General features: G+C 51.4%; 3 protein-coding genes, 1 long non-coding RNA gene and 1 other non-coding gene across 24 annotated transcripts; 1 reads left to right on the top strand and 4 right to left on the bottom strand.

The window, feature by feature from the left end:
• Positions 1 to 36,982: 36,982 nt before the first annotated feature.
• LOC123835134 (uncharacterized) lies at positions 36,983 to 44,134 on the bottom strand. Its single transcript, XR_006788654.3, has 3 exons — positions 43,866 to 44,134; positions 41,201 to 41,240; positions 36,983 to 38,905 (listed from the first exon to the last, which is right to left on the bottom strand). It is a non-coding gene; the product is annotated as an uncharacterized LOC123835134 (long non-coding RNA).
• Positions 44,135 to 44,233: 99 nt separating this feature from the next.
• DNAJB6 (DnaJ heat shock protein family (Hsp40) member B6) lies at positions 44,234 to 112,632 on the top strand. 14 transcript variants are annotated; one of them, XM_064575653.1, is made up of 12 exons: positions 44,234 to 44,394; positions 69,074 to 69,164; positions 69,943 to 70,052; positions 72,381 to 72,440; positions 73,238 to 73,348; positions 75,339 to 75,443; positions 83,940 to 84,071; positions 86,024 to 86,165; positions 86,676 to 86,746; positions 94,040 to 94,212; positions 102,186 to 102,401; positions 112,490 to 112,632. In XM_064575653.1, exons 2-12 carry the CDS (start codon positions 69,100 to 69,102, stop codon positions 112,550 to 112,552), a joined length of 1,248 nt encoding a protein of 415 aa, XP_064431723.1. In that variant the 5' UTR covers positions 44,234 to 44,394; positions 69,074 to 69,099; the 3' UTR covers positions 112,553 to 112,632. The 14 variants fall into 14 exon arrangements, with proteins under 14 accessions (XP_064431723.1, XP_064431719.1, XP_064431730.1 ...); XM_064575649.1 differs by lacking the exon at positions 112,490 to 112,632 and adding an exon at positions 112,191 to 112,483; XM_064575652.1 differs by lacking the exon at positions 112,490 to 112,632 and adding an exon at positions 108,849 to 110,232 and having other exon boundaries at positions 44,235 to 44,394.
• A 65,832-nt stretch (positions 112,633 to 178,464) lies between these two features.
• Positions 178,465 to 755,483, bottom strand: PTPRN2 (protein tyrosine phosphatase receptor type N2). Its single transcript, XM_064575623.1, has 25 exons — positions 755,418 to 755,483; positions 752,285 to 752,324; positions 748,721 to 748,834; positions 683,973 to 684,075; positions 674,517 to 674,676; positions 662,778 to 662,865; positions 662,181 to 662,290; positions 658,456 to 658,825; positions 638,810 to 639,004; positions 637,565 to 637,605; positions 634,055 to 634,434; positions 615,670 to 615,756; positions 596,769 to 596,848; positions 448,428 to 448,492; positions 288,146 to 288,358; positions 267,066 to 267,248; positions 242,876 to 243,023; positions 227,919 to 227,992; positions 220,726 to 220,803; positions 209,640 to 209,759; positions 208,500 to 208,666; positions 202,877 to 202,930; positions 200,516 to 200,580; positions 185,309 to 185,382; positions 178,465 to 178,536 (listed from the first exon to the last, which is right to left on the bottom strand). The coding sequence occupies exons 1-25, from the start codon at positions 755,481 to 755,483 to the stop codon at positions 178,465 to 178,467; spliced, it is 3,147 nt and encodes a 1,048-aa protein (XP_064431693.1).
• On the bottom strand, positions 708,807 to 708,953 carry LOC123836229 (U4 spliceosomal RNA). The gene has a single exon (XR_006788913.2). It is a non-coding gene; the product is annotated as a U4 spliceosomal RNA (small nuclear RNA).
• Positions 755,484 to 996,610: 241,127 nt separating the features above from the next.
• NCAPG2 (non-SMC condensin II complex subunit G2) lies at positions 996,611 to 1,062,584 on the bottom strand. Of its 7 annotated transcripts, none has more exons than XM_064575643.1 (28): positions 1,062,455 to 1,062,584; positions 1,060,607 to 1,060,723; positions 1,055,298 to 1,055,486; positions 1,054,837 to 1,054,951; positions 1,053,201 to 1,053,355; positions 1,050,396 to 1,050,530; positions 1,047,719 to 1,047,813; positions 1,046,129 to 1,046,198; positions 1,043,498 to 1,043,584; positions 1,040,326 to 1,040,421; positions 1,039,196 to 1,039,321; positions 1,032,399 to 1,032,578; positions 1,030,766 to 1,030,918; positions 1,025,624 to 1,025,846; positions 1,025,310 to 1,025,407; positions 1,021,230 to 1,021,403; positions 1,019,146 to 1,019,216; positions 1,017,185 to 1,017,338; positions 1,016,700 to 1,016,873; positions 1,015,255 to 1,015,371; positions 1,015,027 to 1,015,167; positions 1,014,443 to 1,014,542; positions 1,009,848 to 1,010,035; positions 1,009,077 to 1,009,217; positions 1,005,740 to 1,005,843; positions 1,004,798 to 1,004,898; positions 1,002,948 to 1,003,047; positions 996,611 to 997,012 (listed from the first exon to the last, which is right to left on the bottom strand). In XM_064575643.1, exons 2-28 carry the CDS (start codon positions 1,060,709 to 1,060,711, stop codon positions 996,961 to 996,963), a joined length of 3,444 nt encoding a protein of 1,147 aa, XP_064431713.1. In that variant the 5' UTR covers positions 1,060,712 to 1,060,723; positions 1,062,455 to 1,062,584; the 3' UTR covers positions 996,611 to 996,960. The 7 variants fall into 7 exon arrangements, with proteins under 7 accessions (XP_064431713.1, XP_064431712.1, XP_064431715.1 ...); XM_064575642.1 differs by lacking the exon at positions 1,062,455 to 1,062,584 and adding an exon at positions 1,061,899 to 1,062,051; XM_064575645.1 differs by lacking the exon at positions 1,062,455 to 1,062,584 and adding an exon at positions 1,061,490 to 1,061,691.
• Positions 1,062,585 to 1,067,740: the final 5,156 nt, after the last annotated feature.

Genomic DNA, 1,067,740 nt, shown 5'->3' with positions numbered 1-1,067,740 from the left:
GGCCACAGGGCCCCCGCGGCCCAGCGAGCGGGGGTGGGGGTGGGGCACGCACTCCGGGGTGGGTGGCCTGGAGGCACAGACCCGGCCGCCGGCCGCCGGCCGCCAGGCCGAGCGGGAGGTCAGCTGGGCGGGGATACGCCGAACAGGAAGTGGGGCTTCTGTGTAACTTGTGAGCCGATTGTGAATGTCAGGGCCAGGAGCTTGCTCGCGACGCGAGAGGGAGCTGTGAGCCCTGCCGGTGTCTGAGGGCGGACAGCAAGCTGGGCCGCGCTCCAAACGGGGGCGCGTCCGCATCTACGAGGGGCCCGCCGTCGATAAGTAACTCCGCAGCGGAGGGGGGACTTCGGCTCACACCCGGCAAGCCGTTGGGGTTCGTGTGAGGCGATGGGAATTACTACGACTTCGATGGAAATGAACAGAAAACGGTTCCTGACAGTTGGACAGAAGGGGGCTCCCGTGGGGGTGCGGGCGTTGTCTGAAGGCCCTTGTCGGGAGCCAGCAGAGAATGACGCGCTCTCTGGCCTTGGTCTGGCGCTCCTCAGGGAGGACCCGGGCCGCGGTCAGGCGAGACTGTGGCCGCAGGGTCCGGAGCCCACAGCCCTGGGTCATGCCCGTGGCCAACGAGGCCGACCCCCACAGCCGCCCGCGACACACGGCCCGGGAAGGGGGCTGGGACCTGCCGGGGGACACACGGTGGCCCGGCAGAGCGGGGCCAGGTGAACGGCGCACCCCAGGTGCCGACGGTGCCGTGTGGCCTCCCCACAGCCACTGAGGACCAGAGGGGAGACAGCAGGTGACTTCATGCTGAGAAGGGGGTGGGAGGGGTCCCGGCCCCCGAGCCTGAGGAGGCACCTCTGTGTGAAGTCCATGCTCCTGGGCCCGGCACCAGGACGCTGCGTCTCAGCCCCACAGGGACATCTGGCCGCTCCCCGGAGGGTGGCGGTTCCGTGCCGGAGCTGGACCGGGAGGGCCCCATGCCTCCGCTCAGGTCCAGAGGGATGCGGAGGGCGTGGGGGAAGGAGAGCGCGAAGGTGCCCCCGTGGCCCTGCAGGTCTAGCTTGCCCCGGACACGCAGCAGCGGCGTTCACGGGGGAGCTGGTGGGGAAGGGGTCTCAGGCCGCGGTCCTGTTGGCGCCTCGCGACCGTCCTCACCAGAGACCCGGGCCTGGGCCCGTCGCGCCTCCATTCCGGATGTGGCCGGCAGGGGGCGCTGGGGCTACACGCAAACACGCACACGCACATTCACATACACGTGTGGTGTGCACAGGGCGCACGCACACGCACCCATCACTCCACCTGGTCCTGGCCAGAAGCAGCACGGGCTCAAAGGGAGGAGGGGGATCCCCGCCCAGGAGGTAGCACATCCTGCCGGCCCTGGTCCTGGCCCCCTGGCTCCAGGCGGCCGGCTCGAGGGTCCCCCCAGGAAAGGCCTGGCTGGGAAGTTCTGACCCGCCCGTGGAACAGCCTTCTTCTACTTCCTTTTAAACCTATTTTCAGAGAGAAGGGGCTGGGTGCCCTCCCTCTTCCCCCCGACTGTGGCCTCACAGCCCTCCGCCCTCCTTCCTGCCCCCGGGCCCAGGTGCGCCCAGGGGCCCTGCTGAGCGAGGCTGGGGGGCCACTGCCCGTCCTCCACATGTGAGTGCGGGGCACATGGGAGGGGAGGTCCTCCGCCCTCCCTCCTGCGCCCCGGCCCCCGGCCTGGGCGGTTCTCCTTGTTCTGGTCCAGCCGGAAACGCAGACGCGTGGAACAGCGTAGAAGGAAGGCTGTTCCCCTCGTGGGCCTGGGAGGAAATCACCCCCATGCACTCAGAGTTGCTTCCCTGCAGGGACCCCCTGGCCTTCCGCCGGGGGGAGCGCGTCACGTGACGGGGGCTCCTCCCGCTGGGGACCCCAGAGCCAGGAGGGGTCACAGACCGTCCCCCTCTGTCAGCCCCGAGCGGGGCCATCTGCTCCCGACTCTGCACGAGACGGAAAGTGAGCGTCCATCATGTGCGGCGTCTTGACGGAGGCTCGCGTGTCTTCAGTTTTCTCTCCTTTTTCTGGTCATTCACGTTGACTGTAGTCGCGGTGGCCGGAACCGCTGCCCGGCAGGCTGGCTGGTGGCGGGACGCTTGGAACGGGCCTCTCCCGAAGGAGGTTTTGCGGGGCTGGACTGGCTCCTTGCAGAGGGACGAGGGAGAGGCTGAGGAGCAGCGACACTCCTGCGCCCCTTGCCAGTGGGGGCTGCGGGCCTGCGTGGCCTTGGGGGACAGAGAAGAGACAAAACCCATTGCAGTGATACTGGAAAACGTGCCCGTCTGTCTGCACCCCTGGGCCCCGGCCCAGAGCTCCTGAGTCCCTTGGGACGTCGTTCCGGTTACAGGAGCATCTTCTGTTCCGAGCGAGTCGGGGTGGCCTCCAGGGCGTGCTGGTCGCCACAAAGACTGGGCCATGACCAGAAGCTGGGACCCTCAGTCCCCGTCCTGCAGGGAGGAGTAATGGATGGATGGATCGCACCTGCGAAACCATTGGGAACAGAGAGCTTCTGGCCCCGAGCACCCCAACTCCATAGGCACGGAAGCTCCTGCGCTCGAGACCCTCCCAGACACCACCCTGTCCACCTGTCCAGCTGGATGTCCATCTGTGTCCCTTCATGTCCTTTATCACCTCGAAACCGGCACACGTTTCTCCCTGAGTTCTGTGAGCCATTCTAGCAAATGACCGAACCCCAGGGCCAGTCCTGGGGACCTTGGACCCCAGGGAGTGTCAGAGCTGGCCCTGGCGGGGGTCTCTGAGAATTGCTGAATGTGGGGGTGTCAGAAGTGTGGTGTGAGGCAGGGGTGTGGGTTGGGGAGGCACTGTGCACTCGTCCTGCGCAGAACCTCACTCCTGGGAAACTGACACCCCCCCTGGAAGATGTTTGGGGCTCTGGCCTGGGGAGGGGCTTTCACCATTTGGCCTCGAGGCGCCAAGATGGGGGTGTGACTGCAGACAGGGCTTCACGGAGAGACTCCTGTCGGGAAGAGCCCACGCCAGGGTCAGAGTGGGGACGCAGGCCAGCGTGCACCCCGGGCGCCCCACGGTGGGGTGCGGGCAGAGCACTCCCGGGACCGGGTGGCGTGGTGACCGGGTGACACACTGGAGGCTGACCTCTTGCGCGGCGGCCGCAGCAGGGTCACTGTCCACACGGAGGGATGGGGCAGGAGGGGCCACCAGGCTGCCGGAGGCCCCCGCTGGAGGAGACAGGGCCTCACGAGGCGCCCCTGCTCAGTGCTGCCCGGCCTCATGGAGCTTTACTGTCCCTCGTGGGAGAACCGTGTCGGGAGCCATGGTCACTGTGACAAAACCACAAACTGAGTGCCCCGAAACCATACAAATGTGTCCTCTCAATTCTGGAGACCAGAAGCGCACCATCAAGATTGAGGCCAGCTGTGGCGCTGGTAGGGCATCGCCCCCCCCGGAGGTGCGGGGCGGGTGGGGGCCTGCTGGGGGGGCTGGCCGCAGGAGCCCTGGGCTTGCCGCCGCGCCCCGTCTCTGCCTCCCTCGCCGTGGGGCCTCCTGCATCTGCTTTCTCTGATAAGGACACTGGATGATCCAGGATAAGCCCCATCCCAAGATCCTAAACCTCTTCATCTCTGCAAACCTTCACCGTAGGAAGTCACGTTCACAGCTTCCAGGGACTGGGGACTGATGCTTTCGGGGGCTCCCGTTCAGCTCACCACACCCCAAAATAATTCCTACACTGTCTTGATGGTGGGTTTAATTTTTTACTATTTTTTCAGCCTCTCACGTGCTCTGGGCCTCAGTTTCCCTAGTTGTAAAATGAACATTTGAACCAACACGTGGGCCAGAGGCCCTTCCCAAGCCAACAGGATGAGGGGCTAGTGCTCTGGGCTTGGGTGCCACCCCAGCAGGAGACCCCAGCCTCCCAGCCACCCCGGATCCCCCCAGTGTGTTTAGTTTAGCCGCTGTTTTTGGTAAATCAGAGTTGTAATGCATACGGTATATAGGGACGAAGGCCCCTGCCCCATCTCAGCCCCATGGGAGCACGGCTGCCGCGAGAACAGCAGAGGTGTGCAGACTCCTCGCTGGGAGCACCTTCAGGACCAGCGCGCCTCGAGCCGCGTGGGCGAGGCACTCACGTTAGAACGCGGTCGGCGGCTTCTCCGGGCTCCCACCCGACTGGCGTCCTGGTGCGACTTGGAAGCCTTACTTGCACACTGTTTCTTTTCGCGGTGAGGCGTCTGGGGACCATGACAGCGAACACCTTAGCGCGTGACGGCGGCTGTCGGTGAGGAACACAGCAGAAGCTGGGTCCTGTGCCCAGGATAGCGGGGTGGGCGCGGGAACCCAGGGCCAAAGACCGTAGCCCTGAGGACACATAGCAGCATGCCTGGGTGTCCCCCTGTGATCCGACCCGGGGGGCGGCTTTCATTTCTCTGCGGTGCCTTCACTCAGCCCACACTTACTGAGCGTACGCCCTGTCCCGGCCGGTCCGCGCTGAGCTTCCTCCAGGAGCTGACACACCCGTGCTTGCAGGTTTGGGCAGAGGGGAGAGAAAGGGCAGCGCTGGTCCCTCTCCAGGGTCAGGAAGCTTTCCCAAGCAAAGGGCGAGCTGACATCCGAAACCGAGTAGAGCCAGCTCTGCCCAGGGGGCTGGCACGGCCGAGCCGCGAAGGGCAAGGAAGTGGCTGCAGGAACACTGGACCCAGGACCTCGCCCTGAGAGAACTGGGGAGCCACCCAAGGATTCAGAGGGCGGGTGGGGGTTGGCGATCAGAGGCCGCGGGAGGGCAGGCTTGGCAGCGGGGAGCACAGTGGCCAGGACGGAAAAGCCCGGGGCAGGGTCCAGAAGAGCGTCTGTGCCTGGGCTGCCCTCAGAGGCACCTGTCCAGGGTGCGGCCCTCGTTGGGGAGGTGAGTTGCGCTCGCGGGAAGGGACCGGCCCTCCGGGGGCTGGGCTGAAGCCGGAAGGATCGGAGTTCAGGGAGGCCTGGTAGGAAAGCCAGCTCGGGGCCGGGAGACTCAAGCTTGGCAGCTCCGACCCGGGGCAGTGGACGCAGGCCCCCCGCGCCTCAGTTTGCGCTCCGTAAAATGGCGATGAGAGGATCCACCTGCGGGCTTGCTGTGAGGGCTCATTTAGACGACCCTGAGCATGGCACAGGGCGCTGCTCCCAAGCAGTGGCTGTGTTGTTGGGAAGGACCCGGGGGCTCCTGGCTCCCTGACCTCGCGGGGCTGGGGCCAGGCCGCAGGCGGGCAGCCACTCAGGCTTCAGGCCCCCCGGGCAGCACGCCCCAAGGGAATCAGGGCTGCAGCCGGCCAGGGGGTGCCTCGGACTCCCTGACCTAATGGCGTTCCCTTTAACTGGTCCGGCCCGTGCTGTGCCGGCTGGACGGGGGCACCTGGAGCACGGTCCTGAGGCCGTGTCCCCCCCGGGCCCTGGTGGGCAGCACCTCGCGCGGTTGACCCCCGCCGGCCGCCTGCCCACCCGTTGTAACTGCCACCCCCACCGCCGCGTGCCCTCCTGCAGGGCGGGGCCGCGTCCATGTCCACGCCGCGTGCCAGCGCCTCGCCCGCCCCGGACACTGCCAGAGCTCCAGGGCCCGCACAGCCGGCGGACGGGCAGGAGCGATGTGTGGGGAGGACCGGACGGGGCTCATCTTCAGGATCCCGGAAGGAGAAGTCAGAATTCCTGCCCACAGGTCGGGTTCCTGAATCCCACAGTCACACTGTATTTTCGTGTGTTTAAGTAATATTGATTGCCCATAATAATAACAGCGAGTCATTTTTCTGTGATAGGGTCACACTCAAACATTTGAGGCTGTTCTGGTTTTTTTTAGATTTTTTTTTTTAATTCATTTGAGACACAGAGATACAGAGAGAGAGAGAGAGGGAGAGAGCATGAGCAGGGAGAGAGGCAGAGGGAGAAGCAGGCTCCCCGCTGAGCAGGGAGCGCGATGTGGGACTCGATCCCCGGACTCCAGGATCATGACCTGAGCCGAAGGCAGACGCTTAACCATCTGAGCCACCCAGACTCCCCGAGGCTGTTCTGTTTTAAAAAGACATTACACGAAATGCATGGTTCACTCTGGCTCAGAACAGCTCCGGGCAGGACGCGGGTGATTTCCTTTATCTTTCTTTAGATCCGGCCACCATTCCTCAGACTCTTGGTTCTTCGTTATGGAACCCTAAAAAGTTCAGTGTGATGAGGAGGGCTGCGTTTAGTGGGACGTCCGAGGAGCTGCGGCCTGCGGCAGGCGCACCAACCCGCGGGGCCGCGTTCAAACAGTGCGGTGCTCTGTCCACCAGCGGGGCGGCCGCCCAGCGCAGACCCACCCGCGGGGCTCGGGGGCGCGTCGTTCCGGGGGGGCCCCCCCAGGCCTGAGCGGTGCTGCCGTGCGGGCAGGCCAGGTTGGCGTTCCGCGCAGGCATGACTCACGGTGGCGGCGGACGGCCCATCACATACTTCCATCACGACCGTCGCTCCCAGGGCAGCTGCCCAGTCTCGCTGTCTCTCCCATTCCACCTGCCGCAGTTCCTGAAAACGTCCGCACCACCTCTTACAGCCCCGCTCTCGCTTGCCACCTGACACCAGGGGGGTTTCCCCAGCCAGCGATGTCCTATGGGGATGGTTACGTTCTAATTCTTGCAAGACAACTGTAGTCCTTTTTCCTGTTCTACCAGTTTCTCCAATGACTTTTCTTGGGATTCAGAGAGACATCTGTATTTCCCGGGAACCGCTGGGAGGGACCTGCAGGCTTCGCCCCTGGCCGGCCAGGCCCAGACGGCCGGCACCACATGCCACACCGCACGCACGCCTGAGAATGGCCGCGGACGTGCAGGTACGACAAAGGCAGATATGAGACAGCGGTCACCCGGGTCCCCCGTCCCAGGATCTTAGATGTCCTGACCTTGGGATCGATGGAACAAGCGGACACTAAGACCAACTCCACAGGCAGAAACGAGAGGTTCCATTCAGATTTATTTTTTATTTAAAAATAAGGGAAAACTTAGGCCTGATGCATAATTAGTATACACAATGACCTTTCTTGGCTTTTTATTAGCACATTAGTTCTTAGTTTGGGGACAGTGCTTCAGCTTCGGTTTTAAAATCGTTTGCAAGAAACTCTGCTCCGTCCCCGAGCTGCTGAGAGCCTTGGGGTGGTGTAGATTCTACACACACATCGCTTTAACCCACTGGGGCATCCAATCCAGCAGGTTGGGGGGGGCCCTGGCCATACCAGGAGCGGCAGAGGTGCCCCCCCGGGTCCAGGAGGGGTGGGCTGGTCACCTGCGGGAACAGCCAGCTGGGGGGGCAGTGCCACTCTGGGCGGGGGAGACTCGGGCCTGAAGAAGCCACCAGGGGACCCCAGGCCCCACCCGCCCGCCCTGGGGGCCTCAGCTGTCTGGGGGCTAGTTCTGGTCAGGACAGGGAGGGTGTCCCTGGGTGGGGGCCATCCTGGGTCTGGCCAAGGCAGTGGGCGTAGGCAGGGCTGACGGGGACGGGGAAGCTGGTCTGCAGAGACCCAGCTTCCCAGAGGGACTGGGTGTTCCCTTCACCAAGACGTGCGCAGACCCTCTGCTCCACAAACTGCCGCAGGGACCGCAGGCCTCCGCACAGACCAGGCCCACCGCCCACAGCGTGTCCTCTGCCCTCCCCGCCACGGGGCCCGCAACTCGTCCCTCTGGAGCCCTCGGCGCCCACACGGCCTTTCTTGGTTCCGTTGAGGGCCAGCTGTGTGGGGTCTGCCGACCATGGCAAATTGTGAAGCAGAGGTTTGCCTGCTCCGAGCCCAAGCCCTGGAGTCTATATCCTCTTCTAGAACTTTCTGCAGGCCAACCCCACCCATGCTCCGGCTTGCCCAGCCCTCTCAGGAGAAAGATGCCATGCTCCCTCCTGCACACATCTGCACAATGCTTCACCCACAGTGACGAGCCTGGGTGGGCTCACAAGGTAGCAGCCTGGGTTCCGGACGCTGGCGGAAGACGGGCTCAGGGGTCAGAGACTGGGTCCTCCTTCCTCCTGGCAATGGCAGGGGGCACGGCCCCTGGAGGGTTTCGCAGCTTGCCTCAGCCCCACCTCCCCCAGGGACAACACCTGCTCGGCCAGGCCCTGCAGGAGGGCTCAGTGGCCGAGAGCACGGAGCGAGCTTGATGGCAGGAGCGAGCATGGCTGGCCGCCCCTGCACAGTGAGTGCCCCCGGGTCTCTGAGAAAAGACAGAAATGAAGGCGGTGACTCTGCTCTCCTAGCCGGGCAGGATCAGCTCCCGGCAGGAGCACCCGCGGGGACTGTGGATTCCTCCTGTTAGGCAGGCGGCAGAAGGGGACATCTCGGAGCAAGGCCTGTGGGTGGTCCGTGCTGGTCTGAGGTGGGACAGACCCCCTCCCTGGCTGGCGCGGACCCCGAGAGGAGCAGAGGATTCTGTCCCCGGTCGCAGGACAGAAAGGGATGGATGTAGGTTGTGAGGCTGGCTTGTGTGGACAGGCCGCTGGGAAGCGCGGTCCCCAGGCAGGAGGAGCATCGGACAGAGCAGAGGCCTGCCCCCCCCCCTCATCCCCACCCCACCCAAGGCCTCATCACCTCCAGGTGTTTCTTGGAGAAATCTGGGGCCTCCGTGCCAGGCCCCACCCAGACCTGCTTCCCGGGCAAGCCTCCTCCCTGAATGGATCCCTCTGTCCCCGCCAGACGGCAAAGCCGGCTTATTCATGCCAACCTGTGAATGACTAACAGCCTCGCAGGGTGGAGGAATGCCCACCGGGAGGAGGGTTTTCTTCAGGGGCACTTGGGAGAGATTTCTCAGGGGACGATCCTGGGTGGGGGTGGCTTCCCCTCCTGTCCCGGCCGCCGGGAGGAGCGGAGGGGCAGGGTGCAGCGAGGAGGGGGCTGGGAGCGCTTCCCGTGTGGGGGTGGGAAGGCAGGAGAGCAGTGAGTCAGGGCAGGACGACAAACAGGTTTGCCTGGCGGTGCCAGACGTAGGCATGGGCGGGTGTGGTGCTCAGCAGAACAGCCCTTTGAAGCCAAGGGCCCCCTGAAAGGGCTTCTGTCCCCACCTATCGCCCCATCTGCGGGCTCTGTGCCTGAACCTGGCACCGTTCACGGCTCCAGACCCCAGGTGAACGTGCAAATGTGCTCTCGGGAAGAAGGGCGCCAGCCGTGCTGGGCTCACCTGAAGGCCTGCAGCGGGACGTTGTCTATGGGGGCAGCGGGTCAGGCGTGGTGGGGGTGACCCTCTGCCTCGGGGGGGCGCCTCGGGCGAAAGTGCAGGTGGCAGGTTATAGCCTCTCCTTTGGCTCATGCGGGGGAGGGGCCACGTGCCCTGAGGGTGCAGGGGGAGCAGTGTCTATACCTGCGAGGCCCCCCCCAGAAGCCGAGAGATGGACAGACGTCACCAGTTGTCTTATGATTACTCTGAGCAGTGTACCTATGAGCCCAAGATGGGGCATCTGGGAGGGAGGCCTCTGACCTTGCAGAGGGTGGGGGGAGGGTGGGCTGAAGGAGCAGAGCCACGGGCCGTCCTGGCAACGCGGGTCTTCCAGGCCGGGCAAGAAGGACAAGGAGGAGTGAGAGCAGGTGCACGAGTTATCAGCCAGACGAGGACGGGGACTCTGATGCCCAAGCCGGGACGCAGGAACCTTGAGGGCTTGACGCTGAGTGAGACCAGCCAGTCACAAGAGGACAATCGCTGTGTGATCCGCTCCCACGGGCCCCCGGAGGAGTCAGACGCACAGAGAGTAGAGGACACGGGGCTAGTGTTTATGGGGACAGAGTTTCCGTTTGGGAAAATGAAAATTTCCGTGGACGGTGGCGGCTGCATGAGCGTCATTACCGCCCCTGAAACGAGCACTTGAAATGTCACAGAGGTAAATTTTATGTGTGTTTTGTGACAATCAAAACGAACAGAAAAAGAAAAAATCCCAAAGTAAAGCTACAGGCGTTAGCGGGAGGAGGGCCCGTGTCCCGAATCGGGGTTTTCGGAGAGGTCCCTCAAGTTAGCGCCTAGCTCCTCTGTCCGCACATGTCCCCGGCCGTCTGCTCCAGGAGGACGGGCAGGCCTGGCCCTGGAGCAGGAGGAGCTCCCACGAGGGCAGGAGAACAGGGCCCCACCGCCTGGAGGACTTCCTGGAGGCGGTCTGGTCCTCCCCGGCGGCCGCAAGGACGCACACACTGGGCACGCACCCCGCGTGGCAGGAAAAATCTCAGGGCCCGTTTCCACTCCCGTGTCGTGTGTGAGACATTTCTGAACAGACAGCGACTGCTTTTGGGGTGCAGGACTCGTCATGTTTGGGTATTTACATTGGGCTTATGTGACTGTCACAGCTCAAAGCATTATTTTTACAAGGATGTTAAATGGAGAGATGCCTGGGTGGCTCAGTTGTTAAGCGTCTGCCTTCGGCTCAGGTCATGATCCCAGGGTCCTGGGATTGAGCCCCGCATCGGTCTCCCTGCTCCGTGGGAAGCCTGCTTTTCCCTCTCCCACTCCCCCTGCTTGTGTTCCCTCTCTCGCTGTGTCTCTCTCTGTCAAATAAATAAATACAATCTTTAAAAAAAAAAAAAATGGGGCGCCTGGGTGGCTCAGTTGGTTAGGCGACTGCCTTCGGCTCAGGTCATGATCCTGGAGTCCCGGGATCGAGTCCCGCATCGGGCTCCCTGCTCCGCGGGGAGCCTGCTTCTCCCTCTGACCCCCTCCCCTCTCATGCTGTCTCTCTCTCTCTCTCAAATAAATAAAATCTTTTTTAAAAAACTAAAATTAAAATTAAAAAAAGAAAAAGGATGTTAAACAGAGTCGTAGCTAAGGTCCCAGTTAACGGGTCTGCGCTGTCGTGAGCAGACCCTGCTGTGACGAGCGGTACCAGAGTTCACTCTGCGTGTTGGGTGCGAGTGTTGCTTGTGTGTGTGTCTGTACATGTAGGCATGTGTGCACGTGTGTGAGTGTTGTGATGATGTGTGTACGCGAGTGTGTGTGCATGTGCGCGGCTGCTGCTCGTGTGCCCATTATGTGCGTCCATGTACTTGTGTGTGTGCGTGCGTGTGCATGTGTGTCGCTGCGTGCACTCGTGAGAGCACGCGTGTGTGCCACTGTGTGCGTGCATGCATGTACACACATGTAAGCAGGCCAGTATTTGTACGTGCGCACGTGCAGGTGTGCGCACGGAGGAGCAGTCCCACCGCCCCGCCGGCCAGCCGTGCGCTGGAGGACGGCGGCCGGCGGGAGTCGCGGTGGGGGTCGGACAGGGGCTCAGGGGCCCGGAGCTCTGACTTCCCGCTGTCCCTGCCGAGGGGACCGGCCACAGCCCGGAGGCGCCGTCAGAACTGAGCCGCGCCCACCCGCCCCGCGGCCCGCGGCAGGGCTGGGCGGGCTCCGTGGGCCCAGGGGCCGGCGCACTGACGGCGGGACCTGGCAGAGGTCGCTGCCGCGTAAGCGCTGGCCCCGTCACGCTCGCTCAGCCCTCGTGCGGGAAGGCAGGGTGCGGTGGCCCAGCGGGTAATTCCGGATCAAGTCCCAGAAGCCCCGGCCCTGCGTGGGAGTCTGGCCGGGGTCCCGGTGCTGGGAAGCTCAGCCCGCCCCCGGGGAGCCCAGTGCTTTCCATCAGCGGGGCCGAACGGAGGGAGAGCTGGCCTCCCGGGGGACGTTCCGACCCCCGGCTCCAACTGCGGCCCGCCTCCCTCCGCGCCGGCCTCAGGGGCTGCGGGGTCACCGCGGGCCGCAGCCCGCGCGCTGGAACCTGTGTGCTTCTGAGTCAGCGGCTGGGTTGGAGCCCGGGGGGCGCGCCCTTCCCTGGGCTCTGAGCGAGGGCGGGCCTCGGCTGCAGAGTGGGTGCTGGAGGAGTCCCTGCCCCTAGCAGGGCCCTCGGGTCCTGTGGGTGTTTAGTCCAGCGCCCTCCTCTTAGGGCTCACTCCTGCCCACCTCCAGGTGCAGACACTGAGAGTCTTAGGGGCAGCAGGAGTGTCCCGCCAGCCGGGGACAAGACTGTCCGTCCGGTTGTAGCCGGGCCGCCCTCACTCCCCGTTGTTCACGCACCGCACCCCTTCAGCAGCGGTTGGCGGGGCGTCCGCGGTGTGCAGTGCGCCAGGACAGACAGACGCTGAGCACACGGGTCCCCAGATAACTGCTTAGCCACAGCGTGGACCAGCTGCAGAAGGGATAGGAATTGGGACTGAACTGTGGGCAAGGGGAAGAGCTTGGAAGGCCCTAGGGCCCAGGCCCCCCGAATGCCCACCTCGTGCACCCTCTAGTGTGACGTCTTTACCTTTGAGCTTGTGAGACAGTGAGCATGGCTCTCCCGTACTTGGAGTATGAAGACCACGTTTAACATCAAAAATTATCATGGCCTCCCAAGAAGTAGCAATTATAATTTGACTATTTATTGAAGGAGAGCATTCCAAGGGACCCAAAACCACCATAGACTCAGTAACATTTAAAAATGACTTTGCAGGGGCACCTGGGGGGCTCAGTCAGTTGAGCGTCCGATTCCTGGTTTGGGCTCAGGTCATGATCTCAGGGTCATGGGAGTCAGCCCTGCGCTCAGCAGGGAATCTGCTTCTCTCCCTCTCTCTGCCCGTCCTCCCTCCCCCTCTCTAAAAACAAAATGAGTTTGTATTTTGTCAATTAGAATAGCACACACATTCTGTGTCTTACAGGAACAGGACACGTACTGTTCATCCACGGTCCACCTTCGCCGTGTGCACACATTTGCACATCTTAGGAGGACTTTGGGCTCCAGGGACTGTGGTCCACCAGGAGCAGCCACCGACCTGCAAGGGTGCAGCCTGGGCGAAGGGCAAAGGAACCTGACATTCGTTGTAGGAGGCTGAATGGTGCCCCCCCAGGAAGACATGTCCCACACCCGTGAATGGGACTTCATTTGGAAATGCAGTCTGCACAGATGTGATCAAGTTAGGATAACGTCACACTGGATGAGCATGGGCCCTACATCCAATGACCGGTGGCTGATAAGGAGAGGGAAATTTAGACCAGGAGACACACAGGGAGACCAAGTGACAGCAGAGGCAGAAATTGGGGTCAGGGGTCGATGAGCCAGGGACCACCGGCCACCAGCAGAAACCAGGGGACAAGCTGGGCCACAGTCCCCTTCTGACCCCACCAGCCCATCGGTTTCAAACATCTGGCCCCTGGAACCCAAGAAAAGACCTTTCTGTTGTTCTAAACCACCAATTGTGGTACTTTGTTCTGGCAGCCCTGGGCACCTCACGCAAGGGTTTTGTGGGTTTTGCTTTTTTATTGAAATAATTGTAGATGCACATGAACTTGTGAAAATAACAGAGAGGGGCGCCCAGCAGGCTCAGTCAGAGGAGCGTGCAACTCTTGGTCTCAAGTTGTGAGTTTGAGCCCCACGGTGGGGGTAGAGTTTACTTAAAAGAAAGTTTTATTGGGGCGCCTGGGTGGCTCAGTCAGTTAAGCATCTGACTCCTGATTTCATCTCAGGTGGTGATCTCAGGGTCATGAATTCGAACCCCATGTTAGGTGTAGAAATTATTTAAGTAAACTTAAAAAAATAATAATACAAAGACCCCTGTGCCCTTTGCCCAGTCTCCCGCGATGGTAACATGTTGCGACGTCCTAGTGCAGGATACTGACCTCCATAAGCAGGTACGGACGCGGACACCCCCCACCAGGGGCGTTCAGGCCCCCGCTCTCCGGGTGTGGCACCCGCGGCGGCATCCCGCGCCCCCGTTACTTCTGCTATTAATTCTCGAATGGGACTGCACTCACTCTCATCCCTTCGGGTCCTTCATAAACTGAAATTCTGCGGGCTGGCCTCCTGTCAGGGGACTGCAAGCGATCCCTGGCCAGACGCGATCAGACGGCTAGGCCTCCTGAGGGCCAGGAAGCATCCTCGTATTTTTCATAAAGGGTTGCAAAACACAAACAAACAAGGACGAATGTACAGCAGAAACCACGTGTGAGCCCAAAAGGCCTCAAATCCTGTCTGGCCCCTGCCTGAGGGTCCGAGCTAGCCCACGGGCAGGCGGGGGAGGCAGGAACAATAAAGTGACTGTCCGTGAAGTTCCGCTAAACTTGTAAGACTGACAAGGGATGAAGACAGCTGTGAGGGATGGTCTGTAACTACCTGGGGAGAAGACCCGGCAAGACCCACATCCCACCAGGTCAGAGCGCAACAGCTGTGCGGCCGAAGAAAGAGCTAACAGGTTTGGGTGGCGCTTGGGGAGCTAACAAAGCCACAGGATAAACATGAAGAACTACGACCAGTAAGGAGTTCAGATCCCTGTTCCTTTAAAAACAGCTGAACTGTGTACGCACCAGTCAGAATGGCTAAAATGAACAAGTCAGGAAACGACAGATGTAGGCGAGGATGCGGAGAAAGGGGAACCTCCTACACTGTTGGTGGGAATGCAAGCTGGTGCAGCCACTCTGGAAAACTGTATGGAGGTTCCTCAAAAAGTTGAAAATAGAGCTACCATATGATCCAGCAATTGCACTACTGGGTATTTACCCCAAAGACACAAAAGTAGGGATCCGAAGGGGTACGTGCACCCCGATGTTTATAGCAGCAATGTCCACAATAGCCAAACTGTGGAAAGAGCCAAGATGTCCATCGACAGATGAATGGATAAAGAAGATGTGGTATATACATATACAATGGAATATTATGCAGCCATCAAAAGGAATGGGATCTTGCCATTCGCAACGACGTGGATGGAACTGGAGGGTATTATGCTGAGCGAAATAAGTCAAACAGAGAAAGACATGTATCATATGATCTCACTGATATGAGGAATTCTTAATCTCAGGAAACAAACAGGGTTGCTAGAGTGGGGGGTGGGGTGGGAGGGACGGGGTGGCTGGGAGACAGACACTGGGGAGGGTATGTGCTATGGTGAGCGCTGTGAATTGTGCAAGACTGTTGAATCACAGATCTGTACCTCTGAAACAAATAATGCAATATATGTTAAGAAAAAAAAAAGAAGAAGGTAGCAGGAGGGGAAGAATGAAGGGGGGGAAATCGGAGGGGGAGACGAACCATGAGAGATGGTGGACTCTGAAAAACAAACTGAGGGTTCTAGAGGGGAGGGGGGTGGGGGAATGGGTTAGCCTGGTGATGGGTATTAAAGAGGGCACGTTCTGCATGGAGCACTGGGTGTTATGCACAAACAATGAATCATGGAACACTTCATCTAAAACTAATGATGTAATGTATGGTGATTAACATAATAATAAAAAGTGAAAAAACAAAAACAAAAAAACAGCTGAGCTGTGTATATGATGGAGTAGAATCTGAAAGTCATGTGAGTTCAGTAGGGAACCTGAGATGCTGGAGCTTTTACTTGTGTTTGCCGATAGGGCCTGTCTCAGCTTGCCGGGACTAACCTGACAAAGCACCCGCCCCGGGCAGTTCCAACAGACGGACACCCTCACGGTCCGGAGGCCCAAAGCCCCAGACCAAGGTGTTCCCACAGAGGCTGGAAGGGAGAACCGGTCCAGGCCTGTTACTGGGCTGTGGACAGCCTGGGTCCTCACAGTGCCCTCCCTCAGCCTGTCTCCCTGTCCAAATGCCCCCTCTTTATAAGGAAACCAGCCTTGTGGGATTAGACCCAGCCTGATGACCTGATGGCCCTGCTGACTCCCCTTCACCTGACCCCTCTGTGGAGACCTGCCTCCACCTATGGTTCCTGCCCCGGCCTCCAAGGCCAAGACCTCAACATGGGACACAGTTCAGTCCCCAACACAGGGTCTCAGTGGAAAAGTTTGAGCTTTTGTCCTAGAGGAAAAGTGGGGTGATCTTCAAGTCCAGGAAAGGGGAAGTAGAAGGAATCAAGCTTTTCAGCATTGACCCGGCCTTGTCCGAGGAAGAGGTGGGCTCCGTCTGGGGCAGGAGTCCATCAACGGTCCCTCCATGCCCGGAGAGAAAACTGCTTGGTTCTGGGGACCAAACAGACTCAAGAGTAATAGTCAACAAAGCCTTGCACTTCTGTTTGCTTGGGGTTGTGTTCACCCAGCAACAGTGTTCCTGCAGATGCGTGCTGGGCCGCTCTGACCGCAGAGACGGGGTCTGGACTAGACCGCAGCCGCGTGGCTCGTAGAGGAGCATCCTGAGCGGGCTTCCTTATCCATCTGCTTGCGGGTCTCTGTTCCCTGGTGTTGGCTTTGGTTTTTATTTCTAGTTTTTAAAATATGCTCCCATTCCTATAATATAAAAACACATGTTCATTATGACACTCAGTGTTCCAAGTCAGAGCGTAATGATCTGCCCTCTTTTTGAGTAACTTCCGTTAGTGGGCTCTGCCAGTTTATCCCACCGAGTCTCCGGTGACGAGTTCTGAGGCTGATTCCAGTTTTTGCTACGGTGATGTCCCAGCGCATATGTAATGCCTGCAAGAACTCAACCCTTAGGATCCTGCGCCTCTGAGCCGAGACTGAATGGGCGTGCAAACTCCAGCAAGACAAATCCCATTCCAGAGAACTCTGCATCCACATCTCCGGGCTTTGGCAGAAACCAGAAATACCTGGACCTCCAAGTATGTCCACCAATTCAGGGTTCTAAAGGGGGTGCGAATATGGACACTGTGCGGGAACCCCCTACAGCCATGCTGGTCTAGGCCTCATTACTGGTTCACTGTGACCCACTCTCCAACAGGAACTTCATTTCTTGTTAACTAAGTTGCTGGATGTAAGTTCCCTTGAGGAAGGGATTGTGATTTTATGTGTTAGCATCCTCTTCAGTCTTTTCAGGATATGGTTTCAGACTGGTATTCATGACTCTAAAATCTGACCCTGGGGGCACCTGGGTGGCTCAGTCGTTAAGTGTCTGCCTTCGGCTCAGGTCATGATCCCGGCGTCCTGGGATCGAGCCCCACATCGGGCTCCCTGCTCAGTGGGGAGCCTGCTTCTCCCTCTCCCTCTGCTGCTCCCCCTGCTTGTGCTCTCTCTCTGTCAAATAAATAAATAAATAAATAAATAGGGCGCCTGGGTGGCTCAGTTGGTTAAGCGACTGCCTTCGGCTCAGGTCATGATCCTGGAGTCCCGGGATCGAGTCCCGCATCGGGCTCCCTGCTCGGCAGGGAGCCTGCTTCTCCCTCTGATCCTCCCCCCTCTCATGTGCTCTCTCTCTCTGTCTCATTCTCTCTCTCAAATAAATAAATAAAATCTTAAAATAAATAAATAAATAAATAAATAAATAAATAAATAAATAAAATCTTTATTTATTTGACAGAGAGAGAGACACAGAGAGAGGGAACACAAGCAGGGGGCGTGGGAGGGGAGAAACAGGCTTCCCGCGGAGCAGGGAGCCCGATGCGGGGCTCAATCCCAGGACCCTGGGATCATGACCCGAGCTGAAGGCAGATGCTTAACAACTGAGCCACCCAGGCGCCCAAATAAATAGAATCTTTTTTTTTTTTTTAAAGATTTTATTTATTTATTTGAGAGAGAGAGAATGAGAGACAGAGAGCATGAGAGGGAGGAGGGTCAGAGGGAGAAGCAGACTCCCTGCCGAGCAGGGAGCCCGATGCGGGACTCGATCCCGGGACTCCAGGATCATGACCTGAGCCGAAGGCAGTCGCTTAACCAACTGAGCCACCCAGGTGCCCCCAAATAAATAGAATCTTAAAAAATAAAATAAAATCTGACCCTGGCCCATGACTTCAAGTTGATCCTGCTGGGGAGGAAGAAAACTTTTCCCTCTATCCTCTTAGGTTCAGTCCTTGGGGCACTGCAAATTAAACTGACAAAAGAGATTAACAGGAAGAAAAAAACCTATTTTATTTCCATGTGCAACAAACACACATACCCACGGGAGAACTCAGTGATGAGTAACTCAGAGGAGTGGTTAGAATTTAGGACTTATATACCATGTTAATAAGGGAAGGGGAGAGGGAGAAGGGTGCTTATGGGAAAACAGATGGCTCTTTGGAGAGGGAAATGGTTTTCAGGAGAATCAACAGGAGACAGAGTTTGAGATAATGGCTGTCTATGTGGGTAGGAGTAGACTTTTTCATCTCCCTTCAGGGCCATAAAGCTCTCCTGGGAAAGGATTTGGGATAGGTTTTATTCTCTATTCAGGGAGTAGATCTGCCCTGAGAAGGAATTTCTCGTAAGTAACCTTATTTCTGAGAGGTCTCCGCTTATAGTCACATAAGGAAAGCTCCAAGATGGCCTTTTTCTCTACATCTATTGAATCTCAAATGTCTTCAGCTTCATATATCTTTCTACCAAAGTGTCCTATTTTGGTGTGGCATATCTGATCCCTTCAACCTCCATCTAGTACCAAACAAACTCTGGGCCTGCCCAGCCGACTGACTCACTTCCTGAAAGGCTGTCTTGGACCCAGTTAGTCATCCTCCAGAACACTTAGAGCTGTGGTTCTCAAAGTGAGGTTCCCTGGACCAGCCACCTCTGGGAAACTGGCCAGAAATGTACATTCTCAGGCTCCACCCCAGACCCACTCTGTCAGAAACTCTGGGGGTTGGGGGGCCAGAAATTCATGTTTTTACAACTCTCCATGTGGTTCTAACCCACATTACAGTCTGAGAACCACTGATAAAGTGGGAGGAATGCCTGGTATTTGGAGCAAAGAAAATACTCTCCATTTTCAAAAAGAGTAACATAATCATAACAAGATAAACCAGTGGCATTCTTCACCTGTCAGATTGCAGAGAGCAAGGGAAGGAGTGGGAGGGAACAGGCTTGCTCACCCCTTGTTTGGTGGGAGTGCCGAGTAGAGCTATTTGCAGGGACGGCAATATGACAACATGTATTCAGATGCAAAATGTGTCTGTTTTTCCTCCAACAATTCTATTTTAGAAGCGTACCCTTAGGAGATAGTAAAAGATAATTTTTAAGAGAATATAATTATATATAGATATAAAGTGAATATGTGTCAAGATTTTATTTCACTCCCTAATTAAGCTGCTACAGCGGGTTCAGAAGAGTTCCAAGAACGGCGCACATACAGGAAAGAAGGAATTCTGGAATAAATTTGCTAGTGGAGGTTTATCTAAATTTAACAAGCAGCGGAGTCCCGCTGGGCACAATTAATCTACATTTCTATGGACCGTCCCCTGCATTACCAGCTCTCCACAATTCCAGAATCACCAAGTAGCTCAAAGACAACGAAAGGCCTCCAGCAACCCTCAGTTTGTTACCTGTTGCGAGAGCTACTCGTCAGAACCAGCAATCGCTTTCCACCCATTTCAAGACTTTTCACGATTTTGTCTGGTAGCTATGATCTCAGACCTAAAAAGATGGGTGTATGGCGCCTGGGTGGCTCAGTCGTTAAGCGTCTGCCTTCGGCTCAGGTCGTTATCTCAGGGTCCTGGGATCGAGCCCCTCATGGGGCTCCCTGCTCCACGGGAAGCCTGCTTCTCCCTCTCCCTCTGCCACTCCCCATGCTCCTACTCTCTCGATTTGCTCTGTCAAATAAATAAAAAGGGGCAGAGGGAGAGGGAGAAGCAGACTCCCCTGCTGAGCAGGGAGCCCGGACCCTGGGATCATGACCTGAGCGAAGGCAGACGCTTCACCGACTGAGCCACCCAGGCGCCCATTAAATAAAATCTTAAAAAAAAAAAAAAAAAAGATGGGTGGAGAACATATTACAGTGGAAGAGAGGTTAGAAACAACTGAAATGTCCGAAAACAAGAAGCAGGTTCGGCCAGTGCTGGGAGCGGGCCGTGGCACCAGGGGTGATGTTGCTGTAGGAAAGAACACAGGAAGAACTCCTGAGACTCTTGGGTGTGAAAAGGTGGTTTTATTAAATCCCAGGGACAGGACCCGGGGGCAGAAAGATCTGCTTTATGGGGGCTGTGAGAGGTGGCTGATTATATACTGGGGAATTGGGGAGGTGAGGCCACAGGGGGGTTTTCAAGAGATCTTTTGTATGCTAAAGACAACCTCGGAGATGCTGGAGGCCTGGCCATGGTCAAGCTAAGGAGGTTTCTCCCTCTAGCAAGGCATCAGCATTGAGAGTTGGGAGTGTCCTTCTGGAAGTTAGGTTATTGATAAGAATGCTATTGTTCTTGTAAATCACTAAGACATTTGTAAACAGAGGGCGACTCTAGTCCTGCAGGACTGTGATCTCTATTACTTGTTTTTCCTTCCCTTAGTTTTCGGGCCACCAGGAGGGTCTGAGGAATGTCAGACAGATCCCACCTGGGGCGGGGGGAGGGGTGCGGGGCCTCAGCTCCGGCTTTGTCCTCAGCGTGCCTTCTGCGCCCCCATCAGCGTCACAATAACAGTGTCCCGCTGGGGCTGGGTCAGCCTCAGAGCCGAGGCCGTGTCCGCTCCAGCCATTGCGCTTCTGACTGTAAGACACCCTCAAGCAAGAAGTGTCAGGAACCTGAGAAAACCGGGGCTTCTTGCTTACAGGGCCTGCAAATTACACAGCCCACCTGGGCCCGTGCAGCAGTCTCGCGGGTACAAGGAGAGAGAGACAGCACGCGGGCTTGGGGTTCTGCTTGGGGGCCAAGGAGGAGCCCTGGGGTTTTGCGAGCTCACTCTGATTGGTTGATGAGAATATTGGGGTTCATGAGCAAACGGTCAAGAATTCTTGGACCATCTTCCGTGCAAACAGGGTGGTTTTATTGAAGCAGGGGGACAGGACCCGTGGGCATTAAGAGCTGCACCAGGGTCATGAGGAGTGGCCCATTATATACTGTCAACTTGGGAGGAGATTAGGGGTAGAGTAAGCCTCCCCGGTAATTTGGAAGCAAGGTTTCCAGGACCTTGAGGAGGCTGGCTGTCATTAGGAAAGGGCATTTACTACTGTCTAGTCAAACCGTAGTTGTGAGACCCTTCAGGTGTGTACGGGTGGGCCACGTGCTTGGAGGATGATTGCCAACACGTATCTTGGGGGGGTAGAGATAAAGGAAGTTTCCAAAGAGATTTTTATATGTTAAAGTAGGCTCACAGGGTCCTGGGGGTCGGGCTAAGATTGCCTCCTGCCCTTAGGAAAGTGTCAACATCGAGGCAGTTGAGTTTCTAGAGGAAGGTCACTCCACCTGTCTCAAGGACTTGTTAATGGGCTGTAAGCAATAAGGAAATCCAAGGTTTCTCTTTTGCCTTTGATGTACTTCTGGAATGTTGGTGAGGTCCGCAGCCGAAGGTCAAGAAAGAATTCTTGAGATGTCTTTGGTGCAAAAAGGTAATTTTATAAAAGCATGGGGACAGGACCCGTGAGCAGAAAAAGTTGCGCTGGGGTCGTGAGGAATGGCTGATCCTGTACTTGGGGTTTGGGGGAGGTAAGGACACAGGGAGGTGTCCAAAAGGACTTTCATCTGCTAAAGAAGACTCTCAGGATCCTGGGGGCCTGGCCATTGTCAAGCTAAGGTTGTTTTTCCCTCTAGCAGAGCATTAGCATTCAGACAGGTGGGAGCTTCCTGGAGGAACATTATACTCAGCCAATGGGCTGCAGGTGATAAGGACATTTAATTTGATCTGCATTTCCTTCTGCCTTAGTTTTCGGGCAGCCCGGAGGGCCTGAGGAATGTCTCACGGTTCCCACCTGCGGGGGGCGGGGAAGGGGGGGTTGTGGGGCCTCTGCTCGTGCTTTGTGCTCAGCTTGCCTTCTGCTCCCTCATCATGGGTGAGTTTAAAACATAACAGCGGGAATTTAAAGAGACGGAAAAGAAAAAGACCCCCAGGGCCCAAGGGGTCAGTTATCAAAATCATCCAACATCTCTAGAACAACAGAGCTGGGACGGGGGGCAACCTGGCTCTTACTCTAGTTGTGGGGCTAGACAAAATCCAGACGCCTCAGGAACCAGAGCTTAACTCAGGCACTTGCTTCACAAAAAGAAAAGACAGCGGCACCAGGCCTGGCTCAGTCAGTGGAGCGCACGACCCTTGAACCCAGGGTCGTGAGGTCAAGCCCCACGTAGGGCGCGGAGCCTACTTAAAAAGAAAGGAAGAGCAGAAAAGCCAGCAGTCGGGGCTCCCCCTGCGCGCGGCTGCTGTGGGTGAGGCGGCTCCTTCGCGGTCTCCTCTGGTCCTCAACATGCTCACGAGCTTGCTGTGTGGGTGCGTGTCTCGGTGAGCGCGCTTTCACGATGTTGCGAAGCTGCCTAGGCTGACCTGAGGCTGTTGATGGTCAGTGTAGACATTCAGACTGTCGGGCAGGTGATGGGTTATGTGGCCCGCGTGCTGAGTCACCTTCCCCCAAGTGTGGGGAAATTCTGAATTCCCAAATCATATTTGGTCCCACGAGGTTCACCAAAGAGTGTGTGGACCCACAGTTTGCATCCTGTTTAACGGATATGGGGTCCTGGCCCCAAGCACTTCCCACTTCGGGGCTGAGTTGGGTGTTGACTTCGTCAGACGTAGCACCGGGTTCAATCGTGTCCCCCAATATTCATGTCCACCCAGAGCCTCAGAATGGGACCTTGTGTGGAAATAGGGTTTCTGCAGATGTGGTTAGTTAAGAGGAGGTCACACTGCATTGGGATGGGCCCTAAATCCAATGATTGTGTTGTGAAGAGAAAGAATCCTTCCCATTCGTTTCACACACAATACTCTCTGAAGACTACGGGCCCTTCTGTCCACAACACAACATGACACTGGGCAGGAATCCCACACATCAGGCAATTCCGTGTCACCTACCTACCGTGACACGTAGGTAGCACGTCCTACGATTTAACCCAATTGTGACATTATCTACCTGGAAGCAGTTTCAGGGCACAAAAGGTTAAAGGCTCAGTCTGAACTCAATGCCAGGCCCCTTCCGGGGACGCGGAGGCCCAGCTGAAGTCCCAAACCCCCAGCCCCCATCCTTAGGAGCTTTCCACATCCACCTCCTCACAGGAGCTCAGGTGTGGCTGACTCGGCTTTGCTCTGCAGAGGTCAAGTCCCCTTTCTCCTCTGATTGGTTAGGAAATCCCAGGGTTTCTGGAGCTCTGTGAGCCAGAAAAGGAGGAAGACCAGATATACATTTATTATAAATCAACCCAGGAAGATTGACTCCTATCAGCCGCGAGAACAAGTTGGATGACAAAGCAGCAGGATAAGAAACCACCTACACTGACATTGTCATTTTATCTGCCATCTAGTCTCCTAAGGGCCCACTTATCTTTCCCAGAACGCTTTGTGTTCCTGGAGGTGGGCCTCCCTTCCCCCTATTAAGATAGCAGATTAGACCCAAATTCTAACCATCTCCTGGGGTCACAGTTTTCTGTAAACTATCCTGTAGGTACTTACAAAGATAAAAGTCTACTCTTTCTCTTGCTAATCTTTTATTCAGTTTAATTCACAGGCCCCCCTACCAGGAACTAAGAGCGTAGAGGAAAAGTTTTTCTTCCCCAGCGTATCTGTTTGTTTTATAAGATAGAGAAAAAGCAGGAGGAATGCGCATCACAATGTTCACGGTACTTTCGTTTGGTATAACTAGTGATAATATGACTGGTTTCCTCTTTCTCCTCTTTGTATTTTAGTGTATTATTTGAATTCTAACGATTAACTGTCATAAGTGAAGGGACACTTGAGATCCTGGAGATGAGACTGTTGCAGGAGGTTTCTGGAGGCCTCTGAGTGGTGATGGGGCCCACTCATGGCACGGGGAGGACAGATGTCTGCGTTAGGATAGTTCAGGATGAACCACGGTCCTATCATTTGTCTCATGACTTGCTATAGAACATGTACTATTTAAAGTTTGTCTTAAAAATTCTTACTTAAATTTTAGTCACTGTATGAGGTTGAACCCAATGAAATGACCAATAATTGATGGTTCTTGATGTATAAATGGCAATTTTATTTGACGGATTCTTACCAGCATTTGACAGTTTTCATCTAGTAAGATAGCAATTTCGTACAGTTTAAACATCCCTCCTGCATGAGCATCTCGAGTCTCCCTGTATCAGACCGTGGGACTGTGCTCCGCGGCCGGCTTGTGTCCTGGAGGAGGCGTGGTGACGGACCCCCGCTCTGCAGGCCCTCAGGGCGGGAAGGCACACTTAGTGAGTCCCCGTGGAGGAACAAACAGATTTAAGAGCAAAAACCAAGTTAGAAATCAATGCCTTTGGATGAATTGCTTCTGCCTCCACCACCGATACACAAAGGAAACTCTCTAAACTCTCCAGAGCGCTGCCTTTGGGGAGCGTGTAGGACGCTTCGGGCAGATGTTGAGACCGTCATGGGTAGGTTCAGTCCCACCTGGGAAGGCTCTGTAAGCATCTGGACTAGTTCCCAGGGCTGTCGCAGCAGAACCCACAACCTAGCAGCCGGAGCATCAGGCACGCGACCTCTCCTGGTGCTGGGGCCCGAAGTGCGGGATGCAGGCGTCCGCAGGCCTGCCCTCCCTCTAAGACTCCGAGTGGAATCCTCCCTGCCCGCTCCCGACTCTGGGTGTTGGCCGTCACCCCTCCTGCCTCCGCCCCAATCACCTGGCCAGCCCTCTTCCCGAGTCTGCCTCTCTTCTTGGAAGGACTCCAGCCATTGGCCTGAGCTCACCTACTCCGGTAGGACGTCATCTTAACCAGTTACACCCCCAGCGAGCTTGTTCTCAAATAAGGTCCTGAGCAGCTGAGGTTTCGGCCGTCCCTGCAGCACCCTCCCAGAGAGTTCTCGGCTACAGTGTCCCTACTGCCCTCGCCTTTCCCATATCTGTACCAAGGAAGCTGCTTTCCTGCACCACGCGGCTTGGGTCACCAGGCCACACGGTCATCTCAGCCAGGCACACCTGACCTCCCTGTGTTCATGACCCTCAGTCATCACTGGGAACCACAGAGAGCCCTGTTCTCCCTTTCTTGGACCGCCCCCTTCCTGTCCCACTGTCTCCCTGCCCCCCCGCCCCCCATCTCCCATCCTGTCCTGTCCCCCTGTCTCCCCTGCCCCCATCCCCCATCCCCTTCCTGTCCCCGTCTCCCCTGCCCCCACCCCGCCCCATCCCCCATCCCCTTCTGTCCCTCTGTCTCCCCTGCCCCCCATCCCCCATCCCCTTCCTGTCCCCCTGTCTCTCTGCCCCCACCCCGCCCCCCATCCCCATCCCATCCTGTCCCCCTGTCTCCCCTGCCCCATCCCCCCATTCCCTTCCTGTCCCCTGTCTCCTCTGCCCCCACCCCGTCCCCCATCCTGTCCTGTCCCCATCTCCCCTGCCCCCATCCCCCATCCCCCTCCTCTCCCCCTGTCTCCCCTGCCCCATCCCCCCATTCCCTTCCTGTCCCTCTGTCTCCTCTGCCCCCACCCCGTCCCCCATCCCGTCCTGTCCCCATCTCCCCTGCCCCCATCCCCCTCCTGTCCCCTGTCTCCCCTGCCCCCCATCCCCCATCCCCTTCCTGTCCCCCTGTCTCTCTGCCCCCACCCCGCCCCCCACCCCCCATCCCATCCTGTCCCCGGCTCCCCTGCCCCATCCCCCCATTCTCTTCCTGTCCCTGTCTCCCCTGCCCCACCCCATCCCCCATCCCCTCCTGTCCTCTGTCCCCAGGGCTCCTCCACTCCACTTAACCACAAGACAATCTCCGTACCATCTACAGACATTGGCTGACTTGAACTGAACAATTCTGAGTTGGACTTAATGTATTTCTGCGGGCTTCCTGCTGATGTATAGCCCTTTTGGACACTGACCTTCCATAAAGTGCTCCCTATATTTTAATAATGTTTTATTTTTCTATTTTTAAGTGATCTCTACGCCCAACGTGGAGCTTGAACTCACAACCCCGAGATCGAGGGTCGCACGCTCCAGGGACTGAGCCGGCCAGGTGCCCCCACCTCCCCGTATTTTCACTTGCCATCTCCCACAGGGATTCACTTCCACAGATGGTGGGAAGGACGAAGCAGTGGTACGCACGAGCACAGTTGCATTCGTCAAAGAGAACTGATATTTTAGGACGACGCACAGTCAGAGAAAGTTTGGCTTCAACGGTGTGACCCGCAGGATCTCCAGTCACTGGGCCACACGAAGAACCTGATGGAAGGCGGCTTTGTGACCTTGGGGCCCTTCCGGGGTTGGGGGTGAGAACAGACTGTGGTGCTGTGGTCCTGCGCCCTCAGGGCCATGGCCCTGTCCTGGGCACCACCAGTGATTGGTCCTTTTCGGTCGTCTTGGCACACCCCACTCTGGGCTCCCTCCAGCCTGGGAGCTGCTACTCCCGCGGGGTCTTGTCAGGGCCTTGCCGCCTTCCTGCCCTTGTTTCCCTGGATGCTACCTTTTAAAGGCAATGCTGAACCTCGTCCCATTGGCCTGAGCCTAGCGCCAGGGATGCAGGCTGCAGGCTTCCTTCTCCCTGCAACCTAGAACTCCAGGGTTTCATTCTGTGACCGCAGGGGACAATGGTCATTGGGGGACACGGGCAGTCCCAAACAGATCCACTCTGGAAATAATTATCTCCCAAACCCACGGGGCTGAGGTCTCCATCCCAATGCCCTGGGCTCCCTAGTGCCTCAAGAGACCCCTGTCAGGACATAGGAGCGGCCCACCCGCGGACGGAGTGCACGGAGGGCCGACTCGGTTCTGCCAACTGTCTGGGGAGGCCAGCCCCGCCATCCCACAAAGGCCGTGGTCGACTTCCTTCACGGCCTCAACTGCAGCTCTTCGGCTCGTAAATTAAATGTCATGCAACTGGATTTTGCTCCTCTGCCTTTATTGTCCTGACCCTTGAGGCCTGCTAATACCACAAATATTTGCCAAGTGCATTGCCTGGGAAGATGAGGATGATGCGGCTGTTGCCAGAGCCGGCTGAGAGCCTCGTGCAAATGTGGCTGGAGATAAGAAAGGAAAGGGACACGGCGCGCATCCAGCAGTCGCCGTGCGTAACTGGGCCCAGTGAGAGCACCCACGTGGCACTGTGTCCCCCCTGGCCGGTCGGGCTACTTGGCCGCGGTCACCCCCTGACCCAGGCGGAGTGGCAGCCGCCTGGTCCCTGTGGCAAAGCACCAGTGAGAATATTAGGATTTCATGTCTTACGAATGAGCAGCCTCATTGCCATGACTTCCCAGTTTTGAAACCATTTCTACCCTGAAGAAAAAGTACCAGATCAAGAAAAACAGGAGTTTTCCTTAAAGTATGGCTGCCCTGAATTGCGATTCTTGTTTGTTCAACGACGTCAGTTTTTCCGATATCACCACGTCTGACGTTCACAGATTAAGCCTGTTTGGAATGGCCCCGTAAGTCCGACGGGACTGGAAGTGAGGAGGGCAGATGGATGTGCGCATTCCCTAGCCCCTTGCCATTTCCAGAAACAACAAGGTCTGCGTCGATGGCTCACGCTGGTGACCTTCAGCAGGTGACAGCAAGATGTTAGAAGCTTACAGGACAGGGCAAGCCAGCATCGTGTGGCGCACTCGCCCACGTTGGGGTTCTCTTTGGCAGGTTTTGGGGCCGAGTTGTCAAAGCCCAGCCAGAGAAGCTCGATCTCTACACATCTTTAAACAACCGCAAGCTGCCTGTCTCCCTGCTTCTTCCCTGTCCCCACTGGGTCTGCGAATCCCGGGCGCAGACGGAGGTGAGCAGGCAGGTGCACTTGCTGGGACACACTTCCCTGCATCCAAGAGCACGAAAGCAGAGAACAAAGACACCAACCGGCCCTGGAGGCCTGCGCTGTGTCTGTGGTGCCCGCACCGGGGGTCCAGGCGGGGCAGGGATGCCGAAGCTGGGTCCTGCACGCCCCATGGGGGCTCCCCTGAGGGCCAGTGTGGCTGTGGACCTTGCCGGGCCCCGGCCCTGCCCATCACCGTGTTGCACAGCCCCATCCTCTTGGCTGCCCTCTTGGGCCCACGCTGGCTGTCAGTATTTCTCAGACTGTAGGGAGCTCTCGTACGAAACACTCCAGCCTCTCCAGGCTGCCCAAGACTGTCTTCATCCACTTCTTCACCATCTTCTTCTTCTTCAAAAAAGAGTCCGAGTCCGTCAGCGTCCCATGAGGAAAGGCTGGCTCCGACAAGGAGAAGCCCAGGAAGACTTACCTACCAGGGGACCGATGAGCAAGGCAGCTCTGGGTGCAGGGACCGGGCACACTGCCACACCTCTAGCCCAAGGGGACGGGATTTGTGTCACCTGAGCCACCGCGGTGCGGAGGACGCCCATAGTTGATGACCTTTACCCCTCCGCCATGCCCTCCACACCCCACGCCGGGTATCCCGTGGACGACCCAGGGGCGTCCTTTCTTCTCTCCTTGAAACTTTGGGAAACGTCTTCCTCAGAATTATAAAAGCAACACCTGTCAATTGCAGAAGATCTAGAAAACACCAAACATGGCAAACAAGAAAGTAAAAGTCAGGGGCACTCTTCCCACAAAGGCAGGGGTGGTTGCGAATCCTTTTTTTTTTTTTTTTTTAAAGATTTTATTTATTGACAGAGAGAGACACAGCGAGAGAGGAAACACAAGCAGGGGGAGTGGGAGAGGGAGAAGCAGGCTTCCCGCCGAGCAGGGAGCCCGATGCGGGGCTCGATCCCAGGACCCCGGGATCGTGACCTGAGCCGAAGGCAGACGCTCAATGACTGAGCCACCCAGGCGCCCCTGGTTGCGAATCCTTGACCCCTTCTCTATGCACCCCTATGAGCATATTTAGTTTTCAGATTGTAGATACAAAACTCGGTGGGCTGCCTTTTTTCATCAACAGTCCTGCTAATGTGGGCTTAAAATGCCATGCTGTAATTTTTTCTTTTCTCTTCTTTTCTTCCTTTTTTTTAAAGTAATCTCCATGCCCAACATGGGGCTTGAACTCATGACCCTGAGATCAAGAGTTGTGCGCATATGGGCTGAGCCAGCCAGGCGCCCCAAATGCTGTGCTGTCGTTTCAACGTGCTACCTCGCAGATGATGTGTTAATTGCAAAGACAAGCTTGCACCTTCACAGTCGAGAGTGCGGCTGGCCGCCACCCTCCCACCAAGGGCTCAAACTGGGCCCTCAGCAGCGGAGGAACCAGATGGGGCCCAGTAAGCCCGCCTCGCATCTACAAGCTGTTCTTGCCAAACAATACCACCTAGATCTCATGGCGAGGAAATAATCAGACAGATCCTGGAGTGTGGGACATCCTACAAGCTAACCTGTCTGGACTCTTTGCAAAACTCAGTGTCACGGGAAACAAGGGAAGGGGGAGGAGACTTGGGGGACTCTTCTAGTATAAAAAGACAAGAGACAAAACCAAGTGCAATGGATCTTGCCCAGATGCTGCATATAAAACCAAACTGAAAGACATTTTGAGACAATGGGGAACATTTATAGGGAAAATTTCCCTTCTTCCCTTCTAGGTTCTTTGGCTGGTCTAATAATTAATTTGATGTAAGACAGATTAACAGAGAAAAAACAGTTTTGTACAGACGGGAGCCCCCATCAGCACAGGAGACTCCAAGGTAATCAGGCGTCCATCCGAGGGAAAGAGGCGGGGTAGGGGTCTGGGGCTTCATAGGGGAGCAAGACAACTCAGAGGAAGGGGAGAAAAGCAAATGTTTGGTAGGCAGATCTCTGCCCAAATCTGATGTAAAACATTCTCTCTGGTGATGCTCTCTTCCTGACACAGGCCCCGATCTGAATTCTTTCAGGCAGTTGAAGGAGAGGTAAAAAGTTTTCCAGAGTGTGCTGGGCCCCGGTTGTCTTCAGCTCAAAATAATACACATGCCAAGGCTGCACATTTGGGGGTGGCCCTGCTACCCGCCTCGATTACTTGTCAGGTGGTGATACGGAATGAATGTCTGTTTTCTCATGAGTGAAGGAGGTGAGGAAGACCTTCCTTCCTCTTAGGTGACGTACGCTGGAGTATTCGGGGGCCAAGTGTCACACTCTGTACAACCTACTATCAAATGGTCCCACAACAATAAACAGGGAAAGAGAGAGAGAGCAGTGGGAAAAATGGTAGCAACTGATGCATGGGGGTGAAGGATTCCAGTGTGCTCATTTGACTCGTTTTTCAATTTTCCTGCGGGTTTGAACAGTTAAACAAGGACTCGGGGTGGGGCTGCTCTGTGTTGAAGGTTTGGTCTGTGAGAGCGGGGCCGCTGCCTGCGTTTGCTTGTTTGGACCTGGGTTGAACCGGGAGCCCGATGCTGGTTGGGCTGTGTCACCCTGGTTGGCACCTGCCCAGGGCTGCACGTGTCGGAACCCCGTCCTGGGGCTCCAGACTCCAACCCTGGACGGCCACGTACCAGGTTCATCCGGACTTCACAAGAGTAGGGGAAGTGAGGGGAACCGGAATGGTTCACCGAAAACGAGAGGACAGTCATTCCGGAGGGGGTCCTGCTGGAGAGGTCACGTGCTGAGAAGCTTCGGAGAGAGGAACAAAGGATCCGTGTCACCTGGATCTGGATCTGCTGGGGTCGACAGCCCCATCCGGTTGGAAATCCGGTGGACTCTGCCCAGGTGGGCGGCCTAATCGCAGAGCTGGCTCTTTATGGTCCGTGGAAGGGAGAGAAAGGAGCTGACAAGGGGCTTTGCAGGCCTTTAGCTCTTTTATCAGAATCCCAGCTCCCAAAGTTTGCGTGTGTTTGTTGGTTACAATTTCCTTCAGGAGCTACTTCCAAAGCGGGAAAACAAGAGACCACTGCTGGGAGCAGAATCGGGACTGTGTCCTCCTTGGTGGTGGTGCTGAGCTAGGTGCTTCATGTCACTAATCCAAAAAATGAGCTTTTCCACAAACACCAGAGATGGCTTTCTGAAAGTACAAACCTGAGCGATTTTCTCTCGTGCTCACAGAGCCGTGAGTACATCCTCTGCAGGAGAAAATGCACTCTTTGCACGGATTCCGCCATTCACTGGTTCTGCTTGGCTTGGCGCGCGTGGGAAAGAGGAAATGTTGGCTGTTTAGAGAGCTGCAGAGCGGAGAAGGAATCCAGCTGGCTGCATCTGGGCCACGGGAACCCACAGGTGGAGGTATCACCCCGCGGACTCCTACCTTGTCATGATGTTTGGCTCTCTCCAGTGCATGCCTCATTGCTTGACTCTCCTCAAATATCCTACAAATGTCAGTTTGCTCTGGATGCTTCCAGCCACGGGGGTCTCATTACTCCATAGGCAGCTCTTCCTCATTTTGGAAATGCCATGTCTCCTCTACAAGTCCTGCTGGCCAGTGCCCACCCCCCCGCCCCCCCGCCGACCTTCTGGGGCCAGGGTGGGCTCTGGCCGGCCGTTCACGGTGCCCGCTCCAGAGCAGAGACTGAAATCTGTGAGAGAGACAAAGCCTTGCGATGGCCCGTGGGCAAGCCTGAACGATCACACATCAGATTTTTTTTTCTCCATTTTTTTTTTATGGAAAAATACACATAACATAAAATTTACCACTCGAACCACTTCTAAGTCCGCAGCTCAGCAGCATTAGACTCATTCCCTTGTTGTGTGACCATCACAGCCCCATCTCCTGGACTCCTTCCATCTGGTAAAGCTGAGACTCTGTCCCCACGAAACACTGACTCCATCCCCTCCCCCAGTGCCCTGGCGCCCACCCTCTACCCTCAGCGTCTGGATCTGACGGCTCCAGGGACCTCGTAGAAGTGAAACCGTAGAGTCTTTGTCCTTCCGTGAGCGGCTGGTTTCCCTGAGCACGGGGTCCGCAAGGTTCACCCACGCTGTAGCGTGCTGCAGGGTTTCCTTCTTTTTAAGGCTGAGTCCTATTCCGTCGTATGCGGGGGCCACATTTGCTTGCCTGTTTATCTGTTAGTGGACGCTTGGGTTGCCTCCCCGTCTTGGCTACTGTGAACACGGGCGTCCATGTAGCTCCTCGAGCGCCTGCTTTCCGTTCTCTGTGTCTACACCCAGAAGAGGAATTGCTGGGTCATATGGTAATTCTAGTTTTAATTTTGGGGGGAAAGAGAATACTGTTTTCCACAGCAGCCCCTCTCGTTCCCATGCCCACCCACAGTGCACACGGGTCCAGTCTCCCCACAGCTTCTCCAACACTCCCTTTCTGTTTTTCTTTTTTAAAGTTTTTATTTATTTGACAGAGAGAGAGCATGAGCATGGGGAGGGGAGGGACAGAGGGAGAGGGAGAAGCAGGCCCCCCGGCTGAGCAGGGAGCCCGATGTGGGGCTCGATCCCAGGACCCTGGGATCATGACCTGAGCTGAGCGCAGACGCTTAACCCACTGAGCCCCCCAGGCGCCCCCACTTTCTGTTTTTTTGATAGTAGCTGTCGCAATGGACGTGAGGTAGTAAACAATGTGGAATTTTGTCCTGGAGGAGGACTTCTCAGCCTCTGGTTTGTCTTCTCGATTTTCTATAACTGAGATTTTTGAACAGAAGTTTTTAATTCTAATGAAGTCCAAAATACCAATTGTTTTCTTTTTGACAGATGCTTTTAGTGTCCTGCACAATCTCTGCCGATGAAAGTCTGAAAGATTTTTCACTTGTATCTTCTTCTAGAAGGTTTACAGTTTTAAATTGACATTTGGGTCTCCAAGGCACTCCGGCACTCCGGAACTCTGGGATGCATCATCCAGGGAATATTTGTGGTCATGCACAGTGTGCAGGTCAACTGCTTGGCAAGATGAACCAGATACTGAGGCATTTTATGGATATTTTTGCCACTTAAATTACTCGAATGCATGGTTTGGTGATGTGACTGCCGTGGAATTAGTCAGCCACATAGGGATCAAAGAAAAGCAACTGGAATTAATAAGAACCTACGGAGAGATTTTAGCAGTGCGCTCTTCTTTTGTTTCTAGATGTTGGGGTGTGTAGTTTCTTTCTATATCCATTTTCTAGAAATTCTGAATATATAGAAATGATTTGTGAAGTAATCACTATTATCCGTATTTCGTATCACTCTGTGTCTAGTGATGAGCAGGGCTCCTGAACCAGGAGCAGAACCTCAGGGGGGCCTTGTATGGCCCAGCGCCTCCTGGTCTTCAGGAGCTCGAACCTCTCCAGGCGCAGGGGTGATGTGATTTGCTGCAGAGTCTGAACATGGAGTAGCGTGCTGGGTTTGCGGGGAGCTCGGCCTTTGCATGTTTCATATTCAACTTTTGTGCTCATTTAGTGGGAAGAGTGTGACATCCTCAGTAAAGTGTCAGGACTGAGTCAGAAGCTTCACAGTACCAGTCAATCAAAGCCTGGCCTGACCCCCTTCCAAGGGCAAACAGACACCACACACTTTCTTCCCTGAATCAGGAAATGCGTAACCGCCCACAGCTAATGCTTAGCAAGCATGACCTTGTGCAGGACGCATCACAGGGGTTTACACACGGCTCCCCTTTTCCTGGGCCTGTTGATTCTACACGTGGATACATCCTCACGGTATAGGATTCAAGCAGTAAACATCTGGGTCCCCCTTCACAGCTTTACCCACATCTACGCTGCTTCCCAGGCCCGAGCCTCCAATCATTTTCTACTCCTGTGTACCCTCCCACGCCCTGCAACTTTTTTTGAAAAATCTTAAAGCTGTAGAATGAAAATTTCATATTTTTCACTTAGATCCATCAATTATTAATGTTTTGCCACATTTTCTCTCTTTATATATTCGTACATATGCATTCTGTCCGAGGCTTACTTTAAATGACTGAGCACGTGTGTGTGTTTGCTGGATGCTGGGTGTGTGTGGTATGTGTCATTTAAAATAAGCACTTTACAAATGTCACAACGTTTCACCTCCAACATGTAGCACCTGAAAACAAGGCAGTACTCTTCATTTCTCTAGAAATGTAACCGGCACGTAACCAGGAATGTCCTAAGGAATAAGGGAGAAATTCATACTAAAGACACTGGGTTCTTCTTTTTGATCCTTTAAAAAAAGACACATAGGGCGCCTGGGTGGCTCAGTTGGTTAAGCGACTGCCTTCGGCTCAGGTCATGATCCTGGAGTCCCGGGATCGAGTCCCGCATCGGGCTCCCTGCTCAGCAGGGGGTCTGCTTCTGCCTCTGACCCTCCCCCCTCTCATGTGCTCTCTCTCTCAGTCTCTCTCAAATAAATAAATAAAATCTTTAAAAAAAATAAAAAAATAAATTAAAAAATAAATTAAAAAAGACACATAAAAAACTCCAACAGAATCTAAATATAAACTACAACCCTCTGTTGTCCCAACCCCAGCCGTCCCCATATACTTTCTGTGCACACTAGGGTCATGGTGTACATTCTGTTCTGAGCTCAACAGTGTGTGTTGGAGCTCTTGTGGTCACATACAGATCTGTCCCATTAATGTTTTATTTTTAAAATGGTTTTGGAAAAGTTTCAATAGGTGATACATTTACTAGTTTAACAGTCTAACTAGAGAAACGTTCAGGGACAAGTCTCGTTTTCATCCTTGGTCCTGCCTTCCCTGTGCACCTCCCCCCCCACCCAGTGTTTGGGGTTTGATCTCAGAGCTCCCTAAGCCAACTGGAGCTTTGCTTCTTCTTTCCCTTTTCACACAAAAGGTAGGGCACACACACTGGCCACACTTAGGCTTTTTCCACTTAGCAATAAATATGTCTTGGTGTTAAGATAACATGATTTCTAAGAATATATGTGTAGGTGGGTCTGAATAACCCTGCAGTATGTGGACAGACTGTTTCAGGTGTTTGACCAAGAATTAAGCTGTTATTTCTTTTTTTCTTTTTTAAGATTTTATTTATTTAGGAGAGAGAGAGAGAGAGAGAGAATGAATGGGGGAGGGGCAGAGGGAGAAGCAGGCTTCCAACCAAACAGGGGCTCGATCCCAGGACCCCGGGATCATGACCTGAGCCGAAGGCAGGTGCTCAACTGACTGAGCCACCCAGGCGCCCTTAAGCAGCTATTTCTGATACAAACTGTGGGCAGTGTGTTTTGAGGGCAGGAAATCTAAACTGTAAACTGCTTATATATGTCAGCTTCTTTGCGGGTGATGAAGTCTTGGGTGGCCTTTGAGATTTTTGATTGACATGTGTTTCCTAGAGGCTTTGGAGGTGGTGTTTTTGTTAAAGGAAAATACATTAAATATGTATGTGAAATAGCGCATTCTCATAGAATACCTTGTGTTTTCGTGATTCCTTTTATCTGGGGATCTCAAAGAACTATTCCAACATCCATGGAGGTATGGTAGCTGTCACTCTTTGTATTTTACAGGCAGGGAAACTGAGGCTCACGGCATGGTAAAAGTCACGGCATCATCAACATTGACGTTTTATAGGGCGTTCAGGGGACGCCGGGCACAAGGGTAAATTCAGGTATCATGCCAGGTGGCCACTACTCAAAAGCAGTTGGTTTGGGTGCCTGGGTGGCTCAGTTGGTTAAGCGACTGCCTTCGGCTCAGGTCATGATCCTGGAGTCCCTGGATCGAGTCCCGCATCGGGCTGTCCCGCATCGGGCTCCCTGCTCGGCAGGGAGTCTGCTTCTCCCTCTGACCCTCCTCCCTCTCATGCCCTCTGTCTCTCATTCTCTCTCTCTCAAATAAATAAATAAAATCTTTAAAAAAAAAAAAAAGCAGCTGGTTTTCCTTCTCAGGCCGCTGGGTTAGTCCTCTGTTCTTTCCCCATTTCCTGAAAGAACCCAACTGCCCCAGAGACGGCAGTGTGAGAGCTTCAAGATTTAATGAGTTCCTCACTATTCCTGTTTCCTTTCAGAAGATTAGGGAACTTCTCTACTGCTCAACTCTCACGCATGTGCACCGTGTCTCGCAACCCCCCGTGTTCCCTAAGATCGTCCATCTCCGATCGCCACGCTGACTCCTTCCCAGTGGTCCCACCTGTCTCGACCTTTTCTTCTTCCTGTGTTTTGAAGGAACAGCTGTAAATCCCTCTTTTTCAAAGTGAGTTCCCTGCGTTCAAGCTTTGTCCTGAAGCTCTGGACCTCCTCCGAGAAGGAACTCCTTTACCGATTGCTTTTCTCTCCTGTTCTGTTGTGCCCACTGGCTTTGGCTGGAAATGTGCTGGAGGGCCTTTGGGGGCAACAGCAGAAACAACAAAACACAACTGGAGAAACCCCAAGCCTTTCCTTGACCTTCCTTCTCCAGCCACTGACTTTCTTCCTTGGTCTATTCCAGGACAAATGCCCCCAACCCTGCCTGGGTCCCCATGAAGCACCCCTCTGCCATTCGGACTGTTGTATAAGTACCGCGCGCTAACCGATTGCGCCACTGGAGCTCCCCCCCTCTGCCATTCGGGGCAAGGACCAGACTCCTGCAGGTACCCATCAAAGGCCACCCGCACTTTCATCCTGAATGTTCTGATCTCTCCTTTGTTTTGAACTTGGTATTAACCCAGCCTTTTTTTCCGCACCATTTCCTGGGCTCCCCTGCTGCCTGCTACCCCTCCTTTAGCTTCTCCTTCTCCTCCCAGGTGAGGAGCCTCTCAGACCTCGATTTTGTTGCTGGAATTGTCTGCCTTCCCGTAGTTCTTGGTCACGCCGCTTCCAAGAATGAAGGGGTAGACCAGGCAAGAGTGGTGGGCAGCAAAGCAATGTTTACTGAGCGATAGTACAAAGCTCCCAGAGAGGGAGGGGGCCCGAGTGGTTGCCCTCGGAGTTTCTTTTTTTTTTTTTTTTTTAACGATTTATTCATTTATTTGAGAGAGCGAGAATGAGAGGGAGTACATGAGAGGGGGGAGGGTCAAAGGGAGAAGCAGGCTCCTCGCTGAGCAGGGAGCCCGATGCAGGACCCGATCCTGGGACTCCAGGATCATGACCTAAGCTGAAGGCAGTTGCTTAACCAACTGAGCCACCCAGGCGCCCGCCCTCGGAGTTTCTAAGTTTAGGGGTTTTCATGCACTCTTCTGCGGCACATTCTTTTTTTTTTTTTTTTTAAGATTTTATTTATTTATTTGACAGAGAGACACAGCGAAAGAGGGACCACAAGCAGGGGGAGTGGGAGAGGGAGAAGCAGGCTTCCCGCCTAGCGGGGAGCCTGATGCGGGGCTTGATCCCAGGACCCTGGCTGGGATCATGACCTGAGCCGAAGGCAGACGCCCAACGACTGAGCCAGGCGCCCCTCTGCGGAACATTCTTAAGCAACCAGGGTGTACTCAGTTGTGCCAATCATGGCTTTGATCACACATCTGTCTACCTATCAGATTCATGTCTACATGCTGATGGTCTTTTTTTGCTGACATCTGGGGACTTGTGTCTTAACTGCCCCTTGCCTGTGCTAGGCGATGTAGTTTTTGAATATTTTTTGGTGAGGTCTGATGTGGTCCAGAGTGATGACCTAGAAAGAATTCTTGCGACGCCTTTGGTGCAAAATGGTTTTATTAAAGCACAGTGACAGGACCTGTGGGCAGAAGGAGCTGCTGCCCTGGGAATTTTTTTTTTTTAGGCTTTTTTTTTCTATGTTATGATAGTCACCATACAATACATCATTCGTTTTTGATGTAGTGATCCACAATTCATTGTTTTCATATAACACCCAGTACATGCTCTCCTTAATACCCATCACCGGGCTAACCCATCCCCCTACCCCCCTCCCCTCTAAAACCCTCAGTTTGTTTCTCAGAGTCCATAGTCTCTCATGGTTCGTCTCCCCCTCCGATTCCCCCCGTTCATTTTTCCCTTCCTTCTCCTAATGTCCTCCATGCTATTCCTTATGTTCCACGTATAAGTGAAACCGTATGATAATGAGTAGCAATTGATTCTATTCTTTGGGGTTGGGGGAAGTAAAGATAAGGAAAGTTCCAAAAGGATTTTCATATGCTAGAGAAGATTCACAGGATACTGGAGACCTGGCTATTATCAAACTAAGGTTGCTTTTCCCTCTGGCAGAGCATTAACATGAAGACTGGAGCTTCCTGCAGGAACACGATACTCTGCCTGCCTCAAGTATTTGTCAATGGGCTGCAGGTGATAAGGACATTTAATTTTATCTGTGTTTCCTTCTGCCTTCGTTTCCCACATCAGTGGGGACACAAGCCTTGTGGTTGTCTTATTTAAGGATGTTTTGCAGAAATCTTTTCTGCCAAGGCTGCAGAACAGAGTGCTGGTGGGGTCCTGTCTAAGTGCAGAACAGGACGTCAGTGCAGTTTTATTTTAGCTGTCCTCACTCCTTATTTTCTTGTTGGGGACCCCGGCTCTGACGACCTACCTGTCCCACCAAGTCCTCTAACAATTTCAGCTTTGATGGGTCTTTGAAGCCCCAGGTAATAACTGGTGACCTTGTCTTCCCTGTAGTTTTAGTTACACCCCCTTCACCATGCTCCCTCCTCAGGGCCCACACCTTAGCTCTCTCTTCACTCCCCCAAGCCGGCCCCTCCCTTGATTACCCAGTGTCTATGCCCATCTCCCGGTTAAATACCTTAGCTGTGCGGAATTGAGTTTATTTTCCCTTTCCTTGGCCCTAGCACGTCTGGTCGAGCAGATCCTCATGACTGCTCCTGTGGAGTCCGGAACACTTCCAAAGTTGTCAGCGTCGTGGTTTCTTTCAGTTGTCCCAACATGATTTGCCGCCGCCCGCTCTCTTGGGACAAATGCTGCCCCTCGCTCATTCCTCAAGGCCCCTTTCACTTGCGAAGGGAACCCTCAGCTGCAGAGGTTACAATGTTCCGCCACAGAAGGAAGGAAGAAGTCTGGTAGCAACACATTCTAGCTGCATGCTCTTTCCGCAGGGCGTCCGCTGTCAGCCCCGGTCCTTGGCTGCCCACAGTCACTGGGGAATCTCGTGAACTTCTGCACCAATGCTCTTCTCCTCAGAGAAGCCTCTTACCCATAACGTAGCTGGGTCACAGGGAGTGCATGAGCACCTGGTTCCAGGGGTCCCAAACACAACAGGTTCAGCCACTGGCCGCTGACAAAATCCAAAGGTAGAGAGATGAGTGGCGGCGAAAGAAGAATTTACTTCAGTGAGGCCAACGCTGGGAAGACAGCGGGCTAGTGTCTCAAAGACACTAGCTGGAATACTTCTGGGTTTATAGAAGGAAAATGTGGGGCAAAGGAGGGTGGGTCCCTGCAGGCCCTAAAAGTCAAATGGATCACTGTTTTGGAGTCAATCACGCAGGGGTCTCGCTGGCCCAGGCAGTCCTTATGCTCCAGGGGGGAGTTTCGGTTCCCACCAGAGAATGCTTTGTCCTCAGGGTCTTCCGCCTAAGCCAAGGGACCAGCTGGAAAGAAGAACCCACTGGAAAGTTTGAAGTCAGAATGGAGGCAGCCGAAGTCCACTTTCACCTACACACACACACACAGGAATATAATTTTATAAAGATGGTTTCACATTATACCCACTATCTTAATGTATCTTGGATGTGTTTGTTGTCAAGAAATAGAACAGCACTGGGGCGCCTGGGTGGCTCAGTCTTTTTTTTTTTTTTAAAGATTTTATTTATTTGAGAGAGAGAGAGAGAGAAAGAGCACAAGAGGGGGGAGCAGGAGAGGGAGAAGCAGACTCCCTGCTGAGCAGGGAGCCCGATGCGGGACTCGATTCCGGGACTCCAGGATCATGACCTGAGCCGAAGGCAGACGCTTAAAGACTGAGCCACCCAGGGGTGCCTGGGTGGCTCAGTTGGTTAAGCGACTGCCTTCGGCTCAGGGTCCTGGGATCGAGCCCTGCTTCGGGCTCCCTGCTTGGCGGGAAGCCTACTTCTCCCTCTGCCTCTGCCCCTGTTCCTGTACTCTCTCGCTCACTCTCTCTCTCAAATACATAAATAAAAAAATCTTAAAAAAAAAGAAAGAAATAGAGCAGCATTATTATCTTTATGGCTGGCCTGGTTATTTCCTGGGAAGGAGCAGCTGGTTGTCTGGCAAAGCTGTGATCAATAACCTTGTAGGTACCCTTTGTTCTCTTTCTTTCCTGCATTTATCGTCTTTGGGAAATTTCTACAAATGTTGTTCTTGAATCAAACATAAATTTCACAGTTTGATAAAAATTGCCAAGCTGTCATTCAGGACCTTCAGCTGGGGTTCTCCGACTCTGGGATGGGCTTGGCCGGGTGAGTGTGCGCAGGGTGTGTGTGAGGTCTGCCGATTCCTTCCTGTCAGGTGCACGTTTTTCTGGGGAGAAGTTTGTACCTTTTATCAGCTTCTCAAAGAGGCCGTGACACAGAAGAACTATCATTTACTGAGCATTACTCTGGGCCAGGCTGAGATGACCTCACCGCAAGCTTATTATCCCCATTTTACAGATGAGGCAACCAAGTCACAGAGTCTCCCTAGTCTTCTGCCCACCCTGCAAACCACAGGTGTGTCTATGCTTGGCTTCCCTTTCCCACCAGATAGGGAGTAAAGTCCTTGCCGTCCACACAGGCAATTATTTTCCATCCTCAGGGTTTGAAGCCTTTGTACCCAGCAGGCTGACCTGCGCACTCCCTGCAGGCCGCCTTCCTGCTCGGCACTCTGTCTCCTCATCCCTCTCTAAAAATGTGCTTCAGCCCAGTTTAAATCCTTGCTGTTCCATTTTGAGGTGATCCTACTCTGGAGTTTCCAGTAGCATCACCATCTGGGCTAACATTAATCTTGGAATAAATCCTCAATCTTATTTTGAAAGATTCTTCCTGTTTTTTACTTAAAAGAGTTTTTTTTTCTTTTAAGAGTCACTTAAATGTTGCCATGTCATTTAATGTTCAAATAATGCCATGTCATATAATGTTTATTTCTGTACACCCAGAGCACCACGTGGATCCCATCAGGGCGGGAGCCTTGTTTTGTCCTAGTTGGTTTTTCTTTTTGTTCCTACTTGGTTTTTTGATAATACAGTTCACTGCACTGACAGATGTTTTAATAATTTTTTTTTTTTGGAGGGAGGATGAACAAGTTATTTGTAGCTAGCCTGCCACTTACTATTTAAAATTCATGTTTCAAAAAATAAAATAAAATTCATGTTTCTGTCCTGTCTGCATTTCAAGATGAGCTCACACTTGCTGTAGGGACTTATTTAAACATGAATTGTCACATGATAGGACTGCCAGCCCTGGAAGGGACCTGAAACTCCATCAGCCGGCTGGTATATACTGTTACACGTGACAGAGCCAAACTGTGCATAGACCTGAATTAAATTCCAGTCTCTGCTTGGGTTTTATCGTGAGGTGTCCATACCAATAGCAAATATTGTGTTATTCCTTCCTTTTGACCATTCTTATAACCTACTAAAAGAAAGAATAGGAAACTGACTCAGATAAAGACATTTTTTTTGCTTTCTTTTGCTAACTGGTCACTTACTAAAAACTATGGTGTAAGTGATACAATGAATATTTAAGAAACACAAGAAAAGATGGGCGCCTGGGTGGCTCAGTTGGTTGAGCGACTGCCTTTGGCTCAGGTCATGATCCTGGAGTCCCTGGATCGAGTCCCGCATCAGGCTCCCTGCTCAGCGAGGAGCCTGCTTCTCCCTCTGACCCTCCCCCCTCTCATGTACTCTCTCTCATTCTCGTTCTCTCAAATAAATAAATAAATCTTAAAAAAAAAAAAAAAGAAACACAAGAAAAGAATATACACAATATAAAACAATCTTTTGTTTTTAAGTAGTACCAGGGAGCAAGAATTCCTCTTCTCTTCAAGGTCCTTCTACCTGGATCAGGATCAAATTAACATGAGATATAGATTAGCAGGAAAAAAATCAAATTTAACAGCTTACACATGGGGCATCCACAGAGGGAAATTCCAGAGACAGTCAGACAAAATGAGGTATATATGTCATCCCGAATTAAGAAAAAGGTAAGGGTCTGGGACTTTGAAGGAAGGAATGTAATTCACAGGGCAATAAGAAAAAGCAAATGTTTGCTAATTAGCTGTTTGTCCTGCCATTGGATGGGTCCCTCAGATAAAATTTATCTCTGGTAATGACCAGTGTTCTTGGAAAGACTCCCAATTTAGATTCTCCTATGTAATTAAGGAAGGGGCAAAAAAATTCTGTTGAGCCCACAGGGTCCCCGTTGCCTTCAGCTCAAAATAACCTTCATGCCAGAGTGGCCCATCTTGGGGCAGCCTGCCCTTAGGCCCCAGAGTAGGAAAACCTAGAGCCAGGGCTACCTAAGCCTTCCAGATGCCTATAGTGAAGGTTATTAGTCAGATGCTATCAATAAAAAACGTTGAAAGTATCTTTTACTAAAGGATCTCAAGGCCTTAGATCAGTTGGGGAGGTTGGGAGAAGAGTTGTCCCTTCTTTGCTCCTAGGTTCTTTGCTCTTCTACTAAGTAAATTGACCTAAGACCGAGTAACAGGAAGAAAGCAAACAGAAGTTTAACAAAGTCTCCTGCATACATAGGAGACACCCAGGAAAACCGACGGGCTCCCTGAAACGGTCCAAGGCCCCACCTTCAAAACGGCCCGAGCGGAAGCCAGAGGATGGCATGCAGGGGTGGGCGTGGGGGGTCGGCTCCAGGAGGGGAGCGGGAGAGGCGCGCAGGCAGGGGTGGGCGCGGGGGGTCGGCTGCAGGAGGGGAGCGGGAGAGGCGCGCAGGCAGGGGTGGGCGCGGGGGGTCGGCTCCAGGAGGGGAGCGGGCGAGGCGCGCAGGCAGGGGTGGGCGCGGGGGGTCGGCTGCAGGAGGGGAGCAGCAGAAGAGCGCATGCAGGGGTGGGCGTGGGGGGTCGGCTCCAGGAGGGGAGTGGGAGAGGGGCGCATGCAGGGGTGGGAGTGGGGGTCGGCTCCAGGAGGGGAGCGGGCGAGGCGCGCAGGCAGGGGTGGGCGCGGGGGGGGGGTGTCACCGCCAGGAGGGGTGCAGCAGAGGAGCGCAGGCAGGGGTGGGCGCGGGGGGTCCGCTCCAGGAGGGGAGCGGGAGAGGCGCGCAGGCAGGGGTGGGCGCGGGGGGGGGTGTCACCGCCAGGAGGGGTGCAGCAGAGGAGCGCAGGCAGGGGTGGGCGCGGGGGGTCCGCTCCAGGAGGGGAGCGGGAGAGGCGCGCAGGCAGGGGTGGGCGCGGGGGGTCCGCTCCAGGAGGGGAGCGGGAGAGGCGCGCAGGCAGGGGTGGGCGCGGGGGGGGGGTGTCACCACCAGGAGGGGTGCAGCAGAGGAGCGCAGGCAGGGGTGGGCGCGGGGGGTCCGCTCCAGGAGGGGAGCGGGAGAGGCGCGCAGGCAGGGGTGGGCGCGGGGGGGGGGGTGTGTCACCGCCAGGAGGGGTGCAGCAGAGGAGCGCAGGCAGGGGTGGGCGCGAGGGGTCCGCTCCAGGAGGGGAGCGGGAGAGGCGCGCAGGCAGGGGTGGGCGCGGGGGGTCCGCTCCAGGAGGGGAGCGGGAGAGGCGCGCAGGCAGGGGTGGGCGCGGGGGGGGGGTGTCACCGCCAGGAGGGGTGCAGCAGAGGAGCGCAGGCAGGGGTGGGCGCGGGGGGTCCGCTCCAGGAGGGGAGCGGGAGAGGCGCGCAGGCAGGGGTGGGCGCGGGGGGGGGTGTGTCACCGCCAGGAGGGGTGCAGCAGAGGAGCGCAGGCAGGGGTGGGCGCGGGGGGTCGGCTCCAGGAGGGGAGCGGGCGAGGCGCGCAGGCAGGGGTGGGCGCGGGGGGGGGGGTGTCACCGCCAGGAGGGGTGCAGCAGAGGAGCGCAGGCAGGGGTGGGCGCGGGGGGTCCGCTCCAGGAGGGGAGCGGGAGAGGCGCGCAGGCAGGGGTGGGCGCGGGGGGGGGTGTCACCGCCAGGAGGGGTGCAGCAGAGGAGCGCAGGCAGGGGTGGGCGCGGGGGGTCCGCTCCAGGAGGGGAGCGGGAGAGGCGCGCAGGCAGGGGTGGGCGCGGGGGGGGGTGTCACCGCCAGGAGGGGTGCAGCAGAGGAGCGCAGGCAGGGGTGGGCGCGGGGGGTCCGCTCCAGGAGGGGAGCGGGAGAGGCGCGCAGGCAGGGGTGGGCGCGGGGGGTCCGCTCCAGGAGGGGAGCGGGAGAGGCGCGCAGGCAGGGGTGGGCGCGGGGGGTCGGCTCCAGGAGGGGAGCGGGCGAGGCGCGCAGGCAGGGGTGGGCGCGGGGGGGGGGTGTCACCGCCAGGAGGGGTGCAGCAGAGGAGCGCAGGCAGGGGTGGGCGCGGGGGGGGGTGTCACCGCCAGGAGGGGTGCAGCAGAGGAGCGCAGGCAGGGGTGGGCGCGGGGGGTCCGCTCCAGGAGCGGAGCGGGAGAGGCGCGCAGGCAGGGGTGGGCGCGGGGGGTCGGCGCCAGGAGCGGAGCGGGAGAGGCGCGCAGGCAGGGGCTCGCACGCCACGTCCCCCCTGCACAGAAACGCCCGCTTACAAACGGATCGCTTCGGCTCAGACCGACACCTGGGCCCGCAGTTTCTAAACATGACCGCCTGGGCTAATCAACGTCAAAGAGGCCTGTCCCGGGCGGCGGGTTTCCCCGCCAGCCAGCGTTGCAGGCGGCCGCGGCGGGCGGACACTGGGGGAGGCCGACGGCCGCGGGCCAGGCCAGGCCACCTCGACCGGCCGCCGCCGCCCGGGTCGGGGACGCCGGGGAGCGCTCGCGGGGGCTGCTCCCCTCCGCCCCCGCCCAAGTCCGGCCTCAAGGAACCTTCGGGAAGGCGGGCGGGGCGGGCGCATGCGCGGCGACAGGGCCGGGCGGAAGTGCACGTCGCCGCGCCGCCGCCGCATGACGCACTTCCTGTTTGTTGTCGGAGAAAGGAGAGAAAGGAAAGCGCGAGGAGCCGCCGCCGCCGCCGCCGCCGCCACCGCCGCCAGCGCCGCCAGCGCCGCCGTGCCGGAGTCGAAGGGACCCGGCCGCCGCCCCGCCGCGCCTCCCGCTCGCCGCCGGCTCTCTGTCCTCGGTGAGGGCCGCCCGCGGGCGGGGTCGGGCTCGGGCGCTGTGGGGCCGGGGAGTCGGCTCGGGCCGGGGTCGCGGCCCTGGGGCCTGCTGCGGGGCCGGGTTTCGGGGGTGGGCGTCTGCCGGTGGCCAGGGGCCCGGGGTGGGCCAGGGTGGGCGTCAGGCGGGGGGCGCCGGGGCTCGCGGGTCGGGGGTGGACTTCGGGTTCCCGGGGCCGGCGGCTGGGCCTGCGGGTCAGGGGTGGGCGTCGGGCTGGGGCGCGCGGGTCCCGGCGCGGGGCCGGGGGCTCCGCGAGTCGGGGCGGCGTTCGCCCTTGGCCCGCCCCGCGCCGGCGGTTGGGCCGGGGCCCGTGCGGGCCCGGGCTCGGCAGCGGCAGGGGCCCTGCGGCGGGAGGGGCTGTTCTTCCCCTTGTTTTGAAGCCCCGCGGGGATGGCCGTGGAGCCAGAAACGGGGTAGGTTTTCAGGAGGAGCAGCAGCCTCGCGGGAGGCCGCGCCCCGAAGCACGGAGACCAGGAAGCGGCTCCGGGAGCCGCGGAGCCGCGTTCCCGGAACGTCCAGGGAGGTTTCAGAAGTTGGTTGCTGAGCAAAACGTCTGACTTCAGCTGAAAAGGCCGGTTTGCTTGGTTTGACCTCCAAGTGTACCGTAGTTTATAGCAACTTTTGCCCAAGTAAGGAGAGAGTTGACGCAGGAAGAGTCCACTGCAAACCTTGTGTTGTCTCGAAAAGGCCGTCGGCAAGAGATGTGAAGCTCGTCCCTTTCTCGCATCAACTCGGAGGGGACGTGGCCGTGGGGGACGGTCACAGCAGCGCGAGGGCTCGGGGCCGCCGCGTTTCTCACCCTTTCTGTCTCAGGTCTGGCCGGCGTCTTAGAAGGCTGGCAAGTGTTAGTAAAGATTGGGGTTAAACGCCCCACAGCGACGACAAAAAGTGACAACAGAAGGAGGGAGAACAAAACCTTACCACTTGAACTTGTTGCTGATTGCTTTTCAGGTCTAATCATTGTTTCTAGTGATCATGCGCATCATGTTTGAGTCCCGTCTCTCCCAGGCTCTAGCCCACCCTCAGGTTTCCCCTGGGACATTTAATCCGGACTTCATGCTGCTTTGGGTGTTTGTATGGTGTGAAACAAAAAGATGAATGCTTTTTATGCGTATTATCTAGTGAGCTGTGGAATAATCTAGGTTATGCACATGTGAATTCGGGAAGTAAAGGAGCTTGGTGGAGTGGTTTTATAGGTGTGCGGGCTGAGAAGTTGGATTTTGAGATGGGCCTAAGCAGCCTCGACTTTTTGCTGTAGAAGATGGCAAGATTGGGAGTTCAGGAGCCTTTAAAGAATTTAAGATGAGGTCAGCACCCTTTAAAAAAAAAAATCTGTGTTTTAAATTTGTGACACTGATATATTTGAGAGGTATTTCTGGCGGCAGGACAGACTTAGCTGGAGGGCTGGGTGGGGAGTATTGTTTGAGTAATATTCTGAAGACTAAATTATGGACAGGGAATGGCAATGTACCTGCAGTTAAGTGACATACAATAGCTTTTCTCTTTCAGCATACCCATTATTTTTTGTAGGTGTAAGAATTAGAAGTAGAACCATTTTCGTCTGTATTAACTCTGTTTTGGACAGTTTTAAACAAATACAATTGTTACAAATACAGTTCCCCACCATCAGTAGTTTTTGATCCAACAGACTCAAAAACCAGTTTTGGGGTGGGATGGCATGTGCATATTTTTTAGTTTTAAAGAGGGCTTTTTTTTTTTTTTTTTAAAGATTTTATTTATTTGAGACAGAATGAGAGAGAGCGAGCACATGAGAGGGGGGAGGGTCAGAGGGAGAAGCAGGCTCCCTGCCGAGCAGGGAGCCCGATGTGGGACTCGATCCAGGGACTCCAGGATCATGACCTGAGCCGAAGGCAGTTGCTTAACCAACTGAGCCACCCAGGCGCCCTAAAGAGGGCTCTTTAAAACTCAGTGAGTTATTTATTTAAGGATTTTATTTGAGAGAGAGTGAATGAAAGAGAAAGAGCACACGGGCAGAGGCAGAGGGAGAAGCAGCAGCAGACTCCCCTGCTGAGCACGGAACCGGACCTGGAATTCAATCCCAGGATCCTGGGATCATGACCTGAGCAAAAGGCAGTTAACCGACTGAGCCACCCAGGCACTCGCAGTGAGTTATTTTAAATTCAGTTTTTCAGGGTTGCAGTGTAATGCTGACTGTTACCTTGGTGATGTTCCCTGTTACCTTCCACTGGTGGGCCTGCCTATGAAAGGTCAGCTGCTGTGTTGGTTAATGGTTAAGATGACATGCCTTTTCTGATGTCTGTTGGTAAGGATCAGGTGAATGGAATCAGCTTCTTTTTGTAAGTTGATATTTTGACAGGATATATGAAAATCTTTTTTTTTGTTTTTTTTTTCTTATCTCGGAAATGAATCTAATTTAGGGTGGGGGTGGTCCATTAGAAATCTGGTTTGCTTTTAATTTGTCCAGGACACCACCTAGTGGTGAAATGGGCATAATTGCAGGTTGATTAGGGAATTAGGATGGGAACATTGGCAAGAATTAACAAATGCTGTCTTACCTTTGATAAATAGGATTTGTGAGACCTTCAAATTCAGGAGGTAAATGAGAAGAACAGCAAGGTTGGTGATGATAAGAACAGTGGTAGAAATAATGTAGGAATGGAAGGACAATTGATTGTAATCTCTGCCCCCAACTTGGGGCTTGAACTCCAACCCCAAGATGATGAGTCACACGTTCTTACCAACTGAGTCAGCCAGGTGCCCTGGAAAGACCATTTAAAGCCTAATTGGAGGGGCGCCTGGGTGGCTCAGTCGTTAAGCGTCTGCCTTCGGCTCAGGTCATGATCCCAGAGTCCTGGGATCGAGCCCCGCATCGGGCTTCCTGCTCTGCGGGAAGCCTGCTTCTCCCTTTCCCGCTCCTCCTGCTTGTGTTCCCTCTCTCGCTATGTCTCTCTCTGTCAAATAAATAAATAAAATCTTAAAAAAAAAAAAAAAAGCCTAATTGGAGGAAATGACTTAATGGGTAACTCAGCTTGGAGAACTGTGATGCTTTTATTATATATTGATTATAGGTATTTTTCAAACTTTGTGTTTTTGGAGGGGGCATACAAAATCACAGTTGACCCTTTTTGTCTTATTTTTATTTTATTTTTATTTTATTTTTAAGATTTTATTTATTTGACAGAGACAGACACAGCGAGAGAGGGAACACAAGCAGGGGGAGTGGGAGAGGGAGAAGCAGGCTTCCCATGGAGCAGGGAGCCCGATGTGGGCCTCGATCCCAGGACCCTGGGATCATGACCTGAGCCGAAGGCAGATGCTTAACGACTGAGCCACCCAGGCGCCCCAGACCCTTTTTGTTTTAATATCCTACCTAAGAAAGAAGTAAGTTAAAAAAATACCTATTATTTTTCTTACTATTTCTTTAAATACCTCATTTTTAGGGACGCCTGGGTGGCTCAGATGGTTGAGCACCTGCCTTCGGCTCAGGTCATGATCACAGGGTCCTGGGATTGAGCCCCACATCGGGCTCTGTGCTCAGCGGGGAGCCTGCTTCTCCCTCTGCCTGCCTGTCTGCCTACTTGTGATCTCTCTCTCTCTCTCTGTCGAATAAATAAATCTTAAAAAAATACCTCATTTTTACGTGGGGAAAATTAATTTCTGGAAAAAAAGAATTATAAAGGTAGGGGGCTCCTAGCTGGCTCCGTCAGTGGTCAGTGGTGCGTGTGACTCTTGGTCTCAGGGTTGTAAGTTGGCGCTCCATGTTGGGTCTAGAGATTACTTAAAAATCTTGAAAAAAATTTTAAAGGTAGTTAAAAGGTAAGTAAAAAGGTGGCTAAAAAAAAGTGGAGAGGAGTCTATTTTATTTATACCTCTAATATCTTACTTGAAAAGCTATTCCTTATTTGGGCGTAGCTTGGTTTTTCTCTGAAAACTTTTACTCTCCGAACACTTGTAAAGAGTTTTGGCCATCCTAAGTAAAAAACAGTAGCCACTTTGAAAGGCTGTGAGGCAGTAGAACTGCATGGGTTTGTGGGTGTTTGTTTTTTTTGTGTGTGTGTGTGTATTTGTTTATCAAAATATTCCAGTTTTTTAGGATTCTTAAGTTCAGTTGCAAGGATCAGTTGTATTTGGAAGGGTGATTTTTTTTCAGGTAGCGTGTGATTTTTACCCTTTAAAATTCTCATTCTCCCTTTCACCAACAGAGGATTACAGGACCTTCCTGTGTGTTCCTCTAGGTTAGGCCTGGAATCATCACTTCTGTGCTCCGTTTGTGCCTAAGGTATCGTCCCAGACCCACAGTGCTGAGAAAACCTTGTTTGGATTGGATCCTTCCTGGTTTGTCTTTGTCCTCATTACCCTTCTGTGATTAATAATGGAATCCAGACTTTAGGAAAGTTAGGGGCAAAAATACCCAATTTGAGTTCACAAGTACCAGGACTGGGTACTTGCCACATGTTCTATTTTAATGAAAGGAGGTTAGTCGTGACCGTAAGTGCCTAATAGTTGATAATTACCCGTTTTGGCAATCAGTTGGTCTCAGATCTTGAGTTCAGGGGAAGTAGCTTCCTTGTTTGTTTCAGGAATACTTGAGGGCATATTGGGTAACAAGATAGATATATAAGTAGATGGTTTGTGATAAGGAATGATAGTTCACTTCGGTGTGGGTGCGGCCCCCCCCCCCAGTATTATGGGAATTCTTAGGTAATGAAATGACACATAGGGAACTTCTCTAGATTTTTTTCTTTTTTCTTTTCTTTTTCCTTTTCTTTTTTCTTTTCTTTCTCTCTCTCTCTCCAGCTCCCCCTCTCCCTCCCTCTCTCTCTCTCTCCTTTTCTTTCCCTCCCTCTTTAAAATTTTATTTATTTGACGAAGCAGGCACAAGCAGGGGGAGCGGCAGAGGGAGAGGGAGAAGCAGACTCCCGCCTGAGCAGAGAGCCTGATGCCTGAGCAGAGAGCCTGATGCGGGGCTCCATCCCAGGACCCTGAAGGCAGATGCTTATCCGACTGAGCCACCCATGTGCCCCTGGATTGATTTATTTATTGTTAAACGTCTTGTGGGCTTTCATTTCCATTAAGCAAACAGTATTCCACTAAATTAGCTTCATGCCACACAAGAATTAAACATTTAAAAAAATGGTTTCTGGGGGCACCTGGGTGGCTCAGTCGGTAGAACGTGTGACTTTTGATCTCGGGTTGGTTATAAGTTCGAACCCCATGTTGGGTGTAGAGATTACTTAGAAATAAAACCTTAAAAATGGTTTCTTTACAGTTATCCTTTTTCTGAGTTAATAGAAGTAATGAGTATTTTGATTTGTTGGGTTTTTAGGCTAAAGATAGGGAATGTGTTCAGTGGATAATATGACCTTTTGCTCGAGTTGTTAAAAATAATGTATAATGAGTGGCAGTCTGTGGGTGGATAAGAAAAGGCATTGTGCAAGAAGGAGGTTTTCTCCCATTTTCAGCATTGAGTCTCAGATTGGAAAGGAACAAAGGAGGTTTTTGTTTTTTTGCAAGCAGAGCAAGGTTTGTTAGATGTTAGGTGGAGAGGTATTTAAGAAAAGTCTTGTGGAAAGAGGGCCACTTCTGTCAGTAACATCTTATTTGGTGGGTGGCCAACACCTTGGAATGTGGAGGTGTCTGAGTCGTATACCACGCTTGAGTACCTTGACTCGGGGATAGTCTTCAGAGGTCTAAGAGGATGATGTATTTATGGCAGTCACATTGGGCACATGTATTCTTGAGGTTTCCCTCTCCTTTACAAAGTAGTAAAAGCAAGGTTTCGTTACTGAAGGGGGCCAAATAAGCTGTGCAGAAAACGGCTTTTTAGAGCTAACTCATCCTGGAGTACCTTACATAGCTCATCAAATAACACTGATGTATTTATAGTCAAAGCTGATAGTAGAGAAGTTTCACGGACGAGAGTACACAGAAGCCAAGCAGTGCCGCCTCAGTCACATGAGGTCCCCTAGGTAAAGGGAATATTAAGAGAGGGTTCTGGTCCCATGTTTTCTCTGAGACCAGCCTTCATGCTTCATCTTTGCCTTATCCCGCAGAGATCATTTCTGTCTACAGCTTGTTTGTGGGGTGGGGGTGGGCTGGGGAGGGAGGTGGTATTTGGGAGGGGATAGTAAATTTGTACTGGTTTAGTGGTTTCCTTGGATATTTTGTTACATTTAACTTATATCTTTGTTTTGGAGCAGGAGTATTCTCTTTGTAGCTAGAGCTTTTCTTTTTCTGCGGATTGTTGCCTGCAGTTGATAAGGAGTATTTGATTCAAGGGGCTGTATTCTTAGAAGTTGTCCATGCAGGGCGCCTGGGTGGCTCAGTTGGTTAAGCGACTGCCTTCGGCTCAGGTCATGATCCTGGAGTCCCGGGATCGAGTCCCGCACCGGGCTCCCTGCTCAGCAGGGAGTCTGCTTCTCCCTCTGACCCTCCCCCCTCTCATGTGTTCTCTCTCTCTCTCTCTCTCAAATAAATAAATAAAATCTTTAAAAAAGAAGAAATTGTCCATGTACTTAGAGAAAAATGAGGTGGTTAAATTGGTCAGAGGAAGTCTTAAAGAGTGAATAAAGTGAGTTTTTGAAGGTAACCAAGAGGTTTGGGAGCCCAGAGAGTACCTTTCTGGTACTTTTTCAATGATACACAGGAATAGAAGTTAGTAAAGGCAGTTTGGGTGGGAAATCTATGCACTTTTTTCTCTTGATAGTAAAGGGGAAATCTCAGATACTTAGAGAAAAGGACCAGACCTTATTTTACCCAGAATTCTACCATCAAGAATTCTCTAGTAATAAAACGTGTAATGCAAATAATAATAGCTTAATTCACCTGTGGAGTAGCTGTAGGAGATGGTAGCTTACTTTGCTTTGAGAATCAGAACTTGGTGTTTTGGTATCCAGGTCATCATATATGGGTTAAAGTAGCAAGCAACAGTAGAGGAATGGTATTATGAATCACCAGCCTTCACTCTGAGGGAGCATCTTGGGCACTGTGCGTGTTTATACCCCAGCTCATTTTTCATAATTGTAACATCTACTCGGAGAAAGTGAGAATTTTCTTTCTTTTTTTTTTTTTTTAAGAATTTATTTGGCAGCGAGAGAGGGAACACAAGCAGGGTGAGTGGGAGAGGGAGAGGCAGGCTCTCCGGCTGAGCAGGGAGCCCGATGCGGGCCTCGATCCCAGGACCCTGGGATCATGACCTGAGCTGGAGATGCTTAATGACTGAGCCACCCAGGCGCCCCGGAGAAAAGAATCTTAATGGGCAGGGTTGAACCCTTAGGAGTCAGACGGAAGAGACCCTTAATCCAAAGACTGGGAAGAAGGCATTCACGCTTAGTGGGCAGGTGTGTTGTGAGGACTAATCTCTTTATTCCAGCAGCTATCTCCTCAGATGAGCCAAAGCTTTAGACCACAGGATTCGTCTCTGTGTTGACAGGACTGTCGAAATGGAACCGAAATGACGTGGGAATCCATCTTTCTAGAGAGAAACTAGTCCATGATCATTTGGGTACAGTATAATGGATACAGGCTTCTCCTTGAGAAGATGAGATAAGGATATATAATATGTGGCATATATTGGGCATACAGTAACATTTCACTATTTTGCTAATTTGGTTTAGTCAGAGTTCATTCTGATAAGTAGACTGGCAGCCTTGGGTTTGTATTCTAGATGAGTACTTGTATCGATCATCTGGGGTACTTGTTTAAAATGCAGACTCACAGGCTAACATAGTATTAGGTGAGTTGGCTTCTTTTGGATCGGACCTAAGAATTTTCTTTTTTTAAAGATTTTATTTATTTATTTGACAGAGAGAGACACAGCGAGAGAGGGAACACAAGAAGGGGGAGTGGGAGAGGGAGAAGCAGGCTTCCCGCGGAGCAGGGAGCCCGATGGCGGGGCTCGATCCCAGGACCCTGGGATCATGACCTGAGCCGAAGGCAGATGCCCAACGACTGAGCCACCCAGGCACCCCAAGAATTTTCAATTAGACAATTTTTATTCCTTCCCCACACATGCTAGGTGACTCTCTGGAGACTGCCATCTTTGTAGGTTTCTCTTTGTACGTGTTCCTTTTTCTGGAGCCCCCGTGGTGCCTGCCCTGTACTTTCTGGACTTAATGCAGAGTCTGAGTTGCACTCAGTTTTATGTGGGTAGGAGCACTCTATATTGACTGACCCCTGTTTTCAGCCCTAGCAATGTGTGGTACCCAACTGACAAATAGTTAAAGCTTGGCTTCTAGTGGCCTTTGTATGAGTTGGTTTAAAAAAAAAAAAAATTCACGAAGGCCAACATTTAGGTGGAAAAATGGGCAAAGGATGTAGACCCAGTAGTTCAGTGGAAGCATGTCAGATAGCTCTTGAACATGAAAAGATGCTTCGCTTCATGGGTGCAGAATAGAGCAGGCTTCACTCAGCGGGTTGGAAAGTTCAGACGGGTTAGTGCTGTTTCTGAGGGCTGGGGAACCTCAGGCTGCGGACCCCGGTTAGGATGTAAGTGGTGTAGCCTTCGTGGAAGGCAGATAGGCAGCATCTTACACGTTTTTCTGTCGCAGAAAGTCCTGCAGCGTACCTCGGGAGATGCTTGTGCGACACCGTGGTGGTGAGGAGGGCGGCCTCTGTGTGCAGGACCAGGGTCTGCTCTGGACTCCTGGTGCGCACCCCCACTGTGGTGTGCAGCTCTGGCCCCGGGGTGCACAGCGACTCGGGGCCCTGGGTTTCCTGACGCAGACACATGGGACAGCAGTCCTGCCCTTCTGGTGTCGGAGCTAATGCTTGACACAGGACAGGCTCCTTTGTTAGCTGTGTCCCAGTGCCTGCCACCCCCTGGGACCGTTTTCACTGTTACGGGGGAAACTGCCCTGCCGGCGTCTGAGCCGCTGAAGGGCCTCGGCCATGTCGGCTGGGTGCTTCCCGGCTGGCTGCTAACTCTGCTCTTGTTGCCTCCACTTCCACAGGGGTTTGCACTTGTAGACGTGTGTTTTCTCGTTTTGGTGATTTAATCCTGAACTCTTTATTTTTTTTGAGATAAAATTGGCATGTGACAGTGTATGTTTGAGGTGTATTGTTTTATATATTTGTATATTGCAGTGTGATGACCGCTGTGTAGCTAACCCCTTCATCAGGTCACATTGTCACCTTTGTATATTTTTATACTTCACATGTATTTTTTTTTTTTATTTGAGAGAGAGGGAGAAGCAGACTCCTTGCTGAGCAGAGAGCTCAATGTGGGACTTGATCCCAGGACTGTGGGATCATGACCCGAGCCGAAGGCAGATGCTTAACTCACTGAGCCACCCAGGCGCCCTCACATGTATTTTTCATTTGTTAAATTCAACTTTGGGTGCTCTATGAAAAGTTGAATTGGATGCTAATTATTTTTTAAAATTTAATTTTAATTTTTAAAGATTTTATTTATTTGACAGCGAGAGAGCACAAGCAGGTAGAACAGTAGAGGGAGAAGCAGGCTCCCCACCAAGCAGGGAGCCCGATCCCGGGCTCGATCCTAGGACCCTGGGATCATGACCTGAGCTACCCAGGTGCCCCGAATTGGATGCTAATTTATTTATTTATTTTTAAAGATTTTATTTATTTGACAGAGAAAGCACGAATAGGGGGAGTGGGAGAAGGAGAAGAAGTCTCCCCACTGAGGAGGGAGGCCGATGCGGGATTTGATCCCGGGACCCTGGGATCATGACCTGAGCCGAAGGCAGACGCTTAACCATCTGAGCCACCCAGGCGCCCTGGATGCTAATTTAAATGGCTTTCACTGCCTGGGTTTAGCCTTATAGGCAGCAGGTGCATTCAAGTCACATACATTGTTGTTTGGGTGAACACAGATTGGGAAAAAATGGTTTTAGTGTGTTTCCGATGTTGGTACAAGAATTGACCTTCAGGCAAGTAGGTAGTGATGGCCTCCAGAGAGTACTGAGTGTTACTGACCGACCAAACCTGAAAAAGATCCTGGTCTGGACCAAGTGGCAGCCAGTCAGAATGTTTGCTGATTTGCTGAAGTCTCCGTAAAAGTGAAACCTTTGGAAGATTTAATTAGGGAGTGCAAACCCTTTATACACCAACATTTACATTACCGAGTACAGCATACATATTGAGGAATAGATGGGTCTTCAGCTTATTCACCTATTGGAACACGAAGGAACTTTACTATTTACTAGTTCCCTGAAGTTCTGTAGTGCAGAGTAACTCTACCCATTAATTCAGTAAGCCTCATTATTTGTCGGGGACTGGATTACTGAGATCCTAAAGGTAATGTGCTGTGGGTCCTGCCCTCAAGGAGCCTGTGGGTATGATGAGTTGATGAATGTTACAATGGAGGCATGTATAAGATGCAACCCCGTGTCGAGAAAGCTACTCAGAAGTGTGTCCTCGGGTGAGGAGGTAACCTTGACTTTGGATGTGGATGAAGAATGCACCTGGTAGGGGCACAGGGCAAGCATTCCAGACAGAGGATACACTCAGGCCAGAGTGCAGATGGAAGGTGAGGTCTGGTTTGCACATAGGATGAAATCAGGGTGCCAGCCTTGGATGCTGTGTCCCCTGTAAGATGATGTGCACGATAGTTTTTGGTAGTAAATTAATGAAACAACTTTTCTCCATATTGTTGCAGAAAAAATAACTAGCATTTCTAACTTGTGGTTTTTGTGGATATTACAGCATACCCATTAATTTTTTTTAAAGATTTTATTTATTTGACAGAGACGAAAGAGGGAACACAAGCAGGGGGAGGGGAGAGGGAGAAGCAAACTCCCCACCGAGCAGGGAGCCCGATGCGGGACTCGATCCCAGGACCCTGGGACCATGACCTGAGCCAAAGGGGGATGCTCAACTACTGAGCCACCCAGGCGCTTCCCCCATTAATCAATTTTTAAAAATGTTAAAGGTGATAGGCTTGAAAAGTACAAATCAGACCAGGAATAGGTAAAGTCTGTTAAGTGGGAGCCCTTGTAGGGTTTGCATGGGGCACAGACCCGCCCACTGTGGTTCTGTGGTGGGGGTGCTGACAGGTGGGGAGAAGGGAAAGTTGGGGAGATGGGGTAACTGGTGGTTAGTGTAGGTGATTGGTTAATGGAGGTTGGGGGAGGGGGTAACTCTCAGGAGTGCCTGGGTCTCCCGTGTGCTTAGTGGGGTGAGTGGGCAAAGCCATGGCCTGAAGGGGGGCCAGGCTGTCAGCGGCGCGGGAGACGTTGTCAGCCGGGGTCAGAGTGCTCCGTTCAGGCCGGTGATGTCCACAGTGACTGTTGGCTTAATTGCCTTAACATCGGACAAATTCTTGATGTTCACGGGTTTTGCCTGTGCTGGTTGTTGCTGCTTTTGTCTTCCACAAGTTTTCTGCTTTTTGTGGTTTTAATTGAACATTTTATGTGATTCTATTTTCTTTCCTTTTTTTTAGATTTCTTAAGTATTTATTTGTTTGTTTGCATTTTCTTTCCGTTTTAGCATGTTACCCTTTTTACCTTTTTTTTTCTTGCTGGCTGCCCTCGCATCCGCAGTGTACATTCACAACTAACCTAAGTGCGCAGTCACGTGACACTCCAGTGCCTGGTGGGGAGGGCAGGTGCCTTATGACAGCTCCTCATTCTTCCCTCCTGTCCATGCGGTTCTGTTCATTTCACCTACACCTGAACACATGTCCACACAGAAGTACACTGTTGCTGTTTGAAGTGTTCTCTGTGGGATCAATTAAGAATAGGGGAACGTTTATTTTATATCCACTTATCCTTTCTCTGATGCTCCTTACATTGATCTGGGTTGATCTAAGTTTTTGTCCTATCCATTTCCTTCTCTTTGAAGGACTTTTAGTATTTCTCGCACGGCAGATCTGGCAACAAATTCCCTCAATTTTTGTTGGCCAGAGAAAGTCTTTATACACTTTTGAAGGATAATATTGCAGGCTGCAGAATTGGGGGTTGGTTGGTCACCCCCCCGTAGAAATTCATCCCTTTCTTTCTTGTATGGATGCAATTATTTATTTATTTAAAATATTTAATATATTTATTTGACAGAGACAGAGAGGGAACACAAGCAGGGGGAGTGGGAGAGGGAGAAGCAGGCTCCCCGCAGAGTGGGGAGCCCGATGTGGGATTCGATCCCAGGACCCTGGGATCACGACCTGAGCTGAAGGCAGTCGCTTAACCGACTGAGCCACCCAGGCGCCCTATTTATTTATTTTTTAAAAGATTTTATTTATTGAGAGGGAGAGAGAAGGATAGCATGAGAGGGAGGAGTGTCAGAGGGAGAAGCAGACTCCCTGCTGAGCAGGGAGCCCGATGCGGGACTCAATCCTGAGACTCCAGGATCTTAAACCTGAGCCAAAGGCAGTCACTTAACCAACTGAGCCCCCCAGGTGCCCGCAGTTCTTATTTTTGTTTCCTTATAGGTAAGGTGTTTTTTGCCTCTGGCTTTTTTTGTTTTTTTGGTTTTTAAAGATTTTAAAGAGAGGGAACACAAAGCAGGGGGAGTGGGAGAGGGGAGAAGCAGGCTCCTGGCTGAGCAGGGATCCCGATGCGGGGCTCGATCCCAGCACCCTAGGATCATGACCTGAGCCGAAGGCGGACGCCCAACGATTGAGCCACCCAGGCGCCCCTTCCCTCTGGCTTCTGAAGATTTTGTCGTCTTTGATTTTCTGAAGTTGGAGCGTGATAATGCTGAGGTGTACTTTTTTGGCATTTATCCCACATGATGATCTCTGATCTTCTGGATGTGTGGTTTGGTGAATTTGGGGGAAATTCTCATTTATTGCTTCACATTGCTTCAGAGCTGATTGATGCTTCAGAGCACTGTTTACACTCCTTCCTTCCTCCCGCCCTGGTCCCCGCTCTGGTCCCTGCCTGTTGTCCCACAGCTTGTTGGCACACCAATGTCAGTCTGCTTTTCCCCTTGTCCAGTTTTCTGAGTTTCCATCGTTCTGTCGGATTCCTCAGCCATGCCCAGTTTATGAATAAGCTCATCAAAGGCATTCTTCATTTCTGCTGGGGCTTTTGATCCCTGGCATTTCTCTTTGACTCCTAGAATTTTCACCTCTGCTGACATTACCCATCTGTTTTAGCGTGGTGTCTGCATTCTGCATTTAAGCTCTTGGCGTATTAATCCTAGGTTTACCCAGTTCTTGGTGTGATGATTGCGGTATCTGTGCTGTCTGCCCTGTCCGGAGGCTTGCCTGGGCTTGCCTTCTAGTGTGCCTCGTAACGTTTTGTTTAAAGGTGGGCATGAGGGACGTGCCAGAGCAGCTGCGCCCACAGGCCTTCGGTGATGTGGAGGCCAGGTGGGGGGAGCGGAAGGTTTCCACCGTCCCAGGAGTGGGTCTCCACCTTCTAGTCCACTTCACCAGGGTTTTCCAGTTCCCCTCCCTCAGGCGGGACAGGGAGGGTTGGAGGGAACTGGAGTTGGGTATTTCCGGCCGCACCCAGGTACAATGGGCTGTGGTAGAACAGTTTCCCCGAGGGCAGACCTCGAGAAGAACAGAATGTTTTTGGTATTTTTATTTATTTATTTATTTAAAAATTTTATTTGAGAGTGAGCACAGGGGGTGCCTGGGTGGCTCAGTGGGTTAAGTGTCTGCCTTCAGATCACGTCGTGATCTCAGGGTCCTGGGATGGAGTCGTGCATCGGGCTCCGTACTCAGCAGGGAGTCTGCTTCTCCCTCTGCCTCTGCTGCTCCCCCTGCTTGTGCTCTCTTTGTCAAATAAATAAATAAATAAATTTTTAAAAAATATTTTATTGATTTATTTGACAGAGAGCAAGAGAGGGGACACAGGCAGGGGGAGTGGGAGAGGGAGAAGCAGGCCTCCCACGGAGCAGGGAGCCGGATGTGGGGCTCGATCCCAGGACCCTGGGATCATGACCTGAGCCGAAGGCAGACGCTCAACGACTGAGCCACCTAGGTGCCCCTAAATAAATAAAATCTTAAAAAAACATGGAGAGATATGGTACTTACGTTTAGGTACCAATGACCTGTGTGACATGCTTTCTGAAATTCCTGACATTGTGGGTTAAGTTTATTGGAATGAGGTGTAGTTCTTTTGGTTAATGGGGATTAGGTTAGTGGGTTTATCAAAGAGCTGGAGTTAATTTTTTTACCTTGGTCAAGCATATTTTGTTGGAAATTTCATGGATTAATAAACTGGTTGTCCTAAGAAGCATTTCTTTTTTTTTTTTTAATTCATTATAATGTGGGGCTTGAACTCAGAAGCCCGAGGTCAAGAGTTGCACGCTCTTTTGACTGAGCCAGGCAGACGCCCCAGAAGCATTTGTTCTTAACTGAAAGAATAGAAAGTGTTGCTTTTTATAGCTTCCTTTAAATACAGTAGTAGGTCCAGTTAGTGGGAAATGAGAGAAGTTTCAGAGTATCCACTAGAAAAGATTAGTGAGAGAATTTTCTTCCCACTCCTCTAAATTTCCTTTAACCTTGAATTGATTTCTGTGAGGCTGTTTTAGACTCCCCATGAGTTGTGAGCTCTGTTCTCTGCCTGTGCTTTCCAGAGTGAGGTCAGTAGCCTCATGTGGCTGTGGGGCCCTTGAAGTGTGGCTGGTGTGACCAGGGGACTGAGGTCTCAAAGTCTCTTCCATTGTGACGACTTCAGGATTAATGGCTGCCTTTTGGGAGCAGTTCGCCCAGTGAGGCAGTGAGGTTTCACATGTGTGCTGGCTGCAGTTTCCACCCGCCTGAGGCCTTTGTGGGCATCTGTGCTTTAGTTTACGTGGTCGGCTCTTTCACAGAGTGTTTGCTTCCTTCTCGGCACCTGGATGCAGGAGAGGAGCCCCTTTCTCCCGGCAGAGTAGCAGAGAGCGGGAGGAATCCTCCTGGTCTTGGGCACACCTGGAAAGAGAAGGCACGGGGTGGGAGTCTCAGCCCCTCCGAGGCTCTTACTTTTCTGGTGTTGCCTGTCCTCTGTAACGGCAGTTGCCCCTGGAAGACCCAACGGGGTGTAGGACTCTGGCGTGTGTGTTGGTCGCGGGGAGTCCTAGGTGAGAGCGGGATTGCACGTGCTCACGGCCCCCGTGGGACTTGCTTGCGGTTGTAGCTGGGGAGAAGGGACGGTAAAGCCCTCGTTTTATTTTTATTTATTTATTTTTTTAAAAGATTTTATTTATTTGAGAGAGAGAATGAGAGAGAGCACATGAGAGTGGGGAGGGTCAGAGGGAGAAGCAGACTCCCTGCCGAGCAGGGAGCCCGATGCGGGACTCGATCCCGGGACTCCAGGATCATGACCTGAGCTGAAGGCAGTCGCTTAATCAACTGAGCCACCCAGGCGCCCAAAGCCCCCGTTTTAAATGTTTTGTCGCCACACATGGTGTTGTTTTGAGAATAAATGGATGTATTTGATGCTTTAGGAAAATTGGATTAAAGATTGGGATTAGTTTATCTGTGGGTAAGGAAATAGTCTATATAAAATCTGATTTTATCTGCATATCTCGTGGCTGAGCAGCAGTTTAGTTAAAGTTATTTTGGAATTGGGTAGTATTTCTAAGTTTCCAGGCTCTTTTATCCTGTACTCTACAATGGGACATACAATTTAGTGTATGGGTTTATATTGTTTTAGAAAAGGCTGTTAGTATTTTGAAATACTGCGTTCTGTAGGGAAATTACGGATACAAATGTATACGTGGAATTTTATTTTGTATAAAGTTCTGAGGTTAGTCATAGATAATTGGTGGATTTTGTTAAGTTTAACTTACTCCTCTTACCCTTCCTTGCTCTGAAGCTGTGAGCAGAGGGCAGGGTCCTTAGCCTGTGGCTGACACTGCGTGGGGGACGCGGTGGTGTCCCTACTTGAGCCCGCTCTGCAGCTTCCGTGGCGACGTCCAGGGTCTTCCGTGCCTTATTAGATCTTTATTTGTGGATCTTAGGGTATTTTCATTTTATTGTCTTTATAGAGCATATTTTTGAGTTTATGTTAAAACTTGTTTATCTTCTTGGCATTTGTTAAAAATGAGAAAAGGTAGGGGCGCCTGGGTGGCTCAGTCGTTAGGCGTCTGCCTTCGGCTCAGGTCACGATCCCGGGGTCCTGGGATCGAGCCCTGCATCGGGCTCCCTGCTCAGCAGGAAGCCTGCTTCTCCCTCTCCCGCTCCCCCTGCTTGTGTTCCCTCTCTCACTGTATCTCTCACTGTCAAATAAATAAAATCTTTAAAAACAAACAAACAAACATACTTCCTTTAGAAGTTGACGTATCTTGTGCTTACAAGTGATTTTTCAAATACACCCCTGATAGATCATTGCTTAAAAAGCCTTTTGCTTATAATCGAGAAGTCCTATTTCTTTGGCATGTTCTAAAATTACTCTTGAATTGTATCTTCCTTCTCGACCCTCCCAGGTAAGCCGAGTACTAGTCTTGCCTTACTAGTTGCTTCTCACACGGGCCATGTGCTTTTATAGTTCTGTCTGCGTATGCTGTCACTTCAGTTGGAGATAATTTCGCCTCTCTCCACAGGCAACTTTTCTGTTTTCCAGCTCTTCAGGAAGTGGCAGTGTTTTTTTACGCTTTCTTTGCCCCACTGTCTCCATACCCTCTCCCCCACACTCTGGGCATATTTGTGTTAACTGTCCATGACTAAGTTGTTCACTTGTCTGCTAAACTTGGTGCTTATTCCCAAAGCTAGCGTACGATTGTTATAAATAGTAAATTTGTATGACTAAATTGACTCAGAATTATGTCATTGTTTTCTTTGAGAGTAACTATGTTGATGGTGGACTTGTTACCAGAAAGGTTTTAGCTGATGAGAACAGTGGGCCAGCATCACCAAGGGGAATGGATGAGGCAAGCTGTGCAGCCCCTTTGTCGGAAGAGCCACGGTTGCATAGAGGCAGGACAGGGACCAGAGACTTAAAAAGACAGGCGCAGTTGACGTTGATGATTGAATTCAGGAATGTTTCTTAGGAGGGTTGACTTAGCACTGATGGTCCAGGTTCAGAGAAGTATGGTAGTCTTGTTACCTTTTGTTGGTGACGCTCGGACCGTCCCTGGATTCTGGGTACTAAGGAATTGCAGCCTTGGAGCTTGCTCAAAGCAGGGATCAGGGCAGAGTTCTTAGGAAGAACTGCCACGAGATGTAAGGCCCTGTTAGTCGAGAGAGTGAAAAATTCATGAAGATAAAGCCCTTGAATGTTGGAAGCCTGAATTATTACTAAACTGAATGTAATGTCACTAGTACAAACATGTCATGTGGATTAAAAAGTTTTTTTTTTTTTTTAAGATTTTATTTATTTGACAGAGAGACACAGCGAGAGAGGGAACACAAGCAGGGGGAGTGGGAGAGGGAGTAGCAGGCTCCCCGCGGAGCAGGGAGCCCGATACAGTTACTGTGGAAGAGAAATTCAGCCTGCGTTGTGTAACCTGAACCAGGGACCAAAGGGTGACAGCTCCCTGGAGGCCCCACTGTTCAGCGGAAAGAATCCAAAACTGTCCGCTCTTGATGGCTGCTCCCTGGGGTTGGTTCAGGCAGAGAAAGTTGGACTAATTAGTGGTTATTGTAGTGGGGATGCTTTATGAGGCAAAGTTGAAACTTGGTTACTTTAGAGGTCCTTTTATTTAACAGGGACATGCTGGTGTTGCTGGCTCAAGTCTGTGCTTTGAGAGGCACTAGGTTATTTTCACAATCATCATTTTCTCATTCTGGCATTTTTCCTGCATTTGTTCGCTGGCATTCTTTAAAAAGAAAGATGGCTCTGCATTTATTTGGTTGCGAATGTAGTTTGTACAGGACAGGGAGCATAGTAAGTTTTTGATTCTTGTTCTGGTGTGTATTTTGAGTGCATGGCGGTCATTCTGATGGTCTGATTCCCTTCTGGTCGCCACTGCTCCATCAGTTTTGTTCCGATGGCCTTTGGACCTGGCTGTACTTGTTCTTTTTGACTTTTTGCACACCCCCCCCCCCAGCGTGATTTCAGATTTATAGTAGAGTCATCAAGACAGTAGGACCATTTCCTGTCTACCTTTGATCCGACTTTCCTTAATACTCTGTGGAACCACAGTCCGTTTACTGAAGCGAAGAGGTCCGCGTTCCTGCAGTACTGTGAACCGTGAACTTGATTTGCACCTGCCAGCATTCCACTCTTGGCCTTGTGCTCCACACACCAGTCCTGAGCCCAGGTGGCATTTAGTTGCTGTTGATTCTTAGCCACTTCCAAGATGTTAGAGTTCTAGTTTTGGTGTTTGTTTTTTTGACCAGGCCTATACTTTTTGCTAACATCTTTACTTACTTGCTCAATAGCATGTCCTAGGCTCATCCTGTACTTTCCTGCCCCAGAGCCTGCATTACCAGTGAAGTCAAGTCTCACTCCATGTCATCCCCAGCAGAGCTGACCGTGTCCTTTATAGCCGGTTCTGTCCAGTGCGGGCACCATATTGTATCTGCTGTGATAGCCCCAGCATATTTATAGCTTACCTTGGCTGTGAGAGAAGAGGGTATGATTAAGAGGCTCCAGCAGTAGGAGGGGCTGGTGCCATTAAAGATAGAGAAAAGTTGAAGGGGTTTGGGATAGTTGGCAGACATATCAGACAGAACTGTGGATTACTTTGTGTGTGTGTATGTGGGGTGGGTGGGTGGGTGGGTAGCAGTGTTGATGAGGACAAAAGTTTCCAGTCAAAAGCCTGGAAGCGGAAGGCAGAATTTACTAGAGAAAGACGAGGAGTGGGGTAGGGAGCATCCAGTGAAATTTGGTCCTGGTCTGTTTGGGAGGTCTGTCACACGGCCAAGTAGCTATGTCAGGTAGTCATCTGTCTATTCATGTCTGAAGTGCCAGAGAGAGACCTAGGATTGGAGCTTAAATTTGGGAATCATTGCGAAATAGATGGTATTTGCATGATGGGAGTGGATGAAAACACATGAGTGTAGCATGAGAAGAGGGATCTGAACCCTAGCTTCCCTACCCTGTGTTCACAACGGCTCTTTGGGAGAACAAACCAGGGGACGGAGACGGGACTGGAAAGCCCCCGTGTGCTGAGGGCTTTGGGGAGTCAAACTGCGCAAGATTTTCCTCTTGACCTTAGTAAGAGTAAGCTTCAAGTGGTGGTCCTGGTGTTGAGGGGAGCTAGACAGGACTGGGTGCAGGAGCAGAGAAAGGTGGAGGTGCCAGCAGCCTTGTGCTGGAGAGGTGGCTGGAGGGTGAGGTTTTGGACTCTCCAGATGATCGGTCTCATTCAGTTCATTTGCGTTTTCTTCTGGGCACAGCCTTTGAGAAAGAAACGAGAATAGCCGTTATTCAAGTGTTGGTTGTTTCCCAGGTTATATTAAATTGGTGGTGCTTGTGCACCCCCCCCGGGGGGGCGCCTGTCCTGGGGGATATTTTTAGGTGGTTCGGTAGCCAGGGCGTCTACCACCTGGCGTGTTGAGGCCACATTTCCACCCACTTCTGCACCGACTGCCTTGAGGATCTTGCTGCCACGCTGCCACCCTCATTTGCACAAAGACGGCACATCCTTGCAGATAAAGAGAAGCCTTTGGACTTGAATCCAGCTTTGAAGTGGTACCAAGGACACCTTAGCAGTGGCATCCGACACACCAGATGACCTCTGACCACGTGTGGCTCTGGTGATGGTTCAGCTGTTAGAAAGCGAGAGCCTGGTCCTGAGATTTCTCCCTTTGTTGCGCGTTGGTAACCGTGGGTTGACCTGTCCTGTCGCTGCTGGGCGCTCCAAGGTTCCCGCAGATGCACGCAGCAACAGCTGGGGCCCACAAGGGACAGTAATCTGGCGTAGTTAATTATTAGCCCTTTGAAGTGGAGATGCTAGGATGCTGATTTTTCTGCTCTTTCTGGCTGCCCTTGCCTTGTTGTGGGTGGTTAGGTTTTTACTTCCTGAAGATAAAGCTTGCTGTGCTTCTAGGTCATGAGAATTGGGACCTCTTCTGTGGCAAGTAATTTGGAGACTGAACTTGGCCGACCAGTCACTGGCCGACCAGTGTGTTTTGAATGTTGTAACTACCTGCGAGGAAACCTTTTCAAATTAGGTGCTCACTTCCATGTTGTGTAACTGATTGCATTTCAGACAAATACTTCAATAGTTTATGTTGAACATACTCAAACAGAATTGCAAAAACCATATTGTGCACAATCATGTTCTCATGGGTATGTCGTCCTGTTACTGTAGAGGCTCATGGCAGGCTGCCCCAGGATGGGCCACTTTTGCCTAGAGATTATATCGGAGTTAAAAGTAATCAAAACCCAGCAGATGCGGGAAAAGGCCCTCTGCCTCCCCCTCAACTGCTTTAATTTACATAGGAAAGGAGAGCCTGCACCAGGAAGAGCTCTATTAACAGAGACTCCTCTTTACCTAAGGAAACGCAGCGCAACCTTGTGTTCCCAAACCTCTCTCCTTGCTGAGGGTCTTCCTCCCATTTCTGTCCTCAGACCCCCCTCTCCTGAGCGCCTAAAAGCTTCCTGTTGCCTGCCTGCCTGTGAATTTCCTGTCCGTGCCTGTTACCTTCAGTTTTCTCCCGTCCACGTGTCTGTGGCTGAGGCCCCCTGGAAGGGCCACAGGACAGAGGAGGAGGTCTTCCTCCCAAGCAGCGTTCTCTTTCTTCTGTGTCTGTCACAGCTAATTACCAGAAAATAGTCACCATAGAGTTTTCTCTCCTTAATTTGTAATTTAAAAAAATTCTGGGACTCTATTTGAGAAAAGTACGTATTTTGATGTTCTTAAATGGTAAGTCTTGTTCAAGTCTGTTCTGAGTTCTTAACCTTCCTATCTGTAGAACTGTTATTGCTGTATTTGAGGTTCTACATCCTTTTCTAAATTTCTCCTTCACCAGGTGATCAAATTGATATACGATATTTCACCAAAATATATCCTGATTTCCTTCATGAGATCTTTGACCGAAGGGCTTTCTGAAAATGAGTTTGGTGTCCAGTTGTTCGTTTCTGGTTTTGTGATACTGTTTTCCTTTTTTTTTTTTTTTTTAAAGATTTTATTTATTCATTTGACAGAGAGGGAGAAGCAGGCTTCCCGCTGAGCAGGGAGCCAGATGTGGCGCTGGATCCCAAGATGCTGGGATCATGACTGAGCCGAAGGCAGATGCTTAAGGACTGAGCCACTCAGGCACCCCAGAACATGGATTTTTTAATTGTGCGCTGCAGGGCCCTATTTTATGTCAGCTACAAGAGTTTTGTTAAATGACATGACTGGATATGTCTTTTTTTTTTTTTTTTTTTTTAATATTTATTTGACAGAGACAGCAAGAGAGGGAGGGAACACAAGCAGAGGGAGTAGGGGAGGGAGAAGCAGGCTTCCCACTGAGCAGGGAGCCCAGGACTCTGGGATCATGACCTGAACCAAAGGCAGACACTGAACGACTGAGCCACGCAGGCGCCCCTGGATGTGCCTTTTTGTTTGTTTGTTTGTTTGTTTGTTTGTACTTGGGGCACCTGACTGGCTCCGTCAGCTGAGCATACAGCTCTTGATCTCTCGGGGTCGTGAGTTTGAGTCTCACGTTGAGGGTAGAGTTTACCTAAAAGAGACTTTTATTGGGGTTCCTGGGTGGCTCAGTGGGTTAAGCATCTGACCCTTGACTTTGGCTCAGGTTGTGATCCTCAGGGTCATGGTGTGGAGCCTGCTTGGGATTCTGCCTCTGCCCTTGCCCCCTACCCCCCAATAAAAAAAATGAAGTTTTATTTATAAAAACAACATGTAAATAACTTATAATATCTATAAAAACTTTTAAAAGTTTTTATTTAGGGGCACCTGGGTGGCTCAGTTGTTAAGTGTCTGCCTTTGGCTCAGGTCATGATTCTAGGGTTCTGGGATCGAGTCCCGCATCAGGCTCCCTGCTCAGCAGGGAGTCTGCTTCTCCCTTTCCCCCTGCTCGTATTCTCTCTTTCTCAGTCTCTCTCAAATAAATAAATAAAATGTTTAAAAAAAAGTATTTATAAAACTTCTTTTATAAAAGACTGAGTTGAGAGAGACAGCATGGGCAGGGGGAGGGGCAGAGGGAGAAGCAGGCTCCCTGCTGAACAGGGAGCCCCAGGGAACCCGAATCTAGGCTTGATGCCAGGACTCCTGGATCATGACCTCAGCCGAAGGCAGACTCTTCACCAACTGAGCCACCAAAGCTCAGTCCCGAATGCTTTTTTAGTATGTTCCCTTTCAAGTTCTTTGTTTCAGATTCTTGGAGGTGTTCTCACTCCTCCTCATGCTTTCCTCGTCTCTAGTTTGTCAGCTCCTGTTGAGCAGGGGTTGTGTTTTTTTGCTGGAATCTGTGTGACTTAGCTTGTGGAGATACTTAGTGCTCAGGTGTACCTGTATTTGCCTCACCATCCCGGGGTCGTATTTGTTAGTTCTGCAGAGTGTGGAGCATCGCAGGATAATGGAGGTAATAAGATTTCATTCTGTACCTCTGACCGAGCCCTCAGGCTTCAGGTGCCCAGGGGGCTTCTTTCTCTGCAGCGGGTTGGAGAGAAACCTCTCTCCTCCCCCTTGTAATTACAGCCCTTGGGGAGCCACAGTACGAGGGGGGCGTGTGTGTGTGTGTGTGTCTGTCTGTCTGCAGTGCGGCCACTCTTTCCTGTGCCTTCAAAAGCAAGTCCTGTCCTGAGAACGTAGGACCGACCCCCACCCCCCGCCCCCTCCCGGCCCCAATCTCAGGATTACCACTTCTGGTGTAGACTCCTGGTTGTGTCTGGCACTTGAGCCTCTTTCTGGCAGCTCAGCTTCTTCAAATGTATTTGTTGGACTTTAACATTTCTAGGTATTTCAAGGTGGGGGGGGGATCTATTTTACATCATCCTTTGGTTTTTTTTTTTTTTTTTAAGGATTTTATTTGACAGAGACACAGCAAGAGAGGGAACACAAGCAGGGGAGTGGGAGAGGGAGAAGCAGGGGGAGCGGGAGAGGGAGAAGCAGGCTCCCCGCGGAGCAGGGAGCCCGATGCGGGGCTCGATCCCAGGACCCTGGGATCATGACCTGAGCCGAAGGCAGTCGCTTAACCGACTGAGCCACCCAGGCGCCCTATTTATTTTATTTTTTTTAAGATTTTATTTATTTGACAGAGAGAGACACAGAGAGGGACCACAAGCAGGGGGAGTGGGAGAGGGAGAAGCAGGCTCCCTGCAGAGCAGGGAGCCCGATGCGGGGCTCGATCCCAGGACCCCGGTATCATGACCTGAGCCGAAGGCAGACGCTTAACGACTGAGCCACCCAGGCGCCCCAATCTTGTGATATTTTTGAATTATTCCTTGTGTCTAGCTCCTGTACTAGTAACGAGTAGATTTCATCTGCTTCCTCTGACCCTTTATTTATTATTATTACTTTTTAGATTATTTGAGAGAGCGAGCATGAGCATGAGCAGGAAGCGGATGCAGGGCTCAATCCTATGACTGTGAAATCATGACCTGAGCCCCCTGAGATGACCTGAGCTGAAACTGAAAGTTTGCTGCCCAACTGACTGAGTCACCCAGGCACCCCCTTTTGACCCTTTAAATACAGAGTTTCTCTGTAAATGCTTGGCTGGTACATTTCAGTTTGGAGTCATGACGTAATACTAGATTTTTTTTTTTTTAAACCGTGGGTTGGTCCCCCAACGTTGGCAACGACTGTGTGTGCATCTTGTTTTGAGCAGTGGAAAAATTGCTAGTTGTGACATTATTTAACCTAGACCGCGTTCAGCCTCGGCACGGTGGCCTTAGGAAGACTATGATTGCATGTCCTGACTCAGAGTCAGAGTGTCTCTGAGGTCTGATAGTTGAGTTTCTGGGGACGCCGTGGGAAGCCCAGCTTCAGGTGTGGGCAGAGCAGTCTGACCGAAGGCTCTGTTCTCCTGGTGAAATTCATGCGTCCTGTCAGAGGCTAGGCCTGTTCTTCGTAAGTTTTTGATCACGCGTTGAATGAGGTGTTTTACTCAAAGAAGTGAATTCATTAGATTTCACTTGAAGAGGCAGCATACATGTACCTGGTTTGTGGGACCCAAGGCCCTTCCTGTTAGAGGTGGCAGAAGCAGAACGGATTCTCCTTGTCCTGCCCTAGGCAGTGACATGGGTAAGTGTGAGGCAAATCTCTGCTGCTAGTTTTCCACTGAAGGTGAGATCTGTGGGGACATTCTCTCGTCAGTATCGACTGCAGGGCAGTAATGTGTTTGTTTTGTGGATGGATGGGAGTTTGAAGCCAGAGGGTAAAGGTACTCTGATAGCTGTGTTGTCAAAGACATTTCCTTTTTCTTTCTCAGGACTTTGAGGGAGGGTGCGGGGGGGGGGGGAGGTGCGCATCAGCTCGTCCCCAGTCTTTGTGTGGTTCCCATGTTACAGGGACAGTGTGTTCATCCTGGTGGCTGTGCAGTCTTGCCCAATGCCTGGCACAGGAATGCACTGAATGAAGGAGGTAACCAAAGCTCCCTGAGCACGGCCCGTGTCAGGAAAACAAGATACTCACAAAGGGCCTGTCAGCTGGTGGTCAAGTGGGCCCTGAGTGTCTGCCTCAGAGTCACCTGTTAGTTTTATTTAGTTAAGGCAGCTATTATTAGGCTATTTCAGAGCTTTTTATTCTATATCAAGAAGGGTCTTAGGGCACAAGTCTTGGAATCTGTTCCCAGACAAGGGTCCAGCCTGACAGGCTAGTGGTTAGTGTGCAGGTGAGGTGACATTCCCCTCCCTCTCTGCTGTGTTCCTTCCCCACGATGAACCTAACCTTGGCAGTCCTGTCATTGACTGTGGATTTTCTAATCGCAGGACTCACTCCAACAGCCTGTTAAAACATGGTGGATTACTATGAAGTTCTAGGCGTGCAGAGACATGCCTCAGCCGAGGATATTAAAAAGGCGTAAGTAATTGTATTTATGAAATAATCTGTGCAGTCCTGCACTGGTCCTTGGGTATTGTTACTTTTTATCTATTGAAATGGGCCATGTAATTTAACACTCTTTGAATATTGCTGTTTAATTTTATCTTCGGACAGAATAGTTAGCAAATTAACTCTTGCCTTCTCAGACCTAGGCCCAGCCTGTCCCTTGTCACTGAGGAATAAGAAGGTCACTTGGTTTCCTCTGTTACTTTGCCTTGGGACAGTGGATTCTGCTGGCTGCTTAAAGTAGATCAAACACTGAGGATGTGAAATAATCGCAGAGAACTGACGTTGGACTTTGGAATGGAATTGACTTGGCACTCGGCACTCAGAGTGTGGTGCTGTAACGTCCTTGGTGTTAGCTGCTTTAAAAAACCCTTGTCATGTGACCCCAGCTTGTCCTCCTAGAACCCATCTGGTCCCTGGTTCGGTTTGTCGGCCTTACCCATGCCTTTGTGACCAGGCCTGGCCCCTGCCTCTGTGTGCTGTGCTCTCTCAGCCGCTGACCAGTTCGGCCTGCACGCATTGGTCCTCACACATTTTCACATTCCTGTATCTCTAGAGGTTGGTTTGTATTCCGCTGGGTGGATTTGAGAACTTGTTTCTTTCGTGGTGGGGGAGAGGGAGCTTTTACTGTTGAAATCGATGTTCGTGTCACGAGCTTAAAGCTCCGCATCCATCTCGCAGCCGCATGATGTCCCACAGCCAGTGGAGTTCTGCACGTGGACGTGACCTCTGCTCTTTGACTCTTTTCAAGGTACCGGAAATTGGCACTCAAGTGGCATCCCGATAAGAACCCTGAGAATAAAGAAGAAGCAGAGAGAAAATTCAAGCAAGTAGCTGAGGCGTATGAGGTGTTATCAGATGGTGAGTTGACCTGTCCAGAGCTGGGGCTCTCCCCAGGGCCAGTGGGGTATGGATGTGGCTGGCTGAGGTATTGGGCACCGAGAAAGGAAGTTTCTTATTTTTCTTGTGAAACTTTGAGTCTTATTCCTGGCAGATACTTGAGAGTTAACTTGTGCTGTAGCGCACCCTGACTTCTAGCAGTTCTTTCAGGATGGCTATTTTATTTTTATTTATTTATTTATTTTTAAAGATTTTTATTTATTTGACAGACAGAGACACAGTGAGAGAGGGAACACAAGCAGGGGGAGTGGGAGAGGGAGAAGCAGGCCTCCGCCAAGCAGGGCGCCCGATGCGGGGCCCTATCCCAGGACCCTGGGATCATGACCTGAGCCGAAGGCAGATGCTCAACAACTGAGCCACCCAGGCGCCCCGGAAAGCATAGGCTTTTGAAAGTCCCACCCATTAGCCTGGTTTCATGAATCAAGCAGAAGGTGGGCTGTTAGCCAGATTCAGTCAGCAGATTCTTGGTGAAGAAAAGAGTGTGGGTCCTGGGCTTGGGAGAGCAGTGTGGAGCTTTTTTAGAAGACTGGAAATCTGCTGACACCGCCTCGCCAGGATGCAGCATCGAATGACCTGGTGTGAGTCAAGGCAGAGGTACCCAGGATAGAGTAGGACTCACTGGCTGCAGGGCGTGGGTGCTCGCCTCAAGTGTGTCCACATGTGGTCAGGGTCACTAGTGAAAGGCTTTTTTTTTTTTTTTAAGAGAGACATAGTGACAGAGGGAGAATTCATGCGGGGGAGCAGAGGGAGAAACAGGCTCCCACTGATCAGGGAGCCGGATGTGGGGCTCCGTCCCGGCGCCCTGGGATCATGACTGAGTCGAACGCGGACGCTTAACCGACTGAGCCACTCAGGCGCCCTGTGAAGGGCATTTTTTATTTTAGAGAGAACTCCATGTAACCATCACTCCCCTTCCACTGCTTAACAATACGTTGAGCATTCTTGTTTTATCTGTTAACACATCTCTTTTACTTTAAAGGAAATCCCAGATCTTTTATTTCACTAGTAACTTGTTACTAGAAAACACATAAACACTGATAATTGCAATCTTTTTCAGATGTGGCATTTAAGGTCTTAACCTGATAGTGGGTTCTGTCTTTTTTTTTTTTTTTTTTAAAGATTTTAGTCATCTGAGAGAGCCCGAGAGCAGGGGTGGGGGAGAGGGAGAAGCAGTCTCCCTGCTGAGAGGGAGCGGGACTCCATCCCTGGACCCTGAAACTACCACCTGAGCTGAAGGCAGGCGCTTCACCAGCTGAGCCACCTAGGCGCCCCTTATACTGGTTTTCTGAACTGGACTGACAGCACCGTGGGACCTCCGTGTCATTATTTGTTTGGTCCTTGTTTGTGTTGATCCAGCACTTCCGGATTTGTGGATTCACAGACCAGGAACATTAGAAAAATGGAGGACTAAACCCAAACTGGTTTTTTTATTTTAGTCAAGTGATTAAAAAAAAAAAAAAATTCAACTCAAAGTTGATTTTTGTCAGGAAGAGAACCTTTAAATTCTCATAGAGACGCTGTTGTTTCTCATCTCTCCCCTTTTCTTAGGGAGAGTGTCTTTCATGTTCTCTTACGCAGCCTCTAGCCCAGAAGTTCCCTTCGCAGGTGTGGTTACCATTCTTACTAGAGCTCTGGTAGTAGAAATGAACTGGCTTTCAGTGGTTTGCTTGTGCATGTTTCCCCATAACCTCTGTTATTTTACCTCACAATTTGGTAAAACCTGATATTTTGGGGGAAAACACGTGTCAAAGGCTGCAGGGTAGTTGTTTGTTCTAGAAGGTAAATAGAAGACAGAGGACAGCAGAGCATCGTCAAGGCTTGGTTGGGCTGTTGCTCTTCCAAGGGAATTAAGCCTGTGGGGTTAGAGTTGGCGCGTCATCTGGCTTTCCATACGTTGGTTTCCTGCCCCACCGAGTCCCCATCCTGTTTCTCCATGCCACAGATCTTATCCCCCGTAGTTGGACTTGGTAGTAAGAAGGTACACATCTAGAATTCGAGTAGTTTTAGAACTTGCAGTGTGATTTTAATGTTTGCATGAGCCACATGCTCTGTGTACAGTAGGCTGAAAGAAATACTTCATTTAAACTGCCTACTACTTAAAAATTTTTCCGAGTTTTTAAGGAGATCCCTCTTCCCTGTTTTTATTTAAGGGAGGCCAAACTCCTTTAAAGCTAACTGTGAAACCTTGAAAACTGCATTGGTTCCTTGGTTTACAATTTGGAAATACTTAGGTGAATTTTAAGGGGAAAAGAACTTGTTCTTTACTGACTCTCCTTTTTAAATTTATAGCCAAAAAACGGGACATCTATGACAGATACGGCAAAGAAGGGTTAAATGGTGGAGGTGGAGGTACGTAAATGTGGATTTTTTTCTTGGCTTGATAGTGAGCAAGGGAGGCCATCTGGCTACGGGAGGTCTTGACAAGGGGTTGGATTTGTCAGTTTTCTTGGACCGGGGCGTGTTTCAGAAACACACATGCAGCCTGGAAAGGGGCTGGATTGCGGAGGAGGAGGTGAGGTGGACCACATTGAACAGCCCAGCCTCGTGTTAGACGACGATGGTGTGCGCGGATGTGCTGTTGGTAGATACGGAGTCCATTACGACCCTGCTCTGACACACTGTGGGCTTGTGCTCCCAGATCAGTACCTCATCCTGGGTCAGAATATCCATAGGGCTTAGAGGACAGACGGTACCCACAAACCTGAGGGCCTGTGGCTGGCGGCAGCCCCACATGGGTGCGTGTGTTTGATGAGAAGTGCCCGTGACAGCCCGCGCCTGCTCAGCCCCTTGGTGGGCGTTGGGATATTAGTGCTGCAGACTGAGCACAGACCCGGCCCGGGTGACGAGCGCGAGTGAATGTTTCCTTGCTTCATGTACATGACGCTTCACGACAGAAAATGCTTTCCTGTGTGTGGATGGTCGTTGTAGAGATGGTGAGAAAGTGCTAGTGACTACGCCGCTGTGACCTTCAGGAGTGCGAAGCCCGCGCTCGAGTCTCCCCACCAGTCACAGGCTGCGAAAAAAGCCATGGGTGTATGACCCATTTTTTTTTAATTTAGGTTCCAATTTATAGGATGTTTTGTAGATAAGTAACTGCCTCCTAAACGCAAGAATTCAAAAACTAAAAGCTCTATTGTATTACGTAGGTGGAATTCATTTTGACACTCCGTTTGATTTTGGCTTCACATTCCGTAACCCAGATGAAGTCTTCAGGGAATTTTTTGGTGGAAGGGACCCGTTTTCATTCGACTTTTTCGGTAAGTTCATTGTTCTCTTGGCATGACCATGACTCCGCTGAGATGGGCATCCTTTTCTGTTCCATCACCATGGCACCCTGTTGTTTGGCTTTGTTTAAGCAGTGTAGGGGTTCTAAAATCCATTTTTCTTCTTCTCTGGCAGAGGTTTCTGAGTGGACGCTGTGCACGTGAAAATAATAAAGGTTTAAACGTATTCATTGTCTTCATTATGTATGGCCCTAATTAACATCTTCTTTTGTCCTCAGTTAGACAGTGGTAAGGATGCAGGTGCTGGGAGCTTGAGGGTGCTGCTGGCTTTTGAGCATGGAGTTCTACGTGAATTTTCCCCGAATTGTTCTGGGTACACACTGGGCATTGCAGCAGATGTTGTTCAGAGGACATTGGCTCTGTAAACCTGTGTCTGTTTCTCTAACTGGGGGCATTGTGACTGTTGAGTTCCCAGTGGGTGAAAAGAAAGGACCTCTCTAGAGCAAGGCAGCGCGGGTACTCCTGGCCGAGAGTAGTTTTTGCCAAAGGAGACCGTTCCAGCTGCTGGGTCCTGCAGAATGGATTTTCCCATCAGCTGCACCTCTTAGCCGTGACGCCTGGGGCCAGCTTTTCGTGTGTGTCTCCAACGCAGGTGGGGTGGGGAGTGGGTGTGGCCGCCTGCTGCGAGGGCTCCTTCGCCACGGCTGCGGAGCTGCCCCGGGTGCCGGGAAACTCGGGCACCGCAGCCGTTTCTGTGTTGGCTCACTGTGGGTTCCCCAGCCTGTGCTTCCATCCTTTGTGGCCTGGAGCCTCGTCGGAGAGCCCGACCACCACCTGCTCCCCTCCAGGGGGACCAGAAGAGATGTTCTGTCTGCACATGACGGGGGAGAAACCAGTGGACCCTTGCGCATCCTAGGCATGAAGAAAAGTAACTTGCTGCCATGTCTGGTAGGTATCGGGGCCTTTTAAATGGTGTGGCCCCGGAGTTTATTTCAGATGGGGATTCAGAGAGATTTTCCTTCTTTCTTACTGTGGTTTGGCTTGACTTGAAGAGAATAGCTGATGGAGGGTGCTGGGTGGTAGTATAATATGTATCAGCATGAGTTAGTTTTTCATCCACAGGTGTTACAGTGAGGCTAAGTTAGGGGTGGAGAGGAGATTGGTCTTTCGAAGACTTCAGCTTTAATGCTGCTACCATAGGCAGCGTATGGATCGGGAAGGCTTCCCTTCCCGTTAATATATGAGATACGTATATTCATTCTTTATTGATTGGCTTTTGTGTATGTAACAGATCTCACCATAAGAAAATACAAAGAATTTCGTGGTCTTCCCTGTGTTAAAATTTACTTTTGTGTCTCGTTACAACCTTTAGCGAACCGCACATGGGTTGTTTTGGGGGAGCAGGGCAGTGTTGGGTGAATCTCCTGGTGGCCAAGTGAGGATCTTCTGCCACCGAGGGTTTCGGTTCTAGCGCACATCACGGGGTGTGGGGCGGGGGGTGGCAAAGCAGGCTGACCTCTAAGCCTGAGGCCCAGCATGCTTTATATCTTCATGATTTGTCTTGGGGAAGAGTCCATTAGTGATTGAATTGAGCCAGATTTTGTTTTCCTTGGGAAAATAGTTTGACAGGCCAAGCTTCCTCAATAGGAATGATTTTCACTGAGCAGTTGTTTCTAGAGTGAAGAAGGTATAGAGATTATAATTGGGTGTAAATGAGAAAGTGATTACAGTTTTTTGCCCACTATAAGGTATTTAAACCTCTTGACTTTCCTATCTTGTAAATTGTGAGATATGTGTATATACAGAAATCTTTATGTACACGTGTAGTTCACGGACGTTGTGGACATGAGGCACATTTGGTGGCAATTTCTTTGGACTGTTTAAGAGATAACTAGTCTGCTGTAATTCAGACTCTGGGCCCTCAGTTTTAGATGCTGAGGTGCTCAGATTTTAAGAATAGGCATTTCCTTTATGTTTCCCATGATCAGTGTAGCAGTGATACTTCTTCAATCCATTCTTATAGGTGTTGTAGGTGACTTCCATTTTCAGGCTCTCCGGATTTACACACAGGAAGAGAAGCTTCTCCACGGCTACTACATGTATGAAGTGACGGTACAGCCTGCTGGGGGTATGTGTAGTCTGGATCTTCATGCAGGGCTGGGGCTTTCTCATCTGGCAGTTGTTTCGTTGATGGTCACCAGCATCTGCATCTTCTTACTCAGCCCTGTTGTGATGTCCATTTGTAGTAGCACAAAATTATTAGTCTAAATTTTTCACACTTTTTTTTGCCCCCTCTCCTGTTACGCCTTCTAAGAAAAGTAGGTCAAAAATCGAAGACAGTCTGAACTGCACTTTGCAAGTATCAGAATATAAAATTCCATGTCTGACTCCCAAAACGGAAGGGGACAAAACTTCAAAGAGCTAGTGAGCGAGCCAGTGGGAAGGATCGAGGTGTGAAGAGTGTTGGACAGATTGTATGCAGATCTGTGCCCCAGGACACATCAGTGAGGACTGTCAGGTGGTGGTAGAGCGCTTGGGCCTGGGGCCTTGCTGATGCTGAAGCCCTGTGACCACAACCCCCCCCCCCGGCAGTCACGTGGATTCCAGAACCTGCTCAGAGCCCTTGGCCCTGAAGTCGAGGGTGCAGGTCATACCTTTGCAGGCACCTGATTTTGTTTAAATCTTTTCCCAAATATTGAGCATGCCAAAATGAGCTCTTGTCCAAATGCGAATTGGAAGGGATTGCATTAACTTGAGTTAGGGTGATCTGTTCATTGTTGATTTTTACAGGACACCATTACTCAACATTCTAAGATGGACAAGTAACTAATATTAGTATCTTGCAGTCATTAGAGGCCCAGCAGGGATAGCGTTTGGAAGAATTGTTTGGGTATAACTTAACGTTTTTATTTACTTCTATTTGCATGTTAGAAAGTAAGAGCCAGGGGTGCCTGGGTGGCTCAGGTGGTTAAGCGTCTGTCTTCGGCTCAGGTCATGATCCCAGGGTCCTGGGATCGAGTCCCGCATCGGGCTCCCTGCTAGGCGGGGAGCCTGCTTCTCTCCCTCTGCCTCTGCCCCTCTCTCTCTCTCTCTCTCTGACTTTCATGAATAAATAAATAAAAAAAAATTAAAAAAAAGTAAGAGCCAAACTTGAAAACCCATTCAGTTCAGCCCGTTTTCCCTTCATGATGGCATCAGTCCTGTAAGGCTTGTCTGTGAAAGACCTGCCGTGGCGGCGGACACGGATACGGCCTGTCAGCTCAGGGAAAGCGGGCTTTTTTTTTTTTAAGATATTTATTTATTTATTTGACACAGAGAAAGACAGTGAGAGAGGGAACACAAGCAGGGGGAGTGGCAGAGGGAGAAGCAGGCTTCCCGACGAGGAGGGAGCCCGATGTGGGGCTCGATCCCAGGACCCTGAGATCATGACCTGAGCCGAAGGCAGACGCTTAACGACTGAGCCACCCAGGCGCCCCAGGGAAAGCGGGCTTTTGGAGGGAGGTGGAGTGTTGTTGAGGAGGGTAATAGCTAACTGTCGAACGAGATCTAAGTTTAATGTAGTGAGCCCATCATTTTGCTCTCCCAGGGTTCGAGGAGGTGGCGAGTGAGGAGTTGGAGCCCGGGTTTGAGGACTCGGCAGAAGACGGCCAGAGTGAAGAGAACAGCGAGGTTTTGGATGTGATATCTAGCGAGGAGCTTGATGTCTATAGTGAAGATGAGCCAAGCGAAGGCTGTAGCCGGGGCCAGGGCGAGCTCCTGAGTGAGGAGCTGGAGTTTGTGTCCAGTGAGGATGAGGCGGGTCCAGGGGACGTGGAGGAGCTCAGCGAGGAGTGCGAGGAGCTGCTGAGTGAGGACAGCGGCCCGGAGCTGGAGGGGCTGCCCGTGGGGCAGTGAGCCTGGGCTGGCTGGTGGAATAAAATGTTTGTGCCTTACTGACTAGTGCCTGAGACAGTCCTTGCTCAGACAGCCTAGCCAACCTGGGGGCACCGGAGGGGACAAGGGGTGGAACCCTAGGAGGAGAGGCGGGGCAGCTCCTGCAGGCTGGTGGTCCCGCAGGGCTTCGCCGCCGCTTTCAGGCCCGCTGGGTGTCGGGGTGGGGGGGCAAAACGGTTCCACAGGCAAGGGGGCTGACAGCAGGAACTGATGCCTCTTGGTCCTGGAAGCCGGGAGTCGGAAATAGGTCCTGGGAGGGAGCAGCTCTTCCAGGCCTCTGTCGAGCTTCCGGCGGTCTCAGATGGTCCTTGCGTGTAGCCTTCTCTTCCCCGTGTGTGCACATCATGCTGCCTCTGCGTGTCCCTGTCCAAACTTCCCCCTCCTAGAGACACTACCGCTCCTGGATTCAGACCCACCTTACCGAGCTCATCTCAACTCCATCCTCAGCAAAGACTGTTTCCTTCCGAATTAGGTCACACTCACGGGGCTTCGGGATTCCACATCATTTTGGAGGGCCACAGTCCATCCTGTAACGTCGTTTTCCCTAAAGAGTTGTTTGTTAGAAGCAGCCAATTTTGGACGGAGAAAGAAGGGGAAGCCTTGAAGTGAGATGTGCCAAAAGAAACCAGAAGTCAGGTCAGAGGCACGGCTGCCCTCCCGAATTCCTTAGGGCATCCTTGCACACGCGTAAGCTGAAAGAAGGCAGGGAATAAGACTTAAAAATCCACATAGGTAACGGAGCGTGTTAGACTGGTTTCCAGCTGTAGTAGCTAAAGACGGTCTCCATGCACCAGAGCCCGTGGTCCTGAATGGGGGTGGGGGGGCACTATTGCTGCCCCTCTGGCTTCTTGTTCCTCTTGGAGGAGGCTTAGCGCTCTGGTCAGATTCCCTTGGAGAACATACCGGAGTGTGTCGTTCTGGCTCATTTGAGAACTCTTGCTCTTGGACTGTGGAAATAGTCCATTTTCAGTTGAAGGTAGCTGGCGACGCCGGCTTTTCGGTGCGTGAGTTTGTGCCTGCGAGTGATTCAGACTTGGTTCCTGTCACTCTGCTCCCTCAGCTGCACCCCCAGCAGGGAGAGGAGAAGGCTGGTTCCTGCAGAAGGTGGTTCGAGAACTGTTCCTGGGCTGGGAGAACAGCAGTGCTGGCCACCCCACCGGGGGTGGGGCACCCCGTAGTGAGGGTCTGCATGCCGGCTCTGGATCACGCAGACGGCCAGGCCCTCTGTGTGCGGTTTCCGTTTTCTGGAGGAAGCCAGTGCCTTGACTTGTGTTGGTTCTTAGACTTCTAGTGTAGTTGTGGGCCTCGCTTGGGTCAGTTTGCAGAGTCTCTTGTAGGTTTGGCTCCTCATGTCTTCCACGTGGAACTTTGGACTCTGTAGTTGAGGGGACCACTTCCTTCCTGGGAACCTGGGGAAGATGTTCTGAACGGCCGCAGCTGTGGGAGAGCGTAGGGAAGTCGAACAGGCAGCACTCTTTATTTGAAATGCCTGTGCTGCGTTCAGATTTTGTTTTGTTCTGTTCCCCGCAGTTTTTCTCTGTGGCTGGGGAGTCCACAGTGTGAGGCCCTGGGGGAAAGAGCAGCTGGTGCCTCCTGCCATTAAAGCCTCTTCTTCTTGGTTGGGTTTGTTCTTCCTGGAGTGTGTACTTCGGGTTGGTGGGCTAGGAGCAGTACTGATCATGATGGATTTAGTTTTGTTCCTGTGCTTGCGTTTGCTGTGGGGTTAAAGGAGTTATTTGATCTGTTCCTCCGAATTTGTTTTGTGGTTATCAGATACTGAATTTTGGTATAAAACTTAAGAAAATGTATGGCTTAAAACATCTTTCACAATACTTCTTTTTTCCTTAAGGCTGTTTGTATGTATGCATGCACGTAAGCATTTGTTACGGTGGGTTTTGTGCAAAATTATTCCACAGCATTCAGTTAAATGTACTTTTTGTCCTAAGTTTGACCTTGTTACTTTGGTCTTGATGAGTATTTTGCTGATATCACTGATCCCTTCAAGGATTCGGTTTCCTGTTTTGAGAGACTAGCAGGATCATCTCTGAGGTGGAGAAGGTGTGCTATATATCCAGGGCTCGGTGCCTCAAGCCCTCAGGTGACCGTGTTGGCTTACACTCCAGACCTCTGTCTGTTTCAGGTCGCCTTGGTATCTCCCCTGCCTAAAGATCCTTGTAAAATAAATGATCAGGAATACCGGTTTCATTTTTTGAAATCTGTATTCCATTTCTCCAGAGAGAAGCAACGTGGTCTATATTTACATATTTCTGTTTCTGACTACATATCCATATCTGAGGAAGTTCACTATAAGGAGTTGGCTCAGTCGATTATGGAGACTTACAAGGTCAAAATTTGCAGAGCTGCTGTCTCGATTGGAGTCCAAAGGCCATCAGGCTGGAAGAGCCAGTGTTCGAGTTGAAAACCCATCAGGCTGGAGGATTCTCTTACTTGGGGGAGGGTGGTCTTTTGTTCTCTTCAGCCCTTCCACGGATTGGATGAGGCCAGCCACTCAGGCTACTGATCTAAATGTTAATCTCATCCAAAACACCCTCAGAGACACACCTGGAACAGTAATTGACCAAATATCTGAGCACCCTGGGGCCCCTTGAAGTTGCCATGTGAAATTCACCACCACAGGCCCACCCTCTGTCAACTTGATACCCATACTCCTCTCCTGAAGTTACTACACTTAATCTCCAAATAAAGATAATAGCGCAGTTATTATTTTCCCTAACATGAGAATAGCTATCCTGTATATGCCTGAAAATGCACTAACATTTCTCCCTGATGGGGAGGTGAGGTCCTGAAATACTGTGATAAAAAGTGTATGTCTTAGGTTACATGGTAAGGGGATAGGAGAGGCGGAGAACAAGATGTTTAACGTATTAAAACGTGTTCACAAACCTCTATAACAAAATAAGAAGGGGGTACTCATGGAGTACCTTCTTTAAGGAGTCAGGTGTGGTCGCAGCTGATGTTTGTAAGTACGGTGGGCCCTTGAATAAACAGGTCTGAACTACGCGGCTCCACTTTTGTAGGGTTTTTTTTTTTTTTTTTTTTGGATTACAGTATTGTAAATGTATTTTATGATTTTCTTAATATTTGGTATTCTCTAGCTTACATTATTGAAAGAATACAGAATATAATACCTACAACATATTAAGTATGTGAATCACGTGTGTTCTAGGTGAGGCTTCCTGTCAACCGTAGGTTATGAGCAGTTAAGCATTTGGAGAGTCAAAAGTTAAACTCAGATTTGTGACTGTGTGAGGGGTCAGGGCCTCTAAGCCCGCATTGTTCAGGGGTCTATTCCTCCTGCGCATGCTCCCCATTTCCTCAGCCTTGAGCAGACACCTCAGCTGGCTGTGGTTTGTATGCCCACTGGGCTGAAAGTAAAACCGTACTTGGTAGCATGTTTGGCTATGTTACATTGTCTTACTACAATTTTATTTCTAAAATACAAATAAAATATTTATCATTTTTGTATCTCAAAAATCATGCATACCTAAGAATTTTGGAAATATAAATGAGGTAAAGGGGTAATCAACATTTGTCTTGCTACCAATTAAAAATCCACTGTTAATATTTTTCACCTATAGTAGTTGTAATGTGTTACCTAAATGTTCTCTTCTGCCTTTTTCTAAAGCCTAAACTTAATGCTCGTTTAAAATGTGCATTTAAAATGCTATTTACCTCCTCCTCTTTTGGAAAGTTTGGTTATTTTCAATTTTCAGTATATAATTCTTTGAATTCTTTTAGTGCAGTGTAGTATTTCCATGTTTGAGATGAGTGATTTCCCTGAAGTAGAAATGCTGGGTTGAAGAGTTTTTAAAAATTGATTGTATTTAGTTTGGGGCTTGAAGATTTTGAAAGGTCACAGTACACAGTCTTTAACTGCTTTTTGAAAGGGTACAAACCAAATAGCCAGTGATAAGCTCTTAATAAAGATTTGTCTAATTTTACAGTGGCTGCTTTTAACAGCATAAGCATATTAAAAAAAGAAAGTTTGTGTCACCGTGACTGATGTAACTGAGACTTTTCATTTTCAGGGTTAAACTTTTATAAACTTTAATTTTGAAATTACATAACGTAAAGTTCAGTGAGTAAAATGACTACCCGAGTTGTAGAAAAGCATTTAGGCTGTGCAATATCAACAACAACAAAAATAAGATAAAGGAGTTTTTAGAAAAATACCAGAAAATATAAACTGAAAATCCACTGGCTTTACTCCTACTTCTAAACCAGCTTTCGAAGTAGCTTCTGAAGAACGGAATTGTATAATTATGCAAGTCTTCATTTAGCCTAGAGTGTGAGCATTTGAGCCCGTGTGTCTGATGGTGGTACCATAAGGCCCCTGGATCTCGCTCTGAAGAGAACAGCGCTAAGGATTTGATTGCCGTGTGAACCTCAAGAAGTTAATAAGTACGTTAGGAGAACAAACACGGTAGGATTCAGTGTAAATGAAGTCTCAGGTGCAGAACAACATGGTTTTAGGGATTCCTGAAAGTGTAAAGCAGGCCATGTAAATTCTTTTTGATGTTAACTTCTTAGGGGAGAGTCAGAAGTTGCACAGTAAATTTAAATTGCATTTGTAATGTTTGTTTCTTCACGTGAGTGGTGGACATCAGGGTGGCTCTGACAAAAGTTGGTGTCACCGGTGTGTAGGCTGTGGTTTTATTTGAATAGGGTGAGTTCTGGAGAAATTCAAGTGTTAACTAGCTTTAGATAAGATGAACTTCCATTTATACTTCTGTTACAATGGACTGTAAGCCCAGCCCCATTTACAAAGTAGTAGGTCATAAATGATTTTCCTAGGAATTATTTTGTGAAGGGCAGCATTTGCTGTGGAATGTTGGCATGAAGTTGCAACACCAGCAGGCTGGGGGTTGACTTGCCAGCAGTTAGCAGTTCTAACCCAGTACCCTCTGTGACCCTTGGATTGGCTCCTCTGGGTCCAGTGGGGCCATGTCTGCGCACTGGGATTGCACGTAGGCCTTCCTCCTTCCTCTGGCACCTTGTCCTTTCTAAAGCGCTTTCAGGAGGGCACCAGTAACCAGTGACTCTGAATGTGTCCTTCAGGCCCATCTTCCTGCACGTAGCATTAGATGAAGCAGACCAGCCGATTTTCGCTGAGAACAGCTCAAAGAGGCCAAGACTGCCCGCGCTCTTTACTTGCCCTATTTTGAGCTTCTTAGCCTTGCCTAGCCGTCTGCTCTCAACTTGCGGGTCCTCCGTGTGTGTCTGCGGATCATGGCAGAGTTCACCACGAAGGTCACGTGTGTCTGTGCCCTTGAGTTGTGTCGTGAACTCCCCTGCTTTGGTCACTCTTGCCCGGTCGTACCGAATACACCATCCTGGTTCTGTAGTTTGTTTCTCTGGCATGCGTTTTTTTCTTACCATTCATCAGGATTCCTTGAGCTTCTCTATTTCCCTGGGGGAAAAAAATAACACTGATTAATTCACAGAACCGTAGTGTATTTTTAAAAAGTTTGTATGATTCCTATGTTTTTAGTAAGTGCCCCATTGACTGATAACAAAATATCAGGGCTAATCTTATTTTTATTTTCAGGAGCATTTGGTATGTCTAATAGGAATACTATGGCTATCTGTGTCAGTAATTTTCTGTTAAAATAGAGCATGTTGTTAATGTCTGCCAATTAACATTTATTCAGATTTGACTTTGACTAATCCTTTCTAATTTTTTTTTGCTTATAGAAAAGTAAAGGGAATTCTTAAATCCTATGGCCCAGGATCAACAGCTATTAAATTTTGCCTCACTCGTTACACCATTCTCTATGTGTTATGCAAATAAATGTTAGAATAATCCATTTTTGTTTTTATTTCGTAATTACATTGGGGAAGGTAGCCCAGGTTCCCTGGAGTACAGTTACCTGAGTGTGAAGCCCCCTTAATCTTTCCAGTGGTGGCAGCAGGGACAGTGCCTGCTACTTGGACTCAGAGGCCATATTAAAACAGCTCTCTAAGACCTCCTGGGTGGCTTAGTCAGTTAAGTGACTGCCATCAGCTCCGGTCCTGATGCTGGACTCCCTGCTCAGCGAGGAGTGTCCCGCTCCCTTTGCCCCTCCTGCCACTCAATGCACGCGGGCACACTCACTCTCAAATAAAAGAACTCCCTATGAGACTCTTCAGGGAACAAACTAAGGGTTGCTGGGGGGGAGGGGGTGGGGGATGAGGTAACAGGGTGATGGGCATTAAGGAGGGCACGGGATGTGATGAGCACTGGGTGTTATACGAAAGTGATGAGTTGGTAAATTCTGCCTCTGAAACTAATAGTACACTGTATATGTGCTAACTTGAATTTAAATAAGATCTTGACAGGAAAAAGAAAGAAAAAAAAAAACAACCCCGGCTCCCTGTCTGAGTTTGAAGTGCACATGAGTGATCTTGAATTTTATATTTGTTACATAGAATGATTGTGTCAGCAGTCTGGTTATTTATTCCTTAGTGTATTCTAGCTGTAGTTGAATTAGACGAGTAAGTTAAGTTGCTGGTCATTAGATGAACTTTGGTTGCTCTGTAGATAAGCTTTGTTAAAACTTCTTGATAAGTTTTTTCTTCTGATGGAATAGTGTGTTATAAGGTGTTAACGCGTTTTCCCTTTATCGCAGCTCTCCCATGAAAAAAATAAGCTCGAATAAAGACTTTACAAACTGCATCTGTTTGTTTTTAGAAGACCCATTTGAGGACTTTTTTGGGAGTCGAAGAGGCACCCGTGGAAGCAGGAACCGAGGCACAGGGTCGTTTTTCTCTGCCTTCAGTGGATTTCCGTCTTTTGGAGGAGGGTTTTCTTCTTTTGATACAGGTATTAAATCCTTAGATTTAATGTCCAATCTGTGAACAGACATCAGTGCTGATCAGCAGTTTCAGTTAGCAGTTTGAAGAGAGTATATTCCTTTGGGTTAGAATAGCTTTGTAGATTTGCCAGTAGTTTCATGTGTGGAAAATCTGTACTTAGTAACCTATATTTTCCCCCCCTAATCTTCCCAAGACTGTTTTACTTGAAAATCCATTTCTAATCTTACTATTAAAGGTCAGCATTTAATGAAGTTATTGGTTAAAAGGAGTTACTTGATTTGGGGTAAATAATTGTGAAAAAACCCACTTGTAGACGATCTCCCTGAATCCTTTTTTGTCACACCTCCTTGGCAGCTTTAAAAAAAAAACAACAGTAGATAGTATTCTAGGAGGGTCCAGGTTGATGGGATCGGAAGGTGGGGTGGAACACTGTGCGAGTGCCCGTGGCCACGCGGAGTGCACGAGGGGGTGCGATCGTGTGTGACTGCCCTGCCCCACAGCAGCTCATCTGGGTCCTGATCCTGCGGGTGTGAGTTTGAGCCCCATGTTGGGTGTAGAGATCTCGTTAAAAAAAAATGTGCAAAAGGGGCGCCTGGGTGGCTCAGTCGTTGAGCGTCTGCCTTCAGCTCAGGTCAGGATCCCAGGGTCCTGGGATCGAGCCCCACATCGGGCTCCTGCTTAGCGGGAAGCCTGCTTCTCCCTCTCCCAGTCCCCCTGCTTGTGTTCCCTCTCTCGCTGTGTCTCTCTCTGTCAAATAAATAAATAAAATCTTTTATTAAAAAAAAATGTGCAAAAGGGGGGGGGCAGTTGATTAACCAGAGTATTATGCACGTGGCATGATATAATTACGTCTTTTACCTGGAGAGTTAGGGTCTTTTCTTGGAAGTTCATATAGTTCCTCTTAACAGAGGAGCTCTTGTTTTTTTCTGATTCTCTGATTATTTCAAATGCTACGTGGTAGGAATTGGCGGTTCTTGTCACGAAGGCTGCCTGCAGCATACAGCTCCGCGTTCTTCCCTCGGAGTATGCGCTGGCGCCTTGGAGGGAGACGGTGGGTTTGCTGACCCTTGGCTGCAGGGGCGACTGTAGATGGCCTGTCTACAGCAGCCCGTCGTTAGGGACCGCACAGTATGCTGCAGGAGAATTGCTCAGGCTTAAGGGAGAGTCCAGGAAAGCGGATTTAATACATCAACAGAATAGTACTTCATTTAAGAAATGGTGGCTAATGTGTTGGGGGGGGTGTGGATGCAGACCTTACTTCTAGGAGCCTTGTAAAGCGTCATGTTGAGGGCGTATGGGGATTTGTTCTAATGTGAATATTTTCCAAGTGGGACGAGTAGTGATAAGCTCTTGAAACAAGCAAACCAGTCCCAGTATCAAAGGTTGCTTTGCTTTCGTGTAACTTGTGGAAATCAGGGATTTTAGTGTCTGGAGTGTGATTGCCGTAATTGAGAATGTTGTCCGCAAGTGAATTAGGCAGATTCATACTTTTTCAGTAAGTGTTTGCAGTATTCTTTCTAAAATTCTTGAGCTTTTTAATAATTCAGAGTGTCACCCCTTCGTGGTCACATTGCAAGGAGAAGGTAAGCAGGTTGGGTTCGGCGTTCTGTGCCGGTGAGCGTTCTGCTCCTGCCGCACGGCGATGCCCGTTGCCGTCCCGCTCCTCTGTGGTGCACGGGCCCGGCTGGCCGCCTGTTGCCAGGGTGAGCTGCCAGTGGGCTCAGCCGAGGGCCCGGCCGGGAGGGGGGCAGGAAATAGGATGCAACAAGGGGGGGCTCTCCTGCTCCCCAGCCTCCAGGGGAGCACGCGCCCTCCTCCCTCCTCCTCGTGGTTCCGGGGCCGCTCTGCTCAGGCACCACTCTCCTGGTTTGATCTGTTCCTTCGTGGTTTTCCTGTTACTCATACTTGGGTTACATTAGTACTGACACATTGCTCCCTGATCTTCCTGTTTTCCCACAGGATTTACTTCCTTCCCGTCACCAGGTCACGGGGGCCTCACTTCGTTCTCTTCCACGGCATTTGCTGGTAGTGGGATGGGCAACTTCAAATCTATATCAACTTCTACTAAAATGGTTAATGGCAGAAAAATCACTACAAAGAGGTACGGTGGCTATTTATACCTTTTAAATAAGTAGGTGTACTGTTTGGTGGGTGCCTCGTGTCCTTTGCGGTGCGAGCGTGCACACGCACCCTCCGAGTGTCATGTGTAGGGTGTATGTTAAACCTGGCAGCGGTGGGATCTTGACGTCTGAATTAGAGCTTTCCCATTTGAACTGCTGCTTAATACTTCTGCAGCAGAAGTGATCTTTATGTAGAGCGACACTTAAAATGTGTAATAACATAGAAACGCCTGGAAGCTTCGGTTAGCGCTGCTAGAACAGTAACACCGTGAACAGTGCGTGTTCACCTGCGCAGTGTTTGAGACGCTGCTCTTACCTGTCAGAAGAAATGTATTCTAAGAAGGAATTGTTGTCAGGTTGCTTTCACCTGTGTTTTTAGCCCTCAAGATCAGTGATTTCATATATGCGAGTGGGAATTAGCTTTTTAAAAATAGGTACATTCACATGTATTGACTTTAAAAAAAAAGGTTTGAAATGCATTTTATTTTCAGAATTGTGGAGAACGGTGAAGAAAGAGTGGAAGTGGAAGAGAACGGCCAGTTAAAGTCCTTAACGATAAATGGTAAGGAGCAGCTGCTGCGCTTGGATAACAAGTAACAACGCACGTGTGTGGCAGGCGCGTTAGCTGTAACGGGCACCGTTGAGGACTGACAGGAACGCTTTTTTTTGAAGATTTCAAACGAACTCAACTTTCAGTATAACTGTACCTAATCTAAAGTATTTATACACAGCTCATCGGAGCCCTCTTTGTCATAGACTTTTGAGTTTATTGTTGGGACCACATAATAGGACCATTGTTTGGGGGTTTTTTGTTTTTGTTCTTTTTGTTTTGTTTCGTTTTTGTTTTTGTTTTTTGTCTTTAAAATTGTTGTAAATCTCTGTATGCACTTTGCTTTTTTATTAAACGTAATCCACGGTGGCCGTGACTCTTTCATAAACTAACACCAGCACGGACCTGCTTTTCCATCGTGCTTGAAACGTGAGCCAAGTAGAGTCAGCCTGCTGTGAAGTTAACATTGCCAGGATGAATCTTCCACAAAAATAATTTCAAGTTTTTTTCAGTATTTAGTAGTGAGAGATATTAATGCATTAATGGTAATACATTTCTCGTTTAATAATAAATTGAGGATGTTTTTCTAGTTGTGCATGAATGCTGGCAACTTAGTAAGATTTGACAATTGTTTAAATATGTAATGTTAAGCTTAGGTTTAAAAAAGTAAAGCTGGTAAACTGGGTCTTTGTCATTTGCTTAAAAAAATAATAATAAATGCGAATGTGTTTGGTGCATTCTTTCCTGAGTGGGGCCTGTAGCCTTCTTGTGTCTGTGTATGATTTTGTACCTGGGCTTCCAGTGTCCCTTCATTCTTGTTGAGTTCTGTTCCTCAAGGTGGACGTCGGTATTGAGTGACCTGTATTCCTTTTTCTCAGTATATTTGCAGGGTTGGTGTCTATTTTCCTGTTTGTGTTACATAATGATGAGCAATTTATTGAAGCTTCTCCTATGGTAACATTTTTACGGGGAAGGAAGAAATAGCTATACGACTTTCTCATTCTTTACAAGTAGGTTCTAGTTTTCTAGGGTACGTTTGATGCCAGCTCATTTAAAGATGTGATATGCATGTCAAAGTCATGGGGTGACATAGGTGTGAACAAAAATAAAGCTCTTTTTTGTTTTTCGATGTGTAAAATCACGTTGAAGATCCAGTCACCAGTGACTAGAATTCCAGCCAGAGGGATGTTAAACTGGACGTGGCTTGCATTTGAACAGCCCCACTCAGCTTTGTTTTGGGTAAGCATAGGGTCCTGCCAGAAAGACAGGAGGACCTAAGGATGGTTCCTTCATGACAGACAAATTCCTGTCCCAACTAGAAGGCATGTGAAAATTGCCCAGGTACCATAGAGTCTTTACAGAATCAAATGTTTTTGTTGGAAACAAAGAGTATTGTAGAAAATTTCATAGAAACTAAAAACAGTGCAGAATGCAGTGTAAGTTCTTGAAGACAGTTGAACTAAGGGAAGCTGTGAAATGTGCTGTCCTAGCCCTCCAGGCCTGTGGAGAAGAGAAGCCTGTTGTAGGTTCACAAACCAAAATTCTGATACTAGAAAGCCCACTTGGTTTAGGCCGTTAGGATAGATGATTTCTGTCATTGAGAAACTGCAGTTGATAACCTGGAACTGAACAGACGTAGAATTTACAGTTGTCATGAAAGGTGGGTGGGATGAACCCTCCCGATAGAGCAGGTTGATGCCCCCGTAGGGGAGCAAGAAGTCCTGTCTACTCCCTTAGTTAGAGCTTCCCGGGAGGCATTGCACTAGACCTGTGGTCTCCTGTTTGGGATCCTTCTTGGGCGGGGGGCGTGTTTTGAGACTGTCGGGTGCACGTCCCGCTGTGAACTCTGCTTTACAATGCAGGATAGAGGCAGAGGTTTCTGACTTCAGAGAGTCCTTCTGCTGAAATTTCTTGGTGGGGAGCATCCCCGTCAAATGTTCTTCATTGGCATTGGGGGAACGTGGCCTTCGTTCTGCACTTGTGTTGTTGATAGCAATGTTCATTTTACAAATTTGTCTGGGGCGGGGGGGTGCGTGTTAAGGAGTCCCTTTTACCCGGAGCCGTGAGGCGTCTTCCCAGCTCTGGCAGCATCGCTCCCATGAGGAATGACGTGCGAGAAGAGCTCATAGTGGACATTGCAGGCTCTGGTCATTTGTTGGTCCCTATGCTTTTCTGTGATTCTGTAGGCTTGGATGCCTTGTGGAAACAGCGGGGCGCCTGCCCCGACAGGCTCACATCCCGTGTGCACTGTCTGTCACGCACTGCGTGTCCTGTCTGCCATGTGCTGCATGTCTCTGTTAAGGGGCAGAAATCCTTACAGTCCTTGAAGAAGATGGGCCAGCACACGCTTGGGATGTCAGGCTGCTCTTTTCCCTGCATCCCTGTGGTCCCTCAGTTGGTCTGATTGAGTTCGATGGATTTTGCTTCCTTTACAGCTCCAGAGGCTCCAGATGCGAGTTTGGGAACTCAGTAACTTTATGATGAAGACGATGATGATGTTCGTGGCTGCACGAATGGCGATTTGTCCTTCCTCTCTTTTCTTTGAAGTTCTTTCAAGGGCAAATTGTAGAGATTTGTAGAGTTAGCTTTAGATTTCCTGAAGTTACTCTTAGAATCTGTGTACCTAGTCTGCTGAAGTCTGTTCCTTACAGAATGGCCAAGCTTGGGGGGGGAGGGGGGAGATAGCATCTTTCTAGTCAGTGGTCATTTCTGTTTATTATCTTCTAAAGGTTTAAAATTTCTCCTTGATGACCTACCTCCTACCTATCACTACCCTCTTCAGGGACTGCTCTTCTCATTTTTCTTTGAAGCGCTACCTAATTAGTTTGGAATTTTATTTTCAGAGAATCGAATAGTAGTTTATAATCGGTCTTACTGTCTTTGCTGTTGGATTTCCGTAGTGGCGAAAGTTAACCATCAGCATGTTCAGTAACAGGATGGAGGTAGTAGTAACCATTTCTGGAGGTTTTCAAGCCCAAAATTGCCTAGTAAATTGGAACAGTTGATACTGTGTGGTCAAGAGGGGTTGACTTTTATGACCCAATGGCTTATATTTAAAAAAAAAAAAAATTCTGATACCACCTCAGGTGTTTTTGTGGTCAGTACTTGTGCATTGGGTGGTTAAATGATGCAAGTCCTTCAAGAAACGTTGACTTCCATTTTTCTTCTCCATCCGCATTTCCTGTGTCCTTCCAGCATGTAATGCACCCGCTTTGATTTTTAGGTATTTCTCCCAATCTGGTCATGTGGGTGACTTTCTGTTCTTGCTTCATCCGCTGTGAGAATGCTATTCTGTACTCCTTGAGCTGTAGTGATTGCATTAATTAGATGTAGACCTTGGTTCTTAGTATGATTAACAGTTGGGACTGCGATAGGCCAGATGACTTTTGGCTATATTAGTTTCTACATCTTGACATTTGAGAGGGTCAAGGGAGGGGAAGTTATAACAGCTCTTAACCATATCAGTCAGAAATGTAGAAGTCACGGAGATCCAGAGACCAGGACTTGTTGGGACTTTGGAGTCTCACTTGTTAGGGAGAACTGGTCGTGGGCATCAAGAGGCCCATCAGCTCGCTGTTTGCCCTCGGGTGGCAAATACTTTCCTCTTGCCTTTGTTGTCAGGCACCCTCACACTACCTGGGTGGGTGAGTCATTTACTGGGGACCGTCGGTCCTTTTCCTCGTATCTGAGCATTCAGAAAACAGAGGACCTGTTCTGGAATGCAAGTGTGACGAGTAGAAGTCCTTTGGGGGGCACCACTCACTGAGCTGGTGCTCGAGGAGTAAGCCCAGCATGGCGGTGACTGTCCCTTTCCATTCCTCCTCGTTCACCTGGGAAAGCATCGTGCCCTGCTCCTTCATGCCACGTAATGACCAGGTGTGGCTTGGGAGGGCTTGAGGGTGCATCTTGGTTTACAACACTTCTTTGCTCTTTGGGCCCTGACTAGTAAATGTTCAGTTTCATAGTCTTGTAAACTGCAGTTTATTACATACAGGATTGATGTGTGTCAGGAAAGCGTGTCTCGCCATCATGCCCTTCTCCCACCCCACCCTCCTCTTACGCTCACCGCTGGGGACTGCATCCTGATACTGCAAGCATTCCACACATGGGTAGTAGATAGAGAACACAGGCCTTTTTTTAGCAAGTGGCAGGGAGCCTCGCCGAAGAACCGTGGAACTGGAGATGATGTTGCAGAAGTCGGATTGGCTCCTTTCTGCTGATGCTTTGGGAAAACCACCTTACTCTGGTGTGACCTTCTGCCCTGTGCGTGGACTGAGTGCACAAGCTGGTACAGTGGGGGTGGGTGGATCGTAGCATGTTGGTTAAACTTCAGTCTTTTTGAGTTGCAGCCCGACACACTGGTGGGGACGGTTGCCTGAGCAGAAGCCTGGTTGCTGGCGCTGTCCCTCCATCCCCGCACACGCACGCGGTGAAATTGCAGTTGTGTGGAGTCTGAAGCCTGTGGGAGGCTTGTTTCTCAGGCGTTTCCTGCATTTTGTTTCTTTCATAATAGAGTTAGATTGTTTTGAGTATTAGTACACCAACATTCTTGTTTGTATATAATTCTTAATGTATGTGCCAAGTCATGTGGTTATGTTTCTTTCCTAAACAGTTTTATTTATTTATTTTTATTTGACAGAGACACAGCGAGAGAGGGAACACAAGCAGGGGGAGTGGGAGAGGGAGAAGCAGGCTTCCCGCGGAGCAGGAGCCCGATGCAGGGCTCCATCCCAGGACCCTGGGACCATGACCTGAGCCAAAGGCAGATGCTTAACGACTGAGCCACCCAGGCGCCCCACAGGTTCAGGGGTAGAATTTAGTGATTCATCAGTCTTCTATAATACCCAGTGCTTCATGCCCATCACCCAGCCACCTCATCCCCCTACCCCCTTCCCCGTCAGCAACCCTCAGTTTGTTCCTGAGAGTTAAGACTCTCTTACGGTTTGTCTCCTCTGTTTTTGTCTGTCTTTTCCTTCCCTTCCCGTGTTCATCGAACTCTGGAACATTTCACGAATTTGCGTGTCCTCCCTTGAGTGGGGGCCATGCTAATCATCCAATGTTCGTGTGCTGCTGAAGCGAGCACCCCGAACAGTTCTTTTAGTGACTTCCCAGCCTATCGTTAGGAGGTAAATTTCCCCTAAGAGGATATTAAGTACCAGTATTTCCTAGTATTGATGGTGTGTTCGATCATGTCATGAATACACAGTATCATAGGACTATATACTTACACACATGCATTAACAAAGATACTAGGAGAAAACTGGACCACCAGAACAAAGATGTTCACTTGTCTTCTCAGCTGCTCCCTTGGTCAGCTGACCCTCTCTGGCATCAATGTGGTAGGGTGGCAGGGAGGATGTGCCAAGGGCCTCATGAAGCCAGGCTGCCTGGCCAGTCTGCCTGCCCCGAATGTTAGGAACATTGCTGCTAATCAACCCTGAGCCTGAGCAGATAACCTCTTATCTGAGACTTTGGGGTTGCTTGATAGGATGCCAGGGCACTAACATGAAATCCAGAGCTGGAAGGAAGAGAAAGAGTGGTGGGCTCCATGTGTCCTGTCCACCATCTCTGCTTGTCTTTCCTTTATTCATGAGCCATTTGATGAAGGGTCCATGCAGAGTTTGTTGAGCTGTGAAAATGTGTTCAAGGGCGTTGGGAAGGCATGAAGGACTGTCCAGAAGGCATGAGGAAGAGTTCCCGCAGAGTCCTGTGAGTTGTTGCCCGTCATCTGCCAAGCAGGGGTTGGATTCCCAGGCGGTTCCCGAGTGCCCGGCAGGGCCGGCTGGCCGGCCCGGTGCGTGGCATGTGCTCGCTCGCCCTTTGTGCTCTTGTGGCCTTGGCCTGATGCCCTTGTGCACCCCGGCAGAGTGGCTAGCAGCTTTTACCCCCAGTCTGCTCTTGTGGGAGCAGTTACATCAAATGAGGTTCCTAGAAGTTCAGTTGGGTTGAAACGTGTGCATGAAAATTGACATCACTTTCCACAAAGAATACTTCCCCGTCAACAATGGATTCCTCACATAACTTGTGAAGACTCAGTGATTTCTAAACTGGACATTTCTTTGGTTAATTAATTGGGTGGAGCATCTTGTTTGCTGGGGTTAGCTGGAGCATAACGTGTTTCTCCCAGTTCCGGGGTCCCGTAGGTGCATGTCACGGCGGGGTCTTTGTCCATTGCCTGCTCTGTGGAGGGGATGGCCCTTTGCAGTGGTCATTTGTTCATTGGACTTACTGTGTGGTCGTCTTAGGATCTTCTCCAGAAAAGTGGCTTTGTTTGACCTTTGGTTTAATATCCTACATCTGCCACAGCCAAGTTTTGTCTCATTTTCTTGTATGTTGACACATATTTGTCTCTTTGTTTCTTTAATTTACGTGGACTATTTGTGCTGAAAACATCTGACTTTCTCCCAAATGTCTTTCCGTGTTCCTCTTGTACATTTGCGTCAGACATACAGCTGTTTCAGGACTCCTCTCTCCTTTTGTTCTTTGGTCTTATTTTATGCCAGGATCACCCTGTGTTGGTTGTAGTGGTTGCCGGAAAGGGCAGCTTGTTCTCAAACCCATCTTGGGTGCTCCTAATGCTTCGAAATGAAAGGCACAGTCGGCTCCAGGTACCCACGCTTACCTGATTTCCTTTACTAACTGGCTATTGGGTATACCTGAGTGAGAAAGTAAGTTTTTATATTCCTTTTTATCCAGTTGCTTCACTGTACTTTTGGCTTACTCTGTTTTTATTTTTTTTAGAGGCGGGGAAGGGCAGAGGAAGAGGGAGAGAATTTTTTTAAAAAGATTTTGAGAGAGAGAGAGTGCAGAGAGAGGAGCGAGCACGAGCAGGAGGGAGGTGCAGAGGGAGAGGGAGAAGCAGACTCCCCACTGAGCAGGGAGCCTGACGTGGGGCTCCATCCCAGGACCTTGAGATCATGACCTGAGCCGAAACCAAGAGTCAGATGCTCAACTGACTGAGCCACCCAGGCACCCCTTGGCTTACTCTTTTTTTTTTCAAAGTATCAATTTTTTATAGCTAGATAGCCCTACTAGTTTTCGCCTATCTCTCCCTCCCCCATTTTTTCTTACCCAATCATTAATACTGATAGTAGGGGTTTTTCCTCTTGTTCTCAGTAGTCTGGTTTTAGTAGTTGACTTCTGGGATTATGTGCTTGGCTGCAGCTTTCTCTTCCTGTTGAAGGAGAAAGCTGGGTGGCGATGCTGGGTTCTCTGACTTGAAGTCCCTGGGGCTCCCGAGTGTGCGGGAGGGTCTGGCCCGGATCTTTGTTTCACTGGGGTGCCTTCTGTGCTCTCTGTCCCCAGGAGGAGAGGCGCCTTGCCGGCGAAGTCCTCTAGTCTTGGCATGTTTTCCAGTTACTGATACCTTCACAGTTTTCTGCTGTTCCTGGTTTGGTTTTTCTCCTTGTCGGTTGAGCACTTTGTGTTTCCAGGGAGCATGGCCGTCCGTCGAGGCTCAGGAGGCGTCAGTCACTCTGGTGAGAGTTCCTTCTCTCCTTGCATCTGTTCTTTCTGGAAACACTAGCTTTTAGTACTTTCCTATTGACAGGTTATCCAATTTTCATCGTTTTTCTTCCTATTCTCTTTGTTAGTTGCACTTTGAATATTTACAGCCTTTTTGTTCACAAATGGGAGTTTTTAAAATTCTGAGTTCAACGTATAAAACGTTCTTCATTTCTGTTGGTTTTTAAGGCTGTTGTGTTTTTATTTCCATTCAAAACATGGCCTAGAAGATACGAAACACCTGTTGTTTGGGATGAAGGGCTCAAAAACTGCAAGTTTTTACCTAGTCGATTCTGTGAACTTTATTCTGCTGGGTTTTTTTCCTCTCTTGGTTTGGTTATTTCTGTCCCTATTTATTTACCTTCTAAAAACGTTTAAAATGTTAATCCATCTAAATTTTCCAAGTGAAGTATGGAGTCTAATTTTTATTTTCCTATATGAATGGCAGTTCTGTCCTTTCCCCACTGTGAAATATGACTTAATTCTTAGTAATTTGCCTTTGGATTTTTTTTTGAGATCGCTCATTAGGATACTGCTACGGTGAATAACTTTGTTAGGGACGGATTTTTAAAGAGAGGATACCTTGGCCCCTAACTCACGAGAGCGCGCTCCATTGCCCAGCCGCGGGCCTTCCCACTGGCCACAGCGGGGTCGGAAGTGGAATCGAAGCAGCCCGCTGTCTGCGCAGCGTGGTCTGGGGCCGACCGGCTGGCGAGAGGCGCCTTCAGAGTGCTGGGACAGACAGAGGCTCCAACACGCACGATTCTCTGTGTCCTCACGGAGTTTTAATGTGTCCCCTAGTTTTCTGTTAAATTCTCTTTTGAAGAAAATTTCATGGGAATGGTGCTAGTGAGTGGTGCTCACTGCTGGTGTTGAGCGGACACGGGGGCTGAGCTCTGGGTTCCCTGGCGTCGCGATGGTGCACCCGGAGGAACCTGCCGGCGCTGTGTGCCTTTTCCGTGGGCGGGGGCGGGGGGAGCGCAGGCTCCGGGTTACTGCCGGTGTGTGGTTCTGATTCAGACAGCTGCAGCAGGTCCTTGGCACATGCTTTGCTTCATCTGAAAGAGGTTTTTGAAAGATTTAACAGATGTCAGTGTTTCATAGAAGACGCAGTCATTGAGAAGAAACTAGAAAAAATCAGATTTTATGAATATGCAAACCTGTGGAACTAGAATGTTTCTTCTGCTTTACGATGGGTCTTCTCAAGATTCATTTCCGTTGCTGTTAATTACCTCAGCTGTTCTCTGTCTCCACGAAGTCCTGCTTTGGAGCTGGGGTTACCGAGGACCGTGGGCCAAGCAAGCAGGCCCGGCAGCCCAGCCCGCTCGGGGCACAAGGGCTCCATTCACAGTTCAGGTGGCATTTTCCTCCCCTCTCCCCACGCCCACGCGGGTCCTGTCCTCTCGAGGCCCTGCTGCAGCTGGGGTAGGGCTGTGTGGCCCTGAGACCTCCGCCAGGTTCGCTGCAGGGACCTCGGGGGGCCGGGGGGCTGTGTGCTGGTGTCCTTCCACTTTCCGCTCCGTCCTTGGCGGCCTTTGGGTTGTACGTGGGGGGTCAGCAGCCTCCTGCTACCAGTGAGGCATCAAACGTGAGCCCTCGTCACAGGATGGTGCCAGTCCCGGGAGGGAGGCCCAGTGACTTGAGATAAAGCCGATGCAAGCCACAGACGAGAAGATGAAGCTCTGGCTAGTGTGCCTCTGCTCTCTTCCTTTTCCGGTTAGGATTGTGCTCAAGCCAACCGGACGCCCCAGGACACGTGATGGCCCCGTGTTCCAGGCGTCCTTGGCCTCACTGCCGCCGTAACACTTTCTGCAGGTGCCGCGGGGTAAGCGGGATCCAGCCCGGTCCCCCCAGCCAGTCCGCACGGTCCGTCCCAGGTGCTGTGCCGGGTGGGGTTTCCCCGGGAGGCCCTCCTGCTTCAGGAAGTGTCCTGGGCCGTGGCTGTGGCCCTGTGTCTGTCGGGAGGTTGCCAGGCTGCACGGTCTCTAACACCATTAGGCCTACGCCACACAGAGGCCTTTGAGGTCTTAACAGAGGCCCATTGAGGACCCACCCCTGCCTGCCAGCCCCGGGAGATGTGCAGTCGGCCAGGCCCGGCTGGGGGAGAGGTGGTCGTGTATGGTGGCCATGTCGTGGAGGCGCGGTGCAGCGCCCCGGGACCAGGTGAAGGAGCTCCGTCCTCGGTTTCAGCTGAAGTACTGGTGGGGAAGCCAGCAGCTCTGGGGCTCAGGGCCCAGCTTCCTTGTAGGCTGCTTTGTCGTGGCCCCTCCCTGGCCTTCACCCCAGATCGGGGTTCCACGCACCTGCTCCCAGCACTGCAGCCCCTCTCTGCCTGGGCTTGGGCCCCACTGTGACTTGGTTTCCTTTCATGTAACCAGCCATGGTGTGCTTTCCCTGTGTCCGGTTACTTGGAGAACTAGTCCTTGTCTCCCTTAATGAGCCGGTCTGCCTTCCCAGTCCAGCTTGCGTGGTGTCCCTGTGTCACGTGTCCACCAACTGCTGGCTGGAATCGAGTCGTTGCCTTGTTGAAAACCGCTCAGGGACCCTGTCGGCTTAAGAGACATTTCAGGATCTGTGTGGTGCCTGTGTTTTCCTGTTCCTGTCCCAGGCCTCTCCATGGCCGCTCTGTCCTACGTCCCAGGCACATCCTGGTCCGTGCCGCTCCCTGTGCTGTTCCCATGTCCCGTTTTGTCCCCTTTGGGGGAGCTGCCCACTCGCCGTTGGTCCTGCATGCTGTGGATGTGCTGAGCACGAGGTGGGTGGCGCGGACCTCACCGTGGCACCGTGTTCTGTGCGTGGGTGTCCCGTCTACTGCATCTGTGAGAACAGGAGCCCTGCCCCACGCCGGTCTGCAGTGCCTGGCACAGACCGGGCCCTGAGGTTTGAGTGAACCTTCTGATGGGCCAGTGGTGCATTTTTGGGTGTTTGTGTCATCTCGCATTGTGTTGGTGGTGGTCATGACTTGAGTAAGTAGGGATTTGCACCCCCCGCCTTGCCGGCGCCCCTGCCCGGGAACAGCAGCCACAACCAAGGCCTCTTGGATTGTACTTATTTGGGAAAAGGGATTCTGTTTTTATCTACGGAAGTTTGTTTTCATTTGCATATTATCAGGCCAGAGTGCACTCACTGTATCTGGACTCCATTTGGGGAAAGAACGGAGGCAATCTGACGGTCGGCAGTGCGCGCGGGGCAGCTGCTGAGCATTCCTTTCATAGCTTCTCGATGATCTCAGCGTACTTTGGCTCGGACACTGCAGACCCTGTTTTTGTTTTTAAATTTTATAACTTGGTGCTGCAGGGCAGGACCGTTGCTGGTATATTTGGTTTTCCGAATGAAAAAGGTGCTCGGATTCTTGTAAGCAACATGAAGTTCAGTTAATTCACACGCAGGAGAAAACGCTTGCTGAAATCACACCGAGGTAGTAAGTTCTGGGTGGGTTGTAGAACTAGAGGGGACTACTTTTTTCCAGGTATTTGTGTTCTGTATTGCCTTCATACAGTACAAAGCGGTCAACAAATCGTCGGAACAGCAGGAAGTGCCATAGAAGAGCAAGGGTCTAGTAATTCGCGAAGTCGGACAGGACCTGGGAAAAGGCTGTGGAAAGCAGCAAACTGCGACTTCTCAGGTGTGACCGTGGGTGTAGGGGATGAGGTAGGGGCGGCCGTGGTCAGTCTGGTTTTAATTCAGAAAGCTGTAAGTCACACCGGGCACCCGGGCACCCCGTGGCTTCGTGAGGTGCTGGTGGGCGTTGCTCGGGCGAGTTCCCCGCAGACACTCTCGCCCAGCGGTGCGGCCCTGAGACGGCAGCGGGAGTGTTTCCGACCCGGCGCTGCCGCGTCCCGGGGCTTTGGCGGGAACCGAAGGCAGAACAGAGGCTCTGAAGATGGGCTGGGTTGGGGGGTGGGGGGGCGGGGCGCGCGGAGTCTGGTGCTCCGGAAGGTCGGCAAGACTGCTCTGAGGTTGAGGTGAGGCAAAGCCAGTTCCAGTCCCGCGGTACTCACCCCCCTCAGAAGCTCCCTCTTCCGCAAAAATGCACCATGAGGCCGGAGCAGTGGGTCCTGACGACCGGTTGACCTGACCCTTTGTGCCGCAGTCCATTCTGACTCGGGGTGCGGGACGTCCTCGGTCCAGAGGCTTCTCCCTCTCCTTTCCATGTCGAGTCCCCTCCCCTTCCCCCTCCCCCTCCCCGAGGCTCTGCTGCGGTGGGGGGCGCGGTGGGGGGCGGCTCAGGCCCTGGCACGTGGAGTCTGCAGCCCGGTGCTCAGCCTGGGGGGCGCAGGCAGGCTTCCCGCCTCATGGTGAGGACCAGAGGCTCCGACTCGGAAGCGATGGCGTTGCCCTGGGGTTCCAAACGGTCCAGTCCATCGTAACCCTCATTCTTCCTGAAACCAGCACCCTTTCCTCAAACTCAGGCGTACGTGCAGCCATCAGGGTGAGGGTGGTGGCCCCCCGTTTCATAACCTTGTCAACGCCTGCGAGCATACCACACATTTAGTGGCTCAGTGAGTGCTTTGAATGTGCACGTGTGGACTGAGCCCTTGCAGAAAGTATCCAGCGAAGATTTGGGGTAAGACCGCGATTTAATCTTCGCTTCTCATTTCCGTCCTTTATCTCCTTTCCCTGAATCATTTTTCCTTGTTCTTGAGATACTGCTAGGTTTTGTGGGAACTCTGTGGGGTCAGTGACCTGATTGTTCCTGCTCCAGACCTGAGGAGCTCTCGGTGGCATGGCGGGCCTGGGGGAGCATAGAGGTCACTGTGTCCCCCGTAAGGGTCGACCGTGTAAATCAGGAAGAAAGCGACGTGTGGGACAGTAGGTGCTCAGCTGTGTGTCCTTCCACTATTTCTGAAAGGGGCACTGTGGACCTGACAGCCTAGCGCTCAGCCCCGGCCACCCACCCTGATCACGCGGTAATTCCTGCTGCAAGGCCTCTGCAGCGGGGCTCGAGGGAAGGAGCCTCGTGGGCGAGAGGCCTGAGCTGCAGGGGCACTAGGATTTGCCCAGGAGGTTGGGTGTGGGGAGACGGAGGACAGGCACTGAGCCTCTGGCCAGAGCCAGTGGGCAGGCTTGGGCGCTTGGGGCCTGGGACCCCCTGCAGGACTCCGGCTTCCTGTGCAGTCCTGGAGTCAGGGACATGCTTGCCTCCTGCGCCCTGAGTGTGTCCGGATCCGAGAGGTGTGGGAGACGTGGCACCTTCGCCCAGAGTCTGGAGTGGATGGAAACCTTCAGCGTGCAACTGTTTTCTGTCTTTGCATATTCAAGGCATTCTCAGACTATCGTCGAGCTTAATATCTTAGAGACTTCTGGTTTCTAACCACACAGCAAACCCAGGACATGACGCGGCCTTGAAAGCCGGTGTTTGTGCCCGTCCTGGGCCTGGGGCGAGCAGGTGGTTTAGTGCAGCGAGAACCGGGGGTAGGTAGGACGGCCCAGTCCTGGTGCTTCTTCCCCACATGGTGGCTCGTGTGGCCCCGTGGTGGCCTTCTAGCTCGTGGGGGCCTGTGTCCAGCAGCAGACGCCCACCTTCTCTGCACCGTAAGTGACGGAAGTGAGGCCAGTGGTCTGTGCCCAGACCAGTTCACTGCTCTTCCATGGGGGGTGGTCCTTGGCCATGGTGGCTGCAGGTGCTTGTGGAGGTGGCAGGGAAAAGGCCACCTCCTCTTCGGCGTGTGCCGGAACGGCTGGCAGGGAGAGACTCGGATCCGAGTGTTCCTGAACTGGGGTAAGTAAGCTGGGAAGGGCGCGACTCCCCCCACGTGCCCCCGTCCTCCTCCGCCACGTCCAGGCCAGCCACTCAAAAAGCCAAGCCCACACGGAGAGGTACTGACCATGTTCTGAACTCGTGCTGATATTTTCTTCTGTGTTCCACTGTTGATTACGAGGTGTGGTGGTGTGGGGCCCGGAGGGGTGGCCCGTTTGCCCTCGGAAGTTTCCTGCCTCCTTCCAAGGTGGAGAGAAGCTGAGCACGTGCCTTGACGCTCAGGGCACAGAGCTGATCGTGGTGTCCCCTTGGGTGCCGCGGCCACAGGCCCCTCCCTGAGGGTGGCTCGCAGCCGGGACGCCTACAGACACCGAGGTCCTGGCTCCCCGCCCTTCTCCACTCCCCTCTGCAGATGCAGGCTTTGAAGTCAGGTCACCACATAGCAGTTACTACTTGTTGCCAGCTCCTTGGGGCTTACACCGTGTATTTGGGAGTGATACTTCTGTTTTATTTGCCAAAAACAACACAAGGCCACATAATCAGACCACAGACCCCCCGAGAGGTGGGCTCCCCTCGAGTTCTCCCCCAACCGCGACCTCGGCCCCGCTCATGGGCGCATTCCTGCTGCAGACACGGGGTGGTCCTTGGTTGAGGCACCTGCACCAGACGGATGTGCCTGCCAGGCCTGGGGTATCCGTGTCCTCTCGTCATTGGATCTGATTCTGAGAAACCCTCAGTGGGTCAGAGGTCCTCACTGAAAATGTCTGTCCGGGCCACGTGCACGGGACCGCCGAGCGTTCCCTCGCCCTGTGATGGTCTGCCTGGTTAATCGGCTCCAAAACGAACATTTCCGTTTCGGCCAGCATGTGGGACATGAGCATGGTAGCCGGGAGAGAACGGGACGCTGGCCCTTAGCCCGGCCTCGCTGCGGGGCTGGGGGGTCCGAGTGCCGGAAAGCACGGAGCACGTGTGTTGCGCCCAGGGTGTCCGGAGCTGTGGGGGATTTTCAGGCTCTTTGAGGAACCAGAGACTCACTTTGGAAAACCTCTAAAATGCCAGTCGCACGATGCAGGCTGTGCAGGACTTCTATTTCTCCAGCAGTTTCTGTGCTTGGCGTGGGTGCTGGGACCATGGAGTCCGCCGCCTCTCACCAGTGTGGCCATGACTCTGGTGCGAGGGCAGAGGTCACGCCTGGGTTGGGGTCGGTGCTTGTGGCTCGGAGGTTGACCCGTGAGAAGGGCTTTCGCGCCCTCCGAGTGATCTAGGTGGGCACTCTGTCTTGCCCGCGCTGAGCCTGCACCTGGTGTGAATGAGCCGAGTGCTGACACCTGAGGCTCCGACGGGGAAGGCGGGGACGGGACAGTCCACGCTCTGTGCACGCTGGAGGTCACACTTGGAGGGAGGTGGTCCCTCATGCACTTCTTGGGGCTCGGGTTCTGTGCGCTGGCTGGCTGGGCATCTGATGACTGTTGGGCCCTGGATAGCGGACGCCCCCACCTCCCTCCAGGGGAGGGGAACGCCCCCGGGCCCGTTGTTCCCTGAGATGGGGGTGTGACAGCATCGCTTCTGGCTTCATACGGCACCTTTCTCTCCACCTGCGCGCCTGGTCATCAAGAGCCTTCAGAGAATGAAATTTGAGATCATTCAGTGACGATTAGAAGTTGTTTTCTGATTTAATTCCTAGTGTTTATCTAATGTGCAAAACTGCTTTCTATTGTTTGAAGACCAGTAGACACACAACGTTGAGAGGACTGTCCCATCTTGGGTGTGTCTCTGGGGTGACAGATGACCCGCGCGGGCGGGGACACGGGCGTCAGGCCCCCACCTCCTGGCCAGCCAACCCCTCCTCCCCTTAGATGGACAGGTTCTAGAATTCAGGCTGCCCGGGAACGCGATGGGAGGCTGCATCTGGAGCCCTTTCCTTGCAGGGTGATAACCGCTGGGTCAGTTTTGACAAATTTTCGTGGGCGGCCTCGCCCCTGACGGATTTCAGTAGGACTCGCGCTCTGACAACGCGTGAAGTCGCCCGCGTGTGTGTGTGTGTGTGTGTGTGTGCAGGGGCGGGCACGAGCAGCTGTGTCCTGGGCCTGTCCCAAGCCCCTGTCTCTGAAGGTTAGGGTCAGGCCCAGATAGCACAGGTGGTGGACTCAGCGTCTTCCTTCTCCTCCTGCAGGGGCGCGGGGGCCCCCAGGACAGGTGGAGAGAGGAGCAGTGCGAGCTCACGCCCACCCCGTCCTGTGCTTGCAGGTGTGGCCGATGAGGACGCTCTCCTGGAGGAGTGCCGGCGCAGAGGTCAGAGTGCGCTGCCTGCCCAGCCCACCAGCACCAGTGGCCACTCAACGAGGCCACACAGGCCGGCCTCCCTGCCCAAACCCGAGTCTCTCCACACGCGTGAAGAGGAGGACGAGCCAGGCAACCAGCGGGCCACCAGCAGCCCCTGGGACCCCTCCGTGCTCTCTGCAGGTGTGCAAAGGGAAACCGATGTGGAGCTTCCCGGAGGGGACGGCTCCCTTCCCTCCCGAGACCAGAGAGGACCGAAATCACTCCTGTGCTGTGTCCTGACCTGAGCGGGGCGGGGCGGGGCGGGGGCCCGCGAGAGGCTGCTCAGAGCATGGTGGCGGCGGGAGGAGGCCCCTTGCTCTCGGCTCCCCTCCCGGGAGATCCCCCAATTAAAACGGGGTGCCAGTCTTCCACGATGGTATGCGGTGTGTTGTCTTGGGCAGAGGATGACAGGTGCTGCTTCTACTTTGAATGTTCCTTTTTGTCACTTTGCACTTAGTGCTTGAGTTCTTGCAACTTGGACGGGCCACATGCTCCGAGCCGCTCACTAAACTGTGGGCCCCTTGCAGTCTCGGTGATGGAATGTTCTGCATTTGCTTCCTAGCCTCGTGCCTTCACTTGCGCTTGGTTAAAAATAGAACGGAGCACCCCTCCTGGACACCTTGTTGCCGCCTTCCTCCCAGGTGGAGCTGTAGTGTTTCCTCTGTGGCCTCTGGACGCGCTGGGTGATCACGACCCCGTTGCTCCAGGGCCCTGGCTCTGCCTTCCTCCAGCTTCTTGGCTTGTAATTTCTTATGGAGCCCAGATGGGTCTTTGAAGGGAATTCCCCATAGAAAGTTCTGGGTCATTTCTGAGAGATGGCTGTGCCATAGCTTTGACCTGCGTTCTGCAGCCTGGCATCAGATGAGTTTGAATTATTCATTCGCGTGACACATTTGTGCCCATCCTGGTTGTCGCCACTGGGAGCCGCCACAGTGACCGTAGCGTGCTATGTGGTAGATGAAGACATCCGTCCTCGGTCCCCTGTGTCAGGGTGACGTCAGGGTACGCGCGAAGCTCATTCTGTGGGCCTCCGCAGAACACAGCATTGCAGCTGGGCATTAGGAGGATGAGGTTGGGGCCCTTCCTGCCCCAGAACTTGCTATCGGGCAGTTGGTCCCTCGCAGCTCCTCCTGGTCGTCCTCAGTCAAGCGGAGGTGCTTGGTAGGGTTTTGCAGAGGACAGAAGGAATGTGGCGCCCACTTGACCATGGGTGTCTGGGGCTTCGAACCACGGCACAGAGTGCACTCGGGGCTGTGGACACGTGGCCCCCAGCTCTGGCCCGGAGTGGTGCTAACGCAAACGGGTGGACTGTTGGGAGACGTTAGCCTTTTCCTGTGTAATTGAATGGAACGTGGAGGTTGTTGGAAGAGCTGTATGAATTCGGAAAGAACTCACTCTGCCTTGAATGGGCATGTGGACATTTTCCCAGCATTGGTTGTCAGCTCTTGGTACCGAGTGGTCTTTGGGCAGGGGGCAGTGTGGCAGTCAGGGGCCGTGGCAGGGGGCAGGGTCGTAGACTCCGTTTGCTTGAACAGATCACCGTTTGAACAGTGATTTTTAAGGAGCTTTGTCTGTCTGGTTGGAAGGATCCCATAAACCTACGTACTGGGTTGGAATATCCCAGTTCCCAAGAATCAGGTGTGCAGAGATGGGCCTCCCTGGTGGAGTCTTATTCGCCAGACAGCCAGGCTTCTGGGGCAGGACGTGGGACCATCACCAGCAGAGCGGGTCCGAAGGGCAGATCCCAAGTTCAGAGCGAGACCCGTGCTTCCCGGGCGAAGCTGCTTGTTTGCTCTAGATCCTCGGAGACTACACCTGCCAAGTGCAGCATAAATTAGCCCTGCTGGAGAATCCTGGGATACTAGGGTTTTTCATTCTTCTCCCTGAAATCTCATGGTTTTGTCAGTTTCTACCATCAGGTCCCCTCCAGGCATGTTTTTGACCCTGGCACAAGTCTTAGACAAAAGAGGAGGGGGATGGACATCCAGCCCCTTTTCCTTGGCTGTTGGGAGGCTTAAAGGCTTGCCTTGTATTCCCGGAGTGTAGCCCCTCCCTGATGGGGTCGGGACGGCCAGAACACCTTTGGGGGGTGGGGGGGCAGGTTCTGATGCTGTTGACTCACCATGAGTAATGCGGGCTTGAAAAGAGCGTCAGGGTTAAGTCAAGAAATTCAAGACCTGAGTCTCATACAGATGCATAGTGAGCTCGTGCCGGACACTTCGGCTGACTTTCTAAGCTGCCGCAAAGGAAGAGTTAACAGACTGAGAAAAGAATGTGGCACAAAATCGCAAATTGGGACGCAAAGCTGGTGAACGTCCTCCAGGCTAGTCAGACTGTCACCCTCAGGGTCTCCCTCCCGCCAGCAGAAGGCTTCGCTTCCCTGCATAAACCATTTCCAGCTCTCTTGGTCCAGTGTTGCAGGTCCTGGTGCCAGCCAGTAATAAAGGGGGGCTGGGGCTCCTCCCAGCAGACTCCCCAGAGCTCCGCATGAGCCCTCGTCTGGGGACACCTGGACGCTGCCCCTGGCCGGACAGCCTGTGTTCTCCCGCGTAGTCTGGAGGCGCCGCGCTTCCAAGTGATTCTTCTTAAGAACGAGCGAACAGGAAGGAACTTGGTCCCCGGGCGCCTCCACGCCGGAACAGCCACTAGACGGAGTGGCCCCTGGGAGCGCGCCGTGGCCGTGCGGCATGGAGGCGGCCTGGCAGCTCTGGGAAGTGATGATTCTGGGCTGAGGGCGCGCTCTCACCTCAGCTGTGCTTCCGGACTCTGAGTTGAGTGCTCCTGGGAGGGTTTCCCACGTGGCCGGCACAGCCGAAAGACTCGGGATCCAGGTCAGGGTCCCGTGCAGCGTGGGGAGTGGCGGTGTCTGTGCTCGGCGGGTGGGGGGGTTGGCGACCGCGGAGCAGGGGGTGGTGGCAGGCGGCGCGGTCTTGACCGGCTGGGGTGGCCGTTCACGGGCCACTGCGCTGCGTTCCCGGCTCCCGTCCCGCCCCCTGCCGTGCTCTTGGCACCGTGCGTCACCTGGACACAGTCCGAGTGCAGTGTTGAGAGAGGGTTCGTGCTTTTCATGTGTGGACCCCGCACAGACTGGGTGCGTCAGGAACATGGAACTGTTGAGAAGGAAAATTAAAGGTACTCGACGTGAAGAAGAATTCACGACTGAAAGAATAGAATTGGTCCTTTAACTTTGTTTTTTTCTGCGCGTGGGGTTTGAAGGAAGCGCGTGAGCCAGGGCCGCTGCGGGCGCTTGGCCTTGCGGAGTGCAGAGGGGGGCCGCGGCTTGGCTGCCTGGCGTCCACGCTGCTGGCCGCTTGGGGCAGCTTTTGAAGTCGGTCTTTTTAATGATACTAATTTACATACCTAACATGCTTCTCTGCTAAGAACGCACGGGGCTTTAAAACGTTTCCTTCTGTGAGGGATCCTTAGTGCGAGCCGTCCGGCCTGGCTGCAGCCCGCCTGGTGGTCCTGGTGAGGGGCGTCCGACCAGCGAGGAGGCGCGGACACGGCCGGGCGGCCGTTCTGTGAATGCACCAGCCGTGCAGGAACTCCGGGTGGCGGGCAGGCCCCTTTCTCTCGTATGCTTTGTCCCAGAACGCAGATACTTTCAGAGACTATCCCAGTGATTCTGCTTTACTACGGACCCCATGTGCCTGCCGCCCCGCAGAGCCCAGCAGCGCCCGCCTCACCTGGATGCCCCGGGCGTCGACCTCTGAGTCCCAGGGCTCTTCGGAGTCCCGGCCCTGCGCTGCCATCCTGTTGTCCTGCAGCTTTAGATCCTTACCATCCGAATCACGCTACCGCTTTGTCTTTGGCGGGGGAGGCCTTGGTGAAAACTTGCTTTGGTGCTGCCCTGCTGGGTGGCAGAGCAGGTGGATTTGGGTTGGTTCGGACACCCCTCGAGGTTTGTGCCACAGGTGTGGCTTGGGTGGGGCCGGGGGGGACCTGGGAATGGGGTCGCGTGCTTTTAGGGGCACCCACGGCCGGTCCCTGTGGAGCCTCTGCCCTGGGCCCTGTCCGAGCACCAGGCCCTTGGCTCCCTCCACTGTTGGAGTTCCTGCAGACAGACTTGGCTGTCGGGGTAAATTAAACTTGTTTTTCTCGGTCAGCTCTGGGAACTTGCCTCCGTAGTGACTGGAGAGCCCCGGGCAGCTCGGCTCTGCTGGCCGTTGGCCCCTGTCTTTGAAGGAACCGGCAGGAGGGGTGGTTGCGGCCAGTGCCTGAGCAGGGTCCTGGGGCCACGAGGCCTCGGGCCCGGTCTGTAGCCTCGGGCTGGTCAGTGTCCCTCACGTGCCCCAGATGCACGGGTGGGACACGTCAGCTGGGTCACAAGGGCAGCGGCTCCGCACCCCCAGAATCTTGTCATTTGTGCTGAAATTCCTTTAGTTTGTCCCAAGTTATTTTTCTGTTGTCATCTTAACAGAGCCTCGTGGTAGAAGTGACATGTTACTGGGGACTTTGAGTGCGGTGCGCTGTGACAGCAGGTGCTCTCTGGGGGAGGGGCTGGGGCCAGGCAGCACCGAGTCCAGCTCTGCCCCGTGTGTGCCCAGGGTCCCTTCTGGGTCAGGTGTTAGGATTTCATGACTGCAGTGGTGGCCATGGAGGTCGGGTCTCGGAGGCAGGACAGGGTCAGGGGCCTCAGCAGCTGGCCCCACGGCCGCCCCGTCTTCCTCTGGGGCCTTCTGCTCCCTCAGGCTCGGTTGTCATCATCGAGCCTGGAAGTCAACAGCTCAGCAAAGCCTGCTCGGACGGCACAGGGAGCGTAGAGGGGGGACAGGACTTCTGTCACCTTGCTCTGACCGGCGTCCCGAGCCTCAGGGACGGGAAAGATCTGTCCCTCCGTAGTAGGTTAGCAGGTTTTTCTTTTTTTTCTCAGGTTATTTTACATGTAATTGAGTCTGGTGTGGGGAGGGGAGGCCGTCCTCCCCTCTAAGAAGTGACGCCCACAGTCGGCTGAGCCTCCAGACAATCGCACGTGAGGCCTCTGAACCCCACTCCCTGTGTGTTCCTTCAAAGCCACTGGCCGTTGCTGGCCACTCACGGCCGGCCTGGGACCCACCTGGGACCGAATGGGGCCATTTGGTGTCACCTCGTTGTGCCTCCTACGTGTAATCACGTCCAGTAATGGACCCACCGACACGTCCCCAGACTAGCTCTGGTTCCCTGTTTGATGCCTCAGAGGCTGTTCTTCTACCGCGCCCCTCGATCATGGCCATTGGGGCCCGTTCCCTGGATTTGCCACCGGCTGCAGCTGTGGTGAGCCCTCTGCCTGCCCTCAGCCTTGCCCTGCCGAGTGGGTTAGCCCTTTGTCTTCTCCCTCCCGTTGAAAACTCCGATGCAGCTTCCTACACACACGGCCCTGGGTGTCTGGCAGGTATAACAGCCCCAGGTGGGACACGCAGGTTGCGTGGAACCTCAGGTGCACGGGCTGCAGGGAAGGCGGAGAAGGACTGGGGAGCACAGGGCCTCCCGCGTCACTCGAGGGAGGACTAAGTGGCTCTGAGGCCTGGTGTTCCTGAGGCGCGTGTGGTCTCCTTCAGTGCTGTCACGGGGTGAGTAGACTGCCCTCGGAGGCGGCCCCCTGGCAGCAGGTGGTTGAGCCAAGCCTGGGGCACGTGTCGGGGGCTCCTTGTGTGTTGGCTGTCGGCCCCCATCTAAATGACAGAGGACCCTCGTGCCTGGGATTGTGGTTCTGCAAAGGACGAGCGTCGTGCCCCCGTGGCGTCTGCCGACAGACTGTGTCAACCCCATCTGGACGGGAGAGGGTGCTCCAGGATGTGGCCGTGTCCTTTAAAATCCCGAGAGTGCTTTCACATGGTCTTCGGGCAGGTTCAGGGGCCTGACGGTGTTAAGGCCCAGTCCCACAGTGATCGGGCTGGTTCTGTCCCTCGTCCTGTCCAGTCAGGCCGTTTAAATACAGCCTTGTTACCTGAAATCTGCATCCAGCCCGTGTGCCGGCTTGCTCTTCTTCCACCACATCGTTTGGACCGATTGCGCACAAGGTCCTGAGTTATTTCTGCAGAACTGAAGGGCTCTCCAGAGGGTGAGGTGGTGTGCATTCACCTGCAGCCAAGCACACGTTAAGCCCACGGCACAGGGCAAATGGAAGGTTCTCATCCTCAGATGAGGAATGGGAATGAACAGCCCAGAACCCGTGGAAATGAGCCCACAGCCGGGCTCGCCCCTGCGGACGGGACTCCCGTCTGGCCAGGGCTGCAGGGAGCCCATCCCTGGGGCGGAGTCCGCCCTGCCCGGTGGGTTGCGGGGGCCGCGCAGGGGTGCAGGGTCTCGTGGGGGCCCCGGGTGGGGCTGTCGAAGGTGAGCAGAGGGGAGCGTGGGCTGAACGCCCGCCCCCTGCATGGCTGTGGCGCTCTTTGAATCGGTCAGAGGCCGCACTGTGCGGTGGAACGAGGCAGCCGGTGGTTTTGTTGAGCTTCAGGTGTGGCCTGGAGAGAAGTGAAGAGACCTGACTCTATTGTGTCTTTTTTTTTTCTTTTTTTAAACACGGGGGAGTATTTGGAAACATGTTTGCCTCTTAGTGGGGAAGCAGCCGCTGTTCTGCACAGTGTTTCACGAGCCGTGTTTCCTTAGGATTCAAAGAAGGTGGCAAGAGGAAGAAGCAGAAGCAGAGAGAGGAATCCAAGAAGAAGAAGTCGACCAAAGGCAACCACTAGACGGACTGCAGCCTCGCTCGCGCTGCCCGAGGCGGCGCCCAGGCCGGCTCCGTGCGGTAGTGCGTGTTAGCTAGCGGCGCCTGCTTTGCCCCTGTCCCGAGACCACACCTTCTCAGCACGGGCATGCGGAGGACGCCTCAGTTGGCGCAGGGGCGGCGGGAGACGGGAGCGACGGTCGCGGGTGGCGGAGGCATGGGTGGTGTGGAGCCTGCCCGACTGCCCTCGCTCCTCCCGGCACTAAATCCGATTGCGTCTCCTCGAGTGGTTAAGGACCCAGCGCCTTCTTTGCAGCTGCTCAGCCGCGACACCAACTTGTGAGATACTTCTAGCGTTAGGGGTGTGAGGGGTGCCGGCAGATAACGGAGTGTGTTCTCGGAATGACTTTCTTTCTTCGTGGCGGTAGATTTCTGGGAGCCAGGACGTAGTTAAGGGCAGGGTGACCGAGCGGCATCGTGCATCGGGTCACGGCCTCCAGGGTGCTCGTCCTTCAGACCGGGGGGCGGGCTAGACCTCCAAGCAGCGCTGCAGGGTGGCCTGGCCACATCCTGGGGGGGCCCCAGGGGTGAATCACTTTAGATGTAAAGTCATTCCTTACATTTATCGTAGTTTTAATCTCTAGCCTGAACTTGACTTCAAATATTGTTTAATTTTTGCTAAATCCCATCTTTTTTTTTCTTGGACCCTTAATTCTTCTTAGCACATTCACAGGATCCTACAGAATTTTGTTGGGTAAATGCCATCTCTGGGTCATAGTTTGGGTCACGCGGGGAAGAACAGATGAGGTGTTTACACACACACTCTCGCGAGAAGATATGAACAAGGAGGCGGAACGAAATGTTTCCGTCTGTAAACATTGTCTCCTTTGCAAACATTTTTTTTTTCCTGGCAAGATTCTGTGCGGTTTCCGTGCTTCTGCCTTTGCATGATCAGCTGCTTCTTAACCCTCTGCTACTGACTGGATCCTGCGCTGCCTTAACCTTCCCTGCGCGCGCCCTGCCCGGGCCGTTCTCCGCCTCAACACGAGCGCGTGCTCACGGGGCGCAGCGGTGAGGGCCCCGGGCAGGGCCTGGGTGGGATCGGGGGTGCCAGGGACTTGCATCTGCGGCCGCGTCATGGGCGTGAGAGCCAGAAATGAGTGCAGCCGTTGTGATTTTAAGATGACTGTTAGGGAGAAGTTGGCTTTGTTTGGCTTTGCTGGGGAGGTGGTGTGGACTGGGGTTGACTGCTTGTTGTGGAAAATGTGCCCGTGAAGGCCTCATGTATTTTCAGTGCTGCCTTACACAAATAAAGCGTAAACGCAACTGTTGCTGCTCATGAGACGTCATTATTGGTATAGCTGCGCATCGCCCTGTTCTCCGTAATTAGAAGTGAAACCGTCCTTGTCTATCATTTCAGTTAGGAGCCATCCAGTGCCATTGGGGGCAGGAGGCTGGACGGGAGATTCGGGGATTCGGGAGACGGTGGGACGAGGTGTTGAGTGAGGGACAGCACCCCACTGAGCTGACCTCGTGTGAGACTGGCGGCCTGGCTGGCAGGGAGGGGGACAGCGGAGGACGTGGGGGACAAGCGCTGTTCCGCCCGTCCCAGCTGTGGGTGCAGCGTGACCAGGGCCGTGCTGGAAACCAGCGATTCTGGGATAAAGAGGCCGACTCGCAGGACCCAGAGCCTCTCGCAAGGGGTCGTTTGGTCTGTGGATGTGTCTCCGATGCTCGCACACGGGGATCTGCTGTTGGCACCCGGGAAGGGCGTGAGGCCAGGTTTCGTCGCCTTGGCCCCTTGCTGTGCTTTGAGGCCAGTCACGTCGGGACGCAGCATCTGTGGGATGGTGTCTTCCAGCCACGCCTGGAGCCAGCTTCCATCCGGCTCGGGGCCCCTGGTCCTCACATGGCCCTGCGGGCGGGCAGCCCACGTCCACGTCCACGTCCACAGGCTGCTCGCCCTAACGCTTCCCTCAGTGAACGGACGCCCCACAGGCCCGGGGAGCAGGGTAGGTGCCTGCTTCCCAGGTCGTGGGGCACGGCGCACCGAGGTCCCTTGGCCTGTGTGGAAGAGTGTGAGCTCACACCCCTGCTCCTGGGGAGTCTGCTCCCCCACCTCAGAAGGCGGGGTGCCGTGCAGAGGCCGGGGTGCGAGTGCCGGTGCTGAGGCTGGTTCTCAGCGGGCAGCCGTCGGAGGGCGCTGGGGCCTCCTGGCCTCCTGGAGGGGCTTCGTGGGTGCTGAGCGGACGTCGAGGGTGGTGGAGGCAGAAGGCACCCACCCGCAGCACCCTCCCGGAAGGGGCCCATTTGGGGACAGAGCTTTTGGGACCGGGTTGGGAGGCGGTCCTGCTGTGAGGAACCGCGCCCCACACACCCAGGGCCGTCTGCCAACCTTTTGCCCCGGTGTTAGGAGGAGTAAGGGCCGCAGAGCTCACTTTGAACAGATGCATACACACTTTTATTTTGAAATCCCTGCACATTCATGGGAAATTATACATACGGTGCCCAGGGTCCTGCGTGGCCGCACCCGGTCCCCGGAGTGGGAGGGCAGCGGTAGAGCCAGGAACGTGACGCGGCACCATCTGGAAAGGGGGGCCATGACGTTGCTGACCGCGCTCCCGGGCTCCTGACCTGGCCTCTTGCCGCCGAGCACGACGGAGGCTCAGGCGCGCAGAACCTTCCGTCTGCTCGCTGTCTCGAGGCCACCGGCCCCCCACACCCGCTGGGCACCTGCTGCCCGTGCCTGGTTCCCGCGTTGCCGGGGTGAGAATGAGGCTGGGCTCCGGTGGTCCTCCAAGGAGCCCCTGCTGCCAGGGCCCCGTCCCAGGCCCTGCGGCAGCGGCGGGCTCGCAGCCCCTCCCGGGCCGCCAAGGTTTGGATCAGCTTCCTCCGTGTCCCTGCGGCTCCTATGGACCCTGCCCCATGAGCAGCACGTGTCCTCACTCTTGCCTGCACCTGGGGTGCTAGCTGGGGCCCCCCACGTTCCCATCCTCGTCCCCTCCACGTGTGTCGTCGATGTGGTTCTCCACCAGATGTCGGGGGGTGGGTGGCCGGGAACCTCCTCCCAGCGCCGTGCCCACTGAAGCCGGCCGGGGGAGGCGCTCGGACAGGGCCTCGGCGTGCCTGGGCGCCAAGGCAGAGGCGTTCGTCTCCTTGTCGCAGGTCCCGGCTTCACCGCGGCCCAATTGGGACGCGCCCTTAGCTGAGGGCCGTCTGGCTCGTACAGCCTCCGACGTGTGGCTTCTCAGAGCCTCACACCGCTGACGTTCACCCTCCAACAGCTCCAGCATTGTGTCATCCCACGACTACGTTCTGTCCCAGACCCGCCCGGACGGGACCGTCCTCCCAGGAGCACCGAGGCCGCAGCGGGCCCCCTCCCAGACGCCCGACAGCGGCCGTGTGAGGAGCGACGAGCTGTGCTCCCGGAGACGCCCAGGCTGCCTTCCTCTGCTGAGGCTCTAGCCCCGGCCCCCCTCGCCTGCTGCGCCCTCGCCCTGGCCGCGGACGTGCTAATCATGACCTGTCAGCAGCCTGCGCATCAGCCTTAATTCTTTGCCTTTTGTCTCGGGGGTTTTTATAGGTTTCGCTTGATCAACAGCATTCGTTCTTAGTGAACAAACGGAATTCAGTTTTTATGGCATGAAAATTATTGTTTCTCTGACCGACTGGCCATTACACGGTGACACGGGGTGGCCCCGGATGACACAGGACAATGAATCTTCCCCGTTCCTGAGAGTGAGTTTGATGGATGGGGTAGCAGTCAGCCATCTGGGTCCGGAAGGGTGGGGCTGCGCTTACAGAGATCCTGGGCTTTTTCCTAGCCAACGGCCTGGTTTGGGGACGTCTCTTCTCAACCTGATGGAACCCAGACGGGAGGGGGGCACCCTCCAGCCCTCTGGCTGCCCCTGGGGGTGCCGCCTCCCCATGTCCCTGTTCTTGCCCCTGATCCCAGGGCAACAGGCCCGGGCCAGCGTCTGTCTGGAGAGGACAGAGCTTCCCTCCCCGGGGTGGGGGGTTGTGTACAGTGGGCACTGATATCACGTTTCTGAGGGAGGCTTATGTTTTGGGAGCACCGAGGGTGCCTGGCTTTATCCTGTCCTTCTGCAAAGGAGAGCCCAGACCCCAGGACGTCACATACGTTTCTCGGAGTCCGCAGAGCTGGGCGAGGTGGGATCCGGCTGTCCTGCTCCTACGGAGCAGACCCCAGACGCTGCATCCTACATATCCAACATGGTCTCCCTCTGCTTTCTGGGTTGGGATGCTCTAAAGACGAATTTTCCCAGGTCCACTGTGGGTCTGTGAAGTGCACTTTGTACAGAAAAGCTTGATAAATGCTCCTTTCTTTCCCAGGGCTCCGAATAACCACTTGGTGCTCTGGCTCCCTCCGAGGACAGCACGGCGGCCAAATACTTTCTCTTTCCAGTCCCCTAATGAGCTTACAGATTTTAAGATCTTTCTTGTGTTCCATTCTTTGGAGTCACACCCCAGGACACTAAATCTCACACCTTATCTGTCCAGAGGGATGATGATACTGGTGATCGTGAGGAATATGTGTATTTAACAAGGGTTATTCCAGGACTCAGAGTAATTCTGGGTCCTGGTGTGCTGTATCACAGAAGCTCAGCAGAGAGCTCTGGCCTGCACGTGCCCTATCCCACAGGAGGGCACGGTGGGCCCAACAGTGACAGCAGAGGGTGCCAGGAGAAGGAGGTCAGTCTCAGGGACCAGAGACATTAAAATCCTTTGGGAAAAACTCAGGGGCTATATGGAATGAAAAGGCAACACAACTCCCACATTCTCATTTCCCAGGGTAACTGCAGGCCCAAGGAATTGCAGGCCTAATTTTCGGATGACCAACAAAGGCTGGAAACCAGGTCACCCTTCTCTCTTCCTGGGCCAGCTTCTGCCACCAGCTCTTTCCAGAACCCCACTGCCATTGGTCTAGTGGAGGAGGGCCCACCAACAATGCATCAGTCCACCCATCCATCCATCTATCCATCCATCCATCCACCCACCCATCCACCCACCCACCTATCCACCCATCCATCCATCCATCCACCCACTCATCCATCTACCCAACCATCCATCCACTTATCCATCCCTCCATCCCTCCATCCATTCACCAGTCCATCTAACCATCCATCTGTCCATCCATCCATCCATCCATCCACCCACCACCTATCCACCCATCCATCTATCTACCATCCATCCATCCATCCACCCACCCATCCATCCATCCATCCACCCCATCCACCCACCCACCTATCCACCCATCCACCCACTCATCCATCTACCCAACCATCCATCTACTTATCCATCCCTCCATCCCTCCATCCATCCAAGTCCATCTAACCATCCATCTGTCCATCCATCCATCCACCCACCACCTATCCACCCATCCATCTATCTACCATCCATCCATCCATCCACCCACCCATCCATACATCCATCCACCCACCAGTCCATCTACCCATCCATCTATGGACCCATCCATCCATCCATCCACCCATCCACCCATCCATCCATCCATCCATCCATCCATCCATCCATCCATCCATTCATTCATCTACCCACCCATCCATCAATTCATCTACCCATCCATCCATCCATACACACTCATCCATCATCCATCCACTGATCCATCTACCCATTCATACACCCGCCTGTTGTCCATCCATCCACCCACCCATCTGTCCATTTATCCATTCACCTGTCCATCCATCCATCCATTGTCTAGTCTGTCCATCTAATCCATCCATCCATCCATCCATCCATCCACCCATCTGTCCATCTGTCCATCCATCCATCCATCCACCCACCTGTCCATCCATCCATCCATTGTCTAGTCTGTCCATCCAATCCATCCATCCATCCATCCATCCATCCATCCATCCACCCGTCTGTCCATCTGTCCATCCATCCATCCATCCATCCATCCATCCATCCATCCATTGTCTAGTCTGTCCCATACATCTATCCATCCATCCACCCATTTATCTACCCACCTATCCACTCATCCATCCATCCATCCACCCACCCGTCCACCCGTCTTTCCATCTATCTGTCCATCCATCCACCTATCCATCTACCCATCTGTCCATCCATCCATCCACCTATCCACCCATCCATCTATCCACCCATCCATCCATCCATCCATCCATCCATCCATCCATCCATCCATCCATCAATTCATCTACCCATCCTTCTTCCATGCACTCATCCTTCATCCACCCACCAATCCATCTACCCATTCATACACCCACCTACTGTCCATCCATCTAATGCACATTGTATGCCCGACATGTGTCAAGCACGTTGGAGACATAGCTGTATGAGTTGCAGCCCCACCCTGCAGAGAGGACGAGAGGTAATGTCCACAGGCAGGATAAGTCACCCCCAGCCCTACCCTTGTAATGCCCCGGCAGTGGGCTCGGACAGTTAGTACAGGAGGAATTCCGAGAGGCACATGCTGGTGGGGGGATCGAGGAGCTTCACAGGTGGGTTTTGGAGGCCAGAGGCAGCCAGGCAGGTGTCCAGTCAAGGAGGATGGGCTAAGCCAAGGCATGGGATGCAGGCTGGAGGTAGCGAGGTAAACCCACAGAAGGGGAGGATTTGGGGTGGAGCAGGAGGAGGTGAGACTGGCAGGGCATGGGCCAGGTCGAGGCAGCCTCCAGCAATAGCTAGAGTTTGGACTTGGTGCTGAGCACAAGGCATCGCTGGAGCCCAGCAGAGCCAGCCTGGCCGGGACGCGGATGGTTCCAAGGAGAATACGGTGGGCTGCCACTTTCCTGCCAGGCCCATGGGCTGAGCTGAATGAGCAGTGGGGGCCTGGGCCAGTGATGGGCCTGGCCTGAGGACCGCATCCATGGTGAGCAGTGGTCACATGTCACTCGGCAGATCTCTTACCTGACGGTTGGCTGTCACTTGATAGGATCACCTGTCACCCTTGGCTCTGGGAGTCCCAAGTTCTTTCTTCCTGTCCCTCATCCCCCTGGACCTGCCTTAGGGAGCAGCCAATGAGGAGCCAGTCCAGAGCCGTCAGCCTGTGAGAGTGAGGACAGCCCCCTGCTGACCACCTGGCAGGAACAGACCGAGACCTGTGCAAGGCCGTGCATTCTCCCTGCTTTGGGCGAGTCCCACATTGTCCACCTGAGGTCCCCACTGAGCAGGGGCTGGAGTCTTGGTGGAGGCAGCAGTAAGGAGGGTCTGCTCTGCAGAGAAGGGCCCCGAGAGCAGAGCCGTCTGAGGGATGAATTAATGGCTCCCTGGCAGAGGACCTCGCAGAGTCCAGTACTGTCTCCTCCTGCCCCCAGTCTGCCACAGCTGACTGCTCACCTGGCCCCCCCCAGGACCCCATGTCATCTGCAAGGGTTGATGGTGGCCCAGAAATGTACATCCACATCCTAACCCGGGACCTGTGAACGTCACCTTGTGTGGAAACCGGGTCTTTGCAGGCAGGATCCAGCCCAGGATCTCGAGATCCTCAGGATTAAGGTGGCCCTGAATCCAGTGACAGGTGTCCTAAGAGGAAGGAGAGGGAGACTTGAGACACAGACACGGATGGGAGGAGGCCGTGTGGAGACTGAGGCCGAGAGTGGGTGACGCAGCCACAAGCCCTGAGGTGCCTGGGGCCACCAGGAGCCGGAAGAGGCAGGAAGGGGGAGCCTCTGCGGGGAGCATGGGTCTCAGACCTCTGGGCTCCGGACCGGCTTCAGGGAGAGCAGGGGGACAAGCTTCAGCGTTGTGAGTGCTCAGTACGTGGCGACCTGTGAGGACCGCCCCACACGCTCACGCCATCTGACCAAACCGGCATGCGGGCCCTGCTCTCAGAGATTCGTCTTAGAATGTGGAGTCGTGGCTTAATACTTGAGCATCCTAACTTGTAAAACTCCAGATTGGATATTTCCTGAGAAATTTCCATATAGTGACGTAGCTTAGTGGAATCTTTCTGTACCAAACGTCCTCCAGTAGAAAAATGGCAGCATAAACAGCGAGTCAGTGTGCGAGTATTTTGAGACGCTATTTTTATGGTGCAATGTCTTCAATGGCCACAGGAGGGCGCGTCTATTAAGGAAACCAGGACTGGGCAGAAGAGCCGCCTCCTCCCCAAGGCGCCCATGTGTGCACATGCACGCACACACCTGCACGCATGCATGCGTGCTCACACGCTCACACACACGCGCACACAGGGCGCACATGCATGCACACGCTCACACCTGTGCACACACACCTGCACACGTGCACACACACACCTGCACGCATGCATGCACACACGCTCACACACACGGGCATACATGCATGCACACACGCTCACACCTGTGCACACACCTGCACACACACCTGCACAGTTCACACGCACGCACACACCTGCACGCATACATGCACACATGTTCACACACACGGGCACACATGCATGCAACACGCTCACACCCGTGCACACGCATGCACACCCGTGCACACATGTTCACACGCATACACATGTTCACATGCATGCACACACCTGCACACATACACACATGTTCACACACGCAGACACGGGCATATGTGAATGCACACACGCTCACACCTGTGCACACACCTGCACACGTTCACACGCACGCATACATGCACACATGTTCACACACACGCATACATGCACGCAACACGCTCACACCTGTGCACACATGCGCACACACACATGTTCACACATGTTCACACGCGCGCGCACAGGGCATACATGAATGCACAACGCTCACACACATGCACGCACACACCAGCACACATGCACATACATGGGCACACGTGGCAGAGTAAATTAGTCTTAAACTTTAGTGTTCAAGTTAACACTAAAGTGGGTTGGAGGGGGAGGGCACTCCTTGGTAGAGTAAAATAATTAGTTGGAGAGTGGGGAGTTTTTCTTGGTGGACATTTACCATCTAGTCTAATAACCATATCAATAACACACGAAAGGACTCACAAGAACACGATTTGAGAAGATAAAATTAGGCTGTACCAAAAGTTTGGGATTTTTTTCCTACACCCACATGCCAAGAATATTTCCACATTTTTCACTCCAGTGACATCTGACAAATGGTAATTTGTGGTTTCCTGGGCTAATAGGGAAAAATAAAATCTACCGTTAATCTTTCTAGCGCCCACGGAACTCTGTCCCCACCCCTCACTCGGTGGTGAAAGGGAGGAAATGTCAAATCTAGCAGATGTGAACGGGAGCCCTTCGCGCTCCAGGCCACCCTGGCGCTTGAGAGTAGACAGACGAGTCCTTTCATCTTTGCTCTTGACGAGACCTGTCCTGGAATTGTTTGGCAGCCCTTGGTGTGAAATGTAGCTGATTCGTTAATCCAGACTTTCACGATTAGTAATATCCTGATAGGAGTGCGAGCCTGGTTTGTGTCTCCTCACCTGGGCACGTGGTGGCTTCCGCTCCTGGCACTTTGTCACATCAGAGAGGTGACTTCTCCCCCACTGCCTGTCACTTCCTGCCAAGTCGTGATGGAAGCCAAGGCAAAACCTCAAGCTGACGGAAGGAAGACAGAAAGGGAAAGAAACAGAGGTCAAGACCCAGGCCGCCCCGGTCCCAGTAACGCTCAAGGGAAAGCCTCCCTCACCCCCATTTCCTGCTTGAAACGCTCACGGAGGACGTGGCGATCACGCGCCCTGATGTGCTTGCTGCGCCTCTTGTGCTCAGAACGAACTCTCCCATCTAAGCTAAGACGGCGACTGACACCCGGGAAAACCCCATGTTGTCACTGACCCGTCCAGGGGAACACGTTCTTCCCGTGTACGATTGGTTTCAGCTTCGTTAACTTAGGAGTCTTGCCTAAACCGGTTGGACGTGGAGGTAGGAATATGTGAGGAGCGGCGGGGCTCCAGCGTCGCGGTGAAAGGCGAGCTTGGTTGGGGCGCGGGCTGGCCGGCCTGACGCTCCGGATGCAGCCACCCGAGCGGTCGCCATGCGCCCCGTCATCCAGGAAATCAAAGCCTGGTCTAGGAAGAAATTAATCTTTCCACCCCTTTTATGGGCTCTTAAGTCTGCCTTCTTTTCATGTCTGGCTGCACTGATGAGAGCTGGAGGGACCAAGTGTCCTGGGAGAATGTCAGCACGAGGCAGATTTGCCAGCTAAATACACTCTGTTAGAGCCGGGCAGCCGGCTCTGGTTCCGATCCGGAGGCTGCCTGCGCACTTACGGACTTTTAATTTTTACCTGCAATCTCCACAGTTGACACGGTTTTGGGGGGGACTGACTCTGGTCGGGTGAGGGGAACAGGACCCCCGCCCCCCGTGCCGATCACGGGGCCGATGGGAATCTCCTTCTACAGACTTGTCAGAAGTGACTCTGCCGTCTCGATTCGGGATATTTATCACAGCTCAGAAAGAGTTGGAATTAATTAGGGAATGCCTCAAATGTCAGACCTGAGATGACATCGCAGAAGGTAAATTGTAGTCTTTAGCAGGCAAGCATTTCCTAGAATAAGATCCCTTGAACGAGGTGGTAATTGCTCTGAAATACATACTTTTATTACCACTTTTGGGGACCCAGAGGAACACTCTAAAATTTAGTTTTAAATCTGATGTGAAGAGCGACGTATTCTAGCCGCCACAAGAAATCATAGGCCTGGAGGCTGGGTTAGTACCACGGACTGCAGAGCAGTCCACTAAAACGGTCCTGCGAAAGGTGTGTGCGTGGATTGAACGCCTGGCGGCTGCTCTTTAAATCTTAAAAGCCGCTTACTAAGAGTTCGGTATGATCACGTGGAAGATACTGAAACCTGATTTAAAAAAAGGCAGTAAGCAGCCACGTGGCGTGACGTGGCCTGGGCAGTGGTGGGACGGCCTCCGTGGCGGCCGGCTCCTCGTCTGCCACACGCTGTCCGCAGAGACTTGCAGGAAAACAGTTACCAGTGATTTCAGAAACCTCCCCAAACAGAATCAATCTCGTCGCCTCTCTCTGCACTGGGTTCGATGACAGATGCAGTTTCCGTCTCGATGTGCTGATGTTGTTGGTGAGCGACGAGCTGTGACGGGCGTGCCAGGGACGGCGCGTGGGGGGGCACGTCCGTCGCCCCCCCCCCCCTTTCCCAGTCGTCTTCGTTGAAAACACTTCTTGGTCAGTGTGGAAGGAATTTGTGCGGGACGTGCAAGGAACGCGTGTCCACGGGAGGATCTGCTGATTTGGGTGCTTCGGCCACCAGCACTACCGTGTCCCTTGCAGGGCACCTGCCATCCCCGTGGTTGGACGTGGTCCTGTGCGTCGTCCGCGGGAGCCCGGCGATGGTGCTGGGCACCTCCTGTCCGTCTGCAGGTGACCAGAGCCTCTTCGTGGGTGGCAGACGGTGCCGATATTCAGAAAGCATCCTCACGAGGGAGGAGTTTGTGCTCCCGCTGGATGGCAAAGCCCAGGCTGCCGGCACGGCGGAACCATCGAATCCGTCTCCCTGGTCACTGACTCTGCACGATCTTCTCGCGCTCAGGTGTCAGCCGGAGCCCGGCCGTTTATCAGCACAAAAGCGAGAGGTGTTAGCAAACGCCGGGCAAACCACAGGTCATCGCGGCGTTCAGCCACCTCCACAGCCCGCACCGCCGTCCGAGGACGTCACACGCACATCGAGGCTGAGCTCTCCGCCCACTCGTGCTGCCTTCACACGCCTCCAAGGGGATGTGCTGACCAGCGATGAGCCGAGCGCGCGTCAGCAGGGGCCGCTCTGTGTTCCTTGTGAGAGGGCCTTTGATCTCGGCGGCCACCAGAAGCTATTTGGAGACGGGGTGGCGAGCAGAGCGACGGGGACGCCGTGTGCGTGCGTGCAGGGCTTGGCCACTGTTAGGCCCACGACCAGGTCTGTGAGATTAGCGAGCGGACTGTGGCTGGACAGACCACCCTGCCCTGAGGGAAGCACAGCGGGAGAGAAGAAAATAGTTAAGTGGCTTTAACCTGATCAACAACGCGATTGGGTTTTCGTTTTCTTTTCTTTTTTTAAGATTTTATTTATTTATTTGACAGAGAGAGACACAGTGAGAGAGGGAGCACAAGCAGGGGGAGTGGGAGAGGGAGAGCAGGCTTCCCGCCAAGGAGGGAGCCCGATGTGGGACTCGATCCCAGGACCCCGGGATCACGACCTGAGCTGAAGGCAGATGCTTAACGACTGAGCCTCCCAGGCGCCCCTAAACTCAAACTCCTCTTAAAAACAAATACTCAGTGAACAACCTCCGAGGGGAAGAAAAGTATAAAACCCCAACATCTAATGAGAAAAAGTGTTAATTTTGTAAGAAATAAATTCTCACTGATTTGTTTTGTTTTGTTTTTTAAAGATTTTATTTATTTGACAGAGAGAGACACAGCGAGAGAGGGAACACAAGCAGGGGGAATGGGAGAGGGAGAAGCAGGCTTCCTGCTGAGCAGGGAGCCCGATGCGGGGCTCGATCCCAGGACCCCGGGATCACGACCTGAGCTGAAGGCAGATGCTTAACGACTGAGCCACCCAGGCGCCCCAACAATTGGGTTTTCTAAGGACAGTGCCTAGAAAGAGAGTTCCAGAAATGTCTGGGCTGTGAAAGGACCCCGTTCCACCTTTGCGAGGGGGAGTGCGTCCTGGTGAGTGCGTCTCGCGTCGTAGCCGGCAGCGCCCCCCAGCTCTGACTCGTCCTGGGGATAGGGTCTGGATGCTCTGCCGCCAGGAAGCCCTGCTACCGTTTCCCACAGGTGTGCTCGCCCCCGCCTTCCCGAGCCCCGGGTACCGTCACCGACTTCTGATTGAAGGCATACCGTCATCTGTGAGGGTGGCCGGGTCCGTGGCCTTGAATCATCCGTGGCCGACGGCTTCTGGCTTCTTGAGGTAGAAATGTCTTCACGGCCCACTCTGCCCCCCTGAGAGGTCATGCCTCGTCCCCTCGCAGTCAGGGCTTGTGGCCGGCCCCCCAGGGAATGTGAGGATGAAAGAATCAGGGTCTTCAGAGCTGGAAGTGGTCTGAGGGAGGGTCTTCAGACCCTCTCCTGATGCCCAGGTCAGAGCAGGCTTTTGACCCCCTGGGGCCTCTGCTGTCTTTCCTGGGAGTGGGATTGTTGGGGGCTGTGTCATGTCCTCCAAAAAGATTGGGTGAAGTCTGTGAATATGACCTGTGACAGAACAGGGGTGATGAAGCCAGAGGGGTCACACTGGAGCAGGGTGGCCCCGAATCCTGCTGCTGGTGTTCTTATAAAAAGGCCACATGACCATGGAGGCTGGAAAGACATGCCCACAAACTGAGGATTGCTGGCACCACCAGAAACTGGGAGGCAGGAAGGGCCCTCCCCTGGAGCCTCTGAGGGTCTCAAACTTCTGGCCTCCCGATGAGTGGGACATTTCTGTTGCTGTTTCCATGGCTCGGTCTGTGGTGCTATGCTATGGCAGCCCACATGGGATCAGCGTGGGGCTGCAACATGGACACGTGGACACTCTCCCTAGTGTCCTGTTGTGACAGGTCATGTGGGGTGAGTCCATGACAGGCATGGGGGCTGGGCTCGGGGCTAGCTGAGGGTTCAAGGCTCAGGATGCAGGGTTTACGGTGCAGGGCTCAGGATGCAGGGCTCAGAGATCAGGGCAGAGGGAGATCAGGTTCAAGGAGCAGGGCTCAGGGTGCAGGGCTCAGGGCTCAGGATGCAGAGTTCAGGGTGCAGGGCTCAGAGGTCAGGGCAGAGGGAGCAGGGTTCAAGGAGCAGGGTTCAGGGAGCAGGGCTCAGGGTGCAGGGCTTAGGGTACAGGGCTCAGGGATCAGGATGCAGAGTTCAGGGTGCAGGGCTCAGAATGCAGGGCTCAGGATGCAGGGCTCAGAGATCAGGGCACAGGGAGCGGGGCTCAGGGTGCAGGGCTCAGGGAGCAGGGCTCAGGATGCAGGGCTCAGGGTATAGGGCTCAGGGCTCAGGATGCAGAGTTCAGGATGCAGGCCTCAGAGATCAGGGCACAGGGAGCAGGGTTCAGGGAGCAGGGCTCAGGGTGCAGGGCTTAGGGTACAGGGCTCAGGGCTCAGGATGCAGAGTTCAGGATGCAGGGCTCAGAGATCAGAGCACAGGGAGTGGGGCTCAGGATGCAGGGCTCAGGGAGCAGGGCTCAGGGTGCAGGGCTCAGGGATTAGGGAGCAGGGCTTAGGGTGCAGGGAGCAGGGCTCAGGGTGCAGGGCTCAAGGAGCAGGGATCAGAGAGCAGGGCTCAGGGTGCAGGACTCAGGGAGCAGGAATCAGGAAGCAGGGCTCAGGGTGCAGGGAGCAGGAAGCAGGGCTCAGAATCCAGGGCTCAGGGAGCAGGGCTTAGGGTGCAGGGCTGGTCTCTAGAGGCTCTGTCTCAGCTGGTGCATATTTCCGTGGGCAGCAGTGTCCTTCCTTTTCCTGGCTCTGCTCATTTTGCTGCATGGGTGGTTTTATCACAGCTTCTCCTTGGTTGCTCACACTCTTATGAGAGTTGTTTTCTTTTTTCCTGCTCAGCCCACACCCAGGAGAAAGTGCTAGATGGAGGGCAGAGGTGAACGGGAGTGGGCTTGTGCATTCAGACTTGAGGACACACCCCGCAGGACCAGGGCTGATTTGGGGCTTGGCCGGGCAGGTGGCATGTCCGCCCATGGGGCCTGCACACTCCTCACTGTGCATGGCCTTCATCAGTGTCGGGACACAAAGGGCATCTCCTTGGGGCCCTGGTGTCCCCTCGGGGGTGTGTCGATGGGCGTGGGAGAGAACACCAGCCTTTAGAGCTACTTAGATTGCCCAAACTTAATTTTTGGCCTCAGAATGATTGTCAGAATGATGCAGGTACAAGTTGTTAAGAAAGGCGAGAACATGCGTTTTTCAGAGGTCATTGAAGCAGGCTGTTGTACATCTTTTAAGAAAAGTTGAGGGGCGCCTGGGTGGCTCAGTCGGTTAAGCGGCTGCCTTCGGCTCAGGTCATGATCCCACGGTCCTGGGATCGAGCCCCATGTCGGGCTCCCTGCTCAGCGGGGAGCCCGCTTCTCCCTCTGCCTCTGTCTGCCGCTCTGCCTACTTGTGCTCTCTGTCAAATAAATAAATTAAAAAAAAAAAAGAAAAAAAAAAGAAAAGTTGAACTGGATGATTTTCTTCTTTGGCTTTAACTTACGTTCTTTTTTTTTTTTTTTTTTAAGATTATTTATTTATTTATTTATTGCGAGAGAAAAAGAGAGAGTGCACCTGGGGGGAGGGGTAGAGGGGGAGGGAGAGAAGCAGAGTCCCCGCTGAGCACAGAGCCCGACAAGGGGCTCAATCCTGGGACCCTGAGATCAGGACCTGAGCCGAAATCGAGAGTCGGCTGCCCCACCGACTGAGCCACCCAGGCGCCCCTTACGTTCTTACATGAAAAATCACCAAATAATATATCTTTCACAGGTCACTAGGCAGCTACACAGTGGGAGTGAGGAAGGGGAGAAGTGAGGGGCCTTGCGGGGCTGGAGCCCTTGGTCCAGGAGGGGAGACGGCAGGAGCCAGGTAAACGGGCGGAGGAGCTGGGGCAGGTCCTGCGCGGCCCCCCACCCCAGCGCCTGGGGGCCTGTCCTTCCTTCCTGCTGAGACCCCACCGACCTCAGTGCCAGCATCCCTGGGGAGGGCTCGGGGCAGGGCCCGCGGCCGGCCTTTCGTAAGGGCACCGTCTTCCCATTTGGGAATGATTTGAACTCCAGAGACCCCATTCAGTAGGGAGATTCACCACCACCTCCGGGCCCTGCTCACCATCTCCAGCCTCCTCCTGGGGCTGGCCGAGCCACAGGGTGTGGGTGGTGCCACACATCCTGCAAAGCAGTTGCCACAGCCCGTCCTCCGGCCCTGGCCTTGAATCGCAGCCCCATCATTCGATGCTGTGGTCATGCCTCAGTGGAAGGTACAACGCGGAGCTTGCAGAGCTTTCTGAGGTCCCGCGGGCGCATAGGGTGTGTCCGTCCCTGTCCCCCGCCCCCAGGAGCCGGGGGTCTCAGAGCAAGCCCCCCCCCTGGCTGGGCAAAGCGGGCAAGCCACAGTCAGAAGCTTCTGGAAGTGCGGGAGGTGAGGGGTGGGCGGGCGGGGTTTGGGTAAGGAGAGCTGGTGTGAGTGTCGGGTTCCCAGGGGGAGGCTGAGCCAACAGCAGGAAGCCTTCGGGGGAGGAGGTGCCGGAGGGGACAGGTGCTGAAAGTGTGAGAGGGGCCCAGGCCTAGAGGGACTGCAACAGGCTGAAAAGTTGGAGCTTTGTTCTAGAGACGATGGAAGGCCGTGGATGGATCCCCGTGTAGCTCACCGCCACCCCCTCGGACGTCCTGGAAGCTTTCACGTCTTTCTTTGCTTCTGCCTTGGGTGCTCCAGGGAGGCCGCCGGCAGGAGGGCATCGCCTGCGCTCGAAAGGAAGCCAGCGTCAGAGTCCAGCTGTAGCTGAGTTGTGGGCACGTTGCATCTCCTGTGCAGAGAAATCCAGAAGTGTCCTGTTCCTTGTGCGGACGGGTGTGAACAGCAGGGAGTGAGCCAGCGTCCCCCCTTCCCGTGGGGCATCCTGGGGGCCATTCAGGATTTCAGAGGAAGGCGAGTGAGGCTGGCAGAGCCGTGGGGGAGGTCTGCGGGGAGAACTGGGGCCCTGGAGATCCACTTGCGAAACGCGCAGGTGAGGCTGACCTCATGCCCAGGAGGGGGGCTTGGCCTCTGGGCTGAGCTGTGTCCCCCAATTCCTGTGTTGGGGTCCTGACCCCCATGCCGATGGTATGGGAGATAGGCCTCTAGGGAGGTGGCTAAGGTTACTGGGGTCACAGCATGGGCCCGACCCCACAGGATCAGCATCCTCCTGAGAAGAGACACCAGCGTGTGCACAGAGGGGAGGCCACTGTCTGGGAGCCAGGAGCGTGGCCTCAGGGGCCCCCGGCCCCGCTGACACCAGCTTCCAGCCCCCAGCGCCAGGCGATGGGCCTCCGTGGGTCGGCGGGTCACGTGAGCCCCAGGCTGTGCTGTTTGTTGCTGCGGCCACGAGGACAGACAGGCGTGTCTGAGCCAGTGGGACCGAGGCCCGGGCGCCCGGGTGGGTGCCGGCGGGAAGGAGCTCCTTCAAGCCTTGTCTCCACCTGAGCCTCCCCTGCTGGGTAGGCCCTGAACCCCCAGGGGTGGATGCAAGGAGATTGGAGTATCTTCAATTATTTAAATTTTCTTTTTAAAAGCTGATGCTGTTCAATAATTAACATTCTCTGGGTCCTGCTGGTCCTTAAATGGAGCATTAGAAGGAATGCCAGGATGGAAGAGAAGGCAGAACCCCTCCCACCACAGCCCTGCACAGAGCCCGCTGGTGCGGGGGGGCCTGTCACTGTGAGTCTCACTCCCCCGGCCGGCACTGGGTGCACCTCGCTCGCAGGGCTGGGGCTTCTGCCTTCACGCGAACATCCTGGCTCTTGGGAGCTCCAGCCAGGGTGGGGGGACCTCGTGGAGAAGCAGGGCACAACCATCTGGGGAGAGGGTGCCTGCAGACACCCCGGCTGCCTATCCAGCTGCCAGTTGCTCTGGAGAGATCCAGCGGGCACCCCCGGCGCCTGAGGCCCCGGGGGCCGCAGAGCAGCCACCCCACTGAGTGCTTGGTGGCCCCGATGGGCCCAGCTGCTGCCCCAGAGGCAAGGGCCGACTGTGGGTGTGCTCATCTGCCCAGCACCCCTGTCCCCTTGCCTGGTGGACGGACCACAGGTCCATAGGCGAGCAGGAGGCTGCGTTTACCCTCCGATCAGGGTGACTGGGCTATCAGCGTCGGCTGTGGGATGCGTCTGGGTGGTGGCCAAGCTCTGTCACCATGTCCAGGGGGCTCAGCTGTGTCCCATTCAACAGATGACGAAGCCCAGATCGTTCCTCTGGAAGGGCCTCTCCATGGAAGTCAAACTACCCCTCCCTCGCCCTACGGTATCAAGGCATTTGGGGTAATGGATATATATTTCTTGTTTTTTTCTGGAAAGGTTTGAACCTTCCAGTCTAATCTGACCTCCTGCTATGGAGTCAGTCCAGGCTTTACGTCCCATTGAAGTCACCAAGGCTGGAGGATTTGGCTGGAACTCTGCCACGTGACCTTCTGTATCTCCAGCCCAGCACAGGGCTTGGTGGGGGCGGGGCGCTGGGTAAGCGCCAGTGAACAGAAGACCCAGTGAATGCAGGGCTGAGTGGGGAGCGAGCGGGGCTCCCAGGGAACCCTGTGAGTCTCTTCCCATGTTATGTGTCTGGGCCAGGTGGGTGAATCTCCTCACCTGTGTGACTCTGCTCCCAGCATGCCCCAGCTTGGGCACCAGCCATCTCTCTATTGCCCGGCCTCCTGATCTTGGTCCATACGGTCAAATGGATCCTCTCATCCCCCAGCTGCTACTTCTTCAGTGGCTCTCTCATCGGCTACGGTATAACAGCTAAAACCATGGCTCCCAGCGGGTCCTGGCCCTCCGCCATATGGAAGTGCTCCCTGCACGGACATTCTCCCCTATAGATGTGCTTTTCTTATAAAGTGCTCCTCCATGGATGTGCTCCCCCTGCAGAGTGCTCCTCCGTGGTCGTGCTCCCCCTGCAGAGTGCTCCTCCGTGGTCGTGCTCCCCCTACAGAGTGCTCCTCCATGAACATTCTCCCTCTGCAGAGTGCTCCTCCATGGACGTGCTCCCCCTGCAGAGTGCTCCTCCATGGACGTGCTCCCCCTGCAGAGTGCTCCTCCATGGACGTGCTCCCCCTGCAGAGTGCTCCTCCATGGACGTGCTCCCCCTGCAGAGTGCTCCTCCATGGACGTGCTCTCCCTACAGAGTGCTCCTCCATGGACGTGCTCCCCCTACAGAGTGCTCCTCCATGGACGTGTTTCCCCTACAGAGTGCTCCTCCTATGGACGTGCTCCCCCTGCAGAGTGCTCCTCCGTGGTCGTGCTCCCCCTGCAGAGTGCTCCTCCGTGGTCGTGCTCCCCCTACAGAGTGCTCCTCCATGAACATCCTCCCCCTGCAGAGTGCTCCTCCATGGACGTGCTCCCCCTACAGAGTGCTCCTCCATGAACATGCTCCCTCTGCAGAGTGCTCCTCCATGGACGTGCTCCCCCTGCAGAGTGCTCCTCCATAGAGGTGCTCCCCCTGCAGACCCGCTCCCCCCGAGGACGTGCTCCCCACACATCGCATGCTCTCACGTCCACGCGCCGTGTGCTGTGAGTGTTGTCCGCACCTCGTGTGCTTGAGCAGCCTGCTCCCTTCCTCCGACGGCCGGTGCTGCCCTTGCTCGGGAGGCGCAGCCGCAGGTGGATTTTGCTCTTTGGGGGCAGGCGCCTTCTCTGCACCACGTGTCAGCGTCTGGCACAGGGCAGGAGTCCCAGCGGCCTGCAGGCACACGGGCTTCTGCTGGGTTTTGTCGCTAAATGTGGAAGCAGTCTTTTTTTTTTTTTTTTTTTTTTTAAAGATTTTATTTATTTATTTCAGAGAGAATGAGAGAGAGCACATGAGAGGGAGGAGGGTCAGAGGGAGAAGCAGACTCCCTGCCGAGCAGGGAGCCCGATGTGGGACTCGATCCTGGGACTCCAGGATCATGACCTGAGCCGAAGGCAGTCGCTCAACCAACTGAGCCACCCAGGCGCCCATGTGGAAGCAGTCTTGCAGGTTGCTTGGTCCAGCTTCTGTGTGTCCCCCCCACGGCCTTCTCCTCGGGGCCTCAGCCTCCCGCGGGCCCACCTCTCTCCCGACGCTGCCGGCCCAGGTGAGGCCTTCTCTCTCCTCTCTCGCCCTGTTTGTCCAAGTCTGTGCGGGAGATGTCCTGTTCGTCTCTGACTGATGACCAGGACGTTGACCGCGTGGCACATTGTCCCTGTCCGTGATTATGCTCACGGCACAACCTGCCAGAAAGGGGCGGCTCGCGAGGCTCTGACCCTCCACGCGGGCAGCTGTCCCTCTGGAGCCCGAGCCCACCAGGCCCGGGGGTCCGGGCAGCTCTGTTTGCTTCCAGGGAGGGGGGCGGCGGCGGCAGCTGCCCCCTGGTTTAGCTCATCACCTGTCACCCTTGTTTGCTCGGCGCCGGGAGCTGCCGGGGGGAATCGCGGCACTTGAGAAAGGAGGGTGCACAGAAGCTGCTTAAACTTAACTTTGGCAATTTGTTCTTTAATCAAAACCTTCCCGGTCTGTGGCTCAGAGTCTTGATTACGCCTCTCTGGCGGGCGCCCCTGATTCCATGCCTCGTCCTGATTTGTTTAATTTCTCCACTTTCCTTTCTGATTTCTGGGTCAGAGAGTTGAGACTCGTCTTGCTACATGTGGGCTGGGCCCTGTTGTCTGCTGCGAGCTTTCCCCGGGGGGGGCGGGCAAGTGATGGGACTGAAATCCCACTTGATGGCACTCCCAAGGCCCACGGTGAAGGTGACGGCACAGGGCCATTCTTCTTGACCTCTCCTGACCCTCAGCCCCCTGCCGAGCCAAGGGTTGAGGGTCATTTTCTTAGCGTCCCTCCGCTGGGGAGAACTAAACTTCATGCGCTCCTCCTGCGACAGAGAGCCGGCATGCGGGAGGCAGGCCCCGCCGTCTGAAGCCATTTCCAGAGTCCTCACGTCTGTCTGTCTTCGGGGGAAAGGCTTGCCGGGAGAGACGGGAAGGAAGGGCACAGGGGAGAATGAGAGCAGGAGGAAGGAGATGAAGGGTCACTCTGGGACGGCACCACCTGCCCTGGGCCTTGGGAGGAAGCGAAATCAGTGTCCAGGTCAGTGGCCACGTGGTCGCCTGCAGGAACGGACTCCGCAAGGCCACTTCCTTTAGTGCAGACTGTGTGTGAGGGCCCCACGGTGGGCGGCCCTCCCACTAGGGGAAGGTGCTGTAGTCAGAGACCCCTCCTCCTGGTTCTGGGAGGAGGTGCAGACAGGCGGCCATGCCCAGCCTTCCTCCCACTAGCTTCTCCATAGAACATACGACCTGAGACAGCAGAGCCAGGCTTGTGGGGTCTGCATGACTCGCGAGGCACCTGCCGCTGAGGACTGGAGACTCTTCTGCCTCCAGGCCTTTCAGACCATGTTCGGGGTTCCCAGTTCCTCTGGAAACTTCTGTCAGCCTCCCTTAGGTGCTCATCTCTAGAACTTTCTGAAGGAAGGTGCATGTCCTACACTCCAGCTCTTGTTAATGGCACTTTCCCCTATAATGCAGATGGTTTAAGAATAGTTGGGAAACACAGGGAAGTTGAAAAAAGTAAGTGCCGTTGGCAACCTCGGCAGCCAGGGAGCACCATGGTGAATGCACCAGAACATTCAGTTCCCGCCCTCTGACTAGCTAGCATATTTCGCGTGTGTACAAGTTCATTACACATGAAGGTGGAGCCCTGCACACAGATTGGAGGCCGGCCTCCCATTTGGAAATGCACACAGTGGATGTTTTCCATCTTCAGTCGCCGTGGAGGTCCTGCTCTTTGGAGGTGTCCCAGTGGGCTGTGAGCTGGGGGATACATGCCTTGCTTGTCCCCCCACAAGCCTGGGGAAATGATACTCTCTGTGCGTGACAAAGCCAGCCGACAGAGAAATAAACCCTTGTATGCACGTGTGCACGTGTGTGCGTGTGCATAACGTGTGTATGTGTGCATGCATGTGTGTGTGTTAAAGCCAGCCAACAGAGAAATGAACCCTCGTGTGCACGTGCGCATACGTGTGCCCTTGAGTGTGTGCATGACACAGGCGTGGGGTGGAGACGTGGAAGTCCTTGATGGACCTCTCTGGAAGGCTGGAGCTTGGACCTGCCCTGGCTGGGAGGATTCCAGGCTTGGCCGGGGTTCCAGAAGTGCGGACCTAAGTCACAGTCACGAGAAGCCCACGGAAGTGGCCCAGTGGGGACAGAGTTCCCTTCGGGATGCAGGCCCCATGTGGGCCTCCAGCTGTGGCCGGGCAGCAGATGTGTCTTTACAGCATCTCCTGCGGTTTTCCACTTGCTCTCTCTCCCGAGTGGAAAGGGGCCGTGGGGACTTTTGCCGAGAGCATTCCTGGTCATGTGGTTCACCTTTCCTGGGGGGCCACGGCCTTGATCTGCCAATGTGCCTATCCACACATTTCATCGTAGAATAAGCGTGTCCAAGCCCTCTTCCCGTGGTGATGTGCACAATCGCTGGGTAGGAATTATGTTCCTGCCTGTGTTTCAGGGGTTTTTGGTCTTTTTTAAGGGAACACATATCGTGATAACAAGAAATGTATAGCTACTTAAAAAGCAGATATCTTAGGGGCGCCTGGGTGGCTCAGTCGTTGAGCATCTGCCTTCGACTCAGGTCATGGTCCCAGGGTCCTGGGATCGAGTCCCGCATCGGGCTCCCTGCTAAGCGGGAAGCCTGCTTCTCCCTCTCCCACTCCCCCTGCTTGTGTTCCCTCTCGCTGTGTCTCTCTCTGTCAAATAAATAAAAAAAAAATGTTAAAAAAAAAAAAGCAGTTGTCTTTGGATTCCTGCTATAATTTTTTATCAACACGAGTGGAAGAGAAACGTATTAACTGTTGTGATCCTGGAGGCCACCAGCGCTTTCTCAGCATCTGCGTGAAGACATCCCTGTGAAGGAAGCAGACGTGGCCCTGACCCACTTCCCAGGCCACGTCCTGCTTCGGCCCCACAGACAGGCGGGATTATTTTAGTGCAAAGTCAGATCTGCCATGCAAAATCTTCTTCCCTTTGCGACGAACTGTGGGGCAGAACAGGACCGTCCCACCCTTGCTTTACTGACCCCCCGCAGCTTCTTGTGGGCCCATCGTCCGCAGCGCCTGTGGGCTGTGTGGATGTTTGTGCGTCTCTTCTCGAAGGTGCGGTGAGCTTTGTGGGGCCCATTTGAACTCTGCAGAAATCTAAGAGTGGTTTTAGATCTAAATCATCATTGCAGGTGACATTTTCATGTGACTTGAAGGGAAAGCACCCATTTCAAACAAAGGAAAAAGCACCGGTTTTTCAGAGATGAGATGATTTTTTCCAGTAGGATTAGAAGACCCATCGGTATGAGTTTGAGTAAGGGAATAATCTCTCATGAAATCTACTTTCAGGAAGGTTCTGAAGGCAAGTTCCACCGCCTCCGGGAGGGTGTTCGGGGCGGGAGGCAGACCCGTAAGGATATTGCATTTTCCTTCCCATTCTTGGCAGCTTGCCCAGGCTCTTGCTAATTTAAATTCAGTACAGTTCAAAATAGGGCAATGGGTCCCAAAATATAGTTTGAAGTGTCCATAAAGCATGTTGTTATCTTGGCTCTCGCTGCCAGTGCGCGTGAAGGGGACGCGGGGGGCTTCAGGTGGAGGCTGCTGCCACCGCTCATGGGCCTGGCCGCCCCGAGCCCAGGGCAGATCACTGAGCGGCTTGTTCACCCAGAAGATGAACGCAGACTTCGCACGAGCCTGTCCTGGCAGCCGCGGCACGTCTGGGAGCGCAAATGCAGGCTCCCCCTTGTGTGGCATGGAGGTGGCCGGGCTGGCATTCTTGGAAATCTTCACCGGATGGACACGTTGAGTGCTCTGGCCACAGTAGACAAGAGATCCTCTCAGTACTCTGGGGGGAAAACAAGAAAGGGTGTTCCCCGTGTGTTCCCGTGGGTGATGTGGCAGAAATTCGGAGCTGCGAGGCTGGGCAGCCAGACTTAACCGTGGGCAGAACTGCACCGGGGAGCCCGGCGGCTTGAATTGTCGGTGGGCGTGGGCTCCGTTGGTGGCCGCGTGGTGGCCCGAAGTCCTTCTGCTTCCTACAGGACCGTGTGGCCTCCAGGGTTAAGTTTAGCTATTATGACACAGAGAGGAAGCTGGAGATTGGACACTTGCTGTGAACGAACCCACGATTTCAAAGCAAGACTCCCACCCTTCCTATTTATGAACCACCAGCGGTTTCCAGGGGTGCATGGGGCTCCTGCCTGCGCGTTTTCTGCCGTGGCAGAGCTGGGGGAAAATAGGGCGTGCTCTTCTCGTGTGGCTTCTCGCCCCCTCTCGATAAAACGTCAGAAGGGAGGGGCTCCCAGTGTGGTGGTGGGGCAGGCACGCGGTTAAGGCACACCCAGAAGGCTTCCGGGCAGAGCCCTACAATCGCCCCGCGATGTGCAGGGTGGAGACGCGGCCCTCACCTGGCCCCCGTCGAGGCCCGCAGCACGGCCTCTGCGAGCAGTGGTCAGGAGCCTTGGCTGCGGGGGCCTCATGGCTGTAAAAACCGACAGGCAGGTGAGAGGTGGCCCGGTGCTTTGGCCCCCGGACCAGAGTCACGGCTCCGCGGCTCCTTAGAAAACTGGGGCCCGGCCAGATTGTGTCTCCTGTTGCACAGACCCGAATCCCCTCGCCGGGCCTGAGCCCGTGGCTTCTGCCTCCCGTCCCCATGCCCACCTGTGGACTCGTTCGTAACAAGGCCCTGTGCAGATGTGTGGGGGCCGGGCGGCCCCCTCCCCGCCGGCTGAGCAGGAGGCGGCCGGCGCGGATTGGCTGCGCCTGCGTTGCCAGGACTCTGTTGCTAGGATCACGGCTCTCTGCAGCCCCTGCAGGAACACGTAATGAATTATGGATGGTTGGTTTTCTCCGAGAGGCCTGATCTGTAATGCAGATGAGCTCCAAGTTCCCCCTTTTCTTCTGGCTTCTTAAGGAAAAAAAAAAAAAATCAGAGTTTTACATCAGAAGCCGGCATTTAGGAGCCCGGCTGCTGCTAGCACGGCTGGGCCTGCTGATGTTAATTCTCATGCAAAGAAGGGCCAGAGGTCAGTGTCTGTTATTTGTTCTGGAAAAGCTTGTAGGATTTTCACTGAACTCTGTGACCCTTTGGGGGCATTCTTGTTTGTGTGTGATCAGAGACAAAACGGGATAGAAACACTAGAAGTGGCATTTTCTGGATATTGGGCACTTTTCCTCTGGGCCTGTGGTGCCAGGGGCTGGGGGGCCCCCCGTAGGACCCTCTCTCTGCCTCCCTGGCCCCCTCTCCACCCCACCTGCACCCCCAGAGGCAAAGAACTGCTTGCCTGAACACCACCCGGGCCTCTGGTCTGCAGAATGCTCCCGGCGGTGCCCTCCAGGGGCTCCAGCTGGAGAGGGGCTTTGTGTTCCTCGTCTTGGGGCCGCCCCGTTCCCAAGGGCCAGACGCATGGATGCCCCGCCACCCGGACCTCAGGGGCTGAGTCCCCGGCCTGCCCCGTCCCGCAGGTGGGGCCTTCCCTCCCCGGGGGGGAGCTGGGAGGGGGGCCGTGCTGCCTCCCCCTTGGCACAGACGGTGGCGGATGCTCTCCCTCTCTGGCCCTCTGCAAGCGGGAGGACGCAGGCGCGTCAGAGGGGCCAACGACAGCCTCAAGGGAGGAACCCACCCGGGGAGCAGGAGGATGCCCCGCCGGCTTTACAGATACCTGCCGACGTCCCACCGTCCCCGCTCCTGCTCAGAGCCAGAAGTGACAAGAACAGGGGCTCTGCCTTCGCGAAGGGACGAGGCAGAATGGGCCAGCCTTGGCACTTACGCCACGGGGAGCAGTGAGCCAGGTTTCTGGGGAAGCACCGAGCTGGGCATCAGCAGGGGGTTGAAAATACCTGTTATTACCTGCCTCGGCCAGCAGGCAGCCCCGCACCCCGGGCAGAGGCCCGCAGTTATCAAAAGAAAGGAAGGGGAGAGAAAGAACTTTCTTTCAGAGAGGCAAGTGTTTATTCCAGAATGATGAAAAAGCAGTTTAGGTGAAAATTACATTTGTCGCCCCAATATTAATGTTTACTGAGCAGTGGCTGGGTCAGCCCAAGAACCTCAAAGACACAGAGAGAACGGATTAATGGAATAATCTACTCAAACTCCTTCCCGGCCTCCCTGTGTGTGTCTGACGCGCCATCCGTCCCTTCTTTCTCTTGCGGGAACGTATGGATGTGGTGTTTCCAGAATCTCGGGCATTATTTTATTTTATTTATTTTAAAATGTCATTCATTCATTCATTCGAGAGAGAGAGCTCGCTCGCACACAAGCAGGGGGAGGGGCAGAGGCGGAGGGAGAAGCCGGCTCCCCGCTGAGCAGGGAGCTCTATTTTAGTGAAAATAAAAGTGTCCACCTGTTGTGTTCAGCATCCTGCCCAGAGGCAATAATTGGTAACAGCGACTGTGTTGGAATTTAAAAGGCAGCAAGAGAGCAAAGCCCGGAGGACTCGGCCTCCCCGTGTCTGTCCTTTGACGGTGGCCTGAGATGCGGACAGTTCGCTGGGAAGCAGCAAACCCCAGGGAACTGAGGGGGCGGGGGCGGGGCGCCCGCGTCGGTCTGTCTGTCAGGCAGACACATGCACGGTCGGCGCCACTCTGACCGTGGGCAGTTCTGAGGTTCCCGGGCGCCATGTGTTAGGGGTGTGGCGGCGTGTGCGTTCAGAGCCTCTAAGACAGACATGGCCCGTGGGAAAATGATGTTTTAAGAAATAAGCTTTGAGCCCTGTAGTTTCCTTTTGTGAAAACAGTGGCACAAACGAAAGTCAAGGACAGTTCACCCAGGCCTCTAGTGCGATGGTTCTGCACCTACAGAGGTGACCCTCCAGCCCAGCCGGGAACCCTGGGGCACGCGCCTGCACTCCCGTCCTTGCAAAACAAGCCGGCGGCACTTCAAGGAGCCGTGATTCTGTTACTGAAACACAGCCTGTTGGTTTTCCAGGTCCTCGCGGTTATCAACGCGTTGTTAATTCTGCATAAGCTTCTGGCTTGTCAGACCCATTAGGCAGTGGAGTAATTGCTGGAAGGAAGAGGGCCAGAAAGTGCCGCCGAGCCACCATGGCCGTCCGGGTGGAGGGGAGCGCGGAGGAAGCCGCACGGGTCGCCTGGAGCCTATTTTTAGCAGAGCTGCGGAGGCCAAGACTGGACAAGGAGGGTTTCTGGCGGAGACTGCTAGGCGGGCTGTAGGGTGGCTGCACTGGAGGCCATTTTTGGTTGAATTTATGAAACTAAGCATCCAAACAAAGACAAATATTTTTCCAACTGTCCAGATGCTGTTGCCAGGGTGGTTTGAGCAGGTCTGGAGAGGGTCGCGGGGCTCCTTCAGGCTCCCGCTGTGGTGCAGGGCTGCAGGGGGCCGGGCGGGAGCCAGAGCCCTGGCCCTGCCCCCGAGGCTCCGCCTGGCGGTCCCATCGCGAGGGTGTCCAGCGTGCTCCCAGGAGGGACAGGATCATTTACTGGGTCTGATTTGCTAGAGCTGCTTGGGTTTCTCGCCGTCTTTGGTAGATTCCACTTGCTACGCTTTGACAAGGGAACCCGACCAGGGAGACCCAGCCCTGCTCTCACGCAGGCGGCCCGCAGAGGCGGCGCCGAGGGGACAAGCATGTCCAGCAACGAGACGGTGCGTCTCCGGCCTCGGCGCAGCGGTCCCGCGGTGGCCCTGTGAGCAGTGTCTGGCCCCGCTGCTGAGACGGGGCTGTGGGGTGGGGGCCGGAGCTGCTCTGGGTTTTCCATAACGGGACCCCATTTTCCAGCGGGCACAACGACGGGAAAGCCCGAGGACTGGCTGTCCTGGGGAAATGCACTGGAGGTCAGGCAGAGGGGAATTTTGCCCAGGAAGCGTCCTACGGCTTCCTCCTGCAGAGTCTCCGGTGTGTTCCTGCTGCGGCAGCCGGCTTTGGACGCTCTCTCGCTCCGGCACAAACAAGCTCACGGTCTTCTGAGTTCACCCGAACCTCCAGGAACCACCTGCACTGAAGAATGGCGCCCCATGCCCCAGAGAGGCCGTCCGCGGCTGGGGTGCGGTGGGAGGAGGACACGCAGACCCACACCCCTGACACTTTCGACTTCTCCCCCTGAGTCAAACCGAATGTTAACTGAAATCAGATTAACATAATCTTGCACATGGAAACGATCACTAGATTTGCAAAAATTCACAAGACTCAAATCAAAGTCTCAATCAGAACCTAGTCAACTACGGAAACCTCATGTCCACGGACTGTATTAACGGGCCAGGGGCTGAAGGTCATCCAGAGATATGTGTGCCCCGTGCATCCCGACTGTCTGTACCCAGGACAGGACAGAGACCACGTGGGCGCTTGGAAGCTGCTCTGCGGTCTGGCACAGCTGGGACGGTGAAGTGCACCATCATTCAGAAATAATTCCCTCTTACTGTATTTTACAGAAGTATTGGTCCATGACTGGCAACACAATAATGAAGAGTTAGAGATGCTTGAGTCTGACCTGCTCTTCTGTTTCAGAGGGACTGTGTCAGGCAGGGGAGGACGACACGGTTTCACCTCCGGGAGCCCGTTCGCATCGCCAATCGCAGCGGTTTCTGCGGGGTCTTGAGCAGACGACCAGACCACCTGGACCCCTGTCTGCAGACCACCTCGTACCTGTCTTCTGCTAGGCGGCTTCCTTACGTCGGAAGCCAGCGCCCTCGCTCCCCTGAGCTTGTTCCATGTGGGGGCAGAATTCCACTTGGGAACCGGGCCAGGGATGCGATGGGCGAGGGTGCATTGTCGGGAGGGCCCAGCTCCCATGGGGTGGTCTGTGAGCAGGACAGCTTTCTCCTCAATCATCGTCCAGGGCCGACCCAACCCGGCAGTCCTGTCAGCATTTCCTAAGGAGGAGGCAGGCGTCACCTGAAACTAATGTGACACTGTCTGTTAACTAAACTGGAACTAAAATAAACAGCATTGGAAGACAAGAAGGCATGTGCGTGCACAGAGATTCATGGGCCTCCTGCAGGAGACCCGGCCAGGGTGGGAGTCAGGACCCAAGACCCTGTGCGCACTGGCCCTCTGCCGCCCTGGCCAAGCTCCGGGGAGGCCTGCAGGGTTCAGGGGCCCGAAGAAAAGGGCGCTTTTTGCACTTCTCAGAAAGGAGCCATCTGGACTGGCCAGTCTATGTGGTGCTTGTCAGCAGGCGGGGGGCCTCCTTCGGGGTCGTGGTCAGCGGGCTGGCAGGGGGCCTCCCTTGGGGTTGTGGTCAGTGGGCGGGGCGGCTTCCCTTGGGGTCATGGTCAGTGGGCGGGGCAGCCTCCCTCGGGGTCGTCGTCAGCGGGCGGGGCGGCCTCCCTCGGGGTTGTGGTCAGCAGGCTGGCAGGGGGCCTCCCTCGGGGTCGTGGTCAGTGGGCTGGCAGGGGGCCTCCCTCAGGGTTGTGGTCAGTGGGCAGGGCGGCTTCCCTCGGGGTTGTGGTCAGCGGGTGCGGCGGCTTCCCTCGGGGTCATGGTCAGCGGGCTGGCAGGGGGCCTCCCTTGGGGTCGTGGTCAGCGGGCGGGGCGGCTTCCCTCGGGGTCATGGTCAGTGGGCAGGGCGGCCTCCCTCGGGGTCGTGGTCAGCGGGCAGGGTGGCCTCCTTTGGGGTGTGGTCAGTGGGCGGGGCGGCTTCCCTCGGGGTTGTGGTCAGTGGGCAGGGCGGCCTCCCTCGGGGTCGTGGTCAGCAGGCTGGCAGGGGGCCTCCCTCGGGGTCGTGGTCAGCAGGCTGGGCGAGTGGCTGTTTGTGCCCAGCTGTCCCCTCAGGTGAGGATGGGGATGAAAGCCGAGTCTGCGGTGACAGAAGGGACGAGTTGGGCCTGTGGAGAGGGTGCCGGGAGCTGATGGTGCGGTGTTGTCAGCAGGAGCAGGGACTCTGGGCAGCAGGTGCACCGCGCCCGCCGTCCTCACCCCGCCCCCCGGCTCTGGGCACCCGTCCTTCCCGCGGCTCCGCCACGTGGTTTCCTCTGGGCGTTTCTGTCTGCCCTTGGGCTGCACGCGTCCCGTCCGTCCCCCGGAACATTCACTTCCGTCTGAGTGTGCGGCAGGGGTGTGAACACGAGCCGTGTCGGTGGCATCCTCAGAAAGCAGAAGTCTGGGTGGCAGCTTCTCCGTCCTCCCCTCGCACGCGGCCCGGGATTCTCTCTGGGCTCACCGCGGCCAATGACGCCCCAACGCGGCTCTGGTCCTCCTGTGCACTCCGGCTCTCTGGGGGCGCGCTGTCTCGCTGCACACACGACCTGGTTCTTTGCTTTCAGAGCCTCTGCGGCACGTTCAGGAAACGTGCTTGTTTCGTGAAAATCCCACCGGCCCCGGCCGGCTCTCCAGGCCGTTCTTGTCTGTGGCTCGTCCTCACTTGGGGCCTCAGGCGTAGGACAGGCCTGTGTGGGGGCTGGTTGTGCAGCTGGTGTTCAAGGGGCCTGGGGTCAGAGCTGCCGGGCACGCGGAGCGGGCGTCTGGAGCCCGGTCACAGGGCGGGGCGCGGACAAAGTAGAGTTCGTACCAGTGGTTATGCTTCTGCTACCTGGGGAATCAGCCCTTCACCTTGCTGCTCCTGGCCCCGCAGAGCACAGACTCCACTCTGGAAGTGAGGTCCCAGCACCTGCCGACAGAAGGAACGGGCTGTCGGACCCCAGGCCTGGGCCCGGGAAGGAGGCCCGGCCCCATAAGGGTTAAAACATCTTTGCACGTGGGGTTTCAGAGAGTTGAGGGAAAGTAGGTGCTGGGAGTGTGGTGCCTTCTCTCTGGGATTCCACGAGAGGCATGCTAGACGTGGCCGTCAGGGGCAGGTCCAGGGCCCAGCACAGACGGAAACCGCACCAGGCATTTTACGGGGAAAGACTAATTAAAAGAATGGCCAACTAAATATAAAGAAAAAAAAGAATGCAAATGGAGACACTGAGTGTCCCATGGTGGCGAGTGCCAGCTGCAGACAGAGGAACCCCAAGGCCTGGAGAAGGCCCACAGACGGACGGATGGATGGACAGAAGCTCAGACGGCTCTGCTGGAGCCGTGGCCGTGGGAACTCGGGCTCCGGCTGCCACTGTCTGGGGGTCACCCCGGAGCCGGTCTGGTGAGTGCGGGAAGGGCAGGGTGAAGTCAGGGAGAGCAGTGGGCCAGGAGGAGCGCGCGCTCCTGCCACCGGTCTGTGGTCCCCTGCACGGCGTGGACGGTGCACGGCATGGACGGGCTCCAGAGTGCAGTTGCAAGCCCCGGCCGCCATGCAAAGCCGGGGTGTATGTGCAGACGCCATCCTTTCTGGTGTTCCTCTGCCTCAGTTTCCCGGCACTCGTGTGCTGGTTGTTCTGAAAAGGGCTGTCCTGCTGTGTGGCCCACGCCGCCCGCCGTGCCGGCCCCGACTCTGCCTGCCCCCCGCCCCGCACAGCTCGCTCCCTGACGCCTGTGGGCGAGGGGGCTCCCCCAGTCCCCCGGCTTTCGCTTTCCGGGGCTGCTGGGCAGCCCACCTTCTCCAGTGCGTTCTTGTCCCCCCTGGTTGGCACATACTCAGTATTTTCCTGATTTATCTTCCGAGCCTCCTTACTTTCAGTTTTTCAAATTATTTTATTTTAGACTTGTTCTTATAAATTGTGGTTTTTTAAAAATTTCTGATTTGAGATTGTTTTACGTGATGATTAAATCCATTGTGTGCGTGTGTGTGTGCACGCGTGCTCATATATGTGTGTTTTTTACTGGCTAAGCTGTTTGAGAGGAGGTTATTATGATGTTCGTACATAGCGTGTGTCCTGAGAATGAAGATGAACGTCTACATGACGTGAAGATACCACGTGCAGGAAATGTACAATTGTACTTTTATTTGCTATACAGTGATTTCCAAAGTTTGGCCATTACCTCAATAATCTCCTTTGTAGGAATTATTTTAAATTACTTAAGATATTTTATTTTTTTAGGATATTTTAAATATTTTAAACTATTTAAATGTTTAAAATCAAAGGTCCAATGAACCACATTTCTGCTCATGTCTCTTTGGGTTCCTTCCTCCCAGAACAGTCCCTCAGACTTTGTTTTCTGCCTTTAGTGGTCGTGACATCTGGGCGGGGCCCAGGTGGTGATTTGGCTTCACAGCCGGCTTTGGCGTTTTCCATGGGCTACGGCCGTGTGCTGCGCCGATGGCCAGTGACGCCAGGCTGGGCCGGGACAGCGGCGGTGCGGAGGGCAGCCCCAGCTCCTGCCTGCCCCGTTCTCAGCATCTCTCCCTCCACTGCGGGGAGCCGCCCTTTCCCCATTCATACCTCAGCAGAACATTTAAAAATAGGTTATTTTAGGGGCGCCTGGGTGGCTCAGTCGTTGAGCGTCTGCCTTCGGCTCAGGTCGTGATCCCAGGGTCCTGGGATCGAGCCCCGCATCGGGCTCCCTGCTCGGCGGGAAGCCTGCTTCTCCCTCTCCCACTCCCCCTGCTTGTGTTCCCTCTCTCGCTGTGTCTCTCTCTGTCAAATAAATAAACAAAATCTTAAAAAAAAAAAAAGGTTTATTTTAAACACACTTCTCGGCGTTTGTGGGCAGAAGGGCTTTCGCGAGACGGGAGTTGCACTAGGTGGTCTGCGGGGCTCCCCCTGTGAGTGGGGGGCAGCGCGGCTGGGTCCCAGGCTGAGCCCCAGGCTGAGCGCTCTCTTGCCGGGACCAGCCAGCTCACTCCCGGGCCGGGCAGCTCTGCAGCACTGGAAGGCCGACGGTAGGACTGTGGTAATGCTCCTGTCAGCCCAGCTTACAGGTGACTCCAGAATCCAAGCAGCCAGGCTCACCGCAGCAGACGTCTCTGCATCCAGCCCCCAGCACCCGGAGGGGCTGGTGAGTGCCTGGCCCCACATCAGGGGCTCCCCGCTGCCTGCACGTCCTGCTCCCAGGAGGCGGCAAGGACCCAGGCCGCTGTCAGCCTGTGCTCATTGGGGGACATCCCTGGCGCTTCCCAACGGCGCTTCCCACCGGCGCCCCCCAGTGCCCGTGGCCTGCCCGCACCCGCTCTCGGCTTCGGAGCCAAGAAAGTCCAGCTCTGGGCTGTGACACGGAGCCCAAGCGAATGCAAGCCTCTCCCTACACCCAGTCCCCCGTGGACCGCCGTTGCCTGCCTTCCTGGGACCCTCGCCTCCTTCCCCGGCGCCACAAGGGCAGTGGGGCAGATGTGTGGGCTGGGGGCGTGACCTCTCTCCGGGGACTCTCTCTGGGTCTTCAGGATTTCTCCCCCACTCACTCATTCGTTCATTCATTCAACAGTTGTTCCGAGCGCCTGCCCCTCTGGCAAATTCAGACAAAGCCCTGCTTCCCAGGTCAGGGCTGGGAGCACGTGGGACTGGGGACTTGCCCTCAGGCCGACGGGGAGGAGCCTGTGGCTTCTCAGGGGTTGGGGCCCACGGAGGACGACCTCCTGGCGGCCTTGAGCCCTGGTGCCGGGGCTGGTGTCTCCCGAGGCCTGTCTCCCTGGCGTGTTCCCTCTGTGTGTGTTCATCGGCTCCTCAAGCATCTACTGAGCACCTGCTGGATCCCGGCTGCTCTGCTGGGTCTTGGGCTGAAGCGATCTCTAACTTGTGACAAGGACGGGATTCGGAAGCCACCGCGGGCAAAGGGGAGGTAGGAGAGCCGCTCTCCGTGTAGACAGCTGTGTGGACCCGGGGGGCTGTCTCTCACCGCCTCTGAGCTCAGAGCTGTGCTTTGTGAGGAGTCGAGACAGCTTCTCTCCGTTTGCCGACCCCCTCGGTCCTCGTGAATACTTGCTTTCTCCCTGCTCCTGCGTTAACGCTCCCGGTTTCCATCTGTGCTCTTCACTGAGTCGCTTCACCACTCTGCAGGTGACGGAACGCTAGATAAACGTGCTATGAGGACCCGTTCTGGGGCTCTGAGGCTGTCCTGTTCATTACTTCAATTTCTTAAGGCTTTTACATTTTTTTAATTAAATAAGGCAAAGTTAGCCTCTGCAGATGTTACCTATTACTGATTTGGTGAGCAGACGTTTCTCAGAGATAAAGCAAAGGCCATCTGGCCCAGTCCAGGCACATCATTGTAATCCCCTGGGGCTGGCATGTGAGTCAGCCGCGAGCCGAGGGGACCGGGGACACGGTGCCAAGGGCGGCCGCCGCCGAGGTCTCAGGCTCTGGCTGAAGGTCAGCCTGTGTCATCCTGGCCGCCAGTCAGAGGCATCTCTGTGAGGAGCGTGCGGGCAGCCGTGGAGCCCTGGTCACGCCCTGACCGTGCGCCCTGCGGCCCGGCTGGAGCCGCTGGGTGATACCGCCCGACGGCTCGCGTCCCTGTCTTTCTTTTTTTTTAAAGATTTTATTTATTTATTTGAGAGAGAGAATGAGAGAGAGAGAGCACATGAGAGGGGGGAGGGTCAGAGGGAGAAGCAGACCCCCTGCCGAGCAGGGAGCCCGATGCGGGACTCGATCCCGGGACTCCAGGATCATGACCTGAGCCGAAGGCAGTCGCTCAACCGACTGAGCCACCCAGGCGCCCCGTCCCTGTCTTTCTAAGCCCCTATGGCCACGTATCTGTATGTATCTAGACACACGGTGTTTAATTTTAATAAAGCTTAGTTAGCACACGGTTTTCAGCGTGTATCCGCAAAGTGCCCCAAACGACCTTTGCTCCAAGAGCTCACAGTTCGTGAGAGAAACCTGAAGATCCGTCTGTCGGTTGCTGTCAGAGGGCGCTGCCGCTCAGGTGACGGTGGCCGAGGATGGGTGGACTGCGGAGGACACGACCCGGGGCCTCGGCCTCAGAACAAAGCTGCCCCCGGTTCCGGGGCGCCCAACACCCTGTCCGTTGACAGACACCCGCCCCGTGGCCGGTTCCTCCTCTACTCTTAGCTAAATGGGTTTAACTGCGTGACTGATTCACTTGACTTCTCCACCGACTCCCGGGGAGGGAGGAATTCCCACAGGGCCCCCCGCTTCGTCGAGCGCGTTTCGGGGTGCCGGCAGCCCCGTGGCTCCTGCTGTGCAGCCCTGGCCGGTGTCCATGGGCCCCCAGCGTGGTGAAGGGCAGCCTGGATGCGCGCAGAGGTTGTGCTCTGGCTGAACTTCAAAGGATCCACCGAAAATTCCCTCTCATGGCTGCGCATTCATCCACGTGTGTCTGTCTCCCCGGCGTTCGCAGACGTTGGGACACTGCGCCGTGTCTGGTGGGACAGCCCTCCCGTGCTGCCTTATCTAGCCTGCGGCCTGCCGCCTCCTCTTCCTCCGCCCCTCCTCCTCCTCCTCCTCCTCCCCCCGGAGGCAGGGCTCTGTGTGCTTTGGGGCTGTTTTCACAGGACCTCAGGCTGCAGGGGGCTCCTGACGCATGGAGGGCAGGGTTGGCGGCCTCACCAGGAGTGTCCCCGAGGCTCCCCAAGGACTGACGCTCCCGAGAGCCCGGGTGCTATCGGCCTCAGGGAGCCATTTCTGCAGCATGCGTGAGGACCTGGCGTCGGCTCTTCTTGGTTGTTGTCACTCCGAGCTGGGTTGGGGTTCATGGGGGGGCGGGGGTGGCCCGGCCGCGGTGCGGACCCCGGCCTTCGGGGTGGGGAGCTCGGCCGGGCGTCCGGGGAGACATGTAGCCCACGGCCCAGCCGTGCCTCAGGCTCGTCCAGAGCGTGAGACGGCCCTTGAGCGTGAGCGCAGCGAGGCGCCCACGCACCCAGCACGCCCTCCACCCTGCGCCCGGCCGAGCACGCCCTCAGCATGTGGGATTCGGAGGAATGCATGAACAGCTGAGCTTTCCTGTAACTGGAAGTTTGCAAATCATCCGAGATGAATCAGGTTATTATTCTGCACGTCTGGACGCTCTGTTGATGGGCTGGTGCTCCCCATTCTGGGGAGATTTAAAGGCAAATATAATTTATAACTTCTTATGTATTTATTCCACAGAGTTCTCTTTTCTTCCCTTATTTCAGCAAACTAATTATCATATTATAATAAAAATTTTTCACCTACCTTACTCTATTGACAGTAATGACCGAAAGGATTAAAATATAAGATGTAATTATAGTTCAGTGTACCAAATTTGAATTAAAAATGTAAATTAAAGTACATGTAAAAATTAAAATATGAAGATACTTACGTCTTCAAGAAGTTTTTTCTTCTAGATTATTAAAATTCTCTGTTACAATTAAAAGGATCAATGCAAACTAGAGTTAATAAATATAAAAATTCAAATAAAAATCATTGAAGTAAATTTAGTGTTTAATTTTACACACTGCATAATTAGCTGTTCTTAGGTAATGTCGTGAAGACACAGCTCCGACGGCCATCTGGTTACCAGCGTGAGGGCCGCCGTCTCCCCCGTGGGGCTGCACCTGCCCACGGACACGTTTGAGGGGAAGACGAGCTGATACGGCCGTGGGCTTGGGCTGCTGTGCCTCTCTCTTGCTGATTCCGCGCTAGGTTGTCCGTATCTCCGCATTCCAGCAATTGCAGAGAATCTGTGCTCCGACCTGAGCGCTCCTCCCATGCTCACGCCCTGCCTTGCCCGCGAGGCCATGGGGCAGGCCGTGTGGGACTTCCTCTGGGGCCCGGGGGTGCCAGTCTTGGGAGCGTGGGTTTTAGGGTCGCCCGCTGTGCTGGGCCAGAGGTGAGCAACGGGTCCCACGTATTTGTTGGCAGAATGCGTGTTTGGAAAACGTCAGACCGTCGGTGTGGGGCTCAGGGGCGGGTCTGGGACGGGCACGCAGAGCATCTGAGGGTGGCATTCCCCTTCACCAGGACGCAGCCGGGGGACGGGTTTGCCTGGAGTGTGTAGCTGCCCCCCGCAGAGCCAGCACCCCGCCCCCAGAGCCAGCGCCCTGACGGCGTGGGGACACCAGGGCTGAGAGGAGCCATGGTGCCCGCACTCGCGGACCTGGCTGACCATCACGTCGTGGGTGTATTTTCCCTGACTTAAGTCAGGTATTTCTGTTTGGGCTTAGAACATTCTTTTTTTTTTTAAGATTTTATTTATTTATTTGCGAGAGAGAGCATGAGAGGGAGGAGGGTCAGAGGGAGAAGCAGACTCCCCGCTGAGCAGGGAGCCCGACGCGGGACTCGATCCCGGGACTCCAGGATCGTGACCTGAGCCGAAGGCAGTCGCCCAACCAACTGAGCCACCCAGGCGCCCTAGAACATTCTGTTTCAGGTCCCTGTGGGAACATGCAACTTTTGTATGGCCTTGATGCAGCCCAGAGAGATCAAAAGTCATCTGCAGCCTTGTGCTCGCCCAACGGCTGTAACTGGACAAACGGACAGCCGGCGTCGGCCGGGCGCGGAGCCGCCGGAACTCCCTTGTGGCTGGTGGGAGCGTGAAATGGGCCAGCCGCCGTGGAGAATGCCCTGGCGGCTTCTCAGCAAGTTGGATGATAAGCCAACCCTACGCTTCCAGCCCTCCTCCTTCACCGAGAGAAATAAAATCATACAGTCACAAAAACATGCACAAGAGTGTCCGAAACAGCTTTACTGATAACAGCCCCAAACTGGCCACAACCTGGTGCCCGAGAGAGGACGAATGGAGTAGAACAAGTGGTTTATTCATACACGGGAGCCCCGGGCCAGCGCAGCACCAGGAGCACGGATGGACTCAAATACCTCGGCCCGGGCGGAGAATACAGGACACACACGGGGAAGTTCACGCAGGGCTCCGTCCACATGAAGTCTCGAGTTCACGAGTCCAGGGGGTGGTGGTCGTCAGAACAGGGGCTTACCTTCGGGCCACGGGCGGGGGCGGGAGTCCCGGGGAGGGCTGGGAAAGCGCCACGTGTTTATCGACATCGCGATTTCGTGGGCTGTGCCTTTGTGAAGAGCCGTGCACTTAAATCATGTGCATTTTATTACATATCAGTTATACCTCGATGGAGTACGTCCTAGGAAAGGTAAGTCATTTCGAATCCTATTGCAAAAGTCAGGTGAGTGTTAACAAACAGCAGAATAGAGAAATAAATAAGAATCCGATAACTGTGATGCCAACTCGTGGTGTGTCGTGAGTCCATCAACTCAACTCTCGTTTGGAGATGTCCTTGGACCATTTTGACCGTCTTGACGCCCTGAGTCTGGGGGTTTGTGGGCTGCAGCCTGCAGGCCAAGTCGAGCCCCCCACCTCCCAGAGCACAGCCATGCCCATCCCTCCCCCATGCTGCTGAGCATGCAGACGGGAGACCCTGCATCCCGCGAACCCTGGGACGGTGGCGGGCTGCTCCCGTGTGCGTAGCAAGCATGCTGGCCCGATCCAGTCCTCAGCAGCTAGCCAAGCCAGCAAAGAAAATCAGATCAGTGAAAAGCTTCCCATTTGTGTCTCCTTGAAGTCACTAAGCCTGGGTCATACAAGTCTGGGGGCAGAGACACAGAAAGGACATCAACTCCCACTTTCCACGCCTCCCTTTGGGACTCGATGATGGGGTGACCCCCATTCAAGTGCCCATTGGGTCACCGGCTCCTTGACGGGAGACTGCTCCCCAGAAGGCACCCCTCCCTGGCCCCCAACACCTGCAGCCCGAAAATCTCTCCAGGTTGTTCTTGATCTATACCGCTTACTTTTTAATCAAAGTAATGCAGAGACATGGTTTTACAAAATAAACTCAGTTTAGGAGGAAGCAGGCAACTTTCCTTTCTCCTGCTATTTATGTCTGTGTTTGTAAATAACAAGCTTATGTTGCTGTTCTTGGTTTTCCTGTTGGAGACCTTCTCTCCTGATCGGCTTTTATCATGAAGCGTTCGCTCTCACCTCTCTCTTGTACCCCCGAGGAGCTTATGATGTAATTTTTAATGCTTACAGTATTACATTGTAAATATCATTCGGAACTGAGGTCACTTAATATACTGTGTTTCATTTCTTGCATTAAATTTTGTTTTTTCACGGAATGAATGAGTGCTCTCTCTTTTAAAAGAAAACTTGGTTTTTTATGTGTCTGGCACTGTTCGGACCCCAGCTCCCCAGCAGCAACTGCTCCTGATATGTCCTGACACCTCAGTTTCACGGCTGATGAGTCCTGGACGTTTTATATCCTCCTCCGACCTTGAGAGGCCCTCTGGGGCTTCCTTTCCAAGCCTCACCCTGCTCCCCGCATTCACACCTTCCACTTCTGTTTGGTCCCTCGTTCTGATGTAGCACATTCGATGTTTCCTGAGAGAGGCTGTGTGGGAGATGAATATTTTGAGAACTTGCTTGTCTAAAAATATCTGTATTCTATCGTCATCCTTGACTGTTATTTGCCCGAGGATCTAGTTTTAGGTTGGACGAGATTTTCCCTTGGCGTCCCAAAGGCCATTCCCTGCATGCTCTGAGCTTCCTGGATTACATGGAGGTGTCCAAGTCCGTCCTGCTTCCCTGCCTTCCTCCCTGACAGTTTCTGGAGTGTTTACTTGTCGGTGGTTCAAGATTTTGTGGTGACACGCACTCACGGGCACCGATGGACCTGCTCATGCTCTCCCCTGGGGCATCGTGTGCGGGACAGCCTCCTGCCCGCCCCTCTGTTCTCTGTTCTGGAGCTCTGACTTCACGTTGTAAGACCCCCTAGGCTGAATCCACTTTTCTTACTGTTTTGTCCTGTTTGAATTCTTAGTTTTACATCTGGGGCGATTTGCTCAGCTTTTTCTTCCATTCTATTAACATTTTTGCTTCTATTGTCACAGGAATTCCTTCTTGTTCTTTGAATATTCTTTTTTTAATTTTAAATAGCATCTTGCTTCTGTTCCATGGCTGCAATATTTTTCTGGTCGCTCTGAACATCATAATTATATTTTCTATGTTTTCCTTAAATAAATAGACGACTCCCCCCAAAGCTTGGGCATCTATAGATGCGCATGAATTTTAAGGGTCAGGCTCTCCAAAGCTAGCTGGCCCGGGGTGGGGGTGGTGGGGGGACACCCGCCATCCCCGTGTAGGATCTCCATGTCTGTAGCTCTTTTCCCTGCGTTTTGTAGAGGAGCCCACCCATCTTTTCTGGTGTGTAAGCTGAAGGGCAAGGGGTTCATGATTCAGTGTGCAAGCTTTTGTGGATGGCACCCTTTTAGCAAAGCCATCCCCTGCCCTCGGCTGTTCCTGGTGTCTCTAAGCCTGGAGACCCCCAGAGCCCTCCCAAGGGTGAGCCTGTCTCCGGCTGGGCAGGAGGGTGGTGTCTTGGCCGTGCAGGGGGTCTGTGGTGGACGCTGCTACATGCCCCGCCTCAGCCTCGTCTGGACGGTCTCAGCTGGGAGAGCCGCCCTCGGGGCCACAGCCCTCGGTCCTGGGGCCGCCTGTCCTCTTGTCCCAACTGGGTCAGCTCTCCAGGCTCTTCTGGGCCTCTCACCTCTCTGCTCGGCTGGCAGGGGCTCTGGGGACTGCACCTCAGCCAGCCCCTCCTTCGCCTTTCTGGAGTTACTGATCCCACGGGCACCCCGTAAATGTCCTGCCAACTCATCTCCACCTCAGAGTTGGCTCCATGGGGAATCCAACCAGGTTTCCACCCTCTTACCACATCCCAGCCTTCAATCCCGAGACTGCCAGTGACTGCACCCCACACTGTACCCACTATACCTCTTTACACCCCTCTGCACCCCATTATACCCCACTGTACCCTGTAACACCCCACTACACACCAGCATACCCCACTACACCTCACTGTACCCCGTTATACCCCAGTGCACCCTATTATACCCCCACTGCACTCTACTAACCCATTAAACCCCACTACACACCAGCACACCCCCTTACACCCCACTGCACCCCATTAAACCCCACTACACGCCAGCACAGTCCCTTATACCCCACTGCACCCCATTAAACCCCACTGCACCCCATTAAACCCCACTACACACCAGCACAGCCCCTTATACCCCACTGCATCCCATTAAACCCCACTGCACCCCATTAAACCCCACTACACACCAGCACAGCCCATTATACCCCACTGCACCCCATTAAACCCCACTGCACCCCATTAAACCCCACTACACACCAGCACACCCCCTTATACCCCACTGTACACCATTAAACCCCACTGCACCCCATTATACCCCACTACACCCCCTTATACCCCACTGCACCCCATTAAACCCCACTGCACCCCATTAAACCCCACTACACACCAGCACAGCCCATTATACCCCACTGTACACCATTACACCTCAATGCACCCTGTTTTACCCCCGTACTCCATTATACCCCACCAAATACCAGTATACCCCGTTATGCCCCACTGCACCCCATTGTGCCCCGCTGTACCCTATTATTCCCACTATACTCATTATACCCAACTACACACCAGCACACCCAGTTACACCCACAACTCCCCACTGCACCCAGCATATGCTGCATTATAACCACCTTGTGTGTCCGTTCTGCTCTCCTCTCCGTGATCGAACCCTTACAGGAGGCTCGTGGTGCTTTAGTGGTGTTTTGGAGTGGAATTGAACACCTGTGCCCGATTCACCCCGTTTCCCCAGGATTCGCTCCGGGCGATCCTGAGTGTCTCGGGTTCGGAGGCTGTGGGGTCCTCGGTGGCCTGCAGACCAACACTTAGGGGAGCTAGATGGTGGCTTTATTGTCATCAGAGACACTGCTTTAGACCAGACGTGTGTGTGGGGTCCTTCTGGGGGAGGCCATCACAGTGAGGGTGTCACTGGGGCAGGAGTTCACAGGGGGGCATTACAGGGGAGGGTGTCACAGGGAGGACGTCACCGGTAAGGAGTCACAGGGAGGGCGTCACCGAGAGGGTGTCATGGGGAAGACGTCACAGGGAGGACGTCACAGGGAGGGCGTCACGGGGAGGGCACAGGGAGGGCGTCACTGGGGCAGGAGTTCACAGGGGGGCATTACAGGGGAGGGCGTCACAGGGAGGACGTCACGGGGAGGGCGTCACGGGGAGGACGTCACGGGGAGGGTGTCACGGGGAGGGCACGGGGAGGGCGTCACTGGGGCAGGACTTCACAGGTGGGCATTACAGGGGAGGGCGTCACAGGGAGGACGTCACAGGGAGGGCGTCACGGGGAGGGTGTCACAGGGAGGGCGTCACCGAGAGGGTGTCACGGGGAAGACGTCACAGGGAGGGCGTCACGGGGAGGGCGTCACAGGGAGCTTGTCACCGGGAAGGAGTCACAGGGAAGGTGTCACAGTGGGAGCGTCCCAGGGAGTGTGTCCCAGGGAAGGCGTCCTTGTGGAGTCTGGCATTTCCGGATGTGACATGTCCCCATAAGCAAGAAGTGACATGTTCCTGGGACTCAGCGGCGGGTGCGTCCGCCCTGGTGAGTGGGACGGAGTAGGAGAGCTGCTGCGGGTGAGCCCCTCGGTGATCCATCCCTGGGCACGTGACCGTGGCAGACTGAGTCAGACCGCAGTGCGTGAGATACTTGGTGTGTAGGTGCACCCCCTCTTTCTGCCACACGCATTCCTGGAGCCAACAACCCAGTTCCACCGAATTCCATCTCGTTCCGTGGGGTTCAATGCAACATTTCGTTTTTATCCAGCTAGGGCCAGATTCTGAAGGCAGGAGCCTCCTCCCCATTCTCCTGGCAGATTTTTGGATCAGGCGAATCTGGTGACATTTATTTCTGCACACGCTGTGGAAATGCAGGGGATGAGCCAGATTTCCCGCCTTTAGCCCAAGGCCGCCGAAGGCCGTCGCGGGCAGGCCGTTGGCAGGACTCTGTTGAGTGCCCGGCGGAGGGGGCAGAGGAGGGCGGCCTAGTGACCCGGGCAGACTCGCGCATCGCCACCCATCGGGGGCCGGGCGCGCTGGGGGCTCCTCTCTCGGGATCCTCGTCCCCTCGCCTCCATCCGCGGGCAGGGACAGTGGCCGGCACTGGACACAGGCTTGTGGGCGGACAGTGAGATGGGGCCTCCAGCTCGGATGCCCGGCAGGCAGACCTGAGCCCAACACGGAGGAGCGTCGGGCGGGTGGAGGGCCCCGCGCCCACACGGCAGCCCAGGGAGTCTGACGGAGGCTCACATCCCCGGGGGCTGTGACACGCAGACACATCTCTGGAAAAAATATGGGAACTTTTTAAAGTGAGAACGTACCTGTCAACTTTGCAGACATTCCACGGGAAAGGGTGTTTGGGATTACGTAAAAGTATATGGATTCGTGTTTTAACCCTGAGTGGAGATCGTTTTCCTGAAGCCCTTGGATCACTGAGCTTTGCAGCAACAGCGGGGACGCCCCGGCGGGGGGAGCGGCTGTAATGCAGGCACCCCAGTGGGCCGCAGGGCTGGGGGGCCGGGGGGCCGGGGGGCTGCGGGGCCGGGGGGCAGCGGGGCTGGGGGGCTGGGGGGCTGGGGGCCTGAGGGGCTGGTGGCAGTAGGGCCGCGGGGCTGGGGGGTTGCAGGGCCGGGGGCCTGGGGGGCTGGGGGCAGCGGGGCCGGGGGGCTGGGGGTCTGGGGGCTGCGGGGCCGGGGGGCTGGGGGCAGTGGGGCCGCGGGGCTGGGGGGCTGCAGGGCCAGGGGTCTGGGGGCTGGGGGCTGCGGGGCCGGGGGTCTGCAGGGCCGGGGGGCTGGGGGCTGTGGGGCTGGGAGGCAGCGGGGCTGTGGGGCCAGGGGGCTGGGGGGCAGCGGGGCCGTGGGGCCGGAGGGCTGCGGGGCCGGTGGGCCGGGGCCTGGGGGGCTGCGGGGCTGGGAGGCAGCAGGGCTGGGGGGCAGCAGGGCCGGGGGGCTGGGGGGCTGCGGGGCTGCGGGGCCGGGGGGCAGGGGGGCAGCGGGGCTGGGGGCTGGGGGGCTGGGGACCAGGGGGCTGGGGGCCTGGGGGGCTGGGGGCAGTGGGGCCGCGGGGCTGGGGGGCTGCAGGGCCGGGGGCCTGGGGGGCTTTGGGCTGTGGGGCCAGGGGACCGGGGGGCTGTGGGGCTGCAGGGCCGGGGGGCAGTGGGGCCGGGGGGCTGGGGGGCTGGGGGCTGCAGGGCTGGGGGACTGGGGGGCTGGGGGGCTGGGGGGCTGGTGGCAGTGGGGCCACGGGGCTGGGGGACTGCGGGGCCGGGGGGCCGGGGGGCTCCAGGGCTGCAGGGCTGCGGTGACCCTCAGAGCCGCTGGTGGCTGCTGCCACTGACCCTCGTGTGGTGTGCATGTCGCCACGATGTCGGGGAGGAGGTGCATGGCTGCATGGGGACAGTGTGATTTTCGTGGTCCTCCCTCGGATGCAGTATCTAGGTTAGAACAGGAGGGATGCATCTCATTAATGAGCCAAATTACAGTGCTGTCCTAAACTGTTGTAATCAGACATAAAATCACATTTCCGTCTGAAGCCTCTTCGTGTGTTGTGGAGACTGGCTGTCCTTGGAAAAGCCCGGAAGACACTCTGCTCTCATTTCTTCTTTGATGCGATGAGTCCACACCCTGAGTCCCCCCGAGCGTCCTGGGGCGGTCTTCCTTGCGGGGCAAGGCTTGGTCGTGACATTTGTTTGTGGGGGGTGGGTCCCTGTAAGACTTTTTCGAGACAAGCCGCTCTTCTTCTGCAATGATAGCCTAATTAATTTTCATATCCGCCTGACCGTGCACCTAAGCCAGGCGGAAGACGTGTCACGGGGGAGGCGCACACGGGAGACGTGCAGTTTGCAACGTGAGGGAGGCAGCCTCCGGGGGGCTGGGAGCCCTGCGGTAACCCCCAGTGCCAGGGGAGCAGACTCGCGGCTGATCGCTTCAGCAACCTCCAGATCCACTCCCAGCCCATTGAAATTCCAGGCATCTCCTCACACAATTCCCACCTATGTAATTGTCAACTGGACCTTATCATCATTTATTATGCAAAATTGAATTTTTCTGAAGCGTGAAGAATGAAGTAATTTCGTATGCAAACAGTTAAAACCCTCATGTGTATTCTGATTACGTACATGTTGATAAATTCACTTATGATGAGTGACAGTGTGAGATTTTGGGGTCGGGCGGTCAATCCATGGAAGACACTGATGAAAATGATAAACCGAATGCCAGAAGTGTCCCCGGCGCATCGTGGAGAAAACCTGCAAAATGTCAGTGTCTAGCGGGTGTCTATTAATAACTAAAAATGATTGTGCGTAATGAGCAGAGGTTTTCCCGGTGATTGAAGTGTGATCTCTTTTGCTCTTCCAGATGCCGCTGCTTAGAAATTCCTATTGCTTTTTACTGACAAATGCTAACGACCTCTCAACCTTCTAGCTGGTATTCCTTCGCCCGAGGCGAGCGGGGGCTGACGCTGGAACCCAGAAGTCCCCTTTCCCTCCTGCCCACCGCGTCCCTGCATGAGAGGGGAGACACAGGCTCAGGGGGCGAGGTTTGGGTTTGGCCTTTTGGGAGCACATGGTTCCAGGTGGCTCGCAGGCCCTGACCCAGTGGCCAGGTCGCAGTGTCCCGTGACACAGCGTGTGTGGGTGAGCATTCTGGATCCCCTCAGGGAGCCCTTGGGCCCAAGAGCAAGCATGGAGTTCACTGGGTCCAGCATGGCTTGTTTTGAATCTGAGGGCAGCCCAAGGCCCTGAATGGGCCACACGGACACAGGGAGGGGTGGGGGCTGAACCCGGGTTCTGGACGAGCGCGGGATGGGGGGGTCTGCATGTCTGCGGTGGAGGAGAGCCCCTTGTGAGCTGTTCGTCAGGGTGTCTAGGCGGTTATTCTGGGCAGTAAATGTGAGAATGAATCAGGCAGCATCCCATCCTCAAGGGGAGCAGATGTGCAAGCGAATAAAGGCAACGAAACGGGGGGGCCCGGGGTGGGGAGGGGCCCGCTCTGCACGAAGACCCTCCTAGAGTGGAGGAGCTCAGAGGCTGTGCAGCGTTTGGGGTTGGTTGGCCTCGGGGCGGTGCCCCTGTTCATTCTGATCGTGCAAGGGCAGGGTGGGCCTGGGAGGCGATGTCCACGCTCTGGCCACGGGCCTGGGGACCACAGTCTTCCCAACTCCACGTTGGGCCTAGGGCAAATTCCTAGGTTGAAGCCATGAGGACAAAGGAAGGAAATGTCCCCTTTAGTAGTTCATAAACACAGTGCTTGTCTAATGCTCCATGTTTATAGAATAAAAACCTAAAGCAAAAAACCCCCAAACCCTGAAAAATTAAACACAAAGTAAATCAATGCAAACAAAGCCAGTAATACGGGAAAGACTCAGGAACATAAGCCAGTAGGTCGGCAGGACCCTTCGAGGTGACACAAGCCGCCAGTTCCCACCCCTGCTTCCCCAGCCAAAGAAGGTGAATTCAGTGAAATGCGTTGTAGGGGCAAAATCTTGCAGCTTGCCGGGGGTTGAATTTAACCCCCATGCCTGTGTATTGACCTTATTTGGAAACAGGACACTTGCAGGTGTCATCAGGCTCCTACTAGACGAGGTCCTATGTCCAGTGACTGACATCCGTGGAGGAGGAGGGACGTGGGCACACAGGTGACACCAGGTCACAATGGAGGCAGAGGTTGGGGTGACATGTTTACGAGTCGAGGGACACCAAAGTTGGAAGCAACCACCAGAGGCTGGGGGGGCAAGGGAGGACTTCTGCAGAGCCTCGAGGGGCCCAGCCCTGCTGACGCCCGATCTCAGACTCTCGACTCTGGACTGGGGTGGTGTTTCGGGCCCCCCGCTGTTGTACCTGTCACGGCAGCCCTGGGAAACAGGTGCGTCACCCCGGGGGCTGGTTTGGGTGCATTCTAACATGTGAAAATTTGCGTCTCACATTAAGAAATAGCTCTATTGGGATCTAACTCACATCCACACGGCTCACCCACTTGACTGACATGCACAGCTCCATGGTTGTTGGTGTGTTTGCAGATCTGTGTGGCTGCCGCGAGCTTGGAGCGTCTTCGTCTCCTCAACGAGAAACCGAATCCTGCAGCCGTCACCCCCTCACCTGCACCCCCTCTGCCCCGGGCAACCTGCCACGTTCTTCCAGTGTCTGTAGCGTTCCCCTGCTGAGCGTCCGCATGCATGGAGTCAGCGCGTGGCCTTGGTGGCCTTGGTGGCCTTGGTGTCTGGCTCCTTTCATTCAGGGTAATGTTCTTGCAGGCATGGGGCAGCAGGGCTCAGGATTCCTCCCTTTCTACGGCTGCATACTATTCCGTTCCATCTTATCCGTTTGTCTGTCAGTGGGCTTTAGGGCTGTTTGCACCTTGGGCTGTTACAGGCTATAAAGCTCTGGGTACCAGGCTTGGTAGGAGCATGTTTCCATTCCTCCTGGTGTGTGTGCGCCTCTGAGTGCGATGGGGTGGGGCGGGGCGGGGCGGGTCATACGATCAGTCATTGGGGAGCGGCTGACGGTCGTCCGTCATGTGCCCCCGGCCACACATGCACCTCTCCCGTCAAGCATGACGGCTCTGGGTTTTCCGCAGAGGCCCATAGCGCGGGTTGAGGTGCCTCCGGTTCCGCGTTCGTTAGGGTTTCTATCAGAAGATTTGGGATTTTCTCAGATGCTTTTTCTGTATGTATTGAGATGATCGTGTGATATTTGTCTTTATTCTATTGATATGAAATATTACTTTATTTGATTTTTGGATGTTAAACCCGTGTTGCCCCCTTGGGATAAATCCGGCTTGGCCGTGGTGTAGGATTCTTGTGGTACGCTGCCGGAGTCAGGTGGGGGCGCTTGCTGAGACCTGCTGCCTCCATATTCCCGAGAGCCGTTGCTCTGTCGTCTTTTGTTGCGCTGTCTCTACCCCGTGCTGCTACCCGGCAACACCAGCCTCATAAAAGCTGCATGTTCTTTAAGAAAAAACTCCCGATCCCTCGTTTAATGAAGCGCTCTAGCATCCTGCTGAGGATCACCATGCAGATGCTGAATCCTCGGTCCAGGGGACCAGGGGCAGCAGGTAAGCCGGGAGCCGCCCTTGAAGTGTGTCGAGGCCACGGTCAGCCACGCTCAGCAGGGGTGTCAGCCATCAGGGACGGCTCGTGGGCAGACGGTGGTCTCCACCGGAGCGTGGGCTGTTCTGGAGCTGCGGCCATGCTTGTCCGTGCTCTCAGGGCGCCTCACCTCTCCTGTTTCCGTCCACCAGGGCCGGTCCACGTGCACACTTCCAGACACTGCCACACTGCTTCTAGGTAAATGCCGAACAGCCCAAGACGGGCTGGAAGCGGAGGCCTCAGTCACTAAGACGGGGAGAGAGGTGGGTTCAGGAGGCAGGACAAGCAGGGCTGAGCAGGATTAGCAGGCCGATCCAAGCTGTCCTTGGCTTCGTGCCCCTCATTCCCTGTGCCGCCAGAACCCCGGGAAGAAAAGTAGCCGATTGTAGGGGGGGTAGGCACCAAAGACCAACTTTGCCTAATTTTCTTCTCAAAGGTGGATCCTGCAGAAAGCAGGAAAAACTGGGAGGAGGGCTGCTAAGCATGGACAGAGCAAAAGGCAGCCTTTTTAATGGGAAAAGGAGCTGGACACATGGAGTCTTAGACTGTTCTAGAACAGGGCATCTAGCCCAGCATTCCATCTGGACCCCATTCCCTGAGCTGCTCAAGACAAAGTACTGGGAACCCGCCCCCCTCCTCCCTCTCCCACGTGCAGGCCTGCGCCGGCTGTCCGGGCTGCTGCCCCAGCCTCCTTACCGCCCCCCGGGACCTCCCCCTTCTGCATTCCTGCCCCCAGCTGTGAAGCTCTCCCCATTCTCCACTCACGTCTGCCTGGACCCTTTCCCAGGGAGGTGGTCTTGTCCCCCACAGTCCCCAGCCTCCTCACCCTGCTTCGTTTCTCCCTACAGCCCCGTCACAGCCTGGCCTTGTGAGGGACTGGGGTCTCCTGGGGCTCGAATGGGATATGGCAGGCATTCTCTCCCTGTTCGTGGCTGCTGGCCCCTCTGTCCGGACCCCGTCTCGCATGTAAGCGTCCAGGACATGTTTGCCAGCAATGCGAGAGCAAAGCTGCTAATGAGCTTCCAGGGGCCTTTCTGTGCTCGGCCTCCAGCAGAAGTCTCGTGTGCTCTGGTGGGGGACTCACTGAGCTGGCTCCCATCGCCTTTGGCAGTTTTCTTTAAGATGAGAAGCTCGGAAATGTCCTTGCTTTCCCCAAATGGTTTTCCTCCGTCCTCTTGTGCGAACCAGAGCACCAGGATTCTAGAATTCCAGAATTCCAGAGCTGGGAAGCTCTTTGGGGGCTTCTTTATGGTGACAGGTGTGAGTCCTGGAGAAGCAGATTGCCCTTTCCGGGGTCCCAGGACGGGGTGGTGGTCAGGGCCTCTGCATCGCTCCTGTGTACCCCAGCTCCTATGGTCCAAGCACAAGTTTGCGACCCCCACAGAACGGCTCCTTTGAACAGAGCCCTTAGGGTTAGCACCGGGGAGGAACATGCATTCTCAGGGGAGGATAGTGGCCACCCCCGCCTTCCTCCTGGGACCACGTGCAAGCACTTTAGCTCACACCCAGCCCTAGGGTGGCGGGCAGAGCCGGGGCCCTGAGGAGTCTCAGGTGAAGCTGGACATGGAAACTCGTGGCCCACGTGGACTGAACCTGTTCCCAGAACTCAGAGCTGAATAAATATTTGCTGATTGATTGAACGAGTGAATGTATAATTTTAAGCCTCTGGCTCTCAGCTAATCCAGGACTCCCGGGCAATCAGTCTTTGTGAAGTTTCGATTGAAGTTGCCTCAGATCCTTCTGGAACAGGCAGGATAGAAATATCAGTTTTAAAGACGGTGGATGCCGGTGTCGGGGAAGGGCAGGAGGGCCGCGGCTCCCACCCTCAGACATTTGCTGGCCGCCTACTACGTGCAAAGCTGAGGTACGGCCCCCAAGAATGTAGCCCCACCACAGACAGTCACAGTCCAGTGGGGGTAGGGGGGATGCGGCTCTGGGTTGGGGCGTTTGGGGGTGATGGTGCCCTGGGCCGTGCTGGCTGGGGTCTTGAAGGATTAGCACAGGGTTTCCGCAGGGTGCAGGGAGGACGCTGCTGTGTGGGCAGGACCACAGAGAATGCGGGATCTGCGGGCTGCAGTCCAGCCTGGCTGGAGCCCGCTGAGTGTGGGGAGGGCTCCTCCATGCTGTACAGGCCTTGGCTGCATTTTATCAGACAAGCGGGAGCTGCTCAGGTTGCCTTTGGGGCAACGGAGCTATGGGTGGTACAAGAGTTGTGAATTAGGGGCAAGGGTACAGTGGGGCCAGGAGGGGCTCCTGTAAAGGTGGGAAGAGCCACGGGAGCTGCCCTGGGGTTTTGGTGGTACAGAGGCGGGAGGGGAGGTCCGGAAGAGTTCAGAGGAGAGGCCACGAGGTGTGGGGATGGGTGGAGGGGCAGATGGGGAGCCGTCCTGTGGGCTCAGGATGTCCTTTATTCCAAGCACAGGGCTTTGGGAGGAGGAGCTCATTTTGCCACAGTGAGCCGGCGGCGCAGTGGATTTTGGGTGGGGACACTGTGTAGCTTAAGTCTGAGGCACATTTGGGGGAAGGACGGCATGAGGCATCCGAAGGATCTGCAGATGTAGGTAACACCTCTCCATTTGCACAGGGTTGCCTGTTATTTTCTTCCTGGTCGTGGCTGCGCTGCTGTGCAGATTTGTTTACCTCGTTCCCACGAGCTGTTGGTTCACCTGACAGCCCCTCCCTATTCCGGGCCACATGGGAGCTCCACAGGCTTGGGGCCCAGCGGGGAAGAGGAGTCCCACCCAGAGCCTGGGGTCTTCCCACACCCACCGCTGTTGCAGGCTTTCTGTCTCCCCCTCCAAAGGCTAAGCTTCTGTGGGTGCAGGGAGGACGCTGCTGTGGGGGCACGGCCACGGAGAATGAGGGATCTGCCGGCTGCGGTCCAGCCTGGCTGGGGCTGGCTGAGCGTGGGGAGGGCTCCTCTACCAAAAGACCATGATTACCCAGAACTTTAACTTCCGGGGCAACAGAAGGCTAACCTTCCCCACAGCCCTAGCGTCTGAAACAGGGGTCGACTCCCAGCTTCCCATTTGGAGGCCGTGCTTGTCAGGAAAGTTAAGTCACTCAATCCCCGCCGTGTGTAACCACGTTAAAGCCTAGGAAGATAGGATCTGTGCCGTCACGGGGTCAGGGCAGGTGTAGGGCCCGGGGGGCACAGAGGCCTGTAAGCAGGGCCCAAGGCAGGGGGAGCCCGCGCGTGGGCTGGGCCAGCGGCCCCCACGAGGGCTCCCAGGAGGAACGCACCAGCACCCCTTGCCCCCCCAGTCAAGACCGCTTTATTGTGGCGGTGGTCTCTGGGTGACCCCTTCAAGGACCCCCGGGGGCCCCCAGGAAAAATCCCCAAGGTCTGGCCTGACTCCAAAGCCTTCTTTCCAAGTGCAAGGTTCAAGCCGCCTTCTCCCCGCCTGCACTGTTGGAGCTGGCGGGGCCCCCACGGCGGGATGGCTTTCCAGGCGGGAGCGCACGGGAGGGCGCACGACGGGAAGGAGCAGGGACCCGGCCACGGCCGCCACGTCCACGCTGCCCTCATGGACACGTGCTGTCTGCAGCTTCGGGGCTGGTCGGAGAAGAAATGGAAAGAACCCGACAGACAGAGGTCGGGCGCGCTCGTGCTGGACAGCTCAGCCTTGCTTGGGGCGGGGCGCCCTCGACACCCTTCCTTCTGCCATGCGGGCTGTGTGGGAGAACCTGGGGGCCCGTGGTGGGCGGGAAAGGGGAAGCCCCACCCTCGGCCGCGCGCGCTCTTTCCCGCGGGACACAGTGCGGCCACCAAGGCGCAGGCGCAGGGCCGGCCCGGGGGCGCGGTGCGCCCCGCGAGCGCTGCTCCGTGAGTGGGGGCGCTGGTTGCGCGCCCCGCGTTCACCCGCCCGCCACACCGTGGGGAGCCAGCAGGCGACCCCTCCCACCCAGCGGCCACCTCTGCGCCTGTCCGCGGGGCCACGTGCCGCCCTGCGCCCTTCCTGCGGCCCCGCCACCCCCGCGCAGACCCCGCGCACCCCTCCCTGCGCCCCGCGCTGCAGCCCCCGGCGGCGGGGCGGGGGCGGACTCCTGGTCGGCGACTTTTGCGGTGTGGGCTCACATCCCTGACCGTGTGCATCTGAAGCAGCGTATGGAATTAGGTAAGGTAGGCGGCCACCGCGAGGCCACCGGCCCTGATGCCGCTCCCCGCGCCGCCCCCGCCCCGGCCATCCTGGCCCGCCTTCCGCAGCGGCAGGACAAGCGGTGAGTTGGTAATGGCTCAGCTCGGGGCCTCGGATGGAGAGGACCCCCAGAAGCCGCGGTGGCGGAGACACGGCGGGACGCATCCCCTGCGGGCGTCTGACCCGGGCGCCCAGAGACTCGGCGGTCTGCACGGACCTTATCCCGGCGGATGGGCGCCGGGGGTCCTCCACGCAGTGCGCAGGTGTCTGTGGTCTGCGGTCCCTCTGGGCCCGTGTGCCTTTCGTAGAAGAGAGGGGTTCAACCACGCGTTAGAATTCCATTGCCTGGGACAGCAGAAGCGTGAGGCCCTCTAAATATTGGAGTTTCGATCACGCACAAGAATAAGATCGCGCTCCATGAGGATGTGAGCGAGTGAAGCACATTCCTGCTTCCTTCCAAAAGAAAACACCACGGACCTGGATAAAAGTGCTTCCCCAGGCAGAGCGCACAGTGGGGACCGGTTCTGAAGGGCAGGACGTGCCCCAGTTGCGCGGCGGGAGGGAGTGCAGTGAGCCATCCCATCTCTGCTTCTGTCGGGTAAGAGACACGCCTGGGGAACCCCTCGGCAGCCACCGGCCGTGGCCGGGCCAGGCTTCGTCAGGACGCAGCGGAGTCCAGTGGTGGCGCAGTGCATTACTGCCCATGTGACCGGGGCAGAGCTTCAGTGTTTTCGTCTGTGAAGTGGGAACGGACTGGCAATGCCACCAGATGCTGACCACGCCATCCGGGATGGACCTCCTTGTGTGTTTGGTGGATGGCATGGTGCCCTCTGAGCCCAGGGGCTGTCTCTGGGGCCGCGAGCCAGGCGGGCTGGTATGGGGAGCAAGTGGCGGTAAGGGCAGCTTGCATGGGCTGATTGATGCGGCCAGTTTGCCTCGGAGATGTGGGGCTGAGCTCCCTTCTGTAGGAGCAAGTCCTTGGCTGAGCAGCTCTCTCCCCTGTGAGCTGCTGTTTCGGAAATGGGGTCCCAGGCCAAGCGACAAGCCATTACACAATCCATACAGCGTGTACGTAGCTCGGGTACACGGGATTCTAGTGATTTCTAGGTGAGATTTTCTCCCCCTTCGCAGATACCACTAAGGGAGTCATGTAGCCCCTCTGGGCCCTGACGTTGCCATCCATGCACGTGTGTGTGTACTACGTGTATATATGTATTCAGTCATGTGTATGTCTGCACACACATGGTGCCAAGGGCGGGGTGGGCATAGATCGCCTCGGAAAGATCGCCCAGACCTAAAATTCTCTGATTTTTAAAAAAGATTTTATTTATTTATTTGACAGACAGAGACACAGCGAGAGAGGGAACACAAGCAGGGGGAGTGGGAGAGGGAGAAGCAGGCTTCCCGCGGAGCAGGGAGTCCGATGAGGGGCTCGATCCCAGGACCCTGGGATCATGACCCGAGCCGAAGGCAGACACTTAACCAACTGAGCCACCCAGGCGCCCCTAAAATTCTCTGATTTCATTAGTCTTTCAAGCATCAAATACTGATGCCTGCCTCTTCTGTACCAGACAATGTTCTAAGAGGGTCTCTACCCTTTGAGCTCTGCTCTGCCCACCCCAGACTTCTGCCTTATCTCACCTCCATTTGCTGCCTTCCCTCCCACTGGCCCACCCCCGTTTCCTCCCCCTCCCTGCCTCACTTCTGCACGGGCGCCCTACCCTCCGTGCCTCCATCCAGTGCTCTGCCACGGCTGCCCCAGGTGTGTCCCTCCAGCAGACTGTCACGTGATGGTGACGAGAAGCCAACTGCAACAGAGCCCACCCCCAGCTCCAGCGCATTCACTCCGCGCACTGAGCTGCAGGGTCTGGGAAACAGGTGTAGATAGTGATGGACAAACGTTCCCACTCAGGGAAGCTACCAATTCTGCAGTGGGAAGGAGTGGGGTGAGCCATTTCTACTCTTGGATTCTCTCTTCCATACTGAAATGTTTAAAGATCCATCTTTTGTGAACCAAGTGGAAACTAACTGTCAGAATAAAGGCAGCCACATTTGCTGAGGTGGTTGGAGGACACCCGGCGATCCTACACCTCGTGCTTTATGTCGGGAAGCTGCCACAGCCTTCGTCCAGCTCTGGAGAATTACCATGTGGATTGCTATTCATCGAGGGCCAACCTACAGTAATAATGGCACATTTGTTTTTATTATGAATAGCCCTTACGTTGGTACAGTGCTTTACAGTTTATCCCAGACTCCATGGGTTTCAGTCTTTTGTTAATTGGTGTGCTTCGAACCCTCAGCCGTGACTTGAGAAGGTGCTGACCCTCTTAGGATTGTTCTGTTCTCCCTGGAGCAATTAGGCAAGAAAAAGAAGGCATCCAAATAGGAAAGGCAGAGGTAAAGCTGTTACTATCTGCAGATGGCATGATATTATATAGAGAGAACTCTAAAGACCCTACCAAAAAACTGTGGGAACTGATAAATGAATTCAGCAAAGCTGCAGCATACAAAATCAATACAGAATGATCTCTTGCATTTGTTTTTTTTTTTTTTTTAAGATTTATTTATTTACTTTAGAGAGAAGAAAGAAAGAGAGAGTGGGGAGATGGGCAGAGGGAGAAGGAGATGGGGGAGGGAAGCAGACTCCCCACTGAGCGTGGAGCCCGATGTGGGGCTCGATCTCATGACCCTGAGCTCATGACCCCCAGATCACAACTTGAGCCAAAACCAAGAGTTGGACCTTTAACCAACTGTGCCACCCAGGTGCCCCTTGATGATTTTTTTTGACTCTGACACTAAAAGCAAAAGTAACAAAAGCAAAAATAAACTATTGGGATGACATCAAAGTAAAAAGCTTCTGCACAGTAAAGGGTCCCATTAACAGAATGAAAAGGCAGCCTACTGACTGACAGAAAGTATTTGCAAATCATATATCTGACAAGGGGTTAGTATCCAAAATACACAAAGAACTCATACAACTCAATAGCAAACAAAACAAAACAAAACAATTTGATTAAAAATGGGCAGAAGACATGAACAGACATTTCCGTAAAAAAGACATCTAGACGGCCAACAGACACATGGAAAGGTGCTCAACATCACTCATCGTCAGTGAAATGCAAATCAAAACCATGGTGAGATACCACCTCACACCAGTCAGAATGGCTAAAATCAACAACACAGGAAACGAGATGTTGGTGAGGATGCGGAGAAAGGGGAACCCTCCTACACTGTTGGTGGGAATGCAAGCTGGTGCAGCCACTCTGGAAAATAGGATGGAGGTTGCTCAGAAAGTTAAAAACAGAGCTACGCTATGACTCGGCAGTTGCACTACTGAGTATTTAGCTGAAGGAGATGAAAACCCTATCTAGAAAATAAATCTGCACCCCATGTTCACGGCAGCATTACTCACAATAGCCAAGACATGGAAACGACCTCAGTGCCCGTCAATGGATGAAGATGTATATAAGATGGAATATTACTGAGCCATATAAAGAAGGAAATCTTGCCATTTTCAACAACATGGATGGACCTTGAGGGCATTATGTTCAGTGAAATAAATCAGACAGAGAAAGACAAATACTGTGTGATCTCTCTTGTATGTGGAATCCAAAACCTCCCACAAAAACTGAGCTCATGGATATGGAGAACAGACTGGTGTTCACAAAAGGCAGGGGGTGGAGGGTTGGAGAAATGGATGAACTGTGTGTTTTGTGGTTTTGTTTTCATTTAAATAATTTGAATTTGAATTTACTTCATTTAAATACATTTGAATAACATTTTAAAAAATGCAGACGGTGCCTTGTTTCCAAGTAAGAAGTAGTACTGTTTGGCATTTAGAGCGTATTTTCCGCAAAGACGATGTCGTGGATGGTGTCGAGGTTCCCACCGGCTTGCAGAGAGCTCCAGAGGCAGCAAGTGATACTGAACTATCAGTGACTACACACAGCAGAATGCAGTGGCGTAGAATAAGATTGTTGGAGTGATTTTGAGTCCCACTGGTCAGAACGAAGGATGCGCCACTGCAGGGTTTGCGGGGGGGGGGGGGGGGGGGGAAGGTTGGGGTGGTTCTGAAGGGAAGTCTGAACCCTCCAGGCGCTCCCGAGGTCAAAGGCGCTGATTCATTAACATGTCGGTTGCACTTTCAGATACTCATTTTGTTTTGTATGAATGTATCATTAACTTCATTTGTAGGCTTCTCAGCAACAATTCAAGTTTTTAATTTTCAAAGAGGGAAAGAAGAAGTGACTGGGAGGAAAGTGTTTAGATGGGGATTTCCTGAAGTGCCAGGGTCAGATCAGAAGAGGCCGGGAGAAAGGAGGCACCTTGCCTCAGCGGAGCTCACCACCAGGACGAGCACACCCTCCTGCCTCCCCTGGGGTTTGGCGGGACCCAGAATGGCCTCTGGCTTCTAGAAAGGGACAGGGCCCTGTAAGCTGTTCCAGGCCTGGCCCTGTCAGAGTTCCGCTGAGCTCCCCAGCTCTCGCCACCCCGTGGCAGCGTCGGACATGGCTGCGCTGGGGTGCTTGCGTTCCTGTATAAAATGGGTCATTTTCACTAGATGTGGTCAAGATTTTCTGGCATTTTGACTGGAATACGCCTGGGCATGTTTTCCCTTGTATTTTTCCTGCTGGGGGTGTGTTGAGTTTCTTCAAACTATAAAATTCTGTCTTTCACTAAATGTGGGATTTTTGGATTATTACACCTTCAAATAATTTTTCCTTGTTCTCTCTCTCCTCTTTTTTCTGGGACTCCAGGCCCATGAATATTTGTGCTGTGGTCCTGCAGGGTCCTGAGGTTCTCTGTTAGTTTTCTATTGCCACAGAATGAATCACCCGGATGTGCCAGATTAAAACAGTAGTAACGCTAACACCATCTCTGCAGGGGGTGTGTGGGTGGGCAGTTTGCCCAGGGTGCCGGGGAGGGGGCGAGGAGAGAGCTTGTGCCTGTCCATGACGTCCGGGCTTCAGCTGGAAGACTGGAGGCCGGGGTCAGGGTCCTCTGGAGGGGCCTGCTGGTTGGGGATGGCGTGGGCCCCCACGCACGCACGCAGAGGCTGGGTTTGCAGGGCGAGCGCGGGAGGGAGAGGGGTAGGCAGAGGTCCCCTGCCCAGACGACTCCTCTCAGGGTGACCCTCCAGGGTCATCTGCTGTTTTCTGTTGGTTGAGATGGTTACGAGTCTGGACTCGGCTGTCGTCCTGTGTGTTTTAGCAGGCAGTGACCGGGGTGGCCTCACACGGAGCGGCAAATGGAGTCTCGGCTCTGGATTTCGGATTCTGTCCTGAGCGGGGCTGCTTGGCGTCGAAATTTCCCTTGCTCACGCTTGTGAGGGATTTGTGCCGAATTGGTGGGTCCTGTCTGTCTTTGGGGCCCCTCCCTCACTTTTCAGAGGCTTGGGTAGCCCTGAACCCTGGGCGCAGGTGCCCGGGAATGAACTCCAGGAGGGGAGGGCTCACCCTGCGCTGTCCCCTTGCTCCCGGTGTGGACGCCCGGCCAGCTCTGCCTGTGGCCCCTCACCGTCCCGTCTTCAGGGAGGCCTCAGTTCGTCCCCAGAGTTTACAGTTACCGTCCGCAGAGCGGTCGAGGGAGGAGCTGGGCCACATGGCCCGGACAGTACTGACCCCATGCTGCAGACGAGGCACCCCTCCCCGGACTGGAGGCAGGGCGCACATCCACGTGGCAGGTGCGTGTTTAGGGCTGGCCGTGAATGGGAGGCACTTTCCCAGGGCCCAGGGCAGGGGGCTGAAGTAGACCCCAGACCCCTCGCTGTCTGCTCCCTGCAGGCGCCTCCCCCAGCCACCGGCTCCTGCTGGGCTCTGAGGGCGGAGGCGGGTCCTCGCGTCCACCCGCCTGCCCCCGGCTGGCCCCGTGCCCCAGGGACTTGGTGCTGTGTCCACACACAGGCCGCGCTTGTCGCCTCCCCCAGGAGAGCCAACGACACACCGCAGGAAGTCTAATTTAATCCACGCACAAATACGACGAGGATTTTATTTTATTTTTTGCTAATAAAACAGATTACTTATCATGTGGCATGAGTTGAAAATTACTCAGTCTAAAAATGTCTGGTGAACAAAGGCTTAATTTTAGCAAACAATTCTAAATCAAGTGCTTATGAAAGGCCACTTTTGTTCCCAAACCAAAAGGACACCCTCCCTCCTTTGGATAAAAAGAGAACTTGCTTCAGGAGTGATGATGCCCGAGTGTCACCGCTCCTCCCGGCCTCTCCTTGTCCCAGCCAGCCCCTTGGCAGAGGTCAGGGCAGCCCGCACCCCTGGGCTATAAGGTCTGAGGACAGAACTAGGGATGTGTGTGTGTGAGGGAGACAGGCAGGGAGACAGAGAGGGGGAAGCATCCAGTGCTGCACAGAGGGCCGTCCAGGACAGGGCTGCTGGTCTGGGCATGTGAGCTTTGACACGGCCCCGGGAGCCCCGTGCTGTGTCCCTGGATCCCTCCCGGTGTCAGGGGTGCGCCTGAGTGGTTGTTCCAGCAGCAGTTCTGAGGAGATCACCACGTTCCAGGGTCCAGGTCCCGGGACTCCCAAAAGACCCAGTGAACGGAGGCGGCCATGCCTCTAATCCCAGCAGGCGGGCTGGGAGCAGCCTAGGGCAGCCCCCGCGGCAGGGCCAGGGGACAAAGGCACCCCAGCCCGGGGAGTCAGGTGTGGGCAAAGCTGCACGCAGATGCGGGCTGGGCTGGGTGTCACTGAGACAAGGCCTCCCGGGGGGACTTGGGGTTGGGGCTGGAGGAGGCTTGAGGCTGAGTGGGGATATCGGGGAGGAGGGGTGGGCACCAGGGGGCAGCCTGGGAAGGCAGAGCCAGGCTAGCACGGGCAGGTGAGAGACAGCCCCCCGCCCCGCTCCTGCGTGCATGATTTGCCACAGTTGGGGCCGGTCTGGGTGAAGCAAACGTCCCGGGGGTGGCCCTGGGCTTCAGTGGGTTGGGCTGGTGTCGACAGTGAGTCCCACCAGCCCGGGGGGTTCTGGGGCGAGTTCCCGAGGATCCGGCTCCAGTTGGCACCCCCGCACTGGGCCCCAGGGGTCTCAGTGTGGCCGCACACCAGCTTCTCTGCTTCCCCTCCCTGTTAGCTGCCTTTGGGCTGCAGACGAGCCCCGAGCTCTTCCCCCCGGGGAAGGCAGGGAACCCAAAGCACACAAGACTCCTGTGAGCCGGCCTTACCTGTCAAGACGAGGTGAGTCCAGTATGCAGAGAGCCCCTGTGGGCCAGTCGTGCCCGCGAGCTTCTCTGGTGAAGCTGGTGTTGGCTGGTCTGTGGAGGTGAGCCTGTGGTCCCCGGAGGCACAGGCCTGGGAGACGGGGCAGACGGGGGCCTGTGTCCCCGCCCCTGGAATACAGGAGCGCCCTCTGCTTTGGCCAGTAGGATGTGGTAGGAGGGACACTCAGGCCACCGAGCCCACAGCTTTTCTTTCCTTCAGGAACGCTCTCTGCTGGGGCCAGATGTGCAGGGCACAGACACTCGAGCTGGGGGTGGGGGCAGTCCCAGAGACAGAGCCGGGTGGTGCAGCCGTCCCTGACCAGCACTGGACGGGTGTGCGAGCCCGTCTCGGATGTTCCAGCCCCGCCGGCATCTGACCCCAAGGGATCCCCAGAGTTGAGTCCGGTCAGCACAGAATCAGGAGAAGCGCTAACCGGCGCTTGCTGGGGGCAGGGGGAGGGGAGGGGAGGTTCCAGGCCAGTCCTCGAGCTTTACCACTTTGTAAGGCCGAGCTGCCTTGTCCTAAGAAAGGTGTTTCTGAGCACAGTGTACCTGAGATCAGCCACTGAAATGAGCACAGCCTTCTGTATGTCTAATGAACTTGTGTGTTGATATGAGGAAACAAAAATCACGTTCTGATGCAATTTATTACGAACAAAATTAAGATGTAAACATTTATATCATCTTACTAGTTTTATTTACGAGCAGAATTTTTTTTTTCCTGTCTCTAATGGTAACTAGTGCTAGTTTAAAAGAACCTACCCAAGGGACGCCTGGCTGGCTCAGTCGGTGGAGTGTGCGACTCTGGATCTCAGGATTGTGAGTTCAAGCCCCACAGTGGGTGTGGAGGTGACTTAAAAATAAAATCTTAAAAAAAAAGAATCTATGTGAAATCTTAAAAGTGACAGATGTCCATTTGCTCAGAGGGAGACAGACCACCCTTGCATCTCAGTCACATTGCTGCCCCACATCAGAGCACAGGGCTCCCTGGGGACAGGTGTGGCAGGGGCTGAGGCCTTATTCTTCAGTACTTCCAGGTCCGAGGCAGAGGGGAGGGCGTGAGGAATGTGTGCAACTCACTTACAAGTTCCCTCAGGCCCGACACCCTTTGCTGGGCTCTCCCCTGCCCCCGCAGGCACCATCCCCACCTCCCTGGGCTCCCGCCTCCACAGACACCATCCCCACCTCCTTAGTCCCCCCCCCAGACATCATCCCCACCTCCCTGGTCCCCCCCACCCCCGCAGACACCATCCCCACCTCCCTGGTCCCCGCCCCCTGCAGATGCCATCACCATCTCCCTGGCCTCCCCCCACTCCCCCAGACACCATCCCCACCTCCCTGGTCCCCACCCCCCTGCAGACACCATCCCCACCTCCCTGGTCCCCCCCTCCCTGTCTTCCCCCTCTGGGGCACTGTGCCTCTGCCTCCCTCACCTCCACTGCAGGGGTGAGGCTATTTAGGAAGGAAAGGGCAGGAGAAGAGGTGACAGGGTTTTATGGGACCACCCTGGCTGCTGCGTCCGGGGGGGGGGGGCAGACGCCCAGGGGCCAAGGCAGAGAAAGAAGACCTCACAGTAGCCCCAGAAGTGGTGGCAGCTTGAACTTGTGCAGGAGCTCTGGGGGGCAGGGGAGCTGGGCTTCGGGTGGGTGTCCACACTAGAGCCAGCAGAATTTTAGTCTGGGACGGAAAGCAAGACCCCACTAGGCTGTGGGAGCGTCTGCAGGAGGATGGAGGGAGGGCCCGCCAGGAGGCTGGTGGTGGCCTCTGGAAGTCTGAGGCCCTGGAGAGGCAGCTGGCTTCAGGGGGGCAGTTTGCAGGGCCTGAGGCCTTACGGAGCAGGGGGAGCAGGGGGAGCAGGGGGAGGGGGCGGGCTGGCTCCAGACCACACCTGTTGGACACCTGCCAGCAGTCCCTCAGGTTTGGAGACCGAGGTGCAGAGCCCAGGCCAGGAAGTCACGTTGGGACCGTTGAGGGGACATTGGGGGTCAGATGGCCTCTGGAGCCCACGTTCTTCGTGGCCGGGGCTGGTGCCTCACAGCGTTATTTCTGTCTTTAATCTTGTTGCGAGACAGGATTTGAAACAGTTTACAAAAATGAACAAAATGCAGAGAATCAGGGAAGAAGAATAAAAGGACAGAAGGAAGAACATGCGCGAGGATAGGCCCCTCCTGGTTGCGCTCTAAGAACCTGTTCTTGCCCCAAACTGCTGACCCTTGTTAAAAACCCAGATTCCCTGCTCCCCCATGGAAACCCTGACTTAGGAGGCCTTGAGTCCAAACTTCGCCATGGCCTTACAGCTGGACAGGGCCCTAGGGGTCCCAAGCTTGGGCAGGTGCTGAGTGTTGGTGCCAGCATGTCTCAGGCACATTCTTGTGCCCATCCAGGGCTGCTTAGCCTCATATTCAAGCCAGGCACCCTCAGTTCCTCCCACCTGAGTCCAGTTGTACATGTTGTGCACTGCACAAGGGCCCCTGGCTGAGGGGACAAATTGGGGCTGAAATGCAGCCCTGGTCTTGTGGGCCACATGCAGGAGGCTGCAGGGTTAGCAGCTGCCCTGAGCAGAGAGATCCTGGGGTTCTTACCTGCAGGCCCCAGATGACTCCTCCTCCCGGAACTGCTGAGGAGTTTGAACACCAAGGGCGAGTCAGCCCCAAGCACAGTGAGCACCAGCCCAAGGCTGGCTCCCTCGATGCACTGTCTGGAGGCAGGGAGGCCTGGGGCCAATCCTACTTCCTCTGTCACTGTCACTGCACTCAGCTCTGTGAGGCTTCCTTCTGACTTTCCCAGACCAGTCAGAGGGAGGTGGCGCCTCCTCCACCCTCCCTGCCCACTGCCCCAGGGCCTTGTTTCTGGGACCTCTCTGCCCTGCCTCTTCTACTGCCCCCTCCTTATCTGCTGCCCTGCTGTGCCCACCTCCTTCCCGCCTTCTGGCACCGTCCTCCCCATGTCCCCCCATCCTGGGCAGGGAGGTGTCCTGTGAAGTCAGCCTCTGCACTGAGGTCTCTCGGCCCCCCCACCCCCTGCAGCCCCGCGGGACTGGCACACAGCATTCCAGGCACTGGACAGCCCTCGGCTCCGGGCGTCCCAGGCCAGGTTGTTGAACCCCAGGAGCCATAGCGGGGGCAGGGCTCCCATGCTTTCGACTGTGTCCTATTTGATATGAGAATCTGGGAATCATCCATAAATCTTCATTTTGGAATCTGGGAGTTTATCAAAACAGCCTTGTTTCTCACTCAGTAATCCCAAAATTTTGTTTCTTAGTGATACTGTTTTCTGATAATAATGCACATTTGAATCCAGGAGACACGCTATCAAGCAAGGTGTCTGCCGTGGTGCTGAGGCTGTGTGAGGGCGAGCGGGGCAGCCGGGCCTCAGATGCCCAGGCCCTCCGAGACAAGAATGGGACGGCGCCAGAGCTGCCCGGCCGCCCGAGCTGCGGTGACCAGCCTGGTGCGGATAATGGTGAGGGCACTGCATGCAGGCGCCCCCCCAGCCAGAGCCAGAGGCCTTTGGGCCGTCACAGCGGGTGCCCAAGCAGGTGCCCCACCTGCCTGGAGAGTCTGGCCCCAGAGGCAGTCACAGCAGGTGCCCAAGCAGGCCCCCCTCCAGCCTGGGGAGACTGCCCTGGGGGTGGTCACACCAGGTGCCCAAACAGGGCCCCCCCAGCCTGGGGAGACTGCCCCGGGGGTGGTCACACCAGGTGCCCAAACAGGCCCCCCTCCAGCCTGGGGAGACTGCCCCGGGGGTGGTCACAGCAGGTGCCCAAGCAGGCCCCCCTCCAGCCTGGGGAGACTGCCCCGGGGGTGGTCACAGCAGGTGCCCAAGCAGGCCCCCCTCCAGCCTGGGGAGACTGCCCCGGGGGTGGTCACAGCAGGTGCCCAAGCAGGCCCCCCTCCAGCCTGGGGAGACTGCCCCTGGGGTGGTCACAGCAGGTGCCCAAGCAGGCCCCCAAGCAGGCCCCCCTCCAGCCTGGGGAGACTGCCCCGGCGGCTGCCGCGGGAGCGCAGGGTCTGTTGCAGAGGTGGCATGGGGTTGTAACTGCAGGGCCTGGCGGGCCAATTGTTCAAGGACTGACTTTGCTGGTTGAAAAGGGCAAAGGACAGAAAATGAGAACGTGTAAGGCGTATCAGAGGCCGGAGGAGCGAACACTCTGTGTAGTGATGAACAAAATGGGGCAGCTTCCTCGGGGTGGGCAGGGGGTTGAGGGGTACCAGGTGCCCAGGAGGAAACAGAAGGCTAGGTGGGCGGGGCGGCGTGGGCGGAGCCCGCTGGTGCGGCGGGCGGGGCCTGCGGGAGCGCGATGGGCGGGGTGCTGTGGGCGGGGCCTGCGGGAGCGCGATGGGCGGGGTGCTGTGGGCGGGGCCGGCGGGCGCGAGGGGCGGGGCCTGCGGTGCGGAGCCGCAGGACCAGCAGACCCCGAGGGCTCGAGGCGGTATTTTGGTTCCCGCCTTTGCCTCGCGCCGGGAGGGGGGTGGGGGCGCGAGAGCGATGGCTGCGGGAGCAGGAGGCGGCCGCGGCACGGGTGCAGCGAGGGCCGTTGGTCCCGCTGTAATGCGGAGTGGGAAGAAAGCAAGCCGCGGTGTGGTGGCCGCATAGACCGAGAAGCCGGTGTGGGGGCGAGAGCTGAGGACACCGCCTGTGGGAGGGGGAAGCGGGTCTGCTGCGGGCCGGCGGCTCGCGCCTCGTGCAGCCTCAGGCCCCGCCTGTGCGGCCGTGGCGCCCGCGGGAGCAGGGGGCTCGCAGGCCTCCACCTGCAGTGGGGGAGTAGGCCAGCAGGGGCAGGGTCTCAGGAAGACCCCAGGGTCGGCGGGCAGGACGGGCAGGACAGAGGCCTTGGGGGCCTGGAACCCCTGGAGGGGACGGCCCGGGGCCCTGGGCACTGTGACCCACCTCAGATGGACTTTAAAGCAAAGGGGTTGACCGGTGTCTAGACGCTGGATATTTGACATCCCAGTGAGTCCTGACCCGCCTGCACCTGTGAGCGTGTGGGTGTGCACACGCGTGACCGCGTGTATTGACGCCGACGTGTTAGACTGTTGGGGTGCCCAGTTCAGGTGCGCGGCGGGTTAGGGGAGCGCGAGAGGGAGGGCAGCACGGCAGGGCCCTGAAAGTCACTTTCAGGCAGAGTAGCAGAGCGGGGGGCTGCTTCCTGTGCTCCCGCCTGTCTCCTTTACCCCGAGAGCCCGCCCTCCTGCCTGAGACCCCGGCTGCTTTCTGAGCCCTCGGCATCTCCGGAGAAGGTGCAGGATGGACTCTGGAAGCTTCCATGGGGCCGTGGTGTCCACAGATCCGCTGAGCCCTGCAGCGTGTGCAGCCGTGTGCCACGTCGTTCTCCAAACCTACAGCTGCTGGATGGAGCAGGTGCCCCCAGAAAGGGACTGGTCCCTGTGAGTGACTGCACTTCTCCAGTGTGTCCGGCCTGGGACAGTGGGTCCCGTGTCCCTCAGTCACTCCTGGCCCCCAGGATGAGCACTCTGGAGCAGGGAGACGCCACCTCTGGCCCAGAAAGACAGCTGCACCCACCCGAAAACGCAACCCACTTAGGCCATATGGTGCCTAATAAACAGCTAAGGCCAGTTCCTAAACAAATATCCTAATAAAAGGAAAACCAGCCACTGTGTAGGAACAAAGGTGTCATCAAAGTATAATTTTCTATCCCAATAAACATCTCTGAATTAATGCCTATCCCACTAATTATGAAGGTTTTATTAGTGTTCTCCTTGATTAATAAAGCACACAACACAGATCACATGAAATATTACTGCCGTTTCCCCACGGAGAGCAACAGTGAGAAAGACAGCTGACAGAGCAGAGGGCACGCACACTGGCTCTTTGCAAGTGTGAAGGTGATTTTCGAAGAAACATACAGCCTCCCATACCCAAACCTGGGGCCCAGCTGGGGGAGACCCTGAGCCCGCCCCCCTGGTGCAGGCTGGGCCCAGCGTGGGGAGGAGCACGGTGGCCTGCGGCTTTCCCCTGAGACGCTTGAGAAGCAGATGCTCCCGCCAGCCGTGGGGACAGCCGCGAGGGACACGGTGCGGATGCTGCGCGCAAGGGCGCCCCGAGCCCTGGCTGCAGGACGTGGCCACCGGCGGGCGCGGTGGCAAGTGGACTCGGTGTCAGCGGACAGAGCTGTGCCAAGCCCCATGACCGCGGGCCTTCGGAGGGCGAGGGAAAACTGCCTGGCCCTGCCCAGCCCGGCCGCCGGGGGGATGGCACCGAGCGGGTCTGGCCAGTAAGGGCAGGATGCTGCCGAGTGGGGGAGGTGCGGGTGAGGGTGGAATAGAGCTGACTGTGGCACACGGGGGCCAGGCTGTGACCCAGCGCCCTCACGCTCCCAGGACTTCAGCGACCAGCAGGTGTGCATATGAGCACACGCGTGCGTGTTTCCAAGGATTTGCGCTGACCCCGGTTCCAATACCCTGAACGCAGATTGGGGTCTCGCTGTGAAGAGAGGCATTGTGCGATCTTGAATCACTCAGGTTATAGAATTGCCGTGCACAGCGCTTCCGCTTTCTTCCTGTAAGATTACATCTAACAGTTTTTATTGAAAAAAAAAAACAGAGTCTCAAGCAATAATTTCATAAAAATGCATCCCTGAATCCCTTGCCGGCGAAGCCCACGGTGTTGGAAGGGGATTAGAACCACCGAGACTCGGTCTCTGGAGGCGATGGGGGAGGGTGGGCGGGGTGAGTTCAGAGCTCCCATAAGGTGGGTGACTGACCCCTCACCGTGCCCTGCTTGCTTCCCCGCTGAGCTCGCTGCCACCTGGGGAGGGTCCGGGGGGTGCGCACGTATTTTTCTCTTTGGTCCCCCAACTGCCCCGGTCTTCCAAGTGATCTTGAAGCCCCTCAGGACCAGGGGCTACAGCCCCTCTGTCACAGTACACACTTGGTGCCCCACTGTGTGCTGGGCGTTGTCAGGGGGACAAAGCCCTCCCGGTGACTGGGAGATGCACATCCCAAGCCAGTCCAGGAGGGAGGGCCATGGTGGTAACAAGGACCTCCAGCAGGTGTCCGCGGCCACGGGGGCTGGGACCCGGGGTCCCAGCAAGTCCTGCAGGGTCGCACTGGCGGGGGGAACGCTGGCACCACACGAGCGCCCCTGTGTTGTGGGGCAAAGACTCTGCAGGGGGTCTTGCACCGATTCTGTTTCCTTCCAGAATGCTGGCTCCACCCCGTCTCAGAACGTCTCCAGGGGTCTTCAGCCCGGTTGTCAGGTTACGGCTGGTGCCTCAGCGGTTCCCAGCCTGCTGCTGAACCCAGGTTCTTACCTCAGCTGGTCCCACGTGCACATGTCTTCCCCAGTTTCTAAATAATCGTTCCCTTTGGATTTCACTTCCAGAAGCTGTGTTGGGGGCCCCTGGGGGGGCTCAGTCAGTTCAGCGTTCCACTCTTGGTTTCTGCTCAGGTCCTGATGTCAGGGTCATGAGATCGAGTCCCGCAAGGAGCTCTGCACTCTGCGGGGAGTCTGTTTGAAATCCTCTCCCTCTCCCTCTGCCCCTCCCCCCACTCAAATAAATAAATAAATAAGTAAATAAATCTTTAAAAAATAAGTTGCTTTGGGTTCTTTTTCAAATCTGCTTCCTTTCACCCACACTGTTCTTTTTATATGCCGTTTGGAATGTTCAAACTCATTTTATTGCCTTTTTGTATTGTTGTGTTGTCTGCATTTCTCCCCGTTTCAGACGTCTCTGCCCTGCTGTGATCCTCTTCCCCCTGTGCTTTGTGGTTGTTTATGGGGAGCTAATCCAGTCCTCTGGGGCGCATCCTTCTGGGGACTTTGGTGCTCCACCCGAGTGGTTTTGCCTCCGCTGATGCTCGGCACCGGAGGCCTCCGCTGGGCTCATATTTTAACCTTACTTGTTTGGTTTGGGTTTCCTGTGCCGTGCGGGATGGGCGGACTGGCCCCCGCCCCCCGCCTCCAGGCACCTTTCTTTCCCAGCAGGACCCCTGGGCTGGCCGGTCTCCAGACCCCTCCCGTCGTTGCTGGGCTCCGGGCAGGGATGCGCTGCAGGCGCTGCAACCAACAGGCAGGGATTTTATGGACTGGTTGCTAAAATCAGCCGCTATTAGGAACCACCCTGTATGAAACGAGAACTTCTGTTAACGCACAGGTGGCCACTTCCTAGTTCCTTCACTCCCTTTGCGCCCCCATCCCCAGCAGCTGCGTTCGTCCGGGTCCCTTCCCGGGCACTCACCACCCTTCCCTCGTTGAAGTCACTCTTCGTGGGGTATATGCATCCCAGGAATCAGCAGGTGAGTGACGGAGAAGACGTGACCGAAAGTGGGCGGTGTGGAAGGCTGCGGCGAGCATTCTGCGGGAAGCTGTTGGCTCCGTGGCCCTGACGATGAGGAGGACTGGCTTTGTCACCACCGTGTGCTGGCTGAGGGCACATCTCAGCGCATTTCTGCATGTCCACGGTTGCAGAGAGAGCTGGTTCTGGACATTTCCAGCACACCACCTCCCGGGGCCACCTGTGCTGGGTCAGAGCAGCCTGCTCAGAACCGGCCCCCAGCCCTTGTGCGGCTCGGTGTCCACACTTGCCTACACCGGCCATGGGCTCCCTCTTTGCCCTCTCCTTAGAGCTGGCATGCACCGTATGTTTCCAGTACATGTTGTCCAGCATTCCTAAATACTCACGGTGGGAGGGGAACCTTTTCATGGCTTTGGGGTCTGCCATGTGCACGTTCTGACATGTGCTTTTCATGAGAAGCCGCCCCGTGTGATGCCTCGGGGACCCCCAATGGCAGTAACTCACAGCAGTGGGACGCGCAATCCGCGGATGCCCAGGCAGGGTTTGAACGTGAGGCCGACTCCGGAAAGGGGAGTCAGAGACGGATGTAACTGGGTGTCCACCCAACGGGGCCTGGGGCTGATCTCTCGAGAAACGCACACCAGCGCTTGGGTGGACACTGAGCCCCTCAAGCTGACGGGCCCTGTGTGTGGTTCCCTACTCCCATGACAAACTGATTCCACACGCAGCCCCACGTCACTGGGGTCGCTGAGGCAGTATAGGACACGCCTGTCCCTGTGCCGCCGCCTTGATGTGCCAGGATGGGCGTTGGGCCGTGGGGGGTGGAGCCCGAGGCCCGGGAAGGAAGGCTCATCCGCCGCTAGCCCTGTGCTCACACTGCACAGATGGGCATGAGAGGCTGGGGGGACACTCTGCACAGAACATGGCCCTGGCTGCTTCCGGAGATCCTGCAATCAGTCTTTGAGGAAGGAAAGCTCGGGGACGCTCTGGCCTTTCGTGCACAGCTATCCCTGCAAAGGGGGAATTCTCGGAAAGGTTCCCACCTGCTCCCCCACCTCCGGGAGCCAAGGACGGGCAGGGAACGTTGCTCTATCCTCCCCAAATAAAGACCATTCGAATGTGAAATCAAAAGTTTAATCTGACACAATTAAATATATTTATATATCTCACACTGGAGGATTTCTTTTGAAACATAAGAAGTTAGAAATTACAAGTAGGTATACGCTTCCTATATTCAGATAAATTAGTTCCTATTCATTATTTAGATTCCAGATAGGGAGAAACAACTCTGGCAAAAAATTATAGATCTATTAGAGCAGATGACATGACAGGACCACTTAGAGACACAAACAGTATTTGGCATCTTCCTCCCCAGTCACAGGCCGTTCTCCCGAGGCTACTGGTTTCTGGGTTGCAGTGTCTACTTAGGCGGGAAGAATGTGTGCAGTAAGCGGGACGTGGAAAGGTACCGGGGATGTATTCACATCTAATCCTAAGATGAAGCTGTAGCGCACAGAGCGGTCTGCATGCCTTCTTAGAACCCACCGTTCTGAGTCCAGCAAAATGAGCTCCTCTGTCGGGGGCTGGGGAGGGTGGCAAACCCGAATCGCCTCTAGGCGCTTGTGTCTGAGCGAGTCACAGTGTCTGACCGAGGTGACCCTGGGAGGGGGCGGGGCCCAGGAAACGCTGCCATTTCCGCCTTTCTCCCTGGTGCCAGGATCTCACCCAGTAAAGCCAACAATGTACGGCACCCTGCATCCCCTTCTGGGAATGGGGTACCCAGGGTCTGCCCTGGATGCCGGCAGGGCCCAGGACATCCCCCAAGAGGGGAGCACAGGAGCCCGCCGGGGGCTCGTGTGCTCCTTGGGGACCCCGGAGCTTGTTACCTGCGGGTTGGTTCCCTGGCTCTGGTTACCCCTAAGGGAAGAGTTTATTAACAGCATCTGCTTTTGCAATGTGTAAATCTGTATTTAAAGTTAAAAATGCGTCTCCAGACGGGTTGCGGATGGGAGGCCTTGCCTGGGGCGGCTGGCCTGGGACACGTGTGCCCCGAGGCCCCTGCCCTTCTGTGGGGGGTGGGCGGTGGAGATGGGCTGTCCACAGTGCCGGGGGCAGGTGTCGGCCAGCCCGCACGGGAACGGAGGGAAGATGCAGGGTCGATGCTGTTATTTCCCCCAAAGCTGCAGAATGGTAAGTTTGTTGCTCTAACTCCTGAACAAGCCGGGGGGGTGGTTCCTGCCGGTGATAAGCCGTCGTAAAGACAAATGCCAAATGCTGGTGGTGCCCTTCCCGCTTCCCCGGGTCCCCTCCCTGCAGAGCTGGCCCATCCTTCAGAGTTACGGCCCACAGGTCGGCTCTCTTCGTGGAGATGGTGCGGAGCGCACCACCTACAGCGTCGTTGTATGGCACTGTTTGCAATTAAGGATGTGAATGTGTGCTTTAAGGAAAAGTGTTTTCCTTTCAAAGAAGTGAAAACAGATAAAGTGATTGTCCTTGTGACTGGACGATCCCCCAAATCTCCCCTTACTATGACTTGGTTGAACACAAATGCACATTGTAACCGCTGGACCGCACTGACGAGGCAGGGACGCCGAAGACACACAACTAAGTGGCATCGCAATTCCCAGCGACCGTCGACAGTCGTGACGCCGGCCCCTCCCAGCCTTGGGCTGCGCGCTCGCGCTCACTGCGGGAGGGCCCTGAGGATGGCGTTCACCTCCTCCGCCACGGCCGTCAGCGCAAACTCGAACTGCTCCTGGAGGGACGAGAAAACGAATCAGAGGTGAGCGGGACCACGTTCCTCTCGACTCCGGCCTTTAGCTCTGCTGTGTCATTTTGCAGAAGGAATTGGTTCAGGAAAAGGAAGAAAGGTCGCACATCTCCGTAGAGAGGATGGTGGTGTGCAAGATGAGACCCCATGTTGATGGTGATTAGAATTTCTCACGTGGGAAAGTCCCATCTTTTGTCACTGGGAGGAGCTGCTAAGCCCGCGACTGCACGAGGATGGCGGAGTGTACGGCCCCCCGGGTGGGCCAGAGCTGACACAGACACCGGCTGCCCTGAGCTCCAGCCCCCACACCAGCTGCGTGCTGACCTGCCATGGAGCCAGCCACATGGCCTCCCCTCAGAAAGGCCGAGGGGTAGTGTCCTCGCTGTCGTGGGCATCGCCCCAGCGTCCAGCCCGGCCCTTCCCCGTCGCACCTGCCGGGAAACCCCGCCTCATCCGCAGTGCGTCCAGCCTTAGACAAGTGTGCCCATATGTGCTCCTGGTCGTAGGCACACGCTGGACGGGGCACATGCAAAACCTGCCAAGACCGGGAGGTAGAAACGAGGGCGGTGTCAGGACCGTTCCCCTCTCTGGGAGGGGAGGGCTCAGCAGACGGGAACAAAGCCCACCCCTCCACGCGGGTCAAGGCCAGTCCCCTGCACACGTCCTTGCCACATGATGCCCCCGACGCTGCAGAGAAACTCTGAAGTGGGCGTTGGGCCCCTCCTGGTCATCCAGAGAAGTCACCGGAATAATAAGTGATGCACACTGTCACCTACTGAGGAGCCCTGTGGATGGCTTCAGTGCTTGATAATCCGCGTGGCAGAGCAGCTTCAAACCCAAACATCATGGTTAAAACCCACCTTGAATGCCCAGGAAGGAGCAGAAACAACAGAAGGGCAGGATGATTTAACCCTCACTTTGGGGCCAAAGACCGTCCCTTGGTGTTCTCTGTACGGGCGTCGAAGGAACGACCTGCGTGAACCAACCCGGTGTTTTGCTAGTGGACACAGCCTCCTGATGCCCCTTCTGGAAACTGCCGTCAAAGGCACGCCCAGTCGATTTTACCCGCGCCCAGCAGCGTCCCTCCTCACGCTCGAAGGCCCCGGAAGAGGGGCCTCTGGCCGTCACCAGTGGCGGGAAGCTGTCTCCTGTCGCTGGCGCTCCGGCTAACGGCTTGTTCAAGGGGACGTGTCGTGGGGAGGATCCAGGTTTATGGCGCATGAACAGCCACCCCAGACCATTTCTTCCCCAAACGCTGGCTTGCCAATGGGGAGACCAAGGTTTCATGATGACTTGAAACGTGAAAAAATGAAAGGAGACTCTTTGGAACTCTCATGTCACGTGTCACGTGGCTGCTTACAGCTTTTGACACGCTGACAGTCCATCCCAAGACAGCGCCGACAGGGAAGTGGGCAAGTTCACACACTTGGGGTCCTCCGTAGCCATCACGAGTATCTGGAAGGGGGGCAAACAGGGTCCAGGGAGGACAGCAGACTGCAGACGTGCACCTGTGCCTCGATTAGCCTCATCCAGACACCCTGTGTTCGTTGCACACGTGACGCGTCGACAGAGGCGTGGCTTAGATGGTCGCAGTGTGCTCGGTGGCCCCGGGAGCCGAGGGCCTGCAGGACGCCGGCGGGCTTCACGGCGCCGGGCCCTGCCACGGGAGGCTCTGGGAGCACCGGCTGGCAGGAGACGGGGGCCTCCTGGGACGAGGGACCCTTGGCAGAGGCGTGCCGTGCCCCTCGGGGCTGGTCGGCAATGAGACGGGGCTTGTCAGCCGCCCTGCTCCTTCCCCGAGAAGTAGCCCCGAGTGGCAACGCCGCCACGCGCTCCGGTCTCCCGCCGTGGGTGGAGGCCAGGCGCACACCCAGTTTCAGGCACCACCTCCACTGACAGGCCCGAGTCGGCCCCTCAGAAGTCTGGGGAGCCCAGCAGACAAGCTGGGCAGACACAGCACCTGACTCGCTTTTGCTGTGGCGTCTGTGAGGGTCAGTGCAGGTGTTCGGGCTGCGTGTGTGTGTGTGTGTGTTTGCATTTATAGTCACACTCAGATTCGTGTTTGCAATCCTTGTGGCTCCCACAAAGGACTGGGTGGGCCCACACAACATTGCCATGATACTTGCATTCCCGAATTCAAAGGGAGTCCTAGCGAATGGCTGTCCCAGGAGCTGTTACCCTCCGTGGAGTGCCAGCGACCCCTCCAGGGCAGCACTTCCCCGCATCTCCCTCACGGTGGGGGCAGGACGGAGTGCTCTCCGTGCCCTTGGCTCAGCTGTTCTTCACAGAGATCAGCCCTGGCTCCATCCTTGACATATGATACCAGAGCAGGTGAGGGACAGGGTGCATGCATGTGCATATGTGTGCACACACATGTATGTGCGCCACGTGTATGCACGAGTGCATATGCACACATGTATGTATGAGTGTGTGCACATGTGCGTATGCGTGCACAGTGCATGCATGAGTGCACACATGTGTACACGTGAGCGAGCATGTGTGCACACATGTGTGCACACGAATGAGCACTGTGTGCACAGGGGCATGTGTACACACGAGTGCGTATTGCGCACATGTGTATGCATGAGTGCGCATGGTGTGCATACATGTATGTGTGCACACGTGTACATTTATACTCATGCACACACGTGGGTATGCACACATGCATGTGTGTACACGTGTATGTTCATAGGTGCATGCACACATAGGTATGCATGCATGCATGCGTGTGCACGTGTACGTTCATAGGTGCGTGCACACATGTAACTATGCACACATGCATGTATGTGCACGTGTACGTTTATAGGTGCACACATGCATGCGTGTGCACGTGTACGTTCATAGGTGCACGCACACATGTAACTATGCACACATGCATGTGTGTACATGCATGCATGCGTGTGAATGGGGGAGATAGAGACACAGAGACTGAGGGGAACAATCTCAAGGTGCTGAGAGGGTTCTGATGGAGCAGGACATGGGTCGGGAGGCCCGGGGCTGTGAACTGGATTACACTTAATTCAATCAGTCCTTGTCTCTCCAGACCCCGAGCAAGAGAGGGAGCCGGGCTTGCGGAGCAGAACAAGGATAGGGTGAAACCCAAATGCAGAGACGAGCCGGGGAGGGGCAGGAGGCGCGGTACCACATGTGGACCCCATGCGCACCCGCCGGGCCAACTGACATCACTCCTTCCTGGGGACACACGGGTCAGTCGGCTTTCGAAGTGAGCGTCGAAGAGAAAGTGTCGTTACGGAGAGCGTTCAGGCTTTTGGTTAAGGAGGCACCTTCACGAGATGAAGGGGACGGAGGGGGAGAGTCTGTTCCACGACACGCGTGGAGGAGGAGACGTCGCTCACCTTGTGAAGTGTGCTGTTTCACCCACATGCTGCGATTTCATCTCCCTTCCTAGAACGAGTGTTCTGTTGCGCTGACACACATGCGGTGGTGGGGGTTGGGTGACATCTCCTTCTGCTCGGGTCTCCCGGGCCGTAACCCCATGCTGCCACTCGCTTCTCAGCGCGTCCCCGCGGCCGGTGCCAGCTCCCCGGCCACGGGCCGTGGCTTCCCTTCCTCTCCTCAGGCAGACGCACGGCAGGTGTCTGTGCTTCGTTTGACCGAGGGTTTGTTTCCAGGTGGAAAACCAGCCATCGGGGGCTTTTTTGAACATAAAGATGGAGTTGTGCGGTCAGGCTGTGCACTGGGGGTCGGGGGGCTCCGTCCCCGGTCTGTTTTGTGTCTTCGGCTCACGTGGCGCAACCTGACTATATGGGTTTGAACAGCCCACGGGTGACCTTCCCTTGGAAGAGTATTCAGATCGTATGGCACTATTTTTTCCCACAGAAATCTTCCTTTTGTTAAACTGAACTTCAGGGGAAGTTCCATTTCATGGAGTAATGTTGGGCAAAGCCGTCAAATTAAGACAGAATGGTGGCTTTGATGTGCTTATTTCTTTATACCTTGAAATTCTAGGAATTGCATTTACATGCACACTTCCAGACAACTTTTGAACCCTACCCGAAGGAAGAGGGTCGATTCCTGCCGGGAAGCTACGTGAGGCAAATTCTCTGCTCTCTGGATGCTTCATCTCCCTTTCCGGCGGGGCCTGGGGGCTGCTCCCTGGGCCTCAGGACCTCGAGCCATGAGGGCCGAATGGTTTTTGCACTGTGTTATGCACCGTCCCCACGGTTTCGCCCAGATCCACCGTGGAGTCTGTGTTTTGGGTGTCCTTGTACCGTCTGGGGTGTCCGGGGTGGGGGAGGCCTGCCTGGGAGGTACCCAGGTTCAGGGAGCGAAGAAGTGAGTCTTGAATTGACGATTTCCTGCAGGTTATCTGTGCAGTAGGAGAGGGAGCAACGAGCATCAAGATTCAGGCAGGGACAGAATCCGCTTTCCGTTCCTGGTTATAAACTGACGCTGCTCACCAGGCCCGGTTCTCAGGCCTCCGAGCCTCCTCCACGGCTTCTGGTGGCCCCGTGGGGCCAGACCATCCAGGGACAGCGCACTGACCTGCAGCGCTGTGGCCCCCACGAGGCTACCACCAAGTGGCATGGTCAGGCTAGTGGGATGGACCTTCCGCAGGCACAAAACCTGCGGGTTATTTGTCACCTGCTGACATCATGATAAAGCACAACCACAAAGAGACGTGAACAGTACCAAATCTCTCCCCCAAGACACTGCTCGTTACCAAGAAGAATCACCTGGCGGACACCCCCTGAGCCGAGTGACCGAAGCTCACCTCCCTAGAAAGGAGATCAACCGGGGTCACGTGCCTCCTTCTGGGACGTTCCTGCCCAAGATGCACAACCAGAACCCATCACAGGAACGTCAGACAAACCCAAGCAAGGGACAGTCTATGAAAACCAAGCCACACCTGTCAATTCTCTTTTGAAGACCTCTCAAGGCCACCGAGCTGTCCCATTAGTCGAGATGTGGGAGATACGGCGACTGAGTGCTCAGGGGTGGTCTTGCTCCAGGGAAAGGTCACTGGGGACATGGATGAGCTAGGACAAGGTCTGCACCCGAGTAAATGGCTCATACTGATGCTGGTTCTGGCCGCGGTCACCTGTGGTTACATAAGGTGCTAGCAGTGGGAACCTAGTGAGGGCACATGGGAAGGATCTGTATTATTTCTGCACGTGTTTTGCAGGTCTGAAATAATTTCAAAACTTCAGATAAAAAAAAAAACCCTAGGAAAACAAAGTGTGCCATGATTGATAAGCTTCCTTCACGCTAATCAAATGCGATTCTCGTGACCCACATGCGTGCTACAGGGGGACGGGGTGATCGCCCGGTGCCGGTGACAGCCCTTTGGGGCCGAGCGAGCACAGGGCGGGCTGCTTGTCCCACCGGCTCTGCTCGCACCCCCAGGTGCCGGAGCCTGGGTGGAGGTCACGGGCTGGGGCAGGCGCGGCTGCCGGGGGGAAGGGCTCGGCCGGAGCAGTTCTTGAGTCTTTTCGAGGCTTCTTGTGACTCTGCTTAGGATGGATTGTGGTTCTGTAAGAGACTGAAATTAAATTTGCCTCGGTGCTTGGGGTTGACTTTGGCCATCAAGAACCAGCCGGTGACTGTTAAGGTATTTTAGGAAATGATCTTCCGGTTCAAAGGGTGCTCAGCTTAGCTTCCCGAGGTGCGTGGCTTCATTCTCGACAGAGAGCTTGGGGTGTAGTTGTCTTCTCTCATCCAGCTCAGACCCTGCGTGACGTGTGTCTTCTCATGGTAACATTCAGACAGAAAGGGGGCTGGGGGCTACTGGCACTTTCCAGGGGGAGCAGTGAGACCCCGGGAGGCGGGGTAAGCTCCCTGGGGCTCCAGAACCGTCACCACCAGGCACAAAGCACGGTCCTCGGGCCCTTGGGTCAGCCCCACTTCATAGGAGTGCTTTTTACAACCTACAGTCCTCTTAGGCATAAGGAAGTAATTCTGCAAGTGCGTCTTTTAGTGATTTTGGCCTTTTGTCTAGGTGCTAATAGCGCTGGGGTGTCAGGACTACCTTGAGAAAGGGAAGATTCTGTATTTTATGACTTCAGTACCTTTATGGAACAGACGTGCGGGAGCTTTCGTGGTCATTGGACACAGATACTTCGGAGTGCTAAAGGAACATCATGTTAAGCCCATTTCCAGCTCTGGTTAACCCAAAGCCAACCAGCAATCTTGGGTTTACTCTTGTTGCAAACGTGGCCTTCTCAGTAAGTACGCCAATAAGCTATCTTGAGGTGTTTGAGGACCTGAGTACACCCGGGGACATCTGATGACCACACAACAGAGCTGTGGTTCTGTGGGCCAGAAATAGGGGGGTCTGGCAGAATGTTAGTGGATCTAGACCATTCCCCAGCAAGGGTGCTGGGGTTTGTCACTGACCTCTTTTTTAAGATTCCCAAGTGAGTGTGGAGACCAATGCGGCTCAATACCATGACCCTGAGATCATGACCTGAGCCGAAACCAGGAGTCAGACGCTTAACCGACTGAGCCACCCAGGCACCCCATCATGGCGCTCTTTTTGTAAAAATGTCATGCTCTCCCCCTTCCCCAAATCTGGTGGGGAGAGGACTCCAAAGACTGGAGATGCAACTGCATCTGTTTTTGCTGAAATGCGGGTGGTTGCTGGAACCATGGGCGCCCTCCTGGGAGGGGCCTTTCACTCCCGCCCGGGACCTGTGTGGGAGACGCTCGGTCCCCTTCTCCTCTCTCCTTGCTGGGAAACACCTGCAGAAAGACACCCCTGTCGCCCCCACCATCCCCGAGGACTGGCCGACAGTACCTTTGTCTGGACCATGCCCGGTCTCTGGTCCCTCAAGTGCTCCAGGGTCGCGGCGATGTCGATCTCCTTAGCGCCTGCAACAAACAACACACACAGATTGGGCCGGGCTCGGACACAAGATGACCCGCGCTCGGCTGTCCCTCGCCTGCGTCAGGCTCCCTTCAGGCTGAGAGGCCAATTCAAAATGATTATGCTCATCCCTCAGCAGGCCTGGTGGGCACATGCCATGTCCGTGTTCGTCTAGAAAAACAAGGCACGCGGTTTTCGTGAGTATTCATTCAGGAACGCGGGGCTGAGACATGCTGTCAGATGCCCATCCAGGTACTTAAAACAGTCATTGCTATTAGAGACGACAACTTGATGATTTGTGTGTGTGTGTGTGGGGGGGGGGGCGCATTTAAAAGAATGTTTTAGAAATGGGAAGCATATAAGCTTTAATTTCGATCGTGTAGAATTTTTTTATTTCGAGTAATGAGAAATGAGACTAATAAATCTTTTCCATCTTATATTGGCTTTTAAAGGTGGAGCTCCCAGTGAGGGTTCCAAATGTTAAGAAAAGGTAGAGATGCCCTTGTGTGTGTTCACTGCAGAGTTTCACCGAGAGACCCCTCCCCACAGACAGCATCTCACTGCAGGTGATCCGGGCTTCACAGAAATAATACTATTTGGGTTTGAAACTTTTACCTTATCATTAATTCAACATGTGTTCTTGTTTTTCTATTTCTAGTAGACAGAACGGTGCTGGGTCCCAAGCCCACAAGTTTCTTACAGTTTAGGGAGCCAAGATGCGTCCGCCAACATGAAAATGCAAAATGTAGGAACTGGGAGCAGGTGGTCGCCCCCGAGGTGGACTGGGACCCACGTGCCAAACTAGGTGCCATGTTCCGAGCATTATCTCAGCTCGTTACCAGAACACAGTGGAATGGGAGCTGTAGAGGAGACCGAGGCTTATCCCCGTGGAACGGCCTGTCTCTGGTCACACAGAGCAGGTGGCCGCGACCGTCGGCAACCAGCCCACACCAGGCAGAGGGGCGAGAGGCCCTGACTGGCCCTTCTCTGTCTGCACAACCTAAGTGAGCACATTGTTCCCCTCGGGCACAGAACCGGGACAGTGAACTTGGAAATTTCTAAGGTGGTTGTAATTTTTCAAGTCCTAGGGTTCTGGGGCTTATCCGGTGGGCTCCTGAGCACCCAGTGATGTTTTCCGAGCACAGCAGGTTGAGACGGGCAGAGAGGGAGAGAGGTGGGCAGGGGAGGTCCTGGGAGGAAACACATCCCAACCAAACGTATCTGCACAAATAAAGGGGAATCAGCAGGAAGGACAGAAGATCTGGCACCATGGCCCCAGGGTGGAGGGGCACCCCCGTGCCCTCACTCTCCACCCTCATCCTTGAGCAGACAGGATGGGAGTGCTCGCATCTCTTGAGGCTGGGGGGACAGCGCTCAGCACGTCGCGGGCTCACAGTGAATGAGGGGGCCTTATAGGCACTAAGCCGGCAGTCCTTCCAGATACGGAATACCATCCTACTGGGTATGGGAACACCACGAGTTTCCCCAAGTGTTAAATCAGGGCCTTCATAGGAAGGAGAAGAAATCCCCCTCTTGACGGCTAGACGGTCCCCCAGGGAGCTCGACAGCTGGGGTCCGCTGTGAAAGTCATTCAAGGAAAAGACAGGGGTCAATTTCGGGACATGCTCCTCTTCGGGTGTGGATGAGGCCACAATAAATACAATTTGTTTTAAAGGGAGCCCATGCGCCTGGGTGGCTCAGTCGGTTGAGTGACTGCCTTCGGCTCAGGTCATGATCCTGGAGTCCCGGGATCGAGTCCCGCATCGGGCTCCCTGCTCTGCGGGGAGCCTGCTTCTCCCTCTGACCCTCCTCCCTCTCGTGCTCTCTGTCTCTCATTCTCTCTCTCACAAATAAATAAATAAAATCTTAAAAAAAAAATAAATAAAGGGAGCCCATGATTCTCTGTTCTGTCCCGTGGATCTGTGTGTCTGTTTTTGTGCCGTTACCAGACTGGCTTGATGATCACAGCTTTGTAATAGAGCTTGAAGTCCGGAATCATCTTTTTCTTTTCTTTTCTTTTTTAAAACATTTTGTTTATTTATTTGTCAGAGAGAGAGAGGGTGTGCACAAGCAGGGGGAGAGGCAGGCAGAGGGAGAAGAAGGCTCCCTGCTGGGCAGGGAGCCCGATGCGGGACTCGATCCCAGGACCTGAGCCAAAGGCAGAGCTTAACTGACTGGGCCACCCAGGCACCCCTGGTTTTCTTTTTCAAGGTTGCTTTGGGTCTTTGGAGACTGTTGTGGTTCCGTACACATTTTAGGATTTTTCTAGTTCTGTGGAAAATGGTGGTGGTATTTTGATAGGGGTTACATTAAATGTGTAGATTGCTTTAGGTAGCATAGACATTTTAACAATGTTTGTCAAAAACAAATGAACATAGGAGAAGGGGGGAAAAGAGGAGAGAGGGAACTGAACTGTAAGAGACACAGACAGAGAACACACTGAGGGTTGATAGGGGAGGGGTGAGAATGGGCTACATGGGTGATGGGCTTTAAGGAAGGCTCTTGTTGTGATGAGCACTGGGTGTTGTGTGTAAGTGATGAGTCACTGAATTCTACTCCAGAAACCGACATTGCACTGTATGTTCACTAAAATTTAAATAAGAGAAGAAATTTCAACAACAGATCAAAAACAATAAACAGAAATAAAGGGAACCCACGAATCTGAGACAGTCTGAAACAAAGAGGTTTGCCCTGCTACCAAATGGGAAGATGGAGAAGAGAGGGAGCTGAGCGGTCAGGTCTGGAGGCCACGGCCTGAGGATCCGCTGCCTCGCCTTCCCAGGTAGGCTGGGCCCTAGGGGCCCACATGCGAGTCATGGGGCTAACCGTGCACAGAAATTGGCTTCTTCAGGACACAAGCTTGCCTTAGGAAGATTAAACACTATGCGGAGAGGGAGTGAGGGGGAAACAGACTTCTTCCACACCACGCGTGGCACTGCCATTCTCCAGCCGGCGTGGTCAGAAGCACCAGGCGTGGGCAGCCGCAGCCGGGCCTGCGGGAATGTTCCCCGCGCCTGCGGTCCGGGGCCAGGTGCTTGCGGCGCTTCCCTGCCCCAGGCTGAGGCTCCGCGCTGGTGTGGGGTCTCGAGCTGACACGGAGGGCCAAGCGTCCTTGCAGGGTCCGACGCGGAGCGACAAGGCGCGGTCATGATTCATGGCACCGACAGCAGGCTAGCTGCTCGCAGATTCCGGAGAATCAATCTGCTCCGTTACAGCCCACACTAGCTTCCAGCCGGACTCGCAGCTACTTCCTCCTAGGACCTCGAGGCCCGCATTCGGATGCGTCAGGTGTGGGGCGGACCGTGGTGCAACAGACAGAGATGCATCCCAGTCCTTGCGAAATGAAATCCGAGGGCTTCATGTGGGGTCCGGACTTAGAACCCCTCTCTTTTTAAGGCAGCTCAGGTCACTTTCCTTTAGTCCTTGAAGCTGGCTTTAAAACCCCTTCCAGCTGCTCTTTTATTCCGAGGGGCTGCTCTGTATGCTGGGGCTGTATGGAGGCTGTCCCTGCAGGAGGCCACGGCCGGGCTGGGGACATGTGCAGCCCTCCCTCCTGGGTGGCTGTCCGTGTGGACGATGGTTGCCGGCCGTTGTCCCGAGCCGGCAGGATCCTTGGATAAAATGCTACGAGGAACCTCTCTTGTTTTATTACATGATGACGCCCTCTGGACCACTGTCTGTGAGGGAAGAGGAGGGACAGGAGGGAAGCCTGATCGGGTCTTCCCTACACAAGGAGTTTAAACCACGCCGGGGGAGCTAGCTCAGAATCCCACTTCACCTGGAGCCAGTCCGACACTTGAGGAGGTCAAACCGACGCTTAAAAACGTCCAGAACTAAATTCGGGGAGTGATGGATTTATGAAGTCAGGTCAGTTGTGTGACGTGGATGGCTAATGTCCCCCTTGCTTGTCAGGATTATGATAATAAGGTATTTGCGGTGTGTGCAGAGAGGGAAGTTTCCAGAACTCAGTCCGTGGTCTGTAGTGAGCCCTGGGGACACACGGGGAGGGTGGTGTGAGAAGGCGCTGCACCCCGCTCAGTGGCCTCTGAGCGTGTGGGGCCTCACGGAGCACCAAACAGAACCTGCATTGATAAAGCAGATCCGTGTGGGCCGGGAGGGCCGGGTGGGTGTGTGAGTCCTTCCTTACTTTATAAAGGGATTTATTTAAATCCCCCCATATCTAGGAAGCTTCCTCTAGTGCATTTAAAATGGAACCCTCTCTTTTAAAAATTCCATCTTGCTGACAACATGTGAAATTCGAGGCGGACAGACCTACTGCGTGTGGTGCTCAAGTGGAAAAGCATGTAAACGGTCACAAAAAAAGAACACAGGAAAAGATTCCCATACAGAAGACGGAGCAGGAGCAAGGTACAGGGGCGGTTTCTGGTGTTTCCCGCCCGAGAAGCGTCACAGGCTCCGCGCTCTGTGGACCAGCGCAAGGTGTGCTCCCCGGACGCGGCTGCACAGCCCGGGACCCAGCACCACGGCCCCTGCAGGCCGCCCGCCCCTCCCCCCGATGTCTGCCCCGCGGCCCTGCACCGTCGGCTGGTGCGCACACCCGGGCCCCATCCAGCGCGGCGCTCGATGGCTATTCATCGCCGTTCGTCTCTACTTCACTCAGGGTCCATTGGTTCCCAAGTTTACGCACCGGCTAAATACGTTTTTTAAGACCAGGGAGGTTTTTAAGCCCTAGATAAAAAGTATTAATCGTTAAACAACGAACATCTAGAGAACACTAGTATGATTAAAGTATTAAAATTTGTTGTTTTGGGGGCGCCTGGGTGGCTCAGTCGGTTAAGCGACTGCCTTCGGCTCAGGTCGTGATCCTAGAGTCCCGGGATCGAGTCCCGCATCGGGCTCCCTGCTCGGCGGGGAGTCTGCTTCTCCCTCTGACCCTCCCCCCCTCTCATGCTCTCTGTCTCTCATTCTCTCTCGCAAATAAATAAATAAAATCTTTAAAAAAAAAAATTTGTTGTTTTGTTGTTGTTTTTTTTACAGCGAAAGGATGGATTTGAAGTTTAAGGAAACCAAGCTCTTGATGGGCTTAGCTTCGAGCTCTCTTGCAGTTTGCTCCCCGGCTGCGGGCTCATGCGGACTGTCCACCCACTTCGGCCAGCCCAGCCCCCTCGCAGGTGCACACGAGTTGGGGGGGGGCGCGGCAGGGGCCTGTGCGTGTGCACTCCTCCGCACGACTTCAGCAGCCCGTTCCATGGTGAGGCTGAATACACGTAAATGAGTTTCGTTACAGACTTATTTTTTTTTTTTTAAAGATTTTATCTACTTGACAGAGAGATACAGCGAGAGAGGGAACACAAGCAGGGGGAGTAGGAGAGGGAGAAGCAGGCTTCCCGCCGAACAGGGAGCCCGATGCGGGGCTCGATCCCAGGACCCTGGGATCATGACCTGAGCCGAAGGCAGACGCTTAACGACTGAGCCACCCAGGCACCCCATCCATATTGCAGTCTTTTTTTTTTTTTTTAAGATTTTATTTATTTATTTGACAGAGAGAGGGATAGCGAGAGCAGGAACACAAGCAGGGGGAGTGGGAGAGCGAGAAGCAGGCTCCCCGCCGAGCAGGGAGCCCGATGCGGGGCTCGATCCCAGGACCCCGGGATCATGACCCGAGCCAAAGGCAGACGCTTAACGGCTGAGCCACCCAGGCGCCCCCATTACAGACTTTTTACCCACAGGTTTGCAAACGGCAGGGATCCCGTGTGCTCCTTTCCTCAAGGTAAAAAGACAAGGTGTGTCAAGCGTGCAAGAGGGAAAAGCCTTCACTTTGCACGAGCAGGTGGTCTCCGTTCTGCCGTCAGGAGGCATCGAGCAACGGCTCTCTCTAGCTGAAGGCCTTCGAAGGTGCCAAGTGGCCCGACACCGCCCGGGGAGAGCGGAGCCCACCGCGCAGGGCCAGAGCTCCGCCTCGGTCCACAGGACAAGCTCGGGCGGCTGTGGGCACCACCCCCAGGGGTGCGCGCACGCACACGCCCGACCCGCGTGACCCGGGCTCGCACACGCCCACGCGGGCTCAAACACGCCTGACTCAGGCTCTCACGCACGCACGGCTGTCCCGTGCCTTCTGTGCCAAGAAGTTTCCGATGCCCGTAACCACCTGGAGGCCTGAAAAATCACAGCCGGGAGGATTCCTGCTGACCTCGGAGATGAACTATAATCTTTTGTCACTGGATCAAAGGAGACAAGTTTACATCCTGTTCCCTTGAAAATCAAGTATACCAGGACCCAAATCCAAAATCATCATTTTTCAGGAGAAACTGAGAAGCTTCCCAGTTTTCATAAAAGATGTAAGTCAGACAAAGTAGGGCTCTGGAGGTGTGCACACCCGCTTCAAACCCACCACCTCCAGTACTGCAGGGGAACGCGGGGCTGCTTAGGGTCCTGACCGCCCGTCCCCCAGCCAGGCGCCTGCACACCGCGGGGGGCAGCCACGGAGCACGGGCGCCAGGCGCCCAGGTGTAAGCGAGCGCGCTGGCCATTCGGGGGGAGGGGAGGGATGAGGGGAGACGGCCCAGCGCTCGGAGAGCACGCCGCCATGCATGCACAGGCGTGACTGCCTCTCACACCCGCCAGAGCAGCAGGTGCCGTGGGCACAGGGCGTCAGGGAGATGCAGAGGCCGCTGGGGTCGTGGAAGCACACAGGTGTGGTCGAGCCTCCTCTCCGTGAGGTTCCACGCAGCTCAGGGAAAGGCCCATGTCATGAATGTACGTGCACGAGTGTGTCCTGGGAGCGCATTGGTGGTGGCCGGAAAGGGGCCTGCAGGACCCCTGCCAAGCCACCAGGAACGGCAGACGGCTCACGTTAGGGAGTCTGCGGCTCAGAGCAGGTTCTCCGGAGCGCCCGTGTGGCGGGGACACAGAAGTCAGCCAGGCCGGGCCGCACGGGTTGCTCTTGAACGGAGAAACAAGACCTTCAGGGTGACTGACCCTCCACTGCTCACCAAAGTGGCACCACGGGCTCTGTTTGCCCCCCTCCTCCCTCAGTCCTCCCCTCTGCTGGGGACAGTGCTGAGCACCGTGAGTCCAGTCTCGGTGCTGACCGGGCAGCACTGGGCCCCTCCCGGCCTCGTGGAAAAGAGGAAGCAGATACCCAAGGAGGAGTCAGGAGGGACCGCAGAGGTCGGAAGGACAGCATGGGACTGTTAATACTTGCACGGTGTGTTCTGTCCTGTGGAAGTCCAGGTGACTGTGGGGGGCGCTTATGAAAGAGTCACTAATTCAAAGGGGCAGAGGCACCGTCCCCAGCACCGCTGCCCCAGCCAGACTGCACCCTTTCTTGCTAAGGCCTCAGAATCGTACTTAACACCGCCTGTGAGCTGCCACTGCCAAGTGACCAGGATGGCTGTGCGTGGGGACTTCCTGCCACCAGAATGGACGGGGGTCTTGGCAGGAGCAGGGACATGCCCTCACCATGTGGGGAGGAACTGAGCACGGGAATTGCTGCCAAGAAGGGCCTGGGCACAGGCAGCCTCCCTGGAGGCCTCTGGGGTCTGCAGGGAGAGGGTCACGGCCACGAGTGGAGTGGTCTGGCTGGCAGTGGGTGGAGCTCTGCTGGAGAGCTAGGAGCAAAGCCACTGGGCGTGTGTGGCAGGGCCCAGTGAGGGTGGCCTGCCTGGGGACAGCAGGACAGACGGGTGACGCTGCTCACGGGGAAGGGGGACAAGTGGATGGACAAGCTGGTGGCCCATGGTCCAGCAGAAGGAAGCGAGCTCACAGGAGGGCCGGCCCCGAACACCAACCAAGTCAAGTGGGTTGACCTAGGTTTTGTGGTCTCTCATGTGGGCTGCATGTCTGCCCACAGACTAGTCAGACCGGGGAGAAGCACCGTGGGTGACCCCAGGAGGCTGCGTGAGCAGATCTGACCCAGGAGGTGGGGGGGGGCCTCACGGGGACCCACGTCTACCCCCCAGCACGTCTGAGCGCCCACAGCTGTCAGCCCCACCCGGCTCGCTCCACAGGGCGGAGACTGTTTAGGAGATGAACTGTGGGATCGTGGTTCACAAAATTACCTAAATACGTCGTGCTTGTGGCGCTTCCTTGGAGTAAGCGGTCCCACTGTGTCTTGTTCTCCCCCTTAACCAGCTTGCCTACGGTGTGCCCAGTGTGCCCTGGCCGGGGTCACAGCGCAGGGATGCGGCTGCCGGGACGCTCACCTGACTCTGGGCTGCAGCGGGCCGAGAGCACCCGGCTCCCGGCTCTGCAGACCGCCCCTGCCCGGTCTGACCCCGCGTGCCTGTCGCTGCCGCGAGCTACCAGGCTGCTCGGGGTGGGAAGTGTGGATCACATCAGGTGAGGGAAGAAATACGCGCACCCCCGCCTGATGGAGGCCCCGTCTTCTACGACAGTGGCGCTCCCGAGGCGCGCCCCCCGCCCCTCCACCGTGTTCTGGACACTCTGTCAGCCTGAGACTTGCATGAAGCTGGAGATGAGGCGTTTCTGCTTTGAAGTCATGCTGAAGCCAGACTATCTGTGAAATTCATTTTCTGCTGGTTCTTCAGGTTTTTATGCTTCAACCACACATAAAAAAAGAGATGTTGCCCCCTTGACACACACTCTTCTTTGCGGCCTGTTCTCCCAACCAGTCTTGTCTGTGGCAGAGCCAGCCGCGTGCGTGGCCACGGGCGAGCCCACGTAGAGATCTGCTGCCTCAGTTTACAACAAAGTGTCCGAACGAATAAGCCTCAGGCCCCCTTCTGTTCCGAGGGCAAGAGTCCGTAGCCCTGGTCAACGTTCTGCCCTAGGTGGGGAGTGAGGCACCCCCAGGACCCTGCATCCCAAGTGAGGTCCTCACGGCACGTACCACCCCTACAAACTGCAGGTTGCAGACTCTGTCTGTTTCTCCCCACGGAGGATAAACTCAGCGAGGGTGACCTCGTCTTCTGGCCTGTTCACCGTGCCTCCCCCAACACCGAGCCTGGCAAGCGTTCTGTAAACACCAGGCTGAAAAGACACTTCTACAGCTTCGCCACGAGAAGGACAGCATGGTACGGTGACAGTGGCCACGAGGCCCGGCAGGGATCCAGGAGAGAAGGGAGCTGGGGAGCCGTGGAGCAGTACGAGAAAGGCCCTGAGCCCCAAGGTCAGAGAGGCTGTGGGCCCCGAGGGGCGCAGTGGTGCTCAGATGCCATGCGGACGCCGCGTGGAGAACAGATGCAGTCAGGACTGAGCAGGGAGATGGTTCCAGAGGCCGCCGCAGCAGGGCTGGGAGAAACGGGGTGCCCACCCTCAGTGCTGTTCCCTAGAGCTGCGTGGCCCCGTGGGACTCCCTGTGATGACAGGTGCTCTGTGTCCCCCACCATGGCGGTCACGAGTCACGTGTGGCATTGGGCACATGCTGTGTGGCCAGCATGACGGAGGCACTGATTTTCACATTTTAATACACTTAAGTCGGCACGTGTGGCTAATGGCCACGTATGGAACAGGGCATCTCTGGAGGTGTGACAGGTTTAAGAAAGTTCAAGGAGCCGTGGAATATTATTTAAGGAAGATATTTTGATAGTTAACAACACTATTATATATTTGAAAGTTACTGAAAGAGTAGATCTTAAATGTTCTCACCACAGAAAAGAATCATAATAACCATGTGAGGTGATGGAGGTGCTAACTAACCCTGTTTTTGCAATCATTTTATAATACACACATTTACCGATTTACCACGTTGTATACCTTAAACTTACACAATGTTTTATTGCAATTATGTCTTAGTAAAGCTGGGAAACATTTTTAAAAATATATTTTGATATCATTACTTATAATAGATAATGAGTCACGGTGTGAAGACACACAGCGGGCCGGATTCTCAACTAGTCCAGTTAATCTTTCTGCTTGGTCATCTCTCTTGGTTCCCGAAGCTAGTATCCCATCTTCTTCTTTGACCTGCTCTTTTTTTTTTTAAGATTTTAAAATTTATTTTAGAGAGTGAGAGAGAGTAGGGGGAGCGGTATAGGGAGAGAGAGAATCTGAAGCAGATTCCTCTGACCGAGACCATGACCTGAGCCAAAATCAAGAGACACTTAACCGACTGAGCCACCCAGGTGCTCTGAATTTGACCTGCTATTAAAAGTTAATATCTCTTACAAGAAAACGTAGAGGGAAATCTTTTTTTTTTTTTTTAAGATTTATTTATTTGAGAGAGCGAGAATGAGAGAGAGAGCGTGAGAGGGGGGAGGGTTAGAGGGAGAAGCAGGCTCCCCGCTGAGCAGGGAGCCCGATCCAGGGACTCCAGGATCATGACCTGAGCCAAAGGCAGTCGCTTAACCAACTGAGCCACCCAGGCGCCCCCCTTTTTTTGTGTGTGTGAATAATAGGCATCCTAATGGGTGTAAACTGATAGTTCATGGTGGGTTTGATGTGCATTTCTTATACCAGACAATTTGCTGCGAACTTTAAAAATGGGGTGGTCTGTTCATTGGCATGGAAGAGGCAATGGTATCGAGGACCCGGGCTGTGAAGTCACATCCCAGTGAGGCCACCTGATGGCTGTGCGACCCTGGTGAGGTAAGCCCAAATGTCTTTACCTGCGAAACAGTAATAAAAGTGTCACCTCCACAGAGCCATTGTCTGACACCACTTTAAATGTAGACACATAAAGTTGGGGATAGGTTTAAAAAAATTCTTCTGTGTATTTCCCATATTGATTATGTTTTACTCTAGGGAAAAATCAGCTAAATAGATAAAAATTGTATGTGTTCATATACAAAGGCCTAAAATGATGCATGCTAAAGAGGTTAAGGGTCATCACAACTGCAGATGAAGGCGAGGAGGTAAGAAAATTTGCCCTTTCTGCTTTATATGTTTTGGTAACCTTTTGACAGGCATGTATATGTTATTGCTTTTATTTATTTTTGTTTTTTAGTTTTATTGAGTTTTAGATTTTAATTCCAGTGTAGTTAACATATAGTGTTATATTAGTTTCAGGAGTGCAATATAGTGATTCATGTGGGGAGAATCTTCATGACATTGGCTTTGGCAAAAGATTTCCTGGACAGGACACTAAACGCATAGGCAACAACAGGAAAAATAGACAAATGGGACTTCATAAAAACTAAATGCTTCCGTGCACCAAGGACACCATTGGGAGAATGAACATACATTTTTCTCCCATAGAATTTCCCCACTCTATGGGAGGAAATATTTGCAAATCACATATCTGATAAGGGATTAATATTCAGAATATATAAAGAACCTCTATAACTCAATAACAACTAAAACCAAATAGCCCAATTAAAAAATGGGCAAAAATGCTCCAAAGGGAATATCCAAATAGCCAACAAACATGAAAAGATGCTCAATATCATACTCATTAGGAAAATGCAAATCAAAACCACCACGAGACACCCCTTCACACACATTAGGATGGCTACTTCCAAAAACACAGAATAACGAAGGCTGGAAAAGACGTGGCGTGATCAGACCCCTCGTGAGCTGCTGGTGGGAGAGTGAAATGGAGCAGCCGCTGAGGAAAACAGTGTGGCACGTCCTCAGAGAGTTAACCATCCAACGAGCATGTGGTTCCGCAACTGCACTCTGGGTCTGTACCCCGAAGAGGAGGAAGCAGAAACTCAGAGAGGTGTTTGTACGCCCACGTTCATGGCAGCATGATGCACAGGGGCTGCAGGCTGGACGCACCCCCAGTGTCCATCCGTCGGGGGTGATCGGTCAACAAAGTGTGGTCTGTCCACATGACGGACTATGTTCCAGTCACCTGCGCCATGGGTGAGCCTGGAGGACACTAAGCGAGCTAATCCCGTCACGGAAGGACACAGGCCGGGGTTCCCAGGAACGAGGCCCGCGGCACCGTGAGTTTTAGGGACAGTGACCAGAATGGAGCTGTTACATGCCCTCCTGCAGGCAGCTGTTGGCTGAGGGGCACCGTGCGACAGAAAACAGGAAGCAGGTCAGGCTGCTGAGACGGAAGGAGGTGCTGGACCCACGGCCTCGTGGACGCGCAGGCCCGCCCACATTCCCACCGCTTGGCCACTTCAGTGGCACGTCCGCAACCTGTGCGCCTGAGGGGCAGGGAGTCCCATGTACAGTGAGGTCCCTGGTCCTGAGGCCCTCAGCAGACAAAGGAATGGGCCTCCCCAAGCTCCAGGGGGCTTTCCGAACACGAGCCGCAGCGGGGAGGCCGTGGTGCGCACTCAGAGCAGCCCAGTGGGGCTCAGTGGGTGGGTATCTGTGATGGCCCCCTGGCGAGTGACAGGGCCAGCTAGCAGCCGCTGCCTCAGGGTGACCCTCCGCCTGGCACCCACTTCCTTTAAGAAATTGCAACTAAAAACAAAAACAAAAACAAAAACACCTGGCCGAAGAGATGTCACGGACACAAATTTAAAAGGCACAACTTTGGAAAACATCTTGGCTGCAGACACATTCCGGCTACACTTGAGCCTCGTTCTCCGGTGAGAGAGGAGCACGCTCCTGAAAACGGGTTCTGATGAAAATATTAACTGTGAGTGAGAAATGCACTCGTGGCAGCAGGGGATGTGCAGGAGGATTTTGCAGACGGGGCAGAGAGCAGGAGCCTATTTGCTTTGATATCAAACTGCATTGTCGTCTGCTTGCTAATAAACTAGACCGTGGAGAAAGCTTGAATTGCGCCTCGCGCGTTCTCGCCCCTAACTAGGACGCGGGCCTTAATCCCCGGGAGCCCGAGTGATGCGCGTGGGGCCGCAGCTGGGCCTGCGAGGGCTCGAGGGTGTGGGTGCCCCGCGCAGGCCGGCCGTGCAGGGGAGCTTTGGAAGTGCATTCTTTGGTCCGCATGCAATTCATTCCTTCTAAGAAAAGGAAATGGGAAGAAAGGTTTCGTGTCCAGGCTTTGGGCCTTTGATCATTTGATGAACGCTGGGTCTGCAGCGCGGCCTCCAGCTTCTCAGGCCAGACAAAGGCAGCCCAGGCCCCACCGGGCTGGCAGCTCGAGCCAGAACAAAACCCCAGGCAGCTGCGCAGTGTGGCGGCCTGGGAAAGACCCACCTCGGCCAGCGAGGGGCCGCCCTGCCCTTTGATCTCTCCGGAGACCCAGCCCAGGCCCCAGGTCAGAGGATTTCACACTGCACGCCCCCTGGGCAGAGGGGAGCAGGTCAAGAACAGAATGGGGGTGACCATCTCAGACGTGGCCTGGAGACTGCCCTCCTTGGCCAGTTCCACTCGGCTGGGCTCCATTGTTGAAGGCTGACCACACTTGAAGGGGGTCTGACGGTCCATCCTACAGCGGAGCCACTCAATGGCAGGCCGGCCTCGGACAATGCAGCCAGCCCCGCCCCTGCCGGCCCCTCGGGCTGCCACATTCTTCGGCTGCGCTGCTTCTGGTGAAGCAGGTCTGCACCTCTGAAAATCCAGGACACCAACGTGACCCCCACAGTACTGAGAAAGCGGTGGCGTCCGTCCGCTGCCTGTGGGGGAGCCGGTTCCATTCTGAGGCAGATGTGCACCGTGGGTTACCGTGTCACGTTGCTTTTCCACCACGGGGGTCACTCAAATACCAACGAGGGTCCACAGGCTTCCGAAGGAATTCTGGTCTAATGGGAGGGAAATACCACGTGTGCAACAGGCAGAAAGGGAGGGGCGGGTGTAAGGGAGGAAAGGTAAATTCTCTTAAGAGCTCCGAGCTCTCAATAATTGCACATTTGCAAATGGAAAGATGTATTTGATAAGGCACAGTGGCATCAATAGCTAGGAAAGTTTAACTAAAATGTTAGGGTTGTGTTAGGCTCAAAAACCAAAATAGGTCATTAAAAACAGTATCGGATCATTTGCCTTTTTGCTTCGGTTTCTTTGCGCATCGCCGGCGCTCAGCTAATTTAGGGCACTTAAGATAGGATTTGATGGTGCAAAGCCAGTTTCTTGCTCTCTGCCGTGGCCCCCCCCGGGGGGGTTGCAGACATGGAGCAGGGTACGGGGCGCACGGCCCGGGGTCTGGTTTGGGCCCTCCAGTCGCCGGTCGTACGGCATCCATCACTCGGGCGTGCGGGTCCTTGTGTGTAAGACAGCGGGCTGCACACCCACATCCTTGGTCTCGGGACGCATTCCCTTTTTCTCCTTTTTAACCAGAAGAAAGTGGGGGATGGAAAATGCTTAGTTTGGAGTTGCCAGCATCTGTGTGAAAAGGTACTGAAACTCATTTCTATCGTCAGCGCCTGCTCTTTCTGGGCAAGGGATGAAGGATGGGCGTCCTGGAAGGCAGGGGCCCGTCCGTGAGAACACGCAGGCCTGGGCACGCGTGCGCATAGACGGAGAGAACGCTTTGTTCACGGGTGAGAAAGACGGAAGGTGTCCCCACTCAGCTCGAGTCCTTCCGAGTCCGTGGGATGTGGACAGGCACTGTGGGAAGAGCGGTGTTTTCTCAGAGAGGCTTAGAAAATGCCGCAGGATTCCTCAGTCGCCATGGTAATTCGCGTGTCCATGACGCAGGTCCATTGTGAGTCCTTCCCGAAAGTGGCTGTGGAGCATGCTCCCTGGTCTCTAAGGAGACACCTCAGGGCTTTGGCGCGGGGAGCACGTTTGAGCGACCAGACCAGCTCAGCGTCCACACCTCCACAGGGGCAAAGGGGGCCGGAGGGCTAGGCTTAGGCTCGGCCCCAGGGGAGCAGCTCGCTGCTGGCTGAGGGGGGGCCCCTCGCAGGCCGGGCCTGCAGCCCCAGCTGCCGGACCGGTGCCTCCTCCTCTCGGGTTAGGATGCTTCAGGGCAAAGCCCTGTGCGCCGTGTGTGTGTGCGGGGGCTGCAGGGGCTGCAGGGCTGAAAGTGTGCTGGACGGGGGTGTTGAGGGGTTGCTGGGGGAGAAGGCCACGGCAGGCCCACGATACTGCACCCCGCACACACAGCTTTAGCAACAGGGAGGGTTGCACGGAATGCGTGAAGGACACCGATCTGCTGCAGCAGTCAAGGAGCCGAAGGCGGTCTTTGCCTCGGCGCTGACCTTAATCGTGACCTCTGCAGCAGCTGCTTACCCACACCTACTGTGCGCTTGCCCCGGAAATACCCTGCTTGCTGCAAACAGCCTTCACGTGACTCAGGAAAGGGACAAGCATCGGCTAATCTCCTCCAAAGCCGAGGAGAGTACTACCCCCAGGTTGCCACGGCAACGCGGTCCCAGCTCGGCCGCCACAAAGCAGCCACGCTCCCCGCCTCACCTTTGGCCATCTTGTTGAGAACCATGTCGATCAGGACGTAGGTGCCGCTCCTGCCCGCGCCGTCGCTGCCAACGGAAGGGGAGAGGTGAGAACACCGCCGGCCACGGGAACCCCACGCCCACCAAAGCCAGCGACAGCGTATTTCCCTCCGTGTTAAGTGGGGCTCGTGGGGGGAGAGGAAGGCTTGAATTTGAAAGAGGAAGAAAGTGGGGTGAGAAGAATCACAGGATGGGAGAGGGGAGGGGGAGGAGGGGGAGGGGAAAGGAGGGGGAAGGGAGACAGGGGAGGGGAGAAGGGGGAGGAGGAAGGGGAGGAGGGGGAGGAGGAAGGGGAGGAGGAAGGGGAGGAGGGGAGGAGGAAGGGGAGCAGGAAGGGGAGGAGGAAGGGGAGCAGGAAGGGGAGGAGGGGGAGAGGAGCCTTAGCATCACCGGCAGTGTGGATGAGCTATGGTGACTGCGTAGATTTGCTCCTGTCTCCCTTTTCCTCCCTCTCTGGCCAAAGACGTGGTCAGTTTTGTCAGAATAAACAAAGGATGCGTCTGGCCGTGTCCGCGCTGAGGGTGTTTGCACTGGGGTGAGCGAGAAGTCACCCCAGCTGTGACTGGGGTCCCCGGGAGAGGACATCAGCCCGCGGAGGGCAGGGAGGCTCCTTCCTGGGGAAGGCGGCCGCTTTGTGAGGCATGAGGGCGCGTCTCCCCTCGTCTCAGAGGCTGCGAGTCCCCCGGGAGCAGTTGCTCGACAGACTGTCCCATGCCCACTCCTCGCAAAGGCAGCTGTGTCCACTGCCGGACCAGGGATGACGGGACCAAGCGCCCTGTTTGCGGCTGAACGCCGGCCGCGGTCCTGGGAGACCTGGTGGGGTCTCGGCGGCCTTTGTGGGAAAGGCTCAGGGGCTCTGGCTTTACCAGACCCTCAAACCGGGAGCTGGAAGAGCCGCGGGGACCCACAGGGTGCGCACGTGTGCAGAGCTCGCTCACCACCCCGTCCCCACTGCACAGGTAGGTGGCCCTACCTGTCCCGCTGCAGACGGGCCTCCCTCCCTCCCACAGCTGCTCGGACCCCTGCACACACCGGTGACCGCTGTGGCCGGCTCGGGTCCTCATCACACACCCACGTGGAAGCACGCGGACACACGCAGGGACACACCACACGCGCTGACACACATGCACCCGACAGACATGCACACACGCGGTCACACACACACGGATATACACGCACCCGACAAACACACACATGGGGTTACACAAACACACGGATACACACACACCCGACAGACATGCACACACGCGGTTACACACACACACGGATACACACGCACCCGACACACACACACATGGGGTTACACAAACACACGGATACACACACACCCGACAGACATGCACACACGCGGTTACACAAACACATGGATACACACGCACCCGACAGACACATGCGCATGCAGTCACACAAACACAAACGGATACACACGCACCTGACACACACACATATGCAGTTACATAAACACACACGGATACACACACACCCGACAGACACACACACATGCATTTACACAAACACAAACGGATACACACGCACCTGACAGACACACATATGCAGTCACACAAACACACACGGATACACACGCACCCGACAGACACACATGCGGTTACACAAACACACACGGATACACACGCACCCGACACACACACACACACTGACAGACTAGGGGTCTGATCCTGGGACAGAGCTCCTTTCCATCCAGCAGAAAGGAACCTTCTGTAGGACAGTTCTACCAATCGGAGCAGGTTCTTTACCCAGATGAGGAGGGTGTGAAGCCCGGGGAGACGGCACCCCGACAGTGAGTTTCGGGCGGCCCTCTGCTTATCTGCGTGGCTGTAACGTGCTTGAGGAGCCGCTGGATTTTACCAAAGGCCAGACTCCCATCCTACACGGGGCAAGGCCATCCCTGTGCTAATTCCCGATGCTGTCCCTGCTCCTAACGGGCCCCGAGCATTCCCCAGCATCCAAACCTCAGCTGAGTTGGCGGCTGAGACATTGCCACGGATGGACAATCCCGTCCCAAGGTGTTTGTGTGGGGGCAGCACGCGGGCTTGAGAAAACACAGGGTGTGAGGCCGCGCGTGCGGCCGTGGCCTGCGGGGCCCAGCACCGGGGCGGCCCAGGCAGGTCGTGCGGCGCAGCGGGGCACGCACGCCACGCCCGTCATGAGCGGCCTAGAAACCTCCGTCTGCAGCTTTGGTTCCCTTCAGAAGTGCCAGTTAGGTGCATTACGAAGCAAGGACAGAGTTCGGCGGGTATATTTAACTGTAGCTTTCTTGTCAGGTAGGGAGCACCGGTTAATCCGTGTGAAAAGTTGTACTTGCCTGCAGTGAACAATTATTGGACAAGAACGGCCCCTGTAGCACTTGTTTACTTTTCTGAAATAAAAAGAGACAGAAATCATGGTTATGCACTACGACTCTTATGTCTTGCAAACTAACTCTTAAGCCGAAACAAATAGACCGTATCTTTGACATCGTTTTGCAAGAATAGCCTGTTTTGACAAAGAAAATCAAAATTACACACACATTTTCGAAGATTTATTTTTCTTTTCAATATTAAATGATTAGACAGAGCTTTAAAAACAATTCTTACATTTTTGCCATTTCCCTTTCCCTTTCCAAGTGAGAACCCGGGGCTTCCATCACCAGCCTGTCCTACCCCTCCGTCTGCAGCTCCGATCAGCTGACTGGTTGGTTGTTACATGAGGATCTACGTTCTTTGCTAAAATGTTTGAGTTTTGCAATTTGTGCTCAAAATTTCTTACATTCTAGACATCATACTGGAATATACTATTCCTCTATTGTCTCAAAACAGCATCTTACAGGTCCTTCTGGATCCGTCCATTTGGTCGGTTTTCTAAATTGCGGAGAAACCGCAGTTGAGACAAGTCCTTCCTTTGTACAAATCTGCGTATGTTTACAAACAACTCTGCTGTGCAGATTTTAGACCAGAATTTATGAGAATTAACAATAAGCATAGATTATTTTGTAACCAAGCCTTAAATCAAAACAAAGCCCTGATTTCAAATCCACTGTATCAGCTCCAAATTTGTTGAAAGTGAAACAACTAAGCGTGTTTACAAAGGACATCAGATTTCTCAATAAAATATTTCTGAATAGAGAAAAGTCAATGAAAAAATGTGTGAAGGGCCGTGTTCTAAAATGCTCCCTAGGAATTTCCGCAACGTATATGACATGAAGCTAAATTTAAAACGAATGACAGTGCAGAAATAAAAATCTTTTTCCTTGCACTGGACATGGGAAAACATCACACATCTTTGTGAAGGCTTGCCTGCCCAGCAGAGTCAGCTGGAAGCTCATATTCTGTCAACTGGTGGCCTTGCCTCGAAACCTCAGAGCCGAGGGGTCAGGAGGTTGGGGGGGGGGCGAGGGAGGAGGCGGCTGGTGCAGGTGCCCAGCGGGTATTTCCATGTCTGCCCCCAGAGCAGAGCCCAGACAACACGGTGGGGAGCCCACCAGGGCAGCAGTGATTGGTGGCATGTGGAGCTTGCAGACCACCCAAGATGTCTTAAAAATGAGAAGACCCAGAAACATGGGTAGAACAAGCTGCTCAGGGTCCCTATGGCCACGTGGCTATTTCTGCTGGACTTTTTCTTACTTTCGAGGTCCACTGCAGTGTGAGGGTTTCTTGGGAAGGTGAAGGAAGTACAAGTGAACTCATTGAAATCAACAGTGGGCCAGAATGCCCGGAAGGTTCTTGGGCCTTTGAGAATAAAACAGACTGGAAAATGAATCGACTAATATCTCCATCTAAAACCTCCCATTCTTTGGGGCGCCTGGCTGGCCCAGCTGGTGGATGTTCAACTCTTGATCTTGGGGTTGTGAGTTCGAGCCCCAGGCTGGGTGTAGAGATTACTTTAAAATTAAGAAAAAAAAATCTTAAAACTCCCATTCTTGACTCAGGTTGTAAAGGCAACATGAGCTTTAGGTCTGACAAAATGATGCCAGATCCTCAGGATGTACCTCAGTGTGAGCGACGTGAGGCCCACCAGCTCCAACAAGGTTGTGCGTGGGCATGCTCGCCCCCCTTGTGCACGTGTGTGCACGCCCGGTGTGTGCATGCGTGTGTGTGCAGAATCAAGCAAGCTCAGGGTCAGACTAGATTTAGGGAGGCTTTATTCCTATGGGCCTTTTACTTTCAAACAGAAGATTTTATTAGAAATCTCTTGGTCGCTGAATCTTTTAGATGTGAACCTCCAACAGTCTGTGATAGTTCATACTTGGTAGTCCAGGCTCAACGTTTGCCTCTCACACACTGCTCAATCTCCAGGTTCTGGGCATTTTTTCTGATGGGGCCAAGCGCAAAAGTAGTACATTAAAAAAAAAAAAAGAAACAAACAACCACCAAATTCCCTTGTTTGGACTGTATCAGTTTCAGAAAACCGTAACTGTAAGGGGCCAGGAGAACAGGAGTGTCCCATTCATAGCTGGTCAGCCCCGTTTTTGGCAAAATGCATTAAGAATAACTGCTCTTAGGGGCGCCTGGGTGGCTCAGTCGTTGAGCATCTGCCTTCGGCTCAGGTCATGATCCTGGAGTCCCGGGATCGAGTCCCGCATCGGGCTCCCTGCTCGGCGGGGAGTCTGCTTCTCCCTCTCCCGCTCCCCCCTCTTGTGCTCTCTCTCTCTCTCACTCTCTCTCTCAAATAAATAAAATCTTTTTTTAAAAAAAAAGAATAACTGCTCTTACAGAAGACTAAATGCTCTAATAACTGCTTCCGCGGTCCCTGCTCTCCTGTTACAGAATATTTGAAGTATTACTTTCTCCAGCACATTGCAACTGGCTGCCTCCGCAGGACCCAGGGAGGTTTCAATGCGGCTTTAATAATCCATGCTGGCCCCGCCCCGGGCTAAACCTATTTACAAACAGCCACGAACAATCAAGGAGACGCGCAGTGTGAATACAATGTGCAGCTGCCATGGTTTAGAATTTTATTTACAAAGAGTCACGTGCTTGTATTATTACAACATAAAACATCACAAATAGAAAAGTAAAAAGCGAAACGTAGTCCACAAAAGCGTTCACCTGGTTGACCCAAGACAGAGATGCAGCGTATTCATGAAGATGAGAAATACACAGCTGTCTTGTTTGACTCGATTAGAACAAACCATCAGTCAGCAAGAGATTGCAAACATTCAGGAAAATGGATATTATATATATTTCAACAGGAGGAATTCACGAGAAAGAACGATTAGTAATACAAACCAACCCCCGGGTCACTGAGTGAGAAGGAACCGCCATGCGACCAACAGCAAGCAAAGGTCAGAGGTCGTGAGAGGCTCGGAAAAGGGGCTTTTTCCCCCACTGCCCTGCAGCAGAATCACAGCCTCCAATGATCACTTTTGTGACTATGCAACTGGGCTCATATTACTAGCTGCAACATCACAAAAATGACACTGGCCACCGCTCGTAGCTGGCAAAGTAAGGGTCTGTCCGTTTCTACAGGGATCAGCGTTGTGAGTGCCGTTGCCCACAGCAAGAAGGGAGAGACTCAGAGACAGAGAGAGAGTTTTTAAAAGCAAAGCCCTCACATGTGATGCTAATTATCTCTTGGTTTTTGCAGCTTCTCTTTAGAGTGGAAATGTGCTCCCTCTGGGCTCCAGAAGTCTGTAATTACACGTCTCCGTGCCCGACGCACCCTGGCCAGAGTGGGGGAAGGCTGGGCAAGTGTTCGGGGTCGGGGTCGGGGTGGGGGTGGGGGGAGGGGGAGACCTGCGCGTAAGGCGACCAGTGTCTTCGGAAGCCGAAGCCTCTTCCCGATTGCTGAACTTTGGGTGGCTCTTTTACCCAGAAAACCCCAAAGCGGCAGTCCGTGCCCGAGAGTGATGCTCCCGAGAACGCGATCGCTCGTGCCCACTGTCCAGTGAGCGAGCGCACGACAGGCAGCCAGGTCTGGAAGACTGGGCGGTGCCGAGGCAGGCAAGCCAGCAAAGCTTTTGATTCTGATGGACTTGCAAATTTCAACTGGACAAAAACCTCTGGAGCCTTATCTCCTAAGCCTCTGGGGAAAGGGAACTTTGGGAGTCCGTGTTTCTTCAGGACAGGTTGTAAGCACAGACGGCTGGTTGTGTACTGTTCAGTTCCATATATGGATATGGATTTCGACGTACGCCCATATGCATATATGTACAAACCCACTGGATGAGCGTAAAGACGGGGGTTAGGATGATCTGTGTAGCCACATCCATTTTGCCAGTAACGGCTGTTTCTCGAAGACTCTATCTCAGGAAATGCGCCCTAGGTCAGATTTTTAGATAGCCTGTCTTTAGGCATAAATTTGTATTAAGGAAAGGTATCTGACAGCCAGGACGTGGGGGTGGATTGGGAGGGAACTGTGTGTAGTCAGTGCTTTGCGGTGCGTTCAGGACTCGATGCATCGTGCGCGCTCGGCCTCTCTGGGCGAGGTCAGCAAACGTGCGCCATGGCTGAGATGCCATGTGCGCGTCTCTCCGGGAGCTCTTTCACACGCTATTTGATCCAAAGAACTATTCAAACAAAAATTCTGTTTTGCTTTTCAAAGTAGACTAAAAGGCAAAAGAAATAGTATCACAATAACCTTGAGAATGTCTAACACACAAATTAAAGAAATGCAGAGATCAGCCTGAAACCCCACTGTCTCGAGTTACATAGCTGGAGACTCAAGGATGGTAACTGTTCAGATACAAATCACTCTGTGATTGGGTACAATGCTGGATTAAGGTGCATTTTATTTCTTAGTTCGTTGTTTTGGATCTCTGTCTGCTTTTGTGATCAGGCAGGTTTCCAATCCGTTAAACGTTAAGAGGGGCTCTACGGAACGGAGAGCTCAGTTATCATGCTGCTCAACGCCTGCCTCGCTTGGTGGCTGCTCATTCTTCACCACCATGCAACAGCCAGTGCTGACCACCGTTATCACCGAATCCAATGGACAATCCAAGCTTCCATCTTAACTTTCCCCCTTTTTTGCCTTGTCAACATCTTCCTGAAAGATGGAGTCCAGCATTCATCTCAACAGTTCAATAAACACACTTTAAAACAAGACAGCCCCCTGGGCGACTGGCTGACCGGAGCGTGAACAAAGACTGGACGTTTCCAGACTGTCACTAGACTACACAGTCACGTGCTGCTTCCATGCAGGCTCTCCCCCAAGGTCTAAGGTCACCCGGGCTGGAATCTGGCCCCACACTTGTTACATCTCATTATCCTGTCCAACCAGATAGTATCCAAACTAAAAATCTGCCTTTTCCTCATCCATATTCCGTGAAGCATGAACTTCAGGACTCTACCACTTGGAGAATCTTATCAGAAATAATGACCGCATTTCCACAATTCTAAGGCATCTATGTCCCCCCCCTTTTTAAGTCCTCTAAAACCAGAAAACATCTTTCAGTTAATATGTGCCTTTAACATAATCTCCTTCCCCTCCCCTCTCCTATATATAATCATCAATACAGTTGACCCTGGAACAACATGGCTCTGAGCTGCGCTGGTCCACTTACACCTGAGTTTTTTTTTTTTGATAAATACAGGATGACGCTGAAAATGTATTTTCTCTTCCTTGTGATTTTCTTCATAACATTTTCTTTTCTCCAGCGTACTGTTATTGTAAGACTACAGCGTATAATACACACACCATACAAGCTATGTGTTAATTGACTTCTTATGTTACCGGTAAGGCTTCCAGTCAACAGGAGGTTATTAGAAGTTACGTTTCGGGGGAGTCAAAAGTTAAACGTGTATTTTCAACTGTGTGGGGGTTGTTGGTGCCTCAACCCCGTGTTGTTCAAGGATCAACTGTATATTTATAATCTATAAATATAAAACGGATGGCGTGTCTTACAGCAAACGGCCTCTTAGACACAGGAAATCTGGTATCAGACCGCGTTCCCCCCTCTCTTATGCCCACACTCTAACACGTTACCCTGCTTAGAGCGCTGTTTGTCATACCTGCGGAAATCCAGGAGGGACCTCGCGGAGGAAGGCACTCCCTGGTCATACCAGCTCAGGAAGTGGAACTGAGTCACCGTGCGCGTCTCGTTGGTTTGAAGGTTCTTCAGATAGAAGCTCCTCACGAGGAAATCCTCACACCAGATGTGCTCGGAGACTAGGTTTACCTAGACAGGAGGACAGGGTGCATTGGGACGTAAAGCATTGTCTGAGCAGGGAGCCACTCTGAGCAGCGAAGGGCGGATACTACGAGGACCGCATGTGGGTCGACAGCGGGCTTAATGGCTCTTCCCACCTTCTCAGTTTTAACGGGGTTTATGCAAAAGATAACTGTGGGTTTTTAATGTCACCTAGGTGCATTAGTCAGATTATGAGAAAATTGTGTTACAACCCAAAACGATTCCAGCTTTCATCTTTTGTATTTCTAAGCTATCTAAACCTTCAAGAAAAACTATACCTTGGAACAAGAACACCTGTGGGTTCCACTATAACTTAGGTTTCACTGCAGGTGGTTATCAGCTAGAGGTGGAGAGGAGACCAAAGGAGTCACGCAGATAGCGTGACTCGGCACTTCTCGGGGCCAAGCCCCTTCTCAGCAGCCCAAAAGCCACGACTCTGTGATCTAGGATTCATCTTCACGCTTCCACCATGGGACTTTGGCCTTCTGACTAATTTTTAATGCAAAACAACAGATGCATGCTGGTACGTGTTGAACTGCCCAAGTTGGTGCAGTTCGTTGTCGATGTGGGTGGAGTCCAGCTAGAGAAAGAAGCTTGCCAGCAGGCGGCCCTCGAGGAAGGTCGAATCTACAGACCCACAGCCCTGAGCGCTGCGCAGGCAGGGCTCTTCCGACAACAGACCCGGGAAGGGTCTTTACTCGGGGCCTGGCTCGTGGGCCTCCCTGCGAGGTAGATGTGTTTTGGTTCCTCCTGTCTGAATTTGGAATCCTAAGACTTTAAAAATGAAGACCACACTCTTTATGCCAGAGCCCGAGGTGCCACAGCATATGGTCTTTTGGAGGGTGTGGGCACCTACGGACTGCGGGGCCCTGGGGATGCCTGGGGAAGGGGCCGCCCGGGGAGGTGGGGGCGCTGCTGTTCTCCGCGGCCGCGGGTGGGTGGGCGGGCGCCTGGGGAGTACCTCGTAGACGTGGTAGAGGTTGGAGCCTTCGTCGGGCCAGTAGTGGTAACACTGTCGGATGCCGTTCTCCGAGAGGGGTGTCAGCATGACGATGACCACGCAGCCACGCTCCCACACCATCTGCAGACAGGGGAAGGCCCGCGGCCACCGCGTGACTGGCAGGTCCACGCGACACGCGCAGTGGTCGCGCTCAGCGACGCGGGCCCAAGGTGCTCGCGCAGGGACCAGCATCCCCCTTCCATCGGACCCTCCTCCTCCATAGCTGGCTTCCCATCTCAGAACACGCCCCGTCGCCTCCATGGTCCATGCAATACTAAAAACAACCACCGAGAACCTCTTAAGACCCGCGTTTAGCGGTCTGGCTTCCCAACTTCGGATCTGTGAAGGGAGCTTTCTACCACGCGGCACAAACCCACAACATGGGCCCGCGGGCGGGCGGGCGCCGCTCTGCGTATGTCCGCCCCTCCGCATGGTGCAGACTGAAACTGGTCGACACCATCATTTTTTGGTCGTTGTCATTATTCTGCATGACTAGAAAACCATTTTGCTTTGTGAAGCTGCCGTCCTATCAGAAGCAGGCTCTCCTTACGGAGAGCAGCGGCTGGGGTTTCATGTACCTACACGGAATATGACCATGCTCCTCAATGAAAACAGAACCGAGTTAATAATTCATAGCAGCCACATCATGAAGCGTCTCCCAGACACAGCGAACCGATGGCCGCACATCCAAATGCGGAGAGGGGCAGACACCAAGGCCCTCCACGGGACTCCCTCTCAAACGCAACTCCCAACTTCGTGGCTGTGGGCCTGTGTATTAACACTGGAGCATAATCACGAAAACCATGAATTCTATGGGGCACGCTGAGGTGGCACTTGCAGACGTGTATTAGCATATTAAATTATAGAGTGAAGAGGAGTCTGCTTTCCCCGCAGTGGGTTACGGTGACTTGACAGAAATATTTATGAGCAACTGCATTTAGATGTAAATTTCGTATCTAAGAGATCTTCTATTTCTTTTAAATACAGATATAACAATCCAATTAGAATCTTGTCATTTAAAAAAAAATCCACATAGCTCAAATATAAAATGCGTTTCCTTCATAGTTCATGTTATTAAGTAACCCCCTTTAAGTGGTATTTTAAAAAGAGCCGTGTCCACGGTATTTTCCTCTTTGAATATTGATTTATATTCCCGCGTGATGGGAATAGTCAATGCTTTTACGGCACTGTGCTGTGTCTCATTAACATTGGAATCTCATGGAAACTGCTGGTGTTTATGAAAAAGCCCACAGATAAATATGAATTATGCCCGAACCTATATGCCTTCATTTTCCTTAGCGCAAAGCCAACCACAAGATGAGAATTCAAAGCATGTGTCCCACTTGCAGCTTTCAGGCTTTGCAGCCTGCCCCACTAAATTGGTCCTTCCAGCACATAACAATTTAATGTGTCTTTAGAAGGTGGAGAAGCTCATTGAAGCCATTACGAAAATGAGAAGAAACAGAGATTTTATGAGTGTAATAAAAATACAATGATCTAGACCATAAACTAATCATCTTACGCTCTTCTTGTGCCACCCAAGTGTGACATTAGGAAGCCCCTCATTTAAAGAGGAGTCCGCCCGGCCGGGCAGTCCCGTTCATTGGTCCGCGCACGCCGTGCTTCCATTCAGGAGCCCGCCCGGCTCTCTGAAGACTTGGTTAAGATTAAATCCAAATGAAACTTAATTTAAACAAACAATCCCGAAGGCACTCTTGGGGATCATATTTCTCTTTAGGTCACCGTGTCTAAGAGCAGAGAGGGGAATTTAGTAAATCACACAAACAGGCGGCCCCCTCGGGGCCTGTGTGTCCGCTTGCTGGGCGGTGGGAGTCGGTGCGCAGGGCAACGGAGCTGTTCCCGCGTCGCTTCCCACCTGCAGCCGCTGCGTCACCCGCTGACCTTCACGACACGCTGAGAAGAGTTAATGCGGGTTCTGGTGGGATCCAGGACGCCAGCCAAAGTTCAGGTTAGAAACAGGGACAAGTTTCTCTGTTTCCCCTTCCGTGGCTCCCCCGGCCCTCGGGCAGTACCCAGCTGCAGGAGGGGCTGTTTGTGCGGCTAGTCTTCGGGAAATCCTGATCTTTCTCTTCTGGGAAGCAGCTATCCACCCAGAGGCCCCACTGAATCTCAGAAGCGGGGCAGTTTGCTGAGTGAGTGAGCTAAATGTGTGAATGCCAGAAATGGTGATTTCTAGCACTTTTCTGTTCAGCGTCAGGGACCACGACACTCCTGGTCACCTCCTGGTTTACCGGGCACCTTTACGGAGCACCCAGCACGTCAGGAGATTCAGAGGTAACTAGAAGTGCCCGCTGAAAGTGGGGTGGGGACCGCGCCCCGCAGTGCGCCACAGGGGTCTGCAGTCCTGCCCACAGCTCCTTTCGTGCCCAATGGATGACTTTTCCCAAACAGGAAGCAGCTGCTTCCATCCCTGGATCCAGACGAGGCCACCAACATGGATGAAACATGAGCCTTCAGGGCTGGATCCTGAGTATAAACCAGGGCTGCGCTTGGAGGAGCTTTCTGGGGAGCTTCTCAGATGCTCCGGCGGCCCCCCTCGGGAGTCCCCCCGAAGGCCCGGGACACCTCAACAGTACGGCTTCACGGCTAGGGACGGGAGCGATGGCGGCCTCTGGGGCTTATGGTCCCCGCCAACCTCTTCTTTGGCGACTGTGTGCTGAGGGAGTGGGAGGGATCTGCTCGGTGTCGCATGTCACCACCTGCCGCCAAGGAGGGATCTGCTCGGTGTCACATGTCACCACCTGCCGCCAGCCCTTGGGAGCCCGCCCCAGGCTGCGTCTCCCGGGGACGCAGCGGAGACGCGGCTGAGACGCTCACGACGCCGTCACTGCCGATGGGGACCCGCGCGTGGCCTTGGGCAGCAAGCAGGCAGGTAAGGGGACATCCCGTGGCTCAGAAGGTCGCTCTGGTGACAGGAAGCACACACCTGGGCTGCTGCGTGATCCACCCTGAGGCAGCTTACTGACGGTTGATAAGAAAAGCCAGATTGCTCTTTGTTACCGGTTGAGTTTTGTCCCCCGAAGAAGATATGCTGAAGTCCCAACTGCTGGGACCTGCGAATGTGACCTTATTTGGAAATAAGGTCTCTGCTGATGTCGTTGAGTTATAGAGGGGGTCATACTGAATTAGAGTGGGCCTCATAAGAAGAGGGAAACCCTGGGCGAAGACAGACCCTGGCGGGAAGCCTCGGGACTGCGTGGGCCCCCCAGATGCTGAAAGGAGGAAGCCCCTCCGGCACCTTGATTCCAGATGTCCGGCCTCCAGAACTCTCAGAGAAGCCCCCCAGCAGTAGAAAATCCAAGCTTAGCCTGTGACTCCCCAAAAGCTTGACTACGAGCCTACAGTCGACTAGAAGCCTTACCAGTAACGCAAGCAGCCGATTAACACATGGTTTATAGGTTATATGTACATTATTTGCTATATTCTTATAATAAGGTAAGCTGGAGGAAAGAAAACGTTATCAATAAAATCATAAGGAAGAGAAACTACGTTTACAGCACTGTCCTGGAAAACATCTGCATCCAGAGGCCCCGGGCAGCTCAGACCCGCGTTCGAGGCTCAGTGGCATGCTCACTGCCAATGGCCTCCTTGGGGCTGAGCGTGCCCCTCCAAGGGGCCTATACAAACCCAATTAAAGCAGATGGAAGGAAACCACAGTCGTCTCCTCATCCAAAGTCTTTTTCGAAAACTAGCTCTTCAGCAAGCCAAACGCTTTCAAAGCCCAGCTAAGACGTGATTAAAGGAAAGCTGACCCATCCAAAATCGCAAAGGCCCAGGTCATGTTCTCCGCCAGGCACCCGGTTCCTCCAGGCATAAAACTTCTTCCTGTACTTAGATCTCTTGTGATGTGTCCCTTTCTACCTTGCATCATCCTTATGTGCTCACATCTTTCTCCCACTAGCCTGGCATCTCCGAGAAGACCGGATGCTGGTCTGGGCACCGTTTCTAGCCTCCACGGCAGCCAGGACCGTGACTTACTAGAGAGGATGCTCGGCTGAAAACAGTACATGTGTTTAAAAGAGACCCTTTGACTATTTCTGTAAAAAGAGATAAAATGCTGTCAAAGGCATGCCTGGAAGAAGTTCTCCCAGGACCTGCTTAACGTTGAGAAAAGCTTTTTTTATTTTTCATTCTTTTAGCACATGAACTGTTTGCCTGGGTGATGGAGCTGCGGGTGCGTGAGGCAGACAGCTCTTCTCCACGGGCTCCACATCCCCCCGCAATCCTGACTGTACAGTGCCTTTCTGTGGTGGACTTATTTTTACAGGTTGAACAGAGATCATCTGAAGTCTGGGCGTGAGGAGGCTGACTCACATTTCAAAGTAATAAGGAGTCAATTAATGAGGTTTAGTAATGCTTGCGTTTTCCTCCTTACAAGCTCGCTGACGTCAGTCGGGCCTAATGTGGTCTGAAATAGACCCAAAAGGGAAAAACAGGTGTCTGCAGTCGAGGCCCCGCCCTAGGCCTCCCCGAACACCGCATCCGCGCACGGTAGCAAGCCCCCTGCGGTCATGCGCTCCGCGTCAAGCCACCACGGACGGTGGTGGGGGGGAGACTTCTGCTACGTCTTCCGTGCACAACTCATAACGCGCCCACCTGACCTGCTGCTCAGCACACAAACGGGTCAGTGCGCCTCCCTCGGCCACGAAGCGCCCTCCTCGCTGTGTGATGTTGGGGGCCGGACACCCTGCGCCCAAACCAGTCCCACGGCTGCCATCCCACAGCCCGTAAATGGCAGCCTCAACTCTGAAATCCCTTCCCACCGGGAGTAAAGGAGAAAGCATCTAAATAAGAAGTCCTTGCCGTGTCCGTGGAACCGGGTTCCTTTTCTTGGAAAGATGGCGCGGCTGGCCAAGCTGTCCAGCAGACTGGAGGTGGCTGGGTGCAAACACTGGTCCCTTAGGGTTCCCAAAGCCAGGCCACCGCTTCCAGACCCGACTTTTTCATCCAGCCCCTGTGCAGTCGCTACGGGCTATTCATCACAGGTGTTCGGACGTCTGGGAAGTTACCTGGACCCGAGGGAGCGTCGCCACTTAGAACCATTGGCAGTCCCTCAGCCTTGCTCACCGTTCAGGTTAAATATGTGTGTCGTCTGCTTAGATGAAAGTGCCATGCTCAGGCTGCCACTTTCTTTTCAAGATGAGAACCAGGTATCAACGCATCAGTCCAGCTGTGGGTCCCAGAGAAGGAGGAGGGGGTGTGAGGGTGGATGGGGAGGAGAAGGTGGAGAGGAAGGAGGGGAGGAAGGAGGAGGGGAGGAGGGAGGGAGGAGGGGAGGGAGGAAGGGAGGAGGAAGTAGGGAGGGAGGAGGAAGCAGGGAGGGAGGAGGAAGCAGGGAGGGAGGAGGAAGCAGGGAGGGAGGAGGGAGGGAGGAGGGAGGAGGAAGGAGAGAGGGAGGAGGGAGGGAGAAGGGGAGAAGGGAGTGAGGAAGGAGGGAGGAGGGGATGAGGGGAGGGAAGGAGGAGGAAGGAGGGAGGAGGGGAGGGAGGGAGGGAAGGAGTAAGGGATGAGGGGAGGGAGGAAGGGGGAAAGGAGGAAGGGAGGAGGAAAGGAGGGAGGGAGGAGGGGAGGAGGGAGGGAGGAGGGGAGGAGAGGGGAAGGGAGGCAGGGAGGAGGAAGGAGGGAGGAAGAAAGGGAGGGAAGGAGAAGGGGAGGAGGGAGGGAAGAGGGAGGAGCAGAGGAAGGGAGGAGGTTGGGAGGAAGGGAGGAGGAAGGAGGGAGGGAGAAGAGAGGAGGGAGAGAGGAGGGGAGAAGGGAGGGAGGAGGAGGGAGGGAGGGAGGAAGGGGAAAGGAGGGAGGGAGAAAGGGGGAAAGGAGGGAGGGAGGAGCAGAGGGAGGGAGGAGGGAGGACGGATGGAGGAGGGAGGGAGAAGGGGAGGAAGGGAGGGAGGAGGGGAGGAAGGGAGGAGGGGAGGGAGGAGAAGGGGAGGAAGGGGGAAAGGAGGGAGGGAGGAGGGAGGAGGAAAGGAGGGAGGGAGGAGGAAGGAGCGGAGGAAGGGAGGGAGGGAGGAGGGAGGGAGGAGCAGAGGAGGGAGGGAGGAGGGAGGAGCAGAGGAAGGGAGGGAGGAGGGAGAGAGGACGGAGAGGAGGGAGGGAGGACGGAGGGAGGAGGGGAGGAAGGAAGGAGGGGAGGGAGGAGGGGAGGGAGGAGAAGGGGAAGAAGGGAGGGAGGAGGGGAGGGAGGGAGGAGGGAGGAGCGGAGGGAGGGGACAAGGGAACCAGAAACACACTTAAAAGCAGAATAGCCAGGACGTTTTTGGCTACGATCCATGACGTCAGTTGAAAAGAAACTCAGGGGCGCCTGGGTGGCTCAGTCGTTAAGCGTCTGCCTTCGGCTCAGGTCATGATCCCAGGGTCCTGGGATGGAGCCCTGCATCGGGCTCCCTGCTCGGCGGGGAGACTGCTTCTCCCTCTGCCCCTGCCCCTGCTCTCTCTTGAGCGCGCTCTCTCTCAAATAAATAAATAAATCTTCAAAAAAAAGAAGAGAAAAAGACACTCAGGATGTATGTCTCTCACCCAGGCCGGAGTCTGAAGGTTGCCAAGAGGGCGTGTGTGCTCTCTGCTGCGCACTCCCCGGGCAGAATCACGGGCACCCCTGCAGATCAGGGCTTTCAAGCGCGCGTTTAGGGGAGGTGGCATGATAGGTTTTCTTCTCTTTAAAGGTTTATGAGCTCGTGTATAGGGAGTCCAGTGAGACTAAATATCTGAAGTAAAATGTCCTGGAAAATCTAGGGCAAGTGGCTGAAGTACTTATGAACAGAAATAACAAATGAAGTTTTTCCTAAGAAATGAACTCTCCTCAATTCTTGTATTTCCTTTAATTTGGCCCAACAACGTGCTTTAAAACCAACCAATCCGTAAGCTAACAGGGCTCTGGAGTAAATGTCCCCCTTCCACAATTCCTTGATGCTCCAGAAACAGAAGACCCCTTCATGCACGAACCAGAGGGTGTCCCGGGGTGAAGACCAAGCACAATTTGTCACCAGCATTACAGGGTAACGGGGGTTCGGGGACAGGCTCAGGCTCTTGGAGTCAGGCCTCTCAGGATGGCCAGAAGTCAGATTTCTGACCTGAGCCCTGGTGTGATGTGGTCTCCTGAGGAAGGGGGACGATGTGGCCCCGGGGGGCCCTGGAGCTTGGGGAGGCTCAGGCTGGCCCTGGGCTGCCTGCACGTGAGCAGGCCAGGCCGGGGCCTCTCTGGATGCTGGCTGGGCATCTAATGCTAATGCTGGGCATCTAATCAATGGCTCTAAGGTGTCCATCTGTGGGTGGAGCAGACTGTGGAGGTGGGGGCCGCCACCTTCCCTCTCCTCTCCGCCAGATGCGGGCTTGGGCCCTGAGAGCAGGGCAGATGCGCAGCGGACTCGGTCCTCGGCCACGTCCGGGCCTCGGGGACCTGCTGTGTGCACGCTGCTCACTCAGCCTTTGTCAGACTCTTCCTCCTGGGCCCCCGTCTTGCCCCCTCACCCGACCCCAGGCGGAAAGTGCCAGGGAGGGAGAACGCTGGCCTTCTTTGGCTCTCCCACAGGAGCCGGCTCCGAGTTTTTTCGTGACCACAGTAAGGACTGGGATCGATAAAAACACAGTATTTAAACCCAGCCCATCACTTTTGGAAAAGAGAGTGGAAAAGAGAAGCCTTCAGAACAGAATACCTTCCGAAGGTGGAAGACGGAACTCGACGGGAGGGCTTTTTCTTGGTAAAACATTGGTAACAGCATTGTGTTGGTGCTGGCTGGGCGCCAGCGGGACCCCCGCTGCCTGGGGCGGGCCCTCTGCCCTGCACTGTGGACTCCGCGCCCCGTTCCTGCTCGCTGGCCTCTGGCTCCGTCTGAAAGAGCTCATCTGTCAAGCAAGACGGGCCAGCGTGCTCTTGGCTGAGCCACCCCATGGCGAACGGGGACGGTGACCAGCCCGCGTCCCATGGAGAACGTCCCAGTTCCTGGGGTGGAGGGGCTGCTGTGACCCGCTTCTAGAGGCTTCACGTGCTTGGCTCTGCAGCTCACGTCTGTAAATAGTCCTCACGCACCCGAGCTCGGTCAGCCGGGTCGCCTGAATTTCTGGTGGTGACATATCAAAGTGGCCACTGTGGAAAGCGCACAGTTCTGCCAGCTTCCTCTAAAAATACGAGAGGAGGGACCCCTTGGGATCCTTGGGGCCGGGTGGGGGGTGGGTCAGCGGGAGGAGCTCCACCACCGCTGTGGGAAGAGCAGGGACCCGTGGCAAGAATGGCAATGACTGGCCAGGTCCCCAGGACGGCCCCTTCCTCCTGCTGCCCCAGGCCGCCCGCCATCCCATCCCACAGAGAAGTCTCTTTCCGCGAAAGCTGTCCTGATGCTCCTTCGAGACGGCTGGTGCAACACGGTTACGTCGTCAGGAGCAATGGGTCTACTCTGGGAATGCCCACAGTCTCCACAGAAGACTGCTCGCCTTGCGTTTCTGAGAACGGACGCTCCCAGGAGCCTCCCCACCACGATGCCTTCTTCCTTCTCACGGAGCAGGGGTAGTAAAAGCATCTGAGTTCTGGAGATCTGGGTTTAAAACGTGCCCTGCCTCCAGCTGGCTGTGTGGATTCCGGAAGTCATTCAGGGTACCCCGGGCATCAGCCTTCTGGTAGAACGGGGACCACGATCTTCTCTCATCGTAGTAAAATATACATAAGATGCACCTTCTTGGCCATTTTTAAGTGCAGAGTTAAGTAGCATTAAGTAGACTCACGGTCCTGCGTAACCAACGCCACCATCCATCTCCAGAACGTTCCATCTTCCCAAACTGAAACTGTCCCTGTTAAACACCAAGTCCGCCCTCCAGGCGCCTACCCTCTACCTACTGTCTCCCTGGATCTGACTCCCCTCAGACCACGTATGAGGGGACCCCAGGGGCTCAGGCTCGTCCTCGGTCATTAGGGGCGTTGACTGAAGTTGCCACCTGAAGCGCCTGCCCAGGCTCTAGCATACAGTAAGTGCTCAACGGGATTTCCCTCCCCTCCTGCTCCTTTCCTTGTGTTCCCTTGGACTTCAACGCCCCCTTCGCACACGTGCGTGTGCATCTTTCTCTCAAAGTAGCCACGCAGGCCCCGTTACACAGATGCGGACGTCCTCCCAGATTAGAATATGTATTCCAGGCTCAGGGGTCAAACCAGTGGACAGCTGACCTTCATCACCTTCTCCTTTTCCTCCACCCTCCAGTCCCGACATTCCCCTCCCCACACGGCTCATCATCGACGACCAGAGCTTTTTGGTGCCTGTGGGCTGTCACAGGCTGTAGGACCAGGCGTTAGCTCCCTCCTGCAAGGTAATTGAGAAGTACTGGGGACCTCCGCATTCTGGACACGCTAGGCCTGGCTTGCGTCCCCCTCGCTGACCTGCCCTGACCTTCATAGCCCCTCCCGTCCCCCACCTCCCTGCCCCCACCGCCCAGCGGCCTCTCTCTGGATTCCCGAAGTGGCCACGTCTCAGCAGCAAAGTATTCAGTCTCAGTCCATGCTCGTTTCTCAGCCACTGCAATGGGCGGAGTAGTGTCTCCCAAAGGTCACACACACCTGGGACCTGTGGACGTGACCTTCTTTGGAAATAGGGCCTCTGCAGGTGAGCTCAAGAGGAGGCCGCACTGGCCAGAATGGACCCCAAGTCTAATGACCGGCAACCTTCTAAGAGGAGTGAAATTTGACCCCTATGGAGGGGTCACCACGTGGATGGAGCAGAAGCGGGAGTGAGGCGTCCACGAGCCAGGGGACCCCCAGCAGTGCTGGCCACGACCAGAAGCCGGAGACACAGGCACGAGCAGGTTCTCTTGCGGAGCCCCCGAGTAGAACCAGTCCTGCCCACTCCTGGGCCTCAGGCCGCCAGCCTCCAGCATGTCTGTCCTGCTTTGGTATGTTATGGCAGCCATGGAAAGTTGTGCCCCCAGCCTTCCTCGAGACCACAGCGTCTCGCTCAAGGGCGTTTGGAGGAGACAGAGTTGAAGCACTTTCTTTACGACAGGCTTCTCGGCGGCTTCGACGTGTTTTTGTGTACGGTAATCCCAGGAGGGCTAGCCCGTTGCCCGCAAAGCCTTCTTGTCCCGGGACACCTGCCACCATTTGGAGGGACACTAGTGGGTCCTGAGCAGTGTGACCAGGGCTGTGATCTTGCACTTGGTCATTTTTCTCACGTTGCTTCCTTTAAAGATGGCTTCTTCCGTTCCATGAACGTCAGACCTCCAGACACTCTGGAGAGCAGCCTAGGGGACCCATGTGGCCCCATCTGCACGCATGGCCACGCTGCTGGGGGTGGGTGGCTTGCCGTCCTAACAGGCGCTCCGTCCACCCGCGAGCCCCTGCGCTGGTTGCTCTCTCACCTCTGTCCTCCGTGGGCTCTGCCTGTCGGAAGTCCCCCTGCCAGGGCCGGGGCGGTGGCGTGCCTGACGCACGGGGGAGTTCGTGCGACCGTGCCACCTTCCGAAGCCCCTTCCCACTTAGCTCTGTGGCACAGCTGAGGACTGAGGAGGACGCGGGGGAAGGAGGGGGGCCCCTCTCTCTCCCGTTCTGCCCTTTGTGGCTTGTGCTCACACTGGCTCTCAGCGGCTGAGCCTCTGTCTGGGCGTCCAGGGCTATGCTGGACAAAGCAGACTTGCCTGGCCCTTAAAACGCATTACAGAGGATCTACAAGGAAGAGAAACTATAATTTGAGCACCATTTTTTACTTTCATAGGGAGAGAACAATAGATAAGGACACATTTGAACAGAATGTAATAAAGACTTATTAATTTCATTTCTTTGTACTTCATGAAATAAAGTTGTAAGGTGGTTAAAAAAGTAAGGGTCTTTAAAGCATTTAATCTCTCGAAAGGAATTTTCATACTCAAGTTTTGAAAAACAAAAGATAATAAAAAACATCAAAGGACCCGTATAAATTCTGAAATCAAGTAACATTTGACGAGCAACACCTAAAAACAAGTTCACATTTACTGAGTCGAATCCAAGGCATCACCCACTATCAATTTATCAAGATCCCATTTTCAGAAAAAGTTTTAACTCAAGCAGACTCACCTGCCAGAAGTCGGCCACGGTGGCAGGCAGCGGTCCCTGGGTGGCAATGTAAGCAGGGTTCCTGGGGTCGTGATCCATCTGCAGAGACAAGATTATAGTAACAAAGATTATTAGCTAAAGAGCAAGGAAACAACCAGGAAAGAGAACCCTGGCTAAGGAGGAGGTGAAGGCAGCATATCCCGCACTGAACGCCAGCCACAGGAACACACGGGGTCGCACAAGTGGGAGGAGCAGGCTGGTCTTCCTTGCTGTCCCTCCTGATTCCAACAGTGCTTGGCTTTCAGCAGAGCCCCTGTGGCCCTGTGCCTGGAGCCTGGCTGATGCTGCAATGCTTCACACCTGATACCACGGGAACGGGGACGGCACGAGCCACAGTGGAGACCCGTACCCCAGAGACCAGATGCCAAGAAATAAACAGGCTGGGTGAAGACAGGGTGGTGGGGGCACAAGGTGGGGTGCCAACATGGCGGTGTCCCCGTGGATGCCAGCAGTTCTGCCACGGGCCAGCTTGCATGGCCTCCACCCTGGCCACGGGCCTCCCCCAGGCCACCAGCCAGCATGCGTGGCCTCCACCCCAGGCCATGAGCCTCCCCCCAGGCCATGGGCCTCCCCAGGCCACCAGCCAGCATGCGTGGCCTCCACCCTGGCCACAGGCCTCCCCCAGGCCACCAGCCAGCATGCGTGGCCTCCACCCCAGGCCATGAGCCTCCCCCCAGGCCACGGGCCTCCCCAAGCCACCAGCCAGCATGCATGGCCTCCACCCTGGCCATGGGCCTCCCCCCAGGCCACCTGCCAGCATGCGTGGCCTCCACCCTGGCCACGGGCCTTCCCCAGGCCACCAGCCAGCATGCGTGGCCTCCACCTCAGGCCATGAGCCTCCCCCCTGGCCACAGGCCTCCCCCAGGCCACCAGCCAGCATACGTGGCCTCCACCCCAGGCCATGAGCCTCCCCCCAGGCCACGGGCCTCCCCCAGGCCACCTGCCAGCATGTGTGGCCTCCACCCCAGCCATGAGCCTCCCCCCAGGCCACGGGCCTCCCCCAGGCCACCAGCCAGCATGCGTGGCCTCCACCCCAGGCCATGAGCCTCCCCCCAGGCCACGGGCCTCCCCAGGCCACCAGCCAGCATGCATGGCCTCCACCCCAGCCATGAGCCTCGACCCTGGCCACCTGCCAGTGTGAGCTGCCTGCACACCCACCATAGGCCACGTGCAGGGTTCCAATCAACAAGCACTTTGTGAGAACTGCAGATGTGGGGCTGGGAGAGGTGAAACCAGGGGGCCAGGCCCATGAGCCACCCTTCAGGCTCCTGGAAGAATGAATGAACAAGTGCATCCTGCCTCCCCTAAGAGTTAACTCCTCTCACATGGGGGCTTGTTCCTGTTACCCAGGAAGTGGCGCTGGCACCCCGGATCATGCCAGGGGTCTGCGAGCATGGTGTGCAGGCCCTCCCTGGGAGACAGGCCCAGGCTTCCAGCAGCTTGTTTCCAATTCTAGTCCTATGGCGCCAGGCAAGGGGCTGAAGACGGACAAACAGCAGAATGCAGTTAGGGGTTTTCTGCCTGGTTGGTTTGTCCAAGCCTGCTGGCCTCAACAGAGGGGTCTGGCTTAAAATACCTTCATTATGACATTTAATTTAAAGACATCTAAGCAGGAAACAGAAGGGAGAAAGGGACCCAGGGAACAAAGCCTAGAGAAGGAAATTGGATGGAAATGCTATGGACAGCCCTTTCCCCTCACGGGACTTCCCTGCCCGCCGCGCACCCTGGGCGGGACCACGGAGACCACCCCAGGGGGACGGACAGGGCCTCGCGCTGGAGCCTCACCTCGGTGCTCACCTGTCACACACGCTCAGTCCCTGAATCTTTCCCATCTGGCACTAGACTCTATTACTCTTCTGATACCAGGGTTTGAGAAAACATTTAAAATGCTCTGTTTAAAGATATTTGTTAAGAACACATTTCCCAATACAGTGAGAAAGGAGGAGGTTTCAGCCACACATGGTTCTATGGCAGCACACGAGGATGTCGGCTGTCCACCCTAGAGCCACCCTAACACACGGCCCCACGCTGGGTTTGAAGGACAGCCTGCGGGAGGCACGGTCTCCAGAGCACGGATTTAGTGATCCTCGCAGAGATGACGGTCGTCAGCATAAAAGGGTGCGTGACGCACCTTATAATTACGTGCACCGCGGAAGAGCCGATGTAAGTCATTCCCACAGAACAACAATGGAATGCCGGCTGGGGTGGGGGGCGGCAGGAAAATGCTTTTTCTGCCTCCAATTTAGTGATTCCCAATTAAAACTGGACCTCGTTTTCAAATTCACCACAGCACACACAATACAGGTAAAATTACGTTACTCTCGCTAAAAGCCCCAATTAAAATGTTTCAGTAGAAAAGCTTAGCAGAAATAAGGAGTTTTGATTTTTCAAAATATGCATTTGTTGGAGGTGACAGCTATTTACAAAAACCCCGTCTCTTTCTAGCAAACAATTCTGCATAAAAAGTAAAACCCCGCCTCCTTTTCAAATGTGGTTTTTTGACCAAAGCAATTTAGAGAGCACCAAATTTAAAAATCGTTAGTGTGTTCAAACTAGCACACTTAGTGGCTTTTAAACTGAGAAATCTGTGATTAAAAGTAAAAACCTGAACAGGGCTTCAGGAGGGTAAACAAGGCAACCCACTGCGGTTGGTCTTGGTGGTCCGCCGTGGCCCCCTCCAGCCCAGGCCGGGGAGGGTGTGGACAAGGCCCACCGCTCGCCCAGCCCCCTCGATGGCGGCCACGCGGCGGCCACCTGGGAGGCAGTAGATAGCATAATGACCACAGAGTGGCAAAATGTGTCATCCGTTTAACAATAATTCAAAGACAATTAGAATTATTTCATTCCGTGCACATTTTGTTGGACAGAAAATAATTCTGGGCAGAAGCGCTTTGCATGTGTCTCACGGTTTTGTGCAATCTTTAGCCGAAAAAGAGTAAAGCAAATATTTAACTAAATGAACAGAAGCTTTATATTTAAGATTTCCAGTGCAGGAGAAGTGTAATCAGAGGCAATCAAGTTTCTACTAACAGCACTTTTCCACCAGGAACTCTGGCCCACAGCCCCTGGTGGACGTGGGCGTGTGTCGTCCTCTACCGCCCAGGGCGTGAGCACGGCGTGAGCATGGCGCCTGCAGCCCCCTGTGATCTGAGCCGCCGCTGCCCCGCCGCTCGCCACTCTCCTGTTCTTTGTGGAGGCCTCTTTACTTGTTCACAAACGCAGGCTCCGGGGCGGTGGAGGAAGTCAGCTCCCAGGTCTGGGCCTCGGTCAGTGTCTGAGATTGGGGTGGCTGCCCACATGACCTCCACGTGCCCTTCAGCTCTGGGATTCCACGTGCGCATACGTGCGGACTCCTCTGTGCGTGCCGTGGGAGTGTGTTGGCCGTAACCTTGAGGCTATCCATCAAAGCCCGTGGGGGTTCGCTCCATGCTCTCAGGAGGCCTTCTCCCTTGTGCGCTGCGTAAGGCAGACGGGCCCCCACCATCAAATAGGACTTACTCCCAGAGACTGCGTAGCAAGCGAGGGTCACGGGGCGCCGGGTCCCAGGTACAACTACCACTACCATTTTGCTTTCACTAGGTCATTTTCCCCCCAGAAAACTGTGTTGAATCCACTCTGCCTGTGGCTGGCAGGGTACGGGAAAGGTGTGTCCATCGAGTTTCTAAATGCACAGGCTCCGAAAGCAAGCCTAGCCATCTGCTGTAAGCCAGGCAATGCCCATCATTAAATGGGTGGGAGAAACTCTAACGTGCATTAAAAACTCAGCAATAATTTCCCCAGTACTACGAACAAACAGATTTTTAAACTCAAGCATTCAGCGTGCCAAGACCAGGGACCCACGTCCCGAAGCCTTGACGAGCTCGAGGGTGGGGCCGGCAGGCTGCCCGCTGCGGTCCCGCAGGGAGAGCCAGCTCCGTCCAGCCCGACGGCCTGGTCTTGACCGTGACCCGGGGAGCGGTGCGGGGCCAGGCCTCTCACTCTGAAATCTCAGAGAGTAAACATGCACGTTTTCTTTCTCTATTCCTATCTGCCTGCCCCTGCATCTGTTTTTTTTTCTAACATTTAGAGCAAATATCACAGAACGTTTTCTTAAAAACAAGCGAATATCGAGTCAGACTTTTTAAGTCAATTTTCTAGAAGTCTTCATACGGGAATTTACTGAGAACGGTAGCTTCCGTAACTGATGTGAGACAGGCTGACTTAGGAGCTGAAGCTATTTTCATATTTTCTTCTTCTGAATTAAGGTTTAAGTAAATTATGGAATATAACATACACACATAGATGCTTGCTTGTAAATATTTTCTGAGAACCCCAGAGTTGGCTCCCATATTTGCCCAATTTCTTATGATGTTCAGGACACCTGACCGGTCACCCGATTTCCTGAGGAGTCCAGGCGCACCACTCACGTTAGTTAAATGCGTTCTGAATTAAAACGTTCAACAGTTTCTTCCCCCTCAGGAAACAGTGGAATGAAGAATAAGTTTAGTTTCAAGCGCTGGGAATTTTGGACCCGTCCCTGGTAAAGACATGCGTGTGCTGTTTTGAGCACACCATGTGTTAGGCGTGCCAACGACATGCCTCAGCCTGCGTCCCCGGGAAGAGCTGGGCTGCACTCCTGGGTGGAGCCCACGGGCTGCCCCTCACACGTGCTGGGCGGGAGCACGGAATTCCCATTTACTTTCATGACCTCTGCTCTCAAAGCAAAGATTGCACATTATTTACTACCGGATGACTTCCCTGGAATTTAATGAGGACTAAGTACAAATATGACAGATGTAATTATCATAGTTTTATTCTGCACAGCCAGGGTCTTCTTGGGCTGTAATTGTTAGTTTTTCGTTCAAGTGCTGCTAGGAAGCTCATTATCACTGTACCTTCAGTCATTTCAGAAAGAAGAGGTGAAGAGGTACCACGGTTCATTCTGACAACCCAAATGAGAAAAGGAGAATTGTGGCGTGAAATGAAGGGGAAACATAAAAGATGCCTTAAGTCCCTCTCTCTCCTGGCATCGCCTCCTGACCCGAGCCCCAGCCCAGTGGGGTTGGGGCAGGGGGCGCCGTCCCGCGTTTCCCGTCACGGAGGCAAGGCCAGACGGTGGGAGGTGCGGGAGCAGCTCAGGTGCCCCACCTCCGGGCCCCGTGGGAGCGCCAGCATCGCTGGATGGACTTCTGCACTGACATTTCACTCACCCGGAGACTACCAACAGTGGGAAGTTGGAACCCATGAAATGAGGGGGAGTTGGGCACGCCCCAACTGTGGACGCTCACTTTTAGGCTTGAAAATAACTGCTCTGCTTCTCTTCCCGGCCCTGTCCCATGGTTCATGCCCGGGACAAGGAGCCCAGCAGGAGGACACGGCTCTCCAGGCAGATCTGAGCTGCCAGCAACGGGGCCCACCGCGGGGGGCACGTCCAGGCCCCTACCGCGCCCCCCCACCAGAACCCATGCTCTACCCACAGAAGGGGACGCTGTACACCCATGAGGCTTTGGCTTGATTCTGAACCAGAATTGACAGAAAACACTAAGCCCAGCAGGGCACTTACTGAGAAAGACAGAATGGCCCAGAGGAGAACCTGGAGAACACAGGTGGGGCCAGTCCTTGAGGTCTGCCTGTGCTGGAGGGAAGGGGGCCACCCCTTAACAGTAGCTGCGGGAGCCCAGGTCTGGGCTTGGGGTGTAGACGGAGCAGCCGACCAGCTCTTAACCCGCTTTCTCGCAGTGAGGCGGCCACTGTGCACCGTGGGGGCCGGGACACGGGCTCGGGCCCATGGCACGCTGCACTCCCAAGAATAAGCTTGATATGCCAGGTGCCCCGGAAACACACAGAACCAGCAGCCACGAGAATGTTCTAGCAGCAGCTCCTGCCGCTTGAAATCTGACAGTGAACCTTCTCAAGGGAGCCTGCTGCAGCCGGAATGCAAGGGTCGTCAGGACGCTGCTGGGTGCGTCCCGAATCCAGAGATGACCCACGGCCTCAGCGGCCACCACAGATCACCGGCAAGCTCCCTGAGCTGGAATCCTACACGCACTGTTCCGCTGCATGCAAATCTGAGATTTTAGTCAGATATCCTGACGCTTCCCTGATGACCAACGTTGAGGCACGAGGGGAGGGGGATGGGGAGGGGTGGGGCCACACCCAACCTCCCGCAGGAATCCCCACTGGCTCCCACACTCTCCGCCACCAACCTCGCTGCTTAAAACTCTCATTCCTGGACACTCGTTTCACTTGCTTCCCACTTACGCTCATTCTAACTTCATTCTGGAAAAGCCAGGCTGAGCATGGCTTAGTCTGACCTCTGACTCGTCACCCTCCGGCGCTCCGACTCCCCCTCCTGCCCGCTCTCCCATGGGGCTCATGCCAGCCGTGGGCTGCGGGTCACGGGGGTCCCCCCAGGGGTTCTGTTCTCAGGAAGCCCGGCCCCAGGAGGCACAGCCCTGCTCACGGCTCACTGCTTGTCTTGAGGGGAAGGTCCGCCCTGGAAACACCCCCGGGGACCAGCCTGCACGCATGTCTGCCTCGGTGCCCTCCAACTTTTTAACAAGGGGAGGGTTGGGGTCCAATTGTTTCCATATCCCCTGAACAAACAGGGAACAAGTGGGTCTAGAAAGGAGGAATGCCACCAACCATAGATTTTCCTAAAAGTTACGGGTTCCAGTCAGTAAACCAGCGGCCGCTCTTGCTGGGCCCCTCAAGCCAGTGGAACCAGGACTGCTCCTGCCTGGTGAGGACCCAGCCCAGGCCAGCTGGTTGAGATGAGTCACCTGGGTAAGACTAATGACCTGGCTGAGACTAGTTGCCTGGCTAATACTAATTACCTGGTTCACTAGTCATTTGGTTGAGACTAGTCGCCTGATTGAAACTACCTACCTACTTGGCTAGTTACCCAGTGGAGACCAGTCACCTGGTTGAGACGAACTATCTAGTTGGCTAGTCACCCGGTTGAGACAAAATACCTAGTTGGCTAGTCACCCAGTTGAGGCTAACCACCCGGTTGAGACCGGTCACCTGGTTGAGATTCACTACCTAGTTGGCTAGCCGCCCGTTTGGGACAAACTACCTCGTTGGCTAGCCAGCCGGTCGAGACCAATCGCCCGGCTGAGACCACGCGGGCTCGTGGACGAGGACGGGTGGGGGCCCCGGCAGGAGGTACTCACGATGGGGCTGGCGTTGATGTAGTCCGAGTTGCTGTGACTGTTCTCGGATTTCAGCAGGATCCTGGAGTGATCGTCTGCAAGCAGAGGCATAGAGTTAGATCAGCACACAGGCCTGTGTCCCCAGGGGCTACAGAGGGGAACAGCAGGTGTCGAATGCCTATGCTGCTGTCCCTCCTTGGGGCTCTGCTGAGGTCAGTTCATGTCACTTCCCCCTCCGTCCTCCATTCACGGTCCTTCGGCGTCAGGGCAGAGAAGCAGGGAGTGTGGGCAAATGACACTAGGTTTCCCCTGGCAGAACTGAGCTATTCTAAGGTCTTTCTTAGAGTCCAAATACCAGGGTCAGGTGTCCCTCTGCAGGATCTTTTTTGGGGTTTCCCTTCAGCTAGTGGACATATATGGCCGCACATAGCAGATACGTATCTACGTGAATATTCAGACATCAGGCAACTCTTCTCTATACACAATTTTGTGGTCTGGAAACGGCTTAGTTCTGGAGATTACAGGACTTTTCTTTTAGAGGGACAGTAGGAGAAAAAGAAAACGTGGCCGAAGAAGGAAGAGGGATCGTGCAGGGGGAGGCCTCAAACATGCACCAGGACTTGACAGATGTGGCAAACCAGACACATCCGTGGGGATTAGCGCCATGGGATTGTCAACACTTAGTGTGCTTGATCCATGAGTTATTCTTAATTCTGGTTCTAGAATAACCACCCTCTTATGTACAGTGACATCCCTCTGCCTGTTTTCGGGAACTTTCCAAGCTTCGCCCTTGGAGGGACGTGGAGGAGGGAGTGCGGGGAGCAGGGCGGTACCAGTTCCGACGGGTTACAGGCTCAGGTGAGGGACGCCCACGACAGTCCCTCCTTCCTCCTGCCTTCCCTGGGTGGGCAGCCACCTTCTCTGTCCTCTGCGAGGCGCAGCAGAGAACTGAAAGCCACCAAACATGGCAGCGTGCTCAACCCTGTTATCTTTGCTCTGGTCGATGCCTCAGGGTGCCCCACACAACACCTATATCTTTTCTTCTGAAAATCTAAAGACAAACTGGCTGGAGCCTTGGAAGCCAGGGACGTGGGGGGCTGTGAGTGTTTCACCCCGGCCCCTCATCCCAACAGAGCATCCAATTCCAGGCTCCCAAACTTGAAAACAGCTCAGGCACTGGGGGCAGGAAAGCCTGGGGACTGTGCTATGGTTTGTGTTTCTTTCATTTCTCTAGGAGATTTTACTTAATTTTTAAAAAAGATTTTATTTATTTATTTGACAGAGAGATACACAGCAAGAGCGGGAACACAAACAGGGGCAGTGGGAGAGGGAGAAGCAGGCTTCCCACCAAGCAGGGAGCCCGATGCGGGGCTCAATCCCAGGACCCTGGGATCACGACCTGAGCCGAAGGCAGATGCTTAACCGACTGAGCCACCCAGGCACCCCTACTTAATTTTTTTTTTTTTGACAACACCTCTGGGGCTTGGGAAACTTGGTGAGTCTACCATACTGGACATCATCCCATCAGTCTTATTGAGGTATTGACGTTAGCTTTTTTCCAGTGGAGATAAGATAGATGAGAAACATCGAGAGATGAGGAAGAGCCCATACGTTGCATGATGTGCTTACATACGCATATGTTATCTGCACCCAAAAGTAGTGGAAATGCTCAGAAAGCATTTACGATGGTAGCCGCCGAGGCATCCTCCTACGGCGTGAATAATGATACAAAAATCCCATGTGCTCGATGGTGTTGGGTTCCTGCACAGATTTATTCTTGAGACAGTGAAAATCGGCAGTGGCAGGAAATTGAAATAAAATTTACCAGAAAAATTGGTCAACTCTGACATCCTAACACGCTGCAAACATTACTGTACAGGAGAAACTCAGGGCGCCTGACTCCATGTTGCTCTCACCTCCCTCGAAGCTGTGACCTGTAGCTTGGAAACTTCTGCTCAGCCCTGCACGTAGGCACGCTAGTCACTGAAGGAATTTTGCTGACAGCTGAGACTCAGGCAAACCGCCCCTACCCGAGACCCAAGTTCCCCCAAGGAGATACGAAGTATGTACAGAAGTTGCTATGTCCAAGATTTATAGGACCATTGTGGGATTCCTATCCACACAGATCAGGCAACCAAGGACAAAGAAGTTTCACCGTCCTTCCCAGAGCCTTTCTGGCTCCTGGATGTCTACGGTCATCAGTCACCTTTGGACTCCAGCTCCCTCCCCTTCCCCTTCTTTCTCTCTCTTTTTTTAAATTTAAATTCAATTAGCCAACATATAGTACGTCATTAGTTTCAGATCTGGTGTTCAATGATTTCATCAGTTGCATATAACACCCAGTGCTCATCACATCACGTGCCCTCCTTAAAGCCCATCACCCGGTTACCCCATCCCCCCCACCTCCCCTCCAGCAACGCTCAGTTTGTTTCCTATGATTAAGAGTCTCTCATGCTTTGTTTCCCTCTCTGATTTCTTCCCATTCAGTTTTCCCTCCCTTCTCCTGTGGTCTTCCATGCTATTCCTTATATTCCACATATAAGTGAAGCCATATGATAATTGTCTTTCTCTGATTGACTTATTTCGCTCAGCATTATCCCCTCCAGTTCCATCCATGTCAGTGTAAATGGTAGGTATTCATCCTTTCTGGTGGCTGAGTGATATTCCATTGAATATATGAACCACATCTTCTTTATCCATTCATCTGTTGAAGGGCATCTCGGCTCCTTCCCACCGTTTGGCTATTGTGGACATTGCTGCTATGAACATTGGGGGGCAGGTGCCCCTTCTTTTCACTACATCTGTGTCTTTGGGGCAAATACCCAGTGGTACCATTGCTGGGTGGTAGGGTAGCTCTATTTTTAACGTCTTGAGGAAACTCCATACTGTTTTCCAGAGTGGCTGCACCAGCTTGCATTCCCTTCTCTCAACATAAAAGAAGCCTGCATTTGTGCGAGGCCAGTTGGTTCTTTAGGATGACAGGCTGCCATCTTGGTCTGTTGGCTTTCTGAATGAAGTTGCTTTCCTTACTCCAACACCGTGCCTCTTGACTTACTGGCCTTTGTGCAGCGAGCAGAAAGAGCTTGGACCTGGTTACACTACCTCCCAATGAAGTTTGAGAAGCCCAGTTCCACAGCAGGGTGCCTCATGAACACATCAAGCTGGAGGCTGTGATGTGTTGCTCAGAAGCAGGCACCTTTTCTGAAGGACACACCGGGCCTACTGTTGCAGCCTACACAGAATTCTGGAATAAAAAAGCAGAGCTTCTGGCTGCTTCTAGAGGGCTCCAGAGGGCCTCCCAGGGGCCCTGCCCCATTAGAAATATGTTCACCACAGTCAACTTCAGGCACTGTTGATATCGGCAACGGGGACCCCCCCGACTGTCAAGAGAAATTTGTCAAAGAGCAGGGTCACTGGTGAAGGGACGGGAGGGGTACAGGGAGCAAGAGCCGCAGCTGCCAATCTCTGGCCTCAGAGGGCTGTGAAGGCACCACATGTCACCCAGCTAGACAGGCGCAGGCTTGGGGGCTGCTGGGCGCCCTTCACCTCCAAGGGGAAGGCCCTGCCCTGCCCTGCGAGCGACCAGCCCAGTGAACAAGCACCAGCTGGATTTTTGAGCCGGAAAATTAAGAAAACAGTTCACAAACGTGGGAGTCTTGGTGAAATAAAAATGCAATCTGGCATTTTCGTTCGGCACTCAGAGCTCGGCACTCTGACGACTGAGGGGACAAGCTGTTTGGAGCCTGCGCCCGGTGGTGAGGACAGCCTGCGCTCTGTCAGGCTCCCCGTGAGGCGCTGTTTCCGCCGTGCTCACTTCCCGCAGGCCGCCCTTTTCAAGCCACCATCGAGTCTGGGATAAGGTCTTCAAAAGCTTCAGAGTTCTGCTGCCTTCCCATCACATAGCTGATTTTGCGGCAACACGCTGCTTTCAGAATTAACAGTGAGCTTGTTTTGTTTTTAATATTGGGCCATCTGAAGCTCCATCTGAAACACCTAGAACCGCCCTGGACGGGTTGGGGCACAGAGGAGGGACACGCGGCAGGGATGGCTCAGAGGGTATTTCGATGGGTTGGGCAAATCTCAACTATCTTGTGGTTCACTCTTCCTGTTCATCTTCTTAAAAGAGCTGATATGGGAGCCAGTGAGCTGCCATGAAGTTGAGTCTGGCTGCCTTTATTCTTTGTGTGGCCTGGCGGCATGACAGAGTCACTGGAGGTCACGTGAGCAAGCTGGAGGTGAGCCCAGGGCGGGCTCATGAGCAAACCCTCCTCTCCCTCGCCCCTGCTGCACTGACTGAGCATGGCCAGTGTGAACACATACACCTGCCTGGAGCAGACACAATGGCCCCAACCACGGAGCAAGGATTTGTAGCCAACTGGGTGCTTGCCCTTCAGTTGAGAAGGGTGTGTGTCCTTTAGGGTCTTCGAGACCTCACTCGGGAGCCAGGAGATGGAAACTCAGTGTCTTCTGTCTGTATTTGACCCTAAGATGGAGTTGTTTTCTCTCGTGAGATCTACAACAGTGAGCTTTATCAGGGAGTGGAGGAGAAAGACACCTGCCAAGAAGAAACTTGTTGAACTACGCTGCTGTGTGGGGCACGTTCCTTTTCTCAACTCCTTGTTCAAGAGCGATGTTCCAAGCTTCTCCAGCGTTCTCTCTGCTCCAAGAGTAGTTTCACACATAGTACCTTTCTTCTTCTGGGAACACGGTGCCATAGATAGAACGGGGTCTGGGTCCCCATTTTAGATTGAAATGATTTTCATAAATGCCAAAAGTTCTAGAATTTCTTCTTATTAGTGGGACAAAGAGCGCGTGAAGACAGCCCAGGGTATATCTGGAGGGCTGTGGCCGACCCATGAGTGGGCATGTCCCACTCTTGCCGTCGTCTAGAACACGTCCACATGAACTATTTAAGGATGGTGCGTGGAGGCTTCCTTTGCCTCTAACCCGTCTTGACACCAAGGGTAGTGTTTCTTTAGGCATCCTGATTATGTCATTCGTGCCAAGTGAATTGATAAATGTGGGTCAGTGATCTTCACAGCACCAGCAGATGAATTCCTGGATGTTGGATGCCTTCGGATCAGGTGCGTGGGGGCATTGCTGGCTGACCACACGAAGGGATTCTTCACCCGAGCGCTCTGCCAATGTCCTCATGGGGCCTCCCAGCGGTCACTGCTTTCTCTCGTGCTGGCTGGATGCCGTTTCCTTTACTTTGAAGGTGTGGCTGGTGGAAATGCAGATTGGGTCTGGTGACCCACCGGCATTCTGCGCCGCGGAGTTGGGGCTCTGAGTCTTTAATGGAGACCCGTCACCCGGAGAAGCTCGCGGCATCAGTGGCCACCAGTTCCTTCTCCAATTTCACGGGTCCATGGATGGTTTAGTGCACTGGGAGCACACAGCCTGCAGCTCGCTGCCATCGGTCTCCCAGCTGTTAAAGCTGGCCCAAGGATCCCAGCCAGTTACATGCGAGACTATCTTTACTGATTTGGACTCGGCATCGTTGAGCAAAGCTATACATTTCTATATATTTGTTTGAAGACTGAGTTGCTACACAGACAGTGTGCTTCTTTGCAGATCCGGGAAGCTGAAGACCACAGTGAGGTTAGGAAACATTCTTGCTCTGAATGGTAAGTCCTCTCTAGAAAGGTCGGCTCAAGCTTCTTCCCGTGGCCTTCCCTTCCTCAGTCAGTAAGTGGGTGTTCTGCTCTTAGGTAAGTGTGCTGGAAACTCTTAGCTCAAATTCTAAAGGTCATCAAACCTCCCAGAAGAAAAAGCATTAGGGTTGCACTCAGCGCCTCCTTGGATCAGCACACAGGGCTGCGTTTGGGTGGTCTGGGTGGTGAGGTCCCAGATTCACAGCACCCTCCTGCATCCAGAGCTGGTGAGAGAATGTGACCCATTCTGTCACCCGCCCGTCACCCAGCACAGAGGCTCACGTCGGCCTCTGGCCCCAGACGCAGCAGGAGGAGGTCTTGGAGTCCCACGACAGCCTGGTCTCCTATCTCGTGGCTTCGATAGTTCACTCACATCTCAGCAGATCTCTCAAAAAGAAATCCCCAAATAGGACTGGCAGCTTGCTCTGCAGGTGAACGACAGTGTGGAGGAGGACGAGGGCCGGACTCAGCGGGACACCCACGCCGGGGGCAGTTCCGACCATGTGCGGGCCTCGCCCACCGCAGCGCAGCTCTGGGGAAAAGGGACACCTGGGCACACGTAGGAACCGACTCTGGTGGTTTCTGGTCTGTGGCCTGGCACTGCCCCCCGAGCCCCCCTGGGGTCAAGCATTGACCCGTGTAACCCTTGTCTGCAGGACAAAGATGTGCTGGCATCCCTACCCCCAGGACCTCAGACGTGACCCCTGTGGAGGTCTCTGGTGTCCCTGTGGGGAGAGGCAGATGCGGAAGACGATGTGTGTGCATGCCGAGCAGAGAGCCTGGAGCAGGTGCTCCCTCAGAGCCTCTGACATCCCGCCTCCGGGACTGAGAATTAACTCCTGTTGTTTCCGCTGTGGCCTGTGGTCTCGTGGCGCCCCGGGCCCACACACCTGGAGTCGGGTCTCCGTCCCCTCCGGCTTCCTCATGACTGGCTGGCCTTCCCCTCGCCAGGCTCGTCCTGCTTCCTCTGACCCAGTTTCCCCGTCTCTTCCACAGGAGACGAGCCCGGACAAGCAAGAAGGGTGCCACCAGCAGAGTAAAGGATCAGGATCCTCTGAGAGCGCTCAGCAAACAGATGTGGGGCCACGTCCTTGACTTCGGGCCGGAGGGGAGGAGTGGGCCCAGGCACTGCGGGAACCGTGGGCAGCCCGCGGTGGTGGGTGGAGGGAGCGCCCCTCCCATGCCGGTGTTGGGGCCATGCATGGGCGCTGCGTCCGACCGGGAGGGCAAAGCCGAGGGAGGCAGCGTGGTGGGCGTCTTGCGGGATCGGTGCCGCACGCACAGCGATGACGAGAGCAGAGACAGCACGCGAGCACAGCCACGCCACCTGCGTAATTCTGCTGAGACCTGCAGCCAACGCACACAGATTTCACCTCTACTCGTGCGAGGAACCACGGCCCACCCGTGGCTGAGACGAGGAAATGCACGAGACGCAGGTGGCCGAGTGTGTGGCTCCCGCATCCTCCGGGGGGTGGGCAGTCACACACGTTCAAACAAAGAAGACAGAGCTGTGTTTCGTTGAGAACACAGGCTGCCCCCAGAAAACAATCCCACCTGCATCTGTGCCGACTGGGGGGACTAGAGCCCGTGTGGGGGGGTGGACGGTGGGCACAAGCCGCCGTCTTCGAGGGATAGTCCTGACATCTGAAGGGGACCCAGGAGGACACAGTGACCCCTGACCCTTCGTAATGCTGTCTGAGACAACATTATTCCCCCCGAGGCCTTGCCAACTAGGATGCTTCTGGAAAAGTGAAAGAAGAAAGCTCGGCAGGAAACTTGCTGATTAACGTAACAGCGGTGGGGAGGGATGCCCAAATACCCCACAGAACAAGCCCTTCCCACAGGAGAAGGGGTGTGGCCCTGGGGACGGAGGGACATGGAACAGATGCGGGAGCAGCTTCTGGCTTCCTCCGTCCCTGCGAGTGGGCCGGGGCGGCCAGCACCCCCCTCCCACGGGAGCACAGTGGCTGTGGAAGGCCCAGCCCTGCCAGGGAGGGTGAGCTGCTGGGAAGCAGGCGGACGTCGGGGCAGGACCACGAGACCCACCCGTGGACCCGGGTGTCTGGGTGGATGAAGGGGATGTGGAAGCGCCCACTGGGGAGATGGGGTGCCTTCCACATCCCAAGGGACTGGCCCAGGAGCTCCCTGCGGGCTCGCGCTCGGCCAATACTGCGGCAGATGGCCTCTCCCACAGGCGCATAGGTATCCCCCAAATCGGTGGTGCCCGAGACCCTGGAGAAGCCAGGCCGTCGTCTGGGCCAACAGATGCTGCAAGGATGGTGTGGCCGCTTCTTCATCTCCATTGCGAGACCCTCACAGAAATACGGTTCCACGGTCCCCTCGTGACAGCTGTGGCCACCGGGGCCGTGTGAGAAGGGCATGGTAGGCGGAGGCGTGGACGGGGCAGGTCCCCCGTGGCTGCGGTAAGGAGAGCCACGCCCCATGGCCACAGACACCCCACGCTCGCGTATTACACGTCTACAGCCGGGAAGTCCGACATGAGTCTTCATCAAGCTTCGGGCGGGCTGGTTCTGAGGGTCCAGGGAGAATGCGCCTCCCTGCCTCCTCCCACTGAGATGTGCCCACGTTCTCGGCTCGCAGCCCCTCCCCTCGGCCTCCCGCCTCCATGCACCCCTGCTCCTACAGTTCCTCAGAATCGCCTTGAGTCAGTGTCCGCTGATCTGCAAACCCTCCTTCCACCTGCCACGTAAATCTCCCTCCCGCGAGGTGACTGCTCACAGATGCCAGAGTTGGGATGTGGGCATCTTGGGGCCACGGATCTGCTGCCACACTGGGCAAAGTGACAGAGTAGAATCCGTCGGAGACTCAAGGCCTCTCTGGAGAGCAATGGGCTCTGCGCTCCCAGGTTCCCACTGCCTGTTACGGACCACGTGGCCAGGTGGGTGACGCTCGCCTTGCCCGGTTCAGAAGACACCACGCAGGCGAGGTCAGCATCCCTGCAGAAGGAAGGCTGCCACCCACTGGACGTCTTCCGGGAGGCCTCACTGCTAGGAGGGCACGCTCTCCAGGCAAATGGGAATGAAGTGGACAGGAGACGAGCTGGGAAGATGTGGAGGAGAGGGGCAGGAAGGAGGGAAGTGTGGGGCTAGGAGTGGAAGTACAGTTTCAAGTCCCGGTTTCCTGAGATCCTGGAAGTCCACAGGCGAGGGTTGCTACTCACCTGCACTGACTTCTAACAAGGAAGAGTTTGCTGAATTCATGGTAACCTTGAGAGGAACATGGCCAACTCTCTTAAAGTGTTAGGTTGCCAAGAAAGAAAACCCTGGCTGGACAGTTAATATGGAAGCAGATGAGAGAACTTTGTTCCGGAAGCTCTAGAAGGGAGCCCAGCCTCAGAGAGACGGGAAACCTTCAGCATCAGGGCCCCGGGGGCACAGCTGCAAGTCCCCAAGTAAGGGAAGGAGAGACAGGCGTCCGGAGAAGCAGGGCAGGCAGGCCCTCGAAGGCCACGTGCGGTCGTACGTCCAAGGACGGGGTCGAGCAAGGGTGCAGACCTCACAGGGAAAGCTGTCAGGAGGGCTGACGCCCTCAGTGGGTTCATGATGGAAAACACAGCGGGGGTGATGACTGAGAGTCTTTTTAGCTGCGTTTGTTTAAACCTAAAGATCTCATCAGGTACGAAACCTCGATCTGGTGCAGAGGAAGCCATTTTAACAGGTGATTTAGAGAAAATGTATTTGATTGTGGCTCTGCCTGGACCATCTCTTTCCAAACCAGGAGGCGCAGAGAAGAGACAGGGGGTTGACGGATGGTGGGCGGATGCCACTCCCCACTGGTCCGGTGAGTGACGTCAGGCATTTATGAGTCCTCCACAGAAGCACGCTCGCGGCTCACATTCACGGCAGCCACGTGGAGACACGGAGACTGGCATGGCCACTCTCAATCCCATGGTGCCCCTGGGCCCCTGACCAGAATGGGGGCGGGGGGGGCCGGGGGACAGCAGGCCTGCAAGCCAGCAGGTGAGCTTCCCGCAGACCTGTCGGGACTGTTCACGAAACCGGAACGGGAATGTGGTCAGTAGGAGCGCAGCTTCATTAGGAACGAGTCATGTCAGAAAACAAAAGGGGGTTGTTTTCAAAAGACCACAGAGACGGAACCTCCAACCTGCTGTGATGATCCTTGATTACATCACGGTAAACACACTGCCGTCCGGATGTCCCTGGAATGCCTGGAAACGCTGAAGATGGACCGGAATGAGATGCTCGTTTTCTAGTTGTAACAACAGGGCTGTAGTAACGTAGGAGAACGTGACGTCCTTATTTTTAGGAGGCACAAGCTAAAGTATTTATGTAGATGTCATGATGCCTAAAACTCACTTTGGAAGAGTTCAGCCAGAAAGTGAGTAAAGCACACACACGTGTCAAGCAAAATCAGCCCCGTACTGACCGGCAGCTGTGGGGTCTGGGTGGTGGGTGTGGGTCACCACCCACTTATCATTTCTACCTGAGCGCTTTAAAACTTTTGCAATAAAATGTGTGGAGGAAGACCCTGCCACGCTGGTGACATTCCTTCTTTGTGAGGGCTCCTGGGCTGGCCCACGCGGGAGTCCCTCCTGGCTGGATTGCGCTGCCGGGCAGTCCTCTGTGGGGCCAGGAGGGAAGCCTGGGGCCCCCTGCTTCCCCTCCTTTGGCTCTGGCTCTTCTACCAGGAACGGGGAACACAGGACCCGCGCCTCTCGGGGTTCATGTCTGCGGCATCTGCCCCCGTGTCTGATCCAAGCGCTCCGTGAGCATCTCGACGATCCCGGGGCCGCACAGCAGGGCTGGATGCGAAGCCTTGGCTCACCACTGGCCACCGAATGCCCCTTCACAGACCTGTGTCCGCGTGAGGGGCTCTGGGTAGGGCAGTGCCCCGTGCTGACCCTGTCGGATGTGTTTTTATAGGTGAAGACACGTAAATCACGTTCGTCCAAGTGCAGATCCAGAAAGCTGACAGAGGGGAGGCGGTGTGTGGAACCAGGAATCAAACTCTTGCTGATGGTGAGCAAGGATCCGCTGACAGAGATGAGGGCAAAGCGCCTCTAACCTCAGGAAGGACAGGCGGGGATGCGGGCATCCCGGGCCACGGAACACGCGAGCCAACCTCGTGGCGTGTGACATGCGGACAGCGCGGTGGGTGTGGACAGGCCGGGGACGAGCGCCCCCCGCCGGCGAGGTCAGTCTGTTCACCGCACCGGGCGGGGGTGCTGCCGCAGAGTGGAGGCCGCCGCCTCGTGGGGGCTTGCGCGCCTGCGGGCTCCGAGGGAAGCAGTGCAGGGAATACAAAATCTGAGCTGTGATGGGTTAAGTTGTGCGACGGTCACGGCAGCTCCCGGCCCGGGTCCTGGAGGCGCGGACAAGCTGCTGCCTGGGGCACGTCGTCTCCGCCACGGCAACAAACCAAAGCCTGCCCCACTCCTGCCCCACTCCGAGGGGAGATTCCGCTGGGTCTGAGACAGGAACTTGTGTGGCCTGTAACTTCCTCGTCGAGGGGACACACGTGTGCAGAGCCTCGCACACAAGAGGGAAGGAATCCTGCTTGCTTATCAGATTTGGGAGGCGTACCCATGACCGATCGCGACAGGCAAACCAGGGCAGGTCTGGGTCACTCAGGCTAACCCAGGATAGCCCTCTGTGGGGATTCTGCTTAGAGTTTAGAAAAACAAATGTAAACCAAAGGTTTGTTTGGAAAGAAATTATTTCCTGAGTGTTTTAAGGAAAGCGATGCTCATCCCAAGGACTGCTATCTTGTGTGAATTTGGGATATTCCTTCCTGTGGAAGTTTGAAATTTTTGTGCATTTTTCCAACATGGAAAATCCCAGGCGAGAGCACAAGCACGTAGGGCCGGCGTGCCCCCAGCAGAGGGTAAGGGTTTGTGCCCCAGCGCCCTCGTCTGTCAAGTGCAGGAGTGATTCCTGCAGGGACTCGAGGTGACAGGCCCTGTGCGGGCACCCGGGGCTGGGGTTCACACACGGCCGAGCCCGGTGCCGCCCCAGCGCCCTGACCTCTGCGGACGGCCAGACGGGGTCAGCCGTCCTCCCCCAGGGCTGCCAGGCTGGCTGGGGTCTCTTTAGCAACAAAGCCAAGCTGTGAGCATGCTGCTAAGTGCTTTCTCTCTCTCTCCATGCCTGCATCCTGAGCTGTTCACTCTCTGGTTTCACCTCTAAGTAGTTTTTTGTCTCCGTCTAATTCTCGGTCTTGTTTTTGTAACAGAATAAAAAACATTTTTTGTTGTTGTTTAAAACGGTGCACTAAAATAGCATCATTCTCCTGTTCTTAATTTAAAGAGCAGATGAGCAGAATATTGCATAATTCTTTTTAAAAGTACAAATACACTTAGAAAGCATATTAGATTCTTTAAACTTCTGAAATAACATAGCTCCACCCGGCCCGCGTCAGTTAATCACCTCATAAATTCTCCTTTGACGGATACTTTGGAAGGAGCTGGGACCGCCAGGCTGTCGGGGAGAGAGGCTGATGTCCCGGCCACTTCTCAGTCTCCCACATGACCTGCCAGCCTAAGCTCCAGGAGGCGGGAGAGGTGTCTCAGACGGGCCCCGGACACGGGAAGACGCGAAGGAGGGTGGAAGGCTCAGGGGGTGTGCGGGCCGTTCCCTGGGCCCGGGAAGCTGCAGGAGTCCAGCTGGTGGACCCCGAAGACGCTGACTGGCCCGCGATGGGGAAGTCAGGCAGTCACTTCCGCCCCTGGGGTGGAGGAACTGCTGAAGAAGGGCTTCCTCAAAGGGACAGGTGTGGAGGCAGGAGGACGGGAGGCCCAACCCTGGGGGTCCCCCCCCGGGGCATCCAAGAACCCGTCAAATCGGCAACCTGGGAGCTTGGTGGAAGGGACGGGGAGGGTGCTGGGGCAAGCCGGCTCTGCTCCCACCTGCCAGTGTGGACGCCGGGAGGAGTGCGTCCTGCGCTGACGGCCCCGGCCACCTGCTCACGGGGCCCACACTGGCCTGCAGAGGCCAGAGGCGCGGGAAGTCCACCCTCAACACCTTGCGGTCCCACCATGGGGCCGGTTCTGTGCCACGAAGAGCGTGAGCGCCCAGCCACAGGAAGCAGAGTTTCCGAAAGAGGAGGTAGTTCTCTTCCGTGCAGTCTGGCAAGACCGACCGAGACCTCAGCTTCTCTCCACGCCACCCCCCGCATCCTGCTCGGGAAGGGGTGCAGGCTGAGATGGTAAGACTCCCCCGACAAGCGAGGCGGCCAGTAGCGGGGAGGACAGGGTGGTCGCTACGGGTCATCCACGAAAATGCTTCTGTGCCAGCCCTGGCCTCCGTGGCCCGCACAGCTGCCCCTTCATGACCCGGGACAGCGAGGAGCTGGGGCATGCTGCTGGAGCATCGGCCACCTATCCCCAGCGCCACGGGAAGAAGGAAGAGGCTCTGGTCAAAGGGCAGGTGTTGGGGCTCCCATGGCCTTGGGACGGGGTGCCCCACCGTCACGAAGGTCCTGTGGGCACAGGGACTCCGTGGGCCACCTGCTGCAGTCTGGTCTTTCACTGTGGGAGGGGTGCTGGAGGAAGAGGACGTGAGTTTTAGTATTTACCATACGGGACCCAACAGTGCAAGTAAGCGACCAGACCCAGGGAGACGTTCCATCTAAGCTTGTGGACTATTTGCCCCAAACAGCTACGTATCCAAGACTCAGGCCGAAGCCTCCCCACCTCCCCACAGCGGCCCTGGTAGGTCATCACACCTCCCAGCCTGTCAGTGGCTCCCCCCCCCAACAGTAGGTGCTTAATAAATATGTTAGTCAATTGTGGGTTCTTTGTTACTTTCCTTCTAAATATAGAAGCTCTTATTTTTATTTTTCAAAAAAATTTTAAAGATTTTATTTATTTATTTGAGAGAGAGAACAAGAGGTGGAGAGGGGCAGAGGCAGAGAGGGAGAGAGAGAGGCAGACTCCCGGCTGAGCAGGAGCCCAACTTGGGATTCGATCCCAGGACCTGAGCTGAAGGCAGACACTTAACCGACTGAGCCACCCGGGCGCCCCTAAAAGCTCCTATTTTTAAAGCTCTTCAGGGAAAAACCCCTCACACCTCATGGAAATGGATGGCCTCATCTGAACCCCCACTGAACTGTTAGAAAAAGTCATGCCCAGAAGTGCCTTCAGATTTCAAGGGTCTGCGATGCCCAGGTCAGTGTTGATGGCAACATAAGGGGCCAGCTTTTAATCTTCTGACCTGCAAACTCGATCAGATTGCTGCCATTTACCATCAGAACATCTCCGGCAGCCTGTGCCGGGCCGGGTGAGGCGGGACCATCGGGAGAGGGTCTGCACCGTGCTCTGGGGGCACCAGGCTGACTGCAGCGCTGGCTCCCAAGGGCTGGGGCACAGCGTGTGGGACACGGCGTGGGGGGGGATCGTCCCCACCGTGGACGCAGATTTTGCAGAGAGTGTGGCTTTGGCGTGTCCTTGAAAATGTCAGCCGACAAAGAACATTGCATTACGTCTGAAGTGTGCCCGACTACGTCTCGCCTGTAGGCACTAGGACGGGGACGGGGCAACTGCGCACGTGTTGGCCGCCCACGCGGTCAGCACCAGGAGAGCGTCTGTTCACGTCGGGCACTTGGGTCACAAACGCCCCTCACATCCCTGTCCTCTCTGCAGGGTGGGTTCATGCATTCATCAGGGTGCAAGCCTGGACCGGAACCAGCGAGAACACAGGAGGTTCCTGCGTTTATTGGCCAAGTGACTGAGAAAGGGGCCCGGCGGCCAGGAAGGGGCACACTAAGCCAGTCTGTCTGTTTACGGCCTCTGCGCGGGCCTGTCCGTCCGTAAGTCACATCACATACAACGCATAAAATAAGACTGTCTCCTACTCGAAGCAAGCTGCTTTGAAGAACTGGTATCTTTTTGTATCTCTGTTTTCTGGTGGTGATTCCTGTGCCGAGAGCAGGTCCTCGACAATGCTTGTTGCAGTAAGCGTGAGGCCGGAAGATGTCTGTGGACCCACCACCACCCACCTGGGGCCCACAGTGCGGAAGGCAATGTGCTAACTATCCTCAGGGCCCGAAGATTTCAAGGACGACAGGTGGATCCCAATTACAGACAAAGAGGCTCAACGAGGCTAAGGAATGAGTCTCAAACTGCACAGTAATAGCAAACAAAGCAAGTGCTCGTTGGTGTGTGGATGTCCTCAACCCAGGACTGTGCCCCTGGACCACAAAGGAAGACACTGACTCTGTTTCTAGGCCAGGATGGCTTCCCAGCCATGAGCAGAAACACAGGCGCGAATGGGAAGGTGCTGCCGGCCCCACCCGGCCCCCACCTCCCCCTCCCCTGGCCCGGGAGCGCCAGGGCTGGGTACATACAGGTCAGCACCGCCGGAGACCGGTTCTTCAGCACGTTCTCCTCCCTCTGGGCCACAAGCGAGCTGTTGGGCTCGGCCTGGTAGACACACAGTGCCTCCCACTCCTTCTCCAGCCGGTTCTTGTTCTTCAAGTGGTCCTCCATGTAGGCCTGAAATGGAAAACACGGAATCAGGGACTGCCGCCTACAGCGGCGTCAGGCCCTCGGCGGGAGCCAGGACACAGAGGACACAGCCCACGCTTCACCTGCGTGTTTGAGTGAAGAAGCTGGTTCCTACCAGACCCAGTAAACACAGACCAGCCAGACGCACAAAATGCAGGAAAGGCTTTTTACATGTTTTGCTGGTTGGTTCCCGGGGGTTCATGGTGTGTACATTCCGGGTACAGAGCCCGGGCATCAAGAACACTCAGATGATGATGTGGCCTTGTCAGCTATTACCAACCAACTGGGGAAAAGAAGGACACACGGTAGACCAGATCCGATCAACTGACCAAAAGCTGGTGTAGATAACGTGTCCACGCAGATGCCGTTCTTCTTATAATTGGCCTACTTTTCTGAATCCAGTGGGTGTGATGTGCTTAAGGCATGGGGCTGCTCGGATTTGTGCAAAATGTTAAGCAACTTGTGGTGGTAAAAAAAACCAAAAAAAACAAAACAAAACCCCAAAACAGTGGAACCAGATATCCTGACCCTCGGTTGCTCGGATCTTAATTTTTCTGGGCACTTGTCTGTCAGCAGCGATCGCCAGAAGTGGATGAGGAAAGGCCTCCGGAACATCCCCTCCCACAAGGACAGCCACGCCGGCCAGCCCTGTCTGTGCATTCTCATGGATCTATGGAGTTGAGAAACGACCGTGGCTTTAAGGAAAAGCATTTCAAATGGCAAAACCCCAGTGGCTTTGTTGCACCCAATGGAAACAGTGGTCCCACCCTGGGATGCCGTGTTTGGGGGTCTTCAATGTGTTGTGTGTGGACACAGGTCTTCAGCCACATCCACGAACAAAATAAAACACACACGCACATGGGTCCAGGCCCCTAGTGGTTAGGCCCCCCCAGGTCTAGTCAGGGTTGGCCCCTGGCCCCCTGCCAGCCCCCACTGTCCTCTCACTCCAAGGGAGCACGACAGGCCTGCTCTGCGTCTCCTCCCTAGCCAACTGCTCTGGGCTCAGCAGCACCAGGAAAAGTAACTCACATCAGTCTTGTTGGCTTCCCACTCGTCTCACAGTTTGGACTACAGTTGGCTTGAACTGGTTTGTGTTATTCACTCAACAAATACCGGCTCTATCCATGTCGGTCTGCAAACCAGGGAAAGCCAGTGCTCTGTGGGAATTGTGGGACAGAAGGCATCGCCCTCAGGGTCTGCCTGGTCCAGCGGGTGAGGGGCGGTGGGGGCACCCAGCCGACGTCACCGGGAGGGCCAGTGATGGGCTGTGACCAGAAGCCAGGACCTGGGTTGTCACAGTCATTTAGGTACCCGGCAGATGGCCTTTTGTGCAGATGACAGAGAACCACACGAGCCATGCAGTGACATACCCTCGACCCTCTGAGGCACACCCTCCTGAGGAACAGAGCCTCCAGCCACTGAAGGTGAGGGAGTCGTACCAGCCCACCCCTCCTCATCAGCGCCCTACACTGTGACCTCCGCCCAGACAGCCCCTCCGGGTTCTTCTCAAGGGGAGGAAGTGAATTTAAGTGGCCCAATCCAGAAAATATCAACTACAAACTGCTTTTTCTTTTTGAGACAATCATTGTGGAATATTGAATACAAAGTTATCCTAATAAGGACATTTTTGCATGATTAACATTTAAGTTTTGTGAAATATTTCTCCAGCTAAAATATGGGGGGAGGTATAGTTCTGGCTGAAGTGTGTGGTTTCAGTGTTTCTGTGGTTACTTTCCTCAATATCGGATATTGTCTGCAAGAGGGGCACCGGATGTCACCTTAATCCCTGTAAACTGCAGGTGTTTACATTTTCACGTTTACCTCAACGATGGGAAGTGAAATCACGCTGCGAGCTCACTTGAGTTTCTAAATTTATAGCAAGAAATACAAACTGGGACTGTAGTAAGCAAGCTTGGGTGGTAGGAGGGAGGAGGGAGAAAGAGCAGATATAGACTATTTTTTCATTGAGAACGAAGTCATGTAAAGATACACTTGATTATATTAAAATTGAGATAACTTTTTCATTCTCTCCGCATGTGCTACTCCGGTAGCCTGTGTCTGTCCTGCCCTGGTCATCTCAATTTGATCTGTTCTGTTAATATTTTTATGAAACATCATTTATGATATTAAAGTGATGTAATTTCCCCATTCATGGTTTTGGAGACTTTCCTCTTTTATGTTTGTGGATAAGATTCTTGCTTTTCATCTGTGACATGAGAGTATATTTTCACGTTGTCTGTGGGGAAGCTAAGCCTTAGTCGTAAAATAATGTGTTTTAAACAACACCCAAACCAAACTGCCACAGTAACTTAATCCTGGGAGGTCCTGTCTCTCACGGGTGTGAGAAGTGTGAATTAGAACAGGTATAGTAACCTTCCTCAGACATAGTCATCTTCCGGAATAATTGGTAAGTTAACATGTAATGAAACACTACTCATATTCTTTCCCCCAGAGTGAGCATGTAGCTGGAGCTGTTTTAAAAACTGAATTCCAATAGTTTTATTTTATATATGTGTGTGTATGTGAGAGTGAGCATGGTGGTAATGGTGGGAGGGCATAGTTTTTAAACAAACTGTACATTTTTATTACACATGTAGCATGCATAGAAAAGAACAAAAAACGAAAGGAAGCAGAATGAAAACAAATGCTACTAATAACTCCACCACCCAGAGCTAACCATAAGGCTTTGATAAACCCTACTCTCCTTAGCACGTGCATGGGCTGCTTTTTCTCTTTTTTTTCAGGGCTGATCACCATCACTTCAGCTTTGGACAACATCCATATTATAGGACTTTCTTGTCTGAGTTGACAAGAAGCTGAGATGAAACTTTCATCTTATATTCGGAGAAGCCAAGGCTTAGATTCGTTAAACCCTTAGCCCAAAGCCCCCAGCAGCCAGATGCAGCACCAAAGCTTGGGTCTGCTGCCTGGGACACTGCTGTTTTGTCTTGGTCCCTGCTGCAACCTCCTCCCCACACCCCTACCTTCACATCCACTTCCTAGTTCATTCACAGAGCGACCGGATCACCACTTCTGGTCCCAGATACCACTGGTTTAAAAAACCACCAGTGGAGCCTAGACTAGCACTATCCTTTGTCCAAACTTCATTTTACTAACCTGCTCCTTTCTGTCCCAATAAGACTATTTCCCAATGTTTTGAACACCCCCCACCCCATATCACCATCACTCTTTACACTTTGTTCATGCTGATTCTTCTGTAATGAATCTATCCCGACTTTAAGGTCAGCGCAACACCAGCACCTCCTTTGTGAACCTAGTATGTGCCTACTGCCAGCCTCTTGGATCCTCATTTCCTACAACCCCACCCTCTTCATCGGACACTTACTATTTTAAAAACTATGTCTTTGCACATTCTTCTTTGTGCTGTAGCTTGGGGGTGTCAGGATATTCTTCCGCTCATGAGATTAAGATTTTTGAAAATGGGGCCAGTGTCTCATTCACTTGTCCCGTGCTTTGGGCACACAGTCAATATTTGTTGGATGACTGCTCATAACCTGGATATTTCTAGAAGTAATTTTGTACTACTGATAAACATTTTATGTCAATGATGGCATCCAAAAAAATTGTCTTAGGATCTTCTGAAGTTGGAAGAATTGCCCCAAAATGTAATGTAGGGATTTTGTTTCATTGTATATTTCCTCACCTCCTTCTTGCTTTCTGGGTTATCCAGTCAGCATCTTTACAATTCACGCCAACCAGGTGCTGCCACATTCTAATGCTCCCATGGCAACCCTGACGTAATGGCAGGTTTAGAAACTTGGAGGCACCACAACAGTTCAGAAAGCTCTACCTCCAACCCTTTTAACTCTTCCCTCTGAGTCCAGGCCCCGTGCTGTCTCCCCCCGTTCTTCTCTGTCACTGTGTGAACTCTGTGCGCTTGGCAGGTGTCTCTCATTCGGGACGTAATACATGCCGTCACTGGTGTGATGAGGGCTATTTCTAGAACCTGTCGTCCTAGGAGCTGTGAGCACCTGCTGGTTAGGTACCCACCTCACCCACATCACTTTACACAGTCCTGTTCCAGGTTCTTGTGAGTACCTCTGAATTGAAACTTTATGAGAGAAGCCCTGGGATATGCAAAGTACTAGTTAATAGTACTAGTTAATAGTACTAGAAGGGAACCAGCCACATGCAGGTGGGATCCCACTGTGATGTGCACTCTGAAAATGTAAAAGAAGTGAAGAGCTGGTGCTCAGTATCAGTTGTTTCAACTTGAAGAGCGTAGGTAAATTAACTTTTTTTAAAGATTTTATTTATTTATTTGACAGAGAGAGACACAGCGAGAGAGGGAACACAAGCAGGGGGAGTGGGAGAAGGAGAAGCAGGCTTCCCGCCAAGCAGGGAGCCCGATGCAGGAGGGCTCTAGCCCAGGACCCTGGGATCATGACCTGAGCCGAAGGCAGACGCTTAACCGACTGAACCACCCAGGCGCCCCAGGTAAATTAATTTTGATAGCTACTGCTGGTTCTTAAGGAATGTTTGGAAGCATGACTTTACTCTTTTAGGGTTGTTCACTATACCTTAATATTGGGGGTGGCAGAGGTAGAGGCTGTGGAAGTGTTCTTGGCGGGAAGAACTCCCTCGGAGGAATTTTACTCAAGCTGGTTTTAGATCAGTCCTGAGTGGGGAGCTGTCTAAACCTTCTTGAATTCTGATACTTTCCTGGGACCTAGACTTAATGGGTTTGCAGAAAAGATAATCCCCAGATAAACTGTTTGTGGGAAAAAGCCGGCAGGTTCCAGAATGTGGGTTTTCCGAGTTAGTAACCAGGACACACTGGCTGACCCCGGCCTCAGGCTCCACGGCATTAGCAAGTAGAGCAGGTTGAAGATGAGCCAGCATTTCTTTTGAGTTTTTTGCCCAGTGAGAACACCACCAGCTTTCGTAAGCCCTATTTTATGAGATATTAACCCAATCAGAGGTTCTCCTGTTTAATCTTCTTTGTACGAGTCTTAATTCCTCATCTCTTATCTTTTTCTAGCTCATGCTGTTAGATCACTGGTGGGAAGCCTACAAACATTTTCTGGGTCACAAGGACTATGTGCCACCAGATGACACAGCATCCGTGTTTCAGACAAACCGACTGGCCTCCACATTTAATGGGATAATTTTACACAGAATCCCAAATCTTTGGGACAAAAATGTTATTGCTTGGAGACATGTCCACAATTTGTCAAGATAGCTTAAATATTTTCTGCAGTAAGTTTTCTGATCACATTGTCAACACCGTGAGGTCAAGAAAGTGATTTCTAAAAATATGGAGCATTTGGGATGCTCTGGAACATGATGGGGTTTTATTAATAATCACAAGAGCACTTTCTATCTTCAGGAGCTGATTGTAGCTTCCGTCCCCAAAGCCTTTATGAAAGCCTCAAGGAGCTTTTGCTGAATTGGAAAGCAGTAAAATGGAGTAGGCACTGAACTGGATTTTGAAAGACTTCTTAATGTAATTCACAAAAAGAGTTGGTCCCCACATAGCTACTTTTTGGTTATACTTTTGGGCAAACCACCTCATCTCACTGACCCTTAATATACTGCTACATAAAAATGGGAATCATAGTTCCTATTCCTGAAGGCGGATCCGAAGATTGACTGGGTCGCTCTGTGAAGTCGCTTTGTGAACTATAACATGTATATACGCGGAGAGGTGGTGATCATGGCGGGCCTCAGCTTTTCATTAGAAAAAGAGGGAATCTCTTAAATTGTCGTCCATATCCTGTGACTTTACTGTGTGTCCTGGGGACATTCCCATGAGCTAATGAAATGACACAGTGAGTCTGCAGAAAGAGCAAACACCGAGTACAGCCTGAATGCAGAATTCAGGGGCATCGTGGCGGACACACCACCAGCGTAAATACCACCAGAGAGGGAGATAACAAGCAGCACCAGTAAGCATGTAGTTACCAGCCTCAGAGTCCTATCCTATTCACCAGGGACAGCCATCTTCCTCAAAAACTCAGTTTCCACCTTGTGTGGATGGAGCCAACATGTGCTCGGATTGCCATGCTGAGCTCACAGCCACCTGACTGTGAGATCAGGGATGGTTCCAGAACTATCCCCCTCCTCTTGCCTTGCTCCCTTTTGTTGATCACTGCCTAGTGAGGGAGGTATTTCATGGCCAGTCTTGAGGAGTCATTGGAAAATGCCAGTATAAGAGAAGGTGTGAAATCAAGCTGCTAATCGAAAGATGTTTTCCAGTGTGGAAAGCGGGTGCTAATACCCTGTGGCACTTCTGACTCAGCACCCTCAGACTGCGTCCTGCTCGGAGACTGTTTCATGGGCACTGTTTTATGTTTGGTGTCAACACTGGGACCCATTTCCAGGATCACTAAGGAAATAACCCCACTTACAAAAACTATTGTTTCACCACATGCAACAAGCCCACGTCCACACTTTGACGCCAGTCGGCAGAGTTGCTGTCCGCCTCTGAACGCCAGGATAATGGAGTGTGCAGACTTGTCAGGGGTCGTCCAGACCCAGGCCACGGGGCAGCACGGGCTCGTCCAGGGCCTCCCAGATCGCAGCCGCCAAAGGTGCTCTGCCAAATCTGCGTGCAGTGGCTGGCCAGGGCCTGAGGGACAGCAAAGTTTAGCTCCACTAAACGTCAGAGATGATATGTTATTTTAGCATCTCTTATACCAGCACTGGAAGGGGTGAGATTCTGGGCAGTGCGAGTGGATTCATTATTACTAAAGAGAACAGCAGAAACATAGCCCTTTCCTGGAACACCAAAGCTCATGAGGATGGAGGATCACGGGTGGACAGATAAGCGGAACGGCATCCAGTCAGCACCATGTCCCCTCAGTCAATATATACAGAAACCGTCAACGGCAGCATGAAACAGTGTCCTTGCAGGTGTCCGGACACCTGCTGTGTGGGTCCTCAGATACGAAACAAGTAGAGAGCATCTCGGTGGAACTTCATTTTACAACAATGCTGCCAGAAACAAGCATATGCCCGCTGTGGCAAAGGCGTATTAAAGATGGGTGGGCTTTTGGAAGACCCGATTTTTATGAGGGAAGCTTTGTTTCCACTCCTTTCTTTACCTTGGTGCCTGTTATTACATGACTTTACTGATGTGACAAACATTTTGTTAAAGTGAAGAATACAACCCATTTACATTTCCCTTCCTTGTGAGGAGACCAGAAGGCTTTGTGCTTTAAAATCAGGTAGAGGTAGATTAATGCCTTTAAAAGCAAGGAGTAAGCTTCTTCTGCTGCCATTTGGGCAAAGGGAGGACCTTTTTCTCTTTAAAAATAAACATTGCTGGGGCACCTGGCTGGCTCAGTCGTTGAGCGTCTGCCTTGGGCTCAGGTCATGATCCCAGGGTCCTGGGATCGAGCCCCGCATCGGGCTCCCTGCTTCTCCCTCTCCCACTCCCCCTGCTTGTGTTCCTGCTCTCACTCTCTCTCTCTCTGTCAAATAAATAAAATCTTTAGAAAAAAAAAATAAACATTGCCACTTGTCTTCATTAATACATGAAAGGGAAATGTTTATGTTAAATGTTTGAATTCCCACAGTAAGAGGTTTGAATTCCAAGCAAAGAATATGTAAAGATGAGAGGAGCACTTTGATGGGGTCCATCGTGCTGACTCGGCTTACGCAGCCAGAGCCGCGGTGTCAGCCGGTGGTGCGGCGAGGCTGGAGCTCTGTCCGTCTGCACAGCGTTGCCTCTGACGCACTCTCAATGTTATTCATTAATGTTATGAGCGGGCCCGTGAAGATACTTGAAATTCAAAATTAGAAATTCTAAGCAGTACATTCAAACTCAGAGAAGGACAGATCTAGTTAAATGATCAGAGGGTAGCTTGTGATTTCTCAGCTTAGAAAAGATTTGCTAGAAACAGGAATTGTGACCCATACGATTGTATTCAAATGCCACCTGACTCTGATAAATCGGAGCTACAGTGTGAGGCCCTGCACAAAGAGCATGGCCTGGCTGCCCAGCGTGTCCCGTACCATGCCCCACATCTTGGCACCTCCTCTCACTTGCCGTGGGACTGCTGGTCTCACGGGGTGCTTAAAACGCGCATGGCTCTGGTAGATTTACACGTTATTCTTAAAAATGGCCAAAAAAAAAAAAAAACCCAAAAAAACCCCACAGACCCAGGAAAGGCCAACTCAAAGCATGTTCCTGTGTTATCAAAACAGAGTTTTGATAACACAGGAAAAGCAAACACAGTTTGGCCTTCAGCCTCTGGGTCATGCGTACAAAAAGCCTAAAGACGTAGGCGTGAGGAATAGATGAAAGACTCGTGGTTCTCCTCCTTTTGATTACATTTTAAAAATCACTTCTGTGGAAATTCATTTTGAGGAGGGAACGTTTCCACACATCTTTGCAGTGAGCCTGGTTTTTCCTGGTGAGGTTGACCAGCAGGAGCATCACATGGGCAAGAGACCGGCTTCACGGGCAACTGTGAACTCACGTCATTTTCCCCAAATTCTCCCTCTGAAAGCTCTGGAGGCCAAGCAGAATCTCTGCAGCCTGGAAACCCCTGAAAATGGGTCTCAGGGCTGTCTGCACATGACTTAGAAACGCACTCCCACTCTTTATATCGTAACCAAGCAGACTGGGGTGATAGAAGTGTAAAATTGTTAAGACAGTGGAGAAAAGTTCAAAGGCTGCCAAGTGGAAAGCCTTTAAGAGAAAGTCCCCAGCTCACACGCAGTTTAGGTGCACAGCGACACAACGAAGTACAGAAGGAACAGAGGAGAAAACATGCTGGGTTTGAGGCTGTGAACACCGAGTTCTCTGTTTTATTTAAAATCCCTTTTGTAATTGAAAAATAAAACACATGCAAGAACTAGGAAAATAAACAAAAGCTCTAAAGAAAACATCATGTTTTTCAAAGAACTTCTGGGAAGCCCCCCAGGCAGGAGTCTCCAAGGCAGGAGTTGAGACGTGGTCCACGTCCCTGTGCTTTTGGAGGGTCAGAGAGAACGCAAGGTGCCTTTCTGCAAAGCAACCAGTGAAGGGGACATGAAAACTAATTAAATCTTGATTATGTAGAACTAACTAATTGGGAGCTTTATTATAATTTTGGGTCTTGGTATTCTGCATCTAGAACAAGGTCCAGAATTGCAAGAAGTCATATCGACGAAAGAGAGGTCTTGAACAGTGGTGGAAGAGCCTGTGGGGCACTTCCTGGAATCCATAAATAATTAACCTGGTCACAGGGTGGTCTTCAGGGGGTGCTGGACATAGATCGGCGACGTGCTGAAGGACACCCTGCCTGTGCTAAAGACATGCACTCATCGAATAAGTGTGTGACTTCCACTAGCCTTGCTTGACAGATTTGTAGAAGAAGAAAACCACAACTTGATGAACACTTAAAATTAAAACCTCTATGGAAATTGTTAATAATGAACACCTGTCCCGGGAAGGTTCTGATTAATAAACTTCGAGAAAGAAGCAGTCCTGTCCTTACCACCTACTCTTACTAAACCGGAGGAAGGAAGAAGGTTCTCCAGCATGACGTGGCGCTCTGTGTGTGTGTGGGGGCAGTGGGGGGGATGCGGGCTCCACAGGGAGACAGAGAAGGGAGCCCACGTGGTGGCAGCCGTCATGCTGCCCTGTGCAGGCTGTCATTCTTCAAGGAGCTCGACGAGCTTAAATAAACAATTTTATGAATCTTATTATCTTATTTAGCATCTTAAAAATTAAGGTTATATGAACAGAGGTTAAAATACAAAGATGAATACTCATGAGTGATGGAAAATAAGAGAATTATACTGTATTTTCCATACATGAAAAAGGTATTAATGTTTAAATTTAGGGCAAAGAGTTTCCTTGGCATTATGAGTGAACGCTGAATGTCTCCTCTAATTGTGGGAGAGAGACCAGAGCTTCACTCCTATTTCATACTCCTGCCCTGGTGTTGGTGGTTTAGGGATTTATTCATGCATTATTCACGTTGTCATGAGCGCATCAGCTGAGCCGGGGCATGTGTGTGTTCCGAGGACCCAGGAAAGACTCTGTCCTCGTGCAGCTGGTTTCTTGAGGCAGAGAACAGACCACATACAAATAAACAAACATGATTAGAAAGATAACTTCAGGTAACTGTAGAGCGGTAAGAACACACGACAGAGATTAAGTGAGGGGTGTGGGAGGCAGTGGCTCGGACCCCAGGAGGGGAGGCCCCTCTGATGAGCGGATTCCTGAGGGCATCCTGCAGGATGGGAAGGGCTCATCATCGAGAAAGAGGGGTATCACAGGGAGACCGGGCAGCCAGGGTGAGAGCCTGGGGTGGGAAGGGTCCGGCAGGGTCCAGAAACAGAGAGAAGGCCAGGGTGGTGGGAGCCAAAGGGGCGAGGCAGGGCAGCGGCCAGCGCCCTGACCACAAGGGAGCCCGCCGCCCGTGGGGGGAGTCTGCGGTTTGCAGTAAGAGCCGTGGGAAGCCACTGGAGTGTTTTAAGCAAAGGAGGCACATAACGGAAAAGATGCTTTTAAAAGGTCACTCTCGCTACAGGCGGGGACCAACCGCACAAGATGGGCCATCCGCACACGAGAGCACAGGGGCTGACATTTGGGAACAGCAGCAGGGGCGGAGAGCGCAGAGAAGGGGCCGGATGCATCATATATTCTGCAGGCGGAGCTGCCAGGATTCACTAACGGAGTAAATTAGAGGATTTTAGTCTATTTGCTAGAGACTGCTCATTTGATTATCCAAGCTGTTCTGCCTTATACTCCTAAATTTCTGTAACCACTCAGTTTGTAAAATATTCTGTAATTGGCTCAACCCTCCATCTGTCACACAACCACAGCGGGGCAAGGTTCTACCCAGCTGGTCTGAGAAACAAGGTCACAGCCCTCATCTACCCGAAGTCAAAAGTTCAGGTAAAACCCGAAAAACCCCACCAGCATTCCTGGTATTTCCAACAACCTCCTTGCTTTTGTTGCATGGACAAAACGCTCGGACAGTTGCTGGCACCACTTGGCTGTCAGTGTGCCCAAAGAGCCACAGAAAGTCAATAGCCAATAGCTTAAGCCACAATTTAAAACGTAAAATCAGTCAGACAACTAAATTAACCTGGAATACTCTGATATACGTGGACACGGAAGGCTGTTCTACGATGCAGACAAACGTGTGCGAGCACGGCTGGGCTGGAAGCTGCGGAGAGCCAGTCGCCGTGCCCTGGGTGGTGGGAAACATCGCACTAGCCCCTGCTGACCCGTGGGCCCCCGCCGGGACGGTACCGTTGCGGCCGCGAGCTGCTTCCCACATGACACACAACAATTCCATGAAAGAGCCACAAATTGGAGCAGAACGGTAGGATCAGCGCATTAAAATATATTTTTTATCTTTTAAAGACAAACCAAGAAGACGTTAGGTTTGAGAAAACAAGGCTTTTGAGGGAACGGAAAGAGAACACATCTGTGCCCCGTAACACCACCTGCCTGTGCTCCTCGGGCACCACGTGGGGTGGGGGGGCAGCTCAGAGTTTCTGAAGAACCAGCACAGAGCCCCACGTCCCACCTGTCTGCCATCAGTGCGTGGGTCTAGCGTGACCTGAAGCCCAGAACACACGTGGGGTTTGCCGCAGGCCCTAAAAGGGGCCGTCCCTCCCACAGCAAGCTTCCCGGGCTTCTAGAAACCCGAACACGGCCTTTCCCCTGTTCATAGCGACACTGGGCTCCAACCAGATGGTGCTATAGACTTAGTATTTTAGTCTGTGCCATCAGCTCAGTGGGAAAAATCAGGGCAAAGAAATCAATGTAAGATACATTTTAGGTGCTCCCAATAGGCCAATTATTTTACTCCTTATAGCCTCTCCACCACTGGCATGGAGCCTGGCGCAGCCTCGGTGGTCAACAAATGCTTGTGTTATGAATCTCTCTTGAGAATGCGCGACAGTTCCGCGTCTCCATCTCAGGGCCCTGGTTGCCTAAGGCTGGGCCTGCACGGGGGACGCCTGAGCTGAAGGTAACGGAGCCACGCAGTGCCGCCTACGGACTCTTCCTGGACGAATGGATACCGGAGCTCCATTTAATAGTTTTCTTTTAACAATATTTACTATTTACAATCTTTTTTTTTTTTTTAAAGATTTTATTTATTTATTTGAGAGAGAGAATGAGAGAGAGAGAACACATGAGAGGGGATAGGGTCAGAGGACGAAGCAGACTCCCTGCCGAGCAGGGAGCCCGATGCGGGACTCGATCCAGGGACTCCAGGATCATGACCTGAGCCGAAGGCACACGCTTAACCGACTGAGCCACCCAGGCGCCCTACTATTTACAATCTTAACTCACATGAGCATTAGAAGTGGGGAAAGGCAGATTTCTATACTATTAAGCAAATTCCTGTTTCTTTTAGAATATTCTCATATATTTTAATTTTTTCGGCTTTGGCTCCTTTCTCTGGCTAGCTTACAGACTCTCTCACCTTTGCTGGGATATTTGGGAATATTGCATAATCCATTCCTGGAATGCATGAGCAGCTCTGGATCCTATAAAATATTCATTCACCTTCAAAAATATTTGCACCCTGCTGTCAACGGGGACAAATGCATACGGAGTCACAGAAAGTAGCTGTTTTAATGGCACATGGTTTCCTCAACCTCTCTTTCCGCTAAAACATTTTCTTCAAAATTATTTTTATAAGGAAGATTAACAATTTCAACATTAGCTGCTAATCCCCTTTCGTTTAAAACTCTTCTGATAAAATTCTTTGCTTGTCATTCACATAGTAAGTAATAATTACAGATTTGAGACTTCCATCTCTGGCTTCATTAATGGTAAATTGCATGCAAGTCTGAAGCATAAGTCCGCCTTGATACATCCCAAAATGCAATTTCCACAGCTTCCCTGGGCTATGTACAATTAATTATACAGTTAATAAGGGAAATATGTTAATGAAAGGAACATTATTCATCCAGACCACCTGCCTTTACCAAATATCTTTTGTGTGTTTCTCTTCTTTTTGTAATTTTGGTCTACAGGCAGTAACAACAACCAGCAATCCCTCCCCCCACAACTGACAACGCGGCGATTTTAAATATCTGTCTGCTCGTCGGCAGCTCCTTTAATTAACACAAGTCTAAAGAAAAGATAATTCAGCTTTATGATATTTCTACTAACTTCTGCTTTTTAAGAGTTTAAAATGTCTACCCATGGCATTTTGAGCTCTCAAAACAACTGTTTTCTAAGCAAGAACCTATTCCTAAGGAGTCTTAACTTCCACCAACGACATGCTGGGAGTCAGAAGGAACTTCGTGAAGACGACAGGACCGCGGTGGTCCCCCGTTCTCTCCTCCCCCATTTTAAGTCTCTGTGTTCGGCAATAAGTAAATCATTCCATCTGTAAAACCCAAGTTTGACTACAGTTTAGCGCAGACGCTGATGTTAACTTTTACAAAGAAAATTCACATTTCTGAGACTTTAATGTGGAATAGAAGTCAGAACAGTTTAACTGGAAAAGGAAGCGTCTGACAAAGCTACGTTTCTACTTATTTTTTTAGATACTTCAACAATATGAAAGAATGTGTTTGCAAATAGTTTTACAAGCAATTTCCATGGATATAAATTAATACACAGTCTTTATTAATGAGAAAATCAAATTTGATTTTAGCTGCAACCATGTCCCTTTGCCATATGAAAAATACTTAAAGCCGCAAGTTACTGAGAAATTCCATTCACGTACAAAATTCAGCAGGAAACCAAGGCTGGATTCCAAAGAGCGGACAGGAAAGGTGCGGATACAAGAGGAAACAAGTCACGAAAGGCAGTTCTAGGATAACCAAACCCTGAGAAGGCCTTCTGTTAACAAATTCGAGTAGAAAAACAGGGTCTCCCAAATAAGCAGCATCACTGACAGCTGTGGACCTATGGGTGCCCGAGGCCCGCCACCACATCTATGTCAGCATCCGTAACGCAGGCAGTGCTGGGTTCTTGGAGCTCTGCAGAAGCAGGTTTTGCAGAGCTGTGTCCCCGCGCTGCGTGGCAGCAGATTTGCACGTTGCATGGCCGTCCACCCACCCTCCCGAACGGACGGTCAACTACGCAATTCCCGCAGCCAGTTCCACGTCAGGATTACAGGGGCTGATTCTCTCAAGGGCCCACCGGCACTGCCTTCAGCGGCCGGACAGGAGCAGGCCAGGAGGAGACCGTTGTCACAGACGGCCGCAGGGGTCTGAGGGGAGACCCCCGGCCAGGAGGCGGCAGGGCCGGGTGCCTCCAGCGCCGACAGCCCCCCGTGGCAAAGCAGCGTTGGGCGCCCCGCACCCACAATGAGGACCCGCCGTGACCTCCTGAAGAAGTGCTCGGGAGGAACAGAGCGTCCCAGCGGGCGCCGCGAGGGAATCTTCTCTCCCAGGGCCCGGATGGGAAATGCTGGATCCTGTAGCAGCACGTTATTAGGACACGCTTGCAGAAATTCTCAGAGCGCTCCTTGGATCCAGAACGTCCTTGAGTTTTAATTTCCTAGAACCAACAGGCTACATGCTGTGAGCAATAAACAGGAATGGGGAATAGCCCACGGCGAAAATGCCAGAAAACGTCTTCCCCTCTTGCTCCGGGGTGGGCGGGGGGAGACCCGAGTGTCCAGCTGCAATGTGGCGGGGACCGCGCGAGAGCGGGGCTCAGCCGTCAGCCTCCACAGCCGGGAGCCGGCGGGCCAGATTCTTCATTCAGTGCCTTCGAAATGAGGAGTTCGAAGGAGAAAAGGGAACTGAGTTGACCTATCGAAAATTATCTTCACTTTTCAGGGTGAAAAGTTAGAGATAAGACTATCAAATGTATTTTTAATCTTGTCCCCGCTCAACCGCCAATCCGACTGTGGACTGCCCGTGACACACGCCCACGAGTTCTCAAGGTTTGATGGGTGAAGTGAGAGTGCGCTGCCAGGTGTCACACCACCCGCTCTCCTGGCCCCTCGGGCCAGCCACGGAGCCCGGAGCCACGCCTGCCGACAGCTGCCTTTATCGTCACCGTGACGGGGTGCCGTCCGGGACTCCTCCGCGGCCGCTCGCCCTTGGCCCTGGGGGTCCAAGGCTCCGGGCAGTGCACACCCACCAACGGCTTACTTTGGACGCACAGTGTGCGAGCACTTCCTGAAGCAGGCGACCCCTTCGCCTGCAGACGGAAGGGGGAGTGTGGGAACCAGTCTGGATGACATCACCGCCTGGCGCTCTTTGACAAGAGCCTGCCACCGTTAAACGTCTTCCTCGTGGTGCAGAACATGAAGCTGGCTCTCAGACGCGACTGTCAACGCGGTGTGAGAGCAAACGTCAAAGCACCGTTTCCCTGCGTTCCCTTTGTTTAACTTGCTTTAAGTCTTATGTTCTCAGAGACACGAGACCTGAAGAGCCTCCCCTATGAGACACGTAAAATGCTGGATAAATGGCACAGTCAGCTTTTCATAAGATGAAGGGAAATCCTCAGAAATCCAGAATGAAGAGGAGGGTGAAGTGGTTACCTCATGACCTGAAGGCACGCCAGCCCTTGAGAGAGGGCAAGGCGTACAATTTCCTGCACCTCAGACCCAGGGTCGTGGCTTTTGCTGCCCACGTGGGGTCTTGGGGGCAACCCTGCCAGGCAGAAGGTAAGGAGGTGGATGTGGGAGCCCCCCCAAACCAGGACCCTGGGAAGACCCCATTCCCAGAGAAAGGGCTTGCTCATGCAACAAGAAAGCATGTCTGTTTCCACATGGATTTAGAATGGGAAGGCGTTTGGACCACAGGCCTCATCTAGACTGAGGCTCAAATTTACAATATGTGGGTGGTCTGAAAATATCCAGGTGAAGAACTGGTCCCAGTTTAATGGGAGCCTAGATTGTCTGGCAAAGTGACCCCAGAACCTCTCTCAAGTTAAACACCCTCAATATGGTCTCACAAAATTCTGAAAGATGGAACTTACAGAACCCACCAGACAACAAACTCCCCTAAGCAACTCAGCAAACACATCAAAAGCAGGATCAGATTCAGAAGAACCTAGATGACAGAAGCATGAGGCAGAAACAATCAAATAATGCATTTACAATGACTGAAGATATTGCAGTGGGACCAAAGACAGAAATACAATATGGCAGGCAGATTCAAAAAAGAATAAAGAGATGAACTGCAAATGAAAAAGAGGCTCCTTGTAATTATCAATGCGATAGGTGATCACATATTGATTAGACGCTGCTGAAGAGAAACTGTGCAAAGTGGGCAACAGACCCGAGGGAGTTCCCTGGAATGCAGGGAGAAGGGGCGACAAGAGGACATGTGGAAGACACGTGGAAGAAATGTGGAAGAGACGTGAGGGCCACGGGAGCACACATGCCCCGGATGCTGCCACGAGAGCAGAGAGCACAGATGGTCACATGTCAGTTGTTAATGGTTTGTCCTTTCTGAGGACCCATGCACAAATGGGATTCTCCAACGGAGAAATACACTAAAGCTGGAGCGAAAGTAAGAATAAAAGAGGTCTGCACCCAGACTGGGCCCAGGAAGATCCTAGAACAAAGGGGTAGGACTCAGGAAGAAAGTGGGAAGATCCGCAAAGGCAGCCCCTGGGCCAGTCACAAACTGCCTTCTCAACAGCTACGGCATCAAAGACAACAGGATTTTTAAAGGAATGAGAAAACGTTAACTAGACTTGGACCGTTGGCTAGTCTGTTATGCAAGCGTGAGGATTAATTAAGAACATTCCCCAGCTTGTTTGCCACAGATACTCTCACCTTCTAGCGAACAAACACAAGCAAGTGAACAAGTGAATGTTGCTCTTCCTGTTTTCAAGAAACCACAGCAGTCGTGTAAGGATCAAGCACAAGCCTGCACGCGGGTGCTCAGCCTGGCTGGTATGTGGTCCGGGTTTACGTACTGACTTCCTACTTTGTCCTCCACAGATTCCAGCCCTGGGGACTGACTCAGGGCTCCCAGGAGCTGCGCTGCTGCCCGCTCTGTCTCCCGCCCACCCCAAACAGCCACTCCTCCTTGACCATGACTGTGCCCAGTAACCCGCAGGGCCCGCTCCCCTCCTCAGTCTCCCCCTGCCACCCCACGCCTTCACAAAGGATGAAGAAGTCTCCCAGCAAAAGAGCACAATTTGGCATTTGGCCGTGTCCAGTGTTTTCTAGATGTTCACCCCTCTTCACTTCAGATAGATTGTACATTTCTCGGGGGCAAAACACTAATCATCTGCTTCACTTGGGCACTTCAGACAGTTTTTATCCAACACCTGCTATGTCCAAGAGCTGTGCTCAATGCTAAGGACACAAAGATGAGCAAACTCAACGGATGCTTGTTCGTGTATGGATTACTTGTGGAACCACAGGCTTGATGCAACTCCAAAAACTACTTTTTAGATGGTGTTAATTTTTCACAGTAACTTGTACATACACAATCACATTGCTCCATCCTGGGCATGGAATAATCCTGCTGCCATGCATTCCCCCAAGCACTGTCTGCAAATCTGGGAGGTGTAGGGGTAACTGAATAGGCCAGACGGACGTGCATCTCTTCTTGGCTCGTCCTGTCAGGTTGATTTGAGGGAAGCCCCAGGAGGTTGCTGGGCACTCAGAAAGTGTTTCCTGTTCACATATATGTGAATGAACATGCTCCATGCCCTCTTTTGGGCATTGATTTCAATTTCTTCCCCTCATAAACGTTAACTCATAGACCTACTAACTACCCAATGTAGTGTTCGATATTTAATTTAATTCAACAAATATAACTGGACACCTGACTTTACTTACTCAGCTTTACCCAATTTACTTACTACAGGAAGGTCTAACAAGCAGGGAGAACATTCTAGCATCATCCTAGCATTTTAAACAGTAAAGCAGATTTTTAACAATAACACGGCAAATCACACCACCCCATCAAAAAAATAATAAATCCATGCCTCCCAATAAATACTGAACAACAGAAACGACACTCTTTACCTTGTGTCAAAACCACGCTAACGAGAGTCGCCCATGTCCCAGCTGCCTAAGGCACCTCCAGGTGCCTGCAGAGCTGCCTTCTCCCAGAGTAACAGCGATGGGCCAGAGACTTGGCTCGGAAAAGGAAACGTGAGCCATGCCTGGAAGGAGGAGGCTCCGTGAATGGTTTAGCAGCTGCTCCTGGTCCTGGCACAGCTCTAGGGGTGCAGAGCCTGGCATGGGCAATAGTCCTGATTGCTCAGCCCCTGCAGTGCATGGGGGACATGATAGAAACGGGAAAGACTGAGGCCTGTCATCTGCTTCAAGCTACAGAAGACACGGGGTAGTTCAAACACGAGCACTTGTCACGGGCTCATTGCGTTGCCTGCCTTCCTGCATAGAAGCCCCAACCCCCAGGACTCAGGGCATCACTGTATTTGCAGAGGGGGTCTCAGGGAGGTAGTGAAGGTAAAATGGGGTCACGAGGATGGGCCCTGACCTGGTATGACGGGTGTCCTGATGAGAGAAGTTCAGGAACACGCAGAAGGACAGCCGTGTGAGAACACAGGGGGAAGACAGCTGTCCCCAAGTGGGCGAGAGCGGCCCTGCCCACACCTGGATCTAAGACCTCCAGCCTCCAGGATGTGAGGAAGAACAGCTCTGCTGTTTCAGCCCCCAGGACAGGTCCCCCGAGGTCCAAAGACCCTGCAGCAGCCAGGCACTCATGCTTCCAGGCCACTCTTCTCACTGATGTCACTGGGCAGGTTATTTTTAGAAACTGAAACGATGCGCCTTGCTTGGCTCACAACACTGGTGTGTCATTCCCACGCACAGGAGACACACGTCCTGAGGCACGGAGCCTGCTGCCTTCCAACTTGCGGGCGCCAATCTCGGTCACGGGTGACTTTTCAGAGGGTTCTCCTTTGTTGTTCTTACGCAAACTTTATCCAGATCAGTCAATAGCAGGGCCTCTCTCACGGCAAGGTGGGGGGGGGGGGGCCGGGGGGGGAGGCGCTCCTTGGCCACACAGAGAAGAGACGAGAGTCACTTGGTTTCCTTACGGTGTCGAGGGCGGTACGCTCTTGTTGCTGCCCGTGGTTCGCGCTGTGTAAATGTGCAGAACTTGCCCTTGGCGGGCTTCAGAAACTGGTGGCCCTGCAGCCCTTGAGGGATACTTCTGAGGCCATTCTTGGAAGGAAGGATAAATAGCTCCCAAATGTAGGAAAAGTTGCTCAATCTTATGCACAAGAGAAATGTAAACAAAAATTGCCTTAAAATAGCATTTTCCACATACCAGTGGCAAAGATGAAGGGTGGCCAGTACCCAGGGCTGAGGAGGGTCTGGGGACACAGGCACCATTTTCCACATAGTTGGTGGGAGTGTCAGTTAGTCCAACATTTTGGCAGGAAGTTTGCTTATACCTCTCAAAATAAATGAAAGGCATCCTCCTCTAGGGTCTTCTAGAAATTTAGCCTACAATTATTTTCACATATGCTGTTTGAAGTGGCAAAATTTGAAAATTGCATAAATCACCCTGAGCAGTATAAAATAAATATGTTATAGTACATGGAATAACAGAAAAACATGGGTCTGTGAAGATGAGCAGAATTGAGTCACGGATGCTCCCATGGAGCCATGTCTCAGACACCGTGTCAGGTGAAGGACGGTGTTCGGTTCTGAGTAGCTACTACTTATCTGTCACAGAAAAACCTACAAATAGTGTTGGCTCTGGGGGAGGGGCTGGTCCCCTCACCATGAGGATGGCCGCCACGGTGCCATGGGTGCTCGCCCGGCCTCAGAGAGCAGGGCCAGGGATGGAATGCCATGGAACCGTGTCCTTTCAGAAAGACTAGGATGTACTGGTTTTCAGGATGAAGGTGCCCAAGGCCATGCCAGCAGCCCCATGGGCTCCCGCTCCGCCACGCCAGCCCAGCGTCCGAGCCTCTCCAGCCAGCCTTCCTAGGTGAGCAATGACTCGTGCCATCCAAATATGAAGGAGCGTTAAGCCGAGGAGACTGGTGGGACAGGAATGGTCAGAGGAGCTGCCACTCAAAGTGCAGACGTTGGAAGTCAAGGCTCCAGAATGAATGCGGGGCACGCAGGAGGAGGGTGCTGGTGGTGAGGTGGGCGCGGCGGGGCTCTGCCAGCACGTGGGCCACCCCCATGGCGGACACGACGTTCTCTGCCCCGTGCAAGCCTTCTGCAGCCCTCGGTCCCCAAACCTCCTGCTGCAGCTCGTTCCCTCTGTTTTCGATGACATGCGGCCTTTCTGCCTTATTCCTGGTGCTGGGACATTCACTCTCACAGCGCTCGTCCTGTGGTCTTTGTCTGTGAAGTGGGCACACATCAGTTCCCACTGCATGGCTTCTGGACAGTGGCTGTTACACAAACGGTCAGTGATGCTCATTCCTGCCTCATTGTCTCCAAGGATAAAGGGGATGCAAGGGTCACAGTCCTTACCTTCGACATGGATGCAGATGTATTTTTAAGAGGCTATTCAGCACTGTTTTCCTGAATTACGTTCTCAATTCCTTATATCATAATGGAGACAGCATTAGGCCAGCTTTTTCCCAATGTCCACACTCCCTGAACTCAGGAGAGAAGTGAAGGAGAGTGCTGTAGATGGGGCAGACGTGCCCTCACGGCTGCTCGCGGCTCCTCCCCCTGCATGTGCTCTCATACCTGCTTCACGGCAGGCTCGTGGCTATCAGTGACTCTCAGGACAGTGACCTGCTCTCGGCATCTACAAAGCAGCCATGCTCAACTTCTGAGGCAAATGTGATATGGAAACAGACCTCTTTAAAAACTAAATTCAAAGGTGATTCTTGACCTTACCCACAGCATTCTCCCCTCACATACTCAAGATGTGACGATGTTTCTAACAGTTTCATAAGGTCAGCTTCACGGGGTCCCGTGTTTCTTGGAGTTCTGCACTTAGCCCTCATTCAACACTGCCAAGCTCCCATGCAAACATTTCTTCAGAAACCTGCCAGGTTCCTGATGCAGGTGCCTCCTCATGGTCCTGCTCCCAGCTGTCCCATGCCTCTTGCAAATGCACAGCGTCCCCACTCCCTACCTGGCCCTGCACTCCCCACGGCTCCAGGACCATGTCCGACCCAGATCCACTGCCCTCTCCCTCTGCTCACTGAAGGGTGGGGTCCATGAACTTGGCCTCCCAGGACTCCGTTCTCGAGCGGACCCCTCGGGGTCCCAGCAGGGTAGCTCTGATGCCCCGGGTCTGCGCAGGAAGACCAGCTCCTGGGAGGAGCCAGAGAATTCCTTCGTGGTTCCCTGCCCTGGCCTCTCCTCTCACATCCTGACCCCGTGGTGTCTCCAGGCCTCGGTCAACACATGCTCCCCTGAGTCACTTCTTGGGGGGTTGTTGACCAACCCTGGGCCCCTTGACCAGGGGTATTAGTCAGGCCCTCCCCTTGGGCATGTGGGGCTCAGCCTCTTCCCCATGAAGGCTGCCCGGGAATGAGTGCCTAGTTTCATCAGTGGTGTCACCATGGAGTAATAGCCTGTGACCCCCACTCCTGACCCCCCATCAGCAAAGTCCTTCTTTCATGCAAAGCCCTGGGCCACTTGTTTCCTCTCTGAGGGTCCTGTTGCTTGCTAGGTGGAGCACTTATTTCTAGAATTCTATTCCTATAGCTTCCAGGCAGGAGATCACAGTGCCTTGCACAGGTAGCCCAGAACTCTACTGTGGAGAGTGACCAGATCCAAGGAGGCTGGGGTCTGAGGGCTCTGCCCCCAGGTGAGCTTCACCCTAGGTCAACCTGCTTTCCAGGTCAGCCCCGCCCCCAGGTTCTAGATCAGCCCCCCCCCCCCAGGTCAGCTCCACTGTAGGTCAGCCCCGCCCCCAGGTTCTAGATCAGCCCCACCCCCAGGTCAGCTCCACTGTAGGTCAGCCCCGCCCCCAGGTTCTAGATCAGCCCCGCCCCCAGGTCAGCTCCACTGTAGGTCAGCCCCGCCCCCAGGTTCTAGATCAGCCCCGCCCCCAGGTCAGCTTCCACTGTAGGTGAGCCCTGCCCCCAGGTTCTAGATCAGCCCCGCTCCCAGGTCAGCCGCTCCTGCCAGTACTGTGGAGTGAGGGGTCAACATCTGGCTATTTAACTTCCCATGCCACTGATTGCTTCAAACACTCTCTCCATCCTCTGCTGAAGACAGCGCTCCCATCTTGCACCCTGGCCGCGGTAACTTGGCCAACTCCCTCCTGACTTTGTGGGGTGCTCCTTGCTTCCGCCCTGTTGTCCAGAGGTAAACAGCCTTGCCGTGGATTCCATCACACCCGTAAGTTCAGACGTCGCATCTGCATGGCACACTCGTGGAGCAGCTGGTTCCTGGGATGTGCCTGGACCTCGCATAATTTATCTGATGGTCTTTGAATCCTTAGCATGTAGTTCAGGAAGATCATCATGTAGCTGTCTGATAAACATGAAAGTTTCCTCACGGAGGGTCGGGCTGATGATCACCCGAGAATTATCTTCCTTGTCGCCTTAATGAATTAGAAGGTCAGGCATTCCGGCACGTTCTGAGGTTGTGACATGCGCAGGTTTCTACCGGCTGTGCTACGGAGGGAGGGGGCCCTTCGTGAACCAGTAAGGAGAGTACCACTTCCTGCTGCCCGGGACTCCGTTCTAACCACGGCATGCTCTGAGGCCTGCCCCGTGAGAATGGACTAGTGTCAGGGCCTAAAAGGTGAGTCCCTTAGTGGGTGAGAGCTTTTGTAAAAATGCTGAGTTGTTCGCTTATGCTGTTGGCTCCAGGCCTCTGGGCTCTGCACCAGCGGAAGTGCTTGGGATGAAGATGAGCATGGGGTGGACAGAGCTCCTGAGCCCGTCTGTCATGTGGGGTCAGAGGACAGAGAGTCAGGCCTCCTGCACGAGCAGAAAGTGCTCAGAGCTGCCCCCCGCACACACACGCAGGTCGACTGTGCACAGGCCGTGAGAGCAGAGGCCGGGCAGGGAACCGTGAAGGAATTCTCTGGCGGCTGTGGTGTGGGAACGTGGGAAGGGGCAGGTGGACGTGGCGAGACGGTGCGAGCTCAGAACAGGGAAGGGGCCTCACCAGATTCCCACGCTGCTGTGGCTCCTGGATCTTGGGCTCCAGCCTCCAGGACGATAGGAAGCCTGTTTCTGCTGTTAAAGCCGCCAGTTTGCGGTGGTTCCTTATGGCGGCCTAAGTGGACTAAGCCGCTGGGGGCTGTGGTCCAATTTCACCAGCTTATATTGTCGGTAAATAAACATATAAGGAAACTTTCCACAAAAAAATAAATGTTTAAAGACCACAAACATGACCCTTGGAGCCTGTCCCACATTGACACTTGGGACACAGACTGGAGGGGAATGTTGCCTCCGCGTCACGGAGCCGCGAGATGGGCTCTGCCTGCCATCTCCGAACACTCTGTCTCCAGGAGAGTCACGGCCAACAGCCTGCTGCTTTAGCTCTGCAAGCACGAAGCAGCGGACGCGTGCGGCCTGAGGGTCCAGGAGCACGGTGTTCTTCTGCCTTCAGGAGACAGCGGTAAACAGGGTGAATTATGAACGTCTCTCTTAGTAAAGTCAGACATCAGGCACGCATCGCAGGGCAGCACATCGCCCCTGCACGTGCGGCCCTCCAAGGACGACACTGGGTCTGGGGAAGACAGGACAGGGAGCCGGACAGGCAGGAGCAAGTGTCTACAGCAGGGCCCCCCCAGAAGCGCTCTGAGCCCCCACCTCTGCCCCCGTCACCGTCAAGTACAAGCAGCAAGTGAGGGACGTCTGACTCCCCAGACCGCGCCGTGTGATCCGCAACGGAGGGAAGACGCCACGACGGTCTCCTGGTCGGGGGCTGAACGATACAGCAGGTGCTCGCCGATGCGCATTCCACCAGTGAAAACAGAGTGCCCGGGGCAGAATCCCTCGCGTGGTTAGGCATGTGTGTGGGTGCACTTGCTCACCTCACTTAACTGGGAGGATGGAGTCGGCGGCGCCCTGACGCTGGGCTTTCACCCTGCCGGTCAGCTGCCCGACCAGGTCGGCCTTGGGTGTGTGGCGGGAATCCCGGGCCGTGTGCGTGGGTGGGAGGGGCGCTGTGAGTGCCCCCTCCCCACCCGGCTCTCGCTCCCCTCCCACAGACGGTCTGAGCCGTGATTCCCGACGGAGAGGACCTCGGGCCTTACCAGGACCATGTGGCCGGTGGAGATGTCCATATTGGACTGCACGGGCTCCTCGGACCAGGACGACGTGCTGCTCCGTGCGGATGGGCTGGGCATCGGCCCGTCGCTGAACTGGGACGAGACGCTGTTGATGCGGGACGCGTGCGGGGCCTCCGGGCGCACGGCCATGCGTTGCCGGCACAGGTCCTGGCAGACAGCGAGGGCAGGTTAGAGTCGCCCCACGGCCTCGGCCTCCCCCCAGCCCTGCCCGACCCGAGAGCCAAGGGGCAGACGGGGCCCGCCCCGAGGCCCTGCGTGCACGCGCACACGCACACGGATATCCCACATGCACACACAGAGACCACACACATACACGGGTGTACACGCAGCCACACAGATGCACACGTGTACGCACGTGTAGTGTGGACACAGACACACAAACGCGCAGATTTGGGGCAAAGGGCACTGGACCCGCCGTGTGGTGACGCCGGACTGTCCTGGAACAATGCGACGTGCAGGCTGAGCTAGCCGACTTTCCTTCCTTTCTAGAACACCGGTCACGGTGGGAGGGACAGGGTTTTACACCGTGCTCTGAAACTGGCCCCAGGCTCAGGTGTTCAGGAAAAAAAACCACCTCTTTTTGTTTCTTCCCTTTTTTCCCCAAACAACACCCAAACCAATGAGAGCTCACACGAGAGAGGACACATAAAATCACATGGAAAAAGGAAGTATGTGGTTTAATGGAAAAGGATTTGCTTCTCTGCCCAGACCCCCAAAGACAAAGTCTCTAGACGTAAAGGAAAACCTCAGTATGACAGCCGAACGGAGCTGCTGTTGGGTCCCTACAGGGTCCTGGCCAGCCCCGCGCAGGGCAGCGGTATTTGAACACGCGGGTGGGAGCGGCGCTCAGAAGCAAGGGACCCCGGTGTCGCCATGTACTAGCTCCCGGCTGTCACCGGAGAGTCAGCCGGGGCCCCCCAACTTCTCACTGGCGAAATACCTGCATCCTGAGCTGATGAAATCCAGCCTTTTGGCCCTGAAACGATCACTGTAACCTGAGCCACCAAAATAAAATGATAGCAAGAAAAACTCCGTAAGAGACTCTGAGCCAAGAGAGGAAGTAAAAATGCATTCACGGGGAAAGATGCTGGCGAGCTGCACGGCTGCCGGGTGCTCCTCCCTTCCCCGGGGGGTGGCACTCAGGGAGGGCCGCCCCCCGCTGTCCCCACCAGCTCAACGCGCCCCAGGGTGCTGGGTAAAGCCCTGCGGAACCCTAACACACGTTCCTTATCCTTCACGCAGCTGCCCTTCTCCTTGGTGTTAAAGACCTTCCTCAGGCATCTGCCACCATAGAGAAAAGACCCCTCTCTCAGCGCAGCTCCCCTGGGAGGCACGGCTCGGGCGCCTGGAGCCAGACAGTGCATACCGTCTGGGACAGGTCCACGGAGGGGCCCCTCCGCCCGCCAGAGCAGCGGGTCTCATGGAGCAGGGCTGAGGGCATCCTGAAGAGACAGGTGAACTTTACACAAAGGGCCGCCGTGCGGGCCATGGAAGGGAAGAGGGAGAAAGCCAGGCTGCACTTCTGCTGGGCCCCCCACCGTCCTCAGGGTTTGCCGGCTCACACATGGTGTTCAGACAACGGGTTTGTTTAAAAAACCCAGCCAGATTTGCTCAAAACCTTAAAAGCAAACCAACCAACCAACCCCAGACACGGTGGGTAATTCTAACCAGGTACTAGTAACCACTTCTTTCCCCTGGATGCACGTGGGATGTTACTTGATTTTGGAGAAAGCATACCAAATGACATTTCTGCACCAACTGCTACGGTTTCACACAGTTCATCTGCAAGAATAAATAGTAACTCCAACCGAAGCATAGAGATAACTCCGGCATCGGCCAGGAGAGCGCAGAATGTGTCCTCTGGGAAGGAGCGCCTTTGGGGAGGAAGGTTTGGGATGGTTGAGATTTATTCACTAAGAAGCAAACGTCACACCAGCTAGGGTCACACCAGCTAGGTGACCGCCCTGCGACTGTGTGGGGGGGATGGGAGGATGGCCACAAGCCCTGGATTCCCGTTCTTCCCTCTGCTGGTGGAGGGGAGTGCGTACGGCGGGCCCCCACGCAAGGTCCCGGAGCCCGAGTGTGTCCACTTGAAAAATGGAAGCACCAGTCTCGTTACCGAAAGACAACCATGTGGTGCCCGCTACAGAGAAAGTCATCAGCAGATATTAGCGCAATAAAATTAAAATTCTCTAAACCAGAACAAACTCTCAGGGGCTCGGCGAGTTCAAAGGTATTTCCAAAGAAAGCTCAGAATTTTGGAGTTGAAGAGGCAGCGATCGTCCACGCAGACCTCCTTGTCTGACAGGTGACTTCGTGGCTGACTGGACGCGCCGCAGGGCCCCACGGGGCTGCGACCTGGGGCCCAGCGCTCCGCGGCGTTACTCAGTGCTGGCGCTCCTTGTAGGTCTTTCTTTAGAAAAATGAAATTCTTAAAAACAGAAGGAAGGTTCCAAGAAGAAACAGTCCCCAGCCTGTATCCAACGGCAGTGCACAACCCCCCCTCCCCAGGCACCTTGGTTCGAGAGTGGCCCCCCGAGAGTGTGGCCGTCACCCGAGTGTGGCCTAGAGTGAGGGCACCGCTTGGGGAGGGCCCCTCACCTGCAGAGCTGGAGCGTCTCCGAGTCGAGGAGGCCCACGGCCTCCACAGAGAGGCCAGGCCTCTTCCGTCACGCCCTTACATACCGGTAAAGGTAGGCGCCCCTGCTCGGGTGGACCTTGGCGTCGGACTGACAGCTATCCCGTTTCTGCATGATGAGCACACGAGCCGCTGAGACAAGGACTGTCTGGAGGCAGAAGTGATGACGGGTTTACTGACAGGAGGGTTAGGTTGGAAGTGGGTTCTTGGGTTTGAAGTCACTGTGCATTTGAGGTCTGTGAGGCCCCTGCCTCTGTGGGCGGCTGCCCGCAGCTCTCTTTCCCGCCTTTCCCAGCCAGGGTGCTGTTCTGGGCTTTCCGAGGGCCGGGAGGCGGCCGGATGCCGGGCAGACGTGCACAGCGGGGTCTTCAGGGCTGTCCTAGCAGAGACTCCGCCTAGAAACCGGGGCTCAGGAGACCCGCGCTGTGACACATTTGCCCTCTCCTTCTCCTTGGATTCCAGGAAATAACTCCCCTGTTCCAGCACCTGAGGGACAGTGCCTCACTCCGGTCCTGGCTTCGGCACCTACGGGCTGTGTGACCGCGGACAAAGCACCTAGCCTCTCTGAGTCCCGGTTTCCTCATCTGTGAAACCAAGCCCGTGGTCCTGGGAGGACTGAGGAAGATCACGGGCTCAGAACTCGCCCTCAGCACCGCCTGGCCCATGACTAGCGAGTGCCAAGCCGCTCAGCTCTGGCTACGCGCACGAATCAGTCCCAGGCGCCAGGAAGGACTGCGGAGTAGGACCAGCAGGGCCCTGAGCCCCCCGCACTCGTGGCCCAGCCCAGAGCTCCCACGACGTCTGTGGGGTGTTTCGGGGGGATGGGAGCTGGTGGGCGGGGGCCTCTGGGTGAGGCGCCGCAGATATGCCGGGGTCGTCTGGAGGGGACGGAGTCAGCGGCAGGACTGAGGGAGAAGAGGGGCCCCGCGGTCGTGCTCCGCCGGGGTCAGCTTCCTGGGAGCGCGAGGTGGAGCGCCGGCCGTCTGTCTGTCTGGTCAGCAGTGCAGTTGTTGGTGTGGTTTCCTGCGCAGTCGAGGCTCCGAGGGAAGCTGCCATTCACAGCCCACCCGTGCCCCCCGGCTTCCCACGCGTCCAAAGAGAATTTCACCTGCCATTTGCGCCTCCCTGTGGCCGGGCCGCTGCTGAGGCGCGAGCTCGCGTGACTGAGGTTCCTATGGGACCAGCCCCCCATCTCAGGGTCTGCTCTGGTAGCTTCTGTTGGGCTGGGGTCTGAAGGAGCAGCCGTCCTGTGACCCTGGGCAAGCTGCGTGCCTTCTCCCGCCTCATCTTCCTAATCTGAGACACGGGAAGGAACGGCGGGCAGGCCCCACGTCGCAGGGTTGGGGCAGGTCATCTCACTAACACAAGCCGCGGGCTCACGATGAGATGAGGGTGCCGGGAGCGCACGGCCCCTGCTCTGCGGACTGTGGGGGGCAAGCCCCGGCCCCTGGGGTCTCCCTCCAGGCCGGACACAACGAGGCCATGCCCGTCCATCTGGGACAAAACCAGAGGCTCCTCCCGGAAATGCCCGCCGGGAGGGGACACACACCAGCTCGCCGCCTCTTGGGGGACCCCGACTGTGAGCCCCCACCGGTGGAAACTGCATCCTCCTCTCTGCCCTGCTGCCCTCTCTGAGGAACCACCAGAGGTCCCTTTAATTAGTGCTTTCTGTTAATTATGGTTTGTAAAGAAATAATAGAAATCCTGTATTCTGACCTGTCTCTGTGTTACTACTTTAAAATTGAAATTTCCTGAGGACAATCAAACTTCTTTTTAAAAGACAAGATGCAGACTGCAACCTGACCCAGTTGTGGTCTGGTCAGAGTCAGGCGCAGGGTCAGGGTCAGGGTCAGGCGCAGGGTCAGGGTCGGGCGCAGGGTTGGGTTTGGGCACAGCATCAGGTTCGGGCGCAGGGTCGGGTGCAGGGTCAGGGTCCTGTGCTGTGCCCACCCTCTCAGCAGAGCTGTCTGGGGAGAGGGAGAGCCTCTGCCCTCCCCCCAGACCAGAAAGTTCCACTGGTCTGTAGGCAACACTACACCCTTCATGTAAAAGTCTCATCTACACCTAAAAAGGCAGTCGCAGTCCACAAAGAGACATGTGGAGGTGCGACCCCTCTGCCCCCTTAGGGGATGGGGTGGGCATAAACACTTACTTAGAATGTAATTTGAAGTTTGTAGCATTAGTTCCCGTTACCTGGAAATGCGATCAGACCCCAGTGCTCCCTGCCTTTCCTGCCCTGCGTTTACCGTCTGGCTTGTGGGGGGGCCCATGCAGGACAGAGCAGACTCGGTCCGCCATGACAAACACCGTGTCACCGAGCAACAGTCTGTGACATACAGGGCCGTGGCCACCCACGGGGAGTGTTTCACTTGAGCGAAAGCTCGACAGACAACACAGGCATGCTCCGGAAGGACTTGGAGGCCAGCCCAGGGCCGCCTGAAATTTCTCTGATTTATGATCCTGGCAGCAAGCAAAACGGGGATCCCCAACACCTGCAACGCAGGTCCCCGTGGCCGGGTTATGGATGCCGTGAAAGCAGATGCAGGCCCATCGGGGGTGGGGGCGCATTTGCCACGAGGGTGTGAACCCAGTCAAATCATGACACCCCTCACCCTGGAGGCCAGGACCTCCTCGGGGACCCCGGCACATCCTGTGCAGGGCAGGCCTTGTCCTGAACACCACAGAGATCTTTCCCAAATGCATCTTCATTTGGCTGGAGAAGGATGTGCCGTGCCTTCCAGCCCCTCATTAAAAACTAAAAATCTTACCAGGTTGAAGACCCAGACCAACCCCACTTTAATTTTTTAAAATTACGATCAGGGTAGCACCACATTAATGAAAATGGCATTCAGCTTGACCACCTCGAGTTTATAAGACAATTACCATCTTCGTGTCGTGATTCATGGGATTCAACCACCAAGAGGCAGTTAATTACGAAGGAAGAAGAAAGGCGGGTCTCATCAAATGGATCTTTTAGTCACAGACCCACACGTGGGGTCAAGCAGCCAGTCACATTAGCCCCTTCAAATGGCTCCCTAGTGGGCCGCACTCGCTCAGAAGGTGCCGAGCACTCGAGAGCCACACCTACTCGGGGCCTCTCCCGCCCCTGAGAGAGCTCACTGCGGGTTCACGACTCACTCCCCTGGGGAGCTTCACCTAGTCGCTTTCCTTTTCTCGCCCAAGGGGAAGAAAACGCCAATACAGGTGTGAATTAGAGATTTGTTCTCCAGAGAGCAAAAGGGAAGTCGCTTACTCTGAGACTCTCCTGCTCTGGGGACGGGTTTCCCATCTTTCTGGAGAGACCGGCCGTCTCTGCATCTCTGCTCTGCCCCTTAGTCGGCCCCCCACCCCGCCACCAGGTGTGAAGAACGTCCTCGAGGAAAACAGATGCAGACCATTTCATGCTCCCGAGGAGAAGGTGCACGCACAATAACGAGACGACAACAGGGTGTCGCAGGTGACCTCCCCACGGCAGCTGTCCACGGCCAACGAGCACACGTCCTAGACCACCAGTGTCTCAGGGAAAATCCCATGGTGGGAAGAGAAATCCATTGGTGGTGGAGAACACAGGCCCAAGACAGACCCCAGTCCGCGTGAAGACCCGTCGCAGACGTGACCGGGGGGCCGAAGGCAACGGCTGCAGGCCCAGACCAGGTAGTCTGAATCCCGCTCCGCCCCTGCTGGCTGCATGGCTTGGGATGAGGTGCCCGACTCTCCCTGTGTCCCAGTTTGGGGACTGCGCAGCGTTGGCAGGGCAGATTCCAGGCGTGGATGTGGATGAGGCCCTGAGCATGGCGCTGGCCCGTCCCAGCCGCCAGGCTGCAGGGCTTCCTCGTAACTGGGTGCCGAGGGGGTTGCACAGCCGGCAGGGCAAGTCAGGACAGAAGGCCAGGCCCCACTGCCTGGACGCTGCCCCTGCCGGACCACGGCACCACGGGCCACGTGGAACCTAGTTGACGACGGGCCGCTGTCTTCAGCGAGGGGACTCTCCCCACCCTTCCCATAGCAACCAGAGTAACAGGATTTCTAAAAAAGAAAACAACAGTGTTTTCAGGCCCCTAAACTTTAAGGGTTCGATCACAAAGTAGACACGTGAAGCTTGTGCCAGGCTATTTAAAATACCCTTCATTTGTCAAGAAAGGCAAAAACATGAGTGGCTGCACCCAGGTGTCCACAAACTCTCCAAGGAAATTCAAAGCGTCAGTCTCTGGGCGGCGTGGGACAGCCTCCAGGGTGTCCAGAGCCCACCGCCCACGGCCCCCGCCAGCCCCCACCCCCAGGCCCCGGGGCAGGACCCCTCTGAGCAGAGCCAGCCCAGAGAGCTCCACGTTCTCAGGGTACAGGACTGCTTGCCACGTCTCGACCCCACAGCCACCACCTCCCGTAAAGCCGAGGGCCTGGGGTATCTCTGCAGAGCCTCAGAGTATTTCGTACTTCTTTGTAACACAATTTGCAAAAAAATAAGTTGAATAGGATTCTGGGGGCAGAAATCCATCCACACGCATAATAATGCAAATGTCTCACTTCTCAAATCTTTATCTGATGGGGGAAAATTGCAGAGAGTGGGAATCGCTCTGAGAGAAAAGACCTGTCATTCCCAAATTCTGCCAAAAGAAAGACCAAGACGACAAAGGCTTAAGAAAAACCGCTTTGTACCTTTCAAGGAACAATCGGGACAAAGCAGCGCACTGCCTAAGTGTGTCCACAAAGGGCGGCTGGAGTTCTAGGGTTCTTTGGAGAGCATAATTTGTGGTAACAGGGCAGAACTGAGGGGTACCGCACAAAGCCGCTGGAGCAGGAGGGGCGGCTCATTAGGGTGGGCTGGGGAGGGAGAAAGGCCAATTACTTTCCAGGCTGCATAAAACACTGAGCGAGCACACTGAAAAGGAGCCGGCCCTCTCTGGGGAGGGACCCCGTCTCCAGCTCAGAGGGCACCACAGAATCCCACCAATAGAGCACAAACAATGGCGCACAAAGCACCCACAGGGCGGCCTGGCCGGGGACGGCTGGCGGACGGGGCGGCGGCGAGCTGCCCGTGTAACGCGGAGGCCGGGGAGCTCACCGTGCGGGCAGGTCTTTCTCACAGATGCCCCCGACGCAGAAGCGAACACAGGGGAACCCAGAAGGGCACCCGAGATCCTAACGGAGACTCTCTGCCCGCGGTGGGGACAACAGGCGGGCTTATTTCCTTTTTCCTTTTGCTTTTTTTTTTCCTAAATTACGCACGTGTGACTTTTGTGATGAGGACACCAAAACAAGGGTGTTTAAAATACGTAAAATTTTTCACCCAATAGGACTGAGACTGAGTGAAATGTTGAGAACGTATGTGTGGGGAAAAGTACAGGAGAAAATATCCCAGATGTCAAACTGGCTCCAATGTCGCATTAAACAAAAAAGGCGCAAAAAAAGAGATGCCGCGTCTGATCGCCTCTTCCGTCCACAGCGGACTTGTTAAGGCGGGTTGTTACTTCGCCGCAGAAGTGAGCGGGGCCCAGGAGGGCCTGCCGCACAAGGCAGGCGGCGGGGCTGGGCTGCGGAGACAGGAACTCTCCATGTGGTTCACGGAGCTGTTTTGCAAGGAGTCTCACCATAAATAGCTCATCTGAGTAGGACGAGCTCGGGGCGTGCTGGAAGGGCTCTCCCCAACATCACAGGATACCGGGGGGATGCTGGAGGGCACCAGGGGATCCCGGGGGGACACGGGGGGACACTGGAGGGACACGGGGGGAACACTGGGGGGACACAGGGAGGGACACTGGGGGGACACCGGGGGCACTGGGGAGGCACTGGGGGGCATGGGGGAGCACGGGGGGAAGCCGGGGGGACACCAGGGGGGCACCAGGGGGGATGCTGGGGGGTGCTGGGGGATACCAGGGGGGACATGGGGGGGCACCAGGGGGCACTGGGGGACTGGGGAGACACATGGGGGGACACCGGGGGGCATGGGGAAGACACTGGGGGGACACTAGGGGGGCACGAGGGGAGATGCTGGGGGGGTACCAGGGGTCACCAGGGGGGACACACGGGGGACACCGGGGGGACACTGGGGGACACAGAGGGGGACACTGGGGGGGACATGGGGAGGATGCCAGAGGGACATGAGGGGGGCTCCATGGGGGACTCTGTGGGGGGCACAAGGGGGGGACACAGGGGGACACTAGGGGAAAGTAGGGGACACCAGGGGGACCATGGAGGACACTGGGGGAAACATGAAGGACACTGGGGGGACACGTGGGGGACACACGGGGGACACCAGGGGGACACTGGGGCCACATGGGAGACACTGTGGGAACACAGGGCCATGGCCAGTTCTGAGAGACAAACAGAATCCTCCCTCTCCTCCCGCGGAGGTCAGAACCATAGCAGGTACCCTGGGCGGCCCATCCCCCATCTGGGCCAGAGCCACACCTGCTCCCTGGGTGGAGGCCCAGTTCACAGCTCATTCCATGTGACCAGCCTACCGACACGTGGCCACCGCTGCCTGTCTTGCGACACCGCCTTGCCACCTCCACGGGACTTCTCGGTGATTTGGACTGGGGGACAACACGCCACACGGGAGGGACGTTTCTCCAGGGTGAATCCCAACCTGGGCCCCAGAACTTGGGCAGGACGGTTGCTCACTCTGCCCGTTCCCTGGAGCTCCGGCAGCGTCCCCCGCCCCCACCACTGCCACCCTCAAGCCACGTGGGCTGCAAACCACGCTACCCTGGTCCAACGCGCAGCAGAGTTAAGGGCTAGGTTCCACAACATTCGTAAACTAACCAAAACAGCTCCACGATAAACACTGTTTGCCAAGGAATATTGAGTAATTTTATCCCATTTTGCAAGATGTTTTCTCAAAATAAAACTCAAAGACACACTTTAACTTGTAGAAGCGAAAATACTTCTCTGCAGTCTTCTGAATCCAGAAGGGTCTTCGAACAGTCCCGTGTCAGAAGGAAAAGAGCTGCTTCCCTCGGCTCTCGTGGAGCCACGGCAATCGTCCGCCCTTCCGCTCCCTGCTGCGCCGGCCCCACGGCTGGCCCTCAGGAACGGCCGTCCTGTGTTGTCCTCGAGTTATCAGGGCGAGAACCACATCTCGCCTCCTGAACCTGAAGACAGAAGTCATTTCCATCTGTCATCCTCCCACCCAGGGACTGTCTAGCACCAGGAGACAGCTGAAGAGCATGGTCAAGTCGGAGGCTTCTTGCAGTCTCACGACGGCCATGAGTGAGTACATCCAACTTTGTCCACAAGCGTGTGATGTGCCTGAAACCCAGCGGGCTGCGCCCACTCATCTTCTCCCTTCGCTCTGCTCCTGATAAATATCAGACTCAAGTCAGAGGAAGGACGTGCATCATTTCAATAAGCGTCTTTCTCCGACAGTCCACACGTGGGCTTCTGTAACCACGGCTCCCTCGGGAACCCGGAGCTGGCTGGGCCATGGATGAGGCCCATCTGATGGGCATGCGGCCGTGGCAGCCCCGAGCAGCCCAGCCAGGCCGCATCTGTGCGGCAGGTCAGACCACAGACACCAGCCCCAGGCGTGCGGGGCTCCCGTGGCCCGCGACCCTCCCACCAGGAAGTTACAAGTGTTCTCGAGAAGTCCGCGGTGCCTTCCGAGTTCACAGCTCCAGCCCCGGGGGCTCGACCTCCGTGAGCAGAGCCAGTCTCGAGCGGCCCCACACGTGTGGCTCAAATTCAGACGAGTCAAAGTTGCCAAGTCCGTCAAAAATAAATCCTGCACCTCTTCAGAGCAACCTGGGCCTGACATGGGCTGGGGGTGGGGGTGGGGGACGCTGTTTTCTGCAAAGAAAGTCTGTCACGTTCCTAACTTTCTTCTTGCTCAAAAGGTAATGAATTCTCCTCGTTTGTCATCATCACCGCCATCACGTCGGGGCGCCAGCCCGGAGGCCAGCCGGCCGGCACCAGTGATGGTTTGGAGAGCATTCCACGCGCCTCCCCCCACCGGCTCCGCTCACATCCGTGTCTTAGTGCAGTGCTTCGGCTAGCTTTTCCCGAGCAGCAGAGATCCCCTGCCGGGTGCTGCGTGTTCATCACACAGATCTGGCATTTCGGGGGACCAAGGTGCGCCTCCCATGCACAGGAGGACACGGCAGGGAAGGAACAGGACTAGGCCTGTCTCAGTGCGCTGCGGTGGCGAAGGAAGCCCAGATAGACGGCTAGTGACAGAGACCACAGACGCTAAGGGCAGTGTCAGGGGAAAACAAAGGGTCCGGATGAAAGGGGGCTGGTCATCCTGGGCTGGGCGGGAAGGCTCGGTGAGGGTGTGGGGTCTGCACAGGCTGACAGATGGGAATGATCTGGAAGGATAAAGCCAAGTGGGAGGGCTTTCAGTGTGAGGGGAGCGGTCTGCACAAAGGTTCAGAGACAGAAAAGCACAGGGGATATTCGAGGGGCTGTGAGGAGCCGGCCAGGGACACAAAAGGTATTCACGTCCTTCCATTCTGCAGTGGCGGCGCCTAATTAAGCCAAAGGGCAGGGCCTGGGGGCGGGGGCAGGGGCAGTCCCCCACGCAGCTGCCTCTCCCTGCGCAGGCAGAGGCTGCACATCGTTCTGGGGCCCAATTGTTCCATCTGAAGCTGCTCTGAATGGCGACCTGGCGGCCTGAGGCCAGAAGAGTGCTCTGAGGAGCCCTGGGCAGGTGGCTTTGCTGCTGCAGGCCGGAGACGACAGCGAGTCCCTCTCCACCTCCGCTTCATCTCCATTTCCTCCGCTGTGAAACGGATGAAGGGCTCTGGCCTCGGAGGCCCCGTCAGGGTTTCTGAGGGTCTGTTGTGCCCAGGAAGGGCCCAGGTGCTGACCTTCAGAGGAAGTCAGCCAGGGTGCTGTCCCGTGGGTCCAGCAAGCACCATGGGAGGTGAGCTCTGGGGTTGGCAGGAGGAGAGGCGCTGGGAGGGTCCGGGGCACCAGCCAAGCCCTGCTTGGAGTCCATCGGAGATCTGCAGACTCACAACGTCCCCAGGAAATGCCCCGCACACAGGAGCAGGGAGGCCACTGTCCACAGTCAGAAAAGCAACAGCTCAAAGCAGCAGATAGGACAATCTGAGCTTTTGTCCTGGTTTCCCCTCATGTTTCAGTTTCAAAGTTTGGGGGCACCAAACTCAGGATTTTCATTCTCCTTGAATGTGGCAGAGGATAGGAAGGCCAGGGAGGGGGAGAGAGTCCCGAAACACGGAGACCGGGTGGAATGTCCCTTCTGAAAAACCATCTGGTTTTACAAACAAATCTGTATTTTATTTCCCCTACTCGGTGCAATTCTACGAATACTCCTTTTTGGTCCTTCTTCTGCTTTGTTGTCTTCACAAAAAATGGAAGTGATAAAATGCTTCCTTATAGAACAAATCCAGGCCTTCAACTTTAACTAGAGAACTGAAGTCTAGCTGCGTATGGGTGCTGACTTCCTGTACAGTTAGCAATCCCAGAATTTATCACCCAAACTCCTTCAGCTGATTTCGGCCGAACGCCATAGAGTCAGTCCAAGTTTAAAGCTGTATGTCATGTTCATGTTCTCCAAACACCGTATGGAATTACGCATTTTAAACATTTGGCCTTACTTGCTAATAGAAGCATCTCTGAATCTTCCTTTTCCCATTTTCCAAATAATCATACACACAGACACACACAGACATATACCCAGGCATGTAATTTTGCTGGTTCCTTTATTTTTAAATTCTGAATTTAAAAATTGTTAAATTTTCTTTAAGAAAGGCAGACTGCACAGCAGCGCCTCGTTTGGACGTGTCTGGAGTCTTGGGCCTGGACTGCCCAGTGTCCTCGTACACGTGCTGCGTGGAGCTTGTCTGGAGGCCCTCGAGCGCAGCCACGTGTGTGTCTGGGACCGAGGTCCTCCTCTGCGGGAAAGGGGTCTTCTTTGACCAGCGCAGCTTTGGGGGGATGCACGCGTTGCGGAGAGGGAGGAAGCAGACGCCTGCTTCGGCAGCCAGATCCGCCGGATCGACCCTGGCGATCGCCGGGGCGGCCGATGACGTCGTGACCTGAGCGTCCTCACATCCTGGCTGTTTATTCGAAAATCTGGAGTGAGTACTTTTGTTCACAAGTCACCTTCCTCACTGGAGACCATTGGCGTGAATGTCTTGTACTTGCTAATAGAGAAACGACCTACCAAGATTCCATCCTTAATTATCGGCAATCCTCCCAAAGCAGAGAACCCCAATGGAGACGGAAATATTTTGAGGAATGAAGTTTAGGGATGACTAAGTAGATGGAGAAGAGAAACCCAATCATGTAGCTTCTCTAACGTAAGAGGAAAAGTCCTTACTGTTCAAATGACTGTGACACTGCACAGACCACACCCCGTCCTGAGCACGTCTCTTGCTCACCTCCTCCAGGAAGCCCTCCTGGGCCACCCTGGGGTCCCTGTGGACCATCACAGCACTGTCTTCTCAAGCACATGCTCCACACCAGTGTAAACTCCAAGGTGAAATAAAGGTCTTCGCCATCCTTACTGTTACAGAAAACGTTATTCTTTCATTAGAAGAAATTAGCTTTCTGGAAAGAAACCCACTGGGCCACTTCTAAGTTTGGCCATCCAGCCCTTCCCAGGCCCCGTGTGGCTCCGCTCCTCAAGGGTGACCCACATGCTGACACGGAATCCGCTCGTGGGCACCTGCCCCCCGAGGTGGGAGGAGGAGAGTGGGGGCGCCTCGGAGGACAGTGATGCTGACATGCAGTCCTCCCCTGGACAGGACAGACGGCCGAACCAGTGGGACTCGTGCCTCTGGGGCAGGGGGTCTGCTGGCTGAGTGGGTCTTCCTCTTATGACCTTGAATGGTCTCCTTTGACATTTGGAGACTGTCATCCACCTGAGTCTCCTGGACCTGAGTGTGCATTTGCTCTTGGCAAAGCTGTCCCTGCTCGTGAACACACACCCTGTGCACCTCTGAAGGTTCAAGCTATCGTTCCCCACCCCACCACCTCCTGTCCTGCCTTTCCTTCTTCCATGCCATTCAGCATGGGGTATGCTCCCTAAGGCCCCCCAAGGGCTTGAGTCGGAGTGGAGGGCACCCCGGGCGTGTTTGCCGGATTCCGCTCAGTGCTGCCGTGCACGAGGCCGACCCTGAGACAGACTCCGGGCAGTGGTAGGTGTGTCATTCCCACAGGTGGAGAGCCTGACTTCGCAGGGCCACTTCGCAGGGCCACCCCTGGCCTCCCCCCCACCCCGCGCCCCCCACCCCCACCCCGTCGGGGAGCCGGGGAAGCCGGCGCAGAAGCCTCTCAGAGCTGGAAGCATGCAGTCTAGGCCTGCTGTACTTCATGGTGGGATGATCCTACACCCGCTCTCCAGCCCCCACACCTGCCCTCTGAATGCCTTCCTTCCCTCCTCCTGCCATTTTGGTCTCAAGCCCTGTGAAGTCCATTCTGCATGTTTCCCTTTACGCTGTAAGCTTCTCCTGCCAGCACCCCTTATTCAGAGTAGCTCGGCATCCCCTCAGAATCGGAGGGCAGCCCGTCTCTGGGCACGCAGCCACAGGGTGGCTCCTGACGCCGAGGCCCCCGGCTGGTGCGCGGGGCGGGAGGTGGGCCTGGTGTGCAGCCACGTCCCCCTCACCCTGGGGTTATGTGAGGGATGGCTTTGCTGCTGTCTGGTGCTGGAAACATGGGGGAGAAGCCAGCAGGACTCTCCACACCTGCGCCCACTCTAACCGTGTGCCTCAGAATGCGCCGAACTTCACAGAAGTCCGGATTTCCCCGCAGGTACATGCTTTCTTTACCGACGGTCTTAAGCTTTGGTTCAGAAGGTGTGCCCACCTCTGAGTCGGGGCCCAGAGGAGAGAGAGCAGCTGTTCGCATACGACCATTAATAAACACGCTGAGCAGGGAGGCGATCGATGGTTCCCTACCCCCAGCACCCCGATCGCCACAAATGACTGTCCTTCCACAGAATTTAGAACTGAGATGCACTTACACTTCCGTGACCTTCCCTGACCTTCAGCAGCCCAGTGAAGAGCACACAGCTCCTTCCATCCCATTTTGTGGCTGGGGCGCAGAGAGGCACGAGGCCCGGAAGGAATGGAGTGATCACAGTCTCTTTTTCCCATGAGTGCAAATATCGGGAAAGAAATGTTTAAGCTGAGACGTGAACCCCGAGTGAAAGGAGCCGGAGGACCGGCGTGCCCGCGGCTCCCCCACGGCGCTGCCCTCCACACAGGGGAGCTGGCCCGGGGAGGAGGACAGACCTGGTCCCCGGCAGGAGCTCCTGGCTTGGGGCCGTGCCTGGGCCCGGGAGCCGGCCCCTTCCGCACGGTCCCCGCCTCCAGGGTGAGCACGAAGGATGTCCTCTCCCGTCCTCTCCTGCTCTACAGGCCTGTCCTTGCGGGGTGTGCCGCCCCCGTGAGGGGACACCCTGGGCCCGTCGTCATGAGCCTGTGGTGGAGCCATTCCTGCCCAGTGTCATCACATGTGCTTGCTAATGCTTCCTGTGGCTTCATGGCAAACTCCTCGTCTTTAAGGAGTCAGAAACTGCGCAGAGAAGTGAATTTGACCACTCCTGACACCCCCACGGAGACTCGCACCACGAAGGGGAAGGTGCAGGGGCACCGTCGGGTCTGGGTCTCCAAGGAGGTCCTGCCCTGTCCCGTGTGCGAGTGCTCCCGGGCCCCCCGACTTACTCCGTGCAGTGGGAAGCGCGCTCGCCTGGGGCCTAAACGTGGTAAATGGCCCTAGTTAAGCTCTGCCACCCGCCCGCCGTGGGACCCGGGACAAGTCACAGCTGATCCGATGCTTACTTTCCCCACGTGGCCGCACGGGGTGCGCTGGGGGTCTGGTGTGGCTTGCAGAGCCCCTCCCTGGGCCCTGGTGGGGGACTGAGGGATAGGCCCCGGGAGCCTCCTGAGTGCGCGGGCTGCCCTTGGAGGAGCTCCCCTGGCCTCTGCAATATGGAAGCACACTCTGACTTCGACAGAAAACTGCATTAAAGCAGATTAAAAGCGTGAACCTTCATGAGCCACCCCCGGCTCCCTCAGCCTCCAAGGTGCGTTCTCCCACGCTGGCCCTCACGGACAACGTGACCCACACAGGGCGGGCGGCCTGACACGGCAGAGGTGAAGCTGGAACTCCCTCCCCTCCCCTCGCCTGTCCTTCCTTAAGAGACAGCTATTCCGGTAAAATCCAGATCCGCTAACAGGCCACAAACATACAACAGAACGCAGCAACCCAGGAATGAAAAGAAGACACAGCATCCAGGCCCTGGGATTCCTCGCACCAGCCATCCCGAGCTTTTGTCTTCCAGATATCTCACTGAGTGGTCTGTTATTTTCAATTAAGTCTGATCTAATTATTATCGTTTGATCAAGGGAGATGGCTTGCTATATTAGGACAGCGACATGTCTCAGTTTTGTGTTTAGATATGTTTTTGGCAATCTTTCCAGCCTTCCGCCTCCTCTAGACTTATTTCCAAATCTCAGGAGCTATTTTTGAGGAGACACGTTGCACAGAAACTGGAGAATGGGCATGCAGCCGCGGCTTTTGGAAACTGCAGACTTGAAAATTTAAGGTTTATGAGAAAATGCACTACCAATTCACGCCTTACAGGACAATGTTCAGACCCAGGGTGGCAAGGAATCTAGAAGATTCGACAGAGCTTGTTGGCCCTAATTGATCACTTGAAACTGAATGCACACGCAAACACACACGTTTTCGAAATGCTCGGGACAGGTGCGTTCCTCGCGGCAAGGCAAAAGTCTGCAAGTTTTCCTTCGTTATCACGTGACTGTGTGGCGAGGCGTGTACTTTACAGTGAAGCCGGGGCCTCTTTCTGGGATCGAGGCGCTCGGGACCCCAGGACAAGGCCTCTCCCTCAGCAGCCTGGCTTCCCCTTGACCAGATGAAACATCAACTCAGTGACTGCAAAGCTTCAAGAGAGCTCTCCCGACACACAGAGGGGCTAATCACAGCTTCTTGCAAAGGCAAAACTAGTAAAATCCCAATTCTCAGGCTTGACTGGGTTCGGATAAAAACCTAAGTTCTTTAATAATATTTGAGAGCACTTTTCCTCTTATGAATCAGGATAGATTTTCTTGCTGAGAAGTTGCACAAAAGTTATTTTGACCTGAAAATTTACGTGTCAAGCAAAGAAAGGCCGTTCTTTCTGACTGATACATAGCTGACTGAAATGGGCTATTTTAGGAGCTTGTGGTGGGGTCAGGCAAACCTCAGGAGATTCCCTGTTTTCTACCTAAATCGGAAAACGCTTCTCTAACGAGTGATTGTACCAATTACAAAAGATTAAGCTACCTTAGAAAAAGAAGGATCCCTTAATTCAAGGCCCCGGAGAATAAGCCAGCTTGTGACAGGCACCCTCCTCTGGGAGGGGCTGGCTCTCCCTTGCCCAGGGGGGATGAGGAGTTGGGCTGCATTCGGGCCACCGGCCCCTCAGCCGGAGTGGACAGAGCACCCCAATCACAGCCACCTCGCACCTAGCGGGAGGTCACTCGCTGATCGTCACCCATGAGTGGGATGCCCGCCGCGCCCAGAAGCGTGCTCTCCTCTGGGTCTGGTTCCAGAGGCCTCCAAGAGATACGGAAGTGTGCTGGGTATTGTGAAATAACCCACCAAAAGAGGCTTGCTGGAAATTCCACAGGAGTCTGTGCGCTCGTGTGGGGACGGGGGTGTGGGCCGGCCGAGCGCTGAACTCCTGCTGCAAGGTGATCAAACCCTCCGGGAAACGGATGCAACATTCAAACAAACTCAGAGAGAGAGAGAGAGAGGAGGGAATGTGTTCTAATCATCTCATCGCCTCCTTCGGCACTTTCACCTGACGGCCTTCCGCAGAAACGGGACTCCCGTGCGAGGAGTCGTGTGCTGGGCATCACACCTCCTTCCACACCAACCTGCACACACCAGCAGCAAGCAGACACGTGCACACGGCATATATATCATGTACCGACATGCCAATTTGGGGGGAGAAAAAAGAGTACAAGTAAAGAAATGATCTTTTTAGGTAATGAAGTACAGATTTAATCCAAATACGCTATGTTTCATGTATTTAGAAGAAAAAATAACGTTCAGTAAAACACTGGGGCAAAGTTTGGTGCCCATTAAAAAAAATGGCCTTTCCAAAATGGATTTCCGTTATTCTGAAAGTTAATATACCTAGTTCTTTCAAGTTTGAGGAAATTAAACTCTGATAGATTATCTGGTAAGACTGATCCCTTGGAAAGTGCTAACGTATAAGTCTATCAAGAAATATTTGATTTTCCAATAGGTAAAGCAAACAAAAATATCACACACACATACACGCATGTAAGCTAAGCTTCAAGATGCTGGCTCTATGAAATAGCTCTATTCTGAGGAGGAAGAGAAAAAAGGTTTAAACGTGTTTGCACTGGGACCTAATACTGCAAACTACTCACTGTTTTGAAGCAATTTTGAGACAAGCCCGCCCACTGATTATTCTGGAACACTCCATGAGTGCACTGTAACTAACCCAAAGCCACAGACCATGAATTATGAGCTCACGGGGGCTCTGCATCATCGGCCGCCAGGAGCCTGGGAGGGCAAATACTAGAAGGTGTGCGTTGCCGGGGCTGATGTGGGCCAGGGCTTTACAAAGGGTGGGCCGCGGGGTGGGGCGTCCCCACCTGAGCTCTCTTGCAATGAGGCCACTGCCATGCTGTTTACCCGCACACTGAAGGATCCTCCTTTTTGGCTCTCTGGGAGGAAGAATTCCTCGGGACCACCAGCCCTGAGCTCCCCCTCCTCCCTGCGGACCCAAAGGCTCCTTGTGTTCTGATAAGAACACTTAGTTCCTCCATTTAAAGGGTAAGTTCACATTCTGACATAAATAAAACTTATTACCTCGCCGCCTGCCGTTCCTCATTCCCAGGCAGCTACTTCTAACCTCCGTACACAATAACCTTCGTCTCTTTCAGAGAGTTTATAAAAATGATTGAGTATGAAATAAGGCATGATATTGAATCGCTCCATTTTCCTCGTCACCCGGTGTTGGGAATTAAGAGGAGGTTTATCCAAACTTCACTTGTATTATAGGATTAGCGGAGTGCAGAAGTTCAACGGTTTAAAAAGAAATACAGTGTGAAGGCAACTTTTCCTGAAATTGTTTTTACGTTTGCAATACTTTAAACAACTTCTCAGACAGACTTGAAGCTTGAAAGGGGGTTTCAGTGGTAGCTCTGGAAAAGCCAAGTTTAGTGTGGATGCATTCCCGAGTTAATACCTGCTTCATTTACAAAGGCAAACATCCTCTATTTGCGGCTACTCGGTTAAGAGCCCTTCATACATGACTCAGCGAAATCTAGAGGCAACAGCCCTGAGATCCCATCCCTGTTGGCGGAGTCCTGCTCTGCTAACCACAAACCAAAACAACTCAACAGCTCCAGCACTAGCATCTTCTCCCCAGTGGACCGTCCACTTTGGGCCAAACGTCTGCATTTAACCAGAGTGGTTCCCTGAGAGGTATTTCATAGTGATTTCAAAACTAAGCCCATCACAAAATCTTTATAATAATTTCATTTCCAAATTTTCCTAGATCATATTTTCAAAGGGAAAGTTTTTTCTGTGCTTTTCCCCCCTTTTTTATTAATCTGGATTGAAGAAAAGCACACATTTCATTTATTGTCTGGATTACAGATTCTTATTAAACAAACCAGAGCTCATTATAAAATCAATATCAACTTAACCACCATGCCCCCAGGAGGAATAGCAAAAAGGTCACTCCAAGAAATTCAAACAATTTTCCTGCTGGAAGGGCATGATTTTAATTACAGATACTATTAATTAGAGCTGTCACCGGGAAGATTTTTTTCTGTTAATTATCACAAACTCAGTTCTAAGTGTGCAATTTCAACCCATATTTTTGCCAAACTGAGTCACTTCTGCATGCAAGCCCAACCTTTCCATTCTATCAATATTTTATATTTGAATTTCAAAGTGTATCAAAGGACGCCATGCTTTCTAAAAATCCACCCCTGTGTGATCTCCCGTCTCCTGCACACAGAACAGAACTGGTGTGATAATTTATTTATGTCCTGGCACAGACATGGCCCAGAAGCCCTGGCATCCTACACTGATGGTCTTGCTCAATAGAATTTCTGGATAAGTTCTTACTAGTTTAAGTGACATTTTTTTTCTGGGCTTCTTCTTCAAACGTGATTTTTCTTTTGCTTTGAAGCAGAGCGGTGCACTGGGGCTGAAATGCCACCTCCCACACATTTGAAGGTGCCATTTCTTTATGAGAGAAGATCATACTGACCAGCCTTGTGACCTCCAGAAAGCCAGCGCTTTTCTCTCTTCAGTGACAATACCAAGAATTTTTGAATGGGGGGAGAAAGCTATCTCTTGGTCTCTTTTAAGCATAGTGATTTTATAAATTTATCCCAGGTCCTTCTGTGGGCCAGTGTCAGGGTGGCCCATGGAGGAAAAGCAGCTAGCTCAGACAAGTTCCTGGAGGGCACCTCGCAGGACAGTTTGGAGGGGCGGTGGTTCTAGAAAGAGCTTGAGACTCCCTCACCCCCCATATAATTGTGATGACTGAACAGTCAACTTATATATTATTGTAAAATATGATGCCTTATTTACAAGACAGACCTATTACACATTGTAATCATGTGAGTAGAGGAAACAAAGAATCTAGTCCAATGGGAGAAAATATTTCACAAATATATACTGACTGAATTTCTAAAACGATGATTAAGTATTTTACCTTCCCAAATGGGAACGATACCGAGTTGTGCCCTGACTTGACTACGCTATGGGCTGGCGTTGCTCATTCTCACTGCAGGACGTCACTAAATATAAAGTGCGTGCTACACAACATCCAAAAATCTTTTACTGTCCGGTTTGGTCTGCATCTGCATCTTCACATTCTCATTGGCTTTCTGACTCATCTCCAGGTGTGTCTGGAATGGTTAGGAGTCCCAGCACCCAGCCACCACCCTCACTCGCATGGAGACGCCCTCGGCTTACTTCCCACTGATCAGCATTAGATTTCACTTTATCCAAATACTAGCAGGGGGTGGCGATGGGTCAGGTCAAAGGATCTTTTCATAGAAGACCCGGAGGAAGTCGATGATTTAAGAGACATCTTCAAACATCTACACAACCAATTTATCTTGCAACTTTGGCATTTTTCATTAACAGCAGCCAAACTAAGAAAGATAACAGATAATACATAATTCATGTTTTGTACTTTTTCCACATTTCTAATGAGCAACCTGCTTTCACAGCTAACTGAGACGAGCCAAGAACAGAGTAAGATTAACACAAAGCAGTAAAACTGTGGTTACAAGGTATTTACGTGAATGCTGATGAGCAGTTTCAAACCGTCTTCCTGAAAGAACCCAAACTATGACTACATGAAGCACTGGGAACGGGGAGGGGCCACAGACCGCGCGCACTGATGAACAGAACCCAGCAGAACCCCTACCTGGTAGGCGTTGGTGGCATCTGGGCCGGGGTGCTCCCCCAGGTCCGAGAGCTTCTCCTGCAGCCGGGAGTGGGAGGTGTGGCGCAAACAGTAGATGACACCAGAGGCCAGGAGGACCCCAACCATGGCCACGACAGAGACCAGGGTCAGCACGATGAACGGGGTCGAGTCCTCTTGCTCTGCTCCGTGTGGCAGAAGCTTGAGTTTGCTTTTCTGCAGAACAGGAGAGAAGGCGCGCACGTTAGTACCTAACAAATTATGACCTCCTGGAAACCACCCTTTTCCAACGCAAGGTAAAGGTAAAGCTCGGCACAGCACCGTGCTGGCATTAAAACAGCCACCGGGGGGCCATCCGGAACAGCACCTCTCAAACAAGGAGGGAAGTTATTTCTAACTAGCACACTACAGATTGCAACGTTTTCAAAAGAAAACTTAGAAGCATTACTTGTTCTCCTGAAGGCCAGCGTTTTTCTAACCCTAACAAGGCAAAGTCTTTGGCAGCTGATTTGCAGCTTTAAGGAAAAGCGCACATCCCTTCTTCAAACAGGTGTGAGGAAAATAGAGCAGTTTATCCTGAGCATGCACCACAATGTTTTTTTTTGGGGGGGGCGCGGTGCCGGGAGCACAGAGAGATCAAACAACTCTACAGCACACAGCACAATCAGGGCAGGTAAGCGTCACATCCACGTTCTTGGAGACACTGCAGGAGGGCCGCCTCTGGAGGAACTTTCCTTGACATCCCCACCGACCTGAGCCCCTCTGCGCGCGCGCCCGCGGGACACACACTCCAACGCGCGCACCTCAGCGCTCTTCCTTGAAAGGAGCTGCAGGGCATTTGGAACACGACGGTCCGCGAGTTCACTTCTCCGCGGCGTGGAGAGTAAGGGGGACAAACCATCAGATTCTCATTGTTTTTTTTGGGGGGGGATCCTTTGGGTGCATTTCACTGGTCTTCACGTGCAAAAGGTGCCTGTTGCTCGCCCGATAGCTTCGTTAGCAGGTGTATTAGCCACAATTAAAGCGCCCCGGGAAGACGGAGAGGACGCGGGCGCGCGCGCTCCGGCCAGCTCGCCCTCCACCATTACTCGGTAAATGAATGGAGACGCACGCCCGCGCCTCGGTCCCGGTTGCTACAAGATGAGAACAATTAGCAGACTCCTTTCCACCACCTAATTTCGCGTGGTAACAAAATGGATTTTTTCCCCATGAATGCCTGGCCGGCCTATTCATTATGTGTCTTGTATTAGTAATTTTCTGCTCTGTCTCCAGCCTTCCCCCTCCTCATTCCCTCCTGTCTCCGAGTGTACACAGGGCCTCTTATGTCAGGCCGGGCCATTTTTAGCTTGTAATCATAAAGGCCACCAAAGCAATTATCGCCGGTCTTGACTGGAAAAGCTGGTCATTAATTAGCCTCCTTTTGCCTTCGGTGCCGCGGATTAGCTGGTGCCGGGACTGAGTTAATGGAAACGCGGGTTAAATGAGAAAAGACGCTGGATTTTCCTGCCTGGATGCGCGGCTCCGAGGAGGACCGCGAGGCTGGCAAAGGGCGGGAGGCTCACGGAGGGCGGGGAGGGGAGGGGGCTGGGGAGAGGGGAGGGCGGAGGGGGTGGGACGACGGGGGGAGAGGGGAGGGGCGGGGGGGGAGGACCCCCGCGTGGGGGCGGGGGACACGAGGGGCGGGGCGCGGGAGGGTCGCGCAGGGCTGCGCGAGGCCGGTGTGGCCGTTCCCGCCGCCGCCCCCGGCGTGGACCCCTCCCCTCCCCCCTCCCCCCGCGCCGGCACGGCCGCCTCCGGAAGGTCAAAGCTGCGGAGCCGCGGACCACCCCTCCCCGCCGCCCAGTTCCCTCCGCACCCCGTCTCCGCCCCTGGCGGGTGAGAGCCAGAGCCCGGTAAATAAACCGCAGGGACCCCACCCCGCGCAGCGAGGCCCAGCAGGGCGGGACGGAGCGCGACCGGCCCGGCCCAGCTCCCCGGCCCCGCGCGGCGCGCTGCCTCGCGCCCCTCCGGCGGCGGTGAGCGCCGAGGGCCGGCGAGGCTGCGGGCCGGGGTCTCCGCCGCCGCCCCTCCCCTCCCCGAAAGGGGCCGAATCGGCACCTCCGTGGGGCCCTTCCAGGAGGCCGTTCGCTCTCCCCGCGCCCCCCGCGGGACAGCCTCGCCTCGGCAGACCGAGCGGGGACAACAAAGGAGGCGGCGCGGCCGAAGGAGGGGCGTCCGCTGTCCCCCGCCTGGGCCGGGTCCGCCTGGCCGTCACTACGCGTCCCTCAATCCCGCCCCAGTGCGGGCCACTGGAGGTGCCCGCGTCCTCACTTAGGCCAGGCGCCAGCTCTGGGGATGCCGCCCGGGCGTCGGGAGGACCCCTCGCGCCCACGTGGTTGACGGCGCCCGGGAACAGGGACTTCCAGGCTCTTCCTGCCTGGCGACGTGAAGCGCACACGCGTGTGGTGGCCAGCCCGGCTCCGAGAGGACGCGCAGTGCGCACCCGACAGACGGCCGCACGCGCGCCAGGGACCAAGGCCTGGGCCGTGGGCGCCGGGCAGTCGGGGACGCGGGGTCCCGCTGCGCAGGGTGCCCGCGGGCTCACCGTGTAAGGGGCACGGGGTGGCCCGGTTGTCACGCGATTCCAGGTGGGAGGCCACGGAGGCAGGTGGCAGTGCCCACACGTCAACCTGGCCCAGGTCTGGGGCGAAGGAGAAACTCCGGGTTGGACACTCAGCCGGGGGGCCAAACCGAAGCTCTTCCCAGGGCGGCAGGGTGGCCCAAACGCGGCCGCCACCGCTGGCTGGGGCACCGACGCTCACCGTGACCCACGATGCGCCCGGCAAGCGGGGGTAGAGAAGCAAGCAGGGCCTAACCGCTGCCCCTTTCGCGGCGTGCGTGGAACTAACTCAAAGGTCAAAGAAAAATGTCAAGGAGAGTGACTGCCCCCAGAGCTTGGGTCCCTCCTCTCTGGATCCCGCTCTCCCTCTTCCCAGTTGCTCAGCACCACCATGCCCCTCCGGGTCCCAGGTGCTGCTGGAGGAGAAGGGAAGCGGGGAAGGAAAAAGGACGGGGCCCCGTGCCCACCGAGTCCCATTTTCTATGATGTCCTCTAGTTCCAAGCTGCGTGGGCTGGAGCTGTCCCAAAGAGAAGGGCCACAGTGGTCTCAGGCCGGAGGGAGGCACCCAGCCCCCCCCCCTCCCCCCCAGGCAGCCCATCCGCCAGGAGGCCCTTCTGGCAGCCAGGGGAGGGGTCGATGGCTGTGGACAGCCGGCCGGTCCAGCCCGCACAGCAGGGGCAGTCAGTGACAGGAGCGTGGGCGGGGAATCAGGGGGTCTGAGCCAGAGAGGGAAGGTGGTGGTAGGGCTGACGGACCCACCGGGCTCGTGACAACGAGGTCACAGGATCCTGGGGCTGGGCTCGGAACTCTCTCTCCAGCCCGCCCGGGGCTACTCAGCTGGAACCGGAAAAGTCACTCTTCCTTGCCCAGCCCCCCTGCACCCCCAGTGGTTCCGACCTACCCAGCGAGGAGAGGAAGGGTCCAGCGGGAGGAAAAACTGTTGCTGGTTGCTAGTCAGGTCTTAAGAATCCCGGAAGAAACGAAAATTTATAGAAATTAAAAAAAAAAAAAAAAGTGACCTCCCCTCTTTGGCATAGTGATTGAGTTAAAATAACTTTATGATTATTTTATTTCCTTTCTTTTTGTGGAATTAAGAAAACAAACAAAACTTCTAATCCCTGCTAACCACCAGCTTTAAGAAAAAAGAATGAGCCTGATATCCGCTGGAGAGTGAGTTTGATCCGAGGTTCTGCTCCAGGTGTGACCTGGGTGGGGCGGGCCTCAGCCTCCTCCCCTTCTGGGTCCCTGCTCCCCAAGGCTGAGCAACTTGAACTACATGTGCTTTCCCCAAATTTTGTCCTGGGGCTGGGCCCTGCAGAGAGCCCTCGACTAATTAGAAGCATCCTGTCAGTCTTGACTTGGAATTGAAAAAAAATAATGCTGAAATATTTATGACTTTGACATTTACAGTCAGGCATCTTTTAAAAGCGGAACTGTACGGTGGCTGAGGTCACACAGGAGTGCTGGTAACTGTGCACCCCAGGATGTAGGAGACACACACACACAAGCACTTAATGCTAAGTTCCAGATGCAGGAAAAGTATGGTTTTAAAAAATAATCAGGAATAATTAAGTCAATTTTATATCAGGTTAGATGTATCTTGACAGTAAACTGTGGTATAATATTGCATATTTCTTCCACTCAACCATTTCCACCTGCAACTCCTTGAATTTAGAATGTAAAATATTGCAGAAGCTATGATTTAAGATAAATGTGACCACAGAGACAATTTGTGGAATTGCTCTTAGGAATTAGAATCTACAGACGTTGTCCTGACCTATTTAAACTATTTTGATCTGTGCTTGTAAGTGAAGGTGCATGGGGCTTCCTTTACATTGTCTTCTGAGCCATTTATGGCAAAATATCTTCAAAACTTTTTTCTTTAGCTGTCCATGTGGTAAGCTTAAAAGGAAAGAGAAAAAAAGAGAACATTTTATGCCCAAACTTGGTTGTGAGAACTAAGGCAGCACACAAACACAAAACTTCACGGTAACAAATATTTGTGGACCAGTAGCAACAGTGAGCGTTTTTCCAAGCCTGTGAACAGTTAACAATAGCAGCCCCGTGCCTAAGCCACTGACTTCAATTTTAAAATACACTTGTACCCAAAACTTATGGGCACAGGCATTTGATTTCATTACTATGGAACTTCTAACCTGTGCATGTTTTCATTTGTATCATTCCTAAGGACTTGGTTTTGCAAACCCAGCCTCATCCTATGTTCCTCTGCACCTTGACGTGACTATGATTGCAACGATCCCTTTGCCTGTAAAATCTAGAATTTGATTTTAGAGACTACTAATTAGTTGCTATCACAAATCGGTCTTTGCTTTCCCAGATGAAAAATTTTAGAATTATTTGGAAATTTCATGCTAGATTTACCAAAATGTACTTACTAAAATACAGTAACTATGACTCTAAAGCTGATCAAAAATTTTCATAGTTTTCAGGCCATGGGAATGACCAAACTTAAAAATACAGGGGGAGGGTAGTGTCTTAAAATATTTCAAGTGTATTTTTTAAAGCTGTTAACTGAACTATTTTTAATTTGGAATTTGCCACAGAATTCTCATAAATGAGAGAAGTCAGGCGGAAATAATCATGTATTAATTCTCTGCATTACAAAATCTTTTCAGAAGCTATTATCAGAGCAAGAGGCATTTCGGTCTGAATCCAGGGTGGGAGAAATCCTTTGTGCAAGTGAAAGCCATTGTTCCTATCACAGATGAAATTGTACTTGCAAATCTGCCATTCAAGTAGCCAAAAAAAAAAAAAAAAAAAGCCTATATAGGCAAGAGAAAAGAATGTCCAAGAAATAATTATTCTTAAATGAAAATAAGTGGGGATACCCTGTTTTAAAATAAGCCATTTTTTTATTTTTTTAGGCATAGACACAAATATAAATATGCAAAAGATAATAAATTGTCTATTTACCAGCTTTAAGCACTCCTAGAACATCAGTTTTGGGAAACTACTCTGTTGTAAGACATCAGAGAAGATTTACGATATTTATGTTTAAAGGGGGAAAACTACCGTTGTGTGAGCTAATTTTTAGTAGAGCTTGATACATAGCAAATTGTCTCGGGGAGAACAGAGAGCGACCAGCTGAGAACAGACCCGGAAAGATCAGCCCCCCAAGAGAAATCCTGCCCCTAGCCATCTTTCAGATTCTCCGCCCGCGTTCTTACTACCAACAGACTCACACTCGGCCAATACACTTGATGCGTCCGCTCCCGACCCGTGTTTTCGGCGTGCAAATCGGTCCCCGAGGCCTGCTCTGACTCGCGCAGTAGCGCGCCTCCTCGGTCAGGTGTTTTCCCAGGCGCCGTGGTCTCAAGAAGTTTTCCCGCAAGAACCAAACCCTCTTCAGGACTGGGGTTTTTGCCCATCCTCCTCCTCCGAGGCTAAGAAGCTCCATCCGAGACTCGACCAGCCTCACGGGTCAGGACCCCGCCGCCGCCGCGGTGCTACTTGGGGCACAGATCTGTTTTGGGGCCCTGCCGGGCTGGACGGACTGCGGGCTTTCTCACCTCCCCTGCCCGGTTCCCCCCCCCCCCCCCCACTTATTTACCGGAGGCCACAGAGGTCCGAAAGATCAGGCCGCAGCGCGGGACAGGCCACAGCGCCCGGGCGAGGGCTCCTGGGGGCCGCAAGTACTCACAGCACTGAGGGGTTCCAAGAGGGCCCGGCCCCCTTCCCCAAGGGGACAGTGCCGTGGCCCAGCCTCCCCGCCACAAAGCGCGCGGGCAGTGGGGCACCGGCTGAGGTCCCCAACAACGCCCGCATCCATCCACCCGGGAGCCGCACAGGCTCACCGCGCACGTCTCTGCGGCGCTCCCCCCACCACGGCCACCCCCTTCTTGGCAGCCAAGTGGGTGTGCTTGGTTGGGTGGGGGGCGTTTCCTCTTGGGTTGGTAAAAAGAAATGAGCTTCCCACCCCCTCCTGCACACAAACCTTTACCTCCTCGCACTTTCGCGTGCATCTAAATTCGGGGGAGGCTGGCTGGGCAGAGACCACGTGGACACGCTGCGCCCTGGACCCCAGGCGGTGAGGCTCCGGGTGCCGAAGAGGGACCGCTGTCTGCGGACTTAGCTCGGGAACTGGAACCCAGAGCGGGAGGACGCGCAGGGGCAGGGGGCCGGAGGCAAGGCCAGAGCAGCAGGCCAGCCCCGCGGGGACCTGCGCAGAGAGGGTCCTTGCTGCCGTCGGGGTGTGCGTTCCGGGGCCCTGGCGACTGTGACAGAGACCCCCCCCCCCCCAACCGTCCAGCGTGGAGCGCGGCGAGTTCAGCGCACTGTGACACAAAAGGGCGGGAGACTCTTTCCGGCCGTAAAGCCAATTCTGCTGTGGTTTCAACCCCTAATTTTGGGGTCCGTCTGATTGCCTCGAGTGGAACTACTCTAGAACCTCGAAGGAGGCTACAGTTCAGAACCACACAGGTAGTTAAGGAAGGCAGGAAATGAAGTCCCTCCTTCAGAAGTTTCTCTCCGCGAGCACGCGGCCGCCTCACCTCGGGGGGCCGAGAAAGCGCAGGTCCATTTGGGGGAGGGGAGGTGGCCACTCCGAGACGCTTCTCCAACTGGTGCGCGCGCGCGCGCGCGGGGGGGGGGGTGCTCAAAAGATCCTGCAATCTCACCCACGACCCCACCTGCTCCTCGATCGCTCTTCCCTGCGTACCCATCCCGTGCCCCTTAACTGAAACACCCCATGGCACACAGGCGCGAGCCCCGACCAAAAGAGGACAGTGAAGAGCGCCCCAAAAGGGGCGGGAGGAAAATATCCCCGCGTTGGCTCCCCTCCATCCTGGCTCCCTCTTCTTTTCCCACACCCCTGCCCATCAGCGTGTGCTCCGTTCCCCCCCCCCCCACGCCCCTCTCTCTTGATGGTCTGAACTACCCGGGTGGCCAGGGGAAGTCCAAGAACGAGGGCCCCAGCCCAGTCCTGCCAGTCTCCAAGGGGCGGGGGGGCGGGTAGGACAGCTGCCACCCCCTCTCAATCTCTGCACCACCAACCGGGTCACCCTGGGATATTTAACCAAAACCCACTGGGGGATGACCTCAGACCTCCCTCCGCCAGCCAGAGCCTTTGACAGGTGTCCTGCTTCGAGTCTGAGTTAGCCCCTGCCCTGGGCTCTCCGACGTCCAGGTTGCCCATCCAAGCCCCCAAGCGCACGCTCCACCCTCCCCAAGCTCTGGTTCCGCGCCCTGCTACCTACCCGCCTGGCGGTGCCCTCGGTGGGTCCCTCCTGCTTCCTCCCTCCCCCACCCCAGCCTCTCTCCTTTCTCCTGCAACCCTACCGGTGCCCGCGCCCCGGCCCCGAGCTCCTGGTTACCTGCAGAGGGGCCGGTGCCCAGCGCCCAAGCCGGAGGGGGGCGGGGGCGTGCGCCGGGCCGAACAGCCTCGGGGCGCGGCGGCCGCGGGCAGCGGCGGCGCCATCACCACGGCTAGCCGTTTCCCTGAGCCCGAGCCACAGACGAGCGGGTCCATCCTGCTTCTGACCACAAACTTCTCGGGAGGCCGGCGTAGACAAAGGTGCCGTGCGTCGTGGCTCCAGCGGCGGCTGCAGCACCCGCTCTGAGCCCGCGGGCGCCGGCAGCTCTGCGCGGCCGCTCCGCCGGGCTCTGAGCGCGCCGCTCCGGCCCGGCCCCGGGGCGAGGCGCTCGGGGCCGGGGCGCAGTGAGGACGGGCGCGGGGCCGACGCGGGACAGTCCCCGCAGGGCCACCGGCCGCGCGCGCAGCTCCATCCTGCGCGGCCGCCGCGCCCCGCCTTATATCCGGCCCGGCGCGCACCCGGCCCGCGGCGGCGCGGCTCGCGGCCCAGCCACCGGTTGCTATAGCGATGTCCCCCCCCCCCCCACATGTTGCTGACAGCAATTGGCTAAGGGGCCGCGGCTCTCCGAACACCCTCTCCCGCCCGAGACTATGAATGGACATCGGCTTTGTCAGTCATTCGTACAACGCCCGGGCCTTTGCCCGTTCTTTCTTTTCAGCCGTCCTCCCTTCCACCGCTCCAGGGCACTTCAAACCCGGCAAGTTCAGGGTAGCGCTCAGGGAAGAGGGGACTCGGCAAGAACCGTCAACCCGCATGGCCTTACCATGACCTCTGCTATGGGAAGGGTGGGGGTGTCGAAACTCCGCAAGAGGAAAATTTATGGCAAATTGTTCTTTCGAGTTAGTTTTTCCACTTTTGCCATGGGGTGCCTTTGCTTTCTTTCCAAATCGAGGCAGGTCAATGACGCTGGTAAAACAAGAGAGTAAATGCCCTTCCTGAGCCTCCCCCCTTTACTCTCAAGTGTTTAGGTCTCCAATTCGCGTACAAAGCGCATTGCCCGACGCGGGAAGGAGTGAGAACTTTGCCACCTTTTCGCCCAGGCGCGGTGCAGGTCTCTAGCCCCAAAGCTGGCCTGAGGCGGCAGTGAAACTGTGGAATCCATCTGCCTTCTTGCCTCCACAGGTCAAAGGCCTGGCCTGGACCACTGCCTAGCAGGCAAATGGAGCGCGGGGGTGGCGTGGGGGGGAGTCGCAGGGCTTTACTCCACTCGCTGGCTCCTCCCCAAGCTCCCTGACCCTGCTGGAGTCTGGGGGGCGACTAGGCCTGCTGGGCCCTGTGATTGGCCTCCCGCAGACGCTCAGCCACCCCATCACGCTCCCCTGGCCCTTCTCCCCCCCCACACATTCTTTCTCTCCCAGCCCTGGACCCCCAGTCTCAGCTACAGGTGGGGGCACCCCGGTGCGCTACGCCCTGGGCGAGCAGCAGAGACCGGAGAGCTGAGACCCAACATCTGTGTGTACAATGCGTTCTCCGAGGCCCACAGCTGCAGGAACAAGAGGAAGAAAGAAAGGAGCGGGGAGAGACCTTGTCACATGCAGATGACAGTCTGCGCGGGGCTCTTTAGTTTCTCCTTTTCTGGAAACCCTGGCGCCCTCCTCCCAGTCCCCCTCTCCCACTGCCTCCCCATTGTTCCTGCGCTCGGGACAGCTGGAGACGGCGGCCCGCGCCGAGCAGGGCGGCCCCTCCTAACCCGACGCCCCTCCCGCCCCACAGCCGGCGGCCCCCCGGCGCCCGCTCCGGGCCCCTCCAGGGCCAACTGCACTCGCCACTCCCAGTCCCAGCCGGCCCGCCCGGGCGGAGCTAGCACCGCGTCCGGTCTCCTCCCCACCCTTCCCCTCAGGCGTTGCCGCCAAGACCTGCCCCGCCGCCGCTCTTCTCTCGGGGAAACGCCGGGGCCAGGGCTCAGGGGAAGGGGTCGTTAACTGACATGAGTCGAGTGCCTGCTTGCCTGTCTAAAAGTGTCATAAGGACCAGCTTCCTATGACCCAAGGCCTCCGCTGAGTTCTGCTTTGATTTGGTATTTATAGCGGTCGGGAGCTCAGCGCTTCATAGAGCCCCAGGGCAAAGAGGTGGCACCTCCATCAACAGCTCCCGCAGGCCCAGGTGGCCCGAGCTCATCGCGGGCCAGGGCGTCCCGGGCTTCGGGAAGCGCAAGGGGAAAATGAGGTCCAGTGGAGGCCAAGGGGGAGCCTTGGGCTTCTCTCCGGTTATCCACCCCGCGGTGCACCCCGACCCCCGCATACATCCAGTAGGCCGGGAGGTGGTAAATCACCCGGGCTCCTGCAGCCCCGAGCCAGGAGGGCCTGCAGACCCTCAGGAAACTCGCTGGGGGCTCGGGGCTCAGCGCTCGGCCGCCAGCTGGGCCTCCCGGTCGTCCAGGCCCAGAGGCCTGTGCCCCGCCTTGCGTCACTCTCTGAGGGTCCTCCTCAGGCAAAGACCCGAATGGTGGTGATGCCTGTCCCTCCTCGTTGTCCGCCTCGGGGCGTGGGCCCACCCGGGAACCCCGGGCCCCTGCGTACTGCTCCAGCCTCTGGGGCGACCCCTGGCCCGGCCCTGGGAGGGGAGAGAGAGGAGGGGTTGCAGGCAGGGGCCGCGGAGGAGGCGGGAGGGGCCCCGGAAGCTCCAGCGGGGCGAGGGGGGAGGTCGGCGGAGAGGGGGCGCAGGCAGGGAAGGGAGGCCTGGAGGAGGGGACCTGTCGCCCTCAGCCTCTCTGGTAACCCGCCTCTCCATAGCAACGGCCTGCGCGCGCGCGCCTGTGTGTGTGTGTGTGTGTGCGCGCGCGCGCGTGTGCAGAGAGTTGCTGCGCCTCCCCAGTCCTGGGTGGGGGTCTCAGAACGGGGGGCGGATGACAGGGAAGGCCCCTCCAGGACCGGAGGGCCGGCCTCCAAGGTGCTGGGGACGCCGCGCGGGGCACCGGGCGGCGCGCGGGGTGGAGGGGAACGCTTCCAGGCCCCGGGCTTGGCCAGGGGCACCAGGGCGCTCGGCCCTCATCGCCGGGGCCGCCCGCGGCGGTCTCAGGGCCCGAGGACCTCGGCGGAGCGGCGCTGACGAAGCGTCCTCCCTGCGGCTCCGCGCGGGACGACTTGGGCCGGGCGGCCGTGGCGGTTGCGCCTCCGTCCTAGGCCGGCTGGGGCCGGGGCAGCCGCCGGGACCCGCGCGCAGGCTCGGGGGGCGCCCGGCCGGGCTCGCTGGGGCGCGAGGGGAACCCGCGCCGGCTCCCAACTCACCGCGACGCGCAGAGAGGCTCCGGGAGCCCGCCAGTGGCCGGCCACGCGCGCTGCAGGCCGGGCGGGTCCCCAAGACGCGGCCTCGGCGGCCGCCCTCCCCGCCGGCGCCCGGGGCGGGCCCGCCCCTCTCGCCGCGCTCGCGGCGAGGGAACCACGACCAGGTGTGAGGACGGCGGGGCGGCCAGCCCCTCGGTCGCCGAGGTGGCCGGGACCCCACTCGCCACCCCGCTCCACCACGGCGAGAGGAGGTGCCTGGCTGCGTCTCGCAAGGGGTCCTAGGGTGGTGGCCAGAGGGTCGGCGACCCCAGGGAAAGCTGGAGCCGGGACAGGGCGTGCTGCTCAAAGCCAGATAGGCTGTTCCTTACAAACATGACATGACATAATAAAGAAGTAAGTACACAGATACATTTATTTTATCTAGCTGGTTTCACTTGTCCCAAAGGTTTCACTTCCAGCATCAAAGCACCACAGTCCTGATTTAATCTGAATTGAATGACCCACCTGTCTCTAGAGCTTTCCGGAAGAATGTGTGGGGAGGTGGTACCACTGAAGTCCCTTTTGGTCACTTTGTAAATGGCTAGATGGGCCTTACACTCTGAATGCAGGTATTCCTAGGTGGAGAACTGTATCTTCTCACGGACACCTCGGTGCGCACACAGTGTGTTCTTTTGGGGTCGGTCACCTTCCTCCCCTCCCTCCCCCCCGCCTCCCCTCCCCCCACGGTTTGGCCGACGTCAATGCCTGGCTGTTTAACCCGCCGGCTCGGGGCTTAAAGATAAACGGATTGCCCAGGGAATTCATTAAAAGAACGTATTTGTGTTTTAGGTGCTGATCCTTTTAGTCTACTGTTTCAGAAACTGATAAATTAATCCACCAGATTTTCATTCTATTTTCCTTTATTTTAAAATCCTTTCTTATTTCCCGGACAGGAAAAATGTATCCTTTAATTCCTGAAAATACTTTAGAAAAGTGTCTTTTCAGTAATGTGAGACTAGAGTCAGCTAATATCTTGAAGAATGAATGATGGTAGGTGGTTTTTTTTTTTTTTTTTTGTCATGAGAGCTTAGACCTCATTTAATAATAGATTTCAATTTTCAATTTCAGTGACATTTACAGAGAAAACTTTTAGACATGATGCAAAATGTTTTTGAGAGGCATGTTGATGGCAGTCATTTTACATGATAAATGAGTACATTATTCATATAGAAGTTAGGATTGTTTGGCTGATGAATAAAAAATATAGGATATGTAAAATTCCCCAAGATCTACAAAATATCTAAACAATATAAATAGTTTGAAATGATTTGTTGATCCTAATACTTTTTTAAAAGATCAGTTCACATTTGTTATGTGTAAAACCTAATGTTCTGTGAGAAGAATCTCATTTTCAATTTAGGAAACACCAAACTATTATATCTTCCATATTTAAATGATTAGGATAAATTTCCAATGTACTAAATTATCAAAGAAAATGTATTTTTAAACAAAATAGAGAAAGACTGTCATGGGAAACATGATTATTATAAAGTAAAACAACACCTATTTCAGGAATTTTAAATAATATGGTTAAGTAGAAAATGATAAAAAAAAAAAAACACCTTCTGGGATACCTGCTTGATTTCAGAAAATCTAATTTTGTTTTAAAAATAAAACAATAATTTGTAATAATGGTATACAAATTATATTTAAAATACTTCTGATTTGTAAATCCATTTATAAAAATGACTTTAAATTATAAAAATGAAATTAGGTCCCTTTGAATATTGTAGTTATGTGTATATGGTACTTTCATACATAGTAAAATGTTAAAATAACATTTCAAAAGTATCAATGAGTGAATTTTGAAAAGCAAGATGTTTTAATTGGTCAACTTCCTAGTGAAACATAGTAATTGGCATTGTGATAATTTTAAAAAGAAGATACTTGCGTAGGTGAGTATAGATGACTCTAAATTGAAACTAATTGTCAATAAATAGCTGTTTTCAAGGACAATATTTATAAAGGCTTTAGACACTAATGATGAGTCCTTATTCATCATGAAAGAAGACACATCCACTGTGGGGAGAGGGGCCTGTGTGTCAGCAGACTGCCACGCACCCTTGCAAACTGGAAGCAAGGATAATCAAATTCACTAACTGGCGTGATTCTTTAGGAGAGGGTTTTGCTGCATTTCTTACGTTACCAGCTTGAAGATATTCGTATAAAATTGTTACACTCACTTTAAAATGGAGAGGAATTAAGAAATAATAAAATGATTGGTTCAAACATTTTACTTTATTTCAAGAAAAAAATGTGAATTCTGTACTCTAAACAGAAAAATACAGTCATTTTTTTGGTTTTGAAAAATAATTACCAAATTACTCAGCTTTTATTATTAGTTCTCATGTTGGCTCATATTCACATTGACCTAGAAATTTTAAAATCCAAAAATAGGATATCTTACACAAAATAGAGTTGATACCCTCTCCAATGGCCTAACATGAAACCATTTTACTAAAAACAAAAAATGTATTTTAGCAAAAGAAATTTATTCCTGAAAGACTGGTTAACAAATACGTAGGGATTTTTAGACTTCCTCTTTCAAACTTTGAAATTACAATTCCTGTAAGAACAAGAAAAGCCTCAGAGACTTAGTGTTGCTCTCCTTAGCTCCTCCTTAGAGGTAGCATGGAACACTGCTGCCCGCAGGGACAGATATTTGCAGACAGAGGATAATCTGGTGTTTATTCTCCAGGTTCTAGAACCTAGAAAGTGTATCACTTTCAGTCTACCTCATCGTAAAAATCTAACCTTAGTTATTTTGAAAATAATGCTATAAATACATATTTAATAGTTGGTGCTCCGTGTAGCCTGTGTGTCTATATATATATATATTTTTATAAATGGATTTACAAATATTATATATATATATATATAAAAAACACCTTCTGGGATACCTGCTTGATTTCAGAAAATCTAAACTAATTTTGTTTTAAAAATAAAATGATAATTTGTAATAATGGTATACAAATTATATTTAAAATACTTGATTTGTAAATCCATTTATAAAAATATATATAGACACACACTACGTAGCAGGACATATACCATGTATGTCTATAATATATATAGTATGTTCATGATTAGATTTTATTCTTCTTTACAAAATTGAGCTAAAATTCCCTAGAGTGAATGTTTGTACGAAAGACTCATTTCGTGAACAAGATTCTAACTTTTTTGCCATTATCTCCAGATGACAGGAAACAAAATACTGCTGTGGAGAATACCCAGGTTTGCTCTATTTTTCAGCCAAAAGCTGTTCCATAAATTCTGTCAGTTGCATGCTACTGGTCCATATAATTGGAAACAGTTTTTTCCTTAAATTAGTTTGGAATTAAAAGTAGAAACACAGTTCAAGTAATGTTTATTTCACAATTATGTAATTCAGCTTCGTGCTCTTTGCGTATACTTTGAAGGAAAACTCTCATGTGTGCTTTTCTGTGTGGAAAGAGGCTCCGGTTAAATGACAGAGCAGCCCAGCCTGACAACACTTGCCTGGGTATCTGGAGTCTGCGGAAGAGGGATTACTGTAGACGGGTGTTTCCTGATTTTGTGTCGCAAATATGTGGGCATGCATTTAGACCTGACGGGACGCGAGTGCTGGAAGCAGCTAGTTGCTTTTCCTTCTGACACAACATGAGCCAATCCCAGAAGGTTCGGGCTTGGCCATCACTCTCTGAAAAATTCAGGAATGGTACTTCAGAATTCCATATGAATTCACCCATAGCTACCAAATAGCCAGATGAATAAAAAATAGTCAAATCTTTTCTATAGATGCTGCATGAAGTGCATTGTCATTTTAGCAAGTATGGTACAAAATTAGCATATAATCTTCAATAGGATGCTATGGTGTACTGAGACTGCTTTTAAATTTCTTTTAAACCTACCTGATATATATATCCTGCTATCTTTCAATTCAAACACTTTAGGAAGTTATTATATGTTCACTTTAGCCTTTTTCCATTGTATCTAAATTCCTATTTAGAATTATCTGGAATATGCCCAAACAAAACTGGAAATCTAGTCTTATATTTTCTAATAATGTTTTACTTCTGGTTCCCACAAACTCTGTTACTTAACCTGATCACCCCATTTCATCATCCTTATCTCTGATGGCTCTTGAGTATTTTTTTATTTTCTTCAGAGACAGAGAGAGCACACACGCTAGCAGGGGGAGGGGGAGAGGAAGAGCGAGGGAGAGAGAATCTCAAGCAAACTCCCTGCTGAGCACAGAGCCCAACACGGGGCTCAATCTCACGACCCTGAGATCATGACCTGAGCAGAAATCAAGAGTCAGCCACTCAACTGACTGAGCCACCCAGGTGCCCCTCTTGAGAATTTTAAAAAATTAAATAAGCCTTTAAAGAACGATCGCTTCCTACCACTAAGAATCTTTCTTGAGAGGCCACTTCACGAGAGTGATGCCCAACATACGGTAAAGCCACGACCGACTGCTGGGAAGAAGGGGCTCGCTTCTGTGGGGGCAGGGCGGGGGACGAGCCTTCCCGTGGCCTCAGCATGCTCAGACAGCATCCGGTACTCTGCGTCTTGGAGATGCTCTGGCCCGAATGTCCACCTCCTCTGGGGTGAGGCTTGAGGCTTCCCTGCCCTTTGCGCTGCATCGGTCAGTTCCTGTTGCTCTGGGGCCATGACTGGTTCCCGCCCACCTGTGCTGGTTTGCGGGGGCCATCCCGGTGTCCTCAGAATCCCCACCCCGATCCATCAGACCCACTTCCTTGCTCTCACTACCAATATTCCACCAAGCCTTCCTCAGACCCCCTGAAGGCTGGCTCCCCTTTCTCCCGCCAACCTGCATACGATCATGCTTCCAGAGCGCCCTTGCTTCTCGGCTCCCCACACTGGGAGCCCCGGGCAGCCGGCCGCTGGGGGGGGCTGCCCTCCCTGGGCTTCTCGGCTCAGAGTCTGTCCCTCACCTGAAACCCAACACCAAACCCCTTGCCTTCAGAGTATTTGCATGTTCCAGATTTGTCATCTTACATACATGCACAGACACCATCGTGTCATTCTCCCCACACACGGGCACACACGCCATCTGCATACATGTAAACATGACCTTGCACATGAAGCACACGTCACACACACCATCACACAGATACACACACTATCAACATAGATGTCCACACACGGCACACACAGCACATACCTCCGCACACGTCATCTCACACACACATCCTCTCACACACATCGAACACACATGTGCAAACTTGCACATGTGGAGAAGAGAATGCATTTCCTGAACGTGGCTGCTGCGCCGTGGACCCTGTTTGTCACTTTTCTGTGCACGGTCTAGTGGACTCTCGCAGACACCCCGTGGCTCGTGCACGCTCGCTGTCAGCTTTACAGATGACAGAAGCAGTGCTGAGAGGCAGGCTGAGTCCCCCAAGCTGGTCGGTGCTAGGACCTCGACACACACATACACAGTCCAGGGAGAATCGGATTCTGGCCTCAGACTTGCGTGAGCGCCAGGGAAGCAATGCGGAGCTCCTGGGCAGGCTGTGCCCCCTTCATCCCATGAGACCCTCCAAGCATCCCCCCCAAAGTCGTAGCAGCTGTTCTTACTTGGGTAACAATTTAGTAATAATAGTTGGGTTTGGAAAAAGACAGTTGGCTTTTATTCTTTTTATCCGTTCTACACACATGTGGCTTTAAGAACTGATCTCTGTTGAATGACTGCAACCATATATATAACCAGAAAAACACACTTTTGCTGTCACCGACACCCTGTCCCCTGCTGAGCCAGCCTGCGGGGTGACCACTGCTGGGTCCCCATCTCTTGGAGGGGGTGCTTGTCCATGAGATGAGGACGGGGTGCCCAGAGGAAATCTGGAGGGGCTCTTACACCTCAAGCTGCTATTTTGTTTTTATTTTTTTATTTTTAAAGATTTTATTTATTTATTTGACAGACACAGCGAGAGAGGGAACACAAGCAGGGGGAGTGGGAGAGGGAGAAGCAGGCTTCCCATGGAGCAGGGAGCCCGATGTGGGGCTTGATCCCAGGACCCTGGGATCATGACCTGAGCCGAAGGCAGATGCTTAACCGACTGAACCACCCAGGCACCCCCCCCTTTTTTTTTAAAGATTTTATTTATTTATTTGACAGAGAGAGACAGCGAGAGAGGGAACACAAGCAGGGGGAAGGGGGAGAGGGCGAAGCAGGCTTCCCGCTGAGCAGGGAGCCCGATGTGGGGCTTGATTCCAGGACCCTGGGATCATGACCTGAGCCGAAGGCAGATGCTTAACCGACTGAACCACCCAGGCGCTCCTTGAGCTGCTATTTTGGAACAGGACTGGTCCTGGGAGAGGGCTGCTGATGGAACTCTTTGTAGAAAGTCTTAAACTAAAATTAAGGAAAAGAATATAACTGCTTTTCCTTTCTGAATATATCACAGAAAGTCTGGAAAATGGGGGAACACAAAATAGTCCTAAGTCCGGCCTGTGGCAAAGCAGTTGGGCTAATTTGGGGGTGCAGAGTCAGAGTGGCTGGGTGGCAGGTCAGCTTGAGGACAGGGTGATGAACCCAGTGGACGGAAGACGGCAGGTGACGAGAGGTCCTCCCAGGATTCGGTCACAAACCTTTCCTCCGAGGGAAGCCAGCATCATGCTATTTATCATCTCTGCCTTGTGTGCTTCACCTTCATTTCATGGAAGCACATGGAAATTCTGTTTCTAGACAAATGTTGAGTCCTTTAACATATACAGTTCCGTAATAAAAATACAAGGAAAAAAAATTATCCCTGATAAAGGGAGCATGCATGGACACATTTGTGCTGAGGCTCGGAGTCTGCAGGCCCCACGGGAAGGTCCGACCCCTGGGGGGGTGCTCTGCTGGTGCTCTCCCCGCTCCCTTCACCTGCTGGTCCCAGCACCTCTTCAGGGAACGCCCACGGAGCCAGAAGGAGAAGCAATACTCAGATTGTTCCGTTTCTCTGCTTATTAGCACCTCTGGGGACAGCGCAGGACCCCGCAGGATCTGGCGTCTGGCGCAGGGCCATTTCGAGTTTTCTGCGGCTCCTGTACCCTCTCTGTCACTCTTGTCCTCCTCGGAGCAGAGTCGTGTTAGTTTGGAATTGAGATACAGGCCTCCTGGAGTGCACTTCTCACACCCCGGAGCGCATCTGCAGGTGGAGGGGCGGTGTGCCCGCCTGGGAAGCCCCCGCAGGGGCCTCGCTGTGAGTCTCCAGCTCCCACCCTGGCCTCCCTGAGGGGTGGGGGTACCAGCACCTCCATCCGGGACGAGGAGGCCCAGAGACAGGACGCCGAGAGGGCACCCACACCACCGGCCTCCCTCAGTGGCACGTGTCTGACGAGGAACAGAGACATCCAGACGGCTCGAGTGCCTCTCCCGGCCAGCCGCGTGGCCTCCCGCGGCTTCAGCCTGGCACCGCGAGCTGTCCTGCGCTCCCAGGCTCGCGCCTCACCTCCGCGGATTCATGTTGCGGACTCACTGGAGTATGTGCTCACCGGACGCCGTTGGGCTGGGGCGATGAGAAACAGCCGCGTGTAACAGGCGCGAAGGAAGGCGTGCTCGGACCCGCGCGCATTAGCCACAGCCATGGACGACGCTTCCCTGAACAGGATTAGCAGCAGAGCAAGTGTCGAGAGATCTAATGCCTTTAATTTTTATTCTCAAAAAGGAAACCCTGCGGTTACCCAGTTTCAGCAAACGTCACCCAAAAGGTGGTAGAACTACACACAGTCCCTGAGAAGCCCACAGTTGCTCTGGTGGCCAAAGGCAAGTGGCAGGTCGCTCCTGGGAAGGAGGCCATGGGTGGCGCTCTCCCACTGAGAACTGGTCCTTCCGGCACAGTTCCTTGTGGAGAAATGCATGTTTCCCCATCGATGATGCTCCTTTTCCTTTCCCTTCAGAGCGCGTCTGCCTTCCTGTGGACTCCGAGCGGCTAGGCGGGGCCCGACCCTCCTCCACACGCCCATGGAGACCACTACCGAGGCCCCCATTGTTCAGGGAGCAGCTACGAACCACCCAGGACTGGGCCGCGTTCCCGGGAGATGGCGTGTAGATGATAGAGCACCCCCCGGGCTGTCTGCCAAGCCTGGGAATGCTCCTCACCGTCAGTCCCCATCCGAAGTGACCGCAGCTGGGGCATGCCCCACGTGTGCTCAGAGTTGCGTGAAACAACAACCAGGGCGAGCTCTCTGCCTTTACGCGTCTTAAAGCAATTTAGTATTCTACATTTAAAGAGAGCCAGGAAGGCGGCTTGTGATTGGTATTTCTCTCTGTGGTACTTGCAGACTCATAAACCAAGGAATGCAATATAATCACCCATAGCCACATAATTTCTTTATCCTTTGTATCAGACATAATACGGGTCGTAGTCAAAATTTAATAACAAACCAAGTAGGGCTGGATAAAAGTTATCATTAGGAGCTGGAAACATGCTTGCATTTATTTTGCTCTGCCCGAGTCTGGCTATCACACCTTGTCCGAGCAGACTGTCGCCTTCCAACGACACCCTTCCAGGGCAATGAGAGTCCTCCTGGGGCCGGACGCTGCGACCCGGTCCCTCCACAGCAAACGTGAGCCTGTCGGAGCAACTGTGGCCTCCACTCCGCCCGGTGGGTGGGTGCCACGTGCCACGGGGACGCGCCGTCCAGCGCTGCTCTTGTGGTCTCCGCTTGTGGGAGGCGGTGAGCTCAGACCTCACAGGAAAGCAGGACACCGATACGTGCACATTCTGTTCAGAAGCTCCTGATGGGTGTACTGCCTGCAAGAAGCTGCTTACTTTTATTTCCAAGAAAACTGCAAACAAGACTTTGACCTCTGACAGTCCTTTCAGCCCGTCCCCCGAAAGCAACGAAAGCCTGGGCCACACGAGGAAGCGTGCAGACTGGGAAAGTACCCACAGAAGACGCTGTGGCTGGATTTGTGAGCCATCCAGGAGATGCAATGACACGGAGGCTTTAAGGGTGTCCCCACGGCGCTGCAACCACATGTGCTGGGAGCCTAGGGTTCAACACCCCTGCTCCAAGAGCCCCGGGGTACCCACATGCTGCTCGGAGTCACCCGATGTGCGGGGGCTTCAGGAGTCCCACAGGGCAGGACACTGCTGTCTCCAACTGGCCTGGGACATTCTGAAAAGCTAGACTTAGGGATGGACCTGGAAGCCCAGCAGGGCAAGTCCCCACAAACGAACCACACGGCGTCCGGCCGGGCGTGCTGGCTTCAGTGTTGCGACCCCCAGCGTTCCTTACACCATGAGCCTGCACCTGCATTCTCTCCTGCTTGGCCCTGAGCTGGGAGCAAAGTGTGGGTGCTGCAGAGGAGGCTGTGGCCTGCCTGAAACACGGGACAGAGATGCAGGTGCGGCCACGGGGCCGGGGCTCGGCCCGCACTGCTGCCGGGTCACAGCACGTTGGCACAGACTTACGGCCCCCTCCTGAGGCCACGGGGTGGGTGCCTGAGTCCTGCCTGAGACCCCAGGGAGGAGTCCAAGCCAGGCTGCTGGGGGACTCCGGAAGCCACCCTTCAGCAGAGGTCCAAGCCCACCGGAAGCCAAGACCCCAGAGAAAAGGAGATGCGCAGGGACCTTTCTCCAGTGGGGACAAGGCCAATGCTCTATTGCTGAACTTCCCAACAGGGGTGAGAAACGAGACTCCCACTGTTAGCAACATTCCTGCATTGACGGATTAAGCTCCCTTTACCAGCACGTTGGTTAAAGACTTCTTTGGGAATAGTAAATGCTGGTAATCCACATCCCCTGAAACATCAAACTAAGAGTACTTTTATTCCACTTGACTCTATCATCAGTGCTGTTTGTTGACATTTTGTCCATCATTTATTTTGGGTAAGAAAACACTGTGTTGGGCGACGGCAACAGAGCTTTGCACTTCCCACCTCTCATCCTATTTCCACTTTGCACATGAATTACAGGTGCACAGGTGCCGAGAGCTAGCAGGGGTTGGGATCCAAACACCGCCTTCTGACTCTGCATTCCCTAAGGCCACCAGTCCAGAGCCCGGTGCTGGACACATGGGGGAGGGTCGGGTCCTCCCGTGGGCAGGGCGGGGAGCGGGCAGCGCAGGGGTTCCCTGGTTCCCTCTGGTTCCCCCAGGGGCATTTGCGGTGTGTAGGAACTGCTTGGGCTGCTCAGCTGGAGGGGAGGTGCTGCTGGCCTCCACCGGGTGGAGGGTGTGGCTAGCACCCCTCAGTGTCCAGGGCGCCCCCACGGAGACTCAGCCCCCGATACCCGAGGGCCAAGGCTGAGCGCCGGGGGTCAGGAAACCGGGACCTGGGGGCTGTGTCCAGCGGGGTGCGTCAGTGCCGTCCTGCCCACAAAATTTCGGGTCTCCCAGGCTTCTGCTCCCTCCCGCGACCTCACGGGTCCACTGGATCTTACCTTTTCTGAAACACATCATCTGCCTAACGCCCCCGTCTGTGCAAACACTCTCCATGGTGCCCTGGCCTCTCCGCTGACCACGTCCAGGGAGGTAGTTGTGTTATTACTGGAAAGCTCCAAACACCAGAGAGCCTGTATTCATGGCCCTGAAACAGGCTTTTTTATTTGGGCTCATTGCGATTCCTCCGTCCTCTGGAGCCACCAGGAGGCTATTCCCTTTGCCAGGATTGGCCACACGCTCATCCCATCCCTCTTCGTTCTCCTTTCCTTGCTCGGGCCGCACTGCCCTGGCAGGCCCTCCCGGTCTGTTCTCCTCCGTTCCGATTCTCCTCGGGCTTCGGGCTGCCCTTTGTGGGCAGAGCCTGGAGCTGCGGGCAGTCACACAGGTGGCCAGGTCGCCCCCGTCCCCCAGTCGGGATCTCCCTCGGCAGGGCCCTGCGGGTCTGCCGGACGGCTCGGGTGCCTCCGCACGCTCGTGACTCCCCAGGGCACGGTTTTCTACCCTTCTACTATTTCATCCTTACTTTGGTGCACATAATCCTTTCAAGAGAGGCCTTAACTCGTCCCTGGGGCAGAGCCGGGTGGAAATCAGGGTCTGTGACCGCCCAGCTGGCCCCACAGGTGTAACAGCAGAACAAAGCTGGGCGACCTGGGTGCCCGCCCACCCGAGTGCCCCCAGCCCTGCTCGGCACATACACCAGTGGGGAAGGTGGCCTGCCAGAGCTTTTGATTTTGTTTAAAGTAGAAGTCGGACCTCTGGGTTATTTATGTAAAATTTCTCAAAACTGCGCGAAGCAGCTCCAGAGCAGGGATCGGAGCCCACATGCTGGCGTGGGTTCCCAGAACCACCTGACCCTTTGCGAATGCAGGCCTGGCCCTGCTCTCCTGGTGACCCCGGCTCTCACCGGGCTGCAGGCTTCACAGGCCACTCCTGCCGTTCGAGGGTGACTGCCCTTCACGAAGGACGCAGAAATGGCCCCCTATGTCTCAGAGGAAAGAACTAAGAAGATCAAACTCCACATTTTGGGGTGTGTAAGTCCAAGAAGGCACCAAAGCTTTTCTTCTGATCTTGCTCCTGACGCCTGGACGGCAGCCGTCCTCATCTGAGCCAGCAACCTCCTGTCTTTATTTCTGAGTCATTTCACGAGGGACATTACAATGCTATGAAACATAAAGGTGGAGAGTGATACTTTTAAAACCTATGTTCATGACCGAGTTTGAGACGCCATGGACTCCAGGGTAGTTATTTTCACGACAGGATAGTCCCATTGGTTACACATGCTCGACTCTCATTCATTCCTGGCTCCGGGCCGGCCCCGGGACTCAGGCCACGGCAGCCACGCGGCCCCTCCTCAGTCCCACGGGGCTGGGCTGTGACCACAGGAGGCTCCGGGAGCCGAGCCGGCAGTCCTGAGAGATGCGTGTCCCCTTGCCTGGGGACTAGGAGGACAGCCGGCAAGGCTTAAAAATAGAAAAACTCATGAATTTAGAAATTGTGGTACATAATTGCTATTGAGTACAACTTCAAACTATTTTCTTCCTCGGAAAATCAATATCCTACAACCTTGAGAAAGCCAGCGTCAGCTCGAACAGGAGTGCCCAGAGACAGAAACGGGGTGGGAGCACTGTGAGCCGGTTTCCCACGGAAACACATCCCCAAGCCTGGCGCATTTCTCCTAAAAATATTCTGTGTCCAGCTTTCCAATAATACGTATCTGCTGTCTTTTGTGTCACTTTATCCGGAATGAATGAAGTTTCATTTTGCTTAAGATGATCTTTCTCAAGAAAAGCCTCACATGTAGGTGGGGAGAGAAACAGGTCAAGTGGGAAAAGCCGGGGGCGGCCAGTGACATGGGCTATGCGGGGACACATGACTGGTGCAGGGTCACACAGAACGGCCCTGCTGGCGGGGGGGGGGGGCCTCCCTTAGAAACCCCAGGTAGCCCAGCCAGAGGAGACAGGAGGCCCTGGGGAGAGGGAGGGAAGTGGGGCGGGCGGGGGCCGGGTGGGGAGGAAGGGGTGAGACCCCCCCCGCAGGGCTGCGGTCTCCCAGCTCTGCTCGCCCATGGCCTTCCTTTAGATAGTTGCTTCTCAGCTCTGCGGGCTGTGGGGTTGACCGTAAGCCGTGACCCCTCTGCTGGCATCACAGGGCATGAGTCTGGGAGGGATCAGCTCGCCTGACCATCCTGAATCTCAGCCACTCCAGAACCAGGCCGGCCCCCGCTCAACAGACGGCTGACGGGAGACTCCCGCAGATCCGCCAGGAGCCAGGATTGCCAGGGGAGAAGGTGGGCTCTGCGGACATGGTGCCAGAGCCCTTGGGAGACCTCTTCTCCTTGACTCCTGCCAAGGTGGCAAGAAACAGGCCTCCCGTCCCAGGTGTGGAGTGATCACGTCCTGAAGGGAAATGAGGGGGTGCATTCCAGGAAGGCCAAGGACCCCAGGGCGGGGTGAAGCCAGGAGTGGAAACTCAGCAACGCCCGAAGAGTGGTTTTCATGCGCTTGGGGTGAAATGCTCAGATTTTCTCTTTTTTTTTCAACCTAACCAATCTGAGATACCTACCAACTTCCCCAAAAACTTCCCCGAAAAGTTGGGATGGAAAACAAAACCCCAGGAGCCTGCATGGACCAAACAGACAGCCCTGTGGCCTCCAGCCTGGGCAAAGGCTGCTCCAGGCTGGGGGTTGACAGCTGTGACCCTGGGAGGGAGTTGGGGGGAGAGAGGCACCCACAGGTCTCCCGCTGGGGACATAGGGACCCACTACACCTGCACATAAACACCCGGAAATCAGCCATGGTTCACGGCGCCATCAACATGGATTCCTGAGATGTTTAGAAAGGGCATACGCATCCATGTCTGTAAAAGTACTCGGTTTGTTTGCTGCCTGTCACTTGCTGGCAATCCCGGGCCACAATTCACAGGGCAGGAAGGTGGCTAGTGACCGGTGACCGGACAGCCTGCACCCAGCTCTGAGCTGGTCTGTTGGGCAGCCTCCACGGACTTGGGGGTTCGCCGCCCCGGGCTTGGCTTGAGAACGTGGGCACGGAGGCCACCGGCAGCCCTGGCCTGTCGCCTGTCACAGGCTCAGAGCGGGCGCTTGGGCTCCGAGGGCCCGCTGACTCGCTCCAGGCCTGTGTGCAGGAGACGCGTGAGCGTGGGGCCTGAGCTCAGACCCGCGTGCGGAGCCAGCACTCTTCCTGAACCGGGGGAAAGCCCTCCGCCGGCCGCCCTTGGGGCCTGTGGTCTCTTCCCTTAGAAGGGCCGCGTGAGCATCCCTGTGCTCCGACACGTATGCGTGCTCCCCACCAGGCCCGCTTCCCGCCGCTGCGGCCGCGGCCCCGGGCCCGCCTGTCCCTCGCCTCGGCGGCTCCCGCGAAGCCTCCCAGAGTGCAGAGCAGGCATTCATCACCGCCGCGGCAGCCAGACTCTTCACGACTGAAGACAGTCAATCGCTCCTGCCACTGCGTGACTTCAGGATGTTAATGTGAAGCCATTTGTCACTGTTCCTCCGAGTGACTGTGGAACACACGCAGCCACTTCATTTCTACGTCCACGCCGGCGGCCACGGCCCACTCCCACCTCCCCACAAACCCGCGCCTCACCGCTGGGCACCGGCCGCTCGGCCCTGACTTTTCTGTGGGCGACTTCTCCTTTGTAATCTCCCTAAGCCATTATACAGAGGGAGGGAGGGAGGGGGCGGCAAGGGATAAACCTGCAATAAATGTGGGATTTGGGAAGGGTAATAAAATCGGAGCAATTTGAACGAACTTGGCAAATAAATTTAGAGTTTCTGAACTAAGAGCTAATTCTACAGATAATCACTTGTGGAAAGACAGGCTATTTTAAAAACAACTCATTCTCTCTGCTTTCACAACACTACATAAAACAAGAGATTAATGAAAGCATTCTTCACACGCTCACTTTCCCAGAACGCACAGACCGGCTAGAAGCTGGGTGGTTGTTTACGGCGTCTCCATAGGTCCGTGCGGGAAACACGGGAGCTTTTTCTCCCACAGCCCCCGCGTCTGCCCTGTGGATTCTTCTCGGCTACCCCCTGGTGACTGCGGCGAGCAGTCTGGCCATTTGAGTCTGGCCGGCGGTCTCCGACGGGTCAGTCCAATGTGGGTTCCCTCCTCCTCCAGTGGGGAGGCTGTGCCCACTCCCCTGCCTTCTTGTCCTGGTGTCTGACCTGCGGGGCCTCGTGCTCCTGCAGACCCTCCCGACCCCTGTGGCTCCACGAGCTGTCCTCCCGCAAGCACGCCTACCCAGGTGCCTTGCTTCTGCTTGGCTGCTCACATCCCTCTGGTGGCCCGTGACCCCACCCGTGGTGACCCTGGTCCAGGCGCCGTGTACTGTAAGCTCCGCAGCCGCTCAGGCTCAGTTTTCCGCAGACGTGTGTCTCTGCTGGGTCCACTCCAGGTTAGGGGGTTAGAGGCCGGGCTTTCCGGGGGGCCCCCTTCAGGCCCCTCTCTTCCAGGCTTGGGGAAGGGAGCCTCCCCCAGTGGGAGTGGAGGGAGCATGTGGGAACGTGGATTCTGAGCTCTGAGGAGATGCGGTCCTCAGCAACTCAGGGCTGCCGTGTCCCCTGCAGGCCGTGTCCCACCGGGCAGCCCAGTCCGGCCACCCCCACGGCACGTCCTGTCTCGGGGACCAGCCTCTTGCCCTGGCGTGCAGGAGGACTTCCCACGTACTGCCCGGCTCCCAGCATGTAGGAGTTCTGCCGGAATGGTGGCCCGTGGCCCAGAGAAGACCACGCTGGCAGGAAGGGCAGCCCTCGCAGTCGGAGGGGGTACAGCAGGGAGGTGTGGAGGGGCTGGTGGAAATGTTTTCCAGGACGAGAATTCAGGGCTCTCATGAGCTCTTCAGGCTTTAGTGGCTGTTTTCGTCTCTCTTCTATCACGCGGACGGCGGTGGGGTCTCTGGAATGAACTTGAGCCTCTACTTGGAGAAGCAAACTCACCAAGGTGTTAGCGTATGGTGGCCGGCGAGCTGGCCACCTCCAGTTCTTCCCTTGATGGGGCCTCGTAGGTTGGCCGAGCTGGTGGAGACAGCAAGGCGAAGTTGGAAGAGGGTCAAAACCTCCTTTCCCAAGGAAACCTTCTTTAGTATCTTGCCTTCTGGAATTCTCCACCTATTTCCCTCATTCCTCAGTCTGACTGGACCGAGAGCACGTTGCCAATATCACCCAGAAGGGAGCCCACCAGCTGATCAGTTCATTGGGGCCTGTTGATCAAACCTTTACCGATTCCTTATTTATTAAGTGTGAGGCACTGTGATAGCCCTGTGGGGGCCATAAAGATAAGCAAGACATGGGCGCCTTTTCTGAGGATCTGTCCATCCATCCAGGGAGGCAGGCCTAGAGCCGTCAGTGTCAATGACCCTGATGAATGGGAAGATGTGGGAGATGCTATAAGAAACAAACTTCCTTTGGAACTTAGAGGAAAGAATAAAACCTTTGTCTGGGGCTCAGAAAATCACTCATATAATGATCTCTTTCCAGCCTTACAGTACTGCTAGGGGCCACTCCCAGACACCTTCGGGGTCAAGCAGGCCAGGCACCCCGTGTGCACCCTTGAGCCGTCTTAGGTCCAGCGTGGGATTCGGGTGGGGGGTGGGCGCGGTGCTGGTGAGTGCCACAAGCCACCCTCGCCATCTGTTCGGAAACAATACTAAAATACCAGAATATATTCATGAATTTCTCTCCCCCCTACAAAAGCAGACGACACTCTTAGTCATTGTTATGGGTTGAGATGTGTTGCCTCCAAGCAAAGATGTACATGGAAGTCCCAACTCCTATGTTATGGACTGAGTTTGTGTCCCCCCAAGTTCATGGATTGAAATCCCCCACGCCCCCAGGGTGGTGGCACTGGGAGGTGGGTCCTTTGGGAGGTGATTAGGTCATGAGGTAGAGCCTCATGAGTGGGATTAGCATCCTTCTAAAAGAGACCCCTTCCACCGGGTGGGGATGCAGTCAGAAGACACCATCTATGAACCAGAAAGTGGGTTCTCATCAGACACCGAATTTCCTGGTGCCTTGGTCTTGGAATTCCAGAATTGTGAGAAGTCAGTGTTTGTTGTTAAAGCCCCAAGCCTGTGGTATTTTTGTTACAGTCGCCCAAACAGACTAAGACCCCCCAGCACCTTACAATGTGACCTTATTTGGAATAAGGTTGTTGCAGATGTATCTACTTAGGATCAAGTCATAGGATGGGCCCCAATCCAACATGACTAATGTCCTTATAAGAAGACAGCCCTGTGAAGACCGAGAGGTGCAGGGAGAGCCCCACGTGAGGATGGAGGCAGGGAGTGCAGGGCTGCAGCTATGAGCCAAGGAATGCCAGGGACTGCCAGCCCCCAGAAGCTGGGACACACAAGGAGGGTCCTTCCCAACAGACACGTTTCCAAAGGAGACACAGGGATGGCCAACAGACACATGAAAAGGTGCTTGACATCGCCCATCGTCAGGGAAATGCAAATCAGAACCACACTGAGATACCACCTCACACTTGTTAGAATGGCTGTCATCAAAAAGACAAGAAATAACAGGTGTTGGTGAGGATGTGGAGAAAGGGGGACTCCCGCAGAAAACAGTGTGGAGGGTCCTCAAAAAATTAGAAATACCGTGTTCTCAGGCAATCCCGCTTCTGGGTATTTATCTGAAGGAACTGAAATCAGTACCTGGAAGAGATGCCTGCACCCCATGTTCATTGCTGCGTTATTCTCAACAGCCAAGACATGGAAACAACCTAAGCGTCCACTGATGGATGAACGGACAAAGAAGATCGGTGTGTATCTGTACAGTGGAGTATCACTGAGCTATAAAAAGAAGGAAATCTTGCCATTTTCAACGACATGGATGGACCTTGAGGGCATTATGTTCAGTGAAATAAATCAGACAGAAAGACAAATGCTGTGGGATCTCTCTTGTATGTGGAATCTTAAAAAAGAAGTCAACGTCATAGAAACAGTAGAATGGTGGTTGCCAGGGGCTGGCGGAGGGGCTGGGAATGGGGAGATGTCGGTCAAAGCGCATAAAATCTCAGTTATAAGATGAGCGAGTCCTGGGGTGTCATGTACAGTATGACGTAGTTAACAATCTCATATTAAATACTCCAAAGTTGCTAAGAGGGCAAATCTTAAATGATTGTGCCACAAAAACCAAACACAACCCCCAAAAGCATCATCTAGAACGTCAAGGAGAGCGCGGGCTCGCTGACACCTTGATTTCAGACTTCCAGCGTCCGGACTGTGAGAAGCCGCGTGTGTGTTGTCTTCAGCCTCCAGGCAGGCAGTCGGGGGCCGCGGCAGCCCTGGTGCAGGCAGAGGGAAGCTCTCTAAGACACGCCTATTTGCGAGGTAATTTCGCGATGCATGCGTGTATCTACAGCCCGCTGAAAATCCGAAGGAATAGTCAACAGGAAATCTTTCACTGGATGGTGCTGGAATTCCTAACTGAAAATGAGATATTGAGTGAAGCGTGCCCCCTGCCAAGAAATTTCTCTGGTTTGAAAAGCTCACAGGAGAAAACTGAAGAAAGAATCATCAAAAAAAAAAAAAAAAAAAGGCAGGAAATATTCTGTTGGACATTGTTTAGAACACTCAGTCTGTTTTGGCCAATAAAAGTGAATTATACTCTCATTTTTGCTGGCAGAACTCAGTCTGTGTCTCAGTGGGCTTTGAGCATGGTGAGCATGTTGGGTCAGGGGACGCCTGCGCCCCCAGCCTCCTGCGGGTCTGCCCCGGCTCCTGGGCTTCCCTCTGCAGGCAGCCCCTCCCGGCCCTCCCGCGGCCCTGGCGGGAGACACGCATCTTCACGGAAGCAGAGGGCCTTCCCGGGGCCCAGGGCCTGGGCGGCTCCGGCGTGACCCTTCCCCACAGGGTTGGGCATGCCCCTCACGGCTGTGCGGTTTATGCTTCTCATCTGTCAGCGGTTGTGTGGCCCACGGATGATGCCCGTGGATATGGGGGTTCCGCTCAGGGCTCCCACCCGGATGTGAACCCCGACTTCCTGTCGCCCTTTGCCGCGGTGGCCTGCAGAGCTGCGGGGGCGCTGGCCCGGCCCCACCCCCCCACCTAACTTGGGGGGGCTTCTTACTGCAGCTGCCACTGCCCTCGAGGTACACGGGTCTGTAGATGTTCTCATGCCCCAAACGACTTGTAAGTGTTCTGGCTGCCCAAATCACAGAGGTCAAAGGCCACGGCACTGAGACACTGCGCGTCTCTGAGAGCGGCGGTGAGGGGAGCCCCACGGCCGGCGTTGCAGGCTGGCCCCGCGCTGGGGTCCGCAGGCCAGGAGCCGGGAGCGGCCGCGGGCGCCGGATGCGAGCTCCGTCGTACCAGGCTGCTGCACGCAATCCTGACCACGTCCCGCCACGTCCCAGGCCCTCGTGGGGTTACAGTTGTACCAGGTGCTTCCTGAAGACCCCTTTCGGCAAGGTAGCCCCCGTTTCCCCTGCATCAGGGTTTTCACGATTTTCTCTTGGTTTTCCCCCAAGCCTCATTGCCTGACATCGTGGAGACGGAGGTTTCTTGTGAGATCCTGTTGGCAACTGCTGTCCCACCCCTGGAATAAACGCAGATTCTGGGAGGCCAGAGAGCCGAGGTGGGGACAGCCCTGTGCTCTGGGTTCCAAAGCCCACGTGGCCCACCAGCATCAGCATCCTGTTGCAGACAAGGCCACGCCTGGGCCCACCGGCCTCCACGCACACGGCACCACGTGCCCTGCAGTCCTCACCGCTCCGAACCCCACGTGTGCACGCACACAGACCGCAACCTAACGAGGTCTATCTGAGCTCACGGCTTCTAAGAAGTCCCTCCACCTGCACCCGGGGCAGGTCCCGTCTCCGTCAGGTCACTTTTGTGGGGACAAAACTAAGGGTAACAGAAGATGGTGGGTATTATTTCCTTTTTGTAGTAGAAATTACAGACAATGGAGAAGCGGAAGAAATCCCACCCTGTCACCCACTGTCATTCCAGAGCCAAGAAGACGCAGACTTCCCGGTCTCGTGGGGACGTGCCCCATGCCTGGAAAGACGGGCGGGCTAGCGTGCGGCCCGTGACTGGGAGGCATTTCTGAATCAAGCGTCACAGGTAGGTGCCCACCCCCGAGCTGCGGAGAGACCTCTCACCTCCGGGAAGAGCCCCAGCTGGGTGGTGTGGGGAGCGGGGTGCAGACGTGACCCTGAAGCTGCTGCTCTCCCTTCGGGGTCACGCTCGGGGGTGGGGGAGGTGGACGGCTAGGAAACCATCTGCCACCGCAGTCCCCTCACCCCGTCCCGCGGAGGGGAGTGCCACCTGCCCCGGCCCCACTCCCTCCTGGTTCCCAGAGCACACAAACCCACCTTCTTCCAGAAGCAAAGAGGGGGCTGAGGTGGCTGAGGGGGCAGAGCACAGTCATCCGCGGAGGCCTGAGGGGCGCGAGGCGCTTAGGGGAAGCAGGTGATCCAGCCCCCGCCCTTCCTCACCTGACCTTCCTGACCTCCCTCTGGACACCTCCCTTCCCAAACAGGGTCCTCTCCCAGCCATGGGCCAGGAACACGGCCCTCTGAGGGGCAAGGGGAGTGCCCTCCTGGGGTACTTTGGGGCTTGGAGAATGGTAGTGGCACCGTGACACCACGAAGGGGACGAGCCCACGGGGGGTGGGTAAGGGGACGCTGCTGGGGCAGAGGTCTCTGAACTTCGCGATGTGTGGCCAGTGTGAGCAAGAAGAGAACCGCCTCTCTGCACGTGGAACAAGAAAGGGGCTGGTGGGACCGATGTGGTGCCGGGCAGGAACAGGGGAGGGGGTGCTGGCCGCTCTGCCCCAGGGCCTGTCCTCATGGGGCCGGACAGGACAGGAGCCAGAGAAGGCAGTGGGGAGGCAGGGGCCTCTGCGGGCACCGCATGGGTGGTGGGCCAGACACACTTTTCCAGCTTGGAAGGCGCCTGCCGGGTGCTCGGTAAACAGCCACCGAGTCACGTCTCCGCTCACACACACACACACGCCACTTCTGTGTCTATTACACCACTTCCCAGACACACTTCGTGCCCCAGCTGCACGGCACAGGGCGCCTCTAAGATCTCCGTAAACCCGGATTTTCTCTAATTCAGACAGGCCACCTAGTTCTGCTTAATGAGGGGAGATTTGCTGGAAGTTCAAAATTGAATTAAGGGATGTTCAGAAATCCTCTTTAGAGAGGAGCTCCCTCAGTCAAGTTGGAAACCAGGCTTCTGGGAATCGCGGGGCTGTGCCAGGACGCAGGGGTCCCAGCCAGCAGACAGCTGTTCCCGCTCCCTGTCCCCGCCCTCGGGCTGCCGGCCGCCATGCATCTGAGTGCTCCCTACGCTCATGCTCCCTAAGGCCCGCGGGCTGCTCTCCTCCCCTGGTGTCCCCGCCACAGCTCAGGATGCGCGTCCCCACAGAGCTCATGGAGGTGTCGCCCTGGCCCAGCCACCCACAGGGGGAGGCACCCCTCCCAAACCAGCCCTCGGAGGCCCTTGACCTTTGTCCTCCTTCCTGCATCCAGCGGTCCCCACACCCGGCAGCTTTTATTTCCCAGACAGCTTCTCCCGCTTCCTTTCCCACTACCAGGGGCTCAGGCCTCACGTCTCCTGCCTTGAACACTGGGGCAGCCTGCTCCCTGGTCCCCCCGACCTGGGTGGCTTGTGTTGGCGCTGAATGATGCTCACGGTGAGGAAAGTTAATGCACAGCGGGCTCTACGCTTTCAGTTCGTACGCTCAGGGTCACGCTCTCGTAAGGAGCACTGACCAAACGCAGGGCACGGAAAAATGGCAGCACTAGGGGAGCTGGGAGACGGCAAGCAGCCGGCAAGCACGTCTCCGTCCCCTCCCTGTTTCACACGGCGCGTCCAGATGACGCTGATGCTTCAAAACCAGGGCTCACAACCCAAGAGTCAAGGGCAAATAAACCCAAATGGGCTTCTAATTTATTAAGGATTTAGATTACCCGGGACTGAAGTGTGTTTATTTGCAGGGGCTTGCTTACTAGTAGCTAAAACTTCCCATTGTATCTTATAATTCATACTTAAAACACAGCAATTATAAAAATAAACAATTTTCTATTTGAAAAAGTAAGTATTTTCAAGCATCAGGTCACTAAAGTATCTTTTGTCTATTATCGGGGCCGTAACACCTAAATTTCAATTTACATTGTATTATGTATCCAGTTCCCAAACGTGACATATTATTGAGTTTACTTTTCGTGAATTATGCTTTTCCCCACATTATTCATTTAAAACAAATTAGAAAGTACTCATCACGTGTTAAATGGGGCAAAGTCAATATGTGGCTTTATAGAGTATCAATATTTTAAAGATCATATAAAATGAACTTTGTAACATAATTTAAAAAAATACAGTTTGAGATAAAACTCTTTTACTTTAAAATTACTTGTTTTTTCCATATACTATACAAAAATAAACTGACTTTGAAAAAACCTTTGAGGGGGAGAACAGTCTTCTCTATAGATGGTGCTGGGAAAACTGGATGTCCATGTGAAACAGAGTGAAGCTGGACCCCCACCTCACACCAGAGACAAAAATTAACTCAAAAAAGATCAAATACCTAAAGGCAGAGGAAAAACTATAAAAATCTTAGAAGAAAACATAGGCAGGGAAAATCTTCATAATATTGGATCTGGTCATGATTTCTCAAATATGATACTGAAAGTACAAGCAATAAAAGAAAAAAAAATAGACAAATTGGATGTCATCAAACTTAAAATCTTTTCTGCATCAAAGGACGCCATCAAGAGCGTGAGAAGGCATGCCACAGAACCGGTAAAAATGGTTATAAATCATATCTCTGCTTTGGGATTAGTATCCAGAATATATAAGGAACTCCTACAACAAACAACCCAGTTCGAAAACGGGCAGAGGACTCAACAGACATTTCTCAAAGAAGATGGACAGAAAGCACAGGAAAAGACGCTCAAGTGTGGATGGTCGTTAGGGAAATGCAAATCAACATGGGATGCTGCTTACACCATGAGGACGGCTTCTCTGAATCAAAACAGAAAATAACACGCTGGGGGGGGGTGCAGAGAAACCAGACCCCCCAGCTCCGCTGGTGTGAATGCAAGTGGGTGCAGCCACTGTGGTGACCCTCCCGAAAATTAAACAGGGAATTACCGTACCCAGCAATTCTGCTTCTCAGTCTACACTTAAAATATGTGAGAACAGGTACTCGGACAGGTACGGGCATGCCCATACTCACAGCAGCGTCATTCACATCAGCCAGGAAGTAACGCGCGTGTCCGTCAGCAGGTGGATGGCTACACAAAATGTGGTAAAGATGTACAACAGGGTATCACTCATCCTTAAAAAGGAGGGCGGTCCTGACACCTGCCACGACACGGATGAACCTGAGGACACCGTGCTCCGTGAAGTGAGCCAGTCACAAAAGGACAAATAATGCGTGATTCCAGGATCGGAGGTCCCCAGAGTCATCAGATCCGTAGAGACAGAGAGGAGAGGGTGGGCGCGGGGGTTGGGGTCGGCGCCTAATGGGGACAGGGTCTCAGTCGGGGGAGATGAGAGAGCTCTGGAGGTGAGGGTGGTGACGGTCGCACCACAATGCGAATGTGCTTGATGCCCTGAACAATGTGCTTAAAAATGGCTGAGGTGGTAAAATTTAGGTTATGTATAATTTTACCACAGTAAAGATAAAAAAAAGAAAGAAAGGATAGAATAGTGGGGAAAACACCAAGTATGGGGCTTCTCTGGATTAGGCATTCCTGAGAGAGGGTTTGAGATGGAAAAGCAGACCGTGAAGCTGGGCAGTGCACGCTGGGAGGTGCCAAGGGGCCTCAGGGCAGCCCTGCTGACCCAGCCTGCGCCCCACCCCCCAGCCAGCACCCCGGGTTAGACCCCCGAGGCCCGCGGGCCAGCAGCCTGTGTCTCAGGCTGTGTCCGGCACCCGGCACGTCATCCCTCCTCCTCCCGTGGCGGGCATCACCCCGGGGATCCTGTGGGCCCTCGCTCCACCTGCCTGGCCCCGTGGACGGGGCGGAGACTCCGGCAGGCACCCAGTGTGCGTCCTGCACCGAGGTCCTCAGTGAGGGGGCTGTGTCAGGGGAGGGGGCTCTCTGCCCCGCACCCCTGCACCGAGGCCTGGGTGGGAACAGCCAGGTTCCCCAAGAGTCTCCCCGACAAGGCCAAGGTCGTCCAGGTGTGCTTGACCTCGCGGCCGGCTGTTAAGCTATGAGACTCCTCAAGTCTGTGGGGAGGGAAGCTTAGAAAATCTTTGTTGAAGAGAGACAAGCACTGCAGCTTTCTGAAGTTGTGACATTTGCCTCTGGACGATTTTCCTGGCCTGTGCCGGTCGGGGGTCGGGACGGGAGGGGGGAAGGAGACCGTGCAACGCTATTATGGTGTCACATGGTATCTTTTGGTTCAGTAGACAAAACAGCTTTAAAGTTCAAGGCTAATTCAAATTGGATTTTAGAAACACAAAGTCTTAAAACATTTGTACCAAACTAAGGGATTACACTCTTATCTTATCCTCAGAAAAGCTTTTGAAGAAGTGGGGGAAAAAAGGGAGCTCACATTTTAAATTGGGCCCTCAAACTTGCTGTTTACAGTCCTCCCTCTGGCTGGCTGCCTATTATCAAAAGGTAAAAGTCTCAGACGACTGAAAAAAGGATTTGCATAAATTGCTTTCACCTGCTTCTTTAGGAGGTTAATGAAATCGGGACAAACAGGAATGAATCCCCAGCCCAGTGCAGACCTCCAGGCCCCAGAACAAACTTTCGGGAGCCCCTGGACCCCGCTTGGAGAAGTCCTTCAGAGAGGGTCCAGGGAGCGGGGACGCCTGCTGGGGACTCCACGCACAGCAGCTGCGACCATTCAGTCCCCAGAGAGGCGGCCCCAGAGCACAGATGATTCGGGGTATCTCCCCGGCCCTTTGAACCCAGGTAATAACCTAGGACATGGAAACAGACGGGAGGAGCACAGGAAAGATGGGAAGGTTGGTCATCACCTCGCTGCAAGCCTCTTCTTGGGCCAGAAGCTTCATTAAATATACCTGCCCCACCTGTGAATTTTCATATGCTTAAAGGAGGAAGAAATCTGGGGCAATGATCTAGGTCCGGTGACTTCAGGAGGGAGACGGGAACCCCATGCGCTGCTTTCCGGAGCGGCGGCTGGAGTGAGCTCACCAGCCCAGGGTGCAGGGGCGGGACCGGCCCCCCACCTTTAACTCGCGTGCACTGAAGCCCTGGAAGGCTTCTCTTCGAGGAAAGGTTTCTGCCGCTCAAACCGTGCTGGAAGGGTCAATTCGGGAAATCTGAGCGTGGAAGAGACTCGACCCCAGTGACCTCTGTCGGTGCCCGGAGGGGTGTGGGCCGGTGGGGGGGGCACTCTGCAGCAGCAGAACCCCCTGGGCCGGGGAGACATCATCTCTCCCTCCCTCTCTGTCTCTGTTTTGGGAGAAAACAAACTACATGTGTTAAATGTAGGACATACTTCTGTCCTGCAAAGGCATGTGAGGCCACCAGGGAAACGTGTCTGCCTTCCTCGAGGGTCAAGTTTATTGGGAGATTTGGGGAAATTACTTTTATGTCACATGCATATACGACGTCACCCAGCAGGGAACGGTCTGGCAGTTGTGGGTTCTAGGTCTACAACGTCTGGGGCCCTGCCCCAGGGCACGGGGTGGGTGGACCCCAAGGGTGTGCGGACCCCATGGTGTGTGGACCCCAAGGGTGTGCAGACCCCAGGGTGTGTGGACCCCAGGGTGTGTGGACCCCAAGGGTGTGCGGACCCCAAGGGTGTGTGGACCCTAGGGTGTGCAAACCCCAAGGGTGTGCGGACCCCAGGGTGTGTGGACCCCAAGGGTGTGCGGACCCCATGGTGTGTGGACCCCAGGGTGTGCGGACCCCAAGGGTGTGTGGACCCCAGGGTGTGTGGACCCCAAGGGTGTGCAAACGCCAGGGTGTGTGGACCCCCGGGTGTGCGAACCCCAAGGGTGTGCGGACCCCACGGCACAGGGGTGTGTGGACCCCAGGGTGTGCGGACCCCAAGGGTGTGCGGACCCCAAGGGTGTGTGGACCCCAAGGGTGTGCGGACCCCATGGTGTGTGGACCCCAAGGGTGTGCAGACCCCAGGGTGTGCGGATCCCAAGGGTGTGCGGACCCCATGGTGTGTGGACCCCAAGGGTGTGCGGACCCCAGGGTGTGTGGACCCCAAGGGTGTGCGGACCCCAAGGGTGTGTGGACCCCAGGGTGTGCGGACACCAAGGGTGTGCGGACCCCATGGTGTGTGGACCCCAAGGGTGTGCAGACCCCAGGGTGTGTGGACGCCCGGGTGTGCGAACCCCAAGGGTGTGCGGACCCCACAGCACAGGGGTGTGTGGACCCCAGGGTGTGCGGACCCCAAGGGTGTGTGGACCCCAGGGTGTGCGGACCCAAGGGTGTGCGGACCCCAGGGTGTGTGGACCCCCGGGTGTGCGAACCCCAAGGGTGTGCGGACCCCACGGCACAGGGGTGTGTGGACCCCAGGGTGTGCGGACCCCAAGGGTGTGTGGACCCCAAGGGTGTGCGGACCCCAGGGTGTGTGGACCCCAAGGGTGTGCGGACCCCATGGTGTGTGGACCCCAAGGGTGTGCAGACCCCAGGGTGTGTGGACCCCAAGGGTGTGCGGACCCCAAGGGTGTGTGGATCCCAAGGGTGTGCGGACCCCAGGGTGTGTGGACCCCCGGGTGTGCGAACCCCAAGGGTGTGCGGACCCCACGGCACAGGGGTGTGTGGACCCCAGGGTGTGCGGACCCCAGGGTGTGTGGACCCCAAGGGTGTGCAGACCCCAGGGTGTGTGGACCCCCGGGTGTGCGAACCCCAAGGGTGTGCGGACCCCAGGGTGTGTGGACCCCCGGGTGTGCGAACCCCAAGGGTGTGTGGACCCCAGGGTGTGTGGACCCCAAGGGTGTGCAGACCCCAGGGTGTGTGGACCCCAGGGTGTGCGGATTCCAAGGGTGTGCGGACCACATGGCGTAGGGGTGTGTGGACCCCAGGGTATGAGGACCCCGCAGAGCTCCGTGCTCTGCAGGGGAGTCCCTGTGGCCTGTGCTGTGTGTGGGAATTTTCCCCGTTTGGGAGAATGGGGAGGAGCCGGAAGTGGCCCAGCTCGTGAATGTGGAGTCTGGCAGGGAGCGCTCCTGAGCCCCCTTCCTGGGGTCTGAAGGCCCAGAGCACTGCTAGAACCAGGTCAGGTGGCTCTCCTGCCTTCTGCAGTGACTCTCTTACTGAGGATGAGAAATCCCTCAACTTCTCTGAAATGCTGCAGGTCGCCTCTGATAACGGGTCTGACTGTGGGATTGCACAAACTGTAATTAGTTCCGGGGGGATCCACAGGGGAGCTTTGAAACCGTGCACTCAGCCTGCCTGGGAGCCGGGGTTGGCCGTCTGAATCCTGCTCTGCGGCCGAGCCCCGGCCTCCCCTGGCACGCCGGCCCCCTGGGCATGGCTGCACCGCTGGGGAGGGGGCTGGTCTCAGCAGGTCCCCATTTGCTGCCAGTTGGTACTCCTCCTGGAGCATCTCTCCCCCAGGGCTTCTCCCACACTCCCCACCTACCTCGAGTCCCTCCTTCCTCACAGTGACCTCACCCCCTGCTCCCCATTGTCACTCTGCTTCTGGCCAAAGCGGTGGGCTCCCTTCTGCCCCCCGGGTTTCCTCTGAGCTCTGCACTCCAGTGTGCAGCCCCTCTCCCCACACATCTGTATTTCCAGGCTCACAACACACAAACACACTGGCTTAAAACAGAGCAAGCACATACAAGTCCCGGGACCAGTCGGTCTCGCCCCCAGCATGCCCCTGGAAGGGGGCAGAAGACCCGAGGTTGGAAACCCAGACCCTCCTTTTGGGAGTACCCTGCCTGGTGCCGCCATGCCCGGAATTGTTCCTGAGACGATTTCACTTTGGGAAGGATCTGGATCCTGTTTGCTGGGCTCCCAGTTGGACACGATGACTAGTAGGTCTGGCTGGTTAGTTGTGTCATTCAATGCACATTGTCCTTACTTATGTTTTGTCTGCTCCGGTATCAGTTTGAGAGTGATGTCCGAGTCTCGCACTGTCACTGGGCATGAGGTGCCTCTCACACACCCACACCTCCCCTTGGCGCTGTGAGAAGCTCTCCCCCATAGTGCCGATGCGTCGCCGTCGGGAGGTGAGGCGGGCTCGCGGCTAGCGCTCTGCTCTCTGCGTCCCCTCTCCCCAGCAGCCACGGTGCTCCAGGCCAGTTTCCTTCTCTCCCTGGTTAGTACCGCACCCCTCACTGGCCTCCCTGTGTCAGCCTCCCTCGGCTTGAGCTAGTTTCCAAGTCTGTTCGGGTACTTTTGAGCAAAACCTTGGTGGACACATCTGAACTCCCCGATGTGGCCGGGACGTCTGTGAGCCCACCTGAGTGTTGCCTGGCCCAGCCTCTGGCCATCTGGTCTCAACCGGGCATGCCTCAAAATTCACGTACCCCTCAAAGCAGGCTCCTGCCGCGACCAGTCCCCCGAACGTGCCGGTAGTGGGTGACTCTGCGTGGGTTCGCCCCTGCGTCCCCTCGTACCTACAGAGCTCTTGCCAGCAACGCCCAGTTGTCCATCACTTTGAACACAGGAGCCCGCCCACAGATCGGCTCCTCCTCGACGTCTGCCCCGAGTGCTCCCGGTCAACCGCGGCCGCCTCCTGCCGTTTTGGTACCGCATAGAGAGCTCTACTGGAGCGGGACCACATCGCGCGGCTGTGGCTCGTTTGCGTGTGGACTGGGCAGCTGCCTGTGCAGCATCTGCAAGTAACAGGTGCTCAGTGAAACTTCGCTGAAGGAACGAGTAAGTTAATTAATGGGATCTCCTCGGGACAGAGACTCCATGTCACTCTTCTTGGGTCTCTGGCATTTAGCACTGCAGTGGACAGAGAATGCTCCATACGTTTTTTTTAGGAAGACACAACTTAATCTTTAAAAACGATTTCTAACCCACTTCAGCGACATGCATACTTTGGTAAGACTGGCTTGGGTCTGCAGTGCAGAGAGAGAGGAAGACAAAGACACCATCCCAACATCTTCCAGTCCCAGAGATGTACAAATATTTTAACAACATCCCGGTGACTAAACGGTGACTCAGCCAAGACTCCCTGAATACATAAGTTTCTATTCTTAACTCTGCTCCCACCTTACTAAAATGTTACAAGGCTGTACTTACATTCGGAACAGCCATTTTCACTTGGCTTTGGAACAATACCATGATGCTCTTATGATGACCTAGAACCGCGTGGGCCGATAGCGATCACCTGGCCACCCCACCCACATGGTGGCTGTAGAACGTGGGGCCAGGAGGTCAGCCGGCCACAGGCAAACCCCAGGGAGGACGCAGCTTGACTCTAAGCCAGGGCCCCTCCCCATACCAGCGGTTCCTGCCCTGATGTTGGCATGGGAACCAGCCACGTGGCTGTCTAGGAGACACACGCATCTCGGGTTACCAAACGGAAGCCATGCACGGGCCCACAAAAGAGTCACCTCCCCAAGGAAGCTTGAGTCCTGATGCTGACGGCGTCCTGGACAGGTGCGCTGATTTAGTGCCTCGGGGGCGTCTACCTCGGTGGACTCTGGACTGAGCCGTGCCTGGGGCCACCGCCCTGGCTGACCTCCCCTCCAACACTGCACGTGTGCATTGCTTTAAGACAGCTTTGGTGGACACAGGCCTGCCTATTACCTACAACAAACCACCTCCTATTGGCCACTGCTCCCCGCGGCCCCGCCCCTGCAAGCTGTGTGAACACTCACAACCAGATTGGCCGTGGGGGCCAGACAGACAAGTCGAGCCACACTTGGCTGAATTTGGCTGGAAATCCATCAAAGTTGCTACTGGACTGACAAGTCAGCTGGGTCAACACAAGTCCCCTGGCCGTGGCCGCGTGGCCCAGAGTGAGTGTGACTTCCTGGCGCTCTGCATCTTGTCGGGGGCGGGGTGGCGCTCTCGGTCGCGTCAGCTGCCCAAGGCATGAACAGTGCGAACGAGCTGGTATTGGAAAGGTTTTGAATCCGCCCCTCGGAAATGATTAGGGTTCAAGACAAAGTGAGCTCTTTAACGGGAGCAGAGGGATCTGAAATAAATGGAAATCTATTTTAAAACTATTTTTGAAAAGCATGAAGAGATGAAATGGCATCAAAACACTTGGAATGACAGAACATGACTCGACTCCTGGGCCGGTTCTAACGTCTCCGGGTGAGTGGTGTGTGCTGTGTGCGGGGGTCTGCACGTCCTCCACACGGAGTGAAGGAGTCCTCTGCTCACTTGTCTGTCCAGAAGCATCTGCTGGTGAACCCCCAACGGACACACGGGCCACACGGACCTTGGGGAGACATCTGCGCCCGGGACAGTATCGATAATGATGCTGATGATGATCGGCAAGTCTCGAGACAAGGCTTCAGAGCAGGAGGGGGCGGTGATGGCTTGAAAGAGAGTTGGAGATGCTCGTCCCCTCATTCCCTCTCTGGAATCCTGCTGCCGGCGTGGAGTCCTGTGGTCCCAGCACGACCGTCGAGAGCCTCCCTGCACTGTCACCAGGGTCTCTGGCTGGGGGTAAGTGCCACGAGCCTGCCAGGCATGGCCCGCCCTTCCCCGCCACACCCCCGGCCTCCCCTCAGCTGCCGCTCACCTGGGGGGGGTTCCCCACTGGAGGGCCAGCGTGTGCCCCTGGCCTTGCTGTTTTAGAGGGTGCTATGGTCTGAACTGTGTCCCCCAGATCCTTATGCTGAAGCTCTCACCCCTAAGGTGACAGTATTTGCAAATGGGCCTTTAAGGAGAGAATTAAGGTTCAGTGAGGTCACCGGGCGGGTCCTCGATGTGACAGGAGCTGCCAGGGACGTTCACACAGACGGGGTGACCATGAGAGGCCACGGGAGAGGGTGGCCGTCTGCATGTCAGTCAAGGAGAGAGGCCGCACCCTGCTCTGGACTCAGGAAATCGGGGTCCATATGTTTGATCCGTGGCAGCCTCAGCTGACCGAGACCGAGGGTGTCAGGCATGTGCGTCCGGGGGACACAGTGTCCACTTCAGGTGGGAGCAAAGCTAGCTTCTTCCGCGGGGCTGTCAGAACCGCAGCTTACCACGCCGCGCGTGTCCCGCTCTTTGGGTAGGCGCGCCGCTCATCTACCTCGGTGACGTTCTCTGCACTTTCGGAGAAAAGAATAAGAAAGGGTACGATCTCGCCAGCGGCAGGCTGGACACACGTGGGCTCCGGAGCCAAGGGGTAGCGGTTTCCCTGCACAAACCAGAGCTCCTCTCTGCCCCGGGGAGGCCGGAGGGGGCGTTTCTCAAGGGCGGAGCGCATCTGCTCCGGCTGCAGCTACCCTCTGAGGAGGACGCGGGCTTGTTGCTGGCGGCCCAGCTCCTCAGTGGCCGGCACGCCACGCGTCCGTGACAACCACGGGCAGTTCCTGCTTCCAGCAGCAGGAATTCTACACATCCGCTTAAAACGTGAACTTGACGAGTATTTCATGCGGCCTGAGCACCCACGTGAAGTCTGCCACCGATGTCTATCTCCGTGCAGTTTCCCCTTCGCTAGTTAGCCTGACACGTGGACGTGCTGGGAAACCCGAGTCCCCCCGACCCCGGGGTCCAGTCGGGTGTGGGTGGAGCCCTGCAGCACGTCGCCGTGACCTGCACTCAGCACGCCTGCATGACGAGGGCGCGGGGCCCGTGGTGGTCAGTGGGCTGTGTCTGAGCTTCCGGCCTGGCGGGGCGCCAAGGGACGGCCGACCCTCGGTGCTTAGCTCCTAGGAAGCAAAGACACCACGGGCAAGTGATCGCCGTACCGATTCTGTGGTCCCCGATGAAAGCAGGTCAGAGAGGAGCCTGTTTTTTCCTGTAACGGGGGTTTGGTGTGGCAGAAATGGGGCATTTGCGTTCATCTCTTGGTACACTTAGAGTTTCCTCGTGTCCTGGCTGAAGGACCAGCCATAATGTCCAGGGCAAAAGTGCATTCCGAGTCCCTCACAGGCTCCTCGGACTATGTGGGACAGCACCTGTTTGTGCACCAAGGACACCGTGTATTGATGGACAAATACCACCACCGACTCCGGGCGCATGCCGGGTCTGAGGCCGGTGACAGGGGCTCTGGGAGGCTGTTAGGAGCATGGGGCACCTGTGGCTCAGGGGGGCCAGGCGAGGCCAGCTGCCTCAGGGGACATGGCTCACGTGGACACACAGGTGATAAGGGAGAAGGCCCTGCTTCTCACCCCAGGGCCCGGCCCTCAGTGGGACGCTGCTCACACGTGCCGTCTGGGGGAGCAGGCTGCCGGAGGCCGTGACTCCGCCTCGTGCGTCTCCAACGCCCCAAAGGGCCTCAGTGTTCTTCTGGGTTTCACCGTAAAAGCTTTCACTTTTAAACGATATTAAGCCCTCTTAGTACTGCACTGCATTTTAAACATCTATTTATTAATTGTTCATTGCATCGATTAGCACGAGGCTGTCATAGCCAGCTAACCACGAACCCATGGGAATACCACGCATTCGGCACAGGCGGCTCGTGCAAGGGAGCTGGGAAAGCCGACCCTTCCTCCTCCTTACGTCTGGTTCTAGAGTTTCTAGCATCAGAAAGGCAATGAGGGGGCCGGTGAGCAGGCGTGAACAGGTGTGGCCTAAACTTTGCCACAGAGCCACAGAGGAGGGAGGACACACGCAGGTGTGCGGTTTGGGATGCCGTGTGGGCTTTTGTGGAAGGTCACTGGGGTGTCCCCCTGGTGCAACCGACCCTGCACCCACAGGAGACCCAGCTCATGCTCGCGCACCCACGCTTTGCTGCTTTAAATGAAATAATTTGGTGTTTGCTGTTTAGGCATCAAAGTCAGCACTGCGAGTCCTCTTCTAGACTTGTGTTTTACGGTTTTGTGCATGTCATTTTTAGTTACATGAAGGGGTAGGGGGACCAGCCCCGTAAGATGTTCACAAGGCAGAATACGACTGTTTGGCCAGCCGTCCACCACCCCCGGGAGACCTCGGTGTGGAGGCCTTAGGAGTAGAAGGGGGAAGGGACCATTCCTCACCTGTTGGAAGGCAAGGTTTAACTTCGTACTACTTATTTTTTGTAGGCCTGTCCTATTTAGATAGTATCTCTATTCCAAGGAGCTTGAGCCCTTTACACCAAGTCCCTGTGAGCCAGGGACATGTTTTACTGTCAGGCATTTCAGAGGCGACGATGAGAGCCTTGCCCAGGGCCACACAGCTGACCACAACGAGCCGAAGATTAACGCACGCGCTCAGGGCTCTCCGCAGGCCTGCAGTTCCGTTTCTCCACACTGCCCAAGTGACAGCAGCTCAAGACCAACGTAAAACGCAGCAGGTGTAATGCTGGGCTGGCCCCAGGACGTCTATGAACTGTGTACCGTTGGTGCCCGCGGCGCGGCCTCCTGCGCTTGGCCCCCTTACTTTCTGACCCCTGCTCCCAGAGCCCCCGGACAGGCTGTGCTGTGAGCCCTTCGTCCCTGGGCCTGCAGGCTGCCATGCCACCTCCTGCGTTCCAGCCCGCTCGTTCCTGAGGGCAGGAGACAGGCCTCCTGTGACAGAGCTGAAGGTACCGGCGGGAGACCAAGGGTGGCATCTGGGGGTGTGGGGACGATAGCCTTCCCCGGTTCTGCAAATGCAGTGGACACAGTAAGCCCTCCGCCCCAGGCTAGCCTGGGGCTGACTCAACGCCCTGAGCTCGGGGGCGCTGGCCCTTTTCTTCCCAAGCGCTGACCCCCAAGGTTATCGGATCAAATACCGGGTACTGAAGATGCTCACTTCGGTCACCGTGCAAACACATCACCCCTGGTGCCGCCATATTGGTTTCTGTGGGAAAACCGAAGATGGATGCGCTGTGGGTGTTGACGACAGAGAAGAGCTGGACACCTCACGACGTGATAGCTCCGAGGTCTGGGCTCTCATTTACATGCACACCCGATCTCTACATGCTCGTCTGGGTGGGACCCCCCGCAGTGAGGGGGTGCCCCCTGATGGAGCCCCCCCAGAGAAAACAGTTCTCCCCACCGACATCTGCCCCGTTCAGGAAGCAGGGGCCGGCAAGCTTCCAGGCTGAGCTGCGGTGGCCCAGGGTCGCCCCTGGTGCCACGGAAGCTGCACCGCACAGGAGACCCAGCTCAAGCTCGGGCACCCACGCTTTGCTGCTTTAAATGAAATAATCTGATACTTGGTGTCTCAAGCATCAGGGTCACCATCATGAGTCACGCAGGAAAGATCAGAGCTCTGTGCTTTAATTTCGGTGGCTATGCCGGCTCCCACACCTTGCACGGTTGAGCGTTTTTGTAATTGATTTTTGGTATTTACATTTGTTTAAATACATATTTTAAGTCTGCCTTTCTTGCTGATTAGGCCAACAGGCCTCCCTCATGCCACATGCCTTCGAAGACTTCAGCGTAACCACATTGTATGCATGCCCACTTTTAAAAAATTGTGACCGACTTTAATTCCTTTTCTTGGAAGTAGATATAATTTATGATTTTTTAATTTAAGGTTTTCTCTGAGACAAGAGGTTTTTACGGTGAGCGAGACACAAACCTATCGGTCACTGTCTGGGACGCAGCTATAGACACGCCGTTAGACGATCCTTCGAGCAAATCCTTCCGCTGGGGCTCTGGAAGGTCCCCAACTTGCCCGCTGCCCGGGGAGCTTCACAGCCCAGCAGAGCCGTATAGCGTGGCCCGCGGCTGCCCGCCAGCGCTGGGGCTGGCAAGTCCCAGGGCAAATGGAAATGCAAGCCGCCCAGCGGAGCACCGGTGTCCTGTTTGCTGGGCAGGGGAACGGAAGATGCTGGAACTCCCACGTAAACGTAGGGGGACTGAGACCCTCTCCACAGACCCCGAGCCCTTCATTCCTGCCATTCACTCCATTGTGGGGGAGCCATGACCTCCATCCTAGAAATAGGGACTGGCTCTTCTGTAAACATGCCCAGAATCCCATTTTAATATTAAAAAATGGAAGCTAATTCCTTAAGACCTAAACAGAGTTTTAATATTGTAGCCCTCTACAGCCTCCATTTAAGATATGAGATTGGGTTTGTTTCTGAGTCCTGAGAAGTAATACAGGTCTGCTCCTTTCACATTTACATGCATGAGGTGTCTAGAGCACACAGGTGGGCACAGACCTGAGGCACGAAGCACGTCTGCCAGGTTTATGCCGAATCAGGCCGAGGGCAGGACAAGCTCTTCCCATGTCCTCGTCACTCAGCTCAGTTCAGGCAAAACACCCAGAACAGCAGAACGGAACAGATTAAAGGCTGATGAATGGCTTGGGACTCTGCCCGGAGTGTGTCACCCACCCGTCTCCGGCTCCCCCAGCTTTCTGGGGTGTCATTTTGGTGTGTGCACGGTGCAAGCCCCATTGGGGCCATGCCTCCCTCGTGGGGCCTCCAGGTGCATCCCAGAGACATGACCCCCCAACCCGGGGGGCACTGAGAGCCGCACAGGAAAGCGCCCTAGCGACGCAGCCCTGGCACCTCACAGGGGAGAAGTGGGGCCCCGGGGGCGTGCGGGCTCCCAGGGCAGGACGGCAGCCCCCGTGCAGAGCCAGAGAGCCTGGCTCCCAGCCCGCGGCCCTTCTGCTTATGCCCCCTCACTCCACAGGTTGCCTCAGTCCACGCACCTGCTTCGTGGGGAGTCTCCCCCAGTGACTCTGGCCACCCTGGGCCCCGGATGCCTGCTCTGCACGTGTGTGCAGGGTGGACGGCACACGTGGGCTGACGGTCGGCGGGAAGGGGGGCTGGCAGCCAGGCAGAGGCTCCCAGCTCTGCCCGTACCCCCCTCACCCCTTCTCGTCTGACCTGATCTCGCCCAGCACAGTGGCCCCGGGACAGGGAGGGTGAGCACGCCAGCGCCCGAGGGGGTCCGATGGCACCACAGGCTTCCTAGGGCGCCCTTTGCCCTGAGTTCCAGGTATCAGCATCGCGCTCGGTGGGGGCCCCTGAGGGAGGGACACGCACCCTCTGCTCCCTTCCGCCGTCACCCCCAGCTGTGCGCACGGGCTGCACATGTCTGTTTTCCTCACCCAGGAGAGGCCGTGGGATCCCTCAGGGACCCACAGCCACCTGACCACACGTGCAACAGGCCGGCCCCGACCTCCTCAGCATCAGGCCGGCAGGCTAGGGCCCTGCGCTGGCGCAGCCCGGGCAGACCCTCCCTCCCGCCTGCCCTCCGTGGAGCCTTCCCAGACGGTGTGGGAGACGGCGGCGTGCCCCTCCCAAACTGCCTCTGTTGCAGCTCCTGTGTCACCCTGGCCAAAGCACCCACTCTTGGGTCTTGGCCTCTCCGTGCTGCCTGCGACCTTTGCGTCCTGCTGTTGGTGGCCCCAGCGGTTTTCACTCAGATGCTAAGTGGGCCCCGGGGCCTGCCAGGTGCTGAGCTCCAGGACAAGGAGAAGGGCTCCTGCCTTCAAGGACACGGTTTCCTCCCTACCTGCGGATGGTGCCTCTAGGGTCAAAAAGGGGGAAGGGGCTCAGCCGCGCGTGGGTGACCCTGCTTCGGGAGGCCAGCTCCCAAGTCTGAGTGAGTGACACCTGCAAATGAAGGAGGTCCCTTGGCTCCCTCGCCGCTGGTCCCCACTGGGCACAACAGGGGGAGGGGGCGGAGGGGAGGCTGCTGGGGGTCCTGAACCCTCACCTGCCCCATCTGCTGGAGCATACTCCATTTAATCTAGCATTTATTGGGGTACGTCTTCATTTTTTTTAAAAGATTTTATTTGTCAGAGAGAGAGCGAGCAAGCACAAGCGGGGGGAGTGGCAGAGGGAGAAGCAGGCTTCCCGCCGAGCAGGGAGCCCGACGTGGGGCTCGATCCCAGGACCCTGGGACCATGACCTGAGCCGAAGCAGACGTTTATGGGCTGAGCCCCCCAGGCGGCCCGGTCTTCATTTCTTTTGAAAGCAGATTTTGGCCGCGAAAGCTGTTGCAAGTGTCCAGCTCCTTCTGGTCTGTCCCCTCCCTCAGCGCCACGGCCGGGTATCTAGCCTGCTGCCGGAGGCAGTCTGACGCATACCAGGGTGTGGACGTCCTCGGTCAGTTTAGAAGCAGCTAGACCCCGGGTTCTAGAGCGTCTCTAAGACCACGGGACCAGACGGAATCCAACTCGCAGAGATGCCATGAGCCTGTAACACAGAACGCAGCTGCTCTCTGGGCCTGGGGAGCCTGGGGGGCCTGGGGGTCTCGGGGCTCGGGGCACAAGGGCAGCTCTTGTCCTCCTGCACAGGACGGGCCCACCCTCAGCAGTGGAGTGTGGCGGCCACGTTGTACGTCTGCATGGAAAGGGTTACTCGGCCAGAGGCTCCCTGAAGCAACGGCTCCCAGCAAGCACCCTACCCCCAGGGGCAGCACGCCCTCGCCTGTGGCTGGGGCCGCCGCGCTTCACTGATTATGAAGGTGTGAAGAGGAGCGGGCATTCCAAATGCCCATTAATGGGCTTGGGGGCTTCGTGCAGCCGCAATACTGGGGAATTGATTTCTTTCTTGGTTACAAATTGCAGATGGAGACATCCTGACATGCAGAGGGAAGCCCTGAGATTGGGGTGCACGGGGGTGACATCCAGCATAGAGAGACGGCCAAATCCCCGTCTGTGTGTGCTGGGCGAGGTGAGGGTGGGGTCACGCCAGGAGAGCAGGCAAAAAGGAAAAATCCATATGGTGAGTACCCCGAGCGCACAGCAGGGGTGGTTTTGAATGAAGGCGCCGTGCATTTAAATTAAACGTCAGATACAATTTGGCACGGAGGCATCCTGCGCTGAGGGTGTGTGCACCGCAGACAGCCCTCTGGAGGGGTTAACTCCCGCACGCCCGCGTGCCCGCCTCCCGGCCCGGCGCGGGAGGCGAGCTCTGCATCCACTGCGGGAGGGTGTCCGGAGGTGAGCACCAGGCGCTGTGCAGAGGGACGCCTCCTCCTCTCTCCTCCAAGCCCAGTAACTGCAGCCGGCCCAGCGGCCAGGAAGCCCGCCCTCGCTCGGAGCGGATGGAACACAGCAGCCGCACACCCTTTGTTTTCAACATCGCCCCGACAGAGAGGACGTTTGTGGGACGAGGGACGAGACACTCTCCCGAGAGGAGAGGGGCTGAGCACGCGGAAGGGGAGGGCGCACGCACACGCGTCGGGGCGGCGAGTGCACGGACAAGTGGGGCTCGACGTCCGGCTGGAAAGCCTGGCCTCGCGAGATTTCCAATCCGGTTTTGATGTGTTCCGATAACCCCAGGTCCCAGGCTACCAGCCACGGGATGCTCACCCACAGGTCCGACTCACTCTCGCGCCCCCCACCCCTGCCCAGCACGCACTCAGGGACTCCCCGGGCCAGACAGGCCAGAGCGCAGGTGCTGGTAACACAGCGTGGGGGGACGGTGGCAGAGGGCGCTTGGGGTAGTAACGTATGCAGTAGTTGACTGCATATCAATTTATTTTTCCGTCAGGATGGTTCCCCTTGTGCCACCGGGATATGGCTCCGGAAAAAAGCCCACTACCAACACGACTGCTACAGAGACTACTCCTTTTCCATCAGAATCCGGGTTTGAATCCTCGTTCCAGGCCCTGACCGCCCCGAGCCTGCTCCACCCTCAGCCGACAGCACAGCACACAGGCCTCCTCTGCCTCCTGGCTTGCTGCTCCCAGATTCCCACATTCCCTGTCCACCCAGGTCATCTCCCAGCCTCGTGTGTCCCCTGGCTCGCTGCTTGCCAACTGCTGAAGTCCGTGCTCATGCTGACACCTCATCACCGAGGCACATTCCCGCCAGGAAGCAAGCATGTCTCCGTTCAGCATCCACTGTGCCAAGCTCTCGGCCCCGCTGCCCGGCCTCCCTCTGGCCAACGCCTTGACCCGCATCCTTGGAAAGCCCGGCCGCTCCAGCCCCACATCCCCACCCCCCACGTGGCCGGGTCACGTGAGGGGTCAGGAGAATCGGGCCACGCAGTAAGGACTCATCCAAGCACATGAAGACAGAGTCGGCGACGGTCCTGCTCCCCAGATGCTGTTCAAGAAGCATGGGTCCCAGGAGGTCAGGCAGCTCTGGGACACGAGGTGCGCTCTGCCTGAGGCTTCCTGTTCTCCTTCAGGACCCGAAACCACTTCACGAGGCGCACACGGCGTGAGGTTGACAGTCGAAGATAAAAATTGGAGTCATCATTTAAGTTCCATGGAAATTAAGGTCTGTGATGAAGTCTGTAGTACGGCTGGCTTCCGTGGAAGTCTAATATTATAAAGTTTTACCTTAAAATAATGTTTTATGGACAAAGCAAACATTGAAATTTCAGATGACACAAGCTGGAAAGACAATTACCTGGGAGCCTGGTATCTTCCAGTTGTGGAGGAAACCGGAAAAGGTGTAATTGTAAGCATTGACCTCTGACAATTTTGTTATTTTTTAAACTATTTAGTACCAGGGTACCGATAAGAGTATTCTAGAGAACGTCTCTTCGGGAAGCTTATCAAACTTCAGAGCATATTCACAGCAGTCGCTTCCTGGGTGGGTTTTGTAAATACTGAGTCATTTCCACTTGACTGGCAGAAAAATGGGAGCATTTTCAACTCCTGGGCAGCCCTCCCCACGGCCCATGGCAGAGTCCGGGCCGAAGCTCCCGGCCGCACGAGGGCGGGGCGGGCATGGCGGACGCGACCAGCCGGTGCTTACGGGTCTGACATCTTGTGGGCAGGATTTGTGCAACAACACGAGAATAGTTTGAAGCAAAAACCCACATAAAAAAATGATACACAACACAGCGGGAAGGTAAGACTTATTTGCAGACAAAATAGTTACGTGTAGAATTCTCTGCAAGAGTGGTATTGCCAAAAGGAGCTTGCATAGTGAATAAGACTTTGGAAGTGGTTGATGATTCGGGCTCTGGGCCGGATCTCGGCGTTGTCCTGTTCTGAGCGGCAGGCGGTCATGGTGATCTCCTCGTACGGTCGCCACTGCAAGGCGGGTACAAAGCAGCAGGGGATCCGCGGACAAACGGACAAATGTCAGGCGGTGTCTGCACACCGATCCACAGGCCGCGGCTCCAGCCTTAGATTTGCAGGAGGTAGAGGGAGGCTTGACCGGGGGGAGGGAAGCAAAACAAGCCAAAACATCATTCTGTTGCTGATGGATGAGACGTCGCTTGTGAGGAGGGTCTCGCTGCCCGCCCTGCTGTTCCTGAGCCAACGCCGGAGGGACCGGGGCGTTGGTCAGTAACCCAGCTGGAGGAGGAGGTCTCCCCATGGACACAGCGGGGCTTCGTGGGTGGGTCAAAGGAAGAAATCCATCACGGTTCAGAGGTCGGGGACGTGGGGCAAGGGCCCACCAGACAGGAGGGCCAAGGCTCCTGGCAGGAAACGGGGACGTGCAGCAGAGGAGCTGGAGAGACACAGAAGGCGACGTGGGTGCGGACAGAGACTGACACTAAACTCTCCAGACCGGACACTCGTGCACCCACGGCTAAAGCAGCCTCCCGATGGGACAGCACCTCACCCATGGGTGGGCCTCGTGACACTGCAAGGCCAGGCCCAGGAGGGAGGACACTCAGGGGGACGTAGAATCCCCCCCAGAGCTGAGGCAAGGGCACTCGGCACCAATAAGGGCCAGGCAGGTGCGGGCGGGGCTGAGCTCTGGACCAGTCCCGGTGACCTTGGAAACGGGAGACGGACAGACAGGAGGTGTCACGATGCACAGCATGTAGGGTAGCTGCCTGGTTATGAGACATCATCTACTTCGGGACTGTGCGTCCTCCGCGTCACTAAGCTGCTGTGTATGAATAAGCCTTAGACACGGACCATCTCACTCCCATTGGTCAGATTGTTTTCTAAATAAAAGTTTTTCTAAGAACCCCCTCCCTCCATCACTATATCATGGTATAAAAAAACCTAGGCTTGCAAAACAGGGTTCCCCGAATGAACCAGGCGCTGCCTAATGCCCACGACCCGGGAACAGCAGGGCCCCAGAGGACTCCTCGGGGCCGTTAGACTCAGTTCCTCTCAGGTGAGCACCTGCTAGGCTGGGCCCTGGAATCCAGCAGGGGCACCTGAGGGATGGGACCCCCGAGAGAGAAGAGCAGCTATTCTGAGATGTGATGGCAACATAGTCACATAGTGGGTCTGCTGACGGGAGGAAAGGCTCTACGCTGATCATCTGTTGAACGTGCATTGATGAGAGCCGTGCTGGAACGTGGAGAGGGACAGACAGCGGCTGGCGTCTGTCTGCTGCTTTCTGTTTCTCCGAGAGCCTTCATCTGCGCCGGCACGGAGTTCATGCAGACCGAGAGGGAGAAGAGTCCCCAGAGCACACGCGGGGAGGGCGAGCGGGTTTGCCTAGAGCCGCACACGGGCCCACCTGGCTGAGTGGCCACTGATGTCTGAATGGAAACTCGGAAATCTGGACAATATCTGAACTTGGTTCTCTGCACGGAGCCCAAGTCTGGATCTTTGAATGGTTGGTTTTCACCTGCATATTTGGTGGCAAATGGCCAGCAGCAAGGTTTGTTTCCTCTTTACTTCCCCTGCACTTATTTCAGTTTAAACTGCATTTAAAGATGCTCGACTACACCCTTCAGATGTCCTTCAGACCCCAGGGAGCATCCATCCTGACCCGGCCTCACACGCCTCGGGGCCTGGGCGCAGTGGTCAGCAGTAAGTGACGTACCAGCGTGAACCTTCACCCCCTAGGAGACCAGGTGGGCAGTCCCCGCCCGGACGGTCTCCACCGCCCTCTGTCTGACAAGCATTAGGGGCTGTGTGCGTGCGGCCTGGGGATGCACGAGTCTGCCCCCCAGAAACCACAGCGGCCGGGGGGACAGCTACCACTTTCTGTTCCAGGAGCCCCCACACTGTCCACCGAACTCCTGAGACCGCCCTGCAAACAGTGGTCAGCCCCACTTGCCCAGCATCTTCTACTGACAGGGGGCGGAGGGGTCCTTCTAGGCCTGTCCCCCATGTGGAGCAGGCCGTGAGGAAGAACGCTACTCACGCTTTTAGAGAGAGACAACACTGGTGCAGCTTCCGTGTTTCCTGGGCCATACATTCTGCTCGACACGCATGACCCCGAACTTCTGACTGCTCATAATGCAAATGACACCACAGGTCTGCTCTTGAACGGACCGTTATCTGGGCAGGGGCGGACTCCCGATGAAATTGTGAAGGAGAAAGATAATTAAGGCTCCTCCTGCCATGTCCTCTCCTCCGTGCCCCTCAGCCCTCTCCTGGCCTCACCCTGCTGCCCTTTTATTCAGCGGTCAGTCCCCACTGGGGTCGCTCAGGGGGTATGTGCTATTTAAGAAGGCATCTGGAATTTGAAAAACTGTTCAGAGCCGGAGGAGTGACCTGGGAAGGTGGGCCCACCACAGAGCGGGGGTGTGGCAGAGCCCCTCTGTAGAAGCAAGCCCTCAGCCGGTCCTGCCACGACAGAGTCCTGGGCGGCCTGAGTCCTGTGCCCCCGGAGCCCGCCCCTCTCCCGATCCCACAGCCACCGCTCCCTCGACAGTGGACGGGCCGTGCACGTGGTGGCCCGAGCGGGGTGCACTTGGCCATTCCCGCCTCCCTCCCATTTTCCAACGAGAGAGCATCCGCGGCGTGTAGAGCACCTGCATGGAGATCCGGGCAGCTGAATGCCGAGCTCTGGAGAAGCCCCAGGACTGGAGGGGAGACGGCAGCAGGTGGTCACCAGGACCGTGGCTGCGGCCTGGTCATAGCACCAGCCGTGGGACTGCCCCAGAGCACAGGTCCTCCGGCAGGCCGGGCTGGGGGCGGGGTCTGGCGCCCCCGGATGCCGGCTCCATCCTGCAGCAGCCCAGCCGAGGCTCCTCCCGAAACTTCAGCTCAGCCCCGGAGCTGGGACAGCAGCCCCCCATTACCCACCCAGGAGGTCGGTGCCCCGACCGGCCCCATGACGGCTATTTGCCTGTAGATTAAAATCTGCTTAAAGTCTTACTGGGCTTCATTGGTTGGTTTCTCCTTCATTAGGAAACAATTCTTCACTTGGATGGTGGGGGCTGGCAGCAAGTTCTCCTTCCTCCCACCCGGAGTCAGATACAAGAGTCGGCCGAGGGCAGGAGAGGCAGGGGCCTTTCCTGAGTGGGCTGCCATGGGGCCGAGCAGCGCCGAGCAGCCCCGACCCTGCCCCGACCCTGCCCATCTCCCGGGGGAGGAAGGAGGCCTTGGGCAAGGCTGCAGGAGTGGGGGGCGCCTGCTGCATGGGACCTCGCCGGTCCATGGTGGGCACGGTCCCTGAAGTTCTCGCACCCCTGGTCTGCTTAAGGAGAACGGGTCCCGTGGCTCAAACCTCAGAAAAACCACGACCTTCTGCTGCGTTCCTTCGTGCTCAGCTGACCTTCACGGTGTCCCCAAGCATAGTGTGGCTTTAGCTATAGCCACGCAACATGAAGAAGCAGACACCCCCCAGGAAGACTGTAATTAAGAAACCAAAACGGGAAACAGGCGTGGGCGAGGATGTGGGGACCTCAGAGCCCTCGTGCACTGGTGGTGGGAATGCAAACCGGTGCAGCCCCTCTGGAAAAGAGCACGGAAGTTCCTCAAATGTTCAAAAGAGAATTACCCCACGATCCAGGGATTTCACTTCTGAGTAGTTACCCCAAAGAATGGAAAACAGGGACTCAGGTAGGTATCTGCACACCTTTGTTCATCGCACATCGTGCACAACAGCCAGGTCAAGCAATGCGAACGCCCATTGACCGATGCGTGGATAAACGAAATACAGCCCATCACACAACCAAGTATCACTGAGTCTCACAAGCAAGGAATCCTGACACCTGCTGTGACATGAATGAACCGGGAAGACATTCTGTGAATGAGATAAGCCTGTGACCAAGGGGCGGATGCCCTGCGATTCCACGTCTACGAGGTCCCTGGGGCCGTCAGAACCATAGAGACAGAGAGGGTTGGGGGAGGGGGAGTCAGTGTCTTCAGCTGGGAAGATGGAAAGTTCTGGAGATGATGATGGTGACAGCACGACCATGTGGACGTGCCTAATGCTGCTGAGCTGTAGACTCAGAAATGGTTAAAATCACAAATTCTGTGTTACGTATTTTACTACAATAAAGAAATAGGAAGGAACAGGAGACGCTGATGGCTGATGAGGCCGAGTGGGCTGGGAGCTCAGGTGTCCATGCTCCAGTTTGCAGCTCTCCCCAAGTTTGGAACCCCAGGCCCCCTGATGCAGCCCCCAGGGCTTCAGGTCAGGCCCTCTGGGAGGGGGCTCACGTCAGCAGCCCACCGGCTCGGCATGGGGCCCATGGGCTCACCGTGGGTGTGCGTGCAGATGCTTTAATAGGAAAGCAAGGTGGCTGGCAACCTGTGTGAGCTTCGTGCCTTCCCCGACCTGCCCCCTTGCCCCCACCCCAGCCAGACACCAGCCAAGGGAATGGGGACCCACTGCCCCTCTGGGAAATATGGCTCTCGAGACCGGGGCCTCATGCATCCTGTGCCCTGGAGGCCATCGGCCGGGGGGGTCTGGCCTCGATACTCCTAGAATGTGGGCACCCAGGAGGTTCTGTTCCCTGCACCGGGAAGCGGTACCTGAGGTCCCATGACAGAGCTACACGGGGTGCAGGTGAGGCTGGTCTTGCACCCTGGACCCTCCTGCTGCCTCATTTCTGGAGAAGGCAGTCTGCTCTGATCCCCAAGGGGCCACAGGGCTGGAGCTAATCTCAGGAAGGGCTCTGACAGCCCCGATCTCACTGAGGGGTGTGCGTAAGTCCTTAGGGGCTCCCTCGGCTGCTGGTGAGTTGCCGGGTGAAGGTGAATTGTTCGGGACCTGGGATGGGCAGTGGGGGGACGGAGGGCATCCAAGAGCTCCCAGCACCCTCAGAAAGCCCCCACTTGGGCCAAGGAGAGAGGCAGGCTCATCATGGGTCATGGGTCTCTAGAGAGGCAGCGGCCACCTGTCACATGTAAGTCAGCCACACGTGTGATACAGTGGTGGGACAAAACCCCAGCTCTTCAGGGAGCTTCCTCTCCAGGGAGACGTGCCATCATTACAGAGTGTCTGTCCCCCAAATGCCTCGTGCACAGCGGGGAGGGAGGACGGGCACAGCAGGCCAGCCACTCGGAGATCCCTCAGCACTTGGCTGAGACATGGGTTCTGGGAGGTCAGGAAGCTGAGCCCACAAAACCTCAGCGATTCATGACATTCTGCCTCTGACCCTCCAGACTCCCGCCACAGCCTCCTTCCCAGCTTTCGTGGGTGCGCCATTGAGGAGCCCCTGGGGCCAACGCGACACACAAACCAGGCCCTTGCTCATGGGCTCACGGGGGCCCCTGCACCAGAAACACCGTTTCTGGGTTTACGCCTGCTGGAAGGAGCCCCACCTCATGCGTGGCGGGGTCCTGTCTGCTCCCTGGCGGGCAGCATCTGTCTGTCCCCAAAACCCAACGACATTGGATGGTGACACCAGGTGCTGGCTCTCCTGCTTTCCTCTTTACTTGGTAACCAGCCAGGGCTTGGCCACCGTGCTTGAATCCTTGTCCCTTCCCCTGGTAGACGAGGGGCTCTGCGTAAGTGACGGAGCTCCCTATGTGCGGAGCAGGGGTGACAGGGGCACCGCTCTGCTCGACGCATGAGGCTCAGATGACGTCAGGGTAACTCCGTGAGCCCTGGCAGTTTAAAAATCACCTTCACATTCGCTTACCACTGGCCCTCCCAAACATAATGGGAGCGCTGAAGTTTGAACAGGAGTGGGCTTCCGTTTTCTTCACTGTGTCTCCTCTGTGAGCCTGAGGCTGGCGGTCCAGTGTCTGCTTCCTCAGATGAGCACCTTCCTCGAGGTGGCGCCGACACTTTACGCCTTCGCTAGAGTGCTTCTGCCCGTAAACGACCGAGAAGTGCTTACAGCAAGCACCTCATGGGATGTGCGTGACGAATCGTGAATGCTCCTGTTTACCTGCCAAGAAGACCAAGAGCCCCAAATTGGTGACTGAGCCAGGCGCAGCCAGCTCCTCAAATTCAGGACAAGCGTTCCTTCCATGATCACACGTTAGTGCTCTGCTCGGTTCTGGGTCATGCAAACCAGGTCTGGGCCTGCGAGGCGTGCTGAGGAGTTCATCATTCTTGCATAGTCCTGCTCCTTTTAGGAATATGGCAGGGCGGGGGGCAGTGACACGGCACTGCTGGGAGCAGGGGTGACCCCCACGCTGAAGCAGCAGCTTCCAGCCATGTGTCCTTTGCTGTTGGACATTCTGCAGGTGGGAAGGAGGGAGGACTTCACGAGGGAGCTCGGCAGAGGGGCATTCAGGACTCGAAGACCCGGGGTGTAAACCGCCCGCGATCCCTGCTAGGAACCGTGCCTGTCAACGTGGCGACCGTCCTGCCCTCGAAAAACACCGGAACACGATTCCAAAGGCCAACAACTCCTCGAAGGGCAACGATGCACGTGCCTTCATTTAACAAAACTGACAACTAAAAGACCTCACCCTTTGGGCTGCCGCCTGCATTTTAAAAAGTTTTTATTTAAATTCCCGTTAGTTCACATACAGGGTAATGTTAGTTTCAGGTGTGCAATGTCGTGATGCAGCCCGTCCGTGCACCAGCCGGTGCTCAGCAGGACAGGTGCGCTCCTTCGTCCCCATCCCCTGTTTCCCCCGTCCCCCACCCCTCCCCTCCGGTGACCAGCAGTGTGTTCTCTGTAGGTAAGAGTCTGTTTCTGGGTTTGTCTCTGTTTCTCTTTTTTTTCCCCTTTGCTCGTTTGTTCTGTGTCTTAGATTCCACCTGTGAGTGAGATCATGTGGTATTTGTCTTTCTCTGATGTCTCTCACTTAGCACAATACCCTCCGGCTCCATCCACGTCGTCGTAAATGGCAATCTCATCTTTTTGACGGCTGAGTACTATTCCTTCGTGTCTGTACACCACCTCTCCTTTATCCGTTCGTCCGTTGGTGGACACCTGGCCTGCTGCACACGATGCCGAGGTAAGCGTGGCAGCACCTGCGTGTTCACAGGCTGCACCTACATCTGTCATTCTGCACTTCTCCGAATCGCTGGGGCTTCCCTCCAGCCCCTGGAGATGTGAAGAGAACAGCCCAGCAAGTTCATTTTGCAGTAAATAAATTGTCATCTGCGCCTCTGAGCAGCTCATCTGCATTTATTTGTAACTCTCAGCGCATCTACTCAAGCATGGCGTGCACGTGCAGAGCGCACACGCGTTGTCTTAATCATGAGCCACCGAGTGACCCGGCACAGTGACAGGAGGCTCTGGCTGGACACCCACTGCGCCCAGCCACGTGGCGTGAGCGCCCGTTGGTGTCGCCGTGCTTGTCTTCCCGGGTGTTGTGACACGCACAAGCGGAGCGCTCTCGGGCTCACGGGTGGTGAGGTGGCCAGCGTGCCATGGGCGGCGACCACCCCATCCCAGCCCCAGCCTCCCTCTAACGTTTCAGTCGAGAGAAAAGCCGCTAAAAAAACAAAACCAGGGCCCCACGAGAAAAATCATTTGGCAACGATAAGTACCGATTTCCTTAACAATTTAAAAATAGCTTAATTTGTTTTGTTCTCGCCCATTCCTCTGAGGGGGGCAGTTTTCGCCTCAATAGCGGTCTTTCTCTGGGAAACAATGGGACCCGGCTGGAGATGCTTCCTGGCACCCACAGTCTGATGCCACCTACCGGGGTTCACAGAACACGGCCAGGGCTCACGGGAGGGGCTCACTCAGCCAAGTCAACGCGCACGTCCCTGAGTCAGGCATCTCCGGCATCTCGGCCCCATCTGTCAACACACAATTACTGTCATCACCGCGTGGTGCCACCGGGCGTGAGGTTATGTGTGCCAGTCAGCATGCAAGGAGTGGCCGTGACGTTGGCATAATTTTTCACGACCGTCTTCATTACCGCAGCTCGTGGAAGTTTGCTTGTGCCCCATCATCGTCATGACAACGCTCCGAAAGCTCGCCTGCCCAGTGTCCACCCGAGAGGAGAGGCTGAATGTCCTCATTATTCTGCCTCCCGCCTGCCCTGCCCGTGCCGAGAGGGAGACGCAGCGCACGGGCCGGTGATTTATCCCCTGCGATTCCTCTTGACAGCCTGGTATGGTGTCTGGGCTTAAGGCGCTGGTCTGATTTCACAGTTTAATTACTGCTAATCTGAAGGGGGGCGTGCTAATGAGCCGCCAGCAATCCGAGCAACGACGGCGCCACTCGCCCCGTCTGGTCCCCAGACGCCCTTTCCTCGAATGACCCCACCCCAGACAGCTCCGTCATGGTTCCAGGAAGTTGTTTGTGCTGATTTTTAGGTGTGACGGATGACTAAGCAACTGTGGAAACACGAAGGTTGTAAAACTAAACGCAAACATGCATCATAACAATGTCAAGAGCGAACGTGGAAGTGCAGGTGTCTGGGACGTTTGCTCCCGTGAGCCCCACGAGGGGCCACTCAGGACATCTTCAGCAGATGTTGGGCAGCATGGCTTAGCCACACGCTTGGCCCCCTGGGGTCTGCGTAGACACCCCCCCAGTCAGCATCTCCCCAGGTGGGACCTCGTCCAGGGGTCTGTGTCTCGGGCACTGAGGGTCACCCCTGGCTTCCCTGCCTCCCACCCCCACCACATGGCTTCTCTCTCCGGCTCCGTGGAGACCCCCAATGGGCCTCCCTCCCTCCACCCTGCCACACTTCTCACCCACGCCAATTTGATCTTCCCGAGACCAGCCGATGGTTCATCAGCATGTATTGGATTGTGCTGTTCCTACTGTTATTTGTAGGACAAAGACCCCCAACCCCCAACACGGCTCACAAAGACCACACTCTGACCTACAAAGACTCATGGGTCCCAGTGCTCGGTGTGCCCCACGATTTCTGGGCCTCGCACTCTGGGAAGAGCTGCATGTCCCTCTGCCGTGGCCTCTGTAACGTGGTTTTCTCTTCTGGAACACTGTTCTCCACCCGCCCCCACCAGCTCCCTGGCATCATGTGGGTCTCAGCCACCTCTAGTCCAGTCCCAGTGAAGAGCGCTCAGTCACATACTGAAGACTGTCCCACCAGAGGCTCCACCGGGGCCAGGCCGATCGTCCCCGGGGCCTGCATGGAGCACACAGCAGTCGTTTGCTGAGCGAGTAAACACCAAGCATGCTCTTCACACTGCCTTCGTGAAATGCAGTCAAAAAATATTGAGGGTACAATGTACACCTGGCGTCCCAAACTCCTCATACAGTGGATGCCAACATTTGGCTTATTTACTTATTTATCCATTTATCTGTGCACTAAAATTTGTTTATATCTTTTCTCATTCTAAAAACACCACTTTCAAGAATACATACAATAAAAGGGAAAAGCAGAGAAATAAAAAAATCAGATCCAGGGAAAATATTGGTAAAAATAAGGAAGAAGAAGTCCAGGGGGTCGCTTGGGCTGCAAGCCCGACCCATCGAGCTGCCGAAACTGAGCTGAGACTTTGATCCTGAGCTTCCAGCGAAAACGAGAGACAATCTGCGCGCGAGTCACAGGATCTGTAAGACTAACGCTCATCAGTCAGCTACGATTCGGTGGTACCTGCCTCAGCGAGTGCCCAGCGACAAATGTAGAGGCAGGCTCCGCAAGGCTGTGTTTTCAAAGGTCCCTCAAACAAGAGTCAGGGAACACGGCAGTTGCGTGTGGGAGCGGCGGTCTGACGGGGGTGGGGCCGGGGGCGCGGCGAGACCGGATCCACCGCAGACACTCCCCGCACCAGGTGACCCGCCTGGGACGGCTCCAGCAAACTGTGGCTACCGCGTGGTTACTTGGGGGAAAGTGTCCTTCAGTCCTGCGATATGTGATTTAGATACGAAACTCTGCACCCTTAATTCTGTTTAATCCAGTGAATTTAATTTCAGAAACGCACTGCACCGTGCTGGGCTTTCGAGCAGAGTTTATAGAGACAAGACTGGAGGCGTCTGCTGGTTTAAATGTATCCGTCACAGAATGCATAATGTCATTATGACGAACTATTACTGCTTCGCGATAATGCTAATTAAGTATTCGTAACAGCCACACATAGAGAAACCAAATTTTCAATTAAGCGTTTTCTGTGCTGAAGGTCTTAGCAGCTTTCCTCTCGCTCTTTCTGTGAGCGGTGAGGTTCTCCGCTATCGTTAGGCTCTGTGCTTCCAAAGAACGTGGGAATTATGAACGCGTGAAGCCAATTTCTTTTCATTTTCTTTCTATGGTACCCTGAGCCTTCCGAAGGCGAGACTCTCTCCTCCAGGGAGATACTTTTGTTACAAAGTTGCAAAGCCCTGGGTTGGGGGGCGCTTTCGGATGGCAGGACAGAGGGAAAGAAGGTTCCCTGGAGCCCCTCCTCCTGTCCTCCAGCACGTCACCCCAGAGCAGCCCCGCCAAACGGACGCACGTGGGCAGAGCCGCTCGGCCACCCCGGCCCGCGGCCCAGCTGGGCCGGCGTCGCTGGGGGAAGGCAGATGCGGCTCGTCCCGACACTCCTGCCCCGAGCTGGACCTCCGTCCTCCCTGAGCGGCCACCGGGTCACCCCAGCGCTGCGCCACCAGGTTCTGGGCCTCGAGAGACTGGGGTGGACCTTGGACACCTGCCCCTGGACACTTCCCCCACCCTGGCGGGGAGCCCAGCCCAGACGCGGCCCCACCGGCCAGCCGTGTAGACGGGCCATCCTGCCGGTGAGCCCTCCAGCCCCTGCTGCACTGTCCCTGCGAAAATGTCCCATCCGTGAGCAACGCGGTCATTACGTCAGCCTCTGAGCTTTGGGACAGCCAGCAGACGGGTTGGTCGAGCACCGGCCTCTGCCTTCCCCGGCTCATTCCTCCACACTGACACCACCCACGGTCCCGCGGCGGGGCCAGCCCTTCCGTCCGAGGGCTGCATGGGGCTTGCAGACGAGCAAGACGTGGCCTCGAAGAGCTCACGACTGAGCAGAAGAAACACAGCCTAAGGCCCAGTGTCCAATATAGCACAGGGTAGAGAGAGAGACAGAGACCGAGAGACAGAGAGACAGAGACAGAGAGAGACAGAGACTGAGAGACAGAGAAACAGAGACAGAGAGACAGAGACAGAGAGAGACAGGGAGACAGAGACAGAGACCGAGAGACAGAGAGAGACAGAGACAGAGACCGAGAGACAGACCGAGAGACAGAGACAGAGACTGAGAGACAGAGAGACAGAGAGAGACAGAGACAGAGACTGAGAGATAGACAGAGAGACAGAGACAGAGAGAGAGACAGAGAGACAGAGACAGAGGGAGACAGAGACAGAGAAAGAGACAGAGGGACAGAGATACAGCAACAGAGAGATACAGAGAGACAGAGACAGAGAGACAGAGACAGAGAGAGACAGAGAGAGACAGAAACAAAAAGAGAGACAGAGAGAGACAGAGAAAGACAGAGAGACAGACACAGAGAGACAGAAAGACAGAGACAGAGAAAGAGACTAAAAAACAGAGACAGAGAGAGACAGAGACAGAGAGAGACAAAGACAGAAAGAGACAGAGACAGAGATAGAGAAACAGAGACCAAGAGACAGAGAGAGACAGAGAACAGAATTCTGTCTGGGGAGACTCGAGAGGGCTTCACGCCTTGGAGAGAAGTCGGGTCTGGGTCGAGAGAACAGTGACCATGGTGCTGCATGCCCCTCGCCTGGCCACACTCACAGGTGGTCACAATACTCTCGTGATGTGGTTCCTTTTCATATCCCCAGCCTCGGGGGTGGGTCTGCTGACCCCCTCAGCGCCACGCTCCCACCCGCCAGCCTTGGGTGGGGGATGCTGCGCACGGGAGGGTGCTCGGGAGGAGGGAGGAGCCAGCGAGGGTGTGCGAGGGTGTGCACGCGGAGGGCCTCGTGGGCCTGTGTCCGGTCGGGCTCTGCCCGTGGGGCCAGCCGTGGGGCTGGCTGGGGGGCCGACAGCAGGGATGGCACCCCTTATGCTCCCGCGAGCTTGCAGGGCTCCGTGCGGACAGCAATGGCTCAGCTCTCCCGCGTCCACAGCCTCCCGAGGGTGTCTGTGATTTAAAAGAGGACGATTTTGCTAGAAACAGAGACACAGAGGCCCCCAGCAGTGGCGTCTGTGGTGCATGGCCGCCGAGGGTCCTGGATTGAGGGCTGGAAGGAGGCTGGAGGCTTGGGAGCCGTGGGATGCTGCCCCCACGGCCAGGGTCCCTCCAGGAGGAGCAGGTGGAAATCAGGAGCAAGGGCAACCAGAAGCACAGGCATTTAGAGACTGATCTCTCCACCAGGTTCCTGGTCCCAGGAAAGGCTGTCTGTCTCTTCAAATCTGCGAGTCTCTGGCTACTTTCTTGTGTTGGCTGCTGGAACTCCCTTCTCTGGCCCCCACCCTCTGGCGAGCTGCTTTTGAGGCCCTGTGCATTTCAGGGGCAGCATGGCCGCCACCAAAGCAGCCCCCAACCCGGGGACCCCATCACAGGCTGCAGGTCAGAGGTCATGGAGCTGACGCTGGCTCAGGCTCGGCCGAAGGCTCCGTGTCGGACATGGGGTCTTTCTGGAGATTCCCTGCGAGGCCTCAGTCTGGGTGATTCTAGCAGAACAAGAAAGGGTCCTCGATTCTCTCTTCTCTCGCATTTCCTCAACAACGGTTCTTGGTCTCGCTCCAAGATGATCTTCCAGGACGTTCTGGCTGCATGTTAGCAACAGAGCACCATCTGCAGAATCTCTGGTAAGTAACAAGCAAGGGGACCGACGGCTCCTACTTCCAGGAGGGGACACACTGGTCTCAAAGAGCCTGGGGCCTGGAGCAGTTGGCCCTGCCCCTCGCCTGACAGTCTGCTCAGGCCCTGCCCCCTGCTTCCCGGCATCACCCACATCTTCACTCAGAGGACAAGGTGTCCATTTGCCCCAGGAGGGGCCACGGCAGTCGGACATTCCTCACGTAGGGCTGCTGGCCTGGCGTCATCCCGGCGAGCAGCTCCTGGTGGGCAGAGGCCTTGTCTGTCCTGTCCCCATGATGATAACAGCAAAGACTGGATTGGTTTGGGCCAAAGTCAGTGAAAGAATTGGTGAACCCCAACCTCGAGCTCCATGTGACTCTTCCTAAGTGCCACGCGGGGTGCTAAATGACTAGTTTCTCATTTATGCCTCTCATTACTCCAGAAAGGTAACGGAAAGAGATGCATATAACACAGGAAAGTAGAGCCAATAGAAGTGGGTGAAATGAAAATCAAACATAACAAAAATAAGCATGGGAAATAAGCAGCTACAGATCACAACCATTCCTGTATTTTAAGAAGTATTCCGGGGGTCCCCAAGAGACGGATGAGATGAAGCAGACAGGGCACTCAACACCCCAGCTGCGGAAGCCGGCCTTGAGTCAGGAGGAATCACCGAGGCCAAGACGTCAGGGAAGGAAGTGGGCTGGCCGGACCCTCGGCGCGGGCGGGTGTACTCAGGAGGGAGGCCGTCACCCAGTCCAAAGGGCGGGGGTACAGGTCCACCCCGAGGCGAGCAGCCCGGATGACGGGGGCTTCGTGGGGCGTGGAGAGCACATGGCCCTGCATGTAACTGGCCAACCCTGAGCAGTTCTTCCGTGGGTACCGGAGAGTCGCATGACACCCAGTGAAAGCCGAGGCGGGCACACTGAGGACCCCTGGCAGAGAGCGATGGCATCAAAGCCCTGTCCTGGAGAGACGCCCCGTGAAAGTGCAAATGGCCGCCGACTGCTTCGTGTTGTGAGGACAGTGACATCCTAGCTCATCCAGCTTGGTGGTAACGCCGCTCCGCAGAGCTGGCAGTGTCCGTGCTGGAGGTCATCCGCGTCGTCTGTGTGGCGGCTGGCGGGAGCGGGACGGTCTCAAGATGTAAAATCAGAGAATTTCACTCCAACAGAATCTATGAACTACTCGCCTCGGCCAGCCTGGACACCGCCTTATCCGCCACGGTGACATAACAGACAGAGAAGGATACCATCGCCAAGACTCGGGGCCCCGGGAGCGGACCATGTTCTGATGGCTCATTGTGGTCTCATCTCCAGGACAGCCCAAGGCCCACGCCGGTAAGCCCAGCAGTCCAGGGATGGGGCGTGCACTGGTTTCTGCAGGACCATCAGTGGTGCTGTTTGGCCCAAATGAACTTTCAACGAAGACCACAAAGACGTTCTTGTTGTTTGGTCCCCTTCTTTGCACAGTTGTGACCAAGACACCTCTAGTTCTGGGTCTCTCCCGAGGACGCCCGCCCCTCTCCTGCCCCACACCAGCCCTTTGGGTCCCAAGGCCCGGCCATGTTGGTCTGCACGCGGTCTGGCCTCCTACCTCCTATGGTCGGTGGCGTCTGCTTCTAAGGCTGTGTGAGCAGCCCACCTCTGGGCTCAGGTGGGAGGGTGATGTCTGGTCGGGCAGGTCAGGGCCAGCAGCTGGCTGCTCTCTGTCTCCTCCCCAGAGGAAAAGGCTTGCAGTGACCTCTGACATCTCAGGAGGCCAGGGGATGAGCCCCGGGGACGGTGGAGGCTCCCGGGACTGATTCTGCCCCATGGTGCCACGGAGGGCGGCGGTACTTGGAGCTGGGGGCGGGTGGAGTGGAGAGGGAGGGGGTCCCCTCAAGGGGCTTCCTCAAACTCTGCATACCCACTTCCTTGGTCCCACGCCCCCAGCCCTCTTTTCCTGACTACCTGCTTCCTCTCCCTCTTGGTTAAGAGTCACCACGTTTCAAGCTGCACACGTGCCAGGAATTCTGGATTGAAAAAGAAATCCAAAGGAAAAGGAATTTCTTCTAGGCTTGAAGTCGGTTTCTTTCTGTCTCTACCTTGAGCCCGCGTGTACTCCGCTGGCTAGAAAATAGATCTTTTCTCTGCAGTTCCACCATTAAAGACGCATTCCTTTCTGTGTGCCCCTCTTAGAACATCTTCCCTTAGACAGGTACTCCTGCCCTCCGGTCACCGTGTAGGAGGGAGAGACGGAATACAAGACATAGCGAGTGACAAGGTGAGCTCAGGGGGCTGTGGCTGTGGCTAAGGGGTTTGGTGTGGTGGGGGCTGGGGCGCAGGCTCACACGCTACGTGTCGTGTGAGCACGGTGGTGCAGGAGCGGGGGTGGGGGTCCAGGGCCTGTGTGTGGGAGCTCCGTGGAAGGAGGCGAGTGAGGAGGCCGGGCAGGTGGATGGGGTGGGACGTGATGGATCTCGCAGGCCATGGGGAAGAGCCGAGGCGGACACAGGAGGGCCTGTACATCCTGCTTGGAGACATGGCAAGGAAGGAAAGCCCTGAAGTCGAAGGGACACAGTCATTCTCTAGACTCGGCAACGGGGGCTCCTGCGTTCTCTGGATGAGGGGTGGGCTGATCCCGAGCAGCCAGGAACAGGACCCTGGGTCTGTTCTCAGGAGCGTGATGAGAAACCACCCATGGTGCGGCACCTGGAGGTCATTCAGTGCGGACCTTCATGCCCGCGGGGACGGGATGCGCAGCGTGTCGGCAGAAGGAACGGGCACGCGTGCCCCTGTGCCCCTGAGACGCGGTCCCGACCCGCAGTCGGAGGCGCCCCTGCTGTCTGGCTCTCAGCGCTCCTCTCGCGCGTTCCCTTAAGGGCTTCCAGTGGGGAGCGAGCGCACATGGGCGCGGAAGCGAGACCCTCTGCTGGCTATGATGCGTCCTTGTTTGCGAGCGCGTCGTGTTCTCGAACAGACGGAGCAATTCCTGTGCCATCTGCAATCCATACCACGGAAACCAAAGTTGGGGGCAGTTTTCATCCTCAGCTCGCGGGGGCCGGAGCTGAGCCGCGGCCACCGGGGCACAGAACACACCGGGACAGGCCAGGCCCTCCCATCCCCTCCGCCTTCCCCCTCTGGTGCCGAGGATCTGAGCCGGCACCTCCAGTGGCCCGGCCCCTGGCTTCTCCCCCTGCCCCACCACGCCCCTGTGCCCCCACAGAACTCCGTCCCGCACGCCACCCCACTCCTGAGCAGCATCTGGCCCTCCTGGGGCTCTCCTTCAGGCCGCTGGGGAATTCTGACCTAGGGGTACAGCCCCAGCTCATCCAGATGAGAGCAGAGCTTATACTTTTATTTCCCCATTGAGTTCTTCTCTCTACAATTCTGTTATATCCTAAAAGGACTTGAGACATAGGAGAAGCTTGGACACCTACGCCCAATTCTATCTATTTGTAACTCAGCGGTGGACCTCCTTCCCGCGCAGAATTAAATAACTATGACTTGCAACGCGATCAGTAAACAGCTTTAGGATTTATGTTTCCGGTTTTATTTTTTTTTTTATTTTTTAAAGATTTTATTTATTTATTTGAGAGAGAGAGAATGAGAGAGAGCACATGAAAGGGGGGAGGGCCAGAGGGAGAAGCAGACTCCCCACCGAGCAGGGAGCCCGACACGGGACTCGATCCCGGGACTCCAGGATCATGACCTGAGCCGAAGGCAGTCGCTTAACCGACTGAGCCACCCAGGCGCCCTGTTTCTGGTTTTAGAAAGACCCAGATGCTTGAGTAGCTGCAGCAGCCTGGACAGTCCCGGTCACTTTGGGATGTGCAGACTCTGCCTCGTGACCTGGAGTCTGTGCGAGGAGCAGGAACGTTGGGAGGGCCTGGGTGCGATGTGACGTGACCCCCGGCGCAGGGAAGGTGCAAGGAGGCTGGAGCCTCATGTGGCCGCACATTCACCCAGCAAACAGTCACCAAGCACCTGCTGTGTGCAAGCTCCATTCCGGAGGGCATGCTCTCTCCCTGTGACCCCCGTGTGCTCCGTCCGTGTGCACATGGTGTCGGGGTGTGCCGAGGGGGCGTCCCTTCTCCCATCATCCCGGCCCCTGACCCTGCTGGCACTGTTTCAATGCTCTTGTCTCACAGAGGGAATGAAGGAGGTGAACGAACAGTGTCTCATACGCAAAATGCCGTCATGGGGCTGGATGAGACAGGCGGTTTTCTCACAAGTTCTTCCCCGCCCCCCTCTAATGCGTAAGAGGCAAAAGCACGTAGCCCACCCTGTCGAGCCCGGGAACGCTGACAAGTCCCAATTTCTGCCTCTGCCGGAAGCCCGACTAGGACTCGGGGAGGTGAGAAAGCCCACACCTCCCGTCTTGGGAGGGAGGGACAGTGGGCGGGGAGAGGGTTCTCCGTGTGGCCCAGTTCCTGCCCTCTGTGGCCACTCCTGGTGGGATGCGTCCGCCAGGGGCGCGTCGCTGAGGGCCGTGGGCAGCTCTGGGTCCCCCCGCCTCCCATCGGGGGCTCTGGTGGGGTGCATGTGTGGGAAGGAGTGCCAGGCCTGCAGTGGCCCTGGGCTGGTGTCTGGGAACTTGGCTCAGGACAGTCCCTGCATTGTTAAGGGCCATTTCATCCCTGAGGCACCAGCCGGCTGCTTTCTCTGGAAATCTGGAATTTCTTTCTTTCTTTCTCCTTTCTTTCTCCTTCCTTCCTTCCTCTTTCTTCTTTTTTTTTAGAGAGAGAGAAGGGGGAGGAGCAGAGGGAGAGGGAGAATCTCAAGCAGACTCCACACCCAGCGTGGAGCCTGATACAGAGCTCGATCTTACGACCCTGAGATCATGACCGGAGCCGAAACCAAGAGTTGGATGTTTAACCAATTGTGTCACCCAGGCGCCCTGGGGAATCTGGAATGTCTATGGTTGCGGCTGGTCATGGTGCCCGTGGGACCAGCCGCCCTCAAGACCCTGGGCTCGGGGCATTTCAATATGGCGCACAATTTGCTGTGTCTTGTGTGGGGAGGTACGTGGGGGTCAGGGAGAGCCTGCGTGGGGGGGTGGGCACGCGGGGGTCAGGGAGAGCCTGGGTGGGGGGGTGGGTGGGTGTCAGGAGAGCCTGGGTGCGGTGGGGGGGTGGGCGGGGGTCAGGGAGAGCCTGGGTGTGGGGAGGTGGGCCAGGGTCAGGGAGAGCCTGCATGTGTGGGGGGGTGGGTGGGGGTCAGGGAGAGCCTGGGTGTGGGGAGGTGGGCCGGGGTCAGGGAGAGCCTGCGTGTGGTGGGGGGGTGGGCGGGGGGTACGCGGGGGTCAGGGAGAGCCTGGGTGTCTGCACACAGACTCCTCCAGACTCACCTGACGGGCCTTTCTCTGTGCAAGTGTGTTGAGTCCTGCTCACAAATCCCCCAATGCCCCACACAACCCCTCCTGGGCAGACGGTGCCCCAGGGTTTGGCCTTCTCAGGTGTTTGGGTCGTGTTTAGAGATGGGGGCCAGCTGCAGGGTCACTATGCAGGGCGAGGTGCCCACACAGTGGGGCCTGGGGAAGAGCAGGGGGTTTGCAGCCATAGGGACCAAGTGAGCCAGAGAGCTCCCCAGATCCTGTCCGCATCAGAATTACGGGCCACGAGTGCATGGACACAAGGGTCAGCAGCCGAGCGATGGCCCGGCAGGAAGACACCCCAAGCCCTATGCCCTCCCCGGCCACAGGGCCACCTAGGGAGCCACACAGGCTGGGGCCACCACAGGCAGCACGTTCCTTAAGGAAGCACAGACATGCACATGGCTGGGACCCGAATGGATTCTTCGTTTAGTTTTGGCATTTGTCCTGCTGTCCGGTGTGGGGGAGGCCCCTTCGTCTGCACACACGTGTGTGCGGGGGCATCCGGGCCCTGATGCACACGGCAGTTGTGATTTACAAAACACCGGCTGAAGGACCCCTCCAAACCCTGAGAAGCAGACGCAAGTCTGGACCATCGCCAATCGCAGCCTGACTTTCTTGGAGGCGAACAGGGCGGTGAGCCTTTCCCTGTCTGACGCACGTGGGCTTCCATTTCAACTTGGTTCTTACGGCTATTTCTCTCAGCCCGGAGCTCCTGGTGGTCCGGACGAGCCTGTGTGCGTGGGCTCTAGGCTGCTGCAGGAGTGGCTCCTGGCTGTGCAGCCTGGGCTACGCTCTGTGCACACAGATCCACCTGTCCCTCTGGGCGTTTCCATATCTGGAAGCTGCGCTCCCAGCTGGACCGTGGGCTGGAGCGTGGGCAGACCCGCGTGCAGCAGGTGTGTGCGGGACATGACCAGGGGCCAAATGAACGCTGTCGGTGCTCCAGGAGGGAACGACGGGGCGGGGGGGACACCAGCTACCGGGGGTTGAAGGCCACACTTTAAATGGCCCATGCTTTCCTTCAGCAAAATACCCCATTTCCTTCACTTTGCCAGCATAAAGCATCTTCCTTCCCCTCCAGGTTAGCGTGAATACGGTTTGAAGGGCCTCTACCACTGCTCATGTTAGGATCCCTGCCTCCTCCCAGGGTTTCCTGACTCGATTCGTGCTGAAGGCAGATCAGGAGGCTCTTGGCTTGGCTTAGGGTCTGATATGTATTTAGATGCAGGTGCTTCTCAGCGGGTTGTGTGCTGAGATTACTTGTTGGCGCTGGAGAGGGATGAAGGGTCTGAGGGCAGGTTTTGGGGGGGAAGAGCCTGTTTCTGGGACACACGGGAGGGCTTTCAGAAGATGCGGCAGCTCTGGAAGGCGGGACGGGAGGGGCTTTCTGCAGCTGACCTTGTCTGGCTGTGATGCAGGCTGGGGCACACCCTGCCCCTTCCCCCACCCCCAGGGGGAACCATGGGACCGATTGACCCCAGGCCCGAGGTCAGAGAGGCCACAGTCCCGCTGCCCCTGCCCCCTGGGGGGCTCTCATCTTGCCCCAGGCTGTTGGGATCTGCATGCAGTCAGATGTGCTGAACAAAAATGCCTTTAAAAAGCAAGTTACTGTTTTCTCATTCAGAAAGAAAGATACACTCAGTGAAGAAAACCTGACAAATATCAACAAGCGTAATAAACACGAATTACTTATAAACAGCGTGGGTGTTTCTGTGTGTTCCCTCCCAGGTCTCTCCGGCTTACACGCACACCCACACCACGTGCACCTGCTCCCAGCCACCTCCCCATGCGTGAGCGAGCACAGCGGCCGTGGTCCGCCGGGCTTGTGAAGCTTCCAAGTAACGTCCGGGTGCAGGCCGGCCACACGGTGAGCTTTGTATGAGTGTTCGTCAGCGTGCATTTCCCGCTCAGGCCGGGGAGCCTCCTGCCGGGGGGAAGGAAGCCCACGAAGACCGAGAGGGGCCACACAGCCCCCCGGACGCGCCCAGGGAACGCCTCCCACCGTGTGAGGACAGTCGTGCGGGGCTGTGTGCACTTCTCATTACTGGGTTTAGGGTAACTGTTGTAGCGAGAATGTCATGCAGGGTCACCTCTGCCACCTCCACGGAGCTCCTGGCGCACGGCTCCTCCCCCCTCGTTAGCAGGGGCGCCCGCCGCCCGCCTGCCGTGGTTAGGGTACTGCTGGAGGACTCCATCCTCATTTGAAGGGAGGCTCTGCAACGACGCAGGGAAGAGCCCAGAGAGAGAGAAACATCAAGGATGAAGCAAAGAGAGGGCTTGCGACTCGCCTCATCTCAGCAGGAATCCGGGGCCGGGACAGGCCGGCAGCGAGCCGAGCCGTGAGGGGCTTCCCAAATGACTGGTGGAGGCGGGGCTGGCCCCCGTGCCTGCCCTCCCGCGGCTGCTCCCTCTGCTTTCCCCTTCCCTCCTTTCTCTTTCTAGCATTTCTCCTCAACATTTTCCTCTCTTGCCAGACGCAGCCCAAGCCACGGTGGGGCGGGCTCCTGGCACCCCAGGACAAGTCATGCCCCCAAAGGGGTGAGTCCGGTGACGCAGCAGGATGGGGGCAAAACCCGGCCAGGCCAGCGTCACGAGGCAGCGCCATCCTAGCGGTGACGCAGGCGGGGTCCCCACACATGCCGTGTCCTGTCCCGGGCTACCGCCCTCGTCCCGTGTGGACACAGCTTCGCTCATTAACGGACGATAATCTGTGATAACGCAAATGCAACACCTACCACTAGATCTTGAAATATAAATGAACACTCCTTTACTGCTCTTTACTCTTCCTCTTTAATTCTGCTGCATAACGTAGAAGCACGGCCAGACGTGCGGAATAAAACGTCTACCCGAAAGTCCGTTCTTTCCGACCGTTGCCAAGGAAAATGTTCTAATCGATAATATTGATACATAGTGGCTTTTACGGCGTTCAAGTACCTTCAGACGAATCTTCACAGCACAGTACAAAATGCCCCAATTCAAACCAAACTAGAATAAAAATAAACTCAGACAAGAACCACCGGGGGAATGAAAAGCCACAGAACAGAAGCTCAAAGGGAGCAGACCAGCGAGTCCCAGGTGAGGCGCGTATTCTGAGCATCCTCTGAGGAGCAGGTGAGGAGGACAATCAGACGTGGGGAACCCAAGGCTCCATCTGTCCGTCTGCCCAGATGACACACTAACACATTGCCCACAGCTGTCACATTCCCTGCCAGAAGCCACAACTCAGCGTTTCCACCTGCACCGACCACCCTGCTCCTCTGTGAACCAACAATCACAAACACAGCACTGAGGGCCCGTGACCCAGACTCCCCGGAGGTGCCCCAACTCCTGCTTCCTGCCCGGAATGGCCCTGCGGGGCCGCGTGCTCGCGGGGAGCGCACCGTCTGCCTGGTCACGGGTCCCCAGACTGTCCCTCCCTGGGGTCTTGGCCCCTCAAGCAGATAACACTTAGAAGCAACACTTTCTTTTCTTGGTGGCCAGGATGCAGGATGTAAAACCGTGGACCCGACCTGATCAGGACACCTGTCGGGCATAGGTGCCAATGCTACATGGAGAGTGTCAGAATGTGGCTGACATTTGTAAGGGACTGGCGATCCTTCATGCCTGGCTTCCGTCGGGGGCAGCCCGAGACAAAGCGCACGTGCCCGTCATGTGCTCGTGAAGGCGTGTTTCTCATCTGCCCAGAAGGGGAAGGGCCGGTTTTGCTGGGGCCCTGCTCCTTGCCCTACTCACGGGGCCCACGTTCCCATCCTGCTGGGGCGGAGAGACCCACCCCAAAGCACCCCTCTGACCCGGGTCTGCTTTGTTCCCACCAGGCCTGGGAGGAGGCGGGCAGCAAACTGTCGTGTGAGCTTGCTTTCTCCAACAGCCCACCTTTGCCTCTTAGCTCTACTCCAGGAGTCCCAGAAGCTCAGAGACAAACCCCAGACTCGAACGGGAAGCTGTGGGGTGGAGGGAACCTGGCCGGGGGTGTTCTGACCTGTAGGCCATTGTGAGCAGGCCCGACTCAGCATTTCCTGGGTCTCCGCAGAGGAAGGTGTCAGCCAGGCTGACTACAGACGGGGAGGCCGACTTAGTTCATGGTTAAAAATGAGGGATGGGCATCCCCCTAAGCGGGAGTCTCCAGTTATGAGGAAATAGCTTGAAGTTGTTACTTGGATCTACCCCCAAAGAAACGGGTCATGTGGGCAGATGCAGTGGGTTGCATGTGCCTGCAGGACTCTGCATCCCTCCTGATCAGTCTCAGCCATGAGCGAGCGGGGCTCCATGCTTTTCGGGAGCCTGCGGAGGGGAGCACAGTGGGGAGGGGGCAGGGTGGGGAGGGGGCAGTGTGGGGCAGGGTCAGGGTGGGGCTGGGGCAGGGTGGGGAGGGGGCACAGTGGGTAGTGGGCACGGTGGGGCCGGGGCACGGTGGGGAGGGGGCATGGCGGGGAGGGGGCAGTGTGGGGTGGGGTCAGGGTGGGGCTGGGGCACAGCGGAGAGGGGGCATGGTGGGGAGGGGGCAGGGTGGGGCGGGGGCACGGTGGAGTGGGGGAACAGCGGGGAGGGGGCAGTGTGGGGCGGGGTCAGGGTGGGGCTGGGGCAGGGTGGGGAGGGGGCACAGTGGGTAGTGGGCACGGTGGGGCCGGGGCACGGTGGGGAGGGGGCATGGCGGGGAGGGGGCAGTGTGGGGTGGGGTCAGGGTGGGGCTGGGGCACAGCGGAGAGGGGGCATGGTGGGGAGGGGGCAGGGTGGGGCGGGGGCACGGTGGAGTGGGGGAACAGCGGGGAGGGGGCAGTGTGGGGCGGGGTCAGGGTGGGGCTGGGGCAGGGTGGGGAGGGGGCACAGTGGGTAGTGGGCACGGTGGGGCCGGGGCACGGTGGGGAGGGGGCATGGCGGGGAGGGGGCAGTGTGGGGTGGGGTCAGGGTGGGGCTGGGGCACAGCGGAGAGGGGGCATGGTGGGGAGGGGGCAGGGTGGGGCGGGGGCACGGTGGAGTGGGGGAACAGCGGGGAGGGGGCAGTGTGGGGCGGGGTCAGGGTGGGGCTGGGGCAGGGTGGGGAGGGGGCACAGTGGGTAGTGGGCACGGTGGGGCCGGGGCACGGTGGGGAGGGGGCATGGCGGGGAGGGGGCAGTGTGGGGTGGGGTCAGGGTGGGGCTGGGGCACAGCGGAGAGGGGGCATGGTGGGGAGGGGGCAGGGTGGGGCGGGGGCACGGTGGGGAGGGGGCACAGTGGGGCTGGGGCACGGTGAGGAGGGGGCAGGGTGGGGAGGAGTCAGGGTGGGGCTGGGGCACGGTGGGGAGGCGGCACAGTGGGGAGTGGGCACGGTGGGGCTGGGGCATGGTGGGGAGGGGGCACGGTGGGGTGGGGTCAGGGTGGGGAGTGGGCACAGTGGGGCAGGGCACCGTGGGGAGGGGGCATGGTGCTGCAGGGCTGAATCAGATCCGCTATTTCTAGAAACTCTCCTCAGACAGATGCCCACGGAGAACAGAGGTAATGCTGGGTTTTAAGTGAGGAACAGCTCTGTTGAAATTAATATTAATTAAAATGGTCAATATTATGTCTAAAAATAGCTTTCAAGGAATGGTCCATGCGCGGTCAATAGGTTCACCATCCCCCGGGGAGCAGGCTTGTCGATGGACGGCTAACTGCCTTGGCTGGTGCCCTCGGCTGCGTGACTTCTCACCAAATACCTGAGGATCAGATGCATCTCTGACCGCTCACCAGGGTGCATGGAGAGCGGATGGAATAATCTTCATTTTCAGTCCGATTGCCTTATTTCTTGTGTGTGTGGGGCTCCTGGTCCCCTGGGGACATTCCTCGGGGCAGATCTTGTCTTCCTCACAGCTGCCCGTCCCTCCCGCCGGCACTTAGAGCAGGATGAGGAGAGACAGTGTCCACCCCCAAAATGAAGTTCTCAGGTAGGCTCGTCGCCCCCAGGCCCCACCAGCTAGGTGCCAACGAGGGGCAACTGGCGGAAAGACGGCTCCAGCCTGACCCCCAAGGGGCCCAGTCAGATGGACAAATGGGGGTGGACATCCCAGCGGGGGCACCTGGGCCTGGCGGCCAAGAGCTCGGACACCGTGCCCATACGCCAGGGTCCAAGCCTGCTGGGCCAGGGCCGAGCCCCCCGTGCCTGTCTCCTCACGGTGCCGTGGGCTCTTCCCCGTCTTGCAGGCCTTGATGACAGCATCTTGGGTCAGGACAGGGCCTAGCACAGAACAAGCACGTGACCGTGTTGCATTTTACCCAAGGCTGAAACCCAGAAACCCCAGCCTGTATTCCGAGAAGCCGTCCCCCTGTGACTGGGCCCTGGGACGCCTGGGACACGGCCAAGCTGCGGCCCTCCAAGCTCCCACCCGTGGCCTCGCCCACCATTACACCTGATGAGTGTGCGTCCCACCAACCAGTTGGAACAAAACATCTGTTTACCCAACCAGCTAAGACGCTCCCTTCCTCCAGGCCCTGAGCATAGTGCAGCCTGGCCTCGGGGTAAAACCCTGGGCCTGCGGGTCACATGGGCCCGCCACCCATGTCCCCACGGGACTTCTCTGACTGCGTTCATCCCTCCCATGAAACAACACCCTTGCCCACCCCGCCCTCGCCCACTGCTGGAGGCCGGCGGGCCTCGCGGCCGGAGCAAAGCGTCCCACGGCACCACCCTGCCCATCGAACCCAACCCCGCGAGCCCAACCTCCCCCAGTTCAAGTCCCTCCTTCCAAGTCCACATCGTGGTTTATGTGGCACCCCGTGCAAGCGCTCGTCTTCTTCAAAGCAGAGCGACAGCCCACACATCCTGACCAGGTGGGCAGCCCTTTCTGCGTCCGTTCCCGAAGTGCTTATAAACACGAGGCCTGCAGGGCAGTTCACAGACACGGTCCAATCAGGCCTGGCCTCCGCCTGGAGTCAAGTGTGTGTTATTTCACACGGTCTGAGGCTTCGTGGTGAGATGAATTTGCACTAACCTGAGCAGTGATCCCACTTCTTCAGTAAAATCCCGGATGCCCTCTTGTTTATTGCCTGGCTTCCCGTCACAGAACGTGGTGCCAATGTGCCAGTAGGAGCTGCCTGGGCCATGCGTGTGTGTGTGGGGGGCTCGTTACTGAGTCGCTCTCTCCCAGGCTGGTTTCTCACCTGCAGTTAAATCGTCACTTCTTCCATTTCTGTGAAGTTGGTCATCCGTGTTATTTCCGCCCCGATAGCCAGCCTCCTGGCCAGCTCCGATCACCCTTCTGTTCACGTGGCTCCCAAGGACCCGCACACCAGCCTCCAAGGAGATGCCACAAACCTTGTCTGCAGCCCCTGGTCTCCCCCAGGCACAGATGGGCCTGGACTCCTGGGTGGGGAGAGCAGATACTGCCCCGAGCACATCGTGTGACGTGTGGGTCCGTTCGCCCTGAGCACCTGGTCTGCACACCTGTCCCGCCCTGAGTGGGGCCAAAGGCACCCGCTGGTGAGCCGCTCTGGAGGGAGGCTGGTGGTGTGAACTCAGGACCGGAATATAACTCATTGGTTCATGCAAGAATTAAACTCACGACCCGGAGCTCCAACCAGCTGAGCTGAGTAGGTGAGCTCGGCACCAGGAGCCAGGGAGGGCGGGAGCCAGGGCCCAGAAGAGAGACGGCAGTCATGGGACTTGGCTCCAGGCCTGCACGCGGGCCCCCCCTGGCACGGACTGCTCAGGGTCGGACCCCCAGGGTCCTGTGTGATTGTCACAGGGACAGTGGAAGCAATCTGGGAGAGAGGCACGCACGGGAGGAACTCATCCGCATGCCTGTCCCTCCAAGAGAGAGACACCAGTTTCTGTACCAAACAAATTATTTGGAGGACGACCACCCCAGAAACGACCTCACACCATCCCGTCTACATTCAGCTCTTCTTTCTAGCACAGCTGTGTCCAGCTGAGACAGAGGAATCAGAGGAAAGCACAGATGCAGATAAAGGCTTTGTTTTCTTTCCTTCGAGGGCAGAGGTGCCGGGGTGGGGGCGGCGGGGGCGGGGGGGAGGTGCTGGTTCTTCACGGACAGAATGCTCCGCACACAGCGGCGTCTGCCCGTGTGGAGTCGGCGTTATTTATGTGATTGTGTTACTATGAAGTGTCATGATGGGAACTTCCAGTCAGACCCACGAAACCCTTGTGGCGCTCTGGACACACAGCCCGGGGGCTGCCTCCCATGCGGGTCGGAGCCTGCTGTCCTTGGACTGGCTGGCCTGAGACCGGTGGACAGGCCACGGCTCTGAACACCCCTGTGTTTACCTACTCGAGTCTAAAACAATGTCGGTGATGGGAACGCCACTAATTCAGGATGCCCTGTATCCACCCGATCCACACCAAAGCCAACTGCTCCTATCCGTAACCAATCATGCTCATAGGTAAGATTCCAGCACCAGCTCAGCTGCACACCACACGCCTGGAAGGACCACAGCGCACCCACGTGTGCCCACATCTGATTTAGGGAGGCATTCACAGGTGCACCTCTCGAGACACACTGCAGTGTCCGCTGGAGTCTGTTCACGCCTGCAGCCCCCGACCTGGGCACGGCCCGTTTCCATCCAGGTCAAGAGGCCCCGTGTCTTCTAGAGGCCCCGGGGCTGGGCTGCAGGCCGAGTCTGCTCTCTCCTCCCTTCGCGGAGCGAACGTGCGGCCAACATGGGTTTATTTCCTACATGGTGGGAGTTCAAGCCTCCCAAGTAGAAGACACATAAATGTAGAGAAGTTGGGGTATTTTTAGTCTCTCTTGAAAGGAATATTCCTAAATTCTGCTTTCTGGGCAGGACACAGGGCTGCTAATTTTGGAAGGCACCACACACGTTAGTGGCCTCTGGCCCTGAGTGGCGCACAGTCTCACAAGCTCTCAACAGATGCGGGAAAGGCGGCCTGTAGCGGAAAGCGTACGGGACCAGGTGTCCGCAGGCAGGCGCCGGCCCCAGGGAGTCTCCATGACCTGCCTAGAAGAGGGCAGGTCGGGCCTCAGAAGGGCTCTGCGTCCTCCACTGTCCACCCCTTGCCTCTCTGAACAGCAGGAGAAGCCCTGCTCCGTGCTGAGGGCAGCACTTACAGAGCTGAGGCCCCCTCCTGGAACAAAGACCCCTGACCGCGCGGGAGCAGCCTCCGCTTGCTGACCCAGACCCCAGAGTCAGTGGGACCCCAGTGTCCGGGGCCACACACCGGTCCCAGCACAGGGAGGGAGCACGCGGAGAACACGGCTGATGGAGGTCGACGAACCTGCTGCGTGTGGGCCCTGGGTGCAAAGTGGCCAGACCAGCATTAGGGTCGGGATATTTTCGAGAGCCCGTCACATTGATAGGTGACTGTTTTCTCAGAGGAAACGCTCTCCTCCCCAGACCCTGACCCTAAGTCAGCCAGCTGGGCTTATGCGGAGGCGTTGGCGGACGGGCCAACAGCAGGGTTGGCGGGGGCCTGGAATAAATGCAGTCTGACATGGGGGTGGGGCCGGGGATGGGAGTCGGCCTTTGACCTTGGCTGATCAGGACGAGGACTGCGTTGAAGGGCCGACCCGCGTGTGTGTGCATGTGCGTGCATGGGCGGAGGGTAGGGTCACCACATGCGTGCATGCCAACGGTGCCCGGCTCCGGAGCCCGCCCACCCCTGCGGTGTCCTGCACACCTTCCAGGGTGGATGGTTCTAGTTGGGTGCAGACGTTTCTGCGGGGGGCTTGGTGAGCTCTGTCCCCGCAGTCTGGCTTGCAGGCACGAGGTACAGAGCGGGGGGCGACAGGCTTGCTGGGGTGGCGGGGGGTCGTGGGGCAGCCGGGGGGTCACACTCTGGAGCCGACAGCCGAGCCTGCCGCCGTGGCACCTCTTTCTGTCCCTGACGGCACAGCCCGCGCCCGCGCTGCAAACGCGCGTCTGCAAGCCTGTCCTCAAAAGCACCAGGGCCCTGGTGTCGACGGAGGAGTCCACACCGCATCTCTGCCAGGATGGACGGCACGATCTTGGCCAGCTCCCTGATCCCTTCACGTTTCCGCTTCCCTGTTTATAACCGGGCCCCTGAAAAGCTCTCTTACGATGTTCTTGTGTGCGCTAAATAAAGTCGTAGCTTGGTGCGGCACCAGCAAGTGTTGAATAAACATCTGAAAAGTGGTGGGAATAGTGGCAGGAACAAGAGGTCTGTTGTGCTGAGTTGAACGGATGTTGAGAGATGATGCCCCACGCGCTGCCCCGTTCACAGCTCTGCATTCACAGAGGCACCAAGTGACCCTCCCGACCAGCCGGGGCGCCCGCTCGGGGTGTCCGCGAGCTGCCCCCGCCGTCACCCGTGGCTCACTCACGGTCCCTGGGCTCCCCGGCCCACCCCGGCCCCTTGCACACGCCTGGCAGCTGGTGGAGGACGGTGCAGGGGCGCTGCCCCGCCGCAGGCTTCCCCGGGACCAGAGCAACGCTTGCGCACCTGGGTGTTGGGCAACGGCCAACGAGCGCCCTCTTCATGCTGTAGCCACAGCACACGCGTGGGGCGGGGGTGCCAGGCGCGGGGCGGGGGGCAGACCGCAGGGGCACATGGAGATGGCCCTGGGCTGAGGGACGGCCTGGACACAGCCGCCCGAGGGGCCCGTTCTGGAACACAGGGGCGCAGGGGCGAGGGCCAGCCTGGCAAGGGGAAGCTTCAGAGACCCCAGGCCCCCGCGGGAGCCTAAGATGCCCGCCGCGGGGTGGCCACCTCGTTTGTCCCGGGGCAGGGGGTGGGTGGGGAGAGACCTCTAGTACCACTGACCTGTGTCAGGCCCGGCTCCTGTCCCTGGGCTGTGAGGCCAGGACCCGGGGCTGGTGAGGTGACAAGACGCAGGCCCCCGGCCCGGCAGGCGGGAGTGGGCACCATGCGGGGAGCGCTGCCGGTCCCGCGCTTGTTCAACGTGCCCTTCTCGGCACTGCTTTCCTCCTCGGCCAGGGGTGGGCTGTTCCTCGGCACTGGAGCCGAGCGGGACCCCCGGGCACGCACTCAGACTGGGCAGCTGCAGGGGGGACCCCAAGAGGGGAAGCCAGCAGACAACAGCCAGGGTCTGGAGGGAGAGACGATCGGAAACAGGGCTCCTCTCCTGGCAGTCTTCCCTGGACATGGATCCCCTGCCCCCCCAGCTCCTGGGGTGATGGCACCCCACCAGCTTCCTCTCGGGAAAACCTCTTTACTCACGCTCCCGAGGCTGGACTTGTCACAAAGGGACAGGGGAGGAGGGTCAGGGTTCACACCCAGGCCTGGGGTAGGAGCTCTGCCTCCTCCCGGCCCTGGGGCTACCCCCACTGCCAACCCTCCAGGGGCTCAGCCAGTGCAGATGGCAGCTCCCCATGAGCTGGAGGGTCCCTGATTTAGGGGAGGCTGGGGGGCCAGTCACGGAGTTCCCCAGGCACCCAGCAGCCTGGATCTGGAGCCCAGTACCAGGAGACTGGCACCTGGACCCACTCCTCTCTCTCATGCCTCAGTCTCAAAATCAAAGGCTCCCTCAGAAGACAGCTCCTATGACCTTTCCAGCACTTGGACTAGACCCCACGCCTCCAGCTCCTGGGGGCATCGCACAGTGAGACCAACTCGCCAGTATCCGGTCTGCTTGGGGGCGCTCGCCGCAGGCCCCCACGTAACTGCTCACAGAGAAGATGCCTGTTGCAGAGTCTCCACCTCGGAGGGCCCCTCAGTGGATGGCGGCCGGCCGTGCACGGCTTGGTGTCCTCCCACACATGCACGCACACACAGGTACACACCCATATGCACACGCAAACACACAGGTATACAGCCAGGGAGGCTGGACCAGGGCCATTTCTGTATTTCAGGCCCCTCCTGTCCTCCAGACCGCAAGGGCATTGGCGGCAGGACGCAGTCTGAGACGAAAGACTGAACCCAAAACACAGACGCTAACAGGATAAATTGGGAACCAAGGCTCAAGGAGGTCAGCTGCCCCCACTGACCACAGGTGCGGCCTGGTTTAATGGACTGAAGCTCAGTAACCCTGGCTGTCCCGGCAGACGGCGAGTAGACGAGATGGCGCCATCCTGCCTCACAGTGGACGGCAAGGGCCATGCACAACGCTCCACCGTCAGGCCCCATATGCAACACTTGATGTGGTGGGCCCTCCTCTGCCCGCCCCGCGCCCTCGCTCGATGCTGGTCACAATGACCTAACCGCCACCACCTTCCGTCATCCCACGGCCACTGGGAGGATCTTTCCAGAGCACACATCTGACCATATCACTTCTACCTTCCACCTTCTAATATTTTTAGGAGCTTAAGCAAAAGGTCCAAATTCCTGGGCAGACTCGGATGGCCCCTCCTGGATGGGTCTGTCCTCCTGTTCCCTGGCTCTACCTCTAGCCCAAGGAGGCTCTTGACCCTCTGCCTCTGCTGTCCCGTGTCCACCTGCAAGCTCAGGTCCCCCTCCCTCAAAGGCCTGCCCTGACCACCCCTCCTCCAGGCCCCCAAAGGCCGCCTGGAGACAAGAATTCCCTCTTCTTCGGGGCAGGTCAGTCTCTTTTCCCTTCAGGCCTTCACTTGGTTAGATGAGGCCCACCACAGCGTAGGAGGCAATTTACTTCATCCTAGGTTCACTGATTTCAGTGTTAATCTCATCTAAAAAATACCTTCGTGGCAACATCTCAACTGGCGCTTACCAAGTGTCTGGGTATTAGCCACATCTGTACATAGACTTCACCATCATGCTGGCCTTTCAGCCTCGCCCACCGTCCTTGCTGAGGGACACAAGCATTGCTCTCAGGACAATGCTTCAGCATTGGTGAGCTTTGGAGTCAGGCTGCAGCATCAGCTCTTTTGGGGGGTGTCCAGTCTGCTGGCCTGCTCTACAGTCTTCAGACTTGCTTCCCTCATAATTGCAGGAGCCAATGCCTTACGGTGAATCCCCCCCCCCTCTCTCTGTTGGTCCTGTTTCTCTGGAGAACCTGGGCTCCTATGGCTGGTTTTCCCAGGACAGGTGACTGTGCCCACGGAAAGTGGCATCAGGCTTTACCGAAACACAGAACAAGTTGTTTGTAAATGGGAAAATTAATCACACTTTTGGATTAAAAGACTTTCAGGTGTGAAAAGCCAGTTCATTATACAGTAACTTTTTTTAAAAAAGATTTTATTTATTTATTTGACCCAGAGAGAGAGAGCGAGAGAGCAAATACAAGCAGGGGGAGGGGCAGAGGGAGAAGTAGGCTACCCACTGAGCAGGGAGCCTGATGCGGGACTCGATCCCAGGACCCCAAGATCATGACCAGAGCCGAAGGCAGACGCTTAACCGACTGAACCACCCAGGTGCCCCTAAAATACATTTCTAGTGAGAATCCTAGAAAATGAGTGTGTGTGAGTGTGTGACTTGAAAATTTGGTTCTGAAGATCATCTAGATTCAGGTCCTGGAAGAATAAACATTTAGGATTGGCCAAAAAATTGGGGGAAAGCAGAATGAGCAATCTGCTCTGTGGATACTAAAATATGTGACGAAGCACGGAGGTGCCATCACAGGGATGTGAGAATTCGCACATGGATCCGTGGGATAGAATAGAGTCCGGATCAGATCTGAGCACACAAAGGGGCTTAGTGACAAAGGTGGCATTTCACACCAATGAGTAAAGAGGGAACTACCTGGTAAATACAGCCGGGAAAATGAAAATAAAGTGAGCCCCAGCACAGTCCACATAAGACAAACAGGTCAAAATCTAAATGTAAAAAATAGTGAGTTATGAAATGATTAGAAGAAAATATAAAATACTTGCTTATTTTGGGACTAGATTATCACAACACCTGAGCTGTTTTTAAAAATCCAGGAGTCTTAAAATGTTAATATATCTTACATACGAGTGACTCCCACACATCAGTGGGGAAAAAATAAGAGAAAAATGAGCGCAGACTCTGATCAGGTAAATCACAAGAGAAGACACGTGAACAGAAGCGAGTACATAAAAAGATGTGTAACTTTGTAATAATTAAAAAATAAAAAATGAAACAGTATTTTGCCTGTCACATTGGCAAAAGTAAAGAAGCTTGATAATCTCTTTTTTCATACACTGCTATTACGTGTATAGATCGGTACTTTGAGAGGGTGACTTGGCAATAAAAATGCACATTCTGAGCAAAATCATATCTCAAAACCTTCATGATCTAATTTGCAAAGATTATGGTGTAAATGCACATACCTGTACAGGGAAAGGGCAGCAAGCCTGCAACTGGGAACAGAAATCAGCCAACGAGCCAAGGGAGGCTAAAGTTTTCGTGCCAGGACAGGGAGAGCTGTCCAAGGTCCTGATCGGAGGGGACACCCGTATGCTCTTGCTTCTTGTCAACTGTTTTAAGCTGATCATAGGATAGCTGACCGCTAATTTCCTTTCGAAACCCAAACAAAATCCAACAAGAAATAACATTGCAATCCCACAGATGTGTGTGACTTTTACGCTTGGAATTGGTGTGGGGAGCCCAGACTCCTGGGGTTGGGGTGAGCTGGGGCGAGGTCAGTGGGGGGGACCCTCAGCACTGGGGCTTCTCCGAGTGTGGCTGGGCTGGGCGCTATGCCATCTTCTCTTTCTGTTGGTGCTTTTCTAGAGTCTTTGAGGGAAAAGTGCACTTGCTTGCTTGACCCGGGGCAGGGAGATACTGACCCTGAGTGAGCGGTGTGGACGTGGGTCCTGAGGGACGGGGAGGAAGTGTGTTGGGGGGACAGGGCCCAGCCACAGCACCAAGTGCATGAGGTCAGGGTTTGCATAGCCAGAGGTGAGCTTGCCATGTGCTGTTCTACAAGGCACGTTTGGCCTTGCCCGCCGAAGCTGGCCTCCATGGGGACCCAGGGTCCCCGCTGCTCAGGGCCCTACTCTCCGAACACCGACCCCAGCTCACATGGACAAAATGAAGGCAGCCCCTTGGGCTTTGTTTATTTTCCTAGAATCGTCCGTTTATCCAAGAGCTTCCCTTGGCCTTTATGTTAACTTGGTAACAAAGAGTTTTAGCTATAACCTTGCTATGAACTTCAACAATTCTTGCTTTTGCCATGCAGAAAACAGAATTATTATTCCAGGTGTTTTCTATTGCCAGACCATCTTTCTCAGGGACCTGCTCTTTTAAAAGAGGCCTGGCATCTGAGGGTCCCTCCACCTGTCACCTTCAAAGCTGGGCATCTCTGGCCTTGAGGGTCCTACCTCCCTGTCCCTGCCCCCATAATGGAGTGGCTCTTGGAGATGGCTCGCTCCTCACCTGTCTTCTGGAGGGCCTCAGCATGGCACCGAGACCCCCCATGCCCCCCAGCTGAGGAAGGGGCTCAGAGGTACCCTACATGGGACCAGATCCAGGGTGTGGCCCCCCATGAGCCCTTGGCTATCCCCTTGGCCTTCACCCACACAGTGATCAGTGATGTCCCCCTCCCTCTGGGCTGTATGTAGTGGAGATGGATGAGGGGCTAGGGGCCAGGATACTGCTGCCTCTGGACCAGGAGCACCCACCTTCCCCAAGGACCCAGCCCCACCCTCGCCACCAACTCAGGCAAGACCTTGGGGATCGCAGGTGCCCACTGACTGGTGTTTCAATGGGTAGATAAATATGCTCTCCTGGTAGCCACGCTGCACTGAGACCTCTCTGCCCCACATTGGGGGTGTTGTGGTCCCCATGGCCCCTGTGGCAGGGTGCTCCCCACCAGGACAGATGGTGTGACTTCCCACCAAGGAGAGCCACAGGGTCCCAGGGACCAGAGGAACGAGTGCTTTTCAGAGACGGCACGTGCTTGACACTTCCTAGGCATGGGCTTTCCGTTTTAAAGCAGGGCTGGTGATTAACATGAGAAATCAATGAACACTTCTCAGTTCTAAGCTCAGAGCTCCACTGGGGCGGATCAATTTCTCCGTCGTGCTCACACGGCCATGGATGCACTTTTAAAACCCATCTCTTTCCGAAAGCTGAGGCTAGGGACCTCGGTTTAGGATTAATCAACAGTGATGAGATAAATAAGGTTTATATAGATCTCTTAGGGTTTTCCCCCCAAGTCAGTGGACCCCCTCTGTGGCGTGCTGGTTGGGGTGCAGTGCTGTGACCGGCTCTCTGGGCGGACCTGGGGACAGTGCCCAGCTGCGAGTCTTTGGGATTCAGAAATAGCAAACACACTGTTTTCACTGAAAGTGAATGTCACAGGTGAGTAACACTGCCAGGTTTTCTAGAAAGTTCAGCTGGTGCTTTATGTGAGATTATAGATGCTGATGTCATGTCAAAGATGGTAGTGGTGCGTGTTATTTGGGGGGCTCAGCGGGCAGACGCCTGTTTCTGGAGGTGGGATTTCACTCTTGAGATCATTCAGATGTATGAGAATCACAGAGTCACAGACATTTGGGGCAGGATGGGATCCGAGGGGCTGCCCAGCCACGGCTGGACTGCACACCACATTCTCGATGGATCGGGCGACGGATCCCAGTCACCTTCAGAGACAGAAGGACGGCTTCTGTGGGGTCTTCAGGCATCCTTAGCGCAGCCCCGAGCCCCGCAGAGACACCATCACTGGGGGGTCTGGGTCCTGGCGTCTGAGCCCTCGCGGGGACCAGCGCTCCTCTCCTTCCCCCACCTCCGGTGACGTGGAGCCTGAACCTTCCAGTGGCCCTGCTTCTGAGAAAGCAGTGGCCCCGTGGGCACCTGTTGTTTGTTCCAGAGCATTAGGAGCACCTGCCGCGTGCCGGGGCCAGAGAGACGAATGAGGTGCCATGCCTTCCCGTTTATGCCCAGCACCGAGCTGTGGAGGCCAGTGTTCTGGGGACAGCTCGGTCGTCCAGGCCCCCCGAGGACCGCAGGCCTAGTGGGGGCCGGATGTTGGAGGTGGACACATTGTGTCGTCACTCCGGGCTGCTCCAGCTTTAGCGATTTACTTAATCTCTCTTGGCCTCGGTTTCCCTCTGTAAAATGGGGTCGACAACACCCATTTTACAGAATTGCTTGGAAGATAACCGCACTGTTGGTGGAGGCTCTGGCCTCTTCCCTTTGGTGGGGGTGGGAGCAGAGCCCCCCATTGGAGCCTCAGGGCCCTCCTGACGTGTGGGACGCAGGCAGGGCAACAGGGCCCACAAGCCTGTGGCTCCATCGGGGCAGGGGACAGTCTGGTGGTGTCTAGGCCATTCGTAACCACATGAGCTCCCCTCCTCCTCTGTCCATCCCCCAGCTGCTCCTGCACGCGGTCCAGGCCGCCCTGCCTAGCACCGGCCTCCTGGGCGGTGCCGTGGACAAATTACAGCCATGGGGGAAGTGGGGTCTCTCGTCCCGAGAAGCCCGCTGGGCCTCATCCTGTTCTGAGGCATCACTGCTTTCGTGACGGATGAAGCCAGGCTCCCCTTCTCTCTGCGTGAAAGGCAGCAATCTCACGCCAGGGTCTCCGCTCTGTGCACGTCGGGTCTCATGTCTTCCTGGCTTATAGGAACACACGGTAAAAGCATAGAAGGGAAAAACCGATGCCCAATGCATTTTATCTTCTTTATCGTGTTATTAACTCTGAAGGAGCCCGAGGAGCCTGAAGACACTCAGCCTGAAAATGAAGGGACTCTGTGGCGGCATCTGGATCCACCTCACCAGCAGAGGGTCATATTACCTTTCTTTCTCTGTGACCTTTCCCCGCAGAAACCTCTCCGAGATACCGTCACGAACACTCACCCCCTGCACCTTCCTACAGAGATGTGCGGGCCCGCATGTCCATCTGGACGGAGCCGTGGGGCCCGAGGCCTGTGTCCGGGCTCACACGGCTGGCTCAGCGCCCAGGCCAGAGTGGCGAGGCCGCACCTCCAGGGCCAGGCTGGCCTGTCTACCCTCCCCGGGCGGACAGCGACTGCTCCGGACTCTGCCTCTGCCAGAGCTCCGGTCGCTGCCCCTGGGCCCCACCCCAGGCACCCGTGGACGAGCTCCTCCCGCCAGTCACGGAGGGTGACCTCACGTATATGCAGGGAATCTGGCACCACGTGATTTTCAAGATACTGGGAACAACAAAGCAACGTCTCCCTTATAGGATCTGGATTTCCACTGCGGAGCTTTCAGAGGGAAAGCTGCTGGGGTCCCTCCACGGGAGCTCCTGGGCCGGGGGAGGGTGTGAGATGGGAGGAGGCCGTGGTCTCCCCGGCCCTGGCCCGTGGACGTCAGCACCCAGCTCGTCCATCCATGGGAACCCCGTGCCCCTCACACCGAGGAGGGAGGAGCCGATGCACACAGGCCTCCTCCAGGTCAGTTCCCCGGGGCCGTGGGGCCGACCTTCCTGTCCCTCGACCTTCCCGGTCTCCCAAGACAGATGAGCCAGAGCGGGACTTTACACGTGCCCCCAGCGCCCGACGCAGAGCTTTCAGGGGCTGTATGCAGGCACGTGAGGGCCCCCTGGGCCACAGAAAAAGAGGAAAAGAGAAAACGAGAAAAAAATTCCCTGGATCCCAGGAAGAGCGCTGTTGATGGAGTGCCAGGGGCCCGGTAGTGGTGACCGGCGTTTCTCCCATCTTACTGCCGGCCTCCGTGTGCTTGGAAGAGGCCCCAGCTCGCCTGCCCTGGGCCTGTGGCCTCTCCTTCCCCGCAGGCTCCCCACCCAGGCCTCCTGGCCAGTCCGCCTCTGCTCAGGTCCACCCCAGCCACTGCCCGGAGGCAGGCTGTCCATGCTGCACAGCGTGCTGGGCTCTGCTCAGGGGCCCCCGGGCCTGCGTCTGTGTCTCCACCACTTGGAAACCAGTGGGTAAACCAGTGTGGCCATCTCATGGTGGAGTAGTGATCGGACAAAACCGAATCCACATCACACTCTGGAACAGAGGGTCCTCGTCCGGGGGTGAGAGGGAGTCGCGGACCCCAGACGACGCAGAGGTGAGGTCTGAAATTGCATACAGAATTTTGTTTGTGCATTTTCCTACAAGAGACCGTGGCTTTTGTCTACGAAAGGGGTCTATGGCCTCTCTTCTCCCAAATTAAGACTCAGAACCACTCAATTAGTAACTCAGTGTCTGATGCCCAAAGCCCTGGGGCTTTAGTGCTGGTGGTGACACTATTCTTAGGAGGCACAAGTTACTGGAGACTGACCACAGTTTTTCCATAGGTGGGAGCAGCTGCCCCTGTCCTGCTGGTCCCGGCTCTCCTCCAGGGCCTCCCGCCAAGGCCAAGTGCTGGCCCCCCAGTCTTGACCTGCCCCCTCCTTCTGATCAGCACGCACACTGCCAGACGGCCGGGGGCCAGGCTCCCTGCCCTTGCAGCTGCCTGATCCCTTAGGAATTGGCGAGGCTCCCAGAGGGGAGGATCTGGGGATCCGCTGGGGAGAGAGGCTCAGGCTCAGACAGGCCCGTCCTGCCCCAGGGTGGTGACCAGCTCGAGGGGCTAGAACTATCAGCCACCTCCCGGTCACAAGGGTGAGAGGCCCGGAGGCCCCTGGAGCTGTTGCCGAGGTATCAGTGAGACCTGACACCGGGGCGAGGCTTCTGGGCGCCTCACCTGCCCGGCGCAAAGGGCCAAGGGCCTACGGCTCTCAGTGGGGTCACTGATGATGCTCATAAAGCCAAGAGGCAGGGCTGGAGGTGGAGACTGGCCTCTCTGTGACGGTCTCCTGCCCCTTTGCCCTCTGGAAAACTCCAGCTTTGCGTGGAGAAGGGTCCCCGGAAGCACCGTGGCTTGGAAGGGAGCACAGAGCTGCACACTGGAGGGGCTACCGTGTGTCGTCGGCTCGGGACGGGGCTGAGGGCAGACCGTGGGAGGGGCGGACCTGGATGAGGCCACAGCACCATGAGCCCCACTTGGCCTGGCTGCAGGAACATGCCCAACACAGTGACGGGGCAGATAAACGCATACCTTCCAGGCCCGGGAATAAGGCTTTCACGCAAACCCGAGGGGCTGGCGTGAATTTTTCATCAGTTTTCCATCTAAGTGACGTAAATATCCCCGTCAGATTTAGGACGGAGCGCTGGTCACTAGATCATCCTCCCCCTGCAAGTGCTACGGCTCTCTCTTCCCCACGGACTTTGCTCTCAGCGTGCACTCCGGGCAAGCTACTCCCTCTTCACTAACAGCTCACGCACTTTACCAGCATAGCAGCATCGCTCGTGGAACTTCAGCCGGGCACGTGTGTGCCCATTACACATGGCGCTACCCCTCCACCAGGGAACTGGGCTCCTCCCCGGCGGCTCTGAGTCAGGAGCTTTCTCCGCCTGCCCACCTGCCGCGGACTTCTGTGCCTGCTCGCCATGCTCCAACCTCTGTGATCCTCAGGTTCCCGGGGGAGGAAATGGAGCCGAGCGTGCCGTTTCCCTGGCGTGTGCTGCGTCCATGTCTGGGGTGGCAGGCATCTCTGCTCCTCTTCTTGCTCTGACCCCTCTCAGACTGCCCTGCTTTCCATTCTAGTCTGGGCTTCGACCCGTAGTCAGGTGCGGCAGGTTGGGTTTCTGACTTCCCAACTCACTTTTGGGAGTGGGATACCTAGCCATCCCCTCCAGAGATGCTCCCCCAGCCCTGGTTAGCGTCACAGATGAGGGTCCTTGTAAGTCGGAGCAGAGACTTTTCAGGAGACTAATGCACGGAGCTGCTTCACGAGAGGCATCGAGGGCCTGTTTCCCTTTCTCACCTCCTCCAGTGCGATGTCTCACCCCGCACGTGTCACCTCTAGCTGGAGAACGCCGGCCTCCTCTCTGCCCCTCCTCATAAAACCCATTCCTCATCTTAATGATGCAGAGGAGAGAGGTATTTACACCCTATAATTAGAACTTCATGTTCACTTTATTAATTACCTCCTTCCGCCTCGCCGATATGAAAGGAATCTGGGCTATAAAGTATGACAGACTCTTCTTGACCTGATGTTCCTGCACGTGAGAAGTCGGACCAGCGGGCTGCTGGGGGGCTGAGAGGTGGGAGGGGTCGCCCGCTCCCCACGCTCCAGCTGACGCCTCTGGGCACGTCAGCTCATCTGCAGGGACGTGTCTTCCCACCGTGCGTGTCCTTGTCTCCAGTCTGTCTCCTGAGAACGCAACCATGGAGTAGACAACCAGCCACGCCATCCACGCGGCCGCCACACAGCCTGCGACCTCCAGTCCTTCGGGTTCTTGCAGTCAGCCCAGGGTCCCAGCCGACTGTCCTGCCCCACGTCTCACAGGGTGGCTTCCGTGGCCCGCATGCCGGCTCTCCCTCTGGAATGCCACACTGGAGGAACCGGGCCAGGTCTGCCGAGCTGGGGCCTCCACGGCGGACAGTGCGGGGCTCCTCCGACCGGGGCTCCTGTCCTGCACATCCAGCCCCGCCGCACCCCTGCAGGTCCTGCGCCTGTCTCTGAGCACAAGCTCCCTCCCTGCCCACCACCACGTGCTGGGGAGGGTGCAGTTCTCGCCCCAGAGGCTTCCCGCCAGGGCTCCCCAGACCGCGCTTGGCCCGCCGTCCTTCTCCACCACATAACCAGCCCTCGGCTCTGTCTCTTCCTCCCTTCAGGCCTGTGATGGCTTGGCGCATGGCGTGGACAACCTCACATGCAGTGCCGTGTGGTTGGGGCAGAAGGTCCTGTGACCGCATGGGACGCACACCGTGGGAGAGGGGCGGTCAGGGTCTTGTTCAGAGACTCCGCAGACTCAGCAGGGTGGGCTCCTGGGGGCCGGGGAGCTCGCAGACACACGCACACCCGGCAGCACACTCGTGTCTTCTTCTCCCTGGGCGGGAGCGCAGCTGCATCGGCCTTGTGCAGGGCTGGAGGGAGAGGGGAGGCCAGCCGCAGGGAGGGGGCCTGGGGGCCTGGATGCCAACCGTGCCTGTGGCCTCAGGGGTCTTCGGGTTGTTCCGTGACTGCCTGCCCCTTACTGCCGCCCCTGCAGGTCCTGCTCTGGGAAATTATGGGAGAGTGCAGGTCTATGGGGGCGGCAGGGGAAGTGACCTTGAGATCCCAGGGGCAGGGCCCAGGGGCTGCAGACGTGCCAGAGCAAAGACCGGGTGAGCCTGCTGTGTGCTCACGGTGCAGGGCGAGGCTGGAGTTGAGACCACACTCCGACACGGGGACGCGGCCATGTCAGGAACCACTTGCAGGTCAGAGGGCTCCACCAAGGCCACTCTCCGGGCCGGGACCTGGGCTGCCTGCTGGCTTGGGGTCTAGTCTCTCCCTCAGGCTCTCGAGATCACCTGGATGCCCATCTCTGGCCTTGATTCCCTCTCCTGAGCACAGAGTCTGTGAGAATATCCTGAATGTGACTCCGTGGTCCTTCCAGAGCCGACCCCAGCCCAGTGGCCCTTCTCAGCACGTGGGATGGCCATCGTTCACCCAGGTGGTCGAGCCAAACACCGAGGGCTTCTGGTTGCCCTGTCCCCACCGCACAACGGCAAGTCCTGTCCCCTGGCCAACCTCCAAACTCACATGCGCATGTCCCTCATCCCCCGTCTGTGGCTGGCTCGGGTCCGGCAGAACACAGCCTCAGGGCCCCGGCAATGGTCTCCCGTCCCCGGCTGGCTCATGCTTCCCGCGTCCCCCCTGCAGTGACCGTGTGACTGTTGGTAATCAGCATCCCGACCTTGACTCCAACATCTCTGTCAGCTTCCCGTCCTGGGCTGCGCAGCATCCAACGTCCTTCGGTGCCCAGCAAGCCTGGTGCCTGCCTTCCCCTGGTCGTCAGCTTGGCCATGTCCGGCCCCAGCTCTGTCTCTTTTCCAGGTGCGCTCCCTCCCAGCTCGCTCGGTCAGCTCAGAGCCTCCTGAGGGGCATCTGTGGCAGCTTCATCACGCGCCACCCAAACCTTTCCCTTGGCTTACTTGCGGCCTGAGCTCCGGGGCGAGCCAGGTCCCACGAGGAGCGGCCCCCGGCCCCGGCCCAGGTGTGCACACTCAGAGAGCAGGCCGGTCATGCAGGAACCCCCTGCACACTTCTGTGGAAACAGAGTTTGGCTTTTCAGCTCTTCCATCTCATTCATGTAAACTTCAATCAACACTTTGTTAAAGAGAGAGGGTTTAAAAAGCAAACTTCAACTCTGGAGTGTCCAGCTCACAGCCTGCCCCTCTCGGGGGCGTCTCTGGGCATCTGATCTGATCATGGGATCTGGGTATAATGCTCACTGCAAACCAGAGCTGAACCAAGGGCAGGGCGATGGGGCTCCGCCCCGCTCCTGGGCAGGCTCCCCGAGTCTCCTGTTTGGGACAACAGCGCAAACCAGGATGAACGCCCTGCTTCCTCGTCTCCAGGAAGAACTGTTGTGATTTGTGCCCCAGGGCTCTTTACGTCGCGAGGATGTGTCGTGAGAGCCATTCGTTATTCCGTCCGAGGGAGAGGTTATGCTCCGCACAGACTGTCTTTAAAGTCAGGCCACACGTGAAAACAGCGAGATCCCTATTTCTGCCCCACTGGGCTGAGATGTCTGTGGGTGGCAGAGCGGAGGAAAAAACAAATGTTTTTTAGGCTGCTTGAAAACAAACATTATCTCGGAAGAAGGAAAGAACAACCGTCTTCAAGCTATCAAGCTATGCCAACCATGATTTAGTCTCAGGGAGCATTTGACGGGCTGATACAAATCATGTCTGAGGAAATCCCTGGGAGGCAGCTCGAGGACAAGTGGGGTCCGGCGTCATCTGGAATAGAAAGGAGACCACCGGCCTAGAGGGGGAGAAAAGCACGCGGGGAGCACTCGGTCCTCGGGCTTCATGTGGTCCCTCCAGAACTGTGTGGCCTTATCAGAACTTGCATGGTTTTCTTGTAGCTAAAAATCATACCAATTTACTCTCTTACGGCTTTGGAGGCAAGAAGTGCGACACAGCTTCACTGGGCCGCAGTCCCGGTGCTGGCAGGGGCAGGCGTGCTCCCTCGCAGCCCCCGGGGCTCGCGCCCCCACCTCGGAGCCGCAGTGTGGTTTCCCCAGACGCTTCCGGCCCCGGGGCTCTTCTGTGTGGCGAAGGGCGCTAACCCCGAGGTCTGTCCTCTCAGTGAATGCAAGTGCTGTTTACTCTAGCTCGGTGCTGTACGGCAGGTGTCTAGAACTCACTGCGCCCACTGATCAGAACTCCCCACGTCATCCCCCGCGGCCCCTGCCGCCCCATCCCCTCCTGGCATCTATGAGCTGGATGACTTTAGATACCTCTCATGTCAGTGTAGGACGCAGCATCCGTCCTGGTGAGTGGCTCACTTCACTCGGCGCCGAGTCCCCGAATTTCGCCCACTGTCCACGGTGCGGGATCTCATCCCTTCTTAGGGCTGAACGGGATTCCTCTTCAGCCATTCGTCCACTGGTGGACATCGAGGTCGTCTCCACGTGCGGGCTCCCGTGAGTCATGCTGCAGTGGACGTGGGGGAGCAGAGAGCCCTTCGCGATCCTGATTTCAGTTCTTCTGGACTGGGATTCTGGATCACATGGTAGTTCTAGTTCTTGTCTGAGAAACCGCCATGTTTTTTACCAGCGTGTGCTCCCACCATCAGCACACCAGGATTCCCTTGCTCCACAGCTTCGCCCACACCTGTTGTCTCTCGTCATTTCGATACTAGCCGTCCTGACAGGTGCGAGGTTTTGATTTGCATTTCCTGATAAACAGTGAAGCTGAGCATCTCTGCACTTACCTGCTGGTCACTGGGGTATTTTCTTTGGAGAAGGTATCCATCCAAGTCCTTTGACCATTTTCAATCAGGTTACTCTTTTTTTTTTTTTTGCTTTTGGGTTGTAGGAGATCCTGATGTATTTTGGACATTAACCCATTATCAGATGTTAGTTTGCTTATATCTTCTCCCATTCCATAGGCTGCCTTTTACTCTATAGATTGTCTCCTTTGCTGTGCAGAAGCTGTTCAGCTGGATGGAGCTCACTGCTTGCCAATCTTGTTGTTGCGGTTGGGTGTCATGTCCCAGAAATCATTAGCAGATGGGTGTTGTAAAGCTCTTCCCCTATGTTTTCTTCTAGGAGCTTTATAGATTCAGGTCTTATATTTAAATTTTGACCCGCTTTGGGCTGGTTTTCATGGATGGTGTAAGATAAGGTTCCAGTTTCATTCTTCTGCACGTGGCTGTCCAGTTTTCCCACCATTAACTGAAGACACTGTCTTTTCCCCATTGTATCTTCCTGGCTCCCTTATGGAAGAGTAGTTGACCACATATGTGTGGACTTATTTCCAGGCTCCCTAGTGTGCTCCACTGGTCTATGTAGCTGTTATTATCCCAGTCCCATGCTGGTTTACTTACTGTAGTTTTGTAACATACTTTGAAGTCAGGAAGTATTGCATGATTAATTGGCATTCTGGGCAGGTTTTTCATGACAGAAAAACATGTCAACTTTTCCTTTTGGTGTAATTTCTTTATTGCCAACTCGCATTTTCCTTAGACAGTAAAATAAATATTTCCTAAAAGCCCCTTGAGAGAAGCTACTGAAATCGTTTGGTATAAACTTGTGCACGAATGAGTAGTAAGTGCATCCTGAACATACTTGGGATTAAATAAAAGATCTCATTAACGGAAACCGAGAAGCCTTGCAGTCTGGGATTTGCTGAGACATACAGCTGTAAGCCCGTGGCTTCTAAGTATTATGTAACCCTTTTTCATGCGCAGACCCGTCCTGCTGGATGGTGCTCCCACTCTTATAGTTTGGTAGCCCCTAAAAATACCAAATATCCCAATTCACTAAGCAATTTCATAACACTGGAAATTGCTCCCAGAGAGGATTTTAAGTTCCTAGCTAAATCAGCTCTTGATGAGGCCATGCCGCACATGGGTGAGTGCTCAGGTGCGCACACACGCACACACACACGTCTCACCCCAAGCCCCTCTTACCCTATCAGGTGGCCAGGGGTGATGGCAGACACCAACAGCCCGTCGGTCAGCCAGAATTTGAAGACTTTCTCTTTGCAGTGGTGTTTTTTTGCAGACAGGTTGTCACCTTTCTCCCTGCCCCCTGCCCCCAGTCCCACCTCCAGCTCCCAGGGCTGAGCCTACCCAGGGGTGAGGACTCATTTTTCTCCCTACTGTGTGAGTCCTGGCAGTGACCCACCCAGAGATATTGTGATTCACGCTCCCTGTGGTCATATTGTCTTCCACTGTCCTGGACCTCACAGGGACCAGAGGCTCCTTCTGGACAAATTATCCCAGTGAGCTGTGGGTTTGGAGTGCCAAGTACCTAGATCCCTTCCTCCAACTCTTGGAAACAATCACAAAAGCCACAGGAAACAGCCCACAGCCAAAACAATGCTCTCAGATACATTTTCCACTAAAACCAGAAAACTGCAAATTCCAAAGAGAAGAAACATCTTTCTCTAATATAAAATTATTAATTCCCCTCTCTTGTAGTGATTTTCATAGTATGAACCTGGAAAGTCTTTTTTAGACCTTGTTGTTTCTTTAAGAAACAAAGAAAAAAAAATAGCAGCAATTCAAGGTTTGAAGAAAAGGAAATGGATGTGAGCTCATCAAGAATGAAAGGTAGTTTATTTTCCAATAGCTTAGTTAAAAGGTCAAAGCACATTTTTCTTACAAATTAGGCCAGAGTAAAATTCAGGAAAATGGGAAAGGAAGAAATAAGGTTTTAAAACACACAAAGACTATAAATGGACAACAGGGAGGAAGATCAGATGCTTGGGACATGCAGCAGACACACGATCCTTGGCATGTAAGGTGCATTAAAATCATGCTTGGTGCCCGTGGATGGTATCCTGGCCTTGTTCACTAGTTAAGGAGTGGGTGGGAGGAGGACTTGGTTAATATGCCAGGAAGAGGTAGGTCTTAATTAGCTCAACAGTAACTTCAGCGAAAGGACCACACTTGGCAAAGCAGAGCAGAACAACTCAACTGGGAGAGACACAGCTAAGTGAGAGACCCAGGGCCGTTCCACTCCGGGCAACTGCACGCAGAGGATCTGGGGGGGCCTGTTCAAGAGGGTGGCAAGGGCCCGGTGCGTCTGGTGCACGCTGCCCTGTTCTGCCATTCTGCGAGGACACCGTGGGCTCCCGGACTCTGGGTTTCGAGGGCTGACCTCTAACCCAGAGCCGTCCCCACACAGGGAGGCTCCAGGGCACAGCCCGGGCAGATGGTGGTTCGTGTCAGTTCCTGATGCCGTCTCGGTGCCCAGGAGAGATCCGCTCACGTCCCCACACGAGGAACAGAGAACTGTGTGCACGTTGGGAAGCAGGATGCTGGAGACCATTGTCTGTGCGTGTATGCATTCACACGTGTGTGCAGCTCCGTCACACATACAGGTGCACATGCGTGTGTGTATAAAGCATGTCTGTGTGTCCATGCACGTGTATAAATGTACATACGTGTCTGCGTACGTATGAAAATATCTCAGTTTTAGCGCTGGAAGTCCCCTGTCCTGGGAACCTGCTCAGCCCCAGGCAGCCCAGGGTGGCCACCAAACCCCAACAGGAGGGTCCTAGAGCTGCCCCGGCAGATGTCCCAGCAGCTGGACGGCCTGACCTCTGATGGTGACAGGGCCCTGGTCGCTTGGGCTCTTCCAGCGGAGACTCCCCAACCCCGTTCCTCCTGCGGCCACTGCGCCGCCCCCCTCCCCGCCCCCAGCTGCAGCTCTGAGGGCCTGACAGCAGGTAGATGTGTCTCTGAAGTCTTAGCTTTGATTTTAAAATTGGTGTGGATTTTTGCGATCTGCTCTCTAACTATATATGTTTTAATATCTCTAGAGGTGTTTTAGTATAGAAATAACTTTGCCCCAAGTTTTTACGTTAAATCGAGGTGTCCATCCTCTGCTGTTCTATGGCTGGTCAGCCCGGGGCTGGCCCCCGAGTCCCCAGTGCCACAGGTCAGCCGTCCGGGTGCCGTGTGGGGATGCGCTCCGTGAGAAATGCCCCTGTGCTGCCGGACTCACAGAGCTCTGCGTGCAAACCAGCATTTCACGCACGCGGAAACGGCCATGGACAGAGAAAAAGCAACAGGTGCTTCTGGCTTCTGGCCAGGCACCTGTCAGAACAGAGTCCCAAGGGCAGTTCACAGCACGGAACCTTATCACGGGGCTCAGTTCCCTTTCCAATCCCCGTTTCTCCACTTGCAGGAGGCAAATCCTGATTCAGTCCCAATTTAACGCACCGCACGCCCAGTCTGTGCCCCCGAGCTGCTGGCCGCACAGTCGCCTGCTTTTCTCTGGACACCAGCACGCTCGCCCCTGCTGCTCAAGGTGCACGGGGCCGGCGGGCCGACAGCCCTTGTCGGTGGGTGGGAGGCACCAAGGCCTGTCAGCCTCAGGGGCCTGCACCAGGGAAGCCAGGCTCCCCGTTCTTCCTCTCTCCCAGACAAGCTCAAGTGTGCAGTGGGCAGGCGTGGGGGCAGGGGCTTTGGGAATAACGAAGATGACGGATATTTAAGGAACAGTGATGCATCTCAGGCACCCTGCACGTCCCTAATTACTCACTGCTGCAACTATCCCTCCTGTCAATTCTGCTAAATGAGTATCACAAGTCTCATTTTTAGAACACAGATAAAATACAGCCCCTCTGTTAAGAAAGGTTAATAAGCGTGCCCCAAGTCAGATGGCTTCTAAGTGGGGACTTGCACTTAAATCCAGATAAACCGGGCTTGCGAGCCGTGCTCACCGCGTGCGAGGTGCGTGTGCTCTTGTGGAGGGGACGCCACGCGGCATCAGCTGCAGGCAGAGCCTGCCGGCCGGTGAGCACCACAAACACACGCTAACACCCCCCACCCCCGGGAATGAGTCAGGGTTCTGGGGGGAGCTACGGGCTGAATTGTGTCCCCCAAATTCCTCTGTCGAAGCCCTGACTCCCGGCGCCTCAGGATGTGACCTTATTTGGAGACGGGGCCTTGACAGAGGTGATCAGGGTAAAGGGAGGTCAGCGGTCACCCTTGATCCCACAGGACCGCTGTCCTTACATGAAGATCAGATCAGAGCGCAGGCGTGCACGGCCGGATGACCGTGTGAGGACACGGGAGAAGACAGCGGTCCACACGCCAGGGAGAGAGGCCTCCTTACGATCCTGTGTTCCAGACACCACCTGGGGGACAGTCCTGGTCCCCACCCCACGCAGCATCCCCAGCGGTTCAGAAATGCGCCAAACGTCCTGCTTTCCATTGTTCGGCTAACTGGCTCTGCCATCTATGTGCCGGCGTGCCCCACCCAGGAGGACAAGCGCATCAGTGCGCTCCACCACGCTCTCCTCATCCGCAGAGCGGGTACGGCCGTCAGGGTTTCCAGGAGGCTGATAAAGGTGGTGAGCCCAGAAAGCACTATCCCAGCACCGGCGAGCTGGGCATGAGTGATGGCAGGGTTCTGGGCGTATCATGCAGTAGTAGGCAGGTCAGACCCGGGGTCCCGGTGTTCAGGACCCCGTGAACACAGACCCACGCCCCGCCGGCGGGTACAGCCACTTGCCCTGACTGGCTCTGACCGGCTCCTTCAGCAAGTCCACCTGCATCAGGGGACCAGGGGGGGTTGCATGGACCCGGGAGCAGGAATTCTCCGTTCACCAGTAAACCACAGACCACGTTCCTGGCACATCCGGGAACCGAGAGAATCACCTCTAACCCTGGTCAGTGTCTCCACCAGGCGGCGAATCATCAGCAAAGCCATTCTCGTGCCCTCCCTGCCCCGCCATCTCGGAGCCCGGCAGCAAACCCCAGGATTCCAGGTCTCAAACCCCTCCTGTGCCCACCCGGCCAGTGGGTCTTCTCTCATCAGACTGCTGCTCTGGGCCCCCCGCGAGCCGCTCCCGATGCACCAGCGGGGTCGTCCCTCGACCCCTGTCCCCCTCGGGTGTTGACCCACACCCCAAGCTAGTGCATCTGAGCCTTAGCTCCTGATGCCCCCACCTGCCCTGATGGTCCCCCATCTCCCAAACCTTTCTCGGAGGGGCCCCCAGAGTCCAGAGCCCCCCTCAACACCGGTGGCCTGTGCCGATCCTCCGTTGGGGCCTTTGCTTGACCTTACTGGACCAAGCAGAAAACGGCTCCTTGTGAACCAGCAGGACATGCGGCCAGCAGCTCTTCCTGAGCTCGGCTGGTGGCAGAGGCTGTGCCCCCAGGGGCTGCTCTTCTCCCATCCCGAGCACGGGGGTATTTTCAACACTGGCTGCACAGGACGGCCTGAGGGCTGCAGTGACCCTCAGAACCACAGGGGCCGAGAGAGCCCCCAGGTCGGCTGGCAGGTGCCCCGCAGGGCAGCCCCCCGCCACAGCCGACCCAGGCGGTACTCAGGCCCTCCAGAAGGGACTCCAGGCCGTCCCAAGCACGGGGCAGAAGTCTTCATCTGTCCAGCCCACCCTGGGTGCCCAGGCCCACAGCAGGCAGACACATGCCGAGGTTTTATGGCCAAGGGTGTGGATTATCTTTCCCAACTTCTCAGCCTCCTCACCGAGCCTTCCTGCTATTTCCACCGGCAGGACAGAAGGTGCCTCCGTTAGCCTGAGCCTTAGCCCCCGAGCCACACATCTCACTGAGAGGAGAAAGGCCCGCGGGACCCTTCCTCCGGCTCCTGGGAGGGGGCAGAACCATGCTCCTGATGGGTCACGTCATCCGACAAGGACAGCCCTGCAGAGTGCGGGATGGCCAACAAGACCAGAGTCTGAATTCCAGAGACTTCGCTAGCCACGGTGAGTTAGAAGGACACCCTCCACATTCCCTGTGCACGGCATTCATGCGAGGCTGACGGAAACTATTTGGAGTTTTCCTTAACTGTGAAAAGGGAGAACTTGCCCGAGAAAACGGGGGACGACGCTTTGGCTGGGAGACTTGCAAGCAGAAGGGACGGGAGAAGGCCTGCAGGCTGCTCCGTGTTCCTTCTCTCTTTGCTCCAGTGTCTCCACACAATAACCAGCTATGTGGCCAATTTCCAGGAAATTTATAGCAAGGGAGGCCTTAATTTCATCCATCTGCCCTCCAACGGGAAGGAGGCAGGGGTCTGTGGAAATAGACTGAACTCCTGGAAAAGGGAGCAAGGATTTTACTGTTCTGCTGTTTCTGGGTTGAAATTTCCCTGTGGAACCAACATTGTGGAGACCGGGTCCTCCCCAAATCCAGCTGCCTTTCATCGTGCTTGGAAGTCACACGTTCCACTCCCTCTCCACCTCCACCAGGCTGTTCCAGTGGGGTGCCTGCCTCTGAATGGACTGTAATCCTAACGGGAGCCAGCCGGGCGGCGGAGGGGCCCTGACAGGAAGTGACGGCAGCATCCACGGGGCACGGCCACGTGCCTGTGGTTACACGGAGCCTGCAGCCAGGACCCACGAGCCCCTCGGGCGCACGCTGTAGTGGGTGGGTCATCGTGGAGCAGGTGGTGATCGTGTGGGCTGGTGAGAAGGGCACCTCCGAGGGAGGCCCAGCCCCACGCAGCCGCGGGCCCCTGTCCGTGGGCCCCTGTCCGCCGCACCCACCTCAGCACCGGGAGGGGGCAGGGTGTGAGACTGAGGAGGGGAAACTGCACGGTCTCACCGGGGTCACGGACGCAGGATGTGCTCAGGCCCACGTAACAGCGTACTGGGCGATCGTGAATAGAAAACTCTTCACCAGCAGGGGAAATCTGAACAATTTATTACATTTCGAGCCTCAGTATACAAAATCCGGTGAGCCCACTTTTATAAGCAAGAAAGTTCAATTGCATAGAAAAACATTCAAGAGAAAATGCCCCGGGAGATAAGGTCACCCCGTGGCTGCTCAGGGGCAGGGTTGCAGGCAACTTAAATGACCTTCCCAGGGCTCTGAAGGGTTTCCCAAGGTCCCAGGAGGGGCACGCGCTACTTTCTCTTCAGACGGCACTGATGTTGGCGGCCATGGTGGGTGTGGAGGAGCGGACCTCTCCGGCTGCAGACCTCTCTGGGGTGCAGACTTTTCCAGGAGCAGACCTCTCCGGGTGCAGACCTTTTCGGGTGCATCTCCGGGGTGCAGACCTCTTTGGCTGCAGGACTCTTCGGGGTGTAGACCTCTCTGGGGTGCAGGCCTCTTCGGCTGCAGACCTCTCCAGCTGTAGGCCTCTCCAGGGTGCAGACCTCTCTGGGTACAGACCTCTCCGGGGTGCAGGCCTCTCCAGGGTGCAGGCTGCTCAGGCTGCAGACCTCTCCGGGGTGCAGACCTCTCTGGGTACAGACCTCTCCAGGGTGCAGGCCTCTCTGGCTGCAGATCTCTCCGGGGTACAGGCCTCTCTGGGGTGCAGACCTCTCTGGGGTGCAGGCTGGCACCTTCTCAGCTTGGTTGCCAGCTTGTCCACCGCGGCACTGGTGGCTGGGCCTCCCAGGAGGGGACGGTTAAGTGCGTCCTGCACAGCATGTCCGAGGCACAGACCTCATCATTTTTTAAAGGAAAATCGCCAGCACCAAAGCAACCCTCTCATGACCATTTTCCACAGGCCCCTGGAGACTGGAGGCTGAGCCAGAGATTCTGAAACGGGCTTGGAAGTCAGAAGACGGGTCGAAGCCCAGCACACACCAGTGCAGGGGCTTGGGAGGTCTTCTCTGTGTCTGGGGAACGGCACGGCCCCCCTTTCTCTGAGCCGGTGGAGGCGAGTGGAGCTCATGCTGGTGCAGCGCATGCTCAGGGCCTGGCCAGGGTCAGTCGTGGGGCCTTCCTCAAAAACCCCCTGCCTGTCGTTGGGGGCGATTGAGACATGGGGCGCTTTCTGCAGATGGGCTGCTGGAGACGGCCCAAAGCGGCAGAGACGGAGACTCACCAAAGCGGCTCCACAGGGAGGCCCGTGAGGGGAAGTCTGTGCAGGCAGCGCATGCAGGGGAGAGGGGCTGGGAGAACTGGGGCGGTGAATGTGCCATGCTCCCGGGTGGGTGGGGAGGACACTGAACTTGGGAAATGAAGAAAGGCAGAGATGTGTGGCTAAAGCTTGGAACTGCGGGGTCCAGGCTGGCCCCACTCCGGGAGTCTGGAACGAACCACTGACGTGTGGCTTGTTTCTCCCTGCAGCTCCCCGGCAGCTGGGGAGGACAGCAGGGAGAGCCCCTCCCCACTTCCTGCGCCATGAGCAGATCTCCCAAGATTCTAGAGCAGGAGGGACTCCCAGCAACTGCCCATCCGCCTTCCTCATTTCACCGGCGCCGAAATGTGCACCCTGCACAAAACTCGAGGCTCATCAAGCAAAGCAAACCCTGCTTCACGTCACACGGCTCACGCCGCACATTTCCCGGCTCGGAAGCCTCCATCCCCAGAGCCCACTGAGCAGTCTGCACTCGGGATCTCCAGCTGCCTCTCACCTCTTGACGTGAAGGTCGTCCAGCCGCTGTGACTCGGAAAACGCAACCAACTTCCGCATCCACACAGATGTTAGATCCCCGCTCACTGCTGCAGGTATCAGCAGGTGGGAGCCAGGGCTGGGGTGCGGACGTGGGGGAGGACAGGAGGAGGGCAGGAGGCCCCGGAGCCCGAGCACGTCCAGCCTGCCCCGTGCTGACCGCCACCATGACAGTGTCCTGTCAGAACGCTTTCTGCTCTGAGGGGATATATTTTCTTGAATGAAAATTTGCTTTACAAACAAATATAACGGACTTAACGTTGTTCCAGAGCAGGACTGGCTCCTTTTAGAATGAAATCTAATTTGCAGACAACCAAATATGCACATTTTGGCTGTAAATGCTCCCAAGTAGTGACCTCAAGGCTCCGCCTCTCCGTCTGGGATGGGAAATGCCCCTGGGTTCAGACGCCGCACTGGATTCCTTATCATCGGTCCACAGGCACTAAGCATGCTGCTCTAAGTCCATGCTGCGTGGGCCCATGCGTGGCCCCCCCACCTGCGGGTCCCCACGCGCTCGGATGCCCCATGGGATGGACCGATGCCCAGGGCTGGCCGCGCGCAGGAAGCTGGTGGGATGGAAGGCCTGTGCCCAAGGATGCACTTGCAAGAGGCACCAGACGTGGCCGGGGTGGGGGGGCACTGGGGCTCCCGCATGCAGAGAGGTGCCACGTGCGGGGTCACAACATCGATCTCACGGCTGTCCGCCCTCCCCTCCCCCAGCACAGGCATTTCTGCCTCTTTCTTTGATCTCACGTACATGTGTTCAGATGGCTTATTTAAGTAAAACCCCCAATTCCCTCTTTGTGGGGAAAGGGTGTCGAGGCGAGGCGCCGTCAACCAAGAATTGATCTGGCCGGGAAGGGAGGACGGCTCGCCAGACCCACCAGGACCTGCCCCGGTGGAGAGGCCAGCACAACGGAACTGCTCCCGACACGCACCTTTACCCGGTGGTCTCGCACCTGCCGCAGACCCAGGGCAGACCCCGGCAGTTGACTGCCCGGACCCCAGGGATAGGATTTGGGGGAAGCGGCCCCTCCCTGCCCGCTGACAGATCCCAGCCGCACTGAGGCAGCCGTGGGCCTAGCAGCCGTGGGCCTAGCTCTGGGCACGGGCGCGGATTCAGCGGTCACGACCGCCCCCACTCCTGGAGACGTCCTTGTGGGGGGAGCGGCTGTGTGGCCCCGTTCCGGCCGAGTCTCTGTTGACAGAGGCTCTGCTTGTCCGGGATCCCAGCCAGGGTCTCGTTCGTCCTGGCGTGCGGGGTAGATGTGACACAAAGCACCAGAGAGATGTCTTGTGTTTGCGGACGCTCGGGAAGGCGAAGCGACGGGGAGATCCGACGTGGCAGCTCAGCTCGGCTGCCCCCGTGGGTCACCTCGTGGGAGAGACAACAGACTCTTCATCGCTCGCTCAGGGTCCATTACTTGTGTAGCCGAGAGCAGTCTTAGTGGATATGGTGGGTGACAGCAGAATATTTGAGAAGCCTGGGAGCCTAACTAGGAAAATCAACACGGGGGCGCCTGGGTGGCTCAGTCGTTAAGCGTCTGCCTTCAGCTCAGGTCATGATCCCAGGGTCCTGGGATCGAGCCCCACATCGGGCTCCCTGCTCAGCAGGAAGCCTGCTTCTCCCTCTCCCACTCCCCCTGCTTGTGTTCCCTCTCTTTAAAATCTTTAAAAAGGGGCGCCTGGGTGGCTCAGTCGTTAGGCGTCTGCCTTCAGCTCAGGTCATGATCCCGGGGTCCTGGGATCAAGCCCCGCATGGGGCTCCCTGCTCCGCAGGAAGCCTGCGTCTCCCTCTCCCTCTCCCCCTGCTTGTGTTCCCTCTGTCGCTGTGTCTCTCTCTGTCAAATAAATAAATAAAATCTTAAAAAAAAAAAAAAAAGAAAAAGAAAATCAACACGACATTGATGACCATTGTGTGAATGTTGCCCTAGAAGGCGGGACAACCGAAATGTTCACACAGGAAGGTGCGATGCCTGGGGCATGGTCCGTGGCATCAACCGAGCCGCAGGGGGCAGCTGCCCAGGGGACAGGGTGCCAGCCAGGCGGACAGGAAGCCCAGGGGGGCTTGGTGGGTGTTTCAAGAGGGGCATGCTGACCCCAGATGGAGACCGTGCCCCTCAGAGGGGCTGTGTGCCCCCAGGGAGGACACGGTCTCAGAGCTCCTGCAGTGACCGCACCACGTGCCGGGTCTGTCCCCACGTGGCGGCCTGCACTCGAGCACACTCTCTGGTGGTCCTGGCCCCTGATTGTGAGTCAGAGTCATGGAGGTTTGTTGAAACGCCGACGGCCCGGCCCGCCCCAGAGTTTCTCCGTCGTTGGGTCTGGGGAGGGGCCCAGAGTCTGCACTGCTATCCGTTCCCAGGCGATGCTGGTCTGGGGACCCACTTCGAGAACCGGCACACAGCACTTGGCGCTCTCAAGGGGTTGCTCCTCCCCGTCCATGGGCCCATCATCCAGCCTTGGTTCCACACGGGCAGGGCAGACAGTGCCTTCTGACGGCATTTCCAGCCCCAAACCGCCTGTTTGCCCCCAGAGGCTTGAGCCCTGAGGGCACTTCAGATACATGTGTGCGCGTGAGGGAAACGTGGCCGCCCCGTCGGCAGGCCCTGGACTGAGGCCGCACTCACGCTGCGAGCACGCGGCTGGGAGGACCTCAGGGCACATGCAGAGGGAGCGTGGGAGGAGCCAACACAGACGCATGCTCCTTGGTCTCGCACGGGCTGGCAGATCTGACCTCCTTGTGGGGCCTCTGTGACGGCCCACCTGACCCACTCCGCCTTCACCCCTGCAGCTGTTCTGAGGGTGTGTGGGAAGGGGCGGGGCTGGCTGTGCGCAGTCCTGAAGAGGCAGCGAGAGCTGGTGGGGGGAAGGGGTGCAGCTGTCCTGCAGGGCGCCTGTACCCCTTGCCAGAAATCCTTTCCCTCTGGGACGCCTGGGTGGCTCAGTCGGTTAAGCGACTGCCTTCGGCTCCGGTCATGGTCCCAGGGTCCTGGGATCGAGCCCCGCATCGGGCTCCCTGCTTGGCGGGAAGCCTGCTTCTCCCTCTGCCTCTGCCTCTCTCTCTCTCTCTCATGAAGAAATAAATAAAATCTTTAAAAAAAAAAAAAAGAAATCCTTTCCCTCCGCTGTCTCTGACAGCACAGATATGTGTCAGCAGAATTTGCTGGATGGACAGAGAGGGGAGGAGGTGGGATGCCCTGTTCCCTGTGACCTGGACATGGACTCACGTGCACCTGCACACACATTCACACACACACTTTGACCTGGAGCCAGGCCAACCAACATGGAGGGGACTATGAGGCATTCACAGAGACCCCATGGGTGTTTCTGCATCTGAGGCTCCCACGATTCCTGAGCGCCGTCTTGGGGTCATTCATCATCCCACACGTGGTACCAGGAAAGGTGAGAGCAAAGGCATGTTCTGAGCAACTGGACGTGGGGGAAGTGGCATCAGACGCTGCCTCCCGGGGCCGTGCAGGAAAGGAAGAGACCCCAACATGCTGAGCACCACTGTGCACCACGAATTTACACGTGTGGCCCCATCAGAGTCGCACGACCCTGCGGACAGGCACTGGACAGCTCCCCCGAGGCCACGAGGCAGGTGGGGGGACCCAGACTCCACTCAGAACGGTCCACTCGACATGGAGACCCCGTCTAGAACTGGAGCCCTGGGGGCCCCAGGGTCCTCCTCCTCCCAAGCACTGTGGTCTCGTGCCTACCCCCCAAGGTTACTGGTTAGTGCATCTGATTCCTATGACATCTGAGGACTGATTGAGTTTCCAGATTTTTCTTTCACTCAGTGACTAGCATTCCTTTGAATTTTTCAAAGCCTGGATGTCCAGTCTGCCTTAAACAGTCGGGGGCTTGATGTTCTGAGACGCAGGTTTTAGTTACATCAAGCTTTTCCAGGTCCAGGGGCTGCAAGCCCTCAGCAGCCTATTCCTCTGAGGGCCGAGGGGGTGCGTCAGGCCCTCACTCAGCTTCTTCCTGGGGGCCCTGGGTGTGGGGCAGGGAGAGACGTCGGCACCACTTTTCTCGTTCTGCCCTCTCCAGAGATGGACGGCTGGATGGACTCAAGCAATGCTGAGCAGACAGAGCACAAGGCCCTGTGCTCCCAGGAACCGAGACAGCTCTGCCACCAAGGGAGATTTTCCGTCCGTCTGTCCCTGGCGTTGGTGCGTGGCGGCCACCGGCTGCACTTAGAGTAGAAGCTGACCACAAGTCTCTGTCGGGCACAAGGACGGTGTTGGTGTGCGGACTCTCCGTCAGGCTACAGATGGGTCTCTGCCCTGGAGCCGGGACGTGACTCGGCAGTCTGTCTTGGGATATTCAGGGCAGAGAGGCTGTGTGACCGTCCTGTTCCCACGGGCTGCAGGCTTCCTGAGGACAGGTGTGCCCGGCAGGGTGCGTGCCGCTCCGCCCGGACCCGCGAATCTGCCGCCGGCCATGAGCATAGCCACATGGGCCCTGCAAGCCCACGGTGGGCTGAGGCGCCGGGACTCCACGGAGCAGGCCGGGGAGGCTGCCTCCTGTCCCGGACGGTGAGGCGAGGTCGGAAGCTTGCGGACAAGCGGCAGGAGGAGAGCTTTGCATGTGACGCTGGCTGCTAGGCTCCAAAGAGCCCCAAGTTCCCTTCCACCTTGCCTGGCGCAGGGGTGGTGCGGCGGGGGCAAACTTCGGACCGGGCTGCCCCGGGGGCTGGGGCCACTCAGGCAGCAGACTGCCGAGTGCACAGGCCCTGAGCTGCCCTGGGAGGACCTGGGGCCCCGTGACCTGACCGCCGTCCTGGACGTGTCCCGGGGCCCCGACCCACCGCACCCCTACCTCCAGGCCACTTGGCCCGGGGAAAACAAGGGTTATTCCCCACCCCCTCTGCTGTGCTCCCCTTCCTGGGAAGCCCAGGTCTTCAGCCGGCCCACGAGCCCCCAGAAGACACACCTCCCAGCCACGGTCACGGCTGACGCGCACCTGACTTTGGCTTGCGCGCAGTCTCGCAGGGGGGGGGGCGCACGCTTCCTCCGCCCCGGCTACCGCGCTGGCATGCGGCCCCGGCAGCTCCAGCTCCTCAGGGCCACGCCGCTCTGCGCGGTCTGTGGCCGGCTTCTTTCTTCTCCCCATGAAATGAAATCAAGTCTCTAGCTGTTGAAGTCAGTATTATTTTGGACTTTCTGTCACACTCAGGCACACTAATCCCGACTAAATCACGTCTGTTTACCAGCAAATGGATTATCCTCTCAAATACGTCGAGATGCCAAGTCAGCTTCCAAACCACACCTGCGAACGCCTCCCTGCCAAGAGCGCGAGTGGAGAGCCCGTCCCCACGCGGCCGTGTCTTGGTTTACTGCGGGGGCGGACGCTAGCGGGGAGCTCGGGGCTCTCTGTGACGGGGCCCAGGCCGCGGCCCCTCTGGGCTTGGCAGGCTTTGCAGGCGAGGCACTGGCCGGCCGCCCCGTCCCACTTCCCCTCTCCGCGGTCCTGTCTCGCTCCCAGGCGCTGTCTCGGGGGATCTCCCGGCCTCGGGAAACAAAGAGTAGCTTCACTGTGAAACGCTCTTGGCTATCCACGGTTCAGGTGTGGGCAGGGGCTACGGAACGCTGTCCTGTGCATCCGCCTCCTGTGTGTGCGAAGGTTGATGTAATCCCACAAAGAACAACACCGCAGCAGATGCAACACGCACCCTTTATTTGCCTGCCTGGCATGATCTGTGCCACGCACATTACTGTGCCCCCTTCAAAACTTGGGAGCCAGGATGGTGAGTCCCGATGCAGCAGGGGCCGGACCCGGGCATCCCATGGACCGGGTGGGGCCCAGCTTTGGGAAGTCAAAGATAGCCTTGAGACTATGGGACCACGGAGGAAGCCAAGGCTGGTTTTCACGAAGCTCGGTGCCCACACGCGCCCTCCATGCGTGTGCTCAAGAACACACGTGATGCCACAGGCAGCCCAGGGGTCCGTGTTAGCCGGCTCGGCGCCCGGGCCCCTCTGAGGGTTTTAAAGACATGATCCGTCTCCCGTGACGCCAGCAACAGGCATCTTCCACCGAGGAGGACCTGTGGGGCCGTTCTGTCACAGCAGGCTTTGGGTCTCCGCGATGCGCTGCCACCGTGGCGTTCTGAGGCTACCGTATTCTCTGATCATGCTGGCTGGCTCTGAGGGTTTATACCGAAATATTGCCCCCAATCCAACCCTAACACGTCTATCAACATTTCTAAGGAGTAAAATCCAATAAGGGCGCCTGGGTGGCTCAGTCATTTAAGCAACTGGCTGATTTCGGCTCAGGTCATGATCCCGGGGTCCTGGGATCGAGTCCCCTGCTCTGCGGGGAGCCTGCTTCTCCCTCCCCCGCTGCCTCTCCCCCTGCTCGTGCTCTCTCCCTCTCTGTCAAATAAATAAATGAAATCCTAAAAACAACAAGAACGCTCACATCAGTAGGGTTCAAGGGTCCCACGGTTGTCTGCAATCACCTTCTCCTCGCGGTACTCCCACAGCCCCTCTGTGTTCTTCCGGCAGACTCGAAGTAGGACGCCACAGCATGCCCAGACTCAGGGCTGTTTGGTGGCAAAGCCAGGTTGATGCCCCACGGCGCCAAGAAAGGACTCAGATCCGGGCAGCAGCGGTGGGTTCGTGCACCTCTCCCTGGAGAGGCACAGCCCAGGGAACTGTCTGTGCTGCGGACGCTCCCGGATCGCAGGCTGCGTGCCAGGCACCGGGGGCACCATGGGGAGGGGGACAGCCAGGGCTCTTTCCCAGGGACACACCCCTGACATTCTGGAACCTACGATCCTGGGGCACATCGGCCCTGCCCTCCCCCGACCCTGGTGCTCTGGTTTGGGATTGCCCCTCTCTCACTGGTTTCAGAGGATCAGTGGCTTCTTTGGACTGCCCTTTTTGTTCATTTTTCTGAAAAAGCTTAAAGAAATGCCTCACGGGTGGGTGGACAGACCCTTACCTCCCCAGCAGCCGAGCGAGTTTCCTCCAGTGGGATCCACTGCTGGTTTGAGACCTGGGTACACAGTGCGATGGGAAAAAGCCTCATCCAGGCAAGACCAGAGCTCACACTCTCAACCCATCCAGTGCCCGGCGGGAGCTGCAGGGGGTCCCCATGCCTCAGTTTACCCCTCTGTAAAACGCGGCTGCACGGAACGCATGGAGATCCCTGGGGAGGCGGAGAATATACACGTGGAGTGTCAGCCTGCAAACTCTGCCCCTGCCCATGTCCTGGGCACGTCCCGCCATGGAGACGAGTGTAGCTCTGGGGCCAGGAACGCTGCGTCCTAGACCCTCGGCGCCGATGGAGAGCCACGTGATCCCATGCAGTGAGAGGGTAGAGGAACGAGCAGGTAGCTTTTCCAGAACACGATACGGGTGGGCAGAAGGTACCGGTGAAGACACCGCAGGCCTGGGAGCCCAGAGAGGCTCCGAGCAGCACCGCACAGGCTGCGGGACCCCTGCAGCCAAGGTCCCGCGGGCCGGCTCCGCGCTCAGACTTCCTGCTGCTGCAGTCGCGCTGCGGCTGCTGGCCCGCCGTGCGTGCCGCGGGGTGCTCACCGACCCTCCCGCCGTGCAGGCCTGCTCTTCCCTGAAACGCGGAAGGGCAGTAGCGACCTGGCGGGTGTGTGATGAGTGTGCGGTGAGATGACCCACAGGACATGGCTGCCGTGCGCGCGGCTCGGGAGCACCGTGGGACTGAGCCCATTTTCTCGCCGTCCGAGCTGCGCTGTGTGGGCGCTGCCCACACCCCCGCGGGGCCCACGGGTAAACAGCCAGATGCTCCGCGGGCCCGGTGTTAGAGCGCGGCTGGCCCGGGCGCGAGGGCAGTGTCTACACGGCCGAAAGCGGCTCCCTTCAGAGAGCGGGCTTGCCGTCCATGGACAGGTGTGGCCCGTCATGTAGAGCAAGTGGGCTCGCCTCCTCCTCCCCTGTGAGGTCCTTGTCCTGCGTGGGGCTGGCCGGGCAACTCTACTGGGGGCTCTGAGAACCGGGAGTCTCACCAGGCCCCTCCTGACCCCCAGAAGTTCTGGTCTGGGAGTTGGTCCGGAGCCACAGAGCCTCAGCCATGCGTGTGTGCGGGCGAGTGTTCCAGATCAAGCCCCAGCTGCCCACCTGCTTTCTAGACATCCTGGCCCATTCGCGACCACGTAGGGGCCCGCCCCCCATCCCGCCTGCAGAAGGGAACCTCACGACCTCGCGGGGAAAGGGTCGGCTCTGAGCCTTGCTGGGAGAGGCACCTCCGGCCCAGAGGCAGCCATGTCTTCCCCTCCGGTGACGGCACCCATCCTACCCGAAATCCAAGTGTATTTTGACTGGGCTTTACATACAAAAAGCTCTTTAAAATTATCGAGGACTTTTTACAGGGTCTTACTAGGTGCAAGCCATTTATTTTCCTTAAAACAAACCTGAAAACACAGTCGAGCCTGATCATTGCACATGGCCTTTTCTGGAAAGGCAAAGAACAGAAAGCCCAAGGGCAAGAGGGTGAAGGCGTGGGAGGGACCCTGGGGGCAGGAGCGTGGGTGACAGGCTCTGGGAGGCGCCCAGAGGAGGCCCTCGGGCTGGCAGTCCCTCCAGCAAGGAGGGTCCAGCGCACACCTTCTGCCGCCTTGCCATCTCCTCGCTGCTTCCAAGTCTGGGGAGACCCAGGCCCCTGCAGGCCCGGTGCACTCGTCATTCACACAGCAAGAGTGAGAAGACCCACTGGGAAACGAAAGCTCAAGAAATGCCCTGTAGCTCGGTGCTCGCCCTCAAGCACGTTACGTAACCCCGACTTCCTCCCTCCTTGGATTCCACGTTCACGTTTAGCCCGATATTCTGGGCTAAAAGAAGACTTGGCACCTGCTATCCCCACATGGCACATGAAGAACAGCGTGTCTGGGTACTTGCATGTGTCCTTCATTACCAGCACGGGCCCTGTGACGCCGGGCGTGTGTGGGGTCAGAGCTGATGGGACGGGGGATGCAGACTCTAGGGAGGTTCTCGCCAGGGGAATTCAGGTCTGTTCTGCTTCTGTAGCACGAGACTTGCCTAGACTGAAGATCACATGAAGACCACAGACGCCCCCCACCGGGTACCCCGAGACGTGTGCACGGCCTCCCACAGCCTCAGGTTCTGCATCCGAGAAATGGGCATTACTTCACAGCCTTGTCGGGAGGCCTCAGGCGAGACAGTGCATGTCGAGTGCTGAGCTGAGAGCCTGGCTGAGGGTCAGCGGTGGCACCACCGGACGCGTGCATGGTGCCGCCACCGAGACCCCATGAGCATCACATGGCAGAGATGCAGAGGCCAAGGATCAGAGGGCCAGCTGCCTCCTCCGCAGGGTCTCAGCTGGTTTCCAGAGCCGCAAATCGACCCGCAGTGGGGACAGAGGTCGGTGGTCAGAGCAGAGGGGGCTCCACGGACACCGGGCGCCGGCTGGTCCCTCCCAGCAATGGGGCTGTGCTGCCCGCGCCCCACAGCCCATCTGTAACTTCCTCTGTCCAGGTGGCGCTCCCGCACGCCCACCCTCCCCCGCCACCTCACTGCTCCCTCCCTGTGGGTCACCACGCACGTGTGGGCCACGCGGGATAGAGCGGAGTCCTGGCCACAGGAGCTCAGCCTCGTGGGGGCTCAGGCCAGCCGTGGCGAGTGTGGTGTCCCATAGCCGGGCACCAGGCGAGCAAATGCACACGCTCTGCGGGAGCTTCCTGACCCGCAACATCAGCTCAGGCAGGAAGGCTTCCTAAAAACATTCCGCAAAGCCTTCCATTTCCAGCCCATCGGTGCCTCGGACGGTGTCTCTCCTCGCATGGGGTGCTGATCTGGGCGCTGGTGGGCGCCTCCTGTCAGCCCATGAGCTCCTGGGCTGCCCGCCACTGTGGTGTGTGGTCAGCACCAAGGATGGTGCAGAGGAAATGTGTTAGAGGAGCTCATGGAGATCTTGATGGAGGTTCCACTTAATGCAGATATGAATAATTAAATCAAAGATCTGCTTACGAGAAGTTAAACAAAGCCAGGCAAACATACATCTAAGGCCAACTACCAACTCTCTGCAAAGCAGGTGACAAATTACAGGGGACCTGTCCGGGTCACGGGCCGTGACTTCCCTGTCCGAGCTGAGAGGTGGCCCTCAGCAGAAAGCTGATTGATGGGGCCTGGTTTTATCTGTGGGGCCCACTACAAAAAAGGATCACCGGGGTAAGTTGTTTAAAGTCATGGATTCGGGAAAAAGATGGCGTCACTATGTCTTCCAACCACATTTCTTTATGCGTTCTGGTTTTTATTATTTTCTGAGGGAAACGGATTACCTCCTTGTCTTGAAACTAAACACAGTTCTAATTTCAAATGCTTCAGAGCGCTTCCTGTCGTGCCGCACAAGCTGATGCTTGCGAGCCGAGCTTTAATTTGAACTGTGTAATACATTTTTAATAAGGACGACTGAACTTGTTTCCCTAGAAATGTACTTTAAAGAGTCGTAATAAACTGTCTCCCATAAAGAGGAGCTACTTAAAGCCAAACACAAGCATCGCCGACCCCACCCCAGCAAGCGTCCGGGCCGCGTCTCCCAAACACCAAATGGGTGGGCACACAAAACCGAGACTCATCTTGCTGGCGATTCACCAAGTCTTTAGAAATGACAAGCGTAAGCTCCCCCGTCAAGCAGGTCACGATCTGGGGAAAAGGCCACACGTGTGAGCGGGTGAGCTTGAAACCCTGGGCTCGGTTATGGAACTAAGGGCAGGTTATGGAACACGCCAGGGAAGCTCTGTTTTTAGAGGTTCCAGCAAGAATAACAAGGAAGGTGGTAAGCTACCTTTACGGAGGACTCACTGAAACATGCACAAAGTAGCCCAAATTGTTCAGCCACAGCGCCTTCGCGACGGAACGAAGAAGGGTGTCAGCCACATTTTCCTGCAGCTCCATGTGCCAGGGACAGGCTCTGCGCTGACCCCCGGCCACGCGCGGGCTCGAAGCCGGTCTGGGCGTCAGGCAGGGGCCTTGGGCTCAGGCAGGCCCGCCCAGACGGGGGCCCCCAGGCCACGGAGCCGCCGCCTCTCCCTGCCGCTCTCAGGGTGCACCCCGACCCTCTGCCTCTGTCTCCTCCAGAGACACGGCGTCCCGATGCCCCCAGTGCGCGCTCTCTCCCCGGCAGCGACACCCTCCTGGTTTCCAGTGCCCCCGACCCCCAGAAAGCTCCCGCCGTGGCTGAGACCCGCTGCTGGCTTCTCAGTGCTTGTATCTCAGAGCCAGGGACGCCCCGCCCGACCTCCCTCCTCAGGCTGCCCTCACGTCGTCTCTACCCCAGCTGTTCAAACAGGTGCATGGCCGACGGGAACTGGGGAGCAGGACAGTCTCACAGTCTCAAAGCCCCACAAATCGTTCATTAACGACCAAGGGAAAAGGTGGTCTTTGTAGAGGAGTAAGGTGGCATCTACCACCTTCACCAACGGATACTTAGCATCGTCCAAACTGGGAAGAACGACATCACCCACCTCCCGACATGACACAGTGGGAAGCCCATGACAGACCCCACATGTTCGCATTCTTGCCGACATCTTCCACCTGATTTGGAATCTAATCAACCGGGGAACAGACAAACCTAGACGAAGAACCATGCGCCAGGACACCTGGCCTCGTGTCAACAACGCTGCAAAATTAGGAGACCAAAAATAAAGCAAAACTAAAAGATAGGAAGAGTACTTGAGAATAAAGAAGAGCGGGAGATGTGACACCAAAAGCTCTTCTTCTTGACTGGAACCTGGACAGAAGTGACAAGCCGGCCATGAGTGGCACTATGAGGACGGGGGCGGTGGGGGGGCCTGGCCCTGAACCGTCGGTCACACAGCGCACTGCACCGATGCTATACTTTGGGGGTGATGCAGAATGTCTTGGCTCCTAGAAGACACACTTGTAAGTAATTCCAAGGCACTTTCATAAGGTCTGGAACATACTTGCAAACATTCCCTCCAGACAGACAGACGGACAGATGACTGGGTTTAAGAATGTCGAGTAGACAGCTAACAGTTGGTGAATCCAGATGAAGAATAATGGGTGTTTATCTTACTATTCTTTCAACTTGTTCAAAAGTTTGGAATTTGCAAAATAAGTAAGGAGAAACCCAAGTCAGACCCCTCCTTTCCGCTGCGAGCCCAGCTGTGGGAGGAGGGCACGCTTGGGCCTGCCACACCATCTATGACCCTGGGGGGACGAGCACGAGGACAGCTCAGTGAGGACAGCCGGATCGGTCCCAGAATTAACCCCCCTTGTGACCCCGCTATGTCTGGGCTTCCTGTGGGGTAAGAAGCCCTTTCGCTCTGGGCTCAGCTGGAATTTCTTCCCTGCGTCTAGCCGGTGCGGGCTGTTGTGTCCAGGGAAGAGCCGGACACCTCGGGAAGGGCAGACAGCTTGGGCGCCCTCCCCACTCCTCCCCCGATGGCACCGGGTGGGGCGGAAAAGGGACAGCATCCATGACCGGGGGCCTGGGGATGGGCCATGCTGTGTTTCCAACAGCCTGCACCTGGTCAGACGCAGAAGCCATCGCACTGTTCAAGCTGCCTGCACCGGGTTCTGCACCGGGTCCTCCTGCCCCGCGGAGAGCAGGGACCAGGGAAAGCACCCGGCAGCCCCTGGGTGCAGCCAGACGTCCGTGGAGCCCCCGGCCTGTAACAGACACACCACCGCGGAGCCCCCGGCACGTCCCACCAGACTCTTTGGGGGGAACCGTTTGCAGAGCTGAAACTGAAACGCGAAATACCCTACAATTCAAAGGTTCGATTCGCCAGAGTCCTCTGATGGCTGGGGTGGCTCCCCACTCCTCGGAGCTGTGCTTGCTGACAAGACGGGCAGGAGACTTTTTCCTGGCTCCTGTCTGCAAGGGCATGAGTCGGGATGGCTGTGGCCCAGAGCCTGCAGGATTATTAGTGGGGCTGTGCGTGCTCACGGTGTCTGCTCCCTCCGCTAATTCCCGAGGGTGAAAACTGCTCCCATGACCATGGGATTAATTCTTCTCCAGTTACTGCCCGACAGCACCAAGGAGCAGAGAGGGAACAGTGAGCCTGCACGCGGACGCCTGGCTGGCCCTCGGCTTGGCAGCCTGGTGCCACTTTAAAACGGCGTTAACAGTGTAATTGGCGTCGGGCTTGGTGCTACAAGTCATGTTCTGTTTTATAAACAGGAGGATTATTTCAGATCGATCAGAGGTGACTGCGTTTTGCAAATTACCTTGGGCTGCGACTGTTCCACACTTTGCTAAGTGGGCTCTGCTGATGTAGGAGCTCTAATCCATTTGGCTTGTTAAGGATGGCTGCCTTTTTGTAAACTGGAGACAGAATACTTTGTTTTTATTTTAAATATAAATTTGAGGAGCAGGTGGGAGGCAAGAAAGTTCAGTGGTTCAGCTGAGTGGACAGATGCACCCACCATGTCAGTTTTATCCTGACTGATGAATGCATTCAAGCTCTCCTAAACCCAGAAATGTACTGCACTTGTTCCTAGATCCCACAAAAATCACCATTCAAAAAGGAACAATGGGGGGGATGCACAATCTGTCCCAGTTTTCAGAAGAGTGTGTCTTGTGCAGGCTTCGGGCTGATTGGAAGGCTGAGCGGGGAATATTTCTGCGACTCTCTTCCCTCCAGCATCAAAAGGAGCGACAGCTCACGGCCAGGTCGGGGGCCACGCCGATGGTGGCAGGGAGAAGTTACCAGCCCTCCCCCAGTGGGAAACACAGGCAACCAGTCAGAAAAGGCTTCACCACGCCTGGGTTCTTCAGAAGGAACACATGTCCGAGAAGGGCAGGGACGCTACACTTTGGCCGAAGCGTAATGGGCCGCGAGCAGAGGGGCAGCGCTTGTGGCCTCCTGTATTTTGGGTTCAGTGTCAAATCTGAGTAGCCGTAAGTGTATTTAAGAAATACACTTGGGATTTCCTCCAGATATAAATCAGTATTTTGCATTTCTTCTTACATGGAAATTTTAGGACCAACAAGTCACTAGCCTCTCCGAAACTGCACGAGTCTCTGATGGGGGCAGAGTGTGGGCAGATGGCCCCACAATCCCGTCTTTTGTTGGGCCTTGTACTTTGGAACAGTCCGTGGCACGTGTGGCCAGTACCGAAGCCTGCAGCTTCTCAGCGGGTCCCGCCGAGGTCCTTTAAACCTTTCTGCGACCATGCTCCACCCATCCATCCGCCAGTCTGTGGGCCGTCTCTGCCAGCTCGGCCGCCTCCACCGGAACTCAGGTGTAGCGGAGGCTCGGGACCAGAGCCGTGTAGCAGGGGGAAAGACAGGCTGAGTGACCCGTCGCAGTGGAGGGGAGGGGATGGGGTCGGTGTCGGCTGCAGGCAAGACTGCAACCGGGCTCGAGGGGTGGCAGGACCTGCACTGACCACGAAGACCGACTCGGGAGGAAGGAGCCACGTGGACACGAGCAGGCCTGTCCGTGACCCACGCGATCTGTAAATGAGGTGCCCCTGCGTCCCCAGCACCGATGAAGGAGCACCAGGTGTACACAAGCGTGTCCCTGCGTGGGTCAGTGCCCCTCTCGTGGCTGTCCGCCATCTGGTGCACGGACGGCCCGCCACAGAGCCTGGGGCCACCGCCCTGGGTGAAGGGGCCTGCTCCCACCGTGGGGGCAGGTCTCCTCCTCACCCGCCCTCTGCCCTGGCTCAGAGTGCACTGGGAGGCAGCTGGAGCTTCCAAGCCCCTCCTCCCGCGTCTGCACAAGTCGCAGCCCCTCAAGGCACTGGGGCGGAGGGCTGAGCACTGGGGTCGCCCGCTTGCGCTCAGGAGCCTTCGCCGAGCAGCTGTGCTCGGCCCCGGGGTTGCTCGCACGGAGCGGTTCAGAGCGCGACAGCCCAGAGCGGGAAGGGGGCTTGGCACGCATGCGGCAGCCCCACGCGGCATGAAGCCGGACGACGTGGGGCTCGTCCACAGGCCAAGAACTGAGCAGCCGGAAAGCAGAGGTTTAGATCCTGATCTGCACACACTTGTCAAAACTCATCCAATGGGCGAATTTTATCAGGAGTAAATTACACCTCAGTAAAGCGGATTAAAACACACTTCGGAACGTGGACATTTTCCGGGAGCTATGAATATTAAGGTCCCCCTGCACCCCGAGCAGCCTATCTGGGGAAAGAACGCAACCAGCAAGCAAACAGGCCACAGGAGTGACATGCTTCTTGCCCTTTGTCAGAAGAAGACTAACCTTCGCTTGAGAATGAGCCAGAACCCAGAGAGGAACCGGCAACATGGGACCTCCGAAAGAATGCTCTAGAACAGGAAGAGGCTCCGTGCCCAGAGCCTCTGGGAGAGCGCCTTCCAAACAGGACTTTGGCGGCCAGAGACAGGGGGACGCAGGAACACACATCACGCAGTGATAGCAATCGGGGACGCAAAAACAAATCAGTCACACGTTATGAGGGCAAAGCATGGACTGCGGACAGGCGAACGGGGCCAAGAAGTGACCACCACAAGGGAGGAGGTCACATTCGGGTCAGGGGCAACGGGGCAGGCGGCTGCAGGGTCGGGACAATGCGTGAAAGCACAAGGAGTGAAGAGGGCGTGGCAGAGACGTGCAAGGGCGCAGGGACACGCATCCCAAGAGAGACCCCAGTGGCCGATGCGAATGCGAGCAAACACCCACTTGAAGACGATGTTCCAAATCTGAGAAAATCTGGGCGTGAAAATTGAAAGGATTTACAAAGAAATCCAGCATGCTCTCTGCACTGCGAAGCTTGTTTTAGGCAAAATTAGTGAGAGGGCCGAAGGAAGCACCACGAACCAGTGGGGGATGGGTCACGCCACGAATGATCCACGTTTATCTCTCACTTCACGACAGATAATAGTGACAACCCAAAGCGATGCAGATGAATGAAAAGAGTAAGTGGAACAACATGAACCATTAAAAACCGAAAAAGAGAAAAAGTACTATTTTCTGCTCAAGGATGATCCAGGACCTTCCGACGCATGAGCGGTTGGCGAAGTCCGAAAGGAAATGACAAACGTATGTGAACACCGCGGCTTAATATCCAGAACTTCCAACAGCATAACAGTGAGCTGGGAAGCATCTGCCACGAGGAAGAGACAACAAAATGCACAGAGTACTCCTGGGAGTAGGACAAGAAATGATCGAGTACAGTAAATAGGTTTAACTTCATGCAGAATTGGAACCACGAATTCAAGCAATGATAAGATGCCACGATTTGCCTTGAAGAATGGCGGAGACTTTGGCAAAGGTCTGGCCCCTGGTGCTGCTGACGGCGTGTTCACGGGCGTGTGTGGCCAGGGCAGAGGCGCGTGTGATTGGGGTGGACACTGCCGAGGTTGGGGTGGACGCTGTCCATCAACAAGGTGGACACTGCTGATGGTCGGGTTGGACCCTGCACATCATCTGGGTGGACACTGTGGTCGGGGCGGGGACACTGCCCGTGGTCCTGACCAAGGTGCATGTGGTCGGGGTGGACTTGCACTCAACTGGATGCTCAGAACCCAGAGACTTAGAGAGGTGGTGTCTTCTAGCACAGTACTTCCATTTCTAGAAGTGGATCTTACATAATAAGCCGCAGGGATCAAATCTATACGGGTTTCAGCTGCAGCAAGATTTGTAACAGTGACACATCCCAGAGACAACCCACGACGGCAGGGGGTTAAACACCATGGAGTTGATGTAGAAAGAACTGCGCACTCCTCCAAACAGCACTGAAGAGACTATTCGATACGGCCGAACATGCTAAGTGAAGAGCAAGATGAAACTCCCTATAGAGTGTGTGTTTTGATATTATTTTATAAACACATTATATATTTATATACATACACATTCTATAATAAATACCAGGTAGCGGGCGCCTGGGTGGCTCAGTCGGTTAAGCAACTGCCTTCGGCTCAGGTCATGATCCTGGAGTCCTGGGATCGAGTCCCGCATCGGGATCCCTGCTCAGCGGGGAGTCTGCTTCTCCCTCTGACCCTCCTCTCTCTCATGCTCCGTCTCTCATTCTCTCTCTCTCGCAAATAAATAAATAAAATCTTTAAAAAAAAAAAAAAAGAAATACCAGGTAGCAAGAAAATCCAGGTGGCAGAATTTTAGTGGTTTTAATTTTTTAAATTTTATTATTCTGCATTTTCTAAGTTTCTGCATTGCTTCTTCAATGAAGCAAAACAAGTGTTAACAAAAATATGCTCTTCTGACTCTGAAAACGCAGAAGGCTGCCTGTGGTCTGTGTGCTGGCCTGGGACTCTGTTCTGTTTCCAGAGACTTTCCAATAGTGCCTCCAAATCTATGTTTGTGGGGTCGACCTTCATTGTCCACCCTCCCAGTCCCCTGCCCCCACCCCAGGTCCTCATCCTCCGTCCCTCTGTCCCATCAGATGTGTTCTATGGGCCAGGCTGAAGGATGGCTCAGCGGTCATCTGTGCCCTTTGGGGGCCGCTGAGGCTGAGCAACGCGCAGTTGTCAGCTCCCCGCTATGCACACATCCCACACCAGGCGCATCGGTCACCCCCACCGCCCCTGGATGAGGGGCATCCTCGAGGCCTACGTCACTCGGGCTCTTTGTCTATGTCCTCCGTGTCTGGGCTGGGCAGCCACTCTTACCACCCCCAGCACCTGGCACAGACAGCCCCTCTGTGAGCTGGAGGCGCGCTGTCCTTCGTGAGCATCCTTCTGCAACAACACAGGGATGTGTCCGTGTCCCCGGCTGCCCGGGACTCTCTGACACGGGGGCTGGTCCCACACACCATATACGCCCTCCCCTAACACAGAATACATGCGTGTTTGCCACGTCTCCTCCCTGAAATATGCCTGCCCCCCATCATGTCTGCTCACACCCCCTCCTCTTCCAGCAGCCGCTGAAATTGTGACGTCTTCATGAAGTTGCCTCTGATTACCCCAGGCTTTGCTGATTACACCCTCTCTAAAAGCCAGTGACTCACATTCAGCACAGGCAGATTAGCACCTAAACGTTCTTTAATTATTTGATTTGTGCGTGGCCGTGGGAGAACGTGGACAAGTGTGCGCATGTGTTTGCCAGCACGGGGCCGACTGTGGGCACCGATGGTGCACCGTCTCTGTCACGAGCTCACTTCAGTCCAGACAACAGTGGCTGTCCGTATGTCCGGCGAGGTGGCAGGGAGGGACGGTCCCCGGGTCCTCGGAGGGCAGGTCTGAGTGTGAGGGCCATTCTAGCTGACCCAGCGACACTGTTCCAGGCAGACACGAGGAGCAAGCCACCCCACCAGCAGCCCTGGGGCCAGCAAAGGAGTGGTGGCCCCTGGGAAGTCTGTGGGGGGGCGTGGCCTCAGACCCCTCCCCGCAATCCCAATCCGTCCCTTTCCTGATGCGGTGAGGGCTCCTGGTGGCCTCCCCCGCCCCCCAGGGAAGACCGGCGACAGCCGGAGTGGATGTTGGCAGAGCTGTGGGCGGCCAGACCCGGCCCGGGGTCCCCCAGGGAGCTGCTGCCCCATCCATGTCCACAAACAGGTGCCCCTGCTCACCCCCAGGACCCCTTTGCTCCATCTCGCCGCCACAGCTGAGCAAGCAGGTCCCCGCGTCTCTGTGTGCTCTGTGCAGCGCAGGGCAGAGCCGGGCCGACCGCGGGCTCTGTGTGTCCCTGATACCCAGAATGTGGGCCAGGACCAGCAGCACAGGAGCTCTGGGGCTCACTTGGATGAAGTAGGAGTAGGGTCTGGCATAGGAGATGGGGCCCCCTATTTGTTCTTGCTCTGCTGTCTGCAGCCCGGCTGGGAGGTGAGCAGCAGAAAGTGCCGAGTGCAGGCCGATGCCCCACACAGATGCCACCCCTACTCCCCACCACGGCCACGCAACAGGGCTCTCCTCTCTTCCCTCGTGGTGCTTGTTTTTTAACTTATAATCTTGTATTTGCGTTTTCAATGAAACTCAGGGGAAGGCCTCCACCACCCCCCACAATGACAAAGCTTTCCTAAAAAAAATGCTAAATTAGCCTTTAAAAAACACACATGTATCTGGGGCGGGGAAACTGCACATCATGAATGGTAATGACCACAGAGGCCGCGGGTGAAGGGGCTCCCCAGAGGCCCCTGGACCGGGCCCCTAGCTTGGGGACCTTTGTGTCCCCAGGACTGACAGCGCCCCTGCTCATACATTATTCAGGAGCCTGTGGACAAGAAACGAAGCAGGCTTTTACAAGAGAAAGAAGTGTGGTTAAACAGGGAAGCCGGGAGTAAATAAAGGGTCCTCGAGAAACCCTACTATTTTTCCCACAATTTATGAAAAATTTGGCAGCTTTTAGGGTGCTGGGCTGTTCTCCCTGGTTGTCACGGGCACGCCTTCAGTGGTGCCCTGGGACCCGGGGCACCGCGTGGACATGTCCCTCCCCCACTCCGTTCTTCACTGCAGGGCAGCGCTTTGTCAGGCTAATACTTTAAGGATCAACATCAAAATTGGAACTTTCTCTTTCTATAGCCACATCCAATTAAAAGTATCTCAGACCTCCCAGCGCTTACCCCTTTGGGGCAGCCTGGCTGTCAGAGGGCTGGAAACACACATACATTTTAAATCAACGTGAAGGTCTCCAGACCATACACAATATTATAAATGGCATTATTCACCGGCCCCTTTGTGCGTGGGGCTGTGAATCGATGCTGCTAAATCACACGATTAAACTGCACCTCCTCCCGCACAGCCCCGTTTATGGAGAGTCATTTCAGTGCAGCCCAATTAGGCATCTTGTCCACCTGACCGTCCGTTGATTACAGATCTATTTGCTCTTATTTTTCCTGGGGGATGAGAAGAGAGTTTGGAGCGTGAACGTACAGCTGGGCGCAAACGCCGTTCCGTGAGCTGTGGCAGGAGGCTGGCCATTTTACTTCTTATCCCACCTCGTGGGGACACAGGGACAGGGCCCTGCGAGGTCTCGCCCTTGCTGTCCATGGGGTGCAGAGCCCCCCTCCTGCCCGCAGGTGCGGCGGGCACCCCTGGGCATGGGAGGAGGGGCACCTGCACGTTCACGGTCCTCCCCGGGAAGAGGCAGGGCATACGGAGATGACGGGCAGAGTGGGTGCCAACATCTTCCTCAGAGAAGGGGGTGTGACAACTCCATCCAAGCCAGTGGATGCAGGATCACTGCGTCTGGTCGGCGCCCTTCTCTAAAATCACGCTCTGTGAACGTCGTCATGACAGTGAAAAACAAGATTTTTCCCTGTAAAATTAAATGTCACTCCTGACAGCGTAGTATCTGAAACATCACCTTCCTAGGTCCACACCAATACTTTACACAGAAAATTAAGCTCTCTCTGTTTATTGAGTGGATAATGTAGCCTTCCAATGTGTGAGAACCCCCGCTAGGTGAGAAATTAAAAAGCTGCACTATAAACTCTAATGGTATGTATGAAATACAAAAAAAAAGGTAACTTAATTGGTAATCAGAAGAAATCATAAAACTAATCATGCAATTAATGTCTTCAAAAGCAAGCGCATGAGGTGTGTATAATTACGAGAAAACAACGCAGGGGGGGCTGGGAGCATTAATGAATTAATTGTCCCGAGGGGGCCGTGGTGTGGGTTTTCAGCTCACGCACCCCGCTTCCTTGCTTTGCGTCCCCACCTTCCTTCACCTGGACGTCTGTCGAGGTAGAGCTGCCCGCTCGAGAGTGGAGAGGTGCCCCCTCCTCAGCGTCCACCCTCCCTGGCCCCCGGGGGAGGGCGGAGCCGGGAGCTGCACGCCTAGCCAGCGCTGGGAAAACGAGTGAGCGCGCAGTCACACACGTAACACCTTTTGGGTTCTGCCCCTAAACGCTGCACAACAAGCGACTAAACTCAGCTCTTTGCTTTGGAGGTAGCCTGAGAAATGAAGGCTGTGCTTGGGCGTGACTGACCGTGGGCCGAGGTCGGATGCGAGGGCTGACGTGTTGATGGGGAGGGGGATGGGACGACCACTGTGACACATCCCCGCGTCAGGGGTTCTTCTGATCTGACGCCATTCCCACAGCTTCCCGGCTGGCCGCGCGCTGAGCCGTCCACGGGGGCGCACGCGGCAGAGGCGACTCTGGGCCTCCTGCATGTGGGAGGGGCTGGAGTGAGGTCTGCAGGCCGGGGAGTGGGGCTGACGGCGTGACAGTCACATGGGCTCTCGATACCAGCCTGCGACCCGGGCGGGGTGGGGGGCTCCCTCGCTGGGCTGGGTGGTCCCAGCAGGAGGTGCAGCTGAGACCCCAGAGAGGACTGTGGGTTTCGGGCGTGGGCACGGGGGCCGGGGTGCGGAGAGCACGGGGACAGGCAGGCACGAGCCAGGCCACCAGGGGCTCGGGATCCCAAAGCACTTCTAAGGGGGGGACTTGCTTCCACAGCATGGACATAGCTAGGTGAGGAAGGTAGGACTAGCAGACATTTTACGACTAGTCACAGGAGCGTTCTGCACTCTGTGCATTGGTCCTGCTCCCGACAACGTACCATCAACTCCTTCCCAGCACTGAGCCGGTGGCTGATGGGAGTTAAGCATTCTGCAGGGGTGAGCGGTGCTGGCTGGACCCGCACACACCTTCGGGGTGCTCTCGCTACCCCCGAGATCCTGGGAGTGAAGAGGGGGTGTGTTTCCGTGAGCCATTAACGACTCTGTTTCTTCAGTTTGTTATTAGTATTTTGTGGTTCTCACCGTGGTCTGATGGGTGGTCCCATGGGGGGCTTGGACACTTAACTTTCTGATCCACCCAGCAGTCTGTACTCTGCCCCAAACAGACAGACGAGAAGCAGGGACAGGGGACACCAGGGCGTGCTGTCCCGACCCTGCAGGGGCCTTGCAGGGAGGGGCGAGGAGCCCAGAGAGACGGAACAGAGACCCCAGATGGAGCCCCCATGTCCGTGGAAACTCGCGGGCAGTGGCGGGACCTCGGGGCCAGTAGGAGAAGGAAGGACCACTCAACTCGGGGTCCATATGCAACAAAAGAAAAGATTGGACCGTGGTTTCTCACAATACTTGAAAATTAATCCTGGGCAGGGTAAAGCCTAAATATGACAACAGAGCTGTAACTGTTTCAGAGGAAATACAGGAACACATCTAACTACCCCTCTGAGCTGAGGCAGACGAGCACGAACCACGAGGGGAAAACGGATAACATCTTCCCGGGTTAAAAGGTGCATCTTCAGTGCCTAAAAACACGCCTGGAAGTCGAGGGGGTGGGTGTGCGTCACAAAGTAGGGACGTGCTGGCCGCGCCTCCGTGAGAGCGCGGGCCACCGTCCCCTGGTCCTTCGGGGACGAGAGGAAGACACTCAGCAGGGGAGCTGCTGTGTGTGCCAGAGACAAAGAGGAGGCAGGGGCCATTCGCCTGCCCTGAGAGCAGCCTGTCTCTCCTTCCGAGGAGCACTGAGCAACCGGCCGCGTATGGGGGCGAAACGCAGGCAGCCACCGCGGGCAGGATGCTCTGAGGACGCCAGCTCTTCAATCAGCGATCGGGAGACACCCCTCAGCGCCCTCGCAGGGACACTCGAGCAGGGTGGGCTCCCCCAGTGCTGAGGCCAGAACGGGGGGGTCGGGTCCTTGCTGGTCAGTCAGTGAGGTGCGTGGAGAGCCGGCCCCCCCCGGTCCTTCATTGTTGTCATGACTGTGCACCCGTGTGATGTGTGTGTTCACAAAGTGCTTCCATTACGGCTCTGGACTCATACCACGTCCTTGTGCCCTGGGCCCAGCGGTCGCTCGTCACAGGGGAGAAAGTCGGGCCCCAGGGCTGGGAGAGGCCCCGAGCTGGTCACAACCCTCTGGCTCCCCGTGCAGAGAGTGGTGAACTTTCTCTCTCAGAGGGTCACCCCGCCCCACCCAGATCTGTACGGCCCTGGGGGCACCATCCACGCCCTGTCCCCGCCTGTGTCCACAGCACAGAGGCCGGAGGCCAGGCACGGTGCCCAGGGGTGGACTCTGACCCGGCTGTGGTTCTTCACAGAGAGGTCAGCGGATGGGCCAATCGCCAGCGTGGCTGGTTTCCAGAACTCGCAGGTGTCCATTCCGACGGGAGTCCCACACTCCCCCGGCCGGCGCATCTGCCCTCTGGTGCCTCTAGTTGTATGCGCTGGGCCCGGAGGAAGATCAGGGTTCTGTCACAGGGAGGAAGGGGAGACGGCAGAAATGGAGACAGCGTGGGGGCTGGTGGGGCTTCCTGGGGAGACCCCTGGGTCGGCCAGGCTCCCCTGCACCACGGACTGTCCTGCAGATGGAGACGCTTGAACTTCCCTGCTTTAGTTCACGTCACCTTCCATTCAGATGCTCTTGGCTTAAACAAACGACTGGATTAAAGGTTCTTCCAAGTATGGAAAGAGGGGGAGGGAACATTCATAATAGACCGTGTGTTCTCCCTCCACCTGAGGGCAGGAGTTGCAAACTGTATTTCTAGGGTTCTGAGAGACGCGGAGGGAGAGCTGATGTCGCCCCCCGGGCCACTTCCCCGTGGGGCGCCCTGTCCAGCGAAGGGTCTTGTCGTGCACGGGAGCATGGCGGGCAAGCAGCATGCGGGGTGTCCTCATCTGTGCTCTGCGGGGACGCGGTCATCTGGAACCCCCCTGCCCAAACCACCGCACAGACTTCATTCCGTTCCCTCGACAGGACTCCAATGTGGGGGCTGTGGGGAGACCCTGGCCCAATTTGTAGGGGGCCACACAGTCTGGATGTCATGGGATGCAAGGGGCATGGGGATCCGGGGGGGCAGGGCAGCCCGGGGCTCAGGTGAAGCCTTCCTTACGCAGCAGGTGGTGGTCTCCACGGGCAGATGGGGACCCGAGGGCACGCTCGCTCAGCACGCAGGAGCCCCATGAGGCAGCCACACGCAGGAGGCTGAGACACGCCTTCTAGATTAGGGTTTTCTTCACTGTTCTCGGTTTGCCCCCAAGCAAGAGGAGTTCCTGCAGGGCCAGGGGCGGGGCTGGGGGGCAAAGCCAGTGACAGCGAGGCCACTCTTCCCCTTGTCCAGCCCGGGCTCCTGCAGGCCCCACACAGCAGCAGGCCTCTCCCTTCCCTTTGCCTAATGAACGTCAGTGGTAATTACCAACCCCTGAAAAGGGCTCTAAAGAGAGTCTTCTCATCATTCTCTTAATGAGGCCATTTTGGGTCCCCCCCTCCACAGGGTGGTAGCTAATGCTTAATAAGCACATGCATTATTTAAATAATACAAAGAGCATCAACCGAGAATCTAAATTATCCCTTAACTTCTCAAAATCATCATAACATGTATCTGAAAATTCACACAAACGCAGCTCATGAATCAAACCTGTGCTGACAGAAAGCCCGGGAAACCCCACCTTACGGGCGTCCCCCCGCCCGGATTCCCAGCGATGGAAGGGCAGTCCTGTCCCCGGCCACAGATTTGCTTGAGCCAAGGGTCCTTTACTCTCCATAGGGGAAGGCAAAGCCAGGCTGGGTCACGAGCCATTTTCCCGATCCCACTGGGGGGGCCGCCGGGCTGCCTGCTCCGTGGACAGACCGCTGCGTGGGGCCGTCACCTCCAGCAGCCTCTGCGATGTGGCACTTCACGCACACGAACAGCAAAACACCCGTGGCGCAGATTGTCTTTTCTTTGGCACAAAACCTCAATGCTCCTGCATTTACAACCGAACAAAACACTTCCTTCTCGGGCTGCTGGTATGCACACCCGCCTCACTCCGGACAACATCCTCCTCCCTAAAAGGTTGGCAGGTGAACCTGTTATCAGAACTATATTTTGAATGTGATGCATAATTGCTTGGTAAACAAAGCCCTCTGTGTTGAATTTTTTGTGCTGAAAACTGTACCTTAAAGTTTCCCGATTTTAGAGTCACCTTTGCTTAGAATGTTGCCTGTCGTTGTGTCTAGATTTTTGAAATATGCTAAAAATACCTCAGGGTCACAGCAGACGCAGCCAGGGAAAGTTGTATTTCTATAGAAATTATTTTGTTAAGATAATCCTCAAACGTTAGCAAATTCTTTGTCCGATTCCTTAAGCTTTCACCCAAAAGCAGCAACATATTTTTAGAAAGGGACTCTACATCTCGGTGGAAACAACATGGTGGCAGGTATCGTGCAGCCCTTACTCCAAAGAGCCGGACGACGCCCGCGGCGCTGAGGTGGCTCTGGGCACGAGCCCCGGACGACCGGGCCACAGACGGAGGTCTGGAAATTTTAGTCTTTGATTTCTGAACCAAGCCTCCTTCCCAGCCGCCCCCCCCCCATGATTACTCTTAAATGTTTAAGTAACTTTATCTTAGAAATCATTTCTACCCAGGTGGGGTTGCGTGGTTCAAAGAGGATGGTTCGTATTTTTTCTCCTATTTCCTTGAAAACCACTAGTGACATGGCTGCCATTTAATGACCGAAGAGGCACCAGCAGGAACACGTGAGGCTCAGGGTAGCTGACGCTGGCCACCTGGCTTGCAAGGGTAAACCCTTCCCCTAGCCGCCTTTTCTTTTCACTGCGAAAAGCGTTTACTTGGAAGGAAGCTGTCTCTGGTCACTGTGAGGATGAGGCTGGGCTCGGGAGCCCGCAGGACACACGAGGCAGAGAATGGGGCCGCGAGCCCCCGTCCCACAGACGAGCTGCTCCTGCTGACCCGTGAGTGCGCACACCGGAACCCCCCAGCTCCCGGCGGTGGGGCCGGACCGCTCCCGCCGAGTCTGAGGGAGTTCATTTGCAGACGACGGGGAAGACCACACTCAACTCCACAGGCTGCCAGCCCAGTGGTACCAGAGGAAAATGGCCTTCTTCTTCAGGACGATCCCTGCCCCAGAGGGGAACGGGCAGCTGTGGAGCCCCCGACTGCCACGGCCCGCCAGGAGGCCGCCTGCTGCGAGGACCCCTTCTCTGGAGAGAAGCAGCTCTTCTTCCTACAAAGGGGCTTGGCCAGGATCCCGGAAAGGGGGATTTGCTGTGTTTGGCCTCCTCTCTGTCCCCAAACACCTCGTTTGACCTTTGTTTAAACGCTCAACTGGGAAATCCTCGGAATCCACACCCTCAGCCCTGTCCTGATGGGGTGGAGGTGGCCCTTTGTCACAGCTGAGTCATCTCCTTGGGCGAGTCTTTACTGGACCTGGAGGATCAGACGGAAGGAACAGCACAGGGCAGGGGCTCCGCAGGGGCGCCCTGCCCATTGCAGCCAGGTCCTCATCAACAGTAGCACCTGCGTCCCACGTTAGGGGCTGAATCGTGTGCCCCAACTCACATGCTGGAGCCCCAACCCCCAGGACTAGAACGTGACCTTATGTGGGGAGGTAAGCAGGGGACAGTGAGTTCACCAAGGGGCCCGAACGCCACTGGACTGGCGTCCTTATAAGAAGAGGAGGCCAGGACACAGACACACACAGGGGGATGACCCCACGAGGACACGGGGAGAAGACAGCGTCCACACCCCAGGGAGAGAGGCCTCAGGAGGAGCCAGCCCTGCAACACCTCGCTCTGGGACGTCCTGCCTCCGGACTTGTGTACAAGTAGGAAAGTCGGTGTCTTTACACCCAGCTGCCCCTTTAGAGACTGGACGCACAATGCCCAGCGCGCAGGCTTTTGAAGGAAGAACCGAGGTGACCGGTGTGGGCATCAGGGCCTGTCTCGGCGGGAAGGGAGCCTGAGGGGCGCGGGGTGCCGGCTGGCCTGCTACAGGCCCCTGAGGCACCCGTGGTGGAGCCTTGCGTCTCCGCAATGGCCGGGGCAGAGCCACCCGCTCCACCACGGTGGGGTGTACCGTCCCTCCGTCTCTGGTGGCTCTGTGGAAGGGGCTGCAGAGCCGAGTGGGGTGCACGGCCAGGGAAGCGGGGGAGGCCGACACGAGGAACGGGTCAGAAGGGCCACCAGCCTGGCTCTGAGTCCTGCAGAAAGTCCTGGAGGCTGAGGCCACTGCTGGGACTGTGGTGCTGTGTGCCGACTTTCTAGGGGACGGGACACACAGGGCACGTCGAGAGGGGGTGCCCTGCAGAGTCAGAGTCAGGGCAGCTGGTGGCTGGTGGCCCAGGGTGGAGGTCAGGAGAGGACAGGGCACAGAGGGCCTGCTCCGTGCGGCACAGTGTGGGCCTGCGGTTTGGGGAAAATCTGAGCACCATGGAGGGAGGCGGCCCTGAGCGTGCTCTGCGAACAGTCCCCAATCCCGTCCGGGGTGCTGCCTTGTCCAGCTCCCCATCCTGAGCTGCGACACAAGCAGGTGGGCAGGGTGCGCCCCGGGGCCTCCCAGCAGCCGCTCCTCAGCAACGCCACAAGCTAACCAGGCTGCAGTGGGGACGGTGTTCCGCGTGGGAAACCCTGGTTTTGTGCTGCTTCTCCTTGGGTCTGCTGGGGATTCCGGGGCCACAAACGCCACCCCCACAGGCCCCAGAGGAAGGAGGGCAGGACGCGGCATGTGGTGCAGAGTTCTCTGTGTGGGGTCACAGGTCCAGTCCGCTGGCAGGGTCCCACACGTGGCTTCCCAGCGAAGGGGGGGCCCTGTGACGCCATCTGCAAATGCTGAGCTGAGGGGAAGCCACGGCGTTGGGCGCACGAGCTTTCCCGATGGAGGGGCCGGAAGGGACGGAAAGAGGAGGTTTGTCTCTGCCTCCTCTAGCCGTCTAGCAGAGCATTTGAAAGAAAAAAAGACCGTCGTTTTTGAGAAACAACAGCCATATAAAGATGAACAAGAAAAAAATCCCAACCCCCAAATCATTATAAATCATCTCTCTGGCTCTGTTTTAAAACGCTTTCTACCTGTCGCTTTTGAGCACTTGCCAATATTTATTGATTTATCGATAACGTATCTGCCTGCTACTGTACACACTGTGTTGCAGCCATCTAGGAAGTAAGCTTTGCAAGAGGAGAACAAGACGGAATAAGCAGCATTTAAAGGTGTGACTATGTGGTGGCAGAGAAAGCCTTCTGCTCTAGTGAATACTTTAATAATCATTATTTTCGTGAGAGTCATATGGTTGCATGTGCTTCATTATTTTTGCCAAGACTGGTTTGATAGTTTGTCCTCAAGACACTTGAAGGTCTGCTTCCACGGAAGCTGGCCACGGCGGCCACGGTGGCCGGGGCGGCCGCGGAGCACCTCGGAAGCTCGTGTGGATCCAAGCGGGGAAATTAACTCTGCGTCCTGAACTGTGGTGTTCGTTTAGTTTCTACCCGCCAGCCATGCAAATTTGTCTCTCCGCGCCTGATGTCCATGAATTATTTTCCAAAAGGACTGGAACTTCTGACATTTTCACTGTAATTTGAACACGTACTAAGCACGTTGAACATATCATATGGGAAGATGCTGAGCCTGAAAATCCCAGGTTGTTTAGAAATGTAACTATGAAAAATTTAATAAGGGACCTGAAACCGCATCACACAGCAAGGGAAGCCCCTCTGAACGGCCCTTACTTGGGAAATGCATTTCATTTGGACACGTCTGCTAGAGAACACCCCTTCCACGAAGGTCCGCAGCCCTGGACTTGGTCTGTGTGGCCCTTTAGGTGGTATTTGCCACAGATAACCAGCCAACCTCTGTGTGGCACACGTTTGTCTGGTTTCCTCCTATTTTATTAAACAATTTATTATAAAGGTTATCCAATAATTTAAAGGTCTTGTTTATAAGTTATAAAAATTAAAATATCTTAAGCATATAAAATCCAGTTTTTGCTGCATTACCTAAAATAATGTAGAGAAGGGATTTCATGCAGGGCGCGCCTTCTGTACCCCTCCCCAGAGCCTGCCCCAGCCTTTCTTCCGTGACAGTGGTCACTTCATCCATGATGCTTCTGCCTTGAAGACACTTACTTTGCCCACAGAGTGCTGCCATTACTGGAGAAGTCACTCACTCTTTTTTTTTTTAAAGCATTTATTCATTTATATCACAAAAATACGTAGAAGGATGTGTACCAGGTAGAAAATTAATGCAGGAGATACTCGAAATCCTGCTTTCAAGAAGCCCGCGTCCTTCTCGTGGTTGCTGAACAGAAGCACGCGCGGTGTCCTGAGTACCAGCCACCTCTCTAGGCATGAGCATTACGTCCTTTGATCCCCACGAGCCCCATGATTTGTTATCATTATTCCATTTTACAGGTGCAGATACGACTGAGGCCTTCACTCAGAACTCATCTGGACTATTCCAGCAGCCTTCCAGCGAACCCTGCTGTCTCCATATCTGACCCCACTTCATCGTCCACCATACTGGGAAGGGGACCTCTCAATTCCTGAACTCACCAGCGGCTTTCCAGAACCTTCAGAACAAAGTCTGGGTCCTTGTGTGGTGAGCAGGGACCCGTGTTCCCAGACCCCCGCCCCACATAGTCCAAGTCCTTGCATGGCCAGCAGGGCCCCGGATCCCCGCCCACTCCACCATTGCATTCCTCGCCCTACTTCCTCTTTCCTGCTCTGCTCCGGCCACACTTAGCTGCTTATGCTTTCCCATCTCTGGGCCTTCATACACAAAGAAGTCATTCACTCTTGAATATGTTGGGGCCTTTACATCTTTCCTTTAGTGGAAATGTTAAATAAAATCCAATATTGAAACTGAGTTTATAAATCGAGAAAGGTCCGAAACACCTACGTATTCATACGACCATTTAGCAAACCTCCACAATTCATAATTTGAGAATTCGCATCTTCAAATTGTTCATAATATCTTCTATACACTTTCTGAGTATTTGCAGACAGAGGGAGGTGGTCTGTTTTCAAAGCTGCACATCCCTTAGCTTGTTGCATGCCACAAGGAAGGTGGTGTGAACAAAGCAGCCCGCCTTTGAAGCAGGCATGGCGTGCTGGTCCATCCCTGGTGGGGGGAGAGTGGGAAGCGGCAGGAGGCTGCACGGTCTGGCTGTGCACAGTCAGGTTGAACAAGTCGGGCCGTACACAGTCGGACTGTACACAGGTTGTACACAGATGGACCGTACACAGTCAGGCTGCACACAGTCAGGTTGTACACAGTCAGGCTGTATACAGGTTGTACACAGTCAGGCTGTACACAGTAAGGTTGTACACAGTCAGGCTGTACACAGTCGGGCCATACACAGGTTGTACACAGTCAGGTTGTACACAGTCGGGCCGTACACAGTCAGACCATACACAGTCAGGCTGTACACAGTCAGGTTATACACAGTTGGGCCATACACAGTCGGGCCATACACAGTCAGGTTGTACACAGTCAGGTTGTACCTAGTCAGGCTGTACACAGTCGGGCCATACACAGTCGGGCCATACACAGTCAGGTTGTACACAGGTTGTACCTAGTCAGGCTGTACACAGTCAGGCCATACACAGGCTGCACACAGGTTGTACACAGTCGGGCCCTACACAGTCAGGTTGTACACAGGCTGCACACAGTCAGGTTGTACACAATCGGGCTGCACACAGTCGGGCTGTACACAGGCTGCACACAGTCAGGTTGTACAGAGTCAGGCCATACACAGTCAGGCTGTACACAGGCTGCACACAGTCAGGTTATACACAGTTGGGCCATACACAGTCGGGCCATACACAGTCAGGTTGTACACAGGTTGTACCTAGTCAGGCTGTACACAGTCGGGCCATACACAGGCTGCACACAGGTTGTACACAGTCGGGCCCTACACAGTCAGGTTGTACACAGGCTGCACACAGTCAGGTTGTACACAATCGGGCTGCACACAGTCGGGCTGTACACAGGCTGCACACAGTCAGGTTGTACAGAGTCAGGCCGTACACAGTCAGGCTGTACACAGTCAGGTGTACACAGTCGGGCCATACACAGTCAGGCTGTACACAGGCTGCACACAGTCAGGTTATACACAGTTGGGCCATACACAGTCGGGCCATACACAGTCAGGTTGTACACAGGTTGTACCTAGTCAGGCTGTACACAGTCGGGCCATACACAGGCTGCACACAGGTTGTACACAGTCGGGCCCTACACAGTCAGGTTGTACACAGGCTGTACACAGTCAGGTGTACACAGTCGGGCCATACACAGTCAGGCTGTACACAGTCAGGCTGTACACAGTCAGGTTGTACACAGTCGGGCCCTACACAGTCAGGCTGTAGACAGGCTGCACACAGTCAGGTTGTACAGAGTCAGGCCGTACACAGTCAGGCTGTACACAGTCAGGTGTACACAGTTGGGCCATACACAGGCCGTACACAGTCAGGCTGTACACAGTCAGGCTGTACACAGGCTGCACACAGTCAGGTTATACACAGTCGGGCCATATACAGTCAGGTTGTACACAGTCAGGTTGTACCTAGTCAGGCTGTACACAGGCCGTACACAGTCAGGCTGCACACAGTCAGGTTTTACACAGTCAGGTTGTACACAGTCGGGCTGTACACAGTCAGGCTGTACACAGTCAGGTTGTACACAGTCAGGCTGTACACAGTCGGGCTGTACACAGTCGGGCCATACACAGTCAGGCCGTACACAGTCAGGCTGTACACAGTCAGGTTGTACACAGTCGGGCTGTACACAGTCAGGCTGTACACAGGCTGCACACAGGTTGTACACAGTCAGGCTGTATACAGGTTGTACACAGTCAGGCTGTACACAGTAAGGTTGTACACAGTCAGGCTGTACACAGTCAGGCTGTATACAGGTTGTACACAGTCAGGTTGTACACAGTCAGGCTGTACACAGTCAGGCTGTACACAGTCAGGTGGTACACAGAGCAATGGCCCCGCCCCACAGCCTTCCTTCTCTCTCAGAGCTCAGTGCTATTTTGCAAAAGGATCCCACATCATAGTTATCATCTAACACTTGTGTCTTGGAGATCCACAACATTGCATTTTTTAAAAAATGGAAGAGTTCATATCTTCTGGACATAGTAATGAATTTTTATCTTTGTTTTCCTATACATATGTTTTGAGGCTGGGTCTCTAGGTACCTAATTGTGTGCTAGGTGAGTGCATTTCTGGTTTGGAATTAGATACCGCTCTATGTAAATTTCATTTCTGTGCTGTAATGATGCCTTTTAATATCTAATCTTCTGCTTTAATATTTCACTCACTAATCGCATTGAGATAATTAGGTGGTAGAAGTAGACAATTACTCTGTGGGCTGAGCACACAGTTTCTCACATTTATATAAATACACATGCTGTAAATAAAATACAAACTGACTGCATTCATGGTCCATCTAAACCCAGCGGCTTGAGAAATCATCTGCCTGCGCTGGCTGATCGATTCAATCAGCAACTGGCTGGTTGGACTCATTTTTATTTTTATTTTTTCATGGAACTGACCAGGCAGTTCGGTCAATAGTTGTCAGAACTGGAGTCCAGAACAGGCACAGCTGGATCAGCCCAAAGTTAATGAAGAATCAGAGATGGATCCATGAATGTGGCTCATTCAAGGGAGCTATGGGCAGGAGAAAGCAAGACCACGTCTTCTTTCTGAAGTGGGTGCAGGCAGGTTCTGAGGAGCTGGAGGAGCACAGAGCTCTGGGACCTCAGAGCTGGCAGGCTCCCCACGCAGAGGAGGCGCTGGTGCCTGGGTGGCCAGGCCAGGAGTGTGGCTTGCAGTTTCCCAGGTGCTGGGGCGTCCTGCTGAGTCCTCATGCCTTCCTAACAAGTGAGTCTGGTAATGGCACGGATGCCCTCTACAGGGGTCATGTGCGAGCAGGTACTGGGGGTTCCACGCTCACCATGGCCAGGGTCCCTGCCTCCACCTGCTTCCGTTCTCTTAGCCACAGGACTTCGTGATGCATGGCCTGCCCCACCGTTGGAACCTCAGCTCTGCCACCTCCCTGACCCAGCCCCTGCTCTGGGACCGGCTTCCTTACTGGCCAGCAGGCCCTTGTGGTTTCTAACCCCTGGTTCGCGCCATCTCCCCCTGCCTCTTCCAACGGGCTTTTGCACAGCAGGCATGTCCCGCAGTCTCTGGGCGCTGCCGTAATGAAGTCCCACGAACAACAGAAATGCGTTCTCAGTCTGGAGGCTGGACGTCTGCCATCAAGGTGTCGGCGGTGGTGATCCCTCGGAGCCCCGGGGGAGGCGCCTTCCTGCCCTTCCAGCTTCTGAGGTGGTCAGTCCTCTCGGTGTTCCTTGGCCCGCAGACACATCACTCCATGCAAGCCTCTTCCGGAGGGTCCATGTCTTCACGTGGTGCTGTCCACGAGTCCGCCGGAGCAAGGGCCCACCCCCTATTCGCCATCTCATCAACACGGCTCCTGAGGTTAACAATTTGATACTTATGGAATGAATGAATATTTAATACTCACAAACTGGCCAAAAAAAAAAAAAAAGAAGCCCAGAGCCTTCTCTGCAACGTACCGTGCTTTTTAGGAAGGGTGCACAAATCTTGCACTGAGGAGGCGTGCTGTGTAGACACAGGCCTGGAAGCATAAGCTCAGGGACCCGCAGGAGCTCGGCAGTGGCAGCCACGGGGTCACGGCGGTTCCCTCCTTACATGGGGAGGGCGGGGAGCAGGGAGGGCCACAGCTGAGCAGCGTGTTCCCGTCGGCGTGCCGTTTGCGACAGCCACTAGGGAGCTGGGACTCAGGTGCGGAACCCCAGGCACACAGCTCTGCCTCGTGGGAAGGCAGAGTATCTGCGTGTCCCTGCAGGTGGGGCTCCCGGGCGTGGTCAGCAGTCTGGTTTCAATAGGCCACCGTTCCGCAACGTCTGCCCCCATACACGTCACAAGAAACGTAGGCTCTGTGTTCAGGGAGGCTTGAGGAGGCCAGGTTCCCACTGCTGAAACTTGCGGGCTCTCAGCCATCAGTGGTGGACGGCACTGGGACTCTACACGCCGGATTCGTCCCACGCAGGCCCTGCCACACTTCTTGTTCCACAAAACCCTCCCCCTAGAAGAGCTGTTATGGAAGCCGTGCTCTGGAGATCACACGTGGGAGCTGCCAATACGCCTCCTGACAATCTTTTCCTGCCTCGTCAGGGCGGGGACACAGCTTGGTAACTCCTGGCCAGTCCTACCAGTGTCTGATCTTCGAACTGACGGCTGAGGCCAACCTCAGCGGGACCAGATCTGTGCCCAACAGAACTTTATAATAAGAAGTAGTCGTCAAAAGGGAAAAAATAATTTAAAACTTCGATAATTTATCACAGTTCTTTAAAAGGCAACTGCCAGGGCAGACCGCAACGTGATTTGGGGCCCTGCTACAGTTGCTCCTGTCCCCACCTCCAGTCCCTCAGGCTGTGAGTGTACTTGGAGACGGGTCTTTCACAGGTGATGCAGGTAACACAAGGTCACTGGGGTGGACCCTGGTCCCGCTGGACGATGGCCTCATACGTGTGCTCAGGAAGCAGCACAGTGTTTGTGCTTTTTTGTTCCAAATCAATAGTACCGACATCCCCTAAAAGGCCACGCTCCCAGGCTGTGGTCTCACACACAGGCAGCCCACTGGGGGTGACAGGTCAGGAGCCTGGTCTGTGGACGTGGGCTGTGGCAGCAGAGGCTGTCTTTGCTCTCCTTCTGGATGCACGGCCAGAGGTCTCAGCTCTGGGCAGGCAGTGCGGCCTGGGACCAACCCCCAGCTGTGGAATGGGGGAGCCCGTGTGCCCTGAGCCGGCCCCCACACACCTCTTTCCTGCCGGCGCCTGTAGCCCTTTCCTCCCCAGCTGCTGCTGGGAGGCAGTGACTCCAGGGCCAGATGACAGCCAGGTGCTGTAGGAGAGGCTGCAGGGACAAGGCAGGGAGAGAGGAGCCGGCCTCTATTGTGTGGAGTAAGACCTGAGTTCAAGCCTTGGCCGCCGTTCCCCGGAGGACCTGCCGACAAGGGGCCTCACCTCCGCCTCGGAAGCCTCCCTCCTCTGCGGTTTGCAGGTCAGGGCTCTTGAGGCGCCGGAGCTGATGCACGCTTCAGCTTCTAGGAAGAAACGTAATTTTGGGGTCCAGCGCAATCTGGGGAAACCAGCCCCACCACACAGCCTTGTCAAGTGAAGACTGAGCGAGGCTTGACTCTGATGCGCAGACAACGTCAAAACCACTCCCTGAGCGCTGGCGAAAACCTGTCCCTGCCTTTCCAGCGTCACTGTTCTGGAGGATGAGACGGAATTCTGCAGCCTCACCTGCCTTTGCTGCCGCCGCCGGCTCCCACATGTGGTCAGAGCCCGCTGGACTGGCCCCCAGAGCTGCACCCCTGCTCCTGAGCTCACGATCACCGGCCTGGCCCGCCGAATCCGGCAGTGACGGGGGGTCGCGACAGGACAGGAGCTCAGGGCGCGGGCCGTCCTCCCCAGCAGCGCTGGCCGGGCACCCCGGGCTGCCTCCCGCCGGGCACGCACCAGCCGAGCCACAGGACTGCAGGCCTCGCGCGTCCACCTCCCCGTTCTCTGCATCCACGCGCCGGAGCAGGGGCTAAGAACGGGGTCAGACGCACTGTGCCTGCCACTGTGCTTCTCTTACTCTTGTCCAAAGACGGTTGTAGTGACGGAAGCGTTACAACCAGAGGGGACTAGTCCTTGGTAGGCACGCTTCCGAGCCAAGGCGCCCGCACCTGCTGAAGCTCCGTGCCTGCGGACCACAGATCGGAGAACAGCAGCTTGAACTGTGTGTGCACACACACCACGCGTGCCACACCATGTGCACAAACACACGCACAACACAGGTGCGCAGCCTGTAAGCACACACACAACACACACACACCTACACACACACACCTACACACACAGCACAACACACACCTACACACACACGCACACAACACACTTGTCTACATACACAAATGTACAAACACACAGAGCACGCCTGTAGAGACACACATGTACACGCTCACCCTTACAACGTCTTTGCATCTCTGCGTACCTTTCCCAGTCTTTGAATAGCCCCACAGTCATAAAGGTTCCTCTCTCCCTGCGGCCACACCACCAGGTGGGAGAGTCAGGATTTGCACCAAGTCAGGATCAGCTCCTCACAGCCGAGAAGGTGCAGCCCATGTGCCCAGAGACACTCATTCACAGCCCTGCTCAGAACCCCGTGGGCACAACCAGAGTGTCCTCAGTGGGCGAAAGTACAGAAAAGCTGTGACTTGTATTCACACTGAAACATGACCCTAGAGATAAGAAGAATGAGCTGGACTCACATAAATCAACATGAAAAATCTCAAAAACATAAAGCAGATAGAAACGCTGGAAAAGCCTGCACATTAGCACTCATGCATTTAGACTCTCCCAAAATCTAGTCCTGGGGGCCTACACTCTCTTTCTTTATACTCAGGGCCTGGTCCATGGCAGGAGATGCACTGGAGGACCTGAGAGGGAACAGCAGACCCATGGCTGGAGGCCAGGCCCAGAGGGCACATGCTATAAAGTCTGCAGAAGCAGTCCAAGGGACGCAGGGGCCACTAAAGTGAATAGCACCCAGGAGCCCTTCCGGAGTTAACTGGGGTCTCTGTGATGACCATCAGACATTCAGGAAAGTCAGATGTATGCCCAGTATCTTGTGCTTTGGAAGGCAACAGACACACTCTGCACCTTGCCAACTGCCGTCCAAAATAGCCAAACTAGGCAAGGTTTACTTAGTGATTTACTTACTGATTATACACCAGCGATCTGAGTGTCCCCTGCAAAAACAGTTCCTCTCCGGATGCCACCAGATGAGTGCTCTGGGACTGGATCTCTGACCCATTCATGGCTAAGTGATGGGGGAGTGTGGGACCCAGCCAGCTCTTCTGACCTGTGACTTCTGGAGGACGTCTTGGGTGATGGGGTGTGCAGAGGGATAAGTTTCTTTTCAGGGTTACAGCCCACCTGTTTGTTTCCATGGTGTGATGTTTCCATGATAGAACCACATCTTTGCAGGGCAACACATTGAGGCTCCAGACTCCATGGAGTCCTCAGCTCTAGAAAAGACCCTGCCTTCAGAATAGAGCCAACTGAGAGGAAACCAGTCCCATGAATTTCAGAGCTGCACTTGTCCAATATCTATATTCTCTCTGGTGTGATTTAAGAACTTGCTAAATTTTTTTTAAAAAGAAGAAAATTATGGCACATAGAAAAAGATTTCATTTCAAGATCAAGGACAGCTTCAGATAAAGAACTCTGAGTCATCCAGAAGAACAGCTCACTTATTCACCGATCTAACGACACATCATTCATCCATCATCTACCCACCCATGCATAATCCATCCTTTCAGCCATCCATCCACCATCCACCCATCCATCAATCCATCCACCATCCACCCATTTATCATCCTTCCATCCAAGAGCCCATCCATTATCCATCATCCACCAATCTATCATCTATCATCCATCCATCCTTCCACCATCCATCCATTCTTCCATGCATCTGCCCACCCATCATACATACTTCCATACATCATTTATCCTCCCATCCATTATCTATCACCCATCCATCCATCCATCATCCATCCATCACCCACCAACCTCTCCGTCCATCCATCCACCAATCTACTCATCCATCTATCATCCATCCATCTATTATCTACCCATCGATCCATCCATCCATTACCCACCAACTCATTCATCCAAACATCCATCCATCCATCCATCCATCCACCAATCTACTTGTCCATCTATTACCCATCCATTATCTACTCATCCATTCATCCCTCCATCTATCATCCATCACCCACCAACCCATCCATCCATCCATCCATCCATCCATCCATCCATCCATCCCTTTATCCATCCATCCATCCATCCATCCATCCATCCATCATCATTTATCACCCATCATCCATCCATCTATCCAATAAAAATTGGTGGAGATGTTGTTGAGCACACATTGTGTGGGTTGCTGGAGATGAAAAGACATATGAGATAAATAAGGTTTCTTATTCACAGAGCATAGATTCTGGTGAATATTCTACCCAGAGGTGTTCAGGATCACCTGCCCAGTTTTTTTACCTCAAACATTAAGAACTAGACTAGCAGGAGTCAACAACTAGTTCAAAATTCCTAGGGAGTTAACTGTGAGCTCAGGCCTTCCAAAACCTGTCCACTGTTCTTGCCACCACAGCAGCCATTTTTAGACCAGGCTCCATGTAGGATCAAAATGGGATTCATAAAAGCCTCTGAAATAGAGCTTGCAGACTTTCCCACATCCCCTAATCACCCTATCATACATAATTCAAAATATATAGGTATTCGGTTTTAAAATTAGTGTAAAAAAGTCAAAGCTCTGGTTTTCCCCTTGATGCCAAGATGGTTTTCTATCGAAATAGTTGTTTCTACAAACGTTTCCTGCAACTCCACCTTGCTGGAGGCCCCCCTGTGTTCCTAGTGCCTGCTGCGCCTCCTTGATGTACGGAGGGTCTGAGAAGGGCCTCCGAGCCTCTGCTGGAGCAGGTCCTCGGTCTCTTCCTTCGTCTCTTTTGCATATAGAATCTTGTGTACTATTTCATCTGATAGGAGAATTCCGCGGCCACACTTAGTAACAAAGTAAATACAAAGTTTACATTTCCCCTTAGCAGGCAAACTCACCCTAAGCCTAGACCACAGCTCTAAGTGTTGGATAAACTCAGAAAAAGGCAGGTGGAGAAAATGGGGTGAGTTGGTCAAGGCCCCAGCTCCAGGGGCTGAGGACTGGCAGTGAGGTTCTGCAGAGCACCTGACACTCACCTGCACGCCCCCCTCCCTCCTCTGAGTGGTGCTATGTGCCCTCGGGAGAGCCTTTGTGGTGGATGACAGCCCCATACCACATCCCACCTCCTCCCAGAATGCTTTACGTCTCTGTGAGGCCCTGCAGATGGATGAGCCATTGTGCTCAGCTGATGCTGCACGTGGGGGATGGGTCAGCCTGGGCTCTGAGACTGCCCCCCACCTGGGGGCTCTTTCAGTGCAAACAGGGGGCTGTCCTCTTATGTGCCACATGGTACCCCTGCCAAATACAGACATCACTGGACACAAGTGCCCTTAGGAGGAAGCTGGGCTTCCCAGCCCCCAAAGTTACCTCTGAATTAGGTACCAGTTTCCCTCTGTCACCAGGCAAGACCCAGATGTTTAGAGCAGCGGTTCTCAAAGTGGGGTCCCAGGCCACAGCATCATGGGGAACTTTTGGAAGAGCACATGCTTAGGCTCTGCCTCAGCCCTCCCAAATCAGAGACCCTGTGGAACAAAGGGTAAGATGTCTTCCTCCCGTAGGCTGACCAACCAGTAGGGGACAGGATAGCCACGCTCACCAAATATCTGTCAGGATCCGGGATCCTGCCTGACCCACCTGCAGGCGTCAGGAAGGTCAATGTGCCCATGCCTCGCCTCCTGGCCAAGCCTCTCCTCTCTGTGCTTCTAGGCCCTCAGCTCCCTGTGGGAAGATTCACCATCCTACCAGCTGATGACTCACCTCCAGCCCAGATTTCCCCGTCTGCCTCCACTGACAGGACTTGTCCTGCTTGCTGTGTCCCCAGGGCCCAATTCCAGGTATGGTTCCTAAGGTTGAACCACATGGAATTGCCAAGGTTTGACCACTTTTGACCTAAAAATTTAAGTTTCATGTAATTCTACCTAATAGCAAGTGTTGAGCATGTACTTGTTGAGTGAATTAATATGTAGCAAGAAGGAAACACAGACCAACCGACCCTGATCCCTTAAGGGCTGACTCTGGACAGGGAAATGCCCTCCTATTTTGCTCATTTCACCTTAAAATCCCAAGGCTTGATCCAGCGTGTACTGAAGACAAGAGAGCACCACCAGCGGCCTTTGCACACTCTGCCTACAGTTAGGGGGCCTGGAGAAATGGGTTCCTTTTGCAGAGCTCCCTCAGGGGTGGTGTCTTTTTGATGTACACAGGGCCTGGTTTAGGGTATCAGGGGAGAGCTCAGCTCTCTGCATGATATTGATCAAGAAATCCATCAGGTGCATCTGGGAGAGAAGGACTGTGCGTGTGGGGGGGCTTCCAGAGAGAAGGGGGCCGCTAGTATGGCTGCAAGTCCATCAAAGGTGTTTCTTGTTCCTCATGGTTTTGGCTACTCTGGGTGTCCCCCCCCCAACTTCCATAAAATCCCAGAATCCTCAGCAGCCTGAGACCCATTCTGGAGGCACTGGAAGGGGGGCAATGGGTGGACTAAGGCATCCACTCCTCGAAATCCATCCCTCACCTTCAGACCATGCCCCCATCTGACAGCTGACAGGTGGGTGAGGGCCGCCCCTGACACTCCAGCCCCCCACTGGCTCCTTTGGAAGGTACTGGAATGGCCCACAGCAGTCTCCAGGCTGCCTCTTTCCTCCCTGGCCTTTAGCACAGCTAGCAGGTTACTGCCCCTCACCCCCAGCAAGACTCATGACTCCCATTGCCATGAACACATTACCATCCTTCACCCTGAATCCAGAGCCCCCAACTACCTTTCTGCCACATGGGCTTTCGGTCAGTGGACAATGTCCTGCACTTCACTCTCTCATCAAACTGACCACCACCCCCTGCTTTCTGGGCACTGCTGTGTCCTCTCTTCCTCCCACACTCACTCCCAGCACCCACTCCTTGCTCCACTTCTCGCCTGGCCCTCCACCTGGAGTGTCCTTCCTGCAGCTGATACATTCACAATTCTCTTCTTTCAGGGAGGCCCCGTCTTTGCCTTGGAAGCTTCCTGACTCACCCACAGATGCGTCTGGGGTCTGGGAGACAGGGAGGAAGGTGTAGAAGGTGGCACCGTCTGAGTGGGCCAGCAGCAGCTGAGGTATGCACACAGAAGTAAAGTAACACACTCTTATGTAATGTACGCACACTCACATGTGTGCTCACAGGCTCGGGCACACATGCTCAAACACTCACACTCATGTACACACATGTGCTCACAGGCTCGTGCTCACATGCTCATGCACTCACACTCATGCACACACATGTGCTCACAGGTTCATGTAGACATGCTCATACACTCACGCTCATGCACACACACGTGCTCACAGGCTCGTGCACACATGCTCATACACTCACACTCATGCACACACACGTGCTCACAGGCTCATGCAACATGCTCATACACTCACACTCATGCACACACACACGTGCTCACAGGCTCGTGCACACATGCTCACACACTCGTGCACACATGCTCACACACTCACACTCATGCACACACACACACGTGCTCACAGGCTCGTGCTCACATGCTCATATACTCACGCTCATGCACACACACACGTGCTCACAGGCTCATGCAACATGCTTATACACTCACGCTCATGCACACACACACGTGCTCACAGGCTCGTGCACACATGCTCACACACTCACACTCATGCACACACACGTGCTCACAGGCTCATGTACACATGCTCATACGCTCACACTCATGCACACACACACTCATGCACACATGCTCACAGGCTCGTGCATACATGCTCACACACACACGTGCTCACAGGCTCATGCACACATGCTCATACACTCACGCACACACACGTGCTCACAGGCTCGTGCACACATGCTCATACACTCACACTCATGCACACACACACTCATGCACAAGTGCTCACAGGCTTGTGTACACATATACTCACACACATGCACACACTTATGCACACATGCTCATAGGCTCATGCTCAGGTGCTTACACACACTCACATGCTCACAGGCTAATGCACAAATGTGCACACATGCTCACACATGCACACTGGTTCACATGCACACACATACACAGATAAGTAGAAAAAACCTGCAGGAAATCCTCCTGCCAAGGGCAGGGTCCCTGCCATAGAACAATCACCCAATTCATCCATCTTGGAGACAGGGAGCTTGGTTGCGGGGTTTTCCCCGGGAGGCTGGTGATGGGTGTGGTCCGCTTACCCAGGAGCCCATGGTGAATCCCTAGTTCCTCAAATGAGAGGAAACCAGAAATTTTACAGGCTTCCATGGGCCAGAGAGAGCTGTTGCTTCCTTCCTTTTGGCTTCAAGTACTTCCAGCAGAAAATGGGAAGACCCCTGTCAGCAATTTCGGATAACCTTGCTCCAGGTCAAGCACCATCCTTCTGGTGGGCTGACGGGAACTTGAGTTGAGAGCCACTGCCCAGGGGTTCTGGAACATGGGGCCTCCCAAACATGCTTTCCCAGAGACTGGCAGTTTGTGAGTTCCTTCCGTGTCAGCACGTCTTTCCCATGGCACCATCTGTCAGTCCTGGCAAACTCCCGCCAACCCGTGGAGGTGCAGCCGCCGAACGGGGGACCCCTCACGCGGGGTAGGAGGATGTAAGTGTGACCCCTCGTGGTTGCAGCGCACCAGCCATCTCGGCCATCCCAGGGGGTCAAGGGAGGCCCGTCCTGCCTGGACCCCCCAAGGAGGGGCGGCGCGCTCCCGGGGTTTTTCGGCAGGGTCTGGTGGCCGTGTGGCCGGGACCGCATCGTGGCAAACTGAAGCAAGTTCTTCTGGCTGTTTGTCTGTCTGGGGAAGCACTTACGACGTTCCATTCGACAGATCCCGCTTCCTGATCACTAACGTCCACGTCCACCCACGCTCGCCCTGCCTCCCGGTCCTGCTGCTCCCACAGCCTCCCCCAGCGAGCCAGGCTGTGTGGACGAGGGCCCACGTGAGCTCCGGGGACAGTCCTGTGGGAGATCCCTCATGCCGAGCCCTCTCTGCCACGGCTTCTGAGCGCGCTGCGTGGGGCCCAGGCCGAGGGCAGAATCGGTGCTGGAAACCCAATTCTCAGCACGGAGCAAACGGTTCATAAGTCGTGGTCCCGGGACAGACCGTCACCACACGTTGCTTCGTGAGGTGTCTAAAGACTAACACTTTTCTGTGGTGGCCAACTACCCCTTTCCTTGAAAACGCAGAATCGGTATTAGCTACATGGCAGATAATCCCAGTTATTTAACTTAAATATTTATTTACTTTAATTCCCCTTCGCTAGACCACAGCCCCTGGAGATTCCACTCCCCACACAGCTACGGGACCCCAGAGCTCCCATCCCTCATCCTCCTGTTGATCCCCGTGCCTGGTGCCCGGCCTCTTCCGCAGGACAAGCCGCACCTTCAGCCCTGCGCTGCCAGGAGCGGGGCCGCGGGCGGGCAGAGAAAGTGTCCGCAGAAACACGGACACCTGGGCGCTTGCAGCCCTGGTGAGCAGGTGTTCACCGCCAGGAGAAGGTAGACCAGGACGTCACAGGGAGCTGGGGCTGACCAGCACCCTCACTCCTGTCCCCACGAGGACGTCCCCTCACACTCACACAGCGGTGGAAACCTAACCGACAAGGATGGAATTCCTGTCCAACCCCGACACTGAAAACCGCCATTCTCCATCGGTGGAGAAGGAAGAGACCACTCCAGCGACAAGTGGCTGTGGGAAAAGCAGCTTTAGGAGGTTGTGATGGTCAACACGACGGGGCCGAGGTGTGTGGGTGGGGTTTGGGTGGCTGACAAAACGTCCCTTCCGGGGCATCTGTGTGCTGTCCCTACATTAGCAGTTGAACCAAGAGTCTGAACAGAACACAGAGGCGGAGGAAGGCTGAATTTGCTCTCTGCTTGACCTGGGATATGCATCTTCTCCTGCCCTCGGTCATCCTGCTCCTGGCTCTTGGGCCTTTGGGCTCCGGGTGGGGCTTTGGGCTCCCTGGGCCTGCAGCTTGCAGATGGCAGGTGGTGGGACTGGCCGGCATCCATAATTGGTGGGCCAGTTCGTTATACATTTCCCTCTCCCCCCTCTATCTCCACATATACCCGTCTGTTGGTCCTGCTTCTCTCAGGACGAGCTAATCCTTCTGTGACTAACACGGGACTGTAGGTATCAGCACAGCAACCCGACGGCTGGGACAAGGGGTGCAGCTCATGTGCAGTGAAGACCGCGGTCACACCGGGCAGGTCGGCGCGAGGAGAGGCTGCGGGTGGAGCGCACGGGGCGCTCTAGTGCAGACTCCACTCCTGCCCACATTCTGGGTCCTCGGGTGGAGGAGGGTCTCAGGAGGAGAGTCAGGCGCAGGACCTGAGGGGCAGCGTCTACAGAGGTACGTGTGGAGCCTACTCCAGGGACCCCAGAGGACGACGGTGGCTGGCAGGGAATACACCAACCTGACTTCCAGGAGGCATGTTTGCTCCTGAAAAAGGCTCACGAATTCCCTATCCATGTAGGAAGCGATACGGACAAACCCCAGGTGAGCCCAGGAGACCCGAGTGTGCTCCTTCTCTTCCCGCCCTCACGCTTGCTGAGGAATGAAATGTCTCTGGACCCAACAGCAAACCTGAAGCCTTGACAGGGCAGGGGAAGAGTAGGGCAGGAGGGAAACAGGACACAGCTCTTGTAAGGCTTAGACCTCAATGTGAGGGACACACACAGCACCGAGCAACATGCACGAGGGAAGGGTTTTCTGAGTCCTTCCTGGCCAGCATGGAAGGAGCTGTGCAAGGAGATTTCCGTCCAGAAAACGCTGTCCTGAGAAACCACATTTTCTCTGTGTTTCTCCAAAATAATCAGACCATCCCATAATCAGCTCCACTTGAACGAGGGGGTAAAAGTGAATGGAAAATATACGCCAGGGTCATCATTTTAAAATATAGATTAATACAAATATTCTGCTCTCTAACATAACTACAGCGATCTAAGGAAAATCCTGTTTCTGTAAGTCGGGCACATTTTGATAAACAGTGAAGCCACGTGGTTATCCTGTCACTGGCATGCTAAAGGGCTATATTCTCCTTTGGTAAGGATGAAACAGCATATCTTGTTCTTGCTCTCTAGGAATTTATGGGTGAGCTAGAAAAGGGTCTGCTAAACGTGGCCACCTGTGTCCTAAGGGAGACCCCTGAGTGCCGGGGGGTTTCCTAGTGGCCCGGAACACTCCGACATGGAGACAGGGCACCTTGATGGGACCAGAAATGGGATCTCTTGATGGGATCAAACTGCACTGTGTTTACTAATGAATGCCTGTTTAATTCAATGTTTTCAAATGCTTGTTGATGTGTAGGGGAAAATGGAGCCTTCAAGAAAATATCAGGAACCCTCACACGCACACGTGCGCTCACGCACACACATACGCACAACAACGTCCTGCAGCTACTATCTTTTCTTTTTAAAATCATACATATTTCATTAAGCTTCATGCAGAGTGTCTTCTGATTTATGGTAATTGTCAACAAAAGCAAAAACACAGATGATTTTAACCCTGCAGTAGCTAGGAGTTACCTGGCATGAAATTATGTTGTGTTTTTCTTAAAAACGAGAGGGAGGGTCCAAAACCCTCCATCTCGTTAAACGCCCCGGACCCCGAGTTAAGGAGATGCTGGCCTGAGACAGCGAATCAGGGCAGTACCTGACCCGGTGGACACCCCCCACCCCCGCCCCCCGCCCGTGATCCCGGTGTGCTCACAGCCTGGAGGACTCTAGTGAGACTCATTTCCATATCAAACCCAATTTAGATGAAACGTCTTGGTTAAAAAAAAAAAAGCCAGCGCATCAATAGCCCCTTGATTAGATTTTCATCTCCTGAGCAGACAAATATGAATATTTATTACCATGAATGCAGACTTTCCTCTTTCCATGGCTCTGATCTTGAATATTATCCACTGCTAATTTTTATGAAAATTTGGGCAACATAATGTTTTCACATAAACTGACAGTTCTTGAGATAATCCTGTTATTGTCTGGTTGAAAATGACAGCTTCCGCTTATTCATGTGTTAACGAGGGATTAAATATTGTTTTTCATCCCCATAATCTAAGATGGACTGGAAATTAAAAATTGAACATTGTATATTAGCAGGGCTTTGAGGACCAGAATTTGTTTGCATTCACTTAGAGGAGATCTGTAAATTAGCAGTTTCACAATCAGTCCCTTTTATGTTGCTGCCGAAGGCAGCATCATAAAACATCACTGACATTTCTAAAATAAATTCATTACTCTACCTGCCGCACACCAAAATGAAAAGGCTTCCATCGGTAAATAAGCCACAAAGAAACCGACAACCCTATGCCAAAGAAATAAAATTGCAACATAATTTACACTGTTTCAACGTCAAGAATTTTTTCAGGGGCCCCCCACACGAGAGGGGTGTGTCTACCCTGGCGCTGGCCGCCAATGTCGCTGGAGGGAAGAGTCCTGGTGGGTTAGTCACACAGGCCAAGCCTCCCCTGCTGCCCAGGATGGCTGGGTCTTCCCACCTCAACGCCACCACTGCTGAGACTTAATTTATTTGGACCATGTGGTCATTTTTGCTTAATTGCCATGGCTGGATGTCAGATCAAACCATGGATTTGAAGGGTTTGTGCACAAAACTATCCCATTATGTTTCTAAAAATGCACTCTGTTATTTTTTACCTCCCTCCTCTGTTTGGTAGAATGTTTCACTTTTCCACTAATTGTTCAACATGGTCTAGGAACGTAGCACATATATATTTTTGGACGGGAGCTTGTCGCAACACTATCCTTTGGAACTAATATGCAAAAGGAACCCAAAGTTTAATCAGACACTAACAAGACAGATTTGACCATGGGTCAGTGTTATGGGCTGAGCTGGAACCCCCCATCCACACGTTGAACCCTTATTGCCAGGACCTCGGAATGTGACTGTATGTGGAGATGGGCCTTTAGAGACGACGAAGTCAGAATGAGGTCCTAGGGCGGGCACTGATCCAATCTGACCGGCGTCCTTATGAGAAGGGATCAGGACAGACACACCCAGAGGAGGACCAGGTGAGGACACAGGGAGAAGACGGCCGTCCACACGGCAAAGGACAGAGGCCTCAAAGCAAACCAACCCCGACCACGCCTGGATCCCAGACTTCCGGCCTCCGGGGCGTGAGACAGTGAACATCAGCGGTTTAAGGCACGCCAAGTGTGGCGTTGCTGAGGCTGCTGTAGGAACAATGCCTGTGGTTTCTGTCCCACATTCGAGGTCCACCCCCTGTGATTGCAGTGTGGCTCGATCACGCGACAGAGAAAGACGTTTATATTTTGAGTGTAGCATTAAGTCCAAGCGCTTGTCAAAGGAAGAAAGTTACTTCCTAAGAACTATCTTTCTGCTTTCTGCTCTCATTAAGAAAAACAGAGCTGGAATTCCATGAAGAGGTCTGTGCACGCAGAAACCTAATTAGCCTGTTAACCAGGACCTTTGTTGCAGAGAAATAAAAGGTGGAGTTCTGTGCGTGCAAACGGATGAAGACTTGCCAGTGTCCTGCTGACCAGGGCCCTCACCGCCCCCTTCGGAGTAGCCTGGTGTTACCGCCCCAGGCAAGGGGGTTCTGTGTGCACCTGCTATTCTGAGGATTCCCTAACACGTGATTAGAACGCATGTTATGCAAATGGGGAGGGCAGCCCTCAGGCCGGGGCTGGGGCCTGCGTCCAGCGTCCAGGGAGCTGCAGAGTCCTGAGGGAGCCCCAGAGTCCTGAGGGAGCCCCAGGACGCACCCCTCCCTCCTCCACCCCCCGTTATTTGCCCACAGTTAGTGCAGAGCAGGCTCTGAGCCGTGCCTCCGCGGGGGGCTTCTGGGCTGGTGGGGGAGAAGAATGTCTGGTTGGCAACACGGACACACCTGGAGGACACCGAAACCAAGTCCTACCGGTCAACCCTCGCCCACACTCCCAGGATTTACCCACAGGCTTTTCCCAGTCCCTAGGAGGGACAGCGTGCTCAGAATTTGGAAAATTAGGATTTTGCGCTTGTAACTCATGGACTTTGCAGGTGAAAATTTTACATATGCACTTAACCTACCTTCCACTTAAAAATTATTTCATATCATAGAGTACAGCAGGTGTTCATGCGCCTTAGGGGTGAAACAAACGAGATTTTAACTTTTAAGAATCTTGATGAGAAAAAATAACTTAATATGACAATACAACAAGAATTAGCTAATTTAATAAAAATAACAACATTAGATTTACTGTTCATGTTGACCTGAAGATACGGAATTCTCAGCGGGCTCTGTAAGGGAGACATGTCCGTGTATTTTTCCCTCTGGGAAGTTCCGCAGGACAGGCGTGATCCATGAGGACCCCACCCCCAGATCTGGATCCTGGTTCTCCTCAGTTCTGTCAGTACCGGCAGACATGGGTGTGGGTGTGTGTGTGTGTGTGAGGTCTGGGGGTCAAACTAGATTATGAACAGAGAAACAGATCTGGCTGGAGAGGCTAACTCTGTTCATACAATCAGGAGCAAACTACTATATTCCCTTCCCAAAAGGAGAAAAATTCAGTTGTAGGTCAGTCAATAATCAATATTGGGACCTTAAGTCCAGAAGATGGAGGACACCTGTGATTTTAGGGTACTGTGGATTGAATTTGTGTCTCCCAAAATGTATGTGCAATTTCCAACTCTCTCCACCTGTGGGTCAGGCCTTATTTGGAAATCGGGTCTTTGGAGACGGGATCAAATTAAGATGAGGTCCTACTGGGTGGGGTGGGCCTCAGTCCACCATGACAGGTGTCCTCGTAAGAACAGACACACAGGGGAGAAGGGAGCTCAGAGGCAAGGCTGGAGAGATGGGTCCCTGAGCCAGGGGCCTCCAAGGACGGCCAGCCATACCAGGAGCTGGTAGAGGCAGGAAGGACCCTCCCCTGGAGCATTCAGAGGGACCCCAGCCCTGCCCGCACTGGGATTGTGGATCCGGCCTCACGGAACGGGGAGAGATCAATTCCTGTGTCTTAAGCCCCCAGTGTCTGCACACTGTTACAGTGGCCCCAGGACCCTGACACCCAGGCCGCTGGTGGTCACAGTCCGGGCAAGAGACCAGTGTGCAGCAGGACGTGTCTGCCCGCCGTGGGACCCATGCAGGGCAAGTGCACGTTGGAAGTCCAGTCCTGCTGACTGGCTGTGGGGGTGCCCCATCTGGGGTACGTGGGGTGCCAGGGCTTATTAACAAGGTTTATAATGAGGATGCCGAGACATCGTAGGACCGCGTGGCCCCCGTGATAGATTTCGATTTCGGGGCCTGGAGTGGAATTGCGGAGGCTGGTGTGGACGGCCGCCGCGCTCGGCCCAGGAGCCCAGGGAAAGGGAGAGGGAGGGGCGCATCCTACCGCCCCAGGGGACCTGCCAGGGCCCCCATCCAGCACCGGCCACATCGCCCACCTGCAATCGCTGTCCTTCGATGCGGGTTCATGCATTTACTGCGGGGGGAGGCACCCTGCAGATGCAGGCCCTGCTTCGGGGGAAGGGCAGCGGGAGGGATCCGCTCCCTTCCTGCAGGACAGATGTGCGCACACGTTGGTACCCAGAAAACCTGAGGTCACATTTACCTCTGCCGAGCCTGACAACTGCTGCCTCGACGGCCTGTTTTCACAGAAGTGTTTTCAACTTAGCATTTGATTCTATTCTGTGTTATATTGATTACTAATTATTTCATGCGATGAAAAGATCCTTTTTAAAAACAACAACAAGGCCTGGATGAAGCACAGAGGAGGTATTCGAATCAGCTGTCATGGAGACGAAGCCGGGTCCAGCAGGACGGGAGCTGGGGTGTCACAGAGGGTCCTCAGGGACAACCGACAAAGTGCACACAACACAGTTATGAGTCACAGATTTTCCACGGAGGTCTCAAAGCCCCGGGACAGGCAGTCTGAATGAACCATGGAGAAGGGAGCGGCAGGGGCGTCTACCCTGCAGCCAGGGTTCACGATTCAATTCGTTTCAACGCGTGTGTATTGAGTTTCTGCCATATGTCAGGCCTCGTGCGGGGTGCTGGAGACACGGGCGTGACTGAGACACGTGGAGTTACTGCTGAGTGCACGGTTATGGGGGGACAGACACGAAATCACATCACTCCGCTCCACTCTGACGGATGCCATGGGGAGAGACGGGCCGGAGCGGTCGGCACGCCTCACTCGCGGGCTGCCTCGGGGTCGCGGAGCGTCTGCCGGCCTGAGCAGCACCTCCACCCCTCCCGACCTCAGGACCCCCAGCCGGAAGCAGCTTTCTAAAACCCAAGCTCTTGAGTGCAGTGGGGAGGGGAGATGACCAGTCGTCGTGGGCTGACCTGTGTCCCCCCCAAATGATATGCTGGAGTCCTAACCCCCAGTACGTGACGGTGGGACCTTATCTGCAGACAGGGTCCTTCTAGCGGTCCTCCTGCAGTGCGAGGGGCATCCTTGTGAAAAGAGGACGTCGGGACATGAACACAGACGTGCAGGCAGATGGCAGGTGTGGGAGGAGCCGGCGGTCCAGTGGCCACGGACAGAGCGTGGAAAGCATCCTCCCTCACCACCAATGCGGGACCACCCCGCCGAGAGCAGGACCTCAGGCCCCAGAGCCGGGGGACTTGCTTCCGGGGTCTGGGCCACCGGTCTGTGGTGCAGCATCCCCAGCACATGAATGCACCGCCCTTCGTCCATGTCCTACCGAAACCTGGGCAGGAGCCGGGGGCTCGGGCCGCAGCTGCTGTGGGATCTCAGGGGGACGCTGGTCTGTCTGTGGGGACCAGAAGCCCGATGTGAGGCCCTCCCACAGGGGGACGTGGGTCCGCGCGGCAGGGGCCACTAGGTGCCTTTCACCTGAAGGCAGGACCCGGGGCCTCTGGGTTTCAGGCTGGTGCGGCGCCACTTAGGGACTAAGACCCGGGCTTGGGAGTGGGACCGCCTGGGCCGGGACCCCACGGCCGCCCCGTCCTGTGGCCTCTTGTTTGGTCTTCGTGAGCTGCGTGTGACTGGCAGCCGGGGGGCTGTGCTGTGAGGAGCCGGTCGAGGTTCGGGTTGGTGGAAGTTCCCTCCGGTCTTCTTCACTCTCTTTCAACAATTCCAATTCTTACCATTGAGCCTTAAAAAGGGTTTTTGAAATAATACCTGCTGAGGGCTCTCAGGAGTATCTCTAGAGTTTAGTTTTTTAAATGAAAACTAACTTCTGAGGCCACACTAACCAGTTCTGCGGAGGAAGCTACAGGGACAATCTTAACACTTTATTGAGACGGACCCCATTTCTTATGGGGACACCATCAATCCCGGCCTAGACAGCAGCCTGTGAGGAGACTCGTGCCAGGCAGGCCTCCACAGAAACGCAGCTGAAGGCACGGGGTGGGGGGGATGGCGGAGGGGAGGGGAGGGGAGGGCGAGGGGGGAGGCAAGGGGGAGGGGGGAGGGGAGGGGAGGGCGAGGGGGGAGGCAAGGGGGAGGGAGGAGGGGAGGGGAGGGCGAAGGGGGAGGGGAGGGTGGGGGAGGGGAGGGCAGAGGGGAGGAGCCACAGGCAAACCTACTTATTTTATCTTACGTGACTATTTACTCTGATTGAATAAAAATTGAATTTGTCACTATAGCAACTGCCACATCACATGGCACCTTTCCTGCCTTTAAATCACAAAAAGTATTGAAAAGACATTCGTGGCCCATGCGACCTGGTACTTTATATAGCATTTCAGAAGGAAAAGATGTTGTTTCATAATAAACTCCTATTGGCCGGTATGTCGAGTGCCATGAATTCTATCGAACACACTTCTGTGTGATTTTCTCCACTTTTGAGAAAGAAGAACACAGGATGGGGAGTGGCAGTGAGGACTGCATTGGGGGGGAAGCCATGGAAACGCCAGTGGCCTGTCCAGCGAAACTCAGAACACCTCATCTGGGGGCCGCTGGGCTGAGGACAGATCTGGGCAGGCCCTGCCAATATTTTCATGCAATTTCATGCAGAGCTCCCGTGTCAAACACAAACGAAGAACGTTTACAAGAAAACAGGCTTCCCTCAGGACCAATGCACTTTTCGCATCTAGGAGGAAAAAAGTTCCATTTTCTCCATCTAGAAACGCAGATTAGAATAACCCAGGTGACCTGTGCACCCAAGGACAATTGTGGGGGGCCCAGATCTCTCCAGCGCACCCAGAGCCCCAGCAGACATTCGGCCATGTCTTCTGGGTCACCGGATGGGAACTGGGCAGGGATGCCACACATTCCCTGGGACCGAGCTGGCGTGCATCGGGGTGTGTGTGTGTGTTTCTGGAGAGGTTCCAAGGTTAGCCCTGGGCTCTCAGGGGGCCCGTGACAGTCAGTGTCCCCATGCCAGCCTCAGGTCTGGCGGAGAGGAGCCAAGGGGGAGCCCTGGGAGGCCACGCAGCTGAGGAATATCACGGACCCTAGAAAACACAAGACCGGCATCTCAAACTCAACCACAGTCTCCGCCTGAGAGACCCTGTCCACCCCGACGCCCCCATCTTCTCCCACCCATCCCACTTTCCCTCACATGCTACCGTCCTTTCTTGCAGAGACTGGAGTCCACTGCTCCTGTTCTGACAGCACCCATCCTCACCCACGGATGAGCACCCACCACTCCACGTTAGGCTCCCCGGCCTCCGGTCAGAGCCCGCTCTCCGCCCTCCGGCCTCCTCCACACACCCACACCCAGTGCTCTTCCCCTTGGATTTCCAAGTATGTGCCTTGATCCAAACACCAGTGATGTTTTATTTATTTATTTATTTTTTAAAGATTTTATTTATTTGACAGAGAGAGAGAGACACAGCGAGAGAGGGAACACAAGCAGGGGGGGTGGGAGAGGGAGAAGCAGGCTCCTTGCAGAGCAGGGAGCCCAATGTGGGGCTTGATCCCAGGACCCTGGGATCATGACCTGAGCAGGGAGCCCGATGTGGGGCTCGATCCCAGGACCCTGGGATCATGACCTGAGCCGAAGGCAGACGCTTAACGACTGAGCCACCTAGGCGCCCCCACCAGCGATGTTTTAAATGACTCATGATGCCCTCCCTGTGCACGACACGGAGCCACGGATGTCCACAAATACGTGACTCTTGAGCTGTTTGCAGCATTCCCTACGGCAGTCTGCGGGGTCCACAGGCCAGGAGCCCGGGGCATTCACGCGCGGCGGGGTTTCCTCCTGCGTCCTCGCACATTTGTACGTGTGGACGTGGACTCCTGTACTTTGGTCGCATGTCTTTTCTTAGTTAAAATTGTAAAGAGCGGCATCAGAGGGACAGCGACACAAAACTGCACGCGCTGAGCCAGCACGAGGGTTGGGCCCCCGCTCCAGCGACGACACGGCAGCTTCCCCTCGACCCGACCGCCTGCGGAGCTCTTCCCCCTCCTGTGACTTGGGGAGGCTTATCCTGCTGGTCTCTTCACACTGTGGATGAAGGTCCCTCCGTGTCAAGTCATCTCCTGGGTCTGACCGGACCCCCTGAGCAGGGCCTCTGAGCACGTGTGTCCAGAGGCCCTGGAATGAGCGGACGTGGTCTCTGTCCACAGGCAATGGTGCGCCGAGACCTCAAACATCCGTCATGCCGCATGCGGAGAACGCCCACTAATTCCAGGGGTAGGAGCATGACGTCGACTCACAGACTTTTAAGGAACTTTTGGGATCAACCTAATCTTGGCCATGGAATGCTTTCTTTGAACAAAATCGTGCCCAGGAGCCCGAGAAGGGAAACAAGGGAAGCACAGAGAGTGGGGCCCACCCCTCTCCACCCTCACTCAAACAAGATGCTCATACTCCAGGTCCCTTGGAAGACGTATATGAAAACCACACCTAGGGGCGCCTGGGTGGCGCAGTCGGCTCAGGGTCCGACTCTTGATTTCGGCTCAGGCCGTGCCCTCAGAGTTGTGAGATGGAGCCCTGCGTTGGGCTCCGCGCTCAGAGCAGTCTGCTTGAGATTCTCTCTCCCTCTGTTCCTCCCTACCCCACCCCCACTCCTCTCTCTCGCAAAATAAAAAAGAAAACCATGCCTAACATCACACTGCACTGAGGATGGGGTTCAGGACACACTTTCCCCAAATATGGTGCCTGGACATAGAAATATCTCAAGCTTAAGGAGTTAGAGATGGTGCCAGAGCAGGAGGGTCTCTCCGATGACCCCTTCTCCCTGAGGCAGGTCACAAGACCCTCATGAGACAGGTGTCCTCCCTGGACCCAGAGGACGGGAGTGCCCGTATCTCCTAGACAGAGCGACATGGAGCAAGATCCCTCAGTCTCCCCACGTACTGCCCTTCCCGCACACTCCTTCACCTATCGTGTTCCCCACGACGGTCCACCCCGCATCAAATCCAGCATAAAATACTGGGGTCTGTCTCCTTGGGTCTTCGTCTCCTTATGCTCTCATGTCCTGTGCAGCTTGTACTGAAGATATCTGTGTGCTTTTCTCCTGCTCATCTGTCTTTGTCAGTTTAACTGTCGGACCCAGCCGGGGACCCTAGGAGGCTTGAGGAAAACTTTCCCCTCCCTACACTAGATGGAAAGATTTCCGCTTTTGGAATCCAAACAGATGGCCATCCCTCTTCCCCATGAATCTGCCGAGTGACGGGGGGCTCATGACCACCAGGGCAGCTGCTCTGTGGTTGACCCATGGCACTCGGTCTGAACCAGGACCGCTGTGTGGCGAAGGGTCCCCTCACTGGGTTTCTGAGCCTCGCGGGCCAGCTGTTCTCCCATTGAGATGCAGCTGTATGTTCATCACGCCATCAAGAGATCAGAGAGTAATTCTTATTTCAGATGCACTTGTGGGAGCTAGACTCATGGGTCTGCCCTCCTGGTGACAATCACCTAGATTATCTTCCTTCTAAATATTTGAGTTTTTCTTGTAATATTATAATTTTCCTTTGGAAGAAATAGGACTTCATTAATTTGAAGAAAATGCAAACACTTTCAAGATGTCAGAAATCAGATTCTGAAATACGTCAAAGTACCCCCGATCTATTAGGAATGTGTGGGTATACTGTAAGCTGTTCATTTCCTTTACGTTTTGTTTTGAGATATTTCCCTTTGGCTTAGAGGGCTTCGACGCTGTGTTCTGTCACCACGTGCGAGTCATAAGTGGCAGGGAGAGAGACTGCCAAGCTCCTGGCAACCACCCTCCGCTGCGCAGGCAGACTCAGGAAGTAGCAGGGATGCTCATATCAAATACATTTCAAAAAAAGCCGGAATGGTCAAAATCAGGTTGAACACTGCGTGAGGCAGTTAACGTTAGAGAAACAGACATCCTTAGCTTTTTAGAAAAAATACCTCCACTTGCCCCCTTTGTTCCCATTTTCACTTTCCAAAACCGGCTCCCGATCTACTAGCCTCCATCAAGGGCGGCTTCTGAATGTGGATGGGTTTGGCAGAAGTCCAGGGGGACGCGGGGGTCCTGGGCTGGGGAACCCACCGGAATGACCTCAGTCAACTTCCAGGTGAGGGAACACGGCCATGCTGGTCTCCAAACCCCTGGTGCACCAAGGAAGCCCTGGGGCTGCTGACAAGACAGAGGGGTTCCCAGAGGTTGTGGCAGGTGAGCCTCCACGTCCAGGTTCCGATTGGGGACCCGAGGGCAAATGATCAGGTGGGTGGAAAGGAAGGAGCCAGCGTTGTGGTGGTGGGCTCGCTGGCCCTCCCCACCCCCACTCCGGGACCCATGACTGCCGCCCCACCCACTGCATCACCAGCAGCCCACCCACCGAGGCAGACCCCCCACCCCGTGTTAGAAGGGTGGACATCCCGAACGAGTAGAGGGCGATTCCTTCAATTTTCTGAACAGTCATCGTCACAAACAATCTAAGTGCAACTCAAGTCTCTGTGAGTTGGCTCAATCCGGTGAGTAGACGGCGCGATGTGACCAGCAGGGATGCTTGGGGACAGAGATAGGCTGGCAGGGAAATCAAGCGCCCTGCTTTGCCCACTTTGTGCAGACCTCCAAGTGCAGAAATGCGGGGCCGAGTGGGGCACAGTGAGCGTGCCTGTCTGGAGATCTAAATTTGGGGTCACCACCCTTGAATAAGTGACCCCTGGGGAGGCAGTACAGGGTGAATGAGAAGACTGTGCCTGGGGGCGGTCGGGGGCCTGGAGGTCAGAGCAGGGCCCTCCGCATGGCCAGGGTTCCAAAAACCAGCTGGACCGCCACGAGGACAAGGAACCTCAGTCCTTGTGGCAACCACGAGCCAGACGGCACTGAGGGCGGGATCTTCAAGTCCTGACAGGGCTGACGGGAGCGAGCGGGTGAGGTGCTGGGTGGGGGATACGCACAAATGTTGCATGAAGGGTTGCTGTGAAGGGATCTGGGGTCAGAGGTACCGTCTGGTGTCAAGGGGTTTGTATTCAGCAACGTGGGAAATACGCGGTGTGTTTGTTTGCTGACAGTAGAGAGCCAGAGAAGGGGGGCCTGGGGTATAACTACAGGGAGCAGCAAGGGCAGAGCCGGCGCCTCTCATGCTGGGGAGACCCAACACTCGTTCCAGCTGGTGGTTCAGACACAGGAGGGCGCAGGGCTCCGCCCTGTGCAGCGCACGTCGGGACCACAGACCGAGGGTGGCGGGTGCGTGATGCACACACACTGGGGGTGGCCGCGGAAGGAGGAGAACTTCAAAGTCAGTGTTCTGGGCAAGTACGGCAAGTGAGCGTCCTTGGACATGACCGTCTGGCGGTGTTGAGTGTTTGTCTGTGGTCTGTTGGCAGTGAGTTTGCAGTCCGTCAGCAAGGAGGGGATAGCAAAGCCAGGGAGACACGCCCGCCACCCAGAAATGGGGGGGCACGTGGAAGAAGACACACATTCACACTAAAGCATGGACGCTCCTGACAACATGCAGCCGTGCTCCCGATTTGTGGACAGACGGGGGGTGCACGAAAGGGGTAGTGATGCTGGTGGAGGTCCAGGGAGGTGAGGCTGAGCGCATTTGTAGGTCAAGAGAAAAGCGACGGTGTGAGGCTCTCCAGACCTCGGTGTGAAGCTTGTCACCTGGAACGGACGGAGATGGCTTGCTCACCTCCAACAAAACCCAATGCAGCTGACGAGGCCACTTTGTCTTGAGAGGAGACGGTGAGCCTTAACCCTCAGTGGACCCCAGCTTCCAGGGAAAGGGGAGCTCCACGAGGTAGGAGGTTTGTCTCTCTGTTCACTGCCGAGACCGGTCCCTAAATAGTGCCTGGTACACAGTAGGCGCTCAGTGCATATTGTCAGGATGAACGAGTGGCACGCCAAACTGCGCAGAGTAGGCGCCTCTCAGTGCAGACGCAGGGAAACACTAAAGAAAACACATCCACTTAAAACCACACACAACTAAGACCAAAGAAAAGGAAGGTAATCTCCAGATTCCAAAAGCAATAGAGAAATAAAGACGTGACGTGAGGGGGCTATTACAGTTGCTCTCGGAAGTCTGCGGCTTCACACAGGCCCCGGGTGTGGGGCGGGCTCGGGCGTGGGCTCGTGTCCTCATGAGGACCACGTGCACCCCCGGGGGGGGGCAGAACCTGGGAGAGCGGCCGCGTGGGAAGTGGCCATCGGATGGCGCCACGGCCAGCTGTGAGGGGCCGCGAGCCAGTGACCCTGCGAGGCGGAGACTGCGAGCACCTCCTTGGACAACAGAGGACACGGAGTCCCGTGGGGAGAACGGAGCCTGGGCGGGGAGGGCCTCGCCTCACAGCTCGGGGGCAGAGACTTGGGACAGGCGAGCAGACCAGCGGGAGGGAGGCAGGGGCCGCGGAGCAGGGTCTGGCCCAGACGCTGGGGAGGAGCGAGGACACAAAGTCGCAGCTCCTAGAGACCCTCCGAGTCCTCAACAGGCCACAGTTCGGGCTTCACGGAGGACAGTGTTTGCTGTCACACTCCTGGGAAGGCCGCGCTCCACAGCAGCCAGCCCGTGGCCTCAGCCCCGGTGGGTCCTCTCTTTCCCGAAACCACGGGAGGCCATGTTTCCCTCGGAAGAGGAGCCCTGGGGTCTCGGGGGCGGGCCCCACAGCACACACCCCCAGGGCAGCGCAGCCGGCCTCCCACGCGGCCCACGGACCCTCGTGGGCAGAGGACTCGCAGCACCAGAGCTTTCTTGGCCAGCAGCAGTGGGGACGCTCTCCCCGGCCACCTGCCGTGGGAACGAGGTGGCACCAGAAGGGGTTCCCGCCTGACGAGGATGGGACGGGACAGGAAAGCAGGGGCAGCACATCCAGAACCTTCCATCACGACTCCGACCCGCCACCCCGTCGGGGGGCCTTTCTGCCAACGGCCACCGCGCCTTCCCTGGGCTTTGGCCGCTCACTACCTGCCGAGACCACCGCCCGCTGCAGCGGGGCCGAGTGGACGTCCCGGCCTGATGCACGCTCCCGGCGGGCAGGGAGAGCACCAAACCAGCAGAGTCTCGGTCCCGTCAGGTCTTTGCCGACGAGTTCCGCCGGGCCCCCTGCGCTCCGCCCGCCACATCCCTGCAACAGAGTGTGGGGCCACTTTCCCGGCAAGACTATTCCTACCCACCTACCACTCGGGAAGCACCGGAGCCCGGCTGTGGAGAACAACTAATTAAGCACGTTCTTACTTCAAGGGCCAGGACTCCTGGCTGCCGAACGGGAGATTCCCCGAGAAAGCGGCTCGTCTCTGAGTGGCTCTGCGGAGGACGTCTCTCGGGGAGCAGGGAGTACTCATAAATAAGCTGCCCCGTAAGAGCTAATTATCTGTAATCCCGAGTGCCGTGAAATCTAAACTCTCAACCGCAATGGCACGATTGGTCTCGGTCCGCGCTGTCTTACGCGGGGCCGCACACCGCTCCTGCGAGGAACCACGTCCGCTCTTCTGCCTACAGGTCATTAAATTGCCCCAAGACGGGGAACGCAAGCATCGGCCAGGCTTCCTGGAGGTGACTGACATCAGCTTTAATCGCTGATGGAGCGTTTGGTCAAGTGCCTGTCTCTGAAGCCAACACGGCCACGTGAGGGCCTCACCGCCGCTGTTGGACGAAGTCACGCCACAGAGCCTTCATGCATGCATGGCGCCCTAAGCCAAACGGGCCCGCCGGCTCCCCCGAGGAGAGACGAACCTCCCTCACTGGCTCATGCCTACACATGTAGCAATTACAAAACCTCTGAAAAGGAAGCGTGTGTTCTCTGAATGGCAATGTTTTCCTGACGCAGGACTGTTTTCTCTCAGGGAGAAAAACTGACCTATGATCGGTCCAAAGGCAACCCAAACCAGCGTCCGTTAGCCGGGCGCCGCGGATGGGTGTGTTCAAGCCACACGAGGAACCAACCAACTGGCCTCCCCTAAGGCAGCATGCCGTCACCTGGCCTGTCCGCGGGCCTGCCCCCGGCCGCCGACCACGCGCATCTCGGAGGGCAGCCCTCCGCTACTCACCGACCCACTTCCAGCGTGAAGAATTTTCAGTCCAGACGCCTTTTCCAGTTTGTCCTTGTTGTCAACTGTGAGGAAAAGTTAAGAAGTACAGGGTCAGCGTGCAGAGCTAATTGTTCTCAAGTCACCCTGAGCATTCCCCTCTACCAGAAACATTCCGTTAAGTCACTGCACGGACGGCCTGATTCAGCCGCCGAGCTGGGAGCCAGTCTGGCTGGTGCACCCGCGCGTGAGGCCCTGCTCCCCACCAGAGGCGACGCACGGGGACGGCCTTCCCGCGGGCCTTCGGCTCCATCCACAAACGTCATCCCAGGAAACCCACAGAACTGTTGTGAAAAGTGCACGAGACATCGTATGCAGACATTCTTTGCAGATGGTAGAGTCTTACTTTCGAATGATTTGCTGGTTATTCAGTGTGTTATCACTGGGAAATGCGTGTCATTAACCAGCGTCCCGAGCTCACAAGACTCACTGGAGGGCCAGCCTGAGCGTGTGCACGCACCTCTGTGGGCTGGGAGCTGTTCTCTGCGCTACCCGGCCCCTAGAGGAAACATTCCACGACAGTTTAGCTCCAGTACCAGCCTCGTCCTCGTGTGCTCTTGACTTAGAATGAGGAAGACCTGCAGAGGATGGATTACCCTCCAAATCAGACCAAGAGAAATGCGCTCTGGAAACAATTAGCAGATGTGAATGAAAACTCAGTAATCCTAATAGCAGCACCGCAAACCCACCTGCCCCCACTCTGTCGAGAAAAAGTTGTGTCGCAGAGCAATTGACCTTGGCTCACAAATCTGTAGAAATAGTCTTCTGGGTAAAGCCCACGTCACTTTGGAAACGAAAACCAGGAAAAACGGAGTTTTACTGCAGACCCTAAGAATGCAGAGTGCCTTCGAACCATGAGAGACTATGGACTCCGGGAAACAAACTGAGGGTTCTAGAGGGGAGGGGGTGGGAGGATGGGTTAGCCTGGTGGTGGGTATTAAAGAGGGCACGTTCTGCATGGAGCCCTGGGTGTTATATGCAAACAATGAATCATGGATCACTACATCAAAAACTAATGATGTAATGTATGGTGATTAACATAACAATAAAAATTTTTAAAAAAAGAACGCAGAGTGCCTTGCCATTGTGGTTAATGCCGAACGAGGCCAAGAAAACATCGATTACTCCACCCCTTACTGTGTCCGCCCCCGTTAATCTTGGGTGACGGCATTCTATGCTGTGCAGGGATGCCAATGAGATCCCCTTACAGCCCACTTGCCTCACCTGGGGGCCTTTCGTTGTCTTGTAGAAAGTTTTTCCCTTTGAACAAATGCACATTATTTTTACGTGCAGGTAATTATCCCCACACTGAAAGGATGAGGCAAACACACCCCTGTCTGGTTCAGAGCCTCACGCTCGCCGGAGCAGGTGGAGGGCGGGGCAGGGCGGCAGCCCAAACGGAAACCCTGAATGGAGGAGGACGGTCTTCAAGAGCGACAATACAAAGCAATCGATTTTAATGTTCTTCTCTGAACAAAGGAAACGTTTTGCTAAATGGCAAGCTACTTTTGGGGGGAATAATAGTGAACTCTAAAATAGGCTGAAGAACAGAAAGCACATGAAAATGGAATTTAAAAAGTACTCCGTTTGTTGCCACAGGGCAGTGACCGGTATTCCAGCCGGCCCAATCACAGCAACGTAGGGAATGCGACCCCAGGGTCGGCAAACCTGCTCCAAGGGGCAGGTGGAGACCTCGAGGCTGGGCGGCCGGGGGCTCCACCCGCCCCCCAGTGAGGAGGCTGCGGGGACCCTCCTTAAGGGAACCATCCGGTTGTGTGCCAAGGACACGTCCTGTCGAGGCAGCGGGCGCGTATCCACCCGCACGAGCAGGAGGCCGAATGCTGGCCGTTCTCTGCCCGAACGCCTGCTCGTTCACAGGTCTGCCGGGGAAGTTCGGACCCTCCCGCAGGGCAGACAAGCCCTCCCCTCGTGTCCGCGGACACACGCAGCCGTGCCGACCAGTCCCGCGGGCCCAGGCGCTCCTCCGAGCCCCAGGCCCTCGGGCAGGCCCTTTCCCCGCACCAGAAATGCACTGCTGACCTCAGCTTGCTGGACGCAGCGTCACCTGCCGAGCACCAAGCCCCCGGGTGCCAGAGACCTTCCCGGGGATTCCCGCCCACGACCATGCACGTCTTCGAGCTGCGCGGTGCGGGCTCACCACACGCCCAGGAACCGCCGAGCCGTGGTGTGGATGCCCCGTGTTCCCACCGCCCGCAAACAGGGACGCAAATGCTCAAGTGTGCAGAGAACAGTAAAATGTAGTGATCGAGCCAGCTACTGGGTCCTTCCATTTTCAACGTCACTTAAATGTGTGTAAAATGTCATTTTTCACAACTGGCTCACAAAATCTCTGGAAACATGGCAATGAGCCCCAGTAAGCGGAGAAAACCGGCTCCACCCCGCTGTGGAGAACTCTGTGCCCAGGTGAGGGACCGACGCGTCCTGATTCCCTGACTGCCTCACGTGCGGACACGGCACCACGCCACGTGCACGCTGGTCATCAGAGCCCACCTGAGGAGGCCTACGCCTTCCCACTCCTACCAGACGTTTTCCACTGGCACCTTCCAGCCAGCTCCAGAAAGTTCTGGAAGGGACATCGGCTGCCTGGTAGGCTCTCTGCGAAACGCTGTGTCACCAACACGGAAGGAAAACCACGGGCACCGTGCTGGGAAGTGGATCAGGGAAGGCCCGGCCCGTGGCTTGCTCAAATGTGTGTCTGCCGTCCGCACAAGCGGACCTGGGCTCTGGGACGGCGCATTGGTGCGCACAAAGTGACCCCGGGGATCAGAAAGCATCACGTTACCGTGTCATCGTGGTCTTCGCTTTGTCGTAAAGCGAAGTCATGGCCTCTGAGACTCGGTGAAGCCGCGGGGCAGGGCACCTGCCTCCCCTGCTCAGGAGGCACCACCGCCCAGGGCCTCTCACAGCTGCCTGACCTTTTACAATGGAGCTCACTCAGTTCACACGATCAGCAGTTGAGCCAAACAACCTGAGCCAAGCAAACGACGCTGCTTCCAAAGAGTGGAGGTTTTCTTTTTCTTTTTAAGATTTTATTTATTTGAGAGAGAGAATGAGAGAGAGAGAGAGAGAGAGAGAGAGCATGAGAGGGGGAGGGTCAGAGGGAGAAGCAGACTCCCCGCTGAGCAGGGAGCCCGATGCGGGACTCGATCCCGGGACTCCGGGATCATGACCTGAGCCGAAGGCAGTCGCTTAACCAACTGAGCCACCCAGGCGCCCAAGAGTGAAGGTTTTCTAGTAGTAAAGGTGGAGGGGCTGGTTCACCGTCCCAGACTAACCCAACTAGAGTGTACGTCCAAGTCCAAATAACCAAGTCCGTAATGAAAATAGCAGTAAGACTGCTGCCCGCCAGGTACCGAGGACGCGCGCTGCTCATACCAACCTCATTAATCCTTAGAAGTAGCTGGGATTTAAATCATGTGGTCTCCATTTCAGAAATGGGGAAACCGAGGAAGCCCAGTGGGTGGCGCTGCCCAGAGCCGCGGGCAGGTCTAACTCAGGTGGTGCGGACCCACAGCGCGGGGGGCTGCGCGTCCGGGGGGAGGGCACGGAGGGGTGGGTGTCTGGCGAGGACCCCCTTCCCGGCTTGCACACCACTGCCTCCCAGGGGTCCGCTTGCACGTGACGGGGGGGCTCTCCCTCCCTCTTCTTACATGGACCCCAGCCCTGCTGGATTGGGACCCCACCCTTGTGACCTCGGTTGACCCTTACTCTCCCCGTCTCTCCAAACACAGACTGGGGTAGCGTTTCAACATGTGCGTTTGGGGGCGCCCCCGGCCCCAGCTCAAGGCCAGTCACGCCCAGTGACACCTCTGCAGGCTGACCTGCCCTGAATCCACGCCCTGCCAGTGGGCCGGTGGGGAGGCTGAGGAGGGAACCGGGGTCTCCCGCAGTCCGAGCAGCACAGGCAGGCCTCTGTGGAGCCACGGTGCTGAGGGGGCTGGGGGCCTCCGGCACGGCTCCCCTGAAGCCCCGGGAGAGCCCTGCGCCGGGCTGAGGCTCCCAGGACTGCCAGGCTCCCCGGGCACCCTGCTGTCCCCATCCCCCTTCTCTGTGCTCCGCGGCCACACCTGCCCCTGGGGGACCGCCGTCACGTGGCGGCCCCAGCCTGCCGCCGCCGGCTGAGCGGGGCCTCTGCACGCTGGGCGCCCGGGGCTGGCCTCGCTGCTTCCGTGGGCCACCGGTCTCCACCCTCAGAAAGACACAAATCATGCTGAGCTGCTGGCCCTAAACTCGGCACGGACAGGCAGCCTGCCGCTTCTTGTCCAACAACATTTCCCCAGTTTACGCTTCCAAGTCCTACGCGAACCTGTTCTCAGGAGAGTTTCTCTCCAGGGCGGAGCCTGGAGCTGCACACGCGGCTCAGGAGCGCCTACTGCCCCCTTCGTGGGTCACTACCGGCCACGCCGCAGGGCGGTTTCCACCGCGTCTTCCACCGCGTCTGCAGTCTGACCGGCTGTGGTCCCGCGCATGTTACTTCGCCTCACCTGGCCTCAGTTTCCCTACGGAAACTGCATCAGAAGCCTCAGGTCCCGAGCGGCGGGGAGGATGACGGTGCCATGCACACCCCAGCTTGGCACGCGGCAACAGTTCACCACTTGCTTTACCGAATGTGTAGCAGCCGCCGTCTGCTTGCTCACTGCGCCAAAATGCCAATACCCTCTGGTCTCCAATACGATCAGTGTGTTGACTGATGCTGCTTCTGTTTGCTGCAGAGGCCGAGCGAATGTGCTGGGTGACCCGGGTTAAAGTCTGGCTCCTGCGTCAGCGTCACCGTCTGCCTGAAGCCCTTGTCTGAGCTCCGCTTGCCCCGAGAGCCACACGGACGCCCGTCCTCTTCCGCACGACGCACCTGTTCTCTGCTGCTTTCCCTCGGGATCCTCTGCTCCGTCCACCACCCCTCATAGTGAGGACTCGAGATTCCTCAACTTCAGACTCGGTAAAACTATCGTTTCCTGGCCTTTCCAGACCTTTGAATCAGAAAATCCAGAGGTGGATCTGATAATCTGTATTTTCTAAAAATTTGTTTCCATCCCTCATCACCAGCTAGTTTTTAGGATTAGCCAGATTGAAGTGCTGTTGAAGAGAGAACTAGTGTCTGCCTGCTAAATCATCCGCTCATCCATCCATCCATCCACCCATCCATCCATCCATCCGTCCGTCCATCCATCCAGTGCTCTCCGTGTGCGGCTGGGTGGCGTGCCAGGTGTTGGGCGGGCGGTCAATGGGCGAGCCCTGCGAGCTGACAGGCTATCGGAGGGCCTCCCATGAGGCAGGATGCAGCAACCACATGCCCAGGGTCCAGTGAGAGGGGGCTCCGGACGTGACCACGCCGCTCCAGATGTGGCCCAGCCAGTGTCAGCCCAGTGGGATCACGGTGACTGGGGGGCTCCCTGGGAAAGTCTGGGGGAGTCCTTGAGCGAGCCTCGCTGGCGGTGCCCTCGTGATGGACTGGACAGGCAGGTGGCCCATCGCTGTGACCTCAGTCAGGACATTAACTGTCCCTGTGATAATTCCCTCTGCGACATCTAGCCCATCCTTCCATCCTACAGATTCTTCACCCAGAATGCAGGGTGTCAGCCAGCCGTCCCATACGCGGGCCTCCGGACTGTCCTCCACATGCGTGGGTGTGTGCACACAATCACACACACACGCACAACAGGATGGACCCAGGCACAGTCCTGTGGTGTGGACCCATCTTTCAGATTGATATCAACCCTCACATTCTACACCTGGCTACGGTTGTTCAGCAGGAGGTGAATCTACCCCATAATGCTCCTCTGTCCACATCTCCTCATGTTTTCCACAGGAGATCATGGGCAGCCCGGTGTCCTGCGGACACCATCCTGGCTCCAGGGCCCCCCTCGATGCCACCGTGGGCTCCGCCACAAAGGGGCGAAGAGCGTTGGGCATGATGCTTCGGAGAGGACCCGAGGCCGTGTGCACCGCCTGTCTGAGAACTCCTTCCAGACCTGCGGTGACACCACATTCTGGAAGACCCACCCCCCGCTCTTCCGAGGAGCCTTCGTGGTGGGTTTCCTGCCACGTCTGCAGGCCCCTGTGGCAGCCAGGGGCCGTGGCACCTGTGGCCCATGCTCTTCCGTCCCTTCTCAGTCTTGGGGTCACGTCGTCTCTGTTTTGTTGTTCTTACTGGTGGAGAGGCCGAGCCCCGCGCGACCCCGTGCTTTTCCTACAGACGGCACAGGACGCGTCCTACAGACAGCCATTCTTTGCTTCTTTTTGCTCAAACGTGCCTGACGTGAGAGCAGACCCAGCGGTCTTGGCACTCCGCAGCCCCCAGGGCCCCCAGACACCCTTCTCGACGCTATCCTCGGGCGCTCACCATCTCATAGGATCTGCTCCGGGGGTGCCCCCAGCCGCGTGGGTTTCCTTTCAGAATCCCCTCCGCGGGGCAGAATTGCAACATGAAGATCCTCGGCCTCGCCCCGCGCCTCACGCGCTGCCGCCACCAGGCCCTTGGGCCGCGGCCCCGGTGCATCTGCCCTGCACGCGGTTCCCTCCACATCGCTGTCTACACGAAGGGCCACTTTCTGGGAACGCCACGGGGACACTGCGTGTTTTTCAGTCTTTGGCTAGGGCATTTTGAGGGGAATAAGGAAAGCTTTGCTTCTGCCAGACGTTCTCTCCAGTGTCAGCTCCGAGTTATTTTTCTGGCCCAGCGCAGACTCTGAGCTGGTGGGCCCGAGCAGGCCGGCGGGCTGGGAGGCGGAGACCCTGGGAGAAGCTGCTTTAATGATGCCGAGAACAATGCATAAAGCCCATTTTTATCTTCACGGGAGACAAAAAGGGTTTCCAAACACAAAAAAGAAGTCCCTTAAAATTAAATTCACTAGATGAAGAATATGCAAATTACCTGGAGAAGCAGAACCCTACAATGTTCTCAAAATTCTGCAATAGCCTATTTAATTAGTATTTTAATTTATCAGAATAATTCCTTGCACTGGACAATTTATGCAGTATTCCATGTAATTAAGCATGTAGCTACAGTGCAGTAATTTTGCCTCTCTTTGGCCCTGTCATTTTAACTGAAAGGGTGTGCAGAAGTCTCTTCTGTGATCTAAATGGGGGCAAGACAACCCAATGGCCAAGCTCCATTAGCAAGAACACGGAGAGGGAGTGGGGAGCAGGGGGCAGGCGAGGCCGGTGGGGAAGCTGACCCCCTTCAGGGAGCCCAGCACCCCTGAGGGTGGAGCCCGGCTGCTGGCAGAGCTAAAACCACTGTTCCTGGGGGCACAGATCTGCACCTGACACATTTCCACCTCCAAAATCCTCACCCGCTCTGCCGCACATTTATACCCATAGGGGCGTCCGTGGAAGGGGTGAAGCATCTGGGTCATTCGGGGACCTCAGAGTGGACCTGCTGGGCCCCTTCGCCTGGGGGTCGGCCCCTCGAAAGCCGCACAGCTGGAGCCCGCGTGGGGGCGGGGGGAGCAGGCCCACTCTGTCCCGCACAGCAGGTGCCACGGCCGCCCCCCCAGACACTCTGCCGCCTTGCCCACACCCTCCTGTCTTTGGGGGGGGCAGAGAAGTATCATGGGGTGAGGGGGCCTGCTGAGCCCCCCCGACCCCGCCCTAGAAATAACACCGCGCCCAGTCTTCTCAGGGCAGAGCATCTTCTTATGCAGGAATCAGAAAAAAATAGGAACCGTCTGCCTAATTGCAGTTCATTCTTTTCCCACACATGCCTTTTCTAAGAAGCAGCCCAAGTCAGCGGCTGAGGCCCGTGGGCATGATTCCTCTCCCACCGTAGGGGCCGGCTGGAGGGCCCGTCTCTGCAAGTTATAGCTCCCACGCTGTGTTCTCCCGGATAGTAACAGGTATTCGGTGAAAAATGGGGTCCCTGTTCACACAGGTTGGGGAAACACAGAGCTAAATAAAGCCAAACACACGTACACACACCTGCTGGCCTTCTCAGAGCCTTTAATCTGCTATATGCTTGGTGGCCGCCTGGAGGTGGTGCGGTGTCCCCGACAGGCCGGGGACCACGTTAGACCATGGGGAGGGGCCGGCAGGGGAGGCACTGGGAGCCGCTTGTCAGCCTGACCTGCCTCTGGATCTGGGGACTCCCGAGGGGCGAGGGCCCTCCTGCAGGGCGACGGTACTCCCCTTACCCCGAGGAACCGAAGACTCTCTCTCCGAGGGACGGGGCTGTGGCTTCCCATGACAGAGCCCTACCCGATCACTGACTGGCCTGGAGCCCCAGGAGACTGACTGGTGGTAGAAGGAACTCCTGTCAGTTAGCAAAGGTGGGCCACAGCCTCTAGGACCAGCCATGCACAAGCCGGTCACGGTCACGGTGGGAGGGAAGGAAAGGGGTCTGAAGGTACAGCCCGGGGGTCGTGGGACGTGAGGGAGGGCAGAGACGGGCTACGGAGGAAGGTGCGGGCCCAGGCCCTGCAGGGCGCTGTGCGTGGACACCAGGCCCCAGGCCTCACGGCTGCGAACTTTCTCGGGGACGTGAAGGGACCCCTTCTTGAGAGCCCTTTCTGCTCACGAGGCCCTGCAGACAGGTGGTGTCCTGACCCCAGTCCTTGAAAGGATTCTTGGGGCTAACACATGTCCATGGCTCATTTGGACTTTTGCGTTGTTCCGCTCTGTAGGCTGGGCCTAGCCCACCAAGAGCATGTCCTCAACCTCTCCAATCCACTCTTTAGCAAGCCCCATCCTCAAGAAGGGGGTCTTTCTCCCTCGCAAACAAGATGCCCTGGCGGGGAGCACAGGGCTGGTTGCACCTGCAGCCCTCTCTCGTTCTCGCTGTCCCACACGTCCCTCCCCAGGGTCCCGGGCTGGCCCCGTCTCTGCTCAGCCCCACAGATGCGTTCTGCCCTGCAAACCCCCTGTGAGGGTCAGAGGCACAGTAGGACCCCTGGCAGGGGTGCCTGGCTTGCAGCCCCAGCAAGGGCGCCCCACCTCCGTGGCCTCTGTCCTCTGCTGCCCAGTGCGGTGCGGGCCTGGGGCGTGGGCACGGCTGAGCCACTGAGACACCGGGTGGAAGAAGACACAAATTAATCACCTCGTCAGACCTCCCAGAGCCAGGAAGCCACAGACTCTTGCCTCAAGCAGCGTCACTTCCCAGCCATGCTGAGCATACACAGAACCCTCTGCGCATCTCAGTTTGTGGTTCTGGAAGTTCTCAGGGGTTAGCACGGTAGTTCTACACGCTGGCAAGAGCAGTCCATGCTGTACTGATGGATTCCTATTGCTCACCACTGTGTACGTGCATCCATCTAGACAGAACGTGCCCGAGTCATGCTACATGGCTTCTTTCCACCGGCAACCACGTGGGTCCCGAAGCTAGACGGAGTTTATTTTTATAACAATGACTATGATTGGATTACACTTTCAAAATGCAGAATTACAAATTCCTCTTTATCAGTATTTTTGATTTAAAGCTTTGTTATCTGTTATTATATTTTGTTTCATAACTTTAATTGTCCATTTTGAGTATTGCTAAAGAAAAATAACATTTTTGAAGATATGTACATAATTTTAATGTTCAGTTTCATATGTATTTTGTATTTTTGATGAAAACACCTTCACATTTTATACTCTGTGCAATTACATTTGGATCCCGGGAGGATGCAGGTCATTTCGTCACTCCTCTCTGCAAAGCCCTACCTCGGGGTCCCAACTCCACAGGGTCCATGTGGCAGGTGCAAGGCTTTCCCGATCTGACCCCAGGCATCTGTGGCTCTTTCTGTCCTTCAACACCCCCTGGGGTACAAGCCTGCTTCAGGGCCTTTGCACATGCTGTTTGTTTCCGGGGCTCAGAACCCACAGGACCCACCGCTCTCATGTGTGGGGGTTTGCTGCCCACATAAAACAGCAGCATTGCCTGAATTGCCCACCTAACCCTTCTTTCTGCACCCCCCCCAGGATGTGAGCCGTGGTAGGATAGGCCCGGTGCCCAGGACAGCGCCAGGCACATCGGAGGACACCAGGGACTATTTGCCTAGGAAATGGTCCCATGACTGACGGCAGGAATAAGCAAATTCGGTCCCTGGGGCGGTGATGCACCATGACCATGATCATACATTGCTGCCATATTGCTGTCACAGGCGCCCGATTTCACCCCTGCCATTCTAGTTTTGGAACCAAAGCGATTCGTCCTGGAATCTCCTAACTCTCTTCCGACGGGATCTGCCACGAGCGCTGTCAAGACTAGTCTAGAAGCAAATGTTTTCTCATGCACTGCTAGATCATCAGTCTCCCATCGTCCTCACGGCCACGTGGAACTTAGCTGTTTGTGTCAAAGAGAACCAGCGCATCGCTGTCCGAACACTCCTGGACAGCAGTGGGCAGTGGGACGCTCGCTTTGGCTCTTGCAACTGGCCTGGCGGTTAGGGCACGGATCTGTAATGTGCCGTAACAACGTGAAACACGGGAAAACATTTTGATGTCAATCATTTCAAGTCAAGTCATCTGAAAGTAACATGTTGCCACAATATTTGGATATTTAATTTTGCTAACTGTCAGGAAGAATTAAAATAACTCTGGAACATAACTGCTGTCCTGACAATTATTTACGACCAGAGAAACCATTTAAAGCTTAATGCTAAGAGGGAAAACAGAGGTGCGGTGGGTGCTCCCTGTCCTGTCCCTGGCTGCAAATGGGCCCTCTCTCTGCTTCTCTGGTCTCCAAAGGCACTGGGCAAAGGGAGCTGGGACTCGCCTGTTCTAGCAAAAGAAGGGGGGCAGCCAGACAGAGAGTGTGTCACTGTGCCCGGGGCCAATGCCCGACCCCACAGACAGGCCTGCACCTCAACCAACTCGTCCTTCTACACACTCACTTCCAGTCTGAAGACATCAGAAGCAATGCAACAATGCTCGCTTCTACACAACCAAAGCCTCACTCTGCTGAGAAAGGAAATTGCAGAGTGGTTTTGGCAGATAAAGTAAATGCACATTTGTTTACGTACGTGCAATAGGTATCATTTTACTAAACAGGTCACAGGATCCTGCAAAAGATCTCCCTAGCCACCTCTTGATGACTTTCTCTTGATAGTTAGAAACATTTTTTGTTGATTTGTAATTCAAAAATATGCATGTTTTAGATCTATATTTAATTAAATATTAGACAGATACCAATGAATATTTATAAAACACATGTTGGTTATAAGGAATGATGACAGCAAATGCCCTTTCTACACCCTGAGAAAGAACTGAAGCCTTAGAGTCAAGTGAACCCTTCATGTCCCCGGACCCGCTTCCCCATCAGACCTCCTTCCCCTGAATTCTGGGTTCATAATTTCCTTTTCTATACACTTTTCCACATGTTTCTACTGCTCAGTTTTGCTGGGTTTGAGTGTAATAAGGTGGAATAATAACACGTATGTTCTCTCTGACTGGCTTCTGTTGCTGAATCGTTTCCCGGGCCCCGGGAGGTTTTGCGTGGCAACGTGGTCTGTACGTCTTCCCCGGCACGGGGTGGTGCCGTGTGCATCTAGAACACCATCACCTATTTTCATGCAAACATCCGATCCAATGGACAACCCGGTTGATCCTTCCTCTCTTCCCACCACTTCTCACCTGGGGCCACCGTTGAGCGTTCTCGTCCGGGTCTCCGGCACACGACAGACTTTTCTCAGGTGGAATCGCTGGAACGCAGATGTCCCAGGGTGACGGCATCAATTACCCACTCCCTTGCTCGGCTTGTAAGGGGTTCCATTGCTCCAGAAGCCCCTCAGTTTGCCAGACTTAAACACTGCTGCCAGTCTGGGGAGGCAACATCCTGTCTCACGGTGCTTTCAATGTGCTTTTCTTTGATTACTGATCGGTGTCTTCTCAGGTGTTATTCACCATTCATGCTTCCTCATATGCAAAATTCTTGTGTGTGCTTTTTGCCCATTTTTCTATCGGATTATTTGTCTTTTTCTTATTGCTTTGGAGGAGTTCTTTAAACATTCTGCATGCTAATACTTTGTCAGTTGTATGGGTTATTACTAGTTTATCTCAGTTTGAGGTTTGGCTTTATAAATTTCCCAGTTGTTTCTTTAAAGATTTTATTTACTTATTTGAGAGAGAGAGCATGAGCTGGGGGAGGGGCAGAGGGAGAGGGAGAAGCAGACTCCCCGCTGAGCAGGCGGCCGGACGTGGGGCTCGATCCCAGGACCCTGGGATCATGACCTGAGCCGAAGGTGGATGCTTAACGACTGAACCACCCAAGTGACTTATAAATATCCTAGTTTTAATACACTCTAATTTATCATTTTCTTTAAGGTTTGCACTTTGGGTACATTATTTAAAAATTCTCCTCTATTCCAAGATCGTAAAGGTATCATTCTCTATTTTCTTCTAAAAGATTTACGTTTTGCCTTCACACGTAAGTCCAGGAACTGATTTTGTGTATGAGGAAAGGTATTTTCCATAATTGGACACCCAGTCTTCCCAGGATAATTTACTGAAAAGGCCGTCCTTCTCCCTGATCTGCAATGCCAACTCCATCAGTTCCTCAGGAAGGTGGGTCTCCTCCCCTCTGGGTCCTGCGTCTGGGTCCCCAGGCGCCCACCGCCTGCTGCCCTTCAGGGTAACACCCCTTATGCAACCTCACAGGAAGGCAGACCCTCACTCTGCTTTTCTCCGTGGGGGTGCCCAGCTGTTCTCGCTTTTCGCACTTACTGGTAAGGACACTTTAGAATCAGTTTGTCAAGTTGCCAGATGAATATAAAAAATAAAAAAATCCAAATCTGCTGGGATTTTTGTTAAAATTTTGTTGAGTCTGAAGGTTTGGGAGAGTTGCTATCCTTCTCATCCCGTGACGTTGTAAATCTCACCACACACTTCGGTCTTCCTTCACGTATTCTAACTGTTTTATAATTTTCTCCATAAAAGTCTTGTACATTTAAATAAATATTTATTCCTGGCACCTTATTATTTAAAATGGTAAATGATCATTTTTTAAAACTGTATTTTCTAAGTTTTTTCTAAGTATAGAAATGCAATTAACTTCTGCCCATGATTTCACACAGAGCAGCCTCTCATCTGTCTAATACTATAATTTATCTGGATTTTCCTTTGTGTGTCTGAATAAATAATGAGATTGCCTGTAAGCAGTTATGGGTTTTTCCTCCCTCTCCGATGAAACCTTCTATTTCGTTCTCCTGCATGATGGCTGGGCCCTCCTACGGCACCCTTACTAAACGCAGTGACCGCTCACAGCCTTGCTGTATTTCTGCCACTAAAGGGAATATTTTCAATGTTTCACTATGAAGGAAGACGTTTCTGTAGGTTGTTTTTTTTAATCGAGTTAACAAACTTGTCTTATTTTTAAGCATTTTTATTATGAATGAATGTTAAATTTTTTGTCCAAATCTATCAAGAAAACTGAGTGATTGTTCTTGAATCTATTAATGTGGTCAATCACATTAACTATCTTCCTAATGTTAGAACTTAAACTGTGAAAAATAAATTGCTAGATTTAATCTTTGTGCATCTGTTTTTGTGGGAAATTGGTCTCTAATTTCTCTTCCCTGCGCTGTCTTCGTGGGGTTTTGGTATTGGGGTGACACCTCGGGGGAGATCGGTGCGGCGCTGATTTATTTGGGCGTGGGGAACATCCATACGGCATGTGGGCTGGCACTTTCTTTGTGGGAAGACTTTTAACTACTAATTCCGTTTCTTCCTCCATTCTAGGACCATTATGGTTTTCTATTGCTTCATTTTCGTCCCGTTCTCTAAATTTCTAAACATATCATCATAACACGTTACTCTTCTGCTTACACGCCTCCCTTATTCCCAACATTATTTCTGTCTTTTCTCACTTTTATCTTGATCACTGATGACAGGTAGTTTCTAGTTCTGTTTTTTCAAAGAAGAAAACTTTTGCTTTGCTTTCCTCTTGGTCTGTTGGGTTTGCCATTTACTTCTGCATGTATGTTCTCCCTTCTACTTTGTTTGGGTTTGTTCTGTTGTTCTTCTTCCAAGTTCTTCAATTTAAAACTTCCTTATCTTCAGGTCTTGTTTCCTTTCTAATATAAACAGTCAAGGCAATAAATTTCTCTCAAATGTCCACTCTTGGTGCAAACCCCAGGTACTGAAATACAGTCCAGTATTCCTGTGACGATTGAGTTCCATTCTGAGTTTTTCTTTGATTCACTGCTTTTTAAAAACAATTAAAAAATTTTCCGGACTCACGAGTGAGATTCTTCTTTTACTCATTTCTGTCACGTGACCGCATTGCTGTCTGAGACTGCGGTTTGTGAGATACCCATTTTCACAGATGTTCTGTGTGTTTGAAAAGGGCGTGTGAGCTTTGCTCGCTGGGCCACCTGCTCCCGGCTCAAGCTCAACACCTGTGTGGCTGAGATTTTCAGTGCCCTTCTGGCTTTTTTGCTTGATTTCCCAGTTACTGTGTGAGGTGTATTAAAACCTCTCACTATCACCTGTGGTGTGTCTACTACTCACACCATCTGAGGTGAATTTGACTTTCTCCTCATAGTTCTATCAAATTTTGCTCATATACATTTAGACTATTTTATCAGGGCAAGGGTTTGTGATTTTCAAAAATCCTATTGTTATGTAGCGATCCTCTTTTTTCTGATATTTTTTTTTTTCTTAAAGTCTGTTTTATCTGCATTCGGTACAGCAGAGCAATACCCTTTGGTTAATATTTGCTTTTGGTTAGAAATATATACATATATATCTTTCTGTGTCCTTTTAGCTACGTCTTTTATAAACTTACTTGTCTGTTTTCCAGTTTGCAAATCCCTGTTTTTAACTGGAACTTTTATTTGCTTATAGTTATTGTGATTTCCGACATATCTGAATTTATTTCTAGCATTTAATCATGTCTTTATGCTGAAAGTACTGGATTTCTAACTCTTAGTGGTTCCCAGAGACTTAAAATTCACATGTACAAACTCCCATTAATTAATAAAGCTCTGTGCTTTCTTCCTAAAATTACAGAGGCCTTGGAACACTTTCACGCAATCATGCTCACATCCGTGAAAATACTGTTTTGTGTTGGCTGTTTTAGTCAGTCTGTTTTTTAGCCTCACAGGACACTATTATTCTATACCATTTATTTTGTTTAGATGTAGTCCCTCATTTCCTGTTTTCTTTGCTCGTTATTCCTTCCGCATCTCAGGTCTTCCTTATGGGATTACTTTCTTTTGTCTGTGGGAAATCTTTTAGAATTAAATGAGGATCTGCTGGGGACAAATTCTTACTGTTTTGGAAGTGTCTTTATTCAATGCTTCTTTCCCTTTCTCTTTTCTTTCTTCTTTTTAGCCGTCGTTGCTGGAAGACAATCTCTCCCGGTACAGCTCTGGGTTGACAACTGTTTCAGCCTCAGTAACGTGAAGACACGGCTCTCCTGTCCCCGGTTCCTTGGCTGCTGAGAAGCAGCTACTCCATCTGGACAGCTGTCTTTTCCCCTCAGCTGCTGTGAAGAGTCTGTCTTTGCTATCCTGCAGTTTCGCTGTTACGAATCCTGAATCTGGGGATGGGTGTCTTCCATCAGCACCGACTTTCTCCAGATATGGCCTCAGCCCCTTCCCCTCTCCTCTGGAATTCATATTAAATGTGCATTTGCCTTTCTATATTTTCCTTTTCTTTCTCTCTCAGCTGCATTCTGGATAATTTCTCAGTTCCATCTATTGGTTCTGGTTCCTTCCTCAACTTTACCTAACTTGTCACTAAACTCACCTCCTGAGTTTAGAATTTCTATTATGTCTTTCGTTTTTAAAAATTCTATTGTTTTAAAAACACTTTTTGGCTATTTTTAGGATTCATTTTATCTCCCTCTTGTAGTTCTGTAAATGACTAAAATACGTGAGTTTACGTTCTGTGTCTACTATTCACACCATCTGAGGTTCAATTTCGTTCATTTTTTCAACTTACTTTGCTCACGGTATCTTGTTCCCCAGCATGTTCTGACATTTTTTATCCTGGGTTCCTACTTCTTGGTATTTTAACTGTGGGAATCCTTTGCATTTCCTTCTTCTGGGAATCTGGGAGCCCTGCCAACTCAAGACCACTTCAAACGAAACTCCTTGTGAGATGTCACAGACCACGCAGGAGGTCATACCTGGTGACAGCGCTGCAGCCTCGCACCCCTCAGGCCAGACGGAGGGCAGGTGGGGTCGCCATGGCTTCCCTACTATTCTGAGCTGGTCCTGGCAGTATGTGGTGTTATTCACGTGGTTTAGGATCTCTAAGGATTTGCATATTGCCAGACACCTGATATGATTAAAATGGTATCTGTATCTTCACATTCAGCATTTCGCAGTGTTCTCTGAACAGAGTCAGCCCCGTACCTGTTCTTCCAGTGCACGGATGGAAACAGGGAAACCCTGGCTTCCACCCCATCCCCAACCACCCTGCTTAGGGAGCAGCAACTACTCTAATGCAGGTTTGAGCAAAACCTGGTGGGAAACTAAATATAAAGTGTGTAAAACTTTAAATAATCTGGGAATTTTATATTACACTAAATATAACTATAAATACACGTGTATGAAACTATCAGATTATTCAAAGTTTTCATGCAATTTGGGTAGGAACTCTTGCTTGGACTCTGAAAAGGAAAAGCCAACAACGCCCCCTCTGCAGAATGACTTGAAGGTGGACGCGGGTCTCTCCCCTGCCCGCAATCTGCACTTGCCTCCCACCCCCGTCTGTCTCCAACACTCCCAGGGCTGGATCTGAAGCCCACGCCCCACAGTGCCCACTTATCACATAAGCAGACTCATCTCCTCCGAGGGGTGGCATCGGCCCGGTGCTGCCACGTTCTCGGCATGGCTGCAGGAAGCAAAGCCAGGACTCCTGAGCTTGAGGCCCCTTCTCGCCTCACTCTACCATAGATTATGAAGGAGTGCATGTCTCCACGTGACAAACCTCTCCTTTAATGATCTTTTATTCATGAAACAGAGATGTGAGGACGGCTCTGGAAGCAGATGTTAGAGAAGCATGGAAGGAGCATCGTCAGTGTTGTCCCATGTGCACTCAGGAGGTGCGAGAGGGCCTCATGACAGACGCCCAGCCGACTCGCCACACAGCTCCTGGGCACACACGCCCCATGTCCCTGCACAGACCCTGCTGAGGAGTCGCGACCACACATCTGTCCACTTGTCAGTGGTCACCGCAGCAGGGACGCTTCTCCTTCACTTTCTTTGCCATTCCAAACTTGCTTTTTTTTTTTTTCTTTTTAATGCTCCATATAAACCGAAGACACCTAACACGTTCCAGGCTCAAATGCGAAAGTCCCCGTTGGAGCAGAGGGTCTGGAAAGCATTCTCTCCTTGGAAACTGAAAGGTCGATTTGTCAAACCCCACACCTCAGGTCCTCAAGAAAGGTTCTTTAGCCCTTGTGTTCCAGCCATAACCGAGTAAATAAATGAGACTTTTATCTGTCGGTCTCTTGTGAAGTCTCCCGAGAGCAGGCAGGGCTTCTGCGAAAATGCAGCTTAGCTGCATGGTAATAATAATGACAGGCTGGTAAAAGCTAATGTCAACTTCAATTTCCAAGTCATTTTTCAAATTATTTTAATTAGATATTGTTTCAATCTCACTTACATTAATTTAATATCTGATATCAACATTTCAGTTTTCAATTTGTTCAAATGATTTTTTCCAGTCTGCCTGGTTGCCTGCAGTAATTTAAAATACAATGTTTATCTTCAAGCAATTTTCAGTGTGTGGGTCCTGGTGAACTGCTATGTTCAATAAAAGTGACGGGGAAGGGAGAGACCATGGTGTTTTAGAAAAATGGAAATTTATCTCCTTCTCATTTATCTCTAGACATTACAGTAAGCAGGTAGAGCTGGGGCTAGGTGCTCATAATAATAAGATTTTCCACCAATTTCACTGTGTAATTGGTTTTCTCAATGCAAATCTCAGTGAAATCTGATGATGGTTTTTATTATTATTATTATTAAAAGGTACGAGGATAAATAGCCATATCTCCTCATCAACATATTTTCTGACAATCTTTAGCCACAAGACCTGAGACCTGCCCCCCAAAGACCTGCCCCCATCTTGTTTTCAGATGCACTGTAGTAGTTTTAGGTTCTGAGTTTCATTTTATCTCTCCCCCAACCTATTAGCACAGACTTTGGTAAAGACACCCTTCGATCATGGCAAACATGAGGTTGAACTCGGCCTCCACATTACAAAGTGTAGGAGGAGGCAGATATCCTCAGGTGCTCGTCTGAGATGAGAGAATTTGTTTCTTCTTGAAGTTCATAGTTAGAATATGTGGATTCAAACTATACTTGAAAAGTCTGAAGAGCTTACAACAGTGAATACACATTCCAAATCACTTGAGAACAACATAAAGCCAAACATGGTCTACAGGACTAAAGACAGACACTACGAGAAGCAGAAGGGATTCACAGAAAGTGTAGAGCAGGAAACAAGATGATGAATTAAGAACATGTGTAGTTATGACAATAAATGTAAACAGGTTAAATTTTACTCCTAGGACAAAGTCTCTCACTTAAGTCAAAAGTATTATCTACAGGGGTGCCTGGGTGGCTCAGTTGGTTAAGCGACTGCCTTCGGCTCAGGTCATGATCCTGGAGTCCCGGGATCGAGTCCCACATCGGGCTCCCTGCTCGGCGGGGAGCCTGCTTCTCCCTCTGACCCTCCCCCCTCTCATGTGCTCGCTCTCTCTCATTCTCTCTCTCTCAAATAAATAAATAAAATCTTTAAAAAAAAAAAAAAAAAAAAAAAAAAAAAAAAAAGTATTATCTACAAAAAATACATCTAAAACAAATCAATTCAGAAATACTAAAAATTTAAGGAGTAGAGGAAAAATAAGGTAAAGATAAACAGAAATAAAGGAAGGGCCATGATATTAACATCAAGACAATATAGAATTATATAAAAAGTTATTTTTAAGTGAAATAAATAAGGTAATTATCCAAAATAAAGGTACAGTGTATGTGCCAAGAAATAAGACAAAATGTTGAAATCAGTAAAGGAGAACTGACGTGCCTCCCAAGGCTTGACAGACAGAAAACCCAATGGCAGCCAACACGCATGGCTTCCCATGTGCTGACGACTGTGACCAGCACTTTCACTGCCTGACACAACGCGCCCTTCAAGAGAGGGCCTTTCAATTGTCCCATTGCACGAGTGAGAAAGACTGAGCTTACTCCAGGGGTAAGTACCTTCCCTAAAGTCACACAGCTAACAAATGGCAGACCAGCCTAGACACTGCTCTCCCCCACCCACGAGGGGGACATACGGAAGACAATTCAGTAGCGACTGATCCAACTCTATGGTGTAGAAACAAAAATATAGATGATCCGGCATTGGGCCCCAAAGGAGACCTTCATGACTTCCAAACAGTAAAACTTACACAAGGAATCTAATAAAATTAAAAATTAGTAACCGCAGAAAACAAAACCATCCAGTCAGTTGGGTATTGAAAAATACAGTCTTCAATAACTCTTAGGTTAAAGAAGACATCAAAACTCTGATTTCAAAATACTCAGCAAATAATGATATGAAAGCTGTAAATCTAAACTACGGGAGGTAACCAAAGCTTGTGTCGTGGTAGGCGTGCACCAGCTCTGTTTCCATTGTTTCCTAAGAAACAAGGGAACAAAAACCAGGTGTTCAAATTAAGGTGTCGGAACTCGAGGGAAGGAACAGAAATAAGAAGTAAAAATATCATTAATAAACTATAAACGAAAACCAGGATTTATGAATAAATCTGAGAGCAGGATTTTAGGCAAAAAATACACAAACTCTTACTAGAAGTCGAGTAAGAGAGAGAAATATGACACCTCCAACCCTAAAGTTACCAAAAATTAATAATGAAAAAGAAAATACAACCAAAGGTATGGTGAAAATTTTAGAGTTACAAGCTAACAATATTACTTATGTATAAATATTCACAACTCTTAAGGAATTGAATTATAAACAAAGAAAACATAAATTACTAAACTGGCAAAGACTGAAGAAAGAATCTGGATAGATAACTATGAAGAAAGAGAAAACTGTCAAATCTCCTTCAGGAGAAGATGAGTCGGACCGTGATGGCGCCAAGTTCATCAGTAACTTCGAGGAGTCAGTGACTCCCTGTCGGTGCCTCGCAGGCCCATGGCCAAGTGTGAGCCACAGGGTGCGAAGGGTCAGCGCTAGGGGTGTGCTTGGTGACCACGGCGAACTGAGGGCAGGGGCCCTGCCTGTTTCTGCCTGTTTCCTCTTCCCTCTGAATGTTCAGGAGCCGAAATGTTTGGGCCCTCCAAAACCTCTTGAGCAAAATACCCACTTGATCGTGACAACTTACTAAGTCAGAAGTTGAGCCAGCCACACAAAGAGCTTGGGCCACTGCAGCAACTAGACGTCCCCACGCAGAGAACAAAATGGGGCACAGATCTCACACCTTCCACAAAAATGAATCCACAATTAAACCCAAATGTGGAATGCAAAACTACAAAACTCCTAGAGGGAGCACAGGAGAAAATGTAGGTGACCTGGGCTGGCAGGGGGGGGTGACGTTTAAAAGCATGATCCATAAAAGAAAATATTGATAAGTGGGACTTGGCTAAAATTAAAAACTGCTCTGCAAAAGCCATGGTCAAGAGAATAAAAAGACAAACCCGAAGCTGGGGGAAAATGTTTGCAGAAGACACATCTGACAAAGGATGTGTATATACACAAAATACAAATCATACAAAATGTACCCAAAAAACTCTTAAAACTCAACAATAAGAAAACAAACAACACAAGTTATAAATGGGCTCATGATCTGAACAGACACTTCACCTATGAAGGTACACAGATGGCAGATGAGCACATGAAAAGCTGGTACACATCATGTGTCATCAGCAAAATGCAAATTTAATGAGCCTCCACTATTGTGATGAGAAAAACAACTGTTTTTCTGAGTTGCTGTCTGGGCATCTTACAGTCTGACAACCTGCCCACACCCAGGGTCGGGGCATTTAGGTAAGACCAAGTTCCTGCTCTGCTTTTCCTGGGGACCTTTTCAAAATAACCACTTAGAGCTGAGCCCCAAAGAGTAAGTGACCTCCACCCCAGCCACCTTGTAGATAGAATGTGCAGTTAGCCTGCTCTCCATCTCCTGTCGCTGGCGACCTGGGACTGCGGACCGCCCTCCCTCCCTCACTACACCCCCTGGTCTGGGATCCATAAGTAATAAGAGATCTTGTGACCAAGCTTCCTTTGTGTGGGTGTATTGAGACTGCATCTGTAATCAAAATGACCCGGTGGGTTCACTTCCCAAGGTGGAAGCTCCGATGCTGAGGGAACCACCTGCCACCCCCATGTGGGTGGCCTGTGCCCTCATTCGGCAGGTCAGAATCTGCACATTCCTGAGCCCCCCACACAAGCACACACCGATCAGAATGGCCCAAATCCAGAGCCCTGACCACAGCAAGTGCTGGTGAGGATGTGGGGCAGCCAGAGTGCTCCCCGGTCGCTGCTGGGGAGTGGGGCAGCTTGGAGTTACTGACAAAGCTAGACACACGTGCACAGTTTGGTCCAGCACCATGCTTCTTGCATGTGCTCACAGGCACCGAAAACTTACACCCACACAGACACGCGAACATGCAGCCTTATTCATAATGGTCAAAACTTGGGAGCAACCAAGATGTCCTTCAGTAGATGAGTGGATAAATAAACCGCGGTCCATCCAGACAATGGAATATTATTCAGCATGAAAAAGGAGTGAGTTATGGAGCCATGAAAAGACCTGGAAGCGCCTTGAATGCATATTACTAAGTGAAAGAAGCCAATCTGAAAAGACTACACACTGTGTGATTCCACCTCTATGATATTCTGGAAAAGGCCAAACTATGGAGACAGTAAAAAGATCGGGGTCACCCAAGGTCAGGGGAGGGAGGGATGAATAGGCAGAGCATTAAGAACTTTTAGGGCAGTGAAACTATAATGGTGGACACATGTCATTATGCATCTATTAAAACCCACAGAATGTACACCAAGACTGACCCTGATGTTTACTATGGACTTTAGTCCGTAATTATGTGTCACTATCAGCTCATCATGTGCAACAAATGTCCCACACCCATGGAACACGTTAATAACAGGGAACTGTGGGCAAAAGCGAGGTTCATGGGAGCACTCTCTACTTTATACTTGATTTTTCTGTAAACATAAAGCTACTCTCAAAATAAAGCCTGTGTAAAAAACAAAAAACAAGGGTTGAGCGTCCGTTGTTCCTATCTGAGGTACAGATGGCCCTGGGTAGATGTTCAGATGCCCTGAGGGCTTTAGGGAAAGGGCATCCTGTGGCGCAAAGATTATTACTACAGAGGAAGGGTCAGTAGGAGTGTGAAGAGCGATTATCATTTTCCAACTCAGCTGACTGGTGTTCTGTGTTTTAATTTTTAAAAACCAGGAGACAGGGCAGAGGAGGAGTGACCCGGGGAAGGACCCAGCTCTGGCTGGCTCTCTCCGCTATGGCATGGGGCCCACGCACTGGGCCCTGACATGCAGCAAGGAGGAAAATGGACATCTGCCCCCAGGCCTGTGGTCTCACATCAAAAACTCCGCAGCATCGGGATTACCCGGGAAGTACAGATGGGACCCACGAGACCCGTATCCTCTGCTAAGTACCCATCTAAGCAAGATGAACATTCTCGTTGTTGAGGACAAAATGGCAAGTGTGATTTTGCTTTGACCACTTTCTCAGCATGAGCTTTCTTTGCTGGAGGAGCGGAAGCAGGATTTGTGCTAAGATCAGGCTCTTTCCCTTCCAAACCACGTGAGGCGAGGGTTCTTCACTATTCATCAGGAGGGGCCGCGTCATGTCCTTATGCAGCATGCTGAAATCACACTGAGTTGGGAAAACGTTTTCTTTCTTTTTTTTTTTTTTAAAGATTTTATTTATTTATTTGACAGAGAGAGACACAGCCAGAGAGGGAACACAAGCAGGGGAATGGGAGAGGGAGAAGCAGGCTTCCCGCGGAGCAGGGAGCCCGATGTGGGGCTCGATCCCAGGACCTGGAATCATGACCTGAGCCGAAGGCAGACGCTTAACAACTGAGCCACCCAGGCGCCCCGGGAAAACGTTTTCAATATTTCAACTGGCTGCTTCGCTGAGTCACAAATAACACAGCTAATCCATAAGGTCATTGGCTTACAAAAATCTATTTGCTCTGCTTTAGAGCAAAATGAAAATATACATTACAAATGATGGCACCAGGACCAAGGCAGCTCTGGGACCAGCCTTCCCCATGGATGCCTATCACTGGCCGTCAACAGATTCCTCCCTTTCCTTAAAGCCATTTTAATAAAGACCCCCGAGACTGTTTACTCAGGTGAACACATTTATTTGTAACCAGGGTTTAATGTAAAATTTGGCCTAAACTGTGTGTGTGTTTCTATGCAGGTCTATAAATAAAACATCATTCTGGGTTTTTTCATGTCTATCCTAACGCTGTAAGGGGCACAGTGTTATTGCAGCTCCCCTGGGCATTCTGTCTAACCCAAACTAGAAGAATCAGGTGGGTCACTGGGAGCCTTCCCACAAGCCCGTGTGGGTGGGGCGGGAGAAGCTAGCCCCTCATTCCTGCTGTTGTCCATGACTGTGTGTGTCCGGGCAGGACAAGATTTCCCTAGCATTTCAGGGGCCACCCAAACCTGGAGCTGGACCTGCCTGAGCCACAGGACATAGCAGGTGGAGCCAAGCTCATTCTTCACGAGAGGTAGAGAGTGGGGCATTAAAGCACACCTAATTGGAAAAAGTGCAGAGAACATTATTCCCATCCTTCTGCGTGTGCCTGTTGGTCCAAACAGAGGCCAGAAACCAACCTCTGAAGACCCTGCACAAATTCTGGGGGGCAAAGTCAATGAACATCAAAATTCTGAGGGCTCACACCCCATTCCTTCACCCAACAGATAAGCCAGGAACACAGAGAGGTCACTTCTGCAAAATGGGCCTAAGAGATCTGATCCAAACAAACCAATGAGAGGGTATTTCAAAGGATAATGTGAAATCTCTTCAAGTTGAGAAAACCATCTGTTATATGAAAACAATGAAGCGTGGATCACTACATCAAAAACTAATGATGTATTGTATGGTGACTAACATAATATAATAATAAAAAAAAAAAGAAAACCATCTGAATATGGTTTTCAATTCCAATGGCACCATTTAAGAGCCCCCCCCTCCCCCCGACCTACTATGGCAGGTGGCAGGGGAGGACCACCAGGAGTGGACAGTCTGGAGACCCCACCATAAAGGCTGCACTGGAAGGGGAGGGGCCGTGGGAGGGGCCAACAGTGACCACAGTCTTGAGCATTTCCCACTTCTGGGGGTGGGGGCAGCCGGGCCTCGCGCAGTACCCCCCAGGGCAGGACAGGCAACAGCAGGGATGTTGGGGAGGATGCTTGGGGCTTCTCAGCGGTGGCTCTCCCTGGAGGGTGGGCTCTGGGCCAGACCCTGCGTTTCCTTTGCACTTATAAGGAGGAATTCTCAGCTGAAACATCCTCAGGAATAATCCTGGGTTTCGATCGCAGTTGATGAGGTGAGTAGGGTCTGGCAGGGACAGCTGCTCCTTGGGGATACTGTCTGACTCGCGGAGCCCCCACATCCCAGGACGGCCTCCGAGGCCCCAGGGTTGGTCCAGTGTCAGAGCTGGACACCCGGCAGCGGCCTGCTTAGGGCATGGGGGATTCCATTCTGGAGCTCCCAGAGAAGACGGGGAATGGGGAGGAGGCCCTGGCTTGTTCCAGTGATGCCTGGGCAGGAAACCCTCTGCACCAGGGGACTTGAGGCCTGCCCTGCCAAACGGGAACTCGCCACTCCACAGCTCACTGTCCAGCTCACCCAATTTTGCATGATTAAGATTTGTAATTCTCACTACTTTTAGGTGACAAAAACTTAGCCGCCGAAGTTCAAAAAGGAAAATACAACAGTTGATGTACAGTGAAGACACAGGGCACCTGAGTGGAGCACCTCACTTTAGTAGCTTAAATCTCTTCCAGAATCCTCAGAGCCTACACGCCCGCATTCGCTGTACCCAGATTGCCCGAGCAGCCCAGGACGGCCCCCGCCAGCTGGGCTCCACGCTCTCCCACGGCGGAACCCCCACGTCCCTGTGGCTGGAGGCAAGCCCGGCCCGGTTGGGGGAGGCGAGCAGAAGCCAGGAGGTGCCTGGAGGGGGTGGGGGCTCCTCCAGCTGTCAAGGGCACAGGCATGGCCCGGGACCTTGTGAAAACGCAGATTCTGACCCGGGGCGGGCCGCCGAGATCCTGCCTTTCTGGCACATTCCCCGGCGAAGCCAGCGCCGCTGGTCAGCACCAGAGGGATGTCAGAGAAAAGCTAGCACCTGCCGCCACACCCTCAAAGAGCCGGGAAAACACGAAATGATATTAGGAAAAGGGCAGGAGTGGAGGAAGAGCAGGCTGCCAGCTGCACCAGCAAATGTCCACAGTTTCTCTCTCTCTGCGTAATTCTACAGCCTCTTCTCCCAGAGACGAGAGCAGCATTTCCCCGCAAACTACTTCATGCTTTTGTGGTGATTTTCAGGACACGCACCATCATTAGGGCAAACCGGGATAGACGGCGTTGAGCACACACGAATGGGTCTGATTTACATTTGCGTATTGCATGTACCGTGCATCCGTCATCCGTCTGTTTGTGCACTCACTGTCCTTCTGTCTGTCACCTCCCCGCCTACCGCCGCCACAGCAAGCCGAGAAGGAGAAACCCGCTTTGACCGAGCACACGCCAGGGACTGTGGTAGAGCCTTACATACGCTGCCTCACGCTGAAATCGCGGGAGACGGTAACAGCTCAGTAGAAACAATGAGAGACCAGGAACGGATTTTCGAAATCGCCTAATTTAATCCCCTTTCTGTTACCGCCTGGGCCCGGCCACGGGGTCTCTGAGCCACAGGCCAGGGGCAGGTCTGTCGCGCTCACATGCCCTCAGCACCGCTGACCGCCCACACCTGACTGGAAGGGCGTCCTCTCCCGCTTACCAGCCCTGGGAAGGACATTGCCTGCCTGCCGCCCGGAGCTCGTGCGTCCCGTCTGCTGGTGGTGCGTGACTGCTGTCTCACTGTGTCTGGAACCCTGGCTCCAGGGGTCCCGCCACCAGAGAGCTCCTGACGCAGAGCCCCAAAGACAGAAAACCCCGTGACACCGAGTGTCTGGGAGCAGAGGCCTGGCTGGTGCCAGCGTGGGGGTGAGAAGCAGGAGGGGAGGTGGGCCCTTGCTGAATTCAACGTCTCCCTCACATTGCCCACGCAGTTCTGTGGCCACGAGCTTGGTGGGGTTGTGAGGAGCTCAAGCCCTCTTGGCATCTTCTGTGCATGAAATTGCATTCAGCTCTCGGGGCTCGTGAAGACAGGAGCACCCTGGGAACGGGAGTGTGAGCTCTTGCAGAACCGGCCACAAGCCCAGGTGACATTCAGAGTGCTTCTGGTGCCCACAGCAGCCTAACCTCAATGTTCTTAGACTGTTCTCTTGTTTGCCGTCTGGCTTGGGGCTCCCTGGGCTTCCCCTTCCACCACCGGGGGTGGGCTGCACATCATTCTTTTTTCCCGAGATCCCGCTATGTGCACGTGAGTCCGTGCGACACTCCTCAGGTCACTTAGGCTCTCTTTATTTTTCTCTGTTCCTCAGGTTGGACGGTGTCTGTCAGTCTGACGTCGAGTTTGCCAAACCTTTCTTCTGCCGTCAAGTCCACAAGGGAACTTTCCATTTGACACATGCTTTTCTTTCCTGAGACCTCGGTGTGGTCTTCTGTGTAGTCTGGTTTTCTGCCCAGGTCCCTGTGTGCCCAATGTATGATCATATTTTCCTTTTAAGTTCTTGGGCATATTTATAATAGTTGTTTTAAAGTCCAGAGTCTGTGTCTAATGACCACTTTTTTTTTTTTTTCATTCTGGATCACATTTTCCTGCTTCTTCACATATTCAGTGGTTTTTTGGGTTTTTTTTTTGCATGGTGGACATTTTGATTGGAACAGCATAGGAACCTAGTTACACCTTATTAATTACTTTTTAAATTAGAAACAGCTGTGAGTTATTAGTATCTATATTCATTAGTATCTATTTTTCTTCCTTTAGGGCTGCTTACTTATCCTTACAATGGGCACCAACACCACTTTAATGTGGGCTTTGTAATCCAAAAGTGAGCCTGTTACTAAAGTAAGTGCAAACAAGCAACAAAATACAGTAAATGCAAACATATTCTCCTGCTTTAACTTACCCCACATCTTCTTACCCAGAGATGCTCAATAGCCATTGCTGAGTTTTACTGCAGCTACTACTATACTGCTCTATGAAAGTCCACATTGAGAGGAAAGGGTATTCTGCCTCAACTAATTTAAGAACATACTGGGAGTCACTGGGCTTAGCTCTCTTTTTTTCTGAAGACACAGCACATGAATCATGGGCTCTGTGGGTATCACTGCTGTTCACATGACTTCCCAAACTAGAACCCATTGGCCACGTGCTTTCCCAACTCCGCACATCCAGTCATCAACAAACCCTCCTGAGGGTCCCTCCAGTAGCTCTCCGTTCACCCATCCTTGCCTCTCCTCCCACGTGGATGCCAGGGGGTGGGAGGTGAGGTGGTGTCTAAAATGCAAACCTGGTCACGTGCAGCCCTGTGTACAAGTCCCCAGAGCCACTGCAAGCACTTCACAGACACTCCTAAGCCCCACCCATCCTTTAGGGGCACCTGCCACGCCCTGCCATGTGACTTTTCTTAAACACACCATGTTCCTGTTCACTTTGGGTCTTTTTGCATACGTCTGCCTCTTGCTGAGGGTCCTCCCACCTCCCTCACCCATGTCAACCTCCCTCGCTGGGGTGATTCCGTGTCATTCTTCAGAACTCACCCAGTCACCTTGTAGGAAGCCTTCCTAGGACTTTTCACGACCTCAGGCTAGAGGATGGTTCTTTGTGAAGGCCCTCGTGCAGGTCCCGAACAGAAGTGAGAATGTGAACTTGGAGTAGTCATGTGTCAGTGAGTGGAGCCCAAGATTTTGGAGGGGGATGCAGGGTCTCTTGTCACTTGGGCATTAGGGGACCCAAGAGTGTCAATGAAGAAAGGAAAAGGTAAGAGAAGACACTGATCTTTGATTTCTGGAGCAGATCGTGTTCTGGCTTGAAAAAGACTGACCACGTGTTAGCCCACGGAGCTAGAGGATGAGGGACTGCTGTCTCAGGAAGCTGCAGAGTCTGCCTGCAAGTTGCCTGCCTCTTCCAGCTCTTCTTCACCGTGTTCTCACCATCTGATGATGTGAGCCTGGCAGCAATCTTGCTCAGTGGTGCCATTTACAACCGCTGTGACTTGGGGCTTAGTAACTATTTGACACATGTTCCCTCTCTCACCGGCATGCTTTAGTTTCCTCTGACACCACCAGGCTAAAATGTGGAAATAGTGGGACATATGGAATCTTCCAGATCTGAAGCAAAATGCATGGTGGGGCTATTTTGATATGTTCTTATTCATAACCTGACCCCAGCTGTTCAAAGACAAGAGCCATTCTGGAGGAAGAGCACCGTGGATGGAGGCGGCGGCCGCAGAGTGGGCCTGCCGTGGGAGGGTGCCCAGTGCGTGGCAGACTTCCTTATGAAAGGGTTCCTTCGCTTTGAAGAGTTGGCAGTCTCAGAAAAACTGGAGCACCCACTGGACTGAAATTCCCACATTAACTAAAGTGACAATGCAGCGAAACGCAGCGGCCAAACTGGGAACCAGGATTAGGAGAAGGATGTGTGTGCAGCGCTGAGCAGAAGACACCAGCCGGGCAGTTCTCAGGGACGCTCGGTTCTGCCCAGTGACCGTGGCCACAGGTCCCAATGTGGCTGCTCAGCGTCACACAGGAAGGGGGGGCAGACGTAGACACACACCAGGCAGACCACCTCCCACGCCCTACCACGTGCCAGGCACGGAGCTCACACGTACTCCCTCCCTCACAGCCAGGGAGGGAGCCCCAGGGACCTCTTCTGTCTTCTCAATGCCACACAACAAAATGCAGAGGCAGGATCTGAACCCAGGCCTGTCTTGCACCAAACACCACCATTTCAATGTTGGACCCATCATATCAATACATGAAAGGTTAAATGTGAAAGTCGTGTCAAATTGGTGGAATTACGGGTAACTGTTTCCAAAAGTTCTATTTAATAACAAAGGTACGTATCTTTCTGATGTGCCAAATGTGATAATTTTTTAATGGAAAGAACTACCTTCTGGGGGCTCAGCACTTACGCCGAGTGATTTCATTTCCAATAGCGAAACAGAGTTTTTACATCTGTGGGTGTGGCCCACAGCGAAGAACCGCCATGTCCGATGGGACCCCGAAGGCAAAGGGCTCTTCAAGATACTACGGCAGCATGAGCCCAACATGGGCCTTCCAAAGCTGCACTGTTCCCTACTGCGGCCACGCGAATTCACGTTACACAAACTACAATCAGATAACACGTAATGTAGCTCCTCAGTTACGTTACCAACATCACGAGTGGCCAGTGGTTGTCATATTAGACAGCAAACATCTAGAACTTTCCCATTACCACGGAAAGTTCTAGGCCAGAGCTGCCTTAGGCACTTGGCACTGGTCCTTTGCTAAGTGCTGGGAGTGTGCTGGGTGGAGCTCACCGAGAATTAGAAATCTCCACAGGCAGAGCTGCATCTGCTGTGAAGGGATGGTCATGAATCCAGTTGACCAAAACCAGTAATCCTGGAACGGTGGGAGCAAGACCCAGAGGCCTTGCGTGAAACATCCTGTGCCTACTACAGCTTACTGGTAGAAATGGACACAGAATTTGACCTCTTGTCTCCTTAATCCTGCATTCTCTCAGGGATGACCTGCAATTCATTTTTATATCGGGGTGTTTAAAATGTGTTTGTACACTTCAACCTCTAATTATGGCAATTATCAAAAAAGAAGGACAAGCGTTAGCAAAGATGTGGAAACACTGAAACCCTCGTGCACTGCTGGGAGGGATGTAAAATGATGCAGCCATTGAGAAAAACAGTATGGAAGCTCCTTAACAAGTTAAAAATAGAATTACCATATGACAGCAATTCTACTGCTGGATATTTATCCAAAAGAACTGAAATCAGGATCTGGAAGGAATATCTGCAATCCCATGTTCACTGCAGCATTACTCACAATAGCCAAGATGTGGAAACGAACAACGTGTCTGTCGATGAACGCATAGAAGAAACGCCATGCATGCCTACAGGCATGGCCTCCATGCAGCAGGATGGTATCCAGTCCTAAAGAAGGAAATGCTGCCATAGGGCACACCACCGACCAACCCCGAGGACTCTGGGCGAAGTGAGATAAGTGAGTCACAGAATGCTGAATGCTGCATGACCTCACTTAAGTGAGAGATCTAAAGTCGTCCAACTCATAGAGGCAGACGGTGGAGTATGGGTTACTAACCTGCGGGCATAAATTCTCAGTTATGCAAGAGGGGGGTAAGTTGAGGACACCTGCCGAGCACCACTGGACCTGCAGTGAACAGCACCGTACTTTCGCTTCAACGTTTGTCAGGAGGGTCGTGTTCTTACCAGAATAAAATAAAATGTAACTGTGCTGACACTGTCTTTGGGTGGATGTCCAGGCAGGGGCGCCTTGCCCAGGAAGGAGCAGGTGGCTACGCGCCGTCTGCAGATGACACGTGGGTCTTCCATGCAGGGAGCCGGCAGCACACGAATGCTGAGTAAGTACTGAACGCTGAGTGCATGCATGAGCTAGGTACAGGAAGGTCTCACAACAGAACATGAACCCTCATCAAGTTCCAGGCGCCGACCCCAAGGGACTCATTCCTTATGTATTTTCTCTGGGCGCTTCCTCGGAGGTTCCGCCTGGCTTGCCAGTTCGCAGTATCGATGCCCAGGGTTTAGCGGACTCAGCCGCAGGCTTCTCTTCAAAGCCCAGGAGCAGACTTTTTCTTTCCCTTCTTAGCTTTGGTATTAAATTTTAGGTCTGTGTTCAGAGAAAACTCTCCTTCTTGCTGTTGAGATGCAGGGTCATATTCAGCTGATCGCCAAACATTAAAATATATTTTAACAACTGAAGAAGGCTGGAGATTCTCAGTGTTACTGTGACACTGGGAACACCGGTCACCAGGCTCAGCCCCTAGGGTGGGGCTGCAGGGGTGCCTGCGGGCCTCAGAGAGCAGTCCTGTCCGTGACCCCTGCACCCAAGACCCCCAGAGGCCAACATGAGGGTTCTGCTAGGAGAAGGAATCGCCAGGGTGGGCTCCCGACATGAGGTGCGTGTGCATGTGTGGGTGTGTGTACAGATCGTGTGTGTGAATATGCGTGTGAGTGTGTGTAGGTGCGTGCACGTGCATGCACATACGCAGTTGTGCGTGTACACAAAATGTATGCACGTGTGTGTGTGCACGTGGATGCACAGATGTCTTTTCCAAGGACCGTGACCAGGCCCCCTGCCCCGGCTGGTCCCCATTCCCTGCCAGAGCTGGTGAGCACCCGGGAACCCTTCTAATCGCCGCATTCGGCCTCCGCAGGATGGGCTTGGCCTGCTGCTCCCACATCCAAACCAGAGCCATGCCTGTGGGCACCAGTCACAGCTGCATCTTGGCTGGGGACCCTCCAAGACAGACGAGCGCAGTGAAGGGGCTGCAGACACTCCTGGGTTCTGGGGGGGTGGTCTCCCTGAGGCTTGTGCAGAAACGGCAGCTCTATGGCAAGAAGCAGACGTGGCACTGGGGGGATGATGTGTGCCCTCACTCTGGCTCTGGCTGGCACCCCACAGAATGTGCCCGTTTAGGCCCACCTAAGGAGACCACCCTCCCCCGAGCAGAGCCCCCGGACCTGCCACATGCCAGGCACCCGTCCTGCGAGCTTCTACCCTTGTTGTTCACAAGGTGGGCTTCATCATTCCTCCATCCCTTTTCCACACGACTCAGGAGCCCTGCCATCTTGCTGAGGCTGGACCACCTAGCGTGGGGGGCAGCCTCCTTGTGTCCCGCCCACCAAGGACTATGCACTTCCTGTTCCCCTGGACCACGCTCCCAAGCTCCCACTGAACATCAAGACCACTGACTCACAGGACCGGGTTTAGAAAACACAAAGCACTTCCCAAAAACAAAGAGCAAGGAGAGCGTCAGGGAAGAGCAGTGTGTCTGGGAGGGAGGAGGTTGGGCCTGGGAGGAGGGGCCCATCGGTGCCTTCAGGGAGACCTGGCTCACCTGCAGAAGACGCCTGACCCCACCACGGCCTCTCCTACTCGCCCGCGCTCGTTCCCGGGCTCCACACACAGTTCTGGGCTCTACATGATGCCCTTGGAGGCACATTTCTGTGGAGGAAAAGCAGAGCACATCTCCCCGCAGGGAGCTGAGCCACACCGGAGCTCAAGTAAGCGTGGGATGTGTGGGCCACCTGAGCCGTGGTCATAGTGGCAGCGGGACGCTGGGCCAGCCAGCCGCCAGCCCCCGTGGCAGTTCCCTCTCTGCACCCGCCTGGTCATACATGGGGTCTACCGGCCCCGACACGGCGTACACACCTTGAGGACACAGGTGCGCCTGTATCTCATTCAAGGTGGCGTCTCGCAGCCTGTGATGGTCCCTGCAGCCCCCCCACAGGCAGGGGCAGGAGGACCAGCTGCTGAATGAGGGCCATGGGCCCAATGTCCTCAAGTCTAACCCCCAATTCTGACCCAGCTCTTAGGAACCGCCGCAGGCAGGAGGGGGTGCTCTGACCGTGCTCTGGGGCATCAGGCGGCGTCCAGCGTTCTCAGAAGCGGGAGTCGGGCCGGCGCGGCTGCAGCTCGCCTTTTGGGGAGCCTGCCCTGTTCTCACGGACACGATGTGAGCTCCCTCAGTGTAGGATTAAGGACCGTAGGAGACAATTTCAAACAGCCTTTCAGTGCAAATAGTCTAAGGGTCTTCACCACATTTGGGTGAGATCACAATTAGCTATCCCTCCAAGCGCATGCCGGCTGTCTGGGTCACCCACCAGTGGCCGAGGGACACAGTGTCCCAAGAAACGGAGTGGAATTACAGGCAAGCCAGGGGCAGCGGGACCACGGGGGGCACAGCCATGCCCACGCTCTGTGGCCTCACACGCCCCCACACTCTTGAAAGTATCGAGGCTCCGAAGAGCTTTTGTTTCTAGGAAGCATTTGCGGTATGAACTTGAAGAGAAACAGAAACCATTTGACTCTCCCAAGGAGGCTGGAGCTGCGACTCCTCATCTGGCCATCCTTCTTGTCATCATAGAACCTCCACTTTCTGCTAGAAACGCGACACGTCACGCATCCCAGCTCAGAGTGCCAGCCCCGGGGTCCTGACGGGTGATCTGCTGGGAGTGAGGGTCCCAATCTGCTTCCTCCAGCTGCCCGCAGACCTAGGAGCCCCTGACGCCCTACCCTGACCCCTGGCCTCGAGCGGGTGTGATGTCGTCTGTCGGACAGAAGCAACGCCAGGGGCCACCTAGCTTCCCCCGTTGCTCATGTTCTAGGACCCTCGCTGCCCCCCATCTGGGCTCAGCTGGAGCTCTCGCAGGCTCCACAACAGTCTTTCTGCTCTCGGAGGCTCCTGTCAAGAAGAAAAATCACTAAGACGCCGACTCCTGTCAAATCACAGCCGAGCTGCGGCCGCCAAGAGCCACCAGGAGAGCAACCAGCCAGAACTGGTTTCCAGGAGCCTCCGACTAGCAGCCCTCCCACGGAGAGGGTGAGCCCCAGGGCCCATCAGCAGGAGCAGGACGCAGACGCCGGGGAGAGGGGGCCGTGGAGCCAGCCGACGGGCAGACTCCCCTCGGCAGAGCGTCCAGTGCCGCCCCGGACTGCCCTGCACCCAGGTCCTGAGCTCTCAGTCCACAGCCAGTGAACAGGCTGAAGCAAAGCCCCGCGCCCTCGGCTTGCAGACGAGTGTGTGCCCTTTCCCACCCCCCAAGCCTGCTCTGCTCCCTGCTTCCCGGCCTCCAAGTTCTGGGCTCAGGGCAGGCCATGTAGCCCCCAGTGAGGAGGGAAAGCTGACCTCCCAGCGAGAGGATGCAAGACTGCAGGAGAGGCGAGGGAAGTCAGCCATTTCTCAGAGTAACATGGTGAAGGAGCAGCTACTCCCCACCTCCAAAACTCACTCGGGGATGTGGAAAAACCAACTTTTCTGCTCTTGTAAAGTAACCAAACCAGTCAGCTGAAGTCTCTCCAGCTGGCTTACGCCTCATGGGAGACTTTATAGATCTTTCTCCCAGGAAGACACTCAGGAAAAAAAAAAAGTAAGATCCAGCCAGTCCTTAGGGAGAAAGATTTCTTCAATCAGCAGGAAAAATATTGCTTATGTGCAGCATGAAGCCACAGAGACTAAGAACACTTCAAGTTATGTTTCCATACCATTTCACACATGCCTATTTTGGTCCCAAGGCAAGGATTCTGACATATCTGTACACAAATGAGACGCTTTTAATTATTTACATGTAACCCAGATGCCAAGGCCCACAGACAGCAACCAAGGGTTTGCAACCTTGAGAATCAGGCACAGGCTGCTGGCTGCAGCTGCCCCAGGCCATTTGCACGAGGGCCTGCTGCACTGAGGGCAAGCCACAGGTGTGGGGACGTCACGCTGGAGGATTCAACACAAAGGAACAGAGGCTGAGGCTGCTTTAGTTTGGGTTTCCACATGAAATGAGGACGTGGCCACAGTGGTGTGTCAGAGGCAACCCCAAGGAACAGCCTGGCTGGGGCTGGGGACGTGAGGCCAGGAGGGATGCTGGGGAAGGTGCATGAATGAGCACCTGGCAGGCAATGGGGCCATCCTGATGCACGTCCCGTGAGGCTGCAGAACGTGCCTAGACCATCCCTCACTCTCTGAGGGCCTCTGTGAGGAAGCTAACGCCTGAGCAGCACTGGCCATCCTTGGGCACTGGCCAGATGTCTTTGTTGAGCAGAGAGAAGCCCGGACCTGCCTGGGAGAGCTGCAGGTGGGCCCGGCGGGCTGTGGGGATGTGGGCAGGGTTCTGGGTCTGTTACGGAGTTCTTCCCAGATGGGCTGAAAAGCTCCATCAACTCGACGGCGCCATGGACATGGTGGAGTGGGGGGCTCCGAGGACCTGTCCCCGCAATGAAGTAACAATTAAGGTGACAAAAATCGACAGAATCAACCCTCCAGAATCCTGGGGTCTAGTGGGAAAAGCATACAGCAGCCAAGGGAGGTTGAAGAAGAAAGCGACCACTACATTTTGGTAGAAAGTGTTGCAGCGTTTTGCTTCCCACCTGTCATCCCCCCTCCCTAGCTCAGCAGTGGCTGCGAGGACAGTGGCCTGCATCCCTGGTGGGGCTTGCCGGTACCGGGGGGTAATATGGACTTGGGTCTCAAGAGAAGTGGTCATGTGTTTGCTGTGTCTGGTGGTTCCCTGAGGGACCAGTGCAGACGGTAAGCTTTGTTTTCCATCTCTGGGCTGGACTGGCTTTCTGGGAGGCATCTGTTGGAAGCATTGCTCCACCTGGAGCAGGAGACGGTGGAAAGCCAAGCAGCAGAGAGACCCAAAAGCTGGGGAAGGAGGAGGCTAAGAGGAAGAGTTCGGGGAAGATAAAGGTTTTGAAGGGCTGTTGTATACCCCAGGGAATTCGGGGTATGACACGCATGGGCAGGGCCAATATGCACTCAGAGAAGACCTGGGGGGACTCTAGGCTTGTGCCTCTGGCGGACCTTTGGGCTCCAAACAACAGGAAGTGAAGGTGAAGGCGGAGTTCTGGGTGGCTGGGCACGGTGTTGCAAGAGTGACCAGCTAAGAGCCAGTCTGCAAAGGCTGGGAGAGTTCTTCCCCCCTCCTGGCTCCAAGCGTTTAAGGAAACCTCTTTTGGGTTACTGGCTGACCACAGAGATAATGGCCAATAACATCTCAAATCTGGTGACAGACATATACACGCATATCCAAATAGCTCAACAACTTCAAGTAGGATAAATTCAAAGAGATCCACACTGAATCATTATAATCAAACTGTCATAAGCCAAAGACAAAAGAATCCTGAAGGCAGCAGGAGACAAGCAGTTTGTCACCTACAGGGGCCTCACCAGAAGCCGTGTGGCCAGAGGCTGTGGGAGGACACATCTAATGTGCTAGAACAAAGAAACTCATCCAAGAATTCTGTGTTGGCAAAACCAGCCTCCAAAAATAAAGGTGAAGTTAAGACATTCCCAGATAAACAAAAACCGAAGGGACTCATCACTAGCAGACTTGCTCTACAAGACACGGCGGCTGAAGCAAAAGCATGGGAAGCTGCACCTCCAGCCGTGGACAGAAGCACAGAACTCCAGGGAGGATGGCGGCCGAGGTGCAGGCAAAGCTGGCAGTACTGTGTGTTTGGTTTGGTCTCAGTGGTCTGAAAGACAAACGCAGCACACAACAGCTATGAACCTAAGTTAAAGGGCACACAGCTGGGGCGTCTGGGTGGCTCGGTTCGGTGTCTGACTCTTGGTCTCGGCTCAGGCCATGATCTCAGGGTTGTGGGATCGAGTCTCACATCGGGCTCCTTGATCAGTGCAGAGTCTGCTTGAGATTCTTCCTCTCCACCCCCCCGCCCTTCCCCTGTGCTCTCACACGCGCGCTCTCTCTAAAATAAGTAAATTAATTAATCAGTTAATAATTTTTTTAAACAAAAAGGGCACACAGCTTATAAAGACGTGATGCGTGACAATAACAACGTAAAGCCAGGGGGACAGAGCTGTGTAGGATCACAAGTTTTATGGGCTTTGAAGCTATGTTGATATTAATTCCAACTATGTCATTACAAATTTGGGTTGTTAATTTTAAGTCCTGTGGTATACACTAAGAAAATAACTTTGACAAGTACAGAGAGGGAAATGATGAGTGGACTGAGGACAGGTGTGAGGCAGAGAAGATCCAGCAAAGTGGAGGAAGTGGCCCCTCCTCACTGAAATGTAAAGGGATTCAACTCACCAATGAGAAGACAGACTGGAAGAATAGATTTTAAGTACAATCCAACTACACACTGCCACTAAGACCCACTTTATTTTTATTTTTAACTTAAATTTTAGTGAACATACAGTGCAATATTGGTTTCAGGAGTAGAATTCAGTGATTTAGCACTTACACACAATACCCAGTGCTCATCACAACAAGAGCCCTCCTTCCTCCCCTTTACCCATGTAGCCCATCCCCCACCCACCTCCCCCATCAACCCTCAGTGTGTTCTTTGTTGTTAAGAGTCTCTTACAGCTTGTTGCCCCCTCTTTTTTTATTTTCCTGCTTCCTCTATGTTCATTTGTTTTGTTTCTTAAATTCCACACACGAGTGAGATCATATGGGAGTCTTTCTTTGACTTATCTCACTTAGCAGAGCACCCTCGAGCTCCAACCACGTGGTTGCAAATGGCAAGATTTCATTCTTTTGTTGACTCATATTCTATTGTATGTATGTGTGTCTGTGTGTGTATATATATATTCCACATCTTCTTTATCCATTCATCATTCGATGGACATTTGGGCTCTTTCCATAGTTTGGCTATTGTTGTTATGCTGCTATAAATATCAGGGTGCATGTATCCCTTTGAATCTATATTTTTGTATCCTTTGGATAGATACCTAGTAGTGCAATTGCTGGGTTGTAGGGTAGCTCTATTTTTAACTTTTTGAGAACCTCCATACTGTTTTCCCGAGTGGTTGCACCAGCTTGCATTCCCACCAGCAGTGTAAGAAGGTTCCCTTTCTCCGCATCCTCCCCAACATCTGTCATTTCCTGACTTGTTAATTTTAGTGATTCTAACTGGTGTAAGGTGATATCTCGCCATGGTTTTTATTTGTTTTTCCCTGATGCCGAGTGACGTTGAGCATTTTTTCATGTGTCTGTTAGCCATCTGGATGTCTTCTTTGGAAAAGTTTATTCATGTCTTCTGCCCATTTCTTAACGATATTATTTGTTTTTTGGGTGTTGAGTTTGATAAGTTCTTTACATATTTTGGATACTAACCCTTTATCAGATTCATTTGAAAATATCTTCTCCCATTCCATAGGTTGCCTCTTTGTTTTGTTGACTGTTTCCTTCACTGTGCAGAGGCTTTTTATCTTGATGAAGTCCCAATAGTTCATTTTTGCTTTTGTTTCCCTGGCCTCTGGGGACACATCTAGTAAGAAGTTGCTGCGGCCGAGGTCGAAGAGGTTGCTGCCTGTGTTCTCCTCTAGGGTTTTGATGGATTCCTATCTCTCATTTAGGTCTTTCATCCATTTTGAGTTTACTTTGTGTTGTTTGTGTATAAGAAAGTGGTCCAGTTTCATTCTCCTGCAAGTGGCTGTCCAATTTTCCCTAAACCATTTGTTGAAGAGACTGTCTTTTTTTCCATTGGCTATTCTTTCCTGCTTTGTGGAAGATTAGTTGGCCATAGAGTTGAAGGTCCATTTCTGGGTTCTCTATTCTGTTCCATTGATCTATGTGTCTGTTTTTGTGCCAGTACCATACTGCCTTGATGACTAAAACTTTGTAATATAGCTTGAAATCCAGAATCGTGATGTCTCCAGTTTTTTCTTTTTCAGAATTGCTTTGGCTATTTGGGGTCTTTTGTGGTTCTGTACAAATTTTAGGATTATCTGTTCCTGCTCTGTGAAAAATGCTGGTGGTATTTTGATAGAGATTGCATTAAATTTGTAGATCACTTTGGGTAGTATAGACATTTTAACAATATTTGTTCTTCCAATCCACAAGCATGGAATGCTTTTTCATTTCTTTGTGTCCTCTTCAATTTCTTTTATTAGTGTTCTATAGTTTTCAGAGTGCAGATCTTTTACCTCTGGTTAGGTTTAGTCCTAGGTATCTTATTGTTTTTGGTGGAACTGAAAATGGGCTCGATTCCTTGATTTCTTTTTCTGCTGCTTCATTATTGGTGTCTAGGAATGCAATAGATTTCTGTACACTGATTTTATATCCCATGAATTTGCTGAATTCATGTGTTAGTTCTAGCAATTTTTTGGTGGAGTCTTTCGGATTTTCTACATAGAGTATCATATTGTCTGCAAATAGTGAAAGTTTGACTTCTTCCTTGCCGATGTGGGTGCCTTTTATTTCTTGTTTTTCTGGTCTCATTGCTGAGGCTAGGACTTCCAGTATCATGTTAAATAGTAATGATGAGAGTGGACATCCCTGTCTTGTTCCTGATCATAGGGGATAGACTCTCAGTTTTTCCCTATTGAGGATGTTATTAGCTGTGGGTCTTTTGAATATGGCCTTTATGATGTTGAGGTATGTTCCCTCTACCTACTTTGTTGATGATTTTTATCAGGAAAGGATGCTATATCTTGTCAAATGCATTTTCTGCATCTATTGACAGGGTCATATGGTTCTTATCCTTTCTTTTATTAATGTGGTATGTCACATTGAATGATTGCAGATATTGAACCACCCCTACAGCCCAGGAATAAATCCCACTTGATCGTGGTGAATCATTCTTTTCATGTACTGTTGAATTTGATTTGTTAGTATTTTATTGAGAATTTTTGCATCCATGTTCATCAGGGATATTGGCCTGTAATTCTTTTTAGTGGAGTCTTTGGTTTTGGAATCAAGGTAATGCTGGCTTCATAGGAGTTTGGAAGTTTTCCTTCCATTTCTATCTTTTGGAACTGTTTGAGAAGAATAGGAATTAGCTCTTCTTTAAATGTCTGGTAAAATTCCCCTGGGTAGCCATCTGGCCCAGGACTTTTGTTTCTTGGGAGATTTTTGATTCAATTTCATTGCTGGTTATGGGTCTGTTCAAATTTTCTATTTCTTCCTGTTTCAGTTTTGGTAGTTCGTAGGATTCTAGGAATTTGTTCATTTCTTTCAGATGGCCCAGTTTGTTGGCATACAGTTTTTCATAGTATGAAAATTATAATTGTTTATATTTCTGTGGTGATGGTTGTTATTTCTCCTCTCTCATTTATGATTTTATGTATTTGGGTCCTTTCTTTTTTCTTTTTGACAAGTCTGCCTAAGGTTTTATCAATTTTATTAATTCTTTTGAAGACCAGCTCTTAGTTTTGATAATCCATTCTACTGTGTTTGTTTCTATATTGTTTATTTCTGCTCCAATCTTTATTATTTCCCTTCTTCTAATGGCTTTAGGCTTTATTTGCTGTTTCTTTTCTAGCTCCTTTAGGTGTGAGGTTAGGTTGTGTGTTTGAGACTTTTCTTGCTTTTTTTTTTTTTTTAAAGATTTTATTTATTTATTTGACAGAGAGAGAGAGAGAGAGAACAAGTAGGCAGAGAGGCAGGCAGAGGGAGAGGGAGAAGCAGGCTTCCTGTGGAGCAGGGAGCCCGATGCGGGTCTCGATCCCAGGACCCCAGGATCATGACCTGAGCCGAAGGCAGCCGCTTAACCACCTGAGCCACCCAGGCGCCCCGAGACTTTTCTCGCTTCTTAAGGAAGGCCTGTATTGCTATATACTTCCTTCTTAGGACTGACTTTGCTGCAACCCAAAGGTTTTGGACTGTCCTGTTTTCATTTTCATTTGCTTCCATGTATTTTTTAAAATTTCTTCTTTGGTTTCCTGGTTAACCCATTCATTCTTCAGTAGGATGTTCTTTAACCTCCATATATTTGTGGTCTTTCCAGTTTTTTTCTTGTGGTTGACTTCAAGTTTCATAACGTTGTGGTCTGAAAATATGCATGGTATGATCTTGATCTTTCCGTACTGATTGAGGCCTGATTTGTGACCCAGCCTGTGATCTCTTCTGGAGAATGTTCCATGTGCACTTGAGAAGAATATATATTCTGCTGCTTTGGGATGAAATGTTCTGAATATATCTGCTAAGTTCATCCGGTCCAGTGTTCTAAGATCCACTTTAATCCAGAGACACAAATAGGTTCAAAGTGAAAGGATACGTTTGGGAGATGAAATGTTTAGTACCTGGATGGAGGTGCTGGTTGTTCAATATTATTGGGTATTAAATGGCACTGAATTGTTCACTTTAAAGGGTCAATTTTATGTGATGCAAATTTCATCTCAAGTTTTTTTAAAGCTCCATTGACTTAGTTGTGCTGCAGTGTTTCCTATTTGTGTGCTCCTCTGGATTGTAAGTTTTTTCCAACATGGACAGGGCCTTACTCCTCTTCATATGGTGTCTGGCACAGGGAATATGCATCGAAGACATCAGTGAGCATGGGGCCAACATCACTGAATGACTCCGACACTGGTGGCTCTGGCATTTCCATGACATGAACAACACAGATGACTTTGCTGAGGCTCAGCCCAGTGTTGCCCGTGTGCCTGCAACTCCAGCCAGTGGAAGGACGAAGCTTGTGAAGCCCAGGGTACATCAGGGCAGGCTGGCTCCCCACACGACGGGCCTGCCCATCCCCTCTCTGCCTATCTCCCTGTGCCAGCTCATCCGCAAGCCGTGGTTCCAGTCATGGCATGGACAGAAATGCACAATGGGCAGAAGTTCCGGAACACCCATTTTCATGCTATGTCTAACAAGTTCATGAACCCGTTGGCTTCTGTTTACTGTGCCATCCTCAGAGCGCCAAGCATAGGGCTAAGCCTCTCCAAGCCCTCAGCACATGGGGGAAGAACAGACGGTGCTTGGGCAGCCCACCCTCACTCTGTTCTCTCTGTGACGTGGGAGATTCTGAATTTCTCCTGCTGTTGTGACTGATCTTTGGTTGTGAAAACAAGACTGTAAAAAAGCAAGTGTTTGGAAACCACCCAGTGGGCAGGCAGGCCTTCCTTCTCATAAACACTCCCATACACGTTCACACAAGGAAGCACGTGGGGAGGAAGGGGCTAGTATGTGTATCTGGAAACTGAAAAAAATTGTGCACTTTTCCTACAAATTATGTTCATTCGATCAGACTGTCTTCACTCAGAGTCAATATACCAGCTTTACTGGTAGCCAGAAAGAGGTAGGGAAGGAAATGATACTCAAAACACTAAGTTTTTCTTCCAAAAATATTTCCTTACAAATATCTAAGTTTCATTCATAGACTTTTAAGTCTTAATATTATAATGAAATATAAGAAAATGATTGGCCTGGTCACTATAGAAACATGGTACCCCCCCCAAATAGAATATTTGACATATTTGACAGGTTTTCCAAACAAGATTTATTGACCATTTTATTTTCCTGATTGACTGACCACTATCTATGTGCCAGGCACAGTTCTAGGCTCTGGGGCTTCAGCAGTGAACAAAATAGACAAAATATTTGATCTCATGGAGATGACAATTTAGCAGGGAAGGCAGACAATACAATAAATAAAAATTGATGATGAATATAAAGGAGACAATCAGAGTAGGAAATGCAGTAGGGGAGAACTACTGCTCTTTTGGGTAGAGTGGCCAGGGGAGCCCTTGCTGAGATGATGAGGCATGTACCATGTGGACATCTGTGGAAGAGCCTACCAGGTGAGTATAAGGAAGACATCTGGGTTTTCTGTATTCCCAAATCACGGTGGCCAGTGTGGCTGGAGAGGCTGTGGGGGGTCTGAGAGGCATAGACACCTCACTGGGCTTCAATCACGGTAAGGAACTTGGCTTGGCCTCTGAGTGTACTGGGAAGCTTTGGCTGAGGGTGAGGCCACATCCCCAGGCTGCCTGTTGGCTGTGACGGCCACTGGGTCTATGCGTGTTGCAGGGACCAACAGTGTGGGCCTCACCTGGACGGAGCTTATGGTTTAGTGGGGGAGACAAGACCAGTGGTGAAACAGACAAGTGACACCACAAAATAGTAGAAAGTGAGCGCCAAGCAGGTACAGAGCAGGGAAGGCGCACGTGTCCCCACAGAGGCCCAGGGTCGGGGGAGCAGTTAAACCCCAGCCACATGGCCAGAGAGGGACAGAACTTCCAGGCAAAGAGGGACGTGGGCAGAGGTGCACTGGGCGCTGGTGGATCTGATGGGGGCCGTGGGCTGCAGGGCGCTCTGCAGGGAGGTGGGCAGGGCCAAGTTGCAGGAGTCCAGCTCCACCCCCCACGGCCTGAGGTGAAGCTTCCGGAGGATAACGCTACAGGTGCGTTCTCTTCGTGAGCGGGCCCCCAACCTGGCTTTGCAGGGTCTGTCAGTGTGAGGCAGAACATTAATCAGGTTCTCTCCTGGCTCCTCTCTCAACCGATGGGGCCAGGGAGCCCCGCAAACTCACTCGTCTGATGCTATGGCGGTTGAAAACACAGAGGGGCTTCCAAGGGGCTTTCTGCTCCGCCCACTGTTCTTGCCCCGCTGTTCAGTCAGTTCTGCAGTCCAGGATGCTCCCGGCCTCCAGCATTTTCACGGGGTACTGCCGGGGGTGAGAGACGTGTCCCAATGCTGCACGGTTTCAGGGACACCATGAGAGCCCACCACAAATCATTCTGGACTTCTTCCGGCCACGCACGAGGATGTGGGCAGGTCTGTCTCCTGGGACGGTATCTAATTGAGCTGCAGCTGAGGACCATGGTTTCCTGTGACCCCCTAGAGCGGGCCTGCATTCCTGTCAGTGTTTGGGGTTGCACCCGAGAGCAGACATGGGAAGCTCGGTCACGGTGCCAGAGGGACCCGCACCAGCTCTGGCACTCAAGGCTCAGCAGCTGGTTGAACTCCAGGTTGCACGGGATGGAGAGACAGAAGGTGAGAGGGACAGTGACCAAGGGAACAAAGAGCCAGATGGGAAGAGACGAATGAGTCAGGGAGGGGAGGCTGAGGATAGAGGCTCGTCCTAAGAAGAGGGCCTAACCGTGTTACCTCACAAGTAAAACAGAAGCCACAGGGCCGTGGATGGGGACCTGATGCTCCCCCACATCCAGGGAGAGCGGCCCTGCCCGCCCGGCCCAGCTTGAGGGGCAGCTTGGTGAAGAAAGCCATCTACGAAGCATCTCAAGCCCTGGCCTCCCAGGGCATCACTGGGGTCGGGCCTTGGCCGGGCTTAGAAGCCCTGTGATCCCAGGTGGGAGCCCCCATTTCTGGGGGGGATATTGCAGCAACTCCATCCAGAGCTCAAGGAAGAAGTGGTCATCACATCAGATGTGCTGTGTGTGCTTTTTGGATGATCTCTGACTCAAACCTCAAGGTTATAAAGCAATTACCCAGGACAAGCAGAGCCCTATATGAATATCACTGGTCCCAGGGGCGCCCTCACTTCAGGTCCGAAAACAGAAGAGTGTGCCTTGGGTGCTGGGTGGGATGGACGGATGATGGGGGGAGGGTCTGGAGTGACGGCTCCTCTCCCTGAGCAGGACAGGCCTGGGGGGGGTCCTTCAGTGGGCGTTCTGAGGGCACTCGGGGGGCCCCATGTCCTGGGAGGAGTGGCGGAGAGGCAGAAGGGGGGCGCAAGGACACACTGCATCTAAGTGAATTTCCAGTGTTGCTGGAAAATCAGAGTCTTCTTAAAACGCCATCAACCAAGGGTTGCATTTCACCTGCCAAGTATAAAATACGGCAGAAATGGAATGCCACACCATGGTCTGTGCCGTGGGCTGGATACGGTGTGAACCCAGCTGAAGAAACCCTGCTCACCGGCCACGTGGTGAGGACCCTTTCCCTCCGGTCAACAGCGCACACGCACACGGTCACGGTGAGTGTGGGCCGGCCAGCCACATGAATTAACCCACGTATCCCAAAGCTCAGGTGTTTGATCAGGGGCCCGGGTTTGTTTCCCACAGGTGGTGGACAATGTCCCATAAAAATGTGGGGTCAAACCCCATCTGTGCTTGCCGGGGTGCCCGAGCAAGCAAGCCCACTGGGAAGGAAGCTCCACTGTCATAGAGCTGGCCTGAACAAAACGGCCCTACATGGCTCGGCGGCTCGCGGCCTCTGGGCTGCGTGCATCTGGAACAGCATCTACAACGGCCCAAGTGGGCCTCCCCAGAGTGACAGAGTGGGGGCGCGTGGGGGGCCCACCCCCAAACCCGTATGTCCCCAACCTCCTGTGCTCTCTTCCCTGGGTGGCTTTTCAGCCAGGATTCAGGCGCCGGCAGAGCTGGGCCCCTCCCATCGAGTGACGACCCTCCGGGGACAATGACTGTCAGTCAAGCAAGCCTTCAAGGAGGCATTTGTGCTCAAGCCTTTCATCTTCTGCTGAGGAGTGGAAGGTTTTGTTCTCTGCTCAAAGGATTTCTGGAAGTTTCAAGAAAATGAGGAGATATTTTGGTTTATGGTTTGGGGGACCTTGCAGTCTTTCTTAGTCACTAAGTCCTATGGGTCCTGCACTAGGACAGGAGGAGGTCAGGGTCCTCTGGATGCGGAGCATGGACAGGGTCTCCTTCTGGCACTGGGCTAGAATGCGCCGTCTGATGAGAGACTGCCACAGTCCCCATGCCCACACCCCCACTTTCCCAAGCCCTCGTGACCCCCTGGCACCATCCTGCCATCGTCCCAGCCTCTGCCCGTCACCGAGACACCCTACCTTTGCTTTATTGTTTCGTTTGAAGTCTTTGCTTTCCACCCCCTTCCACTGACATGCCCAACCTGGTCTTTCTGATATGGAACCGTCCTCTTGCCGCACCCACAAAGGCCCGTCGGACCTTCCGCTGCCCGCAGCTTCTCAGGCCTGGCTGTGTTTAGCTGTTGTGGGGAGAAACACAAGCTCCCCGGACTGTTCCCCCACCGGTCAGTCTTGAGCAACCCGGGGTGGGGGGCGGCGGCAGCGGCCTGGCTGTGAGACACGGGGCTGGGACATGCACTTCTGACCCCCGAGGGTCAGGGTCACCTCTCCGGGCCCTCTGCACCCCTGCAGAGGCGATGTGGACCACTTCCTCCTCGGAGCCCACGGTCCATCAGAACCCTTAAACACAAAGCACAGCTGTTTGCACGTCTGCCGCCCGCTGGACCGGAAGCTCCCACCCCTCGGCCCCCTGAAGTCCACGACCCCCTGAACAAGGATGTTTCCAGACGCCTTCCCCAGCAGCGGCCGGCCTCCCGGACTCCGGGGGGCTGGGGTCTCCTCACGACGCCATTACGATGCAGACTCGTTCAAGCCTCACCAGCTGCTTTCAGCTTCCTCACCAAGTTTAAATTGGAACGGAAGTTTTAAAAATTGAGCTAGAACCAGTCCTGATTCTCTAGTGTGTGGACCCCAATTTTTATATTTTAGCAAAAAAAACTACAATAAAACTTTAAAGTTTGTTTCCACAGATTAACTATTTAACGCTACACCGTGTGTACATCAGTGGGGTGATTTCCTCATTGCGTTACCGGTGTCGGTTTGCCGTCCTCCCGGGGACGTGAAGCCCCTGGGGAAGGGGTTCCACTGTCCCAGCCCACGACCTTCAAACCCAGGGGACGCCTGGCCCCCGGGCATTTCCGCAGGGCGCACGCATAGCATGCTGTGCGGCAGGCTCCACGGCAGGCCCTCTCTCTGCCCTAAACGCTCACATTCACGTTTGGTTACGTTCGGCAGGATTTAGCGATACTTTCAGTCTGTGACCTCCCACTTCTCTGATATCCCTGTCTGCTTTTGTTATTCGTTTTTAAAATACTTTTTAAAATATTTTATTTATTTATTTGACAGAGAGAGTGAGTGTGAGCGAGAGAGCAGGAGGGAGGCAGAGGGAGAGGGAGAAGGAGGCTCCCCGCGGAGCAGGGAGCCCGATGAGGGGAGGAGAGACTCTTGAGGTCCAGGTGCAGCAACTGTTTACCAACGTCACCGAGGTGGCCCCTCTGTGTCCCTGTTACCATTTCGTGCTGACGGAGGGGCTCCCCATTTATTAACAATAAAATAAAATATAAAAAGAAAAGTGTCCCCTCCGTCCTCTCTGTATTAGTCTGCTCGTTCTCTGTGAGGAGTATTCCCGGATGCCTGACCGCGCTGACTTGCTTCGCCCAGTGCAGCTGGGTCTTGGGCTCTGGCCCACATCCCGATCCTGCTTGTGGGCGCATGTGGGTAACAGAAGGGTCCTGACCCCCGGGCCGGCCAGCCCCACATTCCAAACTCACTCTTTAATCCAGGGACGAAACACACAGTTCAGGCAGGGCCTGTTGTCTGAAACTATTGCTGTAAACCCTTTTTTTGAAAACGTTCAGGAAATGAGAATTTCACTCCTTGCAAAGAATCGCTCTGGTACAAAGAGGAAACGGCACAATTAAGTGTTACTGAGGACCTGTGAAATCAGCAAACAAAACCCACAGGCTCCATCCTGGGGTTAGTGCGTGTTTCCTCCAGCCCCGTGCTGGGGAACCCTAAGTGCCATGCTTACGATGACAGGCAAGGCCCAGCACGGCGCGTCATAAATAAGGATTCCACTCTGCTTAATGACGGTCACATGACCTCCTTCTAATGCCGGGAAACAGACGGATGCACTTTAACACCATCTCAACGAGGATTAAGACAGAAATATTTTATTGTTAGATGACTCTTGTTTAATCAGAGAGCATTCCCGTAGGCTTGAGTCTGCCGTGCTGGACGGCTTCAGATGCTGTCCACGATGTGCAGCCCAGCTCGGGCATCTCGCTCGAGGAGACCGGGTCTCAGGTTTGCCTTCTGCAAGCTCTCCTATCCCACTATCTTTCCTGTCTCTGATCTCCCCTGAATTCTCTCTGATTCACAGGCTTGTCTTCCACTTCCAGGTGGAACCCGAGTCCAGCAGAGGAAGCTAACAGCACACAGCGCTCATGAGGTGTTGGCTGGATTCACTGCCATATCCTCACAACCAACTTGCTGATAAATATTTGGCTAGCTCACTTCCCCATCGCTGCTTTCATCCAGAGTATCTATGGGGCTGATTATGTTTCTCCAGATGCCCTGTTTTACATTTTCCAGATTGGGTTTCGTTTTGTGATTTGCTGCCATATTTCTTCAAAGCTCGAGTGCCGGCTGCCATATGCCTGCGATCCTCATTCTCCGTCAGCCTCAGCATGCCTTGCAACAAGGCGAGGGTCACACCGCAAAACAAAAACCAAAGCCTGGGCAGGGAGTCAAGGCAGGCTCCACACAGCGCCAGCAGAAGCCTGTCCACGAAGCTCCTTCCGGGGAAGTCTGCCACCCAGACCTCACTCTGCACCCACAGCGGATCCTGACACACGCGTTCTGAGGCTGACGGCCTGGCAAGCAAACGTGCAAGAGGGTGACCGTGTACTGGGTGCAGGAGGACCCTGGAGGGCATGTGTGGGAGAGGGACAGAGCCAGAGAGATGAGGGGAGGGGAGGGAGAGACGCGGAGACTAACATGGAAATAAATTACGGGCAAGAAGCTATGACTTCCCATTCGTGAAAGAGGATCCTCAAAGCCAGGTCCCTGCATGCTCTGAAAACACTTATTTTCTTTCTGGGTGGGGTCACTTGCGTGTCCTGTGTTGACAGTGCCGTCAGACCTGACATTACATGCACAGCTGCCCCCTTCAGGCGTGTGAGCAGGATCTGCGGTCTGCATGGCGCTGGATGGGACCGGCCCCTGCATACAAAGGCAAGGGAGGACAGGGCAGTGGAGTGCGACCCCCTCTGCCTGGAGCCTGCCAGCTATCCAGGCCACAGGGAAAGCTGGGCGGGAGCGTGTGGACAGGAGCGCGGGGCGTGCACGTCTGGATAACCCAGCCCGAGAGCCTTGCTTGAAGGGACTGGCCTCCCCACAATGGCCTGCCCAGCTCTGTACAGCTGGGCTCCTCTTCGGGTCTTTCTACCTGCCAGGTTTATGACCTTGGGTCCCCGTCTGACGTCGGCAGTCACCCCTGCCCCGTAAACTCTTGAGGACGTCCCAAGGACCCCTCTGGATTCCAGGGCTGGCCCAGCCTCCCCTGCGTCCACAGGGCACAGACCCCAGTTGGAAGGAGGAGGACGAAGAATCACGTACTGCCCATCTGACCTTGCTTCTCTCCTGCGACATTGCTCTGAGTGCCCCCTGGGGGCAACGGACCTTTCTGTTTGCACAGCTCTGACCAGGACCGTCCCCCCTGACCAAGACAGTCCTCCTGGGTCCCTCCACTTCTGGGACCACTCTACCTGTAGGCTCTGTTCTGTTTTCTGGGCCACACCCGGTCCTCAGAAGGGCGCCCCACATCCTGCAGGGCCCACCAGCATGGATATGCTGTCAGGAACGCACAGCGCAGTACGGAACCCAGCGGTGGCTGGGGCAGCTGTGTTCAGAAGTGGGGTCAGCCCAGCAGGATGTACTGTGAGGGGAAAGGTGAGAGAGGCATGGACGGGGCCGTGACGTCACTGAGGGCAGCAGAGGAAAGCAAGGCAGGAGAAGTCTGGGAAAGCCGGCGCTCTGGAACAGAAATCGCTGGTGTAAAGGGCGCCTGGGTGGCTCAGTTGGTTGAGCGACTGCCTTCGGCTCAGGTCATGATCCTGGAGTCCTGGGATCGAGTCCCACATTGGGCTCCCTGCTCGGCGGGGAGTCTGCTTCTCCCTCTGACCCTCCCCCCTCTCATGTGCTTGCTCTCTCTCATTCTCTCTCTCAAATAAATAAATAAAATCTTTAAAAAAAAAAAAAGAAATCGCTGGTGTAAATGTTCTCCTGCTTCCGTCCCCCGTGATGTGTGCACCCTTTGAAGACACACGTGTGCGCGACCAATTTCATCAAGAGAATGCTCTTAGAAGGCAGTTCAAAGAATTATTACTTTTTTAAATGCCATATTAGTGGAAGTGCCAGCAACGGTGAACAAGTTTCAGTGTCTGGGCTAAAAAGTAAAGTTACACATTTTATTCTTAATTGCCTCAAGGATCTTTGGATGGGGGCGGGGAGTGATGTCAACAGGAAGAAATGAAGAACCCTGAGGACGGGGAGTGGAGAGGCCCTGGGTGCTGCCCAGGACCCCATCCTGCGGGTGTGACCATCCCGGGCGTGTAGCAAAGGTGTTCTCAGTCACGGGGGGGGGGAGGGGGGCGGGGAGTTCTGGCAGGGAAACATCGAAGTCCTTTCTGACACCTTTGGAACGAAGTCAGATGATGTGTTCAAACATCCCATATGTTTTTCAGTTGTTATTTTGATTTATTTCTGCAAAACTCACTTTTAAAATAAAGTAAAAGAATAATACATCACAGCAATAGAGTTAAAATATAAAACTTGGGGAATTTCTGGCATTCTCCTTGGCTTTACCAAGCCCTGCTTCTCTGTTCATCTTCACACTCTGCTGCGGGATAAGGTGGCATGCCATTGTAAGTAAGTTCTTTTCTCAATGAACAGCCCCCCCCCCCCCCCCCCCCGCCGTGGTCTCTTCCAGAAATACTGATTCACTGCAGCCACCCTTGGGCACAAGAGTTGCACATACATGAATGCAGCTAGAAATGAGCTGGTGTGACCAGTAAACTCCAGAATTTTCTATCCAGGCATATTGCTTCACTGCCGATTGAACAACCTCTTTTGTCAAAAATGTCCTAAATTTATGCCAGATCACAAGTGGTTTGGTAGGAAAAGCAATTCTAAGTACACAGCCAGAAGTATAGTTGTGTTTGCAATTCTCGAGATTTCTTGCAACCAGGCACCCATTACGAAATGCAAGGCAGACTTCCTTCCTTCCTGGTGGGAGCTACGTCCAGATCCAATCAGTGGACACAGAGGCCCTGCCAGCACGTTTAAACCATTTCAACCTCTAGAGGCAGAATTCGGGGAAGCACCACTGGGCCATCTCAGGTCCCTTGAGAAAAGCAACTCTCAGTCCTGCACTGGCCTCTGCTTCCACACAGCACACAGCAGGGCCACCCATGCCTCCGAAAAGGCAGTCTTGGGATCACATCCCTTCTTCAGACAACTCCTAATCATTTTTGTGTGAAGTGCAGGGTACAACTCAGGAAAGCAAGTCAAGGGACAACGGGAAGGTCAGTGCGACAGCCCTGTGCAGGGGGGCTGACCGGGGGCTCACGCGGCTCAGAATCCCAGAAAGCGCCTCTGCGAAAGTCTAAAAACTGGCACAAATTTTAGCAACTAAATTGGCCTTTGCATACTTCTAAAGAGAGCCAGGGGTCATAGAAACCCGGGAGACCATAAAAGAAACATGCAAATTGACAAATGTGTTCTCTGATCACGACGTCAGCCGCTCGGTCATCCTGGCCCATTTGCAAGCCTCTGACACCAATTCATGCCTCCTGTGTTTGTATGACTTGTTTTACTGACGGCTGCGCTGTGAGAAAAATGGAGGAACCGCTGGGTTTCCAGCTCAGAGCACTCTGGGGGCTCTCCGGGTGCAGGGCACTGGGCATCGGGGAGGTCAGAGCAGAGGGAACAGAACTGCGTTCACGGACACGTGTGACTAGTAAAGACGGACGGGCACGTCCGCAGATGGGGGGCTGGGCCGGCTCCTGTCCACACCAGCGTTCATGTGGCAAGTCAGTACGGAGTCCACCAGGAGGATTCCACGTGGGTTGGCACTGTCGGTCTGAGGCAGGCAGGGCTGCTGTGAGGGGCTGGGTCCCTGCCTGAGGAACACGAGCTCTCCTCGGACACCGACAAACGCAAGGTGCCCGAAGCACAAGGAGCAAGTGTGTGAAGAGAGGGTTCCGGCAGCTCCTCGGGAACCAGCGGTGCGCTGTCCACCTGTTTCCGGTCACTAGCCAGCGAGTGCACGTAACGCACCCAAGCAGTGAGAGGGGCTACAGCTCTGAGCCCGGGGGCCAGGACGGCAGCATGGCGCGGACGCGGCACCCCTCCTCCCCCGGTGCCCATCCGGTTGGCGGCCATGAGGATTAAAGGCTGACAGCCCAGTGTCAGGGTCGTTGTTTCAGTGTTTAGTAAAAATCTTACTTTCCCATATACAGGCCTGAATTATTTTGGCTCCTGAACCTGTGAGTTGGAATTAATTTGTGTGACTAATTCATGTCAGAAATTCACAAAAAGAATGTTTCAACTGCCACAAACCAAAGGGATTATTTAAGTATGCATCCTGGCTAGAACACCTGATTGACCCCATTGTGAAAACCTGCATGTGAGCTTGTTCTATTTTTCAATAACGGTCCCCTAAAAAGAAATGGGATGAAAAATAACAGGGAATACCGTGCCTGATGTAAGAGTGAGATAAGCCAACAGTCACTCAGAGAACACAAGTGTGTTCGAAACTGACATCTCAGAGAGAGAGAGGCTGAGGAGTTAGTACGCAGCTCAGGGGTTCGTACTTTTGAGCCCATCGACCACTAGTGCCGGAGACCAGAACAATGCAGGGGAACTTTAGATCCCACAAACTCATTTGATGTGCACTCCCCAGCACCTGCAGTGTCCCTACAGCAATTCCCACTCACTCTCCGCGGCATAACAGTGCATCTTAACCATGTGCTCAGGAAATGCTTACATTTGGCTTCTGCGACTTGAATACTAATCCACATGGATGAATCCCATAAACTAAACACTGGGCAGTGAGTGGATAAGAGGTTTAAAGGGAAGTAGAGTTACGGGATGCAAAAGGAATCAGACTATGGTGAAACAATCTCTAGACAAAAATATTTATAATGCACACAGATAAACAATGAAAAATAATCAAATTGATTAGGTAATACTTTAAAACAGTAATATTTGATACCTTCAAAAGTATGGTAAGAAATAATAAGTATTATAAGAGAATACCATAAACAAGTGTATGCCAATTGGATAACCTAGATAAAATGCACAAATTCCTAGAAACACAAAACCTACCCAGGTTAAATCATGAAGAGACAGGAAATCTGAACAGACTTAGAACTAGCAAGGAGATTGAATCAGTCATCAAAAACCTCCAAACAAACAAAAAGCCCTGAATCAGATGGTTACATGAGTGAATTCTACAAACATTTAAAGCAGAATTAACATTAATCCTTCCCAAACTCTTCCAAAAAATTAAAAAGGAGGGAACACTTTCTAACTCATTCCTTGAGGCCAACACTGTCTTGATACCAAAGCCAGATAAAGACACTACAAGAAAAGAAAGCTATATATCAGTATCCTTTATGAATACTGATGTGAAATCCCTCAACAAAATACCAGCAAACAGAATTCAGCTGTTTATTAAAAGAACTATACATTATGACCAAGTGTGATTTGTTCTTGGCATTCAAGGACGGTCAACATATTAAAGTTGATCAGTGTACTACATCACTTTGACAAAATGAAGAGGGGAAAAAAACTCAACATAATTATTTCAATTAATGCAGAAAAGGCATTCAACAAATTCAACACCTTTCATAATTAAAAAAAACTAAACAAGCTAGGAAGAGAAGGAGATTGCCACATACTACACTTCACATATTATAAAGGTCACATAGAAAAACCCACAGCAGACATCATACTCAATGGGGGAAGACTGAGAACTTTTCCTCTGAGGTCAGGAAAAAGACAAGAATGCCTGTGTTTGCCATTTCTATTCAACATTATATTGCAGTACTTACCAGAGAAATTAAGCAAGAAAAGAAAGAAAAGCCATCTGAATTGGAAAAGAAGAAGTAAAATTATCTGTTTGCAGATGACATGATCTTATACCTAAAAAACCCTAAAAATTCCACAAAAAGACTATTAGTTTTAATAATAATAATAATAATAATAATAATTCAATGAATGAATTCAGCAAACTTGTAAGATACAAAATTAACATGCAAAATGAGCTGTTTCTATACACTAACAACGAACAATTTGAAAAGGAAATTAAGAAAACTCCATTTACAATAGCATCAAAAGAATAAAATATTTAAGTAAACTTAGCCAAAGAAGTGAAATACTTGTACACTGAAAACTACAAAACATTGCTGAAAGAATTAAAGAAGACCCAAATAAATGGAAAGACATCCCATGTTCATGGACTGTAACACTCAGTAGTGTTAAGATGTCAATACCACCCAAAGCAATCTACAGATTCAATGCAATCCCTATCAAATTCCCAATGATGTTTTTGCAGTTCCCTCACTTTTTGCAGTGTCCCACTTAGGAAAAATCCATCCTAAAATTCATATAAAATCTCAAAGGACCCTGCATATCCAAAATAATCTTGGAAAAGAAGAACAAAGTTGAAAATCTCACTTACTGATTTCAAAACTTACTACAAAGTAACATTAATCAAAGCAGTGAGGTATTGGCCTAAAGATAGACAAACAGAACAATGGACTAAAATAGAGCTCAGAAATAAACTCTCACATATATGTCAAATGACTTTTGACAAGGCTGCCAAGACCACTAAATGGGGAAAGGACAGTCTCTTCAGCAAATGGTGCTGGGATAACTGGATACCCACAAATAAAAGAATAAATGTGGACCTGTATCTTGCACCATATTAAAAAATGAACCCCAAATGGATCAAAGACCCAAATGTAAGAAGTAAAAGTATAACTCTTAAAAGAAAACATAGGAGGAAAGCTTCATGACATGGGATTTGGCAATGATTCCTTGCATAGGACACCAAAAGCCATAGGTAACAAAAGAATAAATAAGTAAATCAGATTTCATCAAAATTAAAACCTTTTGTGTATAAAGGAACATTATCAAGAAAGTGAAAAGGCAACACTGGGAGAAAACATTTTCAAATAACGTGTCTTACAAAGGATTGATACACAGAATGTATATTCATACAGATGCAATAATAGTCACCAAAAAAAAAAAAAAACCTCAATCAAAAAATGGGTAAAGGGTTTGAACAGATGTTTTTATAAAGAGGATATACAAATGGTCAATAAACACATGAAAAAATACTGAACATCAGCAGTCATTAGGGAAATGCAAATCATAACCACAGTGAGATAGCCCTCAGGAGAGATATTATTTTTTTAAAAATCCACAAAACCCAGAAAAAAACAAGTGTTGGCAAAGATGTGCAGAAACTGGACCCTTTGTGCATTGCTGGTGAGAATGCAAAATGGTGCAGCTACTGTGGAAAACAGATGGCAGTTCCTCCCCAAAACTGAACTCATTGCCATATGATCCAGCAATTGTACTTGTCAGTATTTACTCAAAAGAATTGAAAGCATGGACTCAAAAAGATATTTGTACACACATGTTCATAGCAGCTTTATTCACAACAGTCAGGTGGTGGAAGCAATCCACGTGTTCATCATAGATGAGTGGATAAACAAAATGTGATATACACACAATGAAACACTCTTCAGCCTTAAAAAGAAAGGAGATCCTGACCCCTGCTGCAACGTGGATGAACCCTGAGGACGTTATACTGAGTGTAAGAGCCCAGACACCAAAGGACAACTACAGTATAAATACACTGTTATGGGGGATCTAGAGTCCTCAAATCCACAGAGGAGACCGTAGACTGGTGGGTACCAGGAACCAGAGGGAGGGGAATGGGGAACTAGTGTTGAATGGGACAGAGTTGCAGTTTTTCAAGATGAAAAATTCCGGGGATGGATGATGTTGATGGTTGCTGAGAAAGAAAAATTTTATTGTGACAACTGTAAAAATGGTAGGGTCTACTGTGACAGTCTTCAAGACCACTGCATCTGGGGAGGACGGCCAGGCTAAACTCCGGATGTAGCCAAGACCGCTGGGGATTTACAGCTGAGGGCAGAGTGAGGGAGCAAATGGGTAGCAAATTACTGAGAAGAGACACCGAGGGTCGGGCGATTCTGGCTAAGTCAACTGGGTGGTCAGATCTTGACGGCGGAGGAGTCCACCCAGAGGGGTCGCTAGCCTGCATCCTGTACACGCTGTCCTTTGCCAGGTTAAAAGACTACGGACTACAGTGAGGAACGGTCACCCCAAGTACAAACCACTTGTAATTCTGCCCTCTTGCCTCATTCCTGACAAAGAGGCCCTCGGTGCCTTGCGGGTGCAGACACTGTGGTGGGATTCCAGAACCTTCAGCCTGCCCCATCGGGCACCTGACATGCAGGAGGACTTTGTTAAGCAGTTTAAATAAATTAAGGAGAAAGAAGTGGATCATTTACTTAAAAAAAAAATCACAATATCTTCTATTTTTCTTGGTACTTGAGGGAGAAACAACATGTTTTAAAATTTGTTTGTGGATTAGCATAAACAACCAAAAATACTTGTGTGTTTTCTGGTTGTGACTGCAAATCATGTTGTAAGTAGGATGAGATCTGAATTTAAATTTACACATTTAATAATTCAGTCAGAGAAAGACAAATACCCTACGATTTCACTCATATGTGGAATGTAAGAAACAAAACAAACAAACAAAGGAAAAAAAGAGAGCGAGAGGCAAACCAAGAAACAGACTCTTAACTCCAGAGAACACACTGCTGGTGACCAGAGGGGTGCGGGGTGGGGAACGGGGGAAACGGGCTGGGGATGAGCACCGGGTGGTGCACGGACGTGCTGAATCACTACATTGTACCCCTCATACTAACATCACTGTATGCTAACTATACTAGAATTAATTTTTTTTTAATTACACACAGAAGAGTAGAGAAATTTTCCCTTCCAATTTCCAGTTCTTTGGTGTTGATTTTAATGCAGTAATGCTCGGGTGCACAGAGTAATGGTAGAATTTTTAAGCTCAGTCACTGGCAGGTTTATTTTCAACAATAAGTTTTGTTATTTGAAATTAGATGACATACTGATGAAATACTGAAGCTCAGGGGTGTTTACTTCACATTTTGGGCAACATGTGGTATGTGGGTCATTTCATATATGTCAAGACTAAGCTCCCTGAATTCAGAACCACGTGTTTTTATTGATCTCTACGTGTCTGGAGTCCGGCACCGCCTGCCCATAGTAGGCACTCAATAAGGATATGTTGACAGAGGGAAGGAAGAATCCTCTGGAAGGGTTTCTAATGGCAACCTCTGGAGCGGTGATGACTCCCGACACCTGTCCTTTAACAGACGTCCTGGGAAAAGTTCCACGTGAAGGAAGCAGAGGAGTATCAACCACAGCCCAGGAGGGTTAACAAGGGTTAACCTTGTAGGTCTGGCTTCGGGCAAACTTACTACCATCCAGCCTGGGGACCACATATTGCATGGACTGTGGAGTCACACTGACCGAGGACCACTCTGGGCCCCATGTCCCACTATTTGGACGACCTTGGGCAAATTAGCGTTCGGCCCTTGACTGGTGACAAGCAGCCCTATTAGCCCAGTGATTCTGACACATATTTGAGTTGCCCCTTCTACGGTTTCCTGTCATGGGGCTACTCATAACGATGTCATAGGATGGCACTGGGATAGATGAATTAAGTACCAACCTCTCAGCACAGCGCTGAGCACACGTCGCTCAGTAAATACCCACCCTCACTGCCTGAAGCCTTGGGAATGTGTTGCTGTTCCCACCGCCGAGTCCAGTGGGGCCGCCAACAAGAGCAGAACCAGACGATTCTGTCATCTGGGAAAGCTGAGCTGGAGAATATTGGAACTAATGGCAGATATAGGTGTTCTAGTGATCTGTGGATTTTCATCACTGAGAGCATAATTAAGAATTGATTCAGTTTTATTATTTCTTAAGCAGAGAATGTGCTGTGGTTAAGACTCAGTTCTTAAAAAGAATTGCATGGGATATGTGTTATAGACATCAGCTCAGGTGCTAAATAGCCCATTAGCTCAGACTTAATTACTTAACGTTTTCTCTGAGAATGTGTTCCACAGACGTAAAGGATCCCCACGATACCCATGCAACCTTGACCGAAAATAGTTCCAACTTGGGGCAGAAGTCCCAGTGACTGAGACCCCATTCCCAAAGCACGTCGACCCTTCCTACACTTCAGAAGCATTTCACTCAGCACGAGCAGAGAGAGTCCACATTTAAGATGCCAAATCAGTATTGCTTCAGGTCACTAAGAGGTTTCCATTTGCTTTCCAGTCTGAATAGCAGTGACTGTTATACAGGCGAAACGTAATTCCTATTATTAAGCCCTATTTACGTGTTACGTGCCCTGGTTAAGTTAAAACAATGTCTATTTTTAGATAAAGACGATGCCCGATAGATCTTATTCCTGACCCGTAAAGGCTGCTGAGGGATGATCTGCGGCCTACTGTCTCCGTGGGACTCAACCGTGTTCGCCCCGCACGCTGTGTGGGGCGCTGGGGAGTGATGCTGGGAGCTCCGGCGGGCTCCCCGGTGCCTGCGCTCCACCTCCTGGTCCCTCCACACCCTCCTATCTGTAAGGACGGACAGACAGGGGTCTTCCCTTGTGTGCATAGTTCTAGGGGTACAGAGCCAGGCCTCCCCTGCCTGGAGTCTGACTTACTAGTCGGGGGTGGCACCTGGATCTCAGCATTTAAAAAGTCCTCCCAGATAATTCCCAGGTGCAGCAAGAGATGGAACCTCTGGGTTGGGGGTTATTAAGACATGCAGACGGTTCTGGCCCCAACACTCTGACGCTCTGCCATCAGAACGAACAGAAGGGTCACTTGAATTAGTCAAGACGGTAAAACTTGAGGACAATTTGAGCTTGAGAGGAATTAATCAATTTGGATTTGAACTGATTAAATTTGAAGGCTTCCACTCTAATGGTCAGTTGAGTGGGTCGACCGGTCCTTCCCGGGGTCCTGTGCGGGGTGCAGGCGTGGGCCACGGAGGACGTCCTACACCGCTGGCGTCGGGGGCCGACCAGCCCCCACAAGTGTGCAGCATGAGCCCAGACCTGCAGCCATGCAGGCCCCCACCTCGCCCTCGTCCTCGAGGGGCTCCCAGTGCAACTCCCCGGTAACAACCGTGGTCTGCAGGTGCCCATCCTCCTCTTGCCCGAAGCCCAGCCACGCTGCGGGTGTGAGATTTGCTCTGCCGGCACTCTGTTCTCTGCAAGTGGGGCCACAATACAATGTACCTTCGAAAGAGGGAAACTCTGAGAGTGGACGCTTAGCAGCAGCCAGTGCTGTCCCAGGCAACCTGGGGCACACGGTCACCCCATTTGCGGGTGACATGTTTGCATTTAATAGGAAATGCCACATCCAGAAAGTGATCCACCAAGGGGATTTTAGAAAGGGTGAGCTGGCAGATTTGCACAAGAGAGGTGGGAAAGAGCTGGTCTTCTGTGCGTCCCCCCTTCATGCTAAATACTCATTTGTTCCTCACACGTGAGACAGGCATTGCTACCTTCATCAGTTCCAAGACACACGGCTTTTCACATCTTAGCATCTCTGAAATGAGGATGCAGGACAGCGTATGGCAGTTGGGGCGCTGTCTTTCCTGATGGTAAATAAAGTAAGGGTGGTCCTCACCGCTGGCTGTGGCTCGGACTGGGTGGGCTGGCAAAGGTACAGCGAGGAACTGAAGAAATGGTGTCTGTGGCTTCCCCAAGGTCACGCAGCTGGAGCGCCGAAGCCAGCATTCGGATCAGCGCCAGCGCTGACGGAAAGCTCTGGGTACTTCCCCACACACTCAACTCCCCCCACCCCCGGTTACCCGGCGGCCCAGCACAGTCAGAGGCCCTGGCTCTCCATCTCCCTCTTTCCCAGATTCCTGCCAATCTCTGCTCACACCCACCCAGCATCCCGATGCCTAAATAACATACTGCCTTTTTTATGACTTTCTGAAGATCTTGTTGCTTTAAAAACAGCAGCCCCCCGCACCCCGGGGCGCACGGGCGGCTCAGTCGGTGAAGCACCTGACTCTTGGCTTCCACTCAGGTCATGATCTCAGGGTCGTGGCATCAAGCCCCACGTCAGGCTCTGCGCTGGGTGTGGAGTCTGCTTGAGATTCTCCCTCCCCCTCTGCCCTCTCCCCCCATTCATGCACTCTCTCTCTCTCTCTCTCTTAAACACACACACACACACACAACAACAACAACAGAAGCCCCCCAGTTACCAAAAAGGTAAAAGTATGTTTCCCAAACCATCTCCAAAGAAAGATTATGGTCCCTCCAGTAAGCCCCGAACACTCGCAGAACCACTGACTCTTCCCGTGTGCCCAGCACGGAGACCCGCAGGCGCCCCTCACAGCTGTTTTTAAGGCCTAACCACCAGAAGCACCCAGGCCTACTGAGGACCGGCAGCTAGCCGATGCGATGTGCGTGGACGCGGCGCAGGGCCGGGGCGCAGCGGAGACCTCATCATGGGCCCCGCTCACCTCAGCGTTTCCTCTCCCGGCACGAGGAGCAGTCAGCGCACAGGGTGTTAGAGAGAGGCCGTTGAGAGTGTGGCGTGAGACCAGCGCTCCCCCCACAGGTCGACGCACACGGGGCCGCTGGCTGCACGAAGCCGCCAACGCCTGGTCAAGAGCCCCCCGCCCCGGGCCGTCGGTGAGGGCGGCCCCTGCGAGTCAGGATGACGGACAGCTGCGTGCATGCCATGGTGGGCACAGTGCCCCCGCCCCCTCACTCCATCCAGTTCAACGGCGAGAAGAGGCAGTCTGGTCCCGTCCTCGTGAGAGCCCAGGACTTCCTTGAATGGCCCTCGTTCCACTTACTGCTCAGCACGCCCAGCGGGCATCTTGGCCACGCTCCAGAACGCCGATGGCTGATTTTCCAGCAGAACCAGTGAAAAGTGACACTGTGAGCAATGGGGAGTCCGGGCGTGTTTGCTGCACAGACTGGGGAAAGGTCTTGGTTTCCACAGACTGCTGGGGCTCAGGGCTGCCCATGAGCAAGCGGCGCCGGCACATCCCACTTTTCAGAGGCTTGTCTAAGACGCCTGGGACCTGAGGGCAGACACGCGCAGAGCCCATAACTCTGCCCATTTCAGGAAGGGTGTCCTCCTCCACCATCTTTGTTTTCCCATTTCCCCGGCACGTGGAGGCCAGCCCCTCCGGCCCCAGAACGCCAGCTCTCTGCTCGGCTTCTCCGGGGGCGCCAGCAAAGTCAAGGAGCCGGCTCTGCCGACCCCATGACGTAGGCTAGAGGTTGTCTTGTGTTTTTGTAGGTGACGTCCTGATGGCACTTTACTTCCACACACACAGTGGAGCAGGTAAAGAAGGAAAAGCAAAGTGAGAGGAAACCCTCAGGTGGATCCCTGTGATCCGGACACGTGGGAGAGAAGTTCACCTCCCAGGGAACTCTGATGAGCCGGAAGGGCAGTCTCCATGCGCTGAACCCTGCGTGGTCGCCCTGTGGGGATGGGCTCAGAGGAAGCTGTCAGAGACAGAGCAAGACGCCTGTCTGCCCCTCGAGTCACAGAAGATCGCCTCTTAAATCTGTGCTCGTTTGAGCTTCTGATCCAGGCTAAATTAGGAGCCTGCACTGCCCCCTGAGAAGCCGCATGTAAAGGCAAAAATATGCTCTCTTGGCCGCCATGTCAGAATCCCCACCTTCTGGGTTTGTGCACAGGGTCCTCCTCTCTTCTAAATCCTGAGATGAAACTGCGATCAGAAAGGTCTGGACGGCGGGCGGGAGAGCTGACAGGCCGGTGTGGGGAGGTCTGCATCCACCAGGCCGCAGGGGCAGGCCTCCAGGGACGGGCGGTAACCATGGCAACACCGAGGCAGGGCCAGACTGGAGAGAGGCTGAGTGCACGTCTGAGTCGTGGGTGCGGAGGGAAGGGAGGGTTGACCTGGGGCTCCGGTTGCTGATGGAAATGGGTACCTGGGCAGCAGGCAAACGGGGCTGCATTTGGGAGGGAGGAGTCCAAATAGACATATCCGTACAGGTCTGGAGGTTGTGGTCGTGGGGAGGCCTGGAGGGACAGACCTGGAGAGTCCCCGTGGACACCGGGAGAGCCCTGAGCTCCCCAGGGAGAGAGGAGAAGGCTGTGGAGGATGGGCTGGGGCAGAAGCCGCACTGCAGGGTCACAAGGCCCCCGGGCTGCCCCAGCCGTGCGGGCACGAGGAGGCGAACTGCAGCTGCAGGGCGGGGACAGGCCTGACCCAGGACGGCACAGGAATGACACGGATTAGTCTTCCATGGGGCGAAGGCCCGCCCAGCTCAGCGGAGAACATGGGCGGCCAGGCTACGGGCAGTCATGGTTGGAGGGCGGTTTTAAGGCCCCATGCCACCTCCCAGAGCTAAGTGCACGCACTTGGGAAGACTGGAGCGGGGGCAACAGGCTGTGCAAACGCTCACTTGAGTCCTTTCATCAGGCACACCCACTGGGCTCCAGGCCCTCTGCTCACAAGGACGAGGAAACCACAATGGCCCAGAGTGACAAATGCAGGGGCAGAAAAAGCGCAGGTCTCAACCCCCATCCAAGAAAGGAGCAAAGCCCCATGAACGTCGGGACAGCAGCTGATGCGAGAAAACAGAGGCCGACCGTCTCCAACTGCGTCAACCTTGTGTTGCTCTCAACAGGCCCGAAGGGCCAGGAACCTATCAAGCCAAACGTCTGGAGGGCCATTACGCGGAGGGTGGGCTTCCTTTTCCCTTTTCAACTGACCCGGTTCCAGAGTCCAGTTCAGGAAGGTGTCACCAGGACAACAGCTGAACAGCACCGGGTGCTTCTTCGGGGATCCCGGCAAACGGGGGGTCCACGGTGTCTGCAGGGCGGCTGTGAGGGGAGAAGCCGCGCAGACAGCGTGCGGCGTCCACGCCCCCTGCACCAGCACTGATGCTTCGGCCGCAAGGAAAGGAGCCCACAGCCGCCTCCACCGCTCGGAGCCCTCTCCGTCCCCGGGGCTCTCTGGTGGGGCTCTTCCTGGTCACGGCCGGCCCTGTGCGGCAGACACGCTCCAAGTCACCCTGTCCCTGATGCATTCAGCTGCACACCTCCTTCAGCTCGCGTCCGTCTGGCCAACTCCTCACTTCCGGAGGCAGCTGAAACGGCGCGCCCCGTGAAGCCCGCTGAGACAGTCCCACTCCGGCTCCGGGCCCGCCATGCCCCCGTGCGTCTCCATTACAGCTTTAGGAACACCTGACTGCAAACTATCTTTTCTGCGGGTGCTCCCTTGCCCGGTTCTTCAAGGAAAGGGGCCACACTCTGTTCGTCTTTGGTCTCACCCTCGAATACATAAAAAAGGCCTTGTGCATAATACATATTTGTATCTGTACTTATTATTTTTTGGAATGAGTAAATGAAGTCTCGAAGCATTAATCCCTCGGGGAAAAAAAAAAGATTGAAAAAAGTTTCTTAACCCATCACGAACCCAAATTTGAAAACCTCTGAAAGAAAAGTGGATTGGAAATCGAACGTCACTTGGCGAGTCTAGGGACCCACTGCACTCAGGCCACCATGTTCAACCCGTCAGAGCAGAGAAACCAACGTTGGTGGATTTTCTTAAAGCTCCTGTAACGAGTCAAGGTCTCTGAGTCTTCAGCACCACTTGGAAATAATGGCCTAATCATTATTAATTCCTTTGGTATTTCCTATGATAACATTAATCACAGCAAACTCATTTGATGTAAATGGAAAATCACGCGTTCTTCTGCAACTTTCTGCATTAATTAACTGGAGCGCCACGTAAGAGTGCCACCGTGTCTGACGATTAAGTGCATTTCTTGCACACTTTGATTAAGACACAAATCCCAAGCCAATAAAGAAAAAAGGTGGGAAAGGAAAAAACAACACTTTATTGGAATGCAGTAATGAAAGCCTTGGGGAAGAGGCGGCCCCCGCTGCCGGCAGCTCCGAGAGCTGCCTCTTGAACTGGAGAGGAAAGGAGCTCCCCAGGGAAGGTGTAAACCGAAAATACCTCTCTCTGTACTTTAACTTATTAACTGCGTATGTACAAAAGCAATTTTAAAATGTGTCTTAAACACTCTAGTGAAATAAAAGGATAAATCGCAAAGATACGCACTCCGTATACATGAATTTAGAAATAGGAAGGCAGAGATTTATATGCAAACTTCTATCGAGGCATAGAAAACACCTTTTTTTACCACTTAAGGTAAATGTTCAATTTCTAGAGGGTAAATTGCATGCTACCTCATTCAGTAGCATGATTTTCTTCCCGATGATTGGCATTTGGATATCAAGGTGGGAGAAAAGGAAGTGTATGGCAAGACTGCACAGCTTGCGAGGGTAAAAGGCATTCATTAGAACAGGTTCTGCAGCAAATGGCATGCCGAAGTCTTGACAAAAACCGTGTCAAAAGTCACGTCAATCGTGCTATTTTGTCCTCTGCTGGTTCAGACGCGCATCTTCCGAGGGATGACAGGCGCGTGCAGAGACACCTGGAACGCAGCGACTAATGCCTCCGATCTTAGAGGCTGATGCTGGAGCACGCGGGCGATGCATTAAATTGCTGACGGACAAATGCCCGGGACAAGAGAACACTGACACCATCCAAACAACAGAAGATGGCTGTGGTCCCTTTGGGGAGGAACCACTGGGGTTCCACAGCAGGAGGGCAGGGTAACCACCACGGGGAGGTGCCGCACGCACGCTGATCAGAGCCAGGGTGCTCGCCGTGGGCAGCAGAGCGAGGCTGCACCCAGGCCTGCAGGCCTCCAGGCCCCGGGGCGGGGGAGGTGGGGGACGTGGGGGAGAACGCCCACACCCACCGCTGCTTTCGGGCACGGGGCGGGGGGGCAACTCCAAGGAAGACAGTCTCTTTTTAAAGGATGAATAGAGAGTCACAGAAACCTTCCACGTGTGAAGCAACAAACAGCATTTGGGGGGGGGGAAGAGTGGAGAGAGCTGCAACACCAGGAGGAGACACTCATTTAACACGTGAAAATTGGACGTGTCTCCAGACTCCTTATGTCACTTTCCTAATTAGAGGGAAATCCATTTTCAATATTTATGCACATAATCCTTTAGAGTAACTTTATAAAATAATCAGAAGCTTTACAGAGAAGACTTGCATGGGGCCACACGAGCTGGTCCCCGTCGGAGACTCAGCAGCTGCTGGGTGTGGTCTGTTCTGTTTGTGGCAGCAGATGATGGGGAGGCAGCGCCCGGGACCATGACTTGGGGTGTTTGCCTTGGACGCCAAATGCCCAGTTCTCGGGCTATGGGCAAGGTGCAAATTTGTAAGATGACATAAAGTATTGTCAGATTTTAAAAATCTTTATGTAGTTGTTTTTCTTTTTTTTTTTAAAGATTTTATTTATTTATTTGACAGAGAGAGCAAGAGAGCACAAGCAGAAGGAGCAGCAGAAGGAGAGGGAGAAGCAGGCTCCGCACTGAACAGGAAGCCTGACGCGGGACCCGATCCCAGGACTCCGGGATCATGACCTGAGCTGAAGGTAGACACTTAACCATCTGAGCCACCCAGGTGCCCTGTTTTTTTTTTTTTTTTTTAATGGCAATGTAAACTAACAAAGAAAGAAACAAAGATAAAATAATCTATTTTGGGAAGACAATGGCGTCTGGATGTTGTGATCCTGCTGCAGGTACATTTCGGAGGGTTCACTTGGGAGCCACAGGGAGAGGCACTGGCCAGCTTCTCCGCAGGTAACACTGGATGGCGCACGTGCACGGAGACGTCTGACAACCAGTCTTCACCCTGGCGGGCAGCTCCGCGGACTGACATGGAGCCCAGCACCAGGGTTCCGATCAAGAAGGCCTCCCATGGGGCATTCTCCTCAACTCACACAGAGCAGGCCAGCATTTCAAACAGCGGGTTCCTGCTCGGTGCGGAATTCCCTAAGACAGCTTTGGAGGGGCAAGCCTCAGTGCCACAGCTCTGATGGTTCTGTGGGAGCTGCGGGGTCTGTTTCGAGAAGACGGAGACGGAGGGAAGCAGTGACGACGAAGCCCTTCAGAGCAGAGAGGAGCGCAGGGTCTCGCGGGCAGCGTGCGGCTTTGACCCTGCACCACCAGAGGGACGCCCTTCCATCCTCAGTGTGGACGTCTCTGGATCCGCCCTCAGACTTAGCTTATTTGAGGAAGGCCTCAGACCTCGGTGGGTCAGGGACTGGGGCAGCATCTGGCGGGTGGAGAACAGGTGAGCACCTGGGAGGGCAGAGACTGGGAGTGTCCAGGAGGCAGAGGAGCTGGCCCCAGACTGGCCTCCCAGCAGTGCAGGGACCCCACTTCATTCGTTCCTTTGTTCCCTCGTAGGTATTCACCCCCTCGCAGACTCGTAGGCTCCGGGGGAGGAAAGAGGCAGGACAGACGGATCCATGGAGAAAATCCAGGGTGCACAGAACTGTGGTCTGGAAAGCTTCCTGGAAGGTGCCCTTCGGTCCTGGCACTCCTCACGTTCTCTGCACTTACCCCCCACCCTCAGCATCTTGGCATCTGTCCCCAAGGTCTGTCCACGGCCTCCCCTTCTGCCTATACTGCTGTCCACACACAATTTCCAAGCATCCGCCCCCTTCCCCAAATTCCATTCCAAGTTCAGATGAGGCGCATCCAGACTGACACTGGCTGAGGGGCCCAGAAGCAGAGCTGGGTGGTGATCCAGATCCTCACGACCCCGAGGCATGGGGGTCCTCCCTGATCTGAGGCTCACCACCCGTGTCCTTGCCTGTCTGAGGTGGGGTGGGAAGCAGGGCCACCGCACAAACACTCACCCGACGCGACCCCAGTCCCACAAACCCTCAGCCAGGGACCAGCTCAGCCTGTGTGCAGACCTCCCCGGGCAGAGCCCTGATCCCAGCACTCTTCTGAGCAAGAGTGCTCCGCGGCTGCCCACCCGCCTGCCGTTTATTCACGAGCTGCGTGGCCTGGCCCCCGGGGTCCCACAGGACAGGCCTCTCCTATACTCCCTGCCTCCCCCGAAACGGACCGTTTCTTGTCCCCAAACACGCCGGGCTGCGGTCTCTGCCTCTGCCCTTCCAGTCTTCCTGCCAGGAGCGTCTGTCCTCAGCATCCTCTGTCAGACTCCAGCCACGTGGCCTCTCCAGTGGCCACATTATCCTTCAGGGTCCGCCACACAGCCTCGGTCAGGCAGTCCGGGTCTGCCGCCAGCACTCTGTGGGCATCTCCACGGGTGCCCACGTTCTGCCTCCCGCGCCATCTGGGGCTCACTGACTCCTGCCCCACCAGACCCTAAGGCCCCAGGCCACACACCACTCCGCTCCTCCCGGGCACACACAAGGCTCAAGCACTCAACAGATAGGTGCTGAGCCGAGTCTCCTTAGAGCAGACAATTAAGATAAAATGTTCAAGATACAATTAATACTAAAACTAAGTCATATTTCGCTTTTAATTGTATCTAAACCTGTTTTATCTTGTTTAGATTAAACTGTGTGAACAGGGGGGAGCATCTTACAGTCATTAGAGCATAGAAAGACCTTTGTTTAAGCCCCGGAATCATCAAAGCCAGGTTTAGGAAAAGCTCGTTGAATCAAATCAGAGGTCTTTAACAAAGGTAACATACATTGTGAATTGTTACAGATTTCACCAAATTTCAAAGGCATATGTAATTATGAACAGAGTAACAAATACAGTAGTTTTATTCAAAAACCATTAGTAGATAAGGAAAATAAAGTAGATGTAAGGATCTGAACCACATTAATAGTCCTTGCACCTAATCAATTGGTGGGCTAATTAATGAACTGTACGTAATTTAAGCACATCCACAGAACCTGTGAAGGCAGGTGCTCTTCCAGCCACTGGACCCAGTGGGGGACCCCAGGGATGAGTGCCTGCCCTCACGGAGCTTGCTAGAGCTTCTTATCTATGGCAATACTGATCCTAAGCAAGCAGATCAACAAGTTGAACAGGATACTTTCACATCATGACAGGGCTCTGAATCGAGTAAGAGAGGTCTATGTGCTAGGGGTGTATGGCAGGAGGTTGTTTGGGGTTTGGAAGCCAGGAAAGGCCTGCTGAAGGGATCTCTGTCTGGCTGGCAGTCTAGAGGATAAGGTCACCTGAGCCAACTCTGGGATATGCTCTGCAGGCTCGGAGCCCAAGGTGGGGATGAGCTGAGTGGCTGGTCCATGAGCAGATGCAGGGGGTGAGGTCAGGGAAGTGCAGGGCTCATCACGGTGCAGGGCGGGGGCTGCACCTCAGGACGGGAAGTGGTGAAAGGCTTTAGCAGGGACATCCGCAAGACCTGATTATGCTCTAGAGCTCCCTGTGGTGGCAAGGCCTGACGCTGCTCTGAGATGCGGAGGGAGGGCAGGCTCCAGGTATGGCAAGGGGGACAGATGCAGCAGGCAGGATACCCCGGGTTTGCCATACTTTTGTAAGTAAGTGAAACATCCCATCCAGACTCCTGGTATTTCATGTGAACAACCTATAACATTAAATTCCAAACAAGTTTTAAAAAAATAGAGGTCAATAGGTCAGGTGGATCTCAACTGCTACCACTAATTAGGTGGAGAGGGGCCACCTGGACGCCCTTGGGCAGGGTGGGCGGTTCTTGGGAAGGCTTCAGGTAGCACTGGACTTGCCCTGTTCCATCCAAGTCACACCTTCTACGGGAAGGGGCTTTAAAACTTCCCTTCTTGCTGCTCAAACAGCTCAAGATGGAACAGGTATGCCTTGAGTTTACAACATCGGGTATTATAATGATACAAAAACTTGCTATATTTATCACATTTTTCTTGACCTTCCTTTTCAAGAGCCAAACCTCTCCTCATAGACAACATGTATCAATATATTTTGACTTCCCATACTTCCCAAGCAAAGAAAAATCACGGACCACTGAGCAAACCATTCACCAGAACTCTGAGTCTTTTCATCTCGGGAAAGTTTTGAGCATCACCGTGTCCTATTTCTGGCCAGGTGGCCCATTCATTCATGCCTAAAGATACAACATTTGTGAAAATAATAGAAAGGTCTTAATTTTGGCATCTTTAACAAACCCCTCCAAGTCACAAAACCAGGAAAATAGAAACCAGAGCTAAACTTCTCGAAGGTGAAAGCTGATCACACCTTACCTATTTTCAAGGATTGATGCTTTATAAAACAGGAGAGATTCCTTCAGCTTCACCCAGGTAGCCTCAGGGACTACGTGCTTTTTGTTTCTTTCTTCACAACAGGCTCTTCTGTCCTTTCCTCCCATTTCTCCCTCCAGGCGTGAAGCAAGTCTGTCCTGACTTCTTGAAGCCTAGTTCAGTAATTGCCCTGAAGGACCGACGTGCTTCCTCACCTCCTGTGGCACGGCCGCTGTAGACAGAACACTCAGGTGTGCCTTGCTCTGCGCTGTGCCACGTCCTGATCTCCACAACTGCTCTGTAAGGCCGGATACCTTACCTCTACTATATACAACAGGGTCTGAAGGTCAGGGAAGTACACTGACGTGCCTAAGTTTATGCACCCAGGGTGCTATTACAGTCAGACTATGGACGATGCTTGCTTGGGGATACTCCCTCCTAAGCCCCACAGGGCACTCGCATTGTCAGGGGGATGTGTCTCCCAATAGTGGGAATTTCTACTGGGAATCTCTTTCCTAGTAGACACACATGTTAACCATAAGGTACAGTTTAGAAATATTATCCTTACTTCCATGGTTTTCTCTGGAAAATTTACCACTCCTCGGAACTTTAAACATCTGAAAAAACTCTGTATAGCTGTGGTTGCAGCAGCAATGACAACAGATATAGCAATGATGGTGATGATGGTGATGATGGTGATGATGATGGTGATGGTGATGATGGTGATGATGGTGATGATGGTGATGATGGTTATGATGGTGATGATGGTGATGATGGTTATGATGGTTATGATGATGGTGATGATGATGATGGTGATGATGGTGATGATGATGATGGTGATGATGGTGATGATGATGATGTCAGGTGGTGATGGTGATAATGGTAATGATGGTGATGCAGTGATAATGGGGATGATGGTGATGATCATGATCGTGGTGACGGTGATGATTGTGGTGATGATGGTGATGGTGATGATGGTGATGGTGATGATGGTGATGATGGTGATGATAATGATGATCTTGTTGAAGATAGTGATGATGATGACGGTATTAGTAGCAACACTGTTTTGCTGAGTGTTCACTATGTACTAGTCATTACTCCAAGTTCCTACATCATACTTATCTCATTAAAATCCTATGAGAGAGGTACTCATATAACCCACATTTTACAGTTGAAGAATCTGAAGTAGCCTGTCTGAAGTTATTTGGTTAATATGTAAAAAGCTAGCATCTTAACCCAGACAGCCTGACTGCAGAGTAATAATACCTTTTCAGTTCCCTTATCATTGGTATGTGTGGTGGTTTTATGATGTCCACAAATTGCTTAAAACTGCTCCCATCAAGAGGTGGGGTCAAATTCTCCTCCTGGGATGTGGGCTGGACTTAATGACTCATGTCCAAAGAATAGAATAAAATGGAAAAGACTAGGTCATAAAAGGTCCTACGGCTTCCTACTAGTCTCTTTCTCTCTCAGATCATTTGCTCCTGGGGCAGCCAGCTGTCCTGTCGTGGAGATCCCACTGGAGAGGCTCACATGGTGAAGAACTGAGCCTTTGGCCAACAGTTGTGTGAGGACACCACCTTGGAAGTGGCTCCTTCTGCCCAGTCAAACCTCAGATGGGACATCAGCCTATGCCTGCAGCTTGACCATAACCTGACGAGCAACTCTGAGCTAGAACCATCCAACTGAGCAGCTCTTGGATTTCTGACCCGCAGAAATGCTGCGAGACAACAAACGTACCTGTTGTTTTAAGCTGACAAGTTTGGGGTAACTCGTTGTATAGCATTAGATAACTAATGCAGTACGTTTCCTTAATGGATGAAAAGAGCTTCCAGAGAGCTCTGTGAAGATCATCATTGGGCACTCCTTAGCCTATGTAATATAATCCTACTTTAATTAAAGTTCAATGACCATCACATTTTGATAACCTGGTAAAAATTCAGCAGTGGTGGAAATGGTGAGACTATTATCACATCACTGAGATTTTTCTGCAAAAGATGAAACACTGTGGGATTCATTTTATGCAGTTGTGACTCTTAAACCAATGGGCTGGACTGGACATTGAGAGTTATCCAGTATCTCCGCCTCTGGGTAGGAAAGTTCTTAAACCATTTGCTCTTTTTATGCTAACTTCTAGGGAAAAATATTCTTCAAATATCTTAGAAATGCTGTCAAGTTTTCTTAAAGTCCAAAAGAGACAACCTTGGATCTTTGTGGAGGGGACAGAGAGATCTGTAGGACTGAGCAGCTCTTACATGCCAAGTGAGGGTACTGGCACTGTGCCTAGAGTAACCCTGGGGACAGGTAACAGTCTCCCCTGCACTGACGAGGATTCCAGGGTGCAGCCAGCCAACATCCACACTCCCATAGAGCCCATCTTCCTCCTCTACACCAGGCCCTCCCTTGTTTTGGTTTGAAAGCAGAGGGATGAGACTTTTTCCACAAGGGGACCTGAATTGCATGAAGTGTCGGTCCTAAGTTTATACAAACAATGCAGGAAAAACAAAACAAAACAAAAACCTTCCCACAAATGAAGCCAGCCTGAGAGGCAGAAAGAGGTGTTGAGGTCAAAGCACCAGGGATGGAACAGCTCTGGCTCTAGGCCCCCACACTTACTCCGGAAATGCACTGAGGTTACCACCATACCTTTCTGTAGTGTTGTCTTTAGACACCAGAAGTTTAGATCAGTAATGTGCAGAAAGGCTTTCCCTACACCAAAGTCTAGAGGATAAACAGGCTCTTACTTCAAGAGTGGCCTCCAAGTTTAAAAGAACCTCTATATCTCTTGTCGTCATACAAATTCAGAAGAGGCAAAGGCAGATGGTGGCATCATGGGAGACCCCATGAGAGAGTAATGTGTGGAGGACGGGGAAACCTCCCGATGGTGTCAAGAACTCTGTTCTAGCACAGATGAAACTCACATTACTAAAACCAACTCGTAACTTTTATTTTATTATTTATTTATTTATTTTTTAAGTAAGCTCCATGCAAAGTGCAGAGCCCAATGCGGGGCTTGAACTCACAACTGTGAGATCGAGACCGCAGACGCTCAACTGACTAAGACACCCAGGTGCCCTTTAAAAATTTTTAAAAAGGGCGCCTGGGTGGCTCAGTTGGTTAAGTGACTGCCTTTGGCCCAGGTCATGATCCTGGAGTCCCAGGATCGAGTCCCGCATCGGGCTCCCTGCTTGGCGGGGAGTCCGCTTCTCCCTCTGACCCTCCCCCATCTCATGTGCTCTCTCTCATTCTCTCTCTCTCAAATAAATAAATAAAATCTTTAAAAAAAATTCTAAAAATATTTATCTATCTATCTATCTATCTAATCTATCTATCTATCTATCTATCTATCTATCTATCTATCTATCTATCTAATCTATCTATCTATTTTTAAGCAGGCTCCATGCCCAGTGCAGAGCCCAGTGCAGGGCTTGAACTCACAACCCAGAGATCATGACCTGAGCCAAAATCAAGAGTAGGATGCTGAACCAACTGATCCACCCAGACACCCCAAGACCATAAATTTTAAAACATACCAAAAAATCTGACTCCAGCCATAGATAAAATAGATTCTTTTAAAACAATAATTTCTTTCCTGTTTTTAAAAGTAGTTTTCCCCTTTTACTTTACTTAACCAAGGAGCTGTTCCATTTCTTTATTTTTTTAATAACGCAGTTTACCAAATTAAAAATACATTCAGTATACCAAATGACTTAATGATTCTCTGCAATAAAATCCTATTGGCTCCTCACTTACTAGGACCTGCATCTACCACATAAAGCGAGATTTGCTCTAAAATTGCCTTTGGGTGTCACGAGTGATCCATTTCCAAGTTAATTAATTCACAGCACTTTCAGAATGGCACAAGTTATGATTTGAAGACCTCAAGTTAATATAACCCCTCATCAAATGAAGCAATTTAGGGTTTTGTAAAGCGGTGGTTCTCCATGGGTTGCCCCAGACCAGGTGTCACCTGGGGGTTTTGAGAAATGTAAACTATGGAGCCCCACCCAGACCCACTGAACACTAAAGGTCAGGGAAAGGGATTACAGTTGCTATTTTAACAAACCCTCCAGAAGTTTCTGATGCAGCTGAAGTCTGGAACCACTATTCTAAAAGATGCACCCACTCTCCCATTCAGTTACCTTCAAACAGCAAAGGGCTCCAGCTGCTCAGGGCAATACAGGCCCTAGCGTGAGCCTCCGTCCCAGGACGGCAGGCTTGAGACAGCCAGCCTGAACGTGTCTGGAGGGTGTTCACCGTGTGTGTGCGCACATGCGTGTGTGAGTTCATGCATGTACCCACAAATGTGTGTGCCTCCAGACAGAACATGAGCGGGTCGCTGACCGTTGTTCATGTGACTTCTGGCCGGCGCTGGGCTGTCTGCGTGGTCAGGAACGGAAACTGGACAGAATGAAGTTCATGAGCTCAGAAGGTACAGGCTTGGCCCTGGTGCAAACCGTGCAGACATGTGGCCGCACACGGTTTTCTGGTGCTGCCTCCCAGCTTGACGTGGGGACACTAATGAGGTGCCAAGTTACTGTTCCTGACTCTCGCAGGGCCCTACGAGAGTAGAACTCAGCTGTGCCTACGCACTTGTGGGTCCAAGTACAAAGAAAGAAAGGCACCGTGATTATCTGTGGAGAGGGCCATAAGCACCGTGTATCTTAATCTCAGGTCTTACCTTCTCGTTATTCAGAAGACAATGTCTACCTAACGATGGCTTCATCTAAAAGAGCAACCCCTCCCTCCGAGTCCTCCTCGCCCAAGGCCACCCTCCACACCCTCAGCTCCATCCAGACCAGGGGCCTGGACCAGGTGCAGAACACCCTTGCCGCACCTGAGGGACCCGGCACTGTGATGATGGTCTTTTTAGGAACACATCCCTACGGGTTCTGACCTCCGACCAGTTCCAGGGCATCTGACTATCCTCAGCAGCAGCGGTGCCAGGTCCTCTGGGTGCATCTCCACGAGCTCAGTTTTCCTGCGGGCACATCTCGACCCGCAGGCCCCATCTTTTTCCTTGTGGTCTCCTAACAGTACAATGAGGCGGGTGCACCAGGTGCACACATGGGGCTCTGGGATTGTGCCTCAGCCAGCCACCTGCATGACCCGCTGTCCCCTGCTCAGACCCCGGGACCTCTCTCTGCTGGGACACAGCCTCACATCCCTCCTACCAGGCACCTCCGACCCCGCTCCTCGTCTGCAGCCCCTCCTGAGCCCGGCTCCTTACTGGGATGTCCACATGTCTCTTCCCTTTGCCCAGTCCTGTCCATCCACCCAGGTTCCCCACAACGTCCCTTTGCTCCAGGAGCCCTCACCGAAAACTTTCTCCTACAATAATCCTTTCTGCAATTCTGAAACTCAGTATGTGCCCACTGGAAACTCCCTTCAAAAAAAAATTAATGTGTTCTGGGCCCTATTTACTTCTAAACCACACATTTACACACATTCTGCATAAGAAGCTTGCGCCAAAGGAAACTAAATAACTTAATCACAACCAGTCACTTTCCTGGCAATTAAGCAGAATCTGACTCGTCAGAGACCCATCTGTGGGTCTAAACTGGAGAGGCCAGCGCACGCAATTTGTATCCAGCAAGTTCTGACAAAGCTGCTTGTTGACACCCACGCTTCTGAGGAGGAAGTTATTCTGCGCACGTGGTATGCTTTCACAGATGATTTCTATGGAAAACAGCACTCACACAGTAATACAGGCCCAAGGTGACCTCATTACCAGAATTTGTTCTAGTTGTCATTAGACATATCACTCTGTGTCACTCAAAATGGGAAAGAAATAAGAGATCCTGACACGTAGCAGCCGTGATTAGAGATGAGAAATGCAGTCCTGCTATAGGACCCCTTGGTTAGACGGGAATATGCATCGTGTTTAGGATTCAATCTCCCTCAGATCCATCACTGTGGCCTCCGAGGCCCTATCCTTCTATTCCCTTAAATTTTTCCTTCCGTCGATGCAGCAGGTGGGTCTTCCACACACCTCAAAGCCAGCGTGCTCAAGCAGACTCCTGAGACGTGTGTGCAGGAGGCGTCAGGCCAAGTACCCAGAGCAAGAGAAACCAGCCAGACCTCCCACAAGGTGAACAAGAACGGTTCAGAATCAACTTTCACCGACCCCGCTGCGGAGCACCGTAAGCCCCGGCCCCTTCCTGAGGTACTTGGAGCTGAAACGTGGCACACGATCCGGCGCTGGAGAGAATTCAAACCTGCTCACCCCTCGTGGGTGTCTTGTCAGAGACCAGTTTGAGGGTCTGAACTGGAGAGGCCAGCACACGCCACTGGGGCCGGGTCACATGGCTCAGGTTTGGCTCTGCAGGGACGGACGGAAAGGGTACCGTGATTGCACACCATCCGCTGGCCCAGCCCCTCGACTGTAGGCAGCTTGCAGGCTCTTCCGTCAGGTCCCGGGCAAAACCGCAACGAGGGGGCTGGTCAGCTGCGGTGGCTCAAGGGTCCTGGGACCCGGGGCCATGAGGCTCGGGAGGCCAGCTGGCCAGCCCCTCGACCGTAGGGACGCAGGGACTGAGGCCCACATGGTGGTCGCGGTGTGGGAACGACGGAGAGGACTGGCACCCGGGCTAGGGGCCCTCCATCTTCGTCCCCCGCCAGCACTCTGCTCCCTCCGCCCCGGGCATCCTTCTCTGGAGCTGCCTACGCAGACCCTCTTCTCGCCGGTCCCGGCCCCGGCTGAGCTGTGCACACAGTGAGAGGCCCCTGTCCTCAGGGTCCCCTGGGCTTCCCGGCCCCCACCTCTGCCAGGGCCCCTGCTGGCCTCCGGCCCACCTCCCCTCCCAACTCAGAGCACGCACTTAATTGTTGTTTGAAGGTTTACCGTCTCTTTCCAGAGAGGCTCCAGGCTCCTGAGGCCACGGCAGACCCCCGGTCAGCACAGGGGCTGGGGGTTTTGAGAACGCGCGGCCCACGCACAGCTTCTAGCTCATGTCAGGAAAGTCTCTGCAGTTAGAGAGCACGGGGTGCTCTAGCTGTCTGTGACAACTCTGAGATGACCCATGGGACGGTCCCCGGGCGAGCTGTGCCTCACTGAGACACACACGTGCTCGGCGCCCCGCCTTCTCCGTGGTCCTCCCACGGGCGTGTGACCGGTGTGAGCACACAGCCGGGAAGGCCTGACCCGGGTTTGTTTGCGCCTCAGTTACACACAGAGTGTCTCACGATGGCCCTCCCGACTTTCTCCTCAACTGCAAAGACCCTGCAAAGTAAACCAAGACCAACCAGTTTTCAGTTCCTGCTCCCAGGGAGGCACAGCCCCCAGCCCGACCCCGCTCCCAGGGCAGCCAGGCCGCTCCTACACCCCAGAGCAGACGACGGTGGACCGTCCATCTGAATGTGGCCTTGAGCAGCGTCCCCCCGCTGTGTGGATGATGCTCCTGGACAAACACCGGACAAACTCCCCAGGGCAGACGCCGGGAAAGCCGGGAAAGTCAGGGAACTTCTGACCGCCACTGTCGGTAAAAACAGGGGTCGGGCCACCGCCAAACGTCCTGGGGCACAGTCTGCGGCCCCCCTGGCGCCACAGGGCGTGCATCAGGAGGGGACGCGGAGAGCACCGTAGATCGGAAACTGCCTGGACTTGGGCCAAAGACCGTCACTGTCTAGAACTGCTGAGTTACATGCATGCTGACTTTTTCCCGAAGAAGTTATTTACAAAAACTGGTTTGATTTCCTGGGCCCCAAAATGGGGGGGTTTACTGGTGCAGGAAGACGGCGCCCCCCCGCCCCGCCCTGTGCGTGCGATCCTGCGCTGGGTGGCGGGATCCTTCAAGGCAGATCTGGTTCTTGCATTTGGCTCTGAGGCCATGGATGGGCAATGGGGCCTGAAGAAGTCAGGGGCACCCCTCCCTCCATCCTACAAATATTTCCTTCATATACCAGTCAACACACACACACGCCCCCAAACCGGAATTTCTGCCAGAATGATGGCAGTGCTTTCTGCTAACAGACTGAACCTTCTAAAAGAGCTGAATTCAGTAGTGAGCGGGACAAATTTAGCACAGGGTAGTTTCATGTTTTCGGAAGTGGTTTAATAGGGGTGAGGCTCAGCGAGCCAGAGGCAGGGGCAGATGGAGGAGGGCCCACTGCAGGAGCCGGAGGCAGGGGCGGGTGGAGGAGGGGCCACCGCAGGAGCCGGTCCTGGGCACGGCCTCCCTGCGGTTATTTGCACAGCTCTGCCCCGTCCAGCGCTGCCGTGGTCTGAGGGGAGCAGGACACAGTGGTAAGTGGGTGCAGCTTTGCAGGGACCGCTGTGTGGGGAGCTGGCTGGGGGGCAGGTCACAGAACGAGCTGGACAGGGGTCGGCGGGCGCCAGCGCACCCCGGGGCACCCCATGGGGCCGGTGGAGAGCAGCTTACTAGGCACACTGCCGTCCCAGTCTTTCGTGGTTTCCTGGACATGGGGAGGCCGAGGCCGACAAGTGGGGGACAGCAGGGCAGGGCGGGGCAGTGGCCCGGGGTGGTCTCAGCTCACCCCTGGGGTGCTGCACTGTCCCGAGCTCCCGCTGGCAGAGCTGCTCTAGCCTCTCCACCCACCCCACCCCTACCGCCTCGTTCCTCCTAAGCCTGGAAACACCATCTTTACCGAGTTGCCAGCTGCAGACCCGCTCCATGTCCCCTCTTTGACAGTGAACATCACTTTCTTAGCAACAATGAGAGTTAATCTGAATTTCTCAGTGAACCTCGTCCTCCGGGCCTGGGTGAAGAACAGCTCTCTGTGACGAGCACAGTGGTGTCAGCCGTGCTCACAGGCACCAGATGGACAGTGGGTGGCCGACGGGCAGACCTGCGCCCCTGCCGCGGGAGGACGCGAGCTCCTGGGTGGAGCACTCCAACACTGGTCCACGCACATCGCATCGCTAGCTCCCAGTCCTCAGTAGGCCTGGGTGCCTCTGGTGGTTAGGCCTTAAAAACAGCTGTGAGGGATGCCTGGGGGGCTCAGTCGTTGGGCCTCTGCCTTCGGCTTTCTCTGAAAAGCAGGTTTCCCATATCGGTGTACGAGTCCATGTGAAGAGGAAGTCCAAGGATGTGGAGGAAAACAGTTCCTTGTTTCCTAGATGGTATGACTTGATGAAATCAAAAAGCATCTGAGCAGCGACCAGCATCTGTGGGAAGAAAGACCTACAAGCCCACCCCTGCGTGGGTAGGAGCAGACATGCTCACTGTGGGTGTCAGCTTTTCCTCCCTTTCAGAGAGGTAATTTCCACGATGTACCCACCCAGGACCAGGGAGCTTTGGAAGAAAAGCACAGCAGGAAACCTCCGAAGGCTCCCCGAAAAGGTGCAGGAAAGATACCATTTTAATCATCTGCCTGGCCCAGGAACCCGAAGGCTCCCAGGCAGGAGGGCTGTCTTCTCCCACAACCTCCTGCCTCTGTTTCAGTGCCTCGCAGCAGGGCTGCAGGGGCTCCCACGGCCGACTGGAGACTGCAGGGCTGAGGGATGCAACAGTGGGCAGAAGGGGCTGTGGCCAGGGGAACAGCCCCCGAGTCCCCATGGCCAGAGGGAGAAGTCCAGCAAGGCAGGCTTGGTGACCATCCCGGACCACCATGCCAGGACTCAACGATGAGCACATGTCACGTGTCCCCATACGCACGGATGTGATCTTGCTGCCCCGCGGTCACGTGCATGCTGCCGTGTACATGAGATGGTGACCTGAATAATTTATTGTTGGGCTCACAAGATTACTGAACAGTGTGCTGGGTATTTCTTTGAAACCAGCAGAACAGACCAAATATATCAACATTGTTTTCGGCCTCTTTAAATATTTCCAACACAGCAATACTCTGCCACAGGCCACCAATAATCTTCTGCTTCTAGAGAGAAAAATAATTACACAGCTTAAGGGCAGATGCCCGCTCTGAGCTATTTCAGCTAGCTTTATTGGGTGCAATTACAACTTATCATTGTTTCCTTCCCAATTTGTTTCAGTAAGAAGCACAGTGAAGCTTCCTAATATTTCTATCCTTAAAATTGACAAAACACAAACAAGCTGACGGAAAACCAGCACCACATCCCTGGAGGGGAGTGTGAGGGAAGTCCTGAGGGGGTGTGCAGACCTGCCCTGACACTGAGAAGTCTCTGGACCAAGGGCTTCACCTCCCTGCACACACCAGATGCCTCATCCTTAAAACGAACAACCGTTCGTTTCTAACGTCCCAACTTAAGAACGCTGAGCAGTAATTCCACGCTTTCTATCCTACTTTATCCTCATCAGCCTCTCCCAAGGTCTACCCGTCACCCAGGGATTAATTTCGCCAATCCGGCCACATTTGGGAGATAAAAATGCCCGTCTCAATTCAATCAGCATTTATTAAGCACACCCCAACATTTGGAGTCATGATCCCTGATTCCCGCAGGGCAGCACCTCCAGAGTTTCAGGACGAGAGCTCCCACGTGCATCCCAGCCCCCAATGAGCCTGTGCCGACGGCTCACAGGTGGCTCAGCCCCTGAAGGTAGCAGCGGCCCGTGGGCTCCCGGCTCGGGGCTCGCTCACCCCTGCGCACACGGTGTCACTGCCCGACGCAAGGACAGACTTGACATGCTCGCACCCGACACACAGAGGAAAAGCCACCCAGCAAAACCCAACTTCTCCGGCATGTACCCAGGTTCAGGGAAAACGAACTTGTAAGGTGTGGACTACCCTTCAAAACTATGGTTGAGAATAATGTATGGGTCAGATCAGCTTGCTCCGGTAAGGGTCTCCTCGTGTTGATGCAGACGTTTGTGCCCGGAGACTGTGCTTTCTCATCTTGTCTCTGCTCTTTCCCCCCATGGCCAAGCACACCGACCAGCCAGCGCACCTGCCAGCCAGGCTCCACACCGGCCCCGTGCCCGAGCTCCCAAGTGCCTGTGGGGCAGCATGACCCGACGGGCTCGCACAGCACAGGGACGCCCTCCTTTCTGGGCCTGGCCCTGTGCTCTGGCCTAGTGTCAGCCCCTCGGCTCCTCCGCTTCGGGAGCCGGGCAGCTCGGCCCAGGCTGTCCGGGTTCCCATCTGGGCTCTTGCAGGCTCCTCGCCCTCTTTCTGCAAAGGGCAAACAGGACCCCACCTGCTGCTTTGTGCTGGTTGCGGGAAAACCGTGACGAGGGGCCCTTGAGGTCCGGGCCGTGCCTCTGCTCTCTCCTCACAGAGCACCTCGCCCCCCACACCTTCCCGTCCCTTCTTCCCCGGCACGTGCCTCTGCCAGATGAAGATAATGCAGAGTCAGTTCAGATTGCAGGGGGAGGCCATCTAGGAAGCGTCCACCTCTCCCAGCAGGACACGTGCAATATAAGTAAGGCATCCAGTCGCTGTGTCTCTGGGTGTGCAAGCCTGAGGGGATTAGTGGGGGAATCCTGGAGTCCATTTGCTCTGAGCCCCTCCCTCCTTCCTCCCTTCCTCCCTTCCACCCTTCCTTCCTTCCTTCCTTCCTCCCTTCCTTCCTTCCACCCTTCCTTCCTCCCTTCCTTCCTCTCTTCCACCCTTCCTCCCTTCCACCCTTCCTTCCTTCCTTCCTTCCTCCCTTCCCCCCTTCCTTCCTTCCTTCCTTCCACCTTTCCTTCCTTCCTCCCTTCCTTCCTTCCACCCTTCCTCCCTTCTTTCCTTCCTTCCTTCCTCCCTTCCACCCTTCCTTCCTTCCTTTCTCCCTTCCACCCTTCCTTCCTTCCTTCCTTCCTTCCTTCCTCCCTTCCCCCCTTCCTTCCTTCCTTCCACCTTTCCTCCCTTCCTTCCTTCCACCCTTCTTTCCTTCCTTCCTTCCTCCCTTCCACCTTTCCTTCCTTCCTTTCTCCCTTCCACCCTTCCTTCCTTCCTTCCTTCCTTCCCCCCTTCCTTCCTTCCTTCCACCTTTCCTCCCTTCCTCCCTTCCTTCCTTCCACCCTTCCTCCCTCCCTTCCTTCCTTCCTTCCTTCCTCCCTTCCACCCTTCCTTCCTTCCTTCCACCCTTCCTTCCTCCCTTCCACCCTTCCTTCCTTCCTTCCACCCTTCCTTCCTTCCTCCCTCTCTTCCTCCCTTCCACCCTTCCTCCCTTCCTTCCTTCCACCCTTCCTCCCTTTCACCTTTCCTTCCTTCCTCCCTTCCTCTCTTCCACCCTTCCTCCCTCCCTTCCTCCCTCCCTCCCTTCCACCCTTCCTTCCTCACTTCCACCCTTCCTTCCTCCCTTCCACCCTTCCTCCCTTCCACCCTTCCTTCCTTCCTTCCTTCCTTCCACCCTTCCTTCCTCCCTTCCACCCTTCCTTCCTTCCTTCCACCCTTCCTTCCTCCCTTCCACCCTTCCTTCCTTCCACCTTTCCTCCCTTTCACCCTTCCTTCCTTCCTCCCTTTCACCCTTCCTTCCTCCCTTCCTTCTTTCCACCCTTCCTCCCTTCCTTCCTTCCACCCTTCCTCCCTTCCACCTTTCCTCCCTTCCTTCCTCCTTCCACCCTTCCTCCCTTCCTTCCTCCCTTCCTTCCTTCCACCCTTCCTTCCTTCCTTCCTCCCTTCCACCCTTCCTCCCTTCCACCCTTCCTCCCTTTCCTTCCTTCCTCCCTTCCACCCTTCCTCCCTCCCTTCCTTCCTTCCTCCCTTCCACCCTTCCTTCCTTCCACCCTTCCTCCCTTTCACCCTTCCTTCCTCCCTTCCTCCCTTTCACCCTTCCTTCCTTCCTTCCACCCTTCCTCCCTCCCTTCCTCCCTCTCTTCCTTCCTTCCTCCCTTCCACCCTTCCTTCCTCCCTTCCACCCTTCCTTCCTTCCTTCCACCCTTCCTCCCTTTCACCCTTCCTTCCTTCCTCCCTTTCACCCTTCCTTCCTTCCTCCCTTTCACCCTTCCTTCCTTCCTTCCACCCTTCCTCCCTTTCCTTCCTTCCTCCCTTCCTTCCTTCCTTCCTCCCTTCCTCCCTTCCACCCTTCCTCCCTTCCACCCTTCCTCCCTTCCTCTCTTCCACCTTTCCTCCCTTCCTTCCTTCCTTCCACCCTTCCTCCCTTCCTTCCTCCCTTCCTTCCTTCCACCCTTCCTTCCTCCCTTCCACCCTTCCTCCCTTCCTTCCTTCCACCCTTCCTCCCTTTCCTTCCTTCCTCCCTTCCACCCTTCCTTCCTTCCTTCCACCCTTCCTCCCTTCCTTCCTTCCTTCCTTCCTTCCTCCCTTCCACCCTTCCTCCCTTCCTTCCTTCCTCCCTTCCACCCTTCCTTCCTCCCTTCCACCCTTCCTCCCTTCCTTCCTTCCTTCCACCCTTCCTCCCTTCCTTCCTTCCACCCTTCCTCCCTTTCACCTTTCCTTCCTTCCTCCCTTCCTCTCTTCCACCCTTCCTCCCTCCCTTCCTCCCTCCCTTCCTTCCTTCCTCCCTTCCACCCTTCCTTCCTTCCTTCCTTCCACTCTTCCTCCCTTCCTTCCTTCCACCCTTCCTCCCTTTCCTTCCTTCCTCCCTTCCACTCTTCCTTCCTTCCTTCCACCCTTCCTCCCTTCCTCCCTTCCTCCCTCCCTTCCTTCCACCCTTCCTCCCTTTTACCCTTCCTTCCTTCCTCCCTTCCACCCTTCCTCCCTTTCACCCTTCCTTCCTTCCTCCCTTCCTCCCTTTCACCCTTCCTCCCTCTCTTCCTTCCTTCCTCCCTTCCACCCTTCCTTCCTTCCTTCCACCCTTCCTCCCTTCCTTCCTTCCTCCCTTCCACCCTCCCTTCCTTCCTTCCTCCCTTCCTTCCTTCCTTCCACCCTTCCTTCCTTCCTCCCTTCCTCCCTTCCACCCTCCCTTCCTTCCTTCCTCCCTTCCTTCCTTCCTTCCTTCCTTCCTTCCTTCCTTCCTTCCTTCCTTCTGTCCTTTCTTCCGAGAGCCTGTGCCATCTATCCTGTGCTGGTGGACAGTGAACACAAAGAAATGAACCTGGGGGAGATAGGAAACACCTACTCAGAGGCCAACCTTAAAATCACAGTGGGGGAAAGTGGGCGGGAGCCCAACAGCTGCCTTGTAAGGGATCAGGAGGGCTTGTGAGGGTTCCAGGAGGAAGGGGCAGTCGTGCTGGGACTGGAGAGGGTGAGCTTTACTGAGACTGCAGCTGTTGGGGCAGGTGGGGAAGGCAGAGGCCTCAGGAAGAGCATGTGCAAAGGCCATGGGGTCAGGAGCTGGGCATGTCCTTCATCACACACCCCTTCCATATGAGGTCACTGCTTGGAGGAGCCCAGCGCAGAGTCCTACTGTGACCCTGATGTGGCCTGGGCACTGGCGCCCTGGGGCTTTGTCACGAATTCCAGCCAGCCCCAGCCTGGGATTAATTAGACGAGACGTCCTGACGAGAACCCAAAGAGACTCCAGAAGGCCCTGCTTGGACTTCGCTCCCCAGGGAGGCATCTCTGGCCTCTGCAGCTAACGTTCTTTTAGCACTTACTCTACATATCATTCATTTTATTCTTGTATTTACTATTTTATTCCCTAAAAACATTTAAATGTACGTATGCCTCCTTCAAGGCAGTGCTTTGTGTCCAGGACGTGGGCCGCATGCTCTGACCACGGAGCGCTGTCCGTGGGGCCCCCTCTGCGGCACGGTGTTTCGGCATCTGGGCGGGCCCGTCCGGGCGGGCGTCATGGCCGTGAGTGGCCGTGAAGCACCTGGAATGTGACTAGCCTGGTGGAGGGCCCGCTTGTTTCAGTGGCCACGTGTGGCCAGTGACTGCTGCACTGGACATGGCCGGCCTAGCCCCTCCGGTCCGCTGCTTCAGTTTGATGCCATGAGCGTTTGAAGCGAAGGTCAAGGAGGGTCTGGAACCGTTTGCGCTTCGCCGTATACTGGCGGCCACGTCACGTCTTGCTGCATCCAAGAAACCAGTCGCTCTTCTGTGAAGACTCTGTCAGGGGCTCGCGGGGCAAAGAGCTGCGCCTGTCTCCGGGCCACCACTGGGTGAGGCCGGCAGGTGCTCGCTGGCAGGCTGCTCCCTCCTGGCGGGACCACGGTTCACGGGCGCCGACAGCAAGCCCGACTTCACCTGCGACAGTGCGGGACGCCGTGCGCTGCGGGACCGGCGGGATGCAGAGCACGCCCTGGGCCCCAGGACTCTCCGAGGTCGGCTGTCCTCCACGAGAAGAGTCTCGCCCCAAACCACAGGGTACTCGGTAAGTACTCAGTGGCTGAGTGAGGCCACCGGACTGTTCAAGACACTCCGTGGACTTCTGAAAACCTTTCTTCGCTGGTGAGCTGAACTGTCCAAACACTGGGACTCGGGTGTTGAGAGAGAGGACGAAGGCTTCGAGTTTCATTCTAAGACACGACATTTAGCGCTGTTTCCCTCTGAGTCAGGATTATGAGCCCCGGGGCCGTGTGGCAGCCCCCACCGTCAACACCGGCTTGGCCAGCGGTCAGCGCCAGGCGGGAGCCACGTCTCCTAGTTTACATCCTGTCATGGGGATCCTGCCCTAGGGGCCCGGCTGCTCCAATCTGCCCGGGGCGGGAACCCTGGGACGACGCCGGCTCGGCCGCCCCGCCTGGGACTGACTTCCCACCACGGAGGCAGCAAACCAGCCGTGGTGAAGGGTGGGGGGCTCAGGGCCTGGGGGCGGAGGGTGCACGGATGCGTGTGATGCGGTGAGGAGACATGGTAGGCGCGAAAGCTCTCTGTGTCCTAAATTCCTAGCACAGTCACTGACCCCTAGGAAGGCCGGTCCAGCAAATTCACCCGCGGACGAAGGAAGAACTGAAATCACCACGTGGCTCACGAGGTTCCGACCAAACGCATACGAATCTGGAGGATGGAGCAAACACAGAGTCTCCTCGCCCCGCGCCACCTTCTAGGGGCTTATGGCTGATCTAAGGAGTGCCGAGAAAGTCACAAGGGACGATGCCCTGGCAGGTTAGGGAGCCCGGGGCTTGCTCAGGGAGGTGCCTCTGGGGTCACAAGGCTGGGCTGGGGCAGATCGGAGGCCGCTGGTGCACAGGGTGACCGAGACTGGGAAGCTGAACAGGCAGACAGGGTCCCTCAAGGGCCTCATCAGTCCACGGAGCCCCAGATTTGAAGGGTCCTCGCAGACATCCCAAACTGAGGTGAGGAGCCAGGCCTTTGCAAACCTCCCTATGGAGATGCGCAGCTGTGAGCCACTGGTCCCACCCGTCCTGGCACGCCAGGTGAAGGGCGCTGGTCCCGCACTGGCCGGGGTGTCTGGTGGCCCCTGACTGCACTCACTTCTGGGGGCTTTACCAGTCAAGGCAGGCCCTCCAAAGGAGGAGGAGAATCCAGGTGAGGAGGAAAGACAGCAGGAGAGGACAGCTGGGTGAAGTCTGGGTCATGTTGTGGGCTGAGCTGCGTCCTCTCCCAAAGTCTATGTTGAAGCTCTAACTCCCAGCGTGTCGGTGTTTGGAGACAGGGTCTTGGAAGAGGTAATTACGGTGGAATGAGGTCAGGAGGGTGGGCCCCGATCCAGTGTGACTGGTGTCCTGATAAGAAGAGGTGATCAGAGCACAGACATGCGGAGGGTCGATCACATGAGGACACGGTGAGAGCGGCCCCGGGAGAACCGGCCCTGCCCACGCCTGGACCCCGGCCTCTGGGACGTGAGGAACAGATGCCCCGTCTGTGGGGCCCTGTCATGCCAGCCCTGAAAGACTAAGGCAGGAAGGAAACAGGCTTCCCTCGGTCTGTGCTCCGCAGTGAGGGCCTCTTCCTTTCGTGGCACCAGTCTTTAATCCGCGCTCGTCAGCCGCCCCTCCCCCCGCAATACTTCTAAGGTCATTGATCAAGTGGAATAGAATTTCTCCAGGCTCGCGCTTTTTTTTTCCTTTAAGAATAGCTTGCTTGTCTAATTACTTTGAGAGTATCTATTAATTTCATCACTCTTGCTGACTTAATCAGCCAACTCCATTTACAATTCTATAAATGGCAAAAATCATTTGGGACTGTCATATCATTATAGGAAACTTGTCAGTGCCTTGTAAAACCCGGCCGATGTTTCTCATTTCACTGAGTTCCAGAAAATCTATATCGAGCCAGAACAAACTGGGTCTGAATGGAAAGTGTTCTTCAGTTTCTCGTTTAAAATGCCTTGTTCCTTGGATCCGTGGAAAAAGAAGAAGTTGTTTTGTTAATGCTTCCTGTGTCCAATTTGGGGGTAAAGAATGGATTTTGTCACCCAAAAAGAGACTGTTAGTGATGTTTCTGCCCGAGAACAGTGTGCAGGGGTTCGGTGGGCTTGCAGGCCTACTCCATGTGCCTGCAGGGGAGGTGGGTGGAAATGTCCACTCACCTGGCCCGGCCCCGGGACGGAGCCTTGTGCCACGGGAGCCACGCCCAGGACAGCACTCAGTGGAACCCACGTTTCTGTACTTCCTTCACGCTGCCCTCTGCCCCCCAGCTAGGTGGCTCTCGGCAGCAGGTGCAAAGTTAGCCAACACATATATGTCTGGAAAGGGTTGCATGCATTTCTTGGCTGCGAATAACACCTTACTTAGCACAGGGAAAACGTAATTAAAAACATCGACCTTGGTTTTCACTATAGTTTGCTGCCCCTTTACATTATATTTCTCCAGACCACAGAAATAGGCAAATCTTATCACTTTGCTGACAGTTTAATTTCCAGAATCATATAATACTACATGCTTGCATGGGAAATACTTATCCCCTTGCATTCTGCCCTCCCTAAATTTGTTTTCATCTTTAAAAAAAATTCACGACAATATTTGATTCCCAGAGGTTTTATAAACCATGTCCCTCAAGCCAATAAATGTAAATTTCACTTCTGTGAAACGAAGTTCGGTTCGGTTCATTTTCCCAAAGACTGGTTTTAGAAGTATTAGCCTCCACTCTACCAAATTTTCTCCCTGAAATGCTTCCTTCCGTCCTTCCTGCAACGATGGTGATACGCACAAGGGCCAGGGTTAAAGCCTCTAGGAGTAGGAGACGTGCTCTGGAAATGCTAACTGCCTACAGTTACATAAACACAGAGACGGAGCAGAGTCGTGAGGACACGTGATTTCCCTTCCTCTCCACAAGCCACCAAATTTCCAACAGGAGGAAACGAGTCTGGCATCCAGGCCGCCATGAAGTGCCGGGACCTGAGCCTGCCGGACTCTTTCTTAAGGTCAGCGCAGCTTATGATAATGAACATAGAAAGGTTACTATTGTTGTCTTTTGTTGGTTTCTTCTAAAAAATGCAGAGAAGAGAAAGGTCACTAAGCAATGTGCCTAAGCTAGTTTGGAATTCACTAATCCAACACTGACTAAAATAAAAAAGAGTGGGGGCTAATAAAACCCACTTCAGACGCAGAAAATACGATTAGAAGTGGCGTTCTGGTTTTCAAGCTGTCTTCGGAGCGTTCAAAGCTGTGGGGGCGGGGAGCAAGGAAGGGAAGGAAGCTCGTGGAGCTTGGCCACTGGGCCAATCCGGAAACACCGACCGAACCGAAGGAGCAGCTCAGGGTGTGGCTGCCGGCGACCGGGGACGTCTCCACGCATGGGATGCGTGTGCTGAGCCACGTAAGATCAGTGTTTAGTGCATGTGGTCCAAAACGCTGTGGGTATGAACGTGTGTCCCTAGAATCCGCCACCGCAACAAGCTGGCCCTACAGTCGGACCCTCTTTTCATTCTACAAAGACATGAATGAACCCCTTCGAGGCTGAGACAGCCTCCCGCCAGACGTGAATCTGAATTTCCTTGGAAATTCCTCTGCTTAGACGCCTTCCCAGTGGCCACCGTCTGGGTTCACCTAACTGTCGACGGGACACCCGGAAGAAAATGAACGAACGCTACGGTTTATGTGAGGTTACTGTTTCCAACACCCCTTTCCTTTTTACAGGGAGATGGAGGTCATGTGGGCAGTATGAATGGAAATGACAAAGAATGTGTTGCTTTTTACAGACATCTCCAAGAAAGGCCCGAATCTCTGCCCCCCTGTGCTTGGTGTGGCTTGAGCACCGACCCAGTCTGCAGTCAGACTTGGAAGCTCCCTCTGGCACCCAGAACGTGGTCCCGACAGTCCGGAAACACAGGTTCCTCCTGCCTCCTGGGCCTCATGGTCTCCCTGATACCGAAGCACCCGCAGGGTTGGTCCTGGCAAAAATACAGCAAAGAAAACGCCGTGTCTGACGCATCTCTTACCCTCCCCGCCCCCTCTCTAGACGTTCCTTCCCGATCGTGAGTCCACTGATTCTCTTTCACAGTAATTCCCTCGACGGGTGCGGAGGTGAGCGTGTAGCCGGGAGCCGGGCCCTGGCTCTGGTCTCCTCAGAGAGAGGAGGAAGGCTAGACCCAGAGAGGCTCCATTACAGAAATGTAGCCTGATTGTGCGCCGCCCTGGGCGGGTCACTGCTCTTCCAAGAGGAAACACTGAGGTCGCAAGTCTCAAAGACACACGTCTGTGAAAATTCAAGGACTATCACGCAATTAGGATATTTTATGGTAAGACGAACTCCCAAGCAAAACCTATGGCAGGTACACGGCTCCCCGTGTCATCCACTCACAAGCTGACGTTTGGGAAGCGCACGAGTCCCCTGGGCCGTGCAACACAGGACCACAGACACAGCAGACTCATGTCCGTTCTGGGATCAAGGGAGGGCAGTTTCTCCTGAGGCCTCTCTCCTGGGCATGTAGACAGCTGTCCTCGTGCTCACTGGGTCTTTGCTTGGTCTTTCCTCTCTATGAGCATCCTTGGTGTCTATGTGACCAAATTTCCTCTTCTTTGAAGGATGGCATGAGTCAGATTGGTTTGGGGCCCACACACATGACCTCGTTTTAACTCAGTCCCCTCTTCAAAGGTTCCATCTCCACATATACCCACTCCTGAGCTACTGGAACTTAGAACTTCGACATAGGAATTTGGGGACACATGATTCAGCCCGTCATAGGATGGATTCACAGGGAGTGGAGTGACCTTGTTGACCCTGGATGCGGGGGTGGGGCAGGTACTGGTGGGGGGACGGGGAACGGGGCCGGAGGAGAACGAAGGGCACGGGGAGGCAGGCGGTGTCCGGTGTCGATGTTTCCTCTCCAGCTGCACCTGCGCCCGCACCGGCCACCGGAGGCCACGCCAGGGTTAGAGGACAGGGAAGGATGGCTTCACAGACGGGAACAAGCAGGATGAACGGTGACTCGGACGCCTTCTGTGGTGCTTTCAAAAGTCAGTGGACACAAAAAATTATTGTAATCAAATGGGATTCCCAGTCAAGAAGCGCCTTCCATATCTGGTGAAGGGATTCAAACGAACTGTCAGGAATAGGTGAGGAAGAGGGGTGCATGGGAGGGACACCAGAAAGCAGAGCTGTTCAGGTGTGTGATGTGTGTGCAGAACCTCACACGCATGTGATGCTTGAGCCCTTCTAAGAGATGAACGCATCAGTGAGTCCAGGTGAGGCCAACCAAAACTACTGACCCCACACTGGGGGCACACTGGACAACCGCCCACTCCTGGTTTCACTCTGAAGAGAGGGCGGCAGTGGGAAGCCCAAGCGCCGAGGCCCCTGTCCCATCAGGGTGCATGAGCCGCTACTCCAGCTGCCCACCAGCCCCGCACCCCAACCCACACCCAACGCGGACACGCCCAGGCTACCCCAGGAGGGCTTCCCGCGTCCGGATAACCAGGCTGCTATCTTACCAAAGAAAGTTTGGAATTCTTTTCCTTTGTCTCCCACTGATTTTTATCTATTTTACAAATTGCACCCTAACAACAATGGAAATCACTTTAGAAGAAGAAAACTGACCCACCACTCTCCATGCAGCACGGATCTGTGTGCACTTAGGGCCGCAAGGGCTTCCAAGCCAGAGCCGCGTTCTTGTCTGTCCTCAACACTGCCTGACACGTGGCAGGCATTTAACGAAGTTCGGTATTTAGACGATGTTCCTGCAAAGTTACTGCTGTATTCTCTTCCCTGCACGTGTGCCCCTCACCTCACGCTGATTTCTCGGGTAAGCACATATGCTAGTAAATGTGAGGACTAAATGTTTGCCATGTTCAGGGAGTTTGTCAAAGATGCTGACGTTTCCAACCTTCTTCCGAAGCTGAGCACGTGGACTTGCTCCTTCACCTTAGTTTGCAAGCTCCTCCCACTGGAGCCGGAGCCCCTGGGAGGCTGGGGCCTGCACCTGGCTGTGCCGCCCTGGGGGGCTCTTCCCGCCAGCCTGCCCCAGGTGCCCTGCAGATGCAGGGAACCCGCGACATTCTCTCTCTGTCTGCGGTGAACCTACTGGAGGGACTCACACACCATGTGGCACTTCTCTCCAGCCTGGACTTAAAAACACCTTCATTAATCACTGCTTTTGCATCAACCTAATTTAGAGTCGAGCATTTCAGAGGGGCACACAGCTCACCCTATGAACGACCCCCACACACCCGAGGTCAATGCCAGGGAAGGATTTCTCCATCATTCCGCACAGCTACATGCTGTTATCCCTGGGAAGCCACTATCTATCTCAAATGCGGACAAGGTCAGTCCAGCATTAGGCAGTGGAGCCCAGTGAGGGGAAAGGTGGAACATGTGATTTCAAGTAACAGCACAGTAAAAATATCAAAGACGAATGAGTGTCCAATGCTAAGGCCATGATTATTAACGATCACTGATGAGGCATTCTTCCCCAAAGGTCTTAGATGAGTCCAGTCTTCCCACATCATGCTGAAAGCCAGGAGACTATTAACTTCTGGCCAGAAAGCCCTTTTGCTCAGGACCCCAGCACTCCTGAGGCACTCCCGAGGGAACCCCGTGCACCCCCGTGCACCCCGGAGTCCTGTCCCTCCCCGTCCAGCCTCTGTACAGGGACCACTCTCGCTAAGCTTACGAAGAGCCACCCAGAAAGCTCGCATCAGAGCGTACGCGGAAGACCGCAGGGGTCAAAGCCAGGCGCTGCATCTGAATTTCCAGTTTGGAATGAAGAACATTACCGATATCACCCTCATTACATATTTGATGCTTCCTTGATTTTTCACATTTTTTACTGATGGGACTCCACTTCCAGAATTTGCCATGCCCTTCTCTGACCTTGCCTTCTGCACCAGCTAGTCCTGCCGAGGGGATGCCCTCTCCCTTCTGTGCCACCTCACAAACTCCCGCCTGTCTCCCTTAAGACGGCTCAATGCCTGCGGGCTCCAGGCCCCCTCCCTCTCCGTTTCCTGCACCCCATGCCTCTGCGAGGGCACCTCCTCTTGCTTGCACCTTCGCCTCCGAGCCCAGTGGCAGAAGGGAGGTACAGGCGTGTAAGAACCGACTTACGCCTTGTGCACGTGGCAGCCCAGCGGGCCACACGGTGAAGTCTCAGTAGGGCTTGAGAAGGATGCCTATCTCCTCCATGAGACCAGAAGACCCTGTCATGGCTCTACCCACCAGCTCAGCACCTACCTGTGCTTTGGGGGAGCCCAGAATGTGTCCGCAGACACACCAACACTCTACTTTTAGAGTCTAACTAATAGCACTGGATGTTTTCCAGTCAGTTGCACATACGACATCTTCTCTCTCCTTGAACAAGTAAGAATCCAAAGGTCAGTGGTTCAGGTGGGGGGTGCAGGGCGGAGCCTACACAGAGGATTCGCTCAAATCCACGAAGCTACCACCCACCAACTTCTGGAAGCTAATTCCATTTCACGGTGACCGTTACGCATTACTTCAACAATGAGTTTCACAAATGTTGAAGATTTCAAGTTACAGAGAAATTGCACCTCTTTTATTTAGCACCAATTAGGTAAGAGTTATTCCAAATCAATGTATTTCCAGAATAACTTAACATACCTACATAAGCGCCCATTTGAGAGGTTAATATACTTCAGATTGAAGTCTCCTTTTAAAAAAGTATTTTTTAATTGCTTATTTCTCTGCTGACTTAGGTGTGTAGAAAGAACAAACACTAAGGTATTCCTAATTTCAAATATTAGCCAGGGGCTCGTTGGTACCACGCTGAAGGCCTAAGACGCTGTTCAGAGAAGGAGGGCTGTTACACCCGTTCCAGGTGGTCCCAGCTGGAGACCCAGACGAGTATCCCCACTTTAAAAACACCTCGCTGCTCTGAGTAGAAATCACTTCTACACACAGAAGGTTGTAGAGGCTCACCAACTTATGAACACAGATGAGACCATGGCATATGACAGTCATGGCATTCTTGACAATGACCACGAGGTCATCATGGGGTCTCCATGGTGTCTTCCCCAGACAAAATCCCACTGCATGTCATCGCTCAGAAACAACGTGCCTCTGACATAAACGACTTTCAAAGTGGGCCTCTGCTTCTCCATGATGCACAGAGAAGGGGGGTTCACGAAAGAATGCGGCCACAGTCTCCACCAGAAGCCTCTTCTCTGTCATCTCTGTTTTGATACCCTTTGCTGCAAGTAGTATTTAAAAGTACCAATGTCCTAAATCAAAGATGTACGCCTGTTTGGTTCCACTCCGGTTGGAAGCATCCATCCAACCAGAAGAGGGAGCACATGTTTAAAGGAAACTCGGAACAGTCCTATTGTCATCGAAACAGAGTAAGTGCACTCAGCAGTGGAAAAGTGCACAGATTCGGTAAGAACAGAGTGGTGCTTGGGTTCATGGGGAGACATGGGCAAAGACAGAAATGAAAAGACAGAACGCTGAAACAAAAATGGAAGTAGGAACCACACTCCGCAGTTTGTCTGCCATGTTGCTTACGGAACTCACCCTGCAGAGAAATGACGGTGACGCAGGGTAGGCCGGGGGCCAGCAGCGGGGACTGACCCTTGCCCTCCGTCTAACATGGATCTTCTCACAGAGAAGCTCCACTGAATCTTAGGAGAAAATGAAGGTGTGTGCAAGGATCATCTTATTTTTCTCCAGGTTTATTGTGATGAGGATATGGAGAAAAAGGGAACTTGCACATTGTTGGTGGAAACATAAGTTGGTACAGCCATACGGGCAACAGGATGGAGGCAATCCCACTTCTGGGTACGCACCCGAGGAAATAAAATCACTAGCTCAAGGGCCTGTCTGCTCCCCCACGTTCACTGCGGCATTGTTCACAGTAGGTGACACAGGGGAACAATCTAAATGTTTGTCTGTGAACGGATGGGTAAAGAAAATGTGGCCTTCGCATACAACGGAGTATTACTTAGCCTTAAAAAAGGAAACCCTGTCATTAACCTGGAGGATATAATGCTTATGAAATAATTTACCAAGGACTTCCAACTAAATCTGGGACAAAGGATAAAAGCTTTTTACTGCTTGTGGATGAATTCAAGATTATAATGAAAGTCCGTCCTATTTCTGTTTTACATAAGATCACTGATCACATAATTATTAGATAACTGTTCTAGAACCTTCCCCCATAGATGGTTGGTGCACAGAGGGCAGGGCCCACAGCTCAGTCATGTACTTTTTCTCATAGTGTTTCATATGCACGTTTCATGGAGCAGATGTTTAAGAATTCTGCCAAGTGGGAGTGAATAAATGGAAGGATCCGCGAACCAAGAAATGCACGCACAGGAGGTGTGAGGACGTAGCAGGAAGAGACTGCACTCGACATACAGACTACTTGATGCCAACCTGACACCCACCGTCACGAGGCCGACTGCCGCAAGCCTACGTAATGTAGGCAGTGCTGTGTTTAGTAATCCATAGTAACAAATCTACACGGAGGAATTACGAAGATTCACAAGAAGTAGAGGAAGGTTTTTTTTACGTGTATCAAGCAATGAACCTGGGGTGGGCGAGCGGGCTCCCACGTGTGGTGCAGGCTCTCTACTGCTCTCTGGCTGTGAGCCCCAGAAGAGGCCCAAGCAACAACATCACGGGCAACGCAGCAGGTCCGTCCCGCTCGCGGAAACATTGGGAGCTGGGTCTACTAAAGGCCCCTTCCTGGTCTGCCCATGGCCGTCTTCTCATCATCCCCTTGCTCGGCGGACAGAGAAGGGTCTTGTGTCTCCTCCTCTTGCATAAGGACGCTGATCCCATCACGAGGGCCCCACCTCCTAATATCATCACATCGGGAGTTAGGATTTCGACACTTGGGACTTGTTAGCAAGCATTCAGTGCAGCGAACTCAGAAATCTAGAACAGCCTGGGCCCAAATCCCCTCACGGAGAGTGTGCCTGCCCGCTGACGTCTGTCCTCACACACGCGATGCAGAAGGAGCGCGCACGCCTAAGAATCGGGAGACACTGCCCCTCTGGGGTGCTCACTGCTCAGTCCCTGGTCAAAAGGCACGATGCTCACGATGGACATCTGGGTCTGCCGTCACCCCTGGAGAGCCTCTCTACCAACAGGAACAAACCCAGGGCAGAACCTTAGCCATAAAGGAGAAAAACTATCGCTACCACTCATACCGGGGGCCCGTTCTCCAGCTCATCAAGGCTCTCATCCGCTGAACAGCACGCTCCTTGGAGGAAACAAATGCTCTCTGAATGTCTGCTTCAGAATCCCAGCCCTCTGCCTTCTCTCCTCAGCCACTCACCTCCTCAGCAAAGGAGGCAAGTTGCCATGGCACCTCCCATTAGGCAGGGTGCTGGCCACACCCACGTCAACCATCACTTGCCTCTACTTCTAGCCTTCCCCTTGTTCCAAAACAAGGATTTAAGGCTGTCATCTTTCGTGCAAAGTCTCCTTGAATTCAAAAATTTACTTTCATTTCCTAATTTACAAGAAGGTACAAACTCCAAAGTATCTTCCTTCCTTTCTCATTTCTCATTTTCCTTCCCTTTTATCTTGCAAATCACACAGAGAAAAGTAGATTATTAAAAAGGGAGTCCTGCACGGAGCAGGGGAAACTGATCCTCGCCCCAAATGCCCAAGGAGTCCCAGCAAGTAGCTGCGCTTTCCCACGCGCCGCATTCCTGTTCTGGGCTCTAATTGCTTCGCCGTCCGTCTGTGAGCTTCTCTAAGCCACAATATCTTCAGTTACCTTTTCTCCATTTGTGCTCATATGTTTTGTTCGTTTTGTTCGTAACCTAAAATCCGAAATGAACAGAGTTCTAGTCTATTGATAAAAAAGAGTCCAAGGTACTTTCAGATGATTTGTGGCGCAGGGGCGGGGCTCCTGGCGGGGGCGGGGAGCTTGTGTCCCTGGCACGAGGGCTGGAGGAGAGGGGCAGGGCATGCCCTTGAGCAGCCGGGCCCAGAAGCACCTGTTTGCTCTCAGGTTGGACGCCTGTCCCACTTCTGTGTCCAGTGCAATCGGGCCTCATTTCACACTCCGTTTTATTCTTGCCTGCTGAGGACGGGTACAAACCTCCACCCCTGCTCCCCATGGATACGTTCGGAGTCCAACTTTAGAGAGAGCATTGCTGTCTTCTCTTTACCTACAGCAGTTCGTTTTGTTAATGGTTAATGAAAAAGGGCTGGTTTTTTGCCAGTAGCAGACAATCTGTGGGGTATTTTTTCTTTGGCAATTAGGCAAATATCTATTTATAGGAGCTCAAGACAAATAACAAAGATGTCTGTCTATTGCAACTGTCTAACAGTCCCCATCATGTTAAACACTAAGGTAAGAGCATCTGCTCAGTAGAGCCTGGTAATCACGACAAAACGTACTGAGCCTAGGATCCAGGAGGAGGAAAAGGAGGAGGGGGAGGGCGTGGAGGGAGAGGAGGAGAGGCGAGGGGAGAGAAAACGGAAAAAAAATAGTCTCTGGCTAATAAAACCTCCGTCACATCACTGGACAAGCTCGATCTCTGTCCTCACGGGTCTCACGCAATGGCTGCTGAACGGAGCCTCACCAACACAGCCTTTTTGGACTCTAAGCCTCCCCAGGAACCCTGCGTGGATGGCGCAAGCAGTTTCCTTCGCTCTAGGAATAATAACCACTTCCAAGAACTTCTTTATTCAAGCCAACAACCAGCAAATCAGAGATCACTGATTTTTCTCAAAGAGAAGAACGATGCTTCTCCGCAAGGCACCGTCTGACTATTCTGCGTGTTCATGAGAAGGCAAGGTGGAGAGGAGGAGGCTGGGCGGGAAGATGCGGGAAGAGCTCCACGAGGACGTTTTGACACAGAGACAGGGCAAATCTCCGCCACTTCCCCAGCCACAGATCTCTTGTGTGGGATGTGAGACTTCACAGCCCTGCTCCCCTGGGGTCACACGTGGAGGGCTGGGGCTCAATGCGCTTCGAGGCAGCCGGGGCAGAGAAGCAGAACCCGGAGGCTGGGGACCGCAAAGGGAGCTCCCGGTGCGGCCCAGGGCAGAAGGGTCCCTGCAGCCCACTTCCTCTCTGAAGGTCATCGGGACAAATCCCAGTGAACACACACACCCTCATCAGATTAGCAGGCAAAATGGTTTCCGTGGCAACGCCTGGACAGAGCGTTGCCTGCATTCGGCATTAATTTAAAATATTTTCCCCAGCCTCCTTGGAGTCGGTTCTGTGAAACACAAGTCCTCCAAGGCTTCCCAATCTGCGGCGTCCTTTGAAATTCTATCCCGTGTGTGTTGGAGCTGAGCCAATTAGCAGGAAGAGAATTGGGTGGATTGCAGAGAAGCTGGCAAGACTGTGTTTACCAATTAGTTTTTTTTATGATGCAAATGTTGCGCAGCATGCGGCAGGAATAAAAGCTAGCTATGCTGAATATGAAACTGTTAATTGCATTTTCAGAGACACAGCCACAAGGTGAAACTAATCATACAAATGATAACTGAGTCTCACCACCTACGGAGCTCCGCTGTGGCACTTCCACTAATCTGTATTAAAATAGCCCCATACGTCTTCGCGGGAAAGGAAAACACAGCATTTGGCAAAACCTTCCATTTTAAAGGGGAAAAAGTGTGTATATATGGGAAGCAATATAAGGGATAATTTTCACTTAAATCAGATTAATAATGTTAACTAACACTATGGCAAAGGGCAGGATGGTGCTTCTTGAAATGCAGTTTTTGCTTTAAAACTATAGAAGAATGCATTTACAAATGAACACAGGCACATTTTGACAAGCGTAGCTCCTTAGAGAAGAAAAGGGTCTTGATAATTATGGGCAGTTGATTTTCCCAATGAGGAACATCAAACAAAGAGGCCATCCTCTAGTCAAGGGAGACAAGATGCGTTCTCAGAGTCCAGTTTACTTAGCGCCCAGGTGACTAGGCTGGGGAAGGGGCAAGGACCTCTGTGGGGTGGGGAGGGCCTGGGTCCAGGGCACCAAGGGTCTAGGCCTCATTACTGCGCTGGGAGAAAGACAGGAGCTGCCCGCTAACACTGTACGTGAAGGTGTCCGGGTCTGAGCTAGCAGAAGGAATTCTGGAAGGGGTGTGGTCACAACCGGGGTTAGGTGTGGTTTTAAAATGCCCCATAACAGTTTATGGGTTTTTTTCTCATTTCTGTATTAACTGCCCCGATTCTGCGTAAGTTCACGTTAAAATGCATGAACGGTAATCACAAAACAAACAAGCGGTGGAGTAAAGGGCTGGGCACAAGCAGGCGTCCTTGTGGGAATCCTAACTGGGGGTTCTATTTGAGGTGATGGATGTATGGACGTGCAGTTGACTTGGTCTGGGGGTCTTCTCCCAGCACGTATGCATATCAAGTCATCGTACTGCACACTGTACGGTATTACAACTCCATTTGTCCATCACGTCTCAGTAAATCTGTCTTCTGCCTCGCACTCCTGGATCCCTGGCTACTTACTTCGCTGGTCGTTCGGTTAAAGGAGAGCGCTGGGGTCACGTCTGTGGTGCAGACCCTGGTGCGCGTGGGTCTCCGGTGGCTTCTGTGCAGGAGGGTCGCTGTGCTCGAGCTGCAGGCACCCGGTGGGTCTGTGTGCCCCTCGCACCTGCCCTAGCCATTCTCACGCCCCTTCTTCTTCTTCTAGAATCAGCGGGTCTGGTTGGGAGACATGCCCACGCCCAGGGCCTGCACTGGGCACGCAGTCAGTCGTCAAGGGGCTGGAACGGACTCCACAACCACTCATGGCGTCATGACTTCTGATGTGTCTGATGGGTTCCCAAGCCCTGCCTGAACAGTGTCCTTAGGATTATGGCAAAAACAGATACTGGACGGGAATTAGAGATGGAGACAGGTGGGGGGAGACTATACTATTTTTCCAAGTCCAGGGGGGCCACCAAGGAGCTGCAGACAGTCACCTCAAGCCCTGAGGACTGCTGGTGGGTAGACTCACTCTCAACAGGCAATTACCCTCCTTCTTCCTGCTGCATCTTGGGGTGGGGGTGGCTACTGGTCTGTCCTCCCTCTTTCCCTCCGCTGGACCCAACTTCTCATGGAAGACTTCCTCCATCGACATCTGGGCAATCAGCTCCTTTCTCTCATGGTAATTAAATTCACCCCACAACCCTAAAATAATTCTCTGTCCTTGAGATTGCCACACTTAAGATTCGTGGCGGGGGCTCTACCCCGTCATAGTCACCCCTTTGCCAAGGCGAATGTACTTAGCTCATTTACACTTTTCTGGCAAATAAATCCTCCAGCTTCTTAACTATTTCTGTGTTTTTCTCTAAATTTCCTCCAATTTCTCAACACCCTTTGGCTTCTCAGGTTTTAAATGCCTGTATTTACTTTGTCAGAACACAGCAGGTGTTAGGATGGAGCTGGATAGGATCCATGCCACAGTAATCATAACAGAAAACAAGTTTAAACAAATGCCTTCAATGAAAATAGTATGTGAGAAAGAAAGAAAGAAAGAAAGAAAGAAAGAAAGAAAGAAAGAAAGAAAGAAAGAAAGAAAGAAAGAGAAAGAAAGAAAGAAAGAAAGAAAGAAAGAAAGAAAGAAAGAAAGAAAGAAAGAAAGAAAGAAAGAAAGAAAGAAAGAAAAAGAAAAAGAAATTGCGATAATCACCAGTGAACAAAACACTTTCTAATTCAGGACAAGACAGTGAGAAACTTAACCAATGATGTTGGTCAAAACCAAGGATATACGTTAGGAGATGTACACATACACAAGAGAACATTAGGAAGTGCTTACAGAGAAAACAGGAGGACATATATTCCTAACTGATAAGAGTGTAGCTTCTCCACCCCCACCCCAAATTCTACAATGTTGGGTCTTCGGATGTTTTAAGTCAACACACACTCAATACGGAACATCCGACGTATTATTGTAGGTTCTGCCCTGAGCTCAAACTCTGGTCCTTGGAAGTCATTATGTAAGTCCCATATTCTTGCTTCCCAGGGAGGTGACTCATTTTTCATGTGGACTTTCAAAGGAATTGGGGTAGCCTCTGCTCTTCAACTTGGCCACTGGAGCATGAACACAGGCAGAGGCAAGAGACACATGAGAGACAGGACTGTGTTCTAATCAGGGCTACAGGACAAAATGACATTTCCAGATAAATCACAATTTCATATGAGTAACAAATAATTTTTTTAAGATAAGTATGTTCTATGTGTAACTTGCTGTTTATCTGAAATTCTATTTAATTGGTATCCTGTATTTTTATTTGCTAACTCTGATGTTACGGGCTGAATTGTGTCCCCCGCCAACCCAAAATTCATATGCGGAAGCCCTAACCCCAATACATCAGGACTTGACTATACTTGGATATTGGGCCTCTGAAGAGGTGATGAAGGAAAGTGAGGGTGGGCCCTAATCCAATCTGGCTGGTGTCCTTATATCAGAAGAGGAAATGTGGACACACGGAAAGATACAAGGTCTTTGCCCACAGAGAGGAGACACTGTGGGAACACAGAAGATGGACACCCACATATCGAGGGGAGAAGCCAACCTGCCAACACCGGACTTTGGGCTTCTGACCTTCAGAACTACAAAAAAATAAATGTCTCCTATTTAAGCCACGCAGTCTGGGATTTTTAGGGCAGCACTAATATATCTGGTAGCCTTATTTCCAATAAAACAGGAGGCTGGCTCACGGGCCAGAATCTGCCCACCTCCATTTTGGAGACGGTCTTGAAACCCAAGAGAGGGGATCTCACGAGGCCCCTCGGGGAAGGGAGACTGAGGTACAGAGGAGGCCGGTGGTCTCTGCCCCTGCCCCGGGCAGCGGGCCTGGAAAGCACGTAGCCGTGCAGGGCGGACGGGTGACGGCAATCCCAGAGCGCCGGTCTTGGTTGCACTCTGGTAGGAGAGCGGCGGACACATGGCGAGACAGCGTGCTCAGGCAGGAACCCACGCGGGGTGAGAGCAGAGGCCCTCCTTCGCCTCGCGCTTACTCTGTGGTGTGAGGACGTGCTCCCTGTGCGCTCGGAATCCTTCCATCCTCACGCACACCCCCTGTGCGGAAGGCCTCTGTGCTCAGCCCGCAGCTGGGCTTGCTGTGAACCCAAGACGCCCTCTCCCCTCAGCGCCGTCGTTCCCTGAGGGGCTGGAGCGAGTGGAGGCCAGTCAAGCCTGTGCGCGCGGCTCACCAAGGACCAGCGCCCGCGCCTCTGGTTCGAGGTGGCATCTGGCTTTAACGACAGCACGGCAAGAAGGACCATCACGATTCCAGACTTGCTTACTGAGCACCCACCCCAGCGGGGCGTTGTTCGGGATACGATGACAAACAGGAAGAAAAAGACGACCCACGGCCCTGGGCCTTAGGAGTGGTCTGAAGGTTTGGGTCCTCCCGGTGCATGTTGCGATCCTAATCCTCAAGGCTAAGGTAGCAGGAGGCAAGGCCTTGGGGGTGACTAGATCATGAGGGGCGGCCTTCATAAATGGGGCTGGTGCCCTTATGAAAGAGACCCAGGGTGCTCCCTCCTGCCAGGTGAGGGCACAGCAAACAACTACATCCGTGACCCTCGCCAGACCATGCTGCACCCCGTCTCCGGCTTCCAGCCTCCAAAACATGAGCGTGAAGCCCGTTGCGGACAAGCCACCTGTCTGTGGTCTGGTGGTCTGTGGTCTCAGCCCACGAAAGCAGAGTCTCCATCTCTGGCCTGTACAACATCTCCACCAACGCGGAGAGCTGATCAGAGGGTCCCCCAGGCCAGAGCCTGGAGAACCTAGCCTCCATGGACCCTTGAGCATCTCCCATTTACAGCGGACCCAGCCTCTTTGCCAAGCACCAATGGGAAGGCTTGAGGGCTTCATTCTCCGTGTATGTTTATCCATAATAAGTAAAAAAGCATAAAGCACGCGGTGATAAACTGAGGTTCACCTGCCAAAGCAATAGCTGTTTTCTTGTGGCTCATTATTGACTAACAAATTTTCAGTATGCTCATTCCTGTGGAAAGCCGAGGCCTGGTTCCTCCTGTGTCCACTCTCGGTCCGGCACGCTCTTGGGTTCCTGGGGACATCTCCCAGACTTCTCCTTTGGATGTGTGTGGGGGTTTTCTTTGTAGTAACTATCATTTTTAAAAAATTTCTGTACTTTGAAATAACTCAAGTAAAACCTTTCAAATGCACAGGCTCTGTCCCCCCCCCCACGATGCTGAGAGCAGAGTGACTCTTCCCCAAGGCTCACCCCACTGCCCTGGGATTTGCATCAATGGATCGGAGCGTTTCCAAGGCTATAGGAGTGAGCACTGAGTTTCTCTGCAGTTGCAGTCAGTGGGTATGTGCCTTCTTAACATGAGCCTGTCTTGAAATTAGTAAGAAGGCTTGGCTTCGCAATTTCCATTGCACCACTGTCTTCCCCAAGCCACCCCCCACACATGGGCGCACACACACACACACACACACAGCAAGTGTTGGGGGTTTATATTTGGCAGATGCAACCCACACCTCGAAACAGAAGAGCTAAATGCTCATACCCAGCGGTGCTCTGCACTCCCCCTGAGGTATGAAGGCTATTTTCCTCTTCTGTCAAAACGCCCAAGTGCACTCCAGCAGTGCCAGGTGGTGATGGATTTCAGAATTCCTACTGCCGTTCAGCGTTCATGCACCTGCAACCGTGGAGTCTGGACGGGGAGCTCTGACTTAATTGACTGGTCAGTCTGGGCAAACCACTAGTCAGTTCATTCCAAGAAGCAGATCAATCAAAAGAACAGTTGGGTACACTGAACAGTCCACTCAACTGAAGTGTCTGCTCGCTGGCTCTGTAGTTAAAAGATGTCTAGTGAGACATATGCATTTGATTTTTTTTAACTGCCAAAAGATTGCCATTGGCACTTGAAAAGGGCATCGTAATGTGACCTGGACTCAGCATTCGAGTGACACATGGACACATCCCAGGCAGCTCGCAGCCCCTGCTCTCCACCATGCACCAGCATCTACGAGCGTTGCCGGGACAGACGTGCCTTCCCGGGCCCTGGCATGACAGGAAGACCGGGACACGGCTCCTGGCCCCAGGGAGAGCCCGTCTGTGGGGCAGAGGCTAAGGCACCCATGACAAATGGATAACAGAGAGCAGATCTCCTTTGGACCATGTTGGGGATGAGACCCCTTGCCTGCAGCCAGGGCTGAGAAGGCCCCCGGGGAATAAACGGTCAGCAACCTCGGTAGCTCTCTGACTGTTCACCCGAGTGGCCTTCCACCGTCTCCTCGGACAAATGTTACACACGGTGGGTTCTCAATAAACAACAGAGTTTACCTAAAGGCAGAACAGGAACAAAGCAAGAACACAAAGCTTTAGTGGGGTTTGGGTGCTACGGGGCATGCGCTTGCTTTAGCCGGTGGCGGTTGAGTGGCTTGGAAACTACGTGTTCTCCTCCCAGACGGTCAGGGGCCGTGGGAGGCCACAGATGCAGGCGGGCGCTCTGGTTCTGCTGGCAGAAGGAAAGACGGGTCCGGCCCCCGGGCAGCCCGGTGTCACGCATGTCTGGTGCTTCGGCAGCCCAGAGGGGAAAGGCCTCGTTCCCGAAGAGGCAGACGCCCCTCCCAGCACACCCTGAGGGACAACAGCCTGGTGGGCAGCGACTGGACTGACGTGCGGCTGGCCACATCCTCACCGCCCTGTTATCTCCTATCTAAAACATAGTTTTAATATTTAAGAAATGCAGACAAAGATCCCTAAGGTGCAGTACACTGGGCCTGGCTTTTGTTCTCTCACTTCCCTTGAGATCGTGCATGGGTCACTAACTCACCCGCAGGTCCCAAGGCTCCTCGTCCACCCTGTGGCCACCACACCCTGGAAGATGTGTCAGGCTTTCAGACGCCGAACTGTGCCGCCCGCGGGCTGGCTCGTCTGGTCGCCCCGCAAGACCACAGCAGCCGGCCTGGGCGCCGGGGAGCCTCACCGAAGCAGACGTGCACCCACACGCAGGTGCCCGCGCAGGACGATGGTTTGCTGTGCGTGTCCCCTACTCAGATGACCAGCGCGATACCGGCAAGGGAGATTCAGAAGCCGAAACACAAAACGCCGAACAAGAACGAAAGCACTCAGGGAACGGCTCTGCGGTGTGCGACGGGGGCTTTGCTCGGTGACGGAGACACAGATCCGGAGGCGAGCCCTCGGGAAGGGCCGCCCGGGTCTGCGGTGCCAGGCCACACAGCTGAACGGGGCTGGGGCAGACAACGCACGGCCAGGGTTTGCTCCCCAGCTTATTGCTGGCGTCTGGGTCTTATTTTTGCCTCCAATCCTTTTTTGTAACAGGTGTAGCACTAGCTATTGACAATTAAGATGAGTCTTCAAAGGCAGGGGTATTCTGAAGGGGCAGCTTTCTGAGCCCCCTCGGCGGCCGCGTGAGCGCCGCCGTGTCTTTATGCCAAGCACAGTGCGCACCGGGACGGTCGCGGCTGCGCAGACAGCAATTTGGATGAGAACCGGGGGCTGGGGAGGGTGCAGACGCTCAGCAGGCTCTCACATGCCTACGTATCATTTAGACCTCACGGTTTTATCTGGAGTAGTGTCTTTTTAGGGAAAATTACAGAATCCATATCCCTGCTTTTGATATATTTCCCAAAATATTAATCCGTAAGTAAAATGCCAGGGATTATGGAATTCACGTGTCCACAACTTCAAGCAGAAGTGGTCCAGTCTGATGAGCGGCTCTGTTGAAGAAGGGTATGTACGGGAAGCACCTGAGGAGGGTGAGCGGTTAGAGGATGGGGTGTGGCAGGACGGTGTCACGCGTGATCCCCGCTTAAAGGCAAAGCGTCTCCCGCATCTCAGGACTGACACAAATTCCTTCCATCACTCTCTTACTAAAGTACTTACAAACACAGGCAACCTGGCGTTCACAGTCCTTACGCAGGCACGAGCGAGGACAAAGTTACCAGCAAAGACTCCACCAAGAAGCCGAACTTCACCGTCAGCAGATGCGTGAGGACGACAGACACGAACACCGCAGGGTTGTCAGAACAGGAAGTCACGGGGAGGGTCACTGCCCTGTTGATAAACCTGCCGTCCAATCGGTTCTGCCCGGGATGCTTGCAGCCCCGGAATGCACGGCCAGCTCCCGACACGCAGTGTGCTGGGAGGAAGATGACCTCATATCTGTGTGCTGTAGATGCAACCCGAGGTCCACAGCAGGGATGTTTTCCATGGTCTTCCGCGGGGCCCGCGTGAGGTGTAAGGCACTCCACAAAGCGTGATGCTTGGCGGGCAGCTCTGGGCCATCTCCCAGCCCCGAGTCCGTGAGCACGGGCCAAGTTACGCGGCGTGACAAACAACCCCCATGACGGCACTCCATCCTTACTCTCAGATCCAGCTGGCCGTGGGAGCCTCAAATATTCCCTATGTCCAGCTGTCCACGGTTCCAGAGCTAGTGCTAGTCCAGGCTTGCAGCCTCGCCCCCTGGGGTCACCGGTCCCCCGGTAGGGCTCTCCCACCCGGCTTCTCCTCCTCCAAGTCCATGCTTTCCTTGTTCACCCCTAAGGCACCACAGGAGGGTTTTGAAAATGGAACACTCATGGAAGTTCCCTACACAGATCCCGCTGGTCACTCCACTTGCTCACAGGGTCAGCCCAAACTCCCTGGACACGGGGCATTAGGCTGGCATGACTGGACGCTTCCCCACACCTGTGCTTCCTGCCAAAGGCACCCCCAATGGCCATACCCACTCCTTGGCGCCTGGAGCCCCCTGGGACCCCTCCAGCCCAACACCCTCTCAGCTGGGAGAACTTCCCAAGCGCCCCTCCCAGAGAGGCAGTCCTATCACCCCCAGGACCCCCGCTGCAGCTGTGTTAACATGTCTGCTCGTTTCCTTCTCCCCAACCTACCCCATTTTTCTAGCTGGCTTCTGCTCCCACCACGTGACACCTGCCACGGTCATCTGCGTCTCTAGCCTGCCGTGCCCACAGCTGGGGGTTAATGCTTTCAGGAGGGGCGATGTGGGTGACAGCAGGCTGCCGTCCATGGGCGCCTGGGGCTTTCTCTCTCCCCATCACTCCTTCAACCACACATGCCCAGGTCTGAGGCCCTTGGACAGCCCCACCGAGGCGACAGAACCAGGCCCTGGGTGGGAAACACTGAGCCGGCAGGCAGGGCAGCTGATTCCTGGGGGTCAGCAGCTGCCCCGTGGCTCCCACAGTATCACAGGGCTGATCTGGGGTCACAGGGCACCACCGGAACTGCTCACAGCCAAGTCCAGAGACCCACCGCCACATGGACGAGAGATGAGCAATGCAGAAGTAGAAGGACCCTGAGAAGCCGGTCCATCCACTGGTTCCACTTAAAAATGATGGCCGGGAACTCGATAAAAATGAAACCACGGGACACTATTTAACAAATAAAACATGAAAGGCAGCTGTTCATTAAACCTTGACAGGAGTAGGAAGGAGCAGATGTAGAGTCTCTGGGGCATTCTGTGGCTGCCTGGCCCTGCCCCACCTCGGCCCAGTGCAGTGACATCTGGGGCTCCCGGGACGTGATGTAAGAGCTGCTGTTCTTGGTCAAAGTCTGAGTGTCAGGGGTGAGGAAACAGGGTCAGAAACTTTAGCAAGGAAGCTGTGATCCAAACACACAGACCCCTCACTGCCACCATGAACCCTCCACGGCCTGTGGTCTCTCACGTGGCCTCCCCTTGGGTTACCCCCATATTTTCACGGCTGTTTTCGTTGCTCCCTAACGCTTCTTAGATGTGTAAGTCAACCACACACACTTGTTTAAATACCACTTGAAACCAAGGCTGTGGAGTGCATTTCTCCAATAAAGCAAATAGTGTTGTTCTTGTGAAATATATCATGAGTGATTGATTGCAGCCCACAATACAAAAATCATAATTTCATTATTACAGAGGAAATAAATCCTACACCAAGATAACCATCTACAATGTCCTAATTACCCAGGAGTCCTAACTACCTAGATGTCCTAACCACCAGGGATGTCCTAACTATCTAGGGATGTCCTAACTATCTAGGGATGTCCTAACTACCAGGGGTGTCCTAACCACCAGGGATGTCCTAACCACCAGGGACATCTTAACCACCTAGGGATGTCCTAACTACCAGGGATGTCCTAACAATCAGGGATGTCTTAACCACCTAGGGATATCCTAACTACCAGAGACGTCCTAACGACCTAAGATGTCCTAACCACCAGGGATGTCCTAACCACCAGGGATGTCTTAACCACCTAGGGATGTCCTAACTACCAGGGATGTCCTAACCACCAGGGATGTCTTAACCACCTAGGGATGTTCTAACTACCAGGGATGTCCTAACCACCAGGGATAACCTAACAACCAGGGATATCTTAACCACCTAGGGATGTCCTAACTACCAGGGATATCCTAACTACCTAAGATGTCCTAACCACCTAGAATGTTCGAACTACCAGGGATGTCTTAACCAGCTAGGATATCCTAATCCTCTGTGTGGAATACCTTAACCACACAGAGATGTCCTAATCACTGAAGATGTCCTAACCGCTAGGGTTGTTCTAACATCCTAGGGATGTTCTAACTACTAGGGATGTCTGGCACATATGTAACTCATCAAGGGAGTCAGATGTGACAGCACCCATAAAGTCAGGAGGAGGCTGGTATGGCCCCGATCAGGATGAAAACCTCCCATGGTGTTGTCTTTTCACTTAGACACAATGAATCTGCGGCATTTCTGAGCTGGCTATATTCAAAGCAGCATTAAAAAGCCTTAAGTTTTCCGCAGTCCTAAGATTGGAGGCTTCACTTCTATTTTTAAAGTGTAAACAAAGAACATATCCAATTTGGGCTTCTGGCCGAGAACATTTTTAGAAATAACTAGTGTATCATAAAAACATGGTTGAATGAAAGAATCCATGTAGAACTAGAGATCCCTCCTTACTTCCTGTGTCAGAGATCCATCGCACCAGCCTATGTGACCAGCTCCTAATTCCTCCCCGTGTCAGAGATCCATCACACCAGCCAATGTGACCAGCTCCTAATTCCTCCCCGTGTCAGAGATCCATCGCACCAGCCAATGTGACCAGCTCCTAATTCCTCCCCGTGTCAGAGATCCATCGCACCAGCCAATGTGACCAGCTCCTAATTCCTCCCCGTGTCAGAGATCCATCGCACCAGCCAATGTGACCAGCTCCTAATTCCTCCCCGTGTCAGAGATCCATCGCACCAGCCAATGTGACCAGCTCCTAATTCCTCCCCGTGTCAGAGATCCATCACTAGTAGCTCCTAATTTCTCCCAGTGTTAGAGTCCCCAGGGTACCAGCTGGTCTCCCCACCCAGCCATCTTCTCTCCTGGTCATATTAAAATTCTCTCTACACTTCTATGGCTAAAAACCCCAGGAGAACATCTGTCATTATTGGATTTTTTCCTGAAGTCTCTGGGGATCAGCTTATGTTGGTACACTATTTTGAAGGAGAGAATCTTGCAAAACCTACATGAACAAAAGCAGGTGAACAATCTGTTTGAGGGAAAAAGAAGGAAGAAAAAGGAATGAGTCAAAAAATTGAAAACTAAGAAGAGAAGGGAAGAGAGGGAGCTTAAAGGTGAAGCAGCACCAGGACCCACTGATTCCCTTTCTGTCCCAAATTCTTGGAGAAAGCCAGTCAGACAAGAGAGAGAGGAAAACAGGCAAGAAAACAATGCGGGGAATAACAACACAGCCTAACAACAAAGAGATTGTTGTTGAAAATTAAAAACAAGAAAAAGAGAAGTGAATTAGATTAACTGATGTTAATTGGGTGGGGGGGAAAGACTGGAGTTTTGGAAGGAAAAAATAGTTTTAAACATTTGCAGCATGAGGAGGAAGGCCCCAACCCTGTGAGACACTGGTTGATGGGCTGTTCTTCCCCCAGAACCGAGGGTCCTGCCCAAGGGGCATCACCTGTGGTGGGAGCGAGGGGCAGTGGGCAGCCAGCAAACACCAGCTTAGAGTGAGCACCCCTGCAGGGGAAGAATCCGAACCCACGAAAGGGGAGTGAGCACAGAGCAAAGGAAGAAAGCCACGGCTTCCTGTTTTAGGTGACCAGGACCTCCGAAAGGGATGAGGGCTGTAGCCCTGCCAACTTGGCAAAGATCACCTGTTGGAAATCAGTCGACCCGGTGAGAACATCTATCTTAACATCCAAACCAGAACATCGGGCTATTAACTCAAACGAGTTGGCCAGTCCTCATCCTTTAAGAATAGTCAGAAAGGTTCCAGCGAGTGGACGGAGAAGCCAGACTGCATGCTGTCTTTCCACAGCCACTCCTCGGGAGGGCGAATCACTGCTACCCACTGCCCTCCTTCTCCGCACCAGTCATGTGATTCGCCTCCTCAGGATGGTCCCCACGGGAACCCAAAGTAAACAGACGCATATTCTCAACCTCAGAACTCCTAAATTCTGAAGGCCACCCAAGGCATCACAGAAGGATATTGGATCTTTGTCCCTATTACCAGACACAGAGCTCCTAAAACCCTCAGATTCCCTGAGTGGTAAGGGTGATAGGGCATCTCTGTTCTCACATGGTGACTTTGGGGGCCCCTGGATGGCTTTAGGATAGAGCTGGTCACCAGAAAGACCAAACCTTGATCAGAAGCCTCGAGCTTCTAGCCCCAACTCCCACTCCAGGGTTGGGGATTGGGGTGGGTGATCGAAATTGAATCAGTTACCAATACCAGTGATTCAGTTAATCATGCCATGGAACTGGAACCCCCAGAAAAAAAACCAGAATGGGGGGTATTTCAGTCAGTGAAGTCTCCGACTCTTGGTTTCAGGTCAGGTCATGATCTCAGGGTTGTGAGATCAAATCCTGCATCGGGCTCCAGGCTCAGCCTGGAGTCTGCTTAAGACTCCTACTCCTGCTCTCTCTCTCTCTCTAAATAAACCAACCAGCCAACCAACCAACCCCGCAGTGGCAGTTCAGAGAGCTTCTGGGCGGCGAGCACATGCAGGGGCCGGGAGGCTGGTGCCCCTGGAGGGGCACGGAAGCTCTGTGCACACCCCCATCCCCGGTCCCGTGCATCCCCTCCCTCTGGTGTTCCTGAGGCGTACCCCCTGGGATAAACAGGTCATCTAGTAAGTAAACTGTGTCCCAGAGTTCTGTGAGCTGCTCTAGCACGTCCCTGAACCAGAGGGGGTGGTGGGAACCCCTGATTTACAGCTGCTTGGTCAAAGCACATGGGACAGCCTGGACTTGGGACTGGCATCTGAAGTGGGGGATGGTCCTGTGGGCCTGAGCCCTCACCTGTGGGGTCTGCGTGAACTCCAGGTAGTGAGGGTCAGAAGTGAGCTAGTGTCACTTATATGTGGACAAAATCCACGTACATGTAGCCTCGTATGAAGAGGAGACTGCACGTGGCCCCGCCGTTTGAGAAGCGCTGAGAGCGCGTGCCCACCCTGCCCTCCAGCCGCTCTCACAAACAGACACTGGCCCAGAGAGCGAGCATAAATCACAGGGGCTAGAGCCTGGTTCCCTGTGTCCACCCAGCAGCTAGCAATACCAGACCATGTAGTCCCGCTCCCCACTCCCCACAAAGCGGAAAAGGATCTGATGAAAATGGGGGGAGCACTATGTATGCAACCAGAATTAACATACCAATTTCAAATACTAGCAAAGCCATGTAGAGATACGAACAGTGATAAAATACTGCGTCAGGTTGCAAGAAACACCTCCCTGAACAGAAGCAACACCAAATTGGGATTAGAGTTGGAAGAAAGAGCAGAAAGTGCCCATGATGGCTAGCTCAGAGGTAGAACTTCCATGGTGAAATTTTACCTTTTAATTGAGGCCAGCGGCTTTTTAAAGGTAGAATAGTACAGAAATGAATCCCCCCAAAGAAGCAAGTCACATAAACAGGACAGACCACCACTCCTGTGCCTTCCATAACCGCAGAGCTGAAACTGTCTGCTTTGGGCTGAATTGTGTCCCCCCAAGAAGGCACGCTGGAGCCCGAACACGCCGTTCCTGTCAGTGTGACTGCGTTTGGAAACAGGATCCTTACAGAGGTGATCAAGGTAAAATTAGGTCATCAGGGTGGGTCTAATCTGATATGACTGGTGTCCACATAAATACCGTGGACGGGGACACATGGGGAAGACAGCTGAGGAGACGCATCCACAAAGAACCCAAGCGTTGGCAGCAACGGAAGGCTGGAGAAGTCCAGGAAGCCTCCTCGCCTGGGGCCCCGCTGACGCCCTCACTCCACACTTGCAGGCTCCAGAACCGCGACCCGATACACCCCCGACGCTCTCGGGCCCCTGAGCAGCCCAGCCCAGCACCTCAGCCATCTGAAATGGCAGTGCGGGGGTCCAGCAAGGAGGACGCCCAGGGTCGTCCCCATGACCCTCGCTTGTTCTCCCGCTGGAAGTCTTTCTTTCCCACCCCGTGCTCACGAGCTTGGAGATGGAAGAGAAGGTAGCCTGCGCCACGTGCCGTCCCCCCTGAAGAAGATGTTTAATTCAACAGGCCATGTGGGGGATGTAGAAACACCGCCGCTCGGGCCGCTGCTGTCTTCCACATGTTCCAGGTTTTCTAAAATTTACTCACAGAACCGACTGTCCATTCTAGAAGACTCTGTCTGGTGACAGACCCCCTTGGTCCTGTAGACGTCAGTGCGCGAGGAATAAACTGATTCTTCCCGGCATCCCTGCACTTACTGGTCCCCATATATGACCCGCACGGTCTGTTTTGTTCTCGAGGGAGGGCAGGTCTCACCAAAGGGTAGAGCGACAGTAAAGCCACAGGAATGGCCTTAATTTTAGTAAGACGGGCATTTGCAAGCAGCCTGTTTGCACCAGAGGGGCCGCTCTGGGATGGAGCCACGTGCATGCACTGAGAAGCCTCTCAGCTGCCTTCTGTTTACCTTTGGAAAAGAGAAATATAAGGATGATGCATTTCAGGAACTGGGAAATTAATGCTTCTCTGACTTTAGAAAAAAAAATAAATGAAGGGCAAGCAAAGGATATTTTTTATGAATAGCATTTTCATGTAAACTTTTTCAAAAGGTATTTTAATCTTCAGTGGATATTACTATTCATTTGTTTAAAAAAAAAAAGAAAAAGGAAAGGAAAAAGGTGAGGAGCCACTAAATAAAGTGACAAATAAAGCCGGAAAACAGTTTAAATCATTCAGGAGGGAAGGGGGACAGGAATCAGAAGGGGAGCTGTTTACAGTACGGTATTTAAAACGTTTTAATTATCGTCGGAGTAAAGCTACAAAGAGAGAGCGTGCTTTGAAGCTGGAAGTTCCAAAGGCCCCAGAGACCTCTGAAGCCTGTCATGTCCTTTGTTTCTTACTCTGGATTCAGGAGGATGCTCCGAGCAGCTGAGCTTTCACTTTCAAGGGACCTTTGGCTGTTTTCTGCAGCAGGATGCACAGGAAGATCTCCTGTTTCTGGAGAAACAGGCTGTGTGCAGCCTTCGCGCCCACCCCCAGATCTGGACCCCATGCGGAGGGGCCTTTATGCTCCCGCCGGCCTCCGGAACTGGCTCCCCATCCTGGTTCCAGCTGAGCCAGGGGCACTGGTATCCCATCAGCATCCCGCCTTTGGTAATCACTGCTCCACTGGGGAGCACGAGGACGACTTTGTGGGGAAGAGCAAAGGCCAGTGAGAAGGGCAGGCACACGCTCTGATGAAGGTCGTGTACTTCCCTCTAGGACCACTTTAGTGATGGCCCCGTCTTCCCATCCTTCCCGGAGGAGACATTCCCCATCCTTCCCGGAGGAGATGTCTCCCCCATCCTTCCCGGAGGAGACGAGACCCCATCCTTCCAGAGGAGGCATCCCCCATCCTTCCTGGAAGAGATGTCTCCCCATCCTTCCCGGAGGAGATGTCCGCCATCCTTCCCAGGGGAGATGTCCCCCATCCTTCCCGACTGTCCACCCCGGAGGAGATAACCACCATCCTTCCCGGGGGAGATATCCACCATCCTTCCCGGAGGAGACGTCCCCCATCCTTCCTGGAGGAGGCACTGCACTCAGCCGTGCTCTCGTAGGTCTCATGGCAGAAGAGTGGGGGGTGACCCCCCGAGGAAGCAGGACCTCCGCCGGCTCAGAGGGGACCCAGAGGGAGCCCGGGGCGGACTGTGGTGGACATCATGCTTGGCTCCTAGTACCGCTCCTTCTGTATGATCGCAGTGCACAGCTGCACTCCCGTTCATGGGAAAGTGGCTCCCACTGGACACACCCCAAGCTCAGGCAGGAAATCCCATTTCAGGTACACATTAAGTGATGAGGCCATGTAACAGGTGACTTTTCTCAGCTCCCGAGGAGGAAACACCGGGCAAGTGAACAAACTTTCATAATCCACTTATTTATATACATATCAAATGTAGCTCTAGGAATCAAGTAGCCAGAAGTATATAGTATCTTCTAAACAAGGCCCTGTAAGTGCCTATGGTTGAAAATCTTTGCTAAAACAATTTATTCAAAACTGTCATGTGGACGTTGGACAAGCTTCAAGGACCGCAGAGCAGCAGGGCCGGCCGCGTCCCTCAGGCGGGTGGTAATCTTGGGCTGCATGTCCCTGGAGTACCAGGCATGCAGCAGCAATGGGGACTACATGAAAGTCAATGGCTGTGGGTCTCCAGGGGCTGAGGTCACTCAAATTTAATTTGAGGAGCCATAATTATTTCCAGAAAAAAACGCAGGAAGAGAGTCTCTAGTTCCATTGCCGGGGGGATGCCATGGAGTCGTGCAAATCTGGTGAGCACATCAGTGCTTGTGCAGGTATGTGCATCTCAGATGGAAATAAAGCCCAGAGGAAGGCAAAGGTCCATCAGATTAAAGGCAGAAAGTCTATAATCAACAATTCTTCAGCCTGAAAAGATGCAACATCAGCTTCAGGGCACCACCACCAGGCAGCCCACAGCCCCCAGCAGGCCACGCGTGGGCTTGGAGACCTGTGTTCACCTCTGGCGACAGAGGAAGCAAAGAGACAGGAGAGGCAGGGCGGGGGGGTGGGGGGGTCAGAACAATGAATAGTTCAGTCCTGTTGCGAGGTTTACAACTTGTCCCGTTTTTGTCCCAGCTCCTGGGAGGGGGCCTCTCAATTCCCAGAATATTCACTTGTGTGAGGAGAGTCTGTGTTATTCCCGGGGGGGCCCCTCACTCCATGCCTCATGGTTGGTGCTAGTGACGGGGCTCAGGATAGGGGCTGCCACACCAGAGAGATGAAAGATGGAGGCCACGTGGTGGCAACCTGGCCCCTGGGGAGCGGGCTGGACACCGTGTGCACTCCCTGGCCACGGGTTCCTCAGTCATGCCGGCATACTGAAACCCCAGTAAAGATTCTGGACGTCAGGGTCAGGTGAGCCTCCCTGGAGGGCAGGACCCTGCGAACACTTATGTGCCAACGTGCTAGGAAAATGATACATCCGGGCTCCATAGGGAGAGGACAAAGGAGCATCATGCCAAGACCCACCCAGACCTCATCCTATGTGTCTCTTCTTTCAGCCGGTCCTGGTTTGTACCCTTTTTTTGTGATCATAGATAGAGCTTTCCTGAGTTCTGTGAGTCAGTCGAGTGAATTATCGAACCTGAGGGGGGACATGGGAACCCCACATTTATATAGTTGGTCAGGGAGTGTGGGTGGCCCAGGGAACCCCGTGCTTGCAGCTGATGTCTGGTGAGGGTAGTCTTGTGGGGGTGGTGTCCTCGCCTGTGAAGTTTGGCTAACTCTAGGTAGCTGGGGCCAGACTTGCACTGCAGCCCCTGCCCGCCTCCAGTCTGTGATGTTTGGTGCACAGAGTAACTGACATGAGCCCTCGGGTCAAGAGGCAGGGACCCAGGGACTGGGAATCAGGGTAGGTGGTTGGATTCCTCACCCCAGCACCTTCACCCCTCCCAAACGGTGACAAACCTGAATAGAATCTGGGGTCACAGCAGAGGCCTGGGCATTAGAGGCCCACACAGCCACACAGGATTGGTCGATATATAGCAGCATGGACGTTCATTTCTCTGGGAGCAGGCTTATATAGTTACACAGTCAAAATCCTACACAGAACTCTTCTCTGCTATCTACATTAAATAAAATGCCATAATGGAAAGCTGGGATCAACTTAGTAACTCTTCTTAAAATTAATCACCGTTTCTTTTGGACTGACTCAGAACACATGGCCTGCCTAATACATCTGAGCTCAGGAGAAGCAAAAGCTTGAGATCAGGCTGGAAAAATCTAAGATGTATTGTTGTCTTTATAAGCATCCATGTGACAAAAGGGTGCACTTTGAAATGCTCTGATTTTGTAATCAATAGGCATCTTAACTATAATACTATAGTCAAGAGGGACTCCAGATTGAAGCAAAGACTGAAAACAACACGGATGTCAAATGCATAAACATGTAAAATACAATGCAACAGAGATTCTGATACACAACTAAACTCGAAAGGAAGGGACGGCAATCCCCCGATGCCCAAAGCAAAGAAAACCAAGGCTGGACTGATGGGCATGCATGGAGATAGGCTAGGGAGAAGGTGGTGTCTGTCCCAGGTCAAGAGTATATGTGCCAGGGGCTGACATCTGCTTGGAGGCAGGAGGGGGCTACAGCAACGAGCCAGGCAGACTCCCAACAAGGGCCTCAGGAAGAAAGTGGGTTGGGTCAGAACAACCTGCCCCTCCCTACCATCTCTTCAGGCTCTGGATCAAAACAAAAATCTCTCATAAGAAAGAGAAACCTAGAATCTGTATCACACAGGAGCATCACATCCTAATAAGATAAAATATACTTAACATAATACTCCAATTGGAATCACTCTAATTAAAATCATGTTAAGGAACATTTCCAATCAGGAGGGTTTTTGGGACTTCCACATGATTCTCATAAGAAAAGAAAGGCATCAAAGATGAACATACAATAAAAAACTATAAACAACATAAGAAACAACCCAAAATCAAGAAGTTTTAGCAAAATTCAAAAGAACAAGCAAATAAGAGAACTGACACCATAAGAAATCAAGATGATGTAATAATCTGAAAAAGATTATAATGGCAAAAAGTAATGAAATGAGAAACAATAAAGAACACTGACAAACACATAAAACCTGATTATTTGAAAAGATGAGTAAAATAGGGAAACAGCTATCAAGATTATCATGAATGGAAACAAGTAGAAATAAGGAACATTAGGAATGAAGAATGGACATAACAGCATATATCGTAGGGACTTACAGACTGAGAGAATGCCACAAACAACGCAAACATAATTAGGAACAGAAATGAAATGCATAATTTTTAGGAGGAAAACACCCAAAATGCCAAAATTGAATTGAAAGGAAGAGAACCTGACTATACTCATAGCCATGAACCAGGGCCGCCGACATTCACAGCCCAGTGCCGTGGAGGACCCCGGGCCCGGCTGGCGCCCCGCCGGCCAGCCTCAGAGCGATGGCCCCTCCCTGCCTCGGGCAGGTGTCTCCCAGCTGAAGCCACAACTTACTTTATGAGGTTAGTATTACCTTGTACTAAAACTGGACAAGAAAAATAAGTGAATTTCAATTCTCAAAAAAATATTATCAAACTGATTCCAACAAAGGAAAAATAAAACTTCATGACCAAAAAGGGTCTGTCCCAGAAAGGCAAAAATCTGCATCAGAAAGTCTATCTGTTATTCACACTTTATTAAGAGATTAAAGGGAGGGGAGCCTGGGTGGCTCAGTCAGTTAAGCATCTGCCTTCAGCTCAGGTTAGATCCCAGGGTCCTGGGATGCAGCCCCGCGTTGGGCTCCCTGTCTAGCGGGAAGTCTGCTTCTCCCTCTGCCCCTGCTGCTCACCCTGCTTATACTCTCTCGCTCTCTGTCAAATAAATAAGATCTTTTAAAAAAAAGAAAAGAGAGAGAGATTAAAGGGAGGAAAACCCAAATAATATCTCAGAGATTCAGGAATAAGCGTCTCATCCATTCAAAAAATCTTTTTTTTTTTTTAATTTTAAGAAACTGGGAATACAACTTCCTTAATCTAGTAAAGGTTATCTACTCAAGTCTTTCAGCAAAGATCATCCTTTGTCAGGATGGATACTGAAAAAGCTTCTCTTTGAGTCTGAAACAAACGCCAACACCTGCCATCACATCTTCTGAAAAAGATTATAACAGCAAAAGTAATGAAATGAGAAACAATAAAGAGCACTGACAAACAAACACATAAAACCTGGTTATTTGGCCATTATCCTAGGTAACTTAAAAAAAAAAATGTACGGGATGTGAAGGGAGGAAAACAATTCGAAGCTGGAGATATATTTTCCTACATATAGGATCTATAATCAAGCAATTATAACTAATATGAATTTTCTTCAAAGATGCACAAGACACAAGGTCAAAGCAGAAAACAAAGAGCCTCTATATCAGCAACAACTGATTACAAAACAATAATTGTACATTTCTCTTTTTAAAAAAACTAAGCTGTTAAACTGTTTATTATTTTTCTACCTTTATGGAGATATGATTGAAATATAACATTTTGTAAGCTTAAGATACACAATGTGAGGATTTGATACCCTAGACACTGTGAAATAATTGCCACAACAAGATCAGTTAACACATCCATCACCTCACAGTTACTTTTTTGTGCTGTGAGAACATTTAAGATCTACTCTCTTTGCAACTTCCAAGCATACAACACAGTATTATTAACTATTAATTGTAGTCCCCACACTATATATTAGATCCCCAAAACTTACTCATTTTTATAATTGGAAGTTTGTATCCTTTGGCCAACATCTCCCCATTCCCAACCTCCCCCCACCCAGCCCCTGGCCACCACCATTTTCCTCTGTTTTATGAATTTCGGTTTTTTTTAGATTCACGTATAACTGAGATTATATGGCATTTGTCTTTCTCTGCTGACTTATTTCACTTAGCATAGCGCCTTCAAACTTCATGTATGTTGTTGCAAACGGCAGATTTCCCTTTTTATGGCTGAGTAATATTCCATATTGTGTGTGTGTGCCAAATTTTCTTTATCTTCATCCATCACAACAGGCACTTAGGCTGTTTCCATGTCTTGGCTATGTAAATAATGCTGAAGTGAACACAGAGGTGAACTATCTCTTCAACAAAACATGTTTTTGTTCTTTGGGGGTTTTTTTTGGATAAATACCCAGAAGTGGAATTGCTGGATCATATGATATCTCTATTTTTAAAATCTTGAAAAGCATCCATACTGTTTTCCGTAACTGCTGTACCAAAATAATTTTAAATTATTTAAACATTTTTAAATGACTAGAATTTAAAAATAATCCACTCACATGTTATAGTACTTAAAAAACTTAACAAAATATTTTAAGAATTTTATAGGAAAAATAATAAAACTTCATTGAATGACAAAAACTAAATAAATGATAATAAAAACCTAAATACACCATGTAAATGGACGGGAAGACCCAATATTGGATGTATGCCAATTCTGTCCAAACTAAGCTATGTAATAAATAGAATTCTGATTTAAAAATCTACTCAGTCTTTCTTATGAACTTGATAAACACGGTCTTGGGAAGATCGACAAATATAACCACTGGAGTAAAACTCAGAAGCTAGGAAGATAGTACCTGCATGTGGGATGGGGGTATACAACAGATGTGATGTCACAGAACAGATGTGATGTCACAGAACAGATGTGAAGTCACCGGTCAGAGGAAAAGAGGATATTTAAACCATGCAGTAAAAGTTGCCAGACAGGGGGCGCCTGGGTGGCTCAGTCGTAAAGCGTCTGCCTTCAGCTCAGGTCATGATCCCAGGGTCCTGGGATTGAGCCCCACATCGGGCTCCCTGTTTGGCGGGAAGCCTGCTTCTCCCTCCCCCCACTCCCCCTGCTTGTGTTCCCTCTCTCGCTGTCTCTCTGTCAAATAAATAAATAAATAAATAAGTTGCCAGACAGTTGACTAAGTGGAAAGAGATAAAATTCTATCCCACAACAACAGCAAAAAAATTCCAGATGGATTAAAGAGTAAAATTATAGAGGAGAATACCGGCAAATATTTTTGTGACATCACTGTAGAGAAAGATACCACAACAGAGATCCAAAAAGTGCAAACTGTAAAGAAAATATTGATGAATTTGATAAGATTAACTTCTAAAAAATTCTGCGCAAAATATACCATATAGAAAGATAAAAGATATGCTGTACCTTTATTTTTGTAACATACATAATTTACTGACAAACGATTATTATTCAAATATAATACTATATATTACATGATAAAATCTTACACCATATGTAATACGAAGTGTTACATGTTACTATAAACATATAGTGTATATTAATACATAACATTTATAACACCTCAAAGATATAAATATAATGTCTTATCATTTATAACCTTGTAAATGCCACACACACAGCCCATTCCAGGCCCTCCTGCCCACCTGTATCATCTCAGGGAGAAAGAAACAGGGCTGAGAGGCATATGTGAGGGTCACAGCCATGGGCCACTGGTCACTCAAAGACGGTGAGACCTGATCACAGGACTACGGAACTTCCCGTCCCCCCACCCTTCACCACATCAGTCACACTTCTGTATAACAACAGGGAATTACAGCTACGAGAACTGCTCAGCTCAGACATTGTTTGTAAAGTCTCTAGGGAAACCTAAAGAAAACGCAGGGAACAAAACAAGGACCCCAGAGGACATTCCAGCTTCTGCCGCCGACTGCCACAGCACACGGTCAACAGAGCCCAACTCGCAGCCAGATAAACATAACCCTCCCACCAAGGGCCCATTTACCTGTTACTTTCGTCTGGTAGATCATGGCTGGCTTTAAATAAAAATTACAGGGTATGCTAAAAGGCAAAACCACAAAGACAGTCTGAAGAGACAAAGCAAGCATCAGGATCAGACTCAGACATGGCAGAGATTTTGGAATCATCAGACCAGAAATTTCAAATAACTGTGGTTAATATGCTAATAGCTCTATTGGAAAAAGTGGGCAACTTGTAGCAACGATGAGTAATGTAAGCAGAGAAATGGAAAATCTGAGAAATAATTTTTAAGATGCTAGAAATCAAAAACATTGTAACAGAAATAATGAACACCCTTGATGCACTCATGGATAAACCTATGCATGGCTGATGGAAGAGCCAGTGAGCTTGAAGATATGTCAACAGAAACTCCTAAAACTGCCTCGCAAAGAGAAGAAAAATGAACAAGATGGAACAGAATATCCATGAACTGTGGGACAGGTTGCAAGAGGTATGCCATATGCGACTACCAGAAGAGCAAGTAAGAAAGGAGCAGAAGAAACATTTCAAATAATAATGGCTGAGAAATTTCAAAATTAATGACAGACACGAAACCACAGATCCAGGAAGCTCAGAGCACATCAATCAGTATAAATCTGTCCCCCTCATCTATACTTTGGCATATTATATTCAACGGCAGAAAATCAAAGACAAAAAGAAAATCTTGAATAAGCCAAAGGATAAAGCACCTAACCTACCAAGAAGCAAAGGTAGACTTACATTGACTTTGTTTCAGAAACCATGAAAGGAGGGAGAGAATTAAATTAAATATTTAAGGTGTTAAAAAACACACAACAACCTAGCAATTCTGTATCCAGTGAAATTATCCTTCACAAGTAAAGGAGAAATACTTATACAGATAAACCAAAAAATGAGGAATTCTGTCAACAGTTGGTCTGCCTTGAAAGAAATGTTAGAAGAAACTCTTCAGAGAGAAGGAAAACAACATAGGTGAGAATCAGCTCTATGTACAGAGCTATGCAAATATCTAAGGGGAAGCATTCCAGGCTTTGGGAAGAGCAGTGCAAAGGCCCTGGGGCAGCGGGGGGGAAGCTTGCTGGGAATGTTTCAGGAATAGCAGAAAAGCTGAGGTAGCTGAAATAGACCTATTCATTATTAGAGGAAGTTAAAAGTAAGAATAAAAATACATTATCTGTATAGAAATTTATTTTTCCCCCAAGTAGTTCTTAATACCACTGACTTGTAAAGAAACAATTGAAAACTGTAAATAGTATCTAAACTCTTGGGAAACCTACAGCCAAAGAGACACCTGAATTCTTACTTAGGTCCAGAAAAAAAGGAACTAAGTTTATGTAGGTTTGGTTCTTGTAAGGTCAGTGTCAGTCTCTGCTAACTGCTCCCTGTCAGGTGACCTTTTCCTGTAAAACTTCCCCTCTTACGAATGATTAAGTCTGTGTTTGAAAAGACCGACTTCCTTCAAGCCATGTCTAGCTCCTTTATTAATTCTCGTATCTTGCAGAACTCTTATTAATCTCGTGGTTTTGAGGTCTTTGTGTATAGATATTACCTGTATTAAGCCTTCAAGAAAATCAATGTCAAATGAGAGAGGTCTGTATTAAAAGAAGAGGTAATTAAAGACACCAAGAGATTCTGAAGGACACACAGCTTTCACCTATGAGCCATTCTAGGATGTTCCTCCGTCTGGTAGCAGGATGAAGCTGGGAAGTACACTCCCCAAAGCACCTAATTCACAAGTAGACTTCACATCCAGAGAAATGAGAGAGTGGATTTCCAAACTTACAGCACAAAGAAGCCGGGGGAAAGAAACATGAGGCTGGGAAACAGATCACATGGCTTGTGGTTAACTCAGTGCAGCACTTTGATGATGGAGGGGTAGTTCTGGTTAATTAAGTATTCTAGTTAGCGAGAAGTCACTTCAAAGCAAACCAAAACACACCTTAGAACTGTGCGAGCTCAGGGAAACCAGAGCTGTGATTCTGCCCACACTCGCCGTGTGGGTGCTGGGTGGTGGAGGCCAGACCCTTCCAACTGCAGGAATGACAAATTCAGAAAGAAATGAAAGATTCATGTACTGTAAATAATACTGAACATAACAGATATATTTCCATTTACACCAATTGCTCTTAATATCTTCATCATATCCCTTCACTGTTGACTACATGCTGTTTTAGTTGTCCTTTGTAGGTCTTCTTGTCTCCTCAGTGAAAACCCATGGAGAACAGGGACACTGCTGGTCTGAGCACATAGCAGGTGCTTAATAAACACCTGCTGGTTAAGAACCCCGGCTGGTCTCTCATACACACTGGGTCATGGTGATGGACATCTGCTATCAATGTGTTGGGGAAGAAGGAGCATTGGCATGCAGATCTGTGGCTGACGCAATACTGGAAAACAGATCCTAATGAACTACCTAGGAATATATTTATATTATGCTCTGTTATCATTACTGAAAGGAACACTTGCCAGTTTCCTCGTTTATAAATTCCATATTTCTGTACAAATATATATATATATATTTGTGAAGTTTCTGGAAGGTGTGTGAATCATCTGGCCATTCTGCAGCAGTCAAGGAAAGAGGAAGACAGCAGGGAAATTAAATTCAAGGCCCCGCGGGGCGGGGGCGCGGGGGTGAAGGTCACACACGATGCGAGGGGAAAGCTTTCCTCTGATCTACATGAACAAATGCAAGGTTTTAATACGCTGTGCAGATGAGACTGTGGTCTTGCTAACGATAGTCCTCCTTGTTGATTCAGGGTGTCCAGCCTGATGGGACCCGCTATGCTGGGGACGGGGACACAAGCAGGACTTTCACTCTTGTTGCCTGACATGAAAGGGTTGCTAAGTTTTCCAACAAAAACACTCATCAGCAAAACCGTGTCCCCCACAGCAAACTCCGTGCAGGAAGAGTGGTATGTGGGCAGCAGAAACTGCCCAGGTCGGTAGCATCTGACCCCGCCTCGAAGGCCATCTGCAGTAGAGACGGCTTTCAGAGCAGCGGCAGGGTTGCCAGGCAATGAAACGGGACGTTTACAAACCCGCTCACAAAACTCTGTCCTAAATCCCAGGCAGCAGAGCAACTGCAGACTATTTAGAGAGGCCCCAGGACGGACCCAGCCGGAAAGGACGTTTCCCCAGGAGGCGGAAGGGCGCTGCCGGCAGGATGCGCACACGAGTGGGTCGGTGTTTCACTACCACATAAAACCTGTAAGATTAATGTCCTGTCACTCACTCGGAACATTTGTGGGACACCTGCTATGTGCAGACCACGCTCCCAGACACCGTGGAGTGAGCGGAGAAGGAAGAATAAGGTCAGAGCACCACGGGCAATGACAGAGCGGTCAGCAAAGTTCGATCTTACATTTTTAGAGTACATCACGGCACCACAACTTTCCAAAAAGTAATTAAACCTCAAAGTAACCCTGTAGGGTGCTTAAGATCAGGAAATGTAAAATAACTTTACCTGAGTTAAATGACGTTATAACTCAGTACCATGGGTACAGCAGCCTGTGGCTGAGTGGAAGGTGACGGAGGGGCAGCAAACAGGGGGCGCAGCAGGATGAGGGGCTGAGATCGGGAGGACGGAGCTGGACAGAGGGGGGCCTTCTTCTCGGCTACTCCGTCCCCATCTGACTTGGGCCCCCTCTCTCCCTTCAGACTCCTCAGCCCCACAGAAATTAAAAACAAAAGAGCAGCCTTCTGGCACCACGTGTCCTTCTTGTGCCTCCTAGACAGGGAATGCTTTGGGGCCTGTTCTAAATTACAGGAATGAAGACCTGGCTGGGAGCTGTGGGCAGAGCAGGAGATCAGGACCCCGCGGGCCTCCGAGAATGCCACGCACACCCAATCCAGCCGCGAGCACACGTGCCTGGGACAGCCGCAGGGAAGGCGGGTGTGGAGCCCCTGGGACCATGGGCTGTTCCCGAGAGGACCACGCGGGATTCCCACAGCAATGGCGGCGGGGCGGCGAGGGGCCGTGGGGGACCAGCGCCGCGGCGGCTTGCATGAGACGTCCTCTCCTGCACACACGCCACCAGATGTTCAGCCTAACCATGAAGAAGGACTGAGGAGTGTGCCTCAGGGACGCCAGTGTTCTCAGGAAGAGAGCCCGGAAGCCTCTAGAGATGCATCCTGGCTGGAACAACCATCGTCAATGAAGGGCGGCCAAAAATGCTCTGAGTCAAACACGAGTTTACCTCCGGGGACATGCTTGAGCTTGAGATTGCTAGTCATTATTAGATTATTGTTTAAGTGACTTTGCTATCCATCAACTGGTGCTGAGCTTACACACGTGTATCAGTCCCTAAATTGACCAGGGACTTGTGCTTAAACCACCCAAAGGCTAACGCACAGCTGGAGACCTGGGACCTGACTCGGCTAAAAAAGGCTGAGGGCTTTCGGGAAAACATTCACATGATGTGCGGCATCAGTAAGTTTGTTTCTGACAAAGACGGTCATGAGTAAGTAAAGCAAAGCCAGTCCCTATGCCAGGAGGCTCCAGATGGCTGGAGAATTAAGTTTTCTTTATTAAAAAAATGTAAATTAGGAAGACATTGACATTCATCAGATTTCCAGTTTTTCACTTTTCCGTGGTAAAGATCCTGGCTATCCAGCAAAATGCCACTTGCAGCATCCCAGCTCCCCTGGCAGCCTGGCCTGGGTCTACGTCTTAAGTACTCACAGCAATGAAAAGATACAAGAAGCAGGGTGCACAAGAGAGGAGGAAAGCTGGGAGAGGCACGGGCGGCTTGTGGGCCACGGCCTGTGTTTCCAAGGGATCGCTGAGTGGGAAGACATTTCAGAGATAACTATGTAGTGAAATCTTCCCGTTGTATCATTTTGAGGCTGAGGAATCAAGAGAGCAAAAGACCTGCGAAGAGTTGCCTGGCTGGTTGGTGACAGACCCGGGAGCAAAGTGTTGAGTCTTGGAACCCTCGTACTCTTTCCCAACACACTGCCCTTCGGGTACCTAGAGTTGGTCCTTGACCTCCTTCTGGGGCATGTTCTCCCAGCATAGAGCACCCCAGCCGGTACTCCAGGGTGGGCAGCATCCAGTGGCAGCAAGGGCCACCTCTGTCGGGATGTCAGCACAGAGGGAGGATGCGTTGAGATGCTCTTGTGTTTCCTGCAGAACATTTCCTAAATCCACATCTCAGGAAGGCAGGAATGCACTTCTCAGCAATAATCCTTCAGCTGCCACTTACAAGCAGAGCCCTCCTCCTCCCTCCGGTGTGTGTGTCCTTAGCTCTGTGCTGGCCCCACAGGCTCGCCAAGAGGTCCATCTAAATCCATCACATGCTTCGTTTTAACTTAACCTTAATCCGTCCAGGTCAGTAGAGGTGCAGGGAGGCTGCTGATGTGGAGGGAAGCCTCTGGGTACATAATTGTCCCATGAGAATGCACCTGTTCCCAATGCTGGTTGGGCACCTACCCTACACACAGTGCACCTCACGCTCCTGGGCACCTCCTCCAGGAGACACACAGAGGGAGGCGATCCCTGGGACACGGCTTAGGGGCACAGTCACGGCCATTGGAGTCAGACAGACCCGCGCTCGCACCCGCCACCACATTTATTAACAAAACAAGCCAAAGCAGGTGGTTAGTCTCCTTTCCCTCCCACAGGTGGGCTCTGATCCAGGAAGAAAATGAGGGACACACATGACAATGTCCAAAAGGGATTGCGGTAACTCCAAGAAAGGGCTGAGGTGACATCCCAGACCTTGGGGAAGGGTTGGCAGGGCCCCATGTGCGGCCATGGAGGGCTCGGAGAGGTGACCGCACTACAGACCCAACAGCGCACTGCTGTGGCCAGGGAGGGCGTAACTGGTGCCTGGGGAGGGAAGGATGGCCAAGGCTCATCTGTGGAGCAACCTGGAGGTTCTTGACCCAAGTGACATTTCAGAAAGACAGGCTGGGGCTCTGCACGGTGACCTGGAGTTGGGACACAGGTGAGGCAGACCCATGTCAGGTATGAGGCGGGGGTGGCAGGGCTGGGCAGGAACAGGGACAAAGAGGACAGGCAGACATGGAGGGCACCCAGGGTAGCATGTGGACCCTTCTCACGAGGGCATTTTCCTTCTATAAACATGTATCGAAAGACTAATGATACTGTGAACATGTGTATGCACATGTATGTGGGCATGTACACACACGCAGACACATACAGGCACATACACTTCGTGCACACACCTCTACATATGCACAGACAGACATGCACACTCGGTCACAAGCATGCGTGCATACACACACACACACACACACGTACATGCACATGGTCAGGCACCGTTCTTCGACTTTTCTGTTTGTATTCGTAACTGAATGTCGGGGAACGTGATGCCTGTCCGACCCGTAACATGTGAGCTCTACGGCCCTGGACCAGTTTTCTCTCAGTGGCAGCAGGACAACGCCACATTCCTCTGGAAGTCGCCAGCTCTCTCCCACCCATCCGCGTTTTCTCAGACCGAAGTCCTCGTGATGGCGAGGCAGTGTGCCTGGGCTCTGCAGATTGAGTGGTTCATGTGCAGGCACCTTAGTTCCATGGGAGTGACGTGATCCCCAGCCTCACCTCCATCTTTCTGAGGCTCTGTTCCAGGATGGAAACCTCTCCGCTTCGCTCTGCCCATGGCTGGGTGATCACTCCTCAGTTTCTGGGGGTACAGCGTGAATGAGGTGTTCATCTACTCATGACCACGCTAACAATGACAGCTGACGTGTCCTAAGCTGGTGTCACAGGGCAGGCACAGAGTCACCAGCTCAGGTCTCCGAAGTCAGGTGACACCCTTCCCAGCGCTCCAGACCTGCCACGTCCCACTATTCCCTCCAGCGTGCCTTTTTTCCTGCTGCCTCCTGTCGAAAGCCCACTGCCCCTCTACAGAACTGGAGCTGCTGTGCCCCGTCCACCATGCCCATCTCCGGGTACCCCAGTGGGGGATCTCTGCTGCCCTTGCTGATGACTTCAGACCACTCTTGGTGGATCCTGCTCTCACCCTACCTACTCCTGCCCTGTCTCCTTACTCGCTCATCTGGACTCCGCAGACCCAAACCCAGGACCCACTCATTTGGACCCTCAGTGGACTCTGAAGCTCCTTGGGAGCCTGGCCAACTTCATGGCTCCCGCTACAAGCTGGAGGCTGACCCTTTGCACACCTCAAGGAACACTGCCTGGTAGACACTTGGTGCTCAGGAATCAGTTTGGTTACCTCTGGTGCCAGCAGGGGTTAAAGAAGAGAGGAGTGGCCCAGGCACACATTATCCATTGTTAACCATCCCCTCTTATTATGCCAAAAATAAAGTAAGAGCAGAGCAGTGAGCAGCCTGACTCACAAAACAAGCATATCTCTGAAAGTTATGTCCAAGCCAAGGTACTTCTTACGTGGCCTAAGAAAAGTTACCATGTAAGACACTGTTGATAGAATCATGTTGAAAAGAGTACAACCATTCAGTGGACGCAGATTTTCATGGGTTGTTTTAAAAGTAATTATGCTTTTATTTCTACATTCTCCTAGAATCCAAGAAAACCATAATTCACAGAACAAAACCTTTACTAAGTCACGCATCATAAATACTCGGGGATGCGGTTTTCGTTAACATCTCCTCAGCTCCGTGTCTTGGAGACTACCCAGCAGAAACAAGTTGACAGCGACTTCGACCTCAGGGGCTCAAGCCGGTCGCCTCCAGAAACTCTCTGGATGTTCACGGAGAACCATGCGTGGGCCAGCGACACTCGTGAGCAGAACCCCAGACTCCTCCCTCCAGAGTTCGCCAAGACCCACATGCCGCACGCTCTGTATGCGGCCTCCCAGCTTTCCCCGGGTGCAGGCGGCACTGCCAAGCCTCTGCCCCGCACGTGGTGGCCTGTGACGGGACCCTCCCTTTGAGGGCTGGATGGGTTAGGACGCATCCTCTCCCTCCCGCTGTCTTGCTGATCCTGTCCCCCGGCTCCCCACATGCCTGCCTACCAAAGAGAAAAAGCTACCCATCCCTGCACCTCTCACGTTCACACAGAAAGACACTGGAAACGCAGAGGCCGCGGCCAACCCTGTCCATGCAGCCGCACTGGACCCCCCACCACTCACACCCGCGGTTCCCACGGAGGAGCCCGCTGGATTTCCAAAAGTCCACTCCCCACACACAAGAGCACAGGAAGCACAGAGCACGGCCGAGCAAATGTGTGACGATAGGGGGTGAAGAACCCCAGACGCTGGTGGGGACACCCCTGGCAAGCCACGGGTCCAGACACCCTCGCTTCCCTTTGCTGGTTTCTGACTCCAGGCTATGAAGGCGAGGTGTGGCGAGCAGAGCAGAGAACCAGGGCCACCACCTTGTCCACAGAAGGCGTGGCGCAGTGGGGAGTAGGGAGCTCCCAGGCTCTGGGCCCTGCATCAGCCGACCCGGAGACTTAGCCTTGTGGAGATCCTAGAGCTCCAGGCATTCCTGCCCGGGGCAGAGCTCAGGGGAAGGAAGCCGAACTGCCTGATCTGAGTGCCACTCACACCCAGTCCCTAAGCTGCGATGTGACTCGGGGGAGGGGGGCAGGGAAGGAAGCCTCTCTCTTCTGCCCTTGCACCTGCACACACACTCAAACACACTCACACCTACGAATGCTCACGTTCGCACATGCTCACACACTCACGCTCAAGCACATTCACTCCAGGCTCACACTCACTCTTGCAGTCTCGAGGCTCGCACACTCACACATCCTCCACAGTCACACAGACCCACATACTCAGCTACATTCACACAGTGCTCACACTCACACACGCCTGCACACTCACACCAGGCCCACATGCTTGTACACTCAAATGTGCTCACATACACACGCCTCTGCACACACACAACTCTGTGCGTGCGGGTCAGTGAGGCTAGAAAAGCTCACCTGAATTAGGGCCATCATGGTTCCCCCACCAAATACCTGGCACCTTTATCTTTCCGCATTTCGATGATGTACAGCGCTGATTACAAAGTGCCTCAGCTGGTAATAAGTGCACTTCATTTTTTTTCAAATGTGCTTTTTATTCAGTTCACAGATGAATCCAATTAGCATATCATTGTGACTGATTAAATAGGCCTCACGTAAATTTACATGTCAAAACACGCTGAACGTAAACAGATAGACAAGGCTGCTGGGCGTCCGTAAACAGCTCTGCAAAAGCACAGCCAGCTCGGAAGAGAGAAGCTGAAGTTTAAATTTGCAGTGACTCCCAGGTAGAGACAGAGGACGAGGGGAGAGCTGGTGTTGCTCACGCGTGAGGGGAGGGAATGAATGTAGACGTTCGCCTCTCTTTGTCTCTGAGGAAAAGCTATTGACGGGAGACTCCCCGTCTGCATCCAAGGCTGTCACATCAGATGAGCTCATCAGGTGATGGAAATTCGGCCTCTGATCCAGGAAAGGTCCCTGGGCACTAAAGTCGAGACTGTTTCAGAGAGATTATATTATCTTAGACAGCAGGATTAAATTAACATGGGAATGACTTCTACTAGAGGAAATTTTTTTGTTAAACATGTGCTAATGTTTATTATGCATAACATTTTCTTATCATAAGTGATCTCCTTTGATGTCCTATTCATTTGTTCATTGGTTTCTGACATTCTTTTCAGAAGGGAACAAAATCCCGAGGATGAAAATTAGACTGTGAGCGTTGATGGAAAGCCTTCACTGAATTCCTCTAGAAGCAATGACCATGGGTTTTGTGGGTGATTTGGGGGAAATTTTTTAAAATAATGAATGCTATGAAGTTTGGTTCATTCACGGCCAGAAACACTTCTGGGGAGGGGGGCTGGGTCTCTGTCATCCAGGGGTGGGCATCGTTACTTCTCGGCCACATGTGGGGGCCTCCTGGAGAGAACCTGTCTCAGCAGCGCACCCGGCCGGCCACGCCGCCCCCTCGAGCTGCCACGTCCCCTTAGGGCCACACTTCCCCAGGCCGCTGCCAGCCAGGACAGAGGGCGTGGGCTGAGAGGGCCTGAGACCCGCCTGTGTCTGCCTGACCCACACCCCGGCAATCCTCTGTGCCATCCAACCCCACACGCCTGCTTCTCAGCACCCCAAGTCACGCGTCACGCGTCACGCATCACCCATTACAAACACAGCTCTGCCCTTTTGTCGTCATTGTCTCATGGGGCGGGTTACTCTTTAAACCACAAACAAGGTCAACGGAAGTGATTTTCATAAGCTGACCCAGAAAGGGGTTTGTGTCTGGGGAGATGTGTGGTTGCCCGTGAGGGAATCTCAGAGAGCACGAGGGCATTAGGCTCCAAACCAGCAAGGGTTTGGAAAAGCTCGCGGCGGGGGCAGACGCCACATGAGGAACTGACCGACAAGTGCCACGGGGCTCGGAGGGGCGCTTCAGCTACGTCTGGGGTTTAACTGGAGGAGCGTGAGAAACAGGGAGGCCTCTGCATCTCCTCTCTGTACCGCTTTGTTGCAGAAGCCCAACTATTTAATCAGCGTGGAGACGGTACAGGAGGAGGGAAAACATGCTCAGGGCCGACCGCAGCGTCTGACGCCAAACACAGGGAGCTCTGCGGGGGGATGAGCATTAGGACAAAACAGAAAACAAATTTTCTTAGTGTGTCTTATCGTAAATCATTCAAGACATTAAATTTGATTAATGTGGTGAAAGAAAAGCTTTTAAACATAACAGGCATGTTCCAGAAAGCTGCACATAAGTTTCTTTTCGTGTAAGTGGTGTTTCAGCTTGTTGAGGAAGACTTAAACCCCAGAGCGAGCGTGGAACCCTGCAAGACTCGCTTCCGAATCAGGCTGAGAGGGAACACTCCTCTGGGCTGCACGTGAAGTGGGGGTGGCCACGAAGGATGATGTGGGGGCTGCTCTCAGGGCATCCCGCTGGATCGTTCCTAGGCATGCCCCGCAAAGGAAGCACCTCCATAGGGACTGGGGTCACCTGAGCCAGGGGGCGATGGAAGGGAGGGAGATGCAAATACTACCACACCTGCATTCACAGGGGAGCGCGGTCCAGAGACAAACACACACCGTCTTCCAAGATGCAGTATTTGTCAGCAAATGTCTCAGAGGCCTTCAGTGGCCAGGGGGAGAGGCCCCAGAACAGGCCAGGCTGTGGCGTTGGGCCCCAGCCCTCCTGGACCGTCGGGCGTGTCCACCGGATGCACCAGGCCCCACAACCTCTACCCCCAAGACCAGACTCTTCTGCAGACACCACAGCCCCGGCCCTTCCCACCCCCTGACGGGTCCATCTTTGCTTCCTTGTCTCCGTGTGGATGGAGCCAGGGGTCCAGCAGCCATTTGTTCCTGACTGTGCCCTCACCGTCCTCTCCTCCGTCCCATCTATCACCAAGTCCTATCGCTGTCACCTCCTGCCTGCGTCGGTTACCCTGAGCCCGACGAGCCAGCATCCCTTCAAGCCACACTTCTCCGTGGTTTCCCCACCCGTCTGCTCTGCGGCTGCCCACGGAGGGCGGCCACCACCAGCCCGGCTTACCAACACCCCCTCAGGCCGCCCTTGCCGGTGCCTGCCTCGGCGGGAACGCCTTCCCACTCACACAGCTTCATCGCCTCCCTCAGTCTCCCCGACTCAGGTGCATCTCCCTAACAGACGCTCTGTAAATACGGGTTGCCACATCCTAACGACCAACACTTTCGTGTGCGGAGGCGCGATGTCCATCTCACCACCGGACAGACGGCCGGCAGCACCCCAAGGGTCCCGGGAAACAGGTGCTCATTCCATCCACCTCTGGGAGCCGCACGGAAGTGTTGGAAAGACCACTTGGTAAGAGTCAGTCTTGCACTAATTTTCAACAGAACCAAGTTTTTGCCACGTGGCCAGGGCTGGGTCAGCCATTAAAACCCTGCTAAGGGTCACTGGGGTCAGCGAGGGCACATTTACAACTAACCCTTCACCGGCCGCATCTCAGGCCAGCTCCCCACAGAACTCAGTCCTGCAGGAGGAGGATTCTGCCACATTGATTTCTCCTGCTCGCTCAATTTTGCAGTGACATTATTAACCTTGGTCACATTTTGCCCACCGCATTTCTAATCGGAAGGGCTCCTCCAGTGTCCCAATCGTGACAGAATCGAGGATTCAGCTGACAGTTGTCACTTTATTAACACTCCTAGAATCATTACAGAGCTCCCCTTTTAATTGCTCACAGGTCAGTGTTTTCTCAAGTGAAGACGAGAAACAATGGCCTGACGTACGTAAAACCAGGAAAATAAGTGTCTCTTCGGAAAGATGTCGGGATTGTGTCCCTCTGCTAAACGCCATCTCAACAGTCAGAAAATTTACACGTATGTGACATGAAGTGTCCTTAGAGTTCGTAAACCTCAGAAACAAAGACAAGCCACAGATGGACGCAGTGGCCACAACAGGACAGCTGCCTCCACGGGGACCCCCACGCGCCCGCCCCCTCACGGCCGGCTCAAGCCAGGGTCTGTCCGGTCCCCTCGGTGCCTGTGGGCCCGGGAACTGCCACCGCCGTCACCCCCGTTTGCCGCTCTATCTCCTAACTTAGGAGAAGCGCGAGAAACAGTCACCGACCGGCCCAACCTTCTCCCTCCCCCAGGCTGCGGGGGCAGCTTGCTTGCCCTGCGGTGCCCGCGTCCCTCCTGGTGGGCACGGTCTTCCTGCTGTTGGCAGTGCCTGCCCTCCTCCCTCGCTGGATCCCAGGCCTGCCCTGCCCTCCCTTTGCTCATTACATGTGTGCGCATGTACTTCCCGAGACTGCGAGCCCCACAAGGGCAGGGACAGCGTGTGGCCAGGTGCCTACAGCTCCCGCAAGGTCTGCCCCAGAGCGGGAGCCTGGCAAACAAGGTAAGAAAGGCAGAGGGGACGCGGGGTGGAGTTGGGGCCTGGGGCCCCGTCCCAGCCGTGTTGCCTGTGAACGGTCTCGGCCTGCCCCGGTCGGTACCCCGACTGGGCAATGCGGAAAGGGTTCTGCCCCCACTTGCTCTCTGCCAACTCACACACCCTTGTCAGCAGCGCTCCCTGTCACTGACGGCAGCAAACCCGATGCTGAGCATGGCTGGCGTGAGAGCAGCCCTGGGCTGGCAAGCGGGCGTCTCTCCGGTGGCCGGTGGAGGGCTGCAGACCAGCCCCTCGTGTGCAGGAGCATGCCCTGGGGCCTCGGGGCGCTCCCATGGGCCCAGCTGGCCTCGTCCGAACCCAAACAGGGAGCCCTTCTCAGCAGCAACACCTTATCTCAGAGAAAGCGTTGATCTTGCAAATCCTCCTGTCCAGCATGTCAGAGTTTCCTCACTTTATAAACAACAGGACACTTAGGAGCAAGTTACAGAGAAGAGACCACATGCCTGTGTAATGGGCTACGGACATCTTGGGCTGCGTTGTCTCGCCGGTTTAGGCCGACTTTGCTTGTCCAGGAACCAGTGGTGCCGTAGGAATCTCTCAGCAAGCCTACAGCCTGCGTGGCTCAGGACAGAGACCCCCGCAGTTCCGGAGGCCAGAGTCCACAATCCCGGTGCGGGCAGGGCTGGGCTCCCTCGGGGGGGCTCCAGGGGAGGGTCCTCCCTGCCTCCGCCAGCCAGCCTCACCCCCGCCCCCTTCGTGATGGGCGCTCACCCCTGTGTCTCTGTCCTCACGTGGCATCTCCCTCTCCGTGACCAGGGCCCACCCCAACCCCCTACGACCTCCTCCTGACGTGATGACATCTACAGAGACCCTCTTTCCAAATGAGGCCACGTCACAGATCCAGGGGTCGGGACCGGGACACGGCTCTGGGGGCACCACTGCCCCCAGCTCTCACTCCCGCGAGTCCAGTTGCTAGACGCGTCCCATGCATCCTCTTCGTCTGTGTCTGAATGTGGAGAGGCTTCTGAGGCCGTGCACGGCAAGAGGCGAGGCCACGGCAGCCGCGTTGAGAAGGGCTGCCGTGTCAGTGCACCCTGCACCGAGCCCCAGCCTCCAGCACGGCCTGACGGGCCTGACATCACCAGGGGATGAAGCGCGGGCCAAGCCGACTAGAGCTCTCCTCGGCCGAGACGGGGCTGCCGTCCCCGTGGCTCGGCCACGCCTGATCACAGCCACGTCGCAAATTAAAGGAACAAAACCAGCCCAGCTGCTCTGCTTAGAGATGTGCGCCCACCTCTGCCATTACTCAGGCGCAAGCGACCGAGACACCGAGCAACGGGGGGCCTACGTCGGCGCAGGATGGAGCCAAGGGCGCTCTCCACACGCTTGACAGGCGCCACTGCCGACAGGGGGCCCACGAAGCAAGTTCCCTCTGGGCGGAAGCCATTCGGAGGAGAGGGCAGACCACTCCGTGGCCGCGGCGCCACGGTGTGAAGGGTCAGGGGCCCACGTCCGGGGGTTCCCGAAGATCGTTTTGGCTGCGGACCCAGAGGAAGCAGAGGAGGGGAGGTTTCCGTGCTCAGAGTCGCTGCGTGTGGCGAGGAGAGCTGTGGACAGCATGGGTGGAGGGCTCCTTCCTTACCGGCACCATGACCTCCGACCACAAACACCTGAAACTGCTCGGTGCAGTAACACAGGGACCTGACGCGGAGTCCGAACGAGGTTGTTAATCCACTGAAGCATCGAAGTCAAACGTCACATGAGCCACTCTGAGCGCAAATGCCTAATAATGCAGCCCCGTCTGCTCACGGCGAGTGTCTGACCGCAGGAAGTGCCAAATAACCAGGGACAGGGTCACTTGTGAGAGGCAGCACTGAGCTCAAAAACCCAGAACGCCGTGCCCCTCCTTCAACCCAGAAAGCCAGAGCCCGCGGAGCCCTGGCCCCCGATCTAGCTGTGGACCTTCAGGCCCTGAGCCGGTTTCCAGCGAGGGGGCCAGCATGGGGGCGACTGCTTGGGCAACCTCACCCTTCCAGGGACGGGTGCTGACACGACCCCAAGCGTGGAGAAAGTGGGGTTCCCAGAAGACGCTCCGTGAGAATCAGACACTGGGATCAAAGTCAGCGCTGCCGGACCCGCCCCCGCATGCCGCCACCAGGCTCCTTTGGGCCAGGACACAAATAGCACGGGGCCCAGGCACCTTCAGGAACACTCAGGGACGGGGGCTCCAGCGCTGCTCCTCCAAGGTCACCACAATGTCATTCAGCACCCAGCTGACTACTGGCTGTTCTGCATCCTCAGACAGACACGCACCACACACGCTTACACACACATCACACACGGCCAACAGGACGGGCCCAGCAGCTGCCGGTGGTGCAGGTTCTCATCCCCTCCGGTGCGCTCTCCCGCCCCACAGGCCAAGAGGCTCAACCAGAACTGGGGGGACAGCAAGAGTGGGGGGCGATGCCTTACATGACCTTGTGCACACCTGTCTGGGACTACTGCCCACAAGCAGGCAAGTCGTCCCTGAGAGCCAGCTGTCCATGCGGAGAGAGCACCGTCCACGCGGAGAGAGAGCTAGCCGTCCACACGGAGAGAGCACCGTCCACACGGAGAGAGCACCGTCCACACGGAGAGAGGGCTAGCCGTCCACACGGAGAGAGCACCGTCCACACGGAGAGAGGGCTAGCCGTCCACACGGAGAGAGCACCGTCCACACGGAGAGAGGGCTAGCCGTCCACACGGAGAGAGCACCGTCCACACGGAGAGAGGGCTAGCCGTCCACACGGAGAGAGCACCGTCCACACGGAGAGAGGGCTAGCCGTCCACACGGAGAGAGCACCGTCCACACGGAGAGAGGGCTAGCCGTCCACACGGAGAGAGCCACTGTATTTGAAGGATGCCAATGGTCCATCTTTCCAAGAACAACCGTTTTCCTTTTTCAATGTCCCTATCTTCTCCTACGTAACCTGAAGTTCTTGGTTTGAGTGACTTCCAGAAGGTCATCTGTGGGGACGTTTGCTGCTGGGAGGGGTGGGAAGAGAAAGGTCCACTCTCCTGACGAACAGACCGAGCACCGGCTCAATCACACTATCCTCCAAGTGCTGTTGGAAGGGACTTTTCACCCACTCTCTGTACACTACACGTCAGCGCATCACAGACCCGTCTGGTGATCTGGTGTCCCTGGGACGCCAGGGGCACAGAGCAGCTCATCCAGGAACTCCCAAGCAGGGACACAGAGACTCAGCCTCACAAAGAGCAGGCACTAGGGAAGAAAGCGCTAGAAGGGAGGAGAGCAGGGAAACACTACCGGGTAGGCTACAACCCAGCGTGAGGGATGACACAGTGCGTATGCCGGGTACAGGACAGGAGGTGACAGATGACATGGTGCCACCCGACACATCCGCCTGGGGGAGAAACGCTCCCCGGGGCCCACAATGTGGGTATGAGCCTCCCGGCAGCTTGGGCGAAGAGGAACGCATGGGAGGTAGGCCATTCTGCCGTCTAGTGGCAGAAGTCCTAATGGTTCCATGGGCATCAGCCTGCACCCTGGCCTCCAGCCCCAAGGGTTAGGGCGGGGTTTTCTGGCTGGAAGACTTGGAGAAGCATCCTAATCAGCAGCAGGTGTGTTTTCCCGCAAGCATTTCTTCATCACGGAACCAAGGGCAGGAGGTCATGGCGGAGCCCCAGGAAGGTCCACAGAGGGCCCATCTGCAGGAACGACGAGGCAAACCACCCCTGGGCACGCAGGCCTCCAGCGCCCGCGGCCCTCAGGTGAAAGGTCCGTCTCAGCTAAGAGTGGCAGGGTCATGGAGGATGCCGGTCGTGGGGCCGGTGAGGACAGAGAGCCAGCTGGGCTGTGCCGGCCTGCAGGGAGAGAGACAGCCCACCGGGCAGGTCAGGGGTGCTTGGGGGTTCATGTTTTCATGGCGAGGGGATTGAAAGTAGAACCATTCACCAAACGGATGCTGGAAATTCTTTACTCGTTCAGTGTTTAGAACACGGTCAAAAATCCATGAGGGCCTTCAGAAAAATAACACATTCTAGATTTAATTACAGATAAAAGAAATCTGACTTCTATTAAATGATGATAAATTGCGTATTTAGAATGGAAATTACCCTGGAGCATGAGAATGTTACTGTCCATCTCTGTACTCCTTTAGAATACGAAGATCACACGGGGTTTGGTTCTCGAACAGGTTCCTTAAAAGAGAGAATAAGGGGAAGGCACAGCTGGGCTCGTAGAAGAACCCTGCCTGGGACCGAGCCCGCTCCTCTCTCCAGACCGCAGCAGGCGGGCTGCAGCTCCCTCGTGTCTGGAGTCCCTTCCGACAGGAGCTCGCGCTTCCGTTTATCTTCTCTGAGGACTGCCAGACAGAGCCGTCCGTCTGTCTGCAGGCGTCAGGCGAGCACGAAGGTCCGCTGCAGATGGACGCAGCAGCGGAGGGCTGCCCTCCGGTTCCACAGGGTGCGCGGCGAGTGCCCACGGCAGGTGCGCCCTCTGGCTCAGGCTCTCCTCCACGAGCAGCCACGTCTCCGACCCCAGGACGGAGAGAAGTCCCCCGACGCAGGGCCAGCGTTCCGCCTCGGTCTGTCTCAGCGCCCCTGCATGGTGCTTCTCCCTTCGGAAGCACCTTTGAACATCTCCTGATCCTTCAGCAAGAAGGCAGACCAGTTGTAAGTGGGCATCGTGGGACGTCCGCAAGACGCTGTCCCGACAAAAAGAACGATTTTCTGTCATAAAGATGTTGGAGTTAAGATTAGTTTTGGAAGAGGTTCCCTTGAGTTGTCCCAGCCTCACGTGACCACACCTCCTGGAGGTGCCTGCGCCCTCTGGACGTGGTTCCGGGACACAGCAGACCCCTGGGGCAGGCTGGCGACCGTGGACCCGCAGCCAGCCCTGAAACGGAGTGCTTTTGGGTCCTGAGGCTGGCCAGCAAGCAGCAGAAACCTAGCAGACGTTCAGGGTTTTGTTGGTCACCACACTCAAGCATTACGGGACAAGCAGTCATCATCCTAGACGAGAGTCATAAATCAGAGGGAGTCAGTCTGCACTCCCCTCTTTCCTGGAACTCCTCTCCCCGCGCCCCACAGAAGAGTGGGTTGCTGATGCCGGTGGCCAGGGTCAGAGGAAGTCTGGGCTGTGTTTACAGGGGTGCAGGGTACGGTCAGGATGGAGTTTCATCTCCACAGAGGAAAATGCCATAAACATGCTTTTCAGTTAAGACCCTCCATTCAGCGAGTCTCGTGAAACAGAGGAAATGTATTACAAATGCCACATGTTTTTCTTCGCTCCCTGTCATTGTTCCCATCAAACCCAAATACTGACTGTGCTCCGTGCTGTGGGCAAAGCACCAGCTGGGCGGTGGGGTCCAAAGATGCATGAGACGAGGCTCCATCTTCAGGGAGTGTTTGTCCCCAGCAGTGAGTGGACCTCCGACGTGAATGCCACCAGGCGGGAGGGCCTGACCGTGCCTCTGGGCGCCACACCAGAGTGCGGAGGATTATTTGTTAACAAGTTCCCAGCCAAGGTGGGACTTCGAGAAACGTTGTCCTAGAACTTTGGGGTCACAAACGTCCTCTGTAAAAGGCCACAGTAAACAGTTTAGGCTGGGCAGCCACAGAGATGTGAAGGCTGATGCGGCTGAGTGCCAGGAGGCCAGTGCGGCCGAGGGCGGCAGCTGGCCAGCCCCGGGAAGGGGTGAGGCAGGGCGTGGGTCAGGGGAAGGGACAGGCAGGCGCTGGGCGGCTGAGAGCCCCAAAGAGCCGACAGCACAGCGCTCCAGGCTCTCCCCGAGAAGCTGGAGAAGAGGCAGGGCCTGGGTGTGAGCACAGGACGGGGCAGGCACCCGGGGTGCAGTTGTGTGGGCAGCAGTGACCCCAGCAGGGCTCTGCTGGGCGGAAGGCCTCCGCGAAGCAAGCAGCCCTGGGCCCTGGCTCCGTGTCCTTCCCCTTCAATGCTGGGGAGCAAGAGTGGAGGGAGGCGACCGTCCTGGTGGGGCCGGGGGGCACCACGTGCAGCTCCATGTGCTCTCCGTGGGGGCATCCCCCCCACCCAGGTCCCCACGGCCATCAGAAGCCCAGCACAGGGCAGCTCTGTTCCCGGCTCTCCGGCCCAGAGAAGTGAATCGGCACCTCCACAGGAAAGCACCTGTTGGCAGGGTCAGCTGGGCTCACGAGGAAAGAGTCCAAAATTAAAGAAACCACTGTACGTGGGGACTCTCGAGACGTGAAGGCTCAGCTCTGATCACCACCGTTAAACTGGGTCGGCTGAGCCACCACGAGGGCTTACTGGGGATGTCAGTGCGGTGGTGAGGTTGGCGAGACTTCCTAACGCACCATTTTATGCCCTGGAGGGAATTATGCCAATGTTTTTGCTGAAGACTTCTCACTCTGAATTTGCTTTCCTGTGCTTCACGATGATTCTAAGAAAACAAAATGATGCTGGGCGAGCTGCGTTTTCCTTTAGAAGGCATCACGGTACGGGGAGCGTCTACGCAGGGCCGAGGTGCGCCCTCCCCAGCTGCCTTCCCGTGATGTGAGCGCTGCGAGCTGCTGCTGGGCCGGGCCCGTCCGCAGCCCAGGCTTCCGTCAGGCTCCGGTCGCCAGCACCTCGCAGCGGGGGAACGCCCCGCGTAGGACAACGACCACGCGGCCCCCACCCGCCGCGGCAGGAAGAGGTGCGTTTCATGTCCCAGCGCGGCACCTGCGCGTCTGAGCAGGTCCGCACGCTTCCACGTTCTTCGCACGGGATGCTGGGACCATCCGACCCCACGAGACTGTCAGCTCCTGGCCAGACTGAGAACCTCCCCGAACGACGCTGCGTCGCCATGAGCTGGCCCGACGTCTTTCTGATCCCAGGCACACAAAGACCACAGCAACTAACAATCCCACACCCTTAGAGTTTGAATCTCGTCTCCCACCAAGTGCGTCCTGCCTCGTTTGATGCGATCCCAACCCCACGGAGCATAATCACTAGTCCTGTATCTGACAAAGAAGGAGCCCAGAGCTTGCTGAGACTGAACAATCGTCCAAAGTCTCGAAGCAGGAAAGCAGAAGAGGGACTGGGACCGAGGCCCTGAACCCACCCCCGATCCTTCACGGTTCCCCTTCCCTGCCTCCACTGTCACAGGACGGCAGAGCAGACATCCAGACGGGCTGGGGACCCTGGAACCTGCTCTACCCTGGCTCACACCTCATGGTCCATTACAGCTGAGACACCCGAAGCGGAGGCCCGGGGGCTAAGGTAAGGAAGCCTTCCCGCCCTCAGCTCCACTGCATACCTCCGCCATGGAGGGGTCACACGTCACCCAGCCGAGCCCTTTCTGTCCCCATGGCTGGTCTGCTGACTGCCAATGACCTACGGTGCCCTTCACAGCAGGTGGGAAAGGTGTGCCCTGATGCACATCACCATGTCTTCCCCATGGAGAGGCGTCCAGGGCCAGAGGGATGTGGGTACCAGCCTTGCTGGGTCAACTATCAGTTTCATTTTCAAGAATGAGCCCTCAGAAATAAGTCAGAGAAAGACAAGTATCATATGCTCTCACTGATATGAGGAATTTGAGAAACAAGACAGAGGATCATAGGGGAAGGGAGGAAAAAATGAAACAAGACGAAACCAGACAAACCATAAGAGACTCTCAATCTCAGGAAACACACTGAGGGTTGCTGGAGTGGAGGGGGGTGGGAGGGATGGGGTGGCTGGGTGATGGACACTGGGGAGGGTATGTGCTATGGTGAGCGCTGTGTAATGTGTAAGACTGTTGAATCACAGACCTGTACCTCTGAAACAAATAATACATTATATGTTAATTAAAAATAAATAAAATTAAAATTAAAAAAAAGGAATGAGCCCTCAAGAGCCTACTAGCCCAGGCAGGCCAGTGACACGTCTCCTGCAGAAGGGCTTCTTGCCCAAGTGCCAAACGGACTCAGGCTGGTCCCAAATGCCAGGGCCCATTCCCACCCCGCCCCAGGCGGCTCTGGGCTCTGACACCTTCCCGACCCTCTGCCCTTGCAGGGAGAGGTCCTCTCCTGAGTCCCGGCATCTGCAGGACCTGCCCTGGATACGGCCGGCTGGGTGACGGTTGGCCGACCCGAGTCTGAACGGCAACCACGTGCTGACGGGCACCAGCAGCTGGAGGGGCCGGCGCGCCTCACGCCTGCTCTGCAGGAAATGCGTCAAATACTGGGTCGCGCAGAGCCTCCTAAAGCAAACACGGGGGCAGCCCAAGGGCTGAGTGCGTCTGTGGGCTGGTGGGGACGGCCACCCGCACGAAGAGGTCCTCTCGCCTGCCCCACTGCGAGCGGCTGCAGGTGCTGAGGGCTGCACTGGGACCTGCCGCCAGGAGGCCACGCCACTCAGCTGCTGCCAAAGCCTCGGGTGCGGGGGCGCCGGGGCCACGCGTGGAACGGCAGCCCGCCCTGAGCTAGAATCGCCTGCGCTCAGCTGTCCCCTGTTGCCATGGGGACTGCGGTCTGCGCACGAACAGCCAGCGATGGGGCTTCTAACAGACGCTGGAGACGGCCAGCCATGAGCCCCGGGCAGCGTGTGGCTGATGGGACTGGGCTGGGGGGGCGTGTGCCCTGACGACGGGGTCCCACGAGCCGCTCCCTGTGCACAGCCAGGGGGCCCACCCAGCCCCGTCCCCGTCCCCTCACCCAGGGGCCTGTCTTGGACGGTGTCCTAACAAGCTTCCCTGTAGCCCCATGGCCCCATCTTCAGAACAAGGCACCTGCTGCACAGGCAGCGAAGGCGAGGGTTCTACGCGGAGACGACGCGGGAGGAGGCACAGACCTCAGGTGCCCACGAAGTTACACTGCCTGTGGGAACAGGGGGAGCAGGGGTTTCCAACACTCATGGCGGCAGAACGGCAACGGGGACAGCCGAGGGCATCTTCCGAGTGTTCCCTCACACCCGGGGAGCGCCCACGTGGCCTGGCCACGGACCCACCCAGCTTTCTCAAGTCAGCCACTGACTGGGCGGAGTAGCCCATGGGCGGGAAGAGACAGGCTGTGCGAGGGGTCACGTGGCCCAGTCCCCAGCCTGTGCTTCCAGCAGGGACGCACCTGGGCCACAGCCACGAACCCCCAACGGCCCTCGTCTGCACATCTCACTCCAGGGGCACCTCGTCCCAGACGAATCTCCTCCCTAACCTCCCCAAAGCAGCCTCCAGGTGCTGGGCCGCCCCCCAGTTCTGTTTCCCTTGCCCCACATCCCATCGCCTGCCCAGCGAGCAGCGTCCCCGCTCGGAGCGTCTGGGCCCTGACATCCTTTCTAAGCCAACACCGCCTCAGACTAGCATGGCCACAAGGGCGGTGTCCGCGGCTGTCACCTCCCTCCCCTCACCCCAGGCAGCTCCACAGGCAAACTGACCCCGTTCAGTGTTTCAGGTCATGTCACACCAGCCGCTTCTCCATTCAGACGAAGCAAAGGCCCAGGTCCCAGCGACGTGGGTTTCCCAGATGCTGATCTGGATAAGGATTCGAAGGCCAGTTCTTCGGGGGAACACGGAGAGCTGTGGGCACTGAGGGTACACCGTGGGGCATCGCCCATCAAGACAGGGCTGCGCACAGCTCACAGAAGGCAGACTCGCGATAAAGTTCTCCTGCGCGTGCTACCGTGACCGCCCACAATCACACAGCACCCTCACGTCCCAGACGCAGCAGCTGGGGTCCTGACACCCACAGTGGGAAAACGGCGTCAGTGATAACCGACCGTGTTGGAGCTGTCTGCGGGCAAGGCCACTCCATCCGACCTTCACAGAACCTACGAAGCCGGTGCCGCTCCCCATCTCACCAACAAGGCACCTGGCATTAGGACTTTCCCAAATGCCCACAGCCTGGAGGCGACAGGGCACGCACGAGCTGGGGCACCTACCTCAGGACCCCAGTCCTGCACTGGAGTCGGCTTCTCTCTGACCCCGTGTCCATCCCACTCTGAGGGGTCTGCACAATGGGACAAAGTATTTATTACACGCACTGGGTTCCACATGAGACCCCCATGCCCACGAACAGCCTGCTTGCTAATAAAACTAGACAACTTTCCACCTACAGAGCGAAGAGCAATGACTAACTTGGTAATATTTATTCAGCACAGTGGTCAGGCAGCGGGGCAAGAGGCACAGCTCAGGACTCTTCACCCATGGAGCACCGTCCAGCCTCGGAAAGGCTCCTGCTAGGTGCCTCTCGAAGGCTGTCGGAGCAGAGGGAAGGCTCACCTGGCAGGCGAGGTGGTCCAGGCCCTTCTAGCAGCAGCAGGTGCAGAGGATGTGGGGCGCTGGTTGCCATCCACCCCCCAACAGGAGGTGGTGAGCATGGGGAAGCCTGAGGAATGGCACGAAGCGGACCAGGAACAGAAGCACAGTAACCACCGGTGACCCCTGGGGACCCAGGGAGCCCCGAGAGTGACTGATGCTCTCAGCTGCCCGAGGGAGGCCAAACGCCATGCGGAGCAAATGCTCACCCATCTGCAAGTGGGAACATGCTCCTCCCGTAATGGAGGTCTGTAATAGCTGTCTCCCTTTGTCTAGACGCGAACGTGGAGCAGGGAATGGCGAGTAATATGGTTTCTGGTATTCAGTCTACGCACCATCCCCAACCCTGCCCTGAGCGCTGTTCGTGTATTCCCACACAGGTAACCCTGCAAATCACAGCACACAAAATCCCCGCTTAGCATCGACTCGTTTGGCTCAGCGTGAAGCCAGGATGAGAACCGGCCTCCACAATGTCAGATCGCGGGGACACGGCTCCGGAGTCTCCTCCAGCTGGACCGACGGGCACAGCTCTACCACAATGACAGCACCGTGCTCCACTCCAGCAAACCCGTCAAAATGCCGGAAGCAATTACCTGGCTGTTTAGAACGGAGTCTCGGGGCCGGTGCCCTTCCTTTCCCGCCACCCACCGCACCTCCGGGAGGCTGCCGCCGTCGGGCCCTCGCTCTGGGGCCGCCGGAACTCCATCCTCCTGCCTAACGTGCCCCACCGGCCCTGCGGGGGCTGGCCCCACCGTCACCCGCCCTACAGGCAGCCCCAGCCCGCGCCCGCCACCTCCTCCTGCCCCCCAGGTCCGACGGCGGGCTGCCTCACGCCCAGGGGGTCTGCTCTAAGGTCACCCCGGGCCTTGTCTGACCACGGTCGGCAACAGCTCCCACGCCCGGCCCACTCGGCTGGTTTCTCCTCAGAACACCTGCCATTTCTGGACGACAGTGGTATACGTGATGTACGTGGTGGCGTTTCCACGATGGCGCTCTGCGCGTCCCTACATCGCATAAGCGTGACACGCAGTGCTGGGTGGTCGTGTCACGCCTGCCGCACGACCCCACGTCAGGTACTCGCCATGCCGCCCGCTCCCGAACGTCGCCGGACACTGTCGTGTGCTCCTCGGCAACGCCACATGACATCACTGCGTCTTTCCCTGTTCCGCGCCTTCCCTGGGGGGCTGGCCTCTACTGGGGCGGAGCGTCTCGTTGGCCCAGACAGCCTCTCCGCTCCTGAACGGTGTCTGGCCCGAGGCTGACCTCAGGGGGTATCCGGTGAACGACCGAGTAAGTGGGAAACTGGACTCGACTAGGAAGCCGACCTGGAGAATCCGCTGGTCCTCGGAGACAGCAGGACTCGCTAACCCTGGCCGTGGATTTCTCACCCGCAGGTCTGTGCCTTCCTACCCCGGCTCCCCCGCTAGCCCGTGGCCTGGGGAGGAAGCAGGCCAGGCCTGGAATTTGTCCGGGAGCTCAGCTCGGGCTAGGTGCCCAGCGCTGTCCGTGCTGGGTCGCTCCCCAGGGCCCTGCCCCCCCCACGCCCCGGGCCCCCTGAGCTCCAGACTCCACTCCTGCCTGCACCGCACTCCGACCCTGGTAGCCTCGTTTCTGAGTCCGGTCCTACGGTCTGACCCCCTGGCATCCTTGTGCTGGGTTTGTGTTGGCATCTGATTCGGGATGCGTTCTGGTGCTGACAGACGTGCTCCAAGAAGGGAGGCGACCACACGTCCTTGTGTGGCTCATGAAGGACTCCTGACTCCGGGTTTCAACCCAACGGCCAGTAGGTTGGTCGGGCGTGTGGAGGGAAGCCAGCCCTCGCCCCGATGCGAGCTCCCCACGCACATCTGCCCGGCCGCTGCGCAGGGGCCGGCAAAGCAGGGCAGCACCAACATCCCCCTCAGCACGGAGGGGGACGGGACCCCGCTGGGGTCTTCCCTGATGGAAGCGAAGTTGCCATCACATCTGTGTGAAGAGGAGAGTGTGCCCGAATGTTACCGCACGAAGTTCTTGAGTTCTCCAACATGCAGAGTACCCCCCAAACGACACTGTGTTTTGACTGAGAATAGATTCACTTTTCTTCAGTTGCAGGAACCGCATCTTTCCGCCCGACGCGCATCCTGCAGCTGGGCCACTGAATCAGGCCCGGATGAGACCTCGGAGCCCATCATCTGCTTTTTGCTAAGTAGGAATGAGGACTGTTGCTCTGACTCAATAGATCTTCTCTCATCATCAAAAAAGTGAGAAGCCCGCATTACAGCAAAGCGCCTCAGAACTCAGTCTCCCTCAGAGAGAGCATTCCACTCCTAACCTCACTGATGCTTTTAAAGAGATGATTTCTTATTCTGTGGGCTGCACAAGATGGAACGTTTCTCAGGATGTTCAAAGGGATGAGAGGCCTCCTTCTACACTTTGCTGTTGAAACGTATAATCTATCAGTTCAGTCGGATAAGCTCAACTCCTCCCCTGCGAGCGATAATCAACACAGGACACAGAGCGGTCAGACCTGGAGGACAAGCTGTCTTCTGCTCTCAGGGGTGACCTTCCCGAGCTCTGCCTCACACGCTGAGTCCCCAGTCTCCAGCCTCCGACCTGCCACTCCATCCTGGCAGGGCGCCCGTCTCCCCTCGCCCTTCCTTCTGTGTCTTGGTCCACTGCCCATGGTACTTTCCTCCCGTGCCGCGTTCTAGTGATCCACAGCCTGGTGGATGCTATGCAGCGGCCCCGCCCTCCCGCGCTGTCCCCCGCCAGCATGCTCCCCACTGACCTCGCCGGCAGGCCCTTGCCCGTTGGCTGGGGCCCTGCAGTCCAGCCAGGCCTTGCACCCCCTCAGCCTGGAATCTGCCCAAAGCAGCTGGGCCAGTGGGAGCCCCACCTCCCGGGTTGCGCCCTGGAACCTCAACAAAGGCTGATTTCTGAGCAGCCAGCTTGACTGGAAATGACAGGCCAGCCCGTCCCGTCCCTCCTGCGTGGCAGATCAGCCGGCCCCCCCTGGGGTGCCCCAGCACGCCTCACTCACCACAGAGCCCACCGGCTGCTCTGGCCTGAGCCTCCCCATCTGTGTCGTGAGGGCTCGAAGAAGAGGAACACCAACAACGCTTTCACCTAAAAATCCTCCAATTCTCTAACTTTACATCTCAGAGAAGCATGTAGGATCCTGTGGACTCTTCAGCTTTTATTAATTTTTCACAGCTCTCTCCTTCACCAGTAAATGAACACAAATCTTCCTATCAAGTGGGTCTTTTCTAGCATTTCCAGAGCCGCCTCCTTATTTTTCACTGGAAAAGTACAACTTCCTGTCCACACTGAGGTCCACCAGCCCGCCCAACGTTTGCTCCGGTCCAAACCTCAGCGAGGGTGCAATGACCACAAACAGGTTCCGGGCCACACGTGGCCAGTGACATGCACAGCACCGCCCGGAGCGCTCGCTGACCCCAGTGGCATGTCCCCCAGCGGGTCGCCTGGGGTGGACGGCACACGGCGTGAGTGTGCAGCTCATGCAGCCGCGGGTCTCCCCTCCCCCTGCCCAGCCCAGAGGCCTCCAGGTTTTGGATCCCGGTCACAGGCACAGTGTGTGGACCCCCGGCCGGCCCCGTGTCGCAGGAGGGAAAGCCGATTGATTCCCTCAGCCACAGGAAGCCAAGCCTGAGGGCTCCCTGTAGACCCCAAAGTCACAGTCCCACGTTGCAAAGTCTGGTTCGGGACCGATTTTGGACTCCAGCCCCCAGCCCCGTTCCCCGCCCTGTCCCTGGTATGTGGGCTCTGTGCCTCGGCCCTCCTTGCTGTCCCTCATGTGACCAACCTTTCCTCACCTTCCAGCCCCCTAAGAGCCACACTAGTCCCAGCCGCCGCCCAAGGCCAGCTCCGCTGTGCAGCCTTATCTGGAGAGCCCCCCAACCCCTGGCACCGGGCACTCTGTCCGTGTCTCTGAAAGACCGGCCGGGCTCTGGGCAGACTGCTGTCCTCTGGGTGCTGGCGTCAGCCTAGGGCCTGCACGGTGCCTTGCCCAGGAGAGAGCCTAAATGAGCATGAAGCACTGATGCTCGCTTGGGAGCAACAGTTCAGAGGGGTGAACTGAGTATGCATCATGGAAGGGCTCATTTCGCTGTGCCAGGCTGGACTCATTACCCTTTCCGAAATAGACACACCTGCCCCCTTTACCCGGAGTCCAGGAGGCTCGGCAGCACTCACTGCCCCGGGGGCTCTGGGGTCAGACGTTTGGGGCACAGCTGTCCCGATCTCTCACTCTGGAGTCCAACCCTCGAAACATGCTCCTGAGGCCTCAGGGTCCAGAGATGAGCCCTGAGCGGAGTCCACAGGCCATGCGGCTCTCCCTCTTCCGTGCAGACAATGTGTAAACCACAGGCGGGACAGCAACACCGCAGAGAGGAGACTCGCTAACTCCTGCGGACGTGCGACAGGCGAGTGAGAAGGGGCCAGGCTCCGGTTACTAGAACTCGAGGAAAGACATCACATCTTTGAGTAAGGAGATGTCCTTTGAAATGGCACGTGCTGTCTCCCCAAGATGAAAGAAAAAACATTAGCCGAAGGGCAAGTCTCAGAGGCTTTGTTAGACAAGCGTGAGCTGACGACACAAAGGTGAGAGGGAGACGCCCGCCAAGGACGGCCAACCAGCAGCTACATGGTCAGCGAGTGAGTCAAATGCGCCACCAGCCAGAAGCCCAGCTTCCCCGGGGTGCCAGGAGAGGCAAGCTGTAGGAACAGGTGATCTTGGAGGCAGGGCAGTGCACGCGGGAGCTCCCGGCCCTAAGTCAGGGAACCCAGGGGCTGGGGGTGTGCGCCGCTGCCGAGGGGAAGGCAAACGCTTTTCCTAAAAGATGACTTAACCATATCTTCTCTGAAAGGAGAAATGCAAAAACGGATTAGAAATATGCTACTTGAGAATAACCTACCAAGTAAATGAAGAGTAGAAAAGGACTTCTCTGTTCTGCCCAATTTGATCAGATGGCATGGCCAGAAAGATGAGAAGTACCAGTTACTCGACTTCCAGTTGTGGGCACCTTGTAGTGTGTGCAGATGTTGGATTGTGAACGCATGCCCTGGACACTCACACAGTAAACAGGGTTTCTCTGCACCTGGGAATACAAAGGTTCCTCCCTGTGCAGCGCCCACTTACTTTCAGCGTTCACTAGCGCCTTGTGTTCATGCCGAGGTTCGAAGAATCCAGAAAAGAGTCATGTAATACGAGGAAGAGATTCCGAACAAGAACCAGCTGCATCCACCCGTCAGGACATACGCCACTGACGTTTGATGAGAGCTAACGTGGTATTAACTGCAAGCCTATTAAGTTTGGTACCATTTTGCATGAGGTTATCCAACAAATACCCCTGAAGTTCCATCAGCGGGGTTGTGTCCCCTTCACCAGTCGTAAACCCCAAGAAGGGCCTCAAGCGTGGTGCCGGGAAGCCCCCGAGGGAACCCACCACGGGAACCCACCACAGTGACTGGGTCTGCGGCAGCAATCCCAGCAGAGGGCCCTGTTCCAGCAGGTGCTGAGCACCACCACAGCCCACCCAAGCAGGGCCTGCCCCAACCATGCCATTCAGTAGCTTGTAACAAGGGCTCCACATCGTCTTTGAAAACAAGAAGCCCCAGAATCCCTTTCCTTGTTAACACACGAATAAGTCTAGTGCTCAGTGAGCTCATTTCTCCTCCTGGTACCAACACCCTTGGGGACCTGGCCCTCGGTGCCCAGTGCCCACTACACGGTGGTCAGTCTACTGCCGAACCATAGGACCCTAATGGTCACAAAGTTATCTTTCATCATCTTTTTCCTGTGTAGCATCAGGTACATTCTTAACATCCTGAAATGATTCACAACATAAAAGAAATAATTTTTTGAAACTATGCACGTGTGTCGTCCGTTTGCACATGCATGATGAGCAACAAGCGCTCAGCTTGCACAGCTGTGAGCTAACACAAACACACGCTATAATGTAGCAAATTCAGGTCTTTAGAAATGGTTACTATGACATTCAAACATACATCTGACATGTAATCTCCCCTTGGCATATAGCGCTTTGGTATTCAACATGAACACATTTAAAATGACCTAGAAACTAGATTTTAAATAATCAACCTCATTTTCCCAAGAAAGCAATAAAATAAATGAAGGCTATGGTCAGTGAGTGTACTGTCATGATTGTCAAAGATGGAAAAACTTCCTTCCATTTTATTCCATTCATTATTGCATCCTGAAGTTCCAGCAAATCTGGTTTTGAAAGCGTTACTTCCCAGCACCGCCGTGAACGGCCACTTGTAAAACAACTGTGAATGTTTCTGCCTGAAAAAACCAGGAACTGGTTTGGTCTTAAATATGGTCAATAATCCCTTCTGCTGAGCAGCTAGGGCGGGAGAACGGACGCTGGAGGGAAGGGGGGAGGGGTCCGAGCCACCGACACAGAACCCGCTCTGTTTCAGGAGGCAGAGTGTTTGCAACGGAATCTGCTGGGGCCGCATCAGGCCGCCGTGCTGAGGGACGACACCGTACAGCTCGCCGAGTGACAGCCAGCCGCTCCGGCCTCACAGCGACACATGACACTGCAGTGAAGCCTGGGGTACTCGGCTCTCCTCAGAGCTGAAATCGGTCAGGTTTCTGGAGGTACAACGTTGCAGGGAATTCTCCCCTAACCAAAAACTACTGGCCCCTGAAATCATCACTTTCAGCAGGAAGAGTTACTAACCACCAAGATATCTGACAAATAAAATTCAACAGCAACCAAAAGAGATGAGACGGACAGTTTATCCCGTTAGCTGGAGTGGGGGAGCTGCCCACCCCGCAGCCAACAGTGCCCGCAGACGGTACGGACGTGGCTCGCCGGGGCTCAGGACAGGTGGGCAGAACAACCAGGGCTTTCAAAGCAAAGCTGTAGCGAAGCCCCTTGTTTCTGTTAAACCCTCCCTCCTGCACTGTCTTGGGCCGTGACAGACAAGCACACCCTGGCTGGGACGCCGAAAGCAGCAGGCACTCGTTCTGTCCACACGGGGGCCCGGGGCCGCTGCAGACCCCAGACCCTTGCCCTCCCGGCCCTGGCCTCTGTCTCAGAGGGAGCCATGTCCTCCACCTGCAGCCGGGTGGGCCGCACCGCGGCGATGAGGCTCCAGCCGTGCCCACCGACCCGGCCGTCCCGTCTCCCCGTCCGATGTCGGGGTGCTGGGGAGACCGTGCATCTCCTCCACCTGGGGCATGCGTGCTCATGCGGGGTTGTGTTAACGGGGCCTTACCTGTAGCCTGCACCACGTCCGCCGTCGTCAGGTTCTGGACGCTGGCGCTCACTCTGAAGGTCACGGCTGGTCCCAGGACACTGGAAGAGACCATGAAAAAGGAGCTCAGAACTGCCCCAGCATCCGGAGCAGCTACACGGAAAACACAGACACGCTCACAAAACACGTCTGAGGCCACTGGCCGTCCCACAGGGGACTCCCGCCCCATGGTTGGCTCTTTGCCCCTCAGTCCACTAATTCCACCGAAAGGCTGTGTTTTTCTGACCCACACACCGCAGCACTCTCATAAAAGATTGAAATCAACCCCAACAAACCAACAAGATAGTCTTGCAAGAGAAAAAGAAAAATTGTTATGGAAACAGATTTGAGTATTTGGCTCCCACGGGAGCGGTAGGAATCAAAAGCAGAAAGGAAAGAGACTGGTATTTTAAAATCTCTCTTGACAGGAACCATTTAAAAAACTTATCAAAGTCATTAAGAACTATTTAGTATAAAAATAACTAGCAGGGAATTGCCAGACAGGAATGATTAAAATTTTCAAAGCTTTTTAAATACTATGCTGAATATAAGTTTGAAAAAATACATCACTTTTTAAATAATTTTATTCATCTGAAGGGGAGAGGGAAAGAGGAGGGAGGAGAATAGGAAGGAGGAGGGAAAGACAGGGAGGAGGGAAGGGGGAGGGAAGGGGAGGGGAGGGGGATGGGGAGAAAAGGAGGGAAGAGGAGGGGAGGGGGAGGGGGAGAAGAGGGGGAAGAGGAGGGGAGGGGAGGGGGAGGGGGAGAAGGGGGGAAGAGTGGAGAGGGGATAAGAGGGGGGAGGGGGAGGGGAGGGGGAGAAGAGGGGGAGGGGGAGGGGAGGGGGAGGAGGACGGGAGGGGAGGAGGACGGGAGGGGGAGAAGAGGGGGGAGGGGAGGGGGGAGGGGAGAAGGGGGGAAGAGTGGAGAGGGGGATAAGAGGGGGGAGGGGGAGGGGAGGGGGAGAAGAGGGGGAGGGGGAGGGGAGGGGAGGGGGAGAAGAGGGGGGAGGAGGAGGGGAGGGGGAGGAGGATGGGAGGGGAGGAGGACGGGAGGGGGAGAAGAGGGGGGAGGGGAGGGGGGAGGGGAGAAGGGGGGAAGAGTGGAGAGGGGGATAAGAGGGGGGAGGGGGAGGGGAGGGGGAGAAGAGGGGGAGGGGGAGGGGAGGGGAGGGGGAGAAGAGGGGGGAGGAGGAGGGGAGGGGGAGGAGGACGGGAGGGGAGGAGGACGGGAGGGGGAGAAGAGGGGGGAGGGGAGGGGGGAGGGGAGAAGGGGGGAAGAGTGGAGAGGGGGATAAGAGGGGGGAGGGGGAGGGGAGGGGGAGAAGAGGGGGAGGGGGAGGGGAGGGGGAGAAGAGGGGGGAGGAGGACGGGAGGGGGAGGAGGACGGGAGGGGAGGAGGACGGGAGGGGGAGAAGAGGGGGGAGGGGGAGGGGGAGGGGAGGGGGGAGGGGAGAAGGGGGGGAGGGGAGGACTTCTCTCCTAGGTCCCCAGGCTCCTGGCTCCAGTGGCCTGGACTCCCCTTGGAAAGAGCAATCCCCCCATTTCTTTTTCCGCTCTCCCTCTTGCAAATGCGAGGGCAGAGTCCGGAGCTGGTACCACCGAGTGCGCAGGGCACCATGCAGCTTGCAGGGAGGGGTGTGTTCTCCCCCCACCCCAGCACAGACGCTGCTATGCCTCGCAGGTCCCAGAGGTGCACCTGGCAGGAGAGCTGTCCTTCCTGGTGATCACTGGGGGCTCCCACCATTATCTGTGACAGGCTCTGCATCCCACTGCCCCTCCTCGGTCCAGAATCTTACTGATATGATGGATTCAACTGCCAGACTAACACCACCAAGAGCGAAACCACCCCTTGTGTCACCTGTTAGACCCTCCTGTGTGTGCGGGGACGTCTCCTATCACGTGCACCTGCTACATTCCAGTGCTGGGGAAACCCAGGACGCCAGGGCCTTCAACAGTCCCCTCCAGGGAAGCCCAGCTGGTAAGCCACAGGGGATGCCCGCCCGCCAGCCCTCAAGCTGCCCCCTTCCCCTGCAGGATGCCAGCTTCCTGCGGTTCTAACCTGGCCCTACCCCCAGCTGACAGCCCTCCCACCTAGTCCATCACCTTCGCAGCGTTTGCCAGGGTCGTTTTTTAAAGTGCTGATAGTGAGAAGGACGCCAAGAAAAGTACCCAAGGGTCTGAGTGAGTGACGAGGCCATGCTCAACAAGAGCCACGTGAAGACTGTAAGGGCCGCCTCAAAACTGGTAGAACCACAGCCAGGAGCGAACTGCCCTATGAAAGCCCGCCATCCCTCCGCATCTCATCCCTTGCTCCCCACCTTCCCGCGCTTGTCCATGCAGAAGCAGCCGCTCCTGACCCTCCTGTGGCCCCGGCCAGGCCCGCTCTGAGCCTCTGGACTCCCTGTGCGTTCAGACAGGACACCGCGGTCCCCGCTCTGGTCTGGTCCTCATGGAATGCCTGGCTCACTCGGCCGTGGGCCAGCCCGCTGCGCGAGGCCCTGCACATGGACAGTCCTGGGCCGCGGCTGCCACCCCTGCTGTAGGGTACCTCCTGCAGAAGCCTCAGCTGCACCTCAGGCCCGAGGACGCCTCCTCCAGTCAGCCCCTGGCACTGCATCCGCAGCTCCGGGAGGCAGGCATGACCCACCCGCGGCTTTCTCTTCGACGTCTTTGTACCAGGAATGTCCACGTGGTCATAAACGCGGCTGAACTCCCTGAAAATGCCACCATGTTCATCCTCCCTCTGGGTTCCCACTGCCCCTGGTTGGAGCCTCGCTCACGTCCTGGCCCGGCACGTCCCCAGGGGCACCCTCCAGGCCCGCCCACGCTCCACCGAGTCTAAGGGCCCAGGCTGGCCCTCCAGGCCTGTCTGAAGCTGCCCAGCCAGACGGCTCCCCTTCCATTCCTGCTGGAACGTCTGCCCCCTGGAGCGATGGTTGTCTGTGCCCTCACACAGATCGGTTTTCCTGCCGCCTCTCGGAGTCCCTGTTGGTCTGAGCCCACCATCCACACTCAGAGCGCAGCAGACCCCTCCCCGAGATCTTCGGCAGCTGCAGGAACACGTGGTATCTAGCCCGCTGACTGCCTTACGGGACATTCGTAGCTTCCCGAGTGCGGCTGGCTCTTCGAGGGTGTGTGGGGTGTTTCTGCCAGCACCCCACACACGTGGTGGGTGACAGACTCACAGCCGTGACTGAGTCATGACACTGAGCACAACCGTCTTCTCTACCGAGAGTGGGTCCTTCTTACCATGAATAGGCTTCACCTGCCACCAAAAGGGCTGGTAATAGGTCTTAACAGGACTTCAGGGTTATGTGTGGGTTTTGTGACATTTCTGATCTAATCTAAACATCTGAGAATTCCCAGGCAGGTGGATCCCCTAGACCTAATCCTCCCTCAGGTGCCAAGAGTTTTCTCTAAAGATGCTGCAGGCCTTCCTGGTTCCTCACTCACCCGAGTCATGGAGAAGAATGTAGCTCATCTGCCCCCGAACCCGCAGAGCCATGCATCACCCCCCAGCCAGCAAGGGACGCGCCTGACTCTGGGAATGTGCCTCAGACACGGGAAGCACGCCCGAGTGCCGGCCTCGCTGTCGCCAAGGTCTACACCACACGCCCCCCCACCACCCAGCCTGGCCCAGGCACCCGGCCCGTTACCTCTCGGGCTCACAGGAATCTGCGATGGAAGGAAAACCTGTTTGCAGAGCAGATCAGAGAGGGTCAGCAGTCCAAGCTGGTGCCACGCCAGGGATGCAGACCTGCTCTTCCCCAACGCCTGCTCGAACGTGGGGCATAGAAGTCTCCACAGACCTCGCAGCTGCAACTCTACATGTCACTCTTGTGTCACCTCTGCCAAGCCTTTAACCTCGCTGGCCTCAGGTCACTCGGCTGCACAACGGGGAGGCGTGTTCCGGCCAAGGGCTCTGACTTTGCCGTAGCAGCTGCCCTGTGAAGCCAATGCCCGATGATGCCCATGCTGGGCAGCGCCCGGGGACGCGAGGGAGGGAAGGGTGGGCAGGTGTGCAGAGGCTGAGCAGAGGCCACGGTCCTCGTCCCCAGTCCCTCCCCATGAGTCCCCACAGCACCAGAGACCCTGCTGCCCCTCTGCCAAGCACCACCTTGTTCTGCCGGCCAGGGCACCCCACTGCACACGCAGGGCCGGCTGTGCCAGGAGCACTGAGCTTCCCACCGGGAGCGTCTAAAGTGAGAAGCTCCTTGAACGAGCGCAGCTGGGCCCCCGGGCCTCTACTCAGGGTCAGATCCCCAAACCAAACAAGGATTTCTCTGATAAACGTTTGCAAGAGCACTCGATCCACCAGAGCAGAAGCACCACCCAAAGGAACCCACAGGAACCACCTCAAAATGCCATTCTCTCAGTGACGTCAGCCTAAGACTCATTTCCGTCCCCTTTGCTGCTTTGTGATCCTTGGAATTAATATTAGTCTATTGTGTTTACTTGAAATAAACACTGGTGCTTCTGAGCGTGGAGCTGTTTGCAAATAGTGGGTGGAGACAAAGTATTTAAAATATTAGATACAGGGATACATTTAATGCAGCACTGGGAAATGCCTGGAGTGCTTCCCCCTCACTCTGCTGGGTCTCCTCCAGTCCAGGTGAGCACTACGTGGGAGAGGCTGCCCATGCGAAATGGGCCTTCTCCCTTAATATGCCAGCTTATCACTAGAAATTTGCAGAAGTACCCTGTTGGGGGACTGTTGGAACTCAGTCCTTCTGCTGCTATTTTTTATGTGCATCACGTTGCTCTGAGTCATATAAAGCAACATATTGCAAACTATCGCCCTCTCTCTTCTGTTCTGTGTACAGGGATGAGGTTGTTACCAGATTTGTGCAGAAATGACTTGGGGGTTGACTGCTGAAGGAATGCCTTGCCCACCCTGCCCTTTGAGCAAATGCCCATCACTGTGGACATTTGTCCAGACTTGCAAACACAAGTCTTGGTGGAGAGAGTAACAAGGTGAGGCTGGTCGACAGGCCTGGGTGTACCTGGTCAAACAGTATTTGCGGGGGAGGGCAGGCATGAGTGCATGTAAGTCCCCACAGAATGAGGTCTCCCGCCACAAGCCCTTTGGCATGCTCCTCTCTGGACATTCGGGGTTCCCATATTCCACGGTGGGCAGCCGAGGAGCAGGTGCACCCTACCTGACACCCCGGTGGAGGGATTCCAGGAGCAGGGCGGCCTGAAGCCAGCTCAGAGTCTGGTCCTGGGCCACCCGGTGACACAGGCCTGCACACAGGAGATGCTCAGCTAAAATTCAGAGGATGCGATCAGCGGCCTTCTATATGATGGGGGAGAAAGGAGGAGAGCGGCGAGAAACGGACTGAAGAGCCCAGAATGGATACTGCCTCAGCGAGTTGGGGAGCGGTGCTGGGGACCAGGCACCAGGGCCTGGGCTGTGCCTGATGCTACCGCTGGGTGAGGGAGTCAGCAGCTGCTCCACCCCAAGCTAGCAGAGGGTGTTAAGAAGGATGAACTCTGGGGCACCTGGGGGGCTCAGTCGTTAAGCGTCTGCCTTCAGCTCAGGTCATGATCCCAGGGTCCTGGGTTCGAGCCCCGCATCAGGCTCCCTGTTCTTCTGGGAGTCTGCTTCTCCCTCTCCCTCTCCCTGCTTGTATTCTCTCTCTCTGTCTCTCTAATAAATAAAAACCTTAAAAAAAAAAAAGAAGAAGGAGGATGAACTCTGAGGCAAACGGCTGCCTCCTAGAACCTTCATGGAAGCAGCAGACCTTCAGGCCAGCCCCTCGGCCGCCGCGTGGACCCCCATCCCCTCCCAGTGGGAGAGCGAGAATCGGTGTGGTGTCCTCTCCAAAGCCTGGAACCAGCAGCAATACCAGCCCTCCTGCACCTGCCTGAGAGCATCCAAACCCTCAGAACACACAGACGCGGCCTCGGGACATCGCACGGGCCCACACCACGAGGTGCCACGGTGGCTCCGTCCCCCCAGGCCTCGCGCTCTGAGAAGGTTTCTCAGCCCAGCTTTGCTGTCGGTCCCCTGAGGGAACACTCCAGACATTCGCTCGCTACCAGCTTCTGTCCAGGACAGGTTAATGCCACAGACACACTTGTACCTGTCTAGGTGGTGTGGTTCTCTGCAGGGCTACGGACCACTGTGATGCCCTGTGTTCTCCACTGGGAGGGTGTGCTCTAGACCCTCCCTGTGGTCTGTCGGGGCTCAGTCAGGACTCCCGTGGGGACAGCTGGAGACTGAGGAGGCTGGCAAGACCCTCCCGAGACCTTCTCCTCTCATTTATCTGCTCCTCAGTCTTTCTCCCAGGTGAACTCTGCGGGCCTGCCACAGCCGACCACAGAAAGCCTGTGTGCAAGGCTGGCCCGGCGCCGCAGCTGGGAACGGCTATGGGGAGGATGCCCACCGCCCATCCTCAGTCAGCTGGGCTCCCTGCACCCCAGTAGCTCAGGCTGCGCAGGATGCAGACGGGTTATGGGGTGGGGGCGGGACGCCAGGAGCTACCATCGTCTTCCTCCTAGACCATGGGGCCTGGGCTGAACTTACTGTCTTGTTCAGCTCTGCTTGGGGAGAACAGTCCCATATGCATAATGCTGGCACAGAAAGGGGGATTTCTATGTTTAATCAGAAACTAAAAAATAAAACAGATGCCTATAGCCTTTCAGAGTCTCTGAGAAGCAAATATAACATCTAATATTAGACTTGGCAGGGAGAAATCTTTTTCTTTTTCCTTTGAGAAAGTCACTCATTAATAAATGAGAATTTCTCAAGCAGAGCACAACATTCCAACTCTATTGATACAAAAAAATTGTTGTTTAGATTAGGAAGAAATTACTGAAACAAAGAAAGATGAACCTCAAGTTACAAGGGAATACCTATGTTCCACTACAAAACAGAGATACTTACCCTGTGCTTTGGCTTTCAGATTCTTGTTCAGATTCAACCAGTAGTTGTTGGAAACACACTACGGTACATTTTTGTTATTTGCGGAGTTATGTCTTGTAAGGTCAACACAGTGTGGATTTAAGGACACTGGACCATGGCTCCCGGGGAAGCACGGGGCTGGACTCTGCCAGCCTCCGGCCACATCTTCACCAACCGGCCTGCGTACACCTTGTTTTATGTGTGCTTCCGTTTAAAGACGCCTTACTGACAGACGCTACTGGCCCATGAGCATTGAACTCACCACCTCTAGAGCTGTAGATTCTCTACAACAGCACTTTCTGCAGAAGCCCAGCCTTCTTGCAGGTAGGAACGCTAGACGTTCTGCATGCGCACGGAGGCCGTTTTAAACAGCGAAATCACCAACAAAAAGCACGAAGATGTGGAGAATGCAGCCGTGAACAGGGACAAGCATGTGTTTACAGTGTGGGCTGAAACAAGAATGCATTGTTCAAGCTCAGCTGGGAACATGCACATGAGGCACTCAAATTTTTCTCCCTCTGCACCGGTCTTCAAGCGACCATGGAAGTGCTGTATTGATTTCAGGGTTACAGATAAATTTGCAAATACGGAATCACTAATAGTGAGGGTCTATTGTGTTTTCTAGTGTCTGTGCTAAGCACATTCACATACAATAATGACCTTATTGTTTTTGTCACATTTTACAATTTAATACTATAGAAAGAGCCTGGGCATTGGACTTTAAGGGGCTTGTGATCTTCCTTGCTGAGTGATATCAGCATATAACACTCTTGAACCTGCAAAGTGGGGATGATAATGCATATCTGGGAAGGGCCGACCCATCGTCCTCTGCGCCGACCATCTGGAGCAGTCAGCTGTTCCTCCAGTCTCTGCCGTGAGGTCCACACTCTCAGGCCTTTGTGGGCTCACAGGGCTTCTGCACACCATGCCGCCTCATGACCAAGGCAGTCCTGCTCTGTCTGGAACCACATGGTGGATACAAGGGGCAAGATCAGCCACTTCTCTCCAGACCCCACGGCTCTAGGATGGCAAGCTCATGATCGGTCTACGCGGGGTCATCACGGGCAGACCGGGCAAAAGCACCATACCCTACCTACGGTGAGACGCTTTGCTCTGAGAGTGCACAAGTCACTTGACTCAGTGTTCCTGTAGGACCACAGACTTTCTGGCAGTCCCATTCACTTACTGTGACAAGACTCCCATTTACAGTGGAAGAAATGCCACCAGCTGGGACCCACCTGCCCAGATGCAAATCCTTCCTCGTCTAGCAAGAGACAGCCTTCACGGTCTCAGCCTAGGAAACCCCAGTGGGCACGTGGGTCCCATGAGAAATGCTCCAATGGCCCCTCCTGGAGACCGTACTAGGAGAATAAAACCACACACTATCGTTCAGAATCGATTCCCCATCAGGTTGGAAATAATAGGAAAAGATATCTCCCTGAGATCTTGCAGTATTCACTGATTTTAAATTTCCTTTAACCACTTTAAGCAAATCATACGTGTGCACACAGATGAAGGGGGGTCTCATCACCATCATGCCAGCTGGACCCATCTCAGTTTTAAAGAGAAGCCCCAAGTGGTCCTGAGCCCCGTAAAATTCAATGTTTCTACTTGGCATTTACTATTAATTACAATCTAACTCTAGGTGATGTTTAGGTATTGATAATATAACATGTGATTACATGTTTATAACATAATATATATGATCACACATCAGTCATAATATTGATGATTACTCGTTCTTTATCACAGTAACTTCTAACAAAGAACAAAAGTAACTTCTAGCATTTTAATATTGACCTATTGCTGGTTTTCTGGAATTTCCCCACCCTATCAAGTTGATGGAACAAACAGAACTCCCACTAACCCACGTGCTGGGGCGAGAGCTTTGCCTACTTGGTCTTTTCTTTAAATGGGAACTCTTTAGAAATCCCTTTCTCCTACATGTATCACTGAAGTCATTTTCCAATAATCTAAAGTTCTGCCTTTATAATATCAGTATGCTGACAGATGAGTCTTCTTAATAATCATGTGTCTCGAGGTGATTCCGCACGTTAATTTTCATGCATGACACTCTAATTGCACGAGTTATAAAACACTGAACTCAGCCTGTGCTCAGACCGATATTTCAGTGGAGAATGGAGAAGGAAGCGACCCCCTGACGAAATCTTATTTTTCTTGTTATTTAACACCAGGTCCAAAACATAGAACACAAAAATCCCCACTGATTGAGGATTCCACTTAGTTGACTTAATCTGGGTATTATTTCTCCTGTATAATAATAGATTATACATGACACAATATTATTTGTATCAGGCCAACCTTTAAGGTCCACAGTGAAAACAACAAATATGACTATAATTTTCCTTATAAACACTGGCTAAACAGCCCTTTGTATTTAAATTTAAATAGAGACAAGGCTCAGGGACTAGATCCTCTCAACCTTGGGGGATAGTAAGAAGATTGCAAAGTGGGGTGCCTGGGTGGCTCAGTCGTTAAGTATCTGCCTTCCACTCAGGTCATGATCCCAGGGTCCTGGGATTGAGCCCCGTGTCGGGCTCCCTGCTCGGCGGGAAGCCTGCTTCTCCCTCTCCCTCCCCACCTGTGTTCTCTCTCACTATCTCTGCCACTGTCTCTGTCTCTCTCTCTCATAGAAATAAATAAAATCTTTTTAAAAAATCTCAAAGCATATTTGGCAGCAACAGAAAGTTGTAAAGTTAACATTGATGGCTTTACAGCTAACATACAAGTAAATGCTGCAGTTTTTAACCGACATAATTTCCTGAAAGTTGTTTAGAAATTTTAAAAAATATTTGATAGAATATTTAATTAAATGTTTTTTACTAGCATGCTCTTGCCTTGGCTTAATGCACTGACCTGTGCTTTGTCTCTGATCCTGGATTTGGGGTAAAACCCATAACATGAATGGACAGGATGGAGGGATGATGAACGATGGATGATGGATGGACCGTGGGTGGATGATATACAGAGAGAGAGCCCTATATTAACGCAAACATTAAGACATTTTCTCAAAATCCCATCTATGGCTTGCTTAAGAATCTTTCTACATTAACTTTTCTCATCTACGGGCTATACATTTGGTGAATTGCTCGTTCTGTACCTTACTCGTTATTAATTTAAAAAAGCCAAATGCTAATGAAGGACCCAAAGTTACCAAGCAAAACCATTTAGGAGACTTTTAGTCATTTAAGAGACTTGCTGTGTCTGACTGAACATAAACTGAGGCCAAGTAAGAGCAAGAAGATTTCTTTATTTGCACACATGGCTTTGAGGGGCTTCCTAAACCAGCTAGCCTCCCGGCTGAGGTGCTGGAGAGGCCCGGCTGACCTCAAGAGAACACAGACAGGAGGGTGTGCTAAGGTAGAGCTGAGCACCATAATGGCATAATTTAGACCCAAAGCAATGCCTCGAACCATGCCTCATTTTACAGATGAATAAGTCAAAACACAGGGAGTTTTAAGGACGAGCCCCCAGGGGTCCAGTTTTAGAAGAGATGCCACGGCTGGAAAGTGATTCCTGGGTTCTCCGTGAGACCTTGTTCAGCACCATCAATAACCACGCAGTCTGCATACGATCTCCACCAGCGTCCCCTCCTGGCTACGGGCTCCAGAACTGTGGTGTTCACACTCTTTCCCCAGAACCGGCACTGACCCTGAACTGTGTCTGAGGACCACCAGCTCCCTCCTGGTCATCTTCCTTAGCTGTCCCTAACTCTGAGAAGTCCCTAACCCAAGCCGCCAAGAGAAAGCCGACAGGAAAATGAGTCCACGTCTGGCTGCTACATCTTTGCTTGCCTCATCCCCTCTGTGTCAAATCACAAAATTCTAGAATTCCATGAAATAGCAAAATGATGCACACATATATTCCTAAAGCATACTTTCCATTACCGTATTTTCTGCACAATTGTATATTCCTGCCTCCCAAACACTAGGCAGTAACTTTCCACAGTTATCTGATTTGAGGGCTGACAAAGAAGAAGGACTGAGAGAATGAGCTGTCTCCTATTTGTGTGAGGAAACGGAGGCCTACAAAGTTATCGCACGGTAATTTGACATGAGCCTTCACCAAAACATAACACTGGCGATGCTCTATTTTCTTAAAGGGTTGAGCAATTGCTTTACTGGACAGATCATCTCTTATTTGCAATTACTGTGTGATTATGTGCAATTTGGGAATTCCTCTCTGTCATTAGGGGATGCCTTACTTTGCACTCCTCTTTCTTCCCATGGAGTATTTGGAAGAAAACAGATGATTCCATATTTATGTTTTGACTTTGCACTTTTAAACTATTTGCTTAGTTCTCAATTCCCAGGACAATTTATTGTTTTCCAGTTAGAACTGAGAGATGATGTGTTTGGTCACGAGAAGACTGTGCTCTACCAGCACAGGGGGGTGGGGGCAGCCGGGGCCGTAAGGACCAGAGGTGCCTGGAAGGCCCCAGGGCCACCGGAGACCTATCTCCCATCGCACTCGGACTTCCACGGCACTTAAGGATTGATGAATGAAGCAAAGGAATAACTGAATTGTTAGTGACAAACTGAGAAACAAAAGCAGCCCCTGAAAATCTGGACCAAGGCTTTGTCTTGACGCCTCAGAGAACCAGGCCAACGGCCATTCAGTGCTGCCGAGAGCTGGACAGGAGCCTCCCCCCGTGAGTTTCCAGCCAACTGCGCTCCATCCTGACCCTTTGCGTCCCTGGCTCCGAGGCTCACTCCGTTTTGTTTCTTTGGACATCACACATCCATCCATCATAACCCACAACGTGACACCACGAACACGCGGGGGCTGGTTTCCACGCAGGGAGGAGTTACGGCACCCTCAATTCCGGCCGCACTGTATTCTTCTCCAGCCCTTCCTTACAGATTTTAGCGCCCATGTGTGAGGGGGAAGGCCTCCTGCTGGATGTTAAAGCTTTCTCGTAGGGACGGCTCCTGAGTACAGCGTCCTGACTCGCCCACGCCACAGTCCTGCGGACATCAGCATGCCGGGAGCATCTCTGACTCAGAGAAAGGCAGGAGAGTGAAAATGAGTTCTACTTTGTTCTCCTGAGAAAAATAAGGGTGAAGCTGAGCAGAGAGAACTAGTATTCACAGCCCAGGCAATAAATACAATGTGTATTTTACCACAGAATTTAGTTTTATTTCAGTATAAATATAACTTTTTTCACGTGTTTAGATATTTCTTGGTTTAAACAACATTTTAGGGCGCCTGGGTGGCTCAGTCGGTTAAGCGACTGCCTTTGGCTCAGGTCGTGATCCTGGAGTCCCAGGATCAAGTCCCGCATCGGGCTCCCTGCTCAGCAGGGGGTCTGCTTCTCCCTCTGCCCTCTTCCCTCTCGTGCTCTCTGTCTCTCATTCTCTCTCTCAAATAAATAAATAAAATCTTAAAAAAATATTAAACAACATATTATTATTTTCATAGTGTGTTATATGTGGAGCACCACCCTCTGCCGAGTGACCCCTACAATAGTTCCAGGGCAGGTACCATGACGCCCATCCTACAGATGAGCAAACGGAGGCAAGGCGAGCCTCGGGAGTTTGCCCAGTGTCTTAGGGCAGTGGAAAGATGGCACAAACTCAGGCCACATTGATCGATTCACTCACTCACTCACTCACTCAGTCACTGAGCAAATACCGAGCACCTACTACGTGCCTGATGCCAACCTAGGCGCTGAAGACGCACCACGGAGAAATAGAAGCCCAATCCCCGCCTTCAAGGGGAGTATCGTCTCCTGGGAGAGATGAAGACACGCTCTTCCAGATCAAAGGATCATTCCGAGGAACCACAGTCTCTCTAAGGAAGCCCTAAATACCAAGACGTCCAGTCCAGCACATAATCCCACCATCTACCCAACGCTTCGCCCTCGAAGTGTCCGTACAAGCCTGGGGAAAGGAACTGAGTGGGTTATTCTTGACAATCGAACCTACTCATCATTAGGTGTCAGCGTAGGTTAAGAACAACAAAAGTAATGGAAGCACAACCAGCCGAGCCGAATGCTTACACAGCAGCAGGGCCCACGCTCTTGGCTGTGGGATGTCTCACAGGATCTTCACGGAGAGCCCATCAGCCTTAGAACCAGTCATGCAATTTGTAGGGGACTCCTCAGAGCAGGATCCCACGTCACAGCCCATAGCACATGCTGACCATCCACATTTTACATGCAGGGAAACTGAGGCTTAGAAAGGCCAAGCATTTTAACTCTGCTCCTAAGCTGTGATGTCATTTCTCAATAGGAAGGGGCTCAACCGATACTCTAAATATAAACATCTTCACCCAAAGCACAGGGATTTACTTAAAATGAGAAAGGCCCTCTGTCCCTCAAGCAGAACTGTTACTCACGAACACGCCGGCAGCGCCCTTCCCACGGTCTCATCTTCAGTCTAAAGATAGGCCTGGGGCAGTTGTCACCTCGTGACATTTCCTTGGGTGCACAGCCGCTCTGCGGACCCTGTACGTAAGGCCTGGGTAGGCCACGGCCGGTGCTCCTGCTCTGGGAAGACAGGAGGTCCCTCCTCTGTCCTTCTAAGGTGGCATACTGAGAAAATCCCGGACCCAGGTGGAGCAAGGTGACGGCACCCACCTGCGAACCCCAGAGCTTGCAGGCAGTGGACACATCAAGCAGGGGTGCAATCACCATCTACTGGGGCCCCCTGTAGGGCTCCGGGTCTGACTGCTGGAGGCTCTTGGCTGTGAGCGATGTTTGCTTATCCCAAGCATAATCTCTGTCACCGTTAATCTGCAATGTCCTGGCACATTCCCCAAATTACCCATAGCTCTGTCATCACTTGGGCTGCAAGCCTAAGGGGCCAACCCAGCGAGGCAAAGGCCATTCTGACCCTGTGTCCAACTTCAACTTCCTCTTTAATGTCTTCATAAGTCAGAGAGACAAGACAGGAGCCCAATAACCACAATTCTGCCCTACAAAACTGAAACTCCCACAGATTCTCTCACAAATGGAAGGAAGGGTGGGGATGTGTGGGGGTGTGAGGCATGGGAAGGGGGGATAATGGGGGCCTCACATCCCTGGGACTCACGGGACCGACCTGGGCCGGGCACCATGCCCCCCCGGCCCCGTACAAGAAGGCCCTAATGAGAAGTGTCAGGGTTGTGAATTCCCACCACTGCACCTTCAGCAACCGTCCTGAAAACAAGAACACTGTATTTTCATCAATTCCGTAAATCACACAGATGGGAAACTAAACTGCTTCTTGCATCAGGAGAACGCGGGAAGATTGATCACAGAATTAGGCTGTCCTCCCACAGTGCCCTCAGCTGAGCCGAGCCTTCTCGGGGCTGATGTGAAGGCTCAGCCGGGGCCCCTCAGGAGGAGCGTGGACGCCGGCCCCACCTGACCACGGAGTCTCCTTGTGTACGGTGGGTCCCCGAGCACCGCCCACCGACGGCCCCAGAGGGAGCAGCCTGCGCATCGATCAGCACCGCTGTGGACAGCCGTGATTAGGTTATAAAATCGTAACTGAGGTTGTTGTGTGTCTGTTGGCATAATCACATCAGCATGCTAATGCCGTTTTAATGGTCTCTAATGATGTAATAAGAAATAATGGAATTTACTTGACAGCTACATAACCATTAACAAAACATATTAAGTATAACTGGTACTTCCATAAAAACGCAGACAAGCTCTGAAGGCGCCGGCTTGCGCGGCGGCCTCTCTTCCTCTCCTGGAACAATGAGCAGCCCTGAGAACGTGCTCCTAGATGCACAGCCAAGCGCTGGCCACGCAGCAGCCCCCGCCACGGCCTCCACCGCCCACGTCCGGCTGTCCGGTGGGCGCACACGCTCAGTGCGCACCACGGTGCCGGGCCCCTTGTGCACACGCGTACAACACAGCACAGACTTGTGCAAGCTCGCACACAGTACCTCGGGACCCGGACGCGCGGGGCCAACACTGACCGGCAGGACGGGGGGCTCTGGCAGCGCGAGGACCAGCTTTACATTGGAAGCATGAGCTGCATTAAGAGCAGGGAGACTGGGGGCCCCTCCAGCGGGGCGAGGTGGCGGGAAGGACCCTCTGGAGTGCTGGGCTCGCTGGAGAGCTGCAGACCAGACGCTCACTGGCTTAAACAGCAGCGGGGGGTGTCACTTTGGGCTCCGCAGGACATCGGAAGCCCCCAGTTTTCTGACCAGGGAAGAGACTGTGGCAAAAGACATTTACAAAAGCTTTGGCATGGCCCCCAGCTCAGCCAGAAAGTGCTCCCCAGAAATCCTCTGCGCCCCAGTCCTCCTCAGATGTGACAGGGGTGCAGGTGGGAAGGGCTGAGACGTGTAAGCCGCAGACCCGAGGTAGAGACCAGGGACAGACGGAGTGCAGCTAGCTCCCACCAGACGTCCTCACTGGACATCCCTGCCCCCGGGCCCCCCGCCCACTGGACACCTCCCATCAGACGCCCCCCCCACACTGGACACCCCCCACTGGACTCCCCTCCCATCAGCAGTCCCCCCCCGGACGCCCCCCCATGAGACAACCCCCCACCAGGCACCACTCCCCACCAGACAGCCCCCCATCAGACACCACTCCCCACCAGACAGCCCCCCACCAGACACCCCCCCACCGGACACCACCCCACCAGACAGCCCCCACTGGGACACCACCCCACCGGACACCACCCCACACCGGACACCGCCCCCCCACCAGACAGCCCCCGACATGGACACCACCGCACCAGAAGCCCCTCCAGTCCTGACACCCCTCCCATCAGACTTCCCCCAACCAGACACCCCTCCCGCTGGATGCCCCCTCCAGAAGATGCCCCTCCAGTCCTGACACCCCCACCCCCAGCCCACACCAGAGGCCTCTCCTGTCTGGAAGCCTGCCTGGCCTCACCCTGGTCTCTGGGCCTCCCACCACTGCCCTGAGACTCTTAGAGGCCGATGAGCCTGGCTGAGGATGTGGAGAAAGGGAGGGGACAGGTGGGCAATGCAGAAACCGTGGGGCAGGACAGAAGATGGGCTAAACATGCTTGTTGACCTTGGACACCCGTGTCCCATTCTCTCTGGGAGACACCTTCCTTCAACAGGAAACTTCTCACTGCTGGAAAAGTCGTGGACACGTGGTCAGTGGCTGCCAGTTATGTGAAAGGCTCAGTCCTACAGCGTTCGGGGGGCTCATGTGCGGGGCCTGCCCCTGGGGGTGGGTGATGAGGCAGGCCACCATGGGGGCTTCCAGCCTGGCCCAAGGGCAGCTCCCCTCCTCGGCGGTGGGCTCTGGGTCACACCCACCTGACCCACTTCGGGCTGGAGAGCTCCACGGCTGTTCCTGAGGCTCCCAGCCCACCGTGCTCCCGCCTGTCCCGAGGACACCCCTCCTCCCAAACCCCTCTCTCAGCAGCATGGAGCCCAGGTCACGAGGGACACACACCCCGACTTCCAACAAGCAAGCAGCGGCGGGGGGCCGAGGCTCCAGGAAGCGCAAGGCCTCTGTGTGTGGGGACCTCTGCCTTCTATCTGGTGCTCACTCACCCCAGAGCGCAGAGGGAAATAATGAAAATCAATAAATACAGTCGCCAGTGGGGCCAGGCCACGTTTTACTCTGAAGCCTCTCCGTGTGATTACTTTTTTGTCTAATGTTCTCAATAACAGGTCTGAGCTGTGTTAACGTTCTCCAAAAGCTCAGGCCACCCCGGCCCCTCCCGGAGCTCCCCCTGGAGATGTGAAGTCTTCTTGTTGTTTACTGCCTTCCAATCGCTCCCGGAACATTCTTCCCTCTAATGAAGGAGGCACTCATTCATTCATTCACTCCCTCAACAGCAACATGTCCCTGGCACCAGCAGCTGAATTTCGGGGGCACACTCAGTGTCTCCTACTTGTGGACGGAGGGGCGAGGACCGCCCCGCCCTGGTTGGCGGGCGCGGTGTGGGTGCCAGGCCCGAACTCCGCAAGTCCTGCGCTGGGTGCCTGATGTGAACGTGTCAGGGACCGCTGTGACCCCCGACCTTGGGGCCCGGAGGTGAAGACTGCAGATGACTAGCCACGTGTGGGGTGCAGGCATACTGGGGAAATTTCCCTCTGCTTCTCTGAAGGGAACGGTCGGCGCCACCAGGTCAGGACTGGCTCTCTCTGCGTGCGATCTGTTTAACGGCACCCGAGACACATGCCCTGGGCAAAGGGCCTGGGTGGGCCTCCTGTGTTCACGCTGAGCTCCCGAGTCCAGCAGCCATGCCCCTTCCGCAGACGCCTGCATACACCTGGCATGCGGTTCTGCATGGGAGGGAATGTGCTTGGACAAAGGACAGTTCTCAAGGGCGTCTGAAATGACAGGCTGGAATAAAAGCTGCTCCCACGGGGCCGGTGTGTGGCTCAGCTGACCGGGTAATGACATAGTCACATGTGGGTGTCTCCCAATCTCTCAGCTCCTCCCACATTCGTGACTACCTCTCCAAGGCCAAAACCCCATCTGGCATGGGGTCGGGACAACCAACACTCATCTAGAAACCTCAGCGGCCCCAAGGCACTTGAGCCTCCTCCTGTGTCCTTGTAAGAGAAACATGCTCTCCTCATGTAAAGTCTCTGGTGGCTTGCCAGCCCACGGAAGGAACGCCACACTCCTCACAAGGGCCTTGGGGCCCACCCGAGCTGCCCTGCCTGTTCACGTGGGGCACACAGTCCCTCCTGCCTCGAGGCAGCCGGGCACCTGCTCTCCAGACCTCACAGCCTCTGGCCCTTTGCTTCCACGTGAACTAGGGCTGCCTGACCTTTACCAGCTCTGCTCTGTGCCCATTTCTGCTGGAATGTCATGTTCTCTGCTCCACCTTGGCCCGGTGTTCTGTAAACATCTGTTGAATGAAAAGCTGCGTCTTGGGGCGCCTGGGTGGCTCAGTTGGTTAAGCGTCTGCTTTGGCTCAGGTCATGATCCCGGGCTCCTGGGATTGAGCCCCAGGTTGGGCTCCCTGCTCAGCGAGGAGCCTGCTTCTCCCTCTCCCTCTGCCTGACGCTCCCCCTGCTTGTGTTCCCTCTCTCTGTGTCAAATGAATAAGTAAAATCTTTAAAAAAAAAAAAGAAAGAAAGAAAGAAAGAAAAGCTGCGTCTTGTAGACGGTCCCATTTGCTGGTGCAGAGATGATACAGGAGCCCTCATTAGTCGGAGAGACGGGCTAGACCGTCGTCAGCGGCAAGGAGCCCAAGGAAGTGAATCTGGGCTTACTGTTAAGACGAGGACTCGGCCTGGCCCCTCTCTCCCAACTTCTGGCTCCCTTCTACTCAAGATAAAGGATGATGAACTTCCAAATGAGCTAAGAGCCACAGGGAAAGAGCTTAGACAGTCCCACCGAGTGGCAAGACTTGCCAACGGTCATACTGTATTTCCAGGACTGAAGGTCCCGGGCCAGCCGTCTGCATCAACAGATAGCTCAGCTGAGCCTCTTATTTCCAGGCCTGAGTGGCTCACAACACACCACTGATCCGTCCCGAGACGGCTCTCTGGGCTGACCTCCGCGTCCGGACCTCCCCCCGGTCTCCAGCGCCACTGAATCTGCCTCCAGCCTGCCCCTGATGACGAGAGAGGCTGGTCGTGCTCGGGGGACGTGGTGCGGCAAGTACGTGGCAGGGTGTGCAGGCTGGAGGCACTCCCTAAGTGCTGACTTCTCATGGACACGCACCGTCCCTGGGCTCGGACTCATCTGCAGCGGGGTGGGGCCCAGGCACCGGAATGTTCTAGAGCCTCCCAGGCAATTCTAGGTGCAGCAGGGCTGAGCACCGCAGCCCCAGTGGGCCCTGTCCTTCCAGCAGATTATAATTCTCACAATTACAGTCCGGTTTCAGCTGCACTTAAATAACTTATCAAACCCACCTGGAATTTTCCTTCCATCTCTCTCCTGAACTGTTTCTGGTGTAATTAACAGGAACCCCAAGCACACCGTTCTTTCCCTTGCAAACCAATTATGAAACGGAACCTGATGTGAGTGGAGACTAAAAGCTTCGGACCCCGCACCCGGCACTCACGCGATGTCTGGGAAGACACTCATCGGCACCTCCAGGAGCCGTGCGATGCTCTCCATCAGCTCCTTCCCCTTCTCTGGGCTCAGGGGGCTGTTGAGGAGAGCGGGGGGCAGCGTTACAAAATGGAACTCATCAACACTTGAGAAGCTGCGCATCCCCCTGCCCCCACCTCAGCGTCTGTGCATTCCTGTCACATAGTGACCAGGCTCTCAGGGCAGCCGGGATCAGGTGCTTCTTCAGGCATGATGAATCACCTGAATTTCCCAGCAATGAGACAAACAATACAGTGCAAATGGAATTGTTAGAAGCGTAATGGGCCCGTGATGCAGCCACGGCTCAGCTCAGCCTTCAATAAAAAATATAATAGGGGGGTGGAGGGGAGGCCAGACGGGAAGGAGAGAGAAAAGATGGGAGACCGAGGGGAAGCAGATGCTGAAAATCGAGTTTCAGGATGGGCGTCAAATGTACAAAGGAAACACATTTTTAAATGGGCTTGTTTCTAAAATGAGCGATGTGCCATGAGAGGGATGTGAACGGGACACATCTGAAGGTAACCATGGAGACCAGAGGGGCACCGCGCAGCGACCCCCTGGGGGGCGGGGTGCTCCAGGACGATGCGCCCCAGGCCCGCAGGAGGCCCGGCTCCACCGGAACCGTGTGGCTCAGAGCTCCAACGACAAGTCCTGAGTCCCAACACGCAGCTGTGTGAGCCACGCCGGCCCGTGAAACCCTATTAGCAGCATTCCAGAGACTATTCCGTTATGTCGTCATATAAAAGCTGGTGCATAGCCACCGCCGTCATCCCGGCCGACCTCTCGTGCCCTTGGCCAAGGTGACAGGAGACGGGCTAGGTGCAGCAACAAACAGACCGGGCCCTGCCTTCCGGGGACCTGCATTCGAGCAGCACAGGGGCGGCAAAGACAAGTGCTGTTGTGGATTGAGCTGTCACCCAAGCGTCGCATGTTCAGTCCTAAATCCAGAACCTCAGAATGTGACCTTACGTGGAAAGAGGTCACTGCTGACCGTTACGCTGAGAGGAGGTCATCAGGGTGGTTCCGAATCCAATGTCACTGGAGTCCTCGTAGGAGGAGGACATGCACAGGGGTGAGTAGGGAAGCATCCAGGGTCCCTGCAGCTCCAAGAGCCGATGGGGTGCAGGGTGCAAGGAGGAGCCAACCAGGACCCAGGAAACCAGGACTGGGCAGGAGGGTGCAGGGGGGCCTGCAGGCTTGGGAGAGGCCACGGGGTGTCGTGGCACCAGGAGGTGACCCAGGAGCATGTGAGATGGAGAAGCCGTGGGAAGGAAATTCTCCTGGGGACACATCCTAACGGACAGAGCCCACACTGAGCATCTGAGCTGGGAGCAGCTGGGGAAAGCGGCCTTCAGAGAATGGCTAAAGCAGGAATCCGGAGGGACAGAGCCAGCAAGGAGGAGTCGAGGGCCCTTGGAGGCCTCAGGTAGAGACGGAGAAGTGGGCTGGCGTCAGGAGTTGCCGCTTGCCCCGCAACTGTCCTGGGGTGTCCCGGGCACGTGCAGCCACAGCGGGACGGACACTCCCGCCCTTAAGGGGAGGCTGGTAAGGAGCCATGGCACCAAGCCGCCCCCCACCACCTTCTCTCAGCGGGGACAGGAACTGGACTTCTTCCTAGGGACGCCGGTTTCTGCAGGAGGCTCTCTACCCACAGCCGGGCCTGCTCTCCACGCCTCACCCGTTGTTCTAGATCTCTTGCCAACCTGCAGGGTGCTGTTCTGCCCTAAAGTGAGAAAGGAGAGGCCCGACGCGGGTCTGCGATCAGGGCCTTTGCCCCTCCATCCCGCTTCCCGGGCAAGAGCGAGATGCCCAGGGCTGGGGACCCTTCCAGGAAGGACAGACAAGTCCTACAAGCCTCCTAACACAGGGGCTTTTCACATCATGCTGTAAAATTAGAACACATTTTCAGGTCATGTGTGCACGTGGTGTGGAAGTCTACCCTTTTACCTCGTCACCCGACCTGACTTAGAAACCCCCCTGGGCATCTCGCAGAGCCCACGCTCGGGCCCACGAGAAGGTGAGACACTGACGGGGGAAGGGGTCCACCTGGAACCTTTGTGTCTTCATCATCACTCCCTGCCTGTCCACCCGGAGCTGCAGGCTGGAGCTCGCTTTTCATCAGCCAGCCCAGAGCCCCAAGAAGGCCTGTGTCTAAACCAAGTGTGCAGGGACCTCGAGCCACATGGGGGAAAGGCCACGGTGCCATGTGCAGACTCAGGAACAGGAGAGCAGCAATGCCAGGAGGGTGTGTTCACTACAAGTCAGATGTGGAGAAAGAACGACAGCCGCAGAGCCCTAATCCGGGACATGGGCACCAGCGACACAGCAGGGCCTTGGAGGCCCTCGTGGCAGAGCTCTGGTGCCCCTGCCCCCGCGGCTCTCAGATGGGCCGCTCTTCCTGTAACCAGGCCCCCCAGACGCAGTGCAGGCGGGCGGACAACCAGCATCTGCAGACACGAGTGACGGGGCGTGACGAGGCCTGCAGCGAACCAGGGCCACCCTCACCTACGCAGCCCACGTACCCCAGGCCAGACCCCAGCCAGGACACAGCCTTGCTTCACAGACCCCCGCCGAGGGCACAGACCCTGCCTCCTCGGGCCCCGCCCCAGCAGCTCCCCTGGACTCCCAGCACTCGGGACCACGGAGCCTGACGCCGGCCCCCACCGCACCTGCAGCCAGCCTGGGGGCTCCCTGCTCGGTGCCTCCCTGCCGGCCTCCCAGGCCAGGCCGATGAATGCAGCCAGGTGAGACCTGGACGGGGCAGCTCGTCCGCCCCGCCGGCGCCGCCCACGCGACCCAGCTGCAGGCTCCTGTGCGGCCCAGGGCGGCGGTCAGGCTTTCGCCGTGTGGGTGTGGGCTTTGGCCACGGCACCAGCCGCCCCGCACATGGACATGAGCAGATGTGATGCATGTGTGAACGGAACAAATGTGTGAATACACAGGAAGATGTCAAAACGTCTCACGCTGAAAATCATTAAAACGTAAGTTATTAAAGGAGTCCCACCTAGCTGACAAGAGTTACCGTGTAAATCAAGGACAATGGGCATAAAAGCCCCTCAAACCCCAAACGGCTCTCCAGCCCTGGACTCTTTATTACTAACAGCCTGATTCCAGCCTCACGGCAACACCTCTCCTGGCAGGGCCGCGTGTGGAAACTGACCCGGGCCCCTCCCCAGACCCGCAAGGACGCGCCTCTGTTCACCCCTCTCTCAAGGGAGGGGCCTGGTGCGTTCTCTGTCAGTGGCTTCTCAGGGTAGTTTTCTGTGTAATTTCACAATCAAAAAGCAGTCGCTTGCCCTTGACCCAGGAGGACCTTCTGTCCTCCTTTCCCGCCCATTTCCACCACCTATTCCCCAAGAAGGGGCCTGTTGGGCGCCCAGGCTCCAGCCTTCAGTGGGCGCTGGGGAGGGCAAGGGTCCGAAAGGCAACATCGAGGGGGCCCCCACAATGCGGCCTGATGGTCGCCCGAGAGACAGCAGGGCCTGAAGTGTTGCACTTGGGGTGTTGCTCCTCGATCTACGACAGAGATGAGTGAGGTCGTGCTCAGGGTCAGTCACGTGAGCCAGGAGGGGACGCTGTCGGAGACCAGAGCTAGTCGCTCAGAGCTGTGCGGACAGATGACGAGTGGGTGAACGTGTTATCTACAAAGGCATCAAAGTGCGGAGGAAACAGTGGGACCGAGGAGGTAGTCTGCTAGTCGTCAAAAAATTCATAGGGTGAATACGAATTGTTTACAGAGCCAGTGGACTTAGAACACTAGAATTCCAGAAAGTGGAACAGAACGTGCAAATTTAACCCACCAGACAGCAGACCCCAGAGAGGAGCCAGCACGGTCCACCGGGGGATGGGCAAGCAGAACGCGCCTGAAAGAAACAGCTCAAAGGGGCCGCCCAGAGAAATCCTGTCTGTGCAGAGGGGGTCCCGGCCGCCAGAACGTGCCCCCGGGCACTGGGCAGACACCCTGGAAACACACCTGTGTGGTGGCCCCAGCGATGTGGGACTGCCCACTCTACCCCCTACCCACCCCCACCCCTGAATGTCCCGTGTGACCACAGAACATCCCTGCAAATCCTCGGGACGGAGGTGACGCAAGGCCCCGTCCCGTATCTGAGCACAGGTGTGCTCAGAGTAGCAGAGCACAGGGTCTCAGCCCAGCACCCTTCTATCTCCGAGAGTTTGAACGGATGACAGGAATACATGTACATGGCCAAGCGAGGGGCTTCATTTGAAGGGGCGGCATCAGGCACGCAGCCCGGAGTGGAATGACAGCTCAATCTAGGAAAATGGGCCCTCAGGTGACAATTACCAGGTGAGGAGTAGGGAAAACGAAGCTCCGTTCAATGCCACATGCACTGAGGTGCCCCCGCGGCCCCACCCAACGTGCTGTCCTGGTCCTTCATGGGAGAATCGGCAGGCCAGGCTGGATGGTCAGAAGCATCTTCCTTCCTGTGGTCACTCAGGATGTGCTTTGCCTGCAAACATTTCTGTGCCCCTCGGAGGACGCTGCCGGCAGGAGATGCGCGGGGGCCTCCCTGCGACTGTGGGACCACAAACACTGGTTTCCCTGATGGCCTCCCTCCAGCCCTGTGCTCTGCGAACGGACTCGGAGCCAGAGCCCTGCAAAGTGAACCCACATGGCCTGGGACAGGAGGCATCAGAAGACAGCAAGGACTCCCCAGGTGTGCACACACACCTGCATGTGCTTGAGACAGTGGAACAGGTGTCCACGTCCACACACGACGACGTGCTCACCAAGAGGAGCAGTGGCACTAAAACCAGCGAGGGTTGTGGTGATGACGTGCACTCCTGGATCAACACTACCAGGGCCCCCTGCCTGCCCCGAGACTCCCCCTCCTCCCACTGACCCTCAGCTCCGGCCGGCCCAGCCACCCCCCATCATGTGCCCCACACCCACGATGGCCCAAAGTGCTTCCTCCCCTCATCCTGGCCACCAACCAGGCCTCACCCATTCTAACCAGGGGGCCCACGTGGCTCCCTCCTTTTCCTAAAACTCCCTCTGCTTTGATGCAGAAGCCCCGAGGCCACCACCTATTACGGAAGCTCTCTTAATTATTTCACACGTTTTAATCCTCTTCCTGTCTCCAAACTGCACACTCAGTTTGGAGGGCACAAACTACATCTTATGTTTTTCTACCTCCAGAGCCTACTGTCCCATGCTGGACATAAACCAGCTTCCCAACCAAGTTTACTACCAGATTCCATGAATTCTGTGCTCAAGCCTATTTTAAACCAAAGGGTGACATTAGGCGATGGGGAACCCAGAGGCTTTATCATGAGTCCCAGCCCCACTTAGGCCTCATGAGTGTCTAATGACCCTACATTCCTTCACCCCACAATGCATACAGTTAACACTTGTATCCGCAGCATGATTATTTAAAACACCTTAAAGATAATGATGAAATCCGCCAGGATACGTGTAGGAACCCTTCTGCCTCCCAAGGAGACCCCTGATCACACCAGCTGCTGACGGGTGCTGTAGCCCCTCCCGAGGGCTGCCACGGCTCGCTGCCCGGGCTGGAGCGCAAATGGCTTACGACGATAGCGGGTCCGGTCAATAGTTAGACCAGTAAGATTGTGCTCAAAATGAGCATGCAGTTATTTCTATTTTATTTTTAAAATACATGGCCATCATCTGTCATTTCATGGTCTGAACTTCCTCAGAAAGCAGTTGGAGTTAATCTCAAAAATCAATGGACGGATATGGCACATGCAATTTCATCTGTGTGTCGGTGACACCCTGATCACCGGGACACCCGATACTGCCATGGAGGGAGAGACGCAAGCCGTGCCGGCGGCTCGGCCCTCACCGCCTGCCTCGACATCTAGCGGCCGAGAGGGTTCGCAGAAGCTAGAGCTATCTGCTCTGATGCTTTTCCTCTCTGAATCACAGCCACATGTTAACACGACTGCGGAGTCGTTGTAAAGTCAGATGCCCCTAGGGACTTACTAAAGCAGCAAAACAGGAGAAAATCTGAAGCATTCACACCACTCACTTGATGGGAAGGCCACAGGAGAAGCAACAGTACCCCCGTTTCCCCGATGGCCTCCATGCCATGCACAGTGTGTGGACTTCCACAGTGCCCTGAAATCACCATGGGAATGAGAGGACAGATGAAAAATTAGAAAAACTGTTATATCAGACGGTGAAGGAGTTGTGGAGAGCCCCCCTAACAAAAGAGTAGTGGCAATAACTTCAGGTGAGAAATGTCAGGGGCCGTGGAAGACCTTGAAGGTTCTCCTTATGCTCGCCACCGTGCTGAGACCCGCACAACACTCTCACGTAACACAACAGACCCGTGAGGAAGGTACTGTCGTGAACCTCATTTTAAAGGACTGGAAACTGAGATTAGAGAAAATAATTCAAGCTCCAGGACATGCCACCAGTAAGCCCCAAAACCTAAACGTGACTCGTCAGTGAGGGTGTGATGCGGGCTTCCAAACTACGGGGCAAGCCCAGGTAACTTACAGCTGCATCCTTCCCTGTGTTTTACCTTAACTAAGCTGCAGAGTGTCTGCACGCATCATTCCTCCAGGTCCTGTTTTGGCAACAGTGTTACTGTCTCTTCCTTACGGACCCAGACAGTCCTGCCAACCAGACACCCACGTCTAGGACTCTATGTTCAAGAGCTGACCGTTTGTGCTTCTGCTTCTTTACTTCCTGATTTCGGATACTTTACTATTCATTCGAAAATTTACCAAAGGTAGGGAATTAAATGATTGATGGATTGCAAAATGATATCAGTCAACTCTGATACAAACTTTTTTGATGAGGTATTTTAAACCAATGGATAAAATGAGGTTTTCATGGGATTCCCCAATTATTCTAGCTATCCCTATATACTGTTTTTAACAAATAACAATATTTATTCTATTTAAATAATCTTATAAGCTAGTTATTCTTTTGTTAACCCATAGGAATTCTCCCCAATGTAGAGAAAAGACATTTCTCATGGGGGAAATGAGAGAGGAGCTGCCATGATTCAAAATCTCAACCTTGATTCAGTATCACCTTTCTTTCCTGCAGAGAAATAAAACCCAATGTCTTCTGGAGAATGAGTGAGTGAGCTCATGGTAATTTGTGCAACCAAACTGATTCTTCTAACTGCTGAGCCCACAGGCTTCTAGAATACATGCAAATTCATCTGGAGGTGCCAGAACCTTGAATTACTCTTTCTAGTAAAGTTGTTGACAGACACCAACTCTTCACAGGTAAAAAAAAATCAACTGGTGAAAAACTGTTGTATTCCAACAACTTCAAGATGAGACTACACTTCTCACCACAAGTATATTTATTTCCCTACATTTTTGGAAAAAATATTTGCCAACAGCTTAATACAAATCTAAGTACACAATGTCTTAGAGTTAGTTTTATGGAAAGTATTGACATGAGAAAGATAAAATGAGGAAGGCAGTACAAAAATGTAGAGCTTTAGTACAAATTCAAAGTTGTTATAAGCTTGAAACAGGCTGTTCTAAACATATGGTATTTCATGTAAGCCTAATAGTAACCACAAAGCAAAAGCCTATAATATGTACACAAAAGAGAAAGAGAAAGAAATGTAGGCACACCACTATAGAAAATCATCAAATCACAGAGGAGGAAAGAAAGGGAAAGGAACAAAGGAATTGCCAAACAGCCAGAAAATAATTTACTAAATGGCAAAATGAAGCCCATACTTATCAGTAATTACTTTAAATGTAAATGGACTAAAATCTCTGATCAAAGACACAGGTGGCTGAATGGATAGGGAAAAAAACAAACAATGCCCAACTCCATGCAGCCTACAAGAGACTCACTTCAGCACTGAGGACACCAACAGACTTAAAGTGAAGGGATGAAGAAAGATAATCCATGAAAAGGGAAACCAGAGGTAGATAAAATTATGTTAGACAAAACAGACTTTAAGGCAAAGATTGTTAACAAGAGACACAAAAGATGATTATATAATAATAAAGAGGTCAGTTCATCAAGAGGATATAACATTTGTAAATATTTATGCATCCAACATAGGAGCCCCTAAACACATAAACAAATACCAACATATCTGAAGGGAGAAATAGACAGCAATATAATAACAGCAGAGACCAGATACATGAAGGACTTTCCACCCCATAGCAGCAGAATACACATTTTTCTCAAGCGCACATGGAACATTCTCCAGGATGGATCACATGATAGGACAGATCACATGACAAATCTTAATAAATTTAGGAAGACTGAGATCATATCACGCATCTTTTCCGACCACAATGGTATGAGACTAGAAATCAATTATAAGAAGAAAACTTGAACATTCACAAATATATGGAGATTAAATGATATACAATGGGTCAAAGAAGAAATAAAACCAATGAACAACCAATGGGTCAAAGAAGAAATAAAAAATACCTGAGATAAGTGAAACTGGAAATGTAACACACCAAAATGTATGGGACGTAGAACAGAGTTCTGAGAGGCATTCTTATGGTGATGAATGCTTGCATTAAGAAAAAAGAAAGATCTCAAATAAACAGCCTGACTTTACAACTCAAGAAACTAGAAAAAGAGGCATAAATGAAGGCCAAAGCTAGCAGAAGGAAGGAAATAATAAAGATCAGAAAAGACGAAATAGAGACTGAAAAGACAATAGAAAAGATAAATGAAACTAAGAGCTGGTTTTCTTTGAAAAGATAAATAAAACAGATAAACCTTTGGCTAGACTTACCAAGAAAAAAAAACTTAATAAAATCAGACATGAAAGAGAAGACATTATGACTACTGCCACAGAAATACAACAGGTCCTAAGGTCCTAAGAAACAACTAAAAACAATTATTTGCCAACAAAACGACTACCAAGAAGAAAGGGTAAATTCCTGGAAACATCCAACTGATGGAGCTTGAACCATGATGAAAGAGAAAATCTGAAGATGCCAATAAGTAAGGAGACTAAACCAGTAAACAAACACCTCCCAACAAAGAAAAGCCCAGGACCAGATGAGTTCTACCAAACACCCTAAGAAGAATCAGTACCAATCCTTCTCAAACTCTTCCATAAACAGAAGAGGGGGGAACACTTCCAAACTCATCTTATGAGGCCAGCATTATCTTGATACCAGTCAGAAAAGGATGCCACAAGAAAAGAAAGCTACAGGACAATATCCCTGATGAAACACGGGTGCAAAATCCATAAATAAAATATTAACAAAACAAATTCAACAATACATTAAGAGGATCACACACCATGATCAAGTAGGATTTATTCCAAGGATGCAAGGATGGTTCAACATCTGCAAATCGAACAGTGTGACACACCACATTAACAAGATGAAGGATAACAAGTCATGGTCATCTCAGTAGAGGCAGGAAAAGCACATGACAAAATTCAACATCCATTCATGATAAAAACTCAACAGAGTGGGCATGGTAGGAATGGTAGTGCAGCCCGCTGGAACCTTGCCAAAAGCCCAATGGGTAGAATAGTCTGGGAACTGTAGTGAGCTGTCCAGGCCAGCTCCTAGCACAGACAACATTTTGCAGCTCAGCCTCACAGTGCAGAGACAGAAAGGAGAGCTGAGGGAATGGCCCCGTGGCCAGCACACCTGCTGACCAGTGTCCCTCCATCCACTGTACCCACCTTTCATCATCTCTTCTCCACTCAGCAGCAGAGGGATCTGGGAGAGTGGGACCCTGACCACACCACTTGCCCGCTTGTCCTCTAGTGGTGTCCCATGTCTGCTGGGGGCAAGGACCCAAATCCTTGCTGGGGCCCTGAGGCCTGGCCAGCCTTTCTCATGCTTACTGCCCCCACCTTCCCCCGGCCTTATTTCAGCTCCTCAAATGTCTATGCTACTCCTGATGCAGGCCCTTTGCAAATGCTGTTCTCTTTGGAACATAATTTCCTTCCCACCCACCTGCCCACTCTAGAGCTTGAAGTAACAGCCGTACAATTTATCTGAAGCTTGAACAGCCCTTCTGCACAGTTAGAATATAGGAGGGTGTGCTGGAATTCAGTAACCCGTGGCCAGCTCTTCTAGTAAGACACTCCTATTTTTTTAAGTCATTGTCTCAATGAAGTCAATATTCCACAAACGAGCTACATTAGGACACTATTTTTCCCCATTCTTCTTTTTCCTTCTGCCTTCATTTGTCATCTGCAGTTTACTTCTATTTTGACAGCTTAGCAAGTCTCTTCTTTTCAAATTTTTCTCCCTTGTTCTTACTCCCTCCCATGTAGGAGTGATATTTAAACTGCTTAACTCAGACAGATTTAATTGGAGGTCAACTTATAAAGCAGATGACACTTTTCAAAAATCAATTGCCGTGTTTAGGCTCTGAAGGTCCCTGGAGAGTTCCACTATGGACTTTTTTCCTGAAGAGAAAAAGCAAAGCTTCCCCAACAATTATGGAAGTCCAATACCAAACCAGGCTGTGCAGCCACGATGACAGAGATGTACAGACGTAACCGCCAGAGAAGGTGAGGATGCGGACACATGGGCAGTGAGACAGAGAGGACACAGCTGAAACCAACAATATAGCATGAAGATAAGTGTAGATCAGGTGCAGACAGGTGTAGACATGGAGATATACAAATGCATGTGGGTACAGATATAGATATGTGTGATCAGATGAGGTACATTTGTGGATGCGGGTGAAAGTCTAGATGCAGAAGCAATACGGATATTGATACAGATCAGTGACATAGATGCAGGTATAGATAGAGATACATAAATACTGATACAGATGGACACAGAGAGATACAGATCCAGGTAGACGATGCAGATGCACTGCAGGTGCACATGCAGACATATCAGTGTAGGTGTAGACGTACAGAGACTGACGGAGATGCAGTCGGGTACAGACACGGGTAGGTGATGTGGATGTGGTGTAGATGCAGGTGTACATATGGAGATGTAGGTGTAGACACAGATGTAGAGACAGGTACTGATGGTGACCTTGCTGCCATCAGATGTCACTGCGGCCCAAAGAGTCCCAGCATCGTCAGAACCTTCTGAGACCCTCTTGCATTTCAAGCACCTAGGCTGAGCTGCAGAACTAACCTGTAGGAGTCAGACTCTAAGGACAAGCATGGAGCAGACAGAGTGTTCAATGTCCAAGTTCCAGGTTTGGTCAGAGTGGGCTGGGCTGTTCCAATATTTCCTTTTTCTCCCTGTTCCCTGCCCCAACCACCAATTTCACACTTTGCCACAACAGAGAGCATCAGATGTGAGAAAGGGGGCTCACCACAGTCCAAGACCATGAAAGAGCCCCTTCCTGGCCTGGCATCATCTCTTCTGGATGTCTTCCCACAGGCTAGACATGGCCAAGCCAACTCAGAAGCCATTTGGTCAAAGATGCCCTGGAAGTGTTTCTAACGCCCACCATATTTGCACTTCCATGGTATTTTCTCACGCTGTCTACTGCCATAGTTAGAGGTCAGACAAGTTTGAAATTTCCTCCAGTTCTAGAATTCAGCCAATAACAGACATCAAAATCCAACACATCACTCTAACCTCAACAAAGGAGATGAAAGTGGGCCCACAGAGTCAGAGGCATCAAAGACAGACAGCCAGTGCAAGGTGTGAACCTTATTTGGATCCTGAGCCAAAATGCCAACGAACAAAATTCTGATGTGGATGTGACAACAGAGCTGAACGCAGGCTCAACACCCGATGCTACTAAGGCTTGATGGTATGTTACAAAGAAGGATCCTTCTCTTTTAGAGCTATTTCACAAAATGTTTCCAGGAAAGTGGGGCTTGTTTGAAAGCAGCATGAGAGGTGGGAGTAAATGGGGGTGTGGATGGGGCAAGGTTGGGCGTGGGCCATTATCTCTGTGCATGTTCAAAATCTTGCATTAGAAAGAGTGAGAACAAATCCATCCATTGCCTCTTGAAAAATAGGAAACTGAAAAGCCAGGGAAGCCTGTTGGACGAGGTACCTGGGACAAGCCAGGCTTGTGAGCCCAAGGCCTTGGGAACATGGTGGGCAGGTCCCAGGACAGGGGCCTGGGCGCCTGCGGTGTGACTGTCAGAGGTCTTTGTACCAGTGCTTCCTTCAGGGCAGGTCTGGGAGGGATGGTGCCCCCAATACCCATGCTGGGAGCAGTTTCTAAATCGATCCTCTACTTAGAAGCCAAAGCCTTGTTGCCAGTACTTGTGAAAACTCCACTGTGTGACTTTGGACTTGTGTTACAACCTGATCCTCAAACTGCCTTGGGAAGAACCTTCACATCAACTCTATCCATTTTCTTAGAATTTACCGAAAGCCGCTTCATGGTGATCCTTTGACTAGCTGATGAGCAGATGTCCGGATGGTTCCAGAAGCCTGCCTCCCTTGCTCCCATTCCTCCACATCATCTGGCAGCACTGGGAGGGCCAAGACCCCCAGAGCAGCCCCTCCTGCGAGGAGTGTGACATCTGCGTGCGGGAGGGGGTGTGCAACGCTGCAACCTCATGGTCTCCCGGGGGCCAGAGGGAAGGCTTCCAGGAGAAGGGCAGGGCTTTCGAGGGGCCCTCACTCAGCCTGGGGCCTCAGGGGGCCCCCGGGGACAGGACAAGGACAAGTTCAGGAGCAGTGTGTGCCGGGGGACAGCACTCCAGAGTGGGATGAACTCTTCCAGGGCCCCGTGACAGCCCTGCATATTCGGGAGCGGGACGGAGGGGGGCGTGGCAGAGCACCATGGTGCAGAAGCAGGGAGAGGATGAGTCTGCAGAGCCCGCAGGGCTTGGGGCCCTGTCAGCGGCTTGGGCCTCTACCTCAAGGGCAGTGGAAGCACCGCAAAGTCTGCAGAGGAGAGGGGCACAGTCAGGTTTAGGTGATGGAGGATTCTGCTGGGGGTCAACGTGCATGACAGACTGGGGAAAGGTGGGGGGATGCAGGACCAAAAATAAGAAAGGTCCCTGCAGCTACCAGCGCAAGGGCAGCCGGCCACCGAGAGCAGGACGGGGACGGGGATGAGGAGCGGCCAGGTCGGGAGATCCTCACAGCTTGGGAGGAGGCAGGAAAGGTGGTGCTGGTGCTGGGGCCGCCCCAGGCATGAGCCCTGGAGGAGGAAGCGTGGCACTGGGAGATGCTGACTGTGCCACCATGCAGAGCTGCAGGCTTCTTTCCCACGCCCAAGAGGAGGGGCGGCATGGAGGTGCTCCCCGAAGCACGGGAAGGGCAGCATCCTCGAGGACGAGAAGGCTGGGAAGGTTTTGGACGAGTGGAGCGGCCTCAGACCGCTACTGCGGCCGGTGGACGGGGAAGGCTACTGGCTTCAGGAAGCGCCAGGCAGAGGGGGGGAGAGGGAGGGCGGATGGCCAGGAGTTGCTGAGTTTGGCAGATGGAATTTTGTGGCTGACAGGAGGAGGCAATTGGCAGAGAGTCAGGGCGAGAAGTTTATAGGAAAAACCTAGTTCAAGTTTTGGTACAGGTTCTGAGATTCTTTAACTCGCGGGCTTGGGGACCCACTCAGTTAAAGCTGTTTGCATTCTCTGGATAAAGTCTCACTCTGCAGCTTTATATGCTCGCCTCATCTGAACTCCAGAAGAGCCCGTAAGTTAAACTGAGAGTGTCTGACTCCGTAAGGGAGAACTGCACTGGGCTTGTCTTGAACCTCCTTCCTTCTCTGGGGACCTCTGCCGGGCCCCCACATCGCAGGGGCCCAGTAAGTACATGCTGATGCCCCAGGCAGGGGCGCCTACAGACAGGCCAGAGCTGGGCCACGACCTGGGGCTCAGAGACCACTGCTCACCATTCTTGTCGCAGACATCCCCCACAACTACCAACTCTGCAGTCAGGGATTTTAGATTTGGAAATGTGTGGTTTTTCTTTTTTCTTTTTTTTTTTTTTTAAAGATTTTTTTTTTCATTTATTTATTTGAGAGAGAGAGAATGAGAGAGAGCAAGCACATGAGGGGGGGAGGGTCAGAGGGAGAAGCAGACTCCCTGCCGAGCAGGGAGCCCGATGCGGGACTCGATCCCGGGACTCCAGGATCATGACCTGAGCCGAAGGCAGTCGCTTAACCAACTGAGCCACCCAGGCGCCCTGGAAATGTGTGGTTTTTCTTCTTGTTGTTGACCATACAAGCCAATGTGACTATTTTTACTCGTTGGCTATACGCCCCCATACCTAAAATCTCAGATGACAATGAATCCGTCACCCTGCACATGATCTCTTGACACGAACGAAGGAGATGAGTGGTGACACAGCAGTGAACTTGTCACATTCAAGAAAGACCCCTAGAAGCCGTACTTTCTGAACAAAAAGTTCAAACACAGCATCTGAGACGTGGTCTGAGATAGAACAGAATAAACAAAACCTGCAGACACCGCAACTACAGAATCTGTCCACAAGCCTGTGAAGATTTCTTTTCTCCACCAAGGAAGGGAAAACAGGCCATGGCACTGGTCCACCCCGCTCCCTGCGTCCTCATCTGCCTTCCCTGCAACCACCGTGGGCCCCACGGCCCTGGTGCAGCTCTGAGGGGCTCTGCGGGCAGCCAGGGGTCTCTGCACAGGCGGGGGGAAGACGACTGGACTGCCCCCCGTGGCTCAGCTATGACCCTTCCCCTCCCACCACACTGACCTCAGGGGGGACAGCATGTCACCCCTGAGCATATGGGTTTTCACATCTTCAAGTTCGTGATGGGAAAAGCAATCTCCTCCCATGACAGCTCTAAAAGGAACCTGACTCTCAATTTAGAGAAATGATTTAGAAAGACGTGTCTGACAGGAAGGGGAGTGGGTCGCCTGCCCATGCATAAGGTCTCCTCTGGCTCATGCCCGAACCTCTGGGAGCTGGCATACACTCAGAGGACTGACCGCTGAGCCTTCTTCCAGACCTGGATTCCCAAGACCCTCATGGCTCGCCGGTGAAGAGACGGTAGAACCATGCCTGCCGTCCGGGTGGTGTCTCCTTAACAGGCATCAAGCTGAGTCCCCATCAGGGCCGAGCCTCTGGGAATGGCGGCCACACCAAGCTGCCCGTGAACGCAGGAGATGTGTCAGTTAGTAGAAAATCGTCTGTGATCTTGCTGGTGGGCGTGTCCCAGGCAAGAGTTTTATGGGAAGAAAACACTGGAGAAAACTTAGGACCAACCTGCCCGTTTGAGAACACTGATGGGCATCAGAGGCCCACTTCCAGCACTTTCCTCCACCACCCTGGCCCGAGGTCTCCGTGCTCCAGCCCTGCAACCTTCTCCCTCCACTCATGTTCCGTTATTCCATGGCTCTCTGTTCACGGCTCCCGGCTAACGTCATCTAGCACGACGGACCTGCTCTGCCCCAGGGCTGCTCTCCGCAAATCAACCGCTCTTCCCAGCAGCCCTCAGGGTGCCGCTGCAGAGGCGAGGCAGCCGCCCAGGCGCCGCTGGTGTGAAGCCCCCCACCCCCGACAGCCGGCCCTGCGGCCCATCTTCACCCCTCCAGGCTGAGGAGCAAATGGGGACCGAAGCTTTGCCAGAGCAGCAGACCTTCCGGGTGCTTCTGTGCAGGACGGCGGGGCTCTTGATGGTCCACGCACAAGCTGGATGAGGACAGTGGTGTCACTGTCTCCAGCCCACAGCTCAGCCTCCACAGGAGCCCGCCTCTCCAAAGCCAGTCTGGTCACTCAGATGTCCTTCCACAGGACTACACCCCAAACACGAGGGTGTCTGTAAGAGAGGCGCACCCGGAGAGCCACGTGCTCTTACGCGTTTCTTGATCAGACGTACAATGCGGGTTCTCCTTTGCTGAGACAAACGTCTCCCTTGGCTGCAAATTCACCTTCCGCGTGCTAGCTCTTCTGAACTCGAAACACCTCTAAAATCACTCTTGGAGGACAGGGATGGCCGTCCTGACCTTCAGCCAGTCTTGGAGGGTCCATCCAGGGTGTGAAGAGGGGGAGAAGGTAAACAGCAGAGGATGAGGCGGCGCTCTGTCCGTCAGAAAGCATAAGAGACAGAAGAGTGCAAAGCTAAGCCCCACGGGGAGGACGTGTGTCAGTGAGGAGATCACCCGGGACATGGGTCCCACTCCTTCTCCTTCTTAGGGGACAAACAGATACAGACGTCCTTTTTAGGACTGGCATCAGACTCTTGTCAATTAATAGCTGATCTATTAAGGCTTAAGCTGAGATCTGGTGAAGTCTTGCCCTAGAGAATCCCAAATTATCAATTAATCTGATAACAGAGGCAGAAATCTCAATCTCTCTCTATAGAGGGAGGGAGCATAATCTCGTAGTGACAAAGAGTAAGAATTATTGACACAAAGCCAGGTTATCCGCATCATATACCTTTCATCCAATTGAGGCAGCAAAAGAAAAAGGGAAATGAGCCACGATAACGATTTTTTTCTCTGACCCACGCTTGTAGCAAACATTCAAGTCCCAAAGGTCTGGCCCAGGGGAGCTCTACAGGAAAGTAAACTCTGAAGGCAAAGAAAAACCCGCCCCTAACAGGGGCCTCGTTTTCTCGGAACAGGGTAAGAGAAAATGCTAACGCAACAGGCCTTTCACACAACGTGGTCACTTTCCTCGGAGAGTCACCCTGAGGCAGAGGACGGTCACGCGGACTGCCCTGCTCTGAATGCACCATGCTCTGTTGTTCCCGGGGACACAAGGGTGCCACTTGGAAGAGACTTTCAAATGATGAGAACCCCTTTCCTGGGCCTGTTGTGGTGCATCCACCCTGCCTCGTGCTGCCGCTGAGACCCAGGACCCCAGAAGGAAGAGTGGCAGCGGTGTCTCCTTGTGAGCAACCTCACCGCATGCTGGGCACGAGCCCCTGCATCTCGGGCCCGCGTACCCCTGACGCCCTGGCGGCCGGAAACAAGGCTCCCAAAGCAACTGTGCACGGCACACACACGTGCACATGCACACAAGATACAGATGAATACAGACAACACACATGTGCACACGCACAACACACAGATGAATGCACACAACACACATGCACACATAGATATACAGATGAATACAGACAACACACACACGCACACACAACACATACACACCATACACAGAGACATCAACACACATATGCACACACAACGCAGCAATGTTTCCCAAGGGAGGGAAAAATCCACAAAAGGGCTTTGGACACGTGAGAATAAGGAATGGGTGTCAGAACTGTTTGCTGCACAAGGGAACTGAGGAGGTGTCTCGGCTTTGCTTCAACGGTGCGAGCTGTGTCCTCAGCAGGGTATACTGTTCAAGTCCCACGCACGCTTCTCTGTAAGGCGTGATTCTAAAGACACACACCCACTGGGAGTTCCCGCTCCAAAAAAAGGAGCCTGACAACAGACATGAATACATGGAGCCCACCATCCAGGCAAAGAGGTCAGAAATGGGAGGACACGTCTCAACAAAAAGTACTTGAGAAAACGGAGTCGGTATTTTGGTGCGGGCTTGAAGTGTCAGCTGCTGAGGACTTCTCTAAAAACACACATAAAAACACCATCGACAGCTCAAGAGTCTTACGGCTAAAGCTGGCTTTGATAGTGGTCTGAGCTCAAAATTAAGTATTTTCCGCCCCATTGCGGGATACAGCTCCAGCTGCCTGATGCAGTTTGCTATCTGCTGATGGATTCCGCCGGGAGGTGCGCGCGCAGAAAGACGGCGTGCGGACCCAGCATGAGGAATGGAGCGGCCCTTTCCACCCCGTGCGTAATGCCTGGGATGTGGGCAGCTTCCGGCTACTGAGGAAGACCCGCCTGGACAATGAACACTATAACGCAACGGCGGAACCCCACACATCTGCACACTCACGCACGCACATGCACGTGCACAGCCAGATACGCTTTCTCTTTTGAAACACGGCTTCCATTCCTTCAGGAAAACGCGGCATTTTTACAGAGCATAGTGTCAAAAGCCAGTCGTTAGGGTGATGACCTGAAAGTGGGGCTGACCACGTGCCCCCTGCTGGGTACACGCTGTGGGAACGAGGCCCCTCGATATGTGCAGATCCGAAAGAAGAGAAGAAGGAGCATCCTATTCCTATGCGCACGTCTCCCCCTCTGAAGGAGGACTCGTGTCCCGGTACCTGGACTGCTTTGCTGTGAGGCAGACAAAACCGCTGGAGCCCCAGGAGGCAGGGAGGCAGCACAGACGCAGACCCCAGTCCCCCACGCCCCAGGGGCCGCTGTGTCCACGCACCCCGCAGTCTGGGCCGCAGGTGCAGCCAGGAGGGGTTTGTTCTGTGGAGAATCACCCTCGAGCTCAGGCTCCTGGGTCACAGCACCGGGTGACAGACGGCTGGCTCCCGGCTGCCCTCCTGCCCCCACGACACCAGGAACACCTCCTCCTGTGTCTCCGGGTTAAGACAGGCAAGAATGAAAGCGGCCCCCCTCCACCTACCCGACAGGCACCAGGAGAGAAAAACCAGAGCCTCTACTTACTCATCTCCGGTCACGATGTAGCCTTCCTCCTCCTGGGAAGGCCTGACCTCCAGCCGCAGGCCTTCACTGGGGCGCCCCTGGGCTCCAGCTCCAAGGCGGGCATCTTCCTGCGAGGGCCCTGGAACCCAGGTCTGGAACTCGCCAAAGCCGCCCGCCCTGGGCTCTGAGGGAGGCAGCCCCTCCAACCGCTCCTTGGAGTAGGTCTGACTCCTCACGTCCTCCACCCCAGCGCTCTCCTCCTCCCGAGCCGGGGGCATCCTGGGCGTCTCTGATTTCTTCATCTCCGTTTTGAAGGGCTCCATAAGAAGGGGGGTGGCAGGAAAGAGTCGGGACCCAGGAGCCTGCAGGTGGTCCCCGAGTTGGAGGCTCAAACGACTGACCTGGCAGAAAAGAGCTCAGTGAGGTGACGTTCAGGAGGAGTCGGTGGGCAGCCCCTGGCAGGGGATAGAGTACGGCACTCATGGCCACATTCAGAATCCCATCGGGATGGGACATGTTCCGCCCAGGGGAGGACGAGGGCCTCACACACCAGCATCACTCAGCCAAGCATGTCTCTGTCTCTGTCTCATACACATACAACTTCCTGAAGAATCTGATTTTATAAACTCAGTGTAGGTGTTTCCCATCTATATTTTTTTATTTTTTTAAAGATTTTATTTATTTATTTGAGAGAAAGAGAGAGAGAGCAAGAGAGAGCACAAGAGGGGAGGAGAGGGAGAAGCAGGCTCCCTGCCGAGCAAAGAGCCAGATGCGGGGCTTGATCCCAGGACCCTGGGATCCTGACCTAGGCCGAAGGCAGCAGCTTAACCAACTGAGCCACCCAGGCGCCCCCCCATCTATATTTTCAAAAAGAGCCCATGTGGGGGGTGCCTGGGGGGCTCAGTTGGTTGAGCGCCCGACTCTTGATTTTGGCTCAGGCCATGATCTCAGGGTTGTGAGATCGAGCCCTGGGGCGGGCTCTGTCCTCAGCAGGGAGTCTGCTTGAGATTCTCTCCCTCCCCCTCTACCCCTCCCCCCTGCTTGTGCGTGCACTCTCTCATAAATAAAATCTTTAAAAACAAACAAACAAAACAAAAACAAAAGCAATAACAGCCTATGTGGATTCTGAGACCCCCTCCAGAAACAATGAGGGCCTGACGATAACCGTCCTACTTGCATTTACTGAGCTCTGACAGGGCCCGAGGGCTCTGTAGCAGACGCCCGACCTGCACGGACTCTCCTCACGACGCCCTGTGCGTCAGGAGCTCTCACCCTGCCCCCAGTCCCTCAGGGAAGTGGAGAGGCCAGGAGTGAGCAGACACGGGGACACGCACCTGCAGCCTCACAGCACCTAGGGGTCTGGGGTCCTCATAGCCGAGGCTTGCCCATCCTGACCCTGTCTCCTGGACAAGAGGGCCCTCAGAGCTACTTAATTGACATCTCGACAGATGAACATTATCTTACACACTCAGCACTGATTATCTGCCAGGCCCTGTGCTCAGCGCTCTGCGCGCGCTCTCACTTAATTGCCACCTCAACCCGGGAGTGCAGTCCTAGTTTTATCTCTGGTCTGTAGGCTCTGGGGCTTACAGAGGTTAATAACGTGCCCGAGATCACTGACGGCAGATCCAGAATCTGAGTGCCATTCCCGCTGATGCCAGAGAGGCTGCCACTGGGCCACACCGCCTCTGGAGACCCCAGCATTGCCTCCAAGGGAAGCCCCTGGTCCCTCCCCTGCTTGCTGCTGGTGCCCAAGAAGGGGGGGCACGCCCAGGGCGCCTCCTACCGCGCAAGAGCAAGGGATTTCCCGTTTCACCATGAAATTACATCTCCAATATTACACTAGATGGCAAGACCAAGAGTGGATTTACTTCACGGTATCAAACACAAGATTTATAGGAAACTAAGGAAGGACTATAAAGGAAAATAATTATTCCCTTGTTGACTAGAAATTGTATGTGATTTTTCCTTGTGTGTTTTGAAATATTTAAAGAAACTGGTATCTTGATAAAAACACTTGCTCAGATTTGGATCCCGAGTGGTGATAGTACATGGCATTTCAGTTACCACGTACGGATGGAGCCCTGTCCTCAGGCTTTTAAAGGAAAGAGAATGGTGTTTTCACTTGAACTGTGCTCCATGAGAGGAGGAAACAAAAGATGTTAACAAATAAGGGCTCAGAAAATACAATACTCAGATGCCTTTTGGAAAAAATTGTTTGAGGGGCGCCTGGGTGGCTCAGTCATTAAGCGTCTGACTTCGGCTCAGGTCACGATCCCAGGGTCCTGGGATCCAGTCCCACATTGGGCTCCCTGCTCTGCGGGAAGCCTGCTTCTCCCTCTCACTCTCCCTCTGTGCTCTCTGTCTCTCTCTCAAATAAATAAATAAAATCTTTAAAAAAAAAAAAGAAAAAAATTGCTTGAAAATGTACCCCAAGTAACAGAGAAATGAATCAAAATTCAACTTGTTTAGGATGGAAAGGTGGGAGTATGAGAACCCTGGGGGTCTTCAGAGAACCCACGTGGGTTGGAGTGTGTGCCCCTGGAGACCCCACAGCCCTGGCTCTGGCTGTCGGCGTCCCTCCACTTTCTGAGACGTGTTCTTAGTGCCACGTCTCCCTCCTCATCTGAGACAGAGTACCCCCCCATTTCTGATGGGCAATTAAGAGAATTGTTAATGTTTTCTTTTGCTACTTGCTAACAGGCATTGAACCACAAGCCACTAAGATAATCCGGAAAGAGAAGTACTAACCAAAAAAACTTTTTTCCACTCCACAGAAAAAGGGTTTTGTAGAACCACATAATGCCACCGTCACTGCTTACGCACTGATTTTCTGCATCCTTAAGATCTGTACTAATGAGCAAAGGCCCTTAAACAGGAAAAGCCAGCAAACCAGTCCGTGAGGCGTGTGACCTGAGACGGAGCCCTTTTCCACACTGCCTTCCCGACCAGCGCCGTCCAACAGACCCTCCAGCAATGATGGAGACGTTCTCCATCTGTACCATCCAACCCACATATTACAAAGGAAAACTTGAAATGTGGCTGGTGCAACTGAGGAAGTGAAATTTTATCTGCTTAATTTTAATGAATATAAATGTGGCCAGTGGCTACATGAGAAGTGCGGGTCTGAATGACCCAGCGCCTGTGAAGGTCTGTGCTAAATGAACCTCAGGAATCACACACAGGATGATCTCAAGGACATACACCAGTCCATATCCCAGGTAGGAAAATTCTAAGGAATATTAATTTTTTAATTTGTATTAACCATATTTTCCATATTTCTACAATGGGTATTCTTATATAATCTGAAAGTAGACATTAGTATATATCTAAATAGACACCATTTTTTATGCTCTCTTTATACTTTTTCCCAATTTGGGGATTATCAGAGTTTTTCCAAACTTTTCTGAAAAAACAAACAAGCCAACAAACCTTTGTATTTTGTCTATGTTCCCAAACCATGAACAGAAAGATGACCGGGACAGCTCTAGATCTAAGGGGAACCAGACCCGCAGAGACGCCTCACCGTACCTCCTTGTAAACGCCACCTTCACCGTCTGGTCCCCGGTCATCTGTGAAAGACACAAGCATGATCAGAACCCTCGTTGAGACCCTCCTCATAGGCGCTGCAGCACCCAAAACACCAGAGAGTCCTTGACAGAAGGTCAGGCAGTCAGGATGATGCGGCCTAGTTTCTTCTAAAAAGTAAACCTTTTTGTTTATAGTACAATATTAGCGTTCTGTAAACGTCATGGAAGAGGAGGGGTGTCCCCGCTGAAGCCAGAGGTGAGTTCAGTCATGAACGGCATCACCAGCCCCAGGGGTCCGTGTGCTGTGCTCAGAGTTAGCTCACAGCAAGATCAACCCACGGTGCCGACAGCAGGTCCTGGCGACAGAAAACAAAGGAAGGCGTCTCCACCAAACCACCTCAAGGTCAGATGTCCTCAGAGTGCACTACCTTTCTAATTATCCGACCAGCAGCGCCCGACAGTGCAGAACTCGTGTACTCAGGAAGCCCAAATGCCCAGGCACCTTCTAGACCCCCTCACGCTCAGGGGGGCACCCATCTTCTCATTCACTGATGGCCCAACACAAAACCTCGTCCTGCTGGGCTCTGGGAGCCTCTTCTACATCCCGCCCTGCTTCCAGCTTCCAAGCAAGCCTCGGTCCCAGCCCGCGCATCTTCTCACTTGTGTTCTGGGCACATACTTTTGGTGTGCCTACTGTGTGCAAGGCACTGAATCAGATGCTTTCATGCAGTTGCAGCGACTCTGAGAAGCAATCAGGCACAGATAAGGCCGTTCATCAGGGAAGCTGCTGTGTGTGCGTGTGCGTGCACACGCGTGCACACGCGTGCACACACACACTGGGGGGTGGGGGGAATCTCTGCTCTCTCCCTGCAGCAGCCTCAGAGGGTGGATGTGAGCCTCGAGCAGACATTCGAATGAAGCCTTTTCACTGTACTATTCAAATATTTGACTCCATTCACTTGCACAATCCAAACAAAAACACTTTTTATCACTCCTGTTTTTTTCTAACTCCGAACCTCAGCACAAAGAGCAATTTGCCTTTCAACATAATTGCTCTGGTAGGCTCAGCCTGTGAAGAAGGCTTTTAGAGGCAAAAGTTCAAACAGACAAAACCGTTCCTACAAATACGCGTCTCCTCAGCAGAAGGAACGCTTAACAGCCTGCTGGGCCGGGCCTCTGCACAGCTGCAGCCTCTTCACGCCCCACGAGCCCCACACGTACGTGACCCCGGGGCTGGGAGGCTCACCTGCCGTGCCGTCTCCGCCCTGCTTGCCAGCACCGGCCTCTCGTGGCTTTCCTGCGGCTCCTTTCAGCTCCCCTTCTGCATCCACACCCCGCACGGAGGTAGCAATCACGTGGGCCATCTCGCCGAGGCCCAGGGGGCTCAGACCCTCCACAGGCTGCTTTCCCAGGTCCTTCAGGAGACTCCGGATAAGTGCTTCTGGGGTGCACACACAAAGGCAAGCACAGAGGACACCAAGGAGGAGTGGTCAGCACTGGAACGAGGAGGTATACGAGCGATCCCAAACAGGGGCACCGTGGGCACCCAGAAGCTCAGCAGAGAAATGGGATTTAATGAGGAGCAGCAGAAGTTCAGTAAATGAAGAGCACAACATTTGTAATTTAAAAACTTACTGGATGAGCCTGGCAGCAGATTGGGCAATGGAGAGCAATGGGTTAGTGAATTTCAAGATAGGTAACAGAAACTATTATTATCTTAAGAACAGGTGAAAAGGGGGGCCCTGGGTGGCTTAGTCAGTTGGGTGTCTGCCTTCGGCTCAGGTCATGATCTCAGGGTCCTGGGATCGAGCCCCACATCGGGCTCCCCGCTCGGCGGGAAGCCTGCTTCTCCCTCTGCTCCTACCCCCACTTGTGCTTTCTCTCTCTCTCTCAAATAAATAAATGAAATCTTTATTAAAAAATTTTTATAAAGATTTGAGATGGACTGAGCAGAAACTCGGTAACCTGCAGAACCACCCCAGGCATAACAGACTCCAAGTGGAGAGCAAGAAGGAAAAGGAAGAGAGAATGGGACCAAAAAACTAAAGGGAAACAAAAAAACCTCCAGAAATTCCCCCAAATTGCATTAACTTCGAAAAGTCAAGGCACCAAACCCCAAGAAGAACAAACACAAGGAGAACCACGCAGTGCCATCTCTTAGGAAGGTGAAGGTAACGCAGACCCCTAACCGCAGCCAGAGGCTAAGACACGCGTGAGGCGTGACGGACACAGGCAGTGGGCTGACCTCAAGCAGAAGAGGGCACGGGACTCACCGCGTGTCTTCTGAGAATGAGGTCTTTGACAGAATTTGTAATTATCGATTTGATAACACATATATGAATGACATATGTGAAGCGTTAAAAGAAAAAACATTTAATTTGGAAGTCTACGTCCAGTGAAAACATCCTTCTAGCCTGAAGGTGAGGGAAAGACATGTCCGTATTATAAAGGGGGCTAAGCTCATCGGCAGCCAGCGGACCCGCGTAAGACACACCGGGAGGGTGACACCGGCTGGAAACACAGGCTGTAGGAAGTGCTGAAAAGCTCCCAGAGGGTGACTGTGCGGGTGCACCCGGACAACGGTCTCTCTCCTCCTCTTAGTGCCGCTAAAGGGCAGCTGACCGTTCGACGGGAAGAAGTCACCGCATTTAATGCACGTCGAGGTAAACGGCTGGCACGGGAGGGTCACCAGCATGGGCTGGAGGGTTTATCTGCATTTTACGTGAGGTGTGTGCGGATCACTCCAAGTAGACTTAGTGCTGGGACCCGGCCTGGGGTGACGGGGATGTCCAATGGCGTGTCGGTTACGTGTACACGTCCACACTCACTTGTATACTTGGCGTCCATGCATCTCATGACAAACAGATCTCTCTCAGCAACAGGAATGTTTGATGGAGTCTTGTTGCTGACGTGGAGGGTGCCCCCACTTCTTTTTCCTGGGTATCGAAGGTGTCTGGTTCCTAAGTGGAGGTTTATGCAAGGTGGGTATCCTCGTGACTGCTCCCTGAGACCTGGACCAGTGAGAGTTCACACTCTGCCCACGGCCTCACTCAGGCAAGCCTTGAACTGAGTGGGGGAGGGGGATTATTTTCTGCTTCTTGCAAATTAAGAAATTTGGGCTTTTCACATTTTTTAACGTCTCCATCTTTGGGAGCTCTTGCTCACCAACAGGCATGAGAAGCTCTCAACACTCACGATTCAGCAGGCCCTACGCAGGTGCACAGAGAGCGCGGGTCAAGCCGCTCCATGCTGTTAGCCAGGACCCAGCAGGGGAAGGCCCAGACTCCCCGAAACAGCTTCACCAAACTTACCACTCATCTGAGGTAGTAATGTCTGTGCCGCGTGGCTGCGGCTGGAAAGCTACGTGCGGAAGCCCCCGGAACACTGTGCAGAGTGCACCCACCACCGGGCTCCACCTCTGAGTCATGCTGACGGAGCAGGACGGCCTCGCCTGGTCAAAGCGAGTTTTGTTCATAATAAAAGCCTGACGGGAGAGTTCAGAGCGATCCAGACTTACTGACTTTAAAGAGAAGCAGGTCGAGCCTCCTGTGAATTCCTCGAGTGGAAGAAAACGTACAGTCACGCTCACCTGTCCACCAAAGCTCACTCTTTCAGGGGAGTCTTGCTCCACTGTCCTAAGGAAACTCATTTCTGAACATTGTGTGCCACGCCCCAGGCTCTCCCACAGTCTCCTCCTTGCCAGGGAAGAGTCGCTGCCGTAATTCTTTTTTTTTTTTTTTAAAGATTTTATTTATTTGACAGAGAGAGAGATAGCGAGAGCAGGAACACAAGCAGGGGGAGCGTGAGAGGGGAAGCAGGCTTCCCGCTGAGCAGGGAGCCCGAGGCGGGGCTCGATCCCAGGACCCTGGGATCATGACCTGAGCCGAAGGCAGACGCTTAACGACTGAGCCACCCAGGTGCCCTCGCTGCCGTAATTCTGATTTTGCTGCGTGAAGACACTTTCTGTCAATCTTTACTCAAGACTTCCTGTTGACGACCGAGGTCCCTTCTGGATCGACAACCCTTGGAGTCTCCATGGTACTTGTTCTGGAAACACAGCTGGAGGTGGAATTGGCACGATCGTCAGATGGGGTCCTTGAAAGTGGGGGGGACACTGAGCGTGTGGCATACGCCGTCGACCCTCGCGGTCAGGACCGGACCTTACGGTCCTGCAGCAAAGCCCCGGTGAGGCCGACACTGAAGCCTGACAGCACCAACACAGGGCGGGGACGTCCCTGCACCACCCAGCCTCGGCTTCTCTATCAACCAGCTGTTCCTCATGCTCCGGCGTGTGGCCTCACTGACCCTGGGGACACTGAGCTTCCCAGGAGTACCCACATCCTAGACACAGCAAACGCTGCTTTTCACATGCCAGCCAACCAATCCAGAGCCCACCGCTTGTCACGGCTTCTACCGGGCCCCCACACAGCAGGCCACCATCCGCCGGCCCTAATCGCCCCAGGGCCTTGCCCCAGAGCCGCTGGAATTATGCCCGCTCACTAGCCCCTCGCCCGCTGGGCCCGCCTCACCTGCTCCTTCCTGAAGGGTCCCCTCTGTCCGCCTCACCACCAACCCGGTGCTTCCCTGTCTGGCCCTGGGCGTGGTCTCCTCCCGGGAACTGTCTTCAGCAGTCTGGCCAAACCGGACTAAGAACAAAGCCTGCATCTGAAACCACTTGCTGCCACAGGGAATGCAGACCGAAGCCTGTTCCGCGGCTGTCTCCCCTCCGTCCCCAGAGCCTCTCACGGTCCCAAATGTTCAGTGACTGAACGCCTGACTTCAGGAACAAGTTCCAGCACTAATTTCACTTCCTTATAAACAAAACATACCTAAAAATACAGAAAAGCTTGCCCGATGCAGAAGTGACAGGAAGCTGAAGACTTGAGCAATCCCACACAAACAGCAGCTGATGCTGGGCTGACAGAAGGTACGGGCTGTGTCACGGGAAAGATAAAGATGCGCTCTGGGATTGCAGGTGCACACCTGTCACGGCGACTGGGCTGTTCTGAAGAAATGTACAGTTCACTGCAGCTTTCAGAGGCAGAAGGAACTGTCCCGAGCCTGTAACTGAGTCAGCGAGCAGCAAGCTGAGTACAGCTTTTCGTCTTGATTCCCACCAAACACCTTTCTCTTCTGATGCTTATCTTAGCAAGGTCTTGTGTCACCAGCCACTCCCATGGACCCCACGCTGACCACAAAGCTCTCATTCCTCTCAGGAAACAGATGGCACTGGGGGCTTCCGATTCGGAGTGCCTGCTGCACCCCGGAAAAGAAGATGTACAGGAAACGCCCCAGAGGCATGCCAAGCCTTCCTCCTCTTGACAGGGCAGGGCCCCCTGCCCTCACACCAATACCGACGCGGAGCATCTGCTCTGAAAAGGCCCTTTCAGAAAAAGTCCACAGTGACCCGCGCTTGCCAAATCCACTCCAGCAAGTCTCCCCTTTCATCACAGTGACAAAGAGAAACAATCCCAACAGAAATCGCGTCACAAAACACCCCCCCCCCACACTCACCACATGCAGACCTGACCATCCATGCGACACAAGGACAGAGGGACACAAGGAACAAGGTGTTACAGGACCGGTGGGACAGCGGCTGGCCCAAAGGGAGGAAACAGTGAGCAGAGACCTCACCCACTGAGGCAGACAGGAGGACGGTGCCAGGCCATGTCTGCTCTCTGTGCAGACCCGTTAGCGCAGGCACTGCCTGGCATCAGCCATGAACCCCACTGCTATGGGCAGTGGCTTCTTGTCCACTTTCTCAAGCCAGATGATGCTAGAATCCACAGGGGCTTTCTCCTTTATTGGCTATCGTTGTGTCTGAGACTTTGGTTTCTAAGGACACATTTAAGATTCTCATCAGTCGCTGTGTCAGTCGAGCTGGCAAGCTGAATTCGCATGAAGAAAAGTTGACTTCTTTCCAGCGGGGCATGCCCTGCTGCCACTTAGGAGAAAGAGCACCACGCTGCATCCCAAACGTTGCTTCAGGAAGCTGAGGGTTGAAGGGCCTGCAAGCACACACCTGGGGCCCACACAGTTATGGACTCATCTCCCCACTAATACTGCCGGTGTGTGGTCTTGGGCAAGCCCCTTAATCTCACTGGTGCTCAATTCCCTTACGTGTCATGGGGACAAGTGAGACAGGCATGTGAATCACTTATCCAGTGGCAGGCATACCGTAAGTGCTTAACAACTGTGACTATTATCATGATGATGAGGTGATGGTCAGCAATCATTTGCCCTCCATCGTTTGTCATCCCTTACAGTCCACCGTAAATACACAGGCTTGGATTTCCATGGTGAGTTCTGGCTATAGTTCAGCGTAATCCATAAGCAAAGAGCAGAGAACATGCCACCTGTCCGTCAGGATGCTTAATTGTGCCAGGTGACTACTGCCTCCCAGTTTGTTCAACATTCAATTTAAGATTATGCTTTCTGAGATGGTTCTTTGCCAGAGTATTAAGCCTCATTTTAAAGAAATGTTAACCTCAGTTATTAAAGTCAGGCCTCAGGCTCCATCCACCCACCCATACATCCACCTGCCCATCCACCCACCCACCCATCTACCCATCCATCCATCCATCCACCCACCCATCCATCCGTCCACCCATCTACGCATCCATAATCCAACCATCCATCCACCCACCCATCCATCCATCCACCCATCCATCCATCTACTCACCCACCCATCCATCATCCATCCATCCATCCACCCATCCATCCATCCACACATCCACCCACCTACCCATTCATCCAGCCATCTACTCACCCATCTATCCATCCATGCATCCACCCACCTATCCATCCACCCGCCCCATCCCCATCCATCCACTCATCCACCCATCCAACCATTATCCATCCATCCACCCACTCATCCATCATCCATCCATCCAACCACCCATCCATCCATCCACCCACCCACTCTCGCATTCACCCATCCATTCACCTATTCACCTCACTAACTGGCACTGGGTACTCACTGTGTTCAGAACCTAGAAATAGGAATCACTATTAGAAAGGATAGAGAATTAAAGGCATGGTTTGCTGCAGAGCTACAGTAGAATTCACACATACATATCAAAATGTTTTAGAAGCCAGAGAGACTTGACTACTGGGTAGTATTAAGCAAACTCAACATATGGGACAGACCAACCATAAAAAACCTGCAAGAACATCAAATGACAGCACAACTCAAGAAGTCATTTCATTTTCCTCCTAAAACAGACAAGTATTTGAGCTGACATGCTTTTCAAACTGTCACTTATTACCCTATTTGTAGGCAAATGTCTTTCCTGAAATTCAACCAACCTCCAAACGTTAAATCTACTTGTAAATTACTCCCTACATTTTACCCTGAGAAATTAACAATTACGTTGATAAACTTAGATCTGACAAATGTCACTCATAAAACTTTTAAAATATAAAAATATAAAACTTAACTTTTGTTAAAAAAGTTTTTAAAATTCTTATTGTTTATAAATTTCTAATAAAGGCAACCCAATTAATTTACTGATTTTTTTAAAAAGATAAACCCAAATTATGTCTTTAAAAAAATCTAACTGTATAATTTTGGGATCTGAATTACCCTGAGCAAAACTTTTTCATTAAAAATTTCAGGAATATATTTCAAATAGAAAATCAATAAAATACATGAAAAAATAACCTAGACTAAAAAGTAAAGGCAAGTCTTTGCTGTTTACTTCATCTCTAGCAGTATAAACACGCCCACTTCAAGTGGCCTGCATTATTGCAATGATGGCATAGAAGGTGAGAAAAGGCAAGCACCTAAAAGTAGAGGCCCTGCTGCAGGTGGCCAAGGCCTGTCACAGCATGGTGCTGCACACTAAATGCATGGTCCCCTTGGGGGGCCAGAGTGCCCCCAGATGTTTGCCAAGGCAGGGAATGTTTAACAAGTGTTGAATCAAAAATATGTTTCCGGTGAATGCAAACTTCACTAGAAAAATCACTGGACAAAAACATTCCATTCCTAAGCACCTTTGCTCCCAGTCTCTGTCTGACCACCCTCTCTTGCAGAGCTAAGGTGTCCATCCTAACAGGGCTCCACCACGTGGAATCCCTGCCCCACCCCACTCAGTGGGCAGAGGATGTCACTTACCTCCCCTGGGACAACATTTCAGACTAAGTTAAGCCTCTGAGTCAAGGTTTACTGTCTACCTCGGCAGAATGTTTCCTCTCAGAGCCCCAGTCTCCCAGCCTCCCACTGTCTCCAGATGTAGGAATGCAACCTGACGGGATTATTGTGCTGGAACTACAATGTAAAGGGGCCTCAAGAATTATCACAGTGGTTATTCAGGTCCTGGTTTGCAGCAAATTGGCCTCGGATGAAGCTGTGAAGCAGGCTAGATTCTCATGTCCCTGCCTGTGTATGGCAATGTTTGTATCCCTCACTGCCTTGTGCCATCTTCTGTGTAGGAGTCTGGGGTCTAGTCCTGTCCCCACATGTCCAAATGCCCCTCCCTTTTGCCCCCACATACCCCCACCCAGGCTGCTTTTAGGCAGCCTCTCTGTGTTGCTCACAGTATGAGTGACTCATTCCAGGTCTTGTTAAAGTGATTGATAATCAGTGAGTGATTTATGCCTCCCAGAGGCTCTTGAATTTAAACAGAAGAGTTCAGGAGATCCTCTCTTTCCTCCCACTCCCACCCCATTCTTCCCTTCCTTCCTTGCACAATTTCTATGCACAGCTACTTTCCAGGTGCAGGAATAACGCAGTTAACAAAGCCCTGGCTTTCACGAAACATTCATCCATATCAGAAGAGAGAGAAAATAAGCAATTGAAAACACAAATACATAGAATGTCTGGTGCTGATAGGGGCTATGGATAAATAACCCAGTGTATGGAAGATGAGGGAGGTAGAAAGCCAATAATTTCCACTTGAAAGGTTTACTGTGAAAACAAAGTGTGTAGATTATCCACCACATTTCTAATAATCAATATAGTGAATGTGAAATTGTGCCCCTCTTCTAATAATCTGTTCCAACATCTAAGAACTCAGAGAAATTCTTATGGTTACCGTACATCTTTTTTATTCAGCTTCCTTCAGTCTATTCTCATTATCTGGAGAAGAACAGGAATAGATCACCACAGGATAAAACTCATGTTCTTTAAGATAAAGATCAGAGAACAGAGGAGACTTTCCGTGGGTCTCTTAGAATGCCTATAGTAAGAAATATCTACCTTCAAAATGGAATAATAAAATATAATTCCTAAAATTGTCTCCTCTCATCCAAAAAAGAAACTTTTCAGGTTTCATCAGTAAAAAATAACTTAAAAAAAATTATTTTCACAACAACAAACCTTCAGTATGCAATGGTAGTTTCAAAGCGGCTGACTAGCTTACGATGAGAACAATTAACACATGTCAGAAATCATCTCCCATGCCACCACTGTAAACCACACTGAGTTATCTCAAAGGCACCCACTGTCAATCATGTGAAGACGAACATAAATCAAGAGATCCTTTTTAAAAAGTCCAGCTAGCCCTGGTGGATTGAAGAGGTACCACGGCACAGAGCACAATCAAATACCACATGCATCAAAGTGGAACATTCTTTTGTTCCATCAACTGCACCATATAATTCTGAGACCCGGGCAGCTTATAATGACATTTTAAGTAGCTTTCAATGCTCCAAGTGGGCTCTAGCAGAGCAATTACACAAATGTCAGGACATCAAATATGTAAGGCCTGGAGGAGATCAACTCACAAGCACAACTGCTGCAAGCCTGACCTACAGAAATTATATGTCTTAATAGGGTCCCCCAGACAAAATGTTATAAGCTTTAGAGAACAAGCAATGTGCAGATAACCTCACTACAAAACTGCTTTAACAAGGAAGATGTGGTTCATGTATAACAGCTTTTGCTCTTAAATGTCTTTATCACAATGTATATATGAAAGCACACAATTTAGCCATGTCCAAAGACACATCATCATCATCATCATCCCTACCATCATCATCATTACTACTGTCATCACGATCATCATGATCCTCACCATCACCACCACCACCACCACCACCACATCATCACCATCACCATCATCACCATCACCATCACCCTCATCACCATCACCACCACCACCACCATCACCACCATCATCACCATCACCACCACCACCACATCATCATCATCACCATCATCAACACCAGCACCATCGTGACCATCACCACCACCACCACCACCATCATCACCATCATCATCAGCATCACCATCACGATCATCATCACCATCACCATCATCACCATTATCACCACCATCATCACCATTACCATCAGCATTACCATCACCATCAGCATCACCATCATCACCACCACCATCACCATCATCATTACCATCATCACCACCACCACCATCACCATCATCATCACCATCAGCATCACCACCACCATCACCATCATCACCACCACCACCACCACCACATCATCATCATCACCATCATCAACACCAGCACCATCGTGACCATCACCACCACCACCACCACCATCATCACCATCATCATCAGCATCACCATCACGATCATCATCACCATCACCATCATCACCATTATCACCACCATCATCACCATTACCATCAGCATTACCATCACCATCAGCATCACCATCATCACCACCACCATCACCATCATCATTACCATCATCACCACCACCACCATCACCATCATCATCACCATCAGCATCACCACCACCATCACCATCATCACCACCACCACCATCATCACCACCACCATCACCATCATCATCACCATCATCACCATCACCATCACCATCACCACCATCACCATCATCATCACCACCATCATCACCATCATCATCAGCATCACCATCACGATCATCATCACCATCACCACCATCATCATCACCATCACCACCATCATCATCACCATCACCATCATCACCACCACCACCACCACCACCACATCATCATCATCACCATCATCAACACCAGCACCATCATGACCATCACCACCACCACCACCACCATCACCATCATCATCACCATCATCACCACATCATCACCATAATTATCACCATCATCAACACCAGCACCATCACCACCAGCACCATCATCATTGTCATCACCCAGTCTCTCTAGTACATGTAATACTGAGACAAAGAACAACAACAACAAAAAATGCAATTAGGTTTGGCATTAATTTTGTCACTTCAGTTGGTGGTGGGGTTGACAGATTGCTTTCAAAAGGATGTTTCATTGAAATTCCCATTAACATGAATCTTCATACTCAAAATGTTAACTGACCAACTTATGACAAGGAGAGGTGGCCTGGACATGTGCCAGATGGCAAATGTCAGACTAGAATATAAAACTTTCCAGAGATGGCCAAGAATAGTAACTGAATTTCTTCTACATTCACCAAATAGGCTAAACCAGCAGAGCATTTGGATCCCAGTCGTAGAAATACCCTCTGAATGGCAAGAGTTTTCGAACTCCCTCTTAGTAGCCAAGTTCTATCTGGTGGAAGACCAGGTGTGCATGGTCAATACTTACCTGTAGCTAAGAACTCCACTTACACTCACATCCAAACCAATCACTGTCCACAGTGCCCTGGGGACTCAAACCCCAGCTCCACTCTGTGGGGCCACAGACATCCTCACATCTCACAGGAAAGAGGCCTCTGACCCTTCAGCTCTTTCCCGAGACCCACTCTATGCCTTTGGAAGGCAAAAATTACCAGAATCAGTGGTCTCCACTAACCCAGAATTTTCAAGGTGGAAATGTGGCAGGAAGATGACATTATACGTGAGGGTGGCAGGCAGCAAGGAGAGTGTGCTTGTTCTGTGTTGTTCCAGGAGGCCTTCCTGGTGGAAAGTGATAGTAATAATAGTTGCAGTAAGTTATCTTTAGGTGCCCTACCCACCCTCCATCTAAAAGAGGCAAATTTCAACTCATTACTACTCTATGTAAGGAACTTTCTAGAAAACACATCAGGCTTCTTATGGAATGGACCTCCCAGGGAAGCAATGAGGTCACAGGTACTTAAGGGAAGGCTGAAAGTTCATCTGCCAGAGATGCTGTTAAAGATACTTGTCATGTGGGGGCAGACTGCATGACTCCCCAGGTTCCTTTCAAATCTGAACAGTGACTCTTTGCTGGTGCAGAAGTCAAGGAAAGTGGTCTCCAAGGCAAGGAGGAAGGCATGGGACTGGGGCAATGCAGAGTTAGGCTCCCTGATCACATACAGCTGCTTTCCCTGCACAGCTGAGCAACACATTCAGGTGCATCTACTTCAGGGACGCTGGGCAGGTGGGGTGAGATCAGAAGGCAAAACAAGAGGAGTCATTTTCCTGCTGTGTAAGCCACAGACTGATACCCAGAGACTCCCCTGTCCTGCTCCTGCTTCTCCTTCACCCTGGGAAAGAGCAGACTACTTGCTGAGCCCACAGCATGGTGATGAGCTACAATAAAGGCTTTAAGCATTTTATACCAATGTGGGACTAAATTTCACTGAAAGGAGAGGTATTTTGATAACACAAGTGTCTTCTTTCTCATGTTCTAGAAGGTGTTCATATACCCCAGGGAAGGGCATGAAGCCAGGATGAAGAATTTATTGACAGTTCCTCATGGGGCAGGCTCTGAGAGGCAGCCTCTTTACTCCAGTGACTAAGTGCTCAATTTGGCCCTGTTTTGTTTTTGTTTTTTTAACCAAAAGTGTTTAGTGCAACACTGGCCTTCACTCAAATGTGAATGGACTTTTTTCAAAAATGAAAAAGGCAGCAATGCTTCCTTTCAAGTGAAAATGACCCCAAAATGTGGGCATATGTTCTCCAGGACAATAGAAGCAGTTGAATCTGGTTTTTCAATATTATAATCTATCATGGTCACCATGAAAAGTCCTGGCTCAGTGCCCTCCTGAGATTGGGGGAAGCAGGGTATGCTCTTTGCTCCATATGAGTTTTTGGGCTGGGACTCCCACCATCAGCATAAATGGGAAAGTAAACAACATAGCTGGCAAACGCAGGACTTCATAACCATGGGAAGTTCGAACAGGAAGAGGCCCAAAACATACTTATCACAACACTCTTATCGTGAACGAGGGAAGAGAATAAGAAAGGCTATATAACTGGCTGGTGTTCAGTAGGTGTTCTGCAAATGAGGGAATTCATGGGTAAACTTGCTAAGATTCACATAGTTAGAAAACTGCACAGCCAGTAGTTAAAGAAAGTGCTTTAGACTTCCACCCTAGTAAACATTCCATATCAGTACAACAGAATCCATTTTAGTACAGATGGTGGGGGAGGGGTGTGTGGAGAATACTCATTACCTTGGCCATTCAACCTATAATAGAGTAAGATACTTGAATAGGAAAAACAAGGTGTGTTGGGGAAGAAACTGGCATATGAAATACCTAGGCCAAAAGTTAGCAGGGCAATAATATGAATTAAATTCTCCTACTTCCTACTCCAGGCTCCACAAGGTGTGGAGTCAAGATGATAAAAATTCCAACAGATTGGTTAGACGTTTTGTTTCCTGTTTGGTTTGGTTTTGAATGTTATCAGTGAGCAAGAATTAGATTGGGAGCTTCTACCGGTGGCATACTGCATATTATTTGTCATTAGCTCTAGTTAACTATCTAGAAAATTGTGTATGATGCATCATCCCCTCAGGTGGTTTCCATAATTATTTACTTGTCATCACTGAGACTTGAGTTTAAAGAAGGACTTTAGCCAAAACATTTACAAGATCTACATGAAGAAAACTACAAAACTCTGACAAAAGAAATCAAAGAACTCAATAAATGGAGAGATGTTCCATGTTCATGGATAGGAAAACTCAAAATTGTTAAGATACCAGTTCTTCCCAACTTGATCTATAATTGAATGCAATCTCAATCAAAATCCCAGCAAGTTATTTTGTGGATATTGACAAACTGATCCTAAAGTTTATATGGAGATGCAAAAGACCCAGAATAGCCAATCCAATATTGAAAGAGAAGAAAAAGGTTGGAGGACTGACACTACTCGATTTCAAGAGTTACTATAAAGCTAGAGAAATCAAAACAGTATGGTACTGGTAAATGAACAGACATAGAGATCTGGAGAGCCCAAAAACAGATCCACATAAGAATAGTCAACTGATCTTTGACAAAGTAGCAAAGGCAATAAAATGGAGCAAAGACAGTCTTTTCAGCAAATGTTGCTGGAACAACTGGACATCCACATGCAAAAAAGTAAATCTAGACACAGACCTTCATGCTTCACAAAAATTAACTCAAAATGTATCAAAGCCTAACTGTACAACACAAAAATATAAAACTCCTAGATCCAGCAACCACACTCCTTAGCATTTACCCCAGGGAGCTGAAAACTTATGTCCATACAAACACCTGAACATGGATGTTTATATTATAGCAGCTTTCTTCATAACTGCCAAAATTTGGAGGCAACCAAGATGTCCTTCAGTAGGTTAATGGATAAATTAAACTCTTGTACATCCAGATGATGGAATATTATTCAGTGCTAAAAAGAAATGAGCTGTCAAGCCATGAAAATACATGGAAGCACCTTAAATGCATATTACTAAGTGAAAGAAGCCAATCTGAAAAGACTGCACACTGTGTGATTCCAGCTCTAAGACATTCTGGACAAGGCAAAACTATGGAGACAGAAAAGATCAGTGGTTGAGGATTGGGAGGGGGAGGGATGAACAGGGGGAGCACAAAGGACTTTTAGAGCAGTGAAACTACTTTGTATGATCCTATCATGATAAATACATGTCAGTGTACATTTGTCCAAACCCACAGAATGTAAAATACCAAGAATGAACCCTAACTAAACCCTAAACTATAGTGATAATGATCTGTCAGTGCAGGCTCTTCAGTTGTAACAAATTTAACACTCTAGTGGGGGATATTGTTTATGGGGGAGTCTCTGCATGTGTGAGGGCAAAAGGTATATGGGAAATCTCTATACATTCCACTTAATTTTTCTGTGAACCTAAAACTGTTGTAAAAATAGTCTATTAAAAAAAGGAAAAAGAGTGACTTTAGGCTTCGTCAAAACTCAGTGACCACTGAGCCTGGGGAAAACTACAATCAAGGTTTCATGTTCTGAAAAGATTCATGCATGAGGATGTTAATCATGGTATTATGTGAAGAGCAAAGATCATTAAACAATATATATTTTAATAGATACGCAGTTGACCTTTGAACAATGCAGCTTAGGACTGTGCAGGTCCACTTATACGTGGATTTTTTATAGTACAGAGTACTGTAAATGTATTTTCTCTTCCTTATGGTTTTCTTAAATAATGTTTCTTTTTTTCTAGCTTACTTTATTGCAAAAATATGTAAAAAAAAATAGTATGTAATATACAGAACATATAAAATATGTGTTAATCAACGGTTTATGTTATCAGTAAAACAGTAAGCTCTTAGTAGTTAAGGTTTTGAGGAGTCAAAAGTTATGTGCAGATTTTCAACCACTCAGAGGGCTGGCACCCCTAATCCCCACATTATTCAAGGGTCAACTGCATAAATATAGAACTAATTTAAATGTATTATGGTACATACATATATAGACTATTATGCCCCCATAAAAAATGTAATGGAAATGCATTTAATGATGCAGCAAAATGCTAACAATATATGCAATGAGACAAGCATGCTCCAAGCTCATTAACTGGACAACGGAGCAGTGATATGAAGGACACTGCATCTTCCAGCAAGGAAGCAGGTCCAGAGATACTGACACACAGGGACATCCAAACTAACCAAAGTTCAAAGGGCAAGCTCCAATATCTTTCAACACTGGGATCCCATTTGTAAAAACACAGACGTATCGGTGCATGTAGGGATCGTTGGTTTTGGGTGGGAAATCTGAAGGACACATAGACAGTGTGGCAGTTTACCTCTGAGTGTGGAGCAGTCATAAAAGGACTGGCTGTGGGCAAGGAAACTTCAGATTTCCCCTTGTACACGCTGTACTATTTGGATCTTTCTAAAATATGCATATTATAATTTTATGATGTAAAAGTTAATTTAGAAATTTAAATATATCATAGCAGCAACATTCACAATAGCCAAAAGGTAGAAGCAGCCCAAGTGTCCATCAACAGACGGACAAAGTATGGTGTTATCCATACAACAGAATTTCACTCAGCCTTAAAAAGGAAGGAAATTCTCACACCTGCTACAACATGGAAGCACCCTGAGGACATTATACTAAGTGAGATAAAACTGTCACAAAAGAACAAATACTGTGTGATTCCACTTCTATGAGGTCTCCAGAGTCACCCAACCCATAGAAACAGAAAGTAGAGGGTGGATGCCCGGGACTGGGGGAGGGAGATGGGGACTTAGTGTTTAATGGGGACAGAGTCTCAGTCTGGGGTAATGAAAATGTTCTGGAGACAGATGCTGGTGACAGTTTTACAAGAATGTGAATATCCTTAATGCCACTGAACCATACACTTAAAATGGGGAAGATGATCAATTTTAGGTCATGTGTATTTTACCACAATTTCTAAAAAATTAAATGTAAAAAGTGGACATGGAACTTTTTATTATGTAAGAATAAGCAGAGTTCCCAGGAGGTTTAATCTCCAGTTGGAGGAAGAACTAGGCCTGGTGAATACATTAAAGGGATAAGAAGAGCTACACCATGAGATGGCCTGCTCAGAAGAGGCCCCAAACGCGCACAGAGGTTAAGGGGACGTGCACACCAAGCACTGATGGCGCTCACCTCTGGAGATAAGACTGAAGTGACTTTTGTCTTCTTTCTACACATCTATTATTCAAGCTTTGCATAGTAACCATTGGTTATTTTATAACTGGTAAAAAGCACAACAAATAATCTTCCACAAACCGATTCCCACAGCACACTGACCATTACAGAAATTACAGAATGACATTCTCTGGAGGAGTCCCACGTGGGCAGCACCGGGCACTGCCCCTTTAACCAGAGAGGCCGGACGCAGCAAAGCTTGAATTCCACACTAAAGCACTGCGGTGTGCTGTCTGTCCTTCCCATGATCCTGGTTCACACACTGCCTTAAAGCTTTCTGAAAGAAGACGGGTGTAAATAATGAATAAGTGAAGAAGAGGCTCTCTTTTCTATGATAAGTTTCCACCAAATGCTTATTTGCCACACCCATTAAGTCGACTTCTTTACCACTTCTCTGGGGGTGGGTATGGCTGGGTCTTCCTGCAGTTGCACGGGAAACCTGAACTCACTGTCACATGTCGGACTCGACCGAGCCGCAGAAGGGCAGCCCCTTCGCTGAGTCCCAGGGCAGCTCCGGGGCCTGCGCACTACCACAGAGTCCCCCTTCCAGGTAGCAGCGCGCTGGGCGTCTGGGATTTCCTGCTGTCCAGGCCGCACCACCCTGAGACCTCACGGCACACCAGCCCTCCGGGCCTCCCTTTGACTTGCTTCCAAGATGAAATCGGGCTTATGCAGAGGACTGCGCATGGAGACTCTGTGCTCACGGCGCACTGAATCTACCTGCACTTTCCACTGGGGCCGCAGGTGGCTTGGCCGAATGCCACGGGCAGCTCTCCAGGCAGTGGTGTGAAATGGCCCACCTGGGTGTCTGCTATTATTGAACACCAATTAAATCCCAACAGCGCACTGAGTCGAAGAGTTATTTTCAGGAAGCCCCTGGACTGCAAATTCAGAGGAAAGTTGGTCTTTTCTCATTCTTTTTCATTAAAATGTCAGAAATCTTTACCCCCCCTACGCTGGCTGACAGCCCTGCCCCCGAGGGATCTTTGCTACTCTGCTCCCTCTGGAGGCTAGGCACGCACTTTTGCACACAATAAAGAGAGAAAGCTAAACTTTGCAGCTGACAGGTTATTTAAAGCTTTAGAGTCCAGGAGCAATTAGTCAGAGTAACAAAGTAAACTCCCTTCAAATCTAAAATTTCTACAGTTGCCTCTTAGGAGCCCCACCTCTGTCTTCAGGGCCCTGACTTTAGGGTGATCTAATTCAGTCTTCAGTGACCTGACATCGAGGTGGCCCAACTCAGTCTTCAGTGCCACCATTTAGCCTCTGAGCTGCAGCTTCCTCACCAGCAAAGTAAAACTGAAATGAATACTGTGTTTTAAGGGTGATATGAAAATCAAACGAGGCCATTTATGTGGACAAATCCACTGGTTCTTTCACTCAGCAAACACTCTGCCAGGCATGCACTGGGTGCTGGGATGCAGACAGTACAAGGAGGTGGTGTGCCATCTTCCTAAGCTGACGGTCTACGAGGGGAGAGAAGCATTTATCAAACAATCGCACAAACACGCACTGCACACTGTGAGATGTGTTCTGGGGAAGGTACAGGGTGCCATGAGCCTCTCCTTTGGGGTGGGGTACGAGCTCATCTTGTTGAGAGATGGAGCATTTCAAACAGCCAAGCTGAAGTCTGCCAGCGAGGTTGAGTGGCCCTTGGCTGCTGATGCTAAAACAACACACAGCAAGACCGTGTCCTCTGCACAGAAGGGCACATTGTCACCGCCTCTGCAGCCTTCTTGTGGAGCAGTGAACACCACAGTCAGATCTCCAGGCTAGCTCCCATAGCTCCAGGTTTATAGAAAGTACAAAGCGAAGGCACAAGGTACATGCTATATTTGGGATGCAATCAGCAAAATCCAGAATGTGAAAACCACTACAAGACAAGTGAATTCATTTTCTAAAAATGTTGTGAGGAAAGGAAGAAGAAGGGGGAGAACACTTCTGCAAGTTTAAACAGATAGACCCGCCACTTCAATGGCTCTTCTCTGGATCCTGCTTCAAATAAAAAAAAAAAATTTTGTAAAGGAAATTTGTGACCACTAAGAAATGTGAACACTGATTAGATAATGATATTAAGACATTACTATTAACTTTCATACGTGGTGAAACTATTGTGGTTAGGGTTATACAAGTGTTCTCATCTTTTCCAGAGATATGGTATTGAGATACAGAGAGATGGAACCCTCTGAGGTCGGGGAGGTGGCAGGTGCACAGAAGTAGTAGGAAAGACCGGGAACTGCCTTTTGCTGAAGCCCCATGATGCAGTGCACAAGGTTCATCTTACAGTACTCTATTTATTTTGTGATTGACATTTTACATGTTTCTTTTTAAAGCATAAAGTGCAGCTGGGAAGACAGTATATATAAAGAGATACCAACATTGCAAGTTAGCACAGAAAAAAAAAAAAGCCAATCAAATTATGCAGTTAATAAGGGTCATTGGACAGTGAAGAGCATTTTCAGAGAGGATGTTCCCAAAGATCTGCACCTCGGGGGACATCAAGAAGAATGGGAAGGTCCCAAGTAACGGGGAGGCAGGAAGTTCCTTCTAAGCAGTAACAGACACCTGAAGTGTGCCACATCCTGTGAACATACCTGGCTCTCTAATGGGTTTAAGTCCCTTTGGTAGGGGCTTCCTATTTCCGGTAACTAGGACAGAAGTAGTTGATAAATGGGACTTAAGTTGTGGGAGAGGAGAAAGGAGACAGAGAAGGGGTGGTTGCAGAGAAAAGTAGACAGCCCCCACGGCAGAACCGGGAGCACAAAAGCACAGAGGGTGGTCAGCACCACGGAGAGGGCCTGGAGTCGGACCGGAGGCCACCACTTGGCCACTGGCTGGGTGGGGGGTGACCTTCCGCGGTGTTTAGAGCAGAGGTGTCAGGTGAGGCTGAGCGACAACAGGAAAGCCACATCAGCAGATGAAGGCCTCTGGTGGAGGCTGGTAATTACGGGAGTGTGGAAGGCAACAGGGCCAGGAAACGGGATTTCTCAGAGCAGTGCACGGTTTAAAGCAGCCCCCAAAGGAGGGAGAGGGGCTACTGGAGGCTGCAGCCTCCGTGGAGGAGTTCCAGTCGTACAATGGCGTATTTATGGGCAAACAATCCGTAGGCAAGTGCACAGCCTGCCTTCTCATACAGCTTTCTTTCCCAAGGCAAGAACGAGAAGAAAGCATTAGTAATGGCCACACATGCCTCCCTCTAATTATAACTTTGCTCTCCTTCCATTTAGAAGGTGCCATAATGGCTTTGTGGATTGAGAGAGAGAGAACAAGAGACCTACTTAGCTGAAAAGCAGCAATACGTAGAAAAGAAGACTGTCAGAGCAAATCCAATTAAGGCGTCACTTACAGAAAATAGACTGCTGATGTTAATGTGATTCTTGGTCCGTTTTTTTAGAAACCCTGCTATCTGCTCAATTTTATTATTTGTATGTCTTCAAAGAAGAAGTCATATTTTATCAGAGTCTCACTTGCTATTTTATGGCCTTAGAAGACAAACACTAGAGTCCTCTGCACCTTACAGAGTCGGAACCAGTCAACACCCCTTCTACTTGGGGCGGCCACAGCAGGGGCGTGACCCGCGGGAGAGCCCCAGAGGATCAGGTGGAAAGCCACCCACTTCGAAGGCCGCACGTGGCCTCACTGCATTGTGAGTGGCATTAGCTTCACAGTGGGTTCTTTTGGGGACAGGCAAATAACCATAACTCCACGAGGTGGCCCCAAGTTTGACCGTAAGGAGTGCTGAGGGGCGACATACACCAAACCCAAAAGCCTGCATGTTCCATTTTCCAAAACGTTCTGTGGCCAACATGGTTTGGGGGCCAGATCTGGTCACGTTCCCTAACCTGTTTGAGCACCTTCATCCGTGAAGCAGTGGACGGACACTGCAGGGCAGGGCCCACACAGCCTTGCTTCCGCCACCCCCGGAAGGGCCCTTTTCTGCCGGGCCTGACTACGACCGCCTTCCCTCCTACAGCAGCGGGGGGACGGGAGGGTGCTGAAGGCCCTTCCTCACACCACACGGGCTGTGGCTGTGACCCAGGGGGCAGCACAGAGTGCAAAGGGCTGGCCCTGGGCAGGTGCCGGGAAGACAGGAACAACAAAAACACAGGGGACTGGAGGAGGCTGACTCACCATCGCTGAAGGCCGGGGGGTCCTCGGGGTCTCCTGGTGATGAAGGCCGTTTCCGGAGGGCCGCTGGGGCTGAGAGGACCCTTGCTGATCTCCAGGGCGTACGCAGCGGGTTCTGAGGCCCCGGGTCGCCCTCCCCGTGGGGCGCTGGGGGCTTCCGAGCTGCAGAGGTGCCCAGCGAAGTTACCAGGCTCTGCCTGTTGGCACCGCTGTCTACCTTGGGGCTCAGCTCGTCAGGCCGCAGCCGGCTGCGTGTCTGCAAAGGGCGGCCCCCGGGGTGATCGGCCCGGGGCCCGGGAGCGTAGGTCAAAGCAGACGTCCGCGCCGTGAAGGTCAGCACGCCGTCAGCACGGGGGTCCTGACCCTGTAGGGGCTGAGGATCAAACACAGCAGGTGAGCCTCCATGTCAGCTGCTCAAAAGGGCACTTGGGGCACTAATAGCCCTGAAACAGACACCCGAATTTTCACGCCACTGACAGACCAAACTCTATGGCCCACATTTGGTTTGCATTGGTTTCCTAATAGCAGCTTTATGGAGGTGTAATTCCCATACCACAGAATACACCCAACTCAGTGTTCTCAGCATACCCAGAACAGGGTGAACATCACCGCCATCTTTAATCCCAGCACGTCCGATCACCCCAAGAGAAACCTCATACTCATCCCCACACCCCCAGCCCTAGGCACCTGCCCGTCGACCTTCTGTCTCTGTGGAGACAGGTTCTATCCGTGGAATCATACGCCACGTGGCCTTCCGTGCCTGGCTTCTCGCACCCTGTGCTCGAGGTGCATCCCGGCCGCGGCACCCGCAGCGCTGCGTTCTTTCCTACCGCCGAAACGTCTCATTTTAAAGAGATCGCACATTTTGTTTCTCAGTCGGTGGACATCGGGGCCATTACACGGCTATGAGCATCCATCTACAAGTTTCTTGGGGACGTGTTTCCAGTCCTCTTGGGTTTACGCCTGGACGTGCAACTGCCAGGTGTATGGTAAGGGTGCATGTGACTTGTCGGGAGCTGCCAGGATGTGCTCTGACAGGGATGCGCCTCGTGTGCTCCCACCACCAGCTGTGAGGACTGCAGTCTCTCTCCCTCCTCCCTCTGTTTCCTTACAGCCAGCTAGTCGGTGGGAAGTGGCAGCTCACTGAGGCTTTGACTTGCATTTCCCTGATGGTCAATGATGCTGAGCGTCTTTCATGGGCTTCTGTCTTCTGTGGAGAAATGTCTCTCCAACCCCCATCACCTGCACTGGTGTTTACTGTTGCTGCAGAAACAGCTCTCCATCGGAGACTGGCTCTCTCCCTCGATACAGGCACCTACTGCTCCGTCTTACGGTTGTTTCACTCCAACTCCTTTCTTTACCGACTACTGAAATCACTTTCCTCTCCTATTCCTTTAACAGAAATATTCCACAACAGCAAAGCTACCCTTCTATGTAACACCACGTCCACGACCCGGCTAGCATGGCCTCTCACTGAGCCTCCACCGGTGTGTCCTCACTCACTCACTCAGTTGGCCCAGGAGGGTGCATTCTCATCAGACTGTTTTGCCACTAGACAAATCAAGACCCAGTTGTCCTCCACTCTGGAACAGCTATAAAAATGCTAGAAAGTTCAATGTTCTACTTCTGACTGTGGGACCATCAAATTTTCCTAGACAAACACAGAAATTTCCAACGTGGAGATTCTCAGAAAAGTTATAGCTGTCCTGGACGCTTATTCAGAGCTCCCTTCATGATGTGGAATGGGTCCATGAGCCATAAAGTTTTTCAATCTTGCCCATTCATATTTTCTAAATGCACCTTGCTTGGTGAGTCAAAGGGGAGTAGACCTTGGGATCTAGTTAAGATGTGCGGCCATCACTGAATTTAAGACAAGCGGTCCAGACTCCCAAGTCTGGCTATTTTCAAAAATATGTGTGTTCAGCCTTCCAGGATGGGTTTTGGTGTAGCAAGTTAGAAATCAGAAAACTAGGGTTGATACGGGTTCTAGTTATTGTTCTCACATATGAACTCGAGCAAATCCTTTGGCCTTTTGAGACTGTATTTTCTGTCAAAGAAGGAGACTGGACATTATCTCTAAGACTGTCTTTATTTCTAAAATGATGTCATTTTAGCTGTCATCCAAATTGTTTAATGTTGTCCAAGTACTGGCTGAAATCAACTGCTTTTCCTTTAGAAAAAAGTAAGATTCATTAGAGAAAGGGAGAGAAAAATAAAATGCTACCACACAGATAGGCCCCTCCAGCAGTTTCCCACAAATTGGGTGTAAGTGTCAATCTTAAGCTCAGCCTGAACTTCTGTCCGAAAGGCTGTGTCTGAACACCTGGTCAGGTCACAGTGCTGGGGGCTGCGGATCGCATCCAAATGCCTCATTAATGTGCCCACAAGCGTCTCTCCTCTCTCTGCTATGAATGCAGCCTATCCTAGAGCTTCTACTCAAAGGGCCTTTAATTATAGCTGAACTGGAACACTCCGGGTAATGGACAGACCAGGCTGAACACAGTGCACAACAAATCACCACTGAACATAATCTGTGCAGTAGACTTCGATAAACAATCTATTTGGGGTCTGTTTTTCCTGTGAGCCAAATTAAGGTGAAGAGGGAAAAATAATATTTCAGTAGGTACACTGTAGGAATAATAGAAAAACATGGGTTTTTACAAGTCATACCAGGTCCTCTGTAAATGACGGCCAGCACGATGGTGTCCTCGGGGGAGCTCCCTGGGGCCCAGCCAACAGCTCGGAGCCCTGGGAGTTGGGAGACCAGCAATACGAGTATTCTCATGATGCCTTCCTGTTTGTGGCGTCAAGTCTTGGAGGACAGAGCTGGTAGATGGGCTGGATTCTGGGGCAGGGCTGCCTGGGTTGGAATCCCACCTCTGATCTCACAAGCCCGGTGAGTTATTTAACCTCTAAGCCATCTGTAAAATGGGGATAATAAGCACAGTGCCTGGCACGGGGTGTTGGTGGTTATTGCTCCTACCATTCTTACTACTATTATTTACTTCACCTTCTTAGACCTTCCTTTTCTTTAAAGCAGTAGGAAGTCCACAGATGAACTGAGCAGAGGCCACTCCCCCATTCTGAAGGTTTTAAGCCTGAATTCAACAAACCTATGATGTCAGGTTCCCAAAAATAATGCTGAATAATTTTTCGGACTGTAGTTGCCCAAATCTGGAATTAGCAACCTGAAAGTACACAAATTTGCCAATTCCCAGCACATGGTATGGCCACTCCTGGTACATTAATTCTTCGTATTCTTCGTATTCGAAATCTAGCTGGGACATCCTTGATATGATACACTTTGCATGAAGCATCTGAGAACTGCCGCCAAAGCTTGCTGAGCTTTACCCTGAAATCGTCTTCCTCCGGGCATATTCCTTAGCCCACGGTGTTGCCACATGAGAAGGAGTGGAACCCACTTGCCCACACCTTCCATGGTATTGAATAAAGCCAAGGGGAAGACGGCTCTTTTGGGAGACGGCCTGATCCCGTCAGCTCTGTGGCACATGCGGGACTTTGAGCTTCCCTCTTACTACCTTCAAAATTAGGAAAATACTGCCTTGTTTCTTAAGGCAGGTCTGAGGATTAGAGAGTGTAAAAAATTAGGCTACAGTGCTCAGCACAGAGCCCGGGGGAGGTGTTGGGACACGGTGGACAGGAGCATCCTCCTCACCAGCACCGAGCATCATCACCTCTGTGGGCATGATCCCCTCTGTGCTCCCCACCATCATCAGCAGCAGCCCCATCCAGATGGCCACCAGGGCCACGATCGCCACCGTCACCTCCCCCAGCGGCATCACGAGGACTAGCGGTGTGCCAAGCTCTGGACTACGTTCTGCGGGGAGAGAGGGTCTCAGACACGGACCTGAGCAAACTGCAGGTGGAAATGGGAGTTAGGTCACGGACCTGTGCAACTCTGAGTGGAAGTGTATTTTTAAAGAGGTCCAGTGACCCTGGTGTGGACGGAAGAGGAGAATCGGAGCAGCTGCCTGGAGCCAACACACTTCCTAGAGCCAACAGCCTGTCTGCCCAACCACGAACTAGGCATGGAAGCTCCCCTCCCTGCCAGGTTCACCAGGACCAGGGGCCCGGAGCGAAAAGTCAGGCTTCCTTCCTCGCATGGAAATCCGCCCACTCCAGTCCCAGATTGCACAATTAGGGATTCAGACTGCCAGGAAGCCTGGAGGCCCTCGGAGCCCCACCTGCGAGCAAACACTGAGTGGATGAGACATATCTATACACTGGCCACTAATGCTTATCAGGTTTCTCTTGTGCCAAGGACCCAAAACGAATTAGGAAACTCACTCTGGGCCATGTTTGACCACAGAACATCTTCTCCCGTTTGTCCCACAGCCTGAAGGCAGCACTGACAAGCACATTGATCAGGATGTGCTTGCGGCTGGTGACAAACTACACAGCAGTGGGGCTGTCCACAGGCTTCCTAATGAGGTGACCCCACGATGCCACTGGATGTGGCAAGATTTGAGATCCCCATAAGGGGGTCTCAGGAACCCTCCACCTCCAATTCATTAACGTAGAGAAGCGATTACTTTGCTGTGCCTTTCTGTGCTCGGGCCACAGAGGATGATTCTGGTGCATTGTTAACTCTCTCCCTCTGTCTCTGTCTCTCTGTTTCTTTCTCTATCCCTCTCTACCCCGTCTCTCCCTCTTTCTCTCCTTTCCTTTTCCTCAGTCCCTCTCCCCGCTCTCTCTCCCTCCCTCCTTTCTTCCCTCCTTCTGCCTCCCTCTCTCCCTCTTTACCTTCCCTCCCCTTTCTCCCTCCCAACACAGAGAGAGGCTATCCTGCCAAGGGGCTCAGGCTCTAAGCAGCCAGCCTGCCCCATGTGCAGGGAATAAACTGGAGGTGTCGTTCTTACCGACAGCATTGTTGCCAGGACAAAAGAAATGTTTGCCTTTAGGGGAGCTTCACACTGGTCTATCTTTCTCTGCAGCTGAGACACAGAGCTTTCGGTTAGAAAAACCAGTCCCCAAACACCTTTTACAGAGCTCACAAAATCCATGTGGTTAAAGAGATGTTAAGTTCTAAACTTGGGATCAACGAATTTTGCAGAAAGTTAACAGTAATCCGAGCTGTGGATTTTAAATTACGGATTTCCGCAATGATACTGCGTTACGCTCACTTGGAATGGTTCTAGAGACAGCTGGTGACGTAAAGCCAGCATCCTGCTCCTCCACCCTACCCCACCCACATTACCTCTTCCTCCTGTCATTCCTGCTTCATCTGCTGTCCTGGTTTGCATCTTGTCCTTTCCAGCAGCGGCACCTATAGCCCCAGACTCAGCAAGTAACAGGTTGAAAGGAATGGACTGGAGCAGAGAGTTGCAATCCATTTTTCTACCCACCTGGGATAAGCATGAAGCATGGAGTTAGAGGCCACTGACTACAATAACCACTTGGAGTTAGAGCCCATTGACTACGATAACCATCACAAAATGGGTCCTGTTTTCCGAGTGCTGGTCCCAGGCTGTTCTTTGGTTTTCTATGTTTTAATTCTTTTTGACGCTCTCAACAATCCCATGGTATAGACATAACTATAGCATTTTACAGACAGGAAGCTGACATCCCGGCAGGTGAGGACCAGGGCTGGGACGCAGCCTCACGCATCTGGCTTCAGGCTGCAGAAAGAAGCAGGCTCACCCTGCAGTCTGTCTGGAGGAAAGTGACAGAGTTTGGAGGAGGAAACTCGGTGACCTTGTTTTTGGCTTAAAAAATAAATGTGAAAACGCTGGACAAGAATTCAGAGTTCTGACTTCAGCTCTACCACCAGTTAAGTGTTGGAAAGTGGACACTGCACCTTCTCAGTGTCAGTGTCCCTCTCTGTAAACCACTGAAGGTCTCAGGGGACTTTTCACCCTCATAAAGCATGATTCTACAGAAAGAACAATCCGGCCTGATATAACAAGGCTGTGGCTTTCTTTCTGCCTGTCCAGTCAGCTCTGAAGAGTCCAGATGGGAGAAGTGGACAACTCTCAAAGGATGCCCGAGTAGCTTCTTACACATGGTTACATGAGAAGTTAGATCAAAAATAAAGACAAAAAAGAGAATGTCTTCTGCCCACACAGATTCAACACAACACATGATGTGATGAGCCCTGGGTGGCATACTGAACTGATGAATCACTGAACATTATATTAAAAACCAATGATGTACGACACCTTGGCTAATTGAATTTAAAGAAAAAGAAAAAGAAAAACAAGAAATAAGGACTTCTCACAAAACCTCTTTGTGGCCTCCCGTGTATGTTTATACAACCTTCTCTCCTCCCAGCCAGTCAGCTGTGGGAGGGCAGAGCCGGCTGCCTTGCTCTGTTAACTGCAGGATCTGGCCTGGGGCCCAGCAGGATGAAGGCAGAAACACGTGCCAGGAAGGGGACAGGGCATGCATCTGGGAGAGATTGTCCATGTGTGATCAGACCGCGTGAGGTCACACATTGATCCCCAGCCCTCATGATGGTCACACCTCAGATGCTCCACCTGCTGGGTAAGCAGATGAACACATAAATGACAGGTAGGCTGGTTTGCCCACAGAGCTCAGTTCTGAGCCGACTAGACCCTCAGGCTTTCTGTAAGTGGGGTGGCCTGCTTCTGCAGGTAGGACTTTATGGAGCAGGGAATGGGGGATGGTACTCAGAGTAACTATGATTAATCCCTTCCTACATACCAGGCACAAAGGCTGAGAACAGCTCTACCATGAGATCCCAGCTTCCCACCGCAGGTCAGTAGAAATAACAGCATGACAAGGCAACTTTTAGGTCAAATGAACATCACGGATATGGCTCAGACACAATGTTGTGGCCATGGTCCTCACAGCTCCACCTTTGCACACGTTCTTCCCAGTAGCGCCGCTAAGTAGAGGGTGGGGGGAGCCCTGAGCCCCCAGATTGGATTTCCTAAGATGGCACCTCTTCAGAAACGGAGGACGCCTGGCTGGTCTCCAGTCTGGGGCTATGAGGAGACGGCTGCCATGAACAGCCTCGTGAAGTCTTCTTGTGAGCATACCTGTCCTTTCTCTGATGTGTCACAAGACAGACGAATGGTCAACTGTAAAGAAACTGCCAACACAGTGGCTGGAACACTTTATGTTTCCACTAATTACTGTACATTCTCACCAAGAGTTGGTATCATAGCTTCTTTTTTTTTTTATTTTAGTCAATCTAGTGGACAGGAAGTAGTAGTCCTTTATGGTGTTATGCTGTATTTCCCCAGTGTATAATGATGTTGGGCACCTTTAATCCCCTTATTGGCCATTTCTGTGTCTTTTTTTTATAAAGGATCTGTTCAAAACTCTCACATATTTTGTGTTGGCTTGCTCAGCTGTTTTTCTTTTTCATCTTTATTAAGGTATAATTAACACACAATAAACAGCACACATTTGTTTTGACACAACTCTACACCTATGAAAACCATCACCAGAGTTAAAGCAGTGAACACAACTCTCACCCAAAAAGCGTGCTTGTCCCCTCTTTAACATTTCCTTCCCACTGCTCCCCACTCACACACCCTCAGGCAACCACTGATTTCCTTTCTGTCACTCATTCACTACTTTGTATTTTCTCATACTTCGTGTAAATAAAACTATAACACTATGCACTTTCTTTCTGTCGGTCAGCATAATGATTTGGAAAGTCATCCGAGCTACGGCATGCATCAATAATTCATTCATCTCTATTGCTGAGGAGTATTCACTTGTTTCTTCATTCACTTGTTGATAGGCTTATGAGTTTTTCCCGTTGTTGGGAATTACTATTACAGCGGCCATGAATATTCATGTACAGTCTTCAAATGGACAAAGCCCTGATGGATCTTGGACAGGAGTGTGACGGCTGGATCATGGAGTGGGCGTATTCCCACCAGCAGTGGGTGAGAGTTCCATTTCTCCACCCCCTTGCCAACACGTGGTGTGGGCAGTCTTTTAAATTTCAGTCATTCTAGTAGGTGCAAGATGACAGCTCCTTGTAGTTTCATTTTATTTCCCTGATGAACAATGTTGAACATTTCACCTGAGTTTATTTGCCACCATTTATCTTCTTTGGTGAAGTGTCTTTTTAAATCTTTTGCTCAATTCTTTACTTGCCTCCTCTTTTTCATTTTAATGAGTTTTGAGAGCTCTTTATACATCGTAGAGAAAAGTACTTTTTCAGGTGTATTATTTGCAAATTTTTTTCCCAGCCTGTGACTTGTCTTCTCATTCTCTCATCAGGACCTTTCAAAGAAGAGAATTTTTAATTTTTATGAAGTCCAATTTATGACTTCTTCTCTTCTGGGCTGCACTTCTGGTGTCACATTTATACATCAGTTTGGGGGACCTCAACACTATTAAGCCTTCTGACACATGATCATATTGCCATTTAGACCTTCTCTAGTTATTCTCATCAATGTTTTTTTAATTCTCAGTGTACAAAGCCTTACACATATTCTGTTACATTTCTAATTGTTTCATAATCTCAATGATACTATAAATGACTTCTTCTAATTGTTTGTGGTTAGTATATAGAAATACAATTGATTTTTGCACATGTACTTGGCATTCTATGGCATTGCCAAGCTCACTTATCAGTTTTAGCAGCTTTTTTGTAGATTCCACCAAATTTTCTGCAAAGGTGGTCATGTAATCTGGATGCCTTTTATTTCTTTTTCTTGCTTTATTGCATTGACTAAACCCTCCAGTACAGAAGAGGCAAGAGCAGTGTTCCTTGTCTAATTCCAGATTTTAAGTAGAAAGCATTCAGTTCTTCTTCATTCAGTGTGAGGCTAGTTGTAGATTTCTATCATGAGTTGATGATGACTTTTGTCAAATGCTTTTTCTGCATCTTTTACAACTATTATGTATAGTTTTCCTTTTTCTTGTCAATGTGATGTTATACTCAATAATTTTCAAATGTAGAGAATTTCCCTGTATCATCATGTATTCTTCTTTTTTATATAATGTTGGATTTGATTTGCTAAAATTTTTCTAGAATTTTTGCTTCTATATTTCTGAGGGATAATGATCTGAAGTTTTCTTTTCCTTTATCTTTCTTTGATGATTTTAATCCTTTGATATTTATTGGCTTATTTTATGGCCCAGGACATGATCTATATTGGGAAATATTCTGTGTATACTTGAAAATAATGTGTATTCAGCAGTCTTTAGATACTATTGTTCTATTAATATCAATTAGGTTTAAGTTGCTTGATGGTATTGTTCAAATCTTTATATCCTTAATGATATTTTATCTATTTGTATAAGAAGTTCTTGAGAGAGACTGTGGATTTGTATAATTCTCTTTTTGGTATTCTCATATTTTTGCTTTATGTATTTGAAGTGCTGACATTAGGTTCATAAAAAAGATTTTTATGTCACTTAATGAATTGATCATTTAGTCATTCTTAACTGCTCTATCTCTAATAATGCTATTTGTCTTGAAGTATACTTTGATTAATATTAACATAGTCACAGCAGCTTTCTGATACTTAGAGTTTCCATTTTATATATTTTCACAGCAGCTTTCTGATATTTAGAGTATCCATTTTATATATTTTCCATACTTTTACTTTCAACTTACATGTGTCTTTCTAATTTCATGTGCTTTGGCTTTAGAAGAATATAGTTATTTGTTCTCTGTTTTTATTAAAATTGAATATCTCTGCTTTTCATTTGGAGGGCTTAGTCCATTTGATAATTGATACAATTATCAATATGGGTAGACTTAAGTCTACTTTCTTGATATTTGTTTTATATTCAGCCCACGAGGTTTTCATTCCTCTCTTACTTCTTCCTTTCTTTCCTTTATATGGATAAATAAAGCATTTTCAGCATTTCATTTTATCTCTGAATTGACTTTTAGTTATACCTGTTTTTGCTTATTTCTTAGGATGGTTGCTATGTAAGTTATATATATTTAATTTATTATAGTATACTTTCATATAATATTACAAAACTTCACAAATCACTCTTGTGCTCCTGTTGCCATATACTTTTCTTCCATATAAGCTATAAACCCCACAATACGTTTTTTAAAAGATTTTATTTATCCATTTGAGAGAGAGCACATGAGCAGCAGGGAGGGGAAGAGGGAGAGGGACAAGCAGACTTTCCACCGAGCAGGGAGCCGGATGTGGGGCTCGACCCCAGGAACCCAGGATCATGACCTGAGCTGAAGGCAGATGCTTAACCCACTGAGCCACCCAGGTGCCCCAAACCCCACAATACATTTTTTATTATTTTCTTTTAAATATCCAATAGTCTTTATCAAAATCTTATATATCTTATGTATATGTATCTTTTATATTTACTTGCAAATTTACCATTTCTGGTCATTTTCATTCTATTTTTTAGATATGGGCTTCTCTATGACATCACTTTTCTTTAAGCCAAAGCACTTATTTTAGCATTTTTGTTGTAGGGGTCTTCCAGAGACAGATTTTCCCTGTTTCACCTACAGTTTTGAACAACACAGAATTCTAAATTGACGGTTTTTTTCTTCTCTTTCAATACTTTAAAGATGTTCTATTGTCTTCTGGTCTCCTAATGAGAAGTAAGACTTCATTCTTATAATTATTCCCCAAGATATAATTTGTCTTTCTTCCCCTCAGGATTTTCTCTTTATCTTTGGTTTTCCTTAGTTTGATTATGATATGCCTAGATTTTGTTTTCTATTTATCCTCCTTGTGGTTCATTAAGCTTCTTGCATCTATGTTTTGATGTCTTTTATCAGTCTGGGGCAAATCCCAGGCATTATTTCTTCAGATATGTCTTCTACCCCATCTCTTTCTCTCTTTCCCTTCTGGGATGACAATTACACATATGTTAGAGTATTTAATATTGCCCCATGTGTCTTGGATGTTTTGTTTCATTTTTTGTACTTCTTTTATGTTCTTTATGCTTCATTTTTGATCATTCCTATTGACCTGACTTGAAATTCACAGATTCCTTCCTCTATTGTGTCTGGTCTGTTACTAAACTCCTCAAATGTCTTCTTTATTTCTGATCTTATTGCTTTCAATTCTAGCATTCCCATTTGGTGTTCTTTTATTGTTTCCGTCTCTCTGCTGCAGTTTTCCATTTGTTCATTTATGTTTTTTCACCTTTCCCACCTAATCCTTTAATATATTCCATTATTAAGACATCCTTTTCTAATCATTACAACACCTGAGTCACATCTGGGTATTCTTTATTCTTCTATTGCCTCTTTCCTCTCTTGACCATGAGTCCCATCTTCTTGTCCCTTCATGTGTCTCCCAGTTCTTGACTGTAAGCTGGGTTTTGTCTGAAGAATAATAGAGAATGACGGAGTAATATTTATCCCTGGGAAATGGCAAGTCCTTCTCCTGTCAGTCTGCTATTGTGGGGCTGAATTCATGTGAGCTGTATTTGAAACGGGCGTTGGTTTTGTTGCAGAGTCAGATTCAGTAACTCCTGGCTGTAGTTATGTCGAGGGTGGGCTCAGGCCTTTTCTACCGCAGCACTGGGATCTAAGCCCTAGTGCGACTCTGGCTTTATGCTTTGCAGATGGCTACCACTCTTCTGAGCATGGGAGCTGTCTCTGATTTGCAGCCAATTCCATTTTGTGGGCCCCACCTCTCTGCTCCCCATAAGGTAGCTCTTCTTCCACCACTCTGCCTCTTCCCAAGCCTCTAGAGGGCTGCTAAGGGGTGCTCAGAAGGGTCTGGTGCTCCCAGTCTCCCCCTGCAGTGTACTGTCTTCTCATACACTCAGTACTCCATGCAGCTGCTGCTGGGGCTCCTGCCCCTCATGCCAGTCCCCATGCACGGTCCATGGCTCCTTAAAGTTGGGGCCATGCTCTTGCATCCCTCCTACAGCTGGTTCCCCTCCTGCTGCTGCAGCCTGTATGAAAGGAGTGGGGCCTCTTCTCCCCTAGAATGACCTCATTACTTTCTGGAATTCAATCCATTTGAGTTTCTTTGTTATCATCAGCAATCCAAAGGGTTTTCTAAAAGCTAGGACTGGTAGCTCACCTGGCCTGTTCATGCTGTTTAGGTGGGACTGGGGTGGTCTCCTGACACTCTGCACGCTGAGGCCACCTGGTGACTTCTAGATGCTCCTCCAGTACCCGACCCGAGAAACCCTCGCTGACTCACTTGCTGTCTGGTTCACGGGCCTCCTTTATTTTGAGCATTCCCTGCAGTGCAGTGCTCCTCCATCCTTAACTGCATCTGTGTGTCTTCCTTACCTGGGAGGACTTGTGAGGTCCCAACAGCAGGACTCGGGTTTACCTTTTTTTTTTTAAAGATTTTATTTGTTTTTTGACAGAGAGAGGGAACACAAGCAGGGGGAGTGGGAGAGGGAGAAGCAGGCTTCCCCTGGAGCAGGGAGCCCGATGTGGGACTCGATCCCAGGACCCTGGGATCATGACCTGAGCCGAAGGCAGACGCTTAACGACTGCGCCACCCAGGTGCCCCCTGGGTTTACCTTTCTAACCGCGGCACCTAGTGCAGCCTGTTGAACATGAAAAATGCTGAGACAACGTTTCCAAAATAAATCAGTTAATTCACAGCATTTCTAGGTGATGAATTTCAGTTTTAATCTCAACAGCATAGTGTAAGTTGAGAGTTTCCTGTGTTCTCCATAGTGACAACAAGGACATTTAACCAATGCTGCCATGATCAGGAGAAACAGGAGCTGCCTCCACCCCTGACAGACAACACACGGGGAACGATGACACTGACTGAGAAGAGCTCAAGCTTGCATCAGAGCTGCAAGGCTGTTTGACTCCCCCTGGCTTCTGTCAGGAAGTAATTTGTAGTCAAGCCTCTAAAGGTAATAAATTCACAATGTTTCTCTAGCCTATGCTAGAGGAGATTTTTGAAGGTACACAGAAAAAGATGATTTATAAAATAATTCATTGGAAATTGGTTGCACCTTGAAAGGTCGTGGGTGTATAAAGCTTAAATTTCCAACTTAGATTTTCATCACTTGAGAGGGGTGGAGATCAGAAAACACTGCTCAACGCCGTGGCTGGCTGTGCTTCTGTGGCAAAAAAGTGTCCACAGTGGCTGCAGTAACATCTGATTATGGCCTTCTTTTGCTTGATCCAGGCTTTGTTCATTAGAGAGAGGACACTGGACAGAGAAAATAACAAGTTCTAGGTTTTAGTGCATTTTTTAATAGTGAGAAGCATCTATCCCAACACAGAAGAAAAAAGCCTAAGCCAAAAATGCCACCAAGTGCTCATTTTCTTTTCTTCTCTAAGTGCTCATTTCCTGAATAATCCTTGTGACTGTGGTGGTAAAGTGGCCATGTGGTAGCATGGCCGCAGAACCCATGATCCAGACTGGGACATCTGTGAGGGACAGTGCCCAGACAAGCTACGGAGGATGGCCCTCCCACTGGGTGGGTGTTTAAGGACCATGGAAGCCAAGCTTGGCAGGGGGTCAAATGGATGCAATGTGTGGTGAGGCCAGTGACAGCCCCTCTCTCCCACTTGGCTCTTCTGGAACGGGGTGCAGGCAGGATGGATACCACCTCTCCCTCTGCCTCCAGCGGCCCTAGGGCAGAGTCAGAGGCGATGGCCCCACATCTCAGCCATAGGCTCTCGAAGGAATTCAGGTCCATGCAAAGACAGCAGTCACGCTTTCTTCCAGAAAGGGAAGGCTGCCTTAAGAGCAATCCCAGGGTGTGTGTCCAGACGCTCAGTGGTAGAATCACAGGGTACGGGAGGAGGGCGGGAAGGACACTGCAGCAAATCCTACTGGCCAGCGTAAGGAAGCCTCACGCTCACACACCCCACACCACCACCTCAGGCCTGACGGGATCCACGGGGGCGGATGTGGCAGAGTTATTCACCACCTGAGGTCATGCCCTGGGACCACCCAAGAGCCCCCAGACGCTGCTATCAGCCCCCTCCCACCGCACAGCCACAATCCCTCTCAACACTCCCAGCACGGGCCGCGGGAGTCCCAGAAGTCCCACTTCACAAGGCTCCATGGTTGATGCAGGTGATTTCTGATCCTGACATCATGCTCTCGGGTTACTGACAGCAGGGTGCTGAGAGCACAGCACGATGGCTGCGAATCCAGGTGCTTCCGTGCCCCTCCACGTCCAGGGAGCAAATTCTGTTCTAAACTTGACTCTCTCATTTTAGTGCAGGGCTAAGGGAGTGATGACCACACTGAAGGGGAAACATGGTGCCGGATTCAGAATGAACGCCGAGGCTCCCACTGCACCAAGGGGGACAGCTGATGAGGCTTTGCCAGCGCCCTGCGGGACAGAGGTGGGCCGCTGCCCTGGAACCTGCCCGCCTTCCTTCTCTGTTTTGGCAGCCAGCTGAGAAGTCACCGGACTTAGGGGAACATGGTGAACCGCTTCACAGAGAAATTCCAGCTGGTTCCTTCATTCAGCATCTTCTGAGTCTTCCGAGTCTTGGGAAATTTTAACGACTCTCTTCCCTTCCCTCCTCCACAACCTGCTCTGGGTCCAACACGCAGGGACTCGAGGCAATGTCTCCATTACGGAAGCCCAGAAACCCACAGCAGAAGCCAAGGCTGAGCAGGAAGCCTCGTGTCCCTTTTGATAAAGACACATCAGAGGACAAAGGAGGCAGACGAAGCGATGCTTTCAGGCTTACATGTACTTGAATTACCCATCTTCAGGACTGGGGGCGATGCTGGTTTTCCAGGGTGTGGTGGAAGGGGTATACAGGTGAGACTGGGGCCGTGGGGCCGTGCAGTGCTGGAGCCCAGACGGAACCCGGTCAGAGCACAGCTGTGTCCTCGGTTCTCCTCCGGAGACCGGGACTCCACCAACAAGCAGCAGAGGTTTCCAGACTCCTGACCTACTTTCACTGTGTGTGAAGACTATTTAGGATGAGAAGTAATAACTACTATTAATTGAGGCCTTCCCTGAAAGCTCGATGTGCACTGTCTTGCTTAATCCTCACAATGACCCAACTTCACAGCCAGGGACCCCGGGACAGAGATGCTGAGCAGCTTCCTCAAGGACACACAGCACTGGTGGGACTGGTTCTGAATCCAGCACCTCACCTACCACGTCTGCCCACTGCCAATTCCCCCAGGAACAGGTCCGTGACACCGTGACAATCCCATCTTTCACCCCACAGCATCCAGCTGAGTGTCCGGCTCATAGAAAGTGCTTAGACAGTATCAGCGAATGAGTAAAAAATCTTAACATTTAAAAAAAAGTGTTCAGTGAGCTCCTCCAGGGTTAAGGTCTGCACTGAGAAGCCGGCCAGCGGTCCAGGCCAGAGTGGGCTTGGGCCAAGCGCAGCGTGGGGGCCCTCCCGGCATGATGTTACTCTCTCCCGCTAGGGGCTCACCTGTGAGGACTGAAGAAGACCTCCACCATCAGGGCAGATGCCAAGGGCTGGGCAAACACACTCGCACGATGCAGGGTGGAAACGTGATTGTGGGGGAGCTCCCAGCCCACACCTAACTTGCAGGGTCGCAGCACCCAGGAAAACATGCACCTGGCTCTGTACCGACTCAAAGTCCACTCCCACGCGAAGGCAACTCTGCAGCCTCATCAGCAGTGAGCCCTCTAAAGAAATGTGTGGGGGCGCTCCCGGGATCCCAGCCCACAGTGGGCTTCCGTGATTTCAGTGGCTTCCCGACAGGAAAATAACCAAAGAAGGGACCCACGCTGCTTCCCCCATATTTCCTAGAGCCACAACCATCTTCTGATGAAGCCCCAGCAGGGCCTCAGAGGAAGAGGACGTTTGTAAGCCACACATCAGTCGTGGAAAGGGACATACGTCAAATCCCAGTGGACATAACTAAAAAAGAAGTGTGTGCGGGGCTGCCAAATACCAGCATGCCCACAATCACCCTGGACTTCAACAATTGCCCAGACCCCGTTCCTGGGATGCGTGACGGCCCCTGGCTCTGATGGTGCTGGACTGGTGAGCGTGCGTGTGCGACTGGTGAGCCAGGGCCCTTCTCTGCATGCAGCCGGACCCGCGTGGGATGCAGGAGAGAAACCAGGAGGGGCCCAGGACTTGCGAGGTCGGCCTGCGTGGGCACACAGAGGAAACTGCATGCAGCAGTAAGACATGCCCAGCCCACAGAGAGAGCTGCAAGGGTCACCTGAGCAGATGGTCTGTCGTGCCTTGTCCTGGGGCGCGGGTTCGGAGCAGCCCACGACAGGGCCTCCAGGTAGGGCAGGTAGCGCTGAACAGCCTCGGCCAGAGCGCTGTCATCCTCCAGACTATACCTCCTTTCCTTATCCACACTCAGCTTTGAGCTCCTGAAAAGCCAGAGAAAACCATGAGCCTGTCCCACGTTTGTTCACGTTGATTAGCCGCCTGGGCATCTGCTTCAGGCGAGAGAAACGCACGTGGACGGCCTCGGTGACCGAGCAAGGACACAGGCCTCGTTGCCAGAGGGTGAGGTCCTGCCTCCTTGGCGCACATCAGCCACGGGCTTGAGTCTCTCACCCATCTCCCTGAGCCTGGTGCTCTGACGTGCCTCAGAGCCATTGTGGGGACCTGATGAGTGACCCCTAGAGAGGATCAGGCCTGGAGATGTCCTCAGCGTGGCCCCTCTGAGCCCCCAGGGTGGGAGACAAGCTAACACACAGACGTGGAACAGCCAGGACTTACTGCAAGTCCAACAAGAATCTGAGAAGCAGAGAGCAGGGGTACACAGCGGCCGGGGGCACAAGAGGTCTACCTGAAAGGGGTCTGAGGTCAAGGAAGTGGAACGGTGGGGGCGGGGTGCGGGCAGAGGAGGCAAAGGTGGAACAAAGAACCAAGCACAGGTGTGAGGTCTGAGCGAGGACAGGCTCACGCAGAGCCCTGGCCACCAGCGGGAGCGGAGGTGGAGGCAGCCGGACCGAGGGCGGACCTTGCTGCAAACGGGGCAGGAGCCGGACCGAGGGCGGACCTCGCTGCAAACGGGGCAGGAGCCGGACCGAGGGCGGACCTCACTGCAAACGGGGCAGGAGCCAGACCGAGGGCGGACCTCGCTACAAATGGGGCAGGTGGACATCACACAGTAATGGGGGTACAGCCCCATAGAGGAGAAGAAGCCCTCCCAGGTCCCACCACCTCCCAAAGCCTCAGCAAACACCCCATACGCACAACTGTTCTGAGGCACCTCTACAGGAGTGAGGTAGGGAGACCCCGGGCAGTGGGTTGGTGCTCGTGGCGGAGAGTGACCAGAGACACCACTCCCAACTCCCACACCCTGTGAACGTGCTGGGCTCCAGGGTCAGGGCTCGGGGGCAGGCAGGTGGCGGGAGGCATGAGGTCCATAGTCAGCCGACCCTGAGACAGGGAGATGATCCTGGGTCCCCCGGTGGCCCAGTGGGATCCCGGGTCCTTAAAAGAGGACGAGGAGGTGGAGGGGGTGTCCAAGTGATGTCATGGAGGAAGCCCTCCAGCCCCGAGGGAGGACAGGCCACCAGCCAGAGAACGCAAAAGGGAGGACATTCCCAGCCTGGCCCTCGAGAAGGGGCCGGCCCTGCGACACCTGGGCTTTAGCTCAGTGAGGCCCAGGTGGAGCTTCTGGCCCACGGAACTGTGGAAGCCACTAAGTCTGTGATCGGTCACAGTGGGAAACTAAGGCAGTGCCATACGCTTCCACATTGTGGCACCTTCACGACCAGAAAGCCCCAGGCAGATGGGCTGGAAGCTGGAATGACAGATAAGATACTTTCTGTTTTCCACCGGGCGGCGAGATGGAAGTGGTTCTGAAGCCAGATGTTTGGCCCAAACCAGAGGCACAGAGGGAGCGGCTGGTGGCCAGCTACCAGCAGGTGGTCAGGGCCACGGGTCTCAACAGGTGCCGGGACATAGACACTGGAACTCATCCTGTCCCTCAGTGGCCTCCTGTCTGGATCAGCTCCCTTTCCTCATTACCCTGGCTGTGAAGAGCTGAGCTCTGTGGCCACCCCTCTCGCAGCCTGGATGCACTGACCAGAGCTTCCCAGCCCACGGACATCTCTGCTGTGTGCATATCACCCGTCCCCAAAGGGCCAAGTGCATCCTAAATGGGGCAGGAAGCCACACAGCAAGACTCTGTGCAGAGACCCCTCTGTGTTACTAAACACTCTGACCTCTGGATCCCTGAGAAGGGCTTGCCTAACAGTGAATTCCTAATCCTGGCATCCCGTGCAATCTAGAGAGGCTGAGAACTTCCCAAACCATCTCTTCACAAGTTCTCCTCTCAGTTTATTTTTTCTCCTTCGCCGTGCTGTCCACGGCTGGCCCTACTCTGCCCACTGACCATACATCTCTGCAGGTGACAAGGCACCAAACGCCAATCTGGCCGTAGACCACAGGCTTCACCGTTACCCTTTCTTCTCTCTCCTCCTTACCCGCACATCCACACACTCCTTCAGCTGACCCAGAAACACGCCCTGTATCCATCCACGTCTCCCACCTGCACTGCTGCCTCATCTGGGTCGCCTGCAGTCAGGCGTGGGCGCCCGGAAGCCATGGGGGCCTCTGGAAAAACTGCCCCAGGTCCCATCGCTTACGGGTAAAAGCTCCAATCACATCCTACTTCCCTGGCCATTCATTCACCTCGTAGCTTAGAGGCGCCTTCCCCAACCATCCAATCGGAGGTGTGCTCCAGTCATTGTTTATTAGATCACCCTAAAATATGGTCTTCAGAGCGCTTATCACTAGCTGAAATTACCTTCTTTATTCACTATGTGCTTTTTGTTGCTAGATAGCCTTTCACTAGAATGTAAGCCGCTTGAGTGTAGGGATCACGTTCCTCTATATTCTTGTTCTCGGCTCCAACCCCAGAACTTACAGAGCCTAACTCAGCATTGAAAGAGACGTGTGGACTGAATGAATGACTCAGATACATCCATTAAATTCCGGGTTAATGCAGAGTTAGCCTAAAACGTTAGCATTTCACATGATTAACCTGTTAAGTGACACTTTTCCTGTGAAATCTAAAAACTGTTATCAGTGAAAGTGAGTTCAGGATAACAAAGCTGATTAATTGTGGTGTAGTGGGGGTGATCAAATTATGGACTAAATTGAAAGAAAAATGTCTTATTTCCTTTTTTTTTTAAGGAAAATGAGTTTTTAAGTTATGTAAAACACAATTCTCCCAGTCTCTGTTAGGCCTCTTTGACAACCACAAATACTGTTTGTGTAGAAAGAACTGGACAGGTTTCCTATGGCAACTCTATAAAACCTCAAATTGTGCTCTCCGTAGTGGATGTTCATAAATGTAGCAGCTGATTTTTGAATAATAAATAATTGTAAGCAATTATAGCTCTGACATTTACATAGAAATATATGTGGGTGGGCTTTTTCGCATACTAAATGCATTTGACCTTCATGTAAGTAAATACTGGGTTTTAAAATTTGTATTTTTTTAATTACCTGCCAGAAATACCCTTGATGTTGAACAAAAATATCCCAGACTGCTAGAAAGATGGCACAGCTTACCCGATGTTAGTATGAGGTTTAGAAAAACAGCGCACATGAGGGGCATGGACTCATCCGCTGGTTTTCATTTCTTCCCATCCTTTCTGTGCTGATTTTTTTATCTGGAGAGACTTTGCTTTTAAGCAATCATTTGATTTTCACTTTTTTTTAATTAATTAATTATTTGAGAGAGAGAAAGGATTTTCACTTTTGCTTACAAGTGTACCAACTACGGTAAAGTTTCATGATAATTCTAGAAATGAAGTGTTTCGATGTGCCAACAGGAGGGCCGGGCCCTCAGTTCCCCAAGCACAGCGGTGAGGCCTTAGAAAAAGCCATAAATGGAGGGACATGGGGTTTCCCACACTCAGGGTCCCATGTGTGTGTGTGTTTCTGGGTATGTCTGTGTGTGCGTCTCTGTGTGCGTCTGGTCTGTGTCTATGTCTTGTAGGCTGCGTCAGGCTGGGTTACTGTAAATAAAATGCTCAATTTGCAATAACCATAATTACTTTTAGTGACCAGGCAACAGTATCTTAAATAGTTTATATAAACATGATGGTTTGTTACTTATATGAGGGTCTTTAGTGTGATTTTGACACACTTCAGGAAATTACTGGGGTTTTAGGTGGGTATGTAAATCATTACAGAATTCCCACTCTAAGTAATGCAAAACAGGATCCCAGCTAGTTTTTTCATGTAGGAAGTCTGATTTTCAAGAATGGATCACTACTGTTAGGTGTGGTATTTGTATGTATTTCATAAAAGCTGGGACTTACAGAAAATCTTATCTGTGTTTAATTATCTTGTCAATAAAGTTGTCCGGTTTTTATTTCTAATGCCTTTTCAAGCTACACCAAATCGGACCTCACATGTGTGCCAATGATAAGGACTTCACGGTCCTTCGATCTCCAACCACGGCTCGAGTTTCCTGGACCAACACTGAATGGATGAAATCCCGTGTTCTGTGGGGTCTGGGTGTATTTTAAAGGAGGTCAGTTTACTTCACCGGTAGATTGTCTTTTCTCGACACTAATTGTTAACCTCACAAAAGTGCCTCCAAATTGTCTTGTTCATCTTGTTTGTTTGTGACGCCCTAAGATGTTAGGGTGATGAGCACGGTCATCCGTTTCTCGGGCAGCACTGGAGCAGTGAACAGGCAAATGGACTTTCGCCTGTCATTCAGTTTGAAGTAGGTCAAAACCTTTAAGTACATATTTTCCACTTCAAAAACACTAAAAATGTTTTATGTGTAGGACTTTACTACTCTCTTTTCCACTTGCATGTACTGAGCTTCTAGCTCCAAATAATATGAGATGCTTTCGGTTGTCACCCAATTTGCTAAAGGGAGAAAAACCCGAACTGGGAACAAAATCTTTACAGAGAGCACACAGTGAGCCTGGTTCTCATTCCCTGCTCAGTAACGGTAACCGTACGTAACAACAGTTTGCTCTGCACATACACCCTTCAAAGCCACCTGACACGATGCTCCTGGGCACAAGCCCATGTGAACTCACCGGAGCCCCGGACGCACGGCTGGCCTCCTGCTCTCAGAGCGTCAACAAAGGGCAGGCTTCAGTTCTCAGGGGCCCCTCCTGCTTCCCCTCTGTCCCTTACGTGGAGGATTGCAGCACTGCTGTGCCCACGTTCTGGCTTTCACACGCAGTGCTTGCTCTGGTCAGGACAAGAGCAGGGCTGGGCACCCTGAAGACGATTCTAACCTCATCTGGGTAAGTTAATCTCTCTAAAGGTCAGCTGTCTTGTACGAAGCGTGCCAAGTGTCGCTCTGGCCAATTGTGGATACTTACGAATCGGTCAAGTACAGAATGCTCAATAGAGCATATGTAGACTGCATCTGCCCTGTGGGTGAAGAAAGCGAGGAAGGATTCTCGGTTGGTGTAGCTGCCCATATAACAATTCAAAAGCATCCTTCACTGATTCAACAAATATTGACCAAATGTCAACCTCCTGAGAGGCCCATGCCAGGTGCCGGCAGTCTCCGGGCCAGAAGCTGCATCTGGGGAGGCGCCGGGGGAAAGAAGGCAGAAGCGTAATAATGTCCTTATCCCAAATGGGGCGATCGGAGGACACCGACTTCTTCACAATGACATAAACCTGCACTCTAAGAATATCTGCACACCCAAAAGGTGATGGTTACAAAGTGAATGTAAAATCAGAGTTACAAACACTAAAGGCAACAAAAGCGAACCAGTCACACTCCACAGAGGAAAAGGAAGTGAGCAGAGACACCAGGGCCTCACTGAGATGTCCGGCCGTAAAAAGTGCCACCTAACATTGCTCAGGAAAGCTGCATGTGAAATAGAGACAGTCCAAGGGGTGAAATTTCGAAGGACAGCCAGATTCGTTAGGCAGCAAATAAAAAGAGAGAACACAAGAATGGCAGTACTAATTTTAGAAAAATGGAATCCAAGACAAAAGCATTAAAGGCAACCAAGGCACCCTTTGGAAGTGACCGTGGGTACAGCAATCACCAAGAAAGATGTGACCCAGCAACTCTTATGTGCCCGATGTCAGAGCCTCAAAATGTTTAAGGCAAAATATATTAATGACAAAAGGAAAATTTACAGAAACAGTTTCTAAGAAATTTCAATAAGTCAAAATGTAATTAAGGACATATTACAAACCATATAAAATTATAAACTATGTATAAAAATCTGTACCTTGCAAATAGTGGATACAATATCTTTTTAAAGTATCCATTGAATATCAGTAACAAGATCATACAAAAAAGGCCACAGAGAAAAACCTCAAAATTTCCAGAAGGTAAAAACTGAACAGGTCACGTCTGACTAAAATGAAATAAAACTAGGCAGCAATTTAAAGTTTAAAAACAACACATATATGAAAAACTGGACCCTTACTGTTTCCAAAGGGTATAAAATTACTATTACAGAAAATATAGAACATTTCTGACTGATATCAGCCAGTCAATCACAGGATGGTGCCAAATCTATGCTCAAAATCTAATGCACAGACTTGTGTAACTTCATTACTTTTAAAAAATGAATGAATAAAAACATGAACAAAACATTCCATTCAAGAAGTTTTTTTAAAAAAATAGGTCTAGGGCACCTGGGTGGCTCAGTGGGTTAAGCATCTGACTTCGGCTCAGGTCATGATCTCAGGGTCTGGAGATCGAGTTCCGCATCGGGCTCCCTGCTCAGCGGGGAGCCTGCTTCTCCCTCTCCCTCTGCCTCTCTCCCTGCTCATGCTCTCTCTCTCTCAATATAACAAATAAAATATTTTAAAAATAGGTCTAAAAAAAGAAGAAAAAACAATAGGTCTAAGGATAGTAGAAATAAGAAAATCCAAAGATAATTAATTTTAAAAATCATGTTAAAAATAGGGCACAAACTGAGGGTTGCTGGAGGGGAGCTGGGTGGGAGATGGGGTAACTGGGTGATGGACATTAAGGAGGGCACTTGATGTAATGAACACTGGGTGTTTTATGCAACTGATGAATCACTGAATTCTACCTCTGAAACTTAAAAAAAAGTGAACAGTGCCTCATTTAAAAATAAATAAATACATTAAAATGACAAGACTAACAAGTATATGTACACTGAACGGTTTTTTAAAATTATAATACAATTCTAAACATCACACCACGTTAACAAACTTGGAAATCCTTATGAAAAGGATGACCGTTCTCTGTAAAAATATAAATGCCTCAATTTCACACAATAAAAACTGTGAGCACATTTGACCAATAGTCTTGGAAGACAATGAAAGTGCTAGGAGATATACCTCAAAGGAAGATTATAAAAAATATGTACACCAGGAAATAGATAATTTCAGTGCTAAAGAAAGTTTTGCAGAAATTTTGTGAAAAGAGGGAAAACCACTGTCCGTACCCTGATGACAGTCTAACCGTGACCCCAGCCTCAGGGAGGGACAAAGCCAGGACGACACCAGGGCCATGTACCCCTGTCCTGGATGCTGAGATGGTCCACCAGGCAGAGTGCCAACAGGAAACATGCGGAAGTAGGAGGTCTGAGTACTTGAACAGGACGCTATTTACAGAGGCACACAGGACTGAGGGGAGCGACAGGGATAACCGTGGAGAACCACCAGATCAATAGGAGGGAGCAGGGAGGGGGTCATGGGATCAGACACTCTGCCCAGGTCCCACTGCCATCCTGATCCGCTCTGCCCTCTAAGCTGGGGTGAATCCCACTGGAGAACCCCAGTCTCAGCCTGAGGACGCGGGGACCTACTTGTGCAGACCAGGAACTCCCATCCCTCAGAGGCCAGAGCCAGGAGTAGGAGGCACAGGAATCTGGGAATATCCCATCAAGGCTTTCCGAAATGGGGCTCTGCTTTTAGAGCTGGGATGAGTGGTTTACTTAGGTTCAACCCTGTCAAAGACAGAAATTAAAAATCCAGCCTAGAGACGGCTAAGAGAACTCTGTTTTCATTAGCAACTGTACCGAGTGTCATCCATGGTACAGACTGAAAAAATATTTCTACAAAATAGGATAAATGAAAAGTTACTAGCCTTAAATATAAAGGTTCTATACTGAAACAAAACAGAAAAATACAAAAAATACTTTTCATGTGGACAAAGATCATGCATAGGAAATTCATATGGAAAATTCCAATCTCAAATATGAATCTTTTTAAACTTTTAATCTCACTTATTAAAAAAAACAAAGATAAGGTATCATCTTTCATAATAGAACTGGCAATCTTAAAAAATGACAATATTGATGCTGGGAGGAAGGCAGTCATCCAGGGGTCTGTTCAGCAGCCTCACCTGGTGTGCAAATGCTGGTCTTTGGGTGATACCATGCTCTGGTCTTTCTCACCCCAGCCATATAAGGAGTTAGTCTGTGCTCACAGTGGAGTTCAAGGTTATCTGGGATAGTGCGCTTCATGGTTAGTCAAGTCAAATCTTCACTCGGAAGGAAGAAGCACTGGACGGCACTGAAATGTCCAGCTGTAAAGACCAGTGCAGAGTAGGCAATCATCCAAAACAAAAACGGAATCCGAGACAGCCTGGCTTTGGTTTTTGGTTGTTTTTTCTTGCAGAGAAGTCTTACACACACTCACAGACTATAATGGCATGTTTTCTGACAAAGGAGGTGTAGAAAGGATACACCTTATTAAAAAAAACAAAGATAAGGTATCATCTTTGATAAGATTCATATTTGAGACTGGAATTTTCCATATGAATTTCCTATGCATGATCTTTGTCCACATGAAAAGAGGTGGTGTTTTGTTTCAGTATAGAACCTTTATATTTAAGGTAGAAAAGCTAGACACAAGAAGTAGAAGGACATGTTTCCTACCCTCAAGAAACTCATAGTCCAGCCGGTGAGAGAGCTAACATGGCGAACTGTGTTTTCAGTGTGTCCAAGTCCCTTGGGTGTGTTCACTCACTCACTCTCACTGGATTTGGAAATGAAATTCTTGGTGGCTTAGCCGCTTCACTTATTAGAGGAACACCAGCTTAAGGCAGATACCTATGTTTTTGTGTCACTGAGATTTTTCTATCTAAAGTTTCAGAATAGTCTCTCTCTTAGGGGGGAAAGAATGGGCCTCCCAAACTTCCCTAAGCCTTTGGGGAAGGCCCTTTTCACATTCCATAAACTTGAAGAATCTGGCACCATGGCTGAAGAATGAGACAAACCCAAGTGGCTCCCTGTGGTCTGTCTTTGGACTGAGTTCCAACTTGCCCGTGTCTCAGTTCCCTTCCCTCCAAGAACAGGACAGGCTTTAGGAACCCCTCAGTGCGTGTAGTGAGGATGAAATGACATGTCGCTGCTCAGTAGAGGTTGCTATTTCTGGCAACAGGAAAACTTTCACGACTGAATTCTGCTTTTTGTACTAACGTGAACATAAATTCTTACTGGGAAATGAGAAATCTTGACTTTTCTGCTTTCGGCCAAGGTTCTGAAGATGCAGGGCTTTCCAAAGGTCTTGGGAAAGGGAGGGGAAGGGCCACTGGGATGTCTGTCGTGAGGACGGCACCTGGCTCGAGGGTCACGCCAACGCATCCTGCACCCCTGGGCTAGGACACGGTAGAGAAGGACTTGTCCACCCTCCGGACCCTCTACGCCACAAACACAATACGTTCAAACAAGAACAAGCTAGATGGATGCCGGCTGTGACCAGAGAGCAGTCTGCTTACCTGGCTGTGTCAGAAGCTTCCAGATGCTGCGGGTAGGTGTGGGGAAGGGTTGAGAGTTCCTGGGCCATCACGTGCTGGGTGTAGTCGTCCTGCCACGTGAAGCCTGGGGAAAGTTGAAAAGTGCATTATCAACCCAGAAGTTGAGCCAAAGGTCTTGTTTCAGTCTCAGGATAAACTGCTACCATTTCAAAGTTTGCCCTCAAAGCCATTGACAACCCATGGCTCCCTCTCACTGCGGTTTATTAATAAGGTCTTTTCCTCATAGAAGTCCCCGTCTTCTGAGACCACTAGACCAGAAACAGGACGGACGCTTTCCCGGATGAGAAGCACGAGGCCCAGGGGCGCCATGGCTGGATGCAATGAGCTGTCGCCAGGTGCACATTTCACTTGGAAGAGGGATCTGTCCCTGTCAAAGACTCAGACTTTCTCACGGAAAAGTCCTGGTCACAGCAAAGACTTTCTTGACCCAGATGTGTGCACATTTACCCACCACTTGGCCGCTAGCCTGCCTGCTCACTGCCACATCTTGGGCAATTCGTTCTGACTCCATCCTGCCGAAGAGCCACACAGTGGTAATGAAATAAGGGTATTGTTACTGTGAAGGCAATTATCACGGGGCTTAATGTGCTGTATCTGGGAGCCAATTACATTATATTTATACTCAAATGTTATGACAAAGAGCTTTATAACAAGAGCGAAGTAGTTATGAAGGCAAAATCCATGTGATTATGCATTAATTACATGCACTGCAGATCACATGATAATTATGCTCAGAATTACCAAATAACTCCCAAGAATAATTATTATGCAATTTGTACATTTTAGATCTTATGGTAACACTTTAGCACTTAGAACTACCCCATGCAATTATCCATAATTATCTAATCACTAAATATCATGTAATTACGGAGATATATTTTTATGCCCTGTTCAAAAACACATTACCAAAATCTTCAAATCAGGACGGCTCTGTGCCTGTCTATGTGTGTGTGTGAGTGCGGTACAGGGAGGTCCAGAACTTGCTGAGAACCACATGTTCTGGGGAATAAAAAGAAGGGCTCAGCAGATATAAGCTGCCTTCATGAACACACTTGAATTCTTTTTTCAAATGCAAATCTAACGTTTTCTTTTTACACTTACAAATGGCAAGATTCAAACAGTTGGAACATTTCTAAATCTCAAAAGTCTCTAAGGCATTACCCAAAAGAGAAGCTGATGGGGAAACTCACCAAACAGGCTGGCCTCCTATGGCAACTCGTTCTAAGCTGCTCTGCATGAATATAGCATTTAGAGAATGGGTCACTGCAGGGAGACCCACCCCACAGTCACTGTTACCCTTACTTTAGGATTAAATGGACTTAGTAATAAGCACGAATCTTCCACTTGCCAAAAGCAACTAAAAAACCACCCATATGAAGTGCATGCTTATGCGGCTGTTAACCATTGGGTCATTCCCAGGAGTATTCTCAACTGAAAGCACAGTTGCGATATTAGCATAATCCCAGCACCGTGGATTTATAGAATAAGCATAGTTTAAACATGCCATTCCCAAAAGGGTGGTCTTAATGTCTACCAGGAAACAAAAAAATCAAGAGCATAAAAGGAAGTGCCTATAAAAAACTTTCATCTGTAAAATTTAAAATAACAAAGCATCAATAATATTTTTTTATCTGAAGAGCAGAAGAGTCTGAGCTATGTCAGTTCTGGGGTCTGTGAGGAGGACTCCGTCACAACAGTTGGCCAACTGATACAAGTGTTATATACAGGCAATCCGAGGGGGACCCTGAACCCCTAGACTGGCTTCTAAGCTTTCCTGGGAGCAGGCAGAAACCGGGCACTTGGATATAAAAACGAAAGCAGTGTATACACTGGGGCTCAGACGTCCTCTCTGAACGCCTCTCCAAGGCATACTGGAGGAGCCAAAACCCCGGGAAGAGAGGAAGGGCCTGCTTCCAGGAAGACGGAGAAGATGTACTTTCCCCTGCCCTGCCCTCCAGGCACAACTAAAACCCTGGAGATAGTATGCACAGAAGGCTCTGAAGGGAGGGCAGGAGACAGGTGGCTGTGCTCCCAGCGAATCCAAGGAACCACACGTGCGGGGTGCCCTGGGCTGTCCTCTGGCCTGTGCACCTCACACTGGAGCTGAGGCAGCAGCCTGGGAGCACCAAGTGCAGGAGAAGCCCTGACTGAGGTCGTTCTCCCCAGCCGGAGGGCCAGGAAGGGATTGACTTAGCACATGTTAGACAATAACAGCTCTCCTCCATCAAACACCACCAAAAAAAACCTAGCCCAACCGTACCCATGCTAACAAAGGCCAAGGGGGACCCTGGGCATCCTCTCTTGTGAAGCTGGAATGAGGCCCCTGACCTCCCTGACCTTGCCAGGGTCAGGGGAGCAGTCAGGTAGGGAGTGGGTGGTATGCCCACCCCCCATGTCAGACCCCCATAGAGACCACATGGGGAGTTCAAACTCCCACCAGCCACCCTGCCCAGCATATGGACAAGATCCCTTCCCTCCGATGTCAGCAGAAATCTGGGGGGGAACCTGGATTTCCATCCCCATGTTAGTAACAGAGACCCCCCCACACACACACCTTTGCAGAGCAGTGTCAGAAAAAGCTGTAAAACACAAGGCTTAAATGAGATCCAGATGCTTGTAATAGAATACTAAAATGTTCAGGCTTCAACAGAAAATCAGCTGTCATATCAAAACCGGGAAGATCTCAATCCGTAGCCACTAACACCGAGGCTGGAAGATTTAGCATTACCTGCCAAAGACTGTACAGCAGGCTTACTGAAACTGCCTCAGTGAACAATTATGAACACACTTTAAAGAAATGAAAAACCAGAAGGCTTAGCAAAGAAACAGAAAGTCTCAGCAAACAAATACAAAAAGAACCAAATGGAAATATTATAACTGAAAAATACAATAACCAAAATAAGCAGCTCAAGCAGATGCACTAAATAGAAGGATGAGGGGCAGAGGGAAAAACCCATAAACTAGGAGAACAGAAATCACCCAATTCCAACAACAGAGAGAAAACAGTCTGAAAAAAAATATGGGCAGAGCCTCAGGGAGTGTGGAACTGTAACAAAAGATCTAACATTCATATCATCAGAGTCCCAGAAGGGGAGACAAGGAAGGCAGGGCTGAAAGGGCATTCAGAAACATGATGGCTGAAAACTCAACTTTGGCGGGAGATAGAAACCTAAAGATTGACAGAGCTGAGGAAACAGCGTAAACCAGTCTCCTCTAGGACACACAGGCAAACTTCTGAAAACTAAATGCAAAGAAAAAATCTTGACAGCAGCTAGAGAAAAATGACACCTTACCTACGAGGGAAACACAATCCAAAAGACAAAGGATTTCCGATCAGAAACCACAGAGGCCACGAGGAAATCACACAACTTTCTTCAAGTGCTGGAAGAAAAGAACCATCAGCCCCGAATGCTGAAAATCTACTAATGCAGATACCCATCAAAAATATCCTTCGGGGGAGCACCTGGGTGGCTGGGTCAGTGAAGCGTCTGCCTTCGGCTCAGGTCATGATCCCAGGGTCCTGGGATCGAGTCTCGCATTGGGCTCCCTGCTCAGCAGGGAGTCTGCTTCTCCCTCAACCTCTGCCCCTCCCCACTCATGTTCTCACAAATACATAAATAAAATCTTTTTAAAAATTAATTGATTAAATGTCCAATGTGCACACTCTGCTATAATATGCACTTTGCAAGAAGCAAGATCACAACAGATATGGTCATACACCCAGAAAACCACCAACTCAGCACCAGACAGGAGGACGTCACCAACTTTCTAATGTAGAACTTACCATTCACGGATTTTTTATTTTATGCGATCTATAAATTTGACTATTAATGAAATACAACGTGAATCTATTTATCACTCTAGAAGGGGTGTCACTGGAACATTTCCACCTGCCACTATTTAGTTTTAAGATGGTAGAGAGAACACAAACAGAATGTAAAATTCATGTTGATCCCTTTTAGCAAATTCCATCAACGTTATCAGTCAATGCTAGACTATAAGCTTTATTAACAAAGAAAACTGAACCAGAGTGTAGGCTACATAAACTTGATTTCCATCTTGTGTGCGTGCACGCGCATGAGCCGGCGTGACTCACTTCCTACGTGAAACGGTCTCCTGCCAGAGACACTGCCACTTACTTGCGCCCGTGAGTCCCAGGGGCTGAGGATGCAGCTTGTGGCCGCTTAGCTCGCTTTACCTCCACAGTCTGGCTGCTTTGCTTCCTGGGTGTACAGACACAGAACTTCATATATGATTGGAATTCGCTAAATATTTGGAAATAAGTTGGTAAAGTAGAGGGAGTCAGGAACATATTAGGCATTTAGTTTTCTAATCTGTGAAGATCTGAGTGTGAAAAAAGACACAGTTCCTGCTCCCATTAAGGGACATACATTCCCACAGAGGGAGACCCAATAAAGACAAACACACAATTAAATAAGATGTTGGTCTGTGGTAAGTGCTATGAGGAAAGCAAACTGGTGATGGGTGAAGAAAGATGGGCAGCCGTAGACAGGTGAGGGTAGTGGACAGGGGAGCAGAGTGGGCAGGTGAGCGTGGTGGACAGGGGAGCGTGGTGGACAGGTGAGCGTGGTGGACAGGGAGCATGGTGGACAGGGGAGCGTGGTGGACAGGTGAGCGTGGTGGACAGGGGAGTGTGGTGGACAGGTGAGCGTGGACAGGTGAGCGTCGTGGACAGGGGAGCGTGGTGGACAGGTGAGCATGGCGCACAGGTGAGCACAGTGGGCAGAGAGCATGGTGGACAGGTAAAATGTGGTGAACAGGGGAGCATGGTGGACAGGGAGCATGGTGGACAGGGGAGCGTGGTGGACAGGGGAGCATGGTGGACAGGGAGCATGGTGGACAGGGGAGCGTGGTGGACAGGGGAGCGTGGTGGACAGGGGAGCGTGGTGGACAGGGGAGCGTGGTGGACAGGGGAGCGTGGTGGACAGGGAGCGTGGTGGACAGGGGAGCGTGGTGGACAGGGAGCGTGGTGGACAGGGGAGCGTGGTGGACAGGGAGCGTGGTGGACAGGGGAGCGTGGTGGACAGGGAGCGTGGTGGACAGGGGAGCGTGGTGGACAGGGAGCGTGGTGGACAGGGGAGCGTGGTGGACAGGGAGCGTGGTGGACAGGGGAGCGTGGTGGACAGGGAGCGTGGTGGACAGGGGAGCGTGGTGGACAGGGAGCGTGGCGCACAGGTGAGCACAGTGGGCAGGACTCACTAAGAAGAGCAGGAAAGGCTACAAGTGTGTAGGGGGAGGGAGCAGCCAGGTCAGGGGCTTCATGGTGAAAGCAAGCCGGGCCAAGCACTCCAGAACCAGAAGGGGGCTGGGGAGGCCTAGTGCATGGGAAGGGGTTGACATTTCAGTCTGGAAATGTGGGGCCCATGGTAACACCCTGCGACCCAGCGGAGGGAGGTCATCAGGGTGGCCAGAGGGGACGTGTCCTGTTGAGAGACTGGCTGCTACCAAAGGTGGGTTGTGAGAAGCCGGACCCCACAGTCAGGGTGAGTGTGAGGAGGGAGACAAGGGTGCGGCCAATAGACTGGACAACGTCCAGGTTTGGGTCTGGCGGTTCCATGGGCCAGGAGCAGAGAGCTGGGAGAGGCGCCTCAAGCACCTTCTACGCACAGCAGCAGGTGGGCACAGCAAGAAGGCTGCAGCCCCTAGAGCCCACCGCCTCGACTACGCATTTGACACGCACTCTGTCTGCCCCTAGTTCTGTCCCTCTTGATCTGACCACACTCAGCTTCTGTGCCATCTAGGAAGGCCTGTTGGCTGGAGCCTACTTTATTTTAGACTCCAGGTCTTCCTCATCATCACCCTGAGACTTCTTTCTCTCATGTCCTTAAATGAGAGCTTCCTCAGGATTATGCTGCTAGCTGCCAGGTGGGGGCTAGCTGGGGGCTGTCCACATGGTCCAGGGAGGCTCCTAGTGACAGGCGTGGGCTCAGCTGGCCTGGCAGGTCCAGCAAGAGGGACTCCAATGCAGGTCTCGAGTGAGGAAGGTCCTCTGAAGAGGCAACAAGATCGGGGGCCGGTGACATGGGCTGCAGGACACAGGCAGGGGCCAGGTGTGACGCCAGAAGCGGCCGCCGTGGACAGGTCTCTCCTGAAGGAGAGGTGGCAGGAGGTGCACATGGGCTCAGAGACCCTGGGGGGGCTTCGAGGAGCAGGGGCAGGACGCAGGCAGGGCTGGCCCTCGAGGTCTCGGTCTGCCTGGGTGGGCTCCCCTAACTTGTCAGCGCTGACACATGCCGCAGGACTCACCACCTCCTCCAGGCTCTTTCTCAGAGCAGCGGTCCTCCCGTGTTGTTTCCTAATAGCGGGGGGTGCAGAAACTTCTTGATGGTACAACGCATGGGCCAGTCCCCCTGGGCTTGCCCAATCACGGTCCAGACAAGGGTGAGCCAGTCTGCCGTCCTGGAACAACACGGGGCTCTCTGTTCTCACCAGGATTCCCGGGAGCTGGGTGATTCGGCAGCTTCTCTCTTTTTAGTGCTCGATGCTGTACTTCAGGCCAGAAGCCCCTGCCCCTCGCAGAGCCAGGCCCCCAGCCCCTCACACCCTGTACTGCAAATTGTTGCGCCCCCCCCCCCCCCTTAGCTGTCAGAACGGGCCAGGATGATGTGTGATGGGCGTTCTTCCCCATTCTCACAGCCGCGGGCTCGAGCCCAGGACATGACTTTCGGGGACTGCTCCAATGGCCCCCTGGACCACCTCATTCTCGTCTCACACTGCCATGTCCAGAGCTCAGGGACACATCAAATCCTGTCCGCGTCCTTTCACGCGCTTCTCCTAGCGACGGCCTCCTTAGTGCCTGGGCAGTCCCGCGGACTGAGATTCGCCGTGTCGAGCGGCTGCTGCATTTCCCACCTCCTGGATGCGGGCACAGATAAGGTTCCAGCCGAGTCCCAGAGCAAGGAACGCGGGCCTTGGTTCTCTGTCAGCCGCTCCGTGCTGGGCCCTCACCAACCGGTCCTGATGGGCACAGGAAGTGGTTGCTGCCGGCCCGGAGGCCGTGGTGATGGGCACTGGGGCTGCTGAGGCCGCCATCTGGTCTGCAGTCCCTGACGCCAAGAGGAGGGCGGCGATCCCCACTTGTTCAAGGCAAGAGAGGGGACCGCCAGCTGAAAACCCAAGGCCCCCCCCCAGGTGCCAGGCAGGGGCCACACGCACCTGCGGAATGAACAGCATCCTCCTGTCTTAAGATGGCCATCTCTGTCTCTGGTGGAGGTGTAGGAGGCTGGCATAGGGTGACTGACTTTCTAGCAACAGGCCGCCGTAAAATGATGGGGAGCATAAAGAAGAGGGGGGGAAAGTCATAAGCACATAACACCAGCAAATCAGTCCTTTAAATAAGGATGAGGAGAGAGAGAAAGAAGGAAAAGGAAAGGTATTCAATGTTATTAAATAAAGACTCAAACCAGAGGCAGAGGGCCACCGTATCAGAAAGGCTGGTGTGACTGAGAGCAAACGCTTTGTCTCCTTCTGACTCCACACTTACCGGATCCTCACACTCTGTCCAATACCCATCCAGCAGGGAGGCACATTTTTCTAACAGCAAAGAAAAAGAAGCCCATTAAATAACTGACATCAAGTCCTTACTCTCCAAGTGCTCATAAACAGGAGAGCGAAGGACAGACTGAGGTCTCGAGTCCTGGCAGAGGCCTTGGTGCAGACCCCAGGAAGCACGTCAGGACACGTGACACGGTACAGAGTACAGCCTCAGAGCAAGCGCCCCGGGCCCCCGGAGACCCCAGGGGGACCCCTGGCCTCCATGCCGAGGACCAGCAAGCACCCCAGAGCAGCCCTCAAAGCTTCCCCAACCGTGACCGCTTATAAATCCTTTCAATGCCAGGTCGATTCTACCCCCCAAGCCCCAGTTTTAGTAATATTTCCTTTCATAACAGATTTGTTGACGAACTTTACCTTTTAATTAAAATCTTTCACTTCCCCTGAAACAGACTTCAAAGTACAAATCATCCCACCCACACTCAGCCATAATGATCTTACGTCCTGAAATTTTTACTCCCTCTGGCTTTGGTCTGCCTCCGTTTCTCATATCCTCCCCTAATCTTGCGACTGACTTTAAATTAACCTTCTATAGCCCATGGATGTCACCCTGATGAGGTCCTCCCCTAATGCTTACTAAGAAAATAATTGGGGACATTTTTTTTTAAGTCAAGGGAATGATACATATAGCTTCAGCGTTCCTAAAAATGCATACTGAGCTGAGAAAGGAGAGGCCTGTGGAGGTCTGGCAATGCGGAAACCTCAAATCTCCCATCCCAGTTTTGACACGAGAGGTCTCAACCCGTATCCATAGTCTCACTAAGAGGGTTGCTCTTGCTGCCAAAGCCTGTTTGCTTGTTTCTGCTGCTGTTTGTTTTCAAATTTAATTGAATCTGATTTGACCCAAATTGCATCCTAATGGCTCCTGATCAGCCTAGGGGACCCCCCAGCTTGTGGCCCCCAGCCCGGTGAGGGGCGGGCTGCTCAGAGAGCCTCTGTCGAGACTCCCCGCCCCCCACACACACACCTCTCCCATCCTCTCCATCCAATTTCACACACGTCCTTTCCAACTCCTGTCTTGAGTTGCAGCCTCTGTCCACTGGTGCACAGAGTCCCCAGCTCTCAGCTCAGGCTCTTTCCAGGTGGAACACAGACCCAGACATCGGTAAATGGAGATCCAGAAGATGAGAGTCTCATCTACAGATAAAGCTCAATGACCAGAAGTGAGGGAAAAATCCAGAGTTCAACTCCTTCTAGGAAACAAAACATGCTGGCCCAGGGGGCTGGTGCTGGAATGTTCTGGCTACAAAGCGTGGACTGCTCTAATCAAACCGCAGCCTCTAATTAGAACTGAGCACATCAGCAAAGTTCTGGGGTTTTAGATTAGATTCAAAGCCGCAAAGATAGTCTTCTCCTTCTCAAAATTAAAGCACAAAGAGCAAACCGTCTCACTGCTCACATCAGCCCATCTCAACTGTGCTTTCTTGCTCAATCTCTGTAAAAAGGATTCCCTTATGGGTACAACATCCTGCACAATTTGGTTTAAAGTCTCAGGCACTGTAGTGAGAGAACAAAGAATCATGAAGTCAGTTCTCTGGCTTCATGAGAAGAAAAGCTCAATTGAGAGATAGTTTCTCATGCTTCCAGGTCATTCTGTAGGCCCAGGACACCATCACAGCCATACCCTGCCATGGAGGTCTTGGGGTCTCAGCTGAGGAGCCCCAAGAGGCCAATGTAGAGAGTACAAACATCCTGCAGGCCTGGTCCCTTCACACAGAGAGCAAGCTTTACTTAGTTCTGCATGCTAAGTACTTCTGAGTACTTAGTACCTCCTAAGTAGCAGTATCAGCTTAGGACCAAATACTGCTGAGTCCTAAGCACCTCCCATGCAGCTCTCTGTACTTAGTAGTAAGCAGAACTGAGTCATAAGTACCTCCTAGGAAGGTATCTCTCCTTAGGGCTGAGTACTCATGAGTACTAAGTACCTCCTAAGCTTGGTTAAATGGGATTGAACCCCATTCATCTGACCAGGAACTCAGGGTCTGTTGGGTTTTATTGATTAGACACCAGAGGCCTGTTCCTCACGTTGTCAGAGAGCACATGAGTTCAAAGCGGAGAATCTGAGTGGATCTCTTGAAATAGAACACAATCTCCTTACAAAGAACAGGCCTGACCCACCTGATCAATTAACTGGGCTGAGTGAGTTTCCTAACTGGATTGATTTGGGTGGATATGACTGGAACTCTGCACGTCCCCATTCAGACGGGAAGAGCTGTTCCCCAAACCCTCAGCCGCGTGGTGGCTGCTGAGGACCGACACGACGAAACAGGTAAGAGCGGCACGGCATCGCACTCAGTCGGTCCCTGATGCTCTGTCCTTCCTGTCACCCACCGGGGGCCAGGACCGCCCTCCGCACAGCACCCACCCAGGCCCCCGCTCTCTCAGGCTGTGAAAAGGCTTCACCAGAGCGCCGTTCTTCATTACGGGATTTCCAGTTACGTCGGGGCGCAGATCGGGGCACGGCTGACAGCAGTAAGATCTGCCGGGAGGCCTTCTCCCCCTGCAGCAATAAATCCCGCACGGTGTCACCCTCCAGTAATGACAGGACTGTGCGGTATCAAACTCATTAAAAATGGATATTCCGGGCTAGCCTGCATTTGCAGGTTGATTGATAGATTTATTACACTTATTTAAGATACACATTTCTCTAAGCCTCTGGGTATGTGCAGCAAAACATCCACACTTCGCGTAGCTGCAAGTCAGCACTTGAGGGAGGGGGCGGGGCACTGCCGTGGAAAGGCCACTGTGAAGCCGGGCTGGGTCCCCTGGTGACCCGGACGTGCTGCGGGCTGTATGCTCTGACCGCAGACCCACACGCTACGAGCCAGCCAGGGGAACGGGTTGGGAGGCAGGGCCTCTCGGAGGGGACGAGGTGCGGCTGAGGCCCCGTCGTGGCAGAGCTGCCCTTACAAGAAAAGCCCCTGCTCCCCCACGAGCCCACAGCAGGACGGCGGCTGCAGACGGGAAGAGGGCCCTCACCAGGCACCAAGGCTGCAGGATCTTTACCTGCGCGCACAGCCTCCCGCCTGTGAGAAGCAAATCGGTGGTATTCTGTCACAGCCCCCGTGAGGACCGACACAGAGGGCTTAAAGGTTTGGAGCCGAGATGCCGCCTAAATTACCACGCGGTGTGACCTTGGGCAAGTCCTTTAACCTTCAGGATGTGAGTCTCCATCTGTAAATGCGGAAGACAGCTAAGATTGCTTCCAACTCTGACCTATGTGTCCTCCGAAAGAAAATGAGATCTCCTTCGCGAGGGATGCACCGGGACCCACCGCAGGGGTAGCCGGATTTCAGAAGCTGAATTTGAAAGTGTGAGCGCTTCCCAGTTCACCTTGGGTCATCCTGTTCACCAGACTTTTCAAAGTAGGACAACCCACATTCTAAAGCATTTGCTTTTTTCCTGACTTTTTTTTCTAAAGATTTTATTTATTTATTTGACAGAGACACAGCGAGAGAGGGAACACAAGCAGGGGGAGTGGGAGAGGGAGAAGCAGGCTTCCCGCGGAGCAGGGAGCCCGACGCGGGGCTCGACCCCAGGACCCTGGGATCATGACCTGAGCCAAAGGCAGACGCTTAACGACTGAGCCACCCAGGCGCCCCCCTTGCTCTTTTTTTTAATAAAGATTTTGTTTATTTGAGAGAGAGAGAGAGAGAGAGAGTATGAGCTGAGGGAGGGGCAGAGGAAGAAGGAGAAGCAGACTCCCCGCTGAGCAGGGAGCCCAATGTGGGGCTCGACCCCAAGACCCTGGGATCATGACCTGAGCCGAAGGCAGATGCTTAACCGACTGAACCACCCAGGCACCCCCCCCTTTTTTTTTAAAGATTTTATTTATTTATTTGACAGAGAGAGACACAGCGAGAGAGGGAACACAAGCAGGGGGAAGGGGGAGAGGGAGAAGCAGGCTTCCCGCTGAGCAGGGAGCCCGATGTGGGGCTCGATCCCAGGACCCTGGGATCACGACCCGAGCTGAAGGCAGACGCTTAACGACTGAGCCACCCAGGCGCCCCTTGCTTTGACCTTTTTAAAGGACTTACACAGAAAGTGGCAACCAAAATTGTATGGTTTTATTCGTAATTCGGCCCCAGAGAGCTAACAGGCAAGACAACCAGGTGTGCTGGTGGGTCATAATAAAATGACAGAGAACCACAGATCTAGCACTGCTGCTCCCCAAAGCATCCAGGGACAGTGGGGAGCATTTTCAAGAAGGAAGTGGGGGACTGAGCGTCAGGGCCATGCCTGAGCCAGGAAACACCCGTGACGTGGAGTAAGGAGTGGTCAGGGCCACCATCCCTCGTGTGGGATGACAGTGAGGACGAGTGCCTGCCAGCACGTGCCCGATGGAGGGAAACACTCTCAGCGAAACGCGGAAGAGGCAGACAGAATCCGAGGCAAATGCTAGACTTTGGGCCGAGATGGGAAGGCAGCTCAAGGCACATCGGTCTGGAGGGAGGTACCCCACGCACGGCAGAGTTTTCCTTGGGGGAAGGCTACACGGCAGGAGGGGAAAGTGAAGAAGGGTGTTCTTGGCCACTGGAAGCCTCCCTAGGAAAATGCAAAGGAAGCCCAAAAGGACAGGCAGAAGAACTGGCCCATAGCTCAGGACACACGCATTCCATGTGCACACTATCCCACGGCACCAACAGCTCACACTTGTCTGAGCTGCCCGCCCCCATCGGGCATCACTCTCCGTACTTCATGTGGGGGAACACAGGCTGTCCGGATGGAAAACTGAGGCACACACCCAGTGAGCAACTTGCTCAAAGGCACACAGCTAGGAACAGCAGAACCAGGATGTGGCCCAAGGGGTAGGCTCTGATGTTTGCGTTCTTAACTACACATTGCGCAAGATGCCCAATCTAGAGAGGAAGGTAGGGGAAAAGGGAGAAAATAGTTCTATCACCACAATTACTATTATTAGGGAAATAATGAAATTTTACTTAATCAAATGACAACACATTATTTCAAAGGGTAAAGAATTAGGGATCCCATTGCAGGGGGGAGAAAAGGGACAATGCCTTAACATGCTTTTAAAATAAAATCCTGAACCAAGAGCTCAACTCAAATGCCCGCAGAGACCAACAGGTACAGGGGAAGTGTGGGGCAGGACACACACTTCTTCCCAGACAGAAGCACTTGGTTTGCATGTTAAAACTGGGCTTGACTACACGTCTTCCAACATCTGCACCCCACCTTCTGTGCTCTTGGCACTTGAGGCCTTCTTGCTAAAAACAAAAGTTGAAGATATGGTTCACTTTCCTAGCTCTCCTTCGAGAAAGGAGCAGAGCCACCAGCTCCCTGACAGCTGGAAACTGATGTGCACGCGGCTCAGAGACAGAAGTCACCAAGCAGTGGTGAGGACTGGGCCAAATGAGGGAACCCACCTTCTTGTGGAGGAGCACAGGCTCAGGAAGCCAGGTTTCCCACTTTCTCCAGAGAGCCCAGAAACTGATTTCTACTTGAATGTTGATTTTGAAATGTTTGCAATGAGGGGCGCCTGGGTGGCTCAGATGGTTAAGCGTCTGCCTTCAGCTCAGGTCATGATCCCAGGGTCCTGGGATCGAGTCCCACATCGGGCTCCCTGCTCCTTGGGAGCCTGCTTCTCCCTCTGCCTCTCTCTCTCTCTCTCTCTGTCTCTCATGAATAAATAAATAAAATCTAAAAAAAAAAATAAAAAAATAATAATAAAATAAAATAAAATGTTTGCAATGAATTCAAAAACTTTAAAGCACTACGTAAGATCAAATAAACAAAATAAGACAAAAACACAGGCATGCACACACATGTGCACGTGTACCCACACGTAGGCTTGCACACATATATGCACACCACCACCTGTGATTTGGGTTGGCTTGAAAGCCTCCAGCTTGTGAATTCTGCACAACTGAAAATGTGAAGAGGATTTTCTCTGGGCGGTTGGGCTGTGGTTTAGGACCAGAACAACCACTGCTCAGGGCTGGAAGGGCCACAACACAGCCAGTCACAAGCTCTCTGTGACGTCCTTACCAAGTAGTGGGTCAGTGGCTAATCAACATGCATTCATTAGCAGTCACTCGTTACTGAGTTGTAAGCAATTTTACCCTAATTTGATGGGACACGCCAAGACCCCCCACCCAGTGTGTGTGTTTGCTTAGTACCCATGCACATATACATGCACATACACACTTTCTAAACTTATGGCTGGGGTGTGTAGTGAGTATTATTTATAAAATTAAAAAATAATTTCTATGACTGACAATAAATGAATTGTTACGTGAAGTATCATATGCCAACTCAAAATGTCTCGCAGTCTTTAAAATATTCATGAAAACACTATAATAACAAAGAAAATGCTCACACCGTCCGGGTGACTTAAACAGAGCCCACAGCAGGCCGTGTGGCGGCCCCCCTCTGCATTGAGGCACAGACAGGGCACGACACCAGGAGTCTTCACCTCTGGCAGAAGTGAATGTGGACAGTCTCTAATTCCCATTTCTCTGTATTTCCTAATGAACACTTGTTATTTTTCTTTATTCTCATAAGTTGAAGGCATAATGCATGTGTACTGAACAAAATTAAAATAAACCAAAACAATGCAGAATTCTGTAGAGCAGAAAAAGGGGACCAGCCTCCCCACTCCCCCTCAACGTGCTCTTAGCCTAGAGTCAATGTTCTGCTTTTTTGTGCACGAACACACAGCACACACACAGCTCACGCATGCATGCACAGCAGACACACATAGCATACATATGCACACAAAACATACATGCATAACTCACGTACATATGAATGACACACACAGCACACATGCATGGCACAGGGGACACATACACATGCATAGCACATACAGCTCACACAGAGCACACATACACATGCATGGCACACACACATATACAATACACATGCATCGCACACGCACACAGCACACACGTGCAGAGCACACACAAATGCTCATGCATCTGCACAGAAAGAGAAAACAAAAGAAAGAGTCTCATGGAAAAAATCTTTAAAAGAGAAGTTTAGGGACGCCTGATGCTTGGGTGGCTCAGTCTTAAATATCTGCCTTCGGCTCAAGTCAGGATCCCAGGGTCCTGGGATCAAGCCCCGCGTCAGGCTCCCAGGCGGGAGCCTGCTTTTCCCTCCCCCTCTGTCCCTCCCCCCACTTGGTCTCTGTCTCCAATAAATAAATAAAATATTTTTTAAAATAAATAAATAAATAGTAAAAGGGAAGTTTATTCTTATGATGACTCTACGCTGAATTCTTACAGTTTTCACCCTTTTGTCTGTTTCTGGATATGACACAAAACACATTTAATTTTTGAGCCATACTCCTGATACTTTCTTACAAGTTGATACCAGTATTTTATATCATTTTTCAGCCAGTTATAAATTTGCCTTGTGAGCTGCGTTGTTATGAAAGACAATTCCAGTTACATGCTATCTGGTAGGGAAAAAATTAATAATTCACTTGTTCTTGAAGTGCTTGTAGGAAATTTTTCTAAAAGAAAAGGTGAAATCATTGACAGTGATGTGAATACCTTTTGACTTGATTATAACAAGTACAGAGATTAAAGCACTACTGAAATCTTGGAAATAGCACAGAAATCGAATCTGGAGAATTCCACGTGTAGGCTACAGTGGAAACTCGAACGCAGGCATAGTGGAAGTAACAAGACCCACGCAGTGCGCTGTCACTTTGTGGACGCTCAGGAACTCGGAGGAACGGCAGGGACCATGTGCACACCACAGGAGAACAGAAACCATGCACCCTTGGGGACAGAGGATCCGCCTAAACGTCCTGCTGGAACCCAGCAGTCACCAGCCGCTGAACTGGGAAAGTAATTGCTTCCCTCTCCATGTAGATATTATTGCTGCAATCTATCTGTAGACATTTATAGACTCAGAACATGTTCAGTAAAGCACAGGGGCGCCTGACTCTCCGAGTCTACCACCCCGGCTGCAACCTGAGACCTGCAGGTCACTGGGCTTCGGACGGAGGAGCCCCTCGCCTTGGCACAGGATGAGCAGTCCAGGAAGAGGTGAGAAAACGTGCCCCAGTGGCAAGTGACAGCAACATCATCTGGGCTGCAAACACCTTCCTGGAAGCCCAGTGGTCTGGCCTCCTCCTCTCTTCACACAAGGCTCTTGCTTCACTAAAAATAAAAGGCTAATGGAAAGCGAAGTTCCCTCTGTTGTTTGCCTGAAGAGCCTCCTCTCCCGTTGCCGTGGCAACCCTAGCATTCCCAGCACTTCGCAGCGTGGGCGGGAGTCTACCGGCACACAGAACACCCCATGGCCTGTCTCCCCTCACCTCTGCTGCAGAGGTGGGGCCACAATGGCGGCACCATGCCAAGCCACGCAGGCAGGCCTGCTGGTGCCAATTACCTGGAGGGGAGAAAACCCTCCCCGTGCCTCTGGGCGGTGAGTGTGCACCGCTTCCCCGGCTCGGTGGTCGGCAGACCTGAGCATACTGCTACCGAATTATTTGTGTCCTGCTGGATGACGCCCCAAGAGCCCAGACTGCGCTCCCTGCTTTTCCCACCCTCACCTCTGCCTGGCTGACTGCAGCGGGCAAACAAGACGCACAGCCCCCAAAGACTCGTGGACTCGACAGCAAGTCCCCCCCAGCCTGACTCCAGGCAGACGGCCAGCAGCCGGCCAGCCCAACGCCTGAGACCGCAGCACCGGGCCGATCGAGGGCTGGACGTGCAGCAGGCCCCTGACAAGAGCGACGTGCCCCGCAAATCTGGGACAAGACCTCTCAATTCCCTCCGCTCCAGACCACCCCGCGCACAATCGGGGTGTCCTAATGATAGGAAAGATCAAGATGCTGGAAAAGCAAAACCACTTTTTAAATGAACACTGTTTGTTTAGGGAAACCTGATCATTCTTCCCTGAACCTGAAGTTGGCTAGGTAAGAGTCAATTTGATCCAAAAGCCCTCATCCACCCTCACAACCCTAAGAACCAGAGGCAGTACGTGGAAGGTACCATTTCCTTGAAGAAGACTTAACTGTCCAAAAAACCCAAACAAGAATTTTTTTTTTCCCAAGTGCTTTAAACAGGTACTGAGCACTAATCCTGGGACAATTTAAACTGAATATATGACTCTTTGCTTCCAATAAACTGAGCAGATCTTGCAGATCTACCTTGGCCAGTTTCACTTTCGAGATCACCTAAATCCAGCCCTGTGGACTGAAGCTGCTCAGAGCTGAGCCAGGTGCCAGAGCAGGGCCTTGACCATGAACTACAATAAGTTAGCTAGCTAGTTAGCTAGTTTTTAACCCATCCCAATAATGACTCACAGAACAGCCTCTAGGCTGGATTTTGTAGAAAGGAGAGAATACTGTCCTCCTCCTTTTCTTGGCAGGTCCCAGGGGTTGTCACGCATGCTGCTCTTACAGAGAACCCCACACAAAACTTAATGTCACCTGAGACTGCCTCCCTTGGTTTCTGGGGTGCCTGGGGGATGCCCAGCCCAGCTCGTGCAGGACAGCCAGCCCCGCCGAACCCGCTTCCGTCCTGGCGTCGGAGTGAACCTGCCGTGTGGGCAGACAGGCAGACCAGGATCTGGGGCTTTGATGGGCAATAAGGCATCTGGTGCTAAAAATACTCCAAAAAAGGGGCACCTGGGGGGCTCAGTCGGTGGAGCGATGGACTCTTGGTTTCGGCTCAGGTGATGATCTCAGGGTCGTGAGATCGAGCCCCATATCGGGCTCCACACTCAGAGTCTGCTTGAGATTCTCTCTCTCTCCCTCTCCCTCGGCCCCTCCCTCCACATCTCTCACTCTAAAATAAAAAAACAAAAATAAAAACAAAAGCTCCAGAAAAGAGGAGGACACTGAGAAAAAGGGTTCAAAGAAGGGTGAGCTAACTTTTTAAGATAACGCTGTGGACGATCACATGTGTAGTGGCCAAAGGCTAACACCACACACCACACATTTACCAAAACCAGCGAAGCCCTAACCTTTCCCTCAGGGGCAGCGTGGAACCACTGGGCCTCATGAGAGCACCCCTGCCAGCGACCCCACACTCGGGACGGAGAGGTGGACCTTTGCCCCCGCAGGGCAGGGAAGCACTGCAGTCGCCGTGGCTCCTCGAAAACTAGCTTTCTTCAGCTTTTTCCATCGCTGAGGTGCATTTCCTGGACACATCTGCTCTGTACAGCGAGAGGCCTAAAGACAGGAGCTACAGATGACTGAGTCACAGGGACGTGTCGGAGGTGGGACAGAGCCTGATGTGACACACACACAAACACGCACAAACGTGCACACTCCACACACACACACAGATGGGAGTATATGCTTTGTGCTCAGAACCTGCTCAACACGAGGATTTCCCTACAGAAAGACCAGCAATGGTGCGTCTCACTCGAGCGGATTTGGGAGAGATGGTGGAGCATGTCTGACCCTCCCCACACCTGTTTGTGTGAGGCCCGGGCCAGCCTCCTTTGGGGCCCAGCTCATGAAGAAAAAGAGGTCACACGGGGGGGCAGACTGGGACGTCGGAAAAGGGACACCTTCTTTCTTAACAGGAACACATCAATCAATTCCACATGAATTTTCCCCTTTAAAAAGCCACGGCTGAGTGGACTTGTTGGAAATGAAGACGAACTCGTCCCAACTCCACAGCCTCAGGGGTCAGAGCTGGTGCTGGGTTGGGGCAGCAGAGGAGACGTGTGTGGGTTTGGGGGTTGGGTTCTCCGTCTGGGACTCTCAGCTCATGTCCGGTCTCCCAGCCCGGGCGGTGCCTCCCATGTCGTGGGCTCCGCTGACCTGGGGCAGACCCTACTCTCAGGATGCCCTTTCTTTCCTATTTCTCAACCACCCTCCCTGCTGACTTCTTCACGGTCTCCACCAAGGGAGGCCTCCTGCAAGCAGACAATTCTCAGAATTCTCAGCCTCGGGACTATGTTGTCAGATTAAAAGCGCCACTCAGACCCCACGTGTTAGAACCACCACTACCAGCTCCCTGCTCAGTGTGCTTCATGTGGGGGCTGCAATCACGACCCCACGTGAGTCAGGGGTGTTTCGTGTCAGCCAAGGGACATCCTGGTCCACTGAAGAGTTTCTAGATCAGAAGCCAGGGCTCAGAGTCTCCACGGAAAGACTACCTGGGAAGGGAGCCTCAGTGATGATGCCTCCACCGTCCCCATCAGTCTCCCACAGGTGACCAAGCTCCCCCTCAACAGAGGGCCTGCCCTCTTGGGACAGAGTCTAACACAGACTGACCAAGGGAAGGACTGGTGGCCTTCACGCAGTATCTCTGCCAGCAGACGGGACGGGACAGCACCGTGTTTCCCGTGACTCTAATAACGTGCCCTCTGAGTGAGGCCCCTGCTCATTCACAAATCGCCATTGATGCTTAATGTCCCAGAGCAATCCAAACACCACAGCAAAGGGGCTCAGGAGCCACGTGGCAGAAGAGCACATCCAATGGCAGAGGGGCTCACAAAACAGTAACTTCCAAATCCTCCCCAGGGTCTGGTTCTGCTTTCCAGCGGGAGACACTGGGAGGCTGGGAGGCGTCTTGCCGGGGGCTCCAGGTCAATGCCACAGCAAGAGCTGGGGTGCAGAGCCCGAAACAACAGCATGTGTCTCGTGAGCCAGCAGCAAGGTCGTTTCAGATCCGAAGAGAGTCGCCGTGGACTCCGAAACACAGCGCCCGTGACTTCACACAGCCGGGTCTTCATCGACGGAGCCGCCACCAAGAAGGTCCTCGACAGCGTGAGCAGCTCCCACCTGGGAGGCGCCGTGTCGTGGGAGGGCACCTGGCTTAAAGCCCAGCTTTAAGTGACGGTAAACCGGGTGGGGTCCCGAAGGCATCTGCTTTCTAGGCATGACTATAAATCATTTGCTCCTCCTTCCGACAGGTTGGATGGACATGTGCCACCCTTCTCTTGATGCACGAGGACATGCAGCGGCCCCTCTACGCCAGAGATGCATCATCTTACCAACCCAAACCAGAAGTGCTCCTGAAAAGCAAACACGTATGTTGGCCCTGCTTCTGGGAAAGAACAGCCCCAGATCAATGGACACTAGAACTGAAACAGTTTTCTTGGCATATAGTTTCCAAATGCAAAAGAATAGCCTTAAGCAATTCCTGAGCACAGGTTGTGCTTCTCAGGGAACGCTGCTGATGGCCCTGCATGGGAAACAGTGCCCCAAGGAGAGTTCTGCCAAGGTCTCCAGGTGATGCTAACTAACCTGTAACACCTGCCCTTTAAGCGTTCCCAGAAAACATGGATTCTCCCTCGGTGAGAAGCCTTGGGTTCCATTATATAAACCATTACCCTTATGAAGAACCCACATGACAGGTCGTCCTGGGATTCAATGTCAGAGAGAAGCATGTGTCTGCCAAAGCGTGGGCATGTCCCTGTTTTTAGACAATGCTTCATTGACCTCATGCTCTGTGACTAACCCCCGCCTTGAGGTCTAACACACCACAGCCCACTCTTCTTCACTGTTGTGTGGGTCAGCAATTAAGTGGTTCTGTCCCTCTCTTGTGGCTCCCCTCATGTGGCCTCAGTCAGCTGATGGTTCACTGGGGCTGGAGGATCCATGGTGACCTCCCACCCATGTCCAGAGGTTCATGCTGGCTTTTGAGTGGGGAGCTTTGACACCACTTAAAACATAAAGTTGGCCATTTGGATGTCTTCTTTGGAAAAGTGTCTGTTCATGTCTTCTGCCCATTTCTTGATTGGATTATTTGGTTTTTGAGTGTTGAGTTTGGTAAGTCCTTTATAGATCTTGGATACCAGCCCTTTACCTGAAATGTCATTTGCAAATGTCTTCTCCCATTCTGTTGGGTTTTTTGGTTTTGTCGACTGTTCCCTTTGCTGTGCAAAAGCTTTTTATCTTGATGAAGTCCCAGTAGTTCATTTCTACCCTCGCTTCCCTTGCCTTTGGAGACGTATCTAGCAAGAAGTTGCTGTGGCTGAGGTCAAAGAGGTTGCTGCCTGTGTTCTCCTCTAGGATTTTGATGGATTCCTGTCTCACATTGAGGTCTTTCATCCATTTTGAGTTTATCTTTGTGTATGGTGTGAGGAAATGGTCCAGTTTCATTCTTCTGCATGTGGCTGTCCAATCTTCCCAACACCACTGGTTGAAGAGACTCTCTTTTTTCCATTGGATATTCTTTCTTTTTTGTCGATTAGTTGACCATAGAATGGAGGGTCCATTTCTGGGGTTTCTATTCCGTTCCATTGATCTATGTGTCTGTTTTTGTGTCAATATCATGCTGTCTTGATGATTACAGCTTTGTAATAGAGCTTGAAGTCAGGCATTTTGATGCCCCCAGTTTTGGTTTTCTTTTTCAACATTCCCCCTAACAATTCAGGGTCTTTTCTGGTTCTATACAAGTTTTAGGATTGTTTCTTCTAGCTTTGTGAAAAAATCCACTGGAACTGGTGTTGCAGCAGGAGCATGGGGCTCTTGGCCTGGTCTGCAGAGGCCTGTGCTCGGCCCTCTGCTCAGGGAAGGGGGAGCATCTCATCACCAGAGCATTGCTAGGCTCTAGTTTTGGCAGCTCCCCCTGCATCAGAGCACTTGGCCTTGGTGTCCTCCTTTCTTATGAATGCTCTAGAAACACTCTAAATAAGACTGAAATAACTGGCCCATGGCCCAGTGTGGGGTCTTGCCTTCGTCACAACCTTTGCTTTGCTGGCCACATGGGGAGAAAGGAGACACTCACCAGACAGGAGCACCAGCTTCCTGAATCCCATGGTGCCAGTATCTGCTGTCACAGCGTCACCACCATGAATGAGTGTCTCCGGCCACATGGCACACTGGAGGGGGGTAGTGGCAGCCCTTGAGGACAGGCTTCCTGAGCTCCGGGGACCTGCATGGCTTGTCCTGGGACAGGCCTCTCCTTTCCCTTTCAGGCTCCCGTGAAGGCTTCCACTCTGCCCTGCCCTGGAAGCCCAGGGTCTTCAACAAATCTGTTCACCCTGACATCAGAGGCTACACATTACTACCTGCACACAGCAGTCTGCAACCAAAGGACCAGCTCTTGCAACATGACTGCCTGCCTGCCGCCCCCAGTGTGTGCCGGTCCTTCTCCCAAACCCCACCCTGCAGGCAAGGGAGGTAGGAAGGACCAGTTGGGCTTTTCCTTCTGAAACAGGAGGGGAGGCACTTCTTGCTGGTGTCACAGCTCCAAGATGCCACCCGTGGATTGGGGACTGCAGGGTGCCAACCTAGGCGTCACCAAGGAGCCCCTCTGAGGTGCCAGCCTTATTCCCAGAGCATCCCTCTCTGCAAACAGCCTGCAGCCTCCACCCACAGGGCCTCCTGGTACGTGTGGCTCTCAAAGCTGTTGAAACAAAAAGCAAGAGGATGCTCTTTTCAGATTACCACCCTCAGAAAACTCTAGGAGCCAAGATGGAGGAGAAACATGTATTCGCTCCGAGGACTCTGAATAATCTCTATGAGGAGAGTATCATCTTACTTGCAAACCAAAGGAGAGCCTGAAGGGAGAGTCCAGCCTTCTGGCTGGATTTCAATGGAACAATTGAGAACAATGATCTACTTGGTCAATAGTCAATAATCAGCAATTTGATTGTATTTCTTGAAACCCTTCCCACCCCAAAGACCTCCTGTCTGCCTGCCCATCATTATTTTGGCCAATTCTTTCTCCTTTTCCATCTGCCCAGAAATGCTCTCTCAGATTACAGCCTTGAATCCTACCTTTTGTGCATCCTTCTTCATCAGAGCGGCCTCCACCCCTCAGGGTTTCGCTCTGCATACTCTTCCCCCCCGCCACCCTGCCCATGTTCTCCCCTCTATCACAGTCCAAACCACAGAAAAGGCGCATCACGCCCACACGCCCTGCAGCCCAGAGCTGCCCTCCTGCTCTGGCCCAGGGACAACTTCTCACAGATAACTCTATGAGTCTGTGAGCCTGCACCCTCATCCACCCACGCTGGGACTTCTTTCCCACTTCCTTCTCCTTCTTAGTGGGAAAAAACTGTCCCCATGTGGACAGCTCACCACCACTCTTCCCATGTCATGGGGTCCCAATGTCCTTCCTTACTTGGGTCAAAACCCCAACTAACCATAGAAGCAGTCTGCTCTACTTTTCCATCATGTAAACATATGTGTATCCACGCACATATACGTACACATGAACACACGTGTGTGTACACCCATCTTTCCATCCTTCAGGCCCTCTTGGGAAGCTGCTTGTGCTCTGGGTCAGGGTCTGAGTGCCTCCTGGTCTCCTGATCCAATGGTGCTTAATCCCACGGCCGTGCTCAACCACTGTTGTGGTCTGACTGAATTTTGAACACCACGGCCCAGTGGGGAGATGCATCAGCACATACATCACAAAGCATCACAGCCATGCCTATTGGTGCAGAGACAGTAGCGGGACATGGAGACAAGAGCTCAGCTGCACCCAGAGCACAGTGTGAAGCGCTGCGTGGGCAGGTGGAGAGGTGGGTGGAGAGGTGCCTTCCTGGTGGAGGTGTGGAAGCAGGGGGAGCAGGTGGGCGTGTGCTGACAGGGGAGCCGTAAAAGGGAGAGGAAGCAAGGGGTCACACTTCCGGGGAGTTCATGATGCCTTCTGCTGTTCACCATGTCACGGCCCCTGACCGCTGGCCACTGGACAGCTGCCTTCAAGGATATCCTCTGCAGTGTAGCCTGACCCAACGAGGGTAGCCCACGATTGCGAGTGCTGGCTGCTCCTCACTAGCCCATGCTGCAGGCCACGCTGCCCTCCTGAGAGCAAAGGCTGCCGAGGACTCCCTCCCACAACTGAAGTCATGCTCATAGGCACGTCAGCTCCAGCCATGAGACAGAGTTTGTAGAAGGAGCCTCTTTGGCTGCAAACATATAGCACTACTAACTCTTTAAAATAGGCCCTAAGGGTCATTCCTGCGCAGTGTGTCCCAGAGACCACTGACAAGAAACACAGGCCCTGCCCTTCCTTTAGAAATGCGTAGGCAAGGCCCAAACTGGGATCTGTGTCCTAACAGTGTTTATGCCACAATCAGTTCTAACCCCTGGTAGCTTATGGGTGGGAAACAGGTGCAAGTTAGAATATGGATATCAATAGAAAAAGGGAAACAAACAAAAGGCCTAGCTGCTCAGAGAATGAGACAGGATCGGGTGGCCTGCACGCAGGCAGCCCACACCATGCTCTGGGCTCAGCACGGCTTCCAAGCAGCTGCTCGCAGGACGGGCTTCAGGATAAGGGAGTGCTCACCCAGGACTAAAGTGTTCAGAGTGTCAGGGGAGGTGCTGTCTGAGGAAGAAATATTTAGGATAAGCCCGAAAGGGAATAGAAGGGTTAGACAGAGAGTGAGTTGGGGTGTCAGGGTGGGAAGATGACCCAGCCCGAAGCAGGGAGCCCAGGTGGGGTGGAGCTTGGGGAAGGCAGAAGGAAAGGGGATCAAAAGAAGCTAGGGAGATCCAGTGTGTGGGAGCTAAGAAGGAGGCCAGTAAACCAGTGAGAAGACAGGTCTGCTCTAGGAACAGAAGGAAAGAAAATTTTGATGGAAGTGTGTCCGCTCAAGAGCAGCGCATCAGGAACATTTAACTATGGATAAATACCCAGTTAACTCCAGTTGTTGGCCGCTACGGATAATGCTGAGACTACTCTGCACAGACATCCTGGCTAACGTGCAAGTAAAGCATAGGTCGATTCCTGGTGGGAGGAACAGTAGGTCAGATGGCGCGTGAACTTAGAGCTGGAGAATGACAAGTGTTTTCCCCTGGAAAGTCATGTCCATTTATATTCTCATCAACTGTGTGTGAGAGTTACTATATTCTGCACCTCTCACTAGGCATCACCAAAAGTCTCATTTTTGTCAATCTCTTAAGTAACAAATTCTATCTCATTGTTGTTTTGGTTTGTTTCTCCTCAATTATGAACGAGGCTGAATGTTTTATATATTTACAGGTGACTCATATGCCTGTTCATGCAAACTGCCTGCCCCCAGCTCTGCCACGTTCCAATTGCCTTGTACCGTTTGTCACATTCGTTTATAGGACATCTCCACACTTGAAAAGTTGGGTCTTTGCCAGTCCTCTACTCTTGCAACTTTTCTTATAATACCTTTTTCTATTCAATATTTTAAAAGCTTTGTATCATCAAATACTACTACTCTTTCCATTTATGGCTTTTTAGTTTTATATCACAGTTAAAAAGGGCTCCCACAATATAAATCAAACTCACACTTTCTACTACAAACTTTTTATATTACTACCATTTAAGTTATTGATCCATTTGAAATTCTTTTTTGCTTAAAAAAAATAAGAACCCAGATACTTTTCCCCAAAACAATTACAACACAATTTTTGAACAATTTGTCTTCTTATTGATTTTCAATTAGCAATAATCGCGCCTCAGATAAACCTCATTGGCTATGATACCGCCACTGCACAAAGCTCTTCCTATTGATTTAAAAGTCCATCTGTAACACACTCGAATTCCATACGTATTTGAGTCTATTTCTGGATTCTGCTGTTTTACTAAAAAGCTATGAAGCAAAGTGCTTAACTTGAAAACTTTCAATATTTATCTATAACCTGGAATCCTTTATTTATTTTTTTAAATTTTATTATGTTACGTTAGTCACCATACAATACATCATTAGTTTTTGATGTAGTGATCCACGATTCATTGTTTTCATATAACACCCAGTGCTCCATGCAGTACGTGCCCTCCTTAATACCCATCACCAGGCTAACCCACCCCCCTCCCCCCTCCCCTCTAAAACCCTGTTTGTCTCTCAGAGTCCATAGTCTCTCATGGTTCATCTCTCCCTCCAATTCCCCCCCTTCATTTTTCCCTTCCTTCTCCTAATGTCCTCCATGCTATTCCTTATGTTCCACAGATGAGTGAAACCATATGATAATTGACTTTCTCTGCTTGACTTATTTCACTTAGCATAATCTCCTCCAGTCCCATCCATGTTGATGTCAAAGTTGGGTATTCATCCTTTCTTTTTTTTTTTTTTTAAGATTTTATTTATTTATTTGAGAGAGAGAGAGAGAGAGAGAAACAGCATGAGAGGGGAGAGGGTCAGAGGGAGAAGCAGGCTCCCCGCTGAGCTGGGAGCCCGATGTGGGACTCGATCCCAGGACTCCGGGACCATGACCTGAGCCGAAGGCAGTCGCTTAACCAACTGAGCCACCCAGGCGTCCAAGGGTATTCATCCTTTCTGATGGCTGAGGAATGTTCCATTGTATAAATGAACCACATCTTCTTTATCCATTCATCTGTTGAAGGGCATCTCAGCTCCTTCCACAGTTTGGCTATTGTGGACATTGGGGTGCATGTGCCCCTTCTTTTCACTACATCTGTGTCTTTAGGGTAAATACCCAGGAGTGCAATTGCTGGGTTATAGGGTAGCTCTATTTTTAACTTTTTGAGGAACCTCCACACTGTTTTCCAAAGTGGCTGTACCAACCTGCATTCCCACCAACAGTGTAAGAGGGTTCCCCTTTCTCCACAACCTCTCCAACATTTGTTGTTTCTTTCCCTGTCCATTTTTGCCATTCTAACTGGTGTAAGGTGGTATCTCAATGTGGTTTTGATTTGAATTTCTCTGATGGCTAATAAAGAACATTTTTTCATGTGTCTGTTAGCCATTTGTATGTCTTCTTCAGAGAAGTGTCTGTTCATGTCTTCTGCCCACTTTTTGACTTGATTATTTGTTTTTTGGGTGTTGAGTTTGAGAAGTTCTTTATAGATCTTGGATATCAGGCTTTTATCTGTAGTGTCATTTGCAAATATCTTCTCTCATTCTGTGGGTTGCTTCTTTCTTTTGTTGACTGTTTCCTTTGCTGTGCAGAAGCTTTTTATCTTGGTGAAGTCCCAAAAGTTCATTTTGCTTTTGTTTCACTAGCCTTTGGAGATGTATCTTGAAAGAAGTTGCTGTGGCCGACGTCAAAGAGGTTACTGCCTCTTTCATGTTCTCCTCTAGGATTTTGATGGATTCCTGTCTCACATTGAGGTCTTTCATCCATTTTGAGTTTATCTTTATGTGTGGTGTTAGAGAATGGTTGAGTTTCATTCTTCTGCATGTGGCTGTCCAATTTTCCCAGCACCTATTATTGAAGAGACTGTCTTTTTTCCATTGCATATTTTTTCCTGCTTTGCCAAAGATGAGTTGACCATAGAGTTGAGGGTCCATATCTGGGCTCTCTATTCTGTTCCATTGGTCTGTATGTCTGTTTTTGTGCCAGTACCATGCTGTCTTGGTGATCACTGCTTTGTAATATAGCTTGAAATCGGGCAGCGTGATGCCCCCAGCTTTGTTTTTCTTTTTCAACATCTCCTTGGCGATTCAGGGTCTTTTCTGATTCCATACAAATTTTAGGATTGTTTGTTCCAGCACTTTGAAAAATGTTGTTGGAATTTTGATTGGGATGGCATTGAAGGTATAGATTGCTCCTGAGTAGCATAGACATTTTAACAATGTTTATTCCTCTGATCCATGAGCATGGAATATTTTTCCATCTTTTTGTGTCTTCTTCAATTTCTTTCATGAGTGTTTTGCAGTTCCTAGAGTATAGATCCCTTACCTCTTTGGTTAGGTTTATTCCAAGGTATCTTATGGTTTTTGGTGCTATTGTAAATGGAATCGTTTCTCTAATTTCTCTTTCTACAGTTGCATCGTTAGTGTATAAGAAAGCAACTGATTTCTGTGCATTGATTTTGTATCCTGCTACATACACCTGGAATCCTTTAAATGGCACTGACATTACACATTTCTTGAAGAACTGAAATAATTTACCTGTAAGACCTTAGAGGCCTGGTGCTTCGAGGCTGGGCCGGCCTGGTGGTCACGGGGTAAACCCAAAGTCCTGTGGCAGCTGTGATTGCCTCTGCCATGTTCCAACTGCCTTGTACCATTTCACAGCCTCCATTGTCTCTGGTCAGATTTTATAACTTGTTTCTTCAAAAAGAATTTATTTCATGCAGACTTTCTAAATGTATTTGCATGCTTTTACAAAGTACTCACTTATGATTATCTTCTTTAATATTATTATTCTATTTTTAATATTGTTGTGCATCTAACTTTGTGTGTTTGTGTGTTATCTCTCTTTTTTCTTGATTAGGCTAGCTGACAGTTTGTTCATTTTCTTGTTCTTTTCTCTTAAAGACCTGGCTCTTACTAGTATTCACCAATTCTACTGACTCTTCATAATTAACTCATCCATTAATTTCTGCTGTTTATTATTTCTTCTTCTTTTTTTAGAGCTACAGAGAGAGAGACAGAGCACGATGAGTGGGGGACAGGGAGCAGAGGGAGATAGAACCCTAAGTAGGCTCCACGCTCCACACAGAGCCTGACACAGGGCTTGATCTCATGGCCCTGAGATCACGACCTGACCCGAATGAAATCAAGAGTCAGACGCTCAAATGACTGAGCCACCCAGGTGCCCTTTTATCATTTAATTCTTATGCTTTCCTCAAGTGTGTCTTGTTCTTTTTCCAACTTCTTAACTTGTATGCTTTACTCATTCACCCCTAACCTTTCTGTTTTAGGTAACATGGGGATAGCTCTTAAGGGCTGATCTGCACCGTCTGCTCTCTTGGCCCTTACCTCCCTACCATGGCTAGAAGAACCAGATGCTCACCTGGGGGTTGGTGGCGACCCATCCTGGCTGGTGAAAAGGACAGTAGTGTATTGGGGAGAGATGTGCTGGCTCGTGTGGAAACTCATTTACTTTGCTATAAAACAAAAAACCACTCAAGGAAAATTTCTTTGTCTCTGTTCTTCCCTCATTCATCACAAATGTGATACCTGAGCAGCACAGACATATTGGGGTCATCAGGTAACAAGAATAAGGATGAAAAGCCTGAAGAAGAGCCAATGTGCTAAGGCCCACAGAACACAGGAGCATAAGTGTGGGTCTTTGCTGACATTGCTGGGCCTGGCTGGCCCAGTCAGCAGGTGTCTACTTCCAGCTTCCTGCCGGGGCAGCTGCAGCTGCTTCATGCACAGTTGGGTCTCCTCACTCTCAGCTGAGAGCATCCCCACCTATAAAGGAGCGTATGCAACAAAGTCTGTGGCCCTTCCTCTGAGCCCTGCTTTAGCCAAAGTCCATCCGTTAACGTAACAAATTTTTTATCATGGCTACTTCCTCCACATTCTTTCTTACCTAGAGCTGTTCATGAGGAAGTCTTTACTCTGCAGGTACAGCAGTGGCTGACCTTCAGGAACCCAGCCATCTTCTAGTAGGTGTATCAAGACTGTCCTTGAGTCCTTTCTCACTTGATATTCCTCCTGTAACTCTGCCAAATGTCTTACTCACTCTCTGCCTGAAAGTCCATTCCCAAAACTCTGCCGAAGGACCCCAGCCTCAGACTCTTCCAAAAATGGCTGCCCAGCGGTACCCCCCACACTCCGCCCCTGTGTGTCCTCTTCAGCCCCTCTCCTGAATGCAAACTGGTAGAGAACCCATCGGGAAGGCTGCCCTCAGGTGCTCTGCTCTCAGTGGGTATCCCTCCTGCTCCGGTTCTCACAGAAGACCTTTTATTTTTCCTGTGGTCCACATTTTGATTAAACTTCCATCAGCTCTACAGAAATGTATCTTTGCCTGTTCACCATCCTTCTGCTTTGCACCCTTCACCCAAAGGGACTCCCCCGGCTGGCCATTCATATAAGACTGTCCCGTGTCCTGTTTGGGGAGGATGAGGCATGACCCAAGCAGACTCCACTTCTGTGGGACTGTCCATCTTCTCTAGGACCAACCACCGATTTTCCTTATTCTTACTTATTTGTCTATTCTGGCCTGCTTGTTGTGCGTATTGTGAAACTTTGGGGAAACATCTTGAGACGTGGTTTCTCACACCAGCTAGACCAGAAGCCCCAGCCATGAGGGTTCTCCCACGAGCAGGCGCTGACAGGCCTGTGTTGAGCAACATCTTGGGCATCACCGTCTGGGAAGAAGATGGTGTGGAGTGAGTTAAAGTCAACTAAATAGGGGTGCCTGGGTGGCTCAGTCGTTAAGCATCTGCCTTCCGCTCAGGTCATGATCCTGGGGTCCTGGGATCGAGCCCCGCATCGGGCTCCCTGCTCCGTGGGAAGTCTGCTTTTCCCTCTCCCACTCCCCCTGCTGTGTTCTCTCTCTCGCTGTGTCTCTCTCTGTCAAATAAATAAAATCTTAAAAAAAAAAAAAAGTCACCTAAATAGTCCTAACGGGGTAAGCAGGACGCAGCAGGATCAGGACACCACAGGAAGGCCTCTGGGTGGCAGTACCACACACTTTACTCTGAAAGGCCCTCCCACGTGCCTCTTCCTTCCAAAGCAGAACACTTGTATCAGTCACGAGCTTCAGTCGGGTGGGTGCAGAACTTCCGGAGAAACTTGGAGAAGTAGAGGACTGCTCAAAGTGGACAGAGAGAATAAGAGCACCAGCTGACATGCCGCAGAAGCAGGTGGGAGGAAATGCAGGGAAGAGAGCATGTGACCTCTTGTCCTCCCTCAGCTCCTGCAGCCCCCACCTCCCCACCCCACCTCGTGCTACAGGAACAGATACAAAAGTCATGATGCCCCATCAGAGGCAAGAGGAAGAACCTAAGTTGGCTTCTGTAGCATCTGCATAAGACCGTCTCCCTCAAGGGCAAGAATATCTCTCTGAGAAGTAAGAGCAGTATATTTCTATTACCTCGAAAACTGCACAATGTGAAATGCTTCATGGCTTGGAAAAGGCTGCTGAAAAGGATCTGCTAAGAGGAGTAGCAACCCCTTTCCTGTGGATCCCACTTCCTCCCAAGCTGGGACAAGGGTGATGAACCTCCTCACCCTCCACCAGGGACCAGACACCACTGCACGTGTGTGTGCATGCGTTTGTACGTACGTGTGAGTGTGCATATGTGCCCGTCTGTGCTCTCGTCTGCTACATGCATGTACATCTGTGTTTGCATGCGTGTGCCTGTGCACATGTACTGTGCCCATGTGTGCATTTTCGTGTTACATGCATGTTGTCGTGTGTGAGCCTGTGTGTGCATTTGTATGTGCGCAGGCAGGCATGTGTGCATCTGTGTTTGCATTTGCTTGTGTGCACGCTGTCTGCATGTGTGTACATGCATGTGTGTGTGCATGGCTGTGTAGGTGAGTGCATGTAAGCACATGTGTGTCACATGCGTGTGTGTATGTGTATGTTCACACTGCCTGCATGAGTGTTGTGTGCACACGCATGTGTGTCTGCATGGTGCGTGTGCATGTGTGTGCACCTTCGTGTGTATGTGGATGCACAGGCATGTGCGCACATGTGTAGATCATAATGTGCATGTGAGATTTAGAATGCCTACATGCCTCACAGACAAAAGCTTTTTTTCTATCCAGGGGGCTTTGGAGGCACATAGCACCGCAGTCACCAGATGTTTTAAAACTCAGCAAAGCAAAGCAAATTATCAGTACTGAGGGCTCTTGAGCAAGGATGCTGCCATGAGCTTCCCATGTTTGCTGCCGGCTTGGCTGAAGATCTCCTATCAGTTCCTGCAAGATTGCCTTCTCAGCACACAGCTCAAATTTTATTAAGTAATTCCATGGGGAAATAAGGTTTTATATACAAAACTTTGCTTTATAAATAATTTGTCAGTAATGTATAGTAATGCCCACATTCATAAATCATGGTTAACGGAAACCACGAATCTGGCAGGATACAACTTTTCCTGAAAACCTAGAAAAACAGTCCATTGGGATAAAGCCCAGAAGGGCTATAAAACTGAAGTTCATGCTTCCACAAACTCCAAATCAAAAACAATCATAACATTCTCTTTTACAGACATTCAAGTGCTTATACTAAGATTAGAATCCTTGCACACCTAACACACACTCACACACAAATACATACCAGCTGTTGCCACTGGAGCTTGATGGGGTCGATCACAGCAAGACCACCTTGACTCAGGACAGTGACTACAGGAAAGCCCATGCACTACCGCTCAACACCTCCCAGAAAGTGGCACTGGTGGGACAGGGTTTATCATCCCGAACATGGTAAAAAGCCTAGTCTGGAAAACCCACAACCCTAAGCCAGTCCATAAAGCCCATCAGCAGCATCAGCAGGGAACAGGAAGGCTAAGGACGCCCACTGTTGCCTCCCATGAGAGACCAAGGGACAGCAGAGCCGGGGGGCGGCAGATGGAACACAACAGGAAGACCTGCAGCCCAGGGTCAGCTCCGCGCCCCAGAGCCCCTGGAGTGGGAGCCCTGGGACCATTCTAATGGGAACCTGGGTGTCCAATGCAAGTAGACAGCACCCCGACTTGGACTGCTTACATTTCTGTTAGTTGCTGACATGATGGCCCTCTGAGAAGGACAACTGGCTTCCTTCCCAACGGCCCAGAGGATGCCGTGGGAAGTAAAAGCTGTGCGCATGCACACCGCAGGCCAGCAGGGTGGCTGGGGGTGAGCGGGAGAGGCAGGGGTTAGCAAGTAAGCAGACAGTCGGTTAGCAGGCAGAAGAGGCCTCCCTGGAGGACACCAAGGACAGAGGAGTGCCCGAAATTGAGATGAGACTGCCCAGAAAAGAAGAAGAGCATGTGAGATTGTGGGGGGCTCCTCCTTCCCGAAGCAACGTGTGTGGTTGCTGGCAGGAAGCCTGCACAAATTCTAGGAGCACTGAGCTAAAACTGATGCGGATGCAGAGGGGTGTTGGGAAGGGGGTCACGGAGGCACGGGAGGCGTACTCATACACATACCACAGGTGCCCTGACGTGCACACACGCTAATGCACTCACATGCACACATGCATCCACATGTATATCCACACAGAAACACATGTGTGCACACAGGCGCCCTCCTCCACCCCTCCTGCTCGTCTGTGGCTGAGGGAAGGACAGTCAGGCCTCAGGTGCCTCTTCCTGGGCAGGGAGGCAGGCCCTTCAGCCGTGGATGGCATGGGTCTCCTGCACTTCTGAGCTGAATGACTGTGGCCCTCGGCCTCCTCAGAGCTGTTGTCATGAAGGACCCTTGCTCTCCAACAGAATGGCCTCTTAACTCCCTGTGCTGCCCAGCTTTGTGGGTCCCATTCGCTTCTGGTAAGCTCTACTTGGCTGTCACTGTCTGCGCCTCTCCCACCCACCCACGAGCAGAGAGCTGGCAGGGCCCAGGGCTGGAACCGGGCTCTGCTCCTGAGTCTTCCAGTCCCCTGGCAGCTGGAGGGCAAAGACTCTGCGCTCCGTGGGGTTCTGAGTCAGTCTGTGGCTGCATCCAGGTCCCACCGCCCTCGCTCACCAGGCCCTGCCTTCCAGGAAGCCAAGCCGGTGCACTGCTCTGAGGGTTTGCCAGTGAGGTGCCCTAGGGTCGCAAGTGGCGCAGGGCAAATACAGCCTCTCAGCAGACGAACGCCTCCCCTGCCCAGGTTCAAAGACGCGTGGAAACTGACTGGAAAGCTGAAGGATGGTGATCCAGACGCTGGAAGTTACTAGCCTCTCTGCCTCCACATACTCAGCTGCCTGGTGCTGGACTTCGCCGGTAACTACAGTCCTTCCTTAAATTCACGTCGAGTCTTAGCCTGACCACTCTTACACTTGGACATCCTCATTGCATACTCTGGGAAGGGCTATTTAGAAGGAGGTCATACGGTTAGGACATAAGTCTCCCACTTCTGGGGCTTGTGGCTATCACTGCCTCTGGATCAACAGCTGAGCCACCGTGGGGAGTGCAAAAAACATCTGTTTGGGGTGGACAATACGTCCTAAGTATGTCATGCTACGGACAAAACTTTCTGATTTGGCAGAGAAAATAAGACACCTAGAGTTGAAGACTTATCTGCGCACTGTTTACATTCACTACTCAAAGTGAGGTGTCAGAGGGCGTTCACTGACCGGGCACTTCCTACATACAGCGTGTTACGAGGTCTTCACAATGTGACGTTTAAATCTCATGGCTCTGAGATGGCTCTTCTAAGCCTGGCTCCCCCATCACACCACGAACTATTCGTTCCACCAGGGGCTGGCACAGCAGGTCCTATGGAGTACTGTCTGCTCCAACCAGAGGTGGGCATTCTCCCCTCCATCCCCTCTGCCAGACCACCTTCTGCACATGATCCTGTGTGGCCAAGGCATCCCATCCTCTGGGTGGCCTTCTTCCCCCCACTGTGGGAGGAGGGGACCCCAGTGCGCTCATCATTCCCTCACATGTGCTCCTGAAGCAGGCAGCCTGGCAGCTGGAGGTCAAGGGAAGGCACATGTGTTGCCCATGAGAGCAAACCCTGGCACACAGTGTGGACTCACAAACACTGGGGGAAAGGAATGAATGACGGAACCAGTGGGAAGAGGACCAGGCACACATCTCTGAAAGGCTCTGGCAGGGGCGACCCACTCCTCCACGAACAGGTGTTGGGCTGAGACCCCCTAAAGCCCACCACATGAAACACAGAACCAGAGTCCTCGCTGTGGGGCGTGTTCACCCGGTTCCTCTCCCCCGGGGTCAGATTCAGGGGCACAAAGATGGGCAGAGGCTCCCTTCCCAATGGGCTAAACACAGATAGCACAGAGCCTGCCTTTCTGTGTGAGGAAGCGCATTCTTCCAGAGGAGATGCCAGGTCTTCTTTGAATGCGCTCCTTTGGTGTTTATGACCAGTTCACTGGGATCCCGACAGTATCTCACATCTATTCCACTCTCATGCTTTCTCCAAGCACTTCAGTCCATGACCTCCCTGGGACCTCAAGGCTCTTTCTCCAGGACCCACCCAAGACCTCAAAATAGAAGCCAGAAGAGAGGTGCATCTCCCTGATGCTTCCTGCCCGGTGGGTTCTGAGGACCAGGGAGATGCCATCTCACTCTGTTAGACTTTGTGTGAGTGCACACGGGTGGTTAAATTCAGAGCCCTGGCAGGGGCCCAGGGAAGCATGCAGGGGGCACTGGGGGCTGGTGTACTCTCAGAGCACTGCCGTCCATCAGGCTGCCAGCCAGAGCCCGGCTCAAATCCAAGCGCTGCCGTCTTCAACATTAACAAGCGCCCAATGGCACCCCCTTCAAAGGTGGGAGAAGCCCAAAAAGCTTGGCTGTCTCGCTGAGGCTTCTCAATGATCCAAGCTGCTTTGTCACGAAAGCTCCAACTGTCAGCTGGAATGGATAGATGTCTCCTGAGGCCTGCGATGTGTCTTGGAGTCGGAAAATCAGAAACAGTGCACCAGAGAAGGGAGCCTCGGTGAGCCGGCTCAAGGGGTGAAGCTCCTCCCAAAGCTTGGGTGTGTTTTCAGACCGTGGAGATGGGTTCCCTTGTTGGCACGGTCGAGTAGGCTTCCTTCCTCCTCTCTTTGCAGGGACCTGGGAAGTGGTCCTGGTGGGAAGATGGTGGAAAGCTCGGCCTCCTGCCCACTGCCTCACCTGAGAGGCTCCGGGGTGGGGACAGTAAGTCTCCTCTCGTGAGCCGGCAGCAGGGTCGTGTGTAGGTCTGGGGGTGGGTTCAGCCCCGGCTCTGCCCAGGGCAGGGAGAGTGCAGTGCCGTGCTCCTGCAGGAGACGCGCTGTGTGGTCGCTTCCAGGCACAGCCAGGCAGCTCGCCGCCCTGGGGCCCCTGGTCCCCGCGGAGAGGCCAAGTGGGAGGGCCGGGTGGAGGGGGGGCTCGGATAGCCAGGCCAGGCAGCACAATGCCCTCAACACAGCAAGTCCACAAGTTCTGCTGCCTAGACCCAGGATCTTGAGTGAAACAACGGTGCAAGACGCCCTCAGGGGGATTGGACCACCCACTTCCCTTCCTGTTAGCTCTGCCTGACATGGTGAAAGCACATGGCCCAGATGAAGGCCCCATCCCCAAAGACACAGGCCCGTCCACTACTCTCTCAACTGCACCGAGAGCCAGGTCCTCTAGGTGAGTACTGGCAGCACCCACAGGCTGCACCCACCCTCTTGGCCCATTCAGCCTCACCTCTCCGCTTCGAGCTTCCAAGTAAGTTAAAAATAAATAAAATAATCAGCTAGATGAAACACTTTGCTTTAAACGGGTCCTTTCTTGATATCCAGAAACACCCCATACTGAATCCATCTTTGATTTCACTGGACGCCCTGGAAGTCAGAGGTCACATGGTGGAATGGACGCCCCACAATGCAGCCCTTTCCAAGTGGCAATGAGTTACAATAAGGACGCCGAGGGCCCGGGCCCTCTTCCGACCTCCTCTCCACAGCACAGCTGCAGATCTCACCTCTGGGCATCACAGAGTGCGACCAGGAGTCACCGTGGTCGGTCAGCTCTCCCTGGGCCTGGACACCGTGTCAACAGACCCAGAGGCAGGGGCAGCAGGCCCTTCAGCCCCTGCCCAGTACCTCTCGAACGTTCCCCAGCCTCAGAGAGAAGCTGAGCAAGCCAGACTCCGGGGCAAGAGAAGGAGATAAGAATAGGGAAGAGCCAGAACACTTTGTCGGTTCAAAGGCCGCCCTTGGAGGACAGCAGGGCACAGAGCTAACCTGTCCTGAGGACTCCAGATAGTAGCCCTCGCAAGGTGGCGTCCGGCAGTGCCTACGTCAACCCCAGAAAGGAAAGCGGGGCCTGAGCAGACCAGGCCTCAGGACAGGGCGGTCCCCACGTTACACCTTCAGGCAGCGCAGTGGAAAGCTCGGTTACTTTGAAGACTGAATTCAGAGTCGGTTTGATAACCACTTAAAGATGGAATCCAAATACGCCAAATTAAAAAACAATTCGTCCACAGGCCAGATGGCAGGGAAGAGCGGTGACATTATCTCAACGTGTTTGCTCACGTGGGTGCTGACAAGGCGGTTGCTGCTGGCTGGGGGCCCCAGACTCAGGGCGGCTGCGGAACCGCCCGCTGAGCACCGACTCCCGCATTCCAGACCCGCTGCTACTTCCCCTTCTCTTCGCTGCTAAGGGCAGAGGAGGGTCGTGTCAACGCCCGACCTACTTGCAAGCTCTGTCTCTAAGGACTAATGCATCACACAGCTGCCGCTTGCTGACACTCAGGAAGCTCTCCGGTGCACGGGGCTCAGGAGTATGCACACCTTGCTGCCTCCTCTCAAGACACTGCTTCCCCTGCAAGGAGCTGCAGAGGGTCGGGGGCACGGGCGGCGCTCGCACGCAGGGTGGGTACCGTCACTGGCCTCTGCGAAGCTGGCTGGTTAGGAACACGACCAGTACGTGCACTCCATCGTGAGTGTCAAGAGGGGACCGAGCCCCTCGTGCACCTGCGGTGCTCGTGGGCAACACCCCGGACCTGCCCAAGGAGTGCCGCGTGCCAGGAGCCCCCTGGGCACTGACACTCTGCACCTCAGAGCTGCAGGGATTCTGAGCAGAGATGTGTGTGGGCGCCACACCCCGTGGGGCCTGTCCTGCTGAGGGCGGCTGAGCCTGGGCGCTGGGGACAGTGGACATGGGATTGTGCCTCAGGGCTTGAGCTGAACATCCTAACTACCTTTTCTGGACAAAGTCAGGATCCTGGGCTCCTTCTCTCCCTCCTCCTTGTGTAATTTAAGGAGATCCAACTTAGAAACATTTTTTGAATAACTTGAACACACGCACACCTTAGTGCTCAGGTCTGTGGACAACCCAAGGACAGCAAACAAAATCCAGCCTCTATGGCTTTCCTCCTACTGCTGTCTCTCTGGCAAGGACCTGGAGCATTTCCTTACACTATGAACAGTGCCTGTAATGCTAGAAATATTACTTCCTCCCTTAACATCAGCCCTGGCCCCCTCTGCCCCGTGGGCCTCATGAAAGTTGGACAGTGGACTCCACCTGGCCTGTCATCGGAACATTCGCTGGATGTCTGTGACACAGACCTGCACTGAGCCCACCGACCGCACCTGGGGACATCTGTGCTGTGGTCGGTGGAATGTTCATGGTGCAGGATGCTCAACTCTCCGCAGACTGCGGAGGGAGGGGGCCGGCAGCAAGCTCAGCCCCCGTGTGACGGCTACTAGAGGTTCTTCCGTGGGTCGGTGATGCAAGCTGGCCCCGGGACCGCGTGCGAGGGCTGAGCATGGAGCACCTGGTTACTGGCAGCGGCTGCTGGGCCTGAAAGCTGCAGCTTTTCAGAACTGTGCGTCTCCGGTGTGTTCTCAAGGGGGGCACAGTGGCTGCCACCCAGCTTTCAGCAGTGGGATCCGGAATCGAGGAGCGCTCGGGGGCATCGTCACCATCCCCGGCCACCCCCTGGCCCCCACATCCACTGGATGGTTCTTTGGGCAAAACGCACTAAGGGCCTGTTCTTGGGGACACAGGAGACGAGGGGGGCCGCCTGGAGCACCAGGCCCTCACAGACACGGTCCTCAGGCCCTGCACCTCCGAAAGCAGCCCTCACCTGGCAGGTGGTAGGCAGGCTAAGCCCTGCTGGTGGGAGGGGCGGCCGCAGGCTACACCTGGTGAATTTTTGCACCGATCCTCCCTGGAGCCGGTGAAAACCGGGAGGCCGCTGTCCCACACGTGGACCTTAATGGTGGCGCCCACTGCAGCTGTCTTCCTTGAGCCCTTTCTGAGTGGCAAGTGTGAGAGGTGGGAGCAGTCGGGGGGGCAGCACGGACACGGCCCCCATTTGGGTGCTCAGGGGGCGCCTGGTGGCCTCACGTGCGGGTCTGACTTGCGCTTCTCTGTAACCGACCGAACGCCTTCTCACATACGCCCGCCAGATGCACACCTTCCTTTCTGAATGCCGGTCTTCTGCCCATTTTTCTGTTAGGCCGTCTACCTTTCCTTACTGAATTGTAATCAACATATATTCCAGATACATGTCCTTTATCAGATGTATGTGTGGCCATGTCTTCTCCAGCCTGTAAGCTGCCTTGTCTCTCTCTCTCAGTAGCATCTTTTGATGAAGAGAAGTTGTGACTTTAATATAACCCAGTGTATCAACTTACTCCTTTATGATAGCCCTAAAAATATTCCATCCAGCAAGACTGTGATCTGTGAGGAAAACACTAATTTTAAAGCTATTTGAGCAAATTCAAATTGGGTTTTTAAGTCCCTGGGAGAGGGGAGAGGACAGGGAGAGCAGTGGACGCTTTAAGAAGAAAACTTTCTGTGCTGAGAATGAAAACAAGCTGCACAATGTCTGAGAAGCCGTGCAGGACGAGAAACCCTGTTTATCAGAGAAGAGTTAGCCAGTTTGGGCTCTGGGAACTTGGGTCGCCTGTTCGAGGTTCTCAGATTGGAAGAGATGAAGCACAGTTTGGAGAGAGAGACACACTTTGGCCTCTTAGATCCTGAGCAGGAAAGCTCAGCAAATAGGAGGTTTGCAGAGGGGACCTGGGTTTCCCCGGGAAGAGGCTGTGGCCATTCTTCTGTACTAACGTGAGACAGGAACACGGAGCTGCAGCACCAAGGCCCGCGGGCCTGTGTGTGGTCTCATGGGACCTTCAGCCCTGCCTGTTCTGCCCTGGACCGTGACCGGCGGTCTTCTGCAGCAAGGGCAGCCCACTCACGGAGAATGAGTGCAGGGTGAGATCCTCGAACTTGTAGGACACAGACAGGGCGAGCTGGAGCCAACACAAGAGAAGACGTGGGGCCAGCTTGTAGGAGGGACTCTGGCAAGGCCCCTGTGATGGGAAGCCAGCCTGTAGCCAACCTGTGTGCTGCCCGGGGCAGGTCCTGCAGGCTAGAGGCAGACAGATGGACCAGAGCGAGAAGCAGAGAGCAGAGTCCACCCCGAGATTACCCGGAGTCGGTGGTCACAGCTGTGCTCCTGCAGGGAAATGGATGTTCCTGGCGGCTGCGCACCCCCCCACCGCGGGCTGAATGCCGGAGGAAACCGAGTCACGTGAGGGCAAGGACGCTGGAAGCTTTGGCCGTAACTGGCTGAAGAAGGGCAAATGCTTCTGGGCCACCGTCTCTCCTGGAGGGCTCCCGGAAGAAGGACCCCGTGATGAAGCTGGAGCGCAACCTCACAGACAACGGCAGGCCAGTGGTTCTGTTCCTGTGCACTCCGGTCTGTGTCCTGAATGGAGCAGAGTCAGCTCTGAACCACCGGTGCCCGGGCCTGGAGACGAGCTTTGGGGTTCTCAGACCACACATGCTCTTGATGTAATCCAGTTCTTCACACACGGCACAGCTGACTGACTGAACATCCGCAACAGCCTTCGACACCGACCAAGCTGGGCTGGCAACATGACACTGACGAGGACAATGACACCACGTACCCCGAAAAGCCTGGACCAACCTGACACAACACCTGAGGGCACGTGATTCAGCACGGCCCCTCCCGCTCAGCAGGCAGCCCAGTGGGCGGACTGTGGCCGTGGGCAGGGGGACCCTGCAGCACGGTGAAGCTTGGCGCTCAGGCTTCTCTGTAGACGCTGCCGGTTTGCTTTAGTAAACATTAATAACTCCCGTGATGGACTACTAATAAGTACCTTTAATGACATGCCCCGTGAATTTATTTGAAATTCTTTAAAGGTCACAACATGGACATCCACCGACTAGGTCCGTCACAGCCCAAGCGCAGAATGTTCTTTCCAAACACTCCCGCAGTCTCCTGTCAGACAGGCCTCTGCTCAGCCTCCCCTGTCACTTTCAGACACAAGCAAGGGGGGGAACACGCCCCAGGAGGACCTGGGGCACGAGAACCTTCAACTCAACCTCTCCCACGTAAGCCCCTTCTCACGGCCTCCTCCGAGAAAGGTTCTGGTGGAAGTCTGAACCCGGAGTATCGACAGCTACACCACGGCTATCCCTCCTCGCATATCGGATGCGTCCCTGATGTTGGCACAAATTCTGGGGACCGGGGTCCACCAACGTCTTCCTTTTCACTTGCCTGAAGTATAACGCTGCTACTTTTGGCGGCTTTGGTATTGTTTTCACATGTGATAACTGGTTTGTTTCATATTATTTTCTATATTCGTTCTTATGAATGGATTATCTGACTAATTCCACCATTCGCGGGGTCTTGGCTGAGCATGAAGGAACCGAGGCAAGCAGGAAAAACATGCCCCAGGAGCTGGTGGGGGAGCTGAAGAAGCTTGGAGGAGAGAGGGAAGGGTCTAGGCTGAAGTACATCTGCAGCCGGATGGAAGGGTCCTCATGACAACCAGAGCCCTGAGGAACGTCACTGCCTCAGGAATGAGCCAGCCCAGGTCTCTGGGGGTCACTTCTCTGGCCACAGCTGTCTTCACACAAGGCAAACTCCACTTTCTGCAAACACGTGGCATCATCAAGAATGAGAATGACCAGTACATTTTTAATAACTTGGATCACTGTGCAGTTTTCGTTGACTGATTTTCTAAGTGGCTTTTGTCAGAAGTAGAGAAATGCCTTAAGTCAGAATCATGAATTTTAGGCATTGCTTACCAAAGACACCGAACAGATTTGTCCAGAAAACCCACACTTGGTGCATTCTAAGATCAAGATGTGGTTCCCCACTCCCGCGGTGTTCCTTCCCGCTCTCCACCGGTCTGTGGTCCCAACCGCTGGGACATGACAAGCAGTGCACATGGTTGACATGGTAACGCTATGAGTATACACCCCGAGTCTGGACTTGAGCCAACATGACAAAGCATGAAAATCTCTGAGTGCAGGATCAGGGGGTGCCGGGTGCGGTGAAACCCAAAACAGCTGCTGTGGGTCCAAGAGCCCTTTGCAGGGAGCCCCGGCTTTGTGGGGTTTTTCTTCAGGGAAGGAAGATGGGAATTCAGCACACGGTGCCTGGTGAGGGGCTCATGGATGAGGAGCAGCAGGAGGGCAGGACAGAGGGGAGGGAGGAGGGCCGGCCAGGAGGACAGCAGTCAGGGGAACCCCGAAGGACACTGCTGCCCGCGCCCCACTGGCCATCCCCTACCGACCCACCGCGTCTCGAAGCCCCTCCAGGAAAAGCCCCACAGGTGCAGATGGGGAAGCAACCAGAGACGGTGAGAACTACCTGAGGGTGCCCCTTCCTGCCCCGCCTCTGCTGTCCACTCCCCACCCCCCTCCCCTTGCCCTCTGCCCTCGGCCCTGCTTCCTGGGCATGCTGGGGGAGTCCCACACGGCGCCCGGTTCGTCCCCTTCTCCACCCGTCACACGCGGGGCAAGCCGGACAGCCCCTCGCTCGCCATGTTACCACAGCCTACAATTCACCTCATTCCACTTAATAACGTAACCAATGTCGGGCAGTTTATTTTAGTGGCAATATGTATTTTGCTATCTTTATTAGCTTCCTTAGTCCTATTCCTATAGAATCATCAAATCATCTCAAATTCTCCTTAACTTCTTAAATTGCATTTTAACCGTTTTAAGGAATGGATTATATGCTGTTTTAGAGTTAATTAATAAATTCTGGCATTCACAGAAGTTATATATCCCTCATGAATGCCAGGCTTCCCTTCCAATTATCATGCAACAGCGTTATAATTTGTTTCTCTGTCAACTTCCCCTAGACTGTGAATTTCCTCCCTATTCGGTTTTGGTGATGCTACAGTGTGACAAATTAACCCCAACACTTTAGCGCTTTCACACAACAAAGCTTTACATCTCGGCCCTGCATGTCTGCAAGCACCAGCCGGCTCCCTGGGACGCCTCCTTCCCAGTGTGGTGACTCAGCTTCCAACCAGCTTCCTGCTCACCGGGCAGAGGAAGAGAAGGGGAGGGTTTTAAATGCTTCAACCCAAGCCACAGTTAGGACCAAAAGGACCCCCGCAATCAGGAGGTCACTTCCCCTCAGCCCGTGGCCGGGCCTGGCCTGTTACAAGAAGCTGGGACCGTGAGCCAGGCGCACCGTGGCAGTCAGTCAACGTTGCCCGGAAAATGAAAGACTCGGCCGTCCCACTGGCATCCGTGGAGAGGGTCACGACTTGTTGCGAGCTCTTGCAAGGACTCTTCTTTCTTCTCCTCTCTTCCTCTTTATGTTTAGAGCACAGATTGATCCTTGATCTTCGATCTTTCCCTTTGCTTTCTCTGGTTAAATTTGTAGGAAGGGAGCCTACTGCCCTTTGCTTCCCTCCCATCCTCCTAACTATTTTGCCTGAAGAGATGTTGGCAGATACAATTGCTGTTTCCACTCAGAAAGACCAAATCAGCATACGCTGAAAAGGTCAGAGCTCGCCAGAGCCCCCAGCCTGCCACGCAGGAGTGCCCTTAGCAAAGCGTCCAGGAAAGGGAGCTCAGCCTCGCTTCCCCCCGGGGGGCCGTCCTTCTCGCTACTGCAACTTACTAACCAGAGCTGCTCAGTAAAACCAGCCACGGCTTCGCTGTGCTCTTGCCGCATCACCAACCCTGCCAGGAGGCGGGAAAGCAACAGAGTAAGGGCCGCTGGTGAGCGGAGGGCAGCAGAACACAGCGTCACGCAGTCTTCTCTCTGGGCGTCACAGGTGGCCAGGAGGAAGGACACGAACAGACCCACACAAGTGTGCACTCCACAGTCCCAGTCCTCGTTCGGAAGCTCGGGGCAGAAGTGCACCCTCCAGGCTGCAGCTCACGACTCGGAAATGGTGCCGGACCCCCGGCACCCAGGGGAATCATCCTGCATTCGGCTTGGCCACTCACAGAGATGCGACACCAGGCACCCCATTCCATCCTCGGCTGTGCCCGTGCGGGGCATGTACATATCAAAGACGCACGCGAGTTTATCATCACTCACTTTTCTTCCAACTCTCTCTATATCATGGCATTATATTCATTTTTTAAACTTCTCACATGTTGGGGATTCTGTCATGAATTTCATATGAGGGTAGGAGAGGAAGCATGACCAAATATTTGCTGTAAATGGGATCCGAGGTCTGAGAAGGTTGAGACTCACTGCAGGAGCCCATGTGACATGGTCAGGGTACTCTGAAGCGCTCAGGCCAAGGGGCAAGGAGGGGCCTTCAGATCTGGCAAAGGATCCCAGGCAACAGAAGGAAGACAGCGCAAGAGAGCCCTGAGTCCCTGTAGGGTCCTGGGGGGACACTGACCCCAGGGGCCCAGACTCCACCCACACTGGCCTGCGCGACTGGGAGGGGCAGGGTCCGTGACCCGGTCCACACATACAAGGGAGCTGCCGCCCAGGAAGTCCCGGATTGGCCCCCGAAAAAGACAGAAACGTGTGTAACCACGGCGGCCAGCCTTTCATCTCTGTGTCTTTGGCTGCAGGTATCCATGGTTCCAACAGAAAATAAATATGGAAAGGCAGTAACCACACTCAAGTTTCAATTACTACCCAGGGCGGTAGGAAGAAGTCATGCATAGTTAAAATGACTAATTTGCAAGGGGAATAAAGCACATTCCCAGATAGACCAAGTCATTTCATTTCTGAAGAATTTAGTCAGAATATTTATTTGCTACTTGACAAAAGAGATGACAGATTTCATCAGGGATAAGATCCCCTTCTCGGGTAGACAAAGACAGTCTCCAGGCTGCTTTTCACATGCAAATCTACCGTGATTAGGTTAACTCTGCGGGCGCAGCCAGAGTCTCTCTCTGTCCTCCCCCAGCACACCTGCCCACCGAGGAGGGGGTTTGGAAAGCTGAGGGAGGAAGCGATGAAGGAGAACCAGATCTGGCGCTTCCCTCCCCACCTCACTGCCACTCCAGCCCTGGCCACCCGCGGGGGCCACCTGCTGCCCTGGCCGGCTTACTGCGACCGGGCACCACTGGCCCTTCCTGGACGCTGGCCCGAGCGCCGGCCCAGTTCCCGGCCTCTCCACGAGATGCAGCCCCTGAGCGTGACCCTGAGCAAGCCGAGAGAGGGGTGGCTCCGCGGGGAAGGCCTGCGTCCACGGGCGGCACGGGACGCGCCCCTCGAGTGAAGGGTCAGCCTGGATCAGCTCTTTATGTTCGCTGCGCTGCCAAGATGGGGTTATTTTGCTCTCCCCAAATACCCTACCCAGCAAATTTTACCGAACAAAGTGCCTGGAAAAAAGCACCCAACGGTACACTCAGAGGCACCCCTTGAACGAGGGCATCACCCAGAAAATGCACTGAATTAGGATTTAATTGCTAGAAATTACTTTCAATTACTAAAAATTACGACAAATTACTTGTTGAATAGACACATTCTTTCACCACCATTAATAATTTAAAATTGCTAATTGTGTGTAATTGTGAGTAATTTTTGTTCTTTGCTGAGAGGCAAGGTGCTCCTTTACAGGAGCCGCTTAGCCGGGCTGGCCCCGCGCCCCCGCACCACCATGTGCACAGCCTCCAGCCGGACCACCGGGGGCAGAAGACAGCCCTTGGGCTCGGGCAGGGGGTGGGGCGGGCAGCCTCATGCTGCCGACAGACAGGACCTTCCCTGCAGAATAGGGCACACGGGCACCAGTCCATCTGCTGTTCTGAGAAGAGCGAATCTGGGTTTTCAAGTAAATCCAGAGTCCCCAGAAAACACCAGCCTGCTTGTCAGCATCCCCCTCACCTTAAAATCCCAGAACCAGCCTTCTGATCATGTTACCCTTGCACTTGGACCTGCCACCACCCTGGCGAAGTTGAAAGGGTGCCGACCAACCGTCCCCAAGTGCACCTCCCCTCTTCCCTCTCCGTCTGTGGCGTTCTGCCTTCCCTAGGGTTCTTTTCCACCTGCAAAACCCTCCCAGCCTTGAAGGCACAGCTCCTTCCTGGATGCCGCCCTGACCGACATGCCCTAGGAGATCCTCCCCGAAGCCTGGTTCCCCTCCCATGCTGGCCCCGACTGCACAGCAATCTCAGTACCTTTCCTCTTTATCTACCTGGCCCCTTTGGCCACAGGGCAGCTTCCAAAGTAAGCCCAGAGCTCCAGGGACTTGATGCATGGAGTGTTTGATCTGGGAGTTGAGATGCCTTGGCCACAGAGTCTTTCTGTGAGACCAGAGACAGCACGGAGCTGTGGCGGGGCTCACATGCCTCACATGCCTGCTGCCCAGCTTGACCCTTTGAGTCCCCCAAGTAAGTGTCAGAGCAAACCTCCACAGCAGCCCCTCTGCCTGGCCCCATCCTCCTCGTGGATGTACACACACATGCGCAGGAAGACACTCGCGGGTCCCAAACCGAAACCTCCTGCAGGCATTGGGATAACAGGGGAGGTGCATCTTTGCGCACAGTGATTGGATCTGTGTTTGCTTTAAAGACAAGGTGTCGAGGAGGTGGGGCTATGGCTTTGAAAAAGCGCCCTCCAGGCCTACCTCTGATACCCATTTGGCCCCTGGGACTTGAGCTGTGCAGGAATAGCCTGGAGTGGTCAGAAGTCAGAGCCTTCACCACTGGATGGGGCCACTGCGCAATGAACGTGTCCTGGGTCAGGAGACGCAGTTGGCCTGGACTTGCTCTCTGTCCTCCAGGAACAGCCTGAATCTGCAAGCCTTGCACCTCCCATCTGAGGGGATCGACCTGGTAGATACTGCATGGACACCAGCAAGAGCAGTGTGGGTGATGGTGCGACAGGGACCTGATCCGGCCTGTCCCAACTTGCACCTCAACAGAGCAGGCCCCTGGGCGGGTCAGAAACACCACCTTGTGACACTTTGGGGTGACCTCCCATGACGGAGATGGCAGCACTGTCCCTGTGCGGTGCTCCCACAGACCCCCTTGTCCCAAATGCTCCCACAGACCTCCTTGTCCCAAATGCTCCCAGACCCCCTTGTCCCAAATGCCCCCCCAGACCCCCCTTGTCCCAAATGCTCCCACAGACCCCCCTTGTCCCAAATGCTCCCACAGACCCCCTCGTCCCAAATGCTCCCACAGACCCCCTCGTCCCAAATGCTCCCACAGACCCCCTTGTCCCAAATGCTCCCACAGACCCCCTTGTCCCAAATGCTCCCAGACCCCCTTGTCCCAAATGCTCCCACAGACCCCCCTTGTCCCAAATGCTCCCACAGACCCCCCTTGTCCCAAATGCTCCCACAGACCCCCTCGTCCCAAATGCTCCCACAGACCCCCTCGTCCCAAATGCTCCCACAGACCCCCTCGTCCCAAATGCTCCCACAGACCCCCTCGTCCCAAATGCTCCCAGACCCCCTCGTCCCAAATGCTCCCACAGACCCCCCTTGTCCCAAATGCTCCCACAGACCCCCCTTGTCCCAAATGCTCCCACAGACCCCCCTTGTCCCAAATGCTCCCACAGACCCCCTCGTCCCAAATGCTCCCACAGACCCCCTCGTCCCAAATGCTCCCACAGACCCCCTCGTCCCAAATGCTCCCACAGACCCCCTTGTCCCAAATGCTCCCAGACCCCCTTGTCCCAAATGCTCCCACAGCCCCCCCTTGTCCCAAATGCTCCCAGACCCCCTTGTCCCAAATGCTCCCACAGACCCCCTCGTCCCAAATGCTCCCACAGACCCCCTCGTCCCAAATGCTCCCAGACCCCCTTGTCCCAAATGCTCCCACAGACCCCCTTGTCCCAAATGCTCCCAGACCCCCTTGTCCCAAATGCTCCCACAGCCCCCCCTTGTCCCAAATGCTCCCAGACCCCCTTGTCCCAAATGCTCCCACAGACCCCCCTTGTCCCAAATGCTCCCACAGACCTCCTTGTCCCAAATGCTCCCAGACCCCCTTGTCCCAAATGCTCCCACAGACCCCCCTTGTCCCAAATGCTCCCACAGACCCCCCTTGTCCCAAATGCTCCCACAGACCCCCTCGTCCCAAATGCTCCCACAGACCCCCTCGTCCCAAATGCTCCCAGACCCCCTTGTCCCAAATGCTCCCACAGACCCTTGTCCCAAATGCTCCCAGACCCCCTTGTCCCAAATGCTCCCACAGACCCCCCTTGTCCCAAATGCTCCCACAGACCTCCTTGTCCCAAATGCTCCCACAGACCTCCTTGTCCCAAATGCTCCCAGACCCCCTTGTCCCAAATGCTCCCACAGACCCCCTTGTCCCAAATGCTCCACAGCCCCCCCGTCCCAAATGCTCCACAGCCCCCCCGTCCCAAATGCTCCACAGCCCCCCTGTCCCAAATGCTCCCATGGCCCCGCCTTGTCCCAAATGTCCTGTCTCCAAAACCGAATTGGCAAAAAGAAAAAAAAAAATGTTTCCTCCTCCTTCCTCTTCCCCGTGTTCTGCCCCGGCTGGCACCCATCGTCCTCCCCTCGCCGACCTGTGGGGGAGAGGAGCGCCCACGGCTTTACCACACGTTCCGTCCAGGCCCCAACAGGGGGGCACGGACAGCCGTGGCCGCACCCTCAGAGCAGAGCCCGAGAGAAGCACTGTCAGCTCCCCCCGCCGCCCTGCATCACCTGGTGCTCAGCTCCGAGCAGGCCCTGGACGGTGTTCCCGCCCACAGCACTTCTCAGAGTCACCTGTGTGAGGAGAACAGGTTTTGTTCTTAGGCTTGCCCTAAATGTTCAGCAAAACGAAAGGAGCTTGCATCTTTGCCTGGGTGTTACCTGGAGAGAGATGTGTGCCAGATTTGGAGGCCTCACCCTGCACGATGTACTGAGGCAGCCGGAGGAGGCCCGGGGGGGACTGCCCACACCCGCTCCTGCAGCACCCCCAGGTGATCATTCCAGGAAGACGTGGGAATATCCTTCCAGAACGCCACTTCTCACAAATAAAACAGTGGAAACTGAAGGCAGGAACCACACTTGCCTCCTACAGGGTGACCTCCCATCTCAGTCCTGAAGCATGGGTGTGAAGGTCAAATCACACCATCGAAAAATAATCAATGTGATCAATAACCAATACCGTGCCATTCACTTCCTGATTTGACTGGCACATGAGCTTGACCTCACCGAGTGTACCCGGCTACACAAAGCTTGGTGTGACCTGAGTGTTCCACAGAGGCTCTTGAACTGCCCCAAATCCTGGAAAACAATTTGTTCTCAGACAGCTAAACTTGTGTAAGGCTTTGTGTGTCCCATCCCTTCTCTACAGACTGCATAACTATACACGTGCCATCCCACAGCTGGAGCACCACAGACCCTAAATCTGCGCCCCCATGCATCTGTCCCTGACACGGGGACCCAGCCAGAAGCTGGAGCTCTCTGCACGCAGAAGCCCAAGCTCAGGGAGGCAGCACGCTCTTAAAATTTGCCAAGTGACAGCTGAAGAACCGCTGCTCGGAAGGAGGGGGAGGGATGCTGTCAGGGGCCCCACGTGGAACAGGGTCCCGCCGGCCCTGCTGCGTTCCGACAATCTGCTGCGCACGCGACAGGAAGGAGAGGGCAAGAGGGAACTGCAGGTGCCTCCCAGCTTCCGCCCTCCACCCGGAGATTCAAGATAATCTCGTAACCCTGAAGACTCCAGTCTTTACACACAAACCCTCTTTATGTATTTAATTGGCCCTCTCTGGGGGATGTTTTTTTGAAACTCGGGCTTTGAAGGCCTTTCATTATGGCATTGAGATAAAGGGAGAAAGAGCAGGGTTTTATAGAGAGAACAGAGCAGATAAAAAGAGAAGGAGGAGATGAAAAGAGCATGGAATGACAAAGGAGGAAGAGCCATGAAGGACACTGAGGCTCAGACGCGGCCTTTGGTTTTTTCCACCGCGCTAGATTCTCCGAGCCAGTTCATTAACTTCACAAGAGAAAAATCACAAACCTCTTTCTTTCTGAGGACTGTATTATCAAATTTTAAATTTTCCCAAATGTTGAACAATGGAAGAAGTGTTTTCGCAGAGAGAGTTTAACTACCGAGTTCGAATTAGAGGAAGAAACGCCTACCGAGGGTGAGCGGGAAAGCAGACAGACAGCGAGCCTGCCGTCCTGCGGCGGGCGCCTGCCGGACCCCCGAGGGCCTGCCCGGAACCGGACACACGCCAGTGTAAGGACAAGCCGGCTCTCACAAGGGCTGACCGTGTGCTCTTCATCACATCTTGTGAACGTTTCTGTGGTTTGGAAGCACACGGAACGATAGAGCGCTATGCGTTCCCAAACGCTGAAGTCCAGGAAGAACACTGGAGTGCGTGCGCAAGGTTTTCTGAGAACGGGGTCACCCAAAACCTGGAGATCGGCATGGCCGCGTGCCCAGAAACATGAGGAGAACAGCACAGTGACGCGCCCCCATCTCCTACGATCCTCCCGACAACCATGAAAGTCCAATTTTCAACTCTCCTGATCTGACAGAGGGAGGAACAGATCCAGGCTGGGGAGGGGGCCCAGGGAGGGAGGGGACACACGGAGCCCAGCTCCCCTGACACGGGAGCGCTGGCCCTTCGTCCCGCCACGTGCCACCGAAGAACACAGGCACCAAGATGACCGTGCGGCCTGGGCAGCATGTCCGTCAGGGGCTGTGCCCCCAGTCTCGGCTCCTGACAAAGACGGTTCTCCATAAAGGCTTTTGAGTCAGTAACATATAAAACCAGAGTAAATCCTAGTGTTCTTGAGACTTTAAAGGTCTCAGGTGGCCCCCATCTCTGCCAGTGGGAGAAATGGGCAGAGGCCATTTCTCCGCACTGGGGCTTCCCGCTCAAAACCCAGCCTCCGTCACCCAGACTTTGTGGCCTTCTGGAAACTCCCCTCTTGTAAGAAACCTGTCTAGGGTGAAGGTTTCCTCTGTGGATAAGGTTAAGGGGATGCTGTGTTCTAAGAAGTGGTTCTGGCTTTGATTAGGGAGGCCAGGCCACGAGTAAGGTCTGACGGAGCCTGTGACTACAGTCCCCGTCATTAATAACCAAGCACCCTCAGGAGTGGCTCCGTCTTTGTGTAGAGCAGTGAAACAGAAGAAATTAGACATCCACCCGAGAAAGCGTTAGGATACATTTTCTGCTGTTTCTCACCCAACATCATAAGCACATAATTCTAAAAACAAACCGAGTAACCGGTCTTTTTCTGTTGTCTTGGGAAAAGTGACTTACTTACCAAAAGGAAGAGGAAAAAGGTCTATTTTGTATTTGAAATCTAGGGTGAAGCAGACATCTTTGAGAATACAACATGGGGCTTCAGAGTGAGCGCGAGAGAGTTATCACCGAGCTGTGGGGCAGACAGCAGATTTGGCGGGGGAGGGTAGAGACCAAAAGCCTTGGGCAATGTATGATGACTTCCTAAAGCTCACCGGACACATGTGTAAAGCTGAGATAATTATGCTTTTTTTTTTTTTTTAAAGATTTTATTTATTTATTTGAGACAGAGAGAATGAGAGACAGAGAGCATGAGAGGGAGGAGGGTCAGAGGGAGAAGCAGACTCCCTGCCGAGCAGGGAGCCCGATGCGGGACTCGATCCTGGGACTCCAGGATCATGACCTGAGCCGAAGGCAGTCGCTTAACCAACTGAGCCACCCAGGCGCCCAATTATGCTTATTTTAAAAATATTTTGCATCTTAAATGAGATGACACACGTGACTAGCTCAGCAACTGGAACACAGATATCGGCCTCTTTCTCCCCTTCTCTAACCTCCTACAGCAGGGCCTTCACATCTCCGAAGGAAAATACACCGAAATATAGAAAAGAGGGATGTGCACTCATCTGGAGGGTATATTCAACTGTATATATGAAAGAAACCATATTGGCTCATGCATTTTACGATTCATATTCATCAACAAGAAGACACCCAGCAAGCGTCTTGGTCATGGATGCCGCCTAGCATCCATGAACAGGAAAGCGAGTCCCCATTTCAGGTGATTAACAGATCATCCCGAGCTGGCCACCCAGACTCCGAGGCAAGAGGACAGAAATGGGTGGGTGGGCATCAGCTTCCCGCTCACCTCCGTCCCCCAGCAAGCACTCTGGGACTCATCGGTAGTGCTGAGACACATGGGGCCTGTCACCACAGTCTCCCCAGCCGCACAAAGCCCGGCCCATCACCTGACAATCTCCCTGGTGCCCAGAAAAGCAGAGACGGTGAGAAGCTTGGACCATAATGCACTCCAAGCACCCACCTAGGACGGTCTGCATCTTTGATTCCATGTCTCAGAGAAGCAAACACTAAAATGGCCTACTGTATACAACGGCATTTTCTGCCAAATGATTGTGTTCTGCTTTTAAAACATTTTTTACTTTAAGGAAATGAAAAGCAGGTCATATGTTAATCAACTACATGTTTAAAATATGCTTAAAAGAGATGATCCAAAATGTATTTTGAGGTCATTATATTTCCACTGGACATTCCCGGACTCTCCCCAGTACATGGACACACATGCACATGCATTTCTTGGTATTCATGGGCATGTCCAATATATGTTGCTCATGTGTGCGATCCGCACTGAAGCTGAAACTACATGACTCACTACTGGCTACGTTCTAAAAGAGTAATAATAACATCAAATAGCCGGCCCACGATGCTTAGCACTTCTTACACATCTCCATCACTCCGTAGGTAATGATCCCCACGTGCTGCTGAGAACCCCGGAGCTCGGCCGGCTGCACAGATCCCACCCAATGTCACACTGGCAGCAAGCGCAGGGATTGACTCAGAGCCCACGGCCCTGATCACTACACTACAGATGTCCTGGAAAGCACTACAAAGCGTCCGTGCATTTCCTCATGACCACATGGGAGAACTCGCAGCTCACAGCTGCATCTCTCAGGCTTGTAGATCTTTCTCTCCCTGCCCCTCATCTCAATCCCCCGAGGACGTCCCTACACCCCCTCCACATTCACTTATTCCCTGTCTGCACCCGTCATCGCCACGCAGCCCTCCTCGCCTGCATGCTGGCCTTACCCCTCACTAATAACAGAAGGGGTGACAACACCATCCCAACCAGCACCAGCCATCTCAGTAAATGCTTGCCCTGTTTTCAGTTTTTGTTCACTTTTGTTTTGGTTTTTAGCATTTGGACCCGGTCTTGTTTGCTCTCAGCTGAAAACGTAGGCCATCCCAAGTGTTCTGGTGGGACTCCCCAGCCACTGCACAGAGCCCATCATCACACCCCCACCAGGGCTGCGTGGGGAGTCTCCTGCTGGGTCAACGTGTCCACACTGAAGGGACAGGAGGATGCGCCAGGACTGTGGTGAAAAAGAAACACCAGGGGCCAAGCATCGCTTGTTAATGAGAGGTGACAATGGCTGATTGCCACGCACCTCCTGGAGACAAGGGGCAAGCCCCCGTCGGCTCCTAACCCTTGCTACAGGCCCCACATGAAGCAGAGAGTGAGCTTCACGCCCCCCCACCATGCAGAGCCCGGTCTGACAGGTGGGACCCCCGGCGAGCCCTGCACGCTGGTAGGTGGGCCTGGCCCGTCCTTCCATCCTCGGAACTCCTCCCCAAGAGTTGGCCCGGGCTCCAGCTTTTCTTTTTTTTTTTTTTTTTAAAGATTTTATTTATTTATTCATGAGAGACAGAGAGAGAGAGAGAGGCAGAGGGAGAAGCAGGCTCCCAAGGAGCAGGGAGCCCGATGCGGGACTCGATCCCAGGACGCTGGGATCATGACCTGAGCCGAAGGCAGACGCTTAACCATCTGAGCCATCCAGGCGCCCCGGGCTCCAGCTTTTCTCCTCGTGTGGCCTGTCATCCCTCCCCCACACACACCACAGTGGTCTCTGTGTGCAGCTACAGATGTGAAGAGGGCCTTCATGTCCCTGTCGGTGTGAGCGGAATTCTGACACCCACATCCCCAACAGGCCACTCGCTCCACATCTTGTTTCTTGTCTGTGCACTGGTCCTCGGGCAGGTGGACACAGTGAAGAACACCCAGCTCTGAGCCGGGAGTTACAGCCAACGCTGGGCCGGACCCACCGTGGCCTCTGAGGGGCATGAGTACTCACCTCTGAGGCCGCGGAGTCAGCCTGCGGGGCAGTCTGCTCCATAAAACGAGTCACGCAGAAGCAATTCCCAGTGTTCAGGGAAACTGTGAGCACAAACGTGCATTCATGACAATCGGAAAACCCACTTTGACCCTTAAATGTTGTGTCTAGTGAGCACCTGCCCTCCGCCCAGTGGAGCGCCGCACCATTCTGTTACTAATAAGAGAATGTCCGAGATAATCCGTCTCCAGGTCCGGTGGCAGCGGGAACGTTCCTTAAATGGTGGCTGACTGGATGTGGGAATACCTGTGCAGTATCTGGGGACAGGGGTGTCCGATTCCTAAAGAAGCTGAAGGATAAAATGTGGGACTCTTGGCCAGAAGCAGGGACTTGCTGAGCCAGGAGCAGGAAGCACCTCCATCCCGAGGGGAGGTGGGGGTGTTCAGTGCCACGAGGCAAGAGAAAGGCCCGTCCCCATTCTGTTCCATTTGCCTGTAGCAGCTTCCATTTATATGGCATTCTAGAATTCTCTAACTGCCGTCGCCAGCGTCAGCCCACTGATCTGCACAACGGCTTTCCTTGGCGGGCATCTGGCTCCGTTACTAGGAACTACCGATGACTGTCTTACGCTTGAGGATTTTAGACAAAGTCGAAGTACAGAACTGCGCTTCCTCTGGCGTGTGTGCGTTTTTCCTTTGCTTTGTTTCTCTCTCGAAGCTCTAGGAGCCCCTCCGCCCTTAGTTGTGGTGAGCAAACTAATTTTTTAGTTTTGGTTGGTTTCTAATGTTTTACCAAAGGTGTTTATCCACCTGCCTTTTGTCTTGAAACATGAGATTCACGGGGTGTTCTGGGGTGAGCACACCACCCCGAAGAGCCGAGCGCGTCGGTACGTCTGCTGCTTGGCTCCTGGTCCGTAGCCGACCTGCAGAGGACGGACGCAGCGCGGAGAAACCCTCTGCCTGCACCGATGTTCCTGCACATGTCATTCATCTCCTGACTTCAGATAAAAGGGACTTCTTCACATAGCTTTGACATTTACTCACAGACCAGCTAACACCCCCAGAACCCTACAAAATCACAAGAAAGTTTAACTCAAGAAGAGAGAGATGAAAGAGGGAGAGAAAGCAGAGGAGGGCTAAAAACTATTTCCAAAATGAGAGGTCCGGAATCCATTTGTAATTATCTGCCCACCTGAGTCCAAAGGCTTTTATTTGATAAGACAGGTAATACACAAGCCTGTAGCATGAATTATTTCAAAGAATAGAAGATTGGCTCCATGACCTACATAGCTTTTAGTGAGGTTTAACACTAAATTACAGCCCATAAATTGGTGTTTCCCCCCCGCCCCACCTTCCTGCTTCTCTCAGAAATGCAAGGTGTTCTGTGCCTTCTGGGAAGCTCCCAGGTTTCCCAGGCCTCGGCTGCGCTTCTGTGGGTACATCTAACTCTCCTGAGGAGGGAGGCTCTGTCGTGTCGGAAATGAAGTCTCCCTGAAGCAGAGATGGTCCCCACTCCAGGGTGTTCTAAAGCAGATGCCAGCCTCCGGGGTGGTTTTTCCATTAATGCTCAACAGCACCCTCAATGAGCCTTTAGCTTTTCCAGTTTTAATAGGATGAGGTCTACCTGGCTTCATGCTTTAAAATTAAAAAGCAAAATATCTAGTTTGTATGAGAAAAAAATGCAAGCTTTTCCAGTGTCCAAAGTTAAGAAATCTACCTTTTAATTATAAGGACAATATATAGTTTGTCAGTTTTTCTTGATATCCAAGCATCTTCTAAAAGGCAAAAATTTGATTCTCAAATACATAGAAAGAATGACTCTGGTTCGCCCTCTAAGTGACAAGTAACTAGTTTTCATTTCTGCTCCCATGTTTGTCGTCAGTCTCCCATGTAAATTGAAGGTTCACTCTGGTGTCAGCTAAGTGCATCCCAGCTCAGGGAGCAGAGTTCTGTCTTCTGCCTCTATTCTGCTTTGAGAATCCGTCATGCGACTGTCTGTCATCAGCTCCCGAAAGTGCACTGCAACATCAGAAATGCGTCTGGATGAACCGCTGCAGGGGGTCACGCAACAGGACAGGGAAGCAGGCTGGCGGCGAGAACCGGGGGAGGACCTGGTGAGTGGGAGACTCCCGCGGAGGAGAGGAAGGGGGAGAAGCTCAGCACTGAAGGGACACAGAGCTTGTCTCCTTCCATGTCCTTCCGTGTGATTCGCTCACCTTACTGAGAACCGGGACACGTGTGTCCACTGAACCCTGCCTCACCTTGCGCTTCACCACTCTCCCACCATGACACGGGGGTTGCTGATACCTGGTGTTAGTATGTAATCATCATCTTGCCAGCTTTCTTCAGCACACTACCAGATAACATGGTGGACGTGACTCAAGAGTTTCATCCACGAAAGATGAATTTGTGTCGGTTAGTCTACACCCTCTTGGCCCATCCGCTCGTCCCCAGCTGTGTGTATCCTTTGGCGGCTGCCGATGGGGCGGGCAGTGTGTGGGATGTGGGCACAGAGGCCCCCTGGTGCTCCTGGGAGGACGGCAGCTTCCTGGACATAACACTGAGCGCCAGGCACGGGCAGGTGGACTGCAGGAGGGCCCACTGAGTGTGGCCAGAAGCAACGTTCTGGAAGTCCTTGAAAATCACAGAAAATATGGGATCTTTGCCCCCCAAGACATATATTTCCTAGTTATTCTGCTCCTCAAGAGACACGGTGAAAACGCAGCATGCAGAGTAAGACCGGTTCTCTCACAGTGGAGTTCTTAGAGGAACAGGCACGAACTATGTAGTTTCTGGTATCACAGCTCTGAAAAGCTAAGGAAAAGTCAAGCTTAAAAAATCGATCATATTTTCTCTTCTAACTACAGGACTATTTTCTCTTCATTTCAGACTGATCAACATTTAGAAGTAGCTGCTAACTCTCCGGCTTTCACATGTTTGTCCTGGTGTCAGTAATCTGGAAACCAATTCTGAAATGTTCCAAGGGAGCTCTTTGTTCAAAGGAAATCTGCCAAGAATGCTTCAGGAAGTAGAGAGGCCGCCTTTGCAATGTGAATGACATCGCTAGTCCATTCGTTTGATGCCATATTTCCTCCTAGCTCAGCAATCCTCAGCCCACAATACTGCAAGCTCACCTTTTCTACTTCTTTACAGAGAAAATGTTTGTCTTGGGAGGGGTTTTCATTTACTTAAGACCCTTCATTTCCCCTTTGGTGGCAAAACCCACCAGTGAAGAGTGGTGCTTTAGAGCCAAGGACATGTTACAAACAAATACGGACTTGCAAAGAAAATGTGGTTCCGGAGGATTCTTGCCAAATAGGGGAAGGCGGTCAATGTTCAGTCACACGAAGGGTTTTGCAGGGTCTGGGCTGCCACGTGCATATACCCCACACGCCAGTGTTGAAAGTGACAGGTGCTCTAGGACCCTGTGTTTGCAGGGCTGAGGAGGGCTGCACCGTCGTCCGCACATGCGGCGGGTCCTCCGTCTGAGGGAGGACAGCTTGTGAACAGAACGGATTCCCCACTATGAATATGCACAGTGCTTACTGCATTTACAACACCAACTTTCTGAAAATGTAGGTACATGACTTTTTAAATGATTAGGCTTATCCAAGTGTTCTGTACCACCCGGAGCCACTCTTACTGGTTTATAGTTCTTTTTAATTGCCTTTTCACATTCCTTAGAGCAAAGCGGTTGATGGTATTCCTCTGTGATGTTTAGATTCAGCTCACCCCTAGTGATGCTTCCTTCCCCATTGTCGTACATCTACTCCTTTTTATTATCGGTACTGGTCAAGCGGGATCTCTCCGCTTTATAAGTCTTGTCGAAGACCCCAGCTTTTTGTTTTCTCAATGTTTTCGTTATTTCTTTTCTCTTTCTTGTTTTCTGCTCTTTCCTTCATTAGTTCCTTCTTTGTACTCTCTTCTGCTTGCTCTGTCAGCCTCTTTATTATTTAATAGATCATAAAGTGTTTCGTGCACACAAACGGGAATAAAATAACCTAATAAACAGCCTGTACTCACCACTGTTTTCTGTAAGATGTAAAAGGCCACATTAGAGACCCCTCCCTGCCCGCGTCTCTCTCTTTGCCTCACCCCAGAGGAGACAACTGTCCTCACATTGTACTCAGCGCCCTGTATCCCCCATTCCCTGTGGACCACACACGTGAGTTCTCCTAAACTGCCGACGGTAACTGTTTTCCTCTGTCACCTCCGCATAGTCTCAGACTCTGCGCGTTCTATATGACCTCGCTTTATTTGCTCAACACGTTTGTGAGATGCAGACACACTGATACGTGTGCATCCAGTCTGCTGGCCTTGGCTACGCATAGCGTTGAGTCGCGTCCTGGCTGATGGATGTTCAGGTAGGTTATTTCCACTGGTTTGCATCGCCAGACATAGCAAAAATGACGGTTACAGACTGAGCACTGATGTCTGGAGCACAGACATATAATCTGGAGTACATAGCTGGAAGTGGAGAGCTGTGATGTAGGACATTCACTTAATTATCTCTGTTGCCAAAACAGCTTCCAAAATGGTTGCGTCAGCCGTGTCTAAGACTTTCCAATTTGCCCTAGATTCTGGCCAATACTTGGGATTGTCAGATTCTTTCATTTTTGCCATCTTACAGTTAATGAAATAACCTCTTATGATTTTAACTTCCGTTTTTCTGACTTCTAGTGAGGCTGAGCGGACTTCATTTCTTACTGATTTATGAGTGTCTTTATGTTCTGGGCCTTGTGGTCCAGGTGCCGCTCTGTCCCACGGGCCATCCCCCTCCACTCTAAACCAGCAGGATTAGAGATTGCTTCCTTAGCATAAGACATAAACTCCCCAACCCCACCAGGGTGTTATATATTGAGCCTTTCATGACCAGAGTGAAAAAACCTAAAACATCCACTCTCAGTGGCCCCTCTACCAGGTTCCCACCGCCTGTGAATGTCCGACTGAACATAATGAAAATCCTGCGAAGGACAAGTACCAGCTCTGTGACCATACATGCCCTCCACGCACATCTCCCTCTCCCCACCCCACAGCGCGAATCTGCCTGGAACTTGGCGTGGGGGGCCTCAGCTGGACCTGAGAAAGAAGGAATGACTCCAACTTCCCGGGGCAGAGGGAGGGTTCTCGAACAAGAGAAGACAGGCTAGTAAGTGGAGGTTGACTGCAAGCAGAGAGACTGATCAAGGAGGAAAATGAAGAAGAACGCCAACGCTCAGCTCGACCTGCTGCACAAAGCAACTGGGTGCAGAACGCGCGTATAACGCTGAGCCAGTGCCTAGTTCCTCTGCAGACGGCCGTCAAGTCCGGCAATCACTCTGCTGATCCTGGTGTTCCATACCATTAGATGATTTCTTTTCATTCTCTTTCAAGCAATTATAAAACTCTGTTAGTTTTTTTTTTCACTTTTACTTTTTTGCTTTTGGTTTTGACATATAGCTCAATACAACAGGAGATTCTTGCCAGGAAATAAATCCATAGTTGTTTTCATGACAGCGAATTATGTGCCAATGAGTGACATTTAAATGCTGAATTTTAATGGCTTGTCAGAAGAAGTGAAATGTATTTTTTTTTAAATTTAATACATGAGAGAACAATGAGAAGAGTTCTTCTTGTAGGACACAAGAATGGTAAACAGAAAGTGAACATATTTTTTTCCATGATGTATATATTTACACTGAAAAAGGAAATTGTACAATTAAATCCCATTTTCCTTTCCTTCTTCATGAGGAAGGCTCCCCAACGGCAGTGCAAGCGGCCGTCAATGAGACCGGCAACCACATCACCAAACAGCAATCTTCGTGTATAAAACACACAACCCACTCTACTTCAAATGTGCCTACATAGGTAGAATGATTTTAAGGGATTCTGAAAAAGCTCCCTTCCCAAAAACCGTCTCCTATCAGGCTAACCGAGTTCCGGAAACCAGCAGGATTAGAGATTGCTTCCTTAGCGTAAGACATAGGCTCCCCAACCCCTCCAGGGTGTTATATATCGAGCCTTTCATGACCAGAGTGAAGAAACCTAAAACATCCAAAGAAAATTTGAGAACGAGAGTGGAGAGCACTTATTGAAAAGAAATCAGAGGAAGAGTTCCAGATTACATGGTGCTGTTTGAAACAATGTTAGATGAGGGGCTCAAAGTGATGCGGGCACAGACACGTGTGCATGTATTTATACATGTGTGCACATGTATGTGACCATGTGCCCACGCCAGCGTACATATGTGTGGTGGCATGTGTGCATGTGTGCATCTATCTGTATGCGTGTGTGCACATGGATGTGTGGGTGTGCATGTGTTCATGTGTGTGCATTAGTACACGCATGCACGTTTGCGCTCACATTGTATACACGGATGCATGCATGCGTGAGTGCATGTGTGTACATGTGTTGATGGGAGTGGAGGTGGTGACCGTCCACTGAGTGGCAGCCATATTGCATTTATGCTAAGGCTTGTTGTAGGACAAACGGCAGGGCAGTCCAGAATCAAAACCACCCGGCTTTAAATTCGTACTGATTGGGTTGACATGGCCCTTTCCCCATACGTGGGCATGGGCCAGCTGCATGAACCTTCAGAGGCAGTTACAGGAGCAGGGCTGGGACACAGCAAAGGGCCAAGGAGGACCAGCCCCTCCAGGCTCAGGGTTGTCTCCCATGCTTACTGAAGACACAGACTCCCAGGTCTTGCTCCATGGCCCTTGTCAGAACCATTGGAACGGGCCCATGGATCTGCATTTTCCAAGTTCCAAGGATGAGTTTTCCCAGTCTGAGGAAACCCACAGCCCCAGGAAAGAGAGGTAACGGGCCAGGAGGCAGCCGGCAGCAGGAAAGCTGTCCTAGGGCAGAAACGAGCTAGAAGGCTCAGCTCTCCATCCACAAGAGTTGTGTCCTCTTGTCTGTGATGCACCAGAGCTGACCCTCAGCCGAAGCCTGCAGCAGGCTGGGGACTCAGCGAGGTGTAGCTCTGTGCACCATTTGGCTGGTGTGACTTCCTGGCTCCAAGAAGATGCCCCTTGTCTCCAAGAGCACGCACCAGAAACACAGGAGCAGTAAAAGCTAATCTCAAGGCTCACAAGCAGTCAGGAAGATCAGATGGTCTGCGGGGTGCATGCCGAGGAGCAGGCATTGAGCAAGGTAGTAAAGACAATGTGTCACCTCTGCCTCTCTCAGGGAGGCTGCCCTTGTTGGCTTCCAGAGTCAGGCCATGGCTGGGATGGGGCCAAGATGAAGCCAGGGGCGCCCGGTCACACGGAAGATCAGACCCAGACGGGGGCTCAGCATGGGGCAATATCAAAGTCAAAAACTGTGATCATTTTGCCACCTGAAAGTGCTTTTCCTCTGTTTTTCTCTCCCTCCCAGGTCCCCTGAAAGAAAAGATAAGGATTCGGAATGAAGGGTGGGGAGGGGGCCGCAAGGGTCCTTCGGGAGTCAGTCTGTAGATCTAAGCAACAAGCACGGCCCAGAGTACCTTCCCCTGTCCTGTTCTGAAGCAGGGTTCCAACTCCTTATAAAGAGCAACTCAGACTTATGCCCATACTTCACATTCTCCAGCTGGATAATGATTTTCCCAAAGAACCCTCATTAAACTGTGTAATAACTGCAGGCCTGACCCCAGAACCAGATCTTCACATGGACCGTGGGAAGTTTGGAGGCGAGTCTACCCCTAAGCCTTGTGGACCACGCATCTCCAATGTGCTGACCAAGGGAGGCAAGAAGCAGAGAAGAGGTTCCGGCCATCAGCTACCTGGGAGGTGAGTAGCAGAGAACTGGCCAGCACGAGCCATCAGGGGCCTGAGGGGATGTACAGAAATCATCTCCAGAAATCTTCAGAACAATGTGGTTCAGAAAAGCACAATGATTCTCCCCATGAAGTTTTCTTTTCAAACTAGACTATAAAACCCCACTCACACCTACACCTCCAGCCTAATTGGGGTGTGACTTCCAAGCCACTAACAAAAAGAAAGAAATGCAATTTGCCCTCACAAGTGCAAGCTAATTGAGGGGTACATCCGTGAGCCTGTCCGTCACTTTGACATGCCCTCTGTGACTAAGCAGCAAACAGCCACCAACAGCAGAAGCGCCCACCATCTCCAAGACAGAATCCCACACCCACCAGACAGACGTCTCCCAGCTTCTGTGGGAGGTGCCAAGTGGCTCCCAAGAAACCTCTGCAGCCTGCTTCAGGACCAGCCAGAGGGAATCAACTTAGACCTGGGGAAGGGGGCAGTTCCGAGCAAGACAGATGTCACAGGGCAGGGTTGGGTGACCTAGGGCAGGACTGGGTGATCTAGACGGTCCACACTCACTGGATGAAGAAATTGAGTCTCAAAGAGGTTTAGTAACCCCTTACCCCTCCACACCCATGTCTGGAAGACAGTTTGGTGGTTTCTCATAAAACTAAACCTGCTCTTATCATATGAACCAGAAATGTACCCCTTGGTATTTAACCAAAAGAGCTGAAAAATGTCTATGCAAAAAACTTCACAGAGATGTTTACAGCAGCTTTATTCACAACTGCCAAAACTTGGAAGCATGCAAGATGCCCTTAAGTAGGTGAATGGATAAACAAATGGTCGTCCGTCCAGACAATGGAATGTTATTCAGTACTAAAAAGAAATGAGCTATGAAGCCATGAAAATGGAGGTACATGGAGGAACCTTAAATGCATATTACTAAGTGAAAGAAGCCAATCTGAAGAGGGCTTATATACTATATGATTCTAACTCCATGCCATTCTGGATAGAGCAGAACTATGGAGACAGTAAAAAGACCAGTGGTTGGAGGACTGGGGTGAGGGAAGAACAGGGGGAGCACAGAGGACTTTTCGGGCAGTGAAACTACGCTGTATGATCCTATCATGATGGACACAGGTCAGTGTACATTTGTGCAAACCCATGGAGTGTACAAAACAAAAAGTTAACCTTAATGTGAACTAAAACAATGTCCAGCTTTGGCAATTTCCATCTCACAGACCAGAGGCCATGAATGAAGGTGGAGGGTGGGGGCAAGGCCCCTGAAGGCCACACAAGCCAAAAATCTGTACTGTTATTACTTCTCGTAGCCTTTCCCCAAAGGGACCTATGGCATCTGCTAGGATGACTGTGCACCAGGGAAGAGGAAAGAACGAGATTTTTCAGTGGTTACCAAACACTGACTCTAGGCTGACACTAACACCAGGAAACCCAAATGTCACTGTGGTCCACCAGGCAGAGAGGGGCTTATAGGAACCAGGTGATCAGATTCATCCTGGGGTATTTCTCCAGTTCGGAACCCGTAACTGGAACAGACACACTCGGCAGCCAGCAGAACCCCCACACTTGTTCCCGAACTTGCGGAGCCAGGGCTGCTCTGGTGGGAAAGGCCCTAGGACTGCCTCTCCTTACAAAACCAGGTACCATACACCGAAAGAGGTTCTGCATCCCTGGAGGGGGTGATCAGGGTGAGGTTAGAGCCACCGTCAAGGATCTGAGGGATGCAGGGCGGTGACTGATACCACACCCCATTCAATGCACCTAGCTGGCCCGTGCACAAGACAGGCAGATGGCGGAGAAGGCCAGCGGGTTATCACGAACTGACCCGGGGGTGAGCTACCCAGCTGCTTGCTGCTGCAGCAAGTTTGGTCTCCCTGATAGAACCAGTGAACACAGCATGGGACCCACGGTGCAGCTACTAGTCGGTGAGTGCGTCCCCTGTGCCCGGAGTAAAGATCGCAGAAGCGTCTGCTCTCACCGGGCAAGGCCAGCAACGCATCTTCCCTGTGCTGTCATAGGTCTATCAACACTCCAGCCCCCTGTCAGTGTCTGGTCCTCAGGGGCCTTGATTAGCTCTCCTTTCCACAGGACATCATACAGTTACAATATTAGGCTGATTGGACCTAATGAGCAGGAACTAGCAACTATCCGCATCTCTGGGTAAGACATCTGCACACCAAAGGATGCCAGTGGCAGACACGGATGATGGTTGCAGCCTTCAAACGGCTCCTATAGGTGAACTACAGAGCAGACCCTCAGGATTTTGGAGCAAACCATGACGTCCTCTGCAGATAGCTACTCTCCTTTCAAGAAACTGCTTCCGGCCCTACCTTGGTCAAGAAGGAACGCTCGACCATGGTCCTCCAAGCTACCACACGACTTGGCTACTATGAACTAGATGCTGTAGGACCACAGGCGTTTTGCAGCTCGCGCACATCGTTGCCCCTCTGCCCACTCCCTCTGATCTGCAGCAGCGGCCCTGCTCCTCCAAGGCCCCATTCAGCCTCTCCAGCCTCTGGGAACTGTGGGTCTTCAGCTCCCTGATGAGGGGCCGGCTTCTGCGGGACACCTCATCACCAAGGTCAAGGCCCCGAGAACAGTCATGGACTCCTGTCGGTCCCTGTCCTTGACCTCCCACCTCACACCCACCGTCCCTCCCCACTGTCTCCCTGCAGATTAAGGCCCCATGAACAGCAGCTTGGTGGAGATGCTCTCTCATCTCCCACAGCTGCACACAGCCAAACCCCTGTAACTGACCATGCACGTGGTCTGCTTCCCTGACTGAACCCCAGGACAGCCGGTGTCCCAGGGGGAGAGGGTGCCACAGTCCAGTGACTTCGAGTGAATGAACAAACACAGTTCTTTTTTTAAAAAGATTTTATTTGAGAGAGAGAGAAGGAGCAAGAGAGAGCACGAGCAGGGGGAGGGGCAGAGGGAGAAGCCGACTTCCTGCTGAGCCCGACGCGGAGCTCACTCTCTGGACCCCAGGATCATGACCTGAGTCGAAGGCAGAGGCTTAACCGACTAAGTCACCCAGGCACCCTGAGTTAACGTAATTCTCTCCTGCAGAACTTTCCAGTGTGTTAGCCGGCCAGTGTACATTACGAACATTCAAAAGGAGGAACAGAGCAAGTACTGTTTCCCAAACTTACTGGACCACAGACCTCCTTTTCTTTATGGAGCCACGGATAAGCCCTGTAGGATTTGACGAAGAAAGAATGTAGGGGCTCTCCCGGTCCCTCACTTCTGGGCCTGGGCCCCCAGCAGGGCCATTCGGGTACTGACCATGCAATTTCACTCCAAGCACTTTACCCCTAACCCTCACCCAACACCATGGCGATGTTTGCAAGTCAGCGCCTGTCCAGACTCTAAGGGTACAAGGAAACAGGGCTTCACCCCCGCAGGAGGAACAGGTCACAGTGATGGTAAGCATGCTGATGTAGCTTCCCCTCCATCGTAAAAATTATATACATAATATTAATTACACATGATAATTACACATAATAATTTTCAAATTACTGTAATTTGTAAAATTATCTTCTGAGCACCCCTGTGAAGTAAACAGATAAAGGCAATCTCCTGTGACAAAACCGTATAACAGAAACTTGCATAAAGACAGTATGCAGAGGCAAGCGGATATTCGGGAGGCCGGTCGGCCGCGGGTTGGGTGTGGCCAGGTGGGCTTGAGCGGGCTGCCCAGCGGCCTCCTGGTGCCTGCCCGGCCACTCCACGGGTCTCTCGGGCTCCGAAGCAGGGACGGAAGTGCTGTGGTTCCCACATGCACAGCGGCAAGCCAGGGCCGCGTCTAACGCACGAAGGAAACTCCCGCCGGAACCCTCCACGCGCAAGCCCGCTTGCTCCCAGTCTGCTTCTCTCTATTGCAACACTGGCCAATTTCGTCCTTTTCTAATTCCTCGCCACCTAAGAGGCCCACGATTTCCACGGAGCACTGCGTGCAGTCACAGCCACCAGAAGCGTGCCCAGTCCCAGGACACAGTTTGGGGCCAAGCCCGCCTACCTGTACGGGAGAGCTTCTGCAAGGTGGCGGCGAGGTGCTGCAGAGCCAGCGGGGACACTTCATGGCGGTCTACGTCTATCGCTGGAACCTTCTGGCACCTTCCAAACACTCCATCTGTGGGCAAAGGGAGGCAGAGAAGAAAGAGAAAGTGACGTGTCGTTTTCAGAGAGAAGAAAGGTATTAAACACATCCTTGCAATATATTCTAATTATGCACCGTGCTGAGGCTTTGGAACACGGCTTGAGAAAGTCATCAAAACGCTATCAGAATTCAGGAGCCCTTGGAAAGTAATGGTTTATTTAAATAAAAGAGCATCATGGAAAGCTCAATTGCAAAGGTATAGAGAAAAGGACGTGAATGCAGAGTCGTTTGCGTTTTCGATTCTATTTCGCATCCCTTGCCCCCTCGCCTTCCCCACCTCTCACTTTTTATAATTTCCTGCCCCTGGCTTTCACCTTTCTGATGTGAAGCTTTGCTTCTGACAGTCCCATGACAAAAAAAAAAAATCAATAATATTCAGGGCCAGTTTTCCAGATGAGAAACAGAACACCCAGGAAATATAAATATTAATTTGCAGAAGCCATGAGGACTGTGGAAGCGTCTGCCACATGGGTGCCGTGTTGGAGGGGGCTGGCAAACAGGGGGCAGACCCAGGAATGGCAACAAGGCCCGTTTCAAGGGGAGCTTTCGGCAATGTGGCAAAGGAGAGGTGCTCCCGGAACAGGAGGCATGAGCAGGGACCAATTTATCCAGCTCTGTTCCATTTGTCTAAAATGACAGACTCTGCTCATCATCTTTTCAAACCACACCTTCTAATTAATTTAGGCCCCAATTAGTCTTTATTCGGCAAATTGTTCACTTTGAAATAAGCTTCCTGTAGGGGGTTCAAACATCCAAATTACTGTCTTTCGTACACACAAAAAGTAATTCAAGGGCCAGTGCTGATACACAGGGCGGCCATCTGCAGTTTCAGGCCCGGACGGAAAGGGGAAGCGCTTCTTTATTGTTCACGACGGGCTCATTGCACGAAGTGTAGCTGAAGAAAGCCATTCAAATGCAACAAGTTTAATTAGCAGAAACACATTTGCCCAGTGCCAGGCTGACTCAGTAATTACTGGTCTGATATTACATATGTGCTTCAGACGGACGGTGCTGTGTGATTAGCAGAAAATCTTCTTAAGTATCGAAAGCACACCGTGAATTTCTATGGGACTCTGCAAAGCTCACAGGATCTGGGAAGACAACCTGCACAGCTGAAGTCAACCTTCTGCCATCGCCACCACACTGGGCTCTGGGGCACTCTGTCTGAGCGACTCCCTTCAATTAACACAATGGCCACACTGGGCCAGAGTGATTCCCAACGACAGTTCTCTTGGAGGGAGGGTCTTGTCCCCCTGCCACCACCCAGTGAGACAGGCAATTTTCTCCGCACAAACACAGACAGTAAGTGTCCCTGTGCTTTTGATTTTATTTTGTGCAAAGAACACCATGCCCGTGGATGGTGTGTTTATTGGGGGGGAGGGGGAGGAAGAAGGGGCTAAGAGAAAAACAAAGAACTCTTTAGAATGCACCTAAAACTTTCAATTTCTTTTGCAAATGGAGTATCTTGAAAGTAAAATCATAATGCATGGGGACTAGAAGGAGCATGAAGATGGTCTGACCCCACATTTTACAAATGAGCATCGTGACCAAGGCCATAGGAGGAGGAGAAATCGGGTTCCTGACTCCCTCCCGGCTGGAGTCCTCATCAGTGAAAAGTGGCCAGACATTTCCTATCTATCTTGGAACATCCCAAATGAATTAATTCCCTTCTGAAGTATAATGGCATCATTCTTTAAATTTGGTTTATGCTGTAAAATGTCATAAATATATTTTCAAAAAATATTTATTGGATTTTCTTGAAATCTTTCTCTTAAACATGTATTTAAAACACATATATATAATGTAATACAGAGTATTTTTTGTATTTTTAAAATTAGTTTTAGCTACTAATTTGGTTTTAATGATTTGAAAGTTGAAACTAAACTAACGATTGATTCTCTTTGCCCCTAGACTACAGCCTTACTGATAGGACAGACCTTTCCCCAGTACATTTTTTAAAACTTTATTTTTTAAATAAACTTTTTTTATTAATTAATTTATTTATTTGAAAGAGTGTGTGTGAGTTCGGGGAAGGGCAGAGAGAGAGGGAGACTGAGGCAGGGCTCAATCTCTCAACCCTGAGATCATGACCTATGACCTAAGCTGAAATCAAGAGTCGGATGCTCAACTGACTGAGCCACCCAGGTGCCCCAAATAAACTTTATTTTTATCATTTTTTAAATTTTGATTCTATTTATTTGACAGAGAGAGACACAGCGAGAGTGGGAACACAAGCAGGAGGAGCGGGAGAGGGAGAAGCAGGCTTCCCGCAGAGCAGGAAGCCCGATGCGGGGCTCGATCCCAGGACCCTGGGATCATGACCTGAGCCGAAGGCAGCTGCCTAACGACTGAGCCACCTGGGCACCCCTAAACTTTATCTTTTAAAGCAGTTTTAGATTCACAGCAAAATTGAAGGGAAGGTACAGAGATTTCCCGTATACCTCCTGCCCTCACACATGCATGCCCATTCCCATAATCAACAGCCCCGGCCAGAGTGGTGCACTTGCCCCAACTGATGAGCCTGCATTGATACATCATCATCACCCAAAGTCCATAGTTCCTATCAGGGCCATTCTTGGTGCTGGACATCCTATGGCTCTGGACAAATGCACAATGGCATGTATTCACTCTTTTGGCATCACACGGGGTACGTTCACTGCCCTGAAGATCCTCTGTGCCCCACCTGTTCTTCGCTCTACCCCTCTCAGCCCTGGCACCACCGGTCATTTGACTGTCTCCACGGCTGTGTCTTCTCCAGAATGTCACAGACAGCTGACCCTTGAACAACGCTGGTTTAAACTGCGTGGGTCCACGTTTAGACACAGATAAATTTTTTTAGAAGTACAGCACGGTATTGTGTAGATGCACGTGTAGTGTGTTTGCATGTGCACGTGCACGCATCTACACGTGTGTATACAGTGCGTGTGCACATGCATGCACGTGTGCCATGTTCATGAATGCATGCGTGTGTCTGCATGTGTGCTGCACGGTCATGCCTTTGTCTTCGCGTGTTCTGTGCACGTGACATGTATGTGTGTGTACGTACACACAGCCTCGACTGTTTGTTAAACGGCCAAACTCAGTGTGAGAACCCACGGATACTGCTATTCCAGCATCGTAAGTTCACCTAGCAAACAGATACTGTTAATACCGCCTTGAAAGAAACCTGATTTCCGTATTTATTACTCGATAAACAACGTCGCGAGCCCCTTCTGTGTCCCCTGGAGGGCCGTGTGCACACTCTCATCAACACGCTTCGCATTATTTCCAGCCCGTATCTGCTCTGCATTCGCGAGTCCATCCCTGCCCCGTGTTCTGCCTTGCACCCCAACCTTGGAAACGCACAGCTCTGCTCTAACGTCACCTGCTGGACAGACGGAATACTGTGGGACATGCTTCTGGGGCAGAAGTGGACATGCAAACTGTTCACGCACGATTGTGATACAGAATACAGAGGAACATGCTACCAGGCAGCATGAAGAAGGGGCACTGACCTCATGCAACATACAAAGGCCCCAGGGAAGTGGCATCAGGTTGGGCTCCAGCATTTACAGAACGGGGTTGCCTACATGGGGCTGGCAAGGACATCTAGGTAGGGGGGCAGGCTCTGTGGAGGGCAGGAAGCCCCCGATCCCTAGAGCTCTGGGACCTAGGGACTGAGCTCTGAGACGTGAAGCAAGTCAGACAAAGCCTGAGGGCGTGGGGGCCTTCCTCCCAGGAGCTGCTAGGACCTTACAGGCTGGTCTTTCGTTCTGCCAGGAGCCACGGGGTGAAGGGAACTGCCTGTCCATAGGAGGGTGGTTCAGCGAGGATGGCCACCATGGAAACGAGAGAAGGGATAGATCCGCAGCCTTTTCAGAGGGGATGCCCTAGGATGCCAATGCTGCCCAGCAGCAGGAGAGCCCCTTCCATGTGTCTGTGGCACAGAAAAGTTCTAGGGTTCAAGTGAATATTCTGAAAGATGGCTCAGAGAACATGTGTTTTTCCAAGCAGTAACAAAGCTGCCTTGCTGCCACCTGGGAGAGGGGGGGAAACAGACGCCCCAGCGGCGCCCGGGCTGAGACTGCACCCTTCCTGGGGGGTCACCGCCCAGGCCTCTGTGGGCAGCAACCACAGAACCATGGCATGCGCTTAACATCCCCAAGTCTGCTGACCTCAGGGGAGCTCTAAGGCTGTCCCCAAGTCCCAGATTTCTGGAATGGTAATCCCCCTCTTTATTTTGCAGAGCAGAAGACTGGACCTCCACAGCTTATGGAAACCAGACAGTACACGGTTTTAAACACAGAAAAAGAAGGGATGTCTGTGGTCCCGAGAAAGCAGATGCTGGCCTCCACCTGAGCATCACTGACCAGTCATCCACAACTGGGCAGCTAGTTTCTTCCATTAGAAAGAGAAACCTTGATGATTTTTTTGCTGGATTTCTGGAAGAATGTGAGAAAACAGCTTGTTTATATTGTCTGTACGTTTGTTGTAACCAGTGCTCCCTGGAGCATTATTCCCACGGGCAAAAGTCATTTTCACTCATAAACATCACTGTCCCCTAAACACTGCTGCAGGCCAGTGGCGATGCCCTCCTCCTGGACCACTTCTCCCTTGCTCTGTGGGGCTGCATAGCACACACGTGTGCACTCACATGCACACACATCTCCACGTCCCTCTGGCACTGACATTCTCCTCACACCTCAGAGCACCGCGGGCTCCTGGACGGCAAGCATCGAAGCTCCGACTCTTAGGGCTCCCACATCTGACACCGTCCTCTGCACCCACGGTGGGTTCAATAAATATTTGTAACCGATTAACTGGTGTTTTTCCATTTGCCTGAAAAAAAGCTGAGATGCCCACAGAAATTTATTACACCATTAGCTAGCATCCAAATTTGCTGGAATCTCACACTGATTTACAAGCCTACAACTCCCAGCAAATGACCTGGCTGAAGGCCCGGGGATCGCCAAGACCAAACCAGGGGGGCTCGTGCCGGAGCCCGCAAACGACGGCTGTGCACCTTTTGCATTTTCTCAGCAAACACCATGCCGCTTCCTCCTTCAACTCTGATTAGGTTCAGGGCACTGGTTCTCCCTCACACATGGAGGAGGTGGTCCTAGTGGACCTCTGCTCTGAGGAAGGGACTTTATGTTCAGAGACACTGGCCTTCCCTCTCAGGATGCTGTCGTTTTGGGACTGCTGAGGGCCAGGCCTCCCAGAGAACAACCCAAACCAGCAGGTCAGACCACCAGGCAGCCGTGGGCTTGAACGGGTTGGTTTAGGTCTCTCCAGGAGGGAACCATTTCTATTCTGTTTGCATCATGCAACTCGCCTCAGGCTTGCATTAAAGGACATTAAAAAAAAAAAAAAAGCCCGTGGAGCCTAAATTGTACACCTACCGAGAAACATCCCTCAGAGTATCACCAGCGTCTCTCTAAAAGACCCATCCAGGGGAGGAATCCGCCAGACCCCAGGGCGAGGACCAACCACCTTCTACCTTCCAGTGGCCCTCTCTGCCTGGTCATGGGGCAGCTCTCATCACATTACTGACCTTTCTTGCTGTGCAGGCTCTGGTAGTGTTTTCTTCAAGGAAGTAACCATGTTCTTTGCACCCACGATACTTAACCCTCTCTTCTTCTTTTTGTAATGTCTTTACCTGTTTTACTTTTTATACATCTTTTTTACATTTCTTCATTATTTCTTTGGGAAGAAATAATGATACTAGGTAATTCATAAATACAATGTGATCACCTTATTTAGATGTTCAGGGTGGGATAATTAGGGCACATTTAGAACTGATTGCAATGTACATACCTGTTCAACAATTTATATAAATAGTTTATTCATGTAAATAATATGCATGTGTAAATGTATTATCTTGGTTCCCTAGAAACCTTAAGAACAATGTTCTTGATTTTGGAGTAAGAAGGGGATAGGCAGAAAAGGTGTTGCAATCATAAAGTCTTTGCAAATGAGGGTGAACCAGAGGTGATACTCAAATAATTATGGGGCAGGGGGCCCCTGGGTGGCTCAGTTGGTTAAGCTTCCAACTCTTGACCTCAGCTCAGGTCTTGATCTCAGGATTGTGAGTTCAAGCCCCGTGTTGGGCTCCACACCGGGTGTGGAGCCTCTTTAAAAAAAATTTATTATTATTATTATTATTATTATTGGGCAGGAGAGAAACATAAACTAAATCACCCACATGCAGAATTCCTTGCAGGGGTAAAAACAAGAGCTTCAGGAAGTCTAGTGCAGGGACCAGCCTTGCTTCTTTCCATAATCACAGAAACAACGGCCTGGGACACGCGTTCAGGTTCTCACATAATGCACACCGTAAACACCAGATGCATTCATTCACCTTGTGAAGCAGCCAGCCAACCCCGCGGGACCAAAGGAACAGGAGTGTCTAAACAGCTCCGGGAGCTCGCCTGGGAAACACAGGAAGTAAGAACAGGTTGATCACAGGGCCTCCTGGGGCATTCCAAGGATTTGACTCAGTGCTCAGAAAGGGCACACAGGCTGAGAGAGATGTGTTCGGGGATCCCAGTCCGCGCGCTTGACCCCATGGCCGCACCTGCTGCATCTGAGCACCCATAAGCCGCCATCTAGGGAACATATACGGTTTATAAAACTGGTTCATCGCTCGCCCCACCCTGCATCGAACCTGGCACCTCGGCGGCCAGTGAGCATGAAGCAGCAACAGTGACCCCTCGTGGCCGCCTCCCCGCGTCACTGGATCCTCATTGGTGACAGATGGCAGCGGTGCTCTCGGGGAGCCCGGACAGGCCAGACTCCGAATCGCCCCAGCCGGTGGCCCCATGAGCTGGCTGGACCCTAGCTGAGAGATGGTGATGGTGTTGTTCCCCAGGGAGGCAGGGGGAGTAAGGGACTTGCACACGCACACTTGCACGTGTACACACAAGCTCATAACCCACCCAAGCTCGCACGCTTACACACTCATACACCCATCTGTGCACGTTCTTGCAGGTTCACAATCAGGCCAAGGATCCCCCTCATCTGCAGACAGATACCTGCACCCACCTTGCAGCCTAAAGACCCTGTCACCCGCATCCAGCTGTTCCTGGCTAAACCACCCTTTCCTTCCTTCTGGCCTCCCCCTGAGGCCCCTTGGGACCCAGGCTCTCTCCCCTTCCAGACCCCACTGGGCTGCCCAGGGCACCCACAAGGCCTCTCACACAACGGCCACCCAGGAAGGACCTGCTCCATCGGACCCCAGGGGCACTCCGTGCAAAGCGTAGCTGGGGACTGACAGAGGTAGGGATCAGCCGTCCAGCAGCCGCGTGTTAGCCTCAGTCCTCAAGGTCGGGAGCTGGTGATGTGTGGCCACGCCTTGTGTGAATATTGGGGATCAACTTCTCCCATCACCAAGGAGCACGACAAGGTCTGGGAAGGGAAATGGTGGCTCATAAGCCCCAGGCCGGCAGTCTGGCTGGGAAGTGGGCGACAGGGTGCTGCCGTGCAGGGAAAACAGTGAAGATGGCAGCAAGAGCAAACCCAGCCCGTCCCTGCTCACTGAGAGCTTATGTTCCGAGCGCTCTTCTAAGTCTTTTCCATGCAGTGATTCTAAATCCCTGTCACAGTCACACTCCCACGAAGCTGTTACACAGACGTCACCATCCCATTTCACAGCACCTGGAAACTGAGGCACAGAGAGGTCCAGGACCTTGCCCAACCCAGTATCATGCATCTGTGATGCATGGGAGTCCTGCCCAGGATCTTCCAGAATGGGCCACTTCACCTTCTGGCCACCATCACCCTGAGCATTAGCTTTCCTTCCCGAACATGTGCCCCAGTCTTTGACGCAGAAAATGTGGTCATCGTAGTTACGCTGCAGGGATGGAATGTCCAGTTCTGAAACAGTTAACAAAATCCCCTGGTCTCATGTCTGTCAGCTCTCAAAGGAAGAGCTAACATGGTCACACAGTTATGATGTCCCAGCAACATTCGGACGCACTCAACTCAGTTAACCCTGCGACAGTTCTCAGTGGTCTGAACTGTCATGGTGGGAAAACCAGGGCCCAGAGAGGTTGAGTGACCTGCTGCGGGTCGCACAGTAAGTGGCAGGCTGGCCTCGAGTCTGCACACTCGTTATGACTAACATGACGTCTCTCTTGTGCAGCTGTGACAGCTAGCACCTGGCCAGGGCAGGGGAAGCAAGACCAGACACCTTCATCGTTTTGATCGCCTAAGCCCACATCAGAAAAAAATAAACCACTGACGGTTTGAGGACCAGCACATGGCTGTTTTTAGCCAACTGATACCAGCAACAGTTTTGAGTGGACTTTTTCTGCACCGTGACAAGCCACCCATGGCCAGAGGGTCCAGGGCCCTTCCCCAAGGTCGTCCTCACGCCGGCACTGGCCATGGGGTTGGTGCCACGTGGCACCCAGAGCTCCTTCTGGCAGCCTGGAGCCACATGCACAACGGGGACGGGTGTGAGCAGGAGATTCTGACTTCCGATGGCAGCTGTGAGCGACCCTGATTAAACAGTGATCCACAGACCATGCTGGGGGCCTGCCCGTCCAGACGCTCAGGCCGGGCCTGCTTGCTCAGACAGCTGGGCCAGCCCATACACAGCCTGGACAGGCCAGCTCTGCCCCAGGCTGAGAAGGAGACAAGGGACAGAACATTCTTCACTGCTCAGCTGCCTTCATGTTTCCTAGTGAAATCAAGTCAGAGGCGAAGCACAAGTTACACGTCGTGCTGTGTAAACAATCCTACAAAGATACTGGGTGGACGTTATTTACTTCCTAAGTACGATGCTGAGGCACATGGTCCACTTAGAAGACTGCGCTTGCTGCACCTAAAATGGACGCTGTCCTCTGAGTTCACCTGAGCACAATGAGTCACAGCAGGGATGTGGAACGGGCCCAGGGGCACGAGGTTCCGGGTCCAGCTTTGCCACTCCTGTGCTGGGCCACCTGACACCTACCATGTACCGTAAATGCCCCCATGAGTTCTGCAAGAGCCAAGAGCTTGCACGTGTACACACAACGAGGGACCCCAGAGTTCAAGAAACTCACAGTCTCCGTCAAGGATCCGGACAAGTCTGATCTTTCTTTAAAAAGCAAACAATTAGGGGCGCCCGGGTGGCTCAGTCGAGCGTTTGACTCTTGGTTCCAGCTCAGGCTATGATCTCGGGGGTCACGGGCTCCATGCTCAGCAGGGAGTCTGCATGACCCTCTGCCTCTGCCCCTCCCCCCACTCGTACTCGTGCGTGCTCCTTCTCTCCAAAATAAATGAATGAATCTTTAAAAAAATGAAAATAAAAGCGAACAATTAAAAACAAGTCTCTTGCGCACTGTTGGTGGGAATGTAAAGGGTGCAGCTGCTGTGGAAAATAGTATAGCAGTTACTAAAAAAAATTAAACACAGAATTACCATATGCTCCAGCAAGTCCACTTTTGAGTTTATACTCAGAAGAATTAAAAGCAGAGACTCCAAGAAATACTTTCCACCCACAATATTATTCACAACAGCCAAGAGGTAGAAGCAACCCAAGTGTCCACCAGCAGATGAACAGAGAAACAAAATGTGGTCCATCCACAGAACGGAGTACTATTCAGGCTGTAAAAAGAAGGGAATCCTAACACCTGCTACCAGGTGAGACCAGCCAGTCACAAGGGACGAATGCCGTGTGATCCCCTCCCACGGGGTCCCTGGAAGCATCAGACTCACAGGGACGGAGAGTGGAGGGGCCTGGGGAGGGGGTTAGAGTTGAACGAGGACAGAGCTTCAGTCTGAGAAGGTGGAAGGAGTTCTGGAGAGGAAAGGTGGTGGTGGCCGCAAGACAATGTGAATGGCCTTAATACCACTGAATTGTACGTTTAACAAGGGTTAATATGGTAAAATTTGAATTATGTATATTACCCCATAATTTAAAAATTTAACAAAAAGCAATTCAAAATAAAAGAGTCTAACAAAGCAGAACCCTCTTCGAGAGGACGGAGTATGCGGGTTAAGAGACGTTACCGTGTCCCGCCCAGCGAGGGCCGCCTCCACCGGGAGGTGGGGGAGACGCGTGGGCTGCCGGCATCAGTGACAGCTGCTGTGGGGTCACGACCACAACTGTGCCTGGCCGGCAGGTTTTCGGGGGGCCTCTGTGCCCTTCCAGTCACCAGAATGAGGTCAAATCTAGGTGAGCTCAGATCAATGAGCACACCTTGCCCACAAGCTAGGCCCAACCGTCTGAATTCAGGGAAACCCCAGCCCCTCCCATCTGATGAGACACGTGGGCGTCAAGATGTCACAGGACCTGAGTGCCTGGAAGCGAAGGCCCCGAGACAGGCCTGGTTTGCTGGAGAAAGTCAGGGCTGATCAGGGAGGGCTTTCTGGAGGAGGCAAGGCCAGGGCGCTATACCACTGCGGCCCAGCTGACGATGGCTGGGAGGCCCCTGGCCCCCTGACCGGTCTTCCACAGCTGCATGGGAGAAGCCTTCAGCCTGGGGAGGGCTGGCATCTAGCGGCCACAAGCCTGTCCGAATACCGCCAGTACCCGGAAAGTCTGGGATTGTGCGGCTTTGTTACAAGGACTCTCGGCTCCACAGGGGAGCGGTGGCTCCAGTCACAGTGAAGTAGGGCCACTTCCTGTGTACCCCTCAGCAAGTGCATCCCCTCGCCCATATTGTTAGGTTGCTTGCAATGCTTTGCATCTGGGGTGCGAACGCAAATTCTACCACCTGGAATTTAATACGAGACACTCTTCAGAGCGTTGGTTGCAATGTCACCCAGGAATTTGGAATTGCATACAAACGTGGGAAACCAGATTTTTCTAGCTCTCGGATAAGCAAAAGTAAAGACCAAAGAGGCCCCAGATGGAATCCACCCAGACAGAGAACGAGAGGCAGCGGTATTTTCCTTTTCCCGCAACTTCAGTGCGAGTGACACACTGAAGGCTCGCAGTTCAGGATGCACGCAGTAGGCCCTGGTGGCATGCATTCGTAAGGCGCCGGGGAGAGTAAAACCTGGAGCAATCTGGGCCGCAGCTGATGAGAAGCTGCAGGCCCGCTTCGTGCCAGGGTCTTGCTGGAATCGTCCTTCCCTCAAACACCCCTCTGTTCACCCGTGTCTTCTGTCAGCAAGCAGCCACGCCGAAGTGAGGCGCCCACGAGAGACACGTCGCCCAACGCAGGGAGCTCGGATCGCAGGCCTTAGCTGGGGAGTGCCTCACCAGCTCCCACACCCGTCCACTTCAGGTCACAGCGACAAAGCCCAGGACCCTGTGAACAAAGGTGCGCGGTAGTCTGGGCCTCCCTGCTAGTGTGTGAACAGGACAGCTCCCGGAACACGCGGTCTGCAGGGAGGCGGGAGGCCCGGCCGAAGGTAGACTCCAGCCCGTTGAGCTGATTGCTACTCGACCCAAACAGACCCAGACTTCTTTCAGTTCCACACGGGCACTGGCTCCAGCAAGGCCCTCAGGTGGCTGGGCTGCACTCTCAGGGACGACCGCCGCGACTCGGTTCTGGAAACCTCTCAGACGGCGACCACATCCCATCGGAACCAGCTTCCAGAACTCACACGTATCTCAGGGAGGGTACGCTGAATGACCCAACTACCTTCTCTTCCAGGGCTTTAGACTCAGGCCGTGCGGAGACCTGGCAGCGGGACGTCCAGTGCTGCGAAGAGGAGGCGCGCTCGCTTCCTACCCTGGCCCGCTACCCTGAGCCAACGTCTGCAAGCACTTCTCCCGCTGACCCCACAGTCGGCTGCGGTGTGCGGTTCCCCAAAGCCGTCTGGACAGCCGTTAGAACGTCCTCCTCCTTCTGATGGCTACTGAAAACCGAGGCAGCGTCAGGTCTGGGCAACACATCCATTCAGCGTTTTAACTTCTCCCTGACTTCCGACCCGAGCAGGAGGCCTGGCCGCTGTGGGGTTTGGAGGCCTGGGATAGAAAGTTCTGGGCCCCAGAAGCCTCCAGGGAGAGGGGCTGGGGCAGGCTGGTGTTGGTAACCCAAGCACAATGTTGATCCACAAAAATGAATCACACAGAGCCTTATAACGCTTAGCCCTTCCTGCAGAGAAAGCTCACCTCTTAATTCATCAACTAGGTGGTAGCCCTGATACATCCTCGAATGCAGACCGTAGCCTCTCTGACCTGCTATCCACCATCGCACGCAGTTCGGTTCTGCCAGGCCTCTGCTCTGTTCCTGAAACGGATGGGCCTGCCGGACACTCATCCCACGGCGCCTGAGAGCAGGTCAACCGACCACGCTGCGGGGTTTTAGAAAAAACAGGGCTTTTGCTGAGAGCTGACGAGCATGGTAGTGTGTATTTTATTCAGGCCCTTGCACTTTATAGACGAGAAAGGTGGGGACCTGAGGGATTGGGCAAGCTGCCAGGGGTCGCCCCTGGTCTCCCCGCTCCCCACAAGACACCGCCGGCAGCCCCCCTCCTCACTCCGGCCCTGCTCTGACACTCTAGCAGCCACAGTTTTCCTTCAATAGAAAATAAGTAAGTAAGATAAAATGAAATGTAAGGTCAGAGTCGGGAGATAACACATTACGTCGTGCTGTGTAAACAATCCTACAAAGATACTGGGTGGACGTTATTTACTTCCTAAGTACGATGCTGAGGCACACGGTCCACTTAGAAGACTGCGCTTGCTGCACCTAAAATGGACGCTGTCCTCTGAGTTCACCTGAGCACAATGAGTCACAGCAGGGATGTGGAACGGGCCCAGGGGCACGGGGTTCCGGGTCCAGCTTTGCCACTCCTGTGCTGGGCCACCTCCAGCAAATCACTCCACTCCTCGCAGTCTCAGTTCCCTAAAATGCACCAGTTGGATGAGCTATTTTCTAAGATCCTGTCTTCTAGTTCAAATGCTCTGTAGGAAACACCCAGGGCATGAGCAGCATTGTCAATCCCCAGATTTTCTGAGCTGCGGGGACTGCCAAGCTTCACCCCATTCTGGGAAAGTCACTCACTGCTCCCCACACGTGCCGTCCCCCTCCCCCGGGGCCAGCTGTCGGCCGCCGTGCTGGGCGGAAGCATCTGGGCCCCTCACTGCGGGGTTTCTCCCACAGACCGGAGAGCGCCTTCCTCAGGCGCTCCCGCTCTCCTGCCCCCGGGCTGGGGGACCTTCACCCGCTGCTGAGCCTCTCTGATCTTCAGGGGTTTGGCGTTTGTTCCGTATGCTTATTTCTGTAAATAACAGAGTGGAGCCAAAACATCCGAACATCTCTTCCAGCTCTAAAATCCGGTGGTCAGTGCCTGCTGGTAGGAAGACGCTCTCCCCAAGCAGCGGGGCCACGAGGGATTTCATCGACATGAAAGGGAGTTTACTGGGAGGGAGGCTCGGTTAAAAGATGGGAAAAGGAAAACCCAAACCACCAGGGCACACCCCGTTTGCAGGCCTGTGTGTAGGCAGGCGTGTTCTCACTTTTGGTGACTCTGCCATGAAGGCGGGAGCCCGTTCTGGTTTTCTGCCCGTGATCTGGGCCGGATGGACACGGTAGCACTGTTTCCATGATTTCAGCAGCGTTCTTTTCCTGGAGGCGACACGAGGAACCCGGCCACCATTAATGAGCTGAGCAGGCTCCGTGCTCCCGGTCAAGGGAGGGATGGCCGGCCCTGACCTCCAGGTCTTGGCCACACTCGAGCATCCCCAGGAAGTCAGGCTCGTCCAGACAGGGCCCTGGCTGGGAACGGGAGATCCATCCGAGGCTGGCCCAAGGGTGCTCAGCAAACCTCACTGTCAAGAGCTCAGGTCCCACCCAAATCCCTGCGGGCTGTCATGTTTGGTGCAGTCTGCTGTGGGTCCAAAGATAAGCAGCAGGGAAGGAAAAAAAGGCGGTTTATCTGTGGCAGCTAATCTCCCCATCAGCAGCCCTCTGCTCCAGCCCGTTGCCAAGTAACCGAGGCCGCTCCTCTTATCAGCCGGGAACGTTCCATTGACTATTCAGACAAGAATAGAAAGGCCTGGCACTGAGGGCTGTAAGCAGCACTGAACGAAAATGGCACATTATGTGGGATGAGGAAAAAGGGAATATGTTAGCCCTCATCTTATCTGGATGGTGACAGTTCCTCAAAAACAGCCATCCATCACTCGCCTCTGCACCCATTCTTATTCCAGCAACTGAAGAGCTCCTGCCCACTTTCCACAGCAGGGGGGGGAGAGAGAGGCGGAGACAGAGAGACAGAGAGACAGAGGGGGTGAGAAGAGAGTCAGGGAGAGGGAGGGAGCCGAGGGGGCTTGTTTATCAGCCAGGCTTACAGTGGGGCCCCCTCTCCTCTCCTTTCTTCTCTCCCCCTGCTCCTCCACTCTCACAGGCTTGGGGTAGCTCCTCAGAATGAAGGTCCTACCTTCTGAATTACCCAAATATGTGCCCTCCAGCCCAGGGGGGACACAGCTGAGTCCCCAGCAGGCTGGGCACACCCAGAGCCTTGCGGCTGAGAAAACTGCAGGGCCCGCTCCCAGCATGAGCCTCTGAAGGACGTCCCCAACCACTCGTCAACTGACGCAAGACCCTCTCCCCACCCCATTCCCGGCTCTGTTCTCCAGCTGGCAGGAAGAGAAACACCAGGACCTGAGTGGGCTGGGGGAGTTGCAAGGAGAAGCCATGGGCCCTGGGGGAAGGTAAAGGTGCCGCTTCCTTCGACGGCCACCAGCCTGCCCACCAGAGCAGCCCCCAGGCCTGAACCCTGCATCAGAGACCTGCCCTCTGGCCCACAGGGAGCCTGGTCTTCTGCCAGTGTTGGTCAGATGGTGATGCATGCGCGGGCCATCCCCATTCCCACACGCCCGGCATGGCCTAGCAAGCCTGCATCCTCTCAAGCATCCGCAGCCAGCCACGAGCGCTTGGAGGATGGCATCAGGCGACCCAGAGACCCGCGTGCCTGCTAGCACCAAGGGAACACGGCCCACCGAGTCCAGGGGACACAGGAGGGCTTCCTGTGTCTACTGTTCAGGTCCTGAAGCTCCTCAGGCGTACCCTCCATTTCTGCAGCGCCATGTGAACCCACCATGGGCAGACAGGGCAGTGGGCGTACGGAAGACCCCCCACACCCCTTTACCTCCTCCACAAACCCGCCAGCTGAATGGCCAACATTTTTGAACGCCTGTCCTTCCCCTAAATGCTGTCTTCTAAAATAGCCTTTGCTCTCCTTCCCCATCACATGATTATTTGTTAGAAAAATGGAAACTTCAGAGAGATTGTCCAAAGAGAGATGGGAACTTAAAAGTTTTAGTATTCAAAACAGTAACTTATTTAATAGGAAACTCAATTCTGCACGAAGTACATTTCTGTATTTAAAATAAATTTTAACTACTAGGAATAACTATTGCTATCTGGAGTCTAAGCAGATTTTCAGCCACCACTGTAATGATCACCCACACCCGGGGGTCCTGATCCGTCCATCTCATATGTGGTGGCTGGGAATGCTGTGGGGATCTGCTCGTCCCCCTTACAAGACTCACTCTCCTGCCGCCTCGGACCTCAGCATCACCTGCCCTCCCTGTGCCCAGTAAGCCCTGCATTCTGGAATCATCCAATTGCCCATCTGTCTCCTTCCTAGTAGGGAAGGGTGGGTCCCACTTACCATGATGATCGGCCAATGGAAATGACTTAACAAGAATTTACCAAATCAAAAGCAGGGATTCAAAGAATCCCTGCAACCTATGTTCACAGCAGCATCATTCACATCAGCCAGGAAATAACCCACGTGTCCGTCAGCAGGTGGACGGCTAAACAAAATGTGGTAAAGATGTACAACAGGGTATCACTCATCCTTAAAAAGGAGGGCGGTCCTGACACCTGCCACGACACGGATGAACCTGAGGACACCGTGCTCCGTGAAGTGAGCCAGTCACAAAAGGACAAATAATGCGTGATTCCAGGATCGGAGGTCCCCAGAGTCATCAGATCCGTAGAGACAGAGAGGAGAGGGTGGGCGCGGGGGTTGGGGTCGGCGTCTAACGGGGACAGGGTCTCAGTCGGGGGAGATGAGAGAGCTCTGGAGGTGAGGGTGGTGACGGTCACACCACAATGCGAGTGTGCTTGATGCCCTTAACTTTACACTGAGAAATGGCTGAGGTGGTAAATTTCGCTATGTACATTTTATTGCAATTTTTTAAGAGTGATAAAAAATTTAGTGAATGAGCGAGAAACTGAATGGAAGAGATATGCCCCCACCTCAGGAAGAGCGATGGAAAGACAGGCCTATGAATGCACTGGGCTATGACATTTAAGGCAAAGCGATGGGAAGGTTCTCTCAGGACAGCTTTCCCTGATGCGCCTGCACTCCAGAACCCCAAGGATCCAAAGTGATCCATGCATAGGCTGAAATACATTATCGCTTCCCAAAAATTTCATTAGAAACAAGCATATCCAGTAGAAGAGCTCTTCGCTTTAAAAAATATCTTGGTTTCCAACCTGGATAGATCAGCTCTTGGGGGGAAATGAGTTAATAATGGATTTACAAAAACAACTTAATTTGGTTTCATGTTGGCAAAGAGATCTTTGGTGAGGCTAACAACCAGGAAGACAAAGAATGCCTTTCAGCCCCGTCAGACACGCCAGATGAACTTTCTGATGGACGGGCCAACTGGAACCATGGAGACCTTCTCCAGATCAAGGCCAAGGGCAGTCCCAGTCCTCACATGGCCTTCAAGTGTTTCCATCAAAAGGCCCAATTTCAGCAACCCTCTAAGGTTGCTTTCTCAAAGACTACAAAAAATAATAATTCCCGTAAACCAACATGGATCATCCTTAATTACTGCACCGCCACCATGGCTATTTAAAAACCAACCGCAGCAAAGTGCCAACAAACATTAATGAGCAGTGATGCACACACAGTATTGTAAATGAAAGGATAATGAAAGCAATTTATTTGAAAATTAAAATATGATTAAGAATGGCAGACCGTGCAAGAGCCCAGATGCCTAAGGAAAGCGCCTGATGTGCAACCAGCTCTCATTAACCAAGGAGCCTGGTGAAATTGCTTTCCTTTCTCTGACAGCTTTTAATATAAAATAGCTTCACTAATAGATGGGTACATCCTTTCAGACCCCAAGACCTGGAAGACATTTAGAAGTAGAACATCCAAGGGCAACCCCACTCATGTGGGCGTCTCACCGCCACAGCCCTCCCCAGAGCGTCCCTCTCCCAGGGCCATGACCTCTGTCCATCCACACCAGGACGATGCGGACGCCAAGTCTCCACTCACACCCAGGATGCCATGGATGCCTCCAACAGAATTCTCACTATAAGGTCTGGGGTCTAACTGTCAGACTCTGAGACCAAAGCAGCCACATGGAAGAGCAGCTTCCTGCAAGGCTTCTGCAATCTTAGGATAGCCAGCCTTATTTTAGCGCAGGCACAGCCCAGCCCCATCTGACCTGTCCTAGGGAAGGTCAGACCAGGCGACGCTCCAGGATGGGTCCCGATGTGGATGTGAAGGCACCAAGAGATTGGACCCTGGTGTCCCCACAAGCCCCACAGATGACCCCACAAGGGCCTTTAAAGGTGGCTCCCTCAGATGGGATAGATCACCCTGTATTTGCTGCCGATGTCCAGTCATCCTTGAGCCATGAGACAGACTCAGGCCCTCCTGGGCATCTACAGCCAGCACCATCCAGCGCTCGCTGTGTTTCCAGTAACAACACAGAACACATCCCTAAATCTGTGCTGAGCCCACCTCCTGACCTCTTCCCAATGATCCCAATTCTGTTCTCACTTCACTGCTTGATGCTCAGGCTCCTTCTCCTTTCTCCTCAGTGTTTGGTTCCTCTCCTTCCTCTCTGTGTATCGGTCACCCTTTCTTTGTACGTCCTAATCAAGCCATGATCCAGCTGCAGACAGGAGAGGTGTGAAAGCCACAGCCCCCAGCCCGCACTGCCTTTCCTGGGCCCCACCGCGGCCCTGAGCTCTGGAGAGCTGCAGGGCGGCATCTGGCCTGCCCCAGACACCCAGATGCCACGCCAGCTGATATCCACCCAGCCTTTATCAAACGTCAGTGCATTCTACGGAACTGGAAAACAGAGACGGGCGGAAGAAATCCCTGGCCCACACACTCCTGGTGTGTAACGCTGCCACATAAGCAAACAGAGAAAAAGATCTCAGCATCACTGTGCACACACACAAGAACAACACCCTGCTTTGTCTGTAGTTACAGAGCTGCTGACGAAAGCAACATGACAGTTCCGCCCATCAGATTGGCAAAGCGCCTCGTGTGATGATGATTTGGGCGGCTGCTGTGTAATGAGCATGACAGGCTCGTCCACTTTAAAGCCAAACAGTTATTGTTGGAAAGTGTGCAAATGAGACACACCCCTTCTGAAGGGCAATTGTGCATTATTGTCAAAAAGTTTTACAACATTCAAACCTTTCTTTAAAGCGCTTCAAGTATGCAGAGCATCCTATCTGGTTAAACTTAGAGCATTTATGTGCTATACTGCTTGGGAGCCAGGGACTTATTTAATAGGGCAGCATGAGAAGACAACACTAGGGCTCAGTGGTTAACCGTTATGAAATGACAAGTACAGCCTTAGAAAAAGCTCTCTTCCCCTTCTGTTGTCATCACGTTGTAGTTACAATAACAAGGGAAGGTTGCAGTTTTAATGAATTATCCTAAATTTCTTAAATAATGTTTCAAAGTGCATTGCTATCACATTCAAATAATAATATTAAGACAGATATTTGCAGAAAGTATTCAGTTGTTTAAGAAAAATTCCTTTTAAATCTATAGGAAAATAATGCACATTTGCAAAAGTGTGAGATGTTCTTTTTGTTTTGTGCTCCAGGTTCGCAAGCATGCTGTGTTTTTCTACACGAAGTGTATGGTAAAGATACTGTTTTTTAAAAAGTTCATAGAGAACAGAGGTATGTATTATCATACTCTGGGTCTACATGGTCTGATACTGCGTTAAAAAAGCTGTGGATTGTCTCTTCTCTCCTGCTACTGCAGTGCTGTGAGGAACATGTCCTACTCACAGGGGTGGGATTACAAGACCCCAAGAACTGGTACACATCCAGTGCATGCTCTCAGGGACGTGCCCTGCTGGAGGACTGCAGGGGCACCACGAACACATTCTGAAAGTCATCAAGCACAGCTGGGTTGCTGCCAGGAAAGGTGCACCTGTCCGTATCCCCCAGTAGTAGATGGACCCTCTTCCTTTCCCACATCCCTGCCAACATTCTGTTTAGACTTCCTCATTTTTCCAAACTGATGGGTATGAGGTGATAATTCATTTTAATTTGCATTTGGCCAGTGATTTGCAATGGCTACTAACGAAGGTGAGCATTTCTTTATATAGTAGTTACTTACTTGGCTTTTTACTGTCATGATTTAAGATTTAATATTAACTCTTCCGATCCATGAAAGCAGAGTATCTTTCCAATTATTTGTGTCTTCTTTCATCAGTGTCTTACAGTTTTCAGAGTACAGGTCTTTCACCTCCTTGGTTAAGTTTATTCCTAGGTATTTTATGATTTCTGATGCAACTATAAATGGGATTGTTTTCTTAATTCCTCTTTCTGATAGCTCACTATCATGTGTAAAAACACTACCAATTTACCTGAGTTAATGTTGTATCCTGCAACTTTACTGAATTCATGTATTCATTCTAATATTTTTCTGGTGGAGTCTATATACAGTATCATACCATCTGCAAAGAGTGACAGCTTCCAATTTGGAAGGCTTTTATTTCTTTTTCTTTCCTAATTGCCGTGGCTAGGACTTCCAGTACTATGTCGAGTAAGTGGTAAGACTGGGCATCCCTGTCTTGTTTCTGCTCGTAGAGGGAAACCGTCATCTTTTCATCACGGAGTATGATGTTAGCTGTGGACTGTCATACATGGACTTTGTTATATTTAAATATGTTCCTTTTATACCCACTTTGTTAAGAGTTTTTAACATAAATGGATGTTGAACTTTGTCGATGCTTTTTCTGTGTCGAGATGATCATATGATTTTTATCCTATGTTTTATTAATGTGGTGTATCATGTTGATTAATGTGTGGATGTTGAACTATCCTTGCATCCCTGCAATAAATCTCACTGATTGTGGTAAATGATCTCTTTTAATGTATTGTTGAATTCATTTGGTGATATCTTGTTGAGGATTTTTACATCTATGTTCATCAGAGATATTGACCTGTAGTTCTCTTTTTTTTTGCGGTATCTTTGTCTAGTTTCATAATTAGAGCAATGCTGGCCTCAAAAAATGAGTTCGGAAGCCTCCCTTCCTCTTCAATTTTTTTGAATAATTTGAGAAGGATAAGTACTAACTTTCCTTTAAATGTTTGGTAGAATTCACCTGTGAAGCAATCTGATTCTGGACTTTTATTTTTGGGGAGTTTTTAAATCAATGCTTCAATGTCATTACTTATAATCAGTCTATTCAGATTTTCTATTTCTTCATGATTCAGTCTTAGAAGGTTGTGTGTTTCTAGGAATTTATCCATTCTTCCAGGTTGTAGTAAATCAATTTTTAAATATTGCCCAAGATCTGAGAATAGAAGTAAAGAGGCAGAGATTCACATGTAAGTTTAATAAAGAAGTTCGTATTAAAGCAGGGTGGATGTTCAATTAAACATCAAACTTCACACTGAAAGACTGTGCATAAGGCTCACCATGCCTAATTCTCTGCTCAGGCATCCGATCACTTGAGCTTTGCTGTTACAGCAGGAAGCCATCATCCGTGCCCTTGATGTGTGTGGGGGGCCCGCCTCCAACACCCCCTGTCTGTGTTCTCCACACACATGGATCATCATGACATGTTTATCTTTAAATGCATACATCACTGCCGTGAGCTCTTTTCTGAAGATTCACGAGCCTGACTTCTACGGAGGAGAGAACACGAGTCACAGCTGAAGCACAGGATACAGGGACGAGATTCGTGGAGTCCGTGTTTCTCTGCACACACATTAAGCACACACATCATTGTCCTACAGTAACAGTTCAGGGGGATTTCTTCCCATAGGCCCCCTCCTCACCCTCAGATGCCATCTGCAATATCCCAGTTCTAAGGTCAGTTAGCACTGGGGAACACAAAGAGGGGCCTGGAAAGCATGCCCGTGGAAAACAGCCCTTGGAAGTACTCGTGTGAAGCGCACTCCCAGAATGAAAAGTCTCTACTTGCTGGGACAGTCGCTGGGAACTTGCCAGAGCTCCACAAGGCCAACCACGCTACAGGCAGATGGAATTAGTGCTTCTGAAAAATGAGACTCTTTAAGCTCCTTCTGACCAAAAGGGTGTGACTTCTCATTTCTCTCCTCCCTTCCTTCCCTGTCTTTTGACGTAAGAAATCATGGTACCTCTATCCCCTGATAGTCAGAGTTCTCATCAACCAGCTGGAGTGCCGGAGAAACATGCTTGCTCCCACCAGAAATGGCATATCCTCTGGCGGAGGGCTCGCATACGGCTGAAAACCCATTACGTGTGGCACTGCGTGGGATCATTTCCTTAATGAATGAAGCTTATGTGGGGGCACATGTGTACTCGCCCAGGCCCAGGCACGCACATGCAATCATTACCAGGAGAAGCAGCAGGACTCACGTAAACTGTCAATACCTCACATGAGATCCTCCCGGCTACTCGGCAATAATGAGGAATTACCATAGCAACCCTGCGCCAAGCGCCCACACCTCTTGTTTCTCTGCACATGGTGCCAGGGCAGCCTCTCCGCTGACCGTCACACACTGCTTGATGGACAGGAGGCCACGCCAGCACGGAGTGTCTCTCCTGCCACATTTGGTGGGACTCCTCTCAAGGACGCTTTCCTCTTACAACCAATTGTCATTTACAGCCAGGGCTCTTATACCTGGATTTTTCTCTTTGCTGCTGGTCACCAGAGGTCCGAACACGGCTGCCATTTAGCCGGCTCTGTTTCCAGGGGCGTTGCAAGTGGAAATAAACCTGAGAGTGTCAGGAGGAGAGCAAAGAAGAAAGCAGCTCCTTTAGTGATGTCCAGGGGGTGTTTTGTCTGCCAGGAGCACACCCTTGCTGGGAAGTTTTTTCTTCCAGTCAGGACATGAAAAGGAGAGCTCTAAGGGCTCTGGGGAGAAGGCTGAACTTGACGTGGAAGAGTCCTGGGTGAGTTACCAGGAAAGGCTAGTTCATTTGGAATGAGGGAGATAAACTCATGCCTAGGGCCGCAGGGGAACCCGAAGATCCGACTTCCCTCATGTAACAGCCCTGGTGCTCAGAAACAAACGACTCAGGCAAAATCCTCCTCCTGCAACTGAAGGCAGCTGAGCGAGGCACACAGCATGGGGCAAGGGTGCTAGAAGTGGGCCAGGGTTCTGGTCCAGGCGGGGCCGTGACTTCCCATGTGGCCTCCAGTGAGTCTCAGACACTTCGCCTGGAAAATGACTGTTGCATGGGATGATGTTCCCAGTACCCCCGTGATGCTGGGACCTGATGGGTGCTTGGAGGCCAGAAGAGGGGGCCACCTGGGCCTTCAGGGGCACTAGGGAGCAGGGGTGTCAACAACGAGATGCCAACAAGTTAGGACAACCAACGCGTGGGCTGCATGCTTGCTGTGCTCGAGTTCTGCGGAGCCCTGAGTGCAGCCGCAGCGCCTACTGAATGCATCACAGCTGTTCCTGCTTGAGGATGAGAGAAACCAGTCTGCATGGAAATAGCACCAAGAAGTATGAGGGAAGTTCTATGACGAATTTTTCCAGAGAGCGGAAAAAACCTCATGAGCACTTTCACGGGTATCAGAACACCCAGGAGCCCCTCTGGATACTCAGGTACTCCAACTGAAATGCAGCTTTCTACATCATGAATTCAAATTTGAAAGGCTCAATTACATGAACCACTTCTCCAGAACAATTACAAATTTCAACTATGGCAATAGCACAAGCAAAATGGTGATCTAATTGAACCTTGACTCGGGGCCATCTTCTCATTGTCCAATGCTTGAATGCCCAAGTCTGACTTTCCCTCCTGCAAGTGCCCCAGGGGACTGACATTATGACAGGGTGCTAAGGGGCAAACAAGGTTTGCCAGATAACAGAAGTCATGGTTGTGTTATAAAATAAACCTTATTGGGGAGGTTACCCTATCAAGATTGCTCCTTATCTAAGTAATACAATTTATCCATCATTTTAACAGGACACGTTTTTACCAGGTATGTTGATTCAAGAGGCCAGCTCTTTGACAACCTCCCCCAATATTCAGAGACTGTCACAGTCTCCAACTGAGATAGACTATGGTCCCTTTATCTGTTGTGGCAGCTTCCTTCAGGTGGCACCCACTAGAGTGTGGACTTTAAATAAGCAGATCTTGATTTTTATTAGAAACTTTATAGCTCTTGTTTTGTCTCAAACCCTCTTGAAAAAAAATTTCTTATTCCTGCAGTGTCACGCCTTGGGCTAATAAATCTTCATGTAATTATTACCAAGTCGGCGAAATTCTGTACATGGCAAAGGTCAGACAATAGGCACCACCTGGAAAAGCTCCGTGTGGAAAAGCTCCTGACTCCCCTTTCCTTGCTCAGTAACTGAGAGGGATGGCAAGACTGGGAACCAGGAAGCTTGCAGATGGTCAGCTGGACCACGGAAGCATGTCCAGTGAGCAAAGCACAGAGAAGCAGCTAGGCGCAGCTTCACAAGGAGGAAGAGAGGGTTCAGCCTCCCCTGCAGGCCGCACAACCCATCTTGAGTGACTGGGTTGTTCCTGGTGCTCAGTTCCCCAGTCCCCTTCTCCACTGTTCACAGAGAAACTATAATTTTAGGACAAGAAATCTGTGGTACAAAGGGGAAGAGACAAGAATTGAGCTGGGAACCTTGCCTACTGTTTACACACACAGGAACAGCTGTGTTTATGATCCAACATGTCCAAAAATAACCCCTTCAGCACTCAATCAGTGGTCAGGTGGTGGGAGCTGCCCCAGGTCCCTGAATGTGATGGTTTCCAAGTGTCTTTCTGGTGGTTCAGGACACTCACCGTCAGTACAGACAGTCCTGTTGAAAATCAAAGCAAAAGCTGGACCAGGGCCACTGACAGGTAGGCAGTCAGGGCCCAGCATTCAACAAAAGCAGAACCTCCAAGAGTCAGACCCAGTGGCATCTTAAATCAAGTATTTTCACGCAGAAGAAACTTCTGCTGATATGAACCAAAGGCGGCTTTGTCTATAAAAGACTATTAACATAGCCATTTATAAAACTAATATGGAAGCAAATGTGGCTTCCATCATAATGCACGTACACTGCAGAATTGCATTATGGAAATAGAATACCAAAATTGATGACTTGACCTCGGGGCCCAGCCTATTCTAGATGAAGATGACTTCTGAAATGAAATTTTTGCTATAATTTGCTCTTGCTTTGCTAAAAGGTTGAAGGCATTTCTATTCCAACTGAGTATGAATAACATTAATTTCATAGCATTACCCGCCATGTTCTTAAATACATTTATCTTCAGCAAGTACAGTTATATTGATTTAAAGAAAAATGTATTTCTTTTTAGTAAACTAGTTGACCCAAAGGCTGTGAGACTATTTTTGCAACACACATATATTCACTAAGAGTTCGTTAATCTCTTCAGAGTAAAAAATACACCAGCACCCACCTAATCAAAGAAAGTCTCTCTCTCTCCTGACACAGATATTTGGTTGTCTTTTTGGTTTGGAGATTGTTGTTTCCTATTGAATTAATGTGATTCATCCATCTTTGAAATGGAGAATTATACTGCAGTGTAGCCAACTCCCAACACATGAGAGCTAAAGAAGAAACAGGATTTGGAAACATCCAGATGAATAGCAGTCATGTTCCAGACCAGACACCTGAAGAGTAGAGACTCAGGTTTGCCCTGCCTAGGCAAAGGCCAGGCCCCTAGGAATCCAGAGCACGGTGAGGAATGTACCCATCATTCTGGGGCTTGCCTCCCAAGCAAGCCTGACCTCCTGTCTTGAACCAGGTAGCATCTAGTCGCTGTGGAGCAAATGAATAAGAATGAGATGCCTTGTGTGGTGCAGAGCTGGACACTGAAGTAAACCAGCAGAACACAATTGGTTACACTCCTGGAAAAAGTAGGGATGACAATACCAACGTTCCCGCATGCCGCCATTTCCCACAACTCATCCTTCCATCTTGGGGCAGGACCCATCCCTGTCCCCACCTCACAGAGGAGAAAATGGAGTCTGAACCTGGATGATTCACTCAAGGCCCCAGGTGTCTGGGTTTTAAACACTGATCTACCTGAATCCCAAGCTCTTTTGCTGAGAAAAGGGGGCCACACCTACAATGGACCATAGGGAATGGCAATCAAAACCACAATGTGATCCCACCGCATACCAACTAGAGTGGCTAAAACTACAAAGACAGAAAACCCTGCTGGTAACAAGGTGCAGCAACTGACACACACACATTCCTGATAAATCAGAGAGCTCGCCACTCTGGACAACAGTCTGCCGTTCTTAAAAGATAAACATACACCTACCAATAACCCAGCAATTCTGCTCCTGGGTATTTGCCCAAGAGAAATGAAATATATGTTCATAAAAATAATTGTACGAGAACTTTCAGAGGAACTTTACCCATAATAGCCAAACTGAAAAAAGAAAACGTCCAACAGGAAAATGGGTTTCTAAATTGCAGTGCAATGCCACTCAGCAATAACCAGAAGCCTCTGAGACACACAGCCACACAGACACCTCTCTGGGCTGGAAGCAGAAACCGAGTGTGCACACAGCAGAAGCCACTTCTATGATGTGTCAGCACTGGCACAAGTAAGTGTGTAGTAGAAAGGATCCGAGAAGCCATTTCCTGGTTGTGGTACTGACGGAAGAGGCACAAGGAACCTTCCAGACGATGTAAGTGTTCTATGGCTTGATAGTGGAGGGGATAATATGGTGTGCGTATTTGCAAACATTCACAGGATTATCCCCTTGAAGGCTGCAGGTTTCTACTATATGAAAAATTTAACTGGAAAAATGTAAACGACAAATAATAAACTAAAGGGCAGGGGAGAGGAGTCAATCCCTTCCTGCTTAAAAACAAAGGACGAAAAAGGCAAAGCCTGGCAGCATCCCAGATGCACAGAAGAATGGTGAGACAGGAAACTTCAGTGGCATGGAGGGAACAGGCTTCCAGCAGAGTCCTGTTGCTACGTAAGAACTGGCTCTTCAGGTTGAAGCCGGTATGTACACTGAGATCTACCTGGAGTGAGGCTACGGTGACATTCAGGGCACACAGGTCAGACTAGCAGCATACACCTAGAGAGGCACCAGGATGTGCAACAGGGGTCTCCCTTGTCCTCCTGACCCATCAGACCCACACCAGCTCCCACAACACCTGCATGCAAGCAGCTTAGGGCCTCCTCGCTCCTGGCAGGCGCCTTCAGGGGCCAGCATTCCAGCAGAGGGTTTGCTCCTATGGACTGACTTGGCTCGTTCATCCCTTCACTCAACAAATACTGAGCATCTGGGAGGCAGGCACAGTGAATGTGGGCCACACCTCCACGTCCACAGCAGATATTCTAGCAGAAAGTGGAGAGCAACCAGGCACAAACCAGTGGGGAAGTCAGACCCAACAGTACCAGGGATCGGACAAGATCTCTTGTGTTCCTAAATCCCAGAGACATCAAATCCATTAAAAACTACATTTTTCCCTGAGAAAAGTATCATGAATATGATAACAATTAGGATCATCCATGTTAAAAATATGCACGTGTTCTCAAATCCAAGATAGGGAAATAGTTAAACTTAAGATGTCTTGGCCTTCACCAAAGAAGAGATGGGGATGACCAGTAAGCACTTGAAAAGATGGTCAGCACCATTACTCATAAGAAAATTACCACCACAATGGGACACTACTAGGACACACCAGCATGAAGCAGAAAGCTCAGTGCAAAGTGCAGGGGAGAGAACAACCCATGCTCTCCTACTTGGCTGGTGGGAATGCAAAATGGCACAGCTACTCTGGGACACACTGCAGCTGTCTCATAAAATTACACATGCACTTTCCACATGACCAGCAACTGCACTCTTAGTTATTTACCCAGGAGAAATGAAAAGTTTTGTTTATTACAGCATCTGAGAGAAGCTAATTATTTTGAAAGGGAAAGTGGGTCTAGACTCAAATTCACTGTGACGATCGGGGAGGAGTCATGAGAAATGACACAGATAAGAAAATGGTTTCAAACACAGGTTTCAAAAAGATAATTAACATATCCACAACAGGTTCACCAGGAGATATGGGTTGCATGGGGACAGATGCTAACATTAAGTAGATGCCAACTCTGCCCCTCACAAGAGGCCCCATGGAGCCATGCCCCAAGATGAAAAACAGCGAGTTGAGCCCAATCTCTGGCCCCTCTGATGGGAACATTTGTAGGCAGTTGGACACAGCCTCAGCAACTCCAGAATCCCTGCTAAGAGCAGGCACGAGGGGAATGTGGAGGAGGGCAAGGTACTTGGGACCTTATCCTAGGGTTGATGGTCCCCAGCTCCAATCACAGACACCCCTGGGTGAAAACCAGCTCCACTGCTCCACAGAGTTAGGACCCTGGGCAAGCCTCATAACCTTGCCAAATTTTTAATATGAAGTAGGTGAGACCATATTGAACTGCAAAGTCTCTGTAAATGCTAGTCTTCTCGATCCAATCCACTCCCTTTCTCCCTCCTTGGGAAATCACAATGGAAGAGAAGAAATGCTTAAACCTTTTTTCTACCTAGAGAAAGACATTTTTCTCTCTTATTCTATCCTCTTATATTAATAAATGATGCACACTCCCTTGAATGTCCTCATACCATATTAGTGTTTATCATTACAGCTAAGTGGAGAATATTAATGTGTATGTTAACATATCAGGGCACTCTTGGGCGCCTGGGTGGCTCAGATGGTTAAGCGTCTGCCTTCGGCTCAGGTCATGATCCTGGAGTCCCGGGATCGAGTCCCGCATCGGGCTCCCTGCTAGGCGGGGAGCCTGCTTCTCCCTCTGCCTCTGCGTCTCTCTCTCTCTCTGACTCTCATGAATAAATAAATAAAATATTTTAAAAAAAAAATCTTAAAAAAAACATATCAGGGCACTCTTGAAGACACACCTCCTGAACTGAACATCTGACAAGAGTTCAAAAGACAGACCTAATATAAAATTCTTATTAAACAGCTTTGAAGAATTACTTTTTAACTCATTCAAAAAAAAAAATGATCACAGGCAAAGTGGCAGATAGATTAAGGCATTTCTTTTCCGTTACTGAATCTTTTTGATTTGATCTATAGAACCAATATTTGCTGAGCAATGATGTAAATAGTATCGCTCCTATCAACAAGTAGAGAGTACCATGTACTTAAAATTTTGAAGTACAACCTTCTGAAGAAGAGCCCCTGGGGTTGCCAGTTTAAGGTATAGCATTTGGCCGTGCATACACGCTCCATTTCTTATTAATTACATGGAATCAAAGATGCTAAATATCCTACAGAGAATCCAAGAAATGATTTTTAAAAGTGAAGTAGCCAGAGTATCAAAAATTTAATTTGAAATTCAAGAGTCAAGATAATACTCTAAATGGGGTTATCAAAACAGAAGGGCCCAGGAAGAACTTGAAGTGGTGAAGAAAGAAAGGTATTATCAATCTACATTCAAGTGCCAGAAGGATGTGAATCTACGAAAACACCAACGTGGACCTGGATGGCAGGCCACGGAGGCCACAGCAGCATGGCGCTCTTTCAAGAGGAACCTTCTTTCTTGTAAAGCATAAGCGTAAGTCCATAAGAGATGCACAGACACTAACAAGCAATGGTCATTAATATTTCTAAATCCTCTGACATAAAAGAATTACTATTATCCAGAAAGTCTGAGTACACTGAAGGAATCATCTTTGCTAGAATCCTTGGTTTGAAAATGCTCTCCATTTTGTATCTTCACTTTCTGTTGAGAACTCTGGCCCCGAACATTTTTTGAGTAAAGAACATTTTAAATTAAGAACGTAAGTGGTTTTACAGATAAGAGATCATAGCAAACATTAAATTCTGTTGGAATCACTCCAAGGATTCCCTGCTCTATCACTGATCGTCCACACGTTCTACACCAGTGATTTACACGCACCCACCATCATGCATTCTGCCTTTTTCATTCAACACTATTTGATGTTTATGGGTCCACAGACATCACCCACAGAGCAGCATTTGGAAGTCACCATGTAGGACCAAGACCTGGCCGAGAGTCTGCACTGTCACAAATTTTCAAGGCAGAGGAGTATGCTAGCTGTGTAGATCCACTGTACCCTAGAGACCAGAGAGGACCCTTGGCCAGTCCTCACATGTCTCTCAAACTCATGAGACAAACAACTGTGGGAGCAAGTACTCAAGTTGTTGGGACCATGAGCCATAAAATCCATTAATTCAGGACTATAGAAGCAATGATTCCCTGTCTGAGGGGTTTTCCTACCGAGAAGAGTTAAAGCTAAGTGTGTCCCCTACAGTAAGGAGAGAGGGTCTCCTGACCGAGATCTCTGCAATATAAATCAAAGCATACAATGAAAATAATGGGGCAGAGCACAGCTTAAGTCAATACAGAGTACTGATAGTAGAACCCTACTTCAGAGGAGAGATTTAGCCAGAGGAGTGTTTATGGGACAAAATGAACCTTCCTTTTATCAAAAAATCACCAGAACTCTATATGCATAAGGAAGGTCCATGTGTATGTTTAAAGTAATTTAATCTACCAAAAATTATTATATTTAACTTTTGAATGTGCCTTTATTGTAAAAGGTACCGAAAGTACAGACATTGCAGGACTAGTGCTCAGAAAGCATTTTCATGAGTCAGAGCCCAACCAAACACAAGTAGATGATATTAACCTAAGCACTGAGTGGGTCTTGCTTCTCAAATCTTTAAATTTTGTGGGCTTCTTTAAACCCCACATCTTTAAAATTGTGGGGTTCACCGGAGCGGCTTCCATTCAGTACTTCCACGTTCTTGAATGGGGATCTCTTACTTCTGAGTTTTCTGTTCCTGCCTCCCTAGTGCCTTTGAAACACTGAATGGTAATGATGAGACCATATATTCTCTTCTGATGATGCAGATAAGAACCTAAACTTTTTCCACATAGACCAACACTGTTTGAGTTCCCATAATAACAAAAAGTTGCTTTAATATAAAGTCCTGGGGGCAGCTCCAGAGACCAGGTTTCGTCCCATTTCAGCTAAAGCGAGATACCACAGAGAAATTTTTTTAATTGCACCCATGAAAATTTACTCTGATGAAATTTCAGCTTTCCAGAGATTTGAAAAAACACTAAAAGTAAACACAAAACCATCAAAACAGAGTCAACTTCTATTTTTCTTTCCATGAAAAGCATCTCCTTGTGTGGGAACCAGAGAGTTGCTGGGAGGTGATCCAATGGAAAATCCTACTTTGCCTGAGCAAACATAAAACACCCTCACTAACAAAACATCAGAGTCGCTGCTTTGATCAAGATCATAATACCATTTTTCTCGGTGATTAGAATGCCAAATCATTCCATCTTTAATTTTCAAGTTTCAAAAAATGTCCTTGTCCAGGTAACAGTGGTCAAAAATGACAGGCCCTACCACGCTAGCTGAAGTTAAGATACTGTGTGGTGATGTCTGGGGACACCCCCACTCCTGAGGCCCAGGAAACCTCAGACCATCAGATCAGAGATAACTCCGTCCCCCACTTCATCAACATGCACCTAATACAGGGAGGGGCCAGGATGAGAACAGTAGCCATCCAAACAGCACCTGAAGGAAAAAGAAACTTGAGGCCATTCTCCTGAAAACCGAGATCTCCTGTTTCTTATCAAAATCTTCTCCCCAAATTAAGTGTGCCTCACAGTGTCCATGTGATGGATTTCCTCCGCCAAATCTGATAGACAAACTTCCATCTCTTCCTTTTGTCTGCCCTTGCTGGGCAAATGGGGGGTGGGGGGCTGGTCCTACTCCCCAGAGCTGGGTCTGGACATGGCGACCCCTCACTCCAGCTCATTCTTCTCATCTGAGAGACTGATCATGTAGAAACCTTCTCAGCAACTGAGACAAGACTACAGACATTATAAAAGGCACTGCTCCCAAGAATCTGCTCAAGTAGGTCTTTTGAGATGCAATTCTGCCTTGGCCCTTGATTAAAACAATCCCTCAATCCTCAGCCTACCTGGAAGAAAAACCACCCCATCACCAAATGTAGACTTACAACCTGCCGACTCTCACATGGAGGTGGGAAGCAAGCACCAGCCCTCTGGGTCCTGAATCTCAGTGTGACCCCCACGTCTACAGCTACTGCTGATGTCTGGGACAAAGATGACTCTTACGAGCAACTTTTTATTGTTGTTCTTCCTTATTCTTCATGTTTTTATAGTGGGATGTATTACAGGGTAACCAAACATGACTTAGGGGAACCGGAACACTCCTCACACGTGATTTCGGAGCTCTCTCAACTATGCATATTTTCCATAGTTGGTTGATACCTCATTAGAGTTTTATGAGCGTTTTTCTTCTCCTCCAACAATATCTATTACTGAATTAATCAGTAAAGACAGACAAAAGTCCAGCTGAAGGAATTTTCTGGGGCCGTCCGCGACCACCCTGCCCTACCCTCCTTTCTAGTTGCTGGTGTCAGCCCATGGTACATTAATTCATGTAAGTTTAGAATGTGTTTTTCCCACTTGTCTGTAATACTCCCCCAAACCAAGGAAAGGGGATGAGAAATTTACCGATGAAGAATGTGCATCTAAGCGCAGCTAATCCTATCCCAGTGTCCTCGTACTGCAAGAACGCAGAGAGCGTTTCTCTCCTCCGCCCTCACCCTCTACTTCTCCTGGCTGCACAAGCAACAGCAGCAACACAAATCCCCGATGTGGAAGGACTGAGACCTCACAGGCTTGGGTGCGGCTGCATCCTGCAGAGGTCTCCCAGGAGGCCCCAGAGCCCACACAGCCTTCCAGAGGACTGTTACTGGACTTAATAAATGCTTTCTCCACTGAAAGTCTCTCTCTCTCTCTCGTGCTACTTTCTCTTCAAGGAATGGAGTATTTCGCCACTGCTCATCTCAAGTCTTGTGAGCAAAGCCAAGATGAGCAAGCGCCTTCTCCAGGACTCAGGGGAAACTCCTTCCAAAAAGCACATGCACCCAGCCAAACCCACTTCTGCCACATGCCTGTAAGGTGGGTCTGGAAGATTCAACCTGGTGTGGACTGCCCCATGCCCTGCAGCCATCTACTCCCTCCCTTCTCAGTTCCAAAGCAGCATAACCATCCCAAGTGAACAAGGAGCTCTGTTATGAGGAATGTTGCCCTGCCCTGCCTCTTTGACATTACAGAGCCCATAAATTATTATTCCCACTACTCTGATATTCGAATCAGAGGCTTGGAAATTGAGGCACCCACGAAGGCCTCGGGGTCACAGGTTACAGGCTCAGTCCCACAAGACCACCCCCAACTTTAGAAACCAGTCCCGACTCCCACGGCACCCACACTTCTGACCAAGCAGCTATAAATCAGGGGTTCCCACCACCCCCTCTGGTTCAGGGACGTGCTAGAGCAGCTCACAGAACTCTGGGACACAGTTTACTTACTAGATGACCTGTTTATCCCAGGGGGTACGCCTCAGGAACACCAGAGGGAGGAGATGCACGGGACCGGGGATGGGGGTGTGCACAGAGTTTCCGTGCCCCTCCAGGGGCACCAGCCTCCCGGCCCCTGCATGTGCTCACCGCCCAGAAGCTCTCTGAACCTCGCCCTTTAGAGGTTCTTTAAGGGTTCTTATAGAAGCTCTATTGCTAGGGCATGATTGATTCAATCATTAGCTGTCGGTAATTGATTTGACCTCCAGTCCTCCTCCCCTCCTGGAGGTCGGGGTGGTGCTAGGAGTCCCAATCCTCTAATCATCCCTGGTCTTTCTGGAGACCGGCCCCCATCCTGAAGCCATGGGGGGGGGGGGGCGCCAGCCACAGGCCATCGTATTAACATGCAAGAGACCCTTACCAGGCAGAGATTCCAAGAATCCCAGAGCCAGAACAAAGACCAAAGGCGCCACAGCCCAGACTTAACATCCAGGCTCACTCTGTTTATTCATTCTGGGGTTTTCGACAAATGCATAATGACATGTGTCCACACTGACGTGTGTTGTGGGAGGGGTATGTGAGAAATTGGCACCGTCCACTGGTTTTGCCATGAACCTAAAACTGCTCTGAACACTGAAGTCTGTTACTCAAAAGCAAAGACCAAATATATTATCTTTTTATTATACTGCATACAGATTCTACTAAACTTCTCTTTACTCTGCGTTCTCAGTGCTGAGCTCAGCCATGACAGATCTGAAGGAATGGGCTATCCCCAAGGGTGACTGGAGCCTGCAGGGAAGGGATTTTAACCCAACATGGGGAAGAAACAGCGATGATGATGGCTTCCCAAACGTAGGCCAGGCAGCCCAAGGGACACAACATTTTCAAACAGAAGATGCAGGGACACAGGGTAACTGAAGGGCAGGATCAAAGCAGGTGGTGAACAGGGACCACCAGCTAATAACTAAGGCTTTCCCCACATCTCAGTTAGTAATTCCCAAACAAGTAAAATACAACACACCCACTTTTTGTGAAGTTGTTCTTAAAATCAATACACCAATGTTAGAAAACACATGGATGAAACATCCCTGCATTTATTAACCATGCAAAGTAAAATGCCCTATGGCTATAAATTGCACCTATTTCAGATCTGAGCTCTGAAGTGCAAGTTCATTAGAAGAGAGATGTATTGTGCCTTCTGTTTGTGCTGACATCTCAATTAATTCTCTGGTCCTTGAGCAATGGGAAACATCAACCTGCGGGCATCCCCCTCACACAGATACTGAAGTACATGAGAATAATCACAGTTTGCTTCTGAATCATGAAACACCCACTCCTCTTTTTTAAGTAAATTAAAAATAATAGCATCTGTGAGAGATTGATAAATAAGAAAAACACACATAAATAAAGAGATGTCGTATTCACAAATCCAATTCTGGGTTCTGGCTCCCAGATCAGGGCATTTGCCATCCCCATGGCTGCTGATGGCACGTTAATAACTTGCGTTCGATACACGGTCTGTGTTTATGGACCGGGCCACATTGTTGCCCGGATGGAGAGAGGATGGGCTCAGTGAGAAGCAGTCCTTCCCGCTTTCCTTCCCTGCCACATCTTCTTAGTTTTCACAAATAGGGGCTACCGGAGGGAAAACAGCTAAGAATCAGAGATCTTTTTGCAAGGTTGTGAAATTCTCGCAGATATATCCAAAAAAGGAGGAGGAACAGGGTCCGTTCAGGACGGCCTCCTGTGGGCCCAGCGTTTCTCCTGCAGATGCAGGCCTCCTGCCCCTCCTTCTCAGAGGCCTCTGGTGACGGTGTTCCTCACCGTCACAGTCCCTTCCGCAAGGTGCCAGGAGCCTGAGGAACCAAGACTCTAAAAGGCTATTCAGCTTTCGGCCACTTTCCTTTCAAACCTACTTCTCCTGGTCCCCACTGGGCCTCCTTCTTCCCTGTGCCAGCGGCCCAAGTGTGTGAGTGAGCGTTGCCCTCCCTGCCTCCGGGTCGTCCCACCTCTGGCAGACCCTGCAGCTCGGCTCGGCAGCTCCCAAGGGCAAACAGCCCCGACTCTGAGCCAGGGGTGCCCGGCAGCCCCGGAGGAGCAGGGAACATTGACTAAGTTACCCCGAGGTGGTGAGCCAGGGAGAAGTCTAGTCACGCCGATTTGCTTTATGGAAAAGAGACTAGCTTCCAAAGACAATACAAAGTGGACCCAACCTCTGGGGGGCGGGGGGCAGACATGTGGAGGTTGACAGTGGGATGGGAGACACCCGGACCGCAGCCTGGGCCTGCCTTCCTTTCTCCACACCTGTGTGATTTGACTTAAATTACCTGGAACTGGGAGCTCGGGATCCACGGCACTAAAGACCCCGCAGCAAGCGCCCGCATCTGACAGGAGTGGCCCCTGCAGGTCCCAGAGGATGCCCCCAGGTCTCTGTGCATCCCTGCTTCCTCCTCCCCGGTGCCCCGCCCTTCTCCCCAGGACAACCACACACCCAAGAGCAGACGTGCCCCTGACCTCTGGTCCACTAAAAAGGCCTCCCCCGATGTGACGCCAGGACCAGTGCGCGCGGTACCTGTATTAATATTCCAGCCAAACGAAGAGGAGACTGCAGAAGAGAGGAGGGAAGGCAGCTGGAAAACGGCTGGGTGTGACGCATGGTCTCCCCCGCGTGTCTGTGCCACTGACTTGCAAGCCTCCTTTCGATAAACCCCGTCTCCCCGTCACAACCCCAGAGATGGTGTGTCTGAAACCATTCCAGCCTCAGACTAGCTGTGCTTCCCTCTTAGAACAGCTGTAAGGCAGCCATTGTAATCTTAAAACTCAGACATAAAAGTGCCAATCACAAGGCAAATAGGGCAGAAACAAATACTTATTCCAAACGTCTCAATCCGTCTTCTGCTATCCCTTTAAGGATAGGAAGTACCTCCACCCCGACTTCAACTCCTGGCTGGTGAAAACCAGTCTTGGCAGGGCCCCGCTCCGCCCTCCCCCTGCCCAGCACCAGCAGCACCTCCACGGTCTGAAGAAACACTCCCTCTCCTGGCAGATCCTCAAACCCATCCTTCAGCCATTCCTGAAATCCAGGTCCCGAAACACCTCCTGGCTCTGATCTCTGAGCCAGCCTCCCTCTCCTGGGAAACTGACAGTTGGGGCCCCGTGGGAAGGTGGTCTGGCTCTGGGAAGGGCTCCCCCACAGCACAATGCCCCCAGCTCTTCCTGGAGCTTGAAATCACCATAATAGGGGATAAACATCCAACCGCTCGACGGGACAAGGGACCTCTGACATTTCCCACTAGGATACACGCTGTTGAGGCTGATGCTGCTCTGAGCCCTGCCCTACTAATAAGGGTCCAATGGGCCGGAGGGCAGGGTGCAAACTCAGGAGCGAGGACCAGTGGAGGGTACCCACCGTTCACAGCCCCACAGGACAGGGTAGGGGGAGGAAAAGAGGCCTCTCGCTTGGGCAGTTACAGGGGCTAATGAGGGGCTGCTGCCAGGGCCCAGTCAGGTTTGGGGAGGCCTCACAGGGACAAGGCCACACCAGGTTGGTGGGCAGCAAGGGACCACACCCTAGAAGGGGAGGCTGTGTGGACACAGGGCTGACCTTTGACCAAGGGGCTTGGGCACCCCACAGGGAGGGAAGTGGGAGGCAGGCACTGGAGGGGTCACTCGGGGGGAACATCTAGGGGCCACGAGCTCATCAGGGCCCATCCCAGCATCACCAAGGGCTGTGGACCAGGGAAGCTGAAGGAGGGAGGTATTTATCTATACTCCGTAAGATAAGGCCAGCCTCATCTTGGAATTAGTGGCTGAATAAAATGGGGGCAAAGCCGACTAATCTATCATCAGCTTGCATTAGGAGAGGTGGAAAGCATGGGCCCCTCCATGTGTCCAGACCTGCCCAGGGAAGGAACCGCTGCACCCAACACTATTCCTGAAGAGAGAGGGGCCTCCTGCTGGCAGGTCAGGGACAGACACCCCTCAACCCGTTAGAGTCTCAGGAAGTACCCACGTGGGGATTAGATCTGCCCCAGCACCCACCCAGCAGCCGAGGTGCACCTGTCCTGCGGTCGATGTGACTCAATTCGGTAGGAAGCCATCACATCAAGATGCTACAGAAACACAGATTAATATGCTTTGAAAAACTGCAAAGATGTGAGCTGAGCCAGGGAACCTGCCGGTGCTTCCCTTACCAACCTGGGTCCTCCCATGGGCTTCCCGTGTCTCTCCTCCAGCCCAGGGACCCTGCAAAGGGGGCCTCTGCCCCCATTTCCTCTCCACGTTCCCAAGCCTCCTCATAGGCCTCTGGGACATGTCTCTCTCTCCCCACCCTGTCCCACCAGCCAGTGCAGCCCCTTGCGTGGAATTTGGGGAGTGACTTTCTCCCATTAAGTAATAGGGACACAGGGACTGCTTTCTGTGACTTCCCAGGTGTGTGGCCTTGGGCTAAACACTCAACCTGTCTCAACCTTCCGGTCCTCCCTTTGTAATAGCCCAGAAATGCCTGCCCTGCCCAGAGGGAGAGAGAAGGTCACCGGGAGGCACCCGACTATGTTACTTCTCTCTCCCCGCCCCCACCACAGGCCCCCTAGGAAAAAAGGGGAATAGTGTCCCCAAGGGGAGCCCTGGTTGTAGCCACTGATTTTGGTGGAAGGACAGAGAGGACTTAAAACTCCCTGCAGCTTTTAGCAGCTCCCCACTCTCCTCCCTCACCCTGTGGCTTCTTTCAGCCCCAGTCTTGAGTGGGAAACTTGTGCAGACATCCAGGAACCCTAAAGGCTGTGCACCCAGCAAACCACGGCTCAGCCTGGCTTCCCCAACAGAACCACCCAGGGCTGCACCGGCGAGTCCACCGCCCACACAGCGATGCAGAAACGGGTCCTAGCGGATGGGTGACAGTTATCGCATAACTGGGGGCACTGAAGTACGTCCCTGAGGCAACACACAGGCTCCTGGCCTGGGTGCCTGTGAGGAGTTCAACGTGGGCTGTGCGTTTCCTACTCTGGTGAATTTGGACCTTGGGCCTAAAATTCTTCAAATGTAATTTTCATCAGATAAAACTTCTTGTTTTTCAAAGCAATTCCTCATGGCTTACTGGGTGGTTCTTCCAAAGGGTGTAATTACTCTAATGGTGTTCACTATAACTGAATCACCTGGTACTTGTAAAGTTGGAATTATGATGTGTAATTGCAGTAAGGAGCCAGGAAGCTGCGGCCCCTCAGGATGGAATACCGTTTACCGGCATCTCCACTCCTCCCTCCCCCTGCCCCCCCACGGAAGCCCGGCAGCCCTGGGAGTGCTCTGCCCCCCACCTCTCTCCCACCAAAACCCTTCCCCACCGTCAGCCTGTCCAGGGGCCCCGGGCCTGGCTGGCCTGCTGGGTTCCCAGCCCACTGAGTACAAATGTAGCTGCTCGAACTAAGGTATGCTGGGAACACAAGCCTCCCAAGTCCGGAGGAGCAGGTGAGGGCTTCTGGGAGGAGGAAGCATTTCAGAGGAGACCTGAAGACAAGGAGCAATGTTCCAGGCAGAACTCAATCCCGAGCGCAGGATGGCAGGGAAGGCCCCGCAGGTAAGCACAAGTGTGTGCCCGTCACCAGCCCCCCCCCCCCCCCCCGGGCCGGTGATGGACGCGGTGCTGGAAGAGCGACTCTGGGCTCTCCACCCCACCCCCAGACCCCTGTGTGAATGGAGAGGGCTCTGTGCCAAGCCTCCGTCCCACAGAGGTACTGGGACTGCTCACACGCTCCCCCAACCAAAGCAAAGGAAGGACATAAGACAGAGGCTGAGAGAACGGAGAAGGTCGGCCTACTGGGAATGCCAAGTAAACGCCAAAGCTTCCAATTCCCTAGAAAGGGCAACAAAGACTGCAGAGAACGGACAGAAATGGTGGGTGGGCAGGCTGTGGACGGCTCTCAGCTGAGACCTCCTGAAGCAAAGCACAGTCCAGGATGGCAGCCCCGAGCAGCCGGCCCACAGACGGACCGCCATGACGGTGACACGCAAGCCCCGGGCCCGGAGAAGCCAGGACCTGGTCATCGATGGTAGCTTCCTAAATCACGTCCCTTCTTCCAAGTCAGGGCCAACCAGATCAAGCGAAACATGCTCCCCTAACCCATCACATAGGACGCGGCTCCCAGTTTGCCCCCCGTGCCGCAGCCTCGGACCAGCAGCCCCATCAGGCCCACGGGGGGCCTCCCCTTTGCCACCATGAAGCATCCCCACCACACCTGCTACAGCACAAAGTGGCTTCTGCTCTCATTTGGGTGGTCTTTACTTACTTCTACCCCACCACCCAGTAGCTAAGGGAGAATTAATTCTACCCCCTCCTGTGGGATGCTGGGGCTGGTGGGAAGGTTGCAATACCGGAACATGGCCACAAGATGGCAACGTGGAGAGGCCTTTGCCCCAAACCTCAGGTAGAGCCCCTGGCACCTGGCACTAGAGATGTGGATGTGGCCCCACTCCCATGGATCCGCAGGAATTCGCCCCTCAGTCCCCTCTGTCTGGGAGGGGGGAGGGAGAGTGGGTGTGGGACCACAGGGCCCAGCCACAGGGCTATAGGTTGAAAAGAATTCAGCTCTTCTCTGGACCTCCACGGGGGGTGAGGGCAGGTGCCCTTCACAGGCCCTCCCAGACCACCAGACCCTCTGATGAAGGGCCCGGGAGGGGACAGTCTCTAGCTGCCCAGGTGGTTCCGGCAAGTCCAAGCTGAGCCTCATGGCAGGTGGTTCCCATCCAGAAACACTTCACACTCAGGCTGGCTGGGACCGCCAGACACTGGGACCAAACTGTCCAAGTTCTCAGTCAGAGGAGGAGGCTGAATGATGCCCCTAGACAGCCTGGGGACAGCCTAGGAACCCTGCCCATGGACAGCATGGGGACAGTCTGAGGACAGCCCAGGGACAGCCTGAGGATGCTATTCTCGGACAGCATGGGTACAGCTCGGGGATGCCTGAGAGCACTGATCCAGGACAGCATGGGGACAGCCCAGGGATGCCTGAGAATGCTGGTCCAGGGACAGCACGGGGACAGCCCGGGGATGCCTGAGAATCCTGCTCCAGGGACAGCATGGGGACAGCCCGGGGATGCCTGAGAATCCTGCTCCAGGGACAGCATAGGGACAGCCCGGGGATGCCTGAGAATGCTGATCCAGGGACAGCATGGGGACAGCCCGGGGATGCCTGAGAATCCTGCTCCAGGGACAGCATGGGGACAGCCCGGGGATGCCTGAGAATTCTGCTCCAGGACAGCATGGAGACAGCCCGAGGATGCCTGAGAATGCTGGTCCAGGATGGCATGGGGACAGCCCGGGGATGCCAGAGAATCCTGCTCCAGGGACAGCATGGGGACAGCCCGGGGATGCCTGAGAATCTTGCTCCAAGGACAGCATGGGGACATCCTGGGGATACCTGAGAATCCTGTTCCAGGGACTGCATGGGGACAGCCCGGGGATGCCTGAGAATCCTGTTCCAGGGACAGCATGGGGACAGCCCCGGGATGCCTGAGAATCCTGCTCCAGGGGCAGCATGGGCACAGCCCCGGGATGCCTGAGAATCCTGCTCCAGGGGCAGTATGGGGACAGCCTCGTCCTGCTTCAGGACTTGTGGCAAGTCACCTGGGCCCATGGGCCTGAGGGCCTCTCATTCAAGAGACAGTCTGTTCCCTACCAGGCTGGTTCTCTCACAGGATCAAAGGCCTTTCGAGCATTTTCAAAAAAGAAGTTGTTTGAAACAAAGAAAAAAAGTATGTTGAGATAAAGGTTACAGCATATATTCTTTCAAATACAAAAAATGGTCCCACACAGAAAGTCCTTTTAGAAATGAGCACAAAAGATGGAAATCAGTTGCACTTCTATACACCAACAAGACAGAAGAAAGATAAATTAAGGAGTCGATCCCATTTACAATTGCACCCAAAACCATAAGATACCTAGGAATATATCTAACCAAAGAGGCAAAGAATCTGTACTCAGAAAACTATAGAATACTCATGAAAGAAATTGAGGAAGACACAAAGAAATGGACAAATGTTCCATGCTCATGGATTGGAAGAACAAATATTGTGAAAATGTCAATGCTAGCTAGAGCAATCTACACAGTCAATGCAATCCCCATCAAAATACCATCCGCTTTTTTCAAAGAAATGGAACAAATAATCCTAAAATTTGTATGGAACCAGAAAAGACCCCGCATAGCCAGAGGAAGGTTGAAAAAGAAAAGCAAAGCTGGCGGCATCACAATTCTGGACTTCCAGCTCTATTACAAAGCTGTCATCATCAAGACAGTATGGTACTGGCACAAAAACAGACACATGGATCAATGGAACAGAATAGAGAGCCCAGAAATGGACCCTCAACTCTATGGTCAACTCATCTTTGACAAAGCAGGAAAGAATGTCCAATGGAAAAAAGACAGTCTTTTTAACAAATGGTGTTGGGAAAATTGGACAGCCACATGCAGAAGAATGAAACTGGACCATTTCCTTACACCACACACAGAAACAGACTCAAAATGGTTGAAAGACCTCAATGTGAGACAGGAGTCCATCAAAATCCTAGAGGAGAACAGTCAGCAACCTCTTCGACCTCAGCTGCAGCAACTTCTTCCTAGAAACATCGCCAAAGGCAAGGGAAGCAAGGGCAAAAATGAACTATTGGGACTTCATCAAGATAAAAAGCTTCTGCACAGCAAAGGAAACAGTCAACAAAACCAAAAGACAACCGACAGAATGGGAGAAGATATTTGCAAATGACATATCAGATAAAGGGCTAGTATCCAAAATCTATAAAGAACTTATCAAATTCAACACCCAAAGAACAAATGATCCAATCAAGAAATGGGCAGAAGACATGAACAGACATTTTTCCAAAGAAGACATCCAAAAGGCCAGACACATGAAAAAGTGCTCCACATCACTCAGCATCAGGGAAATCCAAATCAAAACCTCAATGAGATACCACCTCACATCAGTCAGAATGGCTAAAAGTAACAAGTCAGGAAATGACAGATGTTGGTGAGGATGCAGAGAAAGGGAACCCTCCTACACTGTTGGTGGGAATGCAACCTGGTGCAGCCACTCTGGAAAACAGTATGGAGGTTCCTCAAAAAGTTGAAAATAGAGCTACCCTCCAACCTAGCAATTGCACTACTGGGTATTTACCCCAAAAGGTACAAATGTAGGGATCCAAAGGGGTATGTGCACCCCAATGTTCATAGCAGCAATGTCCACAATAGCCAAACTAGGGAAAGAGCCAAGATGTCCATCAACAGATGAATGGATAAAGAAGATGTGATATATAGATATATATATATAATGGAATATTATGCAGGCATCAAAAAAACGATATCTTGCCATTTGCAATGACGTGGATGGAACTAGAGGGTATTATGCTAAGCGAAATAAGTCAATCAGAGAAAGACAATTATCATATGACCTCACTGATATGAGTAATTTGAGAAACAAGACAGGATCATAGGGGAAGGGAGGGAAAAATGAAACAAGACAAAACCAGAGAGGGAGAAAAACCATAAGGACTTTTAAACTCAGGAAACAAACTGAGGGTTGCTGGAGTGGTGGGGGGTGGGAGGGATGGGGTGGCTGGGTGATAGACACTGGGGAGGGTATGTGCTATGGTGAGCGCTGTGAATTGTGCAAGACTGTTGAATCACAGATCTGTACCTCTGAAACAAATAATACCTTATATGTAAAAAAAAAAAAAGAAGAAGAAGAAGATAGTAGGAGGGGAAGAATGAAGGGGGCGAAATCGGAGGGGCAGATGAACCATGAGAGACTATGGACTCTGAGAAACAAACTGAGGGTTTTAGAGGGGAGGGGGGTGAGAGGATGGGTTAGCCTAGTGATGGGTATTAAAGAGGGCATGTTCTGCATGGAGCACTGGGTGTTATATGAAAACAATGAATCATGGAACACTACATCAAAAACTAATGATGTAATGTATGGTGACTAACATAACATAATAAAATAAAATTTAAAAAAAAAGGAATGAGCACAAAGGGATGAGGTCACTTAGAGTGGACTCTGCTGTATGCGTACGTCACCTCTTGCTCTTTTCTCCAGTGTCAGAGCCCAGGCTTGGCCATCACAGTGTGGTAAACACCAAACAACTCAGCAGCAATCCCCAAAACAAGACATTGATAACCAAAACAGCCCTCAAAGAGCTGAAGCCTCCAGAAAAGGGGAAAGTACAAGGTTCTTCAGTGGAACAGTGAGAATCTCTCCCCTGAATGTCCCCTGAAGATGTCGGGATTTTCAGTGGCTCTTCCATGATTCCGAAAGACCTCCTGTTAGAAGATCTTCTCCCTGATTTAAGCTGAGCCTTATACTCTCCAAACTGAGCCCTCTGCTTTTTTTCCCCTTCCCTTACTAATTCTCACACCCAGCAAGCCTTAGAGAAACTCTGCCTGAGTCATGGGCCAGAGATACCTCCCCAACATTTAGAGGCAGGGGTCAGGACTCAACCTGGACCCTGCAGAAACTGATCCTACTAACAAATGCAGCTGAAACCAGCCGGCAGACGTCCTGGAACTGGATCCCCATGACTTCAGCAGGGTCAGCAGCAGGACCCGACTTCACTGCACTCACTTCAGGTCCACAATCAGAACATGGTGCTTGGATCAAGATGGGCCCTGCAGCCCAGACGTCTCAGCCTGTCCAGCACCTCTGCCTTCCTTCCCAGAGAAACAGCTTGTCATGTCCCAGTTTAAAATGAGGGACAAAACAGGATTCTGCCCAGAAAAGGCCCAAAATGCCACATTACTTGGGCCTCTCACATCCTAGCAGCAATTCATTGCTGGGACTCCAAGAGGTAAATTAGGGAGTGAGATAGAAAGGAATCGAGATGCTGGTCTGAGAGCCCCGAAGCATGGCTTTGGGCCTCAGTTCTGCCGCTTATGAACCGTCTCTCAGCGTCTCTGTGCCTCTGTCTGCTCACAAGCACCCCACTGTTCTCAGGGCTGTTTCATCACCCCCAAGAGAAGAAAAGCCTTTTGAGGCCTTTCAACCAAAAAGATACAAGAAACAAATAGAGAATAAAAGCATAACCATGAAATAAAAGCAACTACATATATATAGACAAAACAGACCAAAACAAAGTGCCTTTTAAAATGCACAAATGGGATGGTATCATCTATAAGTAATGAAACACTCTGTGAATGGTGAAGTGATGTGTGCACATGATGGTAATGGGGCAGGAGGTCAAAAGGAGGTCACTTGGACACTGAATACCAAGACCAAGAAAAGCAAAAAAAACCTTAGACTTCTCTGATTTTGAGGTCGGGGGAGTCCAGACACTTCAAGGATTCTTTGGTGTGGACATTTTATACATTCCCATGGTCCTGAGGGTAGGTTGTCAAACTTACAAATATATTTGTAAATATTTAACCAGACTGGGAAAATATCAGTCATCATGCATAAGCCAACCCAAAACTCACATTACACTCAAAGTGTTCCCCAACATATCAGTCACACTGGAACAAATCCACCTTTTCAAAACAAATGTGATTGCAAAATACACCATGTCCAATACATACTAGATATTATTAACCTATCAGAAATAGAAGATGTCCCATTACTAGGTGTGTTTACCCCAAACAGCTTTACAGGGGTGGCGGCCGAGGTCTGGTGACCTACCTCCTAAGAAACCAGCTAACTCTGCCACCACGCTGTTCAGGTCCCAGCGAAAAGCTGGGGCCTGGTGAGTGCCCACCGGTCGGTCTATCGCTAGCACACCAACCAGGACTTCTGTTGGTAGAGGCTGATAAACATATTTGCTGGGACAACAGAGAACATATATACATTGTATTTGTTTTTTGTTACCACTGCTGTTGTCAAAGTTAACTCTTTCCTCTCATTTTAGGGTTTATTTTTCAACATTATACTGCCTATAATTTGAAAAGTCTAGATTTATTAGTAAAACCAGCAAACCTCTTAACTCTCCACACCTTTCCTACTCCCCACAGGAAAACATTTTCAATGCATTTAATTGAACCTTTTGGTTTTCATCTCCATATCTCTGAATGACACACTTATGTTGCTCCTTCTCAAGTTTTCGGATTTAGGGATTGTCTATTGACTTCCTACACTATGGATGATGGGGACTTAACTATCACATATCAGTATATACAATTCTCTCTCTCTCTCTCTTCCTCTCTCTCTCATACACACAAACACATGTTCTCTATAGTCTCATTTAGTTTTATTACAATTTTTATCAGGTTAATATTAGACACTTACAACATTATGACTCTGTATATGCTGTTCCCAGCTAGGCCATGTAGTATACTGTGATTAGTATTCCTTTCTTCGACTCCTTTTTGTTTTTCCCAGAGTTATAAATGTCTTATTTGTTTGCTTGGTTTCCACAGTCTGGTCATTTCACATTGTCTTCTCTGTGTGTGTGTGTGTGTGTGTGTGTGTTTGGGGGGTGCACCCATCTTTTTTCATAGGCTTTTTGAAGTGTCTGATGATGCTGGGCTGCCTACTAATATTTAATAAGGAGGCAAGAAGAGGCTGGCTGGGAGCTGTGTGTGCCTGCAGAATTGTTGACAGCATCAGTACAGGAATCACACTAAGCTATTTCATTGATCCTTGTTTCCATTTCCCTGGAAGCAGAATAAGAAATTACCACACTGGGGAATGGAGACAAGAAAGGTCAGGCTTCTAATACTGAATGTGCTGTCAAGCCAGCTATCGCTGTAGGTGCCTGGAGCATGATTACGCCATGGAGAAACTGCGGGCACCAAAATGACCACACGCGTCAGAATCACCCCACCTAGGGTGGCTCAGTCGGTTAAGCGGCTGCCTTCAGCTCAGGTCATGATCCCAGGGTCCTGGGATCGAGTCCCGCATCGGGCACCCTGCTCTGTGGGGAGCCTGCTTCTCCTTCTCCATCTGCCTGCTTCTTTGCCTACTTGTGCTCTCTCTCTATCTTTCTGTCAAATAAATAAATAAAATCTTAAAAAAAAAAAAGAATCACCCCACCTAGGGGTAATTATGCATCCCTTTATACCCCAATTAGCCTTCCTTGGCCATCAGTTGGAGCTCCTGTGGCAAGAGGGGCGGGAAGTGAGGCAGCTAGTCCTCCAGAACTTTTAGTCCCACCAGGGGGCAATATCAAAGGATCACAATGAGGGAAAGATATAGTGGGGGGAGGGAGCATGCCCGAAGGGATGGGGTTGGGGCATTAGTACCTGCCAGACAAGCATCCAAACTATCTGTGATATTAAAAGCCCACTTCGATTGTAACACATCTGATTAAAAATAAAAACACATCTGCACTCCACCTGTACTGCCTTTCATATCAGGTGGTTACGTAGAGTAAGTAAATCCCCCCCTTTTTTTCAAGATTCTATTTATTTATTTGACAGAGAGAGGCACAGTGAGAGAGGGAACACAAGGGGGAGAGGGAGAGGGAGAGGGAGAAGCAGGCTTCCCGCGGAGCAGGGAGCCCAATGCGGGGCTCGATCCCAGGACCCCAGGATCATGACCTGAGTTAAAGACAGATGCTCAACGACTGAGTCACCCAGGCGCCCCAACCAATAGCCTCTTTGGAAACATGTTTATAGTTATATTTTAAGGTTTTTATTTATTTCAGAGAGAGAGAGAGCACAAGCTGGGGAGACAGACAGAGGGAGAGGGAAAAGCAGGCTTCCCGCGCGGAGCAGGGAGCCCGATGTGGGGCTGATTCCAGAATCCTGGGATCATGACCTGAGCCGAAGGCAGACGCTCAACGACTGAGCCACCCAGGCGCCCCCCCCTTTTCATGTGATAGATGTTTTCATGTAAATACTCCACGAAACAAAGGGCCAGACAGGAAAACGTTCTAAAAATGTACCTGTTGCTGTGATAGCTGAAACTTAACCTTTAGACCTTCTACTTAACAAACAGTCCCCCCAAATTGCATGAATTTTGCCCAAAGGAAAAAAAAGTGATCAATGTTTCTCCTGAAGCCAGTATCTTGACCACCTCTGGACCAAGTCATCACATTTTTAACAGGAGCATGAACCTGTACACTGTTTTATACGGACAGAACAGGCATTTGTAAACAACATTCATGTTTTCCTATTATTTCCACACTTCGGGTTTGTGCAGATTTTTAGTTTTGTTTTCATTCTGGTGTATTGCTGTATGTTTATCAGACATACAGCTCCTCAAAAACCTCAGAGAAAAATTTCTTTATATCACAACAAAATAACAACCATAAAAATCAATGGGATCACTTTATGATCACTCAAGTCAATTTCTCTGAGATTCAAAGCCATCTTGACATAATGTTCCATGGGTCAAGTCAATGCAAATCTAATAAAAACAACAAAACTACATTAACCTCTGGTCTCTGGTTCCAATTAAGACCAAATTGAAGAATGATTGGAAGTCACTATCCTTGCAAGCTCCCAGTCTCCCACCATGGGCAGCATCTCTCCTGCAGCTGAGACATACCTCATGAGCCACAAGACTCGGTGGCAATCCCTCCAGCCACAAACACAGGCAGGATGCATTTGCTCACTAGCCCTGAATTGTCCCACAGAGGTTCACACCACAAAGTGTCCTTTACACAAAGGTACCATCTGTTCCACACCTGCCACACCAGCCAGGGCAGGTCTCCCAGTGGTGGTCCTGGCTCTGGGTGAGCACTTCAAACACCAATCAATTACCCCCACTCCAATAGCTCCCCTCCCCCAGATCCTGGAAAAATACCCTGATTTAGGATATTCTCCCTTTGAGTAAAAGCTGAGCAGGCAGTACACTTGGATTCCCTCCAGCTTGCACTTGGATCATGCAGCAGCCTGCTGGCCTGCAGGCCCATCATTATGTGGAGTGGCCTTTGTATATGCTGCAAGGTAGGGAATAAAAAGAGAAAGCCGGAAGCCTTCCATGAGGAAGGTGGGGACAGTCAGGAACCAGGATCAGTGTTGCAGTTGGCAGCAATGATCCCACGTGGCCTGGAACTCGTAAGGTTCTGACAGCTCTTCCAAAGCACAACCCCGACAGGCAGAGCCAAGCTCCAGCCCCGTGAGGTACAAGAAGGCGTGGACAGGGGACTTCAGTCCTCTTTTGTTGTTTCATCTCTGCTGCTTCCCATCCCTCTGGTGGTGAAAAGTCTTTCATAAACTGGAGCTCCTTTCCTGCTCTGTTACCCCAAGGGAAGCATCTGGACCCTCAGGGAACAGAGACTGAAGGCAGCAACTGGGAGGGGGCTCGCATGGAGGCAGGTCAGGACCCAGGGCTGTCCCCAGGGTACACGTGACACTCAGGGTCCCTGGCACGCCATGTCACAGTTATGACTGCATTCTTCTAAAGAGCCACTGTAGTTTAATAATGAAGAATAAGTTCTTATGGAAAAATTCATGTTTAGCAAAACACCTTTATATATTTTAATGGAGAAAACTGTAAGACATGGCTCGAAGTGGCAGCTGAGAGGCGGATGGTGAGAATGTACAGTGCTTGTACTTATGGAATGGACAGGGATTCTGCTGTGGGGGGGAAGGGTACGTGTGGAGTGGAGGGGCTGTGCGCAGCCCAGGAGCCGGTGGGCACCCCTGACGCAAGGATGGACCCAGGACTGAAGGACTAGGATAGAAACACATCTTGTAGCACGCTCATATCAATGCACAGCTTCCGTAAAGTCAGAGATACTTGGGGAAGAAGGATCTGGCTGGTGTCCAGGAGGGCCTGGGGAAGGCACAGCACACAAGGCTAACAGACAAGGGATGGAGAGTAAGGCACGTAGGCACTTGCTCTAACAGCAGTGATGGAGGACCTCAGAAGAACCCGAGTCCCAGCTATGGAGAGCATCACGACTGCACTTATGTCCTGCAGAACTCAGCTACCAGGAGGCCGCAGGGCCCAGGCACCAGGGGCTGGCCTGGGTTTTTCGCACCCAGGCGGCCTATACTTCAGTATGTGGGGGCTTCACACACAGCCCGGCCTTCCTGCCACACCTGCCAACCTAAGTAAAAGCCTCTGCGCATATCTGTCCAGGTGGGAAGGCGCACCCCACAGACCAGACAGCTGCCCCGGAGTGTTAACTGGACTCCTGGAAGCGGATGCGCTCGTGCTGCCAGGTCTCTGCTGATGCACCCCACAGCCTCCGTTCTGGCGAGTTTGCATCTGTACTGAATTTAATTAGTGAGAATCTAAAGGACACTGTGGCGTTTGCATCTGTACTGAATTTAATTAGTGGGAATCTAAAGGACACTGTGGCGTACGAACCCACCACGCAGACAGCGCTCGATGTCACGGCACCACTGCAACCCCAGTAGCTTACGTGATAGGGACTCAGTAAATATTTGCAGGAATAAATAAATCCTTCCCCCAAATTCACAGGATTACATCATGAATCTCCTGAGGCTAACTGGCTTGTGGCCTTGGGTGTATCACTGCAACTCCCTTCCAGGAAAGGAAAGCCTTCGCTGGAGATCAGCTGTCGCCCCTGCAGCTCCCACACCCCATTTTATGACCTGCATGGCATGGACTAGAGGTGTCCAGTCTGGTCTAAGGCTGCCCTGGATGAAGGGATGGACAGGCACAGAGACCATCTGGCCACAGCAAACAAGTGTTTGATGAAGGAGACGTGTGGGGCAAGGAAGCAACAGGTCAGAGAGCAAGCAGCTCCTTCCAGGCATCTCCAAAGCACAGCAGATGATGGAGGGGATGTGAATGGAAAGGGGAGACCAGAAGAGAAGGAGCACGAGTGACCGCCAGAGGGCCAGCTGACATGCACTGGCTGGCTGGGAGGCATGATCCGATCCACTGCAGACCTGGGCTCCCTAGGAGCCTGGCCCCACCTGGGGCCCACAGTACCCGAGGGGACATCACTCCGATTACGAGGGCTCGATGCAGAGGAACAAATACACCTTTGACCTCAGGAGAAAAGCAGTGAATTCCTCCCATGTTAAAACAAGACCAAGTAAACTCCTTGCTGAAGTGGGTGCCTGTAAATTAGGTGTCCGTTCACAGCCGTGGGAACAAAGCCTGTGCCCCTTCCACTCCTTCTAGGACCAAGAGAGGCAGAGGGAAGAGGAGGGGAAGGGGGAAGTGTCTGTACTTCCTGCCACACCTGCTTCCCTCCCTCCGACCCACCCAGACACGGGAGGGAACCAAGGAACCGGCACTCCACCGGGCAGCAAAGCAGCCTGCATGTCTGCTGCCCACCCCCGCACCCTCCTGCCACGCAGCCCGGCACCCTCCACCTCAGCCCCACCCGTCTCCTTCAGGGCATCTGCAGTGTTCCCATATAGTGGCCACCCCAAAACATATGTGGGAGGGAGACCCAACAGAGCAGATGTGGAAGCTGGTGGATGAATGGCTGAGCAGAGCGTGAAGAAGCTTCTGTGCGCCGTGGCCGGAGTTCTGGGGCGTGCTTAGAACTAAATACTGCGACGGGACGGCCGGAGTCCTGGGAGCAGGTTGCCACTCGGTGCACCTGTCCCCACTACAGGCACTGGAACCTAAGCTGCCGGTAACTGTTCCAGGGCACACAGCACCAGCGGGATCGGACAGGGTGGTGTGCAATTTGCAGGCCAGACAGAAGCCCGGGAAGCTTCAGGGTGCAGACACATTGCACAAAAATCAGTGATCACCTGGCCCCCCAGCAGCTCCCTGCCTCCCATGTTCATGAGTCTACAAGTTGTCTCTATCCCTGGGGCTTGGGGTAACCACCCATCTCGACTTCTGGGCCCTCCCCGCTGCAGGGCCCTCCATCATCATAGAAACCGGCCATACACAGCTCCCTAGATCCCCACACGTGAGGACAGCACCCCAGAGGGTGGCTGTAGACCAGAGCTGCACCCAGACAGCTCAAGCTACCCTGAGCTACTCATTGCATATCTCCACACTGAGCGAGGCTTCACACACAGCCCGGCCTTCCTGCCACACCTGCATCTGTCCAGCCCTGCAGTTGGCTTGGAAGGCGGCCATCCCTCAACAGCAGTAGCAGGTTTGCAAGATCAGAGGTAATCTGCCAACTGGGGGTAGACTTCTGAGGACAGTGGAAAATGAGCGCAGGAAATGCAGAACATTCAAGATGACACCTGGAGCCACAGGGCCTGGCAGGGGACACACTCAGTGGGGCCAGGTGACCCCAGGCCAATCATGCAGGCTCCCAAGGCCCTGCCTGTGCCAGGCTGGGTACCTGAGGCTGGGCCGGCTTCCCCTGATGGTCTTTATGATCCAGGCTTTCAAGCATTTATGACCTGCTGAAAGACTTAGGTGTCCAGAGAAACCTCAGTTAGCTAAGGGTGAGTGCTTGGTGGGCCCACGCAGCTGTCCCAAACCACCACAGAAGTTAGGAGCGGGGGCTTCTGCTCACACTTTCCTACTGCTAGCTCCTGTCCACAGAAAGGCTCCACATATGTGCGGGAGTAGTGCATGTGCATGTGTGTGCAAGCTCATTCCCTTTTGCCCAGAGATAACTGGAACCGGGGCCACAGGCAGGCCTCATGCAATCACTGAAGATCTGTCTTATTAATTCCATTTTACCAATGAGGAGGCAAGGCACACCGGTTCTTCACTTTAAGGCTCCTCACGACCTTCAAATAAATTGTCACAAGCTCTAAGTACAAGGCTTTACCCTCTCGCAAGAGAGTGATAACATGTGCGGGGGCGATAACCGATAGGGCGCTCCTTATCAGGCATGTCCAGTTGGATCAATGCGGTCTTTAGGACTCAGTAGACTGTCTCATTCATGCTCTCCCTTCCCCTCGCTCTTCATACATTTTTGCTCCTGAATGACAAGCCACTCAAGACTATTTAAGACCATTTTACCTACGATTCTTCTATCAGATTAACCAAATAAATCAATTCCTCCCTAATGGCTTTGTTGCCTTTGCAATTCCTCAAAATCCATTCTTAAAACCTGAGTATCTCAGTACCTTATAATGGCATCATTGATTTTGTTTTTCTTTCTTTTGTTGTGGTATAATACCCATAACATAAAATTTACCACCTTAGCCACTTTTAAGAGTACCGTTCACTCGTATTAAACATGCTCACACTGGGCAACCATCGCCACCATCCATCCCCATAACTCTTCTCAGCCTCATAAACTGAAACACTACACCTATTAAATACTAACTCCCCGTTCTCCCCCTTACCCAAGCCCTAGCAATGCCATTCTACTTTCTATCTTTACAACTCTGACTTCTCTAGGTATCTCATAGAAGCGAAATCATACAGTATTTGTTTTTTTCTGACTGGCTTATTTCACTGAGCATAATGTCAAGGTTTATCCATGTTGTAGCAGGTGTCAGGATTTCATTCCTTTTTAAGACTCAAAAACATTCTATTGTATGGGTAGACCACATTTGACTTATCCACTCATCTGTCAATGGACACTTGGGTGGCTTCCACATTTCAGCTACTGTGAATAATGCTGCCGTAAACATAGAGGTACAAGTATTTCTTCAAGACTCTGCTTTCAGTTCTCTGGAGTATGTACCCAGAAGCGAAATTGCTGGGTCATATGGTAATTCTAGGTCTAACTTTTTGAGGAAGGTCCAAACTATTTTCCACAGCAGCTGCACCACTACACATTCCCCCCAACAGTGCACAAGGGGTCCAGTGTGCCAACACTTGTTTCCTGTTTCTTTGAGAGTAGCCGCCCTAATGGGTGTGATGTGGTATCTCAGTGCAGTTTTGATTAGCATTTTCTAATAATTAGTGGTGTTGAGTTATCTTTGCATGTGCTTCTTGGCCTTTCGTCTATCTTCTTTTTTTTTTTTTTTTTTTTTAAGATTTTATTTATTTATTTGAGAGAGACAATGAGGTAGAGAGAGAGAGCATGAGAGGGGGGAGGGTCAGAGAGAGAAGCAGACTCCCTGCTGAGCAGGGAGCCCGACGTGGGACTCAATCCCGGGACTCCAGGATCATGACCTGAGCCGAAGGCAGTCGCTTAACCAACTGAGCCACCCAGGCGCCCCTCGTCTATCTTCTTTATAGAAACGTGTATTCAAATCCTTTACCCACTTTTGAATTGGGTTGTTGTGTTGTTGTTGTTGTTGAGTTCTAGGAGTTTTTTATATATTCTGGATATTAACCCCTCAGCATCTAGGGTTTCAAATATTTTCTCCCATTCTGTAGGTTGCCTTTTTTATACTCTGTGGATAGTGTCTTTTAATGCATAATTTTTGAAAATTTTCATGAAGCATAATTTGTCTATTTTTTCTTTTGTTAGCTGTGCCTTTGGGGTCCTATCCAAGAAACCACTGCCAAATCCCATGTCATGGAGATTCTGTCCTGCATTTCTTCCAAGAGTTTCATTGTTATAGGCTTTACATTTAGGTCTTAGATCCATGCAGAATTGATTTTTGTATGTGGGGTTAAGCAAGGGTTCCAGCTTCCTTCTTTTGCATGTGGACATTTCGTTTTCAGATTTCGTTTGTTGAAAAGACTGTCCTTTCCCTCAATGAATGTTCTGGGCACCCTTGTCAAAAATTATTTGAAACTACATGTGAGGGTTTATTTTGGGGCTCCCTATTCTGTTCCATTAGTCTATATTATATGTCTATCTTTATGCCAATATGACAACTGTTTTGATTACCGCAAACTTTTGAAATCAGCCAGTAGGAGTCCTCAAATTTTAGTCCTTTTTTTCAAGACTGTTTAGCTATTCAGAGTACATTGAGATTTCATATTAATTTTAGGTTAAATGTTTCTATATCTGCAAAAAATGTCATTGGGATTTTGATAGGAATTACACTGAATCTGTATATCCCTTTGGGTAATTGACATTTTAACAATATTGTCTCCAATTCATGAACATGAGATATATTTTCATTTATTTGTCTCCTTTAATTTCTTTCAGCAATGTTTTCTGGTTTTCATTGTACAAGTCTTCACCTCCTTGATTCAGTTAATTCCTAAGTATTTTATTCTTTCTGATGCTATTGTAAATGGAATTGCTTTTTAAATTTCCTTTTCAGATTGTTGTTCATTGCTTATGTATAGAAATGAAACTAACTTTTGTGTGGTTTTGTATCCTGCTACTTTGCTGAATTCATTTATTAGATCTAACAGCCTTTTTTTTTTTTTTTAGAGTCTTTAGGACTTGCTACATATAAGATCATATCATCAGCAAACATAATTTTACTTCTTTTATTTCTCTTTCTTGCTTAACTGCTTTAGTACTATAGTGGATAGAAGTGATAAAAGTAGGCATCCTTGCCTTGCTCCTGATCTTAAAGGAAAAGGTTTCAGACTTTCACCATTGAGTATTATGTTCGCTGTGGATTTTTCTCTATGGCTTATATTATTATGTAGAGGTAGATGACTTTGAACAACATGGGGGTTAGGGCACCAACTCCCCACACAGTTGAAAATCCGAGTAAAACTACTGACTCACCCAAAAACTTTACTGATAACATAAACAGTTGACACATATTTTGTATGTTACATTATACACTGTATTCTTACAATAAAGTAAGCTAGAGAAAAGAAAATGTTATTAAGAAAATCATAAGAGAAAATACGTTTTCAGTACTATATTGTATTTGTCCAAAATATCTGCATATAAGTGGACCCAGGCAGTTCAAACCTGTGTTGTTCAAGGGTCAACTGTATTTTGTTGAGTGTTTTTATCATGAAATGTTGAATTTTGTCAAATGCATTTTCTACATCAACTGAGATGACCATGTGATTTTTTTTTTTCCTTCATTCTGTTGATGTGGTGGAATACACTGATCGAGTCTCCTATGTTGAACCATCCTTGCCTTCCAGGAATAAATCCCGGTAAATGCTGTAGAATTCAGTTTGCCAGCATTTTGTTGAGAATTTTTGCATAAAGGTTCATAAGGGATACTGGTTTATAGCTTTCTTTCTCTGTAGTATCTTTGGCTCTGGTATTAGGAGTATGATGGCCTCACAGAAAGAATAAGTTAGGAAGTATTCCCTCCTCTTCAATTTTTTTTTGGAAAAGTTTGAGAAGGACTGGCATTAGTGTTTCTTTAAATGCTTGGTAGACTTCACCACTGAAGCTGTCAGGTCCAGGGCTTTTCTATATTGGGAGATTTTTGACTACTGATTCAACCTCCTTACTACCTAAAAGTCTATTCACATTTTCTATTTCTTTGAGATTGTCTTGGTAGGTTTTGTGTTTGTAGGAATTTGTCCATTTCATCTAGGTTATCCAATATCTTGGCATATAATTGCTCATAGTACTGTCTTGATCCTTTTCATTTCTGTAGAATCACAAACCCACTTTCATTTCTGACTTTGGTAATTTGAGTCTTCTCTCTTTTTTCTTAGTCCATATGGCTAAAGGTTCATCAATTTTGTTGATCTTTTTAAAGAATAAACTTTTCATTTCACTGATCTTCTCCACTGTTTTTCTATTGTTTCACTTACCTCCGTTCTAATCTTTGCTATTTCCTTCTTTCTGCTAGCTTTAAGTTTAGCTTGTTCTCCTTTTTCTAGTTCCCTAAGTTATAAAGTTAGGTTGTTGATTTGGGATCTTTCTTGTTTTTTAATGTAACAATTTATAGCTATAAGTTTCCCCCTTAGCACTACTTTCACTGTGTCCCATAAGTTTTGGTAAGTTGTGGTTTTGTTTTCATTCCTCTCTAAGTATTTTCTAATTTCCCTTGTGATTTCCTCTTTGATCCATTGGTTGTTTAAAAATGTATTGCTTAATTTCCATAATATTGTCAATTTTCCAGTTTTTGTTATTGATTGGCTTCATCCTTTTGTAGTTCGAGAAGATACTTTGTATAATCCCTATCTTTTAAAATCTATTGAGACTTGGGGCACCTGGGTGGCTCAGTTGGTTAAGCAGCTGCCTTCGGCTCAGGTCATGATCCCGGGGTCCTGAGATTGAGCCCCACATCAGGCTCCCTGCTCAGCGGGGAGCCTGCTTCTCCCTCTCCCTCTGCCTACTGTGTTCTCTCTCTGTCAAATAAATAAATAAAATCTTTAAAAAATAAAATAAAATCTGTTGAGACTTAACTTGTGGTCTAACATATGGTCTATCCTGGAAAATGTCCCATATACACTTAAGAAGAAAGTGTATGTGGCTGTTGAGTGGACTGTTCTATGAATGTCTATCAGATCTAGTTGGTTTATAGTGTGTTTAAGTCCTCTGTTTCCTTATTTATCTTCTGTCTGTTTGTTCAACCCATTACTGTGAGTGGGGTATTGAAGTCTCGAACAATTATTGCTGAACTGTTTCTCCCTTCAATCCTGTCAGCCTTTGCTTCATATATTTTGATGGTCTGTCATTAGGTGCATGTTTATAATTGTTGTATCTTGCTTTATTGAACCTTTTATTAATATACAATGTCCTTCCTTGTCTCTTATAAACTTTTTTATTTAAAGCCTAATTTTTCTGAAATTAACATAGGCACCCTTGCTCTCTTTTTGTTTACTACATGCATGGAATATCATTTTGCACCCTTTCTCTTTCAACTTGTTTGTGTCTTTGGATTCAAGTGAGTCTCTTGTAGACATCATATAGATGGATCATGTTTTATCCATTCTGCCATTCTCTGTCTTTTGATAGGAGAGTTTAATACATTTACATTTAAAGCAATTACTGATAAGGAGGGACTTCCTTCTGTCATTATGCTATTTGTCTTCTATGTGACCTATAGCTTTTTTGTCCCTCATTTCTCACATTCCTGTCTTCTTTTGAATTTAGTTGATTTTTTTATAGTGAAATACTTAAATTTCTTAATTTCCTTTTTTTTTAAAAAAAGATTTTATTTATTTATTTGAGAGAGAGAATGAGACAGAGAGAGAGAGCACGAGATGGGGGAGGGTCAGAGGGAGAAGCAGACTCCCTGCCGAGCAGGGAGCCGGATGCGGGACTCAATCCAGGGACTCCAGGATCATGACCTGAGCCGAAGGCAGTCGCTTAACCAACTGAGCCACCCAGGCGCCCCTTAATTTCCTTTTGTGTATATTCTATAGCTAGCTTCTTTGTGGTACCATGGAGATTACATTTAACATCCTAAAATTATAGCATTCTAATCTGAATTTATAGTAGCTTAACTTCAACAGCCTTTGTCCCTTTCTGTCTTCTACTGGGATTCCCACAATGGGTGTGTTGGTCTGCTTAATGGTATCCTACATATCCCTTAGGCTCTGTTCACTCATTGTCAAGTGTTTTTCCTTCTGTTCCTCAGATTCAATAATTTTCATTGTCCTGTCTTCAGGCTCACTGAATCTTTCTTCTGCCTGCTCAGATCTGCCTTTGAATCCCTACAGTAAAATTTTTGTTGCAGTTATTGTACTTTTCAGCTCCAGAATTTGTTTTCATGTTTTCTATCTCTTTAATGAAAGTTCCATTTTGTTCACACATCATTTTCCTGACTTTTTTCCTCATCTTCCTTTAATTCTTTAAACATCTTTAATTAAGACAGTTGCTTTAAATTCTTTATCTAATAGATCTACCATTGGGACTTTTTCAGGGACAGTTTCTGTTGAATTATCTTTTTTCCTTTGAATGGGCCATACTCTCCTGTTTCTTTGTATGTCTTGTAATTTTTGTTGTTGTTGTTGTTATTGATATTGTTGTTGTTGCTGTTGTTGAATACTGGACATATGAATCTAATAATGTGGTAATTCTGGAAATCATGTCCTCCTTCCCCATGATTTGCTGGGTTTTGTTATTTTGTTGTTGTTGTTGTTGTTATAGTTTTGGGGTTTTTTATTGTGGTAGGCTGTCTCTGTGCCAAGGATCAGCCTGAGGTATAATATATTTTCCCCATATATGTAGTTGTTTTCGAATGTTCTAGTCTTTAATACCTGTCTCCCAAAAGGTGAAAAGTGACAAATGAAAGGAGTAACGGTGGGGTACTGGCCCTTTAAATCCACATAAGTCACTTGAGCCTGAGGGGGAGGGACTTAGAACAACAGAGGGAGGGGCAACAGCAATGGCCACCCACCTCTTTGTCTGTATAACTGTGATCAGAAGGAGCAATCAGTCATTAGAACACAGAGCCCCAGTACTTGAAAGGGTCCTTTTTGTGCACCCTGGTTTGCACAAGCCATGTGCAAACGCTGCCAGAACACGCTCACAGCTGCCTACCAGGGGACTGAAGGTGGGAGACAGGTAGCTGCTCCTGGGCTAAATTGAAATTTAGCTGAAACTGACCAAAATTAATCCTAATTTACTCTCCAAGCCTTCCCCTAGAAGTTCAAGGCTTCAATGGACTCCAGAGTTCCGAAGCAGTTACTCAGACAGATTCTTACCAGTGCAGCTGCTGTCCAGGTGGGAGACAGCTTCCTGGTGCTTCCTTCTCTGTCATCTTCCTAGAATCCTCCTGTCTGTTTTTTGGAAAACTTATCCCCTCAACTGAAACTTGGCCTTCTCCAAGGATTCTCAGGCTTGAGTTACTACTAAATAGCCCCAGACAATTTTTGCATGTAATTAGAGATTATGTGATTTAGTCTTTTGTGGACAGATACTAGTGATTCCCAGTCACTCTCATAATAACTATAATCTCCCTTTACTGGGCCTGAACTACCACTCCCTCTGCGTGACTATGAGGGCCAACAGAGAATAACAACGGGCCTGAACTTCCCAGGTACCGTGTCTCTGCAGTGACATTTTGCAAATAGGGCTGTTGGAAAATTAGTTGGAATTTTCACATCTTGTAATTGCAGATATAATTATGGTACAGGGTCCTTCCTGAGATAATAATTAATTATCCTTCACAAGAGAACTAAAATAGGGTCCTCAGGTGCCTGCCAGCCATTAGCGCCATCTCCTATGACACCCCTTACTACCTCATGGCCAAATTCAGGTTGGCTGAAAAACTGTGCAAAACAAAAGATAAAATTCCATTCTAAGGCTTCATGCACAGTGGACTGATGATCTAGCCTCCACCTGACAGGTCAGCCAGCTGTGTGGTGGCTGTGTCTCAGACTGTGGGTGGGGTATAGCACACCAGACTTCCCATCCTTCCTCCTGTAAGTTTCAAGTTATTGAGCAAGAGTATGATTCAGAGTGCAGGTTGTTTATCCACCTCCAAATTCCTTTCCCATCTGACTATCTCTACAGTTATTGCAAAGAGGCAGAAAACCAGATGCTCCTCTTGCAACCCAATTACCTTGTTGTGTTCTCCAGCCCATCAGGCTTCCCAGGAGGTTATCATGACGGATGCCTTTTTCATGTCAATCCGCCTCAACCCTCCAAGTGTATTCAGCATGTGCAGCACTAGGGCCAAGGTGCCATCTGAAGCGGAAAGATAATTACAGGTGGGAAGAGGGAACTTACCCCTTCCACCCCACATCTCTGCCAATCAAGCAGACGTGCACACATGTGGACTCTCTGTTATCCGGAGGACTACATGCATCATGCATGGGGCCGCTGGAGAGATGAAACACAGGACATGTCCACATTCCATTTGCAAAAGCGTGTGCAAGGGGAAATGTTCCTTTCCATCCAATTACAGTATGCCTAGTATCTTCTCTTGATGGCTGCAGATTCTAGGTTAATTTCAGGGCTTGCAGTAATTGAAGAGAAGAGAGAACCGGCAGTCCTGCACCAAACAAGAAACAGGCAAACTTGAGGGTTTTCTGAAGATCCAGCATTTAAGTGGATTATCCATGGTTCTTTCCCCTCTAGGTCCCAGAATGGGGGCTTCAGTTCTTCACCAGCCAGACATGAGGGGTGTGTTAAGACACGGGGGTGCTGCCTCTTCCTGGGGCCATGCACGGCTCTGACTTGAAAGAAAAGTCAGATTTCCCCACTCCTATCTTTCCAAGGTCCACATGGCCTCATACTCAGTGTTGAGGGATGCTGGGGAGACTCCAGGGCTGGCCCAGCAGCCTCATCTTCAACTTCTCTTTCCTTCCAAAATGCATGACTCCGTGTGTATCTACTTTAAAATACTCTCCGAGATTAGGTCTCATCACAACAAGATGGATGTGGAAACCTTGTCAGGACATTATTTCTGCTCTCCAGAGAACTCCACTGGTTTTGCCTATTCCTGTCACTTAAGAGTGACTGCACAGACTCTCAAAAAAATAACAAATAAAAGAGATGCTTTTGGACCAAGACTAAATGAGCATTTTTTTTTCCACTCAAATGGAAAGCTGAGTTTTTCTGGGTGCGGGGCCAGAAGGCAAAGAGCTAGTGAGTGAGAAAAGGTACGAGTCTGGGGCCCAGATCCAAAAGTAGCTGGGGGAGAAGCAAGAAGGTAAAGTGACATCCCAAAATAGACCAGGAGCTAAATCTCAGCTCAAGAGATAGAGCCTGTGTTAGTTTTCTGGGTGCCGTAACAAAGTCCCATGCACTAGGGCTTAGAACAATAGAAAGTTATTTCTCCCAGTCCTGGAGGCTAGAAGTCCCAACCAAGGTGTAAGCAGGGCTGCTCTCTGGTGAGGCCTCTCTCCTTGCTGTATAGTTAGCTGTCTCTACCTGTATTCTCGTATCATTATCCCTCTGTCTCTGTCTCTGTGTCCAAATTTCACCTTTCCAGAGGGACATCAGTCATGTTTGGATTAGGGTCCACCTACTGACCTCATCTTAACGGACTACATTTGCACCGACCCTATTCCCAGATAAGGCCACCTTCCGAGGTACTGGGGGTGAGGATTTCAATATGTAAAATTTGGGGGGAGACACAATTGAGCGCATAAAAGCACATGACCCAGAAAAGGTCAAGAGCAGTCAAAGTTGTTTACTAGACATATTTTTCCCTTAACACCACTCCTGATTTCATGCATCTCCATCAAATATGTGGTGCCCTCAAGATTTCCTACGACTCTGTCCCCCACAAGTTTGCCATGTCCAAGAATGTTCTACGTGAGCCCCTCCGAAGGCAGCCAGGATGGGCATTCTGCCCCTTTCTGAACAGCACCTCTCCCATTAAAGCATTGTGATGCCTTCGTGTTGTACATGTGGGAGGCAAAGCAGGGCAAAACACACATCCAGGCACATAACGGGGACAGACCTGCCCTAGCAAAGCTTCAAACATCAGAACCGTGGTGGACAGGGCCTCCCAAGCAAACCAAATGAAACAGCCTTTTATATGCTAAAGAAACAAATTACGCAAAAATGCCTATGAGGGAATTTCCTTTTTTGTACAAATTTTAAAAACAGTAATTCCAGGGCATGACCAAAAACAGTACTTCTCCTTCCTGGTCGTACATGAGAATGGATAGCAACATGCAGACTGATTCAGTTCTCCTGGGCAGCAGTTTTGAGAACCTGTGGCCAGAGTAAGCACCTATTAAACTCAAACTCCTGAGAGTGAGAGAATTTATTCACCACGGAGAGATTCACTACTTAGATGGGCAAACTAGGGTGACAGCTGTAGGCGATGTGAATGGGCCAGGAATCACACCCGAAAGTGCCACAGAACTGAGATGTCTTTTGGATTCCTCAGAGTTCTGAAATTCTGATCCTAGGACAATACACTTTGAAAAAAATCAACAATAATTGAAAGTGAGCAAATGGATATTTGCCTTGCCTCTTAGGTTAACATAAAAATTCAACTAATCAATGTAATAAATTTGAAACGCAGGTCAAAAGTCACAAGTTCACTGTGACTTCACGTTTGTGAATACTGATACATCTACCCAAGAAGAGAAATACTGACAAGACCCACATGAAAACAGGAATAAAATACGGGGGTGGAGAGTCCACAGTGACCTACATCTTGTTGACTACGTGAATCCTCCAAATCTTCCATAATGACAGGTACAACTGTGACAATAAGAAAAATTAATTTTATAAAAACCACTTAATTTATTTTTTTTAAGATTTTATTTATTTGAGAGAGAGAATGAGATAGAGCATGAGAGGGGGGAGGGTCAGAGGGAGAAGCAGACTCCCTGCCGAGCAGGGAGCCCGATGCGGGACTCGATCCAGGGACTCCAGGATCATGACCTGAGCCGAAGGCAGTCACCCAACCAACTGAGCCCCGCCAGGTGCCCAAAACCACTTAATTTAGAGTGTACTTCCCCCCCAAAGATTTTAAATGTCAATTTTACTCACTATAAATGTGATGTCCTGATGCTAGGGCAGGAAGAGTAGTAGATATTGAACAACACAATGAAAGAAAAAACAGGAGTTTCTACAAGGCCGTTCAAGATGAATCACCAAAGGAGCATTCAAGATGCGGACTGTGCTGTGAGCCAGAGGTGCAAACACAAGTCACCACTGGGAGGTATTTTAGCCCATTAGTGTGATGACAGCCCAACAGCAGGCCCGAGGACAGAACACAATCCATAACCTTCTGTTTCACAAGGAAGAGGGCGCCCCTTCTGCATCTGCAGGGATGGGGCCCACCTTGGCCGGTTGTCTCTGGAACAGGAGACGGGCCTGAGGTTTTGGATGGAGACATCTCCAAGCCCACCACAAGGACAGGACCTCCCAGGGGACCCCAGCTCAAGGCTCTTGGTTAGGCGGCATTCCCTAAATCGAGTTTCTGCTGTGGGTCACTGGACAGCCCTCTCCTGCCCTGACATATCTAAGGAGGCCTGTCTCAAGCAGGCCGTCAGCATCTCGGCTCCCACCACCAGGCAGCTGTGCCTTTCTCTGCCCCAAAGAGGGCACTGGGAAGCCTCTCAGTTGGGGGCACATGCACCCCACATTCCCCTCCCATCAATGCAGATGCTGGGAGCCAAGGCTAGACGTGGCCACAGAGCTTCCACTGCTGAAAATAAGCCCTCAGAATCCTTCATTTTGGCTATAAACCAGGATTTGACCCAGAAGGACTGAAGTCTTCTTATTTAAAATGCCTGAAACAAGCTTGCCTCTCCAGAACAGGCCTCTGGAGGAAACACCTTCTCACCATATGCCTGCCTACCTGAGACACAAAATGAGCTGCGGGCATACCTCCTAACTGGCAGGTAGCAAACAACAAATTTCAAGTTTTTTCTAATGAATGTTATTTTACGTACACAATTCTCCCTGCTGCAAAATATGATTTATCTAGTTCTATGGTATCCACTATTTTCTGAATGTACTCAGAATGTATTTTTCTGACCTCAACAAAATTTGTGTTCCTTTCAGTCTTAAAAAAAAAACAAAAAAGTCAAACTCATCTGACTGTGGAGTCTCTGCTCAGGAAACCCAGAACCTTCCCAATTGCGAGGCAGAAGCGCTATGTGCCGCGGCCATAAATGATGAGACTCACCCCATAAAACTGGGATCCAAGAGGTGCGTCTATCACATGGAGGAAGAGCCTGCATACACCTGAAACATACCCGAGGGACCATCACCTTCTGCAGTGACCCCCGCGGCAGCTCCTGGACACCACGTGCTGTGTGAGTGCAGGCTCCCTCTCCCAGGGCCTGCGCTGTCCACACACCTTTAAAAGGTCACTGCTGGGGTGCCTGGGTGGCTCAGTCACTGAGCGTCTGCCTTCGGCTCAGGTCATGATCCCAGGGTCCTGGGATCGAGCCCCACATCGGGCTCCCTGCTCCGCGGGAAGCCTGCTTCTCCCTCTCCCACTCCCCCTGCTTGTGTTTCCTCTCTCGCTGTGTCTCTCTCTGTCAAATAAATAAAATCTTAAAAAAAATAAAATAAATAAAAATAAAAAAAGAGCAAGGGCGCCTGGGTGGCTCAGTCATTAAGCATCTGCCTTTGGCTCAGGTCGTGATCCCGGGGTCCTGGGATCGAGCCCCACATCGGGCTCCCTGCTCCGCGGGAAGCCTGCTTCTCCCTCTCCCACTCCCCCTGCTTGTGTTCCCTCTCTCGCTGTGTCTCTCTCTGTCAAATAAATAAAAATCTTAATAAATAAATAAATAAATAAAAGGTCACTGCTGAACAAACAGCTGCCTACTTCCTAACCTCAGTTTTCATGCATAGCTTCTGTACTCGAACCACATTCCTGATTTTTTGTTTGCCTTTTAGGTTTGGTTCTTTCACCTGGTATCAAAGAGTGGACAGCAAAGTTTCAGAAACACACAGACAAGTGACTTTAAGCAAATCAGTTGGCTTTCCTCAACCATGCAATGGAGAAAATGCTGCAAGCACAGAACGGACAACACAGGTCCTGGCCCACAGCTAATACTCAGCTGCTGGCTCTGGAAAGAAAACAAGTGCACATCCTCAGGCCGCAGAGCAAGCTCAACCCTCTGGGTCCTGGGCCCATAGTAAGACCAAAGACCCCTGACAGTGCCACCAAGACCCTGACCTGGAAGCCTGTGCTCATGGTTCAAAAAAACCCTCGATCCTGAAATGTCATATTGCTAAGTGGAATGGAGAATGAATTCGCAACGCATTTATTTGGAATCAAACCTTCAAGAGTGTGAAAGCAAGAAGATGTCTCCCACAACATTTAACAACTAGCGTCCTTGACGGGCATGTGTGCATGCTCCCTAAAGCTCCCCCTCGTTTTAGAAGTGGAATAGGAAAGAAACATGCGTAGACAGAATGACCAAGGCACCAACGTGGTGAGATTTTATTCGTTAAGTTACACTGACATCTGGTGGTCTTTTGTATCAGAAAGGAAATACTCATCAAAACACATCTTTGCAGTTTCTTTGAGATTGAAAGCAAACACCACCAGAGGCAGCATAAAATATTAATAAAATAATGAAAAAATTAATAAGAACATATTTAAGCATATTTTAATTTTAATAAACCAAAAGAATAAAGCACGATTTTCTTCTTCCTAGGCCGCACCTTGTTAAAGTAGCTTAGATTAGAGGAGCTCCCTCTATAGTGGGATGTTTCAAAGAAGAAGAGATCAGTCCCTGAGGGCATGAGCCCACGGGCCTCTCCTGTGAAAGCTGTTCATTAGCATCTTACAGGAAGCTCTTCTATTCTCTTGGAGTGAAATTGGGAGAAAGTAGATATTCATTACTTATTTCTGCAAAACGATATTTATTACTAAGTATGTCAAAACTAAATTAATAAAATCGGTAATTCAATGGGCTCAGAAAAAGTCCAAATGATAAGAAAAGGTAACCGCATAATAGAAATGTTTCCCCTGTATTTGCAGAACTACACTTGAACATATGACCACCTCTTCGCAGTTTGAGTATGGTGATACTATAAAAGAGGGGGAAGAAGGGGGTCAGATCAAAATTTCAGATTTTGATCAAAGGTCAAATATGTTTAGTTTAAGATTTTATTTTTAAGTAATCTCTACACCCAACATGCGGCTCGAACTCACAACCCCGAGATCAAGAGCCTCACACTCCACCCACTGAGCTGGCCAGGTGCCCCAAAAGTCAAATATGTTTATATAAAATACTGCTAACATAAACACTGGACCTCCCCAGTCATATTTACATTTGTTTGTATCCTCCTATAGATAGCAAAGACTGTTCGAAACTCTGCTGTAACAATGTTACTTTAGAAGATACAGAGTTAATCCCCCCACTTGCCACCCATTCTAGCGATCACCTTACCCTTTAATTTAAAAAAAAAAAAAAGCACTGGAAGGTAATCATCCTATCTCTCTCACCATGCACAACCTTAATTATCACAGCACTCAGGAGTTACATGTTCTTATTCACAATTCCCATCGTACAATGAACAAGCGGCATCTCCGTAAGTGGATGAACATCTAGGTTCACTCTCCAGCCCCAGGGGAACACATCAGTCCTCCAGACCTCCGGCAGCTGTGGCATCTGGCCCACCCCAGCCTCATCTCAGGGTCCACTCTGCGTTAACCTTCACTGGAGGGTGCTCAGGGCTAACACCCCCTCCCTGTACAGTGTGCAGAGCTTGCTTCCCTGGAGAAGCACCAGCCCACAAGCTGCTACGTGCTGCCCAAGGCCAGTCCCTCTGTCCGTGGTCAGGACTGGGCTGTTGGGCCTGGTCCCTCAGCAGCTCAGGTTGGACGGCAATGTCTGGGTCAAAGACCCAATGCTGGGCAAAGACCAACAGGGTACCTGACACCTGACAGGCACTTGAGAAGGAGCAAAACTGCAAATGACAAAACCAAAGGCTCTGATCTTGCCTTCACTGCCTCCTAATGCGACTGATAATCATTTTCTTTAGTGGTGGCATGAGGACTCCTCTTGGATCGTGCCAACTCCCAAGACAACAGAAATGGCAGGAAATGAAGGAAAGCCTGTGTGCAAGCAACCAGCTTCTCTCTCCAAGCCCCTGCCACCCCAGACTCATTCTGCAAACAATGATCCCTTTAAGTAAACAGAGCCTGTGGTGGCCCGGATCACACCTCCACGGCCAGCTGAAGAGGTAAGGGCTCACCCAGGCACCTTGCATGGTCAAAGGGGGATTCTTGAGCATGGGGGATCTTTAGGACTGGCCGGACATTTACAGCTGGAAGCCACCCACTCTGCCTGCGATTAGGGTTTCCTGGACCTGGTGATGCAAGGTGAGGTGTGTGCAGAAACACGCACAGTTCACATGGCCCACCTCCTCCTGATGCAGGACTGCTGACCCAGGTTGGGGGCTGATGCACCTACAACTCCAACCTGAGCTCTGTCTCCAGCCAGGCCCAGGACCTTTGGACTTCCGTGGCTTCTGGAGAAATGACCAGGGCCACACCAGCAAGGCAGAAAAACTGGCCAACTCAACACAAGTCACACACGCCTGAGAAGAGGGTGTATTCCATGGCACCCCACAGAGGAGTGGCTAACCAGAGCCTGCAGATCATTCCTGCAGACAGAGAAGGTTCATGCAACTGCCCATTGGTTTGATGTGTTTAACACGATCCCTGCATCCTTCAGCCAGGAGCACTGCTTGGCTGGAAGTCGTCAGTAGTAAAACCCGTCAAAGGGCCTAGAAGGAAACACACGGGGCGTGTGAGAAACCCATCAGGGCCTGCTCTCCACATGCAGGGCCCGGCTTCCCAGCTGGATTCAGCCACGACTCAGCTGCTGGATCGTGGGCAGCCACTCTCTCTTTCAGAGAAGTGGGAGGCCACACAATGTCTGGGCTGGATGGGGATGGGCAGCGCTTCCCTTTGGCATCTCTACTCAAGTTGCTGCCAGTGTGTTAGGCTGGAGAGCAAGCCCTCATCCTTAGGACCAAGGCCTCATCCAGATGCAGTGTGTGGAGAGCCAGACAATTGTGCACAAAAAAGGAAATGGCAGTTCACACGAAAACAACAACAACAAACCGGAGTCAGGCAGGTTCTTCTGCAGCTGCCCCTGCTGCCATTCTCCACACTTATGAAAATATCCAGAGAGAAGAGAGGTTCAAGCTGTTGAGACCGGGCTGCGCACAAGAATTTAGGAAACATCACAAGTGAATCCTCTGAATGAGCCGCACAGAAGGTCAAGAACGTCCCTGGAGGTCTCGAAACATCTGGCTGGCTTTTTTCCTCACCTGCGCAAGGGCAGGGGTTTGGCCAGCTGATGGCTCAGGGTTCCTCCAAACCCAGTGCTTGGGAAGAAGAGGGGCCCTTGCAGATGCACAGACATTCGGAACATTTCTTGCAGGATCTGAGAAATATTTTAAGAACTGAAATAAAGAGCTGAGAAAAATGTGTTGACATCACCTGTCAAAAAATCCAGTTTTAAGAAGAAAGAAAGCTGTTGCCTTTTTGAGTAGATGCCATGCACTTTTTTCCCAAAGTTTCCCGAAAACCACAGAAGATGGGGAGCATGCCTACGTGGTGTCCACCCACTCCAGATGCTCAGCTGAACACTTTTCTGACTCAGTCTAGGGTCCAAATTTCACCTTTGACTTCTTCCAGTGGCTGCAAGCATAATGTGAGTGCATTTGCTGATGACTGCCAAGGTCTTCGAACACCCTCCCTCTCTGGCACCATTTAAGAAAAACACAGCCCACTTCCGAGTCACCTCTGCCCTTGCCTCTCACCTGCAGGTGTGTGCTTGCACTCCCACCCAAGACCCCCGTCCCCTTCCAAACTTCTCTCCCCACCATCAAAGCATCAACCTAACACAATAAGGAGAACGTGTATGTTGTCCCCTGGGGTGGGAGGTGCAGAAGAAGGACACAAGCAGAGGTCAGGACACCAGATTCCATCACTGTCCTGCCCGGTAATTCTAGACTAACAAGATTCTCTACTTCCGCAGAGTGAAAATGATGGAGTGGATGCTGACTTGCAGCACCAGCTACGGTTTCCTCTGGCTAAAGCTCCAGGACTCTGGGAAGCACTGTGGACAACAAATGGCAGGAGCTCCCAGTGTGTCCCAAACAGGCTAAAGGCTTTGAGCAAGACCAACCTCTCCAAGTACCTGTTTCCTCAAACCTGAAGTGAGAACAATGTCTGTGGCTCTGTAGTCCTTTGGGGATAGGGTCCTGTAATGGGTTGAATAGTGTCCCCATAAAATTTATGTCCAATCAGAACCTCAGAATGTGACCTTACTTGGAAATAGGGTGTTTACAGATGTTATTAGTTAAGCATCTTGAGATGAAATCATCCTGGATATAGGGCGGGCCCAAAATGCAATGACTAGTGTCCTTCTAAGAAGAGGCACATGGAGCACAGAAGAGAAGGCATGTGACCATCCTGGATCATTAGGTCCCCATGTGATGGTGTGGGACAAATGTCCCATGAGACACGCTCTGTGCGTGAGAAGCCACTTTCATGGTGTTACACCTCAGTGATTTGACAGCCTGGGCTGTCTTAATACAAACAGGACCGTCTTCTCTTTGGGCAATGTCCTCCTCACTGTTGTGGGCTCTCCCAAGACCCCATTTTTCTCCTTTATTTCCCCAGCATCCAGCATAATGTTTTTATAGAGCAAACACTCAGTAATTTGTGGATTTGGTGGTAAGCCAGCAAACAAACTCAACATGTACACTGTAAAAAACTCGACTTTATTCTTTTGTCCCACATTTCTTTGAGCTTTTTCAGCTGGCGGGGGCAGGGGGGGTGTTTCTTCCTATACCTGCATGAGGATGTATGAAGGCCCAAGATTTTTACCCTGAAATCAGAACCATACTTCTCCTGGCTATGGGTCTCTCATGGCTCCTTCTTCCACCTGAGCTCTTCCCATGTCCTTCTAGGCACCCTTTGTCAACACTCTTCCAAACAGCACATATGGAATAAGAAGCCAGACCTGCCCTGATCAGCTTTGAGGCTCAGGTCCACCCTCGAGCAGCCTGCCAGGCTTGTCCTGTCCTCTTGGGGTCAGGGGTCAGTCCTCACCACAGTGAGGTACCAGTCCTCGACATCTGCAAGAAACCACTTGGAACTGCTGAGTCATCCCTCAAAGCCTCTTACCAGGCTTAGGTTTAAAGGTCACACCTCCTGTCTTATCCGAAGTTGGGATGGAGGCAGCTCAGCAATAGCCGTCTCTGAGGAAGGTGCTCCCCAGACCCCTCGCCGTACATTCTCAGCCTCATGTATATCTGGGATCAGGCTGAGGTGCCCGGAACCATGAGGCCAATGGCAGGGCAGCTTCCTGCTAGATCTGTGCCCACGAGATCTCTGTCTCTGAAGCTCGCCTGAGCTATGAGTAAGGACCAACAGCAAGGATGGTTTGCAGACACTGGGTCCACAAATGCAGCTACGAATGGGACGGCTCATACTTCTCATCTCAGGGGCCTACGCCACGTCTGCCTTAGCAGCTGCTAGGAACCTCACATTTGCAATCAACTCTAAATAGCATCTGAAAACAACTATTTTCAGGCCAAGAGACCAGCACTCACTAGTGTATCGTCTGTTAATAAAATGTCCTATCCAGTACCAGGAAGCTCATTATTTTAAAAAATACAGAATCTGTTTCTTGTACAAGGCTGGCAGATGTTGGGTGTTCTCCTTTCAAGGACCACAGCATCAGAAGAGCACAGATAAGACATGGTGGTCAGCTCCACACCTTACAGATGGGGTTCTGCATGGTCTGCCCGCTGCAGACAGATCTCCTCCCGACTGCTGAGAGCACGTGGGCTGAGGAAAGCTCCCACGTGTCTCCAGGTGCTTGGCAGCTTCCACTCAGTGCACTCACCATTCCCACCGGGGCAGCGGGGCTGCCTGGAGACCCACCAGCATCACCCCCAGTTCTATTCCAGGCGAAGGTCCAACTGTGCTTGAGGAAAGGCCCTTCTGATTCCTAAGAGTTGACCCCCCCCAGCCCCATAACAATGGCTGCTATTAGAGAAGGTCAACACCGATTTACTATCCTTACAGTCAAGCACTCCGTACTACCCATTGAGAAACTCAGCCAACAGTCAATCCACCACAGTCAATGGGCTTATGTTGCCCACCTCAGGAGCCCAAGGCAAGAAGTTACCCCAGAGATCAGGAGTCCTCCGGAGTCAGGGCTCCCTTGGAAGTTGGGCTCTCCTCTAGAGGTCAGCACCACCCCCTACTGAGGTCAGGGCCACCCCAAAGTCCCAGCCCCATCCACTGTGGACAGGGTCCCCTGTGGCCCTGGAGGTCAGGGCAGAGCTCCCGGGGGGGCAGCACAGCCAGGTAAGAAGGAGCTCTGTGGTGTGTCGGGATAGAGTCTGGTAACCCCAGGTAAGCCAGTCTGCGACCCAGGAAGACCACACCCCCATCTCCCAGGGTGCTAAGCATGTGACGGGGGCTCACGTGTGTTCAGACGGGGGGGAGGCACAGTCAGCAACCCCACCCAGGCCTTCCCCTCAAGGGCTATTCCTTCTCCACTGTCCACAGAGCATACATCTGTTTTCTTATTCCAATCTAATAGATCAAGAGCTGGCTCAAGACCTACTGGATAATCCACAGCAGGAAAGACAAATTTTGAACTAAAGTTTAGTTCAAGATCAAAACAATCCTTTGTGTCTTGTTTGTAGTAAGTCGTAGGGGGAAGAGACAAAGGAAGAGAATCCAACTGCAAGTGTGCCTATAAATTTCCTACGCAGCTCACTTAGCATCTGAACAAGATACACACAAACACACGATAAAACACCATCAAGCAAACATGGTGTAAATGGGCCTGAAGTGCATTGGTTTGCTGCCTCCTCTTCCCGCCGCCCCATCTGGACCTGAAGCTAACACAGGGATGACAGCCGCCCCTTGGCGCTTTCCAGCCTGCACTCCCAGACCACAGCCACGGCAAGAGCCAGGGCTGGAGCGCTCCCTGGTCACCGCAGCAGCAAGCTGATGGGTTCTTTCCTCAGAAAGCACCGTAGGAGGAGCTCTGGGTCAGAGAGGAGTTAGTAGCGCGCTAGGCACTTACTTGATCTGAGCCCGGAGTGACGGGTCCCTGAGAACTTGGGAGTTTACCTGTCTGGTACAGCCAATGCACTAGGCCCACGAGGACCTGCTGCTGCTGACACAGCTAGCCCTTCTCGGCCTGGCTGCCCCTGCATGCGGAGTCAGGGCCCCCCCACCTCCACCCCCCAGGTGCAGGCAGGGGTGTGAGCCATGGTTCAGCAACTGTGATATGATGTGGAATACCAGTGTTCACAAACGACAGGGAAATCCAGTGCTAAGTCCTAAACAGACCAAAGCGAGGCCTGTATGGAATGACTGACTTACCGCCAGCCCCCAGGCAGGGGGGCGACTTTCTCAGCACACCATGAATCAGGAGGGCAGCCCTGAACCAGGAGGTTAAGACAAAGGAGCTGACTAGGAGTGCTCACCGGGGAGAAATTTAAAAGAAGTTAATGGGCTGAAGCATTGAGTCCAAAAGGACAGATCGGGGAGGGTGGCAGGGCATTAACAATGGCTATTCAGGCCTTCACCACAGAGAGAAGAAATAACCTTAAAATAGAATCTCATCACATCTTCCTGGACCAAATTTCACTACAGTAATTGCATCTGTGAGCAAGACAACTGCAAAAGAAATTAGGTATTCTTTGGGCTCAGCTGTAAGTAATACATCAGAACCCACTGAGAATTCTTAAGAATAAGCTGCCCCCTCCTCTTTCTGACCAACAAAGCCTTCACCCTGAGGTCCTACATCCAGCATACTTGTCCAAATTGCACTGCTCTCCTGCCCAGGCCACACCAATGCAGTTAATTCTTCAGGGTTCCCACTAACACCCCGAAGGGCCATGGGAAGCAGGGTAAAAGGAAGAGGAGGGACTTTCCAGGTCAATCTCCATCCTTTCCAAATTCATCACACCAACTGAATGACCACCAGCTTGTTGGAGGAAAATGCTGTTAGTCATTGACATCTGAGGGACAACTCGACTAGGCTGGAAATGTGCACTGAAATTAATGGGGCTGCTCCTGGCTTAATCCTGCTTAACAGAAGCCGAGCAGTTCCGTTTACTTTCCTGACTGATCACATGGCCATAAATTGTACTTCCCACTTCATCTCTCCAAACTCATTTTTCTCTCTAAGTACCACTCTGACTGCTCACAACTGCATTGGGTAAATAGCTGGAAACCTAGTGATTGAAAGCCAAACAAACAAAAGCCTCCAGCAGATCACCCCAAGAAACCCACCTGCTGTGGCTGGGTTGAAGACCAGAGGCTTTGCCACAGGGTCTGGAGATCACCCTGGCCCTGCGCTCTGGCCCCTCAAAGCCCCCAGCAACCTCCTCAGCCCCAGCTGCACACAGAAACCACCTGAGACTTTTTAAGATGCAGAGGGCCGGGTCTCACCTCCACAGGTTCTCATATAATTGGTCTGGGAGCAGCCTCAGCATCAGCTTTATTAAAATCTCCCCAAGTGATTCTATAAGCAATAAAGATATAGAACAGTGCACCTATTCTGTCAACGCAAATTACATACCAGTGCCCACCTTAGAATTATTTCCGACGACTTCCTCCCCTACCCTCCAGTGACTCATCGCCATCCCACACGAGGAGACCCTGCCTCAGCCAGGCTCCTTGCATGATAAATGAGAAAGGTCTTAAGGGAAATTAAACTAATTCGGGTGATTTAGCCTAGACTTAGTCACCAACAGGTGACTTCAGAGAAGTTTATGAAATTGCCTCCACAAGGATCTTCGAGGAGAGAACATTATCCATAGGGGCTAGGCGGTCACCTCAGAGATGCTGGAATTTCCTGCACCTGCGCTCTGGGGTCCCACATCCTGGAGCAGACCTTCCTGTCATTTCCATCTCTGACACCCCGGTAGCAACCACTGTTGGCCGAGTTCTGGCTTTCTTCTCTTCCATATCGACTTTGCTGGTGCCTTCATGAACAGTAAGTCCTACACGTCAACGTCTCTCAACCTGACCAACATCAAAGCTGTCCCGAGACAGTCTACGTAAGTATACAGTTCAGTCACATCAGTGATCAGCCAGATTTGGGGCCACTTCTATGATGGGACGGCACAAGGCAACACTCACTCGGCCAGTTCCTTGTGCACAGACGGTTATCAGAGTTTAGCTGCACAACCAGCGACGCAGTTCACATTTCAGTTCTCACAGCACGTCCGCCACGATAACTGCCTAAAGGAGAGCGTTTGCCACCAGGTCCTCGGTGAACAAATCACTGCGAGTGAAACAGCTGTGCATCAGGACCCACCGTGGCACTCCTTCCAAAGATCACCAGGGACGGTCACTGTGCATGCTTCCTGCTGTTCACACACAGACAGCAAAGCATGGCTCCCTGTCTTCTGTGATAAACCACATGACATTTCACAGGAATGGACACTCAGAAAGAGGGAGCGGACCAAGAGAGATGAAAGCGAAGAAAAGAAGGGAAAGCCAATAGTATCGGAAGGAAATGTGAATCAAATGCCAATGGAATTGGAGAAGAGACAGCTGGCCTGATGAATACGGACACAGCCTTGTCTGAGAGACTAGATGTGCCGCCACAGGAACTTAGTGAAGACAACTCATCCACATAAAGGAGGGATGCGGATGTGAGGAAAAGGAAGCAGAGAAGGAGGTGAAGCCAGCAAAAATACATTAAAGGAACACCCAGAGATATTTCACAACACTGAATACGCAAAGGAGAATTGTTAGAAGCTGATCCAAACTTAGAAGGGTGCATGACGATTTACCAAGTCACAGAAAAGACGCTTTCCTCAGATCTTTAAGTTAGAACGCAGTTCAAACTGGGCTTGGGACACTTTGACTCTCAATGTTTTTGATGTTTTGAGTTATACTGTACCAAACCAATGTTAGTGTTTTTCACTCCTCTATACACTGATAACCAGTAGTAAGAGAGGCTGTAATGTTTTTATAAAAAAATGTATAGTGACATTCTGACAACTTCCTCCCCTACCCTCCCCCAGCGACTCATCGCCATCACACATATGAGGAGACCCTGCATCAAAGACCCTCAACCAGGCTCCTTGCATGATAAATGAGAAGGTCTTAAAGGAAATTAAACTAATTCCAGTGACTGTAATTTCCCCCACTGCCCACTAGTGATCACTTTGCCTGGTGTCAGCGTGCTGGCCCTTGTAAAGGTCCTACACCTCTGTACAGAGTGCGGATGGCCTGGCACTGGTTTTGAGTGAACGCTTCTCTCGCCATCTCATGCAGCATTCTGTTTGAACACTGCATCTAAGCACACCCACAGCATTGCCAAGTTTTGAGGGAAAGACTGTCCAGACTAAAAACGTGTCTGGGGCAATGTGGTTCCTGTGACTGACTAACAATGAGCATCTATGTGTACTTCCACCATTCTGAGATATTACTGGGAGGACGGCACAAGCCTGATAAATTTTCTTAACATGAAGCCCTTTTGGCCAAGAAGGCCCCATTTCAGGAAACGGCTGTTTTGCAAACATTACACACACTGTAACAAGCCAACATCCCTTCTCTGCTTTAATTACGCATCATAGATGCAGGAAGTCTATATCAAGGGCACTGGGGAGCCCTTAAGACTCAGGAAAATGCACAGCTTCACAAAAACATTGTTAAAGTGGAAAGTCAAATGAGCGTCAGCTCCTCCTTTCCCTTGTTATTCCTAAAGAATTGATACTGATTCGCACAGACCTTCCTCTTCCGCTTCATGCCAGGAGGCCAGTCAGCAATGTACTGCCAAGCAGAATTAAAATGATATATTTGTCTTGAGCACTCCAAGTAAACCGTGCAATTAACAAGCCCACTATCACTTTACTTTGCCAATATTCACCAACAAGAGATTTCTAAGATTGCAAATAATGTTTTAAAGTCTTTGGAAGATTAGCATTTCATTATTTTACCATCTCCAAATCTAGAAGCAAGGGGTAGTCTCTGTTTCAAAGCCTACTTTCAAAAGAGAAGACCTTTACAACCAGTATAAACAAATCTACCTTACACAGAGTCTCATATTGAACTGTAAAAGATTTTTACTACCTGTTATTTATTCAACAGGGATTCACTGAAAGCCCAATATGTTGCTAATTGTTATGCTTCTGTGCACATGATTTCATCCAAAAGGACTCCACAAAGAAGGGCACTATATAATAATAAAGGGGACAATCCAACAAGAAGGTACAACAATTATAAATATTTATGCACCCAAGAGGGGAACACTCCAATACATAAAACAGTTAATAACAAACACAAGGGAAGTAATCAATAGTAATACAATAATAGTAGAGAAGTTTAATGCCCCACTTATATAAATGCAACGATCATCCAAATAGAAAATCAACAAGGGAACAGTGACTTTGAATGGCACATTGGACCAGATGGACTTAATAGATATATTCAGAACATTCCATCCTAATACAGCAGAATACACATTCTTGTCAAGTACACATGGAACATTCTCCAGAATACACCACATCTTAGGCCACAAAACAAGTGTCAACAAATTCAAAAAGACCAAAGTCATACCATGCATCTTTTCTGACCAGACCACTATGAAACTAGAAATCAACCGTAAGAAAAAATCTGGAAAGACCACAAATATATGGAGGTTTAATAATACCTACTAAACAATGAATGGGTCAACCAAGAAATCAAATAGGAAATAAGAATATACATGGAGACAAATGAAAGTGAAAACACAACGGTCCAAAATCTCTGAGATGCAACAAAAGGAGTTCTTTTTTTTTTTTTTTAATTTTATTATGTTATGTTAGTCACGATACAATACATCATTAGTTTTTGATGTGGTGATCCATGATCCATTGTTTTCATATAACACCCAGTGCTCTATGCAGTACGTGCCCTCCTTAACACCCATCACCGGGCTAACCCATCCCCCCTCCCCTCTAAAATCCTGTTTGTTTCTCAGAGTCCATAGTCTCTCATGGTTAATCTCTCCCTCCGATTCCCCCCCCCTTCATTTTTCCCTTCCTTCTCCTGATGTCCTCCATGCTATTCCTTATGTTCCACAAATACGTGAAACCATATGATAATTGACTTTCTCTGCTTGACTTATTTCACTTAGCATAATCTCCTCCAGTCCCATCCATGTTGATGTCAAAGTTGGGTATGCATCCTTTCTGATGGCTGACTGGATATTCCATTGTATATATGGACCACATCTTCTTTATCCATTCATCTGTTGAAGGGCATCTTGGCTCTTTCCACAGTTTGGCTATTGTGGACATTGGGGTGCGTATGGTCCTTCTTTTCACTACATCTGTGTCTTTGGGATAAATACCCAGGAGTACAATTGCTGGGTCATAGGGTAGTTCTATTTTTAACTTTTTGAGGAACCTCCACACTGTTTTCCAAAGTGGCTGTACCAACTTGCATTCCCACCAACAGTGTAAGAGGGTTCCCCTTTCTCCACAACCTCTCCAACATTTGTCCATTTTTGCCATTCTAACTGGTGTAAGGTGGTATCTCAATGTGGTTTTGATTTGAATTTCCCTGATGGCTAATGATGATGAACATTTTTTCATGTGTCTGTTAGCCATTTGTATGTCTTCTTCAGAGAAGTGTCTTTTCATATCCTCTGCCATTTTTTGACTTGATTATTTATTTTTTGGGTGTTGAGTTTGAGAAGTTCTTTATAGATCTTAGATACCAGCCCTTTATCTGTAGTGTCATTTGCAAATATCTTCTCCCATTCTGTGGGTTGCCTCTTTGTTTTGTTGACTGTTTCCTTTGCTGTGCAGAAGCTTTTTATCTTGATGAAGTCCCAAAAGTTCATTTTTTGCTTTTGTTTCACTAGCTTTTGGAGATGTATCTTGAAAGAAGTTGCTGTGGCCAACGTCAAAGAGGTTACTGCCTATGTTCTCTAGGATTTTGATGGATTCCTATCTCACATTGAGGTCTTTCATCCATTTTGAGTTTATCTTTGTGTGTGGTGTTAGAGAATGGTCAAGTTTCATTTTCTGCATGTGGCTGTCCAATTTTCCCAGCACCATTTATTGAAGAGACTGTCTTTTTTCCATTGCATATTTTTTCCTGCTTTGTCAAAGATTATTTGACCATAGAGTTGAGGGTCCATATCTGGGTTCAGTCTATAGGTCTGTTTTTGTGCCAATACCATGCTGTCTTGGTAATCACAGCTTTGTAGTATAGCTTGAAATCGGGCAACGTGATGCCCCCAGCTTTGTTTTTCTTTTTCAACATTTCCTTGGTGATTCGGGGTCTTTTCTGATTCCATACAAATTTTAGGATTGTTTGTTCCAGCACTTTGAAAAATGCATTGGAATTTTGATCGGGACAGCGTTGAAGGTATAGATTGCTCTGGGTAGCATAGACATTTTAACAATGTTTATTCTTCCAATCCATGAGCATGGAATATTTTTCCATCTTTTTGTGTCTTCTTCAATTTCTTTCATGAGTGTTCTGTAGTTCCTAGACTATAGATCCTTTACCTCTTTGGTTAGGTTTATTCCAAGGTATCTTATGGTTTTTGGTGCTATTGTAAATGGAATCATTTCTCTAATTGCTCTTTCTACAGTTACATTGTTAGTGTATAGGAAAGCAACTAATTTCTGTGCATTAATTTTGTATCCTGCCACATTACTGAATTGCTGTATGAGTTCTAGTAATTTGGGGGTGGAGTCTTTTGGGTTTTCCACCTAAAGTATCATGTCGCCTGCAAAGAGAGAGAGAGTTTGACTTCTTCTTTGCCAATTTGAATACCTTTTATTTCTTTTTGTTGTCTGATTGCTGTTGCTAGGATTTCTAGTACTGTGTTGAACAATAGTGGTGAGAGTGGGCATCCTTGACGTGTTCCTGATCTTAAGGGAAAGGCTCTCAGCTTTTCCCCACTGAGGATGATATTCGCTGTGGGTTTTTCATAGATGGATTTTATGAACTTGAGGTATGTTCCCTCTATCCCTATACTCTGACGAGTTGTGTTTTTTTTTTTTAAAGATTTTATTTATTTTTCAACTGAGAGAGAGAGACAGCGAGAGAGGGAACACAAGCAGGGGGAGAGGTAGAGGGCGAAGCAGGCTTCCTCCTGAGCAGGGAGCCCGATGTGGGACTCGATCCCCGGACCCTGGGATCATGGCCTGAGCGGAAGGCAGACGCTTAACGACTGAGCCACCCAGGCGCCCCTACTCTGACGAGTTTTGATCAGGAAAGGATGTTGTATTTTGTCAAATGCTTTTTCTGCATCAACTGAGAGGACCATATGGTTCTTCTCCCTCCTCTTATTAATGTGTTCCATCCCATTGATTGATTTGCGAATGTTGAACCACAGTTGCATCCCGGGGATAAATCCCACTTGGTCGTGGTGGATGATCCTTTTAATGTATTGTTGGATCCTATTAGCTAGGATTTTGTTGAGGATTTTGGAATCCATATTCATCAGGGATATCAGTCTGAAATTCTCCTTTTTGATGGATCTTTGCCTGGTTGGGGATTAAGGTAATGCTGGCCTCATAGAATGAGTTTGGAAGCTTTCCTTCTGTTTCTATTTTTTGAAACAGCTTCAGGAGAATAGATATTATTTCTTCTGTGAATGTTTGGTAGAATTCCCCAGGCAATCCATTAGGCCCTGGACTCTTGTTTTTTGGGAGGTTTTTGATCACTGCTTCAATCTTGTTACTGGTTATTGGCCTATTCAGGTTGTCAATTTCTTCCTGTTTCAGTCTTGGCAGCTTATAGGTTTCCAGGAATGCATCCATTTCATCCAGATTGCTCAGTTTATTGGCATATAGTTGTTGATAATAATTTCTAATACTTGTTTCTATTTCCTTGGTGTTAGTCGTGATCTCTCCCCTTTCATTCATAATTTTATTAATTTGGGTCCTTTCTCTTTTCTTTTGGGTAAGTCTGGCCAGTCATTTATTGATCTTATTAATTCTTTCAAAGAACCAACCTCCAGTTTCGTTGATCTGATCTACTGTGTTTCTGGTTTCTAATTCATTGATCTCTGCTCTAATCATAATTATTTCTCTTCTAATGCGTGCCATAGGCATCGTTTGTTGCTTTTTCTCTAGTTCTTTAAGGTGTAGAGTTAGTTGGTGAATTCGGGATTTTTCTATTTTTTTGAGTGAGGCTTGGATGGCTATGTATTTCCCCCTTAGGACCGCCCATGCAATATCCCTTTTGGACCGATGTGTTTTCGTTCTCATTGATTTCTATGAATTGTTTAAGTTCTTCTTTGATTTCCTGGTTGACCCAAACATTCTTGAGCAGAGTGGTCTTTAGCTTCCAAGTGTGTGAATTTCTGCCAAATTTTTTCTTGTGATTGAGCTCCAGTTTTAAAGCACTGTGGTCTGAGAATATGCAGGGAATAATCTCAATCTTTTGGTATCGGTTGAGACCTGATTTGTGACCCAGTATGTGGTCTATCCTGGAGAGAGTTCCATGTGCGCTTAAAAAGAATGAGTATTCTGGGGCGCCTGCATGGCTCAGTTGTTAAGCGTCTGCCTTCGGCTCAGGTCATAAACCCAGAGTCCTGGGATTGAGCTCCACATCAGGCTCCCTGCTCAGTGGGAAGCCTGCTTCTCCCTCTCCCACTCTCCCTGCTTGTGTTCCCTCTCTCACTGTGTCCCTCTCTGTCAAATAAATAAATAAAATCTTAAAAAAAAAAGAGAGAGAGAGAGAGAAGAATGAGTATTCTGTTGTTTTAGGGTGGAATGTTCTGTATATATCTATGAGGTCCATCTGGTCCAGTGTATCATTCAAAGCTCTTGTTTCTTTGTTGATCTTCTGCTTGGATGATCTGTCTATTGCTGAGAGTGCAGTATTGAGGTCTCTTACAATTAACATATTGTTATCAATATGACTCTTTATTTTGGTTAACAGTTGGCTTATGTAGTTGTCTGCTCCCATGTTGGGGGCATAGATATTTACAATTGTTAAATCTTCCTGTTGGATAGACCCTTTAAGAATGATATAGTGTCCTTCTGTGTCTCTAACTACAGACTTTAGTTTAAAATCTAATTTGTCTGATACAAGAATTGCTACCCCAGCTTTCTTTTGAGGTTCGCTGTCATGGAAGGTGGCTCTCCATCCCTTCACTTTCAGTCTGGATGTATTTTTAGGTTCAAAATGAGTCTCTTATAGACAGCATATGGATGGGTCCTGTCTTTTTATCCAATCTGCAACCCTGTGCCATTTTATGGGAGCATTTAGGCCATTCATGTTGAGAGTTATTGAAAGCTATGAATTAATTGTCATTATGTTGCCTGTGAAGACGTTGTTTTTATAGATTGTCCCTGTAAATTTCTGTTGTATATCACTCTTGGGGTCTTTCTCCTTTATAGAACCCCCCTTAATATTTCTTGCAGGGCTGGCTTAGTGGTCACATATTCTTTCAGTTTCTGCCAGTCGTGGAAGCTCTGCATCTCTCCATCCATTCTAAATGACAGCCTTGCCAGATAAAGTATTCTTGGCTGCATGTTATTCTGGTTTAGTATGCTGAATATGTCATGCCAGGCCTTTCTGGCTTGCCAGGTCTCTGTGGATAGGTCTGACATTATTCTGATGTTCCACCCTCTGTACGTAAGGAATCTCTTCCCCATAACTGCCCTTAAGATGGTTTCCTTGGTTCTAAGATTTGCCAAGTTTTACTATTACATGCCAGGGTGTTGGCCTGTTTTCCTTGATCTTCGGAGGGGTCCTCTCTGCCTCTAGGACAGGAATGTTTGTTTCATTCCCCAGATTAGGGAAGTTCTCAGCTACGATTTGCTCAAATATATCTTCTAGTCCTCTCTCTCTCTCCACTCCCTCCGGGATTCCAATAATTCTGACACTGGAATGCTTCATGGTGTCACTTATTTCTCTGATTCTATTTTCATGGATTCTGAGTTGTTTTTCCCTGGCCTCCTCTTTTCCCTTTTTATCTATTAAATTGTCTTCCAGGTCACTTATTCGTTCTTCTGCCTCACTTACCCTAGCTGTTAGATTATCTAGATTAGATTGGATCTCATTGATAGCATTTTTAAGTTCTGCCAATTCAGCTTTCATTTCTGTCCTTAGAGACTCTATGTTGCCATTAATTGATTTCTCCATTCTAGCCATTGTCTTCACAATTGCTAGCCTGAATTCCATCTCCGACATCTTGGTTATATCTGAATCCATCTGTAAATCTGTGGCATAAGTCATAATCTCTGAGTCTTTCCTATTTTGGGGGTTCCTCCTCCTAGTTATTCTGTTGATGGGTGGTTGAGGGAATGTATAGAGTCCAAATTATTGACCAGAATCCAAGCAAGATGCACCTGTTTTCTAGGGACCTTAGGGTTGTTGGCCTCTTGTTTTCCCAGCCTGTCTTCTGCGGGAGGGGCCTGCCGCACTGTTACTCAGGCAACCCTGTTTGGGCAGAGTTTCCCTGCCCCTGCTGTGGCGAGGGATGGGCTCAGTGAAAACCGGTTTTGGGGGGCTTTTCTTCTCTGGCGGCTTTCCGCGTCTCTTCTGAGAGTCAGAGCAGAAGAGACTGTTTCCAACCCTCTGCCTCAGAGCAGAGAGATCGCAGTCTGTTCTTCAGTGAGCTCTCCAGGCCACACCGTCTCCCTTTCTGTCTGTGCTGCTATAAACTGCAGTGTCCTGGTTTGTGTGCCCCTCTGCAGCGCCCCCAGTCCTGCCTCCAGGTCGGGGCATGTCTCTGCCCTTTGTGCTTCTAAAACCGCCAGCCGCTCCCAGTTCGCACGTGCGACCCCGCCGCTCCAGGTTTCCATCCAGGGGGCTGCCCTAAAGTCCTTTCCCTGCCGCTACCGGTCTGCAACCCTAAAGATTCCACCAAAAATCTACTAGAACTGATCAGTGAATTCAGTAAAGTTGCAAGATACAAAATCAGTGTACAGAAATCTGTGCATTTCTATACACTAATAATGTAGCAACAGAGAAATTAAGAAAACAGTCTCATTTACAATTGCATGAAAAATAATAAAATACCCAGGAATAACCTTAAACAAGGATGTGAAAAACCTGTACCCTGAAAACTATAAAACATTGATGAGAGAAACTGAAGATGACACAAACATGGAAAGATAGTCCATGCTCATGGATTGGAAGAACAAATATTTTTAAAATATCTATACTATCCAAAAAAATCTACATATTCAATGCAATCTCTATCAAAATACCACCAGCATTTTTCACAGAACTAGAACAATCCTAAAATGTGTATGGAACCACAAAAGACCCTGAATAGTGAAAGCAATCTTTTTTTTTTTTTAAGACTTTATTTATTTGTCAGAAAGAGAGAGAGAGCACAAGCAGAAGGAGTGGCAGGGAGAGGGAGAAGCAGACTCCCTGCTGAGCAGGGAGCCTGATGCAGGACTTGATCCCAGGACTCTGGCATCATGACCTGAGCCGAAGGCAGACACTTAAGTGACTGAGCCACCCAGGCATCCCTAGCTAAAGCAATCTTGAAAAAGAAAAAGAAAACTGGAGGGAGGTATCACAATTCCAGACTTCAAGTTATATTACAAAGCTGTAGTCATAAAAACAGTATGGCACTGGCACAAAAATAGATGTATAATCAATGAAACAGACTAGAAAGCCCAGAAATAAACCCACAATTACATGGTCAATTAATCTTTGACAAAGGAGGCAAGAATATAAATAGGAAAAAGACAGTCTCTTCAACAAATGGTGTTGGGAAAACTGGACAGCTACATGCAAAAGAATGAAACTGGACCACTTTCTTTCACCGTACACAAAAATAAACTCAAAATGGATTAAAGACCTAAATGTGAGACCTGAAACCACAAAAATCCTAGAAAAGAGCACAGGCAGTAATTTCTGACATTGGCCATAGCAACATTTTTCTAGAAATGTCTCCTGAGGCAAGAGAAACAAAAGCAAAAATAAACTATTGGGACTACATCAAAATAAAAAGCTTCCACACAGTGAAGGAACAACCAACAAAACTAAAAGGCAACCTACAGAATAAGAGAAGATATTTGCAAGTGACATATCTGATAAAGGGTTAGTGTCCAAAATATATAAAAATCTGATGCAACTTGGGGTGCCTGGGTGGCTCAGTCAGTTGGGCATCTGCTTTTGGCTGGGGCCGTGATCCCAAGATCCTGGGATCAAGCCTCGCATCAGGCTCCCTGCTCTGTGTTTGGAGTCTGCTTCTCCCTATCCCTCTGCCGCTCCCCCCGCTTGTGCTCTCTCTCTCTCTGTCAAAATGGATAAATAAAATCTTTTAAAAAAATTTGATACAACTCAACACCCAAAAAAACAAATAATCCAATTAAAAAATAGGCAGAAGACATGAGCAGCCATTCTCCAAAGACATCCAGATGGCCAACAGACACATGAAAAGATGCTCAACATCACATCACCAGGGAAATGCAGATCAAAACCACAATGAGATACCACCTCACACCTGTCAGAATGGCTAAAATCAAAACCACAAGAAACAACAGGTGTTGGTGAGGGTGTGATGAAAAAGGATCCCTCATGCACTGTTGGTAAGAATGTAAACTGGTGCAGTCACTGTGGAAAACAGTATGGAGGGTCTTCAAAAAGTTAAAAACAGAACTACCCTATGATCCAGTAATCAAATTACTGGGTATTTACCCAAAACACAGGAAAACACTAATTTGAAGGGAAACATGCCCCCCTGTGTTTATTGCAGCACTATTTATAATGGTGAAATTATGGAAGAGGCTCAAGTGTTCATCGATAGATGAATGGAAAAAGATGCGGGGTGTGTGTGTGTGTGTATTTAATGGAATATTACTCGGCCATAAAAAAAAAATGAGATCCTGCCATTTGCAAGAACATGGATGGGAGCGAGAGAGTATTCTGCTAAGTGAAGTAAGTCAGTCAGAGAAAGACAAATACCATATGATTTCACTCATATGTGGAATTTAAGAAACAAAACAAAGGAACAAAGGGGAAAAAAGAGAGATAAACCAAGAAACAGACTCTTAACTACAGAGAACACACTGCTGGTGACCAGAGGGGAGGTGGTGGTGGGGGGGGGTGAAACAGGGGATGGGGGTTAAAGAGTACACTTATCAGGATGAGCACTGAGGAATGTGTAGAACTGCTGAATCCCTATATTGTATACCTGAAACTCATACAACACTGTAGGTTAACTGTACTGGAATTAAAATTTAAAAACTTAATAGGAAAAAGTGTGCAAAGAGAAGTGGGAATATGCCGTATTATAATAGGTTTCTGTCACATTTGTGTACAAGCACTTCAGTAAGTGAGCAAGGAACAAAGAAAGCATTCTCTCTCCCAAATAGCCACTGTTTGTTCTTCCTTCCAAAGCAGGCAAAGAGAAGCTCACGTCATGTGAGCGGGCCTTACCTGGGCCCCAGAGCACAGCCGAGTGGAGAGGCAGTGAAGAGAGCCTTGGGAAAGGCCACCGACTGGAGAATCACCCTCCATGTGCTGGGTCCTGCCTGCCACAAACTCCCTTTGACCCTTTGGTCTCTTCGGGGCTCTTTTCAGAACACAAATCTTGGGTTTGTCTTTTGAGGGTGGGGGTGTCCAGGGCTGCTTTAAGCAGAGGGGTCGGCATGTGTTCTTCCCTCTTCATCAAAGGCAAATGCATATTGGCAAAGCGGTCTTATGCTTTTAATTTAAGACATATTTCCAAGAAGGGAAGGCTTAAAGAATATTATGCCTAATCAAGTCACACATGTAGGCATGATTTCTGTGTTCTTTTCTCTTCCCAAAGATAGGGGCTAATGTAAATCATGAAAACAATATCTTCATTCTCAACCAAATGGGCTTCCAGAAAAATAACCCCTGGCTGATGACTCTCCTCTCCCTTCTCTTGCACCCCCATTTGAGAAACGTGTCCCACAAGGGTATCTGTCATGACTGGATGGAGTGATGCGTCCCCACCCCATCTCTGTTTAGTGATGTGTCCACGTCCCCAGCATGGCCATGTCACAGTGTGTCATGGCCCACGGGGCTACAGTCCCAGGAATAAAGCACCCCAGGTTCCAAAAGAGTCATGCGGAGAAATTCTACCCATTATCTTCTTAAAATTTCCAAACCCTGTGCAGCTTTCAGAAACCAACCACATACCCAATTCTGCCAACGTCCTTTTATGATAAAATTAAGTGAATTCAAGTTCATTTCTGGAGTGACAACTCTCCCACAGCCTTAAGCCTGTGCGGCTCAGATTTTTATCCAGGCTTCGGAATAAAAACAAACCAGTTACACATATTTACCAGGCACATTACCATTAGTAAATACATTAGCACATACACTGCATACCATAATTTAGTCTCAGGTCTTCAGAGAAAAATTTCCACTGAATCACAATTAAAAGGAAGAATTTAACCTGTTGCTTATTACTGAGACCCACCCCATTAACAAATATTAATAGAAGATTCATTTTGTTTCTTGGAGTCTTCAAATTTATTTTAAGTTGGGGTAAGAGCATAGAGTTACTGAATCCTAAGTGGAATATAACTTAATTATTTATGCAAAATGCATTGACAAAATGTTATCTAAAGTTTCTAACATATTTTCCTTTTTGTAGTTTCTCCAAGTGAGATATGTCAAGAAGCAGCTTTCCCGTGATGGGCCTCAAAAATAAATGGAAAGAAAGAAATGTAACAGATGGCTCAGATTAAATTTGAACAGTGATAAGTAATGGCTTTTAGGACAGCTGGGTAATGTACTCTTTGCTCAAAAACATGTTTGATCTGAAACACAAAAACAATCTTATGGTTTCCATGAAAGTGGAAAAAAAAATGAAGCTGAATAGTGGAGCAAATTGCTGGGTTTGTCTCCAATATGTTCTGTGCTGCTTTGAGACCCATATGTTCTGTTTGATATAAATGGGATATAACTGAAATCTAAAATTCTTACATTTAGAAGTAGTGATCAAACATTTTACTGCCACATATTCACCAATAGCTGTGGAGAAAATAAAGAATCACTATCATCCCTAAGGTCTGAGTACAAAAGTGAAGCTGTCTTAACTGTAAACAATTTAGACCCTCCTTCGGTACCAGATTGCGTGCAATATCCTACAGCAGAAGTGCTGAGCCTGGAGCCCAGGCTACCCTAAAGGAGGCAGTCTGGTCACTGGCAATCAAGATTCATCACAGAGACACTCCAGTAAAATCCACTATTCAAAGAGCACCCACAAAAGAAGTGCCATTAAAACATGCAGTTGTGCTGGAATTCATTAATTTCACAAGCCTACCGAATCCTGCCTCAGAGACTGGCAACTGTGTCGGCCTACGAGGAAATTCAACCACAACCAAGAATAGTCTACAACACTGAAGGCTTCCAGTCTGCAAAGACAGCATCCCACACGTGTGGAGAAGGAGAAATGGGCTGCTTTGGTTTGGGAGAACCGGAATACGCACATGGAGAGGCGTCAGCAATCCCCAGTGGCAGCTCCGAGAACACCATCTGACTTCTCGAATTACCAGTCTGGACACGGAAGGGAGCCGGAACATTCTGAAACCTGCCAGATCCTCATTTCAGATGCATACAAACTCTTGCATGTCTCAAAGAAAGTCAAATAAAAGGAAGATAGAAATAAGAAAAAAGAAGACACCCACTCCTCCACCTGAAGCAGCAAATGCCACGTGAAACCCTGTGGCCTGCAGCACTGAGCAAGGCCTGAGGTGTGAAGCACAGGCCTCCTGGCGACCACCAAGCAGACCCCGTCACGGTGCCTTGTCCGAGCTCAGCAGACCCCGTCACGGTGCCTCGACCGAGCTCAGCCAGCCTGAACACACTCAGGTCTTGTGTATCTGGATCTCATCTGCAGGGGAAGTAGAGAGGAAGACAAGACGAACAGGCACAAGGCTCTCCAGACTGCTCTCCAAAGACAAAGTGAGAAGGGGAATGGCACTGGTAGGACACAGGGCAGCTTCCTGGACAGGAATTCCAGTCTAACACGGCGGAGCTTCTTTCTCTGCTAGGCCGCCCAAAGCAACAAGAAAACCTGAAGTGAACGTCCTTATGCAAATTTACCTCAAATACCGTCACTTTTTTTTTCTTTTTCTTTTTTTTGTTTCAGGGTTAGAGGTTAGAGATTCATCAGTTGCATACAATGCCCAGTGCTCACGGGGCAGTCCTTAAGCGTCTGCCTTCGGCTCAGGTCATGGTCCCAGGGTCCTGGGATCAAGCCCCGCATCATCGGGTTCCCTGCTCAGCAGGAAGCCTGCTTGTCCCTCTGCCACTCCCCCTGCTTGTGTTCCCTCTCTTGCTGTCTCTCTCTGTCAAAGAAATAAATAAAATCTTTTAAAAAAACAAACAAACAAAAAAACCACCCAGTGCTCATCACATCATGTGCCCTCCTCATGTCCATCCCCCAGTTACCCCACCCCCCCTCCCCTCCAGCAACCCTCAGTTTGTTCCCTGGAGTTAAGAGTCTCTCGTGGTTTGGCTCCCTCTCTGATTTTGTCTGATTTTATTCTTCCCTCCCTTCCCCTATGATCCTCTGTCTTGTTTCTTAACTTCCACATATGAGTGAGATCATAGGATAATTGTCTTTCTCTAACTTATTCCACTTTTTAAGATAACAAAGGATCGGCTTGAGCAGGGAGCTAACCTGGAGGAACAGACAGGAGACCCAATGGTAAGGAGTGGCGAGAACCTATAACCACATCTGAGGCCCCACGGCCCACCAGCTGTGGGGCCTCAGCCGCCCCTGGAGCAGGTGACACCACGGGCCACACCTGCCCGAGGGGCTTCAGGGGTGTGTGCGCAGAGAACCCGCTGGACATTCAAGCACTGGGCAGTAAAGCTTGGGAGGATCTCACTGGATCCTCCCCCAGGTGACCTCCCCCGCCCGTCAGTGAGGCCCAAACTGTGTCTCTTCACTGAGCACTCAGCTCACCCGGACGCTCCTCGAGGAGGGGATCCTGGAGATGAGTCCGGCTCCCTCCTCCTCTAGATGAGGAGATCCAGAAGCAGAGACGGTACACTACGCTAAGACCAAAGAATTGAGACCGACTGGAATTCAATCATGAAACAGCTAGGACGCACGGAGTCTCCAGTGTTCAATGGTTTATTTCGCTTAACCCTCACACTCCCCTCTGAAGCAGTAATTTCTTGTTTGCACTTTACAGATGAGGAAAATGAAATGGGAGGGCGCAAAGAGCATGCTCAAAGTCTGGGAGCGTCGAAGTGGCCTGACTGCCCTGGGAACCACCTGCAGGGCCAGCCCCCAGCTGACCACGCCAGCTCAGCCTTCCCCACCCCAAGACACAGGGTGAGACGCACCACGACGCGTGGCCCAGGAGTGCCCATGCTTTGAGCATAGCGTCCCCACGTGGACACAGAGGCCCGGGCAGCAGGGCGAGTTCTGTTTGCTGGGCAGCCCATTCTCCACTGGCTTTATCAAGCTGCCACCCAAGCGGAAACAAAGCACTGATAAAACAAGAAGCCATCTTGATTCCTGCTCAGCTACAATGGAATTGTAGGTATGTAGCTGTGATGTTGTCTTGCAAATGTGATTCCCAACCGCCTTCACTGACTTTAAAGGCATCCATTATGTGGGTGGGCGCCATCTGATGAGTTAGAGGTCTGAAGAGCAAAGGCTGAGGTGTCCGGAAAAGGAAGTCTGCCTCATGACCATGACTTTGACTCCTGCCTGAGTCTGCAGACTCAGATCTGCCCTACAGATTTTGGACTTAGCCCATACAATCACGTGAGCCAATTCCTTAAAATAAATTTCTTTATAGACAAGCAGGTGGGCACACACACACACACCCCTTGTTGATTCTGTTTCTCTGGAAACCCTGACTGGCACGGTGGTAGAGAGATAGATATGGAAATAGACTGTTACAACAAAACACCACGAGGGATATATACTGACCTGGAGGTACATCCAAGCACACTGGGGGCATGGAGGGGGAGCAACAAGCTTCGTCAGCATGAATATGGGAAGGCGGATCGGAGAGACCCTCTTGGGAAGGTAGGCTGGACTAACTAGGTGGCCAAGCAGACATGTCAGGTAAGGAAGGGAAGGTACAGATCCACAGAGAGAGCAGGTGTGGAACCAGAGATGGCGTCCAGGAGGAAGGAAGCCTGGCTGGGCGGGATCCGACACGAGCTTCCCACCCCTCACGTGCTGCTGGAGAAGTACATACAAAGGAAAAGCTTTAGAGACCACAGCGGGTCCGTGGGTTGCAGCTAAGAACCTGGAATTATACACTGAAAGGGTCCTCTCTGATTTGCCATCAGAAAAGAGACTAAAATCCTATTCCTCTCTAGCAGGTGCCTCAATATCTAATCTGCCTAGGCCTTAAATTCTGCGGGGTTTCTAAATTTCAGTGGTTCTCTTAACCTCTAATCAAGTGTTAAACAGGGTGTTATGGAACCCACCAAAGCCACTGAGAATCTTTAAACAGGAGCCACATATGAAACTGTGCTAAGTGAAATAAGTCAAGCAGAGAAAGTCAATTATCATATGGTTTCACTTATTTGTGGAACATAAGGAATAGCATTAGGAGGACATTAGGAGAAGGAAGGGAAAAATGAAGGGGGGGAATTGGAAGGGGAGATGAACCATGAGAGACTATGGACTCTGAGAAACAAACTGAGGGTTCTAGAGAGGAGGGGGTGGGAGGATGGGTTAGCCTGGTGGTGGGTATTGAGGAGGGCACATTCTGCATGGAGCACTGGGTGTTATACGGAAACAACGGATCGTGGATCACTACATCAAAAACTAATGATGTGATGTATGGTGACTAACATAACATAATAAAATAAAATTTAAAAAAAAGACAGATGTGGAAACCGAGCATTTCATTTCAGGCCAAAATAAAAAAAGTAATTTTTAAAATAGGGATGCTGAATATATAAAAGGGAAGGTGTAATTCAGAGCACTGAAGAGAGTCTGTTCTTCACAGCTCAGAAAAAGAGAGCAGTGGGAGACCCTTAAAAAAGCCTTTCCTGAGAGTCACTTAGGTTGTTCTTGTAAAGAATGTTTGGACACAGAGGAAATATAGGGAAGGAAACTAAAATTACTCATAACCCGCCAACTGGAGGAACGGCCATTAACATTCTGGCACATTTCCTTTTTTTTTTTTCCCCATTCAGGAACTCTTTACATGTTTGAGATCACATTATTTATATAATTGTATGGCTCCCTTTTTCATTTAACATCATTTCAGAAGAGTCGCCTTATGTCCTTAGAAAAGTCTTTATAAATATCATTTTATATACACCTGAAGCTAATATTACACTGTATGTTAACTAACTGGAATTTAAATAAAAACTTTTTTAAAAAGCCTTTTAATGGCACACAGTATCCATCATTGCTCATAGTTTGCCAAGCCTCCACTTTGCCAAGGTGGATAATTTCAATTAGCAAATCCCCTGAATGGACTGTGGCAGATTTGAAGAGCCAGGAAGCATAAAATCTAAAGGGAAGGGAGTCACAGTTCAGTTACAACTTTCTTTCCTGATTTTGCTGGGAAAATTCAGTCTATTTGTGTTTGCATTTTCCTTAATCACTTCTCTCAGAGTCTTTTCTAATAAAAACAACTGTTTTCTATAGCAGTGGGAATTTATAGCAATAAAAGGAACTACGGTAAAACAAAAATGTCTTGCACTCACGGCCCAGCCCCTTGCTCCTCCACCCAGTGTCAGCACATCTCTGCTGCAAGAGCAGAGGCAAGTGGGGTGGAGGAAGTGGGCTATTCTACAAACCCCACCCAGATCAGATGGAATCATTCTGGGGTGACATGACTGCTTGGCAACAAAGCCTGTACTTGGACCCAAGGCTTCGACTCCTAGCTCTGGCTCTTTTTGTTATTAACTCATAATATTCTCATACGATTGCTCTGCTACTGAAGAATCTGCTTTCTGATCCAGTCCATGCTTTTCAGTGGGTAACATGGATCATGCCAAGGACAAGTCAGTGACTGGCTATCCCTGTGCCTTGGGCAGTGCCTGCCCAGCGGACAGGCTTTTCATGCCAAGACCACGTCTCTCAACAGGGCAGGCTGCTCAGTGTCTCCAGGAAGAACATACTTATATCAGAAGCAATGGCACATTCTAACAGATCCATGAAGATGGCTGGGCACCAGGAAACCTCAAGGGAGGCCACTGAGCATGGTCCTTCGTTAGTGCCTGTTCCTGCTGCAGACTCAGGATGATGCTCACCGATTTAATGCTGACAGGAACTCCAGCACTCACCTGCTCTCCTGGCTTTCTGCCTTAGGCTCACCCTTCACCATCCAGCTCCGCAATGATCTTCACCTCCTGCCTGCTGTCCATCAGCTCTAGTCCTTGGTCCTGATCCTCAGCTTCCACAGATTTCGCAGGTGTACTCGGCTCCCACTGGTCTCACCCCATTCCCGCTTGAAGTCCTATCCTGGCTACCTTGTGCTCAGGTGTACACAAACTGCCCTTCCAGACAGCAGAGTCCTGTCTGAAAGGAAAATGCTCCAGTCCAGAACTGTAAGCATGCAAATGTATGGGAAGATGGAGGTAGACTGGTTTTCTGATTTTTCACTAAATACACAGGCTTTTCACTTAAATGAAATTTAAATTCAAACTGATGCAGGAGCAGAGTCCCATAACATACCATGGATTGTGAGCTAATAGGGTCTGAAATGTCAAGCCCAAAGAAAAGCAATCATTTAGAGGAAAAAGAGCAAGGGGGTAGAATACGAAGGATCCACAGAGGGCAAAGACGTAAAGATGCTCCCCAGACCGAGCCAACGCACTCCTTAAGACAACGTGAGGTTAAAAAGCTTTCTTGTGCAACATGGAATTTGCTTAAACTAAAATGCTTTGTAATGAATCCAACAGGCAAGAGAATCACATTGAATGGCAACTGACTAAGGAATGCAGCAAAGGCTGCTCCCTGGCCCTTGCTACCAAGTGGAGTGGTCTCTGGGACTGGAGCGATGATGGGAGTCTGTTTTACATGAGTTTAAGTGAGAATGAGTCTGAGCAGCCTCACAAGAACACTCCGTGGCATAGCCATCCTTGCAGGGCTCAACATGGGCTCAGCTATCTTGGGATGGCTTCGCACCCATGAGCTAGAAGCACTTCACTGAGCGCCAGCTCCTTGCACTTCGCTGACACAGTTTAGTGGAAAAAGGGCTCGGACTGAGAAAAACCCATGCGCTAATCCCTGGCTCTGCTATTTGTTAGCTGTGTGATTTTGAACAAATCAGAACTAATCAAGATCTTCATTTCTGTAACAATTAGGATGCTTTCAGCTGCAAGTCGGAGAAAATGTCACTGACACTAGCTTAAAATCAGGAAATACGTTGGTTCACTTAACTAAAGAATCCTGAGGAAAGGGCTGACTGCAGGGGAGTTTCATCCAGTGGCTCCCCTGTGTTACCCGTGGTCTGCTCTCTTTCCCTCTCTCTGATCGGCCCACTGTCATGGAAGGCACCTGCTAGCTCCATCCCTTGGGTGATTATGGTGGCATGCTCTCACACCTACCTTCCTGTCCACCCGAGTAGAAAAAGGGGTCTTTCCCCAGAATTCTCCCAAAGTCCTACGAATCACTCTGACGGGATCAGCATGGGTCACATAACCTCTCCTGAACCAATCGCTGCAGTCAGGGATTTGGAATTTTCTCCTTGACTTTACCGAGATGCACTTTCCAGAGCCCCCAGACCGTGTGTAACTTTCATGGAACAGGAAGGAGAAGAGAAAAGTGAGGCTCAGTGGAGGTAGCCAACGTGTATGTTCTCCAGGAGTATCTTCAGACTAAGAGCAGTGATATGTAGAAGCGTCTGCCCAGTGGCTAACACAGGACACACAGCAGGTGCTCAGAAAGCGTAGACGTGTTCCCTAAACAAGCACCTAAACCTATCCAGCTATGGACAGCTATAAACAGCAAACCTCCCACGTAGACCAGTGCTGAAGGGAGCAGGGAGTGGAGGACCCACACTGAGTTGGAGCTGGGGTGCTGGATCTGGCTCAGACCCCATCCCTGAGTGGAGGGTGAAGGTCACTTGACGCTTGGAGTCTCCTTCTGCAAAGGTTTTCTGTGAGGATCAACTATGAAAATATTTTTTATGGCCCCTGGCATATGTTTAAAGTGTTATGAAAGCGAACCACAGCTAGAGAAATATTTTCATAAACATTTTGTTAAAATATAACATGTCTTCCAAGCAGTGCACACATGAGAAGCATCCAGCCCGATGAATTCTTACAGAGCGTGCACACCCACTGAAACATAGATCCGTAACCCAGACGCACACCCCACCCCACTCAGCCGCCATCACTCTTAATAAAAGCACCACAGTTCCTCTTCTGACTATCTGAACTTCATGTAAATGGAATCACGCTTTGTGTGCTCTTTTCTGTGTGCCCTGGCTCCTTTGCTCAGTGTTGTGTTTGTGAGATTTGTGAGATTTATCTACACTCTTGTGTAACGCTAGTTGGTGTTTTGTAATTTCTCTATGGTATTCCATTGTGTGAGCACATTTATTTACACATTCCTCTGTATGTAAGTGATGGACACGTAAGACACATTTCCGGTTTGGGGCTGTTAGGGACGCAGCTGCCTGGAGCACTCTCGTACACATCCTTTGTACATCTACGTATGCACTTCTGTTGGGAGTACATACCTAGGAGTGGAACTGCTGAATCGCAGAGCGAAAAATATATATATACCTAAGTTTGCCATTTTATCTGAATTTACAGGCAAAATTGTTCATAATAGTCCTTTATTGTCTTATTAACATCTGTAGGGTCTATAGTGATCCCACTTTTCATCCCTGCTATTAGTAATTTGGTCCTTCCCTTTTTTACTGATCTTGTCATAAATTTATATTAAAATCTTTTTAAAGAGCCAATGACTGGCTTTGTTCATTCTCTCCACTGTACATTTGTTTTCTGCTACATTATATTTTGTTCCTTATTATTTCCTTCAAGTTCAATTTCCTCACTTTTTCTAAATGCTTGCGATGGATATGTAGATTATTTTCAATTTCTCTTCTTTTCTAATAAAGCGCTTAAGATCATTATTTCCTTCCAACTGTAGCTTTAGCTGCATCTCACAACGTTTATAATGTTGTATTTTCATTATCATTCAGTTCAAAATATATTCTAATTTCTATTTTCTTTTTGATATATAGGGTATTTAGAAGAGTATTTAATTTCCAAACATTTAGGAATTTTCTATTAACTTTATGGGTTTCTAGCTTAATTCCTCAAGTCACAGAAACATTTTGAATGATTTTAATCTTTAGAAATGTTTTTTGCCCAACATATGATCAATTTTAATTTAGTAAAAATTATATTTGAAAAGAATGCATATTCTATTCGGATGGGTGCAATGTTCTGTGTGTGTCAGTTAGGTTAAGTTTGCTCATCTTATTCTCCAGATCTTCTGTACATTTGGGTTGGTTTTCTGGGGTTTTTTGTTTTTTGGGGGTTTTTTTTGTCTGTTCCATCAATTATTTAGAGAGATGCTGAAGTCTAATCATGATTGTGCATTTTTTCTATCTTTCCTTTGATTCTCTCAATTTTTGCTTTATGTATTTTGAAGTTACATCAGAGGCATTAAATTTATGATATTGTGTGTTCCTGGTCAACAGACTCTTAGGGTTGTTTGGGTTTTTTTTAAGATTTTATTTATTTATTCATGAGAGACAGAGAGGGAGAGAGGCAGAGGGAGAAGCAGGCTCCCACGGAGCAGGGAGCCCCGATGCGGGACTCGATCCCAGGACCCTGGGATCATGACCTGAGCCGAAGGCAGACGCTCAACCATCTGAGCCACCCAGGCACCCTCTTAGGGTTTTTTTTTTTATGATTCTTTTTATCTCTAGACATACTTCTACCTTAAAATCGACTCTGTATACCAGTACGGTTATATCAACTCTCTTTAGGTGTTTTCATGGTATCCTCTTCCATTCTTTTATTTTCCTATCTTTTATATCCCACATTTAAGATGGCCTCTGGTAAGAGCACATAATACAGTTTAGTTTTTTAATGTCAATCTTTAATTTTCAGCCACCTAGGTGGCTCAGTTAGTTAAGCATCTGACTCTTGGTTTCAGCTCAGGTCATGATCTTAGGGTTGTGAGATGGAGCCCTACTTGGGACTCCACACTAGGCGTGGAGCCTACTTAAGATTCTCCCTCTCTGTCTGCCCCTCTACTAAACCTCCCATTCTCTCTTTCTCTATCCAAAAAAAGAAAATTAGCCCTTTTTTTTTTTTTTTGAGAGAGAGAGCATGCAGGGTGACAGGGGACAAGTGGGAAGGGAGAGAGGGAGAGACAGAATCCCAAGTAGACTCCATACCCAGCACCAAGCCCCACACAGGGCTCAATCTCACAACCCTGAGATCATGACCTAAGCTAAAATCAAGAGTCGGACGCTCAACCTACTGAACCACCTAGGTGCCCCCCACCCATTTAATTTCAACACCATCACTGGTGTATTGGGGTTTGCACCTTCCATCTTATCACTGACTTTTTATTTGTTCTGCCTGCATTACATTTCCTTTTTTTCTCTCCCTTATGCCTTCTTCTTGATTGAGTATTTTTATTACTTCCTTGTTTCCCCTTACTTGCTAGCTATTCTTTTTGTGGCCACCCTAGAAATCACAACAGGATCCCTGACTCATTACAGCATTAACACAGTCATTGCATCCAGCATGATGCTGGAACCTAAGGACACGTCCCTCCCACACAGTCAGTACCTGGGTGACTTTACCACCTACTTGCCTCTCTCACTGCTCTCCATTTCTTCCTGCATCTCCTGCTTCCATGAGGAGCTATTTTCCTTTGTCAGAAGAACTCCCCTTAATATTTCAGTGAAAGTCTTCTCTCGATGCAATATCACAAGTTTTGTCTGGGCATGTCTTTATTTCACCTTTATATTTGAAAAATAATTTCAGTGAGCATTATATTTCTGGGTTGACAGATATTTTCTCTGGTTGCTTTCCACATTTTCTCTTCAACTTTAGTTTTACTAATTTTACTATGATATTCAGAGGTGTGGTTTGATCTGAATTCTTTCTATGATGTTGAACCATATGAAACTACCAATATTCAACCTCTCTATACCTACAAAATGGCTACTTAGTAGATCTTTTAATATCCAAGGTTTGGTAAACTTTCTTCAGTTTTAAAAAAGAAATCTCAGACATTATCTCCTCAAATATTGCCTCTTCACCATCTTCCTTCCTATTCTGGGACTCCACTTATATGACATGCATAGTAGACCTTTTCAGCATATCCCACATTCATATACTCTTTCCTAGAGTTTTTGTCAGCTTTGCTCTGTTATTCTTTTTTTTTAAGTTTTTATTTATTTATTCATTTAAGTAATCTCTACACCCAATGTGGGGCTCAAACTCACAAGCCTGAGATCAAGAGTCGCATGTTCCTCTGACCGAGCTGGCCAGGTGCTCCTGCTCTGCTGTTCTGCCTGGTTATTTCCTATTGACCTACTTCCACTTCACTGATCTGCTCTCCTGCCGTGTCTAATCTTCTGCTATACCCATCACTAAGTCTTTATAAATTCAGTGCTGGTATTTTCATCTGATTATTTTATTCATAGAATCTATTTCCCTCGGGGTGCCTGGATGGCTCAGTCAGCTAAGTGACTGACTGTTGATTTCAGCTCAGGTCATGATCCCACGGTTGTGAGATCAAGCCCCACCTTGGGCTCCACACTGGGTGTGGAGCCTCCTTAAGATTCTCTCTCACCCTCTCCCTCTGCCCCTCCATTCCACCCCCCACTCACGCTCTATCTCTCTCTCTCTTGTTCTCTCACCTCTAAAAAAAAAAAATCCATTTCCCTGGTAAAATAATCTATTTTGTCATCTATTTTCTTGGACATAGCAATCACAGTTATTTTATTATTTTTTTAAAGATTTTATTCATTTATTTGACAGAAAGAGAGAGATAGTGAGAAAGGGAACACAAGCAGGGGGAGAGGGAGAGGGAGAAGCAGGCTTCCCGCGGAGCAGGGAGCCCGATGAGGGGCTCAATCCCAGGACCCTGGGATCATGACCTGAGCCGAAGGCAGACACTTAACAACTGAGCCACCTAGGCGCCCCAATCACAGTTATTTTAAAATTTAAGTGTGGTAAGTATAATAACTATAAGCATTCTTTATCATGTTTTTGTGTCTTGGTCTTGGCCCTTCATCCTTGACAACTGAATGCCAGACATCACCTATGAAACTGCAGAGGCCCTGGTTGACTTGACCTTCTTACCTTCCTCCTTGGTTAGGCAGCCAAATTAGGGCCAGGTCACTTAATCCAATCAAGGCCTAACCCTCATCATCATTGTAAGGATAATTCTATCTCTGGTTTTTCCACACACGTAGGGTGTGACTCATCAGGGGTCTCAGCTAAGACCTAGGATGTGGGTTCTGACCCCTCTTTCTTAGAAAGTCTGGAATTCCAGTTTTGTCTCTCTGGCATCAAGAGACTGCCAAAAATTCTGCTCTGCTTTCCATATCCTTCAGATTAGCCTTTAGCTGTGCAACTCAAGAATTAGGCAAATGCCTCAGGGGAGAAAGTCACAGGTGTTGGACGCTCTTCCAGTGCCTACCTCTCTTCAGGATCTGGAGAATTGCACTTTGTGTGGGAGGACAAAATGCTCTGCTGCTTTCTCTCTCTTTTCCATGCCTTTACCCCGACAACTCCTCCCCAGTTTCTCAGCCTCTTTTGCCAAGAATTGCAAATGCCCAGAGGGAAAGAGCAGCTTGCAGATGTTGGCTCACCACAGGCCCCATCTCTTTTGGATCTAGGCAAATCCCAGTTGCTTTAGCAGCTGCCCAATGCCTTCAAATATGCATCTTCTGTTTTCTATTCAGGTTTTCTAGTTGTTCTTTGCAGGAAATCTGCTCTGCTGCAAACTAGGTCATCATAGCCAAGAGAGGGGAAGTCTGTAGTTCAATCCTGATGATCATAATGTTCTTGGAAATTGCCAAATATGAATACACACTGTGAAAACACACTTTAAAACCTTAGGTTAGGCCGGACGTTCAGCTGAGTAACACAGGGCTCAGCAGAACTTCCACTGCCAATAACTCTGTAGGAGAGACTCTGATCACAGGTCAGCAAACTACAGGCCTCAGACCCAACCCTGCCTTTTTTCTCTTCTTACAGGGCCTTTTAAAGGGTTGAAGAAGGAGAAAAGAGGAGGAAAAAGAGACAATGACCTTATCTGGCCTTCAAAGTAAAAAATGTTTCTCATCTGACCCTTTACAGACAAATTTGCCAATCCCTATTCTAGGCCATCTCTCATTCTTTTAAATATTAATTGTTAGTGTGTATTAATATATATATTAAATATCTGTTAAATAGATATAGGAAGTATAGGATAGAGAAACAATTTTATATTAATTGCAAGATGTGTTTTGAAAGACTAACATAGAAGTACCCAATATGCAAAGCCCTCTGGGCTTATTTTAAGTAGTATATCTCACAGCACTCACAGGGAGGCTGGATCTTTTGGAGCTCATTTTGCGAAGTGTAAACACTGAGTCCTGGGAGTGACGAGGACTGACCCACGGGAAAGGTAGTTTCAGCTTCTGTGGTGTCATGTTGTGGCACCACCTGCGTTCCCTATACGTAATGCATTAAATCACTTAGGAAACAGCTTTAGTTCCATGTCCTCGCATGAATCCTACTGGATCCTGCCAACTTCTTGCCCGTACTCAAACATATCGTCACTTCTGAGCTGACACTCTCCCCAGACGCAGTTGTAAGAACAAAGAACGTGCATTAAACCCACCGAGAGAGCTTGGGTGGCCACAGCCCACAAAGTTGGAGAACCTTCCTAGAAAACCGTCCTCTCGTAGGCAAAGATACCACCTCAAACATATGTTCCAAGGGCTTGATATTCAGGCTCCAAACACCTCCAGGTCCTGCTTCTAAGAGCTAGATGCTTTCCATAAAGGCCCCAAATTGGAGACCTTGGCATCTGTGAAGGGTCCGAAGGGTATATTAGGGTCTGGCACAGCACCAGCCACACTTACTCAACACTGACAGCGATAGTCAGAAGACCATTCTCTGACCACCCGACATGGTTAAAAACCTGAGAGTGATGGTTTCCCCAAACGTAAGTTAAGAACATCATCATATGCCAGTTAAAGGGGCTGAAACAGAACACTGAAACCCACAGCATTTTCCACCCATTCCTTTCCATACACAAATACACGAGGACTTAGAAAAGATTCTCATTAATGGTTAATATCTGAATAATGGACAAACACTGAAACCTTGGTTTTCATCACTAGGGGATTGGCTCAATAAATAACTGTATTTCCATATAAGGGGCACTGCCTGTCAGTATCCACCAGTAGAACACTGTTCAGCAGACCAGGGTAAAGGAGTCTGTATTTTTACAAGTGACAAGAAAAATCTGGAGAATTATAGGATTCCATTTTTGTGCCCAGAAAGGCATGGGGAAGGATATTCACTCAAATGTCCTTCACAAGGATTATTTTGGGGTTCTAGGATAAAGTGGGTGATTTTGATCTTATTCCTTATACCCTTCTGTACTGCCCAAATAGTCACCATTCAGCATGTTTCCTTTTTTTATTGTGTATAATGCTTTAAATATAAGAAACCTGCACATGAAAAAGGCATGGAAGGAAATGAATCTATGTTTCCTTTTTTATCAGAAAGTAAAATAATACATTTCCATTGTTGAAAAAATTAAAACAGATTTCATCTACTCCATTATTCCCACCTTATGGGAGACAAGAAGAGGAACGGGTCCAAACACAAACTTCCCACATTAGCTGGTTAAAAGAAATTTCTAAAAATACAAAGCGTCAGGGCGCCTGGGTGGCTCAGTCAGTTAAGCATCTGACTCTTGGTCTCAGCTCAGGTCTTGATCTCAGAGTCATGAGTTCAAGCCCTACATTGGGCTCCACCCTGGGCATGGAGCCTACTTTAAAAAAAAAAGAAAGAAAGAGAAAAAAGGAACACAAAGTATCAAAGGCATTGGCCCAGAAATATAAAACATAACTACTGAAGCAGGACAGCGCCCTTTCAGGATGGATGGATATATATATATAGTTGTTCTAGCATATAACAAGCTAGTGTTTCCCACTAGATGGATACCAGATCATTGGACAAGTTGGTCTTTGTCAGCCCAGAAGCCTATGTGTTGATGCCACAGAAGATGCCCGTCTCCATCACCACATCTGCAGCAGTAACACCAGGAGTGAAATCTCAACAGAGGGCATCTACGGCTTTAAAGTCACCTTCTCTTGCCTGAGTTCCCCATAAATCCAGGGACTGGTTTGTAGCAAATTGATAAACTGAATTTCTTGAGAAAGGATCAAATGAATCAAGGGAGAATTAATGAGATTTTTCCCACAAATCTTTAAGAACAGTAGGCTTGCTCTCTGCGCCTGGTCAATCTCACTGTGGAGCTTGTTAAAATTAATTACATAATTGAGCACTCACGCTGCTTCCAGCTGCCGGGAGGCCCCTGGAGGAAGAGGGAGGAAGGCAGAGTCTAGTCTGAAAGAGCCATGCTTGGGCAAATGCTTCGTCCCTGGGCATCAGGAGCCACTTGTCCCCACCTGGGCAAGCCCGCCCGCTGGGTCCCTTCCTGAGAGGAAAACTCGGCGGACATGATCCCAATAGTCCGTAATCACTGTGGGATTGTGGCAGAGCGTCCTGTATGCGTGAGGCCCCCCGGGTCACGTCCCAGGGGACAGGTCAGAAGGCAGCCTGGGTGGCCGACAGTGAGGGGGAGAGTGCAGCCACTCCTGGGTGGGGAACGTCCCAGAACCGTTTCAGCAGCCCCATCCCTTCCGCTCAAATGCCCCAGCCTGGACACCGACTCCTCTCCCACCGCACTGGTCAGTGCTAGTGAAGAGTGGGGTCACTGGGGAATGCTGCACCCCCTTCTCCCACCGGCACTGGGCCTGGGGGCGGGGTGGGCACAACTGCCCGCAGCCTCGTGGGACATACCGGCTGCCGGGGGGGTTGAAGCATGCGGACACGGGTCGCTTCCTTCCCTGTCCCCAGCCCAGCTGGAGCTTCAACTGCGAGACAAGGCCTTCCTTCAGGGAGCAGGCACGCACCCAACACCTGCATCTGCGTTTCCTCTGAAACCGGACTCGACACCCATTTGAAAGCCAATGCTCTTTAACAACGTCTTCTTCTGAGCGCTGACCTCTGCCCGCCCCCGGCTCTTGGGCAGACACCTCTCTCACCCCAGTGAGTGGGCGAGCTTCTGAGGAGGCTGTGATTTTCAGGCCAAGACCCTGATAAGAACTGCTTAGATAAGAACACCAATTTCTGTCTGGATCCAGGTTAAACCTAAAATGAAAAGACAAATAATAACCTCACACAACTATCAAGGTGTCTGCCAATAAAATGTCCCAGAAAAGCCCTGCTTCTGGGTCTTTTCTGTGGGACCAAACAAAAGATATGAAGATATGTTCTGACCTGCATCCCAGCTCCTCATCTATAGCCCTCTCCTCAGAGTGACCCCCTCAGTGACCCTCCCTCCCCCTCAGGTGACCCTCCCCCCTAGATGACACTCCCTCCAGGTGATCCTCCCACCTCAGGTGACCTCCTCCCCCAGATAACCCATCCCCGCCACGTGACCCTTTCTCACCTTCAATCCCTTTCCCTAGTCTGGTGCCCAGATGGGTTTCCCAGGTGTTGGGGAGCATCGAGGGAGAAGCCTGAGAGAAGGTGATCTCTGGCCTCTGCATTTTGGCAGAAGATCACAGTCTCTCAGCGCCCCACGCCGTCCACCCAGGGCTGGTTTCCCTCAGTGTTCCACCATTTGCCTACATGTCAAGGTGCCATGAACAGGGGGCTTTCATTTTTTGAGACCTCTGGGAACCCTCTAAGTGTGGCAAGCAATAGGGCAAGCCCATGGTCCAGGGACAGTCACACCAGAGGAAAAACAAAACCAATTTCTCTCCCTTCTCTTCCCCCAACTAACCAACACCGGGAAACAAACACGCAAACTCCATTTTCGCCAGGTCCCTGGGCGTGGGGGCTTGTTTCCAGTAAGAGGAACCCCCCAACCCCGTTCTCAGGTGCACGTTCTAAGCCCATGCACTAAATCCACAGGAATCTTCCAGATGAACTGCGAGCAGACAGCTGAGCTGAGCGTGTGCAACAGATACCTTGTGATATACTCAGTCTGCTTAAAATGAATGTGTTACGCCAAAAGCAAGCTGGGTGGAGAGCCACAGGAAAAGGCGGCACGCGTGAAGTTGAAGCTGCTGGAATTGCCAGAAGAAAACGCCGCCGTGATCTGACTCTTCTCCCTCCCCATCACCCATCACCAGAACATTTAAGTGAGGAATTGTGATTCTACCACAATTCTGATGGAAGCTGCACAATTGTCCAACATCCTGAGATACGGCTCCTGAAAGAGCAAGGCTCCTAAGAAAACAGTACGCAGCACATTCCACCCCTGGGGCACGGAAAGCCAGCCACCTTCGTATTCCGCCCCGTCCCTGGGGTTACATACAACCCTGCGGTGACAAAGGGCCCACGGACACACAGGGCCGGTCCCCATGCGCAGAGAGACACACATGGGCTCCGCCTAAGTCCACACCGCAAATGAGTGGAACCGAGCTGACAAGCTTTCGGCTTAGGCGAATCAGGGGATTTAGACTCGTGTTCGCTCGGCTCTCTCTAAATTCAGCCCTGTGGTCACACAGTGAAACAGACCAGTGATGACGGAGACTTCTCCTCTGCGTGTCGGCGGGCTGAGCGATTTGGCAGATATAGCACCTTAAGGAAACTATTAACAAGACACGTTTTTTTCAGTAGTCACGGAAACTGGTGACCATGGGACGCGTGACTGGCTCGGCCAGTTAAGCATCTGACTCTTGATCTCAGCTCAGTCTTGATCTCAGGGTCGTGAGTTCGAGCACGTTTGGTTCCGTGCTGGGCATGGAGCCCACTGTAAATAAACAAACAGCAAACTAAACTTGTGACCTATAATTCATTTTTATAATCATCTAACCCTCTGTGATTTTCCCAGCAGACAGAAATACTAAAACCTCCTTTTGTTCCTAAATTATTAGGTTTTCAAAGTTGTATTATAGTTGGTATTAAAATGAAGATGGCAGAGCTAGGACCAACCTCAAATGCTGCGTTGGGCGAGACAGATCAAAGTGATGGCAGTGCAGGGAAATTATTCATTATTATTACCACACGCATCCCTTTCACTTCCTTCTCCAGATACGGAACCAGAACGACCCAATTTCTAATAGCCTTTATAGTGCGGGCAGCAAGTATCTGCCATCTTCTTCCTCTTATTCACACCCACCAACAAACCTTATTCATGCCCACTTTGAAAAGCGGCAAGTTGGGCGCCTGGGTGGCTCAGTTGGTTGAGCAACTGCCTTCGGCTCAGGTCATGATCCTGGAGTCCCGGGATCGAGTCCCACATCGGGCTCCCTGCTCGGCGGGGAGTCTGCTTCTCCCTCGGACCCTCCCCCCTCTCATGCTCTCTGTCTCTCATTCTCTCTCTCTCAAATAAATAAATAAAATCTTTAAAAAAAAAAAAAAGAAAGAAAAGAAAAGCGGCAAGTTTTACTTGGCAAAGTCACTGATCCTACAGCAGGGAGGACGGTTCCACGTGAGAAAGAGCTTGCCCAGCAGGCTTCATGTCCCCTTCATGTCCCGGCCACAGCTCAGCCCTATATTCATCCAAGGACACACATGTCTTACTGCGGGTATGACGTGGGGCCAACACAGTTGTGACCAAGTGATGTGTTCTTACATTCCCTGGTCTCCAGCTTTAAAATTTTCTAAAACAAAAACTCAAATGTGTGTGATTTAGAGGATGGCCAGGAGGTGATGGAGGCGACAGCAGGTGAGAAACAGGCTGAAAAGTCAGCTGGGGGCAGTTTGTCTAGGTGGCTGTTTCACAGGTGGCCGTGGTGCAGCTATCAGTCTGTGGAGGGAGGACCTCCCTGGCCACCGGTCCTCACCTGTGTCACTGCCTGGACTCAGGAGCATCCAGGTGACCTCAGAACATGGCCATGAGCATTGCAAAGCTTGGGGAGAAAGGAGGGAGGAGACAGGCAGATGACGTGCTTCCCCTCTGCTCCTGTCTTTGGCATGCACATCACAGAGAAAGGCTAGCCCACTGCTTACATTAAATTCTACTGCCTACAAAATGCCAGGAATAGGGGTGCTCGGCACACACGTGCTACATTAATTGGCAACCAAAGGCTGTTGAGAGGCAGAGAGGAACCAAGAGAACCCCCTTTTCTCAGGGGTCAGCCCTGCAGAAAAATACACGGCTCCCATGTGGACGCACAATGAAGTCGCAAGCATATCTTTGAATTTAATTTTTCTTCCTTAAAAGGGAAACTTAGATATAAACTACTGCCTAGTTGTAAGAATGTTCATTATTGTCTGCTGAACACACAGACATAGTAAGTTTATTTAATGAATTGTTTCATTTGCTTAAAAGATGGAAAAACAACCACTCTGGATCACTGCAGAACTTACAGACAGAACCACTCAGCAGTGTCCTAAGCACTGACATGAACCAGTAAACAGACACTGGAGGGAAGCTTCCCCTCTCCCAGGAAGCAGGGCCCTGCAGTCCAGATCAGGCGCTTATGGGCACCCCGAGCACACCCTTTGGTCTACGTCAATCTTACCACACCTGTGAAGTACTGCTTCAGGACACTTGCTAAGCGTAACACCAAAAGCAAACTCAGTTGGGGGTCCAGAAATACTTTCAGTAGATTGTCTCTCTGTGTTCAACCTCAGCAGCGTGCAGAAGAAAGTCCCGAAACAGTCCCACCATGCAGACCCTAGCCTTGCTGTGGAGGAACGTTCCCCTCCATTCTCTCTCCCCCATACATGAAGGCAAAACACAACACGGTACCAATGAGATACACACTGGGAAGGCTGCGTGCCATTTAAATATTTTAAATTATATGTTTTTAATATGTATTGTATTAGTCTTAGGTGACTTCTTTTCCCATTGAAAAAACAGCAAAAAAAAAAAATTTACCATGAAATATAAATTTTCCTCCTATCCCACTCAACCAATCTACAGATTGCTGCCCGCCGATTTTTGGCACCCTTCAGAACATCTTCCCAGAGGACAAACACACACTGGTCACACACACGGCGGGGGGGTGGGGGGGCGCTCATCTTGCTTCTTTTACTCCTTGTTTATTCCACCACCACCAGGCCTGAGTTCTCATGCGCTCAGTTCTCAGTAACATCCGAAATTTGTAAACTGAGTTTTTGCCAGTTGAGTAGCTGATCTACCACATTTCATGGGACTTCAATTTAATTTCTCCAATTTAATAATTAGGGAGAACACCATCTTGTATATTTCTCAATCATCTGGATTTTCTCCTTAGAACATCCTGTTAAAACACTATGCTAATTTTTCTTGTCTCTGTCTTTTCTTTTTTTTTTAGATTTTTTGTTTTGTTTTGTTTTTTTATCTCAGAGAGAATGAGAGACAGAGAGCATGAGAGGGAAGAGGGTCAGAGGGAGAAGCAGACTCCCTGCTGAGCAGCGAGCGCGATGCGGGACTCGATCCCGGGACTCCAGGATCATGACCTGAGCCAAAGGCAGTCGCTTAACCAACTGAGCCACCCAGGCGCCCCTTGTCTCTGTCTTTTCTTAATGGTTTGTTAGGATTCTTTATATATTTTGAGTATGAGACTTCTTGGTGATAAGTGTTAAAAATGTCTTCTCCTGGGGCACCTGGGTGGCTAAGTCGGTTAAGTGTGCAACTCTGGATTTCAGCCCAGGTCATGATCTCAGGGTCATGAGATGGAGCCCTGGTAGGGTCCCGTGCTGAGCGTGGAATCTGCTTAAGATTCTCTCTCTCTCTCTCTCTCTCCCTCTGCCCCTCCCTCTTCTCCTTCTCCCTCTCTCTCTCAAAAATAATTAATTAATTTTAAGAATGTCTTCTCCCATTCTGTTACTTATTTTTTAACTCTCTTTTTAGTGTCTTTCTAATTAAGAAATGTTCTTGATTTTAACGTAGTTGAAATTATTCATCCTTTCCTTTGTGGTTAGTGCTTTTTATGTACTATTTCAAAATCTTTGTCTACTAAGGTCACAAAATCATTGTATTTGCATCTAAAAATCTTTATTGTTTTGGGGTGCCTGGGTGGCTCAGTTGTTAAGCGTCTGCCTTAGGCTCGGGTCATGATCCCAGGACCCTGGGATCAAGCCCCACGTTGAGCTCCCTCCTTGGTGAGAGGCCTGCTTCTCCCTCTCCCACTCCCCCTGCTTGTGTTCCCTCTCTCACTGTGTCTCTCTCTGTCAAATAAATAAATAAATCTTTTTAAAAAATAAAATAAAATAAAAAAATAAAAATCTTTATTGTTTTGCCTTTCACACTTAAGTGTATAAGACTTGACTTTCCTAAAAGAAATTGGGTCCAATTTCATTTTTTTCTAATACGAATCCCAGCTGTTCTGCATCTTTGTTTTTCATTCAAAATGTCTTGAGGTCTTTCTAAATCAACACATATACAGTTCCATATTCGGGGTGAACCATAATTTGAAGGATATTTAAGATGTTCATGGTTTTTCTATTACAATGTTCCAAAGAATCATTTTACATTTGATTCTTTACACATACACTTAAGCATATTCATCACGTAATTCCATAGGAGTAGGGCTGGTGAGTTAAAAGTATGTGTATTTTAAATTTTCATAGATGTCTTTTCTATCTTGCTTAAAAGATTTATTCCTTCTCAAAATTATTAAAAATTCCCCCAAGTTCCTTCTAATACTTATAAAATCCCATTATACTTTAAATCTTTGAACCATCTGGATTTTATTTTGGGGTAAGGAGTTTGGGAGGGACTCAGCTCTGTATTTTCCAAATGTCTGGCCAGTTGTCCCCAAATCATTACTGAATAATACATCTTTTCCCCCACCGATTTAAAATGTCATCATTATCATATACTAAATACGCATATGCATTCAGGTCTATTTCTAGACTTTCTATTCTTCTCCTTCAATCTGTCTGCCTATTTACGATCACAACCACTCAGGTTTGAATACCCCATCATCATAAAGCACTGTGGCGTGGGATGGTCAGTCAACACCCAACAAACAACATCTCGGTTTCATCACTTTCCTGTTCAGCCTCATATGTACTTCTCAACATGAACTTTAAAACTAGTTTGCTTAATTCCAAGAGAATTTTTTAATGTTTTATTGTAATTGCTTAAATATAAAGCTAATTCTGAGAGAACTGACATAATACAGTATTAGGCCTTCCGACCCAGAAACACTGTCTTGCCAATTATCCAACTGTCCTCATACCCCTCAGAGGAGATTTTGGATTTGTCCATGAGTCTACCTCCTCCACATGGCTCTTCAGCCCTTCTCCACTGTGCTTCCCTCTATGGCCACAGACTTTCTACCCACTTATTTCACTGTCTTTTTAAAGATAATTTCTCTGGGTATAGAATTTTAGGTTGGCAGTTATTTTCTTTCAGTTCTTTAAAGATAGCATTCCATTATCTTCTGGCTGCCCCTACCTATTGAAGTCAGCTCTCAACGGCATAAAGAATCACCCCCAAAACCCACGGACTTCAAACGACCATCATGTGAGCAGGAGAGGCCCCTAGTGTCAGGACCAGCATCTCTGTTATTCCCTCCTCACCGGACTAGCCAAGCTAAGCCAGAAGCAGAGCCCAGAATAAGACAGTGGGCAAGGAGTGCCATCCATCACACAAGGTCACTCAGCAATAGGCATGTGTGCAGGTAAAAAGGGAGATATGGGACAGTAATGCAATCTCCCATGTAGTCTTATAACCTAGGAGGTTATGTGCCTCTTCTGTTTTTAGGCCTAATTTTTAAATTTTCATTTTCAACAATTTTTCTATACCATTCCCGTGTGTGTGCGTGTGTGTATGTGTGTGTGCGTGCACACGCATGTGTGTTCTTCTTATGGTTCATAATGCTTGCATTTTTGCTTGATGTCTCTCACAAATCTTGGAAAACTATTAGTCTTTATCCCTTCAAATTTGCTTCTCCCCATTCTCTGTCTCCTCCCCTTTGAGGACTTCAATCCACACTATGTTACCTCCTTACAATGTCCATATGTCTCTCTCTCTATTTTTTTCCATGTTTTCCTCTCTCTGGATATGGTCTTCTGACCTACTTCCCATTCACTTCCACTTTGTCTAATCTGCTATTAAACCCATAGGTTGCATTCCTAAATCCATGTAGTGCATTCTTCAGTGCTAGAATTTCCGTGGGTTTTTTTTTTTTTTTTATTGTACTTCTCTGAAATTCTCCACTTATCAACTGTTGTTTTGAAGATATTAATCACCATTATTTCCATGTCAAAGCCTGATGACTTCAATACCTGGATCACCTCTGCATCTGTCTCTGGTATCTGCCTGTTCTCTCTTGGTCCTGTCACTTAACAGGCATGGCAATTTTGACCACATGCTGATATTGTGTGTGAAAAAGGAAGAGGCTCAAGCTGATATTTTACCCCAGAAAGAGTTCTTCTTCAGCTTCTGGCAGTCAGCAGTGCAGGGTAGATTACCTGAGCCTGCTGTGGCCAGGCTGGAGATGGGGTTACCTACCTCCTGCTGTAGGTAGTCCCAGCCCTCCAGAGGTCCTGACTAAAAGCCTAGGATGTCCCCCAGAGTTTTCACACCTTGAAAGACCCTGAATGACCACTCTGAAACCCCCAGCAGCTGCTTCCTCCTTTGCCATCCCTCTGCCAGTATTGATTATTGATTCGCAAATGCAACGGTGCTGGGTCACCTGAACTGGTTCCCCTTCCTGCAACCTTGGCTATCTTTGTACCTCTCTGGTATCTCCCACGGGTAATTTTCTGCTGTTTATCCAGCTTTTCTATTAGCTTTAGGGTAAAACTGGTCTGTTGCAAGCTGGTCACCATACTCAGAAGCAGAATTCCCTCAGCAGAGTTTGAGAGGGTATTCCATACATGACATACATTCTTCAGATTATTTCCAGATGGTTTAAGCATCTCCCATTATGTTTTCTGTTGGTTGTTGGTATATAGGAAAGCTCATTTCTCCATTAAATGTGTAACCAGTCACCCCACCAAATACTGTCAGTAGTTATTCAATGGGTTCATTTAGGTTTTCCAGGTATATAGCCTGGAAATATATTACCTGGAAATAATGATCATATTGTCTCTTCCTTTGGGTTTTATACCTCTTATATTTTTCACATTTATTTTATTCGCTAATACAGTGGTCTCAATCCCAGAGATTCTGTTTCCATTGACCTGGGGCAGAATGGAGACAATGGAAGCTCTTAAAAGCTCCCAGATGATGCCCAGCAGCAAGGGTGAGAACCCTGACTTGGTACTGCCAAAGCTATGCTAAATAACAGCTGGCAGCTAATAGTCATGTGTGCACACATGTATGCACGTACGAATGCTGAAACCCACGTCGTTACGCTAGCTTCTAACACTTGCTCTATCAAGCTCTCCACCTACCTATAAAACTTCTCATGTTAAGGGGCGCCTGGGTGGCTCAGTCGGTTAAGCGTCTGCCTTCGGCTCAGGTCATGATCCCAGGGTCCTGGGATCGAGCCCCGCGTTGGGCTCCCTGTTCGGCGGGAAGCCTGCTTTTCCTTCTCCCTCTCCCACTCCCCCTGCTTGTGTTCCCTCTCTCGCTGTGTCTCTCTCTGTCAAATAAATCAATAAAAATCTTTAAAAATAAATAAAAATAAATAAAACTTCTCATGTTAAGGAATTTTCCATCTATTCCTACTTTATTAAGAATCTTTATCAAAAAACAGATGTTGAATTTTCTCAAATCTTTTTGTAAATAAATACCTGTATTTCTCCTTTAACCCATCAATATGGTCAACTGTATTAACTTCTTACTATTGAGTCATTCTTTATTCTTGGAATGAGCCCCTAGTTGGTCCTGACGTGGTATTCTTTTAATGTGCTACTGGATTACATTCGTTGATATTTTATGTAGGAATTGTATGAGAGTATTTGAGTGGCACAGTGCTGTGTCTTCTGAATGTGTGCTAATTTTACAGCTTGTACATCAATGCTATCTTTGCAAGAGAGGATTGGAAAGGTTTGTGTGTGTATGTCTATGCTCCAGAGCTGTCTAATTATCTCTGGATTAATCAGTTCTTTGGAAGTTCTACTGGAAGGTGACATTTTTATAAGCAATGTTCCCATAATCAACTTGTTCTACACATTTCATTTCTTCTCAAGTGAATACTGATGGGCGGACAGCATACCTAACACGGCCCTACTGACGATGGAGGTTTGTCTGGACACCGCAGTTGAGGACCATGAAAGCCGTACTACAAACACTGAGTTAATGCTTGCCTAGAACTTCTCTCTAGAGCTCACTCTCCTCCTCCCTATCCTTAACTCTTTAAGCCTGAGCTTTCCTCTTCCCCCATAAGGTGGAGTTAGCAGAGTGTTTTCCCATCATTTTTATTCAGAAGCCTAGCACTGATACTTGTTCAACAAAAGTCTCCTCACAAAATGGTGAATGAGGGGCACCCGGGTGGCTCAGTCAGTTAAGCGTCCTACTCATGATTTCGGCTCAGGTCGTGATCTCTGGGTCCTGGGGTTGAGCCCCATATTGGGCTCTCTGCTCAGCGGGCAGTCTGCTTGAGATTCTCTCTCTCCCTCTCCCTCTGCCCCTCCCCTGGCGTGTGCATGCACATGCTCTCTCTCCCTCTCTCTCTCTCTCAAATAAATAAATCTTTTTAAAAAATGGTCAATGAATGACTTTTCCAGTTAAAGGGAATTGTGATTTTCCCATTAATTTTAGGGCCCAAAACTACTCGGTTAAAGGTTATATTTAGAAAGATCATGAAATAACATGGGAAAATATTTATTATGTAATTTCAGGACAGAATTCTAATAACAACTATGCTTATAAATGCATAAAACATGTCCAAGTGTGGGAAAAATACTAGGGGAAAAAAAGGTCAAAAGTAATAATGGTTGTATGAAGTGATAGAACCATGAATCCCTTGTCTTCTTTTTGCTCTTCTGCACTTTCCAATTTTTTCTTTAATGAAGTACATTATTTTTAGAATGGAAAAACAAACAAGGTTTCCATAAAACTCTGCCCTTTGGATTTTGCCAGCCAGCACCTTCTGCTCAAAACAAGCCGTGCCAACAAGACACTGTACCAACACTGAAGCCCTCCGAGAGTCGTTGTGCTTCCGCACCTGACAGTGATGAAGCAGCCCAGGGAAATGCTGGCCCTAGCTGCCACCACTTCATTAGCAAACACCTTATTCTGCAGGTGCAGGATGGCCATCTGTCTTACACACCAGTGCAAAGGGAGTCTGTCTTAGGGTAAGTGGAAATGAATGAAAAAACAAAGTACATTTTTGTTATGAAACTTTGTGATCTTAAAAAATCAGTTATAATTTGAGAACAGGATTATGTAGGAAAAAAATCACTCTTGAATGACTTCCAATAATTATTAATCTGTATTATACTTTTTTACCTGTTTCTGCAAATAGGAATATCTGTGGGGATTTTCAACTGTTTGTTTGGGTCCCGTCTCCACTCGAGTATCCAGCCTTCTCCCATGCCATCCTCACTGTCAAAGACAACGTTCAGAAAATAATCTTCACAAGAGATAGAGCACTTTCGTAACTACACTTAATCTCAGCTAATGCTGTGCTTTGACTTGTGGGTTCTCCACGTGAAGCTGGATAACCAAGACCTGAGAGCACTCCTTACACCTACTATCCTTAGGAGTCTATGTGGACTTGTAAATGAATTGGTTCAATTGTTTTTCCCAGGATGTTCATGCAGACCCAGGCAGGGATGCTGCGTTAACCCCACTAAGCCCAGGCATGAGGGTCGGTGAAGTTTCCAGGGTTTGTTGGCAGGACTCAAGGGCAGACACTGCAAAGCATGGTGCCTTATGTGTGGAGGGACAGCAACAGTTCTGTTTCTCCAGAGGCACATGAAATGGTGAGAGTTGTTTTGTCCCCCGAAAAGTAGCTACGAAATCCTGGAGTAGGGCTCAGTGAGAGAGTGTGAGCAGACTGGCCCGTGGGGTCAAGGGCACTTTGCCCACTTCTAGGAATGCAAGGACTCGCAGCAGACAACGGGAGGCGGGCATGAGAAATGGTAAGTGTCAGACCCAGAGCAAGTCCTACCGTGTGCAGCGCAAATCCTTTCCACTGCAAATGTGGCACAGCTGACCTGTGGTCGGCTCCCTGGGCAGGACAAGGAAGATGGGCATCCTTGCCCTCGCAGCCTGGTCCTGGCCACAGCCTGCTGCACTCAGCTGAAGTTCCTGCCACTCGCAGACTGTAACAGGAGCCACCCAGCAGCCGCTGTGGGAGGAGGGCTCATGGTGGCCCCGGGCCGGCAGGCTGGAGCCTGAGTTCTCAGAAGAAACCCTCTGGGAGGGGACTTGATGAACAGATGGTATGAGTGAGGTCCGGAGGGGACGAGGATAGAGACTTTTTTTTTAAGATTTTATTTATTTGACAGGGAGAGAGAGCACAAGCAGGAGGAGTGGGAGAGGGAGAAGCAGGCTCCGAGTGGAGCAAGGAGCCTGACACGGGGCTCGATCCCAGGACCCTGGGATCACGACCTGAGCCGAAGGCAGACGCTTAATGACCCAGGCGCCCCGAGGACAGAGACTCTTGGGAAAAAGTGACCAGGAGCTTAGAAAACAAAAACCAAGAAAAGGGCCCAAATACACCAACCCAAAGTGGCATGATTGGGGGCAACTGTGAAGTCAAAATGGAGATTATGTGAACTGGACAAAGCCCCTCTCCTCTAGGGCACAGGGCAATCAGAGACTCCCACTCAGCTTCTTAACAAGCACTGTTTTCACAGCCACGATGCTGGAAAACTGCCTAAGATCAACCTGCAGCCAGAGCTACAGAACGGACGTTCGGATCTTAACACTGAAGGGAAATTTTGGCGCACAGGGCCTGGAACTGGGTGGGGGAGAAGGGATGGGAGGGCCCTGGCACTGTGCGAGGCAATGATAAAGCTGCGGCCAGGTCAGCAGAGACTCCACAGAGAAGACCAGGGACCCATAGGAAACAGGACGGAGTGTGAGGTCAACAGAACAGTCGAGTGGTGCTCCCAGGGCTGGGGGGCCTGGGGAGGGGAAGTCAGGGTCTGCTGCTTTTATCATAACCTCACATGGACTGAACGCTTAAAACCACTTACACGCATGACCCTGGTCACACTAGCTGAGGGAAAGTTCACAGCAACTTGTGTCATAAACACAAAATAAATACTAATCGTTGAGCAACATCTGCTTTGCACCAACTTTGTGGTGGGTGGTTGTAGACATGGGGCAACATCAGACAGCAAGACAGGCAAGACCCTGCACCCCTGCCGTCCACCTTCCAGCCGGCAGACAGACCACAGCAACTAACATCCAGACTGCTCACAGATGCTACGGACGGAGGAACGGCAGAGAGGCTGCGGAGGGGGGCGGCTCGCGCAGGCTTGCCGAGAAGCCGCCTACCGAGAGGGGAAGGCGGGTGGTGACGGGCCTCGGGGGACTCATGTCCCGCTTACAGAAAAAACAGTAACACCCAAATGTATGGAAACGGTTCCTTGAACGCGCCGATACACGGATCAGGAACAACGTGTACTCTGCTCCCAGGAGGGGAGTTTCCTAGAGTCAGTCAGAGCCCCTGCACCCCACAGGACCCAGGGCCTCCGTGCACCCCCAGTTTGTACAAGCCCCTCGAGTTCCAGCCAGGTACCAGGAAAGCTGACAGCAGGCTGACAGCTACACAGATGCTGTCCCACAAGCGGACAAAGGTCAAACGGGGAACCGGGAGCGACAACCAGCAACAGCCCCCAGCTCTGCAGTCTGCGTCGTGGGCACCGCGGGCGCTCCAGGGAAATCAAAGGCCCGGTGCGGAGTGAGTGTGCGGGAGGAGGCTACAGGCCAGAACCAGAGGTAAAAAGCCCCCAAAAGTCTCTAAATGTGTAAATATGTAAAACTGTGCTAAACCACTAAAAGGTCCTGGCCATCAGAACTATGATCACTTATGTGATAAACCTGAGTATGCAGTGCAGCTGAGATCAAACTATACACGGAAGGGAAATAAACACGTCCATCTGGTAAGAAACTGAAGCAAAACATGTAAGTTGAGTAACATTCTTAAAGTTGTTTGCAACAAGAATGGTTTTGGTGTATACCTCAGGTTGGTATGTTAGAAATAAATAATTTTATTTACTGAGCCACAATTTACCAAGGAAATAATTAAGGAACAAATCCTTCTATTGGTTCCTACCTATGTCTTTATTCCATCTGTCTATTTACACAGACACACCGTGGACACCTGAAGTCAACCTGTGCCCAGGCACTCACCATCTCTGGGAGGGGTGCCCGTCTCCGGTGCCCCTGACTTCACGTAAGGGCACCGCCCTCAGCAGCCACTGCCCAGAGTCCCTCAGACCCCAGGGGGTGCCCCCTGCGCCCTTCCTTTCTGACACATTTCAATACCAATCAGATCAGGTCACCCTAGGCTTTGAAAGCTCCCAACCTTGACAGGGTACTGGAAGTAATGAGTCCACGTGTATTTTTTCAAACTGATTTAAATTTGATAACAAAGAAAAAGATTCCTCAGTCCACCAAAGGCTGAAAATAGCTGACAGAAACCCAAGAGTTCTCAAGCTTTTTCTGAGAAGGACCAGGGAGCAGACGATTTTGGCTGAGTGGGCCGTGTGTCGTCTGAACCCTCGTGCCTGCAGAGCTGCCCTGGAGTGTGACCAGATGGGTGTGGCGGTGTGCCAATAAACCTTTATTGACAAAAACGGCCAGTGAGCGGCACTTTGCAGACTTGGCATGAAAGTACTAACCAGAACTCCTTTGGTGTCAAGGCTCAGACCCTGGCCCTCATCCCTCACAGTGAAAAGTCCTGAAACCCGGCTTCCCACACTGCAGGACCCTCTCCCCCTCCGTCCGCGGGTCCTCACTGCCCCTCCCAACGTGCACCATCTTTCTCTTTGCCAGTTCCCAGGAACAGGGAGGAAGCACGGCTCCGCGCAGAGATTCTCGGGCACCCACCACCCAGAGCCCAGCCTGGGCCAGCCAGCGCTGCTGAGATGGTCTGGAGACAAAATCACTGCACCCTGCAGCTGCCCTGGGAACCACGTGGCTGGGAACAGCAGTATATGCCCACACCATGACACGGTTGTCTTTAGAACTTTTGTCTTCAACCACAGAATACGGACACATTTCTTCCCACGTGCAGGGTGCTCCACGGAGAGCAGACGACAGGCCAGCACAAGCACAGAAGCTCCTGGGGCAAGAAGCTCCACATGAGTGACTATAACACACTATGCCCGGGCCTCCTGCCTGCCCACCCTTGCCCCCACCCATGAGACCACAAGCTGGCCGTCCTCTGGCTTGCAGACCAGGGCAGCCCGCTCCCCGAGGCCGCCCTGTGGCAACCTGCCACCCTCACTTACCCACAGCTACACGCAGTAGGCACAGTACTTATCTCTGATTTACACCTGGACCATTGTTCACTCAAAGAGCGTTTGGTGAGTAGCAAACGAACAGGGGAAAATGAGTGAATCAAATGTCAAAGATGACAAATCTATTTATCTTTATCTTCAGCCACAGGAGAAGTATGGCTACACGTCAGATCATCATAACGAAATGCATGAACAGACCCCATTACTGTCAATGTATTAAAAACCGAAAAGCATAGATACTTCGTGCACGAATATATTACACGAGGCCTTCCCACACGGTGAGCACTCACACTTCCGATACTTCATCACGTCAGCCTAATCTAGCCCTATGTGCAGTGGGTAATGAACGCAGTCCCCACTCCCTCCCTCTGCTAACTGCTGTGTTCAGGGCCCATTTTGGGAAAACACAGAAGACAGCTGGTTTATCTCCACTCCCTTCTAGGTCCCCTCACTGCCACCTCCACCAGCTGCCTTGGAGAGATCCACAACATTCTGGAAAAACAAAACACACTACACTGTGACTAGGGCAACCAGCATGATGGCAGCAAATTTTAAGTTTTTCTGTGAAAATTTTCAAACACACACAGAAGTAGAGTGGACAATATGATGCATGTTCCTGCAGCCACTGACCAAGTGCAATAATCATTCTTCCTGCCCCCCAGCCCACTTCTGGGAGGAGCTGGAGTAAGTTAAAGAAAAGCTAATACACCCACGGCATCTCTAACAGATGAGGACTTTAAAAGATAAAATTACAAACCCAGTATCACATCTAGCAAAACGAACAACAGTTCTTTATACATAAATTTCTAATACCCAATCACTGTTAAATTTTCCCCAATTGGGGCGCCTGGGTGGCTCAGATGGTTAAGCATCTGCCTTCAGCTCAGGTCATGATCCTGGGGTCCTGGGATCAAACCCCGCATCGGGATCCTTCCTCAGTGGGGAGCCTGCTTCTCCCTCTCCCTTTCCCCTCCCCCTGCTTGTGTTTCCTCTCTCACTGTCTCTGGCAAATAAATAAACAAAACCTTTTAAAAAAAATGGGCGCCTGGGTGGCTCAGTCATTATGCGTCTGCCTTCAGCTCAGGTCATGATCCCAGGGTCCTGGGATCAAGCCCAACATCGGGCTCCCTGCTCCGTGGGAAGCCTGCTTTTCCCTCTCCCACTCCCCCTGCTTGTGTTCCCTCTCTCGCTCTGTCTCTCTCTGTCAAATAAATAAAATCTTTAAAAAATGAAAAATATTCCCCAACTGACTTTTTAAAATGTCATCTTGGGGCACCTGGTTGACTTAGTGAGTTAAGGGTCCGACTCTTGATTTCAGCTCAGGCCATGATCTCAAGGTTGTGAGATGGAGCCCAGCCTCAGGCTCAGTGCTCAACGGGGAGTCTGCTTGGGATTCTCTCCCTCTGCCCCTCCCCCCACTCACGTGCACGAGTTCTCGCACTCTAAAATAAATAAACAAAATCTTTTTAAAAATAAAAAATTATTAAAAATAAAAAAATAAAAATGTCATCTTACAGTTGAATTGTTTGACTTGAGAACCAAACAAGGTCCATACATCTTATATACTGGATGGACGCAATAATATTTATTGTTTCAATAGGACCAGACGAACTGTAACGGGTTGATGATGAGTTTTCTGAATCCTTTCTCAGAATCTTCACTTCGTAAAATCCTCCTTATCTGACTGCAGAAATTCTAGGCTCTGTCGTTTTTTCCAATTCTGCTTCCCACTTAGCTCTGGCAGAGCATCTCTGGAATCACCAATGAAGGACACCCTTGCTATCTCAGCAGCTCTAGTGGGTTCCTCCTACAGGAGATCCCACCCACATCAGCCTCGATGAACATCGCTGGCCTTGAAAAGAAAGATGCCAGAATGGGTGGAGTCAGGTGGGGGCCCACACACAGCGCTGCACCTGGCACACAGCGACGGACGTCCCCTCTAAAACCTCCCTTCTCCAAGGAGGTAAATCTGGCCTCCCAGGAAGGTATGATAAAAACAGAAGCACATTTTGAATCTTTGGAGTCCATCATTCACATCCTGAATTCTCTCAGCAAGGTCAAAACTTCACGTCTGTGACTACATTTCTTCCATTTGGAAATATTCCAGTTCTCCTCCAAGTCTGCATGGATGGATTTTTACATCTTTTCTTCAGTTGTAGAAACGGGGAGTTTGAAGAAGTGGTTGAGAAGCGGGGTGCGTGGCTCTGAGGGAAGGTTAATTCTCTCCCAGGCACTTGCGTTCAGCTGTGACTCCACCTCTAACCACGGAAGGAAGCAACCCTTAGTGCACACCGGGCTGGCAACGCCTCACCAGGGCACGTCGGCCTGCGTGCTCCCACCTCTGCAGCTGGGTACCACGGCAGGCCTCTCCCCTCAGGCCCAGCAGTGCTCAAGCACAACTCCCAGGCTAGAAACGGCTCACAGGGGAACCTGCGGTGCCCGGCCTCGTCCCCAATTCCGATTTAATTGACCAGGGTGTGGCCTGATACTAAGATTTCCAAAAGCCCCTGGCACACATGCCACTCCACACTCGTCCCTGGGTGAATGCGGGAGCCACAGTGGTGCCTAGCAGCTCATCCTCTCATCCTATGCTCCCAACAGCCTTGCAACACCCCCACCTTCCAGGTGAGGAAACGGAGGCTTGGAGAGCCTAACGGGCTGGCAGACTTGGGATTCAAGCCCAGATGGGCCTGACTTTTGAGCCTAGGCCCAGAGAACACCAGCCATGCCAGCTCCCCATTGCCCCCCAGATGGGGGTATGCTCCCAGAGCCTCTCATCCCAGCAGTGGGCTCATGTTTGCCTGGCATGACGTGAATCCAGAACACATCACCATCAACTAGCTGGTGGTGCTGCGCTTAGCTCTCAGAGCTGCAAGAAAGCTGCACCACGTTCAAAGGCAGGCTATGCTCACAGCTCGGAGAGGATGAGGAGGCATGTGTGGGAGGGGAGCACTGGCTAGAAAATGAGGAGGGGGTAGGCAAAAGACAGCAGCACCCGTGACGACACGGAGCAAGGCCATCACCTGGCGACACCGGGGCCTCGGCCTGGCTGCCCGGTGCTGGACTCACTGCACATTTGAGGCGACAAGGACTCTGGAGACCACACATTCTAATGTCTCCACTTTCCAGGGAAAACACTGAGGACAGACAGAGGAAGATGATTTGCCTGAGGTGCCCATGGACACAGCAGCATATGGGAGGGAACCCGGAGCCCCCTGCAGCCCTGGGATGCCTGGCTCTGAGCTGTCCCTGCCTGTCTGGTCCACACAATCCCACCAAGACCACCCACTGCTTAGTCAGACTGCTGTTCTTTCTCTTTCTCCCACTGTCCACACACAAAGGACTCACAGAAACCCTGCGGCTGGGATCCCCAGGACCCCTGCAGTAAATGAAGAAGTCCAGCTGCCCATCGGCCCTCCTCCAACTACAGCAGGCTGTCCCTGCCGTGGTCCTGGGTCTCCCACCATTTCTCCTTCACAGAACACCAATGAGGAAAAAGAACTCCAGGGACGGGGCCTCCCCTAACAAACCAGGTCAGACTCATCCCAGGTTACCAATCCAGGCCCTTCCTCTTGCAGAAGAGCATAAGAAGGTGTCTGTCTACATATCTACCTGTCTACACATGAAGGTTCATCAGTACAAATATGAGCCATGCAGGGGCGCCTGGGTGGCTCAGTCGTTGAGCGTCTGCCTTCGGCTCAGGTCATGATCCCGGGACCCTGGGAACAAGCCCCGCATCGGACTCCCTGCTCAGCGGGAAGCCTGCTTCTCCCTCTCCCACTCCCCCTGCTTGTGTTCCCTCTCTCGCTATGTCTCTCTCTGTCAAATAAATAAATAAAATCTTAAAAAAAAAAAAAATGAGCCGTGCAGTTCTCCAACACTGGTCCTGGAAAGTCCCTGGGAACATCAGGGCACCACCCCCAGCTCCCTCACCCAGTGGTGCTTCTGAGAGCGATGCTCCACCCTCCAGTCCCAAGGCTGGTTAAGAACAGCGAGAACAATACCTGCAGCACTTCTGAGGGCAGAGTATCTCAGAATGGAAGGCATCAGAGAGAGGGGCAGGCTCCCTGTGTAGACTAGCAGTGAAGGGAGAGAGAAAACCCACCACTCCCCACAGAGTCGGTCAGGAAGAAGCTCCTTGCAGAGATCACAGACCAACTTCCTCATACCCAGGACACGCTGCCAAGAAACAACAGTATTTCAGGGCGCCTGGGTGGCTCAGTTGGTTGACCGACTGCCTTCGGCTCAGGTCATGATCCTGGAGTCCCGGGATCGAGTCCCGCATCGGGCTCCCTGCTCGGCGGGGAGTCTGCTTCTCCTTCTGACCCTCCCCCCTCTCATGTGCTCTCTCTCATTCTCTCTCTCTCAAATAAATAAATAAAATCTTTAAAAAAAAGAAAAGAAAAAAGAAACAACAGTATTTCATACAAGAAGTGTACGCCAAGGTCATGCAGCTTCACTTAAGGTCAGAAGATCACCTTGTAAAAATACAGAGAGGAAACCACAAATTTCCAAATTCCCAGGTTCTGATAACTTTTTTTCTGGTTATATGAGCAATAAAATCTTATGGCATAAAATTGGAATATGCAGAGACGCATGAACAAAAAAAATCATTATAGGCGCATTTTCTTCTAATGTTTTTCTCTGCATAATTACTTATTTTTAGACATAGTTGAGTTCACTCTGTAGCCTCAGTCCGCCCCCCTGCCTTTTCTATCAGACGTTGGCATTCCACTGTGAACATTTCCTGAGCCACTAAAACTTCCTCGTGACCATCTCTGGAGGTTGCTGGTATCACACTGATGTGACCAGTCTCTGCTGGTGCTGGTCACACACGTGGTTTTAGTTTTTCCACATTACAGAGAAAGCTGTTAAACATCTTTACACATCAGTACTCATCTCCGTATAAAGCATTTCTTTAGGATAGATTACTCCAATCTGAGTTACTGAGTCTAAAGAGTAGTAGCTTATTTAGAACTTTCAAGAGAAATAACTAATGCTCTCATTAGTAGCATATGAGGGTTCTAGCTTACTAAAATACCAAGCATCTGAGTGAAAATCTTTCCTAACTTGGTAGAACAGCTACAGAGTTTCAAACGTGCATTTCTCCTCAGATTTACGATGCATTGGTGGTTCCCCTACTTGACTCATTCACACCCTTTGCTACTCTCCTTTCTGCATCCACACAGCAGGGCCCCTCACCAGGACCACCTTCCCCAAACCTAAATCACAACTCTCCCCATATTTCTGCAAACATAAAGCAAATTGTGAGGCTCTTCCCAAAGGTGCTTGGATGAGCTTGTTTATCACCTCTCAAAAGTGATGCAGACCTTCACACATGGCAGCCAATGCTCTTACCAGAACCTGTCACAAGACCTCCAATCCCCTCACAGCAGGCACTTCCAGACCATGTCCCTCAATATATAAGTAGATAACTGGAAGCCCAAGAGTCCAGGTGTCATCACCATCATCAACATTACCATCATCGGAATCACCATCATCACCATCATCACCATCATGGCCATCAACATTGTCACCATCGTCACAGTCATCATCATCACCATCACCGTCATCATCATCACCATCATCACCAATATCACCATCGCCATCCTTATCATCTCCACCACCATCATCACCATCATGGCCATCAACATTGTCACCATCGTCACGGTCATCATCACCATCATCACCATCATCACCATCATGGCCATCAACATTGTCACCATCGTCACGGTCATCATCATCACCATCATCACCACCATCACCATCATGGCCATCAACATTGTCACCATCATCACAGTCATCATCATCACCATCATCACCATCATGGCCATCAACATTGTCACCATCGTCACGGTCATCATCATCACCATCATCACCACCATCACCATCATGGCCATCAACATTGTCACCATCATCACGGTCATCATCATCACCATCATCACCATCATCACCATCATGGCCATCAACATTGTCACCATCGTCACAGTCATCATCATCACCATCATCACCAATATCACCATCACCATCCTTATCATCTCCACCACCATTATCACCATCGTGGCCATCATCATTGTCATCATTATCGCCATTATCAGTAGAGTTACTATGCCATTTATTAAATATCACCTGCATGCTAGGTTCTATGCTAGACCATTTATGCTCATTTTCACTGAACCTTCAGATAAAGAGTATTATCCCCATTTTCGACCTAAGGAAGCTGAAGTTCCCGAGGTTAAGTCACTTGCTTAGGATAACACAGCTACTTAGAAAGGCTGTAGAACAGCCCAGATTACAGACAGGTACAAATCCTGATTCCAGCACTCATTAGTAGTGTGATCATGGGCCTCCTCTCCTATCACGGGGTGACACTGAGAGGGCCCACCTCAGAAAACTTTTGTGAAGAGACACAGTGGCATCTCTACAGCCTTCACAATTTCCTCCTCTTCCCTGAGCCTGTCTTGATTCTCACTGATGCCATTTCTGTCCGTCCCCTCCTTATTCTCTGTATCTTTTCTTGTTCTTCTTTCATGTAGCTTCCCTTGCTCCATCTCACATGCAAGTCCTTTGTGTGCTGCTTTATCCCTCCATTAGAGGGACACTCACTGTAGGCACTTATTGTTATAACAGTTTTACCTAACGTTCACTGAGTGTCCAGTATTTGCCACATACATACTCAACATTTTACTTGCAATACCCCACTTCACCGTTATACAAGGAAAATGTTATTATACTCACTCTACAGACAAGCAAACTGGGGCTTAGAAAGAATCAGTACTTGTGAGTCCCCAGGAGACTTGGTTCTCAGTCTTGTTTGACTGACTCCCAGAGCACATGGTCATTACCATGTCCATTATATGTCTCTGCCCCAGACACTGCCCTAAACCTATGTGTCCAACAGCCTCCAGAACATGCTCATTAAGAGCTGGCTACATGCCAGGCATGTGCTAAACTTAGGCAGACGCTCTCTGACCTCCTGAGCCTACAGCATAGAGAGACCCCTGATCATGTGTGCTCAGTTGCTCAGCCTGGAAATACACTTTCAGGCCTTGAACCCAGATCCTGCCCCTTGTTGCCCAGTGGTCTTCCCGTTGCAAGATGCATCCATATAGTGATAAAAAGGACCCCCGTACAGCAAACACAGAGTTTATCTCCTCACTTTTCATGGCATATGTTTAAGTCACCGGCCTCCATAACTTAGGTAATTCTACCGCCAAAGACCTTGTAGGCCCTGGATCAGGCCTTGCTGTTATGTTGTATTAGATCATGTTATGGCCAGCTGTTCACACTCCTGCTTTCCCCACTACCCTATCCTCTTTCTAGCTGACAAAATAACAGGCTTACAAGCAGCCAATCTAAGATGAAACTGGAATTTTGTGGCTCAGGCGAAATAAAGCATACGAAATCTCCTACAAATTGTAGAACACCATGCAGGTATCAGTAACAACTGCTAGCTTTTCATAGTCTTCCTGTGTGTTGGGCTAGTATCCTTAATAACAGAATATCCTTAAAAACAGAATACTGTCACTCAATTAGACTAGGGTTATTTATTTACCTAAGACAGTTTTGCATTGTAATCTGTAATTTGTTAAATGGTAAGTTAGTCATCTGCATTGATTTGTGTGTCCACAGGGAAATATTGTTGATGCAAATGATGTTCTTGCTAACAAACCATAGAAATCATAATGAGGAGACTGAATTCCCCTCCATACCTTTGGCTTCACTGCACAAAACACAGCGGGCATTTTAGTGCAGAGCTCATGGAATTTTTAGGGCCGGAAGGTTTCTTTTTCTTTTTCTTTTTTTTTAATTGGCAGATTTCTTAAAGATCGTGTGGCCCAGTGCTTCTCAACTCTAACTGCAGGGAGCTTAAAAAAAGAAGAAAGGAAGAAAAGAAAGCAAGCTGATGCCCGGGCCCCACTCCCCAGAGAGTCTGATTCAAGTCTGCCAGGCAATGTCTGAGCACTGGTATTATTTAAAAGCTTCCAGGTATTTCTAATGGGCAACCAAGGTTGATAACCACTGATATAGCCAAACTCCTCATTTTACAGGTGAGAAATCCGGCATCCTCAATGGAGAAGCATTTTGAATAGAGAAGGTCAAGAAAAAAGCCTGGTGTCCCAGGCTGGCCCCAGTTTCCTGACTTCCAGTCCAATACGTTTGTACCAGAGATCACGACCACAGTGTATATACAAAGGTGCACGTACACACGTGTGCATGCACATACACACACGTGTGCATGCGCATGCACACAACAGATGAATGAATGGCATCAGGCTTTCAGATAAAGAAAATTAAAACATTAGTCCACAAAAAACAGACTCAAAAATGTGTAAAGTTTGGGTCTAGCTGTTTTGTGTTTCTTTTCAGAGAGTGAAGAAACAAATTACAAACTGCTAATACACCTTCATTTGTGATAAAGAGGTGCCCACCAGCCCTGCTGAAACAGTGGGTGTAAGCAGCTCAAGAGCCCCCCAGTTTTGACTCTACTGGGCCAGAAGGAGACGTGCAACTCAGTGGTTGAAGTCTGAAGACTGGCCTGAGCCAATCAGATTAACAGACTGAGTTAATGACCCAGGAGCTGCATGCTGATGTGAAAGGGCAAGTGGCCCTGCCCACCTCCCCCATCACCCGCGGTGGTCCCAGTGGTCTTATCAATGCTTAAGTGAATTTCTGTTCCCGGAAACAAATAAGAAAGACAAAACCCTACCCAGGTCATCAGAGTAGCCAAAGTACATTTGTTCGCGCCGCACAGCAAGTGAGAGAGAAACCTAGCCAAAGGAAAACATAAGGAATGGGGATTTTTCTACCATCATAATGGGATCTGACTTATCGGAAAATAATAAAGTAGAAGTGGAACAGTTCTCTTAGGACATAGGTTATAGTCAAATATGGTTACAATGTTTTATTTCAACACCTGGGAAAACAAAGATAATTGATTCTGTTTGGCCAAAATACCAAGACTGATCAACAGAATCCAACCACTTAAAAAGACAGCTATGTGTTTTTCTAGTGGCTTATGGGATAATCTGCTTTTTATGTATTTACTTTTATTTCTTACATTTCTGCATCTTTCCAGACTCTCAAGGAATGAAGGAAATTTTCCAGGTGGTGCCCGAGATAAGCCCCACCCTCCACTTCACAAGGAAGTCAGTGGGGTCCCCCAAAGGCCCACACAGGGGTATTCCTAGCAGCCTTCCTTACAACAGCCAAACACTGGGAACATCCTAAACACAGCCCATTCTTCCACAGAACAGTACTCGGGAGCAAATGAACAAACATATGCAGTGGGAGACAAAGGCAAGAAAAGCCTGAGGTAAAGGATGATGCCAGGCACTGCAGTAGACGGCTAACTCAATTACTGCACCAGCCGCCCCCACCCCGACCATACAGGGAAATGCACAACCTTGAGTGCACATCTCGGTGAATATAAGGAATGAGCTGCAGGCGCCTGGGTGGCTCAGTTGGTTAAGCGACTGCCTTTGGCTCAGGTCATGATCCTGGAGTCCCAGGATCAAGTCCCGCATCAGGCTCCCTGCTCAGCGGGGGGTCTGCTTCCCCCTCTGCCCTCTTCCCTCTCGTGCTCTCTGTCTCTCATTCTCTCTCTCTCAAATAAATAAATAAAATCTTAAAAAAAAAAAAAATAGTATGATGTCAGGCGCCTGGGTGGCTCAGTTGGTTAAGCGACTGCCTTCGGCTCAGGTCATGATCCTGGAGTCCCAGGATCGAGTCCCACATCGGGCTCCCTGCTCGGCAGGGAGTCTGCTTCTCCCTCTGACCCTCCTCCCTCTCATGCTCTCTGTCTCTCATTCTCTCTGTCTCAAATAAATAAATAAAATCTTTAAAAAAAAAAAATAAGGAATGAGCTGCGATGCATCTTGGCGGGAGAGCAGAGAAGGCATAAGGCGGGGGGGGGGGGGGGGGGGGGAAGGGTGAGTCGGTTCTTTCCGCAGGTAAGCACCACCCCACCCCCAGGGACTTCTTCAGGGTGGAGCACCACCTACCAGGCACCAGAGTGTCACCACATCCCACTCTTGCCCATCTCTGTTGGAATGAACCCTGAAGGATTTAAAAACCCTACTTGTCTTCAGTTTTGGTAAGACCAGTCCTCGTCTGGACTGCGGCTTTGGGCGATTGCTCTCTGAATGCATCCATTCATCTTGTGTTAGTTCTAATGTCTTAACCATGTCACACTGCTCAAACACTGAACAGCTTGCCTTGAGCTGCCCCGACCTCCGCACAACCAGACTGCCCACCTCCAGGAGCAGAGGTCTGTCCAGACAAGCTGCTAAAGCTGAGCGCCCCTCAGACCATCAAGTTTCCCTCCTTGCTCTCTCCTCTTCTTTCAGGGATCAGTTTTATTTTAAGCAAAAATCTGAGAGTTTGTCTGTTTCCCAAAATGGAGGCAAGAATAGGAAAGCAAACTGTCCCCCTGTCACACCTCACAGGGCCCTTTAGTCGGAGGAAAGCCAAGGAACAGCTCTTCTCTACTTAGAAAGATACTGCTGAAGGCCCTCAGAGTGGGGAGGGCCTTCTCCTGGCAGGTGAAGGAAGCCTCTGCAGGACTGAGCCCCCTCTCCCTCCTCACCCTTCCTGCCCACAAAGCCCCCGGATCTGCCAGCAGTGTGAACTTGACAGGGGCTCACACGCGCACCTTCACCCACTTTCCAGTCGCTGGGCTTTCTTCCAATTCTGAGAACAAGCTTAAAACCCCACTAACAACATGGATTTCAAACCAAATGAATATAAAAGTAACCAAGAACCTCCCTAACTGATGGGTACCCTGGCCACAGGACTTCTCCAGGGGTAAGGTATGTATGAGACTCCTGATTCACTCTATCAGTGAAATTCATTTGCAGGCAAACAGAGACACTCAGTTACAAGACGGCCTGCAGAGGCTCCACGAGTTACAGGTTCCCACAGAGGTAGCCAGGAATGCGGCTACTCACACTTCAACACTCATGTAACCCATAAATGACCATTTGCTCTTTTGTCAGCTTCATAAACAGTTCACAAGAGGCGAATAACGGTTACCGTGGATCTTCGTGGTGAACCTAGAACACGCGTCTTAAAGGCACATGATGGTGAGCCACCGTGGTTCCCTGCAGCTTTGAGAAGCAAATGGTGAGTTCTGTCAGGGGAACAGTGGCTGGGTCAACCGTGGGTCCTAGATGGGATTCTGTCCCTGCGTCACCACATTTAACATCTAGGAGACCGAGTTTGCCATCTGTTAAATGAGAACAAAAATACCTCAGGGAGAAAAAAAAATCTCTCAGGGATGCTGCAAAAATCTAATGAGATAACATATGTGAAAACACGCAGAAAACTATAACCCGTGCAAACACACCATTATTATTTAACGCTATTTCAGTCACAAAAGAAACACGTGGGGTGCTAATCCAGCAGGAACATCTCACAAGCTTGAGCCCTGGTAACAAAGTACGGCAGGTTCCCAAACAATCCCAAACCAAGCTTGATCACATGAGCTCAGCATCGGTGAGAACCACCTGTCTGAGTGTAACAGAGACTGCCGGTCACCCACCCGTTAACTGCCGTTCAACACAGAGACCCACCTCTGTGGAAACCATGCTTCATAAGTGCATCATGTTGGCTGGAAATCAGCCTCCCCGCGCCCCTCAAAGCTGGTTGTTGGACAGTTACCAACACACCACAGGCTTAACCATTGGAATTAGGCCTAACAGTCTCCCATACACCAAAAAAGTAAGTTTTTTGTTTTAAGTGTAATCTTTAGAAGCAATGTTTAGTATAAAATTTTGCTTTAATGATAAAGGGTTTTTGTGCTATTCAAAGCAGCACAACCACTGATACACTATTCATCCAGCCTCTTGGTTGTAGCTGAAAATATCAACAGCTTTTTTTTTAAGATTTATTTATTTGAGAGAGAGAGAGAGAAAGCAGGAGGAGAGGGAGAGAGAATCTCAAGCAGACTCCCCACTGAGCGCACAGCTCGATCTCACGACCTGAAACCGTGACCTGAGCTAAAACCGAGAGTCGGACGCTCAACCGAGTCACCCAGACGCCCCTCAGCAGCTTCTGAGCCCCACTGCCAACTTCCTGTCTCCTCCAATGCTTCCAGCAAAACTGAATCGAAATCAAATCAGGATGTCGCAGATTTCTCTAAATACCGCAGCAATTCTAGACTCAGAGTCCTAGAAAGGGAGACGGAACAGCTGTGAAAATATGTTAGAACTTTAAAACCATCCCTGCTACAAACCCAAGTCCCTTCTCTGAAGGACCTGCCCCTGGAACACGCTGCCTCGGTTGGTGTGTGGGCGTCCGCACCGCTGACAGGCATGGGCCCAGCCGGGAAGAGCACCCCAGACCTGGGCCGTCCGCAGGAGAGCACACAGGGCCTGCAGCCACACGGGGACGCGCACACCCACGTCGTCCCTGCTCTTGCAGGTACTGCTGCACACGGGGACAAGGCAGGACGCTGGGGCCAGCCCCATCCTGGATGGCTTCCTGATCACCATGGCAACCGGACTCCGGGGGCAGAAGGAAAGGAGAATAGGCCTCCCAGCTCTGTGCGGTGACAGCTTCATAGACTGCGAAGCGCCTCCCCGGACATGGGCTCCTGCGGAGAGCACAGCCACCCACTCAGAAAATCTTAAAATGCGCTAAGGAAACGGCTTCTTGGCTTCAAGAGACCCTCTAACAGTCGATCCTCTACAGTGTGGAGAAGAATGAGCTGTTGCTTCAGATACCAATTTTAAAAAATCAGGTTGGCTGCAAGTATCATAAAAACAAACTGTTCCAAGCATTTGAAAGAGAGAAAAGATCTGCAAAGCCAAAATTACTGCAATATAAACCTAACCATTAACACTTCTTGGCTCTGATATAACCCCCACCCCTCCCAACAGAGCGTCTCCTTCCTTCCACGCCGGCGGGGTTCTGAGACCCTGAGCTCTCGCATGCGTGACACAAAGCGGCAGCAGAGCACAAACACAGCAGCCGAGACTCAGGCCAGCACGGCAGGCTAGAGCCGGTGTGGGAGGCGGACGCCGCCCCACAGTCACCGTCCACGCCGAGCTCGGCAATGTCACCCACCTACAGCTGGCCACTTGTCACAGCACACCGTGAACCAAACGGAAGCAACTCCATACATGGCATCTGCTCATTCATCAAGAAGCGGATTAAGCTCTCAGGGCAATGGTGGGAAGGCTGTGGATCCTGGACCCTGTAGAAAACACCATCTATAACTAGAACTTTGAGTTAACTTTCCCCTAGAGAAACCCTCTAAATGGTTCTGGGTTTGGATATGCCACAGAAACATGCAAATGAGTTTCATCTAGTGGACAACTAATTATCCTATCCCAACTTCAAAACTGGAGATTTGGAAGTTAATGAATTAGTGTATCACTCTAGAAACCGGGGACAAAAGGAAAAAACAGTATTTGAAGAATGTCTTAATAAATGTACATGTCCACTGTCCTCAAAGTCAGCAATCCAGCTGGGAAATGGGGCAATTCCTCTTGCATTCCACTTCCTCTGTGGAGAGGGGTGGGCCTTCAGAAGGTGGAGGTGAACGGCAAACCCATCGGGCAGGATGACATCGGAGAACAGTTAGGAAAGCAGGGTGCCAGGGCTCCGGGGGAAACAAGCCACTTGGCTGGAGGAAGCGTCCTGTCAGAGAACGGTCCTAGAGAGAGGCCTGGCGAGGCAAGGCCCCAGGGGGGACGTTTAAACTGTACCCTGTGGGCTTCCCAGCCGGCAATGATGAGTGCAACACGGAACTGCTGCAGGCCACTTCTGTGCCCTTGGGAGTGGGGCCAAGGAGCCAGTCTACTAGTAATGTGAAATTCCAAGGCATCCTCGGGGGGCCTATTGATTGACTCCAGCGGCAAGAACTACAATACAGTCTGAGTGGGGGTCGGGAGGCAGTCTGATGGGGAAGAAGTCTGGGCATCAGCGCCCTCAGAACCACAGTGTGCAGAAGCGCAGTCCACAAGAGCTCATCCCCTAACACCCTGACTTGGGGGACAAGCTCCAGGCAGCACACCTAGGCTCTGAACCTACCCTCATTACGCACTGAGATCTGCATTAGTCTGTTTATTAGGAACAATATATACTCACACTACTTCCCCATCGTTGATTATTTTAGTTACAAAGACACACCCAATGCGATCAAATTAGGATTGCATCAGGGACGCTGTATATGTGGGTGTGCATGGGCATGCACACGTGCACAAGTGGGGCGGAATCCGTTTTAACTCAGGTCATTAACGTGAAGGCTCAAAATTGCATTTCTTTTCCTGTTAATATGCCAAATTAAACTTTGCTTCACACTGTTTAACTCAGTAATTAATTCCATTCCTTTTAGGTTTGATTAATTGGAATTTAGGAGGGCACCAAGCCTCCTGGTCATGCCAGGTGATATAATCCCACATCTCTGGGCTGTGGGTCTGCATGGGGAGTACCCACCGCCCCTCTGTGAGGACGAGGGGGCCAGATCCTGCCTACAGAGCAGCCCCGGACAATACACATTGTTTCGACAATTAATTAACTGAGACAAAGGGGGCGAGACCAATGAGCGTGCTACTTGCTGGATCTTTTTCAGGAGCAAATGCCTGGCACATTCTATGTTAATGGGCATGGAAAATGGTCTGGCAGGCCACACAGCCACTGGTAATCACCACTGCCTCTGGGCGGGGGCGATGGTTGGCAGAGGGAAGGGACACGGAGGAAGCTCTTTGCCTTTGAGTCTGCACATCACTAGTGTTCATTTCGCACGAGAATATGTCCATACACTATCGTGTAATTTATTTTTGAAGCAATATGTCATAAACCTAAAAGAGAAAAGCAACGGAAGACCCCAGGGACTAACACATTCTCTTTTTATACACTAAGACTTTGCTACCATCTTCTATGATCAAAAGAATCGCAAATGGGGTCGAGCAATGATAACGCTCTATCTCTCACACTAGATGGTGCACTCACCGGGGTGCACTGTCCTGCACTCACATATGTTATTTGAGCATATCAAACGTTACGTATAAACATTTTAGGACAAGAAAGACAAGGTGCTCAAATGGAAGAATTAGAATGAGCTATGGTGTTCTCTTTGGGGTAACATTTTTGTGCCCTTTATTCTTTGTTTCCAGATTTTCTAGGTTATAGTTAGGAAAATAAAACTCTTCGTTTTAAAAATCCATTTAGCAGATGTGAATATAAGCAGTGAGAACTTACACACTCTGAGTTAGTGCAAAATTATGCCTTCCTGCTCCTTCCTTGATCTCTAACAATCTCCTTCATTCTGTCAGCCTATGCTGATGATTTCTGATGTCAGGTGACATCCTGGCCCCCAGAATACGAAGATATTCCCCAATCTCAGGAGCTCATGAGGGGTGGGTAAGCACTGAGAAGAGAGGAGGAGGAGATTCTGAATCAACCAGGAGGACTTCCTGACAGAGGAGACTTTGGTATCACCACTGTAACATTCATAGAACGGTACATGTCAGCTAGAAAATGACAAATAGAGGACACATCCTTATTTCTAATAAGTTTTATTTTTAAATGAACGTCACAACATGACATCCTTCTCAAGCCCCCAGGAGTGCTTTAACCTGACAGGCATGTGTCTGGAGAACTGGGGCACTAGAAGCTTCTGGAAACCTTCACCACACAATATGAGAGATAATTCTGCTTCACACTTTGTGGATAATACCTGTGTGGTGGCACCTAAAACATCTGGTTCTAATTTTCTACTCTCCAAACAGCCATTCAGCTTTAAACCAACACACATAAGTATCCGAGTTGTTGACTTTCTAAAAAATGTGCCAAATTCTCTACTAAAGCAGAATAAAACAAAAATCCTTGAAATCTCAATAAGGTGTCCTCCCTATACATTTCTCAAAATCTAAATAGATTTAACAGCTCTGCTCTATGAGCAGCAGAAAAGGGCCCTACTTGCCCCCACATGCAACACTTGAAACTACATCAGAAAGAGAGGACAGAATTAGTTCCATTGCCTGGCACTGAACCCTCACAGAGCACAGATTTGCAGCACCTCGACCCACAGAAAACAGGGAGCAATACGACCACAGCTGCTACACAGAAACTGTTTTGGACAAAGGCTCGCCTTTGGGTCACACATCAAATAAAAACCCTCCAGGAAAAAAAAACACATGAGCTTGCAAGGGTAGCCCTACTCTCTCTCCTTCTACTTCCACTCCTTAGAACTCAACAGACACGTAAAAAAGACTCCAACTTGGGAGCAGGATATGGGAAGGATGCCAGGAGCCCCAGGCTGACCTGCAATGGTTGAGGAGAGTCATTTCTATCTCTTTACACGCTGTTCCTGTGCACACTCATGTTAACAACACTCCTCTGGCATTCTCCCTCCCATGACTCCCCAAACTGCAACTATCAGAATCCATGCTCACACCAGTCTTACAGTCGGTCACAACATGTAGGCAGGGTCTCCAAGTAGGTTACAGCAGTCAATTCCAAGTCCTGCCAGGTCACCCCTCGCCCTGACCACCATCAGCTACCCCAACAAGCAGGGAGTGCAAGTGAGGGTTCATAACTTAGCTGTGTGCCAATCCTTGGCCGAAGACAGTGAGGCCAGGCCGACGGGACAGGGCAGGTGAGTGTGCAGGAGACGTGCAAGGGCGGGAACCTAACGGCAGAGGCGAGGAGGAGGGGGCATGGGCAAAGAGTAGTCTGTGCATTGACTCCATAAATGGTCCCCCTTCCACCAGCAATGCTTTCACAAGTTCAGGGCACTTTCCTGAAGAGAATGAGTTAGGCTGACATAGTGAAAGGCTCAGGGAACAGCAGGAAAGGATCGCTCATTCAACTGTTACCACTCATCTCCACGTCAGGATGCAGACTGTCAGGAAATCAGTAAATATTCCCCACATGCACATTCCAACTAGCAGAAGAAAGGTAGTACTTCAAGATTTCTCAAAAATCTTCAATCCAGAAGGGAAGTTAAAACACAAACTCTGAAAAATACTCATTGAGTGTCGTGAGTAGGACAAACCGTTCAGTGTTTTTGGTGAGCAGTGGAAGGCAGGCAAGACCAGAGCACGAATGAATGGGAGGTGGACAGAACTGGGGGAGGGTGAGGAGGGTATGGGAATGGAATAGTATGGAGACAACGGAGAAATGAACCAGACAAAGAGAGGTCACTTTAAAGTACCCCTGTGGTTGGAGCCAACAGGTAAATGACCTCAAATGCTTATGCTGGCCTCAGGAGTCTAAGCTCATTCTGTAGGAAGAGGGGCAGTTGAAGGTCTGAGGCCAGGAGGTGACAGAGTTGCAGGGCAAGAGGGACAGAGAGGAGAGCAAGGCAGGCAGACCAATTGGAGGGAAACACAGCAAGTGAATGGAAACCAGAGAAATGGAAGACCCTGCAGAGAAGAGCAGGCAGGAACCGGGGTTACTATGCACGAGGGGCCCCAAGACTGGGGAGGAAACAAACAGGAAGGACAACTTACAAAAGCAAACTCAAATAATTCTGACCATTAGAGAAAAAACTCTTTAAGTGCTCCAGAAGTACCATCGTAAGAAAAAGAGATGATTACATCAATCTAGAACAGGTTATAGAAAAGAGTTTCCATGCAGTCATATAAGTAACCTAACTACTAGGAGAGCAGGTTTCTAAATTCCTTTTTCAGTGGATTTGAGTCTATGGGCAATAACCCTAAATGAGAAACAACCAAAAACAGATGCTATGCCCTAAAAATAGATCCCGAAGGTATAATAATCAAGTACTCCATACGTAAATTAAAAAGGAAAGCAAAATTGCAAAGATTTTTTAAAGATCATGCTTACACTGGGAAGTGAGATGTTCACTTTCATGCATGCCATGGGGGCAAAACTTAAGACCCCTTTGTAGAAATTGGTTTGCCAGCATGTCACGTGCCTCAAGAGCCCCACAGCCCATGATCCACTAACCTGATGTGTAAGAATATCTTATAGGAAAACGACCAAAATACTAAAGAAAACTTCAAGCACAAAGCTCTTTTCTGCTATGATATTTATATTAATTTAAACAGTAGTGAACATATCTTAAATATTAAAAAAAAGAGATGGAAATGGTTTTTAAGGTTATGTTATACTCCAGCGCTTCAAGTATCAGGCAGAGATTAAAAAGAAGTTTGCAAACGGTTGTTAACAGCATCAGAAAATGCGAGTGGCAGAATGCTAACTGAAAACTCAGGACACGTAACTGCAGGTGTAATATGAAGACATGTGCACAAAATAGGGGGAGGATAAAGGCCAAAGACAATGCTGCTAAACCATAAACAGGGACTGTCGAGGGTAGCGCCTTCGATTTTCCTGCTGTTTTCCGTTTTTCAAAGCCTCTACTGTGAGCACATCTCCGTTAAAGGATGAGAAGCCAGAAAGGAGGAGGAGGACCCACGTCCAGGAGAGGCACAGAAGTGTGGGCTGAGCCTCAGCAGCGACATCGGAAGCTGTGCCTGTCAGAATGGAGCCCACCAGCCAGCGTGAGCACATGGGGGCTGAGAAGTGCACGTTCACGTCCTCTGCTTGGAGAAGCGACGCGGACACCAAGAGGCAGTGAAACGGCAGCAAAGACGCTCTGCCTGTCTGCTCTCTGGTCAGCTGGCTGAAGGCTGTCACACTGTGAGGACAGCTCAGGGACCCGGGCCAACATGGGACTTCTCAGCAGGGCTGCAGGTCACCACCAGGGACGGAACCTTCCCTCTGGGACTCGGCGAGAGGAAGCTCCTGGGGCAGCACAGCTTGTGGCAAAAGCAGTGGCCGTCTGGGAAGTGGCCACACCACAGGTCACTTCCCAGAGATGGCCACGGCGTGATGCTCCTCCCCCGTGGCGAGGACACGCCACCTTCCCTAGGTCTCTTCTCCATGGAAGGGGCAGATGATCACTCAGAACTGAGGACACGGCAGGAGAACCATGCTTCCTTAACGAAATTACTTCTCTGACCCCAGGCAAATGGACTCCCAGGACACTTAAAAAAACCAACACAGGTTACAAATGCCCTGCCATTTGGGCACACAATAAATTAATACAACTTCCCTCCCGAGATCCAGGAATTGGTCAAGGAAACAACTCCCTCCCAGGGGGTCCAGTGCAACATGGATCACTCAAGGCACTAGGGTTGCCCCAAAAGTGAAGGACTTTAGAATATTCAAATCCTAAACTTCTTCCTAGTTTCTTACGTCTCAAGATTAGTCTCATTTGCATTCCCCTACCAAAGTGTGCTCAGTGCAGGCCTTCAGTGGAAAAGTACTTGTTGAGTGACCAGATAAAAGAAAAAATGAATGGCCACTAGTTATCATCTCCACAAGGCCGAGAGTCTTCACGAGAGATGTCACCCGTAGCCTTGAACACAAGGGCTGGCATGCAAATCTCACATGTTGACTCCCAAAAGCATGCTTCAGGAATTGCCCAAGTGAATGATGTCATTGGTGAAGATCAAAACCCACAGATTTGGCCTCTACATCTTGCTGATAAAATGATCTTTGAAGATGTTGCCATGTTCCTCAACATCTTTATCCAGAATTTATAACAACATGAACTTGTGATTTATCCAGACAAAACTATTATCAACTCTACCTCCCTGGCATCTAGAAGCCCAATCAGGACAAGTACAGAACCAGAACTTCAATAATTCCACAGTGCCACTTTATTACCCAAACAGCAGAGTCAAACCAGGAGCATCACCTTCCAAACAAGAAGTGAAAATGGTTACCATAAAGCTGACTTTTAAAATTCATTCTATGGAAACCCACTGCTAAGCTCCCTAAGATGAGCCTTAGTTGGTGGGTCCTGAACACCAAGCTTGGCTTCCTGGTGAAGCAGAGCCCTCCCCACAGAGCCAAGTGCAGTCAGGTCTCCTCAGCCAGAAAACCTCCTTGGCCAGGGGCCTCAGGCTGTCCAGACCCCACAGGAGCCAGAGGGGCCTCAGGCTGTCCAGACCCCACAGGGGCCAGAGGGGCCTCAGGCTGTCCAGACCCCACAGGAGCCAGAGGGGCCTCAGGCTGTCCAGACCCCACAGGGGCCAGAGGGGCCTCAGGCTGTCCAGACCCCACAGGCTTTCTCAGGCTCTCCAGGTGGTCACAACTCATATGACAGAGGTTTTATTGCTACTACTTAATCTCTTTTCAAACCAACTATACTTTTTCATTGTCCACCAGTGGTCAAATTACAGCTTATTCTATTTTTCTCAGAGCAATAAAACAGAGGATCTCTGTTTATCAAATTTTCCGCAGCATGCTGGGTACCCCAGTAGATCATGACCTGCAGTTGACAGACCCAGCCTGTGATCACTAAACACGAAAATGAAAATAAAAAACTGTTCTGAGCACTTCCAACAAAAATACTTATTTGGTCGGCTTCCTTCATACCTCAAGAAAGCTTTGGAAGGCAATGAAGGACAGAAGGAAGAAGGGGGAGAGAAGAGAGGAGGAAAGAGAGAGAAGAGGGGAGGGAGGGAGGGGGGTTCCTTCACATGCTGGGGGCTCAGAGACTGTGCCAACTGAGGACCAGCAGCAGCACCCCGGGCAAAACAAGAAAGAGGCAGCGGTGCGTGGCCTTAGACCTGACCCCAGCTGGCCTTTCCTCCAGATTCGGCCTTAGCCCCTCTCCCCACACAGCCGGGCCCACTGAGGCCCCTCCTCCATCGACAGATGCTGTTTACTGGAGCTGGAAGGCCGTCCAGGAGGGACAGGGTGCCGTCCCCTCCCCCAGCCCCAGCGCCCACTCCCTGCCTTCCTGTGCACAGGTTCTTGTCCAGCTCCCTGCCCAATACTATCCCCACCCCAGGTACCAACTATCTGCTTGACCACCCACCTGAGACACCTAAAGACATTTCCACCTCAAAGCTTCCATCTGAAACCAGAACAGGGGTCTCATGGCTCCTCAGGGTCACCCCTTTGGGGGCTTCGGGCTTGGCTGGAGTCCTGGCTGGTAAAGATCAGCACTTGAGTCAGCAGGCCGAAACCAGATCTGCCTTTCCCAATCAGTTCAGCAGACTCTGAAATGCCTTTGTTAGATAAGTTTTATTACAAAAGTAACACAAGATTGCTTTAATAAACAAAGATCTTTAAACACAAGTTAATCCCCCCATATATATCCTCTCCAAATTGCCCCTAGTTCCCCTAAAAGATACGAGTGGTGCTTGTCATTGTCCCTTCCGGTCATCCGCTGGGGGTGGGAGTGGGGAGCACATATATAGGCTTTTCCAGAAAACAGGATCGTATTATAACCACTGCTCTGCAACTTACTTTTTCTACTTATCACATAAGAGACATTTTTCCTGGGCAGGAAACAGACATTTAACTCATTTTTAAGTAGCTGTGTAATTTTCTATACTACAGATCCACCATAATTTATGAAACCATTCCCCTATCAGTGGATTTACAGGTGTTACAGTTTTTGCCACTATAAATACTGTTGTATATCTTTACTTTTATATATGTGAATCCCTAAAACAAATCAAATCATATTTGTCATTTAATAGATATTGCCAGATTACATTCCAAAAGACTGTGACCAACTCACATGCTTACCAGCAGAGTGGGTCTGTGCCCACCTCCCTGAGTCCTCCCGAGCGCTGGATGTGTTATTCATCTTTTTAATTTCTGGCAATCTGCTGGGTGTGGTTTATATTTAAATTTCCTTAAGTTGTATTGAGGATAAACATATTTTCATATAATATGTGGACCATTTTCATTTCCTCTTTTGCAAATTACCATTTACATCTTTGCCCAATTTCCTATTCGATGCTTTGCCTTTTTCTTATAAGGTGTAGGAGCTCTTCATTAAGAGGAAGAACCTTTGGTCCACCAACATGTTGCTAATGGTTCTCCCAGTCTGGTTATCTTTTTTTTAATTGTGACATTAAATAACATAACATCACTAACATGAAATGTGGCATCTAAACATCTCTAAGTGTAGCATTCAGCAGCACTGGGCACATTCACACGGTTGTGCAACCGTCAGCATCACCATCTCCAGAACTTTCTGTCTTCCCGAACTGAAACTCTGCCCCCATTAGACATGAACTGAATCCCCCTCCCCCAGCCCCCCAGTGCCCACCTGTCTCTATGGATCTGATGGCTCCAGGGACCTCGCAGAGGTGGAATCACAGAGCACTGCCCCCCTTTCTTAAGATTTTTTTATTTATTTGAGACAGAGAGAGAGCAAGCATGGGAGGGAGGGACAGAGGGAGAGACTCTCAAGCAGGCTCCCGGCTGAGCACAGAGCTCCACACTGGGCTTGACCTCACGACCCTGATACCATGACCTGAGCCAAAACCAAGAGCTGGACGCTGAACAGACTGAGCCACCCAGGCACCCCTGAGCATTTGCCATTTTGTGACTAGTTTAACTTCCCTGAGCACGATGTCCACAAGGTTCACCCGTGTCGTAGTAGATGCTGGAAATTCCTCCCCTTTCAAGGCTGATGATATTCCACGGTATGTGTATGCTATATTTTGTTTATTCATCTGTGATGAACGTTTGTGCTGTTTCCCCCTCCTGGCCGTGGTGCACGAGGCTACTGTGAACATGTGTGCAAATATCTACTTGACTCCCTGTTTTCCATTCTTTGGGATATTCTTTTGAGATCGTTAGACCGCATGGTAATTCTGTGTTTAATTTTCTGAGGATCCTTCACACTCTTTTCCTAGATAGCTGTGCTATCTTACATTCCTGCCAGCAGAACACGAGGGGTCAGGTTTCCCCACATTCTCACCAACACTTGCTGTTTCCTGTTTTTGTTTTTTACAGATGCCATCCTAATAGGTGTGACCTGGTAAGTGTGTTTATCTTTTGACTTTCTTTATAAAGTATCTTATCCTATGAAAACACTTTAATTGTGATTAAAAATGTCTGTTGGACAATTTGACAACATATATAAGTTAATAGGCTTCCACATTTCTCTTTGCATCCCAAGAAATGGAAGGGGACGGTTAGGAAAAGAGAGGAAACCTGTGTCTGACCACAGAACATTCTGGACTCCACACCATGGCCTGCCCTCTGCGTCCCCACGAAGCTGCTGGGCTACACCTCCCTGCCCCACCATCTGGTAGGCTGAATGATGCGGTGGCAAACCACAGATCTAGGCGGCACATCTTCCTTGGCACTCCCCATCTGCCATTCATAGCGCACAATTTTGTGAGACTGGATGACGTCCGCTTTGCTGTTTCCTAGACCTTAACCGTACAGAAAAAACACCAAATATTTCTGTCTCCAGAAATCAAAGCCTGCGTATTTATACTTACATTTAAAGTACTTCCTTTTCCCAAAGAACTTGGAGCTATTATCTTGTGTACGTTAATGTGATTCCACGCCAAGGAGGCGAGCTGAGGCTAGGGGAGAAAAACCTCCAGAAGGGTCAAGACTCCTAGGCCTGGTTTTTGTCAAGGACAAAGGAGAGGGAACAGAACTATAGTTTTTATTGTGCCATTTATGTCTCCAACTGAATCAAACACACACACATCTGTTTCCTTTATAATCAAACTTCTCTGAGGGCAGGTGGCATATTTTTAAAAATAAGATTACTTTTTAAAAGCTGCCTCCAAATACAAGCTGCACAAGGAACAATCACCAGCAGCCTGGGAGGCGAGGCGCAGGGAGAGGCCTGACCGTGGGGAAGAGTCGGACGCGCCCAGGCTGGCCGGGCCCGCGGCTACCAACTCCACATCCGGCCATCATGGAGGTTCTAACACACTCTCCCTCCAGCCTAGGTCTCCATCAGCACAAGCTGCACAGAATTCTTCCCCCAAGCCCCTCCACAGCCAAAAAAAAAGACAACCCACAAAACAGAACTATCCAGAGCTGTAGCGATTTGTCCCCAGGGCACACGAGCTACCGAAATCCCAGGTGCGGTACACAGGGCTGTGCTCTCCGTAGGACGCATAGCACCTGGGTTTTGACATTCAGACCCCCCAGTGGTGTCCCATGTCGGTCCCGCAAGGACCAGATGAGCTCACGCGCAGTCAGGCCGAAGGCGCCTTTCGCTCGTGCAGAGGGTCCAAGTCCTCTGTGAATCGGGCTCCACCTGGACACCCCTGTTGGCACAGAGAGCTGGGGGAGTGAGAGGCACCGTAAACACACTGCACAAAGCACCTGGAGAGAAAGGCAGGTCTTCCCAGAGCTACCGGGGCCTCCTGCAGACCCGGTGTGCCTTCGGGAGAAGCCGCCCTGGGCGGACCCCCTGGGTGGACGTTGAACCCTAACTCCGCCCTTAGCGTTTGAAGAGCACTACCAAGGGGCACACTGCCCCAGACCTGCAGCCACCACACAGGACCCCAGGGCTCTGCTGAGAGGCAGCCCTTGTGAGCAAGGCGGATGTGCCTGTCTCTTCCTGACTGGCTACCCGAGGACCCCGTCCCCTGGGGGCTTAGAGCCCTACCTGCAAACCCAGAACACCAAACGCTTCTTTCTCTGCCCTAACGAGAGAAGAAACAGGCAGTCTAAAGGATGAATGGCTTCCTGCTGAAGGAGCAAAACCGAGCTGAGGGATGTAGCGGGTCCAGCCGGAGTCAGGGCACCGGTTTCACCGCCTACTGTTCTAAAGCTGCTGGTGAGTTGCTGTCAGTCCTGGGGTATGGACGCAGATGTGGACACAGACACACAGATGTGCACATTGACAGTGTGTTCGTTCCACTTGCATTACGGCTCCGTCACGCTTTTACTAACGCCCAGAGAAGTCTCAGCTCCACAGCTCTCCTCAGGGGCACCGCAGGAAATGAACCTCACCCAGAATGCTGGCTCCACGTGGTGAGCCCGTCGGTCGGTGGCTGTCAGGGTCGAGGCACACCCAGACCCACAGCCGCGTGTCACCTGGGACCCACACACTTACCGTTCACACAGGTCTCAGATGGTCTGCAGAGGCCGTCCTCAAACAGACAGCCTGGGGAGGAAAAACAAGAGAGAAAGGAGTCAGTGTTACAAACAACAGTGCAGCCGTCCAGGGCCATTACATCTGCCGACTCCTGAGTGTCCAAGAAACAAAGCAGACCCACACAGGCTCTTTGGATTCGGCTTTTCTGAGATGATGCTGAATTTGGAAGCCTGGCTTGAGTCATTGAGAGGGAGTAAGTGTACGTGGCCTGGCGTCTCCATCAGGAGGACACTCGCATACGTCCTGTCCCTTCCGGCAACAGGGAGGGGCCGTCTGCCCAAGGACACCTTCCAGAGCAGCAGAGGGAGGTGGGGGTGGGCCATCCATGTAGACATCTCCTGAGCCCCACAGGGCTCTGTCAGCATCATCACTAAAATAGGACCTCTGGGTCTTTCTGTCACACACTGGGCCTAATACCCACTGCGTGAGGCCCAAAGTGGACAGATGGCCCGCACGTGCCGCCAGGACCACAGAAAGAAGGTGGAGGGAAGCAGACTCCTGTCCTCCATAAGGAGAGACAGACAAGAATGTGAAGTGAGTGCGACCCCAAATGCAGTTACCCTCCCCAGAGGGGTAGTGATGGGTCAGAGAAGGTGGACATTCTGCCCTGTGTTCAAGCACATCAAGAAAGGACATGGAGAGAAACATCCACCTTCCACAGGGTGAGCCAGTCAGGTGAACATATGAACAAGGGAGGGTGAGATCGAGACCCAAATGAGACCCTCCCCAGGCCCCCTGATGCCATATTCACACCCACCCCAGGGGAAGGCCACAAGCCAACAAAACCTGACGTATTCTGAACACATCAGGCCTTCTAGCAACACTAAGAGCATATTTCTGACAAAGCACGATACCTATATTCCTGTTTTTCCAACTGACAAACTCCTATTTATCCACTAAGACCCCACTCAGAAGTTGCCCACGGAATCTCCCGACTAGACTGGCAGATTAGTATCGTTCAGGTGCCCACTGTAGGACTTACCACATGTGTTGTGATTGTCAACTTAGGGGCACATCTTCCTCTCTTGAATAGGAGAGTCTCAAGATTAGGAACCACATAAATCTATCTTTTTATCCTTGGCCATTTCCTCTATGTGTACCCCTGTATCTGGAGATGCTCTGGGGCAGCAAGATGCATGCGAGAGAATCGCAGGTTAGGAGGAGGTTATTCATTATGAAGGAATCCACCCCCGGGGTCACTGTAAAGCCCTGGTTATTAATTTGCCCACTAGGGAATTGCTCTAAAATGCTTAGAGTTGGAAGCATTCTCTGAAACAAACATGGGTTGAGAACGGCACAGAAACAGGACCTGCAGAGGCCACAAAAGCAAATGTTGCTGCAGAACCAGAGGAGTGGAGTCAGGGAACAGCATTACCATGAATTCATGAGAGTAAGTAGTCTCACTTTGCCCTTACAACAATTTTAAGAGCAAGATATTACAGTCCCCACCCCACCCAGGAGAAGCCCTAAAGGCAGGCGGAGGGCACAAACCCAGGGAGCTGCTCCTTGGCTGGCCACCCCGGGCCCCAACTCAAAGCAAAGCGTCTGCTTTCCTGAAACAACATCTCACGAGAAATATCATTTCATGTCTTAGTCTGGTAGGAACACACATCTTCGCTACTTTCTTCACCCGTGAACTGACCCAAGCACCCCATTTGCTGCTGTGTCCCTGTTCCCCATGCCACACAGCTCTGCTCCCAGGGCCACTCACTCACACCTCCTTCTCTCTCAGCACCTGAGCCAGACCCTGTGAGGTGGAAAAGGTACAACGGCCTGGAAGGAAAACGGCCAAAAACCATCCAAGAGACAGCCTGCCACCACTGAGAGTTAGCAAGACCTGCATCCAGTCTGGTTCCCCCAGAAGCAGGGACCCCGACAAAGGCGATGGGCTCGTCCAGTCTCAGTATCATGAGCGATCAGGGCCAGGCTGGCTGACCTTTAAGGCCCCACTCCAGTCCAGGAGACTGTCGTCGGGGGAAGACTGGGCGCAAACCACCAAGGGTCTGTTGAGGAGCCCAAGCAGTCTGGCCACCCCTCCCGCTGGCCCAGATGCTCAGAGGGCCACTTGCGCCCTTCTCCGTGGCCAGGATTATTCCAGTGCATTTCTAGTGCCCACAGAAGACCCCAGAGGAAGGCTGGACGCAGGGATAAGGGCAGCCCCACACTGTAAGCCCAAGTAAGCCCAAAACTCACTCACATTAACAGTCCTGCGTTTATCACCTGGAAATTACAGATGACGGGCTCTGCGAGGAAAGGCAGCAGGAAGAAGCCTTTACTCACTTTCCGTGCTGCTCTAATCACAGCTGAGACTCGACTGGAACGAGACATGCATCGCCATTAAATCTTGAATCCCAACTCTGGAACAACAACCTGCTGTCCGCGTGTGCCTCGTTCTGTCCATTGCAGGGAACTGGTAAAAAACTGCATCCCAGAGACTTCCACCAGTGGTATTTCCAGTTGTTTCTCAGCAGTTATGCATGCTTCACCCAGCCGCGCACTATGCTAATTTGAGCGCTAATTTATTTGTGTTGTTATTTGCTCTAAAATTAAGAAAGGCCATATTTCATTTTAAGTATCAACCACCTACTAATACTAATTATGACCACAGATCATAGAAAGAAAAAGACATCTGGGTGAGACGCTTGGCTCCGCCCTGGGCTCTCCACCAGACACACGTCCTTCTCCAACGGCACCCACCTCCCTCCCTCCCCTGGCAGGCTGGGCACAGCGCCAGAGTCGATTTGTTCACACTGCAGTCTCACAGTCAAGCTCAGGAAGGGTCCCAAACCAGGTGCCACTCCAAAGCTGGGCAGGCACATCCATGAAGCAAGCCCATGAAGCAGTCCGTCTTGGAGCCTGGTGCTTAAAACTGGAATTCCTCAGTTTTGACGGTGTTATCCACCCTTTTCATGAAAACAAAGGCAACATTTCCGAAATGCTCACACCGCTCCCCTGGCTGACCACCCAGAGTACGGCTATGGGGCTGGGACACCCCTTACTCATCGTACCCACAGATTTCCCGCCAGCTTCAGAACACACGTGCCCACCGACCGATACACCCAGCCACAGACACACACAGTCACACCCACACACACACCCTACGTTCACAGATACACGTACCAGACCTTTCCAGGTCTAATTCTGCTCCCCTCTTATTTTCTCAGAATACTGAGCGAGATCGTGTCACCATAACAATGCCTCTTTTTCTTTGCCTATTCAAACAGAAAAAGGGTCCAGCAGCCCTGCAAGGACCCAGGCCAGCTCTGCCTCTCACCATTCCTAAGACGCTTAGAAGGGGTCTTGTGTTTTGTGGTGGAAACAGTGAGCAGGATGCCCACCCCCTGGCTGACTGGGAACTGCCCACCCACAGCTGCATGGACCCCACTCCAGCCCTTTTCCGTTCCCAGGGTGTCCCCTCCAGGCAGCGACACTGCCCAGAGGGGAGAGTGGCCTGAAAATCAAGGGCCCCATCGCCAACATCCCACCCACCCACAGGCGAGCTAATTACCCTCCAGGGTCTGCTCTTTTCCGGGCTGCCTCCCACTTGCAGGTGTTTGCAGAAGCACGGAGATGGATGCCAATGCACACAAGCATAACAGAGAGTTTTGTGACTGAATAATGTAAGAAAAAGATGAAAGTAAAATGAGTTCTCTCACCAATAATAAAACAGTTTCTCTCTCAGACGGACCCCATGAACAGGAGCCGTGACTGTACCTTCTACAAAGCCTCTGGAAGACTCTTAGAACCCAAGATTCTCAGGAAATTTTCTTAAAATTGAGAGCCGATAATGCTACTAAGCCAAAAAGGGTTTAGTATTGTAGCCAAATAAAACGATGACAAAATCCAACTGGTATGCAGATTCTACCCAAATGCTTGTTAATGACAAGTAGGTTACCTTTTCCCAAAGGCAATTTTTCACAAGTAACAAAGTCCTCTCATACATGGACTCTCTTACTTATCATTCCCCTCTTCTCACTGAGCACTCCCAAAAGTAAACAATACAATCTAATGACTTTCCCCAGTTGCCTACAGCAATGCCCAGTCCCATTTCGCACAAAAAGGAACCTGGACTCAAGAAGGTTAATAATATGCCTGTAGCTTGACTCAAAGCTGGTCTGTCTTTCCCCCAACACATGCTTTCTCCACTATTCCAAGCTGTTCCAGGTGAGAAGAGTGGGTGCGTGTCCACACAAGAGTTCACCTGGGTAGACAGAGGCAGGTGACACCACTAGGACTTTACTTGATGGAGCTCTATGTCCAGATGCTCAGCCTGCAACTCTCATTCCTTCTACCTACCTCTACCTGCAATTCTTGCTCTTCTGTGGGCCTGGAGCAGATCTGAGGAAAGGAAAAGGCAAGTCTGTGCCATTATTTGGCGAGGGATTGCACATGCACGCACCCTTGGAGGGAAGGAGAACCCCTGCTCCTGCACACTGCTTCTCCTTTTTATTTTTCCCTTGAAAGATTTATTTATTTATTTTAGAGGTGCGGGGGTGGAGGGACAGTGGGAAAGGGAGAGGAGAGTCCCAAGCAGACTCTGCACTGAGCCCAGAGCCCAGAGCCCAACGCAGGGCTCGATCTCACGACCCTGAGATCATTACCTGAGCTGAAACCAAGAGTCGGATGCTTAACACCTGGGTGGCATCCCCACATTACTACTCCTTTTACCACGTAAGTCCCACTAAGGGAGTACCACTGGGCTCTTGCCCACCGTGGCTCTGTTCTTGGCCTCCACACCCTGCATCAGCTCCCGCCCTGCAAGCAGCTCCCACCCCAGCAGGAAGAGATGGGAGGCCACGCAGAGCAAGGAGCTGGTAATGCCTGGACTCGGGTGGCTTCAGCCATATGCAGACGTGAAAGGTGTGGGCAAAGCAGGTCTGTTCCGAGGCCCATCCTGCCAACACTTACCAGGAGCACCACCCCAGGTACAGCCCACGCGAGGCATGTCTCAGAGCAGACACTAGAGAAAATAAAACAAACAATGGCAAACAGGCCCAGGAGGGGCAGGGTGTACCCCTTGGCTGCACCTCAGGGGAACCCAGGGTGGGCAGACATCGCTGTTTTTGGTGGTTTTTTTATTTCGGTGTTGATACTTTGTTTGTTCTCCACTAACCCAGACCATTTCTCTTCTCCTGGGAGCGGATTCTTGGCTCTCAGACATCTAAATAGCAACAATCTAAAAGCTTCAAGATGGTGCATGTGTCCAGTGCTCTACATAGGAAGGTCCACGCCTGAGCCAAGCTGTGAGTAACTGGAACCGAGCAATGAACAGACCAGGCTATTCAGTGTAGCAGGAAAGCCTGCCCAGCCGCAGCACCTACAGGCCACTGGGTGACCATTCGTGGCAGGTCCTGGAGCTACAGCTCCACCTCATACAGGCACCAGGCCAGCAAGGACAGCTCTTGGCTCACGGTGGTCCCCACCAATACCTCAGACCTGGGGCCGGGCACAAACACCCTACGGCCAGCTCCCCTCAACTCCCCCCCAGGTGAACTTTCAGTTTCTGCTCGTCTTCACGTTCCCGTGCCTCCTCTGTCAGGACTTCGCAGCTCCCCCAAGAGCCCCTGGCGCACAGTAGGCACTCAGTAAACTGGGTGATTTAATGTGTGAGGAATCGCTTCTCCGCTTGTAGGGATCAGAAGCTGAGCAGGAATTCTCCAAGGCCCAGCTCCCAAATGTGAGGAGTCCACAGCTCAGCAATAACATTCTCTTGGTTCAACTACTCCTTTTACTGGAAAAGTGGCATCAGAACCGTTAACGGCTGCAAAATATTTGGTCATCAACATATCCACCCTCATTGGGCGAAGAGGGGGGATTCGCCTCCCGTGGGGCAGAACACCCAGCGAGTGTGCGGGGAGGCACCACGCCCGTCCTGGACCAGGAACCCGGTGGACCTAACCCACCCGCTAAGCAGCAGGAGGGGCCCTCCCACGAGGGCACAGAGGTCCAGGGGTTGGCAGCTGGGCGCATGTTCTCCGTCCTCCACCACGACCCCCAGGACCTCCAGGTCAGAAGGGCAGTCCCCCCAGATGCCAGAGGAACACATGCAGGGCGAGCTCAGGCTCCCAGGAGCCGCAGGTGGAGGCTGACGGCAGCCTCACCCCAGCCCCTGACAGCTGGGGGGGCAAAAGGAAGTTCTTTTTTTTTTTTTTTTTAAGATTTTATTTCTTTATTTGAGAGAGAGAATGAGACAGAGAGCATGAGAGGGAGGAGGGTCAGAGGGAGAAGCAGACTCCCCGCCAAGCAGGGAGCCCGATGCGGGACTCGATCCCAGGACTCCAGGATCATGACCTGAGCCGAAGGCAGTCGCTTAACCAACTGAGCCACCCAGGCGCCCCGCCTATTTTATTTTTATTTTTAAAGATTTTATTTATTTATTTGAGAGAGAGAGCAAGCACATGAGAGGGGGGAGGGTCAGAGGGAGAAGCAGACTCCCCGCCGAGCAGGGAGCCCGATGCGGGACTCGATCCCGGGACTCCAGGATCATGACCTGAGCCGAAGGCAGTCGCTTAACCAACTGAGCCACCCAGGCGCCCCGCCTATTTTATTTTTATTTTTAAAGATTTTATTTATTTATTTGAGAGAGAGAGCAAGCACATGAGAGGGGGGAGGGTCAGAGGGAGAAGCAGACTCCCCGCCGAGCAGGGAGCCCGACGCGGGACTCGATCCCGGGACTCCAGGATCATGACCTGAGCCGAAGGCAGTCGCTTAACCGACTGAGCCACCCAGGCGCCCTATTTATTTATTTTTTAAAAGATTTTATTTATTGAGAGGGAGAGAGAAGGATAGCATGAGAGGGAGGAGTATCAGAGGGAGAAGCAGACTCCCCGCCGAGCAGGGAGCCCGATGCGGGACTCGATCCCGGGACTCCAGGATCATGACCTGAGCCGAAGGCAGTCTCTCAACCGACTGAGCCCCCCAGGCGCCCCGCAAAAGGAAGTTCTAACTAAGGTGTTACAGAGGACTCTAAGACCCGGGTGACGTGAGCTGACATCTGACAGCGTGAACCAGTGTCGGCTGGCCCAAGAAAGTTGTCGCGTGGACACGCGGGCCAGGCCCAAGCCGTCACCAGCTGCCTCTACCAGCCTGTGTCGTCTTTGAAACCCACCCGCCAGGGACAGCACTCACTCACTCATTCACCGAGCAGTTATTCACCGGGGGCCTACCTTGGGGCCAGCAGCAGGTGAAGCACCAGGAGTAACGTCCATCCTCAGATTTCCCACCCACACCCCAGTGGGTGCAGCAACAACCTGAGTCACGCGGACGCAAAGAAGCAGGTCTCAGGAAATACACTCAAGTCCTCCCAGCGGCCTCTGGGAAGGTGTTTGATACTTCAGTAACACCTTTTTGCAAGGAACATACACAGACTTCATAACTCCAGAAATGTAAGGCAGGGGCGCCTGGCTGGCTGACAGTGGAGCATGCGACTCTGGATCTCAGGAGTTCGAGCCCCACATTAGGCATCGGGTTTACCTAACGCACACACACACACACACACACACACACACACACAGCAAAGTTAAATAATATAAGCCTTACTTTCCCTCGGCGCCCAGCTCACTTCCACGAGGAGCCTCATCGGACACCTAGACACAGTGACCTCTGCTCCCAACATGCTTCAGAGCCCACTGCCCACCTCCCCTCTGAACCTCACATGCTCTGTTGTTTATGGTTACGGACTTTGTGTCTCTGTCCTGGCTTGTCCAGGCCTTAGAAAAGAGCAACTGCGCCTTGAGCCCCAGGAGCCCAAGGTACTGTGTCTAGTACAGCCTTTCAATAACTGATACTGACCAAACAGTGGCAATTCCTTATCAAATCCGTTTCAGTGCCAGAGTCTACCAGAAGAGGGATTGTCAGCAAAGCCATTTTATCAGTCTCTCCCTAGTATAAAACCCTGAGGGCTATGAAGACCTGAGGTTCTGGGGAATTACATTAAATTTTATATATATACATATACATATGTGTATGTATATATTTTTTAGGATTTTATTTATTTATTTGACAGAGAGCGAGAGAGGGAACACAAGCAGGGGGAGCAGGAGAGGGAGAAGCAGGCTTCCTGCCGAGCAGGGAGCCTGATGTGGGGCTCGATCCCAGGACCCTGGGATCATGACCTGAGCCGAAGGCAGACGCCTAATGACTGAGCCACCCAGGTGCCCCAAATTATATTCTTCTAGGAACTGCATTAGCAAAGACAAGGAAGGTGTAAGACGTGAATGAAGCGATGTTTTTTTTTTAAAGTCATCTGCATTTTTCACCTCCATCCAGATTGATGGCCTGGCTCTGCCTCGTGCTGGATGCACAGCCTTGGCAAAGACCCCCTCTCAGTTTTCTCAGCTGTGAATGAGGAGAGCTCCCTGCACTCGGAGTTCTGAAGATGAAGTGCCTGGCACCCCGTCCTCCTATCACACCGTCCTGCCATCACATCCAGGAACACACACACGACTGGTGTGCATTACTCAGGGCTCTAGGGCTGTGCAGTCAACTGCCCAGGAATCACTGAGAGCTGACCATGCAGCAAACACACCTCAATCTGTCCCACTCCAGGCACTGCCTGCTCGCTGCACAGCTTCAGGGCAAACCTCTCTCTCCTCATTCTGTGTGACAGGGTGACCACAGGTGCAGTGCCCCTCTACGTCAACGCTTCCTTCCTTGCAGGGGACACAGCTAGAAACCCACACAAACATGGGCAAGCTGGTGAGGTGGACTCTGGAGACCATGCCAATCACCAGGTCATGATAACTGGCCCTCCCCAGTCCACCTCCCCACATCTTTGCTTGGTTGGCTCTGTCTCTGAAGATGGTATTTGCATTCAGCAGGGGCTGAAAAGGCCATGGTTTGCCACACATCTCCTTTTGTCTCTGTGAACAAGTTCTTGTTTGAGGCAGGGGCCACTATGCTGAGGCAGTTCCTGCTGACCGCCCCCATCCACAAATTCAGCTTCTACACAGAGAACTCCACACCTACTCTGGAAAAGGGCCCACTAGCTGGGACCTGCCAACCATCAAGTCCTATAACATTTTTCTAAAATAAAGAAAAACTAAATTCTTATCTTCAGTAATTCCCTTGAGTTCAAGTTCTAATTGCATATATTTATTTAAGAATAGGGGCGCCTGGGTGGCTCAGTGGGTTAACTGTCTGCCTCTGGCTCAGGTCATGATCCCCGAGTCCCAGGATCCCTGGGATCAAGCCCCTCTGAACGGGGAGTCTGCTTCTCCCTCTGACTGCGCCCCCTCTCATGCTCTCTCTCACTCTCCCTCAAATACATAAATAAAATCTTTTTTAAAAAAAAGAATAAAAAAAAATTATTCCAAATTCAGGATATCTACCAGAATTTCGTGTTTTATTTCTAAGGTGCAGGAGTTAATTGTTGGGAAATGTGCTGTCAACACTACACATTCCTGCTGTATTACTTTAATGTCTACTACTTGTCATAGTTACCTTATAATACAACCATTAAGAATATGCTGATGGATCTCACCTAGATGTATTCTGAGTGCCATTTTGATTGGCTCTTTAGTTTTTATCTTCAATTTCCTGAAATGGAATAATATCTTCCAGAGAAGGATATTTTCTGAATTGTTCTTTGGGATTAAGAAAGCATTTCTAAGCTTGTTTCCATAGATACAAAGCTAAAGGAAAGCTTTGGGAAAATATCTAAAGAGGAGCCTCCAATGTCAAATACCAAGAGTGCAAATCTTTGTCAGGAGACAGACACAGGGAAGCCGACTCAGAGAACCCAATGGTGACAGTCACAAGCACGTCCCAGATAGAGCAGTGTTGAAGGCCAGAATAAAGTGAACTACATGAAAAGTAGGATCGCTGAGAGGTGGCACACATGGGTGGCACAGCCAAACCTCCCATAACGTGTGAGATGCGTGGCTTAAAGGGAAACAAGATTGTCAGCAGTGCTGGGCTGACTTATCTGGTTTCTCAGCCATTTTTGATGCACGGGCCACCATGATACTCATATAATCTCAGGACCCTCCTTGGGAGATTTATGTCATTTTGTCATCATCACATGATAGAACATGGTACTTACCGTATTTCAGGGTGTACATAAGTCAAGTGGGGTTCCTGATAAAAAACCTGGATCAGCATATTATTAATGGTTGTATTATAAAGTATAACTAACTCTTTACAATTTATTTTTTTGGACCCAAATTCTTTCTCATTCCAAATGACAAGTGGCACACCTTATTCAAATTACTTCAAATTAATTATGTAAGAAAAATCATATGTTGGGGCACCTGGGTGGCTCAGTCAGTTGAGCATCCGACTCTTGGTTTCAGCTCAGGTCATGATCTGAGGGTCATGGGATTGAGCCCCGAGTCGAGCTCCATGCTCAGTGGGGAGTCTGCTGGAAATTCTCTCTCTCCCTTTCCCTCTGCCCGTCCCCACCCTCCCATGGGCATATGAGCGCTCTCTCTCTAAAAATAAATAAATCTTTTAAAACAAAATCAGGTATCAACTAATTTTTGCATATATATTGGGTTCAAATTTTTTATTTAAATTCAATTAGCCAACATACATCATTAGTTTCAGATGTACAGTTCAATTATTCATCAGTTGCACATAACACCCAGTGCTCATCACATCACATATTAGGTTCAATTTTCAGACTAGACATGTTTAAATGTACATTGTAATTTAATCAGGATTAAAAAGCAAAACCTGCTCCTATGATCTGATATTAGGAATTCTTACACTGTGAGCTCCAAAGGCGTGCTTTGACAATTTTCTGGGTTTGTTTATAAATAATGAAATAAAGGAGGGGCGGAGCAAGATGGCAGAGGAGTAGGAGACCTGGATTTCATCTCCTCTCAGAAATTCAGCTGGATAGGGACCAAACAATTCTGAACACCTACAAACTCAACAGGAGATCGAAGAAAAGAATAGCAACAACTCTCTCATCAGAAAAGCGACCACTTTCTGGAAGCAGGGACCCAACAAGCGGCAGATCCGGGGAGACTCACCTTCCTCCCCCGGGAGGAGCCACGCGGGAGTGCACCGCAGGGATCTGCTGGGTTTGGAGACTCCACCTGGAGTCGGGTGCCAGAGATAGAAACGCGTGGTCACAGGCCTGGTGAGCACAGAGTGCGGCAAGAGACCGGGGAGACGGGAGTGACTGGCGGCTTTTCTCTGGGGGCTCACTGAGGAGTGGGGCCCCGAGTTCTCGGCTCCTCTGGGGCAGAGATTGGGAGGCCGCCATTTTCACTCTCCGCCTCGAAAGCTGTATGGAAAGCTCGCAGGGAACAAAAGCTCCTGAGAGCAAACCCGAGCAGATTACTTAGCCAGGAGGGGGCAAGGGCGGGGCAATTTCGCCTCCAGCAAAGACATTTGGAAACCACTGCAACGGGCCCCTCCCCCAGAAGATCAGCGAGAACAGCCAGCCAAGACCAAGTTTACTGATCAATGAGAATGGCAGAACTCCAGCGCTAGGGGAATACTGCACATAGAATTCATGGCTTTTTTACCATGATTCTTGAGTCTTTCAAAGTTAATTTTTTTTAACTGTCTTTTTTTTTTTTTGAATTTTTCTTTTTCCCTTTTTCAACCAACATCTTATCAATCCCTTTTTTTAAAAAACATTTTTATTTTTCATTTTTAGAGTCATATTCTATCCCTTCATAGTAGTTACCCATATTTTTGGCATATATATATAAGTTGTTTTCTCTTTAAAATTTTGAGATAGTTTCTTCTAACAGATTAAAATATACCCTAAATCTCTAGTATATGTTTTTTTCTACTCCCCTGCCTGATCACATTCTCTCCCTTTTTTTTTCTTTTTTCTTTTTTTAAATCCTCTTCTTTTTTCAAACAACTTCTTATCAATTCCTTTAATAAAATTTTTTATAATTTCCATCTTTACAGTTATATTCTATCCCTTCATCATATCAACCCTTATTTTTGTACATATATAAGTTTTTCTTTCTTTAAAATTTTGGGAGGCACTTTCTTCTAAAAGACCAAAATACACCCCAAATCTAGTGTGTGGCACTGATCTATATACCAGCCTGATCATATTTGATCACATTTTGGTTTTTTTTGTTGTTGTTTTGTTTTGTTTGTTTTTATTTGTTATTATCTTTATCTTTTTCTTTTTTTCTCTTTCCGTTTCTTTTTCCACTGCTTCAGGTCTTTTCTGATTTGTTTAGAGTATATTTTCTGGGGACGTTGTTACTCTGCTAGCATTTTGTTCTCTCATTAATCTATTCTCCTCTGCACAAAATGACAAGATGGAAAAAACCACCTCAACAAAAAGAACAAGAGGTAGTACCAACTGCCAGGGACCTACTCAATATGGAAATTAGTATGATGTCAGATCTAGAGTTCAGAATCATCACTTTAAAGATACTAGCTGGGCTTGAAAAAATATGGAAGTTATTAGAGAAACCCTTTCTGGAGAAGTAAAAGAACTAAAATCTAACCAAGTAGATATCAAAAAGGCTATTAATGAGGTGCAATCAAAAATGGAGGCGCTAACTGCTAGGATAAATGAGGCAGAAGAGAGAATCAGTAATATAGAAGACCAAATGATGGAAAATAAAGAAGCTGAGAAAAAGAGAGATAAACAACTACTGGATCACGAGGGCAGAATTCGAGAGATAAGCAATACCATAAGACGAAACAACATTAGAATAATTGGGATCCCAGAAGAAGAAGAAAGAGAGAGAGAGGGGCAGAAGGTATAATGGAGCAAATTATAGCAGAGAACTTCCCTAATTTGGGGAAGGAAACAGGCATGAAAATCCAGGAAGCACAGAGAACCCCTCTCAAAATCAATAAAAATAGGTCAACACCCCGACATCTAATAATAAAACTTACGAGTCTCATAGACAAAAAGAAAATCCTGAAAGCAGCTCGGGAGAAGAGATATGTAACCTACAATGGTAGAAACATTAGATTGGCAACAGACCCATCCACAGAGACCTGGCAGGCCAGAAAGGACTGGCAGGATATATTCAGAGCACTAAATGAGAAAAATATGCAGCCAAGAATACTATATCCAGCTAGGCTGTCATTGAAAATTGAAGGAGAGATAAAAAGCTTCCAGGACAAACAAAAACTAAAGGAATTTGCAAACACAAAACCAGCCCTACAAGAAATCTTGAAAGGGGTCCTCTAAGCAAAGAGAGACCCTAAAAGCAACACAGACCAGAAAGGAACACAGACAATATACGGTAACAGTCACCTATAGGCAATACAATGGCACTAAATTCCTATCTTTCAATAGTTACCCTGAATGTAAATGGGCTCAATGCCCCAATCAAAAGACACAGGCTATCAGACTGGATTAAAAAACAAGATCCATCGATATGCTGTCTGCAAGACACTCATTTTAGACCCAAAGACACCCCCAGATTGAAAGTGAGGGGGTGGAAAACCATTTACCATGCTAATGGACACCAAAAGAAAGCTGGGGTGGCAATCCTTATATCAGACAAATTAGATTTTAAACCAAAGACTGTAATAAGAGATGAGGAAGGACACTATATCCTACTGGAAGGGTCTATCCAACAAGAAGATCTAACAATTGTAAACATCTATGCCCCTAACATGGGAGCAGCCAATTATATAAGGCAATTAATAACAAAAGCAAAGAAACACATTGACAACAATACAATAATAGTGGGAGACCTTAACACCCCCCTCACTGAAATGGACAGATCGTCTAAGCAAAAGATCAACAAGGAAATAAAGGCTTTAAATGACACACTGGACCAAATGGACTTCACAGACATACTCAGAACATTCCATCCCAAAGCAATGGAATACACATTCTTCTCTAGTCCCCATGGAACATTCTCCAGAATCGATCACATCCTAGGTCATAAATCAGATCTCAACTGGTACCAAAAGATTGGGATCATTCCCTGGGTATTTTCAGACCACAATGCTTTGAAACTAGAACTCAATCACAAGAGGAAAGTCGGAAAGAACTCAAATCCATGGAGGCTAAAGAGCATCCTACTGAAGAATGAATGGGTCAACCAGGAAATTAAAGAAGAATTAAAAAAATACATGGAAACCAATGAAAATGAAAACACAACTATTCAAAATCTTTGGGATGCAGCAAAGGCAGTCCTAAGAGGAAAGTATATAGCAATACAAGCCTTTCTCAAGGAACAAGAAAGGTCTCAAGTATACAACCTAACCCTACACCTAAAGGAGCTGGAGAAAGAACAGCAAATAAAGCCTAAACCCAGCAGGAGAAGAGAAATCATAAAGATCAGAGCAGAAATCAATGAAATAGAAACTAAAAGAACAGTAGAACAGATCAACGAAACTAGGAGCTGGTTCTTTGAAAGAATTAACAAGATTGATAAGCCCCTGGCCAGACTTATCAAAAAGAGAAGAGAAATGACCCAAATCAACAAAATCATGAATGAAAGAAGAGAGATCACAACCAACACCAAAGAAATACAAACAATTATAAGAACATATTATGAGCAACTCTATGCCAGCAAATTAGATAACCTGGAAGAAATGGATGCAATCCTAGAGATGTATCAACTACCAAAACTGAACCAGGAAGAAATAGAAAACCTGAACAGACCTATAACCACTAAGGAAATTGAAACAGTCATCAAAAATCTCCCAAAAAAATAAATAAAATCTCAAAAAAAAAAAAAAGTTAAAAAAAAAAAATCTCCCAAAAAACAAAAGCCCAGGGCCAGATGGCTTCCCAGGGGAATTCCACCAAACATTTAAAGAAGAATTAATACCTATTCTTCTGAAACTGTTCCAAAAAATAGAAATGGAAGGAAACCTTCCAAATTCATTTTATGAGGCCAGCATTACCTTGATCCCAAAACCAGAAAAAGACCCCATCAAAAAGGAGAATTACAGACCAATATCCCTGATGAACATGGATGCAAAAATTCTCACCAAAATACTAGCCAATAAGATCCAACAGTACATTAAAAGGATTATTCACCACAACCAAGTGGGATTTATCCCTGGGCTGCAAGGTTGGTTCAACATCCGCCAATCAATCAATGTGATACATTAACAAAAGAAAGAACAAGAATCATATGATCCTCTCAATAGATGCAGAAAAAGCTTTTGACAAAGTACAGCATCCTTTCTTGATCAAAACTCTTCAGAGTATAGGGATAGAGGATACATACCTCATTATCATAAAAGCCATCTATGAAAAACCTACAGCGAATATCATTCTCAATGGGGAAAAACTGAGAGCTTTCCCCCTAAGGTCAGGAACGCAGCAGGGATGTCCACTATCACCACTGCTATTCAACATAGTACTAGAAGTCCTAGCCACAGCAATCAGACAACATAAAGAAATAAAAGGCATCCAAATCGGCAAAGAAGAAGTCAAACTCTCACTCTTTGCAGATGATATGATACTTTATGTGGAAAACCCCAAAGACTCCACCCCAAAACTGCTAGAACTCATACAGGAATTCAGTAAAATGGCAGGATATAAAATCAATGCACAGAAATCAGTGGCATTCCTATACACCAACAACAAGACAGAAGAAAGAGAAATTAAGGAGTCGATCCCATTTACAATTGCACCCAAAACCATAAGATACCTAGGAATAAATCTAACCAAAGAGACAAAGGATCTGTACTCAGAAAACTATAAAATACTCATGAAAGAAATTGAGGAAGACACAAAGAAATGGAAAAATGTTCCATGCTCATGGATTGGAAGAATAAATACTGTGAAGATGTCAATGCTACCTAGAGCAATCTACACATTCAATGCAATCCCCATCAAAATACCATCCACTTTTTTCAAAGAAATGGAACAAATCATCCTAAAATTTGTATGGAACCAGAAAAGACCCCGAATAGCCAGAGGAATGTTGAAAAAGAAAAGCAAAGCTGGTGGCATCACAATTCCGGACTTCAAGCTCTATTACAAAGCTGTCATCATCAAGACAGTATGGTACTGGCACAAAAACAGACACATAGATCAATGGAACAGAATAGAGAGCCCAGAAATGGACCCTCAACTCTATGGTCAACTCATCTTTGACAAAGCAGGAAAGAATGTCCAATGGAACAAAGACAGTCTCTTCAACAAATGGTATTGGGAAAATTGGATAGCCACATGCAGAAGAATGAAACTGGACCATTTCCTTACACCACACACAAAAATAGACTCCAAATGGTTGAAAGACCTCAATGTGAGACAGGAGTTCATCAAAATCCTAAAGGAGAACACAGGCAGTAACCTCTTTGACCTCAGCCGAAGCAACTTCTTCCTAGAAACATCGCCAAAGGCAAGGGAAGCAAGGGCAAAAATGAACTATTGGGACTTCATCAAGATAAAAAGCTTTTGCAAAGCAAAGGAAACAGTCAACAAAACCAAAAGACAACCGACAGAATGGGAGAAGATATTTGCAAATGACATATCAGATAAAGGGCTAGTATCCAAAATCTATAAAGAACTCATCAAACTCAACACCCAAAGAACAAAGAATCCAATCAAGAAATGGGCAGAAGACATGAACAGACATTTTCCCAAAGAAGACATCCAAATGGCCAACAGACACATGAAAAAGTGCTCTATATCGCTCAGCATCAGGGAAATCCAAATCAAAACCTCAATGAGATACCACCTCACACCAGTCAGAATGGCTAAAATTAACAAGTCAGGAAAGGACAGATGTTGGCAGGGATGCGGAGAAAGGGGAACCCTCCTACACTGTTGGTGGGAATGCAAGCTGGTGCCGCCACTCTGGAAAACAGTATGGAGGGTCCTCAAAAAGTTGAAAATAGAGCTACCACTTGATCCAGCAATTGCACTACTGGGTATTTACCCCAAAGATACAAAAGTAGGGATCTGAAAGGGTACGTGCACCTCAATATTTATAGCAGCAATGTCCACAATAGCCAAACTGTGGAAAGAGCCAAGATGTCCATTGACAGATGAATGGATAAAGAAGATGTGGTAGGGGCGCCTGGGTGGCTCAGGCATTAAGCGTCTGCCTTCGGCTCGGGTCGTGATCTCAGGGTCCTGGGATCAAGCCCCGCATCGGGTTCCCTGCTCCACAGGAGGCCTGCTTCTCCCTCTCCCCCTCCCCCTGCTTGTGTTCCCTCTCTCGCTCTCTCTCTGTCAAATAAATAAATAAAATCTTAAAAAAAAAAAAAAGATGTGGTATATATATACAATGGAATATTATGCAGCCATCAAAAGGAATGAGATCTTGCCATTTGCAACAACGTGGATGGAACTGGAGGGTATTGTGTTGAGTGAAATAAGTCAAACAGAGAAAGACATGTATCATATGATCTCACTGATATGAGGAATTCTTAATCACAGGAAACAAACTGAGGGTTGCTGGAGTGCGGGGTGGGGTGGGAGGGATGGGGTGACTGGGTGATAGACACTGGGGAGGGTATGTGCTCTGGTAAGCACTGTGAATTGTGCAAGACTGTTGAATCTCAGATCTGTACCTCTGAAACAAATAATGCAATATATGCTAAGAAAAAAAAAAAAGAAGATAGCAGGAGGGCAAGAATGAAGGGGGGAAATCGGAGGGGTAGACGAACTATGAGAGATGATGGACTCTGAAAAACAAACTGAGGGTTCTAGAGGGAGGGGGTTGGGGGGATGGGTTAGCCTGGTGATGGGTATTAAAGAGGGCACGTTCTGCATGGAGCCCTGGGTGTTATGCACAAACAATGAATCATGGAACACTACATCTAAAACTAATGATGTAATATATGGGGATTAACATAAGAATAAAAAAATAAAAAATAAAAAATAATGAAATAAAGAATGTTTCTGTCACCGTTTATGAGCACATGTCCACAAATAACACAGTGCGGTGTCCCCTTGCTCCCCAAAAGCGAAAATCAAAATACATCTCCCTTTTAACACTGATCTGAAATACTAGGGGCAACTGGGTGTGTCACATAAGAATTTTTTAAATCTTTTTAAATTTTAATTCCAGCATAGTTGACATGCAGTGTTGTAGTAGTTTCAGGTGTACAATATAGTGATTCAACAACTCTATACCTTACTCAGTGCTCATCACGTAAATGTACTCTTAATCCCCTTCGCCTAGTTCACCCATCCCCCACCCACCTCCCCTCCGCTGATCATCAGTTTGGTCTCTACAGTTAAGAGTCCGGAGGGTTTTGTCTGTTTTTTTCTTTGTGTGTGTTTTTTTAAAAAAGATTTTATTTATTTATTTGAGACAGAGAGAATGAGAGAGACAGAGAGCACATGAGAGGGGGGAGGTTCAGAGGGAGAAGCAGGCTCCCTGCCTAGCAGGGAGCCCGATGCGGGACTCGATCCCAGGACTCCAGGATCATGACCTGAGCCGAAGGCAGTCGCCCAACCAACTGAGCCACCCAGGCGCCCTTTTTCTTTGTTTTGTTTCTTAAATTCCACATGAGTGAAATCCTAAGTGTTTGTCTTTACTCTGACTGACTTATTTCACTTAGAACAATCCTCTCTCACTCCATCCATGTTGTTGCAAATGGCAAGATCTCATTCTTTTTTATGGCTAATATTCCATTACATATATATGTATATGTATATATATATACACACAGATTCCATCATATATATACCTATGTATATATGTATATTCCACTATATGTATTCCATTACACATACATATGTATGTGTGTTTGTCCATTGTACACACACACACACACACACCACTTCTTTATCCATTCATCTATGGATAGGCTCTTGGGTTACTTCCATAATTTCACCATTGTAAATAGTGCTGCAATAAACACAGGGGTGCATGTTTCCCTTCAAATTAGTGTTTTTCTGTGTTTTGGGTAAATACCCAGTAATTTGATTACTGGATCATAGGGTAGTTCTGTTTTTAACTTTTTGAAGACCCTCCATACTGTTTTCCACAGTGGCTGCACCAGTTTACATTCTTACCCACAGTGCATGAGGGATCCTTTTTCATCACATCCTCCCCAACACCTGTTGTTTCTTGTGGTTTTTATTTTAGTCATTCTGACAGGTGTGAGGTGGTATCTCATTGTGGTTTTGATTTGCATTTCCTTGATTGTGAATGACATTGAGCATCTTTTCACGTGTGTGTCCACCATCTGGATGTCCTCTTTGGAGAAATGTCTGTTCATGTCTTCTGCCCATTTTTAATTGAATTATTTGGAGGGGGTTGATGTTGAGTTGTATAAATTCTTTTATATATTTTGGATACTAGCCCTTTATCAGATATGTCATTGGCAAATATCTTCTCCCATTCAATATGTTGCCTTTTAGTTTTGTTGAATGTTTCCTTCACTGTGCAAAAGCTTTTTATTTTGCTGTAGTAACAGTAGTTTATTTTTGCTTTTGTTTCCCTTGCCTCAGGAGACATATCTTGAAAAATGTTGCTACAACCACTGTCAGAGAAATTACTGCCTGTGCTCTCTTCTAGGATTTTTATGGTTTCAGGTCTCACATTTAGGTCCTTAACCCATTTTGAGTTTATTTTCATGTGTGGTGTAAGAAAGTGGTCTAGTTTCACTCTTTTGCGTCTAGCTGTCCTGTTTTCCCAACACCATTTGTTGAAGAGACTTTTTCCTATTGTATATTCTTTCCTCCTTTGTCAAAGATTAATTGACCATATAATTGTGGGTTTATTTCTGGGTTTTCTATTTTGTTCCATTGATCTATGTGTCTATTTTTGTGCCAGTACCATACTGTTTTGATCACTACAGCTTTGTGGTATATCTTGAAATCTGGGATTGTGATACCTCCAATTTTGTTCTTCTTTTTTTTCCTTAAAGATTTATTTATTTGAGAGAGAGAAGCAGACTCCCCCACTGAGTGAAGAGCCCAACACGGAGCTTGATCTCATGACCCCAAGATCATGACCTGACCCAAAATCAAGAGTCGGGCGCTCAACCAACTGAACCAGCCAGGCGCCTCTCTCTTCTTAAAGATTGCTTTGGCTACTCATGGTCTTTTGTGGTTCCATACAAATTTTAAGATTATTTGTTCTAGTTCTGAGAAAAAATGATGTTGGTATTTTGATAGGGATTGCATTAAATCTACACATTGCTTAGGGTAGTATAGGCATTTTAACAATATTTGTTCTTCCAATCCATAAGCATGGAACATCTTTCCATGTTTGTGTCATCTTCAATTTCTGTCATCAATGTTTTATAGTTTTCAGAGTACAGGTCTTTCACCTCCTTGTTTAAGTTTATTCCTGGGTATTTTGTTATTTTTTGGTGCAGCTGTAAATGGAACTGTTAATTTCTCTTTCTGCTGTTTCATTATTAGTGTATAGAAATGCAACCAACTTCTGTATATTGATTTTGTTTCCTGAAGCCTTACTGAATTCATTTATGAGTTCTAGTGGTTTTTCAGTGGAATCTTTGGTTTTCTATATATAGAATCACATCATCTGCAAATAGTGAAAGTTTTACTCCTTCCTTGCCAATATGGATGCCTTTTATTTCTTTTTGTTGTTGGATTGCTGTGGCTAGGACTTCCAGTACTATGTTGAATAAAGTGGCGAGAGAGGACATCCTCATCTTGTTCCTGACCTTAGGGAAAAAGCTCTTAGTTTTTCACCATTAAGTACGATGTTAGCTGTGTGTTTTTCATAGATGGCCTTTATTATATTGAGGTATGTTCCCTCTGGACCTACTTCATTAAGGGTTTTTAATCATGAATGGATGTTGTACTTTGTCGAATGCTTTTTCTGCATCTATTTAAATGATCATATGATTTTTATCCTTTCTCTTGTTGACGGGAAGTACCATGTTGACTGTTTTTCAAGTATTAAAACCACCCCTGCAACCCAGAACTAAATCCCACTTGATCGTGGTGAATGATCTTTTTACTGTATTGCTGGATTTGGTTTGCTAATATTTAGTCAAGGATTTTTGCATCTATGTTCATCAGTGATATTGGTGGCCTACAGTTCTCTTTTTTGTGGTGTCTTTACTGGGTTTTGGTATCAGGGTAATGCTGGTTTCACAAAATGAATTTGGAAGTTTTCCTTCCTCTGGTAATTTTTAGTATAGTTTGAGAAGAATAAGTATTACCTTTTCTTTAAATGTTTGACAGAATTCACCTGTGAAGCCATCTGGTCTTGGACTTTTGTTTTTTGGGAGTTTTTAATTACTAATTCAGTTTCATTGCTGGTAATTAGTCTGTTCAAATTTTTTATGTCTTCCTGCTTCAGTTTTGGTACGTTATATGATTCTAGGAATTTATCCATTTCTTCTAGGTTGTTGGCATGTAATTTTTCTTTTTTTTTTTTTAAGATTTTATTTATTTATTTGACAGAGAGAGAGATAGCGAGAGCAGGAACACAAGCAGGGAGAGTGGGAGAGGAAGAAGCAGGCTTCCCACTGAACAGGGAGCCCAATGTGGGGCTCAATCCCAGGACCCTGGGATCATGACCTGAGCCGAAGGCAGACACTTAACGACTGAGCCACCCAGGCGCCCGGCATGTAATTTTTCATAATATTATCTTACAATCCCTCATATTTCTGCAATGTCAATTGCTACTTCTCCTCTCTCGTTTCTGATTTTGAGTTCTCTCTCATTTATTTATTTATTTATTTATTTATTTATTTATTTATTTATTTATTTAATTTATTTAGATGAGTCTGGCTAGAGGTTTATCAATTTTCCTGATCTTTTCAAAGAACCAGCTCCTGGTTTCATTGATCTGTTCTATTGGTTTTAGGGTTTCTATTTCATTCATTTCTGCTCTACTCTTTCTTATTTTCTTCCCTCTGCTGGTTTTGGGTTTTGTTTGTTCTTTTTCTAGCTCCTTTAGGTATAAGGTCACATTGTTAATACAAGATTTTTCTTGCTTCTTGAGGTAGGCCTGTATTGCTATAAACTTTTTTCTTAGAACAGCTTTTGCTGCATCTCAAAGATTTTGGACCATTGTGTTTTCATTTTCATTTGTCTCCATGTATATTTTTATTTTCTATTTGATTTCTTGGTTGACCCATTCATTATTTAGTAGGTGTTATTTAACCTCCATGTATTTGTGGTCTTTCCAGATTTTTTCTTGTGGTTGATTTCTAGTTTCATAGTGGTCTGGTCAGAAAAGATGCATGGTATGACTTTGGTCTTTTTTAATTTGTTGACACTTGTTTTATGGCCTAACATGTGGTCTATTCTGGAGAATATTCCATGTGCACTTGAAAAGAATGTGTATTCTACTGTTTTAGGATGGAATGTTCTGAATATAACTATTAAGTCCATCTGGTCCAGTGTGCCATTCAAAGGCACTGTTTCCTTATTGATTTTCTGTTTGGATGATCTTTCCATTTATCTAACTGGGTGTTAAACTTCCCTACAACTATTGTATTACTATGGATTATTTCCTTTATGTCTGTTATTAGCTGCTTTTGTATTTGGGTGCTCCCATGTTGGGTGCATATTTACAATTGTTGTGTCTTCCTGTTGGACTATTCCCTTAGGATTATATAGTATCCTTTTTTTCTTTTGTTAACACTCTGTTTTAAAGTCTATTTTGTCCAATATAAGTATTGCTACCCCAGCTTTCTTTTCAATTCCATTTGCATGATAAATGCTTTCCATCCCTTCACTTTCAACCTGCAGGTGTCTTTAGGTCTGAAATGAGTGTGTTGTGGGCAGCGTAGAGGTGGGTCTTGCTTTTTTGTCCATTCTGTCACTCTGTCTTTTGATTGGAGCATTTACATTCAAAATAATTATTGATAGGTATGTCCTTATTGTCATTTTCTTACTTGTTTTATGGGTTGTTTTTTTTGTTTGTTTGTTTTTCTCTGTTCCTTTCTTCTCTTGCTCTCTTCACTCACAGTGTGCTGGCTTTCTTAAGGGATATACTTGGGATTCCTTTCTCTTTAATTTTTGCATATCTATTACCAGTTTTTGATTTGTGGTTACCATTAGGTTTATATATAACTTCTTATGCATATAGCAGTCTATATTAAATTGATGGCTGCTTAAGTTTGAACTCATTCTTTACTCCTCCACACCCCACATTTTAGGTATATAATGTCATACTTTACAGCCTTTTGTGAGTCCCTTGACTAATTTTTATAAGTAAACTTAATTTTACTGCTTTTTGTCCTTCCTACTTTTCTTATTCCACTTAAGGACTTTCCTTTCCACTCAAAGAAACCCCTTTACCATTTCTTATAAGGCTGGTTTAGTGGTCATGAATTTCCTTAACTTTTGTTTGTCTGGGAAACTCTTTATCTCTCCTCCTATTCTGAATGACAGCCTTGCTAGGTATTCTTGGTTGCAGGGTTTTTCCTTTTGGTACTTTGCATAAATCATGCCATGCCACTCCCTTCTGGCCTCCACAGTTTCTGCTGAAAAATCAGCTGATTGCCTAATAGGGTTTCCCTTGTATGTAACTGTTTTCTCTTTCTGCTTTTAAACTTCTTTTTAATCACTATTTGCCATTTTAATTGCTATGGGTCCTGGTGTGGACCTCCTTGGGTTGTTTTTATTGGGGGCTTTCTGTATCTCCTGGACCTAGATGTCTATTTCCTTTCCCCAATTAGAGAAATTTTAGCTATTACTTTTTTTGCCCCCCTTTTCTCTCTCCTCCTTCTGGGATCCCTAAAATGCAAATATTATTATACTTGATGGTGTCATTGAGTTCCCTAAATCTATTTTCATTTTTTATTACTCGTTTTTCTCTCTCCTATTTGGCTTGATTGCTTTCCATTACTCTGTTGTCCAGGTCACTGATCCATTCTTTTGCTTCTTCTATTCTACTCTTTATTCCATCTAGTGTATTTTTAATTTCAGTTGAGTTCTTAACCTCTGATTTTTTTTTTTATGTTTTCTCTTTGTTGAGGGTCTCACTGATGTCCTCCACTCTTTTCTCAAGTGCAGTGGGTATTATGACCTTTACTTTAAATTCTCTATCAAGCATATTACTTATCTCCATGTTGTTTAACTCTCTTTTTGTGATTTTGTCCTGTTCTTTCATATGGGATATAGTCCTCTGTCTCCTCATTTTGTCTAACTCCCTGTGTCTGTTTCTGTGTGTTATGAACAACATCCACGTCTCCTTTTCTGGAAAGTAGTGGCCTAATGAAAAAGACCAGTAGTGCCCTGCAGTACACTGTCCCCTGTTCACCAGAACCTAGCACTTCAGGGGTGTCTCCTGTGTGTGTTTTGTGTGCCCTACTCTGTGGCTGAGCCACATTTGCCTTCAGTCCAGTCATCTGCAATGGCTCTCTTTTGCCTGTTGTGAACAAAGTTTGGTCTTGTGTTGTTAGTGGGCCAGGCTGGGACCACCTTGGCCTTGAGTTGTGCCAGACCAGGCACTTGCCAGAGATGCAGTAACACCAAACTGCAGGGCACTTTCCCTTTGTTGTCCCCTGAGAAGCTTTTGTTGGTGGACAGGGCCTGCATGTGTTTGTTCCCAGCCCACTGCTGAGGCCACAGTCAAACTGGTATATATGGTTATTTTCCCCTCTCCCTGTGGCAGGAGTCATGTTGGAGTAGTGCTGGCCCCCAGTTGGGGCTGCTTTCATGCTACCAGGCTTATGATACCACTCTGGAAGGATTCCAGCTGAGAGTTTTAGAGGGGGCAGGTCCACAGGAGAATGCAGGGGCAGGGCATGGGGTACCAGAAAGGCCTGCACCTATGTGCCGTGGGGAGAAAGTTTGCCACCACCTGAGAAAACTCCTGCCCAGGCCAGGATGGAGGGGGCATTTCAACAGTAGTATGTGGGAGTGGGGCTCACTGTTTGCCAGCTTAGTGGAGAGTGTTGGCACTGTACTGGTTCCCGCTGGTTTCCGTGTTATCTAGACTGGGGGCTAGGGAAGGAAAATGGTGCCCACCAGTTCTTTTGTTCTTGGAGAAGTCCCCCAAAGATCCCTGCCTTTCCAGCACATGCTCTGAGATTGGTAAATAATCTCCCTTCAATATGCCCCAAGTGTTTCTCAAACTGTTGCTTCTATGTTACATCTCAGCAGGGCTGTTTGTTGTGCTAAGTCTTTAAGGACAGGAACTCAGTTTCCTCTAGCCCTCCTTGCTCTCCCACAGCTGAGCCCACTGATTTTTAAAGTTCCAGGTGTTAAGCCCATTGATGGTCCAGCCTGTCTGATTTTCAAAGCCAAATGTTATGGGGATTTGTCCTTCTCATGTGGGTCCCCATGCCTGGGGTGCTGGAGTGCCTGGTGTCGAGTGCCTGTTCCTCTCCCCTCTCGATGCCCAGAGTGTCCCTCCCAATTATGGACAGTCTCATGGGTCCATTTGGTCCCCATCCTCAACTCCGTCCTTCCTACCCTCTTCAATGTGGCTTCTTCTCTACATTTAGCTGTGGACATTCTGTGCTGCCAGTCATTTTCTGGGTTGATTACACTGATGTGGGTGTTATTTAGTTGTATCCAGGGGACAAGGTGAGCCTAGGGTCCTCCAACTCGTCATCTTCCCTGCAGTCCCACATAAGAATTTTATCAGAGAATAAGATGGATTGGTTTTAGAAAAGTATGAGGTGAATTTGAACATAATTTTTTTTGTAGTCTTTAACTTGTTACATTTCAATGTCAGTGTTCTTGTGCATCTCACTACACACTGTAGATAAAGATTAAATAACAGAACCAAGGAAATGGATTTAAAATTGTATCATAGTAAAAGTCACCTCAGGAATTAACAACCTCCAACTGACAATAATGTCCTGTAGGATACATGCCCTAGTATGTTAGTAAGTATTATTCAGAAAGGGTGGGTGTCAGACACATTTGAAAAATGTGAGTTGAAATTTAACAGGATTTTCCTCTGCAGGACTTCTCAGAACCTTCAATGCTGCAAAAGGTCATGCTCTCTTCTAAGAAAGGGGAACCTGCCTACATTGTTGGTGGGACTGCAAGCTGGTGCGGCCACTCTGGAAAACAGTATGGAGGTTCCTGAAAAAGTTGAAAATAGAGCCACCTAAGACCCAGCAATTGCACTCCTGGGTATTTACCCCAAAGATACAAATGTAGTGATCCAAAGGGGCACATGCACCCCAATGTTTATAGCAGCAATGTCCACAATAGCCAAACTGTGGAAAGAGCCCAGATGTCCATCGACAGATGAATGGATAAAGAAGATGTGGTGTGTATATATATATATAATATATATATACACACACACAATGGAATAGTACGCAGCCATCAAAAAAATGAAATCTTGCCATTTGCAATGATGTGGATGGATGTGCTAAGCAAAATAAGTGAATCAGAGAAAGACAATTATCATATGATCTCGCTGATATGCAGAATTTAAGAAACAAGGCAGAGGATCACAGAGGAAGAGAGGAAAAAATGAAACAAGACAAAACCAGAGAGGGAGACAAACCATAAGAGACTCTTAAATCTCAGGAAACAAACTGAGGGTTGTTGGAGGGGAGGGGGAATGCGCGATGGGGTGGCTGGGTGATGGACATTGGAGAGGATATGTGTTGGGTTGAGTGCTGGGTATTGTGTAAGACTGATGAATCACAGACCTGTACCCCTGAAACAAATAATACATTACATGTTAATTTTAAAAATAATAAATAGGGGCGCCTGGGTGGCTCAGATGGTTAAGCGTCTGCCTTCGGCTCAGGTCATGATCCCAGGGTCCTGGGATCGAGCCCCACATCGAGCTCCTGGCTCAGCAAGGAGCCTGCTTCTCCCTCTCCCTCTGCCTCTCTCCCTGCTCATGCTTTCTCTCTCTCTCTCTGTATCTGTGTGTCTCAAATGAATAAATAAAATCTTTAAAAATAATAATAATAATAAGAAAGAAAGAAAGAAAGAAGGTCCTACAGCTGACGTTTGCCAAACTACTTGAAATGCAACCCTTCGGGCGCCTGGGTAGCTCAGTTGGTTAAGCGGCTGCCTTCGGCTCAGGTCATGATCCTGGAGTCCCTGGATCAAGTCCCGCATCGGGCTCCCTGCTCAGCGGGGAGCCTGCTTCTCCCTCTGACCCTCCCCCCTCTCATGTGCTCTCTCCCTCTCATTCTCTCTGTCTCAAATAAATAAATAAAATCTTTAAAAAAAAAAAAAAAGAAATGCAACCCTTCACCACATGGTACCTCAGTGGGATAGAGGACACTAGACTGTAGAATTACAGCAAAGATGTAGAAGTCATCCTGCCTAAGAGGTTCTGTCTTGAGCACCAAAGAACTTGTAAAAACGTGGTTGCTGGGCCCACTCCTGGTTTATGACTTAGTAGATGTGGGGTAGGAACTGAGACTCTTCAATTCTAACACGTTTCTGGTAATGGTGATGCTCTAGGACACCATTCCAAACACAGCTGGTCAGATAGAAAGTTTCCCAAATGTGTTCAGTAGGAGCCAGGATGGTGAAAAGCTCTGGTCCAAGTTCATTTGGAACATTCTGTCCCCTGATCTCTCTCTCTTAGAAGTTCAAATGTAGGGGCACTTGGCTGGCTCAGTCAGAAGAGCATGCAACTCTTGATCTTGGGGTTATGACTTTAAGCCCCATGATGGGCAGAGATTACTTAGAATAAATACATAAATAATTTTTTTAATGAAGCTCAAATGTATATTAGGTGCTAAAGATACTGGAAGTTCTTCCTGTCATGAGAATTTTATCAAGTTTATTTAATCTGGTATCTTCTATTTTCATTATTTTGACATCTTTTAACCACAATGTCTTTGTGCATACATACGTAAACAAGTAACATCCTGAGACCACACAGGGAAAATCATCACTATTTCCTCCTGAAAATAATTCTTTCCTTTATAATCTCATCCAGTTTAATTTATGTTATTCTCAAATCCTTTCCAGTCCTCTGTTGCAGCCAAGCAAACAATGCACTGCTTAGCACCTTCTAATATCTGGGAACCACTTGCTCTTCCAAGTATCTACAGATAGCATTCACAGCTCAGAAGCCCCCAGCATTTGACTTCCTCCACCTGGGATGTGATTAATGGACCAATTTTAAGTGTGAGAACAGCATGCCTTCTGCTGGGAATCCCTATGCTAACCCCATACAATCCAAGGTCGTTTTGTTCTTTCAAGTCCTCCCACAGCCCAGGTCTAGGAGGCAGGAATCCTGGAAGAGAACAGATTTGCTTAAAACTGTTGGGCTCCCCCCCTCCACCTCCAGCATGAGCACGCTAGCTACACTAGTTTTGTGGGTAAGAGGCACAGCCGTAAGCTTTGGAGTGACGCCCAAGGAGAACGTTCCATGGCTGAAGGAGCTCCACCTGCCTCCCAAAGGGGCCCCATCCGTGGGTAAGCCACCCACCTGTGGGATACACCAGCCCAGACAGAAATATCACTCATGACCAAGGAGGCAACTCATGTTGGGACAGCTCTGAATATTTTAAGGTTTTAGTCCATTGAGTATAAGTTTATCTCCTAGAATCTTCCATCACAGACCCTTACAGTAGTTGGCATTTCACAGAGCAAAGCTTCTCCCTCTTGAAATAAGGTAACAAACCACCCTGCAAAATGATGCGCCCAGATTCTCTCTCAATGAATGCAGGCTCCACCCACTCTCCCCTCTTCCACAGGACAGCCTTTCAAATGCTTAAATTTGTTCTTCACTGTAAATATATGCAGTTCTTTCACATGACATGGCTTCATACCATTTTGCCAATCTAACTTGTCTGCTCTCAACACTGCCTGTCTCATGTGGATCTGTACTTAGATGGGGTGCACATGTCAGAATTAAACAGAGGTTCGGGACGGTACAGCCACCTGGGTGAACAGACATTCTTCTCCCTTGTTCTGATTCTCCCTTTCTGTCAGGAGAGCTGGAGTCCATCAAGCTGCCTTGAGGTGAGAGAGAGGACTCACCTCTAGCAGATTCTGGGGTAAGAAGAACTGGCTTACTCAGGGCATGCAAAACATGGCCTTACATTTTTGTAAATAAAGTGTTACTGGAACACAACCTACCCACCTGCTTACATCTTGTGTGTGGCTGTTTTTGTCCTACAACAGCTGAGTTCAAGAGCTGACAGAGAGTAGGAGCCTGAAGAGCCCTGACTGTTTACAGAAAAACTTAGCTGGCCCTGGCTTATTAGAAGGAGCGCAGGCTGCTCATAGGACCAAAAGGGGGTTAGAAACTTGGCTTGGAGAAATGGCAGGAACCAAAGTAAGATCCGACCAGAAAAGGCCCACCACGCCGCAGTGCCGGGACAGAGCTGCCTTTAGGGGTCCACGCTCTCCTGAGTCCTCCCTTCCCACTGCACTGCCTTAGAGCTTCGCTGGAGCATGTGACTGGCCTCACTGCCAGCACAGTTCTCACAGGGCAGCCATGCACCCCCAAACCTGGGCTTTACCACCGAAGAGTGCTGAGCCTTTCCAGGGCCCCATCACAGATCCACAGCTGAGCCACCGCCCACAGCCTGGACCATCCTGTACCATTCCCACCACCAACCTCCCAACCCCAAGATCTGGACTCTGTCCTCATTCCCTTGGAAGGTCACATTCCTACTTTACCCCATTTCCAGCCTAAATGTTTCTGGATTCCCAGCTGTAAATCTCATGCAAATATTTTTTTTTAAGGTTTTTTTTTTTCTTTTTGACAGAGAGAGACACAGTGAAAGAGGGAACACAAGCAGGGGGAGTGGGAGAGCGAGAAGCAGGCTTCTTGTGGAGCAGGGAGCCTGATGCGGGGCTCGATCCCAGGACCCCGGGATCATGACCTGAGCGGAAGGCAGACGCTTAACGACTGAGCCACTCAGGCGCCCCCACCTCATGCAAATTTAATAAACAGATCCTTCCCATCTGTATGAGTCATGGCTACCTCCCTGCAGGGTACTGGAGAGCAGCAAGGCTGGTTGACAGCTGGGGAAAGAGGGAGAAAAGGAAGGCCGGAGAAGAGGGGTGGGTCGCAGGACAGAGCTCCCTCCCCCTCAAACCAGGTCAGTCTTTTCCAAAATGGAAGTATCCCTTCCTTGCACTCCTCTCAAGAGGAGCAAACTGGGCACTGTCGTGGTAAGAAAACAGAAATGACAGCACGGAACATCGAAAATTCAACCTGAAGTGTTGGAAAGAGCTCTTGCTTAGAAGTAGAAGGTGCTAGAAGTCAGTCATGTGGCCATGGACGAACTACACATTCTCTCTGCACCTGATTACTTAAAGTCAAACTATTATTGAAGATTTTTCGTATCATAAAAGCCTAGAAAATTAAGAAAATGCAGAAAATCACAAGAATAATACTAGTTAGCTCCTCATCCAAAGATAACATCCCTATTTTCAGTCATTTTGGTTTTCAGTCATTTTTCCCTGCATATTTAAAAGAACTTGGGCGCCTGGGTGGCTCAGTTGGTTAAGCGACTGCCTTCGGCTCAGGTCATGATCCTGGAGTCCCTGGATCGAGTCCCACATCGGGCTCCCTGCTCTGCAGGGAGTCTGCTTCTCCCTCTGATCCTCCCCCCTCTCATGTGCTTGCTCTCTCTCATTCTCTCTCTCTCAAATAAATAAAATCTTAAAAATAAATAAATAAATAAATAAAAGAACTGAGATTACACTGTACATGCAATTTTATAAACAGCACCTTTTACCTATAATGCACTATGAACAATTCCATACTTGATATTTCTCACCATCATAAATTTTAATCACTACAAAATGATTAATTTTACACATGTACATCAACTATTTAACCAATGCCCCCTTGAAGTAACCTTACATGGTTTCTAATTTTCCCCATTAAAAATAATGCTATAATCAGCAGTCCTGATTGTTAGGCCTTGGGGCTATCTCCGATTTCTTCCCCCTCAGAATAAATTCTTACAAAAAGAGTTCCAGGGGCACCTGGCTGGCTCAGTGGGTAAAACACATGACTCTTGATCTCAGGGCTGTGGATTTGAGCCCCACATTGGGTATAGAAATTGCTTAAAAATAAAATCTAAAAAAACAAACAAACAGATTTTTTAAAGTGTTATGTGTTAAGATTTTAGAAAGATGTTTACAAATTGCCTCTCACCAACATAATATGAGTGTGCCTTGAAACCTCAGCTTCTGAATTTGTTAAAGGATTAAATATCACCCCTCCTTACTTCAAAGGGGCAGTGGGAGAACCCAGAGACATAACAGGGGTTGAAACATAAAATGAGGCATGCAGGAAGAGAGTTACCATTTTATGTCACTCTGGGACACTGCCCTCCTCTTCTGTCCTCCCTACATCACTGGGGCATGAATCTGAAACATCAGTAGTCAAAAAATATATAAATAATATAAAATAAGCTCAAAGGCACTTCTGGCAGAATGAAGCCTCCAGACAAGGCCATGTTTTAGGATCTCGAACGCAATTTAACACACACCCTGAACTGCCAAGATGGATTAGAAGCTTTGCCTTTAGGCATATGCAGAATTACCTCTGCCGACCAGCCCCAAAGATGTGTTCTCTCTCAATGTGACAACTACTATATGCAATGGAGCACCTCAGGGATGTCTACGCCATCCTGTTTGCTGCAGGGGCTGTCCACAGTCTCATGAAGTTACAATCATCATCAAAAGATAAAATCCTAAGCTTTTTAAAAAACAAAAGCACACTTAATTTGAAAGCATGTATTTCTGCATCTGCCTCTGGCTTAGATGACTTCATTCCAAGCGGGGCAGTGAGATCAAGAAAAGGAAGAGGCAGAGAATAGAGTGGGAAGGGAAGGAGAAACTAGGAGAGCAGGAGAGTGCCCCTGGCGACCCCGAAACCCTCCCTAACCTCCAAGCCCCAATGATTTCACCTGTAAATGTGCACAAAATAAGGCAGAGCCCTGGGATGTTAAGGGTGGTGCTGAATAACACTGACACATGGGTGGCATCCAATAAACTGCAGCTACAACTATTACATGTGTCCTAAGCTGCCTTAGGTACAACAGAGAAATCAAGGACAGATACATCCCTACACACGGGGACGAGGGGGTGAATCGGGTCTGCAGATGGCCAGCAGAGATAGATACGGGCTGTTAATGAGATGTCCATCAACAGACGAGTGAATACAGAGGATGTAGTGTATATACACAATGGAATACTACTCAGCCATCAGAAAGGATGAACACCTACCATTTACATCGACATGGATGGAACTGGAGGGGATTATGCTGAGCAAAATAAGTCAATCAGAGAAAGACAATTACCATATGGTTTCACTCATATGTGGAATATAAGAAACAGCACAGAGGATCCTAGGGGAAGGGAGGGAAAACTGAATGAGAAGTCATCAGAGAGAGAAAAAAACTATGAGAGACTCTTAACTATAGGAAACAAACTGAGGGTTCCGGGAGAGGTCGTGGGTGGGGGGATGGGGTGATTGGGTGATGGGCATTAAGGAGGGCATGTGATGTGATGAGCACCAGGTGTTATACGCAACTGATGAATTACTGAACACTACATCAGAAACTAATGATGTACTATAAGCTGGCTAATTGAATTTAAATTTAAAAAAAGAAAAATAAGTAAATAAACTACAGCAACCAACAACGACAACAAAAAGACACAAGCTGTGAGGTCACTGACCCAACCCCGTCCCCCTGCACAGCAATCACCAGGTCTAAAAGCAGTGTCTTGTGTGTTGCTCACCTGCTCCTCTTCAAATGCAAGTTCCATGAAAGCCTGACATACCAGAAGAGCTCACCACGTATGGGACACAAAGTAGGAGCTGCACTAGGATGGCAATGAGGACAACGGACGTAGTAGGTGCTGTGAATGACCTGCTTCTTGACCCAGCTTCCAGCCACACCTTCTGAAATCCCTCTCACAGCCTGCAGGCCCCACCCCTAGATGCCAGCTCCGCTACGTGACTTGCTTTGGCACCACAATGAGGTTGAGTGGGGGAATGCCAATTCTGAGCCCAGGCCGCAAAAGCCTGCCATATTTTCACGTTCCCCCTCTCTCCTCTGTCATCGCCATTGGAAGGACATGCCTGCACCAGCCTGTGGGTGCCAGGAGGGAGAGGAGAGATATGTGGGCAGACACCCAGGTAGGCGCAGCCTAAAGCAGCTGAGACCCCAAAGAAATCATAAAGGATTACTGCTTTAAGTCTTGGGGTGCTTTGTTCTGTACTATTCACTAACTGATACAGGGACTCCCACTCTGATAGGCAGGTATAACAGAAAACTCTAGTACACCTGAGGGACATCACAAAGTGACTGGAAGAAGCAGGTATGGAAAAGCAGGGAGAAGAGGCTGGACTAGCTCTGGAGAGTGACCGGCATTCCAGGGAGACCCCACATGACAGACATACCCTATGGGGAAAGGACTGGGCATGCACGGGGCTCGGGACCATCCAGGGGACACCCACAATGGGCAGAGGCAGAAAGCCAAGCCACACCACTGTTCACAAGCTTTGGAGGAGGGGTAAGGGCAATGCATCTACACACCGTCAGAGAAGATACACCTGGTAGCTGGTATGTAGGGCCGGTCAGAAGGAGGGGAGCAGAGAACAAGTGGACTGTCTGGGCCAGAAGGAAGGAGGAAGATGTTGGGGTCAAGGTGATGGTGTGGTTCTGACTCAGCAACAGAGGGACGCATGAGGTGAAGGGAAAGAGGAGAGCCCAGAGGAGGAGGAGGTGAGGGCCTAGCTCAGTTCAGTGGGTGGTAAAGGACCAGGACACTGAGGAGGGGATGGCAAGCACACTGGGAAAGCATGAGCTCCAGAAGAGGTGGGACAAGGGTATGAACTGTGGAGGTAAGAACTGGTGCTGGGGTGGGGGTGGATGAAGTCTGTAAAGGCAAGAAGGTGAGGGGGAAGGAGGGAGCAAGGGGACAGGAGAGCGAGTGACTGTCAGAGAGAGGAGGTCACAAGCAGCTCCCACAGCAGAAGCTGCAAGCAAATGGTCAAGAGAAGGTCTTTCCTTCTGTGACCTCGTCCAGGGCTGGTTAACACTATCTTCGGTAAAAGCCTGCAGCAGTGTGCCTTTCTGACCTTCTTTGTCAAAGCTGTTGGATCCTGGGGTGCTGGCCCAAGGACTCTTCCTCCTGGCAAGGAAACAGGACAGTGTCGACGTGCATGTCCTCAATCTCCCCATGTAGACTTGCACACTGCACAGGAGGGCACAACCGCACTGTTGGGAGTCAAGACTGTGATTCACTTCAGGCTGATATGGAACTTAACACCCAGCCCCACTTCTCCTCTCTATCAACCAGAGTCACAATAACAAGGCAGAACCAGAGTTCAGTACAAGCGCAGAGAGCAGGACCACAACAGCACCCAAGTGTGGAAGTCAACGCTCCAAATTTATTTTCCTTCTTTCCAGTCTCCACAGCTTCATTTACGTCTATGTTCTGGGTTGTGCTGGCAAACGCACTATAGGAGAAGGGGGAATGTCAGCCCGTATCCAGAAGGCAGGGCTGACTAACGGACAGCATGCAGCAAAGACATCGTGATGAGCCCCTCCCTGCGTCTGGGGCTGGCAGGTGGGCCCGGGGCCCCGTGTGGCCACAGCAGAGAACTGAAGGTGGCATGCTAGCCGAGCTGTCTGCAGGTTTGCACAGGAGAAACATGGTGACGTGCAACGCTCTTTGCTCCATGCCTAGTGGGCGCTCTGGGCAATCATGTGCGCCTTAAACTGTAATTCCACTCAGCAAGCATTTGTTCACGGTCTTCTACAGACAAACACAAGCGAAATACAATATTTCGGGGTACCTGGGTGGCTCAGTCGTTAAGCATCTGCCTTTGGCTCAGGTCATGGTCCCGGGGTCCTGGGATCGAGCCCTGCATCGGGCTCCCTGCTCTGCAGGAAGCCTGCTTCTCCCTCTCCCATTCCCCCTGCTTGTGTTCCCTCTCTCTCTGTGTCTCTCTCTGTCAAATAAATAAAATCTTCGGGGAAAAAAAAAAAAAGAAATACAGTATTTCATTCCCCAGAAGTCCCCAAGGAGAGAATATTTTCACTTAAATTAGTAACAACCTACTGATAATATTTCAAGGCTGCCATTTCCCCAAGTTTCAAGAACATGCTAATAAACTTGCTTTGTTTTGTGCATGCTAAGAGACATATCTCTGGGCCCGGTTCTCTGAGGGAACACTTGATATATTTTCATTTTTATAACTGCATTTTTTAGCTTTTTCCTCTGGGGTCTCCTGCAGCCCCAGTGACAAAGAATAACTTAGATGTCTGGAGTGCTCTGAGGAAATTTTATTTGACTTACTCAACCCACGGCAGGTGTTCAACAGAGTATATAAATGAGCAAGCTAATAAATTCTCAAATTCTCACCCCATAAAAGCCTGATTTACCCCAATTTACCCCAAGCTCCTTCCCTCCCTCCCTCCCTCCCTCTCTCTCTCTGATTCTAACAAATTCAGGATAAGGCTGTTTTATCTTTTGCAAGATTTCATTAAAAACAGTTCTTCAGGGCTCCTGGGTGGCTCAGTCATTAAGCATCTGCCTTCCGCTCAGGTCATGATCCCGGGGTCCTGGGATCGAGCCCCGCATCGGGCTCCCTGCTCAGCAGGAAGCCTGCTTCTCCCTCTCCCACTCCCCCTGCTTGTGTTCCCTCTCTCGCTGTCTCTCTGTCAAATAAATAAATAAAATCTTAAGATTACAGATTAGGTCTGTGGATATGGAGAGAGAACTGGGGAGAGCAGATAACATACGAACAAGAGAGAATCAACCGTACGAGTCCAGGGGCACCTAGGGGGCTCAGTCATGGAGCGTCTGCCTTCAGTCCTGTTGTCAGAAACAACAGCTATTCCCTCTGAGCTATGATGGTCTCTGAACTTGTGAAGGCATCTCTCGCCCCCCGTGTGGCTCCCCCTCTCGGGACCCTCACCCCCATCCCCTGCCAGGTTCGCCCAGAGGCACAGCTTCCATCCTTCCCAACCCCTCACTGTCCTCAGTGACCCACGTAAAAGCAGGGCCCCAAATGGGCCATTTACCCCAAAGGTGGCCTACACAGCACAGAAGGCAGCTTGACCTGGACAAGGCAGCCTGTAGATAAAGCCCAAGCGGGGCCTACTCTCTCATCACCTCACATTTGGGCCGACACACGCACTTACTCAAAGTTTCAGGTATTTTCCATTAGTTCTACCTGCCTATCACCTTGCATTTGTGCTGAGCAGTCTCCACAGCCTTGGAGAAAATAGAGCAGGGCAGCAACACCTTCTTCGTAGGACACAGCCACACACAGGAAATGCCAGAATATGACCCTCTCCTTAACTCCCTACAATCACCAAGTCTTACCACCTTTTTTCTGGGTCTCTTAGTCCATTCTCTCTGCCTCTCCACCACCGTCTCCCATCTGGTTGCTGCTCGGACTCCTGACTCACCTCACTGCCCACTCAGCAGCCAGAATCATCTTTATAAAATGCAAAAGTGGGGGCGCCTGGGGGGCTCAGTCAGTGAAGCGTCTGCCTTCGGCTCAGGTCATGATCTCAGGGTCCTGGGATCGAGCCCCGTGTCGGGCTCCCTGCTCAGTGGGAAGCCTGCTTCTCCCCCTCTCTCTGCCCTTCCCCCTGCTAGTACTCTCTCTCTCTCCAATAAATAATCTTTAAAGGAAATAAATAAAATGCAAAAGGGATTGTATCCTCTCAAGCTGGAACACCTTCAGTGGATTCTGGTTGCCTCTAGGGAGAGTCAGGGGCTGTCTCATGGATGGTGACTCCAGGCCCAGCCAGACAGGCCTTAGTGCGCTTCACACCGAGGCTTTCACTAATCACTGCACTGGGCTGCACACTGTCTGTGTTACGTTGGTGATTTTGAGGGTCTCAGATGGACCAGTCTCTCCCTGGTCTGGACCGTTCTGGAACTTAGTTCCGAAAGCATTCAAGAATCCAGTGGCCACACACTGTCCCCAAAGGAGAAGAGGGGGCTCCTTCCCCAGTGCTACCGATGTTTCCCCATAAACGTGAGGACTTCCCCCTGGTCCCAGCTGCCTAGCGGGACAGTAACTTGCCTGAGGAGAGGACACCCACAGCCCTCCTGTTGCTCGTTCCACGCAAGGCCAGCGCAGTAATGCTCCTCAAACCAAGCCACCCGCGGTCACCACATCTCCCAAGTCTACTTCTCATTAGACTGAAAGACACACAAGTCCCAGGAAAGACATGTGCCATGGGAAAACACTGCAATGGGATGAACTTCCCTGAGGCCACATGGAACAATTTTAAAGATGCCTGGGCTGTCCCCAGCTCAACACCGACATTTCTTCTTACAAAACAACACGGCCAAGAAAGGAACACATTTCCATCCGTGAAGCTGACCCTTCCGCTGCCCCACCAGGGAGAGCACCATGTGCAGAGGGCAAAGGGCTCCAACTCCCTAAGGAAAGGGCAGTCTGGGGTGTTCGACAAAACCCAGCCAGCCTCTTATAGAATCGGGGCAAGATAGAGGGTGGGCAGGGCAGGGAAAAGAGTGGGTCCAATCATCATAAAATACCTTTTTAGCACTTTCAGAAATTTAAAGAACCTAACAATTTAGTCCTTCACAAAAATGACTGTTTATGTCAGTTTAGGTGGAATCTCTTTCCATTTGTGTTACTATTTCAATTAAAAATAGTTCATGCTCTTCAGATGGCGGTTTGCAGAGCCATCCTTCCTGGATTGAAGCACGTTCTTACCTTCAGCCCGAGGACCTTCGGGCAAAAGCTCACTGGAGCAGGGCCTGTCAGGAGCAGCAGTTCCAACCCTGACTTCCCACCGCCCTAAACTATACACAGCCTCTAGTTGTTTTGTGTGATGGTGATAACACCATTTAAAATAGCATTTACATTTTTCTAAAGCTATAGCTCCTTATTTTAAAAAACGTGTAACCGGGACGCCTGGGTGGCTCAGTCGTTAAGTGCCTGCCTTCGGCTCAGACCCCTACAGGGTCCTGGGATCAAGCCCCACATCGGGCTCCCTGCTCAGCGGGGAGCCTGCTTCTCCCTCTCCCACTTCCCCTGCTTGTGTTCCCTCCCTCACTGCATCTCTCTCTGTCAAATAAATAAATAAAATCTTAAAAAAAATAAAATAAAAAACGTGTAACCAACAGAAAAAAAATACAAAGAAGCAGAGTGTGTCATAGGGTCAGAAATTCCTATTTCCTTCCCCAGCCACCAACCAACCAAGTCCCACTGGGCTCTCCTGGTTCCCCACCTGGAATGAGGTGATGTTTAACGAGGCTGACAGAGGAATGAATGAGACTATCTGTGGAAAGCCCGTGTATACCAGAAACTGCCACACAGATCCATGATGACATCGCTGCTGTTTTCACTCAGAGATTTCACTCTGCTTAACAGAGAAGGACGATCCAACCAAACTCCTCTCGTCTCTCCCAGAATGGAATTCTAAGGGTCACAGCTGTGATCCTATCACGTGGTTTCTCTTCGTGGGAGCCACTCAGAACCACAGATGCTGAAGCCTCCAGAGTATGGGGGATGGGATGTCCTCAGCCCGCCAGGAATCTCGGTTCTGACCCTAGCGGCACCTTACCAGCTGCATGAAGCAAATGAGTCACCTAACCATCCTGGACTCTGCACTTCTCATCTGTAAATGGTATGTAATTCCTAAAGTCACATCTAGTTATAAAATGCTATGGGTTTCTGACTCTCTCAACCCCAGACAAAATTTGTCATAAACCAATGCGTACCTTCCACAGCCCAGTATATTGAAGTCTTTATATAAGCAAAGTATTATCATCAGGTGAAAGATTCTCTGGAGCCAGAGTGTGAACTACCTGCCGGCTCAGTATCTTCCAACCAAAGAACCCACACTCCATGTGTGATTTCTTTCCTACTGTTGACAGTTAGAAACCCAGTGGCCACTAAGCACGATCTAGACTTCAAGTTCAGGCGCAGATTTCAGACACACACGAGTCATGCAGATGGAGTTCTTGCTACACTCATTAGGGTTGCCCCTCTGTGAGGTGTCAACCAGAGGCTTCTCTCTCAATGACACTGAGGTTAAGAGTGACCCTGTTGGATTCAACAACACTGCCCTCAGGGAGAAATGGATTAACAACATTTGCCCCCTATTTCCTTCAAAGAGGAAATACAAAAATTTGACTCCTTTCTTCATAAAGCTGGTTTCTGCTGAGCATCTACTTTGTCCCAAACACTGTACTAGGATACTGACAAAGAAGGCAGGCAAGGCCCTGGCCCCAGAAAGCATGGATTCTTGTGAATTAACTAAATACATCATGGTTTTGAGGACAAAAAAAAAAAGCATGTCTTATGCTCTAACCACTATACTAATGATAAAGTCCAACTGCTGTTGCCCAAAGGGTCCTGAGAGAGCACGTGGACCAATTCCATGGTTAGGTGACTTGCCCAAGACCCCACAGTTAGGGTTTGAGCTAGATATAGAACCAGGCCTCCTGCTTCTAACCAGTCAACTCATTTCTACTAAATGGTTTTTCCTCTCCACTTCTGAATCTAACAATGAGACCTATTTGTACCCAACAAAATACTGAAGAAATAACAATCCCAAAATCAATTTGCAGACAATTGTCAAGAAGACCTTGATGGGTAATGGCTTAGAAAAGACAGTCCACAACAGAATAATGTACTGTCTGGGAGGGTGTGCATGCACCACTTTGCATCTAAATGAATCATTCTCCTCTAACTAGCCCCCATCACCAACAGCGCACTGACGAGATGGGCTGAGCTAGAGGTAATGCAATCATGGACATGAACTGAGTGGAGTGAATGGTGTCTGTGAGAGAGCAGGCCCTGGCAAATTAGCCAAGTGCTCAGGCCCAACAAGCAAGCAATGGGTTAGCTCCATCCACAGAATTCAGTGTCCTTCCTGGTTTATCATGTGAATGTGCACTTTCCTCCTCTGTAACACTGCTCATCACACAAGATCTTCCTTCTAGCCAACCTCATCCTTCACTTCTGCATGATCTGATTCCACAAGCAATGGATATGGAGACTAAGCAAACAGAGATGCTGCTGAGTAGGGATGAATGACAGGTTCCCCTTGAATGTGTTGTGTTTAAGATGATCACGAACACCAAGAATAGCCAAGGACTTAGATGAGAGGACAAGACAACACTAAGATTGGTGACTTTCCAGCATCGAGGTGGCTACCAGCATCTGAAAAACTGGGAGATGAGGCCTCAGAAGAGCAAGACAAGAATGAAGGAGGCGAGGCGTGCATCAAGGAAACCAGGAAGAGACATCACAGGCAAGAATAAACTAGGAGAGGCCAGGACAACTTCAGGAGCCACCAACTGTGGTGTCCAGAGTTGGAAGAAAGAGGTGGGAGCAGCGGGATGACAGCAGAAGGTTAGGCACATGGGACGAGGGAGACTGAAAGATTGGCCAGAGAGAAGTTGCCACAGCCTTTTAGTGTGAATCTCCACTGGACAGGTGAGAAATCAAACCACATCACTGAGGAGTAAGAAGAAAGTTGGGGTGCCATAGGCTGAATTGTGTCTCCCTAAAATTCACAGGTTGAAGTCCTAATCCCCTGTACCTCAGAATATGACCTTATTCGGAAACTGGGTCACTACTGATGTAATTTGTTAAGGTGAATGAGGTCACTAGGGTGGGCCCTACTCTAATAAGCCTGTGTTCTTACACAAGGGAAATTCGGACACACACACAGAGAATGACATGTGAATAGGAAGGCAGAGATTTGGTGTGACACTTCTACAAGTCAAGAAACACCAAGGATCAGTGCAACCACCAGAAGGCAGGTGAGAGCCTGGAAAGATCCCCCTCAGAGCCTCAGAAGGAACCAGGCTGGCCAACACCTTGATCCTGGACTTCCAGCTTCCAGACTATGAGATGATACAGTTCTCTTGTTTAGACTACCCATTCTGTGGTGCTTTGTTGAAGCAACCTTGGGAAACCCATACAGTAGTAGAAGACAAGGTCATGGGTAGAGAGTTTCCATCAAGTTCTACCACAAGGAAGGAGAGAAATGGGCCACAGGGGATTGAGGACTGGCCCCCCACCTGGGAAGACAGAGGCAGGGTGTGAGCAAAGAGGGAGGTACTGGGAGAAGGTGAGAGGCTACTGGGCATACTCAAGAGATGCTCTATACTCTCAGGTCAGCTTTCTCACTTGAGAAAGTCTGAAACAGACATTTGCAGGACTGGTACAAGGATCCAACTGCCTTCCAAAAGGGAGCCCTGATGCCTGTCATCTGCAATCTCCTGAAGGACAGCCCTTACTGGACTGTGGTTCATGATCAGCAAGAACTTTATTTTTTTTTTTTTTAAGATTTTATTTATTTATTTGAGACAGAGAGCACATGAGAGGGGGGGAGGGTCAGAGGGAGAAGCAGACTCCCTGCCGAGCAGGGAGCCCGATGCGGGACTCGATCCTGGGACTCCAGGATCATGACCTGAGCCGAAGGCAGTCGCTTAACCAACTGAGCCACCCAGGTGCCCCAGATCAGCAAGAACTTTAAAGTAAAATGTCAGACTGGCCAGCACACCAAGAAATCGCAAGCCCAAGAGTCTCAGCCAAGGAAGAGGGCAGCCCAGGGCCTTTCCAGCTCCAGGCTCCAAGTTCGCTGCACAGCAGACCATCCAGGCAAAGTATGTGTTTCTGTAGAATGAAAGCTCCTTCTGGGAAATGGTCCAGAGGTTAAGGTTTAGCTATTTTGGAAACTGGGCATCTGCCAAGTAGAATACATAGCTACCCAATGTGGAACAAAACTGTCAGACAGCACACGGTGGCAGTAATGGAAGCCACCGCCAGGGACAAGAGACTCAGTCCTATAGGAAGAGTATTCAAGGAGCCCAGCGCCAGGCTGGACTTCCAGCCTGTTTGGCCTTGTTGGCCCTTTCCGTGTTTAAGAGAGGAAAGAGGGAAAGAATCTCAGACACATAGACTGAACTCCCTCCAGGCCAAGCTCACCTTCCTCCTGCTCTATAGCCATCTGCAGATCTCTGTGGAAATGGGAACAGGTGTCCTCCTGCCACTTCTCCACTGTGTCCTCACAGGGCTCTCTGTGGCCAGGAAGCCACACTTTCTGTTCTCCTTCCCCCCTGAGAGGAGCCTTAGCTATAAGTTCTTGGGGATGTGAATATTAATAGATGCAATATTTAATTACTATTTGGTATAATTAAATGTATTATGGGGATTTTAAAGATCCTTTTATGCATAATGAGTACTGCTTAGTCTGGAGCACCCCACTCAGGTGGCAGATTGGCCTTCCTCTCCTCCCTAATCTCAGGCAAATACCTCTGCTGATCACTCCCTACCAAGCCCTGAGCTCCAGCCTCCAGCTGTCTCCACTGTCTCCAACAGCCAGAAGTCATGGCTCACAGAAGGCCTCCTAGAGACAGCATGGAGATACATTACCCTAAAATGCCATCCTAATGCCCAGAGTGCTAACCTGAAGGCCCCACATCTCTGTGGCTTGAGAGTGGAGGATACTCAGGTCCCGGCCAGCAAATTCCCCTCTTTACACGGCTGTCCAGGCTCTGCTCAGGCCACCTGCTCACATCAGACTTCCTCAAAGACACCTTGTGGAAATAAATGTCCTTGAGTTCCTGAGGAGATCACAACTTCTAGGAACATCTGAATGGGGCCTCCCCTGAGGCTCCTGACAGACAGATACCCCGTGACTTCCCATAACAGAAGTCGGTAGGTATCTGTTGTCTAGTACACCTGGGCCGGCCCCAGGAGGAAGGAGGATCTGCCTGTGATCAAGGCAAGTGATCACCACATGGAATGAAAGAGAAAGCACAGTGGCCGGAATTACCACCATGAAGAACTGGTAGCACAGGAAAAGGAAGACACATATTCCTGAGATACTCTTTACCGTAAAATCCCCATTTTTCTCCCTTTTCAGGGGAAAAGGAAAAAGATCCAGAGTCATGAGTTCCCTTGAATGGCAGCATTCATTCATAGCAGTTCAGGTCTGACGGCGGTAGTGGGGTGACCAAGTGGCCAAGTCACCTCAAAACATATGTGTCCACGTGCACACATGTGAGAGCATTTGCTGGAGGAGCAGGGAAAGCACGGAGGAACAACCAACTTTATGGGTACACACAAGTATTCACAATCAAGTCTTTGTAGTTCAAGCACCACTGACCATTTCCTTGACCAATGCCAACTGAATCCAGAAGTCAAAGAATCTGTAGCTGTGCAATGTTCCAATTTTTAAAAATTTTAAAGGAAAAACCAGTAAGAAACTTTATAGTTGCAGATGGAGCTCATCTTTTTGCTCAAAGTATGGCAGTGAACAGAGTAAGCCCTTCTGATCACAGTGACATTCACACTGATGAGCATATAAGCGTATCAGTGGGAAACACACGAACTCTAGCTCTTGCCAAAAGGCCAAAAAACAACAACAAACACCAAAAACAAGACTGCGTTTCAAACGAGAAACCCTAAGCAGTACGACGGCCAACGAAGCTCTGGTCTTCACATGAATTTAACGCCCCAAGTCACAGCAGTCCCAGTGGCTCTCCAGAAGCCTGCGTGAGACAGCAAATTATGTGCCCCCCTCACACAGGAGTACTCTGGATAACAGCTTTTGAGCCGTGCTCCGTTACTTCCGTTCCACTGTGCAGTCATCTCAGGAACACTCTGGGGAGTGCTCCCCCTGACACCAGTCCTATCAAGTCACATACAACTCTCACCAGTGTCACTATACCCGCTGGCTGCAACTGCCCTATGGACCAATGATGGGGACAGGAAAGAGCCCTCACACCCTCGATTCGAGCCTGTGAGCCATGTTCAAACCTGTGAGCCCAGGCCCAGCCCCTCACACGCACAGGGGAATGGAGGAAGAGGTCGGTAAACACTGACAAAGCAAACAGTCTGCTGCCGGTGAATGGAAACCTACACTTCATAAACAACCTCCTGGAAAGCAGTGGATAAAAATAAACCGTCCTGGCCAAGAGGTGCACAGCCTTCAGAGAATTCAGGAAAACATAAAACCGATGAGCCATTACAACATCATCTTTGGAAAAATAACTAAAGAGATTTGTATCCCATGAAAGCAATCGTAGAACACCAGCCTCAATCCCACCACACTGCCGCCCCAGGCTGTAACAGACAATGAAAGGTTACCTCTTAGCTCATTTTTATACAAATACGTACCTACTCAACATACATGGTGGCAACTAGTATCATAAGGCAAATGGCACCATCCATCCTCTCCCCTTCCAGAATCATCTGGAAGCTCGAACTCATCCTTACAAACCTGCTCCATAAATATTTACCTGGGTCTGAGAAGCCCAAGTGTTCAGGATGGTTGTTCCTTAAATGAACAGAGAAAGCAAAAAACCAAAGCAGTCTGGGTCCTTCCATTTCACAGATCATATAAAATTTTTATTCTGTTCTTAGAATCAGTGTAACCTGCATTAGAAACTATAAAGTTAGAAAGAAAAAGGGACATGTTCATCCACAAACTTGAACCCCATGTTTGGGGGAGCTCCTCAGAAGTGAAGGTGCCTGAGTGATGCTCATGCTCACCTGAAGTGCCCCTGCCCTGGGCCCCTGAGCGACTCTGCAGACACCACAGGAGCTCCTGGAGCCCAAGGGTTTGCAGAGACTCGTGCAATGAGGAACAAACCAATGAACTGACCAACTGATCAGGAAGCTCTCAGCTACAGCACATATCATTTTCCCCACCACAAAGCATTTTCCAAGCTCCACAAGGCACCCTGATGGGCTCTCTACAAAAAGGCTCAGGAATTTCCTCTCAAGATATGGACATTGAGCGCACATACCGGAAACAAAAGCAACAATACTAATGGTAAACCTCCCACTGCCCACATCCCAGCTTTATGGAGCCCCAGCAGTGTAGAACTTGGTTGGCCTCTCTGGTCCAGCTGACAGCCCCTGTTGGAGGGACACCTCGCCCAGAGATGCCTGGAGAGCTCCCTGCCCATCCCTCAGGTGTCCAGCACCTGGTAGGGGTCATACTGCCCACCATCTGGGTGCCAGTCAGGGACAGCTCTGTGCTGTAATGGATGTTCCAGAACTCACCGCTGGACTTCTGAAAGGTGGCTTTGCCCATCCTGCCTCCCTCACGCTCCTGAGAGCTGTCCCCATCTTACCTGCAGGAGTGGTACCACTCTGGCCAGCCTCCACAAGCTCTTCCCGGACACACTTCTCTGCCAAGTTGGCTCTCACCACCCACCAAAGCGGGGTCACTGCTCAACATCACTGCTTGCCTTCCCAACATAACGCTTGATCTCAAATGTGCCATAAATTCTCTGAAGACAGATATTCTTCATATGTTTCACAACTCCAGACAGCTTATCAATAAAGATGTGCTGCTAGACCAACAGCAACAATACATCCGTCTCTCCTACTCCGCAGTCCAAGGAAGGGCATGGCAGACAAGATAATGGAGAAGCCACAGAAGGTCTCACTTTGAGGGCTTAAGGATTGAGCATCATTAGCAAGCGGGACTTGTCGACATGGAACACAACTCCCTTTCAGTGCTGAGCACCCCACACAACCACCTCAGAGAGACTGGCCAGCCCCCCAAAGTTCCTGTCACGCAAACAATCTCACAACGTGGAAAGGTCAGGTTCCCACGGGTTTCTTCCCTGTGGTTCTTACATATAATCTAAGGAAGTATTTAAGCTCCAAGTTACCCTGCAGCAAAGCTCATCACGTTCCTTCCACAGTACTGTCAAAGGAAAAAGCAGCTTCAGTCTCTGATACTCTTGGCAAATAGTACAGTGGGAAACTACGGGCTTTGTGGCAAACCTGATTTAAACTCTACCCCCTTCCAGCTGTGTAAACCTGGCAAGTTACTTACTTGATCCTGAGCCTCAGTTTCACTTTCTGTAAAACAGATTTGACAATACCTACCTCATGGGTTGTCAGGAGAACCTGTGGTGCCAATTAAGGTGGGAGCCTAGAGACAGCACCTGGCTTCTTATACGCTTGTTACCTTCTCCCAATATTCAGCTGCCTTTGAAACCTTGCCTTCTATTGCTGAACCGCTTGTCAAATGCAAAGTAAAGAGCGAGAAAGCCAGAGCAGTGATGAGGACTTCCTGGGGGATCAGATCATTGTATAGATGGCTCTTTCTCGTGGCATACAGGTGGTTATTTATTCAAAACATATGAAGACAGTCATTAGGTAACCATTAAAAATGAGATTATGAAAAGTTTTTCAATTACTTGACAAACTGTTTACATAATACAAAGTGAAAACAGCAGGATACAAATTGTATGTACAGTATGTCCTCAACCTTGTTATTTTTTTTAACCATGCATTTAAAAAAAGGACTGGAAACAAATACAGCAAACCTTAATACAGTGGCTATACTTGGTGGTATTGGTTTTCTCTTCTTCATTCTTTACAGAATGTCTAAGTTTTCTACCATGAACCTGTGTTATTTTTATATCAGAAAAAAATACTTCAAACATGAATAATCTAAAAGGCCAGTTCCATACCAGGTAAGATGAACAAGGAAAATTAGATTTTAGCTCACAACCGAAAGGTTAGGACATTCTTTTTTTTTTTTTTAAAGATTTCATTTATTTATTTGAGAGTGAGAGAGACTCACTCTCACGAGAGGGGGGAGGATCAGAGGGAGAAGCAGCCTCCCTGCTGAGCCAGGAGCCCGATGCGGGACTCGATCCTGTGACCCCAGGATCATGACCTGAGCAGAGCCGAATTACGGCTCCCTTAATCAACTGAGCCATCCAGGCGTCCAGGTTAGGACATTCTAAAACAACTACACACCCAGCCCAGCCCCCAGATGAGTTTTGTTGTGGTTGTTTTTGATGTAAGGCCCAAAATTTCATTGATCTTGTCAATTAAAATTATAATCTTAAAACTAATCATCATCATCATCTTGACAACATGAAAATTTAAATCAGAATGTCTGAAATGCCTTTTAAGTGAAAAAGCTTCACTGCAGCTCAGGGTCCAGGGCTGGGTAAATAGAGGCTTGCTGAATGAAATAGAAGACTTTAGATTTGATGGTTTGATTGGATTCATAATGTCAGTGTCGTTTTCAAGAAAACAAGCAAATAAGAGAAAAAGTAAATGAGTGAGTCTGCTTGGCCATGTCTTTATTCTGCACCAGGTGCATAGGAGACCAAATGGGCAGTCGACTTGTAATGGACTTCCCGATCCACTGTCAACAGAGACCAAAGCTAGAAAAAGATGAGCAAACATCCTGGCAGTCAGGAACGCAGGTGGAGACAGATGGTGCTGTGGACGGCATGTCGTGTTCTCCCAAAATTCCCATGTTGAAACAGTAACCACCCTCCATGCCACGGTCTCAGGGGCTGGGGCCTTTGGGAGGGGAATGGGCCAAGATGGATGGAGCCCCATGATGGAATCAGTGCCCTTGTAAGAGGAAGAGACCGGAGAGCCCCCCCTCTCCCTCTCTGCCCAGAGAGCACACCATGCAAGGCGGCAGCTGTCCGCAAGCCGGGAAGAGACTCACCAGACACCACATCTGTGGCCACCTTGATCTTGGACTTAACAGTGCCCAGAGTTGTGAGAAATTAATGTCTGCTGTTTAAGCTGCCCGGTCTGTGGTATTTTGCAATGCAGACCAAACGGACTAAGACAGACAGCTCAGTGAAATTAAGATCATTTGGAAGGCGTTTAATGGGGAGACCACTCACAAGGGGGTGTGGAGGGTGTGAGGAACCAGGCAGATTACAGGGGAACTTTCATGTCGGCCGTAAACAGGCTGCTCTGCGGCCCCCAGAGAGGAAAGAATGCAGGAACACACAAGACACCACGGGGGGCACTGACCTGAAGCCCAAGGACAGGACAGGGCCAAGGAAGGAGCAAGCTCAGCACCCCTCCTCCTCCTCCTCAGTGTCTGCCGGGCGCCCGTCGCCAGCAGCCAGGGACGCACGGCCAGCGAGTGGCCACAGGATGCACGGACAGCTGCAGACATGAGCAAAGCAAGGAGGGCAGACTGCGCCCCTGGGGGACAGGCGGAAGACACCAGGCCATGTCCTACCGAGCAACAAAGCCATCGGCCGGCCCTCGGCTCTTCTGCCAAACCGTTTCTTGCACAGAAATCTACATACTTGGGCTATATTACTTTATATTACCAGTTTCCCGTGCCAGAACGGTCAGCTTATTTTTCTTATTTAAGCTCTCTGATAAATAACTGTCTCTTCATTCTTATTTATAAGTGTTCCTTTCCTTGTAATATTTGCTAGTTTCACCTTGACTCACACATTTTATTTGTTGTTTCAAATTCTAGCAGCAGAACTGCTTTCTCAAAATGCTGGAAAGTCGTCATTTTAGAGCTTGCAAGAGAAAATAGTGGCTTTGCTCAAGATTTATTTCTTCCAGCTTTGCAAGCAAAACTCTGGCTTCCCACGAGCTGAAATGAGGAGAACACCATGGGAATTCCACAGTCTTCCTGGAGCGATGAGGAAACGGATTCGGACAGTGGTTGAAACACCACAGCTCAGCAGTCCTAGAATCACTATCACGGTTTCAGGGAGCCTCGTGTAAGTTGCTTTCTTTCCACGCTTCACAAAGCATACATCCACGGCTGTGAACCACATCTCATTTTGAAACTCTTTTCAAGACTCTGTTTTGTTTACCAGATAACTGATGAGCACAGTTATAAACATTTATTTTCAGTCGTTTCCCTCCTAGCGACTGGTGCTGTTGCTGTGCTGAAGTCATCCTGTGGAAATCCATTAATGGATTATCTGTGTCTAATTGTTTCATGGGTTTGCATTACTAATTAGGGTGTAATTACAAGTTCCCAGAGAAGAAGAACAATGTCCCCTATTTCTTGATCCTGATATCCTCCAGGTGTCCCGCAGAATTCACCGTATCTGTTTCAGCTAATAGATGTGATCGATTCTATATGCAGTATCTCATGCTTTGCAATGCTCCCTGGAATTCCACAGGAGATGAATCTCACCGTTCCCTAAGCAGTGAGGACTAAAGCAGGTGCCCTACCTTAGCAACAGGCCGAGTCTAGCCTGCTGCTGTGCACCCCTTCTCGACATGCCTATGTCCATTGCGTGGGCCAAAAAGGAGGACACACAGGGGCACCTGGGTGGCTCAGATGGTTTTAAGCATCTGCCTTCGGTTCAGGTCATGATCTCCAGGTCCTGGGATTGAGCCCCGCGTCGGGCTCCCTGCTCGGCAAGGAAGTCTGCTTCTCCCTCTTCCTGTGCCACTCCCCACTGCTCATGCTCCCTCTCTTTCTGTATCTCTCTGTCTCAAATGAATAAATAAAAAAATGCCTTAAAAAAAAAAAAAGAAGGACACAGTGTGAAAAGGCAGGAGCTGAGCCTGCTGACGTCTGTGAATACTGATCACATACTGGGCACTATGTTCAATGCTTTACATCCTCACCTCACAAATGGAACAACAATTACATAACTTGGCATCTTATCCCATTTTACAGATGAGCAAACAGATCTGAGGCAATTCGCCCAACCCACACCACTGGGGGCCGCCGGCCAGGCAGCCTGACCCCTGCCGTCTTATTCCCAAACCTGGGCCTGGTTCCCTGCTGGAGGGGAAGCAACCTCAGCCCTGCAGGTCAGCCTTTTCAAATACAGCTTGGAGATAATCACACTTTTCTCTCTCAAACTTCTTGAAGGAACGAAACTACTGATTCAAAAATGTTTCAGGGAAAATAATGCTCCGAGCGTTAGCTATAATTTTCCACAATTTGAAACTGCAAAGAACTACCCTGGTAATGAACAATTGGCACATTTTCCCACAGACTATTTCTCCAAATTTCATCTAAAAATATGACTATGAATTCAAATGAGCCAGAGAATCTTTTAAAATTTATATTCAAATACACTAAGGTATGGATTTAGCTGCAAATAATAGTAATATTGGTTGTGTGCATTTAATTAACATAGATTTACCCTGCAAATTGGCAGGGTTGGTGGGGCTTGCCTTTTAAATATCCTTGGGGTTGCTTCTTTAAAAGTAAGCACTTTATGGGGCGCCTGGGTGGCTCAGTTGGTTAAGCATCCGAGTCTTGATTTCGGCTCAGGTCATGATCTCCAGGCCGAGGGATCAAGCCCTGTGCTGGGCTCCATGCTTAGCAGAGTCAGCTTGTTCCTCTCCCTCTGCTCCTCCTCCCTCCTCTCTCTCTCTCTCTCTCTCTAATAAATAAATAAATAAATAAATGAAGTCTTTAAAAAGTAAAAATAAATAAAAGTAAGCACTTTATTTCCACAGATAAATAAATGTGAGCAGCTCATCACTACACGTTGGAACACTGAACCTGGCCAAGCACCTGATCCCATCTCCCCACAGTCTCAACAGCAGGCCCCACACTGAGTCCTACAGAGTGCATCCCTGACTGAGGATCCACCTCCAAGGCAGAGTAAAGAAGGCATCTTCTTTAAAGAAGGTGTGCCCTCCTGAGAAGGAAGAGGGTGAGCACAGACCGTGACAGTTCACAGTGAGAATGGTTCCTTCAGTTCCAGGTTCAGCGCAGAGCTATCTCTATGCAGAAGAATTTCCATCCGTTTGTGCAGAGCCCACCTCTGTCTGTCTGCTTCATCTGCTCCAGATACCTGGGAAATCTCCCTGCAGAGCCATCCATCAGCTTGGCAAACGTCCAGACTTAAGTCTGCAGTGGCTGGGACCACGCCATGCCGCACCACGGGCACTCTGCCTCCCTCACAGTCTGAGGGTACCCATGGGCTGAGGCTGCAGCTGCACCTCATCCTGGCTGGCCCGGTGCCTGCCTCTGACTCTCTGCTTCCTTGCTGGTCCTTCACGCTGCAGGGTCCACTGCAGTGTCACCTGCCATCTCCCTGTGAAGGGCCACCTGCCCTAAATCACTGGCATCACCTTTAAACAGAAGACCCGCTGGCCAGTGCTTAGACCGAAGGAGCACGGAGCTGGCTACAAACCGAGCTTCCCTGGGGCTGTGACGAAGGTCGGCTCCCTACTTGCTAGTCTCCAGCACAGGTTACAGGTTGGGCCTCGGTGGACAACATGGAGCCAGGCTGCATACACCCTCCCTCATCTGAGGAATGGAGGGGCTTGTGCCATGGGAAGGCGAGACTTCTGAGAAGAGCTTCCCTCCTCCCCATGCCCCTGCATGCATACCCTCAGGAGGTTTGGCGAGCATGGCCCTTGGAACATCTGGAACTTCACCATCCCTCACTGGGGACAGAGGCAGCCCACGAACCCTTGGACTTCAGGGCAGGGACACGGTCACTGAGGCCTCCCTGTGGACACAGAGGGGACTCAAACACCTACCCACCAATCACACCTCTTCCACCCTTAAAACCTCGTGAGTTTTCCCTTTAGTTTGGAATAACAACAAATGTTCTGTGCCTACATCTATCTAGTGTCCCACCCTCAGTTTTGGTCATCTGACATCTGGTGATAATACGTCACGTTTATTGAGTATTTATTGTCCCAGTCACAAAGTGCTTTCCATAAACGACCTTATTTAATGCTCACCACATCCTGCAAGATAGAAATCTCATTTTACAGATGAGGCAGAAAAGGCTGTGAGAGGTTGAGTGATCTGTCGGAGTCTGCACAGCTAACCTTGGTGCTGGGTTCAAATCCAGGCCTGACACTGACCTTCTGGCCACAAAATGACGAGGAAAGGACCCTGTCACAGTGCCTGGCACTCTAGGTATTTCATAAACCAGTTTCTCTGCCTTTCCTTCTGAAGACAAAGAACAAATTTCTTGTGATACATGTCAAAGCGACATTCCTTGGCTTCTCCCACCTCGTGCTGTCTGGAATGCATACAGCATGGGCTGGTATTTGGCGTCACCATTCTGAGAACTCCAGGTTGCAGTGGCAGGTAGCCCACTGGGTCTGACCTGCCCAGAAGCACTGTAAGCATCACTTGTTGTCTAAAATTAAAGTCCAAATGCCAGCAAATTGAGTTATTCCTCTGGACACCTGCCAGTCCTGCACCAGGCACTGCAGCCTCTCCTCTGGCACCACTCTGTCCTGGCCAGGAGGGCTGCTTCCAGGAACAGGGCGCTGGGCCCCCAAGCGAGGTGAGCATGCACGTGGAACGCCATCGTGACAGAAAACCTGCTTCAGTTCCCAGGAGTAACTATTCAGATTCCATGGCCATCTGGCTGCCATTTCATAAGCTCTCTGCAAAATCTGGCTATAATTCTACCAAGTTATGCGCATTAGTTGATTCTTTTAAGGTTTAGTTAAGTGAACTGAAGAAAATCAAAATACTTGCTAAAGCTTGCCACAACTGAGAATCAAAAAAGGCTGCAATGCTCGTAAAAGGAGAAAGTGTTAGAGTGGGGGAGGGGCATCCAACTTCAGGGAAACGAGAAAAAGGCGGAAGAACTGAAAGCCAAGCTTCACTCAAGTGCATGGAAGGCATGTGCACAGAACCCGAGATAACCTGGAACGGCTGTTCAATCAGTTTATGAAGCAAACCAGTCCAACCTACCTTAGATCACAAACACTGCTTTAGTATAAGAATTCATTTACAAACTACCAATTAATGAGCTAATTACTAACATTTATATATACTTCAAATAAGATCCCGAAGAAAGGAGACCAAAAAAAAAAAAAAAAAAGTGTCTATCTGGCTTTAGTTACATTCTTCAAAAAAAAATGAAACAACGTATTTTCTAGATTTTTCATCATTTCCAAATAACCAGCGCCTTTATTTTTATATTTCTTACTGACTTCTCACTCTTATCTGGGGACATCATAAAGCTCTGCACATACTAGCTGGGCACACGGTCTTACTGTTCTGCCGTGTGGCATCTGTGGATGAGATAAACCAAAACACAAATGAGGGACCTGCCCGCAGCCACTCTAGCCTAGCTGATGAGGAAGAGCATCCCTTACACGCTCCAGGTTCCATGCTCAACCCAACAATCTCAGACTGTTGGAAATCCTGCATACCTTATTTTTCTTCTTCTAATATTAATTTTTTTCTCAGTTTGTCAAATGTTAATGATGAAAAACTTCAAAATTATGTTTTATACAATACTAATACATGTTGATAGCAAATCTGTGCCTTTAGGTTCTGTTCATGAAGGAGGGCTCCTTTTCCATTTATCAAGGTTTTGCTGTGGAATTTCAGAAGTCTCTATGAAACAGAACAGCCAGACCATTGTTGAAAATCAAAACTTATCGATCCCTGAGGTCTGAAGGGCACTGCCCAGGAAAAAACCCACAGTGGATAAGGGGTGTGCCCCCCCTACGCCCCCACGTGACCACCCCCCAGAGACAATGAGCTCTGGGGACTGGAGGAAAGGTGTGAGGAAACACTATAAAACCACATTTTCAAACTGCTCATTTGAAGGAGGAAAAAGTTCTTCTGCTTTATGTGGAATTTAAGGAACAAAACAAAGGATCACAGGGGAAGGGAAGGAAAAATAAAACGATGAAATCAGAGAGGGAGACAAACCATAAGAGACTCTTAATCACACGAAACAAACCGAGGGTTGCTGTGGGGGGAGGGGGGGGACAGGGTGATGGACATTAAGGAGGGCATGTGATGTAATGAGCACTGGGTATTCTATAAGACTGATGAATCACTGACCTCTACCTCTGAAACCAATAATACATTATATGTTAATTAACTGAATTTAAATTTTTTTAAAAAGTGGTCTGTTCAATCCATTCACTTTTCAAATAAGAAAAGCTGAGACCCAGAGGGATGAGGGTGTAGCTGAGGTCCCTGACCAAAGCTTCACATTGGCCATGCTCACCAGGCACAGCCCTCCACCACCATCACATCCACGGAAGCCACTTGGGAAAGTGGGTGAAGAAATGGACAAAGCGAGGGGAAGGCAGTCCTCAGCTCAGTGGCCCATGCACCCACCACTCAAATGTACCTCTCTTGTCATTGGTTTGATTTCATAAAACCCTCGAAAAGGTCTGCATGTGACACATGGTGCAATTTTTTAATTTTTTATTTCCCTTTTTATGGTAACTGAAAACACCCTGATATGTAATGAAAAAAACAGGATTAAGGGTAACTGCATCATCCGCATCCAAGATGGCAGAAAATTTTAAATTATCATATTGGTGCTTTGGGACATGCAGATATAAACATGAGTCTGCATCAAGTGCTGCATTATCCAAAACCACATTTGTGTATGAGGCCTAACAGCAAATGCAGTGATTGCCAGGAAATATTTAATGTAAAACTCAGAGCCCTGCTCATAGGCCACACCAAGCCCCATTCAGGGTGCCCAGCATGCATCAGAGGGAGGGGACAAACCCTTCATGTGTTGAATCTGTTAAGTTACCTCAGAGAGTTCATCAGAGGAAAGCATTGGGATACTCCCCAGAGTAAGTCTTTGATAGCCGTTACCCAATCCTTAACTCGAGCCAGTTTTACTTCTTATCTACTTGCTTACCCATCCTTTGCCAAAAGCACAATCAAGTGTGCAGACTGTCCCAGGCAGGGCTGACTTACCTGGACCCCTTCTCAATAGCCTCTGAATGTCCCTAAGAGAGGAGCACAGCCCTCCACCCACACACAGTGCTCATCACTAAACACCAGACCCATGATCACCAAACTCAGTGCACACCTTCCCCAGAAGGCACTCCAAGTCCCAAGACCTCAGAGAAGTGTCTGGGGCTAAGGTGCACTGTCTTCTTCAGGTAGGAATAAAGGCAAGGGGTAGATTGGGGGATTTGCTATGAACCTGGCATTTAAAGAGTGAGCTGTGCAGATTTCACCCCGAAGCTCCCCACTCCCCCACAAACCTGCCCAGAATAGTAACCCCAGATGAGGAGACACCATGCTGCCTCAGCTGTCCATTCAGAACATGCAGAGCCCTCCCACATGTCCCATGAGGCCTGGTTTGCCATTGGTCAGAAAGCCCATCTCCCCCAAACACTTGGCCATTATCCATCACCACTGGAGCCAGGAGCTTTCTCATTATCTAGTCAGCTTTGTTTGGGAATGTGATGGGTCCCCTCTTCAAGATTTTACTTAATTTTTTTAAATTTATCTCACCACCATCCTTTTAAAGAATTAAACAGGGGGCGCCTGGGTGGCTCAGTCGTTAAGCATCTGCCTGCAGCTCAGGTCATGATCCCAGGGTCCGGGATCGACCCCGCATCAGGCTCCCTGCTCAGCAGAGAGTCTGCTTCTCCCTCTCCCTTTACCTGCCACTCCCCCTGCTTGTGTGCAAGCTCTCTCTCTCTCGTTCTGTCAAACAAATAAAATTTTTAAAAATAAATAATTAAACAGGGATAGTTTAACTCCCCAAATCTTAGCACTTAACCCTCTACCCAGCTGAGTGACACCACAGAACAGTTAGACAAGTAAAAACATGTAAAAAAACAGTCAGTCAGCTGGCTTTTTGGGGAGCTACCATTGTTGTCCTGTCTGACTTCCATCACGTCACACGGACACCACCAAGAGGACCCTTCCAGGGGCATGAAGAGCAGGTGGCATATGTGGTTCCATCACTAGTTCATGCCACCACCACTGAGTCAACACCCAGCTGAAACCAATGATGGTCCAAAGAGTGGGGCACAGCCATTGGCTAATTCCATGTCTATCCCCCAAAATAATTTGTCAGAATACATGTAAACCCCAGTAAGATTTCTCATCCCTTACAAAAACTCTACTTTCAAGTAAAACTTCATGGCGTCATTTCTTTCTCTTTTCTACAGCCTTCCCAGAATTGATATGGTCATTTTTCCATCCCAGATTGGCATCTGTGGGGCCATCTCAAAATATCATCCATGGAACTGCTTACTGACCCTTTGTGCCAGTGAACAAAGAGGTGCAGCAACATGAAACCCTTGAATGGGGAAGTAAGAGGCCCACAATGAAGGAATGAGCAGCAAATTCTCTACTGCTCCAGAACCACTGGGATCCTGGCATCCTATGATGTTCCTTTTTCCTTTAAGACTCTCAAATTTTACAAGATGTAATTTAGCAGTAATTTCCTGCAAAGGCTGCAGATCAAACTCGGGCAGATGCCCACAGACACGTGAGCCAGGTGAATAGGGGCCCACTGGACTAAGGAGCAGGAATTTGAGGTTGGACCTTGCCCTCCACACCCTCACTGTGGGGGACCATTTGTCCTTCTTTGTGCAGCTGGACACTTTTCTCCCATATAGGGCTCAGTTCTGACCTGAGACCAATTCAGTGAATTCTTCCTCACAAACTCAAAAGTAATTCCCATGTCCAGGGGTGGGGACTTTGCCCAAACAGAAGTGCATGTCCAGTTTCTTCACAATGCTTCCTTGGATTGGTCCGTATAAACTACGTAATCTGTTGAGGTGGTTTTTTTGTTTGTTTGTTTGCTTTGGCTGCCAGGAAGATCAGAGCTCACTCTAACATCAAGACACAACTGTGTCACCACCGTTAAGAAAGCATTTCCATTGTAACTGAAACATCTGCACTCCAGGCCTTTACCAAAATGTTCAACCTTGAGCAGCCAGCAACTAAACTCCAGATGACTAGCTTGCTGACGGTGATCTTTTGGCCCACTGAGGAGTTCCAGTCTGTGAGGTGCTCTACATTATTTTCTTTACTCTTCCCACCAGCCTTATAGGGTAGGCCCTGCAGTCCCCATTTTCCTTTTGAGGAAATTGAGACTCAGAAATGTAGCTTTAAAAGGGGCATGTCAACCACACACTCCAGGAGGAATTCCAGGTCCTATCCTAACATCCAATAGAACTCAAGAGTGCTACACCCAGAGCCTCTCACCTTCAACCTGGGAGAGTCCCTCCAACAAGTGGACAGCAACGTGGCTGGAGACTAACACCCAACCTACCCCATGACTTAAGGGGGACTTTCAGATGGCAAAGGAGAACATGGACAAGACATGAAGGATCTGGAAACTGGCTGTGTCCCTCTGGGAGAAAGAAAGAAGGAGTCTTGGTCATTTAATTCACCCTCTTGGGTGAAAGGTATAGAGGACTTGGTTTCAGTTCAACATACAGAGAACTTTCTAGCACTTTGAGATTTCCACCTGCCCCAGAGATGAGAGGTCCCTGCAGCACGAACTTTGAGCACAGACTCTGGCCTTGTAATAAATCGTTGCCAGCAACACATAAATGCCTTTGCAGGTGAGTCCAGCTGGCTGCCTTGCATGTGTCACTCTCTGCAAGCAAATGATCACTGGACAGACACAGCTCCTGTCCCCTGAGTAGTAATAAATGCATTATCTCCAAGGTACTTGGAAGGCCAACTAGAGAGGAAAGCAACTGACCACAATGATCCTGGATAGAAACCCCATCCACTGGCCCCACCCAGAGGCCCAACTGCCCTCAGTGCCAGCAGCCAGCAGGCAGGGGGGCTCACATGTGTTTTCTAACATTGGGGCTCAGGGTGGTGCCCAGGGTGGTGTCTGCAGTGGGTGTGAATGGGGAGGATGGTTACTGGCTGGGCAGGAAGGTAGACCAGGTGTCTCTAATGCCCTCACCTCACAGGTGACAGAATCCAGAGCAAGCGTGGGAGGGGACACAGCTAAGCAGCCCCCAGAAATTCATGGTGCCACCCTCATGCCTGCTTTTCCCATCTGCAGATGCCACAGTCCCTGCCCCACAAGTTTCTTCCTTCTGTGCACCACACACTAGCATGCGGAGTCAATCCCATGGCATTTAGTTCTGTGCAGAGGAAGTCAACTTTCTTTCTATTGTTCGATTGATTATTGTTTACTTTTCTTGGAGATCAGCACCCCTTGGAATCACTCCTGTGATCTTCTAATAGGTCAGGCAGACAGCTGATTCATGTTGGAAATACGAGGACCCTTTAATGAAGAGGACTCCTAGGAAAGTTGATTTCATGGTTGTACGCCAACATTCCCCATCTGGCTTCTGAAGCTACCCAGCAGCACTGCTCCAGCCACAGTATTCTGTAGACATTTTTAAGGACTATATATCAAGACTAATCAAAACGCCCTGGAAAAGCCAAGACTCCGCAGCATGACATCACCCATCCCGGACATACCCTTGCCCACACACAGCACTGCGTACCCAGAAGCAGGTGAAAAGCCCAGCAGGGAGGTGGCATGAACCCAGATGCCCCCAGGCTGAGGGCCTCTCTAACACCCAGCCCAAGAGGAGGTGGTCACTGCCCTGGCCACCACCTAGAGGCAGCAGGAGTGAATGGGCTGAACCAGGAAGGGAAGCTTTAGAGACTGTACATCGTAAGAATGAAACTCAGCAAACACCAGAACCTGAGGTCTGTACTAACAGCATCTTCCAGGAAAGACCTTGTGGGAACCTCTACCCCGACTCCTCCTCAAGGCAGCAAAACCCCCTTCACTCAGAGAAGGACCAGCCCTCTGCCATAGAGCCACTCTGTGATGTGGGGCACTGCAGAAAGGAGAGGAGCCTGGGGCCAGAGTCTAAGGCTGACCTGTAAGTTCTCTTCGTCCAAAACAAAGACAAGCATGCACGAACAGGACCTGGGATACCATAGGAGAGAATGGAATACTGGGTAAATAATGTTTGCATGAATGATTCAGGCTTCTTTTTAATGAAAGACAGAATCTTATTTTTAGAACCGAAACTGACATGAACCTCCCACGTGAGTCAAAGGGGGGTGATTTCTCCCACAGTTTGGCAGCAAGTGAACTCCCTGACATCAACTGAAGTCCTGTCCCATGCAACCCAAGAGGTCAGCCAGATCCAGCGCCCAGCTGCGATGGAGCAAAGGAGAGTGCCGTGCCAACCTGCGGCTGCTTCAGTCAGACCTGTGTTCCAGCAGCATCCAGGTGAGAGCAGCTAACACCAGTCCTGGACATCCCTGCCCAGGCCTCTCCCCTGTTGAAGAGCCTATGGAGTGGGTGTTCTTGTCCCTGCATAAAAACCTATTTTTAAGGGGTACCTGGGTGGCTCAGTTGGTTAAGCGTCTGCCTTCAGCTCAGGTCATGATCCTGGGGTCCTGGGATCGAGTCCCGCATCGGGCTCCTGGCTCAGCAGGGAGCCTGCTGCTCCCTCTCCCTCTGCCTGCCGCTCCCCCTGCTTGTGCTCTCTTTCTCTCCCTCTCTGTCAAATAAATAAAACCTTAAAAATAACTTATTTTTAAGTCATGTGTACACTCGGAAGGCAGAAACACAAAACAGAACACTTGTTCCTCCTCCTCCAGGAGATTTCTCTCTGTGGATCCAATTCCTCTGTAAATAATGCAAGGGCAGTGGATTCACAGAAGACCAACAGATCTGTAAGACTCCAAGGGAAGGAAACCCAGAGCACACAAAATATGGGCCTGGCGTCAGTTACAGTGACAGCACTGAACCAAATCTAAGACCAGCCAGGGCCAGGTAGCCACTTCCTGGCCCGGTCCCCACAGTCAAGCCCCTGACCCAGGACACTGGCTGTGCAGCCAGGAGGTCCGCTGCTGCTCATCCAAACTGACATGGAGCTCCTGGCTATCAAAGGATTCTGATGAGACCACGGGCATAAGGTTGCAATTAAAAATGAACAAGATGGGGACGCCTGGGTGGACAATCAGTCGAACATCTGACTCTGGGTTTTGGCTCAGGTTGTGATCTCAAGGCCCTGATCTCAGGGTTGTGAGATCAAGCCCCATGTCAGGTCCCGTGCTCAGCAGAGTCTGCTGGAGATTCTCTCTCCCTCTGCCCTTCCTGCTTGTGCATGTGCACCTGCTCTCTCCCTCTCTCGCTCTCAAATAAATTTAAAAAAATAATAATAAACAAATAAAGTACCTGCTCATGGTTCCTCAGCTCCAGGAGGTGGACCTCATCACACCTTCGATCGGGACCCTCCCTGCTCCTGCCCCTCTGCTCCCCACAGACCCCCAGAGAGGCCCCCCTGGCACCAGGTAACACAGACCCCACCTCTTTCAGCTCAGCTAAGGCTCTAATGCCATCCTGAGGAAGCCAGTCCCAAGGAAACCAGTCCCAAGCATGGCGTCAGCATTCCCCATGGAAAACGCCTCTGAAATCCCAAACCCCTCCACGGAATCTCCTGAAGACAATGCAGGTGGGCCCCAAGCAAGCTCAGTCTCATGGTTGATTCAGACAGACCCTTCCGTCTGGACTCCTCTACACACAGACCCACCACTCATGGATAAGCTGCCCTGTGGACAAGCTGCTGTTCTCCCACATGTCGGGGGAGAAGGAGAATGAGAGAGGAGGGTTAAGGGAGAGGGAGGTGGGGGAGGGGAGGGGAGGGGAAGGGAGGAGGCCCACACAGCAAGGAGAGGTAGGCAAGCAGTGTAAGCACAGACTTTGGCCATGGGCAGACCCGGATCAGGTCCCAACTCTGCTGCTGTGTTTCCTCATCTGTACAAATTAATTTATTGTGAAAATAAAAAAAGAAAATGTCCATAGTTTTTAAGATTGCTATAAACATTAGTTACTATTATTGTGTGGATTTTAAAGTGTATTTCTACAACTTACCCTTAACTAAGTAGCTGGGTTGGTTTGACTCTGTGCTTGTTTTAAGAGATTTAATCTTTTCGGGACACCTGGATGGTACAGTCGGTTTCAGCACCCAACACTTGGTTTGGACTCAGGTCCCAGCGATCTCAGGCTCATGAGATGGAGTCCTGCGTCCGCTCAGCATGGGGTCTGCTTCAGATTCTCTCTTCCTCTGCCCCTACCAGTCATGTGCATGCGCACGCACACACACACTCTCTCTCTCTCAAATAACTAAATCTTTTAAAAAGAGAGAGATTTAATCCTTTCTCTTAATTCTAGCCTGATGGCATGGGGGGCTGATTCAAGCCAAAACTGAAAGCCTAAATCTCTGAAGTGCTTCCATCTCTGGTCCAGAGGGGATGTGAGCCTTGAACAAAGGCTGAAGGTTGGGATTTCCCTCCACTGCCTGCCCTTAATCCAGGAGCTCCAACAGGCCAGCTCCACTGAGAGGGCTGAGAGCCAGGTGATTCTAGGATCACCTTCCACTCACAGGGCTTCCTCCTCTGGAACCCTCCATGTCCCCAAGGCCTTCGGTGTTGCAGCCAGACCCCACTGTACCAAATACTCCAAGTGAATGCAGTTCTTGTTGGGGAACTGTTGATGAAAACCTGACACAGGGGCGCCTGGGTGGCTCAGTTGGTTAAGCGACTGCCTTTGGCTCAGGTCATGATCCTGGAGTCCCGGGATCGAGTCCCGCATCGGTCTCCCTGCTCAGCAGGGAGTCTGCTTCTCCCTCTGACCCTCCTCCCTCTCATGCTCTCTGTCTCTCATTCTCTCTCTCTCTCAAATAAATAAATAAAAAAATAAAATAATTAAAAAAAAAAAACAAAAACCTGACACAGCATCTCTTAATATGGGCTCTTTCTGAGCTTGAAATGAAGCCCGTCCGTCCCTCAGTTTAACAAACACCTCCTCTCCCAGCAGGAAATAAAATCCAGATAATTCACAATCCTGCTGCAGAGTAAGAAAAGTCAGATTGAGCCAGAGAACTCTGCCCACCCCCACACTGAGCCCTCAGGACACAAAAATCAGAATCTGCCTCAACAATAAAAGTTGAGTAGAACAGGGCACCTGGGTGGCTCAGTCGGTTAAGTGACTGCCTTTGGCTCAGGTCATGATCCCGGAGTCCCAGGAGCGAGTCCCACATCGGGCTCCCTGCTCGGCGGGGAGTCTGCTTCTCCCTCTGATCCTACCCCCTCTCGTGCTCTCTCACTTTCTCTCTCTCAAATAAATAAAATCTTAAAAAAAAATTTATAAAAAAAAAAAAGTTGAGTAGAACAAAAAGAGCTATGGGGGGGGGTGGATATAAATCAATATAATAGCTCTTCATTCCAGAGCAACTGAAACCAGGAGATAACAGGAAAGCCTGGTGAACAGAGGTTACCCCTGAATTTGGCAGGGGTGAACTTAGGACAGACAAGATGCAGAACAATAAAATCCAGCGAGGTCAGGGAAACCAGGCTTCTTGAGGGTAGGGACTACATCTGCTGCCTTTGGTGTCCAAATGCCCAGCCGAGCCCAGAATGCAGCCCAGAATGCAGTTCACATGGGTGTTTCAAAGATAATTCCAGTTTTCTTTTCCTTGTTTTTATTCTCTTCCAAAGAACGTATGATGGGATGAAACTGTGGTCCTTCCCTTGGCCCTGCTTCTCCATCCACATGCTCTGTTCTGGCTCTGTGGGAAGCTACTTGATCAGGAGCACTTTGGACCATCCACCCCTACAGAACCAGTGTTAGCATTCCAAGACCTGAGCAAGCCTCAGCATCAGGCCAATCACGTAAAAGAAGCTAACAGGGCTGAGTTGCTTTTCCCGCATTTTCTATGGATGAAAACCTCATCAGTGTGTTCTCTTGGTGAGGCACCAATCGCCCACCCCACCACCACCCCGGCCTCACGACGGTCCACCTGGCCAACCCTCTCTGAAATAACTCCTACAGGACGGTCACCTTCAGTCCCCCGCTAACGCTGCATTCTTGGACTTAAAGCTGGTATGTTTGATCACCTTTAACCAAGGTACCCTATTCAGCCTGGTCCCTCATCCGTAGATGCTGAGGCCCAAGGACACAGCCTTCCAGCCTTAGCCTTTATCTTTAGTGTGTTGCCCTGGAGAGTGTCTGAGCAGCAAACTGCCATCCAATGGGTTCCAGAGACAAGGTTCAGCATGGGCGCCCAGAGGGCATCTCCACTGAGGTTTACAGGCACCAAAAACAAGTAGGTGGGTCTGAACCAAGGGAGCCTGTTAAAGCACAGCTGCCGGAAAAGGCCCTGAAGGCAAGGGGAGGAGCCCTGTCCACAATCCTGCACAGAGAGAAACAGGTCCTTCCCCTCCCTCAGGCCAGTCCAGAGCGGGTTCTCCACCCTCTCAATACATCAGTACAAGACAAGAAAAAGGCAATTCTGGAATCCTATGAAGGGGTCTCAACTTCCATAGGCAGAAGGCTCCCAGACAAGGGGCAGGAAGCAACCAGAGCATAATCAAAGACACCAGGCCCAGGAGGAGGAAGAGGACACCTTCTCCTGCTTCGCTCATTAATCTTCGTGACAAATAAGGATTTCCTTACTGTCTTTACTCGTATTCACATGAGGAACCTCATGCTGAGATCAGTCAATAGATCAGAGCAGCCTGGGTCCCAAGGCCAGGTTAGCTCAAACCCAGACTCCTAATGCCACCCTCAGGTCCAGCAGGGCAGAGGTCACTGAGGGTTGAGGGGCTGGCTCCCCCAGAACCACCCATGAGAGTAGGTCTAGTTCTGAGAGAAGATTTTCTCTCACAGTTTCTTTGTTCTTCATTAACCCATTTAAAAAGAAAAGTTATACATTCTACATTAAAAACTAATTTTTAGGGGTGCCTGGGTGGCTCAGTCGGTTAAGCGGCTGCCTTCGGCTCAGGTCATGATCCCAAGGTCCTGGGATTGAGTCCTGAGGCTGGCTTCCTGCTCGGCGGGAAGCCTGCTTCTCCCTCTCCCACTCCCCCTGCTTATGTTTCCTCTCTCGCTGTGTCTCTCTCTCAAATAAATAAAATATTTTTTAAAAAACTAATTTTTATTGTTCTCATTACACAGTGTTTTCTTAAAATAAAGAAGCAGGGGCGCCTGGCTGGCTGAGTTGGTAGAACATTGCAGCTCTTAATTTCAGGGTCGTGAGTTCAAACCCCACGCTGAGGGTAGAGTTTACTTAAAATAAATAAAGAATTTTAATAAATAAATAACTAAAATAAGGAGAAGTAAAAAGAAAAAACAAAATGCACCCCCAAGTCCTGCTCATATACAGATATCTAAAACACCATGAATGTATATAATTTTTCTAGCCCAGAATTGGGTCAGATGTATTTTTTTGAGACCTGGCTTTTTCCCTCTTCAGAATTACATAATCCCACCATTCAGGCCAATGAATGGCCAAAGACGACTCCATTATGTAGGTATATCCATTTATTTACCCAATTCTCTCTTATTGAACATTCATTTCCAATGAAAATAATGACTATTCTATCATATGAAGGAAACCAAACAACTGCACAATACATTGTACAGAAAGGAGAAAAGTCTTGTTGACCTAGCACCTAACTAGAAATCATTTTAGGAATGTGGCCCAGCATGGGGGAATGCCTGGCCCTCCATGACATGCTCTGTCAGACCCTCACCACCAAGACCTCCCTTGCGACCCACACCAGATTCCAATCACCCCACATCCCCATGTTCTCCTCCCACTTCAGGAACATCAACAGAGAATGAATATGGGCCAACTAACCTGCTATGATCCTAGATCCCCAGAACTCCACAAGGGCTGGAAGTAAAGATGGACTCTACAAGGACATCTAAGCAGTGAGGATACGTTATAAAACTAAACTCTCCTTGCTGCTTTCTTTCCACTTACATATTTTAATTTGTTAATGTGTTAAAGAGCAAAAAACATAAAATTTACATAAAAATTTAACATTTTTAAGTATACAGTTAGTTCAGCAGTGTTAACTATATGCACATTGCTGTATAACAGATCTCCAGAACTTTTTTATCTTGCAAACATGAAACTCTGTCCCCATTAAACACTAACTCCCCAACCCCCTCCCTTAGCCCCCAGAGCCCACCCTCTACTTTCTGTCTCTATGAATATGACGACCCCAGCGACCTCATAATAAGTGGAATCATATAGTATTTGTCCTTTTGGAGCTAGCTTATCTCACTTAGTATAATGTCCTCAAGGTTCATCTGTGTTGTAGCAGATGTGAGAATCTCCTTCCTCTGTAAGGCTGAGTAATATTTCATTGTTTGTACTGACCACATTGTTTGCAGAGAATTATCAATTCATCCATCAATGGACACTTGGGCTGCATCCACTCTTTAGATATTGTGGATAATGCTGTTGTGAGTATGGGTGTATAATATCCTGCTTTCAGTTCTCAGGGCCTATACCCAGAAGTGGGTGTAAGTTGAGTTTTACACTGTGTGGTTCTGGTGATGTGTGAAACACTCAGAGTAACAAGTAAATGTTTTGACCTAGCCAGGGGACAAAATAAAGGTGTTTTTTTTTTTTCTAATTGTTAGATGAAAGTGAACTGGTATTTACTGTGAACCAACTAAGAGCAGAACTTCAGCTTAACAAATGAGAATGGCGGACCTTGTTCACAGCATGCTTGGGAGGGGGCGTTTCATCCAATCCCCAGAGAGACCCTTTGATGCAGGTATGACCACCCACTTGCCTCGCTTTCATATGAGGAAACCTACCATATGCAGCAGTAGAGAGAACAGAGCTCTTTACACGAATTCATCAATCATCCTTTGAGAACAGAAATCGACAGGCCCAAACTGCGTCATCCCTGAAGGCAGAGCTGAAAATATCCGGCTTGCCCAAAAATGAATGGAAAGCTGTACCAAATGTCCTTAAGAGAAGTCAGCTGTCCTAACACTTGCACCCTTCCAAGGGGCAGACAATCACCACAGTCACTCAATTTGCATTACAAGAGAAATCTTGCCCACATTGTGTTCCTTCAGGGGTGAGTGGGTATTGATCAGTTAACTCGATGTTTGGTTCATCCATGTCAAGAAGGCTCACGGATCCTGGCACACAGTAGGCATTCCATAAATAGAAGCTCTGTTTATGGCTGGGCCTGGGAGTCAGGAGCCCTAGGTTCTAATTTTAAGTTCCCCCACCCTCACAAACTTGACTAAGTCAATAAATCTCAAAAATTCAGAAAGATTAAGGGGATCAGGGCATACATAATTATTCTTGTGGTTCCTTGAAGTCAGAATATTCGAATGGTTCTAGAAGTAACAACCTAAACAATTCTGATTAACATTTCAGGATATCTTCCAAATTATAAATCAGCAACACCTATTGCTATAGAAAAGCAAATGCCTCAGGCCTAAGAGAGAAAAGACCTGCCTGGAAAACTGGTCCCTGGCAGCTATTTGGGGAGGGGATTCTCCACACAGCCTTCTTTTGTAACATGGGAAATGTATGTTTCTGTGGACTATGGGCAACCTCCTAAATCTTTTAAAGCAAGTCAAAACTTTTTCCTGATCCCCAAGTAACAAGGGTTTTATTGCTTAGTTTATTGATTCTAACATTGATTCGGACCTCTCTTTCTAAGTGTGTCCCCAGAAATGCAGACTTGAAGGTCCAAACTTCAATCAGAAACTGCTTTTTCACATGTTTGCCCTCCAACTCAATCACATCTCAGTTGGAGAATCCCCATGCAAGACAAGACACTCTCAAGGCGCAGACAGACCCTTCTGAAATCATCGGCGTCCCTGCTGCCACTGCCCGGCTGAAACTCCACCATGTGGGGGAGCATGGTCACGAGAAAGGAGCCTGAAGGAAGCTCACAGACCAAAAACTGTTTGGATACGTTTCAACAGGGGCAAGACCCTCGACCTCAGATCTCCTGCACCCTGGTGCCAAGTGGATAAGCAAACAGGCCAACGGACACGTGTCTTCGGAGATTTCATGACCCCCGGTACAAGTCTTCCAAGTAGGGGAGACGGGCATATAGCCCTACATCCACCTTCCCTTTGCTTGAGAAGGGACCATGAAATCAACAGCGAGGACAGCAGCAAACAAAATCCAAGTGGGTGCAGCAACACCCAGGGCCTGTCTGCATTACGACACCCCCTCCGTCTCCCACAAATAAAATCAGCAATACGTTAAAGCTCCTGATTATTAATAGTCCATTTAGCACTTAAAAGCAGCACCGCTGATCCTCAAACAGACACCCTATACACTTGCTCTGGAGGCCCGAGGAAGAATGTGTTGAGTAATATACCATGAGAGTGAAGCTCTTCAATTACCACTGGCCTTAATAATTCATGAAGTGCATCTTCCGTTGTACCACCGACCCCACGGGTTACATGGAGCTGGAAGGCTCGCAGCAGGCAATTCAGGATCGATGATGTGATAAACACTGCCGGGAGCCCATGCCAAAACATAATGGAACCAGGCTCAAAATCCCATATGCGGACGGAAGTGGATTAACTAAATACCAAGCCAAAGACATAAAAAGCCTTCTTCATACTGAGTACACGTCCTTCAAAAACGAGTGTTTCCCTGATCCTTCCCAGCATCAGTGGACAGCAGAGGCTGGGAACTCAGGCTTTTCCACATCAAATGCTCCCAGGGAAAAGAGTGGTCTTCCTGGCTGCAGAGGAGCTGTCCCCCATGGCCAAACCCTCAGGCACAGAGAGCATTTGTGCAGACAAAGAAGGCACCCACGGGCACGGAGGGACCTGACAGGTGAAGTCCTTGCCACCAAAGCAGGACTGCAACTCGCAGCTAAAGACCTAGGGGTGGGAGAGGAGGACCCTGAGGTGGAAAAGGCTTCTTGGACAAAGCAGAATCTCTACGACTGATCATCCAGCATTAACTATTCACCAATGGCCTTTTCTTGACGTTTGACAGAGGAAAGACCAAAATGGGATGGAAACAAGGTGGATCAGAAGAACCAAAAGCACAACAAAATACAAGTCTGTTCATACAGCGTTTTGCAAACTGACCGTGATGCTTCGTAATCTGAAGTTTGGGGGAGGCAGGGCCAACATCCAGCTGGAACAAGCTGAGAGAACAACTGGGTGTAAAACCCTGGAAATACGACTGGATTACAACAAATATTTCTCCCAAACAGAGCTAACTACACAGTATCCACCTGCTCCTGGCAGCTCGAGCAGGAACGCTGGACGTGCATTCCTGATGCCAACATCCGGGCATCCTTGTAGGCTCAGGCCACACCCCTTCTGCAAGCCCCAGGGTCTGAGACAGGTGAGCGCCATGGCTTCAGGAGACGAGGGCGTCCCAAAGCCCCACGGGGGACTCTGTAGGCCCAATCTCACCCACCTTCGTCTTATCCCCTAATTGAAATGATGGTGGGGTCTTTGTAAGATTCCTGTTTTTAAGTAAATGGCCTTTCTTATTTACAGGATCCAGTATATATTTTTAAAACCTGCCAATGGGTTTATACCTGCGTATTTATTACGGTGCTTAAGAGCTCAGGTTCAGACTGTGTCTGAAACACACACCATAGTAGTTCCTACATCAGAGGGCACTGTGAGGGTTAAATGAGACAAAGTGAACAAAGGGCACAGAGAAGTGCCAGGCACAGAGCAAGCTACTGATGGGAGTTAATTGTCACTGTGAGTATTATTAACCAAATCTCTGGAGATTGTTCCATCTCATTCTTTTTAACAACTGCAACATTCTACGGTATGAACACTACACTTAACCAGTCTCTTGTTACAAAACATTAAATTGTTCCTAGTATTATAACAACAACAACAAAAAATGCAGAATGAAGATCCTGGCACAAACACATGTGAAAAGGATTTTCACATGTGTGTAAGTAAGTTGTAGGGCAAATTCCTAGAAGTGGAATTTCCGGTCATACAGTATTTTGTATTTGTATAGTGTATTTTGTGATGAATATGACCAATCACCCTGTAAGAGGTTGAAGTGACTCCATTCCCACCAAGAGGGCATGAGAGTGGGGCCACCCCACGTCCTCGCCACTCCCCCGAGGGCTCCACGAGGCCTGGAGACCACACATGAACACAAACGGCCTTCAGCCCCAGGGTGGCCCATCAGCAGGGAGGCGGTGGGTGCCTGCCAGTCTCCTACCCCCAGCCCTGATCCCAGCTGTCCCCAAATACCCCTGGGAGCACCTGCCTCAATCCCCTCATCTCCCACTGAGTCCCCATCTCTCTTTAGACCCATTTTGCTGTGGCTTTACCTGGCACACATTCGTTTATAGCACAGGTAAGAGCCTGACAGGTAAGTCTTAGAAGAGTGCCTGGCTCAACCAGCAAGGAAGGGGTCTTTTAGGCCCAGGAAAGGCTCCCTGGCATAAATCAGTCAGGAACACGAAGGAGGATGAAGGCTTTGCTAGAGCAAAGACAAGTATGTGCAAATTTAAGAACAAGGCCATGGGACATGCAGGGGCCCAAGGCAGCCCCTCACGTGCGTGCTTGCTCCTTAATGGGATGTGCATTCATGAGAAGCTGTAGGCAGACCCTTGGTGCAGGCCCTGCCCTCTAAGCTGCCTTTACACAAGTCACACAGAGCTCCAGAAATGCTGAGGTGGCTTGGAAAACCATACTGTGGGGAGAGGGGCAAGGACAGGATAAACAAGCCTGAGATCTCTCCTTATAAAGCCATGAGATCCCCGGGACAAAAGATAGCCCAGCTGCATTTGGCTCTGAGTATCCAGATCCAACTTACCTGCAGCTGAGCTGCCGTTCATAGAGCATATTTGTGGTGACCTGCCACCGCCTGTCAGAACGGGGCCAAGTAAGCAACTTCCAAATAAGCCGTATGTAAGGGGAGTGTTGTAGATGGCCAAGACCCATCCTGAGGGGGACACAGAGCCGCCCCTGCCCCAACCCACAGGCCATCGGGCTCCACCTGGTCCAGCACTAAGCGGCTATGATCACCTAAGTGCAGCTTGCCTTGGAATGTCAGTGTGTGAGGACCCCAAGTGACCTCAAACTTCCCGTGAGGAATGCGGCCTCAGCCGATGGTCAAAGTAGAACCCACTGGGGGCAGACACATGGGTACTGGAGGGCCAGGAGGCCCCTCTGTCATGTCGCTCTTCACAAAATGAACCAAAACACTCTGACAACTGTCCCCCTCACACATGAGGTTGCGGCAGGGATGGAGGTGCTAAGGGACTTCCCATGTCACCAGACTCTGGACCCACTCACTGACCACAGTTCTGTCCTAAGTCATTTCCTTTGTCTTAGCCATTTCCCCCCTCTACCCCTTATAAAATCTCTCCCTGAGACTATGAATGGTTTTGATGGCACTGGAGATCAATTACTTGCTTTGTCCACAGACATCAGAAGGTCCTTTTAGCTCCTGAGCACTTCGAAGACAGCAGCCGGAGGGTCACTGCAGCCCCCTCTCTAGGCCAGCAGCGCGAGCCCCACCACCCACCTTCCCTGCACTCTGGCCAGCACAGACAGATAACTCCAAGCTACCTGACATCCCTGCGTGCGAACTTTAAAAGCGAGGGGGCCCTGGATGGCTGAAACTAGGGTCCTTTCTGAGCTTCTAGGTTTCCTTCCTTTAAGCATCTCCAAAAAAGAGGATTTTCATCTTCTTCATCATCTCATCTGGGGGGAGGAGGGTGGGAACAGCCCCCACAGGAGGTGTCACACCTGTCCTCCTCAATTGAGCTGTCCTGGTTTTCACATGTTACCTTACAGTCCTGTCACCACGGCAGGTCCAATGGCAAACGCTAAAACCACAGAAATGATAAAAAATTAAAGGAAGCTAAATGGCTTTCATCCAACCGAATGAAGGAAATGCATCTTGCACTGCGCTTCCCTGGATATTTATGGTGTTTATTCCAATCTTTTCTAGGCCAGAAAATTCCTGAGCTCACAACAGGCCGTCCTGTCACCATGACAAACAGGCTGGCTGCGACCGGGCTGTGCCTGTGATTGCATTTCCCACCCTCCAAACAGAATATATTAGACATTACAGAGGCAGCATTTATTTTAGGAAGGTTTTTCATTATGGCGATGTAAAATGTCAAGGCTGAGACTCAGCGGGCTCCTTCCAGACCTGCAGGCTCCCTTATTATCTGACAAGTGCGCAAGTTCCTGCCATGTGCTGAGTGAGCTGGCCCACCCCTCAAAGCAGGCAACCCAACCTCTAAGTTAATCAACCAATGGGAGATGCTGGAAGCTGACAGGGACACAGCCCTCCAGGACGGAGGCACGCGGTGGAGTGCTGCATCCAGGACAGAGGCAAGAGGCAGGGCATCATGCTGAGAGCAGCCGAACGGTGAGGGGCAGGGAAATGTCAGGGTGCTCTTGGGGGAGAGAAAGACTCTGGAAAGGGTCCTGGCCCAGGACACAGGCACCACACCCTAGCCCAGACGTGCAGGACAGAGGTGCTGGTCGTCCCGGAGGAAGAAATGACCAGCATGCTGCTAGCTATGTCCATTATTGCTACTAAGGCAAGCCTTAAAAAAGGTGACTCTCATTCATTAAAAACTAGTGTTTATAAACTGTATACCTATTAATATATTTAGTTCAGCCTCCTTCTTTTATAGATGGGGGGAAATGAGGCCCAGAGAAAGTAGATAATTTGGTCATTCATAATATAAGGAACTCCCTTACTTTTTTTTGTTACTCCCAGAAAAGGTAGGAACATTAAATGATTCCTTCTGGGGTGTTGGTTTGGGAGAAAAACCAACAACTTTTAGACTGCGTTTCCTTTTTCCAACACACCAAGGAAATGTGCAGGGAAACAAGGTCTTCAAATTCTGGTGTCAGTCATACACCTGGTTTATATTGCACAAAATTGTGATATTTACCACAAATACTCTAAACACGTTCCTAGAGCAGATACCACTCACCTATCACACTTCATACAAATAGTCCTTCAACATGATGTCTACAGTTAACACTGCTGTGTAGTGTGTGTGTGTATATATATATATATATATATTTTTTTTTTTTTTTTTTTGAGAGGGAGCGTGTGCACAGGGCGGGGGGTGGCGGCAGAGAGGGAGAGGGAGATCTTTTTTTTTTTTAAGATTTTATTTATTTATGAGAGAGAGAAAGAGAGAGAATGAACCAGGGGAGGGGCAGAGGGAGAAGCAGACTTCCCGCTGAGCAGGGAGCTGGCCATAGGACTCCATCCCAGGACCCTGGGACCATGACCTGAGCCAAACGAAGTTGCTTAAGTGACTGAGCCACCCAGGCGTGCTGCATGGTATATTTAAAAGTTGCTAAGACAGTAAATCCTAAAAGTTCTCAACACAAGGAAAAAAAACATTTTTTTCTTTTTCCTTTTTTTTTTGTATCTGATGAGATTATGGATGTTAACATGATCACCATTTCACAATGTATGCTAAGTCATACCTTAGACTTACACAATACTGTATGTTAACTGCATCTCAATAAAACTGAAAGAAAAAAAGAAATATTCCATAAAATAGTGGTTTCTATTTTTTTTATTTCATAGACGAGTAATCGTATTTGTTTGGTTGTTTTTAATCTTAAGGAACCTCTAGAAAGTTGCCAAATCTTTAGGTTTCCGATTTAAAATGCTTAAAAACACACACCTACCACCTGGCCAGTCCAGTCGGTAGAACGTGCGACTCCTGACCTTGGAGTTGTGTTCAAGCCCCACACTGGGTGTAGAGACTACTTAAAAATAAAGTCTTTAAAAAAGAAAAACAAAACAATCACTAACAAATAAATAAAATCTCGGAATTTTAAAAAGTCTCTAAAAGTGAGTAAATCTGAACTGATGGAAGGAGCCACTCACCATCGTGCAGCTTCAGGGCCACCACGTCTGCTCCAGCCTCACCAGGTGACCAGGCTTGGTCCTCCAGGCAGCGCAGTGCAAATAATCCACACGGGGGCACACCCCAAACATACTACACTGACCTTCAGGTTACAAATCCGCCTTTCTAAGGGAGTATGCACTGAATACCCAGAACCAGATCATTGCTGAGTAACCTAGAAAGAAATCAAGTTTGGGCCTCCACAAAACCCAGCGCAACTCCAGACACACTATGCTCCACCTCCCTGTTGCTCGACGACCTAATGCAATGTTCATCACTGCAAGCTGGGGCAGAGAGCCAGACACAGAGCAGCTGGGTAAGCCTGGGGTACAGAATTGTGTGCATACCCATCCAACCTCGCTTCCCACAAAGAAGGTGCCTGGCTGTTCACCATAAAAAGGAGAAGTACAATCAATTTCCAGGAGATGGAGGAACAGTAAAGGCTCATGCAAGCCCATCTGGCATCCTCCCTGCTAGAAGAGCCAGGGTCTCACCACAGGCAGTCAAGAGGACAGGGTGCCTCCTCTTTCCCAAAACCTCTCCGGGCATGGGCTGTGCTTCTCACTCGCCAAGAGCAGAGCTACCCTATGCCACCAGAACCACCATCACTGCCCCCTACGCTCCTTCCTCCTTTTCCTGAGCATCTAAGTACCAGCGACGAGAACACACTGTCAGTCTAACTCCTCACCCCTCTACTGCCACCTCATGCCTCCACCCCGTCACAAAATGCTGAACACCAGGCCCGCACACAGGGAAGGCTGGGACAAAACCGGTGGGGAAAAGCCCTGCTTCAAAAGATGGAGAAGGATCTGACTCAGAGTGATGTTTCCCTCCTGTCCTTGTGTTCGAAAGAGTGCATGATGAGCCCAATTTCCAGGGCCTTCACTCATCATAAAGCAGGAGGCCCTGGGGGCACCTGGGTGGCTCAGTCGGTTAAGCGTCTGCCTTTGGCTCAGGTCATGATCCCAGCGTCCTGCAATAGAGCCCCACATTGGGTTCTCTGCTCATCGGGGAGCCTGCTTCTCTTTCTCCCTCTGCCGCCCACCCCCACTCATGCGCGTGTGCTCACTCTCAAATAAATAAAATATTAAAAAAAAAAAAAAAAAGGCAGGTGTCCCTGTTCTTCCCTCCTTTCCCCCCACTTCACCCTGTGGCTTCACCCACTTCAGGTCCCAGGACTCATGCCCCTCCACCAAGTCTTACGGAAGGGGTGCTGCCCCCAGACTGGGACCCCCACATCAGAAACACAGGGAACCTCTGGAGCAATGAACACAGGGTCTCTGAGTCAAACTGAAGTCCCCAAGGAGGAAACTCATGACTCTGGGCCCCGAATCTAGCCCAGATTCAGGTGTTGCCCTCACTCACTCACAGCCTGGACCCTGGGCCCAGAGGTCATGACTCAGCCAGCGTCTCAAGCTGCTCCGTGCAGTCAGGACAACAGCTGAGCCCTCACACCCCTGCCATAGCCAAGCTTGCCAAATCTAGACAAGAGCACTTCCTCCTCACTCTCATTTTTATTCCATGAACACTTCACCTTCTGCTTTTCCTAGCTGTTAATTCAGGACATAGCCCAGAGAAGAAGCCGAAGGTCATCAATTCCAAAACCAAGCCATGCAGAGCAGAGAAGGATAATAACCCCACAGGCCCTTGAACTCATCCCCAACTGGCAAAGTACCTAAAGATGATAGGTACTTTTAGCCCTTCAATGCTGATCTATGAAACACTTTATAAACTGGAAGACTGAGGTCAACTGTAGTTGTGGCTGAGGAAACAATTCCTAGCACTGAACCTAAGATGTTTTTGTATCTTTTTAGGATGGCAGCCACCCCATGCAAAGCCCCCACGGAACCCAGACAGCAAAGTCACAAGCACTATAAAGAAGAAGGTGGTGAGGGGAGGAAGGCCAGGACACAGGACCCTTCCCAAGATGCCTACTGCCCTGGAGCCAACACATTCCCAAGCATCTCGTGTGCTGTGTTTTCAAGCTGGACCTGACACTCCACCCACTGAGTCTTCAATTTTTAATCAGTTCCCTATTTCATTTCATTTTATTCTGTTTGTGACTGTTTTATTTTTACATGTTGTTATTTTGTAATAAGGTCCATATCTGTCAGCACATCTAATGGAAAGCATCTATTTCTTAAGGGTCCCCAAAAGTAAAAGCCAACTTCTTAGGTGCAGCTTCCATTTCCTGGCAAGAATTAGAAAACACAACAAAATAAACGTGCATGGAATAAAAAATACAGTATTTACTCACCAAAATGTTCTCACACAGATAAAAGTTACCCAAGAACAGTGTATGTGGCATTGAATATTCTCTAGAGTTAAGTAAATTAACTTTAAAATTGCTATTGTAAAATAAGCACTGGGAATGCACAAGAAAGGTCCTGCTGGGCTTCTGGAGGCAAGGAAGGTTCAGGAAGGTGTGGGAGGGCAGAGAAAGTTCTGGAAGACAAAGAAGGTTCTGGAGGGCAGGGAGATGCGGGAAGACAGAAATTTTTCTGGAGGCAGAGAAGGTTCTGGAGGGAGGAAACAGGGAACGTTTTGGAGGCCGGGAAGTTTCTGGAAGGCAGCAACGCTGTCTTGTTCATGTCTGCATATCCAGGGTCCGGCACAGTGCCGGATGCACTGTAGGTACTCAGTCCATGATACTGGCCAGAGGCTGCCCTACCTGCCTGAATTTATAGGTCAGTGAGAAACCGGAACTCCTTATTCACAGTGAAAATGAAGAAACTGGACAAAGGAGAAGTATCTGAATTTCCCTCAAAACGTCATTTTGTTTGGTCCTGGGCATCAATGTGAGAAACCATGGGGCTACCTTAAAACCCTAATGATGCCACCTTCTTCCAAACAAAACTGGCTCTTGCTTCTGCCTGGGGGCTAAGGATCCAAGGCCCCTGACAGCCTTGTCCAGCCAGAAACTAAGATGATTCACAGCTGGGTCTTTGTCCCCACGAGGAGGACTGTCCTGTCTCTGTTGAACCATTTCTCCTAGTGTGCAGCCCACTGGGATCCCAACTCTCATCTCGGAGGCACATCAGGGACCCCCTGCCGTCCCTCCCCAGGACTGGCAGACACTCTGGTCTTTCCTCTCTTGGGGCTCAACCCCAACTCTTCACTCTGATCCTTCTTGTATTTCCTACTTTTTGTCCAGATTCTCTTGTGTTCTCAGTGTGTTAATAAACGACTCAGTCCACATCAGATTCAGGGCCACCACGTCTGCTCCAGCCTCACCAGGTGACCAGGCTTGGTCCTCCAGGCAGCGCAGTGCAAATAATCCACACGGGGGCACACCCCAAACATACTGGACACAAAAATTTGTGCAGGATCTTTGGCATTGAAATGGCTTTAGAATTTGTTCTTCAGCAAAGCTGAAGCTGATACTGAAACAGCAGTTTCTAAATGAAAATGAGAGTATGATATATGGCATTCAGCTCACTGACAGTTGCTACTATGGTAAGCTCGCAAATAGGAATTTGTATTTTCTGAATGATCTACATTTTATTCCAACTGAATCAGGAAGTTCACCCCCTGACACTGTCTAGGCTGAAGAACTGTCATTAACTCATTCGGAAATGTTCTTAGACTGAGAATCTAAATTTTAAAGGGTTGTTCTAGAGGTTAGAGCGATACACGATGAATAGTAACACAAAAATCTGATGTTTATAGCACAGAAATGTATTTCTTGCCCTCATCTTACTTTTATAAAAACACATGATAGGAGTGAATACTGTTCCTGGTACAGATAACTCAACTGATAATCAACATTCCTCTGTACTTCATTAACGTTTTATGCCGACCACCAGAGAAATGGGCTAGGGGACGAGAAAGGGAATCTGTGCCCTAGAAATGCAGAAAACGTGAGCTTTCGGGTGGCGCAGTCGGTTAAGCATCTGACTTTGGCTCAGGTCGTGATCCCAGGGTCCTGGGATCGAGCCCCACGTCAGGCTCCACGGTCAGCAGGGAGTCTGCTTGTCCCTCTGCCTCTGTCACTCCCCCCACTCATGCACACACTCTCAAATAAATCTTAAAAAAAAAAAAAAAAAGAAAGAAAGAAAACATCAGCTTTTACTGCTGATGAGGCCAGATACAGTTAAGAAATGTTCAAGAAGGGCGCCTGGGTGGCTCAGTTGTTGAGCATCTGCCTTCGGCTCAGGTCATGATCTCAGGGTCCTGGGATCGAACCCCGCATCGGGCTCCCTGTTTGGCGGGAAGCCTGCTTCTCCCTCTCCCACTCCCCCTGCTTGTGTTCCGTCTCTCGCTGTGTCTCTCTCTGTCAAATACATAAATAAAATCTTTAAAAAAAAAAAAAAAAGAAATGTTCAAGAAAAGATTATGTTGTTTGTGATTATAGTCAGTTTTCAGTAACACTTTGGAAAACAGAGTCCAACCCTAAAGTAACCAGAAGGGGCTCTGGAAGAATAACTAGGCCACCTTCCTGCTCTAGCAAAGGACTCACCACACTCTTCACATCCATTCTTCTCTTGAAGACTTTCAGACCAAGAGACTATGCCCACAGCCCTCCTCAGGTACTCCGTCTGGGTTGACCCGGGAGGCTGCAAACCTTGACATCCCTAGATCTGAACCTCCTCACTGAGAATTTATAAATTGCTGAAACCAGAACAGGGAACCTTTTCCAGCCCTGTAAGTCTGTAATTGTTTTATTTATTCAGCGAAAATTACTGTGTATATATACTGGGATATGGCCCCACTTACACTCACTTACAGCTAAGTGTATCTGATATATGGGCTAACTCTGCAGCCTCAGGAGGCCCTGGCAAATGGCCCATTGAGTTCTGGTGAAGGAAGGATGAACGACCCTCCACTGGTTCTCATGATGCCCTGCAGCTCATTGCAATGCATTGTGCCTGGTGATGTGATTTATGGACCAGATGACCCATTTTAACTAACACAATATGAACCAGAGATTTGAAGGGATTCTTACAAAGAAATCATGCATTGTTAACAACCACACAAACACAGAAAATGGGGGGCGCCTGGGTGGCTCAGTCGTTAAGCATTTGCCTTCCGCTTAGGTCATGATCCCGGGGTCCTGGGATCGAGCCCCGCATCGGGCTCCCTGTTTGGCGGGGAGCCTGCTTCTCCCTCTCCCGCTCCCCCTGCTTGTGTTCCCTCTCTCGCTGTGTCTCTCTCTGTCATATAAATAAAATCTTAAAAAAAAAACGCACAGAAAATGGGGGTGAGCACCGATACTTCTCTTAGTAGGAATTGTCCTTCAGACACATTCTGAGGTCAAAGGCATAGCAATTTAATTAGACCCAACAAGAAGGTGGCTAAAAAGATCACAAATCATCCTTCAGACTTTTCCAAATGTGGAATTACATGTATCCTCAATAGTAGACATTGTTCTAACTGCATCTTGTGACCTGAGATACCAGATGATAGCCTGAAGCCATTAAGATCGAAGACATTTAAAAACTAAGCATCTGAACACTATTAATAATAATTTTCGTGAGTACGGAGAAGTTTTTTTAATTTTGTCATACTCTTTTTTTTTAGATTTATTTATTTTAGAGAGAGAGAGTGTGTGTGCATGAGCAGTGGGAGGGGCAGAGGGAGAGAATCTTTGAGCCTGACCTGGCTCAGTCTCACAGCGCATGAAACAGAGTCAGATGCTTAAGGGACTAAGCCACCCAGACACCCCTACAGAGAAGTTTTCGTATCTGCAACAGTATCTTAATGACTAGTTAATAATTACTTTAATGATTATTGATCTCTCATTCTTTTAAATTTAATTTGTTTGATAATAAGCATTAGTTCAATACAGCATACGTATAATTTGTAAATAAGTGTGTAAGTGTGCGTGTGTGTGTGTGTGTATACACCTGGTAATAAATGCACATTTCTACTGGGTCTGCCATCAAACCTACAGACCCCAAGGGGAGAGGTGGAGAGGAGAGCATGCGCCTGGGGGATAGGTGTGAAGTAGAGGGCATGGGCCTCATCCATGACATTTGGCGAGGTTTCAGACAGAAGAGTGACAGGATCAGATTTTCATGGTGGTCACAGCCTAAACTGGAGAAGGGCTTGGAGGACGGCAAGACTCCTTTCTGTTACAGTTTGTTCTGCCATATTTCAGCCAAGCTCTTCCTCTTCCATGCAGGAGCACATGGCCAGCAGCTGCCTCCCAAGACTGCATTTACATCAGGTGTTCTGGTTTAGCGTGGTTTAACATGAGGGCCAATTCTTTGTAGACAGTTCTCTGGGGTTGGGGCATTTCAGCAGCATCCCTGCCTACACTCTGTAGGGCCCAGTAGCAGAACTCCCACCCCAGCTGGGTTAACCAAAACACAGTGGAGACCATAGTTGGGAACCGCTGGGTTACATGAAGGAACCAACCACCTGCTTCTCCTCCAGCCTACAGGTTAAAACAACCCTCTGTCCTTCCTTCAGAGAGTGTATTCTTCCTTCCATTATTCATTTATTTTACATAGCAAAGCAGCATCTTCCGATATTCTGGAAGAACTGCTACAACATTAGGAACAGGATAACGATATATCCAGACCTAGGTAGAATCTTTCAAAATAAGGTTTTGATTTTGGAGTTAGTACCCACTTAATTACAATCTTTGTGAGACATGTTATTTTATGTAAGATCATCTCTAACAGTCTGGAACATTCCTTTTTCCATAGTGCTTGACTTTAAATTTACCCGGATATCTGGTGTTCTTTCAGAGTTCCTATGAAAGACATTTACTCGTTAAACAATTGCTATATATTCTTCAACAGCATTTAGACCAAAAATACCACTTTTTAACATCACTAATAGGCTTCTTCATTAATGTACTGATATTGTCCTAAAGTGGGTTTAACATCTATATTTCAATCCCTCAAAACCTTTGAAAAATAAGAACAGGCATATCTATATAAATATCCAAATTTTCAGCTTGATTGCACATTTTTATCTTCTCAGAATAGCACTAAATCAAATGTTCTTTCAGAACTACATCTTACTTCCCAAAGAGACAAAATACATATAAGCAAGCAAAATCTAATTTCATTGCTAACATTCGGTACTCTTTTTGTCCCTTATAAACTTCTCATGTTTTTTACTAGTAATTATTCACTCCCAGACTGTTCTTTTGATATTGCCTTGGTCCATCGTCCTCGACATTTGCTTTCCGTATGTGAATTCCATAAGATGGTTTTCAGCAACCAGCAATGCAATTTACACATTTCTAGTTACTTGACCTGCACGTATGCACCCCCATCCTCTGTGACAACAGTAAATTAAAGTCTAAGCTCACTATATGTGAGGAAGAGACTATTATTAGGAAGTGTCATAGAAATGAGAAAATAAGTAGATCTCGCTTCTTAGGGAACTAAACTAAAAATCTAATGTTTATTCTGAAAAATAATTTTTCCATTTAAAAAAGTTTCTTGGGGTGCGTGAGTGGCACCCTGACTCTGTTAGGGCTCAGGTCGTGATCTTGAGGTTGTGAGATCGAGCCCCGTACTCTATACTCAGGGTGAAATCTGCTGAAGATTCTCTCTCCCTCTCCCTCTGCTCCTCACGCTCATGCATGCACTCTCGCGTGCTCTCTCTCTAAAATAAATAAATAAATCTTTAAAAAAAATAAAAAGGTTTCTTTATTCAATGGTCAAAAAGCTTAGGCTCCCAGCAATTAAAAATTCATGTAAAAGAGTATTCTCTGGGTTTTGAACATCCACACTTAATATGTCCTCTTGAAGTACTTGCTTCTTGCCGCAAACAAAATGAAAGCAAACAGGAGCCCCAGGGCCTGGTGTGGTCACTCACAAGGAGACATGCTCAGTGAACACGTGGAGTAACCAGCAGGCTGGGCACAGGGCCATTGTGCCCAAGCACCCTGCCAGGCTCCTGCCAGAAAAGGCATTTGAGCCGAAACCTGGCTCAGCAAGAAATGAAAGTCTCTGAACAGTTTTGCTTCTGACATCATAGTTCTCTATTCCAACTCAACTCTGTTACAAAGCCTTTTTTTTTAAGCATATTCCAGGGGCACCTGGGTGGCTCAGTTGGTTAAGCGTCTGCCTTCAGCTCAGGTCATGATCCCAGGGTCTTGGGATCGAGCCCCGCTTCGGGCTCCCTGCTCAGCAAGAAGCCTGCTTCTCCCTCTCATTCCTGCTCTGCTCGCTCTCTCTGTCTCTCTCTCTCTCTCATTAAAAAAGGAAAAAAATAAAAAAGCATATTCCAGGCCACAAGAATAGAGAGAGAGATTAACAGATCCTAGGGGCTCAGAACATGGGGGTTCTTGCTGGGGAAGCCCCAGAGCAAGCCCCTCCCACAGCACAAGGGCTTCAAGCGGGGATGCCCACCTCCGCTGTCTGCCAGCCCCCACGCAGCATCCCACTGACACCTCTGCTTACCTCATCCCACAGATATTTCTGCCAGGTTTTTTCTGGGGGGTCATGTGCTGCAGACACAAGCCACACACTACAGAAGTTCACCAACACTAACAAAACACAAGTGCACCACCTTAGACATGAGTGTAAAAGCTGGTGGTCAAGACAGAGACAGAGTCAGGGCGAGGTGGAAGGCACACAGGGCTCAGCTCCTAACACTCCCCACCATCCCACAAACAGTCCAGGGGCCTGCAGAACCCAGGGAACCTCACAAACACCGGAAGAGCAAAGGGAGAGCTTGTCCTTGTCTTTTCTCTGAGAGAGAGGCCGCTGGGAAGAGACAGGTAGACTACCGGGAGCAAACAACGGAATAAGGCACAGACCCAGAGGCCACCGATCCTCCCTGAGGAAATGACACAGCCCCAAGCAGGTTAACGTGCTGGGCACCCAGACTGCTTCTTTCCCTGCCATTCCCCCAGGTCAGCCAAACACTGAGCCCACAAGGATCACCCCTCCAACTGCAGCTCAGAGGCAGGCAACAGACCACAGACCACCAAGCTTTGGGACAGCAGGAGAGTGGCCCAGAGAGGTGCGCCGACAAGCAAAAGGGACAAACTATAGTGAGTGCTGGACACCAACAAGGCAGGATCCAGAGGTCGGGGCCCCCCCTGCAGAGGGGAACCTGGTCCTGGCAGGCCCCCACACCCTGAGCCCCAAATCAGAAAGTCTGAGCCCAGGGCCCACAGAGAGAGACGCTAGTGAGGTCAGACTTCCCGGAGGCCGTTAGCCCACCCACTCTGGCACTACCCTCACGGCCACCTCAGTCTTTGCGGAAAGAGCACAGGGGCACAGCGTGGGCATGCTCTCCACCCTCAAGTCCTCGGGTAAGCGGCACCGAAAGTGGTGGGCTTGGGAGCCCACGAAGAGGCTGTTTTCCTTGCTCAGCCCTCACTCGGCTCGAATAGAGGCCTCGGGGTGCAGAGGATGCTACGTGGGTCCCGCCCTCACAGTGGTGTGCGGTCTTTGTATTAGGCTGTAGAGGGCAGGTGAGCACAGCCCAAAGCTGTGGGATCCGGGGTTCAGTCAGTGCTGTGTGTGACCCGCAATGCTTTTATAAGAGTGTGTGAGTCCTCTGGTCTCTATCATCAGGTATTTTTCATGCCTCAGTGACAAGACAAAAATCCAGACACCTAAGAACAGCACAACCTAGACATGTCAAATATTCTAAAAAACTGCTCTGATTTTTGCATTTATCAAATATTACATAATATTTTAAAAGAAAATGTTTAGTGTACCTGAAAAAGAGTAGGTAACTCTTTTTCTTATACTTTCCACTCAAACATGTAAGAAATGTGTATAACTATTTTTTAAGCCCAATTTCTTTTATTCAAGGGCTTTAAGCTCTTTGAAGGGATGATGTGAAATAAATTCCATATGATACTATAACCATTAGTCATTCTCATTAAACATAAGTCTGCATCCTCACTGCACGTAACTATTTTTTTAAGTATGTCTGTCAAAAAACATAAATGATATTACTATTTAAAATGTAATAGTGGGGCACCTGGGTGGCTCAGTCGGTTAAGTGTCCAACTCTTGATTTCAGCTCAGGCCATGACCTCAGAGCCTTGAGATCAAGCCCCAAGTTCGGGGGGGGTTCTGCCTGAGATTCTCTCCCTCTCCCTTGGCCTCTTCCCTGCCCCATGCCCCACATGCGCACACACACACACACTCTCTCTCTAAAATAAATAAATAAATCTTAAAAAAAAAAAAAAAACGTACTGGTAATGCTTAAAAAAAATCTCAATAGTCAATTCAGCTGAGACTTGGACTCACCAAAGAACTAGTATTTTCAACAATAACAATATTCCACCCTGTCTGGCCACCAAACTCCAACATTAACTGGAAAAAAAATGGAGCTTCTAGGAATAGTAACAACTAGGACTGCCATTACCAAGGCCTCTCCACCACTTCATATAATCCTCTCAAAAACATGAAGAGTTTGGTACTATGCTCATGGTATAAATCAGAGAAATTACAGGTGAAGTCCTTTCATTTCCCTTGATTTTTTCCCCCTTGACTTCTAATATGAGTGTAAGTGCAAACTGTAAATGTTACCAGATTGGGAAGATAAGGCAATCCTTATCTTCCTTGCCCCGCAAGGAGTCTGCTTCTCCCTCTCCCTTTGCCCATCCACCTGCTCGTGCTCATGCTCTCTCGGTCTCTCTCTCAAATAAATAAAATCTTTCAATTAATTAATTAATTAAGTCCTTTTCCCTTTGGGAACCAGGTCAGCTCTTCTCCTGAAAATTCCTTCCACCAAACAAACCATTTCCAAACATCTTTTGTACTGTATGTAGGACATTGCATCAGAAGCCAGAATGGGCCTTCAGAACACACAGTGACACAGAATGCCCATGTCATGTGAGGGAAAGTTTCGTTCTTTCCTCTACCAGATGCCTCAGAAAATAATGAGAGACTAAAATGAGCCATCCCCTTTGCTTGTTTGACACTCTAAATGTCAAGCTTAGATGGAATCTACTCTTAAAATTTTCTTAAGAGAATAATCCCTCCTTCATCCCTTACTCTGAAGTAGGCTTTTTCTTGTAACAGGTCTGAAATGAGAGCTAGCTTCTTTGATGTTTGTATTACCACATTTAAAAAACCTGACGGAAGCCCAGAAGCATTCTGAACAGTGTTTATGAACACATTAAGCGTGAACTCTATGGTGGCACTTGCATTCCTGCCACGAGGGAAGGCTAAAAGTGTCCAAAAACATGTTATCCATTTCCAAACATCAAGATTCACTCAGAGAGTCTAACCAGATAATTGAATCTGACACCCAGAACAAAACCCAAGTCAGAAAATCAACACCGCCCGCCACCTCAGACCAAAGAGCATTTTCGAATTCTCTCTCAGGCCCATTGAGCCTAGTGGTTCTGAAGCTCCTTAGGGAAAGGCAATCTGACAAGTGAAAATCAGCTCCGTCCCTGTAATATCTTGTGGAGTTACAGAGACGTGTTCTAAGAGTGCACAGATTCCTTCTGCTGGGACCCGCTTCCTCAGGAGCTATCCCTGCGCCTCATCCTGGAGTCGCCCACTGGAGAGAAAAGGAAACTCTGAAGGCCAGAGAACTAGGACCCAATCCCAGCACCAAGTATCTCACTGTACTCTTCCTAACCCCTCTAAGCCTCAGTCTTTCCATCTGTAAAATGAAAGTTATAAATGCTCACCCATCAAGATGTTTCTGGGGAATACATGTAACTGCACATAAAGGCTTCTGGAGGTTGCCAGGGGCTCAGAGTAGGCTGTCACTACAGAGGGGAGAGCTCAGGTCGATGTTGGGGGGAAGGAACTATTCTATGAGCGGTCATCAGAATCTATACCTAGAATGATACACCAAAACAAAAAACTCAATTTCACCGTATGATCATTTTTAATTAAATTAAAAAAGAGAACATGCGCCAGTCTGCTTTATAACTATTCCCCTCCTGCCCGTTCAACTGCCCTCACAGAAACCATTACTAGTCCCATGTACCGAGGAGTGTCTTTGCATTTCCTGAACCATAATCATAGGACTGAGGGAACAGATGAAAATGAAAGAAATAAAATGCCCTGTTAACCACCTCTACAATGGAGAGTTAACACCAAGCGATCATCACAAAACCCTGAACAGCTTCCTTATCTCTTCACATCATACACACGAAGACCATTTTAAAAATAGATTGCCCCTGATGTTTCACACAGCAGCACCTCTAGTCCAAAGTTCACTGCCTTACACTTACAGGGGAGTCATCCACTTCTCAGTGCAGAAGCCAACTAACAAACAAAAAAGTCACTTAACATGTGAACATAAGTGTTTCCAGGAGAACCGCACCCCTTTTCACTTCCGGCCCTAAATATTTAAATAGTGGTTGTGGCAGACTTGTTGGAGATAGCACGAGTTAAAAGAAAAAACTTCCTTCTTCCTTCAACAAACTGTTTCCAGCCAGCAGAAAAGTGCACTGATTATTTTCTGCTTCTTGGGTTTTCTGTCCCCCTATCAACCAAGATTAAAAAATAAGTCCAGCTGGGTCCACATTCAGGAAGGTCAATTTAGACTAACGTGGAAACAGCTGCTGGGTGCTTTATGTGGAGCAGAGTTATCTGCTATGAATTCAGCTGTTTGCTTTCTCAGGAATGGAATATCTTGTCAGTAGAGATAAGACAGGTTCTTGGTTAACTAGTCTCATTGGGCCTGCATCTACTGGGATACATCTGGATTCAAATTCTTTCTGCCCATTTCTTACGGTTTTTTTTTTTTTTAAGATTTTATTTATTCATTTGACAGAGAGACACAGCGAGAGAGGGAACACAAGCAGGGGGACTGAGAGAGGGAGAAGCAGGCTCCCCGCTGAGCAGGGAGCCCGATGCGGGGCTCGATCCCAGGACCCCGGGATCATGACCTGAGCCGAAGGGAGCCGCTTAACGACTGAGCCACCCAGGCACCCCTGTTTTTTGTTTTTTGCCTCTCCACATATAAAGAATCTTTAAACTAGCAGTATTTACACATACCCTGGCATATCTTAAATACATGCCACCCAAAGCCAAAGGGTTATCTTTAGTTTGGGTCACATTTAGTTACGTTTAGTTACAAACACCTTTTCATAAGGAATTTTTAAATTCTAAGGTAATGCTCCAAGAGGTCATGGTAATAGAAACCTTTCTTAATAAGATCATGTATAAGGACGGCTCAGCTAACCCCATCCCTCTTTCAAACTTCTCCTCTTCCTAACTTTTAAAAATAAAAAAGCGGGTGAATAACTGCATTCACAAATTAGGTAATACTGCCTTCCTGGGAAAAAAAAAAGAACAATAACAAAATAAACTCAGAATGCCTCAATTATTATCACATAAAAGAAACAATAACTGGTATAGCGCTCATCAAAACATCACCCTGAGCCATCATCCTGGCTGCAGGTCTCAGCCTAACGGCAGATTCACAACACTGCTATCGACCTCCTGCATGGAAAGCCAAGGACTCAACAAGTCTGCACATTTCATGGCCTATAGAAATGCCTGCACACACGCCACGACCCAACACCACCACAGAGCAAAGTAGAAAGCCGACTACCGAAAATTTAGCACACCTCCTACACCTTCTTGGTGGGCACCACTGATGATGATCTTGGTAACCAGGTGCAAAAACAGATCGGCTTTTAAAAGAAGAGCTGCAAGATGCTGAGATGCACAGCTAAGCTTAGCACTGAGAGGAAGCCATCTCAAAACCTCTTTTATTCCCCACACGTTCCTTCCGAGTCTGACACATTTAACTGCTGTCTCTGGACACAGCAGACAGCAGTACGACAGTTCCACTCAATGCATCTGGTTTCGTGGATGAGCCCGCTGTCTGTCACCTCCCTTCCACAGAAGCCCAGGGTTTTCCATGGGCCCCAATCCTTCTGCATGGGAACATCAGCACCAGACGCTGAAGGAGCCGGAGCAGGGGGAGGAGACAGGCAAAGAAAGACTCACAGCCTGAAAGGAGGTAGCAGGGTTTTTGCTCTAGGGGAGGAGCAGGCTGCTCATTACCATACACCCACCAAAATCAAGAGCTATGGACCCTAAGAAGCAAAGACGGATGCGTGCTTTTGTGGTGGAAAGGGTGCTTTGATTTAAAAATAAACAATCACGCTGTCTAGTTCACAAAGCAAGCTGACTCCTGCTCTTGGCTGCTCTCTCCTCAGCTCCAAGTGGGCTCACTGGTGAATGAAAAATGTGTGGGCAAATTAGGAGACAAAAACTAGGGAGAAAAAGAAACACTCACCTATCTCAAAGCTAGAGGCACTGGCTAGCTTTGACTTTGGATTCTCCAAACAACATTTGCATGAAAGGTTGACTCTGTCCTTTGGCAAATGAGGTTCTTATTTCTTTAGCTAGAGAAGGGTCTTTTATAAGATTGCTCTTAAATGTGGGGGCTGTTCGAGCAGGTTCACAAACTGGCTTCCCTATGACTAAAAAATGGCCTAAAGACAAACACCTGGCATTCAAATCAGACTTATATAGTACTGGGCACCTGAACAAAAGGATGTCCTGAAATCACAGAGAAAGGCAGAGGGAAGGAACAAAGGAATACCCAAAGATGGAACTATATGAAGAGAACAAAACCACTAAACTACCCTGGACAAGGCTGCCTGATGCAGCAGTGGTATTTTGACTAGAAGCAGAGCTGAATCGTATCACTGATGGGGGTGCCATTGTTCCCATTCTGTTCAGCTCTGATAATAGTGTCTAAGATAATGGGAAACTATGTGTCATAAAGAAGCTTTTTGCACCAGAAAGACATGGACACATAGGCGATGCAAGGGCAGGAAGCCAAAGTGATTAAGGGGGGAAAGGTACCCTTGAAGAAAGGGAAAAGGTGAGACATCCACTGCCACTGGGATGCTGTCAAGAGCTGCTGTGGAAATACGGTAGTGTCACAGAATGTGGCTCAGAACAAGAATAAACTCAGATTTTAGTACTTTTGTTGGCCCTGGTTTTCATTAAGAGGTCCTTCACTGTCTAAATCTGAAGAGGACCCTGGTCTTAGGTCTTACTGGTATAATGGAGACTCCTCATTTTAACCTACAATTTTATGATGCTGGCAAGGAGCAAAAACTCAGATCTCCTTGAACTGTGTGTGTTCTTTAGGCGTCAACCTGAGCTAAACAAATAAAAAGAGTAAAAGTGACAGGGCTGGGGCCAAAACTAAGGTCTCCAGGTGATCTTTCACTGTGCATTGCATCATTTGGAACAATGTACTTAGTGTGACCTTACCAAACAAACGGCTGAGAAAGAGAAACATGGTAGCATATGCCTTTCAGAGGTGACTATGGTTCCCCCTGCCCTTTCTGAAGACTGGGTATATGAATTCTGGTAATATGGCAGCAGCATTCTGGGTGAGGGCAGTAGGGATAGAAGGCTGAGTGACCAGGATGCAGGGGCCTTACACAGGTCAACCAAGCTACATGCTATTCCGGGTTGGGTCCCAAAATGAGAAGACCACACTTACATCTTACCTGTACACACTGCCAGGCAATTTCCAATCACATGGAGAATGTAGCAGGTTAACCCTATTCACCTGGAGTCCTTGAGACAGTCTGAATGATGTCTGGACCCCCAATGCCCCACATAGACAGTATCCAGGAGACTCCACTGAAGTACATAGTAAGCGGAGGAGAAATAAGGCACCCTTTTTAAAATATGATTCAACTTTGCCTGTAGCCAAAACACCATTGCTTTGTCAGGCAATATTGTCCACGCCAGTTCAGCGATCTTCTCTTCGTATCCTTCCAATTTTGGGTTTTCCTTTGCTCCCTCCCTCAGCCACCTCTCCCTTCTTCCTTCCTCTGTGATTAAAGCAAGATGCTATGAACTGGGAATTCTAATGGCAAAAAGAGTAGTTAAGACCCACCCACCCTTCCCCAGAACATGCCCTGAGCCTGCTTCTCCCTGACCTGTGCGGACGTGGAGGGCTGCTCCAGGCCAACTGAGCCAACGGCTCTCACGTGAGGTGAGATGCCCGAGGACGGAGACCAGCTCAACCTCCATCACCAGTTTGGGGCAAGGCCCTGGAGATCCAGCAGAGCGGGCCAGGGCGCCCGACCTCGCCAAGCAAGGCTGCCCCGACCAAGACCAAGATGATCGGTGCGCGCTGCGGCCCTCAGCACCCGGCATGTGGGGGGTGGGACACACCCGTCGACCCCAGCGGGCGAGGCCCTCCCTCCAAATCACCAGCTGGCCCTCCAGCTGTGCCACGCTGCCCACCGGGCAGAAGCACACGCGAGGACACAGGTCAAGCAAGGAAAAAATGCAGGGCACCTGGCCTGCGATGGCCGGAATCCGGGCAGACGGCGCCCTCCTGGCAGACTCTTTGTGCGGGACCGCGGGGGCCCAGCAGGGCCGGCCCAGGAGGCCAGCGTCCGCCCCCTCCGCGACCCGGGGCCGCCTTTCGCCCTCACTCCCAACACCTATCCACCACCTATTATTCGAATCCATTACGTTTGGTCATTCCGGCCTTGAAGGCGAATCCCCTCCCCAAAACGGCTGGCGCGGGGCCCTGCCCGCCTCCCGGGTAAGCCGGTCGGCCTGCGAGGGGGCGGATTCCGGCGCCCTCCCCGGGAGAGCGCTTCCCCCCCGCCTCCTTCCACCCCCGTCGCGGAGGGAAGATGTCCGTCCGCGGGCGAGGCTGTCGGAGGCGCAGTCCACGCGCTGACCACGCGGGCAGGGGTCGGCCGCGCGGCTCCCCCGGTTCGCCCCAGACCCGGGCCGGCGCCCCCCGGACCCTGCCCCGCCGCCACACGCACGCGCGCGGCGCGCCCTCCCCCCGCCGCCGGGGCGGAAGTCCTCGCGGGGAGGGGCGCCGGGGAGGAAACTGAGGCAGGGCGCCGCGGCGAGGACGGGGAGGCGCCCGGGGCAGCGCCCAGAACCCGCGAGAGCCCCCGCCGCGCCCCGACCCCCGCCGCCCCCTCACCCGGGCGCCCCACCCCCCGCGCGCCCACAACCCTCCTCCCCACCGCCTCCCCTCCCTCACGGAGAAGCCCCTACCCCCTCCACTCACCAAAAAGCCCCCTTCTCCTCCTCCCCCCTCCCTCGCCCACAAGCCCCCTCCCCCGCCCACAAGCCCCCTCCCCCGTCCCCTCCCTCGCCCACAAGCCCCCCTCCCCACGCCCCCTCCCTCGCCCACAAGCCCCCTCCCCCGCCCCTCCCTCGCCCACAAGCCCCCTCCCCCGCCCCTCCCTCGCCCACAAGCCCCCCTCCCCCGCCCCCTCCCTCGCCCACAAGCCCCCTCCCCCGTCCCCTCCCTCGCCCACAAGCCCCCTCTCCACGCCCCCTCCCTCGCCCACAAGCCCCCTCCCCCGTCCCCTCACTCGCCGACAAGCCCCCCTCCCCACGCCCGCCCTCCCTCGCCCAAAAGCCCCCTCCCCCGCCCCCTCCCTCGCCCACAAGCCCCCTCCCCACGCCCACCCTCCCTCCCTCGCCCACAAGCCCCCTCCCCACGCCCGCCCTCCCTCGCCCACAAGCCCCCTCCCCACGCCCGCCCTCCCTCGCCCACAAGCCCCCTCCTCCGCCCCCTCACTCGCCGACCGTCCCCCCGCCCCCCTCACTTGCCGACAAGCCCCCTCCCCCGCCCCCTCCCTCGCCCCCACGCCCCCTCCCCCGCCCCCCTCTCGCCGAGCAGCCCCCTCCCCCCGCCCCATGACTCACCAAGCAGCCCCCACCCTTTCCCCCTCCCTCACTCAGGCGCCTCCTCCCCCACTCCCAGACCCCCCCCCCACTCACCGAGGAGCCCCGGAAGCGGCCGGGCGCGGGGCGCGGGTGCGGCGCGCGGCGGCAGCGGCAGCAGCAGCAGCAGGAGCGCGAGCAGCGGCCCCATGTCGGCGGCCGGGCGGGCGGCGCTCAGTCCATGGCCGCGCGGCGGGGGCGGCGGGACCGACTGTGGCGAGCACCGCTCCTCCCTCCCCGCGCTGCTCGCGCCGCCGCCGCTTCAGCACCGGACAGCGCCGCCGGCCCCGCCCCCGCGCAGGCCCCGCCCCGCCGCGCGCCCGCCGGCCCCGCCCACGGCGCCCCGCCCTCGGCCCGGCCCACCTGCCGGCGCGCGGCCTTCCCGGCGCCGCCTGCTCCTTCCTCCTCCGCGCGTGCGGGAAGCGAGGGCCCCGGGCGCACCCCTGCCCCGCCGGGCCTGGGGTCGCACTGCCCCGCCCCAGCCGCGGCCGGACGGACGCGGAGAGTTAGCGCGCTCGCTTGGCCTGGGATGGAAAGGCCCAGCCCTTCTCTGCAAGGACCTGGGCAGGTGCCCACCCGCGCTGTCCCACGCGGTGTCCGCGAGCACGCGGGGCCGGCGGCCATTGACGTGTAGCTGGTGCCGCCAAGGACTGAATGCCTGCTTTTCCAGACCAGAAGTGGCTGTCGCGCAGCCCATCAGAAAGCGTCCTGGAGCAGAGGGGTGTGGGGGTTCTCAACCTGGGAAGGGGGAGACTGCGGGACCCCCGCCTGGAGGGTCAGTCCCTCCCGAGCTCCGAGCTCCGCTCAGCGAGACCAGGATCCACAGTGGGGACGCGGGCCCGGTGGGGTCTGCCTGGAGTCCCTCCCTGGCACTGTCCCGGGGCCCTTGAGGGGTGCTGGGGACCTTGCGGACCTCCCAGGGAGACTTCTGCTTCCCAAAGACCGGCGCACGGCTGCAGGGGTCCTGGCAGGGGGGCGTTTTAGGTATCAGAGGGAGCTGTGTGTGTGTGAGAGAGAGAATGTGAGTGTGGAGTGTGTCAGCAGTGGGGTGTGAGTGGTGTGTTGTGAGCGGATGTGTGGGGTGTGAGTGTGGCTGTATTATGCGGTCGTGGTTTGCGTGTCCAACCCCTCTGTCATCACCATCGTCCTGTGTGGCCCTGCCTGGATGCCCCAGTCCCCACCTGCCTCATTCAGCATTTGGCCGTGGCCTGGGCCCCCCACCCCCAGCCCTATGGGTCCGCTGGCCTAGGTCAAGTCCCAGTCGTGCTGTGTGCCTTCTAAGTTTCTCTTTGCAGCCTGGCCCTCATCAGCCAGCCTTCCCATGTCCTCTCCCTCCTTGCCCATTATCACCCCAACAAGGCTGGCCTGATGGGTAGATGGTGAGGGGACCACACCGCAACCCGGGCCCTCTACAATTGGGACTAAATATTGGGCCTGACAGCCCCAGCGTTCACCTCCTTGCTGACGCCTGTCCTCCCTGCCAGGTCCCTCCCTCGTCCCATCCTGCTCAACACTCTGTCCCTGTGCCCAGGAAAGCAGTTCCTCCTCCTCTGTCTCTGACGTCACCCAAAGGCCCAGGGAGCTGTCCCCCAGAGAGAGCACTTGTCCACCCTGTGGGGACAGAGCAGGAGAAACCATTGTCCTGCTCCACACTTGCCCACAGTCTGCGTTTTGTAACCTGCAGATCCCACAGAGCAGGGGGGCCAACCTGTTGGGGAAAAGGATGGTGAGTGGGCTCTCCGGTAGACTCGGGTTTCTTTACTCATCGTGTATTCTGAGCGCTTAGGACCCACCTCGGAGCAGATGAGACTCCTCAGAACCCACCAGCGAGATGATTCATCCACAGACTCTCTGAGGAAGTCTAGAAGACAGTCGTTCCTCAGCTCAGTCACAGCACCCTGCAGACCGGTGGTGCATGCAGGGCATACCGTGAACCTGCGCTCCCAGGTGTGATTGATCCACCTCAGTGGTCGCGCAGGCCAGACAGGGAGGGAGTACCGCTCGCATGGCTGTGCTCACATGGGGGTGGCCGCCCTGACTATGGAGAGCTGGCTGGTGATAAACATGGCCACAGAAACAAGGAAACAGGATCTAGATGGCCTGGAAGGTAAAACTTGTTCATGGCGGGCCCACAAGGTGGCGCAGAAGCAGGAGGGCGGTATGGGTCACTGGTCAATGACGTCACTGGGCAATGCCCAAGGACCTGCCACCAGACGTCTAACTCCCTGTTGTAGATGAGGGTCACTGCGTCTGGCTGCAGAGGGAGCCAGTTGTCCAAGGACCAGGACACGGAGGTCACTGGGCGAGATCCCCCATGAAGGACCTAGAGGAACTTTGGGCCCCCCTGAGCCTGCACCCCGGAGGACTGTTAATTTGGGGGCTGCAGTGTTCCTTGGCATTGTGAAACAGGTCTCCCAGGAAGGGCACGGGGTCGTTCTCATTGTTCTGTGGCTCCTGACTGCAGTCTCCTGAACCCCGGGCCTGCTTCACCCCAAGGGCTGCGGCCTCAGGACTCTGGCAGAGTCCAAGCGAAGCTCGAAGTAAAATGCCCCAGGAAAGGGAAAGTGGAAAACCAGAGGCACGGGAGGGACTGCAAGGAAATTATAGTGACAGAGATACTGAGCGGCGCCTGGTGGCTTAGTTAAGTGTCTGGCTTTTATTTTCAGCTCAGGTCGTGACCTCAGGGTTGCAAGAGCCAGTCCCAAGTTGGGCTCCACGTTCGGGTGGGGGAAGTCACTTAAGATTCTCTCTCTTCCCCCCACCCCTCCCCTGCACTGACACGCACACAAGCTCTTTCTAAAATAAATAAATAGAGGCACCCGGGTAGCTCAGTCGTTAAGCGCCTGCCTTCGGCTCAGGTCATGATCCTGGGGTCCTGGGATCGAGCCCCGCGTCGGGCTCCCTGCTCGGCGGGAAGACTGCTTCTCCCTCTCCTACTCCCCCTCCAGGGGTGTGAGTCATCTGATGGTCCAGGTGCACCTGAGAGGGAAAGCAGTGGCCAGGCCCCAGAGAGGAGCCTGTGTGGGCCAGGGATGAACCATGTCCACCCCCACTGCTGCAGATGAGGCACCCACGGCACTCAGTCACCAGGAAGCCCCCTGCTACTCCTGAGGTCCTTGTCCCAAGGGCACCTGCCTCCTGTCATCCAGCACACCTCTCTGGCCCCCAGACAGTGACAGCCCCAGAGCAGGGAGAGGGAAGAGGGAAGCTGCATCCCCCGTATTGCTCCTAGGCCCCCAAACTTGGAAGAATTAGGCTGAGCATGTTGGATGCTGTGTCACTGGCCTTTTGCCAGTCGGCAGAGGTCAAAGGGGCAGGAGGTACAGCCGACCCTGTGTGGTGTGGAGTCGGTGCTGTCGACAGGCACTGCTTCCCTGTGGCCGACAGCTCTCTTGTCCGTCTTTGAGGCCTCCTCCCACCAAACGTCATCGGAGCGAGATGGGCTGGACGTGTTCAGAGCTGGCCCCTGGGGACTGCCTGTTGCTTCCACCCCCACCGGCCTGCATCTGTATCTTCCTTGGCTCTGCAGGCTCCCTGCCTCCCGAGCAGCCCTTGGCTTTGCCAGGTTTGTTGGATGCCTCTCCGTCATTCTGCTCACAGACTTGCAGGCCTGTGTAAGTCAACTGGCCTCTGATTCTTTACTACTAATGAACAGTCATGGGTGGTTAATAATGAGAGAAATGTCTACCTTTTAAAGCACTGGCAAGGTACCAGACAACGATCGCAATGATGGATGGGCACTGTGAGTACCCCCATTCTGCAAGACCAGGCTGAGGAGATTCAAACCATCTTCCGAAGTTTAAGTGGCAGATTCGGAGCTCAAATCCACGGCGTCTCACTGCAGAGTCCAACATCCCACTTCTAGCCTTTCCCGGTTCACCATCTGACAGTTTGGTGAGAAAGCTCTGGAAGCCAGTCCTTGTGGTGGCATTTAGGCTTCTCCAGAGCAGGGGTCAGCCTGCCAGCAGGACAGTGACTGGGTGCTGTTTAGGGTGGTGATGCCAGAGATATCTGGCATCATGAGGGGCTTCATGTTTAAATCAGTGTTGTTTCTTTCACTTAAGTCAGAAGGAGGGGCACCTGGGTGGCTCAGTCGTTAAGCGTCTGCCTTCAGCTCAGGTCATGGTCCCGGGGTCCTGGGATTGAGCCCCGCATCGGGTTCCCTGCTAGGCAGGAAGCTTGCTTCTCCCTCTCCCACTTCCCCTGCTTGTGTTCCCTCTCGCTGTCTCTCTCTCTGTCAAATAAATAAATAAAATCTTTAAAAAAAAGTCAGAAGGAGATACATCAGGGAAAACCTGAAGCAACATACCTTTAGCGAACTTGACCAAAAGTTAAACTTTGCAGAAAGTCACATTCTCCCCACAAGCTAGCTAATCAGTCTATTTCTGGAAGATATCCATATCCTGTTGCACTTTCCCAGAATGTTCTAGGTGGACGAGTGGTATAAGGACCTGGCTGAACGTCTCCTGGTAAAGCAGAAGAAAAAGATGAAGCCAGCCTTGGTCACTGCCTCACCTCTGGGAGACCTACCACCTGCTTTCCCCTAGGTTATGATCCAGCATTCATGCCCCTGGACCCACAGGGACCACTTAGCTCTGTTCCAAAGGGAACAGAGCTAAGACCACATGGGGTGGTGGATTAGTCCCAAATCAGAATGCAAATGATGTTTATTAGCAGAGCCAAACCAACACAGCCTTACATCTGATTTGGACTCTAATTCCCAACAGGTAACATTTGAAAACCACTGTGCCAAAGAAAAGGTCTAGCCTGCCCAGAACCAAGTCCTTCAGACCAGGACTACAAACAGCCTGGGCCTCCTGTCAGTTCTCTGACCAGCTCAGCTCTGGGCCAGGTTGGAAGCCAACCATCTGCAATCTGATATGTCTTAAATGTGCCAGCCTGAGTGTCCTTGGGCCACTTTCAATTAGAGTAATTATGGGTGTTGCCATTTGGATTTCAGAACTCAAGTTCCCACAAAACAAGACTCCACTGGTTCATTTGCAGTGAGAGAGCCTCCTCATTTACAATTTGTGTTTCAGCCTGAAGATTATAGAAGACCCTACAAGCCTCAATTAATTAAATTACAGTCCCCTTTGGAAAGGCAAGTAATCTCTCCAACCAAAGGGAACAGAGCTAAGACCACATGGGGTGGTGGATTAGTCCCAAATCAGAATGCAAATGATGTTTATTAGCAGAGCCAAACCAACACAGCCTTACATCTGATTTGGACTCTAATTCCCAACAGGTAACATTTGAAAACCAAGTAGCTTTGGGGATGAGGTAGACAGGAAATCCCAATTTGAATGCCATGCACTCACACAGCACCTCATCAGCAGATAAGCTTCATTACACAGCTACCACCTACTCGGCAAAATACTATAGTGCATAGGAGGGTTGTCAAGAAACATACTCTGAAATAAGGAAAGGGGAAATATTTCAGAAGCACTTCATATCTGATACCTCACTGATGTGAGATGAGCATTACTATCCAGATTCTAGAGATAAAGTAAGGCTCAGATAGTTTTCATAACTTGCCCAAGCCTCCAGATAGTAAGAGGCTAAACCAAAATGTGAAGCCAGATTTAGTCTTTTTTTTTTTTTTTTTTTTTTTTTTTTTTTTAAGATTTTATTTATTCATGAGAGACAGAGAGAGAGAAGTAGAGGGAGAAGCAGGCTCCCAAGGAGCAGGGAGCCCGATGTGGGACTCGATCCCAGGACCCTGGGATCATGACCTGAGCCGAAGGCAGACGCTTAACCGTCTGAGCCACCCAGGCGCCCTGTGAAGCCAGATTTAATCTCAAAGCCACACCAGAATGTCCCAAAGGGTGTCTCACAGAAATCCAGAACTGAGATGCTCCTAGTGTGGAAACTAAAGGAGACCAGAGTCTTGTCAAAAGGCCACAAAAACAAACTAGAAAAAGGCTCCTACTGGCCAAATTCACCAGACTTATAAAAATGTACTATTGAGGGGCGCCTGGGTGGCTCAGTCGTTAAGCGTCTGCCTTCGGCTCAGGTCACGATCCCAGGGTCCTGGGATCGAGCCCCGCATCGGGCTCCCTGCTCGGCGGGAGGCCTGCTTCTCCCTCTCCCACTCCCCCTGCTTGTGTTCCCTCTCTTACTGTGTCTCTCTCTGTCAGATAAATAAAATCTTAAAAAAAAAAATGTACTATTGATAATGACACTAAGAAAGCGTTAACAATATTCGATAGTTGCCAGGACACCAACTCATTCTTCCAAAAATTGGAAAATAAAGAAGTCAAGGCATTTATCCTGACTTTTCTGCATGAATAACGTTTCAGGTTAGCCAAATGATTTTTGAAGTAAAGTTCTTCTTTGAAGAAAAAGACAAGATGACCAGTACAAAAGAATGACATACTTAGAAAATCACCATTTTGCAACTCCTAGTAAAATAATAGATGCAGATAACAATAATCAAATGTGGATAAGTAAAAGTGAGGCAGGACAGGATGGATCTAACATATATTCAGAACATTCCATCCTAAAACATACAATACACATTCTTGTCAAGTGCACGTGGAACATTCTCCAGAATAGACCACATGTTAAGCCACAAAACAAGTGTCAACAAATCCAAAAAGACCAAAGTCATACCATGCATCTTTTCTGACCAGACCACTATGAAACTAGAAATCAACCGTAAGAAAAAGTCTGGAAAAACCACAAATACATGGAGGTTAAATAACACCTACTAAACAATGAATGGGTCAACCATGAAATCAAAGAAATAAAAAATTACATGGAAACAAATGAAAATGAAAACACAATGGTCCAAAATCTTTGAGATGCAGCAAAAGCTGTTCTAAGAGAAAAGTTTATAGCAATACAGGCCTACCTCAAGAAGCAAGAAAAATCTTGTGTAAACAACCTAACCTTACATTACACCTAAAGGATCTAGAAAAAGAAGAACAAACAAAACCCAAAACCATCAGAAGGAAAGAAATAATAAAGATTACAGCAGAAATAAACAAAATAGAAACTACAAAACAATAGAACAATGAAACCAAGAGCTGATCCTTTGAAAAGATCAAAAAAATTAATAAACCCCTAGCCAGACTCAAGAGAATTCAAATAAACAAAATCACAAATGGAAAAGGAGAAATAACAACCAACACCACAGAAATACAAACAAAAAAGATTATTATGAAAAATTACATGCCAATAAATCAGACAAGCTAGAAGAAATGGATAAATTCCTAGAAACATAAAACCTACCAAAATTGAAGCAGGAAGAATTAAAAAATTGGGGCAAAAAAAAAAAATTAAAAATTGGGGCAGACAGCATTACCAGCAATGAAATTGAACCAGTAAGCAAAAAATTCCCAACAAACAAAGGTCCAAGACCAGATGGCATCACAGGCGAATTCTATCAAACATTTACTTTTATTTTTTTAGATTTTTTAATTTATTCATTATTTGAGAGAGAGACAGAGCACAAGCAGGGGGAGGAGTAGAGGGAGAGGGATAAGCAGACTCTCGACTGAGTGGGGAGCCTATTATGGGGGTTGATCCCAGAACCCCAAGATCATGATCCAAGCCAAAGCCAGATGCCCAACAGACTGAGCCACCCAGGTGCCCCAGAATTCTACCAAACATTTAAAGAATTAATATCCATTCTTCTCAAACTATTCCAAAAATTATAAGAGGAAGGAAAATTTAAAAATTCATTCTAGGAGGGGCGCCTGGGTGGCTCAGTCGTTAAGCGTCTGCCTTCAGCTCAGGTCATGATCTCAGGGTCCTGGGATCAAGCCCCTGGCTCAGCAGGAAGTGTGCTTCTCCCTCTCCCTCTCCCCCTTCTTGTGTTCCCTCTCTGGCTGTGCCTCTCTGTCAAATGAATAAATAAAATGTTTTAAAAAAATTTTTTTAAAGTTCATTCTATGAGATGAGCATTATCCTGATAACAAAACCAGATAAAGACACTACAGAAAAAAAGAACCATATAGGCCAGTATCTCTGATGAACATAGATGCAAAAATCTTCAACAAAATATTATCAAACCAAATCCAGCAATACATTAAAAAAAACCATTCACCAAAATCAAGTGGAATTTATTCCCCGGATGCAAGGGTGATTTGATATTCATAAATCAATCAACGTGATATATTACAGCAATAAGAGAAAGAAGAAAAGCCATATGATCATTTATTTTTTTAAAAAGATTTTATTTATTTGTCAGAGAGAGCGCAAGCGGGAGAGTGCCAGGCAGAGGGAGAAACAGGTTCCCTGCTGAGCAAGGAGCCCAACTCAGGACTCGATCCCAGGACCCTGGGACCATGACCTGAGCCGAAGGCAGACACTCAACTGACTGAGTCACCCAAGTGTCCCCATATGATCATCTAAATAGATGCAGAAAAAGTATTTGACGAAGTACAACATCCATTCATGATGAAAACCCTCAACAAAATAGGTCTAATAGGAACATACCTCAACATAATAAAGACCATCTATGAAAAACCCACAGCAAACATCATCATCAATGGGAAAAAACAGAGCCTTTCCCCTAAGATCAGAAAAAAGACAAGAATGTCCTCTCTCACCACTGTTATTCAACATAGTCCTGGAAGTCCTAGCCACAGCAATCCAACAACAAAAAGAAATAAAAGGCACCCAAATTGGTAAGGAAGAAGTAAACTTTCACTATTTGCAGATGACATGACACTATGCCTAGAAAACCCTAAAGATTCCACCAAAAATCTACTAGAACTGATAAGTGAATTCGGAAAGTCACAGGATACAAAATCAAGGTACAGAAATCTGTTGCATTTCTATACACTAAAAATGCAGCAGAAAGAGAAATTTTAAAAACTATCCCATTTACAATTTCACCAAAAATAATAAAATACCCAGGAATAAACTTAAACAAGGAGGTGAAAGACCTTTACTCTGAAAAGTATAAAACACTGATGAGAGAAATTGAACATGACACAAATGGAAAGACATTACATGCTCGTGGATTGGAAGAACAAATGTTAATATGTCTATACTACCCAAAATAATCTACACATTTAATGCAATCCCTATCAAAACACCAGCATCATTTTTCACAGAACTAGAATAATCCTAAAATGTGTCTGGAACCACAAAAGACCCTGAATAGCTAAAGCAATCTTGAAAAAGAAAACTGGAGGGAGGTATCACAATTCCAGACTTCAAGTTATATTACAAAGCTGTAGTGATAAAAACAGTATGGTGCTGGCACAAAAACAGACACATAGATCAATGGAACAGAAGAGAAAACCCAGAAATAAACCCACAATTACATGGTCAATTAATCTTTGACAAAGGAGGCAAGAATATAAATAGGAAAAAGACAGTCTCTTCAACAAATGGTGTTGGGAAAACTGGACAGCTACATGCAAAAGAATGAAACTGGACCACTTTCTTTCACCGTACACAAGAATAAACTCAAAATGGATTAAAGACCTAAAAGTGAGACCTGAGACCATAAAATCCTAAAAGAGAGCACAGGCAGTAATTTCTGACATTGGCCATAGCAACATTTTTCTAGAAATCTTTCCTGAGGCAAGAGAAACAAAAGCAAAAATAAACTATTGGGACTACATCAAAATAAAAAGCTTCTGCACAGTGAAGGAAAACAACCAACAAAACTAAAACCTACAGAATGAGAGAAGATATTTGCAAATGACATATCTGATAAAGGGTTAGTGTCTGGGGCGCCTGGGTGGCTCAGTCAGTTAAGCGTCTGCCTTCGGCTCAGGTCATGATCCCAGGGTCCTGGAATTGAGTCCCGCATCGGGCTCCCCGCTCAGTGGGGAGCCTGCTTCTCCCTCTCTCTCTGCCTGCAGTTCTCCCTGCTTGTGCTCACTCTCTCTCTCTCTCCGTCAAATAAATAAAATCTTTAAATAAATAAATGGCTGGTATCCAAAATATATAAAGAACAGATACAACCCCACCCCAAAACCAAATAATCCAATTAAAATATGGGCAGAATAGGGGTGCCTGGTTGGTTCAGTCAGTTGAGCGTCCAACTCTTGATTTTGGCTCAGGTCATGATCTCATGGGTCGTGGGATTGAGCCCCAAATCAGGCTCCCCACTTGGCAGGAGTCTGCCTGAAGACTCTCTCCCTCTGCCCCACTTGTGTGTGTGTGCTCTCTCTCTCTCTTTCAAATAAATAAATAAATCTTTTTTTAAAAGTGGGCAGAAGATATGAACAGACATCTCTCCATGGGAAACATTCAGATGGTCAACAGACACATGAAAAGATGCTCAACATCACATCATCAGGGAAACGCAAATCAAAACCACAATGAGATACCACCTCACACCTGTCAGAATGACTAAAATAAAAACCACAAGAAACAACAGGTGTTGGTGAGGATGTGATGAAAAAGGATCCCTCATGTACTGTGGGTAAGAATGTAAACTGGTGCAGCCACTGTGGAAAACAGTATGGAGGGTCTTCAAAAAGTTAAAAACAGAACTACCCTATGATCCAGTAATCAAATTACTGGGTATTTACCCAAAACACAGAAAAACACTAATTTGAAGGGAAACATGCACCCCTGTGTTTATTGCAGCACTATTTACAATGGTGAAATTATGGAAGTAACCCAAGAGCCTATCCATAGATGAATGGATAAAGAAGTGGTGTGTGTGTGTGTGTGTGTATTTAATGGAATATACTCAGCCATAAAAAAGAATGAGATCTTGCCATTTGCAACAAATTGGATGGAGCAAGAAAGTATTATTCTAAGTGAAATAAGTCAGTCAGATAAAGACAAATACCATATGATTTCACTCATATGTGGAATTTAAGAAACAAAACAAAGGAACAAAGGGGAAAAAAGAGAGATAAACCAAGAAACAGACTCTTAACTACAGAGAACACACTGCTGGTGACCAGAGGGGAGGTGGTGGTGGTGGGGGGTGAAACAGGGGATGGGGGTTAAAGAGTACACTTATCAGGATGAGCACTGAGGAATGTGTAGAATTGTTGAATCACTATATCATACACCTGAAACTAATAACACAGCATGTCAACTACACTGGAATTAAAATAAAAAACTTTAAAAAAAAATAGGGCAGGACATCATCAACATGGCAGAAGAAGAGTTTTCCAGTGTCTTACTCTGAAAGAACACGGATTTTGACAATCAGCCACAGAAGAGACAGCCTTTATGGAAGTCCAGGAGTCTAATGGAGAAATTCCAGCATGGTGTTGGAGCACAAGATAATAACAATATTAATGATTATTCTTATTCACGATGGGATGCACTGGAGAGGGAAGACGTTTTCGTGTCCCCCCTCCCCCAAGGCAGCACAGCTCAGGGCAAGAGAGCCCTTCTGGCTCCCTCACTTCTCCTACAGGGTAGAGGGGGATGTGAGTGAGCATCCAGCTTCCTCAGCTTCCCCAGTTGTGTGGGATGCCACCAAAGAAACACATTTCCTTCTCACCCCAATAGAATACTGCGTGTGCTACATGGCCTGAGGGGGGGGGGGAGCATCTGGAGGCCTGCCAGTGAGCCATTGGGTCCCCTTGCCTGTGAATCCCCCCAGATGGCGCAAGGCACCCCACAGGCCCCATGTGTCACCCACACGCTCCCCAACCCCACGGCCAGCTCCCTGTTCATGCCCTTGTGGGAGTAAGCTTCTGCAGATGGCTGGACTGCGGGACCAGGAGAAACCACGCAAACTAGAGAATTCAGCACTCTCCTAGCGAAAGCAAAAGGGAGGCTGTCAGCACCTGGCCTGGCTCTGCAGGACAGTTAGGAATCTCTTCTCAAGACAGCACAAGTGTTGGGCAGCCATATCCATGGAGACGGTCTGAGAAAGCCTGATGTCCTCACAGGCCTTGTGGTTACTAACTGATCCTGGGAATTCTAGAACCAAACTGGACAGGCAGCTTAGTAAATTACTTGGTTTATTTAAGCAAAATAACTGTAAGTCTAGCAAACAAAGGTGACTTGGAACTTCACAATGACATCAAGGCCTCTCTCCCAGTCCCAGTGGATCACCAGATACACAGAGCCCGGGGCTTTGGGGAGGATGCAGACATTACCAGCACGTGTTCTAACTTTCCCTCCTTCTTCCAAAGAACTGTAGCCATCACCAGTCCTGGGCCGGGGCAGAGCAGATGCTAACACTTCTCGGGACTGCAGGGCCGTGACTCCACAGTCACCCTTGGCAAGCCAGGATGTCACCATGGCCTGCCACCATGGGCCCCCAAACACACCCCATGCCATTTCCCCGGTGACTAAGTATACCTCTGGGATGTCGGCCTCAGTAATGGGAGCTACAGATTATTCCCCAACCGTGGAATGAAGAGGTGCTGAAGTATGGAAGCAAAGAGAAAGTCTTTGAGTGCCCCCTCCCTACAAAGATATTAAAACCAATACTATGGATGAGCGATGTGGCATATCGACAAAACTGAATACCACTCAACAATAATGAACTACAAAGACATGCAAAAAATGGAAGAAGCTAAACACAGAATATTTCATGAAGTTCAAGAACCAGCAACACCCCCCATGGGAATCTGAACAGTAGCTGCTTCTTGCAAGAGTGAGGGCAGGAGAGAACTTTCTGGGGTAATGGACATGTTCTCATCTTGATTGAGGTATGGGTTATGTGGCTGAATATACTTTTTAAAACTCATCAAACTGTAAACTTAAGATTGGTGAGTTTTACATGTAAGTTATTCAATTTTAAAAAAGTAATAGCAACTTCTCTAGGATTTCAGAGATCTGTACTCCTGTCAAAGATTCGAACGATGCCAGGTGGTGACTCCCATCACATGACTTTTACCCCGCATGGCCTGCGTAGGAAGGCAGAAGCATCTTGGAGAACGGGCATGTCCTCGTGACCATGGCAAAACCGCAAGAGGACACCAGGCCTGGGTTTGAACCCAGTGACTGTCACTCCCGAGTCCTGCTACAGCTAACACACAGCACACAGCAGCCGAGGCAGCAGGCAAGCGTGACCCCAAGGTGGGAGGGCCCTGTGTCTGGTGTGGTAGGCTCTGTGGACACCTGGGAGCAGACACAGCCCCACCTCTAAGAAGGGACAGCAGTCCTCGGGAACTCTCAGGGTTGGTAGGTGTACATTCTTACATTTCCTGGATAAACCTAAACGCTGCCAATTTTGTGAGACCCCAAATCAAAAGGTGTTCCAACTACAGGGCAAACTGCTTTGCCATTTGCCTTAAGCCAAGCAGGACGAGGTTTCCATGCCGATGGGGCCGGTGTGCTGTAGCGTGAGAACCACAGCGTGAGCTCCTGGGGTTTGCAGCACAAGCAGGCGTGCTACACTAATTATTTTCTTCTGGAGGAAATGACCTTGGCCTGCTGTGGACCCTCAGAAACGAATGCTTGGGCTACCCCAGCGGAAGACCCTCACCAAACGTTCAGGGGAATGTGGAATGAGTAGCAAGACGGGGTGTCATAGAGCCCCAGCCACCAAACAGTGCTGGCCCCAAGCCGTTTCCCCTCACGTTCCTTTCCTGTCTCTGTCATGTGCATTTCATGTACCTCAGCTCATTTCATGGTTCCATTCTGTCACCCACTACTGAGCACAAGTTGTGCTACTTAATGACATGAGTGCCACTGGGCCTGCAGATCACTGACAGCACCCAGGCAGCCCTCGAGGAGGACCAGGAACTCCCTCCAGGAGGGTCTCCCCACTGGGACTGGCGGCTCAGACGCCGGACTGCCTCCCCATGTTGGCCAGGAGACCCTGCTGCGTTCCATGTGTACTGAACAGAAAAGGCATTTGGGAGTGGGTGGGCAAGGACACGGTGCACCAGAATGGAAGTGTGATCTTTTGGGGGGGAAGCTGCCCAACATCAGAATTTCCTACGCCTGTGTGAGTTATGGTGGAAGGTGGGGTCAGTATGAGTTTCCTGTGGCTGCTTCGACAAATTACCACAAACTGTGGGGCTTTAAACAACACAAATGCATTCTCTCACAGTTCTGGAGGCCAGCAGTCCGCGGTCTCACTGGCATAAATCGAGGTCTTGTGGGGCCGTGCTTCTTCTGAAGCCTCAGTGGGAGGCTCCGTGTGCCTTTTCCAGCTTCTGGCAGCTGTCTGCAGTCCTTGGCTTGTGGCCACACCCCTCCAGTCTCAGCTTCTGTGGTCACTCTGCCTTCTGTGCATGTGACAAGTCTGACCCCGGTTCCCTGACAGGACCTTTAGGATGGCATCAGGGCCCACCGGATAAACCAGGATAACCTCCCCCAACTCAAGATCCTAAACGTCATCACATCTCAAAATGTTTTGCTGTATAAGGTAACACTGACAGGTTCCAGGGATAACAAATATTTTGTGAGCCATTACCCAGACTATCACAGGGCCCCTCAGTGAGCATGAATCCACATGCTGTTTATCCCAGAAATTTACTATTATTTTGTAAAATGATCTACCCTAGAAACTTATCAGTAGTGGTCTTTCAGCAAGACAGAGATGTATTTGAATGGGAGCTATTATCTCTGAAAACTCATTTCTTTTCTATAAGGAAAGCAAGACCTACCACTTAACTGAGTGTAAGTCCACATGGTGGGTGATCAGTATGGGCTGTTGTGCAGATAAATGTGTTTGGTGCATGATCATCAACCCTGCAACCAGACTAGACCAGAGCCCCATCTACCAGATTCCGGACGGGGCCAAATTGGCATTGCCACAATGTACCTAGTAACTAAAGGAAACTCTTCACCCTGTGGGCCCCATCCAAGGAGTGGAAGGGCTGGATGAGGGTAGAGAGTCATGGAGGCTCTTTCTGGTGGCCATGACACATGGGGTCAGCACGCTGTGTGGTCTCCAATACTCAGTAGGGGCGACCATGGAGCTGGGGTAAAGACTGCCATAGCTGAACCTGGAGAGGTCATGGTGCGAGAGTCCATTCTACTGGGCGAGTTGATTTATGGGCAAGAATCGGAAGCCTGACTCATGTCTGCCCTTTGTACACATTTTCCCCGCCCATCTGTCTGTCTTCCAGGCAGGAGATCCAGAACCCTTTTGAAACTGTTCTGCACGAGCATCTCAAATACATTCGGGCTGCTTATTCACATTTGTTCTATTCGCTGTGTCACCAGTGGGAGGAGCTTCATGTGCCATGAGTGACAGAGGCTGCAGAGATGTTCCCAAGGGACACAGGACTCCCTGTCAGATGCTGGTGCCAGGAATCTAGAGAAATGTAAATCAGGAAGTTTCCCCTTCCTGGAAAAAAACAAAAAATGGCTGCCACATGACAGAAAAGCCACATAACACGTTAGCAGGTGAATTAAGACACCTCTGCTGAGCGGCACCTGGGTGGCTCAGTGGTTAAGCGTCTGCCTTCGGCTCAGGTCATGATCCCGGGGTCCTGGGATCGAGCCCGTCGGGCTCCCTGCTCAGCGGGGAGCCTGCTTCTCCCTGACCCTCACCCAACTCATGCTCTCTCTCTCACTGTGTCTGTCAAATAAATAAAATCTTTAAAAAAAAAAAAAAAAAGACACCTCTGCTGAAATTAATCCTTCAGAAATGCCCTTTATTTTAGAAAGAAGTGAGGTTCAGTCACGAGTCAGCTATAAAAGTTGCCAGAACGTCCGTGAGAACATGGGCCTGAGCGGGGCGGTCACAGAGCCTTCAGCATGTGCTCCTGGACACTTTTTTTTTTTTTAACTTAGGCTCCACGTCCAGCACGGAGCCCAACGTGAGGTTTGAACTCACAACCCTGAGATCAAGAGTCGGACGCTTAACCGACTGAGCCAGCCAGGCGCCCCACTCCTGGACCCCTTTACAGGCATGCTCACCCCTCACAGCCACTCTGCTCCAGGAGCACAGAATGAGGCCTTCACCCCACTCTGACACTTACTGTGACCCACTGTCCCAGGTCAGGGTATGCGCACTGTCACTTCTTTTTCAAAGGACAAAGGCAGGAGAGTTAGCCATCAGTGGTCCTAAGGGTGGCGTCACTGTATTTTATGGTGAGTATTTCCAAAATCAGCAAAGTGGTACAGCCACGTCTTCCCAGTTTCTTCTTGTTCAATTCTGAGGGTTACCTCGAGAAATAGTTCTCACCTTAGAAACGGTTTAGAGTTTAAATGTTTTGTGTTAGGGCAGTTTTTAAAGAACCGTCACCTTTCCTCACGGATCTGCAGTTAGCAAACGGCCGACTAGTCTGCCAGAGAGACGGTCCCGCAATAAGGGACCATAACAAGGGCCGCTGGGTGGTGGCAGCCATTGCAGAGGCCTCATCAAGTGGGAGCGGAGCCCCCCTCCCTGCCCTGGGGCTGGTTTTCATGCCACCAAGCCAGCCCTGGGTGTCTGATGAGTGAGGCGGGGACACCAACTAATTTAGTCACGTCATGCTGTCTCTGTTGTTTGCTGCCTCATCCCTGGAGGGTGCTTTTGCTCGTGGGCTGTGGTGTGAAACCTTTCTGTTGTGTGTAAATGGGTGGCACAGGGCTTTCTGTTGGATGTAAACACGTAGCATTAAGACTTGCGTTCCCTCTTGCTGCTGGGCCACTCCTGCCCATGCCCTGGGGCCTGTCCCCAGGGTGGACATCTGGCTTCGGTGAGCGCTGTGTCCTCCTGTGGGTTTTCTGGCCTTCTGTGTACTCACACTAGCGCACGCACCTCTCTGAGCCTCCGTCCACGGTCTGCTCGGTGCTCTGGCATCTTCCCCTTGCGTGTCCACCACTTCTGTGCTTCCGGGAGCTAGCCTAGTGGTGTTCACAGGTGTAGAAATCTGTGTCTTTGTGCCTCCAAATTGATAACACATCCTTTGCCAAAGAGGTCTAGGCTTTCTCTCTCTTCCTCACATCTGACTCTGTTTACAGTTCTGTTAAACAGTGAATACAAGGCGCCTGGGTGGCTCAGTTGGTTAAGCGACTGCCTTCGGCTCAGGTCATGATCCTGGAGTCCCGGGATCGAGTCCCGCATCAGGCTCCCTGCTCGGCGGGGAGTCTGCTTCTCCCTCTGACGCTCCCCCATCTCATGCTCTCTCTGTCTCTATCTCATTCTCTCTCTCAAATAAATAAATAAATAAATAAATAAATAAATAAATAAATAAATAAACAAAAAAAACCAGTGAATACAAAAGACTATGTGTAAGGTTATGAATAGTAAAATGAGCACGGAAATATCTGTTTCCAGTTTATTTCTATAGTTATCTCTGAAGAATCTTCCATGCTCTCCCACCCTTCCCTCCCATACTCAGTGTTCTGAATTCTATCATCTTTTCCTTGCTTACTGATACATTATCAATACATGTTAATATAATAGTATATTGATACATTATGTGAGCATAAGCAATACAGCGTTGTTTCATGTGCTTTTAAACCTCCCAGAATGAAATCACACTCTCTTATTCCGTGACTTGCTTTTTCCCTCAACATCAGGCCCCGGAAGTGCCCTCCACCTCGTCCTGTCATCCCTAAGGGAGGAGGCGCTACAGGTACCCACACCCCACCACCGCCCTGCCCACTCTCCCTCTGAAGGGAGTCAGAGCTACTTCCACCTGCTGTTGCAAACACAGGCCCTCTGAGTGTCCTCATGCATTCACAGGAATTTCTCTAGGGCATATGCCTAGAGAAGGATTTTATGAACTACTTTGGCCCGATAGAAATTGAATGTTTTTTCACAAATTGGATTACTTCTCCCATCAAGACTGACACAAGATAAAAGAGAAAACCTGACTACTCTGAAAACTCATATATAAATTTAAAAAGCTAATTAACCTCTTCCCACACAGAAAGCACCAAGCTCAGAGAGTGTTACAACAAATCCAAGGAACTATTTCTAATCTAACACGAACTCTTCCAGGGATACAGAAAGATGGAGCATTCCTCAATTCATTTCTTTTTTTTTTTAAGATTTTATTTTTAAGTAATCTCTACCCTCAACATGGGGCCCAAACTCACGACCCCAAGATCAAGAGTGGTGCACCCACCGACTGAGCCAGCCAGGCGCCCCTCAGTTCATTTCTTAATACTAAAACAAACACCGGCAAGGACAAAAAAGAAAAAAAAAATCACATTTGCCAATACAGAAAACATCTTAGCAAAGATGTCTAAAAGTCTTCTGTTCAAAATTAGCTAAAACAAGCAACCCCCACCTCCCATTTCTCAGTTACCTCGGAAAAACCTTACCCTAACTGCTCGTAACTGTGGTAAGCAGTCCATTTCTGTACCTTCTTAGAGAAACAGACAGTGAAATTGGTGTTTCTTTACCGTTTTGCTGGGGGCAAAGGACAGAATGAGCATGTCCCATCTGTCACAGGCAGTGGCTCCGCCACGACGCAGGGCCTGTGGCTGACAGGGACACACAGACCTGGTAACCTAAAGCAGACAAGCTGGGGTCGTGGACGACGCAGCAAGGAAACCCGGGGATGGTCCTCGGCTGGTAGCTCGTCAGACCTCAGAAAGAAAAGATAAAATAACAGCGATTCACCTTCAGGCTGAAGGACTCAGTTCTCCGTCACCCACATTTAGAGCCACCAGCCCATCCTGACATCCAGGAAAGAACCATCAAGACCAGAAGAGGAGGCCACGACAGGACCCTGCGTGAGGCTCTTCCCTGCACCTGGCACGGCCCCGCCCTCTGCTTTCGCACCCTCTACTCTTGGCAGAATTCAACCCTTGTCTCTAAAGGGCAAGACTCATACTAATTTTTTTAAATAAAGTACACAAATAGATGTTGTCATTGCTTTTATTACTCATAGTTTAAGCAACATTTTATATATATATATATATATAAAAAGTCATTTTTAAAACAACCACATTTGCTAGAAAAGTGTCTTTTCCCTTGCACCACAGGTTTCTGCACTGACCACTGATACCTAGAGTCCTTCATATTAAATATATTATTAACGCGGGCACCAGGCAAAAGCTTAAGAACCTTTGAGTTTCCTACTTATAAATCCCCAAATAAATCCCACCCCTATGATATGGGTTACTAACATTAAAAACACTAAAAAATACACATTCATTTCACTTTTGCTAAATCCTTTTCTCTGTTTTCACATGACCAAAGATGTTGGCTTGGTTATGAATTCAGAAATGCTCCCAGAGTTCTTGATGATGATTCATAGAGAAACCTGAAACATAAAGAAAGATGATTAACAACAGAAATCAGCGACCAAAATACCCAAATGTACATTTTCACAAAATAAACCTAGAAATGTCTTGCAACGGAACACACACTCCGAGAGGCTGAAATAATCAGTAACTTTTACTGATTATTTCTCGTATGTGAGGTGGAGCAAGAATCCCCATCACTAGGAAACTGCACTTGAACAGGGCCGTCAATCACTGCTCCCGCGGCCACAGCAGTTCACCGAGTCCCCAAAGCACTCTTCACGCGAACAAAACACCAAGCCAGGTTTTCTGTAGGTGAACTCTTACTCACTCAGAAGTACTCTCATTTGTGAGGATCTAAACCGAGACTCAGATACAGGGAAGCCTCATAAACATGACAAGTACATTTCACAATCATGGGCTTTCTCTCCACAAAAACACAAGATAAATGAAAACTATTTATCCCAAGACTCACTATTACAATGACACCTACTCCAATCACTTCCCCTGGTCCTGCCCTACACACCTGTCCCAGAGAGCCAGGTTTGGGCTGAGACCACTCAAGACACGGGAAGTCCTCACACGGGCATTTGCAGGTGTGTGTTCCCTTCCACCACCTGGTAACCACGAGCGCCTCCAGCACTTCCCTCAGAGGGGATGCTGGCCCTGGACACAAACACCAGTCTCCATCCCCAGTGACGTCTCAGCTGATGCACTGTTCGGCGAGTGTCTGCCTGTGTCCTGCTCCTCGAGGAGACTAACCCACCACGTGGTCTACCACAGCCCTGCCTTGTATCAGTACAAACAGGCATATTACTAAATTCTCTACTAGCCTCATTAAAAGAGATCAGAAGAATAAGGTGAAGTTCATCTTAATACGTTTTATTTTACTCAATATACCCAAAATACATCAGCCTGCAATCAACAGAAAAATAACACCGGCATACTTTACAATGTTTCTTTCACACTATCTTCAGAACCCAGCATGCACTTAACACAGCATCTCAGGTCAGACTTGCCACATTTCACGTGTTCAATTTCTACATGTGACAAAGTGGCCACTGCAAGGCAGCACAGATCTAGAAAGATTTTGGGATTTTTTTCTCTTTACCTCTGGAATTCCATAATTTTATCCACAGACTTACTTAGGCGTGATTTCTTTTCCATTTAATCCTATCCAGAATTTAGTGAAACAAAAAAAAGAAATTTTAAAATTCCCCATTTCTTCAGTTTTGGGAAGTTTTCCCTATTATCTGTTAGATGACTGCTTTTCTTGGGTCTGTTTCTCACCTGTCTTTACCCTGTGACTCCTCTTCATCAGTAAGTCTGTGTTCTGAAGTACTACTCCAACGTGATCTTTTTTTTTTTTTATTAAAAGATTTTATTTATTTATTTGAGAGAGAGAATGAGAGAGAGCAAGCACATGAGAGGGGGTAGGGTCAGAGGGAGAAGCAGACTCCCTGCCGAGCAGGGAGCCCGATGCGGGACTCGATCCCGGGACTCCAGGATCATGACCTGAGCCAAAGGCAGTCGCTTAACCAACTGAGCCACCCAGGCGCCCCCCAACATGATCTTTCAGACCATCTGGAATCTGAGTCTCAGCAGTGACATCTCTCCAATACGTCAGGGACATTTTTAATTTAGGATTTTTCGTTCTACATCATCTTTTTGGGGTATAATGGATTTTTTTCTTTGGAGACTCTTATTATTGTCTGACTGGCCCACCAGTGTTACTTGAGCAATGGCTGTTCTGACTGTTCCTAACTGCTGGGCTACCCTACATGTGTGGCTGTTTTGTGTGTGCCCAACAGACACCTCGTGTAGAGGTGGGATGGTGAACGGTGAGAGGCACAGGCCCTGTGGAGGCCACCAGCGCAGCAGTGAGCTGGAAGGGACAGTGGCCAGTCTTAGCCAAATTACCTCCCTGGGCCAGCATTCTCATGTGTGACAAGACGTTTGAACCAAGTAATGTGCTCGCCTGCCTGAGCTCTCCAAGCCTTTAAGTCTATGTCAGAAGCCGAGTCTTCAGCCCACCATCAGGCCCCACCGCCTCCAGCAGACTGTGTTCATGTGCTGAAGAACATGCAACACGACCACAGCCACAGGAGGGGCAGACGGAATCAATTTTCTGAGAAAAACATTAATAAGATAAACAATGTCTGTTTTTATTTACATCTAGCTTTAATTTATCTACACCAATGTCCACTGGGCATTGATGATGAGGGAAGCATGCTTCTAAATGAGCTATAAAAAGCATCCAGTCCCAAAATCATTTTAAAAAGACTATTAAAATTTCATGGAGCAGAATAAAATGGTATTATTCATCAATACTTGATAACCAAAAAGAGGTGATTTCGTCAGGGAGAACGCCTTTCCTTCAAGGTCTAATAACAAGGTTTAATGCTGGGGGTTGCCCAGAACACTGTCAAAAGTTGCCTGCACATAGGCATAATTAATACTGGCAAGTAATTTGCTTATGATTACATTCCATTTACTCAGTGGGAAAAATTCATGATATAAACCTGAACCATAAGAAATATTTATACTTCTAAAATTTCTAATTATAAATTTATTGCTATTTTCATACTATTTATGAAAGTAATAAATATAACATACTTGACATTTAAATGCACCAGCGTGCTGGCAAACGTATGCCATTCCTCCTGAGAAAATACATCCAATCTACAGCATGCCATATTAGGTGAGGCAATTAAAGTGCAATGAGAAGCATTTTTTATTTGGCACCCAACAGACCAGTTAACAGAATACTAACACTGCTAGAGAGAAAAGTCGCTTATTCGTTAAGAAAACGTTCACTTCTGAATTAATGCCCCATTGCCTAAAATATTAACTGGACCAAAGGACTCCCAGAGTCTTAAAGATGTTAACTTGCCTTAATGTCTCTACCCCAACATCAAATCAGTAATATTTTCAATTTAGTCTTAAATGTCTATTTTCCATTAGATTGATTTTGTTTTAGACACTGGTTTTCTATAGTGTGGTTCTTGCACATTTAGGGAGCCCGAGTTTCATGGTCCAGTCCTATTTTCTTAAGATGTGTCCACCTTAAAGGGAAGAACTCTTTTTGCCATCTGTGAATCAGCTATTAAATATCCGCACAGAGCCCAACAGAAAGCTCGATCCCAAGACTCTGAGATCATGACCTGAGCCGAAACCAAGAGTCAGACCCTTAACTGACCTCGCCACCCAGGGGCCCCCAGTTTTGAACTTCTAAGGCCTTTTTTTCCCCTCTCAATATAACTAACACGATTCAAGTACTCAGCTTAAAACTCTGTGCAAGTGGAAAAAAAGAAATTTCTAAGAAGGAGCAAATGTCCCTGTTCCCTTACATCTTCACAATAGTATATACATACCATTCTATACCCAAAAAAACTTATCCTTGCAAATGTTATTTCTAAGAACAAAGAAATCCTGTAAAACGCTTGGACTTCTGGGGCATCTGGGTGGCTCCGTCTGCCTCTTGATTGCAGCTTGGGTCATGATCTCAGGGTCATGGGATCGAGCCCCACATTGGGCTCCTGGGCTGGGCATGGAGTCTGCCCAAGATTCTCCCTCTCCATCTGCCCCTACCCCAGCTCACACTCTCTAAATAAATAAATAAAATCTTTTACAAAAATGCCTGGACTTCTGAGATTGTTATATCCTATGAAAATAACTTATCATTTATATAGGTTGTAATTCTGATGTGCCTGGTAAAAATATTTACACTGCCGTAGGTTTTCTGAAATACAAACACTCCTCATTTCCTCCAGCTCAGAAGATCACTTCCCTCTTCCCCATAAGTGTCTAGAAATAAATAAGCTCATAAAACCTAAGAGTCTGTTGAGTTTCTCCTTCAAATATACAGCTGCAAACCCAACTTTATTAAAACCACCTGGTAAATATTCAATAATTTCTAGGATGAAGTATATAGTTGAACGCATTCCCTTTGCTCACAATGAGGTCATGCAAACCCCTATCTACCCCAGTGCCCAAGTCAATGCCCTGGTCCGTGGGAGCTTTCTCTTCCCGGTTCTGACCACTATAGAGACCACAGGCTTTGCAGAGACCCAGCCTTCTCCAGGAGACCCCAACAGTAAAGGCACCCCAGGCCACTGTCCCCACCAGGCCCCCCAGGGCGGCTGTCCAGCCAGCAGCTACCTGACTAGAACAGCACATGGAAGTTCACAGGATTGGCAGAGGGCCCCAGCTTTGGTTCCAGCAGCTCCCCTGGCACCTCCCCTGCCTCCTGGAGACTGGATATCCAGTGAATCCCATCAGAAGGCCTCAGGACTTCTCCATCCATGGAACAGTCTCAGTCCTGGGGTGTGTATCGTCCCTAGCAACAGAGTTGCTCCTCACATCTGCCTTTCCTCTCTGCTTTGGAGTTCGCTTTAACTCTCACTAGCCGATAGCTCGTTACACTGGCGCCCTGATAAGAATTTCTGACATTGAGATTTTCCTGTCCTAGTCACTGTGTGGTTTCTGCCTTCTAACTGAAATGCCACAAATACCCAGGAAACACTTGCTAAAGGAGGCTGGTACAGTTGTCTTAATACCAGACAAAACGGACTTTCTGGGTAAAGCATTACTAGAGATAAAGAGAGACCCTTCGTAAAAATAAAAGGGTCAATTCATCAAGAAGATATAGGGATTCTAAATTCATATGCACCTAATATCAGGATCACAAAAGATAAGCAAAATCCCTCTTATCAGAAATGCAGATCCAGTAGGCAGAAAATCATTAAGAACACAGTTGAACTCAACAGCACCATCAATCAACTGCATACAATTAATAACAGTGTATAAAATATTTACCACAACCAGCTGGGATTTATTCTAGGTATGCAAGGCTGGTTCAACATTCAAAAACCACTGAGTGTAATCCATCACAAGACTCAAGAAGAAACAGCGTATGATCACATCAGTAGATGCAGAAAAACATTTGACTAAATCCAACACCCATTCATGATAAAAAGTCTCAGTAAATTAGGAATAGAAGGGAACTTCTTCAACTTGATGAAGAACATCCACAAAATATCGGCAGCTCACGTCAAACTTAATGGTGAGAAACTAGAAGTTTTCCCTCCCACTAAGATCAGGAACAAGGCGAGGATGCCCGCTCTCATCACTGCTTTTCAACACTGCACTGGAAGTCCTAGCTAATGCAGTGAGAAAAGGAAAGAAAAGGTAAACAGAGAAGAGAGAAAACAGTCTTTGTTCATAAATTAGCAATTTAGGGTTTTCAAAGCCTTTCTGCAAAGGAGAAAGTAGCTAAGAAAAGTGGCTACTTTCCGAGGCATACATAAAACTATTACCTAGTTCAGAGGTCTGTTAACACTTAACGTTCTGAAGTTCACAAAACAGTAAGAAAAACACTGTTTTTGCTATTGATCTGAGAATCAAACACAGCTAATAGCAGAGTCTACAGGAAGTTGTACAGCTTGTCAGACGCCAAACCTAACAAAGGCACTCGGCCAGAGGAGCCCAGTGAACACCTGCCTCAGAGCAGTCCCTGTGGCAGCAACGGGCCACCCAGGAAGCAAGAAATGACCAGTATTTCCTCAAAAGTCTGGAGGAACCTTTCCCATCCTCATTGTGGATGCCTGGGGCCTGGGCAATTATGTCTTAGAAATTTGAAGCCTATCGTTTCAAAAACATAGCAAACCACTCAAAATAATCTGTCTAGTTTTAAAACCATATAAAATAAGTTTGTATGTCTTTATTTTTCTGGAGTAGAATTTACCAGATGACAATTTTGTTTTTGAAGACAAATTAGGGAGTAAATTAAACACACGCTCAAGGGGTTTTCCAACAGAGCCGTTTCTGTGCTTACAAGCCTGTTTTCTCACTGCCTGGCTGTTAAGTAGCAGCAAAGAGAATAGGATCTGAAATGTATCTACGGAGTAGTATAACTCTCAGAAAAGTCCATCTGGAGCACGTCTAGTGCTTTACCTCTCCGTGCTGTCCTCGTCCAGAGTGATCTCCATGAACGTCTTCAGTTTTCTGTGAACAGTGGCTGCAACATCCTTCACTTTTGAACTCCTCTGTTTACCTACAGAAAAGTTACAGTAAAGACAGAGAAAAGATTTTAACACCACCACTGCAGTGTTAAAGCAAGCACACTCTGGGTGCCTGGGTGGCTCAGTCGGTTAAGCGACTGCCTTCGGCTCAGGCCATGATCCTGGAGTCCCGGGATCGAGTCCCGCGTCGGGCTCCCTGCTCAGCGGGGAGTCTGCTTCTCCCTCTGACACTCCTCCCTCTCATGCTATCCTTCTCTCTCCCTCTCAATAAATAAAATCTTTTTAAAAATAAATAAATAGGGCGCCTGGGTGGCTCAGTCGGTTAAGCGACTGCCTTCGGCTCAGGTCATGATCCTGGAGTCCCGGGATCGAGTCCCGCGTCGGGCTCCCTGCTCGGCGGGGAGTCTGCTTTTCCCTCTCCCGCTCCCCACTCTTGTGCTCTCTCTCTCTCTCAAATAAATAAATAAAATCTTAAAAAACTCTGCTATCAATGTGGGTACAAGTTCAGTAAGACTGAGCCACCCCACCCTTCAAGTTAATCTACCCATTGACCTGTGTAATAGTAATCGTCCCGACAGGGATGTGAGAAGATCAAGCAGACGTTTTCGGAGGAACCCCATTAGCTCTGAGGGACAGCTCCAATGGACATGATCCCATGAGTTCTGTCTATACCATCAGAGACCTGATCCTCACCTGGACCTCCACCACAGATAACAACTACCATGTTTCAGTGTCATCACTGTGCGGCACAAATTTAAGTACCTATTAAGTACTAGGTGCTCATCAGCACCATACCTCCCACCCTCACTCCTTCACATGGGGAATGTCCCCTCATTCTCCAGACCTCAACTCAGGTGAAAGTCCCTTAGAGAAGTCTTTTCTGATGTCCAGCATGGGTAACACTAGTCACAAAGTATTATCCTAAACCCGTAGACATGCCGTGCATTAGAGCTTACGGGGAGAGCTTGTTTTAATGGGAGCCCTCTTTGGGGGCACCTGGGTGGCCCAGTCATTAAGCGTCTGCCTTCGGCTCAGGTCATGATCTCAGGGTCCTGGGATCGAGCCCCGCATCGGGCTCCCTGCTCTGTGGGAAGCCTGCTTCTCCCTCTCCCCACTGCTTGTGTTCCCTCTCTCGCTGTCTCTCTCTCTCTCTCAAATAAATAAATAAAATCTAAAAAAAAAAATAGGAGCCCTCTTTGTCTATAATACATTACATCTTAGAAAATGATTTCAACATTAGTAAAACTGAGTAAAAAATACAGAAACTTAACAGTAATACGCAGAGACATTACTGCATTTTATATTGAGGTGAGCATTTCATAGGCATCTCCAACTACTTTTCCAGTACTGTTTCAACTGGCTGGGATATTCAAAACACGCAAGTATAAGGCTTAAGTAAAAAAGCAGATACATTAAGTATTAACACCAAAAACCCACCCATCATGAGCAAAAATAAATTCAGATTTTTAAGCACAGGGAACACATGACAAATCAATAGAAATTGAATTCTGAGGCACAGAGAGGGACATGTAATGGGTCCAATGGGGGAAGGCGACAGGTGGACAGGACCAGTTTCTAGGCTAGTGCAGGGTCAGCTGAGCAGAGGGAGCCCAGCAGACGGCGTGTGCTCAGAGCATGGGACGACAGGCTGCAAGAGCTGGGGGAGTCTGACTGGCAGGGGACATGGCAACAAGGAACCGAGTTCTCAAACATCCTGTAACAGTTCTGTATGAGATCACACCCAGCAATATCCCAGACGGTAGAAGAGAAAGTTTAACCAACCTTTATTAATAACCAAAATAATATGCATAACAGCTGTGAGACACACAATGCCTTCAATATCATCAGAAGTAACACATGCCTTTAATTCATCTAAAAATGACCTGCAAAAAAAATTAATAAAAATCCGTAATTATTCTATAGTATATATGCTAATACTTTATAGAAAAGACTAAGATAGCCAAGATTCATCAACTACCATGAATTCTAGCTTTCAGGTAGTGGGAAGTTGATTAAACTCTTCTCATACTTTTCACTATAAGCATGCCAAATCACAGCACAGGTAAGATATTAACATAAGATGATGTTGCTAGAAAGAGAATAGGGACGTTCTGGTAACCGAGAAAAGCTACTCTGTATACCCACAATGCACACAAAAAAGATTTCATATCACTGAAAATAACTCGTGGATGCTAAATACGATGCTTTTAACGTTTTCATTGACTGTATCTACTACTGCAGTTCCTCAGGTATCAGACAACTGCGAAACCTTTCCTTCTCTACTCCACCAGTCCTGAGTGTGCCACAACAATCCCTGGGCTTCAGCCAAGGGACACACGGGCAGCACCGTGCGCCAAGAAACCACGCTGGCATTGAACCCAGGCAGGTGTTCGGCGTATCCTTAGTAAGAAGTATTCTACTACACAGCGACATTTTAAATGTTTCCCTCCAGCTGAATTTTAGTTATGGTAAGCATAACCAGGGACTTTTCGGATGGATGTATTTGACAGAAAGTTTGAATTTCTCTTTGTAGAAGTATAATGCAAAATTTTTGAAAAATGCAACTATTTTTAATTGCTGATGAGAGAAAATTCTAGGAAACATTTTTCTCATGGGAAAAAAAGCACCTTTGAGAAATTTTGAGAGCTGAAGGAATACAGCAAAATCTACTGAGAGCTTCTAGTCACAAGGAGAATCTCAGGACAGTAAAGAGAACATGGTTACCTGATCACATCCGGAGACTTCATTATCATTCCTATTAAACACCTTGAAAATGGTGGGAGGTCTGAAAGAACCTCAGGGGTGGTGAGCTCTTCCATATTAGAAACCTAAAAAGAAGTTCCAAATCAGTAATTTCTAAATTGAGACTGAGACAGACTAGTAACTTGTTTTATACCGCTGTGGGTTTTCAACCAGAAACTAAAAAGAATAGTTTTTATTAACTGTTGAAATATCTATAGTAATTATGATTATTATTGTAGACAGGGGTATATTATTCATTGGACAGAAGTGAAAAGATAAAAACGTTCAACAAACCTTTTCTCAGACAGCCTGTAATGCGGGAGCACTCTCTGTAAATAATGTGCTTTTATGCAGGTCTAACTGGCTGTTGTTAATCATCCAGGATCGGGTTTTCTCAGTCTCAGCATGACCGACATCCTGGACTGAATAATTCCTTGCTGTGGGCCATCCTTTGCACTGCAGGGTGTTGAGCAGCATCCTTGGCCTCCACCCAGCAGATCCCAGTAGTACCCCCTCCCCAGCACTGCCAGTTTCTTCTGGAGAACCACCCACGGTGCAATAATGTTGGTCTGGACCCACGTAAGGGGCTCTGGATTTATGCCCCTCATCACCAACCTTACAAGTTTAAAGTCATCCATTAGTGGCGAATGAACTCCACATGCAAATGGCTCCTTGGAAAATCTAAATCCAAAACCCTGCTCTGGAAGGGGTGGGGGCTGGGGGGGGTGGGGAGGGTTATGTCTTTGTTGTCTGATCCCCCCCATCTCCTCCTCACTCCATCCACCTTTATACATCCCATACTGTCTCTCGTCTACTTCTCGGCCATCAGGGGACTCGACTCAGGTATAACTACACAGTACTTCTAAACAGCCTTTCCATATGCCCTCTGGAGGATTCATAATACTAATTTGGATATTAAAGTCCAATCATTATTATGTTTGAAATAGCTGTTTCTCATTAAAATGCTTTACATCTTAAATGTTGTGAATGCATTTCTGATATAGACAAATGATTATTGACTAGTTAAAATAAAATGTATCTTGGGGCGCCTGGGTGGCTCAGTCGGTTAAGTGTCCGACTCTTGGTTTCAGCTCAGGTCATGACCTCAGGGTCGTAGATCCAGCCCTGCGTCGGGCTCTGTGCTCAGTGCGGAGATTGCTTCAGATCCCCTCTCCCTCTCCCTCCTGCTTATTCTCTCTCTCTCTCAAATGAGTATGAATAAATAAAATCTTTTAAAAAATGTATCTTGAGATTTTTAGCATATGTAGCAGTAAGATATAACAGCACAGAGTAGGAGAATGCTAATCGGAAGAACATTGTTACAAGACTCTTACGATGCACAGGCATACCGTAATTTCTTAGGGAGATTGATGAGTTAAATATGCATACTAAAATGAAACCTAAAACAATTACACAAAGGACAATATAAAGTGAACAGAGAAGATAAAACGGAACAGTACAAACACCTGATTCATCAAGAAATGGCAGGAAAAGAAGAAAAGTAGGGGGACTAATAGAAAACAAACATCAAAATTGTCAAATTAAATACAAACATCGATGGTTTCATTAAAATCAAATGGGCTAAGCACCCCAGGTAAAAGGCAGAGACTAGACCCCCCCAAAAAAAGGCATGCCCATGTGGTGATTATAGAAAACACTTTGAACATGTAGAAAAACATGCTGAAACTAAAAGCCGTCTCTTAAACTATCAGACAGCCAATGCATCAGACAGCCAATGCATCAGAAAGACACAGCAGTCCTGAGCATGTATGCACCTAACAACAAAGCTCCTACAGACATTATTAACGGAAATTAACGGAAAGAGACAAGTCCACCACGGTGCTAAACTCTCATTAGTGGAACAAGTAGACAAATCAGTAAGGAGACAGAAGAGAGGTCGGCAAACATGTTTTATAAAGTAGTAAAATATATCAGATTTGTGGGCAAAACAGTCTCTGTCAGGACTACTCAACTCTGCAGTTACGGACAAAGCAGCCAAGGAAATTTGTAAATGTTGGGCGTGGCTGTGCTCTAATAGAAGTTCCTTTACAAAAACAGACAGTGAGTCATGTTTGTCCACAGGCCATTAATTGATTTATTTATAGTTGTTAGCTATAAAGCTCAATGGAGTAAATAAATTCTAGTTCTTATTCCATGTATAATTCCATCTTTATCTAGTAACTAGATCCTTGGTTAGGATAAGATCCTAAACCAAGCTTTAAGCTTTAAGGAGGGCCTTAAATTCCATTAAGTTTTTTAGCAATTTAGTTGGCTGTTTTTATACTCATGGTCTTACGGTACAGAATTTATATAACACAATGCCACTGTCAGATGCCCTCTTCTCATACTGAGAAAATCGATCATCACCTTTCTACCTTCTAAGTCACTACTCCGGAGTGCGCCTTCCCTCAGTGCCTCAAGGATCTCACTGGAGAAACAGCTTTCTGTTCGGATCTGAATTATCATCCTGGTTTTGTTGATCTTTACCCAAGTAGGCTAACCGTAAGAACTATGCAACTGCTAGGAAAACAGCCAGTCCTTTACAGAGTAGGAATGAATAAGTTATCTGTTTAAACTGATATCAGAGGTTCAAATTTCCTATGCTGAGACATGAAAAAGAAACGTAAGGCCGTCAGACGTGAAGTACCCCAAACTGCACTGTCAGGCCATGCTGCATCCTGCTAACCACTGACCATGGCTGCTTTCGCCTTGTCAGGAGAGAAGAGTCTTAAGAAATATATCAACTCATGTTGATACCCAAAATGCAAGAAGGAAAAAAAAAAGTTCACGATGGAACGACTCACTGGGTCTTAATCAAAATGGCAACACCCTTAACAAAATTCTCCAGTAGTCACATGACTCAAGTCATCAGCCAGCTACGAACTGTGAGGGGCAGTGGCTGGAGAAGCAGGACACCTATTAAACTCTGGGCTCTTAAAAAATACTTGGGAATAAAACTAATGATGTAATGTATGGGGATTAACATAAGAATAAAAAAATTAAAAAAAAATACTTGGGAAAACATGAAAATGTGCTTCTAGGAGAGAAGAGTATGTTGAATGGTCAGAAGCAGACATGGTGGGGCGCCTGGGTGGCTCAGTCGTTAGGCGTCTGCCTTCGGCTCAGGTCATGGTCCCAGGGTCCTGGGATCGAGCCCTGCATCGGGCTCCTTGCTCCGCGGGAAGCCTGCTTCTCCCTCTCCCACTCCCCCTGCTTGTGTTCCCTCTCTCGTTGTGTCTCTCTCTGTCAAATGAATAAATAAAATCTTTAAAAAGAAAAAAGAAGCAGACATGGTGGTTTCAGGATGAGCAGACCTCACCTTCCGTAGTTGGTGACTTATCTCCACCACAGATGCAGCAATCACAGTCGAGAGCATGCCCCGATGGACGGGCGTGTCCATGTGCCAAGACTGAACGGTCATTATAAATTCATGGAGAGAACTCTGAACTGAATAAAGAAGCTACAAGAAAACACACCAGTCATTTCTTAGTGGTTAAAAAAAGACACTTTACAGGAGTATTCCTACTGTCCTCCCCAGAGTTTCAGGAATCCCATTCTTGTTTGCCCTTTATCAACACCCAATCCTTCCCTTCCCGTTGCTGACTCAGATCTCCTTACTATCTCCCCTTGTCACGTACAAATAATCAAAATCAGCATTCTCAAAAGTGTATTTTAGTTGGAAAACTCTATGAAATAACAATTGGGCATTCACAAGCCAGTTGCAATCAGTTATGTGTTTCCTGTCCTGCCAGGCAGAAGACTCTTGCTGCTGGCCTGTTGACCTGGGCTCATTAAAACCTGTTCCAAGACTAAGAGTCAAAGGTGGGCTCTTGGCCCGCCTGCCCCAGGTGCAGACAGCACCACTTCTCTGACTGCGCCATGCTCTGAAAAAGGTCAGCAAGCACCACTTGCAAGACAGCACCTGGTAATTATCTCCCATACTGAGGCGCACCCCACCCAACAGCCCAGTGGCACAAGTGAATGCCAGCCGAGCCTGTGTGTGAGGTGACACGTCCCCATGCACCCCTGTCCGCTTGGTGAGCACTGTCTGTCTAGTGACTAACAGCCCATCCTGGGAAGGCGTGAGTACCCGCAGGCCTTCTTCTGGTTGCTTCCTGAAGCTCCGGGCCATACATTCCAACAGTTTCTGAAATACTTTCTGGACCATATCAAACAGCGTTGCAACTTCTTCGTCTGAGTCTGGTTTCTGCATCAAGGAATTTCCGGTTACCTCTTTCAGAATGCCCAGAAGTAATGACACATAAAAGAAGCCCTTCACTAGAAAGAATATTAGAAAAATCAGTTAACTAACCACAAAATTTAGCTGAAATTATTACATTTTTCACACAACACATGTGTATTATGGTAACTGGAAAGAAACTGTTACTGGCAAGCCAATACCAGGTCGATCAGATTAATCTAAATTTTAACACACAGGGGCGCCTGGGTGGCTCAGTCAGTTAAACGTCTGCCTTCGGCTCAGGTCATGATCCAGGGTCCTGGGACTGAGCCCTGTGTAGGGCTCCCTGCTCAGTGGGGAGTCTGCTTCTCCCTCTCCCTCCCCCGGCTTATGCTCTCTCACTCACTCTCTGTCTCAAATAAATAAAATATTTTTAAAAAATAAATTTTAACACACATAAATTTTATTTACTTTTATTTATTTATTTATTTTTTAAGATTTTATTTGACAGAGAGAGACACGGTGAGAGCAGGAACACAAACAGGGGCAGAGGGAGAGGGAGAAGCAGGCTTCCCGCCGAACAGGGAGCCCGATGCGGGGCTCAATCCCAGGACCCTGGGATCATGACCCGAGCCAAAGGCAGACGCTTAATGACTGAGCCACCCAGGCGCCCTAACACACATAGATTTTAAAATAAATAAATAAAATTTAAAAACCTTCTCCTTTTAAATATAACACCAATACCTTCAACAACAATAACAGTATATTTAAGTTGATCATTAAGAACTGGGCTCACTACACATGTGGACAGTGTGGCCCCTTGATCACATGGATTTTTTCTCACATAATGGCAACATTAACACCAGCTCTACTGTCACAAGTCTAAGAAGGATGGCCCAAGAGCTTTCAAAATGTGATTTACAAATGTCATAGGCCAACTCTGCTAAATTTCTAACATTCTGTAGTTTATCGTTGTCTTTCTCTTCTGAATCACTTCCTTTACTGTGTTGCATTAATTTGGTAAAGTGTTGGGGCGCCTGGGTGGCTCAGATGGTTAAGTGTCTGCCTTTGGCTCAGGTCATGATCTCAGTGTCGTGAGATCAAGCCCCACGTCGGGCTCCATGCTGGGGGTGTGGAGCCTGCTTGGGATTCTCTCTCTGTGCTCCCTCCCCTCCCACCCCTGCTTACACAACCTCTCCCTCAAATAAATAAATCTTTAAACAAAACAAACAAAAACAAAAAAAAAACCCAGAGCCAGGGGTCTCACCCTCCAGAAGCTTCTCAAGCATCATCACTGTTTCTTACTTCTCTCTGGACCCTCACGCTGCCTGACACTCACTGACTGACCTTTTTGAGGTCTGTGTGCATTAGTGCCTCCCCATTTAGACAGCACGCTCTCCCTGGGCAGGAGCCATGCTGCATGATTCTTTCTTGTATACATTTAAAAATATATACTACGTAAACATACAAACTATATACTACATATATAAACACATATATAAATTATATAAAATGTGTATCTATGTTTTTAAAACTTGTCATATGGGAAAGCACAGAAATAATGTTCCTCATTAATAGACTATTATCTAGGTGAAAAAGAGGTATGACCTCTTTGACCTTATATAGGAATCATATGACCTTACACAGGAAATGGACCATGCAAAGAACCTCAGTTTAGAAAACAAATTAGTAAGATATAGTAAGCTCTGCAAGAGACAGAGATAAGAACTAACCCCAAACCCAAATTTACCTGCTAAAGTAAGTAAAATAACTGGTTATGTTCCAGTCAAGTTTACCCCTCAAAAGGTCTATGGAACTACCAGAATCAACAAGGTTTCTAAAATCACTGCAAACATAATAGAAACTTTCAACAAATGAATCTCTCTTATTTAAAGGCAGAGGGACACACACTCTGCACACATGCAAGTCACTTCAATGGGCAGTAAAGCATGCCAGGCTCTGAAATCAAAGTACGGACAGCTCAGAGGAGGCCGATGTGCTGAAGATGAGAGGCCCAGCAAACAAGAGTGCTGCCCTTTTTCAACCATCCTCAAGGTCACAGTGTATGGGGAACCACACACTTAACCGGTATAACTATTGACAAAAATTGGAAAAGCTAAAAACTGTAATTCAAAGCTATTTCATTATATTCAAGCACTGTGTTCCTTATAACCAAATATACATAGACAGTGGTTAAGTAAAGTACAACACATTACTAAAGATAAGTCAGAAATTCACAGCCACACAGAATAGATGCCCCTGACTCTGGAAGTTCTTGCTTCTCCAGAGGGAAGCGGTCCAAAGCAATTGCGGGGAGTGATGTCAGCCCCCAGGGACGGCATCTGCAAACAAGCAGAAGCTCACTCACTACCCCAGCCCATGGCAGCAGCCGCAGGGAGCAGCGCAGCATGGGGGTCCGTGGACCCCGGCCTCCTCTGCTCTGCCTCAGCCTGTCATTTGTTCCCCCCTGCAAGTCCCTCTGGCCCAGCCCCCCCAGGCTCCATGCCAGTGGCCCATCCACCTTTCAGTTAGGACAAACCCCTAGGTTTACTGTCCTTACTCCTTGTTTACTAGAAATGTAACCTCCCTTTTTAAATGGGCTGGTTACTTTCTGGAGGACTACCATCTCCTAGTGCTCCGGCACACAGCGCTATCTTAACCACCTGCCCCAGACGGTCTTTTCCCACAGGCCCTGTCGCTTTTCAGTCCCTGATTTTGCAGAACACACAGTGTTTTTTCAAGACGTATGCACTGCATTACAGCTGAGACACCTGCTCTTGTGTGAGCTTAGGTTTTTTACATTTGGGTTATGGATGGGGACTCCGCTCTACTCAAGGACACCTCCTCTAGAACATGCACTTCAGCATGAAGAATGCCATATTATAATATTAGTGATATAAATGTGATTGGTTTTATAATTAGAAAGTTTTATTAGGACTCTTCCAAGTAGAGCAAGAAGCCCCGTGAACAACAGACCCTGGGTATGCCTCGCTAAGCTGCTAAGTATGATCCTACTTGCGACAGGGTTACAAAGGATGGCCACGGTTGACGCTCCCCGGGAGCCTCTAATTGTTGGAATGTATAGAAGCAAAGATCATTTCAGTTTGGTTCAGGTATAAAGTCAGCAGCTTCAGGCCTTATTTCTGGGGAACAGATACCTCTATGTAATGAAACTAGCAACATCAGAGATCTAAAATTCAAGTTACCTCCTTGGAAATGGAAATTTTATAATGGAAATTTTATAAATACTAAAAGTAGAGTCAGTCCTTAGGAGAAAGAATTCCTAAATGCTAAATGAAGTTTTAAAAAATACAAATCATTTTTCATTGTTTCAGTCATTAAACTTAAGTTAAAAATGTTTTCACAACAGAAAGGAAAAATGATAAAACACTGAACGAAGAAAAGCCAGATTCTGAAACAAACAGTGTTTGTTCTGGCTGATGCTCAGTCTTTACCTGTGGGTCTTTAAAACAACTCATACCCGACCTTGCGTGTACTACAGGCTTCAAGAAATGCACACTTGAGGCGGCAGAGCAGAGCGGATGACACCCAAGCACCGGCCCCACCGGCCGACCCCGGAGTCTGCTACATGACAACATTCAGCACCACCAGGGACTCACTGCAAACTTAACTGCGGATTCACTGACTCTGTGTCCAAATCGTAACACTGCATCTACAAATGATAAAGTCATTCTCAATGTCCTCTGGCAGATATGTAGGTTTAAAGAAACTTAAATACTGCGTTTTCAAGTCTCTAATACAGATAGCAGAAACAACCAGATGTAGCGTCAGATCACAGAAACAGTTTTATGAGCCAGTGGGTGCTGCGTGAGGAGGGGGGGGCGCCACAGGCCAGCAGTACTCTCCTCAGCCAAACTATGGGGAGAGGCAGAGGACAAAGCCTGGGTCACTCCCCGACTCCTCAGGCCATCCCGAGATGGGGCTGTGAGAGTCTGGCCCTGGGCCCTGGTCAGGCCACTCCAGGTAATCACGCAGCCCAGGCCCGCGCCCAGACCACCTGGAAGGAGGCTGATCTCTCACTCACTCACTCATTTAACACAGCGCCTACCATGCAGCAAGCACAGATGCCATGGTATCAGTTACTGCAGGTTCCACTGTCACCCTGTCCTCGGGGTAACAGCAACTTCCCAGTGGTCCTAAGGGGGGCACTGAACAACCCGACTTACGCTCCCCATGTGGTGAGCAGACAGGTTCGGGGCTGCCACTGCACTAACCACCACAAGGCAAAGTCACCTGACAACCAGGCAAACCACTGGGAGAAGAATCCATGAGAGAAACTCCGGACTCAGGCACGCCTGACACCAAAAACACCTTTGAACTTCCCGGTCGCATCAGCCTATGAATTCCTTTTTGGTATGAGCTAGTTTGTGTTACATATCTGTCACCCGAAAGCAAGAGTCCCAGTCAGCAAAGTGACGGAAGGTGAGAGGGACTGGTTTGATTATTAATTGCTCTAAACGAGTCCTTTAATGAATGAAGTGTACCTGTTTGCATGATTCGGAGACTCCATTGTAAAAGTTGTATCTGAAACTTGTAATCGCCAAGGCCAACCATCACAACATCCTTACATACTGTCAGGTAGGTCTGTAAGAGACACAGATGTGCGGTGTGATTTACAAGAAACTGAGAGCCAAAAAAGGAAAAGGTAATCATGCAGCCCGCGCCCAGACCACCTGGAAGGAGGCTGATCTCTCAGCCTGGTGAAGCTTCTAATATCTGACTGTACTACTAATTATCTCCTAAAGCAAGTGTTTACAAAGATGTTTTACAAAGGAATCTTCATAAAGATACATTAGTTCTCATTTTTATTTCCACAAGAAATCTGGAAACCGATTTTATGTCATTCCACAAACATTAATGAAAACCTATTACATGCAAGGTGTAAAACTCCATAAATATTATGCGGTTTATGTTTTGGGAAAAGACAAACTCTGGGTGTTGAAATGACGCTATATTGAAGAAGAGCAACACTACTGTCCAAAGTTACAACTTTAAAATAGAAAATAAAATCTGGAAGCACATCACAGACTTGGTGAAGAGAAAGTTTCCATGTTTTAAGACTTCTAACCTGGATGATTTGCTGATAAACAACCCTATGAAGCTTGAGATATTCTTCTTCTTGATCTTGAATGAAAGACAGAACTTTGTTTTCTAACCAAAACCCAGTCTCTTCCAAAATGGACAGGTAAACTTTCCCTTCTGAGCAGAACTGTCCAACAACAGAAAGACAAATTAGTAATGGAACCAGCTCTGCCAAAAGACTTGTATTCAGTCGCACACTCAGGGACAGACTCACCTGGTGCTGAAGATGAATACTCAGCCGGCAGTGGAGGCTGAAGGCTCGCAGGGCCACTGCTTCATTAAAGTTATGAGGTTTCCCACCTGGCAACTGCAAAATTGATTCCAGATCGGCCTGCAAAATAAAAGAACCTGTGGCCATGTTCCGACTACTAAGTCACTACCACACCATATAAGTGAGGATATTCTGAAGAACCTGACACGTAGCTACAGTTGGAGGTGATCTAATAACACAACAAAACTGAGAAATGTACAGTTTTCCCTTCCTCCCCCCAAAAGATCCTCCCTTCTAGGTTACTCATTTATTTAATTTATATTTTTTTGTTTCAAATTTTTATTTAAATTCTAGGTAGTTAACATATAGCATAATATTGGTTTCATGAGTAGATCCTCCCTTCTAAAGGACAAGATAAAATCTCTTAACAGTTGTTGCTCAGGAAACTGTCAGGATCAAGCACACAAAGCATCTGCCCCTGGGGCAAACTGTGACCTGCTCCCAGCCAGGGGGCTATGAGCCCAGGCCATCAAAGGAAAGAGAAAGAAAGGCAGTTCCTCGGGAGAACAATGTTCTCCCACCCAGGCAGGGCCAGAGCCTCAGCTTGCCCACAGCTCCCTAACCCTGTACCTTAAAAGGAGGAGTGCCTTAGAGTTGGGAAGTGTCGGGGAGCATGTGTTTGGTTGTCACATGGACAGGGAGTAGGGCTACCATCTGTGTCCCTACTAGCGAAGCCTGAAGGGGAACGCGCCCACCCACCTTCCCCAGAACCCACAGGTCGCCCTACTTTGGGCAGCAGCATAGCCAGTGCCCAGCTTAGTCCACAGGCAAAATCCCAGCACCTCCTACCCGTGCCTGGCTGCCAGCCCTGGCCCATGTCCTGCCCTGGACAGCTGTGCGCCTCCTTCTCCTCCTTCAGACCTCTGCCTCCTCTTCCCCCATCTAATGCTGGTGCTAAGCACTGGAGGGTTGGCCTCTGGCTGACCAAACCAGCAGCAGTCACAGAGGCAGTCGCTGACGGCTGGCCCTGGAGATGGCCAGAGAGCCAGTGAGGAAGAAGGAAATATTGAGGTCACAGGAAACACCCTCCAAAGATTCCTAGAAAAGCCTGCCAAGGACTGTGAGGGGAAGCTAGTATTCCCGTATCGAGTACAACAAGAGAAGTACAGGAAGAAGTCTTCCTACAGACTGGTGTGTTCTGAGAAAGAGGGCTATCCACGGGCCTGGAAACTCTAAGCTAGCTCCCCTCTTGTCCCGCCAGTTAGTCACCTGAGTGTCCTGTCCTTGTCTGCAAATTGAAGCAGTGGGTTAGACAACTCTCAACTCCTTTCCAGCCAGAAAAATTTTGTACTCTAAGTATGAAAAATTTAGGTCTTATTTTGTCACTTGTACTAATTACATGGACTCACTCAACTCTCATGGTGTCCATATCTGTTCTATAAAGTTACCTTTGACATTTCAAGTGCTTTCAAAAGGTGGTTAAGTTTCTTCTGGGGAGCAGAGAGCAGGCACTGTCGATTCTTTGGATGGGTCAGCAAATACTCTATGTAAACCAGGGCCAATTCAGGTTTTACTGGGTGTGTGTCATGGATTTGCACTTTCCGTTTAGATGCTGAGTTACTCTGAAAGAACAGAGCAAAAAACTGACAATTAAAACACACGTTCTGGGGTGCTTGGGTGGCTCAGACAGTTGAGCATCTGCCTTCGGCTCGGGTCATGATCTCAGAGTCCTGGGATCGATCCCGCACTGGGCTCCCTGCTCTGTGGGGGGTCTGCTTCTCCCTCTGCCCCTCACCCCACTTATTCTCTGTCTTTCAAATTAATAAATAAAATCTTTAAAAAAAAAATAAAACACATGTTCTCGGGAAAACATGATTTCTAACACACACATATCCTCATTCAGCAATTTTAAAGAAACATGACAGAAATACACCTTGTTCTGGGGTTGTTCTTCTGGCAGCCAGTCGCAGATGAGTTCCAGAATGTGTCCCACTTGTCCCCAGGAGCAGAGACAGTCCAACAAAGTACAATAGCGCTTGTCTGCTGCTCCTTCCTCCTGGTTTCTTAATGTGGAAATCACACCACAGCTGAAAATGTCGAATATATAAAATCAGATTTAACATTTCAGTTAACAGTTTCCCACTCCTCAAAAAGGTGAAAAAAAATAAGCTAAAAACTGAAGGTACATAAGGCCCTCTTATCGTAGGAACTCTTGGACATTCTCCACTACAGGAGTAAATATAGTTTCCCACAATTACTACACAGGATAAGTTCCAACACAAAACACGGAATCTGAACACAGCCTGAGGAACACTGAAGTCAAGGCAGTCCCATACGAGTATTAAGTTACCAAGGACATGCCAGTTCCATAAAATCCCCCACTTTTCTCTGTCATCTCCATCAGACTCTAGAGCAAAGACTCCTAGTTTTTTGGGAATAATTTTTGCTTAGCATCAAAACATTAATTTTTTTCATAAATACGGATAAAAATGAGTCATTTTTACTGAGATAATAACCAACACTCTAGAACGCCACCATCCAGTAAAAAATACAACATGAGCTACAAAAGCAAGCTACTTAGGTCATTTTAAATTTTCTAGCAGCTACCTTAAAAAAGTAAAGAAAAGCAGGTACAATTAATTTCAATAATATATCTTATCCAACCCACTGTCTCCACAATGTTGTCTTCAGGTGTAACTGACAGAGAGCCACTAGCTCTTCGTGCTCCTCCTTCCACACCAGGCCCTGAGCCCACGTGCACTCTGCACCTTCAGCACATCTCAGCCCAGGCAGCCACATGCCAGATGCACACAGGCAGCATGACTCTGCAGTCCCTTCATGCTGGGCTTGAGAAACACCCACAGACGTTAAAGTGGACAGCTTTAGGGCCACATAGGCTCTTCCTATACTCCTTAGCAACTCCAGAGCCCACTGGAAACTGCATCCTGCTGCTTTCCCATCACCACTGTGAACTTAAAGCTGAAGCATGACCCACACATTCTGCTGAATGTCACATTAGTAACTAAGTACGACGAAGGCAGAGAGAGAAAGAAGGAGGGAGAGAGAGAGAGAGGAAGGATACCTGGCAGGGTTCCCACTCACAACGAGAGAGAGAGAGAGAGAGAGAGAGAGAGAGGGAGGGAGGGAGGAAGGATACCTGGCAGGGTTCCCACTCACGAGAGAGAGAGAGGGGGAGAGAGAGAGAGAGAGAGAGAGAGAGGGAGGGAGAGAGAGAGGGAGGGAAGGAGGGAGGGAGAGGGAGGGGGAGAGAGGAAGGATACCTGGCAGGGTTCCCACTCACGAGAGAGAGAGAGAAAGAGAGGGAGAGAGAGAGGGAGGGAGGGAGGGAGGAAGAGGGAAAGGGAGGGGGAGAGAGGAAGGATACCTGGCAGGGTTCTCACTCACAACGAGTGGGCTGGGATGTGCTGAAGGTGCAGAGTGCACGTGGGCTCAGGGCCTGGTGTGGAAGGAGGAGCACGAAGAGCTAGTGGCTCTCTGTCAGTTACACCTGAAGACAACATTGTGGAGACAGTGGGTTGGATAAGATATATTATTGAAATTAATTGTACCTGCTTTTCTTTACTTTTTTAAGGTAGCTGCTAGAAAATTTAAAATGACCTAAGTAGCTTGCTTTTGTAGCTCATGTTGTATTTTTTACTGGATGGTATGAGAGAGAGAGAGAGAGAGGAAGGATACCTGGCAGGGTTCTCACTCACAATGAGAGAGAGAGAGAGAGAGAGGGAGGGAGGGAGAGAGAGAGAGAGAGAGAGGGAGGGAGGGGGAGAGAGGGAGGGAGGGAGGGAGGGAGGGAGGGAGGGAGAGGGAGGATACCTGGCAGGGTTCTCACTCATGACCTGAGGGTGGGCGGGGAGAGGGGAGGGAGGGAGGGGTTACCTGAATGCAGGCACAGCAGAGGCCGGCATAAAGGACATGAGCATAAACAAAGGGATCTTGCAGCGATCATCCTAAAAGCATAAAAAAGAGGGGAAAAGGGTATTTAAACGCAATGACATTTTGAAAGGCTGTCCACATAACTTCCTAATAACCTATCTTCAGAGCTGCTCTGTAGGAATTAGAGCACTCCTTTCAGTGTTCAGTGGGAAACTTAAACCTACTGGTAAGCCTTATATTGGAGAAGCAGTTTCAAAGTTTTAAGTGACATTTACCACTCGTGTGATGTATTAATTTGTGCAAATATTTATTAGGCACCTACTGTGTATGAATTGCAAACCCAGATCCCGGGAGATACATCAATAAGCAGAATAGACAAATTCCTTGATTTTGAGGCACTGACTTCTACTTTAAAAACAATACTGATTAAAGGGGGAAAAAAATTAACTCTGTATACTTGGTATCCTGAATATAAATGTCAAGAGAATGAACTAGTCAGAAAAAAACTTTTCCATAAAATAATCAGAAAATCTTTGGGAAGACAATACAGTTTAATGGAAAATGTTATAGGTTTAGGAGCTACCAAGCCAAATCTAGGTCCAACCAGACTCCACGTTTTTGCCAGCTGGATCAGCACAGAGCAAAGAGGCAGTGCCAAGGTCCGTTTCCTCCTCTGCATTTTTGGGAGGAATGAGACAGGCACACCACAGCACCCCATCCGTGGTGGCACTTAATAAGCCATAGCCATACCAATGTTACTGTGATTACACCATTAAAACAAAGAGTAGACCAGGCTCAATCAAAAACACTTAATAGAAAATATCCTCGGTTGATTGGGAGAATAAGAGATGGTGGACCCTAACAGGAAAAAAAATAACAATTTCCCCCAAAATACACTTGAAACAGAACCAGGGACAACATCGAAATTTGATCTGCACTTACTCTGCATTCAGTTGGAGTGGACCCACCCCTCCCCCGCAACTCCCAATACAAAAAATGTTTACTTAATGTTACAAAAGCAGACTGCTAATTACCACTAATTCCACTCTCTCTGGATTATTGGCTGTTTATTCATTTTATAAAGAAGACCACAATGTTCTCGGAGCAACCGAGTACAGAGAAGTTCTCTTGCCAGAATCATTTGAAATTAACTGAATTAATTAACTGCCTTCCTTGGGTCCCTAGATACCTGCAGGCCACACTGCTCATCTATCATCTCATCTAGTATTCTATGGGCTTCTCTGTTATCGTCTGAGAATTTTGAGATAATGCTGGTTTCCCAGCCCAGTGTAATTATTTGAGCTTTTAAATGTACTAATAACTTGAGCAATTTAGATTATTTACCTTCCTGAACAGGTCACAGTTGCATTTCAGGGACACAATGAAGCTCAGAGACTTGACAGTCACAGAAATGAGGCTCAGAACAGCTAAGGGGTCAAGGTCACATAAGCAGTTTTGGAAGAGCCCAAAAGTAAAATTCATCAAGAGAAGGATGGTTCATAAAACCTATGATCGTTCTATATTTAAACCAGGCTTTCTTTATAATCGGGAGTACATTTTCATCTCTAGCTCAGTCTTACTTCTATTTGTTTTGGAAATATGAACTTCCCTCAGAAGTAAAAAGTCAAGAAACAGGTTTCCTTCATCCAAATAGAAGTTATATGCATGGTTCTATTTGCAGACACAACTCAAACACTTCAGAAACCCATTTGCTTACAGTATGCCATCAAATGCCTAAAAGTGCCCACGAAACTTAGCCGCTATGGCATCATGTTTGCCAACTCTTCTTTCTCAATTCCCAGCTAATCAAACTAAATTCTCAAATGGTGTCACAGACCACTGAAGACAGAAAAACTGAGCACTCACCCCCAAATTGCCCTGAGTGCTGGGGATATGAAATGGGAAGACATATGGCCTCCACCCTCGAGAAAGGCAAGAGGCCACTTCCCCTGCCAGGTGAGCACTGGCTCAGCATCCCCCCTTACACATGACCAACCAGGTCCTGCCAGGTAAGCGTGTTGGGCATTTTGGCTAATTCTGCACAAATGCAATCTTAATACACCCACCCACAGTGTGAGCAGTCTTACCTTGAAGACTTTCAGGTACTCAGGGAGCACAGAGGCAAACTTGTTAATGGTGTAAACTCTGGCTTCCTTATTATTTTCCATACTTCTGTGAATACTTTTCCAGAGAATCACAACGATTTCTAACAAACCGGCCATGGATGCAACATCGCTTACAGACAATGTTTTGTCCAGAACCTAAGATACAAATAATTTGATTGTGAAAGAATCAAATCATAACAACTATTATGACAACTCTATCTTTAAAAGTACATTCCAGACGTGAAGAAGAAACATAAAGGGTATCAAGTCTATTTTCATTTCATGAAAATGATTTTATCTTCTATTTGAAAATCTCTAGTAGAGGGACGCCTGGGTGGCTCAGTCGGTTCAGCGGCTGCCTTTGGCCCGGGTCATGATCCCAGGGTCCTGGAATCGAGTCCGACATCGGGCTCCCTGCTCAGCGGGAAGCCTGCTTCTCCCTCTCTCTCCCTCTGCTTGTGCTCTATCAAATAAATAAAATCTTTAAAAAAAAAGGAAAGGAAAGAAAATCTCTAGTAGAGGTAAATGCCTTTAAAAGCCCACTCAAGAGGGGCACCTGGGTGGCTCAGTTGGTTAAGCGACTGCCTTCGGCTCAGGTCGTGATCCTGGAGTCCCAGGATCGAGTCCCGCATCGGGCTCCCTGCTGTCGGCGGGGAGTCTGCTTCTCCCTCTGACCCTCCCCCCTCATGCTCACTCTCTCTATCTCATTCTCTCTCTCAAATAAATAAATAAAATCTTTAAAAAAAAAAAAAAAGCCCACTCAAGAAATAAATGCTAAATGAACCCTATATCCTTTCAATCAACACTTTATGTGAATTAAAAATCCTCTAAAAATCAAAATGTATAAACTATTGTCTTTAGGGACATAATAAGCAAGTAAAGAGCATACTTCTACTGAATCTTCTGAATTACTGCAAGATGTCACTTCTTGCCATACACTTTGATGTGAACAGACTGGGGGAGGAGGGAAGGATTTACCTAATGTGATTGCTACTGAAACTCAGCTACAAACTCGGCCAGTCAGATCACCCCAGGCTCTCCACTATGCAGGCCTGGGGAGGGCTGATGATGACCAACTCCCACTCAATCACTGGCTTCCTCAGTTTGTTCTAAAATAACACACCGTTCACACCTTCTGAGCTTACGCTGGCTGTGAGCAATAATCGCTGCTATGTTCTTCTGCGTGCTCCATTTAAGCCACAGATGCCCCCTGGCAAGTCTTCTTTTCCACAGAACACAGACCCCAGAACACAACCAGCTCACACACACTGACTGGGTCTGCTAGCCAGCCCTACAATGGGACTGACCAAAGACATCTGATAACCTGCGAGCAACCACTACAGACAATTTCCTGAAAAGGGACTACCTTGGGATGCAAAAGAAGATTCATTTCAGGAGTTGGTACTGTTGTGCTATCTACTCAAACGCAATGGAAAAAGACAGTTTAAAAGAAAACAAACTTGGGGCACCTGGCTGGCTCAGTCGGCAGAGCATGTGACTCTTGATCTCTGGGTCTTGAGTCCAAGCCCCACGTCGGGTGCAGAGTTTACTTAAACAGAATGAGAATAGCCACACGACAAACTGTATTTCTTGTCTAATATAAACTATAATAGACCTACACGCTTCTAAAAGCTTGTGTTTTCGGGACGCCTGGGTGGCTCAGTCGGTTAAGCGTCTGCTTTCGGCTCAGGTCATGATCCCAGGGTCCTGGGATCGAGTCCCGCATCGGGCTCCCTGCTCCGCGGGGAGCCTGCTTCTCCCTCTGCCTCTGTCTCTCTCTCTGTCTCTCATGAATAAATAAATAAAATCTTTAAAAAATAAAAAATAAATAAAAGCTTGTGTTTTCTAATGGTACAGAAACTGACCCAAAGTGTTATAAAAAATACCTAGGTTTTTAATAATAGGGGTGGAGGGTTTCTTCAAAATTTACAAAATGTAATAGTCTCTCAACTAGTACATCACAAACTATGTGTCTGCTCTTCTGCAAACCATTTCCACCATCAGTCTGAGTTTGCAGTGGTGGCCCAGGGAGAAGCTGTGCTTTCTCCCTGGGCATCAATCACTGCCTCCACCTCCCACGCCGTGACCCCACGTGCCAGAACCGTGGACTGAGACTGTCATGCTGGCCTCTCCAGCTGAGGTTTCTGAAGACGTAGGGCGATGCGGTCAGCTTCCTGAAAAATTCTGCCCATACAATCTGTATACTGAGGGAAAAACCCTGGAGAGAGGAACTTAAATTCCACCAAAAATAAAAGCAGAACCAACTCCAAATGCCCTGGGCTGAAGGCTTTCCAAATTGAGGCCGGGGAGGTCTGTGAGTGGCTAGAACTGCTAGTCGGGGTCCACTGTCAGGATAAAACCCAGTCCCACCCTTTCTGTACATTTTCCTCCTTGATTCCACACCTGCTTCCCTGACTGGGATAGAGACAAGGACTTGTTTTTTGTTTTTAATTTAAAATATTTTATTTATTTATTTGAGAGAGAGAGGGAATACAAGCAGGGGTAGTGGGAGAGGGAGAAGCAGGCTTCCCGCTGAGCAGGGAGCCCGATGCAGGGCTCCATCCCAGGACCCTGGGATCATGACCTGAGCCAAAGGCAGCTGCTTAGCCGACTGAGCCACCCAGGCGCCCCAAGAGACGAGGACTTGTTTAAACAGAGTCTAGGCGGATGGAGTGGTGCCCCTCCAGCTGCAAGCCCATGGGCACAGGTGTCCCTGGGGTGCGTGCAGAAGTCGTCAGGCCAGCGTGAGACCCGTGAGCAAACCTGGCACCCTCTCCTACAAAGAGGCCTGTGTCAGAGGTGGTGGGACGCAGGTGGGGACTGAGGCAGGGTCAGACTGTATGCAAGGACCTCGCCTTGGGGCCTACATGCAGGACCAGGTCTCAGCAAAAGGACAGACTGTCTCTTCCGACTTCTTTTAAAGGCCAGTTTCCTAATCTATTTGGGTACTACAAAACTACTCCCAAATTTTACTTTAGATGTACATAAGCATGAAAGTTTGTTTATAAGCTTAGGATACTGCTTATAAGTAATGTGTCTCTCTTAAATTTCTTTTAAGTGGTCACTCTGGATTCTGAAGAAATAGCAGCTAACCAGTCCCTTTGATTAACTACTTTTTATTTTTTTTAATTTTTATTAGTTTTTTTGAAGATCTATTTATTTGAGAAAGTGTGTGTGTGCGCACACACATGTGCGGGCAGGGGAAGGGGCAGTGGGAGAGGGAGAGAGAGAATCTCAAACAGACCTCCCAGTTGAGAACAGAGCCGGACTCGAGCTCGATCCCACGACCCTGAGGTCGTGACCTGAACTAAAATCATGAGTCAGATGCTCAACCAACTGAGCCACCCAGGTGCCCCAATTAATTATTTTTTAAAAGATAATTCTAGGGGTGCCTGGGTGGCTCAGTTGGTTAAGCGTCTGCCTTCAGCTCAGGTCATGATCCTGGGGTCCTGGGATCGAGTCCCGCATCGGGCTGCCTGCTCAGCAGGGAGTCTGCTTCTCCCTCTGCCGCTCCCCCTGCTTGTGCTCTCTCTCAAATAAATAAATAAATGAATAAATAAATAAATAGTTCTAAATAAAGCTCATTCCTAGAAATTCAACCCCCAGATGTTTCTAGTAGAATCTCACAGCAGTGGCTATGAGTAAATCCTTAAGGACATTAACACCACTGATTATAAAATGTGGTAACATCCAGAATCCAATCCAGGTGTATGCTACACCCAGGTCGAATTAAAATATACAGAGAAGCTTAAGGCCAAGAAAATTTGGGACAGGTGTTACCAGTAGTAAATTTTCCTGTGTTAAATCCTACCCAAGCTCTACAATGAACTACAAAGGATGTAGAGCAATTCTTTCAGAAACATTATTCGTGATCCTCTACAATAACTTGCTGAATTACCAATACTGAAGGGATCATGGGAAGTCAAAATATTGCTGACATAACAGTCCATGGCAATGCCAGCGTTCTGCCTTTCTCCAAGCAAGGGGCACAGGGGCCTTGTGTTCCCTGAGGAAACACGGCCACCGGTGCAGCCGGACCGGGGCAAGCCCAAGCACACTCACGTTCTCCTTCTCCCTCTCCTCGTGGCTTTCGTGGCGCTCGCGCATGGCCCTCCGGATGCAGGCGTTCAAGCAGTGGCGAATCACGTGAATCAGCTTTGCTGAAATGTTTAAAATAATCGGTAGTTAACGTACATGTTTCTTCCACAAAATTATCTTTCTCACAGTGAGATTATAATCCCAAACAACTAAAAACACCATTTTAAAGGGAATCATTACGAAGTGCACTGGAGCATGGAGTTCAACACTGAGGCTATGGGGCATTCGCTATGCCTTAGGGAGCAACACAACGAGCACGGAGATGCAGGCACCCCCACCTATGTTCGTGCAGGCGGTGTGCTCGTGAGCCTGCCGATAGAACGTCCTGGCGGCTGCGGGGTTCATCTGCACCAGCGTGACGCAGCGCTCACACCACACCTCTTCGGGCTGGTTCACGGGCAGGAAAGAGTTGAAGACAAGGCTCACCAGGCGCCGAGACACAGGCCGGGAATCTGACTCCAGACGAACCAAAATATGCTCCATGGGGCATATTTTCCAAAACTACGTAAAACATACACAGAAGGGAACAGTCAATTGTCCCTGTAATCTTGAAAACTCTTTCTAAGCAAAATTTCCTGAGCAAAATAAAAAAGGAACTAATCTTTATATTCAAGAAAATTCATTTCAAATGACTATACCAGAAACTGTGACTCTTCTGTAGAGAAATTAGAATAAATCCATATTTTTTTTTTTTTAAAGATTTTATTTATTTATTCACGAGAGACAGAGAGAGAGACAGAGGCAGAGGGAGAAGCAGGCTCCCCACCAAGCAGGGAGCCCGATGCGGGACTCGATCCCAGGACCCTGGGATCAGGACCTGAGCCGAAGGCAGACGCTTAACCGACTGAGCCACCCAGGCGTCCCTAAATCCATATTTTAAAAAGCATTGCCATTATAAGGCACTGAAGTATAACACTGCTGGGAGGGTTAATTACAACTAATTAGTATCATGGTTGGTGAAAACTCTCAAATGATAACTATGATTATCAGTCTCATAATTTAAAAATTTCCTAAAACACCAACTTCGGCCCATTAATGTGAAACGTGAATAGAAAAATTTACAACACTTTGACACAGAGAGCTAAAGTGGATACCCTATTCCCTACGTCGGAGACATCACTCCTGAACCCCAGAGATACCTGGTCCACCACCCATGGCAGGCAGCACCCTCTGGCCCATTGCTGCCTCCCCTCTCCGGGGCCAGCTAGCCTAGATGACCACATCGGCCTCCTCCAGCCCACCGTACAGCTGCTGCGTGACCATGACTGTCCTCTAGCCCCTCTGCTCCAAAGCCTCGAAGTCGTCTACTGCCTACAGAAGAGAGACAAACTTCCAAGCAAGACATTCCAGACAAGAGAAAAACAGCAGGAGAAAGAAAACAGATTCTAATGGTGGAGCGTTCAAATCCTGACCTAGTCACTTCTCGGCTGGCAATCCTGTACAAATACCTATAGCTGGCAGTTTCCTCCTCTGTATAATGGGGATAATACCACCGACATGCATTCTCCTCAAGGACCTAGCTCTAACAACCTGCCCCCTTTCCAGGATTTTGACCTGGATCTTTCTCATCAGCATTTAAGTATTTTCAAGTCATTCCACCTCTTAAAACAAAAGCCTCCCACAAAACTCTGCTTGAATTTCCTTTCTCCTTGCAGCTCACCTTCCTCCTCTTCCTTCCACCTGCCCCCACCTCCTCTTCCTCACCCCACTTATAGCTCAGCCCACAGTAGTGCAGCTTCTACCCTCACTGAAATTGTTCCTGCCAAGGTCCTAATGACCTTCTATTGAAAATCCAGATGAACATATTCACACCTCCCCTTCCAGGAAGTCTCTGAGCATCTGATGCTACTGATGACTTCCCCCAGAAACCTCCCGGGACACTTCCACTTAGACCCCTCTTGGTATTTCTGAAAAAGTTTATAGAGTAAATAAAGACAGTAACTAAGCCCAAGGCCCACGCCCAACACTGCTACTCACAGTGGTACTGGGGGGCAAATGGCACCAGTGCCGCCAGCAGTAAGGCAGGCAGAGAGGATGGCATGGGGGCCCGGCTCTCAGCCCTCACCCCACCAGAGGCAGGGGCTTCACAGAAGAGAGCCCACGGCCAACTAACTAGAAAAATGACTGAGTGAGGCTGGCAATTAAGGGTGAGAGGCAGTACTTTCAAGGTTCCGGAGAAGGTGGTAGTGACGAGTCTGAGGCTCCATCTGGCGGCTGTAACAACTTCCCTCTTCCCTCACCTCCCCTGCGCCCTCCCTGCCTGCGTGTCGGTCCAGATGGGCTACTGGTTGTGAATGTGAGTGTACTGAGCTGTGATCCTGAACAGCAGGTTTGGCTAACAACCACACCAGCAAAAAACACTTGCCCAAACACTCAAGCGCACCTAGCTACCTGGTGCGATTTCACAACCACCGCAAAAGCAGATTCAACCCAAGACCAAAATGGCCAACGAATGGATTCACCATTCACCTGCTCTACTATGCTGCCTGCAATCTCACAGGAAGGCGGAGGACGATGGTGTGCAGGCCCCGATGCATACACCGATGCAGAATGGAAGCAAAAGGTCAAGGAGCAGAGCTGACAACTCCAGATTGCTGAGTTCCTCTGGGCAACAGTACCCTCAGCAGGAGCATCACACCTTCCCCACATGAGAACTCATGGGTCAATTCTGCCATCAGTAAATGTCAACCTCAGAACAGGCACAGCAACAGACCATTCCCAAGAGGGAAAAATCCAGAGGAAAGAGAAAGCCCTCCACTTGAGAACTCAGGTAAGCAAGGGCTCTTCAAGACTCGAGACCTCAGAGCTCCAACCTGGCTGCAAGAAATAACAACCAGGAAACATCCCAGATCTCAGCACAACAGCCCAGCCACGGAGCCAGGACCTGAGAAGTTCACGGTCTGTCCCCAGTCACATTAAAAAGGTTGACTCCTAGACCTTCACGGAGACTACACCATCTTGAATGGGAACTAGCCACTGGCACTCTTACCAAACGCCAGGTTCTGGGGTGATTCTTATAACTAACACTTCCTGCGTGTCTGCCTTTCCAGAAACTCCCCATATTAGCTTGTTTTTCTTTGATTCGCTTTCTCAAATAATGCAGAACAATTCTAATTAGCTCAGGATTCTGATTTGTTTTGTTTCAATTACCTGAAGTTTTATTTTACCCAAACATATCACCAGCAGGTTGGTATCTGCAACAGACAAGACCACAAGCAAATCGGTAACTGGTCTTTCACTTCAAATGTTAAGTGTGTCCATTACTAACACAAGCATGATCAGGGTCTGAGAGCGTAGCAGGAGACCCCCGTCATTCTGACATGGTGGACGATCAGCCACTCCCACTTCCTGTTAGCTGCCTCTCCATCTTTGCAGAGATCTCACAGCTAAATCATTCTCTGCCTGGCTTTTGAACAGCTAAGATTTAAGATGAAAGAAGCACCCCAGTAAAACATTATGCTTTCTTTCTTGCTACTCTCCTAAAATCCAAACTTCCAGGTCAAAGAACTTTTGTCCTCATCTTACCTGGTCTCCCCACTATTCTCTCGGGTAGACTCATTAATAAAGAGAAAACACTGCTCTCTATATTTCCTCACCAGACATCACCACAATAGTCCTCTGCAAACAAAACACTTCAAACACAACACTAGACCAAAATTTCCGTCTTAGATTCAGAACTACTCAGTTTTATTAAGCTGTTAATAACAGATGGGATAAAAATCGCAGCCATCTTTTTTCTTAAAATGGACACGCTGATTCTCAAATACATATGGAAATGCAAAAGACCTAAAGCAGTCAAAAAGCTCTGAAAGAAGAACAAGGCTGGAGGCTGCGCGCTCCGAGACTTCACGGGCACCTGCAGCAGCGCAGGCAACAGAGCCCAGGGCCTGAGGACGCGCACACAGATGAGAGGGCCAGAGCGGAGTCCTGAAACAGCCCACGCTCGGTCCAGCGACGTCCAGCGAAACGACCACGGAAGGGCGCTTGGGTGTGACGTGGGGGATGTGTGCTACGGAGGTCATGTAAAATAGCCTTTGGTTTTTAGTTTTTAACAACAAAAACTCACAGTTCAAAATTCATAAGAACCATAAACAGTATGTGTCCTGGCCTCCCCAGTGCCCCATCCGTAGACATCCAATCCCCCTCACCTCAGGCAACTGTTATGAATTCCTCCTTTTCTGCTAGGAATATCTTACACTATCTGAGCAAACACGTACATAGGCTGGCCATTTTATACAGCTGGCAGCACACTACACACACCTACGCTGGCTTTCACTCCCATCTCAGGGGACTTTCCACGTGCGCTCATCTCCTTTCACGGCCACACAGCATTCCTTCAGTGCATGAACACACCACAGGCCTGCGTGGTTAACCCTAGACTAATGGACATGTCAGGCTGCTCCCAAATTCTGTGCTGGGACAAACGAGCGTTTTTAAGTAAATTTCAGAAAAGTACTGCACGGAGGAAGAAAAGACACAGTGTTACCAAATGACGTTAAAAACCTCCTAACTTGGGGCGCCTGGGTGGCTCATTTGTTAAGCGTCTGCCTTCGGCTCAGGTCATGATCCCGGGGTCCTGGGATCGAGCCCCGCATCGGGCTCCCTGCTCCGCAGGAAGCCTGCTTCTCCTTCTCCCGCTCCCCCTGCTTGTGTTCCTTCTCTCACTGTGTCTCTCTTGTCAAATAAATCTTAAAAAAAAAAAAAAACCTTCTAACTGGGCGCCTGGGTGGCTCAGCTGGTTAAGCGACTGCCTTCGGCTCAGGTCATGATCCTGGAGTCCCGGGATCGAGTCCCACATCGGGCTCCCTGCTCAGTGGGGAGTCTGCTTCTCCCTCTGACCCTCCCCCCTCTCATGCTCTCTGTCTCTCATTCTCTCTCTCAAATAAATAAATAAAATCTTTAAAAAAAAAATTAAAAAATTAATTAAAAAAAAAAACCTTCTAACTAACATTTTTAGCCAAAAGCTGAACAGGACTCAAGCTAAAGGAGTACACTCTCACTTCGAAAGTTAACACCATGTTAAAATGTACATCATAACACAATTATCTCCTTGCTTCCTTCTGTAAAATGTGAAGGGAGTTCTCCCAGTAATATTCAAGTAGTTACTGAGTGTCAAGTGTTACAATATTTGAACAAAAGCTTTCATGCACGTGATGGAAATATAGTTTAAGGTGGGGGCTGCTTCCATTAATGTCTTTCACCAAAAAGAAAACACACATTGATGAAACTTCTAGAAACTTAAATGAAAATCACAAATAAAATTTTATGACACAATAAATTGGCAGAATATACCAGACATCAGCTAGTTTAAATGTGATTACTAAAACTCTTGGAATTAAAATTACTTTGTCTTTTTGTTGATGAAAACGAATGTACTTCTTTATCTCACATCTTCAATGATAAAATCCTGCCTGTCCTACCTTAGCAGCCCGCACGGCTTTGACTTTCAGCAGCATATCAACAAAAGCCACTCTCACTTTCTCTGAATTGTCGTGGAGACTGTATTTCAGTGCTGGCAGAAGCTGTTCCAATAATGGGTGGCTTAATTTGTTATCCAAAATTATCGGCAGACACTACCAAAAATAAAAGGAGAAATAAAAAGAACTCAAATTTAGAACATAAACAATAAAAAGTTCAGTTAAGAAAATATCCAGTTCCATCCTTATTAGTGAACTACTAGTGAAATAAATATATCTACAGAATATAACACTTTCCTAAAACAGTTTCATATAAAAAGCATACTTTCAATGAATTAGTATAGTTTCAACACTGATAATCAGTTCATCCATTGTTCTATCCAAACAAAATTAACGCAGTTATAAAATAATCCTGCAATGCTTTCTCTTGGCCAAATTTTAAAGAATTTTTAGAGTTGAAAGAAACAGAACAACTACTGGTGGACAGGGCTCCAAAGCCAATTTGTGTCGGATCCAACGATCCTTTCACGTTTCCTTAGTAGCCCATGAATTCTATTTCTTGCCTCAGTCCTGCATGAAAACCAGAGGGCACAAAGCCCCCCTATCGGGGGGACACAGCCACGTGCACCTCAAACAGGTGGTAGAGTGACCTGCCCAAGCTCAAGCCAGTCACCAATCTGAAGATCTGATACACTCCACTTTGCTTTACAGTTATCAGGAAAAAGGATTTTTTAAAGAGAACTCTTTTTTATTTGAATTATAGTGGACATACAATGTTAAATTCGTCCAGGTGTGCAACACAGTGGTTCGACAATTCTGTACATTAAGCTATGTTCACGATGGTGAGCGTAGTTACCGTCTGTCACCATACGATATTATTACAACATTACTATTAACTGTAACAAGACCTTATGTTTTAACCATTATACTGAAATATTTACAGATGAGCTGATATAGTGTCCTGGGTTTGTTTCAAAGTAATCAATAGTGGGAGATGATGAACTGGCTAAAGATGAAATAAGACCAGATGTGTTCCTGATAACTCTTGAAACTGGATGGTGGGAGAAAGGATAGTTTTGTAGGTTCTTGTTAAAAGTGCATACAGTATACCAAAAAAGTCAATTTTAATGTATAATTACAAAAAAAATGTAAGTACTACATACAACTCCTATTTTAAAAACACTGTGCACCACTCACCCAGGCCATCCACTAAAAACTCGTATTATTTCAAGTAGGCCTTTTTTGTAGAAGACTTTCAATTTGGTTTTTAAAAATGTTACTTTGGATGTACAACCAAAATGTCCATAGTAGTCTATCTATAAGAGTAGAATTACGGATAATTTAAAAATTATTCTTTCTCTGTATTTTCTAATTATTCTTTTTTTTTTTAATCTTTATTTTTTTAAGGTTTTAATTATTTATCTGAGAGAGAGAATGGGAGACAGAGAGCATGAGAGGGGGAGGGTCAAAGGGAGAAGCAGACTCCCCACTGAGCAGGGAGCCCGATGTGGGACTCGATCCCGGGACTCCAGGATCATGACCTGAGCCGAAGGCAGTCGCTTAACTAACTGAGCCACCCAGGTGCCCCTGTATTTTCTAATTATTCTATGATAAATAAGTATTGCTTAAATCCTACCTTAAAGACAGAACAGCGCACGTCAGCTGAGCTTGTGTCAAATGCCAGTTCCCCGGTTACTTTCTTGAGGAGATCAATAAGAATGGTTGGAGGCATCATTTCCCAGTATTTGGAAGTTATTTTACAAACACCAAGGATCCCTGTAGAACGGACCATCGGATAAGGATCTTCTAAAAGGCTCTATAAGTTGGAGGGGAAAAAGACTTAAAAATCTTAAATCAGCTCCCTTTGTATCAATATTCGCTTTACACATTAGCACTCTATGCATTCACAATGCAGCAGACATTTCAAGTTATAGAAATACTGGTCCTGTACAGACTCACACATCTCTTATTATTTATCATTTCTATAGTTGAGCATTTAATAAAAAGGACAATCCAGACATGTGGTGCCATATCTGCCAATCCCATCTATAGGACTTTGCTGATAGCAGAGTCTCAAATACCATCCCCACATTCAGTGAGGTGTGCAGACTTCAGACGATCCTTCAGACACAGCCGTGTAAGCCACTTCCTTGAATTTCCAAAATGCTGTACTGCACTAAGCCCAGAATAAAGTTATTCTACTTAATGAATTAATGCAAGCAATGGTGATCAGTGGTTGCTAACAAGACAAAAAGAGGGGGCACCTGGTGGCTCAGTTGGTTAAGTGTCTGTTTCTTAGTTTGAGCTCAGGTCTTGGTCTCAGGGTTGTGAGATCGAGCCCCTGTCAGGCTGCATACTGGGCGTGGAGCCTGCTTGAGATTCTCCCTCTCCCCGCCTCTGCCCCCTCCCTCCTCCTCTCTCCCCACCCTCTTTAAAGATACAAAAAGAAACAAGATGCTGTGTGTCTCTGGATGGAAGCACATAACAGCTCCATGAAGAATGTGACACAACAAACAAAATCCCCACAAAAATAACTGATCAACTCTACACCTATTGATATTCAGGAAATGCAAAACGCAGAGGAACATAGTAACAAGACCACAGGGATATGTTCTATAAAACCCAGAATTTGGTGTGCCTGGGTGGCTCAGTGGTTGAGCATCTGCCTTCGGCTCAGGTCATGATCCCGGGGTCCTGGGATCGAGCCCCGCGTCGGGCTCCCTGCTCAGCAGGGAGCCTGCCTCTCCCTCTGCCTCCCTGCCTCCTGCTCTCTCACTCACACTCACTCTCTCAAGTAAATAAATAAACCTTAAAAAAAAAAAAAAAAAAAACCCAGAATGCAAGAAACAAAAGAATAATTTGGCTTTTTTTTTTTTTTAAAGATTTTATTTATTTATTTGAGACAGAGAGAATGAAAGAGAGAGAGAGCACATGAGGGGGGGAGGGTCAGAGAGAGAAGCAGGCCCCCTGCCGAGCAGGGAGCCCAATGCAGGACTCCATCCAGGGACTCCAGGATCATGACCTGAGCCGAAAGCAGTCGCTTAACCAACTGAGCCACCCAGGCGCCCTAATTTGGCTTCTTTAACAACAAAAATAGCAAGCAATAAAGAGAGAGATGGAGGCTACTGGACAGGGTATTATCAATATATTGGCTGATCACATGCATGGGTCTTATTTAGACACAGATTCAAACAAAACGGGGAAAAGTGTCATTGAAATATCACTCAAAAACAATAACCCAGGGGTACCTGGCTGGCTCAGTCAGGGGAGCATGTGACTCTTGATCTCAGGATCATGACTTCAAACCCCATGTGTGGCGTAGAGTTTACTTAAAATAAAAATTTTTTTAAAAAGTTTTTTTAAGTGTTTAAAAAAAAAAATTACCCAATATTTGATAGCATTAGGGAATTACACTTTTCATCTTTCTTTAGTTGTAACGATGGTATGATTATGCTTTTAAAAAAAATCACTGTTTTAGCAATTCCTACTTAAGTATTTAGAGTTAAAATGATGATACCTCAGATCTGCTTCAAAACAAGGAAAGAAGAAATAGATTAGGTTTGGGTCACTAAATACTGAAACTGCATTATGGGTAGAGGTTCATTATACTAGGCTCTCTATTATTATGTACAAATTTTCCTATTATAAAAGTTTAAAAGCACAAATAATTCTTACTCTAATTACGGGGAAAAAAAGCCTTCAAGTTAGGATGAATAAGCACCCCCAAATCTGACCAAAATTAGATGGTAGTAGAGATAGCAACGTTGGAAATGAGGGATTTTTTTTTTTTAAGATTTTATTTATTTATTTGAGAGAGAGAGAGCACAGAAGGAGAGGGAGAAGCAGACTCCCCGCTGAACAGAGAGCCTGACATGGGGCTTGATCCCAGGACCCCGAGATCATGACCTGAGCTGAAGGCAGACACTTAACCAACTGAGCCAGCCAGGTGCCCCTAAAATGAGGGATTTCTACAAGAAGGAAAGAACAGATTTCATGAAAAGACGAGCAGAAAAGGTTGTGACCCAGACATTCCTAGGTCCTTCCAGAGCTCAGACTTGCCCAAACCTGGGATCATGAACACAGATGGTACCAGGGCTACCAACAGCTTCATGCATTTGCTCCCGAGGTAAAACACGTGCCAGGGAAGAGCTCTCAAAAATGGCCTTAGTCGGGAACAGAGGAGCTTAGAAAAGCCAGCAATAACTCCTACATATCCACAGAGGGGGAAAAAGAAAGGAGGGAAAGCCACCAGAAGGGGAGGCCCCTCCCCATCTGGTCACCTTGGGGTCACTGGCCTGCCTGTCCCTCAGCCACAGAACCCAAGGGGAACCCAATCTGCTGACAAGCCCTGTCCACTTGTGCAAAACCACACAATCCACTTACCAGTCCTAATACGGTCTATTCCTTAGAATCTAACAAAGACTTGACATTTCTTTCAGGTGTTTTCTCTAATAAGAATTTGCCATTCCTATGTGTAATTTATTTTTCACTGTAAAACAATTATTTCATAGGTCCTGCCTCTTAAACTTATTAACCATGTACATATTACACATTTGCTAAAATTATATGAAACTTCGTAGTGTGGAAACATTTTTATTCATACAATATCTCTACCAACTATGATGTTCTCACAGTAAGATTTCTTCAATTTACGGGGCGCCTGGGTGGCTCAGTCGTTAAGCGTCTGCCTTTGGCTCAGGTCATGATCCCGGGGTCCTGGGATCGAGCCCCGCATCGGGCTCCCTGCTCCGCGGGAAGCCTGCTTCTCCCTCTCCCACTCCCCCTGCTTGTGTTCCCTCTCTCGCTGTGTCTCTCCCTATCAAATAAATAAGTAAAAATAAATAAAATCTTAAAAAAAAAAGATTTCTTCAATTTACAATATAAGGGATTTTCAATGGACTAGAAAGGGATATAGTTACACCAATCATTAGCCAATATTCTAATATCCAAAGTACCAAGCATATGACAGCATCTACATCTGTGAGAGACCAACAGCTCCCTATACACCTTTCATCTAGTAAATTAGAACTAAACTCGCCCCTAGAAATTCATTTCAGTTTCTAGTACAAGAGAAAGAGGATTCACCAATATGTTCCTAATATTATATTACATAATCACATCACTTTACATATTTTTGATGTTCCTATGGATGGTAATAACCACTGTCATTTTAATTACATAATATTTTTTTAAATTTTAATTCCAGTGTAGTTAACATAGTGTTATATTTATTTCAGGTATACAATACAGTGACTCAACAATTCTACATATTACTCAGTACTCATAAAGATAAGTGCACTCTTAATCCCCTTCACCTATAACCACTGTCATCTTAATGCTAGGGATTGAGCGAAATGTTTTATATATAATTTTTCATTGAGACCTTATCACAATCTGACAGGTTTTAAAAAAGAAACAGGACTAAAGAGGTTAAGTAATCTGATCAAAACCAGACTTATTAAGTGGGAAGTGGGATACAAAACAAAATGTGTGACTCCATGCTCTCAGTCACTATGTGTGCAGTCACTATCCCCTGCAGGACACCCACAGAGGATGCTCATGTGTCCCACTCAGCAGGAGGAGGGCCGCCATGCACACCCTGTCTGTGAAACGGCGGGTGCAACCTGAGACACGTGTGCTGGCTGGACCGGCAGCACACGCTCCACCACCACATCCCAGGCAGACGCTTACACATTTAAAAACAAGTTTCATAGATTTGGACACCTGGGTTAAAAAGAGCAAACGCTGGGGCACCTGGGTGGCTCAGTCGGTTAAGTGTCCGACTTCAGCCCCGGTCATGATCTCAGGGTCCTGGGATCAAACCCCGAGTCAGGCTCCCTGCTCAGCGGGGAGTCTGCTTCTCCTTCTTCCTCTGCCCCTCCCCCAGCTCATGCTCGCTCTCTCTCTCTCAAATAAACAAAATCTTTATTAAAAAAAAGAGCAAGGGGGGAGCCTGGGTGGCTCAGTAGTTAAGCATCTGCCTTCAGCTCAGGTCATGATCTCAGGGTCCTGGGATCGAGCCCCGCATCGGGCTCCCTGCTCCGCGGGAAGCCTGCTTCTCCCTCTCCCACTCCCCCTGCTTGTGTTCCCTCTTTCGCTGTGTCTCTCTCTGTCAAATAAATAAAATCTTAAAAAAAATAAAATAGGGGCACCTGGGTGGCTCAGTTGTTAAGCGTCTGCCTTTGGCTCGGGTCATGATCTCAGGGTCCTGGGATCAAGCCCCGCATCGGGCTCCCTGCTCCGCAGGAAGCCTGCTTCTCCCTCTCCCACTCCCCCTGCTTGTGTTCCCTCTCTCACTGCCTCTCTCTGTCAAATAAATAAATAAAATCTTTAAATAAATAAATAAATAAATAAATAAATAAATAAATAAATAAAATAAAATAAAATAAATTAAAATTAAAATTAAAAAAGAGCCAGGGCGCCTGGGTGGCTCAGTCATTAAGCGTCTGCCTTTGGCTCAGGTCGTGATCCCGGGGTCCTGGGATCGAGCCCCACATCGGGCTCCCTGCTCCGCGGGAAGCCTGCTTCTCCCTCTCCCACTCCCCCTGCTTGTGTTCCCTCTCTAGCTGTCTCTCTCTCTAACAAATAAATCTTAAAAAAAAAGCAAAAGTTTTTCATAGTTTTTGGCTAAAAACTACCAAAACCTAGTTTTGATTTGCCCACCACCATTAGCCCCACCATGTTAATGATTCTCAAGGGGACTTTTAGGTAAATATACATGCAGATAAGGCATTTACAGCAAAATACTAATGACTGTTCATTTTAGGTGCATGTGTGTCTCTATGTAGGTGTGTATGTCTGTGCACATGTGCACATGTGTGTATGTCCATACAAAGAGCTTAGTCTACACATATTCGTTATACGATTATTTCAACTTGCTGCATGTCTGAGTGTTTTCATTAAATAAAAAAACAAACAGGGGCATCTGGGTGGCTCAGTTGGTTAAGTGTCTGACTTTGGCTCGGGTCATGATCTCAGGGTCCTGGGACTGAGCCTGCACTGGGCTCCGCACTCAGCAGGGAGTCTGCTTCTCTGTCTCCCTCTGCTCCCCTCCCCCGCTTTGAGGTCTCGGTCTCTCTCTCTCTCTCTCTCTCAAAAAAAAAAAATCCTGAAACTTAAAAAACAAACAAACAAAAGGAAGTATTTTAGGAATTCCATGGGTAACCATCTTTATCATGGCATTTTTGCTATCACTTCTTAAAATTTTATTCTATTAACTAGGACAATAAATAATATTTTTTAGCTTGTGTTAGGAAGCCCTGAAAATGTTAGGGAATGTAGAGAAATAAGCAGAGGCTAGCACTTTCCAGCCAGATGAAAAAATCCCCGCAGTACCCTTGGAAATAAATGTGGCATCCTAATGTTCTCATGTCTCATTTGAAAAATCAGTCATTTGAAAAATCTATTGCAACAGGCATTATTACAGGCTTGCCTTAAGACATCACCAGGGCGCCTGGGTGGCTCAGTTGGTTAAGCGACTGCCTTCAGCTCAGGTCATGATCCTGGAGTCCCTTGATCAAGTCCCACATCGGGCTCCCTGCTCGGCAGGGAGTCTGCTTCTCCCTCTGACCCTCCCCCCTCTCATGTGCTCTCTGTTTCTCTCATTCTCTCTGCCTCAGATAAATAAATAAAATCTTAAAAAAAAAAAAAAAAAAGACATCACCAGTGTTTACTCATCCACACTACACCACAACTTTAGTGCAGGCAATACCAACATCACCAAACCACAGATAAAGACACAAAGAAGTTAGTGACTTGCCCAAAGTTACACAACTAGAGAGAAGCGGAATCAAATCTGGGGACCTACATTATAACCACATGTCATACTGCCTCTATGCTGGGGAGACAAGAATACATGTAAAACATTTAAAACTATAGGGGCGCCTGGGTGGCTCAGTCGGTTAAGCGGCTGCCTTCGGCTCAGGTCATGATCCTAGGGTCCTGGGATCGAGTCCCGTATCGGGCTCCCTGCTCCGTGGGGAGTCTGCTTCTCCCTCTCCCTCTGCCTGCCGCTCTGCCTACTTGTGCTCTCTAGCTCTCTGTCAAATAAATAAATAAAATCTTCAAAAAAAAAAAAGAAAACATTTAAAACTATATAGAGTAATAACCCCTGAAACAAATGTTAATAAAGAAAAAAAACCTAAAAAAAAAAAAAAAGAAATAATACATAACCCATTAAAAGAAAAAAAAAAACTATATAGAGTAATAAGTAATTAGGTGTTCCAAAGGTGACAAAGAGAAAAGAATAAAACACAACTGGGTCCACGCTGTCACAGAAGGCACGGGGGAACATGGGTTTCTGTGAAGAATGTCAGGATCTGGAAAGCCTGCCATTAGAGGGCAGCAGACAGGGAGTTACAGAGGAAGCCAGGACCCACACCAGGCCCAGAGGGAGCTGACATCACAGGGGACTCAGCCACATGCAATACGTACATAGAGTTCTTCAAACTGTTTCTGAATTTCACTATCCATTTCAATAGCATTAAAATTTGGATCTCTAACAGGAAATGCTTCAATGAACAACAGGGCAGCATTTGACCGGACTTCAGAGTTTCGGGCCTGGAATAAGGAAAGAGTGTTTCAGAATCTAAGGAGCAAACATTCAAAGGCTTCAGTGTAGATTTCCTAAATAATGCTTCTAAGTATCTCAATACAGACTTACTTACAAATTAAAGACAATCACAATCTTTTAACTGACCAAACTTAGGAGACCTTCCGTGAACTAAACCAAACTCGTGGCTCGCTAATCACAGATATTAAAAGACCCTGGGGCACCTGAGCAGCTCAGTCAGTTAGCATGTGACTCTTGAACTCAGCTCAGGTCTTGATCTCAGGGTCATGAGTTCAAGCCCCATGCTGGGCTCTACGCATAGAGCCTACTTAAAAAAAAAGAGTACAAACCATGTGTTTTGGGGGCACCTGGGTGGCACAGTTGGTTAAGTCTCCAACTCCTGCTTTCAGCTGAGGTCATGATCTCATGGGTCATGAGACTGAGCCCCAGGTCAGGCTCCCCACTCAGGGAGTCTGCTTGAGATTCTCTCCCTCTGCCCCTTCACCCCCACACACACTCTCTCTCTAAAATAAATACATAAATCTTCTTAAAAAAATAAAGACCTGATTCCTTGCCTCAAAGTCCACCTTATGTCACTAAGAAATAGTGACTATCTCTCTCCCAACACTAGATTTACCATGTTGAAAGTTACTCATGTTCATTCCAACACCCCTGGAAGGTTGTCATCCTGTGTCTCAGTCATCAGCAGAAGGTCCTGAGGGCCAGGATGGCCCAGCTCAGCTATGCAGACCCCCAATGCCTCTGCTGGTTCACATGGCATGACAAACCCCCTTCCCACTGTGGAGTCAGCCTAAACCAATTCAGATTCCCAGTCTAATAGGCCTAAAAATGTTTTTAATAAAAGAATAAAACATTTATCCCAAAATTTCACAAAGCCCCCAGCTTCTAGTCTTATTTATACTGCCTTATCACAATTCTGAATTAGAGCACAATAAATTCAAAAGCATAATTAGCATGTTCTTAACATGGATGGAGTATTTAATAGCTGTACCTTTAGTCCTCTCCAAAGGATGGGTTTATATAATCTGTAAAGCATCTCTTCCACTCCCTGACGAACTTTCTTTTGATGATGAAAATAACTCAGCACCTAAGAGCCAAGAAAAGAAGAAAAGAAAGGTAATGCTGTTTTAAAAAAGAGCACTTAAGATCCTACTTTGAAGAGAGAGGGCAGGTTGTCCTCACCAAAACAGACCCCCGGTGCTTCACAGTCTTGACAATTCTTTCCTAAAAGGACTTCTCCTTAGGATACAATGATAGATATACTGACAGTACTAAACGTGTGAGAGAAATCACATGAAAGAAGCCTCTGGCAGAAATAAAGATTAATGACCTTGGGTTATAAAAGGTGTGGGTTGTAGTTTCTACTCTTCTACCAACAGTCAAATAATCTCAAAAAAGTTCACTGAGACCTCTGACCTTCAGGATGAAGTAGAAAAAGGAGTGTGTGTAAAGGAGTCAGTCTGAATGGTCTCTACAGCCCCTTCTGGTTCCAAAATGAGCTGGCTATAAGTCTCTTTGGTTCAAAGAACCTACAGAGAGCATCTGAAACATGCATATGTCTCAAAATGGGTGTCACTGCTCAGTGGCCCTTCACATTACCAGCTCAACTTAGAGGTTGATCCTCCCCAAGCTTATGAACAATCGGAGAATGGGCTGTGCTCTCAGCTTCCACTCCTTTGCCTTTTCCTACTGCCTCTTCAACAGCCAGAATCTTCCCGCAACTCTTTAGACTCTCATCTCCAGCAACAATCAGTTTTGCCTTACTTCCTTAATTCACCACTCTTGGAACTAAAATTTTATTATTGAAAAGTGGAAAATAAAAATTAAACAACTTATCCAACAATAGATTATACTCTAAGTGAACCTGAATCAACTTTACCCTAAAAGAACTACAGTCTGGGGATTATTTCTTCTGATTGAGAATTCTTTATTTGGGAATTTTTATTGATGGTAATAAGTGATATTAGACTATAATTTTTTTGTGCGTGTACAATATTACCAAGTTTTGGTATCAATGGTACACTCACTTTACAGAAAGATTTTTTTTTTAAGATTTTATTTATTTTAGAGAGAGCAAGAGAGCACAAGCAGGGGGAGCAGCAGAGGGAGAAGGAGAAGCAGGCTTCCCACTGAGCAGGGAGCCCAGTGCAGGCTTGATCCCAGGTTCCTAGGATCATGACCTGAGCCAAAGGTAGATGCTTAACCAACTGAGCCACCCAGGCACCCAAGAAAGATTTTATTTTTATTAATTAATTAATTTATTTTAAGTGGGCTCTATTGAACCCATAACCCTGAGATCAAAGAGCTGAGACCAAGAGTCAGACACTCAACTGACTGAGCCACCCAGGTGCTCCTTTACAGAAAGATTTTTAAACAGCGTTATCGAGTTATAAATCCCATACCATAAAAGTCACTCTTTTAAAGTATACAATTCAGTGGACTTTAGTATATTCACAGAGTTGGGCAACCATTCCAAGTACCTAATGTTAGAAGATTTTCATCAAGGGGCGCCTGAGTGGCTCAGTCGGTTAAGTGTCTGCCTTCAGCTCAGGTCATGATCCCAGGGTCTTGGGATTGAGCCCCGCATTGGGCTCCCTGCTCCGCGGGAAGCCTGCTTCTCCCTCTCCCACTCCCCCTACTTGTGTTCCTTCTCTCGCTGACTCTGTCAAATAAATAAATAAAAATCTTAAAAAAAAAAAAAAAGATTTTCAGCAACGGTATGGGGATTTTTACTTTCAAATAACATCTGAAGCATTTCTTAAAGCTTCTTTCAACATACTAGTAAAATAATTTATCATACAAATGTGATGTTTACCAAAAAAAGGAATTTGAGGAAGAAGCTACAATGTGTTATAAGCAATGATAAGAATTAAGAGTCCAGGAATATACTGCATTCAAAAAGTGAAATTTAATATTCTTCCTTTTAATTCTTTGTATTTTCCCATAGTTTTACCAAACTTGACAATCTATATTTACAATATTTTAATTACTCAGACTACCAGAGCAGAAAACCGAAAATATGAAAAAAAGTCTTGGGGAAAAGTCAGTCTTTAGTTATTTGGTACCAAGAAGGAAGCGATTATGTCACAAATTTATCCAGTTTAACACACTGCCATTCTTTATGACTAAATAGAATCTGAAACGCCAAATAAATGTCCAAGCTGACCTATAACTTAATAAAGCCACACTAAGATTGTGTGTTGTCGGGGGTGGGAGGCGGGAGACCATTGGATATATTTATCTCCAGGTTTTTTACCTTTGGGTAACTCAAACTAAAGTATCAATAATGTAAAGAAATGTCCTCTTTTCCTTTCAAGCTTACTATAATTAGTATATTTACATTCTATAAATAATAATTTCACTATATAAGAAAATAAAGAGATAGTCTTTGTTCATTTAGCTTCTTAGTATTCGGCTGCCAAAATTAACAGCAAACACACAAGGCATCATTCCTGGGTTAGGTCACTGATCTTATGTCTTAAACAGACCACATTTTCCAATTCCTCCTGCCAAGGTCATTATGACTATCAAATACCTAACAGTGTCATTATGACACTGATAATAAAGCCTTATTTAGTCAGAGCATTTACAATGGAAGTATAAAATTCGTATCTAAATTCTGAGAGTAGCTTTTTAAAAATTTTTATTGTAAATAAATTCTACACCACATGTGCGGCTCAAACTCATGACCCTGCAATCAAGAGTTGCATGCTCTACTGACTGAGCCAGCCAGGCGCCCCTGAGATTAGCTTTTAAAAACAAAATCCTTAATATTAAAAGAAACTACCCAAACATTTATTCCATTTGGTTTACAGAACATCAAAATGAAAATTTAATGTATGAAAGCAAATAATAAAACTAATCTTGAATATTCTTTTTTGAAAAAGCGGTAGTGGCAGTTAGTAACAATTCTGGACATTTTTATGTCAGAGAATTTAAAGATTATTTGAATGAAGTTCTGACTTTCTTAACAACATACTTTTCTTCTCCTAGTTAAAACTGCCAGATACCAAATACTAAGATTTTGAGCAAGCCCTTTAAGCTGATGCTTGTGAGGGGTTAACTTAATTTTTAAATTTAACAAAACAATAATCTGAAAACAAAGAAGCTGAGACATCATCTATAAAACCCATGACTGGTGTGGCGGCAAGTGCTTTGCTCACCTCGCGCACCCTGGGGTGCACTGGAGACCTGCGCGGAAGGTGGATTCCGTGGTGCATGAAGTCCTGGATGCACCCATTTTCGATTGTCTGGAATGGCAAGCAGTGTTAGTACTCAGTGTGCGTGTGCGCTCCAACAGATGACAGGACAGGCAGTGCGGCTGCTGGAGTCGGCTCTGTTCATCTACTTCATGAGGGAAAGCACCAGGATCCCCTGCTCAGAGCTCTCCTATTTTAAATCTGTACCTCTTAGAATCCCTTTAGTTTTGATATTCCTTTGGCTTCTTCTATCTTATTTGATGAAATATCAAATCTGTGCTAGATGGCACAGCAAGCTTCTCCCCACCACTTGAGGCTAGTTCAAGCCAGATGGCTCAGGGACCGAGCATGGCCTGAGGGCCTCTCTTCTAAGTCATCCTGACCCAGAGGACCTCAGAGACTGGATCTGTTCCAACAGGCTCCCCAGAGCTGATGCTGAACTACCTTTAAGGTGGGGGCCAGGACTCCAAAGTGACTGAAACAAGCTCTTTCAGGGCTCCCATGGAGAAGGGCAAGGTTGGGGTGTGGGTAGCTCTTCGGTTAGCACACAACACCCCCAGACCTCCAGAGCCGGGCAAAGGACGCAGAGCCAACCACTGGGAGCAGCCCAAATCACCGGTGGACCCTCTGGTCTATTCCCCTATACCCCCACACCTGGGGTCCCATGGCTTTAGGGAAGGACACAGGAAAGCCTGCTACTACTATTAGCCTCCTCCATTACCTCTGAAAATACTTCCTTCACCTGAAGCCACTAATAAATCTTAGCATCACTCCATGTGGGGAACCACACACTGACTTGTGATGAAATGGGGTACGTGGCACCACCTACTGGGTATTTGTGCCACAAAAGTTGAACCTTCAGAGTTAACTACCAGAATATAGACATTCTATAGGAAAACTGACCCAGTTTCTTCAACATTTCCATGAATGGCACAAGTTTTAAAAACAGAAAAGGGGGGCAGAGAGGAATGCTCTGAGAGAGTTAAATGACATAACAAACAAACATAGGAGACTTATTGGATCCTGAATCCAAAAAAAAACCTACAAAAAGACATCTTTGAAACAAAGCAGAGATAAATATTTTCAAAAATACCCAGAAATTGTTAATTTTAAGTATGTTAATGGCATTGTATAACCATATTCCTTAGAGATGCATACTGAAGTACATAGATATGAGATATCATATTTGGAACTTGCTTTAAAAATCTGAAAGGAGGGAGGAAGAAAAGGAAGGCAGAGAGCCTGAGAAGTACAAAGAGCTGGCAATTTGGAACAGACTCAATCAAACAGTTATGTTTTTAACTACTAACATCCATTTTTTTGAAAATTGGGCTTTATTTATTTTTAGTGATCTCTACACCCAACGTGGGGTTCAAACCCACGACTAGACATCAAGAGTTTCACACTCCACTGACAGCCAGCCAGGCACCCTGACAAACATCTAATTTTAAAACCACTACTGGAGAAAAGGGGGACAAATATTCTTTCCTGTGAACAAGTATCATGCAACAATAAAACAATGCAGAAATGCACAGCAATGTCCTGGTTTTGCCCTTTCCTCCAAAAAATTTTACACTGCAAAATGATCGTGGATGTTGTCAGCAGGGGATATGAGTGACCAAGTTTTATCTTCTAGAAGTGGAAGTCAGTGATAAACCAAGCTCAAGTTGCACAGGAGCAGAGTGGACAGAAGGAAGCTCCAGACATCAGTGAAGCCTTCCCTGACCCACCAGCTCAGGGCCTGCTCCCTGAAGAGCAAACGCCCCTTTGACTTAGAGTGAAAGTTTTACTCTTGGAAAAAAAACATGTTTGAGAACGTAGTATGAGGAAAACATAAAGGATATCAGACAAAAACACTTTCTTTTGATATTCTCCAAAAGGGCCTTGGAGTCCTATTGTGATGTGAATTACACAGCCACATCTTCATAAAGCAGATATTACACAGCCATTCAACATTAGCCGTATTCAAGACAAATGTCTTTCCCTTCTCAAAAATAATGTAACTAAAAGGTAAGAGGTAGTTTGAGGTTCCAGAACAGCACAGCCGAACAGAAACAGAACCCTAACCACAAATGCAATTTTAAATTTTCTGGTAGGAACATTAAAAACAAAAAAAAGAAATAGGTAAAATTATTTTAGTAATATATTTTGTTCAGCCCAATATAGCCAAAACATTATCATTTCAACATGCAAGCAATATTTTAAAAACACAGAGATATTTTACATTCTTCTTTCCCCAATATGTCTTCAAAATCTGGTGTGTTTCTCACACAGCACATCTCAGCTCACACTGGACACATTCCCAGTGCACAGCTGGACAGCACAGGTCTAATAAAGCTACCAACATGATACAGGGCACATCTCAATGAGTGGCAGGAATCTTGTGTCTGTGACAAATTTATGGGAATGAGAGTGAAATCTCCATCCCATGGAGTGTCATTATCTGGCTTTATTTTGACAAAGAGCATCAACACAGATTTTATTTTATTTTTTTTTATCAACACAGATTTTAAATGACTATCCATGACGACTTATTTAGTAACTAGAATACAACAAAAATAAATGTTAACATTTAAGAAAATGAAAAGAAAATACCTCCAATATTTTCCCTGAAGCCTTTTTCCAAGCTCTGAAATAAATTTCTGCAATGTGTACCATCAAAGATCTATGGGGGGGGTGGAAAAAAAGTTAATACAAGTTCAAACCATTAGACTTTTTTTTTCAGTTTATTTGTTTTTGTTTTTTGTTTTTTTTTAGTAAACTCTACACCCAACATGGGACTCAAACTCGTGACCTCAAGATCAGGAGGGGCACACTCTTCCGACTGAGCCAGCCAAGGGCCCCCAAACAATCACATTCTTAACATGTGTCAGTTCAGACTCCCTCCTACCCCAGAGAAGGAGAAACGCCACCACAAACTAGGTGCTCTGCCAAATACCTACAGAGACAGGTTATCTACCTGTGGCAGGAAGGAGAAAAAGGAAGAAATTTTGAGAAGGGGAACTGAAGTATCAAATGATTTTCTTCCTCCTCAGTCAAGGTTTCCCCAGATCTTTACTATTTTCTGTGAAATTATGAGAACATAAACCGAGAACCAAATTCTTTTTTTTTTTTTAAACATTTTATTTATTTGACAGAGAGAGACACAGCGAGAGAGGGAACAAAAGCAGGGGGAGTGGGAGAGGGAGAAGCAGGCTTCCCGCGGAGCAGGGAGCCCAATGCGGGGCTCGATCCCAGAACCCTGGGATCATGACCTGAGCGGAAGGTAGACACCCAACGACTGAGCCACCCAGGCACCCCTGAGACCCAAATTCTTGAGTAAAAAAAATGTTTAAATTTATAAATAAAATTTTGACTTGGGAGTCAATTTTGGACTTCCCAGACTCCTAATTCCCTAAAATACAGAGTTGATTTTTAGAATCAGTTTAGAAATCTATTGGTTCGACCCAAATATTTTGCCAGTGAGGAAACAGGAGGAGAAAGCATTCTAGCCAATAGCAGGAACTGTGTCATAGGGATTCAGAGTCACATCTCAGCTCAGTACTTAAGCACAGCTAGCTACCTGACAGGGAAACTCAGCAACCAAGCCCACCTCGAGAGCTGAAGGATTCCATTTGAAAATGCACACTAAGTACTCAGCTGCAGAGCAGATTAAGCACTGAGCCCACAAAAAACATTCATTTGCCATGACAGCTCCAAGTGCTGTGATGTTCCAAGAGGCTGGGAGCTCAGGCTTGTGAGTATATCCCTAGACTCTTACCCTGCAGGACTCTTCCCATCAAATCACATAGCTCAGTCCACAGTAAACTGGAAAGTAGACATTACATTCAAATGGTATCAGAAGTGCTGGAGACATGAAATTTACTGCGCCTGAAGCTAAGATTTAACTGGTAAATAATTTGACTACTTAAAGAATGAACACAAATTAAAATCTTAAATTCAACGTCATTACTGAAAAAGAATTACTTCCTATAGCAGGGAAAAAACTATCCAGTGATACAACACTACATAATACATAGTAAAAACAACAGCACATAATAAAAACAGCACATAACAAATAATATAACCTAAGAGATAATTTTTAAAGCTTCCAATACATTAATATAACTTTAAAAGTCAAGTCAAATAGAATATTTCATAATCAGATTAAGACAGCACAAAATATCAATTGCCTTTAATACTTACTTTTGTAATCCCTGTAACTGGTTTTTAATGGTCTCATGGATCATTTTAATAAAATTTATATTCCAATTGAAGAGAGAACTAAGAAATCTTCTTCCCTATAAATTAAAAAAATATATATATATAATGTTGAAATTGCAACCAAGTAAAAAGCTCCTGATAACTAAAAAACAAACAATTCTTTGGATGTTCAGTAACACGAAAGTGTTACTCCCAGTGAAGGAAGCATATGTAATTGTAACTCAGGACAGCAGTCGGGGCCTTTGAGTGACAGAGCTGGGCAGCAGGGCAACGGCAAGAAGACCTCCCCTCTGGAGGGCCTAGCAGCAGACACCACTGACCTCCTTCCGTGCTCGATCCCAGATTGTACAGACATGTACCATGCTGCCCAGCAGCTGAATTAAACGGTCCACAAACATTTCATTCTGGCTCTATCTACATAAGCTAAAATCAAAGAATGCTTAAAACCTAGCATTTTGGGGTGGAATGGAACTGAACGTCACTTGATTTCATCTTTTATAAATGAGAAAACCGAGGACTTGTGAAGTTAAGAGGCTAAGTATCTGCCAAACTAGAATTTTCAAATCCACCTACTCCCCATGGTAATTTATATGCATACTACTAGACGACACATGACCCTCAAAAGCAGTAATACCATACTTACGCTCTATACAGCATATAAAATACATCTACCAAGAATTTCCCCGCGAACATCATCATCACCTCTTCCCTGTTACCAGTCGACCACAACTGTCTCTGAAATCTACAGAAATTCAACACACTTTGATACAAATAGCAGGGTACCCATGCTTGCAACAAGTTAAAAACAAAAAGTATTTACTGTAACTTGCCATTATAGCACAAGATATTTGTCATTTACCCAGAATGACTAGAAACTGAACTAACCAAAGTAAGGACTCATTAGGAAACTAGTTATCATAAATTCAAAAGACATCAATCAAAAAAAGGGGGGGTGTTAACACAGACATATATTTACGTCTTTACTACCTACTCACATTCACACACACACAAGTTGATGTGCAGGTCACCACTCACTATGTACAAGTCACTATAAATAGAGCTAACTTGTCTGAACCCACTTTCAGCTACTTTGCTGTCCTCACATTCGATCACAGTCCTGGAGATGCCAAGGGCACAGGCCTCAGGTGCAGCCTCTTTTCCAACAACAAGGATGCAGTGATAGCAATAAGCAGTTAGAGCACCTTCCACATGCTCAGTCCCTACCAGGTACTGTGCTAAAGGTTCTACACACGTCACCTCGTGTGCTCCTCAGGAGTCCTGAGAAAGATCCACTGTGGTTTCTATTTTACAGAAGGAAACACCAGGTTCAAAGTAGTCCGATCAAGGTCACCACCTAGTAAGTGAACAAACAGGGATCTAAAAACAGCCCTTCTGGCCTGGGAGCTGAAGGTCTTGGTCAGCATGGTCAGTAACCACATATGGCCCTTTAACCTAGCTGGCTGGAGAGGGTGCACGGGAGTAGGCAAAGCATGACCATGTCTTTGCCTCTGACTAGCTACAGGACCTTGAACAAACTCTTCATTTATGGGCCTCAAAACTGGTTCTCATCCTCCTGCTCCGAGAAGTCTTTCCCCACCTACTTCAGGGAGGAGTGACGACCTCTTCCTTTTGCTTCATGCGTGTCTGTGAGGCAACGAGCAATCAGAAACAAAACCTATTTTCTGTAATATCAACAACAATCTTCTTTGCATCCCTCACATGGGAATACAGTCAATGTTCAATAAAGGACTACATAAGAATCCCAAGATAACAATTCAGAACTGTCCAAGAGAACTATGCAAGCCACTCTATAATAATTTTTAATTTTCTAATAACCACATTTATAATAAAAGTAAAAAAGATTAATTTTAATATATTTATATAAGACAACACATCCAAAATATCATTTAAATATGTAATAAGTGTATACAAAATTGTTAATGAGCTATTTTACATTCTTTTTTCATAGTAAGTTTCGAATCCATGTACTTTACACTGAAGGCCACAATTCGACTGGCCATAGTCCACGTGCTCAGTAGCTACATGTGGGAATGACCACCAAAATGGAGTGCAGCAGTGGCCAGAAGCTTCTCTCTGGGTTGACTAGATGGCAGGAAAAAAGAAATCGAGAATATTGTGTGATGATGGTTCTGAGTAAATGCCAATTAGCCTGGAATTAGGGCAGAGGGTCGGGTCTGATCTACTGGGAAATGCTTTCTCAATCTTATTTTTAATTTTTTTTCTTTCATTGAAAAAAGAATTTTTTTTTTTAAATTTTGTTAGTGAACATACAGTGCAATGTTGGTTTCTGGAGAATTCAGTGATTCAGCAATTACACATAACACCCAGTGCTCATCACAAGTGCCCTCCCCCATGTAGCCCATCCCCACCCAATCATTCTTAAAATGCAATCACAGTTCCCCCAGGATTCACAGCCACCTATTACCATCTGATTTAATGATGAAATAAGCAACGATTTGTAAAATGTGTGAATATTGCTATGTGGTAAAAATGTGCAATAAATGTAACAACTCTTGATAGCTAGGCTGACTCTTTCATTAGAACACTGAGCATGGTACAAGAGCAACTAGATGAACTTAGGAAAAACATCCATTAAAAAGCAGTACACAAAAACACCAAAAAAGAAAAACCTAGTTACCTCTTCTTTCTTGATATATTTAACACTTATGAAACACTCAAGTAGCATATCTTTAATTTCTTTACTTTCCTCTAAATCATAATCAAAGCAATATAAAGCTTGATGAATACGCCAAAGCCGACATATGTCTGCACCCTAGGAATGACATAAAAAGGAAAGATGTTAGTTTTTTAATAAATAATTAAGGTCACATTTCAAATTTACAATAAGAATACTTTATATAATAAATAATCACAACTCTGGATTATTCATCAAAAAGGAAGAAACTGTGGCAAAAGCACACAGAAGCACCCACAGGCAGCACTGTCTGGTTTCTGCGGTGTGGAGTCCAAGTCTGCAGCCGCCAGCCCCATCAGGCTACAGAGCACCAAGTGTGACCGGTGCAAGGAGGGACCCAGCGTGGGGTCTTCTTCACTACAGGTGAAACTTAAGCAGCCCCATGCTGCTAGTGGTGCCCACACCAATGGCTCAGGTGTAAAACACCAGAGAGACATGAAATAGTCTCGATTTAAAAGCTAAACAAGGGGCGCCTGGGTGGCTCAGTTGGTTGGGCGACTGCCTTCGGCTCAGGTCATGATCCTGGAGTCCCTGGATCGAGTCCCGCATTGGGCTCCCTGCTCGGCGGGGAGTCTGCTTCTCCCTCTGACCCTCCCCCTGCTTGTGTTCCCTCTCTCGCTGTGTCTCTCTCTGTCAAATAAATAAAATCTTTTAAAAAAATAATAAAAATAGGGCGCCTGGGTGGCTCAGTTGGTTGGGCAACTGCCTTCGGCTCAGGTCATGATCCTGGGGTCCTGGGATCGGTCCCACATCGGGCTCCCTGCTCAGCGGGGAGTCTGCTTCTCCCTCTGACCCTCCCCCTGCTTGTGTTCCCTCTCTCGCTGTGTCTCTCTCTGTCAAATAAATAAAATCTTTTAAAAAAAATAATAAAAATAGGGCGCCTGGGTGGCTCAGTTGGTTGGGCAACTGCCTTCGGCTCAGTTCATGATCCTGGGGTCCCGGGATCGAGTCCCGCATCGGGCTCCCTGCTCAGCGGGGAGTCTGCTTCTCCCTCTGACCCTCCTCCCTCTCATACTCTCTGTCTCTCATTCTCTCTCTCTCAAAATACATAAATAAAATCTTTAAAAAAATAAATAAAAGCTAAACAAAAAGGCAGAAAAAATGATTTTTTTTTTTTTGAAAACAGATTTTTAAAAAGAGAAACCAACAATGGCTTAAGGATAAATTCTGACAATCCTATGGTGAGCTGAGGGAGCAGCCACAGTCTTTTCTGTCATCACACTGGCCTCCTTGGAGGCCATGGTGAAACAGACACACAGACAGTGGGAGTGTGATGAAGGGCAAGCTGGCTAGAAAGCTGTTGGCAATGTGTATCAAGAGCTCCAAATGTGCATCAAGTTCAAACCCACTGACCTATGAATTTCATTTCTAGGAATCTGTCATAAGGAAGTAAAGGTATGGGGGGGGGAAAGACATAGAGAAATTCCTAAGCACCCCTAAAATAGGAATGATCACCTTAGGTAGTGGAATTACAGAGGATTCTTATCTTCCTCGTTTTCCCTTTTCTTCATTTGCCCACTTTTCTAAGATGAACGTATCTGTTGTTCTCTTGATCAGGGGATACAAACTGTTCTTTTTCTGGATTTCTTAACTAGACACCAAAGATGAAAGGCTGAGAAACGGACCAAGTTAAATCCAATCCTCAAACCTGCTCTCCAAAACTTTATTAGGCCTAGGCTGCAGCCTGACACAACCCCACCTCCTACGGGTGTGCGCCTGCACTGGGCCTGAGGCATTCCCTACCACTCCTGCCCCCTTTCACCCTTCATCACGCATGTCCAGTCCTATGCAGCCCGAGGTGGGGTCTGCCTCTCAGAGGATCCCACTAACACAGGCAGCCACTCCCACTTACCTACCTCAGTTACCTCATCACTTCTTCACTACTAAAAATATCCACTTTTGCTAACAGCGGCAATGTATCCCTTCAAAAACCCCATTTGCAGCAAACAAATGTGGCCATGTGACCCAGTTCTGGATGGTGGATACAAGTTGAGAACTTCTGAGAAGGTCTGGCCCTTGCTGCCTCCCTGTCTCTTCTTCCTACCTGGAACTCACATGAGACAGTGAAGTGCAGCAGCCACCTTGCTACCATGAGGTGATAAGAGGGAGGACAAGGACCACACACCCTGGAAGATGGAGGAGAAAGCCCGCATAAGACTGCAATGTGGATGGGGTGCCTGGGTGGCTCAGTCGTTAAGCGTCTGCCTTCGGCTCAGGTCATGATCCCAGGGTCCTGGGATCGAGCCCCGCATCGGGCTCCCTGCTCAGCGGGGAGCCTGCTTCTCGCTCTCCCACTCCCCCTGCTTGTGTTCCTGCTCTCGCTATCCCTCTGTCAAATAAATAAATAAAATCTTAAAAAAAAAAAAAAAGACTGCAATGTGGATGGGGTGCCTGGGTGGCTCAGTCGTTAAGCGTCTGCCTTCGGCTCAGGTCATGATCCCAGGGTCCTGGGATCGAGAGCCCCACATCGGGCTCCCTGCTCAGCGGGGAGCCTACTTCTCCCTCTGCCTGCCTGTATCTCTCTGACAAATAAGTAAAATCTTAAAAAAAAAAAAATTAAAAAAAAAAAAAAAAAAGGACTGCAATGTGGAGCCACCACCCACTGTCTGCCCCTGAATATCTTAAGTTAAAAAGACCCTAACTGGGGAAGCAACTGCAGTCAGGCCACTTACAAATGAACATAATTCCTAACTGGTATGAACATGTGCACTATTAAAGGAAGGTATGTATTTTAAAAAGTAAACATACTGTTTTAGTCTCTAGACTCTTCCTTAACAGCATAATAAAAGCAGTCTTTCCCATATCTTCCTTGGCAGGCAGGCCTTTCTCCCACCATATGACACATAAGTCCTGAATGGAACTCTGCAGCTTTTTTTCAGAATCAGGTAATGCATATAAAATACCTAAAACAGCACAGTAATTGTTCAGTTAGTAAAGTAAACGAATATTAGTTCAGATTCAATAGTGTAAAGTACTATGACTCACAAAGGTTTGCTAAGCAAACATTTATGTTTAACTTGCCAGAAATTTATATACATTTAAAGAATACAAACGATGTTAACTTGAAAAAAACTGTTAACTACTGTTATAAAAGCAGACTCAACAGAATATAGAATTTTAGAACTGGAAGACTCAGAGGGGTCACACTGTCCAAATTCCTCACTAAAGAGAGGCAGGTATTCAAACTACCCAAACATAAGTGCTACAACACCCACAGGTAACACTCAACACCAAACCCAGGTCAGGTGTGACAACCACTAATCCACTACACCTGTCCTTCATAGGTTGGCCTCATTCTGGCTCACTGGTGAAAAACAGTAAAAGCAATTATTATAATGAATACAAGAACTGCAGTGCTTTTATTAATAGAAAAGCTCAAGAATGAAATGAAAATACTGATAATATGCTCACAATTATAATCCATAGATATCCGAATGCCATTACATCCATGTTAAATTCCTGAATCAATGGGAAGTTAGGAACAACTACAATTTTAGCACTAATCATTTTACGAAACATCTATCTGGAGACTGTGAAAATAAACTGTAGTAACATTCACAAAGCATTGGGAATTATTTATATACCGATTAGGGGTAACTTAATAAGACACTGCATTTCAATGCAAAAATTCTGAATAAAACAGATACATAAATCCAAGTCGCACTAAGAATGGAAAGTCTGATGGGGAAAGTTTGTCACATGGAACTAATTAATTCACAGGGTGAAGGTGAGGACACTTAGGTGATCTTTCTTAAAACTCATTAAAATTACTTTTGAATCTTTTTTATCTATAAAACAGTTTTATGTAAATATTTTATAATCAGATATTCTCACTAATTCATAGTGTTCCTCCTAAATTAATAACTACAGTTTCACAGTTTAGTTAAAACCTAAAAAGCACCATGATATAAATTGTAATAGTAAAGCTCCCCTAAGAATCAATAATTATTCCTCAGGTCATGTTCATAACATTTAAAGAAAAAAAATGCAATGTCACAAATGCTTGGTTAAGCTGAAACTTTCTGGCAGTAATCACCAGCTGAGGAATTTATAATGAGACCATTTTCCCTTAATAAGCTCTTATTACTATGGTCCTGTAGGTCAAATAAGACATTCCAGAAAATCTGAAAACAACAAGCAGTCAGTTGTTCAGTATGTACATTTTCACCATTTGAAATAGTTCTATGTGGCTTAAATTACATCAGTTCATCAGGACAGCCCTTAAAAGAATACTTCTTTGCTCCTTTTCTAGCTGAAGTAAAGGAGCTTGAATGCAAAGTTATGCCTTAATACTTCCACTTCTACATGATGACTGGTTTCCTTTTACAGAGAATCATTAGACGCCCACCTCTAAACATGCCATGTTATCACAAATTCAACTTACCATTCAACATAACTGCACATTCCAGTAAGTCTTCATAGTTCTCACTTTCATTTATTACAGATACAGAAGCAAGAACCACAGATGTAACTGCATGAATTATTTCTATGTTTTTTTTCTACAAATGAAAACAATCAAAATTCAAGTGATTTAAGATCAACTTAAAATATAATTTTTAAAAGAAATGTGAAAGTTACTAAATTTATAAAAATGAACCCACACTTCTAACTTATTCTAAAAAGTGAATTAAAATTGAATACAGGTCAATCATCCAAAAAGGACAGCAACATTAAATAGCAGATTAATTAACAGCAGGAATGGAAAAAGTAAAACTGTAATAAACAGACTTCTAATATTCTTAACTTCTAGCTTTAAGTTTCTTAACTTAAAATTCAATTATATACAATAACTATTTTTTAACAAAGAAAATGTAACAAGTTTTATATTTGAAAGACTACTACTACCATTTTTGAATCATGCTCTGTTTCCATATCCTCTTCACCCTGGACTTCCACCGTCTGCCACCCAGCCACTGGGCTTTCTAACAACACATCTATTAATAAATTCTTGAGCCTTTGCCATAGCTCTTCTTTCTGTTTCCTTGATAATTCATCTAGTAATTCATTTAGGCTGAAAGGGTCAGAAGCATCTTTCTGCAAAATAAATAGCAACTGTTATATTTCAAATACAAAAATTAGTTCTATCCCTTTTATAACAGCATCAAAAGTTTAAGTGCTGGGGTGCCTGGGTGGCTCAGTTGTTAAGCGTCTGCCTTCGGCTCAGGTCATGATCCCAGGGTCCTGGGATCGAGCCCCGCATCAGGCTCCCTGCTCTGCGGGAAGCCTGCTTCTCCCTCTCCCACTCGCCCTGCTTGTGTTCCCTCTCTTGCTGTGTCTCTCTCTGTCAAAAAATAAATAAAATCTTAAAAAAAAAAAAAAAAGTTTAAGTGCTAAGTTAATTATCAAGAGCTGAGCTGTAGTTTTGAAATACTTTTCCTAAAGGGAAAAGTATAGGAATAATGAGACAGAAAGTAGTAGATTCCAGGACGTCTGAGTGGCTAAGTTGGTTAGTGTCTGCCTTTGACTCAGGTTGTGATCACAGGGTCCTGGGATCTCAAGCCCCACATTGGGCTCCCTGCTCAGCGGAGAGTCTGTTTCTCCCTCTCCCTCTGCCCCTCTGCCAGCTTGTGTGCTCCATCTCTCTCTAATAAATAAATTTTAAAGATGAAATAAAATAATAAAATAGAAAGTAGCAGATTCCTCCTCTACCTATTCAGCCCTAGTAACCTCGTCTTTGGAGTTTAAAATTTCACCCACTTAGAAAAATCCTCTCTAAAATCAATCCATCCACGTGTCTACCATCTCCAGGCCTATAATTAGGGCACAAAAGTGTGCTGGAGCTATACAATTACCATCATATATAGCTCCAGCTCCCAACACAGAAAAGCCAACTGAGTGTATTTGAAGTTTCTGATCTCTAACCCAACTTGGTACCTCAACACCCTCTTACTTGTCTGTAGACATCATTCTCTTCCATTAGCCAATGAGACTACATCAGATCCTCTCAACTATCCTTAAAAGCCCTGAGCCAACCATTTCCTCTCACTCTGAGCAGATGACCTCACTTACTCTTTGATACAGCAAACGGAAACCGTTATCAAAAGGGTAGAGGATCCATTATAAAGGGACTGCCTGCAGCTAATGTGACCACCAAAACAGTGACAGTAACGGATTATAACCCAGTGAATAAAAAACCAGTGAAACTATATTGATAGTAAATAAATAACACATAGCATCAGCATGCTATAGAATACCAATGAATAAATACGGAAGGGACATGTGGCTGGAAAATCACAATTTTATAGCCATTATAATAATAATTGATTCAGGCAAGAATCATCAATTGATATTAAAACTAGTGGGTAGAAGTTTGATGAGGAGCAGGGTATTTACCTAATCTCAACTTACTTCCCCAATGAAGATTACTTATTAATTATGAAGGTGGAAATAGTAGCATCACGGTGGAGAAATCTGGTGGACCCCCAACCTAAGTGACTGATTAAAACTAACCTCACCAATGAGACAAATGGACATCAATCCCTCCACTGAGGAAGACAAAACACCACTTAATGCAGCTCCTGCCAAAATGCATAAAATAAATTTAATCAAATCATCAAATAAATGCAAACTGAAGGATATGCCACTAAATAGCTGCCTACACTCTTCAAAACTGTCAATGTAATGAAAAATGAAGTAAGGCTGAGACACTCTCTAGATTAAAGAAAGTAACAAGTCAGACAACTGAATGCAATGTGTGATACTGAATGGGGTCCTGGATCAGGGGAAAGAACATGAATATGTACTGCAGATGACAGTATCATTGTGCCAATGTCAAATTTCCTGACTTTTAGAATTTTTATTGTGATTATATAAGAGAATATCTTTCTTTAGGCAAATACACACTGAAATATTTAGGGATGAGACAAATGCCTGCAACAGACTTCCAAATGACTCAAAAAGAACAGGTAAATGCAGGGAATGGTAAAGAAAACATGGCAGGTGGTAATTGGCAAATCTGAGTGCAGGGGATTCAGGATTCTTCTGCAACTTTCCTTTAACTCTGCAATTATTTCAGTAGCAAAGGGGAGGGCACGTAGCTTCTCCAGGGTCCTCCAAGCCTAATTCCCCACCCTAACTCCTACCATCTTCCCTTCTTTCCCAGGAAGCCCCATCTGAGCTGTCTAGGGGTGCACCTGCCTCAGGGTCTTCCCCTCCCCATCCCTCTTGTCCAGAATTCTCCTCCCTCAGTCTCCATAGGGCCCATTCTAATCTCTGACCAAAATGACATTGCACTCCCATCCTCTACCCTGCTTGTTCCTCTCCCTTCACCTGTAGAACCTAAGCTCTCTTTGGGCAGAAACTTGGTATGTGCTGTATCCCAACCTCCAGAGCAGAGCCTGGCATCCAGAGAGCACTCAGGACAACTCCTTAAATGGCAGTTATCCTGGGTCCTGATCATCCTACTCTCAACACTAATCCTCCATTCTCAGAGAACCACTGAGGGCACAGTCAATGCTGCTCCCTAACACTTGTTTTGAAATGCAATCAACACACAAGGGAACAATTTCTGCAAAAGACAATTTCTGGTTTACTTATGTGGGATTTCATCAGTACGTGAATGCAGAAAACTGCACCCACTGAGTGGAGCCTCAGAGTCACAGAAAACACACACCCCAGACGCCTGCCAGCTCCTGGGACCCTACTTGTGCTGCAAGCCGCACCATCCACACCCTGGGTCCCTCCCACCTTCATGACCCACCTCATTCGACCCTCTGACCAAAGCTCTCTTCAATGTTCTCTGTCCTCCCAGCCTGGTCTGTATTTTTCTTCTCGGTTCTCTTCCTGTCACACACAGGGTTGGAAGGCTAGCCCCTGGGAGCATGGGTACCCACTTCCACCTGCAAACTTAGGATCTTTTTCAAGGTAAATGTCATGTTTACTACGGTATTTATGTACTTCTTAGTGAGTTAACTTGTATAAAACTGCTACTTTTTATTAGGTCACTGTCTTTTTTTAATGTGTCACTGGTGAGGTTTTTGAGTGTTATGCCCTTAACCCCACTTGTCCCATAATCCTTCTGGGTTTTCATTGCCCGTTCAGCAGAGTATAGTGATTTTTGGCAATTTTTGGCAATGCGTATACTGTATTATAGCAGAACTGATTATATGTGGGAAGGTCCACTTAATAGGCTTCAAACTGACTTAAATTATCTGGTTGACCATGTAAAACTGCCATTATTCAACTATCCTGACCTACAGAATGGCATTTCATATCATTCAACTCAAACAAAACAAGTGATGCACAATTCTACATCTTCTCATTTTCATGTTTAAGAGCTACATGGTGATTGAGATACTAAATTATTAAGTGTTAGTAAGACTTGGTACTCATAAACTAAAACAAATGCCTATGAATATGAGGACTAACTCAGCATCCTTCCGAGATGTCCGTTGCTGAGCAACAGTGCAAGGCTCTCCAGCATGTGACCAGGGAAGTTGGAGGCAAGCACCTTAAAGGGCGCTCTGTCACCGCAGCACCAGTGTGATCTTGCATGGACTGTGCTAACCAAATGCTGCTATTTTGGCCCTTTGATTTTAAATTAATATTAACTTAGCTTCAGCATCATCAATTTAGTTTGTGGTATTAGTTAATACTATAACACCAGTCTGCAATAACAATCTTGTAAACTTTAAACCACATGTGTATTGCACATCTAATATAATACAAAAATCATCTACACTCCTACTAAAACAGTTTATGGAACATCTAAATAGTTTGCTCTTACAGACCCTTCTGTGATGTGCTGCCTGTGGGTTTGTGATTATTTTTAAGTTTACAGAGTACCATTTTATAATATAAAATCATATTACAAACTCATTTCCTCTTATAAAGAAAAATGACTTCGTAAATGTTGCTAACAACAAATTTCATATTAGGTTCCTCTCTACTTCTTAATTACTACTAACTTAATATTCACTGCATGAGCAGAACAAGTGAGGTATGCATCTCCTGCCCCAAAGTCACAAGTGTTTTAGAGTTGGTACCTTAAGTGTTGGGGTTCCTCAGAGTTCTGTCCTAGGCTTCTCTTCTCTTATTACACTACAGATGATCCCGTGCATTCCCATGACTGAAGCTTCCAAGTGCCACTGAGGACACCCAAATCTGTCTCTACCCAGGCCTCTTTCCTGGGCCTCAGATACAGCTATCCATCCACCTACTGGACATCAACTTGTGCACATTCCCCTGGCAGTCATCCAGAACATTCCAAATTGAGACTATCTTCCCACTCAAACCTGCCTTTTCCCCACGTCCATGATCTCACTGAAAGGCACCACAAGTCTGACCCTGGAATCTGCCTTGGCCCTTTCCCTGGCCCGTATCCAGTCAACAGCACCACCACCTCACCACCTAACAGCTCACAAAGGCACCCAAATCTTCCCATGTCCATCTCCTAATGCAACCACCATCATGCAGGGCACAGCCTCTTCACCACTCTTAGGTTCTCGTGTTGCCCTCTTCAATCTATGCGTGTACAAGCCCCCACGCCTCTCAGGATAAAGTCTCAGCTCCTTAAAGTGGTAAAGAAGGACTGACATAATCTAAATCTCAGCCCCTGCCTCTTCCTGACCTGGCATTTCTATACCCTAGCCCCACCGAATGTCTTCAAGTTCAAATACAATGTACCTTCTCCTGTCTTTAAAATTATCCCCTCTACTTGGAGAGGTCCTTCCCCACATCCGTCTTTGACTGGCTGACTTGTTTACTCTTTATATCACAGCTTCCATACCCTTTCCACTGGGATAGGAAGCAGTCCATGGCTGGATTTGGGCCTCGTCCCATATCCTTGCCCAAGCTTAGCCTTTTTACTCTGGTGTATTTACACACCTGGATCTACCACAACACTGTAAATAACCTGAGGACCAAAAAAGTATGTCTTCCTCACTATGCTATGCACAAAGCAAGAGATCAATAAATATTTAAGTAAATAGAAGCACACTGTGTTACATCACTTAGCATTTTTACAAATCCCTTAAAAGGAAGCAAGAAATACAATTTGTGAATAGTTGCCCATCAGCAGGTGTATTTGAGTACAGGTCTGGTTTGTTTTTTTTTTTTAATAAACCTTGGTCCCTAAGGATTCACTGAGATGACTATATTTCATTTGTGCGTGTAATTAACAGTCAAATCGCAATAAAGCTAAACATAAAACTTACATCAAGTTGAACAAACTGCAAAAATTCTCCAATCAGCTCCTTAGACACCGCTTGTACAAATGTCTCTCGTTTTTCCATGACAGATGAAACTTTTTCATATGGCATTTACTCTGTAACCTTAGCAGAAAACACAATCATACTGAAACCTGAATTTGCAAATATATCTTTTCCTACAAGATGTAACATCCAAAATTGCAAAAACAACAAAAAAAGAACTGTAGACAATTTTTAACATTCTGACATAGAACAAGTTATGATATCTAAAAAAATAATTCTCTTTCTTTCCCAAGGAGAGTATCAACATAGCATTACGTTATTATCGATTGTTAATGAAGTTACTACCAACGAAGGAAAGAGAAATCCAAATGGCTGTGGGAAGCTCACCTTCTCTTTCAGTACCTTAGCAAGATGCTCGGGCAGGTCTGAGCTCAACAAAAGAAGGCTGATTCCATCAAAACATGGGGGGGGGGGGGAGTCTTAGAGTCAATAAAAGAAAGTACTGAAAGAAAAAAGAAAAAAAAAGCGCGCGAGAGAAGGCTGGCCCCACCTGCTAACTCCTGCAGACCGCCCTTCTAAAGGGCCGTTCCTCTATCAAAAAAGTCCCAGTGACAGTCGTCCGCTCTTCTGTGCGGCCCGGGCCACCCGGGAGCTTGTTAGCGGGAGCATGTGCATTAGGCGCGTCCAACCACAGCAGGCTCCTACCCGATCCTGCGGGAGCCGGAGCTCGGGGGATTGTGTGCAACCTCCCTCCCTGCCTTGTTTCCCCCCATAAGTCCTATTTTCCATTCACACCACCTGGTGGGGGCAGAGCTGTTTGAAAGACATCAACCAAAAGATGAAGTAAGAGCAAAATGATGGAGCACAGAGGCAGTAAGACCCCTACCCGTGAAGGCAAACGGAAACCTCCTGCACCGTTATCAAGAGAGCGGTCTGGAAAATCACTGGCGCCATGGGAACAATGATGGGGACGGAGTCATTAAAAACTCAGAAGCCCAGATCTGAAGGAGCTCCGAACACGTAACTTCCTCCTGGCCCAGCGGCAGGGAGGTGGCCAGCACAGCCTGATGACTAATTCTGGCCGGTGTCCACTCCTGGACTTGGAACAAACATTCCCAGAAGGGGCCGTCAAGCACGAGCAATCCCACGTCTGAAACCTGCGCCTGTGCGCTCCCCCGTGACTCCGGGGACTTTTCCGAGGGTCCCCGTGGCGCGCCACCCTACCTACCCCGTCTGCGTCTGCTAGACGACCTCACCCGCGCCCGCACGCCCCCCTTGCTGACGCGGGTGAATACCTGTGCGCCTCGCGCTCAGTCGGTCTCCGGGCGGCCCCTCCGCGGCTCCGGTCCTAGTCGCGCCCCAGCCCGCGGCCGTCCAGCCAGACGCTGCGCCCGAGCGGAGGCCGCATCTCAGCACGCAGTCGCCCGCCCGCACGGCACACGGGGCACCCCGGAGCCCAGCACGCAAGGAGCACGAGCGCTGCACAGGGACGCCCGGCGCCTGTCAGCACCTGCCGACCGGCCGGCGGCGCGCCCAGAACCGTGACACACGCCAGGGCACAGGGGCCCGGGCAGCGGGGGGCCAGAGCCTGCGGGCCGGCGGGCGGGAGGCGTCCCCTCCCGGGGCCAGGGCCGGGGCTGCGGTCCGCCCGGACTCAGCCCCGGGCGTCGGCGCGCTCAGGGCCCCGCTGCCCGCCGCCCCGGGGCCGCCTCGGAGCCGCCGGCCGGCCGCGGGCTCGGGCCGCGGCCCACGCGGACGCCGTGAGACTGGGGCCGCACCCGCCCGACCCCGCCACGCCCCGACCCTTGCGCCAGCCCGGAGCCCTTCGCCGGCCAGCACCGCGGCGCTCACCTCGTCCCGGAAGCCCGCCGTTTCCCGCGCTCGGACCAGATTCAAACCCGCCCGCCCGCGGTGGCGACGCGCTCCGCCGGGCGGCGCGTCATCACGCGCCGCTCTCGCGAGAGCCGAGAGCGCTTGGGCGGGGTCCGCTGAAGGGCGCACTCCACGCCCCGCCCCGCGCCGCGGCCGAGTTGCGAGCCCCGGCCCCGCCCCGTGGCCCGGCCACGCCCCAGAGCCCGGCGGGGCCTCGCCGGCCACGCCCCTCCCGGGCCCCGCCCCATGGCCCGGCCACGCCCCAGAGTCCGGCGGGGCCTCGCCCGGCCACGCCCCCTCCCGGGCCCCGCCCCGTGGCCCGGCCACGCCCCAGAGCCCGGCCGCGCCTCGCCCGGCCACGCCCCCTCCCGGGGCCCGCCCCACAGCCCGGCCACGCCCCAGAGCCCGGCGGGGCCTCGCCCAGCCACGCCCCTCCCGGGCCCCGCCCCACAGCCCGGCCACGCCCCCTCCCGGGCCCCGCCCCACAGCCCGGCCGTGCCCCCTCCCGGGCCCCGCCCCACGGCCCGGCCACGCCCCAGAGCCCGGCGGGGCCTCGCCCGGCCACGCCCCTCCCGGGCCCCGCCCCACGGCCCGGCCACGCCTCCCCCACGTCCACGCAGGTCTGGCTCGTTTAGTGTGAACTCTGTTTTATCAGTGGTTTAAATAGCTAAAACGATTGCAATCTCAACGTACTTATAAAGGTTGACTTTTTAAAACTGTCACATCACTATAACTATCCAGTGGAATCTGAATACTCCAGCACCTGGGCCCCTGGTCTTCTTGAACTGTTGGTGGCTGGTCTCCCACGTAATGCAATCCTCGCGTAAATCTGTTTTTGCTACGCAGTTTCTGAAGGTCGTGTCTCCAGCAAGATAGATTGCTTAAATATCTTGTGACCATAAAGCTCTAGATTTTTAAACTTTCACATTTATTAGAGATACAAACATCAAAACCATATAAATAAATTGTAAATTTTGATAAATACTTAAAATTAAAATTTTGTTGAAACACCTCAATGCTACGGTTAAGATTATTTTTTCAAGGGGCGCCTGGGTGGCTCAGTTGGTTAAGCGACTGCTTTCGGCTCAGGTCATGATCCTGGAGTCCCTGGATCGAGTCCTGCATTGGGCTCCCTGCTCGGCAGGGAGCCTGCTTCTCCCTCTGACCCTCCCCCCTCTCATGTGCTCTCTCTCTCTCATTCTCTCTTGTCTCTCATGAATAAATAAATAAAATCTTTTAAAAAAAAAAAGATTATTTTTTCAATCCATTCATTTCCAAGGATGAATATTCTATTCTGATTTTTCATATTTATAGATGTAAATACTGAGAAAATTTGTTCACATAAACAAATGAAAAGGAATGATAGTAATGTCGCTCAATTCTGTAAACATTTTTTAGTTAAATGCCAAAAATCACATACGGATGTATCATCGATTCTTTTTTTTTTTTTTACATTTTATATCCATGTATTTTTAAAAAATCCGTCCATGCAAAAGGAGGCACGTGTCGGTTTCCTATAGAGGGAATGTTCTCATGGAGGTACTGTAAGTCTAGGGGGGTCCATGTCCTTTGTTGCCCTTTAACAGATTCTGTGGTCCTCTTCAGGTTCAGGAAGCTCATCCAGTGGTATCGCAACATCCTGAGACAGCCGCTTGTCTTCTTGTCAGCCATCATCAATCAGATCCAAGATCCTTCCATCTCTCAGTGCCTCACTGTCCACTCCCCTGCAGCTTTGATCTTGTCCTGTGCGCAGACCCAGCACTCCACCCCATCTATTCTTTTCATTTAATTTGTATCCGCTAATAACTTGATTGAGCTTTCCTTCAATTTTTGTAGAAAGCACAAACTTGGAAACCACCTGAATTTCAAAAAGATTTTTTTATCCAGTCACTTGGAATCATTCACTTTCTCAGTTCCTAGGCAGTTTACCAAAAACCTTTGCCCAGATGCACTGAATTACTATTAATTACGGTATATTGTTTACTCTTTCATTTAAGGCACTTTTGTGAACACCATTTTTTTAATAAAAAAATAAAAAGTTTTGGGCCCCTGGGTGGCTCGGTGGGTTAAGCGTCTGCCTTCTGCCCAGGTCATGACCCAGGGTCCTGGAATCGAGTCCCACCCTGCTTTTCCCTCTCCTCCCTGTTTGTGCTCTCTCTCTCTGTCAAATAAATAAATAAAATCTTTTAAAAAATTTATTTAATAATAAAAGCTTTTATCTCTTGATTTACATAAGCTTTTCCCACACCTTGGAGTACTGTAGATTCTACTGAATTTATGGAAAACGTCTTCTCAACAATCCACATGGTAAATCCAGGCCTCACTGTCAAACCAATCAGCCAAATCAGAATTAACTGTCTGAAAGTCTGGAAGAGTATTTATGAACTATGGAGAACTAATGCACACCTCTCCTGAGATCTGGGCCCGTGGGCCCCCCAGATCACCAGGGGAACAGAGGCCTCCTCCTCCTCCTGTGCTGGAGTCAAGATCTGGAAAAAGACGGTCCCCGAGGAGTCCAGCATGAACCAACTCACCAGGCTATGGGCCCATCTCATCACAAGCCGGCTCTCTTCGTGGGGGGGAGGGGAGCCCCAGAAACCCGCACCCCTGTCTGTCTCGACATGTGCCCTGTTCTCGCAGTCACCACACACCCCTCATCTCCCATACTCTAGACCCCACCAGGCTCTGCCACATCCCTCATTCTTCCCCTCTCCCGCTCACGCTGATGTCTGAAAACCCTCCCACGGTGCGCTGGAAACTTCAGTCCCCTGTCAGCCCCACCTGCTGTCAATGCAGCAGGCCTCCCTGCGTGAGGACATGGCCCCTGCAGCTACGGACCTTCGTGCTTGGAATGTCCAGAGTGGATCCTGCCTCTGACTGCACCCAGGCCGGCTGGAAGCGTCTGCGAGGCGGAGTGGTCGCTGCCCTCCCGAGCCAGTGCCGACTAGTGGAAATACCACGTGAGCCACGTACATAACTGCGGACCTCTAGCTGCCACACTAGAAAGAATAAACACAGTGAAGTGCATTTTAATCAAGTGCTTTATTATACCCAATAAATAAAAAATATTACCACTGCACCAAGCAATATAAAATTATAGCCTTTGGGGGGTGGGGTACGGGTCTGTTAGGAAGTTTGTGGCAGCAACGTGAGCAGAGGGAGCCCCATGACAGCATGGGAAAGTTCCAGGTTCCCACCTCCCCATTTCACCCTGAGGCGCCAACCCCTCTGCCCACTCCTCCCATTGCATGGCACCACTCCCCTCGGCCCCGTCGCTCTAGACTCGGTCCTGAGTGCTGCCTCCCATCCTGGGCCCCTCCCCCAGCTCACCGCACACACATCCAGAACTGAAATCCAGCTGCCCCTCCCATCCACTGGACCCTTATCCCCGTCCTCACTCTGTCCCCGCAGCACCCCATTACATTGCTGGTGCCTCCTGACAAAACAGGGTGCGTTCTGGACCCACACCGTCTGGGCATCAGCTCTGCCACTCGCCAGCCATCTGAATGACGTGGGACAGGCCACGCAGTGCCTCCGCCATCAGCTTCCTCTTACGTGCAGTGCGGACAGGAACAGTCTGACACGCCGGAGGCCAGCCCCTCAAGGCACGAACGTGCTTTTCCTCAAGAATGAATCCCAGGCCTCCTCAAAACCCCTTATAACTGCAGTCTGTCTTCAACCCTGTCCTGTGATGCAGGCTCTGAGCACTTCCCTCCATTAGCCCTGTCTGTGCCCCGGTGTCGACACTGCATCCTACTCAGCCCTACAGCCTCGGGGTAAGTCTGGCACATTTTACTTATTTATTTGTTTGTTTGTTGATTGATTGATTGATAAGTAAGCTCTATGTCCAACATGGGGCTTGAACTCACAACCCTGACTAAGAGTCTCAGGCTCTGCTTGAGCCAGCCAGGCTCCCCTGGCACATTTTCGATGCTTGAAGAAAATGTTTTCTGAATAAATGAATGAATGAGGTTTGAGGTGATCTCTCTTCTTAGAACCTTACCATGCGGTAATGAGAAAAGGTTGATAGAATTAAAATGGGACCCCATGGCAAAGCAATATAAACTAAGGCTGAAGCTGTTTGGGATGGAACATAGAGGCTAAAATAATATCTTTGATAAAGGACCAGCTGTAAAACTCAGGTTTTTAAAAAATTTATTTTGGGGGCGCCTGGGTGGCTCAGTCGTTAAGCGTCTGCCTTCGGCTCAGGTCATGGTCCCAGGGTCCTGGGATCAAGCCCCGCATCGGGCTCCCTGCCCGGCGGGAGGCCTGCTTCTCCCTCTCCCGATGTTTGTGTTCCCTCTCTCGCTGTGTCTCTCTCTGTCAAATAAATAAATACATAAAATCTTTAAAAAATAATAAATACAAATAAAAATTTATTTTGTATTGAGAAATAACACAAATCGCATTGTTCAAATTCAAAGGAAACCACTGTTACCACTTTCCTGACTATCCTTCCAGAAATATTCTCTGCCTAATAAGAAAACACAAAATTTGTCATTTCATCATAATATTTACAACTGCCAAAATAAGCTAAAGAAGAGGCAGTCACTGGCTAGGAACTTTAACATGGTGCTGAGGACAAGGAGCAATTCGCCGACGTTCTGGGCCAAACCAACAGGGTGGAGCGGAGCCCAGGGCTGGCGGTCAGCGTGAACCAGGACGCCACCCAGCACCTGAGTCACTGATTCCAAGAAAGAGGGAGGGGTCATGACTAATCAAGAGGCAGCTGCAGAAACTTTCCTTCCTTTTTGGGGTTTATATTGTAGCGTCTCTAAAAGTAAAAGTGGAACTTGGGAAATGTGGATTGGATGCATTTGAACAACAATTAAAGAAAAAGCAGAAGTAATTGGAAACTCAAGGCTCACCCTAATCCTCTACCCCTTGGGAACCGGGCCAACAAGCCCCTCAGGACACCTGCCGCACCCACACTGAGTGAGCCCTTCGGGAAGCACTGGGGTAGAGGGGAGAAGCCTGGGGGGCTCCTGCGGGTGCACTGTGCTTTGTCTGCCCACGACGCCTCAGGTGCTGTGTCCACGCGCTGAAATCTCCTGGGTACACATATGGAAGAAAGTGGGAACCCCTACCTCACACCATTCACAAAAATTAACTCAAAGTGGATCAGAGACCACCATTAAAGCTGAAACCATAAAATGTCTATAAATGTCTTCCCTCTTCCTTCTCCTTTTCAATAATGTCCCTGGAACGATCTATTCTTTGGGAGAACCTGACCATTGCCAAACCTTTGCTTGCAAGCCCTCGGTG

This window comes from Mirounga angustirostris, unplaced genomic scaffold (genome assembly GCF_029215605.1).
Source record: "Mirounga angustirostris isolate CCGP_5_RB_7025 unplaced genomic scaffold, mMirAng1.0.hap1 SCAF_12, whole genome shotgun sequence".
NCBI lineage: Eukaryota > Metazoa > Chordata > Mammalia > Carnivora > Phocidae > Mirounga > Mirounga angustirostris.
This window is presented reverse-complemented; position numbering and strand designations above follow the sequence as displayed.

What these genes read in the sequence shown, in the direction of transcription:
- DNAJB6 (XM_064575649.1), top strand. Translation starts at nt 69,100, where the DNA reads ATGGTGGATTACTATGAAGTTCTAGGCGTGCAGAGACATGCCTCAGCC. An exon ending in GTTAAATGGTGGAGGTGGAG is followed by an intron (nt 72,441 to 73,237) that starts GTACGTAAATGT and finishes TGTATTACGTAG; the next exon opens with GTGGAATTCATTTTGACACT. An exon ending in AAAGTCCTTAACGATAAATG is followed by an intron (nt 86,747 to 94,039) that starts GTAAGGAGCAGC and finishes CTCTGTCCCCAG; the next exon opens with GAGGAGAGGCGCCTTGCCGG.
- PTPRN2 (XM_064575623.1), bottom strand. Translation starts at nt 755,483, where the DNA reads ATGAACCAGTTTTATAAACCGTATATGTTCCCTAGATGGCGGCTTATG. An exon ending in CCACCGGCCACATGGTCCTG is followed by an intron (nt 243,024 to 267,065) that starts GTAAGGCCCGAG and finishes TTTCCATTTCAG; the next exon opens with GCCTACATGGAGGACCACTT. An exon ending in TCTCAACAAGATGGCCAAAG is followed by an intron (nt 185,383 to 200,515) that starts GTGAGGCGGGGA and finishes TGTTTGTTGCAG; the next exon opens with GCGCTAAGGAGATCGACATC.
- NCAPG2 (XM_064575643.1), bottom strand. Translation starts at nt 1,060,711, where the DNA reads ATGCCATATGAAAAAGTTTCATCTGTCATGGAAAAACGAGAGACATTT. An exon ending in TTTATCAGCAAATCATCCAG is followed by an intron (nt 1,014,543 to 1,015,026) that starts GTTAGAAGTCTT and finishes TGTCTCTTACAG; the next exon opens with ACCTACCTGACAGTATGTAA. An exon ending in AACCAGAAGAAGGCCTGCGG is followed by an intron (nt 1,009,218 to 1,009,847) that starts GTACTCACGCCT and finishes GTTTTCTTGTAG; the next exon opens with CTTCTTTATTCAGTTCAGAG.